At 47.0% G+C, this 955,306-nt stretch overlaps 8 protein-coding genes across 21 annotated transcripts; 3 read left to right on the plus strand and 5 right to left on the minus strand.

Moving 5' to 3' along the window:
- Positions 1–130,761: 130,761 nt before the first annotated feature.
- CUNH1orf94 (chromosome unknown C1orf94 homolog) lies at positions 130,762–167,983 on the minus strand. Its single transcript, XM_036445866.2, has 7 exons — positions 167,463–167,983; positions 149,305–149,990; positions 146,297–146,554; positions 144,382–144,557; positions 139,526–139,603; positions 136,326–136,522; positions 130,762–131,160 (listed from the first exon to the last, which is right to left on the minus strand). The coding sequence occupies exons 1-7, from the start codon at positions 167,789–167,791 to the stop codon at positions 131,085–131,087; spliced, it is 1,800 nt and encodes a 599-aa protein (XP_036301759.1). The 5' UTR covers positions 167,792–167,983; the 3' UTR covers positions 130,762–131,084.
- A 13,620-nt stretch (positions 167,984–181,603) lies between these two features.
- On the plus strand, positions 181,604–721,908 carry CSMD2 (CUB and Sushi multiple domains 2). Of its 3 annotated transcripts, XM_036446754.2 has the most exons (71): positions 181,604–181,913; positions 240,170–240,386; positions 291,253–291,365; positions 369,848–370,042; positions 381,625–381,832; positions 449,413–449,525; positions 462,032–462,109; positions 467,454–467,541; positions 468,227–468,351; positions 477,975–478,096; positions 488,615–488,718; positions 491,892–492,004; positions 507,413–507,595; positions 535,313–535,639; positions 540,209–540,403; positions 549,763–549,901; positions 550,866–551,053; positions 551,803–551,991; positions 552,181–552,297; positions 559,936–560,151; positions 561,569–561,757; positions 568,724–568,893; positions 576,671–576,827; positions 577,876–578,067; positions 581,290–581,416; positions 603,373–603,575; positions 608,692–608,883; positions 613,637–613,775; positions 617,349–617,536; positions 625,528–625,722; positions 626,687–626,803; positions 628,069–628,182; positions 635,623–635,718; positions 636,887–637,090; positions 637,529–637,653; positions 638,151–638,247; positions 638,861–638,965; positions 642,273–642,391; positions 642,893–642,962; positions 644,796–644,912; positions 648,848–649,057; positions 651,391–651,579; positions 654,634–654,811; positions 656,003–656,148; positions 659,607–659,687; positions 660,172–660,285; positions 661,079–661,267; positions 663,681–663,827; positions 666,191–666,379; positions 671,089–671,274; positions 672,007–672,201; positions 674,073–674,246; positions 676,115–676,288; positions 682,140–682,313; positions 685,075–685,263; positions 691,221–691,394; positions 694,726–694,908; positions 700,423–700,599; positions 701,748–701,927; positions 702,307–702,480; positions 704,913–705,086; positions 705,424–705,497; positions 705,818–705,929; positions 706,453–706,632; positions 711,731–711,796; positions 712,988–713,149; positions 714,665–714,777; positions 716,487–716,574; positions 717,993–718,131; positions 718,296–718,508; positions 719,661–721,908. In XM_036446754.2, exons 1-70 carry the CDS (start codon positions 181,721–181,723, stop codon positions 718,453–718,455), a joined length of 10,830 nt encoding a protein of 3,609 aa, XP_036302647.1. In that variant the 5' UTR covers positions 181,604–181,720; the 3' UTR covers positions 718,456–718,508; positions 719,661–721,908. The 3 variants fall into 3 exon arrangements, with proteins under 3 accessions (XP_036302647.1, XP_045440840.1, XP_045440841.1); XM_045584884.1 differs by lacking the exons at positions 467,454–467,541; positions 468,227–468,351; positions 477,975–478,096; ... (1 more) ...; positions 491,892–492,004; positions 507,413–507,595; XM_045584885.1 differs by lacking the exons at positions 467,454–467,541; positions 468,227–468,351; positions 477,975–478,096; ... (1 more) ...; positions 491,892–492,004; positions 507,413–507,595 and having other exon boundaries at positions 711,734–711,796.
- Positions 430,820–432,713, minus strand: HMGB4 (high mobility group box 4). Its single transcript, XM_036446755.2, has one exon. It carries the CDS (start codon positions 431,426–431,428, stop codon positions 430,841–430,843), a length of 588 nt encoding a protein of 195 aa, XP_036302648.1. The 5' UTR covers positions 431,429–432,713; the 3' UTR covers positions 430,820–430,840.
- Positions 721,909–730,014: 8,106 nt separating the features above from the next.
- Positions 730,015–744,895, minus strand: ZSCAN20 (zinc finger and SCAN domain containing 20). Of its 9 annotated transcripts, none has more exons than XM_036446190.2 (9): positions 744,791–744,861; positions 739,216–739,322; positions 737,829–738,357; positions 736,472–736,655; positions 735,961–736,037; positions 735,594–735,678; positions 733,572–734,258; positions 731,874–732,302; positions 730,015–731,361 (listed from the first exon to the last, which is right to left on the minus strand). In XM_036446190.2, the coding sequence occupies exons 3-9, from the start codon at positions 738,243–738,245 to the stop codon at positions 730,187–730,189; spliced, it is 3,054 nt and encodes a 1,017-aa protein (XP_036302083.1). In that variant the 5' UTR covers positions 738,246–738,357; positions 739,216–739,322; positions 744,791–744,861; the 3' UTR covers positions 730,015–730,186. The 9 variants fall into 9 exon arrangements, with proteins under 9 accessions (XP_036302083.1, XP_045440843.1, XP_045440845.1 ...); XM_045584887.1 differs by lacking the exon at positions 739,216–739,322 and adding an exon at positions 743,552–743,649 and having other exon boundaries at positions 737,829–738,355; positions 744,791–744,836; XM_045584889.1 differs by lacking the exon at positions 739,216–739,322 and adding an exon at positions 743,552–743,649 and having other exon boundaries at positions 737,829–738,355; positions 744,795–744,819.
- Positions 744,896–748,406: 3,511 nt separating this feature from the next.
- LOC118723650 (toll-like receptor 12) lies at positions 748,407–751,431 on the minus strand. The gene has a single exon (XM_036446197.2). The coding sequence runs from the start codon at positions 751,384–751,386 to the stop codon at positions 748,669–748,671; it is 2,718 nt and encodes a 905-aa protein (XP_036302090.1). The 5' UTR covers positions 751,387–751,431; the 3' UTR covers positions 748,407–748,668.
- Positions 751,432–769,177: 17,746 nt separating this feature from the next.
- PHC2 (polyhomeotic homolog 2) lies at positions 769,178–847,353 on the plus strand. 3 transcript variants are annotated; one of them, XM_036448468.2, is made up of 15 exons: positions 769,178–769,196; positions 802,069–802,275; positions 803,190–803,348; positions 804,362–804,439; positions 804,845–805,009; positions 806,957–807,043; positions 808,211–808,523; positions 818,350–818,771; positions 819,031–819,205; positions 837,163–837,365; positions 839,461–839,590; positions 840,417–840,531; positions 841,480–841,621; positions 842,588–842,864; positions 845,955–847,353. In XM_036448468.2, exons 2-15 carry the CDS (start codon positions 802,123–802,125, stop codon positions 846,107–846,109), a joined length of 2,574 nt encoding a protein of 857 aa, XP_036304361.1. In that variant the 5' UTR covers positions 769,178–769,196; positions 802,069–802,122; the 3' UTR covers positions 846,110–847,353. The 3 variants fall into 3 exon arrangements, with proteins under 3 accessions (XP_036304361.1, XP_036304364.1, XP_036304363.1); XM_036448471.2 differs by lacking the exons at positions 769,178–769,196; positions 802,069–802,275; positions 803,190–803,348; ... (4 more) ...; positions 818,350–818,771; positions 819,031–819,205 and adding an exon at positions 824,679–824,974; XM_036448470.2 differs by lacking the exons at positions 769,178–769,196; positions 802,069–802,275; positions 803,190–803,348; ... (4 more) ...; positions 818,350–818,771; positions 819,031–819,205 and adding an exon at positions 829,211–829,234.
- A 4,612-nt stretch (positions 847,354–851,965) lies between these two features.
- Positions 851,966–863,058, plus strand: A3GALT2 (alpha 1,3-galactosyltransferase 2). Its single transcript, XM_036448475.2, has 5 exons — positions 851,966–852,025; positions 858,641–858,724; positions 858,914–859,003; positions 859,269–859,406; positions 862,301–863,058. The coding sequence occupies exons 1-5, from the start codon at positions 852,003–852,005 to the stop codon at positions 862,986–862,988; spliced, it is 1,023 nt and encodes a 340-aa protein (XP_036304368.1). The 5' UTR covers positions 851,966–852,002; the 3' UTR covers positions 862,989–863,058.
- A 6,786-nt stretch (positions 863,059–869,844) lies between these two features.
- On the minus strand, positions 869,845–903,953 carry ZNF362 (zinc finger protein 362). Of its 2 annotated transcripts, none has more exons than XM_036448473.2 (9): positions 903,824–903,953; positions 889,825–889,952; positions 884,684–884,747; positions 884,287–884,533; positions 880,258–880,579; positions 878,698–878,922; positions 872,835–872,913; positions 872,558–872,716; positions 869,845–871,426 (listed from the first exon to the last, which is right to left on the minus strand). In XM_036448473.2, the coding sequence occupies exons 2-9, from the start codon at positions 889,860–889,862 to the stop codon at positions 871,310–871,312; spliced, it is 1,251 nt and encodes a 416-aa protein (XP_036304366.1). In that variant the 5' UTR covers positions 889,863–889,952; positions 903,824–903,953; the 3' UTR covers positions 869,845–871,309. The 2 variants fall into 2 exon arrangements, with proteins under 2 accessions (XP_036304366.1, XP_045440848.1); XM_045584892.1 differs by having other exon boundaries at positions 889,825–889,950; positions 903,819–903,948.
- Positions 903,954–955,306: the final 51,353 nt, after the last annotated feature.

The raw sequence follows: 955,306 nt of genomic DNA on the forward strand, positions 1-955,306 counted from the left end.
GTGACCTGGGGACTCCCATTGTGGCAGCTGATGGACCCTCCTGATTGGGAACAGTGAAAGCGAGCCGGGGTGTGCAGGATCCTCTTAGAAGTCACTTGGCCCACCAGATGTCACTCAAGTGAAACTGTGTGTCATCCAGTTCCCTAGAGATCTCTCTGACTTCTTGAACATGACCTCTGAGGTCAGGCAAAGAAAGAAAGGGTTTAATTTAGACTCAGTTTAAACTTGCAGGAAAGCCGGGGTTCTCAGTAGATATTCTACCTGCCCCACCTCTTCTTCCTCACCCCCCTCCCTCCCTCTCTGGTCAGGTTAAAATGAACAGTTGAATATAAAAACAGAGGAGAATGTAGACTGGTGCTGTGAGGTCAGCAAGGCTGATGGAAATGCACGAATAGAAGTCTGATGGTGGAAGGGGAACTGACTGCCTACAAAGGCATTTACTCGTACTAGTCCTTACTGTGTGCCTAGGAACTGAGGACATGGAACAGGAAAGACAGCCCCTGTTCTCAAAAAGGTTACATTGAGGAGGCAGACAGAAGACTAATAAACAAAGATATAAACAAGATATTTTTAAGTAAAAACCCCTGCCAGACCTAATGGAGGGCCTGCTGGGGCAGGCAGGGGGCAGCAGGTTATCTCAACAGGTGGTTAGGAAAGCTTTAAGGGCAGGAGAGCTTTGAGCTAAGAGCGGAATGATAAGAAGGAGCTGGTTATGAGCATGACAGGGAGAGGCTATTCCCAACAGGTCAGAGAGGGGAGTAGGTTGTGTGGCTGGGGTGTAGATAGGAAGGGCGGATAGTGCAAAAGGAGGTCAGGAAGGCAGGTGGGCAGACCTTGCGGGGCCCTGCAGACCACTGCGAGAAGTCTGGATTTTAGGAGTGAAGGGGAGAAGGGGGTGAGGGGGGGAGGGAGAGGAGGAGAGAAAGGAAGAGGGAGAATAAAGGACATCTGTAATACTGTCAACAATAAACAATACATTTTTTAAAAGAGTGGTGGGGAGACATTGAAGGATTTAAGCAGAAGGGTCTAAGTTGGTTTATATAGCTTTTAGTGGCCTTCCACATTAGAGAAAGAGATCCTGGCAGAACTCCATTATTACAGCCCGTAACTTGCCCATGTCAAAGGGAAGGCCTGGAGGTGAGGGTGGGCTGTGAGCACATCTGGAGCACATATAGATCCAACCAGGGCTTGGGGAATCATGCCAGAGACACAGTCTCACAAATGACATCAGTTCCTGACTGGGCAGGAGAAATAAGACTTATTTGTCCCACAGCTTTGGGACACCCCATCAGGATCAGCCGGGCTACCTCTTGGTGCTTGGAATCTCAAAGCCCCTGCATTCTTTTTGTCCTCCCTCATCTCCCAAACTGCTGGGTCTCTGGCTTGTTCGGTGCATTTACAGGAAACCTAATTTTCCTCTTTGCCCTTTTGCCTAAATCTGACAGATATGAATGAACAGGAGCCAATCCTGACCATCTCAGTTGGAATTGATTTCAACTCTCAGTGCTGAGTGAACCAATATTGAGTGTCCCTCTGCTTCTGAACCTGGGAGGGCAGAGGGACAGAAAACTACCTGGCAGAATATAACCCCCAGAAATAAACTGAAGTTCAAAAGGAGTCAATCTTTGACATCAGATAACATTCTTCCTAAATAGTAAAATTATGGGAAGAAGCAAGAGATAATTTTAAACATTTTTAATATTCCTCTCAAAATGTCATTGCATCTATGAATCTAAAGCAGAAGCTCCGCCATGAAAGTAGGAAGAAAGGACAAATTAGGACAGACTGGGCCAGGGTGAGGGTGAGGAGTTTTGATCAAATATGGGCTCCACAGTCGCTGGCTCTGTGTGTCTCCCCCGCCCCCCGCCCCCCCAAGTTAAAGAACCCAACGATTTCCTATAAAAGTGGGATTTTAAACAGTGCCTTCTTAAGAAATAATGTGTTGGTGAGGAGGTAGAGAAAGAGAATCCTTGTACACTGCTGATGGGGTTGTAAATTGGTGCAGCCACTGTGCAAAATACTATGGAGATTCCTCAAAAAACAAAACAAAACAAGCAAACAAAAAAACCCAGAGAAAAACCAAGATGGCAGCATAAGGTATACACCTGTACATGCTGCCTCTCACAACCACACCAAAAATTCAACTAAAAGACAAAACATCTATCACCCAGAACCAAGGGAAAGCTGGCTGAGTAGAAGTTCTACAATTAGAAGGAAAGAGAAAGGAGCATTGAGACTGGGTAGGATGCGGGAAAAACAGAGGTACAGGGCTCATGAAGAGGGCTGGTAGCTGGTGACTGGATGTGCACCCGAAGGGATATATAAACTCCTGACTGCTCTGAACTCCAGTTTTCTACAAGAATCCTACTAGGAGAAGCTGGACTGTCTGCCATGTGGTCAGAAAGTGAGGGTGGCTTTCTTGCGGAGATGTGCACAGGAATCGTTTACTGTGCTGGGGTGTAGGATGAGGGGACATGGAAACATGAGGATGTGGAAACATGGAGATGCAGAGACAGCTGACTGGCAGCCATTGTTGTTTGCCACGCCCTAGTGATTCCCTGAGATCCCATCCCCCTAATTTACAAACACACCCAAACTGTGCACAGCAGCTTTTGCATATAAATGGCATGCCCTATTGCAGCTTAACCTAACAAACTGGCAACCCTGGTCAGACAGCTCCAAAACTTTCAAACCCCAAGCAAAGAGGAGAAATCTGCAGATCTCCCTGTAACTCTTGCTGGGTGGCCTCAGACAGTAGCTGACTTGCACCCCATTGGAGATCCAGGAGCCAGTGAAACTAGTGGTCAGTGTGAGACGATACCAGATTTCAATTCCTCACATCCATAAGTGACACATTCAAGAGGCAGACTCAGTTAGCACCAAAGCCCCACTGAAATAAGTCCTGCCCCATAAGGGTATTTCTAGCACAGCAGTTCTTCCATTATAGACACAGCTGGTCCTCAAGGCCAATTTCTCTGGAGGTCAATTCCAGTGTACCAACAGTAATCAAGGCTTAACTACAACAAGACTCAGCCCACAAGGAGATACACCAAGAGTGTCCACCTCAGGTGATTGGGAAGGCTGAACCACTGGGCCTTATAGGTCACCTACCACACAAGGCCACTCTGTCAATACAGGGAAGCAGCCAAAATGCAAAGATGAAGGAAGATGTCATGAATGAAAGAAATGGAAGAAAGCAAACTACTGGACATAGAGTTCAAAACCACAGTTATAAGGTTACTCAAGAATCTTCTAGAAACTTCTGAGGACCACTCAGAAATTAAGCATACACTGTCTCAAATAAAGAATATACAGAAATTCAACAGTAGTCTAATGGACCTCAATAATCAACCAAAGATTTGAAATATGAGGAAGCAAAAAACACCCAAACCAAAAAACAAAAAGAAAAAATAATCCAAAAATATGAAGATAGTGTAAGGAGCCTCTGTGACAACTTCAAGCATACCAACATCTGAATTATGGGGATGCCAGAAGAAGAGAGAGAGCAAAATATCACTCATTTATGGATAATAAAGAACATTATAAACTGATGAACCAAAAGACAGATATAGAGACAGTAAAGCAACAAGCAGACTGTCAAATTACAGTGGGGAGGGGAGGGAGATCTGGGGGAGATAATAGATCAACCGAAGGATTTGTATACATGCATATAAGTACAACAAATGGACATAAAACTCTGAGGAGGAAGGGTATGTATGAGAGGGAGGGAGAGGGGCAAAAAAAATCAATAAAATATATATTAAAAAAAGAAATAAAAAAAACATTGAAAACCTATTAGAAGAGATAATGACAGAAAACTTTCCCTATCTGGTGAAAGAAATAGACTTACAAGTCCAGGAAGCACAGAGAACCCCAAACAAGAGGACTCCAAAGAGGACCACACCAAGACACATCATAATTAAAATGCCAAGGGAAAAAGACAAAGAGAGAATCTTACAAGCAGCAAGAGAAAAACAGTTAGTTACCTACAAGAGAGTACCCGTAGACTATCAGCTGGTTTCTCAACAGAAACTATGGAGGCCAGAAGAGAGTGGCAAGAAATATTCAAAGTGATGACAGCAAGAACCTACAACCAAGATTACTCTACCCAGCAAAGCTATCATTTAGAATTGAAGGTGAGATAGAGAGCTTCACAGACAAGAAAAAGCTCAAGGAGTTCATTACCACCAAACCAGGATTATATGAAATGCTGAAGAGCATTCTTTAATAAAAGGAAGAAGAAAAAATTATGAACAACAAAGTGACAACAAATACATACCTATCAACAAGTAAATCTAAAAATCAAGTGAATAAAAAATCTGATGAACAGAATAAACTGGTGAATATAATAGAAACAGAGGCATAGAAAGGGAGTGGACTCACAATTCTTGGGGGAAAGGGGTGTGAGGGGTGCTGGAAGAGGTTGGACAAAAATTTTACACCTATGGTTGAAGACAGTGGCGGGGGGTAAGAGCATGGGGTGGGGTGGAGAATCAGGTAGAGGGAGGCCATGGGGGGGAAAAAGAGGAACATCTGTAATAATCTGAACAATAAAGATTTATTTAGAAAAATAAACAACAAACTAAAAATAGATTTACCATTGGACCCATCAATTTCATTTCTGGGTATTTATTCAAAGAAAATAAAACACTAATATGGAAAGATATATGCATCCCTCTGTTCATGACAGCATTAATTACAATAGTTAAGATATGGAAGCAATCTAAATGTCCACTGACAGATGAATGGATAAAGAAGATATAATTATGTATGAAATTCATGCACTGGTGTGTGTGGGGGTCCCTAGCCTGCCTGCATCCTCTTACAGTCTGGGACCCCTCGGGGAATGTCTGACTGCCAGCTATGGCCTGCTCCTCTCATAGTCCAGGACTCCTTGCTCCTTACCACCTGCCTGTTTGCTGCTCCTTACCATTCGGCTCACTGCTCCTTAGCACTGTCACGGAGGCAGGAGAGGCTCCCACCACCACCACTGCGCTTGCCAGCCATGAACTTGGTTTCTAGCTGAGCTACGCTCCCCCTCTGGGAGTGCACTGACCACCAGGGGGCAGCTCGTGCATTGAGTGTCTGCCTCCTGATGGTCATTGTGCATCATAGCAACAGGTTGTTCTGGTTGTTCCACTGTAATGATCCCTTAGGCTTTTATTGTACAGATTAGAAGTCAGATGCACAAAGATTCATGCAAGAATGGGCCTTCCTTCCTCTGCTGCCAGCACTGCCTTTGCTCCAGCTGAAGCCACCTTCCAGCCTCCCCATGCTGCCAAAAGGCCCAGAGCTGCTGGGGTGGTGTGGAGCACCTGCATTGTTGCCAAAGTGACAACACAGCTAATCCCCCCAACCCCGGCCACTGGGGTGCCTGCATATGCAAATTAACCCATTATCTTTGCTGGGTTAATTTGCATACCCACTCCTGATTGGCTGGTGGGCATCACGAAGGTACAGTCAATTTGCATCTTTCTCTTTTATTAGTGTAGATAATACCATGATAAATTTACATGGTGCGAGATGATTACTAGAATGAGTGGGGTGATCACAATATAAGGTATAAAGATGTCAAATAACTATATTTTACACATGAAATTAATATAACTAATATAATATTGTACATTAACTATACACAAAAGAAAATGAAATAGTGCCTTATTCATAGAGTTCTGCTGGGCTTATACTAGACACCAGCATGTGCTCAATACTTAGCACAAGGCCAGGCACATGAGAAACACACAAAACACAGTACTCTCCTTGAGAAAGCACATGAAAATGGAACACAACTGCTAACTTACAGATCACATGAAGGAAAGAACAGTGTGTGAGATTCTTCAGGAAATCAAGGATGGGAAATTCTTCCTGATTTCAAAAGAAAATAAATGAAAACAATATTAAAAAGAAAAGGAGGCATACATCCTAGGGGTGGTAACTTCAAGACAGATACGGGAAGTTGGCTAGGTGAAAATACAACAAATGAAACTGAATTAATTATTCTTATTAAATAGGAAAAAAACACTTTCTGGTATTTCTGCCAATTGAAAGGACTGAATGAGCAACAGGAATTGAAAACAGGCCAACAGAGAAACATCCTTGCAAAAATTTGGAATCACAGGGATAAGGAAAGAGATTTGCCAAATGTGAGAGAAAATAAAAGTTTATTACAAAGGGAGAAAATCAGGCTAGCTTTATATCTCTCCATAAAACCAAATGCCAGGGGAGAAGGAGCAATATGAGAGAACAAGTGTGATGGGGAGGGCAGCTGAAAGGTGGTCTCAGACACAAAAGGGCTCTGAGTACACTTTCTGTGGGACTGTGATGAAAAAGAAATCACTTGAAGATATAGCCTAATGCTTAAGAAATGAATTAAATACAGAATTTAAGACTACAGAAGCCATAATGTCAAGAACTGAAGAGTAAACTACAAGATGAAGCTAAAGGATTATCTTTAATGGAGTTTCATAATGTACAAATATTTTAAAATCTTAAAATAAATGAATTCTGATCCATGTATAATACCTTACATTTCATTCTCTTTCTTTTTCTCTCTCTCTTAACTAAGGAATGGAGGAGATAGGAGAGACGCAAAAATTTACTAGATTTTTTCTTTTTCACAAGGGCTTTGATAAAGGCTTCTTTTTTTTTTTTTTTTTTTTTTTTTTTTTTTTTTACAGAAAGTAGGGAGAACATGAATTTTTTTTTAAAAAAAAGTTTAAAACACAACTTTCAGGAGGAAAACAGGATATAAACTTCAAACACATCAGGCAGGAACAGAAAAATTGCATTTCCAGAGAGCAACAACAACAAAAACAAAAACAGTTATAAGAAAGCATAAAAACAAAACCTTCATAGAACAGAAATAAAGCCATTTATTCCCCCCCCCCCTTTAAAATATTATGACAACAGATATGAGTGAGATAAGTAAGCTCCCTTGTTATAATTAAAAGGCTCTCAATTAAATGGTGAATTAAAATCCATGCAAGTTCATACCACAGAAAAGTTAAAAACCCTGCTCTAGGACATAAAAAAAGTATATTACTGTCAAAATATACCATGTTTCTTAATAAGAAGCCTCAATATTTTAAAAATTCAATTTACTTCTAATTAATTCATAAATAAAATATAATTCTAATAAACATTTAAATAGAATTTTTTGAAACTTGGCAAAATGGTTTTTAAATTATTCTGAAAGAACAAATGTGGGAGACATCAAGATAAAAATTGAAGCAGTGGAATAAAGGAGGCACTTATTTTCCATATTAAAGCATATTTTAAAGGTATATTAATTAAGAGAGTGTGATATGGGTATAAAATGAAGCTATCACTGCAATATAATAGAGATCTTCAAAACAGACCCACATGAAAAAGGCAGCATTTCATGCCATTGGGTAAAGAATAGGCTATTCACTATATGGCAGTGAAGTAACTTGCTAATTATTTGGAAATTAATAAAATTGGATCAGTACATGATAAGGCATACTTAAATGAAGACTGAATTGATTTAAAAATAAATGTAAATGATAAAACAATGAAACAACTAAAATAAAGGTAAAACAAGAATAAATACTTGATCTCTGGGCAGAGAAGGGATTTCTAAACCAAAAAGCAAGGAAAGAAAAGATGCAATAGAAGAAAATATAGGACTTGACTACATAAATATTGGGGGGAAAAACTTCAAAAAGTCCATTAATCAAATTTACTGAATACAAACAAACTAGAAACTGATCTCTCTCCACTTTTCCCTCCCCTCCCCTCCCCTCCTCTTCTTTTTCTCCCTTCCCCCTTCTCTTTCTCCTTCTCTTTCCTCCTTCTCCTCCTCTCCTCCTCTCCTCCTCCTCCTCCTCCTCCTCCTCCTCCTCTCCTCCTCCTCCTTCTCTTCTTCTTCTTCTTCTTCTTCTTCTTCTTCTTCTCTTCTCTCTCTCGCTCGCTCTCTCTCTCTCTCTCTCTCTCTCTCTCTTTCTCTCCCTCCCCCACCACTCAGTTCGTATCTTAACTACAGAGAAATTAATACCAATTAGGAAAAAAATAAGCCCCTAGCAGGAAAAAACAAAACAAACAAACAAAAAAAACACACCTAGACAAAACACAGAAACTGATAAATTGCAAATGAAGAAACACAAGTAGCTAAACTAATGTATTTTTTAAAATGTTCAACTTAATAGTAAAGACATTCAAATGTAAACAACATGCCTATTAAATTGAAAAAGTTGTACACTATTGCTGAGTGCTGAAGCGGGCACGGGAAATAAGTACTCATACCCATGGATTTTAGCAATGTAGATCAAAATCTTAAAGGGGTTCAAAATCTGTAATTTAGGAATCCTTTTCCTAAGAATTTATTCTAGGGCAATATGTAAGGATTTACAGAGATTTAGCTACCAGGATCATCTTTACAGCATCTTAAAGCAGGTCAAAGTTGAAGATAATAAGCAAATCTAATATTTATTTATTGAGCACATAAAATGGCCAGGCACTCGGCCAAGCCCTTCACAGGCATTATCTCATTTTATCCTCAACCAGCCATGGGAGCGAGGTCCTTCCCATGATTGCCTCTATTTTACAGATGAGGAGGTAGAGGATTAAAGCGACTCAAATGCCCAGCAAAGGAGGATGATTACATATATCATGGGACAAAAGTCATATGAATGTAGTAAAGCCATATAAAACAATCTCAGAATATAAACGGACATATGGTTACAGTATGTGTGTGTGTGTGTGTGTGTGTGTGTGTGTGTGTGTGTACAAGGTGGCCACATGATTTGGAAGAAAACATATACAGAATATAATTTATATATCTTCCTGAAAAAAGGACTAGATGGGAGAGAGAGAGAGAAAAAAGAGAGGGGAAGAGAGAGAGAGAGAGAGAGAGAGAGAGAGAGAGAGAGAGAGAGAGAGAAAGAGACTGACGAGTGGTCTTTTCTATGGAGGTTATAGAATGATGATAATCAATTTTCTTCTTTTTATCATTGTCTTCTAATTTTCTTCAATGAACATAGAACATACACTTCTACACTAAAATATAATTTTAAATAGAATTTCATATAAAGGTGTGTGTGTGTGTGGGGGTAATAATTGATGTCATTTCAAAGGTCTTCTTTTTAAAAGAGAGAAATGATTGCTCTCAGATTTCTAGCTACATCCTAATGGTTTATCCAAGGTTGCTGAGGATACTAAGGTTCTCACAGTTACCTGATCCTAGAAGAGCAGGACTGATTTACTTACCTTGGAATAAGCCCACCGGTTGGTCCAGAGAGATGTGGGCTTAACAAACATTCTTTAAATCTCTAAGTCTTCCCTCTGGCTGTGGGTTTTGTTAGGAGTTTGAAGCCCCTGTGCATTTTCCAGCTAAATATTCTCATGTGTGCATATTGGTATGTCTAAATTCTTCCAGATCCATGCTGTTCCAAATAGAGCCACAAATTCCACATCATTGTCTCCTGAATTGTCACACAAATATTTTCACTAATAGAAAAAAAAAATTCCTCCAAGTTCCTGACTGAATCACTGCAGCAAACTGATACAGAGACAGGGTGCAGAGAGGGCTTGAATGTGGAGAGAATGTGAGGGCATCTGTCATCATGTAGCCACAACGATGACCATAGGTGGATAGGTCACAGCTATGCCTAAGGCCAAGGCCTTCAGGCATGGGGGCTCTTCCCAAGAGGGCAGAGTTTAAGAAATCTTAAAAGGGTGGGTTTTTAGGTCAGGGAAATAAAAGGCTGCCTCTTTCACGAATAAGACAAAGGAATACAGAAAGGCTCCTGCTGGCAGCACAGTTGTGTGTATTTCCATTTGGTCTTTTCACTCACTCACTCAGTCACTCACTCAGAAAATATCTGTTGAACACTTGAAATGTGCCAGACACTGAGGATATAGGGTTGAACAAAAGAGATAAAACCCCTGCCTTTATGGAGGTTTACACCCCGATGGAATTAGGTACACAATGAACATGTAAACACACAAGTAAAAACACAGCAAATAGAAAATAAGATAATTTCAGATAAGGGTAAGTGCTCAGAAGAATATGAGACAGAGGAATGAGATAGAAAGGCACTGGGGATTACTTTTCTAGGGTGGTCATGGAAGGCTATGCCAGGTGACAGTTGAGCTGAGATATGAATGAGCTGGAGAAGTCAGCCTCTCTAAATGACACAAGGCTTTTCTATTTTCCTTCGCCTGGCCACATCTATCTATCAAGTCCACTTCTTCCAAGGAGTCTTTCTTGAAATTTCAGCACTGTGGTTGCCTTCTTCTTGGAGCTTCCAGACTGTGCCACACACACCATCAGACGATTCTCCATGTGATGTGTGTGTGTGCGTGTGCGTGTGCATGTATCATATGTAAGCCTGTCCTACACTTTCACTAAGCTACAGGGTCCAAAGGTAAGTTAGCGGACATCCTGGTGGTCAGTCTACAAACTAAGGATCAGGTTCTTCCTGTGCATTGGTCCTGATTTCCTTATGCAGTTGCTCACTGGATGGATTTAACCTGAATCAACTGAATCACTCAAACACCTATATTCTGTAATTCAGAATGAACTTCATTATTTTTCTGCTCCCAAGCCTGCTTCTCCTAAGTTTCCTGCTTCAGTGACATCTCAGCATTTATTTCTTTAGAGACCTGTCTCTGCCAGTGTCTCCACATGTGGTGGGGCAGTTCAGGCACTGCACAAAGGCCAGGGGAGTGAGTGGAAGCTGAAACTTAAACTGTACTCTCAGTAATCAGGTCAATCTGGTACAAGTGGGATCCCTCCCAAAGGAAGGCTGCCTTCACTTAGCCCTTAGGTGCCATCCAGTTGCAAGCGCTGTACCATTTGCTCAAAGCAGGAACTAATTTGCATAAATGTACCCTACAGCTTGCTGTAACCAAGTTCTCCCCTTACAGTGTGATTTTCCCCCAGCACGTCTTCATAATGCAAGTCAGTCAATATTCTCTCCAACCGTCCATTTTTTCTCTATTCTTCAAGCTCACTCTCAAGTCCCCCTTCTTCCAGGAGAACTTCCAGAACCCTCAGCAACCTCTCTTCTGAAACCACAGCAGAGGCCATCTGCACTGATCACTTCTCTTTGCCTGTACCTTTCATCATGAGTTTTGCCTCTCAGTTGGACCATGCATTTCAAAGACTGAACTGTATGTTGAGCTTCAGGGCCTTGCATTGAATAAAGCATGGATCACAGAAGTCCCAAACATGCTTCTGTGAAGGAAATCTGGACCAATGCACAGGATCAATGCCTCTCCCTGGGTGTGAAATTCTCCTCCTAGTACTATGCTCCTTGGTGTGATTTCTGTGAACTCTTCACATCAGAATCACCTATATGTTCCTGAACATATTGCATCAGCATCTTTAAGGAATAGGTCCTTGGATTCAGAATTATTAGGACCCTCTCAAGTGATTCTTATGTACAAAGAAGTGTGGGAACCTCTGTCTTAGTTGCACTAAAACTCCAGAGAAAAGAGGGCCATGAAGTGAGGACTCAGGCTAAGAGTGTCCTTGTAGAATCACTGGGTTATAGGTCACTGCTTCTTGCACCTTCCTTTGTAGCTTTTCAGCTCTCACAGGGAAGGATGAAGAACTTTGAGTGCTACTGGAGATCTTCCTGAATAAAAACAAAGATCAGACATCAGAAGAGTATGTGGAATTCTGTCATTTGGTGCCAATAAATGAGGGATAAGTGGATGGATGCATAGAAAGACAGAGATACACACATAACTTTGTAAGTGCATAGGGTATCTCTGGACAAATACATAAGAAACTAGAATTAGAGTTTGTCTCTTAGGGAGAAGAACCTGGAGGGCTAGTTGAGAGAAACAGTTTTCTCATATACCTTTTGGTATATGTAAATAGTATTGGACTATGTATGGAATATAATATGGACTACTATAGATAGAGATAATTTAAAGTTTCTCCCACATTATCATAGCAAACACTTACATAATGAGTACTATATGCCAAGCACTATTCTATGTGGCTTTATCTATATTAACAATTCTAAGATAGTGAGGCTATACTTATTATCATATTACAAATAGGGAAAGTGAGATGGAATTAAGCAAAGAAACTTGCCTAAGTTCACACCAGTAATGACAAGAGTGGGCATTCAAATGCAGGTGTTCTGACTTCAGAGGCCATACTCTTGACCACTAGCACACACTGCCCCTGGACCTTCAGCACTGGATCGATCCTCGGGAGAAGTTCAGAATCCATAAAATCACTGACTCAAGTATTGTGTTCTCCTTCCAGTCACAACATGGGTCAGTCACAATTCCAGCTACATAGCTCCAACCCAAAGATAGAATATCTAAGAGTGATTGATTGACTGAACGAATGACTCAATCAGTCAATCAATGAAGCAGAAGCCCAATAAATCAATGAGGCAGGTTCTTTGAAAAGATCATTAAAGTGGAGAAATCTCTGACAGATGAGTTTATCTAGGAGATGGTGACAATAGAGGGAGCGTAGACAATGAAGAGAAGGTCAATGTGACTGGAGCATACTGAGATGCAGCAGATGATCAGAGCCATGCCTGGAGAAGTAGGCAGAGCCAGATCATGCAGGCCTTTACAGAGGATTTTAAAATGTGCCCAAAGAGCCATAGGCAGCCATCAAAGGATTTTAGCAAGAGAATGACTTTCCCAGCAAAACCAGCAATGGAATGAGGTGTTGGGAGCTGGAAACTGCCCTGTTTGAAGGCTGTTTCCAGTTCTGAGGCTCTGTGGAAAAGAACATACTAGAATTTCCTATGCTAACTCATGTGGTGACTCAGGCCTCCATCCTCTATCACAGGCCTCCTGGACTTGGGATTTTTCTCCAGTTGGAACAGTGGCCTCATTCCCAGTGATTCTGAGTCCCGGAGGCAGCAGCGTTGGGAGAGCCAAAGAGACCAGTTGACATTTTCAGCTGGCACAGATGTGTCAATATCTAAGCCCCCTGAGCCTGCCAGGCCAGCCAGGCTTCAGCTGAGGTCATGGGGACAAAGCAAATTGGAGCACATGGCAGCCCAGGGGATGAGACAGATGTAATGGAGCCCATCCAGGCTCCACATAGCCCTTCACCATGAAGCACTGCATTGGCCTCGGTGCTTGACCTGGGCTCTGAGTTCCTCTCTCAAGGCCCCAGCCATGTCAAAGAGCCCAAAACCAACATCTTAGCCTAAGTCAGGCTAGTTGATCTGACACAAATAGAGGTGTGAGACCCAGGGAGAAATCAATTCAGTTCAGTTCCTTGCCATTCTGCCGTAAGTCCTGGGGCTACATAAACACAGTCTATGCCTCTGGAATCCACAAACTATCAATATCTGTGAAGTCAGATCCAGGTGTGAACAATGACAATGGGATGTGATCCTACAGAAGTGATTGACAAGTGCAGTGACAGCCCAGATAGGCAGCAAAGAAGTCCTCTTGCTGGGAGAGGATGGGGACCAGGGGAATTTAAAAACATTTGGTCTGGACCTTGAAGAATTAGTAGAACTTTGAGGCATGAACAAGGAGGGAAAATTACCCTATGTACAAATAGAGAGCTGTTAAATAAAGACAGAGATATACCTCAATAAAAGTCATCGTTGTCTCTGCACTCCAGAATCGGTGCGCTAAGGTTGGAACCTGACTCTGCCACTTACTAGCTGTGTGACCCTGGGCATGTTACTTAACCTCTCTGTACCCCCGATTCTTCATCTATTTTAAAAAAAAAGCAGTAATAACAGTACTGACTTCATAGGATTGAAGCAGAGATTTAAAAAGTTAATATACATAAAGTTCTTACAAGAGTGTCTGGCACATAGGAAGCACTAAAGGACTTACTAGCTGTTATTATTATTGCTGTTATTGTTGTTATCACTGTCATCCCTGGATGGTGGAGGCTTACACATGTCCTGGACACATGAAATGGAAACTCTCTCAGATCCTGAGCCTCAGGTTCAGGCCCTGCTCTGGGCATCCAGCAGGCTCAATCTGCACTCAACATGACCGAATCAACCATAAATGCCCCCATCTTGGTCACTAGAGCCTGAAGGAAAAGGCACGGATGGCTTTGTCCAACTTGGACAAACTTTGGTGAGTCTGAAGGACAGCCTAGGAGGCTTGGCGGCCCCAAAGGAGAGAAATTGACGGGGTTAGGACCTGCCTGCCTCAGATAACTTATTTGTGTTGTATTAAGCCACTCAGTTTGTGGTAGTTTGTTACAGCAGGCACAGAACATGAATACAAACAGTGCTCAATAAATATTGGTTGAATCTTGAAATTGCATTGAATCAGAAGGCTGCTTGACAAATGTGGAATGAAGGACACAAATCTGGAGAGCTGTGTTTTCCAGGCCATGGCGAATCTGTTGAGCATCCCTGATGCTCCCTCTGCTCACCTCTGGAGTGGTAGGTATCCAGGTCTCCACACTCAGAGGTGCTCCCCCACAGACAATGCAAGATTAATAGTGACAATTCCTGGTTCATGAACTTCATTTTCTAGTCTGCTTGCAGACTACTCTTTCCTGTTGTTGTTTTCTTATTTTCAAAATTATTAATGAATATATGTCCATACTAAGTGTTGTTGTTTTTTTTTACCATCCAGATAAGTATCTATAATAATAAAAGCGTAATATGCTAATTAGACCAGACAATTGAATATCCTTCCAGATGTTATTCTGGACATCCTTCAGGTAAAGCTGTGGTGGGGACTGAAGCAGAAACAGTTAGGGGTTGATTAGGCAGGCAGGCAGGCAGAATGGTTAGGGGCTCACCTGCCTGCCTAATTGCTCCTAACCACTCACCTGCCTGCCTGATCGCCTCTACTTACATTCAGATAACTATTATAACATAAAAATTGGAGTCCCCTCCCCCCACTCTCAACCCCACATTTCTGATCTTCAGAGATAAATAACTGCTATTTCTGTTGATTCTTATAGAATTTTTCTACACATGTACCAGTATGCATTTACATATTCATATTTGTATACACATACAAAGTATTTTGACACAAAATGAACCACACTGAAGATATTGTTCTCCAACTTCTTTTTTCATGTAATAATATGTCTTGGATGTCTTCTATTAGTATATATAAATACATTTTGTTCTTTTGAATAGTTGCATAGTAGTCCATTGCTTACCATAATTTATATAATCACTGCCATAAACTGCTTGGTGTACAATAGAACAGATTCTCAAACATTTAATTATTCATTTTTGGAATTTCTACACAATATCATATTAAACAAATTTAAAAGTATACTCACATTTAAATGTTTGTTGTAACACTTGAAAAGATTTTCTTATGATCTTGCTTTGGAGATAATTTTCTCTGAGTAACTTAATTTATGATTGACTACAATTTCTCAGCATCATCATGCATCCTTGGGAATTCTTGCAAGGTGAGACAGCTTAGCCTGCAAATAGTTTGTAAATGTAATGGCATTTTTATGAATATTAAATTTATCAAGTAATGAATGTGACTGAATGCTGCACTTCATGAACATTTCAATATATTTATTAATTTTTATACTTTTTCCCCCCTACCTTATATTTTTCTTAGGGCTTTGGGAAGCTTGCAATTTATACAGACAATGCTTAGGACACCCAAGGTATTAGATAGCAATGTCCTCAGTAACCCTTGGTCAATGACTGGGCTCACTCTTCAGGTGAGTGGGTAGTTGGGGGGATGCTTGGAAAAGAGGCTCACCATGGTTCCCAAAATGGGTGTTTTCTAAAATAGTGCCAGGCAGTAGAGCAACATATGGAACTGGAATGAGTCCAAAAGAGGGGCCAGATTCTCAGCTAAGAAGACAAGGGACATAGCAGGAGTGACCTTTTATGAAAGGAACAAGACTGATTGGTTCTTGAGTGCCCCCATATTCTCATCCACACATTCCAAGGCAAGGCTAGGTTTTATTTGTTATGGGAAGGGTCTCCTTCATTTCCCTCTGTAAGTGTGGCCAGCCCTTTCAGGTCTGGGAGTCTCTCACTCTGTCTCTGTGTTCTGCCTGCTGTAAACCTAGAGCAGCAATCGATGCTTAAGCAGAGCTGACAAATGGGCAAACGAGGGTTTTCCATCAGGAGGTAAATTTCCCCATCTGCATCGCTACATGTGAAATGTCATACTGATCAGAGCGGTAAGTGCTCAGGAGGGAAGGGCAACATAATGGCAGAAACAATTTGGCATCTCATTTGGTTTCCTTACAAAAAAAATTAGCATTTTTGAAAAGAATGACTTTCTCCATGGAAATTCCTCTTCAATGTAAGCACTTGTTCAATGATGGGCTATTATAAATGCTTATGATCATGAGGATGAGATTTCTATAACATCTGATGCTGTTATTACTTTGAATGAAATCCACTGTGAAGACAATTTCGGGTCCTACAAGCAGCTCTTAGCTTTAAGACGTCCCCGTGGATCAGAACACAATTTCCATAGCTCAGTAACACAGTCAGCCAAGAAGCTTGGGGCAGAGTCATAGAGAGGGAGGGACACTGAGTGCTATGTGACAGGAGAAACATCAAGGGGACAAGGCAGACTCTTGGGCTATCCCACCGGGATAAGAAAAGCTAACAATTTCAGACACACACAATATTTCACTAGTCCGGTCTTAATAGACTCTATGGGACTTTCTGGATGTCTTCTGCCAGGGACCATGTGTGCTGTAGACATTGTTTTTCTTAGAAACTATTGATGGTTACCATCGTCTTCCTGTCCACTCAAGGTCACTGTGAAAATGGCTTCTGCCACCAGCTGTTGTCCATGTGGCTACTCTTGTAGTGATGCTGAAGACCCTGATATTGCAAATGCTACCAGAGTAGCTGCTAATTCCAGATCAAGGTTGATGTTGCCCAGTATCAAGAGTGTCTAGTTGGTATTTTCTCCTTCTGGAAGAGAATGCCTGTGTTCCCTCAATACCTATTACATTATTTTTTTTAGTTAAAAAAATTCCAACTTTTAGTTAGACATACTGCCATTCAGAGAAAGACTATACCTCCCAGCCTCCTTTAAGGCTGTGTAAGTGTGAACATAAGTTCTGACCAATAAGATTTAAGGAGAAATGCTATGCAGAGCCATCTTCTTCCCCAAAATGATGAAGATATGAAGGTTTCCACTTCCACTTCCTCCTTATTTTTCCCAGAAAGCAGCTAAGGTGATGGCAGGAGCTTTGGCAGCCATGTTAGGACACAAGATCACCCTGAGAATGGAAGCCACATGCTGAGGATGGTAGCGTCCTGCTCCCTAGAGACACCATGGAGCCACCACATCAGCTGTGAAAGCCACTTCATTTTGAGTATTTATTTATTTATTTATTTAAATAAGAGCAAAACTAATTTTCTTCACAGTCATTAAATAAGTGCTTAGAAAACACAAATGGGTTTATCAACTATAATTTGCAACATTATCTTCATTGAGTTCCTTTTATAATTGAAATATGATTGACATATAACATTGTACTCGTTTCAGGTATACAACATAATGATTTGATGTATGTATATGTTGTGATCTGAATATTACAGTAAGTTTAGTTAACATCCATCATCATACGCAGTTAGAATTTTTTTCCTTGTAATGAGAATTTTGTAAAAAAAAATGTTGGCTTGTTTAGTAGAAACACTGAAAGGTACAAAAGGAATGAAGTACCGATACCTGGTGCAATGTGGATGAGCTTCAAAACCACCATGCTAAGAAAAGGAAACCTAAATAACAAGTCACATATTGTGTGACTGTATTTATATGGGATGTTCAGAATAGGCAAATCCATATAAAACCTTTAAGATCTATTCTTAGTGACTGCTAAGTGCACAATCCAATATTGTTAACTATAGTCACTGTGCTGTCCATTACAGCTCAACACTTATCTTACCTAATAAAAGAGAAACATGCAAATTAACCATCACTCCTCTATGCCCACAGTCAATCAGAGTGAGTATGCAAATTAACCCAACAAAGATGAAGGTTAATTTGCATATCAGGCACAGAGCTGAGTGAAGCCTGCTATGAGGGGAAGGGGACTGTGGAGGGAGCTACTGGAGTGGTGCTCCAGATAGAAGCAAGGATTTGCCGGCTCGGGGAGTGAGGTGGTGCTGGCTCCTGGGCAACCAGGGAGCAGAGACTTGCTGGCTCCTGGGCAGCTGGGAGTGAAGCCAGGGGAAGGAAGGCCTATTCTTGCACAAATATCTATATTAGGGGTGTCGAACTCAATCAGAGAAGGGGCCAAAATCTAAAATCCAGCCTAAATCGCTGGCCGAATGGTTTACTGAACAGTCATAAACTGTCATTGTGATGGAAACGCAGCAGAGTGCAGTGATGACAGCGCGGTGTGGGCCACATTGCAAGGCCTGGCGGGACGGATTTGGCCCGCGGGCCTTGTGTTTGACACATGTGATCTATATATATAAAAATCCAGTAACTGAAATGCCAAAATGATGAGCACCACTGATCACTATGATGCCCACTGCAGCCAGCAAACCAGCCTGATCAGGGTGTGAGGCTGCCAGCCAACCTCCATTGACCCCTCCCCACAGCCAGCCCTGCCCCTGATCATCCCCCCTACTCCAATAGGAGGCAGGGCCAGTCAGTCAACCACCCACCACCCCTTCTCCAGGCCGCTGGCCCCCCATTGGTCCCCCATCCCAATTATGGGCGGGGCTCACTGGCCAATCACCTGCTTCCCCTCCCCCCAGTGGGCCAGGCCCTGATGAGCTGATAGGGGCAGGCTGGCTAAACCCCACTGTGCACAAATTCATGCACTGGGCCCCTGGTTTATCTTATAGCTGGAAGTTTGTACCTTTTGGCCACCTTCTCCTATTTCACCCACCTCCATTCTGCCCCCACCTCAGTAGCCACCAATCTGTTCTCTGTATCTGTAAAGTCTTTTTTGTTGTTGTTTTAGATTTCAAATGTGAGACCATACAATATTTGTCTTTCTCTGACTTTTTTCACTGTGTCTTTATGTTATATGTAGTCAAACCTTATGCTCACTGGTACACACCAGTTGCTGTAGAAAGTTTTGGTGCCCAAGCTTCTGGAAACCAGACAGCAACAGTTCTCCGAGGCTTTTCTCACTGTCCATGGAAAGAATCCTTTTACCCTGTACCCAGACAAGAGCTCATGGAAGCTGAGTGACACTGAGTAACAGGTGAGGCCCTTTGCTAGTCTCTCCCTCTTCTGATATCCCACCTCTGACCATGTACCACATCATGCACCTCCCCCACTCTTTTCTGGGGTGACCCACTTCCTTATGGGTGCCTCTGCTTCCCATCAAAACAAACAGACCCCTGATGAACCAGCCCCAAGCTATGCCTGTATCTCAGGGTGAATATCATTTATGACAAAGCCATGACCTCTATTATACTCTGTCTCCTATAAAATGCATACCATTGCTGACTAATTCCACAGCCTTCTTCAAGGTGGCATTCTTAAAAAGAATGGGGTATAGGTAGGCTTCTTGTAGGCATGCTGGTCTTCTCCAGCTGGTCTTCTCATGGCCCAGCAAGAGCGTGACCATGCGTGCGGTACTTTTCCCTTCTGTGACCAGGCAAATTTTCTCTTGGGTCAGTGAGTGCTCCTTGGCAGAAACTACAGTTAGATATTTGTCCCACAGGTAATTTCTCCCTGCCACTCCCCCTTTATGAGAGGAGTACAGACCCCTATCCCATTGATGTTAAGCTTTTCCACGACTTGCTTTGACCAATGAAATGTGGGTAGAAGTGGCAATGGGAGGCATCACATGCTTCTGCTTCCCCCATTGAGAGCACCCAAACTACATGGTGAGAAGAACATTCTGGGCTCCAGAAGGAAACACATGAAGGAGGGCTTCTCCAGCTAACCCATGCTCTGAAGCAATGGACATCCCTGCTGACCTATGATCTGTGGGTTTGAAAATAAATGACTACTATCTTAAGTGACTAGATTTGGGGTGGTTTTATGCAGCATTATTTCTGTATAAGCCTAGCTAATACATCAGAAGACGCTCCTGTGCCTTACAGCATCTTTCAACTCCTCCGGTGAAGAGAAACCCTTCAATTCCGCTGGGTGTGAATTCAGAACTGAGAATGTGGACAGTCTGGGTCCCAGCCTCTCCTTGAACTCTTGATTTCTCTCTTTCCTACAAGATAAAGCGGGGGAGGGGGCACCCACACTTGCTGGGAGGAGGACCTTCTCCATTGGATTTGTTACTGGCTCCTTCCAAGACCCACCACTCCCACATCTGTCACCAGCATTAGATTCTTTTCAAACCGCCCTCTAAAATGTTACCAGAGCTGTCATCCAGCTGTTCTTTAGAACACCTAAACTGATCCTGTCAGCCACATGCTTGCAACCCTTCTGCAGCTCTCTTGAAGTATTTAGTGAAAGTTCCCACTTTTTAGCTGAAAGGATAAGGCCCTTTATGATCTGCCTTCTGCCAGGTGGCCAGTTCCTCCCTTCCCTTCCCCTCCACTCCTCAGACTCTAGAGAGGGCCAGACGTTCCCACAGGTGTCCTGCTGCCCCACACAGTGCCCATGCTTTCTATGGCTTGCATGCCCTTCCCCATTCCCCCCGGACATGACTGTCTCAAGGTGAAGGTAATATGATTGATGGAAAGATACAAACAGCCACAGGAAAAGGCAATTAGTTTCTATAGTATAAAGTCAAGGATACAGCTAACTACACAGAGCAGGGAGACAGTAGCAGGCCTGCTCCAGTCAAGTTCATGAGGATCCAATTTCACAGCTATCACAGAGGGACCCATATTCCTACTGCCCCCCTTCAAAACCCAGCTCGGTCTCACCTCCTCAGGCTCTCCTTGGTCTTTGCTACTCAGTATATTCCAAATGGGTGAACAGCACCCTGTGGCCCCTATAGGACTCAAGAGCTGGCTTCCCTGATGCCTCAGTCTCTTTGTGGTCAAAGCCAAGAGAGGTTCTAATGCTGCTCCATTGGGCTGTGCATTCCAGCTGGCGCTCATTCCCAGTCCTGGTGGAAATGAAGAAAAATAGCTGTTTCCGCTTCAGTTCTGCGTCACCACCTGCAAACCATGTTTGCATCGGGCAAGTTTCCTCTCTGCCCGGAATTCAGTGTCTTCATTTGAGCCATGGGATCCAAAGATCTGGACAGGTAAGAAAGGCCTGGCACATAGTGGGCACTCAGCAAATGTTAGTTTTCTTCCTTTCCTTTCTAGTAGGCTCACCAGGGCCTCTTTCCTTCTGAAAAAAATAAGTTTGGAAGCCTGTGAATGATACCTCGTCACCTGGCATAAAGCAATGAATTTTAGTTTCAGATCAGAACCAGGAAATCCCACAGTTTAATAATGAGAGGGGAAAAAAATGTGAAAGTGAGAGAGGCTATGTCCAAAGACTTAAGAGGGAGAAAAAAGGGGCTGGCAGCAGTGGATCAATCATCAAGGTGAAAACTTAAAAGACGATTGATTTTTCTCCTTGATGTCCACGTTTCAAGGGCCTTGTTGGATTCCTCCTGGGAAATCAACTTTGAGGTTTGTCTGCCGAAAAAAGTCATTTCCTCTGAGCTCTGTTTCCAGTGGTTCCCGGGCTCTAGGCAGGGAGCAAACACCAGTGTCCTCAGAGATCAGCTGCTTGACTTTGGGGCCACCCTGCACTCTTTCCCTGGAGCCCAGATGGTTTCCAGAGCACTGCACCTGCAGCAGGTGCACCTGGGTTCAACCCAGCTGCCCTGGCTCTGTGACCTTGGGTGAGTAGATTCATTTGTCTGACTGACCAGTGCCCAATGACCTCCAGGAGGCACCAGTATGGATCTTGAAGGTCAGAGGTAAGTGGACAGGAGTGGGGATGAGCCAGATGATAGAATATGTGTCCCTGGGACACTCAGTGTCAGAACAGGAGAGCCAATGTTCCCAAGGTGGAGTTTAAGGAGCAAACAAGGTAAGAAGCAGCAGTGGGTACAGCGTGAGGAATTACAACAGGCAAAGAAGTCCATGCTGGTTAGGAGCAGGGGAAGGCATGGGGCAGATGGTCTGGCATGCTCAATGCCTGGTATTATCTGTCCCTGGTTGAAAGGGGCAAATTTGATTTAAAAATCCAGGGTCAAGGTTGACCGCTGTGATTCTAACCCTGCAAGGATGGCAAAAGATTACACAGGGTAATGGGTGAAAAGTGCTACCACAGAAGGCTTGATAAATGGGTTTTGTTAGAGGAAGAATATGAATCAGGCAAAGTACAAAGGAATCAAACTGAGATTGCTCTCCCCTGCCTCAGAGACCTGAGACATCTGCAGGTCTCCTGGCCACCTCAGTGCTCCCAGGGCAAGTGTAGCCAGAGATGACCTGTCCCAGGCAGCACCCCAAGAGAAAGCCTTCTTCATCATCAGCCCCTTCAGCAGTGCTGGTCTCTTACAATGCTTTCTTAAGGCAGCGAGGGCCAGAGGACCAAACCTGGCCCAACACCTACTTTTGCAAATCAAGTTTTATTGGAACACAGCCACACCCATTTGTTTACATACATATGGCTGCTTTCATGCAACAACAGCAGAGATGAGTCATTGACACAAAGACCATATGGCCTGCAAAGCCAAAAGTATTTACTATCTGGCCCTTTCCAGAGAATGTTTGCCAGTCCCTGGATTAAATGCATGAATGTTTGTGGGTGAGACCAGACTGAAGACTTCCTTTACTGCTCCGTTAACACTGTCTTTTCCCCAGAAGACATTTAGAGAGAGTGCAACCTGGATTTTGTTGTATAAATCAGAGAAATAAGGAAAGAAAGAGAATTTCAGGGCAGGGAAGAGGGAATTGTAAAGGTGATAAAAGGATATAGGTTGGTCTGACAATGATCCTCTATCCTAATTTCAAAGTGAAGGCCATCTGGAAAAAGAGGCAAATGGAACATAATGGTTAAGAACATGCTGAACCACCTTCAATTCAGTTCTGCTTCCTCTTATTTGTGTGACCCTGAGTAAGTTACTTAACCTCTCTGAGCCTCAATTTCATCTTCCATTAAATAAGAATAGTGAAGAGTGAGAATAATAATTTTCACAGACAAAAATTTAGAGAGCTCATGCATGTGACATATTTAGCACGGAAAACATTTATTTAAATGCCACTATTCTCATTATAAACAAGATGTGGGGGTGAAGAAAGGGACCTATGTCCCCTTCATTCCCAGGTTCCCAGAAGGAAGCAATTTTTCAGTGTCAGAAACACAATAAAAATTGTCTTGAGTACAGGAAACCTGCTACAGAAATTGTAAAATGAAAATCATGCTTCTATATATTCTATAACAGTATAAATATTAATAACTGTACATGATACGCCAAAATAAATGTCTATGTCTACTTCATGGGTGCCACTTCCCATAGACCCCTTTTAAACAATTGGCCTATGAAAATTATTCCACTAAGTTCTTGAGTTTGGGACTTGGTCAGCACCATGTGAGCTGCTTCAGGTTCTCTCTAGTCCTCACTCCAGCTCCAGTTGGAAGGCCAGGCTTTGTCCTGCCTGCCTGGTCTCCACAAAAGTCTCCCTGCTGCTGAGAGCTCTTACAGGCCTGTCCCCTCTCCTGCACACAGGCCTTATCATGGGGCATACACACAGGCTCTAAGCCCTCCACGCTGGTCTCTGGGGAACGATAGTTTGGAGTTGGTCTCTCTCTCTCATCACCTTCCTGTTAATTAGCCAGCTCTCTGGGGAAAAAGAAAACTTTGGTAGCAGTTGCCCATTTCTGTGGTATAAATAATCCCACCATGGCTTGCAAAAATGCCAATGGCTTGCAAAATCCCCAAGCTGGTATGACCTGGCTCTAGCACACCAATGCCTCCTCCCTAAATGCCAGGCACCTAGATCTGGGGAACTCTCTCCTGGTCATGGGGTTCCCAGTTTGTTCTTCCAAAGGGTGTGGGATCTGGGTTGGAGGTGTAAGTTCACTCAGTCTCTGCCCTTATACTACCTCTCATGATCCTCCAGCTCACAGCCCATTCCTTTCTTAAAGGTTCACTTGCCCCTCTCTATCTTTGGCCCTACTTGATCGTGACCTTCATTCACAACTTAACATTTACCCCAAGACTTGTCTGCAGCCTCCTTAGCAGTCTCCCCAGCCCCAGCCATTTTCTCCCCATCCATTCTTCGCAGAACCACCTGAGACATGATTCTGAAACATTAAAAAAATGATTACCCTCCTGCTTATACAAAACAAAAGAATTCTTTGTTTCCTATCACTTATAAAATAAAGGGAGGCATACTTTTTATTATTAGCATGGTGTTTTTCTTTGTTTTGTTTGGGGGATCTTTTTTAGATCTTACGTGAAAGCGTGAAGTTATCTCACTCCTTGCTCTGTGGGATACTAAGGTAGTGATCCATACAAAACTCATCTGATTTAATTTATCTACATGTATTCTTTTTTAAAATATATATTTTATTGATTTTTCATAGAGAGGAGGGAGAGGATTAGAGAACTAGAAACATGGATGAGAGAGATACATCAACCAGCTGCCTCCTGCACACCCCCATCGAAGATATGCCTGCAACCAACCTGGGACCTTTCAGTCCACAGACCAACGCTCTATCCACTGAGCCAAACAGGTTTTGGCTCTACATGTATTCTTGTTTCTCATTATTCTCCTCTCCTTGTTATGCGCAGCCAGACAAATGTGTTTCTGTATATTCTGGAATTCATATGTATCTTTGGAAAATGAAAATTATTGTAATCTACATGAATGGTACCATGCTAAAGATCTTGTCATGTTTCTCATCTTTTCACTCAGCACTGAGTTAACGTTGGTCCACTTGTGCATGCAGCTAGTTTCATTGTTTCCACTGCTTTGCAAGATCATCTGAATTACCTCCAACTCCCTCCCCCACAGATGGTGCTGGCATGTGTGTCCTGTGTGTATCCCCCATGGACTGGTGTGAAAATTTTGCTGAGGAATTGTGGGGTCATAGGGCTTTTGCTTCCTTAGTTGATTAGGACCCACACATTGCTCTCCTGTGCGGCCACATAGTTCATATCCCAGCAGCCCAAACCCCATTGTCATGTGACCTCTCAGCACCTCTTCAGCCCCATCTCCTGTTATCCCCTTGCGAAGTTCTTGCCACCTGAAGCATTTATTCATTCACTAAGAGTGAGTGTTTTGGGAAATTGGCTAGCCTGAATTCTTTGTCTTACAGATGAGGGCATTGGGATACAGAGAGGGAACAGTAAGGGCTCAAGTTCACACAGCATAGAATGGCTTACCTGGGAGAGCTTGAGTCTCTTGACAATTTAACACTCTTTTTGCTGTAATCCAAGATCAAACTTTTCTCCCTTTTTGCAGAAGTAGAAAGGGGAGTTCCAGAATTATAGTGACACACTGCATTACGTGGAAAATTAGAAGAAGAGGGGAAAATCACAGCTCTTCTGTCCCTGAAATTATCTTTCTCCCTGAGGATCAGACCTAGAGAATAAGCAAGAGCCCAGCACTCTAGTCAAAGGAGCCTGAGGGTGGTGCTGGGCTCATTTCAAATCATGCAGAGCAGCAATTGCCAGGGCTCAGACGGTCCTCCCCACCGTGCTGTCACCCACCACCAGCCTGTGCAGCCTGGATGATCAAATGGGTCTTTTATCAGCCCAATCTTCCCGAGGCTTTGGCTGGGGATACTGCATTTAAAGTGAAATTTGTTTCCATGTAATTGTCAATTATTCCAATGGATCAGAGTTGGTCTGGGAAACAGAGGCTAAATTTAAAAGTCAGTTTAAGCTTATGAAATTGTTTGGGGAGAATAATAATGTAAACAAACAGGCTCTTAATTCATTCTAAATGGTTTCATTTCATTTTTCATGGGGTTTTCAATTCTTGTCCCCTCTCCACTCCTGGAGGCATCATTTTTATACTGAGGAAAGGTCTGGGAGGGAGAAGATGGAGTGGAAAACAAAGTGATGTTCCAGTCAGACCAGCCACAGAGCACCCCTAAATAGTGGTCCCCATACTGAGTGAGGAAGGGAACTCCCATCTGGACTCTGGGTTACAGGGTGCCCACAGTTTATGCCCCAGACTATTACTTTCCAGCTTCTGTAGCAAGAGCCTGCAAAGTGGTCTCATTTGATGTCTGTATTTTTTTGTTGTTGTTGTTGTTGTTTTTTATTATTAATGCAGGAATAGCTACAATCCACCTCCACCTCCCCTCAGCTCCCCAAATCTATCCACAAGTTGCAGGCAATTTAATAGGCAGATCTAATCTCACCAACGTTTCAAAGCTATCCTATCCGTGCATCCTAACTCTGCTTTTCTCTGCCTGTCCGCCTCCTCCTCCCCCGAGGCTGCACCACAGTGGAGACCTGTCAGAGGGCCAGGAGGCTTTCAACTGGCTCTTCCAATGGGGCTTCAGTGCTTTCCATTGGAAGTCACATGGAGGGATGCAAAGTCTTCAGTGTTTCTAATATAACGTAAAGCGAAATGGGCTCTGGAGGCAAGAAACAAGAATTCTTCACTAGCTGTGTAAACTTGAGCAAATTCCTTAACTTCTCTGTGCAGAGGTTCCCTGGATTAAAAAAAAAAATGGGGGGGGGGAGTACTAATATATTCCTACCTTTTAGCCGGACCTTCCCATAGACTTGTTTGTGGAATTTAAAGTATTAATATGCTCAGAACAATATGCTAAGAACAATATCTGGCTTAAAGTAAGTGCAGTGTTTGTGTGTCTGCTATAATGGTGCTTGATAATGGTGATGATGATGATGGTGAGCAGTTTCTTAAGGGAAAGGGAAATGGGAGTTGGTTGAATTAATTATTTCCAAATCATCTTTCTCCCATTGTCCCTGATGCTCAGAGATTCTACCCATGTGTAAAGCAAACTAGCATTAAGTTGGCATGAGCCAATCATGTCAAAGGAGCCTGATAGGAAGAAGTGCTGGACAACTAGGAGGGTGAAGGCTCACCACCTGACATCTGATACAAGGCTGGTTTTCTCGCTACTCAAAATGATCCAAGAATAGACACCTGAGCTTCTCCCAAAAGTTGATCAGATATGTAGACTCTCAGGTCCATCCCAGATCCAGTCAGTCAGAATCTGGATTTTAATAAGCTCTCCAGGTGATTTCCATGTATATTAAAGTTTGAAAAGCACTTCTCTAATCCAAATGCGGGAATGGGTTCAGTGGCCTTCCCTGTATCCTAGGGGCCAGAGGACACCATGCAGGCCAGGACTGTGCCTTATTCCCCACTGTATCCTTAGCATTTGGCATCACATAGTGTGCACTCGTAAATATCTGGCAGAGGTGTATGAATGAGTGAGTGGATGACTGTGGGGCTCAGAAGCTCTGTTGACTTGTTTGGAGTTCCCATTGAACAGTGCTGGGATCCCCCAGCAGGAGGCAAATGTGTAAACTAGACAGACGCCTCTGCAGCACCTAATTTACTGCCAAGATTGAGTAAGATTCGCTTGAGGGACTTGAACCTTTGCATTTTGTGCATCTCAGCAGAGCTTGGGCCTGTAGTATCTGACCTTGTGTCTGCCATGTGTCCCTGTGCTCATCCTCAAGTGTCCCTGACAAAGAAGGAAAGTAGGTCAGTCTGACATGATTTTCTCTAATTGTGCTTGTGCAGCTCAATAGTGAGCCTCGAGTCTTCATCGGGGTACTTGGTGTCCAGCCCCTGCAGATAATGTCTATGCTCTCCTGGGTGCAGACAAAGGCTTAGAGAACTCACTTTCTCCAAGGCTTTGAAAATACAAATGACATTTACCTGTTTCCAGACTTGCAGCCCCTACCAGACTTGCATGATTGCTCAAAGATCAACAGATCGTGGTTGGACATTGGCCTTGGCAAATGTTTTTAAATACCCTAGCGTATCATTTGTCTGGGCCAAGAGACGAGGAACAAATAAAGTAGCTCAGTGTTTGATTGCACTGACCTCTTCCTCCTCTTTTATATGTCTTTTGTGCCTACCAATATTTGCTCTAACCTTTACAGCCTAAAGATTATGCTGAAGGTTGGTCTAAAGGTTTGGGGCCCATGTGTGATAGCCCCAAGGCTTAGAAAAATATGTGGGTAGCTCAGAGAGAAGACTGCTGTTTAGGGATCTTTTTGTCTTATTCCCTGATATCCCTTTCTCCTGTGATTGCTCAACTATAGGAAATCCTTTAAGAATGGAGGCAGAGAGGAAGGTGCTCAAGGTTTGATGTCAAACAGACCAGGACTTGGATTCCACCTAGTGAGGGGCAGACCAACAGGATGAGTTCTGGGCACAAAGAAAGTGTTGCTCGCCAGGCTCAAGGGCATTCAGGTCCCCACACACTTGTGAATTATGAAGCCCATCCTCTCTTCTTACCTTCCCATCTTTCCCTATACCTCTCCCCTGGACTACCTTCAAGCAAAACATTCTTGCCCCTCTTAGCCTCGTGAGCTGGTGAATGTAGCAGGCATGGTGAGTGCTTACCCCCAAAATCCATTCCCACCTCTGCCTTCTTCCTTACCACTAGAACCCTTATTGTGTTGGATAGCCAGATTGATCTGTGCCTTTGGAGAAGGAGACACAGCCTTACTGGTGCTTCCTAATGAGTCTAAATCAGTCTTGCTTTTCCCATTCCTACTGGCAGTGACTGGGAATCTATTCTAGATAGCAAAGTGTGAGGAAAATCTTTGGGAGAGCTTCTGGGACAGCTTACTTTCTCTTCAAAGAGGACCCATGAAAAAGAAGGTACTGCATTTTTCTCACTGTCAACAGGTTTAGATATGATGCATAGAAATGGCTGCAGCTACGGAGAGAGCCAGACTTAATACAAAGCCAAGATATGTTGGATGGCAGAGAGAAAAAAATAAAAACAGCCTGGGTCCTTGATGACATCTATGGGCCACGGAATTAATCAACCTGGGGACTACCCTACCTCTGGACGGGTTGTGATATAAGATAATAAATCTTCTCATTGTCTGGAGCTGTTGAGTTTGCTGCAGCCAAAGTGAAAAAGCAAACTGTGTGATTAGATAGAGACATCTCAGGAGGAACAGTGGTGCTCTGTCTCTTTCGTGGTGATTGATCAGAAGAGAAATCCTGCCCTGGGTCAAGCTTTATGCCCCTGTAAACACACATGCACATTCACGGGTGCTCATACAATCACTCTGGTCAACATCGGCCAAAAAAAACAGAAGCAATTATCTGAATATTGTTACAAGAAGAACCTCATAAGGCTTAAAGCCTAAAGTACAAGAGCCCAGTTTTGTTCAGATCAGGGATATGAAGCACCACCAGGTGGGATTGGGTGAGAATAAGCCAATTAAATTGTGACATTTATTAATATCTTGTCCTTGAGCTAAGGGCCTAATTGGTGCCAGTTTGTCTAGAAGAGGACTTTGGAAACCATAATTCTGTTGCTAAAACTAAAACTCACAATTTTGATGCTAAAAAGTGCTTCTTGTACTCTGAGCTTAATATGTAATTCCAGAGATCTGCAATGTCTAAAGGATAAAGTTCTTAGAAGGAGAGCGAAAAGGGTGGCACCAAGCCTGCCGAGTGGAGTCTTGCCATGTCAGTCTGTTGTGTCCCCAAATGACACCCTCACATCTATCCATCACCTTCAGCCAAGAAAAACCAGGACCTCCTTACACCTTGTCTCAGGAGATAGAGATTTGCATATAGGAAGTTTATTGTGCAGGAGTGGGGGTGGGTTGCTCTCAGGAATACCTGGAAGGGAATGAATGAATGAGGGAAACAGCATAGGGCAGAGGGAGATATTGAGCTGGGATATAGTAGTTGTGACTGAGACCTCAGCAGATTCCACAAGGCGCTCTGGAACTAGGGTGGCCCTGAATTAAGGCAAGGGACCAGTTAAGACCCGTTAAGAAATGTGGGCAGACCTAGGGAGGGTGTATTTCTCATAGACCAGTTAAGAAATGTGGGCAGACCTGGGGAGGGTGTATTTCCTTGGGTATGGCAGCACAGTTGGAGGGAAGGAAGGCAAACCCCAGGGAGGAAACTGATCGGTCATCAGCCAACTTTCCCAACCACTTGGTGAGTATGTTCTTTAGCCTCACAGGGGGATTCTGGATGGCACACCACAACATCCACCATATAACTGACATAGATATTAAAGAATGCTGAGCAGAAATGCTCTCTTAATCCCCTGTATGCATTCCCAGCACCTCCCAGAATGCACATGACAGTCACTTCATAAACAGTTTTGGATAAATAACATGAACATGCAAGGTCCAACTGAGGCAGAGATGAAAGCCTCATGCTCCTATCCCCTCTTCATCCAACCATCCCACTCAGAGAAGTCAGTTACAGCTAGCGATGTTAGGTACTGTGTAAGTCATACAGACCTGCTTCACACAAGGGAAGGAAGGATGCCATAGTGCTGGGAGAGTTTGTCCTTATTTGGGAGAAAAAGTTAAAACTAAAGTGTTTCTGCATAGCATACAACAAAATAAAATTCAGGTTAAAGAGTTAAATATAAGCGAATTGAAACCATAAAAGAATTAGAGGAATGTTCTAGAGGAGTGTTTATTTTTTTATTTATTTTTAAAAATATATATTTTATTGATTTTTCACAGAGAGGAAAGGAAAGGGATAATAGCTAGAAACATCGATGAGAGAGAATCATCGATCAGCTGCCTCCTGCACATCCCCAGGCCCACAACCAATGTACATGCCCTTGACCGGAATCGAACCCGGGACCTTTCAGTCCGCAGACCGACGCTCTACCACTGAGCCAAACCGGTTTCAGCTAGAGGAGTTTTTATATAAACTTGGGGGTGTTTGGGCTTTTCTAAGCATCACTAAGCATTCAAGCATTTCTAGGCAAAAACAATAAAGGGAAAGATTGATGAATTTGATTACCTAAAATAAAATCTTCACTGGGTCCAAATAAACACCATAAGCAAAATTAAAAGGCAAAGGACACACTGGGGAAAATATAATGAACATATACTATAGAGAAAAGGTTATGTAGATGAAGAGCTTTCAGAAGTCAAAACGGAAAAGATAAGCAACCCCATAAAAATGGGCAATTGGCATAAGTAGGCAATTCACTAAAGAAAAATTACAAATAGACAATAAACATATGAGAAAATATTCAGCCTCACTGGGAAAAAAAAAAGATATGCAAATTAAATCAACGACTATGGAAAATTGGGCATTCTTATACCCTGCTGGAGAGAGAGCGCTCAAATTGATGCAATTTTTGTAGAGGGCAATTTGGCAATATCTATCAAAAGCCTTAAAAATGTGCATACATACATGCTCAGCAGTTTTACTTCTAGGAATTTACCTTACTAATCAAAGCAAATATAGATGTAAGTATTTATGTGTAAATACAGTCAATAAAGAATTATTTCTGCTAATGAAACCTGAAAAGAATCTGCATATCCAATCAGAGGCAGCTGGTTAAACAAGTTATGGATTATTCACAATATGGGATACTATTGAACCATTAAAATGAAGTTATAGAACAATATTTACTGACATGTTTGTGAGATATTGTCTAGTGAAAAAAGCAGGGTACAAAACAATATAGATAGCACCATAAACATATGTGTACTTAGAAACATGCGTTCTCCACATATTTACTTTTCACTTGTTGGTGGATTATGGGTTTTTATTTCCTTTGTGTTTTTCTGTGTGCAGTCCAAATTTTCTGAATTAACCGAGGAATACTTCTGTATTTATAAAGTAAAATGTCATGACCAAAATAATTGGGCTTGGTGGAATTAGCAAAAACATTGTAATTGTTAGCATTATTAATATCAGGAATGGATACCTAACTCCCAGGTGAGTCTGATGTAAACCTGCCTCCCATTTGAAGTTGAGGTGGACAGCCAGAGAAGCTCACCTGAGTTTCACTGAAGATGCTCAATGCAAAGTGATTAGTGTTATAAAACCATTGAGGTTGGAGGGAAGGGAGGAGCCCCAAGCATCTCTGTGACCAGAACAGGACTTACAATGAGTGTAATGAAGATATGACTCAGTGGCATGATTAGTAAACCTGACTTTTATCCCTTCTCTATTATGTGAAGTTCAATATATAAAAAAAGAAGAGCCCCACTCTTTGCCCCTGCAGGAGCCAGAAGGATGCTCTTGTCACCAAGACAACCTGATTCTGAGCAGAGGTTGTCGCCCTGTGGAGGCCATTTTACCCCCAGGTTCTCTTCTCCATGCCTATCCCTGCCTAATTCTCTCTCCAGGGAGTTTTGTCAGTCTCAAGGTAGAGAAGGTTGGCTGCTCTATGCAAAGACATTTTGTATTAACCTTAGACACCAGGAACAACTGCATGAAACTCCTAAGGGACCCAAGTACAGACTGTTGATTTAGCTTTACTACTAAAATAGGTGGTGAAACTGTAGTTAAGTTCAGGTGGGTGGATGATGGATGGGGCAATGGATGAGTGGGTGGATGAATATTAGGTCAGACTTATCTGAAAGCAGGGAGTAGAAAAGATAAAAACTGCAAGTAAGATAAGTCTGAAAGTGACTGAGAATGTGACAAGTGAGGACAAAGGTGTTCTTTGCTTGTTCTCACTTCCCCTAATTTCCATGTGTTAACCTATGCAAGCCACACCTCCCTGTCCTGGCTGTATTCTCTGCCCTCATGACAGGCTTCTGACCCAGCCCCTGGTTCTCCATTCTACTTCCTAACTCCTGAATCATGGCAGGGTTGTTAGCTAGGGCCTGTCTCCCATCGCCTAAGATCCATCTATACATTGGTCCTGGCTGGCCATACCCCTGTGCTTGGAGCCACTGCCTGGGTCCCACAAGCCCATAGAACACATCCTCAGCCTGAGATCACCAGGGCAACCTATGGCTGCCTCCTTCCTGATTCTGGGGTCAACCCTTTGGGAGTCAACCTCAGCGCAGATCAAAGTCTGCTAAGCTCTTGAACATTGGAACTTAAACTGCTGGCCTCAAAGTCTCTGCTGAAAATCGCTGCCTAGCCACACCCTCATCTGGGCTTTCAAGTGGACAGAATTGAAAGCTATGGAATTGATTTCCAGTGGCAGAGTTTTGAGATGACATATTATAGTGGGGTGGAGCCTGCATTAACCAGCAGACCCACTTTTGTAGACAGGGGGCCAGACAATACATAGTAATAAATGCCAGGCTGATGTCATCCTGCAGCAATCATCAAATAACAATTGGAGATCAGTTTCATAAGATTGTATGCATGCATGAGCCTGAGAGCATTTAACTAGAGGCCTTTCCATTGTTTTTGTTAATAATAGTGAACATTTACTCAAAATTACTGTGTGCCAGGCACTGTTCTAAGCACTGATGCATTTACATACATTAACTCTTATCATAGCTTATGAGATAGTTACTTTGTTATCTTCATTTTATTCATGAAGAAACTCAGGCACATGCCCACAACCACACAGTCAGCAAGAACAAAGCTGGTACTGAAACCCAGATCTTTTTGAATCCCAAATTCATGCTTTTAAGTTCTGTATTTGAATACTAAACTCTCAAAGACACCTATGGCCCAACAAAAGCTAAGAGCTTCATACAAGGTGAAGCTGAAAAGGTAGAAAAGAACTTTGATTGGGTCAAATCGCAGGGCAAGGAAGCATGAGCAAAATCAGCATCTATAATGGGGTCAGCAGGGCTCTGCTATCTGGGCTTTGAAGGTTTTCATTGACACCTCATGAGAACCCTGTGGGGCAGCCTCACAATCCCCACTTTACAGATGCGTAAGTGGGGCTCAGTGACTTACTAAGCCCTGCTTACTTCTAGTACATGGTGGTTTCAGATTCAAACTCAGGTTCATTTGAATCTCCAACTGGTGCTATGTGAGGATCAGATCCTATGAGCTTGCCCACATGGCACAGGGGCAGTGGTGTAAGGAGAAGGAATCCAATGTTCTTATTCAACCCATCCTGCCTTGTCTTCTTCCTTCCTCTCCATTCACCCTCTACCTCCTCTCACACCACACCTATTCCTCTTTATTTGTTGGGGATTAAGTTAAGAAAACAAAAATGAAATGAATGCTGCTCTGCCAATCCATCCTTGGAGACACCGACTTACACAGGTCTGATGCTGTTGATGATGTTCTATTGATTTCCCCTCTAATTGCTGCACTGGATCTATATTCATTTTCTGTCTCAAAATTCTTTTTTGTTGGTTCAATCAGCTAAATGAAGGGCCCATTTCTCTCTGCTCCTGTCCAGAAAAGCCAAAGAAGTTCAAAATGAAGAGCTCTGTTAGGATGTCAGTGAGGCCAGTAGACTGAGGGCAAGAAGGTTGGAATCAGATGACTTCTTTTAAGACTTGGCAAATGCAAGGCTGTAAAAGAAGGACCTGGAGACAGATGCATTTGGTAAGCAGTAGAAATATTCCACCTTGAATTCATTGATCAGTAATCTGTTCGTTCATTCAACACCTTTTTTGAGCACTTACCACAGACTGATACCCATGGTAGAATCTAGTAATAGTCAGGACACAGGCCTTGTCATCATGGAGTTCAACATGAGATGGACAGATATTAATAAAATAATCTCATAGGTAAATAATTTGAGCTATGGAAAATGTCTAGGTCAACTTCAAGGAATCTCATGGAGGAAATCAGAATTTGTTCATGCAAGATTCAACTTGCCCTTAACTCAGCAAGCTTTTCAGATCCACTCAGCTCAAAATGTACAATGGAGAGAGCAAAGAACTGAGGGTAATATCCAAGCTGAACAAGATTTGATACTTTTCTTCTGGGAGTTCACCACATTATGGAGAAGCCAAATGCTACAGCAATTGCACATGATAGCACAGGACCCTGGGTAACATGCATGCAAAATATTGCTTTGTTATCTGCCTCTGGCTTTGGCCCTTGTGTAAACCTGGCACTTGCTCTTGGTGTACATCCCTGACCATTATTTGCTCAAGAGGCATTTGAGACTGCTCAGTCCCCATTCTTGGGACTGACTACATGTTATTTTTACAGCTCAGCTCATTGCCAGTTACTGGCCTTTACTCTCAGCTCATTGCCAGTTACTGGCCATTCTTGTCCCAATCTGTTAGTCCTCAGGTCAGGTGAGTGTATGAGGAGTATAGGGCATTAGTCATAATAGACTAGGTTATGCTGTGATAACAAATAACCTCAAAACATCAGTGGCTTATTAACACAACAAAGCTTTGTTTCCTACTATGTAAAGTCTGTCGGAGTTTCAGTGGCTTTTCAGGGCATTTCCCTTCCAAATGATTTATGGATCTGGTGGGCTTCCATCTTGTGACTCTGACAACTTAACACCTTTGCCATGGCATGTGAAAGGACTGCAGAGTCATTTGAGAGCTTTTTATTGCATTTCTCCAAAGTGACACACATTATTTCTGCTCACAACCTTGACCAGAATTAGTCACATGGCACCACCAACTTCAAAGCTCTCCAAGAAGAAGAGGATTAGATATTTATAAGTACTAGTAATGTCTACCACAATTGGTCCTGCCTCTGAACAGAAGGTCTGTTTACAGACATTCTTAACTCAGGCCTCAAATTTTCAACCCATCATAGCCCTATTCCATATATCACCCTATTCCTGTGAGTCAACCTCAATTGACAGCCCATATCTCTATCTTCACGAGACATATTTCCCATCCAAACTCATGACTAGGAAAACTCACACCTTTTTGTCTGCATTAGACTACCTTCATGGGAAAAGCCCATGTCCTTGAATCATTTATGCTATGGTTGGGATAATATTGAGATGTACAGTGAAGGCAAAACAGTTCAAATGTAACAAAGAAGAGCTAGGTTTATGAGATGGTACACACAGAGGTTCAACTGTCAGCTTTGTCATTCATTATTTGGATGACTTTGACTAACTGACCTAACTCCAATTTGCACATCTTGTAAAATGGAAATGATAATAGTACCACCAAACGAGGTAATGTAGTTAGTAAGGGCTCAATAAACAGTAACTGCTATAAGTATTATTATAGTTTTCTAGAAGTCAATATCTAAGCAAAGGTTTGACAGTGTATTTCAGACTCAATGCTAGAGATGCTAGAGAGAAGAGAGGTGGAGGAGCAGAAATACTGGAGATCTGAGTTTCCTGCAGACTCCAAGTAAGTGGCCTAGGCCAGTGGTCAGCAAACCACGGCTTGCAAGCCACATGAGTGTGGCCCCTTGAGTGTGGCTCTTCCACAAAATACCACGTACAGATGTGCATGTACAGTGTGATTGAAACTTCATGGCCCATGCGCAGAAGTTGGCTTTCAGCCTGGGTGAGTTTATTTTGAAGAAGTGGTGTTAGAACACTCAAGGGGCCAAAGAGCTGCATGTGGCTCACGAGCCATGGTTTGCTGATCACTGGCCTAGGCAATTAAGCTGTAAAGAAAGCTAGGTTGGTAAGAGTATTTCAGGCATGTACCTCAAGAGTAATGGGGCCTGGAGATAGGGGTCAATAAATCTAAGGGGTAGAGAATATGTAGATATACCCTCCTTTCTTTATTCTGCAACCTTGAACTTAGGCTGGTTCCAACATTGCTTTAATATCACCATGCTTGCAAAATGTTCAGCTCAGTCCAAGACTTTTACTTGACACTTAATAAGTAAAAATGATGATGATGATTATCATTCTACTCCGATAAGTTGATACTTTGATGTGGGAGGCCAGAACAAGGCCATTATCTCAAAAGAGACCTCTATGAGTTGCTGATTGCCACCTCAGCTTCTATCTAGGAGCAAGATCTCTCTTAAATAATGTGAGTTTAAAACTAAGATATAAACTATTCCAGATCTTGAGGAATTTATGGTCCAGAAAGGGGTTGGATATAGTGCAATGACAATGTGTATAGAGCACATTGTCCTATAAGGTGAACATTACTAATATTATGTCCAAACCTCATAGCAGTGGAGCAAGGTAGGTCTTATTCTTCCCATTTTATAGATGAAGGGAATTAAGCTTTCTTTATCCTTAAAGTGGGTACAACAAGAAACTTCACTGATTACCTAGGAATATCAGAGATAGTGAGAGCCCTTGGGAACAGGATTAGGCAGACATGATAATGGGTGAAAAGAGGGAGAAATATGGAATGACAGTTGGAGCCACCCCAAACCACAGAAATGTTGGTCTTGCAGAAAAATAGGATGCCACAAGATAAGAATGCTTATCGTACACATGCAGAAAGTTACAAGAGATGGGGAGGAGAAAAAAAGAGGAGAGGAGCACTGGTGTATTTTAAAATTGCTCCTGGACAAAGCAGGTAGAGGGAACTAATTAGAAAGTGACACGGATAGACAAAGAACAGGCTTTGGGTAGATATAAATCTCTAGACCAGTGAGCCTTAGTGGCAACCCATTCTTGGGCCCCCTCCCATGCACTTATAATAAATTTCTGCTTATTATAAATTTCCATGCTTTTGCTTACATCTTTTGGTCCATGATTTTATTCTTCAACTTCATGAGACACAATCCTTGGAATAACTTTGGTTCATTATTCAGGTGTCAGTAGCAGCTATGAAAGGCATAAAATAATTTCAGGCACAATGATATTATGGAAGCTAATAGCGAAGTCTCCAGATAACAACTAGATGTGTGTGTTTAGTTACCTGTTCTGGGAAGATATGTAAGAGGGGTAGGTAGTGTCCCAGGAGTCTGTCAGCTGGAGTATGGATAGAAGAGTTGTGTTGAGTGAACTCACAGGCACTGGAGGAGGAAGGGGAAAAGAGAGAGGGAATGAATGAGTGAATGGGTGAGAGGGATGTTATATAAAACATGCCAGCTCATTCCCAGGGATATAAATATCAGCCCCAATAGGGCTTCCATATGAAGGTGTTTCAGGGCTAGTGCCTGGTATGGATATGGAATAGCTTTTTCCCTGTCCCATACCTCCATCACCCCTAACCAGATCTAAGATAAATGAAAGTTCCTGGTCTGAGAACTAAGAATTGCCTGCATGTCTGGCTTTTTGTGTTTTCCCCAAGTCTCCTATGTACCAACCAGAACTAGAAGTTAATGTGCCAAAGATAAGCCCTGGGTAGAGCAATGGTGAGTCTCCCACAACCTACCACTCTCTCCCTCTTTATCATTTTAGGGTGTATGCCTAGGACCCTGCCTATAACTCCAAGGGTTAGCACTCTGGGTCCTACTCCAGTGGCAGAATATACCAGGAGGTGATCTGGTACCATCAACTTCTTCACACAGGTTCTGCTATATGTGACACATTCCTTCCTCTCTGCTCCTGAATATTTGACTCAAGGTGACATATTTATCAGACCATAAAAATATCTTTGCAAGAATAACAATTACAAATGCTTCTTGGGGTTAGCAGGAGATAGCCACATGTAAGGTGAACTTTTTGGAGACCTCCTAAGTCAAAATTAGTCCCTTTTGTTAATGGTCTATAAATTTCACCATCAAAGATATTTTATTTTAATTTGGATTAAGAATCCTTTAAAGTTCAAATATTTCTAATAAGGATAACACATAATTAGAGTTCAGGCAAAGTCTTAAAAGGGGACCTTCTCGATAAAGTTGTTTGTGGCAAAGCCAATAGTCAGAGTGCTGGAGAGAGTAGTCAGTTTGAACTTCATGAGACCAGGACCATGGAGAGTTCCTTTCTGGTTTCCACAATTTCAGGGAGCTTTCCAGATCAGCTCCATCTCCTGCAGGTACTATTGCCTCTCTGGAGAAGAGTTCCTTAGCAGAGACCTTAGCCAATAAGGCCTTCATTCTTGAGAAAAAGTAAAGTCCTTTCCTCTGGACAGAAGAAAGAACTTGGCTTGTAGTTTGCACTCATTAGATTGGGATCTAAAGACACAGAACTTCTCCATGGACTTTTCTTAGTGATGATGATGATGATGATGATGATGATGATGATGATGGTAATGATGGTGGTAATGATGGTAATGGTGGTAATGATGGTGGTGGTGGTGATGGAGATGGTAATAATAATAATAGCTAACATTTTTTGTATATTTTCAAAGTGTCAGGTACAATTTTATGCACATCCCATGGATTAATTCACCAGACACCCAGAATAAGCCTAGGCGGTGGGTATCATTAATATCCTCATTTCACAGATGAAGAAACTGAAAACAAAGAGAGGCAGGGCTTCCCAGTGCCACTGCACTACACAGCTCTGTGGGTGGCTGTCATTCTCAATGTGGTCTATGTGAATGGTGCCCCTCAGGGTTGTGTAAGGCAAAAACTCTGCATCCAGTCTACAGAGATGCTAAGTAACTTACTCAATGCCACAAAGCTAATAAGTGGTAGGCTCAGAATCTAGAAAATAAAATTCTGGAGTCCCAGTTCTTAGTCACTGCATTTGATAAAACCCCATATCAGAGCTTTCTCTTTAGGTAAGTGTACTGTAGGCATGGTGAGTCAATTGGTACTTTTAAAATTCATTTTTAATCTTTATTTGTTATTACAAATGTAATACATACTCTAGTAGCAAAGTCAAACATTATAAAAGCAACCAGTGCAAAGTCAAAGTTTCTCCCCCACTCCCTCTCCACCTCCCTACTCTTCCAGTGGTGTCTCTGCACCACATGCTTCCGCCAATCCCTGTGACAAGAAATAGGAAGAAAAGAGATGATGATGCTAGATTGGCTTAATTACTACTGGGGATGGGGAAGGTGATACAGGAAGAGAAGGCAATAAAGCCTGAATTTCATGACAACTGTTTTGCACTCAGAGTAGATGTCCTGCCTGAATCACTCTGTAAGAAGTTAGGTCTCTATCATATACACAACTTCAGAGTACATCTAAAAGAGCTTTATGAATGGGGATTTCAGAGCTTGTTGAATTTCACCACCACTGATTATATACTCACCAGGAGGACAAAGCAAGCATCTGTATATGATATTAGGATCTAGATGCTTTCTGATTTTACTTTATGAACTTTGAAGAGTGTGTGGTGCTTCTGAGCCCTTGGCCATAATAGCAACTGTGGGGACATTGCTGACCAAGGATTGCCCAGCCTAGGATAATCCTCTTAATCTTATAAATATATGCATATTTTAATTTTTATCCCTTATCAAAATGAGATCATACTGTATTTGTCCACAATAAGTTTTTCTGCTCGATGCACTGTTATATATCATGCATTTCTCCCCATATCAGTACAAAACATTACTGCTTTCTTCTAATAGGATTGTGGTGGCCCACTGTGCAGCAAACTACAATTTTTAGTCAGCTTCCAATTGATGGATATTTAAATTACTTCCATTTTTTGTACTGTTGCAAGCCATTACAGATGTTCTTACATATGGCCTTTCAACTTGCACTAATATTTTTATATGAAAAGGAATTACTGTGTCAAAGGTATGCCATTGTTGATTTTAATTATATAGCCAAATGGCATAAGAAACAAAAGAGATGTTTTTTAATGGGATGGTGGAGGTGTATGGCTTGGAAATGGTTATGAAGACAACAGCTCTAAAATCCCTATTCATAAAGCTCTTTTAGATGTACTCTGAAGTTGTGTATATGATAGGTACCTTATTTCATTCTTACAGAGATCCAGGCAGGACATCTACCTGAGTGCCAAACAGTTGAGGAGAATGCTGACCTGAGCTTTTGTGACCTAGCAGAATGAGCAGCCTTGACTCAAGAAGACCGCAGAGGCAGCAGTGTCCTCTGGGAGATCTCATTTGCAGTTCAGGTGGGAGGCACAAGAAGTGTTCTGGGAAAAGTCTGGGCACGTAGGAAAGTCTGGAAATGAGAGAGAGTGGAGGTGAGTGAGTATACTATGAGGTGCACAGCCATAGACACAAGACTGTGAGGCTGAGGGACTGTTTGTCTATAGGGTTCAAATAGATCTCAAGCAATAGTCCCTAAGTGGTACCCAAGGTTTACCATCTGCAAAATGTTGCCTTGGGTCTAATTCCCTAGAAACAGACCCCGAGGGACTTGGCTGCATATGATTGTTGGGAGAGCTTTTTAGGAAAACCTGTAAAGGGAGGAAGAAAGAAGGATGGGCTGGAGAGTCAACAAGGCTGTGGCCTTAGGTAAAGCCTGACCCAAGAGGTGCTCCACAGTGTAGACCAAACGAGGTGGTCATTCACTGAGACAAAGGGGCCAGGTGATTGTGCTCTCATGCCAGCCCGTCAGTAGATGTTCCTGAGAAAGGAATGTAACCCCCAGGCTTCTCCAGGCTGGGAGTGGTGGTTTCCTATCAGCCAAAGGCAAATCTCTAGAGAAGGTCACCATTGTAAGCCATTAGCCAAAGGACTTGAGACAGCCCAGGGAAAAGTAAATGAACAGCTTTAAGGGGTCTGGGATCTCTGAAATGCTACAAACCAGGAAGAAACTCTCCATGGTCCTGGCTTTAGGAAGTATGAACTGACTTTGCTCTCCAGACACATTTAGAGCAATCTAATGAGGATGCTTCCAGAGACATGCAAGCCACACATAGAAGGGGTAGGGTGCAAGGTTCACTCGATCCAAGGAGACTTGCATCATAGCACAACAGCAAAAATGCCAGTGAATGGGAGACTCAGACTTCCACAGGCAAACAACTTGCCAAGGCTTGGCTTTGGCACATATTAAAGGAACACTTTTTTTGTAGAACTTTTTTTTTTTTTTTCTGGTTGCTCTGAGGACCAAGACTAAAGGCTGCACTGACATGTGCATCCGGACTGGCCATCATCAGGAACAACCATTGTCTCAGGGCTGTAGAAGTCCAAGGACTCTTTGGAACCTGAAGAGTGTGCAGTGAACTTCAGGCAAGGCCAGGGTTGGCTGCCTCCTTTTCTGTCCCCTGCCTATATTTCCCCCCACTGGAGCATCTCACACCTAGGATACCCTGCTCCATGGAGAATGAATCCATGGGCAGTGGAGTCAAGACAGGCTGAGCATGTCTTCAGGCTCTTCCCTTTTCTAATTGAGGCAAGTGACCTCACCTTTCTGATCTTCAGTGTTCTCATCTGAAACATAGATGCAATAGTAATCATTACTGAGTGATTGTGCAAAAGAGATAATGACTATGAAACACCAAGTGTATACAGTTCACCCTGAACAATGTGGAGAGGTTAGTTAGGGGTGCTGACCTCAACCCACACAGTGAAAAGTCCACATATTACTTTTGATTCCCCCAAAACTTAACTACTAATACCTACTGTTGACTGGAAGCTTTACTGATAGCATAGTTGATTAGCATATATTTTCCTTGTTATATGTATTATATACTATAGTCCTACAATAAAGTAAGTTAGAGAAGGAAAAAATTTATTAAGAAAATCAGGAGGGAAAAAAAGAAAATCAGGAGGAGAAAAATACATTTATAGTATTTATTGAAAAACTCTGTCACCCTCACTAGTTTGGCTCAGTGAATAGAACATTGGCCTGTGGACTGAAGGGTCCCTGGTAATATTTCAGCCTGGGTTGTGAGCTCAATTTTCAGTGAGGGGCATCTAGGATGTAGCCAATCAATGATTCTTTCTCATTATTAATGTTTCTGTCTCTCTCTTCCTTCCTCTCTGAAATCAATGAAAAAAATATATATTTTAAAAATCTGTGCATAAATAGACATGCAGTTCAAACCCATGTTGTTCAAGGGTCAACTAAAGTAGGTGTTCAATAAATGGCCCTTATATTTATGGTTGTATCTTAAAATCAATATTATTTTCATATCTCAGAAGTGCTTATACCAGCTCGCTCTTTGGCTATGGGCCTCCAAAAGTTTATTCCTCTCTATTCCTTTGGGCATATTTCCAAGCTCTGCTTCCTGATTCTGCTGGTCCACCTTGCCTGTTCCTCATTTATGGCATCGCAGAAGGTTTGCATTTTTACAAGAACAAGAAGGAGACAAAACTGGATGGGGCCAGGATGAGTAGATGACTGTCCTTTGGAGCTGGCCTCCCAGAAAGGTCATCATCCAACCTTTATGTAGTACACTCATGTAGTATACTTTGTGCTGTGTACTTATAGAGGCATGGAGAGGTCAAGCCAGACTCCCACAGGCCTCTGTATTATTTCACAGTGCATTTAGTTGCAAGTAATAGAATCATTGATTAAGGGTGATTTAAACAAATAGGAGTTTGCTTTTCTCCTACCACAAAGGAGCCTAGGGGGTGGGAGATTCTGGAAATGACTCAGCAGCTCGATGATGTCAAAGGTGCTCTGGCCTTTGAAATGCTCTTGGTCTTTATTTTTGCATTTTTCTTCGTGGTTACAAGTCAATTGCTGCAGCTCTGGACATAGCACCCATGCTCAAGGCAGGAAGGAAGAGGAAGGGAAAGAGGGAGAGACTACTTCAACCCTGCCTCTCCCCTCTTATTAGGGAATTAGATGCCTTTCCAGAATCACTCAGAAGACTTCCACACAGCAATGAATGGGAGCACCTACTAGAAAGAGAGAATTCTCCAAAAGGAAGTTGGGAAGGTGTTAGAAAAGAGAGGTGACTGCTGGGCAGGAGAGAGAGAGACTAAGAAAGAGAGGGAGAGGGAGAAAGAGGAAAGGGAGTTCGAGGTCAAGTACATAAAGAGACATGACTTGCTCTTTAATGTTCATCCTTTAAGTTACAACAAAACTGCAGTTTTCCAGCTCTATAGAAACCTTATTACACATATTGTACACTGTTCCACTCCATTCATTCTAGCAGTGCTGAGCAGGGGAAGGAAGAGAGGCGTCTGCCATCAAGATTTTCTGGAGGTGTCCAGGTCCTTTCAATTCCAAGTGGAATTTTTTTTTAACTTCTCTTTCAATTTGTGAACCCTTGGCCCTTCATAGGTTTCTAATAAATTGCCTTTTTGCTTGTAAGCCAACAACATTAACTGAAAAGATTACAAATAACAGTTTTACTTCATGCACACAAAACGTGACATGATTAGTGGATATTCAGTCTACATGTAATGTTACAGAAATTGCACAAAGAAAGTGACCCTAAACGCGTGTGCTGCAATCACACCATGCACCTCTATGGCTCCATGCCTCAATGCATTTGCCACCTCTGTTCCATCCAACCAAATGTCCTCTGTCCTTGCAGCAGCCACTCTTTGGGGTGGGACATCAAACCCATGATGAATCACCTTTCTTGGGAACTTCCCTGGATTCAGTGGCTGTCTCTGAACTACCTAAGCTGGATCATCAGGTCTCACAATATAAACCAGGGATGTACCACTCACTCAAGCTGGACCAATCAAATTCTTCTAAAAATGTGGAATTTGGGTCTGAGACAGGCAGAGATGAGGAGTTGGTGGAGGAGAGTTATGCCCATGTACACTCTCTAGAATGATCCTAGATTTTTGAGGCCAAAGGCTCCATAATTTCTACATTTTCACCATTCTTGAGATTAACTTTTTCATATCCAGCTTGGATTCCTTGAAACAAATGTGGCCCTTACAATAATTCTTTTTTTATTTAAACTAAGAAGTCTAGTTTTTTGGTGTGTTTTTTTTTTTTAAGTTACAACCAAAATAACCTTATTAACATACTCATGATTCTCTGATTTTTCAAGACTGTTTTGTTCCCTTTCCCATGAAGCCACCTCTGACTCACCCTCCTCCAGCAGGCAAAATTTGCCCCCTTCCTTTTCTGTGGTCTCATAATACTTACTGCTCACCTCTGCTGCAGCATTTTGAACACTATTATATAAACTGCTGTATACACAGACCAGGGGGTCCTCAAGGAAAGAAGCAGACTTATCTATGCTGGTGTGTCTAATGCTGATCTCAGTACTTACTACATAATAAGACCTCAACTGAAGACAGGCTCTGTGAAGGGTTAAACCTATTCCTTTTGTGTGTCTAGGTGGATGCCTCAGAGGGATGTCAGCAGCAGATCAGCTCTGTTCAGCTCACATCGTGACCACAATGAACTCTACAAGCTGTCAGAATCCCTTTGTCCCATTGGAAGGTCTGTTTGTTGCATGTTGTTTGGAGTGAAAAGCCATCAGATAGGGGCTGAGAGATTCCCTTGCTTGTAGAGATTTCTTATTTCCAGAAAGCCTGAACTGGTGGACCTTCTGGCTATCTTATTGACCCCTTGCTGTCTGCAATAGGTCCCAGAGGAGCAGGGAAGGATACCTCCTTGCCTGAGGGAGGAAGGCCAACGGGGAGCATCAGAGAGCTTGGCCACGCTGCTCTTCTCATTCATAAGGGTTGGTTCTGACAGGCTTCAGAGAGACTCCTGGCTCTCATTCTAAGCTGAAATTTAAAGACAATTGCAGCATGGGTGAACAAGAAACTCCTGGAAAAGTGAGGACTTTCAGAATGTCTGATCCAATGCATGTAACTCTGACCCAAGCTGCAAGAAGCAAGTGCAATTATGGGAAAGTAGGGCAAGAGGAGACAGATGAATCTGATGCTGACCAACATTAAAGTACTCAGAACACAGGCCATCTGAAAAGTTGGGCTACAAGGCCAAAGCTTTGATTTCAATTGAGTTGCAGAATCTATAAAAAAAAAGAAATGCTATCTGCCTTAGGGTCGTGTGGCATGCCATTTGGGACTGTTTGAGAAAGGTGGAAACTGTCTAGAAGAAAAAGTTATCTGAACTAAGGTCATATGCAAAGGATGACTGATAATTATAATGAAACAGTAAAGACATAATAACAATAATAACACCTAACATGCCAGGCACAATTCTAAGTGCTCTGGATGTTTATTGCATTCAATCCTCATAATATACTTATGAGATCAATGTCTCTATTTTACAGAAATAGAGCTTAGTATTACAGAAATGAAAGCAGCCCTGAATGTCATATTTCTTGCTTAAGCTCACACAACTGGTCAGGGCAAACTTGAGATGCTGCTCAGAGCCCTTGCAATTGAGCCTCTAAGCCAAGGATGCTCTTCAGCCACCCTGGGATCTTCCTTACCTTTGCCAATGTTGTTGCCTCTGCCAGGACACTCTCAATAACTGATAATAATAGTGCAACAAAATGGACATTTTCACCAAGCCTCTAGGCAGCAGATCTCAGATGTCAGCATGGGTTGTGAGATAGGCCAGTCAGAAGAACATTAAAAAGTGAAACTCCAGCCAAGTAGTGGGCAAGTAAATATTAAATGTTTCACCTTTGTGGAGGGGATAACAGGATGGGGAGAAATGGGGAGAAGATATCTCGGAGTTCTCTCTGAAGTGATGACATGAGCATGAAGACCTGAATGACATAAATCATGTGGATGTCTGGAGGAAGGGCTTTCTAGAGAGAGAGAATATCAAGTAAATGCAAAGACTCTGAGGTCGATGTCTGCTTGATGGATTCAATGAACCCGAAGGCCAGTGTCGCTAGACTAGAGTGCATGCTGGCAAGAGTCAAAGGAGCTGAGGTCCTGAAGGCAGTGGGGCCTTTGCCCTCTTAGGCCATTGCAAAGCCTTTGACCGTTTCTCAAGGGGGAATGGAAAGCTCAGGGAGTTTGTAGTAGAGAAGTGCTGTGCTCTGATATGTATTTTTAAGAGAAGTGCTGTGGTTAAATCCAGAGGATCAATTAAAAGGCTGTCTTTGTCTGGATGGGGTAAACATAATAAACATTTATTTCTCACAGTTCTGGAGACTAGGAAGTCCAAGGTCAAGGTGCTGGCAGATTCAGTGACAGGTGAAAGCTCATTTCCTAGTTCATACAAAGATGTTGTCTCCCTGTATTCTCACACGGTGGGAGAAATGAGGTTGCTTTCTGGGGCTTCTTTTATAAGGGCACAGTCCCATTCATGAAGACTCCATCTTTGGGTTCTCACCTCCCAAAAGCTCCATATTCCCTACCATCACATTGGGGGTTAGGTTTCAACACATGTATTCTGCAGACATACAGATATGAAGTCTATAAGAAAGATTATTGGAATATTCCAGCTGAAAGATGATAATGTCTTTGGCCAGTGGTAGAAAGTAGTCTTATTCTGGCTTAATTTTAAAAGAGATTTGCTGACCAATTGGATATGAAAGGTAGAAAGAGAGGAGTTGAGATAATCCCAAGACTTGGGCCCTTAACAACTGAAAGAAGAGAGTTGCCATTTTTAGTGCTAGCAACACTTTAAGAGAAGCTAGTGGTAATGGGAGTTTAGTATTGGATACTTTAGCTTAGAGATATCCATACATATTCAAGTGGAGATGTTTAGTAAGCAATATTGGAGATGGAGATTTACCTTTGGAAGTCATCAGCCTAGATAGGGTATTTAAAATAACAAGATCAGATAAAACAACCTAGTCCAGACAGAGAAAAGTCTGAGACAGCTGAACTGCCCTTCAATGTTGAAAGGCAAGAGACATAAGAAGGAGCCATCAAAGGAGATTGAGAAGAGTTCTTGCCCAGTAAGACAACAGAAGGATCAGAAATGAAGATAAGAAAGTCTCTTAGGAAGGAGGGAATCATCAACTATGTCAACTTGAAGGTGCTGAGGACCATGACAAGTGCTCAAGCCATAGAAATGGAAGCTGGTTGAGTAGGAGGAGAGCACATAGGTAGAGCAAGTACAGGCAATGCTTCTGAAGATTCTACTGTAAAGACAGTGGAGCCCTAGCTGGTTTGGCTCAGTGAATTCAGCATCAGCCTGTTGATGGAAGGGTCCTAGGTTCAATTCCAGTCAAGGGCACATGCCTGGGTTGTGGTCTCCATCCCCAGTGTGGGGCATGCAGGAAGCAGCCAATCATTGATTTTCTCTCATTATTGTTGTTTCTATCTCTCTCTCTCCCTTCCTCTCTGAAATAAATTTTAAAAAAAGAGAGTGGAGAAACAGGACAGTATCTGGGGTGAAAGAGGTATAATCAAGAGCTTGAATGCTTATGAGAATGGTCCAAAATAAAAAGAAAATCTGTGTGAGAGAAATAAAGGACATATTTTCAGGTTGACAGGCATCCTTCCCAGACAGAAGGGATGAGCCCAATGACAAAAGTACGTGCAGTCCAACAGTAGGAAGTGTAGCACTTATGGGCAAAGATACAGGTGTCAATCAAGCTGTTAGCTGAAGGTTGGAAACCTGTGAAAGCTATACTGAGTGTTTCTATTTTCTCAAGGAACTAGGAAGCAAGGTTATAGCTAAGCATGAGAAGGAGGAAGAAAGAAGAATAAAATAGTTTTCTTGGAGAAGGGGAGAGAACATGAGCCAGAAGTATGCAGGATAATTACCAGGTGACACTAAGGCCTGTGAGTGGACATAAATAGAGAGAGAGAAGTCAGCAGTGGGCACCATTAGGGATTTTCCTCCAGCCACATCCAACTGAGACCATGCAGGCATGGAGTTGGGCAGGGACTTGGGTTACACACAGCTGGGTTAAGTGAAAAAGTGTGGCAGGGGAGGCCACCTTGTCGAAGAGAGAGCTCATGGATACCACATTGGCCTTGTGTTAATCCAAAAGGCATTTGGCACTGTGATGCCTTTGTGTTCTTGGAATTTTATAAACTTTAATTGTAGCAGTCGTGTTGTTAACGTTTGCTGAGTTTCTCTCTGCCAGATGGCGTTCTAAGCACTTCACAGGAATTGCCTTATTAAACTTCATGACAACCATATGAGCCAGGTGCTCTTATTATTCCCATTTTGCTGATAACAATACTGAGACACACAGAGAGACTGAGCTACTTGTCCAAGGCCACACAGATAATAGATGGCCAAGTCAGAGGAGGCATCTGAGGGGGTTCCTACAAAGCACAGACAGAGGTCCCAACACTGCCATATGCCTCCGAGCAACATAGATACCACAGAAGTCTGGGCTTTGCTGAATATCTTGGTGCCTCATGCAAAATCTCAGATATCCTAAATGTAGGTAGCAGATGGGCAAATGTATCCCAATTTATTGCCTAATGTATAAAGGACTCTAACTTAGCTTCAGTCTGGAGGCATGCTTGTTTAACGGAGCCATTCTAACCCAATTACCGGAGCTGGAAAAGGAAAGAATGATGGCTGGGAATTTTCACAGCCAGCCTGCCTTAATTGTCAGTAAATGGGGGTGGGAGAAAGTTTGCCTTGATTCCTACACATCCTCGTAATTAACAATATTGTGACTCAACATCACATCCACACACGCCCACAGCTTTTGCATTCTGGCATACTGAGGGTGGGTGCCATATCCACCACACTTCCCTGTGAGTAACCAGAGAAATGGCCTGTGGGTCTACCCAAAGGGGTAGAAGGGAGATGCCTCAGCTAAATTGTTTAAAAACCAATATATTGGACTCTCAAACCCTGTTTTCTTAAGCATCTTAGTCCCCTGGTTCCCGTGTCCCTTGAACCCTGAGTCATTTTGCCATTTCATCAGCTCCTCCCAGTCTTTCCCAGCTGCCCGAATCTAGCGAAGGCCTTGGATTACCTGCGTAATAACCTCAAAGTAACCCGTTTTACCATATGTGATAGTTTGGGATGTGACAAACACCTTTCTGGTAGAAAGTACCAAATATCTTCCTTGTGTGAGGGGCTGGGATTGGTAATTTTGCTTTTGGCTGACTTGGTAGAGGACACACTGATGCACAAGGCCCCTGTAGGAGAACTGTGTCAGTGAGTAAGGAAGGGACCTCATGGACGTGCTTTAGGGCCCAGAAAAGTGCCCAGAGCCCAGAGTGGAGTCTGCTGGTGTTCAGGTGAAAGGGGAGAAACAGGGGTATCCAGAGGGGACTGTTCATTTCCCTGAGGCATGAGGGCTCTCCTGGGTGACATTATGACTAATGGACATTTGTGATTTTTAAATAGCTCAGCCTTTCTAAATAGGATGGGGAGTCAGTTTCCTTTTCTTTCAGGTCTGTACTGTAGTGTTGTTCTTGACTGGTACCTCCTTTGGGCACAGGCTGTGAAGGTGAGACAGCAAGCTAGAGTCCCACAGCCATTGCTCCAGGCCCCCAGGTCCCATCCACTGCTGTGGCCCAGACTGTAAGCTTGGGCACCTGGGTCCAGTCCCCATTTCTCAGGCTGCATGGATGGGGAATGGGGCAGCCCCTGAGGACAAACTGACCCATCTCTCCCCCAACATCAACATAGGATGGGGGCATTTGGGAGTGTTTAGAGGAGCAGGAAGAGAAAGCAGCAGCTGTTGGTACCCTCAGGGAAAATAGCTCCAAGATGGGTGTTAGGAGTAAACTTCTTATGGCCCCAGAAGAAATCCTGGGGAACATCCCCCACAATCATGGAGGAGCCAGTTTCACCAAACCAGGCACTCAGCACAGAGCCTAACATTAACAGGCTCAAAAACTCTTAGTTCAAGGCCTGATACATAGCATTGGTTCTGAAGCCTTAATGGTGAACCAGAGTGACTCTCCCACTGCAATTTTTTATTATTTTTTAAATATATTTTTATTGATTTCAGAGAGGAAAAGAGAGATATAAATACCAGTAATGAAAAAGAATCATTGATTGGCTGCTTCCTTGATGCCCCCTATTGGGTATCGAGCCTGAAACCCAGGCATGTGCCCTGACCAGGAATCCAACTGTGACCTCCTGGTTCATAGGTCAACACTCAACCTGTGAGCCACACCAGCCAGGATCCCACTGTAATTAAAAAAAAACAAAAAACAACTAGTTAAATAACCCATTTTATTGGATAGGAATTAGAAAAACTATGATAAAAGGGGGGAAATCCTATACTCTCCCATGAAGATAAGTCACATAAACACTTGAAGTCTTTCCACCAAGACTTCTATCAATACATGTATAACTACACATAAGCATATTTTACATAAATGGCTCTGTACTGTATGGACTATTTGCAACCCTCTTTCCCACTTGACAATACATCATGTTCAGCTTTCAATGTCAGCACACACAGCTCTACATCATTTTAAGTGACTCTACTGCAGTCCTTTGGGTCGGTGTACTCAGATTCATTTAACTAACCCCCCATTGCTGGATATTTATGCGGCTTTCAAATTTTTTCTTATTATAAATAAAGATGCAATAAATATTTTTGTGCATCCAGTCCCTGCCCTTGAGGAACTTGCAGTATTAGAATTTGGGATGAAGATCCCATTGCTTTACTTTGTGGCAAGTGAAATAATGATTGTTGTTTTTAATGAAAACATGGATAATAAACACCACTTTCATTAAGCCTTCACCATGCCAGGCCCGGTGCTTTATTCCCCTATTCACTTAATTCTTACAATTTTGTGGGGTTGGAATTATTCCTATCATTATTTCGTAGAAAAGGAAATTGAAGCTCAAAAAGAGCAAGTGACTAGCCCAAGGTCATATGAAGAGTAAGCAGCAGAGACATCATTCAAATCTGGGTCTGAGGATACCAAAGACATTAGTGAAATACTACCGTGTTTCCCCGAAAATAAGACATCCTCCGAAAATAAGACCTAGCACATGGAAAGATAAGACATCCCCTGAAAATAAGACCTGACGCAACTTTGGGAGAAAAAAATTAATATAAGACACTGTCTTATTTTTGGGGAAACAGGGTAGACTTTCTCTTAACAGTGAACTTGGAGCCAGTGTTCACGGATTTCAGCCTCAGACCTACTTCTTATCAGGTTCAAGTTGAAATAACACAGCGATAACAGACCCCTTGTGTAGATGGGTTTCTTCCCTCCATATATGCCCACCCCTTTGCAATGTGAGTTCGAAGCTCCTCCTTTCAAGAGTGGAAGCTGTTTCCCCTCCCTGGAATCAGCCCTGGCCTCTGCGGTTTGCTTTAGCTGCTAAAATGGGGCAGATGGGCCACTGCTCCAGTTCTAAGCTCAGGCCTCATGTGGCCCCACAGCTTCTACCCTGGCCTGAGATCCTGTCTCTGTCTTGCAGATAAGCTCAACTAGCCTGTAAGAGGATGAAGGGCATGTGGTGCAGTGGCCCCATGTCCCCGGCCAGCAGAACTTCGCTGGCAGATGACTGAAACCATCAGAGGCCAGCATAACCACCCACCCAATTATGAGCTCATAATGCTTAATGTTTTAAGCCCACACATTATGCGATGTTTATTATGTAGTGAAAGCTAATGGGTACCTGGTTGGGTTGTGTGTGGGTGATGCAGTCAGGGAGACAGGAGGCTCCAGTGGAGGCTGTGAACCACGTGGCTGGGAAGGCTTCACAGAAGAGGTGACAGCTCGTGCATTGCGGGGTGTGCAATAAATAGCAAAGCCTCCTGAAGCAGAACGGAGAGGTGGGTCTGCATGTACAATTAGATAAACCTCACCGCTGTGGCTGTGGGTTTCTGGGTTGCTGGAGACATCTCTCCAGAGCCCGAATTAAGCAGAAACCTTCCTCTGGTCAGAAAAGGAGCTAGATATCATTTACACACCAAGTGAAAAATAAAACACCTGGCAGATTCCCTGGCAGCTCTCACAGGGCTATCCTGAGGCTGGCGCAGAGATGAGCTGGATGATGATGGCCTGTCTCCCTTTCAAGTGGACAATTGAAATTCCAGTCTCGGGCACAGGAAAATGTTTTTCCTTTCCCATGTCTCCTCCCCTTGACTGGGGCCAGGCCCTGAGGCATCTTGTGCCCTGAGAAGTCCTGGAGGAGCAGCCTTCCCGCCCCTCTGACAAGGCACGTACTGCTAAGTGTTTTCTAGTAACCATTATACACATGACCCAGCAGAGCTGCTCTTAGCAATGTCCCAACGAAAGAATGGAGTCAGCGTGTGTGATTCAACAAGTCATCCATCCATGCATTCATTCATTCATGACACAAACATTCCCAATGAGTCTAAGATGCTTAGGATGGAGAACAGATACAAGCAGATGCCTGTGGTTCATAAAAACTACCTTCACTAGCCACTGCTTTCTTCTTTGATTCCCTTGGTTGCTCACAAATGCATCTCTTAAAGATCCTGTGCCTGTCTTAATGAAATCTAGTTGAGAAAGCAGGAAGTCTAAAAAGGGAACCAAGAGTTGTCCCTACCTGGTCTGGGTTGGTGATAGAAGCAGCATCTGAAGGAGTCCAAGGAGCTAAAATAGTGAGAAGAGAAAGTTAAAGTGTGTGTCTGGGTGCTGAAACCCATCCACTTCTGGGTTTGGGTATCACCTAGGAGAAGAAGAGGGACCCAGGCAGAGTTGCTGAGGCTGAGTAGGAAGCCAAGGTGATAGGTTGGAGTCCCGAGGGCACTGTTGCCTGCACTGTGCTTCCTAATAATAGTGACAATTCTTCATGCTTGAAAGTATTTTTCAGCACTCGTTTGTTAATGCCTTATTGAACAGGCCTTGTGGGAGTCACTGGGGGAGCTAAGGAGGATCTGTCTATTGGAACCCAGGGTCTGTTGGGACAGATAAGTCTTCAGACACATTGGTGCCTTCCAAGGTGATGGACACTATAGTGGGAATAGGCCCAGGATGCACAGGGAGCAGAACCCAGGGGCCTGGGCAAGTCAGGGTGGGCTGCACATTTGGGTTGAATGAGTAGGAGTTTTCGGGTGATGAAGAGGCATTTCAGGAGGATTAAGGATTTTAATGCACTAAGTTGAAGCAAAATGAAAAAGTATAGAACATCCCAGTGTCCCTGAGTGTAAGATGAACACGGTTCAGTGGGAAACGGGCTGGAAAAAGTTAGACAGGAGCCAGATTGCACAGGGATTTATGGGCCAATTGAAGAAGCCTGGACTTCATCCTGCAAAAAAAATGGAGAGCCATTGAATGGCTTTGACCAGAGAATGATGTGATCAGAACTGAGTTTTGGAAGGATTTCTCTGTAGCTGCATGGAGGATGGCTTAGAGAAGGGAAAACCGGGAGCAGTTATACTAGCAAAGAGATGCTATAGGAATCTTGGCAAGAGATGATGTGTGGTAGGTGCGGTGGGAGAGCTTAGTACATTGGGAGATGGATTCAAAGCCTTTCTGGATCCCTTACCAGCTGTGTGATCTTAGACAAATTACTTAATCTCTCTGCACTCGACTTATTCATTTGCAAACTAAGATAAAAGAAACCACCTCGTATCAGTTATTTTGTGAATAAAATGAGATAGTCCATGTAAATAACTTGAATCATCCCTGGTACATTGCAAATGCTCTATAATTACTGATTATTCTCATTTAATTCATTAGACTTGATGATGATTGGATGTGGACAATGAGCTAGAGGGTAAGTCTAGACTTGCTTCTACAGAGCTAAGTAGGATGCTATCTTTCCCAGAGGCAAGAGATGGGACTCTTGCAGAAAGTTTACTACTCTCCAGGAGGATGAAGGTGGTACTCAGTGCACATAGCTGGGCTTCTACCCTCCACTTCTGCCTGAGGACTTCTGCTAATTTGGTCTTTGTTTTTCAAGAGTAGACTAAGTTCCTACTCAAGACTAATAGCAATAATGTCACACCTGCTTGTCTTCTTCAAACCTCATAATTAGGTCATAAGTAAGACAAGCATACTATTGTTCCATTTTTGCAGAAGTGGAAATTCATGACCAGTGCCAAAGAGAGATGGATAAAAAGGGAAAGATCCATGATTTGACACTCGGGTCTTCTGACTCTCAAACCCAGTACTCTTCCCATGACCTAAAGTTGCTCCTATCCTTTGCTTCATCATGGGCTTCCCAAAGTCCCTGTGACAGCACAGAACCCCACTGAAGCTCCAAACTCTGCCCTTCCTATCTCTTGAAGATAGAAGAGAGACTTCTGAGTCCCACCAAGAGGATGGAACAAAGAGTGTCCCAGCTTTGCTTGAGTCCATAGAAGGAATTCAACCCCTTAAGCCCTTGCTACAAGCCTGGAGACCTCTGGTTACAATGAAAGAAGGGAGGAAGAGATGTAATATTTAGCCACCCATTAGAGAGTGGGCCAAAGGAGAGCAGAGAAGGAGGGGAAAACTGTAATCCTTCTCTAAGCTCTGGCATCCATCATCTCATTGACTGCTCACATCTGCCATGAAGTAATCAATGTCATTTCCATTTTTCGTATGATGAGACTGAGAGCCAGCGAAGTTAAGTACCCAAATTCTTCATCATTCTGTGATGACAATCCTGCCTTCAAACGAAGAAATAAGACCCTGTGTTGAGACCACCTCCTCTCACTGGGTATATTTTCTTACCAACTTGGGAAGGTGGGACTCGATCTTTAATCACTGCTTTTGTGAGGATAATCAGGTGAATTAAACACGTTTAAAGGGGCTGGGTGGAGTAGGAGAGGGTCAGGTGGCTTGGAGAACTCAGTGTGTATCTGTCTGTACATTTAAATGATCTGAGGGAACAGTTAAATGAAAATATCAACTGCCAAGAAGTGTGATAAGAACTTTATATACATGATTTCATTTAATACCTTTAACACCCTTATGAATTAGGTTCTATAATCATCCCATTTTATAGCTGAGAAACCTGAGGTTCAGAGAACTGGAAAAATCTCTTGCTCCAAGGTCATAGGGCTACTCAATAGCATGTTCTTAACTGGTGGTCAATGCCACCTTCTGAAGGAGAAGGAAACACCCCTGCTAGTTAGTGGACAAGGTGGGCAGGACCCATAGGCCATCCATGACATGTGTATCCACCTGGAAGGCCAGAGGTAAATCCATGAGGTTAATTCCCAATATGAGCCTGAAACAGAAGTTTTCCACCTTGGGTTCCATCCCAAAATAAGGTCCACAGCTAAGAACCTTGTATCATCCCCATAATGGAGTTGTTCTGATCACTGCTGAACAGAAGGACAGTGACAGCATACAGAGTTGACAGCACAGGTCTCATGACATTTAAGCCCTAAGACTCCAGTCTCACCACTGATAAGGATTAAGGATTTGGATGATGAGCTCCTTGACTGTGGGCAAGAGATTTACCTTTTTTGGCTCCAGATTCCTCAGCTATAAATCAAGGCCAGTAATAATCCTTATTGTTCTGGTTCTTGTTGCTTAGTAATAAACTATCCAAAGACTTATCTGTTTAAAAACAAGCACTCATGACTCTGAGGGTCAGGAATTTGGGGAAGGTGAGGCTGGGCAGATCTGCTCAGAGGCTCTCATGTGATGGCAGTCAGATGTCAGGTGGTGCTGCTGCTGTCCAAAGGCTCGGTTGAGCTGAACGTCCAAGATGCTCCTCACTCCATGCCTGGCAGTTAGTGCCAGCTGTCGGCTGCAAGCACAGCTGGGCTGCTCCTTGGAGTTCATACACATGGCCTCTCCAGCTGAATAGTCTCAGGGGTGAACTCCTTACATGGCAACTCAGAGTTCCAAAAATGACAGCCCCAGCTAACAAGGGAAAGCTGTACTCCTTTTAGGGACCAAGCCTCAGACATCACTGTCACTTTCACTGCACTCTATTGATTAAAACTGATTCACAAGGCAGCCACATTCAAAGGCAAAGAATTAAGCTCTCCCTCTTTATGGGGGAGTGATAAGAGTCTAGAAGAGCATATAAAACAAGAGATATGGTGGTCACCATTGAAAATAAAACCTACCAGCCTTGTATTTCGGTATTGTACATGGATTAAATAGGCATTGCATAGAAAATACCTAAGATTATGCTCAGCATATAGGTTATTAGACACACATGTTTGGGAACTGTTTTTTACCATTCCAGGATAGTAGAAAGGGTTGAGGAAAGAATAAAAGGGGTTACTGGTGGTTATTGATAGCCATTGGTCTTTGCCAAGATTTTCCCAAGAAGTAGAGTTACTTGACTATTTAGCAAGTAAATGGGCCCAGGGAAGAGAAAAGGGGGGCACCTCCAGGAGAGGAAAGGAGGGGAGTGTCAGGTTTGTTCTGGCTGAAAGGCTTGAAGTATTGGTGAGGGGAGGTGAAATCCACGAGCTAGGCAGGAAGAGGTGAGAACAAAGACAGGACTGATCGATGATGAAATGGTTAAGATCAGCACATCCTAGGTTCATGGTGCATGAGAATAAGAGAAAACAAGTCTTAAAAGAAAAAAAATAACCCATCAGGCCTGGCAGGGGGACCTACATGAAATCCAAGGTTATATGGCCTGGTCCATGGCAGCTGAATCCTACTGGGCTTGTGTCTGGGTTAGTCCATGAGGACAAGGAAGTTGTCCTAAAATCTGTTCACTTTGTAGACAGTGAGGTGGACAAGAGGTGTTTCCCTCTTTGTTTCCTAGAATATTTGCTAAGCTAGGCATTCTCAATGGAGATAAAGGTGGCCATATCTGAATTTCCTGAGAAAATACTGCATTATTTTACTATTGCTCTTATAGTAAAATCCAAACTCCATAACAGTCTACAGACCAAGAATCATTTGGCCTCTGCTATTTCTACAATCTCATTTTGAACTTCTCTTTCATATTTACTAAATTTCAGTCCCGTTGAACTTCTTTCAGAGGCTTAAGCTCTAAGCTTTTTTTGCTCTAGGCCCTTTGTAACCTACTGTTTCCCCTAATAGAATGGTCCTTCCTCTTCCCTATACATGGCTGGCCCCTTGATAGGTCTCAGTGGGGATTGCACCTCTTCAGTGCAGACTTTCTCAACCACCGGATCTAAACTGACTTCTTCTTATTATTCTCTTTTAAAAGCATCCTGCTGTTTTTATTCAAATGGTTTAATCACAGTTTTGTGTATTTATGTGTTGGATTATTCCTGTAGTTATTGTCTCCTTTCCTACTAGACTGTGTGTTATCTATGAACAGGGCCATGACTGATGTTTTCACTTTTTATACCTAGCACCTAGCCAAGTGCCTGTTCAGTAATTAATACGAGTTGTGGCAAAGTCTGGAATCTCAGTGTGGCTGAGGTAGGAGGTATAGACTTTGTTCAGTTACAAAGCAAGGATAGGTTGGGACAGTGGTCGGCAAACTGCAGCTCGCGAGCCACATGTGGCTCTTTGGCCCTTGAGTGTGGCTCTTTCACAAAATACCATGGCCTGGGTGAGTCTATTTTGAAAAAATGGCATTAGAAGAAGTTTAAGTTTAAAAAATTTGGCTTTCAAAAGAAATTTCAATTGTTGTACTGTTGATATTTGGCTTTGTTGACTAATGAGTTTGCCGACCACTGGGTTAGGACATACTGAAATGTTGGAAGTGATGGTGGCCAGGAAGCCTCAGGTAAGCAAGCACCTGTGGGATCAGGAAATGAATATTGTTCCTGAGGGTAAAGGCCCCTTGATGGAGGCTGTGTCCAAAGCTGATCTCCCTTCCCTAGTGTTCCTTTTGAGATGGTTTTCCAGGAAACTCATTTTATGTACAGATAAATTTGAGTCTTTTGTCATATTAGAAATGAAAATGATTACCCAATGTGCTGCTGCTACCAGGAACAGACTAACTGATGGTTTGCCACTTGGGAGGGTCTCTGCTGGGAACCTAACATAACCTACCTGCTCAGGCCAGGCTTCTCTCCGTGGTCCTGAAATGTCCTGTCTTTAAAATTGTCCTTGCAGAAGCCTGCATCTCAGAAAACCTAAAGGAATATAAATCCACATGTATATATGCACATGTACTCACACACAACTCTATAGATCCACACATTATAAACTCACCCACATATACTCTCATACTAGTAAACGGTGAAATGGCAAAACTCAATTGCTATGTCTGCATTGAGCTCCTGCTGTGTTTATGCCAAGAGTTACAGTGAATTAGGCCCTTTATTTGAAACAAAAGACCATCATGTCCCCTTGGTATAATGTCTGCAAATCCACAATTATTTCTCTCCCTGCATCTATGCCTCTTGAAATATGACTTTGCACATTTTCCCATCTAGGATTAAAATCTATTCCCTGGCCCCTTGAATCTGGGCTGGCCTCAGGAATTGCTTTAGCCAACAGATAATGATAGAAGTGAGATAGTACCAGTTCCTAGCCTACCTCTCAAGAGACCTTGGATACTCCCATTCTTTCTCATGGAAACTTACCCAGCTGTCATGTGAACAAGCCCAAGTTTCCTGCCGGAGGATGAAAGAACACAAAGGGCAGAGAGGAGCCACCCTAACTGAGCTCCTCTAGACAAACCAGTCCCCCTCAGGCAGCAGACACATGAGTGAGCACCGTTGAGAGTGGGCTGGCCCAGCCCATACCAGAAGAGTTGTCTAGCCAATCAGTGAACTTGTGAGAACTAATAAATGATTGTGTCTTAAAGTCACTAAGTTTGATGTAGTTTGGTACCTTAAAATAGCTAACATATACACCTCCTTATATGAAGAATTAAATATGAACTTTTTCTGAAAGTAATATGTCCTCAAACATTAGATTGGTTGCTGGTTATAAAGCCCCAAAGGATGTGATCCAAAAGGTGCTGCTTTGGGAATAAGGATACCAAAATCTTCATTCCCGACTCTGCCATCAATGCACTGTGTGATGTTGGGCGAGTCACTTGACATCTATGGACTTTGATTCCTTTTTCTACACATTAGAAGAATAAGTGTAGCTAATTTTAGCTCTTTAAGGTTTTGACACACATTCTGTGGTCTTATGACTCTCAATTTTTGCTACTTTCATCTACAAAGCTAGAAAAGATAATTCACAATTCTCTCCGTCTTACAGGATAATCCACAAGGATGAAGTGCTATTTCCTGGGTGGCACCTCTGCTTCCAGACAGTGTCGGGAATTTGAGTGTCTATGCAGCAGGAACAGACACCCTGAGATGCTGGGTTGGTGATAATTTACTGGCTTTTACCAACATATGTGAGTGCACAGACTTTCAGCTCATATTAGAAGTTGGGATGAAACTGGTGTGACTTCCAGGCAGTCTTTATCACATCTCCTGAAAGAAGCACAAGCATCCCATTGAAACATGCACCATGGTCCCCTCTTCTCGTCTCTCCTGTTCCCTCCGGGTTAATAACACTTGGTTTGTCAGGTAAAATAGGCTTCTCAGGCTCAAAGAGGTGCCAGACAGGCAAAAACATATGTATGCAACATGGTTCAAAGAGAAAATTGCTTGCAGTAGTTTACTGAGTTCTGAGCATACACAGATCAGTATAAAGGTTGAGTGGGGTAAAATTATTTCTGTGGATAGTTTTGAGTGAGTTCTAATAATTCTACTGAAACTTGTTCCAGATATGGAATCTAGGAAGTGCCAGGGTAAAAACCAAAGTCTGAAGTCTGGCTTAAGACAGTGTCAGTGGCTCAGAAGATAGCACTGCAGGTGGACTGTGAAATTGTGGGACCAGGATCAGGTGCTCTGATGAGAGGACACCAAAATCAAGCCATCAGAGATCTCTAAATCTTAAGTCCATGGGAAAATCAGAGTTTAGGACCACGTACTCGACGTTAGCAGCTATGCCAGCACACACAGAAGATAAAGCTAGCAAGGAACATTGTGCTGTCAGTGTTTAAAGACAAAATGAATAGTATATTGTTCACAACTTCTTTTGGCTGAAAAATCACAGAAAATCTAACCTAAAATGACTAATCTGAAATGGAATTTAGTGGATCACAAAACTGATAAAGGCAGGGGGCAGAATGGTTTTCAGGCTTCATACAGGGCTTGGAACAATGTCACCAGGACCCAGTTTTCTCTGTCTTTTTATTAGTCCCTGCTCTTCCTAATGTGTTGTCTTTGACAAGTTCCTTCCTCATTTAAGGGCATAAGAAGGCTATATCTGCACTCAAACATTTCATCCATTGCAATCTATAGCCACCAGGAAGAGAGAGCCTGTGTGTGTGTGTGTGTGTGTGTGTGTGTGTGTGTGTGTGTGTATGTGAATGTGTCTCAACAGTATGCACAAAGTCCTGTGTCTGACTTTTGTTGGTCCAATTAGGTCATATGATCATACTTGTACCAATCCCAGTGCCTATAGTTAGGTCACACACTGATGGGCTTAGGCCAATTAGGACCTACTGTGAGAGGTGGCAGTAGTCAATCCACCTGAACCACTGGAACTTAGAATGGAGAAAGAATACCTCTCCAAAGGAAATTTAAGATCTTTTTAAATATTTTTAAAAATATTTTTATTGATTTCAGAGAGGAAAAGAGAGGGAAAGAGAAAGATAGAAATATCAATGGTGAAAGATAATCACTGATTGGCTGCCTCCTGCAAGCCCCACACTGGAGTTCAAGCCCACATTCCAGACTTATGCCTTGACCGGGAATTGAATCAGGACCTCCTGGTTCATAGGTCAATGCTCAAACACTGAGCCACGCCAGTCCAGCTCAAGATGGGTCAATAGATTTTGGAGGGGGGGAAAATCCCACAGGTGTTCATTATAAGCTGCAATGGACAGAAATATGAAGCAAGAATCAGAATCCTTCCAACCTGAACACTGAAGATTTTCTGAAAACAAAGGGTGAAAGTCATTGCCAGCAGACAGGGGTCTAGATGATGGATATTAGTAATATAAGCCAAATCATGGCTAGAGATGAAGGAACATGCTACTTGGAGGGCTCCTTCTGGCCTGGGGGGCTCTGGGGTTACAGAAGTTCAGATGTTCTGAACACTGGATCCAGAAGAAGGATCTGCCAGCCAGGTCCTGTTAGGCAATACATCTAAACTGTGAAACCAGTCAAATGGAACTGATGTTTCCAGGAACTAGGACTCAAGTAAAGATAAGCCACTCTGAAAACAACAACACGCAAACAGGTTGGGATTTTTTTTAAATCTAGGCATATTTTAAAGCATGTCAAGCAGAGCTCTGATTCTTTTGTATGTTGCCTTACCCCCCATGCAGCCTGCAGATGCAAAGAAGGTCATGTTTAATGTTCAAATTACCATACCTCTGAGCTCCCACCTGGTGGATTACAACATCTGTAATTACAACATCTGTAAGTCTTCTCTACAACTCTGTCACCTGGGCCCAAAGCAGCTCTCTTTGTTCCTGAGTCCATGATATATCCCTTTGGTTTTCTCCTTCTCTGTGCTGTTCCTGGACTCCAATAAACAGCCATCCTCCTCCCGTGGCTTCTCAATCTACATGAATAAATGTAAGTGGGGAATAGTTCATTCATTCAACGCATATTTACTGAGAACATAGTATACTAGGTGCTTGAGTTTACAGTTCAATGGAGATGACAGGGAATAAAAAAGAAACAAAATTGTGTGTATGTGTGCATCTAGAGATAAGTGCTATTAAAATTATCTGGAAGAAAATCAACTGATGTAATCCATCACATCAGCAGGCTAAAGAAGAAAAATTATATAATCATCTCAGTAGATACAGAAAAACATTTGACAAAAGCCCAAACCCATTTATGATAAATACTCTTTTTAATTTGATTTAATTTAAATTTTCCCATCACCATTTATCCCCCCTCCTATACCCTTTATACTCTTAGCCAAATATAAAGGGGAACTTCCTCAACTTGATTAAAAAAAAAAAAAAAAATTTATAAAAACCTAGTTAACACCACACTTAATAGTAATAAATGCTTTTTTATTATCATTAAGAACAAGGCAAGGATGTCCCCTCTCACCACTTTAAAAAAATTATTTATTGATTTTTAGATAGAAAGAAAGAGAGAGAGAGAGAGAGAGAGAGAGAGAGAGAGAGAGAGAGAGAGAAACATTGATGTGATTGGTTGCCTCCTGCATGCCCCATACCAGGGATGCCCTGGCTGGGAATCAAACTAACAACCTTTTGGCGCTTAGGATGACACCCAACTAACTGAGCCACCCAGACAGGTCTCAGCACTGATTTTTAACATTATATTAGAAATCCAAACTAATACAATAAGAAAAATATATATATAAAGAATGAGAAGGAAGATATAAACTGTGTTTGTTCACAATGACATAATTATCTACATAAAAAATATTGGAGAATTGACAACAAAACACTCCTGGAAGAACAAATGATCATAGCAAGGTTTCAGGATACAAGATTAACATATAAAAGACAATTGCTTTTATATAGACACGCAATGAACAGTTAGAATGTGAAATTAAAAAACAGTATCATTTACATAAGCAACAAAAATGATATACTATGGTATAAATTTAACCAAGTATGTATAAGATCTATATAAGGAAAATCACAAAATTGTGGCAAAAGAAAATCTAAGTGGAGAGATATTCGCATACATGGATAATAAGACACAGTAGTATCAAGATGTCAGTTCTTCTCAGCTTGATCTATAGATCTAATACCAATCAAAATCTCAGTTCTTCCCAGCTTGATCTATAAATCCAATACCAATCAAAATCCAAGTAAGTTATGTTGTATATATAGACAAACTGATTCTAAAGGTTATATAGAGAGACAAAAGACCTGAAGAGCTAACACAATATTAAAGGAGAACAAAGTCAGAGGACTGACACTTCCCTACTCAAGACTTACTATAAAGCTACAATACATGATATAGTATTGGACTGGTGGAAGAAAAGACAAGTAACCAGTGGAACAGAATAGATACCAGAAATGGATCCACAAAGTAGTATAGTCAGTTGATTTTTGATGAAGAAGCAAAGGCAGTACACTGGAGAAAAGGTAGACATTCATCCATCCACATGCAAAACAATGTATCTAGACACAGATCTCACTATTTCACAAAAACTAACTCAAAATGGATCATAGCCTAAATGTCAAATGCAAATCTATAAGACTCCTAAGATATAACATAAAAGGCTGTAACAAGTATAAGATATATATTATAATTTTCAGGTCAACCACTAAAAAATACTGCACAGAGATATAGACAAAAAGCCAAGAGAGTAAGCAAAAAAGAAGTCCTAAATATATTTAATTAGACCTCAAAAGACAGAAAAAGAATAATGGAGGAACAAAAAAAAATTATCAGTACTTCCAGTTCACAGAGATTGTATAGACCCATTCATTTTTTTCCCTGTATCTCCCCAGTAAGGACAACCATAAACCCAGGAAATGGTGCAAAAGGTAACCAAAGAAGAACTCAAGTAAGAAGACATAATTAGGTAGTAAGGTAGCTAGGGGAAGGTGAACTGAGCTGGTCTACCATACCAGGACTAGAGGAACAGCACAGTCATAGGGCATTTTGGATCTCCTCCCCACCCCTCATCCCCAGCCCAATCTAATAAAGGAAGGCCATCCAGGCCAGCATCTCCTGACCTCCAATCTAACAGCAGAAGGCAGTTCACGTAGACTCAGTTTCCCCCTAGATTGAATAGAAATCCCGTAAGCAAAATTAGGCAAGCCCAACATCTCAAATGAAGGAAACCGATTGACCAGGAACAGAAGTCTCCTATCTGAGTGGGTTGAAAAGTCACTTTCCCATTAAAATATACCAAGGCCAATGGGCAAACTGTGGAGGAGAGACCAGAATATATCAAATGAAAGCCTCTGTTCTCTTGGGTTGGAGACTCTACATCCCCAAGGTGGGCAGGAAGCACTAAAAAGAAAAAAAGAACTCGGTCATGGCAAGTGGCATGGTTCAAGAAATCTTATTGTCCACATGGGCCCCAAACGCTTATCCTTCTCTGGGAAACCAGGCAGTTGAGGGTACCTGTGAAGGGATCTCACCACATACCTTCCCCAGAGAGAGACATCCAGCCAGGTGACCTGGGGAAAATCTCTTTCTCCCCATTAAATGCCAGTCGGCACCAATGGGAGCCCCAATGGCATCAAATAAAGAACAAAGGCCCAAATGCCACAAAGGCCCTGCCAATTAAATTGCCATCAGAAGCATGTTCAAAAAAGTAGGTCAAGGCCCACATGCTAACCCAAAACACTATACAAAATGACTGCCTGTTAAAGAAAAGATTTAAACAATACCAAGAGTCCCCTAACATATTGGAAAAATGTCTAAGATACAAATGAAATGTATCCATTAAACAGAAACCAAGAAAACCACAATTTGAATTATAAAAGACAACTGATGCCAACCCTGAGATGAATTAGATGTTGGAATTATATGACAAAGATTTTTAAATGGCCATCATAAAAATATTTAACAATTAATTACACAGTTGCCTGGAACAAATGAAAAATATGAAATCTCAACAAAGAAATAAAAGTCATAAAAATAACCAAATGAAGTCATAGAACTAAAAACTATGATAACAAATAAAAAAGTTTCTGAGTGGGCTTAATAGTAGAGAGGAGATGACAGTATACTATTGGTGAACTTGATGACAGCACAGTTGAATTCATCCACTCTGAACAGAAGAAGGGACATAGATTAAAAATATAATAAACAGAACCCTAGTCACCTTTGGGACAAGAAGATCCAACATCTGTGTCATCAGGGTTACAGGAGTGAATGGTATTATAAGAGTATTTAAAGAAATACTGACTGAAAACTCCCCTAATTTGCCAAATACACAAACTTACAGATCTAAGAGCCATGCAAACCCCAAACAGGATAAACCCAGAGAACTTCATAATTACACCTTTGAAAATAGGCCTTGAAAACAGCCAGGAAAAAAGAATACATTACCTATAAGAAAACACCTAGTCAAATGATTGTAGATTCCTCATCTGAAATCATAGAGTCCAGAATCAAAGGTTTATATTTTTCAAAATTTCCAGAATATAATCTAAAAAGCACACCATAGAAAGAAGCAGGAAAGTCTCTGTTTTTGTGGGAAAAGACAATTAACAGACGCCAGCATTGTGAAGGCACAAGTGCTGGAATTATCTGATAAAGACTAAAAGTAGTTCTTACAAAACCATTTTAATGAGCAATGTAAACACTCTTGAGACAACTGGAAAAATAAAAAGTCTCAGGAAATAAAGTTCTACCTGAAAAACACAATACATGAAATAAAAAACTTAATGGATGGCTTCAAGAGAAGAATGGAAATGAAAGAGGAAAAGGGAGAATTTAAGGACATACCAATGAAAATAATCTAATCTAAATAACAGGAATATCTATCTTTTTATTCATCAGGTTATAATGTTCTTAATTTTCCATAAATGAGTGAGATCATGTGGTATTTAGTACATTATAACCTGATGAATAAAAAGATAGATGAAGAGGCAGTAAAGCACCGAACAGACTGTCAAATTATAGCGGGAAGGCTGGGGAGTGTTGGGGAGGGAAGGAAATAGATCAACCAAAGGACTTGCAAGCATGCATATAAGTACAAGACATTGCAGAGGGTGGGGTGAGGGCATGAAATAGGAGGTAGGGGAGGTTGGGGGAAGGTCAGTGGGGGGAAAAAGAAGATATATGTACTAATATATGTAAGATTCTAAACAATAAAAATATTTTAAAAATAAATAAGATTTTTTAAATTAGTAGGACCTCAGGGACCTGTAGGACAATAAGAAAAATATTTAACATCTGATATACCAGGTATACTACAATTTACTCATTAGAATAGCAATAATTCAAAATATAGACAACAAAGTATTAATAAGGATGGGGAACAACAACCAGAATTCTTGTGCATTGCTAGTAAGATATAAAATAGTAAATCTACTTTGGGGAAAGTACTGACAGTTTCTTTCAAAGTCAAGCCCAGAACTACCCCCTGTGGCCCACTAATTCCAGTTCCAAATAGTTACCCAAAAGCTAAAAAAGCAAATGTCCATTCAAAAAGTTGTGGGAAATTGATTCCAAATAGCCAAAAACAAAACAAAACAAAACAAAACAAAAACAGAAACAACCCAAAAGTACATAAGTATGACAATGGGCTTTAAAAATTGTGACATATTCATACAAGTGGAATATGAATTAACAATAAAATAGATGCTATTGATACATGCAACATGGATGAATATCAGATATGTCATAATCATAATGAGAAAAAGAAGCCAGACACAAAAGTTTCATATTATGTTTGCCTATGGATATGAAGTTCTAAAATCTGAACAGAGGTTTGCCTATGTTAGGGCTGGGTACTGACGGGGAGTAGGAAACTTTCTTGACAGAGGTATGGGTAACACAGATGTAGCCATTTGTTAAAAATATATGCACAGATAATAATTTAATAAAATTAAATTTAAAAATATATATATATATGCCTTACATTTGTTCATGTCAATATATATATATTTTATTTTAAAAATAGGAACTATTTAAATAATTATAAATTAAACAAAAAATAAGGAGCCAGCCATAAATAGAGAGGGGGAGAATGTCAAAGGTGGATATAATAGCATTTGTAAAGCCTGACTGTAACAACATGATGCTTCTGTTTGAGAAGGTAAAGTTGGGGCTGGGACAGAATTGATGAGAAAAGAATGGAAAAGCTTCAAATTAGATATGGTCCAGACCCCACAGATCCCAGGTAAACGAAAGGAGTGTTTGTTTATCTAAAGTGTAATGGAAAGCTATTGGAGGTTATAAGCAAGGAAACAGTATAGTCCAATTTGTGTTTTTAAAAAAGATTTCCCTCACTGCTGTGTGAAGAATACATTGGAGAAACTGAGAGCCAACTCAGGGAATCAAAAGAGGCCAATGCACTTGTCTTGGTAAGAACGAATGTCACTGGGATTAGTGGGTGGCAGCAGCAGCAAGGAGAGGAATGTCTATTGTTTTAAACTGTATTAGGAGATGGAAATGATTGAACTTGATAACAGGTTTGGTGTGGGGGAGGAGTCTGAAAGAGGAAGAGAAGCAAGGATGGTATCTAGGTTTCTGACTTCAGAATGTGATGTCCTTTGCATAGGTGGAAAAGACTAGAAGCTTGGATATGAGGAGAGCCCGAGGACATTTGGACATGTTAAATCTGAGAATAAAGTGGAAAGGTCAATGAAGTGGTCGGAAATGCATGTGTGGAAGTCAGAGGAGAGTTTGGTCTGGGCATATTAAGTATGGAATTGCTGGCTTGGGCTGCTATCAAAAACTCTGGAAGAGAATGACAGTGTAAGGAGAGTGAAGAGAGAGCTAAGGTGAGTCCTGAGGTCACAGAGAACTGCAACCTTGATGTATGGGGACAATGTTCTAGCCAACTTAGCTACCCAGTAAGGGCTGTGCCTTTGCATTCTTAACACATTCTTTAGCAAATGTCATGAATAATTTTCTTCAACAATCTCCAAATGGGGTCACATTCTGAGATACTGGGGTTTAGGGCTTGAACATATGAACTTGGGGGGCACAATTCAGCCCATGACAAGGGGTATTAATGAGTCATATGTATGGAATTCAGGGACTCCGCAACTAGAACATAGAGGAAGATAAAGAACCAACAAGTCAGGCAACTTATTACTTGAAATGATAATACAGCCTCTGTCCGCTGTTTCGAGACTATGATATATTTTCCTAGTGGTCTATTTTAAAAAATAAATAAGGCTTAACTTTTCCTTAAAAAGAACAACAAAAAAACAACAAGTCTTCTGTAGAAAGGGGCAATGAGCCGAAACCAGTTTGTCTCAGTGGATAGAGCATTGGCCTGTGGACTGAAAGGTCCCAGGTTCGATTCTGGTCAAGGGCATGTACCTTGGTTGCAGGCACATCCCCAGTAGGGGGTGTGCAAGAGGCAGTTGATCTATGTTTCTCTTTCATCGATGTTTCTAACTCTCTGGCCCTCTCTCTTCCACTCTGTAAAAAATCAACAAAATATATTAAAAAATAAAAAGAGGCAATGACCAGGTAGCATCAGTGGGGCATGTATCTGAGGGGAGTTGGGATGTTCTGATGCATGAGTCTGAAGAGAGGGACCACACTTGCAAGGAGAGAGAGAGGTGGTCTGAAAACAGCCATGAGGCAGAAGAAGGAGGACAAGCAGGTCCCCCTACCTGGTGTGGAGGTCTTTGGAGATAGTATTCTCAGGTCTGTAATAATAATAACAATAATAATAATAATAATAATAACAACAACAACAACAATAGCAGCAGTAGCAGATATTTCCAGCTGAGAGGGCTGCCTGAGCAATGATCTCGAGGAAACAGCCATGTTTTCACAAATGCAGGAGGTGGGTGGGATATTGGGAGAAGAGACTGAGGATACAGAGGAGTTAGCCAACCAGAGCAGGAGTCTACATCTACTGCATCTGGGCCCCCAGCCTTTATGCACGTGTGTGTGTGTGTGTGTGTGTGTGTGTGTGTGTGTGTGTGTGTGTGCATCTATTTCAAAGCCAACATTCAGTCTTGAAACCAATAACTGTCATTGTCTACTGCCCATGTGGGACACTTTCACCACTTTAAATTGGTGGTAGGAAAAACCACACTTACTCAATAGTAAGACTGGGCCACCTATGAAATAGCAGCTGATTCTCCAAGTGAACTTTCAAGTCCATTTGTCAATTTGCTTCCGGTGAATACTGCCCCCAGGAGCTCACACAGCCAGCTCTCTCTCCGTTATTCCAAGAAGAGCCTGAATTTAAAGAATTGCATCCTGAGATTTGGTGTCTCTGTTGGCTTTGCCCATCAAAAAGGATCGGATTAAAGTGCCAAGGGCTGAAACGCCTCTTTATTTCATTCACATAAGGCCAGGTGATCCCTCCCTTCGGATTTTTATATTAATGTGCAAAATAAAAAGTCAGCTGTGTGCTGTGGCTTAATCTAATCCTGTAAGACACATTTAGCTAAATAAGCATGTGCAAATGCAGAAATTTGGGTTTTGAGCTGGATGGAACATCTGAAGGACAGGATGTGCCTGCACATTTCATGGAATGAGCCAGGCGCGTTACTAAGATGATGCATTGCTGAAGACTGTCTAGAAACAGAAAAATGAACCTGAGCCAGGGCAGGCTCTCAGCTTAAATAGATGAAAATCCAAAATGAGGACCTTAAGGAAATGGGTTGAATTTGAATTATTTTAATCACTAGGAGGAAAGAAATCAGGACTTTGAAAAGAAATTGAATATTTGAGACTATCCGGGCGTCTCACTTTAAATAATACATCCATCGTGTAAATAATTCTGTTTTCATTCATCCAACCAGAACTTTAAAACATCTGTTTTGTCTCATGTCTTATGCTAGGTGCTAGGAATGTGAAAAAGGCAGGGCTCCTCCCTAGGGATGTTCCAGTCTAGGGAAAACAGACAGTCACAGATGATATTGATTCCCAGTCTAGACTAAATCCCAACTCCCACCCTATAGACTCCAGAGCCTAGGACAGTGGGCAGCAGATTTCCAAGGTTTTATTGCATCTGGCACTTTCTAGAAAAAAATTATTTCCCACGTATGTTTTGAAGAAGAGTGTTATTTTAAAAAAGAGTGAATAAAGTTGTAATTAACAAAAAGAAAACTCATTTAAAAGCTTTTCTTGCCCTGCTGGTGTGGCTCATTGGTTGAGTGTTGACCTATGAAGGTCACACTTTGATTCCTGGTCAGGGTACATGCCCGGGTTGTAGGCTCGATCCCCAGTAGGAGGCATGCAGGAAGCAACCTATTAATGTTTTTCTCTCATTGGTGTTTCTATCTCTCTATCCCTCTCCCCTTCTCTCTCTCTAAAAAATCAATAATAAATACAACATATTAAAAGCTTCTCTGAATGCATGGAGCTTCTTGCCATGTATTTTGTCAATCAATGGGTACGAAAAGTACAGCTACATCTAAAAATTCAGGAAATATTTTGAAGTTCGCATAGGGGCTTCAAACTAGCAAGAGGTGGTAACCATGGGTCTAGTTTCTGGCACGGGACCACTGATTCACAGTGCAATCCCAGCACAGCGGGAGTGCAGGACAAACTGTTTCCTCTGATCCAAAGCTGAATTCTCGATTCCTTGCCCCTCTCCTCCTTGGGAACTTCACTCCTTCTTTTACTTCTTTTCTTTGATATCTTCACTCTTTTCCTCTTTACCAGATCTTTCCCCTTTGTCCAGGTACATGCTCAAGAATAGTCTCTATCATGTCAGTTGCATGGACATTTTCTTGGGTTTCCATATAACCTCGTCTGGAATGTCAGGGAAAGACTCTCTGAGAAGTTGGAAGTTGATCTCAGAATAATGAGTAGGCATTAGCCAGCAAACATAGGAGCAGGGGAGTTCCAAGCTTTTCATCTTATCTCCTAAAATAAATCTCAAAACCATTTGCTTTTGTCTATCTCCAACACCAGTTAGTCCAAGATGCCATCAACTCCTGTCTGAATATAATAATGTCCTTATAACTGGTCTAACTGTGATCACTCTTGCCTCCTGTATGTCTGGACTTCACACTAGCCAGAGTGGCCTTCTTAAAAGGTGATTCTCCCCAACTCCTTGCCACCACCACCTCCAAGGCCCTGGTGGTCCAGCCTTTGTCTAACTCTCCTGCCTTGCTAAACATCCTTCATTCCTTCCCACCTTCTTCTCTAACCCACCCAGTCCTTGCTGAACTCCATACTTCCTCTGCTACCTCTGCTTGCATTTTTTAAATTCAGCTTGAACTCAGTGGTAAAGAATTTTACTTCATTTAAAGAGCAATGGGAAGTCTTGAATTTTTAAGTGGAGGAGTGATGACATATGACCAGACTTATATTCGGAAAAGAACACTTCGGCTACTGTGTGAAGAATGAATTTGAAGGTGCAGAGGAGAAAGCAGAGACCAGTGGGAAGGCTATTTCTGAGGCACAGGTTAGAAATAATGGTGGCTTGGCCTCAGGTGATGGCAGTATGTATAGAGAGAAATAGATAGGCTTGAGATATATTAGGAATGGAACCAAGAGAGTTTGGGATGGATTCAGTGGCAGAGAATGAAAGAGTGAAATCGAGGATGAGTCCTAAGATTTTGATTTGAGCACCCTTTCCACCTCTTTTTGGCTGTGAGTTGATAGGGTAATTGGGATATACAGTGCTTAATTAGGAGTAAACTGAAAGATGCCAACATATGGAGAAGACTGGGGAGCATGGCCAATTTACAGCATTGTGAAGTTTGCTCCTTAGAAGAGATGAGCTTGAGGTGTTACCTTGCTGGCCCCTTCTGTCTTTACTTCCTTCCCTATCCAGCATAGATATAATTTCTTATCACTTCAACCTCCTCTTACCAAAAGCCTTGCCCTAGTGTTCCCCCCAACTCTGGCAAAACACCAACTGTGGATGAATTCAATTATTGCTCATCTCCGGTTGCTAAGCACTGCTGGAAATCTACCCAGATTTGTGCCACTATAAATCACTGGTGCCACTCTAAATTTATGGTCTCCAACTTCAAATGGACCCTCAATGCTGCCTGGCAATCCTTCTCCATTTCCCTTGTCATCTCTCTCTCTCTTGCTCTCCATAGTGGCTATTGCAGAGTTTAACCCTCTCTTCAGCTCACTTCCCCTTTGCTCTAAGCAGATGACTTCATTCCCACTTCACAGACAATATACAAGCCATCAGAAAAGGGAACTACCTCAGCCTTCTTTCATCACCTATATCCTTATTTAAATCTAAAACTATCCTTACAGGCCTCTATCCACTTACTTGTCTCTCCTTCTGTCTAAAAGTAATGCTTCAGCGTGAATCTCATTCCCTTCCACTATTCAAGACTCTTCTTTATGCCCTCCATTCCATATATTATTCAACCACCCTTTTACCAGTTCCTTCCTAACTGCATTGAAACTTGCTCATGTCCCTCCCATCTTAAAAATTTTTTTTGAAGAATCTATTTTACTCTCTATCCCTAACTAGTTTCTATCAGATCTCTCTCCTTTCTTCTAATTAAAACTTTCTAAAAACATTGTCAATACTTTTTGTCTTTGATTCTTACTATCCACTCTCTCCACAAATCACTTGCTCTCATCATTGTCACCAATGACCTCCATATGGGGTTCTAATGGTCACCTTTCAGTCACTATACCTCTTGGAATTCTCAGGAGCTTTTATGCTATTAACAATTCCCTCCTTCTAGAAACTGCTTTCCTTGGCTTCTGTAAACCACACTCTCCTGGATCTCTTAGGCCACTCCGTATTCCTCTTCTTACCCTTGAATGATAGCTACTTGCCAGGCTTTCTTCTCTTTTAACGCTATACCTTCATTTTTTATGAATTCTGTGGCAGGTTATTTGCAAAAATGGTATCCTTCCTTGTATCTTTGTAAGGTAACTTGGCAACTCATCCTATCAAGAGGTAGAATCTATTCCTACCTCATAAATCTGGACTGGCCTTGACTTACTTTGGCTGACAGAATATGGCAAACAATGTTGTGCCAATTGCAAGCCTGAACCCCACTGCCATGTGAACAAGCCTGTGCTAGCCTCCTGGATAGTGAGAGTCCCATGGCCCAGTCACTGCAGCCAACAGCCAACAAAGTACAATAGCTGGTGAGTGAGGCCATGTGAGACCAGCTAGCTTCAGCCAACCAAAGAGTCATCTTTTGATGTGGTCTAGATGCAATGCTCTGCCCACACATTTTTCCTCTCAACCACCCTATGCGGTTGGGGTTTTTCATTTCTCCGTTTTACAGATGAGAAAACTAAGGCGAAGAGAAGTTAATGACATGCCCATAATCACACTGCTGAAATTGGAAGATCTGGGACTTAAATCTAGATCTGTCAACTCAAAAGCCTCTGATTGTCACCCTATTTCTCTTCTTCACACTTGCAATTCCAAATGTGTGTCACATTCTCATGTCTCTAACTTCACCCATGATGACTTTTCTTCCTTACATATTTCATCCTCCTGTTATTCTTGGCTAAACCTTACTCATCCTTTATAACTCTGCTTAGATATTGAATCCTTAAGAAGTTTCTCTGATTTCCCTTCTTTCCCCCAGGGTGGATCAAATGACCCTCTTCTTTGTCAACAAAGCATCCTCTACATGCCTCTCTACCCACTCTCACTGAAGTATATTAAAGTTATATCTCTCTTCCTAGATTATGAAACCATTGAGGACATGGACTCTGGACCCAGACAGGGGCCAGCAGATGCTGGATGCTAGATGATGGCTTCACCCAGCCAAGTGCCATGAGCCAAATATACAAAAAACATGGTTGCCAAGATAACAGCATGGCACATACCAAAGTCAAGTAAGCAGAGCTGGAGTACCCCAAACTGCTCAAAATGCCAACTACTCACACAGAAATGGAATTTTCAGACTGTTTGGTAATTTCTAAGGTAATGGGTCTTAAAATGAACTTTCCAAAGGCAGAAAATTTGCAAAGCCATTTACCCCAAACTCTAATATGTGAGCTTGAAGAGAAACTGTAAGAGATTCCAGGGTTCCTCCTCTTTCTTCTTTATTTCATCAATAGACACTTTCTCATGAAAATGCACTCTAAATGTTAGAAATGAGAGATCTAACAAATGGAATCAGTAACCCTGGCTGTACCTCAGGCAATGCAAGATGTAAATGACCCCCAAAGGGCATATTGCTCTTTACAGTGAAAGCAAACCCTCTCTAGGATGGGCAGGGCTTCCCCAGAGCACCCTGTCTCAGCAGCTGCTGTCATATGGTGCAGGGCCATCAATTCCACCTCAGCCACCTTTGATGTGATGAGACAGGGATGAAAAAACGCTGCCTTCAGAAAAAGAGAGACATTAAAGAACAAAATCCTGGGTTCTTGCAAGTGTCCCAGGCAATTAAAAAAATTACAGAGTGCACAGGGAGCAAACATTAATATGATGATATAACATGCCTAGAATACATATTGCAAAGTTTCTCAGAGAAACCCCAGGGAATCTTTCACCATACCATTTCAGTGCTTTCTCTTTGATTCTAAAGTTAGGTGCATACCAGTAAGAGGCTGTGGAGCCAGCACTATCATGTAGGGTGGAAGATTATTTATTCTTGAGTGAGTGGTGTTTGCATTCAATAATGGTTTGGAATCATTTTGGAACATAGATACTGTTGTACATAAGTGTGAGGAAAACTAATAACTTCTTGACAAAAATCTATATTTTCCTCTTCATGGATATGCACCTGGACTACATCTCCCAGTCTCCTTTGGAGTTAAGTGTGGCCATCAGACTAAAGTCTAGCCATTAAAATTTGAGAAGAAATCTACTCACAAGCACTTCTAGGCTCAATCTTTGAACAGTCCTACACATCAATTTTATAGATGAATGGTGGTGATGGTTGCACAAAAATGGGAATGTACTTACTACCATTGAACAGAATACTTAAAGTGGCTAAAATTGTGGATTCTATGTTATGTGTATTTTACCACAATTTAATTTTTTAAAAAATAATTTTTAACATTTTCCACATTCCATAACACTCTGTCCTTCCCTCCTCCACACCCCAACAGGCTGAAATGGAGACAAACAACTTAAAGACAATCTTGGAAGCTACTAAAAATGATAGTCTCTATAAGTATGCTTACCAGCACTAGAAATAAGCTATTGTATCTGAGTCACACTAGCTATTGGGACCTAGGTAATTATTTCTGTGTAACAAATCACCCCAAATTGTAGTGTTTCAAAACAATAACATTTGTCATCTCACAGTTCTGAAGGTCAGAAGTCTAAGTACAGCTTAGCTGGGTCCTCTTCTTCAAACTCCCTCACAGGCTGAAATCAAGATGTCAGCCAGGGCTACAGTTAGTTCAACCCTCAGCTGGAGAAGAACATATCTGATTCCAAACTCACTCACATGATTACTGGCAGAATTTAGCTCCTCATAAGTTGTTGGCTGGAGGCAGCCCTGGTTATATGGGCCTCTTGAAAGCAGCTCACTGCATGGCAGCTTGCTTCAACATGGAAAGAAAGTCAGAGGAGCCATAAGAGTGAGAAGGATGGAAATAAGTCTTTTATAACTTAACTAGAAGCCCTGTGCACAAAATTTGTACTCAGGGGTGTGTGTCCCTCAGCCCAGCCTACATCCTCTCCAATTTGGAATCCCTCTCACAATCCAGAATTGTTGGCTCCCAACTGCCCACCTGCATGCCTTCCCAATTGCCCCTAACCACTTCTGCCTCCCTGATCACCCCTAACCACTCCCCTGGCAGCCTGATTGATGCCTAACTGCTCCCCTGCCAGCCTGATTGTCCCTAACTGCCCTCCCCTGCAGGCCTGATCACCCCCAATTACCCTTCCCTGCAGGCCTGGTCACCCCTAACTGCCCTCCCCTGCAGGCCTGCTCCCCTCCAACTGCCCTCCCCTGCTGGCCTGATTGCCCACAACTGCCCTTTCTTATAGGCCTGGTCCCTCCCAACTGACCTTCCTGCTGGCCATCTTATGGTGGCCATCTTGTGTCCACATGGGGCAGCCATCTTTGATCACATGGGGCAGCCATCTTCTGTGTTGGAGTGATAGTCAATTTGCATATTACTCTTTTATTAGATAGGATAGAGGCTTGGTGCATTGGAGGGGACCGGCTGGTTTGCTGTGAAGGGTGTCCTAGATCAGGGTGGGGGTTCCCTTGGGGTGTGGGGAGGCCTGGGCAAGGGGCCTGTGGTGGTTTGCAGCTGGCTAAGACCCCCGGCAACCCAAGTGGAGGCTTTGATATCTGGGATTTATTTATCTTCTATAATGGAAACATTGTAGCTTTGAGCAGAGATCAGAGCAGAGCAGGGCAAGCAGAAAGCTTGGCTTCTTCCATTGCCAGGAAAACCCAAGCCTCCTGTTCACTCTGTGGCTGCAGCCATCTTGGTTGGATTAATTTTCATACTCGCTCCTGATTAGCTGGTGAGCGTGGCTTGTGGGCATAGCAGAAGTATGGTCAATTTGCATATTTCTCTTTTATTAGATAAGATTTCAAAAGTTACATCCTATCTTTTTGCTGAGTTTTGTTTATCATAAGCAAGTCACTGATTCCAGCTCATACTCAAGGGGAGAGCATTATACCTGAGTATGAAAGCCAAGATACAGGTATCATGAGACCATTTTAGAGGCTTCTTTCCACTGGGCCTATTTGTTACTGTAGCTAGCCTACCATAAGTATTACAATATGTCTAATGGAGCAGTTTTCAGTTTTAGTATTGGTGAAAGTTTTATTGAACACCTTACTCCATTGATTCTCTCTATTGCCAGGAGTAGAGGCAGAAGTGGCCAATTTCAGGTACTTCATAACTGAAGAGATAAGTGATGACATTTCATAAGTTTCCCAGCATGATTCACATTAGCATCATGACCAGAGCTGACCAAATCCAAGACCAAAGGTAAAAGTTTCCTTTTGTTGCAGTTGATCTCTCTTCTCTTCCCTTGGTGACTAAAATCCAAGACAGCAGGACTTTCTCCACAATGGTGGCTTTGCCACCATGTTCTCTGAAAGATCTGTCCAGCTCCTAACATGTCAGAAGGTGGAGAACAGAGAACATTAATCTTGTTTTCACAAAGCCTGGATTGAGGAGGGGCTGGCCAGACAGCTGTCAGATGCAAAGATCTTTGCTTTGTATATAGCTCAACTTAATTGCTCATCTGGCTAAACCCCATTCCTCTCCAGATGTTGCATCACAGCACTGCTGGAATTGCTGCTTTCAGCCTCCTCTCATCACCCTAATTAAGCCAAAATAATAAGGCAACATGTTAGACATGATGATCAAGTTTTAATTAGACTTTGATAAACCCAATGTGGATTTGGGCTCATCAGGTGCAACATCTCTGACGAGTAGTGAGGCCAGTGAATCATGAGATGGTTTGGGTATAAATAGCAACCAGAAGCTCAATTTCATTTGTGTGGAGAGAGACCAGGGATTGGCTATGTGTGTGACTATAACAACCATAATTACATTTGAGGACACTTTACAGTTCACATAGTTCTTTCAGAACATTGCTACATGATTATGTGAACTGAGGTTCATTTCACAATAAGGCATCCAAGCCCAGATGGGAAGAAGATGGGAGAAGCGAAGGTTCAGTCAATTCCTAAGACATACCAGAAACTGTGCTCAGAGGATTATATCTAAAATAGAAGTCAAATGTCTCAACCAAAGCCCCAGGTCTGTTCATTTCCTTTATAGAGCTACCTTCACCACTTTGTGCAAACAGTCTTCCAAAGGCAGTGTTGCAGAGGCAGAGGCACAGAATTAGAGCTGAAAGTGCCTTTAGATTCAGATAAATTCAACCTCTTAGCTATACAAATGGGGAAGCCAGGGCACAGAAAGGAGAAGGCTTGCACCATGGTCACTCAATAATTTGGTTAGAGAACCAGCAAGAACTTAAGTGTGACACTGTCAATCTTACAATTCATTTATTTCAATTTGATACAACAAATATTTGTTGAGCATCTACTTTGTGCCAAGCACTGTTTTAGGGATGTATCAGTAGATTAAAATAAAAAGCCATGCTCTAGTGGATTTCCATTCTGGGGAGTGGGCAATAGAGAGTGAACAAGTAAGTTAAATAGTATGTTAAGAAAGAATAAATGCTGTGGACACACCAAAAAAAGATGATAGAGCAGGATAAGGGGGATGGAGAGCAGCAGAGATGGGTGACCTTAAATTTAGTAGGATGGTCAGGATAGGTCTTATTGAAGTTGAGAAAGTTTCCTAAAGACAAATGTATCCATCCATTCATTAATTAATTTATTCATTCACTTATTCATTCTTTGAGAACTTACTAAACACTAACTTTTGTTCAGACTTTTGGTAGAAGTGGGCAGTGATATCAGTAGAACCCAGTTGAATTCCCAGGAAAATCACTGAGCTCCTTTTCCTGAGAAATGGCATTCGCCAAGCTCATTGCCAACCAAATGGCTCCAGGGCTACTGATCACTTCGATGTGGCACAGAACATGTGGACACAGCATGGAAAATGTGATAGCCAAACAGTGGTTGAGCCTGGAAGGGAGCAGGCAATTTGTCCACAGGAGCCTCCCTTCCCTCCCAATAACTCACCTACCAGGTACCCTAACAAGCCTCCTGCCCTGGATAACCTAACCTTTACTCACATCTACCCCTCAAACCTTCACTATACAGGAGCTAACTTCATGATCAAAGCCTTGTGTGAAGGCCCCCGCTGCCAACTAGTTACCCCTATAAGTTAAATGAATCTGTGGCTTTTTATGTCTATACCAGTCTGCTAATTGGGGTCTAATGACCCAGACCATTCATTTTCTCTCTCTTTCTAATTTGTCGAAACAGCATTCTAGAGATAAGTGGTCTCTGCCAGGAGCCTTCATATGCACTGTGTGGAAGCAATAATCCTTTGCATTTGTAAAGAATTTTACGATTGACAAGGCACTTTCACATTCATCATGTCATCTTAGCACCATAAAAGTGCTGAGTGATTATTCTTTCTCCTTTTCCCCTCCCCAAACCCCTCCAGATTAGTAAGCCTATGCTCTTAGGACTTAAAGATTTCTCCAACATCACACATGGAAACAGCTAAATGTTCAATGCTCTTTCTAAAACTCCAAGCTGGCTGGCTCTATGGGCAAAGTAGAGGTGATCGAGCTTCATGTTGAATAGAAAAGTAATAGAGAGAACATGAAATCCAGAAGCAGTAGATTGTAATATTTTTTAAACTTTAATTTGTATAAAATCCCCCAGGGGATATTGTCAAAATGCAGATTCTGAGTCTATAGGTCTGGGCCAGAATATGAAATTCTACATCTTTTTAAAACCCCCAGGTGATGCCGATACAGCTGGTCCTCAGGCCCCACTTTGAGTAGCAAGAGGATGATGCAAGGCCACACTGAGTCATTTGATTGGAAGGAGCTCAAATCCCAGTTCTGCCCTTTGGTGGCCATGTAACTTCAGGTAAGTCTCTTCCCCAAACTGAAACTCAGGGTGGTGGTTATTTTCCCCCACACAGTTAGGTACAGAAAAATGCCATGGAGGCCCTCAAATTTTCCCCTAATAAGACCTTGACTGATCGATGTCCTGAAATTGTCAGGGAGGCTCATCCAAGACGTGTCCTGCACAAAGGTACCCACCCACAGGGCAGTGAAATCCAGTCCTCACTACACTTACCACACAGAACTCCCTGAACAAGGCTACATCCACTTAAAGGAAGGGGCATTATTTCTCTCATTTATACAAGGGCACTACATGGACCAACCTGGGTCTTACATACCTTTCTACCATCCTTGACAACTACTCGTGGCCTATCTGATCTGCTTCTATAGGAATGGATCTAATTGCCAAACTCTTCATCAATACTTTGTCTCCTCTTCTGCCAGGACTCTATTGAGGGCCACCATAGCTTTGTGGCAGGGTTTATGTTCATTTGTTACCTTTCATTTATTTAACAGCAAATACTCATGCGGTGTCCTCTGTATGCCAAGCATGGTTCAGAGCACCAAGAACACAGTAATAAGCAAAAATAGACACCCCCCCCCCACTTATGGAGCTACCACTTTTAGAGGAAAGATATAACCCATAAATAAGGTTTAAGATAATGGCAGGAAGTAATATGCATAATGAGGAAAACGAGACAGAAGGTGATATTTAAGCAGAGACCTGGAGAAGGTGAGAGAGTGAGCCATGTAGGTGGTAGAGAAGTGCAGTTTGGCATAAGAATGGTCTCTGTAACAGATCCTGAGGCAGCAGTGTTCTTGGCATGGTCAAGGGAGCTGCATCAGTGTGAGTGAATCAGCATGTGTCAATGGGAGCATGGAGTCCACATGGAGAACTTCGGGTTTTATTCTAAACTAGAGGCCTGGTGCATAAAAATTCATGCAATTGTGGGGGGGGGGGGTCCCTTCAGCCGGCCTGCACCCTCTCACAGTCTGGGACCCCTTGGGGGATGTCCACCTGCCAGCTGAGGCCCACTCCCTGGGGCAGTGGTCGGCAAACTGCTGCTCATGAGCCGTGGTTTGCTGCTCTGTTGACTAATGAGTTTGCTGACCACTGCCTTAGGGAAAATCACTTAAAAACCATTTTAATAATGTACTAATGTCTTTAACCTGAAGTTAAAACTTCTGGGTAAGGGTAATGCCTTACACAGTGGTCAGCAAACTCATTAGACAACAGAGCGGCAAACTACGGCCCACAAGGCGCATGTGGCTCACGAGTCGCAGTTTGCCAACCATTGCCCTGGGGGATCAGGCCTAAGCTGGCAGTCAGACACTCCTCTGGCAGCCCAGGAGCCTGGCTTGTGGCTGAGCAGAACTCCCCCTGTGGGAGCGCACTGACCACCAGGAGGCAGCTCTTGAATTGAGCGTCTGCCCCTGGAGGTCAGTGTGCATCATAGTGACCAGTCATTCCTGGTTGTTCTGCCATTAGGGTCAATTTGCATATTATCCTTTTATTATATTCTAAATGTGATGGGATAGCACTGGAGAGCTTTGTGTCAAGGCATTGCCACTGCTACAGTTATGCTCCCCTTTGTTTCCAGTTTAAATGTTTGAAGAGGCTGAGTTGTGGCATAATTCATTCAACAAAGTCAGCAATATATCTTGAGTCTCTACCACATGAAACGCACTGTTCTAGGCCCCAATCTAGGTCCTGGAAATATTAGTAATGAGTAAGATAAATTATCCATACTTTGGGGCTTACATTGCTATCATGGAGATATAAATCTCCATGCCGCACTTTTCTTGATGAAATCGATGCAGGGATAAGGATATGTTGGCACTTTTTCATGGAGCCTACTACCTCTCTTTGGGTTAGGGGTAGGATAAGCCAGGAGGGGCTGAGGGGCCCACTGCAACCTACACATAAATGCTTTGTATTCATGACTCTTGGGGAAATCAAGAACAAGAGATGTATACCATGTTGAGGTCCATGTGAAACAGAAGAAAGGATAGCCCCGGGTAGAAAAACATAATGGGGCTAAGCTTCTTGAAGAAGATGGAATTGACCTTAGAAATGAACAGAAACATTGGGAATGCACATAAATTCTAGGAAGAAATTGAAATGGGATGGGAAGCTTGACTTTGCTAGTGTTTTACATGCTTGTACAGAAGCATTCTGCCCAATTGTATTTGCCGAAGATCTAGCTTATAAATCATCCCCTTTACAGTACCATCCTTAACAGCCTTCATCACTTCTGCCTTCCAACAAATGCCTTTCCCTGTGCCTAGTACAGTGTTTCCAATGCTTATCACAGAACCTGGTTCATAGCAGGCATTCAATGAGTACTTGCTGTGTCAGTAAATAGATGGATAAGTGATTGTTATGATGACCATATGGGTATAGTTTATATCTCAGACTAGCTTTTTGGTTCCAAGGTGTATGCATGTGGAGGTAAAGGAGGCTGCAGGGAAAATCTGAGACTGATTAATATATTTTTTTTCCTATGGTACCTAGGATGTGGCCTTGTACATAATAAGAGCCAAATAAATGTGAGCCAAATGAAAGAAGATAAGCTTTGACCAGAAATATGAGTCCAAGGGTTCAGTTTTTTTCCATGAAACTTTAATGCCAAAAAGATTTCTGCATATGAAATTCACCCTTCCCTGCTCACCTTTACATAATTCAAGCAGCATGTGGTTCCTTGGGGACTTCTTTGGACATTAAGTTCTCTCTCAACAGTCTGAGGATTGAACAGCTGCACTTAAGCAATTACCATCGATTTGTCATTATGAGGGGGGTATAGCAGCAATGGGAGGAAGGGCGTGGAGATGAGAAGGAGGTGCAGAAGAGCCAGAGACAGAGGAACCCAGGGACCAAGAAACACAGGGACTGCCCTTGTGGAGGCAGGAAGGGGGGAAAAAGCAGTGTCCCTGGGGGATCTGGGATGCAGGATGGGGCCATTCATGACCCAGAAGCATCGGAGCCTTTACATTGTATCCTGGCATGCTTGCTTCCCCCCCCCCCCCCGAACAGTGTTTAGCTCAAGCCCCTCAGCATCAGTCTGACAAGCGCATCTCAACAAGGCAAGTCAGAAAAGGGAAGAGGTTGCAGAGGTTGCCTTTGTTTTGCAGTGAAAACCCAACCCGAGAGCTGATGAGAAAAGCATCAAGGTGCTTTTTGAAGATGGAAGTCCCCTGGGAACTGTCAGAGGAATGGAAATGCCTTGGGCAGGGTTTGCCTCCCTGACCCCTGCTCCCAGGAACATCTGTGCTGATGTCTTGATAAAGACGGATATCTTCATAAGAAGAGAAGGCTTGATAAAGATAGGTCCAGGTTGGAGATGACCAAGACTGCGGTGTAGCAGCTGCTTAGGAGCTTCTGGGAGAAAGATAAGAAATGACTCCTGTGGGGGCCAGAACTCAGGAAGGAAAAGCCCTGAGAAAAAGGAGAAGTTACCTTCCCAGACTCCTCATTTAGAAGGAAATTGCCTCCAGTGGAGGTGGGTGGGAGAAGAATGCTCAGACCCTCCTACTTTGTTGTGAATTAGTGATGCTAAACCCTCTTGAGGCTCGTGACACCTGGAGAGGGAGACGTGAGAGGAAAATCAGCAGTTAGCATCCACCCCACTCGGAGACAGGCAGCTTCACATAGCTTGTCTCATAAAACCCTTACAACAATTCTCTAAAACAAGCTCTATGGTGGGATGAATTGCAGTCCCCTCAAATAGATTATTGTGTTGTTAGATGAGATCATCTTGAATTATTAGGTGGCCCCTAGAGCGAGTGCCAAGTGTCATTATAAGAAACAGAAGTGCCCTAACTGGTTTGGCTCAGTGGATAGAGAGTCGGCCTGTGGACTGAAGGGTCCCAGGTTCGATTCCAGTCAAGGACATGTACCTTGGTTTCGGGCACATCCCCAGTAGGGGGAGTGCAAGAGGCATCTGATCGATGTTTCTCTCTCATCATGTTTCTCTCTCATCGATGTTTCTCTTCCTCTCTGTAATATATATATATATATATATATATATATATATATATATATATATTTTAGAGAGAGAGACAGAAGAGAAGGCACTGAAGAGGTGGAGAAGGTCATGTGAAGACAGTGGGAGAGATTAGAGTGGTGCAGCCACAAGCCAAGGAACTCCTGGAGCCACAGAAGCTGGAATAGGGAAGGACTGAGCCTCCCCTAGAGCCTTCAGAGGGAGTGCAGACCTGTTGACACTTTGATTTTATACATCTGGCCTCCAGAACTATGAGAGAATAACTGCTTGTTGTTTCAAGCCATTACCTTTGTGTAATTTATATGGCAGCCCTATTATATCATTTCATAGATGAGAAAATGAGGCTCAGAGAAGCTAAGCAACCTCTCTAAGGATATCTGGCTCAGATGATATCAATCTGGGTTACAGACTTTGAGTAGAGCAAAAGATTAGTATTTGCCACAGAGCATCTGCAGAAATGAGTCCAGAAGGGCCATCTGCAGAGTTCAATAATCCAAAAGGGGGAACACTCAGCCAGGTCCTCTCTGCTAGTGTTGGTGGTAAAAGCTCTAAGAAAAATATTTAAACATCACTTCCTCAGCAAGACGTGCCCTCACACTAGAGAAGGTTAAGTTCTTCCCTGGTCATTCCTTATCATAGTACTTACCCTGGGCTTCCCTCTGAGCTTACACTCACGGGCCTGAGTGAATGCATATTTAGAGTTTGTTTTTGTGTACTGTACCAACACTTGGTACATTATACATATAACTGCTGAATGGATGATCATGAATCATTAGTTTAACTTTAACCCAAGGTTTCTAAACTTGTTTAACCATTAAATCCTTACCCCTGTAGCACCTGAGAACATCAGATTTGGAGAGAGGTGGATGTCTCTGCCAGCAAGTTGCTGAAGACACTGTGTTTTCTTGAGGCGGGCTTGAGTAGACTCCATCCAGAGGGCCTCTCTGATCCTCTTGAGGCCATGGAATCCCAATTAGTGTGTCTATAGGATTTGAAGTGTGAAGAATAGAAAAGATGATTGAAATCTACCAATAAATGGAAAAACCAACATGTGTAACAGAAATAGACAAGAAAGAAATTTAAATGGCAATCAAGAAAGACCCTTTAATTTCTGAATTAAAGAAAAATAATAAAAATAAATCACGAGCCTTGCCAGATATTAAAACATAATAAAAACCTGTAATATTTAAAACTGTTTGGTACAAAGACAGGCCAGTCAAGTAAAGGAAAATAGAATAAGATAGAAATCTAAAGATACACAGGAATTTCATATATAGTGAGTATGATATTTCAAATCAGACTAAAGGGATTCTTCAACAAGGGAACTGAGGCATCCAACATGCCATCTGGAAAAAAGAGTGAAGCTGGATCTTGTCTTCGCTTCTCACATTATAGCAAATTCCAGATGGAACTTTGTGTTTCAGCATAAAAAAAAATAAACCCATAAAAGTACTAGAAAGGAACACAGGAGACTTTTATATGACTATGAAGTAGAGCCAGACTTTCTAAGCAAGACAACTCTAAACTGAAAAAGTAAAGCATTGATTCATTGAAGTATAAAAATTAAATTCTCTGAACTTTGAAAAGTACTGTACCATAAGTAAAATCAAAAGTCAACCAAAAAACTGGGGGGGAAAATACAACTACAACTTATATGAAAAACAAAAGCCTTATTTGCTTAATGTATCAAAAGCTCCTAGAGATCGATAAGAAAATTACAAATAACCCGACAGAAAATAAATGGGCAAAAAACAAGCCAAAACAAAAAGCACAGCCGAAACCGGTTTGGCTCAGTGGATAGAGTATCAATCTGCGGACTGAAAGATCCCAGGTTTGATTCCGGTCAAGGGCATGTACATTGGTTGGGGGCACATCCCCGGTAGGTGGTGTGCAGGAGGCAGCTGGTCAATGTTTCTAGCTCTCTATCCCTCTTCCTTCCTCTTTATAGAAAAATCAATAAAATATATTATTTTTAAAAAAGCACAAACAGATAACTCAGAGAAAAAAGTCCTGCAGATGTCTAATAATCAATCTTAAAGTATTTTAAACCACCTTTTACAATAAAAGAAATGGATATTTAAAATGTAAATTTATTTTTCATCTATCAGATTGGCAAAATTCAGAAATGATAAGACACAGTCGTAGTGTGGGGTAGGATAATAGGCATTCTCATACTTATTGGTGGAAACATAAAATGGACAATGTCTATCAAAATGAAAAGAGTGGGTCAGATGCTCAGTTGATGCAGATTCCTGCCTCAGGAATTCTTGGGCTGACCCATGGCCAGCCCTTCAAGTCCCCAAGGCCACCTCTCCTCAGCCATCTGCCAGGACCCCACAACCACATTGAACTACCACCAACACTGAAGACCTCCCTCAGCCTGAGACCAGCCTGATGCTCTGTGCCTCCTGGTCACTGTCTATGCCTTACCACTCTGATTGGGATAAGTGGCTTGGGAGAACTCTGCCAAATGTTTTCTTCTCAAGTCCCATTAAGAGAGGAAACATGCTGAGAAGCCAAAGACACAAGCAACCTAGTAGGAGGCCGGTCTTCCTTCAGAACATGAAGAAGGCAGCCCCTGGCAAGTTGGAAAGGAATTAAATGCAGTGGCATGTGCATTACACTTGAATGAGATTGTGACTTGGTCATTATGGAAATTGCTCAAACTGGTCCCTGACCCAGTTGATCCCCACTTTGTGATTTCACCAGCTTGGAACCAGCTTCTCCACCATGAAACCAACTTCCATAAGGTCAGGAGTCTGGCATGGTGCAGCATCTTTTTGATAAGTACATCCTGGGAGATGGTGACATTGATAGCTGAGCCCCAGGCTTGCTTCCTTGGTTTACTTTTAACCTTTATATGAGCTGTACCAAACTTCCACCAAGTTTCTTTGAATATTTCCATTCTTCCTTCCATAAATAAATCTTATACTTGCCTAGCCAAAGAAATATTAAAGCTCTACAAACGTATTAACCCGGCAATTTATATTTTAGGAACTTATCTGTCATGTATGCTCATACATATGCTAAAGACATGTACCATCATAGTATTGCTAGTAACAGAAATAGACAAGAAAGAAATTTAAATGGCAATCAAGAAAGACCCTAGTTAGATAAATTATAGAATATCATGCAATGGATAATTAGTCAGCCATGTAAAACGATGAGACTATTGATATGGGCACACCCAAGATATATTAATTTTTTCAAAAGAATGGTCCATAATTGATGCAAAAAATAAGTATATATGCATAGGGAATTTCTAGAAGAAAAAATGTCAGTACAAAATGTATACAGTAAAAAGGATTGTTCCTTCCCTCTGTAGGCCAACCTACCTAACTCTAAAGGAGGAAAGATCTAGTCTCTGAAATGTGAGTCTCTTCAAGTCTAGTCCTTCTCCCAGTCGAGAAGCCAGATCATAGAACTGGTCTCTTGTTTAGATTTGACAACCCAATTCTGCTTGACCAACCAGCCCTCTGCAAGGATGGGTTGGAGCTGCTTTGTTTTGACCAAGCCCTTGAGACTGCCTTCAGACTCATAGTTTGGAGTCCAGAAACCCATTCCTGAAATACATATCTCCATGACCAATTGCCCATGATGTGTAGAGTACATGGAACACCCAGCTCCACTTCTGGGAATCCTGAGTCCTACCTGCTGCATGAACACTGCCTCCCGGGGTATTTACAACTACACTGGACTATCAGACATTGCTTTCTGAAGTCCTGGGTTCTGCTCTCAGGAAAACCAGGTACTACCCTGTTGAGGCATCAGCCCTCACATTCACCTACCAGTGCTGCTTCCTGGGATCCCAAATACTCTGCCTGGAGTGTTGACAGAGCACTGCTTACGTGGAGTTCAGAACACTTTAGTGTTGAATTCTTGCTGCTGGGGACCTGGCCAGGGCCGTTGAGTGCAGAGGACTACATGCCAGTACCATGGGGCAAGTGTGCCAAGAGTTTTGAGCACTCTCTTTGGAGACATGACCCTTGTGTGTGACTAACTGGGAGAGATCCCCATCTCCACCCCAGCACCTGATCATGAACCATGACTGTCTCAGACCAGGTGTTTTTCTTCCTGCCATCTGACTTCCTATTCAGCATCTGCCCCAGGATAGTTCTACCCTACAACAGCAGTACCATATTTATTGAACACCTTCTGTATACTGGGAGCAATGGTACCTTGATACCTACTGTGTGCTAGGCATGGTGGAAGTTTTGTAGCTTGGTAATAATAGCAAAGGACAGAATCTGTTTCCTTGACCTTGGTCTTGCTTAGATGAATGCAGGGTAGTCCGGCAGTTTTCTGAGCTGCACAGAGAGAGCTTAGTAGTCAGAATACAGATCTAGATTGGCCAACCTCACAGAAAGCTGAGGACTAGAAAGATGTATGTATTTCATTTCAGGAGGGGCCAGAAGATCTGAATTTGGTGTGAATGTTGATATATTGGAGTTTAAGAAATACCAAGTTAGTCTTGGGGTTAACCAGATAAGCCCACACATGTCTTATGGGTCAGAGAATAGACCAGTGGAACCTAGAATGTCTTGACCCTGTTCTGCCCACCCTTTTCCCTATCACCAATTTAGGCCATAGTTATCATTCAACGACTCCAAGTCATGACAGCAGATTTTTGCCAGGTACACATGAAGAGATGAAATCAGCAGCTGGTTTGCCCTGGGCTGCCAACCTGAGCACAATGCCAGTGGTAGTATGTGGTAAATTTAGCAGTCAGTCTCCACCAGAGGGTCACTTTCTTTCCCACTCTTTCCCTTTGGCCATCTGAATCCTCAATGCTGGCTCACGTTTTCTAAGAGAGGTGGTTCCAGGCAGCCTCATGCTTGCTTGAGATACATTGCAAATTACAGCACCAATCAGAAAGTTCTGCAGCTATGGTTCTCATGTATGACAACCCCATGGTTTCCAGTGGTAACTTAATATATGAGCATCAAAGCCAGAGCACCTGGCTATAAACCTCAGTCCCAAGCAAAGTGCTTACGTTCTTCATACCTTAGATTCTCCACTGGCCATAATAAAACTCATATCGCTTTCATAGGGTTGTAGTGAAAATGAAATGAATCAATATATCTAAAGGCACTTAAAATGATGCCTGACATGTACTAAATGCTTAATAAGTATTCACTAATATCAATCTAACAATGATATGCTGTTAAACATCAGACGTCCTTCACCTGTGTTATTTAATTTTCCCACAGTGCTCAGAGGTGGGTAGCATCATCCCCTCCCATATATTGATAAGGAAACTGAGTTAAAGAAAAGCAAAGGACCCTCCTCAGGGTCTGATGTCTGGAAAGCGGTGGGGCTGAAACATGAACCCAAGCAACCAAGCCCAAGCCCATTTTTATTCTGACCACCGTGCACACTGCCCAGCGGAAGAGCCTTCTCAGATGGGTTTGTTAGAAGTACCAATGGACCCTGGGCTTCTTCAGAGATGGGAGACCTTGAAGAGCCCCCCTCAAGTATGCCAGGGACTATTGCTTGTGGCACAGGTTTCCTGGCTGAGGTCTCTATAGCAATCAATCATCTTGGTATAGGTGAGCTGGATCCAGTGAGTATAGGGAGATCAGGAGAGGGTCAGCACTCAAAACAGCTAGCACTTTACCCAGCATTGAGCAAAAACACTTCATCCCCATTTAAGCTTCTAACAGCCCTATATATTAGGTATCAACTTATCCCATAGAGGAAGAAGGTGAGACATGGGCAAGTTAAGTAATTTGCCTAAGATCAAATAGCTTGGGAATGACAGAATCAGGATTGAATACCAGACAGTCAGGCTCCAGAGGCCATGTCTTAAACACTACCCGAAACTGGGTCTGAAGTTGATGCCAAGAGGATATACTCAGGGGTTTTAGGGTAGACCATCAGGATTCCTAAGCTTTAGCAAAGAGAAAAAGAAAAAGGAAATCCAGGAAAATGTGACAGTCCAAGGGGAGCAAAGATTTGGATGGGTCAAGAGGTGCAGAACTTTGGTCATTCCCATGTGTTGCTCTAGGAACTTCAGGAAGGAGGCTGCAGAGCACAGAGGAGGAGTACAGGGCTGGGAGCCAAGGGAGTTGGGTTCTGGTTCCAGATGCATGACCCACAGGACAGCATTTTCCCTCTGTGGATATGAGTGGTTTTGTCTGTAAATTAAGGTGATCAGTTGATAGGAGCTCTAAAACTCTCTGTTGTTACTATCCTATTTGTTGTGTCAAGAGAATTACATGGGTGATCCATCTGAGGCTGACATCTCCCAAAGGGTGGGGACTCCCCCTCCACTTGTCTTGAGAGGGGCCTGGCCAGGTACAGCAAATGTCCTTAGCATTGTCAGATGTTTACAAGATGATGCCTGCACCTCTGATGAGAGTGCCCTTTCGAAAGGCCCAAGAAGTGGGGTAAATCTTAGGTAGCCTCCCAGGCCAAAATGGGACCAGGCTGAGCTCTATAATAAAAAAATAAAAAAATAAAGCAATATAATGAGAGAGGGAGCTCCTCGTCTCTGAAAATGTCTGATCAGAGATGCATGTTCATCTATAGAGGCTTTGGAGAGGGAGTTCCTTCCTCCCCTAGTAGATTCAGGATGCTTCACATCGTATTCCATTCATTCATTGATCATTTATTAACCCAATGGATATTTAATGAGCACCTACTAAGGTGTCAGACACTGGGCTAGAAACAATTGCCATAAAGATGAACAAGACACAGCCTACCTTTTACCACAAAGGTGTATTGTGGTAGAGGGGTGTTGAGAAGGACTGTCCCCCACTGAGCTGTAATATTTTGGTGATTCATGCACCACTCAAAGACATCTTTGGACATGCTCACCTACACAATATTTTATATCCAAATTTGAAGACCACAGGGGAATGAGAGATGATGTCCTAAAATTCTGCTTCTGACCTATAAACTCGCAGCCCACACAACTGTTAGGCATATCCAAGGACAAGGAGATGGAGCTAGGATGAGTGCAGGGCACCTGTGAATTAGACCAGCATCATGGGAAGGCAGCCATGGTGAATCCAAGCTCTAAAAAGCCAGGGTAGACCTGCTCCATCAGTCCAAGAGGAATGAATGTGTCTGGCCAGATGAGCAGGGAAAGATGTTTCTGAAGGGCAGGGTGGGGCCTGAGGGAGAATGAGATTCCAAGGTCTTTTCTTGGAATTTTAGGAGAAAAACCAAAGTAGGCTTATTCTGGAGTTGGTGAGTTGAAGAAGACTTAGACAAAAAAGCAGAGCAACATCATTCCCCCACCAGGCCCTTGAAGGATTAGATGGGGGAGGAGGTAGAAAAGTCCAACATAGCCAAGAGGTCTGGTCAGGAAAGCACTGGGCAGCTACCCCAAGTTCCCACAGGAATTTCCCTGCTTTTTCTCTGCAAAGAGCAGCCAAGACTATTTCTAACCCACTGCTCTTTCCTGGACAAAATCTCTTGTTATTGGGCTCTGTGGGAGATTAGGGATGACCAAGGATGCCCAGAAAAGCAGAGACTGAATGGGAGAGTGCTGCCAACAACCTTCAGAAATGCCATTAGAATCCAGGTTCCAGGGTCAGTCCAGGTTATGGTGCTAGGGCCCCAAAGCAACCCTCTCAGGGTTAATCCTGGAGAACAAAGAGGGTCCCAGCCAAGGCAGAAAACTAGATGAAAAGTTGGGATTAGGGGACCTGCCTCTGAAATGAAGCTGACCATTGATTCATCTTTCATCAAGAAGAGGTTCAAAGCACTTCTCCCAGGTGACATTGTTCCCAGCCCCTGTCTTTCATGATGAAAGCCTGGGGCAGCTGTTCTCATTGTCAGGGAGGCCCCTAGGACAGAGGTGTCCTGTTTATATCCAACTTTCCATTCACTTAAAGAAGACAGAGCCCACAATCTCTCTCCTATTGTGTGCCAGACACTTCTGGTCACTTTGCACACACACCTCCTATATTCCTCAATAATCATAATTGTCTTTTGAGCCAGGCAGTAAAAAAAGCTGAGATTTGGAGGGTTTTAGTGATTATCCAAGGTCACAAGTTATGAAAGGTAGAGTTGGGATTCAGATCCAGTCAGTCTGGGAGCTGCCCAAGGGACACCTTGTTCCCTTGTCATTTGTCCTGATCTGGCTTCTCCAGTGATGCCACAGGGCCATCTTTCCTCATAGCCTTTTAGGCTCTGACATTTCGATAACCAAATAACCATACTCCTCATTGGCAAGGATCTGGACCCAGCTTATGGTCGGTCATCTTTCTGGTTTTCTTCCCCTGATGACAACATTAGCTCCCGGTGGCTGGCACACCCACAGTTCCACTTCCATCCTGCTTTCCTCTTCATGGCAATTGTCACTTCCATGCCACGAATCCTTCATGATGATGCCCCTCCTTTGGTAATATTTTCCCCCAAACTTCACAGCAGCACTATTGCTCTGTGTAATTCTCACTTGGGTATCAGCACACCATAGCTAAGCCATCTGAGACCCTGGACTCCAGCAAGCTTGCTGGACCTGATGCAGTCCACTTTGTCTCCACCTGGCTGTGATCCCTCCATAAATATCTCCTGATTATATCACAGGTTTTAATCCTGAGCCTCTTCCACATTTAATCCAGCTTTCCCCAGCCACAGAAAATTATCGTTCTCCAAAACTGGTTCTCCCAGGTGAGATTTTCTATCCCAAAACAATCTAGCCTAGTAGGTCCAAAAATCTGTCTCTGAGTTAACTGAGGTCTTCTCCAGTGTGTCTCAGCCTAAGATAGAGCTGGAAGTTCAGAAGGTTGGCCATCACAGTCAACAGGAGAAGTTGGACCTACTGCTATATCTGGCTATCTCTGAGCAAGCCCAGGCATTTGTCCCTTAAACAAATGCCATCATGAACCATGACTTAACCATGACTTCTTGTCTTTCCTCCCCAATCAAACTCTAGTATCTTAAAGTTAATCCCATATTGCATGTTCAAAATAGTAATTGAACCCATAAGTGGAGGAGGAGGAGAGGGGAACTCTCATTTACTGGATACCTACTTTTGAAAAACCACTACAGGCTACTATGAACTGAAGAATGTCCCCTCCCAAATTCATATATTGGAGCCTAAACCCAATGCGATGGTATTTGAAGATGTAGCCTTTGGGGGGTAATTGGAGTTAGATGAGGTCATGAGGGTGAGGCCCTCATGATGGGATTAGTGTCCTTATAAGAAGAGACACTGGAGCGCTTGCTCTCTCTCCACAAGCACACAAAGAAGAGATCGTATGAGCACAGAGAGACTGTGGCTGCCAAGAGAAGAGACTACATTGCCGGCACCTTGACTTTGGATTTCCCAGCCTTCAGAACTGTGAGAAACAAATGTTTGTTGTTTAAAGCCACCAGTCTATATGACATCCTGAATAGACTGGGTCAGGGACATTCTGTCCTTTAACTCTCTAATAACTGGAACATTGTGTGGCACACACCTCTGTTTTCAACCCTAAGCCATCCCCGGTCTTCCTTAGTTTATAGAATTCCAATTTAGCCTCTGAATTAGGCATATTTAATGTGCTTGGGAAGGTAGGTCCCTCCTCCAGCCTCAGAGCCTCAATTTAGGCTGAACAAGTGAACATGATCTCCATTTAAACTCCAATTACAGGGAGTCTAAGCTCCAGAGATAAACTCCTTGGGTTTGAATTTCATCTCTGACAATTATCTGCTGAGTAGCTTTGGGCAATTTTTTTTTGGGGGGGTGGGGGGGCGGTGTTGTTTTTTGGTGGTGTTTTTGGTGGTGCTGTTTTTACCTCTGTGCTCTTTAGAAATAGCCCCAATTTCTTAGTATTTTTGTGAATATTGAGTAAGCGAATCCTTGTAAGTATTTAGAGAGGTGCCTGTCATGTAGTAAGTACTCCATAAATGTTACTACTGTTATTGTCATCATCGTTATTATTATTGCCATGAGCTAACACAGGCACATCTCCTGGGTGCTTCTATGTAAGATTATGCTCCTTGGGGGGGGGGGGGGGGGAAGGAAGTGACAAGGAAGGCTGCCTCCTTCTTTTTGCCTTGAATCTGATGGTGATGGATTTTAATGTCTGGAGCTGCCATCTGGGATTTTGAAACAATAACCTAAGGACAGACAAGCAAACCTGCTGGTGATGCGAGATAGAAATTTAGAATAGCCTAGTTCCAAATTCTTCTTCCTGTGAAAGAATGATTAGCCAGTCTATGCTGTTATTGACCCATTGTAACAATGAGGAAACAGGCTGGTTAAGTAATTTGCTCAGGATCACACAGCTAGATGGAAGATCTGGGTTCAAACCCAAAGTCTGGGCAACAGACCTGGAGGCTTGGGAAGAAGAAGGCATGCCTTGGACAGGAAGCGAGGGGGATGCTCTGTCTGACTCCATGCTTCTTCTGGGAGAGGTGTGTCAGAACAGGTGCCTGCCTGCCTCAGTACCTTGGCTGTCAATAAAACCCCCAGCCTGACTGTGGCAAACTGCAGATTCATGCAAATTCAAGGCCTATATTTAGCAGTAATTTAGCTGTCATCAGTCAGAGGGAGAAGAAAAAGCCCTCCCCAATGTAATGGTTATTCATATTGACTACCTACTCCTCAGATGCCTTATAAATCCAACTGAATCTGACTCAAAGCATCCCTGGTGCGCAGGCACTGGCTGACTTGGGTTTTTCTACTCTCCCTCTCCACTCCCCACCCCTGGGCAGAGATGAAGGGACAATGCCCTGGGTGCCAAGGGAAGGAGAGTTCATTTTTCATGGAGGTGATGATAAGGGAGAGAGATGGAGAAAGATGAGTCAGTCATAGAAATCTAATAAAAACCTGAAACAAGAAAAAAGCCAATGAGTCAGGGGATGTTGGAGCTGGGAGTACCCTGGGAAATCAAGTAGGCCAACCCTGAGGAAACTGAGGCCGAGGAGGAGAATAATCATAATAACAGCTGTCATAATTCCCATTAACAGAAAGCTTTTGCTCTGTGCCAGGTACTATACTGAGCACTTCATGCCACCATGTGCTTCTCCCTGTAATTCTAACAATCAGAATTACTGTCCCATTTTATGGACCAGGGACTGAAGATACAAAGAAATTCAGTCACCTTTTTAAAGTTCAAAAATACAGAGTCATGCCGAGACCAGTTTGGCTCAATGGATAGAGCATCGGCTTGGGGACTGAAGGGTCCCGGGTTCGATTCCAGTCAAGGGCATGTACCTTGGTTGCAGGCATATATCCCCAGTAGGGGGTGTGCAAGAGGCAGGTGATCGATGAATCTCTCTCATCGATGTTTCTAACTCTCTATTTCTCTCCCTTCCTCTCTGTACAAAATCAATTTAAAAAAAAATACCGAGTCAGGATTTGAACCCAGGCCTGTGGGATTTGTCAATGATTATTCATGGTTAATAAGTGTCAGAGCTGGACATGGCTTGACCAACGCCCAGTCCATTTTCTTTCTGCTGTATCCTCCAATAGAAAAGAGGATGGAAGAAGGAAAAATGAACCTGATAGGTGAAAGGGAAAGTGGGTGTGTGCTTAAGGTGGCTGGAAGTTTGGGGGAGGGGTGAATGTACTGTTTTCTGTCCCTAGTAATGCACCCATGGGATTTATTTAAGGGTATTAGGAGGTATCTGAAAGACTGGGAGGAGAGGCTGCTTTGGAAAGGGGTGAGGGAGGCGGATGATGGGGGCTTTGGGCACCATGAAGGCATGCAGAAGGGGGAGATCTGATCACAGAAAGGGAAGGCAATGAAGGTATAGCTTACTGCTCAGTTGCACCAAGGATCTGCTCTCTTGCTGAAGGCAGACCAGGTTCCACTTCGCATGAGTAACATTCAGAAAAAGAAAAAGAAAAAGAAAAACCTAGAAAGGAGTAAAATTCAGGCTACACACTTGATCTAATCATGACTGGGCCAGGAGAGAGCCATGCCCCTGCTCTTAGCCTTTAGAATTGTCGAAAGAAATCAACGCAGGAGAGATGGAAAGATGGCAGCTGGCAGGACGGAGGTGAGGAAGAGGTGTGAGTGAGTGAGTGAGTGTGTGATAGGGGAATGTGTGGATGTGTGTGGTGTGCGTGTGTGAGTGAGGGACAGTTAGAACCTACAGGAGTATCAGGGACTGGCAGACCAGGCTCTCCTGGACAGAGTCCCTGCCACTGCTGAGGGCACAGAGCCCATGCCATCTTGAAGGGGAGACCTGCTTCCTATAGGAACTCATCATCACCATCACCCAGATTGGCTTTGGACACTTCCCAGGACCCTGCAGCCACACCAGCCAAAGTCCTGCTGCCTGGCCTGCCAACTTGAAGACCCTACGTTGTCCACCTCCAAGGATGCATAGCAGTTCCCTCACCCCGGCTGCCAACAGTCATGCCACCAGTGCACACAGGGCTCCCTGACTCCCTGCTCCAGCAGGAAGCTTCCCGGTGACTCTGGGAGCTGCTGCTGTGCACATTTAACCAAGACACACAGCCCCTGTAGGAAAAACTCAGGCTTCTCCTGCCCTGGCTGCCAACCTCAGAAACTGTGGTTGTGCTGCATAAGTATGTAGGTCCCCCCTAGCCTGCTACCTCAGCAGGCAGCTCCCAGGTGCTTCTGTGAACCACTGCAAGGCACAAGCATACCCAACCCCTTGGGATCATGCAGCAGAAGCTAGATTTTACACCTCTCTGGCTATCAGCATCTGGTCTCCATGGTTGCACCACTCCAGCACACAAGCCCCTTGAGCTCACTGTCCCAACAGGCAGCTCCTGGGCCCCTCTGTGAGCTGCCACTAGGCACGTGTCTCCCCAATGAAGGGTGCATGGCCCCCTCAGCAGGATCCACGACTTCCCCCTCCCAGCTGTCTGCTTCTGAATTCCTTGATGAGTTACTGAGGACTTGCCTCCCCAGACAAGGTCACACGGCTTTCACCATAGACACTGAGACTCCCACATCCCCAGCTGCTGGCTCCTGGAACCCCTTGTGATTTGCAGATAAAAGACACTGCAAAAAGAGAGAGAGAGAGAGAGAGAGAGAGAGAGAGAGAGAGAGAGAGAGAGAGAGAGAGAGAGAGAGAGAGAGAGAGGGAGAGAATTGAGAATTGCAGGCCAATTTCCCTGATGAACATAGATGCTAAAATCCTCAACAAAATTCTAGCAAATTGGATACAGCATTACATCAAGTGGGATTTATTCCGGGGATGCAAGGATGGTACAATATACACAAATCAATAAATGTGATACATCACATAAACAAATTGAGAGACAAAAATCGCATAATCATATCAATTGATGCAGAAAAGGCATTTGACAAAATCCAACACCCTTTCCTGATAAAAACTCAGCAAAGTGGGAATAGAGGGATCATATCTCAATATAATAAAAGCCTTATACAATATGACAAACCTACAGCCAACACCATACTCAATGGGCAAAAACTAAAACGATTTCCCCTAAGAACAGGAACAAGACAAGGATGCTCACTTCTACCACTCCTACTTGACATTGTTCTGGAAGTGCTAGCCATAGCGGTCAGACAAGAAGAAGAAATAAAAGGCATCCAAATTAGAAAAGAAGTAAAAATGTCATTATTCGCAGATGACATGATATTGTACATTGAAAACCCTAAAGAATCCATTAAAAAAACTACTAGACTTAATAAATGGATTTGGTAAAGTAGCAGGATACAAAATTAATGACCAGAAATCTGTGGCTTTTTTTATACAACAATAATGAACTCACAGAAAGAGAAACTAAAAATAAATAAATAAAAATCCCATTTACCATTGCACCAAAAAAATTAAGATACCTAGAAATAACTTTAACTAAGGAGGTAAAAGACCTGTACTCAGAAAACTACAGGATGTTGAAAAAAGAGATAGAGGAAGACATAAACAAATGGAAGAATATTCTATGTTCATGGGTTGGTAGAATCAACTTTATTAAAATGTCCATACTACCCAGAGCAATCTATAGATTCAATGCAATCTCCATGAAAACACCAATGGCATATTTCAAAGACCTAGAACAAACTCTCCAAAAATTCATATGGAATAAAAAAAGACCCCAAATAGCTGCAGTAATCTTGCGAAGAACAATGTTGCGGGGATCACAATACCAGATATCAAGCTATATTACAAAGCTACAGTTCTCAAAACTACCTGATACTGGCACAAGAACAGGCATATACTAATAGACCAATGAAACAGAACAGAGAACCCAGACACTTGACCCAAGCCACTATGCTCAATCAATATTTGACAAAGGAGGCAAGAGCATACAATGGAGTAAAAATCGTCTCTTTAATAAATGGTGTTGGGAAAATTGGACAGATACGTGCAAAAAAAAAATGAAACTAGACCACCAACTTACAAAATATAAAACTCAAAAATAAACTCAAAATGGATAAATGACCTAAGTGTATAGGAGAAACCATAAAAATCTTAGAAGAAGCCATAAGTAGTAAAATAGCAGACATATGTCATAGGAATATCTTTACCTATACAGATCCTAGGGCAATGGAAATTAAGGAGAAAACAAACAAATGGAACTGCATCAAAATAAAAAACTTCTGCACAGCAAAAAAAAAATAAAAAAAAATAACCATCAACAAAACAAGAAGAAAGCCCACCACATGGGAGAACATATATGCCAGTGTTATCTCCAATAAGGACTTAATCTCCAAAATTTATAGGGAATTCATACAATTAACTAAAAGGAAGATAAACAATCCAATCAAAAACTGGGAAAAGAACCTAAATAGACAATTTTCCCTAAGAAGACATACAGAAGGCCAAGAGACATATGAAAACATGCTCAAAGTCACTAATTATACAAAAGATGCAAATCAAAATGGCAATGCGGTACCATCTCACATCTGTCAGAATGGCTATCATCAACAAATCAACAAATGAAAAGTGCTAGCAGGATGAAGAGAAAAGGGAACCCTCTTGCACTGTTGATGGGAATGCTGACTAATGCAACCACTGTGGAAAACAGTGTGGCATTTCCTCAAAAAATTAAAAATGGAAATTCTATTTGATCCAGTAATCCCACTTCTAGGAATATATCCCATGAAAACAGAACAAACAAACAAATGGAACTGCATCAAAATAAAAAGCTTCTGCACAGCAAAAAAAATTCATATGGAATAAAAAAAGAAACACCAATCAGAAAGGATATATGCTCCCATATGTTCATAGCAGCATAATTTACAATAGCTAAGATTTGGAAACAACCTAAGTGCCCATCAGCAGATGAGTGGATTAAAAACTGTGGTACATCTACACAATGGAATACTAAACTGCTACAAAAAAAGAAGAAATTCTTACCATTTGCAATAGCATGGATGGAACTGAAGAGCATTATGCTAAGAAAAATAAGACAGTCAATGAAAGATAAACATCACATGGATCTCACTCATTTGTGGAATATAATGAACCTCTTAAACTGATGAACAAAAATAGTTACAGAGACAAAGAAGTATCAAACAGACTGTCAAACTTCAGCAGAAGGCAGGGGAGGGCTGGGGTGTGGAGCAAGAGATCAACCAAATGACTTGTATGCATGCATATAAGCATAACCAGTGGACACAGACACTAGAAGGGTGAGGGCATATGCCAGGGGTTGGGGGAGGCTGGGGGAGGGGGGTTAATAGGGGAAAAAAGAGACATATGTTTTACTATTTGTAATACTTTAAAGAAAAAGAAAGAAAGAAAAAAGAAAAGAAAAAAGTGAAGAAAAAAAAAAGAAATCAATGCACATTCTGAGCTGGAGCCAGATCCCTCACAATCAGGCCCTCTCCCCAAGACTAAGAACATGGGCCCTGGGACCAAAGTTCCTGGTTCAAATCCTTACTAGCTGTGTAATCTTGAGCAAGTCACTTCACCTCCCTAGGCCTCAGTTTCTTCATCTATACAATGGGAGTAATCATAGTCCTTACCTCTTAGGATTGATGTGAAGATGAAAAGAGTTAGTATAGGTCAGGCACTTAGTGAGTGAGGCAACTGGAAGAACCAGTATTGTGTGAGTGTCAGTGATGACCACGGCTTCTGTTGCTCATTCTAAGATATTTTTATCTGCCAAAGCAATAGGTCTGCAGGGCTGAGTGTCCTTCCTCTGTAAACTCAGGATAATTAAATTAGCAGAATGTACACACCAGTCACTCAATAATATATAGAAATACTACTTTTCTATTGCCTTCCTTCTCCACCATTTCCTCCTTACTTCCCTCCACCTCAAAACTACATTTATCTGGATGATGATAATGATAGAGAAATAAATACCTCCTTTGTCCTCAAATTGCTCTGGCATCTTAAGGCCAGTTCGTCGGTGAATATTCTGGCACTGGGTGGCTTCTGCCCATACCCTCCTCCCATCCAGGATCCCTACTGCATTACATTCTCCCCCACCCCCTGCCTCAGGTTGGTCTGGTCCCTTGGGTGGGAGCCTGTCACATCCCTCCTTTCAGTCCTGGAACTTCCAGACATTGAGTGTGGCTTCACAGTCAGCACTTTGTATCCTGAGCAGCCAGGAAGAGGGATTGCCACAAATAACCGTGCTAATGGAGGTAATGGAAGGAAGGAGACGGATGTCTCCAGTTCACAGGAAGGCTGGTGGCACGCTCTTGCTGAGCACTTCAGCGGGCTGTGAGTTCCTTAAAGGAAACCGCTGTGAGCCAGGCTGCCTGTATGGACAGCGTCTCCTCTCTGGAGAGGAGTGAGTGCCCAGTTCTCAAGTCTGTGGGAAATGCAAAGAGGACAGTCTCTCCATGCTCCTGGCTCCAAAACCCCTGCCACAAGTTCCTTCTTCAAAAGCCCTTCCCAGGAAATGCCCAGAGGACAAAAGGTGTCCTCAGTGGCCCTCTGTGCGTGACTCCTGGCCCAGCAACAGCATCACCACCTGGGAGTGTGTTAGGGACGCAGATTCCTAGGCCCTGCCCCATATCTATGAAACCCTGAGATAGAATCTCTGGAGGTGGGTCCCTACAATCTGGGTCGTAGCAAGCCCCCTGGGGGATTCTGTAGCACGTTCAAGTTTGAGACACACTGGTCTAGTCAACAGTTCTCAACTTTGCTGAATATTAAAATCCCTCAGGAGCTTGCAAAATTCCCATGGGCCAAGCCACGCTCCAGCCCCATTACATCAGAACTCCTCAGGGTGGGATTCAGGCATCGGTGTTTCTAAGTTCCTCCCGGTGATTCTGATAGATGTCGAGGGTTTCCAACCTCCAATCTAAATATTTCATAGACAAATCCACCAAGATCCTCTTTCCAATATGACTGTGCTTAGCAAAAGCCATAGACATTTGCCTCTATGTAAGAGAAGAGAAATCAAGTTTGTGCTGCCTCCATTCAACGCCAAGATGCTACTGTGTCTATTTACCGAGGAATAAAGGAAGGCACAGAATTGCTAAGCAGCTTGTTCAAAGTCTGAAGCCCAGGTCGTAAACTGGGACCACGTAAACTAGGCCTGAAACTAGAGCATGATACCGTATGCCCAGTAAGCTGAGCACACCCTGCTCTCTCAACAGCAGCAATTATTTCAACGCTGCCTCAGCTCTTGTGAGTGGCATCACCAGCTGACAGACCTCAAGTCTATTCAACCAATGCTAATTCAGCCAGGCCAAGATCACACACCAGTCAGACACCCAGAGTCGGTTATAGAGGGTGTAACACACTGCACAAAACTTGAAAAGTTCACTACCTCTGGGCAATACCAAGATATAAACATTGGGGATCTTCAACCACCAATATGGAAGATATCATATCAAGGGTAAGAAACCTAAGTCAGGTTATGTAACAAACCTAAATGGTGATTTAGTCCTCATTAACTCCATACACTTTCTGACCTTGGTTCCCCATCCAGTAAGTTTCAGAGTCAGAATCTGAATCCTTTGTGCCCGATCCCAGAGCTCAGACATATAACACTCCTTTTAAATAATCTCCTTCTATTGCTCCAATTCAATAGAAGCAAACAATGTCTGTAGAAAGCACTACCAATAAGTGCAAAAAGTGATAAAAATAATAATAATAACAATAATTATAGTACCTACCCTAACTGAGTGCTCCCTGGGACACTGTTCTAAGGGATTTACATGTATTATTCCATTTTAACCAGATGTTGTGGAAATTATCAAATGTTTCTGATTCTCCCTGAGACACAAGTTAAAATTTATACCGCTGGTCCCCTTTGTTGGTGGGTTGGGCATGTAATTCTGTCAAGATGATGTAGGTGTGAATAGGTGACAAATGGTTGCTCTGTCAGCCTCAGTTTTTAAGTAACTGGGATAAGCAGAACTACACAGCCACCAACCCCTTCCCACAACCAATTACCCTACCCTGCCCATGAAACATGGGGAAGAAGTAAACCTTTGTTTCTCAAGACATTGAGATTTGGGTGGTTTGTTACACAACATATCACTCATGTTGCTTCATACTTTATATAATATTATCTCATTTTTACTCTGTCAACATTCCTCAGTGATTAGTATTGTTTCCATTTTATAGATGTAGAAACTGAGGTTCATGGAGATTAAGTTACTAATTTTCCCAAGGTCATCGCTGGTAGGTTTCAAATGAGGTAGGCTAACTCCAAGACCATAGTTTTAATTACTACACTAAGAAAATGGTGTATATGCTCTACAGGACTAATATGAAATCATTAAGATAAATAATTTTAAAGGTAATGCAGAAAAAGGGAGAGAATACGGAGGGTGAAATAACAAATTAAAGAAGCAGATTACCAAATGGTGGGAAAACTGTGTTTGCAATTCTATTCATAGTATGTGTCTGAGATGAGCCCAACCAGGAAGGAAATATGCAAAAGTGGAAATGCTTGTTGTATTATAACAGTGGGATTATGTGGGAGTTGTCAAAAGTTTCTCCAGCGTTATTTCATAACTTTATCATTAATAAAACAAATCAATCTTCTCTTTCAAATGCCTACATCTGCACGATGTCAAACACATGGGTGGAAGGTAAAAAAAAAGTGCCATCCGTCAGCAGCATGCATCTCTTGCTCAACATCAGACATCTGGAAAGCCTGAATGAGCCAAATGACTGAATTTTTCATGCTTCGCTGAAGATTTTGGGGAGTGGGGAGGTTAAGTGTCTCTGAATGGCTCGTGAGCTTCACGGAGAAGCCAACTGAGGTAGAAATGATGTGGACAGCAATGCCCTACCAAGGAAAACGGTGGGAGGGAATGGATACAGTCTTCCGAGCAAATCGGATGAAAGATGATTCTCTGTTCAGCCACCTCTACCTCAGGTCCACTGGGGAGTGACAGTTAGCTGGTAACAGATGTTGGGGTTTGTGGGGCAGGTCCTATCTAGCCAGGCCCTGGGAACCCCTGCCTCTGGATACAGAAAGCTTTAAGGATTGTTTTGATCCACCTGAAGGAAATGATACCCGGGTCAGTATTCATCATAATGCAGAACAGATGCAGTCTCAACATAGGCATGCCCATTGCTCCTAAACTATGGAGCCCTACAAAATTCCAGCTGGTATTATTCGACTATCTCCACCCAGACCCTACGGATGCCATCACAGGAGAACACCTCAGCCAAGTGGCAGGCAAACTATAGGCCTCTGACTTGGTCTAATCAGAAAGCTCTTCTCAAAGGACAATGTCATTTCACAAGACCAGCCACGGCTTTCTAACGGGGGTCTTAGCATGAGGCAGAGAGTGGGCAATAGAGACTAGGAACAGGAGTAGGAAGATGTGGGGAGAAGCTGAGATGAAAACGTTTCCCCAGGCACCTCATGGCAGAGCACTGGCCACACTCTTGCTTCCAGGGCAGATGGGAGTACTAACTGACGGGGTGGTCAGTCAGCATTGGGTCCCAGGGGATCTTCCTCCAGACTCCATGTGATGAGTCTGGTCCTAGGATACCTTGTTGGGAGTGTTTCCTCAGTCATTCCTATAACCTGGGGTCTCCTGGGAGGACAAGAGGCTTTGTCCAGGGAGCTGGCCTATAGGACAGGGGTGCCAAAGCAGCAACAGAGGGAAGTGACTATGAGGTTCTGCAAATATATCCAGGATTAATTGGTTGAGCCAGGAGTTTGCAAGCTTTTTCTGTAAAAACCATAGAGTGAATATATTCAGTTTTTAGGGCCAAATAGTCTTTGTTACAAGGACTCATCTCTGCTGTTGTGTCATGAAATCAATCACAAACGATGTGTAAACAAATGGGTATGGCTGTGTGCCAATAAAACTTCGCTTACCGAACAGGCAGCAGGGTGTACTTAACTCGTGGGCTGTTTGCTGGCCCCTGGGTTGGGCCATAAGGTTCCTGAATCTGACGGTGACAGGTCCACATGGATCTCCAGGGCAGTGAGCCCATTGAATGCCTTTCTGCTCGCAGCAGCTGATAATGGTCTGGAGTGATTAGCTTGGGGGAGCAATGGCATCCGTCTCCAGCTATTATCACCTTCTCCCCTCTGCAGACTCTACAGTTGTTTTTTTTGCTACTCTTAGATTCCAGGTACAGCATGATAATGAGGAGATACAGGGATGACAAAGGACCCAGCTCCAGAGCCCTGCCTCTCCTAACAGCTCCTCTGCTTTCCGGGGCAGGGGGGGCGGGGGTGGGGAGAGGAGAAACAAACAGCCTCCTAAGGTGTGAGGAGACAGTAACTGTTTCCAGAAAAGAAAACACCATCTGTGAAAATAAGAAACCTACTTCTTGACTCCACCCATCCCTAAAAAATTCTCTTGCTCACGGAAAAGTAGATTTTGAACAATGCCCAACCACTTCTAAACAGACCATTTCTCCCGGACACGCCACACTGTCTGGTTTCAAAGCCTCTGCCCTGAGCTGCAGGCACACATAGACAACTGTCTCCACTTGGGCTGATATCTCCTGATTTCCACTTCCCTTGGGCCCAGATCTGTTCTTCTTCAGGTTTTGCCATATCATTAAAATGTCACCTTTAATTACTCAACCGCTCACACGTAAATCTGAAGAATCTTTGTTCTCTCTTACCCAGTACATCCAATCCATCAACAAGTCTGAAAGGTTGTACCTCCAAATTTTATTTCAAATCCTCTCTCCTGCCTTCTCCCCCAGTACCACCTCAGGAACTCAAGCCTGGCCATTGCCTCTAACAAGAGCTTCCAAAGTGCTCTGTTTGCTTCCCTTCCTGCTCCCTACAGCCCACTCTCAGTCAGCAGATTTTTTTAAAACAGAAAGGTGAGGGCACATGTTTATCCTTCAGCCCCTGCTCAAAATCCTCCCTTTGCTTCCTGTGGCTCTTAGAATAAAGCCCGAGGGGAGGAGGGGGGGCACAAGGCCTGGAAGAATCTGACTCCTACCCACTTCTTCAACGCCATCCTATAACATTCTTCTTGCTCACAATGCTCCTTCCACGTGAGTATCCATTCTGGTCCTTGAATACAAGACCTCTCAAACCTCCAGACTTTTACCCTAGTTGTTCCCTCTGCCCGGGGCATGCTCTTGCCCCAGTTTTTTGTATGATAGGCTTACTCTTAGCCCTTAGATCTCAGTTCAATTGCAACCATCTCATGGAGGCACAATATCTACAACCAGCCGCAGGTCACTGTCCTGCCATCCCCTCCATTTCTTCCACAGCCCTAATCACAGCCTGAAACGATTGTTTGAAATGTGTGTTTCCTTGTTTTATCATTGCCTTCCCCACTAGAATCTAATCTCCAGGATCACGGAGTCTTGTCTCTCTGCTCTGTTGTTGTAGCCTTGTAAGTCCCTGGCAGAGTCTGTGTTCAGTAAGTACTTGTTGACTGATGGAAGGAGTAAGCTCACCCCACAACATATGAGGAAAATCAGTGGTTTTTCTCCTCTCCTCCTTCTCTCCATTCACTCAGAACTCTTCATCTTAATGACTTGGCCCACATTTCCAGCTCTCAGGAGAGTGTATGGCACAGTGATGTTGACTATAAGCTCAGTGTTGTACAGCAGGTCTCTAGAACTTGCTCACCATTGCATACCTTACACTTTATGCCTGTTGAGCAACAACTCCTTGTTTCCTCATCCTCCCAGGTCTTGGAACACCATTCTTTTTTTATTATTTAATATATTTTACTGATTTTTTATAGAGAGGAAGGGAGAAGGATAGAGAGTTAGAAACATCAATGAGAGAGAGACATTGATCAGCTGCCTCCTGCACACCCCTCCACTGGGGATGTGCCCACAACCAAGGTACATGTCCTTGACTGGAATCGAACCTGGGACCTTTCAGTTCACAGACCAACGCTCTATCCACTGAGCCAAACTGGTTTTGGCGGAACCACCATTCTATTTTCTGCTCCTGTGAGTTCAACTAGTCTAGACTCCATATATAAGTGGAATCATTTGGTATTTGTCCTTCTGTAACTGACTTATTTCACTTAGCATCGTGCTCTCAAGATTATTCATGTTGTCACATCTGGCAGGATTTAAGAAGAGACTCTTTTTGAAATGTGCTGGGGTGGAGGGGGTCTACATAGACTTTCCCTCACAGTCAAGAGCAGAAGGGGTTAGACCAGTGAGGGTGTGTGAGGATGTGGCTCCCACTGGCCTTTTGTATCCTTTACTGCAAGGAAATCCCTTGAATAGGAGTTTCATTCTCTTTGAGATGGGGTCAATAATAGCTACCTCACAGGATGATTGTCTGGGTCAGATAAGAGTACATGCATGAAGCTAACTTGGTATAAAAAAAGAAACTCCAAAAACTTGGGATAAGGGTAGGCTTTTAGGACACAGTGTTGCTGGGCATGCTTACATGTGTCAAGTCAGAGGAGAACATCCAAAGGCTCTCTAGAGGAATGTAAGCTCCATGGGACAGAAACTATGGTTTATTATTGCTGTCTGCCCAGTGCCTGGAACAGTGCCTGGCACATAGCAAGTGCTCAAGAGTCAAGGTAAACTCATCAGTAGAAGCCAAGTGTTGTTGCTTGTTGATAGTCAAGAATGAGAGGCACAGGAAACAGACAAATTAGTCTGGTTAACGGCTGCAATCTTTTGTTCTCAGTTATAATTTAACAAATAAATGGTTTCAAAAAGAAAGGGGGAAAAAGAAAGTGTAACTGGGTATGGTCAGGGTGGTAATGAAATATTCCGAGCCTGTTTGGGAATTAGCTACAGGATTTAGCACTTAGGAATCTTGTTCTTCTGGATTGTTATTTGGCATTTTTCTCATCTCTCTCCTGTTTGGACTCAATATATTTCGCAGCAGCAAGCCTCTCATATTACTTTTCTACCATGCTTCACTTCCCCCAGACAGACTCTGGGATTAGCTTGAGCAATTCATTCTGTTCAGATGGGGGAGTCTTCATTTGGACTGACGAATGTAGAAACAAAAAGTAAATGATTCACTCAGAATCAGTCATTCTTTGTCTAAGGTGGTGAGAATGTGGCAGCCTGGGCTCAAGCCTCTGCCCCTCCTGCCCTGGTGCCTGGGGCTGAAGGTAGCAGGGGCTCCTCCAAAAATTGCTCAGCCCCAGGAACTGACACTTTCCTCCTAGGTCAGTTTCCAAAGTGAAACAATTCACTGTAGTCATCTGGGTGTCTAGACATTGTCCAAGGCCCAACCAGGGTCTACTGCTGGCTCCAGCAGTGAGTCTGAGCTTTCTTAGGGAAGTTCAGGGTACAGATGAACTTGAGGAGGGAGAGAGCAGATTTTCAGAGGCCATCTGGTCCCAGCCTCAGCCTAAGTAGCCCTCAGTTTGTTATGAGCATCTGCCTGTGATGCTTCTTCTGCAATGAAAACTTACCAGTGTGTGTGTGTGTGTGTGTGTGTGTGTGTGTGTGTGTGTGTGTGTTTGGTTTATTTGTCCCTTAAGATTTATTAGCATGAGTACTTCCAAGATATCTTCCATATCTACTGAGGCAGGAGTCCTTCTCCAGTCCTTGTGCTGGTTTCTAACACAGCCCTTAATTCATATCATCCCCACTACATGGAGAGCTCCCAATGTCAGAAACTTGTCTTATTCCTCTTTGACCAGCAGAGGCCAAAACAGGACCCATCACATAACAGACATCAGTGAGTGCTGGGGTTGAGTAAATGAAGCAGCTCTCTATAGATCACATAGCCCCGAAGTGGTGAAACCAGGGATATTAGGCAGCTAATATCCAACCTGGAGTCTTCAAACAAAAGACATTTACTTTACGCTCATGTTGCATGTTGGTGGCTAGCGACAGTTCTGTTCTATGTATCTTCTCATTCTGGGGACCAAGAATCCCTGGTGTGAGATACACCCATTCTCAAGGCAGAGGGGAAAAGCAAGAGGCTGGCACAAACCACACATTTAAAGCTTTTGCTCAAACACACTTTAGGTCAAGTTTGCTCAGATTACCTTGGCCAAAGCAACTGTCCAAGCCCAAAGTCAATGTATGGGGAGGGAAACCCACATCTCCTTTAGAGAATGTTAAAGTAGGATGTAACAGTCTACCATCCCAGGACTACATGCCTGCAAAGGCCCATCTTTCCTTTGTACCTACCTTCTAGCTTAGAAGCCCCCTACTTTGCCTTAAGCCTTAGGAGGGAAGGGACTCAGATGTAGAGAGGGAGGCTGGTGGTGAATCATCAGGACATCTTTCTTAAAAAGCTATGTTTATCTTTCACTTGGATGAAAAATTTGCAATGTTTACACCATCATGACAAGGTAGAACTGTAGCTTCCGCAACTGATTTCATGCATTTTGGGCAGTCCTATCATGTTGCAAGGGATAATAAATTTTCTTTCTCCTCTAGGAACTGTGTCCTGAAATACAATGCTTACAGAAATAACATAGGAAGCACATGCAACAGAAGCTCAATTCTCTTCCCAAGTCTTCATATATGTGCCCCAAAATATCAGGTGAAGTCAGAAAGAGCTGTGCTGAGCTGGCACCTGCATCTCAAGCCATGATCACAGCAATATCGGCAACTGAGCGGTGACATGTCTCTTCAGGAATATAGACCCGACTTTCCTTCTTCCCTGTCTGTTTGTAGCCCAGGTGGCATCTGGGGACAATTATGACTCACCAAGGAGCTGGGAAGAAGAAGAAAGTGAGAGAGGGATTAATGCCTGTTTGCAAATTAGATACCAACTAGTGACAGGCAATATAAAAAATATCTGGAGATATCACAATTCTATCACAACAGAATAAACTCCAAACAGTAAAAGGAATAACAAGAAGAGCAAAGTTATTAAAATTAGAAATATGCATATTAGAGGCAATCAGCAGACAAAAGTAAATACTGAACGACTAAAATAATTATCAAATATTTAGTAAGATTCTTATGAAAATTAAAAACAGGGATGGGCAAAAGTAGGTTCATAGTTGTTTGTATGGAAATGACATAATAAATAATAATACAAGAATAAATTGTGTTTCTCATACTCACAGCTATAAACCTACTTTTGCCCACCACTGCATATTAGATGTTTAAAAGTGAACACACTATAGATAGTTCACAGGATTAGAAATATAATAAGAAAATTATGAGCAACTTTATAGTAAACTTGAAAATGTAGATAAAATGAAGAAATAACTAGATAAAATGAAAAACTTATCAAAAACAAAATAGATAATATGAACAGTTCTATAACAATTAAGGAAATGGAATCAGTAGCTTAAGATAATTTTATATAGAAAATACAGGACCCAGAATGTTATACCCAGGGGCTGTAGCAATCATTTAATAAATAGATCATTCCAAGATTACACAAATTCTTTCAGATACTACAAAAAGAGGGAGCACTTCTCAACTTATGTTATGGGACTAACATCCTTTGATGCCTGAAGCTAACAAGCTCAACAAAAGAAAACAAAATCACAGTCCAATGTCACTCATAAACACAGATACAAAACTTAAAATAGCAAATGACAGATGAGATAATATTAATTAATTACATCTGTAATGTATCTCATTAACAGATTAAAGAAGAAACAGTGCATAATTATCTCAGGAGATACAGAAAGGCACTCAATAAAATTCATTTAAAATAAAATGCACTATTACCAGCGAAAAATAAAAGTACACTTCCTTGAACTGATATAGGGTATCTACAATAGCAAATAGTGTAATTAATAATTTTAATTTTAAAAAAATTCTCTTTAAAAGTAAAATTAAGTCAAGGATGCTTGCTGCAACTACTTGTACTTAACATTATACTCTAGTCATAACCAGTTGAGAAATACAATGAAAAAAAATAGAAGTCATAAAACTTGGAAAGGAGTAAACAAAACTATCCTTATTCATGAGTGTTCTGATTATCTGTGAGGAATACTCAACAGAACTTTCAGATTATTTAAATTAAGAAAATTTAACAAAGTCGTTGCATACAAAATCAATATGTATATTGACAATTTTGTTTCTGTACACCAGATTTAATTGCAAAGGAAATGAAAAGTAATCTAACAAAAGATATGCAAGACATGAGATAAATTATGCACCTGGAATTAGCATAGTTTATTAAAAGATGTATTAAAAGGAAGCTGTAAATTAATGGATTTAAATAAGACTTAAATAAAGGGAGACATCTACCTTATTTATGAACACGTGGAATCAGAATAGTAACAATGTCAATGCAATACTATTCTTATTGCAATCCCAAAAGGGTTTTAATGGCACTTGATAAAATTGACTCTAAAATTTACGTGAAAAAGCAAGGGAAACACTTGTAAAGGAAGAGTGGTGTGGGAGAAATTACTATAAAAATATGGTAATTATGACAGTGTTCTTTTGTTGCAGGGAGAAATAAATAGAACAGAACAATGGTACAAATTTGAAAGCCCAGAAACAGACCCACAAATATTTGGAAACTTAGGATATAAGAACTGGCATTGTAGATAAGCACAGAAAGAAAGGTTCTTTTTTTTTTTTTTTTCCTCAGAGAATTAATAGTCTTAGAGAAAAATAGTGCATTGTAGTCTTGTCTCAAATCACATGCAAATATCAATTCTAGATATATTAATATTTCATGTGAAATATTAAATATTTCATTTAGAAAGATTATAGAAAACAATATCTTTACCACCTCAAAGTTGGAAATTTTTTCTTAAGTAAAAGTCCAAAAGCATAATAAAGAGAGAAAAAAGAGAAAAGTTGGGGAAAAAAAGTCCAAAAGCATAGGTCATAAAGAAAAGTGTAGATAAATTCTGTTTCATTGAAATTAAGCTTTTTTTGTTATTGTTGTTCATTAGGATAGTCCCTTAAGGAAAATAAAGCAACTACAAATTTGGATGGCCTGAAAGGATTAGTAGTCAACATATATAAAGTACTTCCATAAATCAATAAGAAAAAAAACACAGAGAAAAATCCTGTAGAAAAATAAAAGCTGTGAGGAGTCAGTTGCTTCACAGACGTGGAAACAAAAATGACCAACATTAAAAAACAGATGCTCAGCTTCATAAGAAACAAACAAAAAAAATAATGCTAATTAAAGCCACAGCGTGGTATCTTACATCCATAAGACTGTCAAAAATTGACAATCTGAAAAGACTTCATACTGTATAATCCCAACTCTATGGCATTCTGGAAAAGGCAAAACTATGGAGACAGTAAGTTGGTCAATGGTTTCCAAGGGGTGGTGGGAGGAATGAATAGGCAGAGCACAGAAGCAGTGAAAAAATACTGTGTGATATTTAATGGTGAGTACATGTCACCACACATTTGTCCAAACCCATAAGATGTATTACACTAGAGTGAACTCTAATGTAAACTATGGATGTTAGGTGATCTTGATGTGTCAATGTAGGCTTGTCAGTTGTCACAAATGTACCATTCTAGTATGGGATGTTGATAATAATAGGGGAGGCCGTGCATAGGAGTGGGGATTGGGGGCAGGAGAATATTTCCAATATCTGTATCTTCTTCTCAATATTTCTATGAACTTAAAACTGCTCTAAAAATTGTCTTTAATACTAACTAACTAACCAACCTAATAGTACTACTACTAATAATAAATCAGCATTGAGGAAATAGTGACCATCTGGATGTTGGGGATGAAGGAGACATAGGTGTCTAGGATGGCTCCAGGTTTCTGTCTCTGACAGCTGCAGAGGCCATTCATCAAGGCCATCTACAAAATCTCCTATAATCCTATGACCAACTCCATTCTTGAGATGGCCTCAGCTTTGCATCTGGAAATAACTAAACTCTGCATTAAAAAAAAAAGACATAAAACATGGCCAAGTGTTTGAGACAGAAGGGGACAAAAGAAATGAAGTAAAAAGATGCAGCTACTGATCCTTAAGGGAAAGAAGAGACTGAATGACACAAGTTACTAAATACAGGTGAGCAGTCATTATCCGGGTCATGGCCGAACAAGCAGAAAACACTCTGACCCTAGGAGTAACAAGGCTTGTCTGTTTATCACCCCTGTTTGCTCATGGGGATGGATACCCTGCCGCAGGGTGACAAGGAAGGTAGTTTTGAAGCTGGGACTTAGATTAAATCACATCACAAGGTCTCACAGATTGTAAATGGCAGAGAGAGAATTCAAATAACATCTAACACTGTCAGACTGAGCACTTTTTATGTATGAAAAACTGTTCTCAATTCATAACATGTATTAATTCACTTACTTAACCTCCTAGCTCTGTGAGGTAGGTAATATTATTATCCCCATTTTACAGGTAAGAAAACTGAGGCCCATAAAGGCTAACTAACCTATCTAAGATAGCACACAGGGAACTGAGAAATCAGACCTCTGCAACATGGCTCCAAAGCTTGCTTGCTTCCTTGACCACTACTCAATACTCCAGATCTGTCTGTCCATCTTAAGAGATTAATGAAGTCATTATGCTTTAACTACTGAGCCATACTGCCCTGACATGGTAAGATGTACAGGTGTAAGGGGAGATGGTGAAGCCAGTCCAGGTCAGGGTAGCAATAGGCCAAGGAAGTGAGGTGGGTCTCTGTGGGCCCCTGAGTCCAGGGGGATTTGGATGGGAAAGGGGCAGCAGCGAGATTGATGGGCACAGACCACTCTGTACAGAAGCAGGTGAAGGATGGAGAAATTGAAAATTTCCATCAAGGCTGCAGCAAAGGTGCATTGGTGGTGGGGCTAGGAGGTTGGGAGTGCCAGAGCTTATTGAGATTCTAATAGGAAACTTACAAGAATCAGGCTTTCTTGTGAAATTGATTTTATTTTTATGCCTTATGTTTGTGCCTGGATGTTATTTCTCAGTTGAATTCCTTTGACTACTTCTATCTCCAAATTATACTCTCATCTTCCTCCTGTAGCTATGCATTCATTCCCACGTGCAAATAAGGACTGCAAGCCACAAACCTTGCTTCCTGTAGACCAAGCATGTTGGCTAAGAGCCAGAAAAGGAGCTCTTTCTATGTCTAGTAACCTGTGTTGAGTCAGACCATTAGTCACTGGTTTACTTTTATTATTTTTTTTAAACAACAACAACAATTTTTATTGACCTCAACTCTTCTACAGTTAATAAAAAAAAGGGTCCCACTTTTTTATTAACTGTAGAAAATCAGTGACTACCAAAGTTTAAAAGTACCTGGAGCACTGACCTTTGCTTCCTGCCTTTGGCCTCAGCTAACAGGCTATAACTAAATGCCAGGGCCCTTGGGCAAGGCTCTGTCCTATTTAAGGCTTATTTCCCAGAGTCTCTTTCTTTTCAATTCTTTTTAAAAAAATATTTTTATTGATTTTAGAGAGGAAGGGAGAGGGGGAGAGAGAGAAACATCAATTATGAGAGAGAATCATGGATTGGCTGCCTGCTGCATGCCCCTACTGGGGGTCCAGCCTGAAACCCAGGCATGTGCCCTTGACCGGAATTGAACCAGGGACCCTTCAGTCCAAAGGCCGATGCTCTATCCACTGAGCAAAACTGGCTAGGGCTGGAGTCTCTTCCTGACAGAAGCAACCTCAAGAGCAAGCCAAGAAAAAAGGGGTGGGGGCACACATGTACTGAGCCCCAATTCTGTACCCTACACTTGCTGGATAGTTTCCAATTTAATTCTTACATTTACTGGATACTGGACTTCATTCTAAGTGCTTTACAAAAACCACAGTGGTCTTTTAAAATACAAATCTAAGTCTGCCACCTTCCTGCTAAAAGTCAGTCAAGGGTTTCTCATTGCTCTTAGGATGGCGTTCAAAATAAAGTTTTTACCAAGGTCTGTAAGGTTCTCTATGACTAAATCCATAGCCTCATTGCATCAGTTCTCCTTCTTTACCTCCTAATTGCACTCTGCTATTCATCCCCCAGACTCAGCTCCAAAGCCTGAGTATAGGGGAGGGAGGGGAGTGCAATGGCTTTTAGGCTGCACTCTCCTCCCATCCATATACTCAGGCTTTGGAGCTAAGATCTGGGTTCAAATCCCAGCTCTGGGCTTGGTTGGCCCGGTTTGGAACATGTGTCCACCAAGAAGCCAATCACAGGCCAACGCAATGGAATAACAGTGCTGCCCCCTGGGGCTCAAAAGTGAAATTAACTTTCCTAGGAACAGGCTGGGCTGAGAGTGGGGAAGACTTATTCACCATAACAAATCAGGAAACGCTGCCCAAGCAGGGAAAGTAGATGTCCACACCATTGTCATGCCTTGTTTAGCAGACTTTGATCATTGTGCTCTTCCTCCAGAATACTGTCTTACTCATGAATCACATGTGTTATTATTTAATTAACATGTTCATCACTCTCTTTTTGTACTTAGAGCTGTATTTTAAAATAAATTTATTTATATCACTGCTGTAAATGAAAAACCAATATTACTTGCCATAAATAGGAGGTAACCTTAATGGTGTAGTGTGTGTGTGTTTTGCAGTGGAAAAAAAAAAGCAGTTATTAAATTCTAGCTAGAGACTGTGTCCTGCTAAAAATGCTCAAGATTGTGGCCTTGTTCCCTCTTTGTTAAAAAGAGAGATTATCAAGTGTTAGAGAGGTGTAAAGACATGCTAACACCAAACGGAGCCTTTCTCCCAGATGTAATCAAAAAGCCTAAGAAAGAATTGAAAAGGAAATTACTTTCTCACTATGTAATTCAATGTGATGTGAGGCCGTGTCCATATAGCATGGAAAAGTCATTTTCCATGCCACTTGCAATCATCAGGCATACCACTAGTGCTACCTGCCCGACTCTGTAAGGAGCACTGTCTAGGAGTGTTTGAACCAAGTCAAAATTGTTGCACGAATAGCCAAAGACAGTGAGACTGAGGACTAGTTGGATATTAGGGAGGGTGGGAGGTAAAATAGCCAGCAGATTTTATCAATAGAATATCACCTCTTTGTCTAATTGATTCTTTGTGATGAGATAGAAAAGGAATTAGCTCAAATCATCTTGTTTCTCTCCTTACTTCCCACTAAGCTGCCCCTCCTCTATGTCGGACATTGTCCTTCCAAGCTGGCATCCACATAGTCTTCCCGATAAATGACCAATCCTTCAGCCCAGCCATACTAGTCTCCATCCTTGACACATCCTATTCACTCATTTCTTTCAGCACGCTTTTTCTGGCATATTCAATCCTTTCAGCCTCCTAAATATGTTTGCAAATCTGTCCATTTATTTTGCTTTCCAGAGCCATCACTGTAGTTCACACCATCATTATCTCCCTCTGGAATACCACAACTGCCTCCTACCTTTCAATTCTGCCTCCCACTTTGCCCTAGTTTCCCATTGTCCATCATCATCCAGGGTGATCTTTTGAGAAAGTGATTTGGAACACTTGCTCCTCCGCATTAAGACTTCAATAGTTTATTGAGGGTAGAATAAAAATTACAGCAAGGCCTACCTGACTGGGTCATCCAACCAGCCTCCATCTCAGGCCTTACCTCATTCCACCCACTGTCTCCATCCCTGTGCTGGAGACCTCTCATTCTTCCTGGTGTTCTGGATCAGGTGGCTCACTCTCCCAGAAGCCATCGCCCCACTCTTTGCTCCTGCTCCTTCTCTGTAATCCTACAGTAATGCCTCCCCTATTCCCTAATACAAAGTATATATCCTCATCTTAAGGAGCCATTGTTTGCCTTTATAGCACTTTTTACTGTTTAACCCACGCATGTTTGTGTGTGTGTTTGCTTAATGGCACGCTCCATCATACTAAAAGCTTCGTAAGAGGAAGGAACTGATCTGTCTTTCTTATTCACTGATATTTCCCAAAAACTTAGCCCCAAGCTTGGCATTTATTTAATTCTGTTAAAAAGCAAAATTAAAAACGTTCCAGAAAGTGAATAATATTTTTAATGTCAAAAATTGACTAAGAGAGAAATGTGTTGCATTAGAAGAGGAGAATTTGTAGGTTAAGCATTAAGTCTATTGATGTGTTTGGTAAGAGGTTTGGTAGTGGATAAGGTATAATTAAATTACATAGCTAAATGTGTTTAGGTGTGATTTGTGATTTATGTGTAGTTGGTAAAAAAATTTTAAAATATATCTTATTGAATTTTTTACAGAGAGAAAAGGAGAGGGATAGAGAGTCAGAAACATCAATGAGCTGCCTCCTGCACACCTCCTTCTGAGGATGTGCCCACAACCAAGGTACATGCCCTTGACCTGAATCGAACCTGGGACCTTTCAGTCCGCAGACTGACACTCTATCCACTGAGCCAAACCGGTTAGGTGGTTAGGGCGGTCAATTTTTTTTTTTTTCATGTTAAGTTGGGGAATTTGAGAAAGATGAAGAGTGAAGACTCTGAAAACAGGCAGAAGAGGATGCTAAGTGTTTCCCTTCTTGAGACCACAGGAGTGATGTAAATCATGGTCACAGCAGGATATAGTAGAAAAGAGGGCCCCAGAAAGGCTAACTCACATGACCACCATCCACTTGCTCTGTTCATCTCATTAATTATTCCAGAAATGGAAAACCTGCCTGCAAATGGGGCTGGTACAACATAGACTCAAGCTAGCTCCACTTTGGAGAGGAATTGAGTAGAAAGAGAGGAGTTTGAGGACAAGCTAAAATGTGACATCAGGTAAGGTTGATTTAAAAAAGAACATGCTGAGCCTGTGCGTTTTCAGAGCATCTTCATCAAGTTATCTTCTTGCACGTTTCTCCTGCAAGCACCGGGCAGCCAGTGTTCATCATTTAAGGGTCTGTGAAGCAACATATCTTCCCCTCTCCTGCTTGCCACTACTGCGGCTTCAAGAGGAACCCCACAAGGAACAGGGCAAAGAAAAGGCAACAGTGTCCATCGGACTTTAAGTCAGATATCTTCTTCCCATTATATGATAAGGTCAGTAAGTTTGGGAGACATGAAATAGGATGAACTCTCATGTGATCAGTACATACACCACTGTGTGTGTGTGCAGTCAGGACATAATCCTCAGAATTTAGAAACTTAGAAGATAACTCATTGTGATCAGATCTGTTAAAAGTGTCAATGCCTTGGTAACTCAGTTGGTTGGAGCAGCATCTCATACCAGTATTTCCCAAACTTTTGACATATGTGTACCCCTTCTATAATTTTCATAATGCTGAGTACCCCTCGTACTCATGAGAACGTAGAATTAGGCACAGCTAAACACGGTGCAGTACATATCCCCACCAAACTCCGGTGCAACGCGTACCCCCACCAAACTCTTCCTGTACCCCTGGGGGTACGCGTACCACACTTTGGGAAACACTGCGCCAAAAGGTTGCAGATTAGATTCCCAATCAGGGTGAGTATAGGAAGCAGTCAGTCAATGTTTCTCTATCACATCAATGTCTCTCTCTCTCTCTCTCTCTCTCTCTCTCTCTTTCTCTCTCTCTCTCCTTTCCCCCCCTCTCTCTTTCTCCTCCCCTTACTTCCCTCTCTCTTTGGTCAAAGATTAAGAAAGAAGAATAAAGAAAGAAATTAAAGGTGTCAACTAAAGAGTAAGTTCAAAGTCCCAATGGAGTCAACCACTGTAGGCTGGAGCCAGCTCATATCAGCTTCCAAAAGCTAATTGTGAAATTTCCTGGAATTCTGTGAACCAGATGTTAAGCACAGACATTATTTAAAAAATCCATTTTGAACCCACAATTAAAATAACTTTTATTAAGAACAGATAACATACTCAAAACTCACCACTTCCTAATTACTTCACGGTATTTTACTATCTTTGCTCTTGAGGTTAATTGCTTCTATTATATCTGTATGGCGGAAATACCATATGCTTGTGTGCCACTGTGCAACTCCTCCCAGTTCATTGCTCAGTGACATCATGTTGGTGGTTTGAAATGCACCTAGGGGGGTATATTTATACCGTGGAAATCAGAAAATGCTACAAATCAGGGCTTGATTTATTTGTTGATTGCCTAGACTTGAGAAAGCGATGGAGAAAATGTTAATGATGCAGATTAAGTTTAAAAGCCTGTTGTGTCTGTAAATGCTACATTGTGAAAGGCACAAAATTTAAGGAAACATTCTTCCAGTATTTGAAAACTGTTATCTACTTCAGCAAAGCAGTAGCTCACATCATTGACGAGGGAGTGGCGTTCCAGCATGCCTTCTTTGTCTCACTTTTATTTTACTTGTTAATGTAAAGGGAAAAGATCAGCCAACATTCATGTCAGAACTACATTCATTCACTAATTGCTTCCTTAGGTTGGCTATAGATACAAGTGTTCAGCAAAAATCAGTGAAAACGTTCTATGAGAATCAGCTGGCTAAAGGAGTTTATAATAAGCAGTGTTATATGTTTCATTATTTGTAAACTGTATGCTACACAACCTCTCAGTGAAATTTTAACAAACTTGTGGACATATATTCAGGACATACATCTAATTTTGAGAGCTGGCAGTTACACATTGACCAGCACACTACTTGGTGCCTCCAAAACCAAAGCAGGGGCCTGAGCATAGAGGTCATTAGGTTCTCATCTGTCTGGCATAAAGATATGCCAATGGAAGGGCGCTGAACTTCATGAAGCCCTAAGAAGATCCAGCAAAGGGGACTTTCCCTGTTTATCCAACCCCATTCAAGTGAGAGCACACCGAGACTGGGAGTAACAAGCATCAGAGAACCTTGTTCTGCTGGGGAGAACAAAGGTTTCATCACATTTCACCATTGTCTAGACCAGTTTCTCAATCTTTGCACTATTTTGGACCGGGTGATTCTTAGTGGAGGGGAGCTGTCCTGAGCACTCCTAGATGTCTAGCAGCATCCCTGGCCTCTGCCCGCTGCATGCAAGTAGCACCTCTGCAATTGAGACAACCAAAACTATCTGCAGACATTGGCTCTTGACCTGGGGGCTAAAGCTATCCCGGTGGAAAATCAGTAGCTGAGATAAAATATCATTCTAATTCCATTCACCTCAATAAACAGCTGTTATTACATGCTATGTGCGAGGCACTGTGGCAAGGACTTGGGACCCATAATAAACGAAGCAGACAAAGAGGCCTGCTTCCATGGAGCTCCCAGTCCACATGTCTCTGATGACCGCTGAGCTGATTTTCACCACCAGATTGTGAGCTCCTTGAGAGCAGAAATTGTATCCATTTACCTCTGGATCTCCAGCATGTCCTGCCATCAAGGTCCTCAGTAAATGTTGAGCTGGAGCGATTTGAACTCTTTGGCTGGTTGAACTCACCAACTACCTCTGCAGCTCCAGCCCTGCACCCACCACTGTTTCAGCCATACCAATCGAGTCAGTTCTCCAATGTGCTCATGCCTTCTTTCTCTTTGAGGTCTTAATTGATGTTGTTCTCTAGGTTTGTAGTTTTCTGCCAATGCACAACAACTCTCTATAAATATAGTAACTTAAAACTTGATTTCTGTGGGTCAAAAGACCCTGGCTTCTTTGCTCAAGTTCTCACAAGTTTAATATCAAGGTGTCAGCTGACTACATTCTCATAGGGACTTCAGGGGTCTTCTTCCAGTTCATCTAAGTTATTAGCAGAATTCAGTTCTTAGCCAACTGTCCAGGTGGGGTTGGGGGAGTAAGAGAAGCTGAACAACTATTTCTGATTCTAGATGTGACAACTAAAGGGAATGTGTGATTCTGGATTGGATCGGGGGCCAGAAAGAAAGTTGTTGTTGTTGTTGTTGTTTTTTAAGTGTAAAGAACATTATTGGTATAGCTATTATTAAAATGTTAATAACGTCTGCAGAATAGATAATAGCACTCAGTTAATTTCCTGATTTTGTTCACTGTACTGTGGCTGTGTAAAGGAAACACCCTTGCTCTCAGAATACACACATTGAAGTATTTAGGAAGGAAGGGGCATCATAGCAACTTATTGTCAAATGCTCCCAAAAATAAATAGATGAAGCAAAGGTGGTAAAATGTTAACCGCTAGGGGGCCTAAATGAAATGTCCATTTGGTGTTTTTGGACTACTCTTGCAACATTTCTGTATATTGAAAATTATTTCAAAATAAAGTTTATATATATATATATATATATATATATATATATATATATATATGATAAAAATAGTTTATTGGCCTACTCTTCATCCCTTACTCTGTTTCTCTGTTTTACTTTTCTCCATGGCCTTTACCACTACTAGTTATTTCATGTATTTTATTTAACTTTCACAATGACCATTTGCAGTGGGCGCTGTTGTTAGTCGTTGCCATTACAATTCCCTCCACTTGGCATGCTCTCTCCCTCCAGGTATCTGCGTGTTATTCCCTCACTTTTTCTGCTCTTCATTCAGATGTCACTGATGGTAATAGCAATGTTCATTTCTTCCCTCACTAGACTGCAAATCCCATGAGAGCAGGGACCTTGTTTTGTTCACTGCTGACCCTCATCTCCTTCTATGGTCCTTGACACAACATAGGTCTACAATAAATATTGTGGAAAGAAATAAATCTATGTTAGAGAAGAAAGATTGTATGTTTTCAATCCAGGCAAAATGCTTCTAGAACTATTACTAACTACTATGTTCTACTGGCTCTATTGTTTTAGAAAGCCCCCTGTCTTCTGTGTATTCTATGCCCCACCCTTAAGGAGGCTGGACCTTGTAACTCACTGCTAATGAGTAAAATATGGCAACAGTGGTTGGATGCCGCCTCTGAGACTAGGTTAGTTACAAGACTTTGAACTTTCATCTTGCTAGCGGACTCTTTATGGCACTTTTTCTTGCCTCATTGCTTGCCTGTCACCATGCTGTGAGGTGCTCTATGGAGAGGCCCAGGTGGCAAGGAACTAAGGGAGGCCTCCAGTCAATAGTTTTCAAGGAATTGAATCTTGCCAACAAACACATGAGCAATCCCTTGGAAGTGGATCCTCTCCAGTTGAGCCTTCTGATGAGACCGCAGCTGCAGCAGACACCTGGATTGCAGCCTATATGAGTCCTGAAGCACAGGACCCTGCTAAGCCAAGCTCACATTCTTGCCTCACAGAAATTGAGATAATAAATATTTGAAGTCACTATGTTTCTGAATAATTTGTTACATAGCAATAAACTAATCCGACAACCTCTGTATCTCACAGGTATACTCTGCTATTACAGAAACATTTTGCACTATATTTATCTTTATCTTCCACCCTCCTTATCACCTACACTATAAGCCATTCATGGGTATAAACTGTGATTTGTTTACCATTTTATCTGTGGTTCATAAGACAGTGACTGTTTCATAGTTGAAGCTCCAAAAGTGACTTAAACATAATCAAAGAATACCTCATTAGGTATAAGTTATAGTTGGGTTTTATACATCAGCCTATGAATTTTGTTAGATCTAAGGACACTGACAATGTTCCTGAATTTGAAAACCTCAGAAGCAGAGCCTGAACTATTATATGAACCCTTTACCGTGGCTAGCTCTGTGCTCCCCCTCCCCCCATGGGTCCCATCTGGATGACCAGATGGTCCCCTAGACAACATCCCTCTCAGCTTGTTCAACATCATAATTCTTGAAACTAGTGTTTGTAGCGCTAAACCACATGAGAGGACAAAGTGACCTGCCCATCCGCCTGTTCTAATTAATATACTTTTAAACCTTGCAAGGAAAACCATTTCTCCTCTTTCCTTTACACCAAACAAAGATTTAGCCATAAAATTCTGGCTTACAGTAATCACATCCTAAATCAATGGCTTCTTTTTTTTTTTAGTTAAGAGGGGGAAAAAGATCCCTCTCACATGTTCATTTTAATTTTAAAAATGCTATTTTAAATGGTAGGGAGCCTTTTAATTCTCCAGTCTGGGTTATAAAAAAATAATAGATAGGCAGAAATGTGTTATTAGAGCTATTTTTCTTGGCGTTCTGGTAATTTAATAAACTGCTGAAGCCAAGCCTTGGGACTTTATGATGCAGCAAGATGAAGACTTGTCTGTTGATTAATAGTTTCTGATTGCTCCCACCCAACCCCCCTGCTTCCTGGGAGGCTCCTGAAGGACAACGGGTGATTTTTGAAGAATGAAGACTAGGAGAAACATTCTGGAAAAATGTCTTGTCTGTGGAAGTTTATTCTCCAGCAATACCTACACACTCTTCTGTAAGACTTGGGATGCTGGTGAACTAGCAGAGGTGAGTCTCAGAAGATAACTCTTGAGGTGCTATGTTCATATTTGACAATCTCAGAGCATGTCGCCAACCTTGAAAATTTTCCATATCAGGGTCCTTGCAGGGAGAGAGGTATCTTCATATATTCAGGATGCCATAACAAAATATCATAGTGACTTAAACAACATAAATTTCTTTCTCAGAGCCCTGGAGACTGCAAAGTCCAAGACTAATGTGCCAGCAAGGTGGATTTTATTCTGAGTGCTCTTCTCTTGGCATGTAAACCACCACGAGCTTGCTATTTGTTCTGTATGACTTCTCTGTGTGCTAGTGGAAAGAAAGGACTCTCTGGTGTCTCTTATTAGGACACTGACCCCATGACCTTATGACCTCACCTAATATTAATTACTTCCCAACATCTGATTTTCAAATACTGTGACTTTAGGATTGAGGGTTTCAACATATGAGTTTAGGTGAGGAAACAAGCATTCAGTCCATAACAAGAGATGTTCCAGTTATTAGTCATTCTTTACGTGGCTTCAAATCTACTCATTCTGATCCAAAAACTCTGCTTTGTATGATATGGTTTTGTTTTGCCTACTGGCTCTTTGTTAGGGAGACACAAGGCTGGCGAAAGAAGGGACTTGTTTATTCCAGTTTGGCTTCTCTTCCAGTCAGCATCACCCTAGCAATGCCACTGTTTCCCAATAGCAGCAGTTGTATCCACTGTGCCTCTTTAGAATGCCAACACCAGTAGGCTGATACCTCCTACTTAGAAGTTTGAGCTCCTACCCCATGGAGCTCCTCCTCTGAGCCCAGAGATACCAACACCAGCCAAATGGTCCCTGCTCCCCAGAGACAAATGTCTGAGTACCAGCTCCTCAACACTCCTCCACCAGGATTCTAAATTTTAATAATTCACCTTCTTCTCTTTGGATGTTAGCTTTTTCCTGCAGTCACTACTTCCCTGTTGCCCTTAGAATTCTTTGCTTTTTCTTTTCTTTTTTTTAATATAGAGTTAATAATTATTTATTTATATTAAAATGTTTCTGTTCAAATAACTAAAGTGGTTCTATCTTCTGCCTGGAACCTGACTGATAGTGTGGACTTGGCTTCATTTATTTCACAGATGTACCCTCCAAAATGTAGACAGGCCACTTTTGAATTCTCTAGGTCTGTTTATCTTACTGTAAAGTATATCAAATGTTAAATATGGTCATGGGTGAGACTGATCCCCCCAAGCCAATATTGTCCTTCTCCTTTTGGTAATGGTTGGGTTCTATGGTTGCAAGGAAAACCTTTCTTATTGAAAAGTTTTCTTTCTTTATAAACATACTATTGTAGAAGCCCGGTGCACGGGATTCATGCACTGGTGAGGGACTCGGCCTGCAGGGATTGGCCTGCTGTGGGAGTATGCTCATCCTGGTCAGCTGAGTAGCTGTGGACCTACCTTCTGGTTCAGGATCTTCCATGGAGCCAGAGCACTCACCTTTCCAGGAAACCAGGTTGGGGCTGGTCCCAGGGACAATAGATTGAGGGGTAGTGGAGTAGACCTCAGTCCCAGGGCAGCCACAAACCTGCCTTCCAGCCTCTGGTGTGCAGAGGAGGCAGCAAGGAGCAAGGAGGAGGAGCCTGGGGAGAGGAGGCAAATCAGATTGCAGCCTGGGTTCCAGCACGAGTTCCTGCCCATAGGCTTGGGGTTCACAGTGGGAGCAGCCACTCATCCCAGTCAGCTGAGCAGCTGCTCTTGCCACCAGGGGGCATCTCCTGCGTTGAGTGTCTGCCAACTGGTGGTCAGTGTATGTCATAGGGACTGGTCAACCAGTTGTTCTGGTCATTCTATATTTGGTCCTCTGGGCTTTTATTAGATAGGATAGGATAACTCTGTGAGGGAAGAGAATATGATTGTCCTACTATACTAGTATAACTCAGGACCTGGCCCAATACTTGCTGCAAGGTAGGCATTCAATAAATGTCTACTAAGTAATGAAGGAATAAGTAGAAAAAAAGGATGAATGAGGGATGGATGAAGGAATGGGTGGATGGATAGATGGATAAATATTACTTGGTCTCAAGAGCATCTAGTAGTAAGAAAAAGAAAGTCTTCTTGAAGGAATGGTGCTACTTCATTTTTCAGTATGTCAATTAGGATTAGGTTTGGCTATGCATGAAAGAAACTCAAGTAGCAATGGCTTTTAAAAGGAATTTTCTTTTCTCTCACATAAATGAGTGTGAGGACAGGCACTCTAAGGCTGGCCTGGCACCTGCACCACCATCAGAGGCTCAGCTTTCTTCCATCTTATTGCTCTACCAAGTTCATGATGTAGCTTCGACCTCAGAAATTGCACAAAACACTTCTGTCTAAATTTCATTTGGCCAAAACTAAGCCACATATTCTAGGTAGTCATGTGACAACCTGAAAACTGGAGGTCTATTACTTAAGGGAAAAGGAGGAAATGCATGTTTGGTGCCAAAGCAAGTAACACAGAAATGAGATGCCCTCCTTAAGGAGGGAGCCTTGGAGGAGGACTTAAAATCTGGAGGAGGAGGTTAAAAACTAAGAATTGTCTCTTTTCTCCAGATGGCTCCCTCCTTTCTCCAAGCCGCTTCCTTCTCAGTCCTCAGCCTCTGCCTCCCACTGAGTATGATGTGGCTTTCACACTATAAATCACTTAGAGGTCTTAGTTGCCTGAAAACTTAACAGTCATTAGCCATACGATTTGAGTTCCAACAAAATTCATTCACTATGGGCTGTGTTACTAGAAAGAGGCAAGTGGGAGGAAAAGTGAGTAAGAATATTGACTTTGAGTCATTTACCATGTGACTTTAAGTAAGGCACTTCATCACTCTATATCACAGTTATTGTGAATATTACGCTAGATAACAAAGGTGATGTGTACAGCACTATGCCTGTTCCATTGCAAGGTTCAATGATCAGCAGCTATTAATTTATTAACTATTTCTGGACTCCACAAAAAACATGCTACTTCACAATTTGGTTGCTAACATCATGCACAGACTATCCTTAGCTTTATTTTGCAGATAAAGTATGCTTCTGAGGGAGGAGACTGAGTAGTTGCAACTTGAAAACATCAGATTAGAATTACTTGCAGGGACCAAGAATGGTACAAGAGCAGACATCACTTATCTGACATTCTGAACAGGGGTGGGTGTCCTGCCAGGTGCTCTCCTATGTCCCTTTAATGACTTCACCACCTTTCATTTAACTAGGATTTAATGTCTTAATTTTAAAATGCATGGGACGCCCTAACAGGTTTGGCTCAGTGGACAGAGCGTCAGCCTGCAGACTGAAGGGTCCCAGGATCGATTCCAGTCAAGGTCATGTACCTTGGTTGCAGGCACATCCCCAGTAGAGGGTGTGCAGGAGGCAGCTGATTGATGTCTCATTGATGTTTCTAACTTTCTCTCTCCCTTCCTCTCTGTTAAAAAATCAATAAAATCTATTTTAAAAAATAAAAATTAAAAAAATGCATGGGGCAGGCACTGTATCTGTCTTGCCCACTGACAGATCCCTAAGGATAAGTCTCAGTGAATATGAAACCGACAGTTAATAGTAAACATGTTTAGGTACTATATTATAGAGTCTAGCAGTGGTTCTCAACCTTCCTAATGCTGCGACCCTTTTAATACAGTTCCTCATGTTGTGGTGACCCCCAACCATAAAGTTATTTTCTTTGCTACTTCATAACTATAATTTTGCTACTGTTAATAAATTATAATGTAAATATCTGTGTTTTCCAATGGTCTTGGGCTCCACAGCAGCGGTTCTCAGACCACAGGTTGAGAACTGTTATCAGTGTCACCTAAGACCATCAGGAAACACAGATATTTGCATTACAATTTCAAAATTACAGTTATGAAGTAGCAAGGAAAATAATTTTATGGTTGGAGGTCACCACAACATGAGGAACTGTATTAAAGAGTCGTGGCATTAGAAAGGTTGAGAACCACTGGTCTAGAGATACAGACATAGTCCGGGCATGATGTAAGCTAAATGTTTAAATGGCTTCGGTTGCCATGTAACTCATAGTCAAAGATTAAGGAAGTATGTTAGTCATGTTCTGAAGGCCTGCTTGTAAATCAAGTTTCAGGAGGAATGTTGAAAAGTACACTTTTGTTGAAATAATAGAAATATACAGCCAGCTAGGTGCAAACAAAGATAGCTTAAACAATAACAAAGACTTCTGCGTTTTGCTTTAAAGATAATGTCACTTAAAAGACTCTAAAGTAAATATTCTTTTTTTTTTAAAGATGATGTCACTGCTGCACAATATTTTGCAGAATCTTGATTCTTCAACTAAGCACCGCTAGTTCTCATAATGTAAGTGTAAATAGCTGAGGTACTGTTTCTTTGTCAAACAGGAAGAGGACAGATTTGGGAGATTTGCTCTTCTGTCCTTTCGCTTTCGCCAAATCGAACAAACCTTGTGCTATCTCCAAGCACCTGTGTTTTTCAGTATTTTGGCTGACTAGCGCTTGGGCACACAGACCTGAATTCTGGGAGATGGTTCAGTAACAAATATGTACTAAGTGAATTGGCTGGAGAGGCGTTTGGAAGAAGCATATGGAAGAGCTGGGAGTTTTCAATCCATTGTGAATCCAGACAAGCACCCAGGATCCCCGTTTCCACTACTCCCAGAGAGGTGAGTGGAGCCAAGGAGCGCTATGTGTCAGAGAGGCATCAGGCAGAGGTGCCTGCCCTCCCTTAGGTTCCTCCTAAAGAATTTTTTAGGGAAAATAAATTCATAGAGGCTTCTGAAAATCTGATTCTCAGACATCCTGGGAAGGGGATGTGGGTTGTGGGCTCTAGGTGTGTCAGAATGCAGCTCAGTAGAATTCCACAAGCATTTTTTGACACCACCATGTGCCAGACACCATGCTAGATGGTGTTCTATATGCCAATTTTTTGGTTAAATAAATGTGTTTTTATTAAAGTAATACATGCACATGGTTTAAAAGCCAAATCATGCTAAAAGGCTCATGACTAAGGCAGAGATCCCTACACCACAACCCCTCACAAAACCATTGTGCTTTAAAAAAAAAATATATATATATATATATATATATATATATATATATATATATACACACACACACATATTTTATTGATTTTTTTACAGAGAGGAAGGAAGATGGATAGAGAGCTAGAAACATCAATGAGAGAGAAACATTGATCAGCTGCCTCCTAGACACTCCCCACTGGGGGTGTGCCCGCAACCAAGGGACATGCCCTTGACCAGAATCGAACCCGGGACCTCTCAGTTCGCAGGCTGACGCTCTATCCACTGAGCCAAATTGGTTTTGGCAAAACCATTGTGCTTTTTATAGGCACCTCCTTCAATTCTCTTGACTCTTTATTCTGGGATTTACCCCTAGCTTTCTAAGTAATTATGGGAATTTCACTCTCCCTGTATTCCTTTATTTTAGATGTTATGTACTAGGACTTCCTATTATGACAAATGAAAATTTTTAGCTCTGTTGACACCCCTCTTTTCACCTCCATCCTCCCACCATTGTTACAATGTAATTTAGATTAACTCCATATTTGGGCTTTTTATTATTATGACCAAGTAAATATTGTCCACTGCCGAGTTAATAACAATTGTTTCATTTTTAAAATTTGAATCCCTAGCTAAATCTTCCCACCCTTACTAATCCCTAGAAAACAACTCTCAGTACAACTCTTGAATTTTCCACATAGTCATCTGTCAGAATCATCATCAGTTTCTTTTTCTTCAGCTTCTCCCTGTCCCCCACTGACACACCTGTTATCTGAAGCCTCCAACTTCCTGCTCCATCTGCACCAAGTGCTGGCTTCCCAGGCTCTGCTTCTTGGTTCTGTTCTTGAGCTAAGAACTTCCTCTTTCATCTCCTCTGGAGTCTTCTCAGTCTCCCTCCCACTGACGTTCTTTTTCTGTCTTGGTTTCCTTGTCTTCATGGAGCACATCCTCCCTTGGCTTCTTGACAAAGGTGCAAAGGAGGGAAATTTTTTGAGACTTTGCATATCTGAAAGCATCTTCACTCTACCTTCACAGATAGGAGTTCGGTGTTAGAACTCTAGCTTGAAAATAATTTCTACTTCAAAGCGATGCCAGCTCAGTCCCAAGATCTTCTAGGCTCCCCTGTTAATGTTGAGAAATTGATTTGCATGCCAGTGGATTTTTTGGAAAGCTTATAATCTTGCCTTTATCTCCAACCTTCAGAAATTTCACAGCAATGTGTCTCTTTTTAAAATATGTTTTTAATGATTTTTAAATAGAGGGGAAGGAAGAGAGAGAGAAACAGCAATGAGGGAGAAACGTTGATCAGTTGCTTCCTGCACACCTCTTATTGGGGATCATCCTGGCCACCTGGGCATGTGTCCTGACCCAAAATCAAACCAGTGACCTCTCCGTGCACAGGACAACACCCAACCAACTGAGCTACACTGGCCAGGGCCCAGCTATATGTCTGGATGTGGATCTTTTTCATTCATTTTGCAAAGCACTGATCTAGACCAGTGGTCAGCAAACTCACTAGTCAACAGAGCCAAACATCAACAGTACAACCATTGAAATTTCTTTTAAGAGCCAAAATTTTTAAACTTAAACTATATAGGTAGGTACATTGTTATTAACTTAATTAGGGTACTCCTAAGCTGACCTTTGCTAAAAACTCAAGGGGCCAAAGAGCTGCATATAGCTCAAGAGCCAAAGTTTGCCAACCACTGGTCTAGACCATCCAATCTGGGAATATTCCTTGTGTTTTTCTGCTAATACTTTCCACCCCTTCTCTTTGCACTGTTCTGCCTAGAACTCCTGTTAGCCAGATATTTAGCCTCCTGGACTAAATCCTCTCATTTCCTTATCTTTTATCTCATAATCTACCCCTTGTCTTTTTAAAATTCTCCTTTCCAGGAGATCTCTCTGATGTTAGCTCCCAACACTTCTCACTGGAAAAAAAAATCAGCTATCACTGTTCTAATTTCAAAAGCACTTTCTTGTTCCGATTTTTTAAATTAAGCATATAACATGTTGCCCTTATTTTTAAAATGTACCATCTTATCTCCCTGAGAATATTGTGGTCTGTCTCTTTTCTTACTTCCCTTTTGCCTTTGTTTGATGTGTTTCTTGTTGGGGATTGTCCATTTTTATTAAGCATAGGTCCCCAAAAGTTGATGGGGAGCTCTTTGTGCAGGGCATAATCAGAGGGTCATTTTCACTGGTACCTCCAAGTACAATTCCGTTTCTTTGGAGGACCCTCCAAACTCCTGCCTCTTGTTTAAAGCCTAACTTGGCATTGGATGTATGTATATTTCACTCAATCTCCATTTTCCATGTAGACCCTCATCCCTATAATCCCTATGCATGGTCTGTAAGGTTACCTCAAAGAAAATTCCTCCTGTCTCCTATTTGTAGAGCTTTGTGGGGCCAGGATAGGAGTTACCTCTTACATCAACCCCTCAATTTTATCTCTCACCAGCACCACCTTTCATGGTGCCCAGCGCCTGGCACCTCCAATTTCTGAGACCTTCAGGATTCTGTGTGGGAAAATGGCTTGTGCATGCTGCTATATCTCCCTCAGCCAGCATTTCACTGTGTTCTTCCCCTGTTCTTCTATCTAAGGCATTTATTTATCATTTCTTCATCCCATTTCTGCCTTCATGTATAGCAGATGGGATTGTTGCCTTTTCCTAGTTTCATGGAGAGTGAAGTTTGTATAGGTTCTCTTATTTTCCTTGCTATTTGAAGGTACATTTCCAGGGAAGAGGGACAGAACATAATTATTCTACCATCTTAAAACCACAAGAATACATTAAGTGGACATTAAGTCTCTCTTAAGCCTACATTATCTTTTAATCCTCACAATTAACATTGCCATTAGTGAAACTGAGGTTTAGTGAGGTTAAATTCTCTAACCAAGGCCAAGCTGGGAAGTGGCTAAGAACCCAGGTCTGACCAAGGGCAAATCTGGGCTTTTTCTCTTCCTCTCTTTTGCCTTCAAACACTGAGATCAAGAGAGGGTAATTTACCCTGGGTTATTACCTGAAAGTATAATATGAGAAAGCCTTTCAGGAAAGAAAGGGGCTCCTGCATTTGTGAGATCTTCTAGTGACCAGTGTCTCTCAGAATCCATGGAGAATCTAGACTGGATCAAGGATAACAACAAAAAGTGATATACCAGAAGTAGGGTCAGCCTTGGAGAAGGGCTGGAGGACTAAAAGTGTGCCCCAGACTTATACTATGGAAGAAGCCTAAGTCCTAAGAAACTTTGGGAGATAAATTGGTTTCTGGGGACCCAGAAGAAAAAAAAAAAAGGCCAGTGAGGCCAATGGTGTCACACAGTGAGGGCAGTGAGTCCAGTACCCAGTCCTGTGGGTACTGGACTTAAATCCGCATGCTGAGCCATGGGTGGCTTCCAGACCCCAGCTTCTCATTAATATCAGGATTAAAGCTCCTAGTTTTCCCAGACTTGGCTCTCACCACAGTCAGGTTGGGGTTGAGCTTTCAGGTGACCCACAGGGTTGGGGATGGAGCAACTTGGAATTGGCAGTATTGGTCCATCTGAATATTTGTAGTTTATTTTTTAGATCCAAAAGTAGGTACTTAGATTAACCTTCTATTGAATTCATCTTGTTACAGTTTGCCAAAGAATGGCACAAGGGCTTCATTTAATAGATTAGCCCTGATTGGTGATGGCTGCCTGGACCACCGTGAGGAGGATAATTCTGTAGCTTTGTCCAGGCTCAGGGAACGGTTGCTTAGTGACGCCTGCAATGGCTAGAGAATAGAAGAATTCAAGTGCATGTGCATAACACAGCTCCTCTTCCCCGAGTTGTGTTATCCATAAAAGTGATCAGGAATCTCTCAATGTCTATATTCAAGTCACTAATAAAAGTTGATTGAGATATCCTTGGCTGGGTAGCTCAGTTGGTTGGAGCGTTGTCTGTATACCAAATGGTTGAGGGTTCAATTCCAGGTCAGGGCACATATGGGAGGCAACTGATTGATGTTTCTCTCTCATATCGATGAGACACACTCTCTCTCTCTCTCTCTCTCTCTCTCTCTCTCTCTCTCTCTCTCTCTCTCTCTCTCTCTCTCTCTCTCTCTCTCTCTCTCTCTCTCTCTCTCTCCCTTTCACTCTACAAAAATCAATTTTTAAAAACCCAACACATCCTTGGGTGAGGATTAAGAAAAAAACATGTTGATTGAGATAGATCTAAGAGCAGTGCCATTAGGTGCAGTTTTGAGATTGACCTGGAGTGTGGCATTGATAGATAACCACTGGATAGTCATGACTGTCACATTTAGCATTATTTTTTTAATTAATTTCCAAGACACACTTTCCCATCTTGTGTCCAGAGAGGTTTTTCGGTAAAACCATCACCTGATAAGACAGAGGAGGGTGCATCTCTTTTTTCATCCATTCCTGAGGTACATATTGATAAATGGGAATGTTGAGAAGTGAAGGGATCACAGAATAGAAGAGAGAAGCCCTCAAGTTTAGGACCTCTGGGATACAATTTCAGCACTTCAGGACTCCAGCTCATAGTCTCTCTTCCTGTCCTAAGTGAATGATGAGTCTCATTGGGAAAATGAACAATGAAGGTTATGCAGAACATAACAATAGCCACAAACCAGAAACAAACCAACAGACACATTCTATTTCAAGCAGCTCATACTTTTATCATAAAATACAAACTTTCTAAAATTAAGTGTCTTACTTCTATTTTACCAACAACAACAAAAACAAAAATCACTCTTGTTAGCTAAATACAGGTGCATAAGTAGTTGAGCAAGTGAGTATGATGCTGAGGGGAACGGGGTGTGGTTTGGGCCATGTGTGTGAGTGTTGGTCAATAGATGAGTCTGGTCTTGCTGTCTTCTGTCTGCGACCTGGTCGGAACCTTGGCTTTCCAAACTTCCTACCAAGTGGTTGCAGCAGCCAGAATTCCAGAGCCCTTAGCCCTGACCCAAGGGCTAAGGTAAGAGGAGGAGATCTAAAAATTTATGCCATTCCCACTGGAGGAGAAATAGGGGCTATTCAGCAGGGGCCCACCAGACGACGAGCCGAACCTGGAAGAGAAAGATGACAGATGTCAAGATGAAATTCATAATGCTGGTGGAGAGATTAAGGAAAGTAATATTTTAATTTTGTGGCTGTCAAAGACTATCGCGATCATGACAGGCTTGGAGGCTAAAAGCTCCAGCATAATAAAAGTGCTATAGCTGTGGGAAAATAAAACATGAAACCGGTATAATTGGGGGACAATAAAGAGCTTTTTCTGCTGCTTACTTAGGTCAGGAAGTCCCCAGCAGTCTGTAGGGATGACTTCTAGGAAGCCTATGCTCTCATCGTGTCCAGAACCACAAAGTAGGGAATCTGAGCACCTTCCTTGTGGTCCTGCAGCCACTGTAACTGCCTTAGAGGACCAGGTGTGATCTTTAGGAAATTTCACCACAACAGAGAAATCAAGCCACGTCCTCGTTCTAGAGTGAGATCTAGGAGTCCAGACAATCTCAGGGCTCCTCCCCTCATCAGCTCCAGGAAACTCCCCAACCCGACACAGGCTCTTTGTTTCAATACCAGCTCAAAAAGTGAGCTGTGAGATATCGCAGAGTGCTTGGGAGTTTGCTGGACCCTGGGAGAAGGAAGAGCCAAGAAGATCGAAGCCTCACCCTCCGAGAGCAGAAATACGCACCCGTGTGCATTTTCTCCCAAGTGTACCTCAATCGAGAGTTCAAAAGCCATCTCCTCCGTGAAACCTCCCCTGCCTGTTCCAGGTGGAATCATTTACTCACACTTCTGAGATCCTATTGCAATTTTGTCACCCATCTGCTAGGATGCTCTGGATGAATGGGGACAGAGCTCAGTACGAATTGCAGCAGAGCAAATGTCTAGATTTAGTCTAATCCAGGGATTCTTAGTCACTTTTCAGCCGGGTAGACATATATTACAGGAGATTGTGCACGCTCGTGGCACTGTGCCATGAATTGACAAAATGACAAAGGCGGAGCAGGGTGGAAGGGGAGGAAAAAGGGGAGCAATGGGAACAAGCCGCTTTAATTTGTAATGCCTCAGCTTCTATCAGTATCTGCTGCTTGCCAAGTGTCCCTGGACAACGAGGCTTCAGATTTTGTTTCATTCCCTTCTCACTGAAACAGATTCCATGAGAGCAGGGACATTATCTGGACTCCCTTCCATTTCATACCCATAGCCCGGCCTGGGACCTGGCACAAGGCAGGTGCCTGATAAGCAATTAATGCTGGCAGTAACCGCACCTCTTTTTCTCTCTTTCAAAAATCAGATTGGAATATAAACGATTGGCAGTGATGTTACTATAGAGATACCCTGGATTCTACTCGGATTTATAAAATAAAAGCCATAACCAATATTTCACATTTAATAACTCCCAAGAACAAATTACTCAGGGCGCACACCTCGCATCTTAACACCACACCCTAGGCATCTAGGCCCTTCTCAGGTTGAGATCTTCTGATCAGATCAACCGCCAAGGGCATGGACTGGACAGGAGGAACACTAGAGGGCCAGGAAGAGAGGTAACCCATGTGGAGACATAGTCCTCATGGAGAGTTATCAAGGAATGCTTCCTGGAGGAAGAAAGCAGGCTTGAGCTGTCTCTTGAGAATGGTGACCTGTCCTGGTTTGCCTGGGACAGTTTCTATGCTGCTATTTCTAGTAAATTCTTATTTATGCTCCTTTTAATTCAATATTATTGTTTGAAAGATAAGTTGTGTGGCTATTGAATAATTTGCATTATTAAATATGCAAATTGATTTGGCCGAGGAGGGGGGGCTCCCTTGCTCCTTCCCTGAGAACATGGAGCCACTTGCTCCTTCCTCTCCCACTTCCTGTGGTTTAGTCTCTTGGTTCTCTCCTTTGCTCCTGACCCAGAGAGAGCACTGAGCCTCCTTCTCTCTAAGACTAAACTCTCCACCTGGGTCCTGTATCCTTTCCCGCCCAGAGCAGCCTCTCTTAGACCTCGTTCCATCTGGGACCACTGGAAGCTCCCCAACCCGACACCACTGCTGTGCTCAGAGCTCTCCTCTAAAGTGCCTTCATCTTGTTTTCATCTCTCTGTGACTCCCTCCTTCTCTGCCCCAGGAAATAATTTCTTCACTCGGCTTCCTGCACTCCTCCCTCTCCTCCATATCTTCTCCCACCGCATGTGGGTCTGCCTTACACCCTTTGCTGGTTCCTCCACATCTCGGCGACCTCTCCACATGTTGGAGGCCCTGGGCCTGTCCTTCGGCCTCCTCTCTTCTCTATGTGCACGCACTCCCTGGGCAATCCCAAGCCTTTAAATATCATCTATATGCTAATGACTCCCAGGTTTCTAACACCAGCTCCGGCCCCTGCCCTGAGCCCCAACTCGCATACAGCCACCTGCCTCTCACAGTTCCACTCACATCTCTGATTTCGCATATCCCAAACCAAACTCTTAATCAACAGATCTTTGCTGTAGCCTTCTTGACCTTGGCTGTTTGGCATCGCCACTCATCCAGTCACTCAAGTTATAAATGGAATCATGCTCCATTCCTCTCTCCCGCATTCCACAGCCAACCATCACTTAGCCCTTCCACCAAGACAATAAACACTCTAGAGCTTTCCATCTCCTGCCCCACTGTCACTGCCATGGTCCCCACCACCACCATCTCTGCCTCAGATGGCTACAAAAGCTCCACCCCTGCACCCCTGTGACAGCTCTGACCCCACAGTCCATGCTTCATACCTCAGCCCATGTCTTCTTCTCTAGATAGAAAACTAGAGCATGTCCTCACCTGTTTGAAAGTCATCCTGGTAACTTCCCACTGTTCCTAAAAAAAACTCCTACCATGCCTACAGGTCCTACCTAGTCCAGCCCTGGCTACTCCTCTGATTTCAATTCCACCCACTCGCTCTCACTCACTGTGCGCAAGCTACAGTCTCCTGCGGGGCTGCTGCACTTCCCCTGCTTTCTGCCCACATGCACGCGTGGTTCATTCTCCTACTTCATTTAGATCTCAGCTCAGGAGACTTCCCTCCATTCCCTCTCCGCTCAACCCTGGCAACTTGCCTGAGTTTATTTCCTTGCTGCCTATTTCTCCCCTTGGAATGAGACAAGGAAAACATTGTCTGTTCTCTTCAGTCACCAGTGCCTAAAACAGTGCTAGACACAGAAAAGATGCCCAAGAAATACTTTCTGAATGAACAAATTGTTCCTTCTGGGGCCATAGTCCTACATGCTTTGCTTCACTTTTCGGACCTCAGTCTCCAGTTTTTCCCCACCCAGAGCAGCCTCCATTCCACCCGGCTGACTGCCACCACTCCGGCCACTCTGCACCTTTGCCCATGATGTGTCCTCCTAGCACCAGGCTTCCTCCTGCTTCTAAGACTGTTTCTTCCTAAGGCTCCTGCTCACTCCCTTTCCTCTCCCAGCCCCTATAGACAGCCAGCACCCGGGTCTCAACCCTCTCCTCTTACTGCTCCCAAGAGTGCTGACTGATGAGACCTCAGTATCACGCTCCCTCCCAAGTACATAAATATATACAGCCAGTTTTACAATGATTCCTTCTTCCCTTGAGCCCAGAGTCACAGTGTGGAATACGGGGAGTTTGCTAGCCTGCTGGTAGTCTGTCCTGATCCCTCTGTCTTCTCATCTGCTCTCACCTCCAGGGAGCCGAGAACCTCTCCCTCCTCTCCTGTTTCTCTGCTCCCCAGCCCATCTATTCATTCTGTATGCACCAATCTACATAAGATGCCCAGGTCTAGCAGCTAGGAGCCTTCAGGAATGCAGTCCCAGCCTCCTTTTTCCAATCCTATGTTTCACCTTTTTCAGGGATGAATCTAACCATTCAACCAGACGCCTTTATTGCCCAGGCCTCAGGCTCCCTACGCACCTTAGAATCCAGGGCCTCACGTCTCCTGCCTGGAATGCCCTTCTCCAATTGCTGCTCACTGTCTACCCAGCAAAGATCCTGCCTTGTCCTCCAGCCACTTTGGTGGTCTCTACTTTGTCACAGCTCTAACATCACTGTGCCCACATCTCATGCACTCAGCTCTCAGAAGGGGGTAACTATGTCCTAATCACCCAGGCTAAATTCATAGGAACTATGTGAATTAATACAGAGCTTTTTGATATGCCCTACAAGAAAAAAGAAGAAAAATGAGAAGCGAAGGACAGAAGTGGGGGAGGGAGGAAGGCAGGCAAGAAGGGAGGGAGGAGGAAAGAGAGAAGATGAAAGAAAAAAGAAAGCAAGAGGAAAAACAGGGTTGTGGGGTTTGGGTTAAAATAACATTATCGATTACCCTTTTGGACACTGCCAGGCACCCTTGGAAATGAAATGATCTGAGAATTCCAACAGTTGCAAAATGTGTTTACTTTTGTTTCACACAGCTTTTCCCACACACATCTGACTACAGAAACCTCTTTCTAGCATTTAGTCCTTTAAAGGAGACACTTCAGGAAGTGCTGATTCGAAACTATGAGAGTTTGGGGACACACATCAACACTTGAGTTTGGTCCTAGTTCTATAAACCAAACTGGGCACCCGCTCCCCAGGGTATGCCGGGAGACTCGGAATCCCAGGAGCCCTTGCCTGACTCTCAGGACATCCCTATCAGTTGGAGATTTGCTGAGAGGGAGTGAGCGGCGCCCTGTTATTACACTAAAACAACGAACAGAGATGTATGACCTAAGCAGCATGGAAAATTTGTGTGGAATTTTCGGCCAACAGGTCGAGTTTGTGTCGGCTGCTCGCTGCTAAGCCCCTCTCCTCTGCTTGCTGTCCGGGGTACTTTGGAGGGAAGGAGTGGGCAGCCCTGATAAGCCTTCGGCGGGGCCTACTGTGGAGTCAATGGGGTGTTCTGGAGATTAGCCTGGCGAGGAGCTCAGAGGGCAGTGAGTGGGGGAGAGCTGTAAGAGGATTACCTGGCCGCGTCCTGTTGTAAACCAAACGAACTGGTAAAGGCAAATGTGCCAGGTCCACCACCCGCCCCCTGCTGTGCTGGGTGCCACCACTAAGGGGTGTGCAGTGCAGTCCCGAAACGAAGTGGGCCAACAGAGGGGCCCACCAGGCCCCAGATCCTGCTCCCCTACACACCAGGTCCTTCCAGGACCCACAAGGCATCTCTCCCCCTCCCCACCCCCCAGCAGTGAGGCCCCAGGTACTGCCCTCCCCTGTCCAGCAGCTTTCTGGTGATAAGCTAGACTTCCAGTGCAGGCCAAGGACTCACTCACCCATATGGCTGGGGGAAGAGGAACTGCGGCCCATCTCCTGCCATGGGGGAAGGGTCTCGGGGGTTGGTGGACAGCTTCGGAGGTGTCCTCTGAGGGTACGAGTAGTTGGGCTGGACGAAGGGGATGTAGCTCAGCAGAGGGGTGTAGGAGGAGCGAAAAATCTGCTGTCCCATTTGCACTGGGTTGTACGGTGTCACCTGCAAAGAGGAAAAAGGGGTGAGGTCCAGCAGAGCCCAACACTTCCAAACATCACCCCACCCCCAACCCTAACCCTAACCCCAGCCCTATCGCTCGACCCTGTGTCTCTCAGGCAACACGTTGGAATGGTAAAAGCACAGGGCTCAACTTCTGGACATGAACTTGGCAAGTGACTGAATTCAGCTGAGCCTCAGTTTCCTCATAGTGTAAAATGGGCACACTATCTCCATTGTGTGGGGACCGAGTCCGCTGATGTAAGTAGAGTCTGAGACATACTAAGTAGCAAATAAACATTTCCATTCTCTTCCCTACATCCCCTTTTCCCTCTGTCAGTAACCATCCTCAATGCCCCTTATTCATCTTTAAGTCTTCGACTATCTCGAAAAAAGCTGTTGAGATCAAAACATCCCTGGCTTCTAGCTCAGGCCCTCAACAGGGTCCAAGTATAAGGCAGCCTCATCCAGTGAGAATTCCTGTGCTGGGTGCTAGAAGGGTTCCATATCCGCTCTGCCTTGTACAGCAGCCGCCAGCCATTTGTGCCTACTGAGTACTGAAATGTGATATGTGAATAAAGACCTGAGTTTTTCCATTTTACTTAATTTTAGTTGATTTAGATATAAGTAGCCACACATGGCTAGTGGTTTCTATATTGGACAGTGTGAGTCCGGGAGGAAAGGCCAAAAGAGGGCAATGGAATTCAGCCTAAACCCTAGAGCAAAATAGGAACTCAGTGGGGTTTGCGAGACCACCTGGATCATACCCCAATCAAAAATGGGGCTCCTGCAATCATGCCCCTGGCAAGGCAGGGACCCCATCTGCCTTATTTCCTAACATAGTTTCATTCCAAAGATAGTGCCTGGCACACAGGAGCTGCTCAATAAACATCTGTTGGGTGAATGCAAGAAGGAGGGAGAGAGGAAGTGGAAGGAGGAAAGAAGAGACCGCTAAGTGTCTGCTTGGATACCTACCCTGACACGGAGCTCATGCCATCCTGAGCGCCGCACTCCCCCACTGACAGCTCCAAATGGCAGGGAGCCCTTGCTCCCCTGGGAGAGCTGCGTCCACCCTCCTGAGGCAAGCTGCCTCCAAACGGGGGAAGCTGCCCTGCGGGGCCTCCACTTCAATAGCAAGAGCCTGGGGTCCAGGCTGCTCGGGGATTCAGCTCTTGGACAGCCCTCTCTCACCCTGGCGCCTACTGAGAGCTTAGGGAGCGCCCTCCAGATGAATTCTCTCATTTAAACCCCAGCCAGCTTGTGAGGTAGGACCACTAGTATTCCCATCGTGGAGACAAGGAAACTGGGCTCAGAGAAGCTAAGCCTCTTGTTTAGTGTTCCGTACCTCTGTGCTTGCCCCTCTGGAGCCCTGAGCCCTCCCCACGCCCTCCCCATATCCCCCCCAGTGGATGGATAGGATCTGGTGAAGCCCCCTCCCCCCCAGTGGATGGATAGGATCTGGTGAAGCTGGACATGGGCACCAAAGCCTCAAGATGCTGAGGTCAGAAAGATTTGAGATCTTTCAGAGAAAACCCAGGGAGGCACCTCCCAGGTCAGCGTGGCCGATAATACCCCTGGTTTCCTTTGTAGCGGGGAGAAGGGGGACCTGGGAGTTGACGGACATGAGAGATAAGCTTTATTCAAAAATGTGCACCTAACCACATGTAACTGATAAAGGCCATAAAACAGAGCTGTGTGTACTGCTCTGGAACCAGGTGCGTGACAGACGCTTTGCTGACAAAAGCGGTGAGAGAATAGTGTGCCCAGAAGGCCTCGTCTGTACAAAGACGTTTGTATCAGTAGACATCACGGGGAAAATACCCAAGGAAACCTGTACCAGTGATTGCCTCTACGAGTGAGGTTCTTGTATCACCTTCTCAAATATATGCATTTACATAACGTTGTCGAGAAATGCTCTCTTTGGAGCTAGGTGGATGGTATCACTTGTGGGGTGAAGAGGTGACGTGGGTGAGACTCTGTGAACCAGACTGTCTCTCCTCTCTGCATCTCAGGATGCAAAGCTCCCACTGAAGAAAATGCAGCAGTCCTGGCCCATGGGATAAAGTAATCTATGCCTGTGTCCCTTCTCTACCCTCTGGAACATTCCACGTAGTTCTGGTCAGAGGTGCAGTTTGCAGAAAAGGGGTGGGGCTCCCTGGGGAGAGAGGGGAGGCCGAGGAGTCCGTGAGTTGAGTGTGGGGCTTGTCTACCTGTGTGTGAGGGTGCAAGGCCAGCCCAAGCATGCAGCAGGTGCCAAGCTTCTTTCCTCACCCCCCTCCCCAACTCCCATCCCAAGACACTCAGCATCTCTGGGCATGCTGCTTTGTGTTTGGTGCGTACCCAGCTCAGTGGCATGTACAGAACTCTATCTTTGTGTCTCTGTGTTTGTATTTTTGTCTCTGCTGCTTTATTGTGATACTGTATTTCTCTATGTGTATGTATAAGAAGCAGTCAACCACCATGTGATTTGGTTTGGCCAATGGAGGGCAGGCACACGTTACCACACCAGCTCTGAGCTGAGGCTCCTGGGACATGGGGTGTCACCCATTGTGGCAGGAGCAAAAGCTACTACATCTTCAGCACACATCCATACAGGCTTGAACCGAATCCTAGCCCGGCTCAACCAATCCACAGACTGAGTAAAAAGTATTTATTTTTGAAAATCTATGAGAGATTGAGGCTTTTTTTTTTTTTTCCAAAGCAAAAGCTAACTTATATGCCAACTTTATAACCCTAGTTTTCTCATCTCTAACCTGCCTTACTGGGTGGTAATGAAGGTTAAATTAGTTAATACTGGTGAAAACCTTAAACCAGGGCCCGGCACACAGCAAGGGGGCCATACGTGCCAGCTGTATTACCACCTGGTGATGCCGGTTTGTGCCCACCTACATGCTAGTATCTGTTTGTACTTTGGCCCATGAATGGGCCAAAAAGTATGGCTGGTGACCAGGTTTTTGGCCTGAAGGCCTTCATGGAGCTGGGACAGAGGTAAGGAGGTCATCTACTCACCTGTCGGGGATAACATCCCAGCTGGGGATGCAGGGCCTGCTGATAGGGCATCCTGGCTGCCCGCTGTGGGTACAGGCCCTGGGGAGAGAAGGAGAGGCTTAGTACTGAGGGGTGAGGGGATTCCAGTCAAAGGGCAGCCACTCAACTCAGTTTCCATGCCACCGCCCTGCAGGCCAGACCCACTGGGTGCCAGATTCAACTGGCATCAGGCCAGGCACGCACAACTCACACCACACAGGAAGCCTGCTCAGCACGATTCACTGCATTCTTGGTGGGTATTTAAGGAGAGAGCTTCAGGAGCCCAACTGCCTCTTACATCCCAGCTTCTGCCTGTGTGACCTTGGGCAAGTCACTTCACCTCTCTGAGCCTCTTTTCCCTTGTTTATGAAAATATGTGTGTCCAAGACTATAAAGCATGTGAAGGCAGCCACATTCTCTTTATTGCTGACTACACTCCTCTTCTAAGTTACTTTCCCCTGCCCCATTCCTGCCCCCAGACAGGAGGTATCCATGTACGTGTGTGTGTGTATGTGTGTGTGTGTGTGTGTAAGTTTGCACCTGCTTATTTAAGCACATTCGCACGTGTGCTTCCTTTTGTGTCGCAGTTGTGTGTTTCCATGTACAAATGTGCCACTATGAACCCAAGGGCATTAGTTTGGCTCTCTGCTGGGGTCTGTCTATATGTCCACCAAACCTGTCTCTGGACCTTATGATGAGGACCGGTGTGACGATGAATGAGTTAATGCATTCAAAGGGCTCAGAACAGTGCCAAGTACTCAGTAAGGAATCTACACATGTTAGGTATTTTTTAGTATCTCTCACTATACAAGCCCCCCTTCCACACACACAACGTGCATGCACAGCAGAACAGCTGCTGTGGATGGGGCAGCCCAGGACCCCTCCAGTCTCAGACTGCCTCTCCCTGCCAATCCAGAGTCCCCTCCTAAGATTCAGCTCAATACTCAAAGCATCCCTAGACTAGGAAGTCTTTCCAGAAGATGCTTCAGTTCTGGGCTCTCCTTGTGCCAGTTATCAACGTGTTGCTGGCTGACCCAGAGCCATGGGGTCCTGATATGGGGTGTGGGGGAAAGTCTCCCGACTCTCCTTCGGCCCCTCTTCCAGGCCCCTGAAGGCACACATCCTCTCGTGCACCAGACACTTGACCATGGTGGAGCCCCTCCCTCTCCCACCAACCCCTTCACCTAAAGCCAGTGTGCCAGCTCCTTTTTCCTCCAAGCATCCCCACTCACCACCGTGACCACAGCCTGTCCCTGCATTCTGGCCGTGGCCTGAACCTGGGCAAAGAGGGAGACAGACGGGGCTGCCCTGCTTCTTCCCAGCCCTCCGTGAGCTCCAAGGCCAGGGTTCCCATATAGCTCCTCTGTTTCACTCCCTGCTACACACCTCCACCCCATTAGCACTCAGCTCTGCTCTACACAGCCAGTGCCCCCAGGCTGCCATCCTCCCCAGGCCAGCTGGAATAGGCTACCCCTAGGATCTGGGCAAGACAAACAGCTGCCCACCCCTGCTCTGTCCTCTAAAAGCGACGTTGTATGACTGTGAAGACATTTCTAGCTGTTTGACTTGCAATTCTGTAAAATCACAAGCAAGGGCAAATAAACACTCATTGTTCTTTGCTTGGGGCCATGGCCTCTCTGAATGCAGCCTCCCTCCTTAATGGGGAGGAGAGTTCTTTCATGCCATGCAGCCCGGGAGCCTCTGGAGCTCTGGACCTGGGGGCTTAGTCTTCCAGGCCTGCCTTCCTCCACAGCGGAGCTCGGAAAATGTTGGATCTGGGACCTCCCCTTTACTCCCATGCCAAGCAGGAAAAGAGAGCGGGATAAATTGTTCCCCCTTTCTCCTCTCTGTCTCCAGATCTGCGAGCTCCTGGCCCTGTTTTCTAGGGAGATCAGAGCTGAATAATAATAAAAGCCAACACCCGTGTCATACTTTAGGTTTTACAAAGCTCTTTCCCATCCATGGACTCAATTAACCTTACAACCGGATCAAATGGCTGCTGCCGCTACTGCTGTAATTAGAATGAAACCAGGGCTCAGAGCATGTGCCTCACTCGCCCAAGGCCACACAGTTTGGAAGCAGCAGGATTCCCTTAAATGTCTGCTGATTGCAAACCTGACTTATTGTTATTATCCCAGGCCCCTTGATGATGAGAAGCTGCGGGAAAGTAAATTAGGCTGTCCTTCTTTACCACCTGTGGGGGTGGGGAGGAGGGGTCAATTTCTACAGTCTGGGTCCCGTCAGCACTGACACTGCCTTGCAAGACCCAGGGGTCCTCCCAGCCAGGGCCTCCAACCGCTTGTGCCCAGAAGCCAGGGAACCCAGAGTCAGTCCTACAAAACAAACACTTGCATCTCTTAAGACCAAGGACCTTCCTGCTTAAAAGAACCGTATGATTTCACTCAGAGGGAGGATATAAAACAGAAAGCACCAAATGAGCAAACAAAACAAATGCACAGACAATAGTGTGGTGATTACCAGACGGGAGGAGGAGAGGGGCAGATGAAGAGTTAGATAAAGGGGTTCAAATAAACTGCAATAGAGCAATAGAAGGAGACTAGACACTAGATGGGGAGGGGGGGCGGGTAAGCACCCATGCAATATACAGATGATGTATTATAGAATTGTACATTTGAAACATATATAATGTTATTAACCCATGTCACTCCATTTTATGTAAAAAAAATATGCATCCAAATCTCACCATTGCAAAAGGTCAAGTCAGAAGGAGTGAGCGTAGCAAAGAGATATTATCTGCACTTTACAAAGCAAACCATGGTGAATCAGCTTTGCACGGTGAGCCCTGAGAGTGCATACTAGAGGAACTGGTTTACACTAAATCAAACGATGCCCTCGGTTCTCTTTCCGCAGTGGGGGTGCCCACACGGTGCTGGCCTGGAACCTCTGAACCCCCTCACCTTGCCAAAGCTCTTCTGCAGTCAGTGCAAAGCAAAGGTTTTTACAATTATTTAAATAAGTGAGCAAATAATAAGTAAAAATGAGCGTGTCAGTGAGTAGTGAAGAAATGGCTGAGTCATGAGCGAGCACACGTGGACGAATACTGCTGACAGGGTTGGTGACTCTGTGAGCACAGGAACAGGGACCTGGGCAGGGACAGCATTAGAAGTGTGGAAAGCACACACTTTGCTTTCCTGTAGGTCACGATTCACGATCACCTTGATGGTGGCGCAGGAGGCCTTCTGCCCCCTGTGAGGAGAGGATGGACACTGTTCTCTTAAGGAAACAACCAAAAAATCTTGAAAATAAATCTTTTGAAGAGAAAAAGAGAGATTTTGCTAAACTCCTTTAGCTCCATTTAAGAGTGCCCCCAAGGCAAACTGCGGCTCTCGAGCCACATGTGGCTCTTTGGCTCCTTGAGTGTGGCTCTTCCACAAAATACCACGGCCTGGGCGAGTGTATTTTGAAGAAATGACATTAGAAGAAGTTTACATTTAAAAAATTTGGCTCTCAAAAGAAATTTCAATTGTTGTACTGTTGATATTTGGCTCTGTTGACTAATGAGTTTGCTAACCACTGCCCTAACCAGTTTGGCTGAGTGGATAGAGCGTTGGCCTGCAGACTGAAGGGTCCCAGGTTCGATTCTGGCCAAGGGCATATGCCCTGGTTGCCGGCTTGATCCCCAGTGGGGGGGAGGGGCATGCAGGAGGCAGCTGATCAATGATTCTCTCTCATCATTGATGTTTCTATCTCTCCCTCCCTCCCCCTTCCTCTCTGAAATCAATAAAAACATAAATATATATATATTTTTAAGAAGCTCTTAGAGGCTGTATATGGAGTTGGGAAGACAGCTCTCCCCCACTGTAAAGCGGGAAATGACACAGGGCCCAAGGGTGGCGGGAGAGGCACAGAGACAAGACCAGAAGACTTCCCGCAAATTTCTGTCTCTCATTGCCCTCTGCGGGCTTTGCCGGGCGGCAAATTCTCAAGAACCTGGCCCACAAGTTGGTGTTCGTTCCATCCTTTCCCACACACCAACACACCATGCTGGAGGAGCCAGAGAGCGGTCAGGAGACAGGAATCTTAGCCACTGAGCAGCTTTCTGACAAGCTGAGCACTACCTCGAGGGATTATTAAACTATTGGATCTGACTATGGTTTAAACCAGAATGGACGTTTATTTGATTTCTTTCCTCCTTCCACCCAGTGGGCAGCAGCTCTTAAGGGAGATTAAATAGACAAACTACAGAAACTGCATTTTCCCTGAATAATAAGTTCTGTGAGTAAAATTCCCAACCTTGCTATGAGTGTTTCACCATCCCTTTGTGTCTGCCTGGCTACTAATTTCATTTCAGCTGTGAGTCCAAGACCAAGCATTGTGCCGCCTTCACGAAGTCTGCTCAGATGGTTCAATGAAGTCACCATATAATTTGTCATCCGCACCAGGACACCCGAGAGTGAAAGGGGCGCTATTCATAATTATTCGGGGACAAAAGACCTAAGCTGGAACTGTCCCAAGCCATCTAGGATGCATGTCGTCTGACTATAAAGGAAGTCACAGGAAGTGGGTGGGGAAGAAGGACTAGGCTGTCATCCTATCCTGGGAGCCTAAGCACTGAACAGGCCAGAGCTGGCAATGCAGCTGTGGAATGCCCAGCCCAGAGTGAACTGGAACTCAGACAAAAGAAATTAGAAATATATATATAGAAATGCATATCCAGGTGTGTGCACCAAATAGTTGGTCTGATGTGGCCACAGTGAAGAAATTAACTAATGTCAAGGTTCTCTGTGATTTCGGCGTCCTGCTAGCGGCAGCTCCTCTGTGGTGGGAGCCTGCCTGGATGGCCGCCTGGAAAGCAGACCCAGAACCCGCTCACTCACCTGATACTGTGGGAAGGTGGAGTGATTTGTGAACGCTGGCGGAGGTGGATAGTTCAAGTTCAGCCAGAGTGGCTGGTTCAGGGATGCTGAGGCCAAGGTGGTGGCAAAGCGTGGGGTGAACACGTTCCCTGTGTACTTGAGGTTGTTCTTGTCCCCTGCCGTCATAGGTGGGTTAACTGTAAGTCACAGGAGAGGTTTCAGTGGCTGAGGGAGGGAGAGGCCAGGACACCCTCAGCAGGACTGTCCCTGGGATTAATATTCTCAGAGGTCGGGTTTTTTTAAGCTGCTCTTGGCTTCTTTAAGTGAATTTCCAGCTATCGGAAAACACCATTCATTCACACCTTGCCAATTTGGAAGGGGTGAGATGCCCAGCTGGGTCTGCCCTGGAGCCTCTCTCTCCATCACTCACTAGTAAAGGAGGCAGTGGTATACTAGTGGCCCAGTGCATGAAATTTGTGAGAAGGCCTACACCTTCTCCAATCTGGGACCCCTCAGGGGATATCTGACTGCTGGCATCTGGGACCACTGGCTCCTAATCACTCACCTGCCTGCCTGCCTGATAATCCCTAACCACTCTGCCTGCCAGCCTGCTCATCCCCAACTGCCGCCCCACCAGCCGGTCCACCCCCAACTGTCCCCCTTGCCAGCCTGCTTGACCCCAATTGCCCGCCCCCACCCCCGCTGGCCTGCTTGCCCTCAGCTGCCCCCCAGCACCAGTCTGATCATCTCCAACTGCCCTCCCCTCCTGGTCTGATCCTCTCTAACTGCCTCTGCCTCAGCCCTGCCACCATGGCTCTATCTGGAAGGATGTCTGGAAGGTCTCCCGGTCTAGTTAGCATATTACTCTTTTATTAGTATAGATATTAGTATAGATAGAGGCCTGGCACATGGGTGGAGGCCAGCTGGTTTGCTCTGAAGGTCCCAGATCAGGGTGGGGTCCCCTTGTGGGGGGGGCCCAGCCTGGGCGAAGGGCTGGGGCATTTTGCAGGTTGGCCATGCCCCCATCGAGGTGGGGATCCCTGCTGGGGGGGGATGGTCAGCCTGAGTGAAGGACTGAGGGTCGTTTTCAGGCTGGCCACATACCCTTTGGCGTGGGGGGAAGGGTCCCAGCTGGGGCACATGGCTGGCCTGGATGAGGGGCTAAGGGCTGTTTACAAGCTGGCCATGCCCCATCAGGGTGAGGGTCCCCGCTGGGGGGCATAGCTAGCCTGGGCAAGGGACTGAGGGCCATTTGGGGCCAGTATGCAGGCCGGTCAAGCCCCAGCTCTGTCCGGAAGGGCATCCAGAAGGTCTCCTGGTCTAATTAGCATATTACTCTTTTATTTGTGTAGATTGAAATTATTTTTGAATATTTTAAAAACATTATATGATTCGCTGTAGTATGACCCAAAACTAGTCTGAATGAATGAGATTTGGCTGAGTTGTTTTAGAATATGAATCCTTAATTCTCTCCCTCTACAATAATTTTGTGGGCTTATAGAGTCAGAGATGGGCCTCAGTTCCCCTCATTGGCATCTTTTTTGGAAAAGTAGGTTTGATTAAAGCAGTTGTAGGAGGACAAGGGAGACAAAGCAGAAACATAAGTAATCTCAACCTACAAATAATCTGAAGCATGGATTTTTCTTTGTTTTGGGCAACTTGCGGGGATATACTTAGTCAAGTCTGACCAGACTAAGTGTTCAAACTGACCCCCAATTGCACCCATGTGACCCCTCAAAGCCCACAGCATTTCTCTAGCAATTGAATTCCAGATAAGGAACATAGGGAGAAAGTCATCTCCCCTATTTTATGGGTTTAGAAATGGACACCCAGAGAACGACAGTGACTTGCCCATTGAATGGCAGAGCCACTCCTAGGGCCTGTGAGGATTCCCGACCTCCCTTCTACCGACTTCCTCTGGGCAGGTTCGGCTTACATTTCAGCTCCAACCCATCCACCTCTTTGCTGCGCAGCTTCAGCTGCCCTCCTGGGTTCTTGGTGGCCCCAAGGAACTCATAGAACAAGGTCTTCTCAGGGGTCCACGCGGACTTCTTGGCTGGTAGGGCAATGGACATGGATCCCCCAGGGTCACTGCTACTTTCATCGGCACAGATGTCCTTCTGGCTCTGGGGCCACTGACTGAGAAAGGGGCTCTCTCGAACCTTGGTTGGCTCTTTGGTGCCTGAGTTCCGTTCTGCAGGAGGAGGGAAATTGAGTCAATGATTCTAGAAGGCCAAGTATTAGGGAAAGCATGCGGGGGAGGGCACCTTCTTTAGATTAAGTGATGGATCCTCCATACACACACCTCAGGCTCAGACTACTCTGTCTCTCTCCCAGCCAAGTCCAATCACAATATCTTAATGCCTTCACTGCTCACTGCCCTCTGCCCACTGCCCACTCTGGTCTTTAATTCTCATGAACTCCTTCTTTCCTTCCTCCTTCCCATCCTCCCTCCTTTCCTTTTTATCTATTTTCTTTCCACCCTTCCTCCTTTTTCCCTCCCTCCCTTCCTTCCAACCCTCCATAGTGTCAAGTTCTAGGTAAGAGGTGACATGGACACAGTTCTTCCCTACTGGGAGCACCTGGCTTAGTCGGGGAGACACCAGTTTCCACAGACACGTGGCCTAAGCCACAGTCTGGCCCCACATCGTGGACTCTGGTCCTGCTTTGATGCTCACAGGTGATTCAGCTCACTCATCAGCACCAGGCCCTGACCTGAGTACTGGGGACACTGTGATGAGTCAGAGCCAGCCTCGGCCTTGCAGGAGCTCACAAGGAGGAAGAGACAGACAGACCCAGAAATAGCTCCAGGACAAGGCAGATGGGGACTGTGAGGTGACAGAGGGACACCATGGGAGAGGACGGTGGCTTAGGACGCTTCTGTCTGAGAGGGTCAGAGGGCTTCCAGAAGGAAGCAGCCCTTCAGCCAGGCCTTACATCCAGGGACACAAGGAGGAGGGCACGGGAGGCAATGGATGACTGCAGGCCAAGGCAAGGAGTCATCGGGGAGACAGAGTGAGTCACGGGATGTGGTCCGTGCCAGGCTCAGGTCTCTCTCCAAACAGACCCAGAGCTCCCCAGGGCAAGGACACTGTCCGGACCATCACAGGACCCTCTGCAGCGATGGTCTTCACCTCTACTTCCTTTTCAGGAAGGGGACTCTTTCTTCAAACAAAATTAAGAAGCCATTGCTTGGTTGAAGCAGGGGAGAGGCCTTGGCCCTCCCAGCACCCTTCACTCCTTCCCCAGCCTGGGGGTCTGGTCTACAAGAAGCATGGCTGGGAAATGGTGCTGGATACACAGCAGGTACCTTGGATCACTGGATCATTTCAGCAGCTGCGGTACCAGGGGAACTTGTGTTCAGTGTTGGGAGTGGATCAGATCCCCCCAGCTCTTGCTTCCCCACTTCTTTCCAGCCCAATGACCTTGGGGCTCAGCCTGGGCAGGACTGGGCCTGTCCTCTTAGCGCCATCCCAGCCTAGGAGAGAGCTGCTCTAGCCCAAGTCAATTTAGGAGGAAAATTACATTTTTAGCAAAACATGTCCCTAGAGTCCCTTTCAAGAGTCTCTCTGGTGGCTGAGTTTAGCCCCCAGCTAGTGCACTGAAATAACAGCACCCACTAATAATAATAGCCCTGTCCCCAGAGAGCCACACACCTGCAGTCTCTCTCACACACCTGTGTTCGCCTTAAACATGCTTGCTGCTCACTTATCTCTAAAACTCCCCCTTCTAGCATCTGTGTACCCAGACACACACGCATTTCCGCCTGTCACTCCTCTGACTCACTTACATGTATGCAACTCCACACATAGGACAGACATACACACATAAATATATACACTCAGATGCAGCCACACCTGCATTTTCTCTAACCAATACACTCACACCTTTGCCCACAGATAGGTGCACACAGACACACATAAATGCTGGGAGGGCAGGTGAAGAGATAGCCATGCCTGTCTCCTGGAGAAGGGGGTGGGAGAAAAGCCCCCTTCTCCAGGCAGGGTTAATCTTCTCGCACATTCTGCCCGGCGTCCCCAAAGAGCCCCCTGGCTCCCAAAGGCCTGCCCAAGACCCAGAGGCCAGCTTGCTGTGCACAGCTCTGAATCCTTGGCCTTCCAATAGTGCTCCAGCACACAGCATGTCCTCAAGTGTGACCATCTTGCTATTTCCTTAGGAACATGCATCTGGGTTTCCCAATACCGGTATGTCTCAGTTATCCTTTCATGCTCACGGAACAGGGATAAAGTTCCTTTTGGCTTACTCCTAGCCACAGCTCACTATAGGCAAGTGCCCCTGCATCAGTCTGCCTTCTTGGAACCATCGGATCTGAGTGGCTGAATTAGGCACAATCTGCAGAACCTGCGAGTGGGATGGAGAAACTTGGGAGGTGACTGCATCTCCTGGGCAGGCTGACTCCTCAGTTACAAGGAGGAAATGCACTTTGCAAAAGCCATGGAGGTGCTGGGAATGAATTCCAGGGCCAATGCTCTCAGCTATATCTGGAGAATTTACTACTCACCCCCTGCTCCAGTGAGAGGACCAGGCCTCATTGTCAGAATGAGCACCTCTATTAGAAGCCAAATGATGCCAGCTGCCAATCAAATCTCTCCCTGTCTGGCTGAAAGTCCCCATTCTGCAGCTCCACCCAGGATTCAGCTGGGTAAGTGCTTCCTTTAATGTCCCCTGGACACCCGGTGGACTCCAAAATGAGTCAGATGCCCAATGTGCGGGTCCCTCTTCTCAAAGCACGTTGGAAATAGCTGTGCCCTGCACACGGGCACCCAGCCCTGGGGCACATAGACAGTGAAAATGCTGCATCCACCAGAGAGGCCACCTCATTCCTCCTACTCTGCATGGCTATGCCATGTGCACCGATTGGCTTTTGGTGAGTGTCTCCTCCTTGCAGGCCCACCTGCCAGCCCTGCTTTCAGCCCCACTCACCCATTAGGTGGTGCCCCTCCCCGTGGGGGTCCGCCTCAGGCTTGGAGCAGATCTTGGCAAACACTGGGAGCTGCCTCTTCTGGACAGGGAGCTCAAGGAGCTTGTCAGTGGGTACAGGAGGCGGCGAGGGTGGCAGCAGCAGGAAGGGGCCCAGCCCCATGGGCTCCCTGGGGTAGGGGCCACTGAACATGCTGTTCTGCAGGAAATCCTTGATGACACGCGTCTCCTCCAGCACCACCTTGTTGTCAGGGGCCTTGGAAGTCTCTTTGGACTTTAGTGGGAACTGGGCCAGGAGCTTGCTGATCTCCGAGTTGGAGGCACCCAGGCTATGGCCCGCATCCTCTGTCCCCTTGGCACGCTTGACTTTGGCAGCACGCAGGATGCCCGTGACTGTGGTCATGGCAGAATCGCAGTCCTGCCTGCCGCCAATAATGGACACGGCCACCTTCGGTTCCAGCAGCTTGTCACCGGCAATGACAGAGGCTCTTTGGCGCTCCTTGCTGCCTACCACCAGGGGAGGCGTGAGAAGGCAGGGAGCGGGCTGTCCGGGCCCCTCCGGAGAGCCGGTGGCCTCCAGCCCCCTCGAGCTTTCCGTGACCAGGATGAGGTGCTCTTTGGTCAGATTCAAGAACTCCTGCTCCACCAACAGGGAGATCTCGTCCTTGTCACTGCTGAACTCCAGAGCCCTGCAAACAGGTCAGAAAGACAGGAGCCTCAGTGCCTGCCCGGGAGCTCTGCTGGTCCCCAGGGAAAGGACATGGAGATGGTAAGGAGAACTGGTTGCTTTTTCGAGACTCCCAAGAGGTCTCTACACCACACCAGCAGGTCCAGCACCAAGACTGTGGTTCTGCGAATGGGGACACTGAGGTCCTCTCCTGATACTACTACTTGCTAAGTGAGCTGAGCTTTTTATTTTATTTTTTTAATATATATTGTCATTGATTTCAGAGAGGAAGGGAGAGTGAGAGAGAGAAAAACATCAATGATGAGAGAGAATCATTGATTGGCTGCCTCCTGCACACCCCTCACTGGGGATCCAGCCTACAACGCTGGCATGTGCCCTGATGAGGAATCGAACCCTGACCTCCTCGTTGTTAGGTCGATGCTCAACCACTGAGCCATGCTGTCTGGGCTGAGCTGAGCTTTTATTTCAATTCATCCCTCCCTCCTGCCTGTTCAGTAGTGCCCAGGACCTGAAGCAAAACAGACAGCAACAAAAGGGCCAGGGACGAGCCAACGGCTCTGAGCATGGGTCCAGAGTGCTGAGGCTGAGGGCTGGCGGCAGAGTGGCAGAGTGAGAGAAGGGACTGTGGAGAGGACAGATGGACCTCACACTGGGCTCTGTCACTTCCCCACTGTGTGACCCTGAGCAGTCTGCTCAGTATCTTGGTAGCCCGGTTTCCTGATCTGGTTTCCAGGAATGTCATAGACATGCAAAGCATTGTGGACAGGTCTGGCACAGAGTACGGGTGACACAGTGCTAGCTAGTATGTCTACACCTGTTCTGCCTGGCTGAGCACCTGAATCCTGGATTTCACACTGTGGCCCAGTGGTCCGCCCCGGCTGGCATGGATGGCCCTTTGCCCAGATCAAGGCCTCTGGACCCGGCCCCACTTCCTAGGAGCACCAGCAGATGGTTGGTCCCTGTACATAGTCATAAGCATGTACCTGTATCTATACATGAGCCTCCACCTGCACCTCAGACTCTGTCCGCCAGCTGGACCCTTGATGGCTGGCACTAACCGAATGGGTCTTGATGGTCCTATGGACTCTACGCTCCATTGCTGGCTCTCTCCAGATGTGGGAGAGGGTGGCAGTCCTGCCGGCCTGGCTCGTGGCCCAGCATGCCCCACCAGCATCCTTCACAAGGAGACACCTTCCTTCTTGGTACTCCCAGGAGAATCACCACCTCCCAGTTTAAGACCATCTTCTATCTCTACTCAATGGGCTCCCGAGAATGCTAGATGAGGTGGTCTACACAGAGCATTCTGGAAACTGCTCAGTGTGTTGGCCCTGAGAGAGGGTGGTGAAGATGGCAAAGAAGAGTTCAGAGGGAAAAACTAAAGTGTCTCGCGAGTGGAGCTTTGCAGCTAGGGAGGCCTGGCACACGCTCCTGCCAACCCATTCAGAGGGCCTGGTGAGTCCCACAAACAGTGACTACCGAATCCAATCCAGCCTTCCCAGTAATGCTCTTTGTGTATGAGCACATGCACACTCACATGTGCACACAGACACATACCTATGTGTGTTTGATGTGCATACACATGGGGCACACAATGACTCCCATATCACTACACTGCAGCTGACAACCAACCAGAATGGACACGGGCTCTAGTCCCAGCGGCTTCCTGCTGTGCTGGGCATTAAGTCGGGTCCGGATAAGACTCAGGGCTCCTGTGAAAGGGGATGCATGGCCAGGGCACTTGGGTGCATGTGGAAGAGCTAACGACACAGGAATGTGTTGCTATTTAAACACCAGAGACAGCCGTGCCTACTGCATGTAGCCTCCCAGGTCAGGAGGCAGAGAGCAGTGCCAGGAAAGGGCAGACTCCAGACAGACAGACCTGGTTCGGAATCAGGCACCACTCCTGAGCCTGATTAATGTTGGACCCTAGGACCTCAGGGACCCCCTGTAAGGGGGGTCTGAGACCTGCAGCATCCACCTTCATAGGCAGTATGAGAACTTGCTGAAATACCCATGTGTGAGCTCAGCACTGATACCGTGCTTGGTGCGCAGCCAGTGCGCAGCTGGAGGGGGCTGGCCTGGATGCTCTGGAGGCCAGCAAGGCAGGCATGGGGCAAGGCCAGCTACACTATCACTTTCCTCTCCTCTCCATCCTCTCTCTTCTGTCCCTCTTCCCTGTCCTCTCTCCTACTCCCTTTCCTCCTTCCCAAGTCTAGACCTAGCCTATAAACAGGTCTCACTCTCACCCTGTGTCCACGGGGACAACTGGAATAAAGAGGTTGCCAATCCATAGTCCTAAGATTTAGATCCCCCTCCTTCCTCTTCATCCTCATCCTCATCCTCAAAGGGAACAGATGAGTCTCAAGTCACAGAAACCAGACAATTGAAGGATCAATCCCTTCACCATACCCGCAAACCAAAAAAACAAAAACAAAAAAAAAACAACAACAAAAATAAAACCTCACACCTTAGAAAGCAAGCTATATATATCAATAGATTTTCTTTTTTTTTCTTTAAATATACTTTATTGATTTTTTTACAGAGAGGAAAGGAGAGGAATAGAGAGTTAGAAACATCGATGAGAGAAAATCATCGATCAGCTGCCTCTTACACATCTCCCACTGGGGATGTGCCCACAACCCAGGTACATGCCCTTGACCAGAATTGAACCTGGAACCCTTCAGTCCACAGGCTGATGCTCTATCCACTGAGCCAAACCGGTTTCGACTATCAACAGATTTTCTAAATTAGACTTACTACAGGCAGGAAACCAGGTATCCATCCATATGCTCAAATTTAATTCTCTACACACCCCTGGACAATAGATAGTATCATCCCCATTTTACAGATGGGAAAAGTGAGCCTGAAAGAGGCTAAGGTCCTTGTCATCAAGAAAGTAAAGAGGCTGGGGTGGGGATGCCAGTGGGTCCAGCTGCCATCACCCCCTCCTCCCACCCAGCCTGCTTCCTCTCCAGGGATGGTACCCAGCGAGGTCTCCCAGCCCCTGCTCTGAGGCTGGGTTTCGTTCCCCCACCTAAACGCAGTTGGGGACGCTGGGGCTCATCTATCACTCCAGCCTGTGGAGGATCATTGCAGTGAATCCTGAGCCTGTCATCCGTGGCATTAGCTGTCCCTCACAGCTCCCTATCAGCTGCATGTCTGCTGAGCTCCTCTTCCGGGTCTCCCGCCAACTTGTGAATGGAAATGTTGAAAGGGAGACACTCCAAGGCTGAGCCTTAAGGACACTGCTAGAGACCCAGCCCGCAGCCTGACAGTAATCCTGGATCAACACTTGGAGGGAATAAGCCTATCAATCCAGTCACCACCATCCCATTGCCACTTCTCCAAGGCAGCCTTTGTCCAACACCTCCCTGCAATGGAGATCTAGTGCAGCTACAAATCGCTGATAGAGGGTGTCTTGACCTGTCCCCTCCACCCCCATGAAAACAACATTCCTTTGTTCTGGCTTGTTCTAAAAAAGTGCATGTCCAAGGGCTAGGACAGTGGTCGGCAAACTCATTAGTCATCAGAGCCAAATATCAATAGTACAATGATTGAAATTTCTTTTGAGAGCTAAGTTTTTAAACTTAAACTTCTTCTAAAGCCACTTCTTCAAAATAGACTCACCATGGTATTTTGTGGAAGAGCCACACTCGGGGCCAAAGAGTCGCACATGGCTCCCGAGCCTCAATTTGCCAATCATTGGGCTAGGACATTCCTAGAACTCAAATCAAACCATTCCCCCATTTAAACCCTCCTGTGGATCCTCATTACACATACCGTGTTTTCCCGAAAATAAGACATCCTCCTAAAATAAGACCTAGCTCATGGAAAGATAAGACATCCCCTGAAAATAAGACCTAGCGCAACTTTGGGAGACAAAATTAATATAAGACACTGTCTTATTTTTGGGGAAACAGGGTAGAGTAAAATCCAGGGAACCACACGAAGTGATCCCATCGCCCCCTCCCACTTCACTCTCAAAGGAACCTTTCCTACCCCATTTGTAAAAGTGTTATTGCCTCCTCCCACACCCCTGCCCAGTCTTACACGGCATTCTCTACTCCATCAGGTTATTTTCCTCTCAGTGTTTATCACCATCATACAGATATCTTTTTTATGCCTTTACTCCCCACAACAACATATCCTCTCTGTGGGCAGAGATGGTCTTATCTCCACCACAGAGGCCTGGGGGACTAGCACAGGGCCTGGCACATAACTTCAGCTCAGTCAGTATTTGTGGAATAAATGAATGGAGAAGCTCAAGAACTTGTCGTTACATGTATCCATTGCTTGGAGCTCTTGGAATCAGGAGCTCTGTAGCCAAAGGCTGTCTACCTCCTTGCCTAAGTGTCAACCTGTCAGGCTTTGATTCCATTTTCTGTCCTTCTGTCCATGTCCCACCTCTGGCCTGGCATCTCTGTGAACAGTTCACTAACTACCCTGGTAGGTCCAGTCCTAAGACCCCCCCCTAAAAAAAAAAAAACTTGGTAAGGCAGGCCCACACAGAACCTGCCCCCTAACAACCAACTTGGGGCTCCCAAAAAGACTTTTCATTCTCCTTCCAACTTTGCTGGGTTCCACACCAAGCCTGCTTGCCTGCATTTCTGGAATCTCTCTTTTTCTCTCTTCCTAAGAAGTTCTTGCCGATGTTGGCACTTCTCCCGTGCTATTTGCTTCCTCCTTTGAGTTGGGAAAACACACACACACACACACACACACACACACACACACACACATAGAATCTGCCACAGACTATCACAGTGAATCATTCAGGAAGGTTAACCCAGCTCCTGGGCGCTGACAAAGGAAGCAACAGTCACACTCGGTGCCATGGCCCCAGCAGCTGCCACCACCTCTGCTTTGTCCGCCCCCAGAAATGATAGGTGTCTGATGGCGGCTCTGCCCGCGGACGCTGTGCGTTATTTCTGCATTTGCCGAGGACAGAGTTACACAAAAATAAAGGCTATTGACAGGCTGGCACCCCTTCCCAGAATAATGACTAAGCAAGCATGCTGTTAGCTCCCCGACAGCAGTTCTGTGTACATGATAACACAGAGCAAAGATGAAAACTGCTATTCAGCTGAGCCAAACAACAGAAAAATGCAAGCAGAAAATTGTTAGTGCTGGAAGAGGACAGCAAAACAAATATTTTCTTCTCGCTATAGCATTTCAGACCGTCCACAAACAGGGGGCCCAGGCCCCGTGCCCAGGCAGCGTGGCTGGGGGAAGAGGGAGCCGTGGCACGGGCGCCGGGTCCTGCACAGACCTGGGCTGGGAGGGCGGCCTGTCCTCAGACTGACCCCCTGACTGGGTCAGATTCTGACTTCTCCACACGTCTGCATGGGTAGATCAGCAGAGCACATTGGCTGTGTGAGCTGCATCTCACAGAGACGCAGACACTGGGTCCAAATCCCCTTCCCTCAGTGGGGGCCAGACCTTAAGCTGCATCAGACCCTCATTCACAAAATAGGAAAAAGGCTAGCCTTTCTGGAGTGCTAACAGCCAGGCACTGTGCTAAGCACTTTCCACGCAAAACTCTCATTTTAACCCCCACAACAGCCCCCTGGCCTAGAGTTAAATGATGACAGTCATGGCCCATTTCATCACACCTTTGACATCCTGAATTCAGGCTCTTTGGTAATTCCCTCCCATCTTGATTCATGAGGACCCCGCCTCTTATTTCTTTTGGGAATCGGCAGGACCCCGCTGAACAAGCCCAGGAGAGCCTGCTGGAGAATGAAGCATCCCCCAGAGGCGAACCCCAATAGTTGGCCAGACCCATCTTGCCCAGCCATGTCCAGCCCCCACCAGAAGAACTACCTGGCTGAGCCCAGCCCAGACTGCTGAACTTCAGAAATGTGAGCTGAGTCCGTAGTGGTTGTTTTGAGCCACTAAGCTTTGGGGCAGTCTATTAAGTACCAAAAGCTAACTGACACAGAGAGACATGACCATCCCAGTTTTAAAAATGAAGAGGATGGAGTTTTCCCAAGGTCACAGAATTAAGAAGGGACAAGGTGTAAATTGAGGCAATCTTGCCCAGATGCCGCTCTCTTAACCATGAGGCTACCCTGGAAACCAAAGTGAAGAGCTGTGTGTGAGATTACCAGGGATACACTCCTCAATTAGGACAGCAGAAAGGGCTCTTAGAGGAAATGTCATTTCAGTGGAGGCCTAATGGATAATAAGCATTTAACCAGGTTAAAAAGGAGGAGGAGGAGGAGGAGGAGGAGGAGGAGGAGAAGGAGGAGGAGGAGGAAGAGGAGGAGGAGGAGGAGGAGGAGGAGGAGGAGAAAGGAAGAGCTTTCCAGATACAGGGAACAGCATGTGTGAGGATCACATGGTAAACAAGAGGATGGTGTGCTGGTGGAACTATGCTCAAGTGGGTGGGGTACATAGATTGGAAGGTGGGGAGGTCACAAGAGGTGAGGTTAGAGATGGCAGGAGTCAGAGCCTGCCACGTCTCAAAGTGACGCTCCAAGTTTTTATTCTACAGGAACCAGAAAGCCACTGAGAAGATCTCAGCAAGGAAGTGTCAGGCTCTGGTCTCTTCCCGATAGTAGCCCAGGGGAATGATGGGAAGAGTCTGAACCTGAGCCAGGGCCTGTGCCATGTCTGCCAGGTGCCAGTTGTTAGACTCCTCAGCAACCATGAGGAATAGGTAGCATCTTCCGCCCCAATTTAGAAAGAGGAAACTGAGGCTCAGGCATTGAACAACAAATTCAAGTTCACCCAAGAGATTATTAAGTGCTGGAACAGAGTTGGGAGCAAGTCCTCACGGCTCCAAGCCACTACTCTTAGCCACTACCCTACACTTTCCAAAACAGCAGTGGGAGAGAGAACGAGGCCTTGGGAGTCAGGAGACCTGCATTCAAACCCCAGCTCTGTCCCTTCCGACGGGTGACCTCAATTCACTTCCCTTCTCTGAATCTCAGTTGCCAGAAGCCAGCCAGGAACTAGGAGGATGAGGCAGCAGAAGGCAGGACTTGGTGGGCAGGTGGGGCCAATGCAGGGACTTGAAGGAGCCATGGCTGTGAGTGGGGGAGGCAAGGAAGCACCAAAGGGCCTCAGACAAGCAGAGGCCTTCATCATAGAGGCAGAAGCTCCACATCCAGCCTGGCATCAGCCCCCGTGAGCCCTGCCCTCACATACCCCAGGCTGATGGACATTCCCCTGGTGCATATGTCACAGCACGTAGGGTGGCCCTGCCCACTGTGGAGGGAAGGAACATGGCCATCCATGTCCAAGCTACCTTCCTCCATCTTCCCTCTCCTTCAGATCCAGGGTTCATTGAACTACACTGGGTTTCCCTCCCCGTACACACTCCACACCCATGCACACACACAGCAGAGCAGTGCACACACACACATACCATGCCAATGCACACACACAGCACATCAGTACATATACACATAACATGTCCATGTATACACACACAGCACACTGGTGAGCATATAGCACAGCAATGCACACACACACACACCATCCCCATGCACACAGACACAGCATACTTGTGAACATACACGACATTCATTCATGCACATACAACACAGCAGTGCAGACATAAATACCATGTCCATGTGCACACGCACACACAGATAGCCATGTACTCACAGCACACATCCATGCACACACACACAGCCATGTGTACACACACCACAGCCATGCACACACACATGCTGCAGACATGAATACACATGGACACACACACAGCACAGCCAAGTACACCATACATATACACCCATGTGTGCACACTTTAAAAAAAAAAAAAAACAACAGCAATCCTATCTAACCAACTGAGGGGCCTGGGCCGAGTTTTTTCATTTTGAAGGCGGAGGGGACAGTGGAGAGAAGCTGCAGGTTAGCTGCCATCCTAGGGCCTACACACCTGTGTCCCAAAGGAACCTGGAGACCTACTGAGCTCAGTTTGCAGGGACCTCTCAGTGGGGGGCAGGGGAGCTAGGCGGAGGGCCTTCAGGAGCTCGGCTCCCCGCCCCCCTCCTCCTCCTCTCTCCTGGCTGCAGTGAGGATTAAGTGAAATGATGAATGTGAAAGCTTGGTAAACTGTAGCAGCGCTATGCAAATGTTAGCGGCTCCTGCGGAGAGAGAGACCTGGTGGTGCGGGAAGAGCCACTCTGGAATGGAGGCTGGGAGCCCTGTTGACCCTTCACAGCCCGAGCCGGGCTGGCGAGGGGTGGAAAGTTGGGGAAGGCTCTGAGACTTCACAGGGATGGATGAGGACACCACCCAGGCTGGGGTGAAAGGAGGTAAACACTGTGAAATCGTCAGCTGCCTGGACACCAAGCCTGGACTTCGAGTTCCTCTCACTTCTCAGCGGAGGCCTTTATAGAGTTGAGTCATTTTTTACAGTGTCCCTGGCACACACTTGGAATTCAGTAAAGGTCAGTCTCCTTCCCACGTGCTTTTCTTTGGAGTGCCACCTTCTCCAAGCTGTGTCCTTGTTATACCTGAGGCTCCATCATCTCTGAACCCCTAACGTATCAAAGACCTTTCTATGCATGTGCACAGGGAATCACCTGCAGTGCGTGTTCCAAATGCAGGTTCCCGGGCCCTTGCGGGGAAACCGGCAGTTCAGTTGGTGCGTAATGGGGCCCAGGAATCTGCATTCTGTTGCCAATGGTGTACAGGGAGGCACTAAGCCGGGTGCAAATTTCCTCCCACTTTCCAGCTCCTCCCTGATCGGCAGGTGGAGGGGAGACACCTCGCCGACCTCTGCCTGCAGGAGGGGACAGGAGACATTGAGGACATAGGACTCAGGTCTGAGTTGGACCAAGGGCTGAGAGGGTTAGGGGAGGGATGAAAGATTCAGTGAGCTGGGGAATGAGACAGGAAATACTGCGGAATAAATACGGCAATAAAGGAGCTTCGGCTGGGAGCTACAGAGTGATTCTTATTGTTCAAATTATCTTTAAAACTTTTCATTTGAATCTGTTTAATAAGAGAAGGCTTACCCTAAGGAAGAGGTATTTTTTTAATGTGACTTGGGAGCTGAATTGGAAATAACGTTGCAACAAAGATATTAAAAAAGGGGATTAATCCAAACCACTGGTGGCCCATCTCTGCAGGCTCCCACAACCTGCCGCACAAGTCCCGAAACCATAAAATTAAATTAAAAAGGGGGACACGGGACATGGGACGTTAGTCACGATTCATCTTCCCTTCACCGTTCACGGTTCCTAGTGCTAAGCAGACACGCACGGGCTATTGTAAGGTCTCCTAGTGTCTGGGAAAGAGCCCCGGCCGTGGGGCCATCAGGTTCCTCTTCCTGCTCTGCCGCCACTTGAGCTCGATGACTCTGGGCAAAGTTGCCTAACTTCTCTGAGCCTCAGCTTCCTCATCCCTAAAAGGAGAGTACTACAGACCATCAATTCCCCCCCACCACCACCACCAAATATATTCTATTGGTTTTTTACAGAGAGGAAGGGAAAGAGATAGACAGTTAAAAACATCGATGTGAGAGAAACATGGATCAGCTGCCTCCTGCACACCTCCTACTGGGGATGTGCCCACAACTAAGGTACATGCCTTCGACTGGAATCGAACCTGGGACCTTTCAGTCAACAGACTGATGCTCTATCCACTGAGCCCAAGTGGTCAGGGCTGGACCATCTATTGAAAGGTGTTACTAAGACAATGAGATAAACAGAACATTAAAATGCAGGGCCTGGCACATATCAGGTGCTCAAGAAAACATTACTTTCTTTCTCTGTATCTTAAGGCAGAAAGGGGGCGGGGGGTGGAACCCTGCAATGTCTTGGCTTATTGATATTCTGTCCCTATGTCACTCAATTATTCTTCTGATGATCGTGACTCTTGCTTGGATCCTGGCCACCTCTAGGTCTCACTCACCCTCCTTACAGTGGCATTTTTATGGTTCATCCATCATTCACTTCCTCATTCATTCATTTACACTGCATAGTCATCATCAAATGCCAGGAACTCAGCGGGGTGCTGGGGCGACAAAGATGAGTAAGACACTGCCCTTGCCCTTAAGGAGCCCTGGTCAAGTGGGGGAGAAGTATTGTTGCCACAAGTCAACATACAGTTTGTGCCAGGCGACCACCTTGTCAGGAATCCCATGCCAGAAATGCACCAACAAATCCCAATGAGGCGTTGTGTCCTCCCCTCCGGTAAACCTGAGAGCTGGTTCTAAACCTAGCCTTCTGTTCCATCATCCTCATATAAAGACCCCTCCACTTTGTCTCTCCTGATGAGCTTCCCTGCTTTCTCTTATTAGATAATATGAGTTACCGAAATCAACTATGTTCCTTTTTGACCTAGCTGCCAAGAATCTCACAGCAAAATGTTATCCTCAGCTGAGTGCTTTCCCTTTGCTTAGATTTTCTGGTATATAAATATCTTTACTCCCATACTATTTTTACTTAACCTCTGTCATTTTATCGTTGCTAATAACAATAATGATGGTGATGACGGTGATGATGCTGATGCTAGTGATGATGCTGATGGTGATGACGCTAATGGTGATGCTGCTGCTACTGATGCTGATGATGCTGCTGCTGATGGTGATGATGCTGATGTTGATGCTGATGCTGGTGGTGATGATGCTAATGATGCTAATGCTGATGATGCTGATGGTGATGATGCTGATGGTGATGATGCTAATGGTGATGATGAATCCTTATCTTACGCCAGGTGCTATGTGAGCTTTACATACCTTATTTCATTAACCTCCACAATAATCTTTTAAGGTGGTCACGTGACTTTTTCCATTTTTCAGATAAGGAAAGTGGGGCACAGAAATTTTGAGTAACTTGCTTACAACTAGGAAGTATACTAGGATTCAAATCCACCAGTCTGTATTTTACTGTTGTCTGATATTGATATTATTGTCACTTTTAAACCCTTAGGAAAGAGAAGGAATGTAATTGTTTACTTAAATTGAAAAGAGGAACGTGAAAGAGGGAGGAAGAAAAAATGCTGAATGGGGTGGGCAGTGGAAATTTCAGAGGATGACACACTTATTCTCAGGCTTTAAGGGTAGGTAGGATTTTAATAGACAGAGAAATGGATGAAAGGCATTTCTGGAAGTGAAATCTTCTGAGCAAAGGCGAGAAGATGTGCACCTGCTGGTAGCTCATCTTGGTTCTAGGGAGTGGAGAAGAGCAGCAAGATGTTCATATAAAGATGTAGGTAGGGCCAACTATTGAGACTCTTGAAACCAGGTCAAGGGATTCAGAAGACCTGGAGGGAACCATGGCAGATGCCTGACCTGCACTGTTGATGTGCCTTAGGAAGATGAAGCTGCCGCAGAAGGAAGGACATCCAGGAGGGAAAGGAACCAGGCACAGCAAGGTGAGATGTTATAATGATGGCAGAAGAGAGATAAGTAGGGAGACCACAAGTCAAGAAGGCAATTGCAGCTCAGCCAGGGCAGCTCTGTGGTTGAGCCTTGACCCAAGAACTAGGAGGTGACCAGTTTGATTCCCTGCCAGTTTGTGGCTCATTCCCAGTACGGGGTATGCAGGAGGCAGCTGATCAATGTTTCTCTCTCATCGATGTTTCTATCTCTCTACCCCTCTTCCTTCCTCTCTTTAAAAATCAATAAAAACATACTAAAAAAAATAAAAATAAAAAAAGGTGACTTCAGGATGTGTGAGGAGACTGAAGAAGGGAAGGGTCGGAGGACCCTGGACCTCTGTCTGCCAGCACTATTACATTCATAATTCACTTGACAGCCAGGAAGTGGGTGTGTGGTAATATTAGTGTGATTGGAGTCACAGCAGAGACTGCGACTCAGCCTTAGGAAGCTCAGGGGAAGAAGACACTTAAGAATTGGTTCCAAGAGAAAAGTGGTCCAACCAGGGTCACAGGGGGTCTCTGAAGTCATTTACAAAATGTCAAGGGATCTGAAGATGTGCTTCAGACACAAAGTAGAGATAATCTTTCTTCAGATTGTCAGAAAGATGTTTGTTCCCACAAGGGGAGAAAACACGTTCCTGAAGCATTGGACTCAGAGCTGGCTTCTACTCTGGGACATCATTCTTAGTTTCCAACTGTGAGTCTTGTCCTTACCACTCCCATCACCAGATTTTTAAAATAATAATAGTAATAAATGAAAGTTGGGATATATTCCAAGCAACTTTTCTAGAAAAACGAGATACATCCAATTGTTTAAATAATGAGAGCATAAAGAATTGGTTTGTTCCCTGGCACCGAGTAGGCAACTGTGAGTGCTTGCTGACTGAATCCATAAATGATGGGATGAACAAATGGCACTTCCCAGTCAGAGCAACTGAGTCAACAGCAAACCCAAGGCCCCCAACTGAAGCTGTGCAGTTGTGATGAGGGGGGTGAATGAATAAGTAATCCTAGGATACAAGTCAGTGAGTGACTGGCCACAATTCTCTAAGCCCAAATTTAAGACTAATTAAAAGATAACTGAACACAATTCTGGAGTTTAATTGACACTAGACAGAACTATTGATTTCTCCCCAAAAGCTGATTTCTTCTGTTTCTTCTACACCTCCATAAATGGCACCACCATCCAACCAGAGGCTCAAGCCCAAATCCTTGAGTTAATACTCATGCCCCCAATTGTGTGCCCCAAACCATCAGTGGGTCTGTTTGCTCCCTTCAAAATACACACTGAACCCCACACTTTTCCCATCCCCACTACACTCTCTCTGATCCAGGCACCACCACCTGCCTCACCTAGATTATGGCAGCATCTTCCCAGAGGTCTCCCAACTTTCGGTCTCACATGCCTGCAAAACCTCTCAATGCAGCAACTGGAGAGATATTTAAAAATTAGTGGCCGAAACCAGTGTGGCTCGGTCTGTGGACTGGAAGGTCCCGGGTTCGATTCTGGTCAAGGGCATGTGCCTTGGTTGCGGGTGCATCCCCAGTAGGGGGTGTGCAGGAGGTAGCTGGTCAATGTTTCTCTCTCATTGATGTTTCTAGCTCTCTGTCCCTCTCCCTTCCTCTCTGTAAAAAAAATCAATAAGGTATATTTTTTTAAAATTAGTGAATCTGATCAAATTATACCTCCTTCCCTAAAACCTCCAAAGAGTGTCCATAATATGGAGAATCAACTATAAACTCCCTACAGTAATCTTCCAGGCTTTCTAAGACCTTGCCTGCCTGCCTTCCTGCCTGCCTCAGATACTGCCTTGTCCCATCTCTATCACTCCATATACCCCAGCCATGCTGTTTCTCTCCAAGCCACTTCCACTTCAGGGACTTCACAGTTGCTCCTCTTTCTGCCTGGACATCCTTCCGAGATCTTCACTGGTTGGCTCCTTCTGGGTAGCCAGGTCTCGGCTCAAATGACCACTTCTTCTAGAGAGTCCTTCCCTGACCATCCCATCCAAAGATGCTGTCCCTAGGACTTTACTCAGTTTTATTTCTATCAGGGCACTCATTGCTATCTGAAATTATCTGGGTTATTTTTACATGTTTATATTGGTTTCCTCCACTAGAACACCATTTCTCTTTACATCTAAAGTTACCCTAGTCTTCTAATAACTTCTTTTCTGTTTCTTTCCCCTACTTGAATGGAAGCTGTAGGAAGGCAGCTTCTATCCCACTAGCTCTTAGCACTGTGCCAGGCATATAGTAGATGCTTAATAAATATTTGTTGAATAAATAATGGAATGAATAAACTCAAAATGTGCCCACACAGTGAAGTCCGCTTGGGGAGAAAAACAAGCCTGGTTTCAATCGCCATGACCATGAGAAATGAATATTAACAGGGAGTACCCAATCAGCACAGATTGGACCATACCTGGTTCTGGTGCTGCACTGCCACAGGACCAGCTGTATAAATAGGAAACTGACCAACCTGGCACGTGACGGGAAACTTAGAAAACCAGAGAAATTCAGCTTGTAGAAACCAGAAATCCTGGCAGAGGTATTGTTACTATCTTTTAACATCTAAAGGGCTATTGAGAGAAATAGGGGATATGCTTGGTTTGGAGCCCTAAAGGCAGAATCCAGATCAATGGGTATTAGTCTGATAGAGACAGGTTTCAGTACGAGAAGAAAGTGCTCTTTTGACAGCAGGGTCCATAACAAAGGAAGGGCTACTTGGTCAAGTGGTGAGCTCCCCATCGGAGAAAGTGTAAAAGTGGATAACCACTGGGCAAGGGTTGTGAAGAGGGACTCAAAAGATGACTTCCAACGTCCCTTCCAAACTTGAGGTATTTATATTCTGAAATATACAGAGACACAGTTAAGGAAAAAAAAAATCTGGCTAGTAAGAGTTCTAGAACATCCCTATCTAGCTGGCTCATAGCAGAAAACATCAACCAAATCAGGCATAGAAATTAAGCAAAAGGTTAGCTGAGAGGGATCTTGAGGGTGTGAAGCCAGCCTAAAGCACTCTGGACAGCTCCCTAGATTTAAAATCTGTTATCTCATAGGGGTGTCGAACTCAATCAGAGAAGGGGCCAAAATCTAAAATCCAGCCTAAATCGTGGGCCGAATGGTTTACTGAACAGTCATAAACTGTCATTGTGATGGAAACGCAGCGGAGTGCAGTGATGACAGCGCGGTGCGGGCCACATTGCAAGGCCTGGCGGGACGGATTTGGCCCGCGGGCCTTGTGTTTGACACATGTGCACGTGATCATTCAAATATTTTGAATGCCAAATATTTTGACTATCCAAAAAGATGCCTCAATTTTTAGGGAAAGATAGCCAATACCACTGGGTAATGTCTCAGCGGGTCCTAGGTTTGCTTTCTGAAACCCCACCACTTCCTAACTGCAGGGCCTCGGCCAAAGACATTAACCCCTCCATTCTGAAACCGGTTTGGCTCAGTGGATAAATCATCGATCTGTGGATTGAAGGGTCCCAGGTTCGATTCCGGTCAAGGGCATGTACATTGCTTGTGGGCACATCCCCGGTGGGGGATGTGCAGGAGGCAGCTGGTTGATGTTTCTCTCATCGATGTTTTGGCTCTCTGTCCCTCTCCCTTTCTCTCTGTAAAAAATCAATAAATATATAAAAATATATAAATATAAAAATAAATAAATAAAAAGACATTAACCCCTCCAAACTTGTTACCTCATGTGTAAAAAGGATTTCATTTCAAAACAGGGGAAGGAGAAATTGAAACCCGAATGGCACAAATTTGATAAGGAAGCTCAGTGACAAACACACAGACATTCACTATACTATTCTATTTGATGGTTCAAAGATTTGCATAATGAAAAGTAAAAAGAGGGGGTATTTAAAATAGTACCTACCCGGTATAATAATTGGAGGGCTTGAAGGAATCAACAGCATCATCATTTACAAGGAATTTTTGCAAGCCCCTAGTTATTACCAAGAATGTTTAAAAATCCCATTTAATCATCCCAACAATGTAATGAAGTGCATGGTAATCATCTCCGTTTGGCAGATGAGGAAACTGAAACGCACATACATTAGACCAATCCCGCAGCTGGCTCAGGGCTGCAATACTATCTGAAACCAGTTATCTGACTCCACCATCTCAGCTGCCTTTCTTTCAAGAATAGCTCATTGTGTTCTGCTTGGCTGATATCTACACGATTATATCGTTTATTCATCTAAGTCAGTGGTTTTCCAGCTCTTTTCTCAGTAACAGAGCCCTTTTTTTTTTTTTTTTCAAACGCAATCTTTACTCCGAACTCCAGTAGAGTAAAAGCTATAAAAGCAGAACAGCTCTGGCTGAATGGGGGATTAGGGCCCCGCCACCAGGCCACTTGACCCCAGGATGATCCTTACAGCACCCTAGAGTCTACGGGCATAGTGTGAAAACTCGGAGATCGAAACCAACAACAACCAAACCCAATCCTGGGAGTTCCATTTAAGGACAACTTCATTTGCATAATGCAGTGCTCAGTCTCCTGTCTCACATCGGATCCTCATTATCAGCTCTGAGGTGGACAAGGCAGGGCATATCACCCTCAATTTGCAGATGAGAAAAACAAGGCCAAATGAAATTAAGCAACTGGCCAAAGGTGCGCGTCAGTTCGCTTTCAGGCCAAGTGCAGACTGGAAGTAGAGCCTGTCTCCATTAGCTAGGTGTGACCTGGCAGGGAGGGTGCCATCTACTGGAAATTGCCACTGACCCTGGTGCACCAAGTGGACCATCGGCTCCTTGGCCTCTGAGAGCCTGACCACAGCCCCGTGGATCCCCTGCCAAGACCCTGTCCCAGAGCAGATGGCAATGGGCAGGGGCCAGGGGTTCAGTGCCACTCACTCTGGGGCTGGGCAGCAAAAATTTTGGCAGCAGGCAAGCCATTCCATCCTAGCCATATCCTGCTGAGCATGGGGTAGGGAAAGCAATGGCAGCCAACGTGCCTGCACCTTTGTCTGCAGCCCAAAAAGGGATGGCAGGTAGTGCGGGCCTGGGTGGTGGTCACACATTTTTTTTTTTTTCTTTCTTAGCTCTAGCCTAGAAATCCCTGAGACCAGAGGCAGCAGATAATTGCCTGAATGGTTCCCCCACTTCAGAGCAGCTCTGAACTGAGCGGGAGCATGTGCTGCACCGGCAACACTTAATTATCACTTAGTCTTTAATTAGCACTTAATTATTAACACTTAATCCATCTGTAAAATGGGGACGCTACTACCTGTCTCATAGAGGTCCTGGAGGATTAATTAATATTTGTGGTCCACCTTGAAGAGGCAAAGCATTGAATAAGTGCTCAGTAGTTCACTCCCCTCCCCCCTTTCTCTCCTTGTGACTATCTATCCCCAATGATATCTGCTCAGCTTTTGTCCTGGTGGAGAAACAGCTAGCTCTGTGTTCCCCAGGCCAGGATTTCCCATCCAGGAAACGGGCTATTTCAGGCCATTTCCCCACACTTTAATTTTCTATTATGTCCTCTGAATATGTCAGTGCCTTCCCAGTAAATATTTTGATGTGCGCTCTTGCCGCAGCTTCTGTGGAGTCTGAATGGGACAGCTGCTCCCTGTATTAGGGAATTCCAGATGTGGTTTAAAACCACCAGACGCATCTGTGCCAATGCCTAGTCTTTGGAGGTGGAAGGGGGAAGGAATCTTCTAGTTGCCTTTGGGGAAAGCCATGGGCATCTTACCCTTGGTCCTGGCCCAGGTGATTTTCCGAGGTCCTCAGATTCACCTCTGGCTGGCTATGCCTTTAGGATAGGTGACCAGCCGTCCCGCTTTTGGCGGGACAGTCCCGATTTTTTAACAAATTCCAAAAATCGGGACTGTCCCACCACAAGCGGGACGTCTGGTCACTTTACTTTAGGAGGAAAACCATCCCCTCAGAGGGCTGGTGAAGAGGCAGCAGAGAGCGCCTCGGCCTCGCCCGTCACTCAGGGAACTTCAGGACCCTAGTTCACTCTTCTTCTAAAGAGACCACGGGGGAGGGGCTGTAAAACATACAGCCCTTTAGGGTTTAGCAGAATGAAGAATGGGCCAGAACATTCCCCCAGAAGGTCTGACCTCGTGTCCTCCCTCCTCCCCTGGTGCCAGCCATGGAGGGGGACACTCACTCTTCTTGGACGCTGAGCCCGTTGTCTGTCGGGGTCCCAACCACGGGGACAGAGAGCTGCTCCCTCAGGGTCAGGGGCTGCAAGGCCTCGGGCAAGCCCTGAACTCTCTTCCAGATTTCATGGCAGGTCTTGTCTAGGCTGTCTTGGGGTGTATCCTGGTGGATCCAGATGTATCTGGGGAACGGGCCCAGGGCGGAGGGGCGCTTGGCCACCAGGCTCGAGGACGAAGGGAGCCCATTTCCACTGGCCATCCTCCTCCTGTCTTTCCGGAAGCCCCTCGGTCCACCCAGGGCTCGCAGGCAGGGCGACCATCCACCACCGCCCTTCATTCACCAGAAAGGGGGATGAGGATGGGGCAGAAGCAGTTCAGTTCTGTCTGGCTCTTCGCTCCAGCAAAGTGACTCTGTTCAGAGGCCTCCGATCTGATCTGTGTGCCCGTGGTGGATGGAGGTCAGCTTCCTTTTGGGGAGGGGGAGCTTATTTTGATTTGTTTTTTTCTTTGCTCCCTTGCTGACCTTTGTGCCTCTCCCCCTCTCCCTGAGAAGGAAACGTTTAAAAGTCAACAAAAACCAGTAGCTTAGTAACCTTGGAATCCCCCTGAGTCAGGAACCAGGGGCCTGGGTGGGCAGAATGACATCTGGGAACAGGTGGGGGGGGAGAGGGAGGGCTCTCCCAGAATCCCTGGCGCGCCCCGTTGACTGCCACACACCTTGGGACACCTTATAGCGCCTGGGGCTCAGCCCATTCTCACCCCACAAACCTGGGGGTGGTTGGGGGAGGGCCTGGCACTGGGCTGGGCACCTGGAGGGCAGGAGCCCTCCCCTGGGGCTCTCACAGGGGCCTTCCCAGAGATCCCCGCGCACCCTGAGGGCCAACGGCCTCTCCCAGCCGCCCCAGCCCCGCCTCGCTTGTCCCCACTCTCCCCCATCAGGCCCCCTCCAGCTCCCGACAGGAAAGCACCCAGACCCCCAGCCTGTCCCGGCTGCACCCGCAGCAGGCACCTGCCAAGCCTTGAAAGGGAGAGGTCCTGCTTGGCGGCTCCCACACCCTTCCCTTCCCTCCTGTCCGCCGGCGCTGGAACTCCTCTGCGGGTGCAGACCCAACGGCTGGGTGCGCGGGACGCCCGGGTTCGGCGTCGCAGGCGGGATGGGGGTGAATGGGCGCCCAAAGGACCCAGAGCGCTTTCCTCTTTTAGAAGTCAAGGGTGCCTGCCTGCCTGCCGCTCCGCACACACCTCGGTGCCTGCCAGGGGCCCTGCGCCTCGATCGCCCGGTTTTTACCCTTCACTGCCGTTCACATTGGCGCTCACTGAGTGCCAAGCGCGGGACTTTCTGTGTTGTCATGTTCGATCAAAACAGGCGCATGAAGTTAGTGCCACTGCTTTGTAAAGTTCTGCCTTTGAGAAAACCGAGCATCAAAGTAAAAAAGGGGGTGTGTCCAAGGCTCCCCGTGAGGGAGGAGCTAGGATTCAAGCCCAGCCTTCTCACTCCTACCCCTTCCCCCACTTCCCCATCCCACCCAGCAACCCCCACTCCCACCCCACCCCCTCACTCTGAGCCGCTGGGACAGACCATCCCCTCCGCCGCTAGGTTCAGGTTCCAGCGGTAGGTGGGCGGTGGGCCGATGGGAATGGGAGCCAGGGACCGGACAGAGGTGCAGAGAAGCGCTAGGTTATGTTTGCTGCTCGATGGCCTCCTCCCCTCTCCGAAGGGGCTAAACTCAGAAAGGTCACAGCATCTCTTTCTGCCTGGGGGCTCTGGCCACAGGAGCCACAGGTGGTGCCTTCAGTATTTCACAGCAAGGGAAGAGCAAGAGGATGGGCAGTAATAGATGGGAATAGAGAAGATGGCAGCCTGTGGGTGGAGGTTTGAATCCTCACACTGGTATTTATTCCTACCTGTGTGACTCTACCAATTCTTCACTTCACTCATTCATTTCCCAAATACTAATGCAGCCCTTCCTCTGTCCAGGTGAGTTGCTGGGCCCTGAGGAAGCCTGCAGCTGAACAAAACTGGTGTGGTCCCTGCTCTCATGGAGTCTATACTGTAGTGTAGGGAGATACATCACAAACTCACCAAGCAAATAAATGAGCAGTGATTACAGATGATAGAAGGGCTCTAAGGAAAACTCACCAGCAAAGCCAGGCCATGGGGAGAGGAACAGCGGCAGCTTGAGACGGCGGTCCAGGCAGATCTCTCTGAGGAGGTCACATTGGAGATGAAACAGAGGATGAGGAGGAGTTCTTTTTCGTAAAACGGTGTTAATAAATTATTATAAAGATCACACTTGCGGCACCTTGTAGGCACTCAATAAATGTGTGTTGGATAAATTAATAATAAACTGTACAGAAAGTGCTGGGCATACCGTAGTGCCCAATGCACAACCTTGCTCTTTACAGAAGGCCCAAGTTCCTGGAAATGTTGACTAAATTTTGAAATCTGAGCTTCATTCCCCTTTGATTTTCACTATAAAATTGAAAATGTGTTCCTTTGGGGAAAATTCCAAGGACCTAGACTGAGTACACATTTTCAATTTTAGGAATGTAGAAAAACCTTTGAAAATAGTATATTTAAAGGAAAAGTGATCATTTCTGATGAAATATTAATAGTTCTGAAAATGTCACTCAGTGTTTGTGCTGTTTGGCATTTGGTTGGCTCCCACCCATGTTTGGAGCAGAACTCCAAGGTCCCTGCATCGCCCAGGCTGCAGGGTTCTGGAAAGTTGGCCAGCTCACTCTAAAATACAGCAGGGCGGGGAACAAAGACAGGAGCGTGCTTTGTTTGGAGCACACGGGGGAGGTTTCTGGAAGATTCTACAAAAAAAAACAAAAAAAAAAAAAAAAAAAACTTAAGTGATATACTTAGAAACAAAGTTATGTCCAATATGGTAGCCACTTGCCACTTTCTTATTTCATTTTAAAATAGATGAAAAATGTCAGTTTCTTAGTTACTTTGACCACATTTCAAGGGCCTTATGTGGCTACCATATTAGACAGCACAGAGAACATCTTCATGATCCCAAACCTAATAGACTCCAGAACTAGACTACCGAGGTTCATATTCTGAGTTCCCATTCTCTGGCAACGCAGGCTTAGGCAGGTTACTATGTGCCTCGGTGTATTGGTTTGCTAGGGCTGCCATAAAAAGGTACTACAGATGGAGGGCTTAACATCAGGGAATATATTCCCTCACCGTTCTGAAGGCCAGAAGTCTAAGATCCAGGTGTCAGTAGGATAGGTTCCTTCTGAAGCTCAGCTAGACTTAGATACTATCTTCTCCCTGTGCCTTCACAAGGTCTTCCTTTCATGCAGGCCTGTGTCCTCATCTCTTCTTCCAAGGACACAAGTCATATTAGATTAGGGCCCATCCTGATGACCTTGTTTTACCTTAAAACCACCATGTAAAGGTCCCATCTCAAAACAGTCACATTCTGAGGTACTGGGGGAGAGGGCTACCACATAGGAATTTGGGAGGAGACAGCACTCAGCTCATAACACTTGGTCTCCTCATCTGTAAAATGGGATGATAATAAGAAAAACACACACCTGTTTGGCAGAGTTGTTGTAGATGTTTTATTCCCAAGTAATGACTTCACACAGGGGAGGTCCCAAGAACCACACCTGGCACAGAAAATGCTGTATATTCATTTCCTTGATGATTACATTGAGACGTGTGCCACTGGCGTTTTTAAATAACAGATTTTGTGCGGTGTATAGGGAGGGAGAGCTTTGGCTGTACAGTGAAATTACTCTGTGATGGAGGAATGGACTCGAATCATCAACTAAGCCTTTTTATGGATCAAGATTGTGCAAGGTGATGGTGCGGGGGGCGGGGGGGGGGGGGGGGAAGGGGGGTGCTGGGAGATGAATAAGATCTCTGCCTAGACATCGTCTCCGGCTAGTGAGGAGAGTAAAGCATCCCATAGGTGCCTGGTACACAGCAGGTGTGGGAAAACTGAGCTAGTACAGCCTCTGCTCAACCTGTAATTATGTTCCTTCAGCCCATAGATATCTATGTGCCTAGTAGTGTTCAAGGTTCTGAAGAGAGGATAGTGAAGAAAGTGGGCCTGCTCCCTGACTTTTTTAGAGATTGAAGTGGTCATGGGCACCATTTCATCTGTTCATTATTTTTAATTTGGAAAAATTCTGAAATTACCCCTTATTACGTCTATTCCCCTGGGCAGGTTGGGTAAACTCTAAGACCTCAGTTTGTTCATCTGTGAAATAGGGTTAATAAAATACTGACCTTATAGAATTGTTTGGGACAACAGAGACAATACACATATAGGGTTTACAATAGTTCATCTGGGACATGCTATGGGCCCAATGAATGTCAGCTATCATTTTTAAAAATATATATTTTATTGATTTTTTACAGAGAGAAAGAGAGAGGGATAGAGAGTTAGAAACATCGATGAGAATCATCGATCAGCTGCCTCTTGCACACCCCTGGGGATGTGCCCACAACCATGCCCTTGACCGGAATTGAACCTGGGACCTTCCAGTCCAAAGGCTGACGCTCTATCCATGGTTTTGATGTTAGCTACCATTTTTAGGATTCTAGGATTCTTGCTTTTCTATTTTGGAACCAAGAAAACCTCAGGAGGAAACAATGTTCCCTACCTATTTTGCAGCCAAAGCCCCTACTCACCTGGCTTCCATCACGAGACAAGCATGGCTTGGGGGAAATTCAGGAGAGCATGCCAAGGGGCTCTTTCAAGACCCTCATAGGCCCTAAGCCTTGCAGCCCTCTCCCTCCTCTAACATATTTGAAACACACATTACCTCCCACCAGAAACATCACTTTCCAGTTGTCAAAGAAAATTGAAAAGATTTTTGCCATTTTGCTTTTGAAAATTTGGGGCCATGAGTAATTTATTTAATGTATGGTCTACTGTGATTTCTCCCCAATCTTGGTGCCTACCCGGGAAACCTGGCACGGTGAGAAAACGAGCCAACCTACAAATTGTCATCAAACATAATGAAATTTTTATGACGATTAAATTCAACAGTTAATGGAGTTGCCATAATGTTACATTTGCATTTAATGAAATATTTACTGATGTCAACGCTGCTGTTTTCTTCTTTGTGTTATGAAGCCAATCATAACACTTTCAGGCCTCAAACTTTTTAGGCCCCTGAAAACCATGGAGACCCCTTGTTGCCATGTTGATGATGTCTAACGATTCAAACTGCCCAGAGGCGGGGCCCTGCAGAGGGAGATTTCAGGTAACTGTCCTCGAGAAGCTAAATATCAGAACTGGAGGGAGAAGAGGGGGCGGCCATGGGAGTGGGGCTCCCTGAGTGTTGTCTCAGCAACTGGACGCTGTTTTGAAGCAGCCAGCCATTGCTCAGGATTTTGCAAAGGACACGAATGTTCTAGAAGCAAAGCTGTGACTCTGTGGTTTCTCTCTCCTGGCAACACCATCAACCGCCCCTACCATTTCCCAAGGGATTTCACCCCCTATTGTTGCCTCCATTTGTTGTCCACGTGGGAGGACAGTGGGAGGAGTTTGGGTGGCAGCAGCTGACATTCATGACTTTGAATTCCTGCTCTGCTACTCACTGAAAGGTAGCTTTGCACATGCTTAACTTCTCTGGCATTTCATCATCTGCAAAAAGATAGAAACAATGCAGGTTCAGAGTGGGAGAGGTTCAAATGGGGACATCCATGTAAAGTTCTCAGCACCGTGTCTGGCTCACAGTGTGCCCTCATAAAAATATACCGATTGTTCTTGTTAGTATTAGCCATTCATGTGAAATGGCAGCCGTGGAGCTCTCTATTTAAAGTTAGGGAAAAGGAAGCAGGCTGGTGTAGGCCAGTGGTTGAGCGTCAACCTATGAACCAGGAGGTCACGGTTCAATTTCCAGTCAAAGCACATGCCTGGGTTGCAGGCTCAGTCCTTAGTAGGGGGCAAGAAGGAGGCAGCCAATCAACGATTCTCTGTCATCATTGATATTTCTATATCTCTCCCTCTCCCTTCCTCTCTAAAATCAATAAAAATACATTTTTAAAAAATATAAATTTAGGAAAAAGGAAAGCCATAGTTGGAGGAGGAAAAGAATAGAATTTGTCAGTGGAAGCCCAGTAAGGTAGCAACAGAGTCAGAATCCAACTGGCCCTTTGCTTCCTCCTTTGGCCTTCCTGCCAGCCCCTGCCATGATAGGTGCCCCGACATTTCCTGGAGAGGCTCTATATGGGGTCCCTCTCAACTAGAAGGTTGGTGTTCTGCCCTTCCTGCCATAACTTCATGCAAGGATGGCATCACCATCATGCATTCCTTTAAGATTTATACTAGTTGACTGCTGAGATGCTTTCAGATTAAAAAGTAAAAATATGGCATCAAAAAATAAAGCCAGAGCTGCCTCCATCTAAAGAAAGCAGAAAGAGTTGCTACTTTCAGACGCCTGAATTGGCCAGAACACATGGAGATAATAAGGTAATAAAACTCGGCATTCCTATTTGTCAACCCAAGCAAAAAATGGAAACACATTGGAAGACAGAGTTTTTATTTTCTGATGGCAGAAAATACACGTCTTCATCTGCGGAGACAAAATGTTTCCTGGAAATCACCCCAAGCATGAATTTATCATGAGCCCTTTTATAAAGGACACTGAGTGACAGAGTGGGCAATACATTCAATTCTGTTTTCATAAAGACAGAAATGCCATTACATTGGTCAGTTTCTCACATCAGGGCTCTCTGAAGACAGCATAACATTAAATCATAACACAGAGGAGGCACTTCTTTCAGGAACTCAGATAATGAAGTCTAGGAGAGACACCTTTGGATCCGTTCCACAAACATTACTGAGCACCTACTCAAGCTTCCATGCATCCATCCATCCATGCATCCATTCATGCGTCCATCCATTCAGCTAAGACCTGCTGAATGCCCACCATGTGCCAGGCACTCTGAATGGCACTGGTGGAGGTTGCCTGTAAGAATTGACACCCGGACTGAGTTTTGAAGGACAAATAAGAAAATGCCAGGCACAGGAGGAGAAGATCATTCCAGGCAGAGGGAACAGCACACACAGAAGCTCAGAGGCAAAGAAGAGAGAGAGCATGGCTATATTAGGGGTGCAAGGACCTGCAAATGGCTGGAACACAGGGGATGGGGAGTGTGGAAACAGGGGCTAGAGGGGCAGGCAGAGGCAGCCATGGAGGCTCTTGTAGGGAGAAGCTAGCAGGGAGCTTGGATTCCCTCTGTAGGCCATGGGGAAACAGCTGGGGAAGGCAGAGGAGCTGTGAAATCAGGTTAGTGGTGTTTTTGTTTATCTGTCTGTGTTAATCCTCCCCCCAGGATATTTTTCCATTGATTTTTAGAGACACTGGAAAAGAGAGGGAGAGACAGAGCGAAACATTGATGTGAGAGAAACGCATCCATTGGCTGTCTCCTGCCTGAGCCCTGACCAGAGCCCTGGCTAGGAAGGAGCCTGCAACCAAGGTATGTGCCCTTGACCATAATGGAACCCAGGACCCTTTGGTCTGCAGGCCGATGCTCTACTCACTGAGCCAAACTGGCTAGGGCGGGTTAGTGTTTTAAAAGATAACTGGTGGCAAAGAGAGGGATAACTTCAGTGGGGCAAGAATAGAGTTGGGCACTTGTTCTGCAGCTGTGACAAGGGACCTTAGAGGCAATGGGCCCTGGCTAGGATCTGGAGCTGTTAAGGAGGCAGAACTCGGGGACTGCCTGGACGTCGGGGCTGAGTGAGAGGGGTTTCTGGCTCAGGAACTGGGTGGACATAGTTGCCTGTAAGAGCTGACAGCTGAGATGGAGGACTGACGGAGAGGCAGGAAGTGCTGAAGGCTTAGAAGTGGGTGAGTGCAGTCATGAGTAGCCTGGGACAGAGCCTCCTCCGGGACATCCAAGAGGAGGGAATATCAGACCCCAAGCCCTGGGGACTCAGGAAGCTCTCGAGGAGAAGTTTTCTGTCATTTAAGGAACTCCCAGTCCGCTGGGGGAGACAAGTGAGAAAGGCCACAGTTTCAGAGTCTGGAGACTCAGAGGACAGAGGTGTAGTGCCCCTCCCGCCCTTCCACCAGCACCTGGGACCTCCGGAAGAGCACACATCCGTCATGCCATCTACTTCCCAGCTTTGGACCACACTGCTTTCTTCCCGGGAAGTGCCACTTCTCCCTGTCGCTCCCGCCAGGCTGACCTAGGGGCCCATCTCATTTCCATCACATCCTGCATTTCTCCCAGAGTAATTAACTACTTTCTCAATTAACCAACACCCCCAACCTCCTGCAGGGCAGGGACACCTGGTAACAACTTGTTTCTTCTTTGTATTTGTTTCCTCGGCACCTAGCACGGTGCCTGGCATGCAGCCTGACATGCAGATGAATGTTGGTAGCATGAACAAGTGAATGAATGATTGAGGAGTAAGCCAAGGACTGCACAGGATACTACATGGAGGGGAGCATGGAGGGGAACATTGCTAGCTGCTGTAACACACCCCAATATTGGTGGGAAAGGTCATTGTCCATAGAAGGGGCAATGCAAGTGTCCCTGGTTGGTGGGTGATCTGGGGTCCGGGTTTATTCCATCCTGTGGCTCTGCCATCTCCAAGGGACCCAGAAGCTCTGTATACAGCCAGCAGATGGAGGAGGAAGAGTGGGAGGATTTTAGGGGGAAAGCCTTGAAGTCACACACACCAATCCTACTTGCATTCCTTTTGGCTAGAACCTCGTTTTAAGACCGCACTCCACCGCAAAGGGGACCTGAGAATGCAGTCCTGGCCAGGCAGCCGCTTTCCAGTGACAGTTCAGCACTATTGACATGTTGGGACAAATCATTTTGGGGGGCAGAGGGAAACTTCCTTGGGCATCGTAGAATGTTTAGCAGCATCCCTGGCCTCTACCCATTACATGCCAGAGGTGACAATCAAAAATGTCTGCAGGCATTGCCAAAGGTCCCCCCGGGGGCAACGAGCATGGCTCTGTGGTATGGAAGGGGAAGCCTACCTTCTTGGTGCCCAGCTGGCTGTCCAAGCTGCACGGGGCATCTAAGCCAGCAGGGGTGTGGGAGTTTAGAAAAGGACACCTGGAGGAGGAGACCCCTGGGGGAGGTGACACTTGAGCCTAGTGATGATTTGGAATCATTTACTCCACACTGTGAGAAGGGGAATGGCTTTGCAGTCAGAGGAAAGAGCGTGAGGAGGCAGGATGCATAGCTGATTGGAGGAATTCAAGGAGAGATGAGAGACTGGAATGGACCCTCTCCTGTGCATTATGGCCTCTGACAAGTAGGAAAAAAAATTGACCTCTCTTGCTACAGGCATGAGCTCTGTCCCTTTCCTTGTTGCACAAATGGAGAACTTTCTGCTAGAAATATCACAATCCGGTGGCCTCTGCATTCAGTAGCACTGGAGGAAGGACACAGACTGTGGCCTCTTCTCAATTGTCCCTCCTGGTTGTTGAGGCCCACAGCCTCCCTACTGTTTGTTCTGGGCTTTTTTCCCTAAACCCCTTCTGTCACCTTTTCCTAAGAAGCAGATCACTGTCATCTCAGTGAGAGCCTTACCCTTGGGAAATACTAGCTTCTGCCTAATCTTGCTCCCTTGCCCTAGCTGGTTTGGCTCAGTGGAAAGAGTGTCAGCCTGCGACTGAGGGTCCCAGGTTTGATTCCCCACCAAAGGCACAAGTCCAGGTTGTGGGCTCCATTCCCAGCAGGGGGCGTGTGGGTGGCAGCCAATCAATGATTCCCTCTCATCATTGATGTTTCTATCTCCCTCTTCTTTTCTGAAATCAATACAAATATATATTTTTTAAAAATTAAAAACAATTAAATCTCTGAAACCGGTTTGGCTCAGTGGAGAGAGCATTAACCTTGCAGACTGAAGGGTCCCAGGTTTGATTCCGGTCAGAGACATGTACCTTGGTTGTGAGCACATCCCTGGTAGGGTTTGTGCAGGAGGCAGCTGATCTATGTTTCTCTCTCACTGATGTTTCTGGCTCTCTATCTCTCTCCCTTCCTTTCTGTAAAAAAAAAAAAAAAAAAAAAAATCAATAAAATATATATTTAAAAAAAATTAAATCTCCATCCTCCACTCAGACCCTGGCTTTTCCTCTGAGCTCCGGCCTTTGCTCTGTAACCCTGTTCTACACTCCTGCTAGCCCTTTCAGGCCCCATTCTTGCCCTCATTGCTAGAGCATACTATTTAAAAAAAAATTTTTTTTTCAGGGCATCAAGTGTATAGCCCCTACTTAAATCAGAGTTCTCCTGAGCACCAGGCCTTGTTTTCTTCCTGAAGGAAACCTCTAATCTTATCTGGATATTAGGCTTATCTTGGTGAGTCACTCTACCTCACTGGGCTTTGTTTGCAATGTGACAGCATGGCCGTGACCCTGCCCCATGGCTGCCCATGGCTCCTGGGGAGAATGGAAGGGGCAGGCAGGGAGCCAGCCGTGGGGGCTGGGCCGAGAGCCACATCCTCCCGGGCAAGGTTATCATCTCTTGGACACATGCCTCTTCCTTGCCCTGCAGACATGCCTAGGGCCTCACCCCTGTCTTTGCCCACAGCACTTCCAGCTCAGACGATGGCAGTAACCACCCTTTCCCTGCCCCTGCCTTTCCTATGTGTGCCTCACCCACAGGGAAGTCAGACTGCCTGCCGGGCTATGCCACTTGATTCCTATTTCCTGGAAACGGAAAACCCACTTCTTGATGGTATTCAGAGCTGACACCTTTCCAGAGTCTCTCCTGCGTGCCAAAGCAGTCACACTAGGCACAGCTGCAACTGATATTTCTTGAAATACATATTCTGGCTATCTCCTCCACCTAAAAAGTCCTGCCTCCTATATGGGCTGAATTGTGTCTCTCTCAAAAAAAAAAAAAAAAAAAATTCATAGGTTGCAGTCCTCATCCCAGAGTGGGACTGAATGCGAAGACATGGTTTTAGAGAGGTAATCAACTTGAAATGGGATTAGGGTGCGCCATAATCCAACATGGTCGCTGTCCTTATAAAAAGAGGAAATTTGGACACAGACATGTACAGAGAGGGGGCCGTGTGAAGACATAGGAGAAGCTGGCCATCTGTAAGGAAAGGGCTCAGGAGGAACCAACCCCGTCAACACCTTGACCTCAGACCTCTAGCCTCCAGAACCGTGAGGAAATAATTTGCTGTCGTTTAAGCCACCTGGTGTGTGGCACTTTGTAATGGCAGCCCTAACAAACTAACATACCTCCTGTTTTCCCACTGCCTATTGCTGACCTCCCACCATGCCCTGAGAGTCCCTCATGATGTGGCCTGGGCCCCATCCTCATCTCCTGGGGTCTTCTCCCTGCCCACACTTTCTATGCAAAAAGCCCTTTTACCAACCCTTTGCGTGGCTGTCTTGCTTAATTTTCAACCCCACATTCAAGGTCACCACCTCAGAGAGGCCTTTACAGGTCTCCTATGTAAGGTACCTCGCCCCCTCACCCCCTTCCTCCTCATAGCACCATGAACTTTTCCTCCCTGGCATTCTTCATTGGTAACGTTTGATGTGTTTATTTATTTCCTGCCCTCACAAGCCCGAAACTGTTCGCTGGGGTGCATGTTCATTATCTAGCAGTGTCCGGCACGTAATGATCCCGAATAAATATTTGTTGTGTAAATCAATCTTCGCCTTGTCAAAGTTTCTATCCAGGCCTCAGGGTCCCTCTTGAAATTAGCCTACTGATCCCCAAGTCCAGGAAAAGCTTGCTGTCTGATATGCCCTGTAATATGCCCCTGCCGTGGTGATTACCACTGCCTGACTGTATGGGCTGTGTAGGGGTTTCTATCTGTGCCCCACATCCTGCCAGGCCAGCCACACGCTGCATCTCTGCATTGCCACAGCACAGCCTGACACAAAGCCCAGAGCCCAGGAGGCCTCAGAAAAGGTATACAGACCCCAGAAGATCAGAGAGGCAGGAACGGTGGGGAAATTGAGTACACAGGCCAGTTACAAGGGATAAAAAAGGGTACCCCTGTCCTCTGTAGCCCCAAGGGAGAGAGATGACAAATGTTCTTTTTGCCTGGAGGCTTTTGGGGTAAACATCAGCTGCAGGTTGCAGCCACAGAGCAAAGTTCTGGGGCTGAGAAGGGGGTGGGGGAAGTCCCCTGGCCTGGAGCCCCAGAATTATAGAGCAGCCAGACTCTCTTCTGCCCAGCTGTGGGCTGCAGGGGAGGGCTGAGTGTCTGCCAGCTCTTCTCACTGGAGAACCCCCCCCTGCAGGAGAGGGGGTAGGCCCAAGCTTTGGAGTCATGGGGCCCACCCCAGGGAAGATCCTGCCAACAGCCAACCCCGCCCCCCACCCCCCAACCCCACTCCCCAAAGCCACCACCCACTCACCACCCAGCCAGTCCTTCTGCCCCTTCTTCAGGTCTGGTAAGGCCCTGGGCTGTGGGGCTGGCTGAGCCCTCTCTTGCGGCCTGGACAATGGGAAGGACGAGGCCCCTCCCCACTGCCCCTGGGATATAAAGCAGGCCTTTCACAGTGCAGTGCTGACTGCTTCGGTTGGTTCTTGGCACCCAGCGAGGCAGCTTCAGGAGGGGTGAGAAAGCAAGTGTGCTGGGGGTGGGGGTGGGGCTGGCGAGTCTGAGGCAGCTCCCCTACCAGGGGCCACTCAGTGGTCCCCGCAACTGTGGGGTGAGCTCAGGCAGGACTACGAATCAACTTGGGCTAGGGGAGGAAGACAGGCATCAAGGGAGCTGGGAGATCGTGGCTCTGGGAAGGAAGGGCAGACACCTACTCCTCAGGCCCTGCCCACCACCTTCCCCCTTGGGATAGGCAAACCTATTGCTCCTTCCTGGCTCTTCCTGGCAAATTCCCAGGCTCCTGGGCCCTGCGCTCGCAGAGCTCGGGTTTGGCCAAAACCCCAAGCCCCCAGCGCTGCTTCTCTCCGGTGCCTCTGGCAAAGGGGGTGGCGTGCTCACCAGCGACTGCTCTTTGGCTGGGCTAGCCAGCAGGGGCCTCCTCTCGGGGCCTTGTCCCTCTTGGACCCACCCTGTACCCTCACCCGCCCCCTCTCTCGCCAGAGAGTTTAGACAGAGAGGGAGCCATCATGACTGACGGAGGAGCCTTGGGGAAGAGGAGAACGAGACGGCGACCGGGTGGGGGTGGGGGATGGGGTGGGGACCGGTGCTCAGCCCTCGGGGTTTGGCGGAAGCAGCCGGGCGGGAGGGGTGTAGAGAGACTCACGCCATTGGGAGAAACTGGCCTGGTTTGGAGCCAAGGCTGGGGGTGAGGGGGGTGTGTGTGTGTGAACATTAAGCAGGGTCTGGTTATTTCATTTTGAGGACCAATTGTACAAGTAACTCTTGCAGCATCCTTCTACAACCTAAACCCCCCCTCCCCCAGCGCACACAGGCACTCCTCTCTCCGTCCTGAGATTTTTGTCTTAGGGCAGGGGTAGGGCCATTCGGAGCCAAAAGAACGAACGGGTCCTCCACCCCAGCTGCCCCCCAATTCTCAGCCCATCTCTACGCACAAACACCCATCTTCCTCCGGGGATGGGGTCGGAGGCTACGGTGAACCAGGGCTCCTCCACATCGCCCCCCCCCCCCCCAGCCCTATATTGCAAGTTCAAAGCCACTACCCAAGATCGGCTTGTAGAAGCCTTGACGTGGGGATCCGAGTGCTTCTTTGGTTACCTTTCCCCAGACAGTCTTCCAGTTTCTAAACGTGGGAGAGGCGTGTGTGTGTGTGTGCGTGTGTGTGTGTGTGTACGCGCGCGCGCGCCGCCTGTGTGTGCGCGCGCGTGTGTGCCTATCACCGTGTGTGCGTGTGTGCACGGGGCTTATATTAATGAGCAATCTTGGAAACGACGAGAGAACCGAACTTAAAAGAAACTGGTCTGTTGTAGAACAAACAAGGAATAAACAACCCGTAAAATGTAATTTGTGGCTCCTCTGGAGGCGGAGGTGGCGCTGAAGAGGAGCACCCACTACCCAATATATTTTTATTTTTTATTTTTTTGCTGTGCCTCCACCCCCAGCCGTTTGGAGCGGCGGAGAAGCGTCTCGGGAGTGATTAATCCGGGGATAATTCACCCCCCCGCCCCCCAGCGCGAACCCCGCGAAGCGGGATTGGAGGGAGTCATTTCCGAGAGCGCAGCGCGCCTCTCCCCGGCCGGGCGGACACTTGGTTCATTCCAGCCGCAGAAGCTCCAGGCTCCCGCGTACCGGGGTTTTTTTCCCCCCCCGAACAGAAAAAAAGCTCCGGAGCTCCCCTGACCTCCTTTCTCCTCGGCGGGAGCAGACCTCTCCCTCGGCGCTGCCGGCCAGCCATGCCGCGCTCGCGGGGACCGAAGCCGGGGCGCTGCGGCTGCCCCGCGGGGAGGGCTCGCCGCGAAGCCGGGGTGTCGGCGCTCGTGCCGGGCGTGGGGAGCCGCTGGGGCCGTCCGCCGCCGCCGCCAACGCCGCCTCCGCCGCTGCTGCTGCTGCTGAGCTGGGGGCTGCTCGGCGCCTCGGCCGCCGCGGGTGAGTCCGGCCCCGCGGGGAGCCGGCGGCAGCCGCGCGCCCCACCCGAGTCCGATCCCGTCCCCGGCCCTTTCCCCGCCCGCCCTCTCTCCCTCTTCACCTTCCACTCTGCCCGTCGCCCACCCTCACGCCTAGCCCCAGCCTAATCCCTCCCCCCCACTCATCCCTCCCCCCAACAGTGTCCTCACCCCTACCCTCACCCTCACTGCTACCCCCAAACCCAGCTGCAACTTGGCCGGATCCGGCCGGGGTAGGGCCTGGAAGACTGGCATCCCTTCCCGGGGTTTCGGGGCACCAGGATCGTGGCTTCAGTTTCTCCAGCCTCCCAGCCCCCGCCAGATGCAAGGCTTTCCCCCAGATAAACTTTCCTGGAGCCCTCCCCCACCCTCCCCATTCTGGGGGCCTGCAGGGTCTGCCCCGCCCCCGCCCATTTCCCAGCGGATGGAGCCCGCGCCCGGCAGTAGCCGCCGGGAGACTGCGGCCGCCAACCCCCTCCCCAGGAGTCCCCTCTGCGCGCCCAGGGCTTCGAGGGGGTGCCGGGGGGCGCGGGCCCCGGGCGGGGGTCCCGGGGATGCTTTGCCCGAGAACTCAGGTGGGCGCTGGGGGTGCCGAGGACGTGGAAGCGAGGGTGGGGGTTGTGCCCGCGGGCTGGGGAGGGAGTGCCTCCAGCAGGCTCCACGCCACCAACCTTCCCACCGGTTCCGCTCCGCGCCAAAGTGCCCTTTCCCGCGCCCTGCTGCAGCCCGGCGCTGGGGCTGCGGCACCTGCGGCAGCGGCGGCGGCACCGGCGGCGGGACCTGCTCCCGGCAACCGAGCCCGGGAGGAGGCTGACCGGGCGGGCGCCGCCAGAACTTCGCGGGTTTCTGGCTGCAGCTGGTGGACCGGGAGAGGCACGCGGCCCTTCCAGAGCATCCAGCCCCCAAGTGGGGAATACTGACCTCGACTGGTGCCTCCCCATTTCACCCCCTGCACCCCTCTGAGGCTCAGCTGGAGCCACAGCCTAGAAAGTTCCTATTCCCCGGGTGGGGGACGGGTCCAATGGACGAAGCCTGAGGGCCCGCCTTGCCATTTAGCATGGAGGCTGACACCCTAAACACCTGCTGCCCGGGGATCTGGCTGGAGCCACCTCTGGCTGGAGCCTGGTTGGTTTTTTCTGGTTTGTTTTGGTTTACACCACTGATCGAAGGAACCTCCGAAGGCTTCGTTCGCCTCGGCCACCGCAACATCCCAGAAAGTGCGTCCCTGCGTCCCTTCCCTGGCAAGCTCTCCGACTCACTGTGACCTCCACATTTTGTGAGTGGCTCCTCGCAGACCCTGTGGCCAGCTCCTTAGCCGGCGATGTTAGGGTTGCTAGTCTGGGAGGGCGTCGGAGCCAGCTCTCAAATCCCCACTTGATCGGACTTTCTCGGTTTCTCGGAGGAGACAGAGCCGTCATAGCGGCTGACGCCCAGAGAGGGGCGCCCGCGGTGCGCGCGCCTAGGAGCCAAACCTTGCGCACACCCACACCCACTGTCTGTGAGGCTCCGAAGGACTCCGCCGGTCACCCAGACTTGCCACAGGGGCGGCGAGGAAGCCGCTGCTCCTGGCTCTCAGGCCTTGAAGCCCTTTGTCCAGGTCTGGCCATGCTCCTCAGGCTTAGGGGGCCTGAGCGGGCCCTGTCTGTGATCCAACAATTTTCTTAGCCAGACTTGTCCTGGCCCCCAGGGCATGCCATGCCCCTGGGGAAAGAAAAAGGGCCATGCAAGGGAGCTAGCTTGCAAGCTGCAGGGCGCTGCTGGAATCCTGCTTGCAGAGACCCATCTTGCCAGCGGCTCCTTTGGTCAGAAGAGAAGTTGGGTCGGGATTGGTGAATGGTTTGAGGAGGGGTGTTACTCTCTGGCAGCCCTACTCTTGCTTCCAGTGCTTTTCTTTTTAAACCTTCCCTGCATGTAGCTGTGCTGTCTGGCCTTGCAAAGCAACACAGATTTGGAAATGGACTTGGTGACAGATGATTGCAGGATTTGGAACAGTCGAGGGGAAAGCACATTCATTTTGTGTTGTGTTCACATTGTTGACTTTAAAAGACACTCAGGGCTGAACAATCTCCCTTCCCAGCCCAGTGATGACTGGATAAAATGAGCATAAGGATTTGATAAGGAGAGCCTCCTCACCCACCTTCATCTTTGATCCTCGCTCAGCACCTTCCATCTGTGCCTGGCTTCCCTCTGCCCCTGCTCCTGGTCTCCTTGGAGACTTCCATCAGTGACCCCCTCTCCCTACTGTCAGTCACTCACTCTTCCTCCTTAGGTTTCCTCTTGGCCTATAAATGGCTTTAATCTTTAACATGAAGTAAGCTAACCAAACTTCTTGGCCCATTGACCTTTTAGCTACCATCCCATTTCTCTTCCTCTTTAACAAGTCAGTTCTCTTCCGAGGGTCTTCAACTTTCTGGACCACCCATTACTCCCTGTGGTCCACCTTCTGTCCCCATAAGGAACTCTCTAGGAAAGATAGCCAAGGACCACCCTCTTGCTTTCTGTGGCTGGCTTTTCTTTTCCCCTCTCCCTCCTCTTTTTCTTCCTTCCTTCCTTTTCTCTTTCATCTATCTTTATAGTCCTTTATCTATCTGTGACTTTGAATCCTTTGGATTATTCCTTTTAAAAACTTCACTTCCTTGAGCTTCTTGGACATTGCTATTTTTTTTTCTCTTACCTCTTGGCTGTTCCTTCCCAGTCTCTACAGTAGCAATTACTTCTCTCCCCCTAAGTATGGCTTCCTGCAGTTCCACTCCCATGCTTTCCCTCATTTTCTTTCCTCATTCCCCAGGTGAGCTCATCCGGGTCCATCCCTTCCACAACCACACTCTGAAGCTTCTAGACAGATCTCCTGCCAAGATGCTTCTGCTGATTTATGTCTACTGGCTTTGTTGCACACGGAAATTCTGGGTCTGGACAGCCCATATATCTGGTGACTTCTCATCTAGATGCTACCTTTCCAAAACAAACTCATTAGCTCCTCTCCTGAGCCCCCAATATTCCCTCTGTAGGCCGATGATACCTGCAGCCTCCCCGTTACCCATCCCCGAAACCTGAGTGTCATTCTCAACTCCTTCCTTAGGAGGTAGCCATCAAATTCTTTAAATTTCAGCCAAAGCCGGTTTGGCTCAGTGGTAGAGCGTCAGTCTGCGGACTGAAAGGTCCCGGGTTTGATTCCGGTCAAGGGCATGCACATTGGTTGCAGGCACATCCCCAGAAGGGGGTGTGCAAGAGGCAGCTGATTGAAGGCTCCCTCTCATCAATGTTTCTAACTCTCTATATCTCTCCCTTCCTCTCTATAAAATATCAATAAAATATATTTTAAAAAAATTCTTTAAATTTCAAACCCTCAATTGTTCTCAAACATCCCTACTTTTCTCTGGACTTAGAGGCTCTGAGGATTGAAAAGGCTGAAATGCCTCCTATCCCCTTAATAATAAGTAATTAAAAATAAAAGTAATATTAAATTATAAGGAATTACAACAAAGTTCTGATTTTTCTCATCCTAACCACTTCATTGCTTTAAAAATTCAAATACCAAATTATTATTATTATTTTAATGCTCTGTACTTTGCTTGTTCCTTAAGCTCTTGCAGACTGTTGCACTGACCAAACCCAGTGTTTGAGTACAGTACTAATTGAATTTATATTCAAAGTATTTATCTATCTGCCTCAAGTATTGAACTCTGAGCTTCCTGAAGGCAGGGATAGTGCTTTATTTCTCTTATATCCCAGCCCCCAGCTCAGAACCTGACATAGAATTGGTGTCTGATGGATGGTTGTTAATCAGTGGATAATTTTAAATATTTTTGGACCATTTTTAAAGGGCCTGATAAAGATAAATAGTGTTAGAAGTCAAGGAACCTAGAGATAACCATGATACCAAGTTCCCCATTGTCCTCCTTCCCCCACCCAGAACTACATGTGACCAGTTGGTGAGATAGCATATTCTAGAACCATCACAACAAGCCCTTGACACACATGTTTCCCAACCCTGCAAAGGAAAGGCATTTAGGCATCAGTATATGGACTTGAAATTCCAACTGCAGTTGAGCTGTGAGTTCATGGGATAACGACCATATTTTGGGCTGGTGAGTATGTGGCTTTGTCGCAGGTGAGGCTAAAAGCGCGTGGCAAGGGGCCTGGAGAACCTGATTGCGGGGTCTTGGACGCTGTGAGGTTTGGGTTTGTCTGGAAGAGCCCAGCAGGTGGCTTCAGCAGCATCACCTTGACTCCTATCTGACCTGCTCTGTTGCATCATCATTGTCACTCCAGCAGATTCAGGGAATCTGATCACTCAGCAGAACCTTATGTTCCTTGTTGGACAACTAGCTGATCTTCAGACCTTTCCAAGGCCCAGTTCCCCACCTGCAAAAGGGACTAGAAAAGGATTAGAAATTAGAGATGCAATAGGCCCAGCACATACCGATCTCATCGAAGGTGCCCCTTAAGTGGAAGTTGGAGCTGAAATAGGAACACTGAGTACAAAGGACTCAGCCAGGAAGTCTGTGCACTCTCACAGTGTCCTCCCCCACCCACTGTGCTCAGAAAACTGTCTGGTACTCAGGGGAGTAACACTAATAGCTGACATTCACTGAGGCCTCATCCTGTGCTGACATCATCCCAAATTTGAGATTTGTGTATCTCAAATCTCAAGCAATCTGGTGAGGCCAGCAATGTTATTTTCCCCATTTCATACATGAAGAAGTAGGTTTGAACCCAGTCTACCTGACTCCAGATCCTTTACTCATAGCTACACTGACTTCTAAGGGGACCCAACAGGTGAGAGACCTCTGGAATCCTTCTGCCCAGGCTTCCAGCCCCAACCCTGCTTTTCCCTCTGCCCTTCAACCCTCCCCCCCCCCCCTTCAGTTTTGCTGTGCTGCTCTTGGTCCTTGAGGCCTGGATCCAACCTTCTAGCGCCTCAGTCAGCTGTGGTTCATCCATCTCCACTATAGTCTTGGGAGGAGACTGCAGAGTTATCCTTGGTTTGCTTCTATTCCCAAACACCCATCTGGGGTGAAGTCTCTTGTGGACTGTCACAACCCCCAAGTTCCCACCTGTTTTAAAATCATCAGGACATATTGGAATGTCTTGTTGAATGAAATGATGTCCGCCTGTGAACGCGGGCAGGGCGGTGGAGCCCAGATCACAGTCTTTCCATGAACACCTGTTGAGAGGACCTGCAGTTGGTTCTCTGGAACACAGGCTCCTTTCCCTCAGGATACCCTGTTAGACATTCCCAAAGCATGCTGTTCGGAGGAGTGGGAATAGGTGAAGGGACATCCCCAAGGGAATCCTATTGCATCCTGCTAATAATAGCTGGCTAATGTTTTATAGACATCACTATTCAACTCACACAACCATCCAACCACTATAATATCATGTGTGAAGAGACCGAGGCTCAGAAATTTAGCAATGTGGCTAAGGTTGTAGAGCTAATAGGTAAAGGAGGCAGCATTGAAGCCCGGGGCTACCTGACTCCAAGGCCCATCCTCTGTATTCACAGAAAGCATTTGTCACAGTGCCGGATGCATTGTTAGCATCAGTGTACGGTTGTGGCTCCCTCTCCTACTACTTTTACTGCTGTGACTGTCCAATTGCTTTTGGCACCAGCCTCTTAGAATCACAAAAGAAACAGTTCTAACACTATGCCACTCTGAGGTGCCACTATACGCATCAGCAAGAGTCTTTTCTCTTTGCTCCTCTCATTGAAAACACAGCCCTTAGATCTTGGTCAACTCACTCAAAGCATCAGGACTTAGCCTTTCTCTTCCTAGAGTGGTCAAGGGGGAGGAGTCTCTATCCCTCTCCCTAGAGGTTGGAGACTGCCACTGCCACTGACCTTGGTTTTCACTCCTTGAGTGGGATATGGCCTCCCCACCACTTCCTCTCTGCCTGCAGAGATTTGCCACCATAACAGGGGAATATCTGTGTAAACCTGCAAATGGAGGATGACTTCACAGCCCTCTGCCTCATGGAGACATTATCTCAGGCTTCCCTGGCTGTGAATAGAACTTAGCTCCTTTAGACCCACAGAAAGCAAAGGGTGGGCTATGCATTGTGGGGGTTTCTCAACTTAAAAATGATGATGCAGTTCTTAGAGAAATTTTTTGTGGCTCCTGTATGTTAAGAAACAAAGGGAAACTGTATTTATTTTCTTTCTGGACTCTTGAGAGCTCAAATCCCTGGATTATCTTCTCATACCCCTCCTTTAAAGAGGATGTTCTGTGTCTTTTTTCTCTTCCCCTACCCAAATACACACTTAGCTCTTAGATCTTGTAGGGAGGGCGAGACTTTGGGATGTATCTCCATATAATTTGAAGAATGGTCATGCCCCCATGTAAATCATAAATGAGAACTCTGGCCAAGCACAAAAGGAGAGAGTAGGGAATATAATGGAATATGATGGGTGGAAATTGGAAAAAATAAAATAATTTGAGATGGACTGAGATTAAGTAGGAAGGATTGAGTGGGTTAGGATCAAGAGTGAAATTGGACGTGTTGCGATGTGATAGAATTAATTGGAATGGGTTGAAATGGGGTGTGGAGTGGGATTGAATATATGAGGGTTTGGGGTGGGATTGAGAAGACGGGATATAGAGTATTTAGGGGATAGACAGATAGGATGGAATTAGGGTGAGATGGAATGGACAATTAGGATATAGTGGACTAAAGGTTATTGTGTCATGGTGGGATGGGGTAAGATGGGGGTGGGTCAGGATGTCCTGGGGCAGTTTGAGTCAGGTGAATTGGGATGGGATCCTGGGAGATGTGGTGGGGTTATTTAGACATTTGAGTGGGCACTTTGAGGAAATGGACAATGGGGGAGGGCACCAGAAACAACTTGTTGCCGTTATTGTAGCATCTTCAGCCCCCTTCCCAGAACTCTTTGATTTCTTATTTGCCTGAACTGTGCAACTTCCAGCAGATAGTGAGTCCCCATGAGCTCTTGCTTCCATGCTGGCATGGATCCTAAAATGCTGGAGGCTCCACTCTCCTGTTATAAGAGGTCATTCTTCAGGGAGAAATTAGGAATCCTGTTGGCCACCACAAATCTTACCAGAGAAATATGCCGGGCACATGCTAGAAACCTCAGTGCAGCCCATGTCAAACCCACCCTAAAGCTGTGCCCACCCTAAAGCTAGTGGGGTGCTGTACCCACAGAAAGCAAAGTCCTGTAGAGGTGTACAAGTTCACCTCTCTGGGGACATCTCACGGCTTGAAATTGCCTTTCACTTCCTACCTATTTGTTCCTATATTGTTGGAAATTTTTCAACTGAATTGATCTCTAAGAGGATGTCAGTCCTATCCTTGAAAATCATCATTATAAGGAACTCTTATGATGCTAAAAATAAGGTTTGTATAGTTAAATTACAGAGAGCTCCAAGATGACTCTCAGAAATTTCTTTGAGGAGTTCCCATGTGGTCTAGAGCAGAAAATCAGGGCTCACATTGCAGCACAGATAGCCTTTCTCTCTGCCAATGTCGAATTTATACTCAATTAAGTGCAATTATCATCCAGATCCCTCCAAAAAATGATGTGTCCATCTCCTAGGGTTTCCAACAGGAAATAGAATAAGTTCCATTATTAAATAGCTACATGTATTTATTTAATGAAAATAAGCGAGTGTGACGAATGTAAGTTTAAAGGGAGAAAGCAGAGACTTTGAAATTGGGACCATTGGAGACACGAGTGCATTATCAGAGAGTGTGTAGGCGTTTTGTGTGAATGATTGATGGCCCTTTCTGAGATGAGCAAGTGTGGTAGAGCCGACTCAGGCAGGCCTCAGGAGACTCCTCTTCATGCCGGCTGCCTGATTCTGCTCCACCCCAGCCTGAGTCTCACTTGCTACCTACTGACCCTCATTGCTTCCTCCATCGCCATCTGAAGGCTGGAGGTCAAGGACGCAAAAAGGCTCAGAGTGAGCCTTGGTGATGATGCGTGGGCTTCTGAACATTACTTGATGATAAGAAGGAGGTAAATGTTTAATGATTTATTTTCAATTCATGTTAAACTGTTTCTAGCATGAAAACAGCCACCTCAAGGATGGCATCCTCTCCTCCCAGGGACCTGTGTAGCCGGGACCTGGTCATTTGTGCAGCCCCAGGAGGCCTGACACGCAGCAAATCCATGACTGGGAGGAAGACATTCTGGTCTATTTAATATATACATTGAAATTCGGCCTGAGAATCAGGAAACTGGTCTTCCAGACTTGTTGGTGCTTCTACCATTTTTGTGACCACGAGGGAATTATTTCATACTCCCGGGCCTCCATTTTCTTACCTGTAATATGGGAACAATGATACCTACCATGTCTGTGTATGCTGTACTTGGAAGCTCTTTAATTAACAAAACAAAACTGGTCCAGGGATAGTAGAGTAGGTCACTAGTCTGAGGGGCATCTGCCTGGTGGCCAGGCCGGCTTGGCTTTTCAGGGATGTGCAACTCAGTACCTCTGGAGTGAGCCTGCCTGGCCTTCCGTGGGTGAAGGAAGGTAAACTTGCTGAGCTTCTTAGCCTTTATCCAGTCTTACCCTGCAATATGTGCCTGTTCCTGAGAACTTGAAAGGAAGGACACAAGCAGTTCCTATCCTCAGTCCCTCTGACATCAGCCACAGCCTCTTCCTCACTCTGCGCCCAGGCAGCACCACTGGGAGGTCTTCTGGGAGAGGTGACTGCAGAGGACTGTGGAGCTCCACCTTCATTGACGCACCCATCCGGGAAACAAGATCTGCACAGAGGCCTTTACACTCTAGCAAGATGAGAAGTCCCTATGTCTGAGGACCGCTGAGCCTTCCTCTCATGATATTTTGCTCCAGGAAACATGGAAAGAGGAAATGGTTATAAGGATAGTTATCTCCAGTCATGAGTATGACACAGTTGAGGATTTTTTGTTTGTTTGTTTGTTTGTTTCTGCCTTTTTAAATTTTTTTTTTTTTTTTTTTTTTTTTTTTTTTTTTTGCCCAGGTGCATGACATTGAATTAATCCTACCCTCAGACCATGACACTTTATGATCATCTATGCCAGACCTCTCTTGTTTTATTTTAACAACTGGTGACCTGGTGCATGGATTCATGCACCTTGAAAGGAAATTAATTAGAAGGTTGCCAGTGTGGCAAGATGGGCCTGACATGCCCCAGAGCCAACCTCTCACAGTCCCTCTTCAGCTAGCAGCATCTGGGGTGGTGACACAGCGGAGTGAGCAGATGGGGTCTCTAGGCCTGGCCTTCAGGGATCAAGCCAAAACTGGCTCTCTGACATCCCCTGAGGGGTCCCGGAGTGTGCGAGAGCACGCTGCAAAGTTGCTGTCTTACAGGGTATGAACACAAATGCAAGTGTGCAGTAAACCAGATTTGGGCTGACAGTGCCCAGCAGCAGCATAACCCACAGCCAACAGTGGAATTGTGTGGCTATGGGAGGAATTGGATTCCCTCCTTTCTGGTTTCAGGGTGTATCACCCAAGAACCATCGCTGCGACTGAGTTGAGTGTCTGTCCCTGGTGGTCATTGTGTGTCATAGCAACTGGTCAGATAGGCAGAGGGACACTTAGCATATTAGCCTTTTATATATATAGATTTTCCTCCTGTCATCCCCTGTCCTAAGGCATTGTTGTCTTTCCCATCAGTATTCACTGTGATATATTTGATATGTCTTTAAATATGCATGAATTATTATAAAATATGTAGGATTGTTTGCATATATTTTGAATTTACATAAATGGTAGTGAACATTACGTTTCTTACTGTATTTACTCAACACTGTAAAGATCTAGCCCTGCTCCCTGCATGTGTCCAGTCCTTGGTTTCTAACCGCTTTGGGAATTATTATTATGCATTCATCACTTTCTATGTATCCATTCCCCTGGGGATAGATGTCTGGCTTGTCTATAACTCCTAGCCACATGTGAAGTTCTGAACCACATGCTTGGCCCATGCTCTCTCTGGGCTGTACACATGAAGGGTTGGGTTCCTTGAGTTCACTTTCTGGGTTCTGCCATCATGTTTCCTAAAATGGCTGTGCCAGGGCACATTTCCACTGAGAGCACACAAGAGTTTCTGTCTCCCCGTACCATCACCAACACCTAATGTTACCCACCTTTCTGATTTTTGCCCTTCTGATGAGTTCAAAGTGCCATCATATTGTTTTCATTGACATTTCTCTGGTAACTACAGTAGCAAGTTTGAATATCTCTTATATGTTTGTCAGTTGTTCGAGCTTCACTTTTTTTGTAAATTGCTTACTGATAGTCTTTGCCTGTTTTAAAATTGGACTTCCTGTCTTCATTGAGAAAAAATTTTGGTTGATCTGCAGACGTTTTTTTTGTTTGTTTGTTTTGGATTTCAGATCTTGCCCTTTGCCACTTCTAAAGGTTACAAAGAACCTCTCTCATTCTTCCATCTGTCTATTTTGTTTATGGTGTCTTTCTTTAGACAGCGATGCTTCCTTTTAAACCTAGTCAGATCCTTCAATGTTTTGTGGAAAACAAGATAGGACACGTGGGGGTGCTGATGAGCTAGGAGTCAGGGCAGGTTCTCAGGCCCAAATGGGTTCACCTTCACCTTGCAAGGCTGGCTTTCCATATGGACGGGCCTGAGTAGTCCCAGGCCTTCTTGTCCATTCTGGGCTCCCAAATCCTATAGGAGATTTCTCTTTTGGCTGAGGCTCTATGTTTCCTGAAGGTGCCAATTAAAGTATAAATCAATTATTTGATGGGTGCCACACTTAGAGAACCTGGGGGGTTATTCTGCCCTACAGCAGGCATTGCTGAGGGCCTGGGCCGTGCCTGAGCTCTCAGATGCACTGGGGACATAGACAAAGGTATATAAAGAGAGGCAACTACACACATGTCCATAGTGGCATCATTCACCAAAAGGTGCAAGTAAGCCAAGTATCCACCAATGAAAGATAGATAAACAAAATATAGCATCTATATACAGTGAAATATTATTCCACTTTAAAAAGGAACAATATTGTACATGTTACAAAGTGGATGAACCTTGAACACATGCCAAGTAAAATAAGCCAGTCTGAAAAGGGCAAATACTACATGATTCCACTTATGTGCGGTACTGAGAGTAGTCAAATCCATAGAATCCATAGAGACAGAAAGTAGAATGGTGGTTGCCAGGGGCTGGAGGGAAGCAGGGATGGGGAGTTGTTATCTAATGGGGACAGAGTTTTAGTTTTGCAAGATGAAAAGACTTCTGTTGATGGACGGTGGTGATGCCAACCCAATAATATGAATAAGCTTAATGTCACTGAATCAGATACTTTAAAGATGATTAACATGATAATTTTCATGATATATTTATAGCCACAATCTGTAATAATGAAAGTATAATATGCGAATGGACCAAACGACCGAACAGTAAAATGACTGTCCGGACGACCTTCCTGATGACCATGCTATGACATGCACTGGTGCCAGGCTAGCTAAGGCAGGTGCAATGCAGTTGGTTGGGGGTTCAGCCATCACCCCACGATCGCCCCGCAGAGAGAGTCCCAAGCCACCCTCTGGATGGAATCAATGCGGAGCCCTGGCTGGGTGGGCAGGGCCTCCCTGAGCTAGGCGATCGATTGCGGAGCCCTGTGATCAATTACCCCACAGAGGAAGGCCCAGGTCAGCCAACCAATTGCATCCACGGCTGTTGCCCGCCGAGGGAGATGACCAGTGCAGGGGTGGTGGTGGTGGGGGGTGCTATGCCACACAGATGGCAAGCAGTGGCAGCTGTGGTTTTGGGGACAGCTGCTGGCAGCTGGGGGAAGGAAAGCCCCAATAGGCCTTGATTGCTGGCCAGGCAATCAGGGCCTATTGGGGGGGGGGGGGTCCCGGATTGGGAGAGGGCACAGGCCAAGATGAGAGACACCCCCTCAGAAATTTCGTGCACCAGGTCTCTAGTTAAAAATAAAGAGGATAACTATCCCAGAGGAGGGATGTTTAAGATGAAACTTGCAGGCAGGATGGATAGCAGAGAGCAGATGAAGAGAAGCAGTGGGGGAGTATGCCAACAGTGGAAACCTATCTGCATGGGCTTTCTGTTGAGTGGAAGCAAGTCATGTTCAAGGTCTGGGAGAAGTTCAGTGTGAAGGTCTACTAATGGAATAAGGCAATGAGGAGTCTGTAGGGTTGTGACCAGGGGTGTGGCCTGTTTGGCTTGGTTGTGGGGTGAGGGTCTTTGAAGGAAGAAGGTGATGCTGAGGGCAAAAGGCACTGCTGGGGAAGGCAGGTGTTGGTGTGGGTGCCTGGAGCCCCATCAGGGGAGATCACAAGTAGAAGATGAGGGAATTATTTTCCTTCTGTGTCTTTCACCTTGTTCCTACCAACCCAGCGGGGGCAGACCACTGATAAACTGCCAAAGGTCCATGAAACTCCATAGACTGTGGGTCATAAATCACAGTTCTGTGAGCTCTGCCTCAGTTGGAACATCCCAAAATGTGCATCAAGAAAGAAAATAAAAATAGGACCTCCACCTGCTTGGGGATGACTCAGCAGCCATTTGAATATACTGTCTGGTGGGCAGACCTGTGTGTTCTACCTTGTTCAAGTCATGCATGCCCCTCAATATTTTGATCATTTCTGCCTTTCTTGTCCCCTCTCCTCTCCTCTTCCAACCTCCTCCACTTATGTCTCTTCTTATCCTTGGTCCTGTTACTTCCCTGAATACCAGGATTTTCCCCCCTCTTTGCCCCCAACCTCACCATCAGTTTGAACTTCCTCCTGACTTTGACCTTGTTGTCTTCACCCCACTACCTTGGCCTTCTTCTCCATGGCCTTCCCTTTATCCAGGCTCAACCCAGCAGCTCTACCAACAAGGAGGACTTTTAAGGCCTTTGGCTGCTTTCATCCGCTTAGGAGCAGTGGGCTGAGTCATTTGCACATCCACTGAGTACCTAGTGCAGTGGCCCAGGGTACAAATGCCATTTAAAACCAGGTGCCTTGCCCTGAGGACAGTTTAGTTATAAGTTCCCAAAGGCCCAGGGAACCGAATAGAGGAGGAGTTGGGATGGCAGGGCAGACTTCACCCAGAGGTTCAAACAGGCTCTCCAAGGGTGAGCAGGTGCCCCAGAGGAGGGTAATATGGGGTAGGAAGACCCAGACAGAGGAGCAGCCTGGATACAGGCTGAAGGCGGCAAGCTGCGATTGTGGGATGTCAAGTTTGCAATCCCCCTGCATCAGCACCATCATCGTGGTGATGGAAGCTGGACGCAGTCGTTTTAAGGAATTCTCAAAACCCATGCAGAGGGTGGCACATTCCTCTCCTTAAACCTTAGGACACTCGTAAAACATCAGTCATTTTGCAATTGAAGGGAGTGATATTAAGGAGAATTATTTACTCACCCAAGACCACACAGCCAGGGAGGGGGCTTTACACCTGGTCTGATTCTAGACCCCACACTTAACCATGGCACCCGAGTTTCCCAGTTACCATGTAGTTTCCAGGCCTCCCCGGATCTGGATCTCAGTGTCTAAGAGCAAGTTCCTGTGATGCTGCTGCTGCTGCTGCTGGTGCTGATGATGATAATGCACATTCAGTGGGTCTGGAAACTCGCAGGCACACTGCTCCCCTGGTCTGAAGGTGGAGCTCAAAGGAGTCAGGTCTTCAGCCACCCACACTCCTCTGCACACCTTCAGGAACCCTGGTCTTGACTTCACCCAGGAATGAGTAGAGGAAGGGCCTCTGGGCCTGGGTGGCCTTGGAGCAGAGGTTCCATTACCATCTGCAGTGTATTCCCCCTGTTTCTCCCTCTCCTGCCCCACTCTGCTTTCAGCCGGCCTTGGGGAGCCAGGACATGTTCCCAGAGGCTGTGGCGCCTCCCAGGGATCCAGATGCGTGCTGATGAAACCAGAAAGCCCCCGGACACAGGCCTGCATTCACATCCCTAACCTGCTTAACACACGTCACAAAACGCCTGTTGGTAAGGACTGGCCTGACAGCTTGGAGCTCCTGAATCACCACGTCCTTCTACCGGCCCCTGATTTGTTAGGTGACGGCACTCAGGGGAGTCTTATCCTCGACTTCCTCCTCATACTAATGCCCGTTTTTCTAGATTTAATACCCACTGAAGAGCAGACACGAAGCACTGGAATGCCATTTTCCCAGGGCCAGTTGGTGTGAGGCAGCGGGCATTTTAGGACAGGCATGGCAGGCAGGCTCAGGGCTGGCTGGGGAGGAACCTGAGGATGGGGCCTAGGAGCCCAGGTTCCTCCCTCGCTTTGTTCTAGGCTGGAGTGGGACCAGCCCCCAGCCCCCAGCGGAGAGGCATTCAGAGAGACTGCAGTCCCAGTGAGAAGCCAGGGGCTCAACAGGGAAAACGAGGCAGAGGGCCAGTTGTGCAAACAGGGATGCCAGAAAATATAGATGCTGGAAGGCTTCGAAGTGCATTCACTCAGTCTTTCATGTATTCATTCAGCCAAACAGTTCTTGGCTTTTCTTTTTTATTTTTCTTTATTGATTATGGCATTACATATGTGTCCTTATTCCCCCCATTACCCACCACCTCCCATTCATGCCCCCACCCTCCTGTTGTCTGTGTCCATTGATTAGGCTTATATGCCTGCATATACGTCCTTTGGTTGATTTCTCCTCCTTCCCCCTCTTCCCCCTACCTTCCCTGAGGTTTGACGTTCTGATTGATGTTTCTCTGTCTATGGATCTATTTTTGTTCATCAGTTTTTGCTGTTCATTATATTCCACCAATGAGTGAGATCATGTGATATTTATCTTTCTCTGCCTGGCTTATTTCACTTAGCATAATGCTCTCCATCTCCATCCATGTTGTTGCAAATGGTAAAAACAACTTTTTTTAACTCCTTTTTTACTGCAGCATAGTATGCCATTGTGTAGACGTACCACAGTTTTTTAATCCACAGTTCTTGGCTTTTAGGAAGTGAGGGAGGGATTATTAAGTGAGGGCCCCGTAGAAATGATGTCATGATCAGATGCATTTGGGCATCACTAGGCCTGTGGTTGTAGGCCTTCCAGGAAACCTGTTAGAAGCGCAGCTCCTCAGGCCCCACGGCCCACCTGCTGAGTCAGAACGTGCGTTTGAACAAGCCTGCAGGTGATTCCTGTGCCCAGGAACCTGGGAAGCCCTGTGGGACACACGTTCTGAGCACGCGCTTTAGAGTAAGGCCAACCCCGGACAAATCCTGGCTCCAGTTCATTCCGGGCCTCAGTTGCCACATTAGTAACATGAGGCAAGAAGCCTGACCTCACAGTCATGCCTGTAGGGGTCCATGTTTGCACAGTGCTTGACACTGAGCACGCATCACTCCACCTAAGTCCATGCCTCCACTGACAAGGGTTTGGGTTCTTTTTTTTCACTCTGTGTCCCTGGCACAAAGGCCAGTGCCTGGAGCATGGTAGATGCTCAGTCAATCTTGGTTGAATGAATGAATGCCCATCAAGTGGTTGTCAGGTCAAACCAAACACCCTGGAAACAAACTGCTTTCTGGAACTGCATGGGCACCGTGAGCTTTTCCTTCCTGTTTTCTGTGTGTGCTGGGTGATGGCAGATTTCCCAAGATGAAGGCATTGCTGAGAGTCAGGGGTAACGGGACAGTGGACATGTTTGATGCAGAGCAATGAGATAGCTGCTCTGTGTCGGCCTGTGTTTCAGAAGATTCTGCTGTTGCTGAAATCTTTGAGTTGAAAGCCATTGCTAAAATTAAATATTTTGACAAGTGTTAGCCATTATCACCTTCGTAAAAATGAACTGATCAGTCCGGAGAGATTAAGGTCAGGTAGGGTGGTAAAGGGTAGATGTGGGTGTCTCTGGACTAACCCAATGGACCTGGGCCTCAGACTTTGAACCTAGAAGTTTATCTGGTCCAACGCTGCCCCTATTTTTCCTCTTGATCTCTTGCTGGCCTTTCCCACTTGGCCCCATCCCTGGTGCATCCTGTTCTGGGCTCTGTGCCTCTCGGAACCACAGGTTCTACCCACCTTGGTACCATTCTCATCTGTGGGGCCGCCTCAGCCACCTGCCCTCCTAAACAAACTTGTTTCTTACAACACAGAAACATTGACATGAAAGAACCGCATGAACCTTACTGCGGAATTTGGGTAGGGAAGACTGGCTGCAGAATTTGGGTAAGGAGGAGCAGCTAGGAAGGTCATTACTGTAACTGGTGTCCCTGCTCCTCTTTTCTTGAATCCCTCTTCCCCTCTTGTTTTCTTCCCGTGAGCCTGAAAACACTGTTTCCATCTCTGCAACACACTAAACAACACCCCCTCCTTGACTCCGCACCCCCTTTTGGCTGTCACCTTGTTTGTCTCCTTTCCTTCCCAGCCATGTTTCCTGAGAGAGTGTCTGCCAGTTCATTTCTCAGCGCCTGTCAGCTGGCTCCCATCCTCCTCACTCCAGGGGAAGTGCTCCAGCCCAGGACACCACATGACTTCCCACTGCCCAAATCCAAGTGTCTCTCTCTCGGTTTCTGGACCTCCCACAATCTGGCCACTGCCTGCCTCTTGACCTTCCGCCTGTCCTTCCCCCTCCTCAGCATCTCATTCTGCCCATCACTCCCTTCTAATTCAATTAGCTCTCCTATTGCTGCTTCCAGATCTTTGGTCTTAGCCCTCCCCTCTTTTTATTCTACGTTTCCTTCCTTCCTGTGGCTTTAACAACCACAATCTAAATGAGGATAATTGCCACATTCTGCATTTAGTGCTCCAATGAAGACCTTGCCCGGGTACTCCACATTCACCCAGCACCCGGGGGTCCTTGGTCCCATGTTCAGCACGCCACAAACCAAATCCTTCCTTCCTCTGTATCATGTCTCGCCCCCAGCAGTTTTACCATTCCGCAGTCTTTGTGGGTCACCTGCATAAATTGCTTCGCTAGCCATGCATCTTTCTAAACCAGAAACCGGGGAGTCATCTTTGAATTCCGCTCCCACCCACTCCCTTTCACCAACCACATTTTGAGGACTCTGCCTCCCAAACAGCTCTGGAGCCTCCCTCCAGCCTCCCTCCTGCTGCTGTGGCCTCACCCTCCTGGATACCTGAGTACCCAGCACTCTGATCACGCATAGTCTTCCACAGCCATTCTTGCCTTCCTCTAGTCACTAGAATCTAGTGGGTGGTGCCTGCTTCAGTCAGAGAGATATTAGGATAGAGTGGAGGAGTGGAGTGGTTCTGCTAAGTTGGTATCCTTGAAGAGGCAAGACTGAAACTCTTGGATAAGAGAGAGCCTTCGAAGGAGTTTAAGCTGATGTGCCACTAACACCTGCCACGGACACCTTGTCTCATCTGAGGTTCCCATTGATGGGGTGTAAGCACAAGGAACGCTAGTTGAAAAAAAGTCAACTACTACCCTGTTTCCCCGAAAATAAGACAGTGTCTTATATTAATTTTTGCTCCCAAAGATGCGGTAGGTCTTATTTTCAGGGGATGTCTTATTTTTCCACGAAGAAGAATACGGTACACATTTATTGTTAAATGAAAATAAAGGAAATTTATTACCTGTATATGGTACGGTAGTACGGTAGTTGTCAACACAAGCCAGACAAACTGTGAATCCTACAGTATCAAGAATTTACTCATTGATTCAATGACAATCATGTCATCATCTTCTGGAACATCATCATAACAATCCAATTCCTGAATTTCCTGGTGAATTTCTTTCAGAATCAGTGGACCAAATCTCTCATGTTTAGCCTAGGGAGGGGGGCCTTATTTTCGGGGGGATGCCTTATATTTCACTCAGAAGGAAACCTGTAAGTAGGTCTTATGTTCGGAGGATGTCTTATTTTCGGGGAAACACGGTAGTTCATATATTTTAGCTGGGTCTGTGCCCGATGGCCCTCAAAACACAGACCTTTGGGTACATGTGTTGGAGACTTTGGCTCAGGCCTGAGTACCATGGTGCTTTCCACCCCCCACTGTGAGTGTCCGTCTTGGGAACTAAGCACTCAGGAGCATCTGCAGAATTGGAGCTGGGAGAGGGTCGACAGAGCACGCTCGGTGTCCCTGTCCCAACCAGCTCTGGGCAGGATAATGATGGGCTTGCTCTCACCCCCATTTTTAGGTGGAACAGGGGCATCTGGTGGACACACTTTGCCTTTCAGGTTAGGGCTCCTCTACCTGGCAGAACATGGCCCAGCAAGGGATGAGAGGAGGCAAGCGGCAAGAAAGCCTTCCCGGGCCCTAGCATGGTTAGAAGGGTAGGGGTCCCCCTCCTTTGTGCTCTGAGACCGCAATCAGGACGGGGTGGTGGTGGTGGTGGTGGTGGTGGTGGTGGTGGTGGTGGTGGTGATGGTGATCAAGGCGCCTAAATGTCTCTCCCGCCCAACTTCGTGATGACTGGGGATGCCTTCCTGTCCACTGAGTTCCTCCCAAGAAACCTCTGTGCTGTTTCCACCAGACTGCACTGATTAAAAAGGGCATTGATGCTTTTCTCGTTTTTATTTCTAAAAGACATATGTAACTGCCAGTTGTTTTCAGGTCTGTAGGCACTGATCAGCTCCCTCCCCATATCCCACCCACCCCACAGCAGTTCCCAGGAGACTCTGCCACTGGAGTTCCCAGCTTCCTTCAGACCTGCCTGCAGACTGAGGAGGAGGAGGAAGCCACATCCGGGGCAGAAGCAGACGTGTGGCCCCTCCCTTCCATTGTGACCTCGGCCATTTTTCCTCCGTATTATCTGAGTTCAAGCCCTCAGATGTTGTTCCCTTGCCTAACTTGGGTGGTTCTGTTCGCTGGCCCTGGGAAAAGGCATTTTTTTGGGAACTCATTCTTAGTCTTTTTATCTAAGGTCCAGACTACCCCCATTCACCCTCCACAGTGCCCCTCATTGCATTTTCCCCTTTCCAAACAGCATTCAGCCTTGCCAAGGAGCTAAAGTTTTTCATGCAGTAAAGCAGGGGCTGGGGAACCCAGCATCCCTTAATTGCCAAGCCTGTAGGGTCCCCGGAGGGTGGTGCCTGGGTCCCTCCAATCAGAATGGACAAAGGGCAGAGTGACCTCACCAACTGGGAAAAGTTCCAGCCTGAAGCAGACACTGGCATTTATTTGGCTGGTGCATTTTGATTGTGGATAAATGCAGTTTCTGTGAGGCTCTTTGAAATATTGAAAACGGCTCACCAATTCTCCTGAATGCCTTTGAAGGCCTGTAGGGGTCTGGGAATCCCAGGCCAGGAACTCTCATCTTGACCACTCCCACCCCTTCTTCCCATCACTCCTTTCTTCCCCTCTGGAGCTTGCAATCAACTGAGTGAAAAACACAAGCGGTGCCAAATGGAGAGATCAAATGCCAGCTTCGTTACCAATAATGCTGATTGGAGAATGTAGCATTGCATGTGCGGCCGAATTGGCTTGTTAACACATCCCTTTTGAATGGGAGAGACCCACCCATTCCTGGGCACAAGGTGACACCTTCGAGCCTTCCAAACAGGAGCCAAGCCTGCCTGACCAGTTTAGGTAGGTGAGATGCAGGTGGGACTGAGCTGAGTGTGCCAAGTCCTCTCCCCAAACTCACTACTTAGACCAGTCACCACCCACCCCAGCAGGGTGAGACAGGGAGGGGTCAGAATGAAACTGGAAAAATATGTGTCTGAGGAACTTTGCATTCGGGGGGGCATAGACTGGGAACTCTCACCCCTATGGTGACTGGAGTGGTGTGTGTGTGTGTGTGTGTGTGTGCGCGCGTGCTCTCCCACCCAGCCACAGTGGGTCTGGGCCTGAGCAGGTCAGCATCACCTGCAGCTGAGAGTGGCTCAGGCAGGCAGGACCAGTCCCATACCCCCCAGGAAAAATGGTTCCAGCACCCCCCATCTTGGGTGCAGCTATAGAGGCCAGCCATCCTTGGAGGATCTCAAAGCTCTACCCAGACAGAGAGGAGATGTTGATAAAACGTTGCTCATCTGGCTCGCTTATCACTGTGACATTTAAATAAGAAAATACTAAATTGTTCATTTTCCTTTTCCTTCATTGGCCCATGGAAGGATAAGTGGAGAATGGGCTTCATCCAGGTGAATTGTTGGGAAATGGGACCGCTGTTAAAAATGCACCTGCTCTGGAGTCAGACCTGATTCTTCCTCGGTTAACTCCTCGATGTCAGATTGAGGTCAAGCACCATCCATCTGCTTCACAGATGAAGAACCAAAATTGAGTGGAATAATAGATCCCAAGCAAGAAGGGCAGGTGGGGGATGGCAGAGAAAGTGGCCAGCTTTCCAGTAAAAAGCAATAGCAATGCCCAGACTCTTTCTTTCCTTATCCACAGTTACACCCTTTTTCACTTACTCTGCATTAGGTTTCTTCATAGTTCTTTTAACCACCTGGCATATTATAGGTGCATACCTCCCTCCGCCCCCACACACACCGTTTACTATCTGTCTCCTCATGTAATTTCCATGAGATGAAGAAGGTTGTCCTATTGATATTTGTTCTCTGAGGTCTGAAGGGCACCAACTTCTAGAGTAGGATCCTACACATAGTAGGAGCTCCATGACTATTTATTGGGTATTGAATGAATGAATGAATGAATGAAAGAAAAACTAGAGAGATGGAACCAAGATGGAAGCCCAGGAGATGGAGTAAACAACTCCATTGCATGGGTGGGTGTGGGGGGGTAAGAGGGGGTGGGTTGTTATTGGGGGAGGTGAATGTGAGGTCAGATGTTTAGGGGAAGCAGGCAATTTTCCAGGAAAGAAAGAAGGGAAGTGACCCTAGACCTTGAAGGGCCTGTGTTGATGGGAGCAGAGAAGTTCTGCGTTGTGGGAGGCACCTTGTGGCTGGGGCAGAGAGATCAAGCTTGGGGAGGGTCAGGTGACAGAGGAGGGAGAGAGTGTGGCTGATCCCTGTGGAGTGATTCTGAGCCTGGACTCTGGAGTCAGCCTAGCTGGGTACACAGCCCAGCTCTGCAGGAAACACTCGTAAGTCACCATATGAGGTGGCCATTAAATCATTGCTCAGGACCTTGGAGAACAGCGTTGGGTGTTCTCAGAAATACATAATGGAGCTTTAGAGAGACCTGGGCTTAAATTCTGGTCCTTCCGGGTACTAGCCTGCATAAGAGACTTAATAATCTCTTTTGGCCTCCATTCCCATCCCTAAAACGAGAACAGTAATCCCTAATTCACCAAATCTTTATGAGCATGCAGTGAGATGATGTACATGAAGCACTTACTTAGGCCTGCCCTGGTTCTGGGTCATGGTTGCCAAGACAACAAGGCCTGCTGAATTCAGTGGGATCAGGAGCTTTGGGAGAAAATTTGCTTTTTAAGCTCTTGGTGGGGCCACAGGTATTCTCCAGACATTTGCTGGCACTCACGTGAGGGCCAGTTCTTTTCTCAGAGACCTCCACTCCAGCCTGCTCCTGCCTTCAGGTCCCTTGAGGGCCATGCTCCCTCCGCCTCTGGACCTTTGAATAAGCTGATTCCCCATCTGGAGTGTCCCGCCCCCTTTCACATCATTAACCTTGGCTCATCTGTCACATCTTGGCTCAAGGTTCACTTCTACCTCCTGGACCCCCGGTTTAGATCATTCTCCTAAAACTGTGTTCCTTGCCCTCGGATAACTTATCTAAGGTGATAATTATATATTGATCAGTCATTAATTTATCATTATCACTCTCCCTCACAGACTGTAAGCTTCAGTAGGCAGGGACTGTGGATTTGCTTATTCTAACTGAATCAGAGATGGTCCCTGGCAAACAGGTTCTCAATTAGTCTGAAGAGTGACTCAGGGAAGATGGACGTGACTGGCACAAAGGTAGTGACCTTGCCTTATCCGGTTCCTTCCCAAACAAGACTGGAATACCGAGGGAGGCACCTTGACCGTTAGGAGGAATGCCAGTTCTTTTTAAATTTATAACAACAACAATAATAAATAACACATATTCAGCGCTCCAGTTGCTATGCTAAGTACTATGTAGACATTACTTCATTTAATTGAAACGTCGTTATTACTGAGAAAAACAAGATGCTGAGAAGTATGTATAATATGATCCAATTTAAAAAAGATAAACAATGTCAACCCCCTACCATATATGTAAATGTGTATATGGGAGTGTGTATGCTTATGTTTGTGTATGGTTTGATAAGCAAGATTAAATATATGGAAAGATGCCAAAGAGATGTTTAATGTGGATTACCTAAGGGTGTCTGTTGGCTAGTGGGTAGTGTGGGCAGGTGAGGATGGGGAGTCGAGGGAGAGCAAGCCAAGTGAAATAGATAAAAGTAAAAAGTAAAATTGCACTAAACACCCAATCTGCATAATGAGATCCTACTTATGCATTCATGCAGGATTATATGTGAATACGTGTGGTAAAAAGAAATATAAAAATGGTTCCAGAAGAAAGTGCTAACTGCTGACAAGGGTGCACTGTGATGGGCACTTTCATAAACTGCCTGGAGGAGTGTAAATTGTTTCAAACTTTCTGGAAAGCATTTTGGCAATATATTATCAACAGCCTTAAAAGTACTCATCTATTTGGACTCAGCATTCCACTTCAAAGAATTTACCCTGAAGAAATCATCAGAGTTACAGTCAACCATTTATGTGTCAAGATGCACAGCATTATTTATAATAGAGGGCACAATGGAAATAAACTTAACAATAAGAGACAGGTCAGACTGCTACGTCAGAAAAGGAATTGCAGTGTCAGGACAACCCAGTAGACACGAATACTCTCGCCGTTGCCATTTGACAGGCGGAGGGAACAAGCTCAGGAAGGTGGAGTACATTGGCCATAGTCACATGGCAAGTGAGTGGGTCAGGATTTGAACCCTGTGTATTGGCAAAAATGTGAGAATTCCTACCTGGTGGTTAAGCTTGTGAACAGGGTGAACATCAGTTGTTCAAGTTCTTCTGGAGAAAACCGTTGTTCCCCATACCCTTGAAACCTTGCTGGGATCTGCTCAACCACAGTGTGTGGAGAGACCCTCAGAAGGATCATCAAAGTGACATTGCTTTATTTTTTATGAAATAATATATAGAAAGCTTTTAGCCAGCACCTGATACAGAGTCTGCACTCACTATATACTCTCCTATATAATAAAAGGCTATATGTTAATTGTCCCCTCAACCAGAAGTTTAACCAAGGTGTGGGACTGGCCTAGGGGAGGGGCCATAAGTGATTGGCTCTCACTTATGCATGAATTCGTGCACTGGGCCTCTAGTAACTTAAAATCCACACAATTTCTTTGTTTTTTGGTTAGAGAAGGAGTTAGAAAAGTGTGTGTGTGTGTGTGTGTGTGTGTGTGTGTGTGTGTTTCTTTATCATTCTGAATTTTTTTCTCTGAGCTAGCTTGGAAATTGCCCTCCCAGTGGCAGCTTGTGAGATTGAAGTCAGATAAGGGTTTGAATTCTGGTATTGCCTTTTAGGAGCTCTGTGATTCTAGACAAATTACCTAACCACTCTGAGCCTCTTTGTCTAAATCAGAGAATTGCAGTGAATATAGAATTAGATGTCAAACAGAAAGTGCCTAAGATTGGTCCTACCTGTAGTAGATGTTAATTAAACTAGGGGGCCAGTGCACGAAATTTGTGCATGAGTAGGGTCCCTAGGCCTGCCTGACAATCAGGGACGTCCATCCCCTGGCTGCTGGTTGGGGCCTTCCTTTGTTCCATGCCACTCTATGGTGGTCAGCTCACATCATAGCGAACGGTCGAACTACCGGTTGGTCAAACCCCCAAGGGGACAATTTGCATATTAGCCTTTTATTATATAGGAATAGGCTGCTTGCCTTCCCAATTGGAGGACACATCCTTCAGTTGAAATCTTGCTGAGTGGAACTGGATTGGGAGTAATTTTAGGCCAAGTTGGACCAGACCAGACCAGAATATAAACTGGGCTAGAGCCATAAATGTTGTATCATGGCTGGCACTTCACCTGAGACTAGCATTCAATGTGGAGCTGGGCCAGGACCGGTTTGGCTCAGTGGAATAGAGCGTGTGTCTGCAGACTGAAAGATCCCAGGTTCAATTCCGGGCAAGGGCATGTACCTTGGTTGCGGGCACATCCTCAGTAGGGGGTGTGCAAGAGGCAGCTGATCGATGATTCTCTGTCATCGATGTTTCTAACTCTCTATCCCTCTCTCTTCCTCTCTGAAAAATCAAAAAAACAAAAACAAAAACAAAAACAAAAAACCCAAAAAACAAAATGGAGCTGGGGTAGGAAGGAAAGAAACATGTGGTTACTGGGTTGAGGATGGGAGAGATTACAGGCAGATTTTGAGTCTGATGTTTTTTATCTTGTTTGTGCCTAGAAGTCACAGATAATCAGAGACTAATGGGTAAGTCTGGGCATGAGAAAAAGAGGAGGGATGTGAAGTTTGGATAAAGCCTTGCTGTTGAGGGTCCTCAGATATGTCCTGGTTGAGGAGAGCTTAGTAGGCCTTAGGGAAAGGAGCAGGAATTTAAGAACTTTTTTTTCTTTTTATGATGTTATTTGACCTTGGTTGCCCCAGTCTCCAGAGACATAACCAGGTCCAGGCTATGAGGTGGGATGAAGATATGCAATTGATGAATGGCTGAGTGGGGAGGGATGAATGGTGAATGGATGGTTGGATAGATGAATAGGATAGATAGATAGTAGGTGATGGAAGGATGGATGAGTGGAGGGGATGGATAGCTAGATGGGACTGATGAGTATTTGGCATGGAGGTATAGATGAATGGGCTGTTATATGGGGAGTATGGATGAATGCATGGATGGCTAGTATAGAAAAAGATGGGTTGGTTGATAGGCTGGTAAAATTAAAGGGTAGATCGGATAGAGGATGGATGAATGGAATAGATGAATGGAAGGGTGAATGGAGGGATGAATGGGTAGATGGAAGGCTTGACTTGATGGATTATGCAGATGAAATGTCCTGGTTGAATGAAAGGTTTGAGGGAATGGACAATGAGTAGATTCATGGAATGGATAGATTTATGTGTTTCGATAGATAAATGAAAAAAGACCTCAAAAAATGGGTAGATGGGACGATGATTGAATAATGGATAGATCAGGGTTTTCAAGTTTACTGTTCAAGCAAACCCATTTGGGGCTGGCTGGTCAAAAGTACAAATGAAGGCTGAATGGGAGAATACATTATAATGGCTATTTAGAGGGACTGTCTGGGGATAGGTCTCCTTTGCATCATTCTCTTATCAATTCCCACAATGTTCTTAGTGAAAATGCTTGATTTATCAGCCCTAGAACATCATCACAGACCTCATGTTCACGTATCTCTGTGAAAACAGACTGTGTCTATTCTAATGTACAAACATAGTCCTTATTGATTCTGACATGCAAATATGAGATATGTCTCTACTGGTGTTTACACTCACTTGTAAGTTGTAATGGAGATCACCTGTTTGCACTCTGTTGGAAACCAAATGCGATTCACTGGCTAACAGTGCACAGCACACATTGCTGGATGGAAGGAGTCAGCAGGAAGGGACATCAGGTGGCTCAGAGGCCCTGGCCTTGTTTAATAGATATGGATTTCCCCCCCCTTTGTTAACCAAGTAATTTATTATGAAAGCTACCAGTTCAGTGAAACAGAGATTTTAGTTCTTCTTTATCCACTTGAGTGGCTGAAAATAAAGCACGGAAGAGATCTTGAAAGTTATAAACTAGGGTCTGAATAGTCTCAGAATGCAGTTACCGAAATAATCTAAGTTTTTTCTCCTCCCAGCCATGCTTCCTCTCTTGTTTGCTCTTTCTCTTTCTTTTAAGTTCATTAGTTATAACTAATTTTCAACTACTATAAAAGTAATATATACTCATAGCAAATATTCAAATAATACAGGGAGCATCTATATATATATAAAAGGCCCATCCGTCTGACCAGGAGCTATGATGCTCACTGATCATCAGAGGGCAGATAGATGCTCAATGCTGGAGCTGTCATGACATGCCCTGGCCATTTAAAAATAAATGGCACCATGGACCTGGCACTGACAAACAACACTCAGCTTCCCCAAAGTGGGACACAGGCCCTGCCAAGACCCCATGGCGCAAAATGCGGCCCACAGCCCAGCCTGGAAACAGTTTTTGTGGGCGCCAGGTAATGGCGTCACATAGCAAGCCTAGTTTCCTCTCCCTAGTGACTAGCATCCTTGGAGTTTCTTCAGCCCAGGAACCCAGTTGCCTTATAGCCAAGTGAAAACATTTTACAGTTTAACCCAGTGGTTGGCAAACTCATTCATTAACAGAGCCAAATATCAATAGTAAAATGATTGAAATTTCTTTTGAGAGCCACATTTTTTAAACTTAAACTATATAGGTAGGTACATTGTTATTAACTTAATTAGGGTACTCCTAAGCTGGCCTTTGCTAAAAACTCAAGGGGCCAAAGAGCCGCATGTGTCTTGAGAGCTGCAGTTTGCTGACCTCTGATTTAACCAAATGTTTGTGAAGCATTTTCCCAAATCTCATCTGATCCTCACAGAAGTCTTGGAGTAGGTAGATAGGAGATTCGGTAGAATCCTGTTTTCTTTCATTAGCAAGATGTGAATAGTGATATTAAAATATTTCTTCTAATTAATTTCCTCTCAATGTGCCGGAATCCATGCACTGGAATGCTAGTATAATGATTAAAGACCTCCCGCTGCAAATCCTCAGTATCTCTTATTGGTAGCTTCTTCTGAATTACTCCAGAAGGTAGAAACACACAAATTCTTTATGTCTCACACAAATGGCATTATTTTAGATACATCAAATATACTAGTCTGTAACATGCATCTTTCTGGGTAGACATATATAGGTCCATCTCATTTTTCTTAATGATTACATAGCATTTCATAAATTACCATAAAAGACACAATCAGTTCTGCATAATGTAAGTTTTTATAATTTAGCTATCCCAAACAATACCACAATAATTGTGTGTGTTGTGGTGTGTGTGTGTGTGTGTGTGTGTGTGTGTGTGGTGTGAAAGTGATTTCAACATGAATAAACTAGTCTGTACAATGAATTTATGGATTTATTGTCTTGGAGTAATGCATTCATGTTGATAAAAGTGCCAAATGACATCAATTTAAGTACTACCAAAAGCACTTGAGAGTTCTTGGTTTCTCTACATATTAGGATGCTTGAGCTTCACCTGCAGGGCTTGTTAAAGACCGATTTTTGGACCCAAGAGTTCCTGGTTTAGTAGGTATGTGGTGGAGTAGATCTGAGATGGGATTGAGAATTAGCATTTCTTTCTTTTTAAAAAAAAAATATATATATTTTATTGATTTTTTACAGAGAGGAAGGGAGAGAGATAGAGAGCTAGAAACGTCGATGAGAGAGAAACATCGACCAGCTGTCTCCTGCACACCCCCTACCGGGGATGTGCCTGCAACCAATGTACATGTCCCTGACCAGAATCGAACCTGGGACCTTTCAGTCCGCAGACCGATGCTCTACCACTGAGCCAAACCAGTTTCGGCAGAGAATTAGCATTTCTAACACATTCCCAGGTGATGCTGATATGCTGGTTTGGGAACCCTGCTCTGCACCTTTCCAAAAATTTACCATTCTGATATGTATCAAAAAGATATCTCATTATTTCATTTCTTTACTTGTAAATGAAATTAAGCATCTCCTCATGTTTCTTGGTCATCTGTATCCCTTTTTCTTCAAACTGTTCATATATTTTGCTCATTTATGATGACATTGGTCAATTTTTTCTAATTGATTTGTAAGAACTTTTTTGGATATTAAAGGCATTGATTCTTTGTCTGTAGCAATGTGGTAAATCCCCCCCCCCCCCCCAAGTTTAGAGCTTGTTTGTAGACTCAGTGGTTGGTTGATCGGTTTATTTATTTGTTTGTTTGTTTGTTTATACATACATACATACATACATACATACATACATATAGAGGTTCTACAACTTTATGCAATCTATTTTGTCCATGATTTGGCTTTCCAGTTTTGTGTTATTGGTAGAGAAAGATCTTTCTCACTCTAGATTGTAAAAAGAAAGTTAATAACGAATGTGTGTCAGTGTGTGTTTTTTTCTTTCTAATCTAAAGTAGGGCAACAAGTGTTACTATGGCAATGTAGTAATTACTTAATTGAATATGAAAATGTAAAAGCGTCACATTTCTGAATTAACTTGAAAGGATCTTTTCAGCCTCTTCATCCCTTGGGCCTGCAAAAGAGAAAAGAAACTCCCATTTGATGATTTCCTCCTCTCCAGGCTATTGCTGTGATAAGTTGAGATAAAAATCAGAGTTTGAAGTTTGAGGGTAAAGTATGTAGGCTATTTTCAGGCAAACAGATGTTTCTAAAGTGGCAGAGACACCAACATGAGCCAGCATAGCGCCCAGAAGCTTCTGCTCCTTCTGACAGTCTGCCTCTCATTTGCTCACTCCCTGTCCCCAGGCACGCTCTCCCGAGCTGCGAGGCTTCCCATTGGGAAAGTGGACAGGGAATGGGAAATTGTCAAGCACAGCCCTTTGCACAGCCTATCACAACATACGCTTCAGCAAATATGGGCTGGCTGACTTAAGGGAGCCATCATGACATGATGTAAAGCTTGCGTTTTCCATTATTCAGACCCTTCATCTGTATTAGATGTTGGGACAAAATTCTTTTTTTTTTTTTTTAATATGTTTTTTATTGATTTTTTACAGAGAGAAAGGGAGAGGGATAGAGAGTTAGAAATATCGATGAGAGAGAAACATCTATCAGCTGCCTCCTGCTCACCCCCTACTGGGGATGTGCTCGCAATCAAGATACATGTCCTTGACCGGAATCGAACCTGGGACCTTTCAGTCCCTAGGCTGACACTCTATCCACTGAGCCAAACCGGTTTCGGCGGGACAAAATTCTTAACCTGTTCACCGAGTGGGACCTATAAATACGTCAAATGTAAACAATATGGGGAACGGGTAGGACGTATGAATACGTCCTTGAAATATATGTTGTGCCCTGAGAGAAACGGTATATATTTTTTGTAATCTTTATAATTGTTTGTAAAATTTATAATTTTTTAATTCGATGTTTCCATTTTTTTGTTGGTATTCTTTTCTATTTGTTTGTAATTTTGTATTTTCCTTTGTGCTTTATGAAAAAAATATATATTTCATTTATTTTAATTAAGTATAAATAAAAAAGAATAATAATATGAAATTACGTCCTCCAGGCGTGACGCACTGACATGTCCTAGTGAAAGAGTACATGCCCCTTACAGGTTGCGTAATTAAGGACTCATTCTACCCTACTCCTATACCCCAAGGCCCTTTCTGCATTCCCACCGTGTCCCACTTCCCACCCATCCTCAGACTCATCTCTCAAGATGCCTTTTCTGATGACCTCAGACTACAGAGGTCACTTTCCAACTCTCTGTGAGCAGGTTTTCAAAGCTACCTCCTCAGGAGACATTCCCTGGTCCCCACCTCTGCACATCCACTTGGTTCCTGGTTTAAGGGACAAACCAATGCCATCCCACCTAGGACTCAAGCACAGACATGGTATCTGATTCTCCTTTATGCAACTACCCACTGGGTATACAGCACATAGTAAGTGCTCAATAAATGTACTCCTTCCAGACATAAATGTCCCGACTTTCACATGGCTCGTATGCTTGACTTATACACAGAAGAATAGATTGGAGAGGACCCTCCTCTGGAACACAGACCCCTGCTGAAGGTCAGGCAGAGCACCATGGCCCCAGCACATCCCTCCACGAAGATGAGAGAGAATGAGAGGCCTGTGCCATCCCATTTTGCTGACTCTGATCTTGTCAATGTTCCTTTCCTGGTAAACCCTACACCTTTACCCTTGCCGTGTGACATGTAGAATTCATCCTATGCCCTGGGCAGTAACAGGTGGCACCCAGAGACCTGCCTTGCTGTTACCCTCTTTCCTCTGTGATTCTTCTTTCTGTTACGACTCCAATACTCCTCGTCTGATACTTCCCCAGGCAGAGTTCCTCCCTCCCTCCTCTCTGCTCCTAAACTCATTCATTCAATTTGAAAACATTGGTTGGTCACTTAAGTGTCGGTTGCTGTGCTAAGTCCTGGGACAGAATGATGAATAAGATATGGTCCCTGACTTGAATCAATCTAGCACCTTCTCTTAGCACCTCTCTCTCTCTTTTAAAAAAAATATCACTTCTTACCATAACTAGCTGTCCACTAGCCCACCAGTTCCTCCAAGGCTGGTATAGCAGCTTATTAAAAGGGGAACTCCCCGGTTAACAGGTTAAAACAACAGGCCTGGCTGGTCTGCCTGCTTCCCCGTGTTCACCTAATCTCATTCTTCCCACAACAGCCAGATGGAGATCCTAAATAATGTGGTTTAGACTGGGTCATCCTCCCATGTGCACACAGAGTGCTCATCTGCCCCATCCATCTCCCATACCTCCCTCTGCATTCTCCACACCCTAGGAATGCTGGCCTCTTGTTGTTAGCTTGTTCCTGCCTCCAGGCCAATACCCCTGCTCTTTCCCTGCCTGGAATGCCCTCCCCACAGAGTCTTCCATGGCTCATTCTTACGCCTCCTTCAGGTCTCTGCTTCCAAGTGTCATGGTCAGAGATGGACCTCCGTGGATGAAGCTTATATTATTTGCTTATTGTTTACTTGCTTATCACTGGTCTCTCCCACTAGAAAGCAGGCTGCATGAGGATGGGGATAGGGAATTGGCACCTCCACTGCCTGAGGCAGGCTTGACACACAGTTAACACTCAATAAATACTCATCAGTTGTGCGAATGAAAGGCACAGGATGGGTGGAAGGGAGAGAATGAGTGGTAATTAATGTTTATTGAGTTCCCTGTGCCTGGTGTTTCACATCCGTAATCTCATTTAATCTTCCCAGCATGCCTGTTATTACAATAAACGTTATTACCTTTGCTTTATAGATGAAGGAGCTGAGGCTCAGAGAGGGTAAGCAGGTTGCCCAAGGTCACACAGCTAGCAAGTGGCAGAGTGAGGTGCATTCAGGCCTGTCTGACTCCATAGGCCCCTCTGTGCTGTGGGATACTTAGGGTGTCTGCTTAGAGCAGTGAACAGCCTGGTGGCTGATGCCCTAGAATGTGTGTATGTCTGCGGTTGTGGGGAGCAGTGCGGATTGAATTGTAGCTATCATGGCTCTTCCCGGCCCCCCTTCTTACATCTGTCCTTCCATGTATTCTAACTTATGTGTGTAAGCACATGTGCACACCCAGGCTTCTACTCACAGGTATGTTCACACTCATAGTTTCACTGCCAAGTGGGAGAGACACATGGATCTTTGCATAGATTCTTCAGGAATGCCACGGGGGCCCTGATAGAGGGAGGGAAGCAGCAGGAGGACCCAATGAGCCCTTTATCCAGGATAGTGGAGTGGCAGCATGGGAGTGTGTGGCATGTGCACCATGTATTGAAGAGCTGTGCGCACATGTGTACAAGGTGCATGCTTGGTACGTAGTGGACGTGCACGTTTGTGTCTGGAGATGCCAATGTGTGTATGTGTTAGAACTCTGTGTGCCCAGAGTTAAGTGTCATGAGCATCTTGATTAGTCTGGGCCTGAGCTCCCAGCTCCCAGCCCCAGGGGTGGATCAGGCCTTGACCTTGAAGTCCCAGTCCCCAAGTCATGCCCTGAGGTGGCAGAGTTTACATGCCAGACCCTTCCCTGATCATTTGAGGGCTGTTTTTCCCTCTTCAGGCAGTTTTCTCATGACCCAGGATGCGACTCTGTGCTTGGCAACAAAGCCTGGCAACAGCCAGGGCCCAGCTAGGCCGGCAGCTGCACAGAGCCTGTGGCCCTGTGGCTCCTTCGGGGAGGCCCTGGCCCGACACTCAGCTTAGCAGGACGGAGTCTGTGCCTCTGTCTTATCAGCAGGCCTCCCTCAACACCTGGGACTCCTCTTTGGTGAAGCTGCAGTCTCTTTGAGGACCTGCTGGCTTGGAGCCACGGGTGTCTGTGCTTTCTGAGGGGAGCTGGAAGAGAGGGGACACGCCCTCAGACTGCCTGTGGGTGCAGTGTTTGGAAGAGATGCGATTCCCCAGGGTTTCTATGAGCCCAGTCGGTTTTTCTGTGTCAGTGTCTTCACACTAAGTCCCTTCGAGTGCTCTGAGGAGGAGCCTCCGAAGCTCTCAGAGCCAGGGTGGGTGGACCAGCCATGGTGAACCAGGCAGGGGTCTGCTGCCTGGGCGTGACTGCCTCTGAGCTGTCAGCACTGAGTGCAGAGCAGAGAAGCCCTCCAGCCACTTCGGAATGAGCTCAGAGTCCAACGTGGGAGGAAGATTACCCACGGCCCTGCATGGAGCACGAGTGGATCCAGGGAGCAGCTGAAGCTGACTGACTGCTGAGGAGGCGGAGGGAGCTGCCTGGACAGAGGGAGGAAATAAGAACCACAGCAAAAGGCAAAATGAGGTCATGGCTGCTGGGGCTGGGTGAGGAGAGCCCAGGAACCGGGAGGCACAAGCGGTGGGTGGAGTGCTAGGTGTGGGCAGTGCCCAGGATTGCAAAGCCTCTTCTAAGCTGGAGACCTTCAGGCCCCAGCAGTTCCATTCTCCCAGGCAGCTTCTCCCACCCCCTTCCTTCTTTACCAAGGCTGGCTGGTCTCCACTGTCTCCTCTTTCCTCCCCTCCTCCCCAGAAGACTGACCCGTTGGGACCCTCCCCCTTCAGTCTTCTGCTGCCCCAGCTCTATACCGTTTGTCCTGGGACAGTTCCACAGGCCAGCTCTCTGCCTGTCCCCTGGGTTGTGGGTCCTGTGGCTACCGTGTCCAGAGCCCAGCAAAACTTTATCCTCTTCCTATCGGCTCCCTGGTCAGCTTCCTGCTCTCATCTGGAGAGTGGTCACTCCAAGACACACATTCCTGGGTCCATCCCAAGATGACCTGGCCAGGAGAGAATGGGCTTGTCCCACATCCTGCCACCCCTTATGTGGCACTTCCAATCCTCCCCTTCTCCCTGAAGAAGTGGGGTTCCTCCTGCAACTCCTGGTTCCCGGAGCTCTGGGTCCCCTTCTCTCTCTCACCTCTGGGGTTTGGCTCTTTCTCCTTCATCTCCCCCATTTTGTTTTTCTTCTCCGCCTATTTTACTCTTTTTATTCGAAAGCATGTTCAAAATAAAAAGGGGCTCTCTTTGGGCCCTGAACCCCTCTGGCTAACTGCCTCATTCTTCCATTTGAAGTTAAGCTGCTCCCAATGGCCTATCTGCAGTCTCCATTTCTTCCCAGGAACTGGTGTTTGGCCTTTGTATTAGCTGACATGACAGCCTTTGTCATGAGGCTCCTCTTGCTTCTCTACATCCCTCCCGTGATTGTTACCTTTTCTGCCCCGATTTGGGCTTATTCTGCTTTGCCTGTCTCTGTCACTTCTGTCCCTTGGTTTCTTTTCTCTTATTTTTTTGTTTTGTCTCCCTCTCTCTTTCTTACAGTCTTACATTGTATCTGCCTCTGGGTCTCTTTTTCTATGAGCTCATCTCCTTTCTGCCTGGGCTTCTCCGAGCCCCTGGATTTCTCTGTTGCTTTCTGTCTACCTTTCCCTGGGTATCAGGCTCTGGATGGTGTGACTAAGGGGATCCCAGTGGGTCCTGGAGACGCCCCCTGGAGATGCCCCCTTGAGACCCTGTAAACCGGGTCCTGGATAGGAGCAGCGCAGATCTGCTGTTCCCGGGCCTGGCGATGTGGCCCCATCTGCGGGAATGCCTTTCGGTGGCCATGGGGCTGGGAGAGTCCATCTCTGCGTGGATGTGTGGAGGTGTGCAAACGGCGGGGCCTGGAGCGCCTGCAGTTAGTGTAATTACATTCTTCCTGCTGACAGTTCCCACCGTGGTCTCAATTGGATGTGACATTCTTATTAAATAACTTCACCAGTAACTAGTAATAATAACACAGGCCTTACTTCCTGACCTAAATTGCTCGATGCTATTTTGGGGAGCAGCAAGCAACAGCGCTGCAGGGCTTATGCAGAAGGGCCTGCCAGATCGCTACCAACGCTTCCAACGCTTCCGCTCGCACGCAAGCGCAGGCACGCATACGCGTGCACGCACACGCAGCCATGCATACGTATGCACGTGCAAGACCTGAGTGATAGGACGCATGCGTGCACCATCTGCGCATGGCCTACGTGTGGGTATCTGGGAGCACACGGGAAGGTAGCGCCCACACTCCCACCCTGGAGTCCTGGGCGCCTGGTGTCCCAGCATCGCCGGCAGAAGTCACTCTCCGCCTAGCCCAGATTCTCACAGAAGGAGGTTTGACTTCCGAGGTATCTCCTGATTCTGTGTGCCCCTCTGTAGCTTGCTCCAGCCTCTGTCCCTGGACTTCCCTTCCCTTCCTTTCCCAGCAGGTAAGGCCCATTGAGGATGGTACCTCTTCCAAGAAACCTACTCTGTTCTGCCATTGTGGAATTAGTCACTCCCTCAGTTCTCCTGTTTGATCTCGTCTGGCCTGTCACTATGTTCTAATGTTGTTGGCTGGATATAGGATTGTCTTTTGACCAATAGATCATGATTTCTGTAAAGGCAGGTTCTGGGTCATAACCATTTCTGATGGCGCACCCACCCACTCCCATCCTAAGACTTCCTGTGGGTTTAGTGAAATGGGAGTGGATATACAATAGGTTTATGGGGGCCAAGGTTGAGACTTGGTGGTGGGTTTCTCCACCAAGATGAAACCCTAGCCTGTCTCTGTTTCTGTTTTCCATCTTGACAAGGAGAAAAAGTGAGATGTTCATTCTTGCAGAACAAATAGAACTGTGACTCCGGTTTCACAATTTACGTGGCTGATTTCATCTGCACTTGACAGTTCTGTTGTGTTCCTGCCAGTGACAATTTGGTTTCTCTTTGAAACCTGGGGTGATGAGTTGGGATGCCACCTTTGTATTGATCCAATGGGGAGTACGTAGTCCCTTTTGGCTTCTCATATGCTCTGCTTATGAATTTGAAGTTTTGGGCAAGCCAGGAGGAGGACAGATGGGGAGAAAACAAGTCAACAGAAATGTGTGCAGTTGAGAGTATTTGGGGCAAGGGTGTCACCTAGATCATCTGACCCAGGTGACCACCCAAGGACATGAACAGTGCCTACTTAGTCTCCCACGGCTGCTTAGTCTCCCAGAGGACAAGTTTCAATGATGTCCCTGCCCTCCTGTACCCTGGTTTTCCTCCCTAGTCCACCTACCAGCCTGAAGCTTGTCTCTGTGAGTTAAGAGTTCAAGAACAGATGGGTCATGAATGATTTCTGTCTGGATCCTGAGCATGCAGCATAGGCCTGGCCCTCTGGAAGCATCAATTCATATGTGCTGCATGTACAATGAATGGATCAATAGCTGAATGAATGAGTAGTTCCATCTTCTGTGACCTGTTTTTCTTTCCTGACCTGAGCATGGACTTTTGAGTCTGCCTTAGATTTGAGTCCTTGATCCACGACACACTGAGTTATTTTGGAAGATTACTTTGCTGAGAAGCTGGTTTCCATCTGTAATATCAAGAGCAGAATCCAAGCCTGCCTGGATTGCTGTGGAGATGAAATGCATGCGGAACCATATAAGTGTAGTGGTTAAACCCACAGGCTCTGGACCCTAGCTGCCTGGGTTCACTTCCTCACTCAATTGCTTTCTAGCTGTGTGATCTTGGGGAATATATACTTGTCTCTGTGGCTCAGTCTTCTCCTCTGCGTATGGTGATAACAGTGGTGCCTTCCTCGTAGGGCTGTTGGGAGGATGACATGAGACGGAGCATTTAAAGCAGGCTTGGTGTACAGCGAGTACCCAGGACTTGTATGACAGGGACAGGGCAACTTAGCAGGGTCCTTGCTGAGACTGAGATAAGAAGGCATTTAGGGATAGGGCCACAACCCCTCTGGTGGGCTTCTCTGTCCCCTAATTGGATGTCTCCTTACCTCTCACAGAACTTTTAGGGTGACTGTCCACATCCTTGTTTCCATGGGGTTTAGGAGTTTCATGAAGAACAAACTTCAGTCGTGAGCATAGACAGGGTTTGGAAGTGTGCAGATATCTCTAATGGGTATGGGGAGATCCATGAAAATTAAAATGCTGGGTGAGATAATTAGAATTTTCGGCTTGGAGAGAAAATTCACCGTGGATGAGTAAGAGCCTTATAGCCTGGGGGTCAAGAGAAAGCAGGGGTTCTGGATCAAAGAGAATCAAATATGTTTCCAGATACTGCCATATATCCTTTGGAGTCAGGGGAGAAACACCCCTGTTTGAAAACCATTGTTTTACTAGATTGGAAGTGGATGGTAGCCCCCTACTAACTGGAAAGAGGAGTGAGAAGTGGAAGCCAGGAGGTGGACAAAATAGGAACGTGCCCCCAATGTTTAAGAGCTATAATGTTCTTTCGTGTCCTACGACCTAGGTCAAGGTGGGCCAGTGTCAACACAAGGCTCAGTGGACCCTCAGCAGCAACAGGGAAGTCCTAGCAGCCCGCTGCTGTTGAGGAAGGGCACACAGCTGGGAGGGGACTGCAGGGTCCCAAGCTGTGGCTTTGCTTCCATATAAGTGCCTGCCTTTGGAGAGCCCCTGGACACTAGATCTCAACCTTGGCCACACCATTTCAGGGTCCCACTCCCAGACATTCTAATTTCATTGATCTGGGTGGGGGGCCTGGGCATTATGTTACAAAGCTTCCCAGGTGCCACAGGGAAGAGAATCAGCCTCTGTAAACAAGGCTGTAATCAGTATCACCTGGAGGCTTGTTAGAAAGGCAGGTTATTAGGGCCTCTCCCATACCCAGTGAACCCCCGGATGAACGCACCGGAAAGTTTGAGAAGCTCGGAGCTGGGATATGAAAAGTGGGAGGGGCTGAGGACCTTTCAGTCTGACAGGTGGAATCTGTTGACTCATTAGCCTTAAGGAGAAACATCTACAGCAAACCAGTAAGAGCTAGTGGGCACAGTCTCTGTTCTTTTTTGGGTTCAGAAGGCACCAGGGTCAGAGACCCTCCAATGGATAAGCTCTCTCCATCCTTCAGGCAGCAGAAGTTGGTCTGACTGCTTCCACAAGCCCAACCAAAGACTTCTGCTCATGCTAGTCTGTTTTTTCTTCCCCCTCCCCCTCTTTTTTCTCTTTACCAAGATTGACGAATGCATGACAGAAGCCCCAGACTTCAGATGCCGCATCTTGGCTCTCCCCAACTCCTCATTCATTCATTCATTCATTCAGTTCTTTCATTCACAGCCTCGCTCTTCAGATATTTATCGTACATCTACTATAGACCACATACCCTTCTAGAATTAGAGGGTAGGTTCGGTAATAAACAAGAAAGTAATAATAGTAATAAAACTCCGCCTTTAGGGAGCTTGCATGTCTGGTAATTTGCAGACAATAAACAGCTAAGTAAATAAATATAAAACAAGTTGGGTGGGAATAAGTGCTCTGAAGAAAAATAAATCAGAGAAAGAGAGGTTGGAAGGGCCTCTCTGAGCATATGGAAGCAGAAGATCCCTCCCCCCTAATTGGAAGGGGTGAAATTAAAGTCACCAGTTGGTGGTGGTTCTACTGCACTTCTCATTGCTCTGTAAATCACACCCAACCTCCCAAGCCTCCTGTCTTCTTCTTTATTGTGGTAAAAACATATTGCATAAAATTTACCATCTTAACCATTTTATTAAAGTGTCCAGTACTGTAATGTTAACCATATGCATCTTGTAGTAAAACACTGTAAAATAATTAGGAAGTGGTGAGATTTGAGTATGTTAACTGTTCTTAATACAAGTTATTTTAATTGTGGGTTCAAAATGAAATTCTTAATAATGTCTGTGCTTAACAATTGGTTCACAAAATTGCAGGAAATTTAACAATTGGCTTTTGGAAGCTGATATGAGCGGGTTGCAGCATACCAGTATTATCAAATACATTTATCCATTGGAACCTTGGGCTGATGGTCAGACTTACTCTTTAGTTGACAATTAATTTCTTCCTTTAAAAAAAACACCCAACTCATCCAATGACATATTTAGGGGAGAGAGACGGGGGGGGGGGGGGGGGGGAGAGAGAGAGAGAGAGAGAGAGTGAGAGAAGAAAACATGGGTGTGATAAGAGAAACATTGATCAGTTATCTCTCATATGTTCCCCCACCAGGGATGGAACCTGCAACCTAGGTATGTGCCCTGACTTGGAATCGAACTTGCAACCTTTTGGTGTATGGAATGATGCTCCAACCCTGAGCCACTGGCCAGGGCCAGTTCCTTCCTTTTTTTAGGCTGAATGATATTTTATTGTATGTATAAACCACATTTTCTTCATCCATTCATTTATTGATGGACACTTAGGTTGCTTCCACTTCTTGGCTATTGTGATTAATGCTGCAATGAACATAGATGTGAAAAGTATCTCTTTAAGATTCTATTTTCTTTTCTTTTCTTTTCTTTTTTTTTTTTTTTTTTGGCTGTGTACCCAAAAGTAGAATTGGTGGCTTATATAGTAATTCTATTTTTAATTTTTGGGGGACCTCATACTGTTTCCCATAGTGGCTACACCATTTTACATTCTCACCAACAGTACAAGATTTCCAGTTTCTCCACATCCTTACCAGCACTTGTCACTTTTTTCCTCGTGGACATCCTAACAGGTGTGAAATGATAACTCATTTTGAGTTGCATTTCCCTGATGATTAGTGATGTTGAACGTCTTTTCATAAGTTTATTGACCATTTGCTTATCTTCACTGAAATGGCTATTCCAGTTTTTGCTTATTTTTAAGTCAGATTATTGTGTTATTTTGTTGTTGCTGTTGAGTTGTAGGAGTTCTTTATATATTCTCCTTGTCAGATATATGATTTGCAGATGTTTTCTTCCATTTTGTAGGTTGACTTTTCATTCCGTTAATTGTTTCCTTTGCTGTAAAAAGTTTATATATTTCCATTTGGCTATTTTTGCTTTTGTTTCCTACATCTTTGGTGACATTTGCAAGAAATCCTTACTAAATCCAGTGGCATGAAGCTTTCCCCCTTTGTTTTCTTCTAAGAGTTTTATTGTTTTGTGTCTTACCTTTACTAGTAGATCTTTAATTTATTTTTAGTTAATTTTGTAATGTAAGGGACCAAGTTCTTTTTCATGTAGATATCAGTTTTACAACACTCTTGAAGAGACTTTATTCTTTCCATTGTGCATCCTTGGCATGCCTGTCAAAAATCATTTGACCATATATGTGAGTTTATTTCTGGGCTCCCTGTACAATTTCAATGATCTACATGTCTATTTTATGCCAGTGCCATGCTGTTTTTCTTACTGTAATACTGAAAAACTATTTTGAAATCAGGAAATATGAGACTTCCAGTTTTGTTTTTCTAAAGTTTTTTGTTTGTTTGTTTGTTTTTGTTTTGCTATGAGATATATATTCTTGGAGATACCATATGAATTTGAGGATGGACTTTACTATTTTTGCAAAAATTACCATTGAGATTTTGGTAGCTATTGCATTGAATCTCTAGACTACTTTGGGTAGTGTGAGCATTTTAATAATATTAACTCTTCTAATCCATGAACATAGGATTTTTTCCATTATTATGTCTTATTTACTTTTTTTCAGTACTTTTTCTTTTTTGGTAGTTTTCAATGTATAAGTCTTTTGCCTCCTTGGTTAAATTTATTCCTAAGTATTTCATAATTTTTATGTTATTGTAATTGAGATTGTTTTATTAATTTCCTTTTGAAATTTTTATTGTTAATATATGGAAACAACTGATTTTTGTGTATTGATTTTGTGCCTTGCAACTTTGCTGAATTTGTTTATACTAACGTGTGTATGTGTGTGTGTGTGGGGGGGGGGACTTTAGTGTTTGGTACATAGACGATCATGTCATCTGTGAATTAAGATACATTTGCTTCTTCCTTTTTATTTTGGGTGCTTTTTGTTTCATACTCTCACCTAATTTCTCTGACTAGGACTTCTAGTACTATGTTGAATAGAATTGGCAAAAGAGAGCATCCTTGTCTTGTGTTTCTGATCTTAGAGGGAAAGCTTTTAGTTTTCCACTATTGAGTATGATGTTACCAGTGGACTTACCATATGTGGCCTTTATTACATTGATATAATTTTCTTATATTTCTAGTTAGATGAATTTTTATCATAAAAGTTTGTTGGACTCTGTGAAATGCTTTTACTTGATTGAGATGATCATGTGCGTTTGTTTTTTGCCTTCATTTCATTAACATGGTGAATTGCAGTGGTCGGCAAACTGTGGCTCAGGAGCCACATGTGGCTCTTTGGCCCCTTTGACTGTGGCTCTTCCACAAAATACCACGTGTGGGTGCACACGTACAGTGAGATTAAAACTTTGTGGTCCATGCGCAGAAGTCGGTTTTTGGCTCTCAAAAGAAATTTCAATCGTTGTACTGTTGATATTTGGCTCTGTTGACTAATGAGTTTACTGACCACTGGTGTATTGCATTCATATAGTTTTGTATGTTGAACCATTCTTACATTCCAGAAATGAAATCCCACTGATCATGGTTATAATCCTTTTAATATATTATTCAATTCAGTTTGCTAATATTTCGTTGAGTAATTTGTATCAATATATCAATATATATTGGTTTATAGGTATTTTTTTTTGTAGTATCTTTGATTTTGGTGTAATATCAAAATTATAATGTTAGTTTCTTGAGTTTGGAAGTGTTCTCTCATATTCAATTTTTGGTAAGACTTTGAGAAGAGTTGTTGTTAATTATTATTTAAATGTTGGGTAGAATTTTCCAGGAAAGCCATCTGGTATTGGGCTTTTCTTTATTGGGAGGTTTTTAATTATGAATTCAATCTTTTAACTAGTTATAAGCCTATTTTGAGTTTTTATTTCTTCATGATTTAGTCTTGATAGATTGTAAGTTTCTAGAAATTCATTTATTTTAGGTCATATAATATGCTGGCATATAATTGTTAATAATAGTTTCTTTAGGTCTTTATTTTTATGGCATCAGTTGGAATACTTTCTCTCTTATTTCTAATTTTTGTTACTTTAGTCTTGCTTATGTTTTCTTAGCTATTCTAGCTAAATATTTGTCAATTTTTACCTTATTACTAAAATGAGCCCTATCATAGCAAGCATATGGTTTTATTTTTATTATTCAGCCACTTTGTTTTGTGACTGAATTTAATCCATATACATTTAAAATAATTGATGATAGAGAACTTACTATTACCATTTTGTTGTTTTATGTGTATCCTATAGTTATTTTGTTCCTCTTTTCCTACCTTGCTGCTTTTCCTGATGTTTCATTTATTTTTTTTGTAGTGACCGGTTTTACTTCCCTTTTTTTGTGTGTATATTTCTGTAGAGAGCTAAAACAATACGTACATTTAAAACTGATAACAACTTAACTTTAGTCACATATAAAAATTCTATTCCTATACATCTCCTTCCCCCAAAATTTGTGTTATCAATGTCACAAATCATATCTATTTATATTTTGTTTGCATTGTCATAATTTTATAGTTATGGTATGCATTTATCTTTCAAATTTTATATCAGATTTAAAAGTGACTTTTGTACCAACATTACAGTTTTATAGGATTTTTAATTTTCTATACATTTATATTTACCAAAGGAATATATATATACACTTTAACAGCTAAGAGCTCAATTTTGAAAATGAAATGTATTTTAATAAACACTGCCTTTATAATTCTTCAAAGTATGCATATAGGTTTTTGGGACACCCTATATATGCTTTTAGCAATTATGTAAGGCAGATCTAGTGGTGATTAACTTCTTCAGCCTTTGTTTATTTGGGAAGTTCTTTAAACTTTTGAAGCACAGTTTTGGTAGGTATAATATTCCTTGTTGGCAGTTTTTTCTTTCAGCTCTTGGAATATATTTTTCCACTCTCTTCTGGCCTTTAAGGTTTCTACTGAGAAATCCACAGATAATTTTATGAGAGCTCCATTTTATGTAACAAATTGATCTTTTTCTTGTTTATTTTGAGACTCACTTTTGGTATTTGGCTTTTGAGATTTTGATTATGAGGTGTTTTAGTGTGGATTTCTTTGGATTCATTTTAGTTAGAGTTTTTTGAGGTTCTTGAATTTGGATATCCATTTCCTTCCTCAGATTGGGGAATTTTTTGCCATTATTTCCTTAAATTATCTCTCTGCTCCCTCTCTCTCTTTTCCTTCCAGGATTCCTATAATGTGTATATAGGTCATCTTGAGGTGATTTGGTATTATCTAAGTATCCTTAAGCTTTATTTACTATCTTTTTTTTTTCTTCTTTCTTTTGTTCCTCTGACTTGATAATTGAAAAGTACCTGTATTTGAGCTCACCAGTTCTTTCTTCTGCTTGATCAAGCCTGCTGTTGAATCCATCTAGTGAATTTTTCAATTCAGTTATTATATTCTTCAGATTCTAAATTTCTCTCTTACTCTTTTTAATAATTTCTATCTCTTTGTTGATAATTTCATTTAATCATGCATTGTTTTTCTGATTTTATTTGCTTGTACTCTTTTGTAGTGCATGGAGTTTCTTTAACATGATTATTTTGAATTCTTTGTCAATTTCTTTATGATCTGTATCTGGAGATTCATTTCATTCCTTTGATTGGGTCATGTTTCCCTGTTCCTTATGTGCCTTGTAATTTTTTGTCATGATTTGTGCCATCTCTCCTGCCTTTATGGACTGGCTTCATACAATGGAAGACCTTCACCAGTTCCCTTGGCTAGAGCTTTTGGAGGCTCTTAAACCTTGTCCCAGGAATCTAGGAATGTGTTTTCTCTGTGTTTGTACCTGTATTTTTTCAGTTTTGCCTCCCGCCTCCCTCCTTCTTCTCAGGAGCTTTTATTTTATTATTCCCTCTAGTCTCTGTGGCATTGCAGGTTTTCTGATGCTGCAAAAAGCATTCTTTTGTTCTTCAGGGCTCTCATACATCCAAAGTATGCTGGTTTCCTGTTTACACTCAAAGTCCAGAGAGTCAGAAACCAGTCCCTTGGGTAGTTCCTACCAAAGTAGAACATTGGTCTTACATTCTATTCTTCTCTTTCCTTGCCAAGGGAGAAGCTGCTGGTTGGGATCTTGTTCCATTCTTGCTAAGTTGTGCAGGCTGGGGGCAAGAGCTATTGTGGATGCTGTGACTATTTTTCTCACCCTTTTCAGGGTGACTGTTTCTGCCTTTGAGCTTGCTTGGAGTACTGCAACTTCTTAATGGTTTCTTGAGTTCTCACAAGTAATTTTTAGAACATATATTGTGAATTAATGTCTCTATGGGGGAACTAAGTCTGGGGCTTCCTATTTTGCCATCTTGCTGATGTCAGTTCCTGAGCCCCTTTTGAATGGCACCTTGTGCAGGTACCTTTCTGTACTATCCCTTAGCAAAGGCCACTGGGCTGTAAGAGGGTTTGAGGGGTACCAGGACCTTACCTATAAATTGAATATTCTAGCAGGAGGAAATAGGTAATAGATAATAAATGCAATATATAGGTAAAATACATAGGATTCTATAGGGCAGTGATTTTCAACCTTTTTCATCTCATGGTACCTATAAATTAACTACTAAAATTCTGTGGCACACAAAATAATATCTTTTGCCCATCTTAACAAAAATACAGATATAATTTTGATTTATTCACACCAGATGCCAACTATTGTGTGACTGTTGTCATTGAGGTCAGTGCCCCTGACTAAAAGTCAATGCCACTGACTAAAAGTCAGGCATTGCATGTTTTAAAAATTCTTGTGACACACCAGTGTGCAGCGTCACACAGGCTGAGAATCACTGCTATAGAGTGATACATGATTTGCTAGAGAGAAACAGAAAGGTAAAGAAGATAAAGTGCTAGGAATGAAGATAGGAGTAGAGTTGTCATTTTATAAAGGGCGGTCAGGGTAGACCTCATTGAGAAGGCAACATTGAGCAAAGACTTGAAGGAGGAGAAGGACTTCGCTGTGTTTGGGGTGAGTGGACTTTGCAGAAGAGGAGAGAGCAAGTGCAAAGGCCCTGGAGGCAAGAGCCTGACCAGCTTGTGGGAGGAAAGGGAATAGTACCCGAGACACAGTGGGTGCTTAGTACTAATTTTTAATTGAGTAAATGCATGAATTAAGCATTTGCTAAGCTCTGAACTGTTGTGTGTCAGTCTCTGTGCTCAGCTAGTCCCTGGGACCCAAGCCACAGCTCAGGCATCTCCTCAGCTGAGGAGAACTCAATGATAGCTCCCTGTGTTCATTCTGAAAGACCCAGCCAGGAGTAGGCCCAGCCTGGCGAGGCAGCTGTCCCCAGACACTTGGCCCCTTCTCTCAGTGCTGACCCAGGGATGTGGCACAACTCAATGAATGAGAGCCTCTGCCATCAGCAATGCAGAGATACCTCTGCTGGTCCAGGATTCCCCGTCAACATAATAAACAACCCCTGGCTGGTGTTGGCTCAGAACGATGACAAATGAGCTGTGTCTGTATCGCCAGGGAGGGAAATCATATTTGGTCTGCAGTGGTGGCTTCTGTGTTCGCCATGTGCAGGACAGTCAGAGTGCCTAGAGTTAGAAGCAGGAAGCTGAGTAGCCTGGGCTTCTTTCCATCCACAGCGCAGTTGGATGTGGTACAGAGACAAGCTTGCTGCCTCACCCTAGCTGCCACACGTTTGGTGCCAACAACAAAGTTTGCAGCCCCAGCGTGAGAGGAAGAAGGAGACCCTGCTTTGTTTTCAGTCCCCAAGGCACTGAAATTGTGTTAAGCTCTAGAACAAACCCCAGGCTGTGCCCCAGCGTGGGTGCAGAGTGGAAACAGGACCTTAGCTTTGGAAGGGTGTCCCCAGATGGCGTGTGGAGGAATCCACAGAGCCTTGCAGGGGAAGGGACCTGAGCTTCCTTTCTGCACAGATTGGGGTTTGAATCCAGCTCTTCCAAGGCTACCTTTTTGACCTTGAGCATGTTGTTCAACCTTGAGGATCTCCAGTGTTTTCATGTGTAAAGTGGTAGGGGTGAGGCCAGTAGAGCCATTTGAATGAGTCATTGCAGATGTTAGGGGGATAATGTTTGTAAAGCATGTGGATAAAGGCTGAGTCTCTTCTCAGACGTGTACAAAAGCACCAGCCTTTCTGGGTGTGTGTGTGTGTGTGTGTGTGTGTGTGTGTGTGTGTGTGTGTATGTTCCCTAGGTTCCCCTGGGATCTAACTGTGAGGTCTCCTGAACCACTTGTCAAATGGAGACACAGCTAGGAATATGGCTATGTCTGTCTGTTCCTGTACTGCACTGTGAGCTCATTGGGGACATGGACCATATACAAAATTCACCCCCTCATCTCCCTTCTCCCGCCATATAGACACAGCCTGGAGCTAAGCAGCCCTCCTCAGACTTGCTGAATGGAAGATTGAATTTGGTTTGGATTTCTGGATCCTTAATATACTCTGGGGGGGTCCCTAAGATAACTGGGGAAAATTGCATCTTTTTTCATTAATCTCCTATTGAAACTCAGCATTTCTACCAATTGTGAGGACAGGCAACAAAGCACTGCAGTGTTAGCAGTACCCATGAATTTGTCACTGATCTGATCACACATATTTTCATAGAACAGTACAGTTGTTGTGACTGTAGAAATAGCATCTATGCTTCAGACCACAGTGGGTAGCAGGCCCACTGCTGGATCTTGTTAATATGCATTAATGAAGAAGTACCTGTATTACTATATGTCAAATTTTAAAAATATTTTGAAAATTATATAGCAATATAATTATATATTTTGTTTGATGCATTTAGAAACATCATTTGAGAAGGTTACACCAGGCTGCCAGAGGGGGGCCAAGGCTCAACAAAAGTGAAGAGTCTCTGGTCTGGGAGGCCCCTGGGTAGGCTACTTTGGCCTGCGAATCCCCTGAAATGAATGAAAAAGGTGAGAGGGTAGATTCCTATGTGTATTATTCTAGGGAGATTACTTCTAGCTTTCAGTAAGAACTCCAAATAGCTAAGCATTGGACCAGTGATTCTCAATGAGGGGTGATTTCCCCTCCTAGCAGAGGTTTGCCATTATCTGTAGTCAGTTTGGTTGTCACAATTGGGAGGTGCTACCTGGCATTCACTGGGTGGAGGCCAGGGATGCTGCTAAACATCTTACATGTACAAAACTGCCCCCTACAAAAAAAACAGTTATCCTGCCCAGTGCCCAAAATGTCAATAGTGCTGAGGTTCAGAAACCCTGGACTAGATTGTAACACATTAGTGGGAATTTCTCTGATTGTTAAGACTTCGGGGGGGGGGGGGGGGGGGGATCAATGTACAACTTCATTAGAAACACCTGTGATGATTCTCTCATCCAAAACTCAGTGCTCATCTGCCATCCATACCAGGCGGTGAGCTTGACACTAGGATTGCAGAGAGGAGCAGTCTTGGGAGGAGCTCTGGGTCTGCAGGTAGGCGGGATGTGTGACCTAGTAGAGTCCTGTGCAAGGTGTAGCCATTATGCAAATCTCTTGGGGCACCTGTTGTTCAGGCAACGTGCTGGAGATCAATGTGAATATGAATATGACAGAACACGGTTTCTGCCCCCAAGGGGAAGATAGACACTGAATGATACCATGACTGGTGCTGTGTGTGATGATGGAGGTACAGGGCATGGTGAGGACATGCAGCAGCGTGTGTGCTTGGGTGTGTGTTGGGATGAGGACAGTACTCCTTAGTGTAGGGGACAATAAGTTCCCCTTGGAGTGGTGAACCTAAAAGATGAATAGGATTTAGTCAGACCAGAGGATGGGGAGAGGATGCTTCAATCAGAGGGAACAGCAGGTTTGAGCACCCAGAGTCAGCAAAGGAGTTTTTAGCATTAAAGGAATCAAATGGAGCTGGGCTTGGCTGAGGTGTCATTTAACAGAAAGAGTAGCAAGAAGGGAATCCTGTGTGGAGAAAAACGAACCCTCGTGCACTGCTGGTGGGAATGCAGATTGGGGCAGCCAATGTGGAAAACATATGGAGTGTCCTCAAAACAACTAAAAATGAAACTCCCATTTGACCCAGTGATCCTACTTCTAGGAATATATTCTAAGAAACTAGAAAAAAACAATTAGAAAGGATATATGCACCCCTATGTTCATAGCAACACAATTCACCATAGCTAAGATTTGGAAACAGCCTAAGTCCCCATCAGCAGATGAGTGGATTAAAAACTGTGGTACATCTACACAATGGAATACTATACTGTGGTAAAAAGAAATTCTTACCATTTGCAACAGCATGGATGGAACTAGAGAGCATTATGCTAAGCGAAATAAGCCAGTCAGAGAAAGATAAATATCACATGATCTCACTCATTTGTGGAATATAATGAAGAACATAAACTGATGAACAAAAACAGATCCAGAGACAGAGAAACATTGATCAGACCATCAAACCTCAGAGGAAAGGTAGGGGAGAGTGGGGGTAAAGGGGAGAGATCAACCAAAGACTTGTATGCATGCATATAGGCCTAACCCATGGACACAGACAACAGGGGGGTGAAGTCAAGAGTGGAAGGGATGGCGGGGGGGGGGGGTGGGTGGGTAATGGGGGATAAAGACACATATGTAATAAATCAATAAAGAAAAGAAAAAAGAGGGAATCCTGGAATCTTATGTGCCATAGTTAGGATCTGGGGCTTTATCCAGAGGAGCCATTGAAGGATTTTAAGTGGCATCCCATATTGGTTTTTTTTTTAAGGCACAGATTGGGAGGGAAGAGGCCTGAATTTTGGTGGATGGCTGTAAGAGAGGAAGAGCGAGAGGGAGAGGAAGAGAGAGATGGAGAGAGAAGCTTGCTGCCTGAGAACCACAGGGAGGCTCCTCAGAGTAGGTGCTATGTGTGAACTGGATCTGAAACAGTGAGTATGGTTTTCTGGGTTGAGAAGGCAGGGAAAGAGCATTCTAGGAAAAGGTCTAAAAGGGCCTGGGTTTATATAGATAATGAATTGGTGTGACCGAAGCTTGATGTATAGGAGAGAGATGCAAGCGAGGCTCCATGCCAGCTTCTCTCCACCCGTGGCCTCTGGTTCACTCCTGAAGGGTAAATGCCGAGGCCACAGACAGTGTTTGACCCCTGCTTCTCCATCTGTGCAGACAAGTTGCCCCTGCCAGCAGGCATACATGGAGTCGGGCCAGAGTCCCATTGTGGACTCGAGGGGCACAGTTGGCTTTCCATGTGGCAGGTGAGCTGTCTTCAGTTGGCATGATTCCTTAGCCAGCTCTGCAGCTCTCCTCTGTGTTTCCTCCTCAGCCAGTTTCATTAATTCACATCACCGACAAATCTATATCTCCAGCCCGATTGTGCTCCCAAATTCCAGCCTACAGAACTAATTGCCTTCTGGCCATCTCCATCTGGATGTCCCACCGGCAGCTTCTACTAAATTTGTCCAAAATTGACCTTCGCAGTCAATAAATATTTGCAGAATTGAATTGAATTTTCCTGCCAAACTTCTCAAAAGAGTTATCTCCTCAAAATTATCATTATTGGTAGACAACATGATTGTGTAACTAAAACACCCAAGGGAATCAACTGAGAAATCGTTAGAATTAATAAGAGTTCAGAAACCCAGTTGTATGCAAGATGAATGTATAAAAATCAATAGGTTTTCTGTATATCAGTAATAACCAGCTAGGAAAAAAAATAATGGGAAAAATGTCATTCACTAGAGTAACAAAAAGAGCATAAAATGTCTGGGAATAACCTTATCAGGATGTGACTGGGACCTACATAAAGAGAAGTATAAACCTTTACTGAAAGATTAGCTGGTATTTATTGATCATTTACAGTGTGTTGGGTACAGATATTATCACATTAATCTTTATAGCCATCCTAGAAGTGAGTGCTAATTTTAAAGATGCTGAGATGAAGATTTAAAGAGTGTTATTTAGCCCAGCCAGTGTGGTTCATTGGTTGACCTTTGAACCAGGAGGTCATGGTTCGATTCCTGGTCAGGGTACATGCCCGGGTTGTAGACTCAATCCCCAGGGAGGAGTGTGCAGGAAACAGCCAATCAATGCTTCTCTCTCATCATTGATGTTTCTCTCTCTCTCTCCCTCTCCCTTCCTCTCTGAAATCAATAACAAATAAATTAAAAAATAAAAATAAAAAATTTTATGTAAATTGTCCACAATGTATTCAGTGGTATAATGGAAATTTGAAACCAAGACTTTTTGTAACTTTTTCATAAAGCCACCTTCAGAAGCATAAATACACGGACAAATGAAGATGCTACGTGTTATCTGACTACTTAAAAAATTCATTTCAGTCATCCATTTGTTCCAGAAATATGTACTGAGTGCCCACTGTGGGCAAATACTGAGTGAGATGCTAAGATAAAGATACATGAGAATCTCAAGGAGGCCATTGGAGGAAAAGCCATGCAAACATATCATGACATCACCATTGGTGAAAGCAGTGATATTTACTAATTCATTCACCAAGGACTGGCAGACAAAGGAAGAGGACTTGGCATTGTCTGGAGGCTTCCCGAGGAGGCTGCCAGTGTTGAAGTGCCCGGGGACAGCAGGGTGAAGGAACTAGAGAGAGAGCATTCCAAACACAGAGAGCTGGATGGACAAGCAGTATCCATGGATTCATTCTTTTAACCAACAGCTCGTCTGTGAATATCTGCTGAGTGTAGGTACAGGTCTGGGTACTGGGGAGAGAGCAGAGAACAAAATAGCTCACATTCTCCTGGAGGTTGCATTCTAATGGAGGGTTGGGGAGACAGAAGATAAACAGGAAAGTATACGTCAGAGGGTGCCAAGTGCTTTGTGGAAAAATGAAACAGGAACCTGGAGCACCTGGGTTGAGAGGAGGGCCCGAGGAAGTGATATTTAGCTGAGATTGAAGAAGATGGGGGAGGGGATCACAGAGCATTGGAGAAAGAGCTTTCTGGGCTATACCTTGAGCAAATGCAAGTTTCCCAGAGTGGGCAAGTGATGGGCTTAAGGAACAGCTAGGAGGCAGCATGGCGATTACAGGGATGAGCTCAGGAGAGACAGGAGAGGAGGTAAAGGGGCAGTGGCTGTCCACAGGTAGGCCATTTGAGACACAACATGGTCCTTGGCTTTTCTGTTGAGTGAGATGAGAAACCAGAGTGAAGTCTTTCTAAGCATCCAAAAGGAAACATGTTACTGAGAAAAAGATAGGTAAATGTGACTGCCTGTATAAAGGCATGAAAAAGCTAAACCAAACAAAGCACATAACCAGGTAGAAAACAATCTTTGCCACAACATTGACAAAAAAGTGAAATCCTGATTCTATAAAGAGTTAGTACAAATCGATAAGAAAAGTGGTAAGAGCTTATGGAAGATTTAAGTACATAAAATTGAGAAACCTCTATGTCAAACAGCATAAAAAGGCAAAAACGACTACGGAGTGTACTTATGTACTACATACGATGCCCAGAAGGTTTAAATATACAAATCAGTGAGAAAAAAATACCACATTGAAAAATGAGCACAGGAATTTATCAGCTAGTTCCCCAAAGGAGGAATTAAAATCACCAGGAAAGGTCTGAAAACATGTTGAATCTGAGTCACAAGGAGATGCTAAATAAAATAAGATAGCACTTTTTGTACCCAACAAGTAGACAAAAACTTCTCAGTGAGATCATGGACAGTGGTGGTGAGTGTGCCTTGAGATAGGCATTCCTACACAGGCTATTGAGAATGCAATTGATGTACTTACTCTGGAAAGAAAGAAACCAATGGGCGAAACAGAGCCAAAGCCTCAGTAAGGTCATATCCTTTGGCCCAGTAACCTGCACCTTGGAAGTGTCCTAGGGAAATCATCCAAAAATAAATATGTGCGCAACAGCCTGAAGAATCCAGCTCTCCAGGATTGTTCTTGAGCTCAAAATGGGTCATGTTTGGTAGCTCCGTTGACTTAGAGGCATGGGTGAGAGAAGACAGACACCATCTTGGGTACTCAGATGCACGTCTACAGCAGCATTCCTATTTACAAGGCAGGAAGCTGGTCACTGAAGTGAGGAACAGGTAGCTGTTTTCTTGGAAAAAGCTCAGCATTTCATAGGCATGAAAGAATGTTCAGCCACTTTGGCATGGACTCCCACTCTGTTAGCATTTCAGTCGGAGTGCTCTGGGTTATAACTTTCTTAGTTCATGAACACACATTTGATTTCAGGGAGACTTCCAAACCAGTCAGGCGTCCAGCCCTAACTACACACCTCTGACAATGCTTGTCACAGAGGTCAGCCAACCCGTTATGGACAATACCTTCCCTCCCCCGAAACCAAAGCTGGATGCCACTGTTGCAAAAGTGAACATTCATTCTGGGACTCTGGCCATGGAAAAGCATTTTCCACTGAACTGACCAACATTCTGTCACTAGACCTTCCTAAGAGTCTTATTTATAACTAGAGGCCCAGTGCACTCAATTTTGCACTTACAGCCTGGGAGCCTTTGGGGAATGTCCCACTGATGGTTTAGGCCTGCTTCCCTAAGCAGGCAGTCGAAGGCCGCTACGCTTGCCAGCCATAAACCCGGATTCTGGCTGAGCAGCGCTCCTCCTGTGGGAATGCACTGACCACCAGAGGGCAACTCCTGCATTGAGTGTCTGCCCCCCTGGTGGTCAGTGCATGCCATAGCGACTGGTTGTTTCGCTGTTCAGTTGATTTGCATATTAGCCTTTTATTATATAGGATAGGGGGAAAATCCAGAAACAATTTAAATGTTTGACAGGGGAATGGTTGAGTAAATTCTAGTATAACCATATATTGGAATGTTGTGCATCCATTTGAAATGCTGTTTATGAACAGATTCAATATCTTGGGGAAATGCTCATGTTATAATGTTTACTGAGTTGTTGCAAAAGAAAACCAAGAAAATACCTGAATGGCCATCAGCAGGGGAGTGGTTGAATAAATTGAGTTACATCCTTGCTCTGGAATATTACACATTTATATGAAAAACAAGTTAGATATGTATTTACTGACCTGGAAGGTGCCCCTGAAGGATTGTTAAGTGAGAAAGCAAGTTTCAGAGAAATGAGCTGAACTCAATTTCACTTTTGAAACAAAAAATAAAAATTCTGCCTTACTGTGCCCGTTTGTTTGCATGAGAGAGGAGAAGGTTGGAGCAGGACACCTGCCTGTTAATGTCAGTTACTTTGGGTTGGGTGAAAGGGAAAGAGAGGAGAGATGAATTCTTTGTAATCTTTGTGTTGCATGTAAGGATATTTATGCATATTAGAAGTGCCTATGACCTTCTGTGATTTGGCAAAAGAATAATTTATTGAAAAGAATACAACATTATATACACACTAGGGGCCCAGTGCATGAAATCACCTTGAAAGGAACTGTAGGCTGTGAGGCTGTGGTAGGCACAGGGGTGGGTATCAGCCCATCCTCTGCAACCCTGCCTAGCTCCTCCCACTGCAGCCCCTAGTTCCCTGTCTGCTAGCAGCCCCGCTGCCGCTCCCACATACTGACCATGCTGCTGAGTGATTGGAACCGATGCCAGCAGTGGGTGTGAGCGGGGCCAGCACTGTCAGTGGGTGCAAGCTGAGGCTGCTGCCCTGATCACCTCTCAGGAGCAGGGGGAGGTGGAGAAGCCCTTAGGGGTGATCGGGTTAACAGCCTCCACTCACACCCTCTGATGGTGCCAAGTGATTGGGACCAGTGCTGGGTACCAGCAGTGGGGCTGGTGCCGGCATAGGCAGCAGGTGCAAGTACCAGGCAGGACTGTGGCATGTGGGAACAAAGAATTTTCAGTAAGCACCAGAGGCTCGCCTCAATGACAGTGACCAGCAACCTGCCTGGGTCTGGTGCCCTCGCTCACTTACTCCACCATCTCACTGTGGTCAACACCTGCACATGCCCCCTGGTGGTCAGCACAAGTCATAGCAATCAATTGTTTGGTTGTTCTACCGTTTGGTTTGGTCTATTTGCATATTAGCCTTTCATTATATAGGATTATCTCACCAGTGTGAAATATGCATGAAGAAATTAGAAAAAAAGTAAATGAAAATACTAACAGCAGTTGCCTCTGGTAGGAAGGTGAGATTATGATGTGTCCTTTTTAAAAAAAAATTCTTGCCTATATCTTTCTAATTTTCAAAAATGAGAAAAGTATAAATTACTGTTTAAAATATAGTGTCTTTTACCCGCTCACCAGCCAATCTTGCCTTTACCTGTTATAATCTGTTCTCTGTTCCCTTGCCACCTGCCACTTGTCTTTGCTGGAATTCATGTATCCATTCAGCAGATACTTTTTGAATTCAGGCACTGGGGATGAAGTAGGAACCAGGATAAAGCTTTCACTCTGTGTTCTTATTTCTAGAATGACCATTTAGACATAAGACTGAGAGGCCTCCTCCCAAACCCTCGTCTTAGCCTCTCCACACTTAGATCTCCACACATTGAATCACCTTCTCCCTCTGGTTCTCTTCCCACCGTTCTGCCTGCCGCCCTGCCCCTACTCTGTCTCCTTCCTTATACCTTGTACATGGAAAGTGTTCCCTGGGGGCTCTGTTCTGAACCTTATTCATCTGTTTTTTCACTCTTAGTACCCAGATTCTGAATCAGAAACTGCAGAACTGTGCTAGTCTGGGATGCTGGGATGGTGGTGAATGTTGGTGTCAATGATTGTCCAGGACATGAATGAGGGTAGCTCTAAAGGTGTGGCTCTTATGGGATCTGTACTTGAGGATCACTCTGTGTTTCTATTTGTACATGTATCTGCTTATGTCTAATCTGTGGTCCAAGGCTCATGGCCCATCCCAGGATTGAACCAAGAGGAATGAATAAATGCATGAGTGACATGATATAGTGACAACACCCGGCAGGTTTTAGAGCATGAGCCCAGAAGATTGGTGTCACTGCCAGTGAGGGGAAGTGAACTAGGGGACTCCTTTGGAATTGTAGAGATAGAAGTTTTATTTAGTTGTTATTGTAGAAATATATTTCTAGTTTCTGGGGGTACTTAGGTCTTCTTTTGTGAACTAACTTCTTCAAGACCCTCAGTTACACTGCTTGTTGTTTTCCTATTGACTCATCAAAGTTCTTCCTGTATTAAGAATATTACTTTTTACCTATCATTTTATGTGCCTTTTCATTTTGCTTCTATTTTTGACATACAACCATTAATAATTTTTGTATAAAACCATCAATCTTCGCCGAGACCGGTTTGGCTCAATGGATAGAGCGTCGGCTTGGGGACTGAAGGGACCCGGGTTTGATTCCGGTCAAGGGCATGTACCTTGGTTGCGGTCATATCCACAGTGGGGGATGTGCAGGAGGCAGCTGATCGATGACTCTCTCTCATCGATGTTTCTGGCTCTCTATCTCTCTCCCTTCCTCTCTGTACAAAATCAATACAATATATTTAAATAAATAAATAAAATAAAACCATCAATCTTGTATCTTCCATAGCTTTTATGTTCAGAAAATCACACAGTTAGGTCATTGTTTGCCAATATTTTCTTCTAACTGTGCTTTTGGCTGGGTTTTTTTTTTTTTTTTTTAGCTTATGACTCTTTATTCTATCTGGAATGTATTTAGTATGTGGTGCGAGTCAATGAGATAATTCTTTTCCCAAACAGTTAGTTGACCCTGCAAAAATGTGTTTCTTTTCTCATTGATATTTTAATGTTGTCTTACACATATTTCAATTTTTATGTGTATTAAGACTATTTTGCAATATCATTTCATGTTCTGCCTGTTCACTCTTGGACCTCCTCCACACTATTTTCATAAATGTCACTTGCTGGTTCTGTTTAGTACCCTGTAGGATAAGGCTACTACTATAATACATTTCTGCATTGTCTGTAAATGCCTATGTTCCCAGTTAGACTTTAGGTGTCATTTTACTAAATTTAAAACAGGTCATCAGGCTTTTGATCAGAATTGCATTAAGCTTATAAATTAACTTTTCAATAACTTCTCAAAAGGTTAATATGCTAAATTAACCTTTCAGTAGTCTTTCCACTCAAGATTATGCTATGTCTCTCCAGTTATTCAAAAATTTTTTTATCCCTCTATAAAAGTTATTTTCATACAGTGCCTACACAGTCCGTATTAAGTTTATTTATATTTTCTTTATATTCTCATCTGTTTTCTTTATATTCTCATCTGTCTCTGGTAATAGAAATGTTATTGATTTAAAAAATATATATTTTATTGATTTCTCACAGAGAGGAAGAGAGAGGAAAAGAGAGTTAGAAACATCAATGAGAGAGAATCATTAATCAGCTGTCTCTTGCACACCCCCTACTGGGGATGTGCCAGCAACCAAAGTACATGCCTTTGACCAGAATCGAACCTGGGACCTTTCAGTCCACAGGCCGACGTGCTATCCACTGAGCCAAACTGGTTTCGGCGAAATGTTATTGATTTTGTATATTTCTTTCACATTTGGCTACTTAGCTAAAATTTCTTATTAGTTCTAATAACTTTATAATTAATTCTCCTGGGTTTTCTGGGTATATTAACATATCATCTGCAAACCATATGCTCGCTTCTTCCTCATTTCCTCCCCTTGTGTCGCATGGGCTGGCTCATCCAATAAGGCGTGAAATCTCAGAGGTGATAGTAGCATTTCTGTCTCATTCCTGATCTTAATCAGTTATTTCACCAAGAGTACCATGTAGGTAATTGTTCTAAAACGATGGCTAAGGAAATATTCTTTCTCCTGGTCCCGGGTGCTATTTTAATCAGGTCTACATGTCTTATTTTATTAAATGCCCATTTAGCATTTACTCAGAAGACCTTAACTTTTTGCTCTCTTACTGGGATGCTTTGTGTTACAGCTTATTTTTTCAATATTAGTCATTTTAGAGATTAACTGTCCTTTGTCAGTTAATCCCTAATGTGGGCTTTAAAAAATAATTGGTGTTGAGTCAGTGTATTAGCATCATGGTTAAGCAGGTGGATCTGAAGTGGACTTCTTACTTTTGAATCCTGACTGTGAGTAACAGTGGGACTTGGGCCTCCTCCCTTCATTTATCTTTGCCTTAGTTCTTCACCTGTAAAATGGAGATAATTTTTATAGTATCCACCCTATAATGCTGTTGTGAGGATTAAACAAGTCAATACGTATAAAGTTGTTAGAAGAGCGTCTAACCAAATACAGTGTGTTAAATTATTATTACTTTTTATTGATTATGGTATCACATAAATGTTCTGATCCCCCATTCTTATCCCAAACCCTTCTCCACGTATGCCCCCCCTCCCCGCCCCTGTTGTCTGTGACCACTGTTTAGGCTTATGTGCATGCATACAATCTTTTAGTTGCTCTCTCCCTCTTTCCCCCACCTTCTCCTACCTTCCCTCTGAGGTTTGACAGTCTGATTGATGCTTCCCTGTCTCCGGGTTTGTTTTTGTTCATCAGTTTATGTTGTTCATTATTTCCAATGTGTTAAATTATTGAGAACTTATCATGTGCCTAGTACTGAGGTTGGTTTGTGGCTTTAAAAATGGGAAAACGCTTATATAGTCTGCTTTCTCATGGAGCTTATGGCCTGGCAAGGAGATGGATATTTATTAAATAATCACACGGAAACATGGAAATTTGCTTCTATGATAGGTGCTACCAGTGAGAGGTTATGGTGTCACAAGAGCATATAATAGGGAGTTTGTTCCAGTCAAGGAGAGGCCCTTGACCATGATCTGAAAGATAAATATGCCAAGTAGGAATGGGAGAGTGTTCAAAGCAGAGAAAACAGCACATGCAAAGGTCCTGTGGCTGTGCAGTAAGAGAGTGCATCAGATACAGATGACTGAGAAGGGCGGGGCTTGACTGGAAACCAGTGGATTCAAGGCTAAGAGGTCACCAGGGGCCGGACTGTACAGAGACCTTCGTAGACCTTAACTGATTTATTTTATTTTTTATTATTGAACAGCAATGAGGGGCTTTCTGAGAAGCAGCACAGCCTCACCAGAGAGTGAGTTAGAGGAGCAGACACTCCGGCCCCACCCAGATGGTGTGGATCAGAATCTACATTTCAGCCTTGTCCCCAGGCATTGTACACACACACAGTGAAGTCTGAGACTGGCCTGGGAGGACTGTTTTCAGGAGGATGTATAACACTGTTAGAGGCAGATGAGAGAGAGCTCTATTAAATGAAGACTGAAAAGACCCGCTCTATCCATCAGTGACCTCAGTAGACCTCTTTGGAACCAAAAGGCAGAAGCATCAGGGCTGGAGAGTGAGTGGGAAGTAAGGAAATGGAGACAAAGCTTGTAAAAAAGGTGTGTTTTCCAGAAATTTGGCTGTGAAGGGGAAGATAGACATGAGGCTGGCGGGAAATGAGGAGTAGAGTGGGGAATTGTTTTCTTAATGATGGAATCTTGAGCACATTTAAAATGGGAAGGTTCCAGTGGAAAGGAAAGGCTTAAGCATGTGTATCCTATAGAAGAGAGAAGCATATATAAGGTTCATGAAGAGGAGGGGGGCTGGGACCCAAAGGGCACATGGAAGGATTATGTTGTAACTATGAGAACATCCAGACCTGTAGATAATTTTTCTGAAGTTTATTTGAGCCAGAGGAGATGCCTGGAAGCAGGATCTCCACAGACTTAGAGAACAGTTTGCATCTTCTTTCATGCATTTGGAATTAGGGAGGGACGTAAGGAAGATTATATGAAGCGTGAAAGCAGGAGAAAGCAGGCCGGAATGGGATTACAGGCTAATGAGAAGATGTGTTCTCTTGAGGGTGGTTTTCCTTCTGAGGGGTCTGAAAAGATGCATTTCAAAGGCCTGTTAACCTATATGCACAGAGGCAATGGACAAGGCTTGCTCAAGGCAAAGATAAACCTTTCATTAAAGAGGTTACAGGCCTGGGGCATGACTACCCAACGTAACCTGTCCATTTAAGAATTTATGATCAGATCACTCTATGAATTTACTTTCCATAGAACCGCATTTTTTTTTTTTTTTGGTTTGTCTTAATGTTAAGATTGAAGGAGAGATGGTTCCTCTGTTGGAAGAAGGAAGGCAGCGTGGGGCAGGCTAGATGGGTTTGGAATTGGGAAGACAAGGGATCCCCACTGATGGCTTTTATTTTCTGGGGGAGTGAGAAGAGAGGACAGGAGGTGAGATGAGGGGCCTGGAGAGTCAGGAGGGTGCGGAAGGTGCAGAAAGTTGAAATCCTCACTCTGGCATTTAATGTAAAGGGGAAGTCCACATGCTGCCTAGTCTGGTTGTCTTTTCATTGTCCACTCTCTCTGAGCCTTCGTGTCCTACCTCACAGAGTTGTTCTCAGGCTTGGGCACAGCGATGCTCATTGTACACCTGGACAGTACGCGGCGTAACAGGCTCACACTCAGTGTCAGTCACCTGTCTTCCCTCCCTCTGTGATAAGCGTGGAGCTGGCATCTGGAAGCACCTGGAAAAGCGGGTTCATGATTCTCTAACACAGAGCTCCTATCTCTCTGGAAGCTTCTAGGAGTTCTCCAGGCCACACTGAATTGCTCCCTTTCTCTCTCCCAGGCCAGAACTGCACATTCCAACTGCAGGGTCCCAATGGGACAGTGGAGAGCCCAGGGTTCCCGTACGGCTACCCCAATTACGCCAACTGCACGTGGACCATCACCGCAGAGGACCAGCACAGGATCCAGCTCGTCTTCCAGTCCTTCGCCCTGGAGGAGGACTTCGATGTCCTGTCGGTGTTCGATGGCCCACCGCAGCCAGAGAACCTGCGAACCAGGTACCACCCGTCTCTTCCCCGCAGCACGTAGCTGGGCCCCGAGCCAAGCTGTGTGAGAGAAGGAACCCACTGGGGTTGAGAGATTGATGGTCATCAGCGAAGACCTCTGTTTTCATGAGGCCTGCCCTCAGCTCCTTTGCTTTCTTTGTATTTTCCAGTTCCTTTCTCCTGCTTAGAAGTGCTCAGCGGACAGGGTTGATGAGGTGGATATTTGGGAAGACTCGACAGAAGACATAAAAGGGTTATAGAGAAATTCAAATTTTTCTCTTGAAAACGGATTTTGTGTGTAAATGGTGTATATATGAATATCTGTTGGTGTATATTCTTTGCACACACAGAAATTAATTTTCTCCCCTGGGACCTAGCAGATAGGAGTTGGAGGCTAATAATAGTGGCTGTGACTTGCATTCTATACTTGAAAACCATTAATACTTTGTTGGAAATTGCTTTGCATTTTGCCTTGGCCGCAAACCTTGTGGCTGTGGCTATGGGTGTAGAATCAGAAATTTGGGGAAGATCCCGCTCTCTCAGATCCCATTGCAGGCGATGGAAGACAAAACCATGGAGGAGGTGATTCTGCTTTCCTGTAACCCTGAGCTGCCTCTGAAGCAGGGGGTTCACATGGCGGAGGGAGACGGGGATGGAAGCTACAGCCTCTGCAGAAAGGGCAGACTTTCTGGGGCAGCTGTAAGGGCTCCAGAGTTGCCATTCTGAGGTTTGATTGATGGTAGTTTGCTCTGCTCCATTGCAGGCCTTGTCCTGGTCCTGCCTGCCAGGCTTTGGGCTCCCCAGGAAGTTATAGCGTTAATGGCTTACCAGCCAACCAGCCAAGTCCCAGGGAGCTGAAGGGGTGGGTTGGGGAGGGGGTGGTGCTATTGTAATTAATGAGGCGTCCCTGCCAAGTCCTTAACCTCAAGGCTTTGTTGAAGGTGCCTGGAGCAGTGTTACAGACAATATTTGTAATTCCGCTCCAGCCCTCTTCTCTCTGGCAACCTGCCCTCTCTGGGCAGTGCAGAGGTGAGACTGCCAAGCCTGCAGCAGAGGTTGGAGTGTCTGGGGCGCCCCAGACGAGTAGTTTGTTTTAGACCAGACAGGGCTTATTCATCTCCCTTGGGCTCGGCAGGATTTGGCACACAGTAGGTGTTCAGTGCAACTTGGGTGAAGGGACTGGAGTCCCCACTGCCCTAATTCATTCCACAAATATTTCATGAGCACATGTATGTTCCAGACACTGACCTGGGTGCTGGGAATATAGCTGTTAGCAAAACAAAGCCACAGTCTTCATAGAGGTTACATGGTAATGAGAGAGACAGGAATGGGCTTGAATATGAGTTTAGAGTTCAAGGAAATCAGTGCTAGGTAGTGCTGAAGACCACGTGGCTGGATGAGGTCACAGGGGAGCGAGTCCTCACATCAGATGTTGAGCTTAGGCGACACCATGTAGGGCACCTGCATTGACCGGTGGTGAATGTTGAATGAATGTTGAAAGATAAAACGTCCTGTTAGGCTAATGGGCTGCTTGGTTGGGGTATGGATGCTGCAGGAAACATTCCAGCTCTGCCGACTGGGGTTACTCTAGCTTTCCTTTCTTTTAAAGCAGCGTCCACACACATGTGGTCAGACCTCTGTTTCCTGACATTTGGGTTTGCAGGCTCTGAGTGAAGTGTTAGAAGGCTCACCAGAGGTGGGGATTGCTCTCGCCTGGAAGGTGGGGGTTTCATAACCTTGGGAGGTGGTCCTGGATTGTGCACCTGGCCCCCGCTTAGCCCATGCAGGCCAACCAGCCATGTTTGAGGAACCAGGGTTTGTACCTTCACTGGGTTATCCTTGCTTGGGTTCCTTCTGTGTCACCTTCCTGATCTGGTCATGTCAGTTTATTTCAGAAGTAGCCAAGGGCATCCAGGTTCAGCCGAGGGGAGGGCTGGAGAGAAAGCTATGCCTATAGCAGAGGAGCTCACACCTTGGAGGACCCTCGGAGGGGAAATGACCGCAGAGGGGGACCATCCAAACAGCATGAAAAATGTGCTGTTTGAAGGTTTTGGAATGACACTCCTTTGGGTCTGTAGGGGGGATAGCAAGTGTGTTTGGTGGGGACCCTTGGGTGTTTGTGGATTCTTTTATGTTCTCACATGGTTATTAATCTACTCAGATTTTACTGAGGAGTCAGTTTCTATATGTATGCTTGTCTAGGAAGTCATCTATTTTATGGAGATTGTCAAGGGTAGCAGTGTAGAAATAAGTATAGTTCTCCCAGGGAACATTTCTATCCCCACAGTTCCTGGGATTACATCTCCTTTCTTGCACCAGCTCCTGTGCATCTGTGTTTTTCTTTTTACTCAGTTCGTCTTGCTGCAGTTTGCCTGTTTTATGGGTCTTTTTAAAGTTCTAATTCTAGGGCTATCAATTTTATTATTTCCCTATTATCTAACTTATTGATTTCTGTTTTTATATTTATGCATTCTTTTCTCTCACTCACCTTAGGCTGATATTGCTCTTTTGCTGGTTTTGTGAATTGAATTAGATCCATTATTTCCTATTTGGTAATCAAAATTTCCCCCTAAGTATAACTTTGACTATATCTCATTAATTTTGATGGATAGTCATTATTGTAGAAAGAATATCTAATTGCAGTTTTGCTCCTTCCTTGCCTCTAGAGATTTTTCCTAAAACTTTCCAATAAACTTTTTTATACTTAAAAATTATTATCCTGTTGAATTGTACTATGATTAGATTATGATTTCTACTTTGGAGAATTTGTTGCTTTTATTTTCATAGTATAAGATCATTTTTATGTAAATGTTCTATGAGTATTTGAAAAAAAAAACACCTCAGATTCTTTGGTTGAAGGGTAAAACTTTTAGAATTTATTTTTTCTAATGTCTTTATTGTCTAGATGATATTTGTCAAGGATAAGCAGTGTGTTGACTACATTTTCACTATTTTTGTCAATTCATCCTTTTATTTTATGTATTTTGATGGTACGCTCTTCAGCATATATTTTTAGCATTAGATCTTCAGAGTGAATTATATGTATTTTTCAATATAAAAATTATATTTTCCCCAAAGGTTTTTTGCTTTAATTTCTAGTTTTATACCAATATTACCACCTTTATTTTCTTTTAGTTTTGTATTTATTGAGTCCCTGTTTGCCACTTTCTTTATTTTTAATATTTCTATGTCATTGTTTTAGATGTATCTCTTAATATAAGATGTAATTGCATTTTTATTTTTAAATCTTTCCTGAGAGTCTTATTCTTTAACTGGAAAGTTTATTTCACTCTTTTTTTGGTGATAACTGATATACTTTCTCTATTGTGTAATATTTGTGTAATAGTTAATGCTTTGTGTTTTTTAGCTTTCTTATGCCATTTCCCTTTCTCTATCTTCAAGTGTAAGTTTTCTTTGCCCTTTCTGTGATTTTTAGTCTAGTAGTTAAAGTTACTTCAGAACACATTTTAAACTGTGTTATTTTTATTTTTTAGAGAAAAAGGAAGGGAAAGAGAGAGAAATAGTGATGTGAAAGGTAAACATTGATTGGCTGCCTCTTGAATATGGGGATTGGGCCCGCAACCAGGGCATGGGCCCTGACCAGAAATTGAACCAGCAACCTTTCAGTGCACGGGACAACACCCAACCAACTGAGGCACACCAGCCAGGGCTTAAACTGTATTTCTCTGTCAACATCTTGTCTAGTTAGCTTTTTAAAAATCAGGTCTCTTTGCTATTACACCTTATAGAAATTCCTTAGTGATTATAGCATGTAGGCATCTCTCTCTTTCCTAGTTTCCAACATGGACATATAGTCAGTCTCTCTCTCTCTCTTTCTCTCTCTCTCTCTCTCTCTCTCTCTCTCTCTCTCTCTCTCTCTCTCTTATTTATTTATTTATTTATTTATTTATTTATTTATTTAATAAACCTTAGGTTGTTTCCATGAGAATTTAGGGTGTTAGGTTGAAGGGGAGCTTAATATATTATCTTGCCTCTTCATCTTGACCTGAACATCTCTCTTAAGATTTTTATTCTTTTTGATGCTATTATGAATAAAGAATTATTTTTAATTTAATTTAATTTTTGAAATTTTCATGAATATCTAGAAATACAGTATCTTATATCCTGTGACCTAGCTGAACTTGTCATTAATAGTCCTAATGGTTTTTTATATCTCTGAATAAAAACAGTTTTAGTTCTTTTCCAATCTAGTTGCTTTTAATCAAATCCTTTTTCTTTTTTTTTCCTAATTGCATTCTATAGAACCTTCAGAACAACATTGAATAGAAGTGGTGAGAGTTGACATTCTTGTCCTGTTCCTGATTTTAAAACATTTAATCTTTCCCATTAAATATGATGTTAGCTGTAGGTATTTGGCAGGTGCTTTTCTAATGAAGGTTTCTAAATGAAGGATTCTGGCACAATCTGGCTGCAGTATGGAAAACCCGCTGGCTTGGTGACCAGACTAGTGATTGACAGGCCAGGCAGGAGACGGTGGCGCCTGAGGTGGAACAACGAGGAGAGAAGATGCCGTGGATTTGTGTGATGCTCTGGGAAAGCATTCCCCCCAGAGTTAAGAGTAGATATATAGGGACTGTGGAGTGGGAATAAGAAAAAGGAAGGGATGGAGGTTGACTCCACAGTGTCTGACTTGGAAGCAGAAAATGAGCCATATTGGCCCAGTGGATCTAGTTTCCAGTAAAATGTGTTCTCTCAGCCTACCAGGCTGTTTGCTGCACTGACGTTATCCTTCATTCATTTGGCAGAAAGGTAGGTCACCTCCTGTCACAGTGTTTTCCCAGGAGTCAGTAGGGTACAGTGAGGACAGGCCTAGATTTATATGCAGCTCGGTTTTGCATTTATTTGCTCTGTGACCTGCCCAAGTTTGGCCTTTCTGAGCCTCATCTATAAAATAAAGGTGACACTGACCTGCCTTACAGGGTTGTAGCATGTGAGCCGCCTGCTGCAGACCCCATAGTGCTCCACAGACATTATCTGCATTTCCCCCTGCCCTGCTATTCTCAGGACCTAGAAACTCAAGACTGTTTGCAGAGGACTTTGGTGCCTGTCTTGACACATCTCTGTGGCTCAACTGTTAGACATTTTAGATTTAGGGAACTGCAAATGTAATACCTGAAGCAGGTACTGAACTCACAGGGAGTCATTCCTTGTGGGTGGCATTACTGGTCCCCTGGTCACCCATCTGTGGGGCACAAGCCTGCAGTAGGCTTTCTGTGTTTATTGTCATGTCTTGACTGACAGGCATAAGTTCTGCAATTCTGCTTTCTGTACATTTTTAATGCATTTCTTTTTTCACTCCGCCTCTCATCCTCAATATCTTTGTCTATGAACTGGGAATACTAGTATCAGTATCTATTTCATAGGATTAAATTAAATAATGTATGTAAACTGCTTTTAATTGTGGTGATACATAAACAAAAGGAATACTTAAATATTTGTAGAAAAATAATAAAACATAGTTAAGCAAAAAGACACACACACACACACACACACACACACACACACAAACACAAGTACATTTATAAGTCATGAGGCAGAGCAATTGTTCTCACCTGAAGGCAATTTTGAGCCCCAGGGGACATTTGGCAATGTCTGGAGACATTTTGGGCTGTCAGACCAGAGAGGGGCTGTGGCATCTAGTGGGAAGAGGCCAGGGATGCTGCTAAACATCTTACCTGGCAGGGGACAGCCTCCCACCACAAATGCCAGCAGCGCTAAGGTTGAGGAATCCCACGGGAGGCGATTGAGGAGTGAAGGCCTTTAGTGTCAGGCACCTGAATTCTGATCTCATTTCTATGTCAGTGACCTTGGACAAATGAGTCAACCCACCCGAACCTCAGTGTCCTCCTCTGAGAAAGGGAGGATTCTCGGCGATGCAAGGTACTGAAGGCTGCACCTGGCATCGTGCGTGAAGAGGTGCCAGCGGGCACACTGTGCACAGCTTGTTCTATATGCAGATGCCATTCATCTCCCAACGACTCCCTTTCTCCACCAGGGGTTCATCGCCATCTTCTTGAAAGCATCTCACATTTCATCTAGAGCTATTCACAAGCAGCAGCATCCCAGGGTGCCAGGAGGCAGCGTCTGGCTGCTTGAAATTAAATTTACAATAGAAGCTGATCAGATTCTTCTCATAATGGATCAGGGTGGGAAATGGGAGTAGGAGCTGGTCCTGAAGGCCGGGAAGCCTGTAGGAGTTTAGAAATTAGCAAGGAAAGAACAAAGAGCCTTCCAGAGAATGCAGTGTCAGCCCTGCCTGGATGAATTACCGAAACAATTCCCACATCTCTGCTTTCGCACAATGAGATGGCCTTCCCGTGCTGGCAGCCGTCCGATTGCATTGCAGTTTAATATGGAATGAAGTTTTCTAATGGAACACAGCGAACATAATCTATGGAGACATTGCTAATAAACTGCATCACTGTACATTGGAGGTTGATAGGGCGCCGGTGATGACTGCTCCAGTTAAGCACATCTAAGCATCCCTTAATCTAGACATTTGGGCTCACGTTATGGGAAACACTATGGCTTGTTTTCCTCAATTACCGGCAATACACATTCTGTCATCAGCCTAAGGTGAAATGCAGTTAGTCATTTGGAGCTGGTTGCAGATTTCACTCTACTGACGTTAGACACCTGTTTGGAAGTTGTAAAAATTTCACCCAATTTGCCAGATTTACCGTTTTATGAATATAGATCACAGCAGAGGCCCCTAAAGAACCTGTCTGTTAGGTACCTTAAAAAGTGTGCCTTGTACATTAGTCTGATTGTCCTTGGAGAGTCCTCTCCCCAGAGTTCCTTGAGAATGAGTTTTGTGGGCTGGAGGCAGCTGGAGGACCCATGGGATGAGGGAGCATCCCTGATTAGGACTGAAGCAGAGAGAGGACACTGGAGAGGAGAAAAAAGAAATGATACTGGTTACCTGTAATGGGTCAGATATCATGCTGGACACATTCATTCATTCATTCATTCACTGTTATTTTTTTAAGACCAGAGGCTCGGTGCACAAAATTCGTGCATGTGTGTGTGTGTGTGTGTGTCCCTCAGCCCAGCCTGCACCCTTTCCAATCTGGGACTCCTTGAAGGATGTCCGACTGCTCTCTCACAATCCAGGACTGCTGGCTTCCTACTGCTTGCCTTCCTACCTTCCTGATTGCTCCTAACCACTCCCCTGACAGCCTGATTGATGCCTATCTGCTCCCCTGCAGGCCTGATCACTCCTAACTACCCACCCCTGCAGGCCTGGTTCCTTCCCAACTGTTCTCAGCTGTAGACCTGGGTCCCCCCCTAACTGCCCTCCCCTCCTGGCCATCTTGTGGCAGCCATCTTGTGTTCACATGGGGGCAGCTATCTTTGACCACATAGGGGAAGCCATCTTGTGTGTTGGAGTGATGATCAATTTGCATATTATTCTTTTATTAGATAGGATTAGGTAGGATAGAGGTCTGGTGCATGGGTGGGAGCTGTCTTGTTTGCCCTGAAGGGTATCCTGAATCAAGGTGGGGGTTCTCTTGGGGCATGGGTTGGCCTGGGTGAGGGGCCTGTGTTGTTTGCTGGCCAGCCAAGCCCCCAGCAACCCAAGCTGAGGCTCTGGTATTTGGGGCTTACTTATCTTTGATAATTGAAACTTTGTAGCCTTGAGAGGAGCCAAAACTCCTGCTCATTCAGTGGCTGCAGCCATTTTTGTTGGGATTTATTTAAAACTTTGTAGCCGTGAGTGGAGGCCAAGGCAGGCCAGGGATGTGAAAGCTTGGCTTCCTCCATCGCCAGGGCAACTCAGTCCTCCTGCTCTCTCCAGCTCCATGGCTGCTGCCATTTCTGTTGGGATTTATTTACCTTCTATAATTGAAACTTTGTAGCCTTGAGTGTAAACCTGGGCCGGCCAGAGCGGCAGGGAAGCTTGGCTTCCTCCATTGCCGGGGAAATCCAAGCCTCCTGCGTGCTGCAGCTCTGTGGCCGCAGTCATCTTGGTTGGGTTGATTGGCATACTTGCTCCTGATTGGCTGGTGGAGGTGGCTTGTGGGTGTAGCAGAGGTACGGTCAATTTGCATATTACTCTTTTATTAGATAGGATGTATTGAATGCCTACCAGGAACACCAGGTTCTGGGAATATAGCAGTTATCAAGACAGCTTCTGATTTCAAGGAATTTATGATCTCTTAAAGGAGACAAAACAGATAGTCCAGAATGCTGTGATTGGGGAATTTGACCTAGTCTTGAGATCTTTTTAGATTCTGATCTGGGTGCCTGGGATGTCTTCCCTCTACCTTCCCTTTGTTTAGGTATCATTCTTCATATCTCAACTTATTAATCACTTTCTCACCCAGCAGGTCCTCTGAGACAACTCTAATTTTCAATCTAGTCACACCCTCCTGTGATGATAACCCCTCAAATTACACATCCATCCTTCATGGTTTTACATGTGGATGTGTGTGATAATTGGATTCATGCTCATTTCCCACAAGACTGCAAGCTTTTTGACTGCAGGGACCATTTCTGTTTTACTCTGCATTGTGTCTCCAGGTTCCATAGTAGGTGCTCAACAAATAACTATGGAGTGAGTGAATGAATGCTCTCTGGAGGAAATTGAGATTCCTTGATACAGCCTGGAAGGAGGGATGGGGAGAGAGTTTCGGGCCAAGAGAATAGTGTGTGCACAGGCCTAGGCAAAACAAGAGAAAGCAGGGTGCTCCATGACAGTGGTTGGGGTGCAGTGGGAGGTGGGTATGTGGCTGAGCCATATCATCAGGGGTCCCATATGCCATTCTGAGGAATTTGTGGTGTATCCTAAGGGAAGTAGAGACACTAAAAAGTCTTAACCAGGCATTCCACGTGTTTTCTACAATAATTCAACAACCCACCCATGAGATGGGGGATATTAATTTTCTTTGCAGGGGTTTAGTGAGCGCCTCAGTTCTCTAAGCTTCTAAGTGGCTAATGGAGCAGTGGGTCTCATGCAGCCAGAAACCAGGCTTTCCGCTCCACAACAAGGAGCCTTCTCACTGCATGGGACTCATTTGCATTCACTTCATTTCCTTTTTTAAAAATTCATTCCATTTTCCTTGTTAAGCAGTTTCTTTAAAATGGTAGAAGTAACGGGAACTCAACTACTTCCAAAAAGTCAAGCCATGCAGTCGTGTTTCCAGTGAAAAAAACACAAGTGCCTCCTCGTCCCAGCCCCGCTCCCTGGAGGTAACTGCTGTTAACAGTTTGGTGTGTGTCCAATCTCTTTTTAACTACAGATTCATTAAACTGCCCATGAGGCTTATTGGGACATCCATCAGCCCTTTAAAAATTGTTCTGATGAATTAAGTGTAAACTAATTAGAAACATGGATTCAATTACCCTCGAAACACACAAGGGTTTAATAATTAATAGGAAGAGGGCTTGAGGCCAAAGGCATTATGGATTTTATCAAAACCCTAACATCTGAGAAGTAAATATGTTTGAGTCATCATAAATGCCGGCAGATTTGCTGTCCAGAGGCAAACCTGTTGTGATGAGCTTTGTGTTTAATCAGGAAAGTTATCTGTGATTAATAAAGAGTCATCTGAAGAGTGGAGAGGCCAGAGGCTGCTGGACAGGGTTGCCTGGGACAGGGCAGCAGCCTGTCTTTCTGAGTTACTGCCCTTGGTGTTATTCATGGTCTTTCACCAGGCAAGCTTGGGGGATTCACAGAGGTTCCCAGGGAGATTGCTGACTCCTATTGCCAACAGTTGCAAGATTTTTTTGTGGAGGGGGGCGGACATTGTTTACCTGTAAGACCATGAGCTGTGATGCCTTAAATGGACCCAGGGGAGAGTTGGGAGGTTGGAATATTTACCTGTTGTGTACCAGGTACTTATGGGTCATATCTCATTTAATCTTCACAGTTTTCCCAGAGGTACGAATATTGCCTTCAGTTTGATTTCTAAGAAAACTGAATCTCTAAGAAGCCACCTGCCGTGGGGCAGCTGTATTCAAACTCCTAGGTTCTACTTGACACCAAGTTCACACAGGTTGGCACGGCCACATTATTCAGGGCTGAGGGGGTTGCAGGAGGGGAGGAAGAAGGGTCTGTCAGGCTTGGGGCTTGGGACTCCAGCTGCAGTGACCCAGGGGGTATCCATAGGCTCCATCACCAGGTGCCAAAGGGTGGGTGTGGGCAGGCATGGTTGGGGTTGGACCCTGGTGGTTCAAGGTCAAAGTCTGTTTTTGTAGTAAAACCTTACCGTGCCCATTCGCCAAATCTGCTAGTTAATAGCAGCCAAAATATTGTATAAGGCCCACTTCGGAGCCTGAGTCTCAGGCAAAAGGCCTGTGCTGCCTACACCCCTCCCCATGATGGGTCCTGCCCACAGTGTCAGCAGGTGTTGGTCAAATAGTCGACTTTTCCCCGGAATGGAGTTGGCCACTCCATGGCCCTCATCTGGCCTTTGCTGCAGGTGGTAGCCAGAAGGGCTGTTGCTGGGATAAGGAAGTGTCTCCTTTCTTTATCCTTAACCCTAGTTCGCTGAGCCTTGGGAATATCAGAAAGTGCTGTGCAAGGGTCTCTGATAACTGGGACTGTTGTCCTCATGGTGCAGGCAAGTTTGGACATGTAACTCCAGACTTTACTCCATTTCTTTGTCTGCAGAAATGGCACCCAACTAATACCTCCAAGTATTGAGCTCATCCTCCTCTTATAGAAAAGAAAACCAGTTCTCAAAATATTATCTACACACACACACACACACATAGATATACACTAGTATGTAGATACATTGATAGATTGATTTCAGAGAGGAAGTATTATAAGACGGATAAAGAGATAGAAACATCAGTGATTAGAGAGAATCATTGACCCCACTGGAGATTGAGCTGAGATGTGCCCTGACCAAGAATCAGATGGTGACCTCCTGGTTCATAGATTGACATTCAACCACTGAGCCACATGGGTGGGGCAGTTCTCAGCTTTTAAGTGAACAAAGAACCAGACTACTATTTCCTTGATGGGTCTGAACTGCCACAAGGTGTGGTGCCAGCACCAGGCCCAGCGCAAGGAGTCCTGGTTCCATCCCATCTCTACTGTGGTTTGCCCTGCTCTTCAACTAGTCCTATTCCTTCCGGGGCCAATGGCATTTTCCTGACTTGTAAATTGAGGACTTAAGTTTAGCGGAACTTCAAAGCCTCTTCTAGCGCTGAAGTGGTGTGATTGAGCGATGCCGGAGATGTGTGCAGAGGGCTATAAAACACTCCTGATCTTCTCGGATTATTTCTGCCCATGCAGTCACTGCTCTTGGCACTTTCAGCAGTTTCCCCATTTGTCTCTGGCGTCAGGATTTATTTTCCAGTGGCCTGTTAAGCCCTGTGGATCTTTCTTGCTCCTCCTCCGCAGTGTAGAGTTGCCTGAGGGAAGTAGTCACCCAGCCAGGGTGATATATCCCAGACCCCACCCCCTTGCACCTAGATGGCGCTGTGTAGCTTAGTGGTCAGTAGAAAGTGGACAGAGGTAATATACACCCCTCCCAGGCCTGGTCCAGAAAAGCTCCTCTGGGATAATTCTACTTTGTCTTTTCCCCTGGAGACAGGAAATGAAGAAGTCTGGATGCCTGGATGACTTTAGGCAATAGAACCTGCTGCTGATTGGTTGGATTTTACATTAGGGCAACATAAACTTGTACACAGACTTAGACTTCTGAGAGTCTGAGGTTTATCTATCTTTGTAGCTTGTGTCTCCTTAGCCATTGAGCCATTGCAAACTTGAGTGTTGGTATTTAGGAATTTATTTTAGAACCTAGAGGTAGGCGAGGACTCCAGATAGCACAGTCCATAGCTTTCCAGAGTTGACAGTTGGTCTTGTTTGCTTTGGAGAGATAAAGCTCCTGGATGGACTGGCCTTTGTGCCTAAAGCTTAGGCCTTTGCCCCATATATTTTGAAGCAGTTTTTGTGCTTCTGACTTTCCATGAATTCTTTTTGGCACCAACATGTGGTTCTGGTTGTAGTTTTGAGCCCCATCTCATCCCCTGCAGCCCCAGATGAGTACAAGGTGTGGTGTGGTGGTTGTGAGAGAGACTGTGGAGCCAGTGCACTTGGGTTCAAGTCCTTGTTTGGACTCTCACTGGCTCTGTGACTTTGGGGAAATCACTTCTCCCTGAGACTCGGTTTCTGCACCACCAAGTTGGGAGTATAGTAGCACATACCTTGCAGGGAAGTTGTGAAGATTCAACTACCTTACAAGGCACAAGCTATGTGAAGATGCCTGGCATATGGCAAGCACTCAGTAAATGGTTCTTTTATCAACACTGTCCTATCCAAAGCTCACCTCTTCTAAATACTTCCACTTTGGTCCAAGCCACCAGCACCTCTTGCTTTGATTCTCAAAACTGGTCTCCCTGCTATTGCCTTTATCACCATCAGTGTGTCCTTCATACCGGAACTGAGGCGATCTTTTAATTTTTCACTTTTTAAACAATAAACTTTTCATTAAAATAACTAGAAATTGTTTTACAATAGATTTATAGGAAAGTTGTGAAGATGGTGCAGAGAGTTCTTATACACCTCTCACCCAGCCTCCCTTTGTTATTACCATCTTGCCTTTGTATGCTATGTTTGTCACAGTTAATGAACTACTATTGATATGTGGTTTTAACTAAAGTGCCTATTTTATTCAGATTTCCTGAGTTTTTATATGATGTCTGTGCTAGGATCCCATTACGTTCCTTTGTCATGTCTCCTTAGGCTACTGTTGACTGTGACAGTATCTCAGACTTTCTTGATTTTGATGACTGACAGTTTTGAGGAGCACTGGTCAGGTATTTTGTGTAATAGCCTTCTGTTTGGGATTTATTTCATGTTTTTCTCATGATTAAACTGGAGTAATGTGTTTTAGAAGGAAGGTCACATTTTCATTACATCATACCAAGCATGCATGCTTACCAACATGACATATCCCTGAAAATGTTGACCTTGATCAGCTGGCTGAGGTTGTGTTGGTCAGCCTTCTCCACCATAGAGTTACTCCCCCTCCATGTCCTCTTTGAAAGGAAGTCACTTATGTGCAGCCCACACCTATGGAATAAAGTTATGCTTCATCTGGAGGGTAGAATATCTACATAAATTATTTGGAACTCTTCTATAGGAGAAATCTATTTTTCATATATTCATTGATTTATTGATATCAGTATGGACTCATGGGTATTGATTTTATAATTTTGTTTATAACCCAATGCTAGTTTATTTTGTTGCTTAAATTGTTCCAGCTTTGGCCATTGGGAGCTCCCGTTTCCTTTGACATTTTCCCTTCCTTGTCAATTTTCGTTATTGGTGGTGTTATTGCTGCTGTTGTTTCACCAAAGCTCTTTGGACACATGAGCTTTGGCTCCTTTAATGAAAAAATGGTCTTAAAACCAAAATCTGGCACTGGGTGTACTCATTACTATTGGGGTATCATTGCTTCTACACTCTTTCAAATGACAGAGCAAGGAAATAGATGTACATATACTAACCCATATATCTATACATACCTATACATTTTTATCTGTATCCATCTATCTAAATTCAGGTAAACATGAGTTCATACTGAAATTTCCAACACTGATCCATTACCACATGGATCATTCTAGCCTCCTCCCCTTGCTTATCTGGAACCTTCCACTCTTAACAGTAAGGAACTGCACTCCCACCATCCATTTACTATTAGCTCAAGTCCAGGGTATGCATGTAGGGTATCAGATCATTAAGTGTAACCCAGTGGGAAAGCTTTTAACTAGAGAATGGTGATTATGTGTAGTTCCTTTTGCCTTTAGTCTTATAGATTCTAGTCAATGTGAAAGTTACTTAGATAAGCACTAAGAGGAAAATACACATCAGTGGAGGGGAGGGGTGTGATGTGTAAGAGGTAGTATTTTAATAGGGTGGCCAAGGAAGCTATCACAAAGAAGGTGAGTAAAAACTTGAAACAAGGTGAGTTTGGTGTCTCTGCCTATTTTCAGTTGGCTCCAGGGCTTGAGGTGTGTGTCGTGCAAGTGTTTTCTTTCTCAGGGCCCAGCAGATTTCATTAAGGAAATTTAAGAACGAGGACACATATTCAGTGGTAACTTCAGGTGACATGGGAAACACTCAGACACATGTATGGCACCTGTCCCCCAGGAGTTGTGCTCTCTGGTTCCCAGGGTAACATGATGAAGGCGATGAAGCTATAGAGACTGGTCTGGGTGGGAATTCTGACCTCATGATGCCCCTGAGCACCTCGGAGGCTGGCAGGACAGTGTCTTCCGTCCTGCCCGAAGGAGAACATGTCTTCACAAGGTTTATGTATGTGAGCTTCTCTGCACCTGACGGGCTTTTCCTTTCCCTCCTGATTCACTCCTCACCACCACCACCACCACCACCACCACCACTTTTGTCCCCTAATGAGCCTTGGTGGCTTCATCAAGCAGCCTTAAAGGAAGGAAGTCTATAGATTTGGCCCCACCTCCCCAATTTGATTTTGTCCCAAATTTCAACTAGGGGCTCTCAACTAGGGGTCTGGGAGCTTTGTGATGCCCTGACCGATCAGTGGAGGCACATCTAACTTCTGTCTTCTCCAGCATCCTGTAGCCACATATCACAGGCAAGGTGGATCTTCAGCTTATACAAACTGTATGCAGCAAAGGGGAAAGGTGACAGGTCCTGGCTCCAATAGTCTAGCTGTATTTCATTCATAACAGGATTTCATCATGGCCCATAGGTAAATTCAGAAAGCAAGAAATCTGTGAAGGCTCTTAGGAGATGGGAGAAGGAAGCAAGAGGAGTTCTTGCAGACCAATGTGGGTTTAGAAATAGCCATCAGCTACAGGACTCCACCTTTTAAGAGCCCACTGTTGCCCCTCCCAATTCCGTTTGATTGTTTAAGCTTCCCAGACACACTGTGTGATTTACTTCTCTCAGGAACCCAGTAAATATTTTTTGGAGTCCCATTCTGCAGAAGAGAGCTGTGGCTCAGAATTGGGAATAAGCACAGAACTAATAAGAGGTGGCCGAGTTCTCAGTAGCCCTGCTCTGAGCAATGCTTCCTAACCACATGGGCTGGCGGTCCAGTGGTGGGAGGAGGCAGCCTCAACAAGGAGCCCAAGGTCCAAAAGGGCATCTATGGATGAGAGGAACCCTGCCAGGCATGTGTTTCCTCTTCCACAGCCCCCGCCTCTGGCCTGCCCCTCCCTCCCCCTCACACACACACCACTGGAATTTACCTGAACTTGGGCTTAAAGCCATGGTCGGCAAACTGCTGCTCGTGAGCCACATGTGGCTCTTTGGCCCCTTGAGTGTGGCTCTTCCACAAAATACGATGGCCTGGGTGAGTCTATTTTGAAGAAGTGGCGTTAGAAGAAGTTTAAGTTTAAAAAATTTGGCTCTCTGCCGGGACCGGTTTAGCTCAATGGATAGAGCATCGGCTTGGGGACTGAAGGGACCCGGGTTCGATTCCGGTCAAGGGCATGTACCTTGGTTGCGGGCATATCCCCAGTAGGGGGTGTGCAAGAGGCAACTGATCGATGACTCTCTCTCATCGATGTTTCTAACTCTCTATCTCTCTCCCTTCCTCTCTGTACAAAATCAATAAAATATATATTTAAAAAAAAAAAAAATTTGGCTCTCAAAAGAAATTTCAATCTTTGTACTGTTGATATTTGGCTCTGCTGACTAATGAGTCTACCGGACCACTGGCCTAAAGGAAAGGAGACCAGAGTAACTGTCTTCTCTCTGCGGAGCTCCTCCAACTTAAGTGAGACCGCGCCATCGCAGATTATTTCCAGAACCCCGAAGGAGCAGGCTCCGTCTATTTTGGAGTATGTAGAAGAGTAAAGATTTTCTTTAATTAGATAGTGCCGGATAGATTTAATTAAAGCTTCAAACCTGCAATTTTCTTTGTTTGATTGATCAGTTGGTGCTGATTGCCTGGAGTAATTATGAAGGGGGAGGTGGCCTTTTCCAAGTCTGGTGGCAATAAGCGGACTGACTCACCTCCTGGGTACTTGGCTGTCAGAATGGGGTCTGAGAAGGTTTATATAGCATGTGTGTGAGCTGGTCAAGTGAAAAGTAAGGTATTTAAATTCTTACACTTTTGTCTGAATTGGGCTCCTGGCTGATGTGCTTCCGTGGGAAAGTTTCCTTTTCCCTCCTTTCTCCAAGTGTGATCACACCCCTGAGACCAGATGGTATTCTATCACTTTTGACTTTCTTTTGTGAAATAAGTGAAGCATATTGTTGGGAGTGTCTCTTAATGGCCTTTTAAAATGACCAGAGCCCACAGAGGGTCAGCAGAGAAAGACAGCCTCATAAGGATGCAGTGTGAGCTTAGGGACCTCAGAAGGAGTGGTTTTTAAACTTTTGTTTTATATACAGTTGATATACAATGTTATATGAGTTTCAGGTGTACAGCATAATAATTAGACAGTAATAGACCTTATTCCATGATCACCTCGGTAAATTTAGTCTCCATCAGATGCCATACATAGTTATTACAATGTTATCGATTATATTTCCTGTATTGTACTTTACGTCCCTGTGACTACTGTTATTACTAGCAATTTCTACATCTTAACTCCCTTCATCCATTTACCCATCCCCCCAACCCCTCTCCCATCTGTTGAGCATCAATTTGTTCTCTATAATAAATGAACAAACACACTCAGAAGGAATTTTGAAGTCAGGCCATCCTGAGTTTCAATCCTAGCTCTATAACCTGGGCAGGTTTCCTCTTCCTCTTCCTCTTCCTCTTCCTCTTCCTCTCCTTTTTCTTTCCCTTTCCTTTTCTCTTTCCCTTTCTCTTTCCCTTTTCTTTTTCCTTTCCCTCTTCCTCTTCCTTTTCCTTTCCCTTTCCCCTTTCCTTTTCCTTACCTGCAAAGAGGGAGACTCATTGAGAGGGTCCGGGAGCTGATATGTGTGTGTATTTAATGTCCAGCCTGTTGCAAGTTCTCACTGAATGTCTGTCCCTTTCCCTTCCTGTGCTCTGCTGCCCCATTGAGTTGTCTCCACCATGAAACTTTCATGAGCTCATGGGACCATGTTGCTCATCATCACAAAATAGCCCTTGGTGCACTGCTTGGCACATGGCAGGGCTCAACAAGTATTTGTCCAGCAGATGAATAAATGAGTGATTACCTTGTGTGTTTAGGTCCCCTCCAAAGTGGGTGACACCAGTGTAGTGTGGAGAAGCTGGCTGCATTCATGAAACTTACTGGGCACAGGATGAGCAGTGAGGAGGGGTCTGCCGCTGGAGAAACCCATCTCTTTTCTGAACTGGTTCACCTCTAGGCTTTTCACTGGAGGGGGATGCTAAGGGTGATCATCAAGACTGTGGCAGCAGAGAAAAATATTTGAGTTAAACCTTTGGGTTAAAAAACACAACTGCCTGTGCATTATGTATATCACCATGTAAGAACATATACTTGGATGAAAAAGACCTGAGGGAAATACAGTAGCATGCAGATAAGAGAGGTGTTACAATGACTGGATTATACATGATTTTTTAATCTAATTAAAAAACTAAAGGCCCAGTGCATAAAATTTGTGCACAGAAGGGGGGGGGGGTCCCTCAGCCTAGCCTGTAGCCTCTTGCAATCCGGGACCCCCTCAGGGGATGTCCAACTGCCAATTTAGGCTTGATCCTGTGGCAGTCAGACATCCCTCTTGCAATCCAGGACCATTGGCTCCTAACTGCTAGCCTGCCTGCCTGATCGCCCCTAGCCACTCTGCATGCCTGCCTGATTGCCCCTCACCACTCTGCACATCTGTTTGATCACCCCTAACTGCTTGCCTGCCTGATTGCCCCTAATAGCCTCTGTCTCAGCCCCCACCACAGCGGCTTAATCCGGAATGATGTCTTGAAGGTGGTTCAGCTGTCTGGTCTAATTAACATATTATGCTTTTATTATTATAGATGTTTTGTCACAAGGTTGTGTTCTTTTTACAATAAAATGCACTGCTGGTGGGAATGCAGACTGGTACAGCCACTGTGGAAAACCGTATGGTGTTTCCTCAAAAAGTTAAAAATGGAACTTTCATTTGATCCAGTAATCCCACTTCTAGGAATATATCCCCCCAAAAAACAGAAACACCAGTCAGAAAGGATATATGTACATCTGTGTTCATAGCAGTACAATTTACAGTAGCTAAGATTTGGAAACAGTCTAAGTGCCCATTAGTAGATGAGTGGATTAGAAAACTGGGGCACATCTACACAATGGAATACTACGCTGCAAAAAAAAAAAAAAAAAGAATTCTTACCATTTGCAATAGCATGGATTGAACTGGAGAGCATTATGTTAAGCGAGATAAGCCAGTCAGAGAAAGATAAATATCAAATGATCTCACTCCTTATATTGTGGAATATAATGAACAACATAAACTGAAGAACAAAAAGAGCCAATCATAGAAGCACCAAACAGACTGTCTAACCTATGAGGGAAGGCAGGGGGTGAGGGGATAAGAGATCAACCAAAGCCTTGTATGCATGCGTATGAGCATGATCAATGGACACAGACAGTAGGGGGATGAGGGCATGTGCTTGGGGGTGGGGCGGCCGGGTAGAGATCAATAAGGGGAAAAGGAGACTTATGTAATACTTTAAATAATAAAGAATTATTTTTAAAAAATGCACTTTTAAATAATATTTTTATTGATTTCAGAGAGAAAGGGAAAGAGAGAGAGAAAAATGTCAGCAATGAGAATCATCCCACATTGGGAACCAAGCCTGCAACCTGGGCATGTGCTCTGACCTCCTGTTCATAGGCCAATGCTCAACCACTGAGCTACACCGGCTGGGCAAGAATGCGTTTGTAATGGATACAAAGTTAAAGGTAAAGGAAAGGAAAAAGCTTAAATGTTTCCTCCCCACCTACACCCACAGAGGGACATTGACTGACTGAAGTGGGCCCAAAGGAGAATGACCAGGATGAAGATGGCTTTATTTAGTTTGTATTGCGAGATGGAAGTTGAAGGACTGTGGGCCTTACTTGGGGAAAGGGGACTCTTAGGGAAGTGTCAGAGGCCTGGGAGGAGGACTGTGAAGCTGACATCAGATGGTGGCACTCGGGCTGTGAAATGGAAGTGGCAGGGGAGCAAACCTAAGTCATGTCTGGCCCTTGTATCTGTCTGGAGTTGAGGCTCCCTCCCATAGGAGGCACCAAGCTGCATTTGGAAGAATTGATGCAGAAGTTGGAACTTCTAGGGCTGTCCCTGTCTGGACCATAGACACTCCACCTGCACAGTGGGTGCTGTTCTCTGTGGATCAGTAATTCTTCCCCTCACTCCCTCCCCGGCCCCCGCCCCCGGCCCCACTGGTCCCCGCTCCGTTGTGTGGTTGCACATGCAGTTCTCAGTAATCATTGCTTTGATTGGCTTTCATTTACTTTTGGGAAATTTAAACCACATTAAAGAAGGAAGTGTTCGTTTTATGTGGATCATAAACTGTGGGGTTTTAGAAGATTGACGGTAGTCTAGATGGGTGCTTTGCATGATTCAATGTGCATGCGATTCCCCTGGGGATTTTGTGAAAATGTCAATTCAGATTCTACAGGTTTGGGGCGGTGCCCAGCAGTCTGCAATTCCAGTGAGCTCCCTGGTGCTGCCCAGGCCGCCAGTCATGGCGTACCTAAGATGATCTCCCTTGCCCTCCCACAGCTCCTGGGGCCCTGGCTCTCTAGAATGGCAGAAAGTTGGTTGCTTATGTACAAGTCCTTGGCCCATCCTTTATAGAGTCTGTTAAATGGAGAGGGACCAAGTAAGAAGAAGGGACCCTGGCATGAGTGAATTCAGGCAGGACTTGCAAACTACGTTTTTATAGAAATAGAACTAGGCACTCATTGTTCAGATTCACATCTTCTGCACATGTTTATCTCCGTGCCAGGACTGCTGATCATTTGCAAATAACGCTCTCTTGTCTTCATCATACTTTTAGGGCTAATGATGTGTGTTTCATTCTGATCAAGCATGTATTTGAGTAAACATATATTTCTCAATATTTTCGCTCTGATCCCTGCCCAGAGCTGTGAGCCATTGAAGGAAGTCCTGTGTGAGGGAAAAGGATCATTTCTGGAGTCCACCCCCTAACACAGCTCTCTCTGCTGCCCACTCAGGCCTGGCGGGTGAGCATGTTGTCCCCAAGTGTGTCTTCTCTGCCGGCCCAGGGAGTCAGCACGCCTCCGTGAATCTACATGTGCACGATGGGCCTGCCAATACCATTGATCGCCACCGAGCAGAGTCGTTTCATTCTCATTTCCAGGAGTTTGTGATGTTTCTAATTCGAAATATTGAGTATCGCTCTCCACCACTCACTCCTGCCTAGCTGCAGGCAGTGCTGTTCCTCAGACCCCACGCTCATCCTGCCCAAGCCTGACTGTGTAGAGGGTGGCTCAGGGCTTACATCTGGGCTCAGGTTCTGGGCACCCTGGACACTAAGGTGCTTGCTGTGCTGTGGTGTGCACAGTCCCCTGGCTGGTCCCCAGCCAGCTCTGAGCCCTGGCTCCCTAGGCCAGGCTAGACCCAATTGAGTCTTGCTAGCCACTTATCTGCTCCTGACTCCTGACTCCAAGTCAGACCCAGCCCTCAGGGCCCTGTAGCCTTTAGGCCTTGAGTCTCCAGCTTCACTGCCTGCCACTCCCCCGGATTGGATGCTGAACCCCAAACTTTGATTCTTCTCCCTCCCTTCCACCCCGTGCCCTTTCCCTCTGACTTGGAGGGTGTTTCATGAGGCCAGCAAGCAGGGAAGGTAAGGGGGAAGAGGCAACTTCAGAGCAGAGAGGGGGAAACGACTGAGTGAGCAAGGATGGGACAAATCAAAAGCAGGCCTTGGAACGGTGTTCCTAATAATAAAAAGGAAAGCTTACATACTTGCATATATAAAATTGATATGCATGTGTGTGTTTTTGTATAAAATGCACACACATCATAGCACATATATGTGCCTGGCGTTCTTCTAATGCATGTGGATTAGTGCTCTGAGCAGTCCTGAGAGGGGGAAGGAGGGTATTATTACTGTCCCCATGTTATGGGTGGAAACTGAGGTGACGAGTACTGAATGACCCCCAAGGCCACCCAGCTAGTGAGGGGCAGGGCAGAATTTGGACCCAGGCACCGGACTTCAGAACTCAGACTTAGCCACTGTGCAGTATTGTCCAAGCTCCTAGCTTTGGCAGGGTGGAGTTGTGGGCCCATCTGAACTTCTGAAGACGCTGTGGGCTCTCCTTCCAATATACATACAACCATTTTTAAATGTGCATTTAATTTTGAGGGATGGATACAAAAACCAGCTGGGGACCATCTTTGAGCCCAGGTTCAGAACTCCTAGCAGAAACTTACATTTTGCTGAGCACTTAGATGTTCTGGGCCCAGTGCTACAGGCTGTCTATGAATGACCTTGTTACTCCTCATAATTCCACGAGTTAGACATTTTCACCCTCAGTCTGCAGATAGCTACTGGTAAACAGAGGTTTAGAGGGGTCAAGGCACAGTCCCAAGCTCGAGCAGCTAGGAAGCCCCAGAGAGGGACACTCACCCAGGTCTGCAGAGTGAAGCCAGTGTCCTGTACCCTTGTACCTGGGCTAACTGAAGGAAAATAAGCAGAGATGTGGGGGGCATGGTTTCTAATGGGTACTGCTTGGAGACCTTGACCCCAGCGCGGGCCTGATGGAAGCTGCTACTCGGCATAGGGGCTCATTGCCCATCCAGCAGAGTTTGCCCATCTTTGAGGGCAGGAAGGTAGCAGGCAGGGAAGAAGGAAAGGATCAGGAGAACTGAAGGCAGAGCAGTGCCTGGGAGAGCGGGGGAAGGTGTGTTTCAGGAAATCCCGAAGACACTCTCAGAGCACAGAGAGCATCAGGCTGGAGAAGGAAGAGGGGGAGACCCCGGGAAGAGGAGTGTTTGGGGAATAGGGTTTGGGCATCAGTTTCCGCAGTCAGTTCTGTCTCTTTGCTTCTCCAGGGACTGTCAGTGGTGGGTCTCAGAACAGGGCCCTAGAGGCCTGCAGAAGCCAGGGTGAGGCTGGGGGCCACAGAGCAGGACAGCCCACAGCTGAGCCCAGGCCGGACACAGTCCTGTGCTGTCCTGGGCCCCATTGCCCTGCTCTCTGAGATGGGTTCTCATGCTTTTTTTCTCATGTTCATGGCCCTGTCATCCTCCCACCCCCTCAGCCTCCCACCTTCTCTACCGCCTCCCCTATCTTCTGTGTCTGCCGTTTTCAGCCTGGCCAGCTCAGATGTCCGGCCGGAAACATGGCCCAGCAGGACTTCCTGGCTTTGATCCACAGTGTCGGGATGTACAGGCCACTCTTTTGTTACCAGGCATGTGTGCCATAGTAACCCCTGACAGATGCCCATGATGTGTTATTACTTGGTAATAAAACGACTGAAGGTTTAAGGCTCTATTTTTAGTCTGAATCCAAATGTTGCTGCCCCAAAATGCCATCTGGAAAGTCCCAGAGGGCTTGGTGGGGGCTCGTTCTGTCTTGTTCTAAAATGGTCCCTTGTTCTGAAATGGTCCCAGTGCATCAGAGACCCCAGTAGAATGTGCTCTAATTGACTTCAGATTCAACAAGATCAGGAGTTGAGAGTCCTAAGAGCCACATCTGTCCTGCTTGACTTCCCACTGGAGAAGAATCCCCAGCCTGATCCCATTCCCAATAAGGAAGGACTTAAAGCCAGCCCCCTTGCCCAGCTGAGCCAGAAAGCTCCTCACTGGGAAAATGGGATAAAGTTCTGGCTGTGCACATGGATGGCAATAACAGCAACAGGTTGTCAGGCCTCAGACAGGACCTGTGGGAGCCAGGACTGAAGTGTGCATGCTCTGAGTGTGGCCGTGGGCATGCAGAACAGTATGGGGGGTTTTGGTGCCCATTTTGATCCATTTCTCTCACCAGGATAATATGAATAGCTACTACTATGAGCACTTACTATGTGCCAGGCCCTGCTCCAAGTACTTTACATGTGTGAACTGCTTACATCAAACCATGTGAAGTAGTTTTCCCCATTTTACAGATGGGGAAGCTGAGGCACAGGGAAATTAAGTGACTTGTAAGTGGTGGTCCTGGGATTGGAATTTGGGCAGTTGGGCCCCTGAGCCCCACTCTCAACACTGAGATGGGCAGAAACAGTGAGCCGTGGCCCTTGGTGCTAGGGAGAAGCCAGGGCTGTGAGAGAGCCTTGATGAATGCCCAGGTAATTTAAAGATGGGTCAGGGTCAGAGGCCGCCTTGCTCCCAGCATAGGAAGATGCAGGAGCCTTGCAGACTTTCTCACTAAGGGCCTACTGCTGTTTGTGGCTGCTCCGTTCTTCCTTTTGGGGGGCTGTACTTCACATTGTGGGATATTTTTAGCAGCATCCCTGGCCCAGTAGCACCCCTTTCTCATTGCAGAAATAAAAAAATGCCTTCACCCTGGCTGGTTTGGTTTGGTGGATAGAGCATCCTACATGCGGACCAAAGAGTCCTCTCTCTCTCTCTCTCTCTCCCTCCCTCCCTCCCTCCCTCCCTCCCTCCCTCCCTCCCTCCCTCCCTCCCTCCCTCCCTCCCTCCCTCCCTCCCTCCCTCCCTCTCTCTCTCTCTCTCTCTCTCTCTCTCTCTCTCTCTCTCTCTCTCTTTGAAATCAATAAAACGATGTCTCCAGACATTGCCAGATGTCCCTGGCCTGGGGGCGTAACGTTGCCCCTGGCTGAGGACCACTGCTCTATGGTTAGCAAACATGTGCTTCCCTTCCACCCCCATATCACCTCCGTGCCTTCCGGTTACAGTCTTCTGTGCAATTAGATGCCTCCAGTTGCAGCAAGGAGCTGGCTTTCCCAGCCTCTGGGGATACCGGTGGGTGGAGCCTTTTGCATCTCAGCTTCCTGACAGAAGCAGGGGCAGGGGCGAGGGCGGGGCAGGAGCACTAAGGTGAGGCCTGGCCCGTGGGGACTGGACAGTGGCTGCTTTCCAAACTTTCATGGCCTTTTTATCCCGTCCCATTAACAAGATACATGGCACTCTTGTTACTCCATTTCCACAAAGAATCAATTGAAAAGATAAAAAATATGGCATCTGGAGAATTTAAAATTAGATCCTTACAAAAATATGAAGTGGAAGAGAAAGGGAAAAAATAGAAACAGGGAGCCGCATGACTTGCACGCGCCCTGCATTCGATGCTGGCGGTTGGGCAGCATGGCTTCCAGAGGAGAAGGAATTCCAGGGTGCAGAGCGGGGGTGCCCTGGGGAGCCCGGAGAGGTGCCACCCTTAGGGCTCCCCCAGTGCCTCCCCATCCTCGGCCTCTCTGACCTTCTCCTTCCCTTTCTTTGATATGTATGCTTTCATTATATTCCAATTATAGAAAACTTGGGAAATCAGTCTATTACAAAGAATTCTAAAAAGTCAGCTGTAATGGAGCCACTTTCAAAGAACAGACACCCACACACCATACACTGACTTGACCAAAATTGGATCGTCCTGTTTTATCACTGCATTCTTTTTCCGCAGTTCATTTGTCCTAGACCAGTGGAGAAATCCGGCCTTTCTGGGTCTCCCTGCCCTCATCCTATCAGCCATGTAACCACTGCATGGCTGTCCAGCGCGATCCGTGTTGGAGGGACATGTAGGGATGAGGATAAGACACTGATCAGACATACACCCCCACACACCATCCCCTATACTCCTCTCCCTACCTCACCCCGACTCCCTTTGAGTGCTCACAGGCTGTGAAGGGACACAGGACCACTGATAACCTGAGAGTTGTCACAGGCAGTATCTAAGCTGAGAAGACTTCCTGGAAGGACCCAAGCTGGGCTTCAACTAATCAATCAGATTTGGCTGGAAGGTGGACAAGGGGAGGGCATTCCAGGAAGGGGCACAGTGGAGCCATGGCCCAGAGGAGGGGCCACCCCAGGTGTGTTTGGAGGGGGGGTGGGGCCTTGAAAAGTGAGGCATGGTGCTTGGTCCTGCTGAGCACATTGAGGAGGAGTAGTGGTTGGAATTGGATTTTCCTCATGGAGGAATTGTATTTTCCTGGAGGGCTGTAGCAAGCCTTGATCAGGGAAGTGGTGTGGAGCTGGTCAGGGTGGGCTGGAGGGGAAAGGCCTTGACCCTGTTCCCCAGTAACTCCCACCGTGAACCTCCGGGTCCCTGGAGCTGCAGACGGGTGCTGGGCAGTGCCATTTCAGTCTGGTACTGGGATGTGTGTGGCCTGCTTCCTCCATCCTGCATCCAGGACCATGTGCCTTTGCTGGCCTCTCCAACCTCTCTGGTCCCTTGTCTGTCTTCTTTCCATCTCTTCTTCATCTCCACCCTTCCCATCTTTGTGCAGAGTGAGGGCCTGTGCAGTCACACAGGGTCCTAGCTTCGGAAAGGTCCACATTGCTTTAATATTCAGCTGTCACCATCTTGAAATTGTCATTAAGTTTTGAACAAGGGGCCTGCATTTTCATTTTGCCTGGGGCCCTGCGGGTCATGTGGCTGGTCCTAAACTCAGTAAAAAGTCACTTGGCATTTTACTGAGGTCTTCGTAGAGCCCTCCAGGTTTCCATCGCTCCCTCTTCTTTTGAGGCTGCCCTTCGCCCTGGCTCTCAGGCCCCTTCCCACTTGGACTCTTCCCTGCTGACATTCGCTGTTGCTCTCGCTCTCGCTCTCTCGCTCTCTTCGCTTTTTCTCTGCACCTCTCTCATGCACCCTCTTCCCTGACCCTTCAGCTACATTCTTCAAAAACAAATGAAAAAATCAGTGTCTTGCACTCCTACTCACCCTTTCCTCCCCTCTCCCCTGCACACACCCTCTTTGTCAGTGTTCCCTGCAGAAGGCTATTTCTGAGCTCCCCACGAGAGGTCCCCTTCACAGGATGTTCACATTGACTGACCAGGGCCTTTTCTCAGCTCACCCTCCTCCTCCTCCAAGGCATCGCTTCTGTTAGGCCTTCCTGTCCTGGTCCTCACCCTCAGCTCTGGCTCCTGTGCTTTCCTGACCTTCTTCTGTCCATCTCTTCCTCTCACAGAGGTGGTGAACCCCACAGGGTCTGTCCCAGCCATGCCCGTGGCTTCTGGCAGCCCAAGGTGGCCCTGCGAGGATGACCTGATGGTCCAGCATGGTGGGGGCGGGGGTGAGGGGAATGGAGGGCTGGGCATCTGAACTATCACAGGTAAGATGGGACCGGGCAGGGAAGAGCCCAGGGTGGTGACTGACGAGGATTCAGTTCGCAGGGATCTGGGCAAAGGGTTAGGAAAGCGAAGTCCGGGTGTGCTGCAGGGACCACACGGAGTTCCACTGCCTGTGTTCACACTGTCATTCATTCCCCGAGTAGTCACTGAGCACCTATCGGGGCTGGACACCGAGAGCCACCGTGTAGCGTGTTAATTACAGTGGGCCATGTGTTCACCCTGCAGGGGTGACAGAGGCTTTGGGAAAACAGTACGGGGAAAAAGCACACACATTTCCATCTCCCCAGTGTAGCCTCTAGTAGGAGAGACTAATAAGTAAATGAAGAAACTAAACAAATTGATCACAGCTTTTGATAGGCTTTGTGATGAAAGAAATAGGGTGATGTGTGAGTATTCATAGAAGGACTCCCAGGGGTTTGAGGGGTAGGGCAGGTAGAGCTGAGGAGAGAGAGTACCAAGCAGAGTGGAGGGGAGAAGGTGCCAGGCAGAGTGGAGGGGAGAGGGTGCCGGGCAGAGTGGAGGGAAGAGGGTGCCAGGCAGAGCAGAGGGGATAGGGTGCCAGGACTAAGGCATACCTAGCACAAGGCGCTGAGCCAGGACTGTGATAGCCTTTCCCAGGCACTGAAGGAAGGAAGTCCCTGCTTGCCCATTTCAGCCACCCAGGTTGAGCCAAAGCCCGTAGCTGGAAGCACCTTGACTCCTGCTGATATGACAGCCCCGTCCCTTTCCTCCTTTTTCACGAGTACCGTGTTTCCCCGAAAATAAGACATCATCTGAAAATAAGACCTAGCGCAACTTTGGGAGAAAAAAATTAATGTAAGACACTGTCTTATTTTCGGGGAAACGGTAGCAGCAGCGTTATGGTCGCAATGTCCTGTGTGCTTCATCCCTCATGTCTCAGGCAGAGCCCAGTCCTCTGGTCACCGCCCATTTCCTCCTGTCCTGCCCTGACCCTTCATACTTCTCTCCCAGGCGACATAGCAAGGAGCCCAGTCTCCAGGTTTGCAGGGATCTCAAGTAAAGAATGGGGTGGATGCGGGGGTCGGGGCAGGGCTGGGTTTCATTGCCTGGGACATAAACTGATCAGTGCCCAAGAGGCAGAGGGTCCTAAAGCTGCTTCAGGTTGGGGTTCTCCCTCCTCCTCTCCTCCTCTCCCCAAACCCCGGCGAAGGTTGAAATCTAAGAATGTAGCATCCACGCCTTCCATTTGTAAAAATGCTTCACGTCTGCCAGGAGGTGAAGTGAAAATGCAATTTAGGGCTGAGTGATGGGGAGCAGGGTCCAATCTCCTGGGGAAAAGGACTGACTGGAGGAGGCAGGATGAGCGGGGCTGCAGGTCAGGCGTGTGCACTGGGAACCAGGGCGTGGTGGGCCGGCGGGCACGTGTGGACTGTGAAGGCTGACACCCACCCCGATGCCAGCCTGCCAGTCCGCAGACAGCAGGCACCGGCAGCAGTGCTGGCTCTAGACCCCGCAGGCTCCTGTCCCCTTGGCTCCCATGGGGTAGTCCCTCTGCTGCCGCGGTCGGGCCCCCACATGTTTCTATTCTGATTTCACAGCCTTCCAGAGTGTGGCCTGACAGCTAATTCTGTCTCTGAGCTTCGAGTAGGTCTTGGTTTATCTTCCTTCATAAATTTTGTTTGATAGCTCTAGGAACAGAATGGAGAGGATTTGCTTTTATAGCATCATCATCATCTTATTGTACGCTGGCATGCTAACCGCCTTCCCTATATTAACCCTCTGAATCCTCACAAAGATCTTCTGAGGCAGGTGCTGTCATTCTCTCCACTTTGCAGATGGGGAGACGAGGATCCGAGAGGGGGAGTGACCTACCTAGAGTCACACAAGGAGTAAATGGCAGAGCCAGGGGTCTGATTCAGGGGTGCACGCCCTATGTTCAGACCCCTCCCATGTGACGTGGGACCCTGGGGTGGGGGCGGTCTCCCTGCTTCCCCAGCACAAAGGCCATCCTTTGCAAGGGACATCTTAGAGTTACCACCTCCCACTATAGCTGTGCCCACCTCTGCTTCTGACCGGGGTGCTATGCCTGGCTTCCCCTCCTCCCGCTCTTCCAGAGCCCACTCTGATCCCCTCCCTGCTGATTTCAGACAAGCTTGCCAGTCACTGGTTGAAGGAGGAAGTCAGAAGCTCCTCTGGCAGGGTCACTGCCAGCCTAGAGCATGGCTCTTCCGGCCCCAGCCCCCAGCTTGACTGCCAGCGCTCAGATGTGTGGTGCTATAAAAAGCCAAGTAGTGAGATGCAAATCGCTCTGATTATTTATGGCCAAGCTAGTAAATAAGCAGGAGAGACAAGGTGGGATGTTGTGTTTACGATCTCTGCAGTCCTCGCAGGAAAATCTATGGGAAGCCGAGTCCAGGTGAGCAGAGCCGGAGCCATGGTTTAATAAACACAGCCTAATTACCAGGCACCGGGGACGGACAAGCAAGGGGTTGTAGAAGGGAGTAATGAGAAGCCGGCAGCAGGAGCTGGAGGTGGAGGGGCAGAAGGCAGATTGGGCAGCTGGGTCCTCTCTCCACCCACCTCTCTCTGGCCCAGGCTCCGGACCGCCTGCTGGTGGGGGCGAGGAGGCACAGATCACTGTAATGGGCTGTATGTGTTGCATGGGTCTTGCCAGTGTGCCAGAATGTTGCTCTGCCATCAGCTACTAAAGCTGAAAAGAATGTCAGAAGGGGATTGGGGAGGAAGGCGAGGGGGTTGAGGGTCTAGGAGAGGGAGAAGGGATGTTTTCTGCCAGCCACCAGCCTGGTACTGAAGGTGGCATGGCCTTCTGGCCGGTTACCCCATCACTTTTCAGCACTATTGCATCTCTCAATGCCAGCCCTTGGGAATCTGTGATTAGGATGGAGTCAAGGAGAGAGCTGCGGCAGGGCCAGCAGCACTCAAAGGACTTGAAGAAAGCAGGCAACCAGGCAGCCAGGGGCATGGTCAGAAGTGCTGTTGGGCATTGTCCACCACTCTCCACCCAGATCATATGCTCAAGTATCAAATGGGAGTGGAGAGGAGACCCAGTAGACCCCATGGATTCCCAAGCATAGCTAACTGCGTAGAGCTAATATCCCCAGGAGCAACCAGTGAGCAACAGAGGAAGGCTCCTCTCCTCACTAGAATTACTGAGTTCCACGTTCTTCTGCTCCCAGAATCCCGAAGTGGGGTTCAACTCCACATTCACTCACACTGGCTGGGTTTTGTTGCCTGGGACTAAGACCCCGAGGGGTCATCTTCCCTTTCCTGTCTCATTTCCCCTCTCCCTTCCTGTCTTTCATGGGATCGGCTCACAAATAAACTCACTTTGCTCCCAAATCCTTCACCTGGGTCCTGCTTTTTGTGGAACCACAACCCAGGTGACTATAGCTACCAGGTGCTAAACAGTTCGATAGATACAATTATCACTAAAGGCCCGTGTCCCTCAGGCCAGCCTGCACCCTCTCCAATCTGGGACCCCTCGAGGGACGTCCGACTGCCCGTTTAGGCCCGATCTCAGTGGGAAGTCGGACATCCCTCTCACAATCCAGGACTGCTGGCTCCCAACTGCTCACCCTGGAAGATGGATGGATGGGGCGGGAAGAAAGAAGGCTTGGAGGCTGGAGTGTGTGCAACCCTATTGATATTCAGGGAATCTCCTGAGATCCCCTACGGCTGGAGAGCTGGAAGTGGGTTGGCTTTTAGCTTGTTGGTGTGCTGTTATTGTTGTTTGGGGTGGGAGCTGATGATTTATAGGAGAAGATGCAGAGGCTGCCTTATGAAGGATCTTGTCACCATGTCAAGAGGACAGAGAGCTCTCTAGGGGATCCGACCTTTTGCAGTGCTTCATGACCTTAGTGGCTGTTGAATACATGGGTGCACATTACATTCTTCTCCAGCCTTTCTTGTGCTTCTGAAAGATCCTTATTTGGAAAAACAACTTAGAAAAATGAAAGCAGTTAGGAGGTAAACACACCCACACAGATAGCCCATAGACCAGAGTCATTACCCTCAGACAGACACTCGAGTCCTTGGAAGGTGTCCCCAGGTCTCATAAGCTTTCTTGGCACTAAGGCGCAATCAGAGCCAGCTGCGAGCTCCAGGAGTGTCTGGCAGCTGCTTTTACAGTTTGTGTCTAGGACCCAAGGACAGAAGTTTACTCTTTAAAACTTATTTTTAAATATATTTTTATCGATTTTACAGAGAAACATTGATGTGAGAGGAAAACATTCCCCTACTGGATTGAGCCTGCAACCTGAGTATGTGCCCTGACTGGGAACCGAACCTATGACCTTTTGGTGCTAGGGACGAAGCTCAACCAACTGAGCCACATTGGCCAGCGCAGAAGTTTATTCTTGTCAGTCTTCAAGGAAAGTTTTCTAGATTAAGCCTGGGGGATTTTTGGATTGAGTCTTGGTCATACCAGTCATTCATTGACCTGAGTGCCATCAGTGTTCTCATACAAGATATTAAAGTTTATAGCACTAACAACAATGTGGTCTGCTGGATTGGATCTTGAAACAGAAAAAGGATGTTTGTGGAAAAATTGGTGAAATCCAAATAAAGGCTGTAATTTAGTTAATGAAATGCCAACGTTCATCTCTTTGTTTTTACTGATTACCATGGTTATGGAAGATGTTAACATCAGGAGAAATTGTTTGAAAGGTAAAGGGAACTCTCTGTAGTATCTTTGCAACTTTTCTGTAAATCTCAAAGTATTCCAACACAAGGAACTTATTATGTAGGACAGGACAGAACTGAGGATTGGGTTCAGTCACAAAGCCAGTTGACATCTGTGCACAGCCATTGAGCCAGCAAAGAATCTATCGTATTGTGATAATGTCTCAATCTACCTTTCTTGTGTTTCTAATGCCTTGTTGAAGCCAGATATTCCATCACATATTCTGATCTTCCCACCTCTGATCAGAGTTAATAATTTTTTATTTTTTTCTGAGTTAATATATTTTTTTCTTTATTGATTAAGGTATTACATAAGGGAAATAAATTGATAATTTATTTTGCAGAGAGGTTTTGTGTTTTTTATTGTTTGTTTGTGTTTTTAATCAAAAGATTCACGTGAATCTTTTGGAATGCCATATACTTTCTGACTACATTTTAAGAAGTTCATCTATTAAAATTGTATTTGTCCCCAGGAAATCTCTAAAATCAATGCAGACATGTTTGCCCAAGGATGAAGGTGGTAGAGCCCAGCAATGAACATGGAACCATGTTGAACCTGCATGTGCCACTAACTTTTAAATTTCCTTGGAGATTTCCTGTCTTCACTTTGCTTGGAGGGACCCAAGAAGGTGGACTCATGAGGAGTCAGTCACCCACGGAAGTGTCCCATTCTGACCTCGCTATAGCAGGGACCATTCAGTCTTTCTTAGATAGGCGACACGGCCAATTGTCCTCCACTTACATCATTCTAATGGTCCCTCCTGATGAATGAGGTCATTTAAGGTATCAATTATTATCCTGCCAAAAGAATGAATATCAGACTGAAACAAATGCCTGTGAACTTGCTTGTTCTATTAAAAAAATAAAGTAATGAGAGATGATTAATGGTGTGTGCCCTGAGAGAAGCAACAGGAAGGGAAGGGCAGGAGAGAAAGGTAGGAATTAGCATTTTCTGATTAGGGGCCAAAAGAGGCTTTTGTTTAAAAGCAGCTTTTTTTATTGACCCTCTTCCTTTCTCTACCACTGTCTAAACTCTGTCTTTACTTCATTTCTTCATATTTACACCTTATCTCCAGCCTTACCACTCCACCAATCTGCTGGGGCTGGTGTGTGTATGTGTGTCTATGTGTGTGTGTTGGGGGTGTGTGTGTCACCACTGTTCTCCTGATTGTCACATCTATTGACCTTCTTATCATGACTTCAATTCCTTTGAAAGTGTTTGCTGCTGTTGAGTTGACCTCATACTTCTTTAAATACTTTCTTTTTCTAGCTTCTCTGATACCCCCAATTTTTTACCCATTCATCCCATTTCACATGTATTTATTGAGCATCTACTATGAGCCAGGCATTGTGCTAGTATGGACTATAAAAAGGTAATAACCAAGAGGGGCAAAGTCCTTGCTATAAATGGAGCTTAGAATCAAGCAGAGTGAGTAGGCAATTAATAAATAAATCCATATACATAAGCCATTCAGCATTATGAGGAATGAGCTGAGTGACTGATGGAAAGTGATGACAGGGTGTGAACACAGGGGAGCTGTGATTAATGGGATCCTCCCTGTGAATGTGGTACTTCCATCGCTTTGACATCAGTCCCTCAAAACGTGATGCTGTCTCTTGGCTCCCATGTGCTTGTGTCACCTCTGAGAATGACGTAGACATGGGCAGGGTTTAGGGGAATTAAGTGATTGAGCTGGATCAGTCTCCACTTTACAGAGTGAGTGTGGCTCCAGAGATGACCGAAAAGATGGCATACAGGGTGTAAACCCTTTTCTAAATTCAAGCTGACAGTTTTCTAATTCTGAGGCTTCAGACAGAGAGACAGAATTCAGGAATAAGACAACACTTCCAAACCCAGGGCCATCCACTATGATATGAATGGCAGCCCTCATAGTTTTGCAACATGGTGGCCCTGAAAAATCCTGGAAGCCAGACCAGTTAGAGATTCAGACACTGGGAGACAGAACCGGAGAGATTCCCCAAACCCCCTGCAAAACACCTCAGGTGACCAAACTGTTTCACTGCTCCTGTGGCTCCATCTTCTCAGGTCTCAGGTGAGGGCTCTACTGTCGCCTACACATAGCTCTGCTTTGGTTGTGATGATTCAGGCTGATCCTCTGCTGCTCACAGCCACCATCACTGGTTGCCTGTGACCTGGCCTTGAAGGCCGCGCTCCAAGCTACACAGTTTATGGGCCTCGCTGGCCCTGTTTCTACAGCCCAATTTGGCCCTGAAACCCCGGTTTGAGCTGAACCTATCCTTTGCTTTGCTCAGAGGGGAATCTGCACACTGCCTCCCTAAGGCCATTATTCTGGAAGCTTCTGTTCATCCTGGTTTCCTGAAGCATGGAAAAATAGTGGACATGCTGCTCTGTGTGTCCCGGGCCTGGCTCTGCCATCCAACTGTGTCTGAGAGGCATTACTACCTTGCTCACAAGGATAGGCCAAAGCTCCTCTGCTTCATACTCAGCACTTCCTGGAGGTGGGTGTGCAGCTGCTGGTTCTGATTATCGTTACCATTCACCCGGACAAAGGTGCTGCATGATGGAAGTGCTATCTCTAATATGGAGACTCAGACTTTAGACCAGGTTCCGTGATCGGCCTCATGGTGCAGAAACAGGGAGGGGTGGACTATCCATTCTCTTGGTACAGCCTCCCTGCCCTCGTGAAGACATTCCTAGCATCTTGAGTCTCCCAGAGCTCTCAGAAACTACCTGCTCCTTTCTCAGGGTGGCTTCAGCAGCCAGAGACTAGGTGGGCACAAGTCCTCTGGATAGGGGACCTCTAGGTAGAGACACCATTGGCTATTCACTCACTTTTGGACAACTATAGTTCATTTTCCTGGAATGAGAAGGACGGAAAATGCAGAGCTCTTCCAGGTAGTGCCAATCCTAGACTGGCACCATCTTAGTGTCTTGGTAGATCCCAGCTGATCCATGGAGATCCTTGTGGTGGTTCAGACTTTCAGGGCAGCCTTGACAAAAAGAGAACAGCTCCTGTTCCCAAATGGGGATATCACTGGCCTGATTTGGGGGAGGTGGATACAGAGGCAGAAGTTTTCAGGAACCTGATGGCCTCTCTTTTCCGTCCCCATTTCCATCCCACCAACCCTCCTGGCCCATGGTGCTGGAAGCTTCAGCTCTGTCATGAAGCCCACCAAAGTGGGCCAGGGTTTTCCAGGACCCTGTGTTAGCAAATCAATTCTGCATCTGCTAGAAGGCTGAGCAGCCTCCAAAATGGTCCTCCTCTCCTGGGGAGGCTGGTAATTAAGCAGTCATGGAAAACACCTGGAAGATGAACAGCTGGTTGCTTCCATTTGTCCTGTCATTGGTTGGAGAGCCATTTCATAAATTACATGTAAAGCTGGATTTTGTCTGTCTTCTACTCATGCCATCCTCTTTGCTTGAAATTGCCCTTCCTATCTTTCCACTAACTTCTATACCCTATGTATAATTGGCTAACAGTTTATCTTTCATGACCAACTCAGGGTGGTACCTCAAATTTCCTGGGTACATCCCTGTCATTGAACATCTCTGTATTGCATTATCATTGTGTCTTGAGCAATAATAATAGTTATTAACTCCTACTGTGTGTCTGGCACCATTCTCTAAAGCTGAGTATAAAACAGGGGACCAAAAATCCCTGCCTCATGGAATTCACATGTTAATAAGAAAAGATAGACTTAATAAATAAGAGCTAATGAGATATATACTGGTAGTGTTAGATGGTGATAAGTATTATGGTGAATGTTATGGTTTGGCTGGTGTTGTAGGCTGTGAAAGAATTCACAACTAAAAGAAGAGATGGAGAGAGGAAGTTTATTTTACTTTCCAAGAAAGGAAAGGGCCAAGTTTGCTAATCAATACAGGGCAAGAAACAAATGGTGGCCTGCTCTTTTAAACATAGGCTGTTGCTAAGCAACAAGGAAGGGCGGCGAATTGGGGTTGAAGTTGAGCAGATATCAGGGAGGTTGTCTTAAAAAGTTAGTTTGTTTGCTTTTTAGTATACACATGTCCTAGGGGAGTGTCTTATCAGTATTTTCCCAAGCCTGTAAAACAGAGCAAAAGTTTTGAAGAGTTCAAAAGAGGCTTGGTTGAAGGGAACTTTCTATTAACTAGAGACTCCCTGAGTTCTGAAAACAGCAGGTAGGAGCCTGGGCAGGGGGTGCGGGTGCAAGAATGTAGCCCTGAAAGTAGCTTATCTTGTCTTACAGTTTTGAACAGAGGGGCTGTTTGAATCAGAGGAGCTAACAATCTTGGAGTTTAATTACCAAGTGCTTCTCATAAATTGCGGAAGGCCACAGCAAAGAAAAAGAAAGGCTTCCCCCCCCCCACCCCCCCCCACCCCCCTCTGTCCTTACAGAGAAAATGTAGAACAGAGAGATCAGGAGCCAGGAAGTGAGGTTGGAGTCAGAAGAGGGTTGCAGTTTTAAATGGATGGGTTATTGAAGTCTTTGATTGTAAAGGTGATGGATGTCTGAGCAAAAACCTGAAGGAGATGAGGGGACCAGTCATGCACATTTGGGAGAAGAGATGAAATAGCTGGGGAATCAAGTGCAAAGGCCCTATGTCAGAACTTGTGAGATGTGTTGGAGGAATAGCAAGAGGCCATTATGGCTGGAGCAAGGAGCAGGGAGAGACTAATTGGTGATAAAGAGCAAAGTAATGGAGTGGGAGTGCGTAAAGGTGGCAGAGGATTGCCCAGGACCTGTAGGTTGTTATGAAGACCTTAGTGTTGTCTTAAATCAAGTGAGACACCTTTAGAAGGGTTCTAAGCAGAGAAGTGACATAATCTGATTTAAAACGATCATGCCAGCTGCTGTGTTGAGAATGGTCTGTCAGAGGACAAAGGGGAAGAAGGGAGACCAATTAGGAGGTTGGTTCAATAACCAAGTCAACAGCTGGAGGTGGCCTGAATCAGAATGGCAGTAATGAAAGTGATGAGGAGTGGCTGAATTTCCTGATAAATGAATGTAAATGCCTTCTTTAAAGGTTGAACTCCTTGGGGCTAGGTCCCATCTTAAAAGTTTTTGTCTTCAGAACTGAAAATAGTAATGACATTTAATAGGGCACAAAAATGATGTTTGTTGGATGAATAAGGGATGAAAAATAATTTTGAATGTTAATAATACAAATATATCAGCCTCTGTTTCCTCTTTTTGAATCTGTCAGATGATAGAGCACATCCTGGGTAATATTCACCCAAATCACTCAATCTGATGTCATAAAGAATGCTGTTCATGGGTGGGCTGAACCAAGACATGTGGAAGATGTTGGTTTCAACTTTGTCTATTTTTCTTGCTGTGGGATGTCTCAGAGACTTTAAGGCACTAATGCACAGATCCCCAACATTTCTTTTTCTTTTTTTAAGTCTTTATTTTTGAGATTATTACAGGTGTCCCTCATTTCCCCCACCCCATTGGCCCCCTCCGCCTGGTTCTCACCAGGCCTTCGCCACTCTGTTGTCTGTGTCCATAGGTAATGCATATATGCATATAAGATGTTTATTTAATCTCTTCTCACCCCCCACTCCCTTCCCTCTGAGAACCATCAGTTTGTTCCATTCCCATGCCTCTGATTCTATGTTATTCTCAAGTTTATTCATTAGATTTTTTATTCTTATTCATTTATTTTGATTTTTAGATTCAATAGTTGATAGGTATGTATTTACCATTTTGTTGTTCATATTTTTCTTCTCCTCCTCCTCCTCCTCCTCCTCCTCCTCCTCCTCCTCCTCCCCTTTCCTCTCCTTTTCCTCCTTCTCCTTTCAACAAACTTCCTATATAATAATATACAAATTGTCCCTTAACTGGGAGTTCAACCAGGGTGTGAGGCCAGCTGGCCAACCACCGTGGCCATCCCCTTGGCCAGCCTGGCTGGATCGGCCCCTATTGGGGTGGGCTGGCCGGACCTCACCCGTTTACAAATCGTGCACCAGGCCTCTAGTTTCATGTAATACTGGTTTCATGGTGATGAACTCCTTTAACTTTTTCCTGTCTGTGAAGCTCTTTGACCTTCCATTCTAAATGATAGCTTTACTGGGTAAGAGTAATCTTGGTTGTATCTCTTTGTTATTTATCACTTTGAATATTTCTTGTCACTCCCTTCTGATATACATAGTGTCTGCTGAGAAATCAGCTGACAGTTGTATGGGTATTCCCTGTAGGTAACTAGCTGCTTTTCTTTTGCTGTTTGTAAGAGTCTCTCTTTTTCTTTAGCCCTTGGCATTTTAATAATGATGTGTCTTGGTATGGTCCTCATTGGGTTCCTCTTGTTTGGGACTCACTGTACTTCCTGGACTTATAAGTCTGTTTCTTTCACCAGGCAGGGGAAATTTTCTGTTATTATTTCTTAAAATAGGTTTTCAATATCTTTCTTCTTCTGGAACCCCCATAATGCGAATGTTGGTATGCTCAAAGTTGTCCTAGAGGCTCCTTATGCTATCTTTATATATTCTGAGTTCCTATTTCTTTTTGTTCTTCTGATTGGTAGTTTTTTGCTCCTCATATTTCAAATTGTTGATTGAGTTCTCAGAATCCCTACATGCTATTCTTTATTTTAGTCAGTAGTGTATGTTTCTGACTCGTCTTTTTTCTTTCTTTCTTTCTTTCTTTTTTTTTTTTTTTTTTTTCATTCTCACTAAGATCCTTGAAAGTCTCACTAAATCCCTTGGAGGTTTCTAGAAGATTCTTGAGTAACCTTATAACTGTGGTTTTGAACTCTATATCCAGTAGTTTGCATTCTTCCACCTCTTTCATTTGTGACATGTTTCTTTGTCTCCACATTTTGGTTGCTTCCCTGTGTTTGTTTCTTTGTATTGGGTAGGGCTGCTGTCTCCTTGAGTAGGTAGAATGGCCTTGTGTAGTAGGTGTCCTATAGGGCCCAGTGACTCAGCCTCCCCAGTCACCTGAGCTGAGAACTCTAGATGCATTTCTTTGTGGGCTGTGAGCACAGTCTTGTTGTAGTTGAGACTTGATTGCTGATGGTGTCACTGGGAGGAATTAACTTCCAGGCCAATTGGCTGTGAGGACCAGCTGTGGCTACAGTGGGAGAGCTGCTATGCAGGAGACACCCCTATGGAGCAGGACTTATTTCAGTGGGGTTATGATGCTCACTGAGTCTGTCCCTTGAGTACGTCACTTATGGATAATCTGGTATGGTCTACATTGACCACTGGGTACACTGGCTCTTGGGTCTCCAGGGAGGTGCAACATCAGTCACTTCCTGGGGCCACCCTACAGGAGCTACAGAGAGATCTGCAGATTCTTCCTCTTTGTATTGGGCTTGGAAGTGCTTAGATGTAGGGCTTATATTTAGCCAGCTTTCCAGTGATTCTGGATGATGGTGATTCTTTATTTTACTTGTAATTTTGATGTGATTGTGGGAGGTGGCAAGTTCAGGTGTTTATCTACGCTGCCATCTTGGTTCCTCTCTCCCTCAACATTTCTTAGTTTGAGGTGCAATTAAGTGCTTCAGTAATATTTGCATAATGCTCCATGGGTAAAAGAAGTACCTATCAGCCCCATTTATTAAGTAGTAAGGTCTGAATAGCTGAAAGCATATTTACATCTTAACAACATTGTAGCTGTTTGGAAAAATAATGACTATAAATTGAAAGAAAAAAAAACCAAAACACCACATTTTTATTTTATCCGCAAATAACCACAACTACTTACTAATGGAACATGTGTACTTGTCGGGCTCTGCACAGCTTTTCAAACTTTGGATTTAGGTAGGACGTTACCATCCTCAAATCCTATTCCACGCTGATTTAAACACAGTGCTACTTTTTATCACACCAGCCACCAAACACCCAGCTTTGTAAAGATACCATGTCATCCCCTGGAACATAGCTTCATGCTGAGACTCAACTACCTTGAGCTGATACTTTGTGTGTCCAACAGATATTGAGTATCACAGATTCCCTTGAAAATTTAAAATATCCCTCAAGTGCTCTTGTAAGTTCCTTATAGCATCATAGGGTACTGTGGTATCTAGATTGGCAACTATGGTTTCACTTTGTATGTAGCATTTCCCAAAATTATATGTGCATTTTCTCAGGCAAGTGTACTAACATAACACTGGACAGTGTTCCTTGGAACGTGTTTTGGGAATTGTTGGGATAGAACGTGAAGAGAGAATACCCAGGACTCCTTGTTGCAGTTCTATGGGAAATACTCCTGGGTGTTGAAAGAGTGAGTGTGACTAGAGGATTGGTATTCTGAGCATAGAGTGCTGCTTGTCTATTTTTAGACCTCAGTATATGGGCCTGCGTTGACTCTAGACCTTGCTCCTGAAGCCATGCATTCTAAAAAGTACATATGGAGATCTTACATGAGAATCATTTCTACAGATGTTTGGTTGCTAGGGCTTCAGGGCTTCTGAGACCAGGAATCTCAGTCATCTCATGACCAATGTAGCAACAGCATGAACTCCATGACCTGTGTTCTCTGGCATTTCACTTCCCAGAGTGTCCCACAGAACCCCAGCACGCAGGATGCTCTCAGAAAAAAGAGTTTATGATATATATCCTCCTATACAATAAAAGGCTAATATGCAATTTGACCAAACCATGAATGGCTGGTCACTATGATCCACACTGACCACCAGGGGGCAGATGCTCAGTGCAGGAGCTGCTCCCTGGTGGTCAGTGCTCCCACAGCAGGAGGGCCGCTCAGTCAGAAGCTGGGCTCATGGCTGGCGAAGCAACACTGGCGGCAGGAGCCTCTCCTGCCTTGCAGCAATGCTAAGGATGTATGACTGACCGCTTAGGCCCAATAGGGAGCAGGCTTAAGCTGTCAGTCCGATATCCTCTGAGGGATCCTGGATTGCGAGAGGACGCAGGCTGGAGAAGGACCCCCTCCAAATGCACAAATTTCTTTCACTGGGCCTCGTGTGTGTGTGTGTGTGTGTGTGTGTGTGTGTGTGTGCTCTTGTAAGTTCCTTATAGCATCCTAGTGTACAAGGAACCCTAAGTTTTCCTTGGGTTACCTCGGACTTGACTTACATTGTTTCATGGTTACATCGCCATCTCCAATTTACAGTATTTATTTTTAAAAATTCCATCATTATGTTTTTTATTATTTATTTACCACAAGTAAAGGTCAGGAATTGTTATCTTTCTTTTTTTTTTTTTTTTTTTTTTACTGTTTCACTTCATTACTGCTGTGTATGTGCTCCACATGCGTGACATAGGTGCTTATGTAGGTGGGTTCTGACTATGGTGATTTTGGTGAAAATAGTGTTATGTCGAGCTGTAGGAACGAATCTCCGTCGTAACCCGAGGACTGCCTGTGCTTGAAATCAGAAAATCCAATTTTTCCCAGTTTCCCAGTTTTAGAAGCTCCTGATGAAATGCAAATGGGAATTACCAGAGAAAACATGTGTCTGTAGGGTGTATGTGTGTTTCTGTGTACTGTGTGTGATTATGACTAATGTCCATCAATTACCTGCAAATTACTAGATGTTGCCTGTAATGACAGTTCTGTTTTTAGCTTAATGGTTTATGTATCTAACTAGTGGCTGCTCTCTGGAGTAGGGCTGCTGGCAAATCAAAACACTATTTGCCAAGCCTGTCAGTGTGACAAATGTTGCTTACATTGACTCCTTTATTTCCAAGGTCAATTGACATGTCTTTTTTAATATCACTGTTTGATGTGCTAAGAGCCTTAAATGAGAGCCATTCAATAAAGGCCCAATTTGCTACATTACTGTTTATTCCTGGATAATTCTATATTAGTTGAGCTCTTTAAGATCTAAAGGAAGAAAACATACATTGATTACCCTCAGAAATGGGGATTTATTACAAGGATTTTCAGACTCTGGGGCAGCACAGGGACCATCTCCTAAGCCTTTTGGTTGCCATAGGTTTCAGGGCTTCTGAGACTGGGAGCATCAGCAGCCTCGGGGCTAACATAGCAATAGCCTGAGCTCTGTGGCCGGCCTTCACTGGGCATGCTATTTCCCAAAGAAGGTTCCCCAGAACCCCAGCCCACACTCTGCTGTAAACATAAAAGGATCTATGATAAAATGGGTGAGGGAGCTGTTACATAATCTATCCCTGCCTTGGGAGTTCATTCACTTATTAAAAGCCGCCATAAACATTTTATGTTTTATTTTCTGACTATCTCTTTTGTGACCTTGTTAACACAGTATTTCTCAGTTATGTTTAACCAATAAGCACCCAGGAATAGCCTTTGGAGAATAGGCTAATATTTGTACTTTCCAGAAGAATCTGATTGTATTCATTTGTCGCCCGTGTTGGGTTCCCCACGGCCACCCTCAGATTCAGTGATTCCCTGGGAGGACTCACAGGACTCACCATACAGTGGCACTCAAGGCTGTGATTTATGGCAGTGAAAGGATACAGGGCCAAACAGCAAAGTTATGCATGGGATGACGTGTGGGGGCAACTGGGCACGAGCTCCCATAGTCCCGTCCCAGTGGGGTCACAGGATGTGTTTGCTCCCCCAGCAACGTGGAATGCTGCCACACAGGAAGCTCATTGGAGACTCAGTGCCGGGGTTGTCATTGGGGCATATTACACAGGCACCTCTGCCTGACGTGTATCAGTGTTCCAGAACCCCAGAGGGAAAGCAGGTGTTCAGTGTTTGTACACATGTTTGCACGAATAGCTTAGGCCACTCTCCTCAGTTCAGGAAAGGGTGGGGTTCCCTGAAATTCACATTCCCAGGTGCCATCAAGGGCCAACCTCCTAAACTGGTCTTTCAAAGGACATCAGGCCTTTTCTGTCCACCCTCCAATAGTGGAATAATCATTTATTCATTCATTCATTCATTCATTCATTCATTCTGCATTTGTCTTCATCAGTTTGGGCTGCTGTAACAAAAATTATGTGGTTTGGGTGACTTACAAACAGCAGAGATTTATTACCCATGGTTCTGGAGACTCAGAGTCCAAGATCAGAGTCCATAATCATCGGGGAACTGTCTTCTGGGTTTCTGGGTTGCAAACTTCCAACTTCTCATTGTATCCTTACTGGGTGGATTTCAGAGGGAAAGCAAGCTCTCTTGTAGCTCTGACAAGAGCAGTGGTCCCAGTCAGTAGGGCCCCACCCCACAGCCACTGCATTCATGGAATTGTAAGTGGACTTTTAGGAAGCAATCACAAAAATAATATATATATATTTATCCCAATAAACATCTCATTAGGAATATGATGAATGCTAGCAAAAGGTGTTAGTCAGGATGGGCCCTGTCATGCTGTGTGCATTAATCATGTTTTCCTTTTCTATATTTTCTGATGCTATGACATCTGGGACCCTTGTTGAACTCAGAGAGACAGCCCCTCCCAGGATTAGCTAATTCCTAGAGATAGCAAAGGATTCTCAGGGGATGGAGCCTTTCATATGCAAATCAACCAATCCAGAGCTCACTCACCTCCTTTACAGTTCTTCTCTTACTGAACAACTATCCCCTTGCCCTAATCAGCCCAGGGCCTAGAGCAACCCTGGAGCCCTATGAATTATTCAAACTAGTGCAGGCCTGCCTCACCCACCAGCCTGCTCACCCTGCCTCACCCTTTCCTTCCCCTTAGAAAACATGAGTAAAGGCTCCTACCTACACCTTCCTCCTGCTCTTCCCACCTCCTGAATTACCCTAGTGTTAACCCATGTGGTTTTGGGTGTCCTGGCTTGTCCCCTCCTCTTGGGAACTGCAAGTAAAAAATATTTTCCATGGAAATTGTCTTTTGATCTGTTGGCCTTACCATAAAATATACATTTTATTTATTTATTTATTTATTTATTTATTTATTTATTTATTTATTTATTTATTTATTTATGTACTAGAGGCTTGGTGCATGGATTAGTGCATGGATTCATGCACCAGTGGGGTCCCTCAGCCTGGCCTGCACCCTCTCGCAATCTGGGACCTCATGGGGGATGTTGGACTGCAGGTTCAGGCTTTCGGGGATCGGGCTGAAACTGGCAGTCCAACATCCCCCGAGGGATATAGTAGTGCGTGAAGTGGCAGACAGTCCTGGAGGAGACCAGGCCAGGCGCCACACTGCTCCTGCTCATCCTGGCTTCACTGCCCCTGCCCCTGCACCTCTCAGTGCTGTCCTGGAGGCCTGAGAGGCTCGCAGCTATGCTTGCCAGAAGTGAGCCCAGCATCTGGCACCCATCAGTCCTTTGGGAGTGCACTGACCACCAGGGGGCAGCTCCTGCATTGAGCGTCTGCTCCTGGTAGTCAGTGCGCATCATAGTGACTGGTCAACTTGCTTTTATAGATAGATAGATAGATAGATAGATAGATAGATAGATAGATGCATTTATTTTTATATATTGTTATTAAAGCCCTGTTGCACGAAGAGATTCATGCAATAGGCCTTTCTTCCCTTGGCTTCCAGCAACAGTTTTCCTCCAACACCTGAGACCCACGCCTTTGCTCCAGCCAGAGTCTGCCTTCTTTGTCTTCGCAGACTGAGACTGGAGTCTGCCATGTTTGTCTTTGCTGTAGACTCCCTCTCATAGCAGGTGTCCTGCCCTGCCTGGCCACTCTGCCCCTGGAGCAGTTAGGTGGCCACCATCTTTGTCCTTCTAATTTGCATATTCCCTCCTGATTGGCTATTGGGCATAGCAGAGTTACAGTTAATGTACACATTTGTCTATTATTAGGTAAATTGATTTTAGAGAGGAAGGGAAAGGGAGAGAGATAGAAATATCAGTGATGAGAGAGAATCATCATTTGGCTGCCTTGTGCATGCCCCCAGTGGGAGATCAAGCCCACAACCCAGGCATGTGCCCTTGACCAGAATCAAACCTGGGACCCTTCATTTGCAGGCTGATGCTTTATGCACTGAGCCAAACCAACTAGGGAGCCAAAATATGCATTTTAAAACACAGGTAAGAAACACTGCTCCAATTTCAGTGGCTAACTCACCAAAAATTTATTTCTTGCAATATTACATGTTCAAAAGGGATTTGTGCCCTGGCTAGTTTGGCTCGGGGGATAGAATGTCAGCTCTTGAACCAAAGGGCTACAGGTTCATTTCAGGTCAAGGGCAGATACCTTGGTTACAGGCTCAATTCCAGGCCCTTCTCAGGGTGCATGTGGGAGACGGCCAATCAATGTGTCTCTCTTGCATGGACGTTTCTCTCTCTGTGTCTCTCCCGCTCCTTTCCCCCCTCTCTAAAAAAATCAGTGGAAAAATATCTTTGAGTGAGGGTTAACACAACAACAACAAAATCAGTTTGCAGGGTCCTCTGCTTAGTGGATCACTCAGGGACCCTGCTGATAGGGACCCAGTTTACTGAAGCAGGGGAATTCAGCATAAGATGCACAGATTCCACAAGGCTCCCTGCCAGAAATGGCACACTTCACTGCCACCCACATATCCTTGGCAAGCCAGTGCCAGACCTCAGCAAGGAGGGGGAGGTGCCATTCCACCTTGTGCCTAGAAGGAAAGCTGGAGATCCATAAGCACCAGTAACTTCCACAGGGGTTTGTAAGAATATAAAATAAATAGCCTGGTCTGGATGGTCTAGGATATACCTTTCTGAAAATACTATTGAGACATTTGCAATGAGATTTGAACAATGAGAAGGAGTCAGTTAGACAAACAAGTGGAGAGGATGTGAGCAAGTGTCCTAAAAAGGAAGCAGCATGTGCAAAGGCCCTGAGGATGGGGGTGGGGTGGCAAATTGAAGTAACTGAAGCCAGCAGCCTACCAAGGAGGAGGGCAGGGAGAAAGGTGAGGAGGATTATTTTATCAGACATTCTTGGAGTACACAATCACAGTGATAATAAGTGAACTTACAGGTCCATTTTATTATTGTTTTCAAATTCCTCACAAATTCCTTCTTATCTGCACTCCGGGCTGACCCCTGCCCCTGCCTTTGACCAAAGAAGACTGGAGCTCTGGAGGAGCTGGAGCCCGGTGGGGTAGAGGGCAGAGAATCGGGCAGGGTCAGGTCATACAGGCTTTGTGGACTCATTAGGGATGTTGGCCTAATCCAGGGGTCCACAAACTCATTAGTCAACACAGCCAAATATCAACAGTACAACGATTGAAATTTCTTTTGAGAGCCAAATTTTTTAAACTTAAACTTCTTCTAATGCCACTTCTTCAAAATAGACTTGCCCAGGCTGTGTGGTATTTTATGGAGGAGCCACACTCAAGGGGCCAAAGAGCTGCATGTGGCTTGCGAGCTATGGTTTGCCAACCACTGGCCTAATCCTAAGACCAGTGGAAGCCATTGATGGAGTCTGAACTGGGAGAGTGAGAAGCATGGAGTCCTGGACTTAACCAGTTTCCAAGATCCTAGGTTACTCTAGGCACAGAGGAAGGAAAAAAGGGAAGGTTGTGGAGGAAGTGGGAAAGACCACAGCCTTGATAGAGGGGAAGATGGGTATTAGTTTACAAATGTGGCTAAGGCACCTGTTTGTAAACGCTCTTCTCTGCACCTTTTAGATTCATCAGTTAACCAACAGCAGCACTGGGCTCTTGCCTTTTTGCCATCATTTTACCCCATTTCCCTAATAAGTCTGGATTCTACTATGGGAGGATATCTCCCTCATTTCAATATGGTAAATGGACTTGTCAGATAAAAGATGGGCTGGTCTGAAAGTTTTATTTGCTCTTTCTCTGACACGCCAACATGATAACTCCTCCTGACTCGTGGGTCATCAGCTTGTCTGGAATTGATTCAGTGATAATGTATGGATGAGGGAAGAGCGAGTTGTCAGTGCAAAAACGTGGGAATGATGATTCAAGTACCCAGATGGCGAGATCAGGCTTTCACACCCCCTCCGACTTTAGTGCATTTGAGGAAGCCTCCATGTTAGAATTTATCTGCCAAGCCTGGGAAATAGCAGAGCAGCGATAAATATCTGATTAGAGAAAATGGCTAGTAAGCCGCAATTCCATATATTGCAAGTGATAAAAATGTAATTGTTTGTTGACAGTGTACATTAGCTCTTCACAGCTTGTGTAAATATAGTACCAAGAAACGAGAGTTTGGAATCTTCAATGGCAGCTCAAAAGTGGTGTGGAACTAACTAGAGGAATAAAATCAACAAGTTATCCTCAGTGAGAAGAATGTCATCCCAGAGATGACTTCATGGGAGAAAGCTTGTGAGGGGAGAGAGTCCTCCAGGAAGCTGTATGCTGTTGAAGGAAAAGCCGCACCCCAGACAGATTCCGGGAAGGGCACCCAAGGGCATGTTCTGGTGGTCATGGGGGAGAAGCGAGTTGCAGCTTCCACGGATTAGGCCCATTTGGAGGAAGAGAGCACCAAGGTCAGCTAGGATGGAGTGTAGAAACCAGATCCAGATAGAGATCTGGACCCATTGGGGACAATTTGGTATTTTAATGCTAAAAGCATCTGTCATCAACAGACATGAATATCTGGTGGTCGGGTAGAGGTATCTGGTGCATGGAAGCTGAGGGACAGGTGAGTGGTGGCTTAGAGGCCAGGGTTCTGGTTCCGGTGGTCAGTCCATTTCCAAGGAACCAGCCAATGCTGTAGGGATGTGTATGTGTATGTGTATGTGTGGGGGGGTACTGTAGGTGTTGGAATGAACAGGAGGGGCCTGGCAAGGACCAAATGGGAGCTCAAGGCTCACACTAGGTAGACTGAGTGAAGGTCAGATCCAATGGAGGACTGAGGAGGCGTTTTTCAATAGAAAAATGGGATAGGCCACATATGTAATTTTTTAAACTTCTAATTTTGAAATAATTATAGATTCACAGAAAGTTTTAAGGATGGTCCAGAGTAGTTCAATGTGCTCTCCTAGTTTCCCCAGTGGGTACACCTGTCACTATAGTACAGTATCAAAACCAGGAAAGTAACATTGGTGCAGTGTGTGTGTGTGTGTGTGTATGTCCATGTCATTTTATCATGTGAACTGATTCATGTCACCACCACTGCAGTCAAGATACAGAACTGTACTGTCATCATCTCTCTGGTGCCATTCCTTTCTGGTCACTCCACGTCCTTTCTCTCACTGCCCCTAACCCCTGGCAACCATGAGTCTGTCTTCCATCTCTTTAATGTTGTCATTTCAAACTTGTTAAATAAGTGGAATCATCTGGTATGTCATTCTTTTGAGATGAGCTTGTTTTTCACTCAGCATAATGCCCTTGAGATACATCCAAACTGTTATATGTATCGATAACCATTCCTTTGTATTGCTGAGTAATATTTTATGGTATGGATATACCTCAGTTTGTGTAGTCATTCATCCATTATTGTAGGACATTTTTGTCATTCCAGGTTTTGGCTATTAGAAAAAAAAAAAAAAAAGCCTCGTATGAACAATCAAGGCAGTCAAGGGCAGGGCAGGTTTTCATTTCTTTGGGCGAAATGGCAGGAATGTTAGACTTCCTATTTTCAAGTGCTATGCCATTTTACATCCCACCAGCAATGTATGAGAGATCCAGTTTCTCCTTATTGTTGCCAGCAATTGGTGTTGTCACTTTCTATTTTATCTCTTCTGATGGTATGTGGTAATGCCTCATCCTGGTCTTACTTTGCATTGTCCAAATGGTTAATGATGTTGAATGTTTTTCATGCATTTATTTGCCAACCTTTATCTTCTTTAGTAAAATGTCTGTGTCTTTTGCTGATTTTTCTAATTGGATTGTTGGATCCTTGCCTCATTTTCAATATTTAGGAAAAAGTATTATCTTTCACCATTAAATGCAATATTAGCTATAGGAGTTTTGTAGGTTTTGTTTATCAAGTTGATAAACAAAGTCTTAATTTTAGTTTTAGTTAGTTTTCTGAGAATTTTTTAAATCATGAGTGAATATTGAATTTTGTCAAGTGCTTTTTCTATATCAATTGATGTGGTTATGTGATTTATTATTATTTTTTTACTTTTGGCCTGTTAATATGACAAATTACATTGATTTATTTTTAAATATTAAACCAGGCTTGCATCCTTAGAATAATCCCCACTTGGCCATAGTGTATAATTATTTTTATATATTGATGAATCCTCATTGCCATTATTTTGTTAAGGATTTTTGTTTATATTTATGTAGGATATTGGTCTTTTATTTTTTCTACTCATACAGTCTTTGGTTTTGGTATTAGGTCAACAGTGATCTCATCAAATGCACCTGGAAAGTGTTCTTCCTCTATTTTCTGGAAGAGATTGAGTAGAATTGGTGTTAATTTTTCTTTATACATTTGATAGAATTCTCCAGGGAAACCATCTGGGTCTGTGTATTTGGGAGAAGGTGAATTTTAAATTATGAAATAAAATTCCTTAATAGTCTAGTGCTATTCTAACTATTTCATATGGGAAGGTAATGGTAGTTTTACTTTACATAAAACTGGTCAGTCTCATCTAAGCTGTCAAATGTATGTGTGTAATTTTTCATATTTCCTTATTCTTTTTAAAAAATCTTCATTTGAGGGCATTCTTAAAGAGAGGAAGGGACAGAGGGATAGAGAGAAACATTCAGTGTGAGAAATATTGATAGGTTGACTTCCATATGTGCCCTGACCAGGGATCGAACCCACAACCCAAATATGTGCCCTGACCTGAAATCAAATAGTGTACAGGACAACATTCAACCAGCTGAGCCACTCTGACCCACCCTTAGCATCCTTTTGATAACTACAGACTCTGTTGTCCTTAGCTCTGGAAATTTGCTAGTCTAGTAGATGAAAAATGAATCTTGTTAATTCAGTTTTCATATTTTTATATTAACAAGCTGGATAGCTTTCTGTTTCTATTTGTACCTTTGCCCTTTTTTCTCTTGCCTGTGTATCTTTTTCATATTGATTTATACGTGTTCTTTATAGATTATGAATACTAACCCTCTTCCTATCATGTATAATATATAATCTTCCCAATTTGCCCTTTCTCTTTATTATGTTCTTTTACAGTTTCTTTTGCTCACCATACATGCTTTTAATTTTCACATAATGAAATCAGTATTTTGCTTTAAAGCCTCTGGGGTTTCATGCTTTATTAATAGAACTCAGTCAGTTTCAACAGATAGAACTCAAATCAAACTAGCTTGAACAAAAAAAAAAAAAAAAAAAAAAAGGAAAGAAGGAAGGAAGGAAGGCAAGGCAGGAAGGAAAGGACAGAAGGAAGGGAGGGAGGAAAGGGAGGAGGGAGGGAAGGAGGGAGGGAGGGAGGAAAGATGTTGGCTTATGTAACTGGGCACTAGATATAGATCTCTGCATGGCTGGGTCAGGCATCTAAACGGTGTGTCATCAGGTCTCTGTGTCTCACCTCATCTCACTGTCCAGCTTTGTCTATATCTATGTGAGATATCATTTTTTCTAAAGCAGATAGGTTCTGTGTAATGATAAAAGGCTGTTGGCACCCCATCCTTTCACTCTAATGATTTAGAATCCAAAAATAAGACTTCCCGAGTATGTATGTCACATCCCATGGAAAGACTCAGAATGACCCTATCTGGATGATGTGCCCTCTTCCCTCTTCTTCTTGCCTTAAGCCAGTCCATAAAGATGAGCGATATGCCACAATTGGCTGTTTGCCCAATTTTGTGGCTCATGAGCAGGAAGATACATGTCAGGACCCCATGAAACAGCAGCTCTCCAGAAGAACGATGAGCAGGTAGCAACCAGAGCAGCCATTTAAATATGTCACCCCTAGGAAGACCTTCTCTAGTGTAATATGATTTAAAACATTGTGTAGTTCCTTATAATATGTATGGTTTCATTGTTTTAAATATAAGTTTTGACCCATGTGAGAAAGTGAGGGAGACAGAGCCAGGGAAGGGGAGAGAACATGGTGTGAGGTAGGGATCCTTTGCTGGATGTTATACCTGAAGAGACTTATTGGGTCACCCATTTCACAGTTTGATCACTTTTTCTTCAGTTTCCCTCAAATCCATTCTGGATTAATACAAGTCTTATAAGATTAGGATGGTGGGAAGGGCAAGGGCTTCATCTAGCACAGTGGGCATTAATAAATGTCTGATTTGAGTTGTTGAACCCAGTACTCATACTCTCCAGGAGACATCTGGGCATCCAGATATTATACAGCAATGGAGGTATAGAGAGGGCACCAGGAACACCACAAATACCCTAAACTACTTAAGAATGGGGGTAAGAGTAAACGTTGAATTCCTTCCCAGAGCCCTGATGGGGATCAGGGGAGGCAGGGCAAGCCTAAGATAGGGAACAAAGGACACAGACGGACAGAAGACTGCCATCTCTTACCACTTGTATTCACAATCAGGCCACCTGTGGGGTCAACATGTGTGGACACCCAGCAGTGGACAGCTTTCCTCAAATATGTCCCCACGCATTCATTGAAAGCTTCAATGTTGTATCTCTTTAACATTAGGAGAATCTTTAAAAATGATTCTCTGTGCTAAACACATTACCTCAGGTTCAATAATTCCGTCCACTTCACCATTTTTTTTCCTTCACTTAACTTGAAGGGAAAAAAATTAAGCATTTTAATTTTAAAAGCTAGTACAGTATGATCCCATTTGTATGAAATTATTGCATTGACTCTGATCCTATCTATTGATCCTTCCATTTCTTTCTGTGCCAGCTGTCAAGGATGATCATTTCTAGATTGCACTGGGCTTTTTTTTTTCTTTTCTTTTTTCTATTCTGCTTTCATCTTTTAAAAATAATCAGCACTTATCATTTCTATAAAAGCAGTAGCCTTATTCCTCTTAAAGAATAAGGTGTATGAAAAGAAGCATTAGCATTCTATTAGAGTTGGATGTATCTTTCTCAATTTGTGAAAAAATATAGTCTATTGGCAATTATTAGTTGTGCATTTTGTGGTGAAATCTGCCCAGAGCCTAAAAAGACCTCAGCCAGAAAGGGTGAAAAAAGAGAAGGGTGAGAAAAGAGAAGAGACACACGCAAGGGAGGCCTCCACGTCAGGAATAGCCCATAGTTCAGGGGAGTAGCCCCCAATGTTTCTGTGGCAGAAGACCCCTGGTTTCCAACACTTTCTCTTTGAACACCTTGGATATGACTGGTGTTTGGCTTCTTCTGTATTCTTCCCTGTGCCCACGTCAGCATTGCGCATCCAACAGGTGCTCAATAAGTGCTTCCTAGATACACAGATCCCCAGGGGATCATCCTCCCTAACTTGCACCTCTTTGTCTTTCAGGCTCACAGGCTTTCAGCTGCCAGCCACCATCGTCAGCACGGCCACCACCCTCTCTCTGCATCTCATCAGTGACTACGCAGTCAGTGCGCAGGGCTTCCGCGCCAGCTACGAAGGTAGGCCCCTCAGCCCTGGATACACGGGCTTCACGTGAAATAGCCTCGGGCAGAGCTGTGGTGCTCCTGGCTGCCGGGAGGGCTGCTTCCATTCCAGACTTGTGCCTCTCCTGACAAGGCTGGTACTGACTGGTAACTCAGTTACTTCAATTGCCCAGGCCCTGTTTCTAGGAAGCTGAGAATTGAAATCGCAGCTCAATGGCAGTGGTTTGTCCCGAGGGCCTGGTAATGTCTACTTCTCTGTCCCCTTAACTGGGTTTTGTTGTGTTTTTATTTTTTTAAATTCTGTTTTCTACTGGGCTTAATTGTATAAGGTACATCAGCTTGGTTTTGGAAATACGAGCGATATAAACCCTAAGTAAAAGCAATAAAATAAGTCATGGGGAAAAAATTTCTGCTCAATATAGTGACAGCCAAGAGTCAGTTTTATATCATTCAGAGAAGAACAATTGCTACTTTTTCCTTAATAGCATGGATTAGGGTTTCTTGGTTTGAGTTATGCAAATAACTTCCACTTCTCTCAGCCTGTTTAAATATGGTGTTAGCATTCAAATTAACACTAATATCTTCAGATTATACACTATTATTATTATTAACTTTATTGCGTTAGTTCAGAAGGTGGTACTTCTGGATCTCTGTCATTTCCCTGGGAAATTTACATCTCATTAATAGGTAATTATGCTGCTCTTGGCTAAGACCCACACTGCTATTTCGTGTTGAGATCATTAATGGGCTTATTTTAAGACTGTTAATGATAATTAATAACAGTAATGACATAATACCCCAGTAAAGCATGCCAGATATTCTAAAGCTTGCTTTCTCTTGCCTCCAAGAACTTGAAAAATAAGTGACGCTGGCTCACTCTACCTCTCTGAGCATGCCCTCGCCCTTGCCTTTCCCTCCTCCGGCCCCCCCTCCCCCCGCCTACCCCCCGCCCCTGTCTTCTTCTCCCAGGCCCCTTACCTTTGCCTTTCTCTCTCCTGAGCTCCAAGAGCCCTTCTTCTGCCTCTGTAGCTTGTGTCCTGCACCTATGCAGCCCAATTGGCTCACTTGTGCTACCTCTGTAACTGTCTAAATAAATTTTCTTCATTTGAAAAAAGTAGTGATGCCTTCTTGAATAGCATCTATATTCTATAGCAAAACATAAATAGATTCCACCTTTGTCTTGGCAGAAATATGCCACTGAGAGGTGGCATATCTTACCTTCTTGGCTCAATCCGCCCCTGATGCTGTGGGGAACACAGTTTAATACTTTAACCTGAGCAATTAAAGGCTCCTGGGAAGGTCTGTTGTTTTTTCACTAAAGCTTCTGAGGAGGCTCCAGAGAAAGTCCCACATGCCTTTAACTGAGGGCTCCTGAAAAAAACCTACGTGTCTTTAAAGGGTGGTCTCCTGAGATAGCCCAATTTCCTTTCAAAAACAACCAGTTTCTCCCAGTATCAAGCCCATGATCTTGGTCATCCTGGTTACATCTTTACCATGAAACTCTGGCCCTGAACCCAAACCAGTTCTCTCCGAAGTTTGAGCCTGCAACTTCCTTCCCAAGGGAGATCTCTTCAGGAGCTTCCTGCGAGCTCTCTGACCCTGAGCTCATCCACAGTATGTTGGCCTTAGGGAGATGGCTGTGTTTGGGGAAGGCTGGGGAAATGAGGCAATGACACCATGGTTGGTACCTGCAGCAATCCTGTGTGCCACCTGCTGGGCCCTCACGGTGGCCTCTTCAACATTCCTTGGAGATATTTGTCTGAGATCTGGGCTCTCATGAGGCTTTAAGAAAAAAGAGTCCTATTTACATGCTGACCTCACTGGCCCCACCCAGGATCAGTGCAAACACTTGTCATTGGGCAGAGCAGTTCTGAGGTTACATTCACAGGGCCTTGTGCAGCCAGAGGCTCCAGCCTGGACTTCCTGGGCAGGGTCTGTAGTTGGCATCACAGGTTTGCAGACCCCTTGTAACTAGAGGCAAAATTCTGAAGGTATAAGGATGTATGTATTTTTTCCTAGGAAGGGTCTAGAAGAGGGATCAACAAACTAGGCCTCCTCCCTCCCTAAGGGCTTCATCCAGCCGCTGGCTCCTTTTTGTAAATAAACTTTTATTAGAACCCAGACTAGCCCATTTGTTGACATATTGTCTGTGACTGTTTGCATGGATTACAACTTCAGAGTTGAGTTATTGCCACAGAGACCATATGGCCTGCAAAATCTAAAATATTTGCTCTGGCCCTTTATGAGAGCTGTGCTATGAAACATAGTAGCCATTAGCCACACAAGGCTATTTACATTTAAACTAATCAAAATTAATTACAATTTAAAGTTCAGTTTCTCAGTCACACTCGCCTCATACCAAGTGCTCAGTAGCCACATGTGGCTTGTGGCTGCCCTCGTAGACAGACAGAGAGCATTCCTATCATTACAGAAAGTTCTGCTGCACCGAGCTGAGCCAGAGCTTCCATTAGAGTCACAAAGGGCCCGAGTTTCAAACAAGGCAGCAAGCCATTTGGATAAAATAGAAGCCCCTGGGTCCTTCCTCCCACCTGCCCAGCAACCTCAGAGGCAGCCCAGTTGGGAGAATGCATTCCACAGGAGGACGCAGGGCAGAAGCAAGGGCCTGTCTTACATCAGCCACATGATGGTGTCAGCTCTCTAAGTCATTGGCACTAAGCTGACAAAGCCTTGCAGGCAAGGCCCCTTCAAGCCCTGGACTGGTGCAAACAGGTTGCTATAGCCGAGGGAGTCCCTGGTTTCTGCCTACTCTGCAGTCTGCTTGGCTGCTGTCTGTGTGCTGACCAGCAGACGTCTGTGCTGACAGCGGGGTCAGGCACAGAGAAGCCAAGGCTGGGGTTATCACCAAGCCACATGGATCTGCCTTAGGACTGGACCACGGGGTAGTGTGTGCATTTGGAAAAGTGGAAGTTGCACTGACTTTTGGAACAGCCGAAGTAGAGGGGCAAGGAGGGAAGGTGGGAGGGAGCAGGAGGGGCAGCCAATGCTGGGTATATTGCTTAAGGTACATGCACCCAGAGCGGTGGTTTGGGCTCTTGCTGTTACTGGACTTACCAGACAATGCCATACTTGGGAATTGGCTGATAAACACTAGCTGCTTAATAACTGACCTTGGGAAGATTTTTAAAAGCTCTCTGGGCCCTATTGTGGGGGCACAGCAAGTCAGTAGTCAAAAGGACTACGAAGATGTGGTTCTCCAGGAAGGAAGTCAGCCCTGTCTTCCATTGCAGAGTTCGCCTTCATCATTTGTGCTGCTCAGCAGCAAACATACAGGCAGGCAGGCAGACAGGCTGCATAGAAGGGGCCCCCTACTGACCTGTGCTGCCCCAATCAGGACAGCTTCCTTAGAGTCTGTATTCAGGAAGTCACCACACCCATTTCAAAATGACACCAGGCCCTGCACTCGATGACCCCTATTGGCTGACATCCCTGATAGTCTGCTATCAAAGCCAGTTTGTTCCTCCTTCACCCTGTTCTGGAGAGTGAAAAGTGCAGATAAGGAACCGACTGCTACTGGGATTTTGGAGAAAGGTGAAGTCATAGCTGCTGCTGCTTCAAGGGGAAGATCAAAAAGGCCAGTTGTCAGATCCTGAGATGATAGAAGATGCTTGATTTGCAATCTCAGGGAGCAAGAGCATGGGCTGCAGCCAAGGACTGGGGGAAAGTTGTATTAAGCGCTGACTGTATGCCAGGCACTGATCATACATTATCTCATTTAATCCCCATGACAGCCTAGTGGACAGAAATCGCTATCTACATCTTACAGGTGTACGAGCTGGGACTTGAGGAGTTTTGTGTTCAGCTTAAGGCTATTTAATGGTCAGAAATGGCTTTTCTGGTGCTAAAGACTACATTGTTCTCTTACTCTGTGCTCCTTGCAAAACTGCTGGAGGAAGGCAGAGATCGGTGACTCCATTTCATAGGCCGGTAAACCGCAGCTAAGTCAGCAGCAGGGAATGACACAGGCTGGCAGCAAGAGATGTATTCCAGAGCTGCTCAGTTCAGGTTGCTGGATAGAGTACAGGATGCCCAGATCATTTGAATTTTTAATTATTCAGCTTTTTTAAATTTGATATTTTTTAATATAAATATATTCCAAATATCACCTGGGACATACTTATACTAAAAAAAGTTATCTGTTGTTCATTTGAAATTTAAACTTAACTGAATATCCTATATTTTTATTTGCTAGATTTGGCAATCACTTTCTTAGCATTAATTTCCCAGGAGCCCTCACCCCACTCATCCCTCCTCCTGATTCCCAGATCTGCCCCTTCCCACTTACCCAGCTGGGGCTGCCCATCTATTATTGAGGGTCTGGCCACACCTGTGCCCTTCCAGGGAGTGCACAGCTAGACAGCTCTCTGTACACACACACATACACTTGCACAGACACATCTATGTGCACTTGGGGTTATGCTACATGTGCAGTTCTATAATCTGATTAATGAGGGCGACATTCTTCTGTGTTAATAAAAGTAGTCCTGATTTGTCCTTCCTAATGACTCTCAGGGAGATAGCCGCTGTGGTTTGCATATACCATAATTATTTTACCAGTCATCTTCTGTGGACATTTAGGTGAAGAATATCCTTGTACATACAACTTAAACCCTCATCTAATTATCTTCTTAGAATAAATTCTTGGAAGTGCAGTTGCTGGGTCAAAGATGGGGTAGATTTTTATGTTTTAATACATAATTGCACAGCGCCTTTCGAACAGTTACGCTGATGCACACGTCCACCAGCAGCGCACAAGAGGGCCCATTTCCCGCACTTGACCTACATTGTGTGTTGGTGAGCTTCAAATCAGTTTCATTGATTAAAGTGGGTGAAAACTGCAGCCTCATTTGTGATTATAATTTGCATCTCTTTGATGATAGAGAAGGTTGAGCACCTGTCAGCACTTACTGGTCATTTGTATATCATTTTGTAAATTGTCCCTACCTCTGCCTACTTTTCTTTTCAGGTGTTGGATTTTTTTTCTTATCTTTTTTGTAAGTGGTTTTGCATATTAAGGATATTAATGTTATGAGTTTCCTTTTGATGTGCAGCGGCTTTAATTTTTATGCCAGTAATTTAAAACTTTTTAATTTTTATTTTACCTTTGGAAAGGTCTTTTCTCTGCCGAGATCAGATAAATAGTCATCCAAATGGTCATCTTATTATTTCAGAGGGTTTTTATTTTTTATTGTTGTTCCATTTCACTTTTAAATTCCTTTGGAATTCACTAGTATTGGTCTTGGTTTCCATGAGTGTCCTTCTGTCTCTGACCTGCTAATGCTCACTGTGTGTCCTTCTGTGTCTCTTTTTGAGTGTGTGGAAACCTATTACTCCCCAATTTGTCCTCCTTGTGTCTCTCCTGAGGTTTCTTGCTGCTGTTTGGAGATGATTTTCCCACCCTATCCCTAGGCTTCCCCTTCTCCACACACAGCTCTCAAAGGTTGTATAGGATTGTTTCTGTCTATTCCATACTGATCAGCAGGTAAGCAAGAATTAAAAGCAGATCAGAAAAATCTCAATTAGATTAAGAGTCCCAGCAGGATTTTCATCCTTGATCCTGGATGCACCTTTGCATTTTATCAGCATATATTTATTACCCTTGAGCCAATGCTCTGACATGTTTGTGAAGGAGAACCTATCTCTGAGTGCTGGTCTTGGCCAGTTAGATCTATTGAATCATCCACATCTAAAAACAGGTATTTTTGTTTAGCTAAATCTCTCATCTTGTCATCTTACTCCTAGAATACAGAGGGCTTCCTTAAACATCAAACCTGTTCTAGTTCACTTACTCTATCCTCATAGAATCCAGGAGGATGAAGAATCTTATTTTTGCAAACTCCCTGGTCACCATCAGGGGAGAGATGGCAGAATGCAATGATGAAGACCTCATGTTCTGAGTTCAAACCAATCTGGCATCCAGCCCCATCTTTGTCACTCACTTGTTTTGGGATTTTAGGCAGGTTATTTTATTTCCCTGAGCTCTGGCCTTCACTTTGCAAAACCAGGATAATAATACCCTGTTTCCTCGAAAATAAGACGGTGTCTTATATTAATTTTTTCTCCCAAAGTTGCTCTAGGTCTTATTTTCAAGGGATGTCTTATTTTTCCATGCGCTAGGTCTTATTTTCAGAGGATGTCTTATTTTCGGGGAAACACAGGTAGTACCCCACAGAGGAGTTGTGACAATCAAAGGAGAGAATGCATGGGCTCACATAACGTGCTCGGTGACAGGACCTGGTGAACTGTCAGGCTCTATAAATGTCAGCCAGTTAATGAAGTCACCTTCATCCTGACCTTACTTAACTGAGATTCTTTAGGAGATGGAAGGAAAGATACATCAAGTCCAGAGGTCCCAGTCCCAACCCACTGCCAGCCCCCCAGCTCCTGAGTTTGCATCAGATCTGCACACCAGTTGTTCATGGTATGTCTAGTCTTACAAACAGGTTGTGGCTTTTTCAAGGAAGGACCGGAGGATTCTCCATATCCAGGAGCCCAGCACTGCCAGAGAGAGTACCTGTCTGATGGATGAGGTCTCCGGCTCTGTCACCTGGTGGATGGGAACTGATGAGGTCAAGGCCGGACACAGGCTTTTCATGGCCTCTTTTCTCTGTATTAACAGAGATGATGGTGTTAGAGCTAAAGATTACAGTAACACATTCAGTAGGCCGTAGAATTTGTCTTTCCAAACAGACGCCTACACACATACACATGCATGCACATACAAATGAACATGACACTTTTCCATATTTTTCATATAATTCAGATACCCTGAAGCCCACCCTTGATCCCCTCATCACCTGAAAAACAGCCCAGACATCACACATATACTTCTTGGTAGAGGTTCTTTCATTAATTAAGCTAATGTTTGCTGAGCACCGAAGTATGCATTCCCTGATTTTTCATCCAAGCCTTATTTTAAGTCACCATTTGTCTCCTCTCTTCCTATTTCCCCACATTTCCAAAGAGGAAGGAAGGAATAAGAGCCCAATACAGTGTCACTTCTGAAAGAACACCGTGGAGTGCTTTCGCCACCTGTGGAAGGTCAGTGATGTCACCTGTGTGCAAGAACCACAGCATGGTGCAACAGGATCAGACAGACATACGTGTGAGGGACAGACAGACAAAATGGAGCACCCCGTTGTTGCTCTACCAGAAGAGGCAGGCTTGGAGGACAAGTCATTTCCTGGCTTCTGCAGGTGGAAGCAAACAGGGAAATCAGGGCCCAGAAATGGATCCCTTCTGACTCATTCCTTCCTGGAATTAGACCTGCTGATTCCTTTTTCCTGGTCTCAGCCTCAGATAATTTCCTCATTCTGAAAGAGTTCCCCAATTCTGGGACATTATGCAGACATCTCAAAACTGGGCTAATGGAAGCTATTCTACTATATATATATACTGAATATGCAATTTGCACCATTCAGACCACTGTGGGCCAGAACAGCAGGCCTGGCAAGACCTCCTCGAGGGCGGGAGGTGATGAATGTCCATTTCCTCTGCCCAGGAGGGATGGTGTGCACTTCCTGAGTGAACTTGGCTCCATTTCCGTGGCTTTGCCTTGGGAGTTGCAGAATATTCCTCTTAATCAGTGCTGCGGAGTAGCAGATTAATACATAGAGATGTGACATTTGAGACAAATTGGGCAGCACTTCTCAATAAATGGGGAATCAGGATGAATTTCATATCACGTCTTCACTAATCCCACAAACAGTTCATCATGCATAGTGATATTTCCCCCTTTGGGGAAGGGTATTAGCGTACCTTGTATATGATATCATACAAACTCTAGTGTCCTGAACTTCCTCACATTGGGGTGTCCAAAGATATAGCGATGAAGGGGAAGGGGCATTTTCAGGTTGCTAGATTACCTGCAGTTAAGGTATACATCTAATTTACTTCTGTCCCTGTTTGTTCATTCGCTCACTCATTCATTCAACAAATATATGCTGCACATCTGCTCTATGTCAGGTCTCAAAGCAGAATTTGAGGAATAGGCCGAAACCGGTTTGGCTCAATGGATAGAGCGTCGGCCTGCTGACTGAAAGGTCCCGGGCTCAATTCCGGTTAAGGTCATGTACCTTGGTTTCGGGCACAACCCTAGTAGGGGGTGTGCAGGAGGCAGCTGATCGATGTTTCTAACACTCTATCCCTCTCTCTTCCTCTCTGTAAAAAAATCAATTATATATATATATATATATATATATATATATATATATATATATATATATATAAATAATTTGAGGAATAGGAATGGAGAAGTGGCACCTACTTACCAGGAGCTCTGAGACCTAAAATAGTTGGAGAGGAGTAAGAATAGAGGAGCAGGGATTGGAAAAAGGTGGGTTCAAGCCTGGGCTAGCTAAGAGCATTGGACAAGTCTCCCAGTCTCCCTGAGCTGCTTTGTTGTTGTTTTTTCCAGAAGAGAAAGTTTAAGTCCCACCTCAGTGGGCTGTAATGAGGACTGAAAGGGTTAATGCATGGGAGGTGCCGGAACAGCATCTGTATTCAATAAATACCATTCCCCCACCTTGAGGAGAAATCCTAGTTGGGTCTGTGCGGATTAGGTGTGAGTTCTTCCATGTTCCTGCTGTGTGAGCTTGGGCAAGACACTGAACCTTCGGGCTTCCTCCTATGGAAAGTGGGCTAGCCCTCTCCTGGTTTCCAGGGGTATGTGAGCATTAGTGGTAAGGTATGGGAAGCACCTAGCCGCTGGCACATAGTAGGCTTTCAGTAAAAGGAAGCTATTATAATAAGGCCAGGTGTGTTTGTGGGAGTGAAAAAAAATTCTTTCCATGACAAAACCTTTACTTGAGCCCTGTGGCCCTCCAAGAACGAAGAGTGTCATCCATTTTGTTTTCCTTCACCAGGCTACCGTAGTCCAGGCCTTGACACACATAGGGCACCACAATAGTACCCTGTTTCCCCTAAAATAAGACAGTGTCTTATATTAATTTTTGCTCCCAAAGATGCGCTAGGTCTTATTTTCAGGGGATGTCTTACTTTTTCATGTGCTAGGTCTTATTTTCGGAGGATGTCTTATTTTCGGGGAAACACGGTAGCTAGTGCTTGCCTCTTCTAACCTGGAGCCTTGCTAGTTTCTATTGGGCTTTTGTGCAAATTAGCACAAGTGGCCACTCTGAGGGGACACAGCCCTGTGAGCACGTGGCTTAGGGGTTGGAGTATAGGCTGGACTTTTGCTCTCATCATCACTCTGCATAGGCTTCCCTTTGCAGTATTCAACCCGAACAACTGTATATGGTGGCTTCGCTCCAGAGCCTTCCTCTCAGGATTCAGCAGATCATTAGATGCTGGGTACAAGGATCTTGGAGAACTTTCACTTCAACCCTCTGTTTGCTTCCAGGATGGAGTATGAACTCCTTACCTGGCCATGAAGCCCTGGGCATCATCTTTCCCTTCCCCGCTCCCTTCTCCAGCCACCCTGGACTTTATTCAGTCTTTAGACCCCACTATCTCCTTGCTCACTCATGAGATGCATGGAGCCCCCTCTTCTGAAGCTTCCCCACTCCACTCTGCCGCTATTCCTTTTATTCCTTCCAGCGTCTGCTTAACCAAATCAAGGCATCTGCCCCGTGTATGCACTCCTTTACATCTCGCTTAGCTCCCTGATGTCTCCTTCCTTCTCATGGGTCACCTAGGTATCTCCTGTTCCTCATTTGCCTTCTCTACTCCTGTGCATGTTTTTGGACTGGCTGGAACCCACAGCAGCACTGATTACGAGCTAAGGGCCCTAAGGGAGAATCAACTCCCAAGTCAGCCTGTTAGTAGCCCATGTGGGATTTAGAGCAGGTCACTTAACCTCCTGTGACCTCCCCTGTCAGAGAAGAACAATGGGAACAATAATCTCTGCTCTGTGGGATCATCGATGGGAACAAATAAGGCAACAAGTGTGAAGAGTGCCTGGTGTGGAAGAAACACTCAAAAAGCAACCACGTGGGCATGAGTCCAGGATCTGACACATGATAGATGCTCAATAAACAATGATTCAATAAGTAAGTGGATAGGTGATCATCTCACCCAATGTAAAAGACCCAGACAAGGAAAGAGATTGGCTCAAGGTACCTGGGACCATATTCTCATTGACTCAGAGATGCCCTCAGTTATACAAGATGCACCACTTTATTTGATGTACGGCTAAGAGAGAAAAAATGCTGCCAATTAAAGTATGACATGCCATTGATTGTAAGATGCAACCTCACTTCAAAGGTATTAAATTATGAGAAAATGTGCACCCTAGAGCTGATGAAATATGGTCACTGCTTAATTGCTTTTGCCCGCCACTCAGCCTCATTTGGGATGGGTCCATCAGTCTGACCTCTCCTCAGAACCGGGGCTCTCCGACTGGCAGGCTCCTCCTTTTCAGCATTCATGTGGTGGCTCACGCTGACCATGTGATCACCTCTTAATTTATTCTTTCAGCTCTAAGTCTCATTACTTCTCAATTTCCTGCATTGAACTCTATTTAACACCTATTAGCGCAGGTCTTCATCTGATAAATGCCCTTTCTGAGGAGGCTGCAGGATGCCCCAGTCTTGACCCCGGGTAGGGGTGTGGGTGTCGGAGGATTAGCTTTTAAGTCCTGCTCTGGCAGTGGCTACAGCTGGACACACAGCTGTCTCCCTCCTCATGACCTGGTAACCCTGTCAGAGACGCTTCCACTGACTCCAACCCCCCGAAATCCAGGGTACACATGCTATTCTTCCCTGGGGTGACTTAATTCCCATTCCAGGAGCTGAGCATCAGTGGGGAGAACAAACAGAAATATCAGATTGAATGTTCCTCTTCCCTTTAATTGATCATTTGGGGGTGATTAGCCACTGTTTTGAATTATTCTTTCCAGCCCTTCATCAGTGTGGGTGACTGAGGGTTGAAGCCATTGACATTCATTGGGACAGGAAGAGAGAAGAGTACTTCTCGCCTTAGTGGGAGATTCTAATTTGGAGATTGGGTAGTGGACAGGTTACATCTCTCTCCTTCCCCTGGAAATGATCGCATTAGAAGACACGAGTTGTCCACATTCCCGTGTCCTCATGCAAACAATGGGATCATAAGCCCGGAGCCCCTGGGATGAGGAAAGCAAAGATTGAGCACCTTGGGCATGCCTGGCAGGGACCGAGAGCCTCACAGACACCGGCACATCACTGCCTCCTGAGCAAGCTTAGGACCCCATTTCACAGAGAAGAAAGTTGAGGCTCAGAGAGATAATCTGTTTGAGGTTATACTGCACCTTAGGGTCATGCACAGAGGGAAAGTCTGTTTGGTTCCAAAGTGCATCTTTCTCCACTCTGTGCTGCCTCTCAAAATAAGTCCCACACAATTCTCTAAGCTCACTCCTCCCACCATCCTTGATCCCAGCACACTGAACAGTGATTGTAAGAATTATAAAGAAAGATGACCTTACAGGCGCCAGGTGCTCTTCATAGTGCCTTACGTTTTAACATGTAATCTTCACAACATTCCTGTGAGGTAGGCACTGTTATAATCCCCGTGTTACTGATGAGGCACAGAGAGGTTAAGTAACTTATTTGAAGTCACACAGCTACTAAGAGGTAGAATGTGGGTTTAAACCCAGGCGCTTTGACTTGAGTCTGCAAAACAGAATAAAATAATTTCACACAGCTGGGACTCTTGAATCCAAATTAAACATTCCACCATAACAGAGAGCAGTGCTTAACATTATACTTTAAAGAATCTAACAAAAAGAAAAGATGCACGAATCCGACTATATTCAAATGCAAAAGTTCTGTACAATAAAAACCATCTAGAAGGGAAATAAAAACTGACTTGAATGCTGTTGTGCCAGATATGGCAGGGAAGGGTTACTCTCCATATTACACACACAGCCCACAGGCACCCAAGTAAGGAAGGAACCTGGAGTTCACACCAGAGGAAATAGAGTCAGCGAGTAAATATGCAGGAAAGCTATTCGGCCTTGCTAATAATCAATGTAATGACAATTAAAACAGCAAAAGGACATTTCATTCCTGGTCAATTAGCTGGAAGGCCCTAGGGAAGCCCTGATCAAATGCTGGAGCTGTTGCAGAGAAATAGGCTGCCACACTTTCTGGTGGCGATGTAAAGCGGTCCTTCGAGAATCGAGCTGGATCACATGTATCGAGTCATAAAATGCTCATGTCATTTGACCCAGTAATTCCCCTCCTGGGAATACAAGTCAACAGAAGGAGAAAGATATAGCACGAAAGTGTTGATTTCAGCATTATTTATAATGATGAAAAATGGGACACTGTAAAAATGTCCAACAATAGGGGGATTACCAGGGAAATTATGGTGTATGTACCTTGTGAATTTATGCAGCCATTTAAAATTATAAAGGCATTATTTAGTACTACAGGAAGATGTTTATGATATTTTCACCGAAAAAAAGCAGAATGAAATATTATGACCCCATTTTTATGACAACCCTGTAAAATAGGTCTTATAGGGACAAGGACTGCATAGGAATAAAAAAGGTAACAATTGATATGAGAGAGCAGTGAGATTGTGGGTAATTTTTTTAAGTGTTTCTGTATGGCTGCTTATTTGATTGTTTGATAGAGCAAATAGGATAAAATCCAAAATCAAAGAGCAAACTAAGATAAACAACATTGAAGTCTCGGCTTATGTGAAAGCTACATAGAGGTTTCACTTCACTGTGAGCCGAAGGTCACGTGGCTTTTAATAGAAGTATAGATCCCCAGATCTCCAGAGGTCGGTGGACCCACATAATAAAGCAATAATCAGCAGTAAGGTGCTTTTGAAGATCCTAGCACAAGAGCAGGTGTTTGGGGTAATGACTAAGAGAAGTAATGATCGCACAAAGAACGGTTAAAGAGAGGGCCTGGAAGAGACTTGAGGATTTGTCACAGATAAGACAAATAACTGTTTATTCTGGATTGCTCCAGAGCAGAACAATGCCCAATGCATAGATGTTGGATATATGTGAATTTCAACCAAGAATCAAGAAGAAACTTTACTTAGCTTTACTTGTCATGAAGCAGGCTGCCTCAGGAGGTAATGCACTTCCCATCTCTGGAGGGGCTCAGGCTAGGGTCTGAATGCAAACTCAGGCATAGATGCCATTAGCGTACTTCTCAAAGTGTGCTTGTGCTGGATTTCATCAGTTGATGTCCATCGACTATAGGATGCACCATTAGTTTATGTACCAGAAAGAAAGAAAGAAAGAACACTGCCTGCTAAACTAGGACACATTCTTGATTGTGGGACTCATCTCAATTTCTGAGCTATTTAAATGTTAAATGTGTGTGTGTGGGGGGGGGGGGGAGTTAGTGGGATGCTACATAGCCTGGGGTGGGGGATACATGGTGTATTTTGAGTGTACAGATCTATAGGCTAAACATGGTGCATTTTCCAGTCTTACCACGGGTACAGTATGAAAGCAGATACACACGGGGGTGGGGGGAGGGAGGGAGAGAGAGAGGGGGGGAAGAATGCAAATGGGTGCTTTTTAAAAGACAGAGCAGGAAACATCAGAGATAGGTCCTGCTAGTCGCCAGCCAACCTGGTTTGAACCTAGATTCGAGGCCACAAGAAAACACACACACACATACACACACACACACACACACACACACACACACACTTTTTCTGCTGAGGATTTCTTTGGTGTGAGAAGCTGGGCTGGACTGGATGCAGGAGGAGCTCCCTAGGTGCCTTCTAAAATTCATGGCAAATCTCAGTTGCTAATTCAATGACTCTGTGATTCTGTAACTCACGACTTTAAATCAGTAACTCCCCATTCATTAACTTGATTGACTTTGATTCTAAAGTGCTTTTCTAATCTCCAGTATTGGCCTAGGCCCTGCCTGTCAAACCTTATTAACACTAAGACTGGCACATGGCCATGTCCCTTCCCCCCACTCCACAACTCACTTTCTGACACACAGTCTGAGAAGGTAGGGCAGCCTCACGTGGGACATTAGCCTAGTCCCTAGTGCCCACAGTGCCCCGCTCATGCATCTCACCTAGGTAGTCTCTCACCCCTTTCTGAAGGCTGGGGTGGGTGGTGGGTGGGGGAGAAGCAGGAAACAGCCAGGGTAGTAGAATGAGTTTGTAGTATGGAACCAAATAGTCCTTAGTTTAATCTGCCAATTTACTATAGTTATCTGGAGAATACACTGTATTATTTCTGTGCCTCAGTTTTCTCAACTGAAATGGAGCTGATGCCTGCACACAGTGAGCTAACAGCGATGCTCATGTATAGCCACGCCCAATGGGATTTCATTTGCTTCCTCTTCCAAGATCCCTTCTTGTTCTGGGATGACAGGAGACTCTTCTTAAGTGTCCATGTCTGTCTCAAATGCAGGGTGACAGGTGAGAAGAAGCTTTCGCTTTTTGGGGAAACAGTGTCTGGAAGGCTGTGCTTTTGGCAGCTCCACCGTTCACAGGCAGGAAGAAAGAGAGTTCTCTCTCCTGAGCTGCACACCCAGCTGTTGAGGTGACCAGCTGGGACCCCGCTTACAGGCAGCACCTGGACTGGCTGGCTTCCTGAGGCCTCCTGAGACACAGTGTATATTCCTTGGTTCCTCGCTGTCTAGTCAAGTACAAATGGGAGGAAATGTCCCAAACACTTTAAAGGTTATGAAAACCTGCTGCTGTTTTTGTTGTTGTTGTTGTTCAGCCATCTGTTGATCCATCCATCCATTCATAAACTCGCGTTGAATACCTACTCTGAACGGGGCCTGGGGAAACACAATGAGTATGATATAGTCCTTGACCTTGGACAACCATGGTCTACTTGGGAAGACAGATAAAGCTAATAACTGATGCACGTGAACCTGCTTGAGAGATGAGGGCATGGGGCATGGTGGTCGCTCGCATAGGCCCAAGGGAAAGAGATCCCTAGATGGATTTCAGGGTTCACACCACCATGTACTAGGGGATTTCCGGGTGAGTCAGCAGCACCCCCTGACTCCCTAAGGTGACAGTTGGCCTGGCACATTTGAAGAGCAGAGATGAGCCAGTGTGGCTGGAGTAGAGAGTGATGGGAGGGTGGTAGGAGGTGATACACTCTGAGAGGGAAGAAGGGACCAGTCAGACAGAGCCTTTACATTATGGAAGGGCTTGGCTTTTGTTTGAGTGCAGTGGGGCCCATTGGTGGGTTCTGAGCAGAGGGAGGCCTGATCTGACCTTCCTTGAAACAGCTGCTGCCTCTGCGCTGATACTGAAGGAGGGCCAGGTGGGGGCAGAGAGACTGCAGTGAAGCAAGTGAGAGACCAGGAGGGACAGGCCCAGGAGTAGCAGTGGAGAGGTTAAGAAGCTGTTCTATTCCAGGTAGATTTTGAAAGTGGAGCCAACAGAATCGGCTGACAGACTGGATGTGCGGTGTTACAGAGAAGTTCAGGGTAGCTCCAAGGGTGGAACACTAGCAACGTGGAGCTGCCATGAACTGAGACAGGGAAGCCTCTGGGTGGGCAGGCTTGGGAGTGCAGAGATCAGGAGCTCAGTGGGGACTGTTAGGTGTGAGACAGTGCATAGGGGGAGCCTGCCTGAGGAGTCTTTTTCCAGTGCAGACAGTATTTAAAGCCGCCAGTTTAGGTGAGATGACTTCGAACAAGAGGAGAGATAGGAAAGAGAGATTCTTCTCCCCGAAGCTGCATTTGCCTGAGGCTTTCAGAGAAGGCTCTTCACCCTTTTGCACCCTTTTTTTTTTTTTTTTTTTTTTCCTAGCTCTTCCTCCCTTCCTGTCTTCCTAGAGCAGGTGCCCAGTAGGCACTCAGGATGTGCTGACTAAGCTGAGAAATGCAAGGTTTCAGGACAGGGGAGAGCTGGTCTGTCCTACCTCGAGGTCCTAAGAGAAATAAGAGAAGGCCCGTGTTTCTGAGAAGACACCCCTCTGAGGCCCGTGGTGTGTGTGGGTGCTGGGAGGCTGTTGGCAGCAAAGACAAAAGATCGTCCACAGCACCGGGGGCAGAAGCTCATCTCTGCCTGGCAGGCACCTACTGCCCAGGACTATGGATTGAAAAATCCATAGCGGGCATTACAGTGAGTGATAATACATGAAAGGAAACCCGCGATGTGTGCTTTCAAAGCAGCGGTCCCCAGAATGCAGATCTGAGGCACGGTTCCCATGGCTGTGCCTTTGGAAATGTCCCTGTTAGCACATGGAGAACAATAGTGAGCCTGTGGCATGGTCTTGGCATGGGGCTTCTTTCTAAAGGCTAATCATTAGATTTTCCTTATATATAAAAAAAGACATTTAAGAGGAGTCTCCTGTCAAGCTAGGCCTTAGGAACAGACATACAGAGTGTGGGAGCTACAGAAAAGCCAGGGCTGGTCCTGGTTACAGTGCAATCAGACAGGCCAGGGGAGAAGCAGATCTGTTCCCAAGCCCTGACAGCTAAGATGAAAGAGCTGCCTGAAATTTTACAATATTTCACTGGCTTCATGTATGGGATTGTGTGTTCTTGTTGGAGAAACGTTAATTTATTTAATCAGTATTTACTGAGCAACTACTACGTGCCAGACACAATTTGAAATTCTAGGCTTATAGCAGTGAACAAAATAAATGCCCTTATAGGAGCTTATATTCTGGTATATGGAGCAGATGACAGACAGAAGAGTAAAATGTGAGTATATCGATGTTAATAAGTGCAAAGTACACTACAAAGCAGAGAAACAGGCGAGAATTTTAGATTGGGTAGCCAGCGAAGCCTCTTTGAGAAAGTGTTATTTGTGTGAAAACCTGAAGGAGGTGAAGGAGTGAGCCAAGAAGGTGTCTAGGGAAAGACTGTTGCAGGCAGCAGGAATAATAAATAGCGTGTACAAAGGCCCCGAAGTGGCCTTGACATGCTCAGGGAGCAGTAGGGAGTGAGGGGATGAGTGGGGGACGTGAATAGGAGACAGAATCACAGAGGCCACAGGGCCAGATGACATTGACCCTGATAGACCATTTTACAACTGGAAGAAAACGGAATCATTCAGCCTATATTCCCAAATTTTCAGATGAAGAAACTGACCCCAGCCAAGCAAAGTGGTTTGTCCATAGTCTCACTGTTAGTAGCGGAACTGGTCCTAACAGATTCCTGGCATCTAGATTATTTCTTTTTCATTCAACTCATTTAGTCGTTCAGAAAATATTTATCGACATTTCATTCACTAATGGAAATAAAAAGTAAAGAAAACTGGTGTAAAGGCCCAGAGATCTTGGGTGGAGAAAGGGTGGACTCATAAGAAGGTGCCCATGGACAGCATTTTAATTTTTTATTTTGATGAAAGCCCTTAAAAACTTCACCCCAAAACAAGCGGACATTAGGACTTCCAATGCCCCGTTTACTTATTTCCGGACTTTGGACAGTTTCAACACCAGTCCACTTCCACCCGCCTTTACATCTGGAAGTTATTAGACAGGTTATTAGACCAGCGCTCAGCCTCTGCTGGGGAAGGAAGCGAAGCGTGCAGTAATTTGACCAGGAATTACAGGCAATAGTGCAAGGCGGTGGGGATTCACGGTGATTAAAAGTAGTCTTTGCCTGAGCCCACACGGAGCTCCCAGTCCAGCCGGGGGACAGGCCAGCAGTCACGGCACAGTGAACAGGGCTGTGCTGGAGTTTATGGGGGCTGTGGGAGCGCAGAGGATGGGTGTCCAAACCAACATTTAAGGTGGCTGGCAGGGAAGGCCTCATAGAGGAAGCAGAGACCTAAAGAATGAGAGGAAATTCCAGGCCTTCCCGAGGCTGAGGGAGACACAGAAAGGAATCATTGAGTGGGTGTGGCAGGCATCTATCTGCTTGGATTCAGATCCAGCTCCTTTGGTTATGACCTGTGTGACCTTGGGGAAGTCAGTGAACCTCTCTAAGCCTCACTGTCCTCATCTATAGACTGTTGATCACAGTGGAACTAACCTTACAGAGTTATAATGAAGATAAAATAGGAGAATGCAGAAAAACTGTTTAGCCCATTGTAAATGCTCAAGAGGTGGTGGGCATTATCATTAGAATCCAACGGTAAGGTGTTGTGGACCACAACTCTGCCTGGGCTCTTCCTGGGGGCTGGGCCACCATAGCTGAGTCTTAAAGGAAGAGGGCCAGTGAGCTAGGGAACTGTGAAGGAGGGGAGGCCCGCCAGGCAGAAAGGGCAGTCTGAGCCAAGTCTGGGGGCCTGAGGCGAGATGGGGAGTGTGAAGAGTATTAATAATCTTGTATAATATAAGGCTAATATGCAAATCGACCAAACAGCTGAATGACTAGTCGCTGTGATGCACACTGACTACCAGGGGGCGGGCAGACATTCAAAGCAGGAGCCCTGAGTCAGGCTTATGGCTCCTGAGCTTAGCTGTGGTGGCAGGAGTCTCTCCTGTCTCTGTAGCACTCAGACATCCCCTGAGGGGCTCCTGGACTGTAAGAGGGTGCAGGCCAGGCTGAGGGACCCTGCTGCACCAACCCCCACCCCTGCAAGTGCACAGATTTCGTGCAGTGGGCCTCTAGTTAATTAATAATAATTAGAAGGTAAGGAAGGCATAAGATGACACTATAAAAACAGGCAGGATCTGGAGCACAGAGGCCTGCGTAGATGTTAAGCATTTGGACATTGTAGGCGATGGGGAGCCATTGATGGGCTCTTAGAAGTAGGCTGTGGCATGGTTAGATATTTTGGAAAATTACTGTGCTGCTGAGGAGAGGGTGAATTGGAGAGTTCAAAATGGGAGGTGGGGGCCTCTTAGGAAAACAATGCCTGGGTCCAGGTGCAGTCCAGGTGCCAGCTGATGAGGCCTGAGCTGGATAATGGCAGTGACAATAGGGAGGGAGAGGCAAGGCTGGGGCTGTCATTCAGGAGTGAAATCAGCAGGACTTCATAGTTTATTTTCAGTGAAAGAAAACGAAGATCTAGAATGTCGCAGGAGCTCAAGCCGTTTTAGCAAAGATACTCATAATAGATTTGGGAGTTAATGGCTTATCTTTGAGCATTAGTCAGGGTTCTCTAGAGCAGTGTTTTTCAACCTTTTTTGGGCAAAGGCACACTTGTTTCATGAAAAAAATCACGAGGCACACCACCATTAGAAAATGTTAAAAAATTTAACTCTGTGCCTATATTGACTATATATAAAGTAATTCTCTTGAATAGGAATCAAATAAACACAAAGAAAGTATTTTATAATTACTTTATTATGAAATATTAAGTAAACAAAATAGTGAAAAATTATAAAATTCTTGTCTTGTCTGCACCTACGGCACACCAGGCAACATCTCGTGGCACACTAGTGTGCCGCGGAACAGCGGTTGAAAAACGCTGCTCTAGAGAAACAAAAACAACAGCCTGTGTGTGTGTGTGTGTGTGTCTGTGTGTGCATATAGGTGACCCTTAAACTATGCAGGTTTGAATTGCATGAGTCTACTTACATGCAGAAGTCCACATATTAAGTGTGCCTGCATTTTTCAAAGTCCACTGTATTTTCTATCTGTGGTTGGGAATCCACATATGCAGAGAGACAATTTAAGTTATGCACAGATTTTCAGCATCTCTAACGCCTGTGTTGTTCAAAGTCAACTGTTGGTGTCTGTGTGCATATTTACATATATAAATTTAAAAGGAGGAATTGGCTCACACGGTTATGGAGACTGAGAAGTCCCATAGTATGCAGACTGGAGACCCAGGAAAGCTGGTCAGATGATTTAGAACAAGTCCAAAGGCCTGAAAAGCAGGGGAGCCAATGGTATAAATCCCAGTCCAAATGCAGCAGGTGAGAGGAGATGTCTCAGCGTGTCATTGAGGCAGGAGAAAGGCAAACTCCATCTTCCTCCACCTTTGTTCTATTCAGGGTCCCAGGGGATTGGGTCATGCCTCCCACACTGGGAGGGCCACCTCCTTTACTGAGTCCACTGAGCCCAATGGTGACCTCATCCAGAAAGGCCCTCACAGACACACCCAGCAATGGTGTTTAAGCTGGGTACCCAGAGCCAGTCAAGTGGACATGTAACATTAACCATCACAGAGTGGTAGTTAGCACCATGAAAGGGCCTGAGTCACCAGGGAGAGGCAGTCCTAGTAGGATGTGCAATGAGCAGAGCCTGCAGCCCTGGGAGACCCTCATGGCAGAAAGAGGAAGAGGCTAACACAGAGGGCTTCCCTCACCCCCCTCCTCCCAGCCAAGGCATGGATGGGAGGTGAGGAAACAGAGATGAGTAGTATCTGGACAACTCTTTAGAGACCTTGAATGATAAGGGCAGATGTGGGTCCAAGGGAGGTGCTGGGTTTGTTTGGCTTTGTTTTTACCATAGGAGAGATGAGGGTGGGCTTAAAAACTGAGAAGGAATTTGCTGCAAAGGAGAGAAAGGGGTGGCAAAGTCCTTTGTGACTAATTGAGGAATATTTTTTGTACCTGTACCTGTTGTTCTGCTAAACTCTGTTGAGCAGAACAAGCCAATGGTAGAGCCCTGTGGCAGACCACTAAAGACTGCCTGCAGATGGACAAAGCCCACCTACTCAACTGAGGTCCTGTTCCTAGCACCGAGGCCTGGCATTGCTGCTCCATTTTGACTGACAGGCCCTTCTGTCAATCTGCACGCTCCAGACGATAGGAGGCGGCACAGCAAGGCTGGTGACTAGGGAGCTGGAGACAGGAAACCTGGAGTGAAGGTTCTGGGGCCTCTCATCCTCACTCCTCCCTGGGGGGACAAGTTTGATTTGACACTTAACCTTTCAGGACCTGCCTTTCCTTCTCTATAAGAATGCGGTTAATGCCAATAGCTGCACGTCTGCACACAGACTGTGGTTGGGGAGGTGCGGAAAGATGGTGGCTGAAGGAAGATGCACACAGCTGCGGTTTCCAGGTCTCCTGTGCCCTCTTGGAGTAGGAGCCGCTGGCTGACAAGTGCAGAGGACTGAAGCATGGGTCGGAATTCTGATTTTGGTTTGCGTGCTTTACAAAGCATAATTGTTTGTTGGTTTAAGTGAGATCTCTAGGTTTTTTCAAAGACTCAACCAATTTATACTCAAACTGACAGCCGTTTTTGTTGGATTTTTTTCAAGACCACATGCCTTGCTTTTACAGATTATAAAAGTAGTACATGTTCATGGGAGAAAATGGGAGAAATGCATGAAGGCACAAAGAAAATTACAAGCTACTCCGATCCCACCCTCTAGATACGGCTACAGTTAATATCTTGCTATTTATCCTTCCAGATGTTGTGTGTATATGGGTGCACAGACTTGGAATGATATATAGTAGTATTTATATTGCTATAATTATTTAACCAACCCCTTGTGTTTTGTTTCCACTTTCCCCCTATGATAGATAATACTGCAATGAAAAATTCCGGTACATAAATCACTGGGTGCATCCGATTATTTCTTCAGAATAAATCTATAAGGGCATGGCCATTTCTGAGACTTTTGGTGGGTGGTTTCAAATTGCTTTCCAGGAAGATTTATATTCTTGCCAGTGTTGCATACCCATCTCCTCACACCCTCCCAACACTGAATATTAACATTTTTAAATAATGCTTCACCAATTGGACAGATAAAGATGGTTCACCAACAGGGGTTAGAGGAGGCCAGTCGTAGGCGGGTCACTGGTATCCCAGCAACTGTAGGAACCATAGCCTAACTTGTTTCTCAGAAGCTGTTCCATGGCCATTGCCATGTGCCCCCCACCCACCCCTCAATAAGGACTGAGTCAAGAGTGCCTCTTTGCTCTTGTCTCCGAGTGGCCACTCCCAGGAGGCTGATGTCAGGAGAAAGCATTTCAGGTAGGGGCAGACCTGTCTCCTGCATCCCATCTTGGCTGTTCTTCTGGGCTCAGATGCTAGGGCCCTCTTTTGGGTACCACTTATTCACCAGAATGCTCTGTTGTCCTTGGAGCCTTCCTCTTTTCAGACTAGATGCAGACACTCTGGAGGCAGTGAGCTAGCAGAGGGTTCACAGTGTCCATACTTGAGCCAATCTGGCCCTCTGGCTTCCTGGAGGATGCTCACTCACCTCCTCATCAGTGCTTTCTTATTCCGTGGAGCTTCCATTCTCTAAGCCTGGAGCAGTGTCCTGCTCCACCTAGGAATGGTCATGTCTGTACCCTGGACATGGCTGGAGGCCCATGGGAGAAGTAGAGAGCATGAACTTCCTGAATGGGTACCCAAGAATGATTGGTGGCTCATTCATTTATTCATCTTATATCGTACTATTAGGAGAAAAATGAAACTAAACAAAACCAGGTCCTTTGGTGCCTTCAGGAGCTCACAACCAAATAAAACAGACAAGCCCATAAAGCAGTAATCACACGCTGGGGGGGTGGGGGGGGATGAGGGATAAGGCCCAGAACAATTGCTTCCTGAGACTCTGGATGCCCAAGCTGCTCACTATCTTCATATGCTATTTGCCCTTTAGAAAAAAAAAAAAAAATCCTGCAGAAGCAGTGTGGGATGGTGAGCTGGAGTCAGGTCGTGAGAACAGCGTGAGATGGGTGGAATATAGAGACTTGACCTGTCAACAAGCCTTGGTTGGAGGTCCTCGAACAATAAGAGCAGGTGTGAGTAGGGTCTAGAGGCCACAGAAATGTGCAGGTTCACTGTGCAAGGTTCCCCTCCTGGGAGGCAGTGTGTTTGTCTCCCCGATAGGGATTGAGGAAATCAGGCGCAGCCTGGGAGGACTGTCCCAGAGGTGTCAGGTTTGGCTCGGTCTTAAGATAGGTTGGGCCGAAAGGGCAGGGAGCCACAGAAGGATCTGGCAAAATGTGCAAATGTGTTTCAGTATCAGTCAGTGGGTTGTGGCTGCAAGGACCATGTGTTGAGGCCACATCTATTGTAGAATTGCTGAGAAGAGTGCAGAGATCAGCTAGTGATGTCTGCATGGGAGTGGATGACAGCAATGGTGGTATGTTTACTATTTTTGTCATTGCTGATCTCAGGCATCATGGAAGATATTACTGAATGGTAGGGAGGGGCAGCATCAAGAAGGTGTGCACAATATCTTGTGTTTTTCAGGGAATATTTCTCCATCTCAGGTCTCATTAGCTTCCCTATTGAGAGACTGTTTTCTCTAGAGACTCGGCTTATGAGTTGCCCATGTCAGTAGGAAGAGCCACTGATGGGAAGTTGTAGGAGAGTATGCCATGTCGCAGCCTCCTCACATGCACTGTCTTCAGGGATGACTGATGAAGGGCCAATAATACAAACTGAGCTGCTCAGCCCAGCCCAGTCAGGACTGAGAAAGAGGATGGGAGAGTGAGGATTGGTGAGTCCAGAACCAGACAGGGAGCCCAGCCCTTTCTCAGAAGCCACCAAGCTCCCAGCCATGGAGAGTTGGGAATTATAGAATTGAATGGGATTAAGGCTGTATTTGCCCAGGTCATAGCAATACCTGGGCCCCTCAGACCTTGATTCTCAGATATACTATCTTCTCTCCTACACGCCACCCAATAGTTTAACCCTCTGAAGTAGACAAATCTTAAAACAACCAACAAATGCAGTTCATGTGTATTTTTTCTTTTTCCAATGCTCGAATTAAATTGACAGTGCATGTCATTACTGATGCCATGCTTGAGTCAAGGATATCTGGTACATATCGATATATGAAAGATGCATCTGGCAAAGGAGGCCCTGGTTACTAGATAAAGCTACTGCTCCAAACATTCTGGTGAGCTGGCTGGATTCCAATGAAAATGTCTTTAATTCACTTACTCCCATGATTCCTTTGGTGGCGCATGAGAGAAAGTCAATTTAAAGAAACAGGAATGGGGATTTAATGGTTTAGGTTTCAAGGAAGTTCAAAGTGTGGATGTGGATGGCTTTAGGAGCAGCTGGCTCCAGCATTGCCGGGGCTCTCTCCATCGTTGAACCTCTACTTTATCTCTCTTATATGGCAACTAGATGGCTTCTGGGAGTTTTGGGCTTACGCGATCTTGGAGAATGAGATAGATCCCATTTCTTCCAACAACCAGATGAAATCCATATAGAAAAATTATTCCTGGCCATGCTTGAGTCATGAAATGTTCCCAAGAGAAGTCACAGTGGGGCTGGAGATGAAATGCCACATTGATGAGCTAGAAGGCAGCGGTGGTGTGGTTTGATTGACAGTCTGAGTCATGTGGAATGGAAGTGGGGCAGTTCTCCCAGGGGGATACAGAGGGCTGGGCAGATACAAGCTATAGCTTTCCTCCTTTGGGTCAGCCCAAAGACCTATAACCACAGTTCTTTCATGCAGAGTTTAATCTGAGACTTGATTCTTACAGCTCTGTTGGAGGAAAGGCCTAGCCCATTGGAGAGACGGAGGACTTGGCGAGGAAGAGGTAGCATGTAGCTCTGTTTCACTGCCCAGTCAGGGGCTGCCTCCGGACATTTCCCCACAGAGGGGACCTGGTTTCTACAGAGAAGGAACAAAATAGCTGGAGCAGCTGAGGACAGCCTCAGCCACACCGACAGGGAAGGAAGAGGCAGGGGAGAGACTGCATCCTTTGTGGAGATAATGCATGAGCTGCTTAGCTCAGTGCCGGGCACCCGGCGCCCAATCAATAAATGGTAGCTATTATTATTAGCCATTAGGGATCATCCCTCAGCGCCTGCAGTCTGGGCATGATGGATGCAGGCTGTGTTTGTGTAATGGGGATTATTTATTAGTCACCTTGTAAAAAGCAATGACAGAAAGGCACAAAACTCTGTTACCACAGAGGGATCTTATCTCGTGGAAATCAAAGCCTCTGTTTTTCCACTAGAAACGAGCACTTGTCTTCAGAGATTAAATCCAGTTCCTCTGTTAGCATCTAAAGGGAAAGAAGGAGATGTAATTCCCACAGGTCTCAACACTGCTTTGAGTCCAGTCCTTAAGTACCTGGGAGAAGGGCGTGTATGTGTGCATGCGTGAGCACATGTGCATGAATGTGTTTCTGGGGAGAGGTTGGGGGAATGGAAGTTGCAGAAGAGAGGAGGTTGATGTGAAAAGGCAGGAGTGTCCCCTTGGAACTTGAGACTTGGCCCCAGCTTTTCTACCTTTACAGGCTCAAGGCCAAGACCCAAAGGGAGAGGCAAAAACCACCCTGACCATTCCCCACTTCCCACCCCCTCCCAGCCACATGTGCTTTCTGCTGCCTCATCCTACCCACTGCTGGCCCGGGACCATTTTACAAAACTGTGGTCCATTCCCCATTGTCATCTAGGGACGTATACTGTTTAAGAACTACTTAAATATTTTTAAATGTTTAAAGTTTTTTGTTTGTTTTTTTTCCAGTTTACAGATGTAGCAAGAACATATTTATGTGGCAATACTCCTATAACAATTCAGAGTGGCCACAGAATCCCCGTGCACGAGATTAGGTCCTTTGCTAATTACATGTTTAATAACAGCTCTGCCTCACAAACAGTTGAAGACCTAAAGACAGCAGCCAGCCGCCGTTCCCCAAAGAACATGGAGACATTTTAAATTTATGTGGAGAGCAGGAGGGAGCATACAAATCACTCCTTATTAGCATGCAGTGAGGCCCCATGGCTGCTCTGAGCATAACATTTATTAAGCACTTACAGTCCTTGCTCTTTATGGTCATTATCTTATTCCTCCAAACTATTCTCTAAGGGTGGCACCACAGACTGTTATTGTCCCCGTATTACAGGAGGGGAAACCAAGGCACCGAGGGATTCATAGACTAGGGGGGCCTTGAACTCAGAGAGCTTAAAGAGCTAGTGCCTGCCCCTACTATAAGGAGAGACCTGGTGTCGATCCATCACGTCAGCTTGTAAAAAGGAATCACGATCTTACTCTTTTTAAATGATTTGTGTTTATTACAAACATTAAAGAGATACAGCACAATTGCAAATGCAACATTTCACCAATCCAAACGTAAATCATTGTTAACGTTGCCATCTAGCTACCCACGGAGATAACAAGCTAATGAAAGAAAGAATTTTAGAGGAAAAAATGGGATTGCTGCATGCTATTGGTTTTATGTTTACATTTGGAAACTTTTTTAAAAAAATATTTTATTGATTTTGTACAGAGAGGAAGGGAGAGAGATAGAGAGTTAGAAATATCGATGAGAGAGAGTCATCAATCAGGTGCCTTTTGCACACCCCCTACTGGGGATATGTCCACAACGAAGGTATATGCCCTGGACCGGAATCGAACCCGGGACCCTTCAGTCCCCAAGCCAATGCTCTATCCATTGAGCCAAACCGGTTTCGGCTACATTTGGAAACTTTTACTTGAATTCAACAGATGGTGAAAAATTGAAGGAATTATTGAACTTCAGATACATACACATTAGTTCCTAAAATATTCCTCTTAAGCTAAAAACAAAGACAAAAGGGCACAGGTTGGGACAATTGTCATTATTCCTTCTGTTGTTATTGTTTTTGTATTTTTTATGAGGCTTGAAAGATGAGGAGGTTCGTGTATTTATGCTTGTTTTCATTCCCTCAGCCTCTTTTTTCTGGTTAAAAATTTTTAAAAATTTTTACCTGTCAAGGTCTATAACTATATTCTGTTCTGGACAATTGTTCTCACAGTTGTGTTATCTTGGCTTCCAATTTATAAAAGTATTAACACTTACCGCCAGTCTTCTTACCACAGATTTTATGTTCCAGAGGTCTGTCTTCTGATTGATCTCTTGGTTTGCTGAAGTTCACTGTCAAATACTTTCAACACAAAGGGCTCTCGGGTGTCGTATTCTCTGAATTCCTACATGCTGAAAAGAGCCTGCCTGTTGTGTAAATACTTAAATGACAACTTCACTGGGTATACAATTCTTAACTATAATTCTCCTGAGAGCATGACTGCATTGATCTAGAGCTAACCAGACCTACTTCTTTGTTGTTGAGCTTGGGTTTTCTGCCTGGAAGCCCATATGATTCTTCATTTTCCTTGAAATGTTGCAACTTCTCCAGAATGTCTTTCTGTTTTTCTGAGACATTAGGTGCCCTTTTAATCTTCAGATTTAACTTCCTCTATTTCAGCATGTTTTCAATGATCATATCTTTATATATTTTTCTCTATGGATGTGTGGGTCTTTTTGTCAGTATTCTGATCTTCTCTATAATCATGTGTATTTTATCTTTTCCATTTGATGATTTAAGTTTCTCAGATTTGCCTGCCAAGTTTCTCTTCTAGGTTTTCAGACATAATTCATTTCTCATCATCCCCCTTCTCCTCCTCCTTCAATTGCTTTCACTGTGATCTTTCTTTTTTTCTTTACCCTAGTCTGCATGCTCACCTTTCATGTCTTTTATCTTTTAATTTCCCTTTTCAATTCTCAAAACTCTTCTTTGAACTTCTTTTTAAAAAAATCTATAATTTCTCTCAGTCTAGAGAACCATGTTTTTCTGAACTCATATTGTTTCCTTTGATAATTTCTTCTGAAGTATATTTCCCATAGCTTTTGACTTTACTAATTTCCTTCTTTCTCTTTTAAAAATTTTGTTATTTCTAATTGTACTTCACTGAGTAGTTTCCTACTAATTATCTCTGTGGTTTTTTTGTTTGTTTGTTTGTTTTTATCAAATCAAATATTTGCTAAAGAATAATGTGAAACTCTGGGGCCTGGAAAATGAAGGATTATGAACTAAGTGGTTCTGCACTGCAGGCCGGGTTTTATGGCTCAGATATCCTCTCGCTAAATTCGGCATTTCTATTCACTCTGTGCCAAGATTTCTCTGTGTGGTGGTGTGGGGATGGATGCCTCGCCTGTCCAAAGCCTTGCTCTGCAGCCTCCACAGGAGAGAGGCATGGCCACAGATCAAGCAGAAAGGCAGGGCGGCCTCTCCTTTGGCCTCCTCACCCCCTTTCCCACCTGCAGTGCTGGTGGGTCTCTGCAGGGCAGGATACGCCCACTTCTCCCATGGCGGGCCCTCATTCTGACATCCTGTCACTCTCATCACAAGTTCATCAAGCTTTTCCAGGGCTTGGATACTTTAAGAAAACCTGCATTTTGCTGAAGGCATAAGGATGCTCTCAATCTTCCTCCTCATTTAGGTCCAAATTCTGGAGTATTTGATGAATATGCTTCTCGGCTTGTGGTTGGACCTTTTCCTTGTTTCGCTGAAGATGCAGCTTTGGCTTCTTTATATTTTTGTTCCTTTTGTTGTTTGTGGTGGATTTCAAGAGCAATAAAAGTGTATCTTTACTTGACTTCTTACAAAAGAAGTCTTTCGTCGCATCATTGTTGAATGGTTGCATTTACTGATAACAACATTGAACTTAGTAAAACTCCACTGAAGGACAACTATGATTCCTTCTCTCTCTCTCTCTTTTTTTTTTTTTTTTTTTGAGCATAAACAGTGCTGTGATGATTATTCTTGGATGTTTGTTCCATTGCCCTCATTCACATGTGAAAGGACTGGGGGGAAGTCTCTGAGAAGGTGAGGGGTTGCCCAAGGTCAAGAATCTGGTGACTAGTAGCCCTGTGAATGCAAGTCTAGCGTTGAGACCCATTTCAAAGCCTGCCACAGCCTGCATCTCTGTTTGTCCCAGGAAAGACCCTTCCCACTGCCTGTCTTCTCGAAATGCACTGTCTGCTTTTCCAGCTTTGCATTCTTGTGGATTTAGCCCCTGTTCTCAGAGGGATTAGCTGTAAGAGGATTTCTGTGCTGCTTTTCCGTAGAGTGACACAAAAGGACTTAGATAAGTCCTGGCTTAGGGGCCTTAATGGGCCATCAGGGGACACTGGAGCATCTGGGACCAGGTCTAGCCAGCGGGAGGCGTCAGGGAGCCTGGGACACGACATGCCTATCGCGGGCCTTCCAAAGCCTATTCTTCAGAGTTCTATTGAAAGGGGACTCTAGGAGTCTCGACTGTTTATTCGACCCAGATATTTGGACTTTCTTAAATGGAGGATCAACTCTTTGGGGGCATTTACACCCAAATGACAAATAACTGAGTACTTGGCAGGTACCCAGGGCTGGCTTCAGAGGCCTGTGTCCTGACCATGGCACAGGGCCCTGCACTTGGAAAGCCTTAGCTTGGTTTAATGCTCCGCTGCTGCCGTCTTGAAATACCTCATCACGTTGGCACGAGGGGCCCTGCATTTTCATTCTGTAGTGGCCACTGATCACGTGGCTGGTCCTTTAGGTGCCAAATTCAGGACTGAATCCTTTCACCTGGGCGAGCTGAGGCTGTCGGAGGGAGAAGCAGAGAACTGGATCTGAGAGCTGCCAGCTGGGAATCTTCAAATACTACAGGCTGCGCTCAGACAGCCTGGCATGAGGGCAGGACCGGGCTAATGCAGCTGTGCAGACGGAGGGACACCTGGACAAGGTGACTGTCCTCTGGGCCTGTAGCCACACCTGATCATAACTGCTGAGGCCGGCCACTGGGGGTCCCCAGGCTGATCTCGGAGGCCGATGAGATGCCCATCTTGCCTCCCTGGACTGCTGCCACTGATGGATGGGGGCTGCCGGAGAGAAGGCGTTCATTGAGTTTTCACTCCATTTTCCTCCCATCACCATCAGCATCACCAAAGCAAAGGAGCCCCGTTCCGATAATTGTGCAGACAGATTTCAGCATTCCATCCTAACGGGCTCTCTCTCCCTGTCCAAGCGTCTCTCTCTCTCTCCTTTCTTCTGTTTTATTAGCTGCGCACAAAAAAGATTTTTATTACTCAAATGAGCTCTCAGCACGTCTGCTAATACACTCCTAATGGGTTTTAAGACTTAAAAGCAACAGCACGGATCACCATTTGCCTGCTCAGCAAGAATTTGCCTGGTGGGAGGGCGGACTGAAGGAGGGGAGGAAGGCAGGGAACAGGAGATACCTCTGTTGGCCAGGCCCACCATGCAAATGAGCTGGATGCGGTCCCAACATATTAAATGGATCAGACCAGCTTCTCGTTCACATGTGCAAATTAGATTAATCAGAGCAAACGCAGAAAGAGGAGAATAGTAATGCTGTTACTAAGGACACACAGGCACCGGCAGGGACTGGAAATCATCTTTGGGCGACAGGTCACGACGTGGCTTCTCCCACCCAGCCATCCAGCCGGGTCCCAGTTTATCAAATGGTCCCTGCTTTGCTAGCCATCCAAGGCCTTCCTGTTGGGCCTGACTCCAGTGAGCAGGAGATTCAACTGCAGATCTTTACTGCCCCTTTGGGTCTGGGTGGAGCTCTGCACACACCCAGGCCTCGGCAAGATGCAGTTTGGCCTGAGCGTTGAGAGCACGGAACCTGGATTCTGGTGAACTGGCACCATTAATTACTGACCCAGCACAAGGCCTTGGGAAACTGACGCATCACTCCGAATGTCAGTTTCTGCAGGTGTGAATGACAACTCCCCCAAAGGGGTGGTTTGTGGACTAAATGAGATAATACCATAAATATTAGCTGTGTTTTTCTTCCTCCCTCCCACTGTCCCTCCCTCTCTCCCTCTGTCTCTTCTCTCTCTTTTTTTTCTTTTCTTTTCTTTTTTTTTCTTTTTCTGATTGATAGAATCAGTTCTGGTTTTTTCTAAGTTGACTCCTAAAATTGACTCCATGAATTCTCCAGTTCGATCTTCCCGGAGAGATGCACAAACCCATCCTACCCAGAGATGGCACGCTTGGGAAACTCCAGTCTTCTTCCTGGAGAAGCCCCTTGGGTGGGCACACTCCCCTTTCCAATGTGTACAAGCTCCTCTATTTCCTCGGGGGGGGGGGGGGGGGGCAGGGCGGCCTTGGCTCAGCCCTCTTGTCTGCCTGGTTGTCAGTAGCCCCAAGACAATGAGGACCCACCCGCTGCCAAGACATTCTGTTTGCTCCCTGATTGTTGTGCCCTGAGAGCTGATCTGTACAGAATGGACACACCTGTGCCAGGATCTGTGGGCAAAGAGATTTCTGTGGAGAAAACACAAGCTGGGAGGGAGGAAGTCAAAGCTTAATAGAGTGTGGCTTCTCATCATCCTTCCACATTCTTTCATCCCTCTGTGCCGAGTTTTCTGTGGGCAAGAACTGTGTGTCCTAGACGGGGATTAAGGGGAGGGTCACCGCACATCGCTCTGTCAGAGCCTGAGCATCCTTCCAGTTATTGGCTATTTGTATTTCCTTTTCTGTGAATTTTCTGTGCATATCTTTGCCTGTTTTCTTGGGTCACTTGAATTTTTTCCTCCTTTTCAGTAATTGGCAGGAGCTCTTAATAATACTTGAGCATTCATTCTTTGTTTGTTACGTAATTGTGCATATTTCCCCCCCAGTTGGCTTAGCAGTCCTTGCTTTGTCAGTTATGTTTTCCACCATGCACGTCACCCCAGCTGACCTCAGCGAGGCAGGCACCAGCCCGAGGGTGTGCACAGCTACAGATGGCTGGAGTCACACCTGGGAGTAAGAACTGTCAGGTGTGTGTCAACAGAAACCCGCAGATGGACCTCTGCTCTAGGATCCTGGATATTAACACAACCCGACTCTGGGATTTTTAAAGCATTGCTCTTGCTATTTGCAATAAATCAGTTTCTTTCCCAGGTGGGAAGTGAGCTGAGACATGATGAACTAACTCACTCTGATGGCCTGTTGTAACTGGGACCTGAGTTGGAACAAAATCATTATAGAATAATTCAAGAGTAGGGGCTGGGGAGACACCACTTTGTTTTTCTATTTTGTGAGAGCTACGCTTTGGGGGTTTGAGGTTCTACACAGGCCCAAAGATTTGATCAGGAGGCCAGTTACAGACACAGAATCCCACAATAGGAGGCCAGCAGTGACTTGATTCTGGATGGAAGGCTGGTAAGAAGTGGCATTCAAGAGGACTGGGACCAGCCCTGCTCGAGTTAGCCCTTTGTCAGCCTCTGATGGTGACCACATGGCAGGCCTGCAGGTGTGCATTTAAATGGAAGATTCCAGCCTTGGTTAAGCCAAGGCCCCCTACTGTGTATAACTTGGTGGGGGGCGGAGGGGGAGAGTTCTGTGAGAAGGCAAGACAGCACAGAGTTGTCCAGGTATGAATTTCAGGGGAGTCAACCTAGGTCCATGGTGAGAACTTACAGTCATAGAGATGTTTCTTCTCTTTCTCTTCATCATTGAGAACTACATTTCCCAGGTGCCTAGTGTGTTCATGACTGATGGGAGACATAGAACTATTTTTTAACTGCATACATATACATATACTACACACATACACAGATATAGCTGTACTTTTTAATATAAGTAATACAAACAAAATGTACTATTGTGAAACTGCTCTTTTAAGAATGTCATATGGCCCTAGGTGGTGCAGCTCAGTTGGTTGAGCGTCATCCCAAAAGGTTGCTGGTTCTATTCCTGATCAGGGCACATGCCTGGGTTTCAGGCTCAATCCCCAGTAGGGGGTGTGCAAGAGCCAGCCGGTCAATGTTCTGCTCTCACATTGATATTTCTCTTTCTCCTTCTCCCTTCTGTTTCTCTAATATCCAATAATCTATAATAATAAAAGGATAATATGCTTATTAGACCAGACATCCTTCCAGACCAATCAGGGCTGCGAGGGAAGCCTGGGTCCCGGGTGCCAGAGGGAAGCTGGTGCTGGCAGCCAGAGGGAAGGAAGGCCTACTCTTGAACGGATTTTGTGCATCAGGCCTCTAGTCTATAATAAAAGAACTTGTCATATGTCTTTAGATCTCTTTCTGTATTCATATTCTTTCTGTATTCATATTCTTTCTTCTTGGTGACTCTAGATTTCTCTGCCATGTTAGCTACTTGATTGATGGATATAAAGTTGCTCACAGTGGGCTCTGTTAAAAGCAAGGCTTCAGTGAGTGTCATTGTTCATGCAAGTTTGTGTGCATATAAAAGGATGTCTGCTGGATGGAAAGCTAGAAGGAGAATTGCCATGACAAAGCGCTCACAGGCTATAATTTTTATATTGTTAATTGTCCTTTCCAGAAGCCATACTAATTCACCTTTCCAACAACCTAAGTCATTTTCCTTACCAATTATCAACACTACATTTTATCAGTCTTTCTCATTTCTGCCAACCTGATGGTCAAATAATGCTATTTCATTTTGTTTTGATTGGCATTTTCCTGCTTACTAATGAGTACCTCTTTTCAGATGATTATGCTCCATTTGTATTTTTTTATCCCAGTGAATTACTCATATCTCTTGACCATTACCCCCTGTTGATTATTTATCTTTTCCTTCTTGACTTGAAACTCTTAATATGTTTTGGGCATCGCCATTGTATCCATTTTCCCCATGGTGACTTTTCTCCTCCTTCTTATCTGTAACTTGTACTTTAGCTTTGTTGGGAGGTCCATTTTAGAGAAGAAGAAACCAAGTCAGAGAGAGATAGATATTTTAAATGAGTTGCCCATAGCTGTGTTTCTCTGCAGAGCAGCAAGGCTGTTCTGGCTCCCATCCAGATGATTTGTAAAAGTGAGCACACACGGGGCATGAGCCAGAGCTGTACCAAGAGCTGCAGAGCTAGATAAGATGGGAAGCTATGATGGTGGTTCCCACTCAATTCCTCCCTACCTCCTCTAGCTCTCTGTAGATTCTAATGGAAGAATTCCAAGGATGTACCACCCCATGGCTCCTGCTGTAAATTAGAGGGTTTCAAACTGGGTTCTCGGGAGCCCCAAAGATTCTAGATTTGTGGCTGCCTGGAATAGGGTTGTCAGATTTCACAAATAGAAATAATAGAACATTAGTTAAGTTCGAATTTCAGTTTAACAATAAGTCCTTTCCTTTTAGTGCAAGTATATCCTGTGCAATATTCTACAATAATATAACTATGCCTCAGGGGATATTTATTAATGCTAGAAACTCATTCATTGTTTATCTGAAGTCACCTTTAACTGGGAACATGTGTTTTAGACTAGTAATCTTAACCTGGAAGAGATGGGAAAAGTGGGGGCAACTGAGTAGGCTCAGGTTCCCTCCCCTGTCTCTGAGCACCCTCCACCCCACCCCTGCCAGCCTGGACCAAAGGGAGATCCTTTTAAGTGTTTCAGATTTAGAAAAAAATCGAAGGTGCAAAGAGATTAAGTGACTGGACAGAACGAGCTAGGATTTGGATAGGATGCTTCTGAGAGCAGAGCCCATGCTTTTTTCCATGTGCCCTGCATTTGGGGCGCTAACTCTGCTCTTTAGAACTCTACACGGTGCTGGGGAAGGCCCAGCAGCAGTACAGGGCGAGAGGAGATAGACTCATTATAGCAGGGGCTTTCCATGTGGAGAGACCATAGGCTGAGGGGACTGATGGAGAGAGAGTAATGTGTTTTCTGAAAGACTCTCATCACCTTAAATGGAGTGAATCCACATTAATTCAAATTAAATAACTGTTTAATTGGCTTTAACTCCATCTCCAGGAGTGAGTTCACAGCCCATGTATGTATCGTGGGGCCTCTGATTATTAAACATCTTACATTTCTACACATCCTATCACTTCTTTAATATCTGTTCTGTGTTTTTTAATCACCTTTATTGAAGTATAATTAACAAAATAAAATTAACCAATCATAAGTGTACAGTTAGATGAGTTTTGACATGTTTATGCATCTTCCTGACTACCACTGCAGTCAGGACATAAAGGTTTCTATGATTCTCCAAGTTCTTTCTGTCCCTTCTTAGTCATTCAGGTAACTGATCCGCTCTCTTTTACTTCGCAGTAGTAGTAGATTTGTCTAGAGTTTCATATAGTAGAATCACACAGTCTAATCATGCAGTGCATGTTCTTCTGTGCCTGGCTTCTTTCAGGGTGATGATTGGGAAGTTCATCCATGTTGTCGAATGCATCTATAGTTCATTCATTTTTGCTGCAGAGTAATGTTCAGTCATATTAATATAGCCTAATTTGCTTATCCATTCACCTATTGGTGAAAATACGGTTTTATTTCAAGTTTTGGGCCGTTATCAAGAAAGCTGTAAGAGTGAAATTTTATATGCAGGTTTTTGCATGGGCATACACTTTCTCTTAAGTAAATACCTAGGAATGAGATTGCTATGTCATGGGATAAGAGTGTGTTTAACTCTTTGAAACACTGTCAACTGTTTTCCAAAGTGGTTGTACCATTTGACACTCCCATCAGCAATGCACGATGGACATTCCCTTGCTAAAACCTGGTATCTTTATTTTTTTTAATTTTAATTATTCTAATAGTTTCTCATTGTGGTTTTGATTTGCATTTACCTGATGTTCATTGATGATAAACATCTTTTTGTTTGTTCATTGACCTTTTGGATTTTGATTGTTCAAGCCTTCTGCTTATTTTTTAGATGAGTTGTTGAGAAGCTCATCTTCTTATAAGTGAGTTATAAGATTTTATGTGTGCCGAAATGGGTTTGGCTCAGTGGATAGAGCGTTGGCCTGCAGACTGAAGGGTCCTGGGTTTGATTCTGGTCAAGGGCGGGTACCTTGGTTGCCGACGTGTCCCCCGTAGGGGGCTTGCAGGAGGCAGCTGGTCAGTGACTCTCTCTCATGGATGTTTCTAACTCTCTATCCCTTCCTCTCTGTAAAAAATCAATAAAATATATTTTTAAAAATATTTTATGCATACATACACATATATAAATATACTTATTTATATGTACACTTTACATACATATATGTGTACACACACACACACACACACATACACACACACAGAAAGAGAGGCAGAGAGTCGAGGTTCATTTTTCCCCAGGTGACTATATGGCTGTTCCTGCACCAATGGTTGAAAAGACTATTAGATCATATTTTTATCAAGATGCAATATGATTGATTTGATACCAGCCCTTTTATTTTTTCACCTGTTTTTCATCAACCAGTACATGCTTAGTTTCTGTTACATGTCACATTGTGTTGAGTGCCGAGCTCTCCTGCATGTTGTAATCTAGTAGCAGGAGACAGATGATCAACAACCTAACCAAAAATAGTAAGAGTAGACCAGGTTCTAGGAAGAAAAATAAAATAGGGTCAGAGAACAGAGAGAGGCAAGGCATGCTGGTCGAGACAGGGAAGGCAGAGACTGGAAGGATGGAGGGAGTAGGATTCAGTTCTCTGCAGATGGGCATTTAAGGAAGAGGCCTCATTTCAGACCCTCCCCTCCCCCATTGCCAGCTCAGCATCTCAGAAGCCCCCTTAGGTTGCATTGTTGCAGCAGGGTCCCTCTGCGGAGCCCCTGTGTCATCACATGTCAGGCAAGGCCTCCTCATGCCCTGTCTGCTCCAGCCACTTAGAGCTGTATATTTACAGCTGTGATTTTGCTGCACATCCACTGGGAATGACCTCAGCTGATTTCACTCTTTCATTCATTTCTTCAAAGGCTATAAATTAAGGACACTAAGTGTTCTTGGCACTGAAATTGTCTCTGGGGAGACAGAGATGAACCAATAAATGGGAGAGGGCTGGGAAATGGGCCTGAGTTATGGCTTCAGCAGGAGCCAGTTCAAGAGACTCTTAAATGCACTTAGTGCATTAGATCTGTCCTCTGCAGGCAGGGAGCCCCATGAAATGGCTGAGGCAATGATGGCTCCTGCTGTTGTGCAACTACTGGATTTTCGGGGATGGGGGTGGGGGAACAGGCCTGGAGGACAATAAGGTTGTGCCCAACAGCTGTTGAGTAGGTCAGGCAGGACATGCTGCAGGTATGAGTGAAAGCCGTGGAGATGGAGGTGGAGCCAGAACGACTCTCAGGTGACTCCAGGTTCTTGATTTGAACAAAGGGAACTGGTGCCTCTGATTCTAGGGGTGTCGAACTCAATCAGAGAAGGGGCCAAAATCTAAAATCCAGCCTAAATCGCGGGCCGAATGGTTTACTGAACAGTCATAAACTGTCATTGTGATGGAAACGCAGCAGAGTGCAGTGATGACAGCGCGGTGCGGGCCACATTGCAAGGCCTGGCGGGACGGATTTGGCCCGCGGGCCTTGTGTTTGACACATGTGCTAGAGACACAGGAAGAAGAGCGGGTTTGGAACGGATGGGTGCTGAGTGGTGACGATGAGCTCAATCCATGTTAGCAGTGAGGTATGCCAGGTAGAAATGTCCAGGACTTGATTGCACTTGAAGGTCTGAAGATCACAAAGGAGGTTTGGCTGGAGGTCAAGCCTTGGGAGTCATCACTGAGAAATCAAGGGTGATGCCAGGGGTGGGTTTGCTATCTAAGCAAACACTGGGTCAGGCTTTGCGCATAGCACACTGTTACGTGGATACAGTGGTTATGACATTGGTTTCTGACCCTCAACTCCCTGAGTTCAAATCTCAACATTCCCACTTGTTAGCCACTCATTTCACCGTCCCTTGCCTCTGCTTCTGTGTCTACAAAATGGTGATTTACCTTGTGAGGGTATTAACAGGATTTAATTTAGAACATGTATTGTACTTAAAATAGTATATATCTTGTGATCTATACGTGTTAGTTAATTATAATGCCCTTCAGTTCTCACAGCACACCTGTAAAATAGGAATTATCATAAACCATTTTACAGATGGGAAATCCAGGACCTGACAGATCATTCCCAAGGTCTTTGGTGCAGGAAGTGGGAGATCTGGAAGTTGAACCCAGGTCTATGTGTCCCCAGAGTCTTCCATGCAAGGCTTGTCTTCCATCGCGGCAAAAGGCCTGAGCATTCATTGGCTTGTTGACTAATGCAGCCTCATGGGGCAGAGGAGTCCTTACACTTGGTAGGGCCCTAATCACCACTGTGCCACGTCAGGTATTGCCAGTTTCTTCCCAATCCCAGCCTGGACCAGAATACCCAGCAGACAGGCCCACAGGCCTTATGCATACATGAGTAGGACACTCTTTCTTATCTCTTCTGGGTGCCCCCTTTTCTTCAAGATCCAGATCCTGCCACCTCTCCTAGGAAACCTTCCCTGACCACCTCACTTTCCTGAAATGCTCTTCCTCTGTGCACTCTTAGCTCTGGTGGCCTGACTTTCTTACTTGGGAGTTGTGTGTACACTGTCCTGGACAATGTTTGGCATTTTGTTGCATGATGTACCTACTGTGCTGTGTCTGAGGCAGGTGCTGGGTGTACCCTCCCTCTGACTCAGGGAAGAGGGAGAGAGGAGCCTTTGAGTCAGTGCTGACAAAAGTCCATCTGACATGCTCAGGGCCCCACATTGAGCTCCAGGTGCCCCATTGGAGACGAGAGCTAGTCAGAGCCCAGGCCGAGAGAGGGTGCGGCCTGGCATTGAAGCCAGGAGTAAGACTTGGAAGACTTTAGGCTATTAGCAAATAAAGCCCACAGGGAGGCCAGCACTTCTGATGGGAGCCAGGGTTGAGGAGCAGCTGAGTCATGGCCCAGCAGGGGAGCAGGAGGCCACTGGCTCTGAAAGCCAGCAGACTTGGACTGGAAGACTGACTCTGCTTTCCCGCTCATTCATAAGATGCCCTACTTTGCACAGCCTCAGTTTCCTCAACCCTAACATGGGTATGACATTGGTATAAACCCTGGAGGGTTGTTGGGAGAACCCCTTGCAGTGCGAGGAGAGTGAGATAGTAGCTTCCCTCTCCTTGCCCCTGCCTCCTCTGGGAGAGAAGACCTCTACACAGGCAAGCCTTAGAAGTATTTGGAGGCAAGGACAGACATGGATTGGAAGAGCAGAGGGAGAGGAGGGTGTTGCTGAGAGGGCAGGAGCCTCCAAGGCCCTGGCATTGGTCATGGGATGGAGGGATTTATGGGCATGTGTGTACAAAGAGGGAAGGAATTGGCAACCATCATTCCATGAATCCTTGCTGGTGCTACCTCTGCCCTCAAGGAACTCCCCGGTGGTGGGACAATCAGACTCATTAATGGGGCATCTCCAGCCAAGGTGGTAAGTGATGCTCAAGGAGTGGACCAGGGACCCGGAGCTCAGATGAGAGAGTGATTGCTTCTGCCTGATCCTTCTATTGATATTAGAGCATTGATTGATGTAGCCTGGCAACTTGCCAGTGGACTAGACCCCTGTGTTCTAAGGGTGGGGGACCAGAGAGGCTGTGGAGTCTGGATGCTAGAAGGAAGTACAGGTTCATACCAGTCACACCAGCTGGACTAAGCTGGGCAGTGCCCTGAGACCATTGACCTCTGTCTGTGGAGACACAAGGCGCCAGGTCTACTGGGGAGCAGGGACTCCCACAAACAGTATCCCACTTAACCCCTAAAGTACAGAGCATCCTTTTTTTGTCTGAAGCCTAGAGAGGTCAGACAACTTATCAAGTAGCGCCACCAAAGTTCCCACCGGGCTCCTGGCTCCCCTGGCCTGCTCATTCCCACAGGCGCCCTCCTGCCAGCCTCGTGCCTTCTCACCAGATGGCCACTCCCAGTCTCTGCCAAGTCCTGTAGGTGCTGCTGTGTCCTGCCTTCATTCAGAGAGCCCTGGAGCTGCAGGGCCTGGCCCACCGCAGTTCCTCCTGTCCTCCCCAGCTGCCAAACCACTAATTAGTGGGCCTGGCATTGTGGTCTCTAGTGTGCACTAGCAATTGTTCTTCCAGCGTCCCTCTCACTGGCGCCTCCCCTAGAAAGTCTGGCCGCCAGCAATATTAGCTATATTTAGCAGTGGCTACTTGGCTGGGAGGGGCTGTGTGGATGGAGAAGGGAAGGAAGGCTCAGTCCGAGCTGTGAGTCTACACTGGAGGGGGCAGCAGGAGCAGCCTCTCATCCATCACTGAGGTCAGCGTTGTCGCCGTGGCATTGGGGCTGCAGCGCATCCGCAGTTTGGATATGATGGATGCTGAGGTCCATGTCAACTCGCCATGGGATCCTCACCACCAGGCTTCTGTCTTCCTCCCAGCCTGGTTTTCGTTGACAGGTTTTATACAATAGTAAGCAAGCATCACATTTGCATGGATATCCCTTTATATTAATGCCATCCATTTCATACGTTGGGGTTCCTTTGAGAGGGGTTTATTCCTTTTAAAAGTTTGGAAATCAGCCAAAACCGGTTTGGCTCAGTGAATAGAACATTGGCCTGTGGACTGAAAGGTCCCAGGTACTATTCCAGTGAAGGGCATGTACCTTGTTTGCGGGCACATTCCCAGTAGGGGGTGTGCTAGAGGCAGCTGATCGATGATTCTTTCTCATCAATGTTTCTAACTCTCTATCCCTCTCTCTTCCTCTCTGTAAAAAAATCAACAAAATATATTAAAAGTAAAAAAAGTTTGGAAATCGGAAGCTTTGACCTTTAGTGCCTTGCTGCTCAGAGTGTGGTCTGTGGACCAGGAGCAGGGGCTCCAACCTGAGGCCTATTAAAATGCAGAATCATGGGCCCCATCCAGGCCAAGAGGACCATAGGCTTTGCTTTGTAAGATCCACAGTGATGCCTCTGCTACTGAGAAGCGTTGCCTTAGTAGAGAACAGAATCACTGGGCAGGTAAAACGCAGGCTCCCTGGCCTCCTCCCGGAGATTCTGACTCAGGGCCAGGGTGAGGCCCAAGTCACCTACGTGTTTCCGAGCCAGGCAACCCTGTCTGCCCCAGAGACAGTCATGCTGCACTCTGCTAACAGCATCAGGCAGGCGTGCTGGCAAGCAGATGGCCAGAAGCAAGCTTTTCTGTGAAACTCTGTTCTCTCTTCCCAGGGACACTCTCCCTTGAGGTCCCTCAGCCTGGTGGCAGTGGGATGGGTGACAGTTTCTGCATGCTCAGTGTCGGGGGAAACCCATAGATTCACAAGTTCACCCTTTGGCCTTGACCATGAAGACATCTTGCAGCTGTAGGAAGGGAGCAACCAAGGGAATGGACACTCTGTGGTCCCAGACCAGACCTGCAGACTTTTTCAAATCGCTTTCCACATAACCACTCACCAAGGAGGTGATGCCCTTCCTGTCCTGTCCTGTCCTGTCCTGTCCAGACCTCCCACAGAGAAAGGTGTTCCCAAGGAGAGGGATGATGTCCTGAGGGAGGTGGCCAGGAGGATGGATACAGGTGAACACACAAGCTGGATTATCCATATCCTGTTCTGAACATGAGGCCCAGAATAACTTCTTGTCACGTGCTACGTGCTCAAAAAAGAGTTGAATTAAAAATAAAGGCACTCCCTCTCCAGGGTTGTTGCTTTAGGAGCCTTCTAATGAGCACTCCCTGCACCCTCAATCTTTTCCTCCTTCAGTTCATCCTTTTTAGAGCCCCCCAGTCCTGCCATTCATTGCTCAGAGTCCTCTGTGGCTCCCTGGGACTCCAAGGGTTTGCTCCAAATACCAGCAGGACTTTCAGGGCCTTGGGATCTAGGCCCTGCCTCCCTCCCGACCTGCCTGCCTCCGTCCTCCATGTCCGAAAGCTCCACCAGAACTGCATTGCGTCTAAGGCCGTGAGTGTGCATGTCCTCTGGGCCTCTGCCTGTGCACTTGCTGTTCCCTTGGCCAGGGGCACCCTTTCCTTCCCCCACTGGCAGGTCTCCTACAACACATCCCAGGAGCCACCTCATCGGTCCATCATTCATTCAGTTATGCAACAAGAGTTTAGTATATTCCTACCATGTGCCAGGCCCTAAGCTGGAGTCTGGGGTACAAACTACAGTGAACTCATTTAAAGGACTCACAGTATCATCTCTCCCCTCCCTCTATACATCACTGTTGAGGAAGCTGAGGCGCAGACTGGTTAAGTGACTTGCTCAGAAGAAAAACCTTGAGGGAAGAGGGTTAGGATTTAAATGCAGAGTCCAGCTTGGAACTCGAGGCTTAAGCACCCTGCCTCTCAGCAGCCCTGTTCCAAAGGCCTCTCTCTTCTCAATAATCGCACAAGCTGGATTATCCATATCCTGTTCTGAAGATGAGGCCCAGAATAACTTCTTGGCACCTGGTACATGCTCAAAAAGAGTTGAATTAAAAATAAAGACACTCTCTCTCCAGGATTATTGTAAGTAATTGTGTCATCCATCTCACCACTTCCTGCCCTTCTGCTCCCCTGTCCTCTGGCCCTGGCATCTTCCCATGCCCCAGCCCACAGTGTTCATCCAGTAGCCCAAGTCAGACCTGCAAGTCATCTTGGCCTCTGCCCTCTCCACCCCAGCCCTGTCTGTCTGCCTCCTAAAAAGCTCTCACATCAGTCCACTTCTCCCGGTCCCCTGCCACCTCCTCTTCCGGGATCCCCTCGCCTCTCACCTGGACTGCAGTATTGCCACTGCTGCTTTTGCTCCTGCCTCTACAATCCCTTCTTCACAGAAGCCAACCAATTTGCCCCAGTCTGTCATAGTCATCTCAACCTGGCTCCCCTTGGCCTTACGTGCCACCCACGCTGTTCAAGTTTCTGCCACCTGGCCATTTGTCAGCCCTGTCTCCAGAGCATCTGAATATGCCGCCTCCATGGCTATGGAAGCTCTTTTCATCTTTCACCCCACCCGACCCCAGCCAAATCTACTCATGCCCATTCTTCAGCTCAAGTTCATCTCCCCAGAGGTCCTCCTCTGATCACTTGTCCAGCACGAATGCCTTTGCTTTCTTCATGGAACTGTCTCACTTTGTGGTTTCACACTTACTGGTGTGTTGCTTTATTAATTTCTGTCTCCTCCATGAGACTGAAAATTCCAGGAGGGCAGTGACATGTCCAGTTCTGGTCATCACTGTATACCCTGCATCTGGCAGTGCCCGAAGTAGAGTAAGCACACCGGAAATATTTCAGACGAAGGGATCACCATAAGATCAAACCAGACTGCATGTAAAAGCACGTGATACAGCCCTGCGCATAAACTGGCACCCAATTATTAGCTAATAGTAATTGTTAGAACTAATCTTGAGCAAGCCTTACCTGATGCCCAAAGGGGGATGGAAATTGCAGACAGCTGGAAAGAGGTTATAGAGAGCTGAGGGTGGTCCTGCGGACAGCTGGGAAGGTGACCGTGAGCAGCTGGGTGGCGACTGCAAATGTCTGTGATGACTGCAAACAGCTGGGGTGGTGATTGCACACTCCTGAGGATAAGGCTGCAAACACGTTGGTGGTGACTGCAAATAGCTAGAGTGTTGAACTGCAAACAGCTGGGAGTAAGAATGGCAAACAACTGGAGAGGAGGCTGCAAATAGCTGGGGAGCAGAACAGCATACGGGGCACATATGTGTGAGGGCACAGCCTTCTCTCTCTCTCCCACACTGGTCCCAGACCCCATCTGCCACTGTAGTACCCCGGCCCCTATACATCCTCCTCTTCCCGACACAGTGGGCTAAGGAGACCCCACGTGGTGTTTCTCATGAGCCCACACACAAATCTGGGCCATAGTCTGTATCAGGCCACCTGGATGATTTCTTTCTACTCCTCTTTTGCTCCAAGCGTGCCTCCTCAGATGCACTGTGTTTCCTCCTGGCCCTGTGCTTTGCATGTGCCAGTCACTCCTCCCACATGAAATGAGGCCAGAGGCCCAGTCCCACACCCCATGCTTCAGAGTCTTGTTCCAATATCACTTTATCAGAAGGACTAGATTAGATTCTGTCTCCATCTTCTTTCAGTTCTTCTTCCTCATTGAGAACACTGGTTATTGTTTCTTCATTTGCACCTACTTGTAGGGTGTTCTGATTAATGCCCATCTCCCCTACTAGACCAAAAGTGACTAGAGAGCACAGGCCCTGACATACTACTATGTGCTTAGCACCTAGTCCTGAACCTGGCACAGAGTCGGTGCTCATAAATGTGAGGTTGTGCAAGGATGAGTGTGATAGTCTGAGTCTGGAACTGATTTCTCAGGGTGCTCCTTATATTTTTATTCCAGAACCAGCCAGGCTAGCATCAAGGGCCAGCCCCTGAATTGCCTACAGGAGACTCACAGATCCATAAGCAGGCACAGAACCCAGACTCACACAGGCACACAAAACCACTAAGAGATTCCTAATAATAATAATAATAATAATAATAATAATAGCCAATCCTCAGAGAGTTGGCTAGAGGCTCTAAACTGAAGCTTCAGAGCTTTTCCATAAAAATAAATAAATAAATAAATAAATAAATAAATAAATAAATAAAAATAAAATTAGTAAATGATGGGATTGGGGAGGGGCAGGGGAAACAGGAGAGAATTCAGTTCATGGCCCAAGCCACTACTCCATGACCCTTAAAGAAGGTAAAGAAGCCCAAATTGGTTTGTCTCAGTGGATAGAGCATCGGCCTGCGGATTGAAGGGTCCCAGGTTCGATTCTGGTCAAGGGCATGTACCTTGGTTGCAGGCACATCCCCATTGGGGGGTGTGCAGGAGGCAGCTGATCGGTGTTTCTCTCTCATCAATGTTTCTAACTCTCTATCCCTCTCCCTTCCTCTCTGTAAAAAAAAAAAAAAATTTAAAAAAACTCAATAAAATATATTTTAGAAAAATAAACACAGACACACACATACAAAGAAGGTAAAGGAAGAGCTTGAAGGAACCAGTGTCATTTGAACACCTTTTATATGCCAAGAACTGTGCTAGGAGCTTGACATGGATTAATCCATTTAATTTTGAATCAACCCAAGGAGGTAGATATTAATGTCCTCATCTTGCAAATGATCAGAGCAATTCAGAGCTGCCCAATGCTTCATTATGGCAGAGCCAGAGCCTCATCAAGTGTCTACAGTGTGAGAACTTTGGCGTTAGGATGGAGCAGTGGGAGAGATTTTGGAGTAAAGAGACCTTCCCAGACCACTTACCTCAGACTCCAGCGGTGATGCCTCCATCCCTTGGTTGTGGGGACACCTGATTGCAGCCCACCCTGGGCTGGAGCAGGCTTGTCAACTCCTCTGGGTCAGATGGAGCCTAGGAAGAAGAGCTTCAAAGATGGTGTTGGAGCCACAGTAGAAATGAGGCCAGAGGCCAGGTCCCAGCAATGAGCCATGAGGCTGAGGCTACACCCTACACCCTACACCCATGGATCCCTGGTGGGTCCCGAGACCCCCTTTCACCAGCCCCTCTATTTGGATCCCTGTCTGTGTGTCCTCAGTCGTCATCTGCCTCTGCTTCTGTACTTTTTTCCCTGTCCCAATCACAGCCCTGGGCCAGAATAGACACGCCTTTGTTCTGGGCCTCATCGCGGTGAGTGGAAACCCTGAGCCATCCACATCCTAAGCTCCCTCTGAAAGCTAAATCAGTCCATTCTCTCAGGTGAGAAAGTGACCTTGGCCCCTTGCCTCAGCATCAAAGGGTCCAGAATTATCAGCAAGTTGCTTTTGAAAGAGTAGAGAAACGAAATGTATGGGGATATAACTTTTAATTTAAAATACTGTGCCCTCTGCATTGGGATGTCAGGAGGGATCCCGAGTGACATTTGCAGAGCTGCTGGGGTGGTGTGTGAAGTCAAGCTTAGTCATTAGCCATACTTGGAAGCAGTGGTGGTGGTGGTGGTGGTGGGGGTAATAACTAGTCTCAAAGGCCTGTTTCTCCCAATCAGGAGGGAAGCACAGCTCAGATTCACTTGAGCATCCCTTGGGCAGGAAGTCCAAATGCTTCAATATGCCCTTGGCCCACTGCGGGGAGAGACCCCAGGAGGCTCCTTGAGAGGTAGCATCTGTGTGGCATCATCTCTGCTTAGAGAAAACCAGAATCTGGCTGCCGGGAGTTTTATCAGGAAGGGACCTGGATGTGAGGAGACATTGTGTGAAATTCCCTAGCCCATGGACCTTAGATATTCGTGCTGCATTGTGTGTGTGTGTGTGTGTGTGTGTGTGTGTGTGTGTGTACACCAGGAAGGGGAGATCCATAGATATATTGAATTTGTTCAAGTTCTCAAAGGGATCCATTGATTTATTTTTTTTAAATCTTTTGAACAATGACAGTGTCCCTGACACTGTTCTAGGCAGGCACTGGGGATATAGCAGTGAACAAAACAAAGTCTGTTTATACTCTAATCCAGGAGACAGAGAGTAAATACATGCCCAAGCATTGGTGCCATGTTTGGAGATTGTGCGTGACATGAACAATAAAGCTTAGTAAGGAGAATAGAGAAAGGTGGACAGTGCTGTTGGGTGCCTGACCCGGAGATCCTCAGAAGCCCTTGGTGTATCTGTAAGTGAATCCAGTCCTGGTTAAGGTTGTCCCTAGATCCACTGAACCTTGCAGAACAACCCTGCGGTGTAAGCTGGATGAAACCAGGCCCACTGGTGAGGGGATGGTCTCCAGAGAGACGCAAGACCCCACCCAGCCTCTGTCCTGCACCTGCCCCAGTGCCAGGCTCCTGAGGGTAGGCTGGAGCTAGCTCAGCCAGAGGCAGACTGAGTGGAAGTCTGTGCAGGGGGATGTCCTTGGCTTCACAGTCCCATGAACTGGGCTGGTCCAGCCCCTCCTCCCTTAGAGGTGAGGTAGTGCAACTGGCGTCCTGTCTGCCTCAGGGGCCGTCTCCGTCCATAGAGTGTCCTCCTCCTGTGACTCATTAGGGACACCCCCAGATAAAAGTGCCTCCATCCAAGTGTGCTTGTGCGAGAGGTCTAAGGTCACTCCTCAGAGGAGCTCCTGTTCTCTGGGCCTCGGCGGCTTCACTGTGCAAAGCAGGAGTTGGGTTCTGAGATGGGCCGATGGGCCCTGTTGGCTGTCAAGTTTGTGCGCATAAATTTACCAGTATTTTCCTTAAGGCTGCTTTGCTGAAGTGATCAATGCTTAGCTGAGCCTTGGGATACTCACAATCCACTGCAGGAAATGAGCAAGCAAAGCATCTCTGCCACTAACCAGCCTTGAGCAACTTACTGAAACTTGTTTGGGTCTCAGTTTCCTTACCTGCCAAATGGGGCTATGTCAGAGAACTCTCTCCCCTCCTTCCCCGCTCCGTGCTTTTGCAAGAATGAAACAAGTAACAACATACAAGCCCTGAGAACAGCATGCAGTAAAACGAGGTCCTTAGAGACAGGCCTTCTGACTGCTCATGTCTGTGTTGCTGGTGCCTGGCCTGGTGCCTGGCCCAGGAAGCATTTCCTGAAGAAAGACGGAATGAGCAAACAGCAGGGGGGGCTCTCTTCTGCATGAGGGGTTATCAGGTCTAGAGCCATGTGAGATTTGTGGGTGACACCTCCCCACCCCCACACACACACCCTGGACAGTTACCGCAGGCTGCCATAAAGCTTCCTCCAACATCTGTTCCTGTGAGCCCCTGGATTGTGCATTTGAGCCTTTGATATACGGGGGATGTTTGCCAAGGGAGAGAAATGTTTCTGGACATTTTTTTGTGGTTGTAAAGATTACTTCTCGATGAAAACATACACAAAGAAAGACTTACAAGCCGCCCTGAAGGTAGGCAAATGAATGATGTGTGTGTGCAGCATCCCAGCCATTGCTCAGGGCCGCCATCTGCTCCACGTGGCTCCTCACAGGGATGGGGACACAGGAGGGGCTGTGGCCCTGGTGGCTCCGGGCATAGGCATGAGGTGGTTCTGTGCTGAAACCACAGCAGCCCATGATTCTGAGCCATCTTTTGCCTCTTGTTGCTCCTCTCAGCTTTTCTGTTTTTCCTGTAAAAGACCCAGCCTTTTCTTTGAGGTCTGTCTTGGTTGCTACCCCAGTCCCTGAACTTGAGGAGCCCTTGTACGGGGTGCTTCTGTCTGAGTATCCACCCCCTGCTCTGACACCATGGGAGAGTTCTACCTCCCCAGCCAGATCCCAACTCCAAAAGGGCCGTTTGCATGGCCATTGCTCCCGAACACTGGGCACAGTTTCCTGCCCACAATAGGCCAGGCAAGAGAGGGCTGTGTCTCCAGGAGAGGGGGATGGTCTTCAGGCTTCACTTCCTCACTGAACTTCACACACCAGGTATCTCCACAACTGACCTGGAGTCTCTGGGGGGCAGGAACCTTGTCTCATTCAATCTAGGACACTCTCCGGCCTGAAGAGCCCCCCAGGTTTGTGGAGTGAATGAATGAAGGCCAAGAAGGACTTCAGCTGTCGATCTTGGATGGGTGGCTTACCTCCCTGAACCTCAGCTTTTTAAACTCAATCTTCAAGGGAGAAGCCTGAATGGAGGCTCTTAGTCTACTAGCTCTGGGGCTTGCCCTCCTGCACGAGGCAGGACCCTGAGCCTATGTATTGGCTCCTTATTACCGTTGTGACAAATTACTCCTAATCTAATGGCTTAAGATCACACACGTTTATTCAATACAGTTCAGAGGTCAAAAATCCAAAATCAGCCTCACTGGGTTAACGTCAGGTGTTGGTAGAACTGGCTCCTTCTGGAGGCTCCAGGGGAGAATCTGTTTTCTTGCCTTTTTTAGCTTCTGCATGCCCATATGTGGCCTTTTCCTTGAATTACTCCAACCTCTTATTTCCATGGTCATATTTTCTGTACTGACTCTCACCCTCATGCCCTCTCTTATAAAGACCTTGTGATTTCATTCTGCCCAGCGGATAAGTAAGATAACTTCCCATCTCAAAATCCTTAACAGAATCATACCTGCAAAGTCCCTCTTACTGCGCCAGGCAACCTATTCACAAGTTTTGGAAACTAGGATATAGATATCTTTGGATGGGGTAGGGGCATTGTTATGTCTACCACAGCATAATATAGTATAAAACTATTAATCAAGAATCATCAAATGTAGAATTAGAAGCTCTAATGGCACTATGCCAAAAAGCAGCACTGTGTTGTGGGAGATATAACGGACACCTGGCTTAGCCTGGGGGGACAGCAAGGGCTGAGCCACATTCCCCTCCTCTTCTCAAGTTCTGCCTGTTCTCACTGCCCTGGCTGCCATCCAGAAGAAGATTCTCTTTGAAAGGAGAGGTCTCTTAAGCCCCTTGACCTCTTGTTATTCATCCTTACAATTTTTCATAAACTCCAGAAGCCCAAGGTGACCCCCCCCTGAAACTTCCCTGCCCACTGGAGTTTATGCCTCTGTTTAATCCTAACCTCTTATGGATGGGGCCTGAACCCATTGGATATGACGAAGGTGACAAATGTCCCTCTCATGATTATGTCCTACATATAAGACTCTGTCTCAGCAGGCTGGAGATAGCCTCTCCCTGCAGGCTGCAGAACTAAGTGGACGTGTTGGGGAAGCCCATATGACAAGGAACTGGAGCTGGCCTCTGGGACCCAAGGGCTTCCTCCAGATCCCCAAGGGCAGCACCCAGCTGACATCTGGCAGAAAGCTGGGGGCCTTCAGTAACACGGCTGAAAGGAAACAGAAAGCATTCCTCCTCAGTCGAGCCTCCAGATGACAGTGCAGCCCAGGCAGCACTGGCTGCAGCCTGGGAGAGCCTGAGCAAAGAGGGGATCCAGCCAGGCCCAGGCTCTTGACCCACAAGATAACTGCTATTATTAATTGTGAGACAATAAATATGTGTTGCCCTCGGCTGCTAATTTATGATAGTCTTATAATTGTGATAATCTATCATTCTGATGGCTGATAGCTACTGCACAAAGCCTCTGCTGGGACGTTACCGTCCTCAGGCCACTTTTTTAGGCCTGTGCTAAACCTCAGCCTTGTTGGCTGCATGCCCATCTGGACATGCTCTGTGCACATCTTGTTTCTTCCCTAGCTCCCTAGAGAAGGCCCTAGAAGGCACTCCCATCATCTTCACTTAAAGGTGATAATTGAAACTGTGGGAGTCAGTGACATTGTAAGAGAAAGAGTGGAGAGAGGAGAACAGCACAAGGACCATTCAGGGAGTGCTCGCATTTACTGGGGTTGGGCCGAACTGAGGTGTGCTATGAGTGCAAAATATGTGCCCAATTTCAGAGACCTAAAGGCAGAATGCAAAATATCTCATACAATGATGACGTGTATGGACAATGCTATTTTGGATGTGTTAGGTTAAGTAAAATGATGTATTATTAAGTTTAAGCTACCTGTTCCTTTTTCTTCTTTAATATGGTTACCAGAAATTTAAAATTATATGCATGGCTCAATTTCGAGGCTTATGTGACATTTATGCTAGGAAGAGATATAGATACAGAGATAAAGATATTGAAATTATTTATTGGACATTCACTGGTGCTAGGCACTGTGGTAACTGGTTTATGACAGTATATCATCTGATCCTCTTTGTAACCCTATAAGTTAGATATTGTTGTTTTCATTTTACAAATGAGAATATTGAGGTTCTGAGAGGTTAAGTGAGTCTTGCAAGATCACACTGAGAATTCATGAAGAGGCAAAAACTCAAAGCCAGTTCTATCAGATTCCATGCTCGGGCTTGTGCTGCCTACCGCTATGCTCTGCTGGCCCCGTGGATGAAAGTCTGAGTGCAGGACAAAGAGTGAGCAAATGTGCATGCTTCTGTGGGCGAGGAAAGATGACATGATTTCAGCTCTCTGGGCAAAGGCTGCGGAAGTGGCACACCAGGACACCCCATTCCTCTCCCCCCTCCCTACGTCTGCAGTCATTGATCAGCCATCACTCCTGATCTCCCCTGCTCTCTGCTCCCAGGAGGACAGTTTTGTAGAATTACAAGGTGACATCTGATGGCATCTGAGACTGTGCTCAGGCTGGCCGGGAGCGGGCAGTTCTGTAGACTCTGCTGGCCCACTCCCGCTCCTGCCCAGCCTGGGAAGGAAGAGCAGGCGTCCCCTTGACAGAGCAGCCTCACTGCCAGCCAGCGCCTTCCAGGAGGTGGCTGCTGGAGGCTCTCCCCTGCCTACATGTGAGGTGCATGCCTGGGCCACTGGGAACCACACGTGTGCTCTTTTTTCCATAATCCGGCCGCCTCCCTCCTGAACCAGCCATCTGTGCTCTGAGCCTCAGTTTCCTCTTCATTAAAATTGGGATGATAATAATCAGGCTGTTGGAAGGATTAATTGCGGTAATCGGTGTAAGGAGCTTAGCACAGTGCCTGGCACAGCATAACCGCTCAGTAAATGAACACAATTATCAGGATCAGGATCATTATCATCTTGGCAGCCCTTGTGGTGTCTGCAGCGGGGACTGTGCAGAAGTAGCTGGTGGTTAAGGGTCTCCTTCAGGGCTTCTGGCAGGACTTGGGATTAATATGCAGTGGATGAGTATCAGCAGTGCTCCTCCCTGAAGGCCCCTCCAGGGCCACATCACAGGTCGCCTCCAGAGCCCCCAGGGCCCCGTGTGCATGGGTGGGCCGGCATCAGTGGCCACATGGACAGGGACACTCATGAATGTTCCTCTCCAAGCTGAGGACGTGACACTGGAGCCCCAGTACACCTGTGTGTTCACATGAGGGTGAGTGTGTGTACCTGCGTGAGTAGATCCTTGAAATTCATGTAGGGTATCTGCTATCAACTGGACATTTCTAAATTCTCAAATATCTTTAGAACATATTCCTCTTTAAAAAAATCAGTCAAGTGTGTACTTGGGGGGAAAAATATTTTGGTGATCTCTTCAGACCTCTAGTGGTTCCATAAACATAAGACCAATGCCATTTATGAAATTTTAAAATCAATTCTCCATGAAAATAGACACCCCTGTACGTTGCCTCTATCATTATTCTATTTATATTTATTATATAAAGCTGCTAAGCCTAATGGGTTCCTGATGAATAATGATGCCATGCCCCTACCAACTTCTGCAGCACTGAAAACACTCCACAAAATGTTCAAACTTCCCTCCTGCTTAAAGGTCAAAGGGGCAGCTGTAACACTGCCCCGTTGCCTGGTGCTTCATGGACATGTTTAGGGAGTTCCTCGCTGTACTCGAAGCATATTTCCACAGAGAATTGTGGGTTGGTTCCCTGGGCACATTCTGACAGCATCCTCCACTGCCTTTTGATCTGCCACCAACGTGTTCATTCTGGCTCGATGAGCAATTTCTGCCCTGGCTGAAGCATTTACTGAAACAATTTCATAAATCATCTTTTTCTTGTTTTCAAACACTCGCAAATCAGGGCTACCATCAAATTCAACATTCACAGCTTCTGTTTTCTGGCTAAACACCATCACTTCCTCAGACTCGCTCACTCCTCACGTCCATTACCACCCTGGGCAGTCTGCTCTATTTTGGGAAGTGGTTTTTCAGCACTTCACAGGAGCCCCATAGACCCGGGGATGTCGAGTGGTCAGTGAGATTTCCTCCCAGCCGAAGGTCTGCCTCGCAAACCAGCCTCCCTGCGCAGCTTCTGATCTAAGCCTCTGTGTAATTAGGGAAGATGGCCTGGGGCCAAAGGTTCACTTGACGTCCACTGGGCCTTTAAGGTTTTGCAACCATAAGGGCACAAAACTTGCATGGCCCTGGTTGGGCATGTGCAGGTGGGTTCAAGGTTGGCCTTGAATAGTGGTCAAGAAAGTTTCTCTTTTAGCAGGCTGGTGGAATTGGGATCTAGACCATAGATGCTCAATGCCGGGCTCCATGGTCACGGAACTCCCTGGGAGTTCAGGGAGCCTTGTAGGTTTCCTGTTCTATAAAATTCAGATCTGGAGTAACTCCTCCTTAGAAGCTATCCCTGACTCTCCCTGACTCTTCTGGAGCAGGACAACTGCTTCCATGAAGTTCTTGCCCCTCCCCGTCATGAGTCCCAGTGGACCCGTTGCTCTGTGCTGTACTTACAGCTGACCTCTCTCTGCACCCCCTTAGCCTGGGAACTGAAGGTGAGGACTGTCCCCCTAGCCCAGCCTTCATTCTGTTGCTCCATGGTTCACAGAGAGGCTGTGCTTCCTGCCCCTGGCCAGCTTCCTGGGGGCACGGCCTCCACAGTCAGTCACACAGGGCATGAGGGCATGTGCATGGCTCCTGCTCCTTAACCAGCTTTTGGACAAGGGGCCCTAGATGTTCAGTGTGGACTGGGCCCTGCAAATTGTGTAGCTGGTTAATGCCCGTGTTAATACGTGGATGGACAGGAAGCGTTTTGGAGGGTTGATGTGCCTAGATGATTAATGGTGTGAGATTAGATGAGGATCTCTGGGGGCAAGGGCCATAGTTATCGGGCGCTTTCTGACAGCACCCAGTTTCAGCTTAAGCTCAGGCATCCTTTCCCATCCCCCTCTCCCCAGGCCCGGGCTGGGGCAGGTGGGAAATCAGGAGAATCTGCACCCAAGAAGACTTTTCACTGAGCACCTCGCCTGCTCGGGAAGATTGTTCATGGCTCTCAGCAGGGGAGGTGTTCATCCTCTGGCATGATTTCAAAGCCAGGCCGTGATGAGCCAAGGATGGCAAGCTCCCAGGAGGCCTGCAAGTCAAGCAGGGCACCCACCACGCCATACGCTAGAGCTTTCTTTCTATCAGGCCTCCTCCCAAGAGGCTTCTGCTGGAAGCGGGAAGCTGGGGGCCCTCAGCTCCAAGGTCAAGGGGAAGAGAGGGCCCATGGCGAGAATTCTAACTCCATTCGATTTAAGCTTTATGAGGTTCACCAAGGGGGAGCTTGCTGAAAGGTGGCGGAGAGGGACAGAGGCCCTGGCAGCTCTGCCTCTGTCCCTCTGAGGTGTAAAGAGTTTCCCAAGTGCTTTCCAGTGCCACTTGTCACAGTGCCAGTGCGTTCCATGCAAGTTCTCATCCCATCCTGGGCAATCCTAGGGGGGGAGGTGTTAAGATCGCTGTTTATAATGAGGGCACTGAGCAGGAAGAGACCTGATGACTTGTCTAGTTAGGATCAGAATGAGGATGCAGACTCAGTGCTGAAGCCTGAATCCCTAGTGCTAGCTTCCAAGCTGCAGAAGCGCCGATGCCGAAGGAAGACAGGTGCACACATAGATGTGAGGTGCTGAGAGAGAGATGTGCCCAGAGCAGGGCGCTGAACCCAGCCTGGCCACGGGAGAATGTCTCAGCAAGGTGACAGCTGAGTCATGCACAAGCTGAGAGCATTTTAAAGGCTGTATACGAGTTTTCCAGGGTAGGGAGGGTGGGAGAGGTCTGGAAGGTTGGTTCAGGCTGAATGGGCAGCACCAAGGTCAGAGGCACAGAAACCCAGAGAATGGTCTTTGAAGTGGGACCAGCATGGGGACCCATTGCCTGCAGCTCGGGAGTATAAGGCAGAGTGCAAACAGAAACAGACCATAGGCCCTGCGGAGGAGTTTGCTTTTATATTGACGGTCCCTATAAGGAAGAGGGAGAAAGACCATCAAATAATGGCACTGCCTGTTCCCAGACGTGGCCGTCCCTGTCTGAGGAAGATTTGGTCGCAGAGCAGACTATTGGGTGAGGGGATCGATAAGGGGCTTTAAGGAGAGAGTGATGTGGTCATGGTTGCAGTAGATACCACCTGGGAGCCACGGTGAGGAAGGCAGAGAGGGCAGATTTAGATTCTTGGCCCTTTGACAACAGGATCTGTGCTTCCAGGCGGCTGGTGCAGCCCTTCACTTAGTCATTCATTTTGCAGATATTAACTGAGGGCCATCCCGGTGTCAGACACACGGTTCTGTGTGCTAAGGACAGGAAGGAATGAACCTGACAGAAGCCTTCCCCTCACGGAGCTTATATACTGCACAATGTAAACTGTAACTAAATTACTATAGAATGGGTTAGATGCTTACAAATGCAGTTGAGGGGGGCGGGCAGGGGGACGCAAGCGAGGGGTGGGGGAAGGAGCTTGCAGTGTTAATCAGGATGGTCAGGAAAGGTCCCCCTGAGAAGCTGACATTTGAGGAAGTGCCTGAAGGAGGTGAGGGAATGAACCATGCTGACCATCCCGAGGAAGACCATTCCAGGCAAAGGCCCCGAGGCAGGGGACATGGAGACGAGTGGCAGAAAGGAGGGCAGAGGAGAAACAGTTTGGGTGGGGCCTGCAGGCCTTTGCGAAGACCTTGGCATTTACTCGGACTTTGCAGGGGAAGCTGGTGGAACCTTTGAGCAGAGACATGGTAATAAGTCTGTTTCCTGCAGGGTTGTATGTAAATCAGGTGTTTGTGCAATGAATCCAGTTTATAATCCCTACGAGGACCCAGGCTGACCTGGCAGTTCTTGCTTGCAAGTGGCCGGTTCCCACAAAGCATTTGCAGAGACGTGCATTTCCCGAATTAAATATTTATCTGACCCCCAAACTCTCTGGGTGAGAGAGCAAGCCCTTCCAATAGCAGCGCTGTTCATGCACAAAGCCAGCCTGCTCCCTGGTGACTGCGTCCAGGCGGATCCGCTCTCCTTCATGAAAAGGGGATGAGACCTGCAAAGAGGGAAGGAAACAAAGATGCCGATTGTGAGGGAGAGGCCGCGGGGCCCTGCATTCAGGGCTGCAGAGCAAAGGAGCCCGGACATTCCCCAGAGCCTGGGACTGCCATTCCAGCCAGCTATGCAGCTCCCTTCCATTCACTGAGCGCTTAGTATGTGCCAGGATCTGTGATCAGTGCTTTCCATGATCTAACTCATTTAATTCTCTCCAGACCTCTGACTCTCAGTGACTCCCCCATTTCTCAGCTGAGGCACCTAAGCATGAGAGGTATCTTGGATCTCAGAGTCACACAGTTAAAGTAGGAGCCGAAGTCTGTCTGACTCCAGAACTGTGCCTGGATCCCTTTCCCAGCTGTCACTCAGATATTGGCAGCCACTGCCTCTTAAACAGGACAGGGTATGCTAGGCCAGGAGACCTCATTCCCAGTGATTGCGATTCTCCAGCCCTCTGGTGTAATGGGACATTGGTGTCAGGCAGTGGGGAAGGGTGAGATTTGGGACCTGCTGGGCTTGAACTAGGGGCACTGGCAGACTGCAGACCCTAATGAGGGTATCCAGGAGCACAGCTACAGAGCCCTAGACCTCCCTGGTAAACCTGAGAGGGTGGGTGAGACCAGGCAGGTAGACTTTTCAAGCCATGACTTTCTCTCAGTGCTCTGTCCTTTGAAAGTGGGACTCCTACCCCACTCATTTGTGGATAATAAAGATCATTATAAACTGATGAACCAAAAGATAGATATAGAGACAGTAAAGCAACAAGCAGATTGTCAAATTACAGCGGGGAGGGGAGGAGGATCTGGGGGAGATAATAGATCAACCGAAGGACTTGTATACATGCATATAAGTACAACCAATGGACATAAAACTCTGGGGAGGGAGGGGATATATGGGAGGGAGGGAGGGGGGCAAAAAAAATCATTAAAATATGTAAAAAAATAAATTAATTAATTTAAAAAAAAGAAAGAAAGTGGGACTCCTGCTGGCCAGTGAGGGGTGGGCAGGGGAGGGACTGATGCTCTCTGTCACAATGGTATTCTGGATGCAGTGCAAGGTCTAGTGCAAACTGGAAATGGGAGAGAAGGATAGGGGATGGGGTCAGGGATGCTGACCCAGGGTCATCTGGGTCAACACAGGGATCAGGAAAAGGATGGGAAGCATGGCCCATTCCTGCCCTACCCCCCATGGGTGTGCTCCCTGGAGGGCTGCCTCCCAATGCCTAACTCCAGAGTCGCCTGCAAACCTGATTGGTACCCCATCAATGGTGCTTTCTTTCTTTCTTTCTTTCTTTCTTTCTTTCTTTTTTTTTAATAAGCTTTTTAAAAAATATATTTTATTGATTTTTTTTTAAGGGAGGAAAGGAAAGGGATAGAGAGCTAGAAACATTGATGAGAGAGGAACATCAACCAGCTGCCTCCTGCACCACCCCCCCCACACACACACACACACAGGGGATGTGCCCACAACCAGGGTACATGCCCTTGACTGGAATCGAACCTGGGACCCTTCAGTTTGCAGGCCAACACTCTATCCACTGAGCCAAACCGGTTTCGGCAATGGTGCTTTCTAAGCAAATCATATGCATAGACTTCTACAAACCACTGAGAAAGAGCTGCAAAATGCTCATATTCCAGAGCGATCCTGTTCCCTGGGAGAGGAAGCATCTGATGCGCAAGCTTAGATAGGCTGGCGAATGAGAGTTTCTGTTTCATTTTCATTTCATTGGGAGCACGTGGCCCCAAGCTCCCAAGGCCCCCATACAGGCTTCTGGTCCGGCACCCCTCATCTTCCTATAAATAACTTACACATCTGTGTCCCCCACAAGACCCAGCGTCCCTTAAAAGTGGCGAGGTCTGCATCTGACCCCTCTTCCCATTCCCAGTGCCTGGCACAGACTGCTCCATAGAGTTATACAGTAAATTAATGGATAATTAGCAAGAAACGGCTGCCAGAGCGCGCAGGGTTCCGCATCGGTGGACTGGTGACGTCTGTGAGAGGGAGCCTGGCTCTGAGGGCTCTGTGTTGAATAACTGAGCAAGGTGTGCCAGAGGCAGAGCAGAGGCCAGACCTCTCATACGGACAGAGGACAGTTTCTCACAGCCCCAGGAGGAAGGGTTCAAAGAGGGTCCAGCTTTGGATAGAGTAAGTGGATGGGGTAGCCCAGCGCTGGGAGCACCTGGGAGGACAGGAGTGGGCGGGGCTTGGTCAGGGCAGCCCCACCCCTGAGAACCAGAGGGCTGCTGTCCTGTGGGCCAGGATTCAGAAAGAGGCCAGATGTCCAGGTAGAAGGCTTCGTGGATTCATTCGACATGTCCAGGTGTGGGACCCAGCAGTGAACAGGACAGTCGCTGCCCGATGGAAGGATGTGATTGTGAAGTATTTATTTACAGGTGGGATAAGTGTGCCCAGAAACAGAAGCAAGGCCAGGGGAGGAGAGCAGGGAGTTGAACTTTTTGGACAACGTCAAGGAACTGACACTCGAGTGGACACCTGAGTGATGTGAGTGAGGTGATTTAGGGGCTCAGCTTGGTACATTGATGAGCTGCTTTAAGGCCTGTGAGATGGGAGTGAGGGGCATGGAGGAGTTGGGGGTACAGGGGACTTGTGAGCATTTGTGCTACTGTGCCTTGACTAAGAGTTCCTGGGACATAGGACTTTCAGTAAAAACTTGGAAATGTCCCAGGCAATTTGGGACTGAGTTGGCCACCAACCGGAAGGCAGGATGTGTGGACAGAGAGGGGCCCGGGCCAGAACATGCAGAGCCACCTCAGAAGCCATGGTGGGGGCTTTGTGCCTTAGTCTACATTTGATGGGAATGGCAAACAGTGCCTGTCATTTGGGATTTGACAGCTATCTCTGAGTGCCTCCTCTCTGCCTCTGCTGGACGGGGCGAGCCAGGGTGAGGCACACATGTTCCTGCTTTTGCGGAGTTCCGGGCTTTTGCATTCCCTGACATCAGGAGTTAAGCCAGAGGTGGCACAATGTCACACTCACCTTCTCCCTGGCGTTTTCCGTCTGCTCTCGGGGAACCGAACAGTGTCCATAGCCTTCAAAGCAGGGACTCTTCTTTTCCATCCAGATCCGCGGGACGTGCTTTCCAGGCATCATTTCACTGTGACAGAAAGAGGAGTGCATGTATCTGATCTTGGGGTGCAGCCCAGGTCACCCTGAAAATTGAACACTGGCTCACTTTGCACATCTGGGTGGGAAGGTCGCAGGGCAGCCTGGGAGGTGGAGATATGCAGGCAGTTTCCACGCAGCACGGCTGCGAGGGCAGGGAAGTATCACACTAGCAACAGCATACATCTACTGAACAAGAACTGCTATCAGCTTCCCGTTGCTGCTGCTGCATAACAAACTGTCACAAACGTAGCAGCTTAAAGCACCTTTGTTATCTGGCAGTTCCCGTGGTTCAGCAGTTTGGGCAAGGCCCTGAGGGATCCTCTACTCTGGGCTTCACAAGGCTGTAATCAAGGCGTTAGCCGTGGCTGGGGTCTTATCACAGGCATGGTGTCCTCTCAGCAGCTCACGCAGCTGCTAGAAGAATCCGCTTCTTTGTGCTGTAGAATCAAGGCTGTTTGCTTCTTCAAGGTCAGCAGAAGAATGAATCTGTTGTTTCAAGTCTCCAGCTGCCAAATCCTCAGAATTACCTGATTTGATCAGCCCCCCACAACCTGAATAATTTCCTTTCTAATTGATTCAAAGTCAACCGATTTGGACCCTAATTACACTTGCAAAATAAAATAAAACCATTCACCTTTTCCCAATAACTTTAATCAAGGGAGTGACCTACTGTCATATTCCTCCATCCTACCCTCACCCACGGGGAGAGGATTACGGGGGTGAGACCAAGGAGGGGACTTTCAGGGGCCATCTTCAGATTCTGCTTACCGTATCAACCATATAAGATATGCTTTACACGCACCAGCTCATTTAATTCACAAAACAATCCTATGAGAGAGATGCTGCTATTGTCCCCCTTTTACAAATGAGTAAACCGAAGCAGAGAGCGGGTAAATATTAAGCCCAGCATCCCCCAGCTCGAAGGAGCCAGTGCTCAGCAAAGCACAGCCTCTGAAGCCAGGATCCCTGTGGCAGCCAAGGAAGGAGGGGAGCCCACCAAAGTTCTCATGGCTGTTTCATTAGGCATCGCCATGGAAACCTTGTGTGAAGCATCACGTAAAGGGCTGTTCGATTATTTTTTTAGGGTTGCACCTGCTGGCACATGGCAGCAGCACTAACAAGCACATGTACACACTGTGGTCGAGTTCGTGGGTCTAGTGGTGGCCATGAGGCAGGAGGCCTAGAGGGTCCATTGATAAATGAATGTGCTCGTTGGCACAGGCAGGGCCTGATTAGTGTCCCTGGGGCAGGAAAGCCAGATCTGAGGACCCGTTCAAGTCCTGTTGGTGGCAGGGCTGGTAGTTTTCACTCACTGTGGGTTCCAGGGTACTGTCTCCCAGCTCCCCATCTCTCTCCTCCCACCAGGCCTACACTCCTGGCCCTTTAGGCCCTTCCATTTCTGGGTTTGATCTTGTTACCTTTGCCCAAAAGGAAGAGGAATCAAGGCTGGACCACAAACCTGGGAAAGCCCAAGACTTGCTCCCATCATGACATAGAAAGTCTTGGATATTTATTGATCTAGTCCCAAATCTTAAAGTGAGGGCTAGCCTTGCAGACCATTGAAGCAGGAGGTGCAGGGTAATAATTATGATGACAATGATGATTATAATGACCGTCATCTCCTGTGACTTCTTGCCAGGCCTAATGTACGCGGAGTGCTTTGTATGCATTATGCCTAATTGCTCATTTGTCAGTTCATTCGACACATGTTTACTGAGCAGTGACTCTGTGCCAGGCTCTGGGTATGCGCTAATGAAGCGGTTAGACATGGAGCTTACATTCTGGAGGGGAAGACAGAGTAGTTTGCCTTGTCAACAGAAAGGGGCAAACTATTTGGTGGTGGTAAGTGCCATGCAAAGAATTAAAATAGAATGGAGTGGTTAGGGCCGGAAGTGGAGGTGGGGGTCCTTCTTCTATTTGTGTGGAGATGGGAGGCCTTTCTGAGGAGGTGATAGTTAGGCAAAGAGTGAAGCTGATATCAGGGGGGAAACGCTGCTCCAGGGAGAGGGTACAGCTAATGCAAAGGCCCTGCGGTAGGAACGGACTTGGGGGGTTTAAGGAGCAGAAAGAAGGGCCATGTGGCTGGAGTGTGGTGAGGAAGGAGGGGAGGGGATGAGCAGAGGTTGCCCAGGTAGACTGTGTAGGTCCAGGTGGGAAGTGTAGGCTTTATGTGAAGGGGGATGAGAAGCCATTACAGCGGGGGAGATACTCGCTCTGGCTTGTGTTTGGAAAGGGCACTTCTGTGTGGGAACAGGAGTGAAATCGGGGAGTCCAATGCATAGACCCCTGCAGGGCCTGGGAGAAGGATGCTGGTGGCTTGGGCACCGCAGCTGGAGGGAAGCACATGGATTCAGGAGTGGTCAGGAGGGCTGGCTGAGGATGTGCATGTGGGAGAGGGGAGAAGATTCTGGAATATTCCTAGGTTTTTGGTCTGAGCAACAGGGTAGATAGAGATTCTATCCTCACAACAACTCAAGGTGCCTTTGTCACGTACATGTACGTTTTAGAAGTTAGAAAGCAAGCCCACCATCGGCTGACATATGTTCCGGCACAGATGAACCTTGAGGACATTATGCTAAGTGATCATAAGTAGTCAAATCCATAGAGACAGACTAGAGTGGCAGTTGCCGGGGGCCCCGGGGAGCAGGGAGGAGAGTCAGTGTTTAATGGTTATGGAGGTTCAGTTTCACAAGATGAAAAGGTCCTGGGGATGGAGAGTGGCGAGGGCGGCACAATGTGAGAGTACTTCATACCGTGGAATTGTGCCCCTAAAATAGCCAAATGGCAAAATTTGTCTTGTGTGTAATTTAACAGTTTTTAAAAAAGAATAAGAAAGATAGGCCCAGGATCACACAGTTGTTAAGAGGTCCGAGCCAGGCTTTTACTGGGCCCCAGATGTGGTGAGTTTAGCTGCCATATCACCCCTCCAGGAACACAGGCCCCAGGCTGAAGGTGGGCTCACCTGCACCAAGGTGAAGATCAGCCCCACCTTACACTGCGTGGGCTTCAAGGGAGGACACCAACCAGGTGTGGCTGGCTTGGTACCTGCTTGGGAGATTTTTCTTAAAATATATATTTTATTGATTTTTACAGAAAGGAAGGGAGAGGGATAGAGAGAAACATCGATGAGAGAGAAACATCGACCAGCTGCCTCCTGCACACACCCCCTACTGGGGATGTTCCCGCAACCAAGGTACATGCCCTTGACCAGAATCGAACCTGGGACCCTTCAGTCTGAAGACCGATGCTCTATCCACTGAGCCAAACCGGTTTTGGCATTGGCAGATTTTTGAATGGAGAGGGAGACAATAGAAAGCAGACGGAACCCCAGCATTTCATTTTGACTAGTAATAATGTTGATATATATATATAAAGCAGTTCTTTAGAAATGATGATGATGATGATGATGATGATAACAAAATGATGAAAATGTCAGCTCCTACACAAGGATATCTGTGTGCTAAGCCCTTTACACATAACATTTTATCAGTTCTTACCATAGTAACACCACAATGTAGGTATTTTCATTATTCCCATTCTACAGATGAGAAGCCTGAGGCTAAGTGACTTTAAAAGACTGGTCCAAGGTCACCCATCAGTAAATGGCCTGAAATTTCAAAGCCTGGCCTGCCTCTCCCCAGGCATCTTTCTAGTAATGGCCCAGGTTAAGTGAGGAGACTGATTAAGAAGGCATAACTGTGGGGATTCTCGGTGTTCTGTCTTTTGGGCTAATTTGATAGGACACAGTAATTATTTCCTGGAAAGAGCATCTTGTGCGCAGGCCCCAGGATGCTCCACACTCAGCCTCCCGCGTGGAAGCTGCCACTGCCTTTGCCTGGGGACAAGTCACAACAAGGCTCAGCACACTCCCGCCACGCCCCACTCAGGAGGCACCTCACAGGGAAACAAGATAAAACAACTTCAAGCTGAGCTCCTGATTCACATTCCCTCTCCGCAGCTCCTTGATGATCAATCCCCTAGAACTGGAAATGAGGCTGGAGGGAGGGGCCAGAGAGCCAGGCCCTGTGGAGGGCAGATGGTTCCCACTGGGGATCATCCTTTCTCAGAGCAGTGACAGGCGGGGCCTATGGGGAGAGCAGGCATCTCTGCCTCTCCCCCCCCCCCCCCCCTTTAAAAAAAAAAAAAAAAATATATATATATATATATATATATATATATATTTAACAGAGAGGAAGAGAGAGGGATAGAGACTTAGAAAATCGATGAGAGAGAAACATTGATCAGCTGCCTTTATACATGCTCTTAATTGGAATCGAACCCAGGTACATGCCCTTAACTGGAATCGAACCTGGGACCTTTCAGTCCGCAGGCCAATGCTCTATCCACTGAACCAAACCAGTTTCGGCCCTCCTCCTCCTTTTTAAAAAGAATTATTTTTAGTCATAGTAAAACACACAACCAAGTTTACCATCTTTACCATTTTTAAGTGTACATTTCCATAGCATTAAGTGCATTCACATTTTTGTGTAACCATCACCACCATCCATTTCCAGAACTTCTCATCTACTCAAACTTAAACTCTTTACCCATTAAATACTATCCCTGTTTGTCCTCTCCCAGCCCCTAAAACCACAACTCCGCTTTCTGTCCTCTAGGCACCTCCTGTCGATGGAACTGCACAATATTTATGTTTGTGTCTGACTCATCTCATTTAGTGTAAGGTCTTCAGGGTTCATCTGTGTTATAGCATGTGACAGAATTGCCTTTTATATTATTTTTAAGTCTTCGTTGAAAATATTACATATGTCCCCCTATTTTCTCCATTGACCTCTTCTATCTCATCCTTGCCTCGTACCCCAGGACTTCACCACCCTATTGACTGTGTCCATGGTGTGTGTGTGTGTACACACACACACACACACACACACACACACACACAAGTTCTTTGGTTGATCTCTTCCCACCCACTCACCCCCTCCTTCCCTCTGAGATTTAACAGCCTGTCCCATGATTCTGTGTTTCTGGATCTATTTTGTTCATCAGTTTATTTTGTAGCATTGCCTTCCTTTAAAAAGGCTGAATAGTATTCCATTGTGTGGATATGCCACAGTTTGTTGAGCCATTCATTCGTCGATGACACTTGGGTTATTTCCACCTGTTGGCCACTGTGGGTGGTCATGCTATGAACATGCCCTTTTCTTGACCATGACTGTGTATAATCCTGGTATTCAGGTGGCTGGGTTATGTGGCATCCACCAGGACTGCCACCCTTCACAGTGCCCCAGCATGCCCCTCCCCTTGCTTCACCAGGCCTCCTGCAGGTCCCACAGGTGTCCATAGCATCCCTGGTCAGTCAGCTGTGAAAGTGGTCAGGTTGAGTCCACACTGTGTTGCTCACCAGCTTGGTGACTTTGGGCAAGTTATTTCATGTTCATAGTCTCAGTTCCTTCTCCTATGGATGGGAATCCTACTAGTACCAGGTAAAGGGTGTGGTTGCAGGAGATAATACAAGCTTTCCTTCTGTGCCAGGCATCATGCTGTGTGCTTGGCATGGAGTATTTAACTTGGTCCTCACAACTACCCTAAGTAGGTATTCTCCTAGTTGGTACAGAGGTAGTGTAACTGTTAAGCTCTATACTTTCTAGATGAGGAAACTGAGTCTCAGGGAGGCCCCTCACCCATCAGCTGGGCTTGCCCTGGTATCAAACACCTTATTTTGTCTCCCGTGCATGGAGGGCACCTCACATGGAGCTGGTCCTAGAAAATGCCCAGTGAATGGAGATTAGTTTGATCCCCAGGGAGCACAGTCGGCTTTAACCAGCAAGGTCCTTGTTTGGCTTAGTTTGAACCTGGGGCTGGGCTGACAGGTTGGCCTGCTTGCAAACAAGGAATCCATGTCTGATTTGCAGGAGCTGTGAATCTGTCTTCCCGGGAAGAGGGTCTATGTGTTTTATCATTTCCCAAAGGCCACTGACCCCAAAATAGTACAGATGGACTTGGATTGTAAATTCATGGGTCTCAGGAGGAGCCACGGGCTCTGGCTTATAAGCAGTGCAGGGACTGTGTTATGCTGAGAGGGGTAAGCTGCTCCACCAGGCAGGCTGCAGTCGCAGGAAACAAGATGTGGCAGCACAGGTTGTGGCTGCGGGATAGACAGGACCAGCCAGGACACAGGGTCATGTGAGAGAAGCTGGTCCTGACTGCAGGATGATAGGGTCAGAGTGGGCTAGGTCATGTGACGAAAGGCTGGTCTCCACACCCGAACAGCTGTAGGCCAGGCCTGGAGGGAGGTGCACCTTTGAGGAAGGGTGGGGACTAATAAGTTCTGACTCTCAGGCCTTGGTTCCCGGGGGTTATGAGCAGCCAGCTTTGCTGAGAACATCAAGTCCAGTCCAACTGTGTCAACCACTGGCTTCCCCATTCTGTTTTCCTTGATCCCCATCCTCAACAGGCTCTCCCACATAAATACTCTTATGATACACACATATATCTATTATTATATATTCTATAGATATAATATGTATTTATATACGTATATTTATTTATATGTATGTGTATATATGCACACATACAAACATATACACATACATACAAACACCAATGCAATAGAATGACTATAGATATCCATGTCCCTGTTTACACACATACATACATTATGCGGGAGGAGCACAAAGAGTTCACTGTTCCTGGGACATGGGGTGTTGTGAGGGCTGAGGTTGGGGACATGGGCAGGGCTGGCTAGTGGAGGACCTTGAGTGACATTCGAGGGAGTTGGAATTCTACCTGTAAGTGATGGGGAGCCCCCAAAGGGCTTTCAGAGGGAAGCAGTTGGTCCTGGTAGCTGTTTAGAGAATAGCTGGACTGTGGCAAGTGTAAGGCTGAGCAGGGAGGAAGTGACTGTCTCCAGTCTCCAGGAAGAAGGTGTGAGGGCAGGGGACCCAGGGGCATTAGTGGGGATGGAGGGAGATGATGGGAGAGGTGAACGGAAGCTGATGTGAGACGGGGTGTGAGAGCGGATGAGGTTTCAGCGTGGGTAACTGGACAGACCACAGGCCGTTCCAGATGCAGGGAATCCAGGAGGAGAGGCAGGTTCGGGCAGTGGCAGGAGCTCACTGGGCCCCGGCAGCGGAAGCATCCCTAAGACTTCCCTGTGGAGAAGCCTGATGGCAGTAAGACTAAGAGGGAGGTCTGGGCTGGCACCTTGGCTGTGCACAGATTTAAGAATCAGTAGCACAGGGGACAGAGCCTAGTAAACAAGATCACGTGTGGGGGCTGCGTGCTCTTGGGCATGTGCCAGCATGGCTACCTGGAATGCCCTCCCTTCTCTGCCAAGACTATATTGAATGCTTCTTCCTGGAAACTTCTTCGAATTATCCCTTCCCGTCATCTCTGAGGCTAAATGCCACTGGCTGGTGGGCCAGGGAGTGTGGGGCAGCTGAGGAGAAGGGTGGGGAGCTGGCGGGGTTCTGAGCCTCTGTGTGTGTGTGTCATCTGTATTTCCATAGCTACTCTGGGGACAGTGGGACCATTCATGAATTATTCTCATTAGAGCTGAGGGAAGCCTCTCAGGCTGGGAGTGGCTGGCTCCTGCCAGGCTCCGGGGACGTGATCTGAGCTTCTGGACCCTGGACTGGGATCCAAGTGATGCCACCTGCCTGGCAGATCCTAGGATGGCTTCCCTTCTCCCACCTCCTGGGCCCACCTGCTCCCTCCAGCTCCTGTTTCCAGCTTCTCTTTATTTCTGCCTGGCCTCTCTCACACTGCCCTGGCATCTTCTTCCAGGGATCCCCAGGGGCTTCTGTGTAATCACATCCCAAATTTATTGAACATTTACTATGTGCCAAACACTGAGATATGCACTTGCCCTGATGATCTTTCTGAATCCTCTCAATAGCTCTGAGCTGGGCAGTTATTACCCTCATTTTATTGGCAGGTAAACGTGTGCAGGGAGGGCAGCAACTCGATAGTGTAGTAACAGAGCTGGGATTTGAACCCGGGCCATCTGTCTCCTGAGTCTACTCCCCTAACTGCTGTGCTCTGCTACAGTTACATCGTCACTGCTAACCCACAGTGAGGAGAGGAACTCAGACCTCGGTCTGTGAGGCGCCAGAGCCACTCTCCAAATTAAATGCCACTCTGTGCCACCCAGACCTCGATAGCCCTCCCTGCCACCTCATCGATCACTGAACCCACAGCTGCTAGAAGCTTCTTCAGGATCAGATCTGCACCTTCGCTCCCACCCTGCATTGCATGCTGTGTCTGGGATGACAGGAGCTTACACACAGGTGCCAGGCAGGCCGTGTGTGTGGGGACAGTGACACTGGCTTCCAATGGATGCTCTGGTTGTAAAAGGAGGTATCTGTGAGGGAGGGACATTAACCCATAAGAAGATGGTTACTTTGATAGACAAATGCGTCACTTATAACAGCAAGTGTCTGTTGTCACATGGATGAACACAAGAGCTATGGACTGGTGCATTCTGGATTTGTCTGTTTTTATATACACAGGTATATGTATGACGATGTATGAGAGAGAGGGGACAGGCACATGTGTGTGTCTGCGAGAATATGTGAATGGTGGATTTGTGCATTGTTGTGTGCACATACTGGATGTAGAGCTACATTGCTGAGCCTGTGATGTGTGTGAGATTGTGGGTCCCAAAGGAAGGAACATCTCCAGGGCAGAGCCAGCTCTGTCTCCTGATTTTTAAAAAATATATATTTTATTAATTTTTTACAGAGAGGAAGGGAGAGTGATAGAGAGCTAGAAACGTCGATGAGAGAGAAACATCGAGCAGCTGCCTCCTGCACACCCCCTACTGGGGATGTGCCCTCAACCAATGTACATGCCCTTGACCGGAATCGAACCTGGGACCCTTCAGTCCGCAGACCGAAGCTCTACCACTGAGCCAAACCGCTTTCGGCTGTCTCCTGATTCTTGACCCTGGAGGACCTGAACTGATGGTTTCCACCTGCACAGGAGCTTCCACATAGATTTGGGCTTGGGGCTCCAGAATGAGTAAAACTGAAAGACAAGCAATAGGCAGAGTCTGCCTTCCCTACCATTGCTGCTCCTCAAACTGAGGCACCAGTTCAGGGGACCTGTGGGAAATGGAGCCTCAGAGCTGACATCCAGCCAGAAAGATAGCCTGTCCCTTGCCAACCCATCCTTCACCTCCCACTGAAACACAGTAGCTAAGAAAGAAGGTGCAGAGTCAGGCCTACCGGTCGTACATCCAGGTCCCGCAGTTCCTAGTCTTGTGAGCAGCTTCATCTCTCCGAACCTCAGTGACCTCACCTGTAAAATGGGGATGGTAGCCATCTCACAGTGTTGTTATGAGGATTGAATGAGACCGAATTCAATGTAAAGTCAGTGCATACAGGTGCTCAGCGAGCAGTGGCGCTGATGGTGAAGAAGGCGAGGAGCAGGAGGATTCACAGAGATCTGTTCAGGCGCGCTTTTTAACCAGTGTCTTTGAAGTCACTGTATCCACCATCCTTTGTACAAGAAATAAAGGGATGATGTTGGCCGGAAGCCCGGCTTCTCACTTCTTCTCCAGGCCCCTCTGTCTAATTCTTTGAGAGAGAGGGCCTGCTTGTGTTGTGCCTCTCCTAGTGGGATGTGCGTTAGCCTCTCTCCTGCTTTAAGAAGACATGGTGGTGAGGAATCTGGGGCTTCCAGACCCTGGACTGGGGCCAAGTGGAGGAAATGGGGGTCTGGGGGACTCCGTTGTCCACTGGGCTGGAGTTAGCAGGTAAGGTGTCCCCACGGGCATCCCAAATGGGGTGGTGCTGAGGCAGCACTTCCCTTCTAGCCAATGGGATATAGGGACTGAGTCCCAGCCTTGGGGTGGCGAGTGTACATGTGGGCTCCCACCCTGGGAAAGAGTAAGGGGCAGCAGGGCAGTAGTGGAACCTGGTGGGACACCCCAGCAAGCCAGGATGGCCTCCCTGTGGGCACCACCCTCAGGGTTACCATCCCAGGCTCAGGTCAGGACCCCCTGCCAAGCCAGGTCAGAGCCGCCACCTCTTACAGCTCCTTTGCTAGGATTCACTCCTGTGTGCAGCTGAGGGCCAAACATGGCTGGCCCTGGCCACAAACCTCTGGAAGTCCCAGCCACCAGGTCAGGCGTCATTCTGCCCAGCCAAACAGGAAAGGGACCTGCTTAAGTTGTCAGGTGCAAATAGAGAACCTGTGTTCTTGTCCTTCTGTGGCATGCTGCGTTCACCTGAAGGTGCTGAGGTTATTTCTTTAGTAAGAATTGACCCCACTCCCCAACGCTACTGACCATGGGCCATCCCAGCCTTTAGGAAAACATAGGTTTGAATGTGCCAAAGGGGGGTTGTGCCTGTCAAAACAATGCACGTGAACCTGGAATGTTCTTTGTAAATGTCAACTGTAATTGCTATTGCTGTTTGATGATGATGATTCATTCATAAGGAAAACAAATCAACTCAGGTTTGTCTTATCCTAAAATCTAGCAATTCCCAAAGTGTGTTCCACAGAACAATTTAGAAGTTAATAGTTATGTCTAAGGTGGTGGGGGGCAGCGGGGGAGGGAGGAAGAGGGGAGATTCTGTGGGGAGGGGAGTTCAAGTTTTGGAGCTGCTGTTTTGAGCGGGGATAAATGGGTTTCTGACCTGCAGAGCCTCTCAGATGAACTCACTCCTGCATACTGGTTTCCTGACGAGGAGGGGCTGGTTCTGCAGTGGACCCGCCAAATATTTCCCTCACGGAGTTTATTTCTCAGCCAGGGCGCTATGGACATACTTTGGAAACCATTTCTAAGCTCCATTCTGTAATTACCCTAATTTAGCCCCCAATTGCATATTTAGCTATTGTAAGCTTCGCACCGACAGTATATTGCAATGTTTCCCCACAGGACACCATCCATGGATTCTGCTCACATTGCTCTGTCTAGACAGGCGGGAGAATCCCCGTGCTAGGATGTGGTGGGGTTGGGGGCTGAGCTGGGAGCAGAGGGTCTCAGGGCTGGAAAGGTCCAAGGACACTGCCTTGCACCGGGCCAATCAGAGAGGCTGAGGCATGGCACAGCCCCCTAAAACAGGAGAGGGCAATGTTGGTACAGAAAAATGCACTGAGCTTCCCTTGGCGAGTGCCTGGAGGAGGCAGCACAGTCCGTGGCTCCTTAGAGTCCTGCTGTACCCCAGTCGGGGGCTCTGAAGCTGCCCTCTCTGAAGCCTCTCCACCTCAAGGCTGTGCTCCTGAGAGGCAGGGCTGGCTCTCCCCTCTCCCAGGGAAGCCCCCAGTGTTTAAGAAGCCGAAGTCTCAATGAAGAGCAGACTCCCCCATCTGGGGTAGTGTTGCCCAAATTGGCAAATTAAAATGCAAGATGCCCACTGAACTTCAAATTACAAACCATTTTTAGTATAAATATACCCCAAATATTGCATGGGGTATACTTATGCTAAAAAAGTATTTGTGTTTTTCTGAAATGCAAAGTTAACTGGGCGGCTGGGTCCTAGGATGTTGCTTCTGAAGTATCACAGGTGAAATAGTCTGTCTCTCTTATATTGATGTTTCTCTCTCCTCCTCCCTTCTACTCTCTAAAAGTCAATATGGGGGGAAATATACTCTGGTGAGGATTTAAAAGAATCACAGGTGAAAGAGAGGAGGCCATGGGGTGCTGTGATTATGAAGGGTCAAGGGGAATTCTGCACTGACAGCTCTCAGGTAGTTAGGGGGAGGGGAAAAGGCCCCGCAAGGGATCTACCTGGGTGTGAGTTGGGCATGCTGTAGTCTGGCAGGGAGAGGGACTGTGCAGGAGGGCAGGGGTGGGGGTGGGGGAAGCAGTTAGTTAAACAAACACAGATGTTGATGTCTGGGAGGTCAAGGTTACCACTTGATGAGGCCACAGGCAGTGTGGTCAAATGGCTTGATATACCCAAGCCCTGGTCCCAACCAGTGGTGCCCCTGCTTCAGAATGAGCCTTGCTGCTCCTTATCTCTCTCCCTACCCCTGTTCCATATAAAGGGGACAGTCATAGTGCCTCTGTCAGGGTAGGATGAAATAGAAGAGTCCAGATAAAGTGCTGAGTGGAGTGCCTGGCTCTTATTAAACACCCCAAAAGTGACTGTTATCATTATCAGCTGTGTGGCTCTTCAGCTCTCTTAATTAATTTCTTTTTGGTAAAATGGGGTTCATAAATACCAACCCAAAGAGTGGCTATGAAGACTAAACTAAATCCTGTTTCAGTGCCAAAGAGTCAAGACTAAACACGTATAAGCTCTTGCCCGCAGCCAGCACAGAGTCACCTGTCCCAGGCCCAATGGCAAGGGAAAGCACATCTCAGTCCTCAGGTGCCTTCTGCCTGTCTTCTCCCTGCCTCCTTCCTCCCAGCTTTCTCTGTTCAGGACCCTTACCTGTGCAGCCCACTCTCCCCTGAGCTCCTCCCCATCCTTGACCTCCAGCAAAAACAATCTCTCTATTATGGTCTATTATGGAAAGGTGGAAGGGCGGGGGGGGTGGTGTTCCTGAGATACAAATTGTACACTGAGATAAATACATGCAGGCAGACTAACTCAGAATTGCCCGTTTGTGGCCGATGCGCCTCCTGCCTGTTTTATAGGGACTTGTGTTGTCTACAGGTGCTTTTGCACTGTGGGTGAGCCACTGGAAAAATGGGGTGCTGGAACAGAGACCATGTGGCCTGTGAGACCAAAAGTATTCACCTTCTGGTCTTTTCCAGAAAATGTTTGCCCTGCACTAGTTAATTGCATATATGTAAATTTCATTTAACACATTCCAACAGGGCAGTCTCCTCCTGCCAGGCATTAAATCAAACACTAGATCTGTGAAGAACACGATGGCATGCCTGCCCCTGGGGAAGTGTAGAGATGAAAATAGACACCTAACCAAACAATTACAAGCAGGTTCAGCTCCTATTTGAAAAGCAGGATGTTGTAAAGTAATGGATGGGTGAACTGCAATGTTGTATGACAAAAGGAGGGATTAAAGTGCAAGGAAAAGTCCCAACTTAACTCCCTAAATTGGGTCCCCAAAATCCAATAGGGTTATGAGATTACAAAATTTTTTAAAAAATGACCAGAGTGAGCCCTCATGTAGTTAATGGGCTGGGAGTTCCAGGATTCTGGGAGTGAGCTGTCAATCACATAATTCCCAAATTTGTGTTGTTGTGGGAATTGACAATTTATGCAGGGCACCTGGATCTCCAGGAAGGGTTCACCGAGATAGGGACATTTGAGTGTGGCCTTGAAGGATGAGTAGGAGTTTGCCAGATGGAGAACTTGAGAGGAAAGCAAGGTGTGCTTGGAGAGCCTGTGGTTTGGAATAGCAGTGGGGAGGGGCGATGATGGAGAAGCAGGAGATGAAACAGCATGTCAGCAGCAACCAGAGCACAGCAGGATGGGGCTCTGGGAGCCGAACCTTAGGTTTATCCTGACAGCAATGGAGAAGTTCCCGAGATTTCCTTTTTCTTTCCTTTTATTGTTATGAATCTCTTAAACCACTATTTATTCTTATCCGAATCATGCAGAAGACCAGAGGGCCTGCCTTGCACATGCCTTGGTGATAGGGATCCCCCCAGAGCTGGGTTCTAGAACACTCCCTCTGGCATCAGTGGGCAATGCATTGGAACAGGGAATTCAGAGTTGGGTGCGGAAGTCCAGAGGAAAATGACCAGGTTTTCAGATGAGAAGGGAGGATAGGCAACTATGATTTATGGAGGACAGGGAAGTTCAAGGGGAGAGATTAGCCTTGCCCCCAGCAGCCAAAGCCGTGCAACAAGAAGGCCCTGGAGAGTGAATAGGACACGACTCAGAGAGAGCCCCCCCAGTCTAATGGAGTAACTGACGTGGGCAGGTTACCCTGAGCTGTTCCCAATCTCAGCTCTTCTCTGTGGTCACCTACAGGAGCCCAGGCTCTGCCTCTGAAATTCTGATCCAGTAGGTTTGGGGACAGAGTCTAGGGTAAGTATCCTTATATAACTCCCCAGGTGATCCTGATGCAAAACTTCATATGTGAGCCAAGAAAACGACTCATAGTGGACAGCATATGCCCAGTGATAGCCAGGGAGAGGCCTGTCAGGACAGGACCCTACAAATGCATGAGTGGCACACCCCTGGTGCATTATGCCTTTGCTTGATTGACAGGTGGCAGGAAATGTACAGGACCAGACTAGGTGTTAACTTCCCTGGTTGTCACCCTAAATGATCTCTCCAAGGAGAACGAGTGTGAATCCTTTATGGGGGTGTTTTAAGATACACCAGTCACCATGAACTCTGTGTGCAATGGTCAATGCAAGAATGGCCTAGGCCATGGTCAGCAAACAGCAGCTCATGAGCCACATGCGGCTCTTTGGCCCCTTGTGTGTGGCTCTTCCACAAAATACCACGGCCTGGGCGATTCTATTTTGAAGAAGTGGCGTTAAAGAAGTTTAAGTTTTAAAAATTTGGCTCTCAAAAGAAATTTTAGTCGTCGTACTGTTGATATTTGTCTCTGTTGACTAATGAGTTTGCCGACCACTGGCCTAGTGCAAGTGGAAAGTACATGGACTTGACATCTAGGCACTACTGTGGAAACTCAGCTGAAACCCCAAAGAGCTGTGCAGCCTTGGGTATATGCCTCAACCTCTCTGGCAATCAATCATGCTTATCTCAACAAGGAGTAATAATGGTGCCTCTCTTAATGGGTTGTTAGGAGGATTAAATAAGACCATTAAGTCATTCAATAAAATTTGTTTAAAATGTATCTTTACTGTTGAAAGTATTATAGATGTCCCCTTTGTTTTTTCCTCCACTAACCCCTGCAACCCACACCCACCCCTCCCAGGTCTTCACCACACTATTGTCTGTGTCCATGGGCTATGCATATATGCACTGCGTATAAGTTCCCAGGTTAATAATTTTTTATTGAGGTATTATTATACATCAGGCACTGTTCTAGGAATTAGGACACTGAAATGAGTAAAACAGACAAAAAATATGTATCTGTTCTCAGGAGCTTCCATTGTAGCAGGGTGAGAAAAACAGTCAACAGTGAATGTATCAAAAGCATAATCTATCAGATGGGTGGAGTGGAGACAGCCAGTATAGACAATTCTTTGGGGGTGGGTATATGTGCAAAGCATGTGACAATGAGAATGTGTGATAAATCACGTTCATAAGGCCAAACAGCCAACAGTAAAGGATTGATGAAGATTAGCTAAGGTAGTGTGTGATGCACAAGTGCCTGTCACAGTGTAGGTACTCAAAAGGGGGTATTTTTTTGTTCCTTTCTCCCAGGACCAATACCCCTCAGACACACACACACACACACACACACACACACACACACACGCACACACACACCAGGCACATACGTTTAACATCATCTTCTCTTTCCATGTTTAGGGTGGTGGCACATTAAATCCTCCTACCCAAATCCTTCTTCCCAGCCATCCCACAACTCTGTATCAAGTGTCTGGTCCTGGAGAGGAAACAAGTTACTTGATGGAGATAAGAAATCAAAACATATGGAGGGTGCTTGTCCAGAGAGCATAAACGACTCTTCATGATAATATAGGAACTAGAGTCTCAAATTAAAAATAAAAGAAGGCAGGATGTAGCTTTCGCCGCTCTCCAACCACAGAGGAGCCTCATTGTCATGCAATCACTGAGAATATTATGCTGATTGGCAAGAGCCTGGCTTTGTAGAAGGGACAAAATTCCCCACTGCTAATCTACAATGGAATTGTTCAGCGCCAGGCACAGCTTTAATAACATTGTTCTGGGCCACGTTGAATGTAAATATCCCACTCTGCATTTTGTAAGCAATCAAAGGGAAGTTTTATAGACAGGAGAGCATGAACGATTATAATATCTGTGCCAAGGAACACAGGGGCAAAATCGAAAAATCAGAGAACACCGAGCCTTAGAAAGACTCCGCTTTGTGGCTTATCTCCCATCTCCTCTGTCTGTCCGGCAAGTTGAGCATCAGATATATTACAAAAGGCCGCACTTTGAATGTTGCCCTTGACGTTATTAAAAAAGCATAGGATTGGCAAATCAGACTGGAGGGGGGGAAAAACAGACTATTAAGTCTGGAGACTGAGATAATAGTCCTTGGTCTTGCCACAGTGCCTACAATGATAAAGGAAGGAAAGGAACTCTTATTAAGCACCCACTATGTGCTGGATGCTTTGTCTCTGTCAGAAGTAGTATTTATCCCAACTATGAGTGCTGAACAATGGAGCCAGAAAGACCTAGAGCCACAACCTAGCTCTTCCGTTTTCTAGCTGTGTGGCTTTGGGCAAGTTACTTAAACTCTCTGTGCCTCTGTTTTTCCATCTGTAGAATGAGGACAATAGTGTTCCCCACAGGGTGATTTTGATCTTTATGAAATCTGCACAATAGCCCTGTTATAGGTTGAACAGTGCCCCCACCAAAATATGTTGGAAATCCTAACCCCCAGGACCTATGAATGTGACCTCATTTGGAAATAGGGTCTTTCCAGATGAGGAAGTTAAGATGATCCAGTATAACTGGTGCCCTTATAAAAAAGTGAAATTTGGACACAGAGACATAGAGGGAGAATGCCACGTGATGATGAAGGATTGGATGGTGCATTCCCAACCAAGAAAAACACCAGAAGCTGAGAAGATACAAGGAAGGGTTGGTTTCCCTACAACAGTGGTTGGCAAACTGCAGCTCGAGAGCCACATGCGGATCTTTGGCCCCTTGAGTGTGGCTCTTCCGCAAAATATACCACGGCCTGGGCGAGTTTATTTTGAAGAAGTGGCGTTAGAATAAGTTTAAAAATGTGGCTCTCAAAAGAAATTTCAATCGTTGTACTGTTGATATTTGGTAATTGTTGGTAATTAGTCAACAATATCTGTTGACTAATGAGTTTGCCGACCACTGCCCTACAAGTTTCAGAGAGATCATGGCCCTGCCCACACCTTGATTTTGGACTTTTAGCCTTCATAACTGTGAGACAATAAGTACCTATTGTTTTATGCCAGCCAATTTGTGGTACTTTGTTACAGCAACCCTAGCAAAATGACACACTCCTGCCGTGGGAATAAAAAGTATCCTCACCTGGTCAGTGTGGTTCAGTGGTTGAGCGCCCACCCGTGAACCAGGAGATCATGGATTGATTCCTGGTTAGGGCACGTGCCCAGGTTGTGGGCTTGATCCCTGGTAGGGGCATGCTGGAGGCAGCTGATTGGTAATTCTCTCTCATCATTGATGTTTCTATATCTCTCTCCCTCTCCCTTCCTTTCTGAAATCAATAAAAAAAATTTTTTTTAAGTATCCTCATTTTTAGATGAAGAACTGAAGCTCAGAGAGGTAAAGGTTCCAGATCATCAGTTATAGGTGGTCGAGCTGAGATTTGAATCTGAGCCACTCGGAGCCCTTCTGCCCTCACTGATCACCATGTGGCCTCTCGGGAGCAGAGCTCAAGAAGAAAAGGGCAGTGAAGTTAGAATGAGCCCCATCATCACAACCAAGTCCTGGTGGAGGCACCTGGCTGGAGTGGTCTGATTATGAACAGTTCATTAAGGAAAGAGCAGTGAGTGTTTGAGAGTCACTTTTTAAAAAGAATCGACTTTTATTTATAGTGATGTTCCAGTCATTATTTTTGAAGGAAGAAAGCCCAAAGCAGAAGCAGGCTCATTAAAAATTTGACATTAGTAATTTAATTAAATTGGGTCTTTGTGTCCCGTTGCTGAAAATGAACGGTTAGTTCTACACCAGTTCTCAGCCCATTCTCCCTGGTTGGCTCCCTCTCCTCACCTTAGCTTGCTTGCTTTTCCAAATATTTACCTGACCAGCCCTTCCCACCCCCAACACACACACACACACACACACACACACACACACACACACATCACAGTCACTGCCTCTGCTGCATGGGATTATGGGAAATGCCATATAAGCCAGCAGGAGGATCATGGGAAGCACCATGAAAGCCAGTAGGATGATCATGGATAATGCCAAGCAAGCCAGCAGCATGGGATCATGGGAAACATTAAGGAAGCCAGCAGCCAATTATGGGAAATGCCAAGGAAACCAGCAGTGTGGGATTATGGGAAATGTTAAGCTAAGCTAATGAGCAGGCTGATGGAGGTAAATTCTTTTGTCTGGGTCATCTCACTTGTCAGAAGTAGAGAATGGACAAGGAAGAGCTCTTCCTTCCTTAAGATAACTCACAAAACATAGACCTCTTGAGGGCGGGGACCCACATTGTCTAATTCACTACTCCAAGCACAGTAGGCCTATAGTAAACTTTGGTTGCATGAAGGCATTAATATAAGAATGAATATCTCTCCCAAACAACTAGTTACTGAATATACAACTATGTCCTTACAAGTGCCAGGCACTGTGATAGACTCCCAGGATACCACATGGACCAGACCAGGCACCTGCCCTTGTGGCATTATAGCCCAGTGGAATGATAACATCTGCCTTTTTTTTTTTTTTAGCATCTGTCACATGCTGGCCATGGTGCCAGGCATGCGTCCTTTATTAGCAGTAACCTTCTCAGCCATTAGATAATTACTGTCCTCCTTTCTCAGTTGAGGAACTAGAGCTCAGAGAAGTCACGGCTCAAGACAGTGACAGCACCTGGTTTCAGACACAGACCAAGCTGCTTTCAGTCGGACCTGTCTCTCTGCACCTGAGCTGTCCTCCTGGAAGGAGAGGAGGAGGAGGAGGGAAAGCTCTCTGCAGGTTCTGCGTCCATCAGGGCTGGCAGAGGGGGTCCCGCCAGGTGTTCCTGGCATCATGGGCAGGAGAAGGGTACTGCAAGGGCCCAGAGGCCCTCTAGGATCCAGGCTGGCCACTCCCACATCATCTCTATCTCATCATTGCCCTCATCCTGCCTCTCACCCCAGGCTCCCAAGCTTCTAGGCTACCTCTCGCCTCAAGGCCTTTGCACGTGATATTTCCTCCCTCTGGCATACTCTTTAGCATAAGCTAGTAATTCTTACTAATCTCAGGGTACAACATGGGTGGCACCTCTTCCAGAAGCTGTTTCTGACCTACCTACACTGGGTTTGATCCCCTACCTGGTCCCTATCCCATCATAACACAACATACCATTATCCACCCACATCTTCCACTGAACTGGGAGCATAGATTCACTTATGTTGCATTTACTGTATACCAGACTGTCCCTTGCCTTAATTCTCACAACAACCCCATGAGGGAGAAAGGTATTATTGTGATCACCGTCTTACAAATGGGGAAACCGAGGCACAGACAAATTGAGAGACTTGCTCAAGTTCCCATAGGCAATAAGCCGTCAGGCAGGGATGCAAGCCTAAGTACTGTGCCTCTCGAATCTGTACTTAGCACCACCCTGTTCCTCAGCCTCAGCAAATCATTGCCGGGGGAATTACTGGAAAGGTATTTAGATGGGAGTCTGGATGTGGTTGTGGCCCCTCGTCCCAGGCCTTTGGGGGCATCCTGGAATGGTGGGAGCGTGACCTTTCGTGCACAGGCAGCTCCGTTTCTGGGGAGAAAGGCAGAGAGGGTAGGGGGAGTTGGGTCAAGGTGAAGGGCGACTCAGACACAGAGGAGCTGTACGCTCCCCTCCTGATTGGGGGGGTCACAATGCTCTCACACCCTCACCAAGACGGCTTCCTGGATAAGAGCACTTCCCAGCTGGTGGTGCTTTTGTCTGAGGTCACAGAGTGTACAGCCTATTCTCCAGCTCCATTTCCTCACTCGGATCAGTTGGGTCAGATCAAAACTCAAGGTTCTTGTCTTCCCACTTCACTGCCTATGCCAGCACTAATGACTCCTTCAGCTCCCCTGGGCCAGTGTAGGGCCCTGGCTGTGAGGACAGACACTCATGAAAGAAAGCGCATTGGGTTTAATGAGCAGCTACTCCATGCCGAGCTCCGTGTCCCTTCCACGGTGTTTCTGAGGAGTGTGGAGTCTGTAATCAGGGGAACCAAATCCAGGACATTGAAGTGCTTCCTAGGGCATCTACCCTGTTTCCCCAAAAATAAGACAGTGTCTTATATTAATTTTTGCTCCCAAAGATGCGCTAGGTCTTATTTTCAGGGATGTCTTATTTTTTCAAGAAGAAGAATACAGTACACATTTATTGTTAAATGAAAATAAAGGAAATTTATTACCTGTATACGGTACGGTAGTACGGTAGTTGTCAACACAAACCAGACAAACTGTGAATCCTACAATATCAAGAATTTACTCATTTATTCAATGACAATCATGTCATCATCTTCTGGAACATCATCATAACAATCCAATTCCTGAATTTCCTGGTGAATTTCTTGTGACTCCATTTCTTTCAGAATCAGTGGACCAAATTTCTCATGTTTAGCCTATGGGGGGCCTTATTTTCGGGGGATGCCTTATATTTCACTCAAAAGGAAACTTGTAAGTAGGTCTTATTTTCGGAGGATGTCTTATTTTCGGGGAAACACGGTAGAGTGATGGGATGGGTGTAATCCACACCCAGGCCTTGCAGGACAAAAGCAGGAAGCCCAGACAGTCTGTTCTAAGTCACAGATGTGGCTCCTTAGCATGACCTCTAGAATATTCTAGGACCAGGTGGCCTTGGGAGGGCCAGCCCCTTCCCACAGGGGAAAGGAGACGGCGGGTCGTGCCCAGGGAGGTGCTGCTCTGAAGCAGAGTGTCGGGCTCGAGCCCCCGCTCACAGCCGTGTGTCTCCCTCTCTCACAGTGCTCCCGAGTCACACGTGTGGAAACCCGGGGCGGCTGCCCAACGGCGTCCAGCAGGGCTCCACCTTCAACCTGGGCGACAAGGTCCGCTACAGCTGCAACCCCGGCTTCTTCCTGGAGGGCCACGCCGTCCTCACCTGCCACGCGGGCTCCGAGAGCAGTGCCACGTGGGACTTCCCCCTGCCCTCCTGCAGAGGTAGGTTCCAGGCAGGGTCCTGGGGGAGAGCATGCTGGAGCTTTCAGTGGGACCCAGTCTCCAGTGGGGGAGCTCTACCATCCACTCCAGCAAGGGCTGGGGTCCTCACTCTGGGAGTGAGGGTCTTCTAGGGTCTTCTCCCCCTCACCTGACCTTCTAGCCCTCAGGTGTGCACCCTCTCACTCTCCCCTATATCAACAGTCTGCCCTCACCACCTACCCTCCTGTCTCCGAAGAAATGTGGTTTCTCTCCCCATCACAGACCACCTCCTCATGTGCATGGATCTCTCTCCCAGCTGCTTTCCTTCTGACCTCACTCTGACAATGAGTTTTTCTCCTTCCTATAAATCCAATGCCTCCTCCTATTTAATGGTGTTCTCCTCTCCATCTACAAATATGCTCAAAATGTCTTTATTTTAACACTCATCCCCCCAAAATCCCACCTCCCTTCAATGCTACATCCTCCGCAGCCCTCAGCTATTTAAGATTGCCCTGGTTTCCCCAGAACTTTGTCAATTTTAGCTCTTATTTGTATCTTATCTGATGATAAAAATAACACGTGATTACTCTAGCTGGTTGCTTAGTAGTTAGAGTAGGGGTGTCGAACTCAATCAGAGAAGGGGCCAAAATCTAAAATCCAGCCTAAATCGCGGGCTGAATGATTTACTGAACAGTCATAAACTGTCATTGTGATGGAAACGCAGCGGAGTGCAGTGATGACAGCGTGGTGCGGGCCACATTGCAAGGCCTGGCGGGACGGATTTGGCCCGCGGGCCTTGTGTTTGACACATGTGAGTTAGAGTGTCGGCCAGTAGACTGAAGGGTTGATTCCAGTCAGGGGCACGTACTTCAGTTGCAGGCTCGAACCCTGGTGCCAGTTAGGACACGTGTGGGAGGTAACCAATCGATGTATCTCTCTCCCATGGATGTTTCTCTCTGTCTCTCCCCCTTCCTTCCACTCTCTCTAAAAATCAATGGAAAAAGTGTCTTCAAGTGAGGATTAACAACAGCAAAAAATAATAACACATGATCAGTTTTAAATAATCTCAGAAAATAATAGAAAAGAATAAAGGAGAAATAAAATGTATTTTAACCACGATTTTCATGTCTTTCCTTTCCATTTTCTCTCAGTACGTATACTATGAGTAGGTACATAATTAAGATTATAATGCAGGTACATGGTTTTTTTATCCACCTTTTAAAACCTGGTAGCGCACGGCTGGGCCACCGAGCTTCCCTGTACTACTAGAAACGCCAGCATCCTGAATGCTTGGTGCAGCCTGGCTCTCTCCCCACTTCCCATTCACTGCCTGCAGGCTGACCTCTGCCCCCCGCAGTCTGCATCTTGTTGCCAAATCAGATGGGAATTGTGCTGGCCCTTATATTCTTTGACGTCTCTATAGCCTTTGCACTATTGACCACTCTTTTCTCCTTGCAATTCTCATCTTTAAATTCTGTGGAACCCAGGGACCCAGATACAGGTCTGGGAAGATCATTTGAAGGAGTTGAGAAATAATTGAAACCAGGAGCTCTCCTAGGGTTCAGATTTTACCTTTCTCTAAGAAGAAGATATTCTGTAATTACTCCCACCATGTGCACACACTTTCCACAGTCTATACTGGGATGGAAAACATGGCACATACATCTCTTTCTGCTCTTCCTGCTCTGATGGCGGGCAGGACTAATTGATTAGACCACCTTTTCTGCTTGAGTCCAGACACTGCTGTGCATTCCTTTCTAGCAGGCAAGCCACAACCAATCAGCATGGGTGGACCTGATGGGTCCACTGGACTCCACCTTTGTTTGGCCCTCTTCAAACAACACTGTTGGCCTCAGCCACCTTGGCCTTCTTGGTGGAGCCTGAGGCAACTGAATCTCTTGTCCTGCCTTCCTAAGTCCCTTCCTGCTTCTCATGTGGACCATACCTCTTTAGTCACATGATCTGTATTAGGAATGACCGGACCAGTTACAGAATTTTATGGCCAAACCGATCAGGCCCCTACATACAGGTGTTTGGCCCTGAGTGTCTAACCATGGCCTGCAGCTGCTGTATCACCCTTCTTAGAGCATCCGTGCCCACCCTCCCACCCATCCCTGACCCCCACCCCAGCTCAGAGGATGTCAAGTTAACAGACTGACCTTCCTGCCCATGAGGGATGACAGAGCTTTGACGTGATAATAGAAATCACAATAGTAAACAAATACTAATGCTGTGAAACAGAAACCAACAGTCTCTCCTGTTTTACAGCACCATAAATGTCAGACACTGTTGATCAATAAGGAAACTGAAAACAAATGTAGAGCAAGTATCAGAGGTGGAGGGACTGTCTGCCTGCTCTGGGAAGTGGAATTCACACCAACATCCCATCCCAAGGTGATGCAAACCACCATCCCTCTCAGAATCTTCCGGAAGCGGTGTCAGCTTTAGCTTCTTCTCAACCTTAAACTCATTGCCGTGCCTCAATCCCTGGGTTCTGCTTTGCCAACTTAGGTCAGGATCTTGGCTTGCTTTTGTGACACCACCTCCCAAATAAAACAAATAAAAATAAACAGAACCACTAACGAAGGTGTTTCATGAAGCACAGCCTTTATTGAAGGTTTGTGGCAATGCAGGCAGTTTGCCTCACAGCCAGGCAAATGGCTTAGAATGAGCCTAAGCAGTCAGGACTCTCCCCATCTTTTGGTCCCTTCTCCCTGGAAGCTTCTCCCTGGCTCTGTCTTCTCCGGCTCCCGCTTCCCCTGTGGGGTGCTTACACTGCTTCCTCCTTCTCCAGCCTCTGGACCTCATTTCAGGGCCACAGTTGGCTGCTCAGGCCCAGGAGCCTGGTTGCACCTTGCCTTTGCCACCTCCCTCCAGGCTGGTGTCTCCCTTCCTGCATGTGGAGGCTTTCACCCAAAAGAGACTGGGGATGGCTGATAAAGTAGCTTTTTTGTTAACTCACCAATGAAAGACAAGTGATGAGGGCCCTAGTCCGGTCATTCCTGATGCAGATCATGTGACTAAAGAGGCATGGCCCACATGAGAAACAGAGCCTGAGAGAAAGGGGCTTAGGAAGGCAGGACAAGATATTCCAGTTGCCTCAGGCTCTACCAAGAGGGCCAAGGTAGCTGAGGCCAACAGTGTTGTTTGAGGAGGGCCAAACAAAGGTGGAGTCCAGTGGACCCATCAGGTCCACCCATGTTGATTGGTTGTGGTTTGCCTGTTGGAACCCACAGCAGTGTCTGGCCTCAAGCAGAAAGGGTGCCCTAATCATCTTTAGTCTTGTCTGCTCTAGGAGGTCTTCTTCGCAGATGGACTCAGGGCCCACAGTTTGCACCTGCAGGCCCGGGAGCCAGAACTAGCCTTTCAGTGGGAGGCATGGGCTGGGGTAACACTGCTCCCTAGCTCATATCACAGCAGTAATTTGTGGGCATGGGACACCTTTTCATGACACGACTTTCCCCCAAGCCTCCCCTGATTCTCTTTTGGCCTCAGCGGTGGCAATTCTTCTTAAATATGTAGCTTCTTCCCTGCAAATGTCTTGCTTCTCTTGGAATTGCTCAGCCACTGCATGGCTTCTGATTGCTGTTTGAGGGGAGGAAGGAGGCTCTTTGATTTCTACCTCCAACCCCTGCCCTGTGTCCTGAGCTTCAGGCCCACATGGGGACCAAACGCTACTGAACCCTTCCCAGAGTGAGCCTCAAATTCGGGCAAATCTAAAACCTAACGTTCTCTGTTTCCCCAAACCACCCTTCTGGCTGCCTTCCCCAGCTCAGGGAGGAGTGTCACCATCTGTCACACCCCAGAGGTACCTTACACTCTTCCCCTTGGCTTCTTGCATCATCGGTCACCACGCCCTGATGAATCTCCCTCTGCACCGGCCTCTCCTTCCGGCCTCCGCCACTATTCAGAGGGCCCTGGCTTGGGACGGCCCAGGTCCTCTCATCTCTCACCTTCTCACTGCAAAGGGTCCATCACTGGGCAGCTGTCCCCCAGCCCCTACCACACACACCCCAACCCATTCTCTGTGGCCAAGTGACCTTTCTAAGACACAGATCTGACAGGACCACTCGTTGCTTAGAATCCTGCCAGTGGGTCTTCATCACTGACAGGGCCAAGTTCACATTCCTCAGCATGGAGCATGAGGCCCTTCCCACCGATCTTCCTGCATCCTCTCTGAGCATCTTCAGCCATAGCAGAGATTGCTGCCTCTGGAACTCACCAGGAAAGCCAGCCCTGGATGTAGATCTTGCTTTCAGAGGGGCTTCGAGCCCAAAGACCCCTTGGTGCCTGAGGGGCTGAGGTGTGGCTCTCCCAGCCCCTCCGCCCACTCCGTGCTTCAGGCCCATTCCTCTGTTCCGATTTGCCACACGTTTCAAGAATAGCCTTGAGAAGTGCCCTCAATCATGTCAGGAATTTCCCGAAAGTGGTTCTGTAAACTGCCCTTCCTCAGGAGACCAAGAGCTGAAAGTGCTCTCCGTTGGCTGCACCGTGCCAGGAGCCACGGTCACACCAGAGTTAGCAAGTTCACACTCAGGCAGGATTAAAGCCTTGTGGCCTTCCTTCCTCTCATGCGGAACTCTCAAGGGCTGGCATCTGTGAGTGGATAAACCTCATCCACTGGGCAGTCGTTCCTAAATATTTGCTGAATGAACGGATGGCTGGATGGGTCTACCTCACCATCAGGATTATGCAGGACCATCCAAAGGCAAATGACTAGCCTGGATTAGCTCACCTGCCCAGCAGCTCCGAGTAACACAAAGTCTTTGCATTCAAGGAGCAGGAGGGAGGACTGTGTACCTGCTCGGTACAGAAAGTGCCATGTGCCCGGCTGAATGGGGGTCTTGGCCTGGGGACACAGCTTAGACTAAGAGGGATTAGAGAGCAGCTGGGCTCTGGTCGGGGAAGCGGGGGAGGCAGAGCAGGTGTGAGGCCTGTCCCCAGGTCCAAGGAGCCTTGGTCCAGCAGGCAGAGGGAAGGAGACAGCTGGGACCACACTCTGTTTGTGTCACTGCACCTTTACAAAGGCAGAGGTCCCTGGGAGGCACTGAGCTCTGTGGAACCCCTTTGATCCACAAGGAGGAATACCATGTGGATTTCAGCAACCAGCCTCTTGACTTGTGAGGGATATTGGCCCTGGATCAAAGAAGACCGCATGGGGAAGGAACAGGGTTCAGATGTGCTGGGGCTGGAGGCAGGTGGTGGAAAGAAAGCCGGAGCAAGAAACGCTTGGCCTCTGAGGTTCCAGCCAAGCACTGCAGGCTGCCACCAGACCTGGGGAAACGGGCGTTTGGTCTGCAGAAGCTTGGGCTGCAAGTGCTGAGCTGCATTCCGAATGCCATGCCCCAGGGAGGAATGTGAAAACAGAAGCAGTGTGTCTGGCCTGGAAGAGCAGGCAGTCAGGCAGGCCAAGTTCAACCCTGGCTATGACGGCTCCGAGCTGGGGTTGCCCTCCGAGCTGGGGTTGCCGGTGTGTTGCTGAAACCTCTTTGCATTTTAAAGTGGGGACATGAGTCCTGGCCTTATAAGGATGATTGCATTCTCATTCATTCACTCAGGATTCAGTGACATTTTATTGAATGCCTACTATGTACAGGAAGTAATAGGGTTGACTACTATCTGTGGTTTCAGGCATCCACTGGGGGTCTTGAAACGTTATTCCCCACGGAAAACGGGGATACTGTATCTATGGAAGAAGCCTGATGGTGGCAGAAATAGTGATGCTCTTTCCCAGCCAGCATGGCTCAGTGGTTGAGCGTCAAATTATGAATGAGGAGGTCACGGTTGAATTGCCAGTGAGAGCACATGCCCAGGTTGCGGCCTTGATCCTCAATGTGGGACGTGCAGGAGTCAGCCGATTGATGATTCTCTCTTATCATTTATGTTTCTATCTCCCTTTCTTTTCTTCTCTGAAATCAATGAGAATATTTTTTTACATTGATGCTCTCAAGCAGTTTCTTAATTTTAAGAAGGGGAGTCGTTGATAGAACCATGAATAAAGGGTCAGAATCCAGAGCCCCCAAAGAGGGGACTGATGAGGTTGAGCAGGTCATTGGGGCCCCAGGAGGGACACTGAGCTACACAGTACAAGGAAAGGGGGAGCACAGCAGCTTTGGGGCCTCTTGCCCTGGCTCAGTCTGGCTTGCCCTTGAGTTATCAGGTGGTGGCTTCTTACAGATCCCCAGGGCCTAATGGGATTTTATTTCCTCAGGGGCTGAGTAGTCTTGAGGAGGGAGGATGTGGACGGAAGCCCAGTGCCAAGGACTGGAAGCTTGCAAGGACCCAGGAGTGTGTGCTGGAGTGGGATATGAGGGGTGGGGGTGGGGGGGTTTGAATAGGATGCAGGTTCCTCCATCCCTACCTGAAATTTGTGAGTCATTAGAGAGCCCACAGATGTCAAAGGGGGCAGAGGGATAGTTGTCTAAAATTATGGTTAATTGAAGAAATTTCGGTGAAATAAAGTCGATCGTAAATAAAGTCATAAACTTGGAAAGGAAACTATCAGCTTAACACACCTGCACCCTAGAATACACATGACTTAATGGCAGTGCACAATGCCCACTGCCAGAGGAGGAGGAAGTGTAAATTAATACTTTAGGACTGTGGTGTCAGCTGAAGGTTATATTTTATGACTCTGAAGTTGTAACCATGAAATATGAGGCCTTATTTAAAGTGTGAGAACATCTCCAAACAACTTTTACAACATCTTCAATCAACACAGGACAGAGCGGGAACAGGGGTGTCAGAGGAGCGCGGCAGCAGGGATGACTCACGTGGCAGAGGTGCCGTCTTCAGGGTACACCCGTGGCTCTGCCAGCGGGTCTCATTTCCTGAGTCCTCTGCTCCAGCGTGGTCCAGGAGTCATTATTGGAACCGGGGTGTTTGAAGACCTGAGGATGGCTAACCACGCCGAGAGGTACGGTGTAGCGGAGGAGACCACAGTTCTGTGGCCACAGAAATAGCTGGATGCAGCTGGAGCTGGAGGCAGCTGGAGCTGGAGGGAGGACGCATGCAAGGATGACTTGGGGCCCACCTAGCTTAGAGGATGGGTGACTGAGCCAAGAGCCACTCAGGATGGACAGGACTTGGTCACTAGTTGTTTGTAGGGTGTAAGAGGAGTTGGGAAGGACCCCATCTCTGGGCTGAAGGCACTGGGTGACTGATGCTGCCATCCTTCAAGACAGGAAGCCAGAGGAAGGCTGGGTTCATGAGAGGAGGGGTCGAAGACGGTCTTGGTCGGGTTGAGGTTGAGAACTATGTGGGGTATCCTGTGAGGTTTCTAAACAGGAACTAGGTAGAAGACTGTAAAGCCATTATCTTTCCCCAAGGCCTGCTTTCCCTCCACCTTCCCTGCTGTTGCCTTGTCCATTTTCCTACATGTGCAGTGTAGCCTAAGACCCAGTTAGTGACTTCATGACAGGGCTGGGGCCTGCTCAGTCTTCAGCGGCTCAGAGTCCCTGCTCTCCCGACCCCACTCCCTGGCCTTCTTCCCTCGACGGTCCCACCCCCTGGCTGGCTTTTTCTCAGCCTCCTCCCAGGTGCCCTGGCTTCTCCTGTGGCCCATCAAATGTCACGTCTGTCCCAGTGGCTCTCCACTCCCTTGTGGCTAGTTCCCTCTTCATCCTGCTGACTCCCTGCCTTGCAGGCTCCAGCCTCCAGGTCCTCTCAACTTTGCTGCAGGCCCATGGCAAGGCCGTCTCAGGAACTCCCACTCAGCATGGGGAGGGCAGACAACTCTTGACTAGCAAGTCCCAAACACGTGCCCTCACCCACTTCAGCTGCCCTGCTCTACCTGTTTCCTCTGCCCATAACACCCTCTCCCTTGAGGCCTGCCAGGCAGTCAGAGCTCAGCTGAAGTGTATTCTGCCAAGTTGGATACACTTCCCCTTCTCTGGCTTCTCATTTCTCTCAATGAAAAGCCCAAATCTGTACAGAGGCTCTCTGTGAGGCCTCATTTCCTGCATTCCCCTCCTTGCATCCACTACTCCAGCCCCATGGGTCCCTTGATGCTCTTCTACAGTGCCTCTCTACACCATGGCCTTGGCACTTGCTGTTCCACTTGGAATCTCTTGCCCCAGATAGCCATGTGGCGTCCTCTACCTCTCCTTCAGGTCTTTGTTCACATGTCAACGTCTTCCTGAGGCCCTTCTGAAATGTTCAGACCCCCACCGCCGTCCTGCATTTATCATTACTTCACTCACCCATCGGGCTTCATTCTTTATCTTGAGTATTGCCCATTTCCCTCTGACTAAAATGTAAGTTCCTAGAAGGTGGGGGTTTGTGTTTGTTTTGTTTTCAGATAAATCCCCAGTACCTATGCCTGGTGCATACATAGTAGGCACACAGTAAGCATCTGTTGAATGAATGTCTCAACACAAACATTGCTACTTTGTGGAGCCTTCCCTGAGTCCCATGTGCATCTCCGTGCTTTGATACCTCGGCTTTGACACAATTCTGAGTCACTGTGTTTGCTGGGTATCCCCGCTCTGAGAAACTCTCGGAGGCAGAGATGAGACTGAGTTTTTCACAATGTAGTACTGTCCTTAGCTCAGTGTTTGGCACACAGTAAGAGCTCTGTTAATGAATGTGGGAGGGAAACATTCATGAGCACCTACTGAGTGAGGCCCCTTCATACCTGTGCTCATACATACCAAGGATTGGAACTGGAAATGGGCTTATTCTTTTCAAATAGACCCTGACCCTGTAGAATGGCATAATTAAGAACAATTCAGGAGCCCTGAATACCGGTAAACACACTTTGGTCTCCATCTCACACTACTCCTGTGTATCCAGCTGTCATCTCATTCTCTCCACCAGGACATCCCACAGACACTTGCAGCCCCGGTCTCCAAACCTGCTCTCCTGGTGGCCTTCTACACTATGACATACGCCCCTCCTGGGATCCCTGCCACAGTGAATGGCACCTTTCATCCATCCATCCATGCTCAGGACAGAAGCCTGCAGTTCAGATTTTACACCCTAAATATCTCTCAGAGAAGTCCTTTCCCACCTCCCCATGGCCTTAGCTCAGATCTCATCTGGACTTACCTGGACTTAAGCCACTATGGCCTGCCCACAGCATCCTGCCCCTTCCCTGACTCAGACCTCCTCTCTGCCAAGACACAGCAATCTTTCTAAAATGCACATTCAATCCTATTTCTTCACTACCTTTGATCCTTAAGGTGAAGTGGGATGAAAAGGAGAACTTAGCATTTGCTGGGCGTCTACCATATGCCAGTCACTGGTGAATGCTAGGCACTGTCATATTCATTGTCCCATTGAGTTATCATAACAAACCATTGTGTAGACAAGTGAAAGGACTCTTAGGAAAATAAATTGCCCAGGGTCACATGGCTTGGAAATTGTGGAGCCTGAATTTAGATCTTGATTTCTTGACCTTAAAATCCATTTCTTTCTAATGTACTCCTCTGCTCCCATTGTTCTCTGTCATGCTGCTCCTTCTACATTCCCAGTATGATAAACCTTCTAGAGCTACTTATCTTAGACATGCCTGTGCTTCCATGTTTCTGTGCTTATGATATTTGGTTCCTTCTTCTCTTAAATACCTTGCCCTTTCTTCTCTATCTAGTGAACTCCTATTCATCCTTCAAAACCCTACTCTAATAACACCTCTTCTGTTAAGCTTTCCCTCATTGACTTACCCAAACAAAGTAATTGTTGCTTTACCTATGTCCTCAAATTGTGAATTGAGACAGAAGAGTATATTGGTTAAGAGCATAGGCGCTAGAATCAGACCATAGGACTTAGGAGTCCAGTTCCTTTAATCACTACGAGCTATATCAACTTTAGCAACACCTTGGTTTTTTTTGTGCCTTGGTTTTCTTACCTAGAATATGGGAATGGTATTCTATAGGGTCATAGTAAGGGTCACTATGAAATACACAGAGTAGCCGAAGCTGGTTTGGCTCAGTGGATAGAGCGTCGGTCTGTGGACTGAAAGGTCCCAGGTTCGATTCCGGTCAAGGGCATGTACATTGGTTGCGGGCACATCCCCGGTAGGGGGTGTGCAAGAGGCAGCTGGTCGATGTTTCTCTCTCATCGACATTTCTAGCTCTCTATCCCTCTCTCTTCCTCTCTGTAAAAAATGAATAAAATATATTTTAAAAAAAGAAAAGAAATACACAGAGTAGTTATAATAGTACCTGTTGTGGTATGTGCTCAATAAACATTAGCATTTATTATCATCACTCTGCTGCCTCTGATACATGGTGGAACTCTGATTCTACATTTTCCCTTTCTTTCAGATTTAGTCCATATCTTTAGTAGCACATGCTAAGTGTATTATGATCACTTTCATATAGGCTCCAGGAGGGCAGGTGGCCCAGCAAGGAAGCAGCGGGGAAGGATTCAGGCTGAGGCTACAGTAATTCCAAAGCCAATGCTCTCAGCTATCATATGTGAGAACATGTTCCTCAGATCATTTTTTCTGAATATCAAGTCTCAGCTGGGAGCAGTGAGACAGCATTAGGCTATGCTGCCGGGACGAGTAATACCTGGTCCCCATCCTTGGGGACTCCCGGCGGAGCTCAGATTCAGAGTGGAAGACAGAGCCCTAGCTGGTTTGTCTCAGTGGGTAGAGCGTCAGTCTGTAAACCAAAGGGTCCCAGGTTAGATTCTGGTCAAGGGCCCGTACCTTGGTTGCAGGCTCCTCCCTGGCCAGGGCCCTGGTCAGGAGGCAACCAATCAATGTGTTTCTCTCACATTGATATTTCTGTCTTTCCCTTTCTCTTCCACTCTCTCTAAAAATCATTGGGAAAATATCCTCGGTTGAGGATTAAAGACAAACAGCGTTAAATGCCACATCTGAAGTCGGACACATTGCCGAAGGAGACCAGAGGAGAGAGCAGTTTCTAAAAGCTTGAGGAAACAAGGCTTTCTAAGTGGTGGCCTTGGAGATGGGTCTTAATGCATGAAAATAGTGGCTCTGTACAAAGGACAACCTTGGCAGAGGAAACGATGTGAATGAAGGGAGGAGGTCTGAATGTGCACAGTGCTCACACAGATTGGCCCGGGGGCAAAGGGCAGGAGGAGAGATTGCAGATGTCCAGCCAGCCAGGCTGTGATGGGCCTGGGATGCCCTTTGACTTCCACCCCCACGGAGAAGGGTTGAGTTTTTGTTTTGTTCCATTACATCTGAGGTTTACTAAGGCCTGGGGGGCAGAACCATCCTGTTCACCACAATTGTGAATGCAGAAATAAATGTGACAGCTGATTTTGACATCCTCTGGAGCAGTATGGTGTAGTAGTTAAGAATGTGCTTTGAAGGGTGGAGTTCAAATCCCAGCTCCTCGGCTGTATGACCACAGACAGGTTGCTTAACCTCTCTGTGCCTGAATTTTTCACCTGCTCAGTAAGAACACTGATATATTCTCAGAACTGCACCTGGCATATGGTAAGGGCTGTGGAAGGGTCAGTGGAAGGGTCAGTGTCATTATCATTAGACCAATTCAGACTGGGATCTCTGCCCATTCTGTCTAAGCATCAAGTTTCAGGACTGTCTGCTTCTCACCGTGAAGTGTACAGTGAGTACCGGGCCTGCAAACAGGACCAACTCACGTGAGCCTCTTGCCTCTTGCCCACAGCGGATGATGCCTGTGGCGGGACCCTGCGGGGCCAGAGCGGCATCATCTCCAGCCCCCACTTCCCCGCGGAGTACCACAACAATGCCGACTGCACGTGGACCATCCTGGCCGAGCTGGGAGACACCATCGCTCTGGTCTTCATTGACTTCCAGCTTGAGGACGGTTATGACTTCCTGGAAGTCACGGGGACCGAAGGCTCCTCCCTCTGGTAAGCACCATGCCCACCCCTGCCCTGCCCTGCCCTGCCCTGGCCGTCACTGGGGGCTGGGCCTTACTGGGATGCAGTCTCCTCAGCGCCTGGACCTGCAGCCCAAGGCCCCTTTGCCACTTCCCCCACCCACCGTGGGAAAGTTTTCCTCTCATTACAGTGAGACATCGCTGCATATTTTTAGAGCCCATGTCAATGTACAGTAATTTTGGTACCTGATTTGAAGCATGTCCTTGCTGAAGAATTTCATGATGCATTAAGACCAGAAATGTTCTGCTCTCAGGATGTGGACAGGGTCTCAGGGAAATGATTTGAAATATTGTTCCATTTCTGGGAGACATATTAATAGCGACCAACGAAGGGAATAGAACCTTCACTGATAGTTGTTCTTCCCTCTCCCTGGCTTCTGAGAGAGGAAAGGTGTTAGGTCTGGGTTTCTGAAGGGAAGGGCCAGTCTGCTCCCCGTGGCTCTGGTTTTACTAAAAAGCGCAGTTTTCCTGTGTTGTGCCCATCAGTCCTGGAGACCCTTGATGCTGACAGGCCCGAAGAGAGTGGTGATGAAGGTTTACCAGCCTTAGTTGCTTGTAGTCTTGTAGATTTGGACCCATGTGACATGCCCAGGCTGAGATTGGCTTCAGGGAGTGTCCAGCTTCCTGTTTGGGTGACAGCCCTTTGTGTGATAATGGGGGGTTTTGAATGCTCTCTCATGTAATCCTCATAGCTGTTATAAGAGCACCGGGGGCCTATGTCAGCACATCAGGAGCCAATAGAAGGATGTGTCCAGATGTGCTCTAGACAAGATGGGCATCTTTGCAGCTTTCCCCTTTGCACAGAGTCGGGGGAGGCAGCGTGTGGTGTCCTTGAATGAGGGCAGGGGATGTGTCACAAGGATGCTGAGTGAAACAGGAAGTGGGTATCTGGCAAGTGCGGTGATCAGAGGGGCTGAGGAGGAAGAAGGAGAGGATGGAAGGAAGGAAAAGGAAGAATACAGGAGGCAGGGGCACATGCACTGAGGCAGATTTGGTGCTGTTGAGTCAGACTAGTTGAGTCAGACCTGGTCCTTTGAGCATGAGAAAATCCAACAAGCCCACGGTAGGAGCCAGGTGTGACTGTTTGAAAGGGATAAAGTGGAAATGACTTCTCCCAAACACGGACTCTGAAATTTATGGACCAGTGTAGCCCTGAGAACTTTCCTAGTGCAGAGGAAGGCAAACCGACCAGGGAGCCAGAGACCTTGGTGTTGTAAGCTTGTTCATGAACTTTACCAGGTCATTTACTACCCAGGATGGGGTGTTGAGAGAAGCACTTGTGAGCTGAAGAGTGAAATTGCTGTGTGGATGTTGAAATTCTAATCTGAGGGCAGCAGCTGGACATGGGGAGCCAGGAGTTGGGGTGAAAGTCCAGATGACCCTTCACTGAGCTGCAACCCCAGGGGCCTGCCCAGTCTGACGATCCTGCTGCCTCTTTTTGCCAAATACCTGGGTGGGTTTTTTTTTTAATGACAAATGTAATACATAGAAAATATGAAAAACATAAAAAGTGATAGAGAAATGAATAACATATTAAAATTTTGATGTATTCTCTTTTGGCTTTTGGCTTTGCCTAGATCAATAGATCAAGCTAGCTGGCTACTTAAATATATTTTAATATTCCACAATTAGTATCTTAACATGTCTGTAATTATATATTTTTAATTTAACATTAGATCAGGACAATTTTTCAATATAATTGAAAGCATACAGATGCTTCCAAAATATAATAGGTGTGATAATAGTATCATATATTGAGCATTTATTATCAACATGTGGCAGGCTGATTCTAAGCTCTTATGGCTATAATTTCATTTCATCTTTATAAAAATCCTATAAAGTGGATAGCGTAATTGTCCTCCTCTTACAGATGAGGAAAATGAGGCCTAGAGAGGTTGTTTGACAGGCCTGCAGTCACACAGCTAGTAGGGAGAAGAGCTGGGATTCAACCCCATGTTAGGTGGCCTGGAAAGCCCATGATAGCCATGACAACACGGGGATTGCCGTGGCTCTGGGGCATTTCCTTGTCAGACTGTGCGTACTCCACGCATCAGCTCTCTTGTTTGGTGGTTCCCAAGTTTTCTCTCCTGTAAACAGATGCCAAGATGAATATCCCTGCCTATCCCCTCTCCTCCAGTCTGAAGGTCTCCTCCACTTGTTTGTTTTTCCGTGGGCCAAACAGTCTCCCACAGCTTCAGCTCCCCAGGTGTGGGTCTACACGCTGTCCAAACTTCTGGAGTGAAACAAATCTGAAAGAGTATTCCTTTTCCTATTAAGTTACTCAGTGGGGAAGGAATTAAGCAGAGGAAATCGTTAGGGGAGTCATTCAGATCTCTTTGCTATAAGATTAAATTATAATTATTTACAGGGCTGGTATCGCCGCTGCCAGACAGGATGCATTTCTTCTTCTAGTTTATCCTTGCATAGCAATTATGGATAAACAAACTTGGAGGCGCAAGATGTATGTGCAAAGAGCCCGGGCTCTCCCCTGCCCATTCTTTGATGGATCCCTGGATTCTTGTCAAAGTGCAGCGCGGCTGGTTTACCTGGTTTACGAGTGCTCTTCTCCTATCAGCTCACAGTAAGATATTAGGATGTTCTCTTGAGTTCTGCACCAAGGTCAAGAAAGACAGCAGATCCTGGTAGAAAAGATGGATTTGAACAATTCACCTGGTGAGAAGACAGAGACACCTCTGAGAGAAAAGTCTGCTCCCTCCCTCCCTAGGTATTAGGTCCCGCTGGTTTGGAAGGGCGGGAGGGGTCCCATGGAATGTCCTGACTCCATTTCCACAGGCTCTCCTCCCCCTGGTGGGAACACAGGAGAATTTTGATTAGGGTTCAGATTGTTTAAATTTCATGGATCAGTAAAATTTCTAAACAGTTAGGGAAACATAAGGTTGGTGCTTTTTATTGTGCCAAGTAAGGTTATTAGGGAAAAACCTGCCAACTCCTGAGAACATTATTTCATAAAACAAAGGACAGTTCAAAGCCAAAAATGTGGCTCCATTGGGAGCCTTGTGCTGACAGCAAAAGACGGAGTTGGAGGAGAGCTCACCTGAGTAGCAGGGTGTGTCCATAGCGACACTCACGTGATACGTATCCATCACTAGATTGCCACTTGCTCCCTTTTTGAAACTCATGGCTGACCTCTGGGAATCCAAAAGTACATGTTTGCAATAGGAATGGCTACTATGGTGAGCACTGAACCCTGTAGCTGGCATGCTGAGAGATTTCCAAATATTTTACACTTATTCTACATTAAGTTAGTTGCTTTTTGTGGTGACTGACCATAGCAAAAGCTGGGTTTGAATTGACTGAAAGTTACAATCCAGACAGCATATTTGGTATTATTTCCTTACCACACAACACATACACAGCTAAATCAGCCCTGACACACACCCTCCTCCAAGACTCTGCCATCATGTACTCATCACTATGTCAGACTCCCTACACATACATACTTCTGTCTCTATTCACTGAATTCAGTCCAGGGACCAGATTTTCTCTCACTGATTCTTCTTTATTCTGCTCTGACCCATTCAGTTGGCTGTGACCTTCATGGAGCCTCATGCTTCCCATCAAATTCTAGGAAAATACTCCAGCTCATTCCTCATGAGGCCTCTGAACTCTTCAGAGGGCTGAGACTGAGGAATGAAGAGTCCCCTTTTAACCCAGTTCTGGGTCCCTAGAACCTAGAAGTTTCTGGAGGTATCAGGATCGTGTTATTGTAATGAATAGAACTGATTGCCGGCCTATTTCAGAGCCAGCTTCTCCACTGGGTAGAAAAATCAGTGAATGGAAGTCCACTGAGAAGCCATTGGTACCAGAATCTTCCCACCTCTTTCTTTGCCTCATGCTAGGCACTCTCCTTTCTCTGGGCTTCAAGGAAGAAGAGAAAGCCACACATCCTCTCCAAGGACAGGGGGTGGTCCATGTAGTCCCTCCAGGATTGAGCATGCTTATTGATCCCTAACTGAGGAGAGTCAGCTAGATGCATCCAGATCCATCTCTTAATAGTTGTGTGAGCTTAGGATAATAGCTAGCTTCTCTAAGCCTCAGTTTCCACATATAAAAAATGGGCTCATTGTTCTAACCTACAAAGTACGTTGAAAGGGCTAAACATGTAAACTGCTACCTGACCCGTGGTAAGTGTAATGCTCCTGGGATGGGGACCAGAGTTAGGGGCTCACTCTTTGAAGGGAAAAGGGTAAGATGAGGCATCTCAGTAACTTGGAGCCTCATCAGCCCCATTCTTGGTGCCTCCACTGAGACCAACTTCATACTTAGGAGTGGAGGAGGGTTGGTTCACTGGGAGAACAAGTGAAGGCTGTCCTCTGAAAAAGTTGTCAGTCTTCCTGTCATAATGGAGGGGAGGACTCAGATAAAAGAGTCCCAGATGAGCCGACTTTTGAGTTGGGGGGTAAGTAAGAGCTTGCCACCAGTACTGCAAGTGGAGTTCAGGGTACAAGAGAACAAGGGCAGGATGTGAGGCTTAAAGTGAGCATAGGAAGAGCATGAGCCATGAAGAACCTTGTTCCCATGTTCCTAAACTGGGAGAGTGTTCCCTTGATTGTAGAAAGCTACTGACAACAACAACAATAATAATAAAATACACTTGTGATAAGTGCCATCAAGGAAATGAACAGGATGGGGAATAATAGTGATGGTGTCACTATTAAGATAAAAGGGTCATGGCAGTCATCGCTGAGGCTGTAGGACTTGAGCTGAGATCTGACTATTGAAAACAAGCTGCCATGGGAAGCACTTGGGAATCAGCATTCAGGCAGAGGGATTGCACATGTAAAGCCCTATCATCACAATGTCCCTATTAGAACTTGAACTTCATACATGCAAGTGGCATAGGCTGAATGCCTGTCCTCTGGGATTTCAGCCTGTTTGAATGTCAAGTAAGGCAGGGACAGAGACTCAGGCTTGACATAGATACTCAGGAAGCATGACTGATGCTGCTGAACCCCATGGCACTTTGAACTGATGGGAGGGATCTATTCCAGCCAAAACTCCTGCCTTCCTAGGGATTTGTGACCTCCTTGCTTCCGTCTCCTTCCCTGCCACATCACAGTGCGTTAAGCCACCCCAAGAAGCTGTTCTCTTCTAATGGGGCCCATGAAATTGCATCTGTTGTAGCCATCAGGAGCCAGGCCATAAATAACGAGCCCTTTAAAATCTCATCTCCTCTATCTCTCAGAGTTGGAAATGGCACTACAAGCTCCACAGCTGAGCGGTAGGAAAGGATTAGTGCCCTAGCATGCTGCTGGTACAAACATGTCTGGAGAGCCAGGGCGAGGGCTCCTGCATGCTCTGTAGAGTATCCACATGACTTCCATGCACCCACCAGTGAGAACTTGCTCTCAGAAAGAGAACAAAAGCCACAGCTTGAAGGAGTAGGAAGTGAGCCTGGTTGACTGCTGTCCACACAGCGGCTCTGCTAAGAGCCTGTGGTTTGGCAAAGTGATGCGTGGAAAGCTGGGCTCGGGCAGCTGGCCTGGCCCCCGTGGTCTGACTGCATGCAACAGGTTTGTACTAAGTGTGTCATCTGCACAGGGGCCCATGCCAGGCCATGAAGGGCACAGACAAGATGCTCTCCTCAACTTCTCTCAAGAAGCTGCCAGATGCCTGATGGTGCCACTAAAACAGATGGAAGGAGCTGTCTGGGCCCTTCCAGAGGTCCTGCCTTCTGGCAAGACCTGCCTTCCTGAATGATGCTATTACTTCATTCAGAATGCTCACGGCCCCAAGCCTGGCCTTTGTTTTTACTCTTGGCCACGAGTGTTTTTCCACTCACTTTTGGCTTCACCAATCCCATGTGTTACCGTGGTTTTGCTAGCTCTTACTCCTACATTCTCGTCTGGCTTCCTAAGACTGACCTAAATTCTTGGTTTTAACCCTGAGCCTGTACTTCTTTTAATCCCAGTTCCTCCCCATCAGTGGTATGTGACACCTACAGACCCGCCAAGGAAGTGGGATGCACACAGAAAACTAGCATTTAACAATCTGATGAAATGGCAAGGTGATCACTGTTGAACTCAACAAATATCACCACTTGGGAAACTAGAGGGCAGGGTTGGTTTGAACAAAATGGGGAGGCTTCATAGAGGAATAGAACTCTTAACCTCTCTGGGAACTTCTCATCCAACTTCTTGGAAGAGTGGTCTACACTGCTGCCTCTGAGTCTTCTATCTCCCTTAATTCTTCACCGACTTTACCATGTCTTCTCTCCCCGGCCTTCCCCTGAAACCATTCACATTAAAATCTTCCTCAGAAAACCACCGCCTACATTAACACTACTACTCCCGAGGCCAAATACAGTCTTATTTTACTGGACACTTCTGCATTCCTTTACACTGTTGGCTATTTTCCCCTGTGGGAACTCTCCTTTCTCTGCCTTCATGCTGGTCTCTCTGATTCTTCTTGGACCTCTCTGGCCATTCCTTCTCTATTTTCTTTGATGTCTGCTCTTGGCTGACTGCTTGGTAATGTACCTACTGTTTTGGTTTAAGATGCCTCTGTCTTTTTGACATTCCCAAATTTGTCTGCCTAGCCTGGCCTCTCCATGGAGCATCAAACTGTAGAGCCAACTATTTGTTGGACATCACCTTAATGTCTCACCAGTATCTACAGCTCAACATCCCCCAACTTCATTCATAATTGACTCCTAAAATGGTCACTTTGTTTCCTTTATTAGTTTATGGCATCTCTCTCTACATAGTTATCAAAAAATCTGGGGATCATCTCTGTTTAGTACCGTTCTCTCAGCAACCGCGTTCAATCAATTGCTGAATTCTTCCAATGTGCTGCTTATAACATCTATAACTTATCTTTGCTCCTTTGCTACCAGTCCCCCAGTTCAGCTCATCCTCTTTTCTTCTTTGTGGGTTGTAGTATCTTCCTCACTGATCCCCCAGCTTCTTGGCACTCTCCCATTCAGACTCCCACTGCTACCAGAATGGTTTAATTAAAATGCAGATCTAGCATGCCAAGCCCCAGGCAAAACCTTTCAATCATCTTTTATTGCCTACAGAATAAAGTTTCAGTCCTTGATAGCTCAGGAGAGGCTTCTTTTGATCCAACCCTTGCCCACCATCCCAGCCTCATCTCCTTGCCACTTCCTTCTTTGAACTCTCATTAACCCTGAAATTCAGAGGTATAACACAACAAAGGTTCATTTCTTGCTCATGATGCATGTCTATCATGGGTCATTGGAAGTGGCTCCCATCAACATAGTCATGAAGGTTCCACCATCTTGTAGCTGCACCATCTAGAATTTCTGGCCTTCTTCAATGCCATCACAAGGACATAGAGACTAGCATGGGCTTTTCACTGCCCTGGCCCAGATATGATACACATCACTCCCAACATACATTTCATTGGTCCAGCATAGCTGCAAGGGAGCCAGAAAACAAGGTGAACAGATGAAATGCCTGGTGAGCTAATATCTTGGCTACACCTCATGTTTCAGTAGACAGTATAGGCTGGCTCTTATCAAAGGTCAGCCCCTCCCTTTATGCTCCAGATGACATTGGTCTCCAAAGACTTCCCTACTAAATTTGTCTCTTTTATTTTTACCTTTGTTAATTTTTTCTTCTCTCTTGAATATTGTTAACAGCATAAAGACAAGTCTAATATCTACCATCTAAACTCAACATGCACCAAACTCCCCCATTACTCAGCCCCATTCAGCTACCACCAATTGTTGCAACAGCTCCCTTTCTCAGTTCTGCCCTGCCTGCCTAAAACTGACCTTGCTCAGGTTGCCAGTGATCTCCAGGTTGCCAAACCCCATGTTGCTTTTCTATCTTTTATGTGATTTGGCCTCTTGGCCATACAAGGCACTGGTCATCCAGCCTTCTTGGGATCTTTCCTTCACTTGACTAATTTAAAATCACACAGCTAGCTACTTATGGCCATTTCTTCTCTGTCCACTTCACTGCGTAGCCTCTGTCCAGCCTCTACATGTGGACTGCCCCAGGGGTCCTTAGGGCCCTCCTCTTCCCCATCTACCTTCTTTCCCAGATAACCTCAACTAATCACAGGTTGACTTTCAATATGTATATGCCAGTGACTCTCAGTCTAAATGTCCAGTCCTGAAGGATTTGGGGGGCTCTATATATATTAATAGGAATTTCAAAATGAAATCTTCCAAGCAGGCTTTTTTTTATTGTGGTAAAATGTACATAATATAAATGTTACCACCTTAACCATTTTCAAGTGTACAGTTCAGTGGCATTAAGTACATTCACAGTGTTGTGCCACCATCATCACCATCCACTTCTAAAACTTTTTTCACCTTCTGAAATGGAAAGTTTATACCCATCTATATATATGAAAGTCTAAGTGACTATTACGACTGAACAACCTGAAAGACCAGTGCTATGATGCGCACTGACCACCAGGGGCCAGATGCTCAAAGCAGGAGCTGCCCCCTGGTGGTCAGTGCGTTCTCATAGCCAACCTCCCACAGCTGGCCAATCTCCCAAGGCCCTTCCCCAAGCCCAAGCCTGCCAGCCCCCCCCCTCCCCAACCATAGGCCTCAATTGCCGCCATTCCAAGGGATTCCACCCATGCACAAATTTGTGCACTGGACCTCTAGTTAAATAATAACTCCCTCATCCACTCCCAACCTCTGATAACCACTATTCTGCTTCCTGTCTCTATGGTACTACTCTGAGTACCTCATGTAAGTGGAATCCTACATATTTGTTCTGTGTATAGCTTATCTCACTTAAGCATAATGTTTTCAAGGTTCATCCATATTCTGGCATGTATCAAAATTTCCTTTTAAGGCTGAATAATATTTCATGGCATGTATACACTACATTTTTTAATCCATTCATGTGTCCATGGATGTTGGGCTGTTTCTCATCCCCTCATCACCCTTAATCACTTCCTCTCCATCTCTGTCTACACCCAAGAGGAAGCTTCTTCTGCCCCTTTGATGCCAGCAGCATCTCTGATTGTTCAATGGCCATGTCTCCCAGCTCCTACCCCTTCTGTAATCCAAACCATAGAATACAGCATCTCAGCTGACTGTTGTTCATACATCCAATCTCATCTCCCCAATGTAAGGCTTGCCAGTGGCTTCCCATCACACTTAGAGTAAAATCCTTCAGCAGGACTACACTGCCGCGTCACTGCCCACTCTTTGACCTTGCTTCTGCTGCTCAGGCCCACTCTCTCTGCCTCAGTTATCGCCCCTTCCTCCTGCGCCTTGGTTGGGCTAAGCAGGTCCCCTCCTGGGCCTCTGCACTAGCTGCTCCAAGAGCTTAAGATCCCCTCCCTTCAAAATTGTTTAAAAAAACAGACCAAAAAATCTGATTTTTTATTTTTATTTTGAAATGCAGAGTTCAGTTTAAATCTCCCCTCCTTAGCAAGGCCTTCCTTGTCCATGTATTCTAAAGGAACCCCTCACTTTCTGTCACAGCATCATGTTTGATTTTAGGCATCTGTCAATACCCGATATTTTCTTGCTTATTTATTATGAATTTATCTTTTTTTCTGTGCCTCCCCCCACCCCCTCCCACTGCCTGCAGGACCTTGAGAAGCCCGGAGAGGAGGGCTGGCACCTAGTAGTGGCACCTAGTAGGTATGCACGGGTGGTCGGTTTGGAGGAGAGACCTACTTCTGCCTGGCCCGTAACAAGGGCCTGTGGCTCGTTGCAAAGGTTATCTCGGAGCCTCTCCACCAAGTATTTTAAGTAATAACCTTCCTGGGGGACATTTGCAAATTAGCCCTGACTCTTGCTGATTATTCATCCTCAACTCATTCTGATTAATAATTAATCAGCAAACTGCCTGGCCAGAGCATGCTGATCAGCGCTAGAAAGGATCTCAAATTATGCAAGTCACTTGGCCAGTTTTAAAAAATAAAAAGCTCAGCAGTCCCCAGAACTGGAGAGGTTTGATTGCATTGTGAGTGAGGGAGGGCTTAGCATTTGTTTGTTTTTCTTTTCTGTCTTTTTTTTTTTTTTCCTTTGACTAAGAAATCAATTAGGCTCCAACTTGCAACCTCAGAGAGAGACTGTGTGGCACAGAAATAGAAATGTGTTAAATATCACTTTCCTTTTTGTTTCTTCCCTTCCTAAGAGTTTTGGTCTGGGAGACAGAGGTTAAAATTAGCCAGTTAGTTAAGTAAATGTCTGTCTGGCACCAGATGTCAATTTCTGCAGCAGCCACGAGGATTTCAGCTACTCCTTCCCTTCCTCTTAGTGGCAGCACGAAGGCCTGGCAATGAGGAGGTGATGGGCACTGCTCACTCTGCCGGCCCATGGTTGGGAGGAATCAACTTGCCAGCAACCTGTGCCACCGCCGGTAGTCCTTAGAGTGCTCTTCATCTCCTGCCTCCACACCCCAGGGAGACAGAGAAAGGGCAATCAGAGGGTGATGAGCAGACTCATTGCTGCCAGGAGTGAACGCTGAGACCGCCCTGGGCCCTGTAATCCTCAGTCTGGCACATGAGGTTTCATCTCTCTCTTCCAGATTCCTCTTCTAGCCACTGGAGATACGGCTGATAGGGAGGCTCAGAGGAAGCAGCCGTGTCCATGGACATTGACCTCTGGGCTGGGGTTGGGGCTCATAGAGTTTAGTGCTGTCATGGCAACCCTAATGCCCGTTAGAACCACAGTGATGGAAAGGCGACACCCTGGACCCGCAGGGATGGCATCAGCCACCAGTATTTCATAAAGCTCCCCACGGGACCCCAGGGCGCACCCAGGTAGGGAACCATGAACCATGTTGGAGGCTTTCGAGAAAGGGCTTATGAAGGGAATCAACAAATAGAGGAGGAAATGGGCTTTTCGGGAGATGACTGTCTTCCCCAGAAATGAAGGGACGTCGTTCTGTCTGTCTTATGACAGGCAGGGTGAGGGGAGAAGAGGCAGCTAGACACAACAGCTTCTAGAAGCCCCAGAGCTTCTGATCTAGCTCAGTTATATCCCCCACTTAAAAAATACCCCTTAGGACACAACCCTTCTTTCTCAAATCAGGATGTACTGACGGGCTCCCTGCTTCAGAAGACCCACGTGAAGGTGTCTTAGAAGGTGGACTCCTGGTCCTATCCTAGATACTGAGTCTGAAATACCTAAGGACTGGGTCCACATTCAGTATGTAAATCCGTTTCCCGTGTGTTCTGAAGGAGATTGAAGTCTGAGAGCTACCTGGGCCTGAACTGAACTCTCTCTAGAATAGGGGTGTCGAACTCAATCAGAGAAGGGGCCAAAATCTAAAATCCAGCCTAAATCTCGGGCCGAATGGTTTACTGAACAGTCATAAACTGTCATTGTGAAGGAAACGCAGCAGAGTGCAGTGATGACAGCGCGGTGCGGGCCACATTGCAAGGCCTGGCGGGACGGATTTGGCCCGTGGGCCTTGTGTTTGACACATGTGCTCTAGAACATAACATGGCGCGGGGGTGGGGGGGGAGGCTTTTGCCCATTATGAAATGATCTATTTTTTAAAGAATGGATCCGTTATTGAATTTCTTGGCATAGAAATTCCTGGGTTATATTGGACTTTCATGTTTGGTGTTGGTTTATGCACAAGTTTGGCCAAGCACATCCTTTATATAGCATACTGACTCCTAACAGACTTTATTAATTTATCCAACACATGTCTTCGCCTGCCTACTCTGTGCAGGTTCTCCGATCAGCCCTGCGACTGTGATGCTGAACTAGAAAGTCTCCATCTCTGGCTTGAATTCTAGCCTCACCTTGTCTACTTGGTGTAGGTCTATGAGAGGCTGCCTCTTTTTGGAAGCCTTGAGATGCGGTGGCTTCTCTGCCTTCCCTCCAACCACTCACCCCTGCCCACTCTCCCCCTGTCCCTGGTTTCCTACTGCATCAGCACAAACCTCTTAGCTTCCCTAGCATCCTTCTCTCAGCATGAACTCCTTCAGAGCATGAGCCTGTCCTATCCTCCCTGAGTCCACAGTGCCCAGCCAAAGTCCTGGCAATGCACAGGCATCAGGATTGGCTGGCAATTTGTTGAATAAATAAAGCCTCTGAGATCTTGGAGTTTCATGCCCTCCTTGCCACTGCATCTCACCACGATCAAAAGGAAAGGCCTGTGGTATTTCGCTTAATCTTACCTGGTTTCTGAGCCCTTTGGCAGCAGGAAAGATGTCAGAATATATAAACATAAGCACAACTAGTAAGTGCCCAGGCCACGTGTTGGGCCCCGTTCTCTGAACTCTAAACCCTAGTCTGTTCCCTCTCCCTTCTGCTCCTGAGCTCTGATTCGTTTTCTGCCCAACACCATTGTTCACGTGACTCTGTGGTTCTCTCTTCTGGGGCCACTGGTCCTCTCTGTCTTTTAACCACAGGCTTATGGTGAGTCCCTCCTGGGTTCCCACCTGGGTCCTCTCCAGCGGAGCATGGCCCCTGCCCACTGTGCGCCTCCATGTCTCCAGGATTACACCTCCCACCAGTCCTCCTCATTCCCACGATGATCAGAGCTGCAGTGAGTCCCCAGCCCTTGAACCAAGTATTTTGTTTTGCCTAGAATTAGGTGGGAGTCTCCCTCTGTTCCTGTGACAGGCCATTGAAACTCACAGGCTGCTTCTCATGCAGGGGGTTGGGATAATAGAGCTTCTGCCAGATGCTGCTCCCTTCTCCCGGTTCCCTCATGGCATTCTCTGTTGCCAGCTCTGTGAAACAGACATGCAACCTCCTTGCAGAATGTTTGTGGGTGTGAAACCTGGGCTACTCACCCCCAGCTGGATGCTGACCACTCCCTAACCCCTGGCTGGGTCCTCAGTGGGTTTGACTCTCCCATGTGGGTGCCCATAGCTATGTGGATGTACTATGATGCCACAACTCCAGGTGTCCATGCCCAAGTGGAGAGATAGCCAGGGCTTGGCCTGTTCTGCCTCTAGGTCTGGTCCCTGAGCCTTGGTCTGCATTCCTTGCTGAGAGAGGGACCACTTCTCAGGGTCTCTCCTTTGGCATCCCAGGAAAGACCCGGGGACTCCTTCCTGCCCATCCCTTGAACCGCAGGGAGGGCAGCGTGGAGTAAGGGAAAGAACATGGCATTTAAGTTGGGTGCAAATATCATCTCTGATTCACCTAATTGTATGACCTCAGCTAACTCACCCTTTGGGTGTTGTGAGGTCAAACCCTGGGTTCAAAATAAGACCACCGGAGGCTGATAATTATTTTTAAAAAAAGCAGGCAAGTATTTATTGACTGGTTAGGGCAGGCACAAGAGTACAGCACGCAGGCAGACTCCAAACGACTGCGCCGCTTTAGGGGCAGGTAGTTATTTTTAAAGGTTCTGAGAAGGAAAACTCCCATTCTGTAACAAACTGTTGTTTGGAATTTTCTGCTGTTCTTCCCAGACAAAATGTTGCTTTCTAGTTTGCTTTAGCCCGTTTGAAGAATGATGAAGATAAACTTAGCTGTCTGACCTTGCAGGCCAGAGACCAGATATGCCCACAATCTCAATACCATGCCAGGTGCATTCTTTTAATTGGATAGAACAGCATTGTTTTCGAGGCCAGCATCGAGATAACCACTAAGTGTACATAGGGCTGGCTCTTTAATGAAAAAGAAAGTTCTGCCTGTAACCTTGCCCAGAACTTGAACTCATCCTTCCTAAGCCCATCGTGCAATGAACAATGCAAGTAAGTGAAGGTCGAAGTCAGAATAGTAGGGTTAAAATTCAAACAGTAGTTTTTACCCAAGTATGATTGCTACCATATTTCATTGGGGCCTTACATAGAGTTGCAAGAAATGTTAGGCTTGACAGACCTTAAACAGGCCCAGCTTCCTGCTTTTGACCTTTCTGCTCATGACCTTCCTCTGACCTTGCATGGCTGAAGCACCTAGAAGGACTTCCCTGCCTGTCCCCAGCTCATCCAGTCCACCCTGCTCTCTGGCCCCACTCACGGAACCTCCCAGCACATGCTCTGTGCAGACATCTGCACACAGTCCCTTCAGAGGCTCCAGGGCGTGGTGGTCTCAGCCTCAGCAGCTGAGAGGCCACTGCAGGAGGTGGACCTCTCTGGGCCTGACAGCTCTGAGGTCCCAGGGCCAGACGACTTTACCCCCAAGGGCACAGAGAGAAAGACAGGATGAACAGTGTGGCAGGGCACTCAGCTCTCTGAACTTGAGCTGCCCTGGTTTTAAGGCATGTGGTGGGTTCTTTGCACCCCTCACTACCCCCCCCCCCCCCCGCCCCAACCTGCTTTGAACATTCGGCTCAGCGCACAGAGACATCCTTATTTCCGCATGGGAACACAGCACACAGATTCTCCTCCAGCAGGACTCAGCTGGGAGTATTTGGAGAATAAATGACAAGTACAGTTGGTCCTTGACCAATGTGGAGAGGGGTGGTTAGGTGCACCAACCTCCTCACAGTCTAAGACTTGCCTATATTACTTAAATTGGTCCTCTGCATACACAGATTCCCCACTTGGATAGAAAATATTGTTTTCCATTATTGTTTGGGTGAGTCCTCAGATAAGAAACCCAGGAATACAAGAGGCTGACTATATATTTATTGGAAAAAATCCACAGATAAGTGGACCTGCACAGTTCAAACCCATGTTGACCCAGAGCCAGTTGTACTCTTTGTAGAATGCCAACTCCACGTCAGGCAATTACATTTATTCTTTCCTTTGAGTCTCCAGAAGTAATAGTAAGAAACAGACTCAGCGAAGTCAAGTGCCCAGGGTCACAGAGCTAGGATGTTGCAGACAGAAGCCAGGACCCTGTGCCTCCCAGCCTTTTGTTCTTTCTGGCCCACTCGATCGGGGTGGGCATTTCCGGCTGGGAAGGGTCTGGGTGCCCTGGGGGATGCCCCTGGGTCTGGCCCCTCAGCTCCTGCTCTCTCCGCCTTGTGCTACTTTTGTCCCTTGAACTGTGTTCGGTTGGTACTGCAGGCTGGCTGCCCAGGCAGCCAGTCTCATGGAGGCCTCCTCTGCTGGGTGCTGCCAGCTCCCTGGAAGACACCAGAGAGCGCGGGGCCAGACTGCCAGCAGCCTTCCCTGCAGGAGAGCCCTGTCGCTGCAGACAAATGGCCCGTGTCATTCAGCGCGTCCTTCTCATTGCTGGTCCATGGCCTGAGTTGTCCAGATAATCCTTTCCATTTAGTATTGTCTTTATGGGATGCCAGGAAGGTCCCCAGGCAGTGACAGCCCAGCCTTTGCCCCAACCAAGAGGAGACGCGGGCAGGCTGCTTCCTGTGTGCTGCCTGTTCGGCTCTCACAATTATCAGAACCTGTCAGGCTCCATCAAGGGACGTTTTTCCGCACAAAGGCAAGCGTCCCTTAGGGGACGACATCCTGGATGCTAACATGGCCTGCGTCCTTCCACCAGCGTCTGGCTTCACAGTTGCCCATCTTCTCCCCACCCTTGGCCGACAATGTCCTCCCCGGCTCCCCCTGAGATCCCCTCAGTCTCTCTGCTTATAATTGCCCTCCCCCAGCTCCACCCCCTCCGGTGCCTTGGCAAGTAATTACCTTCACAGGGAAGTTGACAAGTCTCTGGCGACTTCTAACCCGGCTGGAAAAGATTCATTATTCTGTAGCTGGAAATAAGCAGGCCCATCAGCACAGGCCTGAGATAACACCAGTGTGAAAGTTCTCTATTCAGGGGAATTAATTAGGATTCCTTATTAAAGATCCAATTAGGCAAAAGGGCATTTTTATCTGTGATAGTCAGCTGCTGCTGTGTTCCTAAAGCTATAACTCCGGGCTTTTAAAAAAGAGAAAGCCAGGGCTGTGTTTTCTTCTAAAACAATTCAGTCTTTCGGCGCCAGTTATGTCTTCATCAGGATGTGAAAATAGATTTTCTCATTCAATTTGCAATGCTTTATCTCTTCAGAGGCTGGTACTGATTCCACTGCATCCCCTTAGCAAGAACCTCAGCCCCGGATGGGGATTGGGGAGTGGGATGTCTGGTGAGGAGGACCACAGAAGAAAAAGAGCTGTTTAGCCGCCTGATTCATGGGCTGGCAGGAAAGGCTGGCTCTGCCCTTGTGACCTTGGGCAAGGCGCTCAACCTCTCTGAGCCTCAGTTTCCTCCTCTCTAAGCCTGTCTTCCAGGCTATGTGAGAAATAGGGGGAAGTTGCTACAATGGAAGGAAGTGGCTAAGAACCCAGGCTCTGGCGGAGATAAGAGATGAGCTTGCATGAGCATGGACAAGCCAGGGGTCCTGGGACTGACTGTAAACCTCCCTCCCCCAGCCCTGATTTCCTCACGCAAAACGGGAGGGAGGCCCCTCCTCCAAGGCTCAGGGTAGATTAAATGGGAGAAAGGTGAAGGCACACAGCCTGTGGGGGCACCTAGAATAGGGTTGTCCAACCTGAACCAGCCGCTTTTGGGTTCCCCTCAAAAAGCCCAGTGAGAGCTATTCCTGCTCCCCACCGGAGAGAGCTGAACCCGCTCTGTGCTGGTGGGCCTGGTGTAAGTTCCCTGGGTGATTCTAAAGAACAGCCGGGTCCAAGACTGGCACAGCCTCTCCATCACCTGAGCGCCACTGATTGGCATGCTGTGTCCGCTGTGGCTTCAGGAAGCAGTGCAGGAGGGCGAGGGCGGGGCCTGCATGGCCCTCAGCCTGGACCCGATGCCCAAAGACCCACATGGCCACAAGAGTGGACCGGCTCTGTGGAAATCGGACAGATTTTTATTTGCATCGTTAAAGAGAGTGGCACAGCTCTGGTATCCCAGGAAAGAGAAAATTGGGAGGAATACCAGAATCAGAGGTTTCCAGAGAGTTCTGTAGAAAGTGTGCTATTGCCCTATTGCCTCATTCCATAGCTAAGGACACTGAGTCCCAGCATCTCTCAGCAAGTGTGTGGCCAACACAGGGTGGAGTCCATGCTTTCACAGGCTCTCCAGGCCTGCCTGCTCCAGCTTGGACGTTTCCGGGCTGCCTGCCGCTGGACCAGCCTTTGCCAGACTCCACACGGGAGTCACAGCAGCAGCATCGTCTGAACATCTGTGTCCACACAGACCCCACTTACTGCCATGTTCCCCTCCTTTTTGCTTCTCTGGACCCCACGCTGTTGTGCCTTGGTGCCTTGGTTTACCCCCATAGAGGAGCCTTTTATCTTCTGGGGCCTCTTCTCACCTTTCCTTAATGTTGTTTTGGCCTCAACACTCCCTTTTAAACCTCCCACACTCTGACCCTGCTCCCTCCCCCATTACCTGACCCTCCCGCCTCCTGTTCTCTCTCTCATCCACTTCTGCAGCCATACAGGTCTCCTTGCCAATCCTGCAACACCAGGCATGCTCATCCCACCTCGTGACCTTTGCAGCTACTGTCCCCTCCCCCTTGCATGTTCTTCCTCTCAGACACCCAAATGCCTCCCTCCTTCACCTTTTTCAGGTGTAACCTCCAGGTCACATTCTCTCTAAGATGAAGAGTGCCTCTTCCATTCTTTAGAATGTCCGCATCTGTCTGTTTGTTTGTTGTTTTTTCTCAGCTGGATCCTCACATCTAAGAGTGCCTAGCACATAAGGAGCCTGAAATTGGGGGATTCCAACCCCATCCTTGGTTCCTTCCATCCCTGGAAGCTCCATTGCTTAACAGCCATCACCTTACTCTCCAGTTGAGGAAACTGAGGCATGGGGATGTGACTTGTCAAAAGACACCCAGGGGGTTCGTGTCAGAGGAGTGACTTGCTGGGTGATCTTAGTCCAGCTGTAAAGGTCACTGTGCTTTCTGGTCGGGTTACTTGAGGCTGACCCGACAGTCTGCACTGGGTCCAGGTCTGGCTTCTCTGGGTGGAGCCTTGGAGGGCGTTCACTGAGGCCTCCATGTTCAAGACCCACATCAAAGAGACAAATTGTTCTGCTGCGAAATTGTGCTGCTGGAAGAGAACACGGTCTGGGCCGAGAACCAAGAAATCCTCTCCCCTCTGCACTCCTCTCCTCACCCCCACTGCCCCCTGCCAATTCCCCCATCAAATAATTCCTAATAATGAAGTTAGGATGATTCATTGGTTTTCTGATGAGCATGAATTCATCATCAAAATCTACATATTTCAATCCCCTGATATGTGCTCTCAGATTCCTAACCTGATTAATATGTAAAGTGCTTTATCCGGTGACTTAACAAGAGAAAACCCTGCTTGGATTTAGGGACCCACGTGTCTCTTAGCCTCAGGGGTTCTAGAGAGTAGGGGAGATGGCGCTGGCTCTGTGTCGGGGTTGGGCAAGTAGCGCATCGGGTTTGGGGACCAAGTGCCAGTAGGCACCTCAGCGAAGAGAATATTGGTGTCTCAGGGCAAGCACTGCGGCCTTAGCCCTGCTGTCTTGTAGCCCAGAAAGCCTTGGATGCAAAGCTGTTCAATATTCACAAACCCACAGGCTTAGAGGGGCTGAGACCAGCCCACACCCTATGTCTAGGGCCTGGAGACGATTCAGCAGCCCTTCTGACCGACCTTCCTGGAGGGCAGTCAGGGTGCAAAGCCACCTTTCAGCCAAGGCCATCTGCGCCTAAGCCCTGTACCGTGTTTCTCATGCCTCTGCAGAAGGAGAGTCAAGCTCAAGCGCAGCCTGGGGCATGCCTTCCACAGCCCAGCCTCTGGGACTGGCCCTGCTGCTCAGCCCTAGTGGTATATAAGATGCCTTCCATTTCAGATCCAGCCACCCAACCCTTCTCACCTCAACCACCAGACATCCTCATCCTCTACCACCAGATTGAGCTGGGGGCCCAGACTGGACCAGTTTGGGGCCTGTTTCCTTGGCCTCAGGCTATTGCCTTTTACCCCCCAGGTAAGGCCACTCCTGCCTCTCTCAGCCGCCCTCCTCCCCCACAAACCCATACCCACACCTGCATACCCCTTGGTATCTCCTTCCAGGTGACTCAGTGAGAGGTTGTGTGCCTAGTGGGCTCTACAGTTGGGCATGGCTTTGAACCTCAGAGCCAGGATTTGGGCAAGGTGTTTGACCTCTCTGAGCCTCTATTTTAGTTTTTTATCTTTAAAATAGGCTGACAGGAATAATAATCCACTTCTTAGGGCCACTGTGACTTTTACATCAGCACTACGCAGCATGTCTAGCATGTAGGTGACACTCTACAGTAATGGAGCCAGTATTGTTATTCATTCTCACGGTCACTGACCAAAGTTGCCTGGTACTGCTGTTTTCCTGAGATGGAAATGGAAGCTCAAGGACATTGAGGTTGGGACATGGTTGAGAGGAACAAGACAGCACCTCTTCTCCATGGAAGTACCTGGAGCTTCTTGGGATCCTGCAGAAGATGGGAGTTCCCAAGAGGAGATCTGCCCTGCAGGAAATGGAGATCCAGTCAGCGATCCAGACAGAGCGGGGCTACTTCTGGGCTTATCGTGTGTCTGATGTTGGAACCCTTTCCCCCACTGATACCAGGGTATTGTCCTAGTTTGGGTTTTTCCCAAAGCAGACCTGCGACAAGGGTTCAAGGGCAAGTAGCTTATTGGGAGATGCAGGTAACACCAGTAGAAAAGGGGCATGTGATACAGGGAAGGGACAGCAGTTGATGAAGGCTGTGTGATTGCACCAGCTACTGCAGTGGGGGCTGGGACATGATCCCATGGGAAGATGCTGGGAAACCCAGGTCTGCCTAACCCAGCTCACAGAGTTACCCCACTGAGAGAATGCAGGAGCTGGGGTATTTACACCCTATTCCTGAAAGTCATCGAGTGAGGGCTCCCGGGGGTTAGTGGTTTCCTAGTCCTTCCAGCCTGCTGTGCCCATGGCCTTCCATGAGGGGAATCTATAGTCATAGGGGTACAGATGGCAGTCAGACGGCCTGCTCTGGAAGGACAGGACACCAACAGCACCTGCTTACGTTTAAAGGTATAAACTGGCAGGTGGAGGTGAACTAAAAGAGTGGTAACATGGGGTCCTAGGCAGCTTTGCAGTGGAACCCAGCTCACTGGACATGACCTGGAGGAAGGAGCATCTTCCCTTAAGCCTTGTAGAGCCCTAAGACTTGGGCAAATCCTCAGAGACCTGTGGAGGGGACAGTGGCTCTGATGAGCAGGACAGAGGACAGCAGGACTTCCTTATCTAAGGAGCCCCATTGCTGTGACACTAAACCTCCTTCCCACTCACCACAGTCAGACAACAGCCTGGAGACCTCCAAGGACAAGAGGAGGTGTAGAACTGACATGAGAGTGTTTGGACCTTCTGTCCTTCCAGACAGCAAGCAAGAGGACCACTTCAGGGACCATTGTCAGCCATCCCCAGGGTCTTGGGGAAAAGCGAGGCTGCCTGCCAGTTGGCAATTAGCCACTGATGTTTGGAAAATCAGGGACTCAAAACCTATTGTGTAATTACAGAATGGTAAGTTCTATGGGTTTAGGTCACATGCAGGTGCACACATACACAGTCACATAAACCAGTCATTCACTGGATTGCAAGCGTTGGCTGTCAACACTCATATTTTTGGAAAGTTTTGCTTTTCCTGGCTGTGCACTGAGTGAAGTCATGCCTATTCTTGAAGTGGTAAGCATCGGGAGTGAAGTCAGAGAGAGCTCATGCATAGCTGAGCAGGGACGCCCACTTGGGGGCTTTATTTAGACACACCTCAGAGTCTTTTCTGGGACCATCATGAGTAGTTTCAGAACTCAGCTGGGGGAGAAGGAAAAGGCTCAAAGTTCAAACACACTCATGACCCATTTATTCTTTTTTTTCCCCCCTAAAGAACGTGGGTGAAAGCTCCTATTATTTTATTTCCACTTCCTTCCTCCTCTCCTGACTGAGAGGCCCCTGGGAAGCACCTGGGACATGGAATCAGATAAGCTGAGCTCCACTGGGCAAACTTTGCAGTGCTCCCACATACAAGGTGGGCGTTAGAATGCCACTAAGGGTGCCCAGGAGAAAAGTGGAACATAATAGATGCTCAATAAGTGCTGCTTGCTCTCCTTCCTTCCTTGTAAGTAATTTTAGTGCTCTCTCTGCTTTAATTCCTCAGCCATCCGGGTTGTACCAGGCAGAGATGTGACCCAGATGTTTCTATTGATGTGGGGAGTGTAAGGCTGAATAGCGTGATGATCCATTCATAGCCATTCTATACATCATCAGCTTGTTACACACCTACCACTATACCTGGAACATCCCATTGATCGTTTGTAAGGAATGGCATAAACCCTCTCACCAGACCTGTTTGCTCTTGTTCCGTTTGATTTTGGTCGTTCACCTCCCACAAATGCTCTCAAGTCTGTGCTTGGGGCTCAGGAATGCTGTGTCCCCACTTTCTTTTTTCTCCTTTTTAATTGCATTTATTGAGGTGACATGGTTAATAAAATTATATGTTATGCATTATCTGTATCTGGCATTGTGTGCCCACCACCCAAGGTCAAATCTTCTTTGTCATCGTCACCATATATTTGACACCCTTTACCCTTTAGGAACCCCCACACAAATCTCATTTTCTCTGGTAGCCACCATACTGTTACCTGTGCCTATGAGTTTTTGTTTGTTTTTCTTGTTTGTTACTTTCATTTTTGTATCCCACATATGAGTGAAATCATAGGGTTATTACTGTTTTCTGACTTATTTCACTTAACATGATATTATTCTCAGAATCCATCCATGTTGTCACAAATGTCATTTTATCTTTTCTTACGGTTGTGTAGTATTCCATTGTGTAGAAGTACCACATCTTCGTTATCCAATCATCTATCGAAGGATACTTCTGGTGTTTTCATGTCTTGGCCACCCTGAATGATGCTGCAATGAACAGATTCTTTGCAAATAAATATTTTCAAATTTTTCAAGTGGATATCCAGAAGGGGTGTTGCTGGGTCATATGGTACCCATATTCTTAATTTTTTGAGCAACCTTCATATTATTTCCCATAGTGGCTGTACCAGTCTACATTTCCACCAGCAGTGAATGAGGGTTCCTTTTTCTCCACAACCTCTCTGACACTTCTCATTACTTGTCTTATTAATAACTATTCTAACGGGTGTGAAGTGGTAGCTTATAGTTTTGATTTGCATTTCCTCAATAGCTAGTGAAGTTGAGCATCTTTTCATATATCTGTTGGCCATTTGTATGTCTTTCTGGAAAAAGTGTCTATTCAGGTCCTCTACCCATATTTTAATTGGATTGTTCGTTTGGTGTTGAGTTTTATGAGTTTTTAGTTATTAACCGCTTTCTGCTTTAAAATCACCCAACCAGCCTCAGTGGAAAAGAGCAAAAGAGCAATTATTTTACTGAATTGGTTTTCAGCAAAAAGGAAACAATTTAAAAAGAAACTATTCGTTTTTATTTTTGCTATAAATGTAACACATGCTCATTAAAGAAATTTTAGGAAATAGAGAAATGCTAGATTAGGGGGAAAACCACTTATGCGTGAACCTTTTGATGTATTTACCCCCATTTTTCCTAGGCATGGCTTTGCTTTTAATTTAAAGAGCTGTGTTCTTGGAGTTTATATCCTTTTCGTTATTTACAAAAGCAATTTATGCTCATTGTGAGAAATTCCAAACATACCCGAGAGTACAGAATAAAATGTGAAAGTCTGCTGTTTGTCAAACTCCTACTCTAATCCTACTGTCCTCCCCAGAGGCAAATATCATTAACAAGTCGGGATGCAGCTTTATAACCTGTCCCTGTGAATTCACACACATACGTATACACACACACTTCGGAGTTAAACATAAACATGTTATTTTGCAGCTTGTTTTTATTATCTTTAGCATCGATGGTAGGTATTTTTCCATGTCAGTATCTATAGCTGCCCCATTTATATATATATATATGTGTGTGTGTGTGTGTGTGTGTGTGTGTGTGTGTGTATGTATGTATATATAATTGTCCAATACTGCATTTTTCAGCATCTCAGACAAGATTACAATTAATCTTTCATGCATATATCTTGGTGTGTATGTTGGAACATTCATAGGATAGCCTCCTTAAAGTGGAATTGCTGAGTCAAAGCAGTTTTGTTGTTGTTTTATTATTTTTTATTTTAGATCCTACCTAAGTATACTCCAAAGAAGCTGCGCCAATTTAATGTTTCATCAACCATGTATGAGACTGGCTATTGCCCCACATTCCTCTCAAAGTTTTGTTATTTTCTCTCTTAGTGGGTAATTTTGATTTCCATTCCTTCAATTATTTGTAGTTGATAATCTTTTCAGGGTTTTATGGTCAATTTTGTTTTTTCTGGATTACTTATTTATATTATTTACCCAATTTTTACTGGATTGCATGTGTTTTTCCTGTTGATTTTTAGGAGCTCTTTGTATATTTTGAATATTAATACTATGTTTGTTCCAGATCATTCAGCTGTTATAGCATAAATACCACAGACTAGATGGCTGATAAACAGCACAAACCCACCTCCCGTTAGTTCTAGAGGCTGAGAAGCCCAAGATCAATGTGCAAGCCCACCTGGTGTCTGCTGAGAGCCCGATTCCTGGTTCATAGACAATGGTCTTCTTGCTGTGTCTCACCAACAGAAGGGGCAGGAATCTCATCAGGGTCTGTTTTCAAAGTGCTCTAATTCCATTTGTGAGAGCCTCACCCTCGTGACTTGACTACCTCTCAAAGCCTTGCCTCCAAATATTGTGACACTGGGGGTTAGGTTTCAATAGATGCATGTTTGTGGGGGAACATCTATGTGTAAAAACTTTCTATCAGTCAGTGACTTGTGTTTTACCCTTGCATTTGTTTTGTTCTTCCTCATAGCAGACATTTTGCATTTTTATATGATCAATTCAGTTGATCTTTGCCTTTGTGGCTTTGGAGTTTTATGTCAGCTTGGAATTGCTCCCCACTTGAAGATTAGAAAAAGAGTCTTCCCTGTTTCTCCTGGAACTCTCAGAGTTTTCTGTTTTACAGTTAGCTCTTTAATCTGTGTGAATTATAGTTTGTGCCAGGTATGTGAGGTAGACCCAACTTTTAGTCCAAATGAATAATGAATTAGCCCCAAATCTGTCCTTTCTGATAGGAAATGGCCCTTTTATCATAAACTAAGTTCACATCTATTTGAAATTCTACATCTGGATTTTTTTTTTCTATTTCACTTATCTATGAATTCTATTTTTGTGCCAGAATCACATCATTTCAATTACCATATGGTAATTTTTGCTTTCTAGTACAAAAAGTCCTCCCTCGTTGTTTCTAAAACATTTTATTGCCAATTTTTTTTAATTTTTATTTTTTTTATTGATTTTAGAGAGGAAGGGAGAGGGAGAGAGAGAGAAACATCAATGATGAGAGAGAATCATTGATCTGCTGCCTCCTGCACACCCCCTACTAGGGATCGAGCCCACAACTTAGTCATGTGCCCTGACTAGAAATCGAACCTTTGAACCATTGACCCTCCAGGTTCATTGGTCGACACTCAACCACTGAGCCACGCTGGCCAGGCTATTGCCAATTCCTGTACCATTACTTTTCCAGATAACTTTTAGAATAAGGTTTTCAGTTTCCCCCAGAAATTCCATTGTGATTTTGGTTGAAATTGCACTGAATGTGTAGATCGGTTGGGAGAGAACTGGCATTTTTACAGTAGGGAATCTGCTTTCTCTCATTTTTCAGATCTTTGTTTATGTTCTTTAATAAAATTTTATAGTTTTCATCATTTAGGCCTCGTAAATTTCTTGTTATGTTTATTTCTAGATACTTTTATAGTTTTTTTTTTTAATTATTGTGGATTGTCTTGTCTTGCGATTGCATTCTCTAATTGTTTGTTGCTGGTAAATAGGAAAGTTATTGATTTTTGTATATTTCTTTTGGAACCAACCATCTTATAGAACTCTCTCATTAGCCTAATAGTTTTAAAGTTGATTATTTTAGCTTTCCTAGGTTAGGCAATCATATTAGCTGCAAGTAATGTAATTTTGTTTCTTCCTTCTCAATATGTATGACTTTTTTTTTTTTTTTTTTTTTTTTTGGCTTCTGACATAGCTAGTGCCTCCAGAACTGTATTAAAGAGAAATGATTGGAGAGCCTTGGTAGCAGCCCTATGATTCCCCCATAGGAGAAGCTTAAAGGCAAGCACAGTTTTCACTAAATTCTATAGCACAGATCAGTAAAAATGGCAACATTGCTAACGATGTTTTTATTCCCCTTTTATATAAGACTGAGAAACGATGTTCTGTCTCTATTAGCTAATATTATTTTTTTAAAATCTGGGGTGATTCAGAAAGGACTGATGGCAACTAGAGGAGGAGGTGCTAAAAAATAGAACCCCAAGTGGTTCTGCAGCACCATCGCTAGACAACGTTGGGTATAATTTTGTATCCTGATTATTTCGCACTTATATCTTTGGCATTCTCCCTATTATTAGAAACCTTGGCCCCAAAATATCTCATGAAGTGGGTATCTCACAACTTATTTAACCATCCCTCTTTCTGTTGACATTTAGGTCGACTTCAGTTGTTCATGTTATAAATGTTGCGGTGAAGAACATTGTTGTGTGGAAAGCTTTCTTTTTTCTGAATTTATGATTATTTCTTTAGGAGCGATTCCCAGAATGAATATTTTTTAAGGCTCTTGATTCTTATTGCCAAATTGCTTTCCGAAAGCAGTCCATCACTTTACACTGCCACCGGCAGTATGTGACTGTCTGAAGAAATGGGACTTTTAAAATTAGAGATTATGAAATATGTAGTGGGGAAAAGAGAATGGGTTCTGGAGCCTGACAGTGGGATTTGATCCTGGTTCTGCTGCTGCCAGACAGGGTCGGATGTAAAAACAACTCTCTGATCCTCAGTTCTCTGTAAAATGAGTGGCTACTTTGCCCAGCTGGTGTGATTCATTAGTTGAGCATCAACCTATGAACCAGGAGGTCACAGTTTGATTCCAGGTCGGGGCACGTGCCCAAGTTACAGGCTCAATCCCCAGTGTTGGGGGTGCAGGAGGCAGCCAATCAATGATTCTCATCATTGAGGTTTCTATCTCCCTTCCTCTCTGAAATCAATACAAATATATATATATATATATATATATATATATATATATATATATATATATATATTTGAAAAATCTAAATTAAAAAATATATGAGTGGCTACTTCTTTCTGCAGTCACGCTGAAGGCTGCAAAAGAACAGATAGGGGCTAGCACTTGGCACATAGTAGCTATACACACATGAGAGTCACCTTCCTTTTATTTGGGCTGTTTTCAGATGTAATTTACTTTCTAATTAGTTTTGGAGACTTCCCCTGGAGAGCATGATGTAAAATTAGGAAAGCGACTTCTATCCCTTACCCAAAGCCTGCCTGCTGGGGGGATCTCTTCCCCATGGTAGGGCACTGGTCCCAGCTGTAAGCTCCAAGGCCTGTTATATAGAACTTCCCACAGGCTTCCTGCCAGGCCCAATCACAAGTCTCCTGAACCCGAGTACAAGGAGCAGCAGAGCCAGTGTTCCCACTGGCATCAGTAGCCAGGGCTCCTGGGGAGGCCACGGCCCTGCCCTAACTCACTGGTGGGACTCTCACACAGAGCAGCGCAGTTGTCATCTACTTAGGTACCTTGGTTCCAAGCTCTGTCAGTCCTGCCTCCCATATATCTTCCCAGTTTGTCCCTTTCTCTGCAGTGCCAGCTCCCCTTCCTCACTCAGGTGCCCCCACACCTGGAACGCGGAAGCAGCCTCCTCCACGCCCCCGCCGCTGCTCCTCTCATAGGTCCCGTCATTCTGGTCTGGCCCAGTATGATCCTTCCCAGAGTCCTGGTCTGGCCTTGCCCCTTCCCTGCAGAAGCCCCTCCACTGGCTGTTGTCGCCACAGGGTTTATATTGTAGTTCCCACTCTTCACTCAGCACCCAGGGCTCCCTCCAGCTGCTGTCACCCTTTAGCTATGCATTCCTCTCATGCGTGAGTTTATTCAGGAAATCAGTGTCAGGGACCTGGTGAGGTGCTTGACTCACACATAATGGCATTCCGTCAACAAAGGACCAAGTATGCCACGGCGGTCCCATAAGATAATAAAGAGTGAAAATTTGTATTGCCCAGTGATGTCATAGCTGTCATAACGTCATACTGTCACTCATGTGTTTGTGGTGATGCTGGTGCAGATAAACATACTGCACAGCCTGTTGTATAAAAGTATAGTACACAATTATGTACAGTTCATAATACTAGCTGGTGACAATAAATGATGATGTTACTGCTCTATGTGTTTTCTATGCTGTACTCTTATCATTATTTTAACGTGTGCTCTTTCTGCTTATTTAAAAAAAAAAAAAAAGTTTGCTGTCAAACAGTAGCTGTGCTACACCGGCTGCAGCCTCATCTCTTGTTTATCGGGTCTCCTGATTGCACCATTTCCTCTTGCTCTTGATTTCATCTCATGTTATTTTGTGCAGTAACATGCTGTACAGGCTTGTAGCCTAGGAGCAATAGGCCAAACCATCTAGCCTAGGTGTGGACCAGGCTAGACCATCCAGGTTTGTGTAAGTGCACTCTGCGGTGCTCAGGCAGTGATGGAATTGTCTAAGGACGCCTTTCTCAGAACGTCTCCTCATCGTTAGGCAGCACATGTCTGCAACTATGATTTGTCTCAGGCTAATCAGTCTGGAATAAGAATTGTATTGGCAAGCACTTTTTATACTCTTGAGGCACCTGGTGCGATGCTGAGCACTTTACATGCATAATCTCTCTTAACCCTTTTCAGTAACCCTTTGAGGCAGGTATTATTTTCATTCCCCTTGTTTTATACAGAGGGAAACAGAGGCTCGGAAAGTTAGTACAGGGTGCTCAAGGTGGCTCTGCTAGGAAGTACTTGAGCCAAGTTCTATGACCAGAGGCCATGCCCTCAGCTACTCAGCAAACTCAATTTCTCTCATGTGTCTTATACCTGAGAATTCTTATTAGACAAACTCGTGGTCTTCTCTATACACTTATCTTACAGGAAATATGGGACAGGATTCATATAGATTCTGATTAGCCAAATTACAAAACTCACCACTGACCAGAGGCCAGCACAAGAACTTGACAAATTCTCTACAGGGCTTAGATTCCTGCTTTGAACCTTGGTTCCCAGCACCCCAATTCCTGCCTCCTCAGGTGGCACCCCGTGTCTGGGCTAGTCATGACATCCCAGGAGGGGCCTCTGCCTTTCTCTCTGGACCATCCACAGCCAGGCTTTGCAGGGCACTCGATAACTGCACTGAATTAAATTGGACTGGATTGAACCAAATTGAATTCAGAAGTAGATCTCCCCAGCAGTGGCTGAGGTTTCAGCTCATTGTTGTACTGATCATCTTGTGGTAGATAGCATCGCCTCCCCCGTAAGTCAGGCTAAGCACTGGGGTGAGTGAGGATGGTATATCTTAGGGTTTCTTAACCTTTCCCGCGTAGACCACTGGAAATGGATTTGAGTTGTTCGAGTTCTTTGATGTCATTTTCTGATAGGTCTCGGAAGTCAGAAAGTGTGGGCCTAAGTATCTTCTGTGCCACTTGTACTGCTGCAGATCGTGGGCAAGTTACTTAAACTCCCTGAGCCTCAGCTTCCTCATCTGTCTCTGTCCCAAAGGGATATTGTGGGGATTAAAATGAGAAATAGAATGTAGAGCTCTTCCTATACCTTATGCATAATAAGAGCTCACCGGTTTTGACAACAACTGCTGTTTTTCGCTCCCTGTCTCTCCTATCTGTGATACATCAGATGGGGTCAGTGGCAGTAAGGGAAGGGCAGAGGCAAGTAATCAGAAGCATGGTCTTCAGGGAGGTTATTGGCCCAGGGACCCTGGAAGCAGGGAACGTTTCCAGGATTCATTGGGTCCATCTGAGGGTGGGTCTGGAGTTGGTTAAATTGCCTTCCATGGTGGCAGGGAAAGGCCTGGGCATTCTGATGTCCACTGTGTGTCCGCTGTGGTCACAGGTGACTCTGCAGGGAGCTAGAGCGTGCTGACTTTCAATGTGTTGAGCTGGCCCATGAGCCCCTGTCCTGTCTCTCCCCTTCCCAAGGGCCTAGCTTCTCTTTCTAGCTATATGAGGATTATACAATAGAATAGTTAAAGCTCTGATCTACATGGTAGCACCTTCCCAGTACCTTCCCACTTCCACATTCCAAATCATGTAATACAGAGGGAAGGGCTGTATCTGAGAGTGAGCAAATGAGTGAGTTACCCTGAAAATGGGGGTGTTTTCCAGTTCAGAGGCACGTGTCCTTTGTGGGCGACCTCATCCAGGGATCAGATGGGCCCTGAAGCTTTGGAGAGTTCCCATATATGTTAAGGCCTTCCACCTTCTTAGCACATGAATACAGCTAGACAGATAGAAGTTTCTAGACTTCATGCTCACATGTGACTTAGTAGATTAGGGCTATGACCCAGAAATCTGCAATTTAAATGCCTGCCTTAGACCATCTTGATGCAACTGATCAGAGAGGACCTTTGGGAAATACAGACTTAGGAAAAGACAATTGTGAGGGGACCCAATATCTAACAACCTCCCACCATTTGCCATATTATTGACACTCATTGATTCCTCATGTTCCCCAGCGGGGCAGGTGCATCATCCTTTATCGTCCAGGAGGTAATTTGAGGCTCTGAGATATTTAGCAATTTGCTCAAAGTACAGCTGGTTACCAGCCGAGTCAGGAGTGGAACCCTCCAGGTCAGTCTGACTCCAGAGCCTTTGACCTTTGTTCCCCAACACATCACATCCTAAGAGGAAAATAACACCTGTTCTCAGGTACTTAACTGTCCATCTGTCTTATGGAAGAAAGTTTAGATGATTGGCAGAAACTGAAACAATGGATAGGTGTAAGAGTCAGACCCTGGCTCAGTGTGAGGTCTAAGAGAATAGAATAGCTTTCTTCAGGAGCCCAGTGGAGTTTAGGTGCTGGACACATACTGCAGACCATGTACAGGGAATTCATGAAGTAGTTCTGAAGTGTGACTTTGAACCCCTTTCAAGCCTGTAATGTGTAAAATACGGTGTTTTGATGAGATAATTCCCTGAGGTTAGTCTTCGTGTTTGCTCTAGACCTGTGGTCGGCAAACTGCAGCTCTTTGGCCCCATGAGTGTGGCTCTTCACAAAATACTACAGTGTGGGCGAGTCTATTTTGAGGAAGTGGCGTTAGAAGAAGTTTAAGTTTAAAAAATTTGGCTCTCAAAAGAAATTTAGCTGAAACCGGTTTGGCTCAGTGGTAGAGCGTCAGCCTGTGGACTGAGGGGTCCCGGGTTCGATTCCGGTCAAGAGCATGTACATTGGTTGCGGGCACATCCCTGGTGGGGGGTGTGCAGGAGGCAGCTGGTCGATGTTTCTCTCTCATTGATGTTTCTAGCTCTCTATCTCTCTCCCTTCCTCTCTGTAAAAAAAAATCAATAAAAATATTTAAAAAAAAAAAAAGGGAAAAAATTTAAATCGTTGTACTGTTGATATTTGGCTCTGTTGACTAATGAGTTTGCCGACCACTGCCCTAGACTTATGTTATGGCATTTGTGGCCTTGAAGGGAAAGGTGGGAAGTAAAAAGGTGGGGAGGAAAAGCAAAATGAGGGGATAGGTGGGGGGAAGGGGGGAGATAGGCTAGTAGTAGTACAAGGTGTGAGAATAAACAGAATTAAGGATGCTGAATCTTTTCTTCCTCATTGAGTCATTCAGTTATGAGACATCTGAGAAAACATGCCGTGGCCCCAGAGAGATGAGTACCTCTGATTTCCTTATGGCTGACTAAAGGGTGTGGTGTGCCCAGTGTTGTCTTATTTGGTACCCAGGGCTTTAATGAGGAACCTCCTTGAATCAACCTTCAGATGATTAGGCAGATTTTCACATGTGTCATTCCCCCTAGTGCCAGCACCAGGCCTGGGTCTACAAAAGAATAACAGCTAAGAGAAAGATAGATATATTTCATTTCTCTTTGGTCTGAACCTCTCCAATGGGAAGAATCATGACATAGCAGCTGTAAAGAGAGGATGAAATTACAAATGTTGTCCATTGAGCAGCTCGTCTTTTGAAGCGTCTCATTAGATCATCTTCATCTGAGTCAGTTTCAGTCCTCCAGACTCAATTACCTCTGGCCACCGCTCCCCTCTCCCCACCAAAGTTCTGCCATAGCCCGTGGGCACCAGGACCCACATTTGATCCCCAGCTCTACACCCATGAGCTGTTTAATCTTAGGCAAGTCATTTAACCTCGTCGAGCCTCAAGCCCCGTTGGTGGGATTATAAATTGGCACGGCCTTTTTAGAAGGCAGTTTGACAGTAGTGATTAAAAGTAAAAGGTGTGGCCCTAAACCAGTTTTGCTCAGTAGATAGAGTGTTAGCCTACAGAATGAAGGATCCTGAGTTCGATTCTGATCAAGGGCCTGTACCTGGGTTGCAGGCTCCTCCCTGGCCCAAGCTCTGATCGTGGAGCATGCAGGAGGCAACCGATTGATATGTTTCTCTCACATCAATATTTCTCTCTGTCTTTCCTTCTCTCTTTCACTTTCTCTAAAATTCAATGGGAAAATATTCTCTGGTGAGGATTAAAAAAAAAAAAAAAAAGTAAAAGGTGTATCTCTCTCAGGAATCTATCCCAAGAAAATAGTGAGAGGTTAGTGTAAAAGAATACATGCAAGGATGTTCATTGCAGTGTTATTTATTATGGTAGGGAAAAGGAACCAATATATGGTCCATGTGGCTGATAAAACATGTAGCAGCTTCAAAGAACATTCAAAGAAATTGGAAAATGCTTAATATGATAGTAAGTGATAAAAATCAACATATTAAATGAATTCATAATATGAAATAAAATTTTTACACATACATGTATATATGATAGTCATTTTAAAAGACAATAAAATGTTAACACCATGAGTTCTGAATGGAGTGCTAGTGTTTTATGTCCTTTTGTATTTTCTAAAGATTTTACAAGCAGATATGACTTTCTGGGTGCAGAAAATCAGTAAAAGTTAAAATATATTTCAATAACTACCACCATATACAAGCTTCTTATACTAGGATTGCCATAATCTGTCCCCATCCTGAAACAGCAGCTTTGTGACCTTCAGGTCTCCCGTCATCAGCAGCACCCCACACCATTCCCATGTGCTGTGCTTTAGCCACCCCGAGCTACCTACCCTTCTGTTAACACATCATATCTATTCGTCCTGTCACACCTTTATTCTGTCGTTCTCCATCTGGAGTGACCTTCTCCACACTTTTCAAGAACCCATTCAAGTATCCTTACCTCTTCATTAACAGTTAATTATTTTCTGCTCTTTTCCCCTGTGTAATTTTTATATATACTTATATAGTTATTTACTACCTTTCATTTCCACACTCCTTTTCTTCACAAGTTTACGGGAACCCCAAGGAGGGAAGGCTAACTGTGTCTTGGAGAGTCAGGAAGGGATTCAGAGAGGAGAGGACATTTGATTGGCTCCTTGAAGAATGAATAGGAATTTGTTGGTTAGAAAAAAAGACAGTAGATGCCCCACACAATTCCAGAGCAAGCTCCCAGCTGGAAAGTTCTTATACTATTTTTGTCTTAACCCTATCTCACTGCATGGTGTATCTCCCTACAAAACAGTAGGTCCTTGAGGGCAGAAAATGTGCCTTGTTTCCTTGCAGTGTTCAGCACCATGACACATGCTGGGCATCATAGATACATTTTTATCCCAAGATGTGAAGATCTGAAATTACCAATCCAGTATTTACCTTTCTCTTTGTCTCCATGCAGACTGGGAAAAGAACATATCTACTGTCACTGGTTACAAGTACAGACTCAGAGACACTGAAAATATTCTATTAATTGCTCATTTGAACCAAATTGAAGAAGTTGCTTGCCTAGTGGGCATTAAGAGGATCTCCTGCAATATTTGGACTTCATTTTAGTATAAAAATTCCACCAATATGAGATTTATTTTGCCTTTAAAAACAAACAAAACACTGTTTCAGAATGATGCCTTTAAAATAAATCCTGCTTGAGTAATGTTTCTCTTGGATTCATAAAATCTTTATGGCAGTCTTTTCTCATCTCATAGACTATCAGAAGAGAGAGCCAGAACCACTGAGCTAGAAGTGGGAGTGCAGTATTTTCTCCTCATATGTGGGTCATACATTAATGTAAATAGTTTTTACAGTAAATGCAAATCCAATACTGACTAGATATTAGCTTACAAATCCTAGCTCTGTCCAAAGTGCTGAATCTCTGAGTAATCTCTGAGTAAAGAGTAGGTGGTTTGGAAATTATGTATCCATTCAGATAGAAGGTTTGAATAACTTCAAACACCCAATAATAGCCATACTGGGGATAAGGACACAAATTCTGGCAGAAATAAAACATGCATGAACAGTTTAGTACACCTCCCACTGCAGGAAGATAGAATTGAGAATAAGTTGGTAGAGCTCAGCTTTTAACCCAATTATGCAAAAGAACACTGACCTGAGAGCCATGCATTTATTCTACACACGTTTGAGTGCCTGCTGTATATGAGACATTCCTCAACCACTGACCAGATGTTTACCTTGGGCAACTTAACCTCTCAAAGCCTCAGATTTTTAATTTAAAAAGTTGGGATAATAGGACCTCACAAGATTACCGTGCAAATGAAGGTAATGTTTCCAAAGCACTTTGCACAGAATTTAACATGTTATGTTAGTATTTTGTATAGTACATTATGCTAAGGTTTTTAGATCCATTATTTCATTTGTACTCTCATTTATTGCACACCAGTCACATAGGATACATTAGGTAAGGAAAACGAGGCTCAAAAGAGTGGAGTTAGTTAACTTGTCCAGGTTCATACAGTTGGATAGTAGTGTGGACAGAATCCAGGGCCTGCTCTTTTTACAATAAAAGTCAGTGCTCAGAATTACAGTGATGCTGATTAGAACAGGATTTGAAAATAGACCCAAGTGTCCAGATCAACAACCAAGGAAATAAGACAAATTCTACCTTCATGTGGGCTGGCATGCTTGAAAAGGCAAATTCTAAGGTAACAGGTGGTCACATGACCCAGGTGCTTGTTTAGGTTAGAGACACTTTTGGGTTGATGGAGACAGGAGATAAATCCCAACTCTCAAGAGAATGGGGCCAAGCCCCAGCCAGCTAGAGTTTCACCAGGCTCTCAGCCTATGAGGGAGCCAGAGGGGAACCCAAAAATGAGCAGATCAGTCAGGCAGATGGGCCAGCCAGGTGCATAGGTGGAATGATTGACAGAAAGGCTTCAGGGGCTCCAGTGGCTAAGTCCCAGAGGGTGCATTAGCCCCTGGCTTTGGGGGAGAGTGCAAGCAACAGACTATTTCCAGAATCCACTAGGCCAAAAGCAGAGGGGTTTGTGATGAATTGCAAGCTAGGGACTCACTGATGGGACAAGGCCAGGTTGAACTTGAATAGGTGGCTAAGCAGAGGCTGGGCAAAAGCTGGCATCATAGAGCCACTCTCTCACATACTCCATTTGGAACCCCCAGCCCAGGAAAGTCTAATTGTGCTGGGCTGTGACCTTGGAGTGGAGGTGAGGGGGGCTTCTGAACTAGTGGCAGTACATTGTTTGGTGGCAAGAATGTGCTCTTTTAATTCAAGAGCTTATGATTCAGTCCTACAGATTCCACATAAATATATATTCTCTTTGTTTTCCTCCCTATGGGGAATATATAGTTAGGAAGCACGATAATACCCATGCCGTAACCCCCAAAAAGATCTAAAACTCATTGAAATAGGAAAGGTCACATCTCAGTTGTGTCTTTAGGGCTGGTTTTTCCCATTTATGACCATCCCAGGCTGTCCTGGGGCCTCTGTCTTTCAGCTCTGACCTTCCATGGGTATCTTTAAACATAGAGTCTGGCCAGCCATCAGGCAGGTAAGCAGATCAATAAGGGCTGTTCATGGAATTGCACTCCCAGGGCTTCTGTGTGTACTGCCTTCAGCCCCTGCTGCCCCTGTCAGATCAATGGGGGGACCAGATGGCTGTGCTGTGGCATAACAATGGCCCTTTTGCACAGACTTTCCTCAGCCCTTCTCTTTTAAGCTGGAGAGGTCAGGGGCTGCTGTGCCCCACACCCCAGAAGCTCTGGGGAGGCCTGTGTTGGTTCTGATAAAGTCAGCATGCGTCTTAAGTATGGACCATGTGGCTGGGCTCCCACTTGCCTGTTTGCCATCTGGTCTGTCCCTATTAGAGGGAAAGTGTGTTGTGTACCTGGAGCCCATGGGGCTTGGCCTTGTCTTCTGCTAAAGCCGAAGGGAAGGCATGCTGTGTTGGAGGAAACAAAATAGGAGTGTGAGGTCATTTCCAACGCCTGCCCTTCATGCAGTGGTGGTCTCATGGGACGGCTCCTGGCTTAGGAGTTATTGAACAAATACGGAAAGTGCTGGAAGCAGGTCTCTCAGGTGCTGCATAGCTTATCCCCCTTCTCCCTGCTTGTTAATCAGTACAAACGGTCACCCCAACCCTCGTGTCTGCCTGACCTGCTAGCTCCTGGGACCCAACTGACTCCCAGTTTCTAAATATACTGATTGAAATTAACAAGAGAGAGAATCTGATTGGCTCAGCTCATTAGTCAAGTGTCGGCTCCTTGACCAATCAGCTGATGCTAAGAAGGGTCATTCCCAAGTGGTACAAGCATGGCTCCAATACCTATTCCTTCAGTGGATGAGAGGTAGGGGCATGGGGGCGAGGGGGTGAAGGCAGTTCTGAGAATAGGGCTCGGGTTGGGCAAGCAACCCCAGGTATATCTTCTATAGTGGGTTAACCTTTCCGTCTTCTCTTTGCTCTCCCTCAGGAGGTAATGGAGAAAACTACTCTTTTTTTCCTGTCTCCTTGAGCTTAACAAAGTAAGACAAGCTAAGGGCCTGGCACTCTGTGAAGAGAACTTAAGAGCAATTTCGGGGTGTCCTTGCCACTACAGTAATGTCTGTCTGGGTTTCAGTCTGCAAAAGGAAGCTCTGTAAACACCAGGGATTACTGTGATTATTACAAATCCTCTAGCAGCTAAATTTCCCAAATTCTCAGAGTTGTAATACCTTGGGATTTAGAGATATAATTAAGAACAGATGAGCCTCAGAAAGATTGGTGACGTTGATCTGGGGTTGTATCAAACAGCGAGAGAATGTTGATGTGAGTTCTAGCACTTCATCTCTCCCAGGTGGTGAAATGTGACCTTGGGGAGGGAGGGATGGTCAGTGGCTGAAGGACCTTCATACTGGAGTCACTGGCCCAGGAATCCTTGCCTCCCGGTCACCCAGAACTGGTGACTCAACTGATAAACCCACTCATCAGGGTGGGCTAGGCAACACTGAGTAGCCTTGACCATGGTGTTGTAGCCAACTTGAACAGCCTCCCACATTGGGTCATTCCTTAGCCATTTTGTTTTCACTCATTTCCCAGTGTTTTTCTCTGACTTCTGTACTTACTAAAAGGCATGGAAATACCAAGAAGGCAATACTATGTTTTATTTGATCTGTTGACCACAGTGACCTGTGTGGGATCCCTTAATACGACCTGCGTGGTTCAGGGCCCACTCAGGGTCCGGTTTCTGGAGAAGGCCTCACACTAAAATGAAGAGACTGGAAGAGAATTAATTTGGGAAAATGGGGGCCAGGCGGGAAGTCCACCTCTAGTGGGAAGACTAACCCTGCTCTGGCCTTTTACCATTCCTTTTATTGAGATTCTGAGACAAAGACATCTCTTAGGGGGGAAGTTCCAACAGCAGAAAATCAACAAGAATTTACATGTGATTAACAAATTAAAGTTGCCTCAACCACCACTATCTCAACTAGAAGATGAGTTAATAGCTCCGACCATCAAGGTTGGCCAGCTCTTTTTACATTTTATTACCAGTGACACTGTTGGGTTTTGGTTCCAGGCAACCTGAATATATATATATAATCTGTCATGCCAAGAATGTTTTTATCTTTGAAAAGGAAATAAGTACTTCCCAAACCAGAGGCAAGAAAGCAGCTTAGACCCTCCTACAACAAAGGTCAGGAAGCAGGAAGTTCCAGGGCATTAAATCACCATCAGAAGTTGACTAGCCTCAGAGCCCTTGCTTGCACCAAGGGATGGGGAGGAGCAGTGATCCAACAGCTACCATGGGAGGCAGTAGAGTGGGTGTGCTGGAGCCAGAATGCCTGAGTTCTTCTGCTTGGTAACTGTGTGACCTGACCTTGGACAAGTTGCTTAACCTCTCTGTTCCTTTGTCTTCTCGCCCACTAACAGAGGTTATAAGAGAATCTGTCTCATGGGCTTGGTGTATTAGATGAGTCCTACAAGTAAGGTACTTAGGGCAGTGGCTGACATACAGCAAATGCCTAGTGTGTTATGTATTGTTCTTAGAGGTTTTATACTGCATCTTTAATTTTATTCTCCCAGTAACCCTGGGAAACAGATTTTTGTATTCCCATTATGTAGAAGATATTGAATCTCAGATGCTAGTAAGCAGCAGAGATTTCTAAAGTGGACATGTCTGGCTCCCAATCCCATGTTGTATCTACTCTCCTATCGTGTCCCCTCCATGGTCATACCCCTGCTTTCCAGCCCCCCTGAGTCCCTCCTGAGTTTCAGTTACCTGGAATCACAGTGCTGCTAACTATGACAGCTCTTCTCTGAGCCTCCACTGCATTATTGCTGCCAACTTTTGCAATAATGGGGCTGAGAGAGGACAGCAGAGCCAGAGGGCCGAAAACTGGCCCAGTGCCATCAGGTAGCCGCAGCGTTGCTGGGAGCTGGCCTGGCCAATCTTGGTGCTCTCCTGTGAACATGAGCATCGACACCAGGCATAGCTGCGCTGTGATTGATGGATGAAGTAAAGTACAAGCCTACTTCATACTCATGTCTGAACTCACACAAAAGCAAGAGCATTTCCAAAATACAAAAATGACCAAATAGTCCTCCCTCTGCACCTTGGCCCATAAAAGTGAAAACAGTTCTTTATGACTTACAACTGTACTTTTCCATTACTCCTTCCTCTGGATAAACTTTATTAAGCACCCAATCAGAGAATCACACCTACTTCCTAACAGCCTCCAATCCAGAGCAAAGCTTCTCTTCCTTGAACCCTTTCCCTAATCACCTAACACAGCCCGGATCCTACAGTAAGTTCTTTCCAACACTCCATTCCCCTCTATTCTTTCCCCAGCCACCCATAGTTCCCTGTACTATGTACTCTACCTGTTACCACGAGCCAATAATCCCAACTTCGTTCTGCTGCAGCTGGGTTCCGGGGGGTCTCTGGCTTGGGGAGGAGAGGAGGGAAGGGTGAGTGGCCATTCACACTGCCTTCTGGAATTAAATGTGATTATGACTTAGAATAGGCCCTGGTAGACAGTAAGTAAGTAACATGCTAGTTTTTGGCATTATATTGATTACAAAAAAAAATGTTCCTATCCTTTGGTCAGCGCTGACATGCACCCATGAACTCTCACTGGCCAGCTCTCTTCTAAAGTCCCTGCAGATGCCTCTGAGGTGTGCCTGGACATGCAGCATGCCCCCTTTGCATTTCTCAGACATTTACTGCCCACCACAGACTCCACATCTGTGAAGAGCTTATCAGTCATGACATTCAGGGTGTGGTATGCCCTTTGGGCCTCCTTACAGAACATGCTCTCAGGGTGGTTAGGTAGCACAGAAGGTGGAAGAGAAGCCAGGTCAGCAGAGGAGCGACAGTCAGGCTTCAGCAGCCCTTCCCACTTCCTGGCAAAGCAGACACTGCAAAGAGAAGATCCCTTGCCCACTTGCCAGAGCTGCATGGCCAGGGGAGCCTGGCCAGATTCCTCTGCACAAATGCACTGGCAGCTGCATCCACGAGGGGCAGCCAGGGGAAACACAGAGGTCTCCCTGCCCATTGTGGCTAATTGCAGATCGTGCATTAAAAATGCAGAGCCGCATCTGCTCATTGCAATGTGAGTATCGAGGAACTTAACGTGGCTTGTAGTGAAGGGAGGAAAATGCTTGTTCTGCCTGCAGGCCAGAGGCACAGCTGTGAGCAGGGAGCCTGAAGTGTGGTTTCTGACGCCCAGAAAATTCTCTGGGTGCTAGCCAAGCCCTTCCTCAGAGGTGCCAAGGGATAAATCCAGGTATTTCTATGGAAAAGCAAAATTACATAAGCAGTCGGGCACAGAGTGTGTGTCTGGGAGCCCAGGGTTCCTTCTGGCCCAACTCTGCAGAGTTCCTGGGAAGAGGGGTACCAGCTGCTGCCAGGTGGGGGACAGGAGGAGCAGTGTGCATCTCCTTTTCTAGCAAGCATGTGCCGAACGCCTAGCACCCAGCCTCGCCTTGGTTCCTCCTCACAGACCATGCCTCATTGCATATTTTTATAAATAGGACTAGAGGCTCGGTGCATGAAAATTCGTGTGCTGGTGGGGTCCTGCAGTCTGGCCTGCCCCCTCACAGTCTGGGAGCCCTCAGGGGATGTCTTGGGCCTGCTCCTGGTCCTTGAGAGGCGACCAGGCTGATCAGGGGAAGGCGCCGTCCCAATCACCCAACCACTGCTACCACTGCTGGCCGCCACAGCTGTCTGCCCTCAGCCCTCACAGCCTCCGTGGCTTTGTCCAGAAGGATGTTCGGCTGTCCAATCTAATTAGCATAGTATGCCTTTATTATTATAGATTATTATAGAAGACTAGAGGCCTGCTGCATGAAAATTTGTGCAAGAGTAGGCCTTCCTTCCACTGGCTGCTGGCACTGGCTTTTCTCCAGGCCCCAGGCTTCCCTCCTCCGGCTGCTGGCAGGCACACAGGACCCAAGCTGGCTTCCCTTGGGCCACCCATAGGCACCCAGGATCCAGGTTGCTTTTCCTCTGGCCCTAGCTTCCTCAGGAAGCACATCCGGAATGATGTCTGGAAGACATTCGGTCTAATTAGCTTATTACCCTTTTATTACTATGGATAGTTACATGTAAAGCACCTCACACCATACCAGGCAAGGCATAGGCAGTTGACAAAAGTTTGCCGCAGCAGCAGCCTCCCTTTATCCATGGTTTTGTTTTCTGTGATTTCAGTTATCCATCATCCACCATGGTCTAAAAATCGCAAATGGAAAATTCTAGAAATAATTCATAAATTTTAAACCGCACACCATCTAGTAGTGTGATGAAACCTCATGCCGTCTGACTTCATCCTGCCCGGGATGTGAAAGGCCCCTTTGTTCAGCATCTGCATGCTGTGCGTGCTACCTGCCTAGTAGTGACTTAGCGTCCCTCTGGGTTATCAGACAGACTGTCACAGTGTGGCAGTGCTTGTGTTCAAGTAATCCTATGTATTACTTCATCCTGGCCCCATGATGAAGGGTAGTTATGCTGGCAATTCAGATGTGCCCTCAAGTGCTTGTTAAATATTGTGAGAAGGTTACAAGGAGCCTAATGCTATGTCACCGTGCCTACATCCTTTCCTCACTTCATCTCATTGTGTGGGCATTTAATCATCTTGCATTATGACAAGAAGTGTGAGTTTGGTACAAGATATTTTGAGAGAGAGACCACATAACTTTTACCACAGTATATTGCTACAATTGTACTATTTTAATATTTGTTATTGTTGTTAATCTCTTACTGTGCTTAATTTATAAGTTAAACATTATTATAGATATGTATATATAGAAAAAGCACAGTATATTCAGGGTTTAGTACTATCTGTGATTTCAAGCTCTCACTGGAGTTCTTAGAATGTATCCCCTGTGGATGGGGGGGGGGGGGGGGGGGCCCTACTGTATTATTATTATTTTATTTCATGTCAAGCCTTATATTCCGTTTTAAGGCTACTGGGATGAATATAGAAACGTCCTTGCTCTCCTCCACAAGTTAGGGTACTATAAACCATAGTTGGAATGTGATATTCAGTAGGAGGCGATGTTTCCTGGAAACACAGAGAGCGGGTGGGAGGGTGAGAGGGCTTCTTGGAGGAAGGGACACCTGACCTGAGTCCTGTAGGACAGGTGGAAGTTCAGCAAACCTAAAAGCTAGGAAATTTGATCCCAGCATGGAGTAGCATGTGCAAAGGCCCTGAGGAGTTTTAGAATATGGTGTTTCGGTATAACAGAACCTTAGGATGAGTATAGTAGCTATCTATTGTTTGTAGTAAATTCTCCCAAAACAAATGGCTCAAAACATTGATTATCTTACATTTTCTGTGAAAGGAGTCTGGGTGTAGCTTAGCGGGGTTCTCTGGCCTAGGGTTTCTCACAAGGCTGCAATCAGGATGTCTGTCAGGGCTGCACTCATCTCAGAGCCAACCTAAGGGAAAAGACTTGCTCCAAGCTTACTCACATGATTGTCTGAAGGGCTGAGCTCCTCAGTGCTGTTGACTAGCTCTTTTCCACGGGGCGGCTTTCAACAGGGCTGTTCACTTCAGCAGAGCGAGCCAGAGAGACAGTAAGACAAGAATCACAGTCTTGTATGTATAACCTAATCTCAGCGTGGCAGCTCATCACTTGTGCTGTATCCTATTTGTGAGAAGCAAGTCACTAAATCCAGTCCACGCACAAGGGCAGGGGAGGGCGTACAAGGGCATGAATATCAGGATATAAAGATCATTTCTGAAGATGTTTACCACTACTGCCCTCAGGCCCCCAATGATAAATGTCCCTTCACCATGCAAAACACAGTAATCCCTTCCCAGGGTCCCCAAAATTCTCATCCTATCATAGAATCAGGTTCAGGTGTGGATGAGGGTCTTGGGTATGTTCCTTAAGTACAGGTTCTAGAATAGTGTTCCTCCAGATCGGTAGGTCTGTGAAACTAAAGAGAAGTTATATGCCCCACGTGCCCGATATGCAGAGGGCTGGGATAGGCCTAGGGTAGGGGTGTCGAACTCAATCAGAGAAGGGGCCAAAATCTAAAATCCAGCCTAAATCGCGGGCCAAATGGTTTACTGAACAGTCATAAACTGTCATTGTGATGGAAACGCAGCGGAGTGCAGTGATGACAGTGCGGTGCGGGCCACATTGCAAGGCCTGGCGGGACGGATTTGGCCCGCGGGCCTTGTGTTTGACACATGTGGCCTAGGGCAATGGCTACAAATGTCCTGTTCAAAGGGAGGAGGAGAGGGGGAGATATGGGACATATGGGGCATAAAGGTGTCTTTGATCCATAACAATTCTGAAATCCACCCAGGGAAAATACTGCTAGATTATTTTTTATTTTTTTTTCGTTTAAAAAATCTAGAAGTAATTCTCTCTGACTCTTAGCTCCACCTTCTGAGCTCTTTGTTCCTCCCTCTGAGTCATCCTTCTTTTTCCATGAACAGAAACACATGTCTGGGGCTGACTTTCCCTCAGTCGGCTTCCTACTGCCAGGTCTGGGTGTCTGTCCCCCGACCTTTTACTTTGTGCTGTCTCTGTCCCTGTCAGGCCAAGCCCACGATATTTCTTCCGTTAACAGGTTTTCTTAAATTTTGTGGGTCTCCTAGACATCTCGTTGAGATTCACTCGCACAAAAGCCACACCCACAGATTTCTCTGAACTGAATCCCTGTCTACCTCGGGCTTTTGCTGGGACGGCCAGGGGACAGTGCTCTCAGGCTCCCCAGAGGCCCTGCTGTTTGACCTAGGCTTTGTGAGGCCCTCTAATCTCTTTAAAGAGCTTTTGGGTGACTAAGTGAGACTCTGATCCCCTTGATCTGCCCCAGATCTTAACCAGAGGCTGCAGTCACAGCCTCGGCCTTATCTCCAGCCCACCTTTTCCTGATAGTGCTCAAAACCCTTTTAAAAAGTTTTTAGCATTTTTTGCTATCTTGGGAGACTGAGGAGATTCAAAACTAGCAAGTCCTGGGTCCTTTTTATTTAACAGTCTTTCCCTCGTATTATATCTCTTCTCACATAACCAGCAAGAAGGAACCTGACAGTACCATCCACACTTAGCTTGGACATGACCTTAGCTGGGTCACTAAGTTTAATAGGTATATGCTCTGCCTTCCAAATAACTGCAGACAGCAGTATCACTAGCTTCCTGCGACCACATAGTAAGAGCCCCTCTCCCAATGTCCAGTAACCTGCTTCTCCTGTCATCGGAGCACTCTCTGACAGCATCCTTAAAATCTGGATTTCTCTGACGAGCTCCTCAGAACTTCCCAGCCTCTCCCACTGCCCAGCTCCAAAGCATCCCACCTATTTAGATATTTTTCTGGACATTATCCTTCTCTTGGTACCAGCATGTGCATTCATGATCTCTTTTGGTTTGTGACAAATTACCCCAAACCGTCCTGACCGGTTTGGTTCAGTGAATAGAGCGTCAGCGAACTCAAGGGTCCCGGGTTCGATTCTGGTCAAGGGCATGTACCTTGGTTGCGGGCACATCTCCAGTAGAGGGTGTGCAGGAGGCAGCTGATTGATCTTTCTCTCTCATGGATGTTTCTGGCTCTCTCCCTTTCCCGTCCTCTCTGTAAAAAAAAATCAATAAACTATATATTTTTAAAAAAATTACCCCAAACCTAAATTTGGCATGAAACAACAACTATGTTCCTTTCTGTGGGTCAGCAATCGGGCACGCTTAGGTGGGCTGTCACAGTTGCAGTATAGATGTCCCTGAATGTGGATAGTGACCCACTCCACACTCAGTCATGGCCGTTGGCGAGAAGCAGTTCCTGGCAGACACTTAGGCTGACGGCCTGTGTTCTTCACTGGGCACTGATCAGAAGCCACCCTCTCAGTTCCTTGCCACAGGAGCCTCTCCATAGGGCCGCTCTCGGCATGTCAGATTGCTTAGAGCGAGCAAGCAAGGAAGTGAGAGTCAGAGTCTTTTATAACTTAGTCACTTCTGAAGAAGAGACCTCCTGTCACTTTTGCCCTATCCTGACTATTAAAAGTAAATCCCTAGGTCCAGCCCTCACTTGAAGGAATTGCACAAGGGTGTGAGTACCAGGAATTGGGGATCCCCGGGAGCCATGTCAGAAGATGAGTGTGGGGGATAGTGCAACTGAAGAGGCAGCAATGGCCTAATTATGCCATGTCAGACTCCCATAGGTGATGGCAACCATGGAAACCTTTCACTGTCGAAGGGGAGGAGTCTGGAAACATTACTCAGTAGCCAGAGCAGAGGAACAATTGGAAAGAGAGTGATGGGTGGGAGAACTGTTGAGAGGAAACTGTCACAAGGGGATGGCCACACAAGTGCACACTCACTGTATCACTGCGGACCTGACCCAGAGGTCAAAGCCAGTCTTCGGGGTCACACGGCCCCTCAGGACCTTTGGCTATGCTCTTCCTCCTAGTTCAGCTGTGTTTTATGTGTTGGCCTCACCTTCTTTAAACCATCCTTTAAATCATGGGACACTTCTTGCACACCAGACCTTCATTTACAGTGACACCCCAGACATTTCACTTCTTCTCCTGCACACCTATAGGTACTGCTTGTGGGAGTGTGATGAGAGGTGCAGGCCAGGACTAAAGGGTGCCATTGCCTTTGTGACCTCACCATCTCCATGGACTTGGTCCTCAGCCATTAGTGGAGGCTGAGATCAGCTATAAGATCCCAGTGTTGCTGTGTGCCCCAACGCTAACTGATTGTTTGCCACTGGGATCAACTTCGCTGTTGGGATTTGAGGGAACCCCAGTAAATAAATATATTGCTTCCCCTGTGAGTTTATAATTAATTGGCAGGTGTGGGAGAAAGACAGATGAGGATCAGCCTGTCACCTTTACTACTGATGAACCCGGTGGAGAGCAGACCTGCACACACTCCACAGCGGGGGTGGGGGGAGGAGAAAGAAGAGCATGGTCACGCCTCCTCCCGATTCACCATGCAGATGAGCTAGGCTACCTCTTGGGAGTGAACATCCAGGCTGCAAGGGGGAGGGAATTCTTCTGTGGTCCTGGGAGTGGGAGCCTCAGGACCACATGGGAGCTTTTAGAAATACAAAGTTTAGGTGCAATTTCTGGAAACATTGAATCTAACTAGGCATGGGCCCATGTCTGTGCTTTACTGAGCGCAGAGGTGATTCTAATACAGATCAAAGCCGAGACCCACTGGTCTAGTGGTAGCTGTTCCACACGGAAATAGGAGGCCCAGGAAGAAATGTTCCCCTGGAATATTCTGCCAGCTGTGCCCACCCCCCCCCCCAGCCCCCTACCCCTATTCCTGGAAAATGAAACTTAAGAGAAGAAGTTCCATAGTAGATTTTTAGCTTACAGCTGCTACAAGGAATGCCAGGGAAAGTTTCCTCTCCAAAAGGGAAAAATGTCACAGATTTGGTATTTGCTAGTCACACCTGTTTCTCTCACAGACCGTGGAGGGACTATTATCCCCTTGTTGGCATTTGATAGTCTCTGAACACTCAATGTTAGAGTGACCACTAACTGGAAGTTATGGATGGAAGCATATGTCTCTTCAGGCTCTGTGGCTCCCTGATTGCACTTAGATTTCAAAACAAACTTGATAATGCCTGCCCCTCTCCAGCCTCATCTCACCAACACACTCACACCTTCAGATATCCCTTCAATATGCCAAGCTTGCTCCTGCCTCAGGACCTTTGCGCTTGCTGTCCCGCTGCTTGAAGAACTCTTTCCTCAGACCCTGATATGCCTGGCGCCTTCTTGTCCTCTAAATCCAAACCCATATGTCATCTCTGACCACCCATTTAAGGTGCCAGCAGCCCCACATATCACTGTCAAGCTCACTGCCCTGGCTTATTTTCTTCAGAACATTTGACACCTTCAAAAAATGATCTGGTGTATTTGTTGACTTAGTTCTTTGTCTCCCCTTCACTGGAACGTAAGAGATCAGGGACCTTGCTGTATCCATGGCATCAGAACAGTTCCTGGTCTATTGCAGGCCTAACATTCACATAAATATTTGTTGAATAAATGAATAGATGAATGAGTTAATGGGCACAGGAAAAGGCTCTAGGAGCACAGTGGAGTGTTTTCGCCAACATTGATGGGCCCAAAGCCCCTGCCTTCCTCCTCTCACGGGGAGGGTCACCTGGGCCAGTGGAGCAGGTCTGGAATGCAGGCACCACGCCAGAGTTTCCACCTGCTTTCCCTGCCACCCATTATCTTAAGCATAGGCTCCCCCCTTCTTCTCCTGGCCCTGCCCTGCCTCCCCCTTCCCTGTCATTACATTAGAGTCATTACAAGCCAGCAGATTCATAGCCTCCTGTTGGCTTTTTCATAAAGAAATGTTAATGGAGTTATTTTTCAGCAGGGGCACTGCAAATGGTTGTCAAAACGCTGACTTGGCCACCCATATTGACATAATTAATCACACAGGAAACCAGAAAGGGGTGGCATGAGGCCTGGGGCCCGTTGTGTAGGGGGCTCTTCCCAGAGAGGAGTGTGCTGTAACACACAGCCGCGCCCACCAAGAGCCCACAGGTCAGGCTGGAAACAAGACAACGCAACTAGAAACATTACCAAGTAGTTCGAGTCAGGATCGAATGAGCACTGGGGCGGGCTCTTCTAGCGTCAAGCAATTGGTATCAAAGGAGAGGAAATTAAACAGGTAGGGTGGAGGCTGGAAGGAGAAATACCTTTAAAGACAGTCTTTTCTAGAATTATAAGGAAGATGGCATCTATTGAGTATTGTATTAGTTATCTATTGCTGGGTAACAAATGACCCCAAGCTTACTGACCTCAAATAACACACATTTATTATCTCACTGTTTTCTGGGGGATCAGGAATCCAGTTACAGCTTAGCTGGGTCCATTGCTTGAGGTCTCACAGGGCTGAAATCAAGGTGTCAGCCTGAGCCGAGTCCTCCTTTGGGGCTTAGCTGAGGAAGGACCTACTTCTCCACTCGTGGAGTTTCTGTAGTTCCTGTAGTTGTAGGACTGAGACCTTCAGTTTTTTTGCTGGTTATTGGTCTGAGGCCACCTCATCTCCTGAAACTTCCCACTGTCCCTTGCCATATGGGTGTCCCCAGATTGAAAGCTTACTTTGTCAAACCAGCAAGGAGGATCCCTAGAGCAAATCAACCATCCAGATGGAGTTTTGTGTATCATCACATAACCATGGAAGTCGCATCCCATCCTCCTTGCCTTACTCTATTGGTTGGAAGCAAGTCACAGATGCTACCCATGGTTAATGGGAAGGGATTGTACAGTGGGGTGTGGGAAAGGGGACCCATGGGAGAGCCTAGAGGGTGTTCACCACAGTCCCTATTATGTGCTAAGGGCTATGGCAGATACTTTGGCATGTGTTACATCATTTACTCACTAAAACTATCTGTAAGGCAGGCGTTACCACGTTGCATAGATGAGAAACCCGGGACACAGAGGATTGGGAACTTGCCCAAGGTCCTGTGAAGTTTAAGATGGGAACCACTTGTGTCGTGACACCAAGCTAATCTGTGCACACTTAGAAGCTGAGGTTCAGCATCTTTATAGTGAAGAGCAAGGCCTGATGGGGGAAGGGAAGGGGGTAGCTAGACGGTTATAGCTCTCCCATGAGAGCAGGAGGAAAGGATGGGTGTGGTTGCATGTTGTGAAAGAAGAAAACCTAGAACACTTATGTCTGATGATGTCTGTTTGCTCAATGAAGCAGAAAATGTGAGTGTCTCTTGAGTGAGTGGATGTTGGGCTGGAGGGAAGCCAAGTTGGAACAGCAGCTGTGGGGAATGGGAACGGGAACCTTGCCAGCAAGAGGGCAAGGTTGCCAAGTAGCATAAAGCTGCTTCCTCCGGGAAGACTTCGGTGGTTGCCTTTGTGGGTGGTACCCATCTTGCCCCAGCATGTTGCTCAGTCTTCACTTTCCTCATCCTGCCTTGCAGTGCTGTGGGTTATGCCCACATTCTCCATTCTCATCAGAGGGAACATCCTGTCTCGCCGAGCAGGAACCTAACAGTAGTCCCTGTTGGACTTCCTGGCACCCAGCACAGGCTCTAACACAGAAGTCCTACATAATCCAGGATTCCTGCCTGATATTAGACCCTGAATTTCTAAATGACACCGTATTTCCTCTCCTCTTCAAGGTTCACCCAGTTCTGAAAGACTTTTCAAAATACATATTTTTCACTTTTGAAAGTAAAAGTTTAAACAATCCCATCATGGACTAAGGGTTGGAGGTAGGACTAGGGAAGTCTGTAGCATGCATAGCCTAGTGACGAAAAAGCAGGCTTGCTGGTAGGCCCAGTCTATTTGATGTCAAGAAGTCGAGAGCCATTTTAAAATATCCCATGTGAATCTATATTGATTGGTATGAAATGCTGCCCACAGGATATTGTTGCCTGAAAAAAAATTGTTGTCTAAGATTACCTGTTTTGACTCCTTTTAAGTGGCAGAAAACCTAAGTCTAACCATCTTAAAGAAAAACTGAAATGTGAGGCCATCTTCAGTGACAAGTTAAGCCTGAGAATGAGCAATGACTGTCATCAGCCCCCGGCTGCCTCCTCCCCTAGGACTCCTAGGACCAGTCCGTAGACCCATTCTGATTGGACCAATGTGGGTCCCATGCTCATCACTGAACCAATCACTGAGGCCAGGGGCATTCCATTTCATCAAACCTTAGTTGGGTTGAATCACTGTGTCATGAGCAAGAGGAAAAGGAATGGATGCCATGTGGTGATACAGGCAGACCATCTCTGTTCTCTGTATGCTGTGCTTATAGCCACAGAAAAATGGGTGGGTGCCCCAAAATATCAACAGGGTTTTCTCCAACTTCTAGGACCTGGGACACAATCAGGCAGCTGTTTTTGTAAAATCAGCCCCGAGCTTCCTCCTGACTAGGACAGGGGCCACCGCTGGAGTTTCATCTTGGCTGTTAACGGTATCCAAGCCTTACTGTGCTGTGATGTATGGTGCAGAATTAAGGGTTATGGCAGATACTTTTCCATGTGTTACATCATTTATTCCAGGCTTCTGACCTCCTGGTGAGGAAGCTGGCGGGACTGTACATATACCTAGCCTTGAGTCGGGCCATGACCCTGAGCAGGGCCTTCCACCCTGGATAACTAATTGGAACTGGAGACTCTTACCTTCCTGACTTTTAGCGTCTTAATACCTAGAGACTCACACACACCCTCTTCCCCGCCCAAATGAAGTCCTGTAGGTGCCGACCACTCACCTTTGGCCACTGTTGCCACATCTCTCAATGCTGTCCCCTCCCCAGATCAGTTTCCAAACTCTACCACGCTACTCAGTTCTGCAAAGCAGCAGCCACAGCCGCTCTAACGCCACACACGAGACCAGGGACAGGCAGCACAGTTGAATGGCCTTTATTTCTATTTGGAGCCACCAGCTTGATGGGCCGCAGCCTGCCCACACCCCCTGCACGGTTTCCTCGCCAACCGTTTGAGATTCTTCCTGGCAATGCGTTGCTCGCGGTAGATTTTCAGTTCCTCGTAGTACTTAGCTCTCAGAATAGCGGCTCTCTCTTCGTACAGCTGCTTCTCCATGTCTGATTTCGCAGCCCACAGCTTCCCTGAGGCCTTAGCCACCTGCACGACGGACCAGGTGGGATTCTCCCTCTTCAGCTGGGCATAGTGGTCTTGGCAGAAGAGTAGGAAGGATGACGGAGGCCGCCTGGGTGCGAGTGGGTCCCGCTTTCTCCGCTTTTTCTTCTTGCCAACGTAATTCATCATCTCTTCCTGGTATCGGGCTTTGTCGAGCTTGGCCAGGGCTTCGTACTTGGACTTTTCGTGCTTGGAGATGGACTTCCATTTTTCCGAGCACTTTCTAGAGAACTCTTTAAAGCCAAGGAAGGAATTTGGCTGCTGCTCCTTAAACTTGTTTCTGTAATTCAGTAAGAAGTGGATGTAAGAAGAGACATTAACCTTGGGCCTTAGCTGGATTTCTTTTGCCATGTTCATCAGATCATGTTTTTCTGGATTCAGTAACTTGGACAGCAGAGACTTTTGTCCCCACACTCCAGGAGCAATCTAGAAGGTGCTCTGCTTGTGGTGAATTGTCCTCTCTGTAAGAGCTGCAGTCAGGGGCCGGCCTTTTCAGTGGTAGGGGCATTATTAGGTCATAGGAGGAGCTTGTGACGTCATCCACAAGCTGGCCACTCTTGGCATTTGCATAGAGGGACTGTCATTGGTTGGCTACGCTATGGTCAATTTTTCTTGCATCTCATGAAACCTAACGGTTTTTCTGGAGAAAGCTATGGAGTAGCTCCTTCCCCCAGAATATTTCCCCCTGGCTTCCTGGAGGCAGCAGCTTTGCTCAGCTCCGGTTCCTCAGATGCAGCAACCAACCATAGGATTCTGCCTTCCTCACCCTAATATTGACGAGATGCCATGTCATCCCTTCCAAAGTCAGGCTGGAAATAAGGGACTCGGGGAGGTGGATGGCCCCAGAGCTGCGGTGATAAAATGGGAAGTCTTTCTGTTTGCCTGGAACAGTGGCAGCTCACACCACACAGAGTTTAGTAGTAACTCTAAAAATAATCAGGCGTCACAGCCCTGACTCGCTTCCTGTCAGGACAGAGTTGTCTGATTTAAAACCTGAGCACTTGGGTTGTAAGTCTAAATTCTTCTTCCTCTGAAGATTTTTGAGGGAGGGGGGAGAGCAGAAGAGAGGAGAACCTTGGCATTTTGCTAATTGCATTTGAGATCTAATCCTTGGACTCAGGGTTCCCCACTTCTTGGGGTTAGAAGACCCAGGTCTAACAGCTACATTCAAATAAGTTGGTCTCTGGCCTTTTGTAAAAGCACTCGCAAATATCCCACAAGACTTCCAACTGGAAGAAAAAGAGAAGTTCAGTCAGAAGTTTAGTCACCAACGGGTACTTGCTTGTTTGATAATGGAATTAATATGACTCGAAAATCGAGCCTCATTAACATAAAAATTAACCTGTTTAAGGTAAAACAGCCCAGAGTAGGTGGGAGTGTGGATTTGGGCTCATTTACCCCACTCAGGCCTTGCTTCCTCCCATTGATAGAAAACTAACTGCTCCTGTGAGGGCTAAGGGTCCAGAGAAACTTGCCTAAGACTAGACTGCATTTAGGATTTTTGCCAAGTCCATTCCCAGGGCTCCAAGATTTACTTCATTTTCCATCTTGTGTGAAAGAAGAATGGAAACTGATGAGAGACCCAGTCTTGAATTCTAGCCCAGCTCTGCCAAGGGCCACCTAAGCCAGCCCCTTTTCTCGCTGTGAGCCTGTGATTTCTCATCTATAAAATCAGTGTGGTGGTCGAGACCGGTTTGGCTCAACAGATAGAGTGTCGGCTTGGGGACTGAAGGGTCCCAGGTTCGATTCGGTCAAGGGCATGTACCTTGGTTGCAGGCATATCCCCATTAGGGGATGTGCAAGAGGCAGCTGATCAATGACTCTCTCTCATTGATGTTTCTAACTCTCTATCTCTCTCCCTTCCTCTCTGTACAAAATCAATAAAATATTTTTTTAATAAATAAATAAAAATAAAATCAGTGTGGTGGACTGGCCAGAATAGGCCCTCCAGCTGACATGCTATAGTTCTGTGGCTGGATTTGGGGGCCTCTGAGATACCAGATGCCAGCTGAGGATATCTAGGCTAGGGTAGGGGAGAGAGGGGCTGATCCTGAGAACGATTACTCTGAGGACATTTGTCAACCCAATTAGCTTTTCCACTCCAGTTTTTTCTCCCAAGAAACCAGAGGTTGGCTCACCTGTATGGTAGACTCGAGCTGGGCTTCAGAGATGAATGGGACACAACTTCTTCCTGAGGAAAAAGGATGGGCTGTGAGGAAGAAGGGGGGGTAACCGTCCTGCGTACTAATATACTCTGCCAGACTTACAGAACAACCTGCAGCTTATCTGGGCCTCTCTTCAGGGCCTCTATTTATGACCTTCACCCTCTCACAAAGTTAAGATCCAGGAAGATGAAACCAGTGATAACCATTTGGCCCACCAGATCTAGGAAGAAAAGATATAAAAGCATAGAAGCTATGGCAGTTCTTGGTTGGTCGGGTCACATCTCTAACATGGAGGGATGAAGCAGGGGTCAAGGGTCCTTTGTCTAAAGCTTCCAGAAGGTAACGCCCCCTGCTTTCTAGAGCAGTGCTGTGTGTGCTGGTGTCTGAGGTCTGCCCCTCCAGAGCCCCTTACTTACCTCTGCACTCTGCTCTCTGACCCATATGGACCACATAAATGAATCCTGTGTCCTCTGACTTACATTTGTTTGGCCAGTGGAGACCCCAACAGGAGATGGAGGGAGGAGGTGAGGTCAAGGCATTCACTCTCCTGGCTCCCTCCTGGGGGCTCAGCTGGAGCTGGCTCTCAGTCCCTGGGCCGAACACCTCTCCTTAAAACGTCCTCTCTAAATGACTGGCCCCTTCCAGGTTTAGGAGCCACCCCTCTCCTTGCCCCCGCCTGCCAAGGTGGTAGGATCTCTGCTTTAACTAGCCTCGGAGGACTGGCTGTCCCTTGTGTCTTTCCCACACCTTGCTCTTTCCTTTGTGAACAGCCTCTTTATTAAACACACTAATTAAACATCTAATTTGAGTGGCCATCTGTTTCAGTGCCATCCACTATGAACAGCCGTGAGGTGGATAAAGTGTGGACATCAATCCAGGTAAGAGGGTATTGAGCTTCTGGAAACCTAAGAGCAGAGCAATCACATTGTCTGGCATGGTCTGCATGGGCAGGAGTGCCTGCCAGGACAGTGGCAGGACAAGACTACCAGGCCCAGGAAGCAGCGTCTCATATCCTTGTATCGCGAGATGACGTCTAGGCAGGGCCAGGCAGTAAACAGTTTAGGTTTTACAGGCCACACAGTTTCCATTCCAAGTTCTCAACTGCCATTATAGCTCAAAAATAGCTATAGATAATATGTAATGAATGAGGGCAGCCGTGTCCCAATAAAACTTTGCACAAACAGCTGCCATCCACATCCATTTTACATCATGACCCATTTATTTATGCACATGCATACCTCATAATAGTATTTACATAATGCCTAATTTGTGTCATCTTCTGTTCTAAGCACTTAGCCTATATTAGTTCATTTAGTCCTTATAAGAGCCCTGTGTAATGGGATGGGGTGCTATTTTTTTCTTCTTAAAGATACATGTCTCTAAGCACAGACCTTACAGAAACAAGTTTTTTGAAACCTCCATTTTCTATTCTATTCTGTTATAATCTTCTATTTTATTTTGTTATTTAAAATACAACCCACAGACTGGTCTCATGACTCCTCAATTAGTTTGAAAAAATACTGTCATAGGCAAACTTGGAGGGAGCTCCCCTGTACTTGGTGATAAAATGAACTGAAAATCAGAACATGACCTTTGGAGCCAGAGAAACATAAGTTCAGATTCTAGCTTCACCACTTACCAGGCTGAATAATTCTGGGCAAGTCCAGCTCATTACATCCTTCTCTGGGCAAGGCTTTGAAGTGATGATAAAAGCAGGGATTAACTCACTGAAATAATAGAAGCCCCTGACACTCCCAGTCTCCTGCAGTGTGGGCTGGATTAGGGACCTGCTTCTAATAAATGGAATATGGAAAAAGATTCTATCTTTACAATGGAGGTGAACATCAAGCCATGTTGATATCACAGCCGCACTTTCTGTGATGTCATAAACAAGGGCAGCTCCCTCTGTGTGATTCCCCCTTCAAATCCATAAACCCTGGTCTAATTATGAGAAAATATTAGACAAACCAAAGTTAATGAACATTCTAGAAAATACTTGACCAATATTCTCCAAAAGCGTCATGGTCTGGAGAAAACAATAAAAGCATGAGAAATGGGATTGAAGGAGACTCAGGAGATGTGATTACTGAATGCACTGAGAAATGCTGGACTGGGTCCTGGAACAAAAGAGGGAAGTAATGGACAAGCTGGGCAGATCTAGATAAAGTCTCCAATGGAGCTGATGGTTCTGTAGCAATGTTGATTTCTTAGTTTTGATACACGAACCATGGTTATATAAGTTGCTAATATTAAGGAAAGCTGCTTGAAGGAAATTTCTGTACTAATTTTGCAACTCAGTTCTCATTTCAAAATATGAAGTTTTGGGTGTTTTTTGTTTTTGTTTTTGTTTTGTGTTTTTTTGTTTGGTTGGGCTTTTTTTATCTCCCCAGCTCTGGCCAGTGTGGCTAAGTTGGTTGGAGCATCATCTTGTATACATCAAAAGGTTGCAGGTTCGACTCCCAGTCAGGACACATAACTGGATTGTGGATTTAATTCAGGGTCAGGTTGTGTACGAGAAGCAACCAATCAATGTTTCTCTATCACATCAATGTCTCTCTCTCTTTCTTCTCTCTAAAATCAATAAAAATATCCTCAGTGAGCACTTTAAAAAAAACAAACATATCCCATCTGAAAAGTACATCTGAAAGTACTGTGCACCCAGGGTTGAGACAGCCTGCTCTGGACCCTTCTCTTTCAGGACACACAGGGCAGATTTTAAACGCCATCACAGTAACCTACACTATGGGCAGATCTTTGTTGCAGTGTTTCTCAAATATGGGGGCATGCTGGAACCACCTGAGAAGCTTTAAAAAAATCCCAGTGCTCAGGCCACAGCAACAACAGGAGCAAAAGGACCAGGCACAGACAGGAATGGAATAAATGCTTTGATGCTTCCTCCACCCCCTCCTGCAGCTCCTCCACCTGTGGGCTGGGAATCGGTAGCTGGGTGGGCCCTCCGAACAAGGTACCTGTGGCCAGAAGAATGACTCCACCAAGACCCCAACGTCTGTGAACGTTAACTTGCACAGCAAAAGGAACTCTGCAGACGGGTTATGTTAAGGATTTTGAGATGGGAGATTATCCTAGGTTATCCAGGTGGGCTTGATGTCATTTCCTGGGTCCCTGTCAGAAGAAGTAGGAGTGTCAGCATTAGGGATGGAGATGTGATGACAGTTGCAGAGGGACAGAGTCTGAAAGAGATTTAAGGTGTTGCCCTGCTGGCTTTGAAGATGAAAAGACCACAAGCCAAGAAACAAGGCTGCTCAGACGCTGGAAAAGGCAAGCAAATGGATTTTTCCCTACAGCTCCCAGAGGGCTCCGCAGCCCTGCCGACACTTTGACCGCGGCCCAGTGATACCCATTTTGGAGTTCTGAGCCCTAGAATTGTAAGATAATAAATCTGTATTGTTTCAAGCCATGAAATTTGTAGTAATTTGTTAAAGCAGCTTCTCGTCTAACTGGTGGTCTGTAACTTTTCCTGTGCTATCCTTAATCCCTGCTTGTGTTAATAGAGATGAAATATTTACACCGATGTTTATTGGATTAGTTAAATCACTGATTTATAGTGACCCGTGAGAAGCAGGCTCTAAGGGATGGACAAGACTTAGAAAGGAAGGTGGTACTAGAGAGAGGAATCTGAAATTTCCTAGAAGCCAAACTGGTGGGGAAGGCAGGGTCATAAATAGTACACTTAGGCCGAAACCGGTTTGGCTCAGTGGTAGAGCATCGGTCTGCGGACTGAAGGGTCCCAGGTTTGATTCCGGTCAAGGCATGTACCTGGGTTGCGGGCACATCCCCAGTATGGGGTGTGCAAGAGGCAGCTGGTCGATGTTTCTCTCTCATCAACGTTTGTAGCTCTCTATATCTCTCCCTTCCTCTCTGTAAAAAATCAATAAAATATATTTTAATTAAAAAAAATATTATAGTACACTTAGGCTTCCTTGGCCCTGACCTCATGCCAGGCACTGTCACTCAATCAGATGTGACCGTAAAAAAAAAATTAGGATGATGCTTTAAGTTTATCACTTTGGAAGCCTAGACAGAGGTTAAGCGGAGACAGGCCTTCACGTTCAGGTTGGCTTGACTCCTGAGGCCATGAGGTCAGCCTCGCCTGGGAGTCTAGAGACTGCCTTGGCTGGGGTCAGGAAAAGGAGGAAGCCTGGAAGGATCAAGGCCAAGTCTGTCAGGAAGAAGTCAGGCAGGAGGATGTTGTGTCTGAATCTCCACACTTCAGGGATTCAGACGAGATTTTCTCATCTGGGCTGATGCTCATTCCAGATGGATCTGGTCAGGCGATCCCAGTAGACTGAATGCCTGGAGTCCAGCAAGTAGATTGACCTGGACAGCCCACTGCACCACAGTAGCCTCTGTGGAGGTGTACATGGAGCCTGCATCCACTCCTAAGGACAGATGCTGACCAGAGCTGGCGGAGGTGCCAGCACCCAGACCCACAGACTAGCGGACAGCTGGACAGGAAAGGGGATCGGCATGGTGGGCCAGGCATGTCTGCTTTCCTTTGGCAGGATGCAGCAAAAAGGGAGGAGATCTAGACCAAGATCTGCAAAAGGGAGAAGACCCCATAGTGAGCCCTGCCTGCTTCCCAGAGGCCTTGACAAAGCCACTCCCTTGCAAATCCCTGCCTCTCTGAGCCACAGTGGGCGTCTTTGATTTTGTCTGCTTAGGACCCCTCCCATCTTTTGGGCATATTTCTTCTTTTGAAGAACTGTCCCCAAACCAGTCCTAGGGTTCTAGTAGATGCCCATGGCACATCTCCCAACCAGACTAAGCAAATGCCTTGTGTGACCCTTTTTGAGTCACACCCTCTTCTTTCAGGGAATGAAGGAAGGTGGTGAATCATGGAGCTCCTAAGGGTGGGCATGGCTCCAGCCTCGAGCATCCAGTATTTGCAGTGGAGAGAAGGGAGCCAGCAGTCAGAGCACAAGAGAGATGGGGTGCTGAGAAGGCAGCCTATGGCAGCCACACCCCTGGGTCTAGTCATCCCAGCCACCGCCCTGCTCTTCCTATGGGCTAGCCACAGCAGCCAATAATTTCTCTTCAATTCCAGACTGATTGGATCAGGATTTCGGCCAGGATTTCTGTCAGAGCTGCCAGCCTCAGGCGGGGCTGGCTGGCTGCTTTCTGGAGGGAGAGAGGGAGCATGAATAATGCTCAAACTCACAATGGCAGTCAAGTGGCAAGCGAAGGCTGGCATGGGAGGCTCCTCAATAAGTTATGTCTAAGCATTTCCTCTGGGTGAGAAGTAGTATCCAAATGTAATCCCAGAGGCCTCTGCAGGCCATACACTGTCACCCTCCTAGGAAGTGGTAAGGTTCCTTCTCTGAATCATTCTGACAGTGAACAGGCAGAAGATGGCCAGCTGAGTAAGCAGGAGCTGGTGGAGACCAGGCCAGAGCCACACAAGGGAGAAAGGGAAGGTGGCTCCCAAGCGTATCGGCCACTCTGGGTGCCACAGAGTGTCCTGTCCTTTCACCCCTGCTCTGTTCTGTCACTAGAGGGGATACAATTGTCCTTATTTCTGCTCTGGAGCCCCAGTCACCAACCAGTGGTCCACGGACCACTGGTGGTCTGTGAGGTCCCAAAAGTTGGCTACCACTGCTCTGGAGAATAGGGTTTACAGCCGATGAGATGGTATCGTCTTTCTTCTCAGACCTAAGCAAGGAAGGAAAAGAGTTCACATCTGTGAGGTGCCCACTGTGTGTCTGGCACAGTCCTGGACACGCTATATCCACCGGCTTGGTGGTTCTGCACAGTGAGGAAACTGAGACTCAGGAGCTATGGCACAGGCCCATCTTTACACACCTGGTAAACAGTGGAACCCAGGTTCAAATGCAGGACTGTCAGATTCCAGAGGCCCAGCCCTTCACCCTTGACCTTCTTAAACCTGTTGCTTCTGAGTAGGAGAACACGAAAGGTAATGAACCAGACAGGTGACCTTTCTTTCTTGGCAGAAACTGAGCCAGGAAAGGGAAGAGCCATGTGAAGTGTAGCTTGACTTGGTCTCTAGGCTTTCGTTCCTGGGCCATGCCTGATGGAGGTAATGTCCCAGGGCCAGCTACCTTTCCGTGTCCCAGGGCCAACCAAAAAGAGGGCCAAGCCTCTCTCCTTCCCTTTCTCCCTTGACCTAATGTCTCTGGGCATGGGGACCATTAGGTCGCCAGGCTGGATCTCAGGTCTAATCTGTACTAACAGAGACTCAGGTGCAGGGAATGGGCAGCTGAGGTCCCAGCAGCTGGTCGGGGCTGAGATTGCCCTTAGATTCTGTCCCAGATTGGAGAGGACCTAGAGGAGGATGAATGTACAAGGCACAGGACAGTATATAAGAATGAAGGAGAAGTAGAAGAAATGATGTTGGGACTCCGTGTTTGCAGATCTCCTGCCGGCACAGTCCCAGTGGCTGATTGGCCCTGGGTCACATGCTCACCCTACCCCCACCCCCCAGTGCCATCAGCTGTGCCCTTAGGGTTTTAGGAGCTGTGGGTTGAAGCAGAGGGAGACTGATCTTCTAAGGTAGTGGTTCTCAACCTTTCTAATGCCGAAACCCTTTAATACAGTTCCTCATGTTGTGGTGACTTCAACCATAAAATTATTTTTGTTGCTACTTCATAGCTGTAATTTTGCTACTGTTATAAATCGTAATGTAAATATCTGTGTTTTCCGATGGTCTTAGGCAACACACAGATTGAGAACTGCTAGCAGGGTCGCCTAAGACCATCGGAAAACACATATATTTACATTATGATTCATAACAGTAGCAAAATTAGTTATGAAGCAGCAATTAAAATAATTTTATGGCCAAAACCGGTTTGGCTCAGTGGATAGAGCGTCGGCCTGCGGACTGAAGGTCCCAGGTTTGATTCCAGTCAAGGGCATGTACCTTGGTTGCGGGCACATCCCCAGTGGGAGGTGTGCAAGAGGCAACTGATCAATGATTCTCTCTCATCGATGTTTCTAACTCTCTATCCCTCTCTCTTCCTCTCTGTAAAAAATCAATAAAATAATAAAATAAAATAATAATAATTTTATGGTTGGGGGTCACCACAACAAGAACTGTATTAAAGGGTCACGGCATTAGAAAGGTTGAGAACCACTGTTCTAAGGCTTCAAGCACAAAGAATGGAAGAACCTGATTGAGACCTGGAGACAGAAGAGGAGAGAGTTGGCTGAGTTGTAGGAGAAGTTGTAGGAGATCCACCTGGCACCAGACCCAACCCCATTCTGTTCACTTCAGCATCATGGACACAGCCTCTCACAGAGTCAGGTAATGCCTTACCCAGCAGCCCCACTGGTGAGCCGCTGAGCTGGAAATGGAAGGAACTGACACCCCAAGCCATTCCCAGACCTTCTCAATGTGACATCCCCAGGACATCAGTAATGGCATCCTCATCCCTGCTGACAGCAAACACAGCCAGGATAGGATCCCTGTCCCTCAGCTCTCCCAGGCTCACACGCATGCCTCCAGGGTGCAGTGTATCAAAGGGAACCGCATTTACCTGATGGAGTTAGTTGGCTGATGTAGTTAGTTGGTGTGGGTTCCCTGGAGCTGACAATTAGCTGCACAGGGAAGAGCCCTGATAATTTGTTGAGTTTATTGAGTTGCTGCTGGGGAAGAAGAAACCTTTGCTCACATTTATTACCAAATTCCACTAGTGCTGTATTGGGGATATGTCAACATGAGAAGGGTCCCCCCAAAAGATACGAGCAGCTGCCACGTGAATGAGGAGCACAGCCAGGGCTGAGGAACCAAGGGATTGGGACCAAGGGATGTCTTCCTGGGAAACCCAGAGGAAACCCAGAATGGCCTTCAAGGCCCTGCCTGCTGCCTCCAGGCTTACCTGATCCCGGCTTTGCCCTATATATGTCATCTGCTTCCACCAGCAAGATCGTATTCATGTGTTCATTCATTCAAGGGTTCCTCCTTCTAGTGAGTGATATTTACTGTGCCTTTTCTTTGTATCATGCACTCTGCAAGGTACTAAGGAAAGAACTGAACAAGAAAGAAGCAGCTCCTATCTTCAGGGAATTCACAATTTGGTGGGTGAGGCAGACCCCTGAATGACGTTGGTGAGCCAAGCACTATGGTAGGGAAAAGGCAAGGAGTCCAGAGGTACGTGGAAGAAGCCAACTTCTTGGAGCCATTGGCTGTAAGGTGACCCTTGAAGGATGAGCAGGAAATAGCTAGAAAAGGTGTGGGTGTGGATCAAAGTGGGCAGGGAGTATTTGGCAAGAGGTGAGTTCTTGATCATTGGAGGTATTGAAAACAGATTTCTACTGACCCTTTGTCAAGAATGCTGTATTTGGGATTCATACATAGCTGGTCATTAGACCTAGGAGACTTCTGAAGCGTTCTCAAGTAAGATTTTAAGGCTAGCTGGTTTCCTCTCTCCTGATCACAAATTAGCAAAAGTGTCCCACTATTGAAAACAGGAGAATGCCATTTGTTCCTTCATCCATTCGTTCATTCATTCATTCATTCTTTCAAATGCATGTGTATGCTTAACTATCTCCACCAAAGCAGCTGCCTGGAGTAACTGGCCCTCCCAGGGGCCTCGATAGATCTCCCTGACCCATGCCTGTGGTGCTGTCAGCCCAGCTGCCTGCAGGCCGTCTCCCACCCCCACTGCCAATGCCTCTGCACTCCCTGCTCCCACCAGCTGAGTCTTGCTCTTTCTGAGAATCAGATGGGTTTGTTGCCAACTCTCTCGTGCCAGTCATACTTGTTATTGTAATTATGTGATTTAAATTAAACATCACATAAACTGATGAAATATGAGTGTGAAAGGAAATATAGTTGCATCTATGGAAACTAAATTGAATGCTTTGGAATGGCTCCATGAAGGGAAAGCTCTGGAATGAATTGCTTCCTAAATGTTAGGTGTGTGTGAGCGAGGCAGCTGTACCCACGGAGTCAGTTCCATTGGGTCTGTCTTGTTCACCACCACGTCCCCAGTGCCTGGCACAATGCCTGGCACAACATAGGTGTTCAATAAGTGTCTGACTGGACGAGCTGTAGCAAAATTGGAAATGATGAATGCTATATTATGGGAGTAGTTTATGCTAGACAGGCAATGCAGAGAATTAAGTTAAAGGAAAGGCCTTGGTCCTGCATTAAGTGAATTGGCAAGTAAAATGTACGTTCAAGTATTTTATATCATAAAGACATGTTTAAGCTATGTATGCATTCTTTTATTATTCACTACATAGGAAAATATATATATATATATATATATATATATATTTTTTTTTTTTTTTTTTTTTTTTTTTTTTTTTACCAACCAACTGTATCAGCAGAAAGGCCTCTATGGTAAGTGTCAATAAAATCTTTCTATAAATGGCAAGATAAATATTTTGGCTTTGTAGGTTATATTTTCTGTCACAACTACTCAACTGTGCCATTGTAGCATGAAAGCAGACAGTATATAAATAGACGAGTATGGTTGTGACCCAGTAAAACTTTATTTACAAACAGCCAGCACGCTGTAGTTGGCCAACTCCTGTTCTGTGGAAGTGATTTGTCCGGTGTGTCAGGAACTGTGTTGTGTTGGTGAATATACCAAGAGAAAGAAGATCTGTCCCTGCTCTTTGGGAGTTTATCTTCTAGACAGAGAGATGGACAAGTCAAAAGATGATCATGATTTAATGGGCCCAGTACAATGGCAGGGGCTTGTGCATGGTGCAAAGGGGACACTAGAGGGAACTGCCCCTCTGGTGGGGACAGGGGAAGGGAAAGGTGGGGAAAAGGAGGCACTTCGTTAGATTCATGGATGAGTGATTTCCCCCCCACCCCCCCGCCCGGGTAGTCAGGTGAGACAACAAGAAGGGCATTCTAGGTATACAGAGAATAGCATATGCAAAGGCATGGAGACATGAAAGTAGCTAGAGTCTAAGAGGGTGTCATTGGAGAAGAAAGGCATGAAAAAATTTGGACTTAATCCTGGAGCCAGTGGGTCTTCACCAGGACATTTGTAGAAGGATTTTCAGCTGCATCCTGCTGTCCTTTTCATCCCCCAGAGAGGAGCACAGGTGGGAAGGAAAGGGAGCTTGAGAGTGGGGATAGGGTGGTGAATACTTGCTGTATTTCATGTTCTTCCCAGCCAGCCTTGGAAATGGAGAGCTGTTTATGGTTGGCCCTGGGACACAGAGATGCTTCAGCTCTGAATCAGATCCAAGCAATGCACATAAATTAGTAAAGACATAAAACCTAGGACAGCAGTCACCAACAGGCGGTCTGTGAGGTCCTAAAGGTTGGTGGCCGCTGTTCTAAGAGCACAGAAAACAAATGCTATATTCACTGAGATTGGAGGCTGCAGAGAGAAGGGGACATGGTAGTTAAATCCTGTAGGTTATAATACAGGATGCTTGGCGAATATGTGAATGAACAAATGCTCTCCTGAGAATGTCAGTTTTCAGGGATAAGATTTACACCAAGGTCTCCTGACACTGCTCCCCCTCGGTCCCTTGCAGAGTCACTGTCATCTTGGGAAGGAGGCTCTCAACACCCCAACTGTAGGGGAAGCTTCTTAAGAAGAAATGCTTCCCACGAAGTCTGCTCTGAGCTCTCTTATTACCAAGAGAAGAGCTTGGAGCTTTCTGCAGAGGAACTCAAAGCCACTTTTCCCATAATCAGCTACATGTATTAAAGGGAGTGATTTTTTTTTTAATTCTCCCAAGCCAGATTCCATTAATGAAGCCCCATTTAACGGAAGTCAATTTACCAAAAAGGAAAAAAAAAATGGAGTGTAATTGCTTAAATACATTTTATGTTGTAACGCAATAGCAATTTCCTGGGTGAACTTGGAATTCCCCAGGCCCCCCATAGTGAAATTAATGTGGACAGAAAGGTTTGAAAGGGAGGATCTCTCTTTGTGTTTCTCTCCTTTAATTATGGTTCTAAGGGAGGAGCAAAATTAAAGAGGATGCTGGAGGGAGGGGAACAACAGGAACAGAATGGAATTCAGCCTAAACTATCCCACTGCCTTCCTTCATGCCTGCATGTTAGGTCTGAGTGCATAAGCTCTGAGTGTGATGACCTGGGTTTGAATCCCACCTCTGCTAGTTAGTAACTGTGTGATCTTGAGCAACTTACCTAACTTCTCTGTGCAGCCAGGTGGTACAGTGGAAAATGGCATATAAAGCAAGTGCAAAAGCAGAAAAGCATAGCCAAAACTGGTTTGGCTCAGTGGCTAGAGCGTCTGTCCGCGGACTGAAGGGTCCCAGGTTCGATTCCTGTCAAGGGCATGTACATTGGTTGAGGGCACATCCCTGGTAGGGGGTGTGCAGGAGGCAGCTGGTCGATGTTTCTCTCTCATCGATGTTTCTAGCTCTCTATCCCTCTCCCTTCCTCTCTGTAAAAATTCAATAAAATATTTTTAAAAAAAAGAAAAGAAAAGAAAAGCACAAAAAAACAGTATGTGTGCTTCAGTTCACATTAGTTCTTCTATTTGGCTGGAGAATGTGTGTGTGCGTGTACACTCAGGGAGGGCAGGCAGGTGGGAGTCAGACCAGGAAGGCTTTACTAATAAAGTGACATTTGATCAAAGGCTCAAAGGAAGTGAGGGAGTGAGCCAGGTGGAGGTCTGAGAGAAGAGCCAGGTAGCAGACAGAGGGAATGACAAGTGCCAAGGCCCTGAGGTCAGAATCAGGCCTGGCCAGTTTTGAACAGCAAGGAGATCATGTGGCTGGTCATTAAGAATAAAAGGATGAAGAGATGGGGAGACAGGAGAAGGAAGGCACATGTCTTTTTTAAGGCCTCAGGCCATAGTGAGGTATTTTACTCTGAGGATTGGAAATTCAGAGTAAAATTTTAGTTTGTTTTTACTTAGCTCTGTTAATGTACATAAACTAAAATTACCCATTTTCATTGTACAGTTCTCAGAGATTTGTCAAATGTGTGCATCTCATAAATTGCTGATTCGATCTTCTGCTTCATTTAGTCTGCTGTTGATTCCTCCTAGTGTATTCTTCATTTCTGAATGGTTCTTTTTAATGGTTTCTATGTCCTTTTTAATGCTTATTATGTCTTTGTTTAAGTTCTCACTGAGATTATCTATTCTTCCCCTAAGCTCTTGGAGCATCCTCATAACCATTGTTATAAACTGTGCCTCTGGTATCTTGGTTGCTTCCATTTCATTTAATTCTTTTCGGGGAGATTTCTCTTGTTCTTTTATTTGGGGCATATTTCTTTGTCTCTGTGTATTAGGCAGATCTGCTATGACTCCCAAACTTGTTATAATGGCTTTATGATGTAGGTTCTTATTGGGTTCAGAAGCACAACTTTCAGATCACCTGAGCTTGGTGCTCCAGGAATGTTTCTTGTGGGTAATGTGCATCCTCCTATTATAGTTGAGTCTAGAATGTTGTTGGCCCCTTTCTGGGTGGAGTTTACCCTCGGGTTGGCTGGCTATAAGGATAAACCTTGATCACCCATGTATGAGTCTCTGTGCAAGGCTTCCCCAAAGTGGTATTGTCTCCATCAGGGTCTGTGTTGCTGCCATAATCCCCTTTAGGGTGTGCTGCTTGTGTGGCTAGTTGGGTCAAGCTCTGGTGCAGTCTGAAAGCCACCACTGGTCGTATTGGTTCTCGGTCCACTTGGGCAGGGTTCTGGTACAGGTTGCTGTCATAAATCGTGTGTAACCAGCTTTGGGCTACTGGTCTAGAACTACCACACTATTCACTGTTTGTGGCTGCATCTGCTGGGCCTGGGTGTGCATGGGAGGGGCCAAGCTGAGTATAAGGGTCAGTTTCCTCCAGCTTATAGCTGGGGCAGATGGGAGGCTACCTGGTCTTCCTGAAGTCTGCTGAAGAAACACTGTAGAGTGGGCCCAGGCTGGCCATGTTCACAGGAAGGGGGCAAGCAGTTACTGAGTTTCCTCTAAAAGCTTCTCCAAAGAAAGAACACACCAAAGATCCCCGCTGGGTGCAGCCAGCATACCCTCTGCAGGACTCAAGCACTCAGTCTGGTGTCGCTAGTAGTTGGGGGACCTGGTAGTGCACTCTCCAGGCAGGTACTGGAACAATAGGAGTGCTTGGCCTGGGAAGATGTCTGGTCTTTAGCAGACGCTCTTCTCTCCCAGGCAGACTGAATCCCCTCTGATTTTCACCACCAGATGCACTGTGGGCTCCTCCATGAGCTCCTCTGTAGACTCCACCATCTGTGCTACTCTGAGTTGGGGATCCCTGCATGGGTTTGAGCCCCCATTCTCCTGATAGGAGGGAATTTTGCAGCTGAGATATTCTTCTGGTTTCTCAGCCTCTCCACCTATGTGTGTGGGGGGAGAAGGGGGATGCGGAGGGGGTCGGGGGAGGCAGCATTTTCTGCATCTCCACCCTCTTACCAGCCTCTGTGTGGCTTCTTCTGTAAATCCTTGGTTATAGTAATTCAGTTCACCTAGCCTTCAGTTGGCTATTCAGGTTGATTGCTTTATAATTTAGCCATAAATCTGGTTTGGCACCAGTTGGGAGGAGGTGAGGGTAGCTTCCACCTACTCTGTAGCCACCTTGTCATGTGTACATTGCACTTAACTGCCACCTTGTTCAGGATAGAGAACGTTTCCACTGCCCGGAAGGTCCCTTGTACTCTCCCAGGCAATGCCACCTGTAACACCCCAGCTCTGGCCACCACAGTCTGCTTCATCTCACTGTAGGTGGGGTCTTTCCCAGAGGTGGGTGTAAATGGCATTGCACAGCATATACTCTTTTATCACTCAGCATACTGCTCTTGAGAGTCATCCCTGTTGTTCCATGAGTCAGTACTTTTTACTGGAGGGTTTTGAATAAAGCATAGCACCATCTCCACAGCAGAGTTTGTTGTTAATCCTCACCCAAGGATATTTTTCCCATTGACTTTTAGAGAGAGTGAGAAGGAGATATTTACATTACATTTATATCCAAGGAGGTCGGAGCAGATTAGGACCCTCAAGGTTAAGCCTTGAGAATTAACAACAGGATTCTTAAGGTGGGAGGTGACCCTTTGGGCTTTGCCAGGTTGTACCATTAGGGGTTAAAGCAGATTCTGGGGCTGGCTTCTGGCTACAGTCTGGATCATTGCTCCCATCCTGCTCTTGAGACCCCAATACCCCCCCCAATTCCATTTTGCAATAAACAGCTTTTGGTTTTGAATTATTCAGATAATCTCTCCCTCTTTTTACTTCCTTTATGTAAATAGCCTCTAAGCTTTGTCATTGAGATAGAATTGAGTTTGGCCTGGGGAAGAAAAAAAACCAACCCACAATACTGCTTGTGGCTCCTTAGAAAACTTAAATGACTAGGCCTGTAATAAAGTACTTTAAATGGGATCTGGTGAAATACAGTAATTGGTTTCTATAATAGCTCTTACCATAACAATATGGGTTATACTCCTGGAGTTTAGTGTATGTCAGCGTTTTCATTATAGTAAAAACTCAGTGATGCAGGGTGTTGAGCTCTTGGGTTAGTTCTTTTGTTTAGTACCTATTAATGGAGACCTACCCTGCTGGATCCCTTCTGTTTGCTCCTCCAGACCCTCTCCCCTCCCTTATGCTTCCAGTCCAATACCTAGGAAGGCTTAGCTACCGGTATGCTCCCTTGCCCTCTGGCTTCCAGTTGGGCAAGATCAACAGAAGCATCAGCAGGAGGTTGGAGGAAAGGAGGGAGGAGAGTGAGTTCCAGGTATTCATTCCTTGCTCCCTTCTGGTGCGATTTGCACAAATCGGCTGCAGTCTGGGCTGAAGATCTGAGTTCATGCAGCCCTCTCCTTCAGGGATAACCATTTGCTCTGGAAAGTGGTTTCCCCTTTGTGAAGAATCCATTAAACTCCTGGGATTCTTCTCATATGACCTTGCCAGCTATTTTCTGCTAGAATCCTGACACACCCACTTGGTACCAACCATTCTGCTAGGTGCTTGGTACAAAGAGGCAGAATAAAGTGATGTAGAAGAAAATAGCAACTCCCTCTTACCAAGAGCTCTGTTTGCCATGGACCAACCCAAGGTCTTTCTGTGTATTATCTCATTTAATCCTTGCGAGCTCTTGAGGGAGGGATTATTATTATCCTCATTTCATAGAGAACATCATAGAGAGCTTAAGTAACTTTCATAAGATCACACAGCTGATCCCGCCAGAGCCCACCCCTCTTTGCCACAAAGCTACACCGCCATCTTTGAGGAGTTATCTGAGGGAGACACATACCTAAAATAAATTGTAGTAATTTGAATAAAACACTGTGGCATCACAGAGGAGGGGCAAGGAAACGTATATTGACTGAGCTAATACGTATCAGGTCCTTTCTGAGAATAAGAATAAGAACACCAGCCCCCTAAGAGTTTGTGGGAATAAATGAGAGACGTTGTGGGTAAAGGACCTAGCCCAGGACCTGACACGTATTAGCTCAGTCAGTGGGGGATATCCTGGTGTGCCTCCCACTGAACTGGACCGGCTAGAACCCCGAGGAAGCTAACTTAAGAGGGGAAGGGTGAGCCAGCAGGGATAGGGAGAGGAACCAGAAGAGACGTAGGGCCTAGTTAATGACCCCAAAATGAGTTCTCACACCTGTGAAGGGCCACACTGTCTATAGTGGTGGCTCCAGTCCTTTATCCTGACCCCTTGCAGGTCCCGGAGGGCTTGTCAGGGGAAGTTGAACCTCTACCCGGGAATGGGCACTAGCCACTGCTGGGGAGGGGCACACTGGACTCTACATGGGCTGACCTTGCACTGGGGGGTCAGGGTCTCTCCTGGGGTGATGTGGACATCTGCAGGGGGTACTGTGCTGGGGGAGCTTGACTTCTTTTCTGGAGGGCAGGCTAGAACTCTGCTGGGGAGCTGGATCTGAATTGAGAGAACAGCCACATCTCAGCCCTCTCTCATTTAAAATGAGGATAATAATAACCCCTCCCTCAAGAGCTTGCAAGGATTAAATGAGATAATATACAGAAAGACCTGAAGGACCTGCCCCCTCCTAGGAAGTCTCAGGAAACTGGGCAGTGAGAAGGCCCCTGGAGGAGCCCCCTCCAGCAGCTCAGGCCCCAGCTACTGGAGGCAGCTGGGCCAGCACAGCCCTTCCTTCTTGCTCCAGGCTTAAGTGAAGGCCCCAGCAGGCCTGGGAAGTGGGGAGACTCCTGGATACCCAATCCCCTGTCCCAACCAGCTGTGGTCCCTGACATTGCCACCTTCCTGTCCCCACAGGTTCACCGGAGCCAGCCTCCCAGCCCCTGTCATCAGCAGCAAGAACTGGCTGCGGCTGCACTTCACCTCTGACGGCAACCACCGGCAGCGCGGCTTCAGCGCCCAGTACCAAGGTAGGCAGGCTGGGGCGGCCACCCTTCCTCGGTGGGCAGCAGACATGATACCTGGGACAAGCTCATCCTGTCCCACACTGGGTCTGGTGTGTAATGTGGCTTCAGGGCATACTCACCACAATTCTTTTTTTTTTTTTTTTTCCTCAATCCTCACCCGAGAATATGCTTATTGATTTTAGTGTGGAGTAAGGGGCAGGATGGGCAGGGGGAGAAAGAGAAACATCGATGTGCGAGAGAACACTGATCGGTTGTCTCCCACACGTGCCCAACCAAGAATCAAGCCTTTCAGTCTATAGGATGACACTCCAACCACCTGAGCCACCAGGCCAGGGCTGAGGTCCTGTTCTTATTGGCAGACACAGAGCTCTGCCTAACTGCACCTCTGCAGCTGCCTCTGCGGTCTGGGGCCCGAGGCAGTGACATTTCTCAGATGTGTAGGCCAGACCGTCCCGCTGCAGGCCAGGCTACTCATGACACTCAATATTATGCGGGACACTGGATCAGCATCATCAGATTTAATCCCCGTCACTGCCCTGGGAGCAGTGATGGGGAGTAAATGTCACCGTCCCCATTTTACGGACAAGGAAACGGAGCACAGAGAAATTAAGCTGGTTTCCAAGGCCATCTCAACTGCCTTTTAAATCTAGAGTTCGCCCTCTTAGCCTGTCCCAGTGTGAAGTGAGAGAACAGCCACATCTCAGCCCTCTCTCATTTAATGCAGAGCACAATGCATTTCCAATGTAGGCAACATAATGTAGGGAGCACTGTCGCTTAGAGGCTTACATCTCTGAAGAGGTGTCAGTGGCAAGAGATCAGATCAGGAGTGGCAGGTGGAAAGTGCACATTTCTACTCCAGAAAAGAAATCATGGAGAATTTCTAACCCTGAGAGCCACCTATAGAGAGGAGTGGGCAAACCCCAAAGCAGGGAGCTCTCTAGGACCAAGGAGATGCCAACTCCCGGGGACATATGGGAGGACATTCCTTTTCAACCTTGAGTTTATTCGCAAAGCACACAATTTACAGAGCTAAACACCAGTGGTTTGCTACATAACTTGCTCATTAAGCCTTTAACTGTTACCAATTACAAATTGATGTTGGTTCTAATTGATTCCATAATGAACTTGGATTGTGCACCTATTAAGGATCCAGCCCTTAGGAGGCTCGGGGGAGTACAAAGAGAAGTGGGCTTGCATTGTGAGTGAGTGAGTGAGTGAGTGAGTGAGTGAATGACTGAGAGAATCCGTGAGGAACTGAGTGAGGGAGGGACTGAGAGATGAGGGACTGAGGCACTGGGTGATGAGGGTCTAAGTATGAGGGACTGAGGAAGGGAGTGGGCACACAATGACCATGCCGGGGGCCCGAGGGAAGAGTGAAAGTGAACTATAACCACTGCCCTGTGCTGAGGGGAGACATTGATTCTGAGTGGAGATCTGGGCAGCTGTCCCTTCCAGCCCCACACAGCGCAGCACCCCGCCCACCCCAGAGGCAGCGTCGGCAGAGCGGAGCCCCCAACGGAGTCAGGCTTTCTGGCTGGAAACTGGGATAAAAGCAGCACTGCAGGCAGAAGCGTTCCCTTCAGAAGTGAACCTCTGATGAACGGCCTCGTTGCCACAGCCATTGGTAGAAGGACATCTTTGAAGTATTTACAAAATCAACAAGAAACTCCCCGAGAGGTATCCTGGGGACATTTTCTACAAATGAGGCTTGGCCTCTGCGGGCGTGAGGCGCCGGTCTGGACCTTCCCATGGGTTTCCCAAAATAGACAAGCAGAGATGGATGTTGTCATTTCATCGGATTAACTAGGTGCTGGATGTTTCTCATATTTTCATTTACTCAGGGTCCATTTGTCTTGGTCATCAGTTAAGGTTTGATGCCGGGCAATGGGCAGTGAGAACCCAAACCAGACGGCTAAAAGGTCAGGAGCACTGGGAGGTTGCAGGCCTACTGTGCACCAGGCCCTGTGTTAGGCACTGTGTGTGCATTGCCCTTTTTGAGCTTCCCCACGACACATATGTTTTTAATTCCCATTTTTCAGCCGATGAAGCTGAGGCTCAGAGAGGTTATGTAACCAGCCCAACACACACACACACACACACACACACACACACACACACACACACGTCACAGCCTATAAGTGGCGAAGCTGGACTTCGCAGGCCTGTGTAAGTTTTTTGCAAAATCATAGGACCTTCTCTTACGGTGCTTTGGATGTCTTGCCTTTCTGTTTGACTGGTAGCTTTTAAACTTTGTTTTGTTAATCTCACTCCACTGTAAAGAAAAAAAATTTCCATCACAACCCTGTACACACATATATCCGTAGAACTAAAAGGAAAATGTCACTAAGTGGTATTTACCCTGACTCAATGCGAGGCACCCTGAAAATGTCTTTTCCAATTTTTAATGTTAGTTGCAACCTCTAAAAGTATTTCACAAGTCTGTAGCAGGGAGCAACCTGAAATCTGAAAAACTGTTTCACTTATGAGCTTCTTAGAAGTAGGCCCTGTCCTACCCTTGCTCTGTCTCCCTCAACACAGCCTGGGACGGGTTTGCACATTTGAGTGTGTCAGTGTTTGTAAAGGGCTTTCTTGCTAGTTTCAGGCTCATGGCATTTATTGCTTCATTCCATCCCCACAGCAGCTGTGTGAAGTAGGGACCGTCATCAGCACCATTTTAGAGGTGAGGGGTGAGAGGTGCAGAGAGGGAGCGTGGCTGGCTCGAGGTCTCATCGCTGGTGTGTGGGAGCAGTGAGTTGGACCCGGCCAGCTCTGTTCCCCGGGATCCAGCAAGCTCACATACAGAGGTGTGTGCTGATGGCGGGAATAAATGATTCTCTCCAGAATCTTCTTTTTATAGCGTTTTCCAGGGTGGGTGTATGTAGTGAAAGGATATACACTAATCACTTAGTAATTCCATCAGTGACTCCACCACACAGGATTTCCCAACCTCAACACCATTGACACGTGGCCTGGAGAATTCTGTTGAGGGCGATGGTCCGTGCACTATGGGATGCTGAGCAGCACCCCAGGCCTCTACCCACCAGATGCCTGATGCCAGCGGCACCCTACTACATGTACACACAGTCGTGACGACCAAAATGTCTGCAGACAGTGCCAAGTGTCTCCTGTGTGCAGGGTTACTCCTGGTTGAGAACCACTGCTTTAAAGGAATAAAAAACTACTAAAGACCAATTTGTGGTTTCCTGCTTGCAGATTCAGTCCAAAAGAGTGGCAAAGACAGGGCTCAGTCAGGGGACTCACAGGAGACAGAAGACATACTGCACAGCTTAACTGAAGGCATAGTGAAGGGGCCAGTGGCAGAGGTAAGGGGGGAGGTGTTAAAGGAATCCAGGGGTGATGAAGCCCATAGAAACTAAATAACAGAGACACCCTTAGGCTAGGGAAAGGGTCAGGGAGGAAGTAGTGAGCGCTGAAGCCATTAAAAAGGGGCTGCAGAACTCAGGAGCCTGACCACTGCCTGCCAACCCACAGTGCAGGAGGGCGCCCCAGGAATCAATAACCAGTGCAGGAGAGGGGAGCCCCATGAATTAGTAACCAGGCCTCTCACTCCTCCCTCCTTCATGCCTGCTGTGCCTCCCGCCTGCCAATCCAATGGGAAGCCAAGAGCAAGGGCCCAGATTCCCTACCCTGGTCTGCTCTGTGCCCGGGAGTCTGCCCTGCCTCACCAGTGGGCTCCCTGGTTCTCTGGCAGTCCATGGAGGTCAGCCTCTGGGAACCTGAGCAGGACATCTGAGAGTGGACCTGAGGAGTCACCAGCGCAGGACCCATTTCACCTGTGCTCAGCCTCATGGCATCCGAGTCTCAGTGATGTCTGGCATCACTTCCGAGCTAATAATTAGCAACTATAATTATATTGGTGCGTATATCATCCTAAAGAAAACAAAAATGAATAAAATTCATCAATAACCTACAACATAGCATTCCATTCCTGTCTCAGCCCAGTCAGAATTTGGGGTTGTTTGTGGCCAGACACAATTTTAATGCACGTGGTGTTCAGATGATCTGAATTCTAGTCTGGCTGTCAGAGGTGGGCAGTGGTATGTAATTTAACAAGCATTGTCTGTGTGGCACTACCACATGACAGTATAGAAATATGAGTGCAGGCAGACCACTGTCTGGTCTCAAGAACAGGTGAGTAGAGAGAAGAGCAGCCTATAAGTTCTGTAGAGCATGTTAAGAGGTATAATGGAGACCCTTAAATGCCAGTACTACAGATAAAAGAGCAATTAGTTTTGTGGGAGACACCTAAGAAAAGCCACACACACACAAAAAAATGAACCCACAAAATAGTGGCAATGTCTTTACCATGGGCCTCAAAAAGTTGCCAGATGGACAGTAGAAAGAGGCATTCCAGATAGCGCCAATGCAGGAAGGCATGAAAGTGTGCACTCTGCAAAACCACAAATATTCATTTGTCTCTAGAGCAGAGATCGGCAAACCGCAGCCCGCAGGCCAGATGCAGCTCTCTGCCTGTCTTCCTAAGAATAAGTTTTGCATATTTAAACAGTAAAAAAAAAAAAAAATCAAAAGAAGATGATTTTATGACATATGAAAATGGTATCAAATGTAAATATCATGATCATAAATGCGGGTTTATGGGAACACGGCTTCGCTCTCTGGTTTATGAATTGTGTATGGCTGCTATAGCACTGCCTGGACAGAGCTGAGCAGTTTGCAGCTGAGACGGATGGCCCACCGCCTAACATATCTACTCCCAGACCTTTCACAGAAAACATTTACTGAGTCAGAACAAAGCCCACAGTCTAGAGTGAAGGCAAGCAGCGAGGGGCAGCGAGGCCTGAGGCCAGAAGGTCAGGTAGGGCTCACGTTGTGAAAAGCTGCAATAAAGTTGGGCTTGATCCCATGGGTGATGTGGGGTGATCAGAAGTTTAAACAGGAGGGAAGGTCGGATCACTTTTTCATTTTCCAAAGCTCTTTGATTGCTGTGGAATAAAAATGTGGGGGAGAGTGGCAGTGAGGAGCCTTTGAGAATTAGAAGATGATGAGGAACAGGGTTTAAGTGGAGGTGGAGGGGAAGAGACAAACCGGACGAGATCTTCCCATGGTGCACCACACTGGACTCATGACTAGCTAGATTTGGGAATGAGAGGTGATGGGGGAAGGAGATGGAGGAGTCAGGGATGAACCTTAAGTTTCTGGCTTGAAGAAGTGAGCAAAAACTGATTATATTAACCAGGATGGTCTTGGGCAGAGGCAGATGGGGAATGAATTTTGCTTGGGACACATTGATCCTTGGGTAGTATTGGGATATCAGGGATTGGGGGACTATCTAGCAGGTAGTTGGCTATCCTCCAGTCTGTAACTCAAAGAAGGACATAGGTTAAAAATTGAGCTGTGAAAGGTTCAAAGCAAAATAGAGGTTGGGGCTACCGTCCTCTCTTAGAGTGGGAGTCCTCCCCATGTATATCACATCAGAGGAGGAGCCCAAAAGAGTGGGTTTTCAAAGTGGGTTCCTTGGAGGCCAAGAGTTCTCCCAGCAGCTGTTCTGATAGGGGCTGAGAGGATGGGACTCCAAGTTTCCACTCCAACTTCAACCAGAGCTGTTTCTCTTCATGTATTTTGTGTCATAAGAATTTATCCAAGAGTATTAAAATGATGGGTCTTGTACTTAAACTTGGGAACCCCAGGACTTGAAGGACTACAAGGTTCTTCCAGTTCTGGAAGACCCCTGGGGTTGTGTAACTGATCCCTCTGCCTCCAGAAACATTTCCAGTTCTTCTCAATGTTCATTGGTTTTTTCAAGGCTTCAAGGAATCAGAGTGAGAAGAACCTTTCTTAAATAACCCCAGTGGTTAATGACCACAACTAGTAAGGGACCCCTCCCTCACTGTCACCCTCCTCACCTGTAAAGAGGGAATAATATTAACCCCATGGGGCTATTGGAAATTAAGAAATCCTGGTGAAGTATCTGGAATGTGGTAGATAGATGCTCAGGAAATGGGACCCTGAAGCTTCAGACCCACCAGTTACCTTGACTCTCTGTGCAGTAAGAGCAAGCTGGTGGCTCCGGCTCCTCCTTGGAGGTGTTCCCTTTGCCTGCCACTCTGACCCGATGATCATCATCAGGTGCCCGTCCCTCCCTTCAGCAAAGTCCCAGCCTGGCCCCGCTGTCCCTTTCACTGCCTCTCTTGTCAGTTCACTGCTGGTGACAAGGAGATGGAAGGTGTTCTACAGAGAAACTATTGGCTCCTCGGCTTTCTAGAAGTCCTGTAAAGTCAGTTGTCTGCAGAGTAAACTTTTCCATTTGGAAACAGTTTGCACTTGCTGAGCTGCTTGGGGCTGTTTATAGTAAGGAGCTGAAGCTTGTTTTTCACTTGAACCTGTCCAGTTCTTGCTCGTGACTGATCTTCAGTCTGGACCTGAGCAGAAAGCTCCTCAGGCATCCCGTGGTCCATGCCCTGACTCTTTTGTCCTCTTCTGTTAGCCTGCTGAGTTGCCAAACTCTAGCCAGCCTCATTTCCAGGTTCAGGGTCTCCAAGGACCTTTGCACAAATAGCTGAGTTGTCAATACCTGGCTCAGGAGCCCACCAAGCAGGCTCCTGATTTCAGTCAAGAGGGAGCCTGAATAAAAAAGTGAGGAGCATGCCGGGACCGGTTTAGCTCAATGGATAGAGCGTCGGCTTGGGGACTGAAGGGACCCGGGTTCGATTCCGGTCAAGGGCATGTACCTTGGTTGCGGGCATATCCCCAGTAGGGGGTGTGCAAGAGGCAGCTGATCGATGACTCTCTCTCATCGATGTTTCTAACTCTCTATCTCTATCCCTTCCTCTCTGTACAAAATCAATAAAATATATTAAAAAAAAAAAAAATAAATAAATAAAAAAAAAAAAAAAAAAAAAAAAAGTGAGGAGCATGAAGACAAAATGGGGCACTCCTCACCCCACCAGCGAGAAGAACCCATTCTTTTTTTCCAGGAAATGAATTCCACACACATATTTTTCTAAAAGTTTACCATTCACCCACTTGGTCGTCAGACCATTATCAGAAACCTTCTCTGTGCTTGGCTGTGTGTCAGTCACAGGATACAGACATAAGAGCTCATGGACAAATCGACAGGAGAACCAGAGAGGGCACTGCGGTGCATGGAGGCTTTCAATGGTTGAAATACAGTCCTGAGAGAACATCTCCTTTAACCTTTGAGTGAGGCCTTGACCAACAAGAGGCAGCCAAAAGGGAAGGGACGTTTCGGGAGAGAGAACAGCATTGCAAAGGCAAACTGAAACCAATAACCAATGGCCACAGTGATTGCCCGAAACATCTTTTCTCCGGCTGACTTCTCGGATGGAGTTTGTGAAGATCATTGCACAGTCCGTTAATAACAAAGCACTATTCTAGAAATTATAGCAGTCCTCACCTACACTGCCCCTCATCTCCCATGCCAGGGTCCTTCTCTTCTTTAGGAATTCTGGAGCCAGGAGCTCTGCTGTGGTTAACCAAGAAGTCACGCCAGCAGCATCCAGCAGAGCACCTCTTGACACCTACGCGGGGTTGATCTCCTTCTTCTGCCCTATTCAAAAAGACACATCACCAGTCTGGTTCATAACCTGCTTCTGAGGGACTTTGCAAATATTTCTTAACTGTCAATAATCCTTCAACACCTACATTCTTAGCAGTGGTATTGCCAGCATGTGGAGTGATTGTTTCATGATTTCCATACCAAGGTTTGGCTTTTATTAGCGACAGCAGTGAATTCAGGGCTGGAGTGCACTAAAGCAAAGCACCCAGACAAAGCCTTTTCTTGTTGCGTTTTGGGGATCTTGGGACTTTGTCTTCATTCTCTTCCACGCCTTTTGTCCCAGCAATCCTGAGCACAAGGACGATCTGAAGTTCCACCAGATGGTCATTTAGTTGTTTTTTGTCACCATCAATAATAGTAACATTCTAACTGCTCGATGCTTTCTTGAATATGTTTCTCAACTCGAATCTTGTCACCTTTTTCTTGCAAGAACGTGGCATCATCTTGGTTCACAATAACCTCTCCAACTTTTTCTAAGTCATAAATTGAAGCATCTTAAAGATTGAGAGCCCAGCTTGCGTTTCCAAACCCCACACCATCAGTAGCACTAGCTACTTTCTGTGACACCGGAACTTGGAACTTAGACTGCTGTGACCAGAAAGCCAACGGCTATTCTACTTAAAATGAGTGGACTGAGAGCATCTTCAGCGGTTACAACCAAAGACCTGCATTGGCCTTGGCAATTTCCAGAACGGGTACAGTGAACAGGACACTGGAAATCAGAAGTATTCTGACCTTTTTATGCCTTACTCAACTGGAGGGATGAGGACTCTTAGTTGAATTCTGTGCCGTCAATTCCTAATTCACCACTCAGTGTTTTTCTGCCCTATGGTGTGAGGACATTCTCCAGATCTTTGTGATTCCATCAGAAACGATTTTGCTGATTTCTCTGTCTCCGTTTGCAGAGATTGTGGCAAAGGGAGCAAACTCTTCAGGGCTTAGCATAGGTTTAGGGGGCTTCTTCCTAAATCTGAAGCAACATCACACCTTTCCAGATTTCCCCTGGTGAGCACCTTTACCCATCTTAAAGCCTTCCCTGGCCACCGAACATTCCAGGGTGGTGCCACTGCAGCCTCTTCGCTTATGTGTTGACGGCATCCTGGTCAAATCTGGTGTGGTGGTTTTATATTTATTCGGTAAGGCACCTGACCTGGCAACAGACACCTCACCTTTGGTTGCTTCCCAGCCGTGCTTCCAAATTCCTGCCCTTCCCACTGCTCTTCTCCGCGGCAAGGACATGGGTGCTCGCTGGAAGGTCTGAAGCTGGAAGCAGTAGGTCTCGAGGCATCTGCACTGAATTTTATATCAGTGGCATAAATCTGACTGAGATGAGGAGCCAGGGTGCTAGACATCGGCTTTGTCTAGGCGAGGACTGTGAGTAATGAAAGTCTTCCTGCAGGCTGCTGCCCGGCGGCAAGGCAGGCCTCTGTGACGGGAGGGACAGAGTGCAGGAGGCACGTCCATGTTTTCAAAGGGGAGATCAGATTTCAGTTTTTAAAAGAGCACGCTCCGCAACCCTTTTTAAAGATGGGCCAGAAGAGACTGAATCAGTGAACAAAATCCAAGCGAAAATGATGAGTTTAGGGCCGGAGTGGCTTAGGACGTGGAAAGAAGGTACACATTGGAAACTTTTACGGTTGAATGAATTGGAATGAGTTGGATTTGGTGAGGGAGTAGGTCTGTAGGGGGAGGAGCAGGGGGAGGAGGGGATGCTCCAGCCAAAAGGACAGCTCAGTGGTGGGGAAGGGGAATGATCAAGGCTAGGGCATGATCGCCCTGTGGAGGGAAGTCTGAATCCACTGGGAAGAACAGAAACTGCAAGTTCCACCACCCGAGATTCCCAGAGCCTTGGAGACAGGTCAGACCTCCCTCTCCTCTCTGCTCCCAGGTCCTGTCTCTGGCTAGCTCAGCCCAATAACTCATGCTGCAGGCTGCAGAGGCATTTGTATTGCCAGATTCTTCTAGCTAAATGTGTGCCATGTGTCCCGCTAACCTTTACAGCAGCGGGGAAATGTCTTGTAATTAACCAGAATATAAAGGATGAATGGAGCAGCCTGGCAGTCTCCTGTAGGCATTATCATTCGCAAGAGATGAATGCACCTAGTAAGATTTCCATCAACCAGTTAAAGCCCGCACTCCTCTCCTGGGGACCCTGACTGTTCACATTCAGCACAAGAGCATGTGTGAGTGTGAGTTCCATGTTGTATGTGAGCACTGACAGACACATGTACACGGTGCACAGTGTGCTCTGTGGACATGATACCCCCTCATGTCCTCCTGCACCTCACGGTTCACCTCCAGCAACCTCAAGGGAACCCCATGCAGCATTTTCCCCAAGAATGGCATCCATGGTGCACTGGCCCTTTCCCCGTCTCCCTTCCCAAGCGTGCAGGACAACTGGAAACAAGGGAACTGGGAAGACTGACTCACCTTCTCCTTCTTGGCTAGGTGCCCAGTCATCTCCACAGACCTGATCTCACATGGGCCGCACTGGGTGACAGAGACCTACCCCAACCCCTGCCCCAATGGCTGGCCTCAGGGAGAAGAGATCCCCACACATACCCCTACCCCAATGCTGGGTCTCAGGGAGAAAAGCTCCAACTGGTCTCGCAGTGCTGGGACCACTCTCGTTCTCTCGGGATAATCAAATCAGAGGAATTTTCCCTGCCGCACTCTATTAGTTGGGCTTGAATAATGCATGCTCCCCTACCGACACCCTCTGTTTAATAATGGTCCATGTTGGTGTTCATTGGAAATTTTCCTGCTGGCTACACTCGGAGAGTAATGCACATCTATAAAAGGGTCTGAGTGCACATTAGAAAGCAGGGGCTCTGCGGTAGTTACTGAGTTCTGTCAGGTGCTCAGCTTCCACAGCAACTTGGCAAGGACAATCCTTGCGGAGCTTTTTGATGCAGGCAGAGAGGGGTAGGAGAGGGGGACTGGGACGTGGCCTTCTGACGCACCTGGTCGCCCTGGGCTTTGAATTCAGGATTGGCACATCACTGCAAGTGCAGAGCAACTACCTGAGTTTCTGGGCCCGAGCTGGGAGGGGCAGATGCTGGAGAAGGTGGACGGTGCCCCTGGGGTTACTTAGGGGTGGGTCACAAGAGAAGATGCTGAGGTTCAGCAGAGAGCACAGTGGATGCTATCTCTATGACCTAGGGCAAATCACTTTAACCGCTGGGACCCTGATCTTACTGTCTGTTAAGGAGGTATAATAACTACGGGTGAAGGTAGTTGAGTGTATAAGGACCAAATGAAATGATTATTGAGTGCCCACCGTGTACCAGGCACTATTCTAGGCATTGACGATACAGCAGTGAACACAATAGCCGGAAACCCCTGCCTTTGTGGAGCTTACATGGCAGTGCGGGGTGACCAGACTCGCTAAGTAAATGACATGGTGTGTGAGAAAGTTAGGACGGTGAAGTAGGGAAGGGAGAGTTGGGGTTGGAGGTGTAGTTTTGAACGGAGCCGTGGAAGAAGGCCTCCATGAGGAACTGGCATTTACATGAATGCTTCAAGGGAGAGAATCATGAGGATTTCTCGGGGAGAGCCTTCTAGGGAACTGGCCAGCGGGAGCAGGAACATGCCTGGCATATTATAGGAACAGCAGAGAGGCCCGTGGCCAGAGGAGAGTGATTGAGGTTGCGGGGAGGGCAGATAGGTCTGTGTGGGCCATTTTAAAGGCTTCGGCTTTCCCTCTAGGAGACAAGGGTTGCTGCTGCTGCGTTCTGAGCAGAGATGTAATATGGGCGCACTTATGTTTTAAAGGATCCCTTTGGCTCTTGTGTTGAGAACAGATTATAACCGGGGCAGAAGGGAAGATGGGAGGCCATGGCAACAGGGAGAGAAGTGGTGCAGGGTTGGGTCAGCATGCTAGACATGGAATTGCATTTGGATAGATCCGGAAAGATTTGCTGAGGCAGCGGTGTGGGTGGAAGGAAAGAAAGGAGTCAAGGATGCTGATGATAAGAACTGGTAAGGCACTTAGCCCAGGGCCTGGCACCTAGGAAGTGCCTGGTTACAGATATTGCTACCATAGCTGGGTACCAGTCTGAGTGGGGCTGAGTCAGCCAGCCTGCAGAGGCCAGCTGTGAGATGCCACGGGGATCAGGAATTGGTTAGATACCCCCAAGCCACCTAACCAGAGATAGAACGAAGCCCTTGGAGGCCAGCAGAGTGCACTGGAGAACTAGAGTAGTCACACACAAGATGGTGGATGGATGTAGAGGAGTGGTCTTTGGAATTGGGTTCTGCTTGGGTGCTCTGGCTTTGTTATTAGGCAAAATCCTAAAAACCTGTAGACTGGACTCGGTGATTGGATCAAAACCCAGTTCAATCCATCAGGCCAGCACCTGAGCCAGGCACCACCCCCAGAGGTCCCACAAATGGTCGGCAGGTGTAGGCTGTACCAATTGACTCCACGGGTGCCTTGTCCTCCTGGGACCAGCCATGTCTTTCTCCTCCCAGTGATGCCAGGGGGCAAGACTGATCTGACAGGCACTTTTCAAGCCTCTGGACATGTCAAGGCCTCCAAAATTCTACTGCCCAAACCCAAAGTCAAGGAGTACACAGTCACCTTGCAAAGGGTGTGGATTCAGGGAGGATGGCAATTTGGTGCCATTATCTAGTCTAACACACCAGGTCAGGGCTGGTTTGGAGCCTGGGCTGGGCTGAATCTGCAGGGAAGCGGACAGGTAGGGCTTCCCAGGTGCACGGGAGGTCACCCTGTCTGCTTGGTCCTGAGGACCACCTGGATAGCAGTTCTTTCTTCAGGTCTGGGGGCCTGCTGCGCTTGAATGCTACTCTTGGTGTATCCTCACCTAAAGGGGCTTCTGGCATTAACCCCACATGGAAAGCCCCAAGCCAAGAAAGGGATCAACCCAGAAGGCCCATCCCCAATCACAGACAGTAACTTAAACCCCTTTCCCTCTTGCTTCCTCTCTAGTCAAGAAGCAAATTGAGTTGAAGTCTCGAGGTGTGAAGCTGATGCCCAGCAAAGATAGCAGCCAGAAGACATCTGTGTGTAAGTGTCTGCCCGCTGGCCCCTGCCAGCCTCTCCAGTGCTGTGACTATGGGGGAGCCAGATGATGCTGGAATGATTTCCCTTCAATCCTGCCTTCCTCCATCCTGGGCTCGGTGCACGGACATGCTGACCTGCTGGCCAGTGAGCAGCCCAAAGGCCTGTCCTCAGCCTTCTCCTCCTCCCCGTCTTCCCATCTCCCTCCTCGCTCCTCTTTCTCCCTCACTTCCCATTCTGACTGTAGTCCAGGGAGTCATTACTGCTCCATTTCTCTCTTTATTTTTCCTTTTGAATCACTTCCACCTGCTAAAACCGTCCTTTTTCTGGCTCCTTCTCTAGGAGTCAGTGACCTCCAGCTGGGACCTGGGAGTCTGCAGGGCCCAATTGCAGCCCCTGTGGCAAGATTGGGAAGGGGAGCGGAGCGAGAGAAATGCCGAATAACCTCCACACCAGGGTCCCTGGACCTGGCTGGGCAAAGAGTGGACTAGAGGGCCGGGGTCTCGCCTGTCAAGCCAGTGGGGAGTGCTGGGCTCTCTGCTTGGGGACAATTAAGACTGTGGAACATGTTCCTGCTGTTAGTGTCTGAAAGGTTTAAAGGGGGGCATCCGACACTGGGGAGTGGGCTGGATGTCACCCAGAAATACCTGATTGAAACCTGTGCTGTGGGGCCTTGGGGCTAGAGCACAGGAAAGGGTTGGGGAAGGCTCTGGTGCCACCTGGAAGGCTGGTCTTGAAAGCAAAGGTTTTTCCAAGAATCCCTCTCTTTTCATTCTCAAAGTGAGTGGGGGCAGGGGGGCCTTCCGTGGTCCCCAAATGACTGGCCTTCCGGTTTACTGTCTCTTCCCTCTCCTTCCTTTACCCTCTGCATCTCATATCCTTCAGTCTCTCCCTCCACGTTCCCCTCTCCTTTCTCCTCATCTTCTCTGCTTTCTCCTCCTCCTCTATTTCTCTCCTCCCTCCTGCCCTTTCCTCTCATCTCACCTCCATGTGCTTATTTCTCTTGAGGTGCAAGCAGTGCTTCCTGAGAGATGGGGCGCCGCTGCTGGTGTCCCAGAGCTCTGTGCCTGTGTGGTGGGAGCGGGGCTGGACAGAGGCAGTTGGATCCTGAGAACTGAGCCTGGATGTGGGATTTTTTTTGTGGTCTTTCAAGTCATCCAATCAAGGGGGTACCACTCCCCATCCCTGGGGACCATCGTCTGGTCATTGTACCCCCGAGAAGGCTGGACGGCAGGGAGCAGTCAGGAGGCAGTACGTCTATGTGTGACTAAGGACCAGGGGAAGAAGCAGGGAGCCAGGAGAGCCGAGGGTTAGGCCAGGAGTCTGCAGAGAAGGCTCGAACCCTGGCCCTGGCCCTCATAGGCCACAGGAGACTAGGTGAACTGAGGCAGGCATGATTTAATTCCCGAGTTTGCCCTGAAGCCTCAGGCAAACTATAAGGAAATGGCTCAGATTTGGGAGAGAAAGCCTTTATCCCACCATGTCTTCAGGTAACCGCGTTGCCCCAGGCACTGATGTCTCAGTTTCCACATTTGTGAAAAGGGGATACGAAACCTTACCCTCTCTTCCTTCTGGGGATGCTAAGATGAGCCTTCTTGGCCTAGGACGCAGAAGATCCATGAACTGGCCAACAATGACAGTGATGTGTGGGTGCACTTTATGGGAGAGGGGGCCCGTGGTTTTCATTGCTACTCAGAGGTGCCCAGCAGAACTCCCTTGGAAAGATTCATAAACCTATTCTGATGAAATAATGCAAACTTTTCTTTTGGGGGTGGGGGAGAAATCTCTCTGTTAAAAGGTACTGGTCTTTGTTCTGAGATTTTCTTGTGTGACTCAAGCTGCCTCTGCGGCAGGTAACCAAGTGTTTGCAGGTGTCTGACCCTATGTGTTCTGCCCAAATGCCCTATGGACAGATGTTCTGAATTTCTTCCCGTACATATCCTGGACCCTGCTTGTTGCCGTCATTAGATAATCCCTGGGTACCATGAATCCTCCGCCATTGGTTCTGGCCACCCAGGTGTCCATGCCTCCTTTCACTCTGGATAGAAGCACCCACCTTTCTGCACATGTTTCAGCTTCTCATCAGAGGGGTGCTCACAGGGTGGGAGTAAGACTCACTTTCCCTTCTCCTTATGCTCTCTGCAGCCAACAGCAAATTAATGCTGCAAACATAAGCCGCTGGTTTTGATTAGGCAGGAGAGGTTGGAATTATAGAAAGAAAGGGAAAAGCCTCTTGCCTCTGTAGTCAGGCAGGAAAATGCTCCCTGCAACGTAAGTTTGCTTGTTGCCTGGGGAGCCTGAAGTCCGCATGGGCTGCGTGGTCTGCTCGGTCGTCCTAGGAGGACAGGACACCAGCGAGGTGTGGGCGACACCCCGCTGGGCTCCTAACTTCCTGGACGGTGGCTGGGCCTTCCTTCGGGCTGGCTGATTTAAGGAGGGCAGCAGGTGTGTTTCATTTGCCTGGTGGGTGGGCTGTGCCAGGATCCCTCCTCTCTGGTCCAGAGCATCTTCCTCAGTTAGCCTTCCACTCTGTCTGCTCACTGCGTGGTGTCAGTGCTGACTGAGAGGGCAAGAAAGGGGCAGGTCATTCCTGTCCATTGTTGATGTGCTACCAGGTGGCTGTGTGGTTCCAATGGGTGGTCTCAGGGACTTTGGGGTGGGTGTGATCGACGGGCAGGGTGGAGTAGCAAGGCCTAAAGAAGGTGGGAGCTTAGCTGGGAAGTCCTCAGTAGGGCTGGAACACTTGAGGCTGGCTTACCCACAGGTGAACCACAAGTACAGCTTAGCTCCAGTCTGCCCTCCTCATCTCAGAACAGAGCCTCCTCTCTCCTTCCCACGCCCCGGGGATCCCGGGGGCCCCAGTTATCTCTTCCTCCCCAGCTTGCAGCACTGAGGCTCCGGGAGGCAGGAGCTGCTCTGCTTGCGGAGACTGCATTTCCTTCTTGTCATTCAGGCCCTGAGGCCTGGTGGCCATGGGGATATGGCTAAGTTTAGCAAGTGGAAGCTTTGGAGGAGAGGCTTGGCCAGGGAGGGGAGGGGAGCAGGGCTAAGAGTCCAGTGGGAGTGAGTGGGTTTAACCTGGTGATGTGGAATGGTAGAGAAAGGGAAGATAGCCAAGAGGCCATGCTCTGCCACACGAACAAGAGGATAGCAGATGACCTAACTCCCAGATCCCTCCGCCAGCCACACCCTGGGGTTCCTGGAGGTTTGAACAGGGTCTACACCAGGCTTCTAACTGTAGGAATGAGCTTTAGCCTCTGAGTCTAAAGTGCAGCTCCTGCCGAAACCGGTTTGGCTCAGTGAATAGAGCGTCGGTCTGTGGACTGAAAGGTCCCGGTTCGATTCCGGTCAAGGGCATGTACATTGGTTGTGGGCACATCCCCAGTGTGTGTGTGTGGGAGGGGGGGGTGTAGGAGGCAGCTGGTCGATGATTCTCTCTCATCGATGTTTCTAACTATATATCCCTCTCCCTTCCTCTCTGTGAAAAATCAATAAAATATATTTTAAATAAATAAATAAATAAATAATTAAATAAATAAAGTGCAGTTCCTCACAAGTCCCTTGGCCAGGAAGCCCCCTGCTTCCTTCCCCCTCCCAGAGCCCTCCCCCAAGGCCCTCCCACACCCAGTCTTCCATGAGCCCAGGTGATTCTTTGCCAAGTCACAACTTCCCGGCTCTTGCTGTCCTTTACCTAGACAATCACACAACTTCCTGACTCATCTTGCACCTCATGAGCAATCCAGATCTTTCCTGCACTTCCCACACTCAGGACTCTTCAGTGGCTCCCTGACATTTTCAGGATCAGACTCGAACCCCTTAAAAGTCTGACGTATGGCATCTCACCTTTTGCTCATCCATCTCACCCATCATCCTTCCTCCTGTCTGGTCACACTTGGCAACCCCAGTTCTGTTTCTGCGTTTCCACCTCACTCTCGCATGCCTGTCTGTCTGCCTGAGCTGTCATCCTCGGTCACTGTGCATCCAAATGCTGCTGTCTCAGAAGGTCCATGTTCAATCAATAACTCTTCCTCCAGGTAGCCTTTCATGCTTCTCTCAGCACTGTGAGATGGGTCCTCCTCTGAATTTCCCTGTGCTGCATCTTTCATCAAGTCCCCATGCGGTTTCATAGTTTCCGTGTTTCATGTCTTCACTCAAATGGGAGCTTCTTGAGGACAGGTCATACCTGACATCTGATTTTGACATGCCCATGATATATAGTAGGGCTGTGTACACTACTGTGCTTAGTTAATGCTTTTTGTGTATTTGAGGGAGGGAGGGAGAGAGGGAGGGAGGGAGGGAGGGAAGACGGACCTTGCTCATATTGTGGGACATTGTGAGTGTGGGATAGAAATGAGCCAACTCAGGGAACGTTACTCCAGACTTTGTCATCTCAGGGAGGCAGGAACTGCTCTGCTTTGGAGACTACATTTCCATCTTCTCATCCAGGCCCTGAGGCCTGATAGTGTTGGGATCATGGGGAGGCCTTCAGTGGAACTCCTCTGGCCAGGCTGTCTGCTTGGCCCCCGCTCCTGGTCCCCAGAGCCAAGAATCTTGGGTGTGAGTGGGTTCCAGCCTCATGAGAATGAGCATCTTGAGAACAACGGGCCAGAGAGTGTTCAGCCTCCCCGGAAACGGAAAAAAACGAACTGTGTGTGTCCGATGCTCCCTGGTCAAGCCTCTCCTTTGTAAAGAGGACTCTGGTGTTGGCCCAAGTGAGAGCCTCGCCCCGCCTGCCAGCAACCACCACAGACTTCATTTCTGCACGCGGTGCCCTTGACCAGAGGCGAGGGCACGGGGGTGGGGGTTACTGTTCGGTCTGGTTACTGTTCGGTCAGGCCTGAGAAGTGTCTGATGGGAAGAGGTTTCTCATGAGAAATATCTGTGTTTGAGCGAAAGTCTCTACAACTTCAGGCTGCAGCTTTCTCTTACATTCTTTACCGTTTCTGACCACGCATCCACCTTTTATTTAGCTTTCTTTGAGTCATTTCTTCATTTGGGGCTGAGGTTGGGGGGCTCATTTCATCTAGAGTCACCCCCCCAGATGCAAAGCTCAAGGTGGGAGGGTAACGGGGCTGTGGACCACCCACCTCCACTGCTGGTGCGGGACGAGGGACCTGGTGGTTGTTGGGTTGGGGTGCCCACATGCTCTAGATGGATTTCCCAAAGGCATTTGTCAAAAGCAGCTCTCCAGCTCTCACACTGAGGAGTCCCAAGCCCAGTAGACCCCAGCAGCCCCACCCAGCCTCACCGGGCAGGGCCTCATTCTGTCTCTGGGTCCCTCCCCCAAGACACCACCGGCCGGTGCTTCCTGTGGTCACCCATCTCTGTATGTGCTGTTTTTGCCTTGTAGTAACTCAGATTGGTGTGTCCCAAGGGCATAATATGTGTCCAGACCCTGGCATACCTGAAAGGGGCAAAAGACTAGGCTCAGATTTCAGGTAAGATCTGTTTGGGAACTCGGTGATTGCAAGGAGGGTGGGATGGACTGCGGGGTGGGAAATCTCAAGCTTGAGGGTGGGGACGGGGGGTGGGGGGGAGGGGAGAGGAAGGAGCTGGCTGGCCTTCCAGGAGGTGGAGGGTGGAGGATGGTGCGGATACAGGAATAGACACTTTCTGGAGAAGTGCTATGGCCTCTGACATTCTTTCCTAGTCCAGTTCTGGGAATAGCGCCCTTGCCTGAAGGGGAAGGGGAGAGCTGTAGATTCTAGTGTCACCCGCAAACCGATTTCTAGTGTACAGAGGACCGCTGTCATCAGGAATGCCATGCCAGCAAGCACCTTGTACCTCTGATAACCTGGGAGACCCTAGGGCCCCAAAATGGTGCATTTCACAAAGTTTCTATCAGGCTTCTTCCCCTAATTCTCGATTTTGATTAAAGTTTTGTGTACCATCACCCACTCTTGGCTGTCCTAATTGATACTTAGAGAATTACTGTTTTGCTCACAAAGTCACCTTTTGACTTAACCCTAAAACCATTCAGTGGTCAAAAAACTGGAGATTTTGAGTGATAAAATTGCAGTGGTTAAGGGCCAGAACAGAGTAAGGTGAGGGGATACTTTGTGGAAGCAGGAGGCCCCCCGGGCGGGCCCAGGATCGAGCTCACAGCCGCACCTTGTCTCCCAGGTTAGGATCCAGCATCCAGTTCACCTGCAACGAGGGCTATGACCTGCAAGGATCCAAGCGGATCACCTGTATGAAAGTGAGCGACATGTTTGCGGCCTGGAGCGACCACAGGCCAGTCTGCAGAGGTGAGGGTGCCCTGGGGAAGGGAGGCTGGCCAGAGCGCCGGGCTGGGTGTGGAGGATGCAGCTCTTAGCGCCTGAGGCCGGGGCTCCCATCCAGGCTGGCTCAACCCACTCTCACTGCTCCCCAGGCCTCAGATCCTACACTCCTTTACTGATCCACTTACATTTATTTAGCACCTTTGCTGTGTCAGGTCTACACTAGGATGAGGAGATCCAGGAGTGGGGGAGAGAACCAGGGCCTTGCATGACCTTTCACTTTAAGGGGGAGCACGTATGCAACAGGTTGCTAGCTCATTGCACAGATGTTATACCTACACCTAGATAGGAAGATAGGAAAGGGGGGGGGGGGTCATCCTCATAATGTCACCTTTAACCCCTCCATTATAACACATGCATATCCTGATCCCTGAATCTCTATGTTTCTCTCCACATACTCGGCAGTAAACAGGCTTGCCCTTCTGAAGGTGCTCTTAGCTAAGCAGAGCATATGGACCTGTCTCAGAGGCTTCTCTGTCCTAGCCCCACACCTGGGCACCTTGTTCTCAGCCACTCATGTCCCCAGATGTCACATGTACCGAGGTAGAGCTGATCAAGCCCTCATCCCCCAAACAATCTTAAAATTGCAGCCCTGAGTGTGTGCCATTGTGAGGACAGAACAGCAGCTGCTTCTGTTAGAGAAGCCCTGGCCTCATGCCCCAGGGCACAGAGGAGGCTTTTAATTCCCTGCAGTCTGTGCGCCTCTCCTTTCGCTGTCCGTGTGTATGGCCTGGACTCAGTCTTGGTGCAGGAATAAGCACTCGCTCCAGAGTTCATAAACAGCGCCAACAGGTGCTCTTCCGAGCACCCCAGTGGAAGAGAAGGCACTTTGCCCAGGATATGTGGTAGTCTGGGTTCTTCCGGTGTAAGAAGGAGATTTTTACATCTCTGTGGGTACATGCATCACTGTGAGATCCATGCAGAGTAAGGGGTCCAGGGAAAAGAACTCTGATCGTGACTACACTGAGGAAACCCACTCCCTTTTTAATGGGTTTGATAAGTCATCTGGAAGAGGGTTCTGAACATATTTTCAGATGTGCCTAGGTTTTATTCATTCTCCCTCAACTTCCAGGTGGCTCTGAATAATGTACTTTGCATTCCCACTAAGCTATATTATTTCAAAGATCCCACTTAGCTAATATTTTTTAAACATCAAATAAAAGAAGAAGTCTTGGGTATAACTCTCAGCTTTCCTACCAGCTGGCCATGGGCTGTTTGGCAAGTCATTAATTTTCCTGGGGCTATTGTTCTTACTGGTAAAGATAGATCATGGTACCTATCCTACTCCATCTTGTGTTAATGTGAAGGTCAAATGGGAGTTGTAGATATAGGAACCTTTATAAATTGGGGAGTGCTGAACAAGAAGTCAGATATCATCATGCTAAATGATAAGCTTTCAAGGGCAAGGACTTCTATTTTGTTCACAAAACAGGACCTGACACTTAGTAGGTGTTCAGTAACATGTCTTCTCTCCTTTAAACACACACACACACACACACACACACACACACACACACACACCTTACCTAATAACAGACAAGCATGTAAATTGACCGGATCTTTGCCATGCCACCAGCCAATCAGGAGTGATATGCAAATTAACCCAACAAAGATGGTGATTATTTTGCATATACAGGTGCCAAGTGAAGGGGGCAGGATACTTGCATCATCACCATGGCAACAATGCAGGCATTCTGCCCCACCCCCAGTCTCTCAGTGCCTCAGGACAGCATGGGAAGGCAGGGCCAGAGCAGAAAGAGGTGGCTCCCAGAGCGTAAAGAAGAGGCTCCAAGGCCTGAGCAGAAAGGGGCTGAGCCAGAGTGGAAAGGCAAGGCCAGCAGTCAGGGGAAGGAAAGCCCATTCTAGCACAAATCTTCTTGCATCAGGCTTCTGAATATATATATTCAGAGATCATAATAATCTGGCCACTCAGTGTATAAACTGTGTGTGTGTGTGTGTATGTGTGTGTGTGTGTGTGTGTATGCTTTTTATTTATTTCAGAGAGAGGAAGGGAGAGGGAGAGGGGGATAAAAATATCAATGATGAGAGATAATCATTGATTGGCTACCCCCTACTGGGAATTGAGCCCGAAACCTGGGCATGTGCCCTGATCGGGAATCAAACCATGACCACCCAACCAGCAAACCAACCGGTTGGGTCAGTAACATGTCTTGAATGGATGATTGAATGAATTAATAATTGATTAGCGCAACACTCCCATTCTAAGGAGTAGACACCAGCTGTGTAGAAAGACACAGAATTATTAAATCTGAAGACCCAGGGACCCTGTACCAATCTATTGTTTTCAAATTCCTTTTGAGGAGCCAGAATAACGAAGGATAACAATATCTTTAGGCAGTGGTGAGATCTGACCTCTCACCAAGATCTTTTCATGGAAGGAAGGTTGTTCTGTCAGTAATGGCGGTCGTTCACATGAATATGCCCAAGGGCCAGTGTTTTGAAACGACGTTCCCAATTGAGTAGTATGCTCACTTTTTTCTCCAGACGTGTTGTGTGTCCCACTGACGTCCTCCAGTGGTTTTGACGCAGTGGACTCTGAACTCTCTGCCGCACTGTTAACTAAGCATTGAGCCGAGCTTTCTCACAGCCCTTCTCCTTTTATCCACTGCCACTCTGCAGCTGGGAAGAATCATGGAAAACCAAGCCAGGGAAACTGGTTTCAAACGCAACCATTGCCACTTTTTAGTTATCCTTGGGCCAATGTCTTCACCTCTCTGCAACTTCTTTTTCTGCTAAAGGCAGATTATAGAAAATTACTTGGTGACATTACAGCAAGGACTAGATGAGGCAGTGGACTGAAAGCTTTTGTGTAGAAACATCCCAGTGTGGCTCTGAGGCTTTTGTGCACACTGGCTCGGTTTAAACTGCTAATAAACACTGTTGAGATTTAGCTTCCCACCACAGCCTCTAGTGGCCATGGCCATGGGGTCTTTTAAAAGCCTGTCTCTCACTGTCTTGCCAGATCACATTGCAGTGGCACAGTTTGGAGGCACACAGACTTTGATCTGGATCACAACTCTGCCCCCATTAGCTTGCTGGCCCTGGGCAGGTTCCTTCATCTTTGTTTTAGCCACAGGGCCCTCACTGTGAACTGAGAAATCAGAACTCCCCCTGGTTAGTGATGGCAAAATTAAACAAGCCACGCTATAGACAGTGGCCAGCACTGACTGCAGTGGAGAGGGGTTCTCAGGGCAGGTTCTCCTTCCTGCCGCAAGGGAGAGAGAGCGAAGGCAAAGGCTCCTGGGTTTGAGCTTGGGCCAGCTGTCCCAGGCATCACTAAAGGCCAAGGGCTGAGATAGATATTAGATTCAAGGTCCTTTTATTTGGGCAGTTTGGAAAGTTTTTCTTTTCAAGCCTCTAGTTTTGATTTTAAGTAGACCTCACTTAAAGAATAAAAAAGAGACAAAACTCTGAATTCCAGGATAGCTGCACTAATAGCAGGTCACCCAGAGATCACATTCTGAAAAGGATCTGTCACCACATGTATAGCAGCGCTGTTTCTCCTCTAATGCATTTCAATGGTGATGTGATTTTAAATATTCCTTGTCCGCACAGTTAATTACACTAAAACATGAGGCCTGGCAAATAATAGGCTCTCCACAAATCTTTCAAGACGACCTGCGTGAAGCGGTGATTGAAATGAATGAATGCTGTGGCACTGTGCCCTCACTTGGGAATGTGACATCAGGCGTTCACAGGCCTTTCTTTTGTTTCCCTCTCACCCGAAGAAATAAGCATCTACTTTGACCCCTAGAAAATTGTGATCTTCCAAAGGAGATTGAGGGCACCTGGAGCACGGTTGTGTAAACTCTATTCAGCCCCAGGTAGAGGCAGAACAGTATCTGTAATAATAAAAGGGTAATATGCTAATTAGACTGGATGTCTCCCAGAAGACGTTCCAGACATCCTTCCTGATGAAGCCAGTCCGGAGGGAAGCATCCCTGTCCCGAGTGCCAGAGGGAAGCCAGTGCCGGCGGCTGGGGGAAGGAAGGCCTACCCTTGCATGAATTTTCATGCATTGGGCCCTAGTATATAACAAAGGGCTTACTGGACTTATTTTATATATGGGGCTTAATATTTTAAAATGAGATTTCACAGAAAATAAAACAGGTGCAGGTGGGAGGTCGCACTGCAGTGAGGGAGTTGCTCGAAGCTCACCATTCTCAGCAGCCCCTAAGCCAACTCCAAAGAACCCCTGAGGCTCCAGGGGACACTATTTATAAACCGCTGATAGAATGAAGAGGACCAAATCGACAACCAGGAGGCCTGGTTTCTTGTGACCACAGATTGGGGTTGAGAGAGAATAAGACTCAGTACCAGCCCGATGTGATACTTATAGTTACTGAGATAATCTACATAAAACAAAACATTATTTTTTTTTTCTTTTGTGGAGAAACCCACTATTTGCTGCATACTTACATATATATTCATGTACACATATTGCATACATGCACATTTATATATCTGTTTAAAATTACAGAAGGGCAGCTAGAACACCAAACTCAGGACTCAGAGGCCTAGGTTCAGTTTCCAACCTTGGTACTAATGCATGTGCAGCCAGGGAAAGTCACTGAACTGCTCTGAATCTCCTCCCTCATTCTCACACAATGGGAATGAAACATGGAAATTATGGCATCAACAGCTAAACTGAAGGCCAGGAAAATTGCAGGTGACTGTCTTCTTTCCTGGTGGCCTTAGCTGGATCAGCTTCCTGGGCCTACTGCTTAAACACCAACTCTCCGAATTTTTATCCTCCTCACCTCCCTTCCCCCACTCCTACCTCAAGCCTACACCTACCTCCTAGCCTCTCCCTCCGTTGTTCCCTGAGTCCCATATCCACTAATGATAAAGCTCCCATTTATTGAGCTATTTATACTTGTATAAAGCACTGTAGTAGGCATTCCTCATAAATTTCTTTATGAAGAATGTGGCAATATCCATATTTCATGTTTAGCTTAGGCTTGGTGTGGTCAGTCTACTCGCCCAAGGGCACAAAGCTAATCGGTGGAGCTGGAATTCAAACCCTGACTCCAAAAGCTCCATCCTACACTTCCTGAAAATTGCACCTGCACATCCTTCAGAGTCAGTTTGTTGGATGGAACCACACAGAACATCTCTCTCCCCCACTTGTTGGTAACAAGTTTTGGCTTAAAATTGTAAACTCACAGAAATTTTGCAGGATGTGGGCAAAGAACTCCTTTGTACTCTTTACCCAGATCCAAACAACTACTTATAACGAGTTAATGGCCAAGGAGGGAGCTAAGGGTCAGAGATTGTAGAAGAGCCGGGGAGGCATCATAGAAACCAATGAATGGGAGTTTCACGAAGAGAGAAGGGTCACTGCTGTTAGATCCTCCAGAGAGGTCTATTGGGGTTATGTGTCTCAACTGAGTGGCAAATGGTTGAAGTTTTTCTTGTAAGAAATTGTGGAGGAAAATGAGCAAAGAAAAGGAAAAGGACTGACTTGAGCAGAAGCTTCAATTACTGTGGCAAACCATGAATCTGTGGTGGTACCACAGTGCTCCACGCAGCTCCCTGGCACCCAGGATTAGGAATAGAGAAGATGGGTGGTAGAATTAATCAAAGGCATATATGAGTGTTGAAGGAGCCAGGGGTGAGGGTCTTGAGGTCCAGACTAGTGAAAGAAGAAGGGTCAGCAGGGGATTGAAAAATGAGGGAAAATGAGGGGACGAGAAGGCTGGACGGGCCTATGATTTAGGGTAGCAAATACCTCAAGATCAAGTCACTCTGCTGGTTGCATAGGCGGCAGGGGAGAGAATGGGATGATGGAGTTAGATCTCACAGACTCTCTTGGGCCCAGAGCAGCAAATCCTGGGTATGGCCAAGGACATGGATGACTTTGTGCAGCGGGACTGGCCTCTAAAAGTCAAAGGAACTGAAGAGAAGATAAGCACATAAGCACACAGGATTACAGAATGGGGGGTGAGAGAGAGTATGTGCCTGCCAGGTGTTGTCTGTTTCATTCATAAAGACTAAAGCAAGGCCATCAACTGAGAGTAAGGGAAATAAGAGGAAGGGTGAGAGGTCCGAGGCGCAGGTAGAAGGAATGAAAGGGTCTTTGTACAGAATAGGAGAATGAGCTCAATAGAGCTAAATGGCAGAGTTGCTGGAAAATATCTAGGATTTTTTAAGGTGAATAATCAGGAATTTATAGTGATGTCAATCTTTCTGCTCATGCGATTTTTCTCTGAAAAGCTCAACCTTATGGGGGCAGATCTAGAGAACATAGGTGGAGAGGTTCATCCATAATTGATGTCTTTCAAGCAACTGATGAAAGGAAAAAGGAGCAAGAGACTTGGATGGATTTGCAAGAAAAATAATCATAATAGTGTACCATGGGCTCTAGGTTTGATAAGGACAGGAGCGGGGACAGGGAGCTGATGGATGGAGAAAAAATGTTGGTGTTAGTGGAATGAGATCTGGACGAAAGTCAGAGAGGAATTCCTCCAGGGGTTCAGCAACTGTTTATGAAGCAATGACCTGGAGGGGGTGAGAGAAAGCTCTCCATTGCAGAGGAAGCAGTGGACTGGGGAGGGGGAGATGGGCTTCAATCAAGGCAAGACCTGGAGCAGGAGGTACAGAGAGATGTTGCAGATGCCAGCCAGGTTTGTTTGCCTTAGACTTGGTGGTGGGGATGTGGAAAGGAGGAGGAGACAGGTCCGTAGTAGGAGAAGCCAGAGAGGGCAGCATGGAACAGATGGGAATCAGATTTGGGGAGAAGACAGAAGACCAAAGGCATTTGCATCCGAAGCAGTTTCCTTTTTGGTGCCAAGTTGTTGCAGTGCCAGAGCTGGCTGTGGGTCCCAATGTTGTCCCCTAGTGCCCTCTGGAATACCATCTTGTTATAGGGTAGTGATGTCCAGGGAAAGAGAGGGACTGGCTGCAGAGCCCAGACATGGAAGGCTCTGGAGAAGTCTGAAAGCTATCCAGCAGAACATGTGATGGGGAAAGGCAAAAAGAGAAACATCAACATGTGTGTATTCATTAATTCAGACCTTGTCTGAGCATCTACCATTTTGTCAGCCCGTGCGGGTTGCAGCCATGAGCTAGCCATCTGTTGGTGGGATCCCAGGGGCCGGCTGTTCAGGGGGAAGTCTGTCTGTCCACGGACCCCCCTGACCTCACCCAAACTGTAGAGGGGGAAAAAGTAGCTCATGCTCCATTCTGAACCTGTTTTAAGGTGCTCCATGCTAAATATCTGCAGATTGTAGTATTTTAATTAATTCCCTCTAAAGCTCTTAAAGTGGTAAATGCCTGTTTGACCTGTTCTCTCTAATTATCTTCAGCATATTTCAACAGACTGCAAATACCATCTAATTTTTGGAAACAAGTGCAGGATAAATTGAATCTGAGGCTGAGGGCTTTTAAGGCAGCAAAGCCTGGCTCTCCAGAGGAGGTATAAGATGATGCTGGTGGAGGTTGTGAGGGTCCCCAGGGCTCGGGCTCCGGATACACGGGCCCTCTTCCAGGAGGTAGGCTGGGGTCAAGGCTTTGGCTGTGATGATCTTATTCTAATTTGTTTAGTAATGTCAGTCTCAAGTGAGGTCACGGTGAAGTCCTATGTAAAGCAACTTCAGGAAAGATAGAAAAAGCTCTTGGGCCTTGAGAGAAATCTTGGGCATCATGAAATGGAATGAACAAGCATTGGATCCCACAGTATTGGCTCCCCTTTGCTGAATATTGACGATGCCCCAGGTCTTGGGTGAGCTTTCACATCTCAGGTACCTGCATCCTTTCATGCCTCCTCAGGAGATGTCACTGGCCCCATCTTACAGGTGAAGAATGGAATCAGAGAGGCTTTCTAACGTCTTTAAAGCAATTAGATTTAAACCCCAATAGGAGCAGCACCTGGCATCCCGGATTAGGAGTAGAGAAGGAGGATGGCAGAATTAATCAAAGGCAGATATGAGAGTGTTGAGGACGACATTGGTGAGGGTCTTGAGGTCCGGACCAGTGACATTTACAAGAGAACAAAGAGCACGTCAGCAAAAAAAGAGAACTCTCCTCACCATGGCAGCTGCCTTCAGGCCCAGTTGTAACAAACAGGACCTGTGAACTGAAGTGTTTCTTAGCACAGACTTACAGAAGCCTGCATGGGGAATGAAGGAGCGGGTTCTCTTAGGTCCTTGTTTAAACTAGACTCAAATGACTTTGAGCTCAGGGGGAGGGAGAAGATCCTTTGGGTGCCAGGCTGAGGGCATGCCACCAGGAACTTCCCCACTGACGGAGATGAACTAGAAGAGAAGGAGCAATCCTGACCCAGCCGCCTCTTGCAGATACCTCTCCGACAGCTCCGCCTGATGCTGTTTCCGTACCTGCTTCCTCTGCAAGCTGCTGGCCCCACAGAGAGGGCTGTGTCTTAGATGATTTTCCTCCCCACACTCTGCCTGGCCCCCAATAGGCACTCAATAAATGTTGGAATGAGTGAGTGCAGGAATGAGCGTCTGAAATGAGAATGGATGGGTTATGTCCGGAAGCTGTGGGGCCGCTTCCCAGACCCTCCAGGAAGGGTTCCTGGGAGAGGTTGGACCTGGCCCCATCCACACACACAGAAGAGCTCCAGGATGTGTTAACCCCATCAGAGGAAACCAGGCCTGACACCACTTTCATTTCATACACTTAGGCTTGCCGCGTTTGCTCGCTACTTCTTTACCTTTCGGCACTTTGTCTACAATTAGGATAAATTGCCATGTGGGCAGCAATGAAACAGGCTCATAGAGCTCTTTATTAAAATAGCTGAGCGCTAACATTGAAGAATGAAGTGGCTAGAACTAAAGAACACGTTTTTTAAAGAAGGCAAACACCTAGATACAATGTAGCACCTTAACTGTTATCAATCACTACTTAATCTAATTAGTTCAGAAGCTATTTTAAGGGGCTTAATTAAATTAAGCTGTGATTGATAACACTTTATATCTACTTGAGTAGAGCACTTCTTCTAATTCACCTTGAGTCTTTATGCTTCCCGTCAAAAGCCTGCTTTAGGCTTGTGCGGGGTGTGTGGAGGGAAATGGTCAGGCCTTGATTGGCACTGAGGTCACTCGGGTTGCCTGGTCCAGGCTGAGCTTCGGGCCTTGTTAGGGTCCTTGGCACCGTGAGGAGGCCTAGTGAGGAGGCCTTGACAAGGACATGCTGAGATTCTAGCTCAGGGGAAGCACAGACAGGTCAGCAGAGCAGCGCATGGGCGCCTCAGCAGGCCTACAGTTGTCTAGGGGCTCACCTAGATTTAAGTTACATGAGGAGTACCAGGCCACACCCTCTTGGTGGAGTTGAGCTGCTGATCATAGTGGAGTTGGGGTCGGGGGCTGGCTTAGCTTGACCATGGAAAGGACAGGCAAGACATATGGGGACCCCCCCTACCTACCCCAGTGCTCCAGGAACTGTTGACTTCCCTCTGAACCCACTGAGAGCTATGAGGGAAGAAAACAGAAAGCAGGTTATACCTGGGTTGAGACTGTACAGGCTTCAGTCTCTTCTGGGCGGGAGGGTGAGAGGTGGGGATGGGAACTGGACCTAGTCTAAAGGAAACTTTCATCTTCTCTCTGCAGCCCGCATGTGTGATGCCCACCTTCGAGGCCCCTCGGGCATCATCACTTCCCCCAATTTCCCCATTCAATATGACAACAATGCACACTGTGTGTGGATCATCACAGCCCTCAACCCTGCCAAGGTAAGGCTCCCGGGGAGCGTGGGCAGCGTCCTGTGGGCATGGCTCGGTTGGAGACAGTTGGTCTACAAGGGTTTCGAACTCAGAACTTGGTTGTGGTGGGTTCTTTGTAGGCAAATCTTTAAAATTGTTTTTATTCAATATCAAGTAGGTAAAAAGAAAAATATAAGTAAGATATAAAGAACATCAATGTAATAGACACCTGCATACCCAAATCCCAGTTACCTTAGTGAACTATATACCTCATCAGCCCCATCCCATTCCCTATTCCTCAAGTACACTCTACCTTGATTGTGTGTTTATCATTCCTCTTCCTTTGTTTACAGTTTACACATAAATGTGTCTAAAAATTACATTGTCTAGTAAGCCAGCATTTGAACTTCATATAAAGGTAATCATGTTGTATATATTCTTAATCAACTTCACTCAAAATTATGTCCCTGAGATTTATCTATGTTGTTGTGTGTAGTTTTGCAATGTTTCATACATCTTTTCACACATTTAGTTCTCTTTTTTGGTGACATGCCCTTTGTTCTCTCATAAATTTTACAAGTATCTTGCCAAGATCCACAGAATAAATTGCTGGAATCTTTAATTGTACCAAACTATAGATCAGTTGGAAAAGAATGGTTATATTTGTAATTCTGAGTCTTCTGATCCGTGATTATGGTATTTCTCTCTATTGACTTAGGACCTCTTCAATGGCTTTCAATAAACTTTTGGAATTTTTCCATTACAGATCTTACACCATTTCTTAACATATTTACTCCTAGATGTATTATATTTGTTGTTGCTGTTATAAATTGTATCTTTTAATTTTTTTATTTTCTTACCTATTTCTTGCTGATGTTTAAAATGCACTTAATTTTTATTCTTTGACTTTGTATATGGCAACTTTTGTAATAATTTATCTGTGAATTATTTGAGACTTTCTATTTAAGACAATCATCTTCAAAAAAAATGATGGTTTTATTTCGAACTTTCCATTCTTTATACCTTCTCTTCATTTCTTTTCTTGCCCCAATGTTCTGACTTAAACCTCAAATATAATGTCAAATGACTGTGATGATGGTGAGCCACTCTTGTCATTGTTTGATGTTAAATAGAATATTTACTTCTTCATCATTATAATATAATATTATATTATATTTGCTGAAGCCTTTTTCTTTTATTTGTCTTTTTCCTACTCTTAGTTTGCTAAGAACTTTTATTGTGAATGGACATTGACTTTTATCAAGTACCTTTGTATACTTATTAATATGATTTGCTCCTTTATTTTCTTAGTATGGTGAATTACTCTGGTTGATTTTTCTGATGTTAAACCAACCTCACATTCCTGGTATAAACTCAGCTTATTTAGCATTTAGCATTATCACTTTTATACATGCCTATGATTGATTTGATAATATTTAGTAATTTGTTTCTATTTTGTTAGTGAGATTGGTCTTTTATTTATTTTTTTATTTTTTTACCAGATGATTTTGGTAAAATATTGCTAACCTCATAAAATGATGTAGAGTGTTTCTCCTCTTCTATTCTATGGAACTAAAAGTGGAAGATTAGAATAGCTTTGCAAGTTTTGTAGAACATTTTAGGAAAAATTATCTGGGTCTGATGTTCCTTTTTTGGAAGATTTGAAACTATAGGTTTATCTTTTTATGACAAAAGGATTACTTATATTATCTTTTTTTCTTGAAGCCATTTTATTAAGTTTTTAAATTTATTGGATATAAAATTGTATTACTATCTTTTATTATATATTGTATTCCCCTTTTCATTTCTATTTTGTATCTTTTTTACCAATATTGCCAGAGGTTTTACATTTTGCTATTTTTGAAAGAACCTATTTTTATTTTTTTAATACCTCTTTTGATATATTTATTTTTTATTTCATCATTTTCTGTTCATCTTTACTTTCTTTTTTCTTTTATATTTGGATTTATTCTTTTCTGGCATCTTAATTTCAATGCTTAATTTATTTTTCAATCTCATTTAAGTATTTAATGCTATAAATTCCCCTTTAAGAACTATTTTGGCTACATTCCCACAGGTTTTTATGCATAGTATATCTATTATAGTTTAGTTATGAATATTTTCCAATTTCCATTACTCTTTCATCTTTCAACCACAGCTTATTTAGAAGTAGTTCCTAATTTTCAAACAAAGGATTTTTCTAGCTATCTTTCTGTTACTGGTTCTAAAGCTTGTAGTCAGAGAAAATTGTATTTGAATCATTTGAAATTTGTTGAGACTTGCCTTTTGGACTAGAAATGGTCATTTTTTCACACATATTCTGTGTGTACTTGGAAAAATGACGTGTATTTTGTAGTTTTTGTGTTTTATTACATCAAGCTTGTTGATTGTGCTTATATTCTTTATATCTGCATTGATTTTATCTTCTTGAACAGAGAGCTGCAGAGGAAGGCATAGTAAAACCTCCCTCTAGGATGGTAGCTTTTGTCTATTATTCCTAAAGTTCTCTTAATTTTTACTTTATATATATATATTGGGACTGTGTTATGAGACCATTCAAATTGAGAATTATATATCTTTCTGGTGACTTGAAATTTTTAAAATATAATTATTTAATGACTCTCTTTTATCTATAGTTATGTTTTAAAGATTTTTCCCAGTTATAACATCAGCTTTCTTTTGGATTTTGTCTAATAAATATTCTCTTCTTGCTTTCAACCTTGCTAAGGCACATTCTGTCCCAGTGTGCCTTCCCTTCTCCAGGCAAATTCCTTAATCTCCTTTGAAATACAATTAAAATACCCCCTCTCCTGAGAAGCCTTCCTAACTCCTAAGGTCTTGCTCCTTGCTCTGTTCCTACAGTTCCCTTCTTGTGTATATATCAAATTGTACTGGGTTTAGAACCTTTTTCTCCTGTAGCTCAGAAATGCCCTGAAAGCAGATTGGAATCTTGTACAGTATTTCTTCTGCAGTTCCCACAGTGCTCAGCGCAGAGAGGACAACTGTGTTGGTGTCTAGTAGCTCCTCAGGTACGGCCCCACCCATGTTTGGCCCCACGGCCACCTCCTGTTATTACCTCCCAGTTCAGCCTCGGTGATGGCATTTCCGTGGTCAGGACTGAAACCCAGTCCCACATCTCTGCCCCTACCGACACACATCTGCCTTTCTTTCACAGCTTCTCAGTGTGAACTCAAGACTTAAGATTCCATTTGCATATGAACTTCAGTGCATTTGATCAGGAAAGTTAATGCAGCTTTGCTAAAAAAAAAAAAAAAAAAAAGAAGAAGAAGAAGAAGAAGAAGAAGAAGAAGAAGAAGAAGAAGAAGAAAAAGAAAACAAGAAGTAGAATGAGGCTGGAAAGGAAGAGAGAGATAGGAAAGGGAGGGGACATGAAAGGGAGAAGGAGGGGGCATGGAAAGGAGAGGGAAAGGAAAGCTCATTCCATGATCTTCCAAACCAAAGATAATAGTGTTTTGATTATTCACTCCTTAAGGATTATCACTGTCACTCTTCCATTTGTAAGCCTGAGCATTAAGAATTAACTCTCTAGGCAGGTGATCACTCCGGAGTGCAAATGTCGGAATACATTTGTAGGCCCATTTGCTCACTCGCTTACTCATTCAGCATTTAGTCATGCCCTCTCTGTGCTGGGCTATGCAAGCTGCTGTCAGAGAAGCCAAAGGTCCCCACAGGCCAGTTTGCATGACTCAGTAGCTCTAGAGGGATCTTTTAATGGCCGCCTCCAAGTCCTAAACTTGATCCATTTCTTTTTACAGTTGCTTCACTTCCCATCATATATTGGCATTCTTCTTCCCCTAAAACTAACTGCACATCCTTCTCTGTTCTTGAAGACAAGCCCTGCCACTCATCTAGCCAGGATTGTATGCCCCTCATTCTTGCCCATACCCTCGCTTCCCTAATCTCAGTACTTATCACACCATGTGGTGTTTTCTGTGTACTTGTAGTCTCCTCTTCTAGACTGTGAGCTCTCTGGATGGGGGCCATGTTTATCTTGCCTGCTGTTGCCTCTCCAAAGCCCAGCACTTGGCAAGTGCATATTAACTATTGAATGAATGAATGAATGAATGAATGAATGAATGAATCCATTAATCAATGAGTGGATGAGTCACAAATGGGTGAAAGGGTTTACTATTTTCAGAGCCACCCAAATTAAATGGAGGTAGTGACCAAAGTTCCAGAACCTCCTAAAGTTCTCAGTCTCTGTCCCTGGGCTTTCTTTCCCAACCCCCTCAGAAGCCTCCCTCATCCAAAATATATAAAGAGCTCATACAATTCAATCACAAAAAAAAAAAAAACACGAACAATCCAAAACAGGCAGAGGATCTAAAAAGACCTTTTCTCAGAGAAGACATACAGGTGGCCAACAGGCATATAAAAAGATGCTCAACATCACTAATCATCAGGGAAATGCAAATCCAAACCACAGCAAGGCATCACCTCACACCTGTTAGAATGGTTATTATAAGAAAGAATAAAAACAAAAGTGTTGGGAGGATGTAGAGAAAAGGGTACCTTCATGCATTGTTGGTGGAAATGTAAGTTGGTGCAGCCACTATGGAAAACAGTATGGAGGTTCCTCAAGAAGATTAAAAATAGAACTGCCATATGATGGAGAGTTCCACCTCTGGATATTTATCTCAAGAAAATGAAAACACTGATTTGAAAAAAGATATGCACCTTGGTGTTCACTACAGCATTATTCATAATACCCAAGATATGGAAGCAACTAAGTGTCTATAAGTAGATGAATGGATAAAGAAGATGTAATTTGATGAATGGAATACTACTCAGCCATAAAAAAGCATGAAATCTTGTCATTTGTAACAATATGAATGGACCTTAAGGGTATTATACTAAAGAAAATTATACACAGAAAGGCAGATACTGTATGATTTCACTTATATGTAGAATTCAAAGAATAAAACAAGTGAACAAACAAAACAAAATGTACTGATACAAAGATTTGTGGACGTTAGAGGGGAAGGAGGTTTGGGTGGGCATAATGAGTGAGGGAGTCAAGAGGTACAAACTTCCAGTCATAAAGTGAGTAAGTCATGGTCATATATTATATAGCATGGTAACTTTAGTTAGTAACATTATACTAGTATTGCATATTTTGGGGGGTTTTCTTTGTGTTTTATTTTTAAATATATATTAATTGATTTCAGAAAAGAAGGAAGAGAGAGAGAGAGAGAAACATCAATGATAAGAGAGAATCATTGATCGATTGTCTCCTGCATGCCCCATACTGGGGACTGAGCCTGCAACCTGGGCATGTGCCCTGACTGGAAATCGGACCTTGGCCTCCTGGTTCATAGGTCGGTGCTCAAGCACTGAGCCATGCTGGCCGGGTTATATTGCATATTTTGTAGCTTTATATGGTGATGGGGAAACTAGACATATTGTGATGATTACTTCACAGTACATACAAATATTGAATCATTATGATGTATACCTGAAACTAATATATTATAATATATCAATTATACTCAATTTATTTTTATAATACCTTTCCTAAAGGTACCAGAGGCCCATCTGCTTGAACCCCTAAGGGGTCAGGTCAGCCTTTCCACCAATTTTTCCTCTTCACCCCCTCACTCTCAAGCCAATTCTTGAGCCCTACCCTGGGTCTTCAGTAAGATTGGAGCAAGGATCACCATGTAGGCCAAGCATGTCAAACTGGCCGCGAGTTTGATATGCTTGAGTATCCCATGCCCAGTAGAAGGGTGCTCTCTTTCTTTCATGAGCTAATAGTCAAAGGCTGAATGAGCCAAGGTCAGCCTTCAGGGGCTCAGAAAGTGCAGCAAGGAGGAAAGAGGAAGTAGGGCTGGGCAGGGCCTCGTGGAGGGGGCTCTCTCTAGCCAGGAAGGAGCAGGGGCTAGGCTTCCCAGGGTGCTGAGCTTTATCCTGAGGGTAAAGAGATGGCAAATTTCTTTGTAGTGATGAAAGCCTTTCTTCAGAACCTATAGCTATTGGCTTGCCATTGGCTTCGAGTTCCTGGAAATTCTACAAAAGCTTAAATAAAACAGTGTATTTTCCCCACCACCAGAGTTCCAGGGTGGAGAGTCCAGGTCTGAAGTGTGCAGAGCACCTTCTATTTTTCCCTCTGCCTCTTTCTTTCTTTCTTTCTTTCTTTTTTCTTTCTTTCTTTCTTTCTTTCTTTCTTTTTTCTTTCTTTCTTTCTTTCTTTCTTTCTTTCTCTCTTTCTTTCTTTCTTTCTTCTTTCTTTCTTTCTTTTCTTTCTTTCTTTCTTCGTGTGACTCCTGTCCTCATGATCACAGGAAGGCGGGAGGCTGCTCCTCCTCTGTTCTCGCATCGATATTCCAGGGAAACAATGAGAAAGGCAGGGAAATGCTCTGTGGACCCCTCAGCTCATATCTCATTGCCTAGAATCTTGTCACTTAGCCAGACATCCTTAGCTCGGAGGTTAGCTAGGTGCATTGCCACACTTGAGACAAAGTCAGGGTTCTGTTAAGAACTTATAAAGAGAGGGAGGGACATTTAGTAAACCACTATCTATGTCTATCACAGACTCCCAAAGCATGAACTAGCTCAAAAGGAACTGCTTTGATTGGAGCAGGGCTCTGTCCACTTTTACTGGTGGCCCCTGAAGTGCCTTTATGGGACCCTGTGATACCTGGGAACCAAGTTTGAAAACCATTGCTCTAGGCCAGAGGTTAGCAAGGCTTTTTCTGCCAAGAACAAATATTTTAGACTTTGAGGACCACGTAAAGTTAACCCTTTAAAAATATGAGAACGCTTCTTATACTATAAGGTTGCAGGCATGATACCCGCTCTGATAGAATATGGGAGGTAACCAATCAATATTTCTCTCTTACATTGATATTTCTTTCTCTCTCTCTCTCTCCCTTCATGAATGAATTAATTAATTAATCAATAATAAAATATGTCTTCTTAATTCAGGGGCAATACAAAAACAGGCCACAGGCCAGATTTGGCCCAAGGGCCATAGTTATCCAATGCCTGCTCATAGAGATGTCGGGCACAAAGATTTGAGTGCAGAGTGAAGGACAGGTTGTACTTCTGTGATCATGCCTACTTTATGTGCTGCCACTGTCCTGCCACAGAAAGGCGTTTGGGAACTTTGTTGATCTGCATGTTACTTAATGAGCCATTGTAGGATCCTGTTTAAACAAAGGCCAGAGAGAAGGGGGGAAACTGTAAGTATTGGTACATTGTGCTCTGGGACCCTTCCCAAAGCCAAAGACATGTATGTGTCGCTTTAGTCTGGTGGTGTGATTAGCGCCTGCGTTAGGGTCAGATGCTGAACGAGCAGTTCACATCCATGGCTGCTCTGGCCAGTGATGTGAGTCATTTTATGGTTCTGGGTTCTGGCAGAAGCAGAAGCAGTGTTTCCCCATTATAGACCTAGTAATCACATGCTCCCTTTTTTGGAGGTGACATGTGCCTTCTGCCCCAGGGCTGGCTAGAAGCAGGCTCAGCCAGGACCCCTAGTCCCTGCAGAGGCCAAGCCCCTCCTCCTGCCAAAGGCACTGCCGGCCTTGCGGTATTTTATGTGCACCAAGGCTCTGCTGAGCTGCTGCGATCCAGATAAAGGGCTTAGGGGAGGTTTGAGAGGATAAGCCGTGCTCCCTGCCTCATGGACCAAGACCTCTCTGGGGCGCTCTGAGGCAGTAGAGCAGAGCAGCAAAGAGCCTGGCCACTGGCTGCCTAATGAGTTCCAGGGTCTACCACTCAGCTGTGTGATCTTAGGCAAGTTGCTTAAGGTCTCTGTGCCTGAGCTTTCCCATTTGTAAAATAGAGGTATTCGTAGCAGCTTTTGTGAATTTTACATCAGTTCATGTGTGTAAAAAACTCAGAGCAGTTAAGCACATTGTAGGGTGAGCCCTTATAGTGAAGAAATCTCATAAGAGAAGATGATAAAAACTGTGATTAAGTTTCTCAAAGAATTGTCTAGACTAGGAGTTAGCAAACTACTGCTAAGGGGCAAAATCCAGGCTGAGGGCATATGCCAGGCATGCCAGCAGGCACTGGCAGTAGAGAAACTCCCTGCCCTTGAGGGAGTTGGTGGTGTGGTGGAGGCCCAGGTACACAGATGAGTCATAGCTGCAGGTAAGTACTGACAGAGGTGCGGGGGGAAGGGAGTGGTGATGTCATCCTATAGGCGGGACTGGGAGAATGAGGATGCAAAGGACATTCCAGCCTAATCAGCTGACCCCAGGATGATGACAGTAGACATCAGGGAACATGGGAGGCAGGTTTGCTTGCTCAGTGGGAAAACCAGAAGGGCCCCAGCATCCCATTATTATTGACAGTTACAGCCCATCCCCTTTCTAAGGACCCTACCACTACAGTATTGCCATAGCCCTGAGATCTGTCTCTGGTTTCCCAAGGTCCCTCAGTGCTGTTGCTCCTAAAGCAACAATTTCACCTCATACCTTTGCTTACAACTCTTCCATAGCCCTCCCTTGTCTTTAGGGCAAAGCCCAATCCCTTAGCATGACAGACAGCCCTTCCTGGGCCCGCTCCACCCGCTCCACTTCTCCTGCGTCACCCCCACCTTCCAGTAAACAACTCCAGATTTACCAGGAGCCTCTGGACAAGACCGCGTCCTATGCCTTTGCCAGGTCACCTGCTCCTCTGCCCGATTGCTCCCTTTCCATACCCGTTCACCTGAGTTCAGTTCACCTCCCAAACTCAGCCTGGGGTTCCTTTCCTCTGGGAAGCCTGCTCTAGCCCTTCTAGCTAGTGGCCCCCACCTCCTGTCTGCCCTGTCTGTCCGTGCTCAGGGATGTTCTTACACAGAAATGCTCCTCTCTGTGAATCCATGCCCATGCCAGGGTCCCGCTTAAATGGCACCCGGGCTCATGAGTATGTGAGGCAGCTGTTCGCTCCGAGGCGCCTGAAGGCACCTTGGGGTGAGGCCCTGCCGGCACCCTGGCCGTGTGTGGGTGCTGGGCTGTTTGGTTTGGCTGGAGGAAACCTGCATAACCAGGAAAACCTATCCACAGGACTTCTCTTCTTGGTACATGGAATAGAGAACAAAGCTGCACCCCAGCCTCCCCACTGGGAGACTGAAGATCTTCCTCAGGTTGAAGCCAGTTGCCAGGGACAGAAAGACCCAGATTAGACAGTAGCCATGGTGCCTCTGTGGCCCTGTCTTCACGAGTGGCACCATCACCCGTCCACCCAGGTGTTCAAACTAGAAACCTACAAATCCATCGTAAAGCCCTCCTCCCCCTCAACCCCACAGGCATGTGGTCACCAAGATCTCAGTGTTGCTGGGACCTGTGCCTATCCCCTCCTCCTGGATAGGCACAGGTCCCAGCAACGTCCCCATCCCCTCCTCCTGGACCCCCACAGCAACCTCAAACATCCTCACCACCTCTGGCCTAACTCCTGCCACACCGGTTTCCACACGAGCAGCCAGACTAATGCTTCCTCAAGCACCAATATACCCCTGCCGCCCACTGTTTAAAACCTCTGCCACTCCTCCCTCAATGAGCCCAGCTCTTCAGGGCAGGGAGGTTTCCAGACCCTTCAGACCTAGCTCCAAGCAGATCCTCCAGTCCTGGCCTTTCTTAAGTCACTTCCTTGCACTAGAGGGCCAAGTGCATTGTCTCCCACTCCCAGGCGAGGTGGCAGCAGGTGTGCCAGTTTGTGGACTTGCCGTGGACTGACACTGACTACTTGTTCTGGAATGTTCCATGTCTGCCCCAGCGCAGGCCTTGTGCACCTTGTGCGCCATCCCTCCTCAGCGTCCCCCATTGGCTGGTCTTCCACTCGCATGGGGTCCATCACCCCATGTTGTGGTTGTCAGTTTGCTTCTCTGTCTCACCTGCTCACTGGGAGCAGGGACTGTGTTGAACCCCATCTCCTAGCCTGGCATATGGCGAGTGCTCCGTAAATATTTCTGTCTCCCTCGCTCACTGGGAGCAGGGACTGTGTTGAACCCCAATGTTGAAACCCCATCCCCTAGCCTGGCATATGGCGAATGCTCTGGAAATATTTGTGGAAGGCAGGACTATAAGTTAAGAGAGAAGAATCTTGTCAAGATCTCCTTCCTGGACCATTCATTTACTATTCAACAAATAAAGAGGATGGGGAAAAGCAGGCAGAGAAGCTGAGAGGAGTCTATAGGGCCCTGGGGGCAGATAGCTGAGATTCCACACGTGGCCTGAAAAATTGCCACCTTGCCCATGGGGGTTCCTGTGCATTAAAGCATGAAGAACGAGTCTAATCATCTCAGAGTCGGCCAGATGTGCCTGGTGTTGCCATGGCAGCCCCCAGACTTGGGCAGATGTGCCTTGAGCATCTTTGGAAAACATCAGGGGACCCCAGAGCCTGTATGGCCTGGAGGGAAATAGTTCACAGTCGAAACACAGGGCATGGAACTGCTCAGTGTGGATTGAGGGTCGGGTAGGATGGTGCCACGGGGACACTGGGCATCGGAACATAACGGGGAAATGTCTTCCTGTCCTCAAGGCTCTGCCAGGCTCTCCCAGCAGCCCCTGTCTGCTCCCTAACCCCCTGCTCCCTCCCCAGGTGATCAAGCTTGCCTTCGAGGAGTTTGACTTGGAGCGGGGCTATGACACCCTGACGGTCGGGGATGGTGGGCAGGACGGGGACCAGAAAACGGTCCTCTACATGTAAGTGACGTAGGCATTCAGGCGGGAGGGCGGGAGCACGGGACCAGGGCTGAGGGTGGGGGGATGGGCTTGCCCGGTCTAGCCTTGTGCCCCAGACCACACTGCAACCAGGACACGTGCCTTATTGTGCTCCTAGTCTCAGCAACAGTCCCTCCGCCTCTCTCTACTCCAGCCAATAGAAACAGAGCACAGGGCCACTTTCTCTCTAGGGATTCACAGGAAACGTATACAGAACAAGTAGTCTTAGGGAGCAGGGAAATAGAGGTTTTGTGGCTATCTGCTTCGACACAGACTCTCCTGCCACCCAGCAGTTTTTCCTCAAGGTCAAGTGCGTCTGTGGTGGTCTGACTTCAGACAGAGACATTCAGATGCTTTGCTAACCTCCCTGCCTGCTCGTAACTATCTAGGAAGTGGGAGGTTCTAGAGAATTAGGACCATGTGGACGTACACATTCTCTGAGTCCAGAAAGGTTAGCATTGTATGGCCTGGCCAAGGAAAAGGGTGATATCAGGATGTATGGGATTCCATGACCCTGGCTCTTGGCTTCTCCTTTGCCCACCCCCAGCAGCCTGACATGAAGCAGGATAATGCTCTTGTTTGAAGCATGTGGTCCAGTTTCAGAGAAACAGACAGGCCTGACTTCATCCATCTCCCCTGCCAAAAAGAAGGGGTGATTTCACATATGCTGAGCACCTACTATGGTATGTGCTGGGATGGGAACTTTCACATCAGTTATCTCATTTAATTCCCACAGTGGCCCTATGAGAAAGGTGTTATTATCCCCATTTAGCAGGTGGGGAAACTGAGGCCCAGTGGTTGCAAAAGACAGTTGGTGGCAGAATCAGCACTTGAGTTCGAGTGTTTTGATTTCAGTGAGGGATAGCATCCCTTGCCATACCCCCTCCCAGCCAGGCTAGCTCCAAACTAGTACCATCTGGTTTAAATAATGAATGAAAGATAATTATTCAGTAATAACTGGCTTGTCCAGGGGCTGTTCTGTTCTGGGAACTTTCCATACTTTCTCATTCCTGCCTGGAGAAGATCCTATCAGGGCAGTTAAATGACTCATGATGTTACCCACTGAGTCAGTGACATGGGTAGGACGTGGGGTCTCTCAGGAGAAAGGAAATAATGTGAGCCCTGCTTATTCCACTGTGTTAATCAGGAGGAGAGAGAGAGGGAGGGAGGGAGGGAGGGAGGGAGGGAGAGAGAGAGAGAGAGAGAGAGAGAGAGAGAGAGAGAGAGAGAGAGAGAGAGAGAGAGAGGAGAGAGGTTTATTACACGGAATTGGCTCACATGATTATAAAGGCTGACAAATCTCAGGGTGAGTCGGCAGTTGTGAGCCAAGATCTGCAGGGTGAGTCGGCAAGTTGGAAACCCAAGAGAGTGATGATGTAACTGTGGTGTGAAGGCCAGCAAGCTCAAGACCCAGGAAGAACTGATGTTCCGGATCAAGTCCAAGGCAGGGAGGAATCCCCCACAAGTCCCTGCTGGGATTCGGACAGGAAGAATCTTCTCTCAGTGAAGGGAAGGTCAGCCTTCAGTTCAGTTCAGGCCTTCAGCTGAGTGGATGAGGCCCACCCACAGTGGGGAGGGCACTCTGCGCACTCCATCTCTCATTTAAATGTTAATCTCATCCAAAACCACAGACACGCCAGGAATAACATCGGGCCAGACATCGGAATACCCCAGAGCCCAGCAAATTCAGATAGCCATTTTACCTATTTAATAATAACTCCTCTTGGTGCCCACCCCACACCCCCTCACTCACCTGCCCTGAATCACTGACCTATATGGTGTATCCACTCAGTACACCCAAGAGGTCCTCCCACAACCCCATGTGCTTTTCCCTGAGAACCTTAGAACAGCAAAGCTGAAAAGACTCTTGGGGATCATACAACCCAACCCCATTATTTCACATGGAGTGGAAAGGCCCAGAGACACCCAGCGTCTTGCCCAAGGCCCCCCCACAAAGAATGGCAGAGCCAGGGCTCACACCCAGATCTTTGCACTAATCTGCTGTGAGTGAGCTCCCAGCAAGTCATGTAACAGCCCAGGGACTCACCCATCACCCCCAGATCTCTTTAGGCCAACGTCCTTCTCAGACCTTCAGGGAAACACATGCAAAATGGTCCTGGCCTTTGTAGTCCCAATCGGGTCAAACAGGAAAAGCAGAGGCCTTGGCTTCTCTCTTGCTTACTGCCATCGCAGAGTCAGAGCCAACCCTGGCCTGGCCTCAGTCTACTCGCATGAGAGCCCCCAGATCAGGGATGTCACAAGGGCTGGGCTGGTGAACCCCAGGTGGTCTGTCCCAGCTCCTCCCCCATGGCACTCATGTGCTGAGCATCTCTCTGCAGCCAAGCCAACACCCCCAACCTCAGCTTTGAGACCCAGGGTAGAGCAGACCCATTAACGAAATTGCCCCCTCCAGAGCCTCAGTTCCCATCTCTACAGTAAGAGGAAGCCAGATTTCTTCCAGAAACCCCAGCCAGTGCAGTGGATGCTTGCTCTGCCACTCTCCGGCAAGCTGACCTCAGGAAAGCCATTGCCCATGTTGTCCCTTTGCCTTCTCATCTGTACAGTGGGGATGATAACCCCTACCTCACTGAGCTAATGCGGGCATTAAATGAGATAATGGACGTGACGGTGTCACCCTTGGATAGGTGCCTGGGAAATGTGAGTTGAGTGAGAAGCTCAAACTTAAGAAAATGTGGCCCAGGGTCACGGCTGTGCTTTTAGCCTCGGTTCTCATACTGGCAGGGGAGGACACGTCCACTGAGAGGAATGGCTGGGTTCCCACCAGGGGAAGGGGTTTCTGTCTGTCTTTCCTGCAGTACAGTTCACAGGAGAAATCAGAGGTTACAGGGTGTAGACGTCCCTTAATTAGATCTGGTTCCAACCAGCCCTGCCCCCTGAGCCAGCGAGGCCACAGATGTCTCTCATAAGCCCAGGGGCCTGGGAGAGGAAGTGGAGGTTGAGATTCAGGCTCTGCCCATGGCCAAGGGGGAAAAGTGCCGAGTCCCTGGGCTCCAGTGTCAGAAACTCCATGGAGCTCAGAATTTGTCCAAGTGAGCCTGGCTCCGAGATGCTCCTGTAGGTGTCTTCAGTCGGGCAGTCCTTCAGGTGGGTTGCCGTGGTGGGGTGCACATCTCTAAATCTCTCTCTCCTGACAGCCTCACAGGTACGTCGGTCCCAGATCTCATTGTCAGCACCAACCATCAAATGTGGCTCCTCTTCCAGACGGACGGCAGTGGCAGCTCCCTGGGATTCAAGGCCTCTTATGAAGGTAACTGCTCTTGGGGAGTGAGGGACCCGCTCTGGAGTCAAAGCCTTGGGGTTTGGATTTGGAGTCAGCGAGCCCTGGGCTTGAACCTGATTCGGCTAGGCACTAGCTTCCTCTCCTTGGGCACATTGGAGTTCTTGACATCTCTGAGCCCCAGCCTCTGTCCTTGTCCAGTGGGTCTCCTGGGTTGATTTGAGGATTATCTGAAGTAAATCACTTAGAATACTGGACACACAGCACTGGGCACACACATCGGTTCCATCCCCAGCTCATACTAAACTCATATAGGCCTTTAAAGGACCCCATAAACTCTCTAACCTCGGATATTTCCTATCTTCATACTAGAGATAGGAGCTTCCCAAGCTACTACCCACTAGGGGTGTTAGAGTGATAAGGGGCTGTTCACAGTGCTAGGGACAGACACCATTGGTGGCCTGAAGAGGATACAGATGATACAGATGAGGGTGACCTTCATCTCTTGATGGAAACAGCCAGCCATTAAGGGAATGGCAGACTCTGAGCCTAAGAGATGCCACCACTATCACCCTTCCCTGCACTTGCACGCCTCCTGCTGTCTCATGACTGCTAATGCCAAAACCCACAAAAAAAAAAGGGGAGCAGAAGCCATCCCCCAGGGATTTGTGAAGGCCCTATTAGGTGTCGGGCCCCGGGCCAGCATAGGGAGCAGATGCATCAGACCCAGGCCCTATGGCAGAGACAGAGCAAAAGCAGGGGAGCTCTTGCAGTCAGGGGGTGGTGGCAGAGAGAGCCATGGAGCACGGAGAAGGGCAGTCATCTTCCGGGGCATCAGGAAATGCTTTATCAAGAAAGGGGGCCTTATATCTTTAAAATGACACGATGGCTACTAGAGAGACAGGATCCAACTGCATCCCCAACTCAGAGACCAGAGCTTTCTACAAGAAACTCTTTAGGGGGAGCAGTGCCAAAGACTCGTTCTGCTCCGTGGGCCTGACACCCCAATGCTCAAGGGTCCTTCTGTACCAGGACCTGGACTGTCTCCACCCTGGATGCCCAGCGCGTCCTAGGGCTGCCCTAACAAAGAGCCACACACCTGATAGCTTGGTTCAAAGTCAGTGTGTTCTCTCACAGCTGGAGGCTAGGTGTCAGGAGGCAGTGCTCCCTCTGCGACTCTGGGTAGCATCCTTGCCTCTTCTTAGCTTCCCTGGTGATCCTTCCCGCGGTCCTGGCATTCTTTGGCTTGTAGCTGTAGCACTTTGGTCTCTGCTTCTGTGGTCCCATTCAGCCCTGTGTGACTCTGTCCCCCTCTTAGAAGACACCAGTCAGAACGGATAAAGGGCCCACCCTACCTCCAGTATGACCTCATCTTAACTTGATTACTTCTGCGAAGAATCTACTTCCAAATAAAGTCACATGCACAGTCACCAGGGGTTAGGATCCAACATATCTTTTGGGGGGAGACAATTCAACCCATAATAGGAGGTCAGCCCATATTTCCTGCACTAGCACTGTCATACCTCAGTGCCCACTGGGGTGAGTACAGTGACTGCACTGTTCTAAGATCAGGAAGCATATGTCTGGATGAGACAGAGCAGCAGGCAGAGAACATCTATTGGGGGACAAGTGCTGAGTTTAAATTCTGGTTCTCTGGCTTTCTAGCTCCAGGTTAGGTCAGGAAGCCCCTGTGGGATTCTGTTTCTTCATCTGTGAAGTGCAGATAATAATACAATCTAGGTCCCAGGGCTACTGTGAAGATTGCGCTTAGATAAAGAATGTGAAAGTAAGAAGTGTCGCACATTGCAATGCAGTAAGTATGTAACTGATGAGTGCATATGTAGGTAGTTAAGAATGGGTTCTTCTGGTGCCCGGAGTTACACTCAGACAGCTGTGGGGCGGTGGAAAGAGCATCAGGCAAGAAATCAGGAGACACTGATTCAGGTCCAAGCTCTGTCACTCGCTGCTTTGAAAATGGGAATGAACTCTGGCATGCAGCTTCTAAAGTTCCCCCCGCTTTCTGAACTTCTGTGGATGTTCCGCAGTGAATGTTTCCAAAGGCGGAGGAATGATCCTGTCATCACATGCCCTTACTCTGTCCATATTTTATCAATGGCTCAGATTAGACATAAATAGCATGAGTTTGAAAGACAGACCAGTACACCAGTCTGCATGCAGAAAGATCTCGATGGGACAGACTGTGGGCTACATTACCATGCCCAGATGAAGCAGGGATAACTATCAAGCAGGTTTTAAGGTTCAAAAAATTAGCTACTAGAATTGATCCCAGGGAGTTAGTGTGCTTTCTTCTGTCCTGATCTGATCTGGCATCAGAGAATTGAACTTAGATGCAGGGACCGCAGCTTGGGATGGACACGGAGAGGACATCAGGCAAGCCCAGTGAGAAAGGTGAACAACCACCCGAGTGTTTATCGGGGAGTAAAGTAAGCTCAAGGGGGACCTGAGAGCTGGGTCCAAATATCTGAAGGATTGTTTCGTGGGAAAGGAGAATTAGACCTGTTTGGTGTGATTGCATTGGAATAGAAAGGGACTTGGTGAGAGCCCATTATGTGCCAGAGGCTTCATGTTCATTATCTTGGGGTTTGCAGTGCCATGTAAAGACTTGGGTGCCCTCAGGGACCACTATAGTGGGATAATAAATAGCAACCTCACAGCATGTTAAAGTGAAAGGAAGTCACAGAAAGCTCCTTGCATGGTGCCAGGCACTGAGGCAACTTCCCCTGGAGGCTACTGAAGTTTCTCTCCTCCCAAACCTTCTATGATTGCCCTGCTCTCCACCGGGTGTCCTCCTCTGCCCGGGGACACATGGCTTCTTGCCGTCCCGCAGATGGGCTGTGCTTGCTTTGATAGGCCCTAGTTCTAGGGCCCCGCCTCACACCTGCACTCCCCACCTGGGCCCCTGCTCCCCAGACTGGCTGAGAAATGAGATGGTTCACTATGGCCACAGTGTATGGTGTGGAGGCAGAAGTGGCAGAAGGCCAATCCTGGCCACAGAGAGCTTGAGGCTTCATAAAGGGTTTGCACCTTGTCCAGTGGGAAGAACCAATGAATTACCAAATGTCGGGATGGGCCTGCCTTTCCCTTCTTATTCCCCTGCCACTGACAGTTCATTGGAGGGGTGAAGCCCATCGGTCTCACACCTTCATGATGAAGAGTAAAAAGGTGGGTGATTGAGTTCCCTGGCATCTGCTGTGACTGTGCCCCCCAAGCTGCTCTCAGGGCTTCTCCCACCTGTGGCCACTGCTTCTCCACTGCTCTGGCTGCTCCCTTGGAACACTGGCATGGTTCCTCACTGTCTTTCAGTGTCTGACCTTAGCTTCCATCCTCGCTTTGTAGAACCTTCCACAGTTGATCACATCCACTCTCATGGCTCCAGCCGCAACCTAAACACCAGTGACTTCCAAAGCTATTTCCACTTGCATTTTAGTCCACTGGTGACACATTTTATATAGCTTCTCCTTCAGACATCTCAAACCTAACCCATCTGCTCATAATGAAATGCCATAGCCTGGGTGGCGTAAACAGAAATTTATTTCCTCACAATTCTAGGCTAGTAGTCCAAGAGCGAGGTTCTGGCTGATTGAGTGTTTGGTCCAGGCTCTCTTTCTGGCTTGCAGATGGCTGCCTTTCATGTGGCCTTTCCTCTGCATGCACATGAATTGACAGAGAGCAAGCCCTCTGTGTCTCTTCTCATAAAGACGCTAACCCTGTGGGATCAGGGCTCCACCCATATGGCCTCATTTAACCTTTATTCCTTCGAGGCCCCATCTCCAAATACAGCCACATGGGGGGCTAAGCCTTCAACATAGTCATTGGATGGGGGCTAAGGACACAAACATTCAATCCTTAACACCATCCAAAATGAAGCTCTTCATCTCCCCCTCCCCACTGCCCCTGCCCCTGCGTCCCCATCTTAAGAAACAGAGTCACCATTCATGCTATCACTCTTTCTCCTTTCACCACCTCCTCCCTTTCCCACCACTAACCCCGTCCTGGATTCTGACAGCTCTCCCTCTGCAGCACCCAGCTCCTTGTCTTCACTGCTGCTGGGCCTTCATCCCCCTCTCACTTGACTCAAGCCCCCACCTCACCCCCATCTGCCACATGCAGCACAGCCATCGCCCAGAATCCAAACCTGGCAGTTTCCTCCTCCTCAAAACAACTTTCAGGACAACTCTGCATTGCTTCTGGGGAAGGTACAATCATCCGCTTGGCATCCTAGGCTCTCCATGATGGTCATTCCAAGCGGAATTCTGGTTTTTATGAATCCGTTCTAAGCAGAATTACAGTTTATTCATCTCTAAGGTCCATAGGGCCTATCCCAGGGCCCGACACATAGGTGTGCTCAGTGAAGCTCGCAGAATTAAATTGTAATGACATTTTGCATGGGCTCAATTGGGCACCCTTCCTCAGCATCCTTTCAATCCCCTATCCCCTACTTCACCAGCTTCCGGAACTCGTGTGCCGAGAGCCCACACCTTCTCCTATCCCCTGGGCTTTAGGGTCAGACAAACCCAACCTGTAATTGAGTTCTGCTACAGGCTCTGGGTGTGATCTTCAGCCAGTCTCATCTCTGAGCCTGAGTTTCCTCATGAGTGAAAGGGGCTGCTAAACATTTATCTCACAAGGCAGGGTGTTACAGGTACTCAGCGTAGTGAAGTGCCCGGTGGAGGGCCTGGCATTTAGCCAACACTCAATTAAAAACCTGGTCCCCTCCCCTGCATCTCCTCTCCCAAGCTGCACCCATGGCCTGAAGCCTCAAAATGACCTTCACCCCCCTCTTGGCCCTCTTTTAATCCCAGCTTCTGGTGAATTCCCTATAGCACAACTTGGCTCAGGGCTGGGAGGGTAGCAGGCATGCAGATGTTCTGCAGGTGGCATGGAGCCCCTGAGAGCAGAGACTTCCTCCAGGCACACCTGGCCCCATCTTCATCAACACCCCCTCTGTCCTAGTTCACGTAGAGAGAAGCTTCCTTGGGGGCAAACAGGTAATACTGGAGTAGCACCCCTTTCTGCCCCTTGATGAAAGTGTGATTCCCCAATGGGGAAATTGGGAGATTTATTTCCTGAAAATTCTTCCAGCTCTGCGTGCCACACTCCCAGGGTGAGGTGGGGGAAGGGATTTAGGCTCCATCCATATCTGAGGAGTCTGAGCAGGAAGCTCAGTCCTCGTGCATAGGGACAGCCAGCTGTAGGAAATGCATTCACAGTGGCAACTGCTTTGCTTCCGAGTAGAACAAGAAATATTTAAGGAACAGGCAATTAGCATTTACCAGAAACAAAAAATTACGTACAACTTGCTAACAAGTTTTAGCATCAATCTGGGAGTCTCCTGGCTTCCTGACTTAGAGTCTGGGATCTGCAGCCTGGAGCTAAACCTGGGAGCCTGGTCTAGCACTGGAAGAGGGGGTTGGGGGGAGCCTGACCCTGGAGACTGGGAGGAGTGAAGGAGTAGAGGTTATGCAGAAAGGTGGCCCCGCGGTCTTGGGCACTCATGTTGGAAATGAGGTCCCTGGGTACTCAATACTGTCTAAGCCCCTATCATGTGTCACAGATGCTGTTCAGGACATCTGGGCCACAAGGACAACAAGATAGTCTGTGTGTGCACCCAAGTCATAGCCTGTCTTCATTAGAGATGAGGCAGTGCTAAAAAATGGGAAACATCAAGGAGGGGCAGTAATCTTGCTTCAGGGCATCAAGGAGGGCTTCCTGGAGGAGCTGGTGTCTGAGACTGAGAACTGCTGGAAGGATGAAAAGGAGCTGGTCAGCATCCCTGAGAAAGAGGAAAGCTTGGCTTGGAGAACTGGCATATGCATAGGGTTGGAGCTAAGACTTGGGCAGAAATAAAGATTTAGAGTAAGTAGGGAGACAATGGCTGAGACTAGCCCTCTCTCCGCCAGCAGTGCCTCCATCCCCTCTGCTGGTGGGCACTGCTAAAGGACGCTGCTGGAGCTGGGCTGGATAGGAGGCAAGGGCAGCAGACCAGCACCATCAACTCCAGACACTGCCTTTCCTCCTATCAGAATAGCATGCCTGTAACCATTCTCAGCCCAAATCTGCCACTTTCAGGACACCCCTGCTTCTAGTTTCATCCCCAGAAGCACAGAAGTCCAAACTTTCTTACTTCTTTCAAGAATGGCACCAGCCATGTTCCGAAGACACTCACTGAGTTTCCATGATACCCTTAAGGCTTCCTCAGGCACCGGGATCTAGAGTTTACCTAGATCCAGGCAGCGGCTACCTCCTCTCAGGAAAGCCCTTCTGTCCTAGCCCTTGGGGGTAGAGTGACAAACAGCCAGAGGGTCCTGCAGCATTAAAATTTGACAGGGAATGATTTGTCCCTGAGATCTACTCACCAAATACCGGGCTTTTGCAAATGGCAAGCTCCAATTTGGGGCAAATGCAGACAGCTTCGAGGCCACCTAGATATCCTACTTGTCCATATTCACATCACCTCTTCTCTTAACCTGCTTCAGCCTGTCACATGCCCAGGCAGCGCCGTGAAGGAAGATGAGGAAGGAAGCATGTCTGCCACTTCAGCCACCCACACTTCCGTCCTATTTGTGAAAGTCATGTGCAGAGAAAGGTGCACAAATACCCCACAGTACACACAAGGTGCTTTGTGTCTCCTGCCTCCTTGCGCCCTTCCCATCAGAAGGAGACGTGGAGTGGGATGTGGGTTCTAAGTCTATCCATGAGATCCAGGTATGCCCAGAGGTCATCTTAATGCACCAAATATACCCAGTCACTCACCAGGGGTTTGTGCTGGCTAAACGATGAATCGGTGAGGCACTTAGTATGCGCAAGACTGTGCTTGGGTGTAGACACGCATCCCTCCTGCACTCTAGAGAGCATCATCAAACCCCCAGCCTTGAAGAACTGACCGCGTACAAAATAAAGCATAAACAAACTTTCAGCCCTTAGACCAGGCTCTTGTGGTCTCAGTCATGGCCTCGGCCCTCTTCATCACTTCCTGCCACATTGAAGTTATAACTCTTCTCCAACACGACGCTCCCTTCCTCTGAGTCTCCTTTCCTGCTTCTCTCCATCCTCCCCTGTCATCCCTCAAACTCTTACGGAATGTCTCCTCTGTGCCTTGCACTCTACTAGAAGCTGGAGGGAGATATTTCAAAAACCCTCTCTCCATCCTCAAGAAACTTCATTTCACAGGGAGAATCATAAGCCAAAGCCGCAGCTGTAACAGGAGGTCTTCCCAGGGGCTGGGAGTGGGAGAGAGCGCCTGTCTCGGCCCGGACATCCTAGGCAAGATCTCAGCCTGAACAGCACGGGGGCTGACATGAATGATGGCGCTTTGTCTGGCAGACAAGCAGGGGTGTTCATTCGGGAGCAGAGGGACAGCAGGTGCCAAGTTAGAGCCACAGGGGAGCCAGCTGGGCTCTGCCAACAACAAGCCAAGCCTGACAGTGAGGTAACACCTACTGGTTCCTGGGTATGTACCATGGGCCAGACATTTTGACAATTGTCTTACGTGCACTAGCTCATTAAATCCTCAGGACAGCCTGTAAGGTGGGAGTTATTATCACCACTTCCATTTTCCAGATGACAAAACTGGGACTCGAAGAGAGTGAGAAATGGGTTCCGGGTCTACTCCTTAGTGCAGGGGCAGGAGTCAGGCCCAGCACTTACTGCCATCAGAGCCCTCGCTCGTCACCGGCGCTCTATCCTGCCTTGCCACAGGTTGTTCAGTTTTGTGGTGTACAAAGCTCAAGGTCAGTGATGGCCAAAGATGAAGCTTCGGTGGAAGGCCTCGGTGAAGGCCCTGCCCTGCCGAGGAGATAAGGTTTTAGGAAGCTCGGAGAGAATCAATGAGCAGGACATGGTGATAAATGGATTTCTATTTCTGAGCTATCTCACGCTGCTTATAGTTCAGAATAGAGGGAAGAAGCAGGAGACCCACTCTTGCCCCATGCCACCATCCAGGTGAGAAATTGGGAGGGGAGACTAAGGAGTGGGAGAAGGGCCTAGAGCTGAGGGGCCTGATGTGTGAAGGAGGAGGAGCCACGTGAGGTGTTACTGAGGACTGGATGAGAGCGGAGGTGAGATCCAGGCTGATTCCATGTCCGACTTGGTCCACCTCCAGCTGCCTCCTCCAGCCCCAAGGCCTGCACTGCCCTCTGCTCTCCCAGAGGCTCTGCGGTCAGAGGCACACCTCCCCTGCCCTCATCATTTATGCTGTAATTACCCCATACCCACCTGACAGGGATTCTCCAATGGCAGGGCCATGGGTCAGACTGCTCTGTGTCTTTAGTGCTGGCCGTGGCATTTGGCAGTTTCCATGCAATAAATATTAGCTGGACTCTCACACTGAACATAATATTCTGTGTTCCAGGCACTATGTTAGTGCTGGGTGCAGAGTAAGCAACAAGACATGACCAATGCCCACCTCCATAGGGCGCACCTTGGGTGGGAACAAGAAACAAGGTCAGCCTGGCAGCTGGAGGCGGATAAAGGGGCTGAATGCATGAATCAAGAAAAGAGGCAGTTAAGCTCCATGGGGGTGGAGATTTTTGTCCCTTTTCCCCACTTCTGTACTCCCGACATCTAGAACAGTAACTGATAAAATAAGCAGGTGAATACTTAGGAAGGACAGTCAGTGCTATGAAGGAAGAGAATGGGGTGCAAAGAGAGGAAATGAAATGGGGAGCATCCAGGCTGCTTTGTCCAGGGGGCATCTTTGAGGAGGCAGCCTCTTACACTGCAGTCTACAGCGTGAGGCGTGGGAATAGGAAAATTCCAGTTGAGGACGCCAGGCCCAGGCTGAGAGAACAGTGAATAAACGATGAAATAAATGAAGTCGCATCCATTTGTAAAGGCACCAAATCACAGCCCCAAGCTTGGACGCCCCTCCTCCCTGCGAGCAGCGCTGCCCTTCCCTGGAGCACATCAAATGGAGAATTTATGGCGACACATGACGCACTTCCCACTGAACAGACATTGTCATAAAATAGGACTGCAATTTGGTATTAGAAATTGAAAAACCTGGGAGAAGACCAAGGTTGATCACAGATGATAGGAACAGCACCGCTGAGAACAGGGAAAGCAAATAAGCTGAGCGAAGGGCCAGCGTGATGGAATTCGGAGGCGTCTGTGAAACGCTCATCTCGTGTCCCCAGCTTGCTTTTGGTAGGCAAAGGGAGAAAGGGAGAGAGATAAACATAGAATGGAATTACATTAGGCCAGACAGCAGGGAATTGCATGCATGATTTTCTCCAAGTCAGAATTTAGTTTATCCATTTGCACTTCTGGGCCCTGACATTGGACTTGGTTAACACCTGACCAGAAAGGTCAAGGTCAAGCACCTTTCAGGCAGAGCAGTAGAGCACAGGGAACCATCTACAGAAAGACATGGGGTCTTGGTCCCTGTGTTCCCAGGAGGGGTTGATGCCTGTCTTGAAAGGAATGCCCAGATCAAGATGGGATGTCAGAGAGACCGAAGCTAGGCACCAGCCCCCTCTGCCTTCCTGGGAGGAGCTCCCAAGCTGCTCTGTTCTTCCTTTCCCCTCCACCGAATCCTGGTTCTGTGGTCTTTACATTCCCCTCTCCAGTGCCTTGCTCTCTTGGCCAAAAGCCCCCTTAAACCTGACTTCCCCTGAGGCCATCATTACCCTATGGCCCTCTGCAGTGCAAGCAACTCATGTCCCCTGGCCATGAATGTCTGTTAGAGAGCTGGGCTCGTGTGCTCACTCTCCTATCTATTCCATCTGTGTAAACCCTTCTCCTTTTGACCTTACATTGTCTCCTTCCACCTGTGCCACTTTCTTCATCAACATCTCCAGTTTCTTCCTCTCTATTCCCGTTATCACCTTGCCTCTTCAGTTTTTTTGATCTTCTCACTTCCTCTCTGTGCACTCCAGCCAGACCTTGATCTCCAGCACCTCTGAAATCTTAACTCCACCCATCTGCTCTGGCATCCTTTGTCTCTTCAGCTTCTCCACTCATTGCCCTCCCGACCCCCAACCCCCTACGCCCCCCCACCCCTGCTCCTGTTCATCATCCTTCCCTTGGCTTCTCGATTATCACCCCCACCTCCTCACTTATTTTCTCATTTAGCCCAAAGCCCTTGAGTAACCCCTCAGCCATTCTTTTAACAATACCCCAACCCCCTACCCCATTGTCCTTCCATTTCTCCAAACCCAACCCGCCCCTCAATCAGTCTTGCTGCGCTTCCTCCATTTCTGAGGGATCCACATCATTGAGGGCTTCTGGGACAACTCACACAGTCCTGCTCTTGGTGTCCCTATAAATGAGGCATCTCCATCTCCTCGGGCTCCAGAGGTGCTTTGGCAGTCCATCCAGCCATGATTTCTTCTCCAGAGTGATTGTTTCAGACATTCTTGTCAACATCAAACCTTCCTCCCCAGGACTGGTTGCTCACTTTCAGCAAAGACCACGACCTCCTGCTTTACTTACTGTAGAAAACAGAGCCTGTGTCATCATCATAGAATCTCCTTCAGCCTTCTGGGATCCTACCTCAACACTTGTTGCAATCACCTCTTCCCTCGTTCCCCCGAGAGTCCCCAGGTCTCTCAGGCCCTCCCCCAGTAAGTGGCTCCAGGCAGGGCAGTGGAGCACAGGGAGCCTGTTTCTCCTGCCTTCTCTAGAGTCTCATGCCCTGATTCCTTCATATCTTCAGCTAACTATGTGATATCTCTCATCCTCTCTATCTGCCTCTATATTTTATGTGTCTATCTTTATCTCTGTTTCTATCTACAATATCTTCTCCTTCCCTAGCATTTAAACGTGGTTATATTTCTCCCATCTTAAAAATATTTTAAACTGCCCCCTTAAGTCCATACTCCTCCTGTGTTACCACCTAACTTCTCTCCATTCTGTCACTTTCAGGAAATGCCATTTTTAAGTGGCATCCACTCTTCCTATAGCATCTTCCTCTTCTCCCATTGGGTGTTGGTCCCATTGTTGTTACATTCAGTCTACTCTCTGCTAATTCACCACTGCCCTTCCCTAACCTGATTTTCCCTGCAGCATGCGATGCTATTGTGTTCCTTGAAGCTCATTCTTCTCTAGCCTTCTGTGACCCCACTTCCCCCAGGATTTAATCTAACATTGTGCTGGTCCCTACAGTGTACCTAACTGTTCTGTCCTAGACTGGCAATTCTCACTCTCCTTGAGTGGTCTCATCCTTCTCATGGCTTCTTTTATCATCTGTGAGCTGAATCCAAATTCTGTATTTCTAGACCAGACTTTTCTCCTGAACTTAAGACCCATGAGGCCACTTTCTACTAGCTGTGTTCACTTGGAGGTGCCTGTGTCCACTCAACATGCCTTACTGTTGACCCCCAGTCCTGTCCCTCCTCCTGCATTCTTATCTTAGTGGAAGCACACCCAGGGTCTAAGGCCCACCTCATGTCACTGTAGACCCATGCCTCTCCCTTATCCCCTATAACCTCATTCTCAGTGGGCCTATGGCTTCTTCCAGCTTTAGGCCTTCCAGATCTTTCTATCTCTCTCCATCCCCTCTGTTAGTGCCCAGTCTGGGATGCTACCAGAACACCTTCCAAATTACTCCCATTAGAATGGAGGCTCCAGCGAGGCAGGGCTATGTCTGCCCCATTCTCTGTGAATCCCCAGGGCCGGGTGCAGTGGCTCGGTAAGTAGGCACGCAGGCATTTGTTAAATGAATGATCCCTCTGCCTCCATAATGGCTGCTCCTGACTGTTCTACAGACAACAGTCGGAGTGATCTTTCAGAATGTACAATATGAAATGCTCAATAGAATGGACCCCTTTGTGGACTCCCAGGCGCCTGTTATCTGTAGCTCAGTCTTATTAGCAGATCTCACAGGCCCTTCCATGGGTTGGCCCTGCTGCCTTTTCCAGCCTCATCTCTCAGCACCTTGCTGACAGTACCTTGTGTATAGAAAGGCAATATCGCACAGTGGTTAGGAGCCCTAAGACCATTCAACCCATTTGAATCTTTGATCCATTCTCTAGCTCTATGGCTTTACATGATTGATACTTGCCTCAGTTTACTTATTAGGCTATAATAGTACCTACCTCTCAGGGTTACTGTAAGAATGAAGTGACTCAATATATCTAAAGTGCTCCAAGTGGCTGCTGGCACATAATCAGCACCAGATTATTAGTTATAGCAACTGTTAGCTAGTTAGTATCACTGTTGTCATTGCAATCCTACAGTCTTACCAATGAGACTTTGCATGGCCTCATCTCCACCCCAAGGGTGCTTCTCCCCCCTTCTCTCCCACTCATTCCTCTCTTTTCCCCCAGCTCCCCTGAAATATAATTAACAGATAACATTTTACAATATATACACATGATGACTTGACATGTGTATATATTGTAAAATGGTTATCATGATATGATTAGCCAACACAACCATCATCTCATATAGTTACAGTCTGTATGTGTGAGATGAGAACTTTTAACATCAACTCTTTTAGCAACTTTCAAATATACAGTATAGTATTGTGAACTATAGTCACCATGCTGTCCATAACGTCCCCAGAACTTACTCATCTTATAACTAGAACGTTGTACCCTTTTACCAACATCTCCTCATTCCCCCACCCCCCAGGCCTAACAACCACTGCTCTACTCTTTGTTTCTATGAGTTTAGATTTGTTAGATTCCATGTATAAGTGATACCATACAGTATTTCTCTTTCTCCCTTTGGCTTATGTCACTTAGCATAATGCCCTCAAATCTCATCCATTTTGTCACAAATGGCAAGATTTCATTCTAGTTTATGGCTGAATAATGTTCCAGTGTGTGTGTGTGTGTGTGTGTGTGTGTGTGTGTGTGTGTGTTCACACTACATTTTTCTTACTCATTCATCTATCCATATCTTGGTTATTGTAAATGATGCTGCAATGAATCCCCCAGTCCTTTCACCTGCTGGCTCCTGCCTAGGCTTCAGATCTCAGCTTAGACATTACCTCCTCCAAGAAGCCTTCCCTGATGCCAGGGCTGGGACTGGGGTGAGGGGAGCAAGGTACTCACTCACTCACCTTGGGCATAAAATTTAAAGGAGATGAAGGATGCCAAAAAACACAGTAATTAATACAAATATTTTAATGTAAGTTTAAAAATCAAGATTAATGGAAAATGTCAGTGATTAAAAACATCAACATTTGAAATAACCACAGGCTCTGATGATGAGGACTAGGATGAGACCAGTGAGGTGAGTTATCCAAGTGCAAGGTCAGATCTGGTCTTCAGTTTAGGTCTTGGTATTTTTTTTAAATGTTGAATTGCATTCCTAGTCATTAATTTTGAGTTCCTAAAAAATGTTACACTAAGATACGGTCTTGGTTTCTGAAATTTTGCTGGCTTCTGAAGTTTTATACCCAAGATTAGTGCCTCACTGCCCACATCCTATTTCTAGCCCCACCCTCCAGGTATCCTTCTGGCCCTTCTGCAGCACAATCACACAGTGACATAAATACTTTCTCCCTCACAGGTCCCTGTTCGGCCATGGACAGCAGGACCCAAGTCCAGATCTCTGGTCTCTAGCACAGGGATTGGCAAAGAGCAGGTGCTCATTACATCATTTCATGCTCTGGTGGCACTGACACAGGAGAAATGGGGTAGATGTAGGAATGGGGGAAGACCCGTATCTACACCTGGGGGAGAGCTGGCAGATTCCTTCCTCCCTCTGAGAATGCTGGCTCTCTTGAGCTGATCACACCTGCAGACTAGCAGCTGTTGGCAGGGACATGGAAGGTGTACCTCCATATGTGTGTATCTTCTACAGCAGGGTGGGACCTCCCTAAGAAACGTTAAGTCCGGGACCTAGCTTACGGAGGAGGATTCAGCTCTGTCTTCAGATGCTGGGTAACTTCTGTTAGGTCTCCGAATGCCTGCAGTGACAGTCCTTGGCCAGGATCTCAACACCCCAAGAAAAGGGGAACCCCTAGAAGAAGGAGGGCCTTGCTGCCTGCTTCTCCAGATTGATTTGTCCCAGGGGCTCCTTCTTCCTTCCCTTGGAGACCCTGCCAGTTCAGGGACCTAGAGCAAAGCCTTCCCGGGAGTGCCTCAGTGTGTGCCCCAGGCCCTGCACAGGAAAGCCAGCACCGGAGGGGATCGGAGGTGCTTTCAGCAGGGGTGTGTGTAGAAGGTGAGGCCCAGAGGATGTGTGAGATGAGAAATGGGAGAGCCTATCTGTGCATGAGCCCTTAGACCTGGCACCTGGCCTGGTCCATCCACTTTCCCTCACACCCAAGGACCCTAGATGTTTGAGACCCCCCCCCCCCCCCACACACACACACACACACACTTCTTTCTCCCAGTTCTCAGCAGGGAGCTGGAGGCCATGGTTTGAGGGATAACATGAATGTGACAACCAAGTGCCGCCCATGTAAGGTAACGCACAGAGCTGCTTGTTAGGTCACACACAGCATCTTCGGGGACTGTGGCTCCTGGCAGCCCGTAATGATGTCTACAGAAAAGCCAGGTTCCCCTTGGCATGACAAGCCTGGGAAGGTGTCCAAAAACCTCCCATTACTCCAGCCCCCTCTCTCCCAAATCATGGGGCTCTTCCAGTCCTCACCTACCATCTGTCATTTCATTTATTACTCCCTGTATTTCAGGATGCCTTCCTCCCTGGGAGCAGAGCTTCTTCCTCTCCCCCTCTCCTCTATCCTCCCCACCCTCCCCTCCTGCCTCCTCCACCATCATCTCTCACAGCACCAAACACAAGGCTGGTGGAAGTGGGGGTGTCTCCTCCAGAGGAAACTCCAAGGTCTTGGTGAGGACAGATTCCTTTCCTGGGGTGCCTGGGTACTGAATGATACTCCCGTGAGGCAGCCAGCCCATTCTGCCCCCCTGAGTCCAGACCCCAGAACTGTCCCAGGGAACCCAGCCCTAGTCTGACTCACCACTGTTGAATCAGATGAACTTAAAAGCATAGCTAACAAGTCATTTGTTTCATTTTACCTGCTACCATCTCCAATTGAATTAAAAATATATATATATCTTCATGCAAGTGCTTCCCTATCAGAAAGCAGCCAATATTGATTCTCAATCTCTGGTTTGGGGAAAGGCAGGCAGCCAAGCATCAGCTGCCTTCTCATCTCGTGCCCGCCGCTGCCACTCCGGAACGGACTGCACTCAAGATCTGTCAGGTGGCATTAGGAATACAAATGCAGAGTTTAAGTTCAGCAAGAGAGTCTCCAAACTTCGGGGCTTGTCAGCTGTTGAGACAGGCATCCCGAGAAGGAGGTAGACCCACCTTCCCTGAAGGAAAGCATCCCAGCACCTCAGAACTCTTTCTGTGGACAGGGGCCTGGGCATTTGACAGGAGGCAGGTTGCTCACCGAAGATCTGCCTGTGTCACTGGGAGCACTGACTCGTGGCCGAGGAGCTGCAGCTCCACAAGGGAATGAAGTCAACTTTTGTCTCTTGTCTTCCTGTCTTTCAGAGATCGAGCAGGGCAGCTGCGGCGACCCCGGCGTGCCCGCCTATGGCCAGAGGGAAGGCTCTCGCTTTCGCCACGGTGACACACTCAAGTTTGAGTGCCAGCCTGCCTTTGAGCTGGTGGGGCAGAAGGCAATCACGTGCCAAAAGAATAACCAGTGGTCGGCTAAGAAGCCAGGCTGCGTGTGTAAGTGTGCAGGAGGGGACCGCGTGGGGTCTCCGCCCAGAGGCAAGGGCCAATCCCAGCTCTTCCAGGCGCCCCATCCTTGGGAACCTTGTAGATCCTAACGACATCACTCTGGTTGGTTTCTTCTACTCCTCACAACACTGCCGGTGGGGTCCTCATTTCTGGCAGTGACGTTGACTGTAGCACTGAGAAGGGTTGCCCTTGACATTTGGGGACCTTCTTCAATGCCATCTTCCCTCCCTGGTGATCCTGGAGAGCAAGGTATAGGCCACTGGGGCTCAGTTCACTGGGCTCAGACCCAGACATTTTCTCCTCACCCTCGTTGCCACCAGTGACACCAGACAGTCAAGCCAGGGTGGAAGGGACTAGTAAGTCTGTAAGATTGGACTCTGTACCAGCCTCTGAGTGCTGTGGGAAGCCATGGCCTTGCCAGGAAAAAGGAAATTTTCTCAAACTGCTTCCTCTTGGGTGTGATTTAGGGAGGGTGGGAATCAAACTGTCTTTGGATTATTGATCTTTTGGCAAGAAAGTTGGAGTTGAGAGCTCTGTTATATGGAAATAATGAGGAGGCCCATCTTCCTTCTTTGACGGGACGGTCACTCTTTCAACGCAAATAATACTTGAAGTCCAGGGACCCAGTGGGTTGGCAAGTGTGAGGGGACTGTGTGTAGCTAAGAGTGGTACAGGCTTGGTCGCTATTGAGAAACCAAAGGATCCAGCTTTTCTGGGCTGTCACTTCTTCTCCCAACCCTCACTGCCCAGCCTTCTCCATCTCTTTCAATCTGCTTCTCTTGGGGAAAGGCAGAAGCCTGACCCTCTGCTCTTCTCAGCCGTCTGCTTGGCGCCTCTGAGTTTCTGAATATGAGGGAGTGGTGGCCCCAGGGTTGGGGGAAGGTATAACCTAAGAAGGTATCAGGGAGCATCCGTGCTGACTGAGAGTTTGGTGTATGAATCGGTGAGTTGGGTCACATCCTTGTGATTATACTTTTCAAATAACAAAAAAAAAAAATCACTGTTTAGTTTAACCCAGCATTTTTGATGACTTGTGAGTTTATGCAAAAATTCTTACAGAGGTTTAAAGATCAGATCACTCTTTGGTACACATTAAACAAATCACTCTTATTGAAAATAATAAAATTGCATGAAATCTGCCCATCTCTGTGGCCTGACATGGTTTGAATAGACTGCCTGGCAGTGTTCACTTCATAGCACACTGCACACCAAGGGGACTGGAGGAGGAGAGTCAGCAGGAAGCAGCTCAGGGAGCACAGGAGCAAGGGGCCTGGCAGTCAGAGACCTCTCCTCCCCCTGTCCCTCACGGCAGGAGCCGGTGAGCGGAGTGGAGCTTCGCAGGGCAGGTTGGAGGTAGGGCTTCAGAAGGTGAAGGCACAAGCTTTGGGAGTCCAGGGTACCATGGGACTTCATCTCTGAAATCCAAGTACATAAAGCAAGGCAGGGAGAACTGGAAAGGGCCGGGCCTCTAGGGCCGAGAGCTGATTGGAATAAAGTGGTTGGCAGACCAGCCAGCTACTTCCGAACTGGATCAAGTTCCGTGCCTCCAAACTGAGACCTTGATGTAGCAGAATGCTACCTGCAAGGAGGGAGGTTGGGCTGTCACACAAGACATCCCAGGATTTACTTGACTCTTTGGCTCTTAGGAGTAGTTTTAGGTGATCTTTCTAGAACCTTCAGTAAGGGCAGAGGACCAGCAGGCCCTTCGTTTCCAGGAGCAAGGCTGGCAGCTTCCAGGGTGCTGGGCGCTGATGCAGACAGCTGAGAAGCAGGGGGCAGAGCTGTCCTGGCGAGTACCAGGCAGTGTTCTCTGTGGTGTAAATAAGGTGTAGGGACCCTGGGCTTATTGATGAGAACAGTGAAGCAGGCAGGAGCTCTGGGGGCCAGTACAGTGTCTCTTTTTCTGGATGATTCTGAGACCTAGCAGGATGGCATCCCAAGGCAGTCCCATCACTCGGGTTTTCCTGGTCATTTGGACAGAGCAGGACACAGCTCACGTCTCAGGGATGATGGCTTCAGTGAAGGAGACCAGAGAGAGCCAGTTGGCCCCAGGCCTTTGCGCCACACAGCAAGGTTGCATTTGCATTTCATGAAAGTGGGGGTGCCACCTGCCAGCTCCACCGAGCTTTCAGCCCTCAAGCTATTTCCACAGGTTCTGTGCATTCGAATGGTGGATGAATGATGAAAGAATGGTGATGAGCAAGATGGGGATGAGTGGTGAAAGAATGGTGATGAGCAAGTCTTGAGAAAATTTGTATTCAAAATCGGAGGCATGTTTCTTTATCCCAGCTCAGCTGCATGACAGTGGCAGGACACCTTTGCTCTGGATTTTGGTTTACTAATGTATCCAAGAGATAACTCTCCATTCTGGCTCCAAGAATTCTAAGCTTCTATGATTATATTTACAGAAAAAAAGGACCACCCTAGGCAGTTTGACTCAGTGGAAAGAGGATCAACCTATGGACTGAAAGGTCCTGGGTTTGATTCCGGTCATGGGCCTGTACCTGGGTTGCAGACTCCATCCACAGCTCTGGCTGGGGTGTGTGTGAAGGCATCCAATAGATGTGTCTGTCTCACATTGATGTTTCTTCCTCTGTCTCTCCCTTTCACTCTCTCTAAAATCAATGAAAAAAATACCCTCAGGTGAGAATTAAAAAAGAAAAGAAAAAGAGAACCGTGACATGAGCAGTTCTCACATTTTTCACAGTAAATGCTTGGAGACCATTTCCCAAAGTGGGACATTCACACAGCACGTCACCCTTTGGATGAGGGATAATGTTAAACTTTGGTGTTCTGCTCCTGACCCCAGATCAAATATATGATGATGTGATCAATAGGAAAGGGACATCTGTGAGCATCTATAACAGCATAAAAAGTCCAGTCAGTCCCTGTGTTTTATAAAGCCGTCCTAATGTACAATAAATGCAAAAGCCTCTCCAGCGAAAGTCAGCTTAAGTGCCTGAAATTTTGCCCCGCACTAGTCACAATAAATATTAATGCATTACTTAGCAAACAATGCTGTTCTTTCCTTCTGGAAATTAAGAGGGAGATTGGGGAAATATCTTCATGGCTCAGATTTCTTTGAACAATTGTCCCCCAAAGTAGAAAGCTGCGCCTTGTTCTTCCCTTGAAACATTTTCTTCAAAAACAACTCCTTTCCCGAGAATCGCCCTGCCGAGACTGCACAAATGCACGCTTTCCTTCATGTTTCAGCACATCTTCTGTAGCCAGCAGAGACTTCAGAATAATTGTGTTGGCTTTTGAGCTGCCCTCACAGTAGTAGATGCTCAATAGATGGTCTTTTTTCCACGAGGTTTTTAAAGAAGATGATGTTTCTCACCGTGCCCGGCATTTTGAAAGAAGAGGTGGAGCTGAAGCCAGTTTGGCTCAGTGGTAGAGCGTCGGTCTGCAAACTGAAAGGTCCCGGATTCGATTCCCGTCAAGGGCATGTGCATTGGTTGCGGGCATATCCCCGGTAGGGGGTGTGCAAGAGGCAGCTGGTCGATGTTTCTTTTTCATCGACATTTCTAGCTCTCTATCTCTCTCCCTTCCTCTCTGTAAAAAAATCAATAAAATATATTTTTAAAAATAAATAAATAAAAAAGAAAGAAGAGGTGGAGCCAGCATCTTCCCTCTGAGTCTGTCTTCCTCCCTGGTTAATTCACATGTCCAGGGATCCCTGCTCAGACTCAGTGGGAGGAGTGCCGCTCTCCATCCATTCAACAGTGAGTGTCTGCTGTGCCCAGCACCATGCACTGGGTTCTCGGCTGTTGAGTCTGCCTGGGAGTGTGCTCAGCATGGTGTCCTGGGAGAAATCTCTGGCCACCGTGCTCTTATTCTTTGCCTGCCCCACGCTCTGACATTTCCTCCCCTTTCCTACAAAAGCACAGAGAGCCTTTCCCATGCAACCATTCCCCTGATTCCTCCGTAAGAAGAGAGACACTGAGGAAGATACAAATAACTCTGGTGGTGGGTGGTTGACACAATACTTGATGCTTTGTTGATGGGCTAGCGGAGTGTTTCACACTTCATAAAATAGCCAGGAAACCAATTATCAGTCCATTAGCAGCCACTTTCAAAAGCAGTTATAAAACAGCCTTAACCCAGAGATAAGCTGAGACTGCAGAAGTGCAAGCTTGCCTTCACCATCTTATAAACCACCAGGAGACAGTGTGGGTCCTCATTGCTCAGTTCCTCCTGTCTGTGGCATCTGTGCAAGGTGAGGGCAGGGCCTCTTGGGATGGGCACAGTTGAAGTTATAAATCTCGAGAGACCGAAGAGGGAGAAGTGGGTCCTTGGGTGCTCAAAGAAAATGTCACAGCAGAAATAGGGCTTGGGTTGGGGGAAAAGGAAGGTGTTCTACACAGAGATGGTGTGAAAAATATCCTCTCCTAGTACCTCCTGACTAGTCAGTCCTCTAGAGTTCTTCCCCAAATCAACCCCCACCCCAGGACATATATACACACATCACTGGACAGAAAAGTGGATTGGCTCATAGGGTCATCAGTGTTCTCAACCTCATCACTACTGACATTTTGGACCAGCTGATTCTTTGGGGTCAGCCTCGTGTGCTGCACGATGTTCAGAAGGACCCCTGTTCTCTATCCACTCAAAGGCAGCAGCCCACACACATGCCCCTCCAACAGCTGTGACAGGCCTGGGGAAAACACCACCCAAGATCAGGAAGCACTGGTCTAGGATAATATAGTCTTACCAAATTCCAAATGTGAAGAAATCTGGGTGTTTGCATTTTAAGTAAGGCTATGACCAAACTCAGGGGCCTATAGAATTGTGACAGTGAGAAAGCGTGGAGTATGGGCAGATGCCTATATTTATTAAATGTTTTATGTCATTGGGAAGATGTGACTCTTCCTTATTACTTAACGGAATTTTTATTCTCTCATTTTTATAGATGAAAGCAAATTCCAAGGAAACAAGATCACTGGCTCAGAGGTTATGGAGCCATTAAGTGATGGGCTGGAATTTGAACTGTTAGCGGCAGAGCAGGTTCCTCCTCCTAATCTTGCCATCTCTCCATTGCACCCAATTTCCAGAACCCAAGGAGCCATCTGCAGCAGGAAGGGCAAGGAGTCTCAGGCAAAAGTACTAGGCCAGAGTACAGAAGCTAATCTTTGGCTGAGTTATTGCCATAACTCAGTAACAGAGATAACAAGACTTAAATTCATGAGGGCGAGATCCATCACCTTTGTGGAAACTATGTCAATGCTGTGTACATACCAGTATGCACTCTACCAGTGTAGAAGCCTTTTCCTGATCTTCACTTTCATCTCTTCTCCTCACCCATTTATCCACCCATTTTCGATTTATTGAGCACCTGCTATGTACAAGGTCAACTGCATACGAGGGTATGAATCTTCTTGGTCATCTGTTTGTGGAGGACCTCTGGGAATGAGCCTGCTCAGGCAGGTTGAAGGGGGAGCATGTCCTATACAGTGTAACTCCGTTTCAACGAGTATCTGGAGCAACATGGGCTTTTGGTACATTCTATTCTTTAAAAGTTTAAACAAATTTAAAAGGTTAAATAAATACAATACTCTTAATTTCCCATCCTAAAACCCAAACCCATTTCACATTTGGCCATTCTTTTATTCTTACCCATGTACATGCATATTTCAGGGGGTGTTACTCAAAGTGAGCATACCATCTTGCCTTCTGTGTTTTAAGGTTCACATTGTGTTGTCTATCTTGCCAGGCTTCTACACTCTTTCATCGTTATCGTTCTTAACACTTGAGGGCTATTCTGTCCAGTGAATGGACCATTGCTTAGCCAGCTATGCTCAGTTACATTCTGTAAGGCTCTAATAACCATCCTCATGCTTATGGCTGGTTTTTTTTTTTTTTTCTTCTCCTCTTGAATTATTTCTAGGAGTGAGGTGGTTGGGCCAGCATAGCAACATTTTTATAACTCCTGATGTACAGACTCTTTTTCCCCTCTGGAATGGCTGCTGTGTTTTTTTTGTGTTTTTTTTTAATTTTTAATTTATTGGAGTGATATTGGTTAATAAAATTACATAGGTTTCAGGTATACAGTTCTATAACACATCATCTGCATATGGTATTGTGTGTTCACCACCCTAAGTCAAGTTTCCATCTATCACCATCTATCCCCCTTTACTCTCTTCTGCCTCTTCTAACCTCCTTTTCCCTATTGTGGTCACCACACTGTTGTCTGTGTCTTTAAGGGTTTTTTTGTTTTTTGTTGTGTTTTGTGTGTGTGTTTGTGTGTGTGTGTGTGTGTGTTGTTGTTGTTGTTTTTTTTACTTAATCCCTTCACCTTTTTTTAACCCCGCTGTCCAACCCCCTCCCCTCTAACAGCTGTCAGTTTTTTATTGCTCCCCGATAGTGTGTGCCAGTTCATAATGCCAGCAGGAAAAGCGCTAAGGTTAAGAATAAGATTCATAGAATCCGTGCCCTTCCTACTCAGAAATGTGGCCTGTATCTCTTTTGTGCTCATCTTCTTTCTAAATAAAGCGACTTTGTGGTTTTCTTCATAGAGTTTATATATATCACTTGTAACCTTTATCAGCATTGCCAAACCTCAAGTATTTGTGTGGCCTTTTAATAATGGCGATTTTAATGGGTGTCAGTTGCATATATCCCCTACAGCTTATCCTTGTCGACTTCTGCAACGTGCCAAATGTTGTGATAAGTGCTGCAAATTCAGAGATGATTGGGGCATAGTTCTTGACCTCAAAGAGCTCACTCCAACAAGAAGATAGACATAATTATGTAAATTAAAGTGGGCTTGTGTGGTTCAAAATGTAGTTTCTCAGCTTGAAAGCATTGGTGATGCAGAGGCGTTTAGGGTTGCCCCATGAAGACTCATTCTTTTACTTAACACACAGGCATTGCGTGCGTGCGAGGCAACAGCCCCTCTCTCACAGAGCATGGACATACATCGATGCTGTTAGAATAGCTGGGCCTGGAAGACAGGAGGGCAGAGTTGGCAGTACTGAGTTCTGAGAGAAGCCATAGGTTTGAGCCTGGGCAAAGGGGGTTGTATAGACACACAAACGTGTGTGAACACACATGCACTGCTAGTCTGGGTATTTGATTTGCAGTGCTTCCTAAAAGTGTTGGCTGATGTCAGCTGTATGTGATGAAAGAAGGGAGGTGGGGTCCGAGGAAGTAGGTTTGAGAGCCTGCTGGGTCCCATGGGCCAGAGGCATGGCGCTGGTGAGTAAGAGATGTGAAAAGGGTGCCGGGATTTTCAGCACAGGACCCTGGACAGAGCCTCCAGTCCTGGCCCTTGTCCAGCTGGTCTGGATCCAGCTCTGTGGAGCAATTCCTGCGTAACAACTGTCTGTACCCACTCGCAGCTTCGAGAATGTTGTGTTGGCATTTTCCTTTCTAGTTTGAAGGCGCTGCTATTTCTATATTGTAGATAGAAACTCTTCTTGGCATTTTTCTACATAATTTACCAATCCCTTGTTCTCCTTTTTTTCTTTTGCTAGTCTTCATTGTACAGTCGTTTTACATTTTTATATAGACAAATCGCTCAATATATTTTATTTCTTTTCATAGCTGACAACACTATCATTCTGCCACATGTCTGAGAATCAGTTTGTTCTATTTTTGGTTATTTCTCGGCAATTTGATTTTTTTTTTAATATATAATTTGTTAATCCATCTGGAGTATATTTAGATAAATGTATAATATTGTGCCAACTCTTATGTGGTTTTCCAACATGATTTATTAAGTAATTCACTTCCCTTTTTATTTGAGGGAAATGAATTGTTTTATCACACACTGAATCCTCAAATGTAGTTAAGTCTGTTTCTTGAGTCCCCACTTTGTTCCGCTGCTCTATTTCTATCTTTGCACTGGTACTGAGTAATTTTAATTGTTGTTTTAGAATATGTTCTAATATCTGGCAGAGCTGGGAACGACTCCTTTCTCCCTTAATTATTTTCTCTTTCAGAACATTCATTGTGATTCTCATCTGTTTGTTGTTCAAGATTAATTTTAGAATCATTTTGTCAGAGTGAAAAAAAAGTCCTATTGAGAGGTTGTATGTGTGCTCCTATTATACTATAAATTAACTTGAGGAAAATAGGCATTTTATAATGCACAGCCTTCCCATCCAGAAGCCAGCATTCCGCTCCTTTTGTTCATCCACTTTCATTTTTCTAAATATAACGGCTTTGTGGTTTCCTTCATATAGGTCATATACATCACCAGCTACCTTTATTTTTTTAATAGGCAGGTTTTCCCTTTCTCCCTGCATGACCTCAGTGCCCTGTACACAGGCGAAGCTTGTTCTGTTTTCTCTCCTTTCCGCGCCTGAACCCAGGCATTCCCTGCAAATAAATAATCCCAGATTTTCCGGGACAAGTGCAATTTCAAGCTGCCTTTCTTTTGACCCAGAAAAGACGATCACAATAGCTAGAGTCCTTGGAAATTGGCTTCTTCATTTATTTAGAGCCAAAATTGGGATCAGGTGAGGTTTGAAAGCTTCAGCCTCCGTGTGGGGAGGCGGGGATCAGATTTCTCGGGACCCCTTGTGATCAGGGGCCAGGCCACCATAAGAGCTGTGTGCACTTGCTCTGCTGATGCAACATTCGTCTCCTTTCTCTAGGCTTCATTGCAGGTCCTATTAACTCCCCGGTGGCTCTAAGAGAGAAGCAGGGCACCTGGGCATTGCTTTGGTCCACATTCGTATGTCAGGCCAATTCATGGAAATTGAAATGCAACATGTATAGCTCTGTTTCCCCAGTAGGGGGCGAGCAGGAAGCAGCTCTGTTGTACAGGCTGGGACCTCCCTCTGTTACCCAGCCGTCAGGAGCCAGAACAGTAAAGACCTGTGGTCTCACTACGCTAGTGATATGCAGAGTTGGGGGTGCTGTGTAGTAGTGCCCCCAGGAACCCAAACAGGTCATTTCCTTGAGCAGCACATCCAAGGTGGTGGCTGGGGGTGGGGAGAGGATTGAGCTCCTGCACTGGGGACTAGACAGGTGTGGCTGGGAAGGGTGCTGGGACTGCAGGGGAGCCTGGGAAGGGTCAGCCCCTGCAAGCGAGGCCAGGACTGGGAGGGCTGACCCTGGGTGAAGGGATAGCTTTAAGGGTGGCTGTCATCACTTCCTAACAGAATGTCCAAGCGTCAACATTTGCCCTACCAGGTCAATGGGGGTCATATATCACTTGGTATATTTATTCTTAAATAGGCAGCTACCCTGTGGGGGAAGGCAGCTCTAAGGTTGAATTTGGCCCTCATCTGGGGGAATCCAGGGTCCCTGCACAGCCAGAAACTGCAGTTTCAGAAAGAGCTTCCCTCGCAGCAGGGAATGGAGAGGAAACCAAGAAACAGCTGGGACACACGTGGTAGGGCAGGGTGGCAGACAGGGAGGGTCCTGAAATTGTGTGGGCATGTGGGTGTGTGGGGCTCCTCAGAAGCCCACCAGATGCTGACCCTACAGAGTCACACACACCCCACCACACTGGTTTGAGGGGATGGGACTTCTTCATAACTGTCAGGCTTGGCTGCGTTTGGCTCGGGATCTGGTTGTAAGAAGTGAGCCGTGGAATAAAGGTCTTCAGTGTGTCTGGGCAAGGCCCATCAGGCAAACACTGGCTAAAGGGATGGCTGGCAGAGGAGGCTGTAGAGCCTCCCAGGGCAGTGTGTGCCCGGTACATAGGTTGTTATCTTTATGTTTACATAGGCAGGCACGTCATGGGAAACAGGTGTCTTTGGTGGTCATGTCCAGTCTAAAATGGGCCCAAACCAGCTAATCATTAGACTCATTCATGGGCTTTAAAAAAAAAAACTTATGTTTATTGATTTCAGAGAAGAAGAGGGAGAGAGAGAAACATCAATGATGAGAGAGAATATTGATCAGCTGCCTCCTGCTCCCCTCCGACTAAGGATCAAGCCAATAACCTGGGCATGTGCTCTTGACTGGAATCAAACCTAGGACTCTTCAGTCCACAGGCCAATGCTCTATTAAGCCAAATTGGATAGGGCCATTGATGGGGTTTTTTATTTTATTTTATTTTATTATTTTATTTTATTTCATGGGCTTTTTAAAATACAGAATTCTGGCCTGGCTGGTCACGATTAGATCTTCAGTCAGGGCACATGTCTGAGTTCTGGGCTCCATCCCCAGGGTGGGGCTTCTGGGCTTTATCCTCGGTGTGGGGCGTGCAGGAGGTAGCTGATCAATGATTCTTTCTCATCATTGAAGTTTCTGTCTCTCTCCCTCTTCCTTTCTCTCTGAAATCAATAAAATATGTTTATTTTTTAAAATACAGAATTCTGGCCTCATCACCGGAAATTCTGATTCAGCAGGTTTTGGATGAGGGCCACGAAGCGAAATTCTAAACTCTTCCCAGGTGATCTAGATGTTGGGGACGTTTGTGAACCTCTAATATAAAACACACTGTGTGCTAGATGCTTGTAGGGTCATCCTTGAGGGGTTCCTTCCCTTGACAAGCTGGCAGCCCCTTGAGGATGAGGAGTGATGCCACGGTGATACGTTATCCCTAGGAGGGTGATTATCCCTAACAGTGATTATGATGGTGGTAGCTTCCTGGAGTCCAAGGAACATTGACCTTCATAGAGGGGAAAGGGAGGCAAAGTCCTGGATTCTGACATTGTAACTGATGATGTGATTGCCCGCCTTTCGTTTCATTTGAATGCCATGTCAGGGGCGGGGACTGCTATGCACCTGGCCTTGTGCTCCGCATCGGGAGAGCAACAGACGTGATTCTCACATGCTTCTTACCCTCTAAGAGCTCATAGTCTAGTCCAGGTGTCGGCAACCTGTGACTCCGGAGCCGCACGCGGCTCTTTTTGTTAAGTGAAAAAAATCCTTTTTTTCTTCAGATTGACAGCTAACTGCATGATCCGGTATATAGCATTAAGGTAAGAAACAATATATGCAGTGTTATATTTGTTTTAAATGTCGCAATGGTTTTGCGGCTCCCAGGTTTTTTTTTTTCCCCCTCGAAAACAGGTCCAAGTGGCTCTTTATGTCTTAAAGGTTGCCGACCCCTGGTCTCGTCTAATGAGTGTGACAAGCACATACTTTTATTACAAAGCAGTCTTGGACTTCTCACAGTTATAGATGTGGCCACAAAATGCCACCAGAATGTAGAGGAGGAAAGATTTATTCCAACTGGAAGATTCTTAGATTCTTGGAGGATCATACATGAGCAAACTTTCAGTCCATCCCAGCCGAGGGGTCTGTCCCTAACTAAACTGCAAACACAGTTGAGCACAGGACCCAGTCCAAAGGCCGTGTTTGTGCATCCTAGGACCACAGATAGCTCCTCCCGTGGATAAACCGGCCCAGCCTTAGAGTCTAAGCCAGGACTGTGAGCTGTTGGTGGGGGAAGAGGATATTTCTGGCATGCTCACTTCAGCTTTTGCCTTTGGGTTCAGAACAAACAGGTCCTTCACTCTGTAAAATTTTCAAACCTATGTGTATACGAGGTGTGTTCCCAGGGCCCGACACAGACCCTGCCTTCTCCACTTCGCTTCGCAGGGTCTGACTCAGAAGCTGCCAGGATCTGTTTATACAGCTTCTGGCTCAGGAGCTGCTGCCTGCAGCACTGCCAGTACCTGCCCCCGCTCCCCGCACCTCCAGGCCAATGTGTCATCTCACTGGGTCAGAGCAGCACTGGCCGCTGTGGTGCCTTGGCCCCCAGGAGCCACTGCTCACCTGTCTAACCTTGGCTTTCTGGGATAGCCTTGGGCTACCCCTGCTGGGACTCAGCTCTTCACACAGTCTTTGTACAAGGGCGGTCTTCTGGGTGGGAGGTGGGGGCCCTCAGGTTATGGGCTCAGGAAGTGTGTTGCTGCCCTAGGCCACCAAACTCCCCCGGGTCATTGTAGATTCCCTGGAAGGAAAACTAAACATCTCTCTCTTTTTTTTTTCTTTTTTTTTTTTAATACTCACCCAAGAATATTTTTCCATTGATTTTCAGAAAGAGTGGAATAGAGGAAGGAGGGGAGGAGAGAAACATCGAGGTGAGAGAGAACATCGATTGGTTGCCTCCCACATGCACCCTGACCAGGGCTGGGGAACCTACAACTGAAGTATGTGCCCTTCACCGGGAATCAAACCCGTGACCCTTTGGTCTGCAGGCCAGTGCTCTAACCACTGAACAAACTGGTCAGTGCTAAACATACTTTTTTGATCATGGTGAGCAGCCACTAAGTGCTGTTTTTCAGTTTAGGAGAAGAGAATATTCTAGAAAGAGAAAATAACTTCACTAAGGCATGGGGTTTTCCTTGCACATTTTAGAGTTATTCGTGGTTTAATGTGGCTGGAATGTAAGGGGCAGCAGGGGCGGGAGGGTAATGCTTCATCTGCTGGGAGTAGAAAAATAAAGATTAAAGAGATAGGCAAGTGCCTTCGGTCTTTGGGGGTCTTTTGATCTCTTCTGAGGAGTCTGGCCTTTATCCTCTGTGCGATTGGGAGTCTTTAAAGAGTTCCAAGCAAAGATGTTACATCATGAAAATGTGTGATTTACAAAATTCACTCTGAGGCCAATATGGAGGATAGATTCAAAAGGGGTGAGATTTACAGCTGAGAAGCCAGGTAGACAGATGCAGTGGGAAGAGGGCTTCAGCCTAAGAGGAGTGTGATAAGGGTGTGACAAGTGCAAGAGATACAGATGAGATAGAATCAACAGAAGTATGTGTAACTGATAGAATACGGGATTGAGGGAGAAGGAGCTAGTGTATTTTGTTTAGGCAACTGGGTATTGTCATTCATGGAGATAAGGAATGAAGGAGGCTTCGGGACATAGATAAGGCATTCAATTTGGGACCAGCGCTTGGAAGTGCTAGTGGGATCACCCTGGAGAGATGTCCATCAGTTTTACACTGGGTCTGGAATGTGCAGGAGGGTCTGGGTTACTAGTATTTACTTGAGAGGTAGTTGCCTACAGGGTGAGAAGTTGGGGAGTGAAAAGAGGGCAGAAGGAAAGCCCATAACTCGGGGATAATAGTTTTGAATCATTGGCTGATGTCAGGGAACATTCCAGATCCTAGAATCTAAGAGAACCAGGTTGGGGGAAGAAGACGAGGAGTTCAGTTTTGGACCTACTTACTTTCATTGCTCTGACAAAATCCACACTCCTCGTTATCTAAAAGACTTTCCTCTCCACCTCATCCCTTGTGCCTGGCTGTGGTTCATCTTGCTGTGTCACATCCGCTCCCCTCCACCCTTCACATACAGAGAGCCCGTTTCCTCCTCTGGCCCCTCCACTTAGAGCCCCCTCCACCGGGAGCAATCTCCCCTCAGGAAAGCTGGCTCCTGCCAGGCCACGTCCTCAGACAGGCCATGCTGACCCCGTTATTGACAGGAGGCCACCCTCTTCCATTCACTTTTCCCCTCTCCCTGCCTTACGTTCTTTGCCATCTGTTAGAACATGAACTTCCCGAGGGCTGAGGACTTGACTCTCTTCTGGTTGGTTGCCAACCCACACCTAGAGCTGTGACTGGCACACAGCAGGGACGCCATTAATCCTCGAGCCAGGTGAGATGTTTCAGAGACCATTGGCTATACAGGTCTGGAGCTTGGAAAACAGGTCTGTCCTGGAGGCGGACTTGAGGAGTTGTGTGTGGGATGGGATACTCCAGGGAGTGTGTAGTGTGCGAAGATGACCCCGAAACAGAGGGTGTCCCCAAAAATGTAGACATACACTTTGAATCATTACAAAGGCAATGTGTATTAAAATATGTTTCATTTTCAAAGTGGAGCTATCAGCTGTTAGTGTGTGTATACATTTTTGGGGACCCCCCCTGTCGATCCTTTCGTGTCCTGTATCTGAACAGCAGGTGGGAGAGGAAAGCTTTCAGAGGACTGTGAAGGGGCTGCTGGGAAAGACAGACAGACCTCTGGGGCACAGAATGAAAGCTCCAGGAATGTGGGAAGGGTAAGCTCTGATGAGTGCCCTCCTAATTTAACTCAGGACAGCAGTCCCCACATCGTGCCTGCCTGGGTGCTGGGGATTGGACCACACCCCTCCCCCATAAAGAAAGGAATACAAAAACTTGAGCACAATCCATGGCTTTGTAATCCAGTAAGAGGACATACTGTGTGCTTAGGAATGCATGGCCCGCACTGTCCATTTATCCCGGAGGCTCCTTTTGGAATGTGTCTGCATTTCTGGAAGGCATCCTCTGTGTCCTCCTCAAGAGAACCAAGTCTTAACTTACTCTGATTTGTGATAAGGATGAGCCCTGCTGGATGATCACTCTCACCCGTCAAGCATGTGACCTTGAGAACCACGCACACCCTTCGTGGGCCCAATGAAGTTAAATGACGCCTTCCGGCAGCTCCTGTGCCGGGGATGACATTAAGATAGTGCAGCTGAAAACTAACACACACTGAGCTTCTGAGCAGAAAGAGGTGCAAGAAATTCAAGGGGTGGGTTTGTAAGGCCTCTGCTTCCATCCCAGCTATACATTAATAAGCAGAGCTGCCTCAGTTTACTTGTCCAGAGAGACCCAACGAAGCAAGGATAATCTGATGCGGCCTCTCCTGCTTGAGTGAGCACTGCTGGAGAAAAGCACCCAAGGAGACAAACAGGTGCTGCTACATTTCCATGGCACCAATCTTGATCAAGCCTGCAGCAGGGCCAAGCAGTCCATCTGTGTTTCTCAAGGCAATCTATTCTCTTATCCGTGGAAGCTATCTCAAGTGTTCTCTACTCTCCAGCCCACAAACAGCCCCCTCTCCTCACCTTGCACCAGGAAATGACCTTGTCTCCCACCTCCAAGAAAATTCCTTCCACTTCCAAGTACCAGAGGCGGCAGCCTGCAGAGAATCCCCATCTCCATCCTTCCTTCCTCTCACTTCTCCACCTTTTCTATCAGATTCTCACCCATCAAAAACCAGTCCCCCTTTAGACTGTGCATCCCATGTAGGCTTTAGATCAGGGACCTTCGTTCACAGTAAGAAGTGCAATACAGTCCACACTCACACATAATTGAAACATACAATCTACAAACAGCACTTACCTTTCACTACCTATGATGCACTCAATTATTTTCCATTCTCTTCTTTCCTTTTTTTTTTTTTTTTTTTTTTAGCATCCAGCTCATGACCCACCACATCTCTTTCATGACCAGTCACTAATAGTGGGCTGCAAACCCCTGTTTCAGAAATGTTGCTGTAGATTCTCCCTCACCTCCCATATGCTTGGAACCTTATGCCTTGTGTAATTCATCCTCCTCCTGTTTCTTCAGCCTCTCCCCTTCTGCCAAGCCCTTCTCATCAGCATTTACATTTTCTCAGGTCTGGTCTGGGTAGCTCAGTTGGTCCCAGTGCACCAAGGTTGCGGGTTTAATTTCTGCTCAGGGCAGTAAGCAACCAATCCTATATAATAAAAGCCTAGTATGCTAAATGTCTGGTGGTCTGTTTAGGCAATCAAAGGGCAATATGCTAATGATATGCTAAGGCCACTCAACCACTCGCTATGATGTGCACTGACCACCACGGGACAGACACTTGACAGGCAGGTTAGCTCACTGCTGGTGTCAGGCCAATCGGGACTGAATGAATGGGCCGGACATGTCCTGGAGCCCTATTGTGATCCCTTCCCGACTGGCCAACCTCCGTGTCCCTCTCTGGCCCTGATTGTGAACCAGTGGCGTCTCTTGGCCTGGCCTGCATCCTCTCACAATCTGGAACCTCAGGGGATGTTGGAGAGCCAATTTCAGCCTGATCCCACAGGCCAGGCCAAGGCTACCCCACTAGTGCACAAATTCGTGCACTGGGTCTCTAGTAAATGTATAAATAAATGGAACAACAAGTCAGTGTTTCTCTCTGTCCCATCTCTCTTCCTCTCTCCCTTCCTCTTTCTTTCTCAAATAAAAAAATGTTTTAATTTTTCTTATATCTCTCTTAAAAGTAAAGATCTTTCTTCATACCCCACATCTCCTTACCCATTCTCTGAGATTCTCTGTCACATCCAGACTTTTTGACAGGTTGTCTTCCCTTGCTGTATCCATTCATTGCCTCCTAGTCCCTTGTCACCCCATCCATTTTGACCTTGGTGTCCACCATCCCTGGAAACTACTCTCTCTGAGGTTACCAATGAGCCTCTTGTTGCAAAAATCTAATGGGTTGAATTTTGTTCTTCTTTTTGTTTGTTTTTAAAAAAAAAAAAAAAATATATATATATATATATATATATATATATATATATATATATATATATTACTATTATTTAATTTCAAAGAGGAAGGCAGAAGGAGAGAGAGAGATAGAAACATCAATGATGAGAATCATTGATTGGCTGGCTCCTAAACGCCCTCACTAGGGATCAAGCCTGCAACCCAGCATATGCCCTAACTATGAGTCGAACCATGACTTCCTGGTTCATAGGTCAATGCTCAACCACTGGGCCATGCTGTCCAGGCCAATGGGTCATTTTCCATCCTCCTCATACACAGACAACTAGTTGTATCTCAGAACAGGCAGCCCTTCCTCCTCCTGGAAGCCACTCTTTGTTTTTCCTCCCACCTCTTGGCTGCTTTGTCTCCATCTGTCTTGCCAGCTTCTCTCCATCTTTTGCAAGTTTCCATGCGGTGCTGTTGCCAATTTGATAGCTCTGTTGTTTGAAGTTTTTGTTTTTTAATATACTGCACATTTTCCCACATCTTTATTGATCAACTATATTCTTTTGTTAGTCACCTCTTAATTTCCTTGGCCCATATTTATATTTTGAGTGTTTATCTTTCTAATGAATTATAATTTGATACACGCTAAACATAGTAATTATTTAACTGTAATAACTTGCAAATATTTTATCTCCAAATGTCTTTTTATTTCTGTGATTGAAAATATTGTTTCCCTTATGATTTCTAATTTCAGTATAATGCTAAGAAAGTCCTTTCCCTACCTCTGAGATTATACAAATATTCCTCATATTTTCTTCTAGTACTTCTGTGGTACATTGAGTGAGGTGTGGATCTAATTTTTCTACAACTTGTTAGCCATTTGTCCAAGCATCTTTAATCAAGCAATCAGCCTTTACCCTGCTCTTTTGAAAGCCTATTTTATCATATACTAAATTTTTAGATGTATGTTTCTGTTTCTGAGCTTTCTTTTTTGGTTCTAGTGATCTCTCATGTGAAGCTACTACAATACAGATTTTATCATTGCACCTTTATAATATGATTTTATACCTGAGCTGGCAAGCCCTCCTTTTACTGGGAGAAAGTAGGTCTCAGTGTTGAAAGCTTGGGCTCTGGTACCAGTTGGACTAGGTTCATGTCCCAGTCCCATCACTTACATGCTAGCGTGACTGTTTACTTGAACCTGGGCTATGTTTCTGCATCTGTAAAATGGGAATAATAATAGTATTCACCGCGGAGGGCTGCTAAGAGGGTTCATGAATTAAAGCATATAACTCTTTTAGAATGCCACTCAGCACCTCATAAGTTATTATTTCCCATATCTCTCAAAGAGAGTTTGCCTATTTTCACCTGTTTTTTCCAAAAGAGCTTGAGATTTTTTAAGTTCAGGGGGATGGGGAGGGAATGGCCTGAGTCTTACCTGGAATTGTTATATTTATACAATAATTTAAGGATTATTGTCATCCTAACAATATGAAGTCATCATCCAGGAAAATAGTGTCCCTCTCATTTTTAAATTTTCTTTTCTGCCTATCCAGAAGTGTTGTTGTTTTCATTGTATAGGTCATGTTTGTTTATTGTTTTAGGGCTGAATTTGATCTGCACAGTGTAAAAAAATATACATAGGATTTTTTTTTACACTGTGAGTGTGTTGGTGTGTGAGTTAGGAAGGTGTGAATTTGTGTATCATACATACTTTTTATAGGATTGTGTCAAGATTAGTTTTAATGGCATTATTATTACACTTTTTTAAAATTCTAAAGCTCTAGCCATGAAACCACTTACTCCCTTAGTATTTTTCAGTTTTCTTAGGTTTTTCTCTTCTCTCAATTTTGGTGATTCAGAATTTACTTGGAGATTCTCCATTTTGTCAATATTTCAAATTTATTGTTATATTATACAAACTATCTATATATATAAAAAGCCAGTGACCAGAATGCCAGAATGACCAGAACAACTGGTCACTATGACGCCCACTGCGACCAGTGAACCAGCCCAAACAGGGGATTGGCCAGCCAACCTCCCACAGCCCTTCTCCCCAGCCACCCCACCCCTGATAGCCTCTCCCACCCCAATGGAGAGCAGGGTGGCTGGCCAACTCCCCCTGCCATGGCCCTTCCCCCCTGTTGGCCCCACCCCTGTCGGCCTGCAACCCCTACCCCCCAGCTAGCCCTGCCTCTGATTGCCCCCCATCCCCACCCCAATAGGGGACAGGGCCAGCCAGACAACCTCCTGCAGCCCCTCCCCTTTGCCAGCCTGCCCCCAATGGGCCCCCACCACCCTGATCAGGGGCAGGGCTGACCGACCAATCATCTGCAGCCCCTCCTCCCAGTCAGCCCTGCCCTAATTGGGCGATCTGGGCAGGCCAGCTGCCCATCCTCCCACTGCTCGGCCCTGATCTACCTATTGGGGCCTGGCTGGCTGAATCCTACAGGCCCGGCCCTGATCTACCTATTGGGGCCTGGCTGGCTGAATCCCACCTGTGCATGAATTCATGCACTGGGCTTCTAGTTCTTTTATAATTGGCATATATACTTAATTTATTGTCCTATCTGTGTTTCTACATCTTCTCTCTATTTATTGAGTAGATCGAAGAGAAGTTTATCTTTTATTGATCTCTATTTTTTCTGCTTTTATCTTTACTAAGTTTACTCTCCCTTCTCTCTCTCTGCTATTATTTAGTTATTGTCTTTGTAACTTTTTGAGTTTAAACATTAATTTCACTTTTTAATGTATTATTTAATAATGAATAGGGCTATGAATTTGCTCTTAAATATGGCTTTGGCCTATTATCATCATCATTATTATAAGTAGCCTGGATTGACAACTTTTGTTGCTTCTTTGAACTGAAGAACTTATTTAGGAAAAGGTTTTATATTTTCAAATGATTGGGACTTTTATTTATTATTTTATTATTGATTTCTAGTTTATTTGCACTGTGAACAGAAAATGTATCCCAACAGTTTTTCCTTTGTGGAAGGATTTATGGAGATTTTCCTGCAGCCTAATATAAAGTCCATTTCTGTAATATGTCACGGGCACTTGTAAATAAGGTGATGTTCCTTATTTGAAATTAGAGAGTCTCATATAACACATTCACACTCAAAGTGTTCTACAGATCCTCTCTATTTATTTACTTTTAGCCTCAGAGGAGTACATCTTTTTTTAATTCTTATATTATTTTTTAAACAGTTCATTTTGTCTGTTTCAGTGCTTTGGGATATAATGTATCATAACTGTCATATCTTTACTGTAGAATGCGAGCATCATCCATTTTTCGAATATCATCTCTGAATTTTGTTTGCTCTACCAGTCCCCTAGAAATTGAGTTATCATTTTGAAAGCAGTAAAGCTAGCAGTGACAACCAGAAGAAAAGATAATAAAGAGGGTTTTTTCAAAAAAGCTTCTTTTATTTTCTACTCAAGATCATATCCTATATAATGAAGACATAACATGCAAATGGTCATTATGCTGTGAAACATAACGATCGACTGTGTAACGACTAGATCACAGATCCCCAGGAGGGTGGGACAGCAAGCTATGGGGGGGACTAAGGGGACTAGAGGGAGCTCAGGAGGGCAGGGCATCAGGTGGAGAGCTACAGGAGGAGGCAGCGAGCTACTGGTTACAAGCGAGTAGTGGAGAGCTACAGAAGGGGGCAGAGCAGCAAGCAATGGGGGAGGGGGGCAGGGGTTGCTACAGGAGGGCAGGGCAGTGGGTGGAGAGCTACAGGAGGAGGCAGCGAGCTACTGGCAAGCTACTGGTGCACAGATTCATAATTCAGGGCTACTAGTTATATAATTACCTGATATTATGCACAGTTGTGCAGCCACTTGTTAATAAGTTTTCTACCTTTATTATTTTTTGAAATTTTGAGCCATGTGGGAGCCTTTTAACATAAAGGTCTATCCAAAATCAAGATCCATTTGCAGAACCCGGTGACTCCTTCCAAAAGACTTCAGAAAGCACCTCATTTTCCTCTTTTAACCCGGGTAATGGATAGTGATGAGATCCAATCACAGCACTTTTTGTTTTTCCTATTTGTAACACTGAGAAGTAAATTATTCTGAAACAGAAGTGTTTCAATGTAACATCCTATCTAATAAAAGAGAATCATGCAAATCGACCATACTTCTGCTATGCCCACAAGCCATGCTCACCAGCCAATCAGGAGTGAGTTTGCAAATTAACCCAACAAATATGGTGACGGCCACAGAGCTGGAGAGAGCAGGAAGTTTGGGTTGTTCCTGGCGATGGAGGAAGCCAAGCTTCCCGCCCACCCTGGCCAGCCCTAGCCTCCGTTCAAGGCTACAAAGTTTCAATTATAGAAGATAGATAAATCCCAACAAAAATGGCAGCAGCCATGAAGCTGGAGCCAGTCAGAGGCTTGGGTTGCCCCCAGCAATGGAGGGTGCCAAGCTTCCCACCCACCCTGGCTGGCTCTCAAGGCTACAAAGTTTCAATTATAGCAGATAAATAATTCCCAGATACCAGGGCCTCCGCTTGGGTCGCCAGGGGGTGTGGCCGACCTGCAAACCACCACAGATCCATCGCCCAGGCAGCCCCAAACCTGATCTAGGACACCCTTCAGGGCAAACCAACCGCCCCCACATGTGCACCAGGTCTCTACCTATGTAATAAAAGAGTAATATGCAAATTGACCATCACTCCAACACATAAGATGGCTGCCCCCTTGTGGTAAAAAATGGCTGCCCCATGTGGACACGAGGGCCAGCAGGGTAGGGCAGTTGGGAGGAACCAGGCCTGCAAGGGAGGGCAGTTAGGGATGACCAGACTGGCAGGGGAGCAGTTAGGCATCAATCAGGCTGGCAGGGGAGTGGTTAGGGGGTGATCAGGCTGGCAGGTAGAAGCGGTTAGGGCCAATCAAGAAGGCAGGCAGGCGAGCAGTTGGAAGCCTGCAGTCCAGAATTGTGAGAGATGTCAGACTGCCCGTTTAGGATTGGGCCTAAACAGGCAGTCAGATATCCCTCGAGGGATCCCAGATTGGAGAGGGTGCAGGCTGGGCTGAGGGACACACCCCAGCTCTGTGCGTGAATTTTGTGTACCAGACCTCTAGTGAAAATGATGTAAATAGCCAGGACCGGTTTGGCTCAATGGATAGAGCGTCGGCTTGGGGACTGAAAGGTCCCGGATTAGATTCCTGTCAAGGGCATGTACCTTGGTTGCGGGCATATCCCCAGTAGGGGGTGTGCAAGAGGCAGCTGATCGATGACTCTCTCTCATCGATGTTTCTAACTCTCTATCTCCCTTCCTCTCTGTATAAAATCAATAAAATATATTTTTTTAAAAATTATGTAAACATAATTTTCCAATGAGAGACCTGTGTAACACAATGCATACTCCCTTCTCCTGCCCTTGTTGCAGCGAGTTTGAGTTGGCTCTTGGGATGGAAAATCCAACTTTGTAGGGACATGTTCTTTTTGTATTAGTGTCAGCTCTGTCTCTATCTAGGTGCAAAAATAAATGTTTCTTGCTATCCAGAGGACTCTTGTCCTGAAGAAAAAGAACGTCACCCAAGAGTTTGATATTATCCAAGGGTCTGATATATTAAGACTCTTTTATTCTGTACTTTGCATTTGCCTCCACCAGTAGTTGTCAAACTCTGGCAGCTCATTATAATCACCTGATAAGCTTTTAGACTCTGTGATGGCCTGAGAATTGGTAAATTTTTTAAAAAATATATTTTATTGATTTTTTACAGAGAAGAAGGGAGAGAGATAGAGAGCTAGAAACATCGATGAGAGAGAAACATCGACCAGCTGCCTCTTGCACACCCCCTACCGGGGATGTGCCCGCAACCAATGTACATGCACTTGACTGGAATCGAACCTGGGACCTTTCAGTCTGCAGACCGATACTCTACTGCTGAGCCAAACTGGTTTCAGCGAGAATTGGTAAATTTTAACATTCTCCTGAAATGAGAGCAATCTTGGTCCATTCCTTATTTTTTACTATTCTGAATCACTTTGTTTAAGACTGTGCCTGCCCCATAATAAGGGTTATGTTTACTAGGATAGATTAGCCTATATACAGTTATTATTATAAACTAGAGGCCCAGTGCACAAAAATTATGCACAGGGGTGGGGAGGCCCCTCAACCCAGCCTGCATCCTCTCGCAATCCAGGACCCCTCGGGGGATGTCCGACTGCTGGTTTACACGCCTAAATCGGCAGTTGGACATTCCTCTTGCAATTCTGGAGGCTGCACACAGGCGAAAGGCATCTTGCTCTTGTATGGTCAGCTACATTTTTTTGCCCTGATTGTAAAAAGTAGTGCATAACATAATCCTTCTGAGGCAATGGTACTATTTTCCTCATCTTGTGGTTGGGAAAACTGAAGTAGAGAGAAGTTAGGTAATTGGCTTTGTCACACAGTTATAAGTATCAGAATCAAGGCTGACCACAAAATGTGCAAGCCAGAGTCCATGCATGTCATCGCTGCATCATCCTATTTTTTCAGTGTTAGAGTAGCCTTGCCAGGTTTTAATTTTTAAATCTGAGAGACTGTTCCCAATATACAGGGTAGGGTCCCCAGGCCTGGCAGGCAGTCAGCACTGGCCTTGGCTGGGGACAGGAGGCAACTAGCAGGGCCATTAGTGGGGGGCACCACCCACCCGCCGGCCAGCCCCGCCCTCTGCTGCTGTTGCTGGTGGCCTCCCTCTGTGGGCCTGCAGGCTGGGGGCAACTTCTGCATTGAGCATCTGCCCCCTGGTGGTCAGTGTGCATCATAGTGACTGGTCATTCCACCTGTCGTTCTGCCATTCAGACAATTTGTATATTACACTTTTATTATATAGGACAATCTTTGTGATTTGTAGCATCTTTATACTTTATACTTCCTTGGCTTTTCCTTTGAATTCCTTTTTATTTTATTTATTTATTTTTGCTACATTGATTGCTATATTTTTCCCCTTTTGGTAATTTTGAAGATAAGCTACTTTATAGTCTATTACTAATTACACTTAATTAAAACATGCTTTAACCTACATTTCTCAAATTAACCACAGGAACTATGTAACAGAATTTATTCTAAGATGAGGAAATTAGCATATCTCCTTCCTCCCACTTTTCTCTTTATATCAGTATAATCTGCAATTTTTTACCCTGGGTTTTGGGCAGCAGTGATATATCTTCTCTTTGAAAGACTAATGGTTGCACTTGCATCCTGTTTTATAACTACCAGTACGTGTATAGCATTTATTTAGATTCTTTACTGTATGGCTTATTTGCTTGTTGCCAACCCTTTTTATAATTTTTATGAACCATAACTTTCCCAAACTTGCGTTCTTCATTTTGATTCATCTCTTGGTTTGGTAGAAAACATTTTCAAGTGGCTTATTTTGAGTGTTATGTGAACCGCATATTTTTAAGGTCACTAATATTGGGAGCTTTTGTCTTTGTTGCTTAACAAGTTGGCTGGGTTATACTCTTTTCTACTCAAACCATATAGGAAGAGATCTGCACTGTGTTTAAGAGACATGCATTAAGGACCGTGCCACAGTATTCGTCTCTAGTTTCCAGAGCTGATACACCTGTTTTTACAGACTTTGGTCAATTCTGGCAGTTGGGTCTTGTAATGGGATGGAATGTAAGGCTTATGTGTTCATGTTGCCCTCTTTTCAAATGTCATCAACCATTAAATACTCATTGATTCATTCAGCAAATACTGATTGAGCACCTACAATATGCCAGGCATTGTGGGACCATTAGGATTCAGAGGAATCACACGAGATTTCTGCTCCTATGAAGTACATGTGTACGTGATGGGAAGAAAGAGGGACAGGCCATAAATAAACAAATGAACAAGATAACTTTAGGGAATGGTGGGTAGCACTGCCATATACAGCTGCTCAAAATGGTACCCCTGCAGCTTTACAGCACAGAAAAAGGATATAAAACAAAAAGAAAAACGTGATGAAGTGGTGGTGGAGTGCTGTTAACTAAATTCTCCTTTGCAGCAAATCCTTTGTTCATAAGCTTACGGTACCCTTGATGGCCTTCCCTCTGAAACCATAGCACTTTCTTGCCTTCAGTTCACTGTGATGTTGTTCAACTAAAGACAGGACACAAGGTTTTTCCCTTCAGTCTTCAAGGTACTTGGCTTTCTTAGGTTAGAATTCCTCATCATTTGCATTATACCCCCAGCTGGAGGGCCACAAAGCTGGTGATGGGGTAGCTGTGTGAAGGCATCCAGGTCCACCCTAAAGCCCCCCAATTAAGGTTAATTGTAATTGGGTTGATAATTTGATCTTCAGCAAAGAGAATTCCACTGTTAGAATTGGGCCCAGTGGGCAGTACTCATCTCTTACTGGGAAACAGGGTTGAGGGTGGCTAAGAGGTTGGCCCCTGAAGTCAGATTAGTTTTAATTTGCATAAATTTGAATTTAATGTTACTATTTACTGATGCCCAGCCATGGCAAGTTACTTAACTTCTGTGTGCCTCAGTGTCTTCATCTTTAAATGGGATTAATAACAGTGCCACCACATAATGTTATTGTGATAGTTAAATTGAGTAATTGATGAAAGTGCTTGAAACAGTGCCTGCACTTAGTAAGCCCCCACTGGCAATAATAAATAATAATAATTATACTGTTAACTATATCTGGTGTTGCCTTAAACCTTTCCCTTTGGCCTAAACTCTTTCTCTACTTATAAAATACAGAGATTATTGGAGTAAGACTGAATGTGGCGAGGGACCAGTTGGCTTTGCTAAATTTGATGGAAAGGCTTTGGGTAGCAGTTTGAACCTAACAAAGGAAGTGAGAGGATGGGTGGAGTCATGGAGAGGAAGGAGAAACGCAACATAGGAGTCAAAGAATTCCTTTGTTTTGTGTTGTTCTTTTGTTCTTTCTTTGCAAACATGATTTTTTTTTCAATATAATTAGCTTCATTATAATTAACTAGATGCCCAGTGCACAGATTTGTGCACCGGTGGGGTCCCTCAGTCTGGCCTGCACCCTCTCTCAATCTGGGGCCCCTCAGGAGATGTCAATCTGACAGTTTCAGTGTGATCCCCACAGGCCAGGCCGAGAGACCCCACTGGTACAGGAATCCATGCACCAGGCCTCTAGAATGCAAATAAGATCTTTGATTAATCTCTTCCTGCTCTTTCCCTCCCCCTTTCCTCTGAATCATCAGTCTGTTCTATGCTTCCATGCCTGTGTGTTGAGCATCTGCCCCCTGATGGTCAATGTGCATCATAGCTACCAGTCAAATGGTTGCTTAGGCTTTTATATATATAGATAAGTCAAAATTTTAATTTATTCAGTTTCATTATTATTAACAACAGACAGCAATATATATGTTATAATGGGATTTAAATGCTTGTTCATATTAGTTTTTACTTTCTTTATACTTTCCTGTATGAAAAACAAAAGGTCTGGTACACGAATTCATGCACCAGTGGGGTCCTTTGGCCTGGCCTGCGGGATCGGCCCAAAAGTGGCTCTTCAACATCCCCCAAGGAGTCCCAGATTGCAAGAGGGTGCAGGCCAAGCCAAGCGACCCCACTGGTGCAGGATCGGGGCCAGGGAGGGACTCAGGAGATTGGCCAGCCAGGGAGAGTCTGCAGGAGGTCTCCAGGGCATGTGCGGCCCATCTCGCTCAGTCTCAATCAGCCAGACCCCAGCAGTAAGCTAACCTACTGGTCGGAGCGTCTGCTGCCTGGTGGTCAGTGCGTATCATAGCAACTGGTCAACTGTCTGCACCCTGGTGATCAGTGCATGACATAGCGAGCGGTTGAGCGGCCTTAGCATATCATTAACGTATTATATTTTGGTTGAACCTATGAGCAGACAACTGGACACAACATATTAGCTTTTATTATATATAATAGGGTGTTTAGAATGAGCCTCTATTATGTTCACAGTCAGAAAAATTAAATATTGTTTTCACTTTGAAAAACTATCACCCATAGACCTATTACTCTAATACAGTTTTTATTTGGGGTTCATGTCCACTCTTTATCTATATATAAATAAGTAGTTAAGAGCTATCATCAAAAGTATGCATATAATTTTATTATCTACCATTTTACTTAAGTGATGCTTAACATTTTCCTTTCTACGGGGTCGTATTTATCACTTTAATAATTGTGTTCAAAGTGCATCTTATTAAAGGCTATAACATACTTCACATTATTGAGCTGACATATAGGTTGTCCACATTTTTTCTCTATAATGAAATTATGTCACTATAAACATCTTTGTCCATGTGGCTCTTTTTCTTTTTAATTGTTTCTAGAGATTACTGAGGCGGAATATTTGAATCATCTTTTGGCTGTTGATAACAATTCATATAACCTTCCAAAAGGATTAGATCAACTTTACACTCCAACTGGCAATAAATACATATGAGTTTCCATGAAGCCTCAGCAATATTGGGTTATATAGTATGTTTATTTTCTCTAGTGTACTGGACTGTGTTTTCATATAGTAATCCTATTTCTTTCCCATATGAATCCTCTGAGCATACTCTTAGCTCATCTTGGTGATATTCTTATAGAATTAAAAATCTCTAATTCAATACTGGTACTTGCCCTGTGGCATATTTGTCACAATTCTGTTTTTTCATTCTATTATTTTTCTTTTTAATTTTGGTTTTGTGTGTTTCTCTTTCCATCGATAGCACTTTTCTTGTCTCAGCCTCATTCTACGGTCTGTTAGTCCCTGGCATGAAAAGGATTTAAAAGACGGGTTTCCAGGAAAGTGGCTCCTTGGGGTAAAGGAGAAAGGGTAGCAGGACATGGGTGGGGCATCGAGATGAGACCCTGTCACCTTTCTCCCCCAGTTCCCTCCAACGCTTTGGTCTCTGAAAAGTGGTGCTTACCTGGCACCTTCTTAGCATAGTTTTGTAGCTTCAAGGCTGTCACAATCCTCAGGGCACACCTGTCACTTCCCTACCAAAATGTTTAATGGAGAGAAATGGACTCAGACTGTCTCCGCCCTGCTTACCACCTGGGGGATCGCCCCCAGCTGAGAGGAGCTGGCACTGGAGCTGCACTTAAGCTTGAGCGATGGTTTTTCCCACACATGAGACGCTGCTGGATGCGCACACACAGAGAGGGAGAGGGCCTGAGAAGAGAGCGACTCTCCTATGCCTGCACATGGCACCCTTCTCAGCGCCATGTCCAGCAGGGAACCCAGCATGTCTCCCACCTAGAGCTCAGAGCCCAGCCAGGCCAGCCCAACCCTGGTATTCTCCTTTCTTTCTATTGCTCTTCAGTCTAAGCCAGTGGTTGGCAAACAGCGGCTTGCGAGTCACATGGAAGGTTATATGAATTGTTATCTTTAGCCCCTTGAGTGTGGCTCTTCCACAAAATACCATGTGCGGGCGCACACGTGTAGTGTGATTGAAGCTTCATGGCCCATGTGTAGAAGTCAGTTTTGGCCTGGGCGAGTCTGTTTTGAAGAAGTGACGTTAGAACACTCAAGGGGCCAAAGAGCCTCATGTGGCTCTCAAGCTGCGATTTGCCAACCACTAGTCTAAGGAAACGCACCCCTGCCAGCCCTCAGGAGACCGGGCAGAATGCCAGGGACGCTCACTGACCTCCACTGCTCTTCTCTTGCAGTTTCCTGCTTCTTCAATTTCACCAGCCCCTCTGGGGTCGTCCTGTCGCCCAACTACCCCGAGGACTACGGCAACCACCTCCACTGCGTCTGGCTCATCCTGGCCCGGCCTGAGAGCCGCATTCACCTGGCCTTCAATGACATCGATGTGGAGCCTCAGTTCGACTTCCTGGTCATCAAGGACGGGGCCACTGCCGAGGCCCCAGTGCTGGGCACCTTCTCAGGAAACCAGCTGCCCTCCTCCATCACCAGCAGCGGTCACGTGGCCCGCCTCGAGTTCCAGACGGATCACTCCACGGGGAAGAGGGGCTTCAACATCACCTTTACCAGTGAGTCCTCCCTCTGCCCCCAGCGGGCCATCCCTCTGAGAGGCGGTCCCAGAGGGAGGAGGAGTGACATGGGTGGGCTGCTCTAAGGGGTGTAATGCCCAGGCCTGGGGCTCCAGCGTGACCAGGAAGAGCATACAGCACTGCTGCTGGGCAGGTGCTCTTTCCTGTGGTATCACTCCCTCTTGAGCATTTATTTCCTATGTATAGTGTAAACAGAGCCTAGGACTTCATTTCTCCCTCCCTCCCACCTCCTGGAAGCCTCAGCAAGAACCAGGAAGGGCCCAAGGGAGAGCAAGCCTGCCGTCCTCTCATTAGTCACGGATCCCTCTCTGATGTGAACGCCGCTTGCTGCCCACTGTGGGCATTCCAGGGGGGCTTGGCCTCACCCAGGCCCCATCCCCATAGACACATCAGAAGCCAGCATCTGGAGTGCCGTTTCTGTTTGGCTGTGAGTCTTGATTAGAGCCGACTCAGGGGCATTTCCTCATCCCCCCTCTCAGGGCCACAGTCCAAAGTCGTCCCCTGCAGGTTCAATCTTGGGCCACTTCTAGAAGGAACCCAAGGCCCGGAGGTGATGGTTTTCATTTCTGTGTCTCCTGGGGTTATGGTGAGGGTGGAGATAGGGGTAGAATCTTGGAGACTGTGGACCACCGAAGGCAGTGAGAACTACTTATTAGATTATAATAACCTGTAGACCCATCACCTTGGCCGATGACAAATGGACAGACGGGGCTAACGCTGGGTCTTTCTGAACAGTTAACCAGATCCTTCCCCAGAGGCTGCTTGGGAAATGCAAGTCCTCAACTCAAGCCCCACCCCACACACATAAGCACACACAGAGCTGGTCCCTCTGGTGCTTTTTGTTGTTCTTGATTTCAGAAAGAAAGGGGGGTAGAGAAAAGGAGAAACAGAAACATCAATGATGAGAGAGAATCATGGATCGGCTGCCTCCTGCACGCCCCCTACTGGGGATTGAGCCCACAACCATGTGTCCTTGACCAGGAATGGAACCTGGGACCCTTCAGTCCGCAGGCCGATGCTCTATCCACTGAGCCAAACTGGGAGGACTCTCTTGTGCTTTTGACAGAAATGATCCTCTCTGCCCCTCCCCCATCCATGGCACAGAGATCTTGTTTTTTTCTCCCACCCATCGCTGCAGTCTGGTTGAACTGAAGACAGTACCTGCCAAATGGTCAGCCATGGGGGACCCCAGATTCCAAGGGAGCACCCCAATTAAAGCCCTTCCCTGACATTCTTGTCAGCACTTCCTCAGGACACCAGGCTAGCTAGAAGCCGTCAACCTCCTGGAGCCTGCCTCCTCCAGGGCGCCCTGCTCTCGTCAGCATGGGCAGCAGGCAGCAGAGCCCCCTGACCCCTGAGCCTCACAGCCTAGCAGAGCAGCTCTGGCTTGTAGCTCACGCTGCTTTCCCATGAGACCCTGAGCTCTGCACAGGTAGGGAAATGCATTACTTATCTGCCCAGCGGGGGTCTGGTGGTGGTAAGGATCAGTAATGTTATTGAATGGAAAAATCCACGAGTGACTCAATGCTCTTTCCCCACTGGTGAAGTGGGAAGAGGACGGGTAAGGAGTCCCCAGGGAAGCCCATTCGTCCAGGATGATGACAGCAGAGAACTCTGCAGGGTCCACAAAGGAAGTGTGGACACTGATCAGGCACTGATTGGGCACTGATTGGGCAAAAACACATGCTTAGCCCTAGCCAGTTTGGCTCAGTGGATAGAGCATTGGCCTGCGGACCAAAAGGTCCTGTGTTTGATTTTGATCAAGAGCACATACCTTGGTTGCAGGCTCCTCCCCGACCCAGGCCCTGGTCAGGGCATGTGCAGGAGGCAACCAATCGATGTCTTTCTCTCACATCAATGTTTCTGTCTTTCCCTCTCTCTTCCACTCTCCATAAAAAGTCAATGGAAAAATATTCTCGGGTTAGAATTAACAACAAATACATGTTTATAGTCTCTCAGGAAAACCAAATCCTAGCAAGTCCCCATTTTCTAGGAAAGGAGAAAATGCTGGGTCTTTGGGAGAAAGAGGCAAAAGGCTGGTGGACCAAGCTCCCACCTCACGTTCCTCTCCAGCATTTCTCCACCATTGTAAGAAGGATGCACACCCAAACGTAAATACGCAAAACACAGGGGCAGGTCAAAGAAGAAATGCTAACTCCCACCCAAAATCCCCCCCCCCCCCCCCCCCAGAAATAGTTCTTGCAAACATATGGTGAACACTATTACTGAGTCAGATACTCTTATGTACATTTAAGATGGGCAGTTGCATGGATAAGTAGAAATAATATTTTTAAATCTGGGCCCCACTGCGGAGTCAGAATCTCCAAGGGACTGAGGCCCCAGGAGGTACTTTGTAAAAGGCTCTGAGGTGATTCTGATGTAGCTCGTGAACAACAGTTCGTCCGCGGACAAGCGTTTGGGAAGCAGCGTAGTCTCCCCTGCAGGACAGTCAGCTCCTGGGTCACTTCCCAACTGATGACCATCGAGGCTGAGCTGGAATGCGCCCAGTGTTGGGGGCTCATTTCCCACTCAGCTGTCTCCATAGCAACAGCAGCACACTGAATGCTTCCCCTTACGATGCCTGAAATCTGTGTCCCTGTAACAAGGACCCGTGATCCTTTTCCACCCCTCGAGCTCCTAGGACTAAATCTCCTCCTTCTTCCATATGAAACATCTCCAAAAGTGATGAAGTAGCTACTGTTTACTGAGCGCCTACTATGTGAACATTGTGCAGTCATCACAGCAGATCCCACAGCAGAACCGTCATAGGCTGAGATCTGTTCCTTTTCACATGGCAGGAGACAGGTTCGGAACGACAGCCAGGTAGAAAGCTCTATATCTGGATCGTGTGTGTGTGTGTGTGTGTGTGTGTGTGTGTGTGAGAGAGAGAGAGAGAGAGAGAGAGAGAGAGAGAGAGAGAGAGAGAGAGAGAGAGATAGGGCTAATGCCTGGACTTCTAGTTTTAGGCACCACTTACCGTACTTCTAAATGTCAGGGCAACCCATGGTCATAGCTCCTAATAAAGAAAGATTGGGAGACTGAAGTCTGGGCTGACCTAGGCTTTGCATGGCAGAGGGAAGGGTGTGGGACTTCGTGCAGGCTCTGCAAAGGATCAGCGTTCTCATTCCACGTCAGAGCCATCAGCCCACCTTCAGTAGGAGGATCTCCAGTCTCTTGCCTCCAGTAAGATCCAGCAGCTGCCAGGGCAGACTGTTGGTTTCTGACTGTGCACGTGTTTCCATCACTAGGGGATTTCAGAGGCTTGTAAATTGGGTTTTTGAAAGTGGTACTTGCCCGTGCAGCCATGAAGCCTTGTCTCCATTGCAAAACCCCCATCCTTCAGACAGCAGGGATGCAAACAGGGTGTGGCTTCAGAGACACGAGTGTGAGAACTGGGGCGCCCCTGATGGAGGAAGCCTGGGAATGTGCTTAGAGGAGGAGGTGGATGGGAGAAAGGAAGGGCAATGGGTCTTCTTCTTCTTTTTTTTTAATGCTCGCCCAAGGATATTTTTTTCCATTGATTTTCAGAGAGTGTGGGAGGGGGAGAGAAGAGAGAGAGAAACATCAATGTGAGAGAGACACATCAACCAGTTGCCTCCTGCATGTACCCCAACCAGGACCTGGGTTGGGGAGGAGCCTGCAACTAAGGTGTACATGACCTTGACCGGAATCGAACCTGAGACCCTTTAGTCCGTAGGCCAATGCTCTATCCACTGAGCAAAAACGGACAGGGCTTACGGAGTACCTGCTCTCTATCAGGAGCCATAGCAAATATTCTCCACTTGCCTGTTCATGTCAACTTTCATTTCTACCCCAGAATAACCCCGCAAATGAAGGATGATCTCATTTTATGGGTCAGGAAGCACAGGCTCAGCAATATTACATAAGTTTCCCAGGACCGTGTAACGAACGAGAGGCAAAGCTCGATTAAACCCGAAAGTGCTCTGACTCTTTCCTTCCCCAGCTCCGTCTGCATTATCAGTCGCCTGAGAGAGGCAGAGGCAGCCTGGCAGAGGCAAGGGGATGAGGGAAATGGGTTCCGACAGGGCTGATTCCAGGGCACCTACTTCACGATGCTTAGTTCTGTTAGTGTCGCAGGATTCAGAGCCCAGCTCAGCTGCTGCATAAGAGATCCCATCACTGTCTGAAGCTAGGGAAGCCTGGAATGGATTTGACATTGGAGAGACAGATCTGCATAAGCCTCAGTTTGCTCATTTGCAAACTGGGATAATATCTGCTTCATGGAATCAGTATATGATATAAGTAAGTGAATGTGAGAAAAACTTAGCCTGCTGCCTGATCTATAAATGTTCATTAGAAGGAAATTGGATTAGGTGCCTCAGAAGGCAGGAGACCAGGTTTAAGAATCACCTGCTTTATGTCCAATGTGGCATGGCGGACCCTGGTTCTGTGGTATCTGGCTTTCCCTCAAGCATGGTGGGTTCTTGGGGGATTGGTGGAGGGCTAGGGTAACAATGAAGCTGAGTTGGGGGGGTCGCTCTGCACACCAGCTCTGCCTAATCACATCCTCGACCCCCGTCCACACAGCCTTCCGGCACAATGAGTGCCCGGATCCCGGCATTCCAGTGAACGGGAAGCGGTTTGGAGACAGCCTCCAGCTGGGAAGTTCCATCTCCTTCCTGTGTGACGAAGGCTTCCTGGGGACGCAGGGCTCCGAGACCATCACCTGCATCCTGAAGGAGGGCAGCGTGGTCTGGAACAGCGCCGTGCTGCGGTGTGAAGGTGCGTGCCTGCGGGCTGGGGCTGGCTGTGCAGAGAGGCTGAGGAGGGACTACATGGCCTGAATCCACCTGGTACATTTCTGTATCATCATCCTCTTCTTCTCAGGGCCACCCTCTCACCCTCGCACTGGAATGGCAGGGGCTTGGAGGACCACTCTGCATAGAAATGTTATTGGTAGCCAGAGTTTAAACTGGAAAAACACTGGTTGTAGACTGTCAGGCATCACAACACCTCTTTCAACTGGCCACTCTCGGAATCACAGCCACTGGGAGCCCTGCTTCCTGACCCGACCAGGCCTGCTCCATCCACCAAAGCATGCTGATTTCCCCAGTGCCCTGGACGTCTCCAGGCCTGGCCTTTGTGGCCCACTAGATGCTGCCTTGTTATCCCATGGCCAGTCTCCAGGGACTAAGGGCAGACTGACCAGAAGACACACAGCTTGATGCCAGCTCAGGGGTTACCGTGGCGGCTCCTCAATCCTGCCTCACCACGCAGAGCAGGTTTTTACCCCATTTCAGAGACCAACTGTCTGTGCCACCAAACTGCAGGCTTTTAAAACACATATTAAGCTTTTCGAGGGCAGAGTTGTGTCGAATCTGTGTACCAAACACATTACCTGACGGCAGAATGGACCCTCCATACATGTTTGCAAATAATGGATGAGTAATGCGTATCCCATAGGCCCTTGGGAGCAGTGACAGTGCTCAGGAGGCAGGGGCTGGTTCTCTCCTTTGGGGGCCAGAAAGCTTCCTCCATCTCACTTGATGGACAGCGGGTAGAGACCTCAGAGACCTCTTTATTTACATACCCAGGCCCCAAACCCAAATCTGAGCACAGTGACCAGCAGGTGGGAAAGACTCCTGTCAACAAATGGGGGGGAGGGGGGCGGGGGGAGCACTGTGCCAGGAGAAGGGGAGAGACCACCGAGAACACAGTGTGTGTAAGAGGGTCCGTGTGCTCTCGAGTCAGGGGCCTGAGCTGCAATCCTGGCAGATCACTTTTCCCCTCTGAGCCTGTTTTTTCAGCTGAAAAAAACGTGGCAGTGATAATAATAAGATGCATATGTAAAGGACAGATTCTGGCATAAAGTAAGTCCTGAAAAGTGTTAGCTATGTGATCACTAGTTTGTAAACTCCATGAGGTTAAGGAATCATCCTTGGCCTCATATTCCCACAACTGGCATATTGTTTGGCACTTAGATGCTCAGACCGGGCTGGCTGAGGAATCCCTGAATGAATGAATGAATGAATGACCTTTGAATTAGGTTAGAGCCCCTTTACTGGCCTTCAGAGCCCTGACCCTCACCAGACCATCTTTTGTTTCTGCCCTGCAACTTACACTGGAGTCCCCCTGAGCAAGTGACTTGACCTCCCTGTGCCTCAGTTGCCCCATCTGTAAAGCATGGTTAATAATGGGACCCTCCTCACAGGATTGTCGTGAGCAGGCACTGTTCTTGGAGAAGTGCCTGGCAGAGGCAGGGCTTAATGTGCGTTTGCTGTGAGCGTTATTTTAACCTGATCTTTTTCATCGGACCCGCTAGATGAGTATCACTCCAGGTGAGGGGTCAGTGGTATGTTTCCGTCCTCCAGGTGCCCAGCCCATCATTAGGTGAACAGACTACCTTCCAGCCTCCAAAGTCCCACAGCAAGGTCCGCACAACCTCACCTGCCATTTCCCCCAGCACATGAGCAGTTTTGGAAATCGCATGAGCATTAGCCACAGAGAAACAACTCAAAGCTCATGGCTTCACCTCCTCCCGGCTGTGGAACAGGGCGATTAGGCAATTCCCTCGTTGGAGAGAGCGATAATCATGCGTGTCTGATGGGATTGTTTGTGGGTGAAGCCAGTGATCCTGTGAAGCAGCCATGTGGAGCCTGGGGCTTGGGGATTGTCGGTCGATGTTCGCTCACCTTTCCTCAGCCGGCCCCTCTTTCTCCCTCCTGCTTGTGGGTCTTCGGATTTCCTCATGTTCATCCATCTCATCCGGGAAATTTCTCTACTGTCTCTCACTCCCCTGGTCTCCCCTTTCTCCTAATTCCAGATAACTCTTGGCCTAACCACTATTAATTTTTCTTACCAATTCCATGGGTGTTGGTCCTATCTTCTCACCAAGATTCTCCCCACTCCCAAACCAGAAGCTCAGGCCCCAGGCTTCTGAGCCTGTGGGGTTCAGTCCCAGTGGAGCTGACCCCCTGAAGAGGTGTCAGGACGTGGTAACTGTAGGACCCTCTTCTTCTCCCCACTACTGCCCTCCAGGATCAGGTGCTCCTCCACCACCGCCCTGCCCTCAAGAAGGCAATGAGACATTCAAAACCACGCGTGATGCAGGCGAGAATCTTCAGCTCACCATTCATAGGCAAAGTCCTAATTTTGGAACTAAAGCTGTCCCATTCATTCTGTGTCCTGGGGGGACAGTGGGCAATCAAAACTAAGGGGCAGCCTGTTAGAGAGACCCTGACGTGGCCCCAGGAAGAAGAGCCTGCTCACTTTTCTCAGATTTGGGGCCCTTTGCTGGTTTCCAGGGGCCTGGGGAGCAGCACATGAGAGGGGCGGAGTGAGAGATGCCACCCGGCGTGGCCAATCCCAGAGCTAACACGCAGGTCAAGTGGAGAGACCCCCGGGGATCTTGCCCCTCTGTGGCCTCTCCCCCCGCTTGTGCCCCAGCCTTAGGAGAACCCTGCTGCATAATCAGCATCTTCATCTTTTCCAATTTCCTAGTTTTGTTTTTGATTAAGTATCCCCACCTTGTGGACAATTAAATGCAGAATCTAATGGACTTTAAAAAAATCTTTAATATATGCTAAGAGCCACTTTGTTTTTGAGAGGCTGTAATGGGACAAGAGAGAAAAAGGCTTCTTCTAAATTTAGAAAGAAGGATGATTATCTGACTGATGTAAAGCAGCAATCAGCAAACTTTTCTTAAAGGGCCAGCTAGGAAGTGTCTTTGGCCTCACACGTGGTCTCTACGCAACTTGGCCACCGTTATATGAAAACAGCCTGAGACAACACAAGTAAATGGGCTGGATGTGGCCCTGGGCTGGGTTTTGATGACTCCGGATCCAGAGAACATAAGGGATCCATATGTTTAAAAGCAAAAATGTCCTGCCCAGCCAGATTGGCTCAGTTGGCTGAGTGTCTTCCTGTGCAGCGAAAAGTTGCCAGTTTCAATGCTGGTCAGGTGCTAGTTAGATCCCCATTCAGGAAGCATAGGGCAGGCAGCTGGTTGAGGTTTCTCTCTCCTCTCTCCTCTCCCCTTATCTTCCTCCCCCTCTCTCTCCCTCTCCATCCCACCTGTCTTCCTCTCTTCTTTTCTTCCTATCTCTAAGCATGTCCTCAGATAAGGATTTAAAAAAGAAAAGAAAAAGAAAAAATTTCCCAAGAAAGACTTCCAGGTAGTGAAGGCATCTACAAAGAACTGCCTGGTTCTTTCTCCCCATGTTCCTCTTTTCCTTGATCTTTCAAAGAAAAACCAACGAATTCTCTCCCACTGCGATGAGTGTTTTACTTACTCACTTCAGCTACGCACCAGCCCAGGAAGTAGGTTAGCTGTAGTCCCCATTGGACATAGAGAGATTGAGTCACTTGCCCAGGATTCTCCCAGCTTGTAAGAGACAGACAGAGTCAGGATCCAAACCCTTGGCTCCACTGTCACTGTATATTTGTTGAATTATATCGCTGGAGGGAGTATAATTTCAAACATGTTTAAACAAGAGTTAAAATCATCCACAAACAGGATGGGAAGCAGGTATTCTGCTTTCCATATCCCAGTAGAAAATTAAAACAAAAGGAGACATATTGTCTGTCACAAAAGACAAAGATAGGACTTCCCCGCCATGGAAGCATCAGAAATTGACAGCATGGAACAAAATAACAGCAGTAAGACAAACATATCAGTCATGACATAAAGGTAATTAAACTCCTGATTAAAAGGCAGAGACTCAAACTGGATTTTTTAAATGCTGTTTACAAGAAATATGTGGGGGGGGAGGGGAAATCAGGAGATAAATAATCTACAATGAGCATGTATTTTCATTTTTAAAGTAATACTTGGTGGTTATAAAATTTTAAATAATACACAAATGTGATAAAGTTTAAAGTGAAAACACTCATTTCCCGATCTCACTTCCCAGGGGAAATTGTATAACAGTCTGGTATAGACATGTGTACATGTTTTTCTCTGTATGCATACCAAATGTGCTCCTTTTACAATCAGAAAATGTCTAAGTTCTATAGAAAAGGAAAGAAGGTGAGTTCTCCCCACTCCCAGGAGAGGAATCTGAGTGATGCTTTTGCTCATTTAGGCCTCCAAGGAAGACGTAAGGGTAGTTCTAGAGTTTCTAACATTATAACGATCATAACCTAGGGCACATGTGTCAAACACAAGGCCCGCAGGCCAAATCCATCCTGCCAGGCCTTGCAATGTGGCCCGCACCGCGCTGTCATCACTGCACTCTGCTGCGTTTCCATCACAATGACAGTTTATGACTGTTCAGTAAACCATTCGGCCCGCGATTTAGGCTGGATTTTAGATTTTGGCCCCTTCTCTGATTGAGTTGGACACCCCTAACCTAGGGATTGCAAACTGGCAACAGGCTACCATTTCTTCTTCTTTTATAAGCTGGGATACTTACAGAAAACGTGCCTGTATCTACTGTGTGGTTATCCTGAGATATAACTCCTAAAGAAAAGTCAGGAGAAATAGTTAATTATTTTCCTTTATTTACTTATTTTTATATTAATGAGTTGACTCCCTAATACCTTCAAGAGCTGAACATTTTTAAATATGATTAAAGTCCAGTGGATTTAAATGTATTTTATTTAAATACATTGTTTTGGTTACTGTAAACGACTCTCAAATTGTCCCGTTGGCCAGTGGGGACCTTTTGAAATTAACCCGACCTCATCTTGACATTTTCTGTCCCTGACCTAGAATCAACTGTTCCTCCAAGGGGCCCTAGTTGTTGTTTTTGAAGTGGAAAATTATATTTATAATCTTGGCTCTAGCTTCTATTCCTATCCTACCCTGTGCACTCCTTCTTATAATTGAGTAAGACCTTGTTTCTAAGTCTTTTCAATGAGCAGAGCTAAGAAATCATTTTTTAAGGATAAAATGCACCATGGGTTCATTTCATTTTCAGTGTACAAACATGTTTTCCTTTTTACTTAACTTCCTCGTGTCATATCTGTACCTCCTTTCTCTCTTGCTGAAAACCCCAGTTCCCTCCACCACCAGCACAATTTCCTACCCACCATGCATACCTAGAACTATGAGGCCAGTGTTCCCTACAGCAGTGTCATTACTGGAAAAAGTTTACGTTGGTTTTCTTTCCGTTTTTCTTGTCCCCGTATCCTACTAGGGTTGGGCTATCAAGTTACAGTGTTTTTAATTTTTTCACTCCTTTCTTCCTGTGTGATAATGCTATTTGATACTATCTGATAGAAGATTGTATTCATTTATTTCCTCTGCTTTTTTGAGTTTTGAGACATGACTTATCAAATGTCAGTATTTCTTTTTAATTGTGCAAAACATTTACAAAGTTCCAAAGTTAAACCTAAGAGAAAGTATATACTTGGGAGAGTCTGGCTTCTATCCCTAGCCTCGGTACCCTGTTCACTCCCTTTTTCATAGATAATGTTGAGATTTTAGGTTACTCTAATGGTGATTGTTAATATGAGTAAATAAGTGTGTATCTCCCACCCTTAGATATGAAATCATACTATACCCTTATTATTTACTTATCTACCTTGCTTTTATATCTAATATTACTAGTATATTCTAGGTCATCTCCTCGACATTATATAGACTCTTCCTCATTCTTATTTTATAGCTTCATAAATAGTCCATTTTGTTGATTACTCCAATTCATTCACTCAGTTCTCTATTGCTCAACGTTTAGGCTGTTTTCAATTTTTTCCTATTACAAATAGTGCTGCCTTGTACAGCCATAGATAGATAGATAGATAGATAGATAGATAGATATCTCTGTAAATGTCTATATATGTCATTTCATATTTTGCTAATACATCTTAGGGATAGAGTTCTGCAAATAGAATTTGTGGATCATAGAGTAAGTGCATATGAGTTTTGTTGGATGTTACCAAATTTTCCTTCATAAATTTACACCAGCAGGTCGTAGGATACCTGCCTTTCCCCAGCTCACATGTCATCAGACTTTGGGCTTTGCCCACCTGAAGAGAAATTGTAGTTTTAGTGTGTTTTCTTAGTGAGAGTGAGGTTGAGCCTCTTTTCAAATGTTAAAGAGACATGCATTTAGGAAGCCTGCCCACCTCTCTGCCTGGCAACTGCCACCCTGGAATATGAAGTTGAACCAGAGAGAGTGACAGAGTGAATGAATAAAAAGGTCATTGGGCCATCACATGAGCAGGAGAAAAGATGAACATGGCCAAGGTAATAAAACGATGCAGCAGAGAAAGAAGACAAAATACTGACAACCTAAGGCGGGTTTCCCTAGCTGGAGATTTTAGGGAGGGTTTCCTTGATAAATAGGAAGTGAATGGAGAGTAGTTGAGGCAGGTAAATAACGGTATGGGAAGTGAGTTAGGCGATCACAGTACAGCAACCAAAGAGGCTGGGGCTGCGTTGAGTTGGATCCAAGAGGGAGTCGCTATATCTGCTGAGGTTCAGTCCCTGCAGGGGGACCCAGGGACAGAGCACCCAGCACGCCTCTCCCCACCTGCTAGGTCTCACATGTCCATTGGAGAAATAGAGGAAAGCTTTAGTAGTTTCAGAGAGATGGATGGACAGGATTTGAAAACGACGCTTATCCAGGAGGTGGTAATACCCATTTGCAATTTACTTTGCATTTGATCTAGGTGCTGTGCAATTACCTGTTTCTCCAAGCCTCAGCCTCCTGAAAACGGGTAATAATCCCTGCCTATAAAATGAGGATAATAACAGTGTCTGCCTTTTAGTGTTGCAGTTGTCACAAGGATAATCCATAAGCCTGGCATGTGTAAGCTCTCAGTAGCCATGAGCTCATTACTGTGGGCCGTGGCTCTAGAACTGTTATATGCTGCAGGGGGATTTGGAGATGGGTCTTGAGGTTAAATCTCAGCTGTAACTTCATTAGCTCTCAATCTAATCTCTTAGCCCAGTGATCGGCAAACTCATTAGTCAACAGAGCCAAACAGTACAACGATTGAAATTTCTTTTGAGAGCCAAATTTTTTAAACTTAAACTTCTTCTAATGCCACTTCTTTAAAATAGACTTGCCCAGGCCGGGGTATTTTGTGGAAGAGCCACACTTAAGGGGCCAAAGAGCCGCCAGTGGCTCACGAACCGCAGTTTGCCGACTATAGTCTTAGCCTATTTAGCCTTAATTTTCTCCTCTGTGAACTGGGGATAATAAAGAAGTCAATGTCATGTCTCAGTATGAGTTGTCTACTGTTATCATCACCATTATTATTGTATATTGTGTGTGTGTTTTTGTTGTTGTTAATTAAATTTCCCATTATAACTTTCTATTAAGAATGCTTGGCAGTTAATTTAGACATTGCAAGAAGTTTATAGAATTAAGAGAGGAAAGGTGTGCTGCATTTGGCTGTATCTTATGAAACTGATTGCCTGGAGGAACCCACAAAACCTTGCAGAGACAGAAGTGTTCTGTAGCTGTTCCCTTCCCAGTCTTGTTCAGAGCATCTGGCACCTGGTGGCCCCAGAGCAGGGAAATGCCAGGGAAGCAGGGCTCCTTTAACTCTGGGAGGCTGCTCACCTTGAGGTCTCTGTGTTTACTAGTATGCCGTTTTCCAGGTCCGAGTGCAGGCGCTAACTTGCTAACCAGGACTAGTGACCTAGCCTCCGTTAGTGTCAGCACTCTTAGCACAAGATGGAGAAAAGAATAGAAGTCCCTCACGGGGTCTGTGTCTTGTGAAGACTGAACTTGATCATTGATGTGAAGCTAAATGCCCAGCACAAGTGTGCTCAGTCCATGGCAGTGGTGGTGACAGAAGCAGCGGCCCTGGGGGTGGGGAGGGAAGTGTATTAGTCAGGATTAGACGGTGTTAACAAGCAACGCCCAGACCTCATGGCTTAAACATGGGAGTTTGTATCTCTCTGAGACTGCATGTGGAACCTGATGACATGGTCATCAGCGGCTCTACTCCTCAGAGTCACTTACAGGCCTTGACAGGACGTCCACTCTTGTTCCACAATCACCAAGGCAGGAAATGTCACAGATCATGCCCTGGATCTTCAAGTTTCCACATGGACAGGACACATGTCACTTCCACAGTCACGTGGCCTAGCATCACTTCCCTAGCGAAATATGACCATGTCCCCGAAGGAGGAGGACCGGAAGAGCTCTCATGACCACCATGGGGGCCCAGGGTCTGGTTGCAGGAAAAGGCAAGAATGATGGGAAAGGTGTGGGTGAGACTGGGAAGCTGAGGAGTGCGAAGAATGGGCTTATGAGCTTAGGGAGATCAGAGGTAGCCTAGACCACCGACATGGACAGCATTCATTTATCCCAGTGGTCAGCAAACTGCAGCTTGTGAGCCACATGCGGCTCTTTGGCCCTTTGAGTGTGGCTCAGCGTTAGAACCACATCTTCAAAATAGACTCGCCCAGGCTGAAAACCAACTTCTGCGCATGGGCCATGAAGTTTCAATCACACTATGTGCACACCCGCACGTGGTATTTTGTGAAAGAGCCACATTCAAGGGGCCAAAATCGTGACCACTGATTTATCCTTCCATTCATTCATTGATTCATCGAAGAGATACTCGCTGAATTTTAGCACAGAGGGACAGCTGTGCCAAGCTCTGGGCTAATGCTGGGGATTCTGAGTCGTGTAAGGTAATGATCGGGTCCCTGCCCTCACGGAGCTCACAGTGGAGCAGGTACCTGCTCCACTCCAAGCAGCGGGCTCTGCCCACTCTTCAGCACCAGAGCACCAGGTACTGGGTGTGGGGTGGCTGGAAGGGGGGCGGGTCTCAGTCTCTGCCAGGCCTGGCAGCCCAGTGAGGAACAAAGCAAAGACCAGTGTGACCCAAATGCTAGCTGTACTCAGCCCTTCCAGAATGGCAAGGACTTTGTTTGAAGGCTTCTTCTTTTTTTCTTTTTTTTAATTTAGGTATTATATGTGTACATATTTTACTTGTATTCAGGCATATAAGCATAACCAATGAAGGCTTCTTTTCATTTCTTCCCTCTGGTCTTTAATGAAACCCCAAATGATGCAAATGAGCATATCCATAAGGGTCCCAGTAAACGAAACTCAAAGTTTATACAGTTCACATAGTTTTTCAGACACAAAAACAATACTTGTATGTGGATACATTTTGTTTATTTGTTCATTTGTCCCCCCAAGAAAGCTGCTTCTCTCCCTTCTGTTCCCCAGCTCCCTGCGGTGGCCATCTGACTTCGCCGAGTGGCACCATCCTGTCCCCGGGCTGGCCTGGCTTCTACAAGGATGCCCTGAGCTGCGCCTGGGTGATCGAAGCCCAGCCTGGCTACCCCATCAAAATCACCTTCGACAGGTGCTTGCAACCAGAGCCTCAGGGGAGGGGGGAGAGGTGCTCTCCATGGAGTGGCATGGGAGGGGCCTGGGGTGAGTGGGAACCAGCCCTGATGCTGCACTGTCAGCAAGGCAGAGAATACCAACAGGCTGCCCTGGATCCGGTACAAAGCGCTAGCTTTGCCCTTGGCTTTGGCCCCACCTCAGGAGTGGGATTTGTGCTATTTAAGGGACCATGACTTGAGGAGTAAGGCGAAGCCTGGGAGTGTGGGCAGACAGATGCCATAAGATGTGGAAGGAGGCATTAGCATCTACGGAGCATAACCCTGAAATTTCTAGGATGGAAAGGCAGCCTTCCTGACCTCTGACCCTAACCCCACCCTGTCCCCACTTCCAGCTCCCACCAGGCTATGTCCCTTAAATGGGGAGAGAAGCCACCCAAATATGCACACCAACTTTAGACAAAGCATTCCTGATCTAGAAGAACAGTCCGAAAACTCTTCTGAGAAGGACCAGATGTAAATATTTTAGGTTTTGTGGGCACAAAGTATATCTATCACATATACTTTGCTTTTTAAAAAATATACCCCTTTATAAAGGTAAAAAGCATTCTTTGCTCTCAGACCATATAGAAACAGCCTACAGAGAAGGTCTGGCCCTGGCCTGTATCAGCTGACCTGGTCTGGCCCTGGCCTGTATCAGCTGACCCCCGGGAGGCTAGTCCTTGTGCCTCTAGGCCTCAGGATGGGACACAGCCCAGGCCACGGAGAGGAGTGAGAAAGCTGTGTCCACTGTGGGAGGAGGAGGACTTAAATACGGCAGAGAAGGTCTCCACGTCACTGGTGAATGTGTGCAAATCATATTAAAATATCCCTGCCTGCCAAAATCTGATTGTCCTAAAGCCCTGGGTCAGACAAGGCCTTTTGTCATCTGCACATTAATAAGCCTTGAGTTTCTCAAGAAGTCCTCATCTCTCTCTTCGGCAGATTTAAAACCGAGGTGAATTATGATACTCTGGAAGTGCGGGATGGACGGACTTACTCCTCGCCCTTGATCGGGGTTTACCATGGGACCCAGGTCCCCCAGTTCCTCATCAGCACCAGCAACTACCTCTACCTCCTCTTCTCCACCGATAAGAGCCACTCGGACATCGGCTTCCAGCTCCGCTATGAGAGTGAGTCTCGGGGGGCAGATGTCAGGGTCGGCCCGGGTGGGTGAAAGGCCCAGGTCCAGTAGTCTCCCCACTTGGCCCCATCCCATGGCATTCTCAAGGCTGCGCTCCTCAGGAGACCCTCCCTTGCTCTCAGCATCTCTCAGAGCTCAACCTTTAGAGAATGAATGTTTCTCTCTAGCCTTTGGGAAGAGTTGAACCCTCAAAAGCGATGAAAGCTAATGGCTGCACACCATTCCTCATGGGCACCTACCAAGGCCTCTTCCGTGTGTAGACAATTGGGGGGCGCCATGTTGGGGACCAAGTATTTGCAGCTCATGAAGTTCAAGTGAGCTGGCACCCCCCACTTGCTCACCTTTCCTCATCACCTGCATCCATTGCTGGTGCCTCGATTTAGAGACGCTGATGTCAGTGCAGTTCTACAGGCCAGTGTGGGAAGTGTGGCCAAAAGCCATTAGGGCAGGGTCATTTTCTTAAGTTTATATCCATGTTGCAAAGCCTTAGCAGACACTCAACTAAAGCTTATCAAATGAATGAATGATCGATCCAGCCAACTTGTTTGCTCTGATCAGTCTTCTAATATTCCGTTGGCAGATATTGACAGCACATTTGATGAGTGAATGAATGGTAATTTAGCCTGGTGTGAAGCAGGGACTCTCCTCCTTCCCTCCCTCCCTCCCTGTGTGAGTCAGCTGGGGTCCCTCTGTGGGGGCGGTGAGCTGTCTTTTCCAGCTGTGGGCTCTCTTTTCCAGCTATAACCCTGCAATCAGACCACTGTCTGGATCCGGGGATCCCTGTAAATGGGCAGCGTCATGGAAATGACTTCTATGTGGGCGCTCTGGTGACTTTCAGCTGCGACTCGGGCTACACATTAAGTGACGGGGAGCCCCTGGAGTGTGAGCCCAACTTCCAGTGGAGCCGGGCCCTGCCCAGCTGTGAAGGTGAGACACTTTATCGGGTGCACTAACGTAGCAGATTCCTGTTCTGCCATGAAAAACCAGGGGACACTGACTCTTCCACCCTCAGTGAGGGTTGTGGGTTTGAAAGGAGATGGGGGGCAGGTTCCCAGCAGGACTGGGGGGCACTCCTGGAGTCGGTCCATTCTTTCGCTGCCCTCTTCACTCCTGTAGCACTCTGCGGTGGCTTTATCCAAGGCTCCAGCGGGACCATCTTGTCACCAGGGTTCCCCGACTTCTACCCCAACAACTTGAACTGCACCTGGATGATCGAAACATCGCATGGCAAGGGTGAGTGTTTTGGGGCCATTGCAGCTATTGGGATATGACATGGTCAGCACCCCACATTCCCCAGGTCAGAGTGACTGCAACAAAGATCTCCCTATATAGTGACCTCTGGGCTTAGTCTGAGTTTTTCTCACCACTAAGAAAGAACCCAGAACCTTTCTCTTTGATCACAGAACTCACAAACAGAATGTTCTAAAATAAGTGTTTTTAAGAATCAAAATCCCCCATGAGGGAAGAAAGAGATCTTAGAGATTCCAAGATCTCAAGTCCTTAACGCAGTAGTCTGCTCTGAATTACTCCCCATGAGACAGTGACACCCCTTCTGTCTATAACGTCTAAGCACGTCCAGTGGTGGGGAATTGGCCAACTCAGCCAATAGGTACCTATTTTTTTATAGATCTGACCCCTGTCAACAGCCGGTTAAGTGCCCCTGAAACTTCCTTCCTTGTTCTGTGTCCTCGGGGAAATAGGGTGTGTCTGCTCTCTCTTCCTCATACCCACCCTTCTGATACTGGAATATCAGTCCTCCTCGCCCATCACCCCGCTGTCCTCACCAGTCTGGACCGTCGCCTCGCCTTTTCTGGCAGAAATGGTCTTTGGGTGTCCACGAACAAAGGAGAGGTGCTGGTTACAAAATAAACATTAATTAATATATTCTTTCATTCAACAAATGCTGATTGAATGGCATCTGTGTGGCAAATACCAGGTCTGGGAATAAACAGTGGCCAGGAAAATATGGCTTTGATCCTCAAAATCCTGTTCTTTTTTTTTTTTTTTTTTTTTTTTTTCCCTTCAAATATATATTTATTGATTTCAGAGAGAAAGGGAGAGGAAGAAAGGGATAAAAACAATAACGAGAGCATCATTGACAGCTGCCTCCTGCATGCCCCTCCTGGGATTGAGCCCATAACCAGGGAATGTGCCCTAACCAGGAATTGAAACGATGACCTCCTGGTTCTTGGGCCAATGCTCAACCACTGAGCCACATTGGCCAGGCGGAAGCCTATTCTGAAATTCATCTAGAGTCTTGGTTCTTAGCCCCTCTGCACTTTGGCAAACACCTAATGCATAGCTCACACCCTGAAGATTTTTTATGGTGGAGTTGGAAACCAGCCATCTATGTTTTTAGAACACTTAACACTAATTCTGACGCGTGACCTTAAATAAGAACCTCTGATCTACAAGAATGAACATGTAGAAAAGCCGAAAAACAATGTTCAAGAGTAACTCTTCCAGATATTACAATGTTGTTATGGGCAAAAATAATTGTACAATTTGGTGTGAGTATAGAAGTGAACACACAAATAAAGGTCCAGAAAAAGGGGTGTGTGTGTGTGTGTGTGTGTGTGTGAAAGACTGTCTTTAATATATGATTAGAGTGTCATTTCTAATCTACTGAAAAGAGAATTATTTACTAAATGGTTTTAAAACTGGGTTTAAAACCCATTAAAGAGAATGGATTATTTACTAAATGGTTTTAAAACAGTTTGGCTCAGTGGATAGAGCATCAGCCTACAGACTGAAGGGTTCCAGGGGTTCGATTCTGGTCAAGGGCACATGCCTGGGTTGTGGAGACAATCCCCAGTAGGGGGCATGCATGAGGCAGCTGATCAATGATTATCTCATCATTGATGTTTCTCTCTCTCCCCCTCTCCCTTCCTCTCTGAAATCAATAAAAATATATTTTTTTATAAAACAGCAGGCTTAAACATTTGGAAAGAAAGAAACAAATTGTTTCTCATATATTTAACCACATAAATTCCAGTCCTAGAACATGAAACTCTAACCTCAGATAGGGACATATTTTAAGGAGTGACACCAAAAGTAGAATTCATAAAAGCAAAGACTGTTAGATTTAATTAAATAGAACTTTGAATGGAATTTTTTTTAGCCATTAAAGATTCAAAAAGTAAATGAATGAAAGCATTTGCAACATATAATGTACTCAGGGTTACCAGCTTGCGGCATGAAAAGCTCTTGGAATCTTGAAGAAACTATTCCTGCTCTCCAGGCCTGTAAAATGAACAGATCTATAGGCTAACATTTCATAATAGAGGAAATACAACTGAAAAGACATCGCTTCCACTCATAGTGAAAGAAATGCAAATTCCACCGGAATGAAACGCATTTTCCTTTGCAAATTGGCAAAGACGATTGTAACTGTGCACAGTCAGTGTGGAGCCACGGAGACTTGCCTCCACCGCTGATGTGTGATGCGGTTGGAAACTTTCAGAGAGTGATTCGGCGATATGGACCAAAGTCTTAAAAATGCACATTCCTGCCCTAGCTGGCTTGGCTCAGTGGATAGATTGTCGGCCTTCAGACTGAAGGGTCGCAAGTTTGATTCCTGTCAAGGGCATATGCCTGGGTTGCAGGCTCAATCCCCAGTGGGGGGCATGCAGAAGGCAGCTGGTAATTGATTCTCTCTCATGATTGATGTTTCTATCTCTCCCTCTCCCTTCCTCTCTGAAATCAATAAAAATATATATAAAAATGCACCTCCCATCAGACCCAGCAACCCCCCTTTTTGAAATTGACCTGAAGAAGACAAGTAAAACTGCATTCAGGTTTCCGCTGCAAGGATGTCTTTTAAAACACATTATTAATTGGAAATTAGAAACTATTTAAATGTTTCAGTAAGGAAATGATAAATAAATATATGGTGCAGCCAAATATTACAGGTAAAGTATACTGTTTATGTAAGAAATTTTGAAAGAAAAACCAATGTATAGCTCCATCTAAGAACTGAAGCGCTTTCCCTTTTGCCTTCGATGGGTCGACCTGCCAGGACTAGATGGCCTGCAGCTTCTTGCGCAGGCAGGACTCTGCAGCCCTCAGGCGAGCCACTTGTCCCCTTGTCCCCACACTATTGCTCTTGAGCGGAGGAATCAGGACAGCGTCCTTGCTCATCCTGCCGTTCACCACGCCTGAGCTGGAAGCTGCTCCATGACTTGAAGAGGGAAAGAAAGGCAGCCCTTTCCATCCCTAAAGGAACAGCCCCTCCAGTTATGGTTCTCTCTGCGGGGCATCTGCCATTCAGGGCCATGTGTTTCGACTTTGCCTAGAAGTCAATGGAGTTCAACAGGTTTTTAATACTTCGTTTAAACTTGCACTCATCCTGGGCGCTAGGAAAACATGGCCACTGGGTGTTGCCTGCCTTTGGGAAGGTTATAGTCCAGAGGCAGAGAGAGGAAGCCTAGAGCTCTCTGATCTAGCTGGGCCAATGCCGAGAGGAAGCAGACAGAGGCGGGAACAGCCAGAGGCCAGCCCCAGGTGGAAGCAGGCCTGAGCTGAGATGTAAGTCCTTCTTCCAGGATGAGTGGGAATTAGCCAGATGAAAGGGGTTCTAGGCAGAATCAACAGGACGTCAGTGACCTATGACCGGGTCATTTAAAGGCTTTGCCTAACCTTTATGAAATTGTAGAATAGCCAGCATGGCCCCTGAGCAGAAATTGTAGAATAGCCAGCATGGCCCCTGAGCACCTTTCTCAGCCTCATCCTGAGCCCTGTAAACACTTAAGTTCTAACTGTACCCAGCTTTCAGTTCCCAGAACTTCCTGGGCTTTCTTTGTTCTCTAAAGCTTTGCACAGCGGGATGGTTTTCTTCTCTGTGACACTTCCTCTTCCGGCAGTCCTCTCTTCCTCACTTCCCCTGGCATGGACAGCACTCACTTCCCCTGGCATGGACAGCACTTCATCCTCCTGAATCACCTCCTCGAATGAGCCTTCCCAACCCTCTCCCCAGCCTCTGCACCTTCCCAGGTCTGCTTCTGGCCCCGCTGCACAGAACTTGCATTTTCGTCCTCTGTCTCCCCCTCGGACTCAGTTCTTTGAGACACAAGTCTGCCTTGTTTCCTGCAGTTCCTTGGCTGGGCTCTATGCCTGGCACTAAAAAACTCAAGAAATATTTATATGAATTGAATTAAAGACCCTTCTCCAAGAGGGCGCTGCTTGTAAGAGGATTTCAGGTAAATAGACCTATCAGGCTCCTCACTCTGCTTGCTCCCTACCAGGCAGAAGGATATCAGTAGAAACCCAAAACACTGGGAAATGCAGAATTATTCGTTTGCCACACATCCAGCCTAAGGGAACAGCCAATTCGGGAGCCCAGAGATGGTATCCTTGCTGAGACCCCAGTATTGACATATTTCCTAAAACCCACAAGGTTGTCTGGGAGTTAGATGAGCTGAGCAAAGAGAACACCTACCCGTGTTTCCCTGAAAATAAGACATCCTCTGAAAATAAGACCTAGCGCATGGAAAGATAAGACATCCCCTGAAAATAAGACCTAGCGCAACTTTGGGAGAAAAAATTAATATAAAACACTGCCTTATTTTTCGGGAAACAGGCATGGCACTTTGCATATGCTGTCCCTATCACTCCTCCCTCCAAGGAGAGGGTGATACTGTCATGCACATATTGTAGCTGAGGAAACTCAAACTCAGGATGTGCTGAGCAGCTGTGTCCCAGATCCTCAGCAGATCTCTCTCTCTGAAGCCCTGTCTTTCTGCTCCAGCCTGGGATTTGTGTCCTTCAGACGACTCCACGTGGTTCACTCCAGTGAAGTATTCGTGTATGTGTATCTGTCACACCAACTCTGGATTCAAACGCCAACCTGGGGCCTCGCTTCCTATGACAATGTCTTCATTTTCTCACAGTGGCCAGAAGAGCTCCAAGCAATCAGCACAGCTGGGAAGCCCAGGGGTTCCGTCTCAGTTGTTTACTCATCCTTAGAATCCCTGCCAAATGTTCCTCCTTTGGAGGGCTATGTTTGCATGCAGGAGAGAGTGCGAGGCGAAGCGCTTCATCAATTCCGTTGCCCCTGTTAGTGCGTCTGGCCCCTCCCCACCAGCCCTGCGTCCCAGCTGTGAGGGGAAGGGTCTACATTCCACAGAGCCTGCCCCAAGCACTGGAGACCAAGAGCCTTTTTCCCATTTGCACACATTTGTGTGTCGGGAGGATAGGATACATGCGAGCTCACATACCCATGTGTCTCCAAGCATGCTCACACTCGTCATGTCAAGGACCGCAATCCCTGGGAAGCCTTCCCAACTTCTTGACACCTTTGCTCACTCTTCCAGTGCCCCCACTCTGGATTCTTCCTATCGATGGTCTGTCTCCTCTACTAAACTGACAGATCTTTCTCGGCGTTCCGCACAGGCCTGGCACTTAGTATGTGCTTAGGATCTGTTTGCACAAACAGAAGGATGCATCTCAGTTGTTACCCGGGCACAGACTATTTACAGGCTGCATTCCCGGTCCCACCACCTCTTCTTTTCCTCCACCCTCTCCCCATAGAATCCCAAATACACCAGGTTCACCAACTTCTACCAACAGAGAGGCCAGACTGAGCACATCTAGAATGCTTTAGCATTAAGAGCTTGGATCCAACTGTCATTTATCAAAAAACATGGCAGTAATTATCTAGAGAAATATTTCTCAAATGTTTGTGTGCCTACAGGTTACCTGGGGGTCTTGTTAGCATACAGATTCTGACTTAGGAGGTCTGTGGCCGAGGCCGAGACCCTGCGTTCCTAACAAGCTCCCAGGCAATTCCCCTGCTGCTGGTTCATGGAGTTGGAATAGTAAGTGGGTCCAGCTCCCACCCCTTGTCTACCTGAGTTCCTGCCCTGGCACATCTGCGGCATACACTCCCACGGGCACACACACTTGTGGGTGGACATGCATTTACATGTATGTACACCCAATACAACCGCTTTATCTGGATAAGTTCAAGGTTGCTTTGAGTGTTGAGATCTGCTGCTTCATGACCTTTTTCACACTCAACCCTTCTTACTACCTGGTCTCTCTCTGTGATGTGAGAAGCAGCGTCGCATAGCAGCTTATTGTACAGCCTCTGCGGCTGGATCAACTCGGTGCAGATCCAGCTTAGCCACCTGCTAGCTGTGACCTCGGACCAATGACTTTATCTTTCTGTGCCTCCATTTCCTCAGATGTAAAATGGAGATGAGAATAACTGTACCCATGCCATTGCAGAATTAAATGAGTTTTCATATCTCCCCTTCCAATTGATAGGGGCCTCCCGCAGAGTAACAAAAGGTGTAGGATGGTGACACACAAATGTTAATGAATATTATTGTTTTCATTTAGTGTCCTTCCCCTCAGTAGAGCACTCCCTTTCTCTTCCTCTCACTGCTCCTCCTTCTGCCTGTCTCCCTAATGCCACTACAGCCCAAGCCCCCCTTCTGCCCCTTCTCTGATGCGTTTCTGCCCTCCTCCGGCGCCTTCTTCATGCTATGGCTTCAAATAGCACCTATTGGCTGGCAACTCCCAGATCTACTGCTGTAGTCCCACCTTAATCCTGAACCCCAAATCTATGCTCCCAGATGCCCACTAGCTGTCAATGCTTGGATGTTGGCAACACAGGCATTCAAAGCTAAGTCCATTACCCTCCCACCACCTGCTACCCCAGGTAGCGAAATACATCACCTTCCTTCGGGTCATACCTTCACTTCTCCTTTGCACCTTTGCTGCTATTTCTATCTATCTCCCCCCCTGTGGTCTTGTGTCCATTTCCTTTTCTTAGCCCTCCTTGCCCAGTGCATGGCTGCCATCATTCTAATTGTTCTTTCTGCCTCTTCTCCCTCCACTTTGTCTTCCTCACAGCCGTCAACATCTTGCTAAGCCTGAAATCTGATCTGGATAGGTTGGCTTCTCATTGCCCCAGAAAAATATCCGGCCTCACCCCAGCCTGCCTCCCCAGCCTCTATTCCAGATTGTCCCTGCTGAGTGTGTCCAGCCACACCCTGCGGTTCCCCGGGCCCTGGAACCCACAGCTCCTTCTCACACACACCAGTCTCCTGCCTGGGACGCCCTCCCCTCTTACCTGATTAAGCCCTAGGCATCCTTTTAAGACCCAAGTCAACGGTGTACTCCCTAGTGAGGCTCCCCTCTTCCTGCTACAAACTGCTTCCCGTTCTGCACCCCCTGCCCCTGGCATCTGGCCTGTGTTCATTATAGCAATCATCACTCTACTGTAGCTCTTTGTTTAATGTCTTGTATATCCCCTTGTACCTACCTGGCCCTGGATCCTAGCCCATAGGAAGCACTGAACAAATATGCAAATGTTTATGAATGAATGAATGAATGAATGAATGGATATGAAGCAGTGTCATAGAACTAGCCATAAATCTCCCTTTCAAATCTTGACAACTATGAAGCAGTGTGCTTCTCCCTGGCCAGACTATGGGCAATGGTGTGACCCAGTTCATTCTGTTTCGTTCACTCAAGTTCACCTACGTGGACTCATCAGTGTGTAGACTTGTACTTCGGCACACCCATAGACATGAATTGAAAATGCTTGTGCGGCCGAAACCGGTTTGGCTCAGTGGATAGAGCGTCAGCCTGCAGGACTGAATGGTCCCCGGTTCGATTCCAGTCAAGGGCATGTATCCTGGTTACGGGCACATCCCCATTGGGGGATGTGCAAGAGGCAGCTTATCAATGATTCTCTCTCATTGATGTTTCTAACTCTCTATCCCTCTCTCTTCCTCTCTGTAAAAAAAAATCAATAAAATACATTTTAAAAAAAGAAAGAAAGAAAGAAAATGCTTATGCGGGTCCTGCCCTGCAGCCGGCTGCTTCAGCCATCTCACCACGACCCTTCTGGTCTCTTGGCAGGTGTGTTCTTCACTTTCCACACCTTCCACCTGGAGAGTGGCCATGACTACCTCCTCATCACCGAGAATGGCAGCTTCACCCAGCCACTGCGGCAGCTGACCGGCTCGCGGTTGCCAGCCCCAATCAGCGCTGGTCTCTACGGCAACTTCACCGCCCAGGTCCGCTTCATTTCCGACTTCTCCATGTCCTATGAAGGATTCAACATCACCTTCTCAGGTAATGCCTGTGAGGGTCCCCTCGGGGAGGGGTACTCCGTCTCGCTCTGCTGCCAGCCCTGGTCTTCCCAGCAGATGGATAGTGCTGCCCCCTCCAGTATTCGGGAGAAGGACCTCCCTGCGGCAGTAACCGGGGGCTGGGTTAGACACTGGACAAACCCCTGTAATGGGCGTGGAAGGAGTTAGCAGGTGTTGGAGACTCTCCTTCTCTGAAGGTGTCTAGGTCTCTCTCTGAGCATGACCCACACAACAGGCTGACCTAGAGGAATACACAGAAGTCCGTTCCTGCCCTAGTCATTTAGGTACTTCTTTATCCCAATCCCACATCTGTTTCAGAGGCCAGCCATTTAGAAAAAGAGGAGAGAGAGAAGGGGGCTTGAAGGGGACATATCAGAGTGCTTTAGTTTTATTTGGGGCTTCTTTACTAATCTAGAAGTAATAGATATTTGTCTCTGTGTTTTGGAATCCTGCAAAGAAAACGTTTTACTTTGGCATTTGGAGAGAAAATAGGACCCTTCTCTCCTCTAGTACCAAGTCCCCTTTGCCGCTTTTATCCCATGGCTCCTCAGGGTCCCCCCTTCCCAGCCAGGAACCGAGATAGCAGATGGACTCTACCGGGTTGGGCAAGAGCCATCTAGCCTCTGGGAAGTGGGCCTGGCCCAGCTCAGCTCCCTCCTATCCCCCTAGTAGAAGCCACCTGCCTGGGCTGGCCTCTGAGGAGACCTGGCCAGCCACTGTGCCTCATCTGTCGGAGACAGACCCTCCTCTCACCTCACAGAGATGCCCCTGGGGACAAGGGGTGCTCACATCTCTGCTGTCTCTAGAGGTACCAGGCAGGTCCCGGGTTCATAAATGCCCCTCCATTGCACTTGCCCTCTGCCTCCAGTGCCAGCATCACGGAGGTGGCTTTGAACGGAGCATTTGGATAATTTTTCCAAGTGGAGTTTTCCCTCGACTGGGTTGTACAGCCTGACCCTCCTGAACCAGGCTAATTGGATGGAGCTGGATGAGTGCATTGGGAGAAAGAGGCAGGACAGTCCGCACACCCTGCAGCTCAGGATTGATATGGAGATGAAGGGGGAGAGGAGGGAGGAGTCAGGTCACAAGGAACCTCAGAAATCTCCTGGGAAGCAGGTTCCAGAGCACTGCATGCCTCCCCCCCACCCCCCCGCCCCATTCATGGCAGCGAGGCATCCAGACCACCCAAGGCACAGCCTGTGTGTCCCACCCCGGCCTCACCGCCAGTCTCTCGGCTTGTTTCTCTCAGGCTCTCTCCCTTCTGCCCTTCGCCTTTTGTGGATCGCTGTGTGCGTGTTCTGTGCCTCCATCTGTCTTTCTCTCTGGGTTGTCTCTCCCTGGTGTTTTCCTCTGTGACCCCATCTTCTGTCCCTGACCACGCTCTCCTGCTGCCCTTCCAGAATACGACCTGGAGCCCTGCGAGGAGCCAGAGGTCCCCGCCTATAGCATCCGGAAGGGCTTGCAGTTTGGTGTAGGCGACACCTTGACCTTCTCCTGCTTCCCCGGGTACCGTCTGGAGGGCACGGCCCGCATCATGTGCCTGGGGGGCAGACGGCGCCTGTGGAGTTCGCCTCTGCCAAGGTGTGTTGGTAGGTGGTCACGTGCTTTCATTTTGCTTCACTAATGGGGTGGGCCAAGCTTTAGTCAACCGGTGTGAGGTGGTGGAACGCACACAGGCCAAGAGGCCAACAGGCCTGGGTTTGAGGACTGCCTTAGCCAGTTATCTGCAGTGGGGCCGTGGGTGGCCTAACCTCCTTCTGCTCCAGCCTCCTATCCCTGCTTCCTGGGCTCTTCCAAAGCGACCTGACCTGTGTAAAGTGGATCCATAGCAGGCACTCAAATGAAATTGACTTAAACTGACTTCCATTCTGTTCCCTCCCACTCCTAACACGTCCCCATGGCTCCGATGCCTCTTGCAGAGAAATCGGGGTAGAGCACTGTGCAAGGGAGTAGGCCTGTAGGAAGGAGGTATGACCTTTGCCCAAGCTGGTGGAATAGAGGGCGCTTGTACTGGTGCGATGGGGGTGCTAGCTTTTGAGAAACCTCAGAAAGGCTTCCTCCATACAGCGGGCAAGGAAAGAGGAAGCGGGAGCTGGGTTCACTTACAGATTACCCACTGCACCTCAGGTGCTGGGGATACAAAGTGAACAAAGCAGAGAAAGTCTCCCCACTCATGGTCTCACATCTGATGGGGGAGATCAGCTATAAACCCATAGTTTCGTAGTATGTCAGGCAGCATTGAGATAAACTAAGTCAGCTCAGGAAGTGCCGGAGGTGGTTCTTTTAAAAAGAGTGGTCAGCAGAGGCCTCCCCGAGGAGCTGACATTTTAGAAGCTCAGAGGAGATTTAAGAAACTAACCACTCATATCTGGGAGAAGACAGAACAGAGGTCAAGGCCCCGAGCCTTGAGGAGCAGCGCGGAGGCCCATCTGGAGCAAGCTTCGGGGAGAACGGTAGATGATGAGGTTAGAGAGTCGGAACTGGAGTCTGATCCAAGGCCTGCCAGCGGAGGCGGGGAGAAATAGGGTGACCGCGGGGAGTGGGGACAATTGCTGGCTGTCCCTCATTGTCAGGTTGACGGCTCTGCTTGCTTAATACTTGCAGCGTGTGGCTGGAAGGAACATAGGCAGATTAGTGGAGTACTTATCATGCTGGCTATTACTCATGGAACTCAGGCTTAGAGTGAAATAGTGCATAAAACTGCAGTTCACTAAACAGATAAAAGTGACACTACACTGACAGAAATGCGGCCCGTGTCCTGAGGGCCCGGAGGTCAGTCTTGCTGGCCACAACTCCATGGAGCCTGGGGCCCTGCAGAGGACAGCTGCAAAAAGGCCGCAAGACGGACTGGGCTCAGGCTGCACAGTCTCCAGGTTCAAGGTCAAGTCTCTGCTCTGCCATTCACAGATGTTCGACCTTGGAGAGGCCACCAAGCCTCAGCCCCAGCTGGAGACAACAATATCCAACTCAGGCTCTGTTCCCCATTCGGTGATATCATTTACATAAACCTCAGGATGCCCTGTAATTATAATTTTTGCCAATAACCTTTTCATATTATTTACTGGTAACCAATATCCAGTCACCTTTTACAATCTCAGGAAGGAAACAGTGATACAAATAGATGCAGAATTCCATTTCTGACCAATTAAATAATCCCAGAGTTTAACCTTTCTCCTGGAACTGTCCCTCTGAGCATTCAGCCACCCCGACTTGGGCACACATTCAGACTCACACGTCTCTGCCCTGTGCAAGTTCAGTTTGTATCTAGCTGTCAGCAGTTCTCTTCTTCTCTGGGAAAATATCCTCAGCTCCGTGGTTCTGGGGGAAGTTTTTCTTTTTTCTTTTTTTAATATATTTTATTGATTTCTTACAGAGAGGAAGGGAGAGAGCTAGAGAGCTAGAAACGTCGATGAGAGAGAAACATCGACCAGCTGCCTCTTGCACACCCCCTATCTGAGATGTGCCCGCAACTAACGTATATGCCCCTGACCGGAATCGAACCCAGGACCTTTCAGTCCGCAGACGGACGCTCTACCACTGAGCCAAACCAGTTTCGGCAGAAGTTTTTCTTGAGTGGGATTATACAGGACCACAAATGCACACTCCCTAAGCTTTTGCCCTTGATCTCATTGCATAAACTCATCCTTTACCTTAATATTCTAATTACTGTTTGTTCGTGACACCTCACAATGTTTCCATTGTCACATTTTTCTTCCGATGCACGTTATTAATAACGCAGCAATTATAATCCCAAGAACCACCGGCCCTGCCGCAGGCTGTAGGTCTCACGGGAATGCCCGCCTGGGAGGCTCCCAGTTGCCACGTGCCCTGTGGGTGTAAATGGAACGACTTGGCCACACAGAGTTCCAGGAACATTCCCAGCTGAGAAGGAGATGAAAGCTCGGGGCTCTAATTCATGGTGTGATGGGATGACACAGCCCCAGACCTCAGGGACCCCTGAACTTGATGTGGAAGAGACAGTCGTGACCCTGGAGGATCCGGTCTGCCACACAGAGCATGGCCCTGTCCTTGGGAGCTCCCGTGTGATTGAGCAGACCTAACCCTCTGCCCTCGGGAGCCCCAGACTGATGGATAAGACACAGCCCCCGCCCTTACTGCGACCTCTGCTGACGGGAGTCACAGATGCCTGAACCTGCAGCAGCACTCTCCTGGGCATGTGACTGCTTGTTTCCCTGGAACATTTTATTTGTTTCCACTTACTCTCGCGTTTGGATTTTCAGTGCATCTGCTCGCTCACCTCCCCTGTTACTTTAGAAACTCCCAGAAGCAAGTGTCGCATCTCTCTATCCTCCCGTTCCTTCCCTGGTACCCAGGGCAAGTGCAAGGGAGTCAGGACCTGGTGATTGGCCCTATCCACACCTCTCATCCTTTTTTCCCTCCTTATAAAGGTGTTGGGCATGTGGGGAGGAAGAGAGGGTCATGCGGCAGAGATGGGCCTAGAGCTGTTTTGTTGAAAACCAGAGACAGGAAGGGGATCCAGTAATAGGCGAAAGCCCATGTTGAAGGGAAGCCAATTTTTAGGAACTAGGTGGAAGACAAAAGGTGTCAGAAACAGTGAGGGCGCTGTGAATATCAGGCAGCTAACACATGCTTCCCAAGTGTTAAGGTGCTGGTGTTACAGAATTTCTTGGGGTTTCTGCTAGTCCCAGAACACGGGCAGTTAGGCCTCCAGGTGGAAGCAGGTAAGCTGCATAGATTCACTTGGGACCAGTGAGGAAAGAAAGGAGGAATAATATTTGTTAAAGGACCTACTATGTACTAACCACTCCCCATATGGTCACCTATTTTGTCATCAAATCTCATGCATTTATTTTCTATAGTTTTACTAGAGGCCCGATGCACAAAATTTGTGCAAGGAGCTCGGCCCTTGCAACCCCAGCTGCCTTGGCCCTTGATGCCCAGCTGCCTCTCAGCCCTACCCAAGATCATTCTTGAAGGTCTTTCTACAGCCCGGTCTACTTAGCATATTAGCTCTTTATTACCGTATTTTTCGGACCATAAGACGCACTTTTTTCCCCCCAGAAGTGGGGGGGAAAAGTCTCTGCGTCTTATGGTCCAAATATAGCCTACACATATACTTTAAAAAAAAGTTTTTTTACTTGCCCGGCTCTGTGTGGTCTCTGTGTGCTTGCCCGGCTCTAAAATGGTTCTAAATGCTGCTGTTTACTTTACAGGGTTGATTACATGTGTTTATGACTGTGATGTTGGGTTTTAATGCACATAAAATATTTTAGGACACTATTTGTTTCAGAATCTTTTTTTCTTCATTTCCCTTCTCTAAAAACTGGTGCGTCTTATGGTCCGGAGCATCTTATGGTCCGAAAAATACGGTATATAGGATGAGGATGGTGTTATTGTACTGATGAAGGCAGATGAAGAGGTTGAAGTTTAGAGAATAAATATAAGTTATCTCTTTGCCTCCAAACTCCATGACAACCTCACTAAAGCACATGCCCCTCCCTAGATGGAGGGAACTGGGGTGCGTCCCCAGAGAGGATGGAGAGCTGTTTTGGAGAGCCTCCCATGGGAGGTGACTGAGTGATAAATGTCTGACTGTGCATAGCCCTCGTCACTCCCTCCCAAACCTCCCCCCTCATCAGAGGCACCCAGAAAATGTACACACTCTAGAAACATTTCTACCTAAAGTGTCAGCAGCCCCCAGGGTACCTGCCCACCTCTGTGTGTCTAGCTGTATGCCCAGCTTACGTATTCATCACGCACCTTTGGTCCATTTGCAAACAGGCCGAGGTTAGATACCGGAAAGCTAGATCATGGCCATCCCGGGCAGTTTGGGGTACTCTAAGAAAATACCATAGATTAGGTGGCTTACACAACAAACATTTATTCCTCATGGTTCTGGAGGCTGGGAAATCCAAGGTCAAGGTGCTGGTGTTACAGAATTTACCAAGCAACCGAAAAATGTGCAGGAGTACCGGAAGTACTGGGAAAAAATACATTTATTTCCAGACATTTCATATGTACCTGTACTGTGACTTAGGGGAGTCTGTTTCCAAATCCCAAGCAAGCCAATATGGAGGAAGATTTCCCTTTATTTTTTTAATTTATATATTTTTATTGATTTTTTTACAGAGAGGAAGGGAGAGGGATAGAGAGTTAAAAACATCAGTGAGAGAGAACCATTGATCAACTGCCTCCTGCATACCCTCCACTGGGGATGTGCCTGCAACTAAGGCAAATGCCCCTGACAGGAATCGAACCTGGGACCCTTCAGTCTGCAGGCCGACGCTTTATCCACTTAGCCAAACCGGCCAGAGCAAGATTTCCCTTTATACTCTTTGGTTTCTTTGTCCCCCAAATATGGGATGGGACTTCCAGACCTTTCACAGGCTTTGCAAAAAGCCCCGTGTGTTGGGGCGGGGGCCCTGAGACCACATCTAAAGACTTGGGCTGGCACTAGGGCTGATTACTCCGTCTGGGAGTTGTGTATTATTCGTGAGAGGTTTATGGCCTCTGTAAAATGGGAGTAGGACGTAGGTAAACAGGTCTTGCAGGACAAGATAATTAAAAAAGGGGCAGTGACTACACTATAGACTAACAAAAATGTGCATTTGGTTACTGACACAGATTCAGATTGCTAGCTCCCCTCCCCCAAAATGTCTCATTTTCCCCATCACTGGCAGACCCACTGACAGGTGACACCCCTCTTTTGGGTTTGCAGATGGCAGCTTTCTTGCTGTGTCCTCACATGGCACCGAGGGCTCTGGACTCTCCCTCTGCTTATGAGCACACTGATCTCATCACCAGGACCTCATCTAAACCTAATTACCTCTCAGAGGTCACACATTGGGGATTGGGACTCCAACATATGAACATGGGATAAAACACAAGCATTCAGTCCATAGTAATGACTTACTAAAGTCTTAGGAAACAGAAGCCAGTCCTGCACTGGAAAGAACCCATTGAGAAAGTTGGGACTTGGTAGTGGAACATGGTCACTGTCTTCAAAGGTCTAAGAAGCAGCCTTGGGGACCAGAGAACACACAGGGTATAAGCAAGCCTGGGAGAGCTCAACTCTGAATGTGCATCACATGCCTCCTCTACATTGCCCTGGCCTAGTACTCCAGGCTTAGGGTCATTAGAGGTGAATACTTGGTCAAATCGATGGCCCGTTGATTGATCTCAGCAAGGACTACGCCTACAGGAGGGACATTGGGGGGCCATTCAAAGGAAGCCGATTTGTTACATCAGCTTCAAAGATTCGATAAAGTCTCCAAATTATTTGTATGTCCAGACAAAAAAAAAAAAAAAATGGACCTGCCAACTGGACTTGTGTTTTAACATCCCTCCGAACCTAATTATTTTTAGGACTGTACATCTTCTGAGGTCAGTGTACTCTGTATTCATTCATTTTTTTTATCTGGCAAGTATTTATTTTATAGATGATCTGGGCTAAGCCTTAAAAATTCATAGATTCATTAAGCATGGTCCTGGCTCTCAAGTAATCATAGTTTGGATGGGGGTTCCAGGCCAGTAACAAGCAACCAGGGTGCAGTCTTCTAGATGCTGTGATAGGGGAATAACAGAGAGAGACTTCGCAGTTATTAAAGACCTTGGGAATCCAACTGCAGGGTTGTTCAACGCATGCCATGCCACTGAGCTTCCCCTTTCCCTCTTGTCTGCTCATGGCCACCCTACCCAGGCACTGAGCAGGCACTGGGGATATAGAGCTATGACCAAGCCCTGAAAGATCCTCAGTGCAGTGGAAGAGAAAGAACTAAGTCAAGTGAAATATGATAACTGCTACAAATAAAGTTATGGGGACAATGCAGAAATAATAACAGATTCTGGAAGAGAAGAAAAAGATTTGGAAAGAGGGTGTGAATTCATTAGCCCATTGAAAGAAACAGGGTTTCAATGGGCCCATGGGAAAATTTTCCCCCGAGCTTCAGGGGCCCTAAATTCCAGGACCAGCAGGGATTGAGTTCTCGAGAAACTGGATCTAAATTGCAAAGCATAAGGTTCTTTATCTTTAAAACTGAGATGATAATTGTACCTACCTTATGGGGTTGCTTGTTGTGACTAATGACTGAAATGATCCCTGTGAAGCTCTGAGATGCTAGCAATTATTATTCGATCTTGTCCTCTCTCAGTTTCTGTCCTCCAATACAGAAAGGCTTCATGTCTCCTCACTTGGCTGCCGCCATCCTCCCCTGACATCCTCCTCGGTCATTTCTGTTGCTATGATACCATGAGAACAGGTGTGGGGAATGGCTGCTTCATAACGCTGTGAAAGTAAACAGTATCTGGTGGGTTTGTTTCTGTTTCTGCAGAAGAGAGACAGACAAAACAGAATGAGAGAGATAAAGAAACCAAGCAGAATTGTAGGAGGGCAGGTGTTAAAAGAAAAAGAAAATAAAGCCTAGATAAGCAGACAAATGGACAGATAAATAGGCATTTTGGCAGGTAGAGAGGCAAACAGCTTGTCAACGTTGTAAGGTTCTCCAGCGCTGTGAGCTGTTTTCCTGATGTAGCTGATGGGAGTTAATCTGTGATTGTTGTGATTCTCTTTCCAGCTGAGTGTGGGAATTCAGTCACGGGCACTCAGGGCACTTTGCTGTCCCCCAACTTTCCTGCGAACTACAACAACAACCATGAATGCATCTACTCCATCCAGACCCAGCCGGGCAAGGGGATTCAGCTTAAAGCCAGGGCATTTGAGCTCTCTGAAGGCGATGTCCTCAAGGTAACGCTGATAGATTGTTTAGCGCATGTATGTTACAGTATGCAAAAGTGTGGTCAGCACTTACTTATCTCCGTGTGAATGACCCAGACTTTTCCTCTGCCCTCCTGAGTCCCAAGATAGTATCTTCAGTCGCCTGGGAGAAAATGAGAACCTAAAAGAGAGGGGTATGTGAGTATCCCAGAATGAGGCTTAGGAGCTAACTGCTCTCAAATACATACTATATGATTGATTATGGGTTGACCGCTTAATAAGAATAAAAGATAATCCATTCAGTTAGAATGGCCAATGGATAATGTTTTCCATTATGAACTCTGACCATCAACTTGGATAAAGAAGAGCTATGTAGCCGAAACCGGTTTGGCTCAGTGGTAGAGCGTCGGTCTGTGGACTGAAAGGTCCCGGGTTTGATTCCGGTCAAGGGCATGTACGCTGGTTGTGGGCACATCCCCAGTGGGGGGTGTGCAGGAGGTGGCTGGTCGATGTTTCTCTCTCATCGACGTTTCTGGCTCTCTATCTCTCTCCCTTTCTCTCTTTAAAAAATCAATAAAATATATTTTTTAAAAAAGAGCTATGTGCATGTGTATGTGCACTAGTATAGATATGTTTGTGGATATAAATACATGTATGCATATGTTTCCACATGTGTGTAAATCTGTGTCTAAGAATTCATTGGGTTTGAGGGATCTGTGTCTGTGTATAGTTGTCTCAGTGTATTGTGTGTGTGTGTGTGTGTGTGTGTGTGTACTTATGTATGCCTTGAGCACATGTTTGGTTCACTCGTAGATTATTTCACTGTGTCATGATGCTGGCCTATGTGTGGAAGTGGGGGTAAGGAAGATAGATTTAAGATACATGTAAGAGAAAGCAATGATAGGACTGGATGATAGAGAGGGTTGTAGACGGGAAATTGTTTAGACATTGAGCACACATATGACCTGTATTTGTGGGTGTGTGTTGATTAAGAGTGTTTCTCCAGTAACGTGTGGTATGTGTTTATGCATATAATCAGCGAGTTGACAGGAGGATTTATCAAAGAGCTGCCTTAATTAAAGTCGGTTATTAGGGAAATCTCACACAGTCTTCATTATCATCCTAGGCCAGTACATTTTTAGCTCATTTTAATACATCTTTAACTTCATCCACACATGTACTCCAGCTATCTCCCAGTACCACTGGATTCCTTTTGTTCTGGCCCCTAGCATTGGCAAGACAGGACAGACCTTTAAATGTAATAGTACATAATGACAGCTCTTACTGCAGGGACATAAAAACAGGAATGTCCTCTCTCTCTCTCTCTCTCTCTCTCTCTCTCTCTCTCTCTCTCTCTCTCTCTCTCTCTCTCTCTCTCTCTCTCTCTCTCTCTCTCTCTCTCTCTCTCTCTCTCTCTCTCTTTAACACCAGCAGCAGGCAAAGCTCCTACTTTAGACTCTTCTGGCTTAACTCTTCTGCTCACCCCCACAGACTGCTGGCTATTCCCCTCCCTGACGTTTACTTGTCCTCTGTACTGTGCCAACAGAAAATCAACTGGATGTGTGGATGTGTAAATATTCAATAGGTCAGAGGAAGGGACCCATCTGAGCAGTCAGAGCTAATTGCCCCTCTCTAAACAACAAAGGGAAACAAAAACTTTAAAAGCTCCTAATTTGTATTCCTAACAAGATTTGAGAGAATATTATATTTATGACACAAAAATAGGCAATAATGAAAGCAGAGCAATCTGAGATGAAGAAAGATTGAATAGAGATGAAAAACATGATCACCCAATTAAAAAATGGAATGGAGGCAATGAACAGAAGAGGGTAAACCACAGAAAAATGAAATTAGTTTATTATAAGATAAATTAGAGAGACTCTTCCACATCGCATAAGGAAATGAAAAAGAAGATGCGTTTATATTAATAAAATGTACAATCAATCCACAGTAAAACTTTATGTGCCAAATAATATAGCATGAATAAATTAAATAAAAACTGCAGAAATGTAAAAAAATTTTAATAAAGTAACAGTCACCATGGAAGATTTTAATATACCTCTGTTACTCTCTGGCATAAGGATTTAGATAGCTTGAATAATGTAACAGAATAAATCTAAAGAAAGTAGGAGAAAGATACTTTTTTTAAAATGTATTTTTATTGACTTCACAGAGGAAAGAAGAGTGAGAGATAGAAACATCAATGATGAAAGAGAATCATTGATCAGCTGCCTCCTGCATGCCCCCTACTGGGCATCGAACCATAACCTGGGCATATGCCCCAACCAGGAATCGAACCATGACCTCCTGGTTCATAGGTTGATGCTTAACCACTGAGCCACACTGGCAGGGCAAGAAAGATACTTTTAAAGATAAAATTAAAAATAAAAAATGGCAATTATCAACAAAATTAACTATTTTTTGAGAACTTTAGTAAAACAGATAAACTTGGCAGGACTGATCAAGGAATGAAGAAGTCACAAATATATACTATTAACGATGGAAAAAGGAACATAGTCATAGCTAGAGTAGAGTTTATGAAAATATTTTTTTAAATATTTAGGAACAACTATAAGCCAACATATCTGAAAGCTTAGATGAAATGGAACTTTTATATATAAAAGTATTAACGTCAAGAAAAAAATTGAATAAACCAATAAATTACGATTCCCCCATATTCTCCCTCAAAGGCCCTAGGCCTAGACCATTTTGCAACTAACAACTTCAAGAGACAATCCTTGAAATAATTAAACTGTCTCGGAAAAGAAAAACATTAGCTCCATCTCCTAACTCATTTTATTTAAATGAGGAACAAGTAGAAATACTAAGGGCAGCATAAGAACAGAAGTAGAAACTCACACTGAGTAAGGGCAGCATAAGAACAGAAGCTTCTAGGCCAGTCTCACCTATGATGATAGGTCTAAAAATCCTAAATACAATATATTGCATCTAGCTGGATATTAAAACAAAACTAAGTGGAATTGATTTCAGGAATGTGAGGATATGTGTCATTAGAAAAGCTCATATTTTATTTATTCAGCAAACACTATGAAATTGTCATTTCTGTAGGTCAAAAGTAATTGAATATTGGCAATTTCAGCATGTGGTTCAACCTAATATCCCATAAACAGAAGAGAAAAATACACGATCCTGCCAATCAATGCCCCCCCAAAACATCATGTAATGAAATTATATATCATCCACGATTTTTAAAAATATCTCATACAACTATAGGCAGGACTTTCTTAATCTTTTTAAAAGTTTCTACCAACACCTACAGCAAACATTATTCTTAATGACAAAGGCAGTACTTCTGTTGGTCCTAGTAAGACCAATACTTCTATCAACAATTGTATTCAACTTTATACTGCCTCTCCAAGCCACTATAATTTATCACCACCCCCCAAAAGAAGATAGAAAGAACAAAGAAGCAATAAATTTTAGAAAGGAATATATAAAATGTCTCTTATTCCAAAAATATAAAAGAATCAACTGATAAACTATAAGAACCAATTAAAACAATTCAGCAAATTGCTGGTATTTCTACAACCAATTAAAACATAATTGGGCAGGGGGATGGGTGTAATCTCATTCATAATAGAAACAAAGCTATATCATATAAACAATAAGCCTAACAAAAATGTGCATAATCTTTTTTTTTTTAAAGAGCATTTGTGGGAAGTTTTTTGTTTTGTTTTTTTAATATATTTTATTGATTTTTTACAGAGAGGAAGGGAGAGGAATAGAAAGCTAGAAACATAGATGAGAGAGAAACATCAACCAGCTGCCTCCTGCACATCCCCCATCGGGGATGTGCCCGCAACCAATGTACATGCCCTTGACCAGAATCGAACCTGGGACCTTTCAGTCCTCAGACCGACTCTCTATCCACTGAGCCAAACCGGTTTTGGCAATTGCATAATCTTTACTGAGAAAAATAAAACCTTATTTTGAAGGACATTAAAATAAATGCAGGGAGGTTTCCTGTTCATGGATGAACAAAAAGTATGAACAGGCAGTTCACAGAAGAGGAAAGTAGAATCAATGGTAAACTTATGAAAAGATGCTCAACCTCAATGATAACCAGGGACATACACATTAAAGCAAGGTACCATTCCACACCCATCAAATTGGAAAACAATTAGAATGCCAGAAAATACTAAGTATTGGTGAGGATATAAAGCAGTGAAAACAGTCATACATTATTAGTGAGATAAAACTAGTATTACTCTTCAGAAAGCAATTGCACTATCTAACAAAGTTGAAGATGTGCCTTCATTGCAACCAGCTTCTCTGTTCTAGATGTGTGTCCTAGATGAACTCCAGTGCATGCATGCGTTCAAGCAGACATCAGTGTTCGTATTGTTTGCCACTGTGTGTAAAAAGCTATCCATTTAGCATATTTATTTTTTAAGCCAAGCCATCTTGCTGAGCTGTCAGATGTAACGGTACATGTATATCAAAACATTAAATTGTGTATCTTAATTACATACACTTTTCATTCATCAGTTAGGCCTCAAGAAAGCTGAAAAATAAAAACATCTAAAAAAAGGGGGGGGGGGGAGAAAGACACTGAGATGTAGTGGATGCACATAGATTCTCATAGATTTCTCAAGGGGACGTTCCCATCACCTGTACATAATGATTATCTGGACCATCAAAGCAATTTTCTTATAGACAAGCAATATTCTGTTAGAAAATAAATGTACACAGAGACCATATTCCCAATAGCAATCAAAAATATAAAAATATCCAGAAATAAACACAGAACTTTATGGAAAGATATAAAAGACAACATGATTAAAGGGAGCCAGACACTGTGTACATGGAAGATTTAGTTCCCTATAAATGCACTTTTTCTCTAATTAATTCATATATTTAATGTTTATCAGAATTATACAGGTTGATTGTGTTTTTTTCTTTTGTAGGGAAGATTTTGTTTTTGATATGAGAAAATTCTTTTTGAGTGTATCTAGAAGAATAAATATGGGAGCATATTTTTTTAAGTAAAAGAAGACAAATGAGGGAGCACTTGCTCTATTAACTATTTATATTATAAAACTACAGTAATTAAAACAATATGGGTCATGCACAGGAATAGACAAATAGAAGAATGCAATAGACCAGAAAGTTGACAAATAAAAACAAGTTTATATAACTATATATGTGATAGTGGTAGATTTAAAATGGTTATTGGGTGAAATATTTGGTTTGGTTAAATGATTAATCAACCAGAACAAAACAAAAAAAAAGCAAACAAAAGGAAAACGTGGAATCTTATTCTTATTCTAGAGGTCCAATGCACGAAATTCGTGCAAGAGTAGGCCTTCCTTCCCCTGGCTGCTGGCATTGGCTTCCCTCTGGCACCAGAGACCTGAGCTTCCCTTGTAGCCCCAGCTTCATCCGGAAGTTTGTCCTGTCTAATTAGCATATTGTGCTTTTATTATTATAGATCATATTCCAAAATAAACCTAGGTGGATTTAAGGACCAAAGTACTAGAAGAAAGCATTGGCTTATTTATTCATCATATATTTATTGAGTGCCTTTTACATGCCAGGGCACACATTCTGGACAACAATGTATGAATAATTATATTGGGGGTTGGGTTAGTTTTATGATGGAAATTCCTAGAGCTATTTAAGTGCTGTTGGGAAAATATTTAATGCTTTGAAAAAAATATGTGCATATATCAAATGAGAGAGCAGTTACCATATAGCATCTATAGTTAGATGTTGTATTTATAAAAATAAATATTCATAAGGAAGGTATGCATAGAACAAAGCCTTGAAAGACAGAACAAAATGTTATGAGTGCTGAAAGTTGCTTTTATTTTCGTTGGGCTTTTCTGTTTAGTAAGTTTTCTACAATGAATATTTTATTATAATGATACTTAATAAGAACACTTTGTTCTCAGTGAATTAGGATGACTTATGCTCTGAAATTAAGGGGAAAATCCTGTTCCCATTACACTTTCATTAATTAACAACAATTTCTTAATACCATCATATATCCAATGAGCATTCAAGTTTCCAATTATCTCATAAATGTCATCATATTTTCTAAATTTGCAATTTATTTGCATCAGGATCTAGATAAAGTCCACACATCAGATTAGTTGCCTCATGTTTTGTTTTTGTTTTTTAATCTGTAGGTTTCTACCTTCAGCTCTTTAACCCCCAGTCATAATTCACTTGTTGAGGAAGTTAGGTCATTTGTCCAGTGGAATCATTCACGTTCTGGATTGGCTGACCACATCCCCAGAATGTCATCCCAGGTGTCCTCTGTTCTCGCTACCCTGTTTTCCCAAAAATAAGACAGTGTCTTATATTAATTTTTTCTCCCAAAGTTGCGCTATGTCTTATTTTCAGGGGATGTCTTATCTTTCCATGCTCTAGGTCTTATTTTCGGAAGATGTCTTATTTTCAGGGAAACACGCTATCAAACCAATAGTTTGATCTGATTCTGGTTTGACTTTTTTTTTTCTCCAGCAAAATGACTCCATGGGTCATAATATGTCTTCCATCAAGAAGTGCATGATGTCGGGTTGTCTCCCTTACTATGATATTAGCAAGTATGGACGATGAATGCCTTGATCAGTTCCTTCCAATATATGCTTTAATGGGTAAAATAAATGTTAGAACAGTTCAGCCACAGCAGTAGGCTAACCCCTTTGAACTGGGGCCATCTGTGTGTCTGCTGGAATGTCGGAATTGTCTCCATCTCTGAGTGACATGAAGCCATTGCACTATAGGATCTGGAAACAGACTTGAACCCCCCAGGGGCCTAAACAAATCTCTGTAACATACAGCACTGTTAGCTTGAAGGATGACTTCCTTTAGAAGGCTTTGCCTCATAAATCGTAGAATGGAAATATTGTCGCAATTTGCTGGCAGCTGGCACCACATTCTGTGCCATGCACAAATATTCATCACCCACCCATAGATCCCATCTTTGATATTTACCAAAGCAGCAGGGGGTCCTTCACTCAATCACAACTTCTGTTATTATTTGTACAATTATCTGGAAAGGAGCAGCAACCTTGAGACCAGGGAGGCCAGTTCATTATTCTGGTGATTGTTGACTTGGCTGGTGCTCAGAAGTTCAGGGGACAGATGGGACAGGGAAGCCAGATGCCGGCACGATCCCACCCCTGGCAAGCCCAGCAGGCCCTCGCTGGAGTCCTTATTTTAGGAGAGAAGGAGCAGAGACTGAGCTTGAGGAAAGGAAGGCACCATGACCTGCTGGTCATCTTAACTCCATCCTGCCTGGATCCCAGTGGCCATGTCCAGAAAAGTGGTCGAGACTGAGGCCACTGCCGTAGCCGGGTGGGGTCAGGCAGGAGGACAGCTGTCTCGCCTCCTGAAAGGACAGGCCTGAGTGTCTAGCGATACAGAGATGTCTAATGCTTTCAGCGTGCCTGTCTACAGAAACAGATGGCTTGGGCAGGCAGCCAGCCCCAGCCTGGCCTCCCTAGGCTGCTGAAGATTAAGCTGGTGCCCTATGGGGGCAGGGGAACAAGAGCAGATCTTCACTGGAAAGGTCACAGCAGCAGGCAGTTCCTAGAGACTGGGCTCACACTGATATGGGTTGGGGTTAATTTCGTTCTTATTAAGTATCATTATGATAACACCAATGGAGCCAAGCTCAGTTGCTAGCTCCACTCGCCATCTTTCTTGCATCTGTTGACTCACTGACCCCCCCCAACAGTTGTTATCCATGTTGAACTCTGAGACTGGAGGCTGTGGGTGAGAACCTGTTGTTCAAAATAAGGTCATGACGTTGGGTTGGGGTCTCCCCTGTGTCCAGGTCTATGATGGCAACAACAACTCTGCCCGTTTGCTGGGAGTGTTCAGCCGCTCGGAGATGATGGGGGTGACTTTGAATAGTACATCCAGCAGCCTGTGGCTTGACTTCATCACCGACACCGAGAACACCAGCAAGGGCTTCGAGCTGCAGTTTTCCAGTAAGTCTTGCTTGCTTCTGAGTGGACGAGAAGCCAGGCTGTCCCTGATTGGGAGGTTGGACTCTGGATCATCATCCATCACAACTAGTGTACTCTAACTGGAGCATGCTTAGTTGCTTGTTTCCTCTAAGGCAGTGGTTCTCAACCTTTCTAATGCCTCGACCCTTTAATACAGTTCCTCATGTTGTGGTGACCCCCAACCATAAAATTATTTTCATTGCTACTTCATAACTGTAATTTTGCTACTGTTAGGAATCATAATGTAAATATCTGTGTTTTCCGATGGTCTTAGGCGACCTCTGGAGGGTTGGTGTTTAGTATGTGAATTATTTCCCAATAAGTCTGCTAGAGATAACACAGCCAGTGAGTCTACTCAGGATCCCTGTCCCCAGGCTGAAGGCCATCTGACGGGGCTGTGTGGGTCCCGGAGGGCGGATCAGTGGAAAAAGGATTCAGCAGAGTCATTGTGTTCCATTCCCATCACCTGAGATGGTATGACTTCGTAGCAATGTATTTAACCTTCCTCAGTCAGTGTTCTCAGCTATAAACTACACCTAGTTAGACCTTCCTGTGAGACTCCCGTTAATAACAAGCAAGAGAGCACGTGAGGCACCGTATCCCAGAAGCTCTGTAGAGGTTTCCTTCTCCAGCCTTGGCAATAGAGCGCATTTAAGCAGGCATGAAGGAGGCTTGAAACATACATTTAAAGCAACTTTCCCAGCAGAATGTCTCGGTGAGCAAAACTGAAAGAACAGCTTAGCTCCCACTTAGCAAAATGCTTTGGGGTCAAACAGAAGAAACAGAAAAGGGAAAAACTGTGCCTGAAAGCCATGCCTGGAGAAATAACTGAAATCATTTGCGGCCAGCATCGGGGAAATGAATACTCCGTAATGCACCCTCACGCGAGCACAGCAATGTGACGCCCGAGCAGCGAGGCCCTCAGAACTAGAGACGCGTGTTGCTGGCTCCCTCGAGGAAACGGGCTCCGGAGGACTGTGGTTTCCGCCACGGCTGGTCTTGCTCACCCTTTCTTTTCTCTCTTCGCCAGGCTTTGAACTCATCAAATGTGAGGACCCGGGAACCCCCCAGTTTGGCTACAAGGTTCATGACGGAGGCCAGTTTGCTGGGAGTTCTGTGTCCTTCGGCTGTGACCCTGGGTACAGCCTGCGGGGCAATGAGGAGCTGCTGTGTCTGAGCGGGGAGCGCAGGACCTGGGACCGACCTCTGCCCACTTGTGTCGGTAGGAGGCCCCTTGCCTGCCATTGGCATACATTTAGCAAGTGGGACCAGAGCTGAGTCAGGCCCCCAGATTTGTAATGCTGGTGATAGAGAGGAGGGAGGAGAGTGGATAAGAAAGAACGTGCCTGGGTCCAGGGCATAAACTATCTTAAGAAGGTATGGAACAATGAACTAGCATCTCCCTGCACCTGGGTGCTTGTCTTGGAAGCCTTTTCCATGTGCCACAGACTGGAGAAGCCTGATCCAAGGAAGAGTGAGAAATTGGAAAAACCATTTCACCTTTCACCTTTCACCCAGCTCCCTGCAGTGTTACCCTCCCTGGTGTGTCCTGCTCCCTAGCCCCAAACAGCAGGTCTGCCCTCTCTCCATCCCCACCCCCTTGTCCCACCACCTCAGTGTGTCTGCACTGGCTAATCTCATAGGAACAGAACACGCCCTGGAAGAACATGTAAGGGCCACGTGACAGGATTGGTGCCAGCATGTGTTGAGGCAGAGAATTACAAAAAGAAAGAAAAAGCATTTTTCCCTGCCCTTGGGGAGCCCATACTCTAGCAGGGAGAACGGGCACATGAGCAGATCATTAATAAGACAAGATAAGCACAGTAAGAAGAGTTCCGTGCCGAGTGTTGGGGGCTATGAGAAGGGTTTGCATATCATAGGAGGTGATATTTCAGTTGAGACTTTGAAAGGTGGGTAAGAACTCACCAGCAGGCGGAGTGGGGTGGGGGTGGCCCTTCCAGCTCGGGCACATGCCCTGGTGTGGTGGACAGTGTTAGCAGCCAGTAGTCCTTTCCCTTAGACAAATACATTATAACAGGATCTTCAGAACTATTAGGCAGCAGTGTCCAAAGTCAAGGAGTTTAAGCGTATAGGCCAGGGCAGTGGCCTCTACACAGCCTCTAGAGTAGGGGTGTCGAACTCAATCAGAGAAGGGGCCAAAATCTAAAATCCAGCCTAAATCGCGGGCCGAATGGTTTACTGAACAGTCATAAACTGTCATTGTGATGGAAATGCAGTGGAGTGCAGTGATGACAGCGCGGTGTGGGCCACATTGCAAGGCCTGGCGGGACGGATTTGGCCCGCGGGCCTTGTGTTTGACACATGTGCTCTAGAGTCTTCCTCTCTCTGTGTTTGAGGTTGACTCAGTCTGCAGTCATGCCCCATCTTCTCTTCCTGCATCCCTGTTTTCATCCTCTTCCTTCACACACGTGCCAGGCCCTGTGCTAGGCCCCAGGAATCCCTGTTTTCGTCCCCAACCTTCACACAGGTCCCAGCCAGCAAGGGAGACACATGTTTAAGCAGACACGGGTAAAATGCCGCAGGCAAGCCAGAGCGAGCAGAGTGTGAAGGAGAGACGATGATTTACATTATAGGCCAATTACTTGCTTGCCGAAAGGATTCACTGTCAGGGTTTTTTTTGCCAGTTGGACTGAACTTTGAGGAAACGCTCGAGCAGTGCTAGTAAGAATATTTATGCTTTGAAACTCAGAGGCCTTCCCCCTTGGGACTCCCTCGGCCCCCACTCAGAGGAGTGAGGCTGTGTATTAGGGATTCTGGGTGTATATTTTTACACACGTCACGTCATCGTAGACTTTATCGAGGTCTCCAGTAGTGACTGCTGTGACTTACACATCCAGGTGTGTGAGTTCCATTGCTGAGTGTGTGCCACAGCCCAACCGGGGCAGCCAGGGTTCTGGGACAGGAAGAAGGAGCAGGACCAGGAAGAGCAGAGTCCAGTGGTCTTGACTGTGACTCTGCTGCAGGCTGGCCACTTGGCCCCTGCTGCACACATGCCAGTCCTCCAAGAACGTGTCCTTCGCAAGTGCTCCCAGGGCTGCTCCTCCAAACACTCGCTTTCTCCAAAGCCAGGGGGGCTTCTCCATCTGGAATATGAAGGGAGCACTAGTCAAGAACATGGTCATTTGCTGTCGCCTTTCTAGCTTCCTCTTCTGTTTGTGGGGCTGACAGTCTTCCTCTCCCCACCCTGCTCACTGCTATGGGCCCATTCCATCCCGCGTCAGTCAGCCAAGTTGACATCATCCATCCCAATAGCACCACAGAGCGAAGGCTCAAAGTGAGGATGGAGCAGAGAGTCTGGTCTCAGGAGCACTGGCAGAGAGCCCCTCCCCCAGCCCTGGCTTAGTGGTCCTGTGCCCAGCCATAATGCCCCAGAATGCTTAATGGGCCCATTATAACAACAGGTGAAGACCAGTCTTCTGTTTGTGATGTTGATCCCGTCTTCTGTTTCTTCCAGCATCTTGTCTATCAACCATTCCTGAAAGCTTTGCAATAAATCTCCAACCCTTCATTTTCATGCACCCCTGATTCAGACCTTTATAGTAGTTTTCCTGGGAAGCAATACTTTTTTTTTTTCATTCATTGGAACATCCACCCATCTATTCGTTTGATAAGCATTTATTAAAACATCTCTCATGTGCCAAACACTGTACTAGACACTCGATGTGAAAATATGGATAAGACAAGGCTTCTGCTGCCAAGGAGCTTATAGTGTGGAGGAGGTATACATGATAATAGCATGTTGCATGTGCTGTGATAAAACCTGTTCATACACCATTTTTTTATCCATTGACCAGTTGATGTACATGTGGGTTGTTTCCAGTTTTGGGTTATTATGAGTAATTGCCGCTGTGATCATTTGGGTACAAGTTTTTGTGTGAAAGTATGTTTTCATTTCTCTTGGGTGTATACCTAAGCACAGAATGGCTGAGGTTATATATTAATAATAACTATGTTTAGCATTCTGAGGAACTATGAAACTGCTTTCCAAAGGGGCTGCACCATTTTAGATTCTCACCAGCAGTGGATGAGGGTTCCAGTGTCTCCCATCCTCACCTACACTTCTTAGTGTCTGTCTTGTTTATTTCAGCCACACTTGAAGCTGGGAAGTGGCATCTCATTGTGATTTTAATTTACATTTCCCTAGCGATTGCTGAGGATAAATACCTCTTTGTGTGCCTCTTTGCAGAAATGTCTATTCAAATCCTTTGCCCATTTTTTCCCCATTTTTAAATTGGGTTGTTTGTCTTTTCACTGTTGAGTTGTAGGAGTTCTTTATAGATTCTGAATACAAGTCCCACCCAGGGGCATTCTGCATGCGGATCTCGGTCCCCTGGAATGAATGAGTGGGACTCGGGGAAATAGACGAGAGGTCGCTGGCAGCTCAGCCACCCCATGAAGCTCATTCTTTGGGGATTTCTTTCAGCTGAGTGTGGAGGGACAGTGAAAGGAGAGGTGTCGGGGCAGGTGCTGTCACCCGGGTATCCAGCTCCCTACGAACACAATCTCAACTGCATCTGGACCATTGAGGCTGATGCTGGCTGCACCATTGGGTAAGTGTCTGGCTAGCCAAGTGACCATTGCCCAGTGACCATTCACGGGAATCATCACCAGCCACTCAGCTGGTAGCCGGTCCCACCCACCTCACCTGGTGGCCCTGTGATCAGCAGGGGAAGCAGGACCCCAAAATTGGGCTGGGCCCACGGAGAACCTGGAAAGGCCTCACAGGGCTGCCACCCAAGTTCACACGACTCTGGTCTAGATGGCAAGTGACAGCAGAGTGACTGGGCATGGGCTTGATGTCATGTGAACCCCAGTTTGATTCCCAGGACCTAGGCTAACTGAGTCTTTTATCCTCTGTGTCTTACTGTCTCCTTTGGATTGTGGGTTATGATACCAGCTTCTCAGGATAAAGCACTTAAAAGAGACGCAGCGTGCATTGTGCTCAGCACAGTACTTGGAACATAGTAAATATTTAACAGTGGCTCTGTGGTCGTTTCTCTGGCAGCAGTAAGGGTCAGCTTAAGTTGTATGAGCCAGAATACTTCTCTTCTCAGTCTGAGTTTCCTCAACTGTAAAATGGGGACAACATTCTTACGGGTTAGGGTTATGGAGAGAAGAATTACAACATCCAGCAAGACCGAAAAAAGAAAAAGGAAGGGAGGAAGATTGGCTCAGGTGTAAAGGTAGTTATATGACTAATACATCCATAATAGTCTCTCAGTAAATATGAAATGAGTGGTGAATGAATCCAGAGCATAATGACTTGTTTACTTTATGTTCAGGTATGCAAATCAGGAGGAGGTTCCCCTTTTCCTCCTTAGAGCATTGTTCATTCATGCACTCACTTCATTCATTCAGGTAACAACTCTCTGATTGATACCTGGCAGTGCCTGTGCGAGGTGCTGGCATTGTGCAGACTCATGAGACCCTGTCACTGTTGACAGAGAGGAGAAGGGTGTGCACAGAGTGAGGAAAGGGCATAAGGAAGAGGGCTGTGAAAGACAGGACGGGAGACCAGAGATTTCCTCCTGGGGGACGAAGAGGGGTTGCCAGGTGGCCAAGGAGAAGGATTGGTGGGAGGGGAAGGGCCCCTGGACAGAGGAATTGACCCAGGTGCTCAGGCTTGAGCTGGAAATGGTCCACATGGCAGGAACACCGCCTGCGATCTGGCGGAAGGTGGGCAGCAGTGGGAGATGATGCTGGGGAGCCTGCTGCTCGGGGCTGCGACGCTGGGCGTGGACCTGTCGGCAGCCTGTGGGAGAGCATGGGATCCACGGGGTCTGGGAGCTGAGTGAGGAAACTGCCTCCAGAATGTGGGTGGCTGAGGACGCCTGAACCTCGATGGTCACCGTGGGATGGGGAATAAGGAACAAATGCAGAGGACATGTAAGTGGTCACCCAGCTGGTCTCCCTCTCCTCACACACATGGAAATGGAGGTTTCTTCTTCGTCCCCATGTCCTGTTGTGTAGGACGCTGTAAACCTTACAGACAAGTGGAAAGAACAGCACACCCAGAACCTGCAGACCGGCCACCATTGCGAGTATTTTGCTATATTTGCTTGCTTGCTTTTCCCTTTTCATCCATCTCTCCCGCCCCCCCCCCCCTTTCTCCCTCTCTCTCTCTCTCTCTCTCTCTCTCTCTCTCTCTCTCTCTCTCTCTCTCTCTCTCTCCCCCCCACCCCCTGTATCGCTCAAAAATGCATTGTGGACCATGACACTCTATTCCTATGTACTTGGCAGCATCTTCTTAGGAGAAGGATGCGCTCCTCCGGACAGCAACGTTAGCCTGCCCAGGACTAATTAAGGTTTAGGACAAGGGCTGGGGGAGAGAAGAGCAGACAGGAGTGGCTGACAGCCACAGTACAGACGCAGTGACAGGAGTTCGGGCAGGATGGGGACCATGATCACTTACGGGAACAGTGGGCATGGGGAGGGCTGGGAGACCAGGGGCGCCCTTCCTAGCTGTCAGGGAGAGGGAACCCAGACAAATGCAGGCAGTGTCCTCTCCCGTGTGACATAGCTGTGACGTCACGGGGCATGTTACTGTGTGTGAGGACCCCAGGTGGGAATAGCAGGGAGAAGGTGAGGACGGGTCAGTCTGCCACATGGATGGCTTCTTGAAGCCAGTGCCAAGTGAGCAGAGATGGGCTTCCCAGATGCCCTGAGAGTTTCCCAGAGGTGGAGATGATTGACAGCTTCCCCTTCTCATTCAGCCCCTGCCCCAGCTTGCCCTCCCAGTGTGTGGGGCAACTATGGGCACTTCGTACTCAGGGTGTCTTCTCTGTTCCTCTCCCTCTCTTCCTCCTTCTCTCCCTCTCTCCTTCCTTTTCTCCCTCTCTCCTCTTCCCCCCTTTCTCTGTCTCTCTCCCTTGCCATCCCATACACCCCTCACTTGGATAACCAGCAGCAAATGTAAGGTGATTCATAATTAGATCAAATTAAGACAAACTCATTTAATCCCTTTTGTATTCAAGTTTTTATTCAGAGTAAGCTTCCGTTACTATTTCTTAAATGTGAATATCTTTATAGACATTTTATAAGAATTGCTACTCTTTTATAGAATTCAAAATGCAAGCCAGAAAGATGTTTATCAAGTAGAAATCAGAAGTGCCCATAATCTCACTGGGCTCTCCTCTGCACACTATCGACAGCCGTGCTGCTTAGTATGCCAATACGACATGAAGCAAGGGCAGCAGACGTGCTTCCCAAAGCAAGGTCATCTCCATGCGCGGCTCGCTCACCTGCTTTTTGTCTCACTATTTAGTCATGTATTACCCTCTTATTGTGTCAATATATATAGATCAGCCTCTTCCTGTTTGACAGCTGCAGGGAATGCTAATGTTCGCACAACCATCATTTATTTAATGGCTCTCTGTTGATAAAGTGAATATTTTCAGGTTTTCATTCCAGTAAACATCCTCACACATGAATCTTTGAACAGTCGCTCAGTTGTTTTCTTAGGATATATTCTTGAAAGACAAATACGAGATACGTGATCTCAAATTTCCCGCTAGCCGGGGGCAACGATTTCCTCTCCACCGGAAGCCTGCTTTTCCACTGGGCACCTCTGCGAGGCCAGTCCCGGCGGCCTGCACCAGTTTGGTGGACAAAATGATATTAAATCATCTTTGCTGCTTCGGGTTCCTTGGGGGAGTTTATGTTTTCCATATAGAGTGTTCAACTCGGTTCATTTCTAAACAGTCTATCATTTCAGTTTAGATTTCCTTTTACCCTGAGCACTTAAGAATGTTTTAGAAGTTACTAAGTGGTTCTATATATTTTGTATGATCTTTTGTTCTTATTTTCATTTTTACTGCAATGTGCTCTTTCTGCTTTTCGAATTTTTGTCTTACGTTCTATGAATGCCCGAAGTGAAAAGAATACAGGGTTTTATGTATTTCTTTTACATCGAATGTATTATGCTTTCTTTCAAACAAACATAGTATGCTTTTTCTTTATTTTCCTTTATTTTCAACTCTTCCTGTCGTCAGCAGACTTGATTTAATGGGCTTGGTCTTCCCTCTAGTGATTTGAAAGTTCTAGATCCTGTTTTCATCCTGCCAGTGATCTTGTCTTTTCATTAATTCTGTTTTCAGCAATATTTATCCTGGTATTTCTCCCTCTTTCTTTTGGAAATCTTGTTTTTACTTTTGTGTCTGTTTCCGAGAAGCTGTATTCTTTGTTTACCGGTTGCTCTTGGCAGCCTGTTTTTGTTTTTATCCACGTGCTATCATCTTGCCTCTCTCTGAGAATACTACTTATGTTTAGTTTTACACCGTCTCCCGCTATTCTCCACATTAACTACATTGTATGGCTGGACCATGTGGTCTGACTATTCAGCTGGATTCCTTCGAGGAGCTGATTCTCTTTACATCCTCGGAGTTTTGTCATTTATTCAGCATCAATTTGCAGCTGAGACCTGGGCTCTGGCACCAGACCACCTGCCTTGCCACTAGCTGGATAGCTTAGGAAGCTCTTCAGGCAGCAGTCTGAGCCTCAGTTCTCTCATCTGCGAAATGGGGATTTAAAATAGTGCCTACCAGCTCAGTTTGCCGGAGGATTCAGTTAGCTAACATAACCACTTAGAGCAGTGCGTGGCATGTGATTCCCAAGTGATGAGCAGGCCCTCCAGGAGCCAGGCAGGTGTTGTGGTTGTTAAACACCCTCTGAGCGCAGCAGGCTGTAGGTTACCCCTCAGTCACTGGCGGTGGGTGCCAGGCAATTGGTGGGAGCAGGTGTCAAGCAGTCACTCTTTTGGGTGTGCCAGATGGGAGCGCATGGGAGACAGCCCACAGGCCAGGCCCTGAGACTGTTCCCAGGGGCACAGATAAGAGAAAGCATGCAGATGCCTCCCCCCACTCTGACCCAGCCCAATCACATGTTGGGAGTGGCCAGAGGGATCTGAGGGCAATCTGGGATCAGAAGGCTGGGCAAGGATAGTCCCCCTCAGGAGTGCCAGGAGGGACAGTGGTCAGGTTGGCCCGCCTAGCACAGGAACACCTGCAGCGTTGTGTCTGACAGCCGGGAGTGGGCCAGGCTGCTGATGAGCTCCGTCCAGGCTTGGCAGCTGGCAGCAGGAGAGCAGCCCCATGAGCTACACCGCCACCTCGCTTTCTTCGGTGGTCAGTATGTAAAATATGGATGTTTTATCCAATGTGACGGGACCTCTTCTCAATTTTCACTGTTGGGTTGGACTTTTCCTTTTTCTAATTGGTGGACCAGCCCAGATGAAAATTGCCGAAGAGACGAAGCTGGTTTGGCTCAGTGGTAGAGCGTCGGTCTGCCGACTGAAAGGTCCCGGTTCGATTCCGGTCAAGGGCATGTACATTGATTGCGGGCACATCCCTGGTGTGGGGTGTGCAAGAGGCAGCTGGTTGATGTTTCTCTCTCAACGACGTTTCTAGCTCTCTATCTCTCTCCCTTCCTCTCTGTAAAATATCAATAAAATGTATTTTTTTAAAAAGAAAAAAAATTGCCGAAGAGAACGAAACAATGCCTTTTGCTGTCTGTCCTGCTGTCTCCCCAACATTTATCAAACCCTGCAGCCTGCTAGGTTCTGGATCCGTTATTATTGTGCCCATTTTGTAAATGAGCTCACTGAGGCCCAGAGAGGATGACTGTCTCACCATTAGCCAATAAAATGGGTTTCCATCCCGTCTGTCTAGCCCCAGTTTTTCCTCTTCCCTGTCTGCCATTCCGGCCCTGGTTTGGTGCCAGCCAACAGAACACGAGCACCTTCTGTCATGAGCACGTGCCCCATGCCCCGCTGTGTGTGCTGTGCCATGGGAAACATGCAGACTAGCCCGCGGCTGGCTCTTGTCTTCCAGGGGCTCACGTGCTTGGGGAGAAATAGTCAAACAGGTGCTCCAAGACAAGGTAGATGCTGTAAGCAAGTCAAGTTCAGTAACAGAGGAGAGAGAGAGATGTTCTGCCTAGAGGTGCAGAGGCGAACATTCTAATTGACAGGAAGGAGAGTGAAGGCATGAACACAGGGGACATAAGGTCTGACCATGAGACAGGCCTCCCTGATGTGGCTGGAGCCTGTGTGGGGCTGGGGAGAGGAGGAGGGGGAGGGTATAAGGTTTCGTGAGTAAGAAAAGGGTCCCTGAATGGATTTCTCACTGTAACAAGGACCCACTGGAATGTTGAGAAGACAGTATTAATGACATTCCGTTCAATTAAAAATCCTGGAGCATTTACTCAGTGGCAGGCATCCTGCCAGGCACCGAGCATATAAATATGAATACGAAGCAGCCTTTCCCCTTGAAGACCTCGGTCTTACAGGCACATGCTCTAGGGTTAGGAATGGAAACAGGATGACTGACCAGAGCAGCGTGGACAGATGGAGGTCCAAGCTTCCCCGAACCAGCCTCTGCAGGTCCCATCCAGGCTTGCGCCCAGGATGTGGATCCTGCCCTCTGGCTCCTCCCTCCCTGGGCTTTCATCCTCATTGTCACCCAGCAGCTGCTGCAGCTCCAGGCATCGTGTCTGTGTCCTAGTTTCAAACAGAGCCTTCTCCTCGTGAGAGTGTGCGTCTTTATTCAGGAAGACCACCATCCTTGGAGACATCATCACCCATCTCATTAGTTGGAACTCACCAGGCCTGGCTGAGGGAAAGTAGGAAATCTATTTGGTTCTGCTTTTAGCGTTTCAATAGGAAAGACAGACAGATGAGAGATTTGGAAATGGAATGCAGATAAGTGTGTGCTATGGGTTCTAACATAAAGAGGTACATACTATAGCGTACATAGGTTTAGAACACAATAGGAAAGCATTTGCAGGGATAGTCCATAGTTCCGGGCGGCAGCTAGGGACAGGGTATCCCCGAGACAAAGTGCTGGCCTCGCTGCATCTAAATGGCAGCGGCAGTTCCCCACGCAGGTACAGGGGGGCCTTCCAATCGTGGAGGAAAGGCCAGCCAGCATGCACGGCTGCTCAGGGAAAGGTCGTTGTCTGGCAAGACTCAGTGTTGTCGCTTCAGGAAGATCGAGGGCAGCGACACAGAGCGAACTGGTTGTGAAGCCAGAGAGGAGTCTCGTGTAACTGTTTGAGGGGCCTGGTAGCCCTCAGAAGAACTGTGTACAGATCGCGCTGGGGCTGAAAGCTCTGTGGTCTGCCTCCATGGAGGGGGAGGCAGGAAAGGGGAAGGTACAGTCCTTTAGCGAGCTTTCCCTAAAGACCCTGGGGCCCGTGCAAGGCGGAGAACTTACTGCTCCTGGGAGCTCTGGTTTCTGCTTCTAACACCCATGTGGTCATAAAGCCCATGTTGGCTAATAGTCCTCATTGGTTGATTTTTAATCATAGGGATTAATGCAGAGGGCAACCTGGAAACCCCGTTCTTGGCTGTCGGTCTCAAAGCAGAGGGATTACCAAAATGGTGGGGCAGAGTGTTGATTAACCAGAACCCCTGCCCGGTGGAGCTTGTCTTCCTGGGAGGGTGCTGGACCAGACACAACATCTGGCTGTGCCTGCAGCTTAGCACCCGCCACAGGGCGCCAGTCCCCTCCGCGCTCAGGCCTGCTTCCCTCTAACCAGCCAGCGGGCAGCTGGCCCAGAGGAGGCAGAAGGCACCAGAAGTGGAGCTTCTGTTCACATCTCTTGCCAGGAATGGTGGCCACAGGCTGAGCAGCTTCCAGAAGGTTTATCTGTGAGCAGTGGCAGGAAGTTAAATCTTCAACAGAGAGGGTCCGTGTACTTGCACTGTGAGAGCTGGCCTCCTGAGGGGACGGAGCAGCTAAGCCTTTGTCAGAGTTAAGGTTTCAACAAATCGGGGAACAGTCCAAAGGAACACAAAAGGTGTTTGAAGGAGAGGCTGTGGGTCACCTGGTGGGTATGAATGTTGCTGTAAAAGTGCTGGCGCTCTCTGGCAATTTAGTTTTTCAAGGATGGCCTCTAGAAAAAGAAGCATGGAGTACTTCAAATTATCCCAGAAGAATAATCCAGCTGAGCTACACTGGAGGCTTGCATTGGCCACACATGAGCTCGACCGCCAGTTTATAGTCCCAGGAATGGATTCTCACATCTCTCAGGGGGAAATAAACAGTTCCACCAAAGAAATGCAGGATGTTGATGGGCCACACTGGACCAGCATAGATCCCTCCCTTCCAAAAGGTATTGAACAAGCAAGCAAGACAAAATCAACTTGTGGTGGCACTAAAACATAGCATTCTCAAGAGAGAGGAGGTGGGGGGGGGGGGGGGGAGAGAACCATTTCCCTAAAGAGATAGAAACATATTTTCTGAAAATATTTTATAATAGTAGACAGAAGGAAATTTAAATGAGTAGATAATCTCATTTAAACATAATAAATAGGGTTGATAAGTAGCAGAAGATGGGTGAGAAAGTGGTTGAGGGAGCTTCTGAGATCGAAAGACAGTGATGGAGACAAGTGAACGAAGCAAAGAAACTAAATACATGATAACAGTTAAAATCCACAGTAGCAGTATTTGCCTCGTAAGAAACATGAGCATTGAAGTAGGAAACTTGCTGGAGAATCTCTCCAAGACTGCAGAAAGAATTATGAAGGTATGAAAGTAATGTAAGAAAAGTTGCCAATGGTGGAAGACAGAGTGCCAGTCCAGGCAGATAAATGAAGGGGGACAATGAGCAAATAGAGCAGAAGATATATAATAAAATACAAAATGTCAGCTAACACCCTGAGAAGGGGATGTGGGGGGGCCAGAATGATGGAGTTACCAGTTCTGAAACTTCCTTGGTAAATTGAAAAGACTCCCTGAGATCTAGACAAAATGAAAAAGAAATGTACCAACAATAAAAAAATAAATAAATAAATAAAAAATTTGTAAAAGCCCTGGCAGGTCAGAGCATCGGCCTGCACACCAAAGGGTTACAGGTTTAAGTCCTGTCCAAGGGCATGTACCTGGGCTGCAAGTTCAATCCCCAGCCCTGATTGGAGCACTTATGGAGGCAACCAATCGATGTGTCTCACATTGATATTTCTGTCTCTACCTCTTTTCCTCCCATCCACTTTCTCTAAAAAATCAAAGGAGTCCAGCCAGTGTGGATCAGTGGTTGAGCATCGATCTATGACCCCAGAGGTCACAGTTTGATTCCCAGGTTGCGGGTTCAATTCCCAGTAGGGATTGTGCAAGAGGCAGCCAATTGATGACAATCTCTCATCACTGATGTTTCAATTTCTCTCTTTATCTATGAAATAAATAAAAACATATATTTTTTTATTAATGGGGGGAAATTGTCCTTTTGTGAAGATTAACAAAACAAAACAAAATCCCTAAAAGCATCTGGCAAAATTCTCATACAGATAAGCATACAATCAGATCTTATGAAATAAAACAGTCAATTATGAAAAACAAGAAACATAACTAATCCAACTCCTAGGGTGTCTTCTCTGTGATATCAAAAGCCAAAGCCAGTGGTATTATGAGACTCAACCATCGCTGATTTGGCTAGGATACAACATGCACCAAAGCCACAGAAAATCACCATTCGAGCCCCTTGAAGAACTGGCAGAGACCTTGCAGACAGCCCCAACAATATCAAGTCCTAATGCCTAGAACCTATACATGTTTCCTTATTTACAAAAGGGATATTTGCAAAATGTGATTAAACTAAGGATTTTGCTAGATGATGTGAGGGGGTCCTAAATGCAATGCCCTTATAAGAGGAAGCAGAGGGAGATTTTATACACACAGAGTAGACCATGCTGTGAAGACAGACACAGGAATTGAAATGGTGCAGCCACAAGCCAAGGAATGCCAGAGGCTGGAAGAGGTAAAGAAAAGATCCTCCCTACAGACTCCAGAGGGAGCATGGCCCTACCAAGAGCTTGACTTAAGCACAGCCAGGGATACCCATTTCAGACATCCAGCCTCCAGAACTGGGGAAGAATGAAGTCCTCTTGTTTTAAGTCACCGGATCTTCGGTACTTTGTTACAGCAGCCACAGGAAACTAAAACGGACATGTCATTTTGAACCTCCTAGATGTCCAAGAAAAGACTGTGCTAAGGACGATGACCAGGAAAGGTGATGTTTCATTAGAGTCTGTAGTCCCTGATTGTATTGTCAGTGGTTTAGTATTGGGTAAAGTAAAATCGTTCTAAGTTTCCCAGGTTACATAAGGCAGAGTTAAATAGTATATTATTTTTCTTAAATTTTATAATTAGAGAAAATGCAAGTTTGGGAGTATTTTTGAAAAATGCTTAAAGATGCTTAAGAATTAGAAACAAAATGTATAGTTTACACATCACTGAAGAAAGTGGGAAAAGGGCCCGGCGGGTGTGGCTCAGTGATTGAGCGTAGACCCATGAACCAGGAGGTCACAGTTCAGTTCTAGTCAGGGCACATGTCCAGGTTGCAGGCTCAATTTTTAGTAAGGGGTGGGAGGGTGGGGGGAGGCAATGCAGGAGGCATCTGATTAATGATTCTCTCATCATTGATGTATCTTTCCCTCTCCCTTCCTGTCTTTGAAATAAAAATATATTTTAAAGAATGTGAAAACTAAGAAATATTACCAAGAAGAAAATAGTAAGAAAACATATAAAGCATAAACTAGGGTGATGAAAAGAAGCTTACATTAGCAATACTTGCTAAGTAATGTAACAAATAACCCCCAATCTCAGTGTTTTAACACAGTAACAGTTAATTTGTTACTCACTTCACAGTTCCAAGCTGCTCTGCAGTTGGGCAGGGCCTTGGGGTGGGGTTGGAGTGTCTCTTCAGCAAAGTGATTCATGGCTCCAAGCCCCTTTTATGTGAGAGCCTCACTGTCCTCCAGGGCTTCCTCACATCTGGCCAGCTGAGGAGGGAAGAGAGAAAGCATGACAGAGAGGAATACAGCTTTTTAAGAGCCAACGCTTCCTCCCACATCCCACTGCCCAGAGCATGTACGTATTACAGGTCACCTGGTCCTGAGGGAGGTGTGCCTAGAAGATAAAGGATGCAAGATTCAGTGAACACATAATGTCGCCGCCATCCAGAACAAACATCAGTTCTGATAATAAGTGTCATTTACTTTTGTCTGACCACTACTGTGTGACATAGGAGGGAACGGGAGGAGGAGAGACAGTCCCTGGAGAGGCCAAGGTTACAGGAATGCAGGATTGGCAAGTTGGTGGAAGAGTCCATGGTCATAGGGCCCAGAGCAAAGAGCTCTGAGACCTGGCTAAGGGTCAGCAGAGAACCAAGATCAAGTGGGAGAGCAGAGTTCATGATGCAGATGCTAAGCAAAGGGTCTGCGAAAGAGGTGGGCAGAATGGAGTGGCCCCAGATGATGGCTTACAGGAAAGGGAAGACTCTGTCGTTGGATGTGGAGGAATTACTGACTGACCTGTGGGCAGGGAGGAAGCTGAAGGAGCCATGAGCTGGCACCCACATGTAGAACTTCCATATTGCAAGGAAACTATTATCATGTTAAGGATGCTTCTAAACAGAAGAGCAATAAAATATTAAAAATAAACATTTGCAACAGAGGAATGGCATGAGAATACATAAAAGCATGAGGCCACAATACAAAAGTAAAAGTCAAGGGAAAAAGAAAAAGCTTAAATGAGACAGAAGGAATTACTTCACGTGATAAAATTCATAGCCCATAGTAATCCTAACAGTCATGAATCTTTATGCACCAAATAACCTACCAAAAAAGCATAAAGCAAAATCTGTTGGAAATACATGGAGAAATGGACAGCCGCAGAGACTTAACAAATCTGTCTTAGTCAAGTAAAAATAAATAGAGCAAATACGGAAGTCACTTTAGGTGATTTTTACCCTTTATTGATTTTATACTATGAATCAGAGTCAGTGCAAGGCACTTTGCATGTGATTTCCTTTGCAGCGATTTTCTTAGCAGCATTGCCGAGTAGGTGACATTCCTGCCATTTTTCAGAGGAGTCAACTGAGGCTCTGGAGGTTTCCCGTTAGTGATCACAGAACGAGTGTATGAACCCAGATCTTTGCCTGCACAGCTTCTGGTTTTTTGCCACTTTAGTTATAAAGCCTCTTCAGGAGACATGAGCTTCTCATTTTATGGAAAATGTTTCTTCCAAGGACAAAGGTGCATCTGCCTCTCACAGGACAGGCAGACAGGGTTTTCATTTACGGAGTGAGGATGAAGGGAAGGCAGCTGGTCCAAGGTCACCAGCAGCTGAGAGTGCCACACAGGGCAGCAGCCTCAGTCTTGCGATTGTGCGCTGCCCCGACCTCCCAGAAGGCCAGCCGCTGCAGCAGCATCGGTGACCGGAAGTCCAGGTTCATGCCTTTACTTATGAAAATAACAAAAGATTATTTTCTTCCTTTGAATCCCAGCTGTCTCTAGATGCCAATGCTTGCTTTGGGCTGTCTTCTCCGTCTTTGTTCTCTGGGTGGCAGGGTGCTTTAATTATTAGTGTCTGCTATTATGATCATGGTTTAATTGTTTGTTTGCAGCTCAGTAGCTCAGAGGGGGGCATTTTATAAAACAAGTATTATTTTCTCCCTGTCATGTCCAGTGGCACTAAGGATAATTTAAGCTGCATTCTCATTTGGGGACGGAAGTGATTGCTGACCCTCTTCCCCCTGCAGCAGCTGTTCGTTCGTACACTATCTTCCCCCACCCCCTGCCATGCAAAGATCCGCCGTGATGGCCTGCATGGTGCAGTGTCCAGTGTTCATTCAGAACAGCCAGGCTCTTTCGGATTCTGGGCCCAGTCATAGGGCAAGGGAAATCGACATGGCAAGATGCATGGATTTCTTTTTCTCGTTTTTGCATTATCTCTTGCAATGGGTGCAGATGAACCCCCTGTAAGCCATGAGGTGGGTAGTGTCCCCAAAATGCCCAATGTATTCGTTTCCTTCAGACTGAGAGAACTGAGGACTGGAGCCCCAGAAGCAAGTTTTGTCTGTAGACAGCCCTATTGAGGTGCGGCCCCTCCGATGAGAATCCAGCGCTCTCTTTGCTTCTTAGATTTAGTCGGGTGGTGGGTTAGTGGACAAGGGCTGCTGGAACAGACTGGATGGCTTAAAATAGCGAGTTTGTTTCCTCACAGTTCTAGAGCCTGGGAGTCCAAAATCAAGGTGTCAGTAGGGCCATGTTCACTCCTGAGACTCAGGAAGAATGTTTCCTGTCTCTCCCGGGCTCAGGTGGCCGCCGGCAGCCTTCAGCATCCTTTGGCTTGTAGGCCCATCACTCCAGTCTCTGCCTCTGTCTTCCCTGTGTCTCCTCGGTGTCTCTGTGTCCAAAACCCCCTCCTCTTTCTCTTACAAAGACATCAGTCCTTGGACTTGGGGCCCACCCTAATTCAGTGTGACCTCATCTGAACTTGATCTCATTGCACATTCACAAGTGCGCTTATCTTTTGGGGGGAAGACAGTTCAACCACTGAGGGTGGTGTGAGGGCGTTACAGGGCAGGAACCTCCCAGGAGTCCCCAAAGACAGAGAATAAGAGGAAAATGGATGAAGGTGAGCAGGTAGTTGGGGTGCTCAGGAAGGACTTGGTGGGCCCCCTAGAAAGTCTGGCTCTAACCTGTTGGGAAAGAGAAACCATGGCGGGGGCAGACGTGTGATTCAGAAAGATCTCCTGGTCCTGGCAGGAAAGGTGGATTGAAATGGGGGGAGGGAGTCTGGACCCAGGGAGGCCAGGTACACTTTTTAGGCCTCAGTATATACTGGTCCCCATCTTGTGACCTCTTTCCTCTCTCTCCTTCCTTGTGCTTTTCTTTCTTCAAAACTCAGACACCTCCTTAGTGAAGTTTCCTTGCTTCTCTCAATTAGAAGATGATATAAAAGAAAGGCCTTTGGTACCAGAGAGATGTGGTCTGAATACTGCCTCCAGCCCTTACTCACTGTTGACGACACCACCACCACCCCCCCACCACCCCCGCAAATTGCCTCAGTTAACCTCTGGGGACTTCAGCTTCCCCGTTAGCAAGATGGGAAAATAGACTCTAAATTGCAGGGGTTCTAGGAGAACATTAGACAATATATATGCACATAGATTTGTCTGAAGACGGCCCTAGAGAGGTGCCGGCATTTGGCACATGGATATTTCTACAAAAGCTTCGTTTTTCTCCCTCCCCCAGTTATTTGGAGAGCACTCTGTTTATCCCACTCCGTTAGTACCTAGTGCACACATTATTATGCTTCGTTGGCTCTTTCAATAAGCAGCAGCGGCCTCCAGGGCAAAGACCGAGCCTTCCCCATTCCCACAGCTCTCAGCACCGCTGGGCACTCAACACACTCAGCCTCTCCCTAGCTTCTGTGTGTCTGTGGCTCAGAGACCTGAGTTCAGTGTTTCAGAAGCCAGATGTTCGCCTGCAGGGGGACCTCGCAGGTAACCCAAGATGTCTGTCTGGGCCAAAATGAGTCCTATCCATCAGGACCTCTGATGAGCATTTTACATACTGATTCCTATAAGGTAATGCCAGCCCTCGGTAAGAGTCCTCACAAATGCAATGGTTTGACAAAGCGTCTTCCCTGGCCATCATCCAGGATTTCTAATGGGGTCCTAGGCTCCTGCAGAGGCCCCTTGATTCATTCTTGCCAATGCCAGTCTCTTCTCACCCGGGCAGCTAGAGTGATCCTTACATATAAATTGGTTCCATCAGGCCCCAGCTTAAAATTATTCGATGACTTACTTCCCTTAGCCTGTAGAAAGAAGTCCCGACTTCTCCCCAAGCCAAGGGCCCCACCTGGCCTGGTCTCTGCCTGCTCCTCATGGCCTCAGTGGCCTTTCTGTGGCTCCAACCCTCCACGCTGGTTTCCTTCCAGGGCCTTTGCACATGCTGCCCTTTACGCACAGAGAGCTTCCTGCCAGCTTTTACCCTCCCCTCCCCTCCCGTTGGCTGGCTCCCTGCGAGCCTCTCATCTTGCTTAAATGTCACCTCATAGAGAGGTCTTCCCTGCCACTCTGTCTAAAGCAGGTGCTCCCTCTCAGCACGGCGCTCTGACAGCTGATAATCTCTTAATGAGTTTGTGTGTGCGGGAGTACCGCCTGTCTGCAGAAACAACCAGAAGATGACTCCCTGTCTGTCATCCTCACCGTTATCTCCCAGTGCCCAGCACATAGGAGGCCTTTAAATAAATGAATGCAGTAAGGTGTCTGGAACTGCATCCTCTGTACCTCCAGTTGCCAAGTTGCATTGCTTTTGCCTGCAAAGGACCTTGGGCTGCCTCCTCCTGCCACTTCGCTCGACCTCATCAGTGCCAAGCCTTTGACTTTGTCTGATTAGCAGAGCAGCTAAGCTGAATGCAAGGGGCTGGCATTTTTAATTCATGGCCTCAAATGTCAGCCCTTTACCCTTGTGTATGATTCCTATGTAAACTATTGATTACTGATGGGGCCTCTTCAGTGCATGCCTGGCTCTCAGCCACAGCCTCTCCCTTCTGGAGATGTGAGCAGCAGCAGCAGGGAAAAGGGGGGAAGCGTTAAGCTCTAACCTAGACCATAATTTTATAATGAAATCCTGGCTCAGTTTCTAACCAGCCCTGACCTCAGCCAAGTTATTTAACCTCGCTGAACCTCCGTATTCTCAATTTTAAAGACAGAAAGGATGCTGCCTACAAAATAAAGGTGCTGTGAGGATTAAGTAGGATAATGTGTGTGTGTCTTCTACACAATGCTTATTTCCTAACAGGTTTTCTTTCATTTCCACATAATCTGCATATTCTACCCTTTCACAATCTTTTATCAGACTGTCCTCCTGGGATTTTATTCGTTCATTCATTGATGCACTCACTCATTCATTCCATTACTCACCCTTAGGGACTGGAAAAGGTAACACCCAAACTCTTCTAGCTGATTCTCATTATCTTCCTCCTCTCAATACAGCTCTTTCCTCTCTGACATCCTAACACCTGAATTCCGGGGTGGGGGCTCACCTTTAGTCCCAGGCACTGTCACCCCCTCATCTGCCTCTGTATCTTGTTCCATGTTATTTAATCTAGAGAAAACACACCCCCTTTCATGCCACTCAAAATCCAATCTCATTTCCCGCTTCCTTCCCAGACAAGTCCCGTCCATGAGCCCCTCTTTTCTGAGCATGCGTGCAGCAGCACCACCGCACAGCTCACCGCCTGCCTTGCCCCTCCAGCAGCTGCGGGTCCCAGTGCACGGAGTGGCAGGGGGGAGGCAGGGGAGGAAGGGGTCGCCAGGATAGCAGCCAGGGCTCTTGTTTGCTCTGCTTCCTGGGAGATCCTCCTCCCCACCCCCCGTGGGGCCCACCCACCAGCCTGCTCCCGGTAAACGCCTTGAAGAGCAGCCCGGCTGTCTTCACTCTGTCGGAAGCCCTCAGAGGGGATGCTGCCAGGGGGACAAGAACACAGCCGCTGAGAAAACCCACACAGCATCTGGTGCGCGGGAATCTCCGCCTACCTCCATGCCAGGGACCATCGAGGAAATCTGAAAGACTCACGTGAATCCTAGTAGAACTAACTGGTGGCTGGAAATAAGGAGCACACACACATACATAGTCAACAATAAATATGTAATAAAAAAAAATTACATCCAAGAAATATAGCAAAGAAGAAAACCATCAAGCCACCAAAGCACATAAACTAAACCCCAAGTACGTTAAGATCTCTACAGTGTTCCTGCCTGGAGAAAATCAGTAGCACGGAGATATCAGTTTGCCACAGTTAACCCACAAATACGTTCAGTTCCAAATAAAATATCAGTCGGACATGTTGAAACTTGATCGCTGTAACATTCACCAGAAAGGATACATTTGGGAAATTAGCTAGGGAATTTTGCAGAGAAAATACAAAAGGAAACTTGCCCTGTAACAGTATCAGATGATGAGACTGTGAAAACCAAAGTCAGCTGAGCAGCTGTGTTCACGGGATCACCACCACAACCCAATAGGGGGAGCTCTAGAGCTGAGGGGAGTCTAAAAGCTGACCCACGGCCAAGGCGACATTTCACACCCATGGAAGAACCTGGAAGTTCAGTTCTGAGGGTCTTCTCTCCAGGGAGTCAGTGTTGGGCTGGTCTAGGCACTGGGGCTGTGATAGTGAGCAGGGCCTGGTCCAGCACTCGTGAAAATTACCTTCTACTTGGGGAGACGAGCAGCAAATACATGAATAAATGAAGTCTTGGCTCTAATAAATGCTAAGGAGGAAGTAAACAGCGTTTTGTGATCAAAATGTGGACAAGGTAACTTTACATGGATGTTGGGACAACTGAATATACATATGGGAAAATAACGAACCTATAAACCTCCAAAATATGAAATAATGCTAAGTTCTGGGAAAATATCAAAGTTTGCTTTTGAGCCATTTCAGGGAGAAGAGGAAAATGTGACGACCGGTATCCTTAAAGGAAAAGATTAACATGGCTGTGTATGTAACATGAATAACTTGTTTCCCAAAATAAAAACAAAATTTTAAAGGAAAAAAGATACCAGGTGCCAGGAGAAAATGTTAGTAACAAATATACTCTTCAGTGGGGATGTAAATTGATATAATCACTTAAGAGAATGACTTAGCTGTATTTTCCAACATTTAAAAAATATATGCCCTGCCAAAACCGGTTTGGCTCAGTGGATTGAGCGTCAGCCTGCAGACTGAAAGGTCCCAGGTTCGATTCCGGTCAAGGGCATATACATTGGTTGCAGGCACATCCCTGGTAGGGGGTTTGCAGGAGGCAGCTGATCAATGTTTCTCCCTCATCGATGTTTCTAGCTCTCTATCTCTCTTCCTTCCTCTCCATAAAAAATCAATAAAATATATTTTAAAAAATAATATATATTGACACATATATATATATATATATATATATATATATGCCCATTCTTCCCCAAAAAAGAGTTTGTCTTCAAGTCAGTTGAAATATTAACAGAAATGTGCAAAGCTATGAAGATAGAGTAATTCTTACAGACTTATCTATAATAATAAATGCATAATATGCTAATTAGACCAAACAGCCAATCAACCTTCGGGATGACCTTCCAGTTGAAGCTGGGGCTGTGAGGACCAAGGCAAGTTGCCAAAGCTTCGAGGGCTGAGCCCCTTGCCTGAATTTCGTGCATCAGGCCTCTAGTGTAAAACATAATGATAAAGCCATAGTGAAATATAGTAATGTTCTTTTCTGCAGAAAAATAAATTAATGTATATGCCCATAATACTGTATTCAGTGAAGAAAGAAAGTTACACAATCACCATGTAAAATATGCTTCCATTTGGGGGAATGTGTTGTGCCCATTATAAAAAGGTCTGGAAGAACATGCACTAAAACGAAGACGAAGCGAAGAGCTCTGGAAAAGGAGGTTGGTTTGTGTGAAAGAGACTTTAAAAATTGAATGCATCTGTATATTGTTTGCCTTTTTCTGCCTTGAGCACATCTTAAAATTTTTATAATTTAAAAGATACTTTTAAAAGGAGATGGTGATGAATGGATATAGAATAGAATAAGGATGCCAGTGGATAAATAGGAAATTCAATGAAAGTCTGGAGTTAAGTTCAGATCATGATTCACAGTTGGTTTCTTGATTGTGACAAATGTGCCTGGGCAATGTGAGATGCTAACAATGGAAGAAAAGGTGAGGGGTTCATAGGAATTCTCTGTATTACCTTCACAACTTTTATGTAAGTCTGCATGATTCCAAAGTAAAATTAATTCCAAGGCAGCTTTGGCAGTCGGAACCATTTTGTTCTGGAAGATTTCGGGTTCCTACTGATCTCTGGCCAGGAGGCACTGCGCATATGGAGAGCCCTGCTTGCTCCTTGGGTTGCAAGGGATTAGCTGGTATGTACTGGTAGCTAATACCCCAAGTTCTGTCCTTGGGAAACCAAGGTGTAGGCTTACCCTTGCACCCATCACAGCTGGGCCAGCGTCTCAGACACCCACAGCAACCCCTGATCTTTAGCACCTCCTTTTTTTAAGTCTTCGTATTTTAGAGCAGATTTAGGTTTATAGTAAAATTGAAAGGAAGGCTCAGAGATTTCCCAGAAACCCACTGCCTTCCCCATTAACATCCCCCACAAGAGTGGGGCATTTATTACAGTTGATGAACCAAATTGACACATCATTATCACCAGAGGCCCATAGTTTATTTTTGGTGTTGTACATTCTATAGATTAGGACAATGTATAATAACGTATTAGGTCTAGTAATAATTAATGTCGTTTTCTAATACCTTTTTTAAATCGAATTTATTTAAACAATACAACAAAATTTAATCAACAATATAGTTGCCATTGTTTTCTACTACTTGTGCCCAACGCTCAGGAAGCATTTTAATCCCTGTTGTAAAATTCTTGTGATTTTGATGCAAAAAATTCGGTCAATGCATTTTTGAGGCATTTTTCATTATTAAATTTTTTTCCAAGAAGAAAGTTTTGCAAAGAACAAAACAAATGGTAATCGGAAGGGGCAATATCAGGAGAATATGCAGGTTGAGGGAGAACTTCCCATTCCAACTGGCGCAGTTTTTCAGCAGTGATTCTTGCAGTATGTGGTCGTGCGTTATCGTGGTGAAGAATTACGCCCTTCCGATTAATCAGCGCGGGTTCTTTTTCTCTTAAAGCTTGGGCTAACCTTTCCAATTGGGCACTATACACTGCACTTGTAATGGTTTGGTTAGATGGTAAAAGTTCATAATGAAGAATTCCTTTAAAATTCCACCAAACACACAACATCACTTTTTTCGCATGCAAGTCAGGTTTTGGCGTGGGCTGCGGAGCCTCATTTTTGTCCAACCATTGAGGCCGCCTTTTCAAATTAACATACAGCACCCATTTTTCATCTCCGGAAACAATTTGCTCTAAAAACGGCAAACGGTTTTGACGAGAGAGGAGCGAACTGCAAATTGTGACTCTTTGATTACGGTTGTTGTCGGTCAACTCATGAGGAACCCATTTTCCAAACTTTTGGACTTTGCCAAGTGCACGCAATTGATTGGAAATTGTTTTTTGTGAACAATTTAAAGTTGTCGCAAGCTCTTGTTGGGTAATTTGAGGATTTTGCACCAAAAGAGCTTGAAAAGCTTCTTGATCAAAATTGGACACACGGCCTCGACCACTCTTGTCAACTAACGAAAAATTTCCCTCGCGAAATTTCTCAAACCAACGCTGGCATTTTCTGGCGCTAACTGCATCTTGCCCAAGAGCACTACAAATGTTTTTTGCAGCCTCACTTGCTTTTCTTCCTAATTGGAACTCGTAAAGCATGCAGTGCCGAATATGCTCTTCATCCGCCATCTTCTTAGCCCTAGTTTTGCAACAAAAACCAAACCAAACACAAACTTTTTCAAGCAAAACTTGTTAATTGCACTTCACACGTTCTGTAGATACCACATGTTTGAAGGTTATGTCAATACAAGTCAACGCCAAGCAAGATTTTAAACGAATGTTTAAAAACGACAATAATTATTACTAGACCCGATATTTACCATTATAGCATCACTAGAGGCCTGATGCACAAAATTTGTGCAAGAGTAGGCCTTCCTTCCCCCAGCTGCCGACATCACCTTCCTTCTGGTACCTGGGACCTGGACTCCCTCGCAGCCCTGCCTTTGTTCGGAAGGTTATCCAGAAGGACATCTGTTCTAGTTAGCATATTATGCTTTTATTATTATAGATAAGAGTATTCCCACCTCCCTAAAAATCCTGTGTGTTCCACCTTTCTATCCATCCAGTCCCTGGCAACCACTGATCTTCTCACTGTCTTCTAGTTTTGTCTTTTTCAGAGCGTCATAGTTGGAATCATAAGGCATGTAGCCTTTTTAGAACGCCTGATTTCACTTGGCAATATGCATTTAAGTTTCCTTTTCATGGCTTGATAGCACATTTCTTTTTAGTGCTAACTAGTAATTCCATTTTTTGGATGTACCACAGTTTATACTTTCATTCACTTACTGGAGGACATCGTGGTTGGCAGTTATGAATAAAGCATTATAAGCATCCAAGTGCAGGTTTTTGTGCGGACATCGTTTTCAGTACATTGGGCTAATGTGATTGCTGAATTGTATGTTTGGTTTGGTTACAAACTGTCCAGCTGTCTTCCCAAGTGGCTGTGCCATTTCGCATTCCCACCGCCATGAGGGAGAGCCCCTGCTGTTTCGCATCCTCGTCAGCTTTGGGATCCTCGTGTTTCAGAGTTTGGCCATTCTAATAGGTGTGTAGTGGTATTTCAGTGCTGTTTTAACTTGTAGTTCCCTGATAACATAGATGTGGAGCAACTTTTCATATGTTTGCTATTTGTATATCTTCATTGGTGATGTGTCTGGTGAGACTTTTAATCCATTTTTAATCAGGATGTTTGTTTTTCTTATTGTTTGGTTTTAAAATTTCTTTGTATATTTTAGATAACAGTCCTTTATCAGGTGTGTTAATACCTTTTGCAGATAATTTCTCGAAGCCTGTGGCTTGTCTTTTACTCCCTTGTCATTGTCTTTTGCAAAGCATAAATTTTTAATTTTAATGCCTTCCAGCATATCAGTTGGTTTTTCATAGGTCATGTCTTTGGTGTTGGATCTAATAAGTCACACCATACCTGAGGTCATCTAAGCTTTCCCCTATGTTATCTTCCAGGAGTTTTCGTTTCATGCTTTCATTTAGATCTGTGATCCATTTTAATTTATTTTTGTAAAGGGCATAAGGTCTGTGTCTAGATTCATTCTTTTGCATGTGGAAGTCCAGTTGTTCCAGAAGCATTGTTGAAGAAATTACCTTTGCTCCATTGTATTGCCGTTGCTCCTTTGTCAAAGATCAATTGACTATATTTGTGAGCCTATTTCTGGGCTCTCAGTTCTATTCCATTGATCTGTTTGTCTGTCTTGATTGCTATGGCTTCATAGTAAGTCTTCGCATCAGGCCCCGTCAGTCCTCCAACTTCTTTCTTCTTCAGTATCGTGTGGCAGTCCCAGGTCTTTCGCCCCTCCATTTAAACTTTAGACTCAGTTTGTCAATATGCACAAAATAACTTGCTGGCATTTGATTGTCTGTTTTTACCTATATCCTTTATCTTGCCTTCTCAGCATCCCCCGTACAACCTAGATTGACATGGATGTGGACTTAGGAGTGGTTTTGGGAGCTGTTGTGTAGAACCGAGGAGGCTGGAGGTTGACAATGGCAATATGAGGCTCATGATAACAAATAAGTTGCTGACCTAGCCAGTGTGTTCAGTGGTTACAGCATCAGCCCATGCACCGAAGAGCCGTGCGTTTGATTCCCGGTCAAGGGCACATACCTCGGTTGCAGGTTCATCCCCAGCCCCTGTAGCCCATGTACAGGAAGCAACCAGTCAATGTGTCTCTCATGTGAATCTTTCTCTCTTCCTCCTTCCTCTCTTCCTCTCTCTTTGAAAATCAATGGAAAAAATATGCCCTGGTGAGGATTAACAATTAAAAAAAAATGCTCAAAATCTACATCCTTTGCCCTTGTCTCCATCACTAATGACAGCAGTGGGAGGAGCACGCTGGGTGGGAATTCTGAGGATGCCGCCAGACTGCCTTCTCTCCCTTCCTACTAGCCTTTCAGGTTTCTGACCTTCCCTGTCGGGATGCCCCAGACAGAGCGCTGGGCCCCGCCTGACTGCTGCCTCTTCTCCCCTCCAGGCTCCACTTCCTGGTGTTCGACACGGAGGAGGTCCACGACGTGCTGCGCATCTGGGACGGGCCCGTGGAGAGCGGGGTGCTGCTGCGGGAGCTCAGCGGCTCGGCGCTGCCCAAGGACCTGCACAGCACCTTCAACTCGGTGGTGCTGCAGTTCAGCACCGACTTCTTCACCAGCAAGCAGGGCTTCGCTGTGCAGTTCTCAGGTCTGTGCCAGCCTCCCCGGCCCCTCCATCCATCCGCCCGCCTCAAGCCCCTCCTGCCCTCCAGCTCTCCACTCACGTAAAGATCCTTCCTGAGCATCTGCTGTGCGCCTGGTACAGGGTTAGCGCTCGTTCAGATAGCCACGCTGCACTCACTCAGTGCGGGGAGTGGGGGGCACAGGCAGGTTAGTAGAACTAATGTTTAAATTGATAAGCACGTGGAGGAGAAATATAAACTACGATGCTCCCCTAGGGGCATCCAGGAAAGATAATGCCCAAGCTCAGGCCTGAAGCAGTTATAGGAGAAAAGACAGTGTTTCCAGTAGCGAATAATCGACCATGGCGTGGAGCTGGTCTGGCCACTGACCAGGATTTTGGAGCCTGTGTGGCCCCCATTCGATGAAAAGGAGAGAAGGGGTACCCTGGGTGTAAAAAGCAGATGCACCGAGCAGAGGCAGGGTAACCGGTTCAGACTCGAGGCTCCTCCCTGGGGCTGAACCACTGGAACCGGGGAGGGAGGTGGAGAGTGGTTTGGGGTGCGGTTATGGAAGAGCCCACCTGACGTGGCACCCATTCCGGTTCTCAGTCTAGTAAAAGTCTGGAAGCCAAATGTGAGCAATCTAAATTCAATTAATTATGTGCTGCCAGAGCCAATTATGGAGGAGCATGACAAAGAGCTGCGGAAGATGGGCCGTGCTCAGACGTCAAGTCCCAATATTAGATAATGTCTATGATTGGCCCTGCCTCTGCCTGTGATGCATCAGCTCCTCTCCTCTGAAGTGCCTCTCCCGTCACTCATCTCCCTGCACAAGTGACTCTGCCGCGGTCGGTGCTTGCGTTTATTATACAGCAGCTGTCTTCATTACCGTCTCCTCACTCCTCTGTCTGTGTGAGGGGTTTCCATGGTGACGCGGGAGCAAGTCTCTGTGGCACCTGTGCCGTGGCTTTGCCTCCACACTCTCAGCAGTCGGGGTGTCAGCTAAGGGTGGTTGGGTATATCCCTGGCACCAGTGGGGCTGTCATGGAGTTATATAATAGATCCCACACCTAGCTCCCTCTGATCCATCTCCATAGAGATGAGGGTGTGGGGCAGATGAGAGTCTCCAGCATCCAGGGCCTTTGTGCTTTTTAACTTGCCCATTTAGCACTAATGCAGGCTCCCAGCCCAGTGGGGAATGGCTCCCTGCAAGGCTCATTGGGATCTTCTTCCTAGATCATGGCACCCGTTCACCCCTGGAGAGAGTCCCTGGGGGCCATTGAGTGGCACTGAACTTGTCTGAGATTAGGGTTCCAGCATGAGGCAACAAGGGAGTCACTTTAGATAAGCATTTCCTAGCACCTGTTCCCTGGCATCCCAGGGGTTATTTATTGGTTTTGCAGGAAAAAGAAGTTTGCACACCTGGCCAGGAGGTCATGGTTTGATTCCAGGCCAGGGCACATGCCCAGGTTGGGGGCTTGATCCCCAGTAGGGACCATACAGGAGGCAGCTGATCAGTGAGATTCTCTCATCAATGATGTTTCTATCCCTTATTCCATATTTGAAATCTATCAAAAATATATTTTAAAAAAATATATTTTAAGAAATGCAGGATCAAGTGATGTGGGAAGGTTCTTAGGTTGAGGCAGATCTAAAGAGGTTATCTGTATTTTGGGACCTCTCAGAACTCTGGGTGTGCTAATGCAAATAAACTCATGAGGTGCCCGTAGGCCACAATTGCCAGACACGTTTGGCGGTGGCTGACTTTTTCCGAAGCCATCTCAAGTGATTAGCATTTCTTGATGCAAACTTTGGAAATTGCTGGAAGAAGCAATCGAAGGGTCTCCCAGCAGTGAAGAGGGTAGAATGCTAAAGAGACGGCTCAGTACACTCTCAGGGAAAAGGAGTATTATGAATAATTAAACGAGACATATATTTTCTCTGGCTCTGCCCACACCAATGAGCATGGCTTTAAAAAAAAAAAAAAAGCCCCTAATTGTACCAATGAATTCCCCCACGGATCTGCATTATCTGACTTAGAATGTGTTCCCAGCGGTGCCATGTGGGACAGAGTCCCTGGGCATCGCCTCGTGAGCCGTGCCTTCACCCAGCAGCGCCAGTGCTTTCTCGTGCATTGCCCGGCTCCTCAACACACTTTCCTCCTTCAGGGTTCATCTCAGAGGCCACTGCTTTCTAATCTCCCCATTCAGAATGCATCGCTAGATGATGCACCTTCAGCACTCTACTTCTGTCCCTTCAGCACACTGTCAGTTCCAGACACTCTGCTTTCCCTTGGACCTGGCCATCTGCTGGCCACCCCACAGAGAGCACTGCGGGGCTGCGGGCCGCCTCCCGCCATCCCACTCCCCCGCGGGGAGCGCATGCAGCAGGTGCTCACTCACCGCCGCCTGTACAGTTGGCACACGGGGATGTGGGTGAATGCATGGATGGTTTTCTCGCACTTGAGGGCTTCCTTGGTTGGGCAAGCCACCCTGGGCATTGCTCAGGTCCGCAGAGTGGGAGTGGGCAAAGCTAGCCAGCCTGGACTCCAGGAAGGCCAGTGGTCTGGGTGTAACTGAGGTCCGGGAAAGGTTACCTTCCTGTTGCTGTCATTAGTTAGCAAATATCAGGACCACTCTCGGGAAGAGAGAGTGGCTCAGCCCATGTTAACTTCATAGTGTCTGTTTGACAGGGATTTACAGAAATGCCAGGGACGATCAGTGCCCGCTCAGCTTTATTAAGTAAACATGCCCGTGTAACACCCAACATCCTATCTGTACCACGTGGGCCCAGCCTTCCCCAGAGGCTGTGCCAAGCAGCTCAAATTCAGGAGCATCAAGGAGGGAAAAGCGAGAACAACAAAAGGTGAGGGGCGCGGAGGAGAGAGAGCATAATCGCTGCCGTCTACTGAGCAGGCGCCACGTTAGGCTCTCCACTACATTCTCCTTCCCATGTTCACATAGACCTTCAGGTCTTATTATCCATGTTGCAGATGTGGGCTCTGAGGCCCCAAGAAGTTTCTCATGCAAGGTCAGTACCCCTGTGTCTGATTCCCAAATCCAGGCTCTTAATCATGACACTCTGCTGCCCCCCGTATAAATAATCTTTCTGAGTATGCTCAGAACAGTGAGCTCTTTCCCCCCAAGGAATCATTTACATGTGCACAGTGCCCTGAGAAACCAGCGATGAAAGCCAAGTCTGTTTTCACGGAGCACGGCTGTGTGCTGGGTACTGTTCTAGGCCCTGGGGATACAGTTGGAAGCAAAACAGCCAAGGTCTCTGTTCCCATAGAGACAGATGCACACGTGTATACAATTAAGAGACAAACAAATAAATTAGCCAGGTTATTACAGGTTGTGCTATGAAAAGAACAAAAGGGGATAATGTGATACAAGTGATGGAAGCAGGGGTAACAAATGAGCTGAAGAGGTGATATTAGAGCTGAAAAATGGATGACAGGATGGAGCTAGCATGGGATCTGTGGCAAGATCATTCCTGGCAGAAGGACCAGCCTGTGCAAAGGCCCTGGGGCAGCTAAAGAAGGGGACTGTGCCTGCTGGAAGAAGATTTTACAGCTAGGGCTGGAGCACAGTGATAGATCACCAATGCTGTTAATAATTAAAACTGAACACAAGCGGAGAACAGGTTTTAAAATGTGGTCCTTCAGATAGGATAACATATACCAGTAGTCAAACTTTTTCTGTAATGAACCAGAGAGTAAATATGTCAGGCTCTGTGGGCCATAGGATACATAACAATGCCACTGCCATTCTAGCACATAGACAATATATCAGCAAATGAGCACGCCTGTGTTCCAATTAAACTTCACTGACAAGAACAGGCACAGAGCCAGATGGGGCTGCAGGCCTAGTTTCCTGTTGCTAGGTGTCAGGTGTCAGATATTGTAGATAACTCCGGACTCTCCGCACAAGCCTGGGTCTCATACTTAGTGATGTGCGTGTGCACTGTTCCCCGGGCTGGAGCTTCCTGGACTTTTCCACTGAAGTCTCCGAATAGCAGAAGTGAGTGGATGCCTATTTTCAGAAGATCCGGAGGGTGTGGGAAGCAAAAAGCTCTTTGCAACTTCATGGTTTTGCTTAAAAAACGAGTATGAATTTTGCATCCTGCTCCATAATGAATTCACTTGTTTTAGTATAAAAGTTATTTTCCCAAAAATTTTAAAGAAAAACTGACTCCCCAAATAAATGAATGATATTGATCCTGTGGCCTCCAAAAAACCTCTTGTCCCTGGGACCTGCCGACCCGTCTGTGAATGATGACATCGTGGGAACTGTGGCGGCAGCTGGCTTGTTGAAGCTGCCTCAGACTCCTTGCTCCGGACTTTCGTGCACACCATGTCCTTTGATGCACTTTCCCATGCTTCATTCATTCACTCACTCATTCGTTAATTCATTTATTCCTCCTTTCCATCATTCATTGGGTATTCACTTAAAACATCTGCTTTGCATTACAATAGCTTAGTAGTAAAACTACACGCAGCTCCCAAATTCCTGAGTATTTTTTTTAATTTTTAATGCATCTCAGTTACTTATACTTGTTTGACCTCTGCTTTGTTACAAACATTGGGTTTGTTTTTAGTTCCAGCCTGGTGAGTCTTTGGTTGTTTGCCACGCAAGAGAAAATAGGGGTTTCACCCGCCTGAGTAACTCCCTGCATCTTCACAGCCATTGCTCAGCGCTCGGGCGGCCAACTCCCATACTCCTTTGCAGCCCCTGCTGATTGAATTTGGAGTTTATACTTAATTATCTTGTCACTCCCTTATACAGATCATGTTACCTACATTAGACAAGATTGCAAAGCTTAGCTCTGTAACAGCTCGTATCAGTAAATCAAGCTTAACTCAGTTTCACAATCATAGCAGCACCGTCATGCTCAACTGTTTCTCAGGACAGGATGACAGGGATGGTGAAGAAGTTGGAAGAATGGGTGGCAGTGGCAGTGATGGCAGAGGGAGTGGAAGTAATGGGGGTGAGAACAGAGATGGTAACACTATTGGGAGGTGTCCAAGATCACGCAGGGGCCCAGCTGACGGACGTGGTGATGTCAGTGAGGGCGGTACACCGGGAGCCTCATGTGGCTGACACCTAGGCAACCACCTCTTCTTCTCTTTTCTTGTCCCAGTGTCCACAGCCACGTCCTGCAATGACCCTGGGGTCCCACAGAACGGGAGCCGGAGTGGTGACAGTTGGGAAGCTGGCGACTCCACAGTGTTCCAGTGTGACCCTGGCTACGCCCTGCAGGGCAGCGCCGAGATCAGCTGCGTGAAGATCGAGAACAGATTCTTCTGGCAGCCCAGCCCGCCAACATGCATTGGTACAGAGCAGCATACGCAAGCCCTGCCCCCTGCCCCCTGGCCCCAGCACATGGGGGCTCCAGACCCCCCATCCACATACATGGCAGCTGCACCGTGAGTCTGGCCAGGAGACTCAGAACAGCCCAAAGCTGCAGAAACCCCCTCTCTACACACACACACACACACAAACACCACATTCTTCACTCTCCAAAATGGTCCCAAAGGTTCCTAAGTCAGGTGTGTCTGTCGCTTTTCTCCTGGCCCAGGATATATAGGTTGGAAGGGGACAATGGTCATGTCGGGTAGTAGTAGGTCAGCGGGTTCTGAAATGACTCTTCCATTACTCAAAGCTCTAGAAGGTCACCCCCAGGCTCGGGTGTGAAGGAAGGAACCCTGCTCCTCCTCTTTCCAAGGCCACTGTTGGTCACCTGGGTGTTTTCCGGATCTGCCCTTAGTCTTAAAATGTCCCCATTTGATGGAGGGCAAATTGGAGGCTCTGAGACATGTCCAAGGTCATGCAGCTTATAGGGGTTGGGCTGGAATATTCTCCCTAGCATAGCAACTGGAGACTAGGAGAAGGAGGGAGCTTGGAGGAAGAGGGGAACAGGAAAGAAGGAGAGAGAGAGAAACACTCCTGTGTTCACTTCCGCTCGGCTCTTCTACTCAGGCACAGTGCTGAACATGTTTCCGTCTTCTACTCAGCAGCCACTGAGCCCTACTGTGTGCCAGCCCCACACTGGACATTCATCTCTATAACTCGTTTAGCTTTCCCAGCAGCTCTCCATAATGAGCGCCATTCCCTCATTTTACAGTTGAGCAAACTGAAACTTGGACATATTTGGATATCTTGTCCCAAATCACAGAGCCAGGACCTGGCAGAGCCATCCCACAATCCCTGATCCCTCTCAGTACAGAGCCTGTGGTTTCCTGCCGCACAGCACACACCGACTCCCCTGCTGCAGCCGGGCTCCGGGGACTTCCAGAGACGTGTGCCCCGTAGTGCCCACCCAGCAGGGCCCTGCCTCTCTCCACACAGCTCAATGCCCACATCTGTGGTCTGGCTTTGCGGGCCATGCTCTGAGGCCTGGCATGGAAGACAGACCCTGAATCCTCTGCCTCAATGGTAACTGGCAGTCCTCTGAGTAGGTGACGGAGCATGTGCATGTGCTGTGGACGGGAGGGCGAGATCCAGATTCCAGACCAGCTCAGTTCTCAACTACATGTTGTGACTCGCAAAGTGTGTGAGATAGTGAAGGAGACAGATCCACGTTATTTCCTTGCTCTGCCATTTACTAGTTCAGTGGCCATGGGAAGGTTACTTTGACTCTCTGAGCCTCAGTTTCCTCATCTGTAAAGTGAAAGAAAATAGACTTCCTCCTAGCATTGTGGGGTGAACTCACAACTAACCCGAATCTCAGGAAATACTAATTTCTCTCTCGTCCTCCTCCCTCCCTCTGCCCTTCCTCCTTTCCCAGTTTTCTTCTTTCGAGCTTTCAGACTCACTTCCCTCCCTGAACCAGAGATCCATCTGGTCCAGGGCGTTCTGTCTGGTAAGGCCGTGGAGGGAATCACATGACTTCCCAGGCCCCTCTGATCCGGCATCCTTCATGGCAGGGGTTCCATAGGCTTACCTTGCAGAAAAGCAGGTCCTGAGACCAGACCATCCCAGGTGGAGAAGAAGGGCTACCCTACATCAAGCTGATGGCAGTAAATGGGCATCAAGCAGGGCAAAACGGGTAACTCCGCTCTCATTACCCATTCCTTGTGCCCTATGGCCTGGGGAATGCTGCTTTTCTTGTCGGCAATGAGTGCTAGGGGGGAACCAGTAGCCACTGAGCCCTACTGTGTGCCAGCCCCACACTGGACATTTATCTCTACAACTCGTTTAGCTTTCGCGGCATCTCTCCATAATGAGCGCCATTCCCTCATTTTATAGTTGAGCAACAAAGTGGAAGTCTTTACCTCTCTCTCAAACAGCCCAGTGGCAAGCCCCTAATTTCCAGCTCCCTTGGCCATCTGCCAGGATCGGCCTGGCTGGCCTTGGCATCCCTTCATTGCAGGGAGGAAGCCAAGGAAGAAAATACGTATTTGTTGAGAGTCATCCCCACGGTAGGCACTGGGCTGAACATCGTGGCCACGTGATTGAAAATAGAATCACCATGTAGACTCAGGCTCTGGGTTCCAGCGAGCCGGGTCCCAGTCCAGCTTCACCACTACAAGCTATGTAGCCTTGGATAAATCACTTCATCTCCCTGTGCCTCATTTTCCGCCCCTGAAATGGGGAGAGTAAAAGTACCTACCTCACAGGTTGTTTTAAGGATTAAATGAGACAATGCTATAAAGCTCACAGTAACCACGGCATACAGTATAAGCCATTACCATCATCGTTCTTTTCAGTTTTATAGACCAGGAAATGGTGTTCAGAGAGGTATGATAATTTGCCCAAACTCACAGTAAGGGGCATGGTCAAAAATTGAACCTGGGACTGGGTCACTTCACAATTGAGGGCCTTTGTCACAACTCTCATACCTCAGTACAGCCTGCCCACTTCTCAGCACTCAGAGAATGATCTACCCATTTTAGGGGTTAGCCCAGTGGTCGGCAAATCGAGGCCAACCACTGGACTAGACTAAATGTTTCTGTGTAGTTGGAAGCTGTGAGGATTAGGCAGTTGTGGCATATTGTGTGCAAAGAGGTAAAGGGTAGTATATGACAGTGGTCGGCAAACTCATTAGTCAACAGAGCGGCAAACCGCTGGGTTAGCCGAAGAAAAACATGCGATTTCAGAAATGAATCTGTGGCAAATTTAAGGACACCCCTCAGCTGCAAAGGAAGGCCGGCCGAATAGCCCTTGCCCGAATGAGGCATCATTGTGCCCCCTTGGGAAGATCCCCCGGGAGCTGGACAGCAGGCATGACGAGGGTGTGCCCCTCTCACTGGCTGGGCCACGCTGGCTTCTGGGTAGGGCCACTCTCTGTGGACTGGACTGTGTGGCCTTGCCTTGCTAAATGCAGTTTTACTCTGGTCTGTCCCATTCATCCAACCATCTTCTCTAGAGAAGGCTCAGTGGAGGGGAAGTGCGGGAGACACAAGGCAGACCTGACTCGAGGAAGCATCCTCGCTCACAGAAGCTCTTGTGCCCAGGCCCTGTGCCCTGCAGGCTGTGGGGAGTGATGCCCCTCCCTTCTCCCACGGCCATCGGCAGTTCTGAGGTGGTAGAGCCAGTTGATGGACCCTGGAGCCAGACATGCGTGGATTTGAGTCTCAGAGTGACTGGGCGAATGACAAGCTCTCTGAGCCTGTTGCTCCTCTCTAACTCAGGAAGGATAGTCCATAGCTCACTGCGTTTCCATGGGACATAAATGAGATAGGGCAGCTAAAATGCTATAGCTCATGCCTGACATTTAATAGGTGCCCACTTGAGTGTTTCTGGTCCTCAGGTTGGTGTTTGAGATATATTTCCCATGGAAGCAAACACACTACTCATGACCACTCAGGTTTGCTGTTCAACCATGTTAGGACTTTTATGGCCTGGCTTGAAGACCTACCATTTTTAAAGAGGCCCTGTGGAGGGTTGCTCCAGCCCTTTAAGCATTGCTCTGAGTCAAAGCTGCACCCTGAGGCCATAAATACTGCTCATCTCTGCGACGGGCCAGCGGCTGCTGTGCAGTTCAGCCTTGGATGCAGTCTTGGCTCCCACCCCATGTCCAGTCTTGGATTTTTCTGGCTTCCTCTTGCACGGCTCCGTGCTCCTGTGGGCTCACTGTCTGACTGCTTCGCTGCCAATCTCCGATGGTGCGTCGTAAGCCACAGTCATAGTCTTGGCCATCTTTTCCTGTTAGAGACCCCATCCACTTCTCAGCCTCCACTTGACCAAAACCTCATGGTACAGGGCAATAGCCAGCCAACTAGTGCAGAGCCTGCCTCAGGATCTGGGAAGGGCCCCGGGGACTCTGGGTAAGCAGCCTGCTGTATCTCTAGCCACCTTCCCTCTGCCAGCTGGGAAGGCCTGTCATCTCGGGAGGGAAACCACCGTGGACACACGGGGATTTGTAGTCTCTCCATTTGACTGAGGCATACATGTTCTCTTGGAGAAGGTCTTTTGGAAAATTGGACCGGACCTGCAGCCCCCAAGCAGGTGCCAAGAGCACTGGCAGTGTCGGAGGCTGGTGCGTTTGGCAGGTGAACATGGTATTGTTTGCCACTCCTGACAGACTGCACCAGGACTCGGCAAATAGGCACAGTGCCCGCCTCGCCTGGAAAGTGAATGTGAGGCCGTGGGCGGAGAGCAGGTGTTTCCCGGGTCTGAGAGACGCATGATGGCTCCCGGTATTGACTGCTTATGGTATGCCAGGTGCTTTCCGACATCAAAATCTTTGCAGCCACCCCAGGAAGGAGGTATTGTCTCTTTGCAATAGAAAGACACAGGCCCAGAGAGGTTAGGTCAGTTCTCTAACGTCACACAGCCAGGAGCAGGCAGAGTCACAGGTTTTGTTTTTGAGTCATTCCTTCAGGTGAAATCAGCCAACGAGAAATGGCTCGGTGACTGTTAGTGCATTCGCAGTGTTGCACCATCACGACCTCTAGTTCTAACACATTCCATCCCTTCAAGGCGAAACCTCAGACCCGTTATGCTCTACCCTCCCCTTGGCCTCCAGGGCCAGGTGTCAACTCAGGTGTATCAGACTTATTCCTTCCTCTTCTGTGCCTACAAAATACCCATTAAACTGGGCCCGGTGAAGGGAGCGTCTTACCCTTGTCTTCTCTCCTCAGCTCCCTGCGGGGGAGACTTGACGGGACCCTCGGGAGTCATCCTGTCTCCGAATTACCCAGAGCCGTACCCGCCGGGCAAGGAGTGCGACTGGAAGGTGACCGTCTCACCAGACTACGTCATCGCCCTGGTATTTAACATGTATGTACCTTTCCCTGGGAGGGAGACGAAGGGTTCAGAGCAGCTAGGGGGTTCAGGCCTGGGTGTGTGGGTGAGTATACACAGGTCTGCTGTGAGTGCTTGGCCCAGGGAGGTGTAGGAGCACCAAGACGAAGAGACCTGAGCATTTATGGAAAGTCTCCTGTGGGCCCAGAAAGGCGCTCAGAGGCTTCACATATATTCTTACTTCTTTCTTCTTATTATTATTTTCTTTTCTTCTTTTTTATCTCCAAAGCTGTTGAGATTCAGAAAGTAGAGCCTTGCTGGATTCTTGTCTTCTGCCCTCCAGCATTTTTTCCCCTGCTCTCACCCAGCTCATTCCAGCTCGCTCCCCAGCTTTTCTCAGATGCACCCCTATCAAGCTCCCCATGATCTCCTTTATTCCTTTTAGAGGCGAGCTCTTCTAAAGAGTTGTCTCTGCTTTTCTCTCCTTCCTCCCCTCCTTTCACAGAGAACCACTGAGAGCTAGTTTCTGCCCACGGGCCTGCTGGCAACTCCTCTGATAAGACACCAGTGAACTGATTGCTAAACAAAGTGGAACTGTCCATGTTTTATCCCTGGCACCTCTTGATTGCTCCCTCAACCCCTACTCTGCTTCTCCCCTTGGGTTTTATGCAGTTCCCCCCCACTTCCCGGTTCTCAGACTTCTTCTGTGAGTGCACCACTCCCCCCTCGTGGCCCTCTTCCTTGGCCAGGCCATGTCTCAAGCCCTTTCTCTTCTCGCCCACACCTTCTTCCTGGACAAGCTCATCCACTCCCAGGGCATTCCTCTCCGACAGTGCCAACTCCCCTCTGCCACCCACCCGGACATCCTGCTGAGCTGCACTCATATATCCAGCTGCTGGCTGTCTCTGTGCTGCAGGAGCCTCGGCTGCAACACACAAGCATATCACTCCTCCCCAGACAAGCTCCATTCTGAACTCGGTGGCTTGGCACCCCCATCCCCCTTCACCGCTACTTTTATGAATGACCAAGGTGTGGAGCCTCTGCTGCCTTAGCACGCCTCCTGTTTCCCCTCTGGTGCATCCTCCCAGCTGCTGCCCTGAATTACGACCCTAGTATCCTAAGTATGCCCCCATCTTGCCTTCCATGCCAGTCTCTTCTTTAGCTAGCCGCTGAGTAGTCTTGTCTATGAAAATGCTACAGTAACCACCCTGTTTTCCATTTTAACTTATGGTAATACTTCTTAGCCATCAGGAATGAACTGCTGGTGAATGCAGTGCGAGTGAATCTCAGAAAGAGCACAGTGAGCAAAAGGAGACACACACACACACACACACACACACACTCACACACGGAAGTACATAATGAGTGATTCCACTTATATAAGTTTTAAGATCGGCAAAATTTGATATGCATGTGTCAAAGCTGGTAGAGCCATGCACTTGAGATGATTATTTCATGGTGTGTAAATTACATTTAACTTTAAAAAAAAAAAAAAAAATTTTTTTAAAAAGAAACAATAAATAGATCCTTTATTTAAAAATTCTACACAGCTCCTTCCTCCCTATAAATTAAAGTCCAAACTTATGAATTTCATCCTAAGCAATCTGTTTGCTGCTTGCCTCTCTATTCAGTGCCCCCACCACAGTAGAACCCCACCCTCCCAGTCCCTGGGCTCCAGCCAGACTGAACTCTGAGCAGTCTCCACGCCTCTGCTTCTCCCTTCACAGCGGCGTCCTTTCCAACCGCCGAGGGTCGTTTCATCTCCCCGGGCTCAGCGCCAGCTTGGCCTTCACAAAAGCTTCCTTCTCTCCTCCCGAGGAACTTGGTGTTGTGCCCCCATACACCTGTGCAGACTTCAGGCTCTGCTGTTTCATCTTCACATCCATCACTTCCTTCAGCCCCGTCCCCATCTGGAAGGAGGGGTGGTGTCTGACACATCCCGTGTCCCAGGCACCTTGTACAGCACCTGATACAGGAGGGTACTCAGATAAAATCAGGTGACTGGAGGAAGGCAGGGACAGAAGAAGGTAGTTAGGAAGTGGTGGAGCCATAACTGTGACCAAGACTGACCTGGTCCCTCCCCTGGTGACTTTCAGAAGAGCAGGTGGATGGCAGCTAAATTATGGTGCAGGAAGACCATCCACCCAGCAGTGGTGGAGTGACCCTGCAGCTGACCCAGTGGGAGAGGGTGCCATATAGGAAGGCAGTCACGCATGTCTGGCTCTACCCCTCGTCCCCTCTCTCTGCCCTACCCCTCTGACCCAGAGTTGCCATGGCCCTGCCCTCCGCCACACATCTCAACCAAAGGGTGGGACTGGGTGGCATTCTTAGTCCAGCCGAATGGAGTATCTGAATATCCCAGCCTGTGGCTGGGCTATGGCTGAGTTCGCATCAGAAATCTGTTCTCTGCACACTCTCTTCCTTTTATTCTGTTGTTCTCACTTTTGCATGTCGATTAGTTCCAGTTGCATTTGCTGGATATATAGCTAAGAGTGGAATCATAGCATCATCAGGCATATATTCAGATCTAGTAGATATCATGAAACATTTCCAAAGTGGATGATCCCAGCGGCTCCACAGTCTTGCCAGTCCCCTGTGTTTTCCATCATCTTCACTCTCCATCCCAGTGGGATAGATTACATTCAAAAGCTCTAATATTCCATTTACTAAACTGAGTCCGTTTTTTAAAAAGATGTTTTTCCTCACACTGTAGTCAGGACTGCTAAGAAAGAGGCACAGCTGTGGGTGCCAGGAGGGGGGTGGTAGCAAGTCCTCAGGAGAGCGAGAGCTGGCTCAGGGTCACAGGAATGCAGGTAGGGTCCTGCTGGACACAGGCCCTTCCTGCCTGGGAATAACTCCTGGGCTGGCTCTTTCCCTCTTGAAAAAGAAGGTGAAGCATAGCACAGAAGCAGGGAGGAGACCTGGGTTCTGGACCCGCTTGGGCTGACCCCTGGGTGTAAAGAGTTGGTAACTCATTTTCCCTTCTGTGCATAATAGAGTGACTATAGACAATATTGTATTATAATCACCAAACTTATTAAGAGACTCGATCTCAATTAGTCCAGCCATTATCATAAAAAGAAAAGATAATTATGTGAGGTGATAGAGGTGCTAATTATTACTACAATGGCAATCATATTGCATATATAAATGTATCTAGTCAACTTGTTGTATGCCTTAAACTTGCACAGCAGTATATGTCAAATACATTTCAATTAAATGTTTTTTTAAAAAGAGGATGTTCTGTTTCACCTCCAGCTTTCTGAATGCTGCCTGTGGCACATGGCTCCTCTGCCCACGCCTGCTTTTTCCATCTTCTCCACTCACTGGGAGGTGGCTGGGGCCTCATTCCCTCCCCTAGCCACCTGCCAGGAAGTCTCAGGGTTGGGCCCCCATGGGTAGAGGGCGTACTCTCTGGGAGGCCTGGAACCAATCCCCCACAGTTACCATGGGCAGTTGCATTGAGATGAGCATGTAGTTTGTGTCTTGTATTCCATGATATGACATAAGTAATGGCATTTTAGATGTGAAACCAGATTTGGTTGTGCCCAATACAAGCCCTGTTTAACCTTGGTGGGCGGGGTGGGGTATTATATGTTTGTTCCCTAGCTTTAACTTGGAGCCTGGCTACGATTTCCTCCACGTCTACGACGGGCGGGACTCTCTGAGCCCCCTCATAGGGAGCTTCTACGGCTCCCAGCTCCCCAGCCGCATCGAGAGCAGCAGCAACAGCCTCTTCCTCGCCTTCCGCAGCGATGCATCCGTGAGCAATGTGGGCTTCGTCATTGACTACACAGGTAAGGGCGCCAGTGGCAGAGATGACTGAGGGCAGGGCCCCTCAGACCTGCCCGCGGGAAAGCCTAGGGCAGGGGGGAGAGCGACGGGCCGATCACCACACAGCAGTGCTGCCACCATGGCCCTCCAGGTGGCTTAGCCTTCCGCACCCATTTGCCCCAGGCCCCGGAGAAAAGAGGCCAGAATTCTCTTTACACTTCATTTCTATTTTCACATCATCCCTCCCCTTTTCTCTATTTTTTTCTATGATGATCTTTTATCGCTCTTCAATCTCACACCCTCAGCCCACACATATCCACTAACCTCTTCCAGGTCACTCCCCGCATTTGCTGAAGATACTGATGTAAACCTCAATCCTCCTCTCCACCGCACAGCCTCCCACCAGCCTGGAGAACTTCTGTGCGCATAATGACAGCTCGTCAAACCCCTGGGGTCACAGTGCCTGGGCCTCTGTTCCATGGACACTGGCACCTTGCCATAGGCTAGACACGTTCTGATACTTCCTGAGCACATTTGATCATCCCTACAGTTTTCCCATTCTTTTATTCTTACTGCACTTTTGGGTTAATTAAGACAAGTTCAGTAGTATAAGGGTCGAGAGCAGGGGTCAGCAAATCTTTTCTTAAAGAACCACATAGTAAGCCTTTTAGGTTGTGAGCCACATCATCTCCATCACAACCGCTGAGCTCTGTCCTTGTAGCACGAAAGCAGCCGAAGACAAAATACAAAGGAATGAGCCTAACTGTGCTCCAAAAACGTCTGCTTACGAGAACAGGCCAAGTCCCTGCCTGGTCTAGACTGTCAGATTGACTGAGCTCAGGCCTAATGACGACCACTTAGCCATTGAGCAGACTTGAGCAGGTTTATTTAACCTATTGAAAACTCCAGTTCCTCATCTATAAAATGATAGTAGATAATTCTTACCTCACAGAAATGTAAAGATCAATGAGTTCATGCATCAAAGCTCTTGGTTCGATGCCTGGCACATATAATCATCCCATAATGTTCAAATAGGAACAGTCATAGTTGGTCATCACAGTAGGATTAGTTCCAGGCTCTCAAGCACTTTCTTCTCTCTTGATGACCTTTCTTCTTCCCTAATTATCCTACACACCATTATCCAAATTCCAACTCCATTTCTTGTTTGATTTGTGGGCTTGGCCAATTATTATCTTTTAGAATCCATCTCTCTTATCTCTATCTAATTATGTTTCAGAAGGTTAAAACTAAAAGGTATTGCATAGTTATATTTTATATATCTGAGCACAATATCCAGTATGTACTAAAGACCCTACAGATAGAGGTGATTGATTTTGTTAGTGTAACTGTAACCCAAGTGCACCCAGGCCTCATCAGCCTGTGTGCACAAATGGACTCACGTGACCAGTTAAAAATAAAAAAGTTTCTGGCTCCTGTCCCCCACTTGCATAATGTGGGACTTCAGCAACTTTTCAATGCGCTCTCTAATTAAATATTTTTGGCACCTCCTGAGACTATCTCAGATGAGCTCACAAATAACATCAATCACTGTAATAGCCAACGGTGTCTACCAGCTGCTGGCACCATCCTGAGCACTGTGCACCCATCTATTCATCAACGTCCTCATAACTATCGATTGTCTGCGATTTGTCAGACACAGTTCTAGAAGATGCTTGGCGCACAGATTAGAGACGTTTTGCTTGTGGTCGTCTTTCCTCCTGGGCCTAGCCTGGGCCTCTCTTCCTGCAGACACCTGCCATTTGCTAACCTTCCTGGACTCAAGCCCTTCTCCACATGCTGATAGCCCAGCAAACACTGTCACAGGTGATGGAATTCAGAGGAGATGACTTAGACAACTTAGACACAGCCTGTGACCCCATCGCTCCACCCACCACCATCCACTGCCATATTATCATCATTTTTCTTCTTAGTCATCTCTCTAATCACAACCTCATCAGTATTATACTTTCATTTTTCCTAACCTGAGGTTCTTCTATTGTGAAAACCTTTCAAAATGCACCATTTGTTCCACCTATACCCAAATAGCTGAACACAGCCAGAAAAAGTCACCCAAACGTAGCACTTGGAGCCAACTCAGATAATGTCCTTTAACCGCAACCAAGCCTTATCAGCCACCAGCGTGACTTCTGACCTGTCTCACCTGAGTCTTCTGCTTGATGGAGATTCTAAAATTTCACCTCAAAAGCCACACTTTCAGTCTCCTTACAAAAGTACTCCTTTTCACCATCCCTGGATATAAGTTACTGGTAGAAACTCCCTGGGCTTCGTCCCTAGTCATCTTGTTTAGGGTTATCTGGCTGTGGCCACCTCTCCCTTACATCTTCTCCACTGAATCTGTGGGCTAGAGCCACACCTCTAGATCCTCTTTCCCAAAGCAGCCCTTTCCACTTTCCTCTGTTGGGCTGAAATCATATCTAGAGGGGTCCTCAAGTCCAAAACACAGCCCCAGAGAATAAGGCCTACCTAGATGCCATCTAAGCCAGCCAAGTGACTGAAGGAGGCCAGTTTACTGGGGAGAGCAGGGGCACAGCCCATCCATGCATCCTTCACCACCTTATTAAGATCTGTGGTGCCAGTACTAAGATAGAGTGGGAGGTACCCGGTGAGACCTGCAGCTGCCTCCTTCTTCAGATTTCATGTCTCCTAATATTAGTCACCCCTCAGCTATGTCTCTAGTCTCTGCTCAGGTAGCCTATTTGCTGGGACCCAAGCACCCCTGCCTCATCCTGTGGTCTCCTTCTCCCTGTCCCAAGATCCCAGAATGGGTTACTGTGCTGCCAGATCCTATGGCCTCAACCAATGTGAGGCAGGAAAATAAAAGGGTTCTAGGTTTTAATAGCACAGATAATGAAAACTTCCTCAAACTGAACTCCAAAAGGGGATGTATTTTTGGAGTCTGAGAGCCCCAGAGTAGGGAGTGTAAGGAACTGAAATCAGGGTGGAAGAGTCAGAGGTTGGGTTACCGTCCTCTGTCTCCAGGACCCATGAGTCTCCTCCCTGCCCCTTTCTGAGTATTTGCTGCATTCTCCTCTCTCTGAAAAATAATTTTCATTGCTTCTCCATTTTCCTAAGACAAGTGTGGCCACCTCACTCTTGACTCCTCGCCACTTTCCAGGCTGCCTCCAAATTCTGAGTCCTAGAGGACCATCAGATTGACCAGGCTTACGTGAAGCATCATAGAATTAGGATTTTTCATAAAGAGCTAGGATAGATCAGGCATGTTTATTCATTTGTTCACTCGGGAAATCATTAGTGAGAAACCTGCTATGTGCCGTACACTGTGAAAACAGAGCAAAGTCCCTGCCTCTGGCAAGTTCACTTCCTAAACCGACAGACATTAAGTTGGCAGTGGCAGCCCACCTAATCATAATGTAGAGATGGGTGGTTTCTTGGTATCTCTGTTCAGTTGCTCCTGGAAAGGGGCTGTGGTGTCAGCCATTTCTAGACAGGCCTCCTGGGAGATGATTCTGGGTGCCGCATGTCATTTGTGTATTTTTTGAGATCATGCTTTGAGGCACTTCTCATCTGAATTCTGCCTCCTGGGTAGATTTTACCCTTTGCTAGATGATACAAAAGGAATGAGGAGGGTCCTTTCTTTTGGATACGGTTATTACCAAGGAGTCCCGGGAAGGTTATTGTCAATCTCCAGGCCAGAGAAATTGGCAGAATAGGTGGGTGGGAATCTTTATTCTCATTTTCCAGCAGGTGTGGTGGCCTCTTCCTGGGCAGGGACAGACTAGGACACCCATGAACAGGTGTAGAGATCATTCATCCATTTGATAAATGTTTATTGGCAGTCGGTAGAAGTGAAGGCCTCGCTGAGCAGGTGACATTGAAACAGAGACCAGGTTGAGAAGAGCAGGGATGAGATGGTGTTCTAGACAGAGGGAAGAAGAGTTCAAAGCACATGTTAGAGAATCTGAAATAAACCAGGAAAGGCCAAGGTGAACCAACCCAGACTGGAAGATACTAAAAAGTACGTATTTTCTCTTTCAAGCCCTCGGAAGTGACACTGTGAGCCAAGGAGTTGCAACTAGATTTCCACACCTGCTCCCACCATCATCACTGTCACTACTCACCGCTGTTTTCTGAATTCAAAATGGAAATCTCTTCATTTCTGCCTATTTTTAAAGTAATATTGGGAGGAAAAATTCAAACAATGCAGTCGCATATAAGATGTATTCTAAAAACGTACCATCCTCTGTTACTACCACCCCCTGAGAACCATTAGTCATGGCTTGTTATCTCATTCCAGTTAGTTTATATAAAGTAAATTCTAGACTAGAGTTGGCAAACTTTTTGTGGAAAAGGCAAAATAGTAAATATTTTAGGCTTAGCAGGCCAGATGATCCCTGTTGCATCTGCTCATCTCTGCTGCTATAATGTTAAAACAGCTGTAGACAGTATGTAGATAAATGGATGTGGCTGTATGCCAATAAAACTTTATTTACAAAAACAGGTAGGATGCCTGTGAATTGTAGCTTGCTGATCCCAGTTCTATATAAGTGGAATCACACCAAGCATACTAATCTATAATATGGGTGGGGTTGTTTTTGGTTTTTTGGGGGCTGGGGGGGGGAGTGGGGAGTGGCTGTGTGTGTGTGTGTGTGTGTGTGCATGTGTGTGTGTATGTGTGTGTTTTGCCCAGCAATATAGCCAATGGACATCTTTCCATATCAGTATGCAAATACTTCCACTATTCTTTTTAAAGGCTGCTTGTATTTCAGTGGGTGGCTCTAATTTGACCTTTTTAATAGTTCTGGATTGGTTGAGGGTTTGGGTTGTTGTTGTTTTTGTTTTGTTTTGTTTTTTTCTTTTTCTTTTATTTGCTACTACAGCATTTAGAAATGGCCCTTTTCTATTAGGATAAGAAAAAGCTGGTTTTTATAATTTTTCCTTTATTTTTTTGGGGGGGAGGAGGGCAACTGGGTATTATTTATTATCATTATGATGTTTTAGTCATTTAGTTTTATCATTCACAGCTGAGCTCTGGTTTGGCAGACCGAAGACCGAGTTTTGGTCTTAATTCTGTCTATTAATAGTTGAATGACTTGAAAGACTTAGTTAGCCTGTCTGAGCACTACATTCCCCATCTACCACTGGAGAGCAGTGTACCTGGCCCTGCACACTTCAGAGGCCTCTGTGAGTGCAAATGCAATAACAGGTTGGAGAGTACTTTGAAAATTACAAAGTGATATTCCTATATAAGAAGCTATCATCATTATTGTTATCCTAATCATTATTATTAACATGGTAATGATACAAGGATGAGCTCTTCTGGCTATGACATGTGACTATAGAATAGAGTCGGTAGATGGAATCATCGATTTTCCAAGCCCTGAGGTGTTCAGCCAATCAATTGAGCAGCCATTTGCTCAACCTCTATTATGTGTCCAATATGACCAGCCCTGGCACGAAGTTCTGTGCTAGTTGCCGGGATGCAGAGAAGAATAGATAATGCTCTCTGTGAGTTCAGAACCTACTGAAAAGAAACATACTTACCCAAATTACAAGTTAGCGCCATGCATGCTATACTTAAGAAAAGAAAAGCAGAATTCTGCCAAAGAGAAGACAGTTCAGAAATGTGCTCCAGAGAGGGTGGCTTTGAAAAGTGCAAGAGTTCGCCTCAGAGGAGGGAGGAAAGGACTTGTGGACACAGTGTCTAGTTCTGAGCCCAGTTGCCTATAAGCTGTTATGAGGTAGAAGTTTATTCTACTTCCTGTAAAAGAGGAAGAGACTGTCATCGGGGCCAGTGAAGTGGCTCCACCTAGGTTCCTTTGTCTGCTCTACAATGCTAGTGCATGGCTTCAATCCCAAGGTTACCTGGGGATCCAAGGTGGCGACTGGAGTTCCAGCCATGATGTCTGAGTTCCAGACCAAGGATGGAGGAAGGACGGGAAGAGGGAAGGGCCAGAGAGCATTCTCTGAGCTGTCACCTTTCCTTAAGCAGCCTTTCTAGAAACCCCACACTTACCCATTTAATTCTATATTGAGTGCCTATCATGTGCCAGGCACTGGACTGCAGCAGTGAGCAAAACTGAAAAACTGTCCTTGTAAAACCTACATTCTAATGGGGAGAGAGGGAAAAATGAGGTAAGCATATAATACACGAGGCAGTATCGATCAAAGGAAAACAGAGGGGGAGTGTGGGAAAGGAGTATTAAAATTTTAAGTAGTGAAGCAAGAAGGTGTCACTCTCCAAGATGATTTCCATCCCTAGAGTTCCAGCCAAATTCAGAAGGCCTGGAGTCAAATCCTCAAAGAGGCGGGAGAAGTGGCCATATGGATGGGGGGACGTTCTGAACACAGAGGCCAATGTGGTGGAGCAAAGTTAGAAAGGAACAATAGGAGTTGAGGTCATAGAGGGGAGAATTGGACGCAAAAACTCTAGGGGTTTGTAGGACTATAGGCTTTTCCTCTTAGTGAGACAGTAGATTATTATTTGACCTGACTGTGTTTATATCTCTTTGGCCAAACCTAGCTGTCCAGGAGGCTGAACGGTGTAAATTTTACCTGGTGCCATATTCTCTGCCTCAAACCTGGGCTCCTTTATTTAAGGATGAAGGTGGGGAATAGATATTGGATGCCACACCTAGTTTTGCTTCTAATGACTATGTGGATTTGATCCCAAGTTACTTCATTTCTCTGAACTTTAAATAAAATTTGACCCACTTTGAGTTTATAAAAAAGGACAGATGAAATATAAGATCTAGGGACAGTTCCTATCTCTGTGACTCGCATATGAGTCAGGCAATGGCCAATTGTATTCTTGCCAGAGCCACCAAGTTTAGGGGGAGGACAGATTTGGTGCGGAAGGCAAAGGGACACATCCCAGGGCACCTGAAGAAACCACTGAGGGGTCCTCTTCGAGGTGAGAGACAATAGTCTGGATCCCACTTGAGTGTGAATTTACTGGTATATCTGGGACTGCTCCACGCCCTGATATGGGCAAAGACCAAGAGCAGGGCCCTCATAAGGACTCGGATGCAGGAGTGGCTACACTCAACAGGATCACAGACTCTCAGAGCCCCATTCCATCAGCCAGCAGGCTGATTGGCAGCTGAACAACACACTCTAAAGGCATTGATGCCTCTTGTATAGGTAGCTTACAAGCATCAGGTGACAGTGACAGCCATCAGCAAATTTCCTCTGAGCCTTCATCTCTGAACTCTGATTCTTTTTATTCTGGTTCTTTCCTCCTCAAATCTCTTTTCGTTTCTGAGTCCTTCTGCAAGGACTGTCGGTACCTCTTTGTGAGCCCCCAATTCTGGACCTCTTAGTAGCATAGTCTCCAGGACTCCGGTGGAACCCTGATGATCAGTTGCATTTCCCTGATACTGCGCAGTCTCAGTTGTGTCCTGACACTGCCCAGCCCTGACGACAGGCCTCTTGAGCATCAGTGGTCCTGGAACGAGGATGAGGAGAAGCAGCAGTTCACGGAAGTGAACATGGCTCAGGATTTCCCGCTGACGGCGAGGGAGGCTGTGGAGATTTGGGGCCCTGGCTAGTCCTGTAATTGCTCAAGCAGCACAGTTGTAGGCAAAAGAAAGAGAGAAAACAAAGCAGACTCCAAGAGTGAGACAGGAGGCTGAGGAGGCCTGCCGTGCTGAGCGTGGGTGGTCTAAGACAAGCAAAGGGGTGGACTGTGCCTAAGCCCTGACCTCCATCACAGTGACCCTGTCCGCAGCTGGGACATGACCCAGGACCCTCAGCTCCTGCCAGTCCCAGCATCACGTGCCTCTCCTGGGAGAGTGGGCTGAGGGATGAGAAAGCTCCCCACAGGTTTACACAGTTCCCTCCTTCATAGTTCAGGGCAAGAATGGGGAGCGAGGAGGTGAACTTGCACTCTGCAAGATGATTTCCAGCCCTAGATTCTAACCACATGTGCGCTGTGGCTAATTAGAGGCAGGGTTTCCTGATGGCTGCTGCACCATGGAATCAGTCCACTAATGAATGCTGCATATGTGTATGTGTTCCTTTTTCTTTTTCCCAGAAAACCCACGAGAGTCATGCTTTGATCCTGGTACAATCAAGAACGGCACACGAGTGGGGTCGGACCTAAAGCTGGGCTCCTCCATTACCTACTACTGCCATGGGGGCTATGAAGTGGAGGGCTCATCCACGCTGAGCTGCATCCTGGGGCCCGATGGGAAGCCTGCTTGGAACAACCCCCGGCCAGTGTGCACAGGTGAGGAGGGGGTCGGGGGGGAGAGAGAAGGAAGGAGTGAGGACATGCTAGAGGCAGAAGAGGTTGTGGGCAAGGGGAAGGAGGAGGGGAGAGGAGTCCTCAAAAGCAGGGTTGCTCCTTGGGTTCGCTGTAAGTGAGAATGGCTGGTAATTCACCAGGTATGCAAGTCCCTGTCGGTATGTCATCTCTCTCAGATCACCGTGTTCCCGCCCACACTCAGAAGTCCTCAGCCACGGCTCACAGACAGGCCAGTGGCTCAGACCAGGGAGAAGAGAGTTTAAAGATGTTTGGTCCTATGAAAAATCACGTAGAGGTCAGATGTGTAAAACTAAAGGCCCCTGCCCGGGGTGCCCTGATCAGGGATGTGGGTTAACTGTGGGGTCCTAGCAGATGTAACGTCAGAACTTCAAGAGCATGGTAGCCACCTAAGTTGAAGAGTGCCCTTTGCCCAGGTGAAAGAGCTTGGCTCTGAGGCCCACCCCTGTGGAACTGAACTGGGTAACATGGATGAGAGCAGAACATGGCTGGGTTGCGGGGCTAGTCTGGGGAAGCCGTAGCTCTCTACTCATGCAGACACTAACTGCCGGGTGCAGACGTCAGCCACGGGAGTGGCAGAGTGGTTCTGGTTCTCCTGTCAGCAGAAAAGGTTCCCAAAATGCTCCTCAAGGCTGTGCCTCCGGAGACCAGAGCCCTTGTTAATAGTTAGAGAGCTAGGACTGACGTGCGCAGGAGGGTCGCTGATGGCACCAGGGCGGGTTTTGGGCCATGTGCCAGGTCAGGGATGGATGTCCGCGGGCAGGACTGGGCGGTGGCCTCAGAAGTCCCTTCCTCCACATCAGTGACTGTGCACCTCATGGCAGCCCAGCAGGGCCGGAAGCTCAGGTGGGGAGTGAGCTGGTTGGAGGATGGACACTGATGGGAGGCCCACATGGTCACCTGGCCCTCTGTCTGATTTCTCTTTCAGCCCCCTGTGGAGGACAGTATGTGGGTTCAGATGGAGTGGTCTTGTCCCCCAACTATCCCCAGAACTACACCAGTGGACAGATCTGCCTATATTTTGTCACTGTGCCCAAGGATTATGGTATGGGACGTTATGTATGTTTTTTGTTTGTTTGTTTACGTTTTCTGACTCTTTCCAACTCCTCGGGCCCTTCCCAATTGTATCCCGCTTCCACTCCCAGTTGTATCCACTTCTTTTGTGGGTACAGGCAGAACAGTCTCCCCTAAAGGACACTGAGTCTGGATGCCAGAAGCGGGCTGTAGAATACTCTCCTGACATACGGGGCAGGAAGGGCACAAGTTGGCCAGAAGCAAAGTGTGTGTGTGTGGGGGGGGGGGAGGGGGCCCGGAGTAATGAGGATCCAGGTAGAAACCAGGGAAGGTGGGAGCACTCGGCTACCCAGCACAGCCCAAGTCTGAATAGAAATGCCGCAGACCCAGGCTGATTGGGAAGCCAGAGATGGGTACCCAAGGGGCAGGGAGAGTGAGGAGTGGTTTGGGACTAGGTTGCAAATACAGGTGAAGGGGCTAGGAGCCACATTGTTCCTTCTGATCCTGGTCCAGCAGCTATAAGCAGGACAAGCAGGGAGGAAATGAGGAGCAGGCCCTGAGAAGACATATTATAGAAACCTCCAGGTTCCAAGAATCCAAGGTAAAAAGAAGCAGGGCTCCTCGCCCGGGAGGAGGGACAGTACGAGTCCTGCCAGCTCTGGGGGACTCAGAACATTCCTGGGGGAGCACAGGCTAGTGGGACCTGGACAATCAGGTGACCAGCCCGACTGCTTTCTCCCTCGGTCTCTTCTCTGTAGGGGGAGTACGAACTATTTCTATACACAGTTGGTGTCCAATAGGACAGAGGCATCGATATATCTGACACCTAGGAGAGAGACTGGGCAGCCTGCAGAGAGCTGGCTGCTTCTCAGGGCAAGACCTGCTGTCACTCACCAAACACCTAATAAGCACCTATCAGGACAGGTCCTGTGATTACGTGGAAAATGGGGGGTCTTGCCAAAGCCCTTTCATGTCCTTGAGTAGCTGCAGCAGCCGCTCTCGGGGAGTAGATTAGCTCAGGGACACCGCCACCTGCCCGACCACCGGTGCAGCTCTCAGTGTGATCCTGACCATGTGGGAGGCCGGCCCTTCCCAGCTCCCGGCGTCTCATGCCTGGGGGCTGGCCAGTGTGCTAATCAACAGTAGAAAGGCTCAGCAAGGAGTTCGCCCAGGAACCAATGATTCCCTCTGAGGCTTCCCTCGTCCTGGCCTAGGGTCCCCCAGATCTCCCGTCCTTACCCCAGCATGGCCGCACAGTCTTCCACGCTGAGCTCTCCGCACCGTCTCCCCCCGCAGTGGTGTTTGGACAGTTCGCCTTCTTCCACACGGCCCTCAACGACGTGGTGGAGGTGCACGATGGCCACAGCCAGCACTCCCGGCTCCTCAGCTCCCTGTCGGGCACCCACACAGGTACCCTGGGCTGGGCCACGAAGGGGATGTGGTGGGTCGGGGCCTCACGGGCCAGCTCAAAGGGAAGAGGCCCTAGGAGCCTGCCTGCAGGCGGAATCCCACCATTGGGTGTCTGTCATGTTGCCATGCACCGGTGCTCTCTCTACCGCACAGCAGTCAGTTCCTGACAGCCCATACCTATTAGGGGCTTCCAAAGCCACTCTCACCTCAAGCTGTGTCTGCACCACCCCTGCGGGGTATAGCATGCCCCGATGTTTTCTATTCAACCCCAACACATTTCTCCAATTATAAACATATTGCATTTTCATTGTAGAAAACTTACCGCCAACCAGAAAATAAAAACCACCCAGAAAGAACCACTGAAAAGATAGTGTATCTTGTTTCCAGTTTTTACAGCTGCTTAGACTTAATCTTTTACACATTTTATTGAACAAAGCAGTATACATATTTTTATTGAAATATTCATCATGAGCATGTCATTATGTCTCTGTCATTATTTTATCCTATAATAGGATTTTTAAATGCTGCATAATTGTCTATCGTATAGTTATTTAAAATTTATGTAATGAATTCTCTATTATTGAACATGTAGATTGTTTCCAATTTTTCACTCGTTTGAATAGTAATTCCATGTCATTATACATATCTTTATTACCTTGGAATATCTAGAAGTAGAATTACCAAGATAAAGGATGTGTGAGATCCTTAATTTTCTTTTAACAGATTGTCAAATATGCCCCTAGAAGGTTCTTGCCACTTTGTTCACCAACAATGAATAAGAGGGAATGTTTTATCCTCACAAAATTGAGTAATTAAAAAGCAAAGGCATTATCAGTTTGAAAAGTGAAAATGGTATCTCATTTTTTTCATTTCCTTTTTTTATTACTAATTAGGTTAACATTTTTATAATGAAATTATTGGCCCATGAATTTTTTATTTGTGAATCTACTTGTGAATTAGTATTGATTTTTCTATTAGCATTTATTTTCTTATTTATTTAATAGAGTACCATATTATTATAAGCTATATATTTTGTATGCTATAAAAAACTCTTGTCTATATAATATGTTATAAAAGGCCTTCCCCTTTCACTTGCCATTTAATTATCTTCAGGGTGTGTTTTAATGTCAGGAAATTTAAATTTTATTTAAATTTGTGTCATTTGCTATTTAATTTTCTTCAGGGTGGGTTTTAATGTCAGAAAATTTAAATTTCTCATCAAACCTATCGATGTGGTTCTTTTATGGTTTTCTCCTTTACTTTCATGCTGATGAAATAAATATTCCTCTGTGTTTTCTTTTACTTCTTTTTATTACATTGTTTTGTTTTAATAATGTTGGGCTTTATTTTGATATATTATTTGATATAGGAAATATAATCATATTCTTTCCGACTTAGTTCATCAGTTGTTCTAACAGTATTTTCAAAATGCCAGATTTACATATATTAAATTTTTATGAAGAAAAGGGTATGTCTCTAGACCTTTTATCCATTTCCTCTAAGTGTCTGTTGACTCTTATATCAATATGAAATGGCTTTAATTATCGTAACATTATAATATTGTTTGATATTATCACAACCTTAAACATACAGTGAGATAAGTTCTCATAGACATTCTTTGTTTTGAATTTTTATTGGCTTTTCTTGCTTAACTTGTGCCTCCAGATAAATTTTAGAAATATGTTGTCAAGTTTTTTAAAAATTGCATTGGAATTTTCATTGGAATCTGTTAAATGTATAGATTAATTGGGGATAATTCATCTTTATAATAGGAACTCTTCTTCCTCTTCAGAAACATGCTGTATCTCTCCATTTCTGTCTCCTTTGTAACCTTTGAAAGGTGTTATAATTTTCATTTAAGCTGTATGCATTCTTTGTTAACTTTTTTCCCTAGATATTTCATGGCAATTGTTGTTGCTACTGTAAATAGGCCTCCCCGTGTTATGTTTCCTAATTGATCTTTGCCAGTATATTAGAAGACTGGCATTTTGGGTATATTTCTTTTGCAAAGTCATCCAACCCTCCGTAACAATGCTAACACTGCCAACTGATTCTCCTGGGTCCTTTAGGCAAGAAGTAATATCCTCAACACAAGCACATAAATTTATCTCATTTTATCTCTGCTTCTTCAATGTTTTTTCTCTTACTTATTTCCCTGATTATTGGTCTGTTCCAGTATCTTGCTTTGTTATGAATGCTGATGTTTTATACTTTAGTAAAAATTTTATTTTGTAATTATTTTAAACTTAGCAACATTGCTTATATAATACTAGAGGCTTGGTGCATGAAATTTGTGCACATGAGGGAGGGATCCCTCAGCCTGGCCTGCACCCTGTCGCAGTCTGGAAGCACTCAGGGGATGTGCTACTGATGGCTTAGGCCCACTCCCTTAGCTGCCATGCCGCTCCCCCTATGGGAGCACACTGACCACCAGGGGGCAGTTCCTGGGTTGAACATCTGCGCCTGGTGGTCAGTGCACATCATAGCAAGCACTTGAGTGGCCTTAGCTTGTCATTAGCATGTTATGACTTGATTGGTTGAATAGCCAACTGGATGACCGGACACTTAGCATATTAGGCTTTTATTATATAGGATACTGTGGCACTAATTAATCTCCTTTCTGTTAGTGGTTATATCTCCTAGAAGGCTGTATTCTTCTCCTTTGACTCCCCTGGACCAGGAGCTTTGTGTTATTTGTTTTGTTTCATTTTCTTTTTTACTGCATCTGCTTACCAATTCGTCTGTGGATTTGGTTATTATTTTCTAATTAATTAACCTCTGCCTTTTTCTCATAATGTCTCTCTCCCTCTTTTGTTCTTCTTGTTCTAATGCCTTGAATTGACAGATTTGTTTGTTATTTTCTCTGTGTAATGAAGAGCTTGTTTACAGCGATATATTCAATATATTTGCCTCTAAGCATAGTTTTGGTTTCAAGCCACCAATTTTGATGTGTACTGTTTTCATCATTGTTACTTTCTAAATAATTCATGATCCAGTTTTATTCTTTTCTCCCAGGACTTGTTTAAGAATGTCTCTATCCCCCATTTCCCCCAAGAATCTGGATTTTGTTCTTGTTACATTTGTGTTGTTTTCTGTTTTTATTGTCATGTGGTTAAAGAATGTAGTTTGTACTATTCTGCCTTGGGGATTAAATGAGGACTTCTTAGTAGCCAGGAGCTTGTTTTTAAATTCCCGAAGTATCTGAGAAGAATGCAGGCTCTCTGTAGGATCCAGAGGTCTTACAGAGAGAAGGGCAGCCCAGGCCTGCAGCCTCCTGCCTGCATCTAACCTCAGCTCTCCCTGCAGCCTCCTGCCTGCATCTAACCTCAGCTCTCCCTGCAGCCTCCTGCCTGCATCTAACCTCAGCTCTCCCTGCAGCCTCCTGCCTGCATCTAACCTCAGCTCTCCCTGCAGCCTCCTGCCTGCATCTAACCTCAGCTCTCCCTGCAGCCTCCTGCCTGCATCTAACCTCAGCTCTCCCTGCAGCCTCCTGCCTGCATCTAACCTCAGCTCTCCCTGCAGCCTCCCCTCCTGCATCTAACCTGAGGTCTCACACTTCCTTGACAGGTGCCTGGGAGCACAATACTGGACCACCCTGAGGTTCAGTTTCCTCATCTGTAAAATGCAGAGTTCTTCCTGCTGGAGTTGCCGCTGGGATTAAATGAGCTTTGTAATAGCAGTTAGATCAGTTTTACTCAATTTCATTTTTCAAATCCATTATATCAATGGTTCCCAATCAGATGATTTTTCTACACCATCACCCCACACATTCACACCCAACTAGAACTGTAAGTTGGGATCTATTGAGGTAGGATGCTTTTTCAAAATCTCTTGATAGATAGATAGATACCCTATTTCCCTGAAAATAAGACAGTGTCTTATATTAATTTTTGCTCCCAAAGATGCGCTAGGTCTTATTTTCATGGGATGTCTTATTTTTCCATGAAGAAGAATACGGTACACATTTATTGTTAAATGAAAATAAAGGAAATTTATTACCTGTATATGGTACTGTAGTATGGTAGTTGTCAACACAAACCAGACAAACTGTGAATCCTACACTATCAAGAATTTACTCATTTATTCAATGACAATCATGTCATCATCTTCTGGAACATCATCATAACAATCCAATTCCTGAATTTCCTGGTGAATTTCTTGTGACTCCATTTCTTTCAGAATCAGTGGACCAAATCTCTCATGTTTAGTAATAGCATTCTGAGACAGAGCCTAGGGGGCCTTATTTTCGGGGGATGCCTTATATTTCACTCAGAAGGAAACCTGTAAGTAGGTCTTATTTTCGGAGGATGTTTTATTTTCAGAGAAACACGGTAGATAGATCCTATAGATATAGCATCCATATACTCAAACATACTCAGATCTTATCTTATTTCTCCTTTGGAGAAACACTGATGATGAGCCATCTGTACTGAGGGGAGTGAAGTGTGTATTGAGGTGGGGAAAAACGTAGGGACCACTACTCAACAATCTTGGTTTTCCTTTTTTATTTTATATCAGTAATTGAGAATGCTGTGTGAAAGTGTCTCCATACAATTGTGATGTTTTGTTATCTTGTGTTTCTAACAATTTTTATAACTGTGTTTCCCTAACATATCTTTCCTCATTTTCTCTGATAGTCTTTTCCTTTTAAAAGGAAGTTTACTTACTGATTTTATAAGTGGAACATCTGGTCTGCTCCCTGTCAACTGTTTTGTTCTTTCTGGGTTTTAATTTGGTTTTGAGTTGATTGCTCCTCAATTTTCCATTCATACTGACCCCATCTCTAACGTCAATGTTTTTTTTTATATCAATATATATATATATTTGGACTTCTATATTAATGTTATTAGTAATTATTTTTAAATTATGGACTTCTTCCTCAAGAACAAATATATAAACAAGTTTTTATTTTTACATTGAGTTTTATTACCTATTCATAATCATTTGGAGGTTTGCTGTACTTTCCAGGTTATCTTTATCCCTGAAGTTTTTTATTTTCTTAGTTTCTTTTTTTTTTAATAAGGCTCATAACTGCAATATTTTCTGTCATTTTGCATGTATGAGAATGAATTTCCTTTAACATGTTATATAATTGACAACTTGATTCTAAATCAAGTTATGGGTCACACATTTTTTCTTTCAGCACTGTAGTATTCTACTCTATTCCAACAGCTATAGTTGCAGATGAGTTGGAGTCCAACCTGACTCTTTATTTTGTAGGTAACTAGTGCTTTTCTTTCTAAATGCCTTCCATGCTTTTCTTAATTTCTAAAATCAAAAAGCCCACCGGGATGTTTTGGTTAGAAATCATTTTCCATTCATTAGAACTGGTACTTAATGAACAATTTCAGTCCAAACCTTAAGTCTCTTTTAAGCGTAGGAATGTTACCTTCTTTCCCAACTTATTTTTCTCTCCTTCAATTTCTCTCTCTAGAATTCTTGATATATGCATATTGGATTTTTTTTTTATCTGTCTTCTATGTCGCTCATCATTTCCCTCATTATTTTAATCTCTTTATCCTCTTTCTATGGATTCTGGAAGAACTTTCCAAATTTAATTTCCATGTCGCTGTTCCATTTCTGCAGAATCCATCTGCCACGTACTAGCATTTCTCATCTCTTGGAAGCCTTTATTAATCTCAGCTCTTTCCTTTGACATGTCTTTCTCCTCTGATTTCACAGGTGCAATGCTAGATTTAATCTTGTGACAGTCATGATTGACAGTCTTCTGAGATTTTGTCTGTTCTTTGTTGTAGTTCGCATAAAAATTCCAATTCGTATTGGTTTCTCAAGAGTGCTTTCCTCCCTTAAAACTTTGAAATATTTTCTTATGTCCAGTGATTTTACTAGCACTTGCTTAGCCATGGAGAGGGATGTCTGCATATGTTCAGGAATGAAAGTCCAAATGGGTTCTGTAGAGGTTATGAGGGGTCCTCATCCACACATGTCAGGCCTGGTGATGGGAGAATGGATAAGCTGAGTTTTGCCCCACTCATTTCCATCAAAGGGAGATGGTAGAGATAACCTTCAGAAGGAAACCCTCTGTCTTCATGAGTTTTGGTGTTGTTGGGTTTGTGGGTTTTTGTTTTTGTTTTTTTGTGTGTGATTTTTTGTTTTGTTTTGTTTTGTTTTGCTTTGGCAGCTAAGAGTTAGCTGGGGCAATGACTCCTAACAGGCTCAGCCACCTGGGTCACATGTAAGTCTAAGTGCTGTGCAAAAGGCTGTCCACTCCCTGTGGCCAATAGCATCCCATCAGCTCTCTGCTTCTTGGCTGATTCCAACTCCAATCTTCACCGCAGTGAAAATGGTGCCTAGCTGTCTGCAGCCCCCACTTCCCTTCTGTTGGTGGAGTCAGCAGCCATTCTCAGGGGGGCATCACGCAGAGTGGCCATGCCATTGCCCGTCACTCCATACTCCCTCAGTCCCACAGGAAGACGATGATGACCAAGACTGTGCTTCCCGGCTGCAGGTCTGGTTGTGCTGTCTTCATTCCGTCCGTCTATTCCACATCAAGCAGGAGGTACACCTTCATCTTGATAGAATAACTGTCAGACTCCATGTACCCATTCAAGTTTCCACCAGCTTGGGTGACAATATGTCCTACTTTGCCTGGGACAGTCCCAGCTTCCACTTGAAAGTACAGCCCCAGTATGAGTATTTACAGCATGCCCTTTTAGTCCCAAAAGTGTCCTCGGATGGGCAATAAATTATACGATCGCTCTGGTCATTGATCATTTCCCAGAGAATCTGGGAAAGGCCAGTTCCTCTCAAAGATCACAGCACCCTCCTTCTCCGAAGCTGGTGCTTTTTCTTATGTCAGACGGAGGGCAGCTCTCCTAGTGAACCGGTCTGCTGATGGCCGTTGTCCTCATCCCTTGGGTCAGCACATCTTTAGGAGCTTTCTCCTCTCGAGGCAGGTCATTTAATCCTTCTGAATCTCTTCCTTAACTGGGGTTACTGAGCTCTTGTCATGCCAACCTCACATTGACTGTGGGTCAAGGTAAGGCCATGGATGCTAAAGCCTCCTGCAAAGTGTACACTGAAACGTGCAGTAAAAATGCGAGGTTTCACAGAAACTGGTCTGGCTCAGTGGATAGAGCATTGGCCTGCGGACTGAAGGGCCCCGGGTTTGATTCTGGTCAAAGGCATGTACCTTGGTTGCGGGAACATCCCCAGTAGGGAGTGTGCAAGAGGCAGCTGATCGATGATTCTTTCTCATAGATGTTTCTAACTCTCTATCCCTCTCTCTTCCTCTCTATAAAAAAATCAATAAAATGTATTTTTAAAAAAAAGTGAGGTTTCATTTCAGGAAGACCTGGGTGTGGAAGGAATTGCTATGAGGGGGGTCGGCACCCTCTCCTTCCTGGCCAGGATTCCAGCTGCCAGGCCCAACTGTGGGACTCACTGCCTTCCTCTCCTCCTCACCCCTTATCTCGGCAGGGGAATCGCTGCCGTTGGCCACCTCCAACCAAGTTCTCATTAAGTTCAGTGCCAAAGGCCAAGCACCAGCCAGAGGCTTCCACTTTGTCTATCAAGGTATGCAGGATGTGGGCATGGGAGGGCCCAGGCAGTCTCAGGTTTTCAGTGACTCAGTGTGACCTCTGCCCCTTAGTCTGAGACTCATTCTTGGGGTATTTGGGGCAGTTAGTAGTTTTCAGGGCAGTTCTTTGAAATTCAGTTTGATTTTATACATTCATTTACTCATTAGACAATTCTCAGACCAAACTGCATGTTGAATGAGAGGAGAAGTCAGACATGGGAAGCTAATTCGATCCCTGTCCCGTCTGGTACAGCCCCAGAGGCAATGGGAAGACCAGCCCAGGCCTTTCCTAGACTTTGCTATGGAGCTTGGTTTTGTCCACAAGACCCAAGAAAGATATGGGGAAACACAGGCTTGGCAGTGAGACGGACTTGGAATTAGATGCCAGCCCTGCCACTTTCTAACTGGGCACCAGTTACTCCAGCTTTTGGAGTCCCAGTTTCCTCAACTGTTATATGAGAGTAATAACATGTCCTCACTGGTAAGATTAAAAGAGCTCACGAAGTAGCCAGACCAGGCAGGTCACCAGTATGTGTTCTCTTTTTACTGGCCCTGGTCCCCTACAGGACCCAGCCTCTGCTTGCCCAGGAGAATGTCCCCTTTTTAGGGCTCAGCCTAAGTGTGGTTCTGTTCCTTCGATTTTCCAGATGACCTACCTTGCCCTGTGCAGGGGGAATCCTGCCACAGGCAATGCCATACCTGGGCCTTGGTTAAAGGTCCTGTCTACCATTGTGGGTGGGAAGAGCAGAGATTCAGGTGATGGAGATCAGAGCCCTGGGCAGGTCTATAGTTCATGGGAGAAGAGACCAAAAGCAAATGAGGGCACTGATGTGGAGGAAGGGCCGTTCTCCCAGATGGGGAATGTGGGAACCTGGTGGGGAGGGGCATCGTTGGGAAGGCAAGGACCACTACTGGGCCTGCAGCCTGAGCCGGGGATTCCCACTGCCTCCCTGTTTTCCAGAAGCTGTGCTGAAGCATGGTGTGTTCACCTTTATTTCAGTAAACAGGCCTCCTCCTGGGAAGCCCCGACCCCGGCTAAGGGAGAGTGCCCAGATTCTCTCAGGGCCCCAGTCCAGGCTATCAGATCCAGTCCAGTGTGTGTCCATTCTTGGGCCCGTTTCTAGAAGGGACTGGCCTGCCCCTCAGTGCCCTTGTCCCCTGCAGCGGTGCCCCGAACCAGCGCCACGCAGTGCAGCTCTGTGCCTGAACCCCGCTATGGCAAGAGATTGGGCAGTGACTTCTCCGTGGGGGCCATCGTCCGCTTCGAATGCAATTCCGGCTATGCCCTGCAGGGGTCACCAGAAATCAAGTGCCTCCCTGTTCCCGGGGCCTTGGCCCAGTGGAATGTCTCAGCACCAACATGTGTGGGTGAGTACCTGGACAGCCAGGACTCGGACATAAGTGGCTGGAAAACAGTCCTTTCTCCCTGGGGAGGCAGCAAGACCCGGCAGCTACCCTGGGACACACGCAGCCCCTGGCTGCAGCATAACTTAAGTAGGGAGTCCTGTTCCAGTCCAATCACTAGTCCTGTGGGTTGAATGTGAAGACAGCAAGGAGGAGGAGCTGAGGTTGCTACGGGGTGGAGGGACGTGTGAAGGGACATGCATGGGGCCGGGCCCTTGAAGAGGGTTGCATGAGGAGGATTCTCGGAGCGGGTGGGACTGGGGCTCTCCTGGAGAAACCAGCAAGGGGGGGAGGGGGCGGGGCTCACAAGCAGGCTGGGAAGCCCTGAGAGAAGTCTGTCTGGGGAGGTTCCCCTGGGACACCCTCAAAGACAAGCCTCTGACCAGAGTTGCCTCCTCCCAGTGCCATGTGGAGGCAACCTCACAGAGCGCAGGGGCACCATCCTGTCCCCTGGCTTCCCGGAGCCCTACCTCAACAGCCTCAACTGCGTGTGGAAGATCATGGTCCCTGAAGGTGCTGGCATCCAGGTAGGGGCGAGGCGACATCTCCATCAGGCAGGTGGCAGGTGGCAGGAGGCACAGCCCTGTCCCTGTCCTTTAGGCCAAGTGTGGCATCGAGGACCACAAACAGAAAAATAGACAGCTCATGGCCCAGGCACTACAGGGGTAGGGAGAGTGAGGAGAGAGCCAGGCAACCAGGAAGGAGGAGAGGTGGACACTGGCTCCAGCCATCAGGGTGGGCCAGAGAAGGAAGTGGGCCTGGAGCTAAGTACAAAGATTGCAGAGACATTATGGGAAATAGCTTTCAAATGGCTTGAAGGGTTTGTGTGGGGGTTTTCTTAAGATTGTGGGGACATTGGAGGTAAAGGGAAGGAGCAAACCCAGAAGCACACACCTTGAGTGTCACATTTGCAGTCTGAACCGTAGGGAGAGAGTTAGGGCCATAATGGGTGCCCAGTGGTCAAGACTAAGAGGAGGAATCCGCAGGCTGTCTAACCAGCAATTCAATCCCTCCATCTTCCCAGATCCAAGTCATCAGCTTTGTCACAGAGCAGAACTGGGACTCCCTGGAGGTGTTTGATGGTGCAGACAACACTGTGACCATGCTGGGGAGTTTCTCAGGTGAGGTGGGACCTCTATGGACCTCAGCTCAGATGATAGTGATGGGTTTTATTGTTTTTTAATTAAATGTATTAATTAAATGATGAAGCTATACAGGTTTCAGGCGTACAATTCTACATCACCTGTGTATTGTATTGTGTGTTTACCACCCCAGGGCAAGTCTCCTTTTATTACCATTTATTTACACACACACACACCCCTCTTTCCCTCTTCTACCTCCTCAGAACCCATGTTGCCAAGATATAAAAAGGAATCCCGTGCCCCAGATAAACTGCCTGCACTGTCTGTATTGCCCAGATAAGGAGACGTGTCAGAGTTATTTTACAGATAGCTGGAAGGGAACCAAGATCATAGGCCACCTGAGGAGCTCAGCCTACTGCTGGCATGAGGCTCTGTCACTGCTCACTTTGCAGAAAGCTGTTTGTGGTCTCCCTCCTTCCTTGGAGACCCGGCACTCTGAGAAGGGCTAATTTGTCTCTTAGTGGGTGTCATCATTGGGGATATTTGGGGTCTTTGGGAGCAGAGCACCCTCAAGTAGCAGAAGCAGGAGGAAAAGGGAGGCGCTCCAGGGACGGGGAGGCTCAGCCTGAGTGGTCCCTGTTTCTTGCCTTAGGAACAGCCGTGCCTGCCCTTCTGAACAGCACCTCCAACCAGCTCTACCTTCACTTCTACTCAGACATCAGCGTGTCGGCAGCTGGCTTCCACTTGGAGTACAAAAGTGAGAGTCCAGAGTCTCAGCTGTGTACGGGGTTTGGGGTGGGAACAGACAGGTACTGCGTGCCCAGGATGAGTAGGGGCCATAATGGGGCTGTGTTTTCTCCATCCCACTCAAGACCTAGATGAGACCTCGAAAGCTCAGAGGAAATCCAAAACCTCCTTAAGGCTGCACAGCCTATGGAGACGGGATTCTCACCCAAATGTCAGTCACTCAGAAGCCTGTGGGCTTGCTCTGTGTCCACACCAGGAATGGAAAGGGGGCCTGGTCATTGGCCTACGCCCGGTGTATAGTTTGGGATGTGAGAAAACAGAAGTGATCTCCTTTAATGCTGAAAAAGCAGCCTCTCCGAGCCCTGGTTCTGTGTAGCAATTGTCTTTGGCAATGTGGGGAGGCAGGGCTGGCTCCACTGTCTGCCAGCATGGGCCTGTCAGGTGGAAGGCCCAGCTGGTGGTAGAGGCGTGACAGGGTCAGCACTGGGTGTTATGCAGATGCTCAGCTGGTCTCCAAAATAAATGAGCTTTATCCAGGAAGCTGGGAGAGGATTAGCCTGAAAGAACCGAAGAGTACCTAGTACAGATTGAAGCAAAGACCCTGAGGGGGAGAGGATAGGGCAGGACCTCTGGGACCTTCCTCCACAAACCTCTACGGCTCCTCTCAGCTGGTGGCGTGAACTATCTCGGGTCTTTTAAGCAATCCACATTTTTTTCTTTTACCCTCTTTTCTCTATTCTTTGCATTTTTGTGTCCTTATTCAGTATGTGAATTTGAGTCCTTAAATGTTCCCGAGAATCTTCTCTTAATTCTCATTTTCCAAAGACATACTTTCTTCCTAAATCTCTTTGTCTTCCTAGTGCCTCATTCCCAGGCAGAAATCCACCTCTGCCCAATTTTTCCCCCCAAGGAAGCTGGAAGTTATCTCAGCAGCTGATGTTTTTCATCCTCTGTCCTCTCATTGGGGGAAAGGCCAGGGAGAAACAAAGCCCCCATCGGTATTTAGAGACCAAAATCCCTAGGACCCAAGACCCTTTAGTTACCTTTTTGTTTTGTAGATAATCTACAAAGAGGTGCCGATCGAGGTTTAATTGCTATCACACAGGCAATGATTTTGAAGAGTCATATTTTCTGCTATGACTTATATTTAATGTTTATTTAATTGAAGTGGAAAATGAACAATTTGCTTTCAAGAGTAATAAATTGCATATGATAAAAATAATGCTTCCTTTATTGCAAGCATGGCTTAAGTCATTATAATCCAGGTGTGCAATGCAAGAGAAATGAGAATGTCTCCGTCCTTTCTCTCTCTGGCCCCACCTTTCTCCCCATTTCATATTTTTTCCCATCGCTCTTGCTCTGGCTTTCTCTCTTTTTCACTCTGCCTCTCCTTCTCCTATGTCTATCACTGCCTTTCCAAGAAGTAGGCCTTGGGTTACTAAGTTGTGATCAACACACTAAATACTGAGTTGTATTCTACTTGGAGTGCAGGGAGGAGTGGGAAGAGATAAATAAGATGATAGCCAAGATGAAGTACTTTAAATTCAGTTTAATTATGGTTTTAATTCTATCCTTAAGGTCTTTTGTCGCAGCTGGTGAGATTTGTGGGCGTAGATCCAAACAGCCTTCATTTATATAATAACTATCACGTTCACTTACAAGCCTCTGTAGCCCCTGAGCATCAACCTGCAGACTGAAGGGTTGCGGGTTCTATTCCCAGCATGTACCTTGGTTGCCATTCAATCTCCAGCCCTGGTCAGCACTAGTGCAAGAGGCAGCCAATTGATATGTCTTCCTCATGTCAATGTTTCTCTCCCTCTCTCTTTCTCCATCTCCCTCTCCCTCCCCCTCTCCTCTCTCCCTTCCACTCTGTCTGCAGATCAATGGGAAATTATCCTTGAGTGTGGATTTAAAACACACACACACACACCCCCCCCCCCCACACACACACACACACACACCTATGTAGGACAGGAATTGCCTGGGAAGAGCATGAGGGAACTTTCTAGAGTGATAGTAAGTTATGTAGTTTTGATGATTTTCAGGAGGGGAGAGCAAGGCTGGGGTCAATGTGAGGTCAGGTGGCCTCAGAGTTTGGCCCCCACCTGGGCAGACCTGGAGTAGGATAGGGTTTGATTTGCATCCCAGTTCTGTGGCTTACTAAGGGCAGGTTTCTGTGAATTGGGATGTTAAGGCCTGTTTCTGGTGGATGAGACCATGTGCATACACACTCACTCCACTTGCTCATGGCAGTGCTCAGGGAATGCTGCTCTGGCAATGATGGTCGGGGGTGGACAGGGAGGAGGAGGCAGAGGGGGAGATTGAGACAGGTGCCCTAGCAGAGCTCTGTGCACCGTCCTGGGTATGTAATAAGGACTAAATGAACACAAGCTGAGTTTGAAAAGTCAAGAAAGGCAAGGGAGGGAGGAGCATTTGGAACCTGTAGAGGAGATTTTGGAAGGGGACCAGGCCAAGATCATGAAGCATATAAGAATGTCAGGATGAGAAGGTGAGATTCCATGTACTGGGCGATAGGGACCCACTTCAAGTTGCTGAACAAGAAAGTCCCAGGATTCAAGGAAAGAAAGAAAGAAAGAATATCAGGTGCCTGTGAGCACAGAATGGATAAGAATAGAATGGCTCAGAGGAGGGTTGACGGGGAGGCTGTTGGGTCCAAAGGTGAGTGAGGACCGGAGTGACCATGGGAGGTGAAGTGCGAGGACCCTCTAGCTCTTCTCCCAGAAAAGAGCTGGCCTGACTTTAAAACACAGCGAGAGAAAGAAGGTAGTGGAGTGTCTCATCCACTGGCCAACTTTCTCCCGGCAGCCTGTACCCGAGGGGGTCTCTGAGCCCCGGACATCACTGAGCTGGCCCTCTGATAACCGCTTCATTTCCTTCTTGCCTTTCCTTGGCCTCCTTCCCAATTTCTTAGTCTACAGGAGTTGTCTCCTCGGGGGGAGGAGAATGGAGAGACTTTGGGAGTCTGGGGCAGGAGTGATGTGGGAGGAGTCCATGGAGATGGGTCAAGGGGCTTAGAATCAGGGATAGGCAGGCGGGCAGCCAGAGTTCCCATAGGACAATGTCCACCTGTCCTAAGGAGCTGTATTCTGTGGAGCCACTGAGCCAGGTAAATATTCCGATTTCCCTGTGCCCTGTGAGGGGAAAGGGTTGGGAAGTGCTAGCCTGGACACAGAGAGCAGGGAAAGCCCAACTGGAGGCACCGCTGTCCTCCCTGCTGCCGGCATCGCCCTCAGCCTGCGAGCGCATTGACCCGCTGGGCTGGTCCATTCTCCTTTCCGTCTGTCTGTCTTCTCCAGCGGTGGGCTTGAGCAGCTGCCCAGAACCTGCCGTGCCCAGTAACGGGGTGAAGACTGGCGAGCGCTACTTGGTGAACGACGTTGTCTCTTTCCAGTGCGAGCCGGGATACGCACTCCAGGTACCTCCCCTTAGCGACCAGGGCGGGAAGCAGGTGTCCCCTGAGATGCGCTTGGCCAGCCTTGGCACCGGCAGAGCCGGAGTCATCAAAGAACAGGGTGCAGCCCCCCAGCTGCCCCGGGGACCTCTATCCGCTCCTGGAGCTGTTCAGGCAAAAGACAAACTTTGCCTACTTGAGCCATTTGGCACAAGCCAGCCTTGAATGCGTTCCTGCAAAGTTTCGGTTTGATTAGGCTCTAGGAAAATTTAATTTTCCTTTGAAGGCCAGGAGGGAATCTGGTAATGAAAGGAAGCTCACAAGAAAGCTTGATAATGAGAATTCTCCGGTAACAGCTGTTATATTAGTGAGCATCCGTCCCCAAATGTCTCCCCGTGCCTCACTTGCCATCCCACAGTGGACCTCCACATCTTGTCCCCTAACACAAAGTCCCCGAACGAGCCCCCCTGTGTATACAAATGTGCCCCTTGGCAGCCTGCCCATCCCTGTTCCTGATTCCTCCAGGGCCACGCCCACATCTCCTGCATGCCCGGAACCGTGCGGCGCTGGAACTACCCGCCTCCACTCTGTATTGGTAAGAGAGCCCGGACTCTCCCAGTTCCCTCCCATCCGTGTTCCACGGGGATTGGAGCTCAGGGACATGCCAAAAGGCAGTTTGGTTTTCTGGGTTAGTTCAAAGGCAGTAGCTGTGGGCCTGATGTTTCTGCAAGCTTTCACTCTCACTCAAGGCTGCCATGATGTTTGGAAACCTTCACCCCTGTAATCGGAAAAATTACCGGAGGTGATGATGGCCATTCTCCTTCCAGTTAACTGACCAAACCCCAAATAGAACGTCTAGGCACTCTGTGCCAGGAAAAGTCACTTATGACTTTTCCTGGCACAGAGCGATAAAATCCACCAGCAGAAATGCTGAGGGTTACATGTTGAGTGAGGACTTAACTTGGTTTGGTTTCTCACCCCATGCTGAGCAGAGATAAAGAGATTGTGGTACAAGAATAGATGGGGTCTTCTGGTCAGGTTGGGGAGGGGGGAACTAACAATAAGTAGTGAGTGTCTGCTGTGTGCCAGGCACAGAGCCACACGCTTCTTCAGAAGGAGTATCGTTCTTCTCGTTTTTTGTAAATGTAGGAAGGCGAAGGCTTTTAGGATTAAAAAGAAAGTGGTGGGGTCGGGAGTGGAAACCTAGGTTTCTCTGATGCCGAGGCAACTGTAAAGGGCCCCAGGAGGCTGACCCTGGGATAGGAAGCAGGGTGAGTTGAAGGAGTGTCACTTGGGTGTAATGGCATTTCCCTCCTGTGATCTCACCGGGTACAGGGCCTGGTAGTGTGCGGAGCCATCCAAATTGTGCCTGGCCAGCCCAGGGCTCTTCCTTCTGTTATGTAATGCAAAAGCTCCACTGAGGAAGCCACTCACATCAACAGCAGCTGCCACTGGTGGAGGGTTTACCATGCGTGGCAGCTCCTGTTCCAAGGGAAATTCAGGTTTCTGTTTTAACCACCCTGTGACACAGGTATCCCACAGTTGGAGGAAACTGAGGTGTGGAGGGTGCAGAACTTGCCCGAAGTCACATAGGAAGCGGAAACATTGGGACTGCAACCCAAAGTGATCAGTGCCAGAGCGCCTGCTCTGCACCGGGCACTGTTCTCTTCAGGCCTAGACAGAGCCCTCTCCCAGAAAGCATTGGCCTGGACCTCAGAGCCCTGCCCTCTGCTCCTTTCCCTGGGTCCATAGCTGCCTAACCCTTTTCTGTTCATATAACTTTTTCCTAATAAGATGTGAAAGGACAGAATTTATGTCAGTTGATCAGGCTGTTGTGGCCTTGCAGACTCAGATGACTCTGAAGTCATCTTGATGAGAGTCTCAGGTGCCCCGCCTCTGGCTGGCTTCCCATGGAATGGTCATCTTTGCCTGAGCATCTGTTGACCATTCAACCCCATGGAGTATAAACTTGAAAAGAGCCTGGCATGGTGCCGAGCACATAGTGGGGATTCCGTGCATGCAGTTAGTTCCCTTCCTTCATCCTTTTTCTTCAGTCTTGGAAAAATTGGTTGGACAATGAAGAGAGGGAGATTTAGGGGATAGTGTAAGAAATGGAAATATTTCCATTTCCACTTTTGATGTAGGACCTCACTAAGGGAATTGACCTGCAAAAGACATGTTCAAGGTCAGGAGTCCATAACTTGGGTTTGTGGACAGACTGCTGGAAGGTCCAAGGGTGCTGGATTTATTTGCTCTGTTCTGCCCTGTGTAGTTATTTAGGGAGATGAACTGTAGGTTCTTTTAGATTCTCAAAGAGGTTGATGACTTGGGAAAGGTTCAAAACTGCTGCCCTAAGTGAGTGTGAAAGGTTGGCATGGCCCCATGCTCTCCTTGATGCTGTCCTAACCCTCTGGTCTCATTGTCACAGCGCAGTGTGGGGGAGCAGTGGAGGAGATGGAGGGGGTGATCCTGAGCCCTGGCTTTCCGGGTAACTACCCCAGCAACATGGACTGTTCGTGGAAAATAGCACTGCCCGTGGGCTTTGGTGAGTCTTCACGCCTAGGTCTCTGCTTAAAGCACCTACCCTGTTTCCCAGAAAATAAGACAGTGTCTTATATTAATTTTTGCTTCCAAAGATGCGCTAGGTCTTATTTTCAGGGGATGTCTTCTTTTTCCATGAAGAAGAATACGATACACATTTATTGTTAAATGAAAATAAAGGAAATTTATTACCTGTATATGGTACGGTAGTACGGTAGTTGTCAACACAAACCAGACAAACTGTGAATCCTACACTATCAAGAATTTACTCATTTATTCAATGACAATCATGTCATCATCTTCTGGAACATCATCATAACAATCCAATTCCTGAATTTCCTGGTGAATTTCTTGTGACTCCATTTCTTTCAGAATCAGTGGACCAAATCTTTCATGTTTAGCAATAGCACTGTCTTTAAATGAGTACTTCTTGTCAAGGTAGCCTGCTCGCAGTGCATTTACAATGCAACTGTCAGTGATTTTCTCCCATAAATTCTTCACCCAAGTCACAACTTCTTGCAGTTTAGGTTTCACAAAATTTCCACACTGATTTCTCTCCATTCTATTTTCACCGGTTGCTAGACGCCCGTCGGGGTGGCCCTAGCGACCAGTTTATGGTAAATTAATTTTCATTCTGAGACAGAGCCTGGGAGGAGCCTTATTTTCGGGGGGGGGGGGGGGATGCCTTATATTTAACAAAGAAGGAAACCTGTAAGTAGGTCTTATTTTCGGAGGATGTTTTATTTTCGGGGAAACGCAATATTTGCTGTGATCACTTAGCATAACCTTGACTGAGGCAACTTAGCCCTCTTCCTCTCCATTTCCTCATGTTGACCTCTTGTATGATCAGAAATTCCATTAAGAATGATAGAGATGAGTGTTTTAGAAGCATTAAATGTAACAAGTGTGGGGAAAATCCTAGGAATTGCCATTATTACTATTATCATTATTTGAGTAAAAAGCTAAAACCCAGGACTGTGGAATGAGAAATTACTCAGGGATGGTTAGAAAGAAAACAACAATCTATTTTACAGCCATTGGATCTCAAATTGTGCTTTTAACTATAATATCCAGTTTCTTGTCCTAATTAAATTGAGCCAAAGTCAACATGAAATTGAGTTTGCATTCTTCATAGGTACATTCTTGCCAGCTTTGAAGATCGGGAATATTTATTTATTTATTTATTTATTTGAGATGGAGTATGCAGTAGGGAGGACAGTGATCTGGATACGAAATTTAATTGCTGACGATTCATCACATATGTGTACTGAGAATATAATTTAACCCCAAATAAATCTGTTGAAGATAAAAGGGCTTGTGTTGACATGGAACTCATGGGCTGTCCACGTAGGTCATCTTCCCTGAGTCACTGCTCTGCTCCTGGGAAGGAAATGTCCCGAGGGGGGATCTTTCCTGCATGGGCCTGGGATCTCCCAGTGTGTGACCTCAGGAATGAAGACCATCTATTCTGTCCCTTATTCAGCCTCAAGTTGGTCTTCTCATGGAGTAGGGGTTTTTGGGAGAAGGCCATCTAAACTGGCCTTCTTTTCATCTGTCCTGAGAGAAGGACAGAGGTTGGTGACCCTGCAAAGGATGGAGTGTTATATTTAGAACCACCTTCGGAAGGAAACCAAGTCAGATGATGAGGCTACAAAATGATGATGACTTGGGCAGCCTTGGGAAACCTCCAGATTTTGAGATATTGAAGGAGGAGGAGCTAGGATATCCTATAGCTCTTCATTCCAGACATGAGCAAAAGAACCTCAGATGATAGAGGAATAGTGGGGAGAGCAACATCCAAAGGAAAGCGGAAGTTTAAGTGGGAGGTTTATCACTGTTCTCTCCTGACATTCAGCCACCAGAGTTCTCTGAGTCCCTGGGGAATAGGCCTTCTGCAGGGTCCAACCACAGAAAACCAGGATCTCTTCCTCCCAGGTAGTGTCAATATGGCTCCAGTGTGTAAAGAGCCACAACATTTACCAGCTGCTGCCACTGGATAACAGTGGGCACATCCCATTCTATCAGGCGGCTCATTTCAAAAAACTCATTTCATAGAGCCCCTTTGATGGACATGCAGCCCACAGTGTTGGAGTGATTCATGGGCAGGAGAATGGAAAGCATAGGTGATATGTACAAAAGTGTTCATTACAAAATTATCCACAATTTGGAAACAATCTACATGTTCACTGGCATGGGTGTGAATAGTGTTATTGGATAATTCATAAAATGGAATTAATAAGTTATTGAAAATCAATGAACTGTATATTTTTGAATATCAAGAGTAGGCTTTGGAAAACACAGCAGTGAGCCTGGTCAGTGTGGCTCAGTGGTTGAACACCTACCCAGGAACCAAGTGGTCACCAGTTTGATTCCCTGGGTTGCAGGCTCGATCCTCAGTAGGGGGCATGCAAAAGGCAGCTGATGGTTGATGTTTCTCTTTCATCGATGTTTTTATCACTCTATCTCTCCCTAAAATCAATGAAAACATTTTTAAGGGAAAAAGGAAAACACAATATTAAATAAAAATAAGTTTACTCAACTGTATATAAAGTATACTATTATTTATGTAATATTTAAAACAAACCCACATATATATTTAAGAATCATGAGCTGGAAAGTTTCTTCCAAATTCATGGTAGTGACTGCCTCTGTGGAGGAATGTAGGGGAATGGGATAGGGCAGGAGACATGAAGGATCTTCAAAATCACATGTCAAGTCTTTTTCTGTTCTTTAAATAATCAGATGCAAAAGCAAAATCATGCATATGAGCTCATTCTAAGCAAATTGGAAAGTACATATGAACAAATTTTTAATTAAAATTATCTGTAATCTCACCGTGCAACCACTAATAGCTTCGTCCTCACCATTAAAAGGGAACCCCCGTGAAGACAAGGGCCTGTAGATCTCATTCATCCCTGTGCAGTGCCTTCCACAGCCCTGATGCAATCAATATTGTTAGAGAATCAATGAATGTTCTTTTAAATTGTATCTGCAAAATTGAAAATTATATGCAACCTACTGTTTTGCAATCAGATTTTCACAACATTATGGACATTTTTTATACTCAATAAATATATTTCTTTTAATATCATTTTCAATAGTAATCTAATTTTGAGAAATATTTTCATTAACAAAATCAATAGTCCCACCTCCATTCTCTAAAGGCTATATTAATATGTAACTTAAGGACTTAATTAGCTATTTAACCTGTCAGGTTGCTAGGAGATATTGATTCATCCCATTCGATCCTAAAGTATAAATTTTATTTGGCTTCTTAGTAGAACAGATGGGACAAGGTATTCTGTTTCTGAATTATCTTCAGAGTTCTAGAAAACACCAGTCTTGAAGTTCATGTCTTTCAATTAGGTGGGGAAGATATTATGTTTTTATTGATTTTTAGAAAAAGAGAAAGGGAAAGGGAAAGAGAGAAACATAATTGATCAGTTGCCTCCTGTAAACCCCCTTCTGCGAAGTGAGCCTGCAACCCAGGCATGTGCCCTGACCAGGAACCAAACCCATGACCTCTTGGTCCTTGGGTCCACGCACAACCACTGAGCCACACTGGTCAGGCAGGCATATTATTTCTAAGTAAAGTATTTATTTTAGCAAAGCTATCTTTATACTAATATAAGATATAAGAATCACAAATTAAATCGTTATCTTAAACTTCATTTTCAATGAAATAAAATGAACTCAAAATGGAGCTCTGAAATGACTGATGCCCTTCCTTTTGAATGAATAATATTCGTTTAAGTTTAGTCCTGCCTGAAGACAAGGGGCTTGGTTGGCAACTCCCAGGGCCTGTTCTGGGAATCCTGATTGGGCAGGAAGTCAGTAGCCGGGATGTGTGGGCTCTGGCAGGAAATGCATTCACTGGGCGGCACATTTGAAGTGGCACTGTATTGCTTTGGGCACTGTCCACCTCTGTCTTGCTCCTAGGAGCTCACATCCAGTTCCTGAACTTCTCCACCGAGCCCAACCATGACTTCATAGAAATCCGGAACGGCCCCCACGACACCAGCCGCATGATGGGCAGATTCAGTGGAAGTGACCTTCCAAGCCCCCTGCTCTCCACGTCCCACGAGACCACCGTGTATTTTCACAGTGACCACTCCCAGAACCGGCCAGGATTCAAGCTGGAGTATCAAGGTGAGGACAGAGAAGGCCCATGTGCTCCTGGGTCCCTCCCCGTCTCTCAGCCTCCAGCATAGGAGAATGGAGAACACAGGAAGGACTGAGGGGATGGGGGACAGGCCTATCCATGGAGGCTCCTTTTCGCTGAGACGGTCTGACCCCATTTGTAAGCCTTTTCTGGGGTGGCAGGCCCAAAGCACCTCTGGAGCGTCAACCTCTGACCAGGCCCAGGAGCCAACAGCTTTAGCTGAAAAAGAGATCCAGCAGTTCCTCTCAGGCATCCCTGAGTGGGCAGCCAGCCCTCCCCTGGATAGGCTTACTGACTCCCTCTGGGTCCTCCCTGGTGTCAGGTCCAATTACACACAGCAAAGCTGTGACCTGACGGAAGATCCCAGTAACCATCCCAGGAGAATCCAGGGAGCCTTCACAATGAGATGGGCCCACTTAGTGCTGCTGAGGGTTTTCCCTTGTGTGGCCCAACCACATTCACTACACATTTCCTTCCCTAGTCAAAAGCCTGAGACAGATCTCATCCACTCCTCCTGGCGCGCTTTCCCAGAAGCAGGCCTCACCCACTTCAGCTCCAGCTTCCCCTGTGTGAGTCCCACACCCCGTGAAGCTGCAGGGGGGGCTTGTCATCGTGGCCTGACCTTACCTGTGCCTGCCAAGTGCACACAGCCTTGCCAGCCTGGTAGTGTGGGGCTGTCAAGTGGGTCATGATGCATCAAATGGCCACAGTCTGTCCCAGGAGAGGCTCAGGCTCAAATCCGTGGTCAGCATTCCTCTCCAGGACAGACGCATGCCTCTCAGGCTTCCCTGAGTATTAGTTTGCTAGGGCTGCTCTAACCAAGTACGGTAGACTGAGTGACTTCAATGACAGAAGTTGAGTCTCTTGACAGTTCTGGAGGCTTGAGGTTTTGAGGTCAAGGTTTATTCGGAGGCTGTGAGGAACAGTCAGTTCCATGTCTCTCCCTTGCTTCTGGATGGTCGCTTGCCATCTTCGGCATTCCGTAGCTTGTAGAAGTATCTCCCCCATCTCTGTCTTCATCTTCTCCTAGTTTCCCTCCTCCCTGTGTCTGTCTCCAAAATTCTCCTTTGCCTAAAACAGTGGTCAGCAAACCTCGGCTCGTGAGCCACATGCAGCTCTTTAGCCTCTTGAGTGTTCTAATGCCATTTCTTCAAAATAGACTCGCCCAGGCCAAAAAAAACGACTTCTGTGAATGGGCCATGAAGTTTCAATCGCACTGTACAATGCGGTTTGCCGACCACTTGCCTAAGGACACCATTTATTTTGGATTAGGACTCACCCTAATGACCTCATTATCATTTAGGTAAAAAAAAAAAAAAAAAAAAAAAAAAAGGTAAAGGCCCTGTCTCAAATAAGGACACATTTGGAGGAGTTGGATTTTGAACTTTAACAGAGGAAGTTGGGAGTACACAAATCAACCTGATGCCCTCTGCCAGGCCCAGTCTCTCCTTGAGGCTTCTCCTCTCAGATAATGCAAGTTGATGCCACCATTATGATAAGAACAAAGGCTCTGGGGCCTATACACACATGCCTTTGCCCCTATGATGAGCACAACCCTGCACACTGAGTCCATTGATAAGATCAGCTATCCTTGTCAAGGCTGTCCTCTGAGACCCTCAGACTCCATCAACTTCCATCGAAGAGACCCACCTACTCCCCAAGAGCCCTGGCCTCAGGCTTATCCCCTCCCATGCTCACCAAGCCTCCATCTTTGAGACATACCCCTTCTGAGGCAGGACTGCACGAGGGCAGGACTGTGTTGAGGCTCCAAGGTGACGGGCCCACTCTCTGGGTTAGCGTTCCTCTCTGTGACATGCTCACTGTCCCCCCACCCCCCCGACATGGTCAGAGACCCAGTCCTCCCAGGCCTTTTCCTGGGGTTTTGGGAAGGGAGCAGGGAACAAGACTGGTTCTGTGGATGCCTTTATAAGCCCAACACCTGTACCAGGAATCAGCCCAACTAGGTTAGAGGCCCAACAGCATCCCCTGGGGTTCAGTCTATCACTGTCTTCCTTGAGCTTGCCTTTCTCATGGAAATGTTGGTAGGTGACATTTATTAAGCCCTTACTATGAACCAGTACTATGCAAAGAGTTATGCATTTATTATCCTACTTAATCCCCATAATAACCATTTTCTGAATAAGAACTGAGCTACAGAAAAGTTACATAACTTTCCCAAAGCCAATGACTAATTAATGCCTAAAAACTTAGGCATTAATTAGTCATTGGCTTTACCTCTGTGATGACGCGGCCCCTGTGGTCTGGCTAGGGAGAAGGTGCCAGAGCGAATAAAGGAACCTTCTCTCCTGATCTTTTCTAGCCTATGAACTTCAAGAGTGCCCAGACCCAGAGCCCTTTGCCAATGGCATTGTAAGAGGAGCTGGCTACAACGTTGGGCAATCAGTGACCTTCGAGTGCCTCCCAGGATATCAGCTGATGGGCCAACCTGTCCTTACATGTCAACATGGCTCCAACCGCAACTGGGACCATCCCTTGCCCAGGTGTGAAGGTATGGCCCTCTCTCATCCCTTGGGATTTTTCTGAGGGAGACTGATCCAGAGCAGTCCTATACCTACTTGTCTGGTCCATGGGATCACTCACATGAGGAGGTCCTGGAAAACCCTGTCCATCCTGTTTTCCTATGGATGGGACCCAGCCTATCCCTATGGAGGGATTCTGGAGACAGAGCTCTGGACCAACCCTAGAGAAAACCTGGAGGAGATACGAACCACAGCCAAGGGGAAACATACTCAGCCCTTGGGACTGTCCAACCTGAGGAGTCAATGTCCCCAGTCAGAAGGAAAGACTCTGCTTGAGGGTGTAGGAGCGGGTGGTGAGTTGAGAGATAGAGAGAAGAGAATAAAGCCTAGAAAAAGAAACCATCTTGTCCCTGTCGTCACCTGCCCCATCCTTATGCTCTTTCTCCTACATGTGCCTAGAGGGATCTGAGTTGATCATATGAGGGAGATAGACGTGGTACTTTCCTGGGTCTTCATTAGCCAGAACCGGGATGGAAGAAGACCTAGAGTTTGTGCTACCTCTACCCCTTTTGCTCACCTCAGTTCCATTTTCCTTCATTTTTCATTCTTGGGCTCAGCATTTTCCTGGAGAAAAGCTGGGATTTGTCTTAAAAGGGTAAGTGTGGCAGGAGGACAGCAGAGGGAAGGAGGAAGTGACCCAGCTCCAGGTCAGCTCTTCCTGGGCTCCGTCCCTGAACCACTTCCTGTTGCTGAACTTCAGTTTCTTCCTTAGTTCAATGGGGCTTCTCATCTCTGCTTTGTAAGAGCTGGAAGGGTTCCAGGACTCTTGAAAGTGCCCAGAACAGTCACTGGCTCACTCACAGTGAGCTCCAAGTATTAGTTCTCCAAAGAAAAACAGACCTTGTTTGCAGAACTGAGTTGTGCTGATGTTTGAATGGAAGATCATGATTTCTAAAACGCCTAACCACCCTTCTCCCAAGTTTGCTTTTAGATTTTCACAACGATCTCTGTGCAAAACCATCACTTCTGTGTCAAGCTTCATTGTGGGTTCTCTTCCTTTTCTTCCTTTTTACACCTCGTGCATCTGTTTGTGGCATCACAGGAGAAAGGAAAGAGCAGTGTTCAGTAGGACATCTTGAGCCAGAAGCCCCTGTCCCTCCTGAGAGGGCTCTTTCCTTGGCTTCCTTGACGCCATATTCTTTTGTTTTTTGCAATTACCTTTCTGTCTGTGCCAGCTCTTTGGTTATTGTTTTCTTCGCCTATCCCAAGGCATCTAAACCCAACATGTTCAAACTGAACTCATCATCTTTCTGCCATGAGACTGAAATTCTCATCTAGTGACGGGCACCTCTAGTCACTGGGCTACTCAGCCCTTAATGTAGGTACCTTCCCTCTCACTCATCTACCACAGTCACCAAGTCTTCCTAATTTTACCTCCTATTTATCTTTCCAGTGCATCCTCTTCTCTCAGTCTACTGCCTCTACCTTAATCCAGGCCACCACTTAGATGGGGCTCCTCTCTGGTCTCCCAACCTTCAGTCTTGCACTCCTCAGTCTACTTTTTATAGAGTAGCTAGAGCATGCCTTCAAAACCATCAATATACTCCTGACACCACCCCCTCTCAGAAGCCATCAGGGCATCCCATCTCCTGAGGGGTAAATCCCAAACCCCTTCATGTAGCACACCATCTTCCTCATGGCCTGCTCCCTGCTTACCTGGTGTTCTCCGCTCACACTGACATTGCCCTCCAGCTAAGCTGGAATACTTCCAATTTTCCCAGGTGCGATGTTCTCTTACTGTGGTTCTCAGGGCATGCTGTTCCTTTCTCAGAGAATGTTGTTCTCCTCCCCTGCTTTGCCTGCAAAGCCCTTAGTCCTTCAGGTGCGAGTCTAGATGTGAATTCTACCAGGAATCCTTCCCTACACTCACAAGACCAGATGAGGGGCTCCCCTAAATGCCTCTGAGGCATCCACACTGATGGCACGCTCCCCGTATGCTGTGGAGGCCCATATATGTGGCTCTAGCCCAGTGGACTCTATATGCCATGGCATCCTGGCTCCCTTTGATCTCCCCAGGTCATGGCACCTAGAGGAAGTTCAGTACATGTAAGATGAGTGGTGTGTCCATGCACCACTTTCAGGGTCCATCTGTATTCACAGGGCTTTGTCCTCTGCTGGGAAGCATTGGAATAGGGTCTATCCACCTGTCTGCTTGATGCCCTATGCCAGCCGAATACTAGTACACTCATGATACTGGACTGTGTTTTCTCTGCCCAGAATCACTTTTTTATTCCTCCCTGGTGACTGAATCTGAACTCTATGGAGACTTCAGGGCCTCTTTATCCCCCTACCAAAAGCCCTAGGTCAGAGTGAGTCTAAAACTGGGTGTCACTTTGGGAAAACAAGAAGGTAGGGAGAGAGAACCATATCTGGGTAGCAAACGCCTTCTCTGTGATATAAGGACTGGCTGAACACTTGACATGTATCAGTTGACCCTAACTGCCGCACAATCCTATGAGGTAGTATATTATTAGTCCCATTTTGCAGGTAAAGAAAAAACTAAACTTCTTGTCTGAGGTCATCTAGTCAATAAGTGGTTTAGCTATTTGAACCCAACCTTAGCCTCACCACAAGCATCCTCAAGTCAAGATCAAAATGACCACTCTGAGAATCTTAGAGCAAATAAAAAGGAAAGTCCCACTTTCATAATTTTCTTTGCTCTTCTCAGCAAAAGCACTGCATCTGCCTTCCATTTCTAGGGAAGGAGAAGGGAGAGCTTTATTTTCTGTGTCCTTCCACCTGGAGAGGTGTCATCCATGAGAAAGGAAAGAAGGAGGTGGGAGGTGGGAGCAGGCTCAGAGGCACCTACACTGAAGATGGAGCGCCATGGGGAGTGGTGTGTTGGGACTCGTGGGGGAAGCCAGGCCCCGCCACCCTCAGCCCCTTGCCTCTCCCCATCCCTCCTGATCTCCTTGAACAGGATAGTTTCTGCTGGGAGCTGGGCCTTCATTAGGAAGTCATCTGCATTCTCAGGTGGGAGGTGATCTCCAGCATTCACCTGTGGTCGTGTTCCCTCTCTGCAGTCCCCTGCGGTGGAAACATCACCTCTTCCAATGGCACTGTGTATTCCCCTGGCTTCCCCAGTCCATACTCCAGCTCCCAGGACTGCGTCTGGCTGATCACCGTGCCCATTGGTCATGGCATCCACCTCAACCTCAGCCTGCTGCAGACAGAGCCCTCGGGAGACTTCATCACCGTCTGGTAGGGCCAGCTGCCGTGTTGACAGCCAATAAGAAAAGGGCATTAGCTGGGCTCTGAGCTGGATTACCCATCTGTGTGGTCAGCACACCAAGCGCTGACCGGCTTTCCATGGCTGTCAGCCTCCTGGGTTTCAAATAAACACAGTGGAAGGACGGCTCATCTTCAGTTAGCCCTTATGACTCCTTGAAGGGAGAGTAATGGGAGGGCAGTGGTTCCCACCAGGAGTCCTACATGACAGTACCAACTGGTGTGTGAATGGGAGTGGGCGTAGATATGGAGACTTTCCCTCAGTATTTCCAGAATCTAAACAGAAATTCTAATTTACCTAAATAAGCTACCCAGACTAATGAAAGAGCTTTGGGTGGAATTCTGTGAAGTCTCGTGCTGAGCCAGCACTGTCCAACAGAACTTTCTGCGACACATGGCTATTGAATGTGATTAGAGTAACTGAGGAGCTGATGTTTAAACTTTATTTAATCTTAATTAATTGAAAGATAAATAGCCATGCGTGGCCCAGTAGCTACCAAATTGAATAGCTCAGCTTTGATTTATATAGTTAGAATATTTCAATTTAATTTTAAAAATAGGAATATCAATTATTAGTTGCTAAGTGCAGTTTCCTAGACAGTTTTTTCGAAGCCACTTGATTTGGGAGCAAAGATATAATTCTAAAATTCCTTTTGGTTTGAAGGTCACTGCCATTCCGAGAATCAATATGGAATAGTGGGGAATTCTTTCCCAAATTCCCAGGGAAAGATAACTGTAACCAGAACTGCCCTGGATTAATTTTCAGGCAGTGGCTAAGAGCAGATGGAAGGGGCTAGGTAAGTTTCCAGGGAAGAAATCCTTTGCTTAGAAAGGTGACGTGGAGTCCTGCTAGGGGTCTCCTTGCTGGAGGGGGGACAAGGAAATGGGGCAGCACAGATCGCAGCACGGGCCTCCTGCACATCTTCTGTACCCCGGTTACAGTGCTGTCTGGGACTGAGAAATCCTGTGGTACGACCCACAGCCCTGCTCCACGGCTCCTGCTTCTTGGATGAGAGGTGTTTGGGACATTGGGAAAAGACAGTGTAGAGTGCAATAAAAGTCACAGCTGCCTATTCCAGGTGTCTCTAAGGCCGCTGATGGCACCAGGTAGAGCAGGCAGTCATAGTGACTCGTGACATGCCAGGACCTTCTTTCCTCCTGCAGGGATGGGCCCCAGCAGACAGCTCCACAGCTGGGAGTTTTCACCAGGAACTTGGCCAAGAAAACAGTGCATAGCTCAACCAACCAGGTCCTGCTCAAGTTCCACCGTGATGCGGCCACGGGTGGGATCTTTGCCATAGCCTTCTCTGGTCAGTATGGAAGCCTGGCCGGGTGTGAAGGGCCTGGCTCCACCACTCCCAGTCATGTGACTTTGAATGACTGACATAGTTTCTTAGCCTCAGTGTCCACAAAGTTATAAGAAAGAAATGTGTTAGCCTGAGTGAAATCTCCTAGCACAGAACTCCATAAATGTAAGTTTTCTTCCTCCTCCATACTATTAGGGTAGAGAGGGGAATCCAGGGCCTCCGGACTTCATAGGAGGTATTGTGCATAAAAAAGGCTGAAAATGAAAGGTAGCAAATTTTAATAAAACTGTAAAAGAAAACATTGAGAATTGGCTAAGTAAAAATTTAATATTTCTACAAATCAAAAGAGCACCATAAATAAATAAGCAAATGATAAATTGGGAAAATGACATTTAACAGGCAAAAGTCAATCTTAAAGATACATAGGGTTCTTCAAACTTTTAAGAAAAAGCGGGGCAATGGACATGAATAGAGAGTTAAAGGAAATATGCAACTAATCTATTGATATATAAAAAATATTTAACTTGCCGAAACCGGTTTGGCTCAGCAGAAGAGCATCATTCTGCGGACTGAAAGGTCCCAGGTTCGATTCCGGTCAAGGGCATATACGTTGGTTACAGGCACATCCCCAGTAGGGTGTGTGCAAAAGGCAGCTGGTCGATGTTTCTCTCTTATCGACGTTTCCAGCTCTCTATCTCTCTCCTTTCCTCTCTGTAAAAAATCAATAAAATATATATATTTTTTAAATATTTAACTTAACTAGTTTTCAAATACCAACTAAAAGAAAAGAAATGCTGTCTCTGTCTTTATCAAGTTGACAAATACTAAGATTGATGACTATTTCCCCTAAGGACCCCACATTTGGTGAGGACAAGGCCCGTCTGGTTACTTGTGCATCCTCAACAGCTAACGCAGGGTCTGTCTGGCCAAGGGTGAGCCCTCAACAGAGGATCAGTAAATGAATAGGAAGGAAAGAATGATAGCTCCCGTGTTGCAGACACTGATGCTCTGTTGATTTGGTCTCCTAGAGAGAAAAATGGAAGCATATATCAAATACAGTCATGGTCCTCCCTGGTTTATGTTAAATCCAGGTTAAACCTGCTTCGTTACCCCAAGAGTGTCTCTTGGTTTCAATACCCACACTTCATAAAGCTTATGTGGCTCTCAATACGACACTTTTCAGCAGACACAACTGTAGAAAAAAATTAAGGTTAAATCCTCAGAACATAATATGATCGTTTTTTTAAATTGTACTGGGGGGAAAGTCTTAAGCTACATCCCACTTACAACTGGTAAAATGTCACAATCCCATGTAGACATTGGGATGTGCTTCCCAGATATTGGGGCTCTGAGAGCCATCGCCGCACATGTTCCCTGTGGTGCTGCACCACCCAGCGCTGCACTGGGTGCATTCCCCCGGTGTCTTTCATATGTAACCCTTTGTCCTGCCTAGGGCTTTACAATGTCTCAAGTCCAGAATGTTCCCATGATGCACTGAATGCTTATGGAGGATTTGCAAAGTGTGTGTGTTGTGATGCATAGAATCACTGTTGTGTCATAACTGTATTAATCGTTGGGTGACCATGAAGTGATGTTTTAAGAATTTAACTTCTAGCCCCAGCCAGCATGGCTCAGTTGGTTGGGTGTTGTCTTGTGCATTGAAAGGTTACTGGTTCGATTACCCATCAGGGCACATGCCCGTGTTGCTGTTGTAGTCCCAAGCAGGAGGCAGAGAGGATGTTTCGCTCTCACGCCAATGTTTTTCTCTCTTTCCCTCTCCCTTCCTTTCTCCCTCTCTAAAAATCAATAAGACCTTTGGACCTCAAAGGGAGGGTAGGGATAAAAGAGAGAGATCAACCAAAGGACTTATGTGCATACATATGAGCCTAACCAGTGGTTGAGGACAATAGGAAGGTGGGGGCATGAGTGGGGGAGGTGCGGGATTGGACAAATGTGTGATACCTTAATCAATAAAGAAATGTTTTAAATAATAATAAAATAAAATAAAAATACTATTTAAAGAATTTAACTTCTAGCACAATGGCTTGTTGCATATATATATATATATATATATATATATATATATATGCATATATATATTTTTTTAGTTTTAAATACTTTTCTGGATTTGGAGTTTTACGTTATAATTTTTTCTCATTAAAGTCATGGAAAATAGGCGCTTAGTTAGCACCCCTACATGGAATATCTGATTTCCAGGAATGCAGTATGGACATTTAATAGGAACTGCCTGTACTTTATAAAGGTCATAAAATTTATCAAAAAGATTAAAAAATTCATAAAAGATGCACATATAGAAGGATGTTTAGCCCAGCTTTATTTTAAATGGTGAAATTTTACAAACCTAAATGGTTAACAATTGAGGATCTGTTAAATAAATTCTACTAGGCTGTATAATTAAATACTTTGCAATCATTTCAATCATGTTTTTTAAGAAATTTAATTACATGGGGAGTCCTTGAATTATACATGCACACAAAGATCAGCACAAAGTACATAACCATGATGCAAATTTTATAAGAGAAAAAGATTCATATCCACAGAGAATAAACACTCTGAGAACTTACAGGAAAGGATTAACGTGGTTATCTCTGTGAGGGCAATGGATGAATTTAATTTTCCTCCTACTGTTTGCACAGAAAATCTCATATTTTCTTTCATGACAGCATATTACATTGGCAATTTTTTTTTAAAAAATGCTATTTTTAATAAATATATGGGTTGAGGTGACTTTGGAAATAATAATAATAGTAATAGTGGCCACAACAGCTAACATTTACATAGCACCTAACCCTATGCCAGGTAATGCATGAAAAATTAGTTATGAGCACACAGTGAACTTTGCCTCACACACAATCCAGTCTCTGCCCAGAGGGATGGTTTCCAGTTAGAAAATCCATGAGGCCAGAAGTGTTTAGACACAGGTCAAGGTAAACAAGCTGATTTCGATGGGCACTCACATAAACCACACACAGTATTTAGATCTTGAGCAGTGGAAAAAATATAGGGCTTGGGAGCAGCCAGACTTGGATTCAAATCCTACCTATTCCACTTACCTCCTGGGTAACCTTGGAGGAGGAACTGAACCCTCTGAATCTCAGCTTGCTCAGTAGAGTGAGAACACCTCAAAGTGGGAACAGCTATTGTGGGAATTAAAGGTGACAGCGTGTGAAAGTGCCTGACATACGGCTGGTGCTCGGTAATTGTTTCTCCCCACTTCCCTCAGTGCTAGTGACTCACTATCTTCCTAGATTCTCTCTCCTTGATAATTAATCTTAACAGCAGATAAGCAAAACACTGCTCGGTTAAATGTGCACTGTGTGCGGGTATATATTCATTAATACCTGCTGTGTATGTGAATGAGAAGTGAGAAAGAAGCATTGTATGTCTACATGCCCCAAAAATGATGTTCTTACAGGGACTTATCTGCTTTGTCTTTTCAGCTTATCCACTCACCAAATGCCCTCCTCCCACCATCCTCCCCAATGCTGAAGTCGTCACAGAGAATGAAGAATTCAACATAGGTACCACCTCCCACACCATTGAGCAGGGGCAGGTAGAGGAGGGGGCTGAGGAGGGGGCTGGCCAGCGGGACTCACCTCTCCTATCCTTGGAGAGAAACAGTAGGCCCAGTGCAGGAGGTATTCCTTCAACTGAGTTTGCACCAAATATTCTCACTCTTGCGTTTAGCCACAGCTGGGCAGAGTAGCTAGGAAAGCTGTTTTTTACTGTTATTTAAGTCAGTATGTTTTTGGAAAATAAATCCATGCAAATGCTATTAAAAAGTTCTTGGGATGTTGAAACATTCTTAGGCTCAGCAAGGCTGGTCTGTGAGAAGGGAGCAGCAGTTGTCTGGGTCATTTGATTGGAGCTGAGCTAGTTAATTGAGCCTGAACAGAACACAACTCACCACTGATAGTCTGCCTGGAAGTGGTTTTGAGGTACTAGGCAGTGCCTGTCTGCTCTGACCTCTCTGGGGAAGCCTCATGTTACTCTCTCTTTGGCCAGGTGACATCGTACGCTACAGGTGCCTCCCTGGCTTTACCTTGGTGGGGAATGAGATTCTGACCTGCAAACTTGGAACTTACCTGCAGTTTGAAGGCCCACCCCCAATATGTGAAGGTAACTGCACTGAGCCATGCCCTTATGGGTCTGCAGTTCCTCCAGAACACAGCCCTGGTGTTACTCCTCTCTGTAGTCCCTGTCTCTGCCCGGGAGGGAAGAGGCCACATAGTATTTGTTTGGATGAGTGAATGAATGAGTGATTGTTCTAAGTATTTTCTCTACCCTGCTCCTAGGTCCAGGACCAGGAATTGGCCATATGGCCACATTTACTTCTATTTTCTTTTTATCTAACTGGTATTCACTGGAAATGCCACAGTGATCAGTGGAAGGAGGAAGTTCTTGGGCAGGGAAGTGTTCACATACCAACCTTGCCCTACTGGAGTGAAGATATGCTCAAGGTTCTGTGCTGAATGAGCAAATGAGAGACCATAGTTGTCTTCACTCCAGCGTGAGGCCTTGGCAAGAATCAGTTGGCCGAAACCGGTTTGGCTCAGTGGATAGACCGTTGGCCTGCAGACTGAAAGGTCCCAGGTTCGATTCCCGTCAAGGGCATGTACCTTGGTTGCAGGCACATCCCCAGTGGTGGGGGGTGTAGGAGGCAGCTGACCGATGTTTTTCTCTCGTCGTTATTTCTAACTCTCTATCCCTCTCCCTTCTTCTCTGTAAAAAGTCAATAAAATATGTTTTTTAAAATAAAGACTCAGCTGTATAATGATGGGTGCTGGGGTCTTGTTTGAATGTGCTCAGGTACTGGCTCTCCAGTGGTTGTCTTTTGTACCAGGGAAAAGCACATGTGTTGATCTCATTCCTCCTCCATCTCATGTACCTGGTATTTCTGTCTCTCTCCAAGTGCACTGCCCAACGAATGAGCTTCTGACAGACTCCACAGGTGTGATCCTGAGCCAGAGCTACCCTGGAAGCTACCCCCAGTTCCAGACCTGCTCTTGGCTGGTGAGGGTGGAGCCCGAATATAACATCTCCGTCACCGTGGAGTACTTTCTCAGTGAGAAGCAGTATGATGAGTTTGAGATCTTTGATGGTAAGTCAAACACTTCATCCTGCCCCACTGCAGATGGCACAGCTTGCTTTGGAACCCTGGATGTGTTTGCTGCACCCTCCCAATTAGAGCTTTCCAGAGGCCCCACATAATGTCTTCTCTACCACAGAAACCCCAATACTTTGGAAGCTGATGGGTTGTGTGGCCCAAGCAGCTGGGCTGCTTATACTGCAGCCTGGACCTGCTGCTGAACTCTTTCTCAATCTAGCCCTCAATCAAAGATAGCATTCTTGAATGTCAACCAATACCATAGCAGTACCACCCAGGGAAGAATATGCTACCTGCAAACACCCAAAGGAGTCTACCGAACATCTTGCTTCTTTCTTGGTGGTGGAAGGAAAGGGTGCAATAACTTGCTTTTTAATTTGGAGTAAATGTCTCAACATACTTCCTTCCCCTGGACCCTAAAAATTTCACCTGAGACTTGGTAGGATTTATCACTTACCCTCTAGAGCATATGTGTCTTGCAAAGACAGCTGCACTAATTGTCCCTTCTGGCTCATCAGATCCATTTAATCCAATGTCATCAATATAGAGCACCAGTGTGTTCTATTCTGCAGGATGTCCAGATGGTCCACATCTCTTCATGCTGTATTATGCCAGAGAGCGGGAGAATTAACATAACTCTGAGGCAGGACCATGAGTGTACACTCTTGTCTGTTGCACATGAATGCAAATTGCCTATGATCCTTCTTCCTGATGGGTGTGAAAAGGAATGCATTGCTACATCAATAACTACATTTCATGTAACCAAGGCGATGTTAATCTGCTCTAATGAAGAGGAGACTACATCTGGCATTGCTACTGCAATGGAGGATTCTACTTGGTTAGATTTGTACCAAGAGATGGACCTGGGCCATTTGTTACCACCACCACCCTCATACTCCCCTCCTCTAACAGAGGAGCCGTGGTGGTGCTTTGAGGCCCCAGATATTGTGTATCCAAAAATCTTCGGACTATCTTGACATTCTCTTTTCTCTAATATTTAGTTATATGAGTAAATAGCGGTAAGTCTTTTGGGAGGAAGAACTGAGAAAATCACTACTATATACAACTGAGGTTGTTTTATAGGATCCTTTTTACGAGCACCCAACCTCTTCTTCAGCCGGAGTGTTCTGTAGCAAGAAATAAAACCTGGCACAAGTCGCCAAATTGGGAGATTGTAACTTTCCATGGGGATTAGCTTTCCTCGCCCTTTCGATCATATATTCATGATCTGTTTTGTTCATATATTCACTTACTTTGGCCACCCATCCATCTGCCATGTTCCAAGAGCCATCTCCATAAATACTGCAAGCCAGGCCCTCCAACTGCCATCCCAGCCCTTGCTGTCCTTTTGGCAAGTATGCCAACCTTTCTTCTTCTGACTATTAAATGCTTCCACCTGGCCTCTATACTCTAGAATCTTGTCATCCCCATCAATACTGGGAAGCCAGGTTCTGTGACAGCATCTTCCCCCCTCAGTTGTGGCTGACAGAGGACAGTCCTTACTCAGGTTGTCGATAAGCTGGTACTCACCCTCACCAGGGCATTCCTTATGGCTTTAGGACTTGGCACAGGCCCCCTGAGAACATGGACAGCTGGTGGGTGTTCTGGTCCTACATAGTAGACCTCTCCTGACATGTCGTTCTCTGAGCTGTTTGACCTCTTCCTTCATGGGTGGTCCCTGTAGTTCTAATGGCTCTGTTTTGTTTAGTGTGGCCCATTACTTTCACCAAGCTTCCTAGAGCTGTCTCACAGCATGTTAGAACCCCCACTCAGGGCTCCTTCCAGGATGATAAATTCAGGGCGTGGGAATCTCCAGCTTTATATTCTGCCTCCTGGAGCCAGACCCTCAGGATGCACTCCCAGGCATAGGGAGGAAAAAGGAAGAGGGAGGCCTTTCTGGGAGAGCCTGGGAAAAGAAGGTGGGGAACTATGTCATTTGTGACATTGAGTTCTGATGTTTCCTCTAGGTGTACTGTTTTACATTCATCCATAAGCATTTTTTTCTATATGGGAGGCACCAAGCTATTTTTAGTACACACAGAGAAGTGGGGTGGCACGGTGGAAAGAGTTCCTAGGTAAAAACCAGCTCTTCCATGACCCAGCGGCTTGATCTTGGGCAAGTTCCAGGATGGCAAATAGTTTTATCTGAACTGCCAACTGCTGTGGATTGGCAGTGGCTCCCTAGAGGAAGGGCTCAGGAGAAAGGGTACCTAGAGGAACACCTGGATGCAGAGAGAGGAGTGGAAGAACAAATGAGTTGCTGACTCCGACCAAGTTACCCAGCCGCTCCGAGCCTTCATGCCTTCACCTGAGGAGGGACAAGTAGGAAGTAGTTATGTGAAAGGGATCAACTCTAGTATCTTTGATGGCTGTCAGTCTGTGATCCGTGTCCTGTGCTCTCACCCAGGTCCTTCAGGACAGAGTCCCCTGCTGAAAGCTCTCAGTGGGAATTACTCAGCTCCCCTGGTTGTCACCAGCACAAGTAACTCCGTGTACCTGCGCTGGTCATCTGACCACGCCTACAACCGGAAGGGCTTCAAGATTCGGTACTCAGGTGAGAGAAACATAAGAACTCGCTAGAAGGGCTGAAGGCCATGAGCCCTTAAGTTTCTTACCCCAAACACCCAAATAAGCCATGGGTCATATCTTCAGCAATGACAGACCTCCCCCATGGGACTAGGCCACCTTCTCCTCTAAGTCTCGCTGACCTGTAGCTGCACAAGTGCCCTGACATTTGCCCACCTCCTCTTTTCTGCTCCTTTCCCTTCTCATCAGCTGGTACTGCCAGCCTGTGACTTTGGAGAAGCTTATTCCATGTATGTGAACTAATAATGCCGACAGGTGATCCCATCCCTTCCCCTGTTGAGATGTTAATAAAATTTCTTTAAAACTGGAAAACCCTAAGACATGTGTCTCCAACTGGCAAATGTTAGGCAGGCAGCCCAGAAATGGGCTGTATTTTTAGTTCAGGGGCCTCTTTCTGCTCTGCAAGCCATGTCTTCTGGGTAGAGTCAAAGTGAAGGCCATGCAGTCAGGCCTCATAGAAACATCCCTGAGATATAAGGAGACGGAGAACATTGAATCTGTCTGAACTCCATGGTGGGGATCACTGTCTGCCGTTGAGAAGAAACCTGATAAGCTCTTTGCTACCCATCCTGAAGGGGAGTGGGTCCAGCGAGCTGAGTTCTGTATACTTGGAGGAAGAGACGAATTACTTGAGACCTGGGAGTTCCACTAGGCATCAGGTCCTCTCCGCACACTTCTCCTGGCTGCATGTAGCCTGTATCCCAAATACATGTTGGACAAATTCTAAAAGGATATTGGTTAGAAAGGCTGTCAAATTACAGCCCGCCTGTGTTACCACTTGTCTTAATCCATCTCTTCTCATGGACTACCTACTTAGAAGTCAAAGTCTAAACTTAGTGGGCCACTGGCAGTCTCAAAGGACCCTGGCCCATGGCTTCAGGCACCAGCAAGACAGATGAAGCCCGGGGGAGCTGGGAGGGGAAGGGTCTTGACTGAGTCCATCTCCTCTGCAAAGTTGACCATAACTTCCTTCGCCATGTATGTAAGAGGGTGGCCCCAGAACACTGTCACTAACAAGCTGAATGACTGTTCGATGCATCACTTAACCTCTCCAGGCCTCAGTTTCCTCAGGACACAAAGAAACCTGAAGGCCCCCCGCAGTAAGGTTCAGGCTGAGTTCCTAGCAGTTGCTCAGTAGCAGTTCATTATGCTGGTTGCTAAACTAAGAACTGAAAGCCATTAAGGAGCCGCCCTTTCCATGATGTCTTTAAAGACTAACCACATGTTTAGGGGTAATGAGTCAGTTGTAATTACAATACATACGCCAAGTACAAAATGAATTAATCACACGGTGAAGCAATTAGCACTTAATTAAAATACAGTAGACTTGTGTAATTTGCAAATGCCTCTGTCGCTGTGATTAAGTCTATTGTATAACGGAGAGCCTCGTTCTTGACTGAGGTAGACACATAAATATGATATACACAGGACATACGCAGCAGAGCGGGGGAGGGAAGCACATCTGGCTTGGAAGGAGGGCATTTAAAACACATTCACCAGCAGAAGGACATGAGGACCTCACCATGGGAGCACATAGTAAGGGCCTGGCACCCTCATTCCTCCTGAGCCCGTGCCCCCCTGGGAGACCCAGCCAGGGACTCTCAGAGCAACAAGGGGCCCTTCTCTGAGGACCCCTCGGCAGGGTCTCTGCAGCTGGGATTTTTTCTGTTTCTCACTTGTTGAGTTCCCAGCACTTAGGACAGCACCAGACACGTAATGGACACTCCAGACCCATTTGTTGACTTAGTGAATGAAATAACTTAGAGCCATACATTGAGGGGATCGGGACTGTGGGTTCTATGTATTGACTGCCCCAGCCCCCTCTTCCTCATCCTCCAGGACCGAACAAAGGAGGAGGACCAGTTATTGAGCGCTGAGCACCCTGGGCTGGGCTGGGGGCTTTTATAAACAATCCTATTTAAATGCTCAAAAACTTATGAGTAAACATGACCCATCCCATAGACAGGGGAGGAGACGAGATGAATGAGCTTCAGGGGTGTCTCCGTGTCAGACTGGACTGACTGCATTGGTTCTGTTTCTGTGTCTCTGGGAGTTGATGGGATTCGAGAGCCTGAACTTGGCTGCATAGCTAAGGCTGAGCAGGGGACCCAGTGCTTCATGTTTCCTTTCCTTTCCTTTCCTTCTCCTTTTACTAAACTGTTTGGCCATTTTTCAGTATCAGCCACTCAGACCTTCCTAGAGAGCGGTAGACTTGGCCATGGGAAGACAGGGAAGTGGGGGCAGAAGGGGGACAGGCGAGTAGGAAGGAGCATGTCTGTCTGTCTGTCTTCCCTCCTGCGCGTGGTCCTCTGACCTGCTCCTCTTGTCCAGCGCCCTACTGCAGCCTGCCCAGGGCTCCACTCCACGGCTTCCTTCTGGGCCAGACCAGCACCCAGCCCGGAGGCTCCGTCCACTTCGGCTGCAATGCCGGCTACCGCTTGGTGGGACACAGCATGGCCATTTGTACCAGGCATCCCCAGGGATACTACCTGTGGAGTGAGGCCATTCCTCTCTGTCAAGGTGAGAAGCAGGTGGGAAGGGGTAACAGGGAGGTCTGATCCACTCACATCTTGGGTTTGTCCCAGGTCCAGTCACATCCAAATGTAGGCTTCCTCATTGGTAATTAATTCATCCTCTCAGGAACTGTAGATTGAAGATCCACAATATCTTTAGCCCTGGGGATATACATATGCATAAAGCACAGTCTCAGTGTCTTCAGAGCAAGAGGGAGATGGGTATTCGCCACATAGAGGCAAAGTGACAGAGGAAGGAAGGGCTGTGTCAGGAGTGGAAGCCTCATAGAAGAGCCAGAGGTGAGAAGGAACCCACCTCCTCCTGGGCAGCTCGGGAGGCTTGGGCTCACAAGCAAGTTGGGACCAAAACTGAGAGAAACAAGACATGGGGACCAGTTGGGGCTGGAGAGGAGAGGGGGGAGGAAAACAGGGTGGAACGGTGTCCATCACCATTCTCAGCTACCAGCCATCAGGCCTGTGACGTGCACCTGGCAGTTTGCATGTGTTGCCTTTGATAATTTATGGGATTATTTTTCCTTAAAGTAATATACATTCAGACTAGTAATCTGAAAAAAAGAAACCAAATACCCATCTATAGATAATACCAAAGAAAAAAGTGAAAATGACCTATAATCCCATCAATTGAAATCACCACTGTAAACATGGAACACATTTCTTTTCGTCTTTTATACATTCTTTACAGAAATGGCACCATCAATATCCAAAACTGTCGATATTAACAATCTATCATATATTCAAATACATTCCCTCATCATTATTCTCAGTGGTTGCATAGCATTGTGGGAGAACTGACATTCAAGTCTTTTACTGATGGCCATTTGAATTTTTATTTTTATTTTTTTGCTCCTGTAAGTGCTGCTATTAAAATTGTTATAATTCCATTGTTGTGAACATTCACATTTATTTCTTAAAATAAAATCCCAAAAATGAGATTGTTGAATCATAACCTATGCGAAATCTACAGCTGTTGATACTTATTGCCCCCCTGAAAGTTGTCTTTTCTCCTACGTTCTCATCATTATGTACCACATTAAAAACAGAAAAGACCCTTGCCGGTGATCGAGGCAAACACAGGAAATCACGGTGATGCTTTATGTTCTTGTTCTCTGGTCCCCAGCGTGGTGTCACGCTGTTTAATGAAATCTCATCTCTGACCCTCACCGCCTTCTGCCTGTGCCTGGGCCTCCTCAAAGACCAGAAACAATGCATCATTAGTATTCTGTTTATTAGTATTCTATTTAAGCAAAGGTCACAGGGAATTGACTGTCCACAAGTGGCAAATGGAACTTGGCTTTGATCTTCCCGTTTCTAACTGTATCGGACACATCTTTTTCCCTCACAGCTTTTATTGAAGCTGGCCATTGTCTCTCATGTCTTTTATCTTTTGTCACCTCCCCGAATTAAGCCCCTCTAGGCTATGTCCCCTCGCCCTCATACTGCTCTGTGCTTCTTCCCACCCCCACCCAAGCTTCCCTTTGCCACCGTCCCTCCCAGCCATTCCCTCTGTGCTCTCTGGATTCCTGGCACCGTGGCCAACAAGCATCCACCCTCGGTCCCATCCCAGAAGGCTCTCTGCACTTCCTCCCTCCACAGAGACCATGGCTTTCCTCTGAGAACAGGGATGCTGTGTCCCTCTCCAGAGGTGCGTGTCAGTCATCCGCTTCCCACATAGCCCAGGGCATTCTTCCAGTTCGCCATTGCTGCTTCCAAACCAGGACTTCTCCACCAGCAACTAATCCCATTTAGAGTCAATATTTCCTAATGCTTTCTCTCCTCTGCCCCAGCCTATTCTCTCAACATATTCTCTCCCTTAGGGATATCATTCCACCACAAGTTCCACATTCGGTCCCCTCCTCTCTGACCCACAGGAAGTGTCCCACTTATCTGGGTCTTAGGGGACCCTGTTTGGACATGGAGATCAGGAAACAGGCGTTTAGTCACTTAGACTGGAAGTTACCTTTTGTCTTCTTGGTTATCCACAGGAGAAAGGCAGGCCAGGGGCAGAGGGAAGTGGCTGCTGCCCACTGCCTTCACTCGCTGCCTCCAGATTGACTCCCCATGCAAAAAGGCAGTGGGAATCTAAATCTTTCTTCCCGAAAGGTTCAAGGAAGCAAAGCAGTCAGTTGAAACGATATGACAATTTCGCTAACCTGGTACCATTGAAGGAGCTCAGCTTGCTATTTAGGCATTGAAAGATCATATTCAAATGCTCCCTTCCTTCCTCATTTCTTCCATTCCTGATCCTCCTCTTTTGTCTAATCTTTGTCCACATCAAATCTTTGAATAATTCCTGTCTTGGTATCTTAACCCCACTCCCTCTGGTCAGTCCATCCTTCTCCATATGATTACCACAATGGAGTCCTTGCCTTATTCCTCTTCGTGGTCCTAGAAGTTCTGGTACCATCAGCATCATTGTTAGTCATTGTGAATGGGATTTTCTTCTTCTCAAGCTCCTTCCCACTCTGAGGGAAGGTATCTAGACTCATTGCAGAAGTAGGGGTGGATGAGGGACAGTAGTGGGCACCCTGATTAGTATCACATCGGTAAGAGCTCCTGAACTATCAAGGGGCAAGCAGGGCTTGTAACTATTCATTTCTTTCAAAGACCACACAGGCTACTTTTACCTAAGTATGTATGTTTCTCCGGTAAACATCGTGTTGACCCTGCTCCTTATAAAACAATGATCTTGGCCATGCACGGCTGTCATCTTGAGATTTCTTGTCTTCATGCTCCTGAGTTAGCTCTCCCATTGTCTATAGCTCACATCTTCCCCTTTGTTGGTTTTTATGCTCTTTTTGATGGAAATTCCTCAGAAATAGGTTCATGAGAGATCAACGTTATAAGTCTTTAAATGTCTGAAAATATCATTATGTTTACTCTCACACATTCTAGGTAGGTTGACTGGGTAAAATTATATGTTAAAATAATTTCCTTCATAAATATAAAGGTATTGTTCTGTTATCTTCGGGCATCCATTGTTGCTGATGGGAAGTCTGATGATGAGCTGATTCTCTTTCCGTCACAGGAATGTCATATGTCATATTCCTCTCTCTCCTCTCCCTCTCCCTCTCCCTCTCCCTCTCCCTCTCCCTCTCCCTCTCCCTCTCCCTCTCCCTCTCCCTCTCCCTCTCCCTCTCCCTCTCCCTCTCCCTCTCTCTCTCTTTCTTTCTCTCCTTATAGTAATTTCTCCGTCTTTGGTATTCTGAAATTCCATGACAGTGAATCTTAGAAGGTTCTCTTTGCATCCCTTTGGCTCCCTTTCATTCTGGAGACTTGTGTGTCTCGTCAGCTCTTGGAAATTTTCATCTGTGATAATTCCATTCCCTCCACTTGCTCTGTTCTCTCTTTCTGGAAGTCTGACCCATTAGATGTTGGATCTCCAGGATTGGTCCTCTGTGCTTTCAGTCTCTTTTAATTATTTTCCGGTTTTGTCCTTTTGGTCTGTACTATAGTCTCAGAAATTCCCTTTCATTTTAATCTCCAACCCTTCTACTGAATGCTTGTTTTGGTTATCATATCTTTTGAAATAAAAGACCTCTTTCTTGTTCTCTTTCTGTTCTTTCAAAGCACTCTGTTCTCCTGTAACGAATATAATATGTAATCTTGATTTTCTCAAGATGCACTAGCCAGAGCTTAAAGATTATATATCTTCTATTTCCTGAGTTAGCGCTGTCTCCTCAGGGAGACATCTTTCCCTGTTTTTAATCTTATATTTTTTTGTGCTGCTGTTTTTCTTTATATGTATAGTGATCCTTTTAAAGTAAAAGCTAGATTGATTTTTTTTTTTCAGGCAGCAGATGTGAGCTACCTTTGTTGTTGATAATATAGATATCTTCGCCCACCGGGTCTCCCCTGTGAACAGGAAGTGGAGCTGAGTATGCTGCAGAGATGAGCAGGCAGAGGGGCAGCCTAGAGGCTTTGAGAGCCCTTCAATCCTAGAATTGAAAGAGCTGTCCTCTGGGGTGCCAGCTCACACCACAGCAGCCTTAATTCTCTCAAGGGAGTTTTGGGGTTTTTGGGGTTTTCTGTTTCTGTTTGTTTTTGTTTGTTCCTCAAATGGGAGGGGGGGAAAACCCTCTCTATTTAGTTTGAAGAACACACACCTGAATGCCTCTGCACTGTACTTGTGGGAAGGGACAGAGAACCTGTCTCACCCCATAGCTCCCTCCCATGTACTCATTTTGGTCTGCAGAGTCTCGGTACCATTTAATCCATCAGCACACTTCTAGCTATATTTTGTCTTCTGAAATTCTTTTTGAACTCTCCTCTGCTGGTAATCCTCATAATTTTTTTGTTGCTAAGAAGATTTTTCTACCCTAGCCGGTTTGACTCACTGGATAGAGCATGGGCTCTTGGACTGAAGAGTCCCAGGTTCAATTCTGGTCAAGGGCATGTACCATGGTTGCAGGTTCAATCTTCAACCCCAGTTGAGGCACATTTGGGAGGCAACCAATCACTGTCTCTCACACTGATGTTTCTCTCTGTCTGTCTCTCCCCCTCCCTGTCACTCTCTCTAAAGATAAATAAATAAATGGAAAAGTATCCTAGGATGAGGATTAACAACAAAAAAATATTATTTTTTCTTTTGTTAGCATTTATTATAATTTTATTAGGGTGTCAGGGAGAAGAAAGGTAAATATGTTCTCAGAACACTATTTGAATCAGACATGTTCATGACCTTCTTCCCTTTGCTAGCTCTTTCCTGTGGGCTTCCTAAGGCTCCCAAGAATGGAATGGTGTTTGGCAAAGAGTACACCGTGGGCACCAAGGCTGTGTACAGCTGCAGCGAAGGCTACCACCTGCAGGCAGATGCCGAGGCCACCGCAGAGTGTCTGGAGACAGGCCTGTGGAGCAACCACAACGTCCCTCCGCAGTGTGTCCGTGAGTCCTTGGGTGGGGGAGGCAGGTGTAAGGAGGGCTGGGTAAGCAGCTGAAAAGATTCCTGCAACGAATGAGCTAAAGACCCAGTGATGGGAGGTTGGGGATTCAAGGAGCACAGGCAGATGAATAGTGTCATCTACCAACTTTTTGAAATTGCTTTCAAGTCATTGATAACCATTGCACCCTGAGTTGCTCCCATCGAGCACCATAGAACTTAGGAGTGACCTACAGTTTTAGGTGGAAAAACTGTAAGACAATTTGCACGAATGTCCTTTGACCACAAAACTCTAAAATGGCAGTGGTACAATTCAAGTTTAAGGCCAACATCATAAAGTCACAACTAAATGGGCCTTGTGTCTTTCTTTTGTTTTGATCCTTTGGCTTATAGTATGGTTTATAAAAATTATTCATTGCCCTCCAACACTTTAAAATCAAGGAAATTTTATGTAAAAATTCCTATTTGTAGCTTTTCTTAAAAAATGAAGATCTGGCCAAATAGAACTGCAGCCGCACAATCCACAGTCAGCACTGACCAAGTACCACCTCCCGTTTTTGAGGGGTGACGATCTGCCAGTCCACATTGGCAACAATCCCACCCAGCCCAGCTCGCGCATTCCCAGACCTGCCTGGGGACTGAAGCTCTGGATCCATTATTGTTTGCCAGTCCCCAGCTATGGACTCCTGCCAGTGTGTCCTCCACAATTTATTAATGAATCCTCCTTGTCTGCCCAGCTGTGACTTGTCCCGATGTCGGCGGCATCGGCGTGGAGCACGGCCGATGGAGGCTCATCTTTGAGACGCAGTACCAGTTCCAGGCCCAGCTGATGCTCATCTGCGACCCTGGCTACTACTACACTGGGCAGAGGGTCATCCGCTGTCAGGCCAATGGCAAGTGGAGCCTCGGGAACTCCATGCCCACCTGCCAAAGTAAGCCCAGGACGGGAGGGTCGGCAAGTTTGGCTCAGTGCCTCCTACCTGAACTGTCTCCTACGTAGGGAAGGGGAGTTGAGGGGTGTCACCTGGGATTACAGTGTACCCCTTTTTTTAACACACCTAGAATCAGGAACCAGGGAGATGATTACTACTTTAAGGAAGTACTTCTTCGCATCTTGTTGTCTTATTTAAAAGCTGCCTTTGTCCAGGAGAGCATCCACTAATTTATTTATTCAGCACTCATGCCAGGTATTAAAGAGTTATGAAGATAAAAGTTTGTGGATAGAATGGTTTGGCTCAGCGGATAGAATGTCGGCCTGCGGACTCAAGGGTCCCAGGTTCGATTCCGGTCAAGGGTATGTGTCTTGGTTGCGGGCACATCCCCAATGGGGAGTGTGCAAGAGGAAGCTGATAGATGTTTCTTTCTCATCGATATTTCTAACTCTCTATCCTTTTTCTTTCCTCTCTGTAAAATATCAATAAAATTAAAATAAATAAATAAATAAAAGTTTATGGTTCCTGCCCGCAAGGAACTTGTAATCCACTGGAGAGGCAGACAAATAAGGATGCAGTGATAATGGGGTGTGAAAAGATCTGGGAGGGGAGTGTGTGTAGGAGGAATGGGCATAAGCACAAGGGACAGGCCACCTAAGTGTGTCTGCCTCAGCTTCTCCATGGCTAACTGTTTTTCTCTGGTTCTTCACGATAGTTTCAAAATCCAGGGCCCCTGGGAAGCCACTCTAGGACAGAGGCTACCAGGGAGTGCTCCTAGGACCCCTCCCTGTGGAAGGGAAGGAAACGGGACTGGGAGGCGGAGGAGTGGGCTCTGGTACAACAGGGATGGAGGTCTCAGCCAACCCACAGGGAGCTCTGAAGCTGGGGTGGCCCTTCAGAATTGTCACAGCTGTCCCGAGGGGCCTTTGTGCCTCTACCCTGACTAAGCGTTCGGTGTAGGCTGCCGCAGGGAGAGAGCACGTCTTTAGGTGGGAGGACTCTTCACCTGAAGAGGGCCAGCAGCTGAGGGTCTGTGCCAGCAGCTGGGGAAATAAATCCTCCCATCCTAAATGGGGGTCTCTGTGGCTCACCGCAGCATCCACTACAGCGGAGTACACTCACGACATTTACCTAGTCAGTAAGGAGTATGTTTGTAAAGGAGGTGGTGAAGACAGCCTGTCCATGAGCCCCAAGAAAGTTCCAGACTGAGTGGAGTGGTGTCTTCCCAACACCTATGACCCAAGACACTGCTGTCTTACCAGCCAAGTGCAGACTCCACGGTGGAATATAACCATGCATGTGGCCGAGTAGGAGTCCTGAGCATGAAGCAGCCGATGACAGTGAAGGGGCTCACATTGCGACGCAGCCTTGGCTATTGGGTCTCACCCCTATGCCGGCCGATGGCTACCGGCAGTGCTGAGCTCAGCAGAAATTACAAGGAAATGGATCTGCAGTGTCTGCTGAGAACAAGGAGCAGTCCCCTGCATTGCCGTTGCTCTAGTCGGGTGGTTCCTCAGCAGAGCGCACGTCTGAACCACCTAGCTTTTTAAATGCACGTGCCTGGGCCAGAGATGGTGAGTCTCAGGTCCAGAGTGCAGCCTGGACATTTCTAAAGCTCCTTCGGTGCTTCTATTGAGCAACACCTCAGACAAGAATCCCTGCTCTAACGTAACATCACACAAGTCACAGGCATGACCCATATTCTAGTCATGAGCCCCAGCAGAGCAAGGCTAGACAGATCCTCTTTGTCATAGTCTTGCTAATCAGGAGCAGCACGTGTCCCTCCTCTTCAACCAGGCAGCCTGAAGAGGGCCAGCAGCTGAGGGTCGTTGCCAGCAGCTGGCTTACCGAGCACTTTGTTATCCTCTTAGTCATCTCCTGTGGAGAGCTCCCCATTCCACCCAACGGGCACCGCATCGGGACGCTGTCCGTCTACGGGGCAACAGCCATCTTCTCCTGCAATTCTGGCTACACGCTGGTGGGCTCCAGGGTGCGGGAGTGCATGGCCAACGGTCTCTGGAGTGGCTCTGAAGTCCGCTGCCTTGGTAAGTGACCTCCCCCGGCCTGGCCTGCCCTCTGCTCCCTCCTCAGGACAGGTTACTTTTCCAAAGTCAGATCCCAGTCTTAGAACAGTACCATTTTACCTACTTTCCTAAAAAGTCTAATCCAAACACCAGCTATTGGGCATCCACCATGACTAAAATCCTAAACTAGCTTCTCTTGGGGCTCCCAAAAGAATGTGAACAACTTAAAGTCTAAAGAGACAAGTCTTTGAGGGGTTCTCTTTCTGGTCAAACACACTGCCCCTTCTTATGGCCCCTGAATGATGAGGGAAACCTGAGTCTCCTCCACCTTCAGAGCAACGTAGAGAGACATAGCCTGTGACAGACCTAAAACACCTTGTACATGATGTATTAGCAAATGTACATGTATGTGTATTTTATATACATAATATAGAAATATATTTTGGTCACTTGCTTATTCTATACTTTCCGATATAACAAAGAGATAGTATGCAAATTAACCCTCATGCCCTCACAAGATGGCTGCCTACGACCAAGCCAGCAGGGGAGTTAGTGAGGGATGACCAAACAACTAAACAGCAGGCTGCATGAGGCAACCAGGATGGCAGGGGAGGCAGTAAGAGATGAGGCTGGCAGGGGGTAGGGGACAGTTATGGGCAACCAAGCCAGCAGAGGGGGCCAGTTCAGGGCAATCAGGCCATCAGGGCAGTGGAGCAGTGGAGGGGGGGCACGGGAGCACAGCTGGGGGCAACCTGGCCAACAGTGGGAGGCAATTAGGGACAACCAGGCCAGCAGGAGGGGCAGTTAGGGGCAGTTAGGCCAGCATGCAGGGACAGTGAGGGGTGATCAGGATGGTGGTGTGGGGCAGTTAGGAGCAACCAGATAGGCTGGCAGGTGAGCTATTAGGAGCCAGTGGTTCAGGATTTTGAGAGGGATGTCCGACTGCCAGATATCCCCCGAGGGGTCCCAGATTGGAGAGGGTGCACGTTGGGCTGTGGGGACCTGCCCCCATGCACGAATTTTGTGCACTGGGCTTCTATAAATATATATATTTTTTACAATATAAAACAATGTTAAAAATTTATACATTTTACAATATAAAACTATGTTAAACTCATAAAAAAATGAAAAACATGGCTTACAAAGAACAAAGTCATTATTTCCACCATGGTTCGTTCATCCCTGCCTAAACCTTACACTAAGGTTCTCTCTCCTCTCACTCCTCTCTTGGACGCCTCAGGTGCAAAGGAGGGTCCCCACTGCACTAAACCTAATAGCATAGGTTGGATAGTCTGTTCCAGAGTGCCCAGTGCTTCCCTCCCATTTCTCTGGCCCCTGTTGTGTTAACATAGAGCCAAAGATGCGAGTGGAAATGCTAGGAATATGCTCTACCCAATCCCCATTGAATAAAAATAACTCACCTGGATTTACATCTTCTATGAGCCTTGCCACTCAAGGAGAAGGAAAAATGAGCTTACATAGTTATTTTCTACACAACAGGCTTTGACTGCCTTACTGTAGGCCACTGTGCCCTCCATTTCGTAGATGCTCAGTTGATGAGAAAAAATGGGGCCGGTGTTTGTGTGCAGGGAGGTAACAGTGATAACTTCTTACCTGTATCTAGACACAGAAACTAAATGTCTGACATGGATGGTCATAGGGTACAGCCTTGAAATTTTGGTTGCCAAATCTTCAACACTATTTCTATCATGTCTAGCTACCTGAAGTCACTGGGCGGCTACTCTCAGGGGGAAGTGGGAAAACAATGGGTGGTTGGGTAACTTGGTCCTTCTCCCCACCATCCCTGTCTCCCCCAACCCTGACCAAGCCCCGCCTCATTTTCTGTACATTCCTCTTTGATTTACACTCTTTCCCTATCCCCTACAAAGCCGGACACTGCGGGACCCCAGAGCCCATCGTCAACGGACACATCAATGGGGAGAACTACAACTACCGGGGCAGCGTGGTGTACCAGTGCAACGCCGGCTTCCGCCTGATCGGCATGTCCGTGCGCATCTGCCAGCAGGATCATCACTGGTCGGGCAAGACCCCTTTCTGTGTGCGTAAGTATGTTATCCACTCTCCCTAGTCATGGGCTCAGAGTCAGCATACTTTCTCCCTTGTCCTCTTGGTTAGGTTAGCAGAGGCTTGGCATACTTTTCTTTTTTTTTTTATTCTTTATTGTTTAAAGAATTACACATGAATCCTTTTTTCCCCATTGACCTCTCCCCACTCATCCCCCTCCCCCCTCCCACTCATCCCCCTCCCCTCTACTGACTGTGTCCATGGGTTATGCTTATATGCATGCATGCTTTTTTCAAAAATGCTATTATTACTTTCAGTTTTCTACATGTCACTGATTACTGCTTTCACCTTTATTATTTCTTCCCTTGTGATTTCTTTGGGTTAACTTTTTTATTCATTTTTTTTATCTTTTGAGTTGGGAATTTAATTCACTTATTTTCATTCCTTCATTTTTATTGAATGCCATGGATATAAGTATGTAGGATTATGAAATTTCTTCTGATCACTATTCTAATCGTATCCCATAGATTACAATAATTCATGTCTTATTATTTATCAGAAATTCTGCAATTTTAGTAATAATTTTCCCTTTCACCCAGAAGTTTGTATATAGAAGAGTATTTTTTTAATTCCAGTGAAGGACCTTTTTACTTTTTATTGTTTTATTTATTTCTAATGTTAGTGCATTGAACATAATATTTCTATTACAATTTATTGACACTCTCTTTGTGGCTTAATATTTGATTAGTTGTTATGAGTGTCCCATGTGCATTTGAGAATACAGGGTATTAAGGTATAAATTTCTTTTATAGTCATGAGATGTGCCTTATTGATTATGTTGTTTATGCCTTATATATACTTATTTATTTATTTTTGTCCATTTGACCTGAGAGGTGTGTTTTAAAGATTTTTTTATTACTGGCGTGCTTCTATTTCTCCTTGCATTTTCTGCTTCATAAAGGTAGTTGCTATATTATTTGGTGCATAAATATTCATAATTATTATATCTGCATTACAGATTGTGGTTTTAGCCTTTAAAAATGCCTTCCCTGTCACTTGTAATATTTTTTTACTTGAATTGTACTGGTGTCTGATTTTAGGCTTACTGTATTTACTTTCATCTTTAACATTATAAACACCTCTTTGTTCTTACAACATTTTAACGCCATTAGCTTTCATGTGGGACTTACAACAATCAATGAGCCTGTTCTGCTTCCCAGTCCTCACTCCTTTTCCCTTCCATCTTTAGTTGCATTATTTCTACTTAGACATAAAAGGTTTATTATAGTGTTTATCTAATATCACTGTATCCATCTCCCTACCTTCATTTTACTCCTAGATCTACCATTAAGTATATGAAAAGCTCACCAATGCAGCTAAAGTTTGCTCAGTTACCTCCTAACTGGGTCAAGCTGAGTCTCTAGTGGATTCCTCAATAATGCCTCCTTTATATAATGTTCCCCAAGATCTTGCTTGTTTAAAACTTTTATCTGAAACTTAAAACCTGGAGGATAGATGGATTGTACATAAAATCCTTGGTCACTATTTCTTCCTTTGACTTTCTTAAATACCTCTTGGTAAATTACAATTTCGTAGCATTCTCTCTCATAATTTAGTCTTTCTTTCTGAGGTAATTTTGTCTTTTTCTCCAATTCTTTCCTGCATGTCATCAAGTAACTTTTAATTTTCTCCCATGTTTTCTCTGTGTCTTGCTTTAGTTTGTGTTTTTTTTTCTGATTCTTAAGATGGTTTTTCACGTTTCCAAATGTTTATGTATTAATATTTAATTCAGTTTAGAGTGTTGTTACAGTTTTCTTATGTTTCATGTGGGAGATTTTCATCAACCAAGATTTTTTTTTTTTATCATACTTCTATATAGATTTAGGCTGATGTGTTTTTATTCATTTTGTGATTTTGAAAGCTTACAAAAGTCCCCCTTCTATCAATATAGCAAAATATGATTATCTTAAATTTTATTTTTCATTTAACTATAGTTGGTATATAATCATATATTGGTTATATTAGCTTCAGGTGTACAATACAGTGATTTCACATTTTTACATTTTACAATGTGATCATCCCATTACTTCCAGTAATCATCTGTCACTGTGCAAACTTATCACAGTATTATTGGCTATATTCCTCTTCTCTTTCCACTGTACCCTCCTCCCTTCTGGTAACCATCCCTTTGGTCAATTTTTCTGTGAGTCTGTTTTTATTTTGGTTTTCTTGTTTGTTGTTTGTTTGTTTTTGGTCTTGTTGTTGTTTTTAGATTTCACATACAAATGAAACCACATGGTACTTGTCTTCCTCTACCTGGCTTATTTCATTTAGCATAATACCCTCTAGATCCATTCATGTTGTCACAAATGGCAAGATTTCATCTTTTTTTATTGTTGCATAATATACCATAGAATATATATATATCCTCTTCTTTATCCAATCATCTATCAGTGGACACTTAGTTGCTTCCATCTCTCAGTGCAATTCCAACATCATTCTTCTCAGAACTAGACTAAATAATCCTAAAATGTATATGGAGCCACAAAGGCCCCAACTAGAAAGACGGATGAAGTTGGAGATACCATGCTTCCTGATCTCGAACTATATACTTCAAAGCTGTAATAATCAAAACAGTATGTTGTGGCACAAAAAAAAGACATATAGATCAATGGAACAGAATAGAGAACCCAGAAATAAACCCTTGTTTATATGGCCAACTAATCTATGACAAAGAAAGTAAAAATAGACACTTGTGTAATGAAAGTGTTTTCAGTGAGTGGTGGTAAATAAACTGGACAGATACATGTTTTGCATTTTAATAGAAGGCTTTCTTGTGTTTGGTAAGAAAAAGTTGTTTGTCCTCCATTTTGTTTGTTTGCTTTTCTTTTGTCATCGCAGGATCTTAAATGTCCCCCTTTTTGTTTATTTTCCCTTTTGTTACCCAATCTCCAGAGGATAGCTCTTCTCTACCTCTGTCTCCCTCCCCCTCTCTTCTTCTCTCCCTTTATTTGCTTGCCTTTCTTTTCTTCTAGACGCAAGGAGGAGAGTCACACACTCTCCTGCCCCTTCCCTGTAGTAAGTGCCTCCTGACATCCAGGCCCTTCTTCAATGTGTTCCTAACTAAGATGGACATCCTGTTTCCAGTAGTGATTTTAGATCAGGATTTGGCCCTTCCCCTGCTTCTGTCTTCCCTTTCCATGCAGCCTGGGCCTCCACACAGGCTTGCATCAACAGCATGAGAAATAGTTCTGCCGGGGTTTCCTGTTTTATTTTTCTCCTTACACATAATTTAAAGTTTATAGCATTCTCTGTCTTCTAGTTATGCTGCAGGCCTGGCTTTCTACAGTTTTATTTGTTCTTCTAGATCATCTGCATTTTTTGGATTAGGTGACCATCATTTTTCTCAGCTGCCTTGAAGTAATTTGGAAAATCCTTCACTTTTTAACGCTCCCTAAAGTAAGCCTTTGTGTAAAGTGCAGGGCTGTGTTCTTAATTTTTGCAAGGCCAGTTTTTGTTTTTAATTCTTTTTCTTCATTTGGCTCTCTGTATATGAGATGAAGCAATAAAATAATGAGACTTGCTCAACAAGAAATCCATGAAAGTGGGTCTTAATAGCTTCTAAAGTATTGAGTTTACCAAAAGCAAGGCCATCTCTATTCACTTTGTCTTCCAGATGCACATAAAGAAAATATATTTGGTTTCATTCAGAAGAAAAAAAAAAACTTCAAATGCCTTCAAGAAATTGGCACAGAATGTGTGTGAATAGATTGGGTTATAAAGAATAGAGAATGTGGGCATCTAGGATTAAGTGGAGACTGTCTGCCTGACCTGAGGATATGTTAGCCCTGGTCTACACGGAAAGGCTGTAAAGTATTGAGACAGGCGGACCCTGCCCCTGGAGTGCCTGGTTCATATCCCAGGTCTGTCGCCGTATGTCATATGGCTGCATGACTTCACATGAGTTGGTTTACCTCACGGGGTCTCAGTTTTCTCATCTATAAAATGCAGGCGCCTCAAAGAGTATTATGAGAAGTAAATAAATTAATACATATTAAAACGGTCAGAACAGTTAAAAAAAAAATGACTAGAATAGTGCCTTATATAGATGTCAAGCAGAGGCTGCTGGTGTTATTGTTGTGAGGATGACAAAGATGGCGGTGCTGGTGATGCCACCACCTGTCACATCTCAGAATCCAGGATCTTATGTCCCAGGCCCCATTGTCTCCAGCAACACAGAGGTTTGGGGTGTCTCTGGAACAGGAAAGGACAAATATTTATAAGTGATCACTCTGTGGTAGGCACCGTGTTAGTTGTCTTCACATGTGCACTCAAATTTCCAATATCAGCCATCATCAGAGCTTTCTAGCACTTCCAGAGTTAGCTCTCGTGCCCACTCCCACACAGCTGTTCTACAATGTCACCTTTTTTCTGAAGACCCACACTCCATCTCCTCCATCTATGTTCTCAGCAAATCGCTAAAGCAAAGAGTTTAGATGGCCTGAAATCAGAGAAGCTGGGTTCAAAACTCGGCTGAACCACTAGGAAACTGTGTTGCTCTGTTTTCCCTTGAGGATAATAATGGTGCCTACCTCACAGGGCTGTAGGATTAAATGAAATAATGTATTTAAACCCCAATAGTTATTAGCCAACTACATAAGCTCACTTTCTATCGTGCAGCAATAATAGAAGCCATCAGACTAACTCCTTCCCTGTCCTGCTTCTCCACCCACATTGTCTTCGCTCCTCCTTGCCCCTTCCTCTCACCTCAGTAGAAGACTCTCCAGGCCCAAGGCTGTGCCCTGCACTGAGTCTATGAAGCTTCTTTCCTCCTGGCTCCTTAGTGAGCTTAGTCGGTTTTTACCTCTCTGCTGCTGATCTTCCCTGTCTATGAATTTCCCTCAGCCTGTAAGACCACATTCAATAAGCATCCCTACTATGTGCCAGACATGCGAGTAAGTGTTGAGGATAAAGATGAATCGAATGTGTCATAGTCCCTGCTCTCGGGATATTTGGCTCTAGTGGTCCATGTGCTCAAGCGCAGTGAAGTGTTCGAGCCTCTGGGGGCCTGTTTTCCTTCCTAGTGGTGTTTCTCCCTCTCCCCTTTGCAGCCTGGGATCTCCGGGAAACAGACCTACCTGGGTGTCTGACATTTCTTGAGACTCCCCCTGGTTCCTGTGACACTCCCCGCTCCCTGTCCAGCTTGGTTTTCTACTTTGCTAAGGACCCTCCAGTTTCCTTTGTAGGTGTTTTGGTGGATCTGCCCTTCAAAAGGTTTTCGTCCTCAGCGCCCTTCTCTCACTTTATATGAGTGATGTTTAACCTTGGGGAGGGGTCCTGACCCTTTGTTAACCTGGAGAGGGTCCTCTCCCAAGCTGCTTGCATACACCTAATATTTCACATAGCATTTCAGTGGGTTCACAGACCCAATGAAGCTTGTCTCCACCCTCCCACCATCTCCTAACAACTCTGGGTCCCTGGGCTTGGCCTTGGTTACTGGTCTAGCAGAGTGAGCAATCTGTTCAGGCTTGGTTAGTAGTGACTCTGCCCTGTCAAGATTGGCCCAGGAACTAGGGTGGTTCTCAGTCAGTGGAGGGGCAGTCACCAGTGTACCAGCAATGAAGAGTGGAGGTGGGGAGCCCTGGGAGTGAGAGGCAGGACTGTGTTGCTAGGTGAGAGAGCACTACAATCCAGGCCTCTCGCCCTGTGGGGAGTCCTGCCTTCAAGGAAGAGGGAATGTCCCCATGAGGGTCTCTGCAGCAGAAGAGACTAAAGTTAGACTTATGGCTGAACTTCACTGATGGGCAAGAGACATGCCAGGTGAGAGGAGGATGAACTTTTTGGGATGTGGAATAACAGGAGGGCTTACCTATCTTGTTTTGGTTACAGCAATTACCTGTGGACACCCAGGCAATCCGATCAATGGCCTCACTCAGGGCAACCAGTTTAACCTCAACGATGTGGTCAAGTTTGTCTGTAACCCTGGCTATGTGTCCGAGGGCGCTGCTGGGTCCCAGTGCCTGGCCAACGGGCAGTGGAGCGACATGCTGCCCACCTGCAGAAGTGAGTCACCCTGCTCCTCCCACTCACCCAGGGCCTCTGCATCTGTGGTTCCCCAACCCGCAAGCAAAAGCCCTTGGATTCAGTTGACTTGATAAGGGAGACTGGGGACAGAGAAGGGTCATAAGCGGGACCTTCCTCAACCCCCAGATGCATCCATGGAAATTGTCATCGTTGGTTACAAAAAAAGAGCAAACGAAGTTTCACCTGTCAAAATAGAAGTCGAAAACAATCTGTTTTTATTTTATTTTTAATTTCTTTTATTTCAGGGAGGAAGGGAGAGGGAGAAAGAGATAGAAACACCAATGATGAGAGAGAATCATTGATCAGCTGCCTCCTGCATGCCCCACACTGGGGAATAGAGCCCACAATCTGGGCATGTACCCTAACTAGGAATTGAACCGTGACCTACTAGTTCATAGATCAATGCTGAACCACTTAGCCATGCTGGCCAATCGAATATAATCTGTTTACATTTCACAAACCAATAATTCATCACATAGAGCCCCATTTTTGATGGAAGAATGGAAAATAAAAAGCAAATAGTCTATGGTTTGGGTTGAAGCAGGGGAGGGGAGAGAAGAGGCAGCTTCTGCATAGAGGATATTCCGGTCCCAACTGGGATTAGCTTGGAAGGCTGTTCGCAGCGGTAAAGGGCAAGTGGAGGTGCCTGCCTCTTACCACGAGTGGCCAGGCCAGCTCAGTGACATTTAAGTGGATAGTCAGAGTGAGCTGGACACGAGAGAGCCCAGCCTGAGCTGGAGTGGACCATTCTTCAAAGTGAGGAGGCTGAGAGTCCCGGACGCTGGCTTCTCCTAGCAGCATTCGGGGTTCATGCCGATTGGCTGTGCAATGTGACAGCTCGTTTTAACTGATATTAAAGGGCCAGCGTTTTCAAAGTTTACAAAATAAGACACATTCACAACTATTCCTAAAATAACAACCTTCTCTTAACAAGTTTTCAAGATGCCGTTTTGAGTGAGAGAAGGTTACAGAGAACAAGACCTTGTTTTGCGCCTTCCTTCTGTCATTTATTCAGGCAGGGAACGTTGAGAATTGCTGCTTTGGGGTGTTATCCCATGTTCCCTTCTTCACAAGAACTGTGCTTCATCCCCCCAACACAAGATGCAAGTTCTCCTGGGCCTGCAGCTATACCTGCCTCCTACCTACCCCCCAACCCTGACTGGTCCCAAACTCAGAGGGCAGGGCAAAACCCTTAGGAACCTGGCCTCCAGGCCTGCTCCCCGCCAGTCATTCACCAGCCTGACAGAGCAACCTGTCTAAAACGCAAATCCGATCAAGTCACCTCCTGTTTAAAACACCTTCCCAGCCTTCCCTCTGCCTTTGGGAGAAAGTACTCTCCTCCACTGGCTTATGGGCCTGAGGGCCTGGCCCAGCCTCCTGCCCAGCCCCATCCTTCCTCACTGCACCACACCCAGCCTCGCTTCTGTGGTGCGCTTCAGCCACCTGAACCTCTTCCATTCCTTCCGCATGCCCTGTGCCCACCCACCCCCAGGCACTTGCAGACAGTCTCCCCAAATGAAGTCTCTCTTCTCCATCGCCCTCACCACCCCTCTCTGTCTAGGTGACTTGTGCCCAGTCACCAAGAGCCAGCTGAAATGTCCCTTCTCCTGCAAAGCCATGCCCTCTCCACCCCCTGCTCTGATGCTCTGTTCTGTACTTCCAGAACATTCTCTGCTGCCCCTATCAGAGCACTTATCAAATAGGATAATCACTTATTCGTTCTTCTCTCTAGACCAGCAGTTTTCATCTGCGGGTGATTTTACCCATCCACCTGCCCCAGCAGGGACAGATGTCTGGAGACCTTTTAGGCTGCCACACAGGAGGGTTTCTGTTGGCATCTGGTGGGTAGAGGCCAGAGATGCTGATAAATATCCTAGACCAGACCACCCCACAATGAAGCACCATCAGCCCACAATGTGCACAGCCCCACATGTGCACAGTGCCAGGGAGGAGAAACGCTACTTGAGACTAAAATCTGTGGGATCCTTGCTGCCCAGCTCAGTGTGCTTGGCGTTCACAGTGCTCGGGAGTGAATAAATGCCACTTGTTTGTTTTGTGATGCCAACCCCTCCGAACCTCAGAGAGGTTCGTCAAGTACCGTAAACGCTTATCAAAGATTTAAAACATCTGCCCTGCTGCCTATGCCATGTAGGCAAGATAATGGTAGCAAAGGTGTTTTGAAAGCAAAAGTACACAACAGGAGTTATGAGTGATACTGTCATTATCCTAAAACTGCCCTCTGGTTTTGAGTTAAGCTGCTTTGGAAACACTTTAACATTTAAAAGTCAAATTATTTCCCCCGGATAGTCATCTCTCCCTGGACTACTCATAGAAGTGATTAAAACAGTCTCCAAAAGAGCCCAACAGGCTCGGGTTTTACAACTGATGAGCTTTGCTGCGAGAGAAACACTGGCTGGGACCAGCACACAGATGGGGCAGCCACGCCCTCGAGGGACGTCTGTGCACAGGAGCATGGAGGTGGGAGAAGTTAACCAGTCTGGGAGGGGGAGGGTAGGCTTCTCCAAGGAGGTGCTGTCATGTGAGAATGAGTCCCTTAACCGCGTGATCAAGGTGCGAGCAGTCCCAGCCTCCGGACCCGCTCACCCTCCCAGGCAGGATGTGCTTCGTGCTGATCTAGAAATTGCACTACATTGGGATTCTGTGCCTGTTGGGCTTCTGAATTCTCATTGAAAAGCATGTGAACACTTGGTCTGTGTCTAATTGTCCCTTTCCATTGCAGTCATTAACTGCACAGACCCTGGGCACCAAGAACACAGCGTCCGTCAAGTCCATGCCAGCGGCCCGCACAGGTTCAGCTACGGCACCACGGTGTCTTACCAATGCAACCACGGCTTCTACCTCCTGGGCTCCCCCGCGCTCAGCTGCCAGGGAGACGGCACCTGGGACCGTCCCCGCCCGCAGTGTCTCTGTAAGTAGATGTCATTACTCCCAATGATCACCTGTACAGTCCTAGGATAGACCATGTCATAGAGCTGAGCTCCCTTCTGTGTGTGTGTGTGTGTGTGTGTGTGTGTGTTACTTCACAATGACTGTCACTAACTGCTCCTTGGATGGCAGAGCCCTGCTTGGCCCCAATTGGGTTAGTGGCCACACCACCTCGCATGCTCTTACCTCCTGGCTATGGGCCTTTCCATCACTGCCACTCCCCTCTTCAGCCTTCAGGGCCCTCTTCCTCTAGAACTGCCTGCCTGACGGAACACTGTCTCCCATTTGCCCCTTTCTTGCTTTTCCAGATAGACAACATAGTTCTTCCTTTGAAGGACTTGAAGCAGAAATGCCGCGACTCTTGAGGCAGACCGACCTGAATGTGAATTAATAACTAGCTTCTTTTGGAACATTTAATCCATTTGCATTTTTTAGTGAAATATAATTCACATGCCATAAAATCCATTCTTTCAAAGTCTATCATTGAGTGACTTTAATATATTCACAGAATTGTACAATGATCACCACTATCTAATTCCAGGGCACGTTCATTAGACCAGAAGGAAACCCTTGAGCAGTCACTTCCCATTTTCCATCACTACCCTACCCACTGGGAATCATCCATCCACCCTCTGTCTATGAATTTGCCTATTCTGGCCATTTTATATAGATGGAATTACATATATGGCCTTCTGAGACTGGCTTCTTTTACTTAGCATAAGGTTTTCAAAGATCATTCATGTTGTAGCATTTATCCATACATCATTCCTTTATATGGCCAAATACTATTCCATTGTGTAGATATACCACATTTTGTTTATCCATTCCTCAGTTGATAGACATTTGAGCTGTTTCCACTTTTTGGCTGTTACAAATAAAGCTGCAAAGGACATCTGTGTACACATTTTGTGTGAACATCTGTTGCCAGTTCTCTTGGATATACTACTATACCTAGGAGTGAAGTTTCTGGGTCATATGGTAACTTTATTGTGAATGTTTTTAAGATAACCATTTTCCAATGTGTCTGCACCATTTTACCATGTTGCCAGCAGTGTAGTGGAGTTCTAGTTTCTCCACATTCTTACTTATGCATTGTTCATCTTTTTCATTATAGCCATTCTCATTGTGGTTTTTATTTCCACTTCCTTAATGATGCAATGTTGAGCATCTTCATGTGTACTTATTGGCCTTTAGTTTAGTGTCTCTTCTTAGAGAAATGTCTATTCAAGTTCTTTGCCCATTTTTTAATTGAGTTGTTTGTCTTCGTATTGTTGAGTCTTAACGGTTCTTTATATATTCTGGACACTATACTCATACCAGATACATGATTTTCAAACATTTTCTCCCATCTTGTGGATTATCTTTTCACTTTCTGGATAATGCCCTTTACTCTTTCTCTTGTTGCTTGTGCTTTTGGTGGAATGTTTAAGAAACCATTGCCTAATCCAGCAATTTTCAACCTTTTTCATCTCATGGCACACATCAACTAATTACTAAAATTCTGTGACACACCAAAATAGATATTATATATTTTGCCGATCTGATCAAATAGGTAAATTTTGATTCATTCACACCAATATTGTTTTGTTGGTTGTTGTTATTTTTTTTTTCACTTGACAATCTAAGGGAAGGAAAAGAGGCCAGACCCCTGACTAAATAGTCATTGCATGTTATAATAATTCTTATGGCCAAGAACGGTTTGGCTCAGTGAAGAGAGCATCGGCCTGCAGACTGAAAGATCCCAGGTTTGATTCCGGTCAAGGGCGTGTGTCTTGGTTGCAGGCACATCCCCAGTGGGGGGTGTGCAGGAGGTAGCTGATCAATGTTTCTCTCTCATGGATGTTTCTAGCTCTCTATCTCTCTCCCTTACTCTCTCTAAAAAATTAATAAAATGTGTGTGTGTTTTTTAATTCTTGTAGCACACCGGTATAAAATCACTGGCCTGATCCAACATCACCAAGATCATCTCATCTGTGACTAAGCTTAGTTTCACTTATTCCTTTCCAAACTGAATGTTTGTTACTTCTTTTTGTTACCTATTTGCCTGGCTAGAACTTCCAGTACAATGTTGAATAGATGTGGCAAGAACAGACATTCTTGTCATGTCCCCGGTCACAGGGGGAAAGCTTTCAGTCTTTAGCCATGAAGTATGCTATCAGCCGTGGGGGTTTTGTAGATTCCCTTGATCAGATCGAGGACGTTCCCTTCTATTCCTAGCCTGTTAAACATGTTTATCACAAAGGGTGTTGGATTATTGTCAAATTACTGTTCTGAATCTATTGGGAGGATCATGTGAGTTTTCCCCCTCTCATTTCATTAATGTGGTGTATTACACTGATTGATTTTCATATGTTGAACCATTCTTGTGTTCCTGGAACAAATCACACTTAGTCATGGTGTATAATCCTTTTATTATGCTGCTGGTTTTGGTTTGCTAGTATTTTACTGAGGATTTTCACAACTATGTTTATAAAGGATATTGGTCTGTAGGTTTCCTTCCTATCAATGTCTTTGTTTGGCTTCAGTATCAGGGTAACAGAATCCTCAAAGAATGAGTTGGAAAGTGTCCTGTTGTAGTTTTAGGAATAATTTGAGAAAAATTGGTGTTATTTCTTCTTTAAAATTTTGGTAAAATTCAGCATTGAAGTCAACTGGGCCTGGAATTTTCTTTGATTAAAGATTTTGATCGTTCTATTTATTTGTTATAATTCTATTTACATGTTTTATTTCTTCTTGAGCCAGTTTTGGTAGTTTATATGTTTCTAGGAATTTGTCCATTTTATCTTGGTTATCTAATTTGTTGGCCTACAACTGTTCATGTTCATTTTCCAAATTCCCTTCCATTATTGATTTCTAATTTTATTGGTGATTGGAGAATATACTTTGTATGGCCGAAAAACAGGTTTGGCTCAGTGGTAAGAGCGTCGGTCTGCAGACTGAAAGGTCCCAGGTTCGATTCCACTCAAGGGCATGTACATTGGTTGCGGGCACACCCCCTACTGGCAGCTGCTCGATGTTTCTCTCTCATCAAAGTTTCTAGCTCTCTATCCCTCTCCCTTCCTCTCTGTAAAAAAATCAATAAAATATATTTTTTTAAAAAGAATATACTTTGTATGATTTCAGTCTTTTCAAATATTATGGAGACTCATTTTATGGCCTAACATATTGTCTATTCTGAAGAATGTTCTATGTATACTAGAGAAAAGTATATATTCTGTTGTTACTAAGTACTATAGTGTCCTATAGATTATTGTTACATCTAGTTGGCTTCTAGTGTTATTCATTATATTTCCTTGTTGATTTGTTTGGATGTTCTATTCATAACTTAAAGTAGGGTGTTAAAATATCATACTGTAATTACTGATTTGTCTATTTCTCTTTTCAATTCTGTTAGCTTTTTGCTTCATGTTCTTGGCAGGTCTGTTGTTAGGAGCATATATATTTATAGTTGTTATATCTTCTTGGCGGATTGATCCTTTTATTATTACAATGTCCCTCTGTCTAGTAACAATTTTGCTTTTAAGTTTATCTTGTCTGATATTAAGATAGCCATTCAGCTCTTTTTTGGATATTGTATGCATAGTATATATTTTTCATCTTTTTACTTTCGATCCATTTGTATCTTTGAATCTAAGGTCTGTCTCTTCTGTATATAGTTGGATCTTGTTCTTTTTATTCATTTTTCTGCTATCTGGCTTTTATGTGTTTAATTCTCATTTAATGTAATCACTGATAAGAAAGCACATGGAGTCAGGGATCATGTGGAGAACAATCACCGATGCCTCAGTTGACAGCCAGATCCAAGTCATTGAGAAGGGAAACAACTACAGTGCTTCCAGAGTGTGTCCTCTTAGAGTCAACCTACCTGGTTTCAAGAACTAGTTCTATTATTGAACAGGTCTGTGACCTTGGGCAAGTTCCTTTTCCTCGCCATGCCTCATTTCCTCCTCAGCAAGATGGAGATTAAAATGGTGCCTACCTCGTAGGGTTGCCTTAAGAAATAAAAAATATAATGCTTAAAACTTACTCTGTCCGTTATCTATTGCTATGTAACAAGCCATCTCAAAACTTAGTGGCTTAAAATAGCAACTGCTTTTGTTTGCTCACAGTTAGATCAGGACTTAACAGGTGTATTAGTTGGGTTTTACTAGAGAAACAGAACCCATAACATACTACATATAAAATAAGGAATTGGCTCACACAATTATGGAGTCTTAGAAGTCCCAAGATCTGCAGTCAGCAAGCTGGAGACCCAGAAGAGCAGATGTCATGGTTTCAGTCTGTTTTCAAAAGCCTGAGAAGCAGGATAGCCAACAGTGTCAATTCCAGTCCACATCTGAGACCAACGGCTGGATGTTCCAGCTCAAAGGCAGAGAGAGGGAGAGAAGTCTCTCTAACTCAGCCTTCTTGTTCTATTCTGGCCTTCAGGAGATAGGATGAGGCACACCCACACTGGAGAGAGCAATCTGCATTATTCAGTCTACTTAGTCAGATTTTAATCTCATTAAGAAATGCTCTCACAGAATAATTCTTGAACAACTATCTGGGCATCCTTCTGGTCCAGTCAAGTTGACAGCTGTCATCAGGGACAGCGTTAGGCTAATTCAGATTTTATCCTGTTGGTCACCTATCCTGTTCATCATCTCTGCCATCCCCTGTCCCCTTTCCAGATGCAAGCTATGACTACAAGTATCTCCTACCATACCCCAAGGTTTAATCCATCCAAGTCATTATCATCTCTTCTTAAACTAGTGCAACACCTCCCTCATTCTTGCCTCACTCTAGAATGTTTTCCACATGTGGTCAGAATGTTCTTAAAATGTATATCACTCCAATGGCATCCCTTCATGCTTATAATAAAATCCATATTCTAGGCCATCATAGCAAGCTCTCCACCCATGTCTTCTTCCATTCTTTCCTTGCCCTGTCTGTTCCAGAAGCCCTGGCTTTCTTGCTGGTCCTTAAACACACCAAGTTCGTTCTGGCCTCTGGACCTTTACACCTGATGTTTCTTCCCTCAGGATGCTCTTCACCCAGATCTTGCTGACGATGGCTGGCCTCTTCACTCAAATCACTGCTCAGATGTCACCTTCTCAGTGACGTCTTCCCTGCCCACCCTGCTCAAAAACAGCATCCTCATTCTGCCCCTGACCACCCTTTTCCTGATGCAGCTTTATTTTCCTTCTTAGCACCCCCTTAGAATTGCCTGTTTATGTCATTATTTATAGTCTCTCTTCCCCCTAGAATATAAGCTCCACAAGAGCATGGACTTGATTCTCCCAAACACACAGAGTAAATGAAAGAGCCTGAGGTGTACCTGTGGCAAGAGTGATGAGAAGGCAAAGCACAGCAACCCTGACAGCAGAGCCCTGCCTAAACCTGTGCACTTCAGCTCCATCTCTCCACTGGTTCTCACAGTTACGCTTTGCTGTATCAGGAAAGGGAACTTGCAGGCTTAAGGTGTTAAGTTGGGGACAATGGATGTGGGCAATTATAAGATGCAGTTAGGAAAGGACTATAACTGGTCCTTGTTCTGGAACCTGTGGCCAGTGCAGACAATCCCAGGATCCCAATTGCCCATATTATCTTATGTGTGCTACATGCACCACCTTTCTGCCAGAAATATTTGGGAATGTCCTATAACAGCAAGGAAGAGTCAAGAAAGAAAAGCAACAAATGGGATCACATACTTACTACATGTATTATCCCTTCAACCCTTAAAACAAAGGTGTCACTCTTCATTTCACTGATACGGAAACTGCACAGCGAGATGGGTAGGCATTGCCTGCTGATGGCAGCTGGGTGTGCCAGCAGGGAGTTTGCTTCGATTGATACCCTGGGTTTCTCTTCCTCTCTGCCTGTCACTACCAAAAGCCTTGTGTGTGTCCTGTGATGACACTCTCTCTGTACAGTTGCTGACATGTTTGCTCTTCCCCACAGTGGTGTCCTGTGGCCATCCAGGCTCCCCACCTCATGCCCAGATGTCCGGGAACAACTATACCGTGGGGGCAGTCGTGCATTACAGTTGCACTGGCAAACGGACTCTGGTGGGAAACGCCACCCGCGTGTGTGGGCTAGATGGACACTGGACAGGCTCTCTGCCCCACTGCTCAGGTAGGGGACCTGCAGGAGGGAAAAGGGTCCAAGGGAACACTTGTCTAATGGGAGAGGGACAAACTACTCAAGTGTGAGTGTGACAGAAGAATGGGAGGAAAGTAGAGCTTTTGAGCCCTCATCTCATCCCTACCAAGCAGAGAGCACAGCTATGAGAGGTCCCAGCTGGACCTCATCCTGTGGTCTGAATCCAGCTTCATCCCTTCATCAGCTCTGGCCAATTCATACAGCCCAGAGATTGCAAACTAGGGAGGACATTGCTGTTCTTATAGTTTGAGAATTCTAAGATAATCCTGTGTCCCAAATTGTACTTCTAAAACATTGAACCAGATTTTAGGAGAAAATCTCAAAGCACTAGCCACTGTTTCAAAGGGCTATTGGCTGCCCAGGCCAATCCCAGACACACCATGACTCTATTCCCACCAGGACTTTGGCCCCTCACCTCTACAAGACTCATTAATCATCCAGTTCATGAGCTGGGCAGGACAAGTTATGAGCCTTGGGGACTCTTTAGCCTGGACGAGAAGATGCCAATTATCTGGGTTCCTCCCTAACTTCCCTCTGTTTTGACTTCTGGTGAAAGTGACTTGGGAGGATGGCCTGGGGAAGACAACAGCCAAGGATACTGAGGCTTCTTGAGTTGTCCACAGAGCAAGTTCCAGGAGGAAGAGGCATTCCAAAGAGGAAAGGCACACATTTCCAAAGTCTTCTCACTTCTCATGTTTAGAATCATCTTAGTAGAGGTTGGAAAATGACCTACTGCAAATATTACAGAAACAGTTCTTATCTAGAGTAGAAAACTAAGCTGGAAAACCTCTAAAACTTTTCAATCCTAAGATTTCCTAATTTTGTGACTTCCCAAGAACTGGTCCTGCATGTGGAAGAAGGGACTCTTCCTTGGCCACATCAAGGTTGATAGGGGAGACTTAGAAAAAAGCTGACACCTTGGGAGCATGAAATAGTAAAGTAAGAAACTTAAGCCCTAACCGGTTTGGCTCAGTGGATAGAGTGTCGGCCTGAAGGATCCCAGGTTCAATTCCGGTCAAGGGCACGTACCTTGGTTGCAGCACATCCCCAGTAGAGGGTGTGCAGGAGGCAGCTGGTCAATGTTTCTCTCCCATCGATGTTTCTAATTCTCTATCCTTCTCCCTTCCTTTCTGTAAAAAATCAAAATGTATTTTTTTAAGTAAAGAAACACACCTTCAGCAGACATGAACCCCACTCACTAGAAGTACTGCATTCAGCTATTTAGTCCTGATCCTGAATATTCTGAGGCACAGTTAGCAATCTAATTTCTCCTGAGTATCCATCAAGGATGACAGACACTTGGGAGACCAGAATCATGGGCAGAGCTTTCCTGGAGACCTCCAAGAACAGGACTAGACAGGATTCTATAAATGTTGAGGCTGAGGAATGAATGCCTTAAATTTAAAAAAAAAAAAAAAAAAAAAAAAAAAAAGGGAAAAAAAGATGAGCCCTAATCAGTTTGGCTCAGTGAATAGAGTAAGGGGTCCGGGTTTTGATTCTGGTCAAGGGCATGAACCTTGGTGTGGACCAATCCCTAGTGGAGGACGTGTAGAAGACAGCTGATGGATGTTTCCAACTCTAATCAATGTTTCTAATTCTCTATTCCTCTCCCTTCCTCTCTGAAAAATCAATAAAAATATTTCTTTAAAAAGAAAGAAAATTATTTTTTTTAAATAAGAGATGTGAAGAATAGGAAATTATGATGCAATGCAAGGTGTGCACCAGTGAGTAGAATATAATTCCTCCCTTCCTGAAACTTAGAGATGTCATCTTTTGTAATAGCATCTACTGCCAGGCCAAAGAAACACACATTCAAGAATTCCAGGGTCACATTTTTGGACCTCATTTTGTACAGTGTGCCCACATGATGTATAACAAAATGCCCTGAGTCCTTGAGACAAGTACCTAGGCCATCAAGGACATGCAGAGGCTTCCAGCATTGGAGACATACTTTGGGAAGTTCATTGCTCACCTCTTGCTGACAGGCCTCTTTAGTAAAAGAGTGAGCTGTTGCCATCTGTCCCCATGATACAGTATCTGTCCCAGACTCCTTATTTCATTGACGTGGGAGCTCCGAACACTGCAGTAGGAGCTTATCTGACAGGACTGGAAAACTCCACCCTCGGACCTATTGCAAAATAGTGCTGGCTACAGCAGAGGTCAGCTAGCCAGGACGGGAGTTAGAGTACTCACCATTAGGGCCGCCTTTCAGGGGACCCAGTTCTGCCTGTTCCATGGGCTACACCTTGGAAAACTTTAAAAGATAAGAAAGCCTGGTCCAATGTAATGGGCCCTCGTTTCTCAAATGTTTGACTTAAAGATTGAATGAATCCCCCTCCCTTGGTAGGAAGCAGAATGGGAAACATGGCATTCTCATAATTCCAGGATTGAGGAAAAGACAAAAATGGACCATAGTAGGTTATACATTATTGAAACACTGCTTTACTCCAACAAACTAAATGTGGTCACTCAGATGTTGCAATTGGATGCCCATACATGTGGGTTCGTGATGAGGTACATCCACATGAGTTGGAAACTTTATCTTCTCATGCAGAAAGAGTTGAGAGGTTCTAAGACATTTAATCCAGAGCTCATCTGTACTCTGTAATTTGGGAGTCGGGAATCCTCAGTTAAAGGATCAGGATTCAAGCTGTGCTGTTTAAAAGATGAGGCTATGGCAAGGAGCTTGAACTGTATCCTGTAGGCAATGGGAAGCCAGTGGGGCTATTTCAGCAGAAAAGAAACAAGATCAGATGAGGGGTGGTGGTGGTTCATTGTTACGATCTGAGGATAAATGGAAGATGCATGGGAGAGAATTGAAGAGGAAGGGACATTAGGTTGGAGGCTCTTACAATAGTTCAGGCAAGAGAATGCTGAGCATCTGAAACAAGATGGTGGCATTGGGAACGGGGAGGATACTCTGCAATCAGCAGCTATTGGTGGAAAAGAGGGAAAAGGGAGAAGGAGGAGATGCAGCCAGCTTGGCCCACTGGTATTCACACTGGTGCAGGCCAAGGAATGAAGGCATGATCCACCAAAGGTTCTTCCCTCTGCCTTATCTCTTCCTTGCTGGGTGGTCCCCAGGAATTTACCAGTGACTCAGACCTTTCTATTCTTTGACCCCTGAGTAGTAAGGCAGGAGCCTGTTCCGATAACTTGGAATAGACACAATCAGTTCTCACCCCCTCGTGCAGGAGGGCCCACTGCCTCATATAAACAGTGGCCCAACATTCTCCTCGCTCAGTCCTCCACTCCCTTCCTTCCATTCTAAAAACAACGGTACTTGTTTGGTTCTGCTCCTTAGGCACCAGCTTGGGGCTTTGTGGTGACCCTGGGATCCCAGCCCACGGCATACGTTTGGGGGAGAGCTTTGCCCCTGGGAGCCTGATGCGCTTCAGCTGTGAGGCTGGCCATGTGCTCCGGGGATCGTCAGAGCGAACCTGCCAGGCCAACGGCTCGTGGAGCGGCACACAGCCTGAGTGTGGAGGTAATGTATGTGACCATTCTCTTTTCCCCTTTGCCTGCCCTTGTTTGCCCACCCCAAGCACCTGCTCTCACTCACAGATGAAACCATGGCCCTGGGTGAACCCTTGGCCACCTGGAGAGTGGACATCAACAGATAGTTTGTGCATCCTCATTCATAATCTAAAGACAAACATATTTTCCACGCTCACCTAAGAAGGGAAGAAACCAGAATAAACTAAGTTTAGCCCATTTGTTCACTTATTTTCTATACTAGAGGCCCAGTGCACGAAATTTGTGCAGTCCGGGAGCCCTCAGGGGATGGCCAACTGATGGCTTAGGCCCACTCCTATGAGCCTGGCTTCTGGCTGAGCAACATTCCCCAGTGGGAGTGCACTGGCCACCAGGAGGAGGCTCCTGCATTGAGCGTCTGCCCCCTAATGGTCAGCGCACATCATAGCAACCAGTCACTCTGCAGTTCAGTTGATTTGCATATTAGCCTTTTATTATATAGGATAGTTTTATTCAACAACTATGTGTCAGATACTGCCATATGTGCTAGGGACACAAGGGTGACAGTGGCAGACACACATTGCTCTCTTGGAGCTAACAGTTGAAGGGAAAAGACATGTTAAACAAGCATAAAAAATGTCCAAAGAACTAGAAATCCAGTTTTTTAAAAAACATTTAAGAGTAATCTGAACTCTTAATGTTGTTCCCTGAAGTAGCCTGGGTGGGGGCAGTTATGTTTCTGTACACACTCCTAATCTGAAGGGACTCTTTCTTAAAACCTCTCCTCCCAGAGTCGATAACTTTTCGTAGCTGCTCCCTAGTCCCTCTGTCACTAAAATCCAGCCTGTGTAGCTCTTTCCTAGTCAGGAAGCAGTTTAACAGCTAAAAGGGAGGTGGACTGAGATGTTGGGAGAGAAAGGAAACAACAGGAAACCATCGTCTCGCCTGGGAGGCGTGGAAATGGAATAGGGAAATGCTAGTATGCAATTGCCAGGAAACACCAGGGACTCACTTAAGGTAGGAGGCCACTAATTTAAAGGGAGAGTAGTCAGCCAAAACTGGTTTGGCTCAGTGGTAGAGCGTCGGACTGGGGACTGAAAGGTCCCATGGTTCGATTCCCATCAAGGGCATGTACATTGGTTGCGGGCACATCCCTGGTAGGGGGTGTGCAAGAGGCAGCTGGTCGATGTTTCTCTCTCATCGACTTTTCTAGCTCTCTAGCTCTCTCCCTTCCTCCTCTCTGTAAAATATCAATAAAATATATTTTTTTAAAAAATAAATAAATAAATAAAAACAGCTTTAAAAAAAATAAAAATAAAGTGAGAGTAGTCAGCATTATCTGGGTTTTTGTTCAACCACATATTGCTACACAGGTAGAGGCACAGGGCAGGTGAAGCATTAGGTATAGGGTTGGGGTTTTATTGGGCAACTAAGACATCAGTGGAAAGTGGCGAGGGACGTGAGGGTATACACAAAGCAGTGATTATTATTGATCTTGGGATTTAAGCTGGGTAAACAGGAGGTGTGTTGTTTTTTTAATGAGAATAGGTAGCAGTAAGAAAAGTGGTAAATCAATAGATTATGAGTCCCAATAGGACCAAGAAATGACCACAGAATGAATCCCAGAGGCAGAGAGATGAAGAGATAAGAGGCAGGGTTAGAGAGCAGCTGTTTGAACTTGAGGTTGTAGAGTGGTCCAGCAGAGCACAGGGAGGTGTTCTGGCCCAAGGTCAGAGGATACCTGCCCAGGAAATGAGCCACATGGAGTCAGTGGCCTCCTACTTGTCTGTCCAAAGCCCCACCTTTTTTGGAGGGCAAAGTTAGCTTCTACGGGATTTTTTTAGACATAGTAAGAAAGGTTTGTGGTAGTCAGAAAGTCAAGGAGAGAATTTATTATATTCTCAAATATTCACTGTGACCCATGTCCCCTTTTGTGCCACTCAGACCCCAAGCTGGAGTTAGTCAACATGTCAGGAGTATTTGAGAAACAGAAAGTTAGTCGCTGGGAGTTTGGACCTGGAAGTGGATGCTGAAAGAGTGTACGTGTGTATGTAACATGCACACAGCTCTTTGTGACTTCCCTGACCGCTTCCACTTACCCTTCAAGGCTCTACTCAAATTCTTATTTCCAGCCCTAATAAAATGCTCTCTTCTGAGTGTTTTCTTTCCATCAAGTGTAATTCTTATTACATCACTAGAGGCCTGGTGTACAAATTTGTGCAAGGGTGGGGTCCAGCAGACCCACCCGGATCGGGGCCATCAGGCTGGGCTGGCAGGGGATAGGGATCGCAGGAGGTTGGCTGGCCAGCCCCACCCCCAATGGGGTGGGGGGGAGGGGCAATTGGGGCAGGGCTGGCCAGAGGGAGGGGCCACAGGCAGTTGGCCAGCCATCCCTGTCCCCTGTTCAAACTCCTGGTCAAACTCCTGGTCAAGGGGACAATTTACATATTAGGCTTTTATTATATAGGATATTTTGATTCATCTGTATATAGGTAGTTTCTTAAGATATCCTGGGCTCCACTAGGGCAAAAGACATAACTTGGTTATCACTGAATTCCTGGGACCAACGCCACACAAATACCTGTTAAATAAATTGATGTTAGAGCCCATCAGTTGTGCTAATTATATAGGAATCATTTTGTATATTTGACCTCAGGACCACATAAATGTTGTTCATACTTATAAAATAAAGTTAAATCAAAGTAATCTCTGAATATCAAAATCAAAACTAATGAATTTAACTATGTATCAAGTTGGTGACTTAATAACCCAGAGAATTACTTAAGCCGACTTGAAAAACAATGAAATCTTACTATACTATATATATCCTAAGAACAAAAAGAACTGCATGAAATCTTAAACTACTTTTAGCAACCATATTGTTAAGTAATAATATTAGTATTACTCTTCTGATACTATTACATACATAGTACCATAGTATCCTATCTAATAAAGGGGAAATATGCTAATTGGCCCTCACACTGTCGCAAAGATGGTGGCGCCCACAACCAATAAGGAGGGACTATGCTAATTGACTGTCCTGCCCTCAAAGGTGGTGGTGCCCACAGCCACAAGATGGCAGCGCCCAGTCCTTTTAGCCCTGCAAGGGTGGCAGGCCGCTCCATGCACCTGCCTCTGGAGTCCCCCAGCCCCCAGCCACCCAGGGCTGGCCCAATATATAGGCAAACCTCAGATGGTGGCTGCTTAACCAAGGCCCAAGGCGCAGGCAAGCCTCAGATGTCAGATAGCAGCTGCCCAGCTGCCTAGGTTGGCAGCTTCCCAGCTGCTCAGGGCTGGCCCAAAGCACAGGCCAGCCTTGGATGTTGGCTGCCCGGCCACCAAGGGTCACCCAAGGCTCAGATAACCAGGACTGGCTGAGGCTTGTACTGCTGGCAGTGGCAGCAGCAGAGGTGTGATGGGGGAGTCACCTTCCCTGATCACCGGGTCACCTCCCCACCCCTGAGGGCTACTGGAATGTGAGAGGGGGCAGGCCAGGCTGAGGGACCCCCTTCCAGTACATGAATTTTCATTTACCAGGCCTCTAGTATATAGATAAAACAAATTAAAATTATGTATTGTCATTAAGAACCAAAATTTCTAGCATATAACAGATATAATATAAAAATTTCAAAGTTAAGGAAAACTCTTAATCCTAAATGTGGATTGGTAATATCAGTATAAGCTCATAGTTTATTTTCAATCTGAGAAGTTATGTTTCCAGATATATCCATTCTAAAAATCTAGAACCAATGAGTGCCCTTAACATTGAGATTATGGCTTCTAAATCCAATCTTCATTTAATGCAACTAGAGCTCTTTGGAGAAATGGCAGATTCTAGAACGAAGGCAGGAAATAGAAAGGTGAACTTGGAACATCTTTTCACTCTAGCAAAGAATCTACCAAAGACAAGTGGAGTCATGAAAAGGCTCCCACTAGTCTAAGATGGGATATTTTGAGCATCAATAAGAATAATAGTGGAAATAGTGGAATTAGCATATTCCCTCTACTAAAGAGGGAATATGCTAATTGACCTTCACACCATAGCAAAGATGGTGGCACCCACAGTCATTAAGGAGGGAATATGCTAATTGACTGTCATGCCCTCAAAGATGGCGGCACCCACAACCACAAGATGACAGTGCCCAGTCCCCAGGGCTGGCTGAGGCTTGCGCTGCTGGCAGTGGCAGCAGTAGAGGTGTGATGGGGGGAGTCACCTTCCCCCAATCACTGGGTCCCCTTTTACCTCTTAGGGTCCCAGACTGTGAGAGGGGACAGATCAGGCTGAGGGACCCCCTTCTTCCAGTGCATGAATTTTCATGCACCGGGCCTCTAGTCCTATATAATAAAAAGTTAATATGCAAATCGACCAAACAGCAGAACGACCAGTCGCTATTACAAGATGCTCAACATAGGAGCTGCCCCCTGGTGGTCAGTGTGCTTCCACAGCAGGAGCACTGCTCAGCCAGAAGCCCAGCTCATGTCTGGCGAGATCAGTGATGTTGGTGGTGGGAGCCTCTCCCATCTCCGCAGCGGTGCTAAGGATGTCCAATTGTGGGCTTAGGCCTGCTGAGAGCTCCCGGACTGCGAGAGGACATAGGCCAGGCTGAGGGGACACCCACCCCCCAGTGCACAAATTTCATGCACCGAGCCTCTCTAGTAGTAAATAAGCTTAAATCCATGAGTTCCAGTGACTGTTGGTCATCTTTGAAGCTTGCTAAAGAACCAACTTCTTGTTCTGATGTCTGATTAAAAGAATAATCAAGCATTATCCAGCCTTCCTGTATGACTTGCATTTCAGGGTAAGCAAATATTTGGTGACGGGCATGTTCTTTATTAAAGTAGTCTAGCAGATGCAGAAAGAATTATAGAATTAGAATATCACCCTTTTCTATTCCCTAATAGCAAATCTAGCCTAGCAAGAGTTGATTGCTCTTAAAACCATTGAGAGAGAAACTAATGAGAATTGTATCATGCCAGAACCCATTGATCAGCCTCAAAGTCAGGAATAAAGAAACAATCAGACATTCTGTGCCTCCTGAGGGAATGCAAGGGAAAAGGCACAAAACCCCCATGAAGTGCCCTGGTTTCTGTAACAGATAAATCACAGGACAGGGAACAGCCATCTCTGGATTCCAAGGGTCTTAAAGACACACCAACCAAATAGCCATAGGTGGGCCTTGTTTGGATCGTAATGCAAACAAATCAACTGTTAAAAAAAGAGAAGGGTGAGGGAGACGGGGGGGGGGGGGGGAAGGGAGGGAGAGAGAGAGAATTAAGAAAAATTAAGCACAGATTAAATATTGTGAGGTACTAAGGAATCGTTTAAATTTTTACATGTGATAATAAAACAGACATAGTCCTTTTGTCTTAGAAATCATACAGGTCTCTCCTTCCCTTCCGAAGGCGAGGTGATCGGACGTGGCAGCAGCGTAAGAGGTACTTCCATCCGCAGGCTCCTTAGGTAGCACAGGGTTCCCACTCGGGGCCGCCCTGTTCTGGGGAATGATGCCTTCTTTTGGCTTCCTAGTGATCTCCTGTGGCAACCCCGGGACTCCAAGCAACGCCCGCGTCATGTTCAGCGACGGCCTGGTTTTCTCCAGCTCCATCGTCTATGAGTGCCGGGAGGGTTACTACGCCACAGGCCTGCTCAGCCGGCACTGCTCGGTCAATGGCACCTGGACAGGCAGTGACCCAGAGTGCACAGGTGAGAACCCAGGCCCGGGGGCCCCATGGCAAACGGTGGCCGGGAGCAGGGGGTTCCTCCGTGGGAAACGGGGGAGGCTTTCTGGAGTGATGGGACTTGCCCCTGGATGAGATTCATGCACGTAATATCTGTTTGTTTAGGACACACTGGCATTGGTTTCAGGCCACTGAGCTAAGTGCTTTATTTTATAGGCAATGCCATTGGATGCTCAACCCATCCATCCCCCTGAAGAAGCTATTTAGCCCCCCTTTATGTGAGATGACTGAGGCTCAGAGGTTGTGATACACCAATTTGCTGTTTCTCAGGCTCTGGCCAGATCCTTGGGCTTTCTTTTTCTCCTATAGGGCAAACCCCCAGTGCCCAGCCTGAGTTCTTTCCACTTTAACACTGCCACCACCCCCATCATTGTTGGTTCCTCTCTCCCTTGCACCCATCCCCACCCTGGCCTGGCTCTCAAGCCTCATGTAACCCTCCTAGTCCCCTTTCTTGCTTCTCTCAAGGGAAGCCCCAAGCCCTTTTCCCTGGAAAGTGAGTCCCTCTGGGGCCCAGATGGAGGGAAGTGATAAGATAAGGAATCTGACAACTGACAACGTTCTCCCTTTCCAAGTCCTAGTCTTTGGTGTCAGGCTCTAGCTGATATGTCAAGTTCACTTTTGTTCCACAGCCAGCGCTCCCCAACAGCCTCACTTGACACCATAGCATAGTTACAACCATTGCATAGGTCCTCGGACCCTGATTCTCAGCCCCTGGGCCTACAGAGGCCTCCTCACAGAAAACCAGGGGGTAAGATACACCTGCTGGCAGACAAATTGTCTGTGGGGTTCACTGACACATCTTAGGCTCTTCAATATGGAGACCTCCCTGAGCCCTCAGGGTACTTTCTCTTGAAGGGGTGAGCTTTGAAAAAAAAAGGATGGTCATCATAGCCCAAGTTTCTGGGGTGCATAGGATATTGTGGCAAGGAGAGTGGGGTGCAGGAGGACTCCTGCAGGGAGACTGGGCAGTGCCCTCTTAGGAACCTGGGAGGGGCCGGTATTTCTTATCTGACAAGTTTCCTTCCTGAAAGTGTGTAGGGTGTGACTGGGTGGTGTTGGGATGCTAGGGACCAGGGCTGGGTGGACAATGCTGTATCTGTCTCCCTGTCCTAGTCATAAAGTGTGGTGACCCTGGGGTTCCGGCCAATGGCCTCCGGCTGGGCAGTGACTTCAGGTACAACAAAACTGTGACGTACCAGTGCGTCCCCGGCTACATGATGGAGTCCCACAGGGTGTCTGTGCTGAGCTGCACCAAGGACCGGACGTGGAATGGCACCAAGCCAGTCTGCAAAGGTGCGTCCGAGGGCTGCAGGCGTGGGCTGAGTGCCAAAGAAGATACACTCAAGTGAGACGTGGGCTTTGGGCATCTAGAAGGGAGGGTGGCGAGGCAGAGCCTTGAGATCTTACCCAGGGGCCTGTAGGGTGAGGACCGGCCCCTCAACATCTGCAAGAAGGGAGACAGAGGTACCATGGCAAGGCTTGGGCTTTGAGAGGAGTGGGTTGTGAGGTGCCAAAGGAGCAGAGCTCCCTAAGTATGAGAGGCCATTCCTGACTCCTCCTGCTCAGCCCAAACACCTGCCAGGTGCAGGAGGGCCAGTGACACCCGTGGTGGTGACGGGCCTGGTTTCACTGGGGCGGCACCAGAACTCAGCCTGCTGTGGTCTCCCCGCAGCCATCATGTGCAAGCCGCCTCAGCTCATCCCCAACGGGAAAGTGGTGGGGTCCGACTTCATGTGGGGCTCCAGCGTGACGTATGCCTGCCTGGAGGGGTACCAGCTCTCCCTGCCCGCGGTGCTCACCTGCGAGGGAAACGGATCCTGGACGGGAGAGCTGCCTCAGTGTTTCCGTAAGTTGCTCATAGGGCTCTCTAGCGCCTCCTGTCTGCCGCTCCTTCCCCTTCCCTCAGAGCTCTGCTGCTAGAAGTTCTAGACCAGATACCCCACCCCAGACCAGGGAGGACCTTTGTCAGACATGATTAAAGAAAGAAGGAAGTTTAAAGGGAAAAAATTGAAAATACAATACATTGAGCCCTGCTACAGACGTTGTGTGGTCACAGTGGTAAGAAATTAAGCCATAGATGAGAGGACGGTTTTTAACCCAAAGGTTGTTAACTGGCTCAGTCAGTACCCAGCGATGGGGGGCCAGTGCAGGAAACATGCCTGTCTTCATGGGAGATGCCTGCACAGAGGGCTCCTGGGAACTCCTGATTTCCTGATGACAGTTTATTTCTACCCACCTGGCCCCGTCGTGACCCGGAGCGCCCCAAGTCCCCCTCAGGCCTCATTTCTTACCGAGCCCCGGGGAAGCAGGGTCCAGGTCACTTATTCTTGTCAGAGCCCGAGAATTGGTTCTGGGTATTTTTCTCAGTGCCTGTGCCTTGCACAAACAATAGGACCTATTTTTCCTGTCCACTGGGCATTGGTCTAAGGCTGCAAAAACCAGTCAACATACTCATGACACTGTTTGGGTGCCCCTGACAGTTTGCTCCCATTTGAGAAATGTCAGCAGAGGCGAGGGCCAGCAGCTCAGATGTGGACCCAGAAAAGGCAGCACTCGGTGCGTGGTTAACCTTCGTGTACCGTCAGGGCGACATTGGGAACGGAACCCAGCGAGTCTCCGGGCAGAGTCTGGACTAGAAACAGTGCTTTTCTTCTCGAGAAATAGCTACATTGCTTCTTAGCAATGCAATACAGTTATTGTTTTTAAAAAAAAAAAAAAAAAGTGTGATATCTGAGAAGACAAAGAAGAGCTTAACAGTCACCTGAACTCTCAATTCCCAAAGGCAGCCACGGCAGTGTCTCCATGCCTGTCAATCTGCATGTTTGCATGTATATAGCATATGGGTATGATTTTCTATAAATGGTATTGAATCATGCTGTGCATACTAGCTCATGACTGGTATGCATTGATAGGCCAACAACACCTTTCTCTATCAATAGATACCGACCTACACATCATTATTTTTAATGGTTTAAAGAATTTCCTTGTTGTAGATGCCACAACTTGTCTAATCTCCTTCTGGTGACAAATTTGGGTTTTTCCAGTTTAATCCTGTTAGGAACAGTTCTGTAAGAAATAGCCCTGAAAATAGCATTCTTTACCCTCATGATAAAGTCCTAGGAGTGAGCTGGGTCAGCACACATGCACTCTCTATGTTAGAACACATGATGCCAAACTGTCTTCTGGAAAGAGTGTCCCAATTTGCACACCCTCCAGCAATTTATGAAAACAGTTCTTGACTTCTTCCCTCATTAACAATGGATTTTTCCCTTTTTTTTATATATTTACCAGGCTGAGGAGTTTAAAAAGTTACCTCCTTATTTTACTTGGTACCACATTGCTTATTAACAAGACCGAGTTTCTCTTTCTTTGTCATCCATTAGCATTTATCTTTTGCATTGCCTTTTTCTAGCCACAGTGACTTCTGATCATCTTGGCCTTTGACTGACTTCAGATTGGTCAGGTCTAGACTCCCAGTTTCCATGGCACAGACTTCTGATTTATTTGCACATTATCATGAATCTCATGACTCTGTGTACACACACACACACACACACACACACACACACACATCATAGCCTAAAGAATGTTTTTCATGCCTGAAGGGATGTCTTGGGAACCTACGGTAGTCAGATGTTAATGATACTCTGAAGATCTGAATGAATAAGCACACTCCATGCACTACCCATCCCAGTGTAAATGCACACATGCCCTTTGGAACAACAGTTGTCCACACTATACATTGAGAGCCATGAACACACTCAAACCTTTAAAGATAAAGTCCACTCCTAGAGAATCTCCTCCAAGAAAATAATACAGGTAAAAGGAAGGCCAGGGGTAACTTTATAATAATAGAAAGGGTATGACAAACCATAATTATGATACAACCTCTCATTGTGGAACTGTGTAGCCAATAAATGACAAGTGTGCATAAACCTGGGAGGTGTTCACAGAATATTAGGTGAATAAAGCAAGGCTAACAACCTTTGGAAGTTAGGTTTGCAGCCATACACAGATTTACCTACAAGTAAACAGACCAGAAGGGGGTGAGCATGAAAATGGGGGGTCGCAGGGGGAGAACAATGGGGAGTGGCAGGGAGTTTATTTTTTCTCGATGTTCTAAGCATCCTGTAGTATTTCTCCGTTACTTGGATGGTTACGGATAAGCACTTTGAATGTGGGAAGGAGAGGAAACAGCAGCAGCGAGGGTGGAGACCCTGGGGTCGCACACTGGGTTCCAGGAAGCAACTTGGACCTGTTTCTCCCTTGTGCTACCAGCCGTGTTCTGCGGAGATCCTGGGGTCCCAGCCCGGGGGCGGAGAGAGGACCGCGGCTTCTCCTACCGGTCGTCCGTCTCCTTCTCCTGCCAGCCCCCTCTGGTGCTGGTGGGCTCGCCACGGAGGTTCTGCCAGTCAGACGGGACGTGGAGCGGCACCCAGCCCAGCTGCATAGGTGAGAGGGGGGTGGGGCCCTGTCCCAGCTGCGGGCATCCCTCTTTGGGGCCCAAGGTGCTGGCTTTCCTTCCCTGTGCTCGGGGTCTCACCTGCAAAAGGGGCACGTCCTCCTCCGAGCTTCTTGGAGCAGATGTGAGACGGGCAGAGTTAATGTGCCACGGGGCATGGTGGTGCCCACCAGGGGTCCGGCTCTGGTGGTGTCATCGAGAGGCAGGGATATCGGGACATGGCTCCGTGTTCTTCTCTCGCCTGTTTCTCAGCGTGGGCCGAGGCAGGGAAAGCTCCCGTGACCGTGACCGTGACCGTGTGGTCTGTTTCTTTGTTTTGCGATCCAGATCCAACGCTGACCACGTGCGCGGACCCCGGCATGCCGCAGTTTGGGATACAGAACAGTTCCCAGGGCTACCAGGTAATGGTGTTGGCCAAGATCGGGCCTCAGGCCTCCTGCCCCTTCCTGTCACTGTCGGCCTCGGAGCGCCTGGGGAACTTGCGTGGAACAGCACTAGTGGGGGCGAGAGCATTGATGAGGGTGTTCGGCGAGTCCATGTAGAAGAGGAATAATATAAGGACAGATAAAAGACAGATAAGATTTAGCCCAGCAAAGAAGTGGGAGAGGGGGCTGCGGGCAGCAAGAATAGGAGTTGGGTGGTGGGGAAGTGCGTGACGGAGTGACGGGTATGAAGTGTGGCTGCGTGGGAGGTGACCGCGGGACCTTCGTCCTCGCCGCAGGTGGGAAGCACAGTGCTCTTCCGCTGTCAGAAAGGTTACCTGCTCCAGGGCTCCACCACCAGGACCTGCCTCCCCAACCTGACCTGGAGCGGAAGCCCGCCCGACTGTGTCCGTGAGTGCACACGCCCGCCTCCCAACACAGCCCGCCTTGGGGACACAGTCCCCCCCCCCCCCCCAGCTGGGCAGCCAGGGCGCTGGGTGCTCTGAGTGACAGGGCGCACCAAGGTTGGTCTCTTTGTCACTGTCACGCCTCGGAGACTCACAGAAAACATTTCACACAAAAGCCTTCCTGATCTTGAAGGCAAGCCTAGGCCTTAGCAAAATAAAAAGAACCTTCTGGACAGCAAAAACTAGTAACCACCACAGCCAGCCCTCGAGATGGAAGATTCAAGGCTTTTGGCCTTAGTTAGTCTTCTTCCCTCGGGGTAAGTGCTGCAGGCTGCGGCTCCCTGCGGCTGATAAGCCAGCATCTCCCTGGTGTCCACCATGTCCAGGCCTACAGACCCAGGGCTGGGAGGTGGGGGGACATGAGAGGGGCCTGCAGGGGACAGGCGTGGGGGGGAGTGTCCCTTCTGGGAACGGTAATGGTTGAAGGCCCTACGCTCCCAGCTCCAACAGTGTCCCCTCTCATCCAGCTCACCACTGCAAGCAGCCAGAGACGCCGACCCATGCCAACGTCGGGGCCCTGGACTTGCCTTCCATGGGCTACACACTCATCTACACCTGCCAGGAGGGCTTCTCCCTCAAGGGCGGCTCTGAGCACCGCACCTGCAAAGCAGATGGCAGCTGGACGGGCAAACCTCCCATCTGCCTGGGTGAGTGTGCCCACCGCCAGGGTGGGGGGCGGAAGGCAGCTGAGCCTGAGTGAAAGGAGGGCAAAGAGAAGGAGGAAGGAGGATTTCCAGGAGCTAGGCTCTGCCTTTGACTTTCTGAGGCGCTGAGTCCCTAGGAGCTGAAACCAGGGCAGCCTAGAGAGGTACACAGTGAATCCTTCTGCCTGTGCTTAAATACTAGTCCACTTCCAGGATTACTAGTGTAGTTAGTCACCAGACAGAGACAATCTCTTCATTTCACCAAACTAGAATACGGCATTATGCATAACCTTCATAAAACAGCACCCATCCGTGGATCCCTCAGAGTTACCAAGAGGTCACAGACCTCCCTCCCCCTGAATTTATTCATTCTCTATTCATTGAGCATTATCCCTGTGTATAACTGCTAAGAATTTGGGGGTGAAAGACAGAAACCCTGCCCTATGGGAGCTCACATTTAGCCACATCAGAGATAACAGTACCCTCAGGAACATAGAGATGGGCTGAATATGGGATGCGGTGGATGGTCACTAATTCAGTCTAAGAGGGGGAGGGTGAAGTCAGAGAAGGCTTCCTGGAGAAGGTGGTCTGGGAGTCCAGGAAGGATGCCCGGGTGGTGTGGCTCAAAGGTTAAGTATCAGTCTATGAGCCAGGAGATCACAGTTTGATTCCTGGTCAGAGCACATGCCCAGTTTGTGGGCTCAGTCCCCATTAAGAGGCATGCAGGAGGCAGCCAATCAATGATTCTCTCTTATCATTGCTGTTTCTCTTTCTCCCTCTCCTTTCCTCTTTGAAACCAATAAAAATAATTTTTTTAAAGAGTCCAGCAAGAGTAACAGTCACTTGGGTGCTGGAATGGCATGAAACTTCCTTACAGGTGATGGACTTGCCATATGGCAGGCATTATACTAAGTACTTTGGGTGTACTACCTTATTTATTCTTCTCAGTCACCCTCTGAGGCAGGTTCTGTTTATATCCCCATTTAATATATGGAGAAACCGAGGCACCGAGAGGCTAAGTAACATGGCTGAGGCCACCAGCTGGTAAAGGGAAAGAGCTGAGGTTCAAACCCTGAAGGTCTGAGTTCAGCATCTGAGCTCTAAGTACTCAGTTGTCTTGCCTCTCAGAGAGAGAGGACTCAAGGTCAGAGCCTTTATCAGAGCCAGCATTACATAACCACCTTGTATTTTCACCATATTAATAGCTGTGAATTTCCTTTATTTATGGAAAGTAATATTTTTTCACATATGATATTAATACAAGATTTCATTTTTAGAGTACAATTATTTAAGCTTTTCATGTGGTAAAATATTCATACTATAAAAGTTACCATTTTAACTACTATTAAGTGTACAATTCAGTGGCATTAAGTACATTTGCAATATTGTACAACCATCACCACTATCCATTCCAGAATTTTTCATCATCCCAAACAGAACTCCATTAAACATAATTTTTCATTTCCTTGAAGCCCCTAATAACCTCTGTGACACTTTCTAGCTCTACGAACTTGCCTGTTCTGGGTGCCTCCTGTTAGTGGAATCATCTAATAGCTGTTGTTTTGTGTCTGTATTATCTAACTTAGCATAATGTTTTCCAGGATTATCCATGATATAGCATGTGTCAGAATGCCATTGCTTTTTATGCCTGAGTAATAATTCTTCAATGAATATTCCTTCCATGGATAGACCACATTTTGTTTTTTATCTACTTATTCACTAATGGACACTTGGGTTGTTTTCACTTTTTGGCTATTATACTATGAACATAAAAGTATATCTTTTAGCCAAAATCGGTTTGGCTCAGTGGTAAAGCGTCAGTCTTCGGACTGAAGGGTCCCAGGTTCGATTCCGGTCAAGGGCATGTATTGTACATTGGTTGCGGGCACATCCCTGGTAGGGGGTGTACAGGAGGCAGCTGGTCGATGTTTCTCTCTCATTGACGTTTCTAGCTCTCTATCTCTCTCCCTTCCTCTCTGTAAAAAATCAATAAAATATATATAGTTTTTAAAAGTATATCTTTTATATGGACATACATTTTTCATTCTCTTGGGTGTTTGGGAGTAAAATGACAAGTCTACGTTGAACATTTTGAGAATCTATCAAATGGCTCTGCAAAGTGCCTGTGCCATTTTCTGTTTCCACCAGCAATGTGCCAAGGTTCCAATTTCTCTTTCCTTGCCAACACGTTACTGCCCATTTTTTTTATAACCATCCAAAGTGGGTGTAATGTTGTCTCTCACTGTGGTTTTGATTTACAGTTCCCTAATGGCTAAAGATATAAGCATCATTTCACGTGTTTATTGGCCATTTGTATAGCTTATTTGAGAAATGTCTAATCAAATCCTTTGTCCATTTTTTAATTGGGCTATTTGTCTTTTTATTATTGAGTTGTAAGAGGGGTTTTTTTAATCCCTTTGATTTCTTTTCTCCCAGATTTATTGAGGTATAATTGACAAATAAAAATGTAATATATTTGAAGTTTACAGCATGATAGTTTGATATATGTATACATTGTGAAAGGATTTCTACCATCAATTTAGCACATCACTTCACTCTTCGGTTGTTTTTTATAAGTTTGAATCTCTTAGCAAATTTTAATTATACGGTGTAGAATTATCATCAACCATCATTACATGTTATACATTACATCCTCACGCCTTATTCATCTTATAATTGAAAGTTCAAACCTTTTTGCTAACCTCTCCCTATATCACCCTGCCCCCCAATCCCTAGCAACCACCCTTTGTTTCTATGAGTTTGACTTTTTTTAGATTCCACATGTAAGTTGTACCATATAGTATTTGTTTGTCTTTCTCTCTCTTATTTCACTTAGCATAGAGTCTTCCAGATTCTCCCATGCTGTTGCAAATGTCAGGATTTCCTTCTTTTTTAAGGCTGAATAATATTCCATTGTCCAAATACATACACCACATTTTCTCTCTCCACCCGTCCATGGGCAGACACTTAGGTTGTTTCCATACCTGGGCTATTGTGAATGACGCTGCAGTGAACGGGAGTACAGCTATCCCTTCAAGGATTTCATTTCCTTCAAATATAAATCCAGAGATGGGATTGCTGGATCACAAGTTAGTTCTAGTTTTAATTTCTTGAGGAACCTCCATTCTGTTTTCCATAGTGGCTCTATCAGTCTACATTCCCACCAACAGTGCACAAGGGCCCCCTTTTCTTCATATCCTCACCAGCATTTGTTAGCTCATCTTTTGGATAATAAACATCCTAACAGATGTGAGGTTATAGGTCACTGTGGTTTTGACCTACGTTACCTCAATAATGAGTGATGTTGAGGACCTTTTCATGTACCTGTTGGCCATTTGTGTGTCTTCTTTCTAAAAGTGTCTATTTGGATCCTTTGTTCATTTTTTAATTGGCTTTTTGTAAAGGTTTTTATATTGAGTTGTATGAATTGCTTGTATCATTTGTATGTTCACCCCTTGTTGGATATATGATTTCCCATTCCATAGGTTGTCTTTTCATTTTGTTAATGGTTTCCTTGACTGTGTGGAGACTTCTTAGTTTATGTAGTTCCACTTGTTTATTTTACTTTTGTTACCTTTGCTTTTGGTGTCAAATCCAAAAAACCAGTACCAAGACCAATGTCAAGAAGCTTACCCCTGTTTGCTTCTCGGAGTTTTATGGTTGCAGGTTTCACCTTCAAGCCTAACTCGTTTTTATTTGCTGTTTGTGTGTGGTGTGAGGTAGGGGTGCAGTTTTACTCTTTGATTGTGTTTCCCAACACGATTAACTAGGGACAGTGCTTTTTTCCATTGCATATTTTTGGCCCTTTGATTGAAAAATAATTACCTGGGTTTATTTCTGGGCTTTGGATTCTGTTCTAGTGGTCTATTTGTCTGTTTTTATGCCAATACCATACTGTTTTGATTATTATAGCTTTGTGATATAGTTTGGAACCAGAAATTATGGTTCCTTCAGCTTTGTTTTTTCCCCAGATTGCTTTGGCTATTTGGGGTCTTTTGTGGTTCCACACAAATTTTAGAATTGTTCTATCCCTGTGAATATTGAGTCACTGTGGGAAATTGCTCTGCAGCTTTCTGTGTACCTAAACAGAAGCTGGCCTCCAGAATTGGAAAGGGTGTGCTATAAAACCCTGAGGCCTCCCTAAGGAGACAGTAGGGAAAGTCTGTCCTTACTTAGTGACAAGGCAGAGTTTTCTCTGAAAAATAAGGAAAGACATTAACATTTACTCACCATGACTTCATGTTCACAACCTCATTTGTCCAGCATACAGCTGTGAGGTGTGTGTTAGCAGGAGGAGATGAAGACTCTGAGGGGTGAAATGACTAGTCAGTCACACACTCATTAAGTAGCACTGCTGGAATCTGGACCTCGCTGTGTCTCAGGCTCTCAGCTCATGCCTTGCCTGTGCTGGGAGGGCTTCTGGGTCTTCATATCACCGCTCCAAAGGAGGAAGACGCTCCACCAAAACCCCATCGGGGCTAGGAAGTTTACTTTTAGTCAGTGGAAGGACCTCCTTCATGCTGGGCATCTGGGAGGAAAGCAGAGTCCAGCTCAGGGTTTCTCGGCCCCAGGTCCTCAGTGGGTCGCTTGGAGGGCCTGTGCAGTAGGGTGGGAGATAGACATCTTTACCTCTCACCAGAGTGTAGCATTTCCCTTCATTTAGAATAGTAGGCAAAGTTCATAGTCATGTTAGCAATACTAATGGCATTGTCACCAGTAGGAATTGCGGGTTTTCATAGATTACAGTTGTTACTCGCATCATGAAATACTGTTTATGTTCCAGACTACTCCAAGATGATGATAATTACTAGACTCGCTGGTAGGTCCTGTTATTTAATACAGTAATAAGGAATTACATATAATTATATCCTAATTCCTTGTTTAATGTGACTGCAATTGATGTGATGGAAAATGTGTAACTCTTTACATTTCATCATCTGAGAGGCATCACCCTCAAAGCAGCCTCGCTTCTAGTCTAGGAGGATAAGTCCAAAGCAAGATCTCAAAGAAGCCAGTGACCTGATGCCCGCAAGGCGGCCACTATTTTCCAACAGAATGTAGACCAGAGGTTGATCCTGTCTCCTCCGTTCTCTTTCCCCAGCAGAGGTCCGGCCCAGCGGGAGACCCATCAACACTGCCCGGGAGCCGCCGCTCACCCAGGCCTCAGGTGTGTACGGGCCAGATCTCAAGACACCCGTCGGTTCCTTCACCCCGTTACCCAGAAACGCACACATGAGTCTCTGGGGACCCAGTGGGAACTATCTGTGGAGCCAACCTGATTTCCCCTCCCGCCTCCCAACCAGGCAGCCTTCAGGAGGATGTGAGCCTAAAGGGAGCAAAGCCTCTTCCAGAAGAAGGATCCAAGGTTTTCCAAAAACTTGTCCAGAGCTTCGAGCTCTGGAGCTGTTGATAACCACACCCCCTCCCAGCACAGCACCAGCCAGTAGACTCAGACCCAGGTCCTGCCCGGGAGCTTCCTGGGAGGGACTACATTTTTTAACACACGTGTCAGTTCTCTCCAAGTGTGATGACCAGAACTGGACACGGAGCTACAGGCCTGCTGCCTGACCAGTGCTGTTATTATATACCACCACATGCTTTTCGGAACTCTTTGCAGTGATATTAGTATGTGCATTTTACAGGAAACAAGGCTCAATCCAAATTCCATTTTGGGCACTGACCATCTGTGAATGGGCTTCACTTCTTGAGCTTCAGTGTATCTTTTGGTAAAATAGGGATTATAGCAAGTGCCTTAGAGGATTATTATAGGATAAATAACAGTTTAATAGCTATGGTTCATTGGGTGCTTTTATGCGCCTGACGTCCTGTGATGTGCAATTTGCAACATTAGATCACTTGACCCTCCAATAACTCTGGTGAGACAGGTGGGGTGGCCCCCGTTTCCAGAACTGCACATGAGGGAGTTGAGGCCCTTGCACTTGACCAAACAACAGGTCATTTACAGCCAAGATGAGAATCCAGACCTGTCTGCCTCCATTAGCCCAAATCCTGTCTGCCACACGATACTGACATAATGGTTTTCTCTCTCTTCTCTTTTTCCTTTCTCCATCTTCTCAGCCTCCTCCCTTCTCTTCTCTTTTCTCCTTTCTCCTTCTCTCTCTTTGTTCTAGTTTCCTCACTCCCTTTCTTGTTTTCTCCTTTTTCCTTATCCACCTTCTCTCCCTTGCCCTCCATTCATTCACCCTGAGAGCCAAGAGGATCGAAGGTCAGAGCACTCCACCACCCTCCCTGGGGTTAGAGATTGGGAAAACAGTCTCATAACTGAACTAGGACCAGTCATCAGGTGGCCTCAGCACACATCAAAGCCCCTCTCATGTCTGTTTCTCCATTCCTCTAGTTCCTGGGGATGTTTTTGCCAAGAATTCCCTCTGGAAGGGGGCCTATGAGTACCAGGGGAAGAAGCAGCCGGCCATGCTCAGGGTGACTGGCTTCCAGGTTGTCAGCAGCAAGGTCAATGCCACCATGATTGACCACAGCGGCGTGGAGTTGCACTTGTCTGGTGAGAAGCAATCCCTCCCCTCGGCCCCCAGCCCTCTGCACAAGCCCTGGTTGCTAAGGGCAGGCGGGCACATGCCCTTTGCAGGGATGAATCTGCTGTCATTACATTGTACTGTCCTGGGAGGCTCAGACCTGTCTGGTGGGCAGGGGGAAGAGGAAGTGTCTGTTCATCTTTGTCTACATGACAAAAACCCCAGGGACTAAAGGTGACAAATATCAATAACCTGAACATGCGAAGGTCCCTGAGAAATAAAGAGAAAAGAGACTCTTATCCCTAAAACTTTGCCAGAAGCGGGGACTGAAAAACCCAGGAGCCACGGTATAGGCAGTCAGTAAACAAGAGAAAAGTATTTTTCATCACTAATCAAAAAAAATCAGAGCAAACACAAAATATCACATTCTACTCTTCCCACTGAGGTTGTTTCAAGTGATAAACTTTGGTGCTGGTCAGGGTCCAGTAAAGGCACCGACACAGAGCTGGTCCAACTGGGAAATAGTGCAGATCTAGGAAACAGCGGCATTTATATCAAGAGCCTTGAAAAGGAAGGGACCCATTAATTAAGAATCTTTATCATAAGAAATAAACATGGATGGAGTCAAACACTCCATAAAGGATGTTTATATTACAGGGTTATTCGTAGTACACAAATGGAAATATTTTTAAAAGGGTGGGGGATATGCTAATTATAGCCTATCTACTGGATAAAAGATTAGTCAATTTTGGAAGAAATACATCCAGGATAATGCTTTTAAAATGAGACTCCAGTTTTTTAAAGAAAATAATCATATTTATAAAAAAGAAAATTGGAAGTAATTAAACCAAAATGTTGACAGTGGCTGTTTCTTAATAATGAGATTAAGAGTGATGTTTATTTCTTCATGTATCTCTGCATTTCCTAAAATTTCCCCAATTTTCAGCCCTTCTATAAATAGAACAGCTAAATGTGTAGAAAAAACTGTTGAATAGATGGATAGATAAATAAATGCATGAGTAAAGGAATGCACACATTAATACATAATCCCATGTACTCTCACATCTATTCATGCACACACACACACACACACACACACACACACACACACAAACACAAACATAAGCGAACAGTCACATTCACTCTTTAGCTCTAAGAGAGTCCTAAACACTTTCATATACTCCCGGATACATCACTCATGCATTCCTACATGCACTGAATTGTAGGCACACGAGCGCATTAACTGATACATTCACATATACAAAACCATGTTCACTCTATTCTCACACATGCATGTATAAGCAGGGTCCCAGCCACAGGCCAGTAATCCATTGTTTGATAACACCCATGCACATTCTCACCTCCTACATAAACTCCCCAGCAGCACCATACTTTCCTACTTACAGTTAATAATCCACGGAGAGTTTAGATCAACATTTGCACATGAGATCCCACTCGGACGCTCACACTTGCAAACGCACAAACTTGGGTTTTGGCATTTCTCCGGATCTTTCAAGTGCACCCTCTGAACTTGCTTTTCCCAGGCATTTACAAGAAAGAAGACTTCCATCTCCGACTGCAGGTTTACCAGATCACAGGGCCTGCGGAGATCTTTGTGAACAAGTTCAAAGATGATCACTGGGCTCTAGATGGGCATGTAAGTTGAGCAGATCTCCCTCAGTCCTTAGACTCCCGGGGCCCTTGGCCAGTCCATCCCCAGGCACTGCCAGGGAAGAGGAGGTGAGGAGAGGGTGGAAACTCTTGCATCCACATGGAAACCTGGGAGAAGCTTTTCCGTAGGGCCAGGACAGGGAGCAAGGGAGACCTCATTGGCTAGTGAAATGGGGAAAAGCAAAGATAAAAAGGGCCAGGAGGCCGGGAGTCCAGAGGGTCAGCGAGACGGAGTAGATTCTGGTGCTAGATCCAAAAGCAAGGAATTTGGATGTCAGCGGGATACAGTGAATTCAAGCAAGTTGAAGGTCAGGGTGTGGTGGTGGGAGCTGGAGAAGGTGGTGAGTCCCAGACGAGAACCTGGAACATCTACCCACGTTTCAGGATGCGGATAATGGGTGGCTCAGCACAGCGGGGGAGACTAAGACCTGGGGGAAGGGATACAACTCCCTCGCATTCCCTCGTGGGGAAGACTTCTGCCTTCTAGGGCATTCTTGAGATGGAAGCCAGGTCCCCGGGGATGCTCCCCTGCCCATGCCTTCCAATGTCACTGGTGGTGCGGTTGAGCATAGTGTCGCCCACCACATCCTCGGCTTCCCTGTCTTGGATTGTTGAAGCTGGAAGGAGAGTGGGAAGGAGGGAGAGGAATGGTGGGGTGGTGGCCAGAGTAGCCAGCCAAGGGCTGAGGAGTCAGGGTTCCTCCTCCTGGACAGGACTAGCTGTGGAGGACTGTGGCTTTAGTGACTTCGCTTTAAAAACACATGAGGAGAAGCAAGTGGCTTTTCCAGGGGTGGCATGGAAAGTTAGCTCCTTGCTATTCTGGAGAGTATCCCCTTGGGTGTCCCAGCCCTGATGGCTGCAATGGTAGTAGTCCAGAAGCTTCCTTGCTGGGGGTGGGGGATTCCAGAGGTGAGAGGACTAGACAGGAATGGGGCTCGGGGGGCCAGGGACAGCTGCAGCAACTGCCTAGGATGGCAGCCAGCCATTGGCCTGTGTCTGGGTCACCCAGGGTGTGTTCAAGGGGACAGGAGAGGAGGTCAGCCTAGAGCTCGGCAGACAGGGCCTGGGGAGGAGCAGGAGGTGGAAGGCACACCAGTAGCACCAGCGCTGCCCTCCGACAAGTGTGTTTGACACGAGCCTCATAGAGGCAAGTGGCAGAGGGAACAAGGAGGAGTCATGTCCCCAATTGCCCCCCCCCCCAAAAAATTACAGCTAATGGAATGGGAACGAACTCTCCAACGTGCGTTAAGTCTGCTGGGTCCATCTTAATCGTGCTTCGGTTTGTCCTGGGGTGCTCTAAGCAGGTTTTTCATCACAGCGAGAACAGCTAACCCTTATCTTGGGCCTGTTAAGTATTGCAAGTGCTTCATCTATATTAACTCATTTAATCTTCACAGCCACCCTGAGACATAGGTACCGTTATTATTCCTGTTTCACAAATGAGAAACCGATGGCACAGATTAAATGACTCGTCCAGTGGGAGAGAGAATGGCCTCCCTGCCTCCTACAAGCAATTGGGTGCCCCCGCCCCTCTCCCAGTACACAGGCCTGCTCCTGGCTGTGCTGGGCAGGGTCACTGCCTGTGCCTGGCAAGCACGGGAGGGTGGAACCGGTGCCTTGGGCACCATGCCTGTGGGTGTGGCCCCCGCCTGGCTTCCATCTCCCCAGCTCACTCTCTCTGCTCCCTCCGCACAGGTCTCCTCAGAGTCCTCAGGAGGCACCTTCATCTACCAGGGCTCCGTCAAGGGCCACGGCTTTGGGCAGTTCGGCTTTCAGAGGCTCGGTAACTAGCGTTTGTCCCTGGGAGCGTGAGCTCACGGGTGTGGAGGAGAAATGTGATATTGGCGTGGAGGACAGAGGACCTAAGGCAGGGGTTTCCAGCCCTCTCTGGATCCGTGACGCCTCTGAGGTTCCGAGGAAAGCTGGGGACCCCTCTCCAGAAATAAGCACAATACATCGTGCCCCCACTCCCCTTCGCCAGTGTCACGCTCAGCTTTTGAGCTGAAGGTCCCCAATTTAAGGGCATTGGGTCTCAAATACAGGCCCCTGCAGCACTGTCTGGCCGGCCCCCGGGCATCAACCAGACATCCCTAAGCGTTGAGACGCGTGGTCCTGCGGGGCGCCTTCCTCCGTGCTGTCCTTTCCTCCCCACGCGCCCCAGAGGTTGGCATTGCAGTCCTCGTCCCACCGAGGAGAAAACGGAGTGTCAGCGAGGCTCCCCTTCCTTGCTCCCCTGGCATCGTTACCCTGCATGCTCCATGCCATCAGTGCCCTCATGCTTCCTCCAGAGACTGGCTTTGACCCAGAGCCTCTGGGTGTGAGCCTCAGGCTCCAATGGGGGTGAGGTCCTGGTTTCTTGGGAGTCAAGCCCGGGGAGACAGGAGGCAGGCCCAGGGCTGTCTCCAGAGCCCCCTGCCTGCCAAGGCAGTCAGTCTGTGGCGTGTCCTCACAGCACTGACCCTCAGAAAGCTTCTCGCTGTCTCCAGTAGAAACCGGCTTCCCTGTTCTGCCCACCCTGAGAACTGTTCCTAACTCTTACCCCATGAGCTGCACTCTCTCTTCCCTGCAGCAGCCCTTCCAATGCCTGACCCCCAGCCTCAGACACGGAGAGACTCAGGAAACCCAGCTCTGATTCTGGCTCCACAGCTGACTCCCTGTCTCCTGAGAAGGGCTCGCCCTCTCGGAGCTTCAGCCCCTCGGTTAGGTGGGGTGTTTAGCAGGGGCAATGGTGTCCCACTGTGCTCTTCTGAGCCCCCCAGTCTTGTGGGGGGCGGGGCAGGCAGAGAGGGGAGACCCTTCAGAGACAGAAACTTCAGTGCCCGCAGAGCAGGTCCTCATGCATCCGTTTCATATTTCCACTTCCTTGTGAAGTTCCATGGCCCAAAGCTTCTATGGCCCAAAAAAGTTTCAAAACTTCTAAAGGGCTGCACCCTTCTAAGCTTTTACTCTGCGACACAGTTTCAGATTCTCCCGAAGACTAGCTTCCCTAGGACCGAACGAACGCTGCCCTCTGCATACCATGTGGGCCCCTTCTCCCCGAGGCTGGGGGTGTGGGAGGCACACCCAGAGCAGCCAGGCCTCTCCCAGCTGAGCTCCTGGAGGGGCCATGCCAACCGCAGCCGCACTTCCCAGTAGTGACCGCTAGGGGCCGCTCTCTCAGGCTGTTTCTCTGACCTACGGTTTACGCTTTGGGACTTGCAGACCTCAGGCTGCTGGAGTCAGACCCGGAATCCATTGGCCGCCACTTTGCTTCCAACAGCAGCTCGGTGGCCGCTGCGATCCTGGTGCCTTTCATCGCCCTCATCATCGCGGGCTTTGTGCTCTATCTCTACAAGCACAGGTACAGGAAGGAAGGGGACAGGGGGGGACAAGACACTCGCCAAACCCCAGGCCACCCAGAGCTTTCCTGAGCTGTGATCTTCTGACCTCCCTGCCCTCCCTCTGCCTCCCTCCCCTTCCTTCCGAATTTAGACCCTGAGTCTGTCCTTTCCCCCTTTTTCCCAGGAGAAGACCCAAGGTTCCGTTCAATGGCTATGCTGGCCACGAGAACACAAATGTCCGGGCCACGTTTGAGAACCCCATGTACGACCGCAACATCCAGCCCACAGACATCATGGCCACCGAGGCGGAGTTCACAGTCAGCACCGTGTGCACAGCGGTATAGCCCCCGGCCTGCCGCCGCCCCACCGCCCCCGAGAGCCCCGCCGCCAGCAGCCGGTGAGGGGTTGGGGGGACCGGACCTGTGCGCGCATCCATTACCAACCACCCTAAACAAGTATTTAACGGGGAGGAGAAATGATCCCAGGGGGGTCGTTTTAACATGCCAGAATTGTTCTCAGGTTTCATCTTGACGCTCCGTCTTGACATTTTCCTACTCAGAACTCTTGCAAACAGAAAGCAAAAAAAAAAATAAGAAGTGACATCTCTGACAACATAAATCAGGCCTTACAAGGAGATTGGTAATGACTCTGAACTCGGAGCTGCAGCGTTACTGCAGCATTTTCAGGAGAAAAACAAGAATGGCCCATGACCTGCACACACCCCACCCCCGCTCCACATCTGGGGTTCCGCTGGGTCTCAGGTGCCTGCGTGCCATCTGGGTCATCTGGGGTGGCGGCTCCCAGACTGGGCAGCCTTCTGCGCTGCCCTCACAGAAGCCAGGCCCTGGGAGCATTTGCCCCGCCCACAGCTGTCCAGCAAGCCCCGCCCACAGCTGTCCAGCACAAGCCCCGCCCACATCGGGCGTGCCCAGCCCGGGGGACTGGGGCCATAAAACCACTTTGCACACATACACATTTAAGTGAATGATGAGGTCACAAGTTCCAGTGCTGCCTGACACGAACAACTGAAGTTAAAAACCCCACACAGGGAAGCCACGGAGGCCCATGAGGTCGATGAGAAGGGGCAAGGGGCAGGGCTGTGTTAGGACTTTCATGGACCCTCCATTCAAATATACATATGTAAAAATGATACTTTATAGCTCTTACAAAGATGAGTACCGTCCAACCAGGAGTCATTACTACACATCCATCACTATTTATTCATTTTTCCTTCCGGTTCTGAAAGTAAAATAAAACGTTTCCCCGGCCCCTGAAAGCATGGTGGTCCCAAGGCCCTGGGTCCCCCATGTGTATCGGAAGTGGGCCCAGCCTGGGAAAACGACGCCATCCGGAACAGATGTTCTCTGTGGGGAGGTAGGGGTCCCTGCACCCCACCCTCCATTTAGGAAGACTGAAAATCAAAGATAAGGGTCAAGGCAACTAATGGTCTTGCATTCTGTCCCCTTTGTCCTCCTCTGCTTTGCTCCCGCCCCTCCCCGCTCACTGCCTCTCTTGTCTGACAAACCCTGGTGTGATCTGTTTGTTCCAGTTCTCCAGGGCACAGAAGTAGCTCCCTGAGCCCAGTGCCCAGTGCCCATCTTCGTCTGTCCCTCCGCCCGTGTCTGCGCCTGCTGGACTTGGGCCCTGGCCCCGCCGCCGCCTCTGCTCCCGCCGCCCCGGAGAGGACTCCCGCCAGGCCCTGCTGGGGGCAGGAGAGGAAGAGGGCCCGAGAGAGCAAGGAAGCCCGGGGACTTCCCCCAGCGGAGCAGGCACCCCTCCTTCACCTGCGTCTCCGGAGGAGACCACAGGAGCTTAGAAATCGGAAGCGGATGTGAACGATGCCCCATGCTCCCCACACGCCCAGAGAAGAGGTGAAGAGGAGGAAGACGAACCATCATTGGAACCAACACGCGCTGTCCGGTTCGGACCGGTCTGTCAGAACCCAGGGACGGTGTCAGCGGTGCCTCCGCGGTGGTCTCTGCCCAGAGCGGAGACCAGCCCTCTACAAAGGGACGGCCCAGCTGCAGGGTGACACCAAGGATTACCCCACGGGCAGAAAAACACCTGAGGAAACGGCTTGGAAATCAGCGTATTTTTCCAACCTCATTTTACTGCGTTCTGATCCCAGTGAGTTAAACCGTCCTTCTGTGTTCCAGGCAGCGCTGGAAAGAAGGGCGAGGAGTCTGGCCCGAGCCCAAGGTCAAGTCTGGCTGTCAGTGGACAAAGAAGAGAAACAAGTCTGTGGCCCAGGCGGGTGCTACGGCTGCAGGCTTCGGGAGGTGCTGGAAGGAACTGGAGAGCAAGCCTGCAGTGTAGTCAGTATCTGTGCCGGCGCCTCAAGGGTCTCAGTTCTAGGCCTACCACAATCTAAAAGCATAAGAATTAGTAACCCCGATTTACAGATGGGGAAACAGAAGCCCAGAAAGTGAAGAGATGTAAGCCACGGTGAAGTGTGGAGTCAGGATGGTTCTAACTCCAAAGCCCACGCTACAGCGGCCAGAAACCCAGGCCTAGGAAGGACACCAGAAAGGGAGCAGTAGGCGAATGTCTGCCGAGGGGCCAGGCAGGGGCCTGCGTGTCCTCTCTGGGCTCTGTTCTCCCCACCTGGGCGGCAAGACCAGACCCCGCCCCTGCCTCCGGGAGCTGGTGTCCCAGGCCCTGCAGCCCCTCGTCACAGCCGACAGAGGGCCTGGGCACTCCTGGAGCCAAAGGAGGAAGTGAAGGAAAGACGCTTTGCAGTCCTTGCAAGGGAGTTTGACGTATTTTGAGTTCTTTGTGCTCTGGGCATTCGTGAATTCTGTATAAATATTGTTGGGAATCTAACGAGTTTAGGAATCAAGCTGTGACACTTAGAGCTACTGTCTCTGTCCTTGGGTCCCCTTGGGCTTACACGCGTGTGCATGTGTGACCTGCTGGCCCCAGAAGTCCGTCTCACATTTTGAAATAACAAATAGAAACATATAAACTTGTTTGGTCCTGAAGCAAATTCTGGGTTGAAACAGTGAAAAGATCTGACGCACAAAAGATTGGCCGAAGTGGGAAGTGAATTTCCAGCAGATGCCACTGCGGGGCCAGTGCTGCCCACACAGCATCCCTGGGCTTGGGGGGAGGGGACACACCCCCACGCTGGCTCTTTCCCTGGAAACAAGCGCAGGAAGCTCTCTGGCTGCTCCCTTCCCCTTCTTACACTCCTCTCAGACAGCCAGCGGGCTCCTCCTCCAGCCCGCCGCTGCCCCCCTCCTGTGTCCTCTTGTGAAGTCCCAGGAGGTGCCCCCCCGGAGCCCAGGCTGGTGAGGCACCCAGCACCCTGCTGTGCACTGCCCTTCCCACCTCTGGCATTTTCTCTCTGCCTCCAGAGGCTTGGAAGGGACGGGCAGACTCGACCCTTCGCCCACCATCCACATCACACACCCATCACCATCCCATGAGTGGGGGGGAAGAAAGTAAAACAAAAACAAACAAAAAAATCTTTTGTACAGAGATATATTTTTATTATACAAAGTTTGTACAGTACCAAAAAAGAAAGAAAAAAAGGTGTAAATTTTTTTTCATTATTGTAGGTAAACGGTAGTGGAAGCCTTTTTGTAAATGTAATAAAATGTATAAATATGGTTTTCAGAAAACATCAAGTGCTGTAAATATGTAATCTACACACCTTGGCTTGTCTGCAGTATATACATTTAATTTATCTGTCTCTGTATATGAGGCTTCCCCCTGGGGTCCTGCATTATGGTACTTTCCTGAATTTGAAAGCAATTTTAAATTTTTTGAATTCAAATAAAATATAAATTTTTGCATTTGTTTTCTTACATGTTCATGTCTCTTTTATGCGTAGGGACGAGTGTGTGCTGGGGAAGGAGAGGAAAGATATATTTGGGGCTGAAAGCCAGCTGTGGAAACGTAGAACTCTTTCTTAAACTGCTTGTGTTGCCTCTGTGATGTGCTGGGAATGCCTAGCAAACATAATAGTGGATACACCACACACAAGAATTAACTCAAAACACATCCAATGCCTATACATCGAATCTAAAGCCATAAAACTCTTGCAAGAGAACATGGGGTGAGGGAGGAGCTTCAAGACATTGGATTTCTTGGATATGACACCAAAAGTACAAGCAAAAAAAGAAAACATACATTGGACATCCTTAAAGTGTAAAACTGTTTATCAAAGGACACAATCAACAGAATGAAAAGACAGCCTATGGAAAGGGAGGAGATATTTTGCAAATCATATCTGACAAGGGATTAATACCCAGGACTTTAAGAACTTCTACAACTCAAAAAAAAAAAAAAACACACCCTATTTTATAAATAAGCAAAGGACTTGAAGAGACATTTCTTCAAAGAAAATATACAAATGGCTGATAAGCACATGAAAAGATGCTCAACATCATTAATCATTAGGGAAATGTAAGTCAAATCACCGTGAGATAACACCTGACACCCATTAAAATAGGCACTATCAAAAAGTAAATAAATAGCCAAAACCGGTTTGGCTCATTGGATAGAGCGTCGGCCTGCGGACTGAAAGATCCCGGGTTCGATTCCGGTCAAGGGCATGTGCCTTGGTTGCGGGCACATCCCTAGTAGAGGGTGTGCAAGAGGCAGCTGATTATTGACTCTCTCTCATCGATGTTTCTTACTCTCTGTCCCTCTCTCTTCCTCTCTGTAAAAAAATCAATAAAATATATTTTTTTTAAAAAGTAAATAAATAAAATTAGTGTTACTGAGGACGTAGAGTAGGGGTATCGAACTCAATCAGAGAAGGGGCCAAAATCTAAAATCCAGCCTAAATCGCGGGCCGAATGGTTTACTGAACAGTCATAAACTGTCATTGTGATGGAAACGCAGCGGAGTGCAGTGATGACAGCGCGGTGCGGGCCACATTGCAAGGCCTGGCGGGACGGATTTGGCCCGCGGGCCTTGTGTTTGACACATGTGACGTAGAGGAATTGGAATCCTGTACCATTGGTGGGAATGTAAAATGGCCAGGAAAATAGTAGGAAGGGTCCTCAAAAAAATTAAAAATAAAATTACTGTACATATGATCCAACAATTTCTCTTCTGAGTATATAAAAAAAAAAATTGAAAGCAGGATCACAAAGAGATATTTGTAAAGAAACTCTGTAGCTACAGTGGTTATTGTTAGTTTCCACAAAGGAAAAATCATCGACAATAGAGGAATGGGCAAATGAGCAGCCAATACATGCGTATGTTGCTGTGTCCCTAGCAACATTATTCTCAATAGTCAGAGGTGGAAGCAGCCCAAATGTTAGCTGATAGATGGATAAAGAACACGTGGTTGCCCTAACCGGTTTGGTTCAGTGGATAGAGAATTGGCCTACAGACTCAAGGGTCCCAGGTTCAATTCTAGTCAAGGGCATGCACCTTGGTTGTGGGCACATACCCAGTGGGGAGTGTACAGGAGGCAGCTTATTTATGTTTCTAACTCTCTATCCTCCCTTTCTCTGTAAAAATTTAATAAAATATATTTTTAAAAACATGGTATAGACATAAATGGAATATTAGTCAGCCTTAAAGAGGAAGAAAAATCTGACACAGGCTGCAACATGGATGAACTCTGAGAACATTAAGTGAAATGAACCATTCACAACAAGACAAAAATTGTATGATCCCGCTTATCTGGGGTACTTAGAGTAGTCAAACTCGTAGAAACAAAAATATGACAGACCAGAAAACTAACACAGCCATTATGTCATTTAATATAATTAGGTTTAACTCACCTATTACAGAAAAAATTTTCAGATTAGATCACAAAGTAAAACTCAAGCCAGGCTGTGATAGGAGGTATTCCTAACACACAGTGATTCAAAACAGCTAAAAACTAGGGAGCAAGCCCATCTTCTGCATGGTTCAACACATCACACATTCTGGAAAACTGGGACATCAGCAGGGGAGGGGGAGAAAGGGGGAAGCTCTCGTACCCACACTCTGGGGCCAGATATGGGCAATGCTGGAACTCCTACAGCCAACTGGACAGACCAATACCACATGGATGGCTTGGCGCTAAAGTAAAGAAACTTTGTAGTTATCATTGTTAGTTTTTACAAAGGAAGAATCATCAATAATAGGGGAATGGGCAAAGAACCAACCAGTACATGCAAACAAGAAACCAGGGATCACCATGTTGGCATCAAACAAGGCCAAATTCAGGCCCAAAGCTGTTGAACAAGACAGAGAAGGACACTATAAAACTATAATAGCTGGGAGGCAGCTGCTAATGCTAGCCAGGACGAAGACAGGAACAACGGCCATGACATTTACATCCCCACCAATGGAATGGATAGAAATATGTAGATTCAAGATGTCTTCTAGAAATTTCTTGCACATGCCTTGGTTGGACAGAGAGACAAAGGAGAGAAGAGATTCGAGGGTGATTCTAAATGCCTGCACAACTGGTCAGATGATGATACTCTTGACTGGGATGAAAAAGGGAGGAGGGCTGAGGAACCAGCTCAGGGGAAAAATCAATATGGACCTGCCGAGTCCCAGGGGAGACCCCAAACACTTAGTTACGCAAATCTGGAGCTCAGAAGAGATTAGTGTCTGGACTAGTCCAATTGATTATATGAAGGGGGAAGGGTTCGAGGACAAAGGTGGCTGAGATGGAGTGGCACAGGCACCATATGGCTCTCTTGTAGATGGCTGAGTCATCTACAAGAGAGATGTTGACAAGCACTTGGGTGCAAAGGAAGAGAGCACCGAGGGAGGAAGTCTTCAGTGAACGCAGGGGCATGTTCAGGAAGTGAGATTAGCATCAAAGGAGCTTTCAGATGGCCTCACGGTGAAGAGTGCAGGCCACCTCCCAGAGCTGGAATCGGCTTTGCCACGTAACCAGCTGTGTGGCCTGAGAAGTTATGAACTTGAGCTTCTGTGGGCCCCGGACAGGATGACCACCACCGTGTCTTCTGGAGCCAGGGTGAGGCTGAAATGACAGCATCTATGGTCCTTAGAGTGCCTGGTCCTCAGGTGCTTAGTAAATGTGAGCCTTGATGGCCATTGGCTCTCAATTATTGGTCACATGAATAAGGGAGGGAAGGGAGTAATGAGGTGGAGGCAGCAGCAAGGAGTGAGCAGGGAGCCCTGCCTTCCCACCAAGAGGAAGGGAAGTTGGTCAGCACCTCAGGCTGAGAGGGCTGCCAGAGGCAGGTCCTCCTGACAAAGGCAGGCTTCAAAAATCTTGGTATGGATTCTGAGCCAGAGGAGAATGAAACAGGAGGATATAGAATATTGACCAGCCCTCCATTTCTAACTTGGGAATCCTGAAAAAGCTGCCTTCTATTTCCTTGCTGCACTTCCCCCCACCCCACCTGCTCCACTTCCTGCTATCTCCTCTTCAGTTCTGCCTGCCCCACTCCTCACCCCTCACTAGACACCTAGGACAGCCAATGCCTATTTCTACCTCCTATTCCTCCTATCTCCCAGTCTTAGTTACCTCCTCCCCACCTGTCCCTTTGCCTTCTCCTCCCTTTTGTTTCTCTGCCCTTCTATTCACTCACCATCATTTCTGACTGCCCCCCCTCCCCCTTTATCTATCAGTCCTTCCTTTGCCCCTGACCTGGCTCCTTTCTCAAGTTTTCTGAGCCCTGTATCCATCAGGTCTCACACCTTGTCTTCAGACCTCAACCCCAAGGATGTCCAGAGCTCGCCTGGTGATTCCTACTGCCTACCTGAGGGCTGGGTGCCCCTGCCCATCAGATTCCTGGCCCACCCCGGAACTCTGGCGGCATGAGCACTCAGGGGTGTATTGACATGGGGCCCCCTGAGAGCCAGCCCAGGCCCCCAGACACTCCTTCGGGTCGGTTTTTCTTCTGAATCACATTCTCAGTTGGACTGGTCCCGGCCAGCTCAATGGCTTCTAGATTAATACGAATTCTTATTTGGCACTTGAGACAATGAACATAATCTGTAAGTGACCTCTGGGCCCTGCTGTACATGTGGTCAAACCATGGCTAACAGAAAGTACATGACGAGGAGGAGTGGGCAGGCGTGGGCATCTGGTCAGTGGTGAAGCTATGGCTACAAGCAAGTTACAAGGAAACGTGTGAACAAAGCCCCTGCCCTCCTTCAGGGAGTTGGTGACTCATTGCCTCCAGATGTCATCTTTGCCCCAAGATGTGCAGAACGTGAGTGCATCCGAACCACTGCCCTAGTAGAACCTGCACTGGAGACTCTGACTCCAATAGGAAGGACATTTCCAGTGGATTCTGATCAAAATCATGTCAAATTATGATCGCTCGCTCTCCATCTCCCCCACCCCTAATTCACAATCGAAATTCAAGGATAACAGAACCTCAGAGGCAAATTGTTACCCACACCCCACTCAACAAAGATAAGGAGGAAACATTTATTAGAAAACTTCAGCCTTGAGCTACAAAGTCTTCTGAGTATTACCTGAAGGGAATGGGTAGAGCAAGGAGGGAAGCAATGTCCCCCACCACCCCAACCCCACTTTCTCAAGTTCGAAGTGTATGGGTCTGTCCCTGAATGGGGAGGCAAGTGACCAGAGCCAGGAAGGATTCGGCCTTCTGGGAGCATTTTCCTCCCCTTTATCCATAATCGGCCTTGTGTTATTACATCCCAAGTACCTCAGCTTTCCCAGCACATATGTGTCAACGTAGACGTGTGGAGAAGTCAGTAGACCAAAGAGCTCTCTATCACAGGCAAAAAGCAACGACTCCTGGGCCATGTGCATTCAGCCACATCTGAGGAATCACAGAGAACAGGCAAAGGCAGATGGCGATTCAACACAAGGGGACTGAGGTCTGGAGCCCCTCCTCCTTGACAACCTGGGCCTCACTGGTCTGCCTTCCTCTTTACCTCCCTGCTTTTGGTGTAACCAGGGAGATGCCCGAGAATCTCAAATACCCCCATCTTTGTGTGTGTGTGTGTGTGTGTGTGTGTTCCCTCGAGCAGTTTAATCAGTATAATTTAATTATCAGATCATTTTAGCCCAAAATAGGACTTTACAAGATTTAAGAGATGTACTTAATATCAAAGAAAAATAAGGGATAAGGAAGTGAAAACAAAGCCACATAAACTGAGGCCAGGGATTGATGCACTAATTACACAGCCCAAGAGAGCTGATGTGTACTTAGAATCGGACCCTTGGTGGCCAAAACTAAATCCATTTTCATTCCATACTCAGAAGCTAGCGTCAGGCACAATGTCCAGCTTCCCTGTATTCTCTTCCCCCAGGACATGCCAGACGGATTTAGTGTGACCTTCATCTGGCTGGCCTTACTTCTGCCATCGATTTCTGGGAACCTCAGGAGTGGAGCTGGGTCGGGGACTTCCTGTGTGGTCATGAGCAAGCCCTCTCCTCAGGTACTGTCTGTAGAGGTGTTCTCCTGCCCTGACCCCCACCAGGTGGCATTCACTTCAAACCTTCTCACCTCCATCTCCAGGGCACCATCTTGCCCCGCCTCCTGCTTGTCTCCAGCTGCCTCTAACTATGCAGAAGGGACTCTGGTCTTTCAATTCCCCCAAAACACTGGAGCTAAGTCGTGTCTTACATGGAAGGAAGGGGAAGAGGCCTTTTCCCTCTGTGTTACATGTCAACTGGCCCCAGGGACTCTCTGGAGAGTTCTGTGACAACGGCTGTCAGCCCCTGCCCCATCTCCTCTCCTCCTGGGACTCAGATGAACCCAACCAGCCTTAAAGACAGACTTGTTTCTCACTCTCCCTTCCTGGGGCCCTCACCCTCTAGACGGCACCATGATGGGATATTGTCCTCCAATGAAACTGTTGAAAACAAACGTGACTTTAGGAGTATTATGCAGTGGCAGACATGATCAGAATCATCTCCACATGCAGAAGGAATCACTAACAGTGCCCTCCTAAGAAAGGCTGTGCCTTTGTGGACCCCTATTCTACTTGTACGAGTTTAGGCAGAATCTTCTGCCTTTGGCTTAACCAGGTGGCTCCTAGAAGGAAGCAGCTCAGCCCTGAGAAACGGGAGAATGGGCCACACACTGAGAAGAGGGGCCTCTGGCGCTTGCTGCCTCTTCCTGCTTGCAACACAGGATGGGGTCCGAGGGGCTCAGGCTCCTTCTAGGGATCCTGGCACGGACCAGGTGAAAGACGCACCAGGAGATAAGAGGCCGTCGCTCTACTGCAGCGCAGGTGGTGGAAGGAATGGGAAGTGAGGAGGAATGCACCTTAAACATCCTCCCCTCACCCCCGAAGAATGTGCCCTTGGAGGGAACTGGCCTAAAACCAGAGCGAGGGGGAAATGGTGTTGGGTGTGCTAGAGCTGATACTGACGTTGGGGGGTGTAAAACCAGCTGGAAGCTGTCACAGGCTGAAGCGGGAGCTCCAAGGCCAAGCTCGAGCCTCCCCTCTCCCTCACAGCCTTCCCTGACCTACCACTACATGCAGCACTAACCCCATAATGGACTGCGGCAGGGGCTTAAAGTGAGGCTGGCATCTGCTAGTGGGTGGGGGGGAGTGGGGGAGGATGTTAAGGGAGGTGGAAAGGGAGTGTGGGATCAAAACTGAGGTAAGGGGACTAATTCTGACTGTAGTTACTGACTCAGCCCAACTGGAAAATGCCCTTAGAAGGAAGAAGTGTGTATGAGGGACAGGGTCTGGGGTGAGAGTGTGTAAGGCTCATTGAGGCAGTGAGGGGAAGTTTGTGAGTCCATGTGTGTACACATGCACATGCTGAACAGGTGGCTGGAGTTGGCAGCAGGTGGACATGGCAGCTGGAGGGGCCCAGGAGTCATCCAGTAGGGCTGATCAGCAAGTGCCTGGGCTCCTAAGAGGGGGGGGGCCCAGGGCATGAGGCAGATCTGGGAGCCATCAGCATGCACACAGCGGTAAAGACACAAATGGAACACAGTGAATGGAGCAGTGGAGAAGCGGGGCTAGGACAGAGTCTGGATGAGGAACAAAGTGAGTGGACATGAGGAAGCCCAGCTTTCTGTAAGGTTAGCCTAACAATTCTCAAAGGGAACAAGCAGGACTGACTCCCTGAGAAAAGGGAGCTTCTTCAACCCCCTTTCCCCAGCCACAGCTGTCTCACCAGAAGGTCACGATGGCTACATGAGCCTCCCAATCACAGCCCGCCTCTCCCTCTCACCCATGTCCTTGTAAAGACCGAAGTTTGTATCTAGTCTTTGGTAATCACTCATCCTTGCCCAAAGCACAGGGCCGTTATCAACGTCTCCAAACCTTCACCTTTAGAATTCATGATGTTAACAGGATGTGTCGTCTACAAAGTGCTTCGAGATCCTGGCCCGAGTTACCTGTCCCAACGTGAGCGAGGTTCTCTATGGGGGCAAGAACACCTCAGGCTCTGGGCAGACAGGTCTGGCTGAATCCTGCTTCGCCACTTTCAGCTGTGTGACCCAAGCAAGTTACTTCAGTCTCCCAAGCCTAGCTTTTCTTTCCTGGGAAATGGGGAGGATATTAGAACCTCTTTCCTGGGACTGTTGTGAGGATTAAGTGAGATCATGTGTGTAAAGTGCTTAGCAGAGAGCCTGCCAAACAGCAAACGCTGGATAAAGGCTGGCTATTTTTGCTATTATTAGCACTGACATAGTAAGATGAGTAATATGTGACTGTTGTTCCTCCTTCTTGCTAAACTCATAGTGGCCTGGTCTCCCACAAGAGTCTCCAAATTCTCTTCTGAGGATACGCCCCAACTAGAGACTGGCATGCAGGAGATTCTGACGTGTGCTGATGGGGGATGGGTACACATGGGATTGTGAAGGCACAGTGAGGTCTGGAATCACTGCTCAGGCCCACTGATTTGCCTCTAATCCTCTAAGCTTCCAATTTGGCTCAAACACTGACAAGCCCTTAAATGACAGCAAATGTAAGGACAGCCTGAGGACTGAGTGGAGATGTTTTACAGGAGAAAAAAAAAATCACAAATCTGGATCCTTAGCATTTGTAATTCGCTTCCAAATTACCTGGATTATATCAAGAGAACTTCCCTGGTACACACCAAGCTTAAAAACTGGGGATATTTCTTTCTGCCATACATCTTATAATCTTGGGAGATATAAATACACATTTATCTCTTTTGTTGTGGAGGGGAGTTGTCTTCTATGACGCTTTCCCTCCTGCATGGGTTCTCCGGTGGGCACTGAAGTGAGAGCTGTTGTTGAAGTCTTTGCCACACTCCAAGCACTTGTAGGGTTTTTCTCCAGTGTGGATTCTCTGGTGAATAATGAGACTGGAGCTCTGGTTAAAGCATTTCCCACACTCTCTACACTTATAAGGCTTCTCTCCCGTGTGAATCCTCTGGTGAGTAATCAGATTAGAACGGTCACGGAAGAATTTTCCACATTCGAGGCATTTGTAGGGCTTCTCTCCTGTGTGCACTCTCTGGTGTGTGATGAGCTTAGAGCGTTCACTGAAGCACTTCCCACAATCTATGCACTTATATGGCTTCTCCCCAGTGTGGGTTCTCTGGTGGTTAGCCAAGGTGGAGCTCTTACTGAAGCTTTTCCCACAGTCAGCACATTCATATGGTTTCTCTCCTGTATGGATTCTTTGGTGACTAATGAGGGCAGAGCTCTTGGAAAAGGTTCTTCCACACTCAGAACATGGATAAAATTTCTCCTCTGAGTTGGTGCTGTATGGTCCAGGAGAACCCAAGTTCTTACTGGCACTTTTAGGTTGTTCAGGAGTTGTCTCCTCTGTCAGGTTCCTCCAGTGAGCATTAAAGGATGGGCTTTGGTCAAAGTTTTCCCCAGGCTCACTACAATGGTCAGGATTTCCTCCCAAGTGGATCCTCTGATGTTTCAAAAGATTTGAGCTCTGGTTGAAGCTTTTCCAACATGCCCCACATTTATAGGGCTTTACCCCTGTGTGAATTCTCTGGTGGGTGACAAGATTAGAGTGATCACTAAAGCTTTTCCCACATTTGAGGCATTTGTAGGGCTTCTCACCTGTGTGTGTCCACTGGTGAGCAATGAAGTGGGAGGTCCGACTGAAGCTTTTCACATATGTGTCATACTTGTAGGGTTTCTCTGCAAGGTACAGACCTTGATGGTCAATAAGTTTTTCCACGTCCTCTTCAGAAGAACATTCATCCCACCTTTCCTGTGGTGGATTTCCTGCCTGCTCTTCATTTTCATTTTCATGTTCGCTGTCTTCCTCCCAATCATTAGGGTGGCAAACAACTTCTGGAGGACATTTTGATAACACTCCAGGCAAATCCTCAAAAATATCCTGCTCTGAACTCTGGCCTTCATCCTCATGACTCATCTCAAAACCTGAAAAAATGGACAGAAATGTGTTTTTTTTCATTCATTAGTTGATGTCTATTTACATATCTGTATCCTTGTCATGAATTTGGCTAACATAAAATTAACCAAGTTTTGGTGCATAAATGCATTTGTGACCTGCAAAGCTGAGGGAAGGAGTCTGGGACCTGGTGACCCCACCTAGGGAGCCATGAGCCCTTACCAAATAACCAGTCAGTCTCCCTGGCCAATTCCTTTATTCCTATTTGATAATGAACCCCTTCTTCTAATAAAATCAGCATGTCTTAAGTCATATGAGATTGAATAAACTGTAAATGCTCAACCAAATCCCAGTAAAATCTAGATCTGACCGCTTATCTCATTTAGGGGATTACACTACACTAGACATAATCTGAGCAAAGCACAAATCCTTCTACTCAATTCTATTCTGTTATAGTCCAGAGACAAGGTAAGGAGCCTGGCTCCCTCACTCTATCTGCATGCTTGCAGATTTTGTGGGCATCCAATTATTCCATGCTTACCAGTGTGTGGGGTTTTAGGACATGGGGTTGGAGGTTTGATGACATTTTCATCTGCCATCTCATCCCAGGCCTCCTGGTCGTCAGCCTCTGTACTGCTCCACCCAGACGTAGGAAGACCTGCTACCTCTCTGATGTTCCCCATGGCTCTGACTGCAGTCCGCGCCCTCACCAGTGAGTCCAGCTCCTCATAGAAAGGGCATGTCCCTGGTGGGTGGCTGCTCTTGGCTTTCCGGTAGCTTCGAAGGAGGTTTTTGAATCTGTAGCGACACTGCTCCAGTGTCCGCAGGAAGCCCTGTGCACACAGCCGCTCTGCGATGGCCCGGTACACCTGACTGTTCTGGTGACAGGTGCGAAGCTTTTCAGAGAATGGGGACTCACTGAGGATGGTCAGGAAGGCCTTGGTCTCCTCGTAGCCCCAGTGCACGCCTGCTGTCAGGAGTAAAGAGGTCAGAATTATGAGATTTAGTGAGACTTGCCTAGGTCATCAGGGATCAGGATCACCTGCCTCTTAGAAATTGTCCAGGTACCTGGGCACCAACGAAGAATATACTCTTGCCTCTCAGGGCTATGCCAGCGTTTCCCACCCCAACTCCTTCAAAGACATTTATTAACACCTACGAGTCTTGGCTATAGGGAAGGATGTGGGTAGCCATATTATACCAGGTGACCCCAGCCCCTGGCTTCAGCTGATTGGTTCAGGAAAAGGCCTGTAATTGGAATACAGGAGACTCTCTCTATATCCATTCAATACATTTCCTCTACTTACTTTCATGAATTTTCCTTTTAACTAATATGGAAACTGAGAATCCTTAAAGACATGAATGGAGGTCAAATAATCTTGCATTAGAGGCTAACTGAGGATGCTCTTTCCTCTTTAGTGGAAGAAGGAAAAGGAAGTAGTCTGTTCTCAGTTCCTCTGCAGGTACATGATGCAGCCAAGGAAGACCACCACATAAAGTAGGCTGGAGTTCTGGGTTCTAATCCTGCCCCTGCCCCTGCCTCACTTAGATCCTGAGATAAGACACTTCACCTCTTAGGCTTCAGTGCTCCCACTTTTTAAAAATATGTTTTTATTGACTATAAAGACTATAGAAAAGAAGGGAGAGGGATAGAGATAGAAACATTGATCGGCTGCCTCCTGCACGCCCTCTACTGGGAGTAGAGACTGCACCCTGGACATGTGTCCTAACTGGGAACTGAACTGGTGACCTCTTGGTTCATGGGTCGATGCTCAACCACTGAGCAACACCAGCTGGGCATGCTCCCACTTTTACAGTGACTTGGCTAATTCCCAAACACTAATTACTCAACTACACACTGTCTTGATTGTGCTCTATCTGTTAAATATTTCACTCAATATCTTTCTTTATCTAAATTTACTGTCAGTGAAATCAGGGTTGATGTGTTCATACACATTAAAATTAAATTTACTCGTGCAACCTCTGATCATCCCCATAAACACTTTGGGAAATACTGAATTAGCTCTTTAAAGTCCCTTAAGACTGTTTCTATAGCCAAAAACCTTATACAATGAGATTTGGTCATAGGAGGAGAGAGTAGGAGTCTGAGGGTGACTGAAGGAACTCAGTGCCTTATCCAGTAGCATCAATCCAGACTCCTGTGCCCTCCACTCAGGGAGCACAGGTCTGGCTAGTAGGAGGGGTGGAATCTGGATCCAATTAAATGCCTTGTTCTTACCAACACGACTTTGGAATAGAGCTGGACCCCTTGAAATCCTGGGCCCCTGGACAGACTCGCCAGTGGCCAGGTCATCACCATTACAGTCTTCTGCCGTTTCCTCTTGCTCCCAGTTCCCATCCTCTTGTTCTTCCATCTCTGCATCACTGTCCCCCAGCCTGGGGAGTGCCACAGCCACTCCTGGGCAATCTGTGGCTCTGATGGTCGTCCGAGCCCTCACCAAGGCCTCCAGCTCCTCATAGAAGGGGCAGGTCCCCGGTGGGTGGCTGCTCTTGGCTTTCCGGTAGTTCCGGAGGAGGTTTTTGACCCTGTAGCGACACTGCTCCAGTGTCCGCAGGAAGCCTCGTGCCCTCAGCCGCTCTGCGATGGCCCGGTACACCTGTCGGTTCTGGTGACAAGTCCGGAGCTTTTCAGAGAAAGGAGACTCACTCAAAATGGCCAGGAACGTCTTGGTCTCTTCATAGCCCCAATGCACGCCCGACACCTTCATGTCCTCCACGTCCCATTGGTACTGTTCCTCCCAGGCCTTAGAGTCCCTCCAGACCGGAGCTGGGGCTGGTTTTATCTGCTCATTATCCAGGCTGTAATCTGCAGTGTGCCTTTTTCCGGAATTTATACGACTCGGACCCCAGAATTCTGGCTCTTGCTCTCGTTGGGAGATGATATCTGGTTTTGAAACTAGAACTCCTATATAAAAAGAGAAATGACTTATTGAGCAGGGTGCTTGTCCAACATATTTCCCTGCGAGAGGTTAATGAGAACGTCCCAGGCTAAGCCCAACAAATGTCTGGGGCGTTAGAGATGCAAGTAGAGGTAACAGATCACTTCACCAGAAATGGTCATTGGCCTGTTTGCTTTGTTCATTTGCCCTCTTTGTTGTAATGAAACACATCATACAAAAAGTAACTGTCATTGGTTCTCAAACGGGCATGTGATTTAAACTGGCCCAATCAGAATGAACCCAATGGTCGGAGGACAGGTCTCTCACTGTGTCACTGTGTGTGTGTGTGTGTGTGTGTGTGTGTGTGTATCTTACTAGGAAATATGTGGCCTCAATTGCCATTGGCATCTATCTCTTGACTTCGACACACAATAGCTTCCACATGAAGCTGAGACTGAGGATGGCAGAGCAGGGAAATGATGTTGCTGAGCCCTTTGTACTGTGGTTGGACCATGCCCTCCTCTGGACTTCCAATTATGTGAGAAAATAAATGTCCTTACTTTTTTTTAACACTTAGCTAAAAGGCTGCTGTTCCAACCACTCCCAACCCTAACAAATAGAAAGTCTGTCATTAAGTATTTAAAAAAAACTAGAAACAGAGTTTAAAACTAAGAGAGGCCTAAGATTATCGAGTTCAGCATTTCCCAGTTTGTCCCTCTGAGCACTCTTTTCACCAGATTCCACATGTAAAGGGGATCACCCTGTCAAGCAAGCAGCCAACAAGCTTCTAGTGCCTTACCTTACTGACAGCGGTGAGCCAGACCTCACTGTCCCTCCTGCTCTTCCCCTCATGTGTCTAATCCCACGCTCCAACGGGAAGCGGTTCATTACTGTTTGCTTCCTGTGTAGATGTGGCTACAGAGAAGGGAGTCTGTGCGGATCACATGGGCTCCCGGCCTCTGAGCCCATGAGATGTGCTTCTCACTGTGGCTTAGTGCATCCGCCTCATCGTCTCGGTTCAGTCCGCCCCTGAGTGTGGGGTCCTGTTTGATGTGAAAAGCCTGGGTTTCTGTGGCAGAGGCAGGGCCCAGTGCACTGTGGGAATTTACTGGGGAAACGAAGGAAGGAGCCCCGAGAAGGGAGGCTCCTGGAAGCCAACCTGCCAGCCTCTATCCCCACGCTCCACCCCCCAAGCTCCACCCCTGCCACCACAGTGCTGGCTACGAAAGGCTTGTCTTCTCCCTATGTCTGAAGTCCCACTGGCTTCACAGAGGCACGAGACTTAGGGAGTCTTTGGGAACGCTCTTTAGGAACGCTCTTTGGGGACCCAGCATCTTCTTCCGAGGGCACTAGTTCCTTACCCAGGGACATGCCGTTCCCACGGTTGTCTCCTGGGGGCTCCTTGCGAAACTCCTTCTTGGCACGTCTGCCAGGGCCCTGGGCTTCCTGTGAGTGGACAAAAGAAGAACCTCAAATGTCACTGACCCTGGAAAACAGCCAAGAAACTCTCTGGGCCTCAGAAGAGAGCATGGAAGCACAGGGATACTGTGTGCACATCTAACATCGTAAGGAGTAGCACATCCAACAAGAAGCTCAGCGACTAGGGGCAAGCAGCTAAAGCTCACAGCCTGGGCCTTGTGGCCTTTTGCTGAGAGAGCCCATGGAGAAAGAACTGGAGCAAAGGCAGGAGAAGGAATGACGGGAAAGGGAGAACAAAGAGCAGCTTACCTGGGACTCAGCTGTCACCTCCCAATCTCCAACGCTCCCCATCTTTGTGAGAGTAAGGACTCGGGGAGTGAGGACAGCTGAGAAGAAGAAAAAGACTCTAAAATCCAAGCTCTGGTCTCCACAGAACCACCGCTTGGGTCCAGCATTCCAATGGCCATGCTTGGGTCAAACTGAAACTATCCTCAGTCAGTGCAAATCTCACCTTCCTTTCCCTTCCCTCCAAGAGGGTCTGGCTCCTAAGCTGCCTTGAGTGAGGTGCCCTGTGGGAGATGCCAGCCCAGAACTCCTAGGGTCACCACCTCCTCCAGCCCCAGCCTGAAGCTGCTGCGTGACTCAGCTCTGGAGGAGACAAGCTATCCCTGGGAACTTCAATGCTTACGTGCTTGCCTTACTTCTCAGAGTCCCTCAGACACTCTTCTACCCCTTGCCTTGAATTCAGTACCTCCCTCCTCCCTTCCTCACCACCCCTCTCACCCCTCTTCCTTGATGTTCCTTCATCTTTGGCACTCACCACTCTCTTCCAAGGCCTGGGGCGCCATCTTGGAGTTGAGATGCTTGGGAAGGGCGGGGCACGGATTCCTCACCCACTGCCTCTGGGGTGGTCTCTCGGGCCAGTGCTGTGCTGACTGCTGCTGAAAGCACCGAGGTTCCCGCATTGCCTTCAAGGGGCGGGTCTCTTCACACAATCCCAGTTCCTGCACACAGACGGTCAACATTCCCATTGTCAGTCCCGTAAGGCCAGTTTTGGTAGGGCAGGAAATGTTCTTTAGAGGACAATGGTGATCTAAGGATTAACGGGCCCTTTTTGAGACCCAAAGATGGCTCAAGTATGACAACAAAGCCCTCAGACTGCAAACTGTTGAGACTATGAGTTAAATCCACAGTATTTTCCTTTCGATGTAAACTTGGATGAGTTACTTACCTGAGTCTCTGTTTACCCATTTGAAAAATGGTGATGGTAATAGTATCTACCTTATTGGGGTACAGGGTGGACTAGATGAGCAACATACACAGAAACCTTAGAACAGTGTCTACACACAGTGAGTGTTCCAATAAACACCAGTTACTATTTCTGAGCCTCATACCTCAGAGGTATTTTCATTCCTGTGGTTTCTGATGAGGCGTCTGTGAGGGCGTAGAATGATGACCCTGGGACCTACGAATCTAGGTTTAGGTTATGGTTCACAGGGACAGAGCTTTCTAAACCACCTGACTTTTAGGGACTTGGTTAAATCTATAAATTATAGGGACAATAATGCTATTTCTTATTACTGATATAAGCATCCAAAACAATCACATATGTGAAAAGATTCTATCTATATTATCAAAGGCCTGTGGCTGTGACGCCATAATGCTATAACGATCACCCAGAGGTGCACTGATGGGTCTCGTGGTGCTGCGGCTCTGGGGTCTCACTCCTAGGGTCCCGCCCGCCGGTGATGCGGGCCTGGGGTCTCCTACGATTTCACGCGCTGGGTCTCTGGTTAAGTATAAAACCATTCAAATCAAGAGTCCTGTGAACACGGCACTGGGAGGGTTTAGAGCAGTGGTTATGAATGCTGGCTTTAGAGTCAGGCTGTCTCAATTCACATCCTGCCTCTACCAGTGTGGCCAATTACCCATCTTTTCTCTGCCTCAGTTTCCACACTGATAAAACTAGGATAATAGTACCTGTCTCATTAAATTGTTCACAGGATGAAAGGAACTAATGCATGGAAAGCACTTAGAACAATTCCTGGTACACAGTCATGCTCAACAGATGTCAGTTGCTCCATAACAATAATAACTATTATTTTGGAAATTACGAAGCTAGTCACAGCCTGCTGCCTTGCCTGACCCACTTCAGGGAGGTTGGCCATTTGCCTCACCCGATGCCCTGCAGCCCGGGCCTCTCGGTGCCAATCCTCCACCAGGGCCACCGCCTCCTCGCCGCTCTCAGGGTGGCGCGCCTGCACCCAGGCCTGGACCTCCCTGGGTAAGATAGTCAGGAACTGCTCCAGCACCAGCAGCTCCAGAATCTGCTCTTTGAGGCGGATCTCTGGCCTCAGCCAGCGACAGCAGAGCGCCCAGAGCTGGCTGAAGACCTCGTGCGGTCCCGAGGCATCCCTGTACCGGAACTGCCTGAAGCGCTGGCGGGAGGCCTCGGGGCCAGGGACAGGGCCATGGTCCTCCTCCCGAGGTCTGGATTCTGATCTCCATGCGTCCTCCCCCAGTTTCACAATCAGGAGTTCTTCGAGCTCCGGTTGGGGAGACACCTGGGCCTGGGACTCCCGGGCCACAGCCATGCTCTGTCCTGGGTGCCTCACTTCAGCTGGGCTGTCCTCACCCAACGTCTTCCTGCATCTACGGTGTGTCCTTCAAGGGGCTCCTGGGCGAGGAAGTGCTTCCCACGGCTCTGAAGGCAGAAAGATAGAGGACAGTGAGCGAGGGGTCCCGGAAGCCTCACCTCACCCCCTTCCTCACACCCACCACTGCCACTGGATGGGGTGGCAGTGCTGAGTGACGCCCCTGTGCCATAAGCAGGAGGTGGGACTACTAACTGGCACCAACACCAGCAGCCAGCACAACAAAGGAAGACAGCAGTGTTAAACCCTCTGGGACACGCCCAATGCCTCTGTGATCTGGTCCCAGCATAGCCCTTCCCCCTCTACCCATGTCCACAGTCAGACCTCCCCTCAAGTGGGGATAAACATCACCCCCTCCGAAGGCCTTTCTTCCCGGGCCTTCAAGCTTTAGTCTTCCTCTAAAGGTGCTCTCCTGCAAAGTTCCTCTCTCACTCTGTACTCCTGGTCATCCTACTTGTTTGTTTGTTTTACTATCTCTATGACTCCCCAAACTGCAGCCAGGACCTGTCTCAAGATCCTCAAATCCAACCACCTAAAAGACATTTCCTCTTGACTGTCTCGTAGGCACCTCAAACTCCATGGGTCAAAATGTGAATTCAGCATTTTCTCCTGCAAATCTGTCTCTCTTCTGGAGCTCCCCATCCACAAAGGCACCAGCCCTATCTGGTTTGGCTCAGTGGATAGAGCAGCAGCCCGCAGACTGAAGGGTTCAATTCTGGTCAAAGGCACATACCTCAGTTGTAGGCTCAACCTCCAATCCTGGTCGGGGCACATGCAGAAGGCAACTGATTGATGTGTCTCTCTCACATCAATATTTCTCTCTGTGTGTCTCTCCTCTTCCCTTCCCTAAAAATCAAGGGAAAATATCCTCTGCTGAGGGTTAACAACAAAGAGACACCCACTTCCATTAATTCCAGGCACCTGATCATCACCCTTCTCCAAGATGCCCCACATCCAAGCCATCACCAAACTGTGTCCACTCAGTCTTCTAACCATCTACATCTCCAAGGCCACCACCTCGGTCCAGACAAATCATCACATTCAATTGATCAGCATTTTATCTTATGTCCCTGCCTTCACTCCTCTCACCCTTGACCCATTCTTTGCACAACCAGACTAAATCAAAATCTGACCATGTCACTTCCCTCCTACACACCCTTCAGGGACCTCTCATTTCCCTGAGGATCAAATGCAAGCCTTGCCCAAACCTCTTTTCTTCGCCGTGCTCCCACCAGTCATGGTGGTTTCAGCTGCACAGATGGCAGCTCCTACATCCTGCTGCCCTCTGAACCCTCCTTCATGCTGGGGTCTCCTTTGGGAACAGTCTCTTCCCTTTCTTTACCTACTTAGGACTCAGCTTAAATTGTACTTTTCCAAGATTCAGTCCTGAGCCACAAGCTTCCACACCACCTATGTTTTCTGTATCATTACCCAGATCATATTAATACTTTATCATTATCTACCCACTAGCCCAGTGGTCAGCAAACTCATTAGTCAACAGAGCCAAATATCAACAGTACAATGACTGAAATTTCTTCTGAGAGCTGAAAACCGATTTCTACGTATGGGCCATGAAGTTTCAATAGCACTGTACGCTCGTGCACCCGCACGTGGTATTTTGTGGAAGAGCCACACTCAAGGGGCCAAAGAGCCGCATGTGGCTCTCGAGCTGCAGTTTGCCGACCACTGCACTAGATCATAGGCTTCCAAAGGGACCTATCAGTGCTCAGCACGCACCGGAAGCACTCCATAAACAGTGAAATAATGGTCAACTAACGATGGGGATGGGCCACGAAGCAAGGATTGCAGTTAAGCCCTTTCTGTGCGAAGCAAGGAATGGCCTTACTCATGCCAGAAGGAATTGTCTTCTCTTATTCCCATCACTGTGACACTTGCCGCTTTCTAGGTTGTATCAGAGGTGGGTGTGTACATGTGTGCCCCCAGAGAGATTACAGCCACACTGGTGGCAAGGAGTAGAGCTTATTTCTCTTCTGTGTCACACCCTTAACTCCCCACACAATAAGCGGGATGCACTAAGCACAGGCCTTTTGAGTGAACGTCTGAAGCTGCTTCTTTCACACAATGAAGACTCTGATCGCACTCCCGCTGGGTTATCTGGGAAAATGAGCCCTTTGTGTCATCCCCAACAAATCTAGATGACATAAAAAATGCCCACTCAAAGGAGGCTATCAGTTGCTTCCAGGTGGGAATGACATAGCTGAATTGAGAATGGAGGGAGGGTGGCATTTTGATTTTAGGTCATCTGACTGGACTGTCTAGAAATAAGGCAAGGGGGATGAAAAACAAAGGTGTGTCCTAAAGACCTCCACATAGTTAGGGAGAGGCTAGGAACACAACTTCCTGTGCGTGCTTCAGCTATCAGCTCAATGTCACCTTATCTGTGAGGACTTCCTTGACAAGCTCCCACTCAGGCCCCCATCCCTGCTCTCCAGGAATCACCTCCCCAATCCTGTGTTCCCTAAGCATTTGGCACATACCTCTAACATATGTTGTCCTACATTATTGTAGTTACTTGTTCTTCTATCCGACAGCTCCCCATTCCATGGCATTACTAGGGCCAATACTGTATCTTACTTATTTCTGTATCCACACTGCCCAGCCCAGTGTCTGATAAACAGGGCCATAGGAAGTTTTTTTGACTTTTAATAAAACAGTTAAGCTGATATATTAAAAACCTAATGAGCTATGGAAGATCCGTAACTTGTATCATGCTAAAGAATTAACCTTTCATGATTTTTAAAACCATAGCCTTAATCATGCACTAGTCCAAGCACATTTGTGTCTCTTTCTCAAACGAGGACTGATTCACCAGTCACCTACAGAATCCCACTAGGAACTATGCACATAGAACCAACAGGAACTATGATAAACAATCTCTACCTTCATAAAAGTTAGTCCACTGGGAGACAGCCCATGAGCAAAGTCTGTGCTCCTGCACAGAAAGAACACGGCAACGAAACAGGCAGGTGGTCGGCCCACCAGGCCCAAAGCCCAGAGTCTCAGATAACACGTATTTTCTTCTGGGAAGACTGGAAAGTCCCAAAGGTTCTTTTTTAATACAAACCTGCAGATGTTCTACTACTCTCCTACATGCACACAGCAGCCTACCCAGAGGGAGGTCAACATGGTCAGCCAACAACAGACTGACTTCAGAGATGATAGGAAAGACATGAACAAGGGCACTCCGCAGCCCAGGACTCCCAGGAACCCCTAAGTCCTCATCCAATCAACAACCTGAGTGTACCCACGGGGCCAGGCCCCGGGGCTGAGTGCGAGACATTCATCCTCTCACTGAATTTTCCAGGCAAGCCAGGGAAGCACCACTATGCTGAGCTGCCTCACTCTGATCTGTAACTTACATATTAAACTACATACAAACAAGGAAGGACAGACATGTTTTAAATAGCACACCACTGTGTTCCATCCACTGTGTCTATTCCAGGGAGAGCACGTGGTGGTGATGTCGCCCGTGACTCTGCTGGTCCCGGGTCGGTCTCAGTTCCCTCGGGCCTCTTTCCGCTCAGTGAGAGTGGTGTCTGCCTTCAGCCTGGTCCTTAGCCACAGGCCAACTCTTCCAGCTCGTGTTCAGGAAAACCCAGCTGTGCCGGTCAGCTTACTGAAACACAGCATGTTGGTTCCTACAGGGCTCCTTGCCAGAGAGCTGACTGAGGTTTTGGCTAAATATGATCATCACTCTCCATGCTGCTTGTAGAATATCATTATCCTGTGAGGTATGACTCCACTACATCTTCAGTCTATCTACAGGGAGGGAACTGAGTTTCTAGAAAAAAAGATTCACTGAAGGTTACACAACTAGCAAGTGGTAGAGTTGGACTCTAAGCCCGGGTCCATGTTCCCCAGTCCATTCTTTAACCACACCTCGCAGCCCACTCTAGGTCTGCCAGTTCTGGGAAGATGGTATGGAGGAGAGTGGGAGGAACACTGAGGCAGGAGTGAGCAAATCGAGGTGCTGGTTCCACTCCTGCCATTTATCAGCAGTGAGACTTGGGACGGGTCCTGTGGCTTCTGTGGCCTCCCAGGGAGAGCACGTGGTGCAGCTTTCAGCCTGACCCTACTCACCGTGATGCCAGGCTCCCCCATTAGTACGATGGGAGCAGAGCAAAAGGACAAGGAGACTAAGATCAGTGGCTACAACTTTAAGTGGCGAGAGGCTTGGCAGTGTCAATGAGTACATGAGTGGAGTGAGGACTGTGGCCACTACAGAGACCAAAGGGCCAAGGCCCAGTGTCCACGGGCCTTCTAATGCTTCTAAGAGAAGTCGGAATTCTAGATCTTTAAATGTTGGCAACCTACTCAAAATTGTTTCAAACACCCTTTGGGTTAAACAGAGCATGACCATAGGCTTCTTTCAGCAAGAGCTGTCACTGTGCCACCTGTTGGCTGAGTGATCTCTAAGGTTCCTTCCAATCTCCTGGAAGACCTAGAAAAGAGTACAGGGCCCCTTAAGTAATGAGGGGCTGGCTGATGTCAAAATCAAGATCGCTCTACAAACCCAGGGAAGCTGGAAGGCATCCTGGCTCCCAAGACAGCGAGTATGAATGCGGACATGAAGAACCCACCCAGAAAAGAGTGGGAGGGAAAAGATCTGCCCCAGGTCCATGGGAAAGGCCAAGGCTGGTTTGTGACTTCCAAAGAGAAAAAAACTGGGAATTCCCGAAAGCTTTCTAGCCCGTGTGGTGGATGGTCCAACCATGTGGTCGGCAAACTGCAGCTCGCAAGTCGCGGTTTGCCAACCACTGGGATGGGGGCTTAATCATAAGGAACAACAACAGCCTGTAATTATTAGAATCGAGAGTCTAGGTCAGTGATCTTGGCAAACTCATTAGTCAACAGAGCGGTAAACTGTGAGCCGCAGTTTGCTGACCACTGATCCAAGCTATTGCTTAAACAGCCTGACCTTACACTTAAGGGCATAAACCAGAGAAAGCAGCAGATAGGTTTCATTTAAAGCACCAACTTCATTCAACTGTGTTAAATGAATCCCACGTGAATATGTGCTGTGACCAGTTAGCTCTGTCTGCCAGGCACAGGACGGGGAAGTGGCAGCACACATTCCATGTATTTGCCGCCCCTGGCTTAAACTCCCACAGGCACTGAATCAGCTTCCAGCAAAAACAGCCATAACAGGACGGGGAAGACTAAAACTCACACCCCTGGCAACCCACCGGAAGTAGCACCTTTCAGCCTGCTGTAGCAAAGCTCACCCTGGATGGTCTTTATTCACACATCCATCAAGTATTTACTAGGCAATGGGAAGCAGAGGTGACTCAGAAACTGTTCCTGTCCTGGAGATGCTTACAGTCTGTGGAAGAGAGAAAAAGGAATCACAGATAATAATGATGATCAAATGGGGAAAATGCAGTAAAGAGTTGTGAGGGAGCTGGGGGATTGTGAGGGAGGGGAACTTTAACCGCTTAAGGCAATTGAACAAAGTAACATCTGAGTTGGTTCCTGATGAAAGAATAGTTCTCTTGGCAGGGGAGAGGAAGGGGAGGGGAGGGAGTGTGCTCAGAGAGAACAGCATGTATAAAGGTGGGAAACCAAACAACCTCCCCCCAAAATGGGGAAAACCTTGGTAGCCGTGGAGTGCTGGGCAGGAAAAGATTAGGCTGCAGAGTAGTTTACGAAGGACTACTTCGTAATTGGACTTAATTCTATCAGTGATTAGTGCCAATGGAGGCTTTTAAAGCAGAAGGCATAATCAGATGTGTGGGTTAAACAGATCACACTAGCTACATTGTGTTTGTCCAGGCTGAGAGGTGCAAGATGGAGGCTTCAGCCAAAACCCAACAAGGAAAAGGGCAGATTCAAGACACGTTAAGGAAACGGAATGATCTGAAGATCCCTGGTGTGGAAGAACGCAAGAGAATCCAGAAGGCACCTGGGCCAAGTGGAGGATGGTGCCATTCGCTTCCGTCGGGCATAAGGAAAGAAGTGCAGGTGTGGGACACAACACAATAGCTGGTCCCACCCACTGGGTTCCAGAAGTCACAACCGTTAGAGAAAGTGTAAGGGCGTAGCAAGTCAGATGTCTGCTCTAGGTGGGCAGGGAGAGGCTGGTACATTATTTTTAAGGTTGGGCTTTAAGCTCAGGCCCTCTTATCTTCACTTCTGGCCAGGGCCCCCGACCCCTCTCCCTCCCTCCCTCTGTGGTCTCCTGGCCTTTCTAGACTCTCCCGCCTCCAGAACCTCTCTCTCCTGCAGCCCTAAGCCCGTCCTCACTCCCAGAGCCCTCCATAGCTCCCTCCTCATCCCCAACCCCTCGATGACCCTTCCCACCTCCGGACGCTTCATCCTCTGACCGCCCCTCACCCTACCACCACCCACACATAAAAGCTTCTTTCTCCTCTCACACCTTCCCCCGGCCTCCTGTGACACATCCCCTCCTGTCTCCAGCCCAGAGCCTAAGTCTCAGATGCCCCTGACCCGCCACCCGGACTCACCCACCGAGACACCCACTTCACAACGGGGCGGAAGTGCTCCAGGGTTCGCGCAGGGACTGCTGGGACGCGGAGTCCGGCAGGCGCCACCGCGGGAATGGAGCATCTGAGACTACAACTCCCAGAAGGAACCGCGCGAAAAAGCTGGTAGGTGGCCCCTTCCGTTGACTGCCCTGTAGATGTCTTCAGCCAATAGATGTGTCACTTTCGGGACCAATCAGAATAGGGGCTAAGGGTGAGGGCGGGACCTGTTGCAATCCCGGCCCTTTCCACAGGCTCGGAAACAGCACCGCCCATTAGGCGGGGACTCAAACTGAAGGGGCGGGGCCTGTTTACGGGGAGATGCGAGAGCCTGAGGCCCCCAGAGAGATCAAAGCAGAAACGTTAAGAAATCAGAAGGGTGGTGGCAATTGTAGGTTTAATTTACAGCTCACAGTTAAGATGCGTGGCTTTGAGTCAATTGTGGACCTCGCTTTATTCAAACCCATAAAACGAGGATAATAATAGCATCTGAGTCTACACGTTTTTGTGAGGTTTCAAAGAATAAACGATGAACTCTGGGCCTGGATTCTAAACGTAACACAGGGAATGTTACCTGTTATTATGTAAGTCGGTTAGTGTAGAGGTTGGCCGGTGTGGTGAAGATTAAATGGGATAATTCAGGTACAGCGTGGACTCTGGGGGCCTCTACTTGTGCCTGAAACTTCCTATTTTCAAATGCAGGGTGCAGGCCTTGCCACTCACTACTTGAGAAACGTTGAGCAAATTATCTCACCTCTGTATGCTTCCGTTTCCTCTTCTGTAGAATGGGAATTAAAATAATGGCATCGACCTGATAGGGTTTGTGAGAAATAAGTGGAGGAAAATTTGTAAAGAACTTGGAACATGGCAAGCAGAAAAAGTTTGCTTATGATTACCTGTTGTTATTTTTATTAATTTTTATGAGAAGTTGGGGGAATTCACAGCACCTAGCATATGGCCAAGTGCTCAATACATATTAAAATTTGGGGAATTCTGTATATTAGCTTTAAAGACCTACTTCAAAATCCTTCACCTCTATGAAACATGTTCCAGCTGATTGATAGTACTCATGTGGTTTTGCACAGCGAAAGGAGTAGCAACCTACCAGCACTCCTTGTTATTGAAGTCTCAACAGCCCTATGAGGTGGGTATTATTACCCCAAATTTACGAGGAGGAAATGGGGGCTTGGACAGATGATGTGACCTACTCAAGATCATATGGCCAATAAATGCCAGGCATGGGATTTGAACTGGGGCACATGACTAACGGTTCCTTCTCAGCCCTGTTTTGCATGAGGAAAAGACGGAGGGGATGGAGTGAGTGGAGAGAGACAGTTCTTCAGTGTAATGTGCTGGGAGGGCTGAAGCCATTTGAGAGAGTGTCAAGATCTGGAGTTGGAAAGGCAGTTTTGCATGATCTGGTAAAGACATTCATTTCAGGAACTTCTGTCCTGCAGAGGAGGAATGGAGGTGAGAAATCACAGAGAGAAACACACCACTAGAACACTAGAGGGCACCCCTCACCCTAAATCCAGCCCAGAACTGTTCTACGGTTTCCTTTAGCCTTTGAAAAGCCTGGCATTGGACCAAAGAGGAAAATTAAAGCCCCAAGAGGTCAAGTTCCCTGGCCCAGTGTCATGTAGAAATAAACAACAGAGCATGAATCAGACCCCAATTCTCTGCTTCAGCATCCCTCAAGATTATTTTCTGGCCCTAGCCGGCTTGGCTCAGTGGATAACGCATCAGCCTGTGGGCTGAGGAGTCCCAGGTTCTGTTTTGGCCAAGGGCACATGCCTGGGTTGCAGGCTCGATTCCCAATGGAGGCAGGCGATCAATAATTCTCTCTCATCATTGATGTTTCTATCTCTCTCTCCTCCCTTCCTCTCTGAAATCAATAAATACATTTTTAAAGAAAAGAACAGTCAAGTGAATGAGGCAAAAGCCAGACTTATAAAAAGATTTTTTTTTAAAGATTGTTTTCTATTCATAGCTGTCTGTTAAGACTTTCTTTGAGCTGGGCCAGACTAGGCTCTGAGGATGCAGAGATGAATCACACGTGGTCCCTGCCCCCAGGATTTGATCTCCAAACTTCCCTAGTCAAGTGTCCTATTAGTAAATTAGTCATGTTTCCTACTATAAATTTTTTTTAGTACACACTCCCAACATGTGTGTGGTGGTGTTTTTTTTTTGTTGTTGTTGTTTGTTTTTTAATCCTCACGGGAGGATATTTTCCCATTGATTTTTAGAGAGAGTGGAAGAGATAGGGAAAGACAAAGAGAAACATTGATGAGAGAGAAACATCAGCTGGTTGCCTCCTGCACAAACCCCAACCAGGGCCTGGGCCGGGGAGGAGCCTGCAACCAAAGTACGTGCCCTTGACCAGAATTGAACCCAGGACCCTTTGGTTCACAGATCAACCCTCTATCCACTAACACAGTGGTCGGCAAACTGGTTAGTCAACAGAGCCAAATATCAACAGTACAATGATTGAAATTTCTTTTGAGAGCCAAATTTTTTAAACTTCTTCTAACACCACTTCTTCAAAATAGACTCACCCAGGCCATGGTATTTTGTGGAAGAGCCACACTCAAGGGGCCGAAGAGCTGCATGTGACTCGACCGCAGTTTGCAGACCATGGCACCAAGCCAAACCGGCTAAGGCCCAACATATGTGTACTTACTTATAAATTATATGCACGTAGTACATATAGAACTGTATAACAACCTAACTTTATTGAACATTTACAATGCATTCTTGGGTCCTGCTTTCCGTGCTTTATACATATCCTCGGAAAGCCCTTTGAGGGGAGGTGTAATACTATCCCATACTACAGAAGAGGGAACTGACGTGCAGAGATTAAGCAGCATAACAAAGCCGTAAGACTAAAAAGTTTTAAAACTTTCTCTCTAAGCCCCCGTGGCTCATCTTGTGCACCACCACCCGCCTTGGAGACCACTGCTCCGGGGGCTCCCAGACCTGTAAGGGCTGGAACGGTGTGGTCAGTACTTTGAGGAAGGGGAGTGCAGGAAGTTATGGAGACTCAGAGGCTGGGAAGTCAGGAATGGCTTTTGGAGAAAGCGATGGCTGAGGTGAGTCTTACAGGATGTGCATTAGTTCCTGAGAAGAACTAAGGTGGGAGGGAGGGATGGCACACGCAAAGGCCCAGAGGCAGGAGAGCATAGTGTCCCGGGAGCGGAGGCACGGAGTGCCAAGGAGGTGGGTTCCCCTCCCAGTGTTGCTATGAGGTTCAAACAAGGTGACAGATGTGACCATGCCTTCATGTCCTCGTTGAGGGAACAATCGGTCAGCTTCCTCCTGGGCAGCATCCCAGCTTTTTGGTCCTCGGCTGCCAATTCCCCTATGACCCAGATGGCGGAAGGGGCTGCTCTGCCCCTTCAATATCTGGTTGAACTTGGCCTGGACCCCAATCCAGAGCTCAGGAGTACTATGAGACTTCCTCTCTTTCCCATTCTCTCCCTGAATTCCCCCTTTATTCCCTCCAGGCTACAGTTTCCATGACCCCGCCCCCTTCACCCTCTTTCTCATGGGAGTCTCCATCAAAAAGCAAAAAGTCCAATTAAGCCATTCATTTCATGTATTTAGCCAATTTACTGAGGATCCAGACATCTTGAGAACACATCCCATGCCTCATGGCTACCTGCACCCCCCAGATTTCCTCATTCAGCCCCCAGAGCCTTCCCAAAGCCCTGTGCTCCCCAAGCCATCGATTGATCCTCCCTATGCACAGCACCCACCTCCCCGAGGCTCAGTTCCTTCTCACTCATTGACACACACCCAGGCTCTCCCTGCCAGGATGGCTTTCCTTCCTACCCCCGCCCTCTGACATGCACGCACTCACTCTAGCCCAGCCTGGCTTGCTCCAGCCTGCTCCCCAACCAAGCCCAGAAGCCGTCCTTTCTCTCCTCTTCCTCGGGCCACAAGCAGTAGTCTCCTCTGCGGAGCAGCCAGGCCAGCCTGTGGTAGCGGGGGAGCTGGTGGCGGGAGACACGCTCCAGGAAGACCAGCAGCAGCAGTGGGGGCCGGGGGGCGGCCAGCAGGAGAGAGGTGGCCAGGCGGAGCTCCAGGCGGCAGCGTGGGGTACGCAGCGCCTGGCAACTCAGCACGCAGAGCGTGACCTGGCTGTTTGCCATGCTCTCTGTCACATTCTCAGCCACGTCCTTGCCTGGCTCGAAATCCCACTTGGGGAGGCAGAGGCGCAGGCTCCGGCGGCCCTCCAAGGTAGGCAGCAGCTCCTGCACCACCCAGGCCTGGTCCTGCCTACAGTGGGACACAAAGACATCGTACAGGAACCTCTTGCCCTCACCTTTCCGACCCCACAGGTCCTGAAGCCAAGCCCTGAGTAAGGCCTGGAGATAGAGGAGCCAGGAGTTCCTGGCTTCCTGCAGGAGGGGCAAGGAGATCAGCAGAAGCAGCAGGGCAGAGCTGCCCAAAAAGAGGCCCAACTCCGAAGTCCTGGGGCAGTGACTCCGGAGAAAGGGGAAGAGGCGAGGCTTGGGGTGGACCCCGGCTTCTGGCTGGCACAGCTGAGCGGATGCTATAAACACATATGTTCTGGGGGACCCCTCAAGCCAGGGCCCCACCCAGGCATTGGCACACTGGCAGGCCAAGGACGAGATCATCACATACACGGACTGTGGCATCTGGGGACTGAGCTGCTGGAGACCGCCGTCCAGCACCAGGCCGTTCTCCCAGACTAGCACCAAGACCTGGAGACTTCCCAGGCCCCGGAAGGCGACCGCAGACAGCGTCTCCAGCCCCGTTTGGGCCACGTACAGTACCTGGAGCCTGGGCAGCTCCCCGACCAGCTCCTCCAGCTGCAGGCGGCGGGGCTGCTCTCGGGACTGCAGTCTCTGCAGCTTCAGCTCCTGGAGGTTGGGCAGCCCGGTGATGCAGCAGGGCTTGGGGCCGCGCCCGTCCCCCTGCACCCTCAGATACTGGAGTCTGGGGAGCTGCCAGAGGAAGAAGCTGGGGGTGTCATGGGAACAGAGGCCCTCCAAGCTACTGCCAAACAGGGAGAGTTGGCGAAGGGCAGGGAAGATCCTGGTGACATTCTGGGTCCCCAGCTGCAGTCCCCAGCCATTTAGAGTCAACTTCTGTAAGGCTGGAAAGGCAGGTGAAGCCAGCTCCCAAAGTTCCCCGCCTGGCACTGCATGGAGCTCTAAGCTGGTCAGCCTCGTGGGCAGGGACAGCGCTGCCCCAGGAGGGCCAGAGGGGAGCGGCAGCCTCAGATCCTGCAGGCTCTCTGGGCCCCAGAAGTCCCAGGCTGGGCTCAGCACGATGTGGGTCTTAAGCAGGTTGAGGGTGGTCAGTGCAGGGAGAGGAGCCAACCAGCCCTCGCCCAGGGCCTCCAGTGGGTTGTTACTCAGGTCCAGCATCTCCAGCCTCCTCAAGCCCTGGAATACCTGGCCCTCCAGCCGAACCAGCTGGTTCACCTGAAGTAGCAGCTCCCGCAGGTGGGACAAACAGGAGAAGGTGGCAGGGGCCAGGCTATGCAGCTCGTTGCTGGACAGGTCCAGGGCCCGCAGTCCTGACTCACCTCCTGTCTCCTTCGGGCACAGCACAGCACTGCGTAGCTTGTTGCCGCTCAGGTTCAGCCTCTGGAGCCTGCGCAGGGCAGCCAGCAAACCTGGTGGCAGGTCCATGAGGCGGCTTCCCTGGAGACTCAAGCTCTTCAGGCTTTGGCAGGAAGCCAGGGCCTCCGGAGCTATGTGTTCTATCCGCATCCCTACCCCTCCCATACTCAGCTCTTGCAGCTCGAAGTGAGCAACTGTCCCGGCGGGCAGCTCGGCCGTGTCCGTGAACGTCACAGACAGGGCGTCCAGCCTCCGCAGCCCCAGTCCCATCACTGCAGCTGCCTTCATCTTCGTGTGGTCCAGTTTCAGAGTCCCCAGCTTGAGGCCCGGGAGGGCCCCAGGACTGGCCGTCTTCAGCCATTTGTTTAACGTCAAGTCCAGCATCTCCAGAGTCCAGGCATCGCCAGAGGAGCCACGCACCAGGTCTGGGAAGATGTCGGCCAGCTGCCCCACATTCTCAAGGCAACTCAAAGTGACGGCCAGCCGCCGCAGGTTGGGAGGCAACCGGACACCCGAGCTCCCATTCAGGCAAACGCCCGAGAAAGCCACGTCCTGGAGGGAGCTCAGGTTGCCCAAGGCATCCGGGGGTAGGAAGAGGTCTCTCCCGGGGGGCTGTAGGAAAGACAGCAGCTGCAGCTGTCCCAGGCCCCAGAAGGCTCCTGGCAGGATCTGAGTGCGATACAGGCTCAGCCTCAGGGCCTTGAGGCCAGGGAAGCGGGAGAAGGCATCCGTGGGCAGAACCGAAGGGGAACCAGTGAGACAGAGCCCCTCCACGCCCAGGGGCACAGCCTCCAAGGTCTTGGTCACGTTGGTCACCCCGGAGCATGCTGCGAGGAGGAGCAGGCTGGAGTCCAAGAAGCAGAGGGAGAAACCGCGGACCAGATGCAGCCTGGAGCCTTCGGTCACTGAGCAGTTGGAAATGGTCCAGCCCGAGATCAGAGGAAGGAACAGGAGCAGACCAGGCAGCAGCGAATGTCCACCCATCTCCGCACCACATCGGCTCTACAGACAAGCAGAATCAGAACCTGGCTGTCTGCTCCCCACACCCCCTTTCCCAGAGAGGAGCCCAGACCCCTTCCTCCCCAATCACACACACACACACACACACACACACACACACTCACACACACTCACACACACTCACACACACACTCACACACACACACACTCACACACTCACACTCACACACACTCACACACACACTCACACACACACACACACACTCACACACTCACACACACTCACTCACACACACACACACACTCACACACACACACTCACACACACACACACACACACTCACACACACACACACACACACACACACTCACACACTCACACTCACACACACTCACACACACACACACACTCACACACACACACTCACACACACACTCACACACACACTCACACACACACACATACTCACACACACACACTCACACACACACTCACACACACACACTCACACACACACACTCACACACACACACTCACACACACACTCACACACACACACACACACACTCACACTCACACACACACTCACACACACACACTCACATACACACTCACACACACACTCACACACACACACACACACACTCACACTCACACACACACACTCACACACACACTACTCACAGCACGGGCAGGCTACACCGCACTGGGGACCCAGGAGGGTCTGGGGGCCACAGTGCTTCCAAACTAGAACTGCTGGGAAGGTGGAGTCAGACTGAGATGCTTAGAGCAGAGTCTCCAAGGATCAGGGAAGGCAGAAACGCTCTCGTGAGAGAAAGGTTCCAGTCTCACTTCTCTGTGGAGAGGAAGTCAGCATTTCTGAGCACAACATTTGGGGCCCAAAGCCCAGGATCCCACTCTGCCATGGTCCGGAGCCAGGCACTGGGCTTCCGCTTTCCTCACCTGTAAGCCAAGCATACTGATTCCTACTTCATAGGATTGCTGCAAATTACATATAAGTGTTGGAATGAGGGTTCTCTCCCCATCATCCCCTTTACTACTTCCTCTCCTTACTTTAGAAAGGAGGTCTTGAGTAAATTAGAATTTTTATTTTATTTTTTTAAATATATTTTATTGATTTTTCACAGAGAGGAAGGGAGAGGGACGGAGAGCCAGAAACATCGATGAGAGAGAATCATCGACCAGCTGCCTCCTGCACACCCCCAACTGGGAATGTGCCCCGCAACCAATGTACATGCCCCTGACCGGAATCGAACCTGGGACCCTTCAGTCTGCAGACCGACGCTCTACCACTGAGCCAAACAGGTTTCGGCTGATCATGATTTTAAACAGTAATACACTCAGAAGAAAAGCACCTTCATTAAGATTCTTTCTGTCTCTACCACCTTCTCTTTCTCCCCCCTCCGCCCCGCAAAACCAATGATCACCTTGCCTGTGTGTTTTTAACTGGTCATCAAATAATAATCTTTAATCAAACAAGGCATTGGTGATTTCCTTGCACAATGGTATTCGGGTAACAGCACTAGAATTCTCAATAAAAAGCAGGAACCTTTGACCCACAGCTCTACCAACAACCAAGGCGGTGGCTTTGGTTGCCTACGTGAACTTCCGTTGTTATCCCAGCTTTAAACATTTTCCATGGAACTCCCAGTTCTTACACCTTCGTGGGTACTAGGCATCCTGAGAAGCCCTTTAAACAACGTAAGTCCAGAAACGTCTTATTTCCCAGAATCCTCTTTAATAATAAAGAAACTAACGTTTGAGAACATGCTATGTGCCAGTCCTATGCTCTCTTTTCACTCTAACAACCCAGTTTGTGTGTCCCCCTCACCACACACACATTTCCCGAATGGAGAACTGTTCGGCGGGTTCCGAGGTCGTTCCTTCCTTCCTCTGTGAAAGGTGAAAAGGCCCCAGCTATTACTTCCCCATTTGGGTTTCCAGGGGACAGTTGGGGTTTAACTGTGAGTTTCTTTCTTGTTTGTTATTGCCTGTGTGGCTGTGGTGTTTCAGGTGTAATTCGCAGGCAGCCTGAGTAAAGGCTGCCCTTGTTTCGTGTAGGGCAAGCATCGCAAGGACAGAGAGAGGAGTCTAAACCAGGGCCACAGGATGTGGACATGTTTTCATGGATGCACAGAAGGAATCCAGCCAGGGCAGGGCCAGACTAAGAAAGAGCTCCCTGTAGCAGCCGCAGCCCACCTGGGGAAGCGAAAGAGGTGGCCCAACAGTGGCCCCGGCTTCTCTGTTTTTGTGGAGGTTCTTTCTGTGATGAGGAATAGAAATCAACTCAGACTCCTCCGGGTACCATCGGTGGGGAGGAATCTCCTGGAACCCTCGGTCAGCTGGGCCTGGAGAAGGACTGAGGAGTGGAGCCGTCAGAGACCTGCCAGTCGCTCCTGTCTCCCACCTCTGCGTCAGCTTTCCCCGCCGAACCCCCATCTCTACTTCTACCTTCTCATGGCCGACCATGGCACCCCATCCCAAGGGAACACCAGGCTAGTTCTAGGGGATGCAGAAGATCCATCCCTCCCTGCTCTAGTCACGTGTACCCTCTTCCACCTACTCCCACCACCCACCACATCTGCTGGGGGTCCCTCCTTCCCTGCTGGCTTTGATGCTCTTTCTCCACCCCCACCAGGAGCCACTGAGGGAGCTCAGAGGGAAGGAGAAGCCAGCATCTTCCCTCCTTGGGGACTTCTGAGAAATCCCTTTCCATATGGTTCCTGTCTATGTCATGACCTTGCTGGGATGCTCTGCTTGGGACCGAATGGCTTTCTCCCTGGTACCCGGGGGAGTCTGAGTTGATTTCTGTTCCTCATCACAGAAAGAACCTCCACAAAAACAGAGAAGCCGGGGCCACTGTTGGGCCACCTCTTTCACTTCCCCAGGTGGGCTGCGGCTGCTACAGGGAGCTTTTCAGATTAGGGAGAGAAGCAAAATGTTCTCTTGCTCAGTGTAGCAGCGGTTAAATCCCCAAAAAGGGCTTGCAGGTTGGGCTGTCAGGAGCCATTTGGTCCTGGTTTCTCAGTGTTCCCTTTCTTTTTGGCCTGCAGATTTTATTATTTAGACTGTGTTGTTGTTGTTGTTATTGTTGTTGTTGTTGTTGTTGTTGTTGTTGTTTTAACAATGTGTACAAGGCCTGTTAGATTTTCCCTCTATTCCCTCACTCATGCACAGTTATTCTGAGCTGCACCGGGTACCAAGGCCAAGGAGGCAGAGTCCCTGCCCTTGGGAGGCTGGTAGGAGGTGGGATTGAAAAAAGGAGTGACGCGATGTCCCTGGTTTCTCCTCCTAGCAGACCATACTCCCATTTAATGCAAATGCAGCAATAATCTAAACCCTCAATCTCCAAGACTTCAAGAAATCCTCTTTCCAGGTTTCTTTTCCCAAGGATCCCTGAGAATTCTTACATGTTCTTCCTGTTTGTGGTTGTCACCTATCACCTCGGTCTGCCCTACTGGTTCCCTGGTGTGGACCTCAGCAGGGCCTGCCCTCCCCAGACTCCTTCCTTTTTCAACTTTATCTAACAAAGCCATGTTCCCAGGGAACCCCGGGCTCCCAGCTCTCCTCTGCATTCCCTCCCTAGGTGATCTCATTGGTCTCACCGCTTTTACATGCCATCCATCTGCCAATGACTTTACAAATCTATATCACCACCACTGACTTCTCCCCTAAGCTCCAGACTTATATCCAACTGCCTATTTGTTATCTTCATGTGGAGGCCAACCGGCCATTGAGACTGAACCACATCCAGCACAGCCAGGGGTAAACCTGAGGAGGGGCAGTGAAGGATTAAAGAAGATAGTCAAGAGAATACAGTTGGGGCTAGGTAGGATCACTGTGCCTGGATGAGGAAACAGTAACACAGCCTGTAAGCCGAAGCTTTATAGTCAGATCACACAAAGCAAAACAAAAGAGCAAGATGTTTACAATGTTCTTGCGAATTTCAAATCTGCTTTTTTTCCTATTGTTGCCATTCTCTGCTTTGTTTCGGCAACACTTGCTGCACCTCCCGCAGCCACATTTCTTAGCTACCTAGGAACAAGGGGAGACTATAAGGTCAAGCTTAATGGTGCTAGGAGGGCTCTGCCCTCCAAGCTGGGACTTATATGTGGCTCTGCCACAGGTCAGTCGGAGGCTTGGCCCAATAGCCACTCCCTACATGAGACCAAACAAACTCCTAATTTTGTGCCCTGCTATTCCCACCCCCACCCGCTCCCCTCCAAGCTTCTCAATATCAGGGGACAGTGCAGTACATAGCATGACACTTATCCACGTAGTGCTCAATCTACAAACCTGAAAGACAGTCTCAGTTCTTTTCTTTGCATCTATATGTGTGTATGTGTGTTGGGAGGTTGTTTGTTTGGTAGATATGTGTGTGTCTGTCTTTTTATTAATCATGAGTTACTGTGCTACAAAACTAATGGCTTTACAGATGGGTCACCACTTTAGGAACTTTCTGCCTGACACAAAAAAATTCTCCTAGATCAGCGGTCGGCAAACTCATTAGTCAACAGAGCCAAATATCAACAGTACAATGATTAAAATTTCCTTTGAGAGCTGAAAACCGACTTCTGCACACAAGCCACAAAATTTCAATCGCACACTACGTGTGTACCCGCACATGGTATTTTGTGGAAGAGCCACACTCAAGGGGCCAAAGAGCCGCATGCGGCTCACGAACCGCAGTTTGCCCACCACTGTCCTAGACTATTTAGAGGTTCTGCTCTCCCATCCTCTTTTCTTAGAAGATTGTATGACTTTAAACCTAAAACAAAACAAAACAAATCACTTTGCAGTTTTTCCAACAATGGGGGAAAAAATAGACCATAACCTTGTTAAGAAGAAGAGGAAAAAAGAAGGAAGAAAACAAAATAGAATTTAAGACTAAAACATTAAGTCAAAGTAAGCACTGAGTTGAAATAATACAAGCTCTATTACCAAAGCTACAAAGCACAAAAGCAATGGAAATTTTCATTTATTCACCCAGCAAACAATAGCCTACTATGCACAGGCATTATTCAAGTATGCCTGGATAAAACAGTAACTTTGGGCAAACTCATTTCACATATATTTTTTTAACATCTATGTGCTACGCCCTGTTGTATACTCTGGAGTACTAGGGGAAAAACAAGATAGGCAACCTAAAGCATCTCTCTGAGAAGCAGAAATTAAGTATGTCACTCCTCTACCTGTTTATTATTATTCAACTAGAGGCCTGGTGCACAAAATTCATACCTGGGGCACAGGATGGAGGCAGGGGGCGGGGAGGTGCCTCAACCCAGCCTGCACCCTCTTGCAATCCAGGACCCCTAACCCTCCCCTGCCTGCCTGATCACCCCTAACCACTCGCCTGCCTGACCCATCACCCCTAACCACCTCTGCCTTGGCCCCCATCACCATGGCTTCCACCAGAAGGACGTCCGGAATGGTATCTGGAAGGTCCTCTGACTGTTCGATCTAAATAGCATATTAGACTTTTATTATTATAGATTGCCTCTAATTGATTTCAGAATAAAGCCCTAAATCTTTATAGTAGTTTCCAAGGCAACCCTGCATGATCCCGCTTCTGTCTACTTTTGGAACCTCAATTCTCAGTTATTTTGCCCGCTCACTTCACTTTCAACTGTACCAGATCACTTCCAGGCCTCAAAATGTGCTGCCTCGGTGAGCCTGTGCACACACTCCTCCATCTGCTTGAATGTGGTTAGCCAAGGTCCGAGACAAAGGCAGTGATAATAACACTACCACTCTGTGAGCCTTATATATACTCTCTGTATATTATTCTTAACCTGTCACAAGGCGCATTCTGTTTTCCCCATTTTATAGATGAGAAAACCAAGGCTTCAGAAGTTTACTCACTTGCTTCAGATCACATAGAGAGGACATGGCAGAGCCAAGATTTGGATCCAAGCCTGTTTGACTCTAAAGAACAGGCTGCCTCTTTGCCATTCTTCCGAACTCACCTTCTGGCAGACAGACTTGTGTTTGAATTCAGGGCTCCAATGATTCTTCAGTGCGTGGCCTTGAGCAAATCATTCAACCTTCTGAGCCTTGTCTTCCTAATCTGTAAAATGAGACCCTGCCTCAGAAAGTTATTGTGAGGTTAAAATGAAAGAATGTGTGTAAGTGCTCATCACAGTGCCTGGCCCAGTGCATCCAATAAAGGAAGATATTGTTGTTTTGTTATCATCAGCATTACCTTCTTCAAATAGCAATCTCTCCTTTGCCCTGTCCAGGTCCGAGCTCTGCATCTTGTCACAGACACAACCTAAGACCTGCTTCTCTGCAGGGCCTCCTGGGGCCAGGCCTGCGGGAGTCTGTGGAAGGAAACTCGGGCCAGCAGGGGAATGGCCTGTAATTGATCCCAGTTAAGGGTGGGAAGGCCCCATCCTCCTCGGCTGGGGCCTCAGGAAGCAGCCCGCTGGCTGATTTATGTCCCGGCTGCACCGAGAATGACCCGGTGCCCTCTTTACGTGTTCCAGCAGCAGACAAGGCCATAAAAAGGAATTGGTGCTGCGCATTTGTCCCCATCGGGGCCAGCATGTACACTGTTGCACCCAGCTTAGGTCAGTCCCTGGCAGGACCCTTCCTGGGAAAGGTTGGGGTGTGTGACCACCCAGTCCGGTCAGGACGGGAGGGAAATCACAATAGCATGTGTGCCCTCGGGCTGCACTGATCATCTGCTGTGAGTGACCTCAACCCACATCCTGAACCTATAGGCCCCCCCAGCCTCAGACCCGGCTACCCTATGGGCTCCTGGATGCTTCCTCCTTCATACCCATTGGCCCACAGCTGAACTCATGCTGTTCTCTCTTCTCCACCACTTCCTCCCTGGCCTAGGGCAGCATCTTTGTATATCTCCTTTGTATACCTCCTTCGTTCCCCCTGTTTTGTAATTGGGACAGTCCCACAGGTTTTATCATTATCTGTGTCTCAGTCTGTCTCCTCCAATAGACCATGAACTTGGAGACAAAACAGTGGGCCTGATTCATCTCCGCACCTCCAATGCCTAGAGCAGAGCCTGGTGCCAAGGGCGCTCCATAAAACTTTGATGAATGAATGGATGAAGGAATTAATATATAAATGAACATAAATGGATCTCTTTCAGGGAAATTTTTAAATAAAGAACAGAGCTTCTAAGAGGGACACTTCAAGTTCCACTGGGAATAGTAAAGTTAGATGTTAGCATCTTAGAGCCAGAATAACCGTATTAATTGCAGACTCTGATCTCTTCAGAGTCTTAGATGACTTAGACCAGTGGTCGGCAAACCGCGGCTCATGAACCACATGCGGCTCTTTGGCCTCTTCAGTGTGGGTCTTCCACAAAATACCACGTGTGAGCGTGCACGTACAGTGTAATTGAAACTTCGTGGCCCATGGGTAGAAGTTTGTTTTCGGCCTGGGTGAGTCTATTTTGAAGAAGTGGCGTTAGAACACCCAAGGGGCCAAAGAGCCGCCTGTGGCTCACGAGCCGCAGTTTGCCGACCGCTGACTTAGACGGAAAGAGGTTAGATAACTTTCTGAAGCTGAACAGTGGTTTAGTGGAAGAGCCTCTGGACTATCCTCCAAACCTCCTAACATTATAGTCTGGAGCCTTTTCCTCTCTCTGTGCATGCTGAGCTTAAGCAAGCTCCTTGCAGATTCCCGGGCTTGGCTTCTAAAAATAGACTATAGTAGGCAGAGGGTAATCTAAACTATTCATAATGTTTTATTAACAACAACATGATTCATAGAGAAACTGAGTCAGAGTCTCAGAAATTACTAAGAGCAAGTGTAGAACATATGACCGTGTGCTCCTTATCCTCTCTAAGCCTCAGTTTCCTCATCAGCAACATGAGAGCAACAATAACACCTGCCCTGACAGGATGCCTGTCTTTCTCTTTAGGCTAGGGGTGTCGAACTCAATCAGAGAAGAGGCCAAAATCTAAAATCCAGCCTAAATCGTGGGCCGAATGGTTTACTGAACAGTCATAAACTGTCATTGTGATGGAAACGCAGCGGAGTGCAGTGATGACAGCGCGGTGCGGGCCACATTGCAAGGCCTGGTGGGACGGATTTGGCCCGCGGGCCTTGTGTTTGACACATGTGCTTTAGGCTCTTATGGTAGCTGGTATTATTGTTTCAACCATTTGCTGAGCTCCTCATCTCTGCCCATTGCAATGAGACTGGCAGTGCCTCTCTTAGAAGGGACACCTCACTGCCCCCTGGTGTCTGCCTAGGTCATTGTTTTCCTTTGGCCAATGGAACTATAATAATAAAAGGCTAATATGCAAATGGTCGTCACGCCGTGACATTGTAATGACCAATCAGCAGGGACCTGAGGCTGCATAGCACCCGGCAGGGCTTGACTGGGGACCTGTGGCTGTGTATCCCACCCAGTGCCAGGCCAGGGGACCTGAGGCTGCACCTCCTGCTTGACAGGGCTTGACGGAGTTGGGGCCGGCCAGGTCTGGGTCTCACCCAGTGGGGGTGGGGCTGGCCAGGTCTCAGTCTGGCGCAATTTCAAGGCACAGGTGGGTGGATAAGGACTTGACTCTGGGTCCCGTGATGCACCCCAGACTCTGACAGGAGGGATATTTTCATATACATTTTACTAATTTTCTTTCATCTCTGACACTTCTACTATAGAGAAAGGGCAAAGAGCAACATTAAAATATTTCCTCTAGTCAATTCCCTTTTAATGTGCACAAATTTCATGCACCGAGCCACTAGTATAAATATAAGTGACCTATGCAACATTCCAGCAGAAGTTTTAGGAGTCATTGCAAGGTTCAACCATTTTTCCTTCCATTTCTAGAATGACACAAGGGCTGCTCCTTCAGTCTGAGATAGATAGTGAAGACAGCACAGAACCTCAAATGGCCTGCAGCTGTCATTTAACATGAGTGAGAAATAGACTTTGTTGTTGGCATGTTGGCAGCTATTGAGATTACAGGGCTGACTAATAATCTTTTGCTTATACTATAGACAGACTCATGTGGGACACCTTAAAGGGGAGGATTGGTTTTCTGGTAAGGAAAGCCACAAAATGCATCAAATCCCAGGTCGTCTTAGGGCTAAGCATTAGTTAGTGGTCAGGGGACGCTGCCATAATAAAGAGACTCCAAAATAAAAGTCTTAAAGAAGATACACTCTCATAAAACAGTGCAGAGGCAAGTGGCAGATTCAGGGGGTAGGCAGTTCCACTCCATGAGGTTTCCCAAAAGTTCAGGTTCCTTCCAACTTGTTGCTCCTGCTTCGTCTGTGGTGTGGGAGGTCTTCATCTGCACCATGTCCACATCCTAGCCTGCAGGAAGGAGGAGGGACAGCCAGTGTTCCTTTTCAGGATGTGCAGAGACCTTGCCCACACCACTCACAGTCCATCGGCCAGATCTTATTTAAATGGCCACAGCTAAAGCAGTAGACTGGGAAAGCAGTTTCTAGCCAGGTGGCCATGTGCCATGACGAAATGTAAAGGAGACTTCTGATTAGTAAAAGGGAAAAGGCATCATTCTGCGGTGGCTCACACAGGCTCACAGTCTAGCAGGGAAGCCAGGATTGGGAAACATTGTTCTACTCATTGCCTTCAGCTCTTTGAACCCTCAGGGTCTGAGGCCCTGGGCTGCACCTTGAATGTCCCTCTAACAAGAGCATGTCAAACTTGCGGCCTGTTGGCCACATGCCTCATTTATTTGGCCCGTGTTAGCCTTTGAGTTTGACATGCTTGCTGGAGTCTAATAAATGACCACAATTTTATGATCCTGAAATGGAGCAAAATGGAAAAAACATAGGAGTGATTGGACTTGGCATGCCATTTTCTAGCTGAGTGACACTGGACAAATCACATGTAGGAGGTATCTTCTCCTTACTGCCAGTCCAAGATCTTAATTCTAGAGATGGCCCTGCCCCTCTTGTATCCACAGGACCAGGAGAAGAGCCCAACACACCAGTAACTCCTCCCCACCCCTGTGCCACAGATGATTGGTCAGGGCATGCACCTGACTCAAGCTGAGCCAATCACAGCCTATCTCCATGATCCTGGACTATAAATTGGGAGGACTACATGTGCCTAGTATGGGTCCTGGGAAATGGAGAACCTGGTAATTATTAAATGAATGAATGAATGAATATATGAATGAATTTGCTTCTAAATCACTTATAGGGTTTGGTTAAAAAAAATTATAACAACAATAAGTAATATTTGTTGAGCACTTAGTATTCTAATATTTTGCATGTATTAAATCACTAATCAGATCAATATACTAAATATTGCTATTTCCTTGTATAGATAAGACTAGAGACCTGGTGCACAAAATTCGTGCTGGGGGTATGTGTGTCCCTCAGTCCACTCCAAACTGGGACCCTTTGAGGGATGTCTGACTCCCCATTTAGGCCCAATCCCAGTAGGACATCCCTCTCACAATCCAGGACTGCTGGCTCCCAACTGCTTGCTTGCCTGCTTTCCTAATTGCCTCTAACTGCTTCTGCCTGCCAGCCTGATCACTCACTAATCACTCCCCGGACAGCCTGATTGATGCCTAACTGCCTTCCCCTGCAGGCCTGGTCATCCCAACTGCCCTTCCCTGCAGGCCCAGTCACCCCCAACTTCCCTCCTCTGCCAGCCTGGTCACCCCCAACTGCCCTCCCCTGCAGGCCTGGTCCCTCCCAACTGCCCTCCCCTGTGGCCATCTTGTGGTGGTCATCTTGTGTCCACATGGGGGCAGGATCTTTGACTACATGGGGCAGCCATCTTGTGCTTGCTCTGCAGCTGCAGCCATTTTTGTTGGGATTTATTTATCTTCTATAATTGAAACTTTGTAGCCTTAAATGAAAGCCAGGGCCGGCCAGAGTGGTAGGAAAACTTAGCTCCCTCCATCGCTGGAGAAACCCAAACCTCCTGCTTGCTCCATGGCCGGCCGCCATCTTGGTTGGGTTAATTTGCATAGCTGTTCCTGATTGGCTGGTGGGCGTGGCTTGTGGGTATAGTAGAGTGATGGTTAATTTGCATGTTTCTCTTTTATTATTGTAGATACTGAAGCACAGAAAAGTTAAAAATGTTGCCTAAGTTCACTGGGTTAGTGGCAAAATATTGCAAATCTAAGCAGCCTGACTCCAAGGCCCCCACACTTGACCACTTCACCAGATAGCCTCTGTCATCAGCAACCACCCAGACTTAGAGAATTGGAATCTATGAGGGTGGTACCCTGGAATCTGTATGTGAACAAGTTCCACAGGTGATTCTGATGCACAGCCAGAATTAGACCTAAAACTGTGAGTCTAAAAAGTAACAGTAAGCCTGGAGCCATGAGAATAGAGTAAGGCTGCTTCCAGGATTTTAAAATTTATCTCACCATGTGAACAAAGGCCTACCAAATAATGTTGACTAATTCTATCCTCTTTGTGAAGAGGAAACTCAAACTCCGATCAATTACCAAGAACCCTCTGGGGACCTGCTAGCAGCGGGCCAGCTCAGGGAACCTGCCTCTGTGACATTTGCCTACGGGGGTCCTGCCACAGGCCATTGTTCTGTCTGGGGAGAGCCTGGACTGACTGGGTACCTGCTTAGTTCCTGGAATTTGATCTCCCATCTGACCTCCTTCTCACCCCTGCTCTGATCTGGCAACTCCTGCTGGGTTGACCCCATCCCTGACCTCAGCCTGCCCCAGTTTCAGCCTCACTGCTCCAGGCTGATATTTCACATGATGACAGCTCCAGGCAGGACAATATTGGAATCAGCCAGTGATGATGGGAGCAAGGTATCTCTTCTAATAATGTAGTGACAAATGGACGTGTCAAAAGTCCCGTGACTTTCAGAGTAGAGTTCGGGTATCCGAAACCAGCTCTGCAACCATCACAGAACGTGGGATTTAGAAACCGTGAGAACTAAGTAGCCCTTGATAATAACTGGAGCAACGGCTCTTTCACTCATTGAACAGATGGTTATTGAGAGCCGATGCCATGACGGTTTCTGTGTTAGCACCGAGGGCAAAAAAGATGAACAAGACGTTATCTCTGCCCCCAAGGAGTTCCCTCAAGCACGGTGCAGCTGTGGCAACCTGGAAGAGGATGCTTCAAAGACTAGGCAGTAAATTGGACCACAGAGAAGAGCGGCTACAGGATTGCATTTTCAGAGAGGGAATGATTCTAGCTTTCTCTGAGCTTCCAAAGTCCCTCAAATACTGGACTGGGCTCTGCAAGTTTGGGGGAGCTGGAAGTGAGCCTCGGGACACAAACACCTTAAAACACACACACACACACACACACACACACACACACACACACACCTACATCTGTCTGTGCACCAGAGATTCAGGCCCAGGCCTTCCTGGTAGGCATCAAAAGGCCTCAGGGTTGGAATATCCATTTCCCGTTTTGTCTCTGCCTATGTTCTCATTTGGTGTATCATTTTATTTTATTTTTTTAAATATATTTTATTGATTTTGTACAGAGAAGAAGGGAGAGAGATAGAGAGTTAGAAACATCGATGAGAGAGAGTCATCGATCAGCTGCCTCTTGCACACCCCCTACTGGGGATATGCCCGCAACCAAGGTACATGCCCTTGACCAGAATCGAACCCGGGACCCTTCAGTCCCCAAGCCGACGCTCTATCCATTGAGCCAAACCGGTCCCGGCTGGTGTATCATTTTAGACAATTTACATTCCCTCCCTGGGCTTCAGTTTCCTCCGCCCATTTTTTTTTTTTCCTTTTGAATGCTCAGCTCCTCAAAGAGTGTTTGGTAAATGTTGCTTGAATGGGTGAATGAACCTCTACAGTCCCTTCCAGGTCTGATATTGTGAGTCTGTGAGCCAGAGACATCTTGGGGAAAGAATGGGATTGGACAGAAAAAGTTTAGTCCCACTCCCACGGGACCCTGGGTCACACTCCATTATGCAAGGATGATCTGCCCCTTATGGATCACCTCTCCTTTCTTTTCATCCCTTCGCTTCATTTTCCACCTCCTCTGCACCCCCTTCTACCTCAAACATATTACTGTGGGTTGCATTGTGTACCCCCAGAAAAGATACGTTCAAGTCCTAACCTCCAGTACTTGTGGACGTAATCTTATTTGGAAATAGGGTCTTTGTAGATGTACTCAAGTTAAGGAGATTAGAGTGAACCTCACTCCAACAGGACTACTGTCCCTATAAGAAGAGGGGAAATTTGAACACATACACACAGGGAGAATGCCATGGGATGAGGGAGGCAGAGATAGAGTGATGCTGCCGCAAGGCAAGGAGTGCCAAAGATTGTGAGCAACCACCAGAAGCCAGGAGAGAGGCACTGAATAAACCCCCCCGCCCCCCTCCCCGAGCCCCCAAGAAGGAACCAACCTTCCTGACACCTTGAGTTTGGATTTCAGGCCCCCTGAATTATGAGAGAATAAATCTATGTTGTTTTAAGCCACTCAATTTGTGGTATTTTGTTACAGCAGCCCTAGGAAACGAATACGATTGAACCTTGAACAGCGTGGGGGTTAAGGGCACTGATCACCCTCACAGTTGAAAACCCGCAAATACCTTAAGTCAGCCCTCTGCATGTGCGGATTCCCAACAGAGGATGGAAAATACAGTTGACCTTTGAACTTACACATGGAAAAAACGTGGATTGGCACTGTTCAAACTGCATTGTTCAAGGGTCCACTGTACACCTACCCAAGGCCATTATTGGGAAATCACCCCACTGCTGGAGGTTAGCAAAGCCCTACAAAGCACCAGTGTCCCTGACATCTCTCCACATGCTCACCGAGGCTGAGTCATCGCTGAGCTCACTGTGGACCTTGGAAACGAAGAAGCCTGACTCTCCCCTGGGGAGAGGAGGAAGGCCTTCCACATGGTCATTTAGCAGGAAGAGGATGCGAGGGGGTTGGGGAGGAGGGCGACCAGCTGCTTTAATTCCCAACTGGGGACAGCCCAAGAGAAAAAAAGGGGGGCTTTCATTGCTCTGATAGGCTATCACAACCATTTACTTTCACTCACTCAGTAAGCGCATGTGCAGATTCATTGTGCTGGGCACCGCTGGGCGCTGGTGGAGAGCGTGGGTGTGTGGATGGGGGAGGAATGCGAAAGAAATAAAATACACATCCCCTGAGCTCTATGAGCCAAGCTGGAGTTGAAGCCCTGCGGCCTGGTGGGTCAACCAGAATGGACTTGGGAATCAGACCGACCTGGTTTAAATCCTGGCTCTGACACTGACTTCCATTGTGATCTTGGAAAAGTTACCTAATCCCTCTGGGCCTTTGTCGTATTGTGAGCATTTAAATAAGATGATGTATATAGCACAGGGCCAGAGTAAGTGCTCAACAAATCCTAGTTATTTTCACTAATGTTCACCAGAAACAGCTTGTTGTAGAAGACCCAAGAAACCCAAGCGGTGCTTAGAGAAATGGAGCCACACAGCTTTATTACACCGGCCGTCTCAGAGGAGTTGCCTCCAAAGTCTGAGCAAACCAGAATGGTGGATAGTCTTTTTTAAAGCCCTTTGGTTTCTTTTGTCCCCCAGATATGGATGAGATTTCCAGACCTTTCGTGGGCTTTGCAAAAAACCCCGTGTGTTGGGATGGGGGCCTTGAGACCATATCTAAGGGCCTGGCGCCAGTGCTGATAACCCCCTTATGGCCTCGGTAAAACATGAGCTTTTAGGTAACAGGTCTTGCAAGACCAGATTGTGGAGAAAGGGGCAGTGACTTAATTATAGGCTAATAAGAATATACATGAAGTTACTGGCACAGATTCAGATTGCTAGCCCTCCCTCCCCCCCCAAAAAAAAAAAAAAATCAGGGTTACATTGGAATTATTAGCCTTTTAGCCTTTTCACATAAAAGAGCAAGGTGATTTTAATCAAACAGGACCTCTGTCCAGTTCAGGCCCTCATCACCTCTTGCTGGACACTGATTAAATGCTTAGAACAACTCCAGGAGAAAATCAGTCTCATTGTATGAATAATGTACGTGTGGTCCAGGGCTGTAAAATACCTTGGCCAAGCTCTCAGAACAAGGAATGTGACAGGAGTCAGGATTCAAACTCGAGCTCCCAAGCATGCATTCTTCCTACTTCCGGGCTATGCTTATGTGCAAGTCAGAGTGGGCTGGGAGCAGCATATGATGAGGAGGGGGCCTAACGTATTTCTCTTAAGGCTGTTGTTACCGCCATAGAAAGTACATTGTATGGAACTTCCATATTTATTTTGTTTAATTAGCACATGCATACCTAGTGCTTACTATAGGGTGTTCTAAGCACTTTGTGTTGGCAACTCACTTATCTTCACAGGGGCCTATAGGATGGACACTGTATCATTCCCATTTCACAGATGTGGAAACTGAGACGCAGCGAGGTTAAGCCACTTTCCCAAGGTCACACAGATAGTAGTGGGAGCAGGATTCACACTTGCTTATTCGGCTCCATAGACAACGCTCTCAGCCACCGTTCTGTACAGCATTATCTTGGGGGAAGGGGAGGGCTGTTGACATGTACGCATAGGGGAAGGAAAGAGGGTTAATACCCCACATGCAAGCCACCCTTTGGTGCAATTGCTGCAATAAGACTATGAGGAATTGGACCCTGTGCGAAGAATGGCAGGATAGGGGCTGTTTAGCCCTGGGAGTCTGAGTCAACAGCTTCTCATCCCAAAGCCACTTCCTGAAAACTCTTTGCGCCTCAGCCTTGGAAACTCTTTGAGCACAAAGAGCTCATTTCCTGTGTCCGGGAAGGACGGGAGGAGTTCCTGATGACAGCTCATCTCCCTCATTAAGGCGCTCATAAAAGTGTTTCAAGGAGCCTGAGTTATGGCTCTGCTGCTTGTCAGGATGCCCTTCTTCAAGGAGGCACTCGGGTAATTTGGTGAGAGGAGACATGCAGGGGAAACCAACTCCTTTGAGTCCAGGAATTATTTATGATCCTAAGAAGAGCGAATATTCATTTGGAGAGATAACAAGCCGCCTTTGCCAGCACAACTGGCTGTGTATTATGCCACGAGGGATCAGAGGCAGCTTCAGAATTCCAAAGCCAGCTAGGAAATCTTGAGAGATTCTGTACATGTACGTTGTCTGTTCCTACAGAAGCTCCGGGCCAATAACAGCTAACCATTGTGGAGGTTTTGCCTCAGCCAGGGCTTGTGCTACATGCTTGGTATATGTTCATTTCATTCTCACACCATTCCTATCCGATTTTACAAATGAGGAAACTGAGACACCGAGAAGTTAACTTGCCCAAAGTCACACATTAGTGAGGGGTCAAGTCAGGATTTTAACCCAAGTGGTTCTGCCTCCATGTTTGTAATCTTGAACACCAGTCAGAGCTTAGGTGGAAACTGGATTTTAAAATCAACCCACTACATTAAAAAGTACATATATTCAAAATTACTTTTGATAACCCCTTAAAATACCTATAAGTTTTAGTACATTTGGTTTGAGGCATCTGGTCTTATCCACTAATTAGAGAACCACTGAGCTCAACTAAAGAAAATAGCAGAAGGAAAGCCCATAGCAGATGCTCATGCTTTTAAACTACTCTATCTCCAAGACAACTATCAAATCCCTAAGAGATGAAATAAAGGGGTAGAGAATTATAAGATGTCCTCACCCACCTGCAGAGATGACTATTCTCTTTTTAGTAGTTAACTTCTGTCTCTTTAACACATATCATGTGTCTTGTGGTATTTTGCTGAATTAAGAGAAAACATATCTACATCTTAAGAGAGGAGGAGAGAGATTTCTGTTAGAGAAGGGGTTCTATATTCCAAGTCTAAATTAGATGAACCTGGTAAAATGAGATGCCATGAGACTAGCTTTGGAGCCAGATAAACCTGGATTTGAACCCTTAATCTGCTACTTACTAGCTGTCTAACTGGACAATTTGCTTAACTTCCCAAAGCCTTGGTTTCTTAATCTGTAAAATGGTCATATCAATACCACATGTTGAGAAGATTAATTTTAAAAGTTTATAAAGTAGCAAGCTTGAATATATGTAAATTATAGTTATTAAACACTAGCTCTTAATGGTTATTTGACCTAAAGCAGGTCACATCATTTCTCTGAGCCTCAATTCTCCTCATCTGCAGTATGGGCATAACTTTTCTGCCTACTAATTTCGAAGGTCATTGTAAAGAAACACTACAGCACAGTACCAAGTTTGCATGAAGATTTTATCAGCTGCTAGGTACTCATGAAATTGTGGGGAGGTGCTTGGAGACCGCTGCTGGAGAAAATAACTCAGGGGAGTCCTGAGCCAGATCTCTGAAATGGGCTCAGATTTCCACATTGCCCTTTTGCGTGGCTGTGTGACGTTGGGTGAGTGACCTAACCTCTCTGAGCCTCCACTGTCCCTTCTGTCAAACGGGGTGAACAGTTCCGATATCACTGGGTTACCCAGAGAATCACACATATTGTGCAGAAAAGTGTTAAGGCACGTGGTGAGCCCTCCATAAATGTTTGCTGAATCTGAGTCTTGCTCAGTCAAGTTCAGTCCCTCTTCTTACACGGATGGGAAAAGTGTCCCCGCGTGGAGCGCAGTCAGGTAGGGGAGATGCTCCTCGGGGCTTCAGTGCCTCCCCACTCCCCTGCACCCCCAGCCGTTGCCATGGCCACCGGTTCAGGCTCGGAGCAGCACCTGGGCGTGTCCAGACCAGGCCCCACCTCTCCACAGCGACCATTGGCTGGGGAAGCCACGTGACACGCACTGGTATGCTAATATATGGTAATTGCCTAGCGCCCCTCCTCCCCGGGCAGTGTCCGAGCAGCCGGCAGGGTGCGCGGCGCGGAGCCGAGGGGCGGGCTGAGGGGCGGCCCCCGGAGAGAGCCGCCAGGTGGAGGAGGAGCGCGGACGCGGCCGCAGGTAACGGGCGGGCGGGCGCCTGCGCGCTGCGGCCGGTTCCCGGCGCCCCGGCTGCGTGCGGGGCGCTCGGGCCGCCGCGCCGCCGGCTTAACCCTTTAGGCGCCCAGCTGTCACGGCCGGGCCGGGCTCCGTGACCCCGCGGGGCCGCGCGGGGCGGGACACTGCCGTAGACGCGGGCCAGCCGGGGGCGGGCGGCCGGACCGGGAGCCGGGAGCCGTGCGTGCGGCTCCCCCGGGGACCGTGCGATCCTGGCCGGCCGACCCCTGGCCGCGCTGCGCCGGGGCGGGGACCCGGTGGCTGCGGGGGTGCGGGGTCGGCTCCGGGGCCGAGACCTGCGGGAGGCTGCGGGGACCCGGCTGCAGGACCGCCGCTCGCACAGCTCCTGCGGGGACACCGAGCCCCCGCCTCGCAGAGGCCCGCGCCCCGGCAGCCCGTGGCCTGCGCGGCCTGCGCCTCCCCGCTCGCCCCGCGGAGTGCGAGGAGCGCGGGGGGCGGGCCTGACCCGCAGCCGCCGCCTGACAGCCCCGCCGCCCGCAGGCGCTTTGGACCCGCAGGTTGGGGCCCCTGGGGGACGAGGCAGGATTGGTGCTGAGGGGCACCAGCCTAGGGAGCTCCCGCTGAAGGAGAGGACAATCCCCTAGGTCCTGGGACAAGCAGGCCCCGAGTTTGTCAGGTTGGAGGAGCTGTGCCCTCCCATATCCTCTCCCGGGTGCTGACCTGACACACTCATGGGCAAAAGTCACTGCTGGACACGTGGATCGGGTCTGTCATGTCCAGAGGAAGCATCTGTTTTGCGTGAGTTTCTAACAGTTTTTTGTTTTGTTTTTTTAATAAAGGAAGGTTTAAATTCACCTTCCTCCCTCACTTTCCTCTTAGGTCTGCCACGGAAGTGTGTTCTTTTCATTATTCCCCTCTCTGCCCACCAGGGCTGCCACTTTCATCCCCAGTTCTCAGGTGGCAGCTTCAGGCGCACAGGGTAATTCAGCTTTCTCTACATTAGAGACGGTGGGATAGGCCGGGTGCCACTCATAATGAGCTTGCTCTGAGAGCTTCTCAGGAGTGTGGGGTTGGAAACCTGGCTAATGTGCCATCCATATCAATAGAGTTTTCTCTGAGTTAGAAGTCATTTCTTCTAAATCAAGGAAAACCGTGGTCACACATGAAAAGTAACCAGGAACCCATTGGATTTTTTTTCAAGTGAAGTGCAAATTGCACTTTCACGTCGCTTTGTTATCACACGGCAAACACTACCTTAGTGCCAGGCACTCTGGGTCTTGGGGATGCAAAGATGAATAAGAATGTGTCCTTGTCTTCAAATAAATAGTGGGGGAGACAAGTAAAAATGCCAGCAAAGGTAATGACAGCATAACAGATGTGTGTGTAAAGAGCTGTGGGAGCAGAGAGGAGAGAGCACTTAGCTGTTAGGCTTTCCAGAGAAGAACACGGTTAAGCAAGGTCTTGAAGGATGAGTAGGAGTTTGCCTTTCAGAGACTTAAAAAGTGTGGTATCTCTGGGCAGTGGTGTTATATTGTAGCCACGGCCCTTTTCCTTCCTTGATAACTTTCCAACAGTAACAGAATTTCTGTAACTTTCCAACAGTAACAGAATTTCTAGTTCCCATCACAGTTTTCCAGTGGTGTTTTCCTTCTTATTGCTCTTCCCCTTCACTCTTCTCCCTCATCAGTGTTTCTGGCCTCACTCCTGATCCAGTGTGTCACCCCTATCTTCCCAAGTAAGGAGCCAGTGCAGGGGCCTGGGCAAGGAAAAGGGCTTGAAAACTGAGCAGAATGTGTGGCAGTGCAGGCATCACCTGGGAGGGCAGTCTAACTCCTACAATAAGAAGGAAATAAAGGTCATGACCAGGGAGGCAGTGCCGAATGTGAAATCTGCATTTGGCCAAATTGTGAGACCTGGGGAAATGAGTGATTAGATGAGAAGCTGAAAGGATCTGAGGCAAGAGAAGGTCTGGGCTGTGATGTGGGTCAGGGCAAGCCGCTGAGAACTGACACCGGGAACCAGGCAGAAATGATAGAGCCGCCCGCTACGTGGTACCAGCCGTGTAGGGCAGGACTGGATCTGACAGCTTCAGGCAACTGTGTAGAAAAGAGCAGCACCATCTCCTCTGTGGAGTAGCTTTATACTTCTCTCCTCTCTTCTCTCTCCCTCCTTACTCTTATCCTCTTTTGATCTGTTTCCACCCATGATTCACTTTTATTGGGCTTGTTTTACTGAGGTCTTTAGCCATCTGAGCCAAGAAAATCCTGTTCTGCTGCCTTAGTATCCACCTCCAGAAATGTAAATGGTCCATTGTACCCTATAAACCATCGGCTAGCCAGCCTGTTTGTACTTTCTGATCATTTGCAAACAACGTGGATGGATTGAGAGGTAGTAATGTGGACCTCATCCCCCAAACGCACCTGTTTGAATCAGATCAAGGCCTCTTTTAGCTTTGCTCAAACCAAAATTTATTTTTAGAATGGATTGTGGTGAAGTTTTGGCAAACCCCTGTCTTGAACTATATTACAGATCAAGCCGTGTAAAGAAGGTGACATTGGGACTATAACACCTAATGTGCACTGCTAAGACTGACAATTGCTATTTAAGCAGTCTTCTCAATCAACATATTTACCAAGTTTCTGCTTGTGTGAAATACTGTGCTGTATCTGTGCTTTGGAAGAGACAGGAACATGAGAGAGCTAGCCCTCATTCAGATCCCAGTTCTACCAGTTACCTGCTATGTGACTTGGGCAAGTTATTGGACTTCATTTTTTTTTATATGTACTAATGCTACCTACCTTTCATATAGTTTTGAAAATTGAATGAAATCACACAGGTAAAGCAGAAATTAAGTAAACTTTCAAAGTGCTAACTGTGGTATTATAGGCGCTATAAAAAGAGAAAGGTCATTATGGTCTCTGATTATCAAGGAAGACTTTTCTACCAATATGGTGAATGTTCTATAAAGAGGGTGAATGTGGAAGGGACTTCAGACAGGGAAAATAGCATTCACAAAACATAGGGCCAGAATGTGGAAGACAGTTTTCAGAGCCCAATTGATCAGACTGACCAATCTCACAAGATCAGAAGGTTTAAGTAGAGTAGTTGTAGGTTTGGAAGGGTTGGTTGAAGCCAGGTTTTAATAGGCATTGGTGCCAAACTACAGAATTAGGACTTTATCCTGTGTGGTGGGAAGTCTAAAGATGATTGGTTAGGGAAATGTCAGGTCATGAAAGTACTATTTTAAAAAGATTCTCAACAACAGTGTGGAGAATAAACTTTAGTAGGGATAGAAAGAGAACTGTACAATCAGTAGTTACTAAGATCGTCTGGAAGAGGGGATATAGAATTGAATTAAGGTAACATCTGTGAAAATAAAAAAGGATGGGTTCAACAAGTATTATAAAGGAAGCGTAACTAAATGGTTATGGAGGACAAGAAATACGAAAGAATCAAATATGGCCTTGAGCCTGGGTGACAAGATTAACAGAAATAGGACAGACAGGCAGGAAAACCAGTTTGGGGGAGAAGTGGAGGAGCTAGGTGCTAGATATATTGAGGTGATACAGGAAATTGTAAGTGGACACATCCCATAAGTATTTGGAAGTGGGGGCTAATGTTCAAAGGAGAGAAGTCAGGGGATCTTATGTTCAGAAGGTGATAATTGAAGCCATATGATTAGCTTAATTCAACAGTGGGGATGGCATAGAAACAGAAGTATAGGGGACCAAGGGCTGAAGTATGGCGATTTCCCACATTTATTTAGCGAGGTAGGGAGGAGGAATAGGGTCAGGATGATAGAAAATAAGGAATCAGAGAAGCAAAAGAATAATTTATTCACCCAACAAATGCATTCTCTTCATGACCATTTGGGTACCCGATTAGACATGCTGTTAGCCATGAAGGTGTAGTGTTTCTGCAGTCAAAAGAAGAAAGGGTTTCAAGCTGGAGGAATTGGCTAGCAGTATGAAACTCTACACAAAAAGTGGGAAATGTTAATTATATTTAGTAAACAGGGATTCATTGTAACTTTTTGAAAAGAATTAGTTTAAATTCAGCAGGGGATGGCAGTGGAGATATTAAACTCCAGATTAAAGAGAATTGTGGTAGGAGATGCTGATAAGAAATGAAGATAGCATGTAGACCACCCTTTGTATGTTTGGCAATAAAAGGAAAAAGAGAAATAGCAAATCGGTGAGAGAAGGCACAAGATTTGATCTTCCCTGACTGCTTCATTATTTTAGTTGTCCTAAAATGTCATTCGCATTCTTTCATATCCTGAGTAGAAGTTCAGCAATTCAGTTCTTAAACTTACTGCTTTGATAATTACCTGTGCATTTCATTGAACAATAATCATACAGCTTCCATTTATCGCTTACGGTGTGCTAAATACTTTCCATACATATATTCATTGTTCCATTTAATCCTCATAATACTGGATTACAATCATACAACCTCTTAGAAGCTTGGAGAGACTAAGCTTCCAAATTAATTGCCCAAAAATCACAAGATGAGTGGCAAAGATGGGATTTGTTCCATCTCTGATTCTAAAGCTCTTCTAAAGGACCATGCTGAACTGTCCCTGGAACAGGACCAGCTTCAGGGCCATGTGACCTGTGCAGTCTCCTGAGCCTGCGTGTGTAAGGGCCCCATGCTTGGTTTAATGCTCTATTGTTGATATTCTGAATAATTTTTTAACAAGGGATCTATATTTTCATTTTGCACTGGTTCCCACAAATATGGAACTGGTTCTGCCTAAAGGTATTAGTACTACCTCCTGAAACTGGGAAAGCATTTGGTGCTGTATCCTTTGTTTTGGTTGCATAGCTTTAAGTCCTTGCTGTGTCATGGTGCACAGTGACATTTTCCTGTAGTCCTCTCATGTTGGACACCTGGTATAAAGGGCAAAAGAGGGATAATTTGAAAATCAAGTAGCTAGCCAGTCTGAAAAGAATAGAGAATAAAGAGGTAAGGAATTATTACTTTTTAAAATACCTTTCTTGATTTCAGAGAGGAAGAGAAGAGAGAGAGAGCGCTTCTGTATTTCCCACACCAAGGATTGAGCCTCCAACCCTGGGCAGCTGCCCTGACCAGGAATTGAATCGTATCCCCTGGTTGATAAGTCAGTGCTCAACCACTGAGTTGTGCCAGAATGACTTCCAGAAACACATGCATCATTTCTTGAGAGTATTATTGACTGAGTTACAGTCCTGATCCGTTGTTATTCCCAATTTAAATAATAAATGAGTTCATTTTTATTCCTTTTGTAGTCATATATTCTCATTTGCTTATGGGAAGCTACGGACACCATCTTCAGCCTACTGAAACAGAACTTAGGTGGAACAGGCATAACACAGCTTGTCTGCCCTGCTCTGATGATGCCTTTTAGCAAGCTGATGGCCACCCCTTCACCCCCATACCAGGGACCATCCAGCAGCTTTGAACCATGTGGCCATCTTTATCACATTTGCTTTGAATGCTCATGTTCCACTTTTGCCTTTGTTTCCTGCTTTATTTCTAATCTATCTGTATGAATCATGAAAAGCAGAAAAACTTAATTTTTTATGTTATCTTATTTTTTGGCTTTATTATTACTATGTGTAACTGGTAAATATATATATATATATATATATATATATATATATATATATATATATATAATTTTTCTGGTTTTCCTGATTATTGCTCTCTCAAAAACAACTTTTACTCATCCTCTTGCTCCTCTTACTCCTCGTCCCTCTGAGTAATCCTTTGACCAGGTAGACCAAGTTCTGACACCACTTGATACTACTTGGCCATTTGACCAAGTCCTAACACCAGCCAACCTGGATTCCTTTGTAGAGGACATCAGACAAGACTGGATTGTGTTGCTTCCTCCAATATCTGTCGTTCCCATTCAGAATGCTTGTTTTCACTTTCTACTCCCCACATGGACCAAGGGAGCCAAAGAATGTGTGAGATTAAACATGTGAAGAGATCTAGAGGATAATCTGTGGTACATGTCATGTAACAAAGTTTAAATGACCAGGTGTTCTCCATGGCCTTCTATTTGTGCTGGTAGTATAGTCTCCATAGGCACTGTAGCAGTCATCTGTAATAAATTACCCCCAAATGTGACAGCTTGAAACAACGGACTTCTTTATCTTTTAAGATTCAGTTCAAGCATTACCTCTCAGAAGCCTCCCAACTAGCTTTTAATGAATTAATATATTTCCTCTCTGATCTTACTTTGTGCTTTAACATCTCATTATAGCACTTAGCACATTGTTGTAGTTGCTACCATTATTTTTTATATCCATAGCTTCAATTCCTCAAACAACTACTTGGACATAGGAGATAGGAGGCTTATCCTATATAATAAAAGCATAGTATGCAAATTGTCCCCTCTACCAGAAGTTCATCTGGGAGTTGGACAAGGGGCGGGGTCAGCCAAGGGAAGGGAGGGAGGCCCCTGCCATAGCCGCTAGGGACCCTACCAGCACATAAATTTCGTGCACTGGGCCTCTAGTTAATTTATACAGACCCAAGAAAGCAATGTAACCTGACTTTCTCTGATAAATATGCTTAAGAATAGATATACCTTTACATATTTTATACTCTGTACTTTAGAAAATTTATGTATACTGAAACGTATCTAGCCATGTGCCCTAGCCCAGAGAGGACTTACTAAAATTGTTTCTGTCTGTAAGTCTCTGCTTCCCCCTACTCTGGAACCAATTCTGGCTCTTGTAGGAAATCATATAACGAGCCCCTGCCCCAAAGATACATGGTTCCATATCAAAGCCAGCATTGGCTCACTATTTAAATATTTGACTATAATCTTTATGAAGGGAAAAGTTGGGTCTGTCGTATACACTGGCATATTATCCCAGCACCAAGTACCGTTAAATGCTTAATAGATATTTTTTAATAAATTAATGACACTCCATTCCTTTTTGTTCGTTAATCCTTACTCAAGGATATTTTTTCCATTGATTTTTAGAGAGTGGAAGGGAGGAGTAGAAACAGAGAAACATCAATGTGAGAGAGACACATTGATTGGTTGCCTCCTGCACACACACCCCAATTGGGGCTGAGGATCAAGCCTGTAACTGAGGTACGTGTTCTTGACCAGAATCAAACCTGCGACCCTTCAGTCTGCTGGCCAGTGCTCTAACCCACATGTGTCAAACACAAGGCCCGCGGGCCAAATCCGTCCTGCCAGGCCTTGCAATGTGGCCCGCACCTCGCTGTCATCACTGCACTCCGCTGCGTTTCCATCACAAGGACAGTTTATGACTGTTCAGTAAACCATTCGGCCCGCGATTTAGGCTGGATTTTAGATTTTGGCCCCTTCTCTGATTGAGTTCGACACCCCTACAGTCTAACCACTAAGAAAACCAGTTAGGGCAGACAGTCCATTTTTTTATTTTTTTTTTAATATGAGCTGTTGCTACTTTCATATATATATATATATATATATATATATATATTATTTATTTATTTATTTATTTATTTATTTATTTTCACAGAGAGGAAGGGAGAGGGACAGAGAGTTAGAAACATCGATGAGGGAGAAACACCAATCAGCTGCCTCCTGCACACCTCCTTACTGGGGATGTGCCCACAACCAAGGAACATGCCCTTGACGAGAATCGAACCTGGGACCTTTCAGTCCGCAGGCTGACACTCTATCCATTGAGCCAAACCGGTCAGACACTCTATTCTTGATATTCATGTCCCATATATGTTATCCAGATCCTGAGCTCTGATCACCCAGAATCTTAGGCCTGAGTTCATCGTTTCATGTTGTCCACACTTTTTGTCTTAGTCTTTGACTCTTCTAGCTTTTTCATGGCTCATCTTTGGGAATTTCATACCTTGCTTTATCAGAACTAAGGTACCTTCTCCCTATTGATCTTCCTAACTAGTAAGGCGAGATGCCCTTAGGAGAATCTGCTTTTTTCTACCTATAGCTAAGAACATCCAGTGTACATATTAAATGTGCCTTTAAAATATTTTAACTGAAGAGAATTAGATTCAAGTTGCAAAAGAAAGGGGACAGGCCCTTTAAAAAGTGAATTTTGGCCAGAAACCAAGTTCTAAAATTTTATGAGTCTTAAACTGATTAACTTGTAAGCTTCAGCAATTCAATGCAAACTAATTTTTATACAAACCAGCAAATCAAAAGAAGGAAGAGAATGAAGTGAGTGTGTAAATATGGTTGCCAGAAAAACTTTTTCTGACAGAAGAGAGAACCTCACAGGAATTATACACACTCAAGAAAGCAATGTAACCTGCCCTTTCTCTGTTCTCTTTCTCTGAGATCTCTGAAATCAATAAAAACATGTTTTTATTGATTTCAGAGCTATCATAAGAGAGCCTTCATATTTTAATGATGGCTGATTTGAGATCTGAAATCTTAGGCCCTAGCCAGCTTGGCTCAACGGATGCAGCATCGGCTTGGGGTCTGGGCTTTGATTCCATTCAAGGGCATGTGCCTTGGTTGCAGGCTCCTCCTGGTCAGGCTCATGCAGGAGGCAACCAATCGATGTGTTTCTCACATCAGTGTTTCTCTCTGTCTTTCCCTTTCTTTTCCACTCTCCCTTAAAAATCAGTTGGAAAATATCCACAGGTGAGGACTAACCAAAAAATAAAAATAAAAAATAAATAAAATAAAAATAAATAAATAAAAAATAAAATCTTGGCTGTAAGATGCTTTGGATTGAAATGTATAGCATTGCCCCACATCTGATACCCCCCAGCCAGTGCCTCTTTTTACTAGTTTACTCCAATGTACTGGAATTCTGTATCGCGTATGGTGACTTTCCCTGGAAGACAGTGAACACAGCAGGGAACATGGGGAGAAGGAAGTGGTCAGAGGCTTGAAAAGACTCTAGACATTGTCAGTGTTCTTTGTTGAACTTCTCATAGGTGCAAAGCCCTGTGTGGCAGGTGTTTAATAGCTGTGACTTTTGGAGCCAGGCTGTCTGGGTTCAGGTCCTGGCCCCATGACTTACTGGTTACATAGCTTTGGCCAAGTTCCCTAACTTCTCTGTGCTTCAAAGTTCCTGCTTATAAATGAAGATAATAATAGAACTCCCTCACGATGAAGACTGAATTAGTAAATACATTTCAAATGCTTAATAGTAAATACATTTCAAATGCCCGGCACATTGTAAGCCTGCACGAATGCTTGCTGAAATTATTATTACTGGTATACATGATATATTATACTAGCTGTCACCTTTATTAAGTTATGATATTTGCTCTCAAAATGAACTAAGCAGTATAAGAAATGACTATTCTCAATGTATTAATTCTCTGTGGCTAGCATAGCAAATAACCACAAACTTCATGGCTAAAAACAACAGAAATTTCTTCTCTCACAGTCCTGTAGGCCAGAAGTTCACTGCCAGTTTCACTGGGCTGGGGTCAGCAAAGCTGTATTTCCTCTAGAATCCCTCCCTGGACTCTTCTGTCCTGGTGGCTGCCAGCATTCCTTTGCTGTGGCTGCATCACTCTGATCTCTGCTCAGCTTCCTTATTGTTTATTTTCCCCATAGTACACAAAAATAATCTTAATTCTTCTGAGATCTTCATGTTTAAAAAAATGAAGGTACTAGATAGTTAAATAGGTAATGCATAATTGTTCACTGCATCTTTAGAAATTACTTTGGAGTAGTAATCTTTTTAAAATATTTTTTATTGATTTTACAGAGAGGAAGGGAGAGGGATTAGAGAGTTCGAAACATGGATGAGCGAGAAACATCTATCAGCTGCCTCCTGCACACCTCCTACTGGGGATGTACCCACAACCAAGGTATATGCCCTTGACCGGAATCGAACCTGGGACTTTTCAGTCCGCAGGCTGACGCTCTATCCACTGAGCCAACCCCGTTAGGGCTGGAGTGGTAATATCAATTACTACTCCAGATAAAGAAAGGCTTAGTTCTTGCTCTGGTTATAAAAATTTTAAAAAGGAGGCATCCTGTTGTTGGTGCCTGAATAGCAATATCATGCTTGCTATTCAGCCATAATTGTGATGACCATAATATGACATTCATTCTCTTTATAGGAAGGTATTTTCATTGTTTGTTACTAAGTATTATTGGGCCTGTTTTACTATAGTGACTGCATTTTTGTCAAGAGGCATGGAAATATAGTAAGAGTGACTCATCCTCTCGCTGTTGCCAGTTCCAGCCCTGCCCATGGAGACGGCGCGGAGGAACATCCTCTGACTTAATCTCCCATTAAGGTTCTATTTGCATAGCCCATGATCTCTCCCGGCTTAGTCTGCCCGCTGCCCCCGCAGACCTTTTGTACAAATAAAATGGAATCAAGCAGATGAGTGAATAAGTGTGTCTGAATAGCGGTACTGGAATCTCACTCCCCTTCTCAAGTGCAAAGCTGCATTCCCCAGCCCTCTGTGCACACACAGCCTGCGGGGTCAGACCCAATTAGGTGCCCTCATCTACTCTCTCACAGAGCTGCCCTGTTCAGCTTCGAGAAGCAGCACGGCCTGCCCCATTCAGCCGCCACTCTCAGCCCGTTTCTTTATCTTCTCACGATCCCATGGACGGAGGGAGGCTCTGGGTTTGTCCTGCACATGCTCCCTGAGCCAGTCATTCACAAAGACAGCCTGCTCTCTAAGGAAGAGCCGCGAGCCAGGGAGGATGGAGATGACGCATCGTGCCAGCCAGAAGGGAAGAGTGAGGCATACTAAAAACAACATCAGTGCAGTGATCCCACAGGGACTTCAATTGAGCTGTGTTTTTCCTGGAAATTCCAGCTCATTCCAGGCCTTTATTTTTTTATAAAGGAGTGGGGGCAGGTTAGATTCTCCATGCAATGGAGACAATTCAGGGGCAGAGACAATTAAGCCTTATTGACCAGCACTGTACGGAACTACTAAATATATACCAGACAGACCTTCCCGGAAAAGACAAGGAGTCGGTAATAATAACTTTTCCTTTGGGTATTCTCTCAAAACACTTTTATTTAGTTTGGTTGTGAGAGATACTGTAATGTCATATGGATAGTTTAAAATGGAGATTATCTAATAGAAAACAGTCACATTTTAAGTGTGTAACATTCTGTTACCATTAAATTTCTGGCTTTTAGCCATAAGTTCAATTCAACAAATATATATTTTTTGAACCTCCTACTCAGAATGCTAATGGATGAATGTTACTGTATTCAGACCAAAAACAGAAAAGCTGTGTATGGTCCAAGTGTGGAGAGGAGAATGGAATTAGGAGAATATAGACTTCTCTGCTGATTGGTGATTGATGGTTTGAACCTAAAATGGCTGGTCTGAGATGGCCAATCAGACCGATCAGATATATCCACTATTTTATAATAATCCATTTTTTCTTGTTATACAACTAATATAGAAGATTTGGGGGTGAGGAAGTATTAAAGCTGGGGGGGGGGTGACATTATCCAACTACCTCAAAGTAATGCTGCTAACATTTTGTTTTAGATTCTTCTAGTTTTTATGAGTACATATGTTTTTGTTTAAAGGATCTTGCCACATACATTCTTTTAAAAACTGCTTTTATCACCATATTGTGAACATTTTTGTATCATTAACTACAGTTTTCTATATGAAGATATAGTCACAAATCCCCTCTGATGGGATTTTAAGTTTTCAATTTTCCTTCTTATGACCATTTAGGTAGCTGAATTTTTGCGGGCACCCATGATTACTTTTAAGACAAATTCATAAATACAATATTACTAGATCAAAAGTGTATAAAATGCTATGGCTCTTGATGCATACTTTTCTAATTCCCCCCAATTCATACGTCTGCCAGCAGTGGGTGGATGAGGAGAGTTTGACCTCTAAGCTGGACGTCACTGAATAGTATTGCTGAGACAGGAATCGGTCAAAGATAATAAGTTCTATAAAATAACAAGATACCCTGAGTAATAACCAACAGACACAACAGAAAATACAGAGTCCCACAAAAACTTCAGATGCTGCAATTATTAGACAGACTAAAACATCTGTGCTGACTACATTTAAGGAGGTTTTCTTTAATGAGCTTGAAAATATATGCAGGAACAGAAATCTATAAAAAGTGTAACATTTTAAAAAGAACCAAATAGGACTTCTACGACTGAAAAATACAATAACCCGATTTAAGAACTCAGTGAACACTCTTATTAGCAGATTATTCATGGCTGAACTGAAAGATCGAGTTGAAGAAATTGTCCGGAACGAAGCCGAGGAGCTAAAATGATGGGACATCTGTAAGACAGGATAGCAGACGTGAAGGACAGAGAAGGCCTGGCGTGCTTTTAATGAGAGTCCCAGCAGGTGAAGAGTGGTAGTTTGTGACGGAGGCACATTTGAAGAGATGATGGCTGAGAATTTTTCAAACATACAAACACTGCCACAGACTCAACATGGTAAGTGAAAAGAAACCCACACATCATAGTGAAACGACAAATACTTAATAAATAAACAGGTTACCTTCAAAGAAGCAGCACACAGGCTGGTGGCTAACTTCTCAATCACAACAATGGAAACTGGAAGTTCAAGGCTTCCACGATATTTTTCCCGCTGATTGTTTTACAAGGACCTCTTGCCACGGGGTGAGTGGAACCCAAACCTGGCCCAGTAGCCGGACCTATGACTGGCTCAGGACCGCTTCTGCCGAGAGCAGTGGTGCCCAAGCTTTTTAATGCCACGACCCTTTAATACAGTTCCTCATGTTGTGGTGATCCCCAACCATAAAATTACTTTTGTTGCTACTTCATAACTGTAATTTTGCTACTGTTATGAATTGTAATGTAAATAGCTGTGTTTTCCAATGGTCTTAAGCCAGTGGTCGGCAAACTCGTTGGTCAGTCAACAGAGGCAAATATCAACAGTACAACAGTTGAAATTTCTTTTGAGAGCCAAATTTTTTAAACTTCTTTTAACACCACTTCTTCAAAATAGACTCACCTGGGCCATGGTATTTTGTGGAAGAGCCACACTCAAGGGGCCAAAGATCCGCATGTGGCTCGAGAGCCGCAGTTTGCCAACCATGGTCTTAGGCGACCCTACTAGCGGTTCTCAACCTGTGGGTCACAGTTTGAGAACCACTGCTGTAGAGCCTAAGACCATCAGAAAACTCAGATATTTACATTACGATTCATTAATAGTAGCAAAATTAGTTATGAAGTAGCAACAAAAATAATTTTATGGTTGGGGGTCACCACAACATGAGGAACTGTATTAGAGGGTCGCGGCATTAGAAGGGTTGAGACTGGCCTAGAGAAAGCAGTGCCTTTTTCTGACTCCCACAAAGATCGTTTCCACTTGCAAAGACATGGGCCCGGGGAGCAGCATCTGCTGAGAGAAGGTGCCTTGTTTTAACTTGCTTGAAACAACAGACAAGCTAGGAGCATGTATGTAGAAAAGAGTAAGATGGCTTCAGTGTGTCTCTCCTAGTTTTGAAGTTTTATAATACATTCTTTCTGTTCTTCCCATCAGTGTGCCTGTCAGAGGAAAACTAAGCTTAGATGGATATCCCAGAAGGGAAATGAAAGCTATTTTGAGGCAAGCAAACACTGAGAATTTGTCATGATTATATAAAGTGTGAATAGATTTAATATTTCCATTAAAAGATAAAGATTGTCACAATGCATAATAATTCACTTGTCTGCTATTTTATAGAAAACACACCTAAAATATAAGCCAATGGTTGTCAACTCAGGGTGATTTTGCCCCCAAAGGAACATTTGACTGTGTCTGGAGATTTTTAGATTGTCATAACTTGGGGTGTGGGGTGTACTATTGACATCTGGTAGCCTGGGATGCTGCTAAGCTCTGATTCACAGGACTGCCCCCTACAACAGAGAAATATCTAGCCCAAAATGTCAATAGTGCCAAGGTTGAGAAACTCTGATATAAGTAAACAGAATATTTAAAAAAAAATTTAAATAGTCAAAACAAAACAAAAAAACACATGAAAATACACACTAAAAGAAAGCTGATATAGCTATATGAATGATAGGCAGAACTATCTTAATTCAGAAAACATTTCTAGAGATAAAAGGTATTACTTCATGCTGGCCAGTTTTACTCAGTGATTAGAGCATCATCCCATGGACCAAAGGATCTCAGGTTTTATTCCTGGTCAAGGGCATGTACCTCAGTTGTAGGTTCAATTCCCAGTCCTGGTTGGAGCAGGTTGGGACACATGCAAGAAGCAACCAGTTGATGTGTCTTTCTCTCTCCCCCTGCCCTCCTCCCTCCCTTTTACTCTTTGTTTTTCTGGGATGGAATGACTATTTCCTTGTAGTTTTATCTCATTTTTAACCATAGCATCCTCAGCAGGCCTTTCTTGATCACCAACCTAAAGTAGCCACCAGTCATTCTCTATCACTTTCCCAATTTTCATTCTCTAATTAGCGCATTTGACTATCTCACTTTTTATTGTCTTCACATGAGAATGGGAACTTTGTCTTGCTCAGTACTCTGTCCCACGGTGCACACATGGTGCTCCATAAATACTTGTTGATTGAAATGCCATCTTTGGAGTGAGTTATGGGGAGGGGAGGTGATGGAAATAAGGAGAAAAACAGAAAATAAAGAAAAATGAAACTATTTAAAAATCTATTGTGTGCAAAAATATAATATAAAAAGGGGGAAGAAAAGAAAATATGTACAACTGGCTAAAAGCAGATGAGAGGAATATCTACACCTATATATATAAAAGGCTAACATGCAAAGTGTCCCCTCAGGAGTTCAATTGGGAGACCAGGAATTTGATCACTTGCTGATCACCAGGGGGCAGCACGAAATGAAGGAAGTCCTGGGCCCACAGTTGGAATGCCCTAATCAGCCCTGATCGCTGGCCAGGCCTAGGGACCCTACCAGTACATGAAATTCTAGTAATGATATAATAGTGTATCGTGGTTCAGCAAAACTCTTTATTAGAAGTAAAGAAACTAACTTTATTGAGCTCCTTCTATGTAGGAAGCCCAAATTGCCAGATGATGTTGGTGCTTTAAAAGGTTTCATTTAAAAGGTTCATATATGTAGGATAGAACTATAACCATAATAGTTGTCCTTGTTTTTAACCCTTTCCTAGGAAGAAAAGAGAGTGAGTTATTCTGTAAAAAAAAAGGGGGGGGGAGGGGCCTGCTATTGCTTGGAGTAATATTTGTCTAAGAATAATGGTGATGCCATTCACTGGGAGAGAATATTAGAAAACCCATTTTGGAGGAAAAGCATGAGTTTCATTTTTAACAGGTTAAGATTTAGAGGCTTTTTAAACCAAGTAGAAATCTTGACTAGATCATGGTATACATCAGCCTAGAGCTCAGAGGAGAGGTCTGAGCAGGAGGCCTAAATATTTGGTGTACAGATGGTAATTGAAGTCATGGACGTGGGTGTCAATGTCTGAGGGAGAATAGAATGTGAAAAAAACAGGTTCTGGGGATGAATCTTGAGAAACTCCACCATTTAATGGTTAGGTGGTGGGAGACAAGCCTTTGAAAGGATTGAGTAGGAATGGCCAGAAGAATATGGTTTCATGAAAGCAGAGGTAAAACACTCTCAAGGAGAGAGGATGGTCAGCAGTGTTGAATGCTGCTGATGAGTCATCAAGGAAAATAGGGAATTAAAATATGTGTTAGATTTAGTGACATTACAGTCTTTGACTTCCGTGTAAGTCATTTTAGCAGTATAGGAATAGATCTGCGCCAGTCTCAGCTTTGCATCTATAGTGCCTGTTTGTCAAGCAGACACTGATACATTTTTTTTCATTGGTTTTACTGTGAAATGTTTATGCAAATGAATGTATAATATGTATGAATATAATTTAAGGAATAATTATGAAGTGAACAATGTTTACTGATCACCTCCCTAGTTGCATCTACTTTCTTCATTCATCCAAAAGTATCTTCTGTTGTGAGAAGTACTTTCTTGCTATCCTCTATAGTTTTACCGGATAGAAGTAATTCCGTAAACAATATACTGTTATTTTTACAATATACTTTTCAGTTTTAACTTTTTAAATTTTATATGAATAGAATCATACTATATTTGTTCTCCTGAGTCTTTCTGCTACACAACATTCTGTTTTTCAGAATTGTCTGTGGTGATACATGTGACTGTACATCATTCATTTTCACTGCCGTATAGTATTCTATTGAACTACAGTACTATTTATTTTTACTTTCTGCTTTTGATGGACACTTGGACATTTCCAGTTTGGGGCACAATGTCAACACCACCATGATCATATAAGTTGCCTAATGTACTTATGTAAGGTATTACTTCATGCTGACCAGTTTTACTCAGCGGTTAGAGCATCGTCCCAAGAATGGGTGTATAGAATTAGTGGGTCATAGAATAAGGATATACTCAACTTTATTGGGAAGTGCCAAACTGTTTTCTGAAGCGGTTACATAAATTTATACTTCTAGCCGGGACTGGTTTGGCTCAGTGGATAGAGCATCGGCCTGCGGACTGAAAGGTCCCGGGTTTGATTCTGGTCAAGAACATGTACCTTGGTTGCGGGCACATCCCCAGTGGGGGGTGTGCAAGAAGCAGCTGAGCGTCGATGTTTCTCTCTCATCAACGTTTCTAACTCTCTGTCCTTCTCAGTTCCTCTCTGTGTAAAATCAATAAAATATATATTTTTTAAAAAATTTATACTTCTACTGTCTCTTATGAGAGTTACCATTGCTCCCAATCCTCCCCAGTGTTTGATGTTGTCAGACTCTAAAACTGCCACCGGTCTAATGGCAAGAGATTCCTTGGCAGTGAACAGCACTTAGACAGTGTCCTAAGAAGGCCATAGGCCTTCACAGTCTACATCCATTTCCATTTACCTTCTGAAAGAAGGTTAAGGAGAAAATTCAATTTTGCCTAATGCCTCCCCCATATGGCTAATTTATATGCTAATTAGCAAGATAAGAATCGATGAAGCTGGTAATCAATATGATATCCAAGGCACCAGTAATGAAATTCATTTTGAGATGCACTGCCAGTGGAAATGAAGCAATTACGCAGGATAAATGGGGCAGCTCAGGGAATAGGGGCTCCGCATTGCACTTGACTGCATTATTTCCCCCTGTTACTCCTCCCTCCCTCTTTCCCCACCACCTTGAAATCAACTGTCCATTCAGATCCTTCGGGGCACCACCCTCCAGCTTCTTCCCCTACATATTTAGAGACTTGCACTATCCCTGTGGATTTGTGGTCTGCCAGGGAGGAAATGGAGCTAAAGAAAATGACAGTCTGAGAAGACTATTGTATAATGATCCTAATGCCCAGATTTCCCACAACTGTCCTGATTTCAAATATTTTTTCTCATCAGACCACATGTCAAATGATTGGTCCTATTTAAATCCAGTGTGACGTGGGCCATAGTGTGGCCACAAGATTTAGCTGAACTCTAGAAAGTTTTATTTCAGCACAGACATTTATTCCAGGGTTTCAGGTGTGTGTGTGTGTGTGTGTGTGTGTGTTTATGTGTGTGTGTGTGTGTTTGTGTGTGTGTGTGTGTGTGTGTGTGTGTGTGTGTGTGTGTGTGGGGGGTAGTGATTGTACTTACCTCTGAAGATTAATGGCACAACATTCTTCACATCATACTTTTCAGCTAAGATAACTGAAATTTATCTTTTATCCTGATGTCTGCTCATTGGAATCATCTGGAGAGATTTTCCCCAAGATTTTATTATGAAAATGTTTAAACATACCAAAAAGTTTTTTTTTTAATTATGCAGTGAATATTACGTGTATCTTATCTAGATTTTACAATTAACATTTTACCATACTTGTCTTGTCACATATCTTTCCAACTATCCATCTCTCTGTCCATTTACCAGTCCATCTTATTTATTTTTTATGCATTTCAAAGAAAATTGCAGGCATCAGTACACTGGTATTTCACCCCTAAACATGTCAGCATGCATATCACTAACTAGAGTTCAATTTTAGGTAAAATTTGCGTACAGTGAAATGCGCAAATCTGAAGTACACCATTCTCTAAGTTTTAACAGATGTGTACACCAATGTAATACAACCCCTATCAACATGTAGGACATTGCCATCGCCCAGATGTTCCCTCCTGCCCAGCTCCAAGCCACTCCCCGGCCCCACTCCCCACTTCCAGAGGTGGCCATCACTCTGACTTTTTCCACCATAGATCAACTTTTCCGATGCCTAGACTTTCGTATAAATGGAACCATTCCATTTGTATCCTGTGTAAGGTGGCTTTCACCCAGCATAGCATTTCTGAGACTGATCCATGTTGTTGCATATGTCAATCATTTGTTCCGTTTTATTGCTGAGCAGTATCCAGAGTATGGATATACCACAGTTTTTTAGCTACTATGAATAGAGCTGCTAGGAGCTGGTCTGTACAAAACTCTTTTTTTCCCCCCACAGAGGAAGGCGGAGGAAGAGAGAGATAGAAACATCAATGATGAGAGAGAATTATTGATCAGTTGCCTCCTGCACTCCCAATTCTGGGGATTGAGTCCACAACTTGGGCATATGCCCCTGACTGGAATTGAACCCAGGATCCTTTCAGTCCATAGGCTGACACTCTCTATACACTGAGCCAAACCGGCTAGGGCTGTACTAATACAAGACTTTTTATGGACCTGTGTTTTCATTTCACTTGATGAAATTTCTGAGCTCTAGGGTAGGCATATGTTTAGCTTTATAAGGAAGTTGTGCTCTTCCTCAGAAGCTTTACTTCTTTATTTTTTTAAATCCTCACTGAGGATATTTTTTCCATTGAATTTTAGAGTGCAAGAGAAAGGGAAAGACACAGAGAAATATCAATATGAGAGAAATACATTGGTTGCCTTCTGTACAAGCCTTTGACTGGAATCTAACCCGGGACCCTTCAGTCTGCAGGCCGATGCTCTATCCACTGAGCCAAATTGGCTAGGCCTCAGAAGCTTTTAAAAACACTGCTGTGCCCTTGCCAGTGTGGCTCAGGTGTTTGAGCATTGTCCCATGCACCAAAAGGTTGCTGGTTGAATTCCCAGTCAGGGCACATGCCCAGGCTGCAGGCTCAATTCCAGTGGGGGGTTGGAGAAGTTGGGGGAGGAGGAGTGTGCAGAGGCAGCCAATCAATGTTTCTCTCTCATCAATGTTTCTATCTATCTCTTCTTCACCATTCCTCTCTCTCTAAAAATCAATAAAGATATATATTAAGAAGAACAATGTTGCCCTAGTCTGTTTGGCTCAATGCATAGAGCTTCGGCCTGCAGACCCAAGTGTCCCTGGTTCGACTCTAGTTATGGGCACGTGTATCTCAGTTGCAGGCTCCACCCCAGCCTGGGCCCTGGTCAGGGTGACTGCATTAGGCAACCACTGATAGGTTTCTTTCACATCAATATTTCTTTCTGTCTCTCCCTCTCTCTAAACATCAGTGGGAAAATACCCTCAGCTGAGGACTAACAAAAAAGAAAAATATCCTCAGGTCAGGATTAGAAAATAAAGAACAAGAGAGTGAAGGGGGGTGAGGGTAGGGTTTTAGAAAAACACTGCCTCTCTGATCGCCCCCAGAAATTTCTAATTAATTAATTGGTCTGGAGTGGGACTCAGGCATGAATATTTCTGATATGCTTGTCTGGTGGCTCTAATGTGCCCCAGAGGTAAGAGTCACCGCTCAAGGTTTAACGTTTTACTACAGATGAAAGTTTTTGGATACCAATAATAAATGCAAATTATTTATTTATTTATTTTACTGTAAAAGTGGCTTTCTGTTGCTGTCCTGTTTTTACTGCTCTAAAGACTTGATCATTCTAAATCTAGAATGATCAGGACATCACAATACAGACTTCAGAGCGAAAAGACTTGCTTTTTAACCCCAGTTTTGCCACTTCGTAACTATATAATCTGAGTATACCACTCACCAGTTTCTCTTCTGTAAAATGGGGTTTATAATATGCATTCCAAGGTTATGAGGAAGGAGTGCCTAACTCCATGAATTTTCTGAATTTACCATAGGACCAGGGTGGGGATGGAGGCATGCAGCCCTCCAGATGGGTAGAATTCCTTAGCTCCGCCTTTCTGAACAAAGCTGATTGACAGCTCCTTTCTTAGGCTGGCTAACGTGGTGAACGTCAGAGGCTAAAGAGCTGTCACCTTCCTATAATGACTGGCCTATAATTATCTCTTGTCTTACAAATATGTATTTAAAAACTACAAGTTAATAGGATGGGCGCCTATTCACTGTTCCTGTGTAGCCAAACTTTGCAAAACTGCTGGCTGGCGTCCATAATAAGAAACAGTGAGGAGCTATCCAGCAGCTTTCGATCTGGATTACTGAGCAAGGAGTCCACAACAACAAAACAAACTACTGACATCTGATTCCTCTGAAGCCTGGCCAAAGAGGAGACAGGCCTGGACCCCCTGTCTTCTGAGTCTCCCTCTTATGGTATCAGTCCAGACCTGAGTGATATCAGTCCAGATCCCTGTGCCCTGCAGAGTTGTATGTGTGGCTCCTGATCAAATGCTCAGTGCTTGTTGGGGAAAAAAACATCTCTTTAAGGGGTCTTCTCTCATTTTTCAACCATTTGAGTGAGGATTTGCAGGAGGAATACGGTTGTAAACAATGGGTTTCCCCATGTGAGACAGGCCAGTGTGGGCATAGATGAGGCTCTTGAATCTGGCTAGAAGTGCCAGTTTCTTTCTGAACAGAATGGCTGGGGAGGCTTCTCCTCCATGTCCTCCACAGACTCCTCCTGAGAATGCAGGAGGGTTCTTTGCCTTCCCGGGAAGGCAGGGTTTCAGAGTATCAGAGGTTGCTCTGGGCTCTGGTTATCAGCGCAGAGATCCAGGGTAAGAATGGCTGCTGGTGAGCCTCTTCTCAACTTTTCAACCTCCCTACGTTTCTGTCTGTGGAACTCCCGTGCTTTTGTTAGGGAGGCACAGGGCAGATGGCCTGCTATCCAAGGCACGTGCCTGGCTTCCATAGTCCCATCTTGGGTTGGTTTTATTCTGTAATGTGTCCCTTGAGAAGACAGACTAAGCAGTCTGGGTTACCCTGCAATTTCTCCAAACTATTTGCATGAAATACTGCAGGCAAAAAGCTCAGTCTCTGATTGGCTGTTGCTAGGTAACAACATAATCATCAGGAAATTAGACTGGCCTTCCCCCCCCCCCCCCCAACCCAGAGTATGTGTGTGATTGCAGCGTTGTGCGGGAAGAGAGAGGGAGTGGAACAAAGAGAGATAAATGGGATGGTCTCGAAGGCGGGGACGCCACAGCCACAAACCTGCATCCCACGGTAGGACAATCTGCTTTGGGTTGGGCTCTTTATGCAGTCAAGCCAATATTGGTACATTTTCCTTTTTTTGTAAGGATGACAAAGCTAGCAGTTCCTGCAGACAGCAGGAACAGACGCTATGGAAGCAACTTTGACATTTGAAGTGATTTTTAGAAGCAGGAGGTAGGGCTTACTATATGAGAATTACCTCAAGTGAGGATAAATAAATGGGTCTGGAGAACATGCATAGGCAGAGGAATCCATTAGTGTGCCTGCAGAGTGCCTGAGAGGAACAGAACGTGAGGGTGTGCATGGGAATGAGGCGTGTGACAGAGGAAAAACTAGCATGTTTTGAAATGGGGAAGGGAGCCCCTAACCTGAAGGTTAAATTGTGTCTGTGAAAACTCTGCCACTCTTTGGGCACGTGGTTTTATTATCCAGCCAGCCGATCCTCTGCCTGTCTTTCTGCCTGGTTAGACTTGGCAGAGGGACGCAGAGTGAGAGAGAGGGGTGAAGTAGTTCATTTTCAAGATTGTATGTAGAGTCCTGACACGTGTACAGCTATACCTGGACACTCCCACTGGATCATTCATATCCATGTGACCAGGAGCCCTTTCCTCTCCCTTCCTGTTGGACCAGATGGCTTTCCCACCTCTAACCTCCTGTACCTTGTCCTCCTTTTGAGTTCCCTAGTAATGACCTTGCCCTTACATTAGACCCTCAGTTACCATACTGCATCTTCATTGGCTTGCTACAACCCCCGGCAAGCTAATTGCCTTTTGCCATCCATTGTCTGCCAGATTAACGACTCCTGTGTCTGATCGCCTGTAGCCTCCTCTGAGGTTCCTCTGTGTCCTCTCTCTCTCCTGCCCCCCTCCTCCACTCAGCCTCTCTGAGCTCCACATCTGACTTTTAGAAGTCATTTCATTCAAAAGGTAAAATAGAAATACTGTCCTTTTCCTCCACTAATTAAAGAAGGTAGTCCCTGGCATAATGCAGAGGGACCATTTTGTAGCAGTGGCAAAAATGCATACCAGAACAAGGCATAATAATTCATATATGAGAGTGACTCCAAGTGAGGAGGAATAAATGACTGTGTCTGGAGATATCAGGAGCAAGACAGAATGTGTGCCAGGAATCAAGACTCAGAAGGGAATCTCCTCCCAACCATACAGCCATCACAGGGACTTGCCCCGGAGAAAAGAAAGTCATCACCAATTTATAACTACGAGAGGGTGCAGGCCAGGCTGAGGGACACCCCCCCCCCCCCTCGGTGCACGAATCTGGTGCATCAGGCCTCTAGTCTTTAATAAGTTCCAAGGTGATACCACCCTTTGAAAACCTCTGCTCTTAAGAATAGAAAATGGGGGACAATGTATAATTGTCCACCTTCCACCTAGAATCCTCCCTCCCCATTTTCAAAGTCCTAATCAAACTCATCATAAAGACCCATTTCTTTTTTTTTCTTTTTTTTAAAATATATTTTATTGATTTTGTACAGAGAGGAAGGGAGAGAGATAGTGAGTTAGAAACATCAATGAGAGAGAGTCATCGATCAGCTGCCTCTTGCACACCCGCTACTGGAGATGTGCCCACAACCAAGGTACATGCCCTTGACCGGAATCGAACCCGGGACCCTTCAGTTCCCAAGCCGACACTCTATCCACTGAGCCAAACCGGTTTCGGCAAGACCCATTTCTAATGATACTTCTAGCTAGTTCAACTGAAGGTTATCTCTTTACATCTTATTACATTTTCAGGGGTCAGTGAATTAGGGCCCAAAGGCTAAGTCTAGCCCATAAGCTGTTTATGCAAAGTCCTGGAACGGATGGCTTTTACATTTTTAAATGATTGGGAGGGGGAGGGTCAGCTAAGAATATGCAATAGAGACCATATATGCTTTGCAAAGCCTGAATGACCTACTATTTAGCCCTTTACGGAAAACGTTTGCTGACTCCTATTATATTTATTTGTGTACTTTTCTTATTTCTCCTCTTCAACTGTTAACCCCTTAAGAACAGAGTTAGTATCGGAGTCATTTTTGTATTCCATTCAATGCCAAGCACATAATAATTGTTTAATAAATATGGAAAGGATGATGGATGCATGGATGGACAGATGGATGGATAGGTGAACAGGTGGGTGGTGAGTGCGTGGGTGGGTGGGTGGGTGGGTGGATGGTGAGCTATTTGTGAGGTTAACCAGTCTTATGAGAGTCCAAAACACGTTGCCACTTTGTAGCTACTCCATTTAGGAAATAAGAACAGTAGTTTCTCCATGAAGAGAATCAGGAAGTTCATACTAATGGCATCGGCCCTTTTTGTTAGTAACTTGAATGACGAAGACATTATGAGCTGTGCCACAGCTTGAAAAATAAGATTAGCATTTAGAACGTTTAAATGTATTCGTTTAAAAACAAACAAAAGCTTAAAATCTCCGTTGGATTTCTGGCATCCAGTGAAATAGTTTCATGGAACACTCACAGCCAGTGTCAAAGAGATCCTGGAGGCCACTTGGCGCTCAGCCTCTGCTCCGTCGGCTCCTCCGACATGAAACTCACTTCACACAGCAGCCCACTCCACTTCTCAACAACTCCTCTTGTTAGTACGTGCTTCTTTTTCTTTTGTAGTTGAAATCTATCTCCTCACAATTCCCACTCCAAAGTCCCACTTCAGCCTATTCTAGCTATCAAAATTAACTAAGTGGTATAAATATGAGAAAATAAGTAGGGTAAACTTATACTTAACTGGAAAGAGTGGAAGATTTAAGGGGGCCTGCCCCATTTAGATAGTTTGGCCTTGCAAAGAGTAACAGAATGGGTTAGAAACACAAGAAGTTAAAAGCCAACAGGTATGCCGAGAGAGGACAAGCAAATGTAAGGTATGAAATGGGATGGAGCATAGCATTCCAAACACAATGGGAAGCAAACGGCTGTTGGTCATAGCAGATCAGAGGCCAACCACAGACGTGCAGCGTGTTTCTGCCCCAGAGGAATGTTAATCGCAATTAGAGGCCATTATTTGGGGCAAATGAGGGAAAGTGGGCCCCAGAGCTGGGCTAGGGGGCTCTGGAATTGCTTTGTGATCCCAAAGCTCTGAAACAGCCGCCTTGACAAGTTGCTGGGGCAGAAGCAGAGCAGGAGAAGCCTCTTAGAAATGGCGGAGTCCTCTAACGGTGGGCGGGGCCAAAGCAGTAGGGCCCAAGGAGATGGGAGGAGGGGGTGGGGAGAGGAAACCGAAATCTCACGCTGTGCGCCTGTTCACCATGTAATGTAGTCCTAATATTAATCCAAAGACAGTGCCTTGAGAACTGATGACTCAATCATTGCATGACAACAGCTCCAGGAAGAATGTTTGTTGGTCACTTACTTTCTGATTTCTAAAGCACTTTTACTGCACAGGGCTTGGAGGTAAATGAGGAGTTTAATCTGGTAATAGGAGTCACTAACTAGCTTCTAGTCTCTTGCTTTCCCTCTCCCTTCCCAACATACATAAATACAAGAATGCACATATCTGAACACCCCCCACCTCATCCCCTGCTACACACACTCTATGGCTAAGTCTATTCTGGTTATCACTTCTCCCAGTTATACCTGTAGGTGGTTTGTTTGGTTTTTCTTTTCTTAGGAAGAATTTCTGAGATTTGAGGATGGAGCTTTTTAAACTCTGGTGAAAAGCTTATTATAATCAAGCCTGCTCAATAATCGTAAAGGATTAAAAGCCCAAATTTTTTAGTCTTCCCTTCTCCACACTCAAGGCACTCCCATATTACAACTGGGACATGTTCTACATTCAGACTCTTCTGGCTTATGGCACTTAATAGCTTATGATCTTGGACAGGTTACCACTCAAAACCAGATTCGTCATCAGTAATTATTGCTCTAAAACGATGCTAGGAGGATTAATCAGGCGAAGGGAGGGGTAATTATTAAATAACTATTCTGTGCTGCACACAGCGCTAAGTGTTTTTGCATCCTCTTATTTGCTTTTCCCAATAACTCGTAAAAATCTATAGATTAACACTGTTTACAGATGAGGAAACCGAGGCCCACAGAGGTTAGGTAACCTGCCTAAGATCTCTGACTGGGGCAGAGGCAGGAACTCAGACAGCTTTCTCTGAATACAAAGCTCCTTCTCTTCCTTTTAAATATGCCTCCTCCCTGAGACTGCCCAGCCCATGGCAAGCTTTCAGAAAAGGCAGGTGTCCTCATCCTTTCTCTCCGAACGAGGCGCAGGCAGTTGCTTTCAACTTGTTTTCCTTTTCAATTCAATAGTTACAAATTCTTTTATAAACCCTGCTGGCAGAACCAACCATGTACGTACATCTGTGAAAATACTAGGGGCTAGTGTCCTAAGTTTATAAAGACCTCCTATTACTCAACATCAAAAAACAACAACAATCCAAGTAAAATGTGGTCAGAGGACCTGAATAGACACATCTCCAAAAAGGACATGCAGCTGGCCAATAGACATGTGAAAAGGTGCTCAGAGCCACTCATTGTCAGAGAAATGCAACTTAAAATCACAATGAGATATCAAAATGGCTATAGTCAATAAATCCACAAGTAACATGTTGGCAAGGGTGTGGAGGAAAAGAACTCTCAAGCACTGTTGGTGGGAATGCAGATCGGTGCAGCCACTATGGAAAACAGTATGGAGATTCCGCAAAATGTAAAAATAAAACTGCTTTGCCCGGCCGGTGTGGCTCAGTGGTTGAGCATCGACCTATGAAGCAGGAGGTCACGATTCGATTTCCAATCAGGACACATGCTTGGGTTACAAGCTTGGTGAGGTATGCATGGAGCAGTCTATCAATGATTCTCTCTCATTGTTGATGTTTCTCTCTCTCTCCCTTCCTCTCTGAAATCAGTATATATATATATTTATTTTCAGTATATATACTATTATAATAAAAGGGTAATATGCTGAGTAGTGTCCTCAGTGCTCTACAGACATCTCATTTAATCCACAGAACCCCCGCATGAGGGAAATTTTACCTCATTCCCAAAGGAATGGAACTTGCCCGAGGATACTAGGATGGTGGTTAGAGACTGAACCCAGGTCTTCCTAACACAAGGGCCTGTGCTGCAGACACACCGTCTGCCACGTGGCTGATGTGTAAAAACTGGTCTGCCACCGGCGGATCCTGTAAACTACAGCCCACAGGCCAAAAACAGCCCGCCACGTATTTTTGTAACTCATATTTTATTGAAACACAGCCACACTCCACTTACAACTTGTCTACGGCCGTGTTTGCCCAGCAGAGTTGAGTAGGCATGGCAGAGACCATATGCTGGCAAAACCTAAAATATTTACTATCTGGCCCCTTACAGAGAAAGATGCAGCCTGAATAGTTGCCGTGTCTCAGAGCAGCGAGAGTAACGCTGCTGAGTCTCACTCCCTGACACTCCACATTTGAATCACATGGCTTTAACTGGATGTTCCTTCCCAAAGTGCCCAAATTTAAGGTGACCAGACATCCTGCTTTTGGCGGGACAATCCTGATTTTTAACAATTTGTCCCATGTCCCGTGGCATTTTTAAAAAGTCCCAATTTGGGAGGGACTGGAAAAGCAGACTTCCAGTTCTGGGGAAATCGGGACTTTTTTAAGACACCGTGGGGCAAATTGTTAAAAATCGGGACTGTCCCAACAAAAGCGGGGCAGTCTGGTCATATTACCCAAATCCCCCTTTTTCTTCTCCATATTCTTCAAACAACCAGCAAGCATCTTATAGAAACACTTGACATAATCTGCCTTCTATAAATTATGAAGCAAACAAGGAGGTTTCAGAAACAGTATATCCATGTATGTAAACATACGGGGGTCCATTTCACAATGAAACCAGACTATCTTGCTGGCTAAGACTGCATGGTCAGTTTTTTACTTCTCGTCTTTTACTTCTATCTTTGTTGGCCCTCTTTTACTTTGGCTTCTAGCGACCCTGAAGGGGCAACAAGCAGAGGATTGGGGGTAGGGAGAACTTTTTGAGGGGTCTTGACCTGAATCCATTTGGATTGTTTCCAGTGTATCGTAGCCTCAGACAGCTGCCAAAGGCACAATTGGATTGGTGCAAATCAGGATATTGGTGTTTGTGCGGCAAATGGGGGTGTAAGGTGGCCTGCCCTCTGGCCCCAAAGTCTAGAGAGCCTGCACACTGCCATTACTGACTCATACCTCGGACAGAGAAGCGACTCAGAGGAGAGGCCGAGCCATAGCAAAGGAACCCCATCACCCCGCCTTCTCAGAGTCTCCATACACAGCCACCGCAGGAATGACAACACCAGCAGCCTCTGTGGGCGGACTAGACCTCTCATTTCCTGCCGGTCTCTGTTTGCATGCGGAAAACCCGGCCCACCTCACTCCAGGGCTTTAAGCCCGAGTTGGAGAGCTGTTCTCTGTGTCTTTCCCCTCCACTTCCCTGGAATCTCTGTCACAGCTATAATCCGCAGCAAATGGATTCCCCTAACCCCGGCGGCAGAGGCCCAGTGTTCCCGAGACTTGGCAGCTCCTGGGAGGGCAGGAGCATCAACGTTTTTCCAGCTGCTGGTCTCAGGCCCCGTGGGCCGCAGAGACCTGTAATAAGATCACTAGCCAAGCCGGTTACAGTCAGCACATCGCTCAGAGTGGTCCCCTGTGACTGGGAGGGGGAGTTGACTAACAAGATTCACAGCCTTCAGAGCTCAGGCTCACACAAAACCACACAGTGAGTTGGAATCCGAAGAAAAGCAGACTTCCAGTTCTGGATGTGAGCCATTCATCAGGTCTGGCTGTGGTTCATAGTGGGAGTTCACAGGGATGGGTGGCCTTGGAGGAGAAATCAGGAACCAGTTAGAAGGAGGGAAAGGGAGGAATAAAAGTGGGAATTAAAAGGAAATTGAAAAGGGGAGTGTAAAATGCTTAAAGCCTAGATACTGAGTTTAAGGGTTCAGACTTTCTAATGTGGGGCCACAGGATTGGGGTGTCGTGAGAGGCCACAGATCCCTCAGTAGTCTTCACTGAGGCTTCTGAACCTCTGCCATTCCACGCAGACCAGAGCTTTGAGGCAGGGGAAGGTGGGAGTAAGAAGGCCTGCAAGCTTGGCTTCAAAGAGGAGAACTGTGGTGGAAAAGGCTTGAAAGCTACTGTATAGGTCCATGCCACCTAATTTTTGTTTTTTTCAACCCAAGTTCCCTTCCCCTGGGAAACCAATGAGAAAGTGACATGTAGCAGCTTCAGATCCCTCCTCAGGGCAAACCTCAACCCTCTGGTTGACAAAGTCGCCAGCACAAGTCCAGGCAGTGTTCGGAGGTGCCTCCATGGTCATGCTACTGGAGGAGACTCCAAGAAGCCCTACGTCCTGGATTGAGTCACTTTCCCAAAACCAGACATCAGTTTTTGCATCGGAAAGACAAGGGAGATAGTGCTGACTTTTGATTTCTTGAACTGACTGGTAGATTCACATGCCTATTATCTTTTATGTATACATTATATATAAAAGGTTATGTTGTCAGTATAAAATATTTAATAGACATTACTTAATAATTAGGGGATTACATTCAGTAATCTTGGTTCCTTTCACCTCTGAAAATCTAGATATGGACTTAGCCCAATGTCATTACAGTAATGGCTCAAGGCAAGAATGTGGGTGAACTTTCAGAGGACATAGTTTGGGAAGAGTTCTGGCTTTGGAGTCAGACCTGGTTTTCAATCCTAGTTCTGGGACGACTAACCTTGGATAAGTTACTTTGATGCTTCACTGACAAAATTGAGATAATACCTATCCTGTAAGGGAGGTCATGAGTACCCTATACAATAAAAGCATAACATGCAAATCAACCAAACAGCAGAACAACCAGTCGAGAGGGGGTGGGGGGCGGGCATGGGGCGGGTAGGTGAGCAAGCAGCTCCAGGCCAGCCAAGGCGTGTGCCAGCGAGCAGAAAGAGGGAATGGCAATGGGGAGGTGGCAGCTGAGGGGAGAAGGGGGGGAGAGGGCCGGCACCATCCCCTGATGGGCCCATCTGATCGCCTCCCGCAGAGGGAGGCCAGACTGCAGCTTAGGACATCCCCTGAGGACTTCTCGACTGTGAGAGAGCGCAGGCTGGGTTGAGGGGATCCCCCCTCCTCCAGTGCATGAATTTCCGTGCACCAGGCCTCTAGTATATATGTATAAAGCATTTACTGTAGTGCTTTGGATAGTAGGTGCTCGGAAAATGATCAGTATTATTAGTATAGGTTCCACTGATGGAAGGTACTGAAATTAGATCACCTTGAAATTACGATTCGTGTCTCCTATGTTTTTCTATTCCCAGTACTTAACAAGAATGCCCTGCATATGGTAGGTGCTCGATAGTTGCTCGGATTGTTGAGAAGTGGTTGACAAGGAATGGAAGGTGGGACAGGGCAGCGATGTGCTGTGAAAGCAGAGAAAGGGTGGATTCAGGCAGTAGAAATGTCACATATCCTTTCAAGTGTATTCTTATCCTCTGGGGCCTAGAGTCTGTTCTTCCCTCCTCTGTGCTTTGCATGAGTGACTGGAAGAGAGGGCAAAAGCCTCGGCCAGAACAGAGAGAGCAAGGAGGTGGGGCTCAGGGAGGATGGAGGAAGCCTGTGATAGAGTGCACATACTTATGAATGAAGGAGACAGGATGTACTTGCTGGGGGGAGGGGGGAGACTAAGGTTAGGGTCGGGGTGACCACACTAAGAGAGATCTCGAGCACTTGGAGCAAAGGAGGGGAATGCAGAGTGAGTCACATGCAGAGTGAGGTCAATCAAGGGAGAGTGGGACTAGGAGAGGCTGTGGGGAGACCTGAAAGGTCAGAAATAGGGAGAGAGAGCTCATTAGAGTAAACCAGAGCAAGCAGTCAGGGTCAAGTGAATGAGAGTGAGAGGGCAAGGGGAGAGGGAGAGGTCAAGGAGAGAATGAGAGGGAGAGCATGCATGTGTTCAAGAGAGTCCACACACCATCGAGGTGAGCGTGAGCACACAGAGGATGGGGCCAGTGCCAGGAAGCCAGCAATAAGAGAGCAATGGTCACAGGGAGGGTGGGTGTGTGCACAGACGGGAGAGAGCATGGGGATGAGAAGGCAGCCACAAGAATGGGAAAGGCAGGGGTGGGGGCAACAATTAATGAGATGGAAAAGACAGGTGTGGTGCAGAAGCCAAGCATGAGAGGATGAAGGGAGAAGGGGAGGCATGCTTGGCAGCAGAAGGAAGGAGACAGGCAGATCAGACAGAAAGTTCAGGAAACACACTGTGCCTGTCCCCATGTTGCTCAGGCCAGTCTCTCCCGCGTGGGATCATTGCTGTCCTTCTTGTGCAGCTTTTCTTTAGAATGCCGGGCTCTCTTCACAATTACGTGCTGTTTCATTCCTCAGTGAAGATCTGTCCTTGCCACAAAAGAGAAGAAAACAGCGGAGGCTGGTCGTCCAGGACGTAGATCACGTTATCCGTCACCTGCCATGACCGCTGCCGTTCCCCATGTTATGTTAATGTTTACAAGTACTTCAGTTGGGATGCCTTAGGGTGGGATGAAAGCAAGAACTGAACCCCAATTCTGGTCAGCATTTTGAGACACAGAGGCCAAGCATTTAACTAAGAGGAGACCCTGAGGATTCCATGTTTGAACATAACTCTCATTTACTTACTCATCGCTTGGTGATATTTAAAATTTCAGTTGCACCTCATTTCTGCAACTAGTCTCTCCATTCTGCCAGATCAGGAGTTGTGCCTCCTTCCACTTGCTCTCCTGCCTGCCTTTCCTTCCCAGAACATGACATCAGGGGGATTTAGCATGTTTCATTGATTCCTGCATCATCATTATCCTTAAGTATCCATAACAATTGAGTGGCCATAATGAGGCCCAGAACTGAGTGCATTTCCAGACAAAGGGGATTCCAGGGCAGAGGCCTTGCCCTGTGGCAGGAAAATCAGATGTGCAAGCATTAGGGAAACCACGGCTGAAGGACCCAGGTCGTGAGCCCTCTTTATGGCAGTTATATTGTTTTGGAAGCCAAAGCCCTCTGAACTTCAACTTGCTGGCTGCCAACTGGGAGTGGCCCAGATTTCCTTACCCCCAACGTTTCTGTCTTTTGATCTCCATCCACACATTTTAGCCCAAGTTGAAATCTGCCCAGCCTGAAGAAGGCAGCCTCGAGGAATGTTGACAACCCAATTGAGATGACAACATTGGAGTGATGACAACAGAACATAAATGACATTGTAGTTCTTTGCACTAATCATTGCTCTCATTAGTGTGAAAAAATCATATTATTTTCTCCATTTATTGAAATAATATAACCGGCAAGCAGAGAATTTAATGTGTATGATGGGATGACAAATTATTTTTGTTTGTTTTTTACTCCTCTCCCAAGGATATATTTTTATTGATTTTAGAAAGAGAGAGGAAGGGAGAGGGAAAGAGAGAGAGAGAGATAAATCGATTGAGAGAAACCATTGCCTTCCATACGAACCCTGATCAGGGATTGAACCCATAATTTGGATATGTGCCCTGGTGGGGAATTAAACTCCTGACCCATAACCCATGGGACAGTGCTCCAACTAACTGAACCACACTGGTCAGGGCAGTAAATGTAGTTTTTTATGTAAGAAGGAATAGGTAGGAGGGAAAGCTTATATATAGAAATGAGGATTTTAGAAACAGCATGAAAGAAGAAAAAGAAAGGGATTTGAACTCAAATCTGAGCATGCCTTTCTCACCCCCTCCCTTCCTCCCCAGCCCTTCTCCAATGCCAGTCATTGCCTCGAGGGGAAGTGTGACTTTCAGTTCTGAATCCAGATCGGAGGTGGCCTCCTTAATGACTGGGGTAGACGTTCCCAAGGGGTGCTGCTGTTTCTACACTGAAGGAGGACTGACCTGTTAGCACTGAGACAGTTTCAATAACCACACAACAGCCAGCACTTAGGGAGCGCTCACTATACACCTGGCGCTCTGCTACGCACTTTGTATCATTGTTCTACTTTATCCTCCCAGCAATCCATACACTCTTACATCTGATAGTTAAGAGACAGAAGGTTAGAAAAGTGACTGCCAAGCTTTCTCAGCTAATAAGTGGCAGAGCCAGGACATAAACCCAAGTCTTTCTGACTCTCAACCCTGCAATTTGAACCAAATTGCTCAACCTAATGCCCTACTCAGCTTTAGATAGGAGAGCACTCAGCAAGTTCTTCATAGAGAAAACAGAGACTCCAAACATACTCAAAGCTCTTCCGGCTTTCAAAACAAAACAAGCTCTTCAGTTTGTTTTATTGTCTCCTTATTGGCCTCTTTCTTTCATTCAGTTCTCTCTAGATTTTTATCCCCATTTCTTTCAATAACCAGCTGTATAAATGTGGAGAAATAATTAGTTCTCGGATATTTATTCAGTATCTCCATCCCACAGATAAAGAGATGGATGGAGTGAGAGATGATCCCAGTAAGACCATTCCAGGAAATCTGCCTCCTCTGCTGGTTTTACTTCCTCGAGCAGAATGAACAGGTCATGGGCTTTAGATCAGGCAGACCTGATTTCAACTCTCACCCAGTGAACCTGCCTGGCCCTGCCCTTCAGATGACAGGACCTCCGTGGAGTAGTCCCCACAGGCTGATGGGAAATTCATGCATATGTGTGCCTGCTCTAGTAAGTGTTTTAACATTTCACTTCTGCCTTTTTCCTCCCAGCATCCGCCTACTCTTCTGCCTTCTGAACCCCCTGGCTGTGCCATCCCGCAGGCCATGGAGAATGAGCTGCCGGTCCCCCATACATCTAGCAGTGCCAGTGTCACCAGCAGCGCCAGTGGGGTCAGTAGCAGCAGCGGTGGAAGTGGCCGCCCCGCTGGGCCCCAGATTTCCGTGTACAGTGGCATCCCTGACCGGCAGACCGTGCAGGTGAGATTCCAGCTGATCGTGGATTGGATTCCTTGGTCATCTCCAGGCCTAGCAGGAGGGCTGTCAGCATGGTCTAGTGGAATGGCCATGGTGTTGAGTCTGTGCAGTTAGAAGAGCCTTTTATCGTTTCCTCCTTTCCCTGAGACTGTGGCTCAGCCAGTCCCATCAGGAAAGAGAGAATGTAAGGCCAGGGAGTGGGAGATGGTGGCTCAGAAGAGGGGTGATGGAGGGAGGGAGGGAAAGGAGAGAGAGGAATGCATCACCCTGTGGTCTGCAAGCCCCAGGGGATTTCTTCAAAGGGACTGGTAGGACTTTCCAGGCGGCTAGGACAAACCCTGGGAAGAAGGCAAGTCTGCCCTGAGGCCCCACCCCACCCCCAGCAGGGAGGACACAGCCCTTGGGTAAGTTTTAGTTGGCTGGTGTGTTGCTTAAGTGGCCATAGTCCTCCCCCTTGTGAGTTTTCTTTCTTCCCACGCCGTCCCTTCTCTCTGCCTGGTTGAGCTTTGGTTCCCTCTGCCATCCTCCCTGTGTCCTAATCACCCTAACCTGAGGCTGAAGAAGGGAAGGGAAGGGGAGTGTTATTGGCATGGGACACAGTGTCTCTGGAGGCTGAAAGGATTTCTGTCTCCCACAGCCTCCCTACCCCCTGAGAGTGAGTCAGAGCAGTGATGGGCTGCCTTAAAGTCATGGGGGGGGGGGGGCAGCCAACACAGGGAGACCATCCTGGGGGGCAGTGCACTGAAGAGATGCGAGGTAGACGAGGCAGAGATGCCTCCCTGAGAGGTGATTGGTTGTGGTGCTCGCAGACCTGTGGGGAAGAGAGGGGGTTGGCAGGTGTTAGCAGAAGGGTGGGTCTGTGGTGGGTGAGTGGCCCAGCTGTTGGACCCTGTCTGCACCTCCCCCGTCCCTCGCAGGTGATCCAGCAGGCCCTGCACCGGCAGCCCAGCACTGCGGCTCAGTACCTGCAGCAGATGTACGCCGCCCAGCAGCAGCACCTCATGCTGCAGACTGCGGCACTGCAGCAGCAGCACCTCAGCAGCGCACAGCTCCAGAGCCTGGCGGCCGTGCAGCAGGTGAGAACGGAGGATGCTGCTGATGCCCCAGGGTCACTAGCTGCAGGAGAAAGAGATAAAGTGGGCGCTGCACCCGTGCCCTGTGCATGCTCTCCCTGGACCCTCACAGAACCCCTCAAGTAGGTGTGATGCTCAGCGGCCTCTGACAGATGAGGAAAAAGGCTCTGGGAGTCTGAACACCTGGCCCAAGGTCACACAGCTCCTGAGTGAAGCAGGTAGAACCCTCAGCCCGCCCAGCCCAGCCCAGCCCCGGCCTTCCTTACCAAGTCACTGCACCACAGAGACAGGACTGAGGGTCAGAGAGGTCCATAAGCAAAGGCATTGACCATTCAGCTTGCCATCAGTGGCTGAGAAGAACTCATCATTCATTCATTCATTCATTCAACAAAATATTTTATGGACCTATTGTATGCCAGCGTTTATGTCAGGCACTGAGGATACTGTAGATTCTGTCTTCTTGGAGTTCATAGTGGGAAGACAGCCAGTACACAGAAACCCAAATAGACAAGGAAACAAAATGTGAACATCTCAGCTGTGGTAAGCTGTGACTGAATAACAAGGAAAACCTTAGATTGGGTGGCCAGGGAAGGCCTCGCTGCTGGAGTGACATTGACGCTGCCCTTGAAGGCTGACAAGAAGCTGGCCAAGGGGAGAGGGTAGGCTGGACATCCCAGACAGTGTGTACAACGCTCCGCATGGGGGCCAAGGTATGATGGAGTGGGGAGGATGGAGGACTGAGAGCTGGAAACCTTGCAAATAGCGGTAGCTGACAATTTGAGTGCTTACATGCAAATGCTTTGCCTTGCTCAATCCTTTTAACAACCGACCAAGGTAGACACTGTTATTGTGCCCACCTTATGAGGAAGGAAACTGAGGCACCCACTTAAGGTCACACAGATGAGGCAAAATGGAGGTTTGACTCCTTCCCACCTGTTGTACTTCCTTGGAAGGTGAGAGCCTGGGCGGGACTAAGGGAGATCTGGGACTCTAGCGATAAGAATTGTCCTTTCCAGGCGAGCCTGGTGGCCAACAGGCAAGGGAGCACCCCCGGCAGCAGTGTGTCTGCACAGGCCCCGGCCCAGTCATCCTCGGTGAGTAGATGGGGGCCCCCAATCCAGGACCAGCTCCGTCCTCCTTGCCCAAGACCCAGTGGTGGGGAATCCTCAGCCATGTGGAATCATGGCTGGAATCTATTACTCTTGCCAGAAATCATACGTGTCTCTCCCTAACCCTTACTGTAACAACTCCCTGTCATCGTCCAATGCCGAGGTTCTCTGTTCATAGCTCAGTTCTCTCGCCATTGGACCCTCCCCCGCAGCTCTGCACAAAGGCCAGAGACAGGGCAGCGCTGGGGGAAGATCCAGGACCAAGGACCAGAGATGGTTCTAAAGAAGGCCGAATCCACCCAGGGACGGGGGGAGGGGGAGAAATGGGTGCAGTTGGCACAGAGGTAACCAACAGGACCTCATGTTTCCTACTGGTGTCTCTCCCATCAGATCAATCTGGCAGCCTCCCCAGCGGCAGCCCAGCTCATCAACCGGGCTCAGAGTGTGAACTCAGCGGCCGCCTCGGGCATCGCCCAGCAGGCTGTGCTCTTGGGCAACACATCCTCTCCCGCCCTGACTGCGAGCCAAGCACAGATGTATCTGAGGGCACAGATGGTGAGTACCCAGCCTGGGCCACGGCTCAGGTGGGCCAGGGGGAACAGGCAGAGAGTCTGAGGGATGAGGGAAGGGTAGGGATTAGTCCAGGTTGGGAGGAAGCCTGGGAGACAGTTGGCAGAGATAAGGGTGGAATAAAGAAGGGAGGGGAGCTGGAAAGCTGAGGGAGCTTTGGTATGGGCTTACTGACAAGGACGCGGGGGTTCCAGGCTGACATCGTTACCCATGATGCCTCCTTTCCTTCCCCTCCGAGAGGGAAACAGAACTGTGCTCCTCCTTTCAGAAACGACTCCCTAACATTCATTAGGGTGGGCATTGCGGGAGTCCTTGCCTCAATGGTCTGTACACTCAGGCACATCAGATAAGCAAGCATAGAAACATCCATACACTCCGCAGACATGGGGACATCGGTCTTAGCTCACTGTGAAGTCCCTACTGGTGATCAAGGGTCAAAGGTGCATTCCAGCTCAGATAGTGAAGGTGGCAGCCAGCGTCAGGACATGCTGCTACCTCCACTGCCCTCCCAGCTGGGCGCCATGTTAATCATGGTCACCCTATCAATTGTTAATCAGGTGGGCATGTTTGGGTCGAATGTACTCAGAGTGGCACCAGCCCGGGACATGCATACCTAAGATCCCTCCTCTACACCTGGCCCTGAGGGCTGCAGGGTCCCTTAGGAACTTAAGAGGTTCCTAAGATTTAGTAGAATTTCCTGGGAAAATAGCAGCGTGCCCCCTAGGAGGCAGAAGTATCTAATGGTTCTGCCTCCATCCAACCTAAATATGTCTCCTTTGAGCTCCTTGACACACAGTCCTGTCCCCCCTCACTCCTGTGGCCAGAATTTGACACTCGGAGCCTTTCTGGTCTTGCTCCTGCACTTCCGTTCCTGCCTCAGTTCATTGCTTGGGGTGCAGCTCCATTCCCAGGGGCTAGCCTCCTAGACACACCGCACAGACTCGGCTTCCACTCCTCTGGGGAGACAGCCACATGGTGGCATTGCCCACGCGGCCTTTGTCTTCCGTTACTCATTCCCTCGCCCGACTTAGCTGCCCCAACTGCGTCCTGAAGCTTGTCTGCCGCCCTCCCCAGAGCAGAACATACATGCACAGAGGGTGCCTCCTAGAGTTCTCAAGACACCAGCATGTCCACACTGGCCCCAAGCTAGACTCACCGCGGTGGAAGTGTCATGCAGAGAACATCATGTAGCCTGCGTTGTGCCCCGTGGAAGGAGATGCGGACACAAGTACAGCTCTAGACGCTCTGCTTCCTCTACCACTGTTGTCTACACGAGCGCGCGCACACACATACACACACGTACACGCACGTACACACACGTACACACACGTACACACACGTACACACACATACACACACATGCACACACGTGCACACACACATACACATACACACACACACACACACACACCTAAACTTGACTAAAAATTGAGCAAATCATCCCTTCTGGAGCTGAGTCCTATTCTGTCCCAACCTAGAGTCAGGAGTGGGTGAGACCTGGCCAGTGACCCTAGGCGGGGTCCCTGCTCCCTGGACGGACGCTGAGGAGAGAGTGACTAGGAAGCCCTGTGAATGTCCGTGCCCCCTAGGATGAGCTCCTCACAGAGGCTGCTGCATAAGCCTGACTGGGGTACAGCCCTAGGGTGCCTCTCCCCCTCCCCCTCTCACTGCCCAGCCTCGATGTATCTGAGGGCACAGATGTATCTGGGGTCAGGATGCCACGAGCCTCGAGATTTTCAGAGAATCCCCTTGGACTCCTTCCCTTTCTTGCCGATTTCCCCGTATGTGCTCCCTGGCTAAGCTGTCTGTCCCGTGGCTGAGCCCACGTTGGGCAGGTAAAAGGCGCCTCGTTTCCTGTGATTCCAGGCCCAGCCAGGTAACCTGGTGCAGGTAGCTAGGAGCCTAGGCGGCACTGTTCCTTTGTCCCCTCAGCTCATCTTCACGCCCACGGCCGCCGTCGCTACTGTGCAGCCCGAGCTCGGCACTGGCTCCCCCGCCCGGCCCCCCACCCCCGCCCAGGTGAGGACCCCATGCTTGTGGGAGGGCAGGGGGGTGGGTACCCCATCGCTGGGTACTGACACTGGGTATGGGCCCACGCCCTGGGGGAGCTTTGAATCTCTGGGAAGGCTGGAATCTCCTAGGAAAGCAAGTGGGAGACTGGACGGCCCAATGTGCCTCAGCCCTGCTCCTTCCTTCCCCACTGAGAAGGCCTCAGCCACTCCTGACCCTGTTCCTGCAACACAGGTCCGGCGTCAGAGCAGCGCGCTGAGGCCAGCGTGGTTGCCAGTAATGGCCTGGTGGTCTTTGCTACCTTTGTACCTTACACTCGCCCTCCCCAATGTAACTTCTGCTGCTTTGGCTGCTTTCAAGTGGAAAATCCCACTCTGGTTGCATAGACTAGCACCGCTAGGAATCAGGAGAAATGGCATGGAAGGGGGAGGGAAGATGAGTCCTGGATCCCTTCCCTCCGCTGGGAGCACACAGGCACCGCTGTGGCTGTAAAGATCCTATGGGCGGCCCGGCAGAGGAACACCTCCCACTCCCATCACCCCATCCCCAGCTACAGAGCGGGGCCCACGTGGAGGACACTTGGTAGCAAGATCATCAGATTTGTCAGATGAGAGTCTGGCAGGGCCTCTGTATGTCCAGCAGAGGGCACCAGCGACCAGGTTGAATAAGCAGGCCAACCGGTGCACAGCTTATCCTGGGGACCAGACAATCCTCTGCCTGGTTAGGATTATCAAGCAGAATAGGCCTTGCTGGTTTATTAGCTTCCTGGTTTGCCCTGGCCTTTTCCGCCGTGGCAAGCCCACGTCCTGCGGTGCCTGGGAGTTCTTTCTAAGTGGTCTGCCCCCCAGCCTGCTAGTTTGGAGGCGGCGGGAGCTTACAGAAGGGAGAGCGCCTGTCCTGCCTGCCCGGGCCTGCCCCAGCCTGAGCCGCCCTCCCTTCTCAGAATTCCATTTCTTCTGCTGGTGGATCCAACAGTAGCGCTCTCTCATCCCCTTTAGGACCTCTGCCTGCTCCTGGCTTCTCTTCCAGCCTAACTCATTCTCTTTGTCTCTGATCTCATACACGATCCCATTCAGCTATTCCTGGATCCGTCCCTAACTCCTTCCCTGTCTTAGTTGTGTGTTGGCACTGTTCCCACCCATGTTCTCTGGACTCCTGTAGACCCCTCTTTTCCAGGTACAGAACCTGACCCTCCGAACACAGCAGACACCAGCTGCAGCAGCTTCGGGCCCTCCCCCTACTCAGCCTGTCCTGCCCAGCTTGGCCCTGAAACCCACGCCAGGCAGTAGCCAGCCTCTGCCTACCCCATCACAGAGCAGAAGCACTGCTCAGGGTTCCCCTGCAGGTACCAAGTCTGGCCTCACTGACAGTGTGATGGAGCCCCTCAAGAAAGGAGATGGTAGCAGCAGCGCGCCAGGGAGCTTGGAGGGCCGGGCTGGGCTCAGCCGGCTGGTGCCCGCTGTGGCTGCCCATCCCCTCATTGCACCAGGTAAGCACTCCGGGAAGAAGGATCCTCTCCCAGAAAACTGTGGGCCAGGGAAAACTTCCAGACTTTCCTTTTCCCCATGGACATGCTAAGATCCCAGCCATGTGTCTCTCCCTTCTTCCAATCTTGAGATGTTCATCAGCTCCTCGATCCGTTTCATGCTTCTCATCCAGCCTTAAAAGGAAGCCACATCCGTTGGACTAAACGAGTCCTTCACACTGGGCACAGCAGTGAATCTCAGAGCGTGCCGTCATAGCTGTTGACCCTGAGTGGGTGGAGGTTGGCAGCGAGACTATTTGGAAATTCTCTGAGAGTCAGCAAAGAGGATGGTGCCGGCCAGAGGCATGCAGGAACACATGGGAGAGGAGGAAGTGGGAAGTTCGTTTTCTCATCATTCCACAGACATTTGTTGACCCATATTTGCCAGTGGTATTGCCAGTTCTGGATAGGTGGAGATAAATAAGACTGGGGCCTGCCCTTGAGAGCACAGTCTGGAAGGACAGACAGGTACAGTGAGATGAGTGCTGTAACCTGTGAGCGCCAAGCACTGTCGGGACCCAGTGCACTGTCTGTCCTTGGGGGAAAGAGGCAAGAAAGGTCCCAATGAGATCACGCGAGAATAAATGTAGCAGATTTTTAAAAAATAATGCAGCAAGTCACTTGTGAGGCGAGTTCTCTGAAGGAGGTGAATCAGTCTTCCCTGGGGCTAGACTCCTTTCCCTGCCGGCTGGAATTCTCCCAGCACCGCCTCTTGTCCGCCATCCCATCCCGATGGGAAGAACCTGCCAACAGCCCTAGAGGCCTGATTTTCCCTCCCAGAGAGCAAGCTGTTCTAACACAGAAATAGATGTGGCGGTGGGCCATGTGGCTTTGCATTAAAGACACACTCAGTTTGGTCGCATCCCTGGACCATCACCTGCCCTCGGACCTCATCCAATCTATTTTTTTTTTCTTGAAAACCTTCTCTGAATGAACCAAGATGGTCAAAATATGATTCCTGCCGAAACCGGTTTGGCTCAGTGGTAGAGCATCGGCCTGCGGACTGAAAGGTCCCGGGTTCGATTCTGGTCAAGGGCATGTACATTGGTTGCAGGCACATCCCCGGTAGGGGGTGTGCAAGAGGCAGCTGGTCGATGTTTCTCTCTCATCGACGTTTCTAGCTCTCTATCTCTCTCCCTTCCTCTCTGTAAAAAATCAAAAAAAAAAGGAAAAATATATATATATACATGATTCCTTGCCTAAAGGAGTGTACAGTTGAAAGGACAGAGCCAGGTATACGGTATAAGCAAATCCATTCACATCCTAAATTCCGTTAAGGGAATAAGCAGGGCGTCAGTGGGCACAGAGCAGGATGGCCGGATGAAATGGCACGTGAGTCTTGAAGCATGAGCAGTTGACCCAGCAGACAAAGTAGACGAAGGTATTCGAGACAGGAAAGCGTTATGACAAGGAGCTGAAAAGAATCTGATTTAAAGTCCTTTATTCGCCTTTTTGAGGTTTCAAGGACAAAGGGTTGGTCTCTGCCTTCCAGGGTCACTACAGACCCTTCGGAGGCCTCCCTGCCCTGTGGCTCCGCCTGTCCCTTTCTGTCTGGCATTGCTTTCCCCGCAGATTGCTCCAGGCTCTTCCTTCAGGGGGAAAGGAACGGAGGCTCAGAGGTACAGACTGGGTCTTACAGCGACTTGCTAGCAGCTTGGACTAGAGCAGCGACCCCAACTTAGCATCTCTTCTCCCTATTCACTCAGTGCACAAGCCCGAGAGCAGAACTGGGAGCCAAGTCCGGCCGAGTCAGATCCTGGATCTCAGTCATACAGCCATGTTTGCCTCTCCTTTCTGACAGTGGTTTGGGGCTTTCTAGGCCTTTCTTGTTTCTGACTTGAAGCTCAAAGAGCCGGCGGTTCTGAGACTGTTCTAGGGTTTACAGAGTCTAAAGGAGGGCTCTCTTCTCTCAAGCCCGGTCAGGGTGAGTGCAGGTGAGCCGCAGGCTGAGGGCCAGAGCCCAGGTGTGACAATATGTGGCTCTCTGCAGTGCAGGCCCAGTGCTTCCACAGAACTCTCTATGGAGCAGCTGGGAGCCTCGGACCACAAAGACCTTTCCCCCAGACACACAAACCAGTAGGCTTCGCATTGTTTCTGCCTCCCACTGCCCCCTCCTATTCTTCCTTTCTCCTCCCAGCCCTTCCCCTCTGTAGACCCTGGGGTTCCACTCCCCCACCCCACCTCCCAAAGGGATGACAGCGGCAGTTCAGGATGCTGCAGATCCTCTCAGGCCCCTGGGACAAACAAACAAACAAAAGGACTGAACTAACCCTGTGATCTGATGCCCGGTGGGGGCGGGGTGGGGTGGAGGGGCAGCCGGAGCCGCACCTGCCCCGGGCTCCGCAGTCCCCCAGGCGGAGGTAACTGCTGGCCTCCTGCCCAGTCAGCCCACTGCGAGCGGAACGATCAGAGCATGCGTGCATGCCAATGGGGGGGTGGGGGAGCACAGAGCGGTTTTTTGTTTGTTATTGGAGCATTTTTGAGCTGGCTGGCTGGCTGGCTGCCCCCAGGGAAAGGAACCAGTGGAGACTTGCGGCAGGCGGTGGAGGGGCCTCGCAGGGAGCAGAGCAGAGGGGAATGGGACCTCCCGGGGCTGTTTCCTCCCGGAGCAGGCAAAGGCGCTGGTCCCAGCTGGGACTGCTCCCACTGACAGCTGTTTGGGGGCATAGCCCCTCCCCCATGGCAGGCTCCCCGCTGTTCCTGCTCCTGTCACCTTGGCAACCGGCTTCTTTGGGCTCTGCAAATAGAAAAGGTCCCTTAAGCCTTTGGAAAGGAGTGGGGGAGGGGAGCGAGGGGCGGGGAGCAGAGCCTGAGAGGTTGGGCTTCTCAGTGCTGACCAGGCCTGAGAGGGGCAGGCGGCAGGGGCCCGGGCCTGGTTTCCAGGGAGGCCCAGTCCCAGGGAGCTGGGCCCAGCACCCTATGAGAGGCTGGGCTCCTGGAGTCCTCGTTCCAGTGGAGACACTCGAGGCCCTGGGCGCAGTCTGGCCCTAAGGTGCGGAGAGAGGGAGACACTGCGACAAAAGGGAACGCGCGGTTCATTGAAAACCCTGCGCCCTTTTCACAGGATCGCGCCGCAGATGCCCGTTTTTGTTCTGCCTCCCCGTCCCTCCTCAGGTCTCAGGAGGAGAGAACGCTCTCTGGGGAAGGACTGCACATGGCAGCTTTGTGTACCACAGAGAGGGTTTTGTGTCTGCAGGGATGTCTGTCTGTAGCAGGCTGGACAGTGGGGTGCTTGCTGATTCCAGGAATCTGGCGTTCCATATCTCCCTCCCAAGCAGCTGCCAAACTGGGGTTAGACACACCTTTACTTAGAGAATCCAGTAAAAATGAAACGTGCAGGCGGGCCTGTTAGCTGGCTTAGCATCAAAATTCCTAACCATTTTGATGTTAGAATCATGCAAGTAGCCATGAAGGTCATTTCAACTATCCGCTGTAGGACCAAGTTTGGGTTACTAAGAATCTCCTTATATTGGGGGCCATCCACAGGGTATCAGTGGGATTTTATATTTTATTCAAAAGCATCCCTCAGCATAGATGAGAGAGAGAGCGCGCGCGCGCTGTGGTGCACAGACGCCCCTGGAACTGTTGAGCATCCTTCTTTCCTGGCTTTCCTCACCCAGGCTCCTGTTGTGTACAGTATTATTTCTATGGATGCTACCAGCTAAGAATAGTAATTCCGGTTCATGAACAATAGTGAACAATTCAATTCCAGACCCTGTACTAAATACCTTTTCTATATATCTCATTTAATCCTAACAAGGATTGTTTCATCTCACAAATTAAGAAGATGTGGCTTAGAAAGAATAACTACCTGTCATCCCCAAATAGTTTGTGTGTTTTTTTTCCTCTTTAATTGTTCAGTTCAGCCCAGCAAGTTTTCGTTTAGCATCTATTATGTGCCAAGCATAATGCTAGCCATATGGGAGTCACAGAGCTGAACAGGTTTGAATTCCAATAGGGCTGGTGGAAATGTGAGTTGCACCTTGACAAATGAGCAGGTTTCAGGAACTGAACAGAAGGAGGATTATCTCCGTTGGCACCGGGCAGTGCCTACACCCAGAGAGGCCCTGTGTGCCCCGGACCATCTGTTCATGGAGGTGGGACCTGCTCCTCCTCCCCTTTGCCTGCCTGCTGCCGTGAGCTCCTTTCCCCCTGACGCCCTTGTGTTTTATTCCAACACTTAGCCCCCAGAGGAGCTTGTCTGTTCCTACGTTTCAAAAATCTACCAACTGTCCACAGATGACTTCCCAGTATGCATCCATCCCTGCCCCCATCCTCGCTCCCAGAGGCTGCCAGCCAGAGATAGGATATTCCCACTGGATACCTCCCTGCCTGATTTCACATGTTTAACACTTGAAGAATTCGTAAACAAACAACCAGAAGTCTTCCTCTACGGAGGGATCCCCTCTCCCAGCCTGACCACTGCCGTGAGGTTTTCCCCTGCACCAGGCTCACCATCTCAGGCTTATTTTGACTTAATGTTTCCTCACCAGTGGGGAGGGTGTTATAAATGGCAAAAGCACAGGCTTTGGACTGAGACCTGGTTTCGGACCCAAGCTTCATCACTAACTTTATGACCATCATCAAGTTGCTTAATGTCTGTAAACATCACTTCGTTTACAAAACAAAGATGATTGTATTTACCACAGGCTGTAAAGATGGATGAGTGGCCTGCAAAGTGACCACCAAAGAGTAAGCTCACGGAGGCTTAACTGGTTGCCAGGATGTCCTGTTCACAGCTGCTAGAATCGTCTTCCGCAGAAACACTGCCGCAGGGTGTCTTTAGTTCCTGCTTTGTCAGTTGCAATTCTCTACTATAGGAGAGACTCAATAAATAGCCCCTAAAGGTTTCCTGTAGACTAACTCTGCTCTGGGGTCCCTTCCAGATGCTCCCCCATTGCTCATTGCATCACTCTCATTGCTATGGCTTCCTCACACAGGTCTTCTTCCCCACTCCCACCCCTTTAGGTCTATTTTACCTCCCACCTTCTGGCGTAACACTCCCCTGTCATTGTCCATCCCTCCAAGATTTCCTCTGACTACCTCAGCAGGCTCCCACAAGCCGCCAAGGCCTGTGTGCTTCCCGGCCTGCACCATTCCCTCGCCCGGCAGTGCTTTCTGAGCGTGTGTTACCTGCAGGCACTGGGCCTCCTCTGTCGGATGCAGTAGGTTTCCCCCTAACCCTCTGCACTGGGAAGTCATTTGGAAACCACTCTCCGCTTCAGCCTGTAAAATGGGAATACCGCCCATTTGCCTGAGGCTTCTTATAAGAATACATGATACTCAGCCAATGGAAAAATGCTGTGAGGCGTTCAAAGCAACATACAAACAGCCACCACTTATTGAGCATCTCCTAGGTATACATGAAGACCGTAAACTTCTTTGTGGTTTAAACATAATATTCCATGTGACTCTAACTTCCCTATGTAGTATATGTCACCATTTACGGAACAGAAGCCAACATGCTTCTGTTGGTTACGCAGTTTGAGAGGTTACGCAGTTTGTCTAAGACAGCAAGACTCCAAGCAGATCTGACTCTAAAACCCATGCCTTTAGCTACTTAGTCTGTACTACCTGTCCTTCTGCCAGGGGTGCGTAGTTTCATTTTAATGCTCCAAGCTGCCTGATCAGGAATCCCTCTCACAGAGGGTTTGGGTGGCTTTGCCAGCCGCTGCAGAGCAGGCCTGCGGACATGAAAGCATGGGTGCACCAAGGCAGAGAGCCCCTGCAGTTGGCAGCCCTGTTTTTATAACCCGGTTTCCTCTTACAGGGAAACTCCCTCCACTCCGCACCCCCCTCAGATTCCCCCAGCCCTCAGCTCCGAGGACCTGCACCCCGGAACACTCATGTGGCTGTTGCTTTCCGTTTGCCCAAAAGGAGCTTCCTTGTCTGTGTGCATCAGACTCTGACCTCTAGAGCTGACCTCAATCTCAGTTATACCCTGAGGCCTGAGACGTCTTTGGAGCTGAGCGGCCTCCTGAGGGGGCCAGCATCACTTACACCTAAAACTGCCTCCTCTCTGGCTGTTCTCCCAGAGACACCCTGAGTTCCACGGTACAGGATGCCCCGCAGGTTCCTGAACGCACCCTGCATTTTATACCCTCAGCACTTCCCACATACTGTTCCTTTCGTCATCTTCCTAACTCTTGAGGGTGCTAACACTCTTTTCTTCTGGGACATCTTCTCTGCTCCCCTTCCCAAGCCAAACCCCCTTCTCTGTGTCCTCGGCATTCGGTCCTTATCTCCTATCATAACATTGACCAAGTTCCGCTGGGAAAGCTGTTTGCCAGCTGTCCTTTCACTGAAGTGTTAGCTACCGTATTCTAGGGTCCATATTGTAGTCAGCACCAAACATAGTACTGGGCCTGCAGGGGGTGCTTAGTAATGTTGTGGGGTGACTGAATGGCTGAAAGCATCTCTTCATTAACTTTCTAAACCGTGAACAGTAGCAGGTGGTAAAAAGTTATGCCATTCCTATCTCACAAGTTCCCTCCCCACATAATATTCCCGTAGCTCCAAACTCTAACCAGTTCTTGGCTGGGATGCTTACAGCACCTGTACTTGTAGACTTTGGGACGAGTGCGAGCATTTCGGGAAAGTGAGCTGTGTCCTGCATCCTTGACATCAATAGAGATCCATTACTGATAAATTGACAGTGGATGCCGTGAGGGGGCGTGTCAGTAATCCCTCACAGCCAGCCCTCCTGCCTGGAGGACCTTAATCCCCATTGCTAACACAGCCATTTGGGAACTGCAATCGGCCTCTTTAGATTCTAAGGAGGCTGTTCAAGGTTAGAGCACCAGACCGTTCCCTGAGTTTCCTTTTAGTGGGGCCCTAGTTCCTGCAGACACCAGGCTGCCCCTCCCCTGCTCCCCAGCAGAAAGGGCTGGTGAAGCCTTCCGAAGCTGTGGCTGAGGTCCCACGGAACCAACCCTTTGATCCTTAAGAGATGAATTTTCTAGCATTGGAGGGTGGAGCCAAAATGGGTGCTGGAATAAAATGAAACTATTGGACCTTAGGGAAAATATAAGAAGGAAGGTCCAGAGAGATTTCTGTGCATCGATTTCATAAAGGGCTATCCCTAGGACAGTGCAAATCAGAGTCCCGGAACAGCTGGGAGGGAGGGGAGAGTCCTGCTGGCTGCAGGGTGACCTAGATTTGATCTGTGGCGCTCTAGACAGTGTGAGACAAGACATAAACTCCGTAGAGAGGGACAGTGAGCTTGGATCAAAGAAAGAAGAATTGAAAGGTTGGTTTGTGTTGTGGAAAGTGATTTGTGTTGCTGATAAGCACCGGCGATGTTATAGCTGCCACGCCAGTCCTGTTAAGCTCCAACAGCAGGACAGACCTGCAGAAGAATGCTTATCCTCCCTGAAAATTCAAGTAAAACCTTTTCCCTTATTACAAAATCAGGAATTCAGGTTTGGGAACAGAGTCACTCCAGGGGCTGTCCATCTGAATGTCAGACGCTTTAGATGGCTGCAGACAAAGGAGAGTCCCCGGTGGCTTCGGATCAGGGATCAGATCTGTGCACCAGGAAGGGTCATTTGCAGTCATCTGTAAGGTGGGCTACAGGAGAAGAAACTGAATCACAGAGACCCATTAGGTTACTGCAATACTTAATATAAAAGGGCATTTACCCAGGACAGTGCTGCAGTTAATGCATGGTATTTGTTTCTTATTAACCTCAGAAGGATGTATACTCTACCCAAAATGCATTGGGGTCTTTGACCTATGAACTTATCTAAGCCTCCAGGAGCTTTGTTTACAGCCGTGGCATGCACTAGCATTATTTGTTCTAAAACAATTGCCTTTGGGTTTTCAGGAGCAGCGAAGGGTGGGGGAGAGAGTAGGGTAGGACTGGAGGCCTAGGGATGGAGGGCCAGGAGGCCAACAGTCGCCTTTCCCAATTTGGTGAACAATGTATTGTCCCTAATTCCCTCATTATACTACTTATGCTCTGTAGTTCCAGAACCTTCCTTCTCTCTAACCTCCTTTTGTTTTCATCTTACAAGTCCTGAACTTTAAACTATTTTCCTGTGGTAGCCACTCACATTGTAAAACAGGAAGAGACTTGTATGGTCACCTCGCCCAAACCTCATGTTTCACAGATGAAACTGAAGCCCAGAGAAGGAAAGGGACCCTCTCAGGCCACACAGCCAGCGAGCAGTGGGACGTGCCACTGATCCTCTCAGCTCCTCTGACCTGCACCATCTCTGGCTCTCACGTCAGATGGGCAGCCCCTGGAGTAGCTCTGTTCCTAAACCTGGAATTCCTGATTTTGTAATAAGGGAAAAGGTTTTACTTGAATTTTCAGGGAGGATAAGCATTCTTCTGCAGGTCTGTTCCGCTGCTGGAGCCTAACAGGACTGGCGTGGCAGCTATAACATCTCAGGTTGTTATCAGCAATTGTCTTAAAAATTCCTGATTGTGAAGTTTGCCCGATTAACATTTTTTGCCTGGTTGTTAAGTTTTGAGGTATTCAGTGTGGAATTAGGAGACAAAGCTTTGGTTAGGGTCAGGGGCAACTTATAAATCACCAAATGCCTGCTGGCAGTTTTCATTTGGCCATTCCACCATCACCTCAAACCCAATACATTTCTCTCAAAACCTCATCGCCATTGGAGTTCCCCTCTTTCATCACTGACTGACATCCAGACCGTAGCCTGTGGGCCATCCCTGTTCCCCATCTCTCTGCCTACCACAGTCCGTCACCAGGGACCACTTTGCTTTTCCTGAATGCCTCTTGTTCCTGACCTGGATTTCAGTCGAATTTCCTGAAACGCTACTGTATACAAGACATGAGCTAGACCCGGAAGGGAATACTAAAAATCCTCACCTCAAAAGGTCAGCCTGGTTAAAATGCAGGGAGAGAGGCCAGCAGCAAATGGCAGCCAATGACAATAAGTTTACTTGACACTTATCTACTGTCAGGCACGAGGTTTTGGATAGAGAGCTACCTGACAGTTTTGATGCCACAGGGTTCATGATCTGCAAGGAAAGAGAGCTAAGAACAAGTGTAGGTCACTGTAGTACTGCTGATTTTGATAGAGGTAAGCCCAAGATCGTTTGAGAATCCAGGCCTGAAATAATGGTTTTAATTATAGCTAGAAATGCTTGAACAGGACTGGGTGCCAGCCGCTGGCTGTGCACATCGTGTCATTTTCTCTCACTTTATTTGCACAGTTTTTTTGTTTCCTATTTCATCCTTACAACTTTCAGGGTGGGAACTATATTTCTAATTTTTAGACAAGGAAGCTGAGGCCTAGAGGGGCTGCACACATAGCCCAAGGTCCCATGGCGTGTAACAGCAGGTCCTGGTAGCCCGGCCCCGGTCTGCCTCCTGCCACAGTCTGAGGACCACTGTGCACAGCTGGTGCTTCCTGGAGGAGGCCAGCCTGGGCCGAGCAGAGGGTGAATAAGAACGAGCCAGACAGAGCTGGGGTGGGCAATGGGAGGCATGGAAAAAAGCAAGCGAAGGGCCTGGAGGAGAGAGAGAGAACATGGAACACTAGAGAACCCAGCTGGAATGTCAAGGAGAGCTTCCCAAGGAGGTGAGTTTGGCATTGGGCTTTGAGGGAAAGCCACGGGCCCAGTGTTGCAGCACAGGAGGAAAGGAAGAAAACAGAAAAGACTGGGCTGTGACCAAGTCAGGCTATAGGTGAAAGGTGAGAGCAATCCACACTGCGTTTGAGAAGCCGCCTTTCTGTGGGCATAGGCGGGGGTCCATTTGGGGGCTTGGCAGAGGACGAGGTCAAGCCACACCCCCTCCCTGGTTTTTCCCCTTCAGCCTACGCTCAACTGCAGCCACACCAGCTCCTCTCCCAGCCGCCTTCAAAGCACCTGCAGCCCCAGTTTGTGATCCAGCAGCAGCAGCAGCAGCAGCAGCCAGCACAGCAGCAGCAGCCCCAGCAATCCCGGCCCGCACTCCAAGCCCAGTCCCACCCCCAGCTTGCCTCCATCCCTCCGAGTTTGGCCCTGCAGCCCAGCCCCGAATCCCATGCCATGCCTCTAGGCCCAGTTACATCCACCCTGCCGCTCCAGTGTCCCACTGCCAGCCTATACAAGCCTGGCAGCACTCAGCATTGCCACCCTCCCGCGCCCGATGTTGGGCCTCACAATGGGTATCCTGAGGGCCTGTGCCACACCCCTCAGCGCAGGTTCCAGCATGCCTCGGCTGTCATCTTACAACTGCAGCCTGCGTCACCCGTGGTGAGTAAGACGACCCCAGGCTCCAAGAACAAATGGGGGCCACCGCTCAGGTAATCCCACAGCCCCCAGTGGGGTGTGCTTCCAGGTGGCTGAGTGGTGAAGTCCTCTGGATATTCCACGAAAGAAGGGGGCCTCTCTCTGATGTGGGGCTGGCTACATGGAATGTCCTTGTCCTCTACCCAAGCTCCACGGAGCAGGGCAGTGTCCGGAATGTAAAGGCAGTTCATGAGAAGATCCTCCCTGTCCTGTGTCTTCACAGCCCCAGCAGTGCACCCCAGAGGACTGGAAGGAAGTGGTCCCTGGGGAGAAGAGTGTGCCTGAGGCTCGGTCCCGCCCATCAGGCCCATCACTGCATCAGCAAGCCATTGTCACTGCCATGCCCGGGGGCCTGCCTGTACCCAAGAGCCCTAACATCCAGCAGATCCCAGCTCACGGTATGAAGTGTACTGGGGCCCTTGGGGGAGGGGAGAGAGTTGGCCTTCTTTGCCATCCCCTAGCTAGCATATTGTACTTGGGCAACTAGAATGGAAGGAGAAACATAAAAAGCAACGAGGAAGCTGGGCAGGTGAAAATGGAGGGAAGAGAAGATGAACCAGGTATAAAGAAACGGGGTCTAAGAAGGTATAAGATAAAAGGCTGGGGAAGAGAGTTGAAAATTCTAGATGCAGACTCAGGCCTGCATGCCATTGCTGTCAGATGTGTTTACACATCCGTATGCTAGCTGGGGAGTTCAGGTATCCAGTTGTCTCCGTTCCCTGATTCATTTGGCAGGAGAGGAGTTCTTGAAATTGGAAATATGAGAAGATGGCTGGGTAGCTCAAAGATGAGGGAAATGACTGCCGGGGGGAGCTGGAAAAGGATTCAGAGTGAGTTCGGCTCGTGGAGAGCATCTTTGAAAGAACAGTGCTCGGCTGGGACCCCATCTGTCTTCCTGTGAGTGCCCAGCGACAAGTGGGCTTGCCCATGGCCTGGGTTTCAGGAGATTCTGCTGGATCCCCCTACCCTGACGGGAGAGTCACAGCAGTAGTTCTGCCTTTGCAGCAATCCATTTGCTTTCCTTCCCTGCCTGCCAGTGTGCACGGCAATCTTGGCCCCGATTTCAGTGACTTTCTGAGCCATTTGCTGCCTGCAACTCAGGGAGGCAGTTCCAGTCATTGGACTGTGTGTTGGGATCAGGGTGGGAGAGCCAACAAAAGGTTTGGAAACTGAAGAAGGAGAAATGAGAAGAATAGCACTTGAGGACAAAGTAGGGGTGGGGGTAATAAATGTCCTATAATGAATGGATCAAGGAAAAGGAACGCAAATGAATATGGAGAGAGAACATTAGAAAAATTAAAGGACAGGAAGGAGTTCATTGTTCTCTTGTCACTTGCAAGATAAGGGTTCATCATTTTGAAAAGCAGTCGTTCCATTGTGGAATTGCTCTAATGATCAGGAAGTCACTCTTCAAATTAAGCCCCAATCTTCTCCCCTGGAACTTCTACTAGTGGTTTTGACTGTTATGAATTATAACAGGGTCCATCTCCTACAGTGTTTGTAGACTGTTATCATGTCTCTTTCCTCTCCCTCCCATTAAAGAAAAATATGGACACATGTAATACCTTAATCAATTTTAAAAAATGAAAAAAGAGAGAGAATCAGCCCTGGCCGGTGTTGCTCACTGGTTTAAGTGTCAGTCTAAGCACCAAAAGGTCATGGGTTCAATTCCCAGTCAAGGGTACGACCCTGGGGTCAGGGTGCATGTGGCAACCAATTCATGTCTCTCACATCAATGCTTCTCTCTCCTCTGTCTCTCCCCCTCCCTCCCTCTTTTCCACTCTCTCTGAAAAGCAATGGAAAAAAATATCCTCTGTTGCAGATTAAGAGAGAGAGAGACGGGGCGGGGAGAATATCTATTCTAAAGACTGAGACTTTTTTTTACAATGTCAAGACCTCTTATTCCCACCGTTCTGGTTATTCTTGTCTAGGCACTTTGCACCTTTTCAATAATTCTCTTAAAATGTGATCCACAAAATTAAGCACCTTAATTCCAAAGATAAAAAGCCACAAATCAGTAGGTTGGGACATGGACCTTGCTGTATTAGCCCTTCAGGGGGCAGGCAGGACTGTTTTCCAGATCTGCATGGTATGGTCAGGAGAAATTGAAACTTGTTGAACACCTACTATGTGCCAAGTGCTGTTCCAAGTTTTCCTTTACCCATGATAATAAGGCCAGGAAAGAAATATTATGGCCCCCATTATTTAGAGGAGAAAACGAAAGTCTTGAAGAGGCTTCAGGTCCCATAGCTATGAAAGCACCATGGCTCTGGCTACACCCTTCCTTCCTTCATCAGGAGATTGCACCAAGGGAAACGATACTGTTGGGTCACAGAGCACTGTGTCACCTGAATTCCAGAGGGTTGGGTCTGCTTTTGTGTTTGAGGTTTCTTTTTACATGGACTGCTTTCATTCCAGGTCTCCCCAGTCTCAACCTCATACAATTTCTCTTTTGAGCCAATGTATAGTTAATGACATGTTAAATATCTTGTGAATATAGCCCAGAGTTCCAGCCCAGTAAGAAAACGGTAATAGTTAATAGCTAACATTCACTGAGCTCTCTCTGTCAGGGTTTACATGTATTTCCTCATTTAATCCTGACAGTAACCCTCTGAAGCAACTTTTATCATCCTCATTTAAAAAAATGTTTTGATTTTTTTACAGAGAGGAAGGGAGAGGAAGAGAGAGTTAGAAACATCCATGAGAGAGAAACATCAATCAGGTGCCTCCTGCACATCCCCTTACTGGGACCTGCAACCAAGGTACATGCTCTTGACCGAAATCAAACCTGGGACCCTTGAGTCCGTAGGCCGTTGCTCTATCCACTGAGCCAAACCAATTAGGGCTATCATCCTCATTTTAAAGATAAGAAAACTGAGGCACAGAAAGAATATGTGGTGGGACAGAAATGTTTCATATCTGAATGTTGTTAATCATTACATAATGCCTCTGTTAACTTTGCCATCTATAAATTATATAGCATGTTTTCTTTGTCTTTAACCAATTTGCGGATAGAAATGTTGAATAGGACCCAACTGAGGATACATGCCCTGTCTATAAGATGGTGATAATCAACATTCTTTGTTCAAGTATTTGTTACCCAACAATCCCTAAATGAACTGACATTTGCCTACTTTTCTCCATCTTGTTTACAAAGCTCTCAAAAATCTCTTTCTGTAATCTAATCAAGATAATCTATACTAATAAAAGGGTAGTATGCTAATTAGACTAGATAGAGCAGACGTCTTACAGACAAAACCACAGTGGCAGGGCTGAGGCAGAAGTGGTTAGGGGCTATCGGGAAGGCTGGCAGAGAGGTTAGGGGCGATCAGGCAGGCAGGTGAGCGGTTAGAGCCAGCAGTCCCAGATTTTGAGAGGGATATCCGACTGCCAGTTTAGACTCAATCCAATAACCAGCAGTGGTACATCCCCCGAGGGGTCCCGGATTGGAGGGTGCAGGCTGGGCTGAGGGATTCCACCCCCCATGCATGAATTTTGTGCACCAGGCCTCTAGTATACACATAACAGGCATCCTGACCCAGAAGGTCTATCTAATGAGAGAAATAAGCTTTACACAGTGGAAACAATGGTCAGCCACCTAGTACTTAACTGTATAACCATCCTGTATTTGAATGCCTGCTCTATGCAAAGCACTGTGGGATGGGAGGTAATACATAGAGTAAAAAGATCTGTACCCTACCTTCAAAGAGCTAGAGTTCTGCTGGGAAAGATGTTAAGTGCACAGGGGGAAAACATATACAATAAAAACTAAAATGTGATAAATGCTATAGAAGTATTACAGGTAAATTCAATAAGAGGGAAAAGTTACTACCAAGTATAGATTATCAGGCTAGACTGCAGAGAAGTGGCATTGTTCTAGAGCAGAGGTTAGCAAACTATATCCCAAGGGCCAAATCCATCACAGCGCCAGCTTGAGGTTTTTTGTGGTTTTTTTGTGTTTTGTGTGTGTGTGTGTGTGTGTGTGTGTGTGTGTGTGTGTTTACCTGAGGATATTTTCCCATTGATTTTTAGAGTGAAAGGTGGGTTAGTGGGAGAGAGGGAGAGAGAGAGAAAGAGAGATCAATTGGTTGCTTTCTGTACAGCCCTGATCAGGGATTGAACCCACAACCTGGGTATGTTTCTGGGAACCTTTGACGATGCTCAACCAACTGAGCCACTCCGATCCAGAACATCACTGGTTTTTGTACAGCCCCCAAGTTATTGCTGGTTTAACATTTTAAGATGTTTAAGAATAAAAAGAATAGTCTTCATGATACATGAAAATTATACAAAATCCAAATTTCAGTGTTCATAAATAAAGTTTTATTGGAGCACAGCCACCTGTATTCATGGACATGTTACCTATGGTTGCTTTCCTGCTACAACAGCAGAGCTGAGGAGCTGCAGCAGAAACCATATGTCCTGTAAAGTCTAAAATATTTACTGTCTGGTCCCTTACAGAGTTTGTTGACCACTGTTCTTGAGTCTTGACCTTGAAGGATAGGTAGGACCTGGACATGCAGAGTTGGGGAAAGGGCACTCCAGGAGAGTCGTGGTAGTAGAGGTAGGGAGTGGGAACGCGTGGGCATGTTTGGAGAATAGAGAGAAGTTGTGTATTTGATCCTATGTTACTTTCTTTTATAAAACAAAATATAGCCGAGACCGGTTTGGCTCAATGGATAGAGCGTCGGCTTGGGGACTGAAAGGTCCCGGGTTCGATTCCCGTCAAGGGCATGTACCTTGGTTGCGGGCATATCCCCAGTAGGGGGTGTGCAAGAGGCAGCTGATCGATGACTCTCTCTCATCGATGTTTCTAACTCTCTCTCTCTCTCCCTTCCTCTCTGAACAAAATCAATAAAATATATTTTTAAAAAAACAAAAAAACAAAAACAAAATATAAGTCTAAGAAATGCAAAGGCAGAAATGTGAACATTAATGAAATAAGGCTCTGGAAGTTTGAAAGATAGTAGAGGGGAAAGGGAATAGGGAAAAGAAAGGGAGTGAAGTAAACAATCAAGAAACATAAATGTAAAACGTGGAAACAAAGACAAAGGGATGAGGGAGACCTAATAGGAAAAGAGAGAGAATATGAATGAAAAAAAAAAAAAAGAGTCAAGAAAATGGGAAAATGTTGGGAACAGTGAGAGAGCAATCCTGGGGAGATTCGTGTTGTCTACTCTGCACAAAGCTGGGAGTGGGGGGAGTGAACTTGTGACTCGCTTTTGTATCCCCCACAACTCCCAGCATATCTCCTGACTGAATGTACTTCACCAGGACAATCCCATTTAAAGCAGTGTGGTTTAGGAAAGAAAAGTAACATTTATTAGGCTCCAACTGTATGCCAGGCAGGCACTGCTGGCACTTTGTATAAATGTCCTCAGTTAACCTTCACAGTGAGCCTGAAGAGTCGGCATTCTTCCCTTTTATGGAGGTGTAAGCCGGGTCAATTCGATCATTACTTAACCTCTCTGATCCTCAGCTCCCGGGGGAGGATAATGGCTCCTCGGGGGGCTGTTGCGAACACGCGGAGTGCGCGCACGCGGAGCTGACACACACCGAGCGGGCAATGACTCCCCGTTATTATTATCGCATCTTATTGGCCCAGGCGGAGGCCCCGCACCGCGCCGCGGGGACTCCGGAGGCGGCGAGGGCACGTCCCGGCGTCGAAGCCCCGTCTCTAAGGTCCCTAACCGCCGCGGGCCTCGCCGCGCCTCCCGGAGGGCAGGAGGCGGGGCCCGGCGGCCGCACAAAGGAAGCGGGCGGCCCGGCTTCCGCGCCGGCGCCCCGCCCCCCGCAGGCCCCGCCCCGCCCCGCGCGGCCCAGGCCCCGCCCCGCGCCTTCCCCCGCCCCCGGCGGAGGCGGCCGCGGGAGCCCGGCCGGGACGCGCCGCATTGTCTCCACGGCGGCCGCAGCCCTCGAGCGCCCGCCGCGCGCGCGCCATCCGGCCGTTGCCCGCGCCCCCGCCCCGGCCTCGCGCCCCCGCCGCCCTTTGTTGTCGCCGGCCCGGCCGGTGCGGTCGGATGCGCCGCGGCAGCCCCGGGCCGCGGCTCGGAGGCTCCCGGCGGACAGGAGGCGGCCCGCCCGGGCCCGGGACTCCGCGCCAGGCGGCGCCCGGCCGAGGGGCTGCGTAGGCCCCGCCCGGCCAGGCCCAGCCGGGCCCCGGACAGGTCAGTGCCGCGCGGGGGAGGGGTGCTCGCCGGGGGCGTCCGCGGCCCGCGCACCTCGCGCTCCAAACCGGGCGCCGCCCTTCGGGGCCACTCCCGGCCCGGGCCTGCTCGGCTGCCAGGCCGTGCCAGCCGCGGCTCTCCCTCCCGGCGCCCGACGGTGCCCCGCTCCGCCGCCCCTCCTCGGGGTCCCTCCCGCCCCGCGCTCCCGCGGAGGCCTCTGCCGCCAAACGCTTCCGTGTGTCCCCGTCCCCGTCCCGCCCCGGGCCCCCGCGCCCCCGCCCTCCCGACGGCGAGTCGCCGGGGTGGACGTCCCTTTTAAGGGGCCAGGCTGCCTGCTCCATCGATGGGGACTTCTGCTTGGAGGCCTGAGGCTTCGCCGGAGAGTTTTGTTTTCAGTCCGGTTCAGTTTGTAATTGGATGGAAAGGGACACGCTGTGCCGTGCCGTGCCGGTCTGCTCCTCTCTTCCCTTTTTAGAAGAGCATTTTCTCTCCTCATACCAAACGGTGGTGTACCAGCTAATATCGAGGATCCTTTACGTCGGGTTTGTGAAATTCACTGTTTAAATGGAAGTGCCCAGAGAGGGGATGATGAGCCCAAGGTCAGGTTGCAAACGAATGTGAAGCTTCAACCTGAACTTCTATCTGTCTGGGCCCCCTGTCCCTCCCCGCCCGCCTGATACCTGGACAGGTTTCACTGACACGACTGACAATGCTTTCAGTTCTGACCAACTTTCCTTTCCTTCCTGCTCCCTACTTAGAATGTTTACCTGCTTCCAGTGCTGTCTTCAGACGCACTTTCTTTTCCCTGCTTTACCGGTGACAGCTTTCTCCTTCCACATCTCCCATCCTTGGTTTTTAATCCCCTCCTATTAGCATATTGGGCCCAGAGGATCCTTGTCGTGAACTAAGCCACCGACCTAAATCCGCCATATGCCCTCGATTTTTCTAGGACAGCTCCAATGTAAAATATTCCATCTATTGTCTTATCAGCCTGTGTGTCTTGATTTTGATTTAGAAAATAGTCACTTTAGCTGTGTCTACCCTGCTGTCCTGGCCTTTTCCAGCCATTTGGCTCTGGAGCATAACTGAGTAATCCAATTATCATTCACCTGGGATTTTTCTTCCCCTTCTGAGTCAACCCAAATGTTGGAACTGCCAGGATTTTAGGGGTGTCTGAATACTACCGGCTAATGAGGCAAGGCAATGCCTGCTTACTCCTTTATTTCTGCCCCCTCCCCATCATTTATACCAACACAGGGAAGCAGACACGTGGCAGTGGCCATTGATTAAGGCTCAGGTGTAAGTCATAAGGGATGTAGGGCTTTATGTCATTTGACTCTAGAATAGAAAGTGCCTTACTGTATTGGTTGTAGGGCAAGAGATTCTATCTTGAGTCTTAAGAAACCTGCCCGCACAAGTTTCTTAATTAGTTTTGGTTTCATTCAGTTAAGTTTCACAGACCTCTGTCGGGCTGCTTCTTACAAAGGAAGCACTTGCTAGGCACTGAGGAAAGTATAAAAGTGATTTCTCCACACAGCGCCGACATCTGGATCTGTATTTGGAAATAGCCACACTTTTGAATCAGCTGATAAACTTGCTTTCCACTGTTTCTGTACCCGAGTTCCAGTCCCTGTGAGGCGGGAACCAGATTTTCTGGTTTGGCTCATTCACAAGGGCTGGCTTGTTTCACGGAGGGTCCAGCAGATGGGTCGTGGTGCACTTTTGGCACCTGCCCTGCCCTTTCCAGGCACTCTTCGTCACGTGATCTCTGTCTCTCAGCCCACCCAAAATACTTTTTCTCAGCCTTAGTCTTGAGAAAGTAGGCAGTTTCTTAGTCCACTTTTCTCTTGAGTTGGTTTCTCAGTTATCCGATAGCTTTTTTTTTATTTTTTTATCCTCACTTGAGGATATGTTTTCATTGAATTTGAGAGAGGCGCATCGAACTTGCAGCCCAGCACATTCCCTGAGGGGAAATCGAACCCGCCACCTTTTGGTGTAGGAATGAAGCTCTTGCCAACTGAGCCATCGACAACTGAGCTACCAGGCCAAGGTGGCCAGGGCATCCAACTGCATTTTTGTGAGCCGTCTCTCCTGGTCTCTGCTCCCTTCTTTATTTTTCTTGTTTTAAGCTGTTGTTTTACTTATATGTGGCACATAGATGCTATGAACATTGGTAATTCATGATATATTCACCTACCTGCCCTTTCTACTTCTCTTCCAGGCCCTGGCTTAATTTCTAATTTACTGTGTTAAGTGCAATATATATTATTCCACTTTCTTTAAAGTAAGGAGAAAAGGCAACTCCACTCTTCTTTCTGTCCCAGGAATGACTCTCCTGGCTAAGGATCTCTTCAGCCACTTTTCCTCTGCATCTCAGTGGTGGGTAACTTCTTAGGAAGATGTTTATAATGCTTCTCCAGACATACCTCCTCTGTCCCTGGCTTTCTCGTCTGAGCCAGTTGACCCCGAGACTTCTCTTCCTGCCACCAAAACCCCTTCCCCATCCATGACCCTGTGCCTGTTACTTGCTCTGGCTCAGCCCCAGAATCCACTCTTTTTCAGACCACATCCTTTTTCCTGCCTTACTCATTTCCTGTCTCGGATACTTGGGATCCTTGGTTCTGATTTTTCAGAGGAAGAGAGAACAGACTAAGAGAAGAGGAATAAATAGATAAGTCATCTTATAAAACGGACTTGTTCTGGCCTCTGGTCTTGTATGCTTCACACAGCTTGCCCCCTCCCTGGGGCTTCTTATTTAAGAAAAACAAAAACCAGTTACTGTCTCAGAATCAAGAGTTCATGAATTTTCTTTTTTAATCTTTTTCCTTTTGTGAATATATGCCTGCCTCAGACTCTTCCTCTGAGCCTTTTCCCTTCTTTGGTCTGTGGACCTCATGCTAGTCATTCGGTAACCATTTGCTGAATAAAGTTCACCCACTTCCTCTGAAAGTCCTTCACTTACAGATAGCATGGAGCAGCAAGCCAAAACAAAGTTAAAGTAAAAACAAAACACAGGAAAAGGTTGGTGGTTCCAGTTCTGGTAATACCGTTCTGTGTTAACAGGCTATTGACCAACGGGTGTTTCCCCTCTCTTCTTGAGTAAGTCCAAGCTTATATTCCAGTTCTCCCAGCTGTCCAATGCTACTTAATCTCCAGACAGATTTGGTCCCGCCCACTAACAGATTCTCTTCCAAAAATACACGTCTCCTAAGATGAGAGTAGGGAAGTGAGTCTTCATAAATGATAGTTTCTCTCTTACTGCTTTTATGCCATTTTGCAACTGGAAGACGAAGATGCTTCTCTGTGGTCAGGAGGCAGCTCCCAGAAGTGGTTGTGGAGAGATGCTTGTGTGTTTTCCACCCCCGTGGAAGTGCAGGGCGAGGACTGGCTGCCTTATGCAACCAGCTCTGGTGAGTCCTGTGCGCCAGTAACAGAAATGACTCCACAGTGATTTAGCAACTTGTTTGATGGTGATATCAAAGCTGAGCTGCCCCTCCAGGCAGAGGTCTGAACATACGTAGATTTATGTTTTCAATGTTTTATGGAATGGTTGAACTACAGTGTGAGTCCCAGTTTAAAAGGCTGAATATGTTTTCTGTTAAATTAAAAAGAGTGCCTGTTTAAAATAACTATCTATTCACAATTTAAATAGGTGCAGGTTTCATCTGAAGCAGGGACTTCTTTTTAAATTTCAGTTTGAGTTATTAACTACATTAGATCACTGACTTCGTAAGTAAAAATATTCAGACACAGATCATCTTTAATTCAATTTCCTGACATTTTGGAACTAGATAGGAAAATAATCAACCATTTGTTTATCCCAGACAGAAGTCTTACCGATTCTGGACACTTTCCCCATCAGTAATAAAAGTAGAATGTAATTGACACGGTCAAGAAATGGGCTGTTTTATAGTTAATCAATAATTATGCAATTTAAAATGGTTAGGTTTTGAAGAGTAAAAGTATAGAAAGAAACAGAGCATTAATTTAAATAATAAATTGTTGCTTTGTGATTCAGTGAAAGACTATCTTAGCCAGCATGGTAAAATTAATATTTTTCCCCTTCCAAATGATTTATATTTAGTAGAAAAGGATGTGCTTTCTTATCCTTTTGAGTCTCCAGATGATTTTTTTTTTAGTTTAGATAAGTCCAAAAGAAGAGCACATTCTTTCTACATCTGCTGAATAAATGATTGCTATTAAACAAGAGGAATCCATATGTTGAAAAGAGTGCCCGTTGCTGTTATGATTTTCTTTAAAGCAAGTATCTGTTTCTTGAAGATTTTCTTCACAGTAAAAGTTATTATACCTCCTCTTAAGAAAAGATTTGTTTTCGATGCCAGCTCTTCTCCAGGGCATTAGGAGGACCAGACCCGATGCTGAGTATTGAGACTGTTGGCAAGAAAGTGAGAGTTCGTGACTGCTTTGAGCTATTTTTAAAGTTTTAGTTGCATGGCTATTATGTCTCAAGTACTATGTAATTATCCCTAGTTAGTGATATCTTTGGCATATTTGAAACCATCATACATGGTCTAAGTTCACACCAGCTATATTAAGACATTTCTAAACTATTAAAGCAAATGGCACTTTAAATTAATAAAAATTAATGTGAATCAGATACTTTAAAAATGAATTAAGTCCACATTTGCAGGACTCCGGTAATCAGTATTAATCTGTTCTATCAGTTGATTTGTAGCCAAGTCGGGTGAGGAAAAGCTTAGACAATGGTTACAGGAAGGAAGTGCGAGGTATGTTTTCCAAGAATGAACTTATCAGGAGGATTGCTTTGCAAGGTAAGTATTATCCAGTCCATTATATAGATGAGACTACTGAGGCTTAGTGTTCTCCCTCCCTCCATCCTGCAGCCATTTATCTAAATGACCTACAGCTGATAACCAAATAAGGCATCGTTGCCTTTTCTTGTCACCCTGAAAATAATGAGGGAATTTACTAAACATTTCTAGATATATATTTTTTGGGGGGGTAAACTGTTATCAACTCATCTCCCATGATTTTACCTTTAGCTACAAGAGGCTGGTTTCCTAATCTCTCAGATCTCAATGACGTAACCCTTCTATGGCCAATTCCACTGTGTAGTACCTGTATTAGTTTAATCCTCATGGAAGCCACATGAGACAAAAATTATACTGCATTCTGTAGATGAGGAAACTGAGGCCTTGAATGACTTGTCCAGGATTACAGAATATGATTTAAGCCTAGAGTCTTTGTGATCCCAAAGTCTTAACTTTCAGGTAGCCCAGCTTCTAATGCAGTCAGAGCCAGGTGTTTTTCTTACGCTCTAATATTTGCTGTAACCTTGCAAGACAGGCAGTGATCTCGTTTTTATAGATGGGGGAGCAGGCTCAGAACAGGCACCGATGCTTGAAGCTACACAGGTGCTCCACGATGGAGCCAGACTGGGAACCCAAGTCTGACCAGGTCCAGTGTTCTTTCCACTGTGCCCTCTTCTTCCATCTCCTGCCATGGCGATGCCTCTCCCATTGATTGCATTCTCCTTTGAAACCATGGCGGCTGCCCGAGCACTGGCCCATGAGAATATGTGGGGCCTCCACCTCGGTGTGGGGTATATAGGACCCCCGTTTCGGCAGGACTCTTTGCAAACCCTGCCTGCCTGACTCCTTGAAGTGAGAGGTAGTGTTATTCCTGTGTGCTGACCTGCCCTGTTGGACGTCCCCGCCGTGGTCCTGCAGATGCTGCTGCTGAGGGTGATCTGCTTAGAGCTGCAGCACCGCCTGGCTGGAAAGCAGCGCCTGCAGCTGTTTGGAAATCCCCCTCGGCTCCCGCTCCCTTGTCCTGAGCCGCATGGGGGAAGGTGGCTGTTCACTCCATTGATTCCTTCATGGCTGGGGGTGGCAGCTTGGAAAACATTCAGCTGTTTACAATTCAGCTTATGTACACTTCAGCTGGGGATTGTGGGTGAGTGAGGAGGGCTGCTCTCTTCGCCTGTGTCCTGAGAGACAGCGTGAAAGTCAGCTGTATGGTAATGGCTGCCAGCGAGGAGGAGGAGCCCTCCCTCCCTAACAGATGCCTTACCAGAGCCACTCAGCCCAGATGCTTAAGATCCGAGAAGCATGTCTGCTCTCCAGTCCTCTTAACCCAGACTCAACAAGGTCATTGTGCAGTGACACTGAGGGCAGGTCTGGGGCCACCTGGCTCCGCCTCCCTCTCATTCTGCGGCCAGCTCACCCCTTTGCTCAGTAATGTTCCCCAAAGGGATTCTCCTGTCACAGCGTCACTTCCCTCTTCCCTCTGCTACTTCAGATCGGGCTGCTCTTGTTTGCAGAGCCAGGAAGGTGCTCTGAGGAGCAGAATGTGGGTGGCATGTGTGTGTATGAGCCTGCTGTGTACCCTCAGGGCAGGGATATCTCAGATGTCTGACAGCTTGGTGCTTAGCAGGATTGAAAAACTAACAAACATTTGGCCTTGGTTCTTTCTGCCTTCTGGTACCCAGGGGACCCTAGGGTAGGAAGGATCCTACAATTTTCCCTCCACCTTCTGTGTGTGTGGAAGATACTGTCTTCAAAACAAATTGCATCTATTCCTCTTGGATTCTAACATGCACACTTAACTATGCGCACTCTTCCTCCTCTGGAAAATGAAGATGCTGTACGAGGCCCTTCTAACTTAAATCATCTGTGATCTCGCACCCAGGATCCAAAATGATCACTCCACCCCCACACCTCCCGCTGAACCTCCTGTCCCTACCCTGGGAAGAAAGCTATCTGCTTATCTAAGTGGTTCACAGTGAGGTGTGAATGGCCGCAGGTGTGTATTTGCATTTTAAAGAAGGCTGTTAACCAAATCAATCTCTTTAATTGATGGACTCTGTCAGGATCCCAGGATAGAGCCCCACTCCTCCCACCCTCCCTTCCTCTTCTCGTACTGCCCCCACTTCATTTTCCTACCCTTCCCCTAGGGGGGAGGGGAAGGAACGCCAACAGATTGGTGCTTATGAAATAGCTTATCTCCCTCACTCTCAGAGTGACACTAATTTTTTTAGGGGCCCAATAGAACTAAAATCCTGAAGGGTGGCTCACAGACCTCTCCCAGGACTGTGCGTGTGCCCGGGCTTCCTGTGCTGTGGCTCTGCCCTCTGCTCAGACCAGCACTGCGGCATCAGCTGCTCTCCGCAGGGATGTGGTGTCCCGTTGTCCCTTTGCAGGTGCCCCACTCAGGTTCTCTCCCCCAGTGAGTCCTTCAGGGATCCTGCTGCCACCCCCCAGGCGCCGTGTCTGGCCTGCTAGGCTGGGCACAGTGAGCAGGACCTCTGAGCCAGTAAGGGGCCAGGAGAGGACTCTCTGTGTGGCACAGGTGGCCTTGTTTTCCCATTTGCCCAGCAGAGTTTGCTGCAGGCAAATGACCCATGTGTCACCTACTCTGCTTCCTTGAATTCTTTAACTCCATTAACTCTGGCTTACTCCTGCTGTAGCCAAGCAAGGCTAGTTAGAAGCCTTGTTGAGTGCAGTTCTCTCCTCGTGTCTAGAGAAAGGAGGAAATAAGTGTTGGTTCAGCTGAGGGGGTGGAAGGAGAAGCTGTGCTTGCTCCCCGTTTCTTTTGGAGTCAGGTCTTCAAGGCAAATAGCACGAGCAGCCAGGGCGTCTGAAATAGCCACAGTAAACAGCACTAAACGCATTCCAGAATGACTGATGATGTCTTCCCTGTGCATGTAAAGAACATCAGAACTGGTTCTGAGGTGGTCCAGGTTTTGCATAGCTGGGCCAGCATGACCTCTGTCTTCAGAGGGCAGGAGAGCTCAGCCTCTCTGGACATCTGCCAGTGGTCCTGCGGGCCTGGCCACGTTTATATGCCCCCTACAGGTCATTGTGCCTTTGCACGTGCCTGGAGCTGGCATAATGTTTCCCTGCCTTAACAGGAAGGAGTGGCCAAGGAGTATCTCTTACGTTTCTTTATAGCCAGGTACCCAGAAGTGCCCACTCTTAAGCAGGGACAGCTTAGCTCCTCTCAAATCATTATAGCCTCGGCAATAATTTTACAAATTTCAGCTGCTGGCAAGTTGCTTGTTTTGAGACTAGAGAGACCTGTTGAAACCATAGGTTTCATACATTCCAGTTGAACAGACATGAAGGATCTGCCATACAGTGGACACTGCATTAGCCCCTAGAGACACAGAGGTGACCAGGATACAGCCCCTGCCTAAAGAAACCGCTCTGCCTGGTGAAGGGGACCAGCCCGAAGCAGAACCTTTCACAGGCAAGGCCATGGTGGTCCTTCCCACTCTATCCCGCCCCTTTAAGGGCTGTTTCTGCCAGAGCCTGAGTGAGACCAGGATTGAGAGGCACATTATGTAACAACTGCCCCAGCCATACTGTTCTGTTCATTCTGGTCTGAATACTTGGCCCTTACAGTCAGCTCCAATTAAAGGCTAGATTCTACCTTCCCCAGCACCAGCCTGAGCACCAGCACCACTGAGGCTCGGCCTTACGGCCCTCCCACCGCCTCCTGGGCTTTCAGATTTCAGGGGCCTACCTCTGTACCAAGGTATCTGAGACCCCTGGGAATCCCAGGCATCCCTTACAGCCTCTGACTGACCCAGAGAATTGAGAAAGGACGGAATCCAAACGCTCGAGGATTGCTTTGTCTCTGTCTTTTATCTGGCCTCCAGGCCAGCAGGGCAGGTTTCTGCAAGTTTCCCTATTAAGCTGCTTTTCCCCAAGCAGGCCGCAGAGCAGTCTGGGAGAGCGGGAAGCAGATTAAATTAATCGCAGTGTGCTGAGCCTGGCGGGGGTGAGATTGTGTTTTGTTGTTCCAGAAATAGCCCAAACTCCTTTGTTACTAAAGCAGACGAGGAGGTATTTGCTACCAGATGAATGAGAAGCAGTGTCTGCAAACCTGTCTTCATAAAACACGCTCCTCTGTCCCAGTTGTAACGGAGTGATAGTTCCTAATGTTATGGAGAAAGGGTTTCTCCGTCTGTTGGCTCTCTCGCCTCTGAGCTGGTGAACGTATCTTTCACCACTGTATTTGGCATGAGGAAAGAATCTGACCTCCAAAGAGTTGTATACAGTGTATATTAATAGGCACAGATCTGGGAGGCAGGAGGGAAGGGATGAGGGGAAGGGGAGGAGTCCAGCAGAGGAAGAGATCCCACGAAAGGTGACAAGGATCAGAGGCTGTATGGTGGTGAGCAGCAGTGAAAAGAGCAGAATTCAGGGAAGAATGGACTCATAAACTAAAGGAATTATGAACTAAAATATGGAAGTCACTAATTTCCCTCCACCTGTTCTCTTAATATAATCAAAATCAACCTGATCTCTCAGACCAATACATTGACTACCGGTATGTTTGCAGTGACTGGGTAGACTTAAAAAGATACAGGCCAAGAAGACCTAGGAGGATGATGAACTTGAATCCTTTTTATATACAAGAAACAGTTGGAAGAGCAGATGGAGTTTGGCCTGGAGGAGAGAAGTGTTCTGGGGTCATGAGTGACATTCTTCATGACACTGGGCATTCCTAGTGTGCTAGCATTGCCTCAGTTAGCCACAGTGACGCCATGAGGTAAGTATTGTTACTGGCCTTCATTTACGCCAGTGAAACTGAGGCTCGAAAAACAACGAGGACTTGACACTGACACTTCAGTGATGATAGAGAGACCAGCTTCTAAGACAGGTCCCAGCCCGAGTTCCTGCCCATTACACAAACAGGATTAGCCTTGTTCTGTGTGGTCTTAAGGAACACAGCCATAATAAGTGGGCAGAAATTAACAGATTTTGGGCTCATTATAAGGAAGAAGTTTTTAATTGAACTGCCCAACGTGGAAACAAACTACTTCAGAGAGAGTGAGCTTCTTTGTCACGAGAGAGATTTAAACAAATGCCAGGAGATCACTGGGTGGGGGTATTGCAGAGCAGGTGCAAGCACTGGTAAGAGGGTGCCCAGACTTTCTCATCTTGATTCTGTAATCCATGGTTCATGAGAGGAATCAGAGAATGTTTTTGCAAGGCTCTAATGAGGAAGAAATAGCCGTCATCTAACAATAACATTTTAACTTACACAGTAAGCATTCTAATTATCATCTATTCATCATTTTAAATAAATATATACTATAAGTGAATTTTGAAAACATTTTTAAAGCAGAGAAAAATGTAGTTACTATGTCAATGCAGACTTAAATATTTAACATTTGAGAGCAGAGAAAGGTAACTTGGTTGTGTAATTAACTCAGTCCACCTAGGTATTCATGGTTTGTGAAGGAAAGGTTTTTTTTTCCAGTTCCCAAATGCCTTTACATGTGAGAAAGATTTCAAAAGAGGGAAAGTTTCTATCTCTACAAAAAGAACCAACACTATGAATAATCTTCACAACCAAGAAGAATTTTTTTAAAGGGCCATCAATTACATCTCTTGGCTGACTCCTGCTCAGCAATGAAGTTTATTAGAGCTGAATTAGGCAGATCTGAGTACTTTCATCAAAAAAGATTTATCCTGGCTTATCTGAGCATTAGGGCTACTACCCTTTTCTCCCGAAAATAAGACAGGGTTTTATATTAATTTTTGCTCCCAAAGATGCGCTAGGTCTTATTTTCAGGGGATGTCTTATTTTTCCATGAAGAAGAATACGGTACACATTTATTGTTAAAATAAAGGAAATTTATTACCTGTATACGGTATGGTATTATCGATAGTATACAGTTGTCAACACAAACCAGACAAACTGTGAATCCTACAGTATCAAGAATTTACTCATTTATTCAATGACAATCATGTCATCATCTTCTGGAACATCATCATAACAATCCAATTCCTGAATTTCCTGGTGAATTTCTTGTTACTCCATTTCTTTCAGAATCAGTGGACCAAATCTCTCATGTTTAGCCTAGGGAGGGGGGCCTTATTTTTGGGGAGATGCCTTATATTTCACTCAGAAGGAAACCTGTGAGTAGGTCTTATTTTCGGAGGATGTCTTATTTTCGGGGAAACATGGTAGTAAGAAATGAGCCATTATAAAGCTTTTCCAAAATGAGTTTATTTTTATTTCTCCATGCTGCATAATTAGACCCTGTTCCATGGTAGGATTTTGGACCTTTAACATGAAATAAGAGCATCTTCATGGGAAGTTTTGTGCAAACATGCTTAGCTAATAAATTTAATGAAATTGTTTTTTAAAGTACATAACACATAAATACACATTGGTTTATACTCAATAGGCTGTGGCAGTAAAAAAAAAAAAAAAAAATAGCTTTTTCTTTCCTTTTCCCCCTTTCCTAGGAAGTTCCAGGTTAAAGGAAACCTCAGGCTCACTGGGCAGGGCTCTGAGGAGGGGTTAGAGTTTCAGAGTGAGGTGATGGAGTCTGGCACCTCTAAAACCACTCCTGACAGGTGCTGCGGGAAGTGGAGCCGAGGCGGCGTGCGGTGAGGTTCTGGATGGCACCGTCACGCCTGTCTGTGGAGCACTGTTAGGTCTTCAGAGGAAGGCCAGCGGGGCCAGGAGAGGAGGGCTCAGAGGGACAGAGGGGAGGAGTCTGGTGGCGAGAGGCCGGCTGAGCTCAGGGCCACAGAAGCGGCGCGGAAGGCCTCGCTCGGCCTCGCAGCCTCCTGGGCGGAGAGCGGAGCAGTGTGTCCATGCAGTGCCCAGGCTCTCAACAGTCAGATCTGTGTGACCGTGTTTACTTGGGGTTCAGCTCCCCAAATTCCCGTTGCATTGACTTCTGGGATTTAGTACTCTGACATTTCATGGGACACTTTAACCCTTTTCCAGGGAATGTCATAGAGGGTTCACTTTAACTCTCCCAAACCCTATTGTACCCCTAGTCTTCTGCCTAGTTCAGCTTCTCAATCCAGTTTCAGTTACCAGTTTGAATATATTTTCTCCCTTGAACTGAGGGAGAAATGTTACTTTATTTGTCCATATCAATATTGACCAAGCTCTTAACTCCTCAAAGGCAAGATTCTTGTCTGTTTCACGTAGTTGAATTGTTAACACAGTTGGAAGTCTAGAAACACTGCCAGCTGATTAGCTGCATTGCTGCACAACTGATCGGAGTCACCCTGGTGGTGTGTCCCTTGACGCCACATCAGATTGGTGGTTGAGGGAGGGGACTGCTTGGTGTGCATTGTGGCTTGGTTCCACCAGACTCGTGTTGAGCCCCTGTGCTCCTGGACCAGTTCTGACCTCCCTGCTTGTGTTTCCCTACTTTCCCTGTGCAGAGACAGGGCAGGGCATTGTTCATGCACTGACCGACCTCAGCAGCCCCGGCATGACCTCAGGGAACGGAAATTCTGCCTCCAGCATCGCCGGCACTGCCCCCCAGAATGGTGAGAATAAACCACCACAGGCCATTGTGAAACCCCAAATCCTGACGCATGTTATCGAAGGGTTTGTGATCCAGGAGGGGGCGGAGCCTTTCCCGGTACGGACTACTTCTTTTCCCCTCTTTTTTCTTTATTTTTTTAAGTGTAATTTGGATGTGTGTTAGAATATTTTATGTTTCCATGTAAAATTTCCAAAAATGTGAAATAGTTGTTCTTTCCCTGCTAATTTCCCCAAAGGAATGTCAGAACCGTTTTCTTTCTAGGATTGAGCGGCTTCCCGAGTCCACAGGGGCTGGTGATTAGGAATAATTGTCCAGATGCCTGTGTAGAAGGTCTCCACATAGACTCAGCTGTGTTCAGCCTCTGCTACGTGACCCCCTTGGTTAGAAGGGAGGTCAGCTGGGCATATTTGGTGGACTTTGGGAAATGAAACCCCATTCAGGTTTGAATACCAAAACCTCTGCATGGCAAAACTGGCCGGAGAACAAAAGGAACCTGCTCAGAAGAGAATTCTTGAGATGCAACTGAAACGAAGAGGACAGGGTTGTGGCTGGGGACAGAGCCTCTAGTCTAAAGGGAGTGAATGAAAGTGAGGGCACTTCAGAAAGGGTACAAAAATCAAGTGTCTCCAGTCCTCCTATATAATGAAAGGCTAATATTGCAAATTGACCAAACGGGGGAACAACCGGTCGCTATGACGCTTAGCACAAGAGCTGCTCCCTGGTGGTTAGTGTGCTCCCATAGGAGGAGCACCGCTCAGCCAGAAGCTGGGCTCCTGGCTGGTGAGGGCAGCCGTGGTGGTGGGAGCCTCTCATGCCTCTGCTAAGGACATCCAACTGTCAAGAGGGCACAAGGTGGGCTGATGGACCCCAGCCCTCCGAGTGCACAAATTTTGTGTACTGGGCCTTTAGTTAAAGCATAAGACCAAAGGGAAATATAAAGGAATCAAGCAAATGACTTATTAGAACAAAGCAGCCAAAGCTGATTCTGCTCAGTGCAGACTGGTGAGGACAGGTGGTACTGCTGTGTGGGTGGGAGAGGCCTAGAGCCAGTGCACACATAGCCCATCCTGTGATAAAAGCATCTGACTGTTCGAGACATACGATCTCACGGGAAGCCATCTGCCTCCTGCTCATTCTTTGGATCCATAAGTTATTTGAGTAGTCAGCAAAAGACTACGCTTGATTAACTGAGAAGGGTGGCCTGCCCTTCTGAAATGCCAAAGGAGACAGGCTCTTGTCCTCTTTTCCTCTGGAGGGCGGTCAAGGCCTGTGACAAAGAAATTCACCTGGAGCACCTTAGCTCTAAGTAGCTCCAGGCCTATGACAGTGATTGGCAAACTCCTTAGTCAACAGAGCCAAATATCAACAGTACAACGATTGAAATCTCTTTTGAGAGCCAAGTTTTTTAAACTTAAACTATGTAGGTAGGTACATTGTTATTAACTTAATTAGGGCACTCATAAGCAAGGGGCCAAAGAGCCGCAGGTGGCTTTCAAGCCGCGTTTTGCCAACCACTGCGCTAGGTCTTCCCCTTCTCCTGGAGAAACACCAGAAACCAGCCAGTCTCTCAGGGTAGATGCAGATTCAGGACCCCAGCAATGCTCTCGCGATCTGGCCACGGGGCTGCCTGAACAAAGGCAACTAAGGGAGGACCGAAAGAATGAATTAGCCAATCTGGGATCCTTGCAACCATAGAAGGCATTTTTGCTCTGAGCCCAGAGTCCATTTTTTTTCTACTGTCTCCCATGGCTGTGTGTACATCTGGCTTGGGTAGGGCAGTGGTAAGATGGAGAACTGTAAGAAATTTTAAAATGGTTGCTGAGTCTCCCCTCCCCCAAACCCCGCTCCCACACACAGCCTTGGTTGTGTTTCTGCCTGGTGGCATGTAAGCACTGTGCTGGCAGTGTGGGAAAGCCAGTCTCTGCCCCGTAGACACTGGGAAGGGTAGATATTTCCCTGACCTCCTGAGGCATCCATTGGTGCTGGATTGAAGCCATCCCTTCCGTCTCCGGTAGCATCCTGCCTCGTGAGCTAAACAGCGAAACAAGCCTTTTACAGGGCATACTCAGATGATGATACAGGGCTGGCAGCTATGCCTGGATGCTTTCGACATGTGATTTTGGTGAGGCTGGATGGCAAGGAAGCATTTCCCAGCTAACCCTCACGGCCTTCGTGTCACTGTGTCCTCTAGGTGGGACGCTCGTCCCTGCTGGTGGGGAATCTCAAAAAGAAGTATGCACAGGGGTTTTTGCCTGAGAAACTTCCACAGCAGGACCATACCACCACCACTGACTCCGAGATGGAGGAGCCCTATCTGCAAGGTAAGCATCTCGGACCCGGAACCTGAGGGCGTGTGCAGCCACCCGGGGAGTAGGCAGGTCTGGAAAAGCAGGTCTTCCACACATCCTTTCTTGGTATCCATGGAGGAACTCGGAGCCAGGGAGTGTGTGAACATATCAGCTTACGGATCATTTCCTCCAGTGCCTTCCCAGCTCCTGGGAAGCAGGGACGGGGGAAGCCCCTGCCCTCCTGCTAACCACAGGACTCCAGGGCTCTTCTCGGGGTGAGCCATGCAGAGGGCTAGGGCTTGAGGAGCAGCCGGGCCGCCTGTGCCCGTCCTCCAGGGCCTCGGGAGCCTGCACTGGGCACGGCCCCGCTCTGAGGCCCAGTGGCGGCTGCACTTGTCACTTGAGCCACTGATAAGTGGAAGGAGGGGCCTGTGTAGGTTACAGAACTCCTGGATTCTGTTACCCAGGTTCGCAGCCAACTAGACAGATTAAGGTGGGTGGGGAAGGACAGCTTTTCCTTCATGAGCTTCCACCCAGTTTAGATCAGTTGTGGCCGCACCGAGTGCTCCCTTTGAGCTCCCCTCTCCCAGGACCAAGAGGGGTGCTGCTACATCTTCACCCGTGGGCGCCTCAGGCTCATTGCACTCAGACAAGAGAATGGTCAGCGTCGCAGGGGCATCCTCAGACCCTTTTGAGTACTTTCCAGAGAGGGAATCAGCCTTCCAGAAACAGTGACAGGAGGCTCAGCTTTGGTGTCACAGCTGTGACATGAGCTGACAGAACGGAGTAGGGAGGCCAGGTGATGGGGCTGTTGACAACTGCTTGTTCTCCAAACTTAACCAATTTTCATACATTTCAGAATCCAAAGAGGAGGGTACTCCCCTCAAACTCAAGTGTGAGCTCTGTGGCCGGGTGGACTTTGCCTACAAGTTCAAGCGTTCCAAGCGCTTCTGCTCCATGGCCTGTGCAAAAAGGTGAGCCGCTCGGCCCCCACACCCTGTGCTGTGCCCAGCCCGTCCTCCCCCAGGAATGCTCCTGTGTCCCACCTCTTTTCAGTAATAGTCCATCCCAAGGGGCCAGGGTGTGGCTTACCAGCTCCCCATTTCCTGTGCCTGCCTGGAAGCAGCATCGTGTCACTAATTCTTCAGAGAACTCCCACAGCAGATGGGAGAGCAGCACAGAGGGGGGGAGGAAGCACAGAAAGGAGGCAAGGCTTTCGTGTGGCTGCCTCCTGGGTCCTGTTGGCCCAGCTTGTATACCTGCCCATCTCCTCCGGGCACGGCACTAGTGACAGTTCCTCCTGAGCTTCGCCAGCTTAGATCACTGATGATCCCAGTGAAAACCTGCCTTGCTGATTGAGAGCCTGCGTGTGCAGGGCAGTCGGTATCCGTTGTGTCATCTAACCTTCAAGACAGCTCTGAGGCAGGTGTTGCTATAGTCTTCTTTGCAAATGGTTTGGGAACAGGCACAAAGGATAAGTAATAAGCCTGAAGTCACAGAGCTGGGATTTAGACTCTACAACCCTCTGGTCTTTGTACCAAGGTGGGAGAGGCAGCTGACCTAGAAGCCCTGAGCCCCCCAAAGAGAAGAACTCTAGGCACCCAGGCTCTGCAGGCCAACTGGAGTAAGGCTTCCTCAGCCCTCGGCCCCTCAGGCTGTGCTGGCGGGATCAGGGCACTGCGTGAAGCCTCACCAGGCTGCTCTGCAGCAGGACAATGGGCAGGAGTTTCTCAGCACAGATGGTATTTGCAGAGAAAGCCTCGGCAGTGAGTTATCACCATGAGCCAGTCTGTGTCCGGTGACAGATTTGGGATTGGGATGAGTGAATAAATGGACATGGGTTTGCCACATAGCTTGGCTGCTCTTCTGCCCGAGGCCGTGCACCCTCTGACTGCTGACTCCCGTGTTCCTGACTCGGGCAGGTACAATGTGGGATGCACCAAACGAGTGGGGCTTTTCCACTCAGACCGGAGCAAGCTGCAGAAGGCAGGAGCCACAACCCACAACCGCCGTCGGGCCAGCAAAGCCAGTCTGCCAACACTTACCAAGGATACCAAGAAGCAGGTGAGAGGGCTTGCCGAGCCCGAAGCCCCGTCCTCAGTCCCCACCAGCTCCCCTTTCACCACCACCCGGGACAGCCCCGCATCAGCACGCTCTGTCAGCTCCAGCCTTCCCCGTGTCCCTGCGTGTAGGTCAAGCATGTCAAACTCAAAGGCTAACGGGGGCCAAAGAAGATGTAAGTCTCTGTGGGTCGCAAAACAACATAAGCTTCAGTTTTCATAGAAAATTGTTTATTTCGGTAGAGACATGCTGAACACAAAGGGATAAAATAAATGAGTAATTGTTAACAATAAATAATAGGACAATTTAATAAAATGAATATTTCTTCTTGAACATTAACTTACCAGACACTGAGTAACTGCACAAATTAATAATCATAAGGCAAATAAAACTATTTTTCTTATTCTTCAAAAACAAAACTCTGTTGTGCACATCAAACAACTCAGTACAAGGCCAATGACATGGCAATGGGCTGCTAAAATATCCTCTGCTAGTGTTAGTGGAGAGAAATGGTGTGCCTGCATGTAGGGTGCGTAAGGGGAATGAACACAACACGATTATAGTAATCAATCATTAGCGAACGTTGTAATTCATTATTAATAATTATGTGTAATAGGATATTGTGAAAATTATGAAATTTTTATTAAAACATGTTTTACATACCATTACATTGGCTGGGCCACAAAAATACTCGCTGTGGGCCGCGAGTTTAACATGCTTTATGTAGATCCATGGGCACCATGGTTTTCAGTGACCTTGCCCCAACATCGCCCCTCCCAGTTCACCCTCATGGTCTCAAGTGTGGCACATACTCCAGTACTGACTCTAGGGTCAGGGAGGGACAGCACAGAAGGTACCTTCTGGAACTCACAGCTAGATAGCAGTAGACCAGGTAGAGGAGGGAAACTTAGCTGCCTTTGCCCATCACTGCACTAGAGATGGTTTATCCCCCATCCTCTCTCTCTCCAGCCAACAGGCGCCGTCCCCCTTTCTGTTACTGCTGCATTGCAGCTAACACACAGCCAGGAAGACTCCAGCCGTTGCTCAGATAACTCAAGCTACGAAGAGCCCCTGTCACCCATCTCAGCCAGCTCGTCCACCTCCCGCCGGCGGCAAGGCCAGCGCGACCTGGAGCTCCCCGACATGCACATGCGGGACCTGGTGGGCATGGGACACCACTTCCTGCCCAGCGAGCCCACCAAGTGGAACGTAGAAGACGTCTACGAGTTCATCCGCTCGCTGCCAGGTGAGGCCTCGGAGGTTCCATGCCTACACGGGAGGCGAGATGAGAGGGAGGGCGAGCTCAGCTCCGCCGCCAGGAAAGGTTAGGCCCTCAGTTAAGGACTCAGGCTCAGGAGCTGGGGTGCGAAGGTGATGGTGATGAGGTCTCCTAGCTAGAGCTTGCATTCTAGTACAGAACACAAACACCTTAAAGCCATTGGATATATTTACTGGCTGTGTTTACTTGTGAATATATTTGTGTGTGAAACACAGAGAGGCTAATGTAATGAGCCCTGTGTCTCCTGTGCAGGGGGAGGAGTGACCGGTGGGAGTGTGGGAACTCTGTCAGAATGTCAGGAACAGGCATGGGATAACTGCTGTAGACATGCCGTTCAAAAAATTTAAATGGAATGACTGGGCAGTGAAGTGATGCATGAGGCAGCAGCTTGAGGCATGAAGACATGAACGTGCAGGACTTAGCTGGGGACGCCACAGAAGCTAGGAGCACAAGTGGTTCTGGGGCAGAATCCAGAAATGAGCCCTGAAAGTCAAACCGCACACCATTTGGGGCACCAAAGCTTTTCTGCTGTCTTCCTGCCAGTGCCCCAGCCAGTGACCAGGTCAGGCACTGACGGCAGCCACAGGCCTGACACTCAGAGCCTGGAGTGGGGGGTAGTTGTCAGGGGCACAGACCTCTGAGTCAGTCAGAACCGGCTCTGCCAGGTAGCCCAGTGTGTTATCACACGGTTACTGTGGGCAGTTCTGCCGCAGGGTCCCTTTGAGATTTTGATTAAGATGTCGACAGGTCAAGGCTAAGGTCATCTGAAGGCTCGATTGGGGCCTCACTCACGATTCTCAACTAGGGTCTGGCTGTTGGCAAGAGGCCATTTCTCTACCTGGGCCTCTTCGGAGCACTCATGCTGAGTCTTCTCATGACATGGTAGCCAGGATTTGCCGCAGGCGTTGTTCCAGGAGAGCGAGTTGGAAGCCACTGTGCCCTTTAGGATCCGGGCTCAGATGGCACACACAGTACTGTCAGTTTCACAGCATCTTCCTGGGCAACAAGGAAACCCTGTTCATTTTGTGAGAGGACTCATGAGGGCGTGAAAGGGAAGCGAGGATTATCGGGAGCTCTTTGGAGGTGCTTACACAGTCCCCGTGACTCATATCCTCCCTCCCGGAGAAACACTCTCACCCTACCGAGTCCTGAGGCTCATTCCATGGCAGCAGCAGTTTGAAATTCAGGATTTCATCATCTTACTCAGGACCCGGCACGAATGAGGCTGCTCTTCAAATAAACAGTTCCTCTCAATTTAAAGCCCTGACAACTAGAGAGAGGTTATCCGTTTCCCTCCACAAATGCACAATATGGTGGGTGGGATAGGTGTAGGGTAACCACTGTAGACATGCCATTCAAAAAGGGGGAAGTGGAGCCGCAGCAGTTCCTAAATCTCGCGGGGCACTTGTCGGCATTTCCTTCACTAGGACTCAGCCTGGAGTCCTTCTAACTCCTGGTTCTGCTCTAGGCGTTCTTCCTCTCCTAGGAAAGCTGGTCTGAGTTTTCTCAGCCTGTTTCCTGCTGCTTTCCAGGCTGTATTGCCGCTGACCCTTTCAGGTTGAGTGAGCAGCACTCTGTCAGTATGATTCTCTCAAATATTTGTGGGCTCCCCATTACTTTGTCGGGGGCTCCCTTCGTAAGACAAAAGCCGTACTCCGAAGGTCTTCCGGAGGAACCTCCTCTCCATCAGCTTTGGAAGCTGAGGGACAGTGAATGTCATAGCAGCCCTGCTGTTGGGTGGAGAGGATCCGTGAGGCACATCATCCTTCAAGAGTTTTTTATTGAATTGTGCTCCAGGCAGCATCTTAGATCTTTCGTAGACCGTCTTTTCTTGACCAGGCCTTGTATTTGATCTTTGCCTAGAAACCATTTCGTAATTTTAGCATCATTTGCCATATAGAGAGGCTAGAGATTTTCAAAACCAGCAAATCCTGGCTCTTTTATCGCAGTTTTCCTTTACTTTCTCTCTCTCCTCTCCTTTTGTTTAAGCAGCAATAAGAAGCCGGGCAGCCTGGCCTGTGTGGCTCAGTGGTTTAGTGTCAACCAGTGACTTGGAGTCTCGGTTCAATTCCTGGTCAGGGCACATGCCACACATGCTCAGGTTGCAGGATCGATCCCCACTGTGGGGCATGCAGGAGGCAACCAATCAATTATATCAATAAAAAATATATGTATAAAAAAAAGCAGCAGCAGCCAGGCAACACCTTCAAAATTCTGCCTGAAAATGTTAGCTGAACCGCTCAGTTCATTAGGGATATTAAACTTACACGTGGCTGCATTTTCTGATTCATAACAAGGATCCGTTTCTTCCACTCAGTTTGCTGCTCACTTTCCTGTAAGCCTCGCCCAGGAGTTTCTCAAAGGCCTTGTGAAAGCGCCCTAGCCATTCACTAGCACTCCTCTCAGCTCTCCCGGCTCCACCCACCGGTGCTCTCTAGGCCACGCCCTCTGCTGAGTACCAAAACCTGCATTTTTCTTGTGAAACAGGTTACCCCAAAACGTGGTGGCTGAAAAGAGTAATTATCTAAAGGTTTCTGTGGGTCAGGAACATGGAGTGGCTCAGCTGGCAGTTCTGGACTTACAAGGTCTCGGTGAAGGTGGCAGCCAGAGCTGCAGGGGTCTGAGGTTTGGGGTCGGAGAATTCGCTTCTCGGAGCCTCACTCACATGGCACGGAGGGCTTCCGTTCCTCTCCATGTGGCCTCCAGAGGATTGCCTGAGTGTCCTCACAACACGGTAACTAGCTAACTCTAAATTATCCAAAAGAGCAAGGCGGATTCTGCTGCGCTCTCTATGATCTAGCCTCAGAAATGACGTGCCATCACTCCCACAGGCCACCAGTCCACTGAGGGCGGTTCTGAACAACTACCTGGAGACTAAGGAGGTGGGGTTTCCGGGCCATCCTGGAATCCGGCTGCCTTAGGCAAATCACTTAGCCTCTCAAGCTATAAAATAAGGATGTGGTGGTGAGGACTAAATGAAACCTGTGTGCAGTGCAGGGACTGCCAGGGTAAATACTGGGGGCTCTGACTGACAGTCTTTGGTGGTGTCCCCGTCAGGCTGCCAGGAGATAGCAGAGGAATTTCGTGCCCAAGAAATCGACGGGCAGGCCCTGCTGCTGCTCAAGGAGGACCATCTGATGAGTGCTATGAACATCAAGCTGGGGCCTGCCCTGAAGATCTACGCCCGCATCAACATGCTCAAGGACTCGTAGGGCTGGCCAGGGCAGCCACGGTTCTGGCCCAGGACGCCTCCATCCCGCTGAGCAGAGCCAGACAGACATTCCTGAGGGGCCCAGACGTGGGGCCAGTCGGAGGGCAGGGCTCTCCCTGTGGGGCATGGCTGGTAGGGAGGTGTTGGCACCTCCTAGTGGCTCTCAGGGGCCTTTCTTTCTGTGGGAGGGGCAGAGAGGTAGGTGGCGCAGAAGATGGGGCTTTATGCTTGTAAATACTGATAGCACTGGCTTCCTCCAAAGTCCCAGCACTCTAGCCCCGCTCTCTTCCCCTCCCTGTCCCCCATTTTCCAGGGGGTTTATGGTCAGGGCTCCCAACCTGAGTTGGGTTACTTCCAAGGGCAGCCGTCAGGCCTGGATAGAGGCCTCGAAAGCCCTTCCTGCCTTCCTCCCACTCCCTTCTCCAGGCCTGGCTAACTCTCCTGACGCCAGCTTCTCCCCCTTCAGCTTGTTTCTGAAGCAGCCAGGTGTTTTCCCCTTCACCCTCCGCAGGTGGAGAGAGAGAAGCTGGGCCCAGTTTGCCATGCCTGCTGGCACAGACGCCTTAAACGCTGTGTGTGTGACTGTATGACTGTGTGGGAACCTGGACTGACAGATGGCCAAGAGCCACCCTCTGGCATCTCCAGGTGTTTTGTAGCAAACAGCCACTTAGTGCTTTGTCCTGGACTCCACTCGGCCTCAGGATGGGGAATAGAAACGAAGGGCAGAGAGGCAAGATCAGAACACGACTCAGTTAGATGCTCCTCTCCAGGCTGGCCATGATGCCTCTGAAGTCCCTTCCCCACACTGTGAAGTCCCCCGACTGCCCTGCTGTCAGCATTAAAGGAGCTGCCGGCCACAGTGCTGGTGGGCGGGCCGGGTCAGGCTGAGCCTCCTGCCCGCCGCCCCGGGAGCCCAGTTGTGAGGCCCAGACGACCTCTGAGGGAGAGAAGAGCTGGAGTGGCCACTGGTGTGGAGAAGGCAGCCTCTGGCCTCCCGCTCCCGCACTTGGCCCTGGGCACCTGCTAGCAGCAACAAGAGCTGCTGCGGAGGAGGCAGGCGGGAAGGGTGAGGCCTGCCTCTGACTTGCCCAGTTGTCGGTCGCTCCCTGGGGGCAGAGGGGCCTCTCCCCGGAAGGTGCTGCCCTCCTCAGCTTGTTCTGTTCCCCACTCACACCCCTGGCAGGGTTGGAAATGAAGGACTTTTTTAACCATTTGTTTTTGTTTTTTAAAAATAAATCTGTAAAACCCGTTCTTTATGCCTTTCTTTCCTGGAGACACCTGTCCCTACAGGGATAGGTCCTGAGTGGCGCCAGTGCCCCCCTCGGAGTAGGGCGGGTCCCTGGTTGGGACAGAATCTCCTCCGCACTCAGCTGGGCTGAGCCACGGAGGGCACCCTCAGCCCAGCCCTCACAGGGGTGGCAGGTTCTACGTCTCCTCACATGGGTGTCCCGTTCAGCTCTGAACCCCGTACCTACCATTCCCATTGGGGAGACGGCCCAATGGGGATATCTGGGACACCTTAGGCAGAACCCTGACTCCGTCCCCTAGCCAACACCTTTAGTTGTTGCTGCTCAGAAGAGCCTTGGAATGGCTCTGGTTCACTCGGCATGTTCTGAGCATTTTGGGATGCTGGAATAGCAAATTAGTAGGAAGCCATTGTCCCTCAGGAGGTGACACTTAACCTCAAATGAAAGAGAAAGCTCATTCCAGACCCAGCAGCTCACCCAAAGGCAGGCGCGTGAAGGTGGGCGTGCAGGGCCAGCAGGCTGAGGGGTGGGGGGCGGGCTGTGTTGGCCTGGGCCTCCGTGAGCCGGGCCTTGTGCTGGCAATGAGGCCTGGGAGGCGAGCAGGACACTGCTGTGCCTGCTTGCATGGAGCTCACATCTCACTGACCTATCCCAGGGGAAGAGAGGAGGGCAGCTGGCCTGCTCCCGACCCTTCTCTAGGTTTTTCCTTCAGGCAGTTTTTACACTTGTTTAAAACATAGGATTTAGGCCGAGGGCCCAACCTACTGAATCAGAGAACCTAAGGGTGGGGCCCTGGAAGATCAAGCCCACACAGAGCCAATAACCCTCATCTTGATAGCACCTCTCTGGGAAGCCTGTTAAAATGTAGCTACCCCTGCCCTGACCAGCTATCTCACTGGTTAGAGCATCGTCCTGATACCGATGCACTAATGGGTTCCATCCCCATCAGGGCACATACAAACAGCAACCAATGAATGTAAACCTAATGGGACAACTAATGGATGTTTCTCTCGCTCTCTAAAACCAATTTTTAAAATGTATATACTCTCCTAGCCGGTTTGGCTCTGTGGTAGAATATTGGCCTGTGGACTGAAGAGTCCCAGGTTCCATTCCAGTCAAGAGCACATGCCTGGGTTTTGGGTTTGATTCTCAGTAGGGGGCTGCAGAAGGCAGCCAATCCATGATTCTCATCATTGATGTCTCTCTCCCTCTCCTTTCCTCTCTGAAATCAATAAAAATATATTTTTAGAAAATAAAAATAAAAGTTATGTACTACCTGGAAGAGGAGGAAAAACATTACAGGATTATCTTAACATTTTTGAGCTTTACTGCAGGTCACAAATACTGCATTTTATTTATTTATTTATTTATTTATTTACTTACTTACTTATTTATTTAACAAATTAAAGGGTTCTGGCAACCTTGTCTTGAGCAAGCATTTTTCCAACAGCATTTGGTCTCTGAGTCTCTTTGCTGCTGAGGAAGGTGCTGTGAAGACTGTTGGAATGAAAGTACCCCATGAGCTGACTGACACAGCAGCAGCAGGGGTTGAGAGGATCTGAGATCCCCAGTTTTGAAAGGAGTTCTGTGGTAAATGCTACCAACAGCATCACATGCTACAGAGAAATGGTTTGTGAAGGGAAGAGTTGGCTGGGCAAACTTCACTGTCTTATGTTAAGATATTGTCCCGGTCACCCCAACCTCAGCAACTACCACCCTGATGAGTCAGCAGCCATCAACATCGAGGCAAGACCCGCCACCAGCACAAAGATCACAACTTGCTGAAGGCTCAGACGGATGGCTAGCATTTTTAGCAATAATGTATTTGAAAACTAAGGTATGTGCATTATTTTAGACATAATGCTATTATTGTACACTTAAAGGGCTATAGTATTAGGTCTAGTAATAATTAATGTCGTTTTCTAATACTTTTTTTAAATCGAATTTATTTAAACAATACAACAAAATTTAATCAACAATATAGTTGCCGTTGCTTTCTACTATTTGTGCCCAACGCTCAGGAAGCATTTTAATCCCTCTGTTGTAAAATTCTTGTGATTTTGATGCAAAAAATTCGGTCAATGCATTTTTGAGGCATTCTTCATTATTAAATTTTTTTCCAAGAAGAAAGTTTTGCAAAGAACGAAACAAATGGTAATCGGAAGGGGCAATATCAGGAGAATATGCAGGTTGAGGGAGAACTTCCCATTCCAACTGGCGCAGTTTTTCAGCAGTGATTCTTGCAGTATGCGGTCGTGCGTTGTGGTGAAGAATTACACCCTTCCGATTAATCAGCGCGGGTTCTTTTTCTCTTAAAGCTTGGGCTAACCTTTCCAATTGGGCACTATACACTGCACTTGTAATGGTTTGGTTAGATGGTAAAAGTTCATAATGAAGAATTCCTTTAAAATTCCACCAAACACACATCACTTTTTTCGCATGCAAGTCAGGTTATGGCGTGGGCTGCGGAACCTCATTTTTGTCCAACCATTGAGGCCGCCTTTTCAAATTAACATACAGCACCCATTTTTCATCTCCGGTAACAATTTGCTCTAAAAACGGCAAACGGTTTTGACGAGAGAGGAGCAAACTGCAAATTGTGACTCTTTGATTAAGGTTGTTGTTGGTCAACTCATGAGGAACCCATTTTCCAAACTTTTGGACTTTGCCAAGTGCACACAATTGATTGGAAATTGTTTTCTGTGAACAATTTAAAGTTGTCGCAAGCTCTTGTTGGGTAATTTGAGCATTTTGCACCAAAAGAGCTTGAAGAGCTTCTTGATCAAAATTGGACACATGGCCTCGACCACTCTTGTCATCTAACGAAAAATTTCCCTTGCGAAATTTCTCAAACCAACGCTGGCATTTTCTGGCGCTAACTGCATCTTGACCAAGAGCGCTACAGATGTTTTTTGCAGCCTCACTTGCTTTTCTTCCTAATTGGAACTCGTAAAGCATGCAGTGCCGAATATGCTCTTCATCCACCATCTTCTTAGCCCTAGTTTTGCAACAAAAAACAAACCAAACACAAACTTTTTCAAGCAAAACTTGTTAATTGCACTTCACACATTCTGTAGATACCACGTGTTTGAAGGTTATGTCAATACAAGTCAACGCCAAGCAAGATTTTAAACGAATGTTTAAAAACGACATTAATTATTACTAGTCTGGCCAGTATGGCTCAGTGGGTGAGCTTCGACCCATGAAGCAGAAGAACATGGATTGATTCCCAGTCAGGGCACATACTGGGGTTTCAGGTTCCATCCCCAGTAGGGGGTGTGCAGGAGACAGCCAGTCAGTGATTCCTTCTCATCGTTGATGTTTCTCTCTCCCCCTCTCCCTTTCTCTCTGAAATCAATAAAAAATATATTTAAAAAATAATAAAAAGCTATAGTGTAAACATGGCTTTTCTGTGTCCTAAGGGAACCAAAAACTTCTATGGCTCACTTTATCTCAATATTTGCTTTGCGGTCTGCTCTGGCACAGGATGGACCTCCAGGGGGCAGAGCCAGGACTGGGAGGTGTGGCTGTTCCAGGAGATAGGAAATGGCTAGCAGGACCAGGGGCGGCACAGCCCTAGCTGAGGGCAATGAGGGAGAGCATAAAGGACCTTGGGGAGGGCACCTAGTGGAGAGGGCACCTGGGGACACCCCCTGCCCTGCCCCTCCCGCTGCAGGAAGTGGGCAGGTAGGCTGGGGCCTGGTTGGCTCTGTGCAAGTCTGCTCTGGACCTTGACATTCCCCTTCCTGGAAGATAGTGAGAGCCGGCCACACCTGAGTTTGTTTTGGTGTGCACAGCGGAGACGGAAAAAGAGGGCCTGGTGAATTGGAGGGGACTAACTTAGGTAAATACGGGCGCTGTTTCTTTCCTTTGGGTGCAAGGCCCCCCTCTCGGCATTTGAAGGGTGCATCCTTTCCTCTATTTTTGTTCCTGTTTACACTTCACACAACATTTTTCAAACCTCTGATTATGGTCCACAGTTTTAAAAAGTGTTTCCAACATTCATATACATAGATATATAATCGAAACCAAAATTTCACAAAACAATGCCTACCTTTATGCACAGTGCCTTCTGGTGTTTTCCATTCTCTTCCTGTTCATAGCTTTTAAGTCTTGGTCACGATCCATGAAAATGATTTTATGGCTCTCGGATGGAATACAACCTGCATTTCAGAAAACACTGCCCAGTGCAAACTCTCCAGAAATTCCCTATCCACTCTCTGGTGTGTCTCCTCCATGGTCCCGGGTGACTCTACCCCATTTCCCAGAGGAGGCAAAGGACTCCCAGGGTAAACTCTCCAAGATCACAGGCGGGAGACCAATGCCCTGGGGCTCTGGCTGAAGCCTTTCCCTGGTCAGACCAGAAGATGCTCGAAGAGGCGCAAGGCACCGAGAGAGGAAAAGTAGCTCGGAGCCTCCGGCCAATCGGAGCGGCCTTACTCCGGTCCACCCTTTTCCAAGGGAGTTCCCGGCCTCCTCTGCAGCCTGGGGCCAGCCTCCTCCAGCAGGTGCCACTCCTCAGTCCCACACCGGGGCGGGCAAGGCCGCTCATCCACCTGCCGCGGGGTGTGGTTCCAGAGGCCGGAAACGCTTCCCCAGCTCTGATCTGAGGGAGTTCTTCGAAGGCCGTCCCACCAGCTTCCCAGCATGGCTCCCAAAGGAGGACTCGGGTGAGTGGGCACCCCCAGGGTAGGGGGCACTGGGGCAGGACAGCTGGCCTACGAGGCGTCCAGAACAGCCTAGGGGGCACCACGATGGTCCTGGGGAAAGGTGACTCTGATGGGGTAGATAGAGACGGCAGGGGGTTTTCTGGGAGATCTCGTAGCCTGAGAGGAGCTGGGTAAGTCCTCTTGCTTCCCTGACTCTGAGCACCCTTGGTGAGCCAGAGGAGGCAGGCCTGGGGCTGCACCCCGACTGTAACGAGGTCTCCATGTTCCCCGGCAGGGACTGTCCAGAATTGGAAGCTTGTACCTGCTTAGGAACTAATTAATGGTCCTTAACCCCGCTTGAAAGGAAGTGCAGGGACCAGGGCACGAGGTGGGCTTGAGGGACCACCTTCTGCAGGTAGAAGAGGGATGAAAGGGGTCCTTGTGAAAATATCTGAGAAGGGAATGTGAAGGAATAGGCCAGGCAGCGGCCATATGGACCAAGGGCTCCCGGGCTGGGGCATAGAAAGGCGCAGGAGCTGGCAGGTGCCTGCCGCAGGCCTGGGTCTCAGCACCCTCCCAGCCCTGACAGCCTGAGCCACCTGGGGCGCTCTGCCTGGCTGCCCTGGTGGAGACCCAGTGCCCAAGATAAGCATCGGGGCAGCAGTGGGAGCAAAGGTCCCAGCCAACCTCCTGCCGTGCACCTGGGCAGCCTGCTTCCGGGAGCCGGAAAGGCCCTGGAGCAGCCAGCCCTCCGGGAGCTCAGCGTGGAGCTGGGGAAAGAGGAGGGAGAAAGGCTTTTTGTAGGAGAGACACTGTCTTGGGACCGTGAGGAGCTTTAGGTGGAGCCAGGCCTATGGGCGATGGTAACAGGGACTTTTGGAAGAGGAGCCTCGGGGCTGAGCTGGGGCCAGGTCAGAAACAGCCCCAAATTCCAAGCTCTGGCTTGGGAGTCAGACAGAACTAAGTTCAAACCTCAGCTCCAACACTCGCTAGCTGTGTGAGCCTGAGCAAATGATTTAATCCTGAGCCACAGCCCCTGTTTACAAGATGGAGGTAATCACAGTATCTTCCTGAAGCCATCGTGGTCAGACTCCCAGGAGACAGGGACACAGAACTGTCAGCACGGCCGCTGCCTCAGTAAGCTCCCGGGATTACTCAGCAAGAGTGCAGAGCGGACCCTAAAGAAAACGGTGTTTTAAGCAAAGGAGTAGCCATCCGTTTAGGAAGGAGAATGAAGGCAAGGAACCCAATGATTACCCCATTTATTTACTGAACAGATAACTATTAATACTGCCAACTATAAGGCGGGCTCTCGGATCCAAAGTAAATAAGACAGGAAACTCATAGGGGTTTGCACAGGAACTCTTGGGAGGACAGGGGTTGAGGGGAAGATGTAGGAATGTGTCCCCAGGAGGAAGCTAGGTATTGAGGAATGATTGGGAGCTTGGAGGTGGTTGATGGGAGAAGAGCAATCTGGGCGAAGATAGAGAGGTGGGAGGACCCACAGTCAAAGCAAGTCTAGGAATCACAGGATGGAGACTGTGAGGCCAGTGAGGAGAATTGCAGGAACCTCTCTGATGAGAAACAATGAGGGGTAAGAGTTCAGGGAGGTGGAGAAGAGGGAGCTTAGAACTCTATGGGGGAGGCAAATGCAATGGAACCGGGTGACTGAATGGCTATGAGGGGAGGGGTGGCGGGAAGGGTCCGCTTGGGTAATGGGACCAGTCACGGAGAATGCAGGAGGAAGGAGAGACCAGGGAATGCAAATGCAGCTTGGGAAGCCCTGAGCTGGAGGTGTCTGTGGGACCCTCAGGTAGACACCGCAGTCCGGGGGACACACGGTGCCTGAGGCCAGCGTGCAGGGAGAGCTGGGCTGGGCGCGGGCTTCGGGGTCACTGGAAGAGAAGAGACAAGGCGTGAGAGAGGGCGGATTCCACATGACAAAGGCAAGCCATGCCGAGGTGCACGAGGAGGCTGGGGCCGGAGCACAGCAGGGAGCACCAGAGAGGTCCCAGGAGCCAGGGGCGTGGAGCTCTGCACACAGACCCCAGGGGCCGGGGCTTGTTCTAAGAGCATACGGAGCCATTGGGAGGCCGGGAGGAGGGAAGGGACCTGTTCTAACATGTTTTCGAAAATCCATTCTGGAGAACAGGTTGTTGGGGGGCAAGAGTACAAGCAGGGAGGCTGAGAGGGGTGTTATGAGGTTACCCATACAGCGGCCTGGAATGGAATGAGAGGGGGTGGAGGCCCATGGATGGAGTGGAGTGTGTTTGTGGGAGAGTCCACAGGGCTTGTTGGTGACTGCATGTGGGGCATGGCGGATGGGAGGAATAAAGAGGGGTTCCTAGGTCTTCTGTTTGAGAAATGGGATATATCTCATGATGTTCATGTCCCAGGACGGAGGAGACCTGAGTGGGGAGCAGGTCTCTGAGGGAAATCGAGAGTCCCTTTCTGGTTGTATAAGTTTGAGAGGCTTGTGAGATATCCACGTGGAGAGACCAGGTGGCACCAGTGGCCCCAGGAGTCCTCTGTCACTGCCAGTGATGCCCAGGTCAGTCCACCAGAGGCCCCAGGCCACGATTCGGCCCGCACCCCACTTCCAGGAGGGAGGTCCGCTGGAGGCTGTGGTCTCTTAAGAAAACCATTTGGTCACTTTTGCACACTGTTGTCTCCTTTCCATGGGCCTCCCTTCCCGCCCTTTCTTCTTTTCTTGGATACTTTCTATTGCTCGGGTGCTGGCTTAGAGGTCACCTCCTCCAGGAGGCTGCCCTGACTTCCCACCTGTCAAGGCTTAGGTGCCGCGCTCCAGGCTGCCCTCCTAGCACCTTACACTAATTACAGCCTTCGCTGCGCTGTGTCCCATTCATCCGCTTGCTGCTGTCACCTGACCTTTTCCCCCTCCCTGTGGGCTCAAACATTCCTGACTCCTCGAAGACAGGCCCTCTGAAACCCTGACCCAGCACAGCACCTGGTTCTGAGCGTGCACCCATGAATATAGGTGGAATGCATGAGTGAACAGAAACCGCCAACTCGGAGGCAGGCTCTCGGGTCCAGACTTACTCCACGCCGAGGATTATCTCCTTTGAACAGAATCCCAGAAGCTGAGGTTGTTGGGTTAGCGGGGATGAAGACTGAACGCGTCAATCCCCTGAGCTAAGGAGCTCTCCACAGGAGCTGCGGTACTCTACACCCGCCAGCACCTGTGAGAGCCCATCTCCCTGTGTTCCTGCAGCGTGGCTAGTTTTCTTAATTTCAACTTTTAAAAAATACGTATTTTTATTTCAGAGAGGAAAGGAGAGGGAGAAAGAGAAACATCAATGATGAGAGAGAATCATTGATCGGCTGCCTCCTTCCCGCCCCACACTGGGGATTGAGCCTACAACCCGGGCATGTGCCCTGACTGGGAATCGAACCGTGATCTCCTGGTTCACAGGTTGATGCTCAACAACTGAGCAATGGCACCAGGTTTCTTCCTTTTCTCTTTTCTTTTCTTTTGTTTTCTTTTGTTTTCTTTTGTTTTCTTTTGTTTTGTTTCCTTTTCTTTTCTTTTCCTTTCCCTCCCTTCCTTCCTTTCTTCCTTCCTTCCTTCCTTCCTTCCTTCCTTCCTTCCTTCCTTCCTTCCTTCCTTCTTTACTTTCTTTCTGTCTTTCTTAAAGATATAGTTTATTGATTTTTTACAGAGAGAAAGAGAGAGGGATAGAGAGTCAGAAACATCGATGAGAGAGAATCATCGACCAGCTGCCCCCTGCACACCCTCCACTAGGGATGTGCCCGCAACCAACATACATGCCCTTGACTGGAATCGAACCTGGGACCCTTCAGTCCACAGGCTGATGCTCTATCCACTGAGCCAAACCATTTTCCGTGGCTTCTTTCTTTTTGAAATGAGCTCATTTGATAGGCAAATTAGAAGAAGGTGGTTACTTGTCCTAATTTGCCTATCAAATGAGCTCATTTAAAATATCTTTGATTACTAGTGAGGGTGAAAACTTCCACGTTTGACTACTAAATTTACTCTTTGAGGATTTGCCTGGTCGTGTGATGTGGAAACCGGGAAGGCGGGCTGGTGTTTTGTGAGGTGTCCGGGGGCTGTGTGGGGAATGACTGGGGGCACGGAGGCTGCTGCTGGACTGGTCCTGACGAGGGGGGAGCGGGCAGGGTCGCTGTGGGGGCTGGAGGGACAGCAGGGGCAGACGGGGATACCAACATCACTATTAACTATTCAGACATACAACAGTAGCCACAGCTTACGGAGCCACTGGTATGTGTGAGCCTTGTTCTCTTCACTCAGCATGTGACAACTCAGTGACCATGGTGGCTCTCTGAGGCCGGTCTTCTTAGCCACATGTGACCGATGAGGAGACCACAGTGCAGACGTCCACAGCCTTGCCTGTGCTCAGGCAGCTAATAAGCGGTGGAGCTGGGATTCGAACCCAAGGGTCTGGTCCCAATGTCTATGCTGCTCACCATGGGGGTCCAGCCTCTCCAGAGACACGGGCACACATCAGAGATGCAGAGAGCTGGCTAAGACCCCCAGAAGGAGCTTATTAAGATTCTCAACTCTTGCCAAAACCGGTTTGGCTCAGTGGATAGAGCATCAGCCTTCAGACTGAAGGGTCCCAGGTTGGATTCCGGTCAGGGGCATGTACCTTGGTTGCAGGCACATCCCCAGTGGGGGGGGAGGGGTGTGTGTGTGCAAGAGGCAGCTGATCAATGACTCTCTTCGATGTTTCTAACTATCCCTCTCCCTTCCTCTCTGTAAAAAATAAATAAAATATTTATTTTTTTTAAAAAAAAGATTCTCAACTCTTGGCCTCCTTCCTGGAAAACAACCAGCCACCGACAAATCTGAGTCCACCTCCTCCGAGCCAGGAAGGGGGCTGCTGAGTACTGCTGGAGGAACCAGCCCGGTGACTGGAGCCACGATAGACACCTGGTCCCTGGCCACAGCTGCCCTCCCGCAGCCCAGCAACTCTTCCCCTAGAGTTAGCTCTCACCTCCCAGCCACCGGCCACAACTTCCCTGCCTCCCCTCCCAGACGCTCTCCCATCCCAGCTCAGTCCCAGCCCCAGCCCCTTCCCGGACAAAACACCCCACACCTAATGCTAGCATCCCCAGAGCTGCCCGAGGCTGTGCCCCCAGCACTACTGGTAAAAGCAAAGCGTATGCACCGAGTGGCCAGACTGTGATGCGTTCAGAGATCACATTAATCTGGCCACCCAGTGTACACCTAAATGCTCATTAGAAGGGGCCTGGCCGGATACATTATGCTATTGCCAATCAACGGAACGAAGGGTGAGGAAGCGATTTAAGCTCTGAGATGGAATAACCTCAAAGACATTATTGAGTGGAAGATGCAAGGTGCAGTATTAGCTGCTGTGCTACCGTCTGTGGGGAGAAAGAAAGAGGTGATGAAAATCATTACAGGGTAAGAAAAGAAAAGAAAAAGAAAGGGAGGGAAAAGGAGGGAAGAGAAGGGGAGGAGAGGGGAACCTGCTACCATATTCACCACCGGCCTGCCTGAGCAGACTCTTTCTGGAGAGACACACAGGAAGGGATGTGTGTGTGTGTGTGTGTGTGTGTGTAGGGATGTGTGTGTGTGTAGGGATGTGTGTGTGTGTGTGTGTGTGTGTAGGGATGTGTGTGTGTGTGTAGGGATGTGTGTGTGTGTGTGTGTGTGTAGGGATGTGTGTGTGTGTGTGTGTAGGGATGTGTGTGTGTGTAGGGATCTGTGTGTGTGTGTGTAGGGATGTGTGTGTAGGGATGTGTGAGTGTGTGTGTGTGTGTGTGTGTGTGTAGGGATGTGTGAGTGTGTGTGTAGGGATCTGTGTGTGTAGGGATCTGTGTGTGTGTAGGGATGTGTGTGTATGTGTAGGGATGTGTGTGTGCATGTGTGTAGGGATGTGTGTGAGTGTGTGTGTGTGTATGTGTAGGGATGTGTGTGTGTGTGTGTGTGTGTGTAGGGATGTGTGTGTGCATGTGTGTAGGGATGTGTGTGAGTGTGTGTGTGTATGTGTAGGGATGTGTGTGTGTGTGTGTGTGTGTAGGGATGTGTGTGTGTGTGTGTGTGTGTGTAGGGATGTGTGTGTGTGTAGGGATGTGTGTGTGTGTGTGTGTGTGTAGGGATGTGTGTGTAGGGATGTGTGAGTGTGTGTGTGTGTGTGTGTGTAGGGATGTGTGAGTGTGTGTGTAGGGATCTGTGTGTGTAGGGATCTGTGTGTGTGTAGGGATGTGTGTGTATGTGTAGGGATGTGTGTGTGCATGTGTGTAGGGATGTGTGTGTGTGTGTGTGTGTGTGTAGGGATGTGTGAGTGTGTGTGTGTGTAGGGATGTGTGTGTGTGTGTGTGTGTAGGGATGTGTGAGTGTGTGTGTATGTGTAGGGATGTGTGTGAGTGTGTGTGTGTGTGTGTGTGTGTAGGGATCTGTGTGTGTAGGGATCTGTGTGTGTGTAGGGATGTGTGTGTATGTGTAGGGATGTGTGTGTGCATGTGTGTAGGGATGTGTGAGTGTGTGTGTATGTGTAGGTGTGTGTGTGTGTGTGTGTGTGTGTGTGTGTGTGTGTGTAGGGATCTGTGTGTACATAAACATAAACAGAAATGTAAATCGTGTGCTGCTGCTGCCCTTCCCGCCCGCAGGGCCTGGAAGAGGATCTTCTGGTGGCTGATCCTGCTTGCAGTCAGCTTCTCAGGGCTGCTCCTGTGCGGGCTCCCTGCACTCAGGTACGCCTCCCTCCGGGCGCTCCGGGGGGCCCTCGGGGACAGGAGGGACTCCCCAGGCATCCCCTGGAGGGCGGGAGGGTGTGGCCAGACCAGCCCCCTCAAGCGTCCTGTGGGCTCTCCCTCCCGGAAGGAGCAGAGCCACAGACTGCTGAGCAGGCTGGCAGCCCCTCACTGCTGCCCCGCCAACAGGCACCTGGAAACCTTCATCCCCATGGGCACCTGCCATCTGGCCAGAGAGCCCCTGCTGAGGGACAACTTCACAGGGCTCCTGCACCTCTGGTAAGGAGACAGCCCCCCACCCTGAGATCGCCCATGTGCCCTCCGGTCTATGCTCCGGCGTCCCTGCCCTCCCACCCCGCAGAGCCAGGCTTCTCCACCCCATGGCCCCGCGGGCCGCACACCTCGGGACCTGCTTGGGTTGGTCCCGGCCAGGGACTGCGTATGCCCCCCCGGGGGTCCCTCGGGCCCAGCATGGGGAGATGGCAGTGAGCATCACCAAGTGGGTGGACAGAGGGACCCCATCTCCCATCCTTGCTCTGGCCAGGGCCCGGCCTGAAGTCCTGACCTGCACCTCCTGGGGCGCCCCCATTCTCTGGGATGGCACTTTTGATCCAGATGTGGCCCAACAAGAGGCCATACAGCAGAACCTCACCATTGGGCTGACGGTCTTTGCTGTCGGCAGGTAAGACCTGGGGAGGGGAGCAGGGCTGTCAATCGGGGGGAAGGGGTGTGTGTGCATGTGATATGGGTAGTGGGGCTCCCTGTTCGCTATGCCAGAGGATCCCAAGGTGACGCAGAAGGCAGAGACAGCACCCCCACCCCATTCGTCCCCTGCCTGTCCCTCCTGGGCACTAGCCCTGTGCAGCTCACCCAGCACGGGCGGCCAGGGGCTCCGCGCCGTGTCCTGCTAAGAACCTGCCCCGGGGCTGCCGTCCGTTTGGAGACACTGGGTTGGTGGTGAAAAAATGATGCTGGTGAGACGAGGGGAGAGCAGGTGGGCGGATAGAGGAACCAGCGTGGCTGCAGGGAGTGCCCCCTGGAGGTCAGTGGCTCAGAGGCCGGCGCGCGATAAGGGGAGGGGGGAGGCTTGCCCATCGAGCCTGATGGAGGGGAAGGGGCAGGGGCACTGAGGGTTTCTGCAAGGGGGTGAATCTTGAGCTGGGTAGAGAGGGAAGTGAAGAGAGGAGGGGGTGCTGAGAAAGGGGTTCAAACCTGAGCACTCAGTGGGGAAGGCTGCTGAAGAGGGGATCACAGAAAGAGGGCTGGAAGGATGGGGGATCACAGGGTAGGACAGACTGATGGTGAGCAGGCCCAGGGAGCAGACATGGGGCTAGGTGGCTGAGGAGGGTGGAGGACAGAATTGCTGCGGGAGAGGAGTCTGAAGTGGGGAGAGGAAGGGGAGAAATCCCAAGGGCACTGACACCCCCATTATGGATGGCAGCTGTCCAAGCTGGGTGCCCACTTTGCAGATGCAAAGGGGACAGCTGGAAGTGACCCTAAGTAAGGTGCCCGGAGATGGAGTTCAGGGCAGTTAGAGGAAGCATCTGTCATAATGCAACAGACTGCTCCGGGAAGGCGGTGGGAGTTCGGCATCCAGGGAGAGAATGTGGGAGGAATTCTGTTACCAAGTACCCCAGACCTCTGAACGCCACAATCCAGAGGCAGAGGGAGCCAAGCCGGTGCCTGGGACTTAGAGGGCAAACAGGACTAAGGGCTGACCCATCGGCCAGGCGGGCAGAACCTTGTGCTCCCACTTCTATTCCGGATACGAAGTATCTAGTAGGGCGTTCTTGCACCAGCAGAATCTCAGGGCCCAGAAATTCCAGGGCCTTGAGGGCCTGAATTCCAAGGTTTTGTGACTCTAACACCCTGGAAGGCGGAGCTTTCCAAGGTCTCTGAGTCCAGGTCCTCACGAACCTCCCGGGAATAGAGCGAGGGCAGGTAAAAGCTCGGTCCCGAATGCCAAGCTGGTTCAGATCATAGCTCTGCAACTTACCGCCTGTGTGCATGGGTGCACTGGGCACCAAAGCTCTTTGTGGCTCAGTTTCCTCGCCTCAAAAATAGCAATAACAATAAATGGTGAGGCTTAGATGCTCCACTTAGAACACTGTCTGCCACGTGATAAATGTTCAAAATTATTAGGCATTATTATAATACTATTATTTCAGAACCCTGGGACCCCAAAATCTTTCAATACAAAGTCTCCAATGTTACAAATTTTCTAGTAAGGAATTACCACAAACTTAGGGAGTTAAGACAATTATTTATCACTAGAAGCCCAGTACACAAAATTCGTGCACTCGGGGTAGGGGAGAAGGGGTCCCTCAGCCCAGCCTGCACGCTCTTGCAGTCCGGGAGCCCTTGGGGCATATCTGACTGATGGCTAATCCGGCAGTGGGACATCCTTATCGCTGCCGCAGAGGCGGGAGAGGCTCCCACCACCGCTGTTCTGGCCAGCCATGCACTGGCTTCTGGCTGAGTGGCAATCCCCTACGTTGAGCATCTGCCCCCTTGTGGTCAGTGCACATCATAGCGATCTGTCATTCCCCTATTCAGTCGATTTGCATATTAGCCTTTTATTATATAGGCTAGGGTTATAGCTCATGATTTTTGTGGGCCAGGAATTCCAACAGGGCTCCACAGGAAGCATGCCACTGTTCCCCAGCATCTGGGTCTCTCCTGGGGTACCCAACAGCCAAAGCCTGGTGGGCCACCTCTCTGCACACAGCCTCTCTGTGCGGCTGGTGTGGGCTTCCTCACATAACATCCAAACTTGGAACTTACTAAACCAAGGCCCAGCGCTCTAGAGAAATAAAGGCTAGCACCATCAGCCCTTGGAAAGCCCATGCAGCGCCACCTCCTTGGTACTGCGGTCAGGGAAGGAAGACAGCCCTGAGGGCACCCGTGGCAAACAATTTGCAATCATCTCTAATGGCTTGCACGATTTGGGGATAGGAGCGTTCCGGAGGGAGCTCCAGGGACTGAGGTTGCAAGTTAACAAGGACCTGAATGCGGAAGAGCAGGAAGGCTCAAGTTGGGGGGAGGAGGGTAAAGGTGACCAGACGTCCCGCTTTTGGCGTGATGGTCCCGATTTTTAACAATTTGTCTCTCGTCCCACGGCGCTTTAAAAAAAGTCCCGATTTTTTCAAAAACCGGGACTTTTTTTAAAGCGCCGTGGGACAAATTGCTGCCAAAACCGGTTTGGCTCAGTGGATAGAGCGATGGTCTGCGGACTGAAGGGTCCCGGGTTCGATTCCGGTCCAGGGCCCGTACCTTGGTTGCGGGCACATCCCTGGGGTGGGGGGGTGCAGGAGGCAGCTGGTCGATGTTTCTCTCTCATCGACGTTTCTAGCTCTCTATCCCTCTCCCTTCCTCTCTGTGGAAAATCAATAAATTTTTTTTTTTTTAAATAAAAATCGGGACTGTCCCGCCAAAAGCGGGACGCCTGGTCACCTTAGGGGAGGGGAGAGGACAAAGGGCGAGGGGATAAGGAGGAGAGTCAAGGTCAAGGTCACGGCTGTGCAGGGCGCGCCTTGTCCGGGATGACACCCCCACCCTCACCCCACGCCCCTGCAGGTACCTGGAGAAGTACCTGGCGCGCTTCCTGGAGACGGCCGAGCAGCACTTCATGGTGGGCCAGCGCGTGGTCTACTACGTGTTCACGGAGCGGCCGGCCGCCGTGCCGCGCCTGCCGCTGGGCCCGCGCCGCCGGCTGCGCGTGGAGCGGGTGCCGCGCGAGCGGCGCTGGCAGGACGTGTCCATGGAGCGCATGCGCACGCTGCACGTGGCGCTGGGCGGCCGGCTGGGCCGCGAGGCGCACTTCGTGTTCTGCATGGACGTGGACCAGTTCTTCAGCGGCGCCTTCGGGCCCGAGACGCTGGCCGACTCGGTGGCGCAGCTGCACGCCTGGCGCTACCGCTGGCCGCGGAGGCTGCTGCCCTACGAGAGCGACCCGCGCTCGGCCGCCGCGCTGGCGCCCGGCGAGGGCGACTTCTACTACCACGCCGCGCTGTTCGGCGGCCGCGTGGCGGCGCTGCGCCGGCTGACGGCGCACTGCGCGCGGGGCCAGCAGCGGGACCGCGCGCGCGGCCTGGAGGCGCGCTGGCACGACGAGAGCCACCTCAACAAGTACTTCTGGCTGCACAAGCCCGCCAAGGTGCTGTCGCCCGAGTTCTGCTGGTGCCCCGACATCGGCCGGCGCGCCGAGATCCGCCGCCCGCGCCTGCTCTGGGCGCCCAAGGAGTACACGCTGGTGCGCGACTAGGGGCCGGGCCGGGCCTCGCCCCTCCGGCGGACACCGGGACCCTAGGGAGATGGACAGCAAGAGGGGACTCTGCAGCCGTCGGGGTCCCTGCAGCCATCGGGGACCCTGCGGCCATCGGGGTCCCTGCGGCCATAGGGGACCCTGCGGCCATAGGGGTCCCTGTGGCCATCGGGGTCACTGCGGCCATAGGTGACCCTGCGGCCATCGGGGACCCTGGGGCCATCAGGGACCCTGGGGCCATCGGTGACCGTGCTGGAAGCAGCATGGCGCTTTGGAGGACAGGGCGAGAGGGGCTGGAAGCAGCCCTACTGCCTCCTGCAGGTGCCCGGACAGGAGTTGGGAGGCGCCCTGGCCCTCCAGGGTGTTTTTGCGCTGGTCCCAGCCGATGGCAAACAATGTTGTGGTTGGGCCTGTGCATGTGGTTCTTCGGCAGAAGCCGTCAGGACACGGGAGAAAATGACTTCCAGGACCTGGAATTGACACAGCTCACCGGGAGCCAGGGCTCAGGTCGAGAGAGGGCAGGCCCGGGTTCCCTTGTATGGGGACCGAGTGGGGTCCTAGGGTTTCATGGGCTTACTTTGTTGGTGAATTCAGCGTGTGAGAACGGGGATGGAAAGCTCCGGAAGAGGAAAAACAAGAGGCCCAAGATCTCTAAGACACAGGAGCTCAGTGGGGGTGCAGCCTGGCTCCTTCCTCCTGTGGCTGGCCCTGGCTTATTGGTGACAGCTGCTCTCCTGGACCTGCCTGCCTTGGCAATCAAGGCTTCAATTGGGCACTTGCATTACAAAAAGGCAAAAACAAACAACACACACACACACACAACAGCAACAACTCCAGAAGGGAGCTTCTCACTTGCAAGCCTCCTTTCCCTCACTTTCTGCAGGGAACTGAGACCTTTCGCCTCTGACCTTAATGAATTTAGCCTATGCCACCTGAAGAGATGTTTTAGCGCACGCCCCCCCCCCCCCCATCAGCAACCCTCCATTTTTTAAAAATATATTTTATTGATTTTTTACAGAGAGGAAGGGAGAGAGAGATAGAGAGCTAGAAACATCGATGAGAGAGAAACATCGACCAGCTGCCTCTTGCACACCCCCTACTAGGGATGTGCCCGCAACCAATGTACATGCCTTGACCCGAATCGAACCTGGGACCTTTCAGTCTGCAGACCGACGCTGTACCACTGAGCCAAACCGGCTTCGGCCATTTTTTATTTTATTATTATTTTTTTTAATGAGGAAACTGGATGCCTGTGGCATCCAGCTCCTTGGCTTTGACCTTTCACCTCCCCTCAAGCATAGTTTGTACATATTTAAGTAATATTATTGCGAATGAAAAAGGGGCTATAATATAACCTAACAGGTTCAGGGGGCCCCATGGCAGGCCTGATAAGCTCAGCAACCACACAGTGTGGTCTGAGCCTCAATTCCTGACTGGGCAGGCCGTGGTAGGAGTCACATCCAGGACCACAGCATCCTTAGCAAAGGTCAACCTCTACCTCGAGCGAGTCCTGTTCGCTGTACTTCTACATCTAAGGTAACAGCCCTGTGGATGGCAGAATGACCGCTTTTCCCTGGAGGACACAGCACAGGCTGAGCTTTGCTGGTGCCCGGAAACGGGCCGGCGAGCGGAGATCACCGGAGCCCCCCGTTGTTACCCCGTTTCCCCAATTCCGTCTCTGTGTGCTGTGTTAATTACTAGTAGTCCTGCACTGCCAATGGAAAGCGGTGCGTTTCTCCACTTTGCTTTTTTATCCATTCCTAGAGATTTGCCCGCTCTGCTTTCTCCCACCTCCCTAATCTATCACCAGTGATTTTTATGTATCTTCCTTACGCTTTTTCTCCTTTAGTTGTAAGTGCATCCAAAGAACTGCAAAACTGCCTTTTTTTCAGAGCATTTTCTCAGTCTTTGAGATTTTGTTTCCAGGCAAAATTTGGCTCAAACTCTTTAATTTTTTTTTTATAGGAATTCATTTCTAATTTATTATTATTTTTTATTTCAGAAAGGAAGGGGGAGGAAAAGAGATGAAACGTCAATGAGAATCATTGATCGGCTGCCACCGGCAAGCCCCACACTGGGGATTGAGCCTGCAACCTGGGCATGTGCCCTGATTGGGAATCGAACTGTGACCTCCTGGTTCATAGGCTGACGCCCAACCTCTGCCGCAGTGGCCGGGCAGTTTATTTATTTACTTACTTGTTTATGTATTTATTTTTAATCCTCAGCCGAGGATATTCTTCCCATTGATTTTTAGAGAGAGTGGAAGGGATGGGAAAGACAAAGAGAGAGAAACATCGATATGAGAGAGACACATTGACTGGTTGCCTCCCAAATACACTCAGGGAATCGAGCCTGTACATGCCCTTGGCCAGAATCAAACCCGGGACCCTTCAGTCCATGGGCAGATGCTCTATCCACTGGGCTAGGGCAAATTTTTTTTTTAATGTGTTTATTGGGATGGTTTTTAAGAAGTTTGTTGGTTCTTAGAGAGAGAGGAAGGGGGAGAGAGAGAGAAAAAAACATCAATACTGATCAGCTGCCTGCCTCCTGCTCACTCTCTACCAGGGATGGAGCCTGCAGCTCGGGCCTATGCCCTCACCAGAATCGGACCAGCACCATCCTGGTGCACAGCAACCTCCTGGGAGAACGCCCAACCAGCTGAGCCACACTGGCCAGGGCTCAGATAAACGTTTATAATGCTTTTCTGCATGATGGGAGTTCTCTTGTTGGTATCATAATAAAATGAGTCTTCGTGGCATTTTCCTGGAGAGTCAATGTTTACAAAAACGACATTTCCTTGTTCTGGGGCTCACGGGTCTGTTTGGTCACAGTGTCTAGGAGAGATGTTTCCTCATCCATGGCTGCTGTCCAGACTCTGCATCTCTAACCGAGGAAGACACAGGCTCCGAATGGGAGCAGGAAGTCACAGGTCCTCCGGGAAAGGGGGTCCCAGAGCCAAGGCCACAGGAGAGGGAACCACGGGAAGCCCCTGGCTTTTGTCGGACCGTTGGGAACACGGGCCTGAGAGGGTGGGACTTCACTCCAGGTCTCCGGAATCTGTTAGGTAGTGTTCACATAGACTTGCAGTTTTAGCAGCCTCCACTGCTCCCAGGGAGGAGAGCAAGTCCAGCCATAAGCCAATCCTGATGGCATTAATAATCTAGTAATTTGTATAAGCCCAGTTCCAGATATTGATGATGTGGAATAAAAGATACCTCCCCTCTCAAAAGCAGTTCTCACTTCCCTCGTACCTAAAGCAGGCAAGCAAAACCCAGAAGAACCTGTTCCCCAGGACATCTGTCTTGGGGAACAGGTTAGACTATGATCTGGTACACCTCTTCCTCTGGGACCATTGTAGAGAGTGCCTGGGAAGGCACGTGAGCATTTCTTTAATTACTGGCAGCTGAATCGTGGCGTTGGCAAAGCCGTCCTGGAAACACACTTTGCCAAGAGGTAGGAGTGTTGTCAGCCTGACCTTTGGCCCAGGTGCCAGCAGGTGGGTTTTGTTATTTAAATCCGGCCAAGCACCAGGAATGAATAGAACTCCACTCAGGCCCACCCGAGAATGCACATCCCCTCCTTTGTCTTGGCCTTTAGTAAAATTTCCTGGGTTTTGCTGAATAAAATAAACACACTGTATGGACTCTGGGTCCCTGTCTCTCCATCAGAGGACAGTGGTCCCACCTGGCCCCAGCTTTTTCCTTCCATCTCTGTGTCTGTCTTTTTATTTAATTTTCTCAATCCCCAGCTACCCCTACTCAGGTACCAGACTGCTCTCTAGCTATGCTGGACGAGGAAAAGAGAGAAATATTCACAACCATGATCCCCATCTTACCCTAGAGTGGTCGGCAAACTCATCAGTCAACAGAGCCAAATATCAAGAGTACAATTGAAATTTCTTTTGCGAGCCCAATTTTTTAAACTTAAACTTCTTCTAACACTACTTCTTCAAAATAGACTCACCCAGGCCGTGGTATTTTGTGGAAGAGCCACACTCAAGGAGCCAAAGAGCCGCAGTTTGCCCACCACGGCCTTAGAACACTCACCAAGGGAGGATCCTGGGGCACTAGAAACCTGAGCATGAGTAGGGAAGGCCTGGATGGGACCCGGATGTTCATGCTCGAGTTCCTTACCTTTGCCTGGTCTCAGCTTTCTCACACCCTCTGTCGCCCTCTGCAGGGGCTGTGATGCTCCAGAAAACATAACTTGCCGTCTCCCTCTCCTTGCCTGCCCCTTCTCCGACAGGTTCATAGTGCAAACAACTCACCCAGCAGCCATTTCCTCTGTAAGGTTCTCCGACAGGTTCATAGTGCAAACAACTCACCCAGCAGCCATTTCCTCTGTAAGGTTCTCCAACAGGTTCATAGTGCAAACAACTCACCCAGCAGCCATTTCCTCTGTAAGAGAGACAGCAATGGCACACTCACGCGTTTCTAGGTGCCGGGCTTGGGCGGCCTCAGGCTGTGGGTCAGGGGTCCTCAAACTTTTTAAAGTGGGGGCCAGATCACGGTCCCTCAGAGAGCTGGAGGGCCGGACTATATGAACTACTAATTCCTACTGTAACACCTCGGCTGCGCTCACTGCCCAAAAAACCTGGCGGGCCGGATCAGACTCCTCTGCTGGCCGCATGTGGCCCGCGGGCCGTAGTTTGAAGACGCCTGCGCGTGGGTGAAGCCAGTGGTGTGCTGGGCAGCCAGCTCTTGGAGGAAAAAGAAAGCCCCGTCTGCAGGGATTTGCACCACCACGGATACCCCTCCACGGCTGATGTCCAGGCTCCCACTGAATGCAGAGCACAACCCACTCCCGGGAGCCAGGACAGCAGGTCCTGGAGTGACGTTTCCTTCAGCATCTTCTCCTTACAGCGTTGGCGAGACACAGCAGGCACTTAACTCTTGCTGACATCAGTCTGCGGGAAAATTGGTCTCCATATCCGTCCTTTCACTTAAAGTCAAAAGAGCCTATCATGTCATCACGGGAGGACTTAGCTGTACCCACCACTGGGACCACTGGTCTAGGAATCAAGTCACTGAGGCAGGTGGCCACCGCTGGCCAATCAGCTGTGGATGGGATGGGGCCATGTGACCAGATATGGCCAGTGCCCGCCCTTTCACCGCATAGCAGGCTGTGGGAGGTCAATTTCAGAGAAGATGAGTCCTGTGAGATTACTGAACACACGTTCTGGCTACTCGTCCATTTCCCCTTCTGATGATCACACACACACACACACACACACACACACACACACACACGCTGGCTTCCCCCCCCCCCCAGGGGGGGGGGTGCTGCAGGCTCAGAGTCACCCCCTGCTGGGGCTTAGAGCTCCCTCTTGGCCTGAGCCCACCAGCTATAGACATCCCGGTTATGTGACTGGCTCAAGGGCCACACCTCACCCAGGAAGAGTTCCGCTGGGACTTCTGAGAGAGGCAGAGGCTTGACTGCTGGGAGCCTGAGGGCGGCGAGGCTGCAGTCCGAGGGTGAAGCTCACTGGGAACAAGGCCAAGAGGAGAGACACTTCCCTGAGCCGGCCGCTGGCTGTCGGGTGCTGCGAGAGCCCATAAATCCTCACTGCGCCGGGCGCTCCACGCCCCGCAGCCACGTCTCGCCCTCACAAGGACTGTGACGGCTCGGAGGCGTGAGCTCCGTGGTGACTCATGTCCAAGTCACCCTGTCTCTCCCGTCAGGCCTGGCCCAGGGCCTGCCTTGATACACTTTGGAGGGATTCATTCCTGCATTTCCCTCCTGGGCAACCAGAACACTGTCCTCCGTGGCCCAACTCATGTGAAGGGGGCCTCTCGATCCCCTCAGTCACTGGAACAGCTCCCGCAGATGCGGGCACCCCTGAGGGTCCCCCAGAGAGGGGTGGGGTCACCAGACACAGCTGCCCCTCTGGGAGAGCTGCGGGGACCCTCACGGGCGGACTCTGCGCGTCTGAGAAGGCCCCAGAACTGGACAAACCTGGGCTGAATCGACGTCCCTCTATGGCAGCAGGGCCCTCGGCAAAATACCTCTCATGGCTTGCTGCCCACTTCATAGTGTTAGAGAGCGAGAATGCTGGAGCATGCTTCCAGAGAGGCCGTGGACTCTAGTTATCCGTGCTGACATCAGTCCAGGCCTTGAGATACGGTCTCATGGCCCCTTCCCAGCACGTAGGCCTTCTTTCAAGGGCAGAGCAGGACTGACTCCGTTGTTTACTGTGTCTTCCATCTTGTGTAAAATGTATCCATTACCCAACCCAGCCTTAAATCGGCCAATAGAAATACAGAGGGAAGTAACCCAGCGTAACTGGACCCTGGCCTCACCCCACCAATCGGAACCAGCCAACGCAGTGGTCCGAGCACCGCCCAACCCTAAACCCGATAAAAGGCCCACACTTCCCGGGCTCGGGCTCTCTGCATCCTGCCGCTGCGTCGGCAGAGGCAGGGAGCCCAGGCTCGAGTTTGAATAAAGGCTCTCTTGCTTTTGCATCGGACTCAGCTCCCTGGTGGTCCTTGGGGATCTTGAAATCTGGGCATACCAATAGGGGCTTGTGAGGTAATCACCATTTCCCTCTGAGCCTGGGGGCGCGGGGAGGGGAGAGGAGCAGTGGCACGGTGCCCCCCAGCCCCGCCCTGGCACAGAGCACGCCGCACACCGCACACCGCCACCCGGGCGCAGGCACGTTTATTCTTCACGACAGCGCGATACAGGGCGCAGGGGCCTAGCGTTCCTCCGTGTCTCCTCGCCTCCTTCAGGGTTTCCCCCCACATCCGACTGGTTTTCCTCCCCACCCCTCTTCTTAAACGTCACGCAGACCTCTTCGGGGGCGCCTGCCCTCGCCTCCCTGCCACCCAGATGCAGACGGAGAGGCCAGCAGGCGGTTTTCTCTTTTTTAATAAGGTAACTAGTTCTAAAGAAGGTGGCCTGGAGGTCCCATAGAAAAAGCCGAGGGCGTCAACAGTATGTATAACAGCGTATTTACAGGGGAGTAACATGCGGACAGAAGCTACAATACTGAGTATCAGACGACGCAAGTCAGACAGAGGGGCGGGTGGGGGCGGGGCGGAGGGCCCCGCGGGAACAGAAACCCCAGGAGACGTCAAACTGGTAAATCAATGGTGAGTTAAGGCTTAAAAAGTGTATAAAAATAACACGGTTAATATTCAAAATGGAACTCCAGATACAGAATATATAGATGAGTTTCTGTCTAGTTTTTTTTTTCCCCCCGGGGGGCTGGAGTAGGGCTTCTCCGGTCTCTGTACACGGTTCCTATATACACGGACACGCATGGCTTTCAGATCGGGGGGTGTCTGTGGGGGCTGAGGGCAGGGGCAGCTCCCGGGACCCTCCTTTCGGAGGACCCCTTCCCTACCGAGGGGCTGAGGGCCTGGGCTGGGGGTTCCCCCTCCGTGGCAGGGAAGACAAGTAACCCCTCCCTGGGTAATGTCCCATCCGGAGGAAATGATGGAGGGGGTCCTAGCCCCAGGCCCACGCCCTCCCCACACCCCTGCCCACAGTCTGGGATGGTGGGAGAGGTAGCCAATAGGTTTCCTGGCCAGCACCGAGGTAGACTGGGGTGGTCTTAAGGGCATGGGGGGTCCAGGTCTTACCCAGCCCACCCCACCCCATTTTCCCTGGACTGGCACCCGGCCCAGCCCAGCACTGCACCCATTGGTCCTTCGGATCCCCCGGCCCCTCTCGTGTTGCCTCCTGAAGTCTGGGCAGTTCTGGTGGCTGCCACAGTGATGCTCAGGGTGCAGCTCGAGGTCCGAGCTGGGCACCCAGGGTGAGTGGCTCCCTCCAGCCGCCTCCTGCCCCTCCCACCAGCCTCTCCCTCCACCCCCCTTCCCCCCTTTGCAGTCCAGAAACCCAGGCCTGAGCCTTCCCTCAAGACCTAAGGCCATGGCCAGAGGAGGTCCCACGCTGCCCTCTGCTTCTCTGTGTCCATCTGTCCAACTCTTAATTTCTCGGTCTTAGCAGCACCAACTTCTTGGCCAATAAATATCTTTTTTGTTTTGTTTTGTTATTTCCAAAACAAACTAAAAAAAAAAAAAAAAAAAAAACACACGGTGAAGCAAGTGAAGGGTGGAGGGGAAAAGAAAACCCAACAGAGAGAGGTTCAAAGTGCTCTGAGATCGTCTTTGGATGCCACCAAACAGTCCGGTATCGTGCCGTTGGCCTGGCCACCCCCGGAGCTGGACCGGGCAGGGCTTCTGGGCCCGGCTCTCTGGAAGGTCAGGAAGGTCGTGGAGGGCTCGGCTGTTCCTGGAGGGCCCTGGAGGGCGTCGGGCCTGGTGCTGCCTGGGTCCGTGTCTGCCGGTGGGCAGGGCGGAGCCTGGGCCGGCTCAGATGAGGGAGATTCGCACCGGGATGCCGGGGGACTCCGTCCTCTGGGGCGAGTGATGGCTCACCAGGTGCTCCACCACCGTGTGTTTGGACATGTGCTTCATCAGGTAGGTCTCCTGTGGGCAGGGAGGAGATGCAGAGCGTAAAACCAACAGCTGGCGGGAGAGGCAGAAGAGGCTGCAGTTCCCACCAGTGGCCACTGGAGGGCTCCTTGGCAACGGGTCAGCTAGCGAGCAGCCACAGCTCTGGGAGAGCATTTACATTTGTGGAAGTCTGGAGGGCGTTGCTAGTGGGCAGAGGCCAAGACTGTGGCTGGGCATCTGGAGATGCACAGGACAGCCCCGCCCAGCAGAAGGCACCTCCCCAAAGCCACAGGGGCCGAGGCTGAGGAACCCGGCGTGGAGCGAGCCCCAGCACCTGTCATGACATGTTTATTGTGTGGTCACATACGTAATGTGTCTCCAGCGGTGGACTCGAACCTCCCTGGCCGCCCAGACCACCTCTGTCTGGTTCATCCCGGGTCCCAAGCGCTGGCACAGGCGCTCAGGAAACACTGTGTGTTGCTGAGGCGGCTCAGGGCCAGCGGCCGGCCGGCTGGCCAGCGGCCCTGTGAGTTAGGAACTATCCCTCCTCCGTTGACAGCTGAGGAAATTGAGGCTCAGAGCTGTCTAGCGGGTAGACACGGGGGTCTGCTACCCAGATTATTTGATTAGCCAGACGCACACATGCAAGTGACTCACCTGGACTCGCTCTTCTGAGTTCTGAGAGGCCCTCATTTAGGGAAATTCAAACCCAGGGACAGAGGGCTGGATGCAGTGACCCTTCTAGCAGTGCAGAGCTTCCCTGACACCCGAGGTGGCTCTAGTCTAGGCAAAGTCACTCTGCCACCTTGTGGCCATGATGGGGGTTGCAGCTTCCCCAGGAGGAGAAGGCCGTTCTCCCTCCCTGACTCCGGAGAGCAGGGTGCCAAGCCCGCCAATACCACCACCACCACCACCACCACCACCACCACCAGTAGCACCACCACCACCACCACCACCACCACCACCACCACCAGTAGCACCACGGCCTGCAGTATTCTGGGGCCTGGAGGGAGCCATGCCTCTGAGCCCTACAGGCCACCAGGGAGCTGGGAGCTGGGCCTGGGAGACAGAAGCCCTGGTTCCACCACTCACAGGAGCCCCTCTCTGGGCCTGAGAGGAGGAAGCAGAGGCCAGGGGGAGGAAGGGCCCGGGCCCAGCACTCACGGAGGTGTACGCCCGCCCGCACATGCTGCAGCAGTAGGCCTTGGCGTGCTTGATGGCGTGGGCGGACAGGTGGATCTGCAGGGAGGCGGAGTCCGAGTAGGCCCGGTAGCAGTTGGGACACTTGTAGGGCTTGTCCTTGTTGTGCTGGCGCTGGTGAGACTGCGGGGGCACAGGGGGGAGTCAGGGGCCGCGGGCCGCGCCCATCCCCACCCACCCCTGCTTATTGCTCCCTTTTCCGGCAACTGCCGCTGCTGGGCAGGAGGCAGGGGCCACTCACCTGGAGATTGGAGAGCTGAGTGAAAGCCTTTTCGCAGCCAGGGTGCGGGCACTTGTAGGGTCTGTCGCCTGTGTGGATTCTGCAAGGGGCAGCCAGTGAGGGGGAGTCCCGGCAGACACCCCGGGCCACTCCAGCCCCCAAGCCTTCCCGGGCCCGCCATGCCTCTGGCTCCTGGGCCTCCCAGACGCCCAAACTCTCCCCAGAGTGAGCCCCTGGCAAGAGCTGGGGTCTTCAGAGGCCACCCCCTCGCCTTCCTCTGACCTCCCACTGCCAGTCTATGACTGACACCTCCCTGCTCCCCAAGTCCCCGCTGAACTCAACCCTCCAGGGGTACCCCCTCGGAGGCCTGGCCCCGACCTCCAGCTCATCCTGGAGGGCTTGCGTTGACTGCATTGGCCCTGCCCTCCCTCCTCCCCCCCCCTTCTAAAAAGCCCACCTGCAGGCCACCCACTGAGAAGAGCACAGACTCACAGCTTCTTTCCCTCAGAAAAGGAGACACCTCCCTCTGATTGGCCCCAACATCCATTCCCGAGCCCTCCCTATGTCAGGCACGTGTCCATGATGGCTACCAACTACTGAGAGAATGCAGGACAGGGTGGCCCTAAAGCTCAGACTCCTCTCCCTCTTCCCCCCCCCGCCCTCCCCCCGTGTCCTTCCTGTGAGTCCCTTCTGTCCCCTCATTCTTGGGTTCTCATCCTGGGAAACCTTGGGCAAATCACTGAGCCTCGGTTTTCTCATCTGCGAAATGGGTATAAAATACAGTCCCGCCCTCTCTGGGCCTGGTGACGACAGATAATACATGAAAAGGGTTGAGCCTCGGGTACTGGCACAAAGTGGGCACGCAGTAAACACGAGCATTATTACTCATTCGTGTAACAGTTACTGCATCAGGTACCTGTGTGAGCAAAACAGACAAAAACCACGCCTTGTGCAAACAAGCAGCAAAACAGCAGTCCCACGTGGGAAGTACTGCGTGCTGTGAGAACGAGGGGAGGGGTGACTGAGAAGGTGACTTGGAGGTCGAGGGCCGTATTTTCAGTTGGAGTCTGTGGGCAGCAGGTGCCCGCCCCACAGCCAGGCGGGGATGAGGGGGACTGAGGGGAGGGTGTGGAGGGGCCCGCTTCAGCCTTTCTCAAATCCAGAATAACCAAACGGCCGAGGTGTCCTTGACCCCCGGAGGCTCTGGCAGTTCCCAGAAGCCTGCTGGGCGACACCAACGGTTTCCTCCCCCGTTTTATATAAAGAGGGGTGATCCGAGTAATTGGGTATTTTAAAATTATATATATTGTGTGTTTGTTTAGTCTTCGCCTGAGGATATTTTTCCACTGATTTTTAGAGAGAGTGGAAGAGAGAGGGAAAGACAGAGAGAAATATCGGTGAGAGAAACACATCGAGTGGTTGCCTCCTGCATGAGCCCAACCAAGGGCCTGGGCCAGGGAGAAGCCAGCAACCGAGGCAGGTGCCCTTGACCGGAATTGAACCTGGGACCCTTCTGTCCACAGGCCGATGCTCTCTCCACTGAGCCAAACCGGCTAGAGTAATTCTATATAAAAATTTTTCATCAGCAGTATACTAGAGTGAGAGCTAGCCTGTGGAGTTCCTAGCATGAGAAAATTGGCAAAGCAAATGAAGAGAAAAGCTCCCTGAGTTAACTTATGAATATCTGTAATTATATGTAATGTATACAAATATAATAGTAATGTCATATACTAGTGTAATATAATCATAGATAACATGTAATCACACAGAATGTAATTATACGTGCCCTATAATTACATCTAATATTAACATACTGAGGCCTGGTGCACGGATTCATACACCAGTGTGTGCCTCAGCCTGGCCTGCGCCTTCTCACAATCCGGGACCCCTCGGATGATGTCAGTCTGCTGGCTTTGGTCCGATCCCCCAGGCCAGGCCGAGGGACCCCGCTGGTGCACGAATCCATGCATCGGGCCTGTAGTATGCATATAGGATCTTTGGTTAATCTCTTCCTGCCCTTCCCCTTCTCCTCTTCCCTCTGAGATTCATCGGTCTGTTCCATGTTTCCATGCCTGGGCGTGGAGCATCTGCCCGTTGGTGGTCAAGTGTGTGTCATAGCTACTGGTTGAACGGCTGCTTAGGCTTTTATATACATAGATTCACCATATAATTATAATTATATAAACATATATATACATATATATATTTATGTTTTTTAAGATGGAGGAAATAAACAATTTCTCACGTACAGAGACTTGCACAACAAGTGTCCACAGAGAGATGTCTTAAGAAGATTTGTGCTTTATGAGATAAATCGGAAGGCCCTGAAGATGGGTCTATGGCCTTACTGCCTGTGTTTTCCATCTGAAAAATGGACCGTGATTAGACCTTAAAAGAGAGCTCCATTCTCCCCCATTCTGACGTTGCTCACTATTATACCCAACAGACGGGAGTGACTTGGTCTCGTCCCCCGGTCAGATCACCCCTCACACTTGCCGGGAGGCCTCTGCTTCAAACCGCAGGTCAGTCTGAGCCTGGAAGAAGCATCACAGGACAACGGCCTCAGGAGAGGCCCGTCAGCCACACTGGCTCTTTATACTTCAGGCCAGTGTTTCCCAAACTTCTGACAGACATGCTCCCCTTCTATAATTTTCGTAACGCTGAGTACCCCTCGTACTCATGAGAACGTAGAATTAGGCGCAGCTAAGCACGGCGCAGTGCATATCCCCACCAAACTCTTCCCGTACCCCTGGGGGGACGCGTCCCACACTTTGGGAAACACTGCTTCAGGGAATGGGCAGCAGGGATGGCTTCCAAGCTGACGCCATGCCCGTGCCCAGACACTGCCCGGGGCCCAGCAGGATCCATGAGTCTTTATCCAGAAGCAAATGACTTTGCAAAGTGAACTATCCACCTGAGATCAGCAGCCCAGGAGCCAGCCCAGCACCGGATGTGACTTAATTCCAGTTAACGTTATTTCCTAGCGGGCATGTGAGAAAACCCTCTTTTGCTCTGATGTCTCTCTAACCCTCAATTTAGGGGGTCATATCTGTACAAATGAGAATAAAATATTCCTTAAAAGGTGCCTTGTTCCAACGAACCCTTCGGAATTCTGGAGGGGAAACACTATAAAAATTTAACATAGATATACACCAATGATTGGTCAGGAAAATGTAAAAAAGTTCTACTGAAAACCATCCAGGTAACTGGCTTTGATCAGCTGGTAAGCAGGTTCAATAAGAATCTCTGCTCTGCCGAGATGGTTTGGCTCAGTGAATAGAGCATCGGCCTGCGGACTGAAAGGTCCTGGGTTTGATTCCAGTCAAAGGCATGTACCTTGGTTGCAGGCACATCCCCGGTGGGGAATGTGCAAGAGGCAGCTGATCAATGATTCTCTCTCATCGATGTTTCTAACTCTCTATCCCTCTCTCTTCCTCTCTGTAAAAAAATCAATAATATATATATATATTTTATTTATTTATTTATTTTTTTTTTTTAAGAATCTCTGCTCCTTCCTAATAGGACCTCATTGGGTGAATCAAATTTGTCACCATGATCATGTCAGAAATGCCACATGTAAGGACAACTGCCCCTTAACTGGTGTGACCAGGCTGACAGTAAGAAGCGAGGACTGGCCTCACAGGTGGCCTCCCCAGGACCCCGACTGGCTCTGCCCCGCGGCGGGTCCCAGGGAGCTGCGTCTTTAAGGCGGCAGAAAAAGCCAGTCCTGCTGGCCCAGAGAACCAACCAACGTGGGGATTCTCCAAAAAGATGCTACCTCCTGGTCCAGGTTACGGAGGCAACCCGGCGGGTGACATGGCTGGTTCTAGGTTCCCGGTCTTAGATAATAAGGAAACACACACACTTACACACACACACACACTTAAACACACACACACACTTACACACACACACACACACACACACACACTTACACACACACACTTACACACACACACACTTACACACACATACACACATATATACACACACTTACACACACATACACACACACACACACACACACACACTTACACACACACACACTTACACACACACACACTTACACACACATACACACACATACACACACACACTTACACACACACACACACACACACACACATACACACACACACACACACACACACACACTAAAATTATGACCCTGGGGCTTCAGAGTCTCCTGACAGAAGTGAACTCTCAAACCTTAGTGTCACATGCTTTAGTTTTAACAACCATGCAAACAGAGGGGGCTTGATTATATATAGTTCTCTGTACATAAAACTGGACAAACCTTAAAAAAAAAAAAATCAAAGCAGTGCTAGAAATCAGGAAACTGCTGAAGCACACTTAGGGGCAGAAGCTACAGCAGGGGAGGCATGAGAAAGGGGAAGGTGGACTGGCTCCTTGTCCTGTGGCTGTTCTGCCATTGTCTCTTCCTCCTGCCTACACATCCCGCCCCACGTCCGAGCAACAGACCGAGAAAGCCTGCGGCACCCTGACAGGCTTTCTCTCCCCGGGAACGGAGAGAAACGGATAAATAAGGACACAAACCAAGAAAGACGTAAGGTCCCTCTGTCTAGTATTCGTCCCCAAAACAGAGAAAACCTTGGCGCTTTCTGTGAGATACCAACTCTGGGGCAGAAAACCATTTTATCCTGGACGGACGGCGCAAGGCCGAAGCTGGCAAACACACAGCAGTTACCGCTCTCTCCACCCTGGAGAAAAGGGCTGGAAGAGAGGAGCTGCCATCTCGAAAAGCCAGAGAGTGTTTCTTTCAATGTCCAGGGTCCTTTCATTTGGTGAGCCAGTCTCTTGGAAGTCTGCCCTCCCCTGCAAAAACATTTCCGTCCTGAACGCACGTTTCTCTCAGAATCCCCCTCTCACACCCTGGACTAGGCTGTGCGCCCAGGAGGACAGGGGTGTCTGCCTGTTTTGCTCACTGCCGTACTCCCAGCACCTAGAATCACATCTGGCTTATAGAAGAGGCTCTGTCATTACTTGTTCAAGGGCCCTATCAAAGCTCCTTTTGGTTATTTCACAAATAGTACACGAATGCTTGGATGCTTGTGGCACACCCTGGGGGTGTAGAAATGGAGGAGACCAAGCCCTGGCCTGCAGAAACTCCCAAGGTATCGGGGATGAGGGGCAAACAGCCAGGTGAGTACAAGACAGCCTCCCCCTGCTGGGAAGGGGAGGCCCAGGGCCTGGGGAACCAGATCAGGGGGGGCCAGGAGGACTTCCTGGAGGAAGCTGAACTGAGAGATGGACAGGAGAGGGCCAGAGAAATGGGGTCAAGGAGGGGAAGGTGGCCGAAACCGGTCTGGCTCAGACAGAGCGTCAGCCTGGATCGAGGGTCCCAGGTTCCATCCCGGTCTAAGCAAGGGCATATACCTTGGTTGTGGGTACATCTCCCTCCGGAAGTGGGTGTGCAGGAGGCAACTGGTCGATGTCTCTCTCTCATCGATGTTTCTAGCTCTCTATCTCTCTCCCTTCCTCTCTGTAAAAAATCAAATATATATATATATATATATATATATATATACACATACATATACATATATATATAATATATATAAATATATATAATATATTTATATATTATATATAAATTATATATTATAAATAAATAAATATATATATTTTATTATATATATTGTATATATATAATAAAATAAAAGGAGGGGAGGGTGTTTCAGGTAAAGGACCCAGCGTGTGCAAAGGCCTGCAGGTGAGAAGGGATGGGGAGGACGGTGTAGTAGGAGTGTGAGCTGATGCCAGCGAGGTCCACGTAGGCAGGCTGTGTTATAAAAGTCCTCCCTCGAACACCAGGCCTTGGCCCTGGAGGCAGCGGGCACCTGGAGAAGGTCCTGGCACTCACCGGGTGTGCTGCTGGAGGTGGGAGAGCTGGCGGAAGGACTTGTCACAGTAGGAGCAGTGGTAGGGCTTGACGCCCAGGTGGATGCGCAGGTGCTGGGCCAGGTAGGAGGCGTTGGCGAAGGACTTGGAGCAGTGCGGGCACTTGTGGGGCTTGGCCTCGGTGTGCGACTTGGAGTGGATCTGCATCTCGGACTTGGTGAAGAAGGTCAGCGGGCACACCTTACACCTGCGGGGCGAGAGGCGGGTTCGCACGCCGGGAGGCGCCCGCACCCCTGCCGGGGCGGCTCGGGGGAGACTTCCATCAGGGGCCACAGGGGCCATGCACCCGGGGCAGAGCGCTCCTGTGAGGAGACTATGGGGCACAGGCCCGCCTGGGGGAGGTGGGAGGCAGGCTCCGGCCTGGACAACCTCCAACCTGGGGGAGAAAGCTCTCCCACTGAGGGCCCCGCCCAGCAGCCTGGGCAGCGGGCTCACACCCCGGGGAGGAGAGGTCTGGGGATCCGGGACGGTTTGCCCAGAGCCACACCCCACAGTCCTGGGGGAGGCGCTCAACCGGCTGCACCTCAGCATCACTGCGGGAGCTTCGGAGAAAGACTGGCCCCTGGTTCTCCACGTGACCCCCAAACCCATTAAATTAGAGTTGTTGAGCCGAAACCAGTTTGGCTCAGTGGATAGAGCGTCAGCCTGCAGACTGAACGGTCCCGGGTTCGATTCCGGTCAAGGGCATGTACCTTGGTTGCGGGCACATCCCCAGTGGGGGGGAGGGGGTGTGTGTGTGTGCAGGAGGCAGCTGGTCGATGATTCTCTCTCATCGATGTTTCTGACTCTCTCTCTCCCTCTCCCTTCCTCTCTGTAAAAAAAAAATCAATAAAATATATATTTTTTTAAAAAATAAAATAGCCTCCGAAGCCGGTTTGGCTCAGTGGTAGAGCGTCAGTCTGCGGACTGAAAGGTCCCAGGTTCGATTCCGGTCAGGGGCATGTACCTTGGTTGCGGGCACATTCCCAGTGGGGGTGTGCAGGAGGCAGCTGATGGATGTTTCTCTCATCGATGTTTCTGATTCTCTATCCCCCTCCCTTCCTCTCTGTAAAAAATCAATAAAATATATTTTTAAAAGATAAAATAAAATAAATTAGAATTGTTGGAAGTGAGGCCTGGTTTGGCATTTTTTTGAATTACCCCGGGTGATTCTAATGTTCGGGGCTGCAGGGAGCTGGACACAGACTCCCATGACCCTGGCGGGGGGCCCCCACTCACGGCCCCAGAGTGTGGACTTAGCCTAAGGTGGCCAGACTTCCCGATTTTCAACAATGTGTCTGGCGTCCCACGGCGTTTTAAAAAAATCGGGACTTTTTGAAAACGCCGTGGGACGCAGGACACAATGTTGAAAGTTGAGACTGACCTGCCAAAAGATAGATGTCTGGTCACCTTAACTTAGCCCCACCCTCAGCCCCTGGGGTCCCTCTGTCCAGCCCCCATGGCTGTGCTCCTGGGACAGCCCTCCGCCAGGGCCTCCGCCCCCAGCCCACCTAGACCCCCCCACCCCCGCCGAGACCCCCACCTGTACGTCTTGCCCTCCTTGCCGATGTCGCCCGAGGCCAGGATGGGGTAGGGGACGACCAGGACGGGCGGGCCCCCTGGGTTCTCCGCCTTGATCTTCTTGCGGCCTCGCTCGGACTTGGGGGGGCCCAGCAGGCCGTGGCCCTGGATTGTCTTGATGGAGTCCAGGAGGGGGGGGCTGGTGATCCCTGAGATGAGGGTGGGGGACGAGGCGATGAGGCGGCTCTGGCTGGTGGTGGTGGGTGTGGACGGGGTGCTGGTGCCCGTGCCCGTGCTGGACTCGGCCGTGCTGACGGCCGGGGTGCGGGCGGAGAGCCCGAGGCCTGCGGAGACGCGGGGCGGGGGCAGGGGTGAGGGGCCCGGCCACCCTGCTGTGAGGCTCGGCCAGGTCACCGCTCTCTGAGCCTCCCCCTCCCTCTGTGCGTTATCATCCAGATATATCCATATAGCTAAACGCGCTGTGCACCTGTAAGATGCCTCAGATCCCTAAGAGCTGAAAGGAGTTAGATAGAAGGCACTTTGGGATTCATTCAAACCAAAGGGAAAAACGGAGGCACTAAGATGTTCACTGTGTTCATCATAATAGCAGAAATGAGAGGCACCTGAGATATGTAACATCAGGGAAGGAAGGATCGATGAGGTTTGATCAGCCTCCTCTACCGAACATTACTGCCCATTGAAAAGGTTATGTTTGTATAAAAATGTTTACTCTATTGATGGATTTGTTGTTCCGTTTATTAATTCATTCATTGGTTGATTCTTGTATGTGCCTTGACTGGGGATCAAACCCACAACGCTCTAACCAACTGGGCTACCCAGCCAGGGCCAAAACAAATAAACAAATAAATGTTAAAGGCATATGTATGCATAGGAAAAGTAAGAGGAGTATACTAAAATGTGATGGGGATGATAGAATTAAAAGTAATTTTTAAAAAAAAATTGGGTTTAACTATATTTTCTGACTCTTTGACAAACTTATTTATTTATTTAGTTAGTTAGTTAGTTCTATAATAAAAGTTACTCTTTTTAAAATGAAGGGACCAGAGCCCTGGCTGGTTTGGCTCAGTTGATGGTGCGCTGGCCTGCAGACTGAAGGGTCCTTGGTTCGATTCCGGTCCAGGGCACATGCCCGGGTTTGACCCCCCATAGGGGGTGTGCAGGAGGCAGGAGGCAGCCAATCAATGATTCTCTCACCGCTGATGTTTCCCTCTCTCTCTCCCTTCCTCTCTGAAATCAATAAAAATATATTTAAAAAAAATAAAAATAAAGTAAAACGAGGGGACCAGAAACATTTACAATAACAGTCTAAGTAGACAAAAGGATGAAAATGCCATCATGTGGTGAAACTATGCTTTTTTTTAATCTTTCTGTGCACTGGGAGAGACACTGGCCAGCACCAGCACAGCATGTTTGGTCACCCCTGCAGCTGGAGTGTGCACGTATCCCTTTAATGAAGGACTGCGTGGCAACAGCCCCTAAAATGTTAAAGGTACGTGACTTGTGACCAAGAAATTCCACTTCTGGAAATCGCCCAAAGGGAGTATTTGCACACGAACACGAAGACTGTCCACACGGACCTTCCCTCCAAAAGGGTGGCAGGACACACTGGACACGAGCTGCTTGTCCTCAGCGGGGATTGTGTAGAGATGGGTCCATCCTCATGACGGAGGACGGGGCAGCCATGACAATAAGACAGATGTCACCCAGTGACGCAGAGAGAAGGCCGAAATGTGCGGACAGTATGAACCCCTCTATTTTAAGAACACAACACCCAGACCACATATGTATGAATTATACAGAGATAACATACGTGTGTGAGTGCACAGGGATGCATGTGAGAAGAGACACACCAAACTAAACTGTGTGTAAATTGTGGCCCTTCCCAGGGAGAAAGAATGTATTGGTAAAAGGAGAGTTTCATAGTCGGTCTGTTGGCTTATTTATTACTTGAGTTTTTTTTACCTGGTGAATTCCTCCATTTTTTACATCTGTGATTAAAGGAAAAAATAAATTATAGAGGAAACAATGAAATGCTAACAATAATGGGACTAAGACTTTTTCTCCTTTTAGTCTGCCTTCAATTTCTAAACTTTCTATATTGTTTATCTTTATAATTAAAAATGCACTAAATTCTAGGGTGTCCCCCCAAAGTGTATACACTCTTTGAATAATTGTTAATTCCAGTGGGTTAAATCTGGAAAGAAAGAAATACCCGTTGAGCTATCAGCTGTTTAGGTGTGCATATAGCTTATGATGGAATGGCAAGTAGCAAAGAAGTCAGAATCATGGGTACAGCCCTACCACAAGCTCAGCAAAAACACACATGCACACTGAAAAGCAAACAAAAAGATGAAAAAGGAAGGAGAAAGACCAAAAGGCTCTCTAAGCTGCTGGGTTAGGAGCTAGGGGATTATGAGTGATTTTTTTGTTCTTAGTTTCTCTCTTTAACAAATTTCCCTTAATATGCTTATATTACTTTTTTAATATTACTTTCATAATGAAAAAATAGATTTAATAAAATCATAATAACGGGAGAATGTGCAGAGAATGGCCGGGGCCTGGGGGCGGCTCACGGGGCCCACTAGTTCTTGGGCGTCTCGGAAAGGAGGAGGGAGCAGGGGAGAGGGGCAGGGGTGAGCCCAGCCACAGTGGCCACCAGAGAAAACCCGTCTGCCAGGCACCCCCCGCCCGGTGACACTGCACCAGGGTGTCCCCCTGGCACCCTCTCCATGACTGAGCTCAGGAGCTCCCCTCCTCCTGTGGTTCCATCTCACGAGCAGTGCCTAGGGGTCTCCCTCACCTCTTCCCACTCCTCACCCCTGCATCCAATCCAGCAACCAGCCCTGACTATTCCTCTCAACATAACTCAGATGGGTCCTCGGCTCTCAGCCCCCACCGCCCTGCCAGGCCCCCCCAGCCTCTCTCTGCTTCATCTCTCTCCATGCTTGTCTCCCACCAAGCCAGTTTCCACTGCAGCCGGACCCAGCTTTCTAACCCAAGTCTGAGCAGTTTCCTCTCTTACTTAACCACCGCCCCCCCAAGGCTCCCCACTGCCTGAGGCTCCCACAGCATGGCACGGCCCACAGGCCCCTCAGAATCTGCTGCCCCTCCTCTCTAGCCTCAGCAGCAGCAGGATGAGCACAGGGATGAGCACATGGGCCATGGGACCTCACTGCTGGCCTCTGCCTCCTCCTCCTGACTGTGAAACTGGGCCTCCGTTTCCTCATCTGTCCAATGGAGACACTAAGGTGAATGCACAAAACTGCTGTATTTTTTAAGTCAAAAACAGTCCAGTATTCAGCCTAATACTAACAGTACCCACCTCCCAGGCCTGCTGGGAGTGATAAAATGGACACCAGTGAACATACAGCGGTGCTCAACTGGAATTAGCTGCCACAGTATGATCATCATCACCATCACCTTCCGGCACTCCCCACCGACTGTGCTACCCCGGCCGCCTACGCATGCTCGCTTTGCACATGCTGTACCCTCTGGCGGCTCCATTCCCTAGTTAACTGCCAACCTTTCCCTGCCTGTCCGCTCCTCCCAGGAAATCTCCACCCCCCACCACCCCTCCAGCCTGCCCCAGGCCTGGTCAGGGTTCCTCTCTGGATTCCTAAATTCATGAAACTGACTTTGCTGCCCTCATGAGCCCCCGCTGGGCCCTCATCCGGTCCATTTAGTGGGGTAGCTCCTCCCAGTAAAGGGTCAGAGGAAATCTGGTAGCTGTAGCCATTCTGCTCTCATGCAGCTGGCCGCCTCCGCACGCCCCTGACCCCGCCCCCAACCATAGGTCCCGTCCACAGGCCACGCCCCTAGACAGATCACGCCCAATCCAGACAGGCCCCGCCCCCGCCCCCACCCAGACAGGTCTCCAGCCTCGCCCTGCCCCCGCCCCCATGCGGTTCCACGCCCCTGGTCCCGCCCCCAACCAGGCAGGGCCCCGCCCCCGTCAAACAGGTCCCCGGCCCCGCCCCCAATCAGACAGATCCCCGCCCCGGCCCCGCCCCCAGCCCCGCCCCCGCAGTACCTGAGACCGTGCTGGTGGCGGGCCGCGCGTGCAGCGCCACGTCGGGCTGCGGCACGGACTGCGGGTGCAGCCCGGGCACCTGCTGCAGCTTGGGCAGCGACATGACCGCCTGGCTGCTCTCGGCGGGCGCCGGCGGCACGAGCAGCGGCTGCTGCGACGAGGCCGACGTGGGCGGCAGGTGCGGCGGCCGGATCTTCTCCGCCATCAGCTGCTCCTTGATCTTGTTAATCAGGACCAGGTTGTCCAGCTGCGGGATAGGAGAGGCACTTAAGGACTTGACCGGCGATCGGCCCCTTCCCTGGGCCGTCAGCCCGCCTGCAAGCCCCTGGCCCCTGGCCCCTGGCCCCGCCGCCGGAGCAGTAAGAGGGGGGTGGCCGCAGCGGGGCGCTCCTCTTACCTGGCTGGGCATGGTGGGAGGAGGGGGCCAGAAGTAGGGGTTGTTAAATCGAGGCTCGGCCATCCTGCGGGGAGAGAGCGACTGTTATGGGGAAGAGGGCCCTCCCCACCAGCTTGGGGCAAGCTCGAGTCAGAGGGAGCCAGTGCGTGGGACCCTCAACCCGCAGCCGAGCAGGCCTCCTGCCAGAGCCAGGGAACCGCGTCTCAGGCTGAAGAGTGGAATTCAGCGTCTCCCTCAGTGGGCACAAAGGTCACATCCAGACCAGAGTGCTCCCAGGCCCTCCCTGAGACTGGCAGACCAGTCCCCATCCCAGGAGGAATGGGGTAGAGCCAACCCCATGGACCCATGGATTCTGCACTAAGGCCTTCTCCCCACCCCCTTCAAAGGCGAACAGGAGTCCTGGGCACCTGTGTCCATGGCCACAGAGCAGAGGCACAGGCCACCCCTCATCCCTGCTCCAGTGACCCGTGGCCCTCTTAATGCAGCCGCCCCCATCACAACACAGGGGCCACCTGAGCCATCATGTAAGTGTCTGAGAGGCAACTGGGCAGGATGACTTACAAGGACCCAGATGGTTATTGGACTTTCTGGCAAGTTACCTTTAAGAAACAAGCATGGCCGTGGGCAGCCCTTTCCCTACCAGAATGTGTCAGGTCACTGTGCACAGGAGGCGGGTGAGGCTCTTCAGAAGGGACTATCTGTCTGGTGGCCCTCGCCGCCCAGGTCCTCGGCAGGCCTGTGCGGTTAGAAGGCCTTTTCAGCCAAGGAAGTGTGCGGGATGGGCCTGCAAAGCTGACTTAGTCTCCCCGTGGCCCTAAAGAGTGACGGATAGGGACCATGCTGGGCAGAGGGATTCCATTGTCTTGCTTCCTATCCAATTTCTCTTATTTAACAGAAATTACTAACTCAATACCTAACTGATATCACTGCTTAAATGAACTTGTTTATTCTGACAGGCAAGGCCAAACGGAAGTGTCTTCAACCTCTTTTCCTGTCCTACAGGCCTGAGGAGCCCCAACTGGAACTGCAGACAGGGGGTTTCAGGAGAAAACCCTCCAAAAGGTTAAATCTGGTCTCAACTCTTTAAGGAAGATGTTTTGTGTGAGTTATCTCTTGTGATCTTTACGTAAGAAGGCATTATAACCCCCAATTATAGGTGAAGAAACTGAGGCCTGGCGAGGAGGGGAGAGAGCTGCTCAGGACCGCAGGGCTGGGGTGTCAGAGCCAAGACCAGAAATCAGATTTGCACAGGTTGGTCCCTCTCGTCATTTGCTTTGTAAACCCCAGTCTCCGTGGAGCAAACAGCCACATGCCAGTAACTCACTACCTGTATGCAAAGATCCTGGCACCTCACTTCCAGCCTGGGGCGGGGGCGGGGGGGGGGGGGGTGAGCCTGGCCAGCCTGGGCATCAGAATCCTCCTCTGGGGTGGCCAGGGCAGCCCCTGCCTCTAATCGCTCTCCTGCTCCCACCTCCTGCAGACACCAAGCTGCCCTTCCCTCGAAGCCCCATACAAGCAGCACTTCCTGCCTGGCGTTCTCCCAGAATGCTCCGGGTGCCTGGGAGTTCTTTCTCAGAAAGACCCCAAAACAGTAACAACAGTTCGGAGGCTGTGGTTACCGTGGGCCAGGCGCCCTGACACTGAAAAGCAGGAGCTCTCATCCCCCGCGTTTCACAGCTGAGGAAACTGAAGTCCAAAAAGGTGGGATGACTTGGTCAAGGTCACACAGCAAGGAAGTAGAGAGCTCAGATTCCCCTCTACACCGCCTGGCTCTGAGGTCCAGCCCATCGGTCCCTTAGCTGTTCCGGCCCCGAGGCTATTAATAAAGTGAGCTGCATGCCAGTGAATAAATAAATGGAGGCATAATAATCGGAATTATCTTAAAGACAACCCCACACAACTATCTAGCGCTGCGGACAGCTGGCAAAGCTCTTCTGAACCCACTGGCATGCTCCTCAGAGCCCCGGGGAGCAGGGAAGAGGGTTCACCCCCATTGCACAGAGGAAGACACCAGGGCACTCTGAGGGAGCACCTGGCTGCAGGCCACAGGGATGGGGGAGCAGGAAGGAGCGCTGGGTGGCAGTGGTGGGCATCAGCTCTCTGAGCACCAGCTTTCCTCGTCTGCAAAGTGGGGTGAAACACTCCTGGCCTAGGACTCTGGCCTCTGCACCCCGCTGTCCCTGAGACAGTTCTGGGGGAAGCTGTCCTCTCCTCCTCCTCCTCTTCAACCCAATGCCAAGTTCAGGCTTTCCCAAGCCCGACCCTGGTCAGAAAGGTAGTGGAAGAGGGTGGCTCGCTTAGGGTCCCATAGCTGCAACAGAGCATCTTCTCTGCCACTGACCAGGCCTCCAGCCAGACAGGGACCCCCTCCCCTCCCCTCGGATGGGGAAGCAGGCCCAGAGGGGAAGGCTCCGCCCTGCGTCTTTAATCTGAGCTGCACAGCCTCTGCCTAATGTGCATCCTCCTCTGGCTGGTCTGAAATAACTTAATGGTTCAGTGATGACCTTGGTCCTGGTGTGTACCTACTGTGTGTCAGATGCAGGGAAGGCTGGCTGAGGTGGGGCGGGGGAACATGTGCTGAGTCCCTACTGAACGTCAGACACATCGCTAGGTGTGCACCAAGAGCATCGCATGTGAGTCCCCCAGCAGGCTTGGGAGGTGTGTGTCCATCTGTGCAACCCGGGACCTGCATGGGAGGGGGCGAGGGCTGGCAAGGGGGCGGGGGGAAAGGTGGCCAGGGCTGGACTAAGCCCCTCAGACCTTGTTTCGAGGGAGGGTTTTAAGCAGGAGAGAGACTGGACAGACGTGTGCTTAAGACAGGTGGACGAGGCAGAGGGCATTCCTGGCAGAGGCACCAGCTGGAGCAGAGGTATGCCAGTCCAAGGCAGGTTTGGGACAGTGGGCAGCTAGGCACTGGCATCAAAGAGAAAGCTGGAGAGAGTGGTGGGGGGTGAGAGACACAGGCCAGTTGGCAGGGCCTTGAATGCCATGCTAAGGTGTTGGGATAGATGCTGGGGATGAGAAGGCCTCAGGAGGTGTTCTGGATGGGGGGGGGGGGGGGGCAATGAACCTCAGGGATCAGAGGAAGAAGCCTGCGGGCAGCACTGGGGGCAGAGGGGATGGCGGCAGAGCAGATTGGATGGGGCTCAGTGTCCAGGGCAGGACAGGCAGAGAGACATGCTGGTGGTGGGAAGGACACATGGGCTGGGCTTCAAGCCCCGGACAGAAGCCCAGACTCTGTGCTGAGTCCTGGGGTCATATCGCACTGATCCTTGCAGTGGGCTCTCATTTTGGGTTTTTTGCTCTAAAAAAAGGGGGAAGAGTTGGGTAGATGAATGAAACACCTTCCAGAGCTGCCTCTGCAAACAGCATCCTGGTGGCAGCTGCCCCTCCACCCACCCACCCACCCACCCACCCGTCCATCCATTCATCCTGCATACACCTTATGGGCCAAACGGGGAGCCAGTGCTGGGGGACCCGAGGCAAACAGAAGAGGACTGCCCTCCGGGAGCCCCAAGCTGAGTGGAGGAAGCAGACAAGTGACCCAAGTTTCTGAGGAAAAGAGCTTTTGGCCAAGAAACCTCCTTTGTGCCACCCCCGTAGTCCACGCTGACCTCAAAGCTAACCGGACATCTTCCAGTCCCTGCCAGCTGGGTCCTTTGGGAAGGTCTGTGTGCGTGACCCCGGGCTCCCTCATCTCAGTCTCTTTCACAGCAGCCCCACCCTCTGGGCTGCTTAGGGTAGCGCAGGTGCTTCTGCTTTCCCACTGACCTCAGTTCCTGGGTGGCCCACCTCCTCTAGGACTTTCAATGCCAACCACCCCCCAGGCCTCCTCCTCCAGCCCTGGCTTCTTCCTAGAGCTCCAGACTCAACTTTCCAGCCGCCTCCCTGACATAGCCCTCTGGCTGCCTCCCAGCCTCTCCCTCGAACAGCCTAGGCTGGGCTTGGTCTTTCCCTAGCTGGCCACCTCCTCTAGCCACTCCCACCTCCAAGAGGGCCTCCCAGCTGCCCATGGGCTCTTGCCACATACGTACATTGATCTACAACGCATCCCCTCTCTTCCCAGTTCCGATCCATCGCCAGCCACGTCCTCGGAATTCTCACTCCTTTCCACAAGTCCTAGCTCCCGTCCCCTCACCTGCCACGGAACAGCCTGCTCTGCTTGGAGCCCAGCGCACCCAGGTTCAGATCTTGGCTCCAACTCACCAACTGTGTGATCTTGGGCAAGTCCCTTGCTTCTGCCCCCGCGTAAGGGAAGAGCAGCCCAGAGCCACCAGGGTCCTGACCCAGGATGGAAGGAAAGGACCACAGAGGACGCCCCAGCAGCAGTGATGCCGGCTTTGGGTCTTAAAGGAAGAGTGGGCGTTGGCCAGGCAGAGGGGTGGGGAGCACTCCTGGCAGAAGGAGCAGCCTGAGCAAAGGCCCGGAGGTGAGCAGCAGCACAGCGTGGGAGGGCGCTAAAGCATTCCGGTGTGGACCGGGAGCCAGGTCCCGAGGCTGGAGCCGTCAGCCAGGGCTTGGCCCAGAAGGTCGATTCCCAAATCCTAGGCCTGGAGTCTGGACTGGAAGCAGTAGGGGATGGGACGGAATCTGTGGTTTAGAAAGAGCCCTCTGACGGCTGAGTGTAGACGGGGCTGGACAGGCCAGAAGTGGAGGCAGCGAGAGAACATCCGTCCGGAGGCCCTTGGGAATGGAGGTGACGGGCAGGGCTCAAACCTGGGCCAGGCAGGAGAGTGAGCCGGGAGGCCTGGCTATGTCGCTGAGCTGGAGGCCGAGGAAGTGTGTCTAGGCAGCCACCCGCAGTGTGGCCTGGCAGGTTCTCTGCATAGCAACATGGACACACGTGACCACAGGAGCATGCAGACAGACAGCACCGAAGTCAGACACACATGACAGACACACAGACCTGGACACGGACAGAGAGGGACACCGCAACTCCCAGGAGCAGGAGCCCACAGCCCCCAGGACACAGAGTCATGGGAGGATGCTGTTAGCGTGGCTGCATGCATACGACCCCGGGTGCAGACCCGGAGGGGGGCAGTGGGGGTGCTCAGGGATGCTGGGATGAACACAATGGCGGAATCCCCCAGAGAACAGACCCCTCGGTGACAGGTTTCAACCTGGAACCACAGGCTGCTTACCTAGAGTGTCCTTTCCCACTTGGTGAACTTCTACTCATCCTTCAAGACCCAGCTCAAGTGTTCCCTCTTCTACGGAGCTTTCCCTGAACCCCCAGTCAGCCACTTCCTCTGTGTTCCCAACAGCACCTTGTATGTGAGAACAACAACAAGAATAATAAAATGGCAGCTACCGTTCATTTCCACACCTATGATGTGCCAGGCGCGGTGCTGACTGCGTCACAGGCACATGTCACTGCATCTTCCCAACGACCCTGCAAAACGCACATTTAACAGGAGAGGCAACAGCAGCTCAGAGGCGGTGACCCGCTTGCCCAAAGCCACAGAGCTAGCCGGTGGTGGAATGGGATGCCTCCCAGCACCACAGGGGCATCATACTCTAGAGTGGTTATCTGCCTCCCTGGGCGGCTTCCCCACCAGGTTATGCTAAGGTGACCAGACGTCCCGATTTTTAACAATTTGTCCCGCGTCCCGGGGCGTTTTAAAAAGTCCCGATTTTTGGAAAGAATTGGGACTTTTTTAAAACGCCGCGGGACAAATCGTTGAAAATCGGGACTGTCCCGCCAAAAGCGGGACGTCTGGTCACCTTAGGTTATGCCCACTCATCCTTCAAGCCAGGTAGGGCTGGTGCTGATTCACCGCTGCCACCCCAGCATCTAGCCCATGGTGGTCTCAGAAACTCTACGTAGAATGAAAAAGTATAATCATATCGACTACCGTTTCTTGAGCACTTACGATAGGCCAGGAACAGTGTTGTCAGGGCCTTGTACAGCCATTATTTTACTGTTGAAATAGACCCATTGTAAGGAAACTGCGATCCAGAGAGATTAAGTCTCTTGTCTGGGGTCACAGAGCCCAGTCTGGGTTTAAAACCAGGTCTGTCTACCACCCTGTCCCAGGAAGCTGGCCTCTGAGGCCCGCCCAGCAGCCTGCACAAGGGGGACCTTGGGGTGGGGCACTGTGGAAGGGGTTCACCAGGGGCCTGGCCCTGCTACCCGGGCAGGCTGAGGCCTAGACAGACAGACACAGAGAGGACGGGGGCAGAATGCAGCTAGCCTTGCCCACTGCAGGATGGGGCGATGCGGTTAAGCAACTTACGTCCCACCCCCACCCCCAGCCCATCCCACAGACATTACAAAACGAGAACTGACCAGACCCCACGCGCGGCCACAAAGCGAATGGGAGGGAGCGGCCCGGACACTGTGATTACAAAGAGGCAAAAATAAAAACCTGCGGCAGAGAGGGCGAGCAGCGGGGAGCCGCGCCCAGAGGGAGGCGGGGAGGCTGGGGGGGGGGCGGCTGGAGCCCGTCTGACTTTCTGTCATTGTTTCTCTGATTTCCAGATTCTCTGCAATGTTGTTGGGTTGCTTTTATATTGAAAACAATAAATTTATTCTTTTAAAAATGAAAGAGAAAGAAAAAAGAAAGAAAAGAAAAGAAGAAAAGGTTGGGGGAGGGGGGAAAAGATGGAGGGTCTGGAGCATGGAGGAGCAGGGAGAGGTCAAGGTCAGCCAGTGGTGGACACTCAATTGACGGTGACAAGCCAGACCTTGCACAGCCCCACCCTCCAGGTACATACGACCTGGGTAGGGGTAGCCAATGTCAGGAAGGGCTACCTGACAGAGGCAATAGTCCATCTGCACATTGAAGCCGGTTAGGATCCCATCAGGCGGGGAAAGAAGTGTGCCCACCCTGTTCCTGCCTTGGTCCGGGCCCCCTCCAGCTATTGCGAGAGTTTCCTCCAGGTTTCCCCACCTCGGCCCCCATCCCCCATCCCCTTCTCTGCGGTCACGCTGGTATTTCTAAACTATAAATCAGATCCCCTCAGAACCTTCCATAGCTCCCTACTTCCCTGCAGACAGGGTCTGGGTTCCTTAGTCCCGTGGTCAGCAAACTGCAGCTCTCGAGCCACATGCGGCTCTTTGGCCCCTTGAGGGTGGCTCTTCCACAAAATACCACGGCCTGGGCGAGTCTATTTTGAAGAAGCGGCGTTAGAAGAAGTTTAAGTTTTTAAAAAAATTTGGCTCTCAAAAGAAATTTCAATGGTTGTAACTGTTGATATTTGGCTCTGTGGACTAATGAGTTTGCCGACCCCTGCCTTAGTCCTTACACCACATGTGTCAAACACAAGGCCCGCGGGCCAAATCCGTCCCGCCAGGCCTTGCAATGTGGCCCGCACCGCGCTGTCATCACTGCACTCCGCTGCGTTTCCATCACAATGACAGTTTATGACTGTTCAGTAAACCATTCGGCCCGCGATTTAGGCTGGATTTTAGATTTTGGCCCCTTCTCTGATTGAGTTCGACACCCTTACCTTACACAGTCAGCCCCTGCTGACCTCTCTGGCCTGCCCGGCTATTCTGCCTTATGCTCTGCCCCTGCTGGCCAAGACGGAGCTGTCCCCCCAGGGTCCTGCTTCTCCTCTCACTTCCTCAACCTTCCATCAGACTGCCTCCTCCCCTGAGCCCTCCGCCCTCCCCATCTCGCTGGTTAACTACAAGGTGTTCCTCGGGCCCCAGATTACAGGCATTTCCTCTTGAAAGCCTTCTGGGGGCCCCTGCCGCCCAGACCGAGTTGGGAACTTCTCTCTGCTCCCTTTCTGCCCTGCATTTCCATCATCAAACACTCATCTGCCTGTTTTCCCCTCCATCTCTGCTGCCGGGCAGGTTCTCTGTAAGAACAGAGTCACAGCTGAGCCATTTATTCGTCCAGCCTCACACTGTACCTGGTAAATGTCTGAATGAATGAGTGAATGAATGAATGGTCTAGGTGGAGGAACTGAAAGTGTCATGGGCTGGGTAGAGGGAAGTCCCTTCCCCCTCCCTGGGCCCCTTCCACTCACCTTGGCTCTACATTGTCCCCTGTGTTATACTGTTTCCTAGTTCCTGTATCTCAGCCCCATCTTCCTAATTGATCTGAGAAGGGGGTGCACGCTATAAAGACTGGCAGACCAAAAAGGGTGTTAACGGCTAATAACCACACAAAAAATGGTTCTGCTTCCTTACCAGTGAAAATTAAACACGTTTCACCTGTTAAAATAGCAAACATGCATAAGAAAATGATAATACCCAATGCTGGCGAGCCTGGGGTGACACTGGCACTCCCATGATTGCTGGGAGTGTACATTGGATCTGGCAATAATGTGTCACAAGCTCTACAACTTTTCAGACCTCCTGGCCTAGCAGTCCCATTCTTGGGTCATCTATCCCTAGAAAATATCCCAAATACAGATAAGGTTTTGGACACGAAGCTGGTTGCTTCAGTGGTTTCTTATAATAGCAAAAACCTGGAACTCATCCGAAATTTTAAACAAGAGGGGATGGCTCTGTAGATCATGCTAAAAATGGCAGAATCCACAGCGTTAATAATAGACAGTGTTTGCTGGCATTGTGATGACTTACTTAGCGCTCGTTTCGGCCTTAAGAGGAACTGAGGCACAGAGAGATCAGGGAACCTGCCCAAAGTCAAACAGTCTGTATCTGACAGGCACCAAGAAAGTGGGCCGTTAGAAAGAAGGATTAAAACCACCCTGCAGTCATTCAGAAAATACCTGTGATACAACACACACACACACACACACACACACACACACACACACACGGTTCCGAAAGAAAACAGGAAAATACACACAAAAATGCTAATAGCAGTGGTGTTTGGGCTGATTTTTCTACAGGATGGACATGTGACTTTTATTTAAGGGGCATTTTAAATAAAACTAAAGGTTCAGCAAGCTTTGGCCAAGCAGATACCCCAAGCGGCTCACAGCCCATGAGGATACGGCCCTCCTCTCTGGCGCTTTAGAGAGGAGGGCCAGGCCACAGGGAAGCCTGCCCCGGCTCCTCACTCTCCTACTCAAATCCCCCCCTATGTTCCCATCACGTCTGGGCACAGCTCCACACTCCCCGGCACAGCACTCTTTGCCAAGGTCCCTCCCCCTCTCCAGCCTGCCTGCAGGTTCCTCCAAAAATGGCTGCTCTCTTGTGCCCCAGGGCCTTTGCACAGGCTGTGGCCTTCCCTCTGGGGGGTCATCCCCACCCGAAACCCTGCCAGGTCCCCGTCAACCACTAAGTCAGTGTGGTGTCACTGCCCTGGGAACCCCTTCCTGATCCCCGCCCCTCCGCGGCTCCATCTGCAGCTTTCCCCCTGCATTCCCACAGCTGCCTGGGCCTCTGACCCCACTGTCCGGGGATTGCCCGGTGAATGGTTGGCCCAGTGCCCACGAAGCTGGGAGGTCCCCACAGGGAGCTTGGGTCTGGCTCTTGGTTACAACCCCGTGCCCTGACTCGGCCCCACAGCTGGTAAAGGCTCTTCCTTAAAAGTCACTTTCTGACCTTCTCCCCAACGGGAACCGGGCCACCCTGACACACCTCCACTGCCCCCTGCGTTCTCCCCACCCCGCCTCTAAATACCACCTCCAGCCCTGACCCACGAAGACGGAGCCAACGCTGGGGCCCAGAGCCGCGTGCTGGCCACATAGCAGGTGCTCAAGCTCCCAGTTCACAGTAGGTGCCTAGCAGATGTTCCCTGAGAGGATCTGTGAGAGGAAGGGGTCTGTCCACCTGGGTCTGGAGACTGAGGGCAGAGAGAGCCTCTGAGCAGAGGAGGCAGAGGGTCCTCGAACCCGCTGCTGCCGGGGGATGGCTGGGCCGGGGGGCGGGGTATTCCTTGGACAAGGAGCCCATCGGAACGAAGATGTCATAAAGATGGGACTTCCTGAGCGGGGGAAGGGAGATGTCAGGAAATGCCAGGGAAGGGTACGCCAGGTGTGCAGAGGCCCCGAGGCAGCAGGCACACGGCACACAGCTGGTCTGCTGAGGGCACAGGCAGACGTGCACAGGGGAAGGCGGGGAAGGCGGGGAAGGCGGCCAGCGCAGTCCACAGAGGACCCGAGTTCCAGGCTGGGCGTGGGGCGCGGGAGGTCCCTGAGCAGGAGAAGGCCATGGTCCAGGTTTTCAGTGGAGAGGTCATTGTGGGGCCGGAAGGATGGCCCGAGATGGACGAGCAGGAAATGGTCTCAGCTGAGTTTTCCCATTTCCCCAGCGCCTGGAGACCCCCGTGTGCTCAGAGGTTTCTCCCTATGATCCCTCTGCCCTCCATGCACCCCACTCCATGCAGCCCCGAGCCCTGAGCCCCAGCTGCTGGGCCCCACGCCACCCGGTCAGCTTCAGAAGCTCGCTCCTGGGAACTTCCTGTGAGGAGCAGGCCCCCAAGGGCCCTGGATCCCATCAGGCTGGGTTCCCGCAGCCCCGAGGGGTGGAGAGGGGGGGGGGGGGGGGGCTCTTTCCATTGTGGTGGCGGGGATGATGGGAGCAGGAGGGGCTGCTGTCAATGCCCTGGGCAACGGGAACCGGGATGCTAGGCCTCCCTGAGCCCTCCCATCCCACTGCCAACCACCCGGAGGCCCCAGGGCAGTGACCCCCACCCTGACTGCTCCTCTCGGGGCTGAGAGAGCCTGCAGCAGACTGTGCACACAGGCGGGGTGAGAGAGCCTGCAGCAGACTGTGCACACAGGCAGGGCCGAGAGAGCCTGCAGCAGACTGTGCACACAGGCAGGGCCGAGAGAGCCTGCAGCAGACTGTGCACACAGGCGCCACTCCATTTCCACTCCCGTGGGGACCCCCCCCCCCCGCCCATCCCCACGGGGCGACTCCTCCGGCCACCATAAAATGACAGGAACAGAACAACAGTGACAATAGTTACTAAGCATGTCTCCACGGCAGGTGCTTTACAAGCATTTCTCACTCAGCCCCCACTGACCCTGGGAAAGATGCTTAGAACGTGTAAGCGAACAGCTTGGCGACTTGTCATAGAGAAAGCCCACATCAGAGAACCCAAGCCCTCACCCCGCCCCTCCCAACTGCGATCCCCCCAAGTTCTAACCCTCCCCCACCGGATGGCTGCGCGACCTTCAGCAAGTCCGTTTCCTCTCGGGCCTTCGTTCTCTCATCTATACAACGATGCCACGAGGTCACGGCCTGAGTTCCCGGACCTGCAGAGGGCCAGTGTGGCAACGGACAGGTCAACAGTGCAGATTCTGGAACGAGACGGTGTAGGGGGAAGCCCCAGAGGCTGTGACCAAACTGGGGATGACGGCGGAGTCCCCCCGGTGCTGCGGTGGAGATTAAGGGAGGTGATGCGTATAAAGTCTTTAGAAGGGTGCCTGGCGCACAGAAAGGACTCTCTCCATACTGGCTGCTGCTGCGTGGGTACTAGGTTCCCTAAGGCACAGACAGCCTTTCCCAGCCAAAGACCCACGTGGAAATCTGACCAAGCTGTGGCGGTAGCTGGGCTGGGGGTGGGGGGAAAAAAGGGGGGGGACAAGGGTAGGGAGCAGCCCTGGAGGCTCTCGGGACCCCAGGGGCTTCTCTGCTGATGTGGGAGCCAAGTCTGAGATGAACTCAAAGCAGACGGCCAGCTGCCGAACCCCAGCTGTGACCTGGCCCCCAGGAACTTTCTAGACAATTCCTAGGGGTTGCAGGCAGGGAACCCCCGGCAGATGGTCAGAACCAGTTCTCAGGCTGTATCTCCTGACCCGAGTGGGCCCTCAGCGCAGGGCTGGGCAGCCCCGGGAGGGGTGGGCTGGTCAGAGATGGGGGGAGCGGGGTGCCTGGGGCGGACCCGTGTGGAGGGGCAGAGGCCGGAGAAGACCGAGCCCAGGCCCTGCCAGCCCAGGTCCCACACCCTCGCCAGGGACTGTCTATGCTACCACCTTCTCCATGTTCCTTGCTCTCCCACCTCAGGGCCTGTGCTCAGGCGGCTGCCCGGGCCTCTGGGAAAACTTCTGGCCACGGTTCAGGTTTCACTTCCTCCCAGAAGCACGTCTCACCTACCTGCACCATGACCGTCACTCAGTGTAGGAAACGGACAAGCATGAAGCCACAGGGAGGCCCTCGTCAGAAAACAGTGTTCCCTCCCAGCACCTGCCACAATCTATAGTCACATCATCACCGTGTGCTCTTTGGCTCGTCTGTCTCTCCCACCAGGACAGGACGATGTCAGTCTTCCTCACCTCTGTCCCCAGCAGCGAGCCCGCGGCCTGGTATGTAGTAACTGCTCAAGAAATACTGCTGAATGGAGGGGAGGATGGACACAAGCTGCCTGGAAGCAGATCCCGGCAGGGTGTGGGCACACGTGTGAGTGCACGGGGATCGTGTGCACAGCCCAGGATGGGAGGTGTGGGCGCACGCGTGAGTGCACGGGGATCGTGTGCACAGCCCAGGATGGGAGGTGTGGGCGCACGTGTGAGTGCACGGGGATCGTGTGCACAGCCCAGGATGGGAGGTGTGGGCGCACGTGTGAGTGCACGGGGATGGTGTGCACAACCCAGGATGGGAGGTGTGGGCGCACGTGTGAGTGCACGGGGATGGTGTGCACAGCCCAGGATGGGAGGTGTGGGCGCACGTGTGAGTGCACGGGGATCGTGTGCACAGCCCAGGATGGGAGGTGTGGGCGCACGTGTGAGTGCACGGGGATGGTGTGCACAACCCAGGATGGGAGGTGTGGGCGCACGTGTGAGTGCACGGGGATGGTGTGCACAGCCCAGGATGGGAGGTGTGGGCACACGCGTGAGTGCACGGGGATGGTGTGCACAGCCCAGGATGGGAGGTGTGGGCGCACGTGTGAGTGCACGGGGATGGTGTGCACAGCCCAGGATGGGAGGCTACATCCTCATGGTATAAATGAGAGGGTACGCAAGATATACCTACATGTAAAAACACACATGCACATGAGTATGCCTGAGTGCAGGCGATCAACTTGGCATGTGTCATGCATGGGAAAGTATGTGAGAAGGGATAGCCATGCAGCTGTTTGTCACTTCCTGGGAGGGTGCGCTCAGGTATCTGCACATGTATGTAATCCTGCAGGTGACAGGAGTGCATGCACGTGTTCCCATGTGATGTGTGTATCATGTGATAGATACACACGCCAGTAGACGTGCCTCCTGGCTGGCTCCTGTGGGCCCAGCCCGGGGCATCTCTGGTGGTGTTTCTGAAATCACAGGGGCGCACCCAAATTGGCAAGGAGGGGAGGGTCAAAGGTGGCAGTGGATGGCTGATAGTGTGAATGTGTCAGAATGTGTGTTTTTCAGTGGGGATCTGAAGGGATGGACCACCCCAGTCAGGTTTCTCCCACTGAACCCCAGAATCTGAATGGCTAGCCTGTCCCCTCAAGGACTGTCCCTGTTGGCTTTCGCTCAGAGAAGGGCCTCCATGGAAAGGACGTCCTGTGGCCACACAAATGAGGCAGGGACAAGGCAAGGCACTTTGGGCTCCAGAACCAAATACCCAGGCCTTCCCCCCACACAGCTTATCCACTCAAACAACACTCGGTCCCCTCCCCAAACCTACCAGCCTCCAAAGCCACCCCCGCCTCAGGTCCAGGAAGCCATCCCCACAGCCCCTCACCCGCCCACCACACCCACTTCCTCACCCCTACCCACGTGCCAGGCCCTCGCACAGCCTGTGCCTCGGGGATGTGACCCCGCTGTGGAGGTGAGGAGGCTGGTGCTATTCCGGGGCCTTCTCCAAAGAGGACTCCCCCTCCCTCAGAACCCCAGGCACACAGCGTGGCCGCCTGTCGCACCTGGGGAGCAGAAAGCCCACGAGGCGAAGCATCTTGAGATGTGAGTGTCCTCAGACAAGGCCTACTCCTCTCCCTTCCCACTGTCCTCCACAGCAGGCACATGGGGTTCAGCTGGATAATCGAAGAGGTCTCCCCCTCTCCGAGTGTGCAGCGTTAGGTCTCAGAGGGTCCTCCCACGGGGGACAAACATCACCCAGGCAGACTTTCTTGGGGCTCTATGGAGAGGCAACTGTCTTCCTCAGGGCACTGAGTCTGCCCAGTACCCTGCAACAAGTGCCTAGCACGGTGCTAGAGAGATACAGGGAAGCATTCTCTGTACACACCATTCATTCATTCATTCATTCACTCAACACCTCGCACCCAGGCCGCCTGCCTGCAAGGAGCTCGCAGTCCAGTGGGGAGAAAGAGGCGTCTAAACTCACAAACCACAGGACAAAGGCACTGGGAAACCATAACACTCAGAACCCTGCATACTTTGTAAAGAAATCTTCCCAGCCGTGACAACGGTCTGACAGGGGAGAATGGGGGGGCCCGGTGAGGGCCCTTTTGCCAAGGATGAGGGGAGGGGATTCCAGCTCCATGCAGGGGTCTGGGAAGTGGGGCTTGTCCTCAACAGGTGTAGGATTCACAAGAGGAGCCTCAACGTGCCGGGTTCGACTCCCACAACGCCCCTGATGAGCTCGGTGGACCCCAGCAAGTGACCTCATCTCCCTGTGCCTCGATTTCCTCATCTGTAAAACGAGGGTGATCACAATGAGGATTAAACCCATTAACATCCGTAAAGCCTTTTACAACACTGCCTGGCGCACTGTGAGAGTGAGGCCGGGAGCGTCCCCTCTGTAAGATTCCGAATCCCAGAGCCGATCAGGCGCACGCACTCCGGGTGTCAAAGCTCCTGAGGCAGAAAGCGCCTCAACACTGAGATCCTGAGATCGGCAGGGATTGGGATCCTCAGATCCCGCGATTTCATCATCTCATTCTTTCCCAACAACAGCCCGGAGCTGCCCAGGGGAGGAAGGACAGAGCTCGGTGTCACTTCGGTGTCACCTCATCTCCCCGGGCGCTGCCAGGGCAGCCGCCACACCTGGGCTCCCAGCATGTCCTCGCCACGCCCGCTGGGACCGCCTGCCCACGCGCCTGCGCGGCCTGAGCACGATCCCGGGGGGCAGAGGGACAAGACGTGCAGATAAACAGACCCATGAGAAAGTTGCGGACACTGGGAAGAGCCACAAGGAAAAACAAGAAGGGGCTGGCGTGCCCGAGTGTGAGAGTGGGACGCTATGACAGAGCAGGCGGTTGGGAAAGCCCCTCGAGGAGGTGGCAGTTGAGCTGAAACCTGAAACAAGAAGGGGGCAGCCATGCAGGCATTCCGAGGTTGGGGGGGGGGGGGGGGGGTGTGCAAAGGCCCCGCTAGAAGGCTTTGTAAATCTGAGGTACAGGCAGGAGCCCGTGCCTCTGGAGATGGTGAGACCAGGAGGGGGCGGGGAGGGGAAGGGAGGGAGGAGGGGTACAGGGGAGCTGAGGGGGGGGGGGGGGCCGGCCCAGACAGACCTGTACAAAATCAATTCTGCAGCTCTGAGGAAACCGGCCTCCTCCGCCTCTGCCTCTGCTCCAGGCCGGCAGTCCCTTGCAGGACCTTGGGTTTTTGTTCTCCTAAATGCCTCGGAAACATTGGGAACGCCTCAGCAGTGGGATGACAAGGCAGAGCGGGGCGTCCGGGGTCCCCAGATCATCTGGCTCGTTCTGAAAACACCACGGGAGTTTTAAAAGTCCAGGCTGATCCCGGCTGGTCATGAGCAACCCTTATCCCTCCGCTGGTGTGTACTGAGTCCCTACCACACGCGGGGCCGGGCTGGGAGACAGCGCAGGCGCTCTTGTGATCACTCCCCACAACCCACGAGGGTTTCACAGAATGCCCCACCTCAGAGACCGAGAAACCGAGGCTCAGAGAGAGGAAGGAAGCGCCCGGCGTCGCACACACCATGCACCACGCTGTGCAAGCTGTAAAACTCAACACACGATCAGGGCTTGGTCCCAGGACCCAGGCCCACCACGGTGATGGTCTGGGGGACTCCTTTGGTCTTGGTAAGCCCCCTCTTCTCTTAGCCACCTTCCCTGGGGCCTCACAGAGACACCGGGCACGCTGCCCTGGCTAGTGCTAGCCACACCCGCAGCCTCACAGCCCTTCCCCTGGTGGCTTTCGAGGACTGTCCGGCCTGCGCTAGGCCTGCCAGGGACTGGATGGGTTGGATGGACAGAGATGAATGGACCCATGAAATGACTAACTCAATACACTGGTGAATAAAGGAAAGAATAAAGAATAAAGGGATTGCTGAAACCGGTTTGGCTCAGTGGTAGAGCGTCGGTCTGCGGACTGAAAGGTCCCAGGTTCGATTCCGGTCAGGGGCATGTACGTTGGTTGCGGGCGCATCCCCGGTGGGGGGGTGTGCAAGAGGCAGCTGGTCGGTGTTTCTCTGTCATCGACGTTTCTAGCTCTCTATCCCTCTCTCTTCCTCTCTGTAAAAAAAAAAAATAAAAAATAAAAAAATAATAATAAAAATAAAAATATATATTTAAAAATAAATAAATAAAGGGAAAGAATAAAGGATCAGGCAGACCAATAAGCAAATACGCCAATGGATAGGAGATGAACGAATGAAGGAACAACTCTTGCTGTACAGAGAAGCGGGGCAGAGAAGGGCCTACCCAGGGCAGGGCCGGACCAGGCTAGCTTCAGACCCAGGCCATACCTCCCCCCACCCCGCTTCCTCTCCACCCAGGGCCATTCTCTCCATTCCCCGACATTCCCCGAGAACTCGGGAGCCTATTCCGCAGCCCCTGGGACGGACCGTGTCTGAGTGCTGGCCACTCCGGTGTGCACCAGCACGACCAGCCATCACGGCCCTCCCCAGGCCGGCGGAGCCTGCGGGGGGAGAGTGGCCCCTCTCCCTCCGAGCGTCTCCCGACGAAGGGAATGAGACACCAGGGCTGCGGTCCTCGCTGGGCCCCGAGTCGCTGGGTGACTTCAGCCCGGTGGCCTCCCGTCTCTGAGCCCAGATGACTGCCCAGGGCCTTTCCAGCTCTGACTGCTGTGGGGGGTGGGCCTCTAGGTTTTCAGTCACTGGGAGTGCAGACGTCGAGTGATAATGATAGAAGGTGAGAAATAGTTCTGTCTGTGAGCACCGAAGTCCGCCTAGGAGAAAGCCCCTCCCCGGACAAGGAGCCTTCCTCTGCCTCTGCTCAACTTCTCCAGGCTGCTTCCTGCATTTTAAGATGGGGGTAAGTGTCCTCGACAGTTTCACCCCAACAGAGTTCCCGGGAGCGCTGATGGGATAAGGGCCGGGCACGACCCAGTGCAAACTGTCCAGTGCCATTCCCTCGTGGAGGGTTCCTCTGGGGAAGGGCTCTTACGGGAAGGGAGACGTGCTGTCGCATGCTAGTTCCGTTCTTTCCAAAAGGACCCTGGCAGGGGGCAGGGCCAGAGGGCACCACAGAGAGCCCAGGAGCCCGAACCTCTGGTATCCCCGCTGGCACTGTGACTTTGGCCAAGCCACGCCCCCTTCTCGGGACTCCCGCTTCTTCACCTGAAAAACGCCTGGCTTGGTACCTGTGGCCCAGGCAAGCCAGTTCCACAGCCCTAGGCCCGGAAACCCCACCGTGAACCCTGGCTCTGCCCTCGGGGCGCTCACAGTGCCCTGTGGAGCCGGGACAGGCCGGGAGTAAGACTAGGGGAGTCTCTCCTCCGGAGACGCCAGGGCAGGGGCCAGAAGGGTCCTCCCGGGGCACATACTTTCCCAGCAGAGGGAAGAACGGGCCCCATGAGCCCGGGTGCCTTGGACAGCACCAGCCCCCCCAGGCCTGGCATTCTGACCCCCTCTGCAGCAGGCAGAGCCGGCAGGCCTCAATCTGTCCAGAGAGAGACTTCAGGAACTGCACTGCCCCCAACACAGGAGCCTCCAGGGTGCCGGCAGGGGTGGCAGAAAAGGGTAGGAGCCAGCACAAGCGAGAGGCTCAGACGACCCCCACTAGCAAACCAGCAGAGGCCCCCCAACACCAGACAACCTCTTAGACGGGACCCACTGGAGCTTCCGGCTTGTACCCAGCCAAGCGCCCACCCTGGGGCATTCACCACCAGATGCCACCTCCTGCGGCAGGAGGCCCACCCGGGTGGGGAAGGGGCTCTCCCACTGCCAACCAAGCACACTTGCCAGGGGGCACCCAGGGCGGGATCGCGGACTCCAGGGAGGCCCCGGCCACCCAGGGAGCCAGGCCCACTCCCGGCACGCACTGCTGGAGGGCAGGGTGCGGAGGGCAGGTTCAGTTCCCCCCTCAAACCCGAGAACATAGTCCTTACAATACATTTCACACAGCCTCTTCCAAAAGACGGTTCCCGGTCGCCCTCAGTCCCCAGCCCCAGCTCCCCACATGCCTTCTGCAGCTCTGAGGAAACCGGCAGCTAACTTTCCCCAAAATTCCTGCAAAGGCGACTGTCTGGGGAGAGACATGGACCCCGAGATCCTTTCGCGGCATTTCACCGCTTTCAAAAAAAAAAGAGAGAGAAAGAAAGTGAGATGGAGAGAGAAAGAGAAATAGGGAGGGAAAGCTTTAAAAAAAAAAAAAAAAGAAGAAGAAAAAAAAAGCAAACTTTCGGAGTTAACTTTAAATTCCCAGCCCTACCCCCCAAATCGCCCAGCGGCTTCCCTTTTTTTTTTTCCCTCTTTAAAGTGCAATTGCATTGTGTCTCACCTCCCCGAAAGGCTCGCGGCTCTCGCCAAAGAAAAGGGAGAAGGAAAAAAAAAAAAGAGAGAAAAAAAAAAGCCAACCCTTCGGGTGCCCCCTCTGCTTCCAGCCGCCTCTCCCACATTCTCAGACAGTTTTATTAAAATTTTCAGACAAAAGAAAAACAAAAATGGCAGCCTGGCTTATTTTTAAAACAGGACAGGGACGCCATATTCTGCAGATCTGCAAAAAAAGGGAGAAATCCGGCCCTGGCCGCTCCACCGGGGGGCCGGCTTGCAAAGTGCGCGAACCGCGCCGTGGGCTCCCCGTTTATTTGCATTAAGGTCCCATGAATCATTGTTTACCGGAGGATTGCAGCGGGTTTGAATAGCCCGGCTTAAGAAAACACACACTCACACACACGCACACACGGACACACACACACTCGGAGCAGCCAGACACGCCGCCGCGGAGACACTTCCTCCCCGCGCGCCGCCGCCGCCGCTCCGGGCCCCGCCGCGGGCGCAGGCGGCCCCGGGCCCCCGGAGCGCCCGGCCCGCGCTGACAGCGCCCGCGCCGGCCCGCGCCCCGCCCGCAACTCCGCGCAACTTTCCCGCGGGCGGGCGGGCCCCGCCGCCACCGAGCCCGTCCCCCCCCCCCGGCCCCCTCCCCCCGCGCCCCGGGCCCGCACGGACCTGGTGGCGGTGCGGCGGCGGCTCCGGCACGCGGCCGCAGCCCCGCGCCCGGCGGCCCGAGCAGGGCCGGGCTGGGGCTCCGGCTCCCGGCTCCTCCGGTCGGTGCGGAGCCGCGCACAAACCTTCCGGGTCGCCTGCTGTTCACTTCTGGGTTCTGCACGCCCGGGCGGCGGCGGCGGCGGCGGGAGGCGGGAGGCTGGTCTGCAGCGCCGCGCGGGCCCCCGCGTCCTCGGCCCCCGCGTCCTCGGCGAGCCCCCGCGCCAGGCGCCCGGCTCCGGGGAGGGGGGCCGCGTCGGGCCCCCGCCTCTCCGGCTGCGCAGCCCGTCCGGCCCCGGGGGCTCCGCGAGTGGGCAGCGCCGGGCGCGGGCGGCGGCGCGCGCAGGGAGGGGGCCGGGCGGGGGGCGGGGGCGGGCGGCGCGCGGGGGGCCCCGCTCGGGCACGGGGGCCTCGTCTGCCTCTCGCCGCCGCCGCCGCCGCCTCGCAAAGTTGCGCGGCTCCCACCGTCCGCGCCGCGCCGGAGGCAGAGCCACAAAGGAACTCCGCGCCCCCCTCCGCCCGCCCGCCCGAGCCGCGCGGGGAGGGCACCGGCGCCCGGCCCTAGGCCAGCCCCTTCCCCAGCGCGGGGGCTCCCGGGACCCCGGCAGCCGCGGCCATTGTCCCGCCCCGGCTGGGCCGCCGCCGCCGGGCCGCCCCCTCCCCGGCCATCCGCGGGGACCTGGGCCTGGCGAGCCATGGCCCCGATCACGGCGGCCCGGCTGGCGGCGGCTGTCCCTGGGGGTCTCCTCCGCAGACGCAGGCGGAAGGGGACCCTCCGAACGGGCCCCCCACACCTAAAAAAAACAACGATCGTGCCCCAAATCCAGGCTGAGATTTTTTTTTTTAAACGAGAACACGGGGAGGGGGGTCGGCAGTGTGGACAGGGCAGGCCGCCGCTCCCTCGCTAGGCTCCTGCCCTCCCTGGCCCTAGGCCCGAGCCCCCAAGGGCGGGGCCGCCCGGGGCTGTCAGCGGCTCTGCTCCAGAAGCTATCGGAGGTGGCCCCGGCGGTCCCCGGCTCCAGACCTCAGAGCCATCTGCGTGTGACTCCTCCTCCCGCCTCGCCCTCCCCAGCCAATCAGTCACCAAGTCCTCCGGATTCGGCCTCCCGGGCTGTGTCAGCGTCCAAACTTCACTGCTACCTGAGGGGGCCAATTCCAGGGCCCTGTGCCCAGCTCAGACCTCCGTGTCACTGGCTGCCACCCAGCCCCCAGGCCAGGAAGAATCAGGGCTGGCCCTGCCCTCTGGGAGCACCCAGTCCCCGGAGAGAGGGCGCGCACACACACACACACACACACACACACACACACACAGCCATCGCCTGCCACCGCTCGCCGCCCTCCAGGAAGCATTCCCCAGGTGTAAGCAGTGTTGATACCTGCTATCAGATTCTCTACCTGTTGGCTGGAAACAGCTCCCAACAAGTTGGACAAAGTGCCTGCCCTCAGGGCACTTCCGGTCCAGCACAGATAAGGCTGTGAGCACCTGAAGGCCTGGACACACGTAAACCTTTGTTTTCAAGCCCACGTCCCAAGCATGCCTGGCGCAGAGCAGAGCACAGTGTGTGTGTGTGTGTGTGTGTGTGTGTGTGTGTGTGTGTGTGTGTGTATGTGTGTGTGTGTGATGAATTAGTTGGAATTACAAGGCATGAGGAGAACACAGATGAGGGAGGCAGAAAAGGTCTTCAGAAATTAGGTGTGGTGCAAGCCGGGTGGGGAAGAACCGAGGGCCTCCCAGGTCCCAGGAAAATGGGGTGGTAAGTATCAACCCACGTTGAGAAGTTCAGTGAGATAATACATTTTTTAATGGAAAGGAGAGACAAATCTCTCGTGCAGAAGGATTCCCAATAATTTTATGTAGATCATGATAGAGCGATGGCCTGCGGACTGAAAGGTCCCAGGTTCGATTTCTGTCAAGGGCACATACCTCAGGTGCAGGCTCAATCCCAGCCTCTGGTTGGGCCCCTGGGGAGGCAACCAATCAATGAGTCTCTCCACCTCCCTTCCACTCTCTGAAAAAAAAATTTTTTTTTCCAATGGAAAAATATTCTCAGGTGAGGAGTAACAAACAAGGAGGGGGAGTAAATTCACAGTGGAACAGCTAAACAGCTACTCCCTCAGCCAGATGATCGAGGCCAATGTCATGTTGACAGTATGTGTGCTTGATATGCAATGAAAATGACACTTTACCTCTGTGGACTTCCTCCCAATAACCTATAACCCCAGTTTTGTCATGAGAAAAACACCAACCTCAAATCACGGGTATCCTAAAAATATCTAACTAGGACTCCTTGAAACTGCCAAGACCATCAAAGACAAAGAAAATCTCAGAAACTATCTCTGCCCAGAGGAGACCAAAGAGGAATAACAATGGCAATATTGTATCCTAGACAGCATCTTGGGACAGAAGAAAGACATCAGGTAAAAACCGAGAAAATATTAATAAACTGTGAAATTCAGATAATGATGTAGTAACAAAAGCATCCATCAATAAATAATTATAACAAATATACTAACAAAAGATATTACTAGTAGGAAAAACTGAGAGGGGGAGGCATGTGAGAACTCCCTGTAATATTTTCTCAATATTTTTAAAAATCTAAGTCTGTTCTAAAAAATAGAGTCCAATAAGAAAAAAAATAAATCCCAAAAAAATGTACTAACCTATGGCATTACTGATGTCATTGTTAGTCAATGAAATAATGCTTGACATGGCACCTCACATATTGTAAAAGGCCCAACAAATATTATTACGTTATGATTATCATCCTCGTTGTAATTCTAGGCACTGAGCATAGCATATGCAAAGGCACCAGGACTGAGGGTTGAAAGGGAGATGGGAGACAGAATCCTGAATGCTTTGACTGCTGGGATGAGGTCTTGATGGGGCAATTATGGGGGGCAAGTAACACGATCTGGACCATCTTCCTCACCAGAGCCTCCTGTCTGACCACGTGGAAAGCTATGCTCTCACCAAAGTGAGCTGCCATCTCAGGCCAACCATCTCCCTTCTAGGGTCTGTGAGCATGCTGCTCCCTCTGCCTGGAACCCTCCCTTGTCCTCTCATCACACCTTCCTGGTCCCTTCAAGCCATCCTTCAGATCTCAACTTAGACGCTCTCTAAAAGATCTTCCCAGCCCTGATCGGTTTGGCTCAGTGGATGGAGCGTCAGCCTGCAGACTGAAGGGTCCTAGGTTTGATTCTGGTCAAGGGCATGTACCTTGGTTGCGGGCACATCCCCAGTGGGAGGTGTGCAGGAGGCAGCTGATTGATGTTTCTAACTCTCTATCCCTCTCCTCTCCCTTCTTCTCTGTTAAAAAATCAATAAAATATATATATTAAAAAATAATAATAAAATAAAATAAAATGTCTTCCCAGACCAGCCACGATGCTTTTCATATGGCCAGTGCGGGCTGAGGCACAAGAGGCCAGAGATGGAAGCACTGAGCTTCTCTCTTTGCCAACCAGACTCCTCTCCCCCATATGCCCCACACCCTGTACCTCTGGTTCTGCAAGCCTCTGTTCATGCTGTTCCCTCTGCTTGGGACCCTAGGCCTCTTCTCCAATCGCAACTCTGACATACACCTATTTATCATGGCTCAGCTTAAACTTCGCCTTTTCTGTGCAGCCTTTCTACATCCTCACGTGGGAAGAGGCATTATCCTCGGGTTCCCAAGAGCCCCTGTTCCTCTGGGCTCACTGCTGACAAAACCCTTATCATGGTGCGTTAGAGTGTTTGTTGAATGGATGAATAAGTGATGGGATAGATGACAAACCCACTCTCATTCTCTCCAAATAGTCAAATCTTCCTTATTCTCTTCCAGGAAGTCCTCTGTGACTGTTCCAACCCACTGACTCCCTCCTTCTTCTTTTACTTTTACAATTTAGCTCCTGTTTATATTCTCATGGTTGTGTATGTAAGTATTACTACACTAAATTATTTGAGAAAGGAACTAATATATATATATATATATATATATATATATATATATATATATATATATATAATATTATATGAAATTTGGGGTGGGGTTTTTTTTCCCCACTCATTCAACAAATATTCACAAAGCACCTACTTCTATGTTGCAGATGGGGGTCTGAGGCTCTGAAGAGGCCGTGAACAAGACACAGGCCCTGCTCTGATAGAGCACTAGTTAGCATAAATAGTCAGGATAGACCGAAACCTCCGTGACCTAACACTTGTGCCACATGCCCATCCTAGGTCCTCAGCTCCAGCCATCCACAGATCTAAGCTGAGAAGTCCTTATCACCTTGAACCTGCACCCACTGGGACATGTGACTTTCTTAGCTACCAGGGCAGGAGAAGAACGTTGGAGAATTGTGCACAGGTTGGACACTGCTTCAGCTGGAAAGGGATGCATGTCACTTCTCCTCACTATCCATTGGCCAGTATTAGTCACGTGGTCCTGCCCAACTGCAAGGGAAGCTGGGAAGTACAGTGTTCCCCCCAGGGCAAGAGAAGTGGACCTTGGTGAACTCCCCAGTCTGTTCCAGGAGACAGAACTTAACAGATAATCAAGGAGTAGTGTAATTAGTCTCCATAGCTACAAAGGACAGGGTTGAGGTGTCAGGGGTGTGGGTAAGTGAAGATTAAGGAGAAATGCCCAGAAGAAGGGATGTTCAAGCTGAGATCAGGGAAGAGATGAGAAAAAAAGCTTGCTGGCAGAAAGAACAGTGTATGACGCTTCTGAGGCAAGAAGGACTGGCTGTCTTAAAGGGCCAGAAAGGATAAGGGAGCTCGAGTGGAATGAGGGGGGACTGCAAAATGACACTGAGGGCTGGACGTCCTAGGTGGGCCCAGGCAAAGAATTGGAATTTTAGCTTAAGAGCAATAGGAAGTGTGGGGAGGTGGGCATTAAGTAGAGAAACGATGTGGTCAGAATTCGTTTCAAAAGGTTCCTAAAACTGGTTTGGCTCAGTGGATAGAGCATTGGCCTGCAGACTGAAGGGTCCCAGGTTCGATTCCAGTCAAGGGCATGTACCTTGGTTGCGGGCACATCCCCAGTAGGGGGTGTGCAGGAGGCAGCTAATTGATGTTTCTCTCTCATCGATGTTTCTAACTCTCTATCCCTCTCCCTTCCTCTCTGTAAAAAAATCAATAAAATATATATTAAAAAATAAAATAATTAAAAGTAATAATAAAGGTTCCTGTGGCTGCCGGGAAAGACTGGATTGGAATGGGGCAAAGCAGGAAGGCCAAGAGGAGGCGTTCAAAGTCTTCCGGGTGAGCAACGGTGATGGCGTGGACCAGGGTGGCGCTAGCCGAGGTGGATTTGTCCACATTTGTGAATTCCGTGTCTCCAGGACTTAGTGACTGAGAGATGTGGGGTGTGAGGGAGCAGGTGTCTAGTGCCCCCATCGTGGCAAATGCAAGGTTGACTTCCTAGCACTGCATCTAAAGCCTGTTCACAGTAGGGCCTTAAGCCCAAAGATTTCCATCTTCCTCTCCTCGCCCTCTACTCAACCGCCTCCTTATCCCTCACACTGGGCATATCTCCCATCAGAACTAAAACAATCTTGAGCTTTAACATGTGCCCTTTCTAATTAGACCCCCACAGGAGCCCTGGGAGGGAGGCTGGTATGGATGTTAGCCCCATTTCACAGGTGGGAAAACTGAGGCCCAACAAAGACAAATGGTTGGTTAAATCTTGGGGCTGCAGGATTTGTAAAAACAGGGATAATATTGATCATCTTCCTGCCCTTTGCATTGCTACGATACAACCCCCACTATTTCTTAAACCTAAGGTGACCAGACGTCCCGCTTTTGGCTGGCAGTCCCGATTTTTAACAATTTGTCCCGCAGCCCGCGGCGTTTTTAAAAAGTCCCAATTTTTGGAAAGGCCCTGAGCAAAGAGGAAATAGAATGTAGACAGCTGGAGCTGGAAGTGATCAGGACTTTGTAAGTCACTGGATTTGAAGAAATCTTGGAGACATCATTGGATTTCTACAAAATGTGAGGTAGGAAACTCCAGTCCATTTTAATTTAAATCTCAAAGGATTGGGAATCTGGGCTTTGAATAGGAAGCATGATGTGACTGATTAGCAATGTCTGACAGCAGGTGGCATGGGCCAGCCTTATTCAGGGGTTCCCCAGTCTGCTCAGTGTTTGCTTAGCCAGAGGACCAAGACCAAGACTTGGTCATCTTCTGTGTCTCCACCATTAGTGGAGGGTTGTGGGGTGCAAGGAGGTGGCGAAGGGAAGGGCAGGAGAACAGAACAGAGCCAGCAGCAAGTCAGGGCAGGGCAGACCTGTGGATGTTTAAATAAAACCCTTTGAGATTTAAATAAAAATTAACTGGAATCTTCTACCTCACATTCTGCAGAAATCCAATGATGTCTCCACGATTTCTTCAACTCCAGTGACTTACAAGGTCCTGATCACTTCCAGCTCTAGCACGTGGGTCCAGGTTCTGACTATTAAACAACCTCAGTGAGCTGGGGTCAGCCACGTTGCAGCTCCAGGCCTCGATTTCTTCAACTGTGAAATGGGCCAATAGGGTCTGGTGGCAAGTTGTACGTGAAGCACATGAGTGTTTTGAGTCCAGTTGCACAGGGTTCAAATACGGGCTCCCGCTAGCTTTAAACCCGGAGGACATTTCAGTCTTCGCATGTATAATAATAAATCAAATTTATTTAAACAATACAACAAAATTTAATCAACAATATAGTTGCCGTTGTTTTCTACTACTTGTGCCCAACGCTCAGGAAGCATTTTAATCCCTCTGTTGTAAAATTCTTGTAATTTTGATGCAAAAAATTAGGTCAATGCATTTTTGAGGCATTCTTCATTATTAAATTTTTTTCCAAGAAGAAAGTTTTGCAAAGAACGAAACAAATGGTAATCAGAAGGGGCAATATCAGGAGAATATGCAGGTTGAGGGAGAACTTCCCATTCCAACTGGCGCAGTTTTTCAGCAGTGATTCTTGCAGTATGCGGTCGTGCATTATCGTGGTGAAGAATTACGCCCTTCCGATTAATCAGCGCGGGTTCTTTTTCTCTTAAAGCTTGGGCTAACCTTTCCAATTGGGCACTATACACTGCACTTGTAATGGTTTGGTTAGATGCTAAAAGTTCATAATGAAGAATTCCTTTAAAATTCCACCAAACACACAACATCACTTTTTTCGCATGCAAGTCAGGTTATGGCGTGGGCTGCGGAGCCTCATTTTTGTCCAACCATTGAGGCCGCCTTTTCAAATTAACATACAGCACCCATTTTTCATCTCCGGTAACAATTTGCTCTAAAAACGGCAAACGGTTTTGACGAGAGAGGAGCGAACTGCAAATTGTGACTCTTTGATTACGGTTGTTGTCGGTCAACTCATGAGGAACCCATTTTCCAAACTTTTGGACTTTGCCAAGTGCACACAATTGATTGGAAATTGTTTTCTGTGAACAATTTAAAGTTGTCGCAAGCTCTTGTTGGGTAATTTGAGGATTTTGCACCAAAAGAGCTTGAAGAGCTTCTTTATCAAAATTGGACACACGGCCTCGACCACTCTTGTCATCTAACGAAAAATTTCCCTCGCGAAATTTCTCAAACCAACGCTGGCATTTTCTGGCGCTAACTGCATCTTGACCAAGAGCACTACAGATGTTTTTTGCAGCCTCACTTGCTTTTCTTCCTAATTGGAACTCGTAAAGCATGCAGTGCCGAATATGCTCTTCATCCGCCATCTTAGCCCTAGTTTTGCAACAAAAACCAAACCAAACACAAACTTTTTCAAGCAAAACTTGTTAATTGCACTTCACACGTTCTGTAGATACCACGTGTTTGAAGGTTATGTCAATACAAGTCAACGCCAAGCAAGATTTTAAACGAATGTTTAAAAACGACATTAATTATTACTAGACCCGATACTCTGTTGACTTCCTTTATAGCTGTGATTTGAGTGAATCAGAAATAGACTAGCCATCATAATCAATAAAGAAAGACCAGCTTTGGATCAGCTCAGTCCCTGATTGCATCAAAATGGTCTGCCTCTACTACGTGTCAAAAGTGAAAGTAAAGTTCTAGCAGGTTTGGCTCAGTGGATAAGAATGTCAGCCTGTGGACTGAAGGGTCCCAGGTTCGATTCTGGTCAAGTGTGCGCACATGCCCAGTTTCGGGCTTGATCCCCACCATTGATGTTTCTATCTCTCCCTCTGCCTTCCTCTCTGAAATCAATAAAAGTATATCTTTTTTAAAAAGGAAATCATTGGAGAACATGAACCAGAACTTCAGATTATTTCTACATTTTTCATATACAATGCTAAAATTCGATAAAAAGTTACCAAACATACAAAGAGACATGAATTAAAAAAAGAAAAAGAAAAAGTATGTCATAGAAAGAGACCCACCTGAGACCCAGCTATTGGCATTATCAGACTTTTAAATACAGTAATTAATATGGTCAACAAATTAAATGAAACAATGGAAAATTTCAACAGAGAATTGGGAACTATGAAAATTATTAAAAGTAAATTCTATAACTGAAAAATAAAAATTGAAATTAAGAACTTAGTGGATAGGTTTATGCAGATTAGATGCAATTGAACAGAAAATTAGCAGACTGAAAATAGGCTAACAGAACACATCCAGCCTAGTCATTGTGGTTTAGTGGTTGAGCGGTCACAGTTCAATTCCCAGTCAGGGCACATGCCCAGGTTTCAGACTTGCTCTCCAGTGTGGGGCATGTGGAAGGCAGCTGATCAATGATTCTCTCTCATCATTGATGTTGCTATCTCTCTCTCCCTCTCCCTTCCTCTCTGAAATAAATAAAAACATATTTTTTAAAAATCCAGACCAAACTAAGAAAGACTGAAGGATAAAAAAAAAATACAGAAAAGAATATATGAGACACGAAACATGGTGAACATGTCTAAATAATGTGTAACTGAGTCTCAGAATGAAAAGAAACAGAAAATAGGGCAGAAACAATATTTGAAGAGTTGATGGTTGAGAATTTCTAAACCCAAAGACTTTAAGTCATAGGATACATGAAGCACTATGAATCCTAGAGAGACTGAATAGAAAAAAAAGCAAATTCAGACATATAATAGCAAAAACTTCTGAAAACCAGAGGCAAAGAGAAAACATAAAAAGAAGGGAAAGGAAAAAAAGACATATTTTCTTCAAAGACTAGGTAATAGGCAGTGGACTTCTGCACAGATACCATGGGAGCCAGAAGACTGGAAATGAATGATAATTTCAAATGGCTGAAAGAAAATACTGCAAATCTAGAATTTTATATCTATCAATACTATGACCTCTTCTCCTCCTACTCTCCCATTCACTCAGTCATATTGTCTTTTTCGTTATCCCTGTACATTCCTGACATGTTCACACCACAGGCTCTCTGCACTATTTCCTTTACTTGATTCATTCTTCTCTTAGATATTCATATGGTTATTGCTCTCATCACTTTCAAGACTTTTCTCAAATGTCACCATTTCAATAAAGTTTACCTTGATCACCTTATTTGAAACTGTAGCCTACTTACTCCTGATCCCACTTCCCCAAATTATTTCTCTCTATACATTATTATCTGCTGACATATTATATGCTTTTTTTTTGTTGCCTTTGATATAAATATAAACTGATAAATGCAACCGATTCATTTAAATATGTATTTAGAATAACTTCAGCTGTATTTCATCAGGAAGGTCTTTAGTTTGCTATGATGTCATACTTGTTTACCCTTGTTCTGAGTTTTCCCTGTGTAATTTATTGCAGAATATGTCTAATCCTCTTTGGAATTAGACAGAGAAATAGAGAAACCAATACGTGTTTAAATATGGATGTTTTCCGTTGTAATTGCCGGAAAACCCAACTAAAGCGACTGGAGAATAAGAATACTTATTATCTCACATAAGAAGTCATCCGGAGGCCAGGTTTCTCCAGGGTTAGCCCAATGCTGACATCAATTTGTTTTCTATTTTCACATTTCATCATACTTAGCAGGCGGATTGCTGTGCAGTCTCCCAAGACGACATGAAAATACCTTGCTAACGAAGGACCGTTTCTTCTTTGCACATCTTTTTTAAGCGCTAAGAAACTCATTTTCTGCAGTACACACAGCAGACCCCATTCCTATCTCATTGGCCAGGATTATATCTCTGGGCCATTCCGAAACCCTTCACAGGGAAGGACAATGGCTTCTTGTGATTGGCTTAGCCTTAGACCAATCAGGATTCATGTGCTGTGATGGGAGGGGTCCAGACCCGTTAAGCAGATGGCTGCTTGATACCTAACCAAAATCAAGGTTCTCTTTACCAAAAGGAGTGCTGTTGGGTGGACAATCCATAGCTTCTCTTACACAGCATTTCTGTTTTTCCTTTAAATTTTTGTTTCTGTTTTTATTGATTTCAGAGAGGAAGGGAGAGGGGGAGAGAGAGATAGAAACATCAATGATGGAGAGAATCATTGTTTGGCTGCCTCTTGCATGCTCCCTACTGGCCCACCCGCAGCCCCATTTAAAACATCCATTTTGATTATTTCCCCCCAATATAAAAATAATACATACTGCTAATGAAAAACTTAGAAAACAGATTAATGAGGCGGTGGGGGAGAGTATATATAGCCCCACCCACATTTCTACCGGGTAGATAGAGAAAAGCACTATTGACATTTTGAGGTCTTTTTCCTGCCAGCTCTCCCCCCTGTGCACAAGCTTTTATGTCCATTACACACGGGTGTGCTTCAGATTAATACTCTCCAGAATAATACTCTCCTTTGGAAAAAAAACCTGTAATCACAGCATCTGGTACCATGTAACGCAAAGCATGTCGTTTACCCTCTCCATGGCTTTGTTTCCTCGCCTGTACCACGGGAATGCTGTGGAGACCATTCCTAGGTGGCAAGGATTAGATCTGGAGAGTGACGTGGTGAGTGCTCAGTGTGTTCGCTATCATTGCTGCTCTGGCTGCTTCTGAGCACTTAGCCAGGGCCAGGCCCCATTCCCAAAGCCTTACCGCCTGGGCTCCCTCCCGGCACCCACCCGGCACCCTGCGGAGGAGGTGTGGCTGCAATTTAACGCGACAGCCTCCCTAGGCCTCCGTGGCTTCACACCGGGAAGGGGAAGCTGGGCTGGCATGGTTCTCACGGGCTGGCAGGGCCCCCATGCTTGCTCCCGCATCTGGAGGATCACACTATTCCAGACAATAGCTGCGCCCCCCAAACCCTCAGCGTCCGCTGGGCCCGGCGCTGAGTGTGTGCACGCGCAGGCGTCCCTCCCTCTGCGCGGGTTTTCACAGCCTGAGCTGTGCAGAGCTGGATGGATCAATTAGGGAACACAATTTGCATCCTGCGGCTGGCGATTGGTTAGGCGCCGCCGCCACCGCTGCAGGCTGGAAGCGCCGGAAGGAAGGAAGCGGAGGCTGGGCTGCGGTGGGGCGGCGGGCTGCGTCTCGCTTTGTTTATCCCAACAATGGTAGCTCCGCAAGGTGTGTTCCTGACAGCGCTGGAGGTGACAGGAACAGGCAGGCCAGTCAGTGCTCCAGAGGAGGATCTGCGTGCCATCAAAACCCAGGAATGTTCAAGGATGTTTTAACATTCGTGGCTGCACGCATAGGGTTCTGCCACACACCGTTATGAGGAAGGTGACAGCAAGAAAAATGACTTTGCAGTTGCTTGGCTGAAATCTTCACATCCAGCTGTTTTCAGGTTTGTTTTATGGTGAATTTCAAAACAGCAACACCTACCAATCATCTTTGTTACCCTTTTTTGAGCTTACTGTGTGTCAGACCCTGTGCAAAGAGCTTTAGATACTAGCTAGAGGCCCGGTGCACAAAATTCATGCACTAGGAGGGAGGGTGACCCCCAGCCTGGTCTGTGCCCGCTCACAGTGTGGAAGCCCTGCCCACCCAGCCGGGACTCCTCGATGGATTGCCCCAAAGAGGTAGAGTGGAGGGGGGGGGGTCCCACCTCTGCACCACACACTCAGTGTCAATCCCCCGCCCACCCATGCACGGCCACTGTGCACACAGCCTCTTGGTGATTGCTCGTTGTGGCATGAGGACACCACGACTACATATGTTTTTATTAGATAGGATACACAGCCCATTTGTTATACAACTATATACACAAATAATATATGTTTATTTATTATAAATAATATAATTTTATAATATTATAATTTTTATATTACTAATTTATATCTAATAAATTTAAAATCATAATTTTATAATATACTATTATAATAATATATTATAAATAAATATATACAAATAAGAGATATACAACTCTATTTGTTACTGGCCCCATTGTACGGATGTGGAAACTGGGGCACAGAGGGATGAGGCAGTTGCTCATTGTTACACCAGAAGGAAGCAGAGCTAGAAGGAGGCAGAGCTGGCTAGGCTTCAAACCTGTTAACAGACTGGCTTGGGCTGGAAGCCTTCCCCACTGTGCTGTAATACCGGACTGCTGCTGGTGTGCAGTTTCCCAGTTCTTGCATGATGCTTGAATGGGATGCTTTATTTCATTGAGTTTTCTTACCAATCCCAGAGACAGCTCCCCTTATATTGGCTGTTTCCCAACGAAGACCAAGGCGTGGAGAAATGTCAAGCAAATCGCCTTTGAAAAGTCACGCAGGCGGTAAGTGACTGAGTCTGGCATCAAAACGACAAGTGCCAAACCCAAAGTCAGGTCTCCCTGCTATGTCCTCTTCCAGCATCACCTGCTCTTCAGTCCACAACTGACCATGGCTGTCGTGTCACACATGCCTGTGTGGCTGTTGATTCTCTCTGCAGCTAGGTACGCTCTGTGAGAGCAGGGTCCATGTTGAGTTTTGCTAGTTGTTGGTCCCCACCGCCAGTGCCCAATTAGCATTTGTGGATTGACTGAGCAAACGATGGATTCTGCCAGAGACCCTGAGCTAGACCCAGGGTGGCACAGGGGACACGCTCCAGCTCCCTCAGCTCCTGTGAGGTGATTTTTAAGCTCCGAGCTTCGGGCTCAGCCTGACATGACCTCCAGGGTCATAGCATGAGTTCTGTGGGACAGAATTACCTTTACTGTCCGGAGCTTGAATTCAGGTCCTTGGAGTCACGAATAATGCTCATGGCCTTGCCAAATCTATCCCTCTCCTTCCTTCTTAGGAAGATCTGTTTGGTTTGGATCCTGCACCCTTGAGGCCAGCAATCAGGAGACAAGTCCCTCCTCAGCCCTGGGACACGAATTGTGATTGGCCTAAGCGAGTCATGGTCATTCTGTCCCCTTTGCCAGTCTTGGTTAGGGAAAGGCTTATGATCTAATTCCAGCCAATGAGACCTGAGAAGAAGTCTGGTGAAGAGGCTTCCAATGAAGGTTTTCTTCCTTTAAAGATGAGAAGGAGGAAACGCTCTTCATGGAACATGGTCATGCGATCATGGCAGGCCCTGCTGCATCCCATCCATCTTGTGACCGCGAGGCAAGCCATTGCCAACGTGGGAAGGAGGCTGCTGCCTCTTTGAACACAACCTTGAGCCACTGAATCTCCGAATTCTAGAATGTCTCTCCCTTGTTTGTAAAAAAATGAACTCCTTATGGCTTAAGCCGTATGTAGTGGGAGTTTCTGTACCTTGCTGCTCAAAGCCTCCTGCTTGGCACCCAGGGTGCCTCTGGCTCCTGTAGCTTTTGCCTGGCTGTTCAGCTGCTTCTCTCTGCATTTTGGTTCCTCATGGGCTTTTTTTTTTTTTTAGTTTTTTTTTTTAGTTTTCTACTACAAATGCATTGTCTCATTTCTTCCACTGAGTAACATCTGGCTGTGAAAAGTAGGTTCTTTTACTCCCAATTTACTGATAAGGAAACTGAACTGCAATCAGGTAAAGTGACTTGTCCAGGGCCCCACATCTGGGCTTCCTGATGCCCACAGGATAAAACCCAGACTTTTTTTTTAATTTTTTATTAATTTCAGGGAGGAAGGAAGAGAGAGAGAAAGAGAGAGAGAGAGAGAGAGAGAGAGAGAGAGAGAGAGAGAGAGAGAGAGAGAAATACCAATGATCAATGATGAGAGAGAACCATTGATTGGCTGCCTCCTGCACATCCCCAGTGGGGATTGAGCTCACAACCAGGGCATGTGCCCTTAACCAGAATCAAACCTGAGACCCCTGAGTCTGCAGGTTGATGCTCTATCCACTGAGCCAAACCGGCCAGGCAAAATCTAGACTTCTAACCATGTCATTCAGTGCCCATCAGGACCCTGGGTTCCTTCCACCTCCAAGTCTCCCTGCCCAGTGCTCCCCACCTCACTCCACACTGCAGCCAGACGCAAACTTCCTTCCACTCCCCCCATATGCCCTCTGTACAGGTTGCTCCTTGAGGCCAATCCAGGGCAGTCCATTTCCTTTTTTCCTGAATGCTGTCACATTCTCTCTGAAGCTTTTCCTGGCCACCCATGCTGGCTCTGGCCTGCCTTTCTCTGCACACCAGCAATGCCCTGTGCCTCCCTCACCCACCCCCTCTCACACGTTGTTATGGAGTCCTGCCTGTGAGTTCTGGAGGCTTAACAGGGCCGTGTGGTGCAGTGATGAAGAGCATGGATGCTGGCATCAGAGTTTGACGGCTGGCTTCTGCACCTCCTAGCTTTGGGACCGGTGTGTCCTCTCTTGGTGCCTCGATTTCACTCCCTCTAAAATGGGGATATTTAATTAGTTCTACCTTGCACGATGGTTGTGGGGCTTAAATACATTCATTCACATAAAGTACTTAGAACAGTGCCAAAGCACATGGCAAGTACTCAATTAATCTTGCCTATTTTTATCATCTCTGTACTCAAAGCACTTGGCACCTAGCAGACATTCAGCATGTACTTGTTGGATGAGTTAATGGACCAGTTGTGATGGTTAGTTTTGTGTTAACTTGACTGAGCCATGAGATGCCCAGATAACTAGTTAAGCATCATTTCCGGGTGTGTCTGTGAGGGTGTTCCAGGAAGAGCCTAGTATTTTAATTGCTGGCGGAATAAGTTAGCTCGAAGGCCCTGGAATGGCAGAGCGGGGAACCCGGACAGCACAGGGTAGGGAGTGGGTTTTTAAGTCACAAAGGCCACTTTATCCTTTGAGATTTTAAGTAGACAGAAGCCAAATTTCTAACATCCTTTCTCCTGATGTGGCCCTTGGCAAAAATTGTGACATGGGGTGGGGAGAAGGAAACTCAAGGTATCTGAGCCCCTACTGCATGCTGCACTCTGTGCTCTATTCCGATCCCCTGCAGATTGGATGATGCCATAATGAATCAAATCCCTCTCTCTCTCTCTCTCTCTCTCCCTTCCTCCCTCCCTCCCTCCCTCCTGTCTGTTAGTTCTGTTTCTCTGGAGAACCCTGAGACAGTGGTGGAACTCAGGTTACCCACAACCCTTAGGGCACCAATTTTAAAAACACGTTTTTAAAATATATAACAGAGAGGGAGGAAGAGGGAGGGAGAGATAGAAACATCAATGAAGAGAGAGTCATTGATCGGCTGCCTCCTGCAGGCCCCACACTGGCGGCTGAGCCCACACTGGGCATGTGCCCTGACCGGGAATCAAACCGTGACCTTCTGGTTCATAGGCTGATGTTCAATCATTGAGCCATGTTGGCAGGGCAAGGTGAAACACTCTTGAGTCAGACATACTTGGGCTCAGATCCTAGCTATGTGACCTTGAGTAAGTGACTTCCCCTCCTGGGCCTCCCTTTCCTCATTTGTAAACCGAGGAAGCCAGTCCCAACCAGGAAAGGTTGTTATGTCTATAAAAGATGTGCCTGGCATGAAGCCCAGCAGATAGTAGAGGCTCAGATACCTTCAGTTTCCTTCTCCCCACCCCATGTCATAATTTTTGCCAAGGGCCACATCAGAAGAAAGGATGTTAGAAATTTGGCTTCTGTCCACTTAAAATCTCAAAGGATAAAGTCGCCTTTGTGATTTAAAGACCCACTCCCTACCCTGTGCTGTCCGGGTTCCCCTCCAGCCATTCCAGGCCCTTTGAACTTACTTGGTGGGGGTGGGGGTGGGGGGAACAGGAAATGGATCCCCACAGCAGGGAGAATGGAAAGAGCCAAAGAGCCCACCCTCCCTGCTAGCTTCCCACTGAGGGAGGGGGTGCAGGAGGAGCATTGAGGAGTGGAGGGGGCCCTGGGCGAGCATTGCTGCCTGGACACTGGTCCTCACTTGCCTCCCCTCTCCCCACCCCCCACCCGATCGCTCCCTGTCTGACCTTGACCAGGCTCTGCCTCTCAGGGCTCCATTGGTCCCCTCTGGGGTTGGGCTCTGCGACCTCTGAGGGCCTTCTGAAGCAGGCATTCTGGGAAGCAGGAAGTGGGACCCTGGGCTGCCATGGAGATCAAAGGGTAGCTTCCCAGAGGAGGCCTCGCAGCTGCCTGCCCTCTGAGCAGCCCTGGGCTTCCTGCTCTGCATGGAGCCTGCTGTGCAGCTCTGGGAACCGGGGAGGCCTCAGCCAAGGTCGAACTCTGGCTTCCTCACTCTCCCCTAGCCCTCATTCTCCCCCCCCCCCCCCCCACCATCCTCAACACCCCCTCACCATCCTCACTTCCCCCCAGTCCTCACTTCCCCTCCACCACCCTCACTCCCCCCAGTCCTCACTCCACTTCCCCCAGTCCTCCCTCCCCCCAGTCCTCACTCCCCCCATCCTCACTCCCCCCAATTCTCACTCCCCCCCACCATCCTCACTCCCCACCATCCTCACTCTCCCCAGTCCTCACTCCACTTCCCCCAGTCCTCCCTTCCCCCCAGTCCTCACTCTCCCCCCCCCACCATCCTCACTCCCCCCAATTCTCACTCCCCTCCCACCATCTTCACTCCCCCCAGTCCTCACTCCCCCCCCACCATCCTCACTCTCCCCAGTCCTCACTCCACTTCCCTCAGTCCTCTCTTCCCCCCAGTCCTCACTCTCCCCCCACCACCATCCTCCCTCCCCCCAGTCCTCACTCCCCCCCCACCATCCTCACTCCCTCCAGTCCTCACTCCACTTCCCCCAGTCCTCCCTCCCTCCAGTCCTCACTCTCCCCCCCCCCACCATCCTCACTCCCCCCAGTCCTCACTCTCCCCCAGCCCCGAGTTGTAGGTTTGAGATACCTGACTCCATCTTCCTCGGTGAGCCACCTGGCACGGAGGCCAGCTGGGATGAACAATACCATGCTGTGTATTCTTCAAGCTTAGTTCACAGGAAATGACTGTCTGTGCCTTAGGACACCGGGGAACTTCCCATTTGGCCCTTCCAAGGACCTCCCAGCATTCTGTGTGGTTCACTGGCCCTGACTGCACTCACGTAGCCTTTGAGGCTGGTGACACCTGCTTTGCCTGACCTCCCATCCTCTGGTTCTGTCTGGTCCGTCTTCCCTTGCTCTGCTCCAGGCCGTCTCTGTGCCTTTAAGGTGCTGTCCCTGCTCTCCCCTCCCCCACCCGGGGCTCACAGGCAGACCCAGGACTGGTACTCTCCTAGCTCGGCTGCTTCTCCCTGGCAAAGCCTCTGAGGGAGACCTCATTGCCATGATCGTTTCCCAGGAGGAAACAGACTCAAAAAGGTGAGATGCCCAGTTGAAGGTCTCTGGGCAGCTCAGGGCCAAGCCCAGCCACCTTCCCTTCTTCACATCCCGTGCCCTGTCTGTGCTCTCTGTCCTTGCTGCCTAGGATTCTTGGGTTTGCACAATACAGAAATCTGAGAAGCTTAAGCCAAAAAGGAAGTGATTGCTTTATTAGAAAGATCTTAGGGTTGATTTCAGAGTGGGATTCAGCAGCCAAACCAGGAAGGTGCCAATGCTGACTCTACCACTTCCTAACTATGCAGCCTGCAGCTAGTGGGGTCACCTCTTGGTGCCTCAGTTTCCTCACCTATAGGATGGAGCTTAACATAATCCCTCTTCCCTGGGCCACTGGGAAGGGTCCATGAATCAGGGCAGGGGCTGCAGTAAAAAAGACATTTTATGTCACGACCAGTACACACATCATCGGAAAGAAAAGTCCATCCACAAAATCAAATTTGCTATGTTTATGTGTGACATACTCTGATGTTTTGGCTGTAGGTTCTAGTTTAGTCTAGTCTGTTTTGTTCATTAAAGAAACATTGGTACCAACTTCTTAAAATGATTTCATGACCCACTCCCCTGCCATGGATTGTGGTTTGAGGTTAAAAATCGTTAATGGCTATCAAGAGCTTAGCAAAGTATCTGGCACAAAGTATCTGGCAGTCATTGCTAGCTGCTACTATTGTTGTTAACTGCAGACCAGCCCAGATTAGAGGGCAGGTATGATTGCAGCAGGTACTTTGGCACAACCAGGATTCTCTTGCTGGCCTCTGGTATAGTTTTCCACCTGGGCTTCTCCTTCTGTGGGCCAGAATCTCTTCCTGACGCTAGCCTTTGCCACTCAGTAGAAGCCATAGCTCTATACATCAGAGTATATCACAAAGTATAATAATAATACATTTTGTTTTGTGGATGGACTTTCGTTTTAGATGATGTGAGCACTGGTCATGATATAAAATGTCTTTTTTTTTTTTTTTTTTTTTTTTTTTTTTTACTGCAGTCACTGCCCTAATTCATTGACCCTTCCCAACAGCCCAGTGAAGGAGGAATTATTATAAGCTCCATCCTATAGGTAAGGTGGATGTCAGCCAGGGATTTACTACTCAAAAGGAAAAGAGTGCTCTCCGAGCTTCTCTCTTTTCTCCCCTCTCGCTTCAGTAATAATCAAAGCTAACACTATGGATGCTTATGAGGACCAGGCACTGTTGTAAGTCCTCAGTGTTCTCTGATGCAGGTCTCATGATGACCTGGAGTCCACAACAAAGATCGGCTGGATGCTCCTCAGACCCTTTCTCTCTTCCTGCATCCACAAGCAAACTACATTTCCCAGACTCCTTTGTCTGGGAGGGGCCACGTGACCAGTTCTTGCCAATGGGATGCGACTGGAAGTGACCTATGTATGGTCCAAGACAGTTAAGAGTGAATACTCCTCCGTGCTCTACTCTTTGTTTGATCTGGCAGTGGGTGGAGAACAGGACACCCTGGAAGCCATGTGTTAGAGGTAGATGAGCGTGGCTCTCTGAATGATTTCACAGAGCAGAGCTGATGCCAGCTCTGCCACCCACCTCTGCCAACCAGCAGTGGAGTGTGGCGGCATAAGGAATAACTTCCTGTGGTGCTAAGACACTGAGATATTGGGCTTATTATAGCAGCTACCACTGCCCAGCCGATTAATACAAAATTACCTTTTGTTCATATTTTATAGAAAAGGAAACTGATGAAGCCAGGATCTGGACGGGGGAAGCCACATAAGAAGCCCGCATTTTATCCATTATTCTGTGCTGTAGATCAGGGTCTGCAAAGTCCAGCCTACCACAGGCCAAATCCAGCCAGGCCTGTTCCTCTATGTATTGTCTTTGGCTGCTTTCATCTGCCAGGGCCGAGGTTAGCACAGACTGGGTATTTGGGAAAGGAACCATATACCTGCTTCCTCCTAACACTGAAATACTTACTACCTAGCCTTTTATTGTTTTGATGTTGATTTTTAAAATATATTTTATTGATTTTTTTTTTTTTTTTAAAGAGAGGAAGGGAAAAGGAAAGAGAGTTAGAAACATCTATGAGAGAGAAACATCAATCAGCTGCCTGGTACATGCCCTTGACCAGAATAGACCTGGGATCCTTGAGTCCTCAAGCCGATGCTCTATCCACTGAGCCAAACTGGTTAGGGCTAGCCTTTTATTAATATATATATATTTGGAACTTCTGCTCTAAAATGAAAAATCAATTCCCTTGGAAAGACAGTTTGAGTCATGTGATCTTGGCTTGGCCAATCACCATAGTTGAGGAGACTGAGGTGCAGTGATTGGCCAAGACTCAGTCAGGTGCTTGTGCCACGGCCAAGAAGGCAGGAACACTGGAAGCCATTCCTAGCTAGAGCAAAGGGAAGTGTGATGGAGTACACTGTGTCCCCCTAATATGTGTATGACTGCATTTGGAGATTGGGCCTTTAAGGAGGTAATTAAGGTTAAATAAGGCCATAAGGATGGGGTCCTAATCCGGTAGGACTGGTGTCCTTACAGGAAGGGGAAAAAACACCAGAACACACATTCACACTCTCTCTCTCTCTCTCTCTCTCTCTCTCTCTCTCTCTCTCTCCTCTCTCTCTGTAGAATGCCAATTACTAAATTTGAGGAAATTTGGGAGTTAGAAAATCATCAAAGGATGGTAGAATAGTAAGGGGATGAATTGTATTTCTAAAGAATTTAAAAATAGTAAAACTGACTAACATCGATATGCTTTCCATTGTGGCCACTGTGCCAGTAATTTGGTGATAGACCGGTGCTCCCTGAAAATATCTAAGCAATTGCTGCCATTATGTTTGAGTTTTAACTTTATCCTTAATTACATATTTAGTACATGTTTAACTATATGTATACGCATGCATCTATACATCACACACCTGTGCGCTTCCAATGAGAACATTTTAATTGCACTTATCTTTTCATAAACGTTAGGTTCCAAGTGAATATTTATTTGGAAAATTCCCACCTATCTAGGTGGCCCTCACATACATGGACTCTGAAAAATGTTTGTGTGTTTGGCCAGAATAAGTTAATTTCAGTTCTTAACCGTCCAAGCTAACCAGGGCACAGTCTGTGTTTAAACAGTGGCCTCAAAATAAGCAATAATAGCAGAGCGACGGCAGAGAACATTGAACTCGAGTCAGTTTAATTCTGACATTCTGTGTGACCCCCTGGGGTTACTCCCTTGTGCGTGACATTTTTGGGGACTTTAGAAAAAAGAGAGTCATTCCTTTCAGGGTCGCTTCATTGATGGGAAATGCCGCCGAATGAAGTGCAGCGAAAAGACTTCCCCGCCTGGAGCTGCGTGAAGCCAGACGCCGTTTGAAAAGTGAACCCCACTTTGAAGAGCTGCGTGGTCCAAAGGGGAACCCGTGCAGGTTTTGCTCTCTGCCGCATGTGGGAATCTCCCCCTGCGTTATCTTTTATCAAGTGTGCAGCTGAGGTGAGGTCAATTAGACCCAAAAATATGTGCGCCAGCTGGAATCAGCCTGGATCACGGCACAGTGCAACACCAGGCCTTCAGGCTGGTTCTGCAGGCTGGTGGACAGAAATTGTGGAGAAAGGCATTCACTGTGGGGCAGCACAGGTAAGGATGTGGGGATTGACACAGAAAAGGAAGCACGATTAGAGGAAGAGAGCCTGAGAAACCACCCGAGACGCTGGTCTCCCTCTGCAAGAAGAAATAAAAGGGAAAGGCTTGGAGGCCACAGTCATCCAGAACAGGATCCTCTTCAAAGATACAGGATCGCCCTAGCCGGTTTGGCTCAGTGGATAGAGCATCAGCCTGTGGACTGAAAGGTCCCAGGTTCGATTCTGGTCAAGGGCATGTACCTTGGTTGCAGGCACATCCACTGTAGGGGGTGTGCAGGAGGCAGCTGATCGATGTTTCTCTCTCATCGATGTTTCTAACTTTCTATCCCTCTCCCTTCCTCTCTGTACAAAAATCAATAAAATATATTTAAAAAAGAAAGACACAGGATCAAACACTGTCTAACTGACTAACATTGATTTGCTTTTTGTTATCACCATGTGCCTGCAATTTGGTGTAAGACCAGCCATTTTGAAGCCATTTTGTCTGTTTTTTGCAAAAGAAGGAAAACCTTGGAAGTTGTTTTTGCTGACCATGAATATTAGACGTATTTGATGACTGTTCTGGTGAATATAATCTAGTGGAGATTTTTTAAATCGCAAAGATGTTTGGATCGGTATCCATCCCGAAGACGCAAAGCCAGGCACAGCACTGTGCTTTGTTGGACTTACCGTGAAAGGGGGTTTGTGTGGGTCCCTCCCAAACTGACCCCCATGTTCATGACTTTTTTCTAGCTATGTGTCTATTGTATATGTTGATTCACATGAAAGAAACTTGTCTAAATGAAAATGAATAAAATAGTGCAGAGAAATCCAAATGTCCTTTACCCAGGTCGCCAATTGTTGACATTTTGCCTCATTCACTCTGGTTTTCTCTCTTTACATGTATCTTCACACACACAGGTAAATATCCACTAAATAGTTCAGAGTATATTTTCTAAGAACAAAAGTAGACTCTTAAAGAACAATAATACAACCATCAAAAATAGGCACTTAACATTGACACTACTCTGTTATGTAATACACAGTCCATGCCCAAGTTTTCAACTATGAGTGAAGACAGATTTACAAATCTGGGTACACTTTCTACTGAACATGTGAATAAAATAAATTCTGATGAAAGCATGAGAAATGTATAGCCGTAAAGACACAAAAATGAGAATGTGTATGGTTATTATGCATTTCTGGGACAGACCAATAGGTAGGCATATGTTATTCCTCCCTTCTTCTAAAACTACACGAATGTAATTAAACATATTTAATTCATCATTTTTTTCCCTTTTGTCCCCCAACATATTTTCTAATATCTGATTTTTCATAACTTTACTGGCATCTCTGTGTCTCTCTTCTGGATCATTATTATTACTCATATAATTTTTAAAAATAATTGTGCCATATAGAAGAAGGAAGTGTTAATTTAAAATAAAAAAATCTGTTCTAGGTGTTGAGTGCCTTAGGTAACACATTGAGAAGAATACAACCTTCCATAGTGTTTCTACCAAAAATATATAATTTGATTCCAAAACATCAGACAAACAGAAATTGAAAGACATTTTACAAAATAGCTTGTTCATGAATCTTCAAAAATATCAAGGTTAAGCCCTGGCTGGGTGGCTGGGTGGGAGTGTCATCCAGGACACCAGAAGGCTGAGAGTTTGTCCCTGGTTGGAATGCATAGGAGAGGCAACCTATAGATGATTCTTTCTCACAGAGAGGGCGCTCTCTCTCTCTCTCTCTCTCTCTCTCTCTCTCTCTCTCTCTCTCTCTCCCTGTCTCCCCCCTCTCCCTCTTTCTCTTCCTTCCTCTCTAAAATCAATAAACATTTCCTCTGGGGGGTATAAAAGAAAGGTCAGCCTCAACAGATTCAAAGGCTCGGCAATCAGCTCAGATTAAAGGCGACTGAAGAGCTATGGCCGCTAACTGCAGTGTGCCATCCTGGCCTGGCCCCTGGACTGGGAAAGAATTGTTAGAAAGGACAGTGCTATCGGGATAATTGTCAAAACTTGGGCATAGACTGTGTATTAGATCACAGAGTCATGTCAATGCTAAGTTCCTATTTTTGATGGTTGTGTTATTGTTCTTTAAGAGCCTACTCTTGTTCTTAGAAAATATACTCTGAACTATTTAGTGGATACTTACCTGTGTGTGTGTGTGAAGATACATGTAAAGAGAGAAAACCAGAGTGAATGAGGCAAAATGTCAACAATTGGCAACCTGGGTAAAGAACGTTTGAGTTTCTCTGCACTATGGTTGCAACTTTTGTGTAAATTTTAAATTATTTCAAAATGAAAATTTACAAATAAGCAAAATGAAACAACAACAACAACAAAAAAAAACACCAAACCACAAAACTCCAAAAAGGTTAAGCTGGGCCCATTGGTGGTTGGGGTAAAGGAGAGAGGATGAGATTGAGCTACCTATTGTGGGTGAATGGAGAGAGAGAGAGAGAGAGAGAGAGAGAGAGAGAGAGAGAGAGGGAGGAAGGGAGAGGGAGGGAGAGGGAAAGGGCGAGAGAGAACATGAATATGAGGATATATTGATCCAACAGGAAGAATTTTGGGGAAAGAAAGCATGGAGGCCGTGACGGGTGGAATCTCAGATTCCTGAAGGACAGTCAGGGGGGATATAAGCCTGGGTCTGGAGGGACAGATCAGGGTGGGCAAATGAGCCTTGTGCAGGTCATGGGAGGATGGAAGAAACTGCAGAGGAGAGAGAAGGATGCACCTCAGGGAGCCCAAGATTTAAGAGGTCTGAGGAAGGGAAAGCGGCAAAATAAACAGAACAGGGAGGATCAGGCAGAGTCTCGGAGAGTTCAGTGGCAAGAGGTGTCCCAGAAGTCAAGGGACGTGAGGATTTCAAGCAGGAGGAAGTGTCCCTGGGGACACATGGCATGAAAGGCCATTTGAAGACTCAGAAAAAGACAAAAGATTCAGTAAGACATCAAAACCAGGATTGAAAATCATCCCCTGGTCAGAATCGAGATTTGCCCCTGATGAGAAAGTCCTGGAGGTGGAGTGAGACGTGCAATTAGCAAACCACTGGTCCACATCTCATTCTCCGTCCCTCTCTGTCGCTAGATCAGAAACAAGGTTAGTTACAACAAGGAAAAACAGCAGCTGTTCCTAAGGCCGGGGGCTGCTTTTGGAGAGCGTGCGGTTTCTCCTCTTCCCCATCAGTCTCCTGACAAAATCCATACCCGGCCCTGGCCAGGTGGCTCCGTTGGTTGTGGCATTGTCCCCGCGCACCAAAAAGGTTGTGGGTTTGATCCCTGGTCCGGGTACAAACAGGAAGCAACTGATTAATTTTTTTCTCTCTCACATCAATGTTTCTCTCTCTCTTTCTGAAAATCAATAAGAACTATATCCTTGGATGAGGATTTTTTTAAAAAAAAATCATTATGAAACGTGTAAGTTTTTAGAAAATGTCTGGGCAGGAGGTGAGGGGAAGTACCTGGGGTTTCACTGCATCTGAACTGGAGGATTCTAGTTAGTATTTCTTTCTTCTTCTTTTTTTCTTTATTATAATAAGAAAACAGAGATATTAAAAATACTTACATGCAAATTTGCTTATTACTAGAAGAACACATTTGGTAAAAATGCCTGCCCCCCTCCCCCCCCCCAAAAAAAATTGGAAAGGAATACATCCAGTTATTAGTTACCACTGGGTCATGGGCCCAAAGATTTCCCCCTCTTTTCTTTGGCGTTTATGTATTTTCAAATGTTTCTATCATGAGCAGGCATTGCTTTTATAATGGAAAAAGTAAATGCAATTTTTCAAAAATAAGGGAAAGAAAGATTAAAAAGTGCCCATGGATTTGGAGATTGGTGAGAGAGTTGTCAGTTGAAGGATGAGGTGGGGGAAGCAGGTGTGCTGGTTCTATGAATAATCCATGAAATCCCTAGAGCTCTTTCTGTTTTGCAAGGTGCTTTTCCTAACATTATCTCATTTCGCAGGCTTTGCCGATTAGATGAGACCCAGGGTCGTGAACTCTCACACGGGAGCACATGGGCGACCTCCCTTCGGGATCTCCCAGCTTCTGATGGGCCCCCGGCTGTGCTGGGAGGAGGGAAATGGAGGGAGCCAGCCCTCCCTACAAGTGTCTACAACTGGTTTTGCAGTGGGTGCAGCCCAGCTCCCATATTGATAACAATAACCACGTAAGTGGCCAAAGTGTCGGGCAAGCAGCCCCTCCTCACCTCAGTCCTTACGAAGAGGGGAATGTTACTAAGTCCTCTTCGGGTGAATGAGGAAACGGGCACAGAGAGGTGAGGAGACTCCCAGGGTCTCACAGAGCCGGGACCTGAGCTGGGCCAGTGTGACTCCACAGCTACTCTGCAGCCTCTTGTGTGGCTGAGCCTCAGTAAGGCCTGTCTCCCGCCCCTCCCAGTGTCCCCAGTCCTCCCAGCCCCTCCCAGCCAAGCCCCACTCTCCGGTGTGGGTGTGCAGCCGGAGGCCTGCGGCTGGCTGGGCTGTCTAGACACACCCGCGGGCATTTCCTCCCCACCTGCACCGGGCTGGGTGCCAAAAGGACGCGAATTCTTTGTTACCTGCGTTATGATGTCATCCGTCCTCCACTCCGTTCTCCGAGGCACTAGCCACAGGAATGCCCTCGCCAACTGAACTCATTCATTCCACAAGTGTTTCCTGAGTGCCCGTTGTGTGCCAGGCACTATGTTCGCCACCAGGCACACATCTGTGACTCAAAGTCCGATGGAGGGAGGACTGAGTCTTCATAGGTATGTTGTGTGTGACAAGGGCATGTTGTGTGTGTATGGGGGAGAGGGGGGCCTCATTTAATATTGCAGAATGCTACCTCATGGTGCTTCCAAGCGCCCCCATGCCCCTGGGTGTGGGGAGCAGGCTCTCCGGGGGCAGTGAGCATCGTGGAGGCCCCGTGGTGGGGGAGACAACACAAGGATGGGGTTGGATCAGGTCCCACAACTCATTGCTGTGTGGCCTGGACCACTGACTTCGTCTCTCTGAGCGGCAGCAACTTTGTTTGTTAAACGGGGGGTCACCTGTGCTGCCTCATGGGATGGGGGTGGGGACGAAAGGAGGTGCCAAGGGCCCTGGTGGGGCCTGAGTGTGGAGGAGGGAACAGATATCAGTGTGGTGGTTTCTCTCTCTGGGCTTTTCCTCAGGGGCTAGGACCCTACTTTTATCAGCTCACAGATTCCCGCCGTCTCCCGAGTCTGACGGATGTGGCTCTCGTCCTTAGCTCTGCAGGACCAGAAATTGGATTTTTTCAGGTCCGGAGGGTCACACGTTTGAGAACCTGATGAGTGAACCAGGTGTCACGTGGCTCCTTTACAAACAGGATGCTCCTTTGCAGAGATCCGAGGGCTCCGTCCACCACCCCTGGGGCTCAGGAGACAAGCTCATGTGGAGCGTGAACTGTGAAATCTAACCCGTGACACTTCAAATAATTCACTCAACACCCCTGTGGATAGGTGGTATTAACCCGTGCTGATAGGCTGAACACAAAAAGGGGCTCAGAGAGGGATCGCATTCCTTGAAAGGAGTTGGAATTGTTTTATTTTTTAATTTTTTATGTGTAGAGTCCAGGACCAGAACAATGAGGGGAGAAATGCTTCGTGCTAGCCCCAAGGCATGCGTGAGTGAGGGTTCTTTCCGGTACAGGGACATAAGCCTGCTGTAGTGGGTTACACGGTAGCTCCCCCAAAAGATATGTCCATGTCTTAACCTCCAGAACCTATAAATATGACCTTACTTGGAAAAAAGTCTTTGCAGATGTAATAAAGTTAAGGATCTTGAGATAAGATTATTCTGGAGTACCTGAGTAAGTCCTAAATCCAGTGACAAGTGCCCCTATAAAAGATAGATGGAACTGGTCTGGCTCAGTGGATAGAGCGTTGGCCCAAGGACTGAAAGGTCCCAGGTTAGATCTCATCAAAGTCGTGTATCTTGGTTGCAGGTTCAATTCCCTCTCTCCCATCGATGTTTCTCTCTCTCTCTCTCTCTCTCTCTCTCTCTTCTCCTCCTCCCTTCCTTCACTCACTCTGAAAATCAATGGAAAAATATCCTTGAGTGAGGATTAATAAAAATTTTCAAAAAGACAAAAGGAGAAGACCACGTGAAGATGAAGGCAGAGATTAGAGTGATGCCACCACAAGTCAAGGAATGCCTGGAGCCACCAGAAGCTGCAGAATTTAGAATTTAGAAGGAAGTGTTGGCAGCCCTCACATCTTGATTTGAGACTTCTGGCCTCCAAAGCTGACAGGATATATTCCTTTCGTTTGAAGCCGCCGAGTTTGTGGTAACTTGTTACAACAGCTCTAGGAAACACCTGCCCTGGGGGAAAGTGACTGGCTCATTTCACCCATCGAGGAAGAGGCTTACAGTGAGGCTGAACTCTGGGGGAGTGGGGTGCAAGGGGGGAGGGGGAAGAGAAGGGAGGGAGAGGGGTGGAGGCATAGGGATGCTGCCAGGGCCTTGTTCTCTGCATCTGCCCCTCTCAGCTCAGGCTTTATTCTCTGGGATGGCTTCTTCTGGGACCACGGCTTTAAGTGCCCAAGGGAAGGCCAGGAGGAGAATTCTGATGGTCCTGGCCTGGTCATGTGACCCTCCATCCCTACTAGGACCACTTGAGTGGGATAAGAGGCACAGCAATTCCTTCTGGGGCTGCTACCACCAGAGGAAGGAAGGGGCCTGGCAGGCGGCATCAATCCATGTCCGCTCACAGGGTATTTCCCTCAGGCCACCAAGAAGCCTGGAGCCTGCTTCTCCCCACGTTGGTAAAGTCAGTCCTGTTCAGCTCTCCCCTTGCCCCTGCCAGGCGAACCTCTGTTTCTGCATTCCTGGTGATTTACACCATTGCTTGGTTTGATGGCGCTGCTCTCACTCTCAGGCAGGCCGTGTGCAGAAACTCTGTTTTGGTGAATGACTATTATTTGCCTGCCTAGTGCCCTCTATTGCCCCTTCTCTTGCTCCATCCCTAACGTTCCCATGGGATGTATAGACCCTGCCCCTTGGCTGCAGTGGATTGGTTCCAGAATGGCCACCTGACTCAAGCAGGGCCAATCAGAGCAGACTCCCTTAGGGGGCTGAAGCTCTGAACCGCTGGTTAGGGGTAGCTGTTGGTGCCTCCGTTTCTTGCACTCTGAAGGGAGGTGGAGAAAGAATACAGCTGATAGTCGAGGGAGTCAGAGAGGAGGGAGGCCTGAGGTGTCCTAGTTCCTGGTTTGATTCTTCCTGAGCGAGACCTCTGCTTCTCACACAACTTGGCCGTTCAATCTTTTCTTGGCTTCTGTGAGCCAATTATCCCCCCACACACACACCTCCGCCCCACCACACACACACACACAACACACACACACACACACACACACACACACACACACACACACACGTTCTGCTTATTTGCAGCCTGATACGGAGTTCCATCTCTTGCAATCCGAAATGTGCAAAAACAATTGCTAAATATTATGTATCAGCGGAATAAAGCCTAGAACAATAGACTCGTGTCCGGTCAAGTGTTGGCTCCTTCTCATGTTTCACGTGGAAAAACTGAAGCCCAGCGAGGGAGCCGAGCCACCTGCCGCCACACAGCATGTGAGAGTGGAGACAGGCCGCCGGCTGTCTGCCCCCCTGAGCCACGCCTCTAAGGATCTTCCCATGACTCCCTTTCCATGACTCCAGCACCCTGATCTGTGTGTGACCTGGGGTGGCTGGCCTTATGGCGTTCCTTGCCTCGATTTCCCCATTCTGTCCTCGAGGGCACATAATTCCTGGCAGAAGAGAAGGGGGCCAGATGTTAACTACGCGGGCTGCTTTGAATTCCCAGGGCCTACAAAAGGCTATTATTATTTAATTACTGCAAATGGTAATTATAAGGGAAGGTAATTGTCTGCCCTTTCATTACAGCACTCCTGCCCTTTTCCTCTGGCAGCCCCGGGCCAGTCGTAAAAGAGAGCTGGGATCTATTGTAGGTCTGCTGTGGCAGCCCAGCCTGGACTATCCTGTAGACCAGCTTGGAGGTAGGGCTGTACATAGTTACTGAAGCCCTGACCGGTATAGCTCAGTGGATAGAGCATCGGCCTATAGACTGAAGGGTCCCAGGTTCATTTCTGATCAAGGGCATGTACCTTGGTTGCAGGCACATCCCCAGTGGGGAGTGTGCAGGAGGCAGCTGGTCAATGTTTCTAACTCTCTATCCCTCTCTCTTCCTCTCTGTAAAAAATCAATAAAATATATTTTAAGAGGGAGAAATCCAAGATGGCTGCAGCCGCACACAACAATTTCAATAAAATAAAACTAAAATATAAAATGGACATTACCCAGAATTATAGGAAAGTCGACTGACTGGAAATTCTACAACGAGAAGCAAGGAGAAACCCAGAAGGAAGAGCAGAGGAGCTGTAAAAGCCTAAGGTACAAAGACACGCGGCGCGCAGAGAGGACGGAGCCGGAGAGGAGGGAGGCTGAGTGCCTGGCTGGTATTCCCTAGCGGGAAGGAGAGAAAAGCTTCGACTGTGCTGGGCCCCAGTTCCGACTGCTCTGAACCCCAATTCTAGGCCAGACCCCGGGGACCCAGGCTCACACAGAGGGAGCTGGGCTGTAAGGCGGAACCCCGGGGGAGCGGCGAAAGGAGGTCCCGGAGGCGCGCACATTGCGCTCAGAGAAGGGACAGTTGGCTGTGCTGCGGAAATGCCCTGACGGGAGGGAGACAGGGGCTCCAGACTGCTCTGAACGCCACCTCCAATCCCACTACCAACTGAACTGAACCCCAATACCAGACTCATTGGGGGAGAGCCTAGACTGTTTGGTAGCAGGCGAAAATCGAGGGCACCTTTCTCTCAGAGGCGCTTGCAATGAGTACTGAAGGACCCTGAGACCCAGGAGCCGCATAGGGCGGGGCTGACCGAAGCCAAGGCTGTAGGCTCCACCCTGAAACCCTGCCCCATGAGGGAAGCTGTGAAAATGCCGAGGCCAAATAGATCACAAACGAAAGAAATGGAGAACAAAAAGCGACTGGATATAGGGTTCAAATCTACGCTTATAAGGTTTTTCAAGAATTTCCTAGAAAAGGTCGATAAGACCTATGAAGATATGAAAAGGGATCAACTAGAATTAATAAGGAATCAACGAGAAATGATAAGGGATCAACAAGAAATAAAGAATACATTGTCTGGCCGAAACCGGTTTGGCTCAGTGGTAGAGCGTCGGTCTGCGGACTGAAAGGTCCCGGGTTCGATTCCGGTCAAGGGCATGTACATTGGTTGCAGGCATATCCCCGGTAGGGGGTGTGCAAGAGGCAGCTGGTCGATGTTTCCCTCTCATCGACATTTCTAGCTCTCTATCTCTCTCCCTTCCTCCTCTCTGTAAAATATCAATAATATATATATATATATATATATATATATATATATATATATATAAAAGAATACATTGTCTGAAATAAAAAATATTATACAGAGTCCTAAAAACAGAATGGAAGATCGCAAGAATCAAGTCAAAGATTTGGAACATAAAGAGCCAGAAGACACTCCTCCGCAGAAGCTAGAAGGCAAGAGAATCCAGAAAATTGAAGATAATGTAAGAAACCTCTGGGACAACTTCAAGCAAACCAACATCAGAATTATGGGCATCCCAGAAGATGAGAGAGAGCAAGATATCAAAAACATATTGAAAGAAATAGTGACAGAATACTTCCCCCACCTGGTGAAAGAATTAGACTTACAAGTCCAGGAAGGGCACAGAACCCCAAACAAAAGGAATCCAAAGAGGACCACACCAAGACAAATAATAATTAAAATTCCAAGAGCAAAAGACAAAGAGAGAATATTAAAAGCAGCAAGAGCTAAGCAGGTAGTTACCTATAAAGGAGCACCTATATAATTGTCAGCTGACTTCTCAACAGAAACCATGCAGGCCAGACGGGAATGGCAAGAAATATTCAAGGTGATGAATAGTAAGAACCTACAGCCAAAAATAATCTACCCAGCAAAGCTATCACTCAGAATCGAAGGCCAGATAAAGAGCTTCACTAATAAAAAAAAAGCTAAAGGAGTTCATCACCACTAAACCAGAATTATATGAATTGCTGAAGGGGGTTCTTTCAGAAGAGAAAGTAAATAAAGATAAAAATTATGAACAACAAATACGTAACTATCAACAAGTGAATCTAAAAACCAAGGAAATTTAAAAAAAATCTGATGAACAATATTAACTGTTGAATATAATAGAATCAGAGGTATGGAAGGAGAGTGAACTGACAATTCTTGGGGAAAAGAGGAGAGGGGGGTGTGGGAAGTGACTGAACATAAACTGTGCACCTATGGATGAGGACAATGCGGGGTGGGGAAAGGGCAGAGGGTGGGGTGGGAACCTGGTGGAGGGGAGCAATGGAGGGGGGGGGGAAGGAACATTTGTAATAATATGAACAATAAGAATTTATTTAAAAAAATATTTTTTAAATAGTTACTGAAGGTGATTTGTGGAGGATAAAGCCTCCCCCCCTTACCCATGAACTCCTTAGGCCCTACAGGAAAAGAGGAAGGGACGTCCTGAGCACCAGCCAGGTCCTGGGCATTGCACTGGTCACCCCACCTTCTCCAGGTGAGATCATGCTCGTAGAAGCCCAGCAAGGTGCCACACTCAGTAGTACATTCTGGGGAAGTGGTGGTGCATACACTTTCTAATCCTGACGTCCTGCTCTGTGAAATAAGAATGACAGCATTCGCCTTGTTTTATATTAGGTCTAGTAATAATTAATGTCGTTTTCTAATACTTTTTTTAAATCGAATTTATTTAAACAATACAACAAAATTTAATCAACAATATAGTTGCCGTTGTTTTCTACTACTTGTGCCCAATGCTCAGGAAGCATTTTAATCCCTCTGTTGTAAAATTCTTGTGATTTTGATGCAAAAAATTCGGTCAATGCATTTTTGAGGCATTCTTCATTATTAAATTTTTTTCCAAGAAGAAAGTTTTGCAAAGAACGAAACAAATGGTAATCAGAAGGGGCAATATCAGGAGAATATGCAGGTTGAGGGAGAACTTCCCATTCCAACTGGCGCAGTTTTTCAGCAGTGATTCTTGCAGTATGCGGTCGTGCGTTATCGTGGTGAAGAATTACGCCCTTCCGATTAATCAGCGCGGGCTCTTTTTCTCTTAAAGCTTGGGCTAACCTTTCCAATTGGGCACTATACACTGCACTTGTAATGGTTTGGGTAGATGGTAAAAGTTCATAATGAAGAATTCCTTTAAAATTCCACCAAACACACAACATCACTTTTTTCGCATGCAAGTCAGGTTTTGGCGTGGGCTGCGGAGTCTCATTTTTGTCCAACCATTGAGGCCGCCTTTTCAAATTAACATACAGCACCCATTGTTCATCTCCGGTAACAATTTGCTCTAAAAACGGCAAACGGTTTTGACGAGAGAGGAGTGAACTGCAAATTGTGACTCTTTGATTACTGTTGTTGTCGGTCAACTCATGAGGAACCCATTTTCCAAACTTTTGGACTTTGCCAAGTGCACGCAATTGATTGGAAATTGTTTTTTGTGAACAATTTAAAGTTGTCGCAAGCTCTTGTTGGGTAATTTGAGGATTTTGCACCAAAAGAGCTTGAAGAGCTTCTTGATCAAAATTGGACACACGGCCTCGACCACTCTTGTCATCTAACGAAAAATTTCCCTCGTGAAATTTCTCAAACCAACGCTGGCATTTTCTGGCGCTAACTGCATCTTGACCAAGAGCACTGCAGATGTTTTTTGCAGCCTCACTTGCTTTTCTTCCTAATTGGAACTCGTAAAGCATGCAGTGCTGAATATGCTCTTCATCCGCCATCTTCTTAGCCCTAGTTTTGCAACAAAAACCAAACCAAACACAAACTTTTTCAAGCAAAACTTGTTAATTGCACTTCACACGTTCTGTAGATACCACGTGTTTGAAGGTTATGTCAATACAAGTCAACGCCAAGCAAGATTTTAAACGAATGTTAAAAAACGACATTAATTATAGTAATGAGAAGTGGATGCTACTTTAGCTAGCATGCTCAAGAAAGACCTCTGAATGATGAGAAGCAAGCAAACATGTGAAGATGTAGATTCTTCCCATCAGAATAAGCAGCCAATGCGAGTGTCCTGAGGTAGAAATGGACTTGGCAGCTCTGCAGAATAAAAAGAAGCCAGAGATTGGACACCCTGGCCGAGAGTGTAGATTTCCTTCCAAGTGCAGTGGGAATTATTGGAGAATTTTACGCAAGGGAGTGACACGATCTTTGTTGTTTTTCAAAGATTGCTCTGATTGCTAGGTGAAGAAATGTTTATTGTGGGGAACAAGAATTGAAGCAGAGACTAGATGAGCGACGTGATGGCCTGGACTAGGGTGGCAGTGCGAACGAAGCGAGATGGGTTTGAGATCTATTTTGGAAGAGGATTGACAGAGCGCATTGCTGGGCTGGGGAGAGAAGGTTTGAGCAATTGGGTGGATGCCCTTCTCTCCAAGGAAATGATTGACAGCAAGAGGAAAGGCCGCCATCCCACAGCCCGCCCTCCTCTCTCAGCACCTGCTGTCCCGTCCCGCATGATGCCTGAGTATCTATCTGTTGGTCTTTCTAGGAGCAGACTGGACAAGCCTTCTTCCCTCTGAACCCCTCGCTTAGTGGAATGAAAAGTCAGAAACCTGGATTCTACCTGGGTCTGACATTTAGTAGCCGTGAGGCCTCGGACTAGTCACTCAACCTGTAGAGACTTCATTCTCCTCATCTATAAAATAGCGATGAGAAATACTTAATTGGGTGGGTTGTGAGGATGAAGTAAGATCTGGGAGAGAAATGCCTGGCGCAGTTCCGGTGCTCTGTGCTTTGATAAGGGAGGCGTCCCAGAGGCTGAGTTTGATGGTAGAAATGGGTGGGGAGGTGAGAGGCTGGAGCGGAGCCTGGCAGCAGGGAGGGAAGCAGCTTGGGGGGGCAGAGGGTGCATGGCAGGGATGTCTGCTGCTCCTTGGATCACTGTGTACCTTCCTTGGCCAGCCCCACCCCACATCTGGCCTCAGCCCAAGCCTGCCTGGTGGGGCCCTCTCCAGGGTCCGCACCCACAGCCGGGACAGGCCCCGGCCTGTACCCCACTCCTCTGCCTGTGGATGGGGATTGCTAAAACCGCATACATTCCTGAGGGGTTGATAAGATTCCAGAAGCCACGCCCACCACCCATGGGCCTACCCTGGGCTGGATAGGAGGGGCGCACCGGGCCCTCCCCCTCTACTCAGTAGGGGCCGACTGCCAGCACCCCCACCCCACATACAAACACCCCAGCCCGTCTTACGGAACCGCAAAATCGCAGAGCTTTAAGGAACCCCAGAGCCCAGGCATCCTCCTTCAATGACCTGGGCCCTCAATTTGGTGGGGACCCCAGCCTGTTCCCCAGTGAGCAAGAACCAGCTTCATTCCTGTCCTCCCCATGAAGCCCACACATTATTATTATTATTATTATTATTATTATTATTATTATTATTTTAATGCTTAGAATCCTTTGGTGTTAGGGAAACTGTGGCTAGGGCACCTAAGGGTGCATGGACATACCTGTCATCCTCAGGCATCTTCACCTTGATTATAGCTCCAACCCCCAGCGGGACCCCATGGATCTTGGTGGGTGCAGGACACCCTCCAACCACGACTGTGGGGGCAGGCGGGGCAAAGAGGGGCGTTCTTAGCTCTGGCTTTGTCCTGACTCCCCCACTTCTCAGTGTGACCTGGGGCAAGTGGCTTAACCTCTCGGAGCTCCTGGGACCACCTCTGGAAAGCAGAGGCGGATGACAAGGTAAGTGAGGGTTAAAGAACGTAGTGCTTGTAGCAGGAGGCTGGTGTATAGGAAGCAATCGATACTCAGACCTGCTTTTGCCCTCATCGTTAATACAAACAAAGGAACAGTCCTGCCTTAGCCCTGGGACCAGGCAGGGGCTTGGAGGAAAGTGGCTCCCCATTTCCCTGTATAAATAAATGAACTATAAACAGTTCCACACACCCCACCCACCCCCTTTGTGGGATCCCAGGACCTCACCGCCTTTTATCTGCCTGCCTCTCCTCTCCCCGCCCCCCCCCCCCCCCCCCCCCCCCCCCCCCTCACCCCAAGCCCACATCTTGGAGCCTGGACCCAGCCCTCTCCGCTCCCGCTCCAGCTCACAGCCTTCCCAGGCTGCTGACTCTGATGATTCATCTGGCCCCCAGGCCATAGTCCTGCCTATCAAAACCCATTTTTCCGGTTTCCCCCTCAGGAGCCTGGGGCACCTTGGGCCCTGCCTTGCTCCTGGCATAAGTTAGCTGTACGGGCTCTGAGGTGGAAAAATACGGTCTTCTCCTTGCCTCCTACCCCAGACCTGGGACCAAGGGGCTGCTGGGGGAGGGAGGGCGAGATCTGAGACGCAAGGAGAAATCGAGGAAGCGAGGGGACGCCTCCTCTCCTGGCCTGAATTAGGTCTAGAGCAGGGCCAGTGCCTGAATGCGGATGGACCCAGGTGTTGCAGGACTCGGGGTGAGAGGTGGGGGGAGGGGAGAGGTCAGGCTGGAACTATGATCTCCCGCTGCCGCTGCCGGGAGGGTCCAGCAGCCCTGTGGCACCTCAAACCCAGCATAATGCAAGCAGAATGTGTCTCCTCTGTGACCAAATTGAACAAATTATAGGGCGGCCTCAGCTAGAGAACCGAGGAGCCCCCACCCCTCTGACCAGTGCACCCCTTCAGCGGCTGGCCTTTCCTGCATGGCTCCCGACGGTCCCTCCTGCCATAGTCTCTCCCCCGCCCTGGTGTGGGTCCTCCCTCCCTCCTCTCCCTCTCCTCCCCTGCAATCTCCCTCCAGCCCAAAGGGGATCTTCCTTACCCCAGGCCTGGCCCAGCACGGGCAGCTGGGGAGGAGCACAGCCAGCAGTGGCAGCAGGAGCCAACGCTCCTCTCTGGAAGGGGTGGGGGTGGGCAGTAGGATGGGCAGACCCCAGTCCAGGGCTCACAATCACTGGTTACCTACCCATGCCAGGCCAGTTCACTTCCTCAGTTCACCACACCCTGGGACGGGGCGTTCACCGCACCCACTTCATAGGCGAGGAAACCAAGAGGCAGGCTGGTGGTGAAGAGTGCACCCTACAGCAGAGTTGGATTTTGAATTCCAGGAAGACTTCAGAGCTTGGTTCTCCTAGCTCTTTACAAGCATTTCTGAGCCTGTGGGGAAATAATATGTTCCTAAGAGTAGTGAACTAAGTGATTTCCTGGGAAGCTCTCTGGAAGGGTCTTTGTGAGGGGTGTGTGTGTGTGTGTGTGTGTGGTGTGTATCCAGCTCCTGGCAGGCCTGTGTGTCTGTCTCACCTGAAAGTGAGTCTTGCCCACTGCTGCCCTCCACTGACCAGAGGCAGAACTGCTGCAGTCTCTTGGGAATCTGACTTGCAGGGGACCACATTGCTCAGCTCCAGAGACCCAGAGAAACGGAGTGGTCTGAGGTTACATCCCTCACATACAAAGAGCTCTTGGAAAGCAATAAGAAACCAGCAAACATATCCAACATAAAAATAGACAAAGGATAAAAACAGGCCATTTCACAAAAGAGAACATCGCAATAGCCAAGAAGCCGATGAATGACCGAAGACATGAAAATAAAAACAACGAGATGACATGTTCACCTATTAGATTAGAAATTGACCATGTTTTCTGTTAGAAAGGGTGTTGAGAATGGGCATTCAGATTGTTGGTAGAAGTGAGATGTGGTACTGATTTTTGGCTGAATAGTTGGGCAGTGTCTGTAAAATATTTTAATGCTCACATTTTTAAACCAACAATTCCACCTCTGGAAATTTATCCTAAAAATGCAAAAGGACATGCGTTTAAAGATGTCCATTGCAGCACTGTTTATAGTTCATTTATTTATACAGGGAAATGGGGAGCCACTGAAAATAAAGGGATGGCTAGGGTTTACTCGTGTTTATGCTGATCATATGATACATCTGTGTAAATAGCATGTTTGTGAGTATGTAATACAAAATTTTTAATAACAAGGTATTTTTACATAGATATTCATGACATGTTGTTGAGTAAAATACTTAGATTGCAACACAATTAAAATATATAATTTCATTTATACAACATTGTGTATGAAGGTTTTACATATGTAGGGTGTGTGTGTGTGTGTGTGTGTGTAAGAGCATAGTGAGTTGTAGGGAAAACTACTGCCAAAAATCTTAACAGGGACCACCTTTGTATAATAGAATTGCACTTTTTCTTTACACATCTCTTATGGTTTAAAATAGGAATGAGCTTATATTATGTTTATAATGAAAACAATAAAGCTATGTTCATTAAAACTCAAGCAATCAGAAGCTCTTGCTTCCCCGAGGGAGGGGCTCAGTGATGGGAATGAGGGGGATTAGGAGGTCATGGCAGCCTGCTGGGACTTTAGGGGGAATCAGGGAGCTGGGGTTGGATCTGCTAGTGGCCAGTGGTCGGCAAACTGTGGCTGGAGAGCCACATGCAGCTCTTTGGCCCCTTGAGTTTTTAGCAAAGGCCAGCTTAGGAGTACTCTAATCAAGTTAATAACAATGTACCTACCTATATAGTTTAAGTTTAAAAAATTTGGCTCTTGCCGAAGCTGGTTTGGCTCAATGGATAGAGCGTCGGCCTGTGGACTGAAAGGTCCCAGGTTCAATTCCGGTCAAGGACATGTACCTTGGTTGCGGGCACATCTCCAGTGGGGGGGGGGGGGTTTGCAGGAGGCAGCTGATCAATGTTTCTCGCTCATCGATGTTTCTAACTCTCTATCTCTCCCTTCCTCTCTGTAAAAAAATCAATAAAATATATTTTTAAAAAATAATAACAAGTAAATTAAATAAATTAAATAAAAAATTTGGCTGTCAAAAGAAATTTCAATTGTTGTACTGTTGATATTTGGCTCTATTGACTAATGAGTTTGCCGACCACTGTGCTAGCCTATTGCGAAGTTGTCAGGAGCAAGCCCTGGGCTGTCAGAGAAGGGTTGGCCTCCTCGTCTAACTAATGCCCTCACTTTGAAGCAAGAGTGATGGATGAGATGGTGGCTCAGAGAGGACAAGGAATGTGGCTGAGGTTACACTGCAAGCCAATGCTGAATCCGGCCCTGGAACCCAGGCCTTCAGACCCAAGGTCAGGGCTCTTTCCTCAACGCTCCCTTTTCATAATGAGATGGATCTGAAGGTCAGAAGGGCGCTTTTAACCTTCACACACACACACACACACACACACACACACACACACACACACACACACACACACACACACGCACACGCGCACACACACACCCACACACGCACATACACACACCCACACACACGCACAATGGGGACCGAGCTCACAATCCGGGGCGTGTGCCCTGACTGAAAATCGAACCTTGACCTCCTGGTCCATAGGTTGACACTCAACCACTGAGCCAGCCACACCAGCTGGGCAGAAGGTTGCCACAGATACGGGGCTGCCACCGATTTGCTGTGAAAACAGTTCTGTCCAACTCGGTCTCCGCATCTCTGAGCCAGGAAGTCACAGCGCCCCGAGAACATCTTTACTGACTGGCCTGTCACTGACACTGACCAGGAAGCTGAGGTGTAAGGAAATGGGTGGTGGCCTCCTCTCAGCTCCCATGGCCTCCTCTCCACTCTCCCCGCCACCAGGACCGCCTCAGTGATCCATCCTGCACACCACCTCACCCGGTGCTTTGAAACATCACTCTGGCTGTCATCTCTGCTTGGGAAAGCTTTCTGTGGTTTCCCATTGCCCACATTCAAGGCCTTCAGTGATTAGCTCCAACTTTTATTTTGCAGCCTTCTATCCCCTCCCTGCAGCTGCCTCCACTGACATCAGAGCCTAGGTGCTGAGCTAGCATGCCTTTTGACCTACCTGGGTGTTTGCTCATGCAACCCCCTCTATCCTGTATAATAAAAGGCTAATATGCAAATTGTCCCCTCGACCAGACCTTGAATTTGACCAGGGAGTGGGGCCAGCTGGCCAACCTCCCATATACCCTCCCCCTAGCTGGCCTGGCTCATTGAGATGGCCCCAATTAGGGTGGGCAGGCCTGCCCCCCCCTTATACATGAATTTGTGCACTGGGCCTCTAGTTTATTATAAGATTTCTGCCTTCTCTAGGTGGACACCCAGTCTTTAAGTCCATCATAAATAAATGCCCCCCTCCTCCAGGAAGCCTTCCTTGACTCCCACACGACTTTTTAAGGGGTTGTGTTACACTACCCCCACCTGCTTTCTCTGACTGCAATTGCTACATGTTTTTTCTTTGCTTCATTTCTCATATTTCACATCTTTCTTTGAATTAATTTTTTAGAAATCCTCCTCCTTTAGCTAGAGAGGAAGTTAAGTAAAAATAACTTACACACGTAAAATCTAGAATTGAGTAAAACCCTCACCTTCTTTCTGCCAATCAGTACAAAATCAGATGTTTTGAATCCATCCTGTAATTATTGTCATTATCACTGTGAGTTACCACTACTTATTCATATTCACCAACACATTTGCCAGTTTCTTTGTTCACCATTACCTCTTTCTTCTCACTCTTTCCTTCTGGGATCTTTCTCTAACAGCTTCACTGAGATATAATTGGCATACAAAGAAACTGCACGTGTTGAAAATGAACAATTTTGGTAAGCTTTGACATACGAATACACCTGTGAAATCATCATCACAATCAAGATAATTGCCCCCAAGAGTTTTCCTTCGTCTCTGTAATTTCTCCCTTCCTCGCTCCACTCCCTGCCCCACCCCCTCCCTAGGCAACCACTGATCTGCTGTCACTATGAATTCGTTTTCATTTTCTAGAATTTTATATGAATGAAATCATTTTTTCATCTGCCTTCATTTACTCACTAAGCAAAATTTTGAGATTCAGCCATGTTGTGGTACATGTAAATAGTTCATTCATTCTTTTATTGCCAAGTAGTAATCCATTGTATGGATATTCCACATCATATTTATCCATTTACCTGTTGATTTGGTACGTGTGGGCTATCTATACTAATAAAAAGGGTGAATAGACCAGAATCTTCCAGATGTCATATTCCAGATGTCCTTCCTGACAAAGCTGGGGCCCAGGCAGCACTACCCAGGTCCTGGGTACCTGTGGCCAGCCTGGGTCCAAGGTGCCTAAGGCCGGCTGGAGGAGGGAAGCCTGGGTCCCAGGTGCAGGGGCCAAGGCAAAGGCAGTTAGGGGCAATCAGGCAAGCAGGTGAGTGGTTAGGGGTGATTAGGCAGGCAGGCAAGTGGTTAGGAATGATCAGACAGGCAGGTGAACAGTTAGGGGCAATCAGGCAGGCAGGCAGAGGAGTTAGGGGTGATCAGGCAGGCAAAGGGGTTAGGGGCGATCAGGCAAGCATGCAGAGTGGTTAGGGATGAGCAGTTAAGACCCAGCAGTCCCGGATTGCAAGAGGGATGTCTGACTGCTGATTTAGGCCCCATCAGGCAGTCAGGCATCTCCTGAGAGGTCCTGGATTGCAAGAGGGTGCAGGCCGGGCTGAGGGACTCCCCCACCTCCATGCACAAATTTTGTGCATTGGGCCTCTAGTTGTAAATAAAGCAGCAATGAACATTTGTGTAAGAATCTTTGTATGACAAATGCTTTCATTCCTGTTGGGTACCTAGGAGTGGATTGGCTGGGCTACAGGGTAAGGTTTAACTTTTTTTTTAAAGAAACTGCAGAACTGTTTTTCCAAGATCGACATTTCCATCAGCAATGGAAGACACTTTAGCTGCTCCACCTCCTCAGGAGCACTGAGTGGTCTTAGACACCGCCACAGGTGCACAGCCGTGGCTTATTGCAGTTTCAGTTTGCATTTAATGATGCCCAACGATGCCAAACATCTTCTCCTCTGCTTGTGTGCCATCCTGTCTATTCTTCAGGGAAGGGGCTGTGCAGATCTCTTGCCCATTTGGGGGTTTTCAGAGTTCTTTACCTTCTGATATAAATCTTTTATCAGGTATGTAATCTGCAAGTATTTTCTCCCAGTCTGCAGCTTGTCTTTTCATTTTTGTAACAGTGTCTTTCAAAGAATAGATTTTCCTTAATTTTGATCAAATTCAGTTTATCCATTTTTTTGTGTGTTATATTCCATTTTTTAATCTCACTGTTGTATCCAAGAAATCTTTACCTAATCCAGTCCCATAAAGAATTTCCTCTATGTTGTCTTCCAGGTGCTTATAGTTCTAGGTTGTACATTGAAGCCTATGATTCATTTTGAGTCTTATTTTTGCCTGCAGATAGCTAATTGTTCCTCGAAAAGACTATGCTGTCTCAACTGAATTGCCTTCATGTTTTTGTCAAAAATCAATGGACTATATAAGTGTGGGTGTCTGTTCTACTTCATTGACCTATTTGTCTATAGTGAAGTCAATACCACAGTCTTTTTAAAAATTATATTTTTAAAATTATAGTTGACATACAATGTTACATTAGTTTCAGGCATACAACATAGTGATTAGACATTTATACCTTACAAAGCGATCCCCTCGATTTTCTAGTACCCATCTGGCATCATACATAGCTATTACAATATTATTGACTATATTCCCTGTGCTGTACTTTACATCCCTGTGACTATTTTAATAACTGGCAATTTGTACTTCTTAATCCCTTTCTCCTTTTTCACTCCTCCCCCTCTAACTCCTTTCCATCTGGCGACCATTGATTTATTCTCTGTTTCTATGAGGTTGTTCCTGTTGGGTATTGTTTGTTCACATATTTTGTTTTTTATATTCCACATGTAAGTGAAATCATCTGAACACCACACTGTCTTGATTACTGTGGCTTTATATGTCCTGATATCAAGTAGTAAAGTTCTTCAACTTTCCTATTCTTTTTCAAAGTCATTTTTGCTATTTTAGACTCTATACATTTTTATATACATTTCAGAATTAGCTTGTCAGTGTCTACACACACACACACACACACACACACACACACACACACAAACACACGCGTGCGCCAATAGAGTTTTCATTAGGATTCTGTTGAATCTATAAGTGAATTTTGGGAGAACTGACATCTTTTTTTTAAAATATTTTTTATTGATTTCAGAGAGGAAGGGAGAGAGGGGGGGGGGCATCAATTATGAGAGAGAATAATTGATTGGCTGCCTCCTGCATGCCTCCTATTGGAAATCAAGCCCATAACCATGCCCTTGACCAGAATCAAACCTGGACCCTTTGGTACGCAGGCTGATGCTCTATCCCCTGAGCAAAACTAACAAGGGCAAGAACTGATATTTAAAATAATAATAATAATAATAATAATAAGAAGAAGAAGAAGAAGAAGAAGAAGAAATCTTCATTATTCAGATTATTACAATTGTTTCCCTCCCCCCCACCCCTCATAGCTCCCCTCCACCCAGTTCCCACACCACTCTCTGCCCTTACCACCCGCCACTGTCCTCATCCATAGGTATATGATTTTTGTCCAGTCTCTTCCCACACCCCACATACCCTCTTCCCCACAAAAATTGTCAGTTCCACCCCCTTTCTATACTTCGGATTCTATTATATTCACCAGTTTATTCTGTTTATTGGATTTTTATTCACTTGATTTTTAGATTCATTTGTTGATAGATATGTATTTATTGTTCATAATTTTTAACTTTACCTTTTTCTTCTTCCTCTTCTTAAAGAATACCCTTCAGCATTTCATATAATACTGGTTTGGTGGTGATGAACTCCTTTAGCTTTTTCTTATCTGTGAAGCTCTTTATCTAACCTTCAATTCTGAATGATAGCTTTACTGGGTAGAGTAATCTTGGTTGTAGGTTCTTGCTATTCATCACTTTGAATATTTCTTGCCACTCCCTTCTGGCCTGTATAGTTTCTGTTGAGAAATCAGCTGACAATCATGCTCCCTTGTAGGTAACTAATTGTTTTTCTCTTGCTGCTTTTAATATTCTCTCTTTGCCTTTTGCTCTTGGCATTTTATTTATGATGTATCTTGGTGTAGTCCTCTTTGGATTCCTTTTGTTTGGGGTTCTCTGCACTTCCTGGACTTGTAAGTCTATTTCTTTCACCAGGTGGGGGAAGTTTTCTGTCATTATTTCTTCAAATAGGTTTTCAATATCTTGCTCTCTTCTACTGGCACCCCCATAATTCAGATGTTTGTACGCTTGAAGTTGTCCCAGAGGCTCCTTACACTATCTTCATATTTTTAATTCTTTTTTCTTTTCCAGTTAGGTGTTTCTTGCTGCTTCATATTTCAAATATTTGACTTGATTCTTGTGATCCTCTAGTCTGCTGTTGGATCTCTGTATGTTATACACTTTACTAAGTGTATGCTTAATTTCTAGTTGGTACTTTTTCATATCCTTGAGGGTCTCAATAAATTTATCAACAGCCAGGACTGGTTTGGCTCAGTGGATAGAGCGTTGGCCTGCGGACTGAAGGGTCCCGGGTTCGATTCTGGTCAAGGGCATGTACCTTGGTTGCAGGCACATCCCCAGTGGGGGGTGTGCAAGAGGCAGCTGGTCGATGTTTCTCCCTCATCGACATTTCTAACTCTCTGTCCCTCTCAGTTCCTCTCTGTGTAAAATCAATAAAATATATTTTAATAAATAAATAAATAAATAAATAAATAAATAAATACATTTATCAACAGTTTCTAGAAGATTCTTGAAAAACCTTATAACCGTGGGTTTGAACTCTATATCCAGTAGTTTGCTTTTCTCCATTTCTTTCATTTGTGACCTCTTTTTTTGTCTCCACATTTTGGCTGCTTCCCTGTGCTGATAAAATGGTTTTGTGTGCTAGGTGTCCTACAGGGCCCAGTGACTCACCCTCCTCAATTACCTGAGGTGGACACTCTTGGTGCACCCCTTTGTGGGTTGTGTGCACAATCTTATTGTAGTTAAGCTTTGATTGTTGTTGGTATCACTGGGAGGAATTGACCTCCAGGCCAATTGGCTGTGAGGATCAGTTGTGTCTACGATGGGAGAACTTCTGTGCTGGAGACACCCTAATGGGGCAGGAATTGCTTCAATGGGGCTTTGGTGCTCACTGAGTCTACCCCCTGAGTGTGTCCCTTCTGGATCTGAGGAGTTGTAATCTGGATGGTCCCACTCTGACCCCTGGGTACACTGTCTCTTGGGTCTCCAAGGAGGTGCAAATTTAGCCTCTGCCTGAGGCCACCCAGCAGTAGCTATGGGGACATCTGCAGATTCTTCTTCTTTGTTTGGGGTTTGGAAATGCCCAGATAAGGCCCAGCTGTGAAGCAATGCAAGCTGCTGTCAAGCCTTGGGCCTTCTTTTGGAAGTTCTGGGGCTCTCTGACCCAGCTGCAGTTTGTTAGGTAATTTTAGATTGCAAAGGGCCAGGCCATTCATATGCAAAAGCCTCTGGGCATAGCCTGGGTAGGGTTGTAAATTGGGTGGAGTGGGGTCTCAGGGAATCAACAGGGTGGAGAAAACAGCAATGGCTGACCAGCAGCCCTGTTCTAAGAAGCCTACAGGTCTCAGTGTTCCTTGGTAATTGATGTAAGTACTTCTGAATGAAGGCTGTCCTCGTGTTCCAGCCCGAAGTCAGAGAGAGAGTCCAGTTTCTCCTTGTGTGAGTCTGGGTCCCCAGAATCTCACCCAGAACTGGAGTTCCGAGCAGTCAGGAGCTTGTGTCTCCCTCCTGACTGAAAAAGACAACCGTGTACTCAGTCGCCAGCCCCTTTCCCAGCTTGTGTATGCCTCCGTACCTCTGCACTTTACTTCTGCATCTTCTCTGAGTCTCAGTGTGCTTTTCTCATTCCTTCTAGTTGTAGAATTTCTACTCAGCCAGACTTCCTGTGGTTCTAGGTGATGTCCATTTTGTCTTTTAGTTGTAGTTTTGAAGTGGTTGTGCGAGACAGCAAGTTCAGGTGTTTACTTATGCTGCCATCTTGGCTTCTCCAAGAACTGATATCTTAATAATAGCGTGTCTTCTTTTTTTTTTTTAATATATTTTATTGATTTTTGAGGAATTGAGATAGAGAGTTAGAAACATTAATGAGAGAGAGTCATCGATCAGCTAGCTGCCTCTTGCACACCCCCCACTGAGGATGTGCCCACAACCAAGGTACATGCCCTTGACTGGAATCGAACCCGGGGCCCTTCAGTCCCCAAGCTGACGCTCTATCCATTGAGCCAAACTGGTCTCGGCAATAGCGTGTCTTCTAACCTAAGTATATCTTCTCATTTATTCAGGTCTTCTTTAATTTCTCTCAGCATTTCTTTGTCATGTTCTGTGTACAGGTCTTATGCAGCTATTGTCAGATTCATCCCTGAGTACTTCCTGTGTTTTATGCTATTGTAAATCATGTTTTTAATTTTAATTTATGATTATTTATTCCTAGTATATAAAAATACACTTGATTTTTAAAATATTAATCTTTATCCTGAAACTATATTAAACTCACTTATTAGTTCCAGTAGCACTGGCAATAATGAATAAGAGGGATGCATGCTGAAATTCTTGCTTTGATTCTGATCTTACAGAAAAGCATTCAGTCTTTCACCATAAAATATCACATAGAGTGTAGGTTTTTGACAAATACCCTTTATTTACTTACAGAAGTGCCCTACTATTCCTAGTGCATTGAGAGTTTTAATCAAGAATGAATGTTGGCTTTTGTGAAATTTTTTTTCTGTTCTATTAAGATAAGTGACTTTTCTTCCTCAGTCTGTTAATATGATGAATTATACTGACTACATTCTTGGGATTTATTTCCCTTTGGATCCTAATGTTGAATTAACTTTGATGGCCTCATAGAATGAATCAGGAAGAATTTCTTCCTCTTCAGTTTTATGAAAAATTTTATGTAGAATTGGTATTATTTTTTCCTTACATGTTTGGAAGAATTGCTCAGTGAAGACGTTTTGGAACTAGAGTTTTCTTTGTGAAAAGGTTAAATTCAATTTATTTAATATCTGTAGGACTATTCAAGTTACCTATTTTTCCTTGGGTGAACTTTGGTAGTTAGTATCTTTCAAGAAATTTGTACATTTCATCTAAGCTATCAAACCTATGGGCATAGTTGCTCCTATTATTCCATAATTATTCTTTTGACAAATTTGGAATCTATAACATATTTAGAATTAGTGATGTCACCTCTACCATTCCTGGTATTGATAATTTGTGACTTCTCTCTTTTTTTTCTTCATCAATCTGGATAGAAGTCTGTTGATTTTATTGATCTTCTTAATGAGCTAGCTTTTGATTTCATTAATTGTTATATATTGTTTTTCATTTCACTGAAATTTGCTCTCATCTTTATTATTTCATTTCTTCTGCATACTTTAGGTTTCATTTTCCCTTTTTCTAGGTTCTTGAGGAGAAAACTGAGGCCCTTGATTGATGCCTTTCTTCTTTGCTATACAGGCATTTAGTGCTATAGCTTTCCTTCTGCATACTACTTAACAGCATCCTACAAATTCTAACATGTTGTGTTACCATTTTCATGGCATTTAAAATAGTTTTCAACTTGCCTTTTGACTTTTTCTGTAGTCCATATGTTGTTTAGAATGTATTATTTCATTTCTAAATATTTGAAGATTATCCAGAGATTGACTTTATTATTGACTTTTAATTTGTTCTATTGTTGTAAGAAATATGCTTTATATGATTCAGGTCCATTTAAATTTAATGATACATGTTTCATAACCCAGGCTATGATCTAACTTGGTAAATATTCTATATAAGCTAAAAGGAATGTATACTCTGTTGGCTTTGGATGAAGTATTTCTACAAATGTCTATATGTCAAGTTGGTTGATAATATTATCCAAATCTTTTATATCTGTCAACTTTTGATAAAAGTATGCTGGAATCTTGTACTGTAATTACGGGTTTGTCTATTTCTCCTGGATTTGTCGAGTTCTTCTTGCAGTTCTCTCAATTTTTGCTTCGTGTATGTATGAGTTTGCTAGGGCTTTCATAGCAAAGTACCACCGACTGGATAGCTTAAGTAACAGCATGTAGCTCTGGAGGCTAGAAGTTTAAGATCAGGGTGTCAGCAGGGTTGGCTTCTACTGAGGCCTGTCTCCTCGGCTTGTAGCTGTCAATCTTCTCCCTGTCTTCACACGGTCTTTGTCCTGTGTGTATCTATGTCCAAATTTCTTCTTATAAGAACACCAGTCACACTGGATGGGGGCCCATCCTAATGACCTCATTTGAACCTAATTATATCTTAAAAAATCCTATCTCCAAATACAGTCCTACTCTAAGGGACTGAAAGATTAGGACTTAACATATAAATTTTGGGGTAACACAACTTATCCCATAAAAAGCATGTAAATTTTACCTTGTTGGGTGTCGGATCATATTTGTATACTTATAAATATTCTTTTTCTTTGTTCTGGATATGGTTACATTACTTTAAAATAATTTTAAACTTTTTTGGCAGGATCAGAATAGCATTTAGTCTAACGATAATGTTCCCCATGACAGAGGTAAAACCCTTTTGAGTACTCAGTGCCCCAAGAATTATGGGTATTTTCTATTCTCGCTGGAGGGAATGACACTATTGCTAGCTGTATGTGAACTCGGAATTTTTCCCTTTAAAGAACCTTCGGAGGTTCTTTGACCAGCCTTGGATCCATTTCCTCACTGCATGCATTGATCTGTACTCAGTACTGTGCGAGTCTGTCCTGCCAGCTCTGGCTTCTTGGGTCTTCGTGGGCTCAGCTTAGTCTCCTTCCCTCAGGAAGACTTCTGGGCTCCCCTGGCTTTCCCTGTGACCTGGAAGCTTTCTCTAGATGGTCAGCTGGGGCTCACCTTGTTCATTTCCCATCACTCAGAGGTCACTGCCCTTTGTTGCCTTGATGTACAATGCCTCAGGAACCACTGTTTTACACGTTTTATCCCATTTTTAGTTGTTCCTGGTGGGAAGGTTAATCTGATTCTTATTGTTTCATCTTGTTTGGGAAAGTAGGTCTTTCCTTCTGAGTTCTTAATTTTATTTTTTCTTGCTGAAGTTTATCCTTCATAAATTTTTTGAGCTAAAAATCTGACGTTAAGATTGCCTTATCTCTCAGTCTGCATGTATCTGAACATTTCTTTTCTTTGCATTTACCCTTAAATGCTGCTTAGCTCAATATAGGATTCTAATTGTTTTTTCCTCATCATGCTGAAGCTATTATTCCATTGGCATCTGTTGTTGCTGCTGAGAAATTGGCTTCAGGCAAAATGTCAGTCACTTGTGGATAATCTATTTCCTCTCTGGTAGCTTTTCAATTTATTTATTTATCTTTATTGTTTTTTAATTTCTCTACAACATGTTTAGAAATGGAAATTTTTTATTCTACTCAGAACTCAGTGTGTTTTTTCATTTTACAGGCTCATTTTTCTTTATGTATAGAAAATTCTCCACCGTTATTTCTTCAAATGCTCCTTCTCTATTTTTTCCTTCTTAAATTACTATTAGATTAATGTTGGAACTTCTCATTTCCTCCTCTATAATTTTTAATTTACCTTTCATATTTTCCATTCCTCTATAATATTTCCTAATATTTACTGAGCTCTTACTTAATGCTATAAGAATTATAACTCACTGGTAAGGCCTACTAACTCATTTGATCCTAACAGCAGACTTATATCTGAGAAAACTGAGGCACAAAAAAAGTTTAAAAACATGTCTAAGGCCTTATGACTAGTAAGAAGCAGAGTTGAAATTTAATCCCAGGTGTGTGTTTGCAGAACCCATGCATTCTACTAATAGTCTGTACATCAAATTTCTTCTCTTTGTGCTCCTTTATGTATTATATTCTGGGTAGTTTCTTTTTTTTTTTTTTCTTTTTAAAATATATTTTATTTAATTTTTGCAGAGAAGAAGGGAAAGGGAGAGAGAGCTAGAAACATCAATGAGAGAGAAACATCGATCACTTGCCTCCCACACACTCCCCACTGGATATGTGCCTGCAACCAAGGTACATGCCCTTGACCAGAATCGAACCCAGGACCCTTGAGTCCGCATGCCGACGCTCTATCCATCCAGCCAAACCGGTCAGGGCCTGGGTGGTTTCTTTAGAAAAATTTTAATTTACTAATTTTCTCTCCTGTCTGTATCTAGTCTACTTTTCAAAACATCTGTTGAGTGTTTTAATAGTTTATTTCTATTCTTTGTATTTGGTCCTTTATTCATAAGTGCTTCTCCTTGCTGTATGCTTTCTATTCTTCATTTCATCGCCTTTAAAATAGTTATATTAAAATCTTGGATATTGCCTGGCCAGGGTGGCCAGTGCCCTGCCAGTGCTTGAGCGCTGACCCATGCCCAGGTTGTGGGCTTGAGGCTGCTGGTTGATGTTTCTCTCTCATCAATGTTTCTCTCCCTTTCCCTTCCTCTCTCTAAAATCAACAAAAACATTTTTTAAAATCTTTGCTCTTGTTCTGTTATCCTAATTTTTGGCATATGCGCCACTCAGTTCTCCCTTTAATAATAGAAAAAGTTGCCATTCAGCCATAAGGAATGCAGTCAGCTGACAACCACCAGCTGTCAGTGCCTTGGGGATCTGCTTTAGCTTTTGAGTTGAGGTCATGCTCTTTCTTTTCTTTTTCTTTTCTTTTTTAAATATATTTTATTGATTTTTTTTTTTTTTTTTTTTTTTTTTTTTTTTTTTTTTTTTTTTACAGAGAGGAAGGGAGAGGGATAGAGAATTAGAAACATTGATGAGAGAGAGACATCAATCCGCTGCCTCTTGCACACCCCCTACGGGGATGTGCCCGCAACCAACCAAGGTACATGCCCTTGACTGGAATGGAACCGGGGACCTTTCAGTCCGCAGGCTGATGCCCTATCCACCAAGCCAAACCGGTTTTGGCACCATGCTCTTTCTTGTCAGTCCCTACAAAATGATGGATTAGGAATGGGTACCAGAGTCTTGCAATTTCTGTTCAACTCCTTTAACAGCAATATTTGCTGTAATTCCCTCTAGGTTAGCCAGGCCTTGGTCTGATCTGCATCAGATTCGGGGCTCTCTCTTCCTTTGTTTTTAACTTTCCCAGGCATTACCCTCAATAACCCCCTGTTCTCCTACTCCATCCCCACACTCACTTTCTGGGACGCCCAACCAACACAGCATTTGAAGCAGCCAAGTTGTTTCTGACTTAATCTCCTAGAAGTCCTTCTCTTCCCACACTTTGTAATGTTTTTAGTAGTGGGAGTTGTTTTCTATAGGAGTCCCAAGTGCCCTAGATTGTGGAGGAGTGCCATGGGCCGTTTCACAACTCTATTACTTTAACCAGCTCCAAGACAAATTTTATTTCAATTTCTTGGGTAAGATTTCCCCCCATCACCACCATTAATGCAAACAGTTCTCACACCCACACCAATTCAAGCTGTTCACAACCACCCCCAGGTGGCTCTTTTCTACCTATGGTTTTTGAGCTCAGTTACATGTTAAAAATACATTTGTTGTATTTTATCCATCATTTCTATTTGTTTAGCGAAGGACATGAAAGGAACTACTCCAATTACAGGTAGCAGTTACTGTCCTCACTGTGGTACCCAATTTTTACTGAAAGTAAACCCAAGAATCTACACTGAGAGGGTGTGTGTGTGTGTGTGTATGTGTATGTGTGTGCATGTGTATTCCCCAAAAAATGTATGCACACACTTCAAATAATTATAAAGGCAGTTTATTAAAATGTCTCATTTTCAAATTTTAGCTATTTAAGGGTGTATACATTTTGGGGGCTACCCTGCATATTCTGTTAATTGCATCTTCATAATTTGATTTCCTTGGTGGTTCTATTATTTTAAACTTTTCATTTAAAAATAATTAGGAAGTCGCTGATTCCCCTATCAGAAATCTGCATTTTAAGCAAGTACTGAAGTGACTCAGCTATAGATGCAGCTTGTTGCAGATCCTGTCAGTTCCCCACCCATATTCCTGAGGCCTTTCCTGCCAACCGCTCTCATCCACCCCTAACCAGTGACTCTCCGTTGGGATACAAACACTCCTCGCGCTTCTGAGACACGTGTTGCTCACCCTCTCAGTTTCCCTGCTTGCTGGATTAAGCTTTGCTGGCGTAATAGTGCACTCCTCTCAGCTGCCGTTCTTTCCTTTATCATTTCCCACTTCTCTACCTATATAACTGACCTTGCCCAGATAAGCTAATTTAACGCGAGTCCTTGCCTCAGAGTCTGCTTCTAGCCACCTAAACGAAGGCAGCTTGTACCAGAAGTGGTGGTAGGAAGCAGATCCTTAGGATAGAATTCTAGGATTGGATCACTTGCTAATCAATAGCAACATTGCTAGTCTTTGATATTTTGTAGAAGCCCCATTATAAAGACTCTCACATATGCTGAATTAGAGGCTAGGATATAAATGTAAGGGAATATCATGGTTTATGCAGTCTCTTTTAC

The sequence above is a fragment of the Pipistrellus kuhlii genome, unplaced genomic scaffold (assembly GCF_014108245.1).
Source record: "Pipistrellus kuhlii isolate mPipKuh1 unplaced genomic scaffold, mPipKuh1.p scaffold_m20_p_2, whole genome shotgun sequence".
In the NCBI taxonomy this organism is placed as follows: Eukaryota; Metazoa; Chordata; class Mammalia; order Chiroptera; family Vespertilionidae; genus Pipistrellus; species Pipistrellus kuhlii.

Coding starts and splice junctions, on each gene's coding strand:
- PHC2 (XM_036448468.2), top strand. CDS start 802,123: ATGGAGAATGAGCTGCCGGTCCCCCATACATCTAGCAGTGCCAGTGTC. Junction 804,440..804,844: donor CCCCGGCCCAGTCATCCTCG/GTGAGTAGATGG, acceptor CTCTCCCATCAG/ATCAATCTGGCAGCCTCCCC. Junction 837,366..839,460: donor AGGGGGCGGAGCCTTTCCCG/GTACGGACTACT, acceptor TGTGTCCTCTAG/GTGGGACGCTCGTCCCTGCT.
- HMGB4 (XM_036446755.2), bottom strand. CDS start 431,428: ATGAACATGGCAAAAGAAATCCAGCTAAGGCCCAAGGTTAATGTCTCT.
- CUNH1orf94 (XM_036445866.2), bottom strand. CDS start 167,791: ATGAAGGGCGGTGGTGGATGGTCGCCCTGCCTGCGAGCCCTGGGTGGA. Junction 146,555..149,304: donor GGAGGGGCACCACCTAATGG/GTGAGTGGGGCT, acceptor CTCCTCCTGCAG/AACGGAACTCAGGCACCAAA. Junction 136,523..139,525: donor TGGGATGTTATCCCCGACAG/GTGAGTAGATGA, acceptor TCCTCTTTGCAG/GTGACACCGTACAACCCAGT.
- CSMD2 (XM_036446754.2), top strand. CDS start 181,721: ATGCCGCGCTCGCGGGGACCGAAGCCGGGGCGCTGCGGCTGCCCCGCG. Junction 637,091..637,528: donor CTCAGCACCAACATGTGTGG/GTGAGTACCTGG, acceptor GCCTCCTCCCAG/TGCCATGTGGAGGCAACCTC. Junction 638,248..638,860: donor CATGCTGGGGAGTTTCTCAG/GTGAGGTGGGAC, acceptor TTCTTGCCTTAG/GAACAGCCGTGCCTGCCCTT.
- ZNF362 (XM_036448473.2), bottom strand. CDS start 889,862: ATGAGTAGAAGTTCACCAAGTGGGAAAGGACACTCTAG. Junction 884,534..884,683: donor CTCCCACCATGCCCAGCCAG/GTAAGAGGAGCG, acceptor CCTATCCCGCAG/CTGGACAACCTGGTCCTGAT. Junction 880,580..884,286: donor CGCCACCAGCACGGTCTCAG/GTACTGCGGGGG, acceptor GCGTCTCCGCAG/GCCTCGGGCTCTCCGCCCGC.
- ZSCAN20 (XM_036446189.2), bottom strand. CDS start 738,245: ATGGCTGTGGCCCGGGAGTCCCAGGCCCAGGTGTCTCCCCAACCGGAG. Junction 736,656..737,828: donor CCCGGGCTGCAGGGCATCGG/GTGAGGCAAATG, acceptor GTCTGTGTGCAG/GAACTGGGATTGTGTGAAGA. Junction 734,259..735,593: donor TGGGAACGGCATGTCCCTGG/GTAAGGAACTAG, acceptor CTTTTTATATAG/GAGTTCTAGTTTCAAAACCA.
- A3GALT2 (XM_036448475.2), top strand. CDS start 852,003: ATGGCTCCCAAAGGAGGACTCGG. Junction 852,026..858,640: donor GCTCCCAAAGGAGGACTCGG/GTGAGTGGGCAC, acceptor TCCCGCCCGCAG/GGCCTGGAAGAGGATCTTCT. Junction 858,725..858,913: donor TGCGGGCTCCCTGCACTCAG/GTACGCCTCCCT, acceptor CCCCGCCAACAG/GCACCTGGAAACCTTCATCC.
- LOC118723650 (XM_036446197.2), bottom strand. CDS start 751,386: ATGGGTGGACATTCGCTGCTGCCTGGTCTGCTCCTGTTCCTTCCTCTG.